Source organism: Leucopleurus acutus (genome assembly GCF_964270905.1).
Source record: "Leucopleurus acutus genome assembly, chromosome: 1".
Lineage (NCBI taxonomy): Eukaryota > Metazoa > Chordata > Mammalia > Artiodactyla > Delphinidae > Leucopleurus > Leucopleurus acutus.
The window spans coordinates 91,215,748-92,307,469 of NC_139142.1; the positions used below are offsets into that span (position 1 = coordinate 91,215,748).

The window sequence follows — 1,091,722 nt, forward strand, 5'->3', positions numbered from 1 at the left end:
TTAGAGCATTACGATTAAGACAGTAAATTATAAATTCATGTGGTATACTTAGAAATTAAATTACAAAATAATACAAATCTTCTTAAGGTGTGATGTGCCAACAAAGTTTAAATTTTTATCATTAATTAGAATTCAGATTTCAGATTAGGCAAACAGTCTGGCTGATTCTGTGATGTGTGTAAAGGCTGGAAGGAACAAGGGAGGAAGAAGATATATTATTCCACAAAAAAAATTTAAGTCAAAAAAAGATAAAGTGTTTAAATGGATACGTTAATGTTCTACTTTGTTGACACAACATACATAAAATACTTAAATGACAGGTCTTTTTCTTTTTAAGCAAACAGCAGCTTTACAAACAGTAATACTTCTTTATATATATATATATATTAAAGTAACAATGTGTTAGGATTGAACAGTTTTGTGCTAAAGAGTTGAAAAATGAATGTGGAGCTCACTACTCATTTGCACACTGTAATTCCCATCCCACCCACCTCCCCCAGCTTATTAAGAAATCAGACAATTACATTATTTGGATATTAATTTCTCAATATTTGAACTATGTGAATTCCTTTTGACTAATTCTTTTCCAAATACTGGAAGCATATAAAATACCATCTCTGCAAAAATGACATCCATTCAGAGCCTTTAAAAACTTTTCAATGTGTAACACATTTTTTCCAACGTTTAGTCAAAAGAAATATATTACAACATTTACAAACATATTTAAACCAAAAGTTAAGCTAATATGAACATTGTCTTTTGAGAAGTAATCTTCACAGCAAACAAACCTACTGAAGCAGAAATCTAGTTTTGGGAGTGCAATTCATATTTTAATTAATATATTTATGTATTGAAATAGAAATCTAATATTAATTATTGCCACTAAAACCACCTCTACACATGAAGAAAAAAAATCACTATGGTTTTTATTTCTTGTGATGATGAACCTTTATTCTTAGCATTAGATCTCTCTAAATCTCCAAAGAGCTACTCACCCCAGATCCAAAAAACACTTTCCTAATTTTCACACCTCTGCCTGCATATAATATACACAAATTCCAGAATTTATCAAAAGGAAACGAATTATAAAGACATTACCAATACTTATTTAAGCATACGTTCTACACAGTAGCATTTCCTTTAATAAATTTTGGGTTGTCCTCTAGAGGTGACCTGTCTCATATAAAAAAGGCCATGGTCCCTTGGGTTTGCTGGCAGAAGATACTGCACGTGCAAAAGCGTTTATCAAACACATAACTGAACACTTCTGAAGTCTATAGCAAAATTCAAAGTTACTGGTGTTCTGAAGATTTCTTCAACTTCCCTTTTGATACAAATGTCAAAAAATCTAAAATGACAATTCTCAATCAGTAGAGATATAAAATATAAGAAACCTTTGAAAAGCCACTCATTACCTTAAGATCAAGAGTTATTTGAATCACTGACACCAAGCAAAGGAAATTTACACCATTAAAAAGTATGCAAAATTTTTCAATATACTTTTAAGATTGTCAGTAGTTCAAAACCTCTATCATTTCTTTAAACCAACTAACACTTCCAAAGGTACAGAGACAGTAGGATCTGCCACATATAAATCCATGATTACTATTTCAGAGGCTTCATTCCTTACATGCTACATACCTTTAAGTACTGGATACTTTGTGCCTAAGAAGTCTATACTGAAGAACAGTTTAGGCAGGACAGTACAATAACGTCCCCTTTTAGCACGCTAATAAAGTTGATAGACTTGACATTTCCTACACAGCAATGCTCCTAAACTTTCACAATTCACAAATAACTAAGTCATCAACCAAGAATCTGGTCTCTCCAGTAATTAATGTTGGGATTATCAATAAATACATCAATACTAGAACAGTAGTCCCAATGCATTCAGTAAAGAATCTGCCCAATTCTTCCCTCTCACCTCTGTGAGGCAAAGCTCTGCCCCATAAAACCTGGGCAGGGAAAATACCCCTCCCTCTTCAGTTCTGTGCCTGCTTATCGGAGTTGGAAGTGTAAAGCTGGCATGCGTGTGTGTGTGTGTGTGTGTGTGTGTGTGTGTGTGTGTGTGTGTGTGTGTGTGTACATGCAGACACATGTGTTGGTTAACTGGAGGTGGTGGGTGGTTGGAGGGAAGACAGAAAAATAGGTAATTTGTAATTCTCCCACCATTATAAACTTGCAGAGGTCACTACCAGGTGGTGACTGACTAGCAAAACATTTAGCTCAGTAACTTTAACTTCACCCAAGGAGGTATAAACATTCCAGGAGAAGGGTAGAGATATCTAACAGTGATCAAGAATTAATACCTGTGCCTATCTCCACACTCTAAAATCATCTAATAGTTTCAGCACAATTAGAACTTTCTCTTTTCTTCAAAACTTCCTCTTCCAAATCTTGATTATCAGGATACATGTTACAATTGCATAAAGTTCCTTTCCCTGGCTCCCGTCAGTAATTGTGGTCAGTGTTACCTGGCAGGTGCTCAAGGTTAGGGACAAAATATTTTTCTTAAAAGGTGCAACGGTTTTTCACTCAGGACAAAGTATGAATACTCAATCAGATCCATATTTTAAGTCCAGAGAATCCCAAATCAGAAGCATGCAAGAGAACACACCAGTATAAGACTCTGCTTCTGGACAGTTTACAATTAAGTGCTGCAGTCATACAACCGGCTACAATTATTCACCTGTCAAAATTTGCCTAATTTTATGCAAATACGACTATGTACAAGAGCATTCCTGAGGTAAGTAAGAAGCAAATGTGAAACAGAACCCAGAATGTCCTATCATGGGTGACTTCTCACTATCAAAGACAAACATACCTAACTTTCCACAAATAAGGCCAGCTCTAATCTACCATGGTGGCTCCTTTGCTAGCCTAAGTATTGGAGGCTCTGTCTTAGCCCGTCCCAACTTTAATCAATGACCATGATCAGTGACTTCTGAAATAAGCATTTGTGGACTAAATAAAAGGTGCATCCATTTTTAATACAAAACACTTTGCGAACTTAGTTACCCTCAGCCATTTTTTTAGTTTTCTAACTCTACCTCCAGTTCTTTTCTAAAGAAACCCAAACAACTTTTTGGTCAGACAAATTAGAGTACAGGATGTATAGTCTTGAAGCAAACACTGGTAACTGCTCCTTTTCTTAGAAGCTTAGCCTTTAACCTTCAAAATGACTAAACAGGCATTTTAAATTTACTTTCTTTAAAATCTGGTCTTCTTTTTAAATCGTTATTTTCCATAACAAAATAAGCTGAAACAATTCTGAATTTTCCGTACAGTTCTTAGAAAGACACTTAGATGCTAATTAAAAGCTAAGCTATGGATCATAACAAGTGAAAGACAGCTACAAAAATCTCTGTCAGGAATTAAGTACATATATTAAATACTGGACAGTGCAAAATGTTGAGATGAAGCATGAAAGATAATGGCTGCAACCCTTACATAGTTGGAGATAGATAGCTGACATTTCCTGAGTTATAGATTTGGGGGCGTATAATTAGAATCAGAGTGCTCCTTGCTCAGCGAGCTGCAGTTGCTGGGCTTCTGCTGTTCCTGACTTGCTTGATGGTCAGTAGTCCAGGCCTCGCTATCCACCCCTGGCTCTAGCACCTCAGCAGCCTCTGCTTCCTCTTCCCCACTTTGCTCTGCATTGTCTTCCTCAGAACCATTAAGGGTTTTTCCAAGCTGAAGAGTTTCCATCGTTCTCTGAGTCTCAGAGACCCAAGACTCAATTCTACTATTGAGCTGCACTTCTACAGATATGGGTTCATGAGTATAATCTTCCTCCTCCTCCTCGTCTTCATCATCCTCTTCTTCCAGCATGCCAGGTACAAGAGTGCTGGTGGTGCTGGTGATGGAGGAATTCAAAAGATCCCGGCCACTGCCATCCAAAGAGCCGGTCTCTGTACTCTGCTGTGAGGCCCATTCCAGGTCATCTGGCTTCACGTCCTCTTTATCACTCACTGTTGGTTTTCCAGGGTTTGTAGCTGAGGTAGTACTGCCTGCAGCCACTGAAGATGGCTGCTTACCAACAGGGGCTGTGTCAAATGCAAGTTTACTGGGTTTTTCAGATGTGCTGTGCTTACAAGAAACTTCTCTCTCATTTTCTGATGTTTCCAATGCATCCGAAGTTTCCACCATGTTTCTCCAATTTGTTTCTGCAAATATCAAACAGATTTTTAAAAAACCAGAACACTGTTTCAGAATCATGCAACTCTTACAAGAGAGAAGAACAAACTACAGAAATCTGTTGGCTCACCAACTGACTGGAATGTTATAAATGGAAAACAGTTCTCAAAAAACCCCAGCACATTTAACATAAAGAAACAAAGAGGCCAAAATAAGTACATTAATGCTTCAGAATGTAAAAGATCTAATACTAACAGGAGCTCACTCACTCTAATATATAAAATCCACGTATTCATAAAAACCAATGAATTGCCTAACTTTTTTTGGCCCTGAAGTGTCCTGGGCTCAAGGATCCACAAGTCACAGATGGCAGAGCCAAGATGTCCATCAGAAAAAAAAAGAGAAAGAAATAGTTCCGATTTAACAGGCTTATATTGTGCTCCTTTAGCAACTCAGAGCTGTCTTTTGGCCTGTAATGGAACTTGTGTTTCCATTTATAAGCAAAGATGCCATGCATGTACTTCTAATATTTGTGAAAATGTGTTTTATAACATATGTATGTTGCCTGGCTTACCAAGTGACTTTGAAGCCAAAAAATAATGAAGTGTTAATTATATAATACAGTGGTGATAATCTAAATTATTTTTAACAACAGGTAGTCAGTTTATAGCAAAAAATGTACTAGGAATCAGGAGATGAAGAACAACTCTCCCACCTGTTTTTTTGTACGTTTTATTTTCCATTTAATTTTTTTATCACTGAGGTATAATTGACATAAAACATTATATTATTATAGTTTCAGGTGTACAACATAATGATTCAGTATTTGCATATACTGAGAAATGATCACTACAAGAAGTCTAGTTAACATCCATCCCCATTAATAATTACAATTTTTTTTAAGATCTACCCTCTTAGCAACTTTCAAATACACAATAATATTAATTGTAGTCACCATGCTGTACATTAGATCTCCAAGCCATATTTATTTTGTAACTGGAAGGTGGTAACTTTTTACCCCCTTCACCCATTTCGCCCACCCCCAGCACCCCCTGCCTCTGGCAACCACCAATCTGTTCTCTGTATCTATGAGCTTTGGGGATTTTCTTGGGGTTTTGTTTATTTTTTGTTTTGTTTTTAAGATTCCACACATAAATGAGATGATACGGTGTTTTTCTTTGTCTGACTTATTTCACTTAGCATAATGCCCTCAAGGCTCATCCTTATTATCACAAATGGCAAGATTTCATTCTTTTTAATAGCTGAATAATATTCCACGGGGTGTGTGTGATCTTCTTTACCGATTTATCCATCAATGGACATTAAGGTGTTTCCGTATCTTGGTTATTGTAAATAATGCTGCAATAAACATGGGGGGTGAATACCTCTTTTTTGAGCTAGTGTTTTTATTTTCTTCAGATAAATACACAGAAGTGGAATTGCTCGATCATACGGTAGTTCTCATCTTAATATTTTGAGGAACCTCCATATTGTTTTCCTTAGTGGCTGCACCAACTTACATTCCCATGAGCAGTGCACAAGGGTTCCCTTTGCTCCACATCCTTGCAAACATGTTATTTTTTGTCTTTTTGATAACAGCCAACTAACAGGTTGTGAGCTGATATTTCACTGTGGATTTGACTGGCATTTCTCTGATGACTGGTGATGTTGAGCATCTTTTCATGTACCTGTTGGTCATCTGTGTGTCTTTCTTTGGAAAAATGTCTATTCAGATCCTCTGCCCAATTTTAAATCGGATTTTTTTTTTTTTTTTGCTATTGAGTCGTATGCGTTATTTATATATTTTGGTTATTAATCCCTCATCAGATACATGATTTGCAAATATATTTTCTCCCATTCAGTAGGCTGCCTTTTCATTTTGTTGATGGTTTCCTTTGCTGTACAGAAGCTGTCTGATTTGGTGTAGTCCCACTTATTTTTGCCTTTTCTTAAAAAATAAAAATCCCTTCTATTTGCATTGTAGCTGCTATTTGCATTTTACAGGCATAATGATCAAGCTGTAGTGATAAAGCAAGCCTATTCATACAAATATACTTAACGTGATTGCCCCCCATCAATTATATATTGCTACAGACCATATTTTGGCCACCTGAAGTCAGGGCGCATGGTTTGGGGAAAAAACCTTCCTTTCCTGCAGCTACTTCTAATGTAGAACAGGTCTTTCCACTTGCATTCCTACCACATGACAAAAAAATCTAGTCCTCCTCCTTTATTCTTTCTCAGTTAATAACATCCTTTTCAGTCTCAAAGCAGAAGAAACCTTATAGTAATCCTTGATCCTATCTTTCTCCTTTACTATATATATCCCTTCATTCCACTGAACTCATAACTATACCATGTCACTTCTAGCCCCAAAACTATTAAATTTGGTCACTACTGCCTTAGCTCAAGCCTCCTTTATCTTGCTGTACATCTACTATACCTTTCTCATTGGTTTTGTGAATTGACCACATCACTGTCTAACTGGCTTTTTATTACCCTAGTAATCCAAACTCCTTAGTTTAGTAACCAAGCCCTTCATAATCTATCCTTCTGGTCCCATTCATTTTAACCCCCAGCCGTGCATTCCATGCTCAAGGTCACTTTGAATTCTCACTGCTCACAGAAGTCATCCCCTTTCTGTTTACAATTCTTTGCTTTGCATAAGCTGTTCTTTCTGTATGAGACGTGTTTTCCTCATTTACCCTTCACACTCCTACTCATTCTTGACAACTTTTAATGCCAGTTCCTTTGTGAAGCCTTTCCTGATTTTCCTAAGACCGTCACTAACCTGAACTCCCACAGCACTTTCTGCATATTTGGTTCAAAAGCATTTGTTTTTTGTTTTCTGTTCTACTCCCTCCTCCCTCCTCATTCCCACTCATCTCTGTGTTCCTGTGGCTGGCATACAGTATGTGCTGGGAAAATAAGCCTTTACAGTAAATGGAAATTTTCACCCATATATGTAATTATGCAGAAAATAACTTTCAAAAGCCATACAATTTACAAAATTTAGGTACACATATTTCCTTCTGACAGTTTTTTTCCTCTTTCAAAAGTACTATAAGAATTCATGTGGGGTCTTAGAAAAAGTCCCACCTCTCCCTTAACAGTGAGTCAAAGGAACAGGAAAAAGAAAGGTGGTCAGAAGACTGAGCAGGGCTGATCTCTCTCCAGGCTCTGTCTTGGGCATTCAGCTACTAGGTAGGTGAGCTGAAAGCCAGACAGGTCCTTTGGAAAGGAAAGGGAGATATGACCTTGGAAGCTGAGACAAGGGACTCTGTGATTAGCCATCAAGAGACCTGTCACAATGATCAAAGAGCCACTGAGGTCACATATCCACAGGGAGGGTCCAGGGTTCCACCTTAAAGTAATAGGTGAAGCTTGATCAACACTAATGAGCACACAAACACATAACTGTGATGGGGAGAAACAAAGCGAGTATGAAAATGCCGTCTTTGGTTGGAGGAGCGGGCAGGGGATGGGAGGGGGTTGGGCTGAATACAGGAGTCTAAAGCCAGAATAGCACATCGAGAAGCCCACTTCTGAAGAAGGGATTAGGAAGCAATGTAAAGGCAGGGTCAAAGATCTCAACAAACCTGGAAATGTTACTGATCCAAACCTACCCTGATTCTGAATTGTTTACTTTAGCAGAATTTAGTCAATAAAGCTTATTAACCCCTCTATGCTTTCCTGTTTTGTTAGTTGGTTCTTTGTGAAACTACCTTTTCAACTTTGACACTAGTTGGTTTGTCAGAGGATGAGGTGTGTGTATTTCTCCCATCAGTCAGTACACAGAGGGAAGCTGTCCATCTTTAGATAGCTGTATATAGTAGAAGAACACAGAGATGAGTTCAAGACCCTACAGAAGAAGGTGTGGTGGCAGAGAATGAGCCGGAAACTCAAGATAGATAGAGGTAGTCCTCCCCTCACAAGGGGTTACTGAAAACCTACTGTATGGTCCTACTGGAAATTCATTCAACACACAAGGAATTCACATCACACTGGCTAAGAATTCTAGAGTCAAACTTAGCAGCTCTGTGACACTGGCAAGTGATTTACCTCACTTCATTTTAGTTCTCCATCTGTAAAATGCAGTACAATATTTCTTATCTCCTAGGACTGCTCAGAGGATTAAATGTCTTAATAAAAGTGCCTAGTAAGAATTCAGTAAGTGAGCTATTATTATTATATGTCAAGTGCCCATCAGGTGTCAGGTTTCTATCTCAAAGAACGTACTGCTTAGCTGGGTTTATGTTTGAAACTATCTGTTTCACCTAAGTATGACAAAATTGAGACTCAGCTCCAGTGGAAGGAAAACATAAGCAAAGAAAACAATTACAGTGTACACAAAGAACAGTAAGACTGAACTATCATAGGAACCTTTCTATTCTACCAATGTTTAGCACCCCTTTCCCAGCTTTGTTTTCTCTTTAGACTGTGGAAATCACAAGAAAACATTTTAGAAATCTTGCACCAGAATGGCATGGGAGACACTATTTGTTGTCTACCCAAGAGTCATTCCCCATTTTCTTCCTGGCTAACAGAATCCCCAAACCTGAGATGGACTTGAACACAGTTCCATGGGAGGAATTAAAATAGTTCTTAGACTATCATGACTATCCCATTCCCCTTTGCCAGATATTCTCTTGCCCACATCTCCCTTGCAGCTAAAAGCAGTCACATGGTCGGCTCTGGCCAAATGAAACAAAAGGCAAAGTCTTCTGAAAATTGTTTCCTTCACTGATAAAAAGAGCATACTGCTTGAACCTCCTGCCTGAACTGCTGTGATGCCCAGGGCCACTGCAGCCATTTATGAACATGAGATGATAAATAAGCACAAGAATAAGAAGCCACAGACTGAAAATGGAAGAATAGAAAAAAGGAAAGAACTAGGGACATTGACAACATTGTGAAATAATTAAATATCCTAATTTCTCAGGCCACATTAGTGGGTTGTTTTCTGTTTGTTTGTTTCTGCGGTACGCGGGCCTCTCACTGTTGTGGCCTTTCCCGTAGCGGGGCACAGGCTCCGGACGCGCAGGCTCAGCGGCCATGGCTCATGGGCCCAGCCGCTCCGCGGCATGTGGGATCTTCCCGGACCGGGGCACGAATCCACGTCCCCTGCGTCGGCAGGCGGACTCTCAACCACTGCGCCACCAGGGAAGCCCCATTAGTGGGTTTTATGTCTGTTGCTGAATACATCTGATACTGAGAGAGTAACTTTGTGCTTTACTCTCAAAGCAAATTATTTATGATTATTTCCACTTATTTTGTTGGCGTCCTCATAAATCAGATCATAGGCCAGAAACTTTAAGGTTCTGTCTAAATCCCTTCTTAGAATTCAGCCATTAGCTCACAAAACTTTCGCTCTGAATGAAACGTTATGCATGATCTAGACAAACCCTTCTCACTTTACTGAAGACAAATCTGAGGCTCAGAAGTTAATCAATTATGCCTAAATACCCTAGGCAGACTGTGGAAAAGCCCAGGCTCCAATCTTTGAACACTTTAAATCTGGTGTTTTGAAAACATCTTCTAAGTCTTTGAGAGGTTCTTTTTATAACTTTTCTTTTTATGTGCCCAAATGAAGATCACAGTCATTTCCCCAAATCCACAGCTTTAGGAATTTATCTTGCAGTTTACCTTTGAGATCTGGCATATCACTAATCACTATATAGAGAAATTATTTCATTTACAAAGTTGGCCCTTTATCTTCTTTACTTTCAACTAGTATCACTTTAACCAAAGAAAAACATCTCTGCCTCTAAGCCAGAATCACCTTTGCCTGACCAACAGTTTCTGAAAGGTGCACAATAACTTGTTAGTTGCCTCTGGTCTGCAGCTTTGTCAAAAGCATTCCAAACATTTAACTACAATCACAGACAAGGAGAGCAGGAAAGAGAAGTGTGGGAAGAAAGGAAGAAAACGATGACTCAGTTTTTTACATGTTACATTTTAGGTGGCAACAAGCTATTTGATAAACTTTCAGATACGACTAAAAAGAGAAAAGAAAAACAAGAAGCCAAGGTGAAGGAGGTGGCTGCACTATTTTTAAAAAAGAACAGGGGAAATGAAACAGAAACTAGATCAAGAAAGTAATCTAGTATTCTAGTACTAGTGTTCAAAGTATCATAGAAACATTGCAAGGAAACTACTAAAATGCAGAGTACAGTAACTATTGTTACTTTAAACCTTATACATAAATACTGTTTTTAGTCTATAAGTCCTTTTCACTACCATCAGATTTAACTCAAAACAAATGTCACAAGTCTACGTTTGATAAGTTTAGATTGAATATTCAGGTCTTTTGTTTACACAGTAAATACAAAATTTTAATAATCAAGTATAAAGTATTAGAATAAAACTTCCTAGAATTTATTTATTTACTTAGTGATAGGTCAGAAGAATGGTATATTTGGCTTTTTAAATCCCTTTGGGATTTTCTTTTTAAGATTTTGGAAATGTGACTAATTTCAGGGTCTCACAGAAACTCTCAGCCCCAAATATTCTCCTAACTTTCCATGGACATGTGTAATACAATTTTTAAACCAAAAATGTGAGCAAAATTTGAATAATCAAGAAGATAAAAGCAAAAGGTAGCATGGAGAGTCATTTTTAAAATGACATTAATCATTAAATTATTTCAAAATTTCAGTCATTTAAAATGGTATGTAATAACTTACCATATTCCTTTTCATTGACTTCAGAGATGGGTTCAGAAATAACACTGCAGAAAGAAATGGCGCTTGCTGCAGAGGGATTCCGAGAATGCCCCATGTGGTGTGGCACCTTTTTCACGTTCTTCAAGGCTTCCTCGGCTTGCTCCTGTTCCATTGCTGCAACCATATCTTTATATGCTTTCCTGGCTTCTTCAGTGAGTTCTACTAACTTATTAAACAGACTCTAAAAAGAAAGAGATTTTGCCCGTCCATTTTTTGGTATACTCTTTATTACTACCATTAGCAATAAATACCTCTACTGTTTCAGGACTGGATGCACTTTCTATCAGCACAAAATCCAAATGGTATGCAAACCACAGAACCTTACAAAATACTCTGTAACTTACATATATTGTTTAGTTAATTCTCACAAGTCTGAGGCAACTTCTTGATTCAGTACTAGCCACTAAATATGCTATATTAAAGTTCTTACAGAGTTTATCAATTCAACAACTGCACCCTTTAGCATGTGGCACTATAGTGGGTAGCAAGACTACTGGAACCACCCCTCTGCTCTCAAGGAACCTTCCATATGGCCGAAAGGAGAAGACAGGAGACGATGATTCAGGGGACAATACCTTAAATGCCTTGACATGTACAAAGTGGTTTAGCTTTGGGAGGAAACATCTAACTGCTGGGCATCAGTGAAGAATTCATAAAGGAATATGACACCTGATGTAGGCCTTGAAAATCTGGTATAGTTTTGAGGAGTGGAGACAGTACATTCTTAGCCAAGCATGCAAAACCATAAACCAAGGTACAGACTTAATAAAGTTCAAGGCTTGTTTGGGGAGCAGTGAAGAATCTTATATGGGTTCGAATATAAGGGAATGAGTGTATGTATGCAGGGTGATATCAAAGGATGCAGAAGCAGATGGCAGTCTCCACAGGAATGAAAAGTTCCCTATCATGTTTGCTTGCTGAAAGAACTCTTTACAGTAAGACCAAAAAGAAGTGATGGTATGGCTAGCTGCGGCCTTGAAAATGATGAAAGGCTAATTATAAAAATAGAATAAAGAATCTGGAAATAGAATGTGGAGTTAACCAGAAGTTCTTCCATCAGCAAAAGAGAATGAACATGAATGGAATTAATAACCCCAATGAAACTGTAAATGACAGAGCACATTTGTGTTAATAAATGGCGAAATTCGTTAGGCATTAAAGCTGTACTTCAATAACTATGACACCTAGCGATGTCTAAAGAAAACTGAAGTTTTCACAGTCACCAGAAAGACAACCAAAGAATGACTTTTAGTGATTCTTACATCACATGACTTTTAGTGATTCTTACATCACAATTCAACACAATTCAACAACATTCTACTCCTATTTAATGTCTTGATTTAGTATCAGAATGCAACATACCCACACATTAAGTAAAACATTTTAGATGGTAAAAATGACCTGGCCACCTGGAAGAGTATGTTTAATTATATATATAAAATTACGTTTTCAGACAATGGAGAAAAAGTACAGCACATTTTTTTTTCTTAAAAAGGCACTGTCATTTAAATATAAACCATAACAACATGAATGCACGGCAAACGTGTCATATTACGATGGAATAATGTATCTCTAAAAACTAAACTTAAGCAGGAAAAGCATAAGTAATGTGCTTTACCCGGCTGCAGTTTAAACTGTTTAAAGTACAATACAGGTACAATAAACACTGCCGCTAACTGTATTGATTTTTGAAAAGGGGTGGGTGCTAGTAGTATCAAAAATATATTCAGGATTTACTTATTTTTACTTATTTTTAAAAAGGAGGATGGATTCTGATAAAAAAAGCCCCCATGAGTTACAAGTAAGAGACTTCATAAATATTTGTTTGCAATAAACCATGCACTTAAGTGCAGCCAACAAAAAGAAAACAGGCTTATGGGTATGCAATTTTGAGATTAACATTGGTTTTACAATATAAATAAAACACAGAAACTGTTGGGAATAAAACAATACACAAGAAGAAGAGAAAATAAAATTGAAGAGAAAAGCTATTAGGGAATAAAAGCTTTGAATATCAGGGTAAGGACAGAAAGCTTAATGCAAAGGTTAGCATTATTACATGGTAAATATAGGGTAGGCGCACTACATTACTATGAGTTGACACTCTGGACAATATAGCAGTACTTCCTTTACCTCCATTTTATGAATGTGTTTTGGTTTAAACAATAACTTACTACCTCAAAATGGAGAAGGCAAGAAAAGCAATGTACAACAAAACTGCCAAACATTTTATAATATATCATACATATAACCTAACATACATAGTTCAGTAAGAAGTTAATACAATTAAAAACAAACACATCCCCTTTTCCTGACCCTGATCCCATTCCTATTCCATAAACTCTAATAATGAACAAGAGTACATTTTTATTATGTGTCTTTATCACAGAGCTACTTAGCACCTAAATTCTCACATGAAGTTTAACGTAACAGGCAGACATACATCAACCATATAATTAATTAAAGAAACATTTATTACCTGCTCATCCTCGAGTAATGTAAAAGGTTTTCAGGGATATAAAGACAAGGGAAATCAAAGAGGAAATCAAAAGATACCTATAAACAAATGACAATGAAAACACGATGACCCAAAACCTATGGGATGCAGCAAAAGCAGTTCTAAGAGAGAAGTTTATAGAAATACAATTCTACCTCAAGAAACAAGAAACATTTCAAATAAACAACCTAACCTTACATCTAAAGCAACTAGAGAAAGAAGAACAATAAAACCCCCAAAGATAGCAAAAGGAAAGAAATCATAAAGATCAGATCAGAAATAAATGAAAAAACAAAAGAAGGAAACAATAGCAAAGATCAATAAAACTAAAAGCTGGTTCTTTGAGAAGATAAACAAAATTTATAAACCATTAGCCAGATTCATCAAAAAAAAAAAGGGAGAAGACTCAAATCAATGGAATTAGAACTGAAAAGAGAAGAGAAGTAACAACTGACACTGCAGAAATACAAAGGATCTTGAGAGATTACTACAAGCAACTCTATGCCAATAAAATGGACAATCTGGAAGAAATGAACAAATTCTTAGAAAAGCACAACCTTCTGAGACTGACCAGGAAGAAATAGAAAATATAAACAGACCAATCACAAGCACTGAAATTGAAACTGTAATTCAAAATCTTCCAACAAACAAAAGCCCAGGACCAGATGGCTTCACAGGCGAATTCTATCAAACATTTAGAGAAAAGCGAACACCTATCCTTCGCAAACTCTTCCAAGGTATAGCAGAGGAACACTCCCAAACTCATTCTACAAGGCCACCATCACCCTGATACCAAAACAGACAAAGATGTCACAAAGAAAGAAAACTACAGGCCAATATCACTGATGAACACAGATGCAAAAATCCTCAACAAAATTCTAGCAAACAGAATCCAACAGCACATTAAAAGGATCATACACCACGATCATGTGGGGTTTATCCCAGGAATGCAAGGATTCTTCAATATATGCAAATCAATCAATGTGATAAACAATATTAACAAATTGAAGGAGAAAAACCATATGATCATCTCAATAGATGCAGAAAAAGCTTTTGACAAAAATCAACACCCATTTGTGATAAAAAACCCTCCAGAAAGTAAGCATAAAGGGAACTTACCTCAACATAATAAAGGCCATATATGACAAACCCACAGCCAACATTACTCTCAATGGTGAAAAACTGAAACCATTTCCACTAAGATCAGGAACAAGACAAGGTTGTCCACTCTCTCCACTATTATTCAACATACTGTTGTAAGTTTTAGCCATAACAATCAGAGAAGAAAAAGAAATAAAAGGTATCCAAATTGGAAAAGAAGAAGTAAAGCTGTCACTGTTTGCAGATGACATGATACTGTACATAGAGAACCCTAAAGATGCTACCAGAAAACTACTAGAGCTAATCAATGAATTTGGTAAAGCAGCAGGATACAAAATTAATGCACAGAAATCTCTTGCATTCCTATACACTAATGATGAAAAATCTGAAAGAGAAATTAAGGAAACACTCCTATTTACCATTGCAACAAAAAGAATAAAACACCTAGGAATAAACCTACCTAAGCAGACAAAAGACCTGTATGCAGAAAACTATAAGACACTGATGAAAGAAATTAAAGATGACACAAACAGATGGAGAGATTATACCATGTTCTTGGATTGGAAGAATCAACATTCTGAAAATGACTATACTACCCAAAGCAATCTACAGATTCAATGCAATCCCTAGCAAACTTCCAATGACATTTTTCACAGAACTAGAACATAAAATTTCACAATTTGTATGGAAACACAAAAGACCCCGAAGAGCCAAAGCAATCTTGAGAAAGAAAAACGGAGCTGGAGGAATCAGGCTCCCTGACTTCAGACTATACTACAAAGCTACAGTAATCAAGACAGTATGGTACTGGCACAAAAACAGAAAGATAGATCAATGGAACAGGATAGAAAGCCCAGACATAAACCCACGCACATATGGTCACCTTATTTTTGATAAGGGAGGCAAGAATATACAATGGAGAAAAGACAGCCTCTTCAATAAGTGGTGCTGGGAAAACTGGACAGCTAGCTACATGTAAGAGAAAGAAATTAGAACACTCCCTAACACCATACACAAAAATAAACTCAAAATAGATTAAGGACCTAAATGTAAGGCCAGACACTATAAAACTCTTAGAGGAAAACACAGGCAGAACACTCTATGACATACATCACAGCAAGATCCTTTTTGACCCACCTCCTAGAGAAATGGAAATAAAAACAAAAACAAATGGGACCTAATGAAACTTCAAAGCTTTTCCACAGCAAAGGAAACCATATAAACAAGAAGAAAAGACAACCCTCAGAATGGGAGAAAATATTTGCAAATGAAGCAATCGAAAAGGATTCATCTCCAAAATTTACAAGCAGCTCATGCAGTTCAATATCAAAAAAACAAACAACCCAAAACAAAAATGGGCAGAAGACCTAAATAGACATTTCTCCAAAGAAGATATACAGATTGCCAACAAATAAATGAAAGGATGCTCAACATCACTAATGATTAGAGAAATGCAAATCAAAACTACAATGAGGTATCACCTCACACCAGTCAGAATGGCCATCATCAAAAAATCTACAAACAATAAATGCTGGAGAGGGTGTGGAGAAAAGGGAACCCTCTTGCACTGTTGGTGGGAATGTAAATTGACAGAGCCATTATGGAGACAGTATGGAGGGTCCTTAAAAAACTAAAAATAGAATTACCATATGACCCAGTAATCCATTACTGGGCATATACCCTGAGAAAACCATAATTCAAAGAGTCATGTACCACAGTGTTCACTGCAGCTCTATTTACAATAGCCAGGACATGGAAGCAACCTAAGTGTCCATCGATAGATGAACAGATAAAGATGATGTGGCTGATATATACAATGGAATATTACTCAGCCATAAAAAGAAACGAAATTGAGTTATTTGTAGTGAGGTGGATGGACCTAGAGTCTGTCATACAGAGTGAAATCAGAAAGAGAAATATAAATACAGTATGTGAACACATATATATGGAATCTAAAAAACAAAAAATGTTTATGAAGAACCTAGGGGCAGGACAGGAATAAAGATGCAGATGTAGAGAACAGACTTGAGGACACGGGGAGGGTGAAGGGTAAGCTGGAATGAAGTGAGAGAGTGGCATGTACTTATATATTCTACCAAATGTAAAATAGATAGCTAGTGGGAAGCAGCTGCATAGCACAGGGAGATCAGCTCAGTGCTTTGTGACCACCTAGAGGGGTGGGATAGGGAGGGTGGGAGGGAGACGCAAGAGGGAGGAGATAAAAACTGATTCCCTTTGTTATAAAACAGAAACTAACACACCACTGTAAATTAATTATACTGCAATAAAGATGTCAAAAAAAAAAAAGGCAAGAGTCCTACCCTTGAGGAATTCACACTTACATGAAGAAACACATTAACTATGACAAAGCAGTGTGATATCTATAACTGAGGAAAGCATGGGCTTCTAATGGCAGGACAAATATCAATTACATGATCGTAAAGAGTAGGTGGGTAGACAGATAATTTAATGGGTAGTGGGAGAGAAACTGAATGGATAGCGGAATGGGGGTATTCAATATGGTGACTGGATAGGAAAGATAGACACTTAAATATACACAAATAGTATGGCTGAGAAGAGGGAAAATGGTCCATCAGTTGTGTCACAAAATACTTCAGAATCAACATCATAAAAAAGTTATTGTATGCACAGATTGTATACAATTTAAAAAAGTACAACTGAAAATGTTTCAATGTAAAAGCCACAGGTCAAATGATGTTCTAAAAAGAACCCCACACATTCAAAAAACCCCACCAATCTTAAAATGTTATCAGTTAATAAGCATTACTCTAAATAAATAACATTTACTTTATCATTTATCAGCTCCCATGGGCAAAGTTTGTATTAGTCGACTATGAGAGGAAGACAAATATCATGGGTGTAGAATTATTCTCTCAATTGGTTTAGGAATTTCATTTTCAAAGGAAAATCCTCTCCAAATAAAGGATTCTTTTCTCTCTTGACTCCTAGCAGCACAAAATATACCCAACATACAGACTGAAGAAATTTGTTTTACTTTGTACAATACTGCATACCTTTACCCAGCAGTTACATATATTGTCAAGTAGTACATATCTGAACCCAGGAAAAAAAAAAAATCACTGTGGCAGAAATACAAGCTAAAATCTTTTCACAATGCTATAGGATTGATTTACGCAAATGTTTTCAACACGAAAAAAGGAAATGTAATACTCAAGAATTTTCCACTCATTCCTGGAGAGTCATCATATCACTTCCCCAAATGCTCAAACATAACAATGGCACGTGTCCAAAGATGTACTATGGCGGGTGGGCAGTGAGGGACTGCATCTTCTAAGTCTTACCTCAGCACCAAAGTAGTTGAAGATTCCCACCACACTAACAGGAACCAGCTTGTTCACACAGCGTCCTAGAGCTTTTCTTCCAAGGGCAAACACAAAAGGAATTTCTTGTTCCCGTGCCATGGCTATAACATTATAGAGAGCCTCATCCAGGCCACCTGAGAAATCAACATGTATAGAAGTTTTTAGTTATTTCCTAAATGGAGCTATTTTAGCACCCGACAGCATAAAACACAGCAGCAAAGGAGTCCATGAATGCTTGTGGCACTTAGGCTGTTCACCACATTTTCCTATCTGAATTTGTACTTCCTATCTGAATTTGTACTATATTCGGATATTACGTACATATTTTCTTTCTCCCAGTTAAATACTATATTCCTTTAATGCGAGTATTTTTGTTTCTCCACAGGGACTAGTATAGCAGGAGTCAAATTTCAATATAATAAACATTTTCCGTTTTTTTAAATTAATTAAAATTGTTAATAGTAGCTGATTCCTTTATCTAATCTCTCAGCTCAAGTAAGCAACCTATCACATGCAATAAGACCGATTATACATTACTGTTTTTACTGGTATTTTTCCCCTCTGCCTGCTACTGCTGCTTGATGCCTCTGTCTACTCCAATCACCTGAAATGGCTCCTCCATGAAAAACGACAAATAACGGTGCACGACACAGTACAAAAGTCTGTTACTGCTGGTTTCTCAGAGACAAATCTCCACCATAAACAGAGGCAGAGACATGTATCTTTTTTTTTTTAATATTGTATTTAACTGATTTTAAGATGCAAAATTTTTTCCACATACTAACAACTCTGAACTAGGGTAGCATTTACAATCAATGGAATCTTTGGATTGATAGAATTTTTCTTTCTTAGTGGAATATAAAATATTGCTGCATCATACAATCATCATGTTCTATCCTGAACACTAATTTTAGGATACAAAAATTACAAATTATATATTTTTTTCTAAAATAGAGGATAACTGTCTAGAGAGCCCATTTTCATTTCTGACATTAGTCACTGCTGTCATATTGTTTCTACAATCATGTTGGCTTATATTAAATAAGAGACAGGAGAGTTTGATTTCCCAATTGGAAAAACTCAATGAACTATGGTAAAAATGCATATATCATAACCATTATGTAAGAACTGATCTGGAATTTGGGATTTATAGGAGATGTTTAGGTATTGTTACTAATTACTACATAGTTTGAGAAAGTCTTTCAACTTCTCTCTTTCATACAATAGACGTAATTATTTTTGTCTCTCTGGCAAGATCAGAATGGCCCAATAGTAAAAGGAAAAATATGTGAAAGTGTTTCTTTGAGGAGCATTAATTATGTTGTTTAATATATTTAAAATATACCCCTCTAATGACCAATTCAGTACCCAAGTGTTCAGGACAGGAAACTGATTTTGAAATTGTTTTAAATATAGTGGCAAATAAATAGTTATAAGGGGACAATGGAAAGCAGACCTTCAAAATTAGATTGTATTTCTTCCTAAAATAGAAACATTTTTTAATAAAATTTTGATTGATATCATAAAGTCACATAGCCCAAATGTTTTCAGGTTCATTCAAAATAATTATGATTTGGAAAGGTCAACCATACATCAATTAGAAGACAGAAATGTTTATCAAAATAATTTATTTTTAGAATAATTGATTTGTAAACTTTCTAGGATGATTAGAAAGTAAGGCCATTTATTATTAAGAATGCCACAGACCATGATCACATAAATCCATATCCTCTTCATAGAGGATATTTATCTCTCATTTATCTAGAGAAGCAGGGAAGGCATTCAGCTTATTCAAAAGTAGCATGATCATTAAGGAACACGTTCAAAAAAAGTTGGTTGGCAGAGTCTATCCTTTTTATCGACAGTGGAAACTATTTACTGGACCTTTAAAAGACCACTCGTAATGACCCTGGCTTCAGAATCAAAGCACGGTACTATGTTTGTATGGGCCTACATAACCTAGGGTCTATAATGAGACATACGTTTTGACCTACACTTGACTCCTGTCCACAGTCAAAGACCAAGAAGGAGAACTGTACCTTTTTCCTAATTTTTTTAGAGAAAAGAGCCATCAAAGGAGGGTAATACAAAAATTTTAAAGTAGAATAGGCCAGAAATGAGCCATCCAGGTACACGGTAGCACCTCCAGGAACCAGCTGCCAGGTCGCCACTGCTGGGTTTTTCACTTGCTCCTTTGTGGGGCTAGTGCCCCTGCTCCAGGCCTGCCTGAAGAGCTGTGGGGGAGGGTGCACCAGAGGAGACCTTCAGGATGGTGGAGGAGTGAGATGTGGAGATCACCTTCCTCCCCATAGATACATCAGAAATACACCTACATGGGGAACAACTCCTACAGAACACCTACTGAACACGGGCAGAAGACCTCAGACCTCCCAAAAGGCAAGAAACTCCCCATGTACCGGGGTAGGGCAAAAGAAAAAAGAAAAAACAGACAAAAGAATAGGGACGGGACCTGCACCACTGGGAGGCAGCTGTGGAGGAGGAAAGGTTTCCACACACTAGGAAGCCCCTTCACTGGCAGAGACGGGGGGTGGAGGGGGAGAACTTTTGGAGCCACGGAGGAGAGCGCAGCAACGGGGGTGCAGAGGGCAAAGTGGAGAGACTCCCGCACAGAGGATCGCTGCCGACCAGCACTCACCAGCCCGAGAGGCTTGTCTGCTCACCCGCCGGGGCGGGCGGGGCTGGGAGCTGAGGCTCGGGCTTTGGAGGTCAGATCACAGGGAGAGGACTGGGGTTGGCTGTGTAAACACAACCTGAAGGGGGCTAGTGTGCCACAGCTAGCTGGGAGTGTGTCCAGGAAAAAGTGTGGAACTGCCTAAGAGTCAAGAGACAATTATTTCAGGGTGTGCAAGGAGAGGGGATTCAGAGCACCACCTAAAGGAGCTTCAGAAAGGGGTGTGAGCCACGGCTATCAGCACAGACACCAGAGATGGGCATGAGATGCTAAGGCTGCTGCTGCAGCCACCAATAAGCCTGTGTGCGAGCACTGATCACTATCCACACCTCCCCTCCCAGGAGTCTGGGCAGCCCACCACTGCCAGGGTCCCGTGATCCAGGGACAACTTCCCCAGGAGAACACACAGCGCGCCTCATGCTGTTGCAATGGCACGTCAGCCTCTGCCTTCGCAGGCTCAACCTGCATTCCGTACCCCTCCGCGCCCAGGGCCTCAGTGAGGCAGAGCCCCCTAATCAGCTGTCCTCAGGGGACCTACACTCAGAGGTGGGGCCAAATCCAAAGCTGAACCCATGGAGCTGTGCGAACAAAGAGAAAGGGAAATTTCCCCCAGCAGCCTCATGAGCAGTGGATTAAATCTCCACAATCAACTTGATGTACCCTGCATCTCTGGAATATCTGAATAGACAATGAATCATCCCGAAATTTTGGTGGTAGACTTTGGGAGCAACAATATATATATTTTTTTCATTTTTCTCTTTTTGTGAGTGTGTACGTATATGCTTCTTCGTGTGATTTGGTCTGTATAGCTTTGCTTTTACCACGTGTCCTAGAGTTTTGTCTGTTCTTTTTATTTTTTTTTTTAAGTATAGTTTGTAGTGCTTGTTATCACTGGTGGATGTGTTTTTTCATTTGGTTGGTCTCTTCGCTCGTTCTTTTTAATTACTTTTTAATTTTTCTTATTTTTTACTTTATTATAAATTTACTTTCTTTTTTTCTTTCTTTTTTTCTCCCTTTTCTTCTGAGTTGTGTGGCAGACAGGGTCTTGGTGCTCCAGCCAGGTGTCAGGCCTGTGCCTCTGAGGTGGGAGAGCCAAGTTCAGGACATTGCTCCACCACAGACCTCCTGGCTCCACGTAATATCACACGGCAAAAGCTCTCCCAGAGGGCTTCCCTGGTGGCGCAGTGGTTAAGAGTCCACCTGCCGATGCAAGCATGACCCGGTCCAGGAGGATCCCGCATGCCGCGGAGCACCTGGGCCCGTGAGCCATGGTCGCTGAGCCTGCGCGTCCGGAGCCTGTGCTCCACAACGGGAGAGGCCACAACAGTGAGAGGCCCATGTACCACAAAAAAAAAAAAAGAAAAAAGCAGCTCTCCCAGAGATCTCCATCTCAAGGCTAAGACCCAGCTCCACTCAATGACCAGCAAGCTACAGTGCTGGACACCCCATGCCCAACAACTAGCAAGAAAGGAACACAACCCCACCCATTAACAAAGAGGCTGCCTAAAATCATAATAAGGTCACAGACACCCCAAAACACACCATCAGACAAGGTCCTGCCCACCGAAAGACAAGATCTAGCCTCATCCACTAGAACACAGGCACTACTCCCCTCCACCAGGAAGCCTACACTACCCACTGAACCAACCTTAGCCACTGGGGGCAGACACCAAAAACAACAGGAACTACGAACCTGCAGCCTGTGAAAAGGAGACACCAAACACAGTAAGTTAAGCAAAATGAGAAGACAGAAAAACACACAGCAGATGAAGGAGCAAAGTAGAAACCCACCAGACCAAACAAATGAAGAGGAAATAGGCAGTCTACCTGAAAAAGAATTCAGAGTAATGATAGTAAAGATAATCCAAAATCTTGGAAACAGAATGGAGAAAATACAGGAAACGCTTAATGAGGACCTAGAAGAACTAAAGAGCAAACAAACAATGACGAACAACACAATAAATGAAATTAAAAATTCTCCAGAAGGAATCAATAGCAGAATAACTAAGGCAGAAGAATGGATAAGTGACCTGGAGAATAAAATAGTGGAAGTAACTACCGCAGAGCACAATAAAGAATGAAACGAATTGACAACAGTCTCAGAGACCACTGGGACAACATTAAACGCACCAACATTCGAATTATAGGGGTCCCAGAAGAAGAAGAGAAAAAGAAAGGGACTGAGAAAATATTTGAAGAGATCATAGATGAAAACTTCCCAAATATAGGAAAGGAAATAGTTAATCAAGTCCAGGAAGCACCAAGAGTCCTATACAGGATAAATCTAAAGAGAAACACACCAAGAAACATATCAAACTATCAAAAATTAAATACAAAGAAAAAATATTGAAAGCAGCAAAGGAAAAGCAACAAATAACATACAAGGGAATCCCCATAACGATAACAGCTAATCCTTCAGCAGAAACTCTGCAAGCCAGAAGGGAGTGGCAGGACATATTTAAGGTGATGAAAGGAAAAAACCTACAACCAAGATTACTCTACCCAGCAAGGATCTCATTCAGATTTGACAGAAAAATTAAAACCTTTACAGACAAGCAAAAGCTAAGAGAATTCACCAAATTCTTTGCTTTGGTAAAGCACCACCAAACCAGCTTTATAAGAAAGTGCTAAAGGAACTTCTCTAGGCAGGAAACACAAGAGAAGGAACACACTTACAATAACAAACCCAAAACAATTAAGAAAATGGTAACAGGAACATACATATCAATAACTACCTTAAATGTAAATGGATTAAATGCTCCAACCATTTACTTAAATGTAAATGGATTAAATGCTCCAATCAAATGCTCCAACCAAAAGACAAAGAATGGCTGAATGGAAAAAAAACCAAGACCCGTATACATGCTGTCTACAATAGACCCACTTCAGACCTAGGGACACATACAGACTGAAAGTGAGGGGATGGAAAAAAGATATTCCATGCAAATGGAAATCAGAAGAAAGCTGGAGTAGCGATTCTCATATCAGACAAAATAGACTTTAAAATAAAGACTATTACAAGAGACAAAGAAGGACACCACATAACAATCAAGGGACCAATCCAAGAAGAAGCTGTAACAATTGTAAATATTTATGCACCCACATAGGGGCACCTCAATACATAAGGCAAATGCTAACAGCCATAAAAGGGGAAATCTACAGTAACACAATCACAGTAGGGGACTTTAACACCCAACTTTCACCAATGGACAGATCATCCAAAATGAAAATAAATAAGGAAACACAAGCTTTAAAGGATACATTAAACAAGACAGACTTAATTGATATCTATAGGACATTCCCTCCAAAAACAAGAGAATAAACTTTCTTCTCAAGTGCTCATGGAACATGCTCCAGGATAGATCATATCTTGGGCCACAAATGAAGGCTTGATAAATTTAAGAAAATTGAAATCGTATCAAGTATCTTTTCCGACCACAGCGCTATGAGACTAGATATCAATTACAGGAAAAAATCTGTAAAAAAAAATACAAACACATGGAGGTTAAATATTGCACTACTTAATAACCAAGAGATCGCTGAAGAAATCAAATAGGAAATCAAAAAACACCTAGAAACAAATGAGAATGAAAACATGACGAGCCAAAACCTATGGGATGCAGCAAAAGCAGTTCTAAGAGGGAAGTTTATAGCAATACAATCGTACCTCAAGAAACAAGAAACATCTCAAATAAACAACCTAACCTTACACCTAAAGCAATTAGAGAAAGAAGAACAAAACACTCCCAAAGTTAGCAGAAGGAAAGAAATCATAAAGATCAGATCAGAAATAAATGAAAAAGAAATGAAGGAAACAACAGCAAAGATCAATAAAACTAAAAGCTGATGCTTTGAGAAGATAAACCAAATTGATAAACCATTAGCCAGATTCATCAAAAAAAAAGGGAGAAGACTCAGATCAATAGAATTAGAAATGAAAAAGGAGAAGTAACAACTTACACTGCAGAAATACAAAGGATCTTGAGAGATTACTACAAGCAACTCTATGCCAATAAAATGGACAACCTGGAAGAAATGGACAAATTCTTAGAAAAACACAACCTTCTGAGACTGCACCAGGAAGAAATAGAAAATATGAACAGACCAATCACAAGCACTGAAATGGAAACTGTGATTCAAAATCTTCCAACAAAGAAAAGCCCAGGACCAGAGAGCTTCACAGGTGAATTCTATCAAACATTTAGAGAAGAGCTAACACCTATGCTTCTCCAAGTTTGCCAAAATATAGCAGAGAGAGGAACACTCCCAAACTCATTCTACAAGGCCACCATCAACCTGATACCAAAACCAGACAAAGATGTCACAAAGAAAGAAAATTACAGGCCAATACCACCAATAAATATAGATGCAAAAATCCTCAACAAAATACTAGCAAACAGACTCCAACAGCACATTAAAAGGATCATACATCACAATCATGTGGGGTTTATCCCAGGAATGCAAGGATTCTTCAGTATATGCAAATCAATTAATGTGATACACCATATTAACAAATTGAAGGAGAAAAACCATATGATCATCTCAATAGATGCCGAAAAAGCTTTTGACAAAATTCAACACCCATTTATGATAAAAACCCTCCAGAAAGTAGGCATAGAGGAAACTTACCTCAACATATATGACAAACCCAAAGCCAACATCACTCTCAATGGTGAAAAACTGAAACCATTTCCTCTAAGTCCAGGAAAAAGACAAGGTTGCCCACTATCACCATTATTATTCAACAGAGTTTTGGAAGTTTTAGCCACAACAATCAGAGAAGAAAAAGAAATAAAAGGTATCCAAATTGGAAAAGAAGTAAAACTGTCACTGTCTGCAGACGACATGATACTATACATAGAGAACCCTAAAGGTGCTACCAGAAAACTACTAGAGCTAATCAATGAATTTGGTAAAGTAGCAGGATACAAAATTAATGCACAGAAATCTCTTGCATTCCCATACACTAATGATGAAAAATCTGAGAGAGAAATTAAGGAAACACTCCCATTTACCACTGCAACAAAAAAGAATAAAACACCTAGGAATAAACCTACCTAAGGAGACAAAAGACCTGTATGCAGAAAACTATAAGACACTGATGAAAGAAATTAAAGATGATACAAACAGATGGAGAGATATACCAGATTCTCGGATTGGAAGAATCAACACTGTCAAAATGACTATATGACCGAAGGCAATCTACGGATTCAGTGCAATCCCTATCAAACTACCACTGGCATTTTTCACAGAACTAGAAGAAAAAATTTCACAATTTGTATGGAAACACAAAAGACCTCAAATAGCCAAAGCAATCTTGAGAAAGAAAAACGGAGCTGGAGGAATCAGGCTCCCGCACGTCAGACTACACTACAAAGCTACAGTAATCAAGACAGTATTGTACCGGCACAAAAACAGAAAGATAGATCAATGGAACAGAACAGAAAGTCCAGCGATAAACCCATGCACATATGGTCACCTTATCTTTGATAAAGGAGGCAAGAATATACAATGGAGAAAAGACAGCCTCTTCAATAAGTGGTGCTGGGAAAACTGGATAGCTAGCTACACGTAAAAGAAAGAAATTAGAACATTCCCTAACACCATACACAAAAATAAACTCCAAATGGATTAAAGACCTAAATGTAAGGCCAGACACTATAAAACTCTTAGAGGAAAACATAGGCAGAACACTCTATGATATACATCACAGTAAGATCCTTTTTGACCCACCATCTAGAGTAATGGAAGTAAAAACAAAAATAAACAAATGGGACCTAATGAAACTTCAAAGCTTTTGCACAGCAAAGGAAACCATAAACAAGATGAAAAGACAACCCTCAGAATGGGAGAAAATATTTGCAAATGAAGCAACTGACAAAGGATTAATCTCCAAAATTACAAGCAGCTCATGCAGCTCAATATCAAAAAAACAAACAACCCAATACAAAAATTGGCAGAAGACCTAAATAGACATTTCTCCAAAGATATACAGGTTGCCAACAAACACATGAAAGGATGCTCAACATCACTAATCATTAGAGAAATGCAAATCAAAACTACAATGAGGTATCACGTCATACCAGTCAGAATGGCCATCATCAAAAAATCTACAAACAATAAACGCTGGAGAGGGTGTGGAGAAAAGGGAACCCTCTTGCACTGTTGGTGGGAATGTAAATTGATAGAGCCATTATGCAGAACAGTATGGAGGCCTTAAAAAACTAAAACTAGAACTACCATACAACCCTGCTATCCCACTACTGGGCATATACCCTGAGAAAACCATAATTCAAAGAGTCATGTACCACAATGTTCACTGCAGCTCTATTTACAATAGTCAGCATGGAAGCAACCTAAGTGTCCGTCGACAGATGAATGGACAATGAAGATGTGGCTCATATATACAATGGAATATTACTCAGCCATAAAAAGAAACGAAATTGAGTTATTTGTAGTGAGGTGGATGGCCCTAGAGTCTGTCATACAGAGTGAAGTAAGTCAGAAAGAGAAAAACAAATACTGTATGCTACCACATATATATATGGAATCCAAAAAAAAAAAAGCAAACAAAAAAAAAATTTTTATGAAGAACAGGGGCATGAAAGGAATAAAGACGCAGACATAGAGAATGGACTTGAGGACATGGGGATGGGGAAGGGTAAGCTGGGACGAAGTGAGAGAGTGGTATGGACTTATATATACTACCAAATGTAAAACAGATAGCTAGTGGGAAGCAGCTGCACAGCACAGGGAGATCAGCTCAGTGCTTTGTGACCACCTAGAGGGGTGGGATAGGGAGGGTGGGAGGGAGGGAGACGCAAGAGGGAAGAGATATGGGGATATATGTATATGTATAGCTGATTCACTTTGTTATAAAGCAGAAACTAACACATCATTGTAAAGCAATTATACTCCAATAAAGATGTTAAAAAAAATAAAGTAGAATATATTTGCAGAGGTAAAGAAATGCCTGCTTAGTAGTTCCTACTCTGATCACAACACAGCGGACACTTGGTTGGCCCCAACTAAATCCTTCACTAGTGTTCATAAATGGGGATTTTCTTTACAATCTGATCTCAATTTTATTACTCTACCTCCGGTGCTGAAACATTTCATTTTCTTTCTTCACGTTCAGTATTATGTTTTATACCTAAACTCTGCTAAAGAAGACATATGGCTTCCACTTTAAAATTCACTGCATATTCTACAATTATACTACATAAATATCAAAACACTTCAAAAGTAAAATGTTCATACCTTTGGACTGGATTTTTTCACAATTTGGAGAAATTATAACACATTTGATCTTGTTTAACTTCATATGTTTCGTAACCTCTCTTAGACCCATGACCAGCCGTCTCCTCGCTTTTGCTCTTACAGGATCCTTTTGGTAGATGCGTTCCTGGAAGCTGACAAGCTCTTGAAGAAGAAGAGTCACACATTCATCAATCTCTTTACAAAGAACCTGATTACAGTACCTGTAAAGGAACCCAAAAGTAGGTAATTATAAAATTATTTTAGGAAAAAAATACATCCAGTAAAGTTTTTCATTAAAAAATCAAGTCTTGAAAAATCTCCTAAATCCTTCAGTCAATTAGAGAAACAGAAGAGTTTTCCTGAATTACAACAGATCGGCTTTTATGCAAAGGATAGATTAACCTCGGGGAAGTACTAATCAAACACCCAATTATTAAATTCCTAAGGATATAAATCAAATGTTAACCTGCTATTAGATAAACAGGTATAATGTTTTTGGTAAGGAGATAACGTATAAAGTTATTTCATTCCAATGAATACTAAAGATGCTTCTAATAAGAAACAAATTAATTTCATAAAAGCTAACTGAATGCCCTAATACCAACAATTCATCCTCCACACTTGGATAAATCAGTCTCCAGCACTGGCTTCCTCAACCATAAAAATAAGGAGTTACGGATGACAGCCTCAATGGTCCCTCTACCTCTGAAAATCTATGGTTACAGCGGATGAATTCAGTAGTTAAACTGAAGCCAAAACCAAAGAGGTCTTGAGGTAAAAGTCATATGGCTTTATATCAGGCCAAGTAACTGAATGAGGCTCTTTGTGAGATCATATATGGCTACAACGCAAAAACCAGAAAGCAAGTAATGTGAGGCCACTATAGTACTTAATTTCAAGGATAAGGAAGTCATTCTAGTTTAAGTAAACTCCTTACCTATTCCACTTTGCTAGTTTTCATCCATAATCTATCTCTACCATAAGCAGGTACTTAACAAGGAAAATTGGTAAAATTTCTAATCTAGGAATGCCAGGCCAGCAAATTACCAGTTCTAAATTACTGATACATTATATGGTGGGAAAATCTAGGTCTGCCTTTCTTTAGTGAAAAAAAATGTTCTGCTTTGGAAATTTTGTTAATGTTTATGTGAAAAATGTTTAAATAAATGCAAGTATGACATTACTTCAGAACAGAAGATAAAACTGGACAGGCTGAGGAAAGCTTATCATAAAGTATACAAAATTAAAGAATGCAATTGAAGAATAAAACATCAAAAACGCAATTTTCTTCACTCTGCTTTTCTTCCAAGCTGTTTATTTCACACATATGTAAGATTTTACTCTCGAAGTATTTCCTTTGTCACACATCTGTGATATTTAATTAACTTCCCAAACCTAGGCAATAAGTATTTGCTCAAAAACAATAAAGGAACAGAACAAATCAATGTGGTTTGGATTCACACACATTTTACCTTCACCCTGGGATTCTTTCATAGGTAAACTTAATTTCAAAGATGGGCATTTTCAAACTTAGAAATATATGCTTAAAAACAAATAGATTTAGGGCTTCCCTGGTGGCGCAGTGGTTGAGAGTCCGCCTGCCGATGCAGGGGACATGGGTTCATGCCCCAGTCCGGGAAGATCCCACATGCCGCGGAGCAGCTGGGCCCGTGAGCCATGGCCACTGAGCCTGCGCGTCCGGAGCCTGTGCTCCGCAACGGGAGAGGCCACAACAGTGAGAGGCCCGCGTACCGCAAAAAAGAAAAAAAAAAAAAAAGAGAACAACAACAAAAACAAATAGGTTTATGTAACAGGTTCACTACATGTAGGAGGATCTTAGAAACTTGTTATTAATTGGCTAGAGAGATTTTTTTTTGAAGGGCCAATAATATAAACAAAAAAGCAAAAGCATTTGGAGAGGAAAAATGTCACAGTATGACATTTTATATAATACATAAGCTGTAAGAGGTAAAATTTCATGGGTATAAACACTAGCTGATATAAAAAGAATGTATTTACTGTCAAATTACTTTTACATGAACACTGACAGCTGACGGAAGGCAAATATTTTCCATGTAATAAAACCCGTTGTTAAACAAAATCTGAAAGAACTTAAAGATCTTTGGTATTCTATCTGTTCAACCCACCAAGAAAGAACGACAATATTATATTCAGAACTACAGTCAAGATACCTAAGCTATTCAACCTCAATAATGAGACTAAAACTTACTCTCTAAATCTTTTGCTGTGGATTTTGGTTATTGTCGAAGATGCCATTGGACTGCCTATCCCAGAACTAGCCGGAGAGCCTTGTGACACAGGTGTCATACAGTACGGAGAGTTCTGACTTGCTGGAGAGAGGGATGCATCACTGGGCATGCTCAGTCCAGCATCTGTGGAGACGTGGGGTGAGGGGAAAGAATTTAGAAATTCTGAATGCTGAAAAGCTCTATACTCTTCAACATAATTTAGAATGGCAGTTACCTTTTGTTATCACTTCCAAATTCTCCAGAAGCTACCAAGTTGGGCATTGTTCGTATCACAAACATTTCTCATATACTACAAAAATCAAATTTTCCTATTATGTCTTAAAATATACTCTGAAAAACATCAAGCATATCCTACAAGTCTCCACAGAAGAGATGCAAGAAGCCAAGTTATCTAAAACATGTATTCCCAGGGGATCTAAATTGAAGAACAAAAGACATATCCGCTTCTGCACTCTTTCCAGATCATATTACCCATCTCCTTCATCTTTATTTTTCCATCTATTTCTTAGAAATAATTTTTTTTAACTGTCTAAAAATTCCCATTGCTGCTGGCAATGATGAATTCTACCTCACTCATTCTCTCCACACCACTCCCAGTTCTCCAGGCACCACCCCAGTTTCTCTTTCATTTGGTCTTTGCTCCTGTGCTCAGGCAGCCACGTTTGCAGATGCCACCTCTTGACTCAACTGCCACCTTTAGTTACTGCTTCTTTTCTAAACAGCTCTAAAACTCAGGAAATGAGTTAGTATTTGTCCAGTCCATTAATCTGCAAAGTTACACATATATCTTATCTCTCTACTGGATTGTAAACTTTTTGTAACAGGGCCAGTCCACTATATATCTTTATGACATTTCCTGACCTTCCCATCCCTACCCCACTTACTGAAGTACATATGATGGATGTTCAACACACACTTGTTGAAGGAATGCATAAACAGATACACCTGAACACAAAGGCAATGATACTTAATTGAGAGTAAAGGGGAACCCTAACCGAACAATTCTTAGAAGTAGTAAACTTATTTTCTAAACACAAGGGAACACTGCTACTAAATCTATGTGTAAATCAGATTTAAATGTTTTGCCAAAAGTTGAAGAATAAATACCAGGAGAAATAGGGACCTAGTCAGATTTCTCTTAAAATCTTTCTTCCACAGTAGTATAAATTTTAGAAGGCATCTGCAGTTTTGCTGAGGTCCCACCTGAAATCATGTGCTGGCTACCCATTGTATGGGACTGAATCTTACTGACCAACTGGACTCTACACTACAACAAGCTTTGCAATTCTCCACTCATTGTGGCATATGTATTAATTTCACAAAAGCAAGGAAGAAAATCAACAAAAGCAATTCAATAAAATATACAGGTGACCCTTGTACAATATGGGGATTTAAACCTCATATAATTTATAGTCTGCCCTCTGTATCATAGTTCCTCTATCATCTGTGGATTCAACCAATCATGGCTGAGTAGTACTGCAGTATTTACTATTGAAAAACATCTGTGTACAAGTGTACCTGTGCAGTTCAAACCTGCATTGTTCAAGGGTCAACTGTAGTCCTGCAAAGAAAGTCAATTGTGTTCTAGATATAAAAGAAGGCAAGATGAAAGGAACTGTGACAGTTACAGAGGATGCATTAGTAAGATCATAGTTATGAGGGTTTACAACAAATTCAGGATTTAAGCTTCAAAAATGCCATAGACCTACTATCTAACACCTGCCTCCCTGCCCTTTAAGTATCTCCCTACAGAAGCATCTTCAAAAGAAACCACTCTCAAAGATTAAAAAATTTAGATAAAATATGGAGCATATTTAGGAGAATAACTAGTGATATGTTGTTACCTACTAATTAAAATACTTCAGACCATTTTATAAGAAGAAGGGGGAAAGAGGTGATCTTACCTTCTTGGGAAACAATCTCCTGCGGCAAATCATCAATAAAATCTAAGTGCATTTCTATTGGTTCCTCAGATCCCAAAAGATTGTGGTCCACAGTTAAACGGCCCTTCTTTTCCTCTCTTTCTTTCAAAATAACCTAAAAGTCATTACCAGTCTTTAATTACTAATTACTCTTTAAGTATGTACTGAATGATTAAAATGGTCACTATTACACAGGAATAGTAGTGTTCACTTAAAAAATGGATGTAAGGATTTTGGTTGGCTATGTAGAAACTGACTGGCAAAAAGGTAAATGTAATTTTAGGCACTGCAGTTGAAGGAAGTACTATATCCAAAATAAAGGAAGGCAATATAATACTACAGCTATCAAACTACATCTGCTTCATTCTTTAAATCCTAGTAGACAAACTAGGGTTTCCCCCAAAATGGGTAAAATAAAACCTTTGGAAACCAGGTCACATAGTTACGTTAGATTTATTTGGTCATAGATCATCTCATTCACTCCTCCTAATAACAGTACTGAGTTAAACAGAGCAAATATTATACCCAACTTATAGATAAAGAAGATGAGGATAAGAAAGGTTTGCTAAAACTACACAATAAGTACTGAAGTTAGTACTAGAATCCCAGGCTTCTGATACCTAGGGTCTCAAGTTTTTGGATACCTAAATGTTTAACTTTTTCTTTTAAACTTATAGACAGAACTCATTCCCCAGGGCCTTGGTCAACACAGAAAGATAGTCATGATGCTGAGATCCCCAACCTTAAATTAATTAGTCATCATAAAGATGCATGTTTAAGAACTTTTCACAATAATCAGTTGGCCAAAACGCCACAACTACTTTTGCAAAACGATTTAAACCCTTTTTTATACTGTAAAATAAATATCCCCAGGTTTTGTTTTACCTTTTTAAGTGCTGTGGGCCGTTTTAGTTTTGCAATTTCCTTTTCTTTTCCTTTTTTCGCTTTAGAGGAAGTAATGTCCAAAGAATTAAAGGATGTCAAACAGGGCTGACCTTTGGTTAAGGGTTTTCTGTTAGAAGAGTCTTTAGTGTGAAAAGAAGCTGCAGTGACCACTAAAAACAAACAAGAACATTAGTTTTACTATTATGGCCAACTCCACATATTTTCAAAATTTCTAATAATAAACCTACAAGAAAAACAACATCCTCTTCTTGTGGAAAACAGACATCATAACAGCAGGAGCAGTATATGGTCGTGCAGTATCCCTCAGATACAGCTCCAAAGAACCATTCTACCTCTGAAATTTCAAAACTCTGTACCTCTCCTTATTCCTAATGAATCTAACAATGACCCTTACATAAGATAAGTAGTCTATCACTCCTCTCCTCATTTCTGCCTGTCAGTAAAGAATGATGATTTTCCCCTCTTAGCTGCACTCTCAGTACTATTCAGCAATTCTTTTATGCCTGATTGATTGTTACCCTCATTCTCCCGTGGATACCACCCATCCTTCAGCAGACCTAGCCTCTAATCTCAATTCTCTCACTCTAGCAGAAAAGCTTTCCTGCTACTTCCCTAAGATGCTTTCCAATATAAACTTCTAAGCCATCTGAGAGGAGGCAGCAGGCATCCTTACTCCCACCGAAGGCTTACCAACCGCCTCTTCTCATAATCCCATCTCAAGGTTAATTCCTCAAGGATTTTGCTCTATTACTTTCCCCTTGCATCTTTCAAGTTCCTCCTTGACTTGACCCCTGACTCTTTTCCCTAACTCCCCAAAAGAAGTTAAAAATCTCCTCTATATAAAAGGAAGAAAAAACAGGCAAACTAACAAAACCTCTCCCCTAACTGGCTTCTAAGATACCATCACTCCCCTTTCTTCCTCATTACTTCCCAAATCATTACAATCTGGCCTCCGCCCTACCCACTCTCTTGAAACTGCTATTGCCAAGATCACATAAAACCTTGCAACTGCCAAATCTAACTCTGATTCTTTGCTCTATTCTAGAGCAAAGCAGCATTTGTTACCAAAGACCACATCCTCTTCCTCAAAATTCTATCCTCACCTTTTGTGAATTACGTTCTCTTTTCCTCACTCTTTCTCAAACCTGTTTTTCTGGTTCTTCTTCCTTCTGTCTTTTAACTCTGAGCATTCTACAAGGCTTTATCCCTGAACATCTTTTTCCTAAGTTTTCTTTCCCCTGACAATCTTACATATTTCCACAGCTACAACAATCATCTCTATTTGAAATTCACTGACTTCTAACCTGAACTGCACATACCTAACTATAAGTTAAATAGGAACCACCAGGACCTCCCTAACCAGCATTTCAAATACAACAGGGCCAGAGTCTGTTCTTCCCAAGAAAACTCTTCTTCCGTGATCCTTATCCTGTTTCGTATCATCATATACCTAACCCCCACCACAGTCCTCCAAGTCAGAGAGTTTGGAGTCATCTTTGACCTGTTTCCACATTCCATCAATTAAAAAACCCTATTAATTCATTAAAATCCTTTTACATCTCTGCCATAGTCCCGTCCTTCCTTTGGACTTCCCAAGAAAGCTGATTTCTTTGTAATCAACACTTCCCAATTTAAACACTGGTGATAGATTAGAGATTAATCTCACTTCCATCTGTCAAGAATCTTACTCCCCCTTTAAAGCCCAGTCCAAATGCTATCATATATGAAGGCATTTGTAACATACATCCCTGTTGACATAAATCACTCTTTCTTCTATAAGTTCATAAAACTTTGCTGGTATCTTTCCTAAGGCACTGCTTTTTATTAGTTATGTGGGTACATCTTTCTCTCAGACTAGATTATAAACTCCTTGACCACAGGTATATCTTAATCCTATCTGTAATTCCACGGTTCTTGACACCACACTGCATGTAGATACTTACATTTGTATATATTAATGTGCTAAACAAACCAAAGTTGTAATAATAAGCCACTTGAGGTTATCACAGGCTAACAATCTCTTTCCCAAAATAACTGGCTAAACTTTATTGAATGATTATAACCCAGACGCTCTTCTAAGCACTTTACATGTATCATCTCATTCAATCCTCAAAACAATCCAGAAGCAGGTACTGTATTATCTCCATTTTAATGTAAGGAAAGTGAAGCACAGGAAGATTAAATAACTTGCCAAGGAAAACCATGGAAGAACAGGATTCAAGACGCAGCTCAACTCCAAAGCCCCTGCATGCAGCCACTAGACCACACTGCCTCTGGAACACTAACTCAGTTCCATCCCCTAGAGTCCTTTACTCTTAATGAGATGTTACTGCCATGTCCCTCATCTCAACAGCATGCAACTCCAAAGCTCAGTATGCACTCAATATTATGTTTACTAACAGTTACTCAAAGCTAAGGTTCATACCGGATGGTAACTAGCTATAGGTTTAAACATTTTGCACACACGATTAAAGTTATAAACTGTTACTTATATTTTTGTTTAAAAACAGTAGACCCTTTACATAGGAACCGAGGAAAGAAAATTCCATTCTTCCCCTCAACATCAGTGCTTTTTGTTGGTGCCTTTCCCTTTCCTTTATCTTATTCCTCATCCTCTAAATACAAAGACTATAAAAAGAAATGAGGGAGCATGTCAAAGGTGCTGAGCTGTAACTGACGACGTTTGTTAAAATATAAATTACTGTTTCAGCAGAAAGCCAGCTCATTTTCTCTCTCCCTCCCTCCCCTCCTCGTCCTCCCTCCCCCCACTTCTCTCCCTCTCTCTCCCTCCCTGTCTCCCTTTCTCTCTCTCTCTCACACATACACACAAAATCTGATTAACACTCCTATGTTTTCCATTTGGTTCTAAATTGGATAATTTAACAGTTATAGAGCCAAATTACTTGTGATTCTTATTGACACCTTTGAAGAAGAAAAATTTGGTTGGTTCATAACATATACCAACCGACATCTGAACGGAGACCTGGAGGACCTGATGGAACAAACTATACTGATGCCTGAGGGAAGAGAGTTCCAGGTAAAGGAAAGAGCAAGCACAAGGACACTGAGCTTGGAGCATGTTGGATGTGTCTGTGGAACAGCAAGGGGGCTAACGTGGCTAGAGCAGTGAGTGCCGGGGAGAATGGTGATGAGGGCAGAAAGGTAACAGGAGCAGCTAAGATGTGACTTAGGACCCTGGCTTCGCTCCAAGTGAGATGACGAGCTACTAGAGGATTTTGAACTTATATTTGAAAAAGAGCGCTCCTTTTAAGACAGACTGGGGGTTAGGGGGAATGAAAGGTAGGTAATAGTTAGGAGGTTACTAGTGGCAGGAGAGAAGCTGCTGAGTAATCAGACTCTGGATTTTTGTAGGTATATATAATTTAGATTAACAGTTTCCAAAATACATTACCAAAGCCAAATAGCAAATTGCCAGGATTAATGATATCACCTGTATATGACAGAGGTCTGGTATTAGTAATTTGCCGTGCTTTCATGGCTTGTTGTTGTTTTTCCAGAGCTGCTAACATGTCCCCCAAATCTAGCTGTACAGGTGTTTTATTCTTTTTCCCAGCTGCCTTTGATAAAGCTTCCTGCAAGGTAAACATGAAAACATTTTTCATTTTAGTATGAAAATGTGACAATTTAAGATAATTATATTTGTCAGTCTTCCATCCATCCCCCAAAACCTACCAAATAAACTATCATATTTGTTCATAAAAATGAATACATACCTGTAGTTTTTTTTGCTCCATACTTATTTCTGAATATTCTTGAGCTGTGGCAAGGGCTGCTGCCAAAGCTTTCTTCTTTTGACTTTTTGCACGTTTAGGAACTGAGGTTGTAATGGGAATTGGTGTCTGAACTATATTGATTGGTGAGTTCTCAGGTAAATCATCCAACTACGATAACCAGAGAAAAACATTTGTTAGTGATTCCATAAAAGTCTAATCATAAGGAAAGACAATCTAGAATGTGAGATGTTCTACAGTGTAACTAGACTAGACTCTTCAGAAGATTCAATTACATAAAGAACAGAGTGAGATGGTGGGATCATTCTAGACAGGGAGACTGGAAAATAATAGAGACAAAACAGCAAAATGCAATAGGTGATAAATGACTGGATCCTGGACTGAAAACAAAATAACTCCAAGATAAAGTTTTGCAACAAGTGGGGAAATTTTAGCATGGACTATATGGTTTATGATGTCATTTAATTAATGGTATTTCCTTGTCTGTAATGGAACTATGGATTTCAAAGGACAGTGTCTCTGTTCTGGCTATGCTGAGAAGAAATACTAAAGATCAGTACTAAATACAGTGCTGCTTCTATACCATGTTGCCCTACAAGTCTTTATACTTAGCTGTAATATTTCTTTTCAACATTGCCATAGCTCAAAACATGTTCAAATATTTTGCTTATCTTTTTTAAAAGAGTCACTTACTACTTTTGAAGAAAGTTTCTGTTGAATATTCTCATCTTTAGCACTTCCATTCTCATTTAGTTCTCGAAATCCATCTTCATCCTGAAATAGTTCCACGTTTTAAGTAAAAACAGAGTTCAAAGCAATAAACTCTTAAGAACAACATTTATAATGCTTAAGAGTAATGAAATGACAGGGAAGTAATTTTTTAACTCAATATTAAACTATTTAAAGTCAGTCTTAAAAAGGAAATCTCATTTCTCACATGCTAAAACATAGCTAATTTAATTATTCAAGGATGGGGATACATCCACATGTGTCCATCCTTTAGATTTCTGCATCTACTATTCCATTTTTATTAATAATTCTACCCTAAGGTGGGTAAGTAAATAAGAAGAAATTCAAAAAGGATTTTATCAGATTTCACATGATTTTGAGAAGATTTTAAACAAATGGCTTAGTATGAATTTCATTAATATATTCCCTGTACCATTACTACATACACCAGTCAATAACATTAAAAGTTAAAAAATAAATTCCCTATTCAAAGTAATTTCTTAACCAATATCCTCCTTTACACTGAAATTTATATCTATTATTTTTAACTAAATATAAGTATGGAACCAATCATATGATTAAGTGCAAATAAAAAATCTGCCACATGTACTGTTCTTGATACACTACTTGAACTGAAGCCTCAATTCCTTTAGGTCAATTACTAAGCTTATCTAACATATTATTCATCTGAAGCCTCTGGCCTCAAGCATATTTAAACTCCATCTATTAACTCATTTTATAGAAACTATATAACAAAAATGAGTTACCTGGGATGTTTGTTCACCATCTTGACACAATCAAATTCTACTCATTCTTTAAAACCTATTCCAAATGTTACCCCTATCCTGCCTCAAACCCAAAGGGACTTATTTCTCCTTTCAACTTCAACCACACCCAAGAAGTATCAGGTGTGTACATGTCTACATTCCTCTATTACACAGCAACCTCCCTAAGGGTAGTGTGTTTATTCACCTTAATGTATCATGCAGAGCACCTTACTTTAAACATACAACAGGCCTCCAATGAGCACCAGTTAGATGAATAATAGAAACATTGCAATTAGAATATAAACTGCCTGCCTATTAGAAAAAGTAAAATAGCCTTTTATCTTCCTTCTTCAAGACTCCCCTGGCTAGCAGCACAAATTGACTAGATTGAACTGTTCAAATTTGAAAACTTAACAAATAGATTCAACAAACATAGTAAAAGTTAGGAAGAAAGTTTCAAACTAGGTGAAGTCCACATAAAACTAAATTCTACCTCCATATGTTACCTCAAAATGAATACTCACGACAAAAATTTATGAAAATAAACATTAATAAAGTTAATGTTAGACTAACTATATATAACCAAGACAAAAATGACAAGATAAATACATCTAAGTAACTTACAATCTACTTGCAGTCACATGTTAAGACATAAAAAGTACTTATCATAATGTAAGAAAAATTAATTAATTTCTTAATGGCAATAATTGTACTATAACAATATACAGTTTGAAAAAATACCTCAAAATATAAAGACTCGGAATTTGGGTCGCCTCTATGACATTGACTGGGGTTTAACTGCTTATTATCTTGTCTCTTTTGCAAATTCTGTCTTCTTTCTGAGGAAGTACTATGTCCTCGGCATCTGAATCCAACCTAAATAAACCCCAGAGGGGGGGGAATATGTTACTTTTAAGTAAAATGTTTTATTGAAGTATAACATACAGAAATGTACCCCAAAGTATACAGCACAACGAATTTTCATAAAGTGCATAACTTATTACAAAAGGTTAAAACTTTTGACAAATAAGGTCATTATAATGAAAATACAAAAATGTGATAATTAGTGCATGTTACTTTTTTCCCTTGTGCATGAACGTTTATATCAACTTTATATGTAACGCCAAAAACTGGAAACCCAGATATCCTTCATTGGTAGAGTAAACTCACTGTAGTATATGCATCCTATAAAACAGCAGTCAGTCACGAAAAGGAACAAACTACTGAAATACCCAATAATCTGTATGAAGCTCCAGAAAACGATGCAAGTGAAAAAAAGCCAATCCTGAAAAGACTGTATGAGTTCATTTATACAACATTCTTGAAATGACAAAACCATAAAAAGGGGGAACAGATTAGTGGATTCTAGGGGTTAAGGAGAGGCTGGTGGGGAAGGGAAGGGGGAGTTTGGCTATAAAAGGGCAACATGAGGGATCCTTGCAGTAATGGATCTGTTTTGAATCGACTATATTGATGTCAATATCAGGGTTGTGATACTGCACTATAGTTGCAAGATGTTATTACCATTGGGAGAAACTGAGTATTACCTTTTTATAAAATTATCGTAGGTCTTTTAATATCTGTAGTTTTATTGTTTTTTAATTCCTAGGAAATATTAAACATTTTAAATCTTGTTTATAAGAAAACAGATTTAAAAGAATAAAATTGTCATTCAATCACATAAATTATTATCATTCTATTGACCCATTTGCAAAATGTTCAACTGTCATAAAAGCAAGAAAAAAACACATTAAGCACTTTAAGAATCTTAAGACAATCAAGTTCCCTCTCTTAAGTACCTAATGCAACTTAGATGAAATGCCTCTGAACCACGACACCTAGATAAGATGTGAAAAGTATGATCCTCTTTACCAGTTACCCAAGAATTCTAACAATATACAGAACTTGAAGCAGACCTGGACTGAAGGTGCTGTTGTATAGACTTTGGATTATTAAGTCAAAAATATGCACACAAAGACCTAGAAGCACCTAGCAATTCCCATGCTAAGCAACTGGTCTAAAAAGACTTGCTGATAAGAAACATAATTTTTTTTTTTTTAAGAAACAGAATTTTTATACTCTCTTGGGAAGTAGGCTGTATGGCAGAACTATAGACCAGAAGATAGTCATATAGCAAATGTAATCTTCCTTAGAATATGCACAATGGGGCTACTTCCTATAACCTATAAGCATCTGTTAAGAAACTTGATAATTTGTCAGGTACCCAACAGTTCCGTGGTTTTAAATATTTACCTCATTTTAAAATAAACTCATGAACATGGATAGAGAGAGATACAGAGGAATACATATGTGATGAAGCAAATTTCTGTAAAATCTTCGATAGCATCAAGCTAGTAGCTATATGAATGTTCTCTACAAAATTGCTTCAACTTTAAGGTCTGTTTAAAAATTTTCATAATAAAATATTTTCTAAATTGGCTCATAAAAAGCAGCTCATACAAGGATGCTAAAACAAATGCAATTTACAATGTCTAGGTACTAAAGAAACAACTGAATTCACATAAATTATTAACACTGAAATGAAAACCAATAATCAAGCCCCAATATTGGGATGAATAGAAGCAAGAGAATAATTCTTGAGTAGAACTCTTCATTTCTTTGTACAGTAACTATCACGAACAAGTAAATGTAAACCTGCCCTCCAAACAGCATTATAATTATATCAAAATGTAAGCCCTGGGCTTCCCTGGTGGCACAGTGGTTGGGAGTCCACCTGCCGATGCAGGGGACACGGGTTCGTGGCCCGGTCCGGGAGGGTCCCGCATGCTGCGGAGCGGCTGGGACCGTGGGCCATGGCCACTGAGCCTGCGCGTCCAGAGCCTGTGCTCCGCGGCAGGAGAGGCCGCGGCGGTGAGAGGCCCGCGTACCGCAAAAAAAAAAAAAAATGTAAGCCCTGTTGTAAACCAGCCTTAGTATATATGCATTAATGTTGTTACAAACATAAAAACAATTTTTTAAAAAAATAAATGCAACTTGATTCTTGTACTTGGACACATAAAGTTCCAGGATTAAGTTAAAACCCCCAAGCTAATGGTCCCAACAAAGTTCATGAGGACCAAATATGCAAGTATTTCAATTACCTCCTGGAATGAACTAATAACTCCCCCTTTTAAAAAAATTCTTCTAAGAAAAAAGTTTTGTTGCTAGAAAGTGGGCATAGGGAACAAAGCAGAAACTACAGCTACAACTACATATTAAGATTCTTAAATGACTAGCACAAAATCAGTATCTAAAGATTCAGGTGTTTATATTCCACTTACATAACAAAAAAGAAAAATACTAGGAACTGACAAATGAGGAATATGTACAAATTTATTTTCAGAAAATTATACAATACTTCTGAAGAACACAAAAAGGTAACTCAAAAATAAGAAGACAGGGGACTTCCCTGGCGGTCCAGTGGTTAAGACTCCTCGCTTCCAATGCAAGGGCCCTGGGTTCAATCCCTGGTCTGGGAACTAAGATCCTGCATGACGCACTGCACGGCCAAAAAATTAAAGAAAAAAAAAAAAAAAAGCAGGAAGACTTTTTTTTCTAGAAAGATGCCATATCATAAAGGCAATCCATTCTCCCTAAGTTGATAGATTACTTTAAAAACCAATGGAACAAAACAGAAAATCTGGAAACAGATTTCAATATATATGGAAATTTAACAGGTGATAACGGTAGTTATCTCAAATAGGTGAAGTAATGGACTTGTCAATAGATGGTGCTCGGAGATTTAGGCAGCCACTTGAAAAATACAAAATAGGACCCATATCTCACAACACCCACCAAGACAAACTCTAAATGGAATAAAGATTTAAATGTAAAAAAAACACAAGAGCATAAACACATTGGAGGAAAACAGGCAAAATCCTTTATAAAAATAAACTTCTTAATGCTATTTAAAACAAACTTGTATATGGCAATAATAATAAGCAAAGTCAAAAATGAAAATCTAGCAAAATATTTTCAACTCATATTGCAGACTACCGGCTCCCAGAAATTAAAAAAATTGATAAGAGCTTGATCAAATTGATTTAAAAATGTACACAGGGAATTCTCTGGCGGCCCAGTGGTTAGGACTCGCACTTCCACTGCAGGGGGCTTGTCTTCAATTCCTGGTCAGGGAACGAGACTCCCACAAGGCACACGGCCCAAGAAAAATAAAAATTTCTAAATTAAAAAAAATTTTTTGATGTACAAAAACAGAGAAATAGATCAATATACAAAAAATGGTCAAAGAGTATGACAAGTTCACAGAAAAGTACAAACGGCCCTTAAACATATGGAAAGATACTCAACTACTTTAATACACTATTCCTCCCTCACTGGCACAAATCCAAAATCTTGAAAACACATGATTACTGAGGCTACTTAGAAATAAGCACCCTCCACATTATCGGTGAGAATGCAAAACGGTACAATCTGGTGTTATTTACCAAATAACAGAAATGACTTTATCTTTTCACTCAGCAATACCTTATCTAGGAATTTATTCTACTGCTATACACACAGATTTCTAATTAATACTGCAGCACATCTATTAACAGCAGTAGTTTACAAATAATTCAAGTGTCCAACGACAGCACTTCAGAAATTAACAAGGATATATCCATACAACATTAGGAGTTGTTAAAAAAAAAAACTCTGGAAAAATACAGATATAGGGAAGAGAAGAAGACAAGTGGAGACAGGGTAAAAATGAGACTGTTCATTGTATAACCTTTTTCATATATTTTATTTTTCAACCTATTCACAAAATAAAGCCGTTTTTACATTCTGTCCCTCATTTACAATTAAGGGTACATCACAGTATAGAAAAAATCTGCTGTTTCAAATGTTAATACACTGGTAAAAACATTAAAAATCACTGCATTGTACAGTCGTTAAAGCAGCATGGTACAGGTGCAAAAATCTGAAAAATGGAACAAAAAAGCCCAGAAACAGGACCCAAGACATAAGAAATTAGCAAATGACTAAAAGGGCAGCACAAATCAGAAAAAATAATGGATTACAATGTTAAGACAACTGGTTTACTGTGAAAATCAACCTCATTATGTTGTACCATGCATCAAAAAAAACCTCAGATAAAAGTTTTGAAAACATTACCCTGTAAAAAAGAAGCAGAAAATACAAGTGAATATTTACTAGATTTCTAAAAGACTTTTTAAGCCTAAAAACAATCAGAAATTGCAAAGGGGGAAAATATTTTGACTTAAAAGAAAAAAAAGGTTCTGCATATCAAAAATCAAGCTACACACTTAAGAAAAGTATAACAAAGCCTCAGAAGTAGAAAAGAAAACACACACATTGTTCAACATCTGGCTCCAGTTCTTTTGGAATGAAGGGAGACAAAATAAACAAACGTTTATGCGTTTCTATAATTGAAAGTTTTGTGTATTTTCACCATTCCGCATCAGTTTTGAGGCAGAGATAAAATGTTTTTCTGTATCAGTATTATTTCCTCTCTAGTGGGCTACTGATACCAAAAGTACCAATAATGAGACTGCAAACTTGGCAGGTCTAGCAGTTACGATTTCAATATAAAATTTCAGTCCTTAACCAAACATTCCGTAGATTTTGTTTATCTAATCTATACGAAAAAGTCTTGTTTTAGCTCTTTTGTTTTTAATCAAATAAAGCTAGACTGCCTCACAAGCCTGCCACAAACAACAATGACTCATTTTTGCAATAACCCTAGGGAAGAGGGCATTATTCTACTTGCTTTCCCGACAGCCTAATTAACATTAGGGTACATCTGAAGTACTTCATTTCAGGGAAGCAAAGGCACACCAGCAAGTATTCGGTTTCCTCAATCCATTAGTAACTTACTCTTACTTCAGTTCATCCAGATCTATTCATATGGTAACTTTAATTCCTTAACTAGATTTAAGGAATCCAGGAACTCTATCTAAAAATTAAAAAGGAAAAATACTGACCAATCAACATCTCCCTGATTTCACAGACAACCAACACAGGAAGGCAATTATTGGAAGTTCGTAGCAGTATATAACTCGCTCTGCTGTACTGCAGCTAGGTCTTGCTCCCCAAGACCAGGAAGTTGCCCCGTCTGGCCACATTATGGCAGAGGCAGCCATCACTATGGTACTGCAACAAGCACCGAGTATGGCTTGTGGTGTTTATAGTTAACTAAAGACACGTGGACAAGGCTACAGTCCTAAAGTTCAAAGAATCAGTATTTAAGGTATTAAAATGCTTTAAATTTTTTATATGGATAAGAAACAGTCACAGAAGATGAAGCAGGACTGGAGAATATTCTTTTTTAAAATTATAAAATATACAAATATATTTCTTAAATATAGAAAAGTAGAAAATGGTACAATATACATCCCACCTACATTCAACATCTTGCCATTTTGTTTCATTATTTAAATAATAATTTTATTGGCTAAGCCATTTAAAAGTTACAGATATCATGTTATTTTAAACACCACAATATGTATCACCAAAAATTAAGGACACTGCCCTTCAAAACCACTATACCATTTATAATAATTTATCTCACACTACTCAAATTTCTCCAACCTAATCCAAATTACCTGTGAATTATTTCTTTGTTCAGCCTGCCTTCCACCTCTAGAAAGTGTCTGATTTTTTTCCATCCAAGGTTTTTTCTGAGTTGCCTGGCAAGTTACACTGGACCAATTTACACCACCTGTAATAAATGAGATTTTAAAATATAAAGATGTCAAAACCTAAAGGGCCCCCTAACTTCACATACTGAAACTCAGTCCCTATAAATGTAATACTGAAAATTTTTCCATAAACTTTAAGTGGTATTCCAGTTCTTAGTAATACAAGTTGTCATCTTTCAGAATACCTCTAGCTGGAATTTTCTCAATTTCATCAACAAAACTATACGTTCAAATTAACTTGAATTTCCTTGGAAGATTTCTAATTTTTCTGCAGCATCAGCAAGCTTCATGCTTAAAAACAAAGCTGTGACATGGACAAAGAAGAAAGTATAGCAAAAACACTATGCAGAAAGTAAGTACCTGCACATATAGATGATTCCACATGCTAAAAATAGAAACAAAAAAGACAATTATTTTCCGCTTAAGAGTAAACACCATATACCTTGCAAAACATTTCATAATTCCATCTAGTGTGAAGCATGCTTATTATAATCTTAGAAAAAATACTTCTGCATAAATGAGTATTCTTATATTAATAATAAAACATACAAAATACATTTTTAACCATCCTATTATTATAGGAATTGTTCATGAAAATAGATACTTCAGCTTTAGCAGAGGACACAAAGATAATACTGACACAGATGACTGATGAGGAAATAAAAGTAATGCCACATACACTGATGGTGCTAGAATCAGGATTTCTCAAAGCCCCAGCTGCAGGTTGGTTGTTGCTGTGTTTGGGACTGCAGTAGCCACTATCACTGTCAATGTCAGCTTCACTAGCCCCCTGCTCACTAGAGGATTCAGCAGTAGGGTGGGATGCTCTTCTCCTCCTGCCTTTGGCCTTCCAGAGCATCGTGGCAGAGCTCTCTGAGAGAGATTTGTTAGCGATGTCTGATGGGAAATCTGTAAGGCAAGGAAAGTGTGACAACTCTTTTTGAGGACAAGTTGATCAATTCTTGTTATCATTAAAATTGTAAGAAAACAAAGATACCTAACTTTGTAAACAGAGAAAACAGGTGAAAACTTTTGAAAAGATCATCAAAAGGTAACCTGTTCCTGAGAAGTTGGTTTATAAAATGTGTTTAGTATGAAAAGAGAATATTTGTATAACTAAAATATTTGCATAATTAATATTACAGAATAATTAAAACAAACCACCATTACCTATTTTAAGAAATAGAACATCACCAATCCTTTGAAGTCCACTGCATGCCTCCTCCACCACTGCACTCTCTTTCTCCCTCAGAGGTCGCCACTATTCTGAATTGTGTTTACCATTCCTTCACTTTTTAAACTAGATTTACCAAGGATTTTTGTATTCCAAAAACATAAATCATATACTTCTGCAGTTTTAGCTTTATTAAAATGAAATCATACTGTCCATATTCTTCTGACTTGCTTCCCCCTGCTGCTACCTCCTCCTCCTCCAGTGACTGGTTTTGAGATTCTGATGCATGTGGCTGTAATTCATTAAGGTCACTGGAATCTAAAATGTCTGTGTATGAATATACCAAAATGCATTTATCCTTTGTACCACTGATGGGACACCTGGGTTGTTTTGGGGTTTTGCTACTAACAACAATACTGCTGTAAACATTCTTATATAGACATATAAATGTGTGTGTGTGCACGTGAAGTTTCTCTAAGATTATTACTGCTAGGCCTTAGGGGATACACATAATATTCAACTTTGCTTGGTAATGCCAAATCATTTTCGAAGGTGGTTAAAACAGTTTACACTCTAACAGCAGGATATATATATCCCCACTGATACACATATTCACCAAATACTTGACACTGTCCTCTAGGCTATAATTTTTGCCAATTGTTGGGTATAAAAAGATGGCTCATTGTGGGTTTTAATTTGCATTTTTCTGCTTAATAACGAGATTGAGAATCTTTTCTCATGGTTTTAGCCACTCACATTTTCCTTTCTGTAAAATACTTGTTAATTTTACTTTTGGTTTGTTTGACTTCTGCCTATTTTTCTAAGTTGCCTGTTTCTCATTTTTGTATTTCACAAATTGTAATTACAAGACATTAAAAAACCTCTTACAATCTCCTAACCTATCACAAATATTCCTTTTTCCACATACACAATTTTTTCCATATATAATTTTTATACAGAACCAATATAATTTTTGAGTTGCACTGTTTAATATTATGTTCTTCATTAATTATAATATATGAAGGCCCCAAATTATTCCACTGAGTGGATGTCCTGGAGACTTCTTTTGACTTGTTGCCCGTTACTGGACATTGAGTAGTTTTCAGTGGTTTTTTTTTTTTTTGGTGCTGCTGCAGTGTACACACCTTTAATCAAACAGTTCCTTTTCTTTCTAGGGGGAGATTCCACTTGGATACATTCACCTGAGTAGGACAACTGGGTCCAAATATTCCTATAGCTCTACCAAACTGTTTCAGCCCCTTGGCAGCACTGCATTCCAGGGGCCCTGAGCACAAGGTGGGATCATTTTCTTATTGATTCCTATGAATTCTTTATATGTCCTCACACTAATCCTTTGTCAGTTACATGCATGGTAAAAATCTTTTCCAAGATTTGTGCCTTGTTCTTTCACTCACGCTTGATAAACAGAAATTCTTAATTTTAGAAATAGTTCTCTCCATGCAATCATAAAGATATCTGCTATATTTTCTACTACATGTGGTTTTCCCATTTAAGCCCTTAATCCATCTGGAATAGATTTGCATGATGCATATGTTAGGGGTCTGTGATGCTATCTTTGTCATTTTCCTTATATGTGTTTCTGGGCTCTCTGTTCTGTTTGATTTTCACATACTGAATTTTATATACTATATTTTTGTATAAGCCTATAAAAAATAAAATGGCTTAATAGGTCTTGATATCTAGAGGAAAAGTTATTTTCCAGGGATGTCTTGCCCAGTGCTCCTTTATTTTAGAATTAGTTTGTCAAGTTCCAAAAAAAATCCCCACTGGAATTTTTTTTTTTTTTAGTAAATTTATTTATTTTATTTTTGGCTGCATTGGGTCTTCATTGTTGTGTGCAGTCTTTCTCTAGTTGTGGTGAGCAGGGGCTACTCTTCGTTGTAGTGCACGGGCTTCTCACAGTGGTGACTTCTCTCATTGCAGAGCATGGGCCCTAGGCGCGCGGGCTTCAGCAGTTGCGGCGCGAGGGCTCAGTAGTTGCGGCTCGCGGGCTCTACAGCGCAGGCTCAGTAGTTGTGGCACACGGGCTTAGTTGCTCCGTGGCATGTGGGATCTTCCTGGACCAGGGCTTGAACCTGTGTCCCCTGCATTGGCAGGCGGATTCTTAACCACTGCACCAGCAGGGAAGCCCACCACAGGAATTTTGATTAGAACTGCATTGAATCTATAGACTAACTTAGGGGAAAAATGCCATTTGCAACATCAGATTGTCCTGAATGAGCATGCTATTTATTTTTTTAAATGTCCTATAATAAAGTTACAGTTTTCTGCATCAATGTCTTATTATCTTTCGTCAGGTTTATGCCAGAAACTGTATTTTTGTTGCTACTGTAAATAATATCTTTTCTTAAATTTTGTTTGTTGGCAGCACACTGAAATGGAATTAATTTTTGTATATTATCTTATATCTAGCCATGTTACTAAACTCTTAAATAATATGAGCTTGTGTTCAAGAGTAAAAAATTGTTACAAATTCCTTTAAAATTTTCATTCTACCTATAGTTGATACCAATTAATCTTGATAACTTAAAAACAAACTAAAGAATAAGAATACTGATAGAAGGTATAATCTTCTACTCAAATTATATCTTCATCTTTTCACTTTCTAATTCTTGTGCTTCAGAAGGCTGTCTTTGTGGACACTTAATGAGCAAACCAAAGACGTTAGGGTAAATTCTTAAAGCAGTTCCAGGGTTCAAAGCATGTAGAAATGGGTCACTATGTCTAGGAACAACCAAAACATAGAAAATTTTGTCATATATTACCTTGTGACTCTTTTCCATAGCCACTCCAACCATTTGTCAGTCTGTTAATCTCATCACTTTATGCCCTACAAATCACACAATGACTGCACTATCAGCAAGATTGTTTTTTAACTGATTCCCAAATCCTTTCTTGCCCCTAACAGACCTAAGCAATTGTAAAAGGAAACTGAATAGACGTCCAACAGAAAAGGTACAGTCCAAATGAAAGAATGTATGTGCCACCTAATTCCTTTTAAGCCAGACAGCATTTTTGTGAAAACTATAGGGGATAAAAAGCAAATATGCCTTTGAACAGATCTAATTCCTAGCCTTGGATCATTAATAAGGACTTCTTTAATCACAATGGGTGTAGAGTAGAAGACGGCCATCTACTCTACAGCTATTAGGCTGAGACCAGAGATACAAAATGAAATTTCACAATATAAACTGGAAAATAGCAAGAATATTTTGAGACTATTTATTAATTCCTATCTATTACCAGGATAAAGCTTTGTAATTTAATGCTTATACAGTCCTCTAAAACACTTTTGACAAAATGATATCCAACTAGTCCAAAATATTTACTTATTTGAGGATATAGGTATCATTCATACATGTGGTTCAGATCTACACTAAAATACGGTGCAGAAAACTTGGTAACTTCTTCTATAAAGATATTATAGGATGTTAGGATGTTTTAAAAAGGATTTTAATCTAGTTATAAAACACGTACAATTCTGATTTCTACCAAAATGAGTCCCTCAAATTTCTATAATATCTGCAAAATTCCATCTCTGACTTCTGAACTGCTCCACTACTATAAGGGGATAAGGAAACATCAAATCCTGCGCAAAATTGTACATAAGCCAGCATGCAAGTTGAAAGAACATTAAGGACATGGACTGTGAGAATTTCACAAAGTGGCAGGATAAACGGATGAAAGCCTAGACTCCTAAGAAGTGGCAGAGTCCATGGAGTTCCCTTGTGGCCTACTGGTTAGGATTTGGAGCTTTCACTGTGGAGGCCCGGGTTCGATCCCTGGTGGGGGAACCATCCTGCTTGTTTTGCAGCATGGCCGAAATACAAAAAAAAAAAAGTGGTAGAGTCCACAATTATAAAGTCAATGCATGACAACAGATGAAAATCAGTGATGTATACAGACATAGAGAACAGACTTGTGGTTGCCAAGGGGAAAGGGGGATGCAGGAGGGATGGATGGGGAGAGTTTGGGATTAGCAGATGCAAGCTATTATATATAGAATGGATAAACAACAAGGTCCTACTGTACAGCACAGGAAACTATATTCAGTATCCTATGATAAACCATAATGGAAAAGAAAACAAAAAAGGATGTATATATAACTGAATCACTTTGCTGCACAGCAGAAATTAACACAACATTGTAAATCAATTATACTTCAATAAAATTTTTTTTTTTTTTTTTGGCCTTGCCATGTAGCACGCGGGATCCCCAACCAGGGATCAAACCCATGCCCCCTGAAGTGGAAGCGTGGAACCCTAACCACTGGACCACCAGGGAATTCCCTCAATAAAATAATTTTTTTTAAAACCTATAACGTATATATGTAAGAAATCTTGCCTTACCAGTTTGCTGTGAAGCGTCTACCAGTAGCACAATTTTTGATCGGTTATCAGGACCTGCTGCATTTGTCTCTTTCTGAGTAGCTACATTTTTCACCAGTGGCCTTTTGCTTTTTATGTGCTGTTGTAAAAGCTGTTGCTGATTGAAGTAAAAAAAAAAAAAAAAAACTTAAGCTCTTATTCAATGTACTAAACATTATAAAATACACATCCTTTATAAAAGATACTTAAATGTAGGCTACAAATTAGTGACTCCCAACCCATGAGGAAACAGGGTTACTGTGTTAGGATTTCATGAAATTATCTGCAGCCAATGATAACAGGGTAAATAATGTATTATACACACATTTATATACTACTTTCAAATAACCATTAATATTACTATAATAAAATATAAATTCATTTTAATTGTCATTTGCATTTTTAGTTTTCTCAATCAATATCTAATAAACAGTAAGAGTATAATCATGTCAAATTAGGGGTTGCAAATTTTTATTTAAAACGGTAATAAAAAGGATGGTAACTTATCCAAAAGAGAAATTTTAGCAATGAATTACAAAAGAAATTTCTGCTTGAGAGTTTAAAAAGAAAATATTAAAAAGCTGATTCTTTCCTTCATTTTTAAAAATATGGGTATTCATCACTTAATAGCAATTTATACAACTCCAAATTTAACTTCTTAGATTCAAGTGCTGGAAATGCACTCTGAGAAATCATGTTACTTCAAACTCTGAAAGTTATATACTATTGTCTTCTTTTCATTCTCAGAGGTCCCAAAAGCATTTCCCTTGATCCACAATGTTTCCATGAACAAAGACTAAAATGCTTTTCAAAGCAACTTCTGCTGCTTGTTTGTATTTTAATCTGTTAAAAGTATGCCAGAAGATAGCAAAGACTTTTCACCAAAGAGGCTAGGCTAATGGAATCAAGGAAAGCATCAACTCCTTGACAATAACAGTCATAAAATGCATCTAATCCCTCTGCCTTCTATTAGCTCAAAAGTGCTGAAAAGAAACATGGTTTTTCTTCTTATGTGCTTTGATATCATGGCCTCAATAGAAAAGTAACCTTTTAGTTAAGAAACAGTCACCTAGATTAATCCTCCTGTGATTTCAAGGCCTTTGTGTCTTTTTTTTTAATTTAGTCAAAGGCTGGTGCTGACAAAAGGTCATTTCCCACATTTATCTTTAATTTTCTTTAGCCCTGGGAGACCTCGTATTCACATAATAAAGCATCCCTTGAATAACAAAGTGCTATCCCTACTAAAAATTGACAGAACAGAAACAATGAAGTTGAAGAGACAAATGTTCTTTTCTATAATATCTCCTGCTTATTTCTGAAGACTGAAATGTCTTGATGTGCATTAGCCACTCAACACTGCTAGCAAAGGACCCAAACTAATCACTTATTAAAACTGGTGTCACGATGCAATTTTTATCACTAAATTAAAATACTTTGGAAATATCTGTGCATTATGCTTATGTAAACTCTCTGAAGGTAGTGGAAGATGACTGTAAATCATATCACCATTTAAGAATGAGGACCAAAACTAATGGAAAAAAATTATTTTATAAATGCTACACCATTGAATGTTTTTTAAAAGGTAAATTCAGGATTAAAGGCTAATCAATACAAGTAGCAAATTACTTATACTATTACTAACAAGAGAAATATCAAACACAAAAGCCAATCAAATTCAGTCACTTACTTTTGGTACCACTGGTCCTCTATTACTGTTTCTGTTTCGATGACCAGATAAGGGGAAGACCTGTCCAAGCTGATTTGGACGCTCAGTGCATTCTGCAGTTATAGTATTGACAGTATTTGCAGCCTGAAAAGTGTTGGAGTAAGGTGCAGGAAAAGGATGATAGAAACCCATAACTTGGGCACATGGTGCTGGCATCAGCTGATAATATGTATACTCTGTAGAAACAGGTGGCTGAGCAGATATAATGGGGTAAGCAAGGTATGGTCCAGCAGGGTTTGGATTAGGCTGTTGCCATCGTATATCATTGTTATATAATGGAAACTGTCTGTAAAACCAAATCAAAAAAGAAAAAAATCTATTGACATGTATGTCTAAAAGTAATGCTAAAACAAAATCTCAACGTATTTTAATAAAAGAAAAAACAGTACAAAATAGTAGCCTCATAGTAATTCTGAAAGAGATAAAATTACTGTTTTATAAATTTCCTTGCTATAACTAGAGATTTTTACGTACATGTAATAACAATTTAATTGACAGTAAAAAGGAATTCAACCTGATAGCTTACTGCATTTCAAAATTTAAAAATTTTGGTACGGACCTTTCTTATTTGTAACTCTCCCCTCAACCTCCTCAAGGTATTTCTGCTTAAAAGTTAAAACACCTAGTTGCTGAATCTGCCATTAAAGGCAGTCCAAAGTTCCCATCCAATGGTAACAACTGTGACAGTCTTCTGCAAAAAGCAGGGTAAGGTGATCATTGTGTAAGGTGATCTTTACAACGGGTGTTTGATTCTTCCACCTCCCATTCTTTAGCTCAGGCCCACAGCCTCCTACTCCTCTACCATACTCCCCTAACCACCTGGCCAAGTCCAGCTCTTTCCCTGGCTCCCCTCCTTGGCAATGGAAGCAGGCACCAGGTCCAAGGGAAAGAAGAGAAGAAAAAGGCAAGCTTGTTCACTACCATCTATCTCCAGCATTAGAGTTCTCCTCGTGCAATCCCTTCCTATAAAGCACCAGTCCTTCCTGTCTCAGCAAGTCTCCTTGCAGACAGTTGCTGCTGACAAATGAGGGGTCATAGGGGGCTGGAGTACAGAGCTTTTCCTCACTATTCCATGACAAAGCAAAAGGGAAAAATACTCCCTGCCACAATTCTAAAAATATTTTCAAATAATCTGATGGCTGGCTTACTCATGAATTCTCAAAGATTATTTGGTAAGGTAAGAAAAATTAAATTTATCATACTGTACACTTGGCCACTTTGTCAAATACAGAATAGTATTTTTAGTCTAGTTTACAAATCACTTCAAACATAATCCAATACAGGTCAAAGATTTTTAATATAATGTTAACTTGACTCAATTGAGAAGACTCCTTTAGCTTCTACTGTTTGCCTAATGCCCAAAACTATTAAGAGTTTTAGACTATTAACTTGAATATTTAATATCTGAGACAGTAATTTAGTGATCCATTATCTCATACAACCAGAATTTCTCAAAGAATGTGCCTGGGCACACTAGTGTGCCACAATGGTTATAGACGTGTAGAAATATTGATTGCCTTAGCCCTCAGGGGTGGCTGGGCAACGGCTAGAGCCTAGTCCCCTCATCCATTTATCCCAGAGTGCTGGAGAAGTACAATTTTTTGTGTGTGATATAACTTGAAAGAGGCTGAAAGTACTTTTATACAGCAATAAAATGAACGACACCAATGAAATGCTAATCATTCAGACAGTCTAAGCAGGGTTAGAAAGGCTATCATGACTATCACAAGGTACACCCTAAACACTAGGTCACACATTATCTAAACTGTAAGCATTTTGCTACATCACCCTGTGACTACAGCACAGAAGCTAAATTTAAACTACAATCAGAGTCTAAACACATATATGCTACCTAGACACAAAAGCTTCAAAGTTAAGGGCTACCCCTTGATATATTCTTCTTATGCCAGACTGTCTTGGCAATTATGATTAGATGCCTATCCTCAAAGAAGGATTTTGTTCACCCCTCTTTCTGAATAATTCATTTCTCCCTTTGAGTCAATTTATTTCAAACAAATTTCAATGACTTATTATAGGAGACACATACAAAGAACTCCATTTTCTCTTAGAAAGAATGAGAAAATAACAATAATCCATGTTAACAATTTTTAAATTTCTACATCATTTGGTTTTATTTACTCCTCTTAGAAAACAGAGAAATGGTTAATGTTTAAAAGTTACAAAAGAAAAAATTAAGAAGTATCCTTTGCCAACTTCTATATTTCCCTACCCCTTTCTTCCCCCACCAAAAGAAAATAATAGTAAACAAATTACCTATTGGACTGGTTTTCCTGAACAAATGGATAACAAGTAATCAGGTAGCTGGGAATTGGAGTTGGTTCTACACCAGAAACACTGCCGTTATCATTTGGGAGTGCCATAGGGATCATAAATGTATCAGGATTCTTCTTCTGGGGAATAAATGGTTCTACCTCAGCTGACAGCTTGACATTCTTCAAAGAGAAAGTGAAACACATTACTAACAAACGAACAAAAATTTAAATAATACAAATTCACAATTTAACAATAAAAGAGACAGTCTTTACAAACAGTAATTAGGTCTCTAATGTCACAAGATATTCAAAGGAATAGCAAGGTCAAATTAAAATAATTAAATATGATTACGTTATTTAAACAAAGCCATCAAATAGGAGAAAAGTTATCAAAGGTTACTAGATTTCAATGAAGTCATTCCTTACATAACCAAAGCTGTTAAAACAATCAAGAATACAAGGAAATTGTACCTCACAGTCCAAAAATAAAGCTGGTAGTAAAAAAAACAAACTAGCTCTTCAGACAAAACAATGTGTTTTTAACTAATTTTGTTAGGGGAAAAAAAATTACTCAACAGAGTTCTGAAGGATATTTTATATTTGTTTGAATAGTCTAAAAAATAGTCTATTTCTGTCCATTTCAGGAAATTAGATTAGTATGGTTAAATTAAAAGGAAGGAAAATGTCTACAATAAATGAAAAAAAAAATAAGGGAGGAAAAACTTTTGCTTCACAGTTAAACTGGGGAAAAAATGAGTACTTCAGCTTCCCAGTAGACAAGCCGAGTAAACTAAAGTAATCCAGTCTACGTACTCCATTTTAGTTTATTTTGTATCTCTCCTTATAAATCTATAGAGGTTTAACAGACATAATAAACTACCATACTAAGGATGCACAAGTTGGTGACAAAACTATAAAGAAAAGTAAATAAGAGCCATGAAAATTAGGATAGGAATTACTCTTAGGAAAGAGGGAGCTGTGATTGGGAAGAGGGACCTGTACGGTTTCTGGGATACCTGGCAAAGTTCTATATCCTAACTTGGGTGATACGAGGTATTCATCCAATAATTCATTTAGTTGTACACTGGTTTTACGCAGTTTTCTTTCTATATTTGTTACATTTAACAACAAATTTTTAAAATTTAATTATACAAAGAAATAATCTATAGGCACATTCTGTAAAAGCAGAATGTTAAAAACCACAAACATTACAATCTAAAAAGATATTAAACACTTCTTAGCAAAACCAGTAAGTGGAATGCAATCCAATTTTTCAACAACTCAAATCAACTACCTGAAAGCAATAGCCCTAACCAGAACTTTTTCCCCACCAGAGTGGCATTCAGTAGAAACTCCCATCAAGGCATATTTCTCAGAATAAATTTCATGCATGTTTCTCACAAAAGTAATCAGTAGCAAATCCAAGAAAATCTAAAGAAAAGACTTGATATGCTAAATATAGAGCCTTTTTCAGAAAAACTGTTCTCCAAAGAGTCCACTGTAAATATTCAGTAGTATGTGTCTGGGGGAAGAAATATGAACTATATAGCAGTATCAATTCAATATCCTTCCTCCCCACCTGATTTAACTTTGAAGCCTACTTCTGTACTACTAACCAAATCTGAAGTTGATAACGTCATTGAACTCACAAATATCTGTGAACTGGAGTTGGTTTCTTGAATTTCAACACAAGAGGCAAAAACAAATGTTAACAGTGTAAGTCAGTGATTGTCACCGTGATAGTCAACATGATTCAAAACTTATTTACATAAGGTATAAAATATCAACCTTTGAACATATAAGAACCTGAACAGTTTTATAAATCTGCACTAGAAGACACCAGGATTTTTTTTAATGCAAGCTATGCAGTTATATTAAATTCTCAGCCCAATATGAAAAAAAGGAATAATACTAATATAAAGAAATAATTTAAAAATAACTTTTCCTGATCCCCCCAAGTAATACCAACTCATAAATTACTTTGGTAACAACAAATTCAAATTCTTGCTCAAGTCAAAAGGTGCAGGGAATTCCCTGGCAGTCCAATGGTTAGGACTCCACTTCCACTGCAGGGGGCACAGGTTCCATCCCTGGTCAGGGAACAAAGATTCCGCAAGCCAGGTGGCGCGGAGGGGAGGAGAGACAGTGCCACAAATTTTTTATGCCTAGTCTCATTTGTACTCTATATGTTTTATGAATTTAGGCAACCCACTATTCAAAGTGTCATGCATAATTTATAACTAATATCTGCACATATACACAGTATATGTCCTTAAAAATTAAAGTCTGTATTGGTTTCTATTCTAAGTGCAATTCTAGATATTGGCATTCAACAATAAAACTCACAAACACTGAAACGATCCTTTGTTTTTAGCAAAAAAGAGAAGCTGCTGTAGTCAACAGCTGCACAAACAGAAGATGTCACTAGTAGGAACAGACTGGCAAACTTTCTCCTATAGTAACAACTCCGTATGGTTTTATAAGTTGTTTATTGTGACTTTGGGGCCTTCAGTGTCATACATCAAAATGCAGCCTCAGTTGTTCTCAGGCCTGAAAAGTAATGTAAAGATCCCAAACTATTTTTTAAATTCCATATAATAAAGCCCATAGAGACAATATGTTAAGCTAGCAACAAATTCTGGCAATATTTCAATTATATTAGCATAGAGATCAAAGGAAAAAATGTTTTAACATAGTGGACAACAAAATGTTATGGAAAAATTAGACTAGTTACTTCATACAATGATATGCCTCAGTTTGAATTTCTGTTTAGTCTCTCTACTTTTGCCATGATCTGGTTTTTAGAAATCAAAAATTTTATAGCAAATTTTTGTCTCCTTAAATAAAATATAAATATGAAAGAAGTCTAAACACAGAACAAAATCTATTCCTGTACTACTCTTTGTTAAAAAAAAACTACACAATAAATTTATCTTTCAGAAATTATTTCAGAATTTTCCAAATTAATGAAAAATCATAATCCCAGAAACCTGTATATGAAAAAACAAAACAAGCTGTTTCACATTCATTTAAAATTCTGCATATAGTAAAACAAACATCAATAAAATTTCTTTGATGTGAATAATCTAGAAAACCCAAGAATTTATCAGAACAAAAAACTATAAAAACCTTATTTAAAAGTTTATTGAACAAACGCATTCAGATCACTGAGAGCCTATATATAATTGAACAAACATGCATTGAGTTCATGTTCTGAAGAGAGCACCACACGAGGCTGGTTTAGGGAAAATGGGCAAACATTACTACGAAGCACACATCAACAGAAAATGCATACTAAACTCCTCTGAGACAGAACATTCAGAAGAGTGCGAATAATTTTCCCAAATTAAGCAACAGAAAAAAGACACTCACTTGAAATCAAAACTGAAGTAGAACATAATACGGCACGCTCCCACAGTGAAATGTCAGTATGTACTACACACCTAGAGAAAAAATATGACCATGGAAACCCTCCACATTCTTCCTATGTTAAGGTAAATATGATATATCAAACATTATTTTACATATCATGGCCAAAGATAAAATGTCTTCTGAAGGAAAAAAATGCTTCAGAGATACCTGCTGGCTTTATTGTTTTCTGGTTGGAATGTTTTATACTGAAAGTAAACCACTTGCCAAAACAAATCACAGTAGTTATACATATGAGTTCTGCCAAGACTTTAGAAAATACTGAAAAAACAAAAAAACCGTTTACCTTAGACTCTGACCATTTGCTTTCCTATCCATACATTTTCCCCCTTTTTTTAAAATAGACCACATTTAATCCTGTTAAAGTCTGGTGGTACTTTTCTAACATCCAACTTGCTAAATTTAATACTAGTTTTTGGAATATCTAATTAATTAATTCCTGCTTTTACATTTTTTTCCTCTCTTTCTTTGAAGGGTTTACCCCCAAACTTCTTGCCTTGGATGCTTAATTTTTAATTTCCTTTTAAAATGTTGAATAATGAAAACATTTATGACTATGCATTTGCCTCAGAGTAAGCTTCAGCCACATCCCATACATTGTCATGTGTAATATTTTATTACTTTTTCAAAAATCTAAAATTCTACTTTATATTTCCTCTTTGACTTAAAAGCTTAGGGAAAAATGCCTTTTAAAATTTCCAGATGGTATTTTCAGTAAATGAGCATTATTTACCTTCTTTTTAATTACAAAAGTATTATTTTTAAAATCTGTTAAGACAATCATTTACTTAGATCTATAAAAGCTAACTGTAAGTACTGCTGAATAATAAACATTTTAGAGTAACTTATCTAGAATATATTTAGTTTGCAGTGCTGATATTATTTGAAGTTTATAAATTATTTAAAGAAAAAAATTATAAACCGAATAATTTTATATCTTTATTGGTAATCAGCACTTTGCATGAAGCCATATGCATTTATTACACATTTGCTCTTCTAAGAATTAAAGACATCAGTGATCAATAATTTTGCAAATTATTTTAAAAGAACTTATCTAACGTTAATGTACTAAATATCAAGCCAATGTTTAAATTATTTGATAATACAAATGAGATAGTAAACCTTAAGTGTTCTGTTACTTCTAAGGTTATTGTTTATTAAAAAAAAAATCTCAAAACACTGTCCTAAATTTACTAAAAATAGAAACACTAAGACTTTATAAACAAAATGAACTCCATGATTTATGTTTCACATCCCTTTATACCAGCTTTTTTTCCCTTAAGAACAACAACAACAAAAAGGCACAATACCAAGTAGTTCTTACAACTAACTCTGGCAATTAAAATTAAGCTACTTGTTTTGATTTAATATAGTCTTGGTAAAAGAGAATACTCCTGAGACTCCCTTCTGGTTATAACATTCTTTCAAATAGTCATTACTACAATTAAGACTATCAGCTAGCATGTATTCCCAGTAACTTATTTTTTATAATCTCGATCAACACACACACAATTTATCCTTTTATACAAAGATTTTATATTTTTTTTAAAAAGAGGTAATTCAACAACAGCAACATGAATGCCTTCAGGCAAAACATGCTGAGTTTTTTCTTAAGTTATACTTGTGCAATACTATAAGGATTTCGCTTAGATTAAGACAAAATGCAGAAAGTGTGTATAGTACTATTTTTTAAAAATCAAACTTCTATGAATTGCTAACCACTACAATATAATAAGTTTTAATGCTGTAGACATTCCCAGAAATTCTAAATATAAACCAACAATGGTTTAAAATGAAAAAAATAAATGTTTTGTGAGAAAAAATGGGAATTCAGCACATATGGCATCTGTTTTTAATGACTTTTACCTATTAAATTCACTTTGTTATTAAAAATATAAAAGTACATTCCAAATAACTTGGAAAAGCCATGGCATTACTCAGTGGTATAGTGAAAACAATCAAGAACTCCATCCACAAAGTGGACAAATCTCAGTTCTAGCCCCTAATCTATCATGAAATGAATGATTCTGTGCCTTTTTTCAATGATGAATATGAGCATATGATGAAAATAATGGAGTCTTGCCCCAGAAAAGTGCTAATTAAAACGAAGAAGACTCCTTCCAGGTCATCCATGGATCCCTGAATTAACTGCGTACAGCACGAACCAGGCATCACTTCCTGGGGTCTCAGCTTCCTGTGAGCATGTGGGGGGAAAGGGGGATTGATTCAAATTATTCTCTCATTTAAGGTTAGGCTAAGGGAAGAGGCAAGAGGTATTGGAGGAAAAAAAAAAAAGAAAAATTCTTCAATGGAAAACCTACATTTATGATTTTTCTCTGAACCTTAAATTTCTACAAGATTTTAATAGATTGTGGACTTTGGAAAGATACAGGATGAAAGATGAAGAGGCTCTCTAAATAATTTGCTCATAGCACTTGCTGTTAAGATAATCACACACAAATAACTATGCTAAGGGTTACCATCTAAATAGTTCATTACATTTCCTCTGGGATGAAGGGAACCATAAGTATACATATGGCAGCATTACCAGTTACAGTTCTGTCATCACAGAGAACGACCAAAATGTTTAACCCTTTCATTAGTGACACACATACAAAAAAATCAAGAAAATTTCCTATTCACTTGTCAGGCTTTCAAATCTCAGACACTTTTGATAGATACCTTGAAAAATTGTTTTTCATTAAATTGGATATAGGGTGTATATAAAATACCCGAGGTCACAGGAAAGCCTGTATGTATTTGCCAAGGGGCCCCAATCAATTTTGCTTCGGTAAATACACATATTGTTTCATAAAACTCATTTGTGTTTTCAGAGGCATATTCACATAAAGCTTTTTTTAAATAAAGATTTTGTAAAAATAAAAATATATACACACACACACACACACAACCAGGAGGCTGCTCTTTGCCTGCTAAAAGAGCCCGATTTAAAATCAGAACTGGCTCTCACTAGCTACAGATCCAGGAATTTGGGAAATCTTGTCTCATTATTCAGGTGTTAATTATCCATTTGTAAAGTAATTAGGCAAATCCCTAGTCTCTCTTTTTCCTTCATCTATTTGCCTAGTTCATCACTGGGCAAGGCCTTCAACTGAAGAGGGGAATGGAGAGTGAGTAAACTTAGATTTCATCAAATTAAATCGTTTCACACAGGTCTCAGGATGGAAAATACCGAAACTTCTGTGGGGGAAGAAGACTATTATTTTAGATTATTTTTTAACACTATCACCATCCCAGCCTCCCAGCACCTACTGGCTTGGATAATCAATAATTTGATGCAACTGAAAACACTAATGGGACTGCTTTGTGAATATGAAAACGGGCTCGGAAATGAATTCGCGCTTCGGTCCTACACCTTTAAAATATAATATCGACTTTTTAAAAACACTTATTTTTGCGAAATAGTTGGCTAGAAGGGCAAAGGGAAACCGTAGTATTTCATATCTAAAAGGGAAGACCTCCCTAAAACCACTGCAAAAACAATGCTTCGCTCAAGGAAACGTATATCTTAAAAAAGCCCATAAACCTCCCCCCGCCTTCGTCTGTAGTTACCACACATTCTCTGACAGTTTTTCTAAGTGAGAAACCTTCAAAAGCCTTTCCACCTTGAAAACACATTCCAGAACTGAAGGGAAGGGAAGGGGGGGAGGTGATAAACCCTCTCTCGGGAGAGCACGGACAACTTGGGAGTCTTCTGGCCCCTTTCACCAAGCCAGGGAGGAAGAGCAAAAGCGAGTCCCCAGCCCGGGGGCAACGGGGCTGGAAAAGCCCCCAAGCTCGAGACAGCAGCTGGAACAATGCAGGAGAGTGGGGCGCCGCCACGCTCCCGGGGAAAGGAGGTCTGCGCCAGCAAAAACCCGAAGGCTTCGGCCGTCCGGGCCCACGCTCGGAGACCAGGGCCCGCCCGGGCGGAAGCAGCGACCCCCAGCTCCCGGCCCGGCCTGCCCGGCCCAAACCCGCGTACCTGGTCTGTGGGGGTTCGGTCCATGGCGCCTGCAGCCGCAACGGGCCCGCGTTAGTCGGTGTCGAGAGCGCCTCGGGCCGCTTTCTCCATGGCCCCCCGCTCGGGTCGAGACCGGGCTCCAGACCTCCGCCCCTATCTATGTGGCCCCGACACAGAGTCCGGCTACGCCACTGGCCGAGGAGGTGGCTCCAGCTTCGGGAGGAGGAGGCGGCGGCAGCCTCGCGGAGGGATCATCTGGGACGGAAGCCGAGGAGGGCCCAAATAGGAGAAAGCCGTAGGCGGAAATGGCGGTGCGCAAAAGGGAAAGAAGGGGGAGGAGACCGAGGGGGGCAGTGGGCGGAGTGACCGCAGGCGGCGTGAGCTGGCAGTAAACGAGCCAGAGCTGGCTGATCCGCATGCTGAGGCCAGGTGGAGATTCTCAGGAGCAAGTGCCCATAACCACTCTGCACTTTACGCGGGACTTAACTGCCCCTCTGGACTGCTAAACTAGAGGAGCGTGGGACCATTTGGGACTCAGGACACCCGGTTTTTAGTCTTCAGGGACCTCAGAGACCACTTACTTATCTCAAACTACCTCTTAGTGATACTGGAAGAGCTTTTAGCTGCCTGTACATGTGATCCTTTCTTATGTTATCCGGCTAAAGGGAGTCTTGACTGTAAAGGAAAACACCCCAGAACGGCCACCACTGAGAAATGGAGACAGGAGGCTCCACAAATACTGATTTGGTAATTCACTGTCAAGGTCCAGGTCCACTTCTAGGCTCACCTTCAGGCTGATTTGCCCTATGTCAGAACCCCTCGTTTTACCCAGAGTCTGTATCCCACCACCCAACAGGTAACATACCCAACTCTGGTATGTTGCTTTTTCCAGTGTGCCTATTAACTGTTCCTTGAGGAAAGAGACTGCCATGAAATTGGACACTTGGTAAGCATACCGGATTGCCTCTGGGCATCTCCTCGAACACACCCTCCAACACAAACCCTGAAAGTTATTGCTTGCTGGTCGGTTCCAGGGTGAGGAAGAAAAATAAAAAGCTACATAAGCTAACTCACACCTAAGTGAAGGGAGAGAGTAGAGGTGGCTCCTGTGTGGGAGAGTGGTGCGGAGATTCACAGCTGGGAAAGAATTTTAAGAAGTTTGCTTTGTTATGCTTCAAGAGACATCAGTAAAAACTTGCATTGCCTTTTCAGTTAGACTGACCTGGTAGTCTGGTTTTATTTGACTAGGACTCCAAGAAGAGGTGGTCTGTGGAGCCCCTAACTGTACTTAAGTTGATACTATATTTTGACCTGGTGAAAGGAACTATAGTAGGTTAATAAGACTTACATCAAGGCTGGCAGCAGAAACCATTTCTAAGGAGAAACATTTATATTTGTATGTAGAGCTCTCTCATTTATTTAGGTTTAACTCTGCTGCCTCCTCAAATTTTACATGTATGTGTGCATGTGTGTGTATATATATAAGATCCCGCATGCCACGCAACCAAAAATAAATAAACACATACAAATTATAAACTAACAGATTATCATACTCCTTCACAACTGAAAGATAAAAAGAACTCTGAATTTTCAGGATGTTCCCCTATGGTCTCTAGCCATAAGATACCCCCATCTGAGTAAAAAGATAATAATAATGCAGTAATAATACAGTCATAAAAATACCATAGTACTTTGATTTTCTTCCTTAAAGGATGACCTGAGGAAATTTTTTCTTCTTCTTTTTTTTTGGCTGTGCTGCTTGCATGCGGGTTCTTAGTTCCCGGACCAGGGATAAAACCCGTGCCCCCAGCAGTGGAAGTGCAGAGTCCTAACCACTGGACCACCAGGGAATTCCTGTGAGGAAATTGAAATATAGGATCTCTAAGGATCATTCCACACTGTAGGATTTTTATGACTATGAAATAGTTCTTGCTGAGAATCTTCTATGTACAAGACATTGATTTAAATTTTCAGAACACAATTATAAGAACAAAAATGTCACAATGCCCTTCTAACTTAACACAATCCTGGGAAAGATTGCAATAGCTATTAGAATAAAAATTTAAACCTATGAAGAAAAAGAAGACATTTTAAAACATTACATTTACAGATGATGTGATTGAATTTTAATTAATTCTTTCATTCAGCAACAAATATTTAATGTGCCAGGTGCTATGCTAAGTACTGGAAGTACAGCAGTTAATAAGACACTGAGGGCAGAGACCATGTTTGTCTTGAGGGCAAGACATACATAAAACAAGTAAATACAGGTGAGCTGAGTGTCATGAAACAGGAAGCTCAATAGGTTCTACCATAGTGTGGGATGGAAGGTCAGGGAAGTCATATCTAAGTAAATAGCATCTAAGCAAACACCTGAAGGGTGAGTAGGGGTTATGATAAGTGAGGGGGAAGAAGTAGGAAAGTTGTTCCAAGGAAAGGAAATGGCATGTGTGAGGACTCTGAGGTAATAGAGAGAATCCAGCATTAATAGTTAAACAAGCTCTCTCCTTGAAATGAGAGTTCTGGAGGAGAGGGTTAATTCAGTAGAGCAAGGCCTCTGAGAAGATTGGGAGGGATAGGATGCAAAAACTGGGGGAAGAAATTGACCTCAGATGGGAGTAGGGATATGTTGTTTACAATGACAAAAAGAAAGGAAGAAAGGATAGATACAGCTACATTTATAAGTTGAGGGAATTCCTGTCAAATGGCTTCTGTTTTCTCACTGAAATGGCAGGCAGGTTATCTGCTGACAGAGGAGGGAGGCAGAGCTGTGATGATCATGCACTTGTCAAAACTCAGCAAGCATTTTAGACTTGTGCATGTTATTATGTATAAATTTTGCATGAAAAGAAACTATAAATAAATACTGAGCTCTAGTTTTAACAAATGCATGTACCTATGTAACCCAAATCTCTATCAAGATATAGCAGGTTGCCATTACACTCAATGACTTTTAAAACTTCTCTACTTTCCTAGCCACATCAGCCACATCAGACAAGAAAAAGAAATAAAAGGCATCCAAATTGGAAGGAAAGAATAAAAACTGTGACTATTTACAGATGACATGACATTATATATAGAAAACCCTAAAGTCTCTACCAAAAGACTATTAGAAGTAATAAATGAATTTAGTAAAGGTGCAGGATACAAGATTAATATACAGAAATCTGTTGCTTTTCTATACACGAATACTGAACTATCAGGAAGAGAAGTTAAGGAAACAATCCCATTTACATTCACATCAGAAAGAATGAAGTACCTAGGAATAAACTTAACCAAGGACGTGAAAGACCTATACTCTCAAAACTATAAATCATTAATGAAGGAATTTGAAATTTATACAAAGAAGTGGAAAGATATCCCATGTTCTTGGATTGGAAGAATTAATATTTTTAAATTGTCCATACTACCCTAAGCAATCTAAAGATTTAATGCAATCCCTATCAAAATACCCATGACTTTTTTCACAGAACTAGAACAAATAATCCTAAAATTTATACAGAACCACAAAAGGCCCTGAATTGCCAAAGCAATCTTGAGGATAAAAGAACAAAGCTGGAGGACATGGAAGAACCTAAATGTCCATCGACAGATGAATGGATAAAGAAGATGTGGCGGGCTTCCCTGGTTGTGCAGTGGTTGAGAGTCCGCCTGCCGATGCAGGGGACATGGGTTCGTGCCCGGGTCCGGGAAGATCCCACATGCCTTGCAGCGGCTGGGCCCGTGAGCCATGGCCGCTGAGCCTGCACGTCCAGAGCCTGTGCTCCACAATGGGAGAGGCCACAACAGTGAGAGGCCCGCGTACCACAAAAAACAAAAAACAAAACAAAAAAGTTGTGACACATATATACAATGGAATATTACTCAGCCATAAAAGGGAACAAAAGTGAGTTATTTGTAATAAGGTAGATGGACCTAGAGTCTGTCATACAGAGTGAAGTAAGTCAGAAAGAGAAAAATAAATACCGTATGCTAACGCATATATGTGGAATCTAGGAAAAAGGTACCAATGAACCTGGTGGCAGGGCAGGAATAAAGATGCAGACCTAGAGAACGGACTTGAGGATACAGGGGGAAGGGAAAGCTGGGACGAAGTGAGAGAGCAGCATTGACATATATAAACTACCAAATGTAAAATGGATGGCTAGTGGGAAGCTGCTGCATAGCACAGGGAGATCAGCCCAATGATTTGTGACCACCTAGAGGGATGGGATAGGGAGGGTGGGAGGGAGGCTCAAGAAGGAGCAGATATGGGGATATATGTATACATATAGCTGATTCACTTTGTTGTACATCAGAAACTAACACAACACTGTAAAGCAATTATACTCCAATAAAGATGAAAAAAAAATTTTAATTAAAAAAAAGAACAAAGCTGGAGGGAATTCCCTGGTAGTCCTGTGGTTAGTACTCTGCACTCTCACTGCTGAGGGCCTGAGTTCAATCCCTGGTTGGTGAACTAAAATGCCACACGGCACGGGAAAATTGAAAAAAAAAAAAAAAAAGAACAAAGCTGGAGATGTCATGCTCCCTGACTTCAGACTATACTACAAAGCTACAGTAAGCAAAACAGCATGGTACTGGCACAAACACACACATATAGATCAATGGAACAGAATAGAGAGCCCAGAAATAAACCCACACAGTTATGGTCAATTAATCTATGACAAGGGAGGCAAGAATATACAATGGAGAAGAGAAAATATGTTCAATAAGTTTTGCTGGGGAAACTGGAAAACTAAATATTAAAGAATGAGATTAGAACATTTCCTCATACCATATACAGAAATAAACTCAAAATGGACCTAAATGTAAGAACTGAAAACATAAAACTCCTAGAAGAGGACATAAGCAGAACACTCTGACATAAATCATAGCAATATTTTTTTGATCTGTCTCCTAAAGCAAAAGAAATAAAAGCAAAAATAAACAATTGCAATCTAATTAAACTTACAAGCTTTTGTACAGTAAAGGAAACAGTCAACAAAATGAAAAGACAGCCTACGGAATGGGAGAAAATATTTGCAAATGATATAGTCAATAAGGGGTTAATATCCAACATATATAAACGGCTCATATAACTATATATAAAAAAAAAAAACCTGATTTTTAAAATGGGCAGAAGAACCTGAATAGACATTTTTTTCAAAGAAGACATACAGATGGGTAGCAGGCACATGAAAGGATTATCAACATCACTAATTATTAGAGAAATGTAAATCAAAACCACAATGAGATATCACTTCACACTTGTCAGAATGACTATCATCAAAAAGCCTACAAATAACACATGTTGGCGAGGATGTGGAAAAACGGAACCCTGTAAACTGTTAGTGGGAATATAAATTGGTGGAGCCACTATGAAAACAGTATGGAGTTTCCTCAAAAAACTAAAGATAGAACTACCATATGATCCAACAATGCGACTGCTGGGTATATATCCAAAAAAACCAAAAACACTAATTCAAAAAGATACATGCACCCCAATGTTCATAGCAGCGTTATTTACAATAGCCAAGACTTGGAAGCAACCCAAGTACCCATCAACAGATGAATGGATAAAGAAGATGTGGTACATATATACAATGGAATATTACTCAGCCATTAAAAAGAATGAAATTCTGCCGTGTGCAACAACACGGATGGACCTAGAGAGTATTATGCCTAGTGAAGTAAGTCAGACAGAGGAAGAAGACAAATACTCTTATGTTATCACTTATATGTGGAATCTAAAAAATAAAGCAAATGAATGTGTATAACAAAACAGAAACAGACTCATGGGTATGAGAACAAAGTAGTGTTTACCAGTGGGGAGAGGGAAGGGGGAGGGGCAAGATAGGGGTATAGGATTAGGAGACACAAACTATTACATACAAAGTAAATAGGGCCTTCCCTGGTGGCACAGTGGTTAAGAATCCACCTGCCAATGCAGGGGACATGGGTTGGAGCCCTGGTCTGGGAAGTTCCCACATGCTGCCGAACAACTAATCCTGTGTGCCACAACTACTGAGCCTGCGCTCTAGAGCTCACGAGCCACAACTACTGAGCCCACGTGCCACAACTACTGAAGCCCACGTGCCTAGAGCCCATGCTCCACAACAATAGAAGCCACCGCAATGAGAAGCCCGTGGACCCCAAAGAAGAGTAGCCCCTGCTCGCCGCAACTAGAGAAAGCCTGCTCGCAGCAATGAAGACCCAACTCAGCCAAAAATAAATAAATACATACATACATACACAAATAAAAATAAATAAACAAGCAACAAGGATATATTGTACAGCACAGGGAAATGTAGCCATAATTTCATAATAGGTTTAAATGGAATATAATCTATAAAGTATTGAATTACTATGTTGTATACCTGAAACTAATACAATATTATAAATCAATTGTACTTCAATTTTTTTAAAGAAATTAAATAAACAAATAAATCTTCTCTACTTATATCAAATGATTGTCTTATTCACTGTTGCATCCTCACTACCTAAATCAATGCCTGGCACGTAGCAGGTGCTCAATAAATATTTGTTGAATAAGTGAACATGTGATATGATATTAATTAAATCAGTATTCTTTCATCCAGGGTTGGGTTTTGTTAGGCTTGTGCGTTTTATTACATGATCAGGATTCAGTAATGTGTGAGCACAAAATTCTTTTATTTTTTACTTCACTGTCTTTGCAAATCCTCTGAGGGCTGCTTCTTTTTCTGCCCTGGATGAAATCTCATGAAGGTCAAACAAACTTCATTCCCGGTTAAAGCTTTTCCTTTCCCCAAGCTCAGTCCTGCTTCAGGCTGGAAACCTGCAATGGGGGTAGTGGCACAGACTACTTTTATTTTGTTTTCTATGTTTACATCTCCACCTCCTCCTCCTTAACTACTCGCTGGTCAAGCTTTTAGATTCCTCCAGGTTTGGGTTGTGAAGGGGAAGGTGACAGAGCTTCTCAGATGTCTCAGATGTATGCCATGCATGGTCAGTTCCGGGCAGTCACTAATGATCCTAGCTTTCAGCCTTTGGGTTTCTGAGGTTTCAACCCTCAGCTGGATCCTCTGGGCGCTCAGCCAAGCAGCCTTCTTGCTGGACTCTCTTTTAAAATGGCTTCTAGGGCTTCCCTGGTGGCACAGTGGTTGAGAGTCCGCCTGCCGATGCAGGAGACACGGGTTCGTGCCCCGGTCTGGGAGGATCCCACATACCGCGGAGCGGCTGGGCCCGTGAGCCATGACCGCTGAGCCTGCGCGTCCGGAGCCTGTGCTCCGCAACGGGAGAGGCTACAACAGTGAGAGGCCCGCGTAAAAAAAAAAAAAAAAAAAAAAAGTCTGGTAAAATGGCTTCTATCACCAACCCTGGGAACATTCTGCTACACTTGATTTATCACACATCCATCCATCCATCCATCCATCCATCCCTCTAGCATCCCATTAATCCATCTTGTTTTTGGTGCATAACAAAGTAAGTTGCTGACATAAGTACACTTTCTCCTGGGAAAGACTCACACGTATCCACAGTTGGTGAACGTGCAGCTGGTTTGCAGCATTCTCTGTCTCTAATCGCCTTTGGTTTTCTCAGGAAAGTATCAGATCCCAGTTCCCCGTATTCCCCCAGACTCCAGACAACATATATCAAGTTCTCCAAGTGCTTCCCTGAAAGCTCCTCTCACATAGCTTGAGGTAAGGGGAAGCATCTCTTTTTTTCCCTGTGGGAGGTGTGGGTAGGTTTCAAGTATCTTCAAAGCAGTACTCTGCATGAGTCATCAGTCCCTTCACTCACACCCCCTCTATGTGCTGGAGATGAGTGACAAATAATACTGAGCCACCATTTCTTGGCATATCTTACATGGTGGACCAACATCTGACTTTAGATATACAGGTATTTGGCATCTATCTACTGTCCTTTGGGGACCCAGTCAAAACAAACAGCATGAATGTCATTTTACATGTTCATTTATTTAACAAATATTTTTTGAGCACCTGTTCTGTGCCAAGCACTAGTCTAGGTAGTAAGGATACAACAGTGAACAAGACAAAGTTCCTGCTCTCATGGAATTTACTATTTAGTCTGGACGACAGACAATAAGCATATTTTTTTAAAAAAAGAAAAGAAGATAATTTCATGTAGAGATGAATGTTATTATAACAAGGTATTAGTTTAAGGTATACAGGGACTTCCCTGGTGGTGCAGTGGTTAAGAATCTGCCTGCCAATGCAGGGGACATGGGTTCGATCCCTGGTCCAGGAAGACCCCACATGGCACAGAGCAACTAAGCCCGTGCACCACAACTACTGAGCCTGTGCTCTAGAGTCCGAAAGCCACAACTACTGAGCCCCAGTGCTGCAACTACTGAAGCCTGCGTGCTCTAGGACCTGCGTGCCACAAGAGGAGAAGCCACTGCAATGAGAAGGCTGCGCACTGCAATGAAGACTCAATGCAGCCAAAAAAAAAAAAAGTGTACAACATAATGATTGATATATGTATTGATATATCATACAAAATGATTACCACGATAAGTTTAGTTAATATCCATCACCACAGAGTTATAATTTTTTTTTCTTGTGATGAGAACTTTTAAAATCTATTTTCTTAGCAACTTTCAAATATACAGCACAGCATTGTTAACTATAGTCACATGCTGTATATTACATCCCAAGGACTTAATCATATACCTGGAAGTTTGTACCTTTTCACCACCTTCACCCATTTTGCCTACCCTCCTCTTCCCTTCTCTGGCAACCACCAATCTGTTCTCTGTATCTATGAGGTTGGCGTTTTTTCAGATTCCACTTATAAGTGAGATCAGACTGTATTTGTCTTTATCTGACTGACTTATTTCACTTAGCATAATGCCCTCAAGGTCCACCCATGTTGTCACAAATGGCAGAATTACCTTTTTTTAATGAATAATATTCCTATATATGTATATCACATCTTTATTCATTCATCTGTCAATTAACACTTAGGTTGTTTCCACATCTTGTCTATTGTAAATAATGCTGCAACAAACGGGGGTATAGCTATCTTTTCTGTGATAGTGATTTTGTTTCCTTCAAATAAATACCCAGAAGTGGGATTGCTGGATCGTGTGGTAGTTCTATTTTTAATTTTTTGAGGAACACTTATACTGTTTTCCATAGTGGCTGCACCAATGGGAATTTGACATTTTGGCCAAATAACAAGGCTAGAACATAGCTGAAGTTGAGTGTATATCTCACTTTTTTGCAGGAGAGTAACATGACCTAATGGCAAGAGGGTAGTTAAGGTGACAGACCATGGAATCATAGCTGCATAAAGATAGTATTAACCAAAAATTACTAGAGGTAATACCTGCATGTTTTTAGCATATAAGATAAATCCACCAAAATTCCTAAATATTAGTGGCAAACTGATAGGAAAAAAAGGTCCCATTGACAATATCAGTGTGTGATGGAAAGATCGCTGCTAGACTAAGAGTCAACAACTTGGGTTTAAATCTTAGCTATACCCCTTCCAGGCCATGTGTCCTTGAAAGTCACGTAAGCCTATCTGAGCCTCAGTTTCCTCATGTACACATTGCACAGAGTTGTTGAGAGACTCAAGTTAAGAGAATGAATGAGAGAACATATTGCAAGCTCTAGAGGAGTGGTTCTCAACCTGGGACACTTTTAAAACGAAGATGCTCAGGCCCTTCCTTAAACCAATGAAGTTAGACTCTCGAGCAAATAATCTTCCAGTCACCCAGAGTGGCTATAAGATCTTAAGTCAGATTATGACACTCGACTCTTTAAACCCTGCAGTGGACCTTCCCATCTCAAAGTCCTTAAAGTGGTGACTGAGGCCCCATGATCAGGCCCCACCTCTGACCTCATGTCCTCTTCTTCACCCTCACTCACCCAGCCCCAGGCACACGGGCACCTTGCAGTTCCCCCAACATTCCAAAAGTATTCCCACCTGGGAGCCTTTGTTTTTGCTACTGCCACTCTTGTCCCAGTTGTCCCACAGGGATCAAGCTCTCACTTCGGGCCTTAGCTGGAAGGCTAAAAGGCTTTGACTGAGGCCTTCCCTGATCACCCTCTTTACAATATCAGGCATGCACACAATCTCTTTCCCCTTCTAGCTTTTTCCATAGTACTTATCACTACCTAAAATGCTACATACTTTATTTGTTTTGTTGGTTTATCGATTATAATTTTCTACTAGAATATAAGCTCCATGAGGTCAGGGATTTTGTTTGTTTGGTTTGTCCACTGCTGGGTAGTCCCAGTGCTTAAAAATGTAGAAGCCCTCAGTATATATTTACTGTTGCTATTCCAAATGCATCCTCTGAGTATGCACCTTACCCAGCCTAAAAACTTCAGTAATGTCTCATTGCCCACTCCGAATGTATTCTGTGCTTTCCTACCTCCCTGACTTTGCTCATGTGGTTCTTCCTACTCTGTATGCCCTTCCCATCTTGACACTCATTTCCTCCATTTCCTGGATGAAAAAGATCCTCCTCAAAATTCCTCTAGCTGGTTGTGCCACATCCTGCCTTAAATTGTCTGTGTACTGTGTATAATTTTTTATGTAATTATTTCCTTTCTGAGTGTACACTCCTTGAAAACAGTGTTACTCAGCAATGTTTGTTGAATGAATGAATAAACTTACTTTTGTAGCTGACTCAGACATTCACCAAAAGAAGGAAGAGACGTAATTAAATGGTAGCTTTAAATGGCAGCCCCCCACCCCACCCCGCCTAGCTCTTGCAAAAATACAGGTTGCATGTGAGTAAAATAGAAACAGAAGATGATAGCACCCAAAAATAATTTGTGGATGGTAAGGTCAACCACGCGAAAGAGCAACAACTATAAACTGCCTTATGAATAGTTTAGGTAAGAGCGAGTTGAAAAGGAATGAATTTATTGCAGAAAGGGACTCGGCGAGCCAAATAAAAATCAGACATGACATTCATTTTTATGGTGGTGAGGTCTTCAAGCCAAGCCAGCTAAAAACAGGAAATAACCTCCCAGGTTTATTATGATGTCCTTCAGATTATGTTTATGAACTATTCCAAATCTCAATTTTTTTAGAGGATGTTCTCTTATGATAGTGAAAACAATAAATCTCTGACATTTCCCCTTCATTTGGAAGTGCTGTGTAATCTGAAATTGAAAAATCTCCTTCAACCCAATGTGGAGTTTTTTCCCCTGACTTTAAAAACCTTTGTTAACAAGCTATCTAGGTTTTTCAAATCAGTGACTCATATCCTCAGCTCCCCAAACCTACGTTCTTTCTGGAATGTCCTTTCTGAACAAGCAGGAGCTCACCTTATCAGCAGGGCTTGATTTTTGGAGACAGGAATTTATGAAGCTCAATCTGTGAATACATAACTCTTGTGCACCTTGGTATGTTACCAAGTTTTCCTAAGGCTTCCACCAACTTGACTGAGTAAGACATGTATCACCAATCTTGGAAGGGAAAATAAGAAGTGCTAGTTAAATAACTAAAGCTGGCAGAGATAAAGCCTCTGAAAAAAATCCCACTCCACATACCATCAAAAGAAATACATGTTATGGAGGAGAGAATTTGTTTGTGTTTCCTTTTCTTGAGTTTTAGATGTTTTCACATAAATAATATCATAGCAATAAGAGCAAAATGAAAAAGAAAAAGATCACTCAGCACCTCACCTTTTTAACAGATGAAGGATTTTTTCTCTAGTCTCCGTGAACCTACATGCATAGACATCTATATGACATAGTTTTAATTCACGTAACCTAGAGGCTCTCAGGACTATTGTACAATGGAATGTTGGCCCACTCTCTAGAAATGAGGTAGGAAGAATAACTGCGCCGCCCCGTCTCCCCTGGGGCCTGTATAAATGAGATCTGGGAGCTTGGGAGGAACCAGAAGCAGACTGGGGGAATCTGAGAGATGAGGCCCATGACTGATCCCAGAGTATGCCTCACTCAGCCTGAGGCATGACCCAGGAGGTCCAGACATCTGTCACTGACCCTAGAACACAACAGGGTTTCTCCACAAGATCTCCAATATCATTTCTATCCCTTTAAACAAATCTCCACGTTGACAATTACATCAAATCAATACTCCCTTGCCAGACCATCTAGGCCCTGTATTAGCTTGGCCTGTGGGTAGAATGTGGTATTCCATAAAGGCTGAGAAGAAAAAAGGTAACAATGTAAAATTCTAAAATTGTGTTGGAGATACAGGAAATACTTCCCTGTAGTGATTTCATCCCCAAAGACTCAACACCAGAGTCAACAAGAAACTACACAGGCAAGGTGTTTTTTTTGTTGTCTCACCTGCTTATAAAACCCCAGCCTCCTTCTCCAGTCCTTCCACAACCTGAAACGGCAGAACTCTTAAGGAAGACAACTGTAGCAATCCTGGGCTTGTTGCTTCTGGCTGTCTGCCCTGTTTCTTCACGTTGACTTGTAACAGGCCCGCCTTTCACCAGCCTTTCACCTCTCTTTCATCTAGAGACCTTGGAGTCTCTAGATTCCCAGCTGTGCAGAACCCTAACAAGCTGCATTTCTCAGGCTTAGAGAAACAATAGGAACCGCAGTCCCTGGCAGTCAAGAATAAAGATCTGTAAAGGCTGTTCATAGTGACCCCTTGCTCAGTAGTAATAATAACAATAGCTTAAGTTGATTGTGCCAGAAACAGTGCTGAGCCCCTTCCAGAAAGCATCTCATTTAATTGTCACAACGATCCTTGAGGGAGGGATTATTGTCTTTTTTTTTTTTTTCAGGAGGGGAAACTGAGACATATATCTAAATTAGCTTACATGAGGGACTTCCCTGGCGGTCCAGTGGTTAGGACTCTGTGCTTCCACTGCAGGGGGCGTGGGTTCGATCCCTGCTCGGGGAACTGAGACCCCGCATGCTGCAGGGCCAAAAAATAAAATAATATAAAAGCCACTACACAGATATTTAAAAAATAAATAAGTAAATAAAGTAGCTTACATGAGATCCAGTATAGTTAGAAAGTGGCAGAACTTGAATTTGAATACAGCAAGCAAAGGAATCTAAGGAGACCACACTTTCCTTATAGTGAGATGCTTCCTGAGAACTCAAGCCTGAATGGGGTCCAGGGGAGTCTGATGGAATCCCACACACACCTACCCTTCCCCCGTCTCCACCCCAGCTCACCAAGTCTCTCTTTCTCTCCTGCTCTTCTTTCCCATTCTGCCACTCCCTTTCCCTGCTCTCCATCCTTTAGTTTTTTCTTCTCTGCCTATTTTCTCACCCTGTAAATGCTCTACTCGGAAGCATGCAGCCCTAAAACAGCTGCCAGCCCTGGCTCTGGAGTGTGACTCATTACTACGTTGCTAGACCCAGAAATGAACTGAGTGAGACCCGTTAAGTCCAAAGCATCCAGTATCCCTATGCTCACTGAAGCCAGGGCCTGTGGGTTAGCAGTTGATGGCATTGCAGCACTTTCAAAGGTGTAACTCAGTCCTGACTCTTTGCCTACTCCACCCATGACCCTGTGGCACAAGTAGAGATGCCAAGTAGGTAGTTGTGAAGCAAGTCTGGAGCACATTGAGGGGTGATATCTACTGTGATGTTGACTAAGCTAGAGGTGAAGTATGTCTCGTGTAACATCTTGCGATTCCACTGCTGCAGGGGAAAGATGTTTGCATGCAGTGGGAATCTGTGACGCGGTGCTATTAATTCTTATTCCTTCTGATATCTAGGTTGGTGTTTTTGTGCCTTTATGTTCTTGAAATTTTATGTTAGTATGGTTAGTTTGGACTCAGTTTCAAAAGCATTAAGGTATAGGTTTGAAAGGATTAAGGTATTCTTTCTACTGCCAGAGGAAAATGTGTTCTGAGAGAAATATATGCACTATATTCAGAGGAAAACATTCATAGCTGTTATATATTGTAGAAAGTTGGACAATGTTAGGTGGTAAAATTCACTCCCTAGCACTCTTGGTAAGAGTGCTACACCATTCATTCATGCATTCAATGTATATTTAAATATGTCAGAAGTGCTACATGCTATAAATAAAATTAAAGTTTGGTAAAGGAATAGAAAATGCAGAAGGGCTATTTTAGATAGCATGGTCAGGGAAGGCCTCACTGAAAAAGTGACATTTAAGCAAAGCCCTGAAAGGATTAAGTGGATGAGCCATGGAAACATCTGGGGAAGAACATTCTACACAGAAAGAACAGCAAATGCAATGGCCGTGAGATGGAAATGAGCTTCGTGAGCTTGAAGAAGGGCAAGAAAACCAGTTAGATTAGAATGGACCCCGGAGGAAAGAAGCACTGTCACAGAGGTTTGCAGAGCCTGCTGGGCTATAATAAATAGATTTGACTGGATTGTAAACGTGATGAGAAATCACTGGAAGAATTTGAGTAGGACAGTGAGAAGATCTGACTTGTTTAGAAAGATCACTCTGGCCTCTGGTTAAATAATGGACATTGGTGAGTAGGGGTGGAAGCAGGGGAGCAAGTTGAAAGGTTCTTACAGTAGCCAGTGTAAGAGGATGAGGGCTCTTGGGCGTGAGATATATTTTGTAGACAGAAATAAGAGGATCTGAAGGATTTGGATGTGGGTTGTGAGGGAAAGGGAAGATCCAAGCTCACCTCTAGCTTTGCAGCCTGAACCATGGGTGAATAATGGAGCCATTTACTAAGATTGGAAAAGCCTGGGAGGAAGATAGTAAACGAAGGGTTCAGTTTTGCACATATTAAGTTTGAGATTGCCTAAGACATCAAGTAGAGATGCCAAGTAGGTAGTTGTGAAGCAAGTCTGGAGCACATTGAGGGGTGATATCTACTGTGATGTTGACTAAGACACTTTTCTTACCACCACTGTTATTCAATAGAGACTTGAATTTCAAAAATGGAATTCACCTCCTACAAGGGCACTGCACTCCATCTTGCAAACATTTGTTCTCTGTCTCAATGCTACATGTAAGGGAGTATTAACTGAGATGTTAAGGCGTATGGTGTTCACCATCAAATCCTCCAATAGTGCCCCTTGAGCAATTAATATTTGACATTTCCAAAGGGCCTCAACTAGTGAGACACTGTGCTCCTTTAAATACTCTCCTTAAATAAAGCAGAAACTCTGGCCAATAGAAGTAGCTGAACACAGGAAATGCATGTTTCATAATGTGTGCAGATCATTTTCAGGCATATTAACTACTTTTAGAGGATGCGGTGAGTCACAGAGTTAAAGTTGTGGAGCGTGGATTATGGATGTGGAAAGGCCACCTTGAAAGCACATACTATTCAAATGCTGCTGGATGGAAGCCCAGAACTTATGCCATAGGGTCACATCACCTGTCATCAGTTGATCTAGATTATTTACAGAACACTGGAGTCCAAGGATTGCATCATAGTTAGAAGGTTGAGGATATATGCCTCAGGGCACTTCAGAGTATTTAACAGAATTAATAAATAGCCACGCATCCAAAAATGGAAGATTTTTCTCAGCCACAACATTTTAAGAATCAATAAAGACTTCGCCCACAATGTTTTCTCATGAGGTGTTCTTTTTGCCAGAATTACTGAATAAGTCAGGAGTTCTTCAACATGACAGTGTTCACACAGCTGATCTTGCCGAGAACATCTGTGTGGAGAGTGTATCACCTGTCCTTTCTAGAGATGAAGACTTCTGGGAAGGAACACAGGGACCTGGGTGCACAGCATCTGTGCCATTAGAAAGTCTGATTGAAAAAGGCATCAGCAGAATTCTCAAGGTATTTCCCAAGAGACTGGGAACTTACAAGGCCCATTCTGGCTCTGTCCCCTTTAATTGGGTCAAGTCTGTTCGGCATCTCTTCTTTCAAGGGAGTTGCTCACCAACTAGACCCCATTATTGTATTCATTCACTTGAAAACTAGACAGGTATATTTTTGCTATTAGAAAAACATATAGAGAGCTTGGTTATCACACAGGTCTCTTTAGATCAGTTGCATGTACCACTGTGTGCTGTATCAATTGTGTAACCAGAGACATTAACAACAGGTATAGGTTTTGAATGGGACAGGTCAGAGTTTTGAGTCCAGCTTTGCCACTTACTGCTCTGGTGGCCAAATTCAGGTAAGTGTAAAATTGGGATAATCACAGTACCCATCTCATAGGGTTACTGTGAGAATTAGATGAGTTAACGTCCTCAGAGAGGTTAGAAGAGTACCTAGAACATAGAAAACACACAATAAATGTTAGCTCCTATAGTTATTAGAATCATCATTTTTAAAGACCATTGGCAAAGAGATTTTTTGGAACTATAGACCCAGTATAAATAAGATACTTAAGTAGACCCTCATTAAGTTTCTGCAGTTAGGTAACACCATGTTCTTTGTAACTTCAGAGAATGAAGTTTGATGTATATCTTTTTGTTTTGTTTTGTTTTGTTTTTGCGGTACGCAGGCCTCTCACTGTTGTGGCCTCTCCTGTTGTGGAGCACAGGCTCCGGACGCGCAGGCTCAGCGGCCATGGCTCACGGGCCCAGCTGCTCCGCGGCACGTGGGATCTTCCCGGACCAGGGCACGAACCCGCGTCCCCTACATCGACAAGCGGACTCTCAACCACTGCGCCACCAGGAAAGCCCAGATATATATCTTGACCTAGCTCAAGGTTATCAGTGACTCGTATTCTTTTTATTGAAGTGAAATTCACAGAATATAAAATTAACTATTTTAAAGTGTGCAATTCAGTGGCATTTAATGCAGTCACAATTCTGTGCAAGAATCACTTCCATCTAGTTACAAACCATTTTATCACCCCCAAAGGAGGCCCATACCCATAAGCAGTTATTCGCCTTTCGCCACAGCCCCCGGCAACCGCTAAACTGTTTCTGTCTCTATAGATTTACCTATTCTGGATATTTTAAATAAATGGAATCACATAATATGTGACCTTTTGTGCTGGCTCCTTTCACTTACAGTGACTTATTATTGAAGAGGAAACTGCAGATGCCCAAAGAATCACCATCTCATCATCCCATCATCTCTGATATGCTTGGAATTTTCCAATGCTTAAGGGAGACTCTGATCTCTAGGATTTCAGATTCTGTCCTCTGTTAAAGAAATGCTTGAATCAAATGCTTGAATCAACAGTGGGTGGATTTGGGGGAAAACTCCAGGAAGTTCTAAATCACTTCAACACATCAAGTATCTGAGAAAAATGATGCCTTCAACATGAGGAGATTTTGTCAAGGGTGCATTTTAATTCTGTCATTTTATAGAGAAGGACTTTGTGACCTAGTGTTTTCTTTGGCTGGTATAAGACACATACAACCCTTGATGCACTTATTACAAAAACAGTTCCTTTAAGGAGCATGTATAACATACTAGGGCCTAATGCAAGACACAGTCCCTGAGCTGTGACTAAGCTGCTCATGGTCTACTGGAGAGAATAGACAAACAATCAGACATTAAAATATAATAAATGCTGTGACTGAATTAAGCACAGGGGGCCCTGGGAGCACATGTGCAAGTACCTAGCCCTGCAGGAGGCATTGGCGGGGTACTCCGTACACTCTTTCTTCCACACAAGGCTAAGTCATTGTATTGCTGGTGGAAAAGTAAATTTTATACATCACGAAGCAATACTTTTCAGAATGTTAAATGGTTGTTGACTTTGGAGCCCGTGTTAATTTATTATCACAAAGAAAGAACACTGTTACCATAGGTACTTCTTACCTTACTGCTGTTCTGTTTAGCCACCACTGATGCCATGTGGCATTAAGGTACAGATTGCAACCTAAGGTTAACGTTCCTTACTGTAATGGAATTAGACATTTACTGAGTAAGAAATCCTTGCTGGTATTGAGGGAGTTATTTTCTACTTAATCTATTTTACAACTTAAACTTATCACAGTTTTTTTTTGGGGGGGGGTGGAGGCTATTCTAAGAGTAAGTATATTCTCTTAATTATATTCTGTCTCAACCCTCTGCTACAGTCATGACCCTGCCCCCATTATTTGAAACATACAAGTGTCACACCTGGCCTTGTTGTCTATGCTCAATATCACTCCCCAGCTGATGGTATCACCAAGTCCTCCAGCATTATGGGCACACCGCTTCATAATATTTAATTAAAAGTGACTCTGAGCACCGTTTCATCCCTCCTTCTCCCCAGAGACTCTTGGACTTCCATTTCTCCTAGTTACTTCTGATTCTGAAGTCCTGCTTTTGTTGAGTTCTCAAGCCTCGCCCTGGTTCCTGCCTCCTGCAAGTGCTGTACCTTTTCCACACCACATCGCCCCATACTGGACACATATGATCCCTCCGCTCCCCAAAATACTGTTGACCAAAGCAAATGTCAAAATGTTTAGAGACAAATGCAGCACAGGAGAGCACAACTTAAAATTAAATTTTAACTTAAAAAATTAAAAACTTAACTTAAAATTGAATATTTTAGTCATTTCCAAAGTCCCTTTGGCCATTTCTCTCTAGCTGTTTTTTCCCTACCTCTTTTTTCCTCTCTCCTACTTTCCATCAGAGCTCAGATTTTCTCCCACTCTTATTACTATGCAGAGCCCTGCAGGTCATTCTGATGCATGCTAAAGTTTGAGAAGACTTAAACAAATTTTGAGTATATACTTATGCTATGCACACATTTACAGATCTACTTCATCATTCTTAATGGTTGTATGAATTTAATGACTCCATACTGATGGACATTCAGATTGCTTCTAATTTTTATATATGAACATATACTAGAAAAGCATATGGAAAAATCAAAATAATTATGAGAAGATCTAGCTATTTAAAAAAAATTTTTTTTTGGCCACCCCATGCGGCTTGCAGGACCTTAGCTCCCCAACCAGGGATTGAACACAGGCCCACGGCAGTGATGAAAGCATGGAGTCCTAACCACTGAACTGCCAGGGAATTCCTGTAGACCTAGCTATTTTAGACGAAATGTTTTTCTTTAAAAATTCCTTTTATGATGTAATATTGTTTAACAACAAATCAAATTGGAAGAGAGAACAATGTCGGGTAAGCTAAAGGAGGGAGGCAGGTATGGATTCTCCATAGAGGGTAAGGGAGCACACTGTAGTAGGCTAGAAGCTTCTTGAGGCCAGGGACCATGTCTGATTTGTTTACTTCTGTATGTCCAGTGCCTTGAACAGCACCTGACATAGAGTGGGTGCTTAGTAAGTACTTAATGAATGAATGAATCTCAAAATAATTACACTGAGTAAAAGAAGAGTACATGCTATAAGATTCTATTTATATAAAATTCTAAAAATTGCAAACTATAGTGATAGAAAAGCAGATAGGTATTTTCAGTTTATTTTTATTTATTTTTATTTATTTTTTTACATCTTTATTGGAGTATAATTGCTTTACAATGGTGTGCTGGTTTCTGCTTTATAACAAAGTGAATCAGTTATACATATACATAGGTTCCCATATCTCTTCCCTCTTGCGTCTCCCTCCCTCCCACCCTCTCTATCCCACCCCTCTAAGTGGTCACAAAGCACCGAGCTGATCTCCCTGTGCTACGCGGCTGCTTCCCACTAGCTATCTACCTTACGTTTGGTAGTGTATATATGTCCATGCCTCTCTCTCGCTTTGTCACTTTTCAGTTTATTGAAGTATGTCTATTATACCTCAATAAAGCTGTTTTAAAAATAAAAGGACATTGCCTCGTGTTTCTCGTCTGAGTAATTATTGGTAGCTCCTCAAAATGGAGAACGATGAGTTCTGTTTGGGACATACTGAGTTTGGGGCAACAATGGAATATCCAAATAGACATGTGAGTAAGTTTTTGGATATGAGTCTCTCTGAGGAGGAGTATTTGAGCTAAAGCTGTTCTTTCAACAGCTGAAATGTGCACATCGAATTTTGCGACATCAGCCATTAAGGTTGGATGATGACAGAAGCTAGACTAGAGTAGATGGAAAGAGAAATAAAGAAATGTAGAGAGAAAAGTAGACAACGATAAGTCTGGCTGTTCTGGAAAAAGAGAAAAATAGGGCAATTACTGGAGGAGGTGCCTTCTGAGGATGGTCCTCAATGATACCTTGGAGCCCCAAACCTTCCCCCAGCCGCCTTGCCATTGGTTTACATCACTTTTAGTTGAGTCCTCTGTTCCTTGGGCCCAAAACACCCTGACTAGTACTCTCCTTTTTCCTTCTTTCTCACCTTTCAGTCAATCACAAAGTCCTTTTACTCCTATTTCTTTAATGGTGCTTAAATCTGTTCACTCCTCTTAACCCATCACCAACGTCCTAGGGTGAGCCGCCATTATCTGATTACTGCAGAATCCAAAGGTTCTGCTCACAGAGCAGAAGCCAAGTACATCTCTCCTGGAGTCACTGTGTTCAAATCCCAGCTTGCTCCTTAGGAGCGTAGTGACTTCTCTGTGCCTCAGGTAAAAGTACCTTCCTGCCAAGATTTTGTGAGAGTTAAATGCAATAAAATCTGTGCAGCGTTTCCTGTTTTTTTTTTTTTTTAAATTATCTTTTATTTTTCTTTACTATCCATTTAATTGCTTGTGTCGTTTGTTTTGTTTGGAAAATCTTCCCTAGACATCACCAACTGGATAAATCCTATGTGTTTTTAAACTTCAGTTAGGGTGCCAGCTCCTTAAGGGAGGATTTCTTTTTTCTTTTTCTTTTTTTTAGCGGTACGCGGGCCTCTCACTGTTGTGGCCTCTCCCGTTGCGGAGCACAGGCTCCAGACGCGCAGGCTCAGCGGCCATGGCTCACGGGCGCAGCCGCTCCGCGGCATGTGGGATCTTCCCGGACCGGGGCACGAACCCGCGTCCCCTGCATCGGCAGGCGGACTCTCAACCACTGCGCCACCAGGAAGCCCTAAGGGAGGATTTCTTGATTGACCTACACTTTACCTTGCTGAAGCACTCTGTCAGAGTGCTTATCATACTTTTTGTCTCTTATTATTATTTTGCTTCTGAATCCCGCACTACTTAATGATGAACCCTTTGAAGGCAAGGATGGTGTTTTTAGCATTGAAAAACGTTTATTGGCATAAAATCCCGGGAGGAGATAAGTGTTAGTTAAAACTAGGAGCCTGATATACTGTATGATTCCAACTGTATAACATTCTGAGAAAGGCAAAACTATGGAGACAGGAAAATGATCAGGGGTTGCCAGGGGTTTGAGAGGAGGGAGGCATGGCTAGGCAGAGCACAGAGGATATTTAGGGCAGTGAAACTACCCTAGTGCATAATGTATGATCATTACATGTCCTTACATATTTGTCGAAACCCACAGAAAGTATAACACCAAGAATGATCTTAATGCAAACTATGGAATTTGAGTGATTATGATGTGTCACGGTAGGTTCCTCAATTGTGACAAATGCACCACTCCGGAATGTAGCTCGGGAAACTATGCATGTGTGGGGTAAGGAGATATATGGGAACTCTCTCTCTCTCTCTCTCTCTCTCTCTCTCTATATATATATATATATATATATACACACACACACATATATATGTGTATATACATATGTAAAGATAGATACATCTTTGAAGAAATATTCATCCCTGCCTTCGTGGAGGCAGACATCAAACAAATAATTATGCAAACTATCATTTATTTAACATTAAGAAGCACTATGGAGCATAGGGTCTTCCCTGAGAAAGCAAAACTTAAGGTGATGCATCACCTTGAGGTCTGCCCTCAAGGACAGGGAGCAGCTAAACCAATTAAAAAGGCTCTTTAAAGAGCCTAAGGGCCAGAGTGAACAGTGTGTTCCAGGACCAAAGGAGGCTAGCTACAGGCAGGTCAGACTAGCTGGAGCACAGTGAGCTAAGGAGGTAAAACCAGGGCGGTGAAAAGAGGGCAGACCTACAGGGCTTGTCGTCACAGAGATGGAAGCTGTGTCCTAGGGACAGTGGGGTACCATCAAACGCTTTTAAATAGAAGAGTGATATGGTCAGATTTGAATTAAAAAAAATCTCTCTGGCCGCTGCATGAAAGAATGGATCAGAAGGAACAACGTGAAAGTGGCTAGATCAGGAGGGAGAGTACTGCAAGAGTCCAGGGGAGGAAGAGCATATTGCAAATGTGAAATACTTAGCTCCTGCAGGCATGCTCCACGTGGCCATGAGCAATGCAGACAATGCGGTGGGGGAAGACAATGGGGAAAGAGGCAAAGCATGTGGAAAAGGCAGGAAATGTGAGCAGATGGTTCATGGAGCAATAAAGCTGAATAAATGGGCTTAGATCATGATATATAATGCTTTTTATTTTCTATAAATTTATTTAGTTATTTATTTTTGGTTGTGTTGGGTCTTCATTGTTGGGTCTTCGTTGCTGCCGCAGGCTTTCTCTAGTTGCGGTGAGTGGGGGTTTCTCTTCGTTGTGGTGCACGGCTTCTCATTGCAGTGGCTTCTCTTGTTTCAGAGCTCAGGCTCTAGGCACGTGGGTTTCAGTAGTTGTGGCACGTGGGCTCAGTAGTTGTGGCTTGCGGGCTCTAGAGCACAGGCTCAGTAGTTGTGGCGCATGGGTTTAGTTGCTCCACAGCATGTGGGATCTTCCCGGACCAGGGATCAAACGCGTGTCCCCTGCATTGGCAGGCGGATTCTTAACCACTGTGCCACCAGAGAAGGCCCCAATGGTTTTTAAATAACATCACTTTTATAACAATGATAATAAAATAATAACCATAGTACTTGAATTTATTGAGTAATTACTATGTGCTAGGCAATTTTTCTATGTTCTTTATACAGATTAATTTCATCCCTGTTCTAGTTATCTGTTGCTTCATAACAAATCACCTTAAAACTTAGTGCTTAAACCAACCTATATGTGTATATATGTAATCTGTAGCTTGGACAGAGCTTGAGGGTTGGCGGAAGCTTGTTACTGCTCCTCTTGGTGTCAGCTGGGGTGTCAGCTCAAAGTCCGAGATCTAGAATCTCTGAAGCTTGCTCACTCACCTGCCTGTAATTGATGCCAGCTGTGGGCTGCAACTGTCTACTCTTCTCTTGTTGCACTCAACACGATCTTCTTCAGTGTATTTGCTCACATGTCCAATTCTCTGCTGGACTTTGAGCTCCTCCAAAACATAAAACATGTCTTTTTCTTTGTATCCCCTCTGTTTGGGGTACTATCTACAAATGAATAAATCCTGAACCTGAAAATAAGAGAATATTTTCCTTTACCAAATTGAACACTCCTAGGGACTGGAATTTTATAACTTTGCAAGACTCCAATTTTGTTAGGAAGTTTTTCTTTATGCTTAGCCAAAAATCTACTTTTGTGTAACTTTTACTCAGTGGACTTTTACTTAGGACTTGTGGAACTCCACAGAATGAGTCTAAGCTAACTTCTGTAAGACATTCATTCCCTCAGTGATAGCTATCAAATTACATCTAAATCTCTAAGCTTAACACCCCAGTTCCTATTATTGTTCTTCCTGGTTGTGGTTTCCATGGTTACCTCACTCTTGATTCATTCTTAGATAATCACTGTGGTTCATAGAGATCCAGAACGAAATGCCTGGATAAATATTAATGGTGAGTCTGTGAACACAAGGGAATGAAGTGGGACAGAAAACCATGCTGAGACCATCATAAGCAAGTGGGCTCCAAAAAGAAGTGCAACATGGGACTGAGGGGTGAGGACATGGATTGGGAGTTGGGGACTACATCCTATCCTGGACCTTCCCTGGTAGGCTGATCCTGATGAGAAGCAGATGGAGAACCTGTGGGAAGGTAATCTGAGACCCCTGTCTGATTGGAAATGGAGAAGGAAAAACAGGAAAAGTGGAGTTGAAACCCAGTCGAAACTCAGTTGCCCACTTTTATCTTAAAATTGTGTTTCTTGGGCTTCCCTGGTGGCGCAGTGGTTGGGAGTCCGCCTGCCGATGCAGGGGACACAGGTTCGTGCCCCGGTCCGGGAAGATCCCACATGCCGCGGAGCGGCTGCGCCCGTGAGCCATGGCTGCTGAGCCTGCGCGTCCGGAGCCTGTGCTCCGCAACGGGAGAGGCTACAACAGTGAGAGGCCCGCGTACCGGAAAAAAAAAAAAAAAAAATTGTGTTTCTTGAAGCATAGTTTATTGCTCATAAGAATTTCATAACCTGCTGGTAGACATGCGTTCCCTGTGCTCAGCCCCACACCCACTGAATGTGTACTCTTTACAAACTCCAATGTAATTCTTAAGTACACAGAGAATCTTGTTTTAAGGGCCCGAATAAGATAGAAACTGCTCATATTCAGAGTTAGAAAAGTGTTTTTCAGACCATTTCACAAAGCTAAAGAATCTCATGTTCTTCAGAAATTTCTTTGAAATATAAAAAAATCCCAGCTCATGTGTTTAGTCTCTATGGTTCCATCCCCATAAGTCCTTATCCCAACCCATAAGGGTCTGAAAAACAGTAGAAAAGAGCTGCCTTTGTTAGAAGATCCTATCACAATAACTCTTAGAGAAAAGCCTCCCACCCCCGCAAACTCCCACCCCCAGGAAAAAAGCAGTTGAAGAATTCAAACCCATTATACATTCTTTCCATTCCCTGTCCCCAGCTTCACTGAAATATTAAATCCTTTCCTCTTTTCTATGGATGGATTTTAAGGTAGATTTTCCAATGAATTTTTAGTTAAATAATGAATGGAAAGTGTCAAGTATAGCTGTAGCAAATGCAGCTTTTTTTGCTTAGAATAAGAGAGAAACTAAAATGGAATTTCTCTAAATACATGTTTTTCCCTCTTTTAGGAAAATGTTTCAAGTACATTTACTGAGTGCCCAAAGGAAATATCAGTGTATATCTTTTATGAAGTTGTAACAGGTAAAAATCTAACATTACTAGACAAAAAATACAAGGGTCAATTTTTCACACATCGAGTCTTGCTTTAATAAAATGATTTTGCAGTAAGCATTTCTTTGAATAGAAGCCTTTGCCTTTTAGCCTATCTCCTCCAATTATTAAAGCGTGTATTTCCAGAGCAGAAGAAAGATCACTGAAAAACAGTTTCTTTTAATGAGATTAATGCCAAGTGAAAAGCATTCTGAAATGGGGAGAAAGGGCGAGTGATAATTTCACCCTAAGTCCTCAGAAAGAGAAAAAGATGGATTCAGAATGATTAACCTACAGCCTTTCAGAAGCACTGTTTAAAAAGAAACAGACTATGATGCTCACTCACTGACTCCTCAAATATTTACTGAGATCACCTACAATGTGTCAACTGGGGTTAAAGAGGGGCCCAAGACAGGCACAGTCCCTCACTTCAAGATAGAGTTCCAAAACGCCCAAGGCATTTAATTACAATTGAAATATAGTGATGAATACTATAAAGGAAATGCTTTGAGAATGAATTTATCATCATTTGAAAGTCAAGTTGAAGTTAACCTTAAATGAGGGGACACATTTTTAAACTATTTATTTCCAAGCTTCAATTTGGACAGACTTCTTTGCTTCAACATTTTGAGAGTTATTTGGGAGAGTGATTTTTAAAAAAACATGTATTGTGTGCCAATACACGTTTGTAGTTACCTACAAGCTCCTTCTTTGAGGGCAAGGAAATTCACACTTACTGAGTGCTGACTTTGCCGGAAGAATTGGACCTATTTTGCCCAACAACCCAAGACATGTGTGTCGCTGTGCTTCCTTTGCACAGGAGAACACTGAGGCTCAGGGAGATGAAATAATTTGTTTCAAGCCAGCAGAGTTGGTCCTTGTCACTGCACTTAGCTGGAAAGTGGAGGAGGGCTTCCCTGGTGGCGCAGTGGTTAGGAATCCGCCTGCCAATGCAGGGGACACGGGTTCGAGCCCTGGTCCGGGAAGATCCCACATGCTGCGGAGCAACTGAGCCCATGCGCCACAACTACTGAGCCTGTGTTCTAGAGCCCGCAAGCCACAACTACTGAGGCCTGCGTGCCACAACTACCGAGACCCACGTGCCACAACTAGTGAGCCCACATGCCACAACTACTGAAGCCCTCGCGCCTAGAGCCCGTGCTCTGCAACAAGAGAAGCCACCGCAATGAAAAGCCCGTGTATCGTAAAAAAGACCCAAAAGCATCTAAAATAAATAAATAAATAAACAAACAAAAAAAGAAAGTGGAGGAGGGGAGAGGGTGACAGATAAAAGGCTAATTTCACTGACAATTAGTCTATTGTTAGTGTCGCTAATGGGTTGAGCCAAAGTAATCAGAGCCCACAAAATACTGCCTTTTTATCAAAAGTAAATGCAGGATCTGTAGATGAAAGGACAGCTGTAGGTTCTTGAGGGAGAAATGGCAGTTAAGATTTTATGCGAAATATAGTTTGTAATAAAATTAGATTGTACTAAAATACATGAAGGAGACTGTGCATTGCACTTCAAATGCTTTAAGATGTTTCTTTTACCTTTAGCAAAGTTTGTAATAGATAATAAGGTGAGATTATAGAGAATTTATTTCTTGAAATACAAAGAAGTTGCACAATGTCAGTTTACACAATGACAAGGCTTTTAATTTTAAGCAAGAGGTGAAGGAAGAGCTAAAGTAATTGGATCAGAGAAATCATAGAAAGCCAGAGTTAAGATTTGTCAACAACAGTTATGTGGAAAATCAAGATTTGCTTGCCCTGGAGGTTGGGGGGAGGGGAAGGGAGAGGGGGGAGGGAGAGGGATGGACTGGGAGTTTGGGGTTGGTAGATGCAAACTATTACATTTAGAATGGGTAAACAACAAGGTCCTAATGTAGAGCACAGGGAACTATATCTAATATTCTGTGATTAAACCATAATGGAAAAGAGTATAAAAAACTAAATAAGTAAAATAAAATATTGGCTCTAAAAAAAAAAAAAGATCTGCTTCTTCCAGAAGAATAATTGGTTATAATAACAAGAAAGCAGCAACAACCAAGATTAGTGAGCTGTAGTCTTAGCTCTGCTTCATCTGTCCAATGAGGTCCAGATGCTAGTTACTCAGAAGAGTTTGAAGACTTTATTAAGTCCCAAAGCGGGTGGTAAGAGTCAACATATAATTCATTCTAAATTCAAACCCACCAGGGCCTCATCATCCAAGATGGCTAGCAAGAAGGTGGGAAGGTAGGAAGGAGAGATAGGGGTGCAGTGGAGACACATTGAGATTTGCCTTGAGTTTTTTTTTTCAATGAATTTATTTGTTTTATTTATTTATTTTTGTCTGTGTTGGGTCTTTGTTGATGCACACGGACTTTCTCTAGTTGCCACATGTGGGGCTACTCTTCATTGCGTTATGTGGGCTTCTCATTCCGGTGGCTTCTCTTGTTGCAGAGCATGGGCTCTAGGCGCACGCAGGCTCAGTAGTTGTGGTGCACGGGCTTAGTTGCTCCGTGACATGTGGGATCTTCTCAGACCAGGGCTCGAACCCGTGTCCCCTGCATTGGCAGGCGGATTCTTAACCACTGTGCCACCAGGGAAGCCCTTGCCTTGAGTTTTTATTCTTTACCAAACTATCACCCCTTTTCCTTAACTTGCAGCCCGTTTATCAATATAAGTAAGGGTACGTTGGTGTGCATAGAAATATATGTTATACACTCTAAATAATATTATAGATAATGTTCAGTAATACAGTTTTGTTGATCTGGTTATAAGACATTCTCTTCAGTGATAATTTTGGTAACAAATTATCTTCCAAAAGCATTTCTTTACTATAAGAAACATGTCTGATTTTTACAAACTCTTCACGGTTCTTTAATTCTACCACCAAGTAGCAATGACCAATTACTCTTTCCCCTTTCCCCACTAAACATCTCAGTCACCGCCTAACCAAAACCAAATCTAAGCTCTTAAACCACCCACCAGACAAAATAATATTCTAAAAAGTCCAGACAATTAAGGAAGAAATTGATTTGAGATTAAATTGTACATAGGACATAACCTACTTTCCTCAGTGCATTTAAGATAATTTCATATTTTTAATTTATTTACTAGATATCATATCAAGTCAGTTTAGCCTCTAGTTCTTATAAACTTGAGTACGAATTCTAGCTATTCACCCAGAATAATAGAGTCCTAGTTCAATAAAACAATGTGTATATTCTTTTAAATATACATGACATATTTATAAATAAACAAATGAATTTGACTTTGTATGTCCAGTGTTCTCTTTTTCCTTTTAACATTCTCTTTATTTTAAAATGAACTTAGCTGTGTATGTCTAATATTCTCCTTTCTTTCCAATTGTCTTTTCAATCTTCTTTCTACAAAAAGCAGGGAAGGGGTAGCAGAGGGAGAACATTGGTGATGAACTTTTAAATTCTGTCAGCTCCCAGAAAGCAGCACTCTACCTAACTTTTATTTATATTATTAAAGTTTATATATTTTATTAGAAATGTATCTCCTCAATGATTGTCGTCTTCACTTTAATCAAAGCAGATATAGAAGGCTGAACAGAAATTTGGCTACTAGGCCAGCTCGATCCTCCAAGACACTGAGAATCTCCCGACCTCCACATGGTTTCCATCCCAGACCCCCTAAAGAAGGGGAGGGACTTAGTCATGTACCATCAATAAAGTACACTGTATCCAGGAAAAAAAAAAAAAGAAAGAAAGAAAATTTGGCTACTATGATTCTTCTGTGCTAATAATACAAAATGTTATTTAAAAAAATAAAATCAGGGACTTCCCTGGTGGCGCAGTGGTTAAGAATCCGCCTGCCAATGCAAGGGACACAGGTTCGAGCCCTGGTCCGGGAAGATCCCACATGCCGCAGAGCAGCTAAGCCCGTATGCCACAACTACTGAGCCTGTGCTCTAGGGCCTGTGAGCCAGAACTACGGAAGTCCACGCACCGCAACGAAGACTAGCCCCCGCTCACCACAACTAGAGAAAGCCCGCGTGCAGCAATGAAGACCCAACACAGCCAAAAAAAAAAAATAAAAAAATAAAAAAAAATAAAATCAGTCTTTACCTAAATATAAAAAGCTTTATTTATTTACCAGCAAAGAGTGATACCACAAAACAAAGGAAATAAAGTCTCTTAAAATGTTTATTTTTGTCAGAATAGCTGACGATTTTCTATTAAGTCTTTTGGTTTATTATGTTAATAAGCCTTCCCCCCTTGAAAAATCCATTCAAAATATCTCAATCCTTGAGGTAAAGAACTTTAAAAAAAAAAAAGAAAATCCTGATTTTTTTAAAAGAAAAAATTCTTAAAATTCCTCTAAGCTTGATAAATAGAAATAATCTCTTCTTGTTCTACTCTGGTGAACAAAAATGTACTTTATACAGCAAAATATCCAGTCACTTATTGGCAAACTGAAGGTGAGACCTATTCATTTACATGTTTTATTCAAACAGTGCAATACTGCCACGTTCATATAGACTTTCTTTTTTTTTTTTTTACAGTTACCAACACTCTTCTGGCAAAGACAATGTTTTGAAATGGCAAAAGCAACAGAAGTTTTAGATCTCAAAGCTCCAGAAAGGAATTAATCTGATTCTTCATCAAGAGAGTCCTCGGCATTGCTTACTGTTCGGACTGCATCTATTCCCCTTTGCTTTTTCAGGAGAGATGCACAGTCAGCATTAGTAGCCATGTCCAAGGCCAGCTTCTTCTCATTGTTTCTTAAGTCTGTTCTAGCAACTTTTGCCAGAAGCAACTGGACAATGTCTGCATAACCCTTCCAGGCAGCAGCATGCAAAGCTGTGTCTCCCGACTTTTGTTGGTTCAGTTCAATGTTTGGTTGAGTAAATAGCATTTCCACTGTATCTCTGTGACCCCCCATGACAAGCCCAGTACAGGGCAGTGCTTCCAGCTTTGTCCAAGCCATTAACACCGACTCGGTTGTCCAAGCACTCTCTCAGCCAGCTCAAGTTGCCTCTTTTTGCAGCTTCATGGAATGGATTGTCCATGGATTCTACCTGCTCAGCCGCACAGTTGCTTGCGATCAGTCCCGTCCTGCCTTTGGAGGTGCCTTTCCACCAACTGGTATCACTCATGTCAGTAATGTAGATAATATCACCTTCTTCAAAGTACAATTCATCTGGAGTTTGGGTTCAAAACGTATAAAGAGCTCTGAACACTTTAACGTACCCTGGTTTGACCGGTTTGGGTGGCAGCTTCGACATCTCTCTTCCTGGAGCACCATAACTTTTAAATAAATGTCCCTGAAGAAGAATGTTTCTTTAAAATGAGTTCAGTTAGAACTCTTTCTATGCAGTATGGAATGATAAATTGATTTAAAATTAGTTATCGACTTACACCTCCAGAGAGAATTTTAGGCGGTTCGCAAAAATATATAAAAAGCTCATGACAGAGTTGTAACAGAGACATAGTGAAAAAAATAAGGCCCGTCATGGGATGGGTGAACATGCCTTGAAGTCTGACATACTTGCTAGAGGTGGGCCCTACACATGGATTTGGTCTTTCTGGCAGGGAAGAGACCTGGTCAGTAACATGATTCACAGAATCTGTGAGAAAGAAACTGGTCTTTTCTTCAGGTGAAACACAGCCACTCAGACCTGCCCAGGAGGGTGACACTTCAGACAGATGTGAGAAAGTGACAGCAGGGATCACACTCGGTCAACACTGGGACAATTCGATAATCTAAGCCCTAACATTCTATGTCAGGGCAGCACAGCTGAAGTAACACCGGTGAGAACATTTTTAAAGGTTTCACTAAAATCACAAAAGCAAACGTAAAAACAACTCTCACAAACATAAAAACAAATAAACACAGAGAATCTAAGTTTGAGCGATACCTTCTGGATTAAGTTGTTTGTCAAAGGTATACCTGGGTAGGTATCTGAGTGAAATCACTTGCTGAATGTAGTTATTAAGTTTAAGTCAGTTATCAGAGAAAGACAAATATCATATGATATCCCTTATATGTGGAATCTAAAAAAAGGGTACAAGTGAACTTATTTACAAAACAGAAATAGAGTCACAGATGTAGAAAACAAACTTACGGTTACCAGGGGGAAGGTGGGGGACGGATAAACTGGGAGATTGGGATTGACATATACACACTACTATATATAAAATAGATAACTAAGAAGGACCTACTGTATAGCACAGGGAACTCTTCTCAGTACTCCATAATGACCTATATGGGAATAGAATCTAAAAAGGAGTGGGTATATGTATATGTATAACTGATTCACTTTGCTGTACAGCAGAAACTAACACAACATTGTAAATGAACTCTACTCCAAATCAAAAAAATAATTTAAGTCAGTTATATTTCTAGAAGTCATTATCAGAACGAATGGCTTTGGCTTCAGAATAGTTGGCAGGTATTTGCTAACATGGCCCCTCTTACCATCTCACGACTGACACAGTTCATGTGGGATTGAGGAAGACTTTATATTCTGTCTTCTATGGTTGGGTACTGGTGCTGAAGGAACAACTCCCCAACACACTGAGACAGGTTCAGGGAGATGTGTCTGGGTACCGGGGATGTTAGTGTTAAAGCTGCGTTCAGAAGAGACCACGTATACAAAGCGGCAGGCCTGAAGGATGAAGAGACAAGAAGCTGAGGAGGAGAGCCACAGTCGCGGGCACTGTGTTGGGCTCAATGTGCTGTGTGGCTGCGTGGTGCTTTGGTATAACGGATTTTGTGGGGGTGCTATGAAAAAGCTTTTCATCTTCCAAAATAATTAAATAAAAAGGACCATGCTCTGGAATGCTGCATAACTCTGGGGAATTTTTCTCTCTGGAAAAAAAAGACTGAAAATAGGACACTGAATAGGATATGACTTAAGAAATGCTGAAGATTTTCTTAAATTCCAATTTAAGAAATTTGCTAAATCCTCAGCCTATAATTTAAAACACTGCATATTCATGTAGATTGGACACATGCCTGCAAATTTTAAAATTTAAAGTGATGGTACATGGGAATAAAGTCAGGAATACCCTAATACCACAGGATAAAGAACTAAGACACAGGAGAGAATTCTTTTTACAAAATGTCAAAGACCTAGCCATAGTATATCTCATTATATATAATCATTATATATATAACAATATAACAGATGAAAAAGAGAGCAGTTAAATATACTACAGAATTTCTATTTTATTTGCTTGTTTTGAATATACAAATATAAGGACTTCCCTGGTGGTCCAGTGGTAAAGAATCCGCCTTCCAATGCAGGGGGCGCAGGTTGAATCTCTGGTAGGGGAACTAAGATCTCACATGCCGCGGGACAAGTTAGCCCGCCTGCCACAGCTACTGAGCTCGTGCGCCTCAACCAGAGAGCCTGCGTGCAGTAAACTACAGAGCCCACACCCTCTGGAGCCTGCGCACCACAGCTAGAGAGAAAACCTGCACACCACAACTAGAGAAAAGCCCATGGGCCATGACAAAAGATCCTGAATGCTGCAACTAAGACCCGACGCAGCCAAAAAAATAAAGAAAATAAATAAATTAAAAAAATGAATATATATGAAAATTAATAAATTAAAAAAATAAATATACAAGTATCTGAATGCCCTAGATGGAAGGATTTTAGAATTTCACTTCTTTGTATTTTTAAATTATAATTATTCATATATGTATTTCTCTTTTTTTTTTTTGCGGCACGCGGGCCTCTCACTGTTGTGGCCTCTCCCGTTGCGGGGCACAGGCTCTGGACGCGCAGGCTCAGCGGCCATGGCTCACGGGCCCAGCTGCTCCGCGGCATGTGGGATCCTCCCGGACCGGGGCATGAACCTGCGTCCCCTGCATCAGCAGGCGGACTCTCAACCACTGCGCCACCAGGGAAGCCCCATATATGTATTTCTTTAAGTATCTATGTATGTATGTATTAGTGAAACTGTATTACTTTTCTCTCTTGTATGGTCAGGGGAAAAGCATTGCTTTTATTTATTTATGTGTGTGTGTGTGTGTGTGTGTGTGTTTTGTTTATTTAATTTATTTTTTTGGCCGTGCTGAGTGGCATGTGGGATCTTAGTTCCCCAACCAGAGATCGAACCCGTGTCCCCTGCAGTGGAAGCTCGGAGTCCTAACCACTGGACCGCCAGGGAATACAGGGCTGGGGCTCTTGGGCTTGCTGCAGACCTCTTGCTGCACTGGAATCCTCACTCTCTGGGTGCAGATCCCAGGACCTGACACCTGCTTTGTTCTCTCTCACAAACAAGTAGGCCCAGCTGAACAGCTTCATTCTGCTGTCACCTATGCCCTATTTTTTTTTTTTTTTTTTTTTTTACCTATGCCCTATTTTGAAATCATGAGTGAATCTCTGTGCTTAAGCAGGGCTCTCTTCTCCAAATTAAGATAAAGAAGTCCATATTTCAAAGGTCAAATTCAAGAGTTATAAGATAGATACTAAGAAAAGGGGATAAACTAGATTGAAAAATAAGCTTTAGTGATTTTCTGGGTACAAAGATACTTAGCACATGTTATTTATAAAATTGAAATATCCAGCAGTGGAGGGTAGTTGAATGAATTATGATAAACCTCCATGATGAAATATTCCTCAGCTACTTTAATGATATTAAATGCTTATGTTTGATCAGAAAATTAGGGCTTAAAATGACATATAAAGAATAATCTCAATTATGTAAATCATACACACAAGGAAATAAGCAAAATGTTATCTCTTGATACTGATTATTTTCTTTTCTATGTTTTTCTATACTTTTTATAATGAGTATGTATTCCCTTTACAATCAGAAAAAGGTACATTAACTTTTAAAAAATAACTTAATGAAGTATACTTTACATATCATAAAATTTACTCATTGCAAGTATACAATTCAATGATTTTTAGTAACTTTACCAAATGGCACAATCATCACCGTAACTCTGCTTTCAGAACGTTTTCATCACCCTGATAAGACCCTTCATGCCCATTACAGGCAATGCTCCTTTCCATTCTCTGCCCTAAGCAACCACTAATTTATTTTGTCTCTAAAAATTTGCCTTCCCTGGACTTGCCATGTAAAAGGAATCATACAATATGTGGTCTTATGTTTGAGCCCTTTCACTTAGCATGATGTTTTCAAGGTTCATCCATGTAGCATGTATCAGTTTATTCCCTTTTCTTGCTCAGTTTTCCATTGTATAACTGAACCACATTTTGTCTGTTTATTCATCAACTGATGGACATTTAGATTGTTTCCAGCTTGAGGCGATTATGAATACTGCTCCTATGTGCATTCACGTGCAAGTCTTTATGTGGACATATGTTTTCAGTTCTCTGGGTAGATACCTAGGAGTGAAATGTTGGGTCACATGGTAGCTTTATGTTTAACTTTTTGAGAAACTGCCAAACTGTTTTCCAAAGTGGCTACATTAACTTTTATAAACTCCACCCAAGGATTTAAAGTCCATCTTTCAGATTTAGATGTGCACCTGGATCTGGCTCATCCATCCTCTTCTCAGCTGATCTAGCAGGTGTGGATAGTAGTATAAAAGTTATAACCACACTTGTATTGCCCCAGGACATCGTCTTAGAAATTATTGAAGATTCCTATGCAGCCTCCTTCTTTCCTTAAGCTGCCAGTAAACAATGAACTCTTTACCTGGTTTTCTGAGCTATGGAAACTTCTATTACAAAGCATTTGAGAATTCACAAAGGAAGGATACCTTTCACCCAGTTGCCTGGCCCCTTTGGAAGACTTTTATGGTTATCCAATAGGCACCCTTACCTTGAAAGACTCTGGTTCACTGTAGATAGAATATAATCATCAAGAATCTAACAAATGTTGATTACATGCCCAACACTCTGCTAGGTGCTATATATTATAAAGAAGAAATCCTATGTTGTCTTTGCCCTCAAGAAATGTACAACTTGGCTGGGAAGATAAAACTAAACACATATGAAACAGAGAACAACTGAGGACTCAACAGATTGCGGTGACAGTAGTGGGGGTTGGGATAATGAACTAGAAAAGTTAGACAGGAAAAGGAGGCAGAGGCTCTGGAAATTATTTTTTGTTGAGCTCTTACTATGTGTCAGGCACTGTTCTAGTTACTGGCGGTATAGTGACGAACAAAGTAGACAAAATTCTTGCACTCAGAGAGTTTACATTTTTAGGAAGACCTGACAATAAGCAAAAATATGTAAAATAGTCTGTTAGATGGTGGCAGTGGAAAAATGAATCAGGGAAGTGGGATAGGGAGTTGGGTGTAGTCAGGGACCATGTCTCTTAGAAAGTTTTATGTGTGTGTGTGTGTGTGTGTGTGTGTGTGTGTGTGTGTGTGTGTGTGTGTGTGTGTGTGTGTGTGTGTGTGTATATATATATATATATATATAGGGTAGGTGGAAGGAAAGTCAAGAGTGTGACAGTTAACAGGGTAGGGTCAATATTCCTAAAGCCCAGGAGAGGATTCATGACCACATGTGATGATTTTCTCTTCAATCTATTCTAGAAACCAAGTTACACACATTTTCCACGACTCCATGGATATATGTCAAACTGAAAACCAGTGTGTCATAAATAGGCATAAGTGGCACACAGACTTGAAGGACTGTCTTTTTCAGGTTTCACAAAGAGGCCACCTGGCCAGTGTGAACTCCCTGCTTTCACTTTAATGGGCAATATCTGCTGGTCCCTCTTCTATTAAAGTGGTCTGGGCTGAGTGAGGACAGGGCTTTCTAAAAGGGAAAGTCAAAGGAACCAAATAAAAGGCAAAAGAATTAATACCCTGTTTAAGCTAGCACCACAGATATGCTGACTGGGGTGCGCCAGTAGTACAAGGGCAACAGGTAGGAAGAGAAAGGACAGGTCTTGCTTAAGAGTACACATTAGGTAGCACAAAACCAGCCAGACTGACCTGACTTTAAATCTCAGCATCCCCACTTAGCAGTGAGACCTTGAACATTTTATTTAGCCTTCATGTGCCTCTGTTTCATTAACTGAAAGGAACCTGGAAAAGAACAGTTGCTGTGAGGATTAAGTGAAAAAATGTACACAAATATCTGGCATAACTTGGCACATAGTAGGTATTAAAATAATTAACTGGTGGAAGTTGTTTTTTTTTAAAATCCAGAAGAAAACATTTGCAGTGTTAATAAGAATTAAGCTTTCTGTAGAGCTTATTTAAAAAAAAAAATCTAACTAGCTTATAGGTCTTGAGAATGGTAGAAGTATCTTAGTAAAAAAAATTTTCATCAAACATCCCACTAGTAAAATGAGTTTTCTCACAATCCCATTCTTTGTGAGACCGAATATGGAATGCAGTAGAACTGGACAGGAATCCCACTCCAAGTTTGCTGACCACCAGATGCATGATGACATTTCCCAAGATATTTGCTGGATTATTTTTTTCTCCAAATAATGAGTCATTATTGTGAGATATTGTTTATTGTAAAACTCTTGTGTTCCTGCCATACATATCAAAACAAAAGGTCACTTTACAGGCACTTTATGTTATAGTCAAGAACAAAAGAGAATAATATATTGTTGTGAAATGTACTATAGCAGAGTGGAAAGTGTCTTGCTGTGCCTTTTAACATCAGCTTAAAGTATACACATTGCTAAAAAAGGAAGTGGAAGAACATTTAATTGGATCCCATTTATGCAAAAATTATATGCCTTTATATGTACAGATAATTTCTGGAAGGGCAGACAATAATTTGTTGATAGTGATTTATCTAAAGTCAGGATTCTTTTACTTTTCATTATATACCCATGTGTACTTCTGAGCTTAATTTTTAAACAATGAGCATGTAGTATTTGCAGAATGATTTTCTAAGCCATATGAAAATGCATACAGAAAAAAACTTTACACGTACAGATTAAAAGTAGGTCTTTATGCCCCAGTTATATTTTCAGGAGAAGGGATAAAAAATTGTCATCTGAAATTGTTTGTCTCTCAAGATAAAAGACAAACATAAAGATAAATAAAACAAATGTGTGTGTACATGCACACACATAATTATGATAATTTCATGGCAGTTACTTACAGCCTAATTCATGTTGAAAACAAGTTCCCATTGAGAATTACCACCAAGCACTCCCAGGGTTACTCCCAGGTAAACGTTGGGGGCTGAGCTGCAGCATTTTCACTAAAATGAGGGAACACAATGGGGCTAAATCCAGAAGAAATTCTTCTGACTCATAGGTGCCAGCCACACTTCTTGTTGACAGGGATCACCACCTGGTTGTCCTCCCTAGTTGTCCATCAACTTTGCTGCCTCACCCAATTCTGCTCGACATTTTTCCTTCATTGAGTCAGAATAATGATTCTAAGGGTTGTAACTGTACCATAAGGGGAATGGGTCCCCTGTCCCTGCACTGGCTAGGTACTTTGCTTTTTATCCTGCACCCTCACCCTCTTAGATATTATGACAGAAAAACCAAATAACTATTTTTTAGAATACTTATATTAAAATATTTTTTATTGAAGCATAGTTGATTTACAACATTGTGCCAAGCTCTGCTGCACAGCAAAGTGACTCAGTTATACACATAGAAACATGCTTTTTAAAATATTCTTTTCTGGCTTCCCTGGTGGCGCAGTGGTTGAGAGTCCGCCTACCGATGCAGGGGACACGGGTTCGTGCCCCGGTCCGGGAAGATCCCACATGCCGCAGAGCGGCTGGGCCCGTGAGCCATGGCCGCTGAGCCTGCGCGTCCGGAGCCTGTGCTCCGCAACAGGAGAGGCCACAAGAGTGAGAGGGCCACGTACTGAGAAAAAAAGTTTAAAATATTCTTTTCCAGTATGGTTTATCCCAGGAGATTGGATATAGTTCCCTGTGCTATACAACAGGACCTTGTAGTTTATCCATTCTAAACATAATAGTTTGCATCTACCATCTACCAACCCCCAATTCCCAGCCCACTCCTCTTCCTCCCCTCGGATAACTTCTTAGAACCAACTTTCCCTGCATTTGTGTACAAAGATGGACATTTAACTAATGAAAATTTAAAATTTTCTGGTAAGAAGTTTCTTGATATGGGGGTATACCAATATGTAACCTAACCTAGAGAATATAGTCACAAATAGCCCTCCTAAAAGCCCCTGAATTGTACAGCAGACAAGCCCTAATTAAGATAAGAATAAGTGTTCAGAGCTTAAGGAAAAACCTTCCAAAATGGGGGAGTCTTAGTGAAGGCATGACAAAATGCCAATTTTTTGACACAGGCCTTCTAAGGCAGGCAGATAGATCATAATCTTCTCTGCAGGTGTCTTCAGTAAATATACAAAATAAAATGATGCAGAAATTTGTAGCTCTTCTACTCACATGGTAATAATTTTTAATTGCTCTATGGATAGTGAGTGAGCCTATATACGGATAGCGTGAGAGGAATTTATGGAGGACGAAGCTTCATTTTGTTGAGCTTAACTGAAAGACCACGTGGCCAAAATGAACTCCCTGCTTTTATGTTACAGGACAGAGTCTTTGGGCTGAATGAGGACTAGAGTTTCTGTAAAGGAAATTCAAAAGAAAATAGCAAAAATATCTATTCTGTCACTGTGGGCCTGTAGGTCTCAAATGAACCTCTCTGCATTTTCCAAAACCATTTTTTTTTTATTGATTAACTGATTGATTGATTGTGGGATCTTAGTTCCCCAACCAGGGATTGAACCCACGCCCTTGGCAGTGAAAGTGCGGAGTCCCAACTACTGGACCACCAGGGAATTCCCTCCAAACCATCTTATAATCTATTCCACTGTGCCTGATTTCCCAGATAGTAACACTATAAAAACCAAACCCTTAAATATAGTGATTCAAAGTCACAGGAAAGAGGAAACTAGCTGGATTCTGTCCCTTGCACAAGTACAAAACATACATTATCAACATGTATCTGGAGAAAAAACAAGAGAGAAGACTCATGCTAAGGTGACTGAACTGTTTGTATTAGTTTCATTTTTTACTATTCTGAAAATAGGTGTTCCAAGCCGGGTTATCTACTCAGCTTCCCCCCACTCCCACCGTACTATAAGCAGATAAGCAACAATGGCAGTGAGTGGGGATGGCAGAACCCAAGCCTGTGCCATTGGAGAGTCAGGACACAAGGGAAAGCTGGTGCTAAAGAAAAGGAGGGTGGGGTAAGGGAATGACCTATCAAGGAAGGGAGAGAAACAAGTAGAGGAAGAATGAGATGTCCTTTTACTTGGGTCTGAACAGCATAATGTGGAAGATGCATTACAATGGGAGCTTTAGACAGCTGGGACTAGCTGGCTGTGAGGGACCACAGTAAGTCTAGCTAACTTGCTGAGAATGTTAGGCCATCCTCTGCAATGACTAGTATTCAAACTCTATACCGAGTACCCTATACCAGGGGGCCCCAAACCCCTGGTCTGTGGAGCAGTACCAGTCTGCAGCCTGTTAGGAACCTGGCCGCACAGCAGGAGGTGAGTGGTGGGCAACTGAGGGAAGCTTCATCTGCCACTCTCCATTGCTCGCATTACCACCTGAACCACTGTTCGCATTATCGCCTGAACTATCCACCTCCCCCAGCCATCCGTGGAAAAACTGTCTTCCACGAAACCAGTCTCTGCTGCCAAAAAGCTTGGGGACTGCTGCCCTATATAGAGTACTATGGCTTTATATTTAAAGTTATACAAAATCTCTCATCACCTTAATTTCCTTAATTGAAGATTAAAGCATTCCTGGATTTAGGTCTACAGTTGATTCTCATTTATTGGCAGTTCATATTTGCGAATTTACCTATTTGCTAAAATTTATTTGTAACTTGAAAATCAATACTCCCAATGCTTTCATGGTCATTTGTGGACACGCATGTTGTGCAGAGTGATGAAAAATTGAGTCAACAGGGTGGACATTCCCAGCTGAGGTTAAAGGAGGTTACACTCTCTCTTCTTGTTTTAGTTCTCATACTGAAAATAAGTGTCCTCTTCAAGGTATATTTAGAGCCATGTTTTTCATATTTTTGTGCTTTTTGTTGATGATTTCACTGTTTAAAATGGCACCCAAGCACAATGCTGAAGGACTGTCCAGTGTTCCTAAGTGCAAGAAGGTTCTAATGAGACTTGTGGAGAAACTATGTTAGATAAACTTTGCTCAGGCATGAGTTAGTGTTTTTGGCTGAATTCAGTTTTAATATATCAATAATGTCTTAAATAAGGTGTCTTTAAACAGAAACATAAAATGAGGTTATGTATTGATCAGCTGATGAATTAGCTCACAGGATTGGAGAATAACAATTAATGAGTGTATTAATTTCTTAGGACTGCCATTACAAATTATCACAAACTTGGTGGTTTACAACAACAGAAATTTATTCTCTCACAGTTCTGGAGCCAGAAGTCCCAAATCAAGGTATTGTCAGAGCCACACTTTCTCCAAAGGCTTTAGGTGAAAATTCCTCCTTGCCTTTCTCCTAGCTTCTGGTAGCTACTGGCATTCCTTGGTGTGTGGGAGCATAATTCCAATGTCTTCCTGTCTTTACATTGCCTTCTTCCTTACATGTCTCTGTGTCCAAATGTTCCTCTCCTTTCTCTTATAAAGACCCAAGTTATTGAGTTTAGGGCCTATCCTAAATCTAAGATGTTTTCATGTTGAGATCTTTAACAATTTACATCTGCAAACACCCTGCTTAAAAAAAAAAATCACATTTTGCAGTCTATGTGTACATGAATTTTAGGAGGATACTATTCAACTCACTGCAATACGTTTAACAGCAAATTACATACAGTTGAAGAAAGAACAAAACCCTTGGAGAATGGGCAAAAGAACTCAAAGGGCAAAAAAAGAAGAGGGGAAGGAGAAAACATTAAAATTAGGATGGGAGATATAAATGAGATAGTCTAACATGTTTATTTGAAGTCTCAGAAGGAAAAGAAAAAGAAAACAGGGCAGAAGAAACACTTGAGGAGACAAGGGCTGATATTCTGCTAAAATTGGTGAAAGATGTGAATCTACATGTTCAAGAGACCCAACAAATGCCAAGCAGAATAAATTTTTATAAGTCCACATCTAGAAACATAGTAAAGCTGTACAAAACCAAAGACAAACAGAACTTGTAAAAGCAGCCAAAGAAAAAAATGACTAATAATCTTTGGAGGCAAAACAATTAGATTGACAGCTAACTCCTCAACAGAAAAAAAAATGGGTGAATGTACTCAAAAGCTACAAACTTCCAGTTACAAGCTGACTAAGTTCTGGGGATGTAAGTACAGCACGGTGTAGTTAATACTGTATTGTATATTTGAAAGTTACTAAGAAAGTAGATCTTAAAAGTGCTTAGCAGAAGAAAAAAATTATAACTGTGAGGTGACGGATGTTAACTAACCTCACTGTGGTAATCATTTTGATGTTGCAATAAACACGTCAAATAATTATGTTGTACACTCTAAATGAATGCAATGTTATGTGTCAATTTATCTCAATAAAACTGGGAGGGAAAGACACAATAAAAACCATAGAACAGCTCTTAGCTAGCCTCATACACCAGAGGGCAGACAGCAGAAGCAAGAACTACAATCCTGCAGCCTGTGGAACAAAAACCACATTCACAGAAAGATAGACAAGATGAAAAAGCAGAGGGCTATACACCAGATGAAGGAACAAGATAAAACCCCAGAAAAACAACTAAACGAAGTGGAGATAAGCAACCTTCCAGAAAAAGAATTCAGAATAATGATAGTGAAGATGATCCAGGACCTCGGAAAAAGAATGGAGGCAAAGGATCAAGAAGATGCAAGAAATGTTTAACAAAGACCTAGAAGAATTAAAGAACAAACAAACAGAGATGAACAATACAATAACTGAAATGAAAAAAAAAAGGTAGAAGGAACCAATAGCAGAATAACTGAGGAAGAAGAACGGATAAGTGACCTCGAAGACAGAATGGTGGAATTCACTACTGCGGAACAGAATAAAGCACAAAAAATGAAAAGAGGGCTTCCCTCGTGGTGCAGTGGTTGAGAGTCTGCCTGCTGATGCAGAGGACACGGGTTCGAGCCCCAGTCTGGGAAGATCCCACATGCCGCAGGGCGGCAGGGCCTGTGATGGCCGCTGAGCCTGCGCGTCTAGAGCCTGTGCTCCGCGATGGGAGAGGCCACAACAGTGAGAGGCCTGCGTACCGCAAAAAAAAAAAAAGAATGAAAAGAAATGAAGACAGCCTAAGAGACCTCTGGGACAACATTAAACGCAACAACATTTGCATTATACGGGTCCCAGAAGACGAGAGAAAGGACCCAAGAAAGGAAATAGCCACCCAAGTCCAGGAAGCGCAGAGAGTCACATACAGGATAAAACCAAGGAGAAACATGCCGAGACACATAGTAATCAAATTAGCAAAAATTAAGACAAAGAAAAATTATTGAAAGCAGCAAGGGAAAAATGACAAATAACATGCAAGGGAGCTCCCATAAGGTTAACAGCTGATTTCTCAGCAAAAACTCTACAAGTCAGAAGGGAGTGCATGACATAATTAAAGTGATGAAAGGGAAGAACCTACAACCAAGATTACTCAATCCAGCAGGGATCTCATTCAGATTCGATGGACAAATCAAAAGCTTTACAGACAAGCAAAAGCTAAGAGAATTCAGCACCACAAAACCAGGTCTACAACAAATGCTAAAGGAACTTCACTAAGTAGGAAACACAAGAGAAGAAAAGGACCTACCAAAACAATTAAGAAAATGGTAATAGGAACATACATATTGATAATTACCTTACATGTGAAAGGATTAAATGCTCCAACAAAAAGACACAGGCTCACTGAATGGATACAAAAACAAGACCCATATATATGCTGTCTACAAGAGACCCACTTCAGACCCAGGGACACATACAGACTGAAAGGGAGGGGTTGGAAAAAGATATTCCATGCAAATGGAAATCAAAAGAAAGCTGGAGTAGCAATACTCATATCAGATAAAATAGACTTTAAAATAAAGAATGTTACAAGAGACAAGGAAGGACACTACATAATGATCAAGGGATCAATCCAAGAAAAAGATATAACAATTATAAATATATATGTACCCAACATAGGAGCACCTCAATACATAAGGCAACTGCTAACAGCTATAAAAGGAAATCGACAGTAACACAATAATAGTGGGGGACTTTAACACCTCACTTACACCAATGGACAGATCATACAAACAGAAAATTAATAAGGAAACACAAGCTTTAAATGACACAATAGACCAGATAGATTTAATTGATATTTATAGGACATTCCAACCAAAACCAGCAGATTATACTTTCTTCTCAAGTGCACATGGAACATTCTCCAGGATAGATCACATCTTGGGTCACAAATCAAGCCTCAGTAAATTTAAGAAAATTGAAATCATATCAAGCATCTTTTCTGACCACAACGTTATGAGATTAGAAATCAATTACAGAGGAAAAAAACGTAAAAAACACAAACACATGGATGCTAAACAATACGTTACTAAATAACCAAGAGATCACTGAAGAAATCAAAGAGGAAATCAAAAAAACACCTACAGACAAATGACAATGAAAACACAATGATCCAAAACCTATGGGATGCAGCAAAAGCAGTTCTAAGAGGGAAGTTTTTAGCTATACAAGTCTACCTCAAGAAACAAGAAAAATATCAAATAAACAATCTAAACTTACACCTAAAGGAACAAGAAAAAGAAGAACAATCAAAACCCAAAGTTAGTAGAAGGAAAGAAATCAGTAAGATCAGAGCAGAAATAAATGAAATAGTAACAAATAAAGCAATAGCAAAGATCAATAAAACTAAAAGCTGGCTCTTTGAGAAGATAAACAAAATTGATAAACCATTAGCCAGACTCATCAAGGAAAAGAGGGAGAGGACTCAAATCAATTAAATTAGAAATGAAAAAGGAGAAGTTACAACAGACACCGCAGAAATACAAAGCATCCTGAGACTACTACAACCAACTCTATGCCAATAAAATGGACAACCTGGAAGAAATGGACAAATTCTTAGAAAGGTATAACCTTCCAAGACTGAACCAGGAAGAAACAGAAAATATGAACAGACAAATCACAAGTAATGAAATTGAAACTGTGATTAAAACTCTTCCAACAAACAGAAGTCCAGGACCAGATGGCTTCACAGGTGAATTCTAGCAGACATTTAGAGAACAGCTAACACCCATCCTTCTCAACTCTTCCAAAAAATTGCAGAGGAAGGAACACTACCAAACTCATTCTATGAGTCCACCATCACCCTGATACCAAAACCAGAGAAAGATACTACAAAAAAAGAAAATTACAGACCAATATCACTGATGAATATGATGCAAAAATCCTCAACAAAATACTAGCAAACAAAATCCAACAACACATTAAAAGGTTCATACACCATGATCAAGTGGGATTTATCCCAGGGACGCAAGGATTCTTCAATATATGCAAGTCAATCAATGTGATACACCATATTAACAAATTGAAGAAGAAAAACCATATGAACATCTCAATAGATGGAGAAAAAGCTTTGAGAAAATTCAAAACCCATTTATGATAAAAACTCTCCAGAAGTGGGCATAGAGGGAATCTACCTCAATATAATAAAGGCTATATACAACAAACCCACAGCAAACATAATTCTCAATGGTGAAAAACTGAAAGCATTTCCTCTAAGATCAGGAAAAAGACAAGGACGTCCACTCTTACCACTGTTATTCAACATAGTTTTGGAAGTCCTAGCCATGGCAATCAGAGAAGAAAAAGAAATAAAAGCAATACAAATTGGAAAAAAGTAAAACTGTCACTGTTTGCAGATATGATACTATACATAGAGAATCCGAAAGACTCTACCAGAAAACTACTAGAGTTAATCAATGAATTTGGTAAAGTAGCAGGACACAAAATTAATGCTCAGAAATCTCTTGCATTCCTATACACTAATGATGAAAAATCGGAAAGAGAAATTAAGGAAACACTCCCATTTACCACTGCAACAAAAAGAATAAAATACCTAGGAATAAACCTACCTAAGGAGACAAAAGACCTGTATGCAGAAAACTATCAGACACCGATGAAAGAAATTAAAGATGATACAGGTGAAGATGAATACCATATTCTAAGACTGGAAGAATCAATATTGTGAAAATGACTATACTACCCAAAGCAATCTACAGATTCAATGCAATCCCTATCAAATTACCAATGGCATTATTTACAGAACTGGCCCAAAAAATCTTAAAATTTGTATGGAGACACAAAAGATCCCGAATAGCTAAAGCGATCTTGAGGGAAAAAACGGAGCTGGAGGAATCAGACTCCCTGACTTCAGACTATAATACAAAACTACACTAATCAAGACAATATGGTACTGGCACAAAAACAGAAATATAGATTAATGGAACAGGATAGAAAGCCCAGAGAGAAACCCACGCACCTATGGTCAACTAATCTATGACAAACGAGGCAAAGATATACAATGGAGAAAAGACAGTCTCTTCAATAAGTGGTGCTGGGAAAACTGGACAGCTACATGTAAAAGAATGAAATTAGAACACTCCTTAACACCATACCCAAATATAAACTCAAAATGGATTAGAGACCTAAATGTAAGACTGGACATTATAAAACCCTTACATGAAAACATAGGAAGAACACTGTTTGACATAAATCAGAGCAAGATCTTTTTTGATCCACCTCCTAGAATAATGGAAATAAAAATAAAAATAAACAAATGGGACCTAACGAAACTTAAAAGCTTTTGCACAACAAAGGAAACTACAAACAAGATGAAAAGACGACCCTCAGAATGGGGGAAAATATTTGCAAATGAATCAATGGACAAAGGATTAATCTCCAAAATATACAAACAGCTCATGCAGCCCAGTATTAAAAAAACAAACAACCCAATCCAAAAATGGGCAGAAGACATAAATAGACATTTCTCCAAAGAAGACATACAGATGGCCAAGAAGCACATGAAAAGCTGCTTGACATCACTAATTATTAGAGAAATGCAAATCAAAACTACAATGAGGTTTCAACCCACACCAGTTAGAATGGGCTTCATCAGAAAATGTACAAACATCAAATGCTGGAGAGGGTGTGGAGATAAGGGAACCCTCCTGCACTGTGGGTGGGAATGTAAATTGATACAGCCACTATGCAGAACAATATGGGGGTTCCTTAAAAAACTAAAAATAGAATTACCATATGACCCAGCATTCCCACTCCTGGGCATATACCCACAGAAAAACATGGTCCAGAAGGATACATGCACCTCAATGTTCATTGCAGTGTTGTTTACAATAGCCAAGACATGGAAGCAATCTAAATGTTCATCGACAGACAAATGGATAAAGAAGATGTGGTATATATACACAGTGGAATATTACTCAGGCACAAAAAGGAACAAAATTGGGTCATTTGTAGAGACGTGGATGTATCTAGAGACTGTCATACAGAGTGTAATAAGTCAGAAGGAGAAAAACAAGTATCATATATTAACATATATGTTATGTTAACCTATATAACATATAGGTTATAACATATATGTTATAACATATAGGTTATAACATATATGTCATAACCTAGAAAAATGGTACAGATGAACCGGTTTGCAGGGCAGAAATTGAGACACAGATGTAGAGAACAAATGTATGGACACCAAGGGGGGAAAGTGGCAGGTGAGGCGGTGGTGGTGGTGTGATGAATTGGGAGATTGGGATTGACATATATACACTAATATGTATAAAATGGATAACTAATAAGAACCTGCTGTATAAAAAAAATAAATAAAATAGTCAAAATTTGAAAAAAAATTGGCAAAAAACCCAAAAAGCATAAAACAAAAAAACCCATAAAAAAAGTAACAGCAAACTTAGATTTCTATTCCCAGTGTAAATATCCTCCAAAATGAAGGTGAAATAAAGACTTTTTCAGATAAACAAAAACCAGGAGAATTCTTCACCAACTGATCTATACTAAAGAAAATGCCAAAGGGTGCTTCTAAGGTTAAAGGAAAAATTATCTCAGATGGAAGGTTAGAGATGCAAGAAGGAATAAAGAGCAAGACTATTTGTAAATACGTGGGTAAATCAAAATAAATACTGACTACATAAAATGACAACAATAATGTCCTAAGGGGCCATATATGTACACACATATATGTATATAGGAGAAGGAGGGATTGACTATTAAAATATTGGGTTGGCCAAAAAGTTTGTTTGGGTTTTTCATAACATCTTACAGAAAAACCCAAACAAATTTTTGGCCAACCCAATATATGACAATAACAAATAAGTAATGGGGACAGTGAATATAAAGTCCATTGCAATGTCTGAAAATATAATTTGATAAACTAAGAATCTATGTTGTAATCTCCAGAGTAATCACTAAAAGAAAGGTAAAAATGCATATAACTTTTAAGTTAATAAAAGGAAAACAACATACTAATGAGAAATAATAAGCTCAAAAGTAGGTAAGACAGAAAAAGGAATATAGATCAAGTGGGACAAAAAGAAAAGTATACAGTAAAATGGTAGACTTCAACTCAAATATATCAATAATTACATTAAATATAAATGGACTAAATGCTCCAATTAAATAAAACTGTCAGATTGATTTTAAAAAAACTCAAAAAACCAAACCTGTTATATGCTGTTTAGAAGACACATCTAAACCATAAAAAGGTGAAAGTTTGACATTAAAAAAATAGAAAAAACATATACTCGGCAAATACTAATATAAGAAGGTATGTGTATACACTTTAAGATAAAAAGTATTACTATGGACAAAGAAGGATACATAATTATAAAAGATTTAATTTACCAGGAAAATAAACATTCTAAGTTTGTGTATATCTAAAAGCATGGCCTTAAAATAAAAAAGCAAAAAAAGAAACAAAAAAATAAATAGTTTACAACAGAGTAAGCAGAATTAATGGATTAGACCAACAAGAATTTTAAATGAGCATTATAAATATCCTAATATTTCATGTCAAATATCCTAAATCTGGAAGAAGCAGTTAAAAACTAGAGATAATGGATATAAAAACATTCAGTGAGTGGGCTGCATAATAGTATGGATATACCCACAGAACAAATTAGTAAGCTGGAATATTAGGTCAAAAAGGCAGATAGGGACTCCCCTGGTGGCACAGTAGTTAAGAATTTGTCTGCCAATGCAGGGGACACAGGTTCGAGCCCTGGTCCGGGAAGATCCCACATGCTGCAGAGCAACTAAGCCCGTGTGCCTCAATTACTGAGTGTGCACTCGAGAGCCCATAAGCCACAACTACTGAGCCCACGTGCCACAACGACTGAAGCCTGCGAGCCTAGAGACTATACTCTGCAACAAGAGAAGCCACCGCAATGAGAAGCCTGCGTACTGCAACAAAAATGAAGAGTAGTCCCCACCCGCTGCAACTAGAGAAAGCCCACATGCAGCAATGAAGACCCAACGCAGCCAAAAATAAATTAATTAATTAATTAAAAGATCCTTTTTGAATACACGCAGCAAGAAATGAATAAGGACTGTTTCTTGTTTTCTCAATAAGCAATAATCATTGTGGTCAAATATATTCACAACATTCTGAAACGAACACTCCAAAGGATTCCAACATGATGGCTGGGGTGAAAGAAACAGGCCAGAAGGAAGTGGTGGAAAATTTGGAGGTATTTTATTTTGTTGATGAGAAGACATAAAACACATGGATATTGACATAAGTTCTAGGAGCTGATAAATGTTCTATCATATTAAGATGTTAATATTAGAGAAAGTTGGGTGAGGAATATCTATATATCTATATATATATGAACTCCCTGTACTATCCTTGCAACAATTCTATAAATGTGAAATTATTTCAAAACAGAACTGTTGAAGAAAAAAAATACCAAGATAATTAGATGACGGAAATAAGCCCTACAATAACTATAATGATTCTGAATTTGTGAAATAAATACCAAAAGAGACCCTGTCATTGAATTTTAAAATATTAAAATCCAGCAATATGTTGTCCACAAAATGCACGTGCCCAAAAAAAAAAAAAAAAAAAAAAAATGAAAAGGTTGAAGAGAAAAGAAAGAGAGAAAGTAGAAAGCATACCAGGCAAATATAAGCAACAACAGCAAAAGCTAAAGGAGCAATTTTAATATGAGACAAAACAGATCATAAGGAAAAAAAATCATAAGGGACAAAGAGAAACATGTTTACTGGCAAAAGCAACAAGATATAACAATCCTGAACATATATGCTGCTAACAATTATGCCATAAAATACATAAAGCAACAAATGACAGAATTACAGGAAGAATAAATAAATCAACAGTTGTAGTTGAAGATTTTAATAAATTCCTCTATGAAATTGATACATCAGCAAAAGAAAAAAAAACCTGAACAAAAAACGAGAAGATTTGAACAAGTAACATCTTGACCAAATAGTTTGGAGAATGTTACAGAATATATATTTTAAAGCATAAATGGAACAATTACAAAAATTGTCTATGCCAAGCTACAAAGCAAATTTCAGTATGTTCCTGAAAATTGATACCATACAGACTATATTCTCTAAACAGCATGTATTAAAATGAAAAATCAATAACAAATCAAAAATCATGTATTAAAATGAAAATATTTCATATGTTTGGAAACTAAAAACAAACCCCACACTGCTGAAAATTCTTGGCTTAAAAAGGAAATTAATGTCAACTAAAACTTTACATGTTAAATCGAGAGTTTTGAGCAAATTATAACAAAGTTGGAAAGTGATTCATCTCAAGCTAGAAAAAAGTAACAAAATATATATTCAAAGAAATGAAAATAAAGGAAATAATACAGATTGGGGCAGAAATCAATGACAGATCAACAAAATAATAAAGATGAACCAAAAGCTGGGACTCTGGAAAGACTAATAAGATAGACAAACAAAATACAGAACAAAAAGTGGGGAATAAGTATAAATATATGCTTATAATATATATAATATATATTTAATATGCTTATATATAAGGATAAATATCCTAAAAAATTTGAAGACCTAGACAAAGTATATTTCTTTCTTTTTTTTTATTTTTAAAATTTCTTATTTATTTTGGCTGCTCCAGGTCTTAGTTGCAGCATACAGACTTCTTAGTTGCAGCATGCATGTGGGATCTAGATCCCTGACCAGGGATTGAAACCGGGCCCCCTGCATTGGGAGCATGGAGTCCTACCCACTGGACCACCAGGGAAGTCCCATATTTCTGAAAACAAATATAATATCAAAATAGCAAAAGATGAAGCAGAACAGTTGTACAGATGTATAATCATATATGAAAGGATGAAGATTAAAGGAATTGAAATAATAATTTAAAATATTACTGTTTCTAAAAAGTCTGTCCAAACAGCATTACAACTGAGCTTTTCCAAAGAACAGAGTATGCTCACATCATACACATTGTTCTAAAAAAATAGAAATATAGTGAAAGGTGTCTATTCATTTTATGATATAAAATAACCTTGATTAAGGATAATCCAAAAATAGAAAATTATAGGCCAATTTCACCTAAAAACATGATGGAAAACTGCTACATAAAATGTTGGCTGGTAAGTCGAATACTGTATGGAAAAAGAATATATAATCAGTTTGAGTTTATGCTAGAATGTAGGAATGAGTTAACATTAGAAAATCTATGAGTATAATTCACTACATGAAGGGACAAAAGAGAAAAATCACATGTTCATCTTATTAGGTCCAGAGACACTTAATAAATCTCAAAACCTACTTGTGATTTAAAAACAAAAACAAAAACAAAAACACACACACACGCAACCTCTCAGGAGAAGAGAAATAGAAGGAAACTTCATTTATTGAATGCTAACTCCCCTACCCCTAAACTGATCATAAACCTCATACCTAATGGAGAAACTCAAGGCACTTTTCCTTTGAGACAGGAATGCTGGCTGTTATCACTACTGTTCCATGTGTTATTGGAGACCCCGAGCAATGAAGATAAGACAAAGAAATAAGAGGTATAGGGATGGAAGGAAATGGATAAAAGTATAATTATTTTCTTGATAATATGATTATCTACATAGAAAACACAGATAATCAACAGATCAACTATTAATAGAATAAGGTTCAGCAAGTCTGATAGATTAAAATAAATCAGTATGCAAATATCAATATCACTCTTTTGTCCCAAAAATAACCAAATAATAATGTTTTAGGAAATAAGCGAAAATAAACTAGAAAGATATAGAAATTAATATAACAAAGAATGCTCAAGAGGTTTATAGAGAAAAACTAAAAACTCTCTAAGATGACATAAAAAGAAACAAGCTATTCTCTAAATTCAATACAATTCCAATTAAAACTACAGGACTTTAAGGGAACTTGACAAACTGATTCCAAAATTCATATAGAAAAATGAAGGTGCATGAATACTAAAATGATTTTCAAAATTGGGTGGGGAGAGTCTCCTGTTATTAAGACAATACTCAGCTCAGTAATAAAAACACAAGGTGAATAAAATACTAAAGGAACAAGTAGAACAGTTAAGCAGATTAGAGAGCCCAGAAATATATCCCTTGCATATGTAGAATCTTGGTAGTTGAAAAAGGTGACATCACTAATCAGTAAAGAGTACTAATTTAGTAGATAGTACTTTGAAAATTAGCTCATTACACAGAAAAAATAAAGCTTGATTCCTACGTCAAATCATACACAAAAACTCCAAATAAAGGACTGAATATAAAGGGGTTAAATATAAAAGAATGTTTTCGTGGTATAAGAAAGGACTTCTTAAACAAGATCCAGAAAAGTATGGGCAATAGGGAGAAAAAAAAGGATAGATTTAACATCAAAATGAAAGATTTCTGTTCAATGAAGGAAGCCAGAGACAATACTTCAGAGAATACTTGCAAATCTAAAAGAAGACAGATAAGGAGTTACTATGTAGAATATACAATGACTCCCACAAATCAGTTAAAAAATTAGGAAGCCAGTAACAGAAGGTGAAGAGTAGTCCATAAAAAAACAAAAAACAAAGTGAAACAAAGAAACAGAAAAACAAGAGTAGTCCATAGAAAGGGAAACCTGAATGGCTAATAAGTGTATGAAGAGATGTTCAAGATTAGTAATTACAAAATTGTAAGTTAAAATTAACAATAAATATCACTTTAGAAAGTCAGATATTATAAGGGCTGTCAAGGATAGGAGAAAACCAAAACCTTCATGCACTACTGGTTGGAGCATAAATGGTGGAGTCATTTTGATGAGTAATCTGGTAGTATTTAGTAAAATTAAGTATTATGCCCCAGGACCCAACCAGTATTTCCAGTTACATACCCCAGAGTAATTTTTGCAGAAGTCCATAAGGAGATAGGTACAAAATATTTATCACAGAAGTATTTGCTGTAGTAAGGATATGGAAAGAACACAGATATCTATCACTAGAGAAATGAAAAGGTAAATTGTGCCATATGTACAAGATGGGAGAGATAAAACAGTAGTAGTGAACTAGATTTAAAAGTAACAAATAAGGGACTTCCCTAGTGGTACAGTGGTTAGGAATCTGCCTGCCAATGCAGGGGACAAGGGTTCGAGCCCTGGTATGGGAAGATCCCACATGCCACAGAGCAACTAAGCCCATGCACCACAACTACTGAGCCTGTGCTCTAGAGCCCGTGAGCCACAACTAATGAAGCCCATGAGCCACAACTGCTGAAGCCCACGAGCCACAACTACTGAAGCCCATGTGCCTAGAGCCCATGCTCTGCAACAAGAGAAGCCACCGCAATGAGAAGCCCGTGCACTGCAATTAAGAGTAGCCCCGACTTGCCACAACTAGAGAAAGCCTGCATGCAGCAACAAAGACCCCAACGCAGCCAAAAATAAATCTATTAAAAAAAGTTTAAAAAATAACAAATAAAAACAAATAACAAATTTATACCATTTATGGAAACTAAAAATAGACATATGCATATTATTTTAAGATATACACATACCTAAATAAACACATGGAAAGTAAACTGAAAAAACATATGCCAAGATTATGATTTTCTCAATTCTGAATACTTGAGGTTAAAAAGAATCACTCAACTAAGGAAATTGGATATCAGAGAAGTTAAGTGACAAGGTCTCAATTCATGGCCAGCTGAAGAATGCAGGTCTCCACCCCCCAGATCTTTCTACTTTACCACACTCCTGTCTCCTGGGAAGCTGCAAAATGCATCTTTAAGATGGAAACCTGCCTGAGAGTTCACATATTTTGTCCTCAGAAGCACAATCTCCCTTGTTAATTGTTTCCTGATTTTTGATGGCAGAAAATGACTACTATAATCCTGAGATATAATGACCTGTAAATTTAATTATTCTAATTGCTTCACGGGTATTCAAGTATGTAAGCAAATGTATACTTTCAGATAAAACACAATAATTTTAGGATAAGACATACTGTTCCACTGTCAATTTGAGGTTACTCAAAATACCAAAGCTTAATTGTTATAGCATTATTTATGTCTGAACTAGTTCCTTGAAGATAAATCCAACATTTCAAGAATTCATGATTTTGGTGACATTAACATTCAGCTATCTTGATATCCCCAGATATAATGAAAGTCGATAAGCTGAAAGGGCTTTGTTTACATATATAATGAATCCATTCTTACGGATACAAAAATGTTAGGTAAAGCCATGGATTTCATACAATTTCATAGTTAATAGGCATCAAAGAAAAATTTTAAATTAAATGCTTATAAATATACAGTGTCGGAAAGGGGGAAAAACAGGTTTTAAAATATTCTATAGGAAGAGACACTTTAGAAGGTTGTTTGTTATTAACGTCTGGAGTTATGGTTTGCTGTATTTCAAATTTTCCCAAGTTATGCTGCTTACCATTCAGAAGATATAAAAAAGATGGACTATTGTTTTTTTAATCTTCAATTTATAAGGAGAAACTAAGGACAGCGACTATTTAAAGAAGTTTCTCACAGTCCAATTGAAGAGCTGGAACACCCTTATCACTCCACTGAAGATGCTCATTAGCATCCCCAAAGACTTGTATTTTGCTAAATCCGAGGCCCCTTCTCTGCTCTCATCCTATTTAACCTCTCAGCAGCATTCACAGTTGACCACTCTGTTCTGAAATTTCTAGTTTCTGTTATACTACTCTATTTCCAAGCTCCTAGTTCACTTTTGTTTCTTTTGCTGGCTGGCTCTGCCTCTTGACAAAACTGTGCTTCCAATCTTCCCATTTCATTTAATGATACCATTATCTACCAGTTGCTCAGTAAGAAACCTGGGAGCCATTCTTGTTGTCTCTTTCCTTTACAACCCTCAATTCCAATTCATAAGCAAATCCCATTGCCTACCCCGATTCTGTGCTCTTTCCAAATCCTAGTCGCTTTTAAAAGCCTCTATTCTATGTCCCAGACTTCTGCAGTGGGCTCCTCCTGGTCTCCTGGTCGCATTATTGCCCCAAATAATCATTTCTCCACACAATAGCCAGAGTCATCTTTTAAAATGATATATCAGAATTTAAATTTCCAATGGCTTCCCATTGTATTTAGAATAAAATCTCAACTCATTATCAAATTATAAGACTACTCATAATCTGGTCCCTGACTGGCTCTCTCATCTTGTTTAATATCACACTCTACCTTGCTTGAATTTAATATACCCGTCCCATCTCAGTTGGACTTAACCTCTCTGCCTGGACTTCTCTTCCTGTAGATCTGCATGGCCAACTCCATTCCTCATTCCTGTGTGAAACCAACTTTCATATCCTCAGAGATGCCTGCCCCATCTTTACAGATTGAATTTTTCTCTATCTGAAATTATCTATTTATCTGCTTCTCCCTATAGAACTAAGCTCTTTGAGCACAGGGATGACTTGTTCCTTACAATATCCTTCAAACTTAGGATATAGCACACAGTCCCTAGCACATAGTAGGCACACAATATATATCTGTTAAATAAACAGATGAGGAGGTTACAAAAAGGGCATGTTCCTTTAGTATTCTAAGCACTTTTAGATTTCTTTCCTGTCTCTTGGTGGTGAAGACAACGATTATGAGAAAGGTGAAAGATCAAGTTTTAAATATCAACTCTACGCTACTCAATAAAGTACATCAGTTTGTAGTCTATATTCTTTCACAATACAACTCACTTTTAAAAGGTCCAAGATAGGTAACCCTTCTTCGGTTGAAGGCCATTAACCTACGGAAGATCAATCATAACGACAAAACTTAAAATAGGTTTCTAGAAAGAAAACTATAAATTTCCATTCATTACTCTAAAATTGAGTTGGGACTGTAAAACTATTAAGTACAACAAATAAAAACACAACTCAAAATATTAGATGTATATTACTTATGTAGTTCCTTGCTGGGATAATACTATCAACACATGACCTTCCACTGCTGTTTGAAATGCTGAAGTAGGCAGTAAACTGCCTCACTCTTTTTCTCCAACTCCCGCAACTTGGAAGGCCAAAGGATTTGCAATATGCAGTGGCATTGGTTTTATACATTTACATTGGAACCTTGACCATAGGGGCTATTAATCTGTAAGTCTTTTTGACTTTCAAAAGTTGACTGATTGCATTATTATATTTTGAGGTCAGAGTTGGCCCATTCTACTAGGCTGAAGGTTACACCTGAGAACAATATTATTTTTATATACAAAAAAATTCACAAGTGGTTTCTTAGATGTTGCATCCCTTGAAGTATTCTTTTTAGAGCACCATAATAGGGATTTGGGAGAGTACATTTCTTCCTCCTCTTGACTTAATTACCTGCTTAGAAATGTTTAATTTTATACTGAAGGCTTAATTCCTGAGACATTTGCTTGCAACATGAATTGTTCCATAACAGACCATTAAACAGGGTTCAGGAGAGGCCAACTCCTCCGTGAATGCTGCAAAGCAGAACAAGGTAATCTTAAAAGTGGAAAATATTTAAACCCTGATTTCCAAACCAAATGAGTAAGACTTTCAGTACTGTTTTCTGAGAAACATACTTAAAATATTCAAAAGCTATTTTATTAAAGTATACATTGAATTATTTGATCAAATATATAAAGTGTATTATTTAAAGCCATTGTGCTAGTCTTGTGCAATTGAGATTAATATTTACACAGTAAATGTTTAAGAGGTAGATTATGTAATTTTTATTACTGATAAAGAATGTGTACTTCCAGTCAAAAGCCGTTGAGTACCTAAGTCTTAAAGCATCTTGTGACTCATTCTGCACATATCACTTGATTCTCAAGTATTAATTTGTGGGACTTCCAATTTCAGGTAGACATCCCCTGCCACGCTTCCTACCACCTAGTTAGTGAGCTCAAGGAATTTATGTCATTTTTAACACTAGCTTAAGAAAAAGAAAATTGAGAAAACTCATAATGTAAACTATGTAACGAATTGCAAAATCAAACAACTTTGCATTTTTCATAACATCATTCCATTTCTTTGTTGATGTACAGTTGAAAATTTATTTTAATTATCCTCAGTGTTATTTAAAATAGATGCATAAAAACTTAGTATTTTACTAAATAGTAGGAGATAGGCAAACATTTTAACAAAAATTAGATATTCAACACAGCATTAATGTTACTAATACAGTAAGCATGCAAACTTTTGACAACTTTATGGGATGATTAAAACTTCTAGATTACTTTAACTCCATAAACTCATAGGATAAATAATGTCCAAAAACCCAACTTTTATCCACTGATTTAAAAATGCCCTATTTCAGACTTAAAAAACAAACAAAAACAACCAACCTAATACCTCTGGATTATATCTGGATACTGTCTTCCACACAAAACCTAAGTCAAACATAGAAGTTACTGGTACACTGGCAATTCTTTCAATGACATATACCTGAGTAAGAAACAAATGATATTAATGGAAACTGGAAAAAAAAATTACTGTGATGGACTGGGGAGTAAATTTTGTACTCCCACAAGTATGTATACACACACACACACGCACACACGTGCCTACAAAAAATAGTACTTGCCAGCCATTAGTGTGGTTATTCTAACCGAGTTTACAATGTAAAATCCTGGCCAAGGAGAAACAAAGTTGGCCCCAAACAGTAAGATAAGTATTTAAGAAACAATTTTTTTCTTGCCTATCACAGGGTTTTAAGGTAGAGTTGGCATCTACCTTTGATGTCATAAGATGTGATGTCATAAGACTGGTTTTTAATTATTCCAGCAGGTTTAAAAATAACACATGACACTAAAGAAGTAAAAATTTAGAGAACCACACATTGGCTTCTTCTGGGACATTACCTAAGTTAAACAAATATTTTCAAGATTCAAAAGCAAACTGAGTGATACTAAATTTTAACTTTTTGAGGAATATTTAGAATTACTGACACAGTTGTTTTGTGGTGCCTACTATCAATAAACATAAATTCTCCAAACAGCATTACTATTTTAACTTGCCTTGAAATTCCTAAAGTTAAACCTTTCCAAATCTCTTCTAGTGATTCAAAGTGAAGTACACACAATTTTTCAACCACTGCTTAACCCATGCCATTAAGGGCACACACTAGCTAGAAGATACGTAGTAAAATTTAATAATCTTGAGTTAAACAGAGCCTGATATACTTACATTTAGAAAGTTAAGACTCTCTGGTATGTCTACATTAAGAAAGTTCTTATAAATTATTCCTATTTATAATTGTATCAAAACAAATACAGGATACTGCTTGGAGAGGAGGAGGGGGAGGGGGGAAGAAAACCTAATACAAAGACAACAAAAACAAGTAAAACTCCAAAAAAAAAAAAGGAAGGGAAACTCCTTGGGCTTCAAGCTCTGGGACCTGACAGCCAGGCTCTTGTTCTAAGTCCCTGGATAGTATTAACACTTTGAAACAAAATAGTTAAAAGTCAATTCCTTAAAATGTTCTATGTCGATTGTATCTCAAAACAAAAACAAAACAAAAAAAACCCAAAAGCCAATTCCTTCTTTATTTTTTGTTACATATGTCAGTTCAAAATGATGTTTATCTCCTTCGAAATGTTATAAATCCTATATAAAAGATGAATAAATCCCATATAAAGAATGAAACTGCTAGCTTTACTAGAGATTTGCATGCTCAAGTTTTGCTTTAATGACCTAAATCAAATGAAAACTTCTCAGGTTTATTTAAAGCAGTACTAAAATACTATTATTTTTAAAAAGCAGGCTTGGTAAATAAATGTTTAGAGTATCTCTGAGTCCCTTAAATAATGTAAGAGGGAAACACTAGGCAAATACCTTTTTATCCTTGAGTAAACTGGTGTTCTATACCAGCATAATCTGCTTCATATGCTAACTGGACACCTTCACTCCCAAGCACAACCCGAAAGAAAAGTGTACTTACCTGAGTTTACTGAAGAATTATAAAGACTACTGATTAAAAAAGAAAATCCCTTTAAAAATTTTTACTATCATGGATATATTAAATATAAAGAGCAGCTGTTTCTCAGTCAGAGACAAACTGGTATCTAATTATAAGGTAATAAAAAAATACTACACTGCCCACAGTGTAGCCCATTTAAAACAGGCTTCACTAAAACTATACCCTCATGTGAAATCAGATCCTTAGTAGTCTTGAAGGCTACACTACCAACCTTTAGTTAGAAGGGACTCCTGTAACGAAAGCAATTCTTAGTACACACATACACATCTCATCTCAACTTAAAGAACAAAAAAAGTTATGTTACATAAGATGTGGGGAAAAATATTTACTCAACAGCTTAAAAATTAGTGTAAGAGCTAGAATGAGTAATGGAAATCCAGTTCTTGCAACAGATAGTATCTATTTGTGGCAGCCAAAGATTACTGTGAAGTGAGTTTATCCAGGTTTAGGGTAAAAAGAAATATGGTGTAAACTACTTGTTACTACAGTTTTCACAAAAGAGGGCAAGATTTAACGAGTAATATAAATGCCAAGAATTTGCCAATCATTTTTTAACTTTTCTTAAATTTAGTTATATTTTGATAAGCAATCTCTAAGAGTTCACCTCTAAAAGGTTTGATGCAAAAAACACAGAAAATGTTCAAAGGGGGGAAAAAAAAACCTAAATATTTTTAAGTTCACCAGGCTGTTAGGATTTATAAAAAATCTGTGTTCAAGAACAAATGTGGCAAATGACTTTAAAAATAGAACAAACCCATATCTAGGGACTATTAAACAAAGCCTATGCGATACATACAATTACAACAAATTGAAGATTATGGTATAAGTTTGGATGTTGTTAGACACTAAGCCTAGCTTCTCAAAAAATAACAAGTGCATGCTTTCCCTAGAAACTGGAAGGTGCACTACTGCACGCAGCAAAGATACCACAGGAGAACTGGGCATGTTGAGTTGGAGAGTAAGAGTTAAATCATGTCATTCAAATCCCTTGAATTCTAATTCCATCAATTCAAATATAAGCAAAACCTTTTTCCAGTTATATCACATGCATACATAGTTGAATATAGGCACAGAAACTTGTCATTTTTATTTGGGTAACAAGAGTCTCTAAATTATGTTGAAAAATAAATCCTAATTATTACTACTCCTGTAAAAAAAAAATTAGCACATTTTTCACAAATGATTTATGCAGAAGAGAAAAAAATACACATAATTTTATAATATCTTAAACTTTTTTATTCCCTACCAGAGACATTAATTTTGTCTTTCATTTTCTTTCAGTTTTCTACATTTTCAAGTTGCACCTGTATTTAATACTGCTTTAATCTGCTAAAGACATTAACTGATTGCTCTCCTATATCTAAGGATTATATAGTTTTAGTATAAATATATATCACATATTTTCGTAAAATTTTGACAAAACCAAATAAGCCTGCCTTGTTTTTAAGTCCATGCTCCTTCCACTGTTTATAAAATCTGATTTAATGATCAAAAATTCTTGGTTGTCATTCTTCAGTTACAACAGTCTTCCTTCTGAACTACCACTCACTTCTTTTTACAAAATAACAAGCAATAGAAAAACCAAACAAATTATCTTAATCTTAGTTCTTCCTTTCGACTCTATAAAATAATGTGAACTTTGTTTTCTTAAATGAAACGAATACATCCAAAACTCAATACATTCAAATGAGCTGTGTCTCCTTTAAGGTAGTCACCTTGGAAGGCCACAGTTCATTCTCCTAACTATGCTACCACTGCTCAAAATACCTTTAAAACTCTTTTGCGATTGCCTTCAAAGACAGTTGCATACTTCCTACTATTACCTCATAGATTGATTTAATTTTTGGAAACAGTCAAAAGACATTTGGTGCCCAAAAATGGTAACTATAAAACAATCAAGTTGGGTAATACTTTTTTTTTTTTAACAATATGCAATCATAAAGTTAATAGTGTGTGTGACTTAAATTAGCTCTGAATGCAATTGTAAAAGAGCAAAACCCAAAAGGTTTTGAGCAACGGTAGATTGCTGGAATTAGGAAACAATTTTCCAGCATGATCACGATGCAGGGTAACATTCATTTAGCTGTCTATATTCTGGCGTATTTGTTTAAAGTGAACATTCTGAGAGTTAGAATCGTTTAAAAAGGAGTATCATTCTTAAAAAAAAAAAGGATTTTATTCCTTTAAAGTATCACTTTCAAAGTTAAGTACTATGCAAATGTTTTGTTAGAAACTAATTCTCCTTAAAAACTTGAAAGCAAATAACTGACTTATTTGCTCCCAGGCTTTTTAACATTAACTGAAGAAAAATAATTTGACATTTCTAAGGTACTAAAAAACAAAACAAAACCCCACATGTAATAAAAACGCATCAAGAACCAAACTACAATTTCTGAGCTGCACTGTTTATTTTGCTGCTTGAAACCTAAGTGACAGTATGCCACTATAATTATGGGGTTTCATCTAAACCTTTACTACACTGCAGGTACAGAAATATATGGACACATTTTTGGAGAACTGACATTTTGCAAAATGCAGCAAACATTTTAATTTATACATGAGAAAAGGAAGTGTTCAAAAGGGTATGCATTTCAAGTTATTGCAGGTTATTTGTGAGAGAATTTCTGCAGGTAAAACATGTTTAAATTTAACCAACAGTAGCGTGTCAGTGTATTTAAAATCATGACAAAAATCTTCTCTCTGGTCATGTTGCCCATGACAAATTACTATGATGTTGTATGTTTTAGGGCAAGATGTCAATACAGCATAAATCCCACGGCATTTTGGTTTTCTTCTGGAGATTAAAGCTGTTTTTCTTGGGATAAATGCAGCAGCAAAACACAAACCAGTTGATCAAAAAAAGCACTTCTGCCATAACTCCAATAATTTTCGGGACACATCAACCGACAGTAGTTTTGCCATTCCCAGTTCTTTTAAGGGTTACATCTCTGCACTTAAGTATGTCTGTAAAAGCTTGTTCTCTGTTAAGCCAGTTTACTGACTACAGCCTGGTTGAGAGAATTTAGTTGGTTGGTCCATTTATCTAGTGCAGTATATCGGGCACCACCCCTCTTCTGATGATCCAATTCAAGGAGTTGGTTGACTTGATCAATTCGGCCATGAATAGTGCTGGAAATAAATAAATAAAAGAAGACATGTCTACAAACCATTTTCACTAAACATATCTTCTGGACTTCATACAATAGTCACAATATCAATAAATGCAAAAGAAAAAAGCTGCTGCCTACAGTGAATGGTTGAGTTCAGCATTAATTTAACATTCACTACCTTATTCAAACTTCAGACAGAAACCAGATTTCAGCTACCTTTCACCAATTTCATTGAAAGAACCAACAGGCATATACTTACCCAATTAATCAAGAGCAAATGTAATATGTGAAGCTTTAAATAACATACTGCATTTAAGAAAGATACAATTTCCAAACTATTATATATCATACCTTAAACTTTAAAAACAAAATAATACTATCCATTAAATAATTCTCTAGCTGTATATGGGTCATATACTGAAAGAGAAACCTTTTGAAAAGTCTTTTAGAACTTTTTCAAAGATCATGTGCTTAACATGATCATTCATTTATAAAAAGCCATCACACACATATATCTCTTTTAATAGAAAACCACAGCCAGAGAGTTTTATGAAAAATCAAGAATTCAACTGTTACCATTGCCATCATTATTCAAACTTATGTCCTAAACATTTTGTGGTACAAAATAGTCAAGTACTTACTTATCCAATATGCACTGCACCAGCAAGCTCTCCACATCAGCTACATCTATGTTTAACTCCTAAGACAAGAGACTCATTATAATTCTACCAATTAACTTTCTGAAAGACTTTATGATTTCATATAATTATTCTTAAATATTTTAAATTCATTTCTACCACTTAAAAAAGAAAATTTAAAGCAAATTTCATTATCTGTTCAAAATACTTCTGAGAACACAGGTCTGATGAAATCCAACTTGTTAACTTTAAAAGTATACCCCTGCTATAATTTTATTGTGGTTGGGCTTAGCCATACATTCATTATAATTTTAGCCACTTTCTCTCCTACAATTTTCTCTGAGGCTGAAGGAATCTTTAAAATGAAATATAATGATTCCTTATTTCTCTTTTCTTTTAACTCAATTTATGCCAGGAAAACAGAAAAATTCACACTAAAAGGAAAAACCTTAAGTTATGCTGTATTTTAAAAATGTAGTATTACAAAATGTTAACAAGAATCACTCTTTTAAATAGAAGATAGGTATACTGCATTTATAACTACAAATTATAAATATTAAAATCAATGAATAAAAGTACCTTAGAAATAAAAGGAATATGTATTCTTGTGTAAGGCTTAATTAATTTTATAAGCACTTGTGTTCTGATGTTTCGCAAAAGCTCTGAAAGAAAAAAGTTAAAATAACACATTTGTATTTACTAGTTTGTATAGCTTTATGAATCACTATGTACTTCTAAATTATATTAATTAACTATATCATTTATCTTCTCAAAATACATCTTTCTTCCTAACAAGAACATAAGGTATTTGTATCTAAAAACATCTGGGTTCAACAGATGCATAGTGTGATTAAAGGTTGTCTTTCACATAATGTTTTCTTGTTCCCACCTCCCTGATTTTGCTCACGTTGTGATACTACTTAAAATACCCTCTTGCCTTCTCAATAATACTTCACTGCTCATCATTTCCTCTACAGTTTCCTCTTTCAAGAAGCTCTAATTTGTACCCGCCAAGTTCCTTATTTTATGCTCTTTCAAAACCTAGAGTAGTACATTTTATACAATGATTTTACAATTGTCCCTAGTTCTTCATGTAAGTGTCCTTTAAAAAAAATAGATAGAAGTTCATGCACAAGACTTCTATATTTTTATATGCCCACAAAATATAGTATCGTTCTAAGTTCAAATAAGAACTTTAAAAATATCTGCTGAATGAAAGAGAAAGGAAGGTGAGGAACAAAAGAACATTACTTCTAATCTTTGGATTTTCTTAATGCATCTGGAATTCAAGTATTTGAATAAGTTGTCCCAAATAGTTATTAAAAACCCTCAAATAGCTCCATAACAGGTAGGAACACTGGAGGTATAAGCGGTTCCAGAACAAAGAGACGACTTTTATCTTTGTTAATCAGAACTTATTAAAAATCTCATACGTTTGTTGGCACAGTGTTAGCCTACCTTTTCAAAGTAAGTGCATCTCAGCATTATCAACAGCAGGCTGTTTTCAAAACTTTTGTTGTCAAAAATAAATCCTAAAAATTAACTTTGAACTTCAACATCAGTAATAAACATGCAACAATATCTAAATTAGAATAAGAAGGTAAAAGGGACAGCCACCTTAAATGAAATGGACATCATATAAGAAATTGATTACATTAATAAATGAAATTGGCTAGTGATTTCTTTAAAACAGCTTTATAATTTTAAGGAATATTCCATTGCATGACAGCATTTAGAAACATTTCTATATTTTGCAATAAACAGAAGAAAAACAGCTTAATTCCATGTAGCTCCATTAAGAAGTATTGTTTGACAGTAACAAAGAAAGTAACAATTTCAGCAGAAAGAATATACCTTCAATGTGTTCCCTTATGAAAGGATCATCCATGATGTTGCTGTGATTTGTTTTTAGAATCTTTTCAAATTCAGTGATGTCATTATTCTGATAGGCACTAAGAGAAAAAGAAAAGCATAAATTTTGTCAAACACGAAGAAGTCATATATTAAATCAGATAAACCAAAGAGCCTATTTCTCAATTTTTATATGCAAAAATCTAAATTATATTATAGTTTCTGTCATGGAAATTGGAATTAAACACACATGTATCCTTCTGAAAATAAAATGAATTTCCTTTTTAATGCTTTTGGTTTTATAAAGGAAAGATAAATTATATCTTCTGGGGTTATAATATTATATTTATACATAGCTAATTAAAATCTTCCCTAAATCTTGGTATTAAGAATTGACAACAGTTTAATAACTGTTTAATGCTTGATGCTTTTAACTTAAATTGTGCGTTTAATCCCTAAGAAACCAGGTTTCATGCATACTACTGTATGGAGTTTGGATATAAGACAGTATATCCTCCCTGAAGGTTATTCAGAAATGCAGCTTCCTAATTTTTATCTTCTAGAAAGGTACCAGCAACTGCCAAAACTTCTTAAAGGGAACATTTGATTCTCAATTCTCTCTAGCCTTAGAATTCCACTAAGCTATACAGCAGAAACATTGGTGGCAGATAATTAGTGCCAAATGGGATACACACACAAAGTAGAGAGTGATGGACACTGCTGCAGAAGGCCAAAGGCTGATTTACATTCATGATTCTCTGAGACGTCTACTATCTACTCTCGGAGGCACTATGGGGATTTTGCTAAAGGTGCTGAGAAGGAAGAAGCCAACCTTCTGGATATGGCACCACTGTCTGCTTTATATGTAAGACATATCATCAGCCATTCTGCACGCCCTCTGCTGTGCTTCCATCTGTTGGGTCGCAATGTAACTTCATGTTAGGGACAGGTGATTCAAGTGCTTCAACAGGAATTATTTTCCTCTAGTCTGCTGGCAACTGACTAGGAAGATAAAATTAGGAAGCATTACTTTTCTTACCTGCCCCAAATATATTATTGTAATATATAATACTATAGGAGGATATATTCAAATAGTGAAAACACTTGCACACACATATATTTTAACCAAAAGACATTCTTCCACTATTTAAGTGGCTTAAAAAAAAAATCTTACACAAAATGTGGGACACCACAGGCCACTTCTTTCAAAATTTATCATTAAAATAAGTTTTAGAGTTCCAATACAGAGGCTTCACTAGAGTAAATTGTAAGACATAATACACAAATATAGCCATTACTTTTTAAAGGTCTGATAAATCAGTACTTTAATCCATTTAATGCATTTAACCAATTTAATTTGAACAAAATATTAATGTCCAGGGCAAAACCTTCCCTCAGTATTTCTTTAAGAGTTTTAAAAGTTAAACTGTTGCTTAGCAATATAACTTAATAAACATTTTTTAAAAGTATTATGTAGCTAACCTCTAAACAAATAATCTCTTAATGTGGCCAAATGTAGGTAGAATAAACTATTTGAAATAAAGATGGAGAAGCCTCCTTTCATAACTAAAATCAACTTAATTCAACAAATATATATTAAGATAAACTAAAGAAGTAAACAATAAAAAAGAAACTGATTTTTTAATGTTGCAGTTTAGGTTTTTTTTTTTGCGGTACGCGGGCCTCTCACTATTGTGGCCTCTCCCGTTGCGGAGCACAGGCTCTGGACGCGCCGGCTCAGCGGCCATGGCTCACGGGCCCAGCCGCTCCGCGGCACGCGGGATCTTCCCGGACCGGGGCACGAACCCGTGTCCCCTGCATCGGCAGGCGGACTCTCAACCACTGCGCCACCAGGGAAGCCCAGTTTAGGTTTTTTATCCCCTAACCATTCGTAGTCCCCTTAAAATAAAATCTTTAGTTTTTACAGCTAAAATTAAGGTTTCAAACAAACAAAAAGCCTAGTAACTTGTAAAAGTCATAGCCAAATAAAAACAAAGTAAATGAGGACATTTTACACAGAAGCTTAAACAGTATTATGAAATAAGCTATTCTCTCCAAGTATATAAAATTTATATGTAGGTGACTCATAATTTATAGTCTAACAGTACTTTTTTAAATTAAAAAAAAGACTATTAAGACAATGCCTGGTCATCTAAATTACCTACAAGTATCTGAAAACAAACAAAAAAACACAACCTTGCCCCATGTCCCTAACTACATTCTTCCTGTCTTGGTACTCAGCCATACAATCTAAACAATGGACTTGAAACCTAGTAAGTTCCTCAGTTTTCTATAAAGAAAGCCCATTAAAGCCTAGGCTCCATCTATTCCTGGCCCAGAGGAAAACTTTTCTTGCTCATTGATTTCTTTTACAAAAACAGGTCTTTTCTAGGCTCTTTGCTTGGTTTCATTTTCTTTAATTTTGTTTAATATTAATTGATTATGGCAGGTTTTTTAGTCATTAGCTATAGTTAGTCATATCTTTCTCCACAAAAGGCAACAATAAATCCTTAGATTTCTTACCAGTATGACACCTCTGCTGCTCCTTACATCAGAAATTTAGCTGAGGCAAATTTATTTAAAGGGATTTTTAATCTTGTCAATTAAGAAAATATATAAGTAAAGAAACTGTCTTACTGAAAATTCTTGACTAATGTAGACCAATTCATAATTTCATTTTGGATTAAGGCAGGTAGAAACTGTAACATTGTGAAATTGTTCTCAAACCTCTACAGCTTTCTACTGAAAAACAGTGTGTGCACACACTCATACAGATAATGAATACTTATAAAATCTCGTGACTAACAGAAACAGTAAAATAAATGACTTCAAAAATTTCATCAACTTTGGTATACTTCAAGCCAAAATACAAGAGAGCAAACATTGAGTATTAACTGAATTCTGAAAAGTTCTCTCCTCTCTCCTATTTATTCACTGCTTTAAGGTAATTTACCTTAACTGAAATATTAAAGCTTACCTTACTAAATTTGTCATTGCTAGAATTTCTGGATCATTTTTGTAAGGTTTGGCCTAAACAGTTAAAAAAAAGAAGAAGAATTAATTGTGTATGTACAAAGAAAGAATACATTTATTTTCACAAGAGATAGCTGATAGAAATGAAGAATTAGAGCACAAACATACCTCCTGTGAGTCAAATGGATTTATTCCCGATTTCATTAGCATATTTGCTAAGACCAAATATTTTAAGCAAGTGGTTCGTCTTGGACTTCCCGATTCATCATAATTCTTGAAGGCTTCAAAAAAATCAGTGTGTGCCTTTTCAAATTCACCTTCTCTCAAGTGCATTTTACCACCACATTCTGTAAAGAATAAAACAGGAGAAAAAAGGACATTTTCAGTTCTGTAATAACAAGATTGAACACTTTATAAAAATCAAATGAAAACTATTTCAGTGCTTCCAGTCTTTTAATTCTATATCTTGAAGACTACTAGCTCCTGTAGTGTGTAAAGGGCACATACTTTAATTCTTAAAAGCAAGCTCTTCATTAAACATCAGCCAAACAAGCATTTGCAAATCTTTATTCTCAGTTGAAGTAGAAAGTAATTTTATCAAAACTGCAATGAGCTACCACCTCACACCAATCAGAATGGCCATCATTAAAAAGTCTACAAATAGCAAATGCTGGAGAGGGTGTGGAGGAAAGGGAAGAACCCTCCTACACTGTTGGTGGGAATGTTAAATTGGTGCAGTCACTATGGAAAACAGTATGGAGGTTCCTCAGAAAACTAAAAACAGAATTACCATATGATCCAGCATTCCCACTCCTGGGCATATATCCAGAGAAACTTATAATTCAAAAAGATACATGTATCCCTATGTTCACAGAGCTCACAGTAGCCAAGACATGGAAACAACTTAAATGTTCATCGACAGATGAATGGATACAGAAGATGTGGTACATATACACAATGGAATACTACCTGGCCATAAAAAAGAACGAAATAATGCCATTTGCAGCAACATGGATGCAACTAGAGATTATCATACTAAGTGAAGTAAGTCAGAAAGAGAAAGACAAATCCCATATGATATCACTCATATAAAATAAAGCCACAAATGAACATATCTACAGAACAGAAACAGACTCACAGACATAGAGAACAGACTTGTGGTTGCCAAGGGGGAGGGGGGAAGGAGGAATGGACTGGAAGTTTGGGGTTAATAGAAAACTATTACATATAGAATGGATAAATAACAAGGTCCTATTGTACAGCACAGCACACTATATTCAATATCCTGTGATAAATCATAAAGGAAAAGAATATAAAAAAGAATGTATATATATGTATAACTGAGTCACTTTGCTGTATAGCAGAAATTAACACATTGTAAATTAACTATACTTCAATAAAAAATAAATAAATCATTAAAAAAGAAAGTAATTATATATATATCATTACAATTCAACAACAGAACTTCTGATGGTGAATTTTTTATTAATAATATCTTTACTGATGTAAATTTTACAAAGACAAAGATTCATCCTAATTCCCTTCTAAGACTAGATCATTTCTTTGACTTCACTACTTTGCCTTTTATTTTCACTAAAACAAACAACCTTCAGAGTCATTCAATCATATGTAAGGACACCTTGATATCTTCCCATGACAACTGCCCACCCTTTCCAAACCAAACTTGCCTCTGATGACTCCCATGATCAGTGGATGAGGGATGGCAGACTTGATGTGAAGTGACTGTTCATAGAGTGCTTTAAGTTTTTTGTTATTTTTCTGTGCCGTGTACATTTGAATTTCCAAAGCATATATTTCTAATAACTGTGTGCCTTTTTTCAGGTCATCTTCTCCATCATCAGTCTAGGAAAGCAAATAATGAACATTTAGTCAAGACAGAATTCAGAGTCAACCTAGTGATTTTTACTTGAGTTACCCTGAGAACCTTACACTTATAATACTAATACTGTAGGAAAATGCATTACAAATTTTAATTGGGACCTAGATTACTAAGAACATGACCTTCAATGGCCAAAAAGGAACCCATTTTCTAGTCATTTTTGTATTTTCCAGTCATTCAATAGGAAAAAAGTGGCCAGAGGTATTTTTTTATGTATAAAAGTTGCAATGTTTTGTTTTATCTAGGAGATTATGAATGGTCTTCTCCAAATCTTCACAACTACTTTAGATCCACTGAGTCAATCAAAAGCACTTCTCAAGTGCCTTCCTAGTGCCAGGTACTGGGACTACCTTGGGGAAATACAAATTTAAATAAGCCAATGTCCCTGATCTCAAAAAGTTCATAATCTAGAAGACCAATCTGTCAACAGATAAATTATAATATAAATGATAATAACTCTAGTTAAGTATGAACCAAGTGCCAAGAATGGAAGAGAAAGGACTAATTCTCTTGGGGGATGTCAAGGGAATAACAAAGGTGGGGAGATTTGAGTTTGACTTTGAAAGATGACCAACAGCCCACAAAACACAGGCCACGAAAAACAGAATATGGTCAACAGTCAGATAATCATAACATCAAGCACTGACATACACAAAGCCAAAATTTATTATTTATTTGGTCTTCCAACTTAAAACTTCCCTTTATTTGTTTTTCACTGAGTCACAACCAGACTAAAAAATATGATATGTAAGACAATCTATACATTCAGATTATTATGCATCTCTCTATGCTTTAATGTTATTTACAATCCAGATGGCATTTTCCTTATGTTCTGAAATAAACCAAGCAAAAACTTCTCCAGAGGGCTTTTTCATATTCCTTATGTATATATTTGTAAGACTTTTTAAAATTAGAAATGCCTTCTCAACCATTTTCATTTCATGTGGAAGTGAACACACAGCTGGTTATGTATCAGATTCCCTTAAGAATGTATAGATAAGAAACAATCCATAAATGACTGATCTGCCTTATAAACCAAACCTATTATGAAATATAAAACATTTTCCTGTTTTTAAAAACTAAAAAAAGGTAAAATTATTAAATGAAAATATCTGCAGATGATTTAGAACACTTTTCTGATTAACTTTTTACCCATTCACAGAAATAACACATATAATTAAAATAAGAGTACATGGCATTGAAAGAGCATAAAAATATTTAAAACAGTATTTCTACATAATATTTAAACTAATATCAAGTAACTTATTGATCAAGACAAAAAAGGAAATACAAAATTACAGCTCACATTTAGAAAGTTATACAGGTGTACTGTCCAGACCACATGGTTATCCAAATTTAAATTAAATTAAAAACTCAGTACCTTCATCTCACTAGTCACGTTTCAAGTGCTTGATGACATGTATCTGATGCTACCATATTGGAGAGCACAGATACAGAATGTTTCTAACATCACATGAAGTTCTATGGGACAGTGGTGTTACAGAGGATTCATACATGAAAACTAGAATATAAAATATCTTTATGATGTATGTCTATAATATCCTTTCTAATTTTCATAGGGTACATGATTAAATATGAAAGCCTTATTCTTAGTATTAATGACTGGTCGTTCATTTATTGATACCTATGCCTCATTCTACAAAGATAAGGATTGAAATTAGGACTAGGAGGAAGAAATGTAATTCTCAGAAAAAATTAGCTTTCTGGTAACTTATTTTCCAAATTTTATTTTTGCAATGATGCTTGAACAAAAACTTCCCTAAACAATGTTTCAAATACAATTTTTTCTTATGCTTTTTTATTATGAAGAAATATTAAGAAAAAATAAAAGAATGCTACCTGGCAGGACTGATGTAACTGGCGTAAAATTTTTTGAAGCTTTCCATATTCCTCTCGTTCTAAATATAATTTCCCCAGCTGTAAAAAAATAAACTTATTAAAATTAAAAGATTTCAACAGAAGGTGCATCTTTATAGAGTTTATCAAGGATACCTGCCCACTCTTCAAAAGAAAAAAAATGTAATTATAATTGTTACCTTTGTATTTGTCTTAAACCACAGTCTGTCATTCTTAGCATCTTTCAAAGCTTCCAGTGTTGTTTCATAGAATTCCTGCAGTAAATCCATCTGACATAAAAAATCAGAATTCTATAATTGTAAACAGCAAATTTGTACCTGTTAATAAAGTTAATTTGAGCAAACTAAAAGTGCATCTTTGAACTTTAATATACATAAGATACACTATCTGTATCTTATTGAATGTCTGTGACAGTCCACAAAATTAACAAAACTTTAGCAAAGTACAGACCAAATTTACAAAAAGTGCCAAGATGTGTTTTTATGCGTTAAAAAAAATAAAACCCAGAAAATGTCTAATGCTCTAGTAGTACAGGTTTGTCCTTTTCAATCTAATAACTTGTTCAATATTAGCGAAGTAAATGACATGCACATAGAACTAGTTGTGCTGTTTATTATTAATAGTGTATATCTTATGCACTCAACTCTTATTTGGTGCCTACTATATGGCAAACACTAAGTTGTTAAAGAAACAAAGAATAAGCCTCTTCCCTCAAAAATTCTTCTATAAATGTCACTAATCAATTAACTGGACTACAAGCTTTTAAGTTACTGGTAAACTGTTGGAGTTGAGCGGAGGGAAAAGTCTAGCACAATTTTAGCTGAGTCTAACACCATCAGTTCATAAGTCTGACTTTTTTAATGGAAATTGCTGTTTGTTTTGCATTATGATAAGCCCCTCTGTCCCCCTCCCCCCGCTTCTGGCTCTACCTTTGTTTGAATACCTGATTCTCTAGGTCTCTACTTAACAGGATCAAGAGGTAAGAGGGCCATGAGAACAGGAAAGCTTGATACTTTCAGAAAAGGTTGCCTATTTATTCATGACTGCCAGTGGCACAGTAAGTCAAGTGTTGCCCAACCAATATCTATACTTACTTTCAAAAAGACAAAAAGCTTACATATAATAGCATGAAGCAACACACAATCTTAAAGTTTTAAATTACTTAATTCCCCCCCAATATCTGGCATACCATTTATGAATAATGTACAAAAAACTGTTTTGATAACACTTGTTTGTAAAACTCAGAAAATATTTTTCCACTTAAGAAAAGCCCCCTGATATTTAAGAACTCTAGAATTAGTGCCATTAAGTGTTAATGTTCTGAACATAAGTTTATCTTCCTTTATTTCCATTACATATATTTTAGATATAAACAGTAAAAATAAACTGCCTCAAGAAATAAAAACATCTAGCAGAAAAGACAGAATGAAAGACGCTGATTCTGAGATGAACATTTTTTGAGTACAAAGAGTTATCAAACGTTCTAAGAAATGCTAAGTGATATAGAAAATATTTCTTGTGCTCCAACATCATAGCGTAAGAAAGCTGAAACTTAGGACTATGTTGCTTAAAAGAATATAAACAAACAGGCCAATTAAAAATTACCTTAGCAATAAAATAATCATTGCTTTTCTTAATAATCAAAGACTAGAATAATGAAAGCACTATCATTCCCCCCATACCCACTGTAGTTTCATCATCCATCATCTACCTATTCTTTGTAATAGAACTTATTGAATTGAACACCTAATGAGTAATGCCAATTACTAATCGATGAGTACGGGTTCTCCTCACAGGATCTTTATCTAATCAAATCTACACAAACCACCTGACTCACTGTTAAGTATTAACAGCTCAGGGTGGCTAGCTGAAGTGCTGATGAAGTTTATTAGAAGGAACTGTGATAGTAACTGTATGGGAGCCTAATATAAGCCTGCAAAAGTTGTGTGCAGATTGTTAGTATCTGAAGATGATATTTAAAGAGATTAAGCTAGGGTTATAATCTTTTAATATTATACAGTTAGTACTGTAACCAAGAATAAAATACACATTATTTTTAAAGCACACTAAAAATAAGAACGAGCATAACTGCTTAAATAAAACCTCTAGGCCTTAAAAACAAAGCCCTTAGTATAAATGATAAACATATTAATAAGTACTAAGAGGGAAAAACAGAATCTAACCTGCTTAGAAGTGGAGATATAATCAAGAATAGAATTAATGGATTTTTCAGAATAATTTCTTGTGACCGCACTCCGAATATAGGTCAATAGTTGTTTATATCTGTTCATCATTTCTGGAAAGTTTGTCTGTGAGGGAAGAAAAGTGCATTACTAGGTACATATTTATTTACTAAGATATATACACACGATTAAGATTATAGTACATATTACTAGCTAATTGAAAAATAGTTTTTCAATAATAGAGAAACTGTATGACAGAAACACAAATAAAAAATTTAGCTTAAATTTGAAATTACTAGATTACTCAGTAAATGAATCAAATTTTTGAAGTTAGGCTTTGAAAAAGTACCACTTATAGATTTTCCAAATTTCAGATATTGGTCCTCATGGCACAACAAGCACATTTATTTAAATCACAAAAACTACTAAAATATTCATAGGCCAAAAGATAGAAATAAGTCCTACTTTTCAAATATTCTTTCCTAAAAATTTACCCCTTCATCAGGAAGCTCTCTAACAATAGTTATGTATTTCTTCTCTCCCTATTATTGGCAGGCTTTTATATTAAAATGTGAAGTGAAAGAATCTCTTCAAGCCCAGGTACTCATCCCACTATCAAGAAAAGTCCTCCCAACCCCTAAAAAGGGGAAAAGTCCTCCCACCTAAGGCCCTACTCAACAGCAGATGTAGCTACTGTTGCTATTCCTTGCAGGACTATTTGCATTACTGTGGTTATTCCAGGAAACATGAAAGATCTGAGGAAATAAAGGACTATTAGTGAAATTTCCAGCACTTAAATATTTTGGCAGAGGGTCTATCATCCCTCAGAGCATATCATATAAGTCAACTTATGAGTCTAACCTTATAACCTGCATCCACAGTCCCCACAATCTCCAAGTGCTGTTAATCCCTCTTTTTATTGGGATTAACAATATACTCTACTTTTAATCACAGAGTGGAGCAATGGCAGATACAATGCTTTTTTTCTTGAATGACAGAACATGTAAATTTATTAGGGTGAAGAATAAATTAATGACACTGTAATTTTTCTGCTTATGACTATGTTCTGCCCTGGTATATAGCATGAAGGACAAGAAAAGAAAAACATGAGAAGACTCCCTGAAACGTTCTAAGCAAGTGAATTACAAAAAAGAAAACTAGTAGGGGTAGGTGAGAAAAAACAGATAGAACAATGAGAAAAGCTTTAGCAATATACATCAAACTACTTTCGTTTCCAAGTATACCAGCACCACGTGGGGGTAAATAATAGGTAACGCCCTCTCAATGAGCCACTAAAACCCAAGTTATAGAACGTATCTCCTAGCAAAATGGAAATCAGAAATATGACTGTCCCAACTTTGAGATTATATCTTGATACTGAAATAGGATTTTAGCAAGAAGTTAGTTTTGACTTCATTTCCTTATGCCACAATAACTTTAAAGCTAATTTTTCAAAAATTATGTTACTGTAATTAAAGATCGAGTGACGATTAGGTTTACTGGTTTTTATTTGCAGTGGTGAATGCACAGAGCAGCTGACAACAAACCTTTCCAATTTTTTACTGCCCAAGAGGACTACACAGAAACATGAGTCCGACTCTGAATCTAACTCAAAAATGAGGCGGCAGGGATGGAAGCTGAAACTGCTCTTGTAAACCACAACTTATTCAGAGATGCTACTACAGCATATAAAAGGTAGAGAAGGAAGGTAGGCAAAATAACACAAAATACAAATAATCCTCTCCTTTCATTTGCTTCCCATCTTGGCTCAAGGTAAAATGGTAAAATCAAATCCTACGGGTGGCATACATTTAAACGGGCTCAAAAACTAAACGACTGCTATAGTATGTTAAAATAGTAGATTTCTATAGGGTCTCTTGGTATTATTTCAAATCACAGAATCTTAGGAGTTGAACATGGGCCCGTAATGTCACTGTAATTGTTCAATCAAAATCTCCATCCCGAGACACCTGATGCTTCCATAGCCCTCTAAATTATAAAATATACTGAACGTATTCTGAAGATATATAAAGCCACCTGGATTTACCAATGGATTATTTGTGGGGTGAGAGACAAAGAGAGGAGCCATGAAGGTTCTGGCCCTAATCAGTTGAAGAGGAACGTTTTGTAATAAAATGTACAACCTCAGAACTCCAAAATAAACACTAATAGTTTGTTTAAAAGTCACTCTATTAAGAGTCTCATGCTCTACTGATTGACCTAGCCTGGCAGCGAAAAGTCATTCTATTAATAATGCAGCTAAATACTGCCCATGTATCGAAAAGATAAGTTTTCTTAAACAGAAAACTTTGTATCCTATGCAGAATTTTTAAAATTTAGTACTACTGTAGTCACAGATGAAAAGCAGGCTAAATATGGAAACATATCAACAGAATTATTTTAGAGAAATAGATATAATGACATTTTGTTGCCATGAGGTTTTTAAGTACAGAATTTCATTAACAGTTTAATTCCTCTCAAAACAAATCTTACCAACTTGAAGTTAATCTTAATCATTTGTTTCAGTGCTTTAAATCCCCATTCTCCTTTTTCACCTTCAAGTTCCAAAACCTAAAAAAAGAAGAAACTTCCAGTATAATTTAATACCGTTATTTTCTAATGACACTCAATATCTAAGTTGTAAACTAATTTTACATTATATGCATGAAAAACACTGCCCCAAGAACTCTACTTCTCAATGTCATTTTTAATAGGCTTAAGAAAAGAAACCAGCCTTAAAATGCTTACTTAAGGTAAGTGAGCTTATTTTGAGGTTTCTTCATCAAAAGATTAAATAAGAACTACTTCTTGATTATACAATCCCAGAAGTACTTTTTATTCCTCTGAAAAATCCGCTGGTAAGAATAACCCAAAAGTTTATCAATAGTGAAGAAAACACACTATTTAATAATGAAACCACACCTGTGCGATTTGTCACCAAAAGACAAAGGAACAGGATTGCAGGGATAGTAACTATTGACCAGCATGTTGATTCTCTTTCTGCCAGAACCATACTAGCTTTTCAGGACAATGGCCCTGCTCTACAGATAACCTGATTGGGAAAAACAAAAGGATAGCCCTTTTCAAATATTTGCTTTTGTTGCATAATGCAAACTTATTTTACAGGATTATCACTAAGTATCCAAACGTATTACCGACATAAAATCACTTGGAATTTACTTGATTTAAGACATCATTTAGAAAAATATAAGACACAGAATCAGCCAGAAAACATATGAACCTTTTGGAAACTGCTTAATGCTGCTTTTGGGTCATCTTCTTTTAATGCTTTGGAATTATAGTACTGATTTTCCAAATCCACATTTGGCTCAGAGTTACTATCTTCAGAGTATTCCTGTGTGTTAGAAAGAGATATTAAAATGAAGGAAAAAAAGAAAAGAAACCCACACATTGCTAAAATGTGAATACTGTTAAGAGAAAATCCACACATTTATAAAAAACAAAACAATTACATAGGTGAAACCCCACTGATGTTTAAACATTAGTTAAATAACAAGGGGAAAACCCCAAATCAAATGGATAGCAGAGTACAGTAGTCCCTCCTTATCCGTGGTTTCACTTTCTATGGTTTCAGTTGCTCCATCAGTTGAGGTATAGAAACTGGAAAATTCCAGAAGTAAACAATTCATAAGTTTTAAATTGTGAGTCATTCTGAGTAGCACGAAGACATCTCTTGCCATCTCTCTCTGTTCCACCCTGAATGTGAATCATCCCTTTGTCCAGCATATCCCACCTGTCCTGTGAGTCACTTAACAGCGGGCTCAGTTATCAGATCCACTATTGTGGTATCACAGTGCTTGTGTTCATGTTACCCTTACTGCACTTAAAAATGGCCCCAAAGCTCAAAAGTAGTGATGGTAGAAATTCACATATGCCAAAGAGAGGCCCTGAAGTGCTTCTTTTAATTGAAAAGGTGAAAGTTCTCAACTTAAGGAAAAGAAAAAAAATGTATGCTAAGGTTGCTAAGATCCATGGTAAGAACGAATCTTCTATCCACGAAATTGCGACGGAAAAAAGAAATTTGTGCTAGCTTTGCTGTTGCAGAAGTTACGGCCACAGTGTGTGAAAAGTATTTAGTTAAGATGAAAAAGGCATTAAATTTGTGGGTGAAGGACATGAACAGAAAACATGTTCTGACCGATGGTAATGTATTATGCCAGAAAACATTGAGCCTATACAAAGATGTCAGCAAAGGATTCCCTGAAACGAGTGACACCAAGCCATTTGCTGCAAGTAAGGGATGGCTGCCTAGTTTCAGGAACAGGTTTGGACTGAAAAATATAAAAATTACTGGAGAGGCTACATCTGCTAATGAAGAAGTCATTGTCACATTTCTGGCAAAGTTGAAGGAGTTAATTAAGGACACAGACCACATTCGTACAACTTTTATTACAGTATATTGTTATAATTGTTCTATTTTATTATTCTTGTTAATCTATTACTGTGCCTAATTTATAAATTAAACTATATTACAGGTATGCATGTATAGGAAGAAACATAGCATATATATGGTTTAGTACTGTCCTTGGTTTCAGGCAAACACCGGGGGTCTTGAACTACTGTAGAATCATTTCTTTCCTTCAGGTCAAAACTATGATTTCCACAGAATCAACACAAAAGCAAATTGTAAAGAAATATTGGTTATGATCTTCAGTTCTGTAGTGGTTAACCTTTTGTTGATAACAGAACCTGAGAAAAATCAATGTGAATACTAATTATTATGTAAATGTTACCTATTCACCTTTAACTCCATAATCTAGCTTTTGCTACTCCCTAAGTCTAAATTTCATTATTCTAACATGGCCTGACTACCGAGGATGGTAATCTATATATAGCAGAGTACTCTGTTACTAAATATAACTATATGTTTATAAGAATATTTGCTTTATGTGCATTCCACATTACTCAACAGCTGTTTAGTTATATTAACACACTTTAGTCTTGTAACAAATCAAAATAAATAAAACAAAATTTAGTTATATAGTTTTATGTGACTTTTCATCACATAAATTCAGTTCCTAGTTATGGAACAATAAAGCACCAAGAAAAATTGGAGTAACACTATTTTGTGGAGCGGTATAAACAAGAGTTTATATGATATTGATATGATATGATATTGATATGATATTCAATTTGATGATGAGAATTATAAAATATATATAAATTAGTGTAGTAAAAACTATTATTTTAGGAATAGAGAAGATTATTTCCTTCAGCTACGAGTCATTACAAAGGGCAAGTTTATGCCAAATTCAGAATTGTGCCTGAAAGTAAACAGAAAAAGACAAGAACAGCTATTTCTAAATCCAAGTACCGGTAAACTTTTTTTGCAGATACTTATGAGAAATTTTGTATTGTCTCATAAAGGCACATGAAAGAAAAAATGCACATGAGTGTAGTGTTAGAAAGCTCAAAAATATGTAAACACAAGACGAATTTTTCCTATGACCAGTAGATGGAGGGAGGTGTTTGATCTTAGTATAGAATCAGTTTTAGCTGACCACAATGGCTTTGTAATGTGCGCCCTCTGGAGGATAATTATTTCCTTGTATAAAGATACTTCCTGTGAAGCACTGGCACTCTGTCTCACAAATGTAAGTATCAGGAATTCAGTTATGCTCAACATATGAAAATCCTCTGGAACACTTCTCTTAGAGTTGGGATCAAATTCTGAGTAGTGCGTAAAGTTCATAATCACTCATTCACTTCCTAACCCTGTAATATAGGTTTGACTACAGTAAAACTGATTAAACTAAAAGAGCAATTAATAAATAATGAACATGCCAGTGTATACACCAAATCATGTTATGAGAGTAATGGCTTCTGAGCCAGGTTGTGAAAGATAAATGGGAGTTTGCATGTTGGACAAAACAAGAAAGGGGAAAAGAGAACAGCAGACACGAAACTGTAACGGAGATAGCTAAACAACTAAAAGCAATCATACTGCTGGAACATAAAAAGTCCTTACTGATTCTACCTTGAACATGAATCCCAAGTCCATCCACTCCCCCCTGCCCCGCCACCACCCTAGTCTACCACACCACTTTCATCTCTCCACAACTATAACCTTCCCATTCTCCTTTTTTTTTTTTTTTTTGCTGTACGCGGGCCTCTCCCGTTGCGGAGCACAGGCTCTGGACGCGCAGGCTCAGCGGCCATGGCTCATGGGCCCAGCCGCTCCGCGGCATGTGGGATCTTCCCGGACCGGGGCACGAACCCGTGTCCCCTACATCGGCAGGCGGACTCTCAACCACTGCGCCACCAGGGAAGCCCCCCATTCTCCTTTTTAACTTTCAAATTCCAGTCTTCTTAGGGTAAGCAGCCAGAATAATCTTCATAAAATGTAAATTATCTCATTCCTGTTCTCAAAAATTGTTTCCCATTGCTCTTAAAATCAAGTTCAAAAATCACCAAAATGTGACTCAATTATGCACCCAACCATATCTCCTGTCGAGCCCTCCCTCATTCACTTTGCTGCAGCCACCCTGGCCTTACCTCACAAGTTGCCAAACTTGTTCTCACCTTTACATGACATTGCTTTTTCTTTCTACTTCTCTTCATCCCATTAACCACTGCATGTCATTACAGCTTAAGCATCACCTCCTCAGGGAAGACTTGGAGTAAAGAATCATAGCTATAAAACATACTCTCACCTTTGGAAATCAGTTCTTCTCAGTTATTCTCTAGTAACTGTTCAATAATATATGGGAATAGCTAGAACCAGAAAATGACCTTTATGCAACCCAAATCTTCAGAATGCACCCCTGAACTTGGAAGCAAAATATCTTTGATTTACATCTATCACCAAGTCTAAGAATCTGGACTCTTACTCAAAGCCCATTTATTTTTGGTTTCTTAACCCATAACGGATTAGGAAAAAAAACTGACCAGTAGAAGCTGAGAGGCACACATGAATAGGACATCGAGTTGCCAGAAGGTTAACTTCAATTACTGGAAATTACTGAACTGATTATAACATTGTTGAAGGCAGGAACCTTTATATTTCCTACCATGTCTGAATGCCTCTTGTAGTACAAGACTGACTACCTCCAACTTCTGGGAACTGACTGGCTCCAGCTAATGATATTTCTAACTTCTACATAACTCCCCCAAATCACTACAATTGAGATAAGACTTAATCCAGCCCTCAGCATTTTGTGAATATGTTATTTTGGTTTTTCATATTGCATGGGTTAAGAAGTGAAATGTATATTTTTTGCATAATTGCAATTCAGTTCTTAAGTGTTACTGGTGAAATGTATAAATACATGAGAATTGGCACAGCTGATACGTTACTGACTGGTTTCTTATAATTAGGCAGTCCCATGTTACGATCTGCAACACCATGTTGCAGCCTCCATGACATCACTAACCTGTCATTTGCAACTCAATGAATCACACCATCAATACAAACTATGCTACAGCAAACTATTCACTTACTACACTGGCATGGTTTTTACACTGAAGATATTTTGAGAAGTCTTTAGAATAATTCTTTTGTGTAGAATATCTATTATATATTATTTATACTCAATGATAATGATCTTTAGTATAAACCAGCAATTAAATGTTGCTCAATAAATGCAAATTAAGTCTTTCCCCTCAAGCTATTCATGGTCTGAGACAGATATGCAAATGAAACACCAATATAACACAATAAAAGCAGTAACAGAGACACATACCAGGTACAGTGAGCGGCAGCTCAGAAGAGGAGTAATCAACTACTCTTGAATGAGTTAGAAGAGGGAAAAGTTACCTGAACCAGGTCTAAAAGTAGGAATAGAAGTTCCCAGGGATGAGACAAGGCACCAGAAATAAAACAATTAACCATGCAAAAGCACGGAAGCTTGAAATGGCATTGCATATTTGGAAGAACCATCAATAGTCTGATTGGGCTGAAACACAGGATGTGTGTAGAGCTGATAAGAGATAAACTGGATCAGACAGTAGAACTGTACAAGTCTAGCAAGGAGTTAAGACCAAATGGAGACGCACTAAAATGTTTTATAGGGAATTAGACTTGTGTTTTAGGAAGACCATTCTGGTAGTAATGAAGTAGCCCACTGGATACTCTTACAACACTCTGGCCAAGACATGATGAAGGTCTGATCCAAGCAGTAGAACAGGGAGAAGAGGAAGGGGATAGAATAAATATATGCGATGTTAAGGATGTAAAATAAAAAGGACACATCATATGGGGACAAGAAAGGGGAAAAATAAAAGTCTTTATCTCTAAAGACTATTGCTGACTTGGTTACACACAATACCATTAGTCAAAATAGGGAATATAGGAAAAGTATTAAAAAAATATTGCTAACGAATTCCCTTATGTCAGATGAAGAGGTGATAACTATAATTTATAAAAGCATAAATGAAATGTTTTAAAAAGAGAAATTGAAGTTTTAACCTACATATTAAGAATGCTTTAAAAAAACCAAAGAATTTAAACAATATATGAAAAAGCAAGCACTCGAACAGTGTTAAAGGGATTTTTAAAAATCCACTGAAGTTCATAATAGTTCCAACCCACTTACATAATAACTCATGTCCTGACATCTTCCCAAAGCAATTACGTACCCATCTACACCAACCAAATCCCCCAAATATGCCATGTACTTCAAAATCTCTGCTTTGGCATACATACACTGGTCTCTCTGCTAGGAATTCTAATCCACCGCCCCTTCCAACAAACTTCCCACTTTTCTCCTATGATGTGCCCCACCCCTAACACTCCTGAGAAAGGTATTCATCAAGGCTTACCTTGTGATTCTTTCTCCAACTCTTCTTAGCAAAATAAATTTTCTCCTCAGTCATGCTTCTACATGACATGGCATGTCTCTAAGACGGAGTCTTGTGTGTTTGCTGTTCCCACCTCCCCTCTCCCCTCACCTGCCCCACCAAGAGCTTCTCAAAAGCAAGAACTTACTTTTACTCATCTTGGTATCCCCAGAGCCTGGTATATTACAAAATGCTCAGTAAGTGTTTGCTTAATTGAAATGAAAAGTGGGTGAATGTTCCAAAATAACACAACACACAATAGGTAGAGACAACTTTGACTCTATGTTGGAATGTAGCCACTGCTGAACAGGGTCAGTTTCATAGTTCATGTACTTGTGTCTCTTGCCAATAGAGGTCTTAAGAAATGTGCTCTAGGAAAACAAGACTCACATTAACAATGCTTCCCAAGCCTTGACCATGTTTAGACAGCTATACTAGATGTTGGGCATCTAGGGCAAAGTCTCATTATCCTTAAGGATGAGATTTAATCCAAGGCCTAGGTAGCCAACTGTGGTTTAGCCATTCATAAAATTAACCAAACTTTTAAAAATTTCACTCAAGGTAATGGATCCTAATTTGTCTATGGTATAAATCAGAACATTCTTTCATCTGTCCTAAACTTTCAAGTCTTCAAATTAAATTTTCCAACAAGACATCATTGAAGTCATTAGACTTGGGCTCTAGTTTTGACTCGGCCACTAATTTGTCATGTAAATTTAGGTAAGTCACTTACACTGGATGTTTCATTTCCTCTCCTGTCAATTATGGGGGTTGATCTCTAATTCTTGCTTAGATCCATGTGTTCATTTTGGGACATGGTACACAAGTACAAATTTATTCTGTTGGATATTCATACTTTACAGATTTACATTAGGGGTGAAGAAATTTATCTCACTGTTAGCACATAAGAGCTGTCTCTCATTACTTATGGGAGATCTTATAATGACATCCTTGTCATTAGCTATCCTTGTTTGAACCTCTCTAATTTCATTATATAGGATACACCTATGAGGTAATTCAACAGGCCTTTTTGAAAATACACCCAAACTTATATTTCAAACCAATGTTCTTTAAAGTAGTAACTTTAAGAGGTGGTAAATTACTGGTAAATTATTCCAATTATACTGACATGGATTATTAAGTAACACTTCTGAAATTCTTAAGTTAGATGTTTCCGACCTAAAACAGCATCATCCAGTTTGAGGGCCCAACTTATTTATCAAACCCGACTCACACAATTTTTGACACCTATAGAATGGAGAAAACTTGGTTATAGCTCAAGTTTAAAAAAAAAAAAAAGAAGCTGCACACTGTTTACAACGGCAAAAGGAAACAGGCCAAATTCTCATCAATAGAGAACTGGTTAAATAAAGTATGGTATATCCAAGCAATCAATGCAGCTATAAAAAGAAATAAGTAATCTCTCTGCATAGTTTTATGGAATAATCTCCAAGATAAAGTAAAAAACCAAGTGTAGAACAATATACATAATATGCTAAATATGCTACATCTTGGTTTAAAAAAGGGGAGTGGGATAAAAATGTGTATTTGGTTACCTATGGGGAGGAATGGGAACTGGGCAAATAGGGAACAAAAATGGAAATTTTAACATTTCACGTTTTTGAACCATGTGCATGTATTACCTATTTTAAAAAGCTAGATGCTTCAGGTTCTGAAGAACTCTAAAAAATTTTGAGCAATGACAAAAATCACTGTTTGGCACGTCCCCCTACCCCCCACCCAAGATCAAAGTAAGATTTCTGTTCATCATTTGTACCCTGTAAACCATCCCCTCTCCCCCCAGCAATAAAATGCAGGTTCACTGTGAAAGGTTTGCAAGAAATAAACACATTTTAATTTTCCTGACACTTTTCATATTTTCCAGACATTTTTTCTATATTTTTCCCACCCAGCAAAATGAATTTTAGCCCCACCCAATAAAATCATAATATGGATTACATATTTATAGTGGACATGTGTTCACTATGTGCACAGCAATGGTGATTGACTCTTCCTCTCCTAGGTGAGGGTTTTCAATTATAGTGCTCCTCCCACAGGGCAGGGGAAGCAACCTATCCTCCCTCTCTACAGGGACTGAGCGGTTTGAAGAAGGCGATGCAGGCCTAAGGTGAATCAATAAAAGTTCTTCCTGGGTTTCACTGTTAGAGCTAGCAAGGAAGACTCTTCTGCCTTTGGGCTTATAATACTAGGAAGATAACACATTATATCACAAGATCTTGTGATATAATGTGAAGGCAATTAAGCCAATACAGTGAGGAAAGCAGCCCAGGAAGAGACAGAAATAGAAAAAGACCCAGCATCATTATCTGAGCCATGAATCCAGCCATATTTACACTTCCTGGTGATGTGAGCCAATACACACTCTTTTTAGTTTAAGCTAGTGTGACATGTACTCCTGTCCTCCCTTACACCCAAGAGTACTGACTAATTTATCAATTTTTTCATATCATTGGATATTCTTTAGAAGCATGGTTTGAAATGCTGACATACTTTCCATCACATGGATATATCATAATTTATCTATTATTACCTTATTAATATTAATAGTATTCCCGTACTACTGATAATTTGGGGGGTGTTTCCAATTATTTACAATTAAACATGTCTTTTTTTTTTTTTGGCCACTCTGAGCAGCTTGTGGGATCTTAATTCCGCGACCAGGGATTAAACCTGAGCCCACGGCAAAGAAAGCTCCAAGTTCTAACCACTGGACTGCCAGGGGATTCCCTGTCATGTTTTTTTTAAGCCTCAACTGTATAATCAAACTTCATCTTTGTGAAGACTACATGCAGAATTCCAAATGTGTGTACAGCATAAAAAACAATGGCCCAGACCACAAAAAGTATATTGTTTGAAAATCTGTTCTTAAAGATCCCCAACATTTTGTTTGTCAAGCTTGTGACTGAGACAACAGTCTCAGAATAAAACAACCTATAACCTCCAAGTTCCTTATATGTACAATGAGTGACAAGTGAATGTCTTAGTATTAAACACACAAATCCCTGAAGCTAATTTTTGCCCCTGTCCTATATTAATCTACTTCTTTTTCAAAGTGTATATTCTATTCATGTCCATTCAAAAATCTTTTTAAAAAATGGAACTGTTATATTTTAATTTGCTAAACCATGTTCTAAGGTTCTTTATAACATACATGACATTTGTCTGATCTTGTTAAAGTTGTGACAAATAAGAGATTCCGTAAGATATCCTATAGCTAAGGCTCTTCTCTCTCCCCCCAAAAAGTAGAAAAAAAGAAATAAACTTCTAGGGCATTAAAACAGCTATTTATTAACACAAGAATAACAATAATAGTAAACATTCATTCACGAATCACAACTATAAACCTGACTAGGTGACTATAAAGAGGCTCACATTTCAGTAATACATCTAACCAAGTAGAATTAGTCTACCTTTTCAACATTTTCTTTCTAATAATAACATTTAAGTTCAAATATACAATACCTATAAGAGGAACTACTAAAGAATAATTTTTGGTATTATATCAGTCTGTCTTAAATCCTTTCTAAAAGATTATTAGAAGTACCAATCAACTTCATGCTAGAATGGCTGAACTGTGGAATTACAATACAGTTAACGTATCTATCAAGGGCCTTATTAACTTAATGAACGGCACTATAGTTATTACTTATTATTATTAATTGTTACTATTAACACTATCGTATATAAATCTGTAAAATTACCATTGGATTAAAAGACATTTACCAGTACCGTCTTCTACTTCTCCATTCACTCCTATGCTTAGAAAATGCCTGCTTCTGCCTCAAATAAAAGTCAAAAAGCTCTTAGAAATAAGAGGTCAAGCCTATTGAATTAATTTCATGTTTGTTTCTTCTTTTTTTTAACCAACTTAATTCTCATTTAGCTCTTGGGCACAAATCATTATTTACTTTTTTCGATAAAACAGTATAGTTTTGGAAACAAATTTTTACTTTTTCCAGTGGTATCCTAACTACCTATTTCTACTAGATTGGGCAAGAACAAGAAGTGATTTAGAGTATTAAAATTTATCAACAGACAACTTATAAAATATATACTGAATATATCTGTAGTTAGGATACTCATGGTTCTTGTTAACATTTTGACTAAAATGAGGTGATGGCAAACTTTCCAACAAACAATACATTTTTTAATAAAAAAGAAGTTTCCCTAAAACAGCAAGTCAATTCTGACTCTTTAAATTCTAAGAAACAAAAAAACAGAAAAGACCCAGGCAAATAACTATTAAAAAACAAAAACAACAACTTTTCTTTTGGCAACATGTAAGCATGAAATGGCAACCAGCCCTCTTAATCTTTTTTTTTAAACATAGTGGCTTAAGGAAATTAACTAAGGAAGTAAAAACTAAATTAATATGATATCTATGTAAGAGAGATATGGGGGGAGGACTATTTAACAGAATGCTGGAGTGGGGAATTATTATTTAATTGTGTGTGGTAGTGTAAAATCTTACATTTTTTGGTTAAGAAATTTAAAAAAAAGGTTAAAACTACGTGTTCAATTTTATATTGTACATGTACTGTAGGCCCTCAAACGCTGGAGAAACACAGCCAAGTTAAATCATGTTTGTTTAATTAAAATCCTTGCAAAAATGAACTGAGTACTTCATGGGACTGTAAGATTCTCATTGTCATTCTTACGTTAGAGACTCACTCATAGTGCTAATAAGTCATGTATTCAAAAAACTATTGCTTAGAAAAGAGATAGGTAAAAACATGTAAAAACACTAGTTAGAACAGTTAAAGAAACACTTCCGTAGTTAAAAAATATCTGTAATATAAGTAAACATATAATAAATAAAAATGTACAAAATATTACAAGTAGCATATTCTTAATGGACTTAGGGCACTGACTAAAACTGGCTTGATCTGAAGAAACTAAAATGTAAGGCAGAAATCTTAACTATTAGCAAAACTCTGCATTTAACTTTAAGAATTATCAACACCTCTACTATAAATTTCAGGTAGTAACAAGCATTTCCCTCTCCCTTTTGCAAATATGCCTTCTTTTAAAAGGGAAAGATTAATTGGAAACGACTATACAAAGATTTACACTAATTCAAAACGATATATTAATATCTTGAGAACTCTCTAGCACTTAAAATATGAGACAGACTTCCCTAAGCAACTATTTCATAACTTTACGATAATGCAGCATCACCATAATATACAAGAACCATGCACAAAAACACCCCCAAATAAAAAGCAAAGCCAAGTTGACGCTAATTCTTGGTCCAGATAATCTTTCTTAGTTCCCACACAGGTAATGTTTTTGAATATCAACTTGAAATGTTAGTGAATTTTTAAAAACCTGTAAATCTGTTCATAAATTAAACCTTGAATCTTTAAAAATCACCATTCAGCTACAGAAATTCGTTTAGTTCTACACTGTTGATATTTTTAACTTTGAATATTGGGAAATTTCTAAGTCAAGATAAAAGCCAATGTGTCAATCCCCTTATACCACCCCACCCGCCAAACCCCAAACAAACAAAAAGCAAAACCTCCTTACCAGTTTTTCTCTTTAAACAAGTAGTTAAACTACTTTTTTAAAGCTAGCCTTGCTCTCAGTTCTCTACTGCACCTTTACCTTAAACCAAAACGGACCCTGGACAAGACTAATTAAGCTCTGTTTCCAGGAGACTCACAAGTGGCTTTTCGCTGTCAGGCCTGCGAGCAGTAAGGCCTCCTAGTTTTCGGACCCCTCTCCCAGCATTTCGCACCCGCTCAATTCAAGTGTGAATAAGAGGGGCCGAGAATGCTGGGCCCGAAAGGGCATCGCCGGGGCCTAGATCACTGCACGGTCCCCAAGGCGGCTCGCGCGGTAGGGAAGAGGGAGGAAGCATAGAGAACCGGGCGCTGGAGGCCAGGGGAAACGGAGGAGGCGCTTGGACTTGGAGCGCAATGCTCGGGACCCCCTTCGCTGCCTCCTTTACCCTCCCTTCCCCCATGCTGGAGAGGCAGGGCCCGGGCCCGGTGCGGGAAGGGGGAGGAGGTAAACTCGTCCTGTCACTGCACCGGGAGAGGCTGGAAGGAGCACATGTTCAACAGGGAAAGGCCGCGGCCGCCCCGGCCCCTAAAGCCAGAGGCCACCTCCAGTCCCAGAGTTCTGTTCCCTGCGCCTCACCAGGTCGTAGTCCTCCTCATCATCGCACATGAAATCATCCTCCATGTCAGACATCTTGGCTGGGACGGGGGGGGGGCGGGGGAGGAGAAATTGGAGACAACCTCCTCCCACAATCCTCCGCGGCTCAGAGGCGTCACTCCCAGCTTCTCCTCGCCTTCACGTCGCTCTTAGAGGAGCTGACTGTTTCCTCCCGGAACAAATGAGCTCGGTTTCCAGAAGACTCGCTCCGACGCCGAAAGCGATTGCACCGTCCCCTCTTCCTGTGAGACGGTTGGTGCCTTAGCAACTAAACCTAGCAACAAGGGAATCCTCGAGTGTTGCGGATCTCGGCTGAGGGGCCTTGGAAACCTTGAGCTCACAACGAGCCGTTTCCAGCCTCCTGGGCAAGGGAACAGTATCCTCCCTTGCCTGGGATTCTGGAACCATTTCATTCTGTTGAAAGTAAGAGGCAGCTTGGGACCAGCAGCCTTTCGCGGAGAAAAGTCTGACATGCCCATCCTATGTGACAGGTAGTTATTTTTGCCATGATTATCGATGTGCATTTAGCCCACACATTTTGGTGGGTGGTCATGTGATGTTTGGAAACCTTTCGGCAGCACGATTTACACGTAATGTTTGTTATATTTGTAGTCGGCAAAACGACTCTGTGGATATCCCAAATTAGTAAAGTATCAATCAATGGAGGCATCTGAAGTCTTATTCAGTTGTTCAACGAATTATAAACTAACCTTTACTGCCTGTGGGACCGAATTAAGGTAACAGCTAACGACTGTTTTTTTAAAAAGTGCGTTATTGTTGCACAACATCGTTAGTAGAATTCGAAATAAAAAAATGAAATGAAGGGGAAAAAACTGCTTTTCAAACAACATTTTCCATATAAACTTCCAGTTTTGTCCACTTGAATTCACAAATTTTATATAGCTATAGCACAGATATAATTTCAGATTCTTTCTGCACCTAGTTATGTAACAGCATAGGACAATGTATGCAATATATTGTTGACAATGATTATTTTAATGGCGGCATAATAAGCCCTTGGTTGAATGTACCAATGCACCGTAATTTACTTAAGCATGCTATTATTGTTACACATTTTGAATATTGCAACAGTACCACCATTTTAAACAATTCTGGAGCGAGTATCATTGTCACTTTACTTTTCCTTAGGAAAAAGTCCAGGAAGAGGAATTGCAGACTGGATTTTTTTTTTTCCATTTTGGCAGTTACTCAGTAACTGCTTCTTTTTGTTTGCTTGTTCCTGCGGCATGCGGAATCTTAGTTCCCCGACCAGGGATCAACCCATGCTCCCTGAATTGGGAACGCCAGGAAAGTAAGTACCTGGATTTTTTAGTAATCATTTGTTTTTGTTTTTGTGTTTTTTAAAATAATTTAAAAAATTTTTATTGGAGTATAGTTGATTTACAATGTTATGTTTCAGGTGTACAGGAAAGTGAATCAGTTATACATATATCCACTCTTTTTTTTTTTAAGATTCTTTTCCCATATAGGCCATTACAGAGTATTGAGTAGAGTTCCCTGTGCTATACAACAGGTTATTATTAGTTATCTATTTTATATATAGTAGTGTGTATACATCAGTCCCAATCTCCCAATTTATCTCTCCCCCTTATCCCCCGGTAACCATAAGTTTGTTTTCTACATCTGTGACTCTACTTCTGTTTTGTAAATAAGTTCATTTGTACCGTTTTTTCTAGATTCCACATATAAGCGATATATGATATTTGTCTTTCTGTATCTGCTTTCTTCACTCAGTGTGACAGCCTCTAGGTCCATCCATGTTGCTGCAAATGGCATTATTTTGTTCTTTTTTTATGGTTGGGTGATATTCCATTGTAATATGTACCACATCTTCTTTATCCATTCCTCTGTTGATGAACATTTAGGTTGCTTTAGTATATGTGCTGCTGAAGCGGGCACCCTTTTGCCCATTTTTAAATTGGTTATCTTACTACCATTGAGTTGTAAGTGTTCTTTATACTTTTTGTTGTATTTAAGTAATATTTGCCATACCCAAGGGCACTAAGATTTTTCTCTTTTGTTTTCTTCTAGAAGTTTTATGTAGTTTTAGTTCTTACATTCAGATCTATGATATAGTTCAAGTTTAATTTTTGTATATACTGTGAGGTAAATGTAGAGGTTTATATTTTTCTGCATATGGATAACAAATTGTTCCAGCATTATTTGTCAAAAAAAATGATCCTTTCTCTATTGAATTGTCTTGGCAGTTTTGTGAAAGATAATAGACCATTTAATTCCCAACAGAATTTGACCCTTTAAAAGTATATTTTTGGGCTTCCCTGGTGGCGCAGTGGTTGAGGGTCCACCTGCTGATGCAGGGGACACAGGTTCGTGTCCCGGTCCAGGAAGATCCCACATGCCACTCGGCTGGGCCCATGGGCCATGGCCGCTGAGCCTGCGCGTCCGGAGCCTGTGCTCCTTAATGGGAGAGGCCACAACAGTGAGAGGCCTGCGTACCGCAAAAAAAAAAAAAGTATATTTTTGATAATTTTATGTTATCCTGTATTATGATTATTTTGTATTTATTCTTTATTAAGCTGAAAGCTCCTTGAGGACACAATTATTTTACTTACCTCTGAAAGTCAGCATGCTCAGTGAAAGCATGATATATTTAAGCATGTTCTAGCATTCATGACTCCCCAGTGCTGGATTGAGACATGTGGTTACCCCAAACAGGTTCATGATTTGGAAGCTTTCAGAGCAATTACCTTAAAACATTTTTTTTTTTTTACTACATTTACTTAGGCTGAACATTGTATGTTAGAAGGGCAGAAAAGGAGGACTCCTTTTGTGTTAGTCAAGATCTGGACAGGAAACTCATAGCATACTGGAGCGCGGGTGAGGACATTAACTGAAAAGAGTTTCTGAAGGAACTATTTACAGAGATGGGGTAGGGTTGAGGGAACCCACAAGGATGGTGAAACACACAGGGACTAGCAACAGGCTGGAAATCCCATTTCTTGAAGGCTTGAAGGGGCAAAGGGAAGAAATGGTTTTACCAGAGCCTAGCAAGAGTGGGAGCCCTACCATCATCAAAAAATCTAGAAACAATAAATGCTGGAGAGGGTGTGGAGAAAAGGGAACCCTCTTACACTGTTGGTGGGAATGTAAATTGATACAGCCACTGTGGAGAACAGTATGGAGGTTCCTTAAAAAGCTACAAATAGAACTACCATATGACCCAGCAATCCCACTACTGGGCATATACCCTGAGAAAACCATAATTCAAAAAGAGTCATGTACCAAAATGTTCATTGCAGCTCTATTTACAATAGCCCAGAGATGGAAACAACCTAAGTGTCCATCATCGGATGAATGGATAAAGAAGATGTGGCACATATATACAATGGAATATTACTCAGCCATAAAAAGAGACGAAATTGAGCTATTTGTAATGAGGTGGATAGACCTAGAGTCTGTCATACAGAGTGAAGTAAGTCAGAAAGAGAGAGACAAATACCGTATGCTAACACATATATATGGAATTTAAAAAAAAATGTCATGAAAAACCTAGGGGTGAAACAGGAATAAAGACACAGACTTACTAGAGAATGGACTTGAGGCTATGGGGAGGGGGAAGGGTAAACGGTGACAAAGCGATAAAGAGGCATGAACATATATACACTACCAAACGTAAGGTAGATAGCTAGTGGGAAGCAGCCGCATAGCACAGGGAGATCAGCTCGGTGCTTTGTGACCGCCTGGAGGGGTGGGATAGGGAGGGTGGGAGGGAGGGAGACGCAAGCGGGAAGAGATATGGGAATATATGTATATATATAACTGATTCATTTTGTTGTGAAGCTGAAACTAACATACCATTGTAAAGCAATTATACTCCAATAAAGATGTTAAAAAAAAAAAAAAAAAAAAGAGTGGGAGCCCTAGAGGATGCACCCTCCGACAGCAGCTGTGGTTATAGGGAAACATAGCTACTGTCACAACTATGGCAAAGTTGTGGTAGGGTGTGTGAACTCGTGTGTGTGGGGGGAGTGATAAATATCTCAACTTCTCTGTTTTATCATCCTCTAATATCTTGCCAGTGACCAACCCCAACCAGAAGCCAGAGGGTAAAGGAGCCCAGGTACAGTCCTTAGAGATCAGCTTCCGGGAGGGTAGAGAAGGGTGAAAAATGGATCCAGAAGTCAAATGGGGGGACTTCTCTGGTGGTCCAGTGGCTAAGACTCCATGCTCCCAGTGCAGGGGACCCAGGCTTGATCCCTGGTCAGGGAACTAGCTCCCACATGCTGCAACTAAGAGTTCACATGCCACAACTAAAGATCTTGCATGCCGCAACTAAGACCCGGCACAGCCAAATAAATATTAAAAAAAAAAGAAGTCAAATGAGAAGTAAACAGTATAACATTGTGTCATGCAATCAGCTGTAGCATAAATTACATACTTCACTCAGGGAAGGAACTTTCTCTCCTTCAAAGGCAAATTGCCGACTATCTGCTGTTGTTGGAGCATATCCCTTGATTTTACCAACCAACCTAAGTGGCTTATCAAAATGTTATTTCTGCCTACATTTAATACCCACTCTTTCCTGAGAGGAGCTCTGATAAATACAGTTTGCATGATCTCATTACATATCCACCTTATAGATTAATGCCCTTGCCTTGTTAGTTGTCCTTTTAATCTGCTTCGGTCCCTTCAGATTAAATAAAATGATGTATGTAACTACATGGTGTTTACAAAGTACTCAGTAAATGTATCATTTTTAACTAAATCAACTACTCTACTCATAGTATTCCTTCAGAATGCTCTACACTACAATTACATCTTCCATCTCTAAACTTGCGTAGTGGGAATTACAGCAATTAAAGGATAAAGCAAATAAAGGATAAGTAGGCAGGCTAGGAGTTTCCATTTTTTACATTGACTTTGGCCTTGGGAAAATGTCTCTTGTAAAATTCACTTACACAATTTTAGCAATGTTATTTGCCATTTTTGTATCTCTAATGCCTACTCATTTTTATTCCCACCCAAAATGGTGATCATACCTCCCTAGTTTTGTGAAATGAACACATTTGTTTTTTTGTGGGGGGGCTGCACCATATGAGGGATCTTAGTTCCCTGACCAGGGTTGGAACCTGTACCCTCTGCAGTGGAAGCATGGAGTGTTTTTTTAAAAAAATTAATTAATTTTTGTCTGCGTTGGGTTTTCGTTGCTGCACATGGCTTTCTCTAGTTGTGGCGAGCGGGGGGCTACCCTACGTTGCGGTGCGCGGACTTCTCATTGTGGTGGCTTCTCTTGTTGTGGAGCGCGGGCTCTAGGCGCGTGGGCTTCAGTAGTTGTGGCTCTCAGGCTCAGTAGTTGTGGCTCGCGGCTCTAGGGCACAGGCTCAGTAGTTGTGGCACGCCAGCTTAGTTGCTCTGCGGCATGTGAGATCTTCCCGGACCAGGGCTCGAACCCGTGTCCCCTGCGTTGGCAGGCGGATTCTTTTTTTTTTTTTTTAACATCTTTATTGGAGTATAATTGCTTTACAATGGTGTGTTAGTTTCTGCTTTATAACAAAGTGAATCAGCTATACATATACATATATCCCCCTATCTCCTCTCCCTTGCGTCTCCCTCCCACCCTCCCTATCCCACCCCTCTAGGTGGTCACAAAGCACCAAGCTGATCTCCCTGTGCTATGCGGCAGGTGGATTCTTAACCACTGTGCCACCAGGGAAGTCCAGGAAGTGAGGAGTCTTAACCACTGGACCGCCAGGTTAAGTCCCTGAGCGCCCTTTTCAGCAAGACGTGTGGTGCGGAGGCAAAGTAGGGAGCTGACACAATTATACTGTAACTATCTCAGATTCCAGAGATTAAATCTGTTTATCGTTTTTGACTTCTTTTAAATCAGAGCTTTCCCCTATTTCCTTCAGCTTTTTCCTACTTCTCAGAATCTGTACCTATCTTTTCTCTACCCCAGTCTTTCATCCCTACTCTCATTCCTACCCTCAACTAGGGACTTAGTTTGAGACCTCAGCGTTCTGGATTCCGTATGAGTTATTAATACTATTACTGCTGCATTATGGCTTAGATTTAGTTTTATGGATTGATCGGAGAATCAAAATTTAAAAAAAAAAGCTGTTTCTCATTATAATGCAACATGCTTGGGACTTCCCTGGCGGTCCAGTGGTTAAGACTCCGAGCTTCCACTGCAGGGGGTACAGGTTCAATCCCTGGTTGGGGAACTAAGATCCCACATACCACATGGCACGGCCAAAAAATAAAAAAAATTAAAAAAAAAAAGAATGCAACAGGCTTAGATGTTATAGGTTGTTTTGACTAGCTCGGTTTTTTCCTACAAAAATAAATCCTTGAATTATGCCAGTCACCTGAGATCCCTTCCAAACATATTCTTAAAAAAGAAAAAAATCACTTAAGATAATAATCATGATTTATTGAGTTGGGCAACACTGAATGGTTATGACAAGATAAGATGTAGAAAATATTGTCAGGTTTGAACAGCCTTGGTACTATATTTAGTTTCTGGGTCAAGACAGTGAAAAGCAAAAACAACATATAGTTTTTCTTGACCACACTCTGCGTTTTTGTTTGTTTTTTGTTTTTTAGTTCCCCAACCAGGGCTTGAAAGTGGGCCATGGCAGTGAAAGCACCAGGTCCTAACCACTGGACCACCAGGAAATTCCCATATATGTAGTTTTAAGTTGGGGCAATTTATGTGCAGTTTGGCCCATCTAATGTATACTTTAAGCTTGAAATGCAAACTTCTAATTTCAAAATCAAGTTAATCTAAATTTTTGCTCATCAGATTTCATTTTCTTGTTGGAATGTGTATTATGTGCAGAGTTTGTATCAATTTTTATAGTAAATTCTTTTATTAAATTTTGATTTGTCATAATAACAGGACCTTTTTGTTTATGTTTATTGTTGTATCCTGAGTACCTGGATTAGTGCTTAGAACATAGTAGCACCTGATAAACATTTGCTAAGTGAATGAATGCTGATAGAACAATGGATGAAACATGGAATGTAAAGTCTAATGGTGGAGACATAATAGATATAAACATCAATAAATAATTAATGTAATTTCAGATAGCCATAACGACAACAAACCAGATTTAGGGAATAGAGAATGACTGGAGGGGAGGTTGGGATGGTTTTTAAAATCTTCATAACAACTCCATGAAGTAGGTATTTTATCTCCCCTTTAAGGAGGAAAAATTTCAGACCTGCCCAGGGTCACAAAGTTAGTAAGTGGTTGAACCACGTTAATCCAAGTTCATTAATGTATTTCTTCATTAAACATTCCTTGAATGCCTGTTAGACACTGAACCAGAGTCTATAAAACCAGAATAAAACAGTTCCTACCTTCAAGGAGCTTATAGTCCTATAGATCTGTGCTGTCTAATACAGCATCCCCTTCTTTCTAGTTGGAATTGAGATGTGCTGTAAGTGTAAAATATACACTGGATTTCAGAGAATTCCTATGAAAAAGTAAAATAGCAATAACTTTTTATACTGATTATATTTTGAAATAATATTTGGACATATTGGGTAGAATATATTATTAAAATTCATTTAGCTTTACTCTTTTAAAAATGGTTATAGAAATTTAAAATGACATATTTGTATTGTAGATTCTGATTGAGTAGGCCTGGTCACCAGATTCTGCATTGCTAATAAGCTCCAGGTGATGCTGATGCTGAGGGTCACACTTTGGGAAGCAAGGCTCTAGACCAGATAGATAAGGAAACACACAAGTAATAACAGTCCTGGTATGATAATTGCTATGACTGGCCAATAAAGGTGCCTAGAGGCATTGTTGTTGTTTTTCACTCTGCAAAACAGCCTATATTCTGTTAAACCATTTTTGCACACTTTCTGTTCCTTTTATATTGCTTTATAAAAGATCAGCATGCTATGTTTAACTACATAAATATATATTTCTCTGAATCATGAGTGTATCTTTTGCCTTTATTTAAATGATTATATGCTAGAGAGATGTATCTATTGTATATACAGGTGAATAAGGAACATACAGCATCATTATAAATGACATTAAATAAGTATAATATATTATTTACCATAATGAGAAAATACCCAAAATAGGTTACTGAAGTAGATTCTCCCAATTGTGAACAATATTTTTTGATTATATATAAATCAAGATAGAAAGTATTTTCCAGAAGTTGTACAGACTGAACCACAGAAATAACATTTTTTTCAGATAAATGATCTGTGATCTTAGAGACTTAGATTTTTAAAAAATAAATTTATTTAATTATTTATTTTTGGCCACATTGGGTCTTCATTGCTGCGTGTGGGCTTTCTCTACTTGCAGTGAGCGGGGTCTACTCGTCATTGAGGTGTGCAGGCTTCTCATTGCGGTGGCTTCTCTTGTTGCGGAGCACGGGCTTTAGGCGCACAGGCTTCAGTAGTTGTGGCACACAGGCTCAGTGGTTGTGGCTCAAGGGCTCTAGAGTGCAAGCTCAGTAGTTGTGGCGCACGGGCTCCACGGCATGTGGGATCTTCCTGGACCAGGGCTCGAACCCGTGTCCCCTGCATTGGCAGGCAGGTTATTAACCACTGCGCCACCAGGGAAGCCCGAGACTGTTTTGAAGGTAGAGGAAGGGACAGGGAATAGGGAAAAATTCCTGGAGGAAGTGATTACCGCAGGCCTCTCACTGTTGTGGTCTCTCCCTTTGCGGAGCACAGGCTCCAGACGTGCAGGCTCAGCGGCCATGGCTCACGGGCCCAGCTGCTCTACGGCATGTGGGATCTTCCCAGACTGGGGCACAAACCCGTGTCCCCTGCATTGGCAGGCGGACTCTCAACCACTGCACCACCAGGGAAGCCTGAGGAAATGATTTTTAAGCTGAGACGTAAACATATGTAGGAGTTAGCTAGGTCTGTGGACCTCTAACACTCACACTTTTACTTTTTTTTTTTAGGCCGCGCCTTGCGGCGTGTGGGATCTTAATTCCCCAACCAGGGATCAGGGATTGAAACCAAGCCCCCTGCCTTTGGAGCATGGAGTCTTAACCACTGACTGCCAAGGAAGTCTCCTACTTTTACTTTGGATCAAGTTTTTGTTTTGTTTCATTTTGGTGTTTGTTTTATTTTTTTGCTACAATATTTTATCTGAACAGAGACTAATGTCAGTTGAGGAGAAACAATATCAAGTTTGTTAATTAGGTTTCTGTTTAAGAATCTATCAGCAAAATAAATATTAAAAAAGGGAATCTATCATGAAATACTATGTTAGTTTATAATTTAGATTCTAAACCTTATTGTAAGTGTGTCCATATGCAAAAAATAAATAACTGAGAGGTTCAAGATTTGTGAAAATAAACATTCTGTAAAATTTAGACATTAAACATTTTCACTATCAGATATATCTAATAAGAACCAAAGTAGTATTTTAAAATTGGCAAAAGAACAATACTTTTTCACTTCATAAGGGTTGTTGGGAAGATTTAAAGAGATAATAATATATGTGAAGTGCTTACTTACATATAAGGAAGCCTGGCATAAGGAAGATAGTATAAGAAAGTAATGTTAATTTTAGCTTTTGGTTTCTATTTGGGGTTCTCTAGTAGTTTGAGAATAGGTTATTTTAAAAACAGTGTTTTATTAAAATTACAATGTATACATTTTAATTTGTGGACAAAAATTACTAATTGTTTCAATAATTTTTTTTAAGCATACGTCACTGGGGTCTCATCAGAGGTCACACATTCAGAGTAGGCTGGGCTAGGAGTCTAGGACCTGGGTTTTGATTCCAGCCCTTACTCTTTCACTTTGAGTCCATCATTCAAAAAAGGGAGTTTTACTAGTTGCTCTATAAGGTGCTTTCTAGTCTGTATCAGTTTTGCTGAGACTGCAGCAGAAATGGATACAAGATCCAAATTAATGATTTGCTATCAGGTTTCATTTAGCAAAGTTAATATTTGGCCATCAAATACACATTTAATAGAAAATATTCTTTTATGAACCAGAGTGTTCATAGTCACTGTTTTCTTTCTTTCTTTTTAAATTAATTAATTAGTTTGTTTATTTATTTATTTATTTATTTTCTCTGTGCTGCACAGCTTGCTGGATCTTAGTTCCCTGGTCAGGGATTGAACCCAAACCTAGGCCCCCGGCAGTGAAAGCGCCGGAAAGGAATTCCCTGGCGGTCCCGTGGTTAGGACTCGGTGCTTTCAATGATGGACCTGGGTTCAATTCCTGGTCAGGGAACTAAGATTCTGCAAGCCTCGGGAACAAGCAAACTGTGTGAAATGAGTTTGTTTGGGACGATTTAAAAAAAAACAAAACTGTACTTTCAGAGCTTCAAAATTTACTTATTTTTCAATGACCATAAAAGGTATGTTAGAAATATATCTGAATAAAAAATGATCTTTCCTTTTCCATATTTACTGATGTTCCTAAAAGTTTTATATATTTTCTCACTTAAGTTCTCTCCACATTCAAACCTATTTACAGAAGTGACAATGATGTCTCCTCTTACTCAAGAGTAAATCACAATAAGCATCCTACTGGGATTTATTGGGGTTCAAAAAGAGGAGATATAATCGCTTCACTTGAAAGTGATAAGGAGGGACTGAAATAATAGTGAGAAGGTAGCCCTGAGACCAGAGTAACGTTGGTTCCATGTTGTTTCATTTACAGTAATAACTCAAGGATGTGCCAAGGGGCTGCAACCCTTTTAGCTTACCTTTGCTACTGTCAATTCACACTTTAGCCTTCATTTCCCCTTTCCCCTTCCCCAGCATACACATATGGAAGTTCTGCAGTGGCAACTTGTTGAATGTCTCTGGGGTATGCCTGTACCCTTAGTGTTTTGGGCATGTTGGCCTAAACTTCCTCAACTAGGAAACCTTGGGATAGGTGTATTGGTAGCTGGCTTCACTTGGGTTTAATCTGAGCATTCTGAGGTACAGAGTACACTAGAGAGTTAATACACCTGAAATTTAATTCAAGTTTTGCTACCAATTAACAGTGCGACCTTAGGCGAGTCATTTTACCTTTCAGTCATTCATTCAGTTCATCTTACCTATTGATTAAAAACCAGTGTGCCAAGTACTGTTCTAGGTACTGGGGATACACAGTTCCTACTCTCAAATTGCTTACCTTCTAGTGGTAGTGATGGTGGAAGTGGTGAGACAGACAATAAATACATAAAATAAATACGCAGAACTTGTGAGAACAATGAAGGAAAGACAACAGTAATATGGTAGAGTGATGAGGTGGGTGGAGGTGGTGTGCTTCTTGAGATAGGGTATCTGGGATTTTTCTAGGCAACTGAAAAATCAAGGTGTTGAACTGGATGCTAAGAGTATCTTGCAGTTTGATAGACATGTATTTTCTTCTTTTCACTATTACTTATGTTCTAGGAAGGCCCACCAATTCCTCTATTATGGAAATAAATGCAAATATGTTTAAATCAAGCACCGCATCAATTTTATATTGCCTGATTTTTTAACTAATCCATTTAAGAAGCAATGACTAAATATTTTACTGTTATTGGGGGAAGTTGCTGCTGGTCATTAAAGAAAAAAAAAAGACCCCTAACTTAATTTAAAAAAGAAAAAAAGGCAAACTGAGGTGCCAGGTTGTAATTCTGTGCTCAGACGTGCTCAGGGCCCAGGGCGCAGAAAGAAAACCTCGGCTTTGCTCGGTTCAGGGGCTCCTGCGCGCCCCGGGTCCCCGGGGGCTCAGAGCAGCACGGTGGCAGTACCTGACAGAGGCTGGGAAGGCTCCGAGCCTCAGAGCCCGGGGAGGAGGAGCCACGGGCGGGGCCGACTGGAAGCAGCCACCTCAGCGAAGAGGCAGGATTTCCGCGGGGTAAGTGCCGGTGTGGCCCGGAAGAAAGGGCTCCTGTTGCAGATGTCTCGTGATTACTTCGGAAGCGTTGCTTCGTCGGTTGAAACTGCAGAGATAAAGAAAGATGAGCGAAATATGGCTACGGAGGGCCCTGCCGTGCGTCGAGTCCAGGTGGCAGAACATCCCAGGTGGGGGAGAGGAGATGCCGCGCTTTGGGATCGCTTGGGTCGGATAGATGTAGATGGTGTCAGGCCTTTTGGCTCTTCACTGAGGCGCAGCTTTTGCCCCCGGGAGCAGACAGAATCTTTGGGATATTATAAGGCTACTTGGCTGGACTTGCAAGAAGACCGCGCCGCAAACACTGTTCAACCTTGTGTGCCTTGCTTCATCCATGCAGATCCTTCTTTTACCTTTTTCTTGCAGAAGGGTGGGACACTCTGCTGGGCTTTAGCAGAAAAACCCAAATTAGCTTTGAATCTCTTCTTTGTTTTGCCTGCTAGCTGATAGTGCTTTTTAAAGTTTCCTTTCTAAAATATTCATTGAAAACAATCAAATACGCCAAAACAAAAATAAACAAAAAACGACCCCCCCCCCCCAAACCAAAAAACCCCTTTGGTCTCTGCATCCTTTTAAACAAATCATGTAATCTATGCCTTGTCACTTAGGGAATTAATCTGCTGCCAGTACCTAGCTACGGAATAACTAACAGCTTAAGTGATACCAAGTGGAGGATATTTTCATTTGAGGGCATCTTGCAAATACTTCGTGGAAGTACTTCTTTCTGACATAAGACAGAAATCTCATAGAATGAAGCCTCCACCTGCGGTGTATTAGCCCTATAGCTTTTCTAAGGTTGGCTTTGCTCCCTCTTTGCTGTTTCTAAGTTTTTTCCCTGTTAACTTTTTTCTCTAAAATTGTCCTAAAGTTCTTCCTACTTCCTGGTTTATGACTGTCACGCGACAGTCGACAATATTACAGCTTACTGAAACTTGCGAATGCTTTTTCACCCTTGAGCCAGCAAACAGTGGGTCTGTAGTTACCAGAAAGAAATGTAATTTTTGATTATGGAGACCAACACGGCCTTAGACTACTCATGAATGTCATATATTCTGTTTCCATTTTATGCCATTTTATTCATAATGCTCAATATTTCTGTAGTTACCCTGTGAGAAGGGGGATGATGGCAACATGTACTAAAAGTGAAGAATTGTTTACTTAATTTCCTTGGAGTTGTTTCTTTCCTTTAAGGACCTTTACAGTATTTATTCCTGCAACAAATATTTATTGTTAATATTTAGTGTTTTGTGCTAGCTACAGAAGAGCTCATGTAATAGTCAGGTAAGTGTGCACTTTGCCATTTCCTTTTTTTTCACTTAATACAGTTATTAACTTCAAGCAATGTTTCAGCCACTTATTCATTTTATCAGGGGTGAGTTCAGTTAAATCTAGATAGTATATCTATAAACCCACCTTACTTGTCAGATGCTGCAATATGCTGAAAGGGAAAAAAAATGCATGAGGGCCCCAAGATCAGACTGTCTTTTTTGGAACTCCTGCTCTTTCTGCAGGATGCTGTCGACTGAAAAAAATACACAACGTGAGAGTTGTTAGTTAAGTTTTATTTGGAGGACTTCCCTGGTGGCTCAGTGGTTAAGAATCTGCCTGCCAATGCAGGGGACATAGGTTCAATCCCTGGTCCAGGAAGATCCCACATGCTGCAGAGCAGCTAAGCCCGTGTCCCACGACTACTGAGCCTGAGCTCTAGAGTCTGCGAGCCACAACTACTGAGCTGACACGCTGCAACTGCTGAAGCCCATGTGCTCTAGGGCCCACGTGCTGCAACTACTGAGCCCACATGCTGCAACTACTGAAGCCTGCACACCTAGAGCTTGTGCTCCACAACAGGAGAAGCCACCGCAATGAGAACCCCGTGCACCACAACAAAGAGTAACCCCCGCTCACCACAACTGGAGAAAGCCCACGTGCAGCAACGAAGACCCAATGCAGCCAAACAAACAAATAATAACTAAATAAATAATTTTAAAAGACATAATATTAAAAAAAGTTTTATTTGGGGCAAAATGAGGACTATAGCCTGGGAAGCAGCATTTCAGATCGCTCTGAGAAACTGCTCTGAAGAGGTAGGGGGGAATATCTGTATATATGTGATTTTGGTGACGGGGGATACATGCAGTCAAGCACACATTTTTTCAGAAGGTTGCTGATAGTCACAAGGAGCAGATGTCACCATGAAGGATTTTAGTGCTTTTCTAGATATGAGGAGATGCAAGAATTGGGCTCTTAAAATCTTCTGATAATATCTAACTATCTGAAGGCCTGTTCTGCTGGTTTTTCCCAGAGCACAGAGTGCCTCATTCCTGATCTACACCCTGAACTCCTTTAAAGATGTGTTGAAGGTCAGCAGTCACAGCAGCTTGTGATTTAATCCTTGTAGAGGTAGCTGGCAAGTGCCAATTTTTAGTTGGCAATGCCTCTTCAGCTTCACAGGACACATGACCCTCTGAGTAAAGGGACTAGTCAACCATGTTATGTATTTTATTTAGTAAACTTAATTTCTTTTTCATTCATTTTAAAAAATCAAATAGAAATAGAAACTCTAATTTTTTTTCTGCGTCCCAATCTTGCTTGCACCCTGTACTGTAAGACTACTTCAGATTCCACTGTTCTTTCTTTACATTCTTAGCAACCTTTGCATTCTTAGCATTTCTTTGCATTTAGAACCAGTGTTCTAAATTTCTTTGCATTCTGTTCCTTCTCTTTGGGATTAAGTTTTAAACTATTGGACTATTATTATTTTTTCGGTAACAGCTTTATTAATATATAATTCACATACCATAAAGTTTACTTGTTTAGATTTTACAATTAAATGTTTTTTGGTATATTCACAGGATTATGCAACCATCACCATAATCAAAGTTAGAACATTTTCACCACCGCTCCCACATCAAAGAACCCAGCATCCCTTAAGCTATCACCTCCCCAATCCCCCGAAAGCCCTAAGCAACTGCTAATGTACTTTTGGTCTCTGTAGATTTGCTTATTCTGGACATTTAAAATAAATGGAATCATATAATGTATTTTTTTTGTGACTGTCTTCTTTCACTTAATATAATGTTTTCAAGGTTCATCCATGTTGTAACATGTTATCAGTATTCATTCTTTTTATGGTTGAATAATATTCCACTGTATTGATATACTACATTTTGTTTATCCATTCATCAATTGATAGGCATTTGGGTCATTTCCACCTTTTGGCTCTATGACTAATGGTGCTGTATAAACACATTCTTAATATGAAAGATTTGGATTATTTAAAAATGTATTCAGTAAAGCCTGAGAATTGCACAGTTCTTTTTCTCATAATCTGATTCTTATCCTGTGCTGCCAATTCTCACTTACCCTCTTAGAAGTTTGGTTCGTTTTGTATCCTTGTAATATCATTGTATTCTTTTTTTTTTTTTTCTGTTTTGCGGTACGCGGGCCTCTCACTGTTGCGGCCTCTCCCGTTGCGGAGCACAGGCTCCGGACGCGCAGGCTCAGCGGCCATGGCTCACGGGCCCAGCCGCTCCACAGCATGTGGGATCTTCCCGGACCTGGGCACAAAACCGTGTCCCCTACATCGGCAGGTGGACTCTCAACCCCTGCGCCACCCGGGAAGCCCTGCATATTTCTTACGACAAAATATTTCTGGAAATCACTTGAGAAAAATTTCTAGAAACTATATTCTTTTTTAATAGTTTCATATTACTTCATTTTGTAAATAGTCTGTACCTTATTCAAACATTCTCCTTTGTAAGAGTGTTTAGGTTGTTTCTAGTGTTTTGCAATTGCAAACAATTCTGCAATGAATAATCTCATGAATATGTATTTTCATATTGCTGGAGAATACCTTCAGGGTAAATTCTTAGACATAGGATTGTTGGGTAAAAATTAGTGCCAATGGGGGCTTCCCAAGTGGTGCAGTGGTTCAGAATCCGCCTGCCAATGCAGGGGACATGGGTTCGAGCCCTGGTCTGGGAAGATCCCACATGCTGCGGAGCAACTAAGCCCGTGCACCACAACTACCGAGCCTGCGAGCCACAACTACTGAGCCTATGCACCACGATTACTGAAGCCTGTGAGCCTAGAGCCCGTGCTCCGCAATGAGAGAAGCCACTGCCATGAGAAGCCCACACACAGCAACGAAGAGTAGCCCCCGCTCACCACAACTAGAGAAAGCCCGTGCACAGCAGCAAAGACCCAACACAGCCAAAAATAAATGAATAAAATAAATTTATAAAAATAAAATCAGTGCCAATGTATTTTTGTTAGATATTGTCCAATTCCCCTCCAAATGTGTTGTACCAATTTGCATTCCCAACCCAATGTAGAAAAGTGCCTGTTTCCACAGAACCTCACCAACAGAATGTGTTGTTACTTTTTAATTTTCACAATTCTTATAGTATCTTGGTGTAGTTTTAATTTGCCTTTCTCTAATTTCATGTGTTTAAGGTCCATTTATGAACTACTCTTAGTATGGATTTTCTGTTCATATCTTTTGCACATTTTTCTATCCAGTTTTTGGTCATTTTTCACTCAGTTTTTGAGTTTTTTTAGTTGAAGTACTGTTGATTTACAATATTATATGAGTTTTAGGTATACAACATAGCGATTCAATATTTTTATAGATTATATTCCATTTAAAGTTACTACAAAATAATGGCTATATTTCCCTGTGCTGTACAATATATCCTTGTTGCTTATCTATTTTATACTTAGTAGTCTGTATCTCTTAATCCCATAGCTCTATCTTGCCCTCCCCTTTCCCCACTGGTAACCAATCATTTGTTCTCTATATCTGTGAGTCTGTTTCTGTTTTGTTATATATATTCGTTTGTTTTACTTTTTAGATTCCACATGTAAGTGAAAGTATTTGTCTTTCTCTGACTTATTTCACTAAGCATAATATTCTCTAGGTCTATCTACATTGTTGCAAATGCAGATTTCCGTTCTTTTTCTGGCTGAGTAGTCTGTTGTGTGTGTATGTATGTTTGTGTGTACATATATATATATATATATATATATCACATCATCTTTATCCATCATATTCATCAGTTGATGGACCCTTAGGTTGCTCCCATATCTTGGCTATTGTAAATAATGCTGCTATGAAAGTAAGTTATCTTTTCATTTTATTGATGGTTTCTTTTGCTGTGCCAAAGCATTGAAGTTTAATTAGGTTCTGTTTGTTTTTTTTTTTTTGCTTTTATTTCTTTTGCCTTAGGAAACAGATTCAAAACAATATTGCTACAATTTATGTCAAAGAATGTTCTGCCTGTGTTCTGTTCTAGGAATGTTACAGTTTCAGAGTTTTTTTTTTAATATAAAGAATATGTCTGTAACATGTAAATATTTTCTCTTAGTTTGCTAGTTTTCTTTTGACTTTGATTATAAAATTTTCTGCCATGTGTTTTAAAAAATCTTTATATAGTCAAATTTGTCAAGTTAAAAAAATTGCCTCAGAAGTTTGAGTCATAGTTAGAAAACCTCTCCCCTATGTTGAGTTATACTGAAATTCATTTGTTTTCTTCTAGTGCCTGATCCATTTGGAGTTTATTCTTGTGTAAGAGATGGTCCTAATTTTATCTTTCCCAAAAGTTTAAGCACTTTTACTACCACTGTTTATTAAAAAGTTCATCTTTGCGTTGTGATTTGGGATGCCACTTTCCTCATATACTAAGTTTCTGTATGTACTTGTATCTATTTCTGAACCTTTTATTCTACTGAAGTCTGCTTATCTATATATGTGCTGGTACCTCACTGTTGTCATTACAGAGGCTTTATAGTATGTTTTAATGTTTGGTAGGGTTACTCCGTCCTCACAGTTGTTCTTTTTTAATGTTTTCCCCACTATTCCTGCATATTTGTTTTCCACATGATTTTTTGTATCAACTTGTCTACCTCTATAAGAAAACCTTGTTGGTATTTTTTGGGAGGGGATTTAATTTAATTAATTTAATTTATAAATTAACTTGGGAATAACTATCCTTATGATGTTGGGTCATCTTATCCAAGAACAAAGGATGTCTTTCCATTTCTTTGAGTCTATTCTATGTCTTTCAAGAGTGTTTAAAGCTTTACTTAAATAAATTTTGCACATTTCTTGTTAAATTTATTCCTAAACGTTTAGTCTTTTCTTGTTGCTATGAACAAGGTTTGCTCTACCATTATAGCCCTAATTGGTCATTGATTTTGCACATGAAGGGTATTCATGTTTGAGTATTCATTTTATATCTTGCTATATTTGTGAATTCTTTATTATTTAAGTTGGTTTTATTTATTTATTTTAAAGAACGTGAAAATCAATTTCCAGCAGTATCATGGATGAGCTTTTATTTTTATTAAAAAAATTTTATTTATGTATTTATTTTATTTTTGGCTGCGTTGGGTCTTTGTTGCTGCGCACGGCTTTCTCTAGTTGTAGTGAGTGGGGGCTATCCTATGTTGCGGTGCGTGGGCTTCTCATTGTGGTGGCTTCTCTTGTTGCAGAGCATGGGCTCTAGGCACACGGGCTTCAGTAGTTGTGGCACGTGGGCTCAGTAGTTGTAGCTCACAGGCTCTAGAGCGCAGGCTCAGTAGTTGTGGCACACCAGCTTAGTTGCTCCGTGGCATGTGGGATCTTCCTGGACTAGGGATTGAACCCATGTCCCCTGCATTGCCAGGCGGATTCTTAACCACTGTGCCACCAGGGAAGTCCCTAAGTTGGTTTTATAATTGATTCTCTGGAACTCTCTAGGTATCCTACTATATTATCTCCAAGTAGAGATACTTTTACTTCTTTTTTGATTCTTGATTTCTCTTGTCTAATTGTATTGGCTGATACCTCCAGTATTGTGTGGATTAGATGTGGAGATAGTAGAACTTTTTGTCTTGTTTTTGATCTTAGCGGAAATGTCTCTAGAATTTCCTCATTAATTAGTTTGGATTTAAGACTGAGATATATGTAATCATGTTAAGATAAACACCTTTGGGAAAAAATTTTCCTGGGAGCTTTTTAACACCTATGGAAGTAGTCCTATAATTTTTTTCTCCTTAGATTTATTATGATATATTATTTTAACAGATTATCTTAATATTTTCAACTTTTCATTCCTGGAGTTAATGCCACTTAATATGAATTATTTTCTTAATATGGTGCTGCCTTATGTTTACTAATATTTTATTAAGTACTTTTGCATTAATATTCAAGAGTGACATTAGTCTAGTTGTATTTTCTTGGACTATCTTTATCTGGTTTAGGTATCAATGTTACGCTTGCTTCATAGCAAGAATTAGACCACTTTTCTTTATTTTTCAATGCTCTGGAACAACTCATGGAGTATATGGGCTATCTGATGTTCATGCTTGGGTAGAACTCTCTTGTAAAACATCTGGGCTTAATCCATATGTGTGAGGTGGTTCTTTGATGACTTTATTTCTTCTATGGAAATGGATCTGTTTTTATAAATTGTATTTCCTTAGGAAATTATCCATTTCTTTAGGATTTCTGTTGTGGCCATACCACAGAAACAGGATGGATTCCCACCCAAAAATTTGGTTTGGATGTTGAGACTGATAATACCACATGAACAAGAGGGTATGAAAAATTTATTACTCACATAATGAGGCTTTCTGAGGAGGGCAGAGCAGGCCACCCAAGCTGGCCAAAAATGGCTTGAGAGAGCAAGGAAAGGAGACTAGCTTGAGGTTTTTGTAGTGGTTAGGAGATGGAACTGATGTGCTATGGTTTGGTTGGTGACAAAAGAGAGAGCACCTGGGCTTTTTTTATCCACTTGCTTGATATGAGGCAGAAGGGGAAAGAGGGAGAGTTGAAGCTCAAAAGCTGTAAGTAGACATCAAAAAATGGAGTCAGTTTCTTTATTACAGTTTAAATTTATTTGGATAGAGGTCTACAAAGTAGTCTCTTATGACTTTTAAAATTTCTTTTGTTTAATGTTATCTCATCCTTGTTATTTCTTATTTTGTTTATTTATGCTTTATCAACCCCCATTTTCTTAATTCATTAGCTAGTGGCTTGTCTATTTTGTTAATTTTTCCCCTAAAAACCCAGGGTTTAATTTGTTAACCAGGTCTACTGTTTTTCTACTCCCCATATCATTACTTTCTACTTTTGTCTTTTTGAGTCTTTCCTTACACTTTCTTTTATTGATGTGACTGATATATTTGATTTCAACTTAGTCATTTATTTTTAAATTATGTGTTATAATATAGTTTCTGTGTTTATTTACTGGTTTATCTATCTGTTTTTGAAATTTCTTTGGTAGTTAGGAAGATTGATATTTTTGTTCTGTTGGTTACTTTTGTATTTATATATCTTTTTAATGCCCTGAAAAAGCAGGGGACTTTTCTTACTTAACCTTTTACTATCTGCTTTGGCAGTTTATTTTTTTCATTGAAAAACATGAACCTTTTAAATAATTCTGTCTAGAATCTGATGGACAAATAACCTAAGTTTTTTCAACCCTCTCAATAAAATGGAAGATACAAGGCAGAGAGCATGAAGATTTATCAATAGCATCATAAAAATCACCCTAGTGCTCTAATAGCGCTTCCAGTCCTGATGTAAACTAAACATTTAATTACCTACCATCTTTCATTGCTTCTAGTGGATTCTTATTCATATGCTGCAGAGTAGAAACAGTACTGAACCAAGGAATCAGGAGCTTATAATAACTGTCATTTACTGAACAAGTACTTCATGCCAGCCCTAGGCTAGACACTGTTCCTACAATACCTTATTTAATCTTCCAAATAACTCAATTCATATTTCCACCCCATATAAAGGTGAATGAGGTTAAGGAATTTCATCACATGGTCGAGAAGGGGTTTGAGCCCAGGTCTACCTGACTACACGGGTCACAGTCTTCCTGGGGTACTTTTTTTCTAGGAGTTTAATAATACTTTTTCATATGCCTGTGTGTAATAACTTAAAAAAATTGTTGCTTTGTCATGCTTAATGGTATCCTTTAAGTTTTTGATTGCCTATGTAGCAATCAATGAGTTTATTTTCATCTTTTCTTCTTCTACACCTCTCATTTTTAAATGGATGTACTTTTTCTTTCTAGTGGTGGTTTTAGATTAATCTTAGTTTGCTCTTTTCACTCAGTTTCTTTTTCCAGTGGCTCGCAGTGTTTTGCCTCTTTCTTTCTTTCATTTAAAGTTTATGCATTCTCTCCTACTTATAATAAAGGTACAATTGTCTAGTTATAATAAAGAAATAAAAATATCACTTGTTTGTTCTTGTTCTAAATTGTTTTGCAGGATATATGGGGAAAATCAGATTTAGGCAGCGATCATTATGCACATCTACTTGGGAGTCCAGTAAATCTATCTTGAATGATGTGCTAGAGATATCCATTATTATCTCCCTCTCCACATCTTCTGTTGTCATCCACAACCTCTGCTGAAGGAGTGGACCCAGGTGATCATATCTGTAACTAAAGCAAGTGACATTGTTTATATCAAATAGCTTCTCCTTTTTGGCCAAAAGTAATTGGACCAGGATGGATACAGGACCTATATGCTGCCAACCAGATTATCTGTTTGAGAATTTGAATTAGGGACACAGAGACTTAATCAGAAAGTATAGGACATTGAAGCTGTTGAATCTTCTAGACTTGAGGCCACAGTGTCATGAAAACTGAAGGGATGGAAGAGCAAAAACTCAGAGGCTCACAAAGGCAACTGGAATGTGAAGAGCATTGAGCAGAGGGAAATGGTGATGGTGTTTTTGGAGGGTTGAAAGAATGAGACAGGAAGGAGAGAGCCAAACACACAATTTAAATAGAGTTTTGGGGGGCAGAGCATGACCGCTGCACTGGTGTGTCAAGGGGGAGAGGCAGCCACTGAGGAAAAAAAAAAATGAATGGTTCATCTGACCTAGAGCATGGACATGCCTACAATCCAATTTTGAGCATGCAGAAATGGACAACAGTCTGAAATAGTGAAGCAATGAGAAGGAAGATATCTGGATCCTTGAATGACCATCTGGAGTGGAGCTACCCTGCCAACTAAGACTCTTCATGTTTGTATGACAAATACAAGATGTTAGCATCTGGCTGGATGTAGAATGCTGATGAAGAAAATTGCACTATAACATCAGCTCTGGCTTCCTGGAGAGCTCAAGGTAATGGAGTAGAAGGATGTTAGCTCACCCCTTCTTACAAGAACACCAAAATCACAACTAACTGCTGAACAACCATTGACAAAAAAATAGTGGAACCTGCCAAAAAAGATACCCTACATCCAAAGACAAAGAAGAAGCCATAACGAGATGATAGAAGGGGCACAATTGCAATAAAATCTAATCCCATACCTGCTGGATGGGTGACCCACAAACTGGGAAATAATTATACCACAGAAATTCTCCCACAGGAGTGAAAGTTCTGAGCCCCACATCAGGCTTCTCAGTGTGGGGTTCCGGCAATGGGAGAAGGAGCCCCCAGAGAATCTGGCTTTGAAGGCCAGAAGGGTTTGATCACAGGAATTCCACAGGACTGAGGGAAACAGAAACTTCACTCTTGGAGAGCACACACAAGGTCTCTTGTGCACCAGGACCCAGGGGAACAAAGCATAAGAGACTGGGCCAGACCTACCTGCTAGTGTTGGAGGGTCTCCTGCAGAGTCAGGGGTGTGGCTGCAGCTCACGGTGGGGACAAGGACACTGGCAACAGCAATTCTGGGGAGTACTCACTGGCGTGAGCCCTCCTGAAAGCCACCATTAGCCCCACCCAAAAGTCTGTAGACTGCAGTGCAGGGACACCTCAGGCATGACAAACAGGGTGGGAACACAGCCCCACCCATCAGTAATTAAAGTTTCTGATGGCTGTCATAGTCCTAGGAGGTCATCCTGAATAACTTCCAAGAATATTCAATGTATCTTTCTATAATAAATTTCCTTTTTTCTTAGATTTTTTTTGGTGTGATTTTATGTTTCTTGTAACTAATCTTTAAGATTAATCATTTAATTAATGAATGTCTTGAATATAGTAGGTCTAATAAATATTTACTGTCTTGGTGTTATTACTCAGATACAATATATTGTGGGACTACAAACAGTGGGGGGTATTCATAGAAGTGACTTGAGATGATTTAACAGTGTAAAATTATTAAATATATTATAAGCATTTTTGACTTGGAAGGGACCTATGAGGAATATCTTGTTCAAATGCTCTAATTTTACAGAAGAGGGTCCAAGGGAAAATGATTTTCCAAACTTTGGCATCGAATTAGAACCCCCATTGGAATTAGAACCGTAGTCTCCTGATATCCAGTCTAGTTTTCATTTGACTGTACTGGGTTGAATAGCATCCCTCCTAATTCATGTCCACCTGGAACCTCAGAATGTAATATTATTTGAACTAGCATCTTTACATATGTAATCAAGTTAAGATGAAGTCATACTGAATTAAGGTTGGCCTTAATCCAATAAGCCTGATGTCCTTACGAGAAGGAAAAGCAGAGTCACAGATAGAGACACACAGAGAATTCTACGTGATGACATAGGCAGAGATTGGAGTGAAACAGCAGCCAGCCAAGGAATGCCAAGGATTGATGGTCACCGTCAGAAACTAAAAAGAGGCAAGGAAGGATTTTCCCCTTCAGGTTTCAGAGGTGCATGGTCCTGCCAACACTCTGATTTTGCCTCTACAACTCAGAGACAATAAATTTCTGTTGTTTTAAGTTACCCAGTTTGTGATACTTTATTATGGCAGCTCTAGGAAACTGATACATTACTCCATGCTATTATTTTTTAGTGGAAAGAGATTCTTCTCTGAATATCATTGAGAAATTATCCAGAAAGTTAATTCTGTTGAAGCAAAGAATTTTTTTTCTGTTGTGTTCATCAGTATTAAATTTTTTACTCTTCTGTGTGCTTAGCTATACTCTTATGTCACTTAGTGGGTTACAGTATTGTTTCATCCTGGGATTTTCAAGGAAGTATGTCAGTAAAAGAGTTTGCTTTTATTATTTTTAAAGATAATTAATGGTGGTAGGTATATGAAATGTGTGTGTGTGTGTGTGTGTGTGTGTGTGTGTGTGTGTGTATCTTATGGGTTTTTCTATTATCTGGATATTCTGAAATATTCTACTCTTGTTTTCAGATTGCTGAAGCTAAAAGGGATGTTTAATTCTAAGTTTGGATCCATTCCCAAGTTTTATGTTCGAGCACCAGGAAGAATCAATATCATAGGTATTTCAAAAGTTCCTTCTCTTAATTTTTTCTTCCTTTGGTAAGATCCAAATTTTTGTCAATACATCGGGAGAACTGAAAAAACAGAATGTTTCACATACATCTACTATAGCAAGATAAGTTTTGCATAAGGAACACTATTTTCATCTTTCCCAATCCATGTTATTAATGTTAATTTTGTCCATTCATTTTTAAAATTTAGAAATTTGTTGAGACCCAGTTATTTACATTATTTTCATGAGAGATGGACAGATTTTTCTGTGCTGCAGGTTAAGTTTTTAGACTGCAGTGAGTAATTTTGATGGTTTTACATTTACTCATTGGATTAGAAGAATACAGGAAAACCGAATAATTCCTTGCTTTTAAAAGTGTGGTGACCTGAAGAATGAATACGTTTTATCAAGAGAAAATGGGATGGGGAACTGAGAAAAATCCAAATCAAAGGAGGATTAAAAAGAAAACTTTCTGTACTGGAAAGTGTAAACATATAAAAAAGTAGTTGGAATAATATAATGAACTCCCATGTACCCAAAATGTAGCATCAATTATTATCAACTCAGGCAGTCTTATTTTGAAGTAAATAATGGAGGATTTTAAAAATATGAGATGTTTGAGCATGGCTAAATGAGGTGGGGAGGGGGAATTGAGTAAAATCAGTGGAGAGAGACAGGTCAGAGATATCGGAAAAGGGAGGAACTTGATGGAGCAGGATTCCCAAGAAGGCAAGAAGGGCTGGTGTCTATGGCATAGGAAGAGGGCCACTTTGACTACTTTTTAACAGAAGGCAGGGAAAAAAAGGATGCAAGTTGATGCAGGTAAATGTATAATTTTGGTATAGAAGGTTGAGGGAGTTCTTTTGGGGGAGTGTTGGAGATGTTGGAAGTTTAAGGAGATGGCAGAAAGTTTGAAATAGCTTTGTCAAGGATGGGAGAAGGAGAGGACTGGGAAAAAAAAGTTTGCTGGTAACATTGAGATCTGGTTAGAGCAGGAGACCATAGAATTGTAGCAGTACCAATCTGCAAAGTTGTTCCTTTTTCCCGCTCAGCTAGTCTAAGTTGCCTGTGTTTGATCTAGGTTTGGGGTTTTGTTTTGGATGGAGGTTACAAGAGAATGACATCAAGAATTCACCGATATTGTCAGAAGGGTAGGTGAAGTAATGAACCCTGGAATCTATGCTAGGTAGAAAAAGAAAGAAAGGTAGGAGGGAACCTATAGGGTAGAAAGGGCAAAGAACTGACTCCGAGGAACAGGTGATAGGATAAACGGAGTAAGAGAAATGGCAGGATGGGAAGTTTTAGTAAAGAATTTGATATTTGAAACAAAAATTTCACAGGTAGAAAAGTTCCAGGTGATAAGAAGGTCTGTGGTCATTACTGGATTTGTCAAGTCCACGGAAGTAGATAGCTGAAGCAGAGAGGAGGTCAAGTTTTCCAGAGGTGAAGGGATTAGGAAGCTGGGGTCTTGGGCTGGGTTGTTTACTTGGATGTTATCCAGGCATTGCAGGACTGGGATGGAGAGGGTGGAATGAGATGCAAATGTCTTCAGTGAGGAGCAGATGTCTGAGAGTCAGAAATGAAAGTGATGAAGACGAGCAAATGTGGTATGAGCCTCCGAGGAAGAGGACAGGAAGAAATCCTGGGAACAACAGAGTGGGAGGAGGTCATCAAGAACTCCTTGCTATTGTGAGAGGACTGCAAAGAAGCAATATCCTCAGAGGAGAGAGAGCCAAGTTTCACTTAGTTTTGGGAGTAAGCGTTCCAACCTAAGGTATTTCCTGAATAAGTAATTCTTATTCTAGTAAATGTATTGACTATTTTCTGATTTTAAAAAAGGGGGGATTATGTTCCAAGGTAGTTAATTAGTTAGTGCTTGGGATGAAATGAATTTCAGTCTTTATTAAAAGCATTATTATATTTTCTGTTAAAATATCCAAAATGTAATCATGGTTGTTATCCTTACTTGCCAGTAGTTCATGCTCCCTCCCTGCCCCTCACCCAGGATGTTTCCATCAGTTTTCACAGAGGGAGGAATCTTCATTCTCAGAAGGCTGTCATTCACACTGTAGCCTTCCCAACAGAATCTGGTGGCTCCCTAGAGTTCTGCTTACTTACTTATTTATTTTAATTACAAAAAATTTTAACATCTTTATTGGAGTATAACTACTTTACAACTGTGTGTTAGTTTCTGCTGTATAACAAAGTGAATCAGTATACATATACATACATCCCCATATCTTCTCCCTCTTGCGTCTTCCTCCCACCCTCCCTATCCCATCCCTCTAGGTGGACACAAAGCACTGAGCTGATTTCCCCGTGCTATGCAGCTGCTTCCCAGTAGCTATCTATTTTGCATTTGGTAGTGTATATATGTTCATATCACTCTCTCACTTCGTCCCAGCTTACCCTTCCCCCTCCACATGTCCTCAAGTCTATTCTCCACGACGGCGTCTTTATTCCTGTCCTGTCCCTAGGTTCTTCAGAACCATTTTTTTCTTTTTTTTTTAGATTCCATATATATGTGTTAGCATACGGTATTTGTTTTTCTTTTTCTGACTTACTTCACTCTGTATGATGGACTCTAGGTCCATCCACCACACTACAAAAAATTCAATTTTGTTTCTTTTTATGGCTGAGTAATATATCATTGTATATGTGTGCCACAATTCTTTATCCATTCATCTGGCGATGCACACTTAGGTTGCTTCCATGTCCTGGCTATTGTAAATAGAGCCGCAATGAACATTGTGATACATGACTCTTTTTGAATTATGGTTTTCTCAGGGTATATGCCCAGTAGTGGGATTGCTGGGTCGTATGGTAGTTCTATTTGTAGTTTTTTGAGAAACCTCCATACTGTTCTCCATAGTGGCTGTATCAATTTACATTCGCACCAACAGTGCAAGAGTGTTCCCTTTTCTCCACACCCTCTCCAGCATTTATTGTTTGTAGATTTTTTGATGATGGCCATTCTGACTGGTATGAGGTGATACCTCATTGTAGTTTTGATTTGCATTTCTCTAATGATTAGTGATGTTGAGCATCCTTTCATATGTTTGTTGGTAATCTGCATATCTTCTTTGGAGAAATGTCTATTTAGGTCTTCTGCCCATTTTTGTATTGGGTTGTTTGTTTTTTTGATATTGAGCTGCATGAGCTGCTTGTATATTTTGGAGATTAATCCTTTGTCACTTGCTTCGTTTGCAAATATTTTCTCCCATTCTGAGGGTTGTCTTTTCGTCTTGTTTACAGTTTCCTTTGCTATGCAAAAGTTTTAAGTTTCATTAGGTCCCATTTGTTTAGTTTTGTTTTCATTTCCATTTCTTTAGTAGGTGGGTTGATAAGGACCTTGCTGTGATTTATGTCATAGAGTGTTCTGCCTATGTTTTCCTCTAAGTGTTTAATAGTGTCTGGCCTTACATTTAGGTCTTTAATCCATTTTTTTTTGCGGTACGCGAGCCTCTCACTGTTGTGGCCTCTCCCGTTGCGGAGCACAGGCTCCAGACGCGCAGGCTCAGTGGCCATGGCTCACGGGGCCAGCCAACCGCGGCATGTGGGATCTTCCCGGACCGGGACACGAACCCGTGTTCCCTGCATCAGCAGGCGGACTCTCAACCACTGCACCACCAGGGAAGCCCTTTAATCCATTTTGAGTTTATTCTTGTGTATGGTGTTAGGGAGTATTCTAATTTCATTCTTTTACATGAAGCTGTCCAGTTTTCCCAGCACGACTTATTGAAGAGGGTATCTTTTCTCCCTTGTATATTCCTGCCTCCTTTATCAAAGATAAGGTGACCATATGTGTGTGGGTTTATCTCTGGGCTTTCTATCCTGTTCCATTGACCTATATTTCTGTTTTTGTGCCAGTACCATACTGTCTTGATTACTGTAGCTTTGTAGTATAGTCTGAAGTCAGGGAGCCTGATTCCTCCAGCTCCGTTTTTCTTTCTCAAGATTGCTTTGGCTATTCGGGGTCCTTTGTCTTTCCATACAAATTGAAATTTATTGTTCTGGGTTTGTGAAAATTGCCACTGGTAGTTTGATAGGGATTGCACTGAATCTGTAGATTGCTTTGGGTAGTATAGTCATTTTCACAGTGTTGATCCTTCCAATCCAAGAACGTGGTATATCTCTCCATCCATTTGTATCATCTTTAATTTCTTTCATCAGTGTCATAGTTTTCTGCATACAGGTCTTTTATCTCCTTAGATAGGTTTATTCCTAGATGTTTTATTCTTTTTTTTGGAATGGCAAATGGGAGTGTTTCCTTAATTTCTCTTTCAGATTTTTCATCATTAGTGTATAGGAATGCAAGAGATTTCTGTGCATTAATTTTGTATCCTGCTACTTTACCAAATTCATTGATTAGCTCTAGTAGTTTTCTGTTAGCATCTTTAGGATTCTCTATGTATAGTACCATGTCATCTGCAAACAGTGACACTTTTACTTCTTCTTTTCCAATTTGGATTCCTTTTATTTCTTTTTCTTCTCTGATTGTTGTGGCTAAAACTTCCAACACTGTGTTGAATAATAGTGGTGAGAGTGGGCAACCTTGTCTTGTTCATGATCTTAGTGGAAATAGTTTCAGTTTTTCACCATTGGGAATGATGTTGACTGTGAGTTTGTCATATATGGCCTTTATTATGTTGAGGTAAGTTCCCTCTGTGCCTGCTTTCTGGAGGGTTTTTATTATAAATCAGTGTTGAATTTTGTCGAAAGCCTTTTCTGCATCTGTTGAGATGATCATATGTTTTTTGTCCTTCAGTTTGTTAATATGGTGTATCACATTGATTGATTTGCATATATTGAAGAATCCTTGCATTCCTGGAATAAACCCCATTTGATCATGGTGTATGATCCTTTTAATGTGCTGTTGGATTATGTTTGCTAGTATTTTGTTGAGGATTTTTGCATTTATGTTCATCAGTGATATTGGCCTATAGTTTTCTTTTTTTGTGACATCTTTGTCTGATTTTGGTATCAGGGTGATTGTGGCCTCGTAGAATTAGTTTGAGAGTGTTCCTCTCTTTGCTATATTTTGGGAGAGTTTGGGAAGGATAGGTGTTAGTGCTTCTCTGAATGTTTGACAGAATTCACCTGGGAAGCCATCTGGTCCTGGGCTTTTGTTTGTTGGAAGATTTTTAATCAGTTTCAATTTCAGTGCTTATGATTGGTCTGTTTATATTTTCTGTTTCTTCCTGGTTCAGTCTCAGAAGGTTGTGCTTTTCTAAGAATTTGTTCATCTCTTCCAGGTTGTCCATTTTATTGGCATATAGTTGCTTGTAGTGTAATCCCTCATGATTCTTTGTATTTCTGCAGTGTCCGTTGTTACTTCTCCTTTTTCATTTCTGATTCTATTGATTTGAATGTTCTCCCTTTTTTTTCTTGATGAGTCTGGCTAATGGTTTATCAATTTTGTTATCTTCTCAAAGAACCAGCTTTTAGTTTTATTTATTTATTTTTTTGCCGTACGTGGGCCTCTCACCACTGTGCCTCTCCCACTGTGGAGCACAGGCTCCAGACACACAGGCCCAGCGGCCATGGCTCATGGGCCCAGCTGCTCTACGGCACGTGGGATCCTCCTGGACCGGGGCACGAACCCGCATGCCCCGCATCAGCAGGCAGACTCTCAACCACTGCGCCACCAGAGAAGCCCTGCTTCATTTCTTTTTCATTTATTTCTGATCTGATGTTTATGATTTCTTTCCTTCTGCTAACTTTGGGGTTTTTTTGTTCTTCTTTTTCTAATTGCTTTAGGTGTAAGGTTAGGTTGTTTATTTGAGGTGTTTCTTGTTTCTTGAAGTAGGATTGTATTGCTATAAACTTCCCTCTTAGAACTGCTTTTGCTGCCTCCCATAGGTTTTGGGTCATTGTGTTTTCATTGTCCTTTGTTTCTAGGTATTTCTTGATTTCCTCTTTGATTTCAGTTCTGCTAATTTAAATATGTGTTTTCTACTTGTGAGCCACTGTTTTATTTTATTGTCTTTTTGAGGAAAGTTTGGGAGAGAGACAACTTTGAAAACCACTTCTCCATCTGTCATTGTCAATCCATTAAAAAAAAACAACCCTAATTTCTTATTTTAAAGGACACATCAATATAGAAACAAAAGACTTGCTACTTGTAATAATATGTAGAATAATATTTATTTAAAAATGTAATTAGGCAGTTGAATTGTCTTTTATTCATTTTATGTTTCTTAGTTGCTCAGTGTCTGCCATGGAACAATCACATATACAAACCTGTCCTGGCGAAATATGAGTGAGATTGCTTAGCCCGTCTTTCTTGAATTGTTGTTTTGTTTTTAAATCTGATGAATAACAACCTTCAGTTTAAATGGTAATTTGGAGAAAACATTGTGGTATAATAGGCAAAAAAAATTCCTGCTGGTGATATATAGAGGAATTAGAATGAAAAGGAGAAGAGAATAGTTTGTTTTCTAAATTTGCTTATTATATATAAAATGGTGCAGGTTAATTTTTTTTCTAGCTTTTTCTTTATCCTAGCTATGTCTAGCACATTTAACACAGCTAATCAGTGCCAAGCTAATTTGTTCGGCATTTGGTTAGGCCACTAAGATAAATAAAGACTTCACCTTTACTGAGTTCATTGGCTAGTAAGGAAAAGAGTGGGACTCACATAATGTTATTATAAGTGAGAGGGTGCTAATGGCTTCCATTGTTCATATTTTAAAAGTTAATACAAATGAGCAACAGAGAAAGGAGACAATGCACTTCTTGATGCTCCACATAACTAGTCACTAAACATAAATATTCAAAGATGATTATTATGAGTTAGAAAGTAGAAAAAATTGTGAATATTTAAAGAAGTTGAAAAATTAACAGAAACTAATAACTAATATATAATACTTATTCTAGCAAAAGTTCCTGGCTCAGATGTTAGTGAGAGAAAGCAAATTGTGTTACTTTCTGCCCTTAGTATTTTTATTTTCTGTTAAATCCTGCCTTGTGGCCATTTTTCTTGTATGTCAACTTACTTGAGATTCATATGCTAGCAATGATAAAAAATGCTTTCTCTTTATTCTAGGAGAGCATATAGATTACTGTGGATATTCTGTTCTTCCTATGGCTGTAGAACAAGATATGTTAATAGCTGTGGAACCTGTGAAAACACACGTTCTCCAGCTGGCCAATACCAATCCCTTGTACCCGTGAGTATTTAGAATTGCTACTGTGTGTAATGGTGTGTGTGTGTGTGTGTGTGTGAGTCTATGTGTGTTTGTATTTGTACCCTAATGAATTCTTTAGGAGGTAACAAATTTATAATAAATCACTTAATTTATTGATAATTTGTATCTGACTTCCAAAAGAATATAAATTTCCCTATTTAATATTTGTTCATTTTGTTCATTTACTCATTTATTTAAGAAACATTTACTGAAGACTTACTCTGTGTCTGACATTGTTTTAGGTACTGGGTCTTTGCCCAGAAGGTATTTATCGTCTTTTGAGGTTAACTGTCTCTAGCAAAGTCAGGGCTGGGGCCTTTCTTATATTACTAGGGCTCCCTCTAATTCTCTCATCATAGCATCTTAACATGCTGTATTGTCATTATCTGCTTACTTGCCTGTATCCCTCAGTAGATTGTAAGCTCTGTGACTTCAGGTACTGTTGCCTCTCCAATGCTCTACTCTCAGTGTCAAACATAGTGTCTGGAACATAATAGATGTATGTTTCTAGTACATATGCTTTATCAAGTTAAGGACATACTTTTTTGTTTTTAATTCTTGGTTTGTTAAGATTAAAAAAAATCATTAATGGGTATTAGATTTTATTAAATGTCTAGTCAGCATTGAAGATCAGTTTAAAAAATATTACAAATTACACCAATGGATTTTCTTTTTAAAAAAAATTTATTTTTTTATACAGCAGGTTCTTAATAGTTATCCATTTTATACATATTAATGTATACATGTCAATCCCAATCTCCCAATTCATCCCCCCCGCCCTCCACTTTCCCTCACCAATGGATTTTCTAATGTTGAACTTTGCATTCCTGGGATAATGCCTACTCGCTTATAATATATTATGATGGATTTGATTTGTTAATTATAAAAAAAGATCTTGGCATATAATTGCCTCATTATATTTTTGGCTTATTGTTCATTGGACAGTTTGCCAGCAATAATATTCATTCATTCAGCAAGTATTTTATGTGTGTCTATACCAAGTTGTGCAAGGTAATAGAAATTCCTGACTTTTGTATGAAACTTATTGTAAAAGATCTTTTTTTCTATTTATTTTGCATGATTGAGAATATATCTTATGTACATTTCAGACCCTTTAAAGAAAACCTTACATTATCTCAAATATAATTTTGTGTCATTTTAAACCTTTAAAACTGGGTCCCATAATTTGTCATATTGATTTACTCAGATTCATTTAACATTCCCACCATGGTGCATGTGGGAATTCCATTTTTTTCACAAAAGCAGAGGCTGCAACAGACTTGGAAGGAGGTGTTTGGGAAATGATCCCAGGAGCAGTATTAAAAAAGGATGGAGACTGAGTTAGGGAAGCAGAGGTGAATTATCAAGGCAGGTAGCTCCTGCTGTAGGTAAGGGGCTTCATTCCACCTGGACCCCTAGGAAGAATGCAGCATGCCTCCCAGAATTGTCCACATATTGTCTAGCATGCATTGCATAATTTCTTTATTCATCATTGATGGACATTTAGATCATTTCCAGCTTTTGGCTATTATGAATAATTCCGCTGTGAATATTTGTATACAAATCTATGTGTGGACACATGTTTCGTTTGGTAAATACCCAGGAGTGGACTGTCGGGTTATCTTTTTAAGAATTTGCCTGTTTTCCAAAGTGGTTGTATAATTTTACATTCCTACCACCAGTGTATGAGAGTTCCAGTTGCTTCACATCTTTGCTAACATGTCTTTTTAAATTATATCCACTCTCATAAATGTGTATTAGCACCACGTTGTGGTTTTTAAGCTATGTTTCTAATTCTGAAGGGGCTGGCACTTTTTAGCTTTTGCTTTGATGTTTCTCATCTAGCTTCCTACATTTGTGCAAATTCCCTCCTCTACTTTTCCTAGTATACCACCACCCCTGTCCCCTGACTCGTTCCTGGTTTTCTTTTCTTTGTGGTGACTTCCAAGGTCTGCTTACCTAGGAACAGAACTCATTTAGGTTTGCTAACATAATCTTTTCTACTTTCCAAATTCTGTGACTTCTTGTTGACTCTAGGCAGTAAATTTTAACTCCTGTGGGTGATACTAAAGTGCTTGTGAGCTGGAGTCAGACTGTGTGTGTCCCTGGAGAGTCACTAAACCTCTCTGAGCCTCCAGGAAAGGCTCCCCTTTCCACCCTAGTGTGCTGACTATAGAAATTGCTGTGTGGTCAGGCCATTCAAGATGGCTGTTCTCTTGCTCTCTGTACATCCACTGCTCCACCAGTCCCTGCTTCACCTGTACCCTAATTATAGAGCTTAATCAGTTACTACCCCTGTGCTTGCCCCCTACCCCAGCTGCTGGTTTCCTTGGTAACTGATGAGCCAGCCTGACCTCAATTCCACGTATAAATGGTAGCTTCCTTGTCCCCAAGTAACAAAGATTGCTGCCATGTCTTGCCTTCTGTCTGCCGTACACAATGGGGTGTTGCTCCAGGATGTTTTGCTGCAGACCTGTAAGATGCCCTATCCAATAAACCATTGATGTCTCTGTCACTGTCTCCAGCCTCTTTTTTCGGTCTCAAGTCTGGGCAACTACAATGTTTGCAGGCCTGCGGGGTGCAGGCCAAAGGATGCCCTCTTGGCCTTGCATCCCACCTCATATTACACACCATCACATGACAGTGGTATGTGATCATGATTTGTGTTCATGCTGTCTCGGCTAGATTACATATGCTTAAAAGATAAGCCCTTTGCCTTTTACCTTTATATTCCTGTGAATGCCTTGCACACTTAAGTGGTCATTCAGTATTTTTCTTAGGACATGATATGTCCATGTTATTAAGATAATGCATGGAAGGCACCTACCACAGTGACTGTCACATAGTAGATATTTAGTAAACTATATGAAGAGCACTCAGTCAATATGGGGAATGTTACTTATTTCCTCACATTTAAATTGATTCCCCCCCATTTCACATATTTTGTCCTTTGGCTGATTTAGAAGCCTACTGTCTTTCATTTTGAAATAACTTTTGACTTTCAAGGAAGTCACAAAAATAGTATAAAGAATTCCCACATGTCAACTGATGTGTCCTCAGGGCATCATATCAAGGAGGCACATGATTGATGTTCCTTTAACTGTTGTTAATTTTGATCATTTGGTTGAGTTGTCTGCCAGATTACCATAAAGTTACTATTTTTTTCCCTTTGCAGTTAGTATCTGGTGGGGAAGTACTTCAAATTTATATAAATATCTTGTTTCTCATCAAATTTTTACTCAGTAATTTTAGCATCCTTTGATGATTCTTTCCTGAAACAATTATGGAGTTTGTCAAATAATGATTTTTCAATTTCCGTCATTTCTTCTATTAGTTGACATTTTGCTCTAAGGAATAGCTTTCCCTTCTTCTTCATTTAGCTATTTATTCATTTGTTATTTTGTATCAGTGTAGATTCATGGAATCTTATTTTATTCAATGAGTTATGATCCATTAGAACCATTATTTGTTTTGTTTGTTCCTTCTTAAACTGTGCAGATGTAAAATCTGCTGGGTGGTAGAAAGTGTGGGGAAAGGAGGCTTTGAGTACTTCTGTTCTAGTAAGAGGTGTGCCAAACAGCAGGCCCAAAGGATAAGCATTTATGTGGTTTACAGCAGCTTAATAAGGACCATCATGAAATAAAAAGTGGGTAGATTATGCTAAAATATATTGGGTCCTCTCCCTTTCAGGAAATAAAAAGGGTCAGTTGAAAGTAGTTTAGTTATTAAGGTCACTACAACTTCTCTTAATTTTTAGCAGCTGGAGATGTTTGTTGTTTTTGTAGACTGTGAAGTACGAATATGGGAAGTAAATGGAAGATGAAATTTCAGTGTCATTGTCTTGGCACAAGATGGCAGCAGTTAGCCATCGATTCTGTAGCGCAAAGCCTCTAGAATTAACGGTGTCATTTGCTTTTGCAGGGACTTCAGTACTAGTGCTAATAACATCCAGATTGACAAAACCAAGCCTCTGTGGCACAACTATTTCTTATGTGGATTTAAAGGAATTCAGGTAAATCAGTTTATCAGGCACCTACTAGCAGTTGAGGTTATGATGTGTATTATATCAAGACATTTTATTTACTCTATCATTTTTGTCTCCTTTCAAGGCTAACTGATGTTTCTGTTCTATTTTGCTAAATAATGTATTTCAGGGAATTGGGTAGATGTGACTGTTTCTGGGTGGTGTTCATAGGGGGCTGTAGTGACTGTTCATAAGGCAGGTGCAGGTGCATCTGACAGATACCTTTCTAGTTTTCAAATCTTTGTTCAAATTTTCTTTCGAAAGATACATTCTAGTAATATTATTTACATTTTGTTCTAGGGACGTATAGGTGTATATTATAATACGATTTAGAGCTGGACAGCCCTGGGTTTGAATCTGGGCTCTACCCTGCTGTGTTGATTTAACTTCTTAAGCCTCAGATTTGTTATCTGTGAAAGGATGTTATTATTATCCCAACAAAGAATTGTTGCAAGGATTACACAGTGCTTGACACATAGTAGGCACTAAATAAATGGAAACTTAGTATTGTTTTCTGATGTATAGTCCTGTACTCTAATTTCTGATATATAGTCCTGTACTCTAATTATCATTGTTCTGGTCTTAGACTTCCTTCCTTCCTTCCTTTCTTCCTTCCTTCCTACCCCCCCCCCCTTCCTTTCTTTCTCCCAGACACATGGTAACAACTTACAGGAAAAGTTATTGGCAGGTTTTAAATCTTCAAATCATTTGGCTTGTCACGTGCATTAGTGAGAATTACAGTATTTGGAAGCATTTGCTTGGCAAATGCAATTTCATATTCCTTATAGCAACATGCCTTTTGTAGCATATGGATAAAGTGACCTAAAGAACAAATGTTGCTTTGTGTTGTATTTGAGAATTTCAGGTCTTACAGCTTTCCTTTTCGATTTGACAACTTATGTGCAAAAGCAGGTCTGTTTAATAAATGTTTGGCAGAGAAGTAATTTAAATGTTAGCCTGTTAAGAATCCTTCAAATTGAAATACTAGAAAGTTCCAGAGGATAATCTGTTTATATTAAATTGAACATGTTATCCTTTTGGGATAGCACTATTACTGAATTTGGCAAAACCCATTTGCATTTTGAATCTGTTGTACATTTTAATTTAAACATTGCGTGATAAGTTTGTAAGTATGATTCACATTCAAGACACCCTGTGGATCAGTTCATGGTTAAATATATAGCGTTCTCCAAGGATTTTTTTTTAAACCAGCTGTCGGATGTTCTGTACGAAAGGGCATTGGCAACAGCAGTATTTTAGTTTATAATTTGTTTGTATTTCTGGAAAGGAAATTTTTAGGTGGTTTGAAATCAAGAAGAGAAGTACATCCAACCGAATCTCTTCTTTTGTGGTGGATGAGTTTTGCCAGCTTAGGGGAAAAAAGACAAAAAAAATAAAAAGGAAAAAAACAGTCTTTTATTTGCAGAGTTTTGTTGTTACTTTGGCTATTCTAACTAGTTTATTGAAGTTTCTCTGAAGAATAATATGTATGATGAAATGCATAATTATGTAATATAATAGTATTTTTACTTTGGTCTTGAGCCGTTTGAGTAATTTGTAAACATGGTGGTACTTTTTCTTGAGGAAGAGATGACCTTGAATTTATTTATTATTATTATTTTTTTGCGGTACGTGGGCCTCTCACTGTTGTGGCCTCTCCCGTTGCGGAGCACAGGCTCCGGACGCGCAGGCTCAGCGGCCATGGCTCACGGGCCTAGCCGCTCCGCGGCATGTGGGATCCTCCAGACCAGGGCACGAACCTGTGTCCCCTGCATTGGCAGGCGGACTCCCAACCACTGCGCCACGAGGGAAGCCCTGAATTTATTTTAATTTTTTGAATTTATTTTTAATCCTAAACTACAAAGGATATGATATGATATCATCCTAAGTGTCCTCATCCTAGGTATTCATCTAAGTATCCTAGAGCTTTCCATCTTGAGATCAGAGTCTGATTATTTCTTTGGACTTTCCTATTTGTAGAAATAGAATTTCCCTGCTTTGTTTAGAGTCTGCATTCTCATTTGTGGCTGAATTCTAATTTGGCTGTCTTGAAAGCTACCATATGGCTAATTTGTATCTATAAACCCTAGTAAAAATCTGGATTTCCTCATATAGCTGACTTACATTAAATCACAGTGACAGTATGCTGGCCCGGGTTTCTGACCACAGTGAGAAGTTCTCAACCAGAAATCAGAGACCTGGATCCTACTTCCAGCTCCCTATATGTGATCTTGAGAAAGTCTCTTAATCTGCTGGTGCCTAGGTTTTTCCATAAGTAAAACAGAACTGAGAAAGTTTGGAAGGTCCTCTGAAGAAAAGTATTCCATAAAATACTCCATAGAAACAAACCACAGCTTAATGTTAGACTTTTACAATGACAGAGTGTTGGGATGTGCTACACAGAGATTTAACCTGCCTCACTAATAATTGTGTATTTCTTGTCTTGCTACTTGAATTATAATTGTTTAATATTTTTCCATCTTTGTTCAAATCAATTAATATTCATGAAAAAGATCATTCAAAGCAATTTTAGGAAATTGATCAGTAGCTTTTTGTTCAACAAAGTAAAAATTAATCTTCAGATTATAGTGCCCTGTGGCCAAGAGCCATTAAATAAAATGTCATATATGGACTCAGCTAGATTGAATTGCACAAGTACTTTCTATAAGTAGCATAGTAAGTCCATTGATAGACTTTTGCTCTCTGAGGAATGAAAGAACTTTCCGCTACTCCTTGAATCCAACCATAGTTACTAGTGCTATTTTTCCTTCTATTCTTAGGAACACTTTGGTCTTAGTGACTTGACTGGAATGAATTGCTTGGTCGATGGAAACATCCCACCGAGTTCTGGCCTCTCCAGCTCCAGTGCTTTGGTCTGTTGTGCTGGCTTGGTGACACTCACAGTGCTAGGCATGAACCTATCCAAGGTAACCAATTTGAATGAGTTAGCCTGACAGAACCCGTTCTTTCTAAAGTATTAGCATCCAAATCTCAAAATTAGAACACCTTTCTTTAATTGAAAAACTTTGTCTTACCTGAAAGGACTGCACACGTGGGCATGCATTGTAACTTAAGTTCTGCTTGTGATAAACCACAAGGTAGTTGGTACCTTCCAAAGAGTAAGCAAACCTGTGAAGAGCTGTATCAAAATGCTCTTAGATTAACTAGAGAGATTGAATGCATGGTTATCTTTTTAGATCACCTCATTAACAAATTAGCTTTAGAGGAAGAAATTCTAGACTTCATAATTGGGCCTACTTATTTTCACCCAGAACCTTCAGGTAGATACTTGACAAGCAGTGGGTAAAAAGGGTAAAGACCAGGAAATAAAGGAACTGAACAGCATATCTGTTTATGCCAGCAGCTTAGTCACTGAAACAAACTTTTTAAAAAATTGTTGCACTGCAAAGAGGAAATACTTATTTAAAGAAGACATAAATCCTACAATAGGTCAGAAAGCCTCAACCTTACAAGTTCACATAAATCTCTGACTGCAGTTCAGAGCAGGTGTGCTCAGCTTTAATTAATGTTTTGGAGTTCTGGTTCAAATAAAATATTATCATAGGTCCTTTTTTATCTCATGTACATACACTACCAAGTTTACAGATGGTTTAGTAATATAGATTGGGCATCGGGCAGATCAAGAGAAAGTCAGCCACATGCTTTAGTCTTCAGACTGCTTAAACTTTCACTTTGAAAATTTTGTATGTAAGAGAAAAGAGAAAAATGAAGGAGAAAGCAAAGGCTCAGATAGAATTCTCTTTAGCTGTCATGTGTAACTATACAGGAATTAGTCCTTTGTAAGCAATGGCTCATTTGGAGGTAGGGTACCTTATTTGTTGTTATTTGTTTTTTGAGAGGAGAGGAAGTAAGGGAAAATAAGTCCTTATGTAAAATGTGCTTCCACTGGCACTGTGTTTAATCCAATGGTTTATTTGTTTATTCATTTGTTCATCATTCAGCCCTTACTTATCTAGTGACAACTTTGTGCCAGCTAATGTTCAAGGCATTGGTGATATAATAGGTATAGTTTTAACCCTCATAGTACTTATGATCTAAAGAGGGGAATAGAGACATGTCAATAGGCAACAGTAAGAGAGTGTGATAAGTGGATAAGTCGTGTGCTATGGGAGCAGATCTAATCCACATTTAGAGAACATAGGACATCTAAGCTGAGACAGGGATTAATAGATATTAGTCAAGAAATACTGACAGCATGATAACACTGATAACATTGGATAGGCATGTTTCAGGCGGAGGAAATATCATGTGAAAATATCTAGAGTAAGAGTGATCATGGCTTGTTGGAGGAAATATAAGAGGCTCAATTTAGCTGAAGCTAAATTTGAATGACAGGGTAGGAGACCAGATGCTGGGCCTTGTAAACCAGTGTTGAGGAATTTGGGCTTTATCTGGATAGCAGTTTGTAAAACCATTGTAGCTTTCAGGAAGAGGATAACACAATCATATCTATATTTTAAAAAGACCACCCTGGCTGTATTATAAAATTTAGATTTGAGGGTAACTGTATTAGCAGTAGAGAGATGCCACTTCTAGGGAAGTGGCAGTGATAATGGGGAGAGAATTAGATGATAGATTTAAGGTACATCTCAGACAGAATCAATAGGACTTGATTGTTGATTGGATGTGGGACAGCAAAGAGTCAAGGATTATACCCAGGTCTCTGGCTTGGTGTGATTCAGTGGGATAAGGAATATAGATGAAAAAATAGGTTTGAGCGGAAGGCAAAATGTTGAGTATGAGGAATATGTGGGCACACTGATGGAGTTATACTACTTAGTTACAAACAATATCTCTGAAAACCAGGAGTAATATTTGGACTTGAGGTGGTCCGTTTGAGAGTCATTAGTATATAATTTTTTTTTTTTTTTTGCGGTACACGGGCCTTTCACTGTATGGCCTCTCCCACCGCAGAGCACAGGCTCCGGACACACAGGCCCAGCGGCCATGGCTCATGGGCCTAGCCGCTCTGCGGCATGTGGGATCCTCCTGGACCGTGGCACGAACCTGTGTTCCCTGCATCGGCAGGCAGACTCTCAACCACTGCGCCACCAGGGAAGCCCTATAATTGATTTTTGAAGCCATAGGAGTGGAGGAGAACATCCAGTGGAAGAATGTAGGCACAAAGTTAAGGAAGAATAAGACAAGTTCCACAAGCATGAACATTTGAGGGATGGACAGAGGAAGAGATGTCTACCTGAAGAGACTGAGGAGTAATCAGATAGGAGGAAAACTAGAAAGGATGGGCAACAGCAAAGACAAAAGTTCATGAAAGGAGTAGCAGTGGTGTCAAATGCTGCTGAGAGGTTAAGTAAGATGAGGATAAGAAATAGCCATTGATTTCAGCATCAAAGAAGTTGAAGAAAACTTTGGCAAAAGCAGTTTAAAATAGGAATGGATTGAAGGGTTTATGAGAGGTGAGAAAGTAGAAAATTTCAGTGATACAAAAAGTCTAGATATGCCTGGAAAAAGAGATAATCTGGTGTTTGTGGTTGGGGCTGAGGTCAAGGAATTCATTTCTTTTTAAAGGGAGGATTGGTGAGATTTATTTTTTGCATTTTTCTGGCTTTCTGATGGTAGAATATTTAAGGGAAAAGAAGAAAAGATAAAGAAAAAGAAACATTGAACCTTTGGAATTAATTCTGGCTGTCTCTGTGTTTCAAAGTCAAAAATAGCAAATGTATTGGATATAAAAACAGACACATAGATCAATGGAACAGAATAGAGAGCCCAGAAAAAAACCCATGCATATACAGTCAATTAATTTACAACAGAGGAGCCAAGAATACATAATGGGTAAAGGACAGTCTCTTCAGTAAATGTTGGAAAAACTGGATGTCACATGCAGAAGAACAAAACTGGACCACTGTCTTATACCATACACAAAAATTAACTCAAAATGCATTAAAGAGGTGAATGTAAGACCTGAAACCATAACCAGAAGAAAACGTAGGTGGTAATCTCCTTGACGTTGGTCTTGGTGGTGATTTTTTTGGATTTGACAGCAAAAGCAAAGGCAATAAAAGCAAACAAGACAAAACAAAAACAAACAAACAAAAAACAAATAGAATGACATCAAACTTAAAAACTTCTGCACAGCAAAGGAAACCATCAACAAAACGGAAGGGGAAGCTACTGAATGGAGAAAATATTTGTAAATAATATATCTGACGAGGGGTCAATATCCAAAATATATAAAGAACACATACAACTAAATAGCAAAAAACCCAAATAATCCAATTAACAAATGGGCAGAGGATCTGAATAGATAGTTTCCCCAAGAAGACATACAGATGACCAAAAGGCACATGAAAAGATACTCAACCTCACTAACCATCAGGGAAATGCAAATCAAAACCACAGTGCAGTATCAGCTCATATCTGTTAGAAAGGCTATGATAAAAAGGATAAGAAATAATAAGTGTTGGTGAGGATGTGGAGAAAAGGGAACCCTTACACACTGTTGGTGGGAATGTAAATTTGTATACAGCCACTGTGAAAACAGTATGGAGGTTCCTCAAAAAAATTAAAAATAGAACTGTCATATGGTCCAGCAATTCCAATTCTGGGCATTGTATTTATTTGAAGAAAACAAAAACACTGACTCAGAAAGATACATGCATCTCCATGTACACTGCAACCTTTTGTACAACAACCAAGATAGGGAAATGGCCTATGAGCATTGATGGATGAATGGGTAAAGATGATGTGGTGTATATATATATACAACGGAATATTATTTAGCCATAAAAAGAATGAAATCTTGCCATTTGTGACAACATGGATGGGACTTGAGGGCATTATGCTAAGTGAAACAAGCCAGACAGAGAAAGACAAATACTGTATGATTTCACTTTCATGTGGTATCTAAATAAAAATAAATAAACCAAGCTCATAGATACAGAGAACAGATTAGTGGTTGCCAGAGGTGTAGGATGAGGGGTGGGCGAAATGGGTGAAGGGAGTCAAAAGGTACAAACTTCCAGTTATGAAATAAATAAGTTATGGGGATGTAATGTATAGCATGGTGACTATAGTTAATAGTACTATATTACACATTTGAAAGTTTCTAAGAGAGTAAAACTTAAAAGTTCTCATCACAAGAAAAAAAATTGTATAACCATGTATGGTGATGGATATTAACCAAACTTGTGGTGATTTCATTTCATAATATACACAAATATTGAATCATTATGTCGTACACCTAGAACTAATATAATATATGCCAATTATACCTCAATTTTTTAGAAATTAAAAAAACAAAAACAAATGTACTTTACCCGAACTATCTGACTCCATTGCCTAAAGGGAACAATATGTATATCCTAGTTTTCCATGCTAGTCTAAGTTGTACTGACAATTCTTATATTTTCTAGGGGCTGAGCATAATTGTTTGGAGAGTTTCTTTGCTGTAGTAAGATGGAATCTTGACTGAAAGGAAGCCCCTAATTTGTCCAAAGTCTTTAGTTAAGTGCCAACTGTATACTTGACTCATAAAAATCGTAGAACACGAGACTCAAGGGACTTTAGAGATGAGCTAGTTCAAAATCTTTTTTTTTTTTTTGCTGATGTACAGTATCAGTCAGTGTCTCCATAGGAAACAAATGGCACACAGGGTATAACTGAAAGGAGTTTAATAGACTATTTACAGAGTTGTGGCCAGGATCAAGAGAACCAACTAGGAAGAGTTCTCTTTCTAAGCCAGAAGCCATTATACTTCAGGAGCTGCGGCTATAGAGTAATGTTGCCAGAAATGCATCGAGGTAGGGAGAGTGAGATGGGTGGGAATAGCAGTGAATGGTGATGGGCTAGGGGAGTAGTTCACAGAAGTCAGTCTCCTGGGGTACAGAGAAGTGTGAGAATGGAGGGACAGGAAGGCAAGCAGAGAATAGCCCGCCTATCTGATAAGAAAATCCTGCGAGACATTGGTAACTAATGCCCTTCCAAATGGTAAATAATCCCCTCCCAATTATATGTAAATTCAGTACCCGATTCAACTGCAGACAACAATTACTGCAAATGGGATATGATAAATAGATGTGGATCTTGTTAATTTACTAATAAACTAAATGTTGCATGACTGAAACCAGTAAAATAAGATGACTAGTTACCCAGAAAGTCTGGAAGACAAATTATGAATCAAGATGTAACTGACAGAAGAGTATGATGTAATAAAAGACCTGTGAAATAGAAAAGCTAGAGACTCCTGGTTTCAAAATGACAGAATAAAGACATATCTTCTCTTTCTTTACCTCTCATTCATTGTTCTTTTCTCAAAAAATCATCCCCAAACAATAGGGAAAACAAGAAAAGAAGCTCCATCTTTGATAAATCAAGGAGACATAAATAACCCTAAACCACACGATACAAAGATGGAAAGTGGGTGGAAGGATGGTGCATGACTTCGCACAGTAGAAAGATCAGAGCCAAGTGCCTGTGGAGGGAGGTGCAGATGGAAAGCAAGCTGACTCACAGCTCTCTGGAAAAGCTTAGGAATTAGAGGCACTGGGTATCATAGGAAGCAGGGTGACATGGGGGGTGGGAATTTATTTGAAAGTCTTTATGAGGAGCAGTTAGACCCTCAGAGTCCACTCTTACCTGGCTAAATAAAGAGATCTTTCCCCCCATCTTTGCAGGAGTCTCTGGAGAAAGAAAGATTATCTGGACTTGGGGACACTGAGCACTGAGAAAGGCAGGACCAGAATAGAATTGAAAACTGGGGGATTAAAGGGTATTCTGCATCTGAACAGTGCAACTCCCTTCCTCTGGTCAGCTCTAGCATACTGGCAGCCTCACCACTGCACACCCCACCAGGAATATTGGAAGATCCTTCTCAGAGGAAATTGAACCATCCTAGAGAAAAGACCTATAGATACTGATGTTTGGTGACCCCCTTCCACAAAAATTCTCCAGCTACCCTATGACCATATCAGAAGCCCATTTACAAAGCTTTTAATCAGCTTTTTAGTGACTCACTCTTAAAGATGATAGGGCATCAAAAGATAGTTGGACTTTGGAAGAAAGCCTCCAACATGAAGTAAACAAAGAGAAAAGGAACTCAGAGGAAACAGACAATGGTGAGAGCAGAAAAATCCTTCAAAGAAGTCATGGTGTCCTCAGAGAGATAAAAGGAAATGTTGCAAAAGAATGTTGCTTTAAAAAAAGGAACAAACAATAAGAAAGAACTTTTGGATATTAAAAAATGATAGCTTAAATAAAAAGTTCAGTAAAAAGATAGGAAGAATTCTGATAAAGTAGGAAAAAAAAGAGATGGACAGTAAGAGAGAGAAAGGTAGGAAAACTTACAGATAAATTCCAGAAATACAAGGAGAAACAGAGTAAACGGTCATTAGAATAATAATAACATTATTATTATATTAATTATATAATATTATTATTGTTATTATTTTTGCCTCGGCCTGTGGGATCTTAGTTCCCTGACCAGGGATTGAACCGAGACCATGGCAGTGAAAGCACCAAGTCCTAACTACTGGACTGCCAGGGAATTCCCAGAAAATTATTTTTTAGAATAACATTTTGCCAAAATGAAAACATGTATTCTCAGTTTGAAAGGTGCTCATTGGGTATTCAGCATAATAATGAAAGAAAAACAAACCAAATTATACCTCAGTTAAAAATTTTTTTTAATTTAAAAAAAGGAGGGCTTTGGTGGCACAGTGGTTGAGAGTCCGCCTGCTGATGCAGGGCACACGGGTTTGTGTCCTGGTCTGGGAAGATCCCACATGCCGCAGAGCGGCTGGGCCCACGAGCCATGGCCGCTGAGCATGCACATCCGGAGCCTGTGCTCCACAACGGGAGAGGCCACAGCAGTGAGAGGCCCACGTACCGCAAAAAAAAAAAAAAAATGAAAAATGAAAATAATTTATAAAAAGAAAAATAACAACCCAAAGTACATCGTCTGGGAATTTTGAAACTTGAATATTAGTAGAAAACACTAAAAGCTGATTGAGAGAGCACGAGAAAAGAAGGGAGAGATCACAATCAAAGGAACAGGAATGAAAATTACTTTATTAAAAATAGCTTTGGAAGACAGAAGGCAACAAAGTAATGTCTTCAAAATATGAATGAATTTTAGCTTAGAATAAATGAATTGATCAAGTTTAAGGATAGAATAAAATAATCTCAAACATGCAAAATCTAAAAGTCTACAGCATGTAATCCACCAAAACTAGGGAGTAAACCAAGAAAGAAGATGACATGGGAACTTGGAGATGGGAAATCTAATACAGCAGAGAGCAGTTGGGTATTTATAGAACACTGGTGATGAGAAATCACAACATAACATCTGTGACACCCAGAAGCTTAGAAAACACTGTGCAGATTAGAACCCGAAGAGGGAGGGAAAAAATGGAATTGATAAATCTTATCAGGAAATAAAGAATTGATAAATCTGACACGTTTGAATGTGTTGAATATGGATTTAACCAAACTTTTTCAGCATAAATTTGTGGAGAAAGGTTGGGTGAAGGTGAGTGTAAGACAGTTAAAATTCTCATTTACCATAATAAGAAGGCAGTAGGTGAAATTTAACATGGAATACCTAGGAGATAGTATTTCACTCAGATTATTTGATAATTTAAAGCAAGAGCTAGTTGAAAGTGTTTGACTCTTGGCACATTGCATTGGGGATGAGGGTGAGAGCTAGGGATTGCTTTTGTTGATGTCAGCCTTTTAGCTCCTTTGATCTTTTAGATTATGTGCATATATTCTTTTGGTAAATATTAAGAAAAGGATAGAGAGAAGGAGTGAATGAAATGAAAGGTAAGAGGGGCAGTGGATGACCCGAATGACTGCCTTTGGGGGAACTGGAAGATGAAGATATGAGAAGAGATTCAATGAGTCAAAGTTAGAGATTGAGAACAGATGAGCTGCTGGACTTTGACCAAATCAGAAAGGCCTGGGGAGAGGCTTGTTGATGGGTTTTGGGTGAATCTAAGAATCCAAGAAAATACAGGCATCTTTCACTTAACAGCAGGAATCCATTCCAAAAATTAGATGTTCTGCACAAAATCATTAAGTGGAGGCCTATTTCTTATTATTTTAAGTAGGAAAAATTATAATGCATTGCTCTTCAACTCAGAACCTCTAATATCCTACAGTCTTACAAAAACACAGTAAAAAGTTCCGCTAAATAAGTAACAGAAATACAATGAAAAATACTTAAAACAGTTTTCTTGAACATCAAACAATTAATATGGTTGTTAACAAGTTTGCATAGTAGTGCACTGTGTCTTCTCTGTGGACACCTGGTATCCCAGTATTGCACACTCTATTTTATTACCGATGTTGTATGGTCAGGCCACTCAAAATGGCTGTTCTCTTGTTCTCTGTACGTCCCCTGCCCGACCAGTCCCTGCTTCACCTAAACCCACATGACTGACCTTCCTGCACATGACTGACCTTCCTACATACATGCCCCACGCCCCAGCTGATGATTGTTGTTATCAAAGGAGTGGTTAGGGGCTTGCCCTTCTACTGGTTTCCCTGGTGACTAATGAGCCCACCTGACATCAATTTCCCTATAACTTGTATTCTCCCCTTCCGCTCCCCCCCGCCCCGCCCCCTGAACGCAGACTGCTGCCACCATCCCCTGCACACGGTAGGGTGTCGCTCCAGGACCCTGCTTCGGACTTGTAAGCTCCCCCATCCATTAAACCATTGATGTCTCTGTTGTTGACCCTGGGCTCTTTCTTCAGTCTTGAATCTGGGCAAGCACAGGCCTTGTAGGCCTGTGGGGTGCAGCCCAAAAGTTGTATTTAGGTTTGGGGATATAAGTATATTTTTTTCTTAAATAAACACCTTTCAAAAAGTATTGTACTGAGAGAGGTATAAAGTCTATGCAGTCTGAGTATCAAAATCCAAGAGATGTTCTATCAGCAAAATGTTAGCTGGGGAGGCATTCTGTAAGGTATGTCCCTACTTCACTAGTTCAGGATTCAGGTTGCTGTAGACTTATGTCTTGTTTCTCTGTGTTCTTGGAGTTGTCCTCGGAGGCCAAGAAGAAAGGACCAAATTCCTCTTACAGATCTTAGAGACAGCTGGCTGGCTTGGGAAACAGGTTGCAACTCTAAAGGCTAGCCTTGGATAGGAAAGTGTGTTTGGTTGGCTTCTACCCACAAAATCTTCCCTCTGCTGGGATCTTGGAAGCAGCCATTCAGTGACATTTATTGAACACCTACCACATGCCAGGTATTGTTCTAGGCACCAACTGTGAATAAAATCTGCGAAGCCCCTGCTTTCAAGCCCCTGCTTTCATGCCGTGGAGCGGCTGGGCCCGTGAGCCATGGCCGCTGAGCCTGCGCATCCGGAGCCTGTGCTCCGCGACGGGAGAGGCCACAACAGTGAGAGACCCGCGTACCGCAAAAAAAAAAAAAAAAAAAAAAAAAAGATACCTGCTAGAGCTAGGAAGAAAAACAGGCTGTGGACAGGGGAAACTGCTATTTTAGATAGGGATGTAGGAGAAATCTTCTCTAAGGAGGAGACATTTGGAGAGAGACCTGAGGGAGTGGGCAGAGAAGGGAGGCAGAAGGAACAGTAAATGCCAGAGACCTAAGGTGGAAAGGCTGCTTGTCACGTTCCAGGAATAGCAGAGGCCTGTGAGGATGGGATGTGGTGAGGTGGGGAGAGGGCAGAGTGGTGGAAGGTGAGCTGAGAGTGGTGGTTAGAGGCCACATTGTGCAGAGTCTTCTTTGGATTTCATTCCAAGCCTAACAAAGCCTTTGGAGGGGTCTGAGCTGAGGATAGCAAGATAGGATTTACATTGATTTCAGTTCTTTCAGCTGGGACTGCCACACTACGTTATCCTGGCAAGGGAGGAAACAAGTTTTTAAAAAAGAAAAAGAGAAGAAAAGGAATGGTCAGTGCCATTCTGGAACATAAATACACATAGTGGAATACTAACGGAAGACTTAATAACTAAGTATCTATCTCATCCCAGGTGTGAAATATTTTATACGTAAATGGGAAATAGGGTTGTAAGAGTGGCTCCTTGGTAAAGTTAAACGGGGAAGATTTTAAGTAAGTGGTGAGTTCTAAAAAAATTTTAAAGGAAAGGAAGGCTGTGTCTTGACACAAAGTACTGGGAGGGGCCCAAGGGCATTTCAGGCAGAGTGAACCCATAAGTGCATTATAACAGTTCTCTGAGCCAGACTTATAAATATGTGTCAGCTGAGGCCTAGAAATTCTTATGCAGCCTCATGAAATTCCTTTTAAAAAGTTATTTGACTACAGGGATGTTTCTAGTTGCTTAAGTCCCTGAACAGATTCAGTTAACTTAATTTCAGGGGCAAATTAATTGTGTAGACATGGGTTGATACTATTTTCAGAGGAGGGTTTTTGAAGTTTGAAATCCATACTGTGCAAGAGACCATTGAGGTTCAGAAGCAGAGTAACTGGAATGTCCAAAGTTCTGTGCCAAATATGTCCAAGTTTTTATTTTATAAGTTTATAAGGCCTGTTTCCTTGAGAAAGTTTAAAGATAATTTTTCTTTGCATATAGCTACATTTGAGTTAAATATTTCTTGGCCTTCAGAAAGAGACCTTGTGCTTAAAAAGTAAAGGCATTGTCTACATTACAAAATGAAAAGACTCTCACAATTATACAAAGGTTTAAACTACGATTTAAAGATTTTAATGGCACTTTGCTACACAGTATAAGAAAAATCAGAAAACAATTTGCACTGTCACTAATTATTATGTTTAGAAGTCCATGCAAAGACATTGTTTCAGTTTGCTTAGAATAACAAAAACCTCATCCATATAATGGTTAAGGAAAATAGTAGTTTAAAACATTCCAGCCAGATGTTGACTGCTAATGAACTGCAGCAGCCTGGCCTCTGAGAAGATGGTAAATCCAGAGTACAGTATTCGAAAAGAATCTCTTAATTAAGTGTTGAACATGGACTGAAGCCATGTCCTCACTGGTACAAAAACCAGGAGGGCTTAGAGTGAGTACTGGGTGGCCTGTGTTTAAAAATGTTTGAAATTTTAAGTTACTATTGTTAATCAGTGAATATAAGACCATTCACATGGTATTATCAATAAAAAAGAACCAAGTTTCTTTCAGTTATGTGGGATGCTGTTTGTATCTCTGGTTATATTCTTTTTTAGGAGTAGGATTGGACATGGAATCTTTCATTGAATGATTTGGAGTGGTTTGGCTTCACTTGGATGATGTGACTGAGCTATTTGATTGCAGGTTAGAAGCCTTGCTTCACAGAGGTTGTTTAGGTCACCTCTGTTTTTCTTCCATTTCCTTTCTTAGGCTAAATGCATGTTTACCTTTAGCATAAACGAAGGCAAACAAGACTAATTAGGGAGAAGCAGTTTGGAGGAATATGGGTCACTGTTTCCAGAGTGGTTTCAAATGAAACCATTATTGCTGAAAATTCATATGCATGCCTGGTTGTGTTATGAAATTTTGTTGTGATTCTTAGATTCTTATCATTATTAGGTCACCATGTTTTGATGCCTCCACGCTTTGACTTGCACACTGCACTCACAGCAGTGAGTTAAACATTATTCAGTATTTTAAGAATTAACTGGACCAATGCAGGTGTATTAATACACCACGTATGTGCATAGCCCTTACCTTCTACCTTTATTATATGCAGTTAAAAGATAAACAATAAAAATACAAGGGTAAATAATCCCCCCAATTCAGAGGGGTTTGTCATCTATTTCCATGCATTTATGTTTCATATAGATGATAGTAGCCAATGATCAACATTTAACCCTAGGCTGACCCCCAGACTAATATTTGATAGAGTAAGCAGGACAATGAAAAGCTCTCTAGACTTTGTCCCCCTTTGTGACCAATTTGCTCTGTAACTTGGATGAACACCCCCATGCCTCAATTTCTGTTTCTAAAGTGAGAGTAAGAGCAGCTGTTTCTTTAAATTCACAGGGGTGAATCAGTTACATTTGCCAAATACTTCCAGTTCTCTGACCTTCCTGATGGGATATTTTGGAAAAGTTTAGGGGAAGAGTTTAGCAAGAAAATAGGTAAGGTAGGAAAATAAATTAGTAGTCAGGGAAGAGTTTGTAACTGCATGGAGATTTTTTTAAGTGTATTGGTGGTCATGGGAACAGTAAGGAGACAAGCTGTATCTGTAGATACAAACTGTATCTATTATAGACAAACGCAAAGTAACTCAAGGGAAAAGGTTAACTAATGAAGACTATTTGAGACATGTTCTGAAGACACAAAGATTTGGAGGTTGCTACAGAAAAATATGGACTTAAAGTTGTGCTAGAATTTGTGTGAGAGTAATGCCCCCCCCTTTTCATTAAGTACCTAGATGTCTTATATACATCATCTCTAACCTTGCTTTGTAAAGCAAGTTTTATTATTTCAGTTTTGCAGAGGAAAATATTGAGGCTCAGCGAATTTATATAATGTGACCAAAGACAAATTGCTTGTGAACGGAGTTATCTGGATTCCAGCTCAGGTAGATTTGATTCAAAGTAGATGCATTTTCCACTCAGCCATGCTGTTACCTATGGTGTAATGTAATCAGTATTGCAGACATAGGGAGCACACTGGAGACGGGTCCAGCCCTAACATTCTGTGATCTTTCTGGTGTCCTAAAATAGATGGAAGTGAATTATAATTTTTCATGTTTATGCCTAATAGTGTGAATTGAATGTTTTTCTATAGGTTGACAGATTTTATACTCTTTGGCAAGATAATGATTATTTTCTCAAATCCTGCTATATCCAAAGTGAAGGGTTGGATGCTTAGGATACAGAAAACCCTAGGTATAGTCCTTAGATTTAATTCGTTTACAACTTAGTTGAGGATACTGGATTAACATAAAAATAGGAACATCACACAAAAGTAGCACATACAAATTCTCCCAAAAAATGTGAAAAGAGAGAACATTTCCCAACTTCTTTTATAAGGCCAATATAACCTTGAGATCAAAGCAAATGTGTTACCTTGATGCCAAATCTGACAAGGACATTACAAGAAAAGGAAAGTACAGGTCAATCTTTCCCATGAGCTTAGATGCAAACAATTCTAAACAATATTATTAGCAAACTTAATCCAGTAATATAATAGGATAATATATCATGGCCAAGTTGAGTTTATTCCAAGAATTTCAAGTTTGATTTATTAACTGAAATTGATGTAATTTACCATGTGACAGAATAGAATGTGGTAATCTTGATAAAGGAAAGCATTTGATAAAATTTAATATTTGTTCATGATTAAAAAAACCCTTCAGCAAATTAGAAATAGAATTCAGTATGGTGGCTACCTTTGGGAATTAGGGAAGAGAAATGGTTAGGTGGGGACATGAAGGGATTCTCTAGAGTGCTGGCAATACTTCTTTCTTGACCTTTCTGGCTGCTATATGGGCATTCTCTTTGTGACAGATTATTGAGCTTTATTTTATGCTTTTATGTACTTTTATGTACTGTTCTCTGTGTCTTATATACTTTAAAAAAAAGTAAGACTTCCTTCAATCTCAGAACCAGCCACTGTTAAAGATTTTTTTATGAATCCTCCAGAAATACTCTATCCACTGTAATCTATACATATGTTTTCCCTTTTGGTGATATACATAGGAACATTTTATGTGTGTAAATACAGGGAAAAAAATATATATATATTTCCTTTTACTTAAAAATATAAATTGAGAATTATTCCATATCAGCGCACATACATAATCTTTTTAATGTAGATTCTTTTTAATGGCTTTCTTGTTTAATATTATATGGTTATACCATAATTCATTTGGCCTTATAATTGGACACATTTTAATACTTAATAATATTTCTTTACAAGGATATACTATAATTTATTTAACTAGACTTTTATGATGGAAATTTAGGTTGTTTCCAATTTTCCACTATTATAAAAAAGCTCTGATGCATATTCATGCACACAATTTTTTTTCACACTTGATCAGTTCTTTCGTTAGCATAAATCCTAGGACATAGAATTATTGGGTTAAAGACATTCTCATTTTAATAATAAATAAACTTTATTTTTTAGAGCAGTTTTGGCTTCACAGCAAAATTGACTAGAAGGTACAGAGATTTTCCATATACCCCTTGCCTCCACGCATGCATAGCCTCTCTCATTATCAACATCCTCCACCAGAGGTACATTAGTTACAACTGATGAACCTACATTGACACATTATAATCCCCTTTTATATTATGGTTCACTCTTGATGTTGTACAGTCTATGGGTTTGGACAAATTTATATAATGACATGTATCTACCATCATACAGAGTAGTTTCATAGCCCTAAAAATCCTCTATGTTCTGCCTGTTCCTCCCTCTCTCCTCCCTAATTCCTGGTGACAGTTGATCTTTTTTACTGTCTCCATAGTTTTGTCCTTTCCAGAATGTCACACAGTTACAATCATAGAGTATGTAACCTTTTTTGATTGGCTTCTTTCATTTAGTGATATGCATTTAAGTTTCCTCCATGTCTTTTCATATCTTGATAACTCATTTCTTTTTAGTGCTGAGTAATAGTCCATTGTCTGTTAGTAGATAGACACAGTTTATCCCTTTACCTACTGAAGGACATCATGGTTGCTTCCAAGTTTTGTCAGTTATGAATAAAGCTCCTATAAAATCCATGTGCCAATTTTTGTGTAGATATAAGTTTTTAACTCCTTTGGGTAAATTCCAAAGAGTGCAATTGCTGGAATGTATGTTAAGAGTATGTTTAATTTTGAAAGAAACGGCCAAACTGTCTTGCAAAGTTGCTGTACCACTTTGCATTTTCACCATCAATGAATGAGTGTTCCTGTCGCTCTACAACCTTGCCAGCATTTGGAATTCTGGATTTTGGCCTTTTTAATAGCTGTATATAGGTATTTCATTGGTGTTTTAATTTGCATTTCCCCAATGATATGTGACGTGGAGCATCTTTTCATATGCTTATTTGTCATCTGTATATCTTCTTTGATGAGGAGTCTGTAAGGACTATTTTTTAATCAGACTATTTGTTTCATATTGTTGAGTTTTAAGAGTTTGTTGTATATTTTGTATAATAGTCCTTTATCAGATATTTCTTTTGCAAATATTTTCTCCCAGTATGTGGCTTCTCTTTTTATTCTCTTGATATTGTGTTTTGTGGAGCAGAAATATTTAATTTTAATAAACTCCAGGTAATTAATTCTTTCTTTCATGGATTGTGCTTTTAGTGTTGTATCTAAAAAGTCATTGCCAGATCCTAAGTCATCTAGGTTTTCTCCTATGTTATCTTCTAGGAGTTTTGTAGTTTTATGCTGTACATTTAGGTCTGTGATCCATTTTGAGTTCGTTTTTGTAAAGGCATAAGGTGTGTGTTTAGATTCATTTTTTTTTGCATATGGATGTCTGGTTGTTCCAGCATCATTCCTTGAAAAGACTATCTTTGCTCCATTATATTGCTTTGCTCCTTTATCAAAAGATCACTTGACTATATTTATGTGAGTCTATTTCTGGGCTCTCTAGTGTGTTCCACTGATTGAATTGACTGTTCTTTTGCCAATACCACGTTGTCTTAATTACTGTACCTTTATAGTAAGCCTTGAAGTTGGATAGTGTCAGGCCTCCAATTTTATTCCTTTCCTGCAATATTGTGTTGACTATTCTGGGTCTCTTGCCTCTCCATATAAACTTTAGAATCTGTAAATAACCACAAACTAACTTACTGGGATTTTGACTGGAATTGCATTGAATTTGTAGATCAAATTGGGGAGAACTAATGTCTTGGCAATGTTGAGTCTTCCTATCCATGAACATGGACTATCTCTCCAGTTATTTAGTTCTTTTATTTTGTTCTTCAGAGTTTTGTAGTTTTTCTTGTATTGATCTTGTACATATTTTATTCAATTTGTGGTTAAGTATTTCATTGTTTTTTTGGTGTGCTAATGTAAATGATATTGTGTTTTAAATTTCAAATTCTAGTTGTTCATTGCTGATATATAGGAAAGTGATTGACTTTTGTATATTAATCTTGTATCCTACAGCCTTGTTGTAATTGCTTGTTAGTTCCAGGAGTTTTTGGGTTTTTTTTTTTGATTTTCTACCTAGATAATCATGTCATCTGTGAACTAAGACAGTTTTATTTCTTCCTTCCTAATCTGTATAGCTTTCATTTCCTTTTCTTGTCTTACTGCATTCACTAGGACTTCAGTAGGATGTTGAAAAGCAGTGATGAGAGGGAACATCCTTGCCTTGTTCCCGATCACTTTAACTTTTGAAATTCATTGTCAAATTGTATTCTAGAAAGATTTTACCAACTATAGGTGACCCTTGAACGACACAGTGGTTAATCTGCATATAATTTCTAATTGACACTCCCTATCCCCATTTCCTTCACATCCATGGATTCAACCAACTATGGACAGACTATGTAGTACTGTAGTATTTACTATTGAAAAATACCCATGTATAAGTGGATCCATGCATTTCAAACCCATGTTGTTCAAGGGCCAATTGTAATATGCAGCAACATTGTGTGAGAATCCATTTCCCCACAGCCTTACTAACACTCTATCAATCTTTTAATTTTTTTTCCCAGTCTGATAAATGCTGTCATGGGTATATCTTTGATTATTAGATGGATTAAATAACATTTCCATGTCTTTTATTGGTCACTTGCATTTTTTTTTTTTTTTTTTGACTCTGTTGTATGTCTACTCAGCTCATTTTCTCCTGGAGTATTCATTAATCATCTTCTTATTATTCCATAAGAACTCTCTCTATATATATTAAGCATTAATATATTATATGTTGTACATATCCATCCCTTTTCAAACTAGTTTTCTGTTTGACTTCTTTTAAACTAATAATTCTGGGGCAAAAGTCACTGTAGTCATATTTAAACAGGCACATAGGATGAGATCATTGTATGTACATTCAATTTTATCTTCCTTGAGTTAAAAATACTCTACACCCTTTAATTTCATTTTAAAATAAAGCACTTGGACACAAAATAGGCTGACAGACTCAGGGATTTTTTACAGTTTCTCAGGAATAAGCCACATGCTTCATTAAATGAACCCCAGGGCTCTGGTCTATCATATGTTTGACCTTGTATCTTTAGAAGCTTACTCAAGGGAACTAAAATCGTTACTGATTTGTATTGTAAGTAGGAATATTTTCCTAATAGTAAGATATGTACTTTTGAATCATGAATAATGCAACTTAGCATCTGTTTAGCACTTAGAGAAATTCAAAGAACTTTACAATGATCCATATGCCAGGCCACTTAACTCTATAAAATAAGGTCTGACTGCCAGCCTCTTAGACCATAGTCCTACCTCTCTCTCAGAGACTTCTTGGAGCCTAGCTACAGGATTATTTACTTCACACTTTATGGTATATCAAAAAGATATGGCAGATTTTTACTTTTATAACATGTTAATGTTGCCTTTACTTCCCTGTAAGGTCTAAAAATACCAAACAACAACAACAGCAGCAACAATACAACAATATTGTTTGGAGGGCATAGTCATTGGGTGGATGAACCCAGGTTCATTCAGCCCTTCTAGGGCTTGGGTGAGGCACTGGTAATTGACAAATGGAGATGCCTTTTTAGTATTGAAGGACATATAAATCTGTTAAGAATAAAAGAAGTGTACCCAGTCTGGCAAAAAGTAAACCTTAAAAATTTTTCTCCCTGAAGTTGTGGCATAAAGAAGGCAATTAATTGGATTGGATTAAATTCATGAATTATTATCACTACCATCATCTGCTAAATAGCCATTTTCCCCAGTTATTAGTATTATATTTGAATGAGTTAAAGAAAAACATAACATGACTACTTTGTTCCAAAGAAAGCAGTACCTTCTCCTAGGAGAATGCATTTATGTTTACTCTGAGAGTATGGGACTAAAAAACAGACCTGGGTCTGATTCTGGCTGCTGCTACTCTCCAGTTTTATAACTAAAAGTCTCTGTCTCTGGGTCTCAGTTTCCTCACTGGCAAAATAAGTGAATTTAGACCCCTAAATCTTTGAGGACCCTTTAGCACTAAGATTCTGTGATCTAAGAGGTAAATCAATTCTTAAGACTGATCTTTTGAAGAGTTGCCTAATAATAATGAAACTCATGCTTATATGATCCAAATCTTCTAGTGGATTTTTTAAGATTCTAGAGTTTAGTAACAAATCATCATTGGAAAAAAAAAACACTGGAAAGCTCTATTCAAATCCTAGCAATATTGGAACACTGTGGGTTAAGGTGCTTGTTATAGTGGAATGATGTAACATGACACTCCTGGTATTGCTGATTGATGTTTCTATCCCCATGAAAATACCTGCTGCATTTCCTTTTTCTCTTTCTCACAATTACTTTGCTTAATAAACTTGCCAATTGGGAATTTGTTGGATAAAATAAACTTGATAATTTCAGTGCCCACTAGATGGAGATACTGGGGTAACCAAGCTCCTGATTGACCACACACATTTTTACTTCTGGGTAGATGCTCTTAGTTTTAATTAAAATAAATGAATAAGTGAAAAAGGAAAATAAAAAGGAAGGAACAACAAAAAAGTGAGGGTGAGAACTGAGAGTGAAATCCAGCTTCCCATGGCTCTCAGGAAAGATTCAGATACACCATAAATCATTGTGAAGCATTTCAAAGTTGCACTGTGTATTTCCTGCCATTAAAACTAAGTGCATTGACCTAATTTGCAAATACCCACACCCCTTGAAGTGATTGTGGTTAATTTTGTATCTTTGAAAAATTTAATGAAAACTCATAAGAAAGTTTCATTTATCAAGTTTTCCTATTTCTCAAATTTGATTTTTACAGTTAGTCTTTATAGACATAATTTTTATTTTCTTTTCTGAGTATTTTTTCCCTATTAAATTTTTAGTAGTTCACTCTCTTAAAAACACATTGAGCAATTTATAAGTTTTACTGTTTCAGAGTTGGGATGCATTTTAGCAAGACTGTTGTGACTTTTTTGCAACTTAATTATTCTGAGTCCTTTGATGATTATAAAAGCTAGAGGTTGGGGTGAAAACCTGGATGAAAATGCTAGGAGTAAGACTAGAAAAATAGTATATTTATGGAACATTTTACCAAAGCCAGTAGGCAGTGAATAATGCAGGTGTATAAAAATAATTTGATAATATTTTATCCAGGTATCCCCCAAATAAATAACCAAGGAAAAAAATATTTTACAAATTACATTTTCCTTGGTTACTGAGTATACTAGATGCTTTAGAAGTACTATTGGAGATTATTTAGAATTTGGATGAATGGATATAATTTCTTAATTTTAATAGTAGCAGGATTGGTAAGGGACCAGAAGACAGGAAAGTAACTTGGCCTGATCATGAAAACTAAGGGTGGAATTAAAAGAAGGTGATTTCAGCTCAACATCTCACAGCATGGTATGGTGGGAAGAGCACGGCCTATGGAGTCAATCAGACCTTGGATTCCTAGCTTATACCCTCAAGAGCTGTGTGACCTTGGCACATTACTTAACTTCTGAACCTGTTTATTTGTATGTAAAATTGGGGTAACAATATTTACCCAGTAAAGTTGTTGCGAAGATTAATGTGTATAAATACAGAGCCTAACTCATAAGTGGTAATGATCACTACTGTTATCATCACCACATTATAAAGATGATGATAATCATGTAATAATAACTTATAATTCTCATTCCAATTAACAAAAGGTGTATTTTCTCTGCAGGTGAGGCACTCTGGGTTACTAGAAAATGATTAGGGCTAGTTTTACTGGAAGCCTTTTTATTTTCCTTCTGACTCTAAGATGCAGGGTACCATGAACCCCAAATAGATTAGGATAGTAAAAAGAACATTACTTTTCATTTCTTTATTCAACAATGTTTATTGAACCAGTCACTTACTAGAATTTGGGCCAGAGCAATAAAGTAGGCAAGGAGCTAATATTCTGGAAGGAAGAGACAGATATAAGAAACAAATAAACAGCCAAGGTACTTTCATATGGCATTAATTTCTATAAGGAGAATGAAATTTAGCAATGATGGAGAATGACTTGGAGAAAGGCTACTTTTGGTTATGTGATTAGTACAAAGAATTAAAGCAAGAGAAGTGAGGAAGAGAAAAAATTACCAATTAAAACAATTACCAGTTGTCAGTAAAACTGAGTTTTATTGTGGGTAGCAATGACTTCATGATGTAGGGAGTGGCATTTTAGCTGAAACATATTATTAAACATTTTATTTATTATTTTAATTATTAGCTATTTTGAACCTTTTTCTCTGGATAAAGTCTACTCTGTTGGTTTGCAAACTTTCCTCTTGAGGAAATTGGTAGTACTCTTTGGATGCAGTCTTGCTGATTCTGCCAATAAGGAGCCATCTGTAGGTGCAGAGAGCCATGGTAGAGTAAGGTACTTCAGGGCCCTGGCAAGTAGGCTTCTCTCCCACTTCCGTGGGATGTCTAAGGTTAGGTGAAAGTAGAGTCGGTAGGTGTCCCTCAAGGGCAGCCTTGTACGTTTCTGAATTGGGATGTTCTAGTGGATTTCCAAACTTTGCTTTGATGAATCTCCTTTCCCATTTTTTTGTGGGAGTTCCAGTTGGAGGTGAACACAGGGGACAGGAGTACCATTCACCTCACTCTGTCTAGGGAATCATAGATGGTCATTATTAGATTATAGCCTTAACATTCAGGGAAAAAACAAAATTAAAGAGGTAAAACTGTACCTATAGAATTTCTAATCAAATTATTGCTTAGTATTTCAAACATCTTGCCTTGCTATAAAATATAAAACACTGGACTGTGAAGCTATTCTTCTGAAGCTGGCCTAAGAAAGTCCCAGACCTTTGACACTGGTTAGAGTTAGATGTTGTAAATACTGCTGGTTGCCTGGTTACTTAATTTTTATTATCAGTCCTATTCTGTTGTCCAGTGTGGCACACTTTATGCTTTTTACCCTTATATTACAACTTCGTCATATTTCTCTGGTTATTGTTTCACTGTTATATGGTAAGAGATCCCACAATAAGTGACTAAAATGAGTAATGTAAAAGCTGGAGTTCCTATTGTTTTTCTTTTTAAATATCTTCAAAAATAAATCTTTCAAAGAGTAGAATTTTTCAGAGAAGGAGGAGGATTTGTTTTTTTGGGTGCCTGAATGGCAAAATTGACATTTGCTAAAGTTTCATTTCACACATGTAGACTATTCAACTGCCAGTTTGGCAATTTGACATGTTAAAGTAATTTACCCTATAATTAAATTATTTCTCATGGAATATCATAACTTCTTTGGAGCAATAGTGGGAGCAGGAGTGGGGAATCCCATTTCATTTCATTTCTTATTACAAACAGGGAAAGTTCTTTAAATTCATCTTCTAGAAACCCAGGTTGTGCTGTTAATACTCGGGTGCCCTGCTCTGTATCAGCACCAGCATGGTCTTACTAAGTTCAACATAAGAGGAGTTTGGCTTTTTTGGGTATCACTTTCAAATGATACATTTTAATGAGTGCCACCCAGGTTACTCTTTGACCAATATGTTGATTTAATTATTTTAAGCATGCAAATAAAATATAATTGTTTCAAAGATCTTGGGTAACATCCCATGTAAGAAGACATTCTGGGCCAGTTGTTCATTTTGACTGTGTTTATTTAAATCAAGTAGGAGCAGGGCCCCGTGGAACTTTATGTGTGGTCATCAAAGCCCGTAATCTCCTATAATTTAAGTAAGTTACAGGGAGGGTAAAACTGGTCATGACTCCTGTGGTTACAAGGACATCCAGAGAATATCTGATTAATGTTTCTTCTTATAAAATTGTGTTATTGCTTTGTAAAATACATGCAAAAAATTCAATCAGTAAAGTCTAAAATTAAAAATATTTAAAATTCTATGTGCTATAAAGAATTCTACACTGTAAAAGGAAGAAAGTGCTTGTTTTTATTTTTATAATTTAAGTTGTATTTATGTTCATTTTTATGACAGAATATTTAATTGTCAGTTTTTATAAATATTTTAATTTTTCAAATAAGCTTGCTGTGGTTAGGAAAGGAAAATTTGGCAATAAAGCAAAAAATTTTTTCAGAAAAAAAATTTAAATGTAAGTTTCCTTTAGGAATAATTCACAGAAACCTATGTTTTAATGCAGGATGCCTTTATATTTAGAAGTTTTCATTGATTTGCTTAAAATTTTTTGCATAACATTTTAAGGTATGATACATTATTACTTGTTGACAACAAAGTTAAATATCACACATATAGTCGGATGGATTGTTTTGTTGTTGTTGTTGTGGCCGTGCTGTGCAGCTTACGTAATCTCAGTTTCCCAACCAGGGATTGAATCCAGGTCATGGCAGTGAAAGTGCCTAATCCTAACCACTAGACCACCAGGGAATTCCTAGATGGATTGTTAACGTAGCGCTTAAAATTTTTTCTCAACTTTTAATTAATTAATTAAAATTTATTTTTTAAAATGAAGTATAGTTGATTTACAATGTGTTAATTTCTGCTGTACAGCGAAGTGACTCAGTTATACACATAAATACATTCTTGTTTGTATTCTTTTCCATTATGGTTTATTCCAGGATATTGAATATAGTTCCTTGTGCTATGTAGTAGGACTTTGTTGTTTATCCATTCTATGTATAATAGTTTGCATCTACTAACCCCAAACTCCCAGTCCATCCTTCCCTAAAGCCCCCCTTCCCCTTGGCAACCACGAATCTGTTCTCTATGTCTGTGAGACTTCTCAACTTTTTATTATGAGAAAATTTCCAAATGTATAGAAAAAGTGCATGAATAGGCAATGAACATGCATGTCTTTCACCTCAGTCCTTATAAACGTTTTGCCACATTTGTTTTATCTTTTTCTCTACTTTTTTCCTGTACCATTTGAGAGTTAATTGCAGACATAGCCCCTAAATACTTCATCTCCTAAGAACAAGGCATCATTCAACATAACCAACTATAATTATCCCATAGATATAATACTGTTACCTAATATGCATATTATTTTGTATTCATATTTCCCAATTGCACCAATAATAATGTCCTTTATAGCTTTTCCTCTGTTTTTTCTTTTTCTTTCTTTTTTTCTGATCCAGTCATTGCATTTAACTGTCATGTTTCTTTAGTTTTCTTTATTCTAGAACAATTCTCCAGTTTTTTTCATTTTTCATGATATTGACATTTTTGGAGAGTCCAGACTTTTTTTTTTTTTTTGGTCAAGCTTCCTCAATTTGGGTGTGTCAAGATAGTTGCCTTATTATTAGGTCACTATTCACTTTTTTCCCCCAGAAATATGTAGGTGATGTCCTTCTCAGTGAATCACATCATATGATATCAGTTTATCCCATTATACTTGTTTTTTTTTAATGCATAGAGATAAGTAGAGGTCTGCTGCCTATCCAAAAGAATGCCTTAGTTTAGGTATGTGACATAAATTCTCTTTTTTATAAAGATGGATTTTTTTTGTTAATAATAGTTAAAAATAGTTTTTAAGGTCCTTTAAAGGTGAAAATAGATATTGTAACATATTTAGTCTTCTATTATGTGTTTGAATAACTATAACACTCAGTGCATATCTGTTGAATGAATGAAAATACTGATGACTTAAAAATCACAAATTCTCAGCTTTGTCAAAGAATTAAAATCCTTCATTGTTGCACTGCTATTTACGTATTTTTATGTTTTCTTTCATTGTTTTGTTTAGGAAACAAAATGTACTAAGCTTGGAATAAACTGTTTGAGATGTCTAGCATAGAAATAACCCAAGCAAATGTAATTTTAAACCATCACTGTTTATATAGGGTCACATTATTTCACTTGCAGTTACTCAGGGTTTGTATATATCACATTTCAGTGTAATGACATGGGCAGGCTCCAAAGAAAATACCAGGCAACACGAATTTAGTTTGACTAACAAATATTTACATGTCTCCGTATCTCTAATTATTGTAATCTTTTAAGGGGTTTATGCTACACAGGCTTAATTCTTTAAAGCTTTATGTTAGAGTAAAAGAGGTTAATTAGTAGTATATCTAACTGTAAAAATGATACTGCAGCCCATCTCGATAGATGTCATTTTAAGCCAGAGCTTCTGCAGAGAACAGGTGGACTCAAGAGCCCTGACATGGGCAGACGGCTGCCTGTCAGGTGCATGCTGTCTTGTGTGTATTAACCTTTTCTTCCTTCCCAGGTGGGTGGTGTTGATAGAAGTCAGAGTGGTCATTTGATCTTTTAGGATTCTCTAGTCATTAGTTGGTACATTATAGGACAGAAAAGATAAACAGTGCTGCCCTTTGCTTGTAAGGCTGGTGCCTCACTCACAGGAGGCAGACAGGTGGTTGTACTGCTGGCTAGCGAACTATTCATGTTTTTGCTCGCTCAGTACCGTGTCAGTTGGCATGCTCTGTGGGATGGCCATCTGGAACTGTGGGTTAAGTCTGTAGTCGTAAAACTGTTTAAGGGACGCCCGCCCCCCACTTCCCATCAGACCTAGATTTAAAGCTCCCTGGCCTTTCTGACCACAGTGTAACCTCTGACTGCACTATTGGGCTTCTTACTTTGTATTGCAAGATGTTTCCCTCTAGACTCTGGCGAGGTCTTCAAGCACAGAGACTATACCCTCCCTTTTTTTAAAACTGAAGTATAGTTGCTGAACAATATTGTATAAGTTACAGGTATGCAACATAGTGATTCACAGTTTTAAAAGGTTATACTCCATTTATAGTTATTATAAAACATTGACTATATTCCTCATGTTGTAGAGACTATCCTTTTTTTACTCTTTGGATCCCCAGTGTGCAGTCTGGTGCCTAACTGAATTAAGAAAAAAAAATGTGATCTCATTTGCAAAATGCTAATTTGCTGGTGATAATGTAAATAATTATTTGGGCTTTTTATTTAGTATAATCACTTGAGAGTCTATCAATCTTGCAACTAAACTTAATCCAGAGGATTTATTCATTTATCTGTTTTATTGAAGAGTTATTATCTTCCAGGTAGGACTGACCTACCAAATATCTCTCCTTTCCTATGGCTGATATCCATTCTGAGTAGATGGAATCTGTGCCACACTGGTTGTTAAAAATGTGACTGTAATTCCTGGTTCCAGGCATTTGTGCTAGGTGCTAGGTTTCTTAGTTGCTAATAGGCTTTGTCTGTCATATACATATATGAAAACATGTCCCATAAATCTAAGCATGTGAATTAGCAGAGTTGTCATAGTAATGGTACTAGTAAAGACTATCCCTCTTGGGACCCAACTTGAACTTTCTGAATTTTATCCCCTGCCTCTTACATTTTCAGGTGAAGGAGTTATTACATAGGGAGGTGTTCAAGGAGCAAAACAGGCAATGAAACTGGCCCTCTTCCTATACTACATAATTGGCTACCCAAAATAGAGGTGTTTCTGAGGTGTGAATTTCTTTTTATGGATGTGGAAACGTCTCTTTTATCCCCAGCTGTATTCTTCATACTTGTGTAAAGTCTCGTGCTCTCTTAGTTTTATTTTCTGCTTCCTAATTTCCTCTCCACTGGAGAAAGGAGATGGGTATTATATAGCCTTTATATATAGTTATAAAGTAGTAAAGTGGGAGTTTTTGCTTGTTCACCAGAAATTTAAGATCAATTAAATATTTTCTAATTGTAGTGTTATAGTTAAAATATATAAGTATTGACTAAAAGTAATGGAAATGAGAATATGAACAGTTTTTAAGTGTGAGTTTCAGTCTTGAGAGCTAGTTGATGAGTTGGGGGTTTCTAGAGCTATAAACAGAAGTGGGAAGCAGCCACTGTCTTAAATGGGTGAAAATGTATTTTTAATAACTCCAGTTTTTTTGTGATTTCATCAAGAATGATTATAGATTCCTTGAAATTTAGTTTTCTTATTATAAAAGCAATATATTCTCATTATAGAACATTGGGAAATTTAAAAGTGTGTTAGTGTTAAATTTAAAAATAACCTATAATCATAACAACCAAAGATTGGACTCATTGTCATCTTGAGTACTGTGATGAAAATAAAATCTTACGAAAATATTACAGTTCAAGGAACCTATATTTAGTGCATGTGTTGATCCAATTAGCAAAATTTTATAGAATGTCTACTTTGTACCAGGCACTCTTCTAGGCACTAAAACGAAGTGCTTTCCCTCATGGAGTTTACATTTGATAGGGGGAGACAGAAAATAAATGAAAAGGTAACATAAGATGGTAAAAGCCTTGAAGAAGGAAAGCAGGGTATGAGATGGAGAGTGGTAGGGGGTATTAATATATTTTAGGGGGATGGGGGAAAGTGTCTAATGAGGTGACATTTGAGCAGAGATTTCAGAGCAAGAGCATTCCAGGCTGAGGGAATGGTAGGTGGAAAGAACCTGGAGTGGTGTGGGATATTGATTTCTGGTTGGCTAATAATTATGGTCAACATTTATTTTGCACTAACTGTATTCTAGGTTTCTAAAATCTTTGCAGCAACCCAGTGAAATGAGTAATTATTATAACTCCCATTTTGCAGATGAGGAAACTTACATGCTTTAACCACTGTGTTATACTGATAAGTGCTATGATAGAGCAGAGAGTTAGAGTATGTAACTCGATTCTAGGAGGCCATGAAAATTTCCCAGAGGGGTTGCTGCTTGAATTTAGTCTCAGTGAAAGAGCAATTAGCCACAGTTATGAAAGTGAGAAGAGTATAGAATTCTGGTCTTATTTATCCCCCTGCTTTATCCCCAGAACCTGTAATAGTACCTTGCTGACAGTTGGCACTCAGTAAATGTTGAATGAATGGAGGTGGAACAGCATTTGCAAAGAGGCATAGAGCACATGGGATATTCAGAAAACTGAAATTAGTTTGACAGGAGCATGAACTATGTGTTAAAAGCAGCAGCAGCTTATGGTAGAAGAAATAAGCAGGGGTCAGATCATAAATCTGTTTTTGTGAAAAGGAAGTGGTCTTGGAGCCTGGGGGAGGAGAAAATGTAATTGTGTGAATAGTTCTCTCCCTCTCTCTCTCTCTCTCTCTCTCTCTCTCTATATATATATATATATATATATATATATAAAACTATGAAGCAGAATGTTTAAAATTGTTTGACTGTTTGAATATTCTTTGGGTTTCTGTGAAGGTAAAATATTTTTGAGTGCAAATGTGATTTATTAAGACTCTTGCATGCAAGGAAAAACAGCCCACTCAAGGGATAGGTCCTGGAATGCAAAGGTGAGTATATCAGTTAGCCTTTGCTGTGTAATAAACCCCCCCAAAACGTAGTGATTTAAAACAACAACCATTTGGACTGGATTCAACTTGATAGTGCTTTTGCTTGTCTTGGCTGGTCTCACTCACACGTCTGTTCTCAGCTGCTGGTTAGCTAGGCAGTACTGCTTCTGGGCTGGCTGGTTGTCAGCTGGGATGATAGAAGCATCTGGGCCACATGTCTCTCATCATCCACCAGGCTAGCTCAGGCTAGGGAATAGAAACAGGGAGGGGAAGGATTTGTGGCCATTTTGCAGTCTAAGATACTGGTTATAGCTGGATTTCAAGGATGGACAGAAACTTAAGTGTTAGTTTTGCCTCTGTCACTTGCCTTGTTCTCTTTTTCCTTGTCTGTTTCATTCCTCTCTATTTTCAGACCAGCTTCCTCTACTTTTCTGGTACACAGTAAAAAACACGACTGCTGACAACTTCTAAGATCCTATGAACAGATCCAAATTACCCCCCCCCCAAACCGATTCTTTCTTTCCCCATTGGGAAGATTCCCTTGGAGAAGGGAATCTAGAAGGGAATCTGGTTAGTTTGCCTTTGATACAGTACCCACCCCTGGATCTATAACCTGTAGTGGGGTGGGTGGGTTGGGTGCTTGTATGGGTGGGTGAGAAATGGCAGATTATAGTGTGTGAAGCTGGCATTCAGGATCTACATTGCTATAACCTTGGGATAGTAGGGTGGGGGGGGAATGAGAAAGAGGGGAATGGGCAGTGCCGCCAGAAAACAGTTGAGATGAAGAGGGGATGGCTAGACATACTTCTCATAAGGGCCCATTACAGTCAGTTTTATAAATAATGTAGTAACTTCAGGGGCCTGAGAGTAGTGGCTGGGACCTCGGAACGAGAGGATATGACCTATTTTAATAACATTTTTGTAACACTTCTGATACCAAATGTGTGGGATTTTTCTGACACCAACCAATTCTCTAACTCTCCAGATACCAACTGGGTGTTCTACAATCCATTCAATTCAATTCAATTCAGTTTTATCACTCCCTGGAGTTAGTGTCAGATCCTACAAGTTAAGGACTCAGTCCCACAAGACTGACCCCACTTCAGGTGCCAGTTGCAAGTCTCAGGTTGTCACCTGTTCTTCTGATCAACCAGCTATAAAGTTGGGAGTTCCCACAACTCCCTCCTCAGCTTCAATCATTTTCTAGAATGACTCACAGAACTCAGGAAAGCTCTACACTTGCTACTGAGCTTGGTTTATTATAAACAATACAACTCAGGAACAACCAAATGGAAGAGGTGCATAGGAGAAGGTATTGGGTAAGGGAGATGCACAGAACTTCTATGCCTTCTTCACATGTGCCACCTGCCAGTGCCTTGATGTGTTCACCAAATCAAAATTCTCTGAACCCTGTTGTTTAGGGATTTTTATGGAGGTTTCATTCTGTAAGCACTATTGATTAAATCATAGGCTGTTGGTTATTGATTCAATTCTAGGCCCCTCCCCTCCCTGGAGGTGACAGTGGGGGTGGGGTGGGGGTGGGGGCTGAAAGCCCCAATACTCTAGTCCATGCCTTGGTCTTTCTGGGGACCAGCCCCCATTCCGAAGCTATCTGGGAGCCCTTAGCCACCAGTCATCTCTCTAGCATATAAAAGACACTCATCACTCCAGAGATTCCAAGAGCTTTAGGTTTTGTGTGCCAGGAACTAGAACAAAAAATCAAATATTTATTTTTAATTATATCACAGAGGGTAAGTTGGGGGTAGGGAGAGGAGACCTGAGAGTGCAAAGAAAGAAGTAGGATTCAATCACAGTTGGAGGGGCTGCAAAGGGTGGCTAGGAAGAAAACGTAGATCCGCTCACCAGATGGGGGGAATTGAGAAGGGCTTTTCCTGGCAAAGATAGGGATTAAAGAGGAAGTGGGACGAATCCACAAGAAGCAAGGGCCTTCAGACATTCCTGTAACTGAAGACATGACTGCTTTGGCCTGACTCTGATGGGTTAGATTTTTAGCCTCATTAGAAAGGACTAGAGAATCCCAGCATAGTTTCAGGCTGAAAGTATTAGGAATCAGATTTTCCTATGCAGATTGTAGGCAACTTGTTAATATTTAATAAAAGGAGGCAAGCTGGATTTGTAAATAAACATTGGCCTATAAATTACCTATCTGTAGATTGCTATCTGAGATTTCCCCTACTATTAGTTTATTACTGTAAGTTAAAGTTTCTAAAAATTTTGGACCATGACTCATGTAAAACATGTTTTACATTGCAGTGTAATATGTAATACACATGGGCAAACATACTCTGAAAAGTTTCACAAAACAATACTTACCCTTTCTACCTGCAGTACTTTCCATTCCATTACCTTTCATTCCATTCCCTTCCCTTCTATTTAAAAAGCATATTTTGAACCACCAAATTGATTTCATAATTAGGTAATGGGTTGCCACCAATTGTTTGAAAACATTGCTCTAAGTGGTTTCCTAAAATTATGATGAGCTAAAAACCAGTATGGAGGAGAGGTATAGGAGCAAAGTTAAGGGGTAAAAGTCTTCTGTACCAGGGTGTCAGTTCAAGATAGGGAAACACCAATCCCTTCAATAATGGCAGCACACAGAAGTGTAAGGAAGAATGAACTCTAAAGCAAAAGAGAGAAAGTGATATTTCACTCTGCAAGATGTGCCAATGTCATGATATGACTGAGAGTGACTGAGCAGTTTCAGGGTTTTTATTTGGTACATATTCATTTCTTAGGTGCAGATTTTTGTCTTGAATATGGTAGATTAGTAGAACGAGATGTTGACATCATATATTCATTTGTTCATTTATTCATTCAACATTCATTTTCATCAGATAGGGTAGGTACTAGAAATACAGAGGTGAACAGGCACACGCTCCCTCCCCTCATGGAGCTTAGACAAATGGGAGAGACCAATGTTAAACAAACATACACAAGTATCTATATACAGATTGTGATAAATGCTGTGAAGGAAATAGACTATAAGAAAGAAAAACAGGAAGAACCCAGTTTATATGGGGAGGGATAGATAGCTTTTAGGGAAGACCTCGTGGAGTAAGTTGAGATGTGAAAGCTGAGTTGGAGGTGTCAGGCAAAAATGACTTATTTTTCAAAGTAACTATGTCATATGTTGTCATAGGCACAAAGTATTCCAGAATGTTTTGAAGAGCTAAAACTTCAACTGTAGGAATAAGTAGTATATCCTTACAAAGTAGTGGAAGGAAAGACTCATGAAGTGAGGAGGGAAAGTGAGCAGAGCTGCCATCCAATGCATCGGTGGTCAGGATAGTCGCTAATGTTGCAGGCTGCTGTTTGGTCCAGCAGCAGAGAGTCCATTATCCACCTTGCAGAGCAGCCAAGGACCATCCTTACTGGTATCTCTTGGAAACGATCATTGTCTTTCTCTCCCCGTCTTTCCTACCACCCCCTTTTAGACAATGTTAGTGTCTCTTGTTCCATCTTTTGACAGTGTGTAAAGTGGATGTGTTTTGTGACAAATTACCTTACCAGTTGGGTACATCTCCTGGTCTAGGTTAGTTTCTGTTCCATTAGAAATTATTTACCCTTCTTTGAAACCTTCTGCCAGTGGTTTGCTAAACTATTGGCTGGCATATCTGTATTTACATCTGGGAGAGTGTTTGTTTCTATTTTCATCTTAGTCTTTTGTTGAACACGGTATTTCTGACATTTATAACTTTGGGGAGTGTCAGGAATGGCTATGTGTTGGTACTCAACAAGGAATGAAAATCTAGAGAAAAAAATTGCAATCAGACATTTATTTTCCAAAGGACAAGTTTTCTTGGTCAGTTTTTCTGCCTTTTGCATTAGATTCTAGGTTGGCAATAAGATCGTCCATTCATGAAACCAGATATTGGGTCTTGGCGCTACGTTTGGTTCTCTACACTGTGAGAGGACAGTGTGTTCTCTCTATACCGCAGTGTGTGGTATAGAGCTCTGAATACATGTCCAAAGTGCTGTGTAAAAGATCACATGAATCTGTCTCTAGCTGCCCTTGCTTGCATGGGATATGTCATGCAGTGCAGGGGGGCCCTAGTAGATTGCATGGAAGGTGGATGTAAGCTGCTGTGGTAGCCCCAAGTTGGCGTGTGACTGAAGGGGCCTCATGAAGATGAAGGATGGGGACTAGAGACGTGCCTGAGAATCCACATTTTGGGAGATAGGCCAGAATGGATATTCCTTACTGTTTCATGAAGTTTTTTTACTTCCCTCTCTCACCCCAAAAAGGGCAGGGAACCCTCTCTTTTTTGGAAATATGTTTTGAAGCAAGCAGGAGTTCCCTAAGTCAGAGTTGTACTGATCCTTTTGTCTCTAGGGCTTCTATTTTTATCTTCTCCTTTTGTTGAATATAATATTTATAATATTTCCCATCTTGGGGAGAGCGAGGAAATCTATAGTTTACACAGCAGTTGAAGTTAAGAGGTTCCTGTGCCTGAAGCCCATATCTCAGGGGCCCTCTCCCTATGTGCTACTTATTGTAGTCACCTCCCAACCCAAGCAAAATTCTGCTCTTCAACATTCATAGAAGACAGTTTTCTAGCCTCCACTTGAATATCCCCAGTAATCTCATTGCTTCACAAATTAACTCTTTTCATTCTTGGACCATTTTAGTCATTGGAAAAATTTTTCTTATGTTTAATCACAACCTACCCTTTCTATCTCAATCCCCAGTTTTCTCCTTCTGTTGCTATTAGAGTGTTTCAAAGTTTAAGGAAGCTCTCCTGGCTCCTCACACATCTACTATTCTTTCACCAGTTCCTTCTGGAATATGGTCACAGGACCTCCTTGCCATTCTTAGTCTCCCTTGTTAGAATGTACTCTATCATTATCATTCCCCTACTTAATATGACTATCCACCTGACGCTTGTTATGTCTCAATTTTTTCTTTTACTTGTACCAAGTGCCTATTTACTTTCTTTTGAAAAAAATTCTAGGAATTATACGACCAAGAATATTTATTCAATAAGGTTAATAACTTAGAAATGAAAAACCAGGGCAAAGGAAAGAAGAATGAAAGCACACCATCTGTTAATTACTTAGTATAATTGTTTTGTTTAACTGTATTTACTGAGATTACTGGAAGCCAAGGTAAAAAGGGAAACATAGTAATTTATATAGGTCTTGTGATCAGAAGAGAGAAACCATTCCAGTTCTTCAGAGGAGGCAATGTTTTCTCTGGGGGTACTAAATTCTAAAATGTATTTCTCACATGGATTCTTTACAGCACACAAAGCATAATGAAAATGACCACTCCAGCAGTCTGAAAACAAATGCAAAAATGATGTTCATGTGACTGTTTCTTACAATGACCTGTATAGTAGATGCTCTTGACATAACGTTTGAGCACAACTCAAATATCCCTTGTAACAACTCTTTTAACGCTCTTCGCCATTTCCTGACCCTAAAGGTTCTTCCCACTTCATGTTAAAGTCTTTGTGAATTGAATACTCTACACATAAAATCCTTTCTCCCAGGCAAACGTGTCTGCCGAGTTATGGATTTGGTCAATCTAGATGATGATTCATGGGAGTTATTTTTTTCTCTTTGGGTTGGGTCCATTTCTGTACAATTGGAGTCATATGAGGAAAATTAACAGGTGTTAATTTGAACAGTTATGCTGGGGGAAAAAGAATAGTTAATTATCTAATGCTCCCCCCACTCCTTACCTTCCCCCGGAGAGTCCAGATTGGCTTACAATCAGATTTCCTGCAGTTCGGACCTTGAGGGTGGGACAGGACAGTGCCGTTCAAAACTCCGCATGAAGAACCCTCCCCCCCCAGGGAGTGGGAGCATCCCTCTGACCATGGGCAGGGTTGTGCAGTTCCAGGACACACTTGCCAAACCACAGAGATTACGGGCCTGCTGCCCATCCATCATTATCATCATTACTTAACATTCTTCAAAGGTCAGAGCCAAAATAAATGGTCAGCTAGCCAAGCGAGTGACACCAGCCTTTACCACAGGCGTGTGTAGGCCCCTTGGTATTTAGTAGCAGTGACTTGGGTCATGTTCTTGTCTGAGTCCATCAATGTGGCCAGGCCACGGCCTCCTGCTGTCTTCCCACAACAACGTTTTTTTTTTTTTTTCCAATTCTGTCTCACCTCCTCCCCTCTTCCCAATAATAGTTACCTTGGTATGTGTTTGCTGGCCTTTCTTTCTTTCTTTAGAATTTAAACAATGAAAGGGATTGAATTAATTGTGCTAGTGAGAGATAAAAGTATACACAGAAGGCTTTTGGGGGCTTCTGAATTTTGGGTTCCTGGCTCACCTTTGAAACTCCACTCCCCTTAGGGGTAAAGCATAGTATTGTGGTCAAAACCTTAGAGCCAAGATTCTGAGTTCAAATCCTGACTCTGCCACTTACTAGTTGAATGATCTTGGGCAACTTACTTAACCTCTCTGTGCTTCAGTTTCTTCATTACAAAATGCATTTATTAATGAGAACTTCCCTCATGGATTTGAAATTTTATAGTTCATGAAAAGTGTTTAGAACTATGTCTGACTCAGTGTATTAGCTGCTATTATTATTATTAGGCTGCATAAATCTTACCAAAATGTCAGCCTTATATTGAGATCCCTCTGGGTTGTGGCTGTTTGGGAGGGAGGTGTGTGGGATTGTATTTGGAGACGGATAATGGGGAAGTGCTTCAAGCCCCAAACAGTCCAGCAAGGTAGATTTTTTTCTTTCTAACCTGGGGATAAGATGGAGTGAAATTGTGATTACTCAGAAATATCTGCATCCTAGGGCCCCATGGTCAACTCCGTTGTTAATTTTTACAGGAGGGATATTCAGTTCTGGTGTGGATACATTTTGCTCCATGTGCTTATGGGGACCCAGTGTCTAGGCACAGCCTCCATTTTCTGAGGCAGGCGGACAAGGTGGCCTGGTGGACTTTGGAGCCAACCCTATCAGGCTTTGACTCTTAGCTTAGGTTAATTTATTGACCCTTTCGAGCCTCAGTTTCCTTCTCTATAAAGTAGCAATTATAATTTTGACATTTCAGAGTCATTTTGGAGACTTAATAAGATAGCACATATGAAATATCCTCATAGTATCTTGCCTTAGAAGACATGTGACATCTGTTAGCTTCCTTCCCTTTTTTCTTCCTATTCTTTCCTGTCTGCTTAATTTATTAAGAAAGCCCCAGTGAGGACTTCCCTGGTGGTCCAGTGGATAAGACAGCGCACTTCCACTGCAGGGGGTGCAAGTTCTATCCCTGGTCAAGGAAGTTCCACATTCTGCGTGGTGCAGCCAGGAAAAAAAAAAGCCCCAGTGTAGGAAATTTTTTTAGAGGAGTGCTTTCAAATTTAATGTGACTACAAATCACCTGGGGCTCTTGTTAAGCTACAGGTTCTGATTCAGCAGGTCTGGGGTGAGGCCCGACTCTGTCCCCCAGTGACACTGATGCTTTGTCTGAGGCCCTCACTTAGAGGACCACAGAGGGTACTGTTTTCTTTCCTCCCTTTGCATCTCATCATTACCTGTTGGATTCATGTTAGCATTTTAATAGTCTTACCGCACATATCTGCACATCCAGGATTGTCATTTATTCAAGGTTGTATGTTACAGGCACCTACGAAGGTTTTTCCTCATCCGATACAGGTAGCAATGGTTGAGATCTAGAAGAAACCTATCATAGACATTTTCTCATGTTACCCATGGACCTGGAATCCCAAACTGTTTCACATAAAACGCAGTGTTCCTGCCTTGTTGAAGGCCTCCTCTCAGAATCTGGGCCCCTCCATGACTCAAGGTTGCAGGTCAGTTAGGTTAGGCAAGTGGTCCTTGTTCTTTCTTTACAGTTTGAAGGGAGATGACTTGAAGACTGTGCTTCTGCCCTCACTAAGCACCCCAGATATTTTGAGAGCCACATTCCCCAATTACTAGCCTTCTCCAGATTCATTAGATTATGTTCTCTTCAGTGTACACGGATGGAGGAGTCCACTTTTCTTTTTGTGTGTGTGTGTGATATACACTCGTGAGTACATACTCTTTGATGGTTCTAGATTTTAGCAGGTTTTTCAGATTTACTTTTGAGAATCCTCTTCAGTGTTGTTTCTTTGTGGTTGCTGACTTTTTTAATATTTGAACTCCTCCTTTGTCCTTTCCTGCATTATTTACTGGAACTTTTCAGCCTGAACCATCAGAGTCAGTCGCATCTGCTATGTTCATTTGGGAACTGGCTGTCATTGTCCTCAGGCAACTGTTCTTGAAGTAAAAAATCTGAAAGTTACTAATCTCTTTGAGTTAGAGATGTGAAGAAGAAATAATAGCCTCCTTCTTCTTCTTTTTCTAATTAAAGCAAGCCTACTCCCCCCCGCCCCCCACTTAGAACACTCCAAAGTGTCCACAAGTTAGAGTTTGGTCATCAGCCATGTTACAAAACAAAGCAAGTCTATCTCAGTCTTTTTAAAATTTACCTTGGTGCTGTTTCATGAAGTTTCTCCTACTTGGCTGGGGTCTCCCTGACAGGTTTGCCAATTTGGGGAAGAATTTGAAAATAGCCCCAAGTAAGAACCCAGGCATTTTGAAAGTTAAGGTGGAGAAAGATTGCAGGGGGAAAAAGTTGAGAAAGTATCTGAGGCAAAGAAAAGTCAGAGGAGCCATTAACATTTTCACCTTATCTAGATATATCAGCCAGGGTCATGACAAGAAATAGCACACTCAATAATCAAGGGCAATTTATTTCATAGCGACTATTTCCAAAGGTGTAGTAGGTAATGAGGACTAGTTGTAGCTGAGCTGTTATGCCCTTGTGTCTGAAGGTGATCTTGGCAGCGTGACCTCACTCCCCCCTCCCTCATTCCCCATTTCCTGCCAGAGTCCTCTGCTGAAAAAACCCAGTGGAAAGCAGAGTGCACAGGAGCCTCTCGATATAGTTCATGCTGGGCAGCCTCCTGGGCAGATAGTAGGATGGAGGTGGGTGGACAGCACATCTAGGGGGCAAATCATTGTCTGGCACACTAGTTTTACACTTTCTTTTGAAAGACTTGTTCACCTGAAGACATTATCAATATTGTGAGCTCCTTGAGGGAAGACACTGAGTGACCTGTCCACTTATCTGTAGGATGCTAGTATTTAAATGACTGTTGAATGAATGAATGGGGCTGTTCATTTCCTTCTTTTCTCTTAACTTGCACTTGTCGGTGACCTACAATAGCTGGATGATGCTGTCTCGGTTAGGGTCCGTGTTCTTAATAGCAAGGCTTCCCATAGGGAAAGAGTAACATTTTCTGTCTACATAATTATTCTACTTTTAACAATCTCATTAGTAAAACTGCTAAACAAAAATAAAGTTTACTGTATTGATATCTTGAAGTCTTTTGTATGTTTATTGTCTTTATAAATGTCCAGTTTTAGCTAGGCAACACATTTATGAATCTTTAGCCCTTCTCAGTGACTATTAAACCTAACCCTGTTATTTCTGTTATTACTGGATCCCCACTGGTCAGCAGATGGGTACACTGTTTAATTTGGGAGGCCATGTGATTTTTGGTTCTTTCCCAGGCTGCTTCAAGAGAAGAACCACACAGAGGGCTAAAGTAGCCTCATTAACTATCTTCAGTAGCTTTAAAAGAAGATCCATGAATAATGCCAGGGTTCTCCTAACTGTCCAGAGGGCAGGAGTCAAAATAGAAATGAGTTTATTGGCTACAAACTTCGGAAAAATTTCTCATGTAGTCAGATTGTCTTCTGACAATCTGGAGATTGGAGGTGCCTGGGGTTCTTGACATGCTCAGGTGTAAGGACAGAAGAAGATATTGATACATTGGTGGGAGGGGGATGAGTCCCTTCTTCATTAGAGCTTTGCTGTTTTTGCCTGAGGGTTCTCAGGTTGCCCGTGTGTTGCGGGGAGGGGCTTGGGGGATGGGTGAAGGAGGTGAACCTCAGAATCCCTCAGGCATCAGGGATCCGGTCCTCGAATTTGATTTGGTTTGTTCTTTTTTTTTTTTGTTATACACCAATGCTCACAGCAGCTCTATCTACAATAGCCAAAAGCTAAAAACAACCCAAATGTCCGTCAACCGACAAATGAACAAACAAACGGTGGTATAGGCATACAATGGAATACTACCAGCAGTATGAAGGGATGAACTACAAATGACATGGATGGATCTCAGAAAGAATTATGCTGCCACAAAAGGCCATTAGGAAACTTTTAGAGGTGATGGATAGGTGTTCACTATCTTGTGGTGATGCTTTGAAGGGTGATACATGTGTCAAGCTTATTAAAATTTATACTAAATATGTGTATGTCACTTCTACCACAAAAAAGCTGTTAAAAAATAATAGAGTTCAGGTACACACGTCACCTCATTTTCCCTAATGTTAACAACTTATATATCCATAGTGCAATTTTCAAAACCAGGAAATTAACATTGATACAATACTATTAACTATACTATAGACCTCATTCAAACTTTGCCAGTTTTCCTCCTAATGTTCTTTTTCTGTTCCAGGATCTAATCCAGGATTCTACATTGCATTTAATGGTCTCTCCTTAAGCTTTTCCAATCTGTGGCAGTTCCTCATTCTTTGTCTTCCATGACCCTGATACTATGAAAAGTCCTGCTCAGTTATTTTGCAGTCAGTTATTTAGTACTTTCATATCTATCAGTTTGGGTTTGTCAGATTTTTTTGTCATGATTAGATTGAGGTAATGCATTTTTTGGCAAGAATATCACAGAAGTGATGTGTCCTTCTTTATGCATTCTATCATGATGTTGATATATCTTATTACTAGTGATTTTAAACTTTATCATTTAGTTGAGTTGCTGCCCGATAGATTTCTCCACTATTTTTCCTTTTGTAATTCATAAGTGTCTTGGAGTAATTTCTGTAACTGTTCTGTTTCTCTTCAAACTTTCATCCATTTATCCATTAGCGTATCTTGCCTGTAAGAACTGTTACTATGATGTTTGCCTAATAATTTTTTATTTTTTATTTATTGATTTTTTAAACATCTTTATTGGGGTATAATTGCTTTACAATGGTGTGTTAGTTTCTGCTGTATAACAAAGTGAATCAGCTATATGTATACATATGTTCCCATATCTCCTCCCTCTTGCGTCTCCCTCCCTCCCACCCTCCCTACCCCACCCCTCTAGGTGGTCACAAAGCGTGATTCGGTTTGTTCTGGAAGTTAACTTCCGATAGGCTTCTTTCCATACACTTTTGTTAATGTGTTTTCGACAGCTCCTCCTTATTCTCATGAAATCTCTTGATATTTTACATAATTCAAGTGTGTATGGAGTATTTAGTGTCTTTGCACGTCACTCTGCCTGATTATAACTCTTGGAGCACATTTTACGGTTCTATTTCCAGTGTCCGCAAGGATAGAAAGGGTAAGGCAGGCTCACATGTCTCCCTCACATCACCCAGAATGATAGGCATTCTCTGCTCCCGTTTACATCCCCTGCTGTTAAGGCCCCTCCATTAATTGTTCTCTGAGTTCAGGTCATGCCATCCCTGGCTAAGGCTATGGGCCTAGCACTGATTTTTGCTTATTGTCGGAGACATGCAAGTTTTTCCTTAAACAAGATTTCAAATTAGAAAAAAATCTTTTGTGTCTAGTTTCTTCACATCTCATAACCATTTAGGATTTGACCTTTTTGCTTTTAGTATGGGGGTGAAGGGCTAGGGCCACTGGGGAGCCGCCTGTGGGCCTGCAGTTGAAGTTTATACTACAGGCATGTTTTGTTTGGCAGGCAGGGACTCCCCCCTCCATGCCTCTCCCCCCTGCCCACCTCCCCCCCTCCTCCTGCTCCCCAATTTAGACTGGGATGCTTTATTTTTTTTTATTTTTTAAGATTTTTATTTATTTATTGGCTGCTTTGGGTCTTCATTGCTGCGCGGGCTTTCTCTAGTTGCGGTGAGCGGGGGCTACTCTTCGTTGTGGTGCGCGGGCTTCTCACTTTGGTGGCTTCTCTTGTTGCGGAGCACAGGCTCTAGGCGTGCAGGCTTCAGTAGTTGTGGCATGTGGGCTCAGTAGTTGTGGCTTGGGGGCTCTAGAGTGCAGGCTCAGTAGTTGTGGCGCACGGGCTTAGTTGCTCCGCGGCATGTGGGATCTTCCCGGACCAGGGCTTGAACCCGTGTCCCCTGCATTGGCAGGAGGGTTCTTAACCACTACACCACCAGGGAAGCCCTAGACTGGGATGCTTTAAATGGAACATACATTCTCCTGTTTGTCTCAAGCTCCATTACAGTTTATTGTTGAGTTGGTTCTCTTAGGGACACCCAGAATCTTTTAAGTTCTCTCTTTCCCTGAACAGTTTAAAAAAAATTTTTTTTTTTTTTTGACTGCGCCTCGAGGCTTGTGGGATCTTAGTTCCCCAAACAGGGATTGAACCCAGGGCCATGAGAGTGAAATCCTGGAATCCTAACCACTAGGGAACTCCCCCTGAACAGTTCAAAAAATGGTCCTGAGTTCCAGATTAATTAAACCTGTTTTTACATTTGGCTTGGGATTTAGCTACTTACTTGTATAAATCAGATGATTCCTTATTCATTCTGTAAAAAGAATGAAATTTAAAATTGTATACTTCATTAGAGTTTATGGGATGTTTTTATCTAATTCACTGGATAATCACAATAATCCCATAGCCAGGGAGGTAGGTATTTTTTTCCATATTATGGATGGGAGGTAATATAGCCTGGTGATTAAGAGTGTGGGCTCTGGGGTTAGACAAGTGGAGTTTGAATTTCAGCTTTAGTAATTAGTAGCCTAGTCTCAACTAATAAACCCACTCAGTTTCCTTGTCTGTAAAATGAGGAGGAGATACCTATCTTATAGGGTCATTGTGAGAAGTAAATGATTAATTCATATAAAGCAATTGGAACAATACCTGGCATATAGTAAGTAGTCAATAAATTCTAACTGTGAAAACTATTATTGTTATTAATAGTCTATGAAGAAATGGAAACTCAGAAAAGTTAAGCAATCTATCTAAGGTCACCTAGCTAGTTGGCAGGAGGGTTGGGGCTTTAATCAAGATTTGGAAGCTTCTGGTACTAGTTTCTTTCCTCTATATTTACCACTGAATTCCTCATGCATTCCGGGGGGACTGTAAAATGAGTCATCCTTTCCTTCATCTTTCTTATCTTCATTTTCTTTTTGTTTCCTCCATTTAAAACTCATGGTTATTGTCTGTCCAGTAATGAGATCCACATGTCAGAATTCAGCATGAGAGGTATCAGCAAAGTATAGGGATGTCTGCAGCCCTGCAGATGGACTCTCCTTGACACAGAGATGCTGGGGGCTCCTGGGGTCCCTCTGAATTTCGCGGAGATAGGTAGTCTGGAAAAATTAACCTATTTCTGTTAAAGTATACAGTTGTTGCCACGCATTCAGAGGCTTTTAAAAACAATTAACAAGCATAGACTTCTCGATGCCTTAGTTTCTTTCCTCTTAAGAGGGAGAATACTTAAATTTTGGTGATCTCATTTGTCATTTCACATCCCTGTGAGGTAGTGAAAAAAATAGGCTATGTTATTTGGTTATATTATTTGGCAGTGGGTAGGGGAGTAATAAAAGTCCAGTGTGAAAAGAACACAACCTTTGGAGTCAGGCAGATGAGGTTCAAATCCTGGCTTCTCCACTGTTTATGTCTCCAAGTCCCATTTTCCTCATCTGTATAATAAGGATAAGCAGAGAGTTGTTTGGAGGCCTAAAGGAGAGATAATGCCAGGTACTTAGCATGTAAGTATGACTGTTACTGCTGTTGTGGGGAGGTGACTTTTCACACTGGCCACTGTCACAGTTATGTAGGGACCCAGGTCTCCTCATTCCTCATGAATCGTGCATGGACTTCTTCTCCTGGGTATATTGTTTCTTTACATTTTAAAATCCAAGTGTTTTGACCTTTTGATTACTAATTTATTTTTAATGTGCCTATTATGGAAGATTGCTGGTTCTGGTGTGTTCATTAGGCCACGCACAACGCCCATTACGTCAAAATACCAAGCTTACCTTGTGTCATGAAGCAAAATTAATGTTAGTGAATCCAACAAGGAATATGACACTTACAGGATCTATCAAATGATGTTTGGGCAGCTGTTCTCAGAAAGTGAAAGCAGCGGGTGTTTTTTGAGTATTTACTTTGTGCTCGGCATTGTGTGAGGTAGGGGACACAAAAGAAACAGCTATTTTATCTGTTTCTCCCAGGACTGACAATTTTCTGGGGTAAATAGATGTGATTGAAACCTGACACTATTAAAGAGCAATAATGAACACTGTGTGATTCAGTCTTATTAGCTAAGTGGGCTCTGGTCTGGGCACTGCATGGGCTCTCATAGACTGATGGATAAACACACAAGGAAGGCCACACTTAAAGCATGGTTTGGTAAATGAGCATAGAGTTATATACAGGGAGCACAGAAGAGGGATTATGTGGAGTGTGTGTGCCTTTGGGCGGTGGTGAGGGCTCCAAGGGAGAGGTGACACTTGGGTTAATCCTGATGACGAGTGGGGGATGCTGGAGAGAGGAGTACTGAGTGAGGAGGACAGGAAATCACAGTTTTAAAGGCACTGAGAGAGCCTGGGGGTGACGAGGAACAGCATTTTTCCAGTGGTCTGAGCCTAGGGTTTACGGGGTTAGTGGTGGGAGAGCAGGATGGAGGTGTGAGCAAGGGATAAGTCATTAGAGATGTTGTGTACCACAATGAGAAGTATGATCGTCAAGGCACTGGCAACCAAGCAAGCAAGAGATGATTATATCAGTGCTTCACAATGATCACTGTAGGGGAATCTTCCAGTAAAACAGGTAAGAAATAAAGCCTTGAATCAAGTCTTAGAAGAAAAAAAAAAATGAATGAGTGAATGAATAGTAGGGTAAGTGGATGATACTGTTAGTGTTGTGAGGGTTTAGAGAAGCAGGATGCCATAGTGGGAACAGTATTTGAGGAAGACTGTGATGGAGGAAGATTTGAGTGGACTTGGCCATAGTAGGTAGCCAATAAGCCGGATATTGGATGGCAATAGGATTTATATGAGAGAAGACAGGAAATAATACCAGGTTACATAAATGTGTGAGATGGTCATGGAGACAAATATAATTGGAAAAGAGTGGTAGATAATATGATTTCATGTGTAAATTGGTTGCACATTTTGGAAAGCTTTGAAATGCCAGGTTGAGGAATTTGAACTTATTTCTAGGAAATAAGAAGCCATAGAAGGAATAGGAAGCCATAGAAGATTCTTAAGTAGATATTTTGACATTTTCAGTTTGGATTAGAAATGTGTTAATGTATTGGGCCTCTTCATCTTGATTGGAGGAAGGTGTGTCTGATGAGATGACACTAGTTCTGATTCTTACATTTAATGGAAAAGCCACAGAGGAAGCATTACTTTTGGACCGGAAAATAAGGTTGGATGACCTCACTTTGGCTGTGGGGAGACTGTGGAGTAGTCCACTGTTGGGAGACAAAGAAAGCTGAGGCAGAAATGAGTGAGTGCCCATATGAGATTTTTGATGCCAGTCTAGAGAGGGAATGGAGCAAATACAGGAGAAACTGCTTGCCCTGTGGAGTCTTTTAGGGATAGCAACTACAGTTGGCCCTCCTTATATCTTCAGGTTCTGCATCTGCAGATTCAACCAACCATGGATCAAAAATATTCCAAAAAATAGTCCAGAAAGTTCCAAAAAGCAAAACTTGAATTCGCTGCACACTGGCAACTATTTACGCGGCATTCACATTGTATTTACAACTATTTACGTAGTATTTACATTGTATTAAGTACTATAAGTAATCGAGAGATTATCTAAAGTATATGAGAGGATGTGCATAGGTTATGTGCAAGTACTTTGACATATTATATAAGGAACTTGAGCATCCTCAGATTTTGGTATCCCGTGGGGTCCTGGAACGAATCTCCTATGGGTACTGCGGGACGAGACTGTACACAACATGCACAGTCAATATCTCATTCCAACTCATAGCAGACATTAATTGATCTTTGTATGTTTTCCTATTGAGCTTAATGGTAGTCTTGGAGTTCTTGTTAACCCAATGCTGCAGGCAGCTACTATCAGTTGATCAGAGCTGCACTGGAATTCAAACCCATATGTCATGTCTGGAGTAGGAAATGAATGAGCAATAGATTATGATTTACTCACAGTGCAAATCAATTTTTACTTTTCCAGGTGGAACTTGGAGAAATCTGCGCCAAGAGTGAGCATTACATTGGCACTGAAGGAGGAGGGATGGACCAGTCCATATCGTTTCTTGCAGAAGAAGGAACTGTAGGTGGCATTGAGCTATTTGGAAATATCCACCAGGGAATGTTCACCCAGAGAGGAAGGCCTTGAGGTCCCCAGAGTGCTTTTTTTTCTGGGCAGCCTATTCTTTTAGGCTCTATTGTAGGATGGTATTTCTCAACTGCTTTGTAATTCAAGGCTATCACCAGTTCACTGACTCTGTTTCATGTTGATCACCTCTCCCTTAAGCTTCCAGAATCATACCTCAGGTGTCTAGGGGTTTTTTTCCCCCATCCTTCTAATTCATTGTTAGCATGCGATTTCTCAACTCCCTAGTTATTGGGACCTCTTTTCTCGCTCTTGTCCCAAATCATTTCATCTCATGGCATTTTCATAATCTCCTGTTGGTTTTAAACCCAAATGTTAGTTCTCTTACCACATATATTCACTCGTCCTCTTTTTTGTAATTTACTCTATGGTATCATTTTTCTCTGCCAACATTTTTGGGGCTTTAGTGGTAGGGAAAAGAATGTTGACAGGAAGCCAGGAATGAATTCCTTAGCCAATACCACTTCCCCTTGGTTATCAACTCCCATAGACAGAGCAGAGGTTTTCATAAACTGACCATTTCCAAAATAGAAACAGACATTTCTTTAAAATCTTTCCTTAGTTTTAGATCAGATTCCTACAGGTTTGGCTATTTTCCAAGAATACCTGGATTTCTTCTTATTAAGAGTATTTGTTGTTGATTCCCCTAAGCCAAAGACAGGAGGCATGAGGAAATTTGGTTTAATGCTAAGAAAATACTCTGGATCTTTTGGATGAGACCTGACAAGCAGACATGGTGGCAAGAGTCCTGTTGTTTAACATAAGTTAGCTGTAGAGTCTGAACAAAGTCCAAATTCTTTGGGCTTGCAAAGTACTTCATGATCTGACCCCTGCTTTACCTGCCCTCTGCTCAGTTCTATCCTCTCACCATGGCTCATCCCTCAAACACTAAGCTCCAGCTACATTGCAATACCCAAAACTCTATTAACACCTCATGTTATTTTTTGCCTGTGAACTTGCTTATACTCTTCCCTCTTCTTGACATCCTGTTTGGGTAAAGAAACCCTCTGTCTGTCCTACTTTTGCTCATCCTTTAAGTCTCAGTTTAGATTTCCCTTTTTTTCAGGGGCACCTACACTAGGCTATATCTGATCAGGTGCTACAACTGTGTTTCTATATAGTGCCCTGTGCTTTGCTACCCTTTTAACACAACCTGGCAGTGTATTTGACTACTTGACTGCCTTTCCCACTAGATTGTAATCTCTATGAGGGCAGGGACAGTGTCTGTCCCGTTCACTCTGGTATCTCCAGTGCCTAGTACAGTGCCTGGAAGTCAGTAAATAATATTTGAATGAATAAATGGATGCATTTTTGGGAAAAATTTTTACTAAGGTAAATAAATGCGTAAATGGTTAAACATTTTCTGAATTCTAATACATTATATCTCACCTGTCATTTTTTTCTCAATAGGCCAAGTTAATAGAATTTAGTCCTCTGAGGGCAACTGATGTGAAACTCCCAAGTGGAGCAGTGTTTGTGATTGCCAACAGTTGTGTGGAAATGAATAAAGCAGCAACTTCTCATTTCAATATCAGGGTGATGGAGTGTCGGCTGGCTGCAAAGGTATGAACTTGGCAAACTAGTGAAACTTGAAGTTTCACTAGGCTTTCTCTTGTTCTTTTTCTCTTTGTTCCCTATTATTTTGTCTGTTTCCCTAAAATTTAGGGCAGCATTCTGACTGCAGCAATGTCCTAACTGAAGTTTTTTAATACAGAGAAATTTGATTTCAAACTCAGGAAATAAATAAACGTATAGGTGTGCCTTGCAACCTCTAGCTATTTGGAAACTATGTGAACTTCACAGTTGAGTCTTCTAGGGTGGAAATGGGGATAAGAGGACAGCTCAACTTATATCTGTGTAGTACAGGCCATGGGTTAGGTCCACGGGTGGAGAAAGATAGTTGGGGTGAATGATGGGAGGTGACCATAACTAATCTTGTTTCTTCGACAAAAGTGACGATAGCCTCAACCCTCAGTCCTCTCACATGCACCATTGGCCATCACTGTTCCTTCTAAAAATACAGGCTTGGTGTCTACTAGGGAAGTGCACACCAGAAGGGAGTCTTGGCAGTTCTCTGTTCCACAGCTTAAAAGACACTTGCTAGTCTAGCCTTAAATCTACTTAGGAAGTATTCACTGAATACCTGTTGTACACTTAGCATGAAGATATACAAAAGGATACAGGACATAAGAATAGAGAGAGTAGAGAGTAAAGTTTAGGGGGATTTGAAATAGGAAATGGTTAGTATTTGATCAGGTGGTATGTAAACAGGTACTCTAAAAAGTGGCACAGAAATTAAATGTTATGTAAGATCTAGAATGGCACATGTTATGATTTAAAAGTTGGAGAGAACTGAGGCTGGGAGCTGGGGAGTAGAATCTTGGTCAGGAGCTCTACCATGCTTTCTCCCCGTCATCCTTCAAATAGCAGATAGAATGATGGTTTACAAATTTAAATCTGATCAGGTAGTTCCCCTGCTTAACACCTTTCAAATACTTTCCATTTCATTGGAATAAAGTCAAAAGTCCTTATCACTTCCTGGAGAGAACTGCAAGATCTGATATGTGCCTCATCCTCTTCCTCTCTTAGCATCCCTCAGTCCCATTACACTCTAGCCATGATGCTCATTCTCACCGCAGGGACTTTGTACATGCCCAGAATGCTCTCGCTCCAGCCCTCTATGAAGTCTCAGCCTAAGTGTCCCTCAGAAAAGCCTTCCTTGACTTCCTTACTCCCAGACTAAGGTGAGGCTCTCTTTGTATTTCATAGCACTTGCACCTCTCAGGTATGATACTTATCACAGTTGTTTGATGTCCGTCTCTTCTTTCTGACTTGATTTTACCTGAGGGCCAAGACTGTCCATCTTGTTAACTCTTATATCCCTAAGGCCTGGTATAGTGCTTAGGCTGAAGTAGGCACAGGCAACACACAACATGTGTTGAATAAATGAAGAACTATTCCCTGGGTTACCTGCCCTGTCATATTTATTTTGCTCAATTTCACAGTTTTTTACAAGTGCATAGGGTGTGCCCAGCACTGAACTAGATACCATGGAGCTGTGTAAGGTGTAGTTATCCCTTGGGCTGACATACCACTTTGCCCCTTACTCCCATCCCCTGAAGTTGGGAATGGATGAGCCAGAAAATGAAAGTTTTTTTTTTTTTCTGGAAAATTTTAGTGTTAAACATTTTTTTAAATCATGATTTAAGTGTTTTAAATATGCAATTTACTTATTCAGATAATTTCTAAAAATTCTCTGAAAGAAATGTTTCAATGTTAAACTCTTCTGATCAGTGCATATATGAGAAGAAGTAGTGCAGTAAACTTTTCAATGTCAAAGGCTTCGGTGAATGTTTTTCCCTCTTAGGGCAAACTTGTTCTTTCAGGAGATAGAAGAAATTAGTGTCTTGTTTAAGGGCTTATTCTCGTTGACTTTTTATTTTGAGGTATATGAGTAAGTGCTGCCTTCCTGAGGAGACCTCAAACGTACACAACATTGTTTTCAGAGTTTTATCACGAAATTAGGTATCATTTATGAGACCCATAGGTGAGCCAAAACAAGTATGAGATGGGTGAAATGGGTTCATATTGTAACGACGCTTTTCCAAAGATGCAAGAAGAAAATGAGAAATAAAATTGTGGTGCTGAAGCTCTGTAGTGAAAGTTGTCAGGCTGGGAGAGGGAGGTGTCTTTTGGGAGTGAACTAGAAAAAGGGCTTCTCTTTCTGGAGCAGTAGCTGAAAACCTTAATCCGCTGCAGAACTTTTTGTTCTTGAGGCTGTCTTCTGAGTTTAACTGTATAACTCCATGTGCATTTTAGAGGTACTTTGGTCAGTGAAATTGGCTTTTTACCACACACTCCTCCCACTTGATGTAGATAAAATACATTATTTTAAGTACTCTGAATTTTTCTCTCTTTTGAAATATGGAAGAAAGAAAATTGAAAGCCTTTATCAAGATGCAGAATGTTTTCTAAATCACGTTGCTGCAAATCATGAGAATCCAAGGTTATATACAAAAGGGAAATAAAGATAAAACTGCTAATATAGGCTCTGCAGATAGATCTTGATGCCAAGAATATGCTCTTGCCTAGGGAATATAGGCTGGAATTCTGCTAAGCTTATTTTAATTACAGTATGGTGCCATTCTTCCGTTTTCAGCAACGTGTGAATGAATATAATTTTTGTTTGGAAATGGTCTCATTAAATCAGGAAATAAACTCTCGTAAAAAAAGTAAAGAAGCTTGTCTTAATCTGAATAAACTTGCTGCTTTCAGACAATAAAAATGAAGTGTTAGTGGAGAAATGACAGATCAGGATAGTTTTTGTTTTGTTTTGTTTTGTTTTTGCGGTACGCGGGCCTCTCACTATCGCAGCCTCTCCCGTTGCAGAGCACAGGCTCCGGACGCGCAGGCTCAGCGGCCATGGCTCACGGGCCCATCCTCCCGGACTGGGGCACGGACCCGTGTCCCCTGCATCGGCAAGCGGACTCTCAACCACTGTGCCACCAGGGAAGCCCTGAGGATAGTTTTGAAAATGATTCTGATTAAGTAGAGCTCCACATGGAAAAATTGTAATAAATAACACTTATTTTTCCCCTCCTCCTATTTCCCCAAGGTACCTTTTTGAAAAATGAGTACCTTTTGTGTCTGCTTAGCACAGGGAAGTACACTAAACCAATGAAGATGATTTTTCTTTGTTTTGCTTTAATGTTGGTAATTTCTTCTGTTCTTAAGTCTCCTTTCTCTCCCTCTCTCTCTCTTCCTCCCTGCTCCTCTCTTTCTAACAGCTTCCCCAAACTAATTAATGCAGATTCATTAAAAGTCAGAGTCTTGCAGAGGCATTTGAACTAAAATTTAAAACATTTCAAGGCAAATAGAGATTTATAATTATTATTTGCGTAAATGATTCTTTTTTTTGGAATTTTATTTTATTTATTGTTTTCTACAGCAGGTTCTTATTAGTTATCCATTTTATACATATTAGTGTATATATGTCAATCCCAGTCTCCCATCATCCCACCACCAAATGAGTCTTTTAAGTGAAGCACATTTTTATGTTCTTAAATTAACAAAGTAGCCAGAAATCTTTAATGAGCACAAAGTTTTTCATATTTTATACATATTCAGTGGCTTAAACTTTTCCAGAATTGGGGGACTTCCCTGGTGGTACAGTGGTTAGGAATCTGCCTGCCAATGCAGGAGAGAGATTTGGAGCCCTTGTCTGGGAGGATCCCAGATGCCACGGAGCAACCAACCCCGTGCGCCACAACTACTGAGCCTGTGCTCTAGAGCCTGCGAGCCACAACTACTGAAGCCCACGCACCTAGAGCCCGTGCTCCGCAACAAGAGAAGCCACCACAATGAGAAGTCCATGCACCACGATGAAGAGTAGCCCCCGCTCGCCACAACTAGAAAAAGCCCAGGCATAGCAAAGAAGACCCAATGCAGCCAAAAATAAACAAATTAAAAAAAATTTTTTTTTCCAGAATTGCCTTATGTCTATAAAAAAGAGTATCCCTTAATTATATTGAGGGATAAAATGTGTGATGCTGATAATAAGTATTATGGGAAGTCAAAAAGGGAAGAGAAATTATGCTGTTGCATTTTGCATACCTTGAGCTTCTTGTGGCAACATGTGCAGCGATGAAGGAGAGGGTTTCATGTGGTCCTTTGACGCTTCAAGGAAAATTTACAGTGTGATTTTTTAGCTCCTGACACTTAGTAGTCAATATGGAGCTAATTCTTTGTCTGGTGAGGAGAAGTGGTGTAATATTCTCAGGGCTTCTGCAGTTTTCTTGAATTTGAGTGGAGAAAAACCAAACACCCAGGAATGTAGCCAGTTTCACTCAGCCTATTGATTTAGTTGAGCTCACTCTGCCAGGATGCTGGTGTGGAGTATCCCAGGACAGTGAGTCCTGGCTGCAGGGCAGAGCACTCACACACTGGGGAATAGTGGAACCAGGTGTAGCAGGACCTTGAGTGCTGTGCTGAGGATCACCCAGGCTTGGTCCTGGAAGTGCAAATGTTAGCAAGGTATTCTAGAAATATTAAGCTGGCAGCAGGAACTTTTGTTTGGTTGAAGAGAAGTGGGTCTTAAAGTGTCAGGGGGGACGGGATAACAAGAGAGGGATACGAAAGAATCTCTGACAGAACCTAGTAAAGGGTCAGGTATAAGGCTCTCTGTGATTGGGTTTCTGTCTTCCTTTTGGCTTAAATGCCATTACGTTGAGGAATGACCACCCTCTCCACTTCCATTATGTTAAATGCCCTTTTATATGCTCTTGCCACATCCTGTATTTTTCCATTATAGTAGTTTATCACAAATGGAGTAAGTTCTTCACTATATAATTATTAATTGATGCCTGTCTCCTTGGGTTGACTCTGAGCTCCATGCAGTCAGGAGCCATGAGTGCTTCATACCCTGCAGTGAACACGCATGGCATGCAGACATGTGCAGGTAAAGGCTAAGTATTGAGTCGAAAAGGGCTGTAGTTTTAAGCTGAAATGATGGGTGGAAAGCACTCATAGATATGGGGAAGGTAGGATGGAAGGTGATATGAAAGTGGGAGGTGATGATACTTCCCCATGGAATTTTCTTATAAGTGGTTAGAAATTTGAGGTTGGAATGTTTCACTTGGCTTGGACAATAGTCTTTCAACTATTTTGAGATAATAGTTGAAACCAAGGACTGAGTTCAGTTTACTGAGGGAGAGAATGTGGCAAGAGAAGAGCAGAAGGCCGGGGTTTAAATTTGGGAGATGGCTTCAGTAATAATGAAAGGAGAAAACTGAGTCATGGGTGGAAATGTAAGGACCAGAGAGGTGAGAGGGAAACTGGGAAAATTCAGGAGAATTTTGGAGAACGTGGAGAGTGGGGATGACCAACACTGGGGAAGGTCAGCACTGTGAATGTGTGCATGATGGTTATGAGCGGAACATGGGCATGAAATCACTGTGGAATGGCTCCATGAAGTTGGAGGAGGGTGAGGGGGAGATAAGCCAAAAAAAAAAAAAGTATCCACGATAAAAACAGTTATGTATGATCCCATTTATGTCAAACTGTATGTGTGTACGTGTGTAAGAAGTATGCATAAAAATGTATCATAGGATATCAGTTGGGAGATTGGTGGTTATCTTATTGGGATGATTACAGGTGATTTATTTTATACTTTGTAATTTTTTTAAACTTCAAATTGTTATGTGTTTCTTCAAATTTGAAAAATAAGCATGGGTGATTTATAGAACCCAAACCAACAACAACACAGCTGCTTTTGTTGTGTGGAAAACAGCTTGTCAGAGAAGGGATTTGAAATTTTATCCTTTGCTGACCTGGTGAGGAGAAAGACTTGACACTTTTCCGTTGACTTGTTAATACTGCAGAATGCAATGAGAACGTCAGAGAGAGGTGGGTTCTGACAGACAGCCTCCTGAGTTCGAGTCCATATGTTAGCACTCTCCTACCACACCCTCTTAATAGAAGCCCCAGAGACCCTCTCAGACTGAAGATGTCTTCTAGCTGCAGGAGAACGCTGAGTTTGCACATGAGACAGCCTGGAAGTCTGGGGAGCTAACACCCTTGGAATCAGCCCTCAATCAATGGTGGATGAGAGTTAGCGGGTAAATATCTGAGCTTTCTTGTCTATGCGTAGGACACATCCGAGCCTTATACATACAGGTCCCAGAGGGTCCAGCAGGCCCCGCTTCACCTCTCACATCACTGCACTTCATCTTGGCTTCTCTTCCTGTCTCATTTAACACTCCTCTACCAGCACTTCTCTGTATCTCCCTCTCCCCCTAAATTCTTGTCTCAGGGCCTGCTTCCGAGAGAAACCAACCTAAGACAGGGTCCTAGCACTATTTATCTACTTCTTTCCATGACTGTGGACAAAATATTCGTTGCCTGCTTTCTTGTCCACAGAGCATCAGCCAGGCTCAGGAACCTCCCAGGAATGGAATTGGAAATAAACACCTAATGTTTATAGTAGTGAAAAGAAAATGGTAGATGTTGACAAAGAATCGCTTTCTCGTATATCCCCACCCTGCTGCTGAGTGAGGAACTTGTCACAAAATGACCCATAGCCCTGCTTCACAAATGTGAAATAGGGCCAGGCGACAGGGCTGTGAGTGGCAAATGCCCTCATGAAGTTCTGTCTTGGGCAACAGATCTTACCCACCCACTTCCCTCATCTGCAAGTCATCTTTCTGTTTCCTGGGCCAAATTTTAAAGGGCTTAAGCAGCTTTCCGATTTTACTCCTAAAATGTAGTGCACTACTCAGCGACTCATGGCTGTGCAGCTGTCATTGAGGGCTTGTGGTAGGTTTCATTCTTAATTGAAATACACACCCAATTGGCCACGTGGACCCTCCAGCTGAGAGCTAAGCCGCGGAACAGCAACCTGGGATATTGCTAGAGTGAATGTTAGTGCCTCTGTTTGTGGAACAAAAGTGCATTGGGAGGCTGCCTTTGAAAATAGCTTTGTAGGCAGCAGGCAACCCTCGGAGACTTTCTCCCCACACAGTCCTGGGCCAGTTTCCTGGGATCAAGTGCCTGAGGCAAAGTGACTTGTTCACGTGAGGTCAGGGTTGGGAACCTGGAGGTGGTGTTTACTGCAAGGTTCTTAGGAAGAGCCGATTCTCATCGCTTGGGGGTCGTTCTTTGATTTTTTTTTTCCATTTCCTTCTTATTTTAGAAGGAACCCATCTATCAAAGTGTTTTAACTCACTGGAATGTTCACTTCTAACACAAAACTTAGTTTGTATTTAAAAACCGTTTCTAAACCTTGAGTGGTGATTTGAGCTAAAATGAGTAGTGTGACATGGATATCAAGCATAGCCCATTGAGAATGTGGCCTTGGGGAAGCAAGAAAGAGGTACAGGACACAGGTTAAATTTCCAACTCTGTTCTTACTAGGTAGGTGACTTTGGGCAAGTCACTCTCATCTCTTAAATAGGGTAATAATACCTATCTCACAGAGCTGTCAAGGCTGAAAAGAAATAAAAAGCACGTTTAAATCACACAGCGCTATATAAGTGTGAATTATTTCTGTTAACTTCATTGTTTACCTCAGTTGGATTTGGATCTGTGTTTCGAGGAAGTGTAATTCTAGGAGATCATCCACTTCAGCTCTTTTTCTGTATAAAATAAATATATTGTATGTTTTTCTTTTGTTTTATGTATGTCTATAAGTTTTCTGAAATTATTTTTGGAATACACTGGCATAGAGACCATGAATGAATGAGTTGAATGAATGAATGAGTTAGTCTATGGAGGTGTCAGTCTAGCACTGCTAATAAACATTAAATGTGCTAAGCAAACAAGGTCAGAAGAAAGGTCTTAGCTTGTAGCCTTGCTTTAAAAATGGCACCATGGGGCTTCCCTGGTGGCGCAGTGGTTGAGAGTCCGCCTGCCGATGCGGGGGACATGGGTGCGTGCCCCGGTCCGGGAGGGTCCCACATGGCGCGGAGCAGCTGGCCCCGTGAGCCATGGCCGCTGAGCCTGTGCGTCCGGAGCCTGTGCTCCGCAGCGGGAGAGGCCGCAACAGTGAGAGGCCTGCGTACCGCAAAAAAAAAAAAAAAAAAAAAAAAAAAAAAAGCACCATGTTCTGTGAAATAACTGAACAGAAAAATGTAATTCTATTGTCTTTTTCACCAGTTCTGCCTTAAAATCATTAACTCCTTTCAAATGTATGAGCCAGAGTTTTAAAAAGAGGATTAATGAATATAAGAACTACTGTTATTAGCATTCTTCAGAAGTGAGAGGCCCTAACCAAGTACAATGGTCTTTTGGTAAATCTGCTTCCTGTGAAAAAGAAAGAAAATCAAATCATCAGCATAATAGAAGAGTAAATCAGATGCACATTTCCCCTTCTTTTGTTTGCTTCTTTTTGCCATTTGTGCTGTCTGCACCTGCGGTCCTCACACCTGGGGAATGAATTTTGTAGACCTCAGGGTGAGAGATACCTTCACCGTTTTGATTGTTACCTGCTCCGAAGGGTGGTTTGGGAAAAATGAGGGACACACATTCTGGAGTGAGGTTCCCATGAGTGAACCAGGTTACAAAGGTTTGGTTTATATCTCACCCTCTGCAGTAGATTGAGGGGGTGCCTCAGGATGCAACTGGAAGCCAAACTCTTTTCTTGAGGGTGGAGAAACATACAGCTCTACTACCACCAATGACCTAATGCAGTGGTGTTTCGTAAGGTCACCAATGAGGTTTTCATTTAAAATCTGGGACTTGACTCCAAACGCCCAGATACTTAAATTCATTAGCCATTTCAAAGAGGCATGTTGTAAACAGGAAGTGCTCAAATGAAATCGGGCATGCAGTGCCCACCTCAGGACCCAGATCATGTGAGATTTGAATAGTTTTCTGTAGACTTTATAGAGTGGTGTATTGGGGATGAACTGAATAGGGACAAAAGGACAAAATTATTCAAAGAAATAGCCCTGAGGGAAAGTGGTGACAGACAAAAAAATCAGTGGAGGATTAGTTTTTTTAGGAAAAATACTCAACTAGCCTGTGAGTGTCACACAAGCATGTTTAATTTCAAACATCTGAACCGAGCGTGCATTTTCAAGCAATGGTGGGAATTGTGGATAGGTTGAATGGAAACAAAAAAGCTGAATCTGGCTCATTAAAATAGTGCATATCAATATCTGAAATGAAAACTGACCATTCTCTTGGTTTGAACTTGCAGCTGCTGGCTAAGCACAAATGCTTGCCATGGGAGGAAGTGTTGCGGCTGGAGGAGGTGCAGGCCAAGCTGGGGGTCAGTCTGGAAGAAATGTTGTTGATCACAGAAGATACCCTTCACTCTGAACCCTATAGCCCCGAGGAGATCTGCAGGTGTCTGGGAATTAGCCTGCAGGAATTCAAGACCCAAATCCTGAGTCCAAACACTCAAGACGGTGAGTCTGCTGGAGAAAATAAGGGCATGGGTTGTTTCCCCACTCACAGATGGAAAGTTTCCAATGTCCCTATGGATTATACTGATTTTGAAGCATGCTTGAAGGAATTTGGAGAACATGTGTGTTTCGGCAAACTTAATTATCTAGATTCTTGGCTTCATTAAATTCATTCATTCATTTATTAACAAACATTTCCTGGTCTGCTATATGCCAGATTTTCTGGCGAGGCAAAGGTGACTAATACATACTTCCTGCCCTCAAGAAGTTCGTAATTCACCATTGTAATTCTCCCTCTCTGGCCTATGGCAACCACAGAATTACAGTGGGTAGGGTAAATTCACTGGCAGCGTCATGCACTTTTCCAAATGTGAGCCCAACTCAGTTTAGGGGTCAAAAACCAAAGTGATGATCTAATAATATTTTAAATGTACATTTATAGTTTATTTTGCTGTTTAAAATTTTTTTTTCTGTTGGGAAGCATCTTGTAGCACCTAGGATAAGTTATGTTACCTTCTTCGGTGAATTTCAACAACAAAGTATTTCTCACTAGAATTAAATCAGGATATTATACTAACCTCTCTGGTCTGAGTGTCCATGAGCAGCATATATGATCCTTGTCATGCAGTTGGTATACTTTGTTTCTAGTTCTGTGATGGCCTGTTTTGAAGATAATGGATAATAGGTCATGTACTTCATAGTGTTATGGAACGAATCGAGTCCCGCTGCTCTCTGCTTACAAAATCAATTATGTGCTCACAAATGCTGGTAGAAAGGAAAGGTGCCTTTAATCAGAATGCCGGCAATCTGGGGAAATGGTGGACTCAGTATCCCTCAAAAACCATCTCTGGGCTTCCCTGGTGGCGCAGTGGTTGAGAGTCCACCTGCTGATGGAGGGGACACAGGTTCGTGACCCGGTCCGGGAAGATCCTACGTGCCGCGGAGAGGCTGGGCCCGTGAGCCATGGCTGCTGAGCCTGCGCTTCCAGAGCCTGTGATCCGCAACGGGAGAGGCCACAGCAGTGAGAGGCCTGCGTACCGCAAAACAAACAAACAAACAAGCAAACAAACAAAAAACATCTCCGAAGATTCTGGTAGGCCATGAAATCTTTTAAAGGGAAACAGAAAAGTAATCCCAGTTAATCATTGAGATGGGGGTCAGAGTTGTTGCCATCCCTCACTGCGTGCAGGCTTGTGTGCAGGCTTGTTGACCCCTCCTGATCTTCCTCTAGATGTTATCTTGTTCACACAGTTTGATCAGGAGATTACTGAAGGGGAAGCTAGGGAAGAGATCTGGTCATCTGCTAATTACTTATTCTTCATTTCTACTTTGATCGATGGAAAGAACCAACAAGTTAGGCAGGGTTTTGTGTGATTAAAAGATTTGAAAGGTGTGCTTGGGCCTGAGATGAGTAGAGCATGGGCCTGCCTGGTTTAAGAGTTAGTTACAATATAACTTTGCTAAAGTGACAAGAACAGGGGCTTCCTGCTGAGGGTGGTTTCCTGCAAAGAGCTGCTTACATATCCCCACTTATCAGAACATCATTCCATTTCTATGGGATTAGGGGTGAAGGTCTATCTTCTGTACCTTCTTCATTCTGACATAGGGTGCTGTATTCTCAGCGTGGAAGGTGTCATCATGGGTCTATAGCATCTCGTTGCTGACAATTTTAGTTGTCCGCTTACATATATAGGCAGAGCAAACCACAATTATTTTGATGCCCACAAAGATATAGATTATTATGAGCAATAATGTTAATCCCATTCTCTTGAGGCCAGTTCTTGGAATTGTGCTAGCGATAGACTCAGTACTGCTCAAGTTGGAGTAGCTTATGTCATGGCTACAGCTGGCCACCATGCAGTTAGCTGTTTTCTCTGGTGACAGTTATAGTATCTGTGAAACAACTCAGGAATGTACATCAGACACTGAGTCTCTGACTCTATTGTCCTAGTCATTAACTTCTTGGTTTTGTAATGGCGGGGAGGAGGGTACTGCAGGGTTCTGCTCAGTTCCAATAGGATGTCAAAATATTGTGAAATATAAAGCAAATGGTTCTTTTTTTTTCAAATTAATGTTTTTTATTGGAGTATACTTGATTTACAATGTTGTGTTAGTTTCTGCCGTACAGCAAAGCGAATCAGCCATATATATACATATGTCCACTCTCTTCTAGACTCCATTCCCATATAGGTCATTAGAGCACTGAATAGAGTTCCCTGGGCTATACAGTAGCTTCTCATTAGTTATCTTTTATATGTAATAGTGTGTATATGTCAATTCAAATGGTTCTTTTGTAGGGTGGGGTTTATGTCACTGAAGTGAAGTGAAAAAAAAAAAGAAGTTTACAATTCAATAAGCTCCTCTTTTTCTCATCCTTTTTTTTTTTATACCTACTTTTCTCATTATTATACTACTTACATAAAAAGATCTAGGTTAGAGCAGTGCTCATGACTGCTCTGGAACAACATTCTGGAACACCAAGAAGTCTTCACTGCTTAGGGTTGAAACTTGTGGTCCACTTAAGTGTGGAAGTTTTTTCTGTTTGCCTACTGTTTCCAGTAATATTGTATTTATACTGATAACATGAGAAACCTCAGATGGAGGCCAGGTAAGGGTTGGAGGTACAGGCTAGAACCTTGGAGTAGCTTCTCTTCTTAGAAGTAAAGGTTATCTATTTGTGAGACTTCATTGCTGGGGGCAGGGACACCTGGCTAAGATCCAACAGTCTCTTGAGGTGGAGTTCAGGGGTGGGAGCTTAGCACAAAGATCAGGGCCCCATGTCCATCCCATTGACTTCAGTTCTGAAACTGGTTTTTGAGTGCCTACAGTGGATTTGCCTGCCAAGTAAAGGCTTAAAGGCTGCAACTGCTGAGGGCTTTAGGATAAGATAAGGGAAAAAATTTTCCTTGAGGGCAGGGAGAAGGTTTTGGTTTCCAACATCATTAGATCCAATTTAATTTGATGAACATTTATTGAATTTCTAGATGAACAAACTGGCTTACAGTCCTAATCAGACTTACCACCTGTTTTTGTAGAATAGCCTCTTGCTGGAATACAGCCATATATGGGCTATGGCTACTTTTGCACTGCAAAAGCAGAGTTGAGTAGTTGTGACAGAGTCTAAATAGCTCACAAAATCTAAAACATTTGCTATCTGGTCCTTGGCAGAGAAAGTTTGCTGACACCATTCCAGAAAGGCAATAGACCAAAGGATAGCCATACCACCTGGATTAAGATCTCCGGCTTCTTTACTTACTACACTTGGGACTAGATTTGCAAATTCTTAACCTTTCTGTTATCTTAGTTTTACCACGAAATAGACATAATAGGAAGAAGTACTTAAAGAAGTAGTCAGTATAATGTGCTAGAAACAATGCATGGTAATGTAGGTGCTTTTAAATGTCAGCTACTTCTGTTATTTCTCTTCCCTCTCCTTCCCCTCCTCTAGGCCTTGAGGCTGAGCATTGGGAACATGGAGATAAACACAACAGGGTTTGATACTCAGGGAGTTTACAAAACAGTAGTGGAAACAGATAAAGAAAAGAACTGATCCAGCATAAAGTAATGAGTGCAGTGAGGGAGGTGTTCTTGGGTCTAGGGAGATCAGAAAAGAAAGAAGTCAGAGCCGGTTTTACTAAGGAGACAACAACCAGACAAAAGTTGAATAAACAGAAATTTCCTAGGTAGACAGGCAGTCGGAAAGACTCCCGAGCAGACAAAACAGCAGGTATAGAGGCAGGGAGGAGTAAGAGAGGATGTCCAGAGACCTACAGATAGTTGAGTGTTCTTGAAAACAATGTACATAGTGGTGAGTGATATATCAGGTTGAGTTTGTAGATAGGCCCAGATCACCAACACCTTGTTAAATACTGTGTGTAAGTGTTTTAATGAAATGTTTATTGAGTGACGAAGTTGGGTAGGTCTTTGGATAGGGAGAGCTTCCAGGGGAATAGTCTTTATTTTTTGACTTAAGACATCATCCAGTTTCTTTAATTCAGCAAATATATGTGTTAACTTCACTGGGCTGGGTATTATGCTGGATGCTGGGATACAGATAAGCAGGACATGATCTCTACCTTATAGTGTCCTAGTGTCTAACTGGGGAGAGTGCCACAGAATAGTCACAGTAAAAAATACCCACTGTTAATAAGAGTATTTATCAGGAGTCCTGAGAGTATGGAGGAGAGAGTGCCTAAATACCTAGAGAATGTGCCTTGAATTTAAGCTGGATCTGAAAAGAAAGTTATGGCCTTCCCAGGCTGAGAGAGGTGACCGGCCATTCCAGGCAAAGAGTAGAGCCTGGAAGACAGAAACAGGAGGTGTGGGGTATTTGAAAACATGTGTCAAGAGGCATTGTGTGCAGTATGAGTTGGATGCCAAAAATACTGGCTAAAGGGATGCCACTTCTACTCTCCATTGCAGAAATGCCTGAAATGGGGAATTGTTGGTGGATATCTCAATGAGTAGATTCTCAAGACTATAAAGGAGAGTTCAGTTGGAATTGATGATTGCCTGTGTCTAGAAAGGAAGGGAAGGAGGGAGGAGAGAAATGGAAGAAGGAAAGGAATAGAAGATAAGGAAGGCTGACGTATGGATGCTGGGAAAGTTAGGGAATGTAGTATGGGAAATGATTTTGGAGGCAAGATGATGAGTTTCTGGTGATATGGTAAGGCATCTAAATACAGATACAGAGCAAATAAAGACCCAAACTATATAATTAGATTTTGGAATTTTTGGTTAAGAGGCAAAGAAACCTTAATAGATATTGAGAATATTCACTGTGAAATGATCTTAAAGCAGTCTTTTCACGGTGTTACTTTTTAGTTCAGAAACTTTTAGAGACCCATCATTACCTCATTGCCTAAACTCTTTAATGTGGATATTAAATTTCTCCTCAATTTGGCCATAACTCTGTTCTGTCCTGTCTCCTGTTTGAGCCCATACGTGCCCATTTGGACAGTGTTGTCCTGGCTTAACCATTCCACTCACTAATTGCCTCTTGGTCTTCCTTCTGGACCTTTAATCCTAAACATCACTGCCCTTTCCTCTTTTCTGAAACAGTTCCTACCTATCGTATAAACTCAGTATAATTCTTATCTGTATCCTTCTCTGTCTGAAGCCTGTTCTTTCTCTGTATCCCTGTTCCTTTTTCTCTGCATCTGCCTGTCTCCCCCACCCTCCACCCCTCTTTTGAATAAGCATTTCTGGGAATAAGTTAATTTCTCCGAAAACCTTGGAAAACACAAAGGATAATTTGCTAATCATAGGATATGCATTGCTATTTATGTATATATTTAAGTTTTGTCCCGCTAAAGAATAATGATTTCATTGTTTTTGTAAGAATGATGAATACTTAATCTTACCTCTTTATCTAAAATAACTTTCCTACTGGCCCACTTACATGACTTTCTATAATTTACTTAGGTTTATTGAGTGCAAACAAAACCTATGTTGATAGAATGAATCCATTTTGTAATTCTACCATCCTCAAAGGATTCCCCCTTTTGGTTTCATAATAAGTAAGTTTAAAAAAAACTATGAACATAAATCAGTCTGTGGGATTCTGGAGTCTCCTAGATTAATGTCACTTGATTTACTCTCTGAATCCAGCCATCTAACCTCAGCCAAATTTCCTGCTGAATTCTCTTGGCACACAGCTTTAACTTTAGAAATCAAAATCCATTTATATCTTTGCCTTGTTCCTTCTGAGTTTGTGCTTTGGTTGGCCTAAGACCTTAACTGAATGCTTCTATTACCCCTTTAGAAAATATGATTCTTATTGAATGTGGCACTGTCCTTAGACTGTAGGAGTGGAGGCACAGATGACGTGTGCCCCCAGCAGGGGACTCTGGAGAGTGCCACCACCCCTTTATTCCAGATGCCTACACTTTAACATGCTTAGTTTTGACTTGGACTGATTTTCCCATCATGGAAATCCACGCCTTTCTCAAAGGCATATGAAATCCAATGTTCTCTTTCTGCCAAAATTCCTTTGTTTCTTTACCTGGATATGAGTGTGAGTTGGGAGATGCTGACCTTGAGTTGAGAGTACAAGGAGAGATGTTTACAGTCAAACTGTGGCTTGCAGCCTCTGCTAAACTAGCCAGCGTTCCAAAGGCCCATGTTATTTTCTTTTTCCAAATTTCCAATAATTAGATTTAGAAATCCTTAGAGACGGTTAAAGTTAAACACACATACACACACAAAGCAAAATTCTCAAATCCTTTAGACATTGTTTAGAATGGCTATAATCCATCACTAAGGACTGGTAGGGAAAAATTTAAGGATTACTGGTTAGGAAAAAATTTAAGGATTATTTGTCAGGCCTTGCTCACAGATAGGAATTATCTAAGAGTGTGGCATAATGTTTGGGTTTCTAGAAGCTCGGGGCCAGGCTGATTTGGGAAGGGTGTTTCCTAAGGTGTGACCCCAGAGGAAAAGGTGAAACTGTGGTCAGAGCCAGGAGAGATGGGCACACGTATCTACCATGGGAGCAAAGTCAAGGACACACACTGGAGGTTAAACAGAGGAGTCCATGAGGGAGTAAATGGAAACTGAGGTAGAGACTGGGTCAGGTGGTGTGGGTGCTGGTTTAAGAAACGGAGAATTTACTGGGAGCGTTCCTTTCGGGACTGCTCAGCCTGTGCTCCGGGTTGGGTGGCCCTGCTGCTCAGATGCACTCTGCTGGGATGGACACGAATCTCCTTGCTTGGATCACCAACTTTGCCTGTGACCATGTGCTGACAGAGTGCTGTCCAGTTGCTGCTAATTTGTTTGGATCCTGTGATTTCCAAAGTCACGAGCGATAATCATGGCTTTTGAGCAAGTATAAGGCACTGGCATAGACTGCTCTTTAGGAAGACATACAGAGTAAAAAAAAACCCAAAAAACGTATTTATTTAGTTTATGGTTTATACATTACTCTTTACCTGCATTATCTGATTTGAATCTCATAATAACCCTGGGGCACATGGTTATCCTCATTTCACAGATGAGGAAACTGAGGTCATAGAGTTACATGTAGTTACAAAACTAGAGAGGTAGTAAGTGCTGGAGCCAGATCCCAAATCCCAGGCTTTTGATGTAATCCAACACTCTTGCTGCCAGCACTTTTTATCTCAGTGTATTAATCAGCTGGCTTTAGCAATCCTGTACTAAGTAAGGAAGGGAATATAAAGTTTTGATTTTTCTTGGCTGTGGTTTTCTCTTGAAACTAAAGAGAGGTGATGAAGATAGGTTACCTGTGGTTAAAGAGTTTCCTTTTGGCTATTTCCCATTCTGGTGCCTTTGCCTTAGAAGATGTAAAGCCGTGTGGCATCCAGTAGCTTGCTTTATCTAAGGAGCAAACTCAACTTGGCCAGAATGTGCATGAGCTCTTCTGTTACAGAAGAGCCATGAGAAGTGCTGTGGAATTTTCTCGTTTGATAAAAGTGTAGCCCTCATGGATTATCTCAGTTAACTCTAAGAAGAGTAGTTTATTTTTTATGTAATGGAGAAGTATAAAGGTACTTGGAGTCAGTCAGTAATTTCAATTTCCAGTTGTGTTCTCAATATCAAGGAAATTGATTTAAAAATAGCTCGTAAGATATCAGGTACTAAATTCTATGATTTCAACACATTCAGTTGTTGTTCTTATAAGGAGTTTGAAGAAAAGTTTTCTGTAAAGAGCCTAGAAGAACTCCAAAGGACCTTTCTAGAGTTTACAGATATTGGTTGAGCAGAAATCCTTAAAATCTGTGTGATGGACTCCTAATAAGGCCAAATAAAAGTGAGTCCTTTAGTTTTGTCTTTTGTTTTCATTTTTACAAGGTAATAGATTCTTATGAAACAAAGTATAAAAGAATAAGTCAAATAACTATTTCTGTTATGCACAAAAGATATGCTTTAGTTGTTTTGGAAGACAAGTATGGGGAAAATTTGCTTTCACTTAGGTCTTTTTCCTTTCCCCCTCTGCCTAGTCTCTCCTTTTTGCGCCTCAGCTCCTGGTGACTTCTCAGCTGTCTGGCCACAGAGGGCAGGACCATGCCAGGAGTAAAGCTTCTTTAATTTCTAGGAAGAAATGGGCTGAACTGTTACCCCAGATTACTTGGGGATGAGACTTCCTTCCTGGGTTTTCCTCTTCCTCTTTCAGATGTGTGCATTACATACCCCTATTCACTGGTTCACCTTGCCTCTTCAGATATTTAAGGAACTGAAAATGCAATGCAAACATACTCTATTGAGTCTGATTTTAAAGACATGGCATCTTAAAAACCCAACTTCTGTAGGAACAGCAGAACAGTACCAGTGTGTAGGAATCACGTACGCAGCTGTGATATGTGCTGTGTACTGGTTGGTGCCTGAGCCACTGATGGGTAGGCCAGAGCTCAGAATCTCCCTCTTATCCCACAGAGCCTTGTTTCTGGCTCCTGAGGCCATTCTGGAGCCACAAAAGCCAGAGAATTCTGGAATTTTCATTCACTTGTGTGAGAGTTTTAAAAGAGCTAAAATGAAACAGATTCTGCAGGTACATTTTGAAGACAAGTTGACCCCTGCAGTAGTCTTAAATACACTTGGTCATCTTAGACTGAGGCGGGCCCAGAATGAACCTATGAGCTTGATCGCCTCTTCATACCTGTACCTTCAAACCCTTGAGTTCCCCAAGTTTCTTGAGTTAATGTGATTTGGGCAGGGCCAGCAGTAGAAGATGTGGTAGAGAGTTAGACCAACGAGACTAAACATTTTCCTCTGTCAAACACTCTGATCATCTTTCCCAAAGAAGAAAATTTTCCTCCCTCTAGGAAGGTCATCCTTGTGTATTGACCATCAGCTTCAGGGAGACCGTGCATGCTTCAGGAAAGGAGGAAGGGGATATCTACTCTCCTAATAACAACAACCCCGTAGACTCTGGTGACCTACAGCTATGAAAGCAAGCTGGAAACAGCTCTTGTAGCATCACATGAAATTTGCATACAGTAGTTGCCATAGTGGCATTTCCCAGAAATAAATCCTGAAAGAGTCACAGCAGCTAAATGTGAGTCATGAGGCACCATCCTCCAGCAGCATCTGTATCCTTGAAAAAGGGTCCTTGTTTTGTGCATTTCTGTATTCCTGTGGTACCTAGCAAATGTTTGCTAAATGAATAAATGTGTTAAATTAATTTTCTTCTATTCATATGGAGAAGTAATGGGTAGGAGGCCAATTCAAGATGGCACTCAAAGTCCAGCTAGAGAGTGGTTGTATCTAGCCTTTAAGAAAAATCTCTTCATGTGCATTAATGGTATTATTAACAATAACTAACATTGAACACTTAACTATGAGACAAGCACTATTCTAAGTACTTTTAAAACATTTGCTATACTTGTTTGTTAACATGGTCCTCATGTTCCTCACGTTCAGAGTACCTACATGAAATGGTTCTTTCCAAGGCTGTAAACTGTGTCATAAACACATTCGGGGCTTCCCTGGTGGCGCAGTGGTTGAGAGTCCGCCTACCGAAGCAGGGACACGGGTTCGTGCCCCGGTCCGGGAAGATCCCACATGCCGCGGAGCGGCTGGGTCCGTGAGCCATGGCCGCTGAGCCTGCGCGTCCGGAGCCTGTGCTCCGCAGCGGGAGAGGCCACAGCAGTGAGAGGCCCGCGTACCGCAAAAAAAACCCAACAAAACAAAACAAAACAAACAAACAAAAAAACACATCCAGACGCACACATTTCAGTACTGATGTATTCCCAGCTCCTTCTCCCCGCTCTCCCCAACTCTCCTCATCTGCTCACACTGTTGAGATGTGATAGTCGAACTTCCTCTAGTGAATAAGGAATTTTTTGGTAGGTGTTGTTTTTGTTTGTTTGAAATTCTGTTTAAAAGACAAAAGCAAATGCATTTGGCCATTACAATTCTAATTAGGTTTGTGTTCACTGACATAACTGTTAACACTGATGAATATTCCTTTTTTGTTCTGTAAACAGAGAGTGTTACCAGGGTTTTCCAGCCAAGGGAACATTCTGTCTTGCATGTCAGAGCTTTTCAAAGTGGTCTTTTAATTCACATATGGGCTTTTCCTTAAAACATTTCAAATCTATGTAAGTGAAATATAGCACAGGTTACATAGATTTAATTTAGAGGAACCTAAAGAATAAGGACTAGCGTTGGATGGTTTTGATGCTATAGGAACATCCCATAAGGTAGGTTCCAATATTTTGCTACTTTACAGATGAGGAAACCAAGGCACAGAACAATTAATTAACTTGCCCAAGCTCACGCAGCTAAAAGTAGCAGAGTTGGGATTCAAACCCATGTAGTCTAACCCCGGAGACCTCCCCCTACAGTCTTAACCATTATGTGACCTGAGGCTGTCAGTCAGGGTTCTATCAGAGAAAGGGATTTGTTATATAGATTTGACCACATGCAATTGTGAAAGCTGTTTGAACAGTCTCCATAAGGCTATATCTTTGCATCTGGTGCTGAAGCCTGAAGCCAGTAGGAAAGGTAGCCAGGAAGTGATGATGGGTGTGAAGTGGGGGAGAGCAAGGACAAGCCAGAGCCCATGAAGGTGTACTGGAACCAGGGTCAGACTCTCACCACCTCCAGGTCTCCCACTTTGATGATACCGGTGTCCTGCAGCAGAAGCCAAGCATGTACCTGGTCCAAGAGTAGGAGAAGCTGAAGGAAGGGCCAGTGGGGCCTGGAGGTGCCATGGACCTGGCCACTGCTCCATGCCAGCAGATGTGGGATACCAGTGAAAACCAGTTTACTTTCTCATATAAAAATATGAAGTTGACATTTCTTTCCAGACATCTGGGATGACAGATATTGTTCTTGACCAAATTCCAAACTATTTTCACTTAATAATTAGACCTACTGTGACATGTTTTGAAGTTGCACATCTCTCTCATACTGGCATTTTATCTGCACTTTTTCTGGTGAAAGCCTTCTTACTCCTGGTGGTTTATCATTTTCTTCCCTGTCTTGTGGCGTTCACTCAGTCTCTTTTCAGGAAGCTGTCATTCTAGAATCTTAGGGCATGGTCCAGGAAAATATCTCCTGCTGTTCGGTATTAGTTATTTACTTCCTATCCTTTGTTATTTTTCAAAGTACCTAGCTTCAGGTGGAAGAAAGTTTCCTAATAAGAACTTCTAAATTAGAAACTGTATACCTCTTCCTGCTCATGTAAATTTGTTCCCAATTTGTTTCCATTCAAGTCAGCAGAGGTGAGTTACTATCCACGTATCTAGTGATTTTTGCAGATTATTGCCAAATATCAATTGTAATGACAACAAAAATTATTATCCATTGTATCTGTATAGACATTCACAGTTTTTTAACTTGAAGTATAGTTGCTGTAAAATATTATATATTACAGGTATATAGCATAGTGATTCACAATTTTTAAAGGTTATACTCCATTTATAGTTATTATAAAATATTGGCTATATTTCTCATGTAGTACAATATACCCTTGTAGCTTATTTTATACCTAATAGTTTGTACCTCTTACTCCCCCACCTCTATATTGCCCTTCCTCTTTTCCCTCTCCCCACTGGTAACCATTAGTTTGTTCTCTATATCTGTGACTCTGCTTTTTTTTGTTGTTGTTAAATCTACTAGTTTGTTGTATTTTTTAGATTCTACATATAAGTGATATCATACAGTATTTGTCTTTCTCTGTCTGATTTATTTCGCTTAGTATAATGCCCTCCAAGTCCATCCATGTTGCTGCACATGGCAAAATTTCATTCTTTTTTATGGCTGAGTAGTATTCCATTTTGTGTGTGTGTGTGTGTGTGTGTGTGTGTGTGTGTGTGTGTGTGTGTGTGTGTGTGTGTTTGTGTATTCTAACATCAGCTTTATCCATTCATCTGTTGATAGACACTTGGCTTGCTTCCATATCTTGACAATTGTAAATAATGCTGCTATGAATATTGGGGTGCTTGTATCTTTTTGCATTAGTATTTTTGGGTTTTTTGGCTGTCTACCCAGGAGAGGAATTACTGGATCATATGGTAGTTCCACTTTTAGTTTTTTGAGGAGTCTCCCTACTGTTTTCCATAGTGACTGCACCAATTTACATTCCCACCAACAGTGCACAAAGGTTCCGTTTTCTCCACATCCTCACCAACATTTGTTATTTGTGTTCTTTTTAATGATAGCCATTCTGACAGGTGTGAGGTGATATCTCATTGTGGTTTTGATTTGCATTTCCCTGATGGTTAGTGATGTTGAACATCTTTTCATGTGCCTGTTGGCCATCTGCACTTCCTCTCTGGAAAAATTAGACATTCATAGTTTTAACCGCATGAAACATCAATTGATCATCAGTCATGCTGTAAGTTCCAGATGAACACATGACAGGGCACCACTCTATGTTAAGGGCAGAGACATTGCATAGTTTTTTAAAAAAAAGTTTGAGGAAGATGATTCCTCTTATTGTCTTTAGGAGGGAATGGGGTAGGAGAGACCACAAGAATGAGCATCCCCTCAGTCCATTAGACCTCTCTAATGTTAGAAAGCCTTTCTTCTGTCAAGGACCACTGATGCAACGTTAAAAAAAAAACAGAGACCACCTGCATAGGAAAGCAATATGTTTATTCTTTAATGGGAAACTATAACCTGTTCCAAGAACAACGGATGTAAAATTCTATTCAATGAACACAAGAAATAACAAGATATATGCTTCATTTCTGTATTTTAGACTTATGGGGGAAGGGGACAGAGAGATGAAGATCAAAAGGGAAAGAGTCATATGGATAAAAATAAAGCGAAATTGAATCTGATAAAGGGGAAAGACTGACGTGTACGCACAGCTTGTTTATGAAGAAGCACATAAACACAAACACAGAGAAACCACAAACAAACTCATGCCTGTGCGCATTCACTTCTCACCCTGGTCCCCAGAGAGCTGCATAAACACATTTGCAATCATAGGCTTCTGTGAAATAGCAGCATCCTTATTTACCTCTTCAGGATATCACCGGTTATGTTTGCAGGCACCTTGAGAATAGGGACATCTCATTAGATGTTTGTGAAATTGAAGCATTTTTATCTTCCCTAATACTACACTGCATTTTGGAAAGTCTAGGTGTAGTGTAGGTATATTATCTTCAATACTTGCCATGAGGAAATTAAGAAGAGGGCCACATTTCAAACGAGTCAGAGCTCCCTCACTCCCAGTCTCCCCTCATCCAGTGCCCATGTCACCTTCCTGGTCTGCTCCGGTGCAAGCTGCTCAACAGCAAACTCTGGGCAACATCCTGTGTCGTCTTGTTGGGTCTTTTTCATGGCACATAACACAGCTTCTCACTTGCTTAAACTGTTGTTGTACTTTGGTAAACAACTACTTTTTGACCATATTGTCAAATAAGTGAATACTATAAGAAACCAGAAGCAAATTTTTATTCCCCTGCTCAACAAATACGCGGTTGAGGGCAACTATTCAAGCACCGTGCTACAGACGATGCATTAGCAATCAGGAAGGGCAGATAGTCCTTGCTCTCATTTATTTATCATTTTGTGGGAAGACAACAATAAAGTTATCACTAAAGTGTTCTGATGGAAATATACTACTTATTTCTCAGATAAACACTGATTTCTCCTTTGCTTCTCCTTCATCTTTTTTGTCTCTTACATTTTCCCCCCTGTAATTCAGTTCATAGGAGAAAACAAAGACAAGAACTCTTTCCCTTTTATATTAAAATACAGGACAGGCCAGCTCTAGGCAAGTGTGACCATTGTTTTCCGTAGCCCTTCATTCAGCTCTGACCAAGATTCCTTCCCAACTCCCTGAGCTCCTTTTCAGATGACTTGAGATTTTCTGCTCCTCTCACGTTTTTCAAAACCAAAGTTTTAGGGCAGTTCTGGAAAGTTAATTGGAAAGTATAGTTTCCTCAAGAAAGAGAGGGGAACATAAAAATGCAGCTCATCGAGCAAGCAACCTCAGGTTCTTCCTTTGCTGATGGGATGGGAGGTGACATTTATTGAGAACCTGCTCTATTCAAGACACTATTAGGTTGGGCTATAAAGATGATCTTTGCCCTCATAAAGTAGTGTGTGATAATTATACTTAGAAGGGAACACACAGTAATCAGTTACTGGAATGTTCTGGGAGAGCCTCATGGAGGAGGGGCATTCGTGCTGACATTGAGATTCGGGGATTACAGAACTAGTCTGGGTACAGTACCAATGCGGAGCCTCCCCTGTTGGACAGGCAGTGATGGAGTGTGGTATTGCAAGCAGGAAGTGACACAAACACACCGTAAGAGGTAGGAAAGGATTGGGCACATTCAGAAGACTCGGTGTGTCCTGGATTGGAATGTGTGTGCCCTCATTTATTGGAGAATGAAAAAATAATCAGCATTTGATGCAATGAAATATTGGGGAACACCCCAACAAAACGGTGATTTGGGAAGTTTATTATGGCAGCTGTATACATGTTGATAGGAGGTGAGAGGGAGACCTGTGAGAAGGTAGAGTATTTGTTCAGACCTGGGATGATAAGAATCTGAACTAGGAAGGTAGAGTATAGAATGAAAAGGAAGGGAGCGATGGACTCTGTCTCGTCATTTGAGTGGCCCAGGGGTTAACAGGAGCTTACTATATTGCCAGAGAGTAGAATGCAGGTGACGGTGACCACAGCAGAGTGAAGCAAAGGTTTCAAGATAGAGGAGTAGAATTTATTATGACACAGACAGTGCTGGCTCTTGCTGCTCCTGGAACTCTGAGAAAGTGAAGCTATAAACGTGCGGGCGCTGTTACTGTGTACAGACAAGATGGCATTATGCTGTGGATTTGAAAATATTCACAAGTGCCTCCTGGAATGTAGTTTTCCGTGGATTAATGCGGTTTGTGTTGAAAGTGCGTATATATTTTTTTCATCAGTGGTTTTGCTTTTTAAAAGCAGGTAGTTAAAGCTTTTTTCCCCCTTAAATGTAAAATGCTAATTTAATTTAGTCTTTGCAGCATGGGAATGGGACATTAATGTGGCTGAAAACAGCAGTTTATTTTTTGTGGGTTTGACCATTTCAGAAACTTCACATTTATGAAAAATATTATTACTAGGAAAATAAATTTGAAACCACAGTCCAACTTCCATGAGGATTGTATAGTGGTTTTCCATTCTACTGCTGAAATACTCCAAAGATTCTATCCCTCAGAGCTGGGACTTACCACTGTGCTGCATAGGAAAACAGAGGGCTCTGGAGTGGATTCTGAAGTGGTCTCCCCCACCCACCTCTGGACGGCCGTCCTTGGAAACCAGCTCTTGGTGTAGCCCAGTGGAGCTTTGTGTTTGGAGAGAAATTGGCCAGTAGCGTGCAGCTCCATGACTGTGCAAAGATGGCTAAAACCACAACTGCTTTTAGCCCCCCACCCAAACAGTGGGAAAGTATTTTGTTTTGATTCATTATCCTGAGGTGAAGTCTCTATCCAAGTTAAGTCTGATTTCCTAAATATTTATCACTTTTTAGCTCGAAAACCAGTGCTCTGCGTTCTTCCATCGCCACATAATCTTTACGCAGTTTGGCTCTGCGAGGCCACGTGAAGAAACTCACTGTATTGAGAATGAGGGAGATGATGGTCCAGCTCTACTTTGCACTCCTCAGACCAACTGGGGTAACCACTTTTAAGAAGGGCATACACAGACTAACGTGTGTTCAGAGAAATAATCAGTGAAGGAGAGTTGAAATCCAATCATGTGAGAGAAACTGGGGGGCTGGTCTGGAGAAAAAACTTAAATGCTAACAGAGCTGTGATATTTCGCTCCTGCTGGGGCAGATGCCATAGTTTAACTACTTGGCATCCAGGCCCCTTTCCTGGGGAAATCTGCTGCTGTATGCACACTGGTGAGAGGTCTTGCCTCCTGTGGTGGAAACTGAGGGGTCAGATTTGCCTCTCACAGGTCATTTGTCACCTGAGTGTGAGCAAGGGTCCTCAGTTCATCCTGTGTCCTGGCACATGCTTAGGTCTTGGGCTTTGCGTCTAATAGCCACAGGGTTCATTGACAAAGTATCTAGAGTCCAATGTCATATCCAGACTTGCGGAGAGACTTCGGCAATGGTCCCCACTGCCTGTTTCCCCTGGCGTCTGACCCATCCCCACCTGGGTTCTCGAGTTCTAATAGAGATTAGGAATCTGTAATCTTAATAGATTTTGTGAGCTCCCTAATAACTTTAAAATTAATTCCTTTTGATTAAGTTAGTTCATGTAGGTTTCTGTTGTTTACAAACAATAATCCTGACTATATAGTTGGTAAAGACCCAGTAATGTTTTCTTGTTTCCAGCTGGAATTCTTAACCTGAATCAAAGGATTGTGTTATGGAATCTGTATGTTGTACTATGTGTAGAATTTCAGATATTTATGCACTCAGATGGGGGAGAAGGTCCATAGCTTTTATTTGATTCTCAAAAGGCTCTATAACCCTGAAAAGGCCAAGAACCACTTATGTACAGGATACAATGTAAACACCTTACTTAGCATAATATAAAGCCCTTGTGATCTGACCTCTGCCTACTGCTTCCATTTTTCTCTTTCACTGTGTTTCTTGTTGCTTCTGGTCTTCATCCTCTTTCTATGCTCCAATCAGATCCAAGTACTATGGATTCTCTAAAAGCACTTCTCCCGCTGCGGAGCACAGGCTCCGGACGCGCAGGCTCAGCGGCCATGGCTCATGGGCCCAGCCGCTCCCCCGCACGTGGGATCCTCCCGGACCGGGGCACGAACCCGTGTTCCCTGCATCGGCAGGCGGACTCCCAACCACCGCACCACCAGGGAAGCCCACTTCATGGTTTTTAATCTCCATGTCTTTGTTCATGAAGTTCCTTCTGTCTTAAATTCCCATTCTTTTTCTTTGCTTCTCACCCTAGCTTTTAGTTGGTTTGCTGGACACCTACTCATCTTTTAGACTTGGCTGGTTTCACCTTTTCATGGGAGGACTGTGAAGGTCATGATCACTATTCCGCATCCCCTCGGCCCACCTGCTTTCAGCGTTGCCAGCAGCCCCTGTCAAGCTAGCAGCTGGCACGAGTGTCTCTTTGCTGTCCTGGTCATTCTCCAAAGTCACTGAAGGTAGCCGTGCTGTCCAGGCACATCTTTGTGGAGAAGTTAACCTCTCTGGGGACAACATGGGAGTGTCCGTGGATAAATGCCCCAGCCTTCCCATCCACAGGTGGGCCAATTCTGGGACACATACTATATGGTTCTTTGGAGTGGCCCCCAAGCTATTAGGCCGTGGTTGTTCACAGTGGTGACCTGCATATTAAGCACCTTTTATTTGCTTTTCTTCTTTCCTGTCTCACTTGCCTTATTCTTGTCCTCCTGCTTCCTGGATTTCTACTACCTGCACCCAAGTTTTTTGTCTCAGCTTCTGCTTCCAGATCAGGACACCCTCTTGACTTTGTGCCTCTACTTTAGCTGTGAGGAGCTGCCTTACCACCTGTTACCCTTTATTGTTCATATCTAACAATTTCTCTCTAGTGGACTATTACTTCTTTTTTTTTTTTGTGGTACGCGGGCCTCTCACTGTTGTGGCCTCTCCCGTTGCGGAGCACAGGCTCCGGACGCGCAGGCTCAGCGGCCATGGCTCACAGGCCCAGCCGCTCTGCGGCATGTGGGATCTTCCCGGACTGGGGCACGAACCTGTGTCCCCTGCTTCGGCAGGTGGACTCTCAACCACTGCGCCACCAGGGAAGCCCTATTACTTCTTTTTTATTAAAATTTTATTTTATTTTATTTTTTATTGTGGTAAGAACACTTGATATGAAATCTATCCTCATAACAAATTTTAAGTGTACAATACATTATTGTTAACTATAGGTAAATGTACAGTAAGTCTCTAGAGCTCATTCATCTTACTTAGGTGAAACTTTTTATCTGTTGATAAATAACTCTCCACTTTTTGCTCCCTTAGTCTCTGGTAACCACCATTCTGGCCTTTGATTTCATGAATGTGATGATTCTATCTATCTCATATAGATGGAATCATGCAGTAGTTGTTTTCCTGTGTCTGGCTTATTTCACTTAGCATAATGTCCTCAAGAGGTCCATCCGTGTTGTTGCATATTGCAGAATTTCTTTCATGTTTAAGGCTTAATAATATTCTATAATAATAATGTATATATCATTCTTTCAATCCATTCATTCATTGATGGACATTTAGTTTGCTTCCACAGCTTAGCTATTGTGAATAGAGCTGCAGTGAACATGGAAGTGGTAATAACTCTTTGAGATCCTGATTTCAGTACTTTTGGATATACCCAGAAGTGAGATTGCTGGATCCTAAGGTAGTTCTATTTTAAATTTTTTGAGGAACCTTTGTACTGTTTTTCATAGAGGCTGCACCAGTTTGCATTCCCAGCAGTGACGTGCAAGGGTACCAGTTTCTCCACATCCTCACCAACACTTGTCTTTTGTTAGACCTGCTTCTTTTTTTTTTTAAGATTTATTTTTATTATTTATTTATTTATTTAATTTTTATTTTTGGCTGTGTCAGGTTTTAGTTGCGGCACGTGGGATCTTTGTTGAGGCATGCGGGATCTTTCGTTGCAGCGCGGGGGCTCTTTGTTGATGCGCACGGGCTTCTCTCTAGTTGTGGCATGCAGGTCCCAGAGCACGTGGGCTCTGTAGTTTGCAGCACGCCAGCTCTCTAGTTGAGGCGGCGAGCTCAGTAGTTGTGGTGCGTGGGCTTAGTTGCCCCGTGGCATGCGGGATCTTAGTCCCCTGACCAGGGATCAGACCTGTGCCCCCTGCATTGTAAGGTGGATTCTTTACCACTGGACCACCAGGGAAGTCCCCTGGACTTACTTCTTGAGAGTAAAGAGCTTATCTTGTTCGTTGTTTTTCCCTCAGTATTAAAACCGGCACCAAGTGGATCCTCATTCATGTGTGAAAACCATAAGGCATGAGAGCTTTCTTCAGATCTCTCAAGGGCTGTCAGGTGTTTACAAATGTCTGGGGAGCAGAACTAAGTCCAAAGAGTAGAATTTACAAGAAAATGGACGTTTGTTCCATATGGAACTGTCAATGCACCTAAGGGAGGGGAGATTCATTAGTAACAGTAACAGTGGCCCATTATGGCACGATGACTCACTTGGTTTGTCCACTCTTCTCTCTCTGGCCAAAAATTCCTGTAATAGACAGTCTTATGGAAAAAGAGTCCCACACACAGATGCCTAGAGGGACCAGGCAGACATGTAAACTAATGAGGCAGTCTAGCCATCAGATAATTGGGAATGGTGGGGACTGCATGGAAATGAAGTGCATGCCCTGTCTAAATGGCTAGCTGCTCTTCAGCTCCAGCCAACAGCTGTTGTGCAAGAATGTAGGTTCAGTACTGCCAGGCCTTTCAGTTTTTCAAGGGAAAGCAGAAATCCAGATTCTTATGAAAAATTTCCCAGTTAAAAAAACCGTATGTGGGTCAAGAAAGCATCACTGTGCCTATGTTTTCCTCTAAGAGTTTTATAGTGTCTGGCCTTACATTTAGGTCTTTAATCCATTTTGAGTTTATTCTTGTGTATGGTGTTAGGGAGTGTTCTAATTTCATTCTTTTACATGAAGCTGTCCAGTTTTCCCAGCACCACTTATTGAAGAGGCAGAATACTCTATGACATAAATCACAGCAAGATCTTTTTTGACTCACCTCCTAGAGAAATGGAAATAAAAACAAAAATAAACAAATAGGACCTAATGAAACTTAAAAGCTTTTGCACAGCAAAGGAAACTACAAACAATATGAAAAGACAACCCTCAAAATGGGAGAAAATATTTGCAAACAAATCAATGGACAAAGGATTAATCTCCAATATATATAAACAGCTCATGCAGCTCAATAGTAAAAGAACAAACAACCCAATCCAAAAATGGGCAGATGACGTAAATAGACATTTGTCCCAAGAAGACATACAGATGGCCAAGAAGCACATGAAAAGCTGCTCAACATCATTAATTATTAGAGAAATATAAATCAAAACTACAATGAGGTATCACCTCACACCTGTTAGAATGGGCATCATCAGAAAATCTACAAACAATAAATACTAGAGAGGGTGTGGAAAAAAGGGAACCCTCTTGCACTGTTGGTGGGAATGTAAACTGATACAGCCAGTATGGAGAACAGTATGGAGGTTCCTTAAAAAACTAAAAATAGAACTACCATACGACCCAGTAATCCATTACTGGGCATATACCCTGAGAAAACCATAATTCAAAAAGACACATGTACCCCCATGTTCATTGCAGCTCTATTTACAATAGCCAGGACATGGAAGCAACCTAAGTGTCCATCGACAGATGAATGGATAAAGAAGATGTGGCACATATATACAATGGAATATTACTCAGCCATAAAAAGAAACGAAATTGAGTTATTTGTAGTGAGGTGGATGGACCTACAGTCTGTCATACAGAGTGAAGTAAGTCAGAAAGAGAAAAACAAATACTGTATGCTAACACATATATATGGAATCTAAAAGAAATAAAATGGTTTTGAAGAATCTAGGGGCAGGACAGGAATAAAGATGCAGATGCAGAGAATAGACTTGAGGACACGGGTAGGGGGAAGGGTAAGCTGTGACAAAGCGAGAGAGGCATGGACATATATACACTACCAAACGTAAGATAGCTAGCTAGTGGGAAGCAGCTGCATAGCACAGGGAGATCAGCTTGGTGCTTTGTGACCACCTAGAGGGGTGGCATAGTGAGGGTGGGCGGGAGACGCAAGAGGGAGGAGATATGGGGATATATGTATATGTATAGCTGATTCACTTTGTTATAAAGCAGAAACTGACACACCATTGTAAAGCAGTTATACTCCAATAAAGATGTTAAAAAAAAAAAAAGAAAGCATCACTGTGGTTGGGTATGGACCATGGGTTGTGAGTTTGCAACCTTTGTGTGACATGTGTAGCAGAGGATGTTAAAGCCTCAGATGTGAGGACAGCCTCCTCAAGAGGCTGCCCCCCGTTCTGGTCAGTTTGCCCCCTTCAGCCCATCAACAGGCTCTGCCTGGTCTCAGCTTGGGCCTTTGGCCATCCTGTCCTCACAGCAAGGAAGCTCTGTAGCTCAGGCACTTCTCCTGTGACACTTCCCACTACAGCTCTTCCCTCACCAAACCCTGTCTTCTTGGTGCGCCTCTAGCATTTACAGCCCCTGGATATCTGCTGTGGTTGGTCACTCTCCAGTGGTCTCATAGGCTGTCTTATTTGTTTAACTAAGCTGTAAGTTCCTCATAGCAAGGGCTTCTATTTCACAGGTCTTTCCTGTGATTTGGAGCATAGAGTGGGGCACAAGGCCAGGCCTCACTAAGAGCTATTTGGTTGACTGTCGTTGGATGGTCATCTTACTCAGTGCTTCTGGCATCACTCTTAGTAGAAGACGAGGTAATAAAGGGGAGGCTACCAGCTCTTGAGTGCAGAATGTAAAATTAAATCAGTGAAAAAATTAAATCCGTGGGGCTCTTTCAGAGATTGAATGAGCATGTCCTCCATCTACTGCTGACCTGGTGCTCTCAGAGCTTTTATGAGGAAAATGGTGCCCAGTGTGTTTCTTCTGTCACAGGCTTTTTCTCATCCTTTCCCACCAAAGATATAACAAGATAACCAATTATTTGTGCCCTGGTTTAGATTCCTTGACTAGAGATGGCCTCTGATAATAAGCTACATAGCCATCTTTTTATGGTACAAGTAAGTAGGCACAATTTTGCTACAACAATTGTCTAAAAGAAAAAAAAACTTCTATTTTAACTGGTTATGATGATCTATTTTCTATTCCTTCCCTTTTATTTGAAACACATTTTGGTTGTTTTAGAACTCTCTTTTCTCCCACATCTGTGAAACAAAATACAGGATAAACGATTCTCAGTCATCTGTGACATTGGGCATTAGGTATACTTTGGACACTGGAGTTTACCAGTTATCTCCAAACCTTCTTTTAGGAAATTTCCCCCACTTTTTGGTGAAGGTGCTAGTAAGCAGTAACTGCCAAATTAGTAGGTCTTCCTCATATTCCCTATTGTTGATTTTTCCGTGTTTTGGTGCAGTTTTGTACAAAGACTAGGAACTGAACCATTCTTTCAATAAACATTTATTGAGACCCTCCTGTGGTGCCAGACCCTATTTTAGCTGCTAAAGATACAAAAGTGAAGAGATTAGACAAGGCCCTTGCTCTCCTGAAGCTGAACTTCTAGTGGTGAGAGATAACCACAGACCATTGAACAAATGAACACACAAGAAAATTGGATGGCGTTTGGGAGAATAAATAAAATAGTTTTGGGAGAATAAAACAGGATGGAAAGAACGTGTATGTGAGGGAGTTACTCTAGACTGGAGTTGAGGGCAAGTCTTCTTGAAGCTGTGACAGCTGAGACTTGAATGACAAGGAGGGGCCAGCTAGGTCAAGATCAGGGGGAAGAGCATTCCAGGCTAACAAAACAGCTGTGGCAGTGGGCCTCAGGCAGGAGCCTGTGTGGTGTACTGGAGGTTCAGCAAGGAAGTCAGAGGGAAAGGAAAGTTTAGAGCTAGCAAATAAATAATTATTCAAGTGAATTTATTGTACAGCTGTTGCAGTTTAAGTGTTTATGGCTGTGATCATTGAGATCTCAGAATCTCTGTCATGACTTTAGGATTAGATTCAGAAATTACCTAAGATTCATGGAGGAGAAAGTCATTGTTTCAAAATCCATGTGATATATCCTGCTTTGAAGCCTCAGATTTCCCATGGATGGGATAGGACACTAGCAGTATTTTAGGAAAATGGCACCTGGTGTTATATTCTTTTTTTTTTTAATTTATTTATTTTTGATTGCATTGGGTTTTCATTGCTGTGCTCGGGCTTCCTCTTGTTGCGGTGAACGGGTTTCTCATTGCAGTGGCTTCTCTTTGTTGTGGAGCATGGGCTCTAGGCGTGCGGGCTTCAGTAGTTGTGGCTCATGGGTTCAGTAGTTGTGGCTCGTGGGCTCTAGAGTGCAGGCTCAGTAGTTGTGGCGCACGGGCTTAGTTGCTCCACGGCATGGGGGATCTTCCCGTACCAGGGCTCGAACCCGTGTCCCCTGCATTGGCAGGCGCATTCTTAACCACTGCGCCACCAGGGAAGTCCTGGTGTTATATTCTTAAACTGAATTTGCTTTGGAAGTAGTCATGCAGCAATGAGCATTCATGCAGTAAGAAACAATTCCGTTATCCTTTAATATAATAATTGCTGTCAAGGATTATAAGAGCTTATAGAGAGATGGAGCATCCATTTTAAAGTTAACTGGATGGGGAAGAAAGCTTTGTCCACAGGCAAAGTTTCAGATTTTCTTGGACTTTTTGGTATCTGCACAACAGAGACCTGTTGAGTTGCCAGCATATAACAAGCCAGAACCCTGGATCCAGAGAGCATTTGTGATGACCAGACAACACAGAACTGGTTTCCCTCCTAAAGGGTGGTCTCCAAATTTGTTGTAGCCTTTGTCAAGATTTTTATATCACAATTGAAAACAGATGCCCTTTCTGCCCTTTCCTTTGTCGTCTGAGTTAACTACCGTTCAGTGGGTGTGAGCAATGGCAATCTCTCACACATCTTCAGAACGCCCAGGAAGAGTCCTCATTAGACGTTTCTCTCCTGAAGTCTTGCTGTGAAACACTCTGCAATAGAGAGTAGACACAAGGAGGTGCCGGGTTTGTGAGGTTCTGGTAATCTGCTCAGTGTGTTCTGAATGTTTCTTGTCACAAATCAAAACACCAGTCCTAAGGTTTAATATGAAAAAACACATCTCTCTGAACAGTTTCTATTTGAGAATATTTAATCCTAAAGGAAAATATTTAATCTTAAAGGACCATGTCATCCTGAGGAAAACCAAAGCATACTGTTGCTTATGGACTATATTGAATTTTATTACAGGATGTGGCCCTAAAATATACTTGTATTTTATATATATGACATTGACAATCCAGAGTATCAAAAATCACCGTAAATTCTTGATGAAAAGAGACTTATTAGACATAAGACTGAATATAATGTGTGGACTTTGCTTGGATTCTGCTGTAAATTGACTGAAATTTAAACTGGGAAAGTTTAAATATGGACTGAATATGAGATGATATTAAGGAATCATTGGTAATTTTGTTAGATGTGGTAATGATATGGAGGTTATGTAAGAAAATATCCTTATTTTATAGAGTTGCACACTGAAATACGTAGGGAGCAAATGTCACATCTATAATTTATTTTAAAACACCAGCAAAATATCAATTGAAGCAAATATGGCAAAAAGTGATTAACTGTTCAGTCTAGGTGATGGGCTTGTGGAATTTGCTATTGTACCTTCTCTACTGTCCTGTATATTTGAGAAATTTTATAATTCAGAGTTTAAAAAAAGTCTTTGCAAACTGGGACATAGCACAGTGGTTTGTCAGCTAAATAGCACTATTTTGTGATCTTAGTGGATGTCACTTTATCGTGCCCTGTTGTGCTGCAGCCATAAATACCAGTGGACCTGGAAACTAGATGATTTTTTCATAAATGGGACATTACAGTAGAAATGAACCAATACTCTCTTTTTATACCCACCCCCACCCCGCCCCCATGCTCTGATTTTGTAACTTGGCCCATGATTAGGGGAGGTGACGTAGTTCAAAAGTAAAACTGAAACATATGGAATCCTAAAGCTAGAATTTTAAACATTTTGTTTCAACCTCAATTTTTAGAAAGAACAATTTTAAACTACAGTTACCAAAGTCATTTTACTTCCTTTCAAAATGTGTATTCTATAACCTGGATTATATTAACATGTATAAAATTATAAAATTATTGGCACTGTCTCATGGTTTCATGGAGCATAAAGTTTAAATGGAACCTTCAGAAAGAGGTAAAATTTTGACAGGGAGAGAAAGGGCAAGAAACTATTTCTGTATGGATTAATGAGTATACCCAGGAGCAGGGAGTGTTTGGGTAACTACACATAGGCCATTTTGGCTGAAGGGAAGAGATCCTATTGGGACCGAGCTTGTTGCGTTCAGGAATTTGGATTGTAGTAAACACTGGGGAAGCAGGAAGTGTTCTGGGTAGTAACATGAGTCAAGCTGTGTGTTAGGAGCTCAATCCGATGGCACCAACCTCAAGGTAGGTTGCAGGAATGAGAGATTAAGACAGGAATATAAGTTTGGAGATCACTGCAGGATAGTTCAAGTAGGAAAGGGAATAAGAGTGTAAATTTGGGTAATGACAGTGGGACTAGAAGGGAGGGATGATTACAAGACACATTGTGAAAGAAGAAACGATTAGAATTGATGACTAAATTTAGGTCCTGTTTGAACTAGAATAGGATGATTCACATGAACTTGTATCATTTCACTGATGCAAGTTGTTAACCGTGAGTTTAATATATTTATATGACTCAGTTGAGAAACCTTGAAAGAAAAATTTAATTCTTTATTAACTTGTAGGAAAGTTAGCCCCACCCTTATGATTACTAAACTTTTACACAAATGCTAAGAATGGCTATTCCCCTCCTCTAACCTTGGCTGCCTTTTTATCCATCTCCAAGAGTTAGGAGGGCGGTGCTGTGGAGGGTAAAAAAATGTAACCTGAAACTTTAATATAATTTATTGGTTCATAAGTGGAACGTAAAAGCACTTCTGAAAAAGTAGTAATAGTCTAGGGGAGAGGAACCTGTAGGCAGACCCTGGAGGAGAGAGTCATGTAGAAAAGTCTACCTTGAAAGTTTTAGTGTCCTTCAGTGGGGGAAGAGAGCCAGCTCCAGGCAGCTCTGCAAGGAGGAAGCTGGGGAAAAAATCCTAGTACCACCTTAAGAGTGGTCCTATGACCACTCTTGTCGAATGGATCGGGAAAAATCCTTCTGGTTCATTCGACAAGAGTGGTGCCAATATATGGGATTGCTGAGAGCAGGTTTGTAATGACTGTCGCCCCTCAGAATGACATTTGTCCTCATGGTAGCACGTAGCCTATAAATGCAGTGGCTATAACTGTAAGTAGCAAAATAATCCCGATGTTTCATGTTTCTAGAAAGGCACAGGATCCATAATATAGGCCACACCCTACGTGAATGTAAAGGCAGATAAAGAATATGGAAGCTCTGTTTGCATGTATACATTGAGTGATTCATCCATAATTAACGTCTCGACAGATGTGTGCTGCCATGAGAAAGCAGTTGCTGTGTCTGCTGTGTAGTGTATTGCTAGGAATAAGCCTGTTAGGATTTGTAGGATCAAGCAAATGCCTGGTAGAGAGCCAAAACTTCATCATGATGAAATGTTTGATGGGGTTGAGAGGTTAATAAATGCATTGCTGATGATTTCTATTAGCGGGTGTGTTTTTCGGATGTTGGTCATTGGTGTTCTTATAGTTGAATGACAACGATGATTGTTCATGTCATTAGTCATGGTTGGAGTCCATGTGTGAATGATGATGACATATATTGTATTTATTTTAAGTGTTATTTTTGTGATCAGTTTTGTGGGGATTTCTTCAAAACCTTCACCTATTTATGGGGGTTTTGGGTTGATTGTGAGTGGTGGTGTTGGGTGTAGGATTGTGTTGAAGTTTGGTGGTTCATTTTTAGGTTTGATAGTGTCTTTGATTTATTTAGGGGGGATATTAATTGTGTTTGGCTATACAACAGCTATGGCCACTGAGCAGTATCCTGAGGTTTGGGTTTCTAATAAGATTGGTTTGGGGGCATTTCTTTCAGGGTTGATAATAGAGTTTTTGATGGTATTATATATTTTAAAGGATGAGGAGGTGGAAGTTGTGTTTAAGTTCAATGGGTTGGGAGACCGAGTGACTCTGGTGACTCTGGCGACTCTGGCTTTTTTAGTGAGGAGGCTATGGGGATTGCGGCGTTATGTAGCTATGGTACCTGGTTGGTGATTGTTACTGGCTGGTCGCTGTTTATTGGTGTTGTGGTTGTTATGAAGATCACTTGTGGTAATTAAATAAAAGCATGCTAAGGGTGAGAGTAATAAGGAATGATAGGAAGTATAGTTTGATAAGGCCTTTTTGGCTTGAGATTAGCGTGGAGAACTTTAGTTGAATGAGGGGTGTGGTTTTTGGTAAATGTTTTCTAGTCAGATTAAGTCCAAGAGGGAAGATGCTGATTTTTGGCTTATTGATAGGTTTAGGTAAGGAGGCAGACGATGCATGATGGTGGGGAAATATCCTAAGAGACTAGAGAATTTAAGGGTATTTGAGGGGTAAATAAATTTTAAGTTTTGTGTGTTAAGGTTAATTTCAAGTGCCAATACAAAGCCCAGGATGGTTACTGCAAGGGCAGTTAGTTTTAGGTGTAGGGGTACAGTTATTAGGGGGATGTTGTTGGAGATAATGAATCCGGCAAAGACACTTCCAATTAGCAGGTGTTTGATGGAGTTAATTAGGAAGGGGTTGTTTTCACTGATGGAGGTTAAGGGAGAGAAGCGAGTTTGTCCTAGTAGTGTGGAGAAGATAATGTGGGTACTATAGACAGGGAGGGAGGTGGCAATTAGAGTTATTAATAGGGCTCAGGCATTGGTATAAGATGTGTTAGTGGCTTCAATGATCAGGTCTTTACAATAGAAGCCGGTGAGGAAAGGCATTCCTGTCAGTGCCAGACATCCGATAATAAGGGCTGCTGTGGTGAAGGGTAAGGGCTTGAATAGGCCCCCTATTTTTCGAATTATCTTGTTCGTCATTCAGGCTGTGAATAATGGACCCAGAGCATGTGAATAGTATGGCCTTAAAAAAAGCATGTGTGCAGATGCGTGTAAGAATGCTAGACAGGGTTGGTTGATGCGATTGTTACCATCATTAGGTCCTAATTGGCTTGAAGTGGAGAAAGCGACAGTTCTTTTAATGTCATTTTGGGTGACAGCGCATATTGCTGTGAATACGGTGGCAAGGGCTCCTAATCATAGTGCTATTGCTTGAATATGTTTGTTGTTTTCTGTTAAAGGGTAAAGTTGAATAAGTAGGAAGACTCCTGCACAACTATTGTGCCTGAGTGGAGTAAGGCTGATACGGGGGTGGGGCCCTCTATTGCTGCGGGGAGTCAGGGGTGAAGTCCAAATTAGGCTGATTTTCTGGCTGTGGCTAGTACGAGTCCTATAAGGGGGAGGTTTGAGGGATTTAAGTCAAGTATAAAAATTTGTCGTAGGTCTTATGTGTTTGAGTTAAACAGGAATCATGCTATTGATATAATGAGCTGCGTTTGTGTCTGCTCGCGCATATCACCACCCAGTGAGCAGGAAGGACATAACTCCCTCCCATCTCTTGCTGATCTTCTCCCTTTCTCCAATCTAGAGGCAAGGGAACCCACTGGTGTAATCCATCCAGGTCAGCCTTCTGGGGCAGACAGCGGGTAGAGGAGAGCAGAGAGTACAACTGGGGATGCAAACAGAAGGCAATGGTCACAGTTATCCTTTTTCCAAAATACAACAATATGAGGGGAATTCTTGGAGGAAGTTCTTCATAGAATCATAAAATGTTAGCACAGGAAGGATCCTGAGAAATAATTTTCAGCCTCATTTTGGAGCTCTGTAGAAGTAGCAACTTGGGTACAGCGAGTTGTCACACAGATGAGAACAAGTGACAGACCTTTAGATTCTCAGCCCAGGCTCTTTCCAGCAAGCCAGGTTGCTTAGCTTCCATTTATTTTCCAAATTTTTCCCAGACCCACTGCACCAGCTCAGCCACTGTTCAGCACGGTTGAAAATGAATGGTAAGGAGGTCTCAGTTGTTATTCAAGGGACTATATAAGCACTATAGACACAGCCGTTGCAGTAGGACATGTTTCTGTAACTGAAGTTAGAGTCATTGTAGATAATCTGTAAAGTACAGAAATATGTCAAGGAGAAAATAAAATCACCCACAATGTACCACAGAGAGATGATGACTGTTAACATTTTGGTGCCTTCTTATAATTTTTAAAAATTAAAATGTATACACATACACATAGTTTTATATCTTGTTTTTTCACTTAATGAACAATTTTCCATGTATTAAATTATCTTAGAATCTGTGTTTTAGTAGCAATATTTGTAATAGAGGTAGCATAATTTAAAATATATTTTCTGTCATTAGACATTTGAATTGATTATTTTCTGCTATGATAATGCTACGCTATATACACATATATAAATAATTGTGCTTTTTTACACACACACATATATAAGTAACTGTGCTTAGCTATAGGAAACATTTTTATAAATAAAATTGCTAGCATAAGCATTTTTAGTGGTTCTTTCTGGTGGATCACAGTGGAAAGAACATGGCTCTGGGGTCAGACGTCCTGACGTGTTCTGCTTCTGCCACTTTCAGATGTGTGAACTTAAAGTAAAATGGACTTGAAAACAGACCAGTTTAGACTATAAAGAATTCTTTCAGTGAAAGAAAGACCTATTTAAAGTCTAAGGTACTGATAATAAAGACAGAAATGGACGTTCTCAATAACTGTATTTTTCTTTTCACTGAATTGTTCAGTAACTATTTCTTTTTAAAAAAAATTTCCTTCCTTCCTCCCTTCCTTCCTTCCTCCCTTCCTTCCTTCCTCCCTTCCTCCCTCCCTCCTTCCCTCCCTCCCTTACTTTCTTTCTTTCTTTCTTTTTGGCCAGTAACTATCGCTAACCTTGTTCACCATCCCCTTCCTTCCTAAGTGCTCACCTTCAAACTCTACCAGCGGGCAAAGCACGTGTATAGCGAGGCTGCGAGAGTGCTCCAGTTTAAGAAGATATGTGAAGAAGCACCTGACAACACGGTCCAGCTGCTGGGGGAGTTAATGAACCAGAGCCACGTGAGCTGCCGGGACATGTACGAGTGTAGCTGCCCTGAGCTGGACCAGCTGGTGGACATCTGTCGGTGAGGCTGAAAGAGCAGTGTGGCAGGGGCTGCAGGATGCTGCCCAAGGAAATTGTTTAAATTAATGGGAAAAAGCAGCATTTTTGTAATCTTCTAAGTGAAGGAAGATCCTTTCCCACTTCCTATAAGAGGGGTGGTCTGTGACATAGAGCTAGACTTGTTCCCTCCTAAAAATCTGTAGGATGAAAGATTGGAGACTTGACTCCATGGCTTTACGAAGCTCCAGGTTTGGAGTCAGTTCTTCACAACATCATAAAAAAGACCTTTCTCTCTTTGGATGATTAAGTGTTTCAGGGAGATTTGCTCAGACACAGACCCTGTCGTTACTTTCTTCTCATGATATTTTAAGCAGTGTTTCCCACTACACTGCAGCTCTACCAGCATCTCCTGTTTGGTGTCCTAAGTTTAATACTTTTATTCAAAAGAGGGGAGAAAAAGGAAAGAGGACCTCAAGCCTGATAGAAATGTATTTTCAGGGGAGAGGTTGCTGAAGGAATTGCTCAGAGAGTCAGCATTTCCTGTCTTCCAGGTTTAGGTTAGGCAATTTGGGAAAAGGACTGAAGAAAGTCCAGTTTATGAATGGTCGGTTGAGACAGAAATGTAAAGAGGGAGACTCTTTCACAAAGCCTGAGAACAACTTCCTTATAATTGCTAGAGAATGGATAAAAGAGTAAAATGGTTCCTTTACCCAGAAGGTGCTCACTGACCTTGGAGAACAGAAAGGGAAATTGGGAGAACTCTCAAATGGTTAGATGTTATTTCCACTGTGAGAAAATCATACAAAACTGCCTGCAATTAGCAATGAAAATATAATTAACCACTTGGCACCTGTGGCTTGCCTCACTCATTGCCACATTCCCAGCCCGAAAAGTTTAAACCGAATAGCTCCAGTGATCACAAATGGCATATGTAACCCAGCTTGTGGAGAGACCTGAACATAGCATTGATGAGAATCGCTCTGCTGACGTCAGTGTTTGCTCACTGATTGCCAGAAAGCCTTCCAGAGCTTGTTTCATTTTAAGTGCTCTTTTCTGAAAATAGCAAGGGCCTAGTGAATGGAAGGGACAGATATTGTTCAGTTCTGGAAATAAGAGGAAGTGGAATGATTTGTGCAGAAACTAGGAAGAAGCATCGTTGCTAAGAAGATAGTGGGGTAGTTTGAATCCCACCTGAAAAGCAGCGGAGGGGCATTTGCCAGCCTCCTGGAATTCTCGAATGAACTTGCTTGTTCTGGGATGGTTAACCAGCTTTTGTCTTTATGAAGCTTACATTCTCATGGGTAAAGAGGGAAATGACAATTAAAAATAAATTGAGTGGTAGTGATAAGTGTTATGAAAAAAATAATAGAAGGGATGGAGAGTACTAGGGGTGTGTACTAGTACTTTATATTGAGTGGCTGATAATACTGAGTGGCTGAAGAAGGCCTCTCTGAGGAGAGGATATTTGAGCAAAGACCTGAAGGAAGTGAAGTAACGAGAACAGCAAGTAGAGAGGTCTTGACGTAGGTACATGGCTGTCACATGTGAGGAACAGCAGGAGGACCAGTGTGCTTGGAGGGCAGTTCAGGAAGGAGAGAATAGTAGTTGATGAAGTAAGAGAGGTAGTGGGGAGTCATACCCCTGGGCCTTGCCAGCCATTGGAAGCACTCTGACTTTGAGTAGAAGATGGCAGTGGAAGTGTGAAATGATTCTAGGCTAGATATGCCTTGAAGGAAGAGTAAAGACAATTTACTCTGTATGGGTGAAAGGGAGGAACCAAGATGACTCCCGGGTTTTTGGCCTGAGAAAATTTCCTTGTTTCCGAAGGCCGGGCTTCACATTTCTGGGTCAGAATTATCTTCTAGTACCATAAGATATGAAAGCAGGAAGAGGCCTTAGAGATCAAGAGACCACTAAGAGGTTAAGAGATTTGAACAAGGTAACATAATGCGTCAGTGGGAAAGCCTAGCTCCCGATCCAGTGTTTTTTGCCTCACCTGTTTCTCTCTCCTTGGGTCATACTGAGCTGTCATTGTATTTTAATGTGGGTCATTTTTTTACCTAATTTCCTCTTCCAGCTTTAAAGCTTTAATGCTGGAGACTTTGGTTGTCACAGGGTGTAATATTTGAACATGGAGCAAAGCCACGTTGAGCAGGGAAGGTGGTGTGTGGAGAAGGATGAAAACTGGTCTGGAAGTTAGGAAGGTTGTGTTCTAGCTCTGCCTCTTTTCATTCTGAGCTCTGTGACTTTGGACTATTGCCTTGCTTTGTGATCTCCAGTGTGTTTTTCTGTTCTAGCAGTCTATAGGTCTATATATTTTTTTAAAATGTGGTTCTAGTGAAAGATTTAGTGGCTGTGTCTTAAAAGGGTTTGGAAGAGCACACCTTTTGATTTTTTTCATTTATTTGTTTATTTGCCTTTTCTTAATGGAAGCTAAAGTGTCTCTGTTTAGCCCATTTTCATTTGCCGTATTGCTTTTCTAAGGAAAATTCAGTTGTGTCTAGCATAAGGAGCTCATTCCCTTTTTAATGTTTTTTTTGGTCTGGAATTGCTAAGTATCAAAATTAATTTCTACTTATTCCATAACCATATAAGGAACAAATTTCCCATGTTGAAAGATTATCTTTTGGCATGTTGGAAATATTGGCCAGAATAGTTGTCTGGTCCTTAAGTTTCTTTATATAATTCTTTCTTTGCTGTCACTGTGACCAGTAGGTAATATTCTCCAAACACTCCAGTTGGTTGCTAGTTACTAAAAGGTCCTGAGTGGTAGAGCAACCTCAGAGGAGGACAGCCCAGGAGAATTAAGTAGATACAGTCATTGATGCCATTCCTTCCTCAGTCAGCAAATACTTTTCAGTAGGCTATTTGTGTCCCATGGGAAATTGGAGTCTAAACTCCACTTTCAAAAGGTCTGACACTTTCTTTTGTGTGGATGTATGGGGAGAAAAAGGAGGAATGCAGAAGAATGCAAGATAGTGGTAAAACAGAATGGTTAAAAACCGGGGAGAGAAAGACAGTAGGAGAGTAGTAAATGGTAAATGCGGGGAGAGGTTTAAATGAAAAATGGCGACACTTTTAAGCCCTAGTTCCTTCTGAAGCTTTATGACTATCTCAGTGGGCCAGGCACGTGGTGGAGGGGAAGGACCCTGGCAAGGCCTGGTGTGGGCCACTGTGCCATAAACTCAACCTCTGGTAGGGTGTTGTTTTGCGTAAGAATCACCACCACCTCCACACTTCCCTGTCCCCTTAAAGAAAAGTTAACACCAGTGGGCAAGTTGTGACTAAGACTGGGCAGCCTGAGAAGTTTGGTTGCCTTGGGTAGACCACAAGAGGGAGGAGGGAAGCTGAAGAGGCTTCAAGGAGGAGCACCACCAAAGACGCTCTTTATTTTTTTATAAATTTATTTATTTAGGCTGCATTGGGTCTTCGTTGCTGAATGTGGGCTTTCTCTAGTTGCAGCGAGCAGGGGCTACTCTTTGTTGCGGAGCACGGGCTCTAGGCATGTGGGGTTCAGTAGTTGTGTCACACGGGCTCAGTCGTTGTGGCTCATGGGCTCTAGAGCACAGGCTCAGTAGTTGTGTTGCACAGGCTTAGTTGCTCTGCGGCATGTGGGATCTTCCCAGACGAGGGCTTGAACCTGTGTCCACTGCATTGGCAGGTGGATTGTTAACCACTGCGCCATCAGGGAGGTCCCCAAAGACCCTCTTTAGATCACGCTCCCTGGCCCACTTGTGGCACTTCAAATTCCTTTAGTTTTTCTGAAGGCCTGCTTGGAAACTGTTTGCTTGAGAAAACAACTAATTGATTGAGTGAATGAAGGATTCGATGCCTACAGTACTCAGGGCTCTATCTACAAATCTTAATGTGATCTGAGCTAGACCATATTCAAAAGGCGTCTCTAGGTAGCTTGTCTATAGGACAACGCATAGGAAGCTACTTTATGAGCCAAGTAGAGAGAAGCGGGGAAGAAGCGTAGAAGAGGTCACCAAGGCTTGCATTCTTTCAGCTGAGCCTTTCGTTGCTCTTCAAGAGAAAATCAGTTTAGAAGCCAAAGAAAGGGCCAGGGAGGGAGAAGGGAACTATACTCATGCAGTTAGACTGCTTTTTTTATTTTTTAATTAATGTTAGAAAATCTCAATTATGTGAAATAAAGTTTAATAATGAAGGAAATAGATGAAGCTTGCCCAGTTATAAAATGCTTCTTTTAAATGAACTAAATGTAAATTATAAGAAATGGCTAAATTTTAAAGTAGGATTTACTGAGGAACACAAAACAATTTTGAAACCAAGTCAATTATATGTGAAACAGCTCATTCTTTATCGGTTTCCCTGTTTATACTTAAGAAAAAATAGTTAATGGCCTTTATCTTCGTTTTGACACTTGATGGAATTAGAGAGGACTCATTGCTGCGTTATTACCCAAGCTATTAAGAAAGATAAATGACAAATTTTAATAGACCAACAAAGGTGACCAAAGTTAATTTGCTGTCTTCCTCAGAAGTCTTCCCACAGTTTTATTCCATGGCTAGCCATGCTGCTCGGCCTCTTGCAGTCATTCTCCTGAGCAGGTCGGAATGGGGAAGAATGAAGTGCAAATCCACATGTGTGTGCTCTTCTCCTCATGCTCTTATGGGCTAATCTGACACTCTGTCAAGGAAAAGGGAGAGAGCCATTTCAGCTGCCTTAGGGGCCCGCTGGTCTTTGGGCTTCTGTCTTCTATTTATTGTCCCGCTGCCCCTCCCCCCCCCAGTATGTATGCCATTTGCTGGAACCAAACCAACTGGTCTTCAATGACATTTGTGGCTTAAATTTCTAAAATAGACATGCAGTTATATTTTCTTATACTTTCTCATTCGAACAGTATTTGAAGATTGGTTTCTTGAATCTAAAGTAATCTGAAAGTGTTTCTAATCTGGCTGTAAAAATCATAGAAATTTTTCTGGAAGCTGTGTTTTCCTGAGATTCTAATTGGAAAATTCTAGGCTTAGAGCAGAAGCTAGAAGTCTTTCCAGAAAAAGAGTACATTACTGACTGCATATATATATATGCTTTCAAAAGTGTTTTATATTACTCAATATATTTTTCTTTAAAATTTAGCCATTTCTTACAATTTACATTTTGTGCATTTAAGAGTTATTTTATAACTGGGCAAGCATCATCATTTTCCTTTATTATTTTACTTTGTTTCACATAATTGAAGTTTTTAGCATTAATTTAATTAAAAATAAACAGTAAGTATACATTTTCATATTTTAAAACAAATATAATGATCCAGCAGCCACTTATTAGAATGTACAAAATGCCTGGAATTATGCTGGCCTGAAATTAGAGAGATAGATAATAACCTGTCCCTAAATTCAAGATTTTCTGAAATAATTTGATATCTATTTGTATAATATATCAATATTTATCTTGAAATAAATAAAATTGAATTAAAATACAAGGCACAATTCCTTGCTTTCCCTCTTCGGGATTTGTGGCAGAGTTGGGTCTTACTGGATCTCTCCCCTCTCCCTGCTCAACACCACCTTTGATCTGTGCCTTACCTTAGTAAATGCTTTATGGTCAACTCAGTTCATTTAAAAGCAGGAAGTTTTACTCAGGCTATACTTAGGTGCCTGGAAAGTTGGTTATAGGAATACACTTTTCAGTGATAAAAAGGATCAAAGGGAACATTCCTTATAATCTCCATCTCTTGTCTGCTCTAGCCTTTGTTTTGTAGATCATGCTTTATAAGGCTGAGGCTGCTTTTGATGTTTTGACCAACCCTTCCAGGTTATTCCCAATCAAGTGACCACAATCATCAAAGTGATATTTGGGATTTTAGGGGTTTGGTTTTCATAACTTTTGTGTTGCCTCTCTGATGTGCAATAGCTCAGGAGCTGTATTTTTAATGCCCTTACTGTTCTCCTAGGAAAAAAATGCAAATGTGAAAAGTTCACTAAACACTCTTAGCTCACCTATTTTTCTTTCTTAATTTATAGCTTATTGGTTTCCTAACTTCTGGCTCTCTCTCGCAATTTCTGTGGCACGTACCAAAGGGCATATTAAGCACCAGTGGGGCACACTGCAGCCAGGATCTTTCTGCCTTTGTGAATGTGTATAGCTGGGCAGGCTGCTGACCAGCTGCTGGGGGAGCCCCCGATTTGTGATCACAAGCGCCACTTACTCAGGGGCAGAGGACTATTTATAATAGCACTTATTGTTCTCTATTGGGGAAATCTGAGATTTCAGATGACCATCAACCAACCATGTGGTTGATGCAATCCAGTTCATTTTCATTTGTAGCAGGCAGGGTGGTGACATAACAGCTCTGGAGACTTAAAAGTGAATAATATATTTACCTAGAAGGATTTCTAGTGTCTGCCCTCGGGAAACTGGCAGGACAGTCAGGAAACTAGGCCTCCTGGCACAATTCCTATGGGTTTTGCAGCCAGTTAGAAACACTTTGAGTCTGCTTTAGGTTCAGTTTTGAAACCACAGTTTTCAAAAACAGTACAAATGAGAAAGTGTAAGAAAATATGCCTAGAAGTTCATTGAAGACCATAAGAGACCTGGTTGACTTGAGTCCAGAAAAATGGCATAGTTTGGGTCTTAGAAAATCAAGTAAGAGGGCATACTGTTCTTCTCTAAACCATGCCATGTTAGCTTTGATGCCCAGATTTTAGTGTCTTTCAGAGATACTTCAGTGACACCTCCGTTTTTCTCAGCATTTTCCACAAGAAGAGATAGTTTGACATGGCTGCATGACAGTTTTTTGTTTTTTTTGTTTTTTTAAATTGTACCAAATTACAAACTAGCCTCTTGCCAGCCCAGGAACTCATGATAATCCTAGAATCCCAGGGTTAGAGAAACTTTTCAGCCTGGACCATAGGAGTTTGGGCTCAGTTCAGCTACTGGGCCATAAGCTGAATGTTTGAAGGGCAGGAAGAGATGAGTAATCTTTATCTGTTTGCAAGCATTTTTGTTTTCTTCCTTAAACATCTACTTTCATATGAAAAACATTTTATTGAATAAAACAGATGATGAAAAAAATCAATAGAGAAAATCATTGGGGGGAAAATGAATTACTGATGTGCAGTAATTCTGATGTCGCAGAGTAGCAGTAATATTCTATTGATATTTTCCAGGAAATAAAGTATCTCATTTAGATGGAAAAAAGGGACAAAATTGTGCTAAATTAATTATGGAGTTTTAAATCTGCTATTAATTTGGAGTAAATTTGATTAGGAAGAATTGGAAGTACATGTTAACTTTTTTTTTTGCATTTTATTTATTTTTTTATACTGCAGGTTCTTATTAGTCATCAATTTTATACACATCAGTGTATACATGTCAATCCCAATCTCCCAATTCAGCACACCACCCCTACCACCCCCCTGCCACTTTCCACCTTGGTGTCCATACATTTGTTCTCTGCATCTGTGCCTCAACTTCTGCCCTGCAAACCAGTTCATCTGTACCATTTTTCTAGGTTCCACATATATGCGTTAATATACGATATTTGTTTTTCTCTTTCTGACTTACTTCACTCTGTATGACAGTCTCTAGATCCATCCACGTCTCTACAAATGACCCAATTTCGTTTCTTTATGGCTGAGTAATATTCCATTGTATATATGTACCACATCTTCTTTATCCATTCGTCTATCCATGGGCATTTAGGTTGCTTCCATGTCCTGACTATTGTAAATAGTGCTGCAGTGAACATTGGGGTACATGTGTCTTTTTGAATTATGGTTTTCTCAGGGTATATGCCCAGTAGTGGGATTGCTGGGTCATATGGTAATTCTATTTTTAGTTTTTTAAGGAACCTCCATACTGTTCTCCATACTGGCTGTATCAGTTTACATTCCCACCAGCAGTGCAACAGGGTTCCCTTTTCTCCACACCCTCTCCAGCATTTGTTGTTTGTAGATTTCCTGATGATGCCCATTCTAACAGGTGTGAGGCAATACCTCATTGTAGTTTTTTGATTTGCATTTCTCGAATAATTAGTGATGTTGAGCAGCTTTTCATGTGCTTCTTGGCCATCTGTATGTCTTTTTTGGAGAAATGTCTATTTAGGTCTTCTGCCCATTTTTGGATTGGGTTGTTTGTTTTTTTAATATTGAGCTGCATGAGCTGTTTATATATTTTGGAGATTAACCCTTCTTCCGTTGATTCATTTGCAAATATTTTCTCCCATTCTGAGGGTTGTCTTTTTGTCTTGTTTATGGTTTCCTTTGCTGCGCAAAAGCTTTTAAGTTTCATTAGGTCCCATTTGTTTACTTTTGTTTTTATTTCCATTACTGTAGGAGGTGGATCAAAAAAGATCTTGCTCTGATTTATGTCAGAGTGTTCTTCCTATGTTTTCCTCTAGGAGTTTTATAGTGTCCAGTCTTACATTTAGTTCTCTAATCCATTTTGAGTTTATTTTTGTGTATGGTGTTAAGGGAGTATTCTAATTTCATCCTTTTACATGTAGCTGTCCAGTTCTCCCAGCACCACTTCCTGAAGAGACTGTCTTTTCTCCATTGTATATCCTTGCCTCCTTTGTCATAGATTAGTTGACCATAGGTGTGTGGGTTTATCTCTGGGCTTTCTATCTTGTTCCATTGATCTATATTTCTGTTTTTGGGCCAGTACCATACGGTCTTGATTACTGTAGCTTCATAGTATAGTCTGAAGACTGGGAGCCTGATTCCTTCAGCTCTGTATTTTTCCCTCAAGACCACTTTGGCTGTTCGGGGTCTTTTGTGTCTCCATAGAAATTTTAAGATTTTTTGTTCTAGTTCTGTAAAACATGCCATTTTTAATTTGATAGGGATTGCATTGAATCTGTAGATTGCTTTGGGTAGTATAGTCATTTTCACAATATTGATTCATCCAATCCAAGAACACTGTATATCTCTACATCTGTTTGTTTCATCTTTAACTTCTTTCATCAGTGTCTTAAGTTTTCTGCATACAGGCCTTTTGTTTCCCTAGGTAGGTTTATTCCTACCTAGGAATTATTCTTTTTTGTTGCAGTGGTAAATGGGAGTGTTTCCTTCATTTCTCTTTCAGATTTTTCATCATTAGTCTATAGGAATGCAAGAGATTTCATCATTAGTCTATAGGAATGCATTAATTTTGTATCCTGCAAATTTACCAAATTCATTGATTAGCTCTGGTAGTTTTCTGGTTACATCTTTAGGATTCTCTATGTATAATATCATGTCATCTGCAAACAGTGACAGTTTTACTTCTTCTTTTCCAATTTGTATTGCTTTTATTTCTTTTTCTTCTCTGATTGCCGTGGATAGGACTTCCAAAACTATGTTGAATAATAGTGGCGAGAGTGGACATCCTTGTCTTGTTCCTGATCTTAGAGGAAATGCTTTCAGTTTTCACCATTGAGAATGATGTTTGCTGTGGGTCTGTCGTATATGGCCTTTATTATGTTGAGGTAGGTTCCCTCTGTGCCCACTTTCTGGAGAGTTTTTATCATAAATGGGTGTTGGATTTTGTCAAAAGCTTTTTCTGCATCTATTGAGATCATCATATGGGTTTTATTCTTCAATTTGTTAATATGGTTTATCACATTGATTGATTTACGTATATTGAAGAATCCTTGCATCCCTGGGATAAATCCCACTTGATCATGGTGTATGATCCTTTTAATGTGTTGTTGGATTCTCTTTGCTAGTATTTTGTTGAGGATTTTTACATCTATATTCATCAGTGACATTGGTCTGTAATTTTCTTTTTTTGTAGTATCTTTGTCTGGTTTTGGTATCAGGGTGATGGTGGCCTCATAGAATGAGTTTGGGAGTGTTCCTTCCTCTGCAATTTTTTGGAAGAGTTTGAGAAGGATGGGTGTTAGCTCTTCTCTAAATGTTTGATAGAATTCACCTGTGTAGCCATCTGGTCCTGGACTTTTGTTTGTTGGAAGATTTTTAATCACAGTTTCAATTTCATTATTTGTGATTTGTCTGTTCATATTTTCTGTTTCTTCCTGGTTCAGTCTTGGAAGTTTATACCTTTCTAAGAATTTGTCCATTTCTTCCAGGTTGTCCATTTTATTGGCCTAGAGTTGCTTGCAGTAGTCTCTTAGGATGCTTTGTATTTCTGCCGTGTCTGTTGTAACTCTCCTTTTTCATTTCTACTTTTATTGATTTGAGTCCTCTTCCTCTTTTTCTTGATGAGTCTGGCTATGGTTTATCAATTTTGTTTATCTTCTCAAAGAACCAGCCTTTAGTTTTATTGAACTTTGCTATTGTCTTCTTTGTTTCTATTTCATTTATTTCTGCTCTGATCTTTATGAGTTCTTTCCTTCTAGTAACTTTGGGTTTTGTTTGTTCTTTTTTTCTCTAGTTCTCTTAGGTGTAAGGTTAGATTGTTTGAGATGTTTCTTCTTTTTTTTTTTTTTTTTTTTTTTTTGTGGTACGTGGGCCTGTCACTCTTGTGGCCTCTCCTGTTGCGGAGCACAGGCTCCGGACGCACAGGCTCAGTGGCCATGGCTCACGGGCCCAGCTGCTCCACAGTATGTGGGATCTTCCCAGACCTGGGCACGAACCCATGTCCCCTGCATTGGCAGGCGGACTCTCAAACACTGCGCCACCAGGGAAGCCCTGTTTGTTCTTGAAGTAGGACTGTATAGCTATAAACTTCCTTCTTAGAACTGCTTTTGCTGCATCCCATAGGTTTTGGATTGTCATGTTTTCATTGTCATTTGTCTCTAGGTATTTTTTGATTTCCTCTTTGATTTCTGCAGTGATCTCTTGGTTATTCAATAACGTATTATTTAGCTTCTATGTGTTTGTGTTTTTCACATTTTTTTCCCCAGTAATTGATTTCTAATCTCATAGTGTTGTGGTCAGAAAAATACTTGATGTAACTTCAATTTTCTTAAATTTACTGAGGCTTGATTTGTGACCTAAGATGTGATCTATCCTGGAGAATGTTCTGTGTGCACTTGAGAAGAAAGTGTAATCTGCTGTTTCTGGATGGAATGTCCTATAAATATCAATTAAATCTACCTGGTCTATTGTGTCATCTAAAGCTTGTGTTTCCTTATTAATTTTCTGTTTGGATGATCAGTCCATTGTGTAAGTGAGGTGTTAATATCCCCCACTATTACTGTGTTACTGTTGATTTCCTCTTTTATAGCTGTTAGCAGTTGCCTTATATGTTGAGGTGCTCCTATGTTGGGTGCATGCATATTTATTATTAATTTTTATATCTTCTTCTTGGATTGATCCCTTGATCATTATGTAGTGTCCTTTCTTGTCTCTTGTAACATTCTTTAAAGTCTATTTTATCTGATATGAGTATAGCTACTTCAGCTTTCTTTTGATTTCCATTTGCATGGATTATCTTTTTCCATCCCCTCACTTTCAGTCTGTATGTGTCCCTAGGTCTGAAGTGGGTCTCTTGTAGACAGCATATATATGGATCATGTTTTTGTATCCATTCAGCAAGCCTGTGTCTTTTGGTTGGAGCATTTAATCCATTCACGTTTAAGGTAATTATTGATATGTCTGTTCCTATTACCATTTTCTTAATTGTTTTGGGTTTGTTTTTGTAGGTCCTTTTCCTGTGTTTCCCACTTACAGAAGTTCCTTATCAATTGTTGTAGAGCTGGTATGGTGGTGCTGAATTTTCTTAGCTTTTGCTTGTTTGTAAAGCTTTTGATTTCTCCATCGAATATGAATGAGATCCTTGCTGGGTAGAGTAATCTTTTTTGTAGGTTCTTCCCTTTCATCACTTTAATTATATCATGTCACTCCCTTCTGGCTTGTAGTTTCTGCTGATAAATCAGCTGTTAACCTTATGGGTGTTCCCTTGTATGTTATTTGTTGTTTTTCCCTTGCTGCTTTCAGTAATTTTTCTTTGTCTTTAATTTTTGCTGATTTGTATTACTATGTATCTTGGCATGCTTCTCCTTGGCTTTATCCTGTATGGGACTCTCTGTGCTACCTGGACTTGGGTGGCTATTTCCTTTCCCATGTTAGGGAAGTTTTCGACTATAATCTCTTCAAATATTTTCTCGGGTCCTTTGTCTCTCTCTTCTCCTTCTGGGACCCCTATAATGCGAATGTTTTTGTGTTTAATGTTGTCCCAGAGGTCTCTTAGGCTGTCTTCATTTCTTTTCATTCTTTTTCCTTTATTCTGTTCCACAGCAGTGAATTTCACCATCCGTCTTCCAGGTCACTTATCTATTCTTCTGCCTCAGTTAGTTATTCTGCTATTGATTCCTTCTAGTGTACTTTTCATTTCAGTTATTGTATTGTTCACCTCTGTTTGGTTGTTCTTTAATTCTTCTAGGTCTTTGTTAAACATTTCTTGCATCTTCTAGATCTTTGCCTCCATTCTTTTTCCGAGGTCCTGGATCATCTTCACTATCATTATTCTGAATTCTTTTTCTGGAAGGTTGCCTATCTCCACTTCATTTAGTTGTTTTTCTGGGGTTTTATCTTGTTCCTTCATCTGGTACATAGCCCTCTGCCTTTTCATCTTGTCTATCTTTAGGTGAATGTGGTTTTTGTTCCACAGGCTGCAGGATTATAGTTCTTCTTGCTTCTGCTGTCTGCCCTCTGGTGGATGTGGCTATCTAAGAGGCTTGTGCAAGTTTCCTGATGGGAGGGACTGGTGGTGGGTAGAGCTGGCTGTTGCTCTGGGGAAGAGCTCAGTAAAACTTTAATCTGCTTGTCTGCTGATGGGTGGGGCTGGGTTTTCTCCCTGTTGGTTGTTTGGCCTGAGGCGACCCAACACTGGAGCCTACCTGGGCTCTTTGGTGGGGCTAATGGTGGACCCTGGGAGGGCTCACACCAAGGAGTACTTCCCAGAACTTATGCTGCCAGTGTCCTTGTCCTCACGGTGAGACACGGCCACACCCCACCTCTGCAGGAGACCCTCCAACACTAGCAGGTAGGTCTGATTCAGTCTCCTACGGGGTCACTGCTCCTTCCCCTGGGTCCCGACGGACACACTACTTTGTGTGTGCCCTCAAAGAATGGAGTCTCTGTTTCCCCCAGTCCTGTTGAAGTCCTGCAGTCAAATCCCACTAGCCTTCAAAGTCTGATTCTCTAGGAATTCCTCCTCCCGTTGCCAGACCCCCAGGTTGGGAAGCCTGACGTGAGGCTCAGAACCTTCACTCCAGTGGGTGGACTTCTGTGGTATAAGTGTTCTCCAGTCTGTGAGTCACCCACCCACCAGTTATGGGATTTGATTTTACTGTGATTGCGCCCCTCGTACCGTCTCATTGTGGCCTCTCCTTTGTCTTTGGATGTGGGGTATCTTTTTTGGTGAGTTCCAGTGTCTTCCTGTTGATACGTTAACTTTTATTGTCAGGATAAATTGCATGTTTTAAAGATGAGTGATCCTTGTACTTTGTGTAGGGCCTTTCACTTTTGTCCAAGGTTTGAAACTGTGCCTGGTTTATGGTGACTAAAGTTACCTCTTGCTGTGTGGTGGCTTATATAGTAGTTTCCATCTCAATCACACGTTTTGTCTGATGATAAATTCCGAGTCCATTTGTCAGACCAGCCAGCTCCTGAAAGTGCAGGGAAAATGGGGATGGACCTGCAGAAGCCACTATCCTCGTTGTGGAAAGGTCTGCATAATTTCCCTTTAGAGATTGAACAGACGAACTAATTTAGAGTTTAGTAACACATTCTTTGTTGATAAATTTATTCAGCACAAATCTAGGCTATCTGTTCTAGGGGACTGAATGCAGTTTAAATAGCCACCAGAGGAAGCTCTCACTTGTATATATAAGACTTGCACTTTAAATTTTGATTTGCCCTCATATGGAGCAACCTTCTGTTTCATCATGTTGATCGTGTCCATCGCCTGTTTTCTTCTTACTCCCTCTTCCTGATCATCTATAGGCTTGCTATACAACTCTTCAAGTGGTGGCTTTATGGAATCAATACTACAGTAGGTTATTGCCAGTCCTTACGAAACAGGAGTACTACTGACTTTTACTACTTAAGAGCCAAAACTGGGGGCTAGTTTTAGATACAATTAAATTTCAAATCACCTTCAAACAATAGTATAAATTTCTTAATGTCCTAAAATGTTTGACAGTACTGAAAAAAAAACCCACAAAACACACCACATAATCTCTTCTTAGTTCTCGGAGATGCTGTCTGTTCTATAGCACCAAGAAAATCACTCTCATTTTCATTTTCAGGTTCTAATTTTTTTTCTCATTGTTTTAGGAAATTTGGGGCTCAAGGATCACGACTTACGGGAGCAGGATGGGGAGGCTGCACAGTATCGATAGTACCTGCTGACAAGCTGTCCAGCTTCCTAGCAAATGTGCACAAAGCTTATTACCAGAGGAGCAATCGAAGCTTAGTGCCTGAGAAGCAGAGTTTGTTTGCTACCAAACCTGGGGGTGGAGCTTTGGTTTTCCTTGAGGCCTGAACTATTTAGAGCATTTAGGAACTGGCAGGACTTCTATGCCACAGCAAATTAATCCTCTTTCTGTTTTGTATTATGATGAATGGTTGCTATTATCAAGATGTATTTCGAAAGAAATGGTTGAAAGCTCCCTATGCTTCATAATGATTATTTTTCCATCTTAAAATATGTTTTCTACCAATAAGAGCCAAAATTATGCTTGGCCAGATCTCTTAAGATAATTTACTGGATGTATTGATTTGAAGATTTTTAAAAACAAATGGTAAAAGACCATCAATACTGACCTCATGGATTGTATTTGAATTAAACATACATTCTTAAATACAGTTTATTTCTGGTTTCTCTTGGCATTCTTCTTCCTCAAGGTTGAAGTCTTCTGTTGTTGATGATGATAGTGATGCCAGAAGTTTTCTCTCAGTTCGGGCTTCAGAACGCTATTAAAATAATACGTTGTTAAGGATTCACAGATTTTCCTGGATACTGTATACTTGAAAGTGAGATTCTCCCAGTTATCAAGATGAGGAGGATCACTTAAATTTTTTTTTCCCAAAAGATGGATTTAGGAAGAAAATCCCAGGCTCATTTAATTTTTTTTTAACCATGTGATATCATATAAACAATCACTTTCAATTCTTTTGGCCCTGAGCTTTCTCTGTCATAATAGAGAAGCTTAGATAAAAGACACTTCAAGTTTTTAATCTCTATTCACATTGACATAGAGAATTATCTGGATGTTAATTCAGATAATTCAATTTGTTCATGGAATTTACTTTCTTCCCACTCTAAACTACCTTTTCTCAAATGCCTCTCTAATCCAGGAGGCATGTTTACTATTCTAGGAAAACCCATCTGTGACTTGCATCTTCGTTGTGTGTCTAGGAAACTTGTTTGTATATGTGGACCAATGTAGGGCAGGTGTGAGGCATGAGGGTGAAACTATGAAAAGGCTGAGTGTGGGTTCTGGGATTGGGTAGGGGTATTGGTGGGTGCCTGTATATGTTTATCAAAATGGGCAGCAAGTTTGGCCATGTGGTGATGGTAAATGAGTGGCTGTCTCTCACAGATAGACTACAGGAAGGCTTTCCTGAATTATATGAAGATTTAGACTGAAAAGCAGTTTGTGACATAGTCAGATAATTGAGAGAGCAGCAGTCATGTGGCATGAATTATCCAGAAGTTTATCACAATTTTCTATTATTCTATGATTGAGTTGCACATTAATGAGCAAAAAGCCTGGATATCATCATCTTGAATCTCAGTTTCAGAGAAGCTGAGGCAAAGCTGGTTGTTACATTTCTCAAAGGACAGCAGTCATATAAAGTACTAGGAAATCCATTATTCTATTCTAAAATAAAGTTCTGGTGCATTTTCATTCTTAGCAGAAAGGTAAGTACTTGAGAAAGCTTAAGTCCAATTTGTTAATTTTGAATTTTAAAAATTGATTTCAAATGATAATCCTTTGCTTTTTAAAACCTTTCCATTTTCCACAGAAGATCTGTGGTCAATTGATATATAATTCTTTGAAGATGCCTGGATTACTGTGAAAAAAAACAAAAAAGGCACTTGCCTTTAAATTTTTCACCATGAGATACCTGCTTTACAAAATAGGTAAGTAAAAATTTCTAGTGCACACTCTGCTTTGGAGGACATAGTCATTCTAAGCCAGAATCTACTCCCATATTTGTCTTGCTGTCTGGCTTGAAGAAAAGAACTATTTTCCAATGAAGCCATCACCAAGTGTTATTCTAGAAATTTTGAGAGATATCGAACTTGCCTGGAAAGGATGGGGCTAGGGCCACTGGAAGAAAGCTTCATGTAGAAGACGGAATTTGAGCAGGGCCTTAAAGGATGAATAGAATTTGAAATCTGGGGAGTAGGCATGGCAGATAAGCAAAGTATATGATTATGGGCAAACATGATATGCTGGGAAGACTCAGTGGGAGTGAAGGGTTTGACTTGGGATATAGTGGAGAATAAGATTGGCTATACTGGCTGGAGCCAGCTTTTGAAGAGCTCCAAGTCCAGCATTTAGACCAGGGGTTGCAAACCAGCAGACCATAGGCCTCGTCTGGTCTGCAGATTTATTTAGTTTGGCCTCTAGGGGTATTTAAAAACTTGAGTCCTAAACAGGAATTTTACAGAAGAATCTGGATTACAAATGGTGGAAGATCTGATAACACTTTGGCCTCTATTCCTGCAGAGCCACAATGAACTAGAGGTGAGGAAGTAGTTGCCTTGTTTCACTGAGGCACAGACTCTCCAGTGTGCTATGGTGTCCATAGCTCCTGTAGTTTCTCTAAGACTCAGGCCATTTACTATTTACCAGCTGAGGTCACTTGCCCTTTACCAGTACACTTGCACAGTTTTCTTATATTAAATAAATATTTCTCTGTACCCATGTCTCTAGCAGTAGCAGTTAAGAGAGACCATGAAAAAATGGGAGAAATAATTTTTTTTGTGGAATAAAGAGTAGTACTATTTATTTAATATTAAACACCCAATATTTGTTTAATATTAAACACCCAACAATATTACCCCTTTCCATTACCTTTCTGGCCCATAGGAATTTGGTTAGATTATTTGACCCCTGTTTTTGACATTACATCAGTAGCCAATGAGGATTACTCTAGATTTTTGCATGGAAGCCTGACATGCTGAAAATGAAAAGCTCTCTCTTATTCCTTACCTCAGATTGTCCAATCTTCAGATTTACTGTACACTATTTTCTACATGTTCTTTCTTGTTGGAAGGGAGGAAGGACCTTTAGATTTAATAGGACTGCCTGTAAGTTAAGGTGGAGCAGAAGGGAAGGGGACAAAGAAAACTGGAAAGATGGGACCATGTCCTTCCTTTTCTTTCTTTCTTACTTGAGTACTGTTTAGAACCTTATCATTTCTTACATTTCTGTTAATTGAGGGCAAGAATCATTCATCTAACACAGTAGTTGGAATCCAATATATTTTTGTTGAATTATTAACAGGAAATAAAATATGACTTCAAATACCAATAATTTTCTATTAGTTTGAAATTCTGCATATGGAGGTTTTCAGTTGCATAAAATGCTTCTGGTCAGGAGCAAGGGATGGGGATGTGTGAGCATGAGGTTGTCACTAATACATGAGAGAGGGATTACCCTAAATGTGCATGTGGATGATTAAATAACAAGAATGTATTCCATCCTGCCACTGTAACTTGGATGTGAAACCATACATTGCTTATTAAATATTTTCCAGTCTATATAAGAGAAGCTAGAGAGAGAATTCTCAATTATTTTCAGAAGAAAACTTACCAGTTTTTGTAGGAAATTCTCAAAATCATTCTTAACTTCGTAAGGTTTCTTGGTAGCCTTTGCTTGGAGCCTAATCATGAAAGAAAGAAAATTGGTAACCAAACTAGTTGTTTTCATACTGACACCAACTAAGAGCCACGATTTATGAAGAGTTTAATATGCTGGGCATTTGCCACCACTTTACATATATTAAATCAGTTACACTGACAACAATCTTAGGAAGTAGGTACTACTATTATCCTATGTTACAGATGAGGAAAGAGGCACAGATAGGTTAACTAGCCTGTCCACAGTCATACAGGTAGCAAGTAATAAAGGATTTGAACCCAAGCAGTGTGACTTGCGCCCTCTATTCTAACCACTGTGCGACACTGCATCCCAGCAGTGAAGCATCCTCTTCAGTGAGATGGTTCACACAGTAAGTATTCCCTCAACTAATTCCACTCACTGGGCTCCAGTGCAGATTTTAAGATGAATCACTGGGGAGGGAAGAGGAAAAGGGACTGGCCTGGAAAATATCTGGGGGAGAGAGAGAAAGAGAGATGGAAAAGGATAAAGAGTGAGGGAGGCGCTTACTAGACTGTAAGCTCATCAAGGGTGGGGATCCAGGAATCTATCATGATTTCTGTCACCATGTACTCATTCAAGAAATATTTTTAAGGAGTTGAATAGCTGAATTGAGGAGGCAGCAGGAAACTTTCCAGAGATCTACAGATAAAGACAGAAGCAGAGGTAGGCCAGGCAAGGAATGATAGGAACTTGGGACAAGGGAGAGACAGCAAGAGAAACACAGAAGAGAGAAAGAAAAATGAAAAATGGTATAAGACTATTGATTTCACTGGTGATTTTCAAGTGAGACATTTGAAATTATTCTGTGAAATCTGTAGGAAGTGAAATTTTCTAAAAATTCCAAATACACTTTGCTGAAGCATGAACTTTGGATTAGCTAAACCCCTATAAGGCCTGCTCTAGGTTTCTCTAGCATTTAGCCTAGGGGTCCCCTGAGGGCACCCAGTAGGGCTACCTCTGAGGGGCCTCTTGCGTTAGTGTTCTCTAACAAATACTCCCTTACTCTTTCTCTACTTTATCTCTGCCAATTTTATCTCCTCAACCTAGGTTTTCTCCTCACTTCTTACTACCCTTTTGGACTATTCTTCCCTGCTTTTCTAAAATCTGGCTCTGAGTCTCTTCCTCATAGTCCTCTTTAAATATCCCTGGTGCCTTTTTTTCAGTAACACACTCTTAGAATCTTCTTGACTTCAAGTCATCCTGAGACTGGTTCATCTCACTTTGTTAAAATCAATCCATCTTCCAACCCACTTTTATTTTTTTAGAGTAATTGTATTTTTTTATTGTATCATGTTTTTAAACATCTTTATTGGAGAATAATTACTTTACAATGGTGTGTTAATTTCTGCTGTATAACAAAGTGAATCAGCTATACATATACATATATCCCCATATCTCCTCCCTCTTGCATCTCCCTCCCACCCTCCCTATCCCACCCCTCTAGGTGGTCACAAAGCACTGAGCTGGTCTTCCTGTGCTATGCAGCTGCTTCCCACTAGCTATCTATTTTACATTTTCCAACCCACTTTAATTTACAGTTCCCCTCTTCTTTTGTTTTTAATAACAGCTTTGTTGATATGTTACATAACCTAAAATCCACCCTTTCAAAGTATACAATTCAGTAGGTTTTAGTATATTCACAAAGCTTTGCAAGCATCACCACTACCCAGTCTCCCATCTTGCTATCTTTCCTTTCCATGACTATCTTTTTTTGAAGATTACAGATAGAAACTTGGACACTGTGCCTATAAATTTAACAGGGACGTGGGAGTTATATACCCAAGTGAGTCTTTTCCCCTTCACTTTCTCCAGCAATGTGCCATCGCATAAAACATATTTGAGTGCTTCTTGTGAGTTGCTCTGAAAACCAGTCTGCATCCTTTTGCATATCTTGAGTGGTGAGAAATCCTGTCCTCTATAGATTTGGTTTTTGGGAACTTGTAAAAGTCATCTGGAGTCAGATCTTATGTTGTGAAGGGGAAAGCTGGGTGATAAAATTTTTAGTGAAAAATGCAGTAAGATTTTAAAGTAATGAGTTGCATTTTCTTATGTGACTGGGAGACCAGCTTTATAAGTTCCAAAATAGCAATTAGAAGTATGGCAGCATGACTGGCACAAAATTGTGGTTTCCCACAGGGGTTTATTTGAAGGGCTGTACTCATCTGACATTTATTCTTGCCTATGTGGATGTACTGGAAGAAGTGGGTTAGTCCCAACACTTTATAGTTTTGTTTTTTACACTGTAATAAAATAAACAAATATGCCCAACTTTCCTTGTTTCAGTGGGGTACAATGTTTGTATGTATAGGGGAAGCAGCAGGGGCAGAAAGGGACAAAGAACTAGCCTGAGACCAGCTAAATAGGTTGTTTTTCTAGTTTACATCTTCCCATGGTTATGAGTCTATATTTAAAAGGCCCTCAGCTTAAGTCCTATGTCTGGTAGAGTAAAAGGAGATGATGATAATGTTTAGCAATTAATTAAATTAGAGTAAGTGATAATGTGGATAAAAAAGTTAGTGTTACTCTAGATGAACTACGGAGTAGAAAACTTCTGCAGATATTCCAGTTAATGAATTTTTACATATTAAACCTATTGTGGTTTATGTAACACATTTGTTCAATTAAAATGTTTTTAAGCACTACGAGTTGAATAAGAAACAAACCTATGAAGCTCCTTGTCAACTTTTTCCTGTCGCTGTCTTAGGAGTTTTATTTCTTCATTAATTAGGTGCTTTTCTCTATAAAGTCAAAGTTTGGAGTTAAATTTTAAAATAAAGCAGGCAATTCTCATTGAAATCAACAATTTGCTGCCTTCCACATATCAGTAAAGGTCCATTACAAAACAGTTCTTCAGCAACCCCTCCCAATGCACCACGTGGTATGAGGAATCCCCCAGCACACTGCCCCTTATAAACATGTGCCAAAGGCATCACCCATGTCAGCTGAGTACAGCCTGGACTCCACCTTGCTGTTCCCACATGGGCCCTCTTACAAGGTGCCCATCCCTGTTCTTCCCAGTGAAAATAGGAAATCTAAGGGCTCTGTGTGTCTGTGTGCGTGCATGCGCATGTGTGTATGTCAGTGGGAGGGGAATGGGGCCCCGGGGAAAGTAGAGGCTCAGACTTCTGTCCTGCCTGCTGGATAGGATAAGGCTGGCTGCTCTTCTGTTTACCTCTCTTTGATGTGTTTCCGGAACAGCATCAGGTACCCAAAGGGTAGGATGCCCATCCTTTCTCCCCTTTAAGGCAATAAGACAGCTAGGCAGTGACCTTGATATCACAGACAGAAGAATTGGACCCTGCCAATTTGTCCTCATAAAAATCGATGGACATCCTCATTAAGCCATTTCTCACTTCCTGGCACATAAGGATACCATAACTGGCCAAGAGTAATCATTTTAGTTAAGCACAAAAAAACTTAAAATGTTTCCCCAAGAAAACGTTTCCAAAAAGAACTCCTTGCCTTGCTTTCCTCCATATCACCCCTGCTGCCACCCCAGCTACAAGGAACTCCTTCTATTACAGACAACCTTTCTGTTCTTCTTCCAGGGCTTATCTTTGTAAATGAACAATACTCCAATCTCTCTTCCTGGGAACTCTCTCCTGGTCTCTCCATGTTGGGGTGCATCCCCCCACCAAGACCACAGGAAAAGCTCCGTTCCTTTTTTCAATCCCTGACATGTGCCATGTCTCCGTGGTTACAACATACATTCTTGACACCTACCTGAAAAGAATCTCCGAGTCTATAAGATGCTCAGAGGCGACTCTCCTCGTCAGTAAAACAAGAAGGTTAGTTGTAGATAATTTCTATGATTGCTTACAGCTCTAAAGAATTCTATGATTTTATATTTATCAATAGTATGGAGTCAACTTACATTCTAAAATCCTTTTGGTTGTTTGCAAATTGTCTTTTTGCCTCCTTTAGAATATCACAATAAGTTGGAGCAGGTGGCGTGATAGGCTTATGGTTAAGGAAAGATTTTCAACTAGGAAAATTTGAGAGAGGTTAACAGTATCCTTCACAGGGGGACTCAGGGAGCCATCTTGCCTGGGCTTCCCAGTCATGAAGGGTCTCAAGTATAAACACGAATATTACGTCTGGCGTTGCACTGAAAGGACCAAAAGGAGACAATACCCATCTGACTACTTTAAACTTATATCCCATTATCTGGACCACACCATCCATCACCATCCATAGTGCACAAGGACTTAGTAGTTTCATAAGTCCCATAATTACTATTTTCATGTTTTTTTGGTGTGCTTTACAGGCAGCGATTTGTTAAATGTAAAATTTTAAATGTACATTTTGTAACTCTGTTTAGACATTTCTTCATTTCTACATATACTGAGAACTTCAGAGTCTCTTGACTTCTGAGAGGCTCTGGAGGTGACTGGCAGCATATGTTGGCTGCCTCAGTTAGCCCGACCTCTGCTAACTGCATGGAAGAGGATGATAGGCAGAAGATAAAAATGTTCTGCTAATGTGGCTGGGGCTCTTCTACTGTCTGTTTCTGGTACAGCCTGTGGCTGTGTCCCTAACACTGGTCTTAACCCATGTCTGTGTCTGGAAAGCAGATGCTTCCCTCTGAAGTGGCAACTGGTAAATGACTCAAGGAGGCAGCCTTCATCTTGTGGTAAGACCTTAGCCTCATTGGTAAACTAGGAACTGTTAAACCTCTGCAGTCACCAAGATGCAGGAATGAGTCTGTCCTCCCATGGTCCCACTCTCCAACCTGAACCACACTGCAGTATTACCTCCATCTTTCTATGAATGCAATTTGCTCATTTAAAACACATTTATGCTCCCTTCAAGGATGTCCTTCATACTCATTTTAATCTTAATTATCTGGTATAAGAATGTTAGGAAAAACTCAGTAGATCTGGTCCCTGGGACAAGACCACATAGGCACTTAACCTTATGACCTTAATTTCCTGAGTATTATATCTCAGTTGAGATAACCAGAAGGAAAAATATGAATGGCTCCACAACAAAGATTCTCACAATAAACTTGAATAAAATTTATGTCTTTCCTATGACACTCTAAACTACTCAGAAAGTATCTTCAATCACTTATAATTTGAATATTAAGGTCTTAGAATCAAGGGAAAGAACATTTGTTTTCTGTACACTCCAGATGACTTTCTCAGAAATGCCACGGTGATAAATTCTCTCTGCCAGCCATAGAACCTGTTTAAGAAGTTTCCTTAACAGCATCACTAAGTTGCTGGGAAGCAGTGTTGATAGCAGACCATACTCCATCCTACTAAGCACAGAGTTTGCGAGGGTCTGGATGATTATGTTATCCTGAATAGGATAGGAATTCTCTGAAATAGATTTTACAGAGAAGTCCGCTGCTCTTTATGATGCATTCCAAGTTTACTTTAACCCCTTCATCATAGCTAGGTTTTAGAGTATGGTTTTCCTTAAAGAAAGAGATAAGCCTGGAGGGGGATCAAGATGGCGGAGGGGAGAATGTGGAGCTCACCTTCCCCCACAAACACATCAAAAATACATCTACATGTGGAACATTTCTCACAGGAAACCAGCTGGAGACTGGCAGAAGATCTCCTATATAACCAAAGCTGCAAGAAAGATCTCCACATAACTGAGTAGGATGGAAAAAAAGGAATCAGGACAGGACTGGTGTCCCTGGGAGGGATCTATAAAGGAGAAAAGGTCTACGTGGGCAGACCCTGGGGAGCCCCCTTGCCTGCTGGGAAATCCGCTGGGACAGATAGAGGGGTTGGAGAAGCCCAGACTCTACTTGTGAGGAGTGCGTGTGTGCTGGCTTGCTGACAATCAGGACAGAGAGAGACTGGCAGCTGGTTTGCCACACTACCCAATATCAGGTGTGCATTGGGCAGGGCTACAAATACGTGCAATGGCTAAGCGCTGAATCTCTGGCAGACAGACCCTGGGAGAGGACTCGATCTAGCTTAGTGGAGATAGCTCGGAGGGCCTGGGGTATAGTCTGGGCCAGACTGCAGAACACTTTGTCATTGCTTGCATGGCAGGGGTGAGTCCAGCTGTGGCAGATTTTGTCAGCGCCTGCAAAGAGTGATGCCACAGAGATGCTCAGGGAGTGCTGAGTCTCAGATGGAGAGCCCCTGGGTAGAAGTATGCAGTGGTTGGTTTCCCAAAGGGAGTTCACTGGCTCTGCCCACCCCACACCGCAACTTGGAGCAGCATCTGGCACGGACAGGTCCTGGGAGAGGTCTGGCACAGAGGCAGCCTAGTTCTCAGGCAGCAGCACAACCACCTTGATTCCTGCAGCCACAAAGCCCCAGCCCCCAGCACCAGCCCATTCCACACCACAGCCTAGCACTAGGTCTGGGATGAACACAACAGGAAAAGAGATGTGGCATTTGGCTGCTTCTAGACAGAACTGCAGATGTCTGCATGGGTAGTGCATAGATTCGCTGTAACGACACGGGCCTCAGTTGCTTCAGCAGTCACCTCCTTTGGAGCAGGTCACGCACTCAAGGTCAAAGGAGACTGAGTGAACCTGACCCTCAGGGCTTTTACTCTGACAACTGGGGAGCAGACACCACCGCTGACAGGGCTGTAACAGCCACAGAGCAAGGAGGAGGTCCCACCCAGAGCGCAGGCTCTGGACACCACACCAGTTACTCCCCTATCAAGGGGATAACAACTAGCACACTCTGAGGAAAGATGTGGCTGGTACCCATACTGAAACCAGCCCTCGCACCAGAATATTGGATTCACAGTCTACACAGGGATGCTTCCAAATAAAAATATCCCTTCAAGACCACAGTAGATAACTGTTTCTCCTAAATTCATAGAGACAGAGAAAGTTAAGTAAAATGAAAAAGCAGAGAAACTACTCCAAATTAAAATAAAAGAAATCCCCTGAAAGAACAAATAATGAAACAGACCTCACCAGTCTACTATACCCTGAGTTCAAAAAGGAGGTGATAAAAATGCTAAAGGAATGAAAAGATTGATAGAAGTGCAGATCACTCTAGTAAGAAACTAGAAAATATCAAATCAAAATTCGACAACTTAGTGAGATAAAAACCAATCTAGAAGCAATGAATAGACTAAATAACACAGAAGAATGAATATGTGATCTGGAGGACATACTAATGGAAATCACCCAATCAGAAGAGCAGACAGAAAAACAAATGAAAAAAATGAAAGCAGCATACAAAATCTATAGGATAATATAAAGCATGCCAAACTATGCATAAGCTGGGTTCCAGAAGGAAAAGAGAGAGAAAAGGGGATTGAAAGTGTATTTGGAGAAATTATTGCTGAAAACTTCCGAAACCTAAAGGAAACAGATATCCAAGTACAAGAAACACAGAGGATCCCAAACAAGATGAACTCAAACAGATCCACACCAACACATATCATAATTAAAACGGCAAAAGTTAAAGAGAGGATTCTAAAAGCAAGAGAAAACAAAGAGTCAGTTATGTGAGAACCCCCATAAGGCTATCAGCTGATTTCTCTGCAGAAACTTTGCAGGTCAGGAGGGAGTGGCATGATATATTCAAAGTCCTGAAAGGGAAAACCTGCAACTCTACCCAGCGAGATTATCATTTAGAATAGAATGAGAGATAAAGAATTTCTCAGACAAGCAAAACCCAAAAGAATTCAGCAATACTAAACCTATCCTAGAAGATATATTGAAGGGTCTTCTCTAAACAGAAGAGAAACAAGAATCTATAGGAAAGGGACAGTCACAATAGAAAAGGCAAATACATAAAAGGATTGAAGATCACTTAAGCCAGTACATAGATGAAAAAACAATCAAAAATTTTTTGTGAAAGTGATTATGATGACAATTAGCAGCAAAAGGATAAGATGTAAAATAGGACATCAAAATCAAAGAATGTGGAGGAGTGAACTATAAAAATGTGGATTGTTTAGAGTGTGTTTAAGCTTGTATGACTATCAGTTTAAAGCAAATAGATATAGTTAGGGGTCAACATACTTGAAAACCAGGGTAACCACAGATCAAGAACATACCATAGGTTCACAAGTACCAAAAAGAAAGGAACTCAAGCATAATACAAAAGAACCATCAAAGCACAAAAGGAAAAACAAAAAGAAGAAACAAAGAACTACAATACTGACAGGAAAACAAGGTTTAAAATGGCAATAAGTACATACCTATCAATAATTAAATGTCAATGGAACAAATGCTCTGATCAAAAGACACAGAGCAGCAGATTGGATAAGAAAACAAGAACCTACAATATGTCACTTACAAGAGACTCACTTCAAGGTGAAAGACACACACAGACTGAAAGTGAGAAGATGGAAAAAGATATTTCATGCAAATGGAAATGACAAGAAAGCAGGGGTAGCAATACTCATATATCAGACAAAATAGACTTTAAAACAAAGTCCATAAGGAGGGACAAAGAAGTACATTATATTATGAAAAAGGGACCAATACAAGAAGAGGATATTACACTCATTAATGTGCATGCACTCAATATAGGAACACTGAAAGATATAAAACAAATACTAACAGACAGAGAGGGAGAACTTGACAGGAATACAACAGTAAGAGTCTTTAAAACCCCACTGACATTAATGGACAGATATTCTAGACAGAAAACCAATAAGGCAACAGAGGTCCTAAATGATACAATAGACAAGGTGAACTTATTTGATACCTACAGGACCCTACATCCAAAACACCCAGAATACACATTCTTTCCAAGTGTGCATGGAACATTCTCTAGGATAGACCACATATTAAGTCACAAAACAAGCCTCAACAAATTTAAGAGGCTAGAAATTATTTCAAGTATATTTTCTAACCACAATGGTATGAAACTAGAAATCAACCACAAAAAGAAAAATGGGAGAAGAACACATGGAGACTAAACAAGATGCTATAACAAACCAATGGGTCAATAATGAAATCAGAAAATACTTCAAGACAATTGACAATGAAAACACAACTTTACAAAAACTATGGGATGCAGCAAAAGCAGTTCTAAAAGGGAAGTTCATAGTAATACAGGCCTTCCTCAAGGAACAAGAAAAATCTCAAACAACCTAACCTACAACTTAAAAAAATCAGAAAAAGAAGAATAAAACTCAAAGTCAGCATAAGGAAGGAAATAATAAAGATCAGAGGGAAAATAAATTAAGTAGAGAACAGAATAGCAACTGAAAGCATCAATGAAACCAAGAGCTGTTTTTTGGAAAAGAGAAACAAAATCAACAAACCTCTAGCCAGGCTCACCAAGAAGAAAAGAAAGAGGACCCAAATAAACAAAATAAGAAATGAAAGTGGAGAAATAACAATGGATACTGTAGAAGTACAAAAAATCATAAGAGAATACTATGAACAATTATATGCCAATAAATTGGAAACCTAGAAATGGACAAGTTTTTAAAAATGGCCTGCCAAAACTGAGTCAAGAAGAAACAGATGATTTGAGCAGACTGATCACTAGATGTAAAACAGAATCTGCAATAATAATAATAATAAACTCCCTGCAATCAAAAATCCAGAACCAGATGGCTTCACTGAGGAATTCTACCAAACATACAAAGAACCTATACCTATCCTTCTCAAACTATTCAAAAAAAAAAAAATACTGAAGAGGAAGGAACCCTCTCAAATTCATTCTGTGAAGCCATCACCCTGATACCAAACCAGACAAAGACACTACCGAAAAGAAAGTTACAGGCCAATATCTTTGATGAATATAGATGCAAAAATCCTCAAGAAAATATTAGGAAACGGAACCCAACAATACATAAAAAGACCTACATCATGATCAAGTTGGATTTATCCCAGGGTCGTAAGGATGGTTCAACATACACAAATAAATCAATGTGATATACCACATTAAGAAAAGGAAAGGCAAAAAACACATGATAATCTCAAGAGACACAGAAAAAGCATTTGACCAAAGTCAACATCCATTCATGATAAAAACTTTCACCAAAATGGGTATAGAGAGAACATATCTCAACATAATAAAGGCATTTATGACAAACCCACATCCAACCTAATACTCAATGGTGAAAAGCTGAAGGCCTTCCTGCTAAATTCAGGAGCAAGACAAGGATGCCCACCATCTCCACTGCTATTCAACATCATATTGGAAGCTGTAGCCACAGCAATCAAGTAAGAAAAAGAAATAAAAGGTATCCAAATTGCAAGGGAAGAGGTAAAACTGTCACCATTTGCAGATGACAAGATACTCTATATAGAGAAATCTAAAGTCTCCACACAAAAAGTATTAGACCTAATACATGAATTCAGCAAGGTAGCAGAACACAAGATAAATATACAGAAATCTGTTGCATTTCTTTACACTACAATGAAGTATCAGAAGGAGAAAGTAAAAAAAAAATTCCATTTAAAATTGTATCCAAAAAAAGTAACTAGGAATAAGCTTAACCAAGAAGGTGGAAGAACTATTTGCTAAAAACTATAAAACAGTAACAAAAGAAATTGAAGATGATTCAAAGAAATGGAAAGATATCCTATGCTCTTGGATTAGAAAAATTAATATTATCAAATTGGTCATACTGCCTGAAGCAATCTATAAATTTAATGCAACCCCTATCAAAATACTCATGACATTTTTCACAAAACTAGAACAAATAATCCTAAAATTTATATGGAACCACAAAAGACTTAGAATTGCCAAAGCAATCCTGAGGAAAAAGAACAAAGCTGGAGGCACAACCCTTCCAGACTTTAGACAATACTACAAAGCTACAGTAATCAGAACATCATGGTATTGGCAAAAAATGAGATATATGGGTCAATGGAACAGACCTATAGAGCCCAGAAATAAACCACACACATACAGTCAATTAATCTACTTAGAGTATACAATGGAGTAAATACAGTCTCGTCAACAGCTGGTGCTGGGAAAGCTAGACAGCTACATATAAATCAATGAAATACAACAGTCCCTCACACCATATACAAAAATAAACTCAAAATTATTAAATGATCTAAATATAAGACATGACACCATAAAACAGAAGAGAACACAGGCAAAACATTCTTGGAAATAAGTTGCGGCAATATTTCCTTAAATCAGTTTCTGAAGGCAAAAGAAATAAAAGCAAAAATGAACAAATGGGACCTAATCAAACTTAAAAACTTTTGCACAGCAAAGGAAACCATCAACAAAACAAAAAGACAACCTATTGAATGGGAGAAAATATTTTCAAATGATGCAACCAACAAGGGGTTAACATCTAAAATATACAAGCAGCTCATACAACTCAATGTCGAAAAAACAAACCACCCAATCGAAAAATGGGCAGAAAACCTAAATAGACATTTCTCCAAAGAAGACATACAGATGACCAACAGGCACACGAAAAGATGCTCAACATCACTAATTATCAGAGAAAAGCAAATCAAAACCACAATGAGGTATCACCTCACACCAGTCAGAATGGCTGTCATCAAAGTCTACAAATAGGGACATCACTGGTGGCACAGTGGTTAAGAATCTGCCTGCCAATGCAGGGGACATGGGTTCAAGCCCTGGTCCAGGAAGATCCCACATGCTGTGGAGCAACTAAGCCTGTGAGCCACAACTACTGAGCCTGTGCTTAGAGTCCCTGAGCCACAACTACTGAGCCCATGCATTGCAATTACTGAAGCCCACGTGCCTAGAGCCTGTGCTCCACAACAAGAGAAGCCACCACAATGAGAAGCCTGTGCACCACAATGAAGAGTAGCCCCTGCTCACTGCAACTAGAGAAAGCCCGCAGGCAGCAACGAAGACCCAACTCAGCCAAAAAAAAAAAAAAAAAAGCTTTATGAAAAAAAAGTCTAGGGCTTCCCTGGTGGTGCAGTGGTTGAGAGTCCGCCTGCCAATGCAGGGGACATGGGTTCATGCCCCAGTCCAGGAGGATCCCACATGCCGCAGAGTGGCTGAGCCCGTGAGCCATGGCCACTGAGCCTGTGCATCCAGAGCCTGTGCTCCACAACGGGAGAGGCCACAAAAGTGAGAGGCCCACATACCGCAAAAAAAAAAAAAAAAGTCTACAAATAATAAATGCTGGAGAGGGTGTGGAAAAAAGGGAACCCTCCTACACTGTTGGTGGGAATGTAAATTGGTGCAGCCACTATGGAAGACAGTATGGAGATTCCTTAGAAAACTAAAAATAGAACTACCACATGACCCAGCAATCCCACTCCTGGGCATACATCTTGAAACAATGAAAACTCTAATTCAAAAAGATACACACATCCCTCTGTTCATAGCAGCACTATGTACAATAGCCAAGACATGGAACCAACCCAAATGTCAATAGGCTTGAGAAGAAGTGGTATATATATGTGTGTGTGTATATATAAATATATATATTTGAAGGATCAAATATATATATATATATATATATATATAAAATAGAGTATTACTCGGCATTATAAAAAGGAATGAAATATTGCCATTTGTAGCAACATGGATGGACCTAGATAATATACTACGTGAAGTAAGTCAGACAAAGACAAATATATGATATCACTTATATGTCGAATCTAAAAAGTAATACAAATGAATGTATGTATTAAATAGAAACAGACTCAGAGACATAGAAAACAAACGGTTACCAAAGGGGAAAGGGAGTGGGGGAGTTATAAAATAGGAGTATGGGAGATTAACAGATACATACTACTATACATAAAATAGATAAGCAACAAGGATTTACTATATAGCACAGGGAACTATATTCATGATCTTATAATAAGCTACAATGAAAAATAATCTGAAATATATATATATAATATATATATATAAAATGGAATTACTTTGCTGTACACCTGAAACTAACACAATATTGTAAATCAACTACACTTCAATAAAAAAAGACATAAGCCTGACTTTCATGTCACAATGGTATATGTTTCTTAAACTTATAATTTAATGAAAAGTTTATGTGCATTATGTAGGTGAAAATCACATCAGTGCAGTGATAGCATCCGGCCTTCCCAGGAGGCAGACCAGTAGTGACAACTGCATGTACACATGAGCAATGAGAATGCTCTCATTATTGGCTTCAAGGACACATTCAGGAAATAGCCCTCTTCAGGGCCAGCATGAAGCAAAATTGGGAAGTCAACAGAATGTGTGTCTTTGGTGTCTTTCACTCATCTCTCTTGATGCTCTTCTTTTAGTACCCTCTTAGTTCTTCATTGCTCCTTGACTGGCATTAACAGGTCACATTTCCCACAGATTATAGAGTGCCATGCTGGAGATTCAGCTCTAGTTCTTGCACTATGGTCAGCACTTGCCATCTAGGGCCATGGTAGCCCAGGTAGTTGACAGGGTTGGCCCTCCTTTTCCTTATCTGTAAAGTATGAAGGTTGAGCTTCGTGTTTTTGTAGCTCTCATCCTGTTAAGATTTTCTATCAGAAAATTTTCTACCTCTATTAGAGGTAGAAAATGAGCCTATTTAAGTTCCAACCCATCACTGGGGTAATGGCAAAAGGCTTGGAGAGAGTGGGGTGGAATTTGAGATTTTGCAAAGGAATATACGAGAGAATCTGTTTAATATTTAGATATGGAGGCTGCATAAGAGATAGGGAGAAGGAAGGATCAATTATGGCAAGGATAATGATGGAATCACTTTATAGAAATTGGGAAGTTTGTCAATTTGAAGGTTGTATTATAGGGGATGAGAAGGTATTTTAAAAATGGGCATGAGACTAGATAGCAGAACTCAGCATCAGCTGTTTAATTTGGGGGCGCTTAGAAAAAGAAATGACAGGAACCAAGATGGCAGAGAAGGACGTGCTCTCACTCCCTCTTGTGAGAACACCAGAATCACAACTAGCTGGTGGACAATCATCGAAAGGAAGACATTGGAACTCACCAAAAAAGATACGCCACATCCAAAGACAAAGGAGAGGTCACAATGAGACGGTAGGAGGGGCGCAATCACAATAAAATCAAATCCTATAACTGCTGGGTGGGTGACTCACAAACCGGAGAACACTTATACCACAGAATTCCACCCACTGGAGTGAAGGTTCTGAGCCCCATGTCAGATTCCCAACCTGGGGTCTGGCAACAGGAAGAGGAATTCCTAGAGAATCAGACTTTGAAGGTGAGTGGGATTTGACTGCAGGACTTCAAAAAGACTGGGGGAAACAGAGACTCCACGCTTGGAGGGCACACACAAAGTACTGTGTGCATCGGGACCCAGGGGAAGGAGCAGTGACCCCAGGGGAGACTGAACCAGACCCACCAGCTAGTGTGGGAGGGTCTCCTGCAGAGTTGGGTGGTGGCTGTGGCTCACCGTGGGGACAAGGACACTGGCAGCAGAAGTTCTGGGAAGTACTCCTTGGTGTGAGCTCTCCCAGGGTCCACCATTAGCCCACCAAAGAGCCCAGGTAGGCTCCAGTGTTGGCTTGCCTCAGGCTAAACAAGCAACAGGGAGGGAACCCAGCCCCACCCATCAACAGTCAAGTGGATTAAAGTGCTACTGAGCTCTGCCCACCAGAGCAACAGTCAGCTCTACCCACCACCAGTCCCTCCCATTAGGAAACTTGCACAAGCCTCTGAGATAGCCTCATCCACTAGACGGCAGACAGCAGAAGCAAGAAGAACTACAATACTGCAGCCAGTGGAGCAAAAACCACATTCAGAGAAAGATAGACAAGATGAAAAGGCAGAGGGCTATGTAGCAGATGAAGGTACAAGATAAAACCCCAGAAAAACAACTAAATGAAGTCAACAACTAAGATAGTCAACCTTCCAGAAAAAGGATTCAGAATAATGATAGTGAGGATGATCCAGGACCTCGGAAAAAGAATAGAGGCAAAGATCTAGAAGATGCAAGAAATGTTTAATAAAGACCTAGAAGAATTAAAGAACAAACAAACAGAGGTGAACAATACAATAACTGAAATGAAAACTACACTAGAAGGAATCAATAGCAGAATAACTGAGGCAGAAGAACGGATAAGTGACCTGGAAGGCAGAATGGTGGAATTCACTGCTGTGGAATAGAATAAAGGAAAAAAAATGAAAAGAAATGAAGACAGCCTAAGAGACCTCTGGGACAACATTAAACACACCAACAATCACATTATAAGGGTCCCAGAAGGAGAAGAGAGAGACAAAGGACCCGAGAAAATATTTGAAGATATTAAAGTCGAAAACTTCCCTAACACGGGAAAGGAAATAGCCACCCAAGTCCAGGAAGCGCAGAGAGTCCCATACAGGATAAACGCAAGGAGAAACACATGGAGACACATAGTAATCAAACTGGCAAAAGTGAAAGAAAGAAAAATTATTGAAAGCAGCAAGGGAAAAACAACAAATAACATACAAGGGAACTCCCATAAGGTTAACAGCAGATCTCTCAGTGGAAACTCTACAAACCAGAAGGGAGTGGCATGATATAATTAAAGTGATGAAAAGGAAGAACCTACAACCTAGATTACTCTACCAGGCAAGGATCTCATTCAGATTCAGTGGAGAAATCAAAAGCTATATAGACAAGCAAAAGCTGAGAGAATTCATCACTACCAAACCAGCTCCACAGCAAATGCTAGAGGAACTTCTCTAAGTGGGAAACACAAGAGAAGAAAAGGACCTACAAAAACAAACCCAAAACAATTCAGAAAATGGTCATAGTAACATACATACCGATAATTACCTTAAACGTGAATGGATTAAATCCTCCAACCAAAAGACACAGGCTTGCTGAATGGATACAAAACAAGACCCATATATATACTGTCTACAAGAGACCCACTTCAGACCTAGGGACACATACAGACTGAAAGTGAGGGGATAGAAAAAGATATTCCATGCAAATGGAAATCAAAAGAAAGCTGGAGTAGCAATACTCATATCAGATAAAATAGACTTAAAATAAAGAATGTTACAAGAGATAAGGAAGGACACTCCATAATGATCAAGGGATCAATCCAAGAAAAAGATATAACAATTATAAATATATATGCACCCAACACAGAAGCACCTCAACACATAAGGCAACTGCTAACAGCTTTAAAAGAGGAAACTGACAGTAACACAATAATACTGGGGAACTTTAACACCTCATTTACACCAATGGACAGATCATCCACAATGAAAATAAATAAGAAAACACAAACTATAAATGACACAATAGACCAGATTTAATTGATATTTATAGGACATTCCATCTAGAAACAGCAGATTACACTTTCTTCTCAAGTGCGCACAGAATATTTTCCAGGATAGATCATATCTTCTGTCACAAATCAAGACACGGTAAATTTAAGAAAATGGAAATCATATCAAGCATCTTTTCTGACCACAATGCTATGAGATTAGAAATGAATTACAGGGAAAAAATGTAAAAAACACAAACACATGGTGACTAAACAATATGTTATTAAATAACCAATTGATCACTGAAGAAATCAAAGAGGAAATCAAAAAATACCTAGACCAAATGACAATGAAAAAACGATGATCCAAAACCTACGGGATGCAGCAAAAGCAATTCTAAGAGGGAAGTTTATAGCTATACAAACCTACTTCAAGAAACAAGAAAAATCTCAAATAAATAATCTAACCTTACACCTAAAGGAAATAGAGAAAGAAGAACAAACAAAACCCAAAGTTAGCAGAAGGAAGGAAATCATAAAGACCAGAGAAGAAATAAATGAAATAGAAACAAAGCAAACTATAGCAAAGATCAATAAAACTAAAAGCTGGTTCTTTGAGAAGATAAACAAAATTGATAAACCATTAGCCAGACTCATCAAGAAAAGAGGGAGAGTACTCAAATCATTAAAATTAGAAATGAAAACGGAGAAGTAACAACAGACACTGCAGAAATATAAAGCATCCTAAGAGACTACTACAATCAACTCTAGGCCAATAAAATGGACAACCTGGAAGAAATGGACAAATTCTTAGAAAGGTATAACCTTCCAAGACTGAACCAGGAAGAAATAGAAAATAAGAACAGACCAATCACAAATAATGAAATTGTAACTGTGATTAAAAATCTTCCAACAAACAAAAGTCCAGGACCAGATGTGTTCACAGGTGAATTCTATCAGACATTCAGAGAAGAGCTAACACCCATCCTTCTCAAACTCTTCCAAAAACTTGCGGAGGAAGGAACAGTCCCAAACTCATTCTATGAGGCCACCATCACCCTGATACCAAAACCAGACAAAGATACTACAAAAATAGAAAATTACAGACCAATATCACTGATGAATATAGATGCAAAAATCCTCAACAAAATACTAGCAAACAGAATCCAACAACACATTAAAAGGATCATACACCATGATCAAGTGGGATTTATCCCAAGGATGCAAGGGTTCTTCAATATATGTAAATCAATCAATGTGATAAACCATATTAACAAATTGAAGAATAAAACCCATATGATGATCTCAATAGATGCAGAAAAAGCTTTTGACAAAATTCAACACCCATTTATGATAAAAACTCTCCAGAAAGTGGGCATAGAGGGAACTTACCTCAACATAATAAAGGCCACATATGACAAACCCACAGCAAACATCATTCTCAATGGTGAAAACTGAAAGCATTTCCACTAAGATCAGGAACAAGACAAGAATGTCCACTCTCACACTATTATTCAACATAGTTTTGGAGTCCTAGCCACGGCAATCAGAGAAGAGAAAGAAATAAAAGCAATACAAATTGGAAAAGAAGAAGTAAAACTGTCACTGTTTGCAGATGACATGATACTATACATAGAGAATCCTAAAAATGCCACCAGAAAACTACTAAAGCTAATCAATGAATTTGGTAAATTTGCAGGATATAAAATTAATGCACAGAAATCTCTTGCATTCCTATACACTAATGATGAAAAATCTGAAAGAGAAATTAAGGAAACACTCCCATTTACCACTGCAACAAAAAGAATAAAATACCTAGGAATAAACCTACCTAGGGAGACAAAAGACCTGTATGCAGAAAATTATAAGACACTGATGAAAGAAATTAAAGATGATACCAACAGATGGAGAGATATACCATGTTGCTGGATTGGAAGAATCAATATTGTGAAAAAGACTATACTACCCAAAGCAATCTACAGATTCAATGCAATCCCTATCAAATTACCAATGGCATTTTTTTTTTTACAGAACTAGAACAAAAAATCTTAAAATTTGTATGGAGACACAAAAGACCCCAAATAGCCAAAGCAGTCTTGAGGGAAAAAAAAAAACGGAGTTGGAGGAATTAGACTCCCTGACTTCAGACTATACCACAAAGCTACAGTAATCAAGACAATATGGTACTAGCAAAAAACAGAAACATAGATCAATGGAACAAGATAGAAAGCCCAGAGATAAACCCACGCACCTATGGCCAACTAATCTATGACAAAGGAGGCAAGGATACACAATGGAGAAAAGACAGTCTCTTCAATAAGTGGTGCTGGGAAAACTCGACAGCTACATGTAAAAGAATGAAATGAGAACACTGCCTAACACCATACGCAAAAATGAACTCAAAACTGATTAGAGACCTAAATGTAAGACCGGATACTATAAAACTCTTCGAGGAAAACATAGGAAGAACACTCTTTGACATAAATCAGAGCAAGATCTTTTTTGATCCACCTCCTAGAGTAATGGAAATAAAAACAAAAATAAACAAATGGTACCTAATGAAACTTCAAAGCTTTTGTACAGCAAAGGAAAACATAAACAAGGTGAAAAGACAACCCTCAGAATGGGAGAAAATATTTGCAAATGAATCAACGGACAAAGGATTAATCTCCAAAATATATAAACAGCTCATGCAGCTCAATATTAAAAAAACAAACAACCCAATCCAAAAATGGGCAGAAGACATAAGTAGACATTTCTCCAAAGAAGACATACAGATGGCCAAGAAGCACATGAAAAGCTGCTCAACATCACTAATTATTAGTGAAATGCAAATCAAAACTTCACTGAGGTATCACCTCACACCAGTTAAAATGGGTATCATCAAAAAATCTACAAACAATAAATGCTGGAGAGGGTGTGGAGAAAAGGGAACCCTCTTGTAATGTTGGTGGGAATGTAAGTTGATACAGCCACTATGGAGAACAGTATGGAGGTTCCTTAAAAAACTAAAAATAGAATTACCATATGACCCAGCAATCCCACCACTGAGCATATACCCAGAGAAAACCATAATTCAAAAAGACACATGCACCCCAATGTTCATTGCAGCACTATTTACAATAGCCAGGTCATGGAAGCAACCTAAATGCCCATTGACAGACAAATAGATAAAGAAGATGTGGTACATATATACAGTGGGATATTACTCAGCCATGAAAAGGAACGAAATTGGGTCGTTTGTAGAGACGTGGATGGATCTAGAGACTGTCATACAGAATGAAGTAAGTCAGAAAGAGAAAAACAAATATCGTATATTAACACATATATGTGGAACCTAGAAAAATGGTACAGATGAACCGGTTTGCAGGGTAGAAATTGAGACACAGATGTAGAGAAAAACATATGGACACCAAGTGGGTAAAGTGGCGGGGAGTGGGGTGGTGGTGTGATGAATTGGGCAATTGGGATTGACATGTATACACTGATGTGTATAAAATTGATGACTAATAAGAACTTGCTGGGCTTCCCTCGTGGCGCAGTGGTTGAGAGTCCACCTGCCGATGCAGGGGACACGGGTTCGTGCCCCGGTCTGGGAGGATCCCACATGCCGCGGAGCAGCTGGGCCCGTGAGCCATGGCCGCTGAGCCTGTGCGTCCGGAGCCTGTGCTCCACAACGAGAGAGGCCACGACGGTGAGAGGCCCACATAACGCAAAAAAAAAAAAAAAAAAAAAAGAACTTGCTGTATAAAAAAATAAATACAACAAAATTGAAAAATTAAAAAAAAAAAAGGGTATGTTCTTACCATACGACCCAGCAATCCACTACTGGGCATATACCCTGAGAAAACCATAATTCAAAAAGAGTCATGTACCACAATGTTCACTGCAGCTCTATTTACAATAGCCAGGACATGGAAGCAACCTAAGTGTCCACTGACAGATGAATGGATAAAGAAGATGTGGCACATATATACAATGGAATATTAGCCATAAAAAGAAATGAAATTGAGTTATTTGTAGTGAGGTGGATGAACCTACAGTCTGTCATACAGAGTGAAGTAAGTCAGAAAGAGAAAAACAAATACCATATGGCAACACATATATATGGAATCTAAAAAAAAAAAAAAGGTTATGAAGAACCTAGGGGCAGGATAGGAATAAAGACACAGTCGTAGAGAATGGACTTGAGGACACGGGGAGGGGGAAGGGTAAGCTGGGACGAAGTGAGAGAGTGGCATGGGCATGTGTACACTACCAAACGTAAAATAGATAGCTAGTGGGAAGCAACCGCATAGCACAAGGACATCAGCTCGGTGCTTTGTGACCACCTAGAGGGGTGGGAGGAAGACACAAGAGGGAGGGGATATGGGGATATATGTATATGTATAGCTGATTCTCTTTGTTACAAAGCAGAAACTAACACACCATTGTAAAGCAATTATACTCCAATAAAGATGTTAAAACTAAAATGGGCGTGTTCAGTTAGCTACTTCCTGCTAATATTTACAGGCATACCTCAGCAATATTGCAGGTTCATCTTTGGCTGAAGGGAACATTGTGTCTGTTTTCGTCTATCCAGAGTACTAAAACTTTCTCCATATCAGCAATAAGGCTGTTTTGCTTTCTTATTCATGTGTTCACTGGAGTAGGACTTTTCATTTTCTTTAAGAACTTTTCCTTTGCCTTCACCACATGGCTGTTTGGCACAAAAGGCCTAGCTTTCAGCCTATCTCGGGTTTTGACATGCCTTCCTCAGTAAGCTTAATCATTTCTAGCTTTTGATTTTAATTGAGAGACGTGCAACTCTTCCTTTCACTTCCTTATCCCTCCATTACAGGGATATTAATTGGCCTAATTTCAATATTGTGTCTCAGGAAATAGGGAGGCCTGAGAAGAGGCAGAGGGGTTGGGGAACGGCTAGTTGGTGGAGCAGTCAGAACACACATTTATTAAGTTTGCCATCTTATATAGGTGTGGTACCTGGTGCACCAAAACCTTAAGATAGTAACATCAAAGATCACTGATCACAAATCACCATAACAAATATAATAATAATAATGAAAAAGTTAGGAATATTGTGAGAATTACCAAAATGTGGCACAGAGACATGAAGTGAGCAAATGCTCTTGGAAAAATGGGGCTGACAGGCACACTCGTAGCAGGGTTGCCATGAATCTTCAATTTGTAAAAAATGCAATATCCATGAAGTACAAAAAAATGGGTTTTGCCTGTGAGTGCTGTTAGAATTTCAAAGATTTTATCCTTCTACAAACTTATATTGTGCCATTGAGTATGAGTTCCATGTTGAAGTATTTGGTAGCAAGATGATGTTTCTCACTCTGATCTAATTGAATTTTCTTTGCTTTTCACATTCATTATAAACTATTAGTATTGAGACAAAGAACTGTTTTATTTCATATAAATGATTAATTTTGAACATATGTCATTACTGAAATGAACTGGGTATACATTCTTTATAAAGTCATTCTCATTGCCCACAAAATTTGCTCATAATTTTATATTCATGTTGTGTAAGGAGTTGGTGCTAAGACTGTAGCATTTTCCTGCACTACTCAATGGTGATGGTTTTCAGTAGACTTCTGTTAATATTTGTTAATGAATATCCTAATTTTTATTCTCTTCAGATACTTAAAGCCATTATTTTTTCCCAATTGTAGAAAAACAGAGTACTTAAAGCTTATAAATTATGAAGAATGGCTATATTCTAGTCCTTCAGGATGACTGTGGCAGCATGTTTTCCAATTCCACTGTCTGAATTGATCTCACACTTCATTTTCTTGTGCACTGCTACGTGGAGGTTACATGGCAAGACACTAAATGGAGAAGGAGCCATTTGGGTACAAATAAAAATGATCCTATTCTGGGACTTCGCAACAGCTGTGGTTGGGATGTGACAGACAAAGACATAGAGACATCCTAGAGGCCTCCATTCATTCTCTGGGGTCTTTGATCTCCCTTTAGAATCACAGAGTATTAGAGAAATAATGGGCCTTAGAAATCATAGGGTCCAATTTGATTATAGTATACATGCAGAAACTGAGGCTTCTTGAAGGGAAGTACCCTGTCTAAGAGCTTGGGTGTGTGTGACTTAGAAAAAGAATGGCTCAAGGGCAAATTTTGCTCCTATCTGCCAAAAATAATGTCCTAGGATGAGGTTGCAGGAGGCTTTGCCGTTTTCTTCATAACCCTTAGAGACAATTCTGGGAGTATTCTCAGAATGCTCCTGAGATTCCCAGGTTCAAGTGCTCATTCTACACATAATGCTATTGTATAAGAAGTAAAAGGAAGGTAAGCAGCAAGCAGTGACCAGAATCTCCTCTATACACTAGAATTCATTTGATCCTTAATCCTAAAAACTAAATTCTTGTATAACTTATCAGCGTGTGGCCTAAACTGATCTTAGAGCAGTTATCTTCTGCTTAATGTTTACCTTTTTTATACTTCAAATATTCTAATGCTGCATTTGCAAAAGTGTCAAACATTCACAATATGGTCAAGTAAAGGAAAAAAAAAGACTAAAAAAATGTTATTGCTAAGCACATGTGCCTTATTCTACAGGAGATAATACCACTGTGGGAATCTCACCCAGATTCTATGTGGTGTGGAATGATGTGTAAAATAGGGTTACTGTTTTAGTAAGTTTCATTACTTAATACATTATTAGCAGCAGGTTTTCGTAGCATAGTCTAGAACATTGAAGGAACAGGACTACCGGAAATATTAACACACATTTAACTAAAAGCATTCAACAAACTTGCCAGGACGTTTGCCCCACTTTAAGAAACAAAGATGAGTTTGTTTCTCATGAGGTTTAGCTTTAAGGAGTTAATAGGAATGAGAAGGGACAACAGGCAGTTTTTGAAGTAGGAGACAGAAGAACTATAAAAATTAGGCATAAAGACTATTAAAGCCTAGCAAACTGTTTTGCTTTAGTGCAGCACTGTCTCAAATTGGATGAGGGTGCTCCTTTGTGCTACTACAGCATCTTTGCAGCTTCTGTCACGGATGACACAGTTTCTGTCTTTGCTGTTGGATTACTTAGCACCTTCACTAGTACTAGTCCTGGTATGTAATAGGTATTCATCATCTACTGAACAAGGATTCTTATTGGTATCTCAGTGCAGATGAGTCACAGATTTCATCATTTTTTTTTAGGCATATGTTTAACTTTTATTTATTTATTTATTTATTACAGATTTCATCTGGAGAAGCCTAGTCATCATGATAAAGTTACTTTTTGCTGTATTGTTTAAGAAGTCAGGGAAGTATGAAATATCTTTAAGGAAAATTTTCATTAAAATAGTTAACAAAAAAAGTTTTGGTGCTTTAAATGCTTGGCTGTAGTTATCTGGAAAATTTAGTTATGGGTAACAGTTCACTCCCTGATAAGGCTGGATAAACGAGTTGTTGATTTATAGAGATTCTACCATTTTTATAAGTTACACCCTTGAACAGAGACAGTTCCAAGGGTTGTTTGGAGGAACTTTAGCCATCCCCATTATTTCCATCAACCCCTACTCCCCCCACAAAGCTATTCCAAATGAACACACAAATTTTGGGTTTGCTTTGTAAGTACAGGTTCTCTACCTACCCTGCTTGTAACTGGACTGAATATCTAAGTCCCTCCTATAAAAAGAGAAATTCTTTAGTCCCCACTTCCCACAGACCAAAATGGAATAAAACAGAGAACAAATACATATGAGGCAATCACCTAAAGGAGCCAATGTGATTTTTCCTTAAATACATAGGACTTCAGCTCTAAGCTAGGATAGGGTTTCTATTTTCTGAAATCCTAGAACATCTTGCAGAATCACTTGGAGCCATAAAGTGACAGTGATTTTTATGGGGTGAATGTGTAGTAACAGAGTAGATTTTCTCCTTTGCCTGCCTAACTCCTAGGAGGAGAAATAGTTGAGTAAACACAAAATTATAATTTAGTCAATTTTTAATATTTACTTGAGATATTACTTTTTAGTCTTAAATTCTAAGCATTCAAGAAGCTATGACTTTTCCATCTGATTTTTTTATTGACCAATAACATGTATAGCAAGAATATCTGTTTTTTTCAATGTCTAAAGATCATTTAAAGTATCTGAAAATGAAGTTTTCTTCTCTTATTTGTTACAAATTGGGCTTTACCATATTTACACTAAAAAAAAAACAACCTGAACTTTTACTAAATCTCCAATATGAAAACTCCTCCTGCTCCCCCTCTTATTTTTCCATTGAGCCATGTTTATAATCTAAAGTCCAAGTTTTGGCTAAAAAGAATTGACACAACCCACTCCCTGGAACCTGATTACCGAAGTCAACTAAAGTTTTCATTATTTAGTTTAATAACAAGTTTGCTGAATTGTGGTTTGGGTCTTGTGTATTTTATTAAACGAAACGAAAAGAAAAACCCCTAACTAGAATTTAAACTGAATCTGTAAGAAAAAAGGGGGATCTTACAAGCAATTCTGTAATTGCCTTTGGCTCAAAGGGGCTGCAAAATGCTTACAACACACGTGCACATACTTACTCATGTAAAACAAAACCCCATTGTTCCTCAAGTTCTTTTTAAAAAAAAGTATGATGTTCCTTCTCCCTCCAACCTTTCTTAACTTGGCCCCCATTCTTAATTGGCAGAGTTCATGAAAAGAAGAAACTTAGAAACCTACTCAGCAAAGTCTAGAATAGCTTTCCATTTGAAAAGTTACCTAAAACTAAAAATAAAACCTCCTTTTCTCTTTGAGGAGCAAAATTTAAATACCTGATGTATCCTTTATCCTACTATGACTCCATGATATTTCTCTGCTTATAAAATGCTCTATTAAATAAATCTTAAATATATTTTTTAAAATTAAAAATCTTATCCTTTAAGGAATCATTAAGAGCGTAGCAGGAGAGTTTGTAGGTTATTTTAGGTAACTGATATAAATTAGTACCAATGTGAATTAAGTAAAGGGAGTCCATGGATCAAAAATATGACTATACAAAAAGGCAATCAGAATTTTATACAGATCTAGGCTACTTATGAAGTTGTTTAGCTGAAGGCTTATACAGAGAGTAGCACACTTTCTACTATGGATTGAAGCCATGTTGTATGGAGCAAAAACAAACAAAAATCAAATAAAATGAAACTAGAATAAAAGGAAAAAAAATCCAACTAAAAAAAGCAAAATGTGTGACTGGAAATTTAAGAACTCAGATGGGAAATTAACTTGGTTGGTAATTTTGTTGGATTAAACAATGGATGAACAAGATAATATATAATCTTAGGCCACGAAAATTCTAAAATTAGAAAGCTGTAAGTGGAAAGGTAAAATAAAGTTCTATATGTGCTGGCTGTCTGATATCCAAAGATGATATCTCAAGTTCTGTGAATGGATTAAACTTTTCCTCTTATTCAAGAGAGTGCTGTCCATAGAACTTTTTTGTGATGATGGGCATGTTTGATATCTGTACTGGACAACACTCACACACGGCTAGTGAGCACTTAAAATGTGACTAGTGTAAGTGATGAACCAAATTTTTACTTATCTTTGATTTTATTAATTTAAGTATAAGTTTAAATAGTCACACATGGCTATTTAATATACACACAATTCCAAAAAATTGCAGAGGAAGGAACACTTCTGAACTCATTCTATGAGGCCAGAATCACCCTTATATGAAAATCAGACAAAAATACCACAAAAAAAGAATATTATAGGCCAATACGATGAACACAGACCCAAAAATCCTCAACAAAATATTAGCAAACTGAATCCAACAATACACTAAAAGGATCATACACCATGATCAAGTGGGATTTATCCTAGGGATGCAAGGATTTTTCAATATCCACAAATCAATCAGTGTGATACACCAACTTAACAAATTGAAGGATAAAAACCATATGATCATCTCAATAGATGCAGAAAAAGCTTTTGACAAAATCCAACATCCATTCATGATAAAAACTCCCCAGAAAGTGGGCACAGAGGGAGCCTATCACAACATAATAAAGGCCATATATGACAAACCTACAGCTAACATCATACTCAATGGTGAAAAACTGAAAGCATTTCCTCTAAGAGCAGGAACAAGACAAGGATGCCCAATCTCACCACTTTTATTCAACATAGCATAAGTATTGGATAGCCACAGCAATCAGACAAAAAATAGAAATAAAAGGAATCCAAACTGGCAAGGAAGAAGTAAAGCTGTCACTCTTTGCAGATGACATGATACTATAGAGAATATCCTAACAAAGCCGCCAGAAAACTACTATAGCTCATCAATGAATTCAGTAAAGTTGCAGAATACAAAATTAACATACAGAAACCTGCTGCACTTGTATTTACTAACAACAACTATAAGAAAGAGAAATTAAGGAAATAATTCCATTTACCAGTGCATCAAAAAGAATAAAATACCTAGGAATAAACCTACCCAAGGAAGTAAAAGACCTGTATTAAGAAAACCATAGACACTGATGAAAAAAATTGAAGATGAATAAAACAGATGGAAAGATATACCATGTTCTTGTATTGGAAGAATTAATATCATTAAAATGACCATACTACCCAATGCAATCTACAGATTCAAAGCAATCCTTACAAAATCCTGAGAGGATACTTCACAGAACATGAACAAATAATTTTAAAATTTGTATGGAAACACAAAGACCCCGAATAGCCAAAACAACCTTGAGAATCATGCTCCCTGACTTCAGACAATACTACAAAGCTACAGTAATCAAAACAGCATGGTACTGGCACAAAAACAGACACATAGACCAATGGCACAAAATAGAGAGCCCAGAAATCCACACACCTACAGTCAATTAATCTATGATAAAGGAGGCAAGAATATACAATGGAGAAAAGACAGTCTCTTCAATAAGTGGTGCTGGGAAAACTGAACAGCTACAAGTAAAAGAATAAAATTAGAACATTTTCTAACACCATATACAAAAATAAACTCAAAATGGATTAAAGACCTAAATGTAAGACCAGAAACCATAAAACTTCTAGAGGAAAACAGGAAGAACACCCTTTGACATAAATTGTAGCAATATTTTTTTTGGATCTGTCTCCAAAAGCAAAGGAAATAAAAGCAAAAATTAAAAAATGGGACCTAATTCAACTTAAAAGCTTTTGTACAGAAAAGGAAACTATTGACAAAACAAAAAGACAACCTACTGAATGGTTGAAAATATTTTCAAATGACTGATAAGGGGTTAATATCCAACATATATGAACAGCTCATAAAACTCAACATCGAAAAAACAAACAAACTAATTAAAAAATGGGCAGAACTGAATAGACATTTTTCCCAAAAGGAAATACAGATGGCCAAAAGGCACATGAAAAGATGCTCAACATCACTAATCAGCAGGAAAATGCAAACCAAAACCACAATGAGATATCCTGACACCTGTCAGATTGGCTATCAACAAAAAGAACAGAAATAACAAATGTTGGTGAGGATGTGGAGAAAAGGGAACCCTCGCACACAGTTGGTGGGAATGTAAATTGGTGCAGCCACTGTGGAAAATAGTATGGAGTTTTCTGAAAAAACTAAACATACAGCTACCATATGACCCAGCAATTCCGCTCTTGGGTATATGTCCTAAATAAACAAACACCCTAATTCAAAAAGATACAAGCACCCCAATGTTCATAGCATTATTTACAATGGCCAAGATATGGAAGCAACCTAAGTGTCCATCAACAGATGAATGGGTAAAGGAGATGTGGCATGCACGCATGTACACACACACACTCACACACACACACACACACACACACACAATGGAATACTACTCAGCCATAAAAAAGAATGGCTCTTTTTTATAGGCTCTCCTGCCTCTTACTTAGAAACTATCCATTGTGTAGATCATTTTTTGTTAGCCTTCTTTGCATCTGTTTGAACTCACAGAGTGGAGAAACAAGAACTACATAGGCACAGTGTATTTACTTAGAGCCACAATGAGTGGTTCTAAATGAATACAAAATTTAGAGTTTTAAATGTCTCCTAAACACAAAAATGACTACTAGATATGGGATTGTTAGTCTAATTCAGTACTTAGCCCTCCTGCTTCTAGATCATGAACACTAAAAGATATGGGAAGCCATCTGGCCAATTCTGCCCAAACTCTTGGAGCAGGTAGCCCCACTTCATGGTGGCAAGTGAGATCCACAGTACAATGTTGAATTTTTAAAAAATGTAATTCCCGTACATTTTCTTCTCTGCTTCCATTTAGTTGATTATCAGGGATCCACAAGAAAAGTAGTGAGAAATCAGTGGATTGTGAGAAGTGAAACCAACATTGTTGTCCCTTTGTTAAATAATACTCATAACAAATATACTACCTTGGGTTGGGTTTTTGGGGAAGCAGACTAAAAATGGAGATTCTCTCTTTGTTTTTGATTTTTGACAGTTTTATTATGATGTGCTTTGGCAAAGATTTCTTTAAGTTGAATTTGTTTGGTGACCTATGGGCTTCATTAACTTGGATATCTAAACATGTCCCCAGATTTGAGAAGTTCTCAGCCATTATTAATTAAGATCTGTGCTCCATTCTCCCTCTCTTCTTTTGGAACTCGAATAATTTGTAGATTATTTCTTTTAATGGGATCCCACAGATCAAGTAAGGTTTCTTCACTCTTTTCAATTTCTTCTTCTTTGTTCTCCTCTGACTGGGTAATTTTAAAGTTCCTGTCTTCTAACTCACAGATTCTTTCTTTGCTTGACCCATTCTGCTACTGATGCTCTCCATCACTTTTTTTTTTTTTTTTTTTAATCTCATTCACTGTATTCTTCAGCTCCAGAATTTCTGTTTGGTTCTTTTTTTATAATTTTTATATCTTTGTTAAACTTCTCATTTTGTTCATGATTTTCACTGTTTCCTGATTCCATTGAATTATCTTTCTGTGCTTTTTTGTAGTTCACTGAGTTTCATTAAAACAGTTCTTTTGAATTCTTTATCAGGTAAATTGAGATCTCCATATCTTTGGGATCAATTACTGGAGAATCATTGTGATCTATTGGTGGTGTCATGTTTCCTTACATTTTTTATGTTCTTTGAAGTTTTATGTTGCTGTCTTCACATTTGAAATAGCAGTCACCTCCTCTAGTTTTTGCTAACTTCCTTTGGGAGATAAATACCTTCTGCTAGGGATTCTGAGGCTTTTCAGACCTTCTATGGATACATCTGTTTTACACTTCTTGCTCCCTTTAGTGGCAGAATTTTAAAGCTTTTATGTCATCTCTCTACCCTGTTAACACACCAGGCCAAGTGCTGACAGCCTTCCTTTTGCTTTCCCAAAGGTGGCATATAAGTTCAAGTTTGTGGTCTCTCTCTGGCCACAGATTTGGGCTGGCACAGACTTTCTGTGTATACTCACTAGCTGTCTGCCAAAGCTCGCTTTTGCTGTTGCTATTGGGAGTGTGCACAGGGAGCTGATGATAGGGTGAGAATGTATGTGGGTGGGGTTCATGGAGCACTGGGGGTGTCTATGGGCTAGCTGGGGATATCTATGGGTGACGTGTCCTCAGAGGCTCATGGGCAGGCTTCTTGGTAGAGTCTATGACATGGTTAGTAGAATCTGCATCCCTTTAATGCCCTCTGAGAGTTCTATCTACAATTCTCCCAGCCTCTTTCCAACCCCTAAGTCATGAAGCTCATCATTCAGTACTCTGAATGGGGAAGAGAGAAACAAGCCTCTTTGGCAGCAACCACAGTGCTTGGGAAGCCAGGTGGTCCCTAATTCGCTCTCACTTTCCCCCACACAAGAAATCACGGGCTGAGAAGATCTCTCTTGGACCTAAGCTGTGCTGCCTTGGGCGAGAGGTGAAGTTAAACTGTTCCTGTTATCCTTTCCTATGCATCTACACTTGCATTTTTTTGTTTCAGTGGTGTGCTGAAATTTCTCTTCTGGAAGCCTGGACTTCCACAAGGCCTCTCTCATCTATAGGTGACTGCCTATGATAGTGTTTTCCAGGGGTTCTTGGACTGTGGTTGAGAGGCGCTAGAGTTGGTTCATAGGCCACTACAAGTTCCACAGCTAGGACAGAAATCTGCATGCCTATTACACGATGCACACGTGGGTGATCCTCCTCTCAGATCCCTTGGCAAATGGTACTGGATCCCACAACTCCTACAAGGGCATTTTTGTCCGTGGATGTATGCCAAATTGTTGTCATTGAGGGGCGACATGATGTCTTATTCAGCCATGATGCTGATGTCACTCCTGTCCCTGTGTTAAAAAATGGGGGGCCATGCATACTTTTTTCTGTCCCTGTGTTTAACAATACTGAGAATAAGCAAAAATAACCTACAACTTGCTCCAGAAAATGCTTTTTCCTAAAAGATAAGACTTTGAACCAGCTAAAACAGCTTGCACATCAAAGCTTACTTCAAGACCCTTGCTTCACTGGGCCCAGTAGTCCAAAATTTTAATATTAAACTCTGCCCAATCCCAAGCAGTTTCTCACCTTGCACAACCTGCCTCAAAATCATCCAACTTAGGTCCTAAAACCCTACAAATGTCATTCCTGAATTTATCCATTTTGAGACACTACTAAAGCTCTGTTAAATTGTTGTTCTCTTTTACTACAATAAGTCTATTAAACTTAGCTTTTCTTGGTCAACAGGTTATTCTGGTGGTCCTTTAGGGGAACTGACAGTTGTGAATGGGAAAAATGGTGCCTATGCATTCTTTTTCTTACTGTAGCCTCAGAAGATCATGGTTCTACAGTGACCTGACAAAATGAGAAGGCTGTCATTTCAGTGAAAATTTGAGCTATTTACCAATTCAACCACCAATGGTGTGGAAAGTCAAATTCCTCCAACAGAATCACAAATCTCAGGATTCAAAAAGACTTAAAACTTATATAGCCCAATCCATCTGCTTGATACACATGGAGAATACAGGCTCAAATCTGGGCTCAAATTAAATTTTTTCCCTATAATGCTGAAGGGGCCTCTTCCATGCAACTAAGGTTTTTAGGTTTCCTCTCTACTTCCTCATCTCCCCTCTTCATTCTCCTCTGCTCCCCAGCCTGTTTTACCTCTTTGCAGACAACTAGAGGAAATATCAGTCCTCCCTCCTGTTTTCGTAGAGGGAGTCTGTGTTGCCACAGGGTTTTTAGGGCTGGGTGTTTTCAACAAAAAGTATTTTTAAAAAGACCTCCCACTCCAGGAAGCTAACATCTGGTTTCTATTATCTGAAAGGTCTCATTAACAGATGATATTATAATGTCCATATCCCTACTTTTGAAGCTGAGGAAAGTGAGGGCTAGATTTTGGGGGTACTATCTCATAAATAATGGAACAAACTTTCTGGCAGTGTAGGCTTTCCTATTCATTTCATCCTGAGAGTTTTAGGATTGAGGGAAAAAAGTATTTTATCCTGTCTTTACCAGAAAAAACACTAGATAAAATGGTTCTGGATTAGAAGTTTTTTTCAGACATTTGTCTTTAAGCTAATGTATCCTTTTAAAAATCTGATTACCAAATCCTTAGTATATGTTAACTAACTTGAAATGTAACTGACTTGAAATGAAAAATACCATTCATAGTAACTTTTAGTAACAACTCACAAGTTGTTATTCACATATTAGTGAGAAAAAATCTATATATGCATGTGAGACAAAGATTATTGGAAATCTTTTTATAAATAAAAGTGAAAGGAAGTTGCACATGGCTCTAAAGAGTTTCCCACTAGATTCTGTGTGAAGACGGAGTGTTATACAGAGCTGGTGACCTTATATGAGTCTCAGGGTTTCTTTCTTTTCTGTTTTTCCTCGTTGACTATTTGCTTCTCCCACATCACACATAATTCACAACAGATGGTTTCTTCATATAGCTTTTATTTTTATGCTGGGATAAATGTTGATATATCCCATATTATTTTTAATTGTAGAGTTGAATTATCTGACTCTGGACAGTTTTTACATGTTAAAAAGTCTGTATATATGTGTGATGGTGGGAGCATGTGTTTACAGTAACACAATAGCCTCATTGTGACACAGCCTTAAGTTCAGATTTTTCCCAAACTGCAAAAAAAAAAAAAATGTGAACGAACATTCTAAACTCAAGTTAGAAATACAGATACAGCCTATAAACTTTACTTTTTAATGAGACCAAACATTTTGTTCCTGAGTCTTCCTTTTTTTCTTTCTTTTAAATAAATAATTTGTGAAACATGTAAAATAATTATTAGACTTTTGGTTATTTGGTAGTTTACTCTCAATACATAAAGGAGTTGAGGTAGTTTACAAAAATGCAGGCAATGTAAGATGGGAAAATTAGGAGCTCCAAATATATTTTGCACAAGATTCTTCCCAGTTTAAAAACATACTACACATTCAGCTCTGGGTCCTAGAAGTCAGTTTTTCTTTTTAGTTTTACTTATAGCTCTAGTACTAAGTAATCAAGTTTTTAAAAAAGAAATTCAAAGACTATTCATTTAAAAATTCAAATTTTCTACTAATAATGATTTAATGTACATTATCTAGTAAAAAAAAGTTCATTATTTTCCTTATAAATGTACGTTAAAAGTCCTGTCAGGGCTTCCCTGGTGGCTCAGTGGTTGAGAGTCTGCCTGCCGATACAGGGGACGCGGGTTCGTGCCTGGGTCCTGAACAATCCGACATGCCACACAGCGGCTGGGCCCGTGAGCCATGGCTGCTGAGCCTGCAGGTCCGGAGCCTGTGCTCCACAACGGGAGAGAAAGTCGAGCAGGACTGATGTCAGTCTTTTTGTAGCTGAATCTCAGAAGTGACATTCCATTATGTTTGCCATATCCTATTTGTTAGAAGCAAGTTATAGGTTCAGCCCATACCCAATGGGAGGGAATTACACAAGGGCATGAACCAGAAGGTGGGGATCATTGGGGACCATTTTAGAGTTTGCCAAGCCCAAATATGATGAATTATATTTGTCTTTTTTGTTATTTAACTCCTCCACTTTCTCTACTTTCTCCTACTCCTTCACTCTGCATAGATGCATTAGCTAAAAAGTGTTATTTTTCCACTTCAGGAAAGCCAGAGGACTCCAGTAAGCCCTGAGAAAACTAAATTAAAAAAAACTAATAAAAATGTTCTATATTCTGAATAGCTTCAATGTAAAATTTCAGTGAGAAAGAGATAAACTCAGTAATCATACAGTCATCATAGATAATTATGGGAACTCTGGATGCAAATTTCATTAGCAGCTATCAAGTTCTTGGAATTAACACAACATTATAAATCAACTATACTTCAATAAAAAATAATTTAAAAAAAAGAAAAAATATTTTAGAAAAAAGGTCTTGGAGAAAACATTACCGGGCTCTGCCACCAACCACTAGTATCACGCTCAAGGAGAATTCTAGCCTGGATCGTCATGTCAGAAAAGTATGCATGGCTCAGGGAATGGTAGACTCTGTTGCCAGCTCTGCTGCATGAATCACCTGGGTAAGCTACTTACCCTCTTTGAGCTTTGGTTCCCTCATCTGTAAAGTGGCTGTGATGGGTGCCTGCTCTGTCCACTGTCCCAGGAGTCTTGTCATTTCTTGCAATGATACATAGGAAGATTCAATAAATGTTTTGAAAAACTGTAAAGTGCTGATGAGTGTGAGGCATCATTATCACTTTGTTCATCATTAGATCTAGGAATATTTTTCCTTATCAGCGGGCATTACATTTTACAAGCTCAGAAAGCATCATGGAAAGCCCCATTACTTACTTTCTTTTTTTAAATTTATTTTATTGAAGTGTAGTTGATGTACAATGTTGTGTTAATTTGTGCTGCACAGCAAAGTGATTCAGTTATACATATATACACATTATTTTTCATATTCTTTTCCATTATGGTTTAATCACAGCATATTGAATATAGTTCCCTGTGCTATACAGCAGCACGTTGTTGTTTATCCATACTATATATAATATATAGTTTACATCTGTGAATCCCAAACTCCCAATCCATCCCTCCCTCCAGCACCACCACATCCCCACCCTCAGCAACCACAGGTCTGTTCTCTATGTCTGTGAGTCTGTTCCTGTTTCATAGATAAGTTCACTTGTGTTCTATTTTAGATTCCACATATAAGTGATATCATATGGTATTTGTCTTTCTCTTTCTGCTTACTTCACTTAGTATGATAATCTCTAGATCCATCTAACTTGCTGCAAATGGTATTATTTCATTCTTTTTATGGCTGAGTAGCATTCCATTGTATATATGTGCCACATCTTCTTTATCTATTCATCTGTCGATGGACATCTAGGTTGTTTCCACGTCTTGGCTATTGTGAATACTGTTGCTATGAACATAATAGTGCATTTACCTTTTTGAATTATAGTTTTGTCCAGACCCATTATTTTCTAAGTGGTGATTTCTTTCCGATCTTTATGGAATGAAACACTCTCCTAAAAGATTTCATGCTCTAGATATCCATTTCCTCCTTTCCCCACCCCCACATATACTCATACTCTTCCCACATTCTCAGTGAACTGGTGTTATGAATCCTTGTATTGTTGTTGGACAAATCCATGCCCATCAGAAATATAAACACAAAGACTGATATTTTTATAATCACAATAAAAATTAGTTAAAAATAAAAGTAATCTATTATGAATGGTTTTCATAGCTTTCAAATTTCACTTCTAGACATCTAAAAATTTTGTATTTAACCATTTGTTTGAATAATCCAAGGTTGATGAAAATCCTTAAGTTACAAGTCTCAAAACAGACTGATTTAGCTCTGTAGTTTGCTTTCTCCTTGTGTTCCAGAGCCATCCAAGTTAATTCCATGTGCCTGTGGTCAGTGAGACTCTGGAGGTTGTCTTGACTGAAATATGGGAGAAGTGTCCTGGGAAGAATTTTGAGAATCTGCTAGGGCAGTGTTCTCCACACTTCCTGGATCATGTATCCCATGAGTAAAAGCTATGTGAGCACACTCCCTCATAGATATAATTTTAAATTTATAAATTATATACATATCAATCTGTATTTATATATTATGCATATTATAAAAGATATGCAGTCTATGGATAGAAAACAGTGAGATGAAATAAAATATTAAAAAAAATAAAATTTAACACTACATTTATTTTTGGTACACCAAACCTTTTATCCTCAAATTATAGAGATTTATATTGATGTCTAGACAGTTGGTTTACAAATGCCTTGCAAATTAAACTGGCATCATACTATCATTTGCTAATATTGAAAAGTATAACATACACTTAGGGCTAGGTTCACTGTTTATAATACTGATGTATGTCCATATTTCAATTGATATTTTTGAAAATTTTAATTTTTTTTGGCCTACATCTTGGCAGAACTGATTGGATCACCACTAATTTTGTCTCTTAGTGTAGCTGAAAAAGAGCTCCTTCAAGGAATAGAGGAGATATCATTCTGTGTTTTTTTAAAAAAATTATTCTTGCATTATAAATATTATCATCAATCCAAAGTTTCTTTTCAGGAGACTATTTCTTTTTTCCTCTTTAAAAAAATTTTTATTGAAATATAGTTGATTTACAATATTGTGTTAGTTTTAGGTGTACAGCAAAGTGATTCAGATACAAACACACACACATACACACACGCACACAAACACACACATATGTATTCTTTTTTAGATTCTTTTCCATTATAGGTTATTACAAAATATTGAGTATAGTTCCCTGTGTTATACAGTATGTCCTTGTTGTTTACTATTTTATATATAGAAGTGTGTATATGTTAATCCCAAACTCCTAGTTCATGACCCCCCACTTTTCCCCTTTGGTAACCATAAGTTTGTTTTCTATGTCTGTGAGTCTTTCTGTTGTGTAAATAAGTTCATTTGCATCATTTTTCAGATTCCACAGGTAAGTGATATCATATGATATTTGTCTTTCTCTGTCTGGCTTACTACACTTAGTATGATAATCTCTAGGTTCATCCATGTTGTTGCAGATGGCATTATTTCATTCTTTGTTATGGCTGAGTAGTATTCCATTGTGTATACCACATCGTTCTTTTTTTTGAACAAATGCTTTTTATTTTTTAAATTAATTTTTATTGGAGTATAGTTGATTTACAATGTTGTGTTAGTTTCTGCTCCACAGCAAAGTGAATCAGTTATACATATACAGATACCCACTCTCTTTTACTTTTTTTTTTTTTTTTTTTCCCGGTACGCGGGCCTCTCACTGCTGTGGCCTCTCCTGTTGCGGAGCACAGGCTCCGGACGCGCAGGCCCAGCAGCCATGGCTCATGGGCCCAGCCGCTCCGCGGCATGTGGGATCTTCCCGGACCGGGGCATGAACCCATGTCCCCTGCATCGGCAGGCGGACTCTCAACCACTGCGCCACCAGGGAAGCCCCCACTCTCTTTTAGATTCTTTTCCCATATAGGTCATTACAAAGTTTAGAGTTCCCTGTGCTATACAGTAGGTTCTTATCAGTTATCTATTTTATATATAGTAGTGTGTATATGTCAATCCCAATCTCCCAATTTATCCTACCCACCTTTTTCCCTTGGTAACTATAAGTTTCTTTTCTACATCTGTGACTCTATTTCTGTTTTGTAAAAAAGTTCATTTGTACCATTTTTTAGATTCCACATATAAGCAATATCATATGATATTTGTCTTTCTCTGTCTGACTTACTTCACTCAATACAACAATCTCTAGATCCATCCATGTGGCTGCAAATGGCATTATTTTGTTCTTTTTTATGGCTGAGTAATATTTCTTTTCAGAAAACTTTTAAAGCATTGGTCCACTAGTAAGTGTCAATTTAGTTAAACCAAATGATATAATCTATAAATCCTCTTAACCACCCAAAGAAAACAGCAATATGTTGTGAAACTCAGACAACACAAGAGCAAACATGCTATTACTATCTCTCAACAGAGTGCAGACTGAAATATCAACTGAGTGAGGGTACCTGTCTACTAAATATTAGTAAAGTGCAATTTCTTTTTTATTTTTAAAGATAGAAATATATATATATATATATATATATATTTATTTATTTATTTATTTATTTTCCACCCAGAACTGTGTATACCCCAGTTTGGAGACCACTGTACTGGATCTCTTGGGGTTCATCCAAGTCCCTAGTGAGACCTGGGCCAGGATGGGTTATGCAGAGGGGGCACAAGAATGTAAACAGATACCCCTGCTACAACCAAAGAGCTCCAATTTCATTTATATTATATTTTATACAATAAGCTTTCTAATAAATTTTCATTAGAACAAATGATTACATAGCTAAGGCACATTTGAAACTTTCTTCTGGAGAAACCTAGAAGTCCATGACCCATAGTTCTGACAAATGTTTGAAACTGAACACTTAACAGTAAAGTTGTAAAAATAGTCTTTTACTAAAGAGCTAAATATATTGGTTTTTTTAAGTTCCTGGGTTTTACGTTTGTTTTATTTTTCTTACATGTAAAATCACAGCCTTAGAACTAAAAGAGAAAATACTTTTAGCCAAACATGCTATGAAAAGTTTTGAATGTAATTAAATGCTAAGTAAAGCATTAGTTACAAAATGCATTAAAATTTTTTTCTTAACTGAGACATTAAAAAAAGTTAAAAGTTTTGAATATTTTGGAAACATCATATTAAAGCAAAGCTTAAAAAAGGATATGGTTCTTTCAATATTTCAGTGAGTTTAATCTTGACTTGTCTAGAGGCTTTGGAAATACCAGCTAGCTCATGCATCCTAAGATAATATAAAATCAGTGGACTCTGACCTCCAAAATTGAAGAGAACACGCTTAAACTCTGGGCCACTACTGCTATAATGGGACTGTAAGGGGTAGGAAAAAAAAATGAACCAATTATTACGCTTGTGTATTTTTAAAGAACTGTAAATAAAATATAACTGCATTATAACCATAAATACAATTATTATCTGGTATATTAAAACAAATAAAGGGAAATTCTGCAAGGCATCTTAATTAAAGTAATTTACTAAAGTATGAGACTATGAGTATGTGCCGTAGGGCTCTGCTAGTCTTTTAGCATGAAGACAGGCCAATAGAGATCATTCTATCTGAAGAACAGAAAGAGAAAAGAATGAGCAGAGCCCCAGAAAAAGGGGCAGGAAAAAATATGAAGAAATAATGACTGAAACTTTCCAAGTTTTATGAAAAACACATCCAAGAAGCTTACCTCCAAGTAGGATAAATTCACATCTAGATGCGTCATAGTCAAAGTGTTGAAAGACGAAGACAAAAAGAAAAATCTCAAAAGCAGCAAGAGAAAAACAACATATAAGAGAACCCCAATAAGGTTAACAAGGTGACTTCTCATCAGAACAAAGAGGCTAGAAGCCCATCACAGTGCTGATGAAAGAAACTTTGACCACGAATTCTGTGTCAAGGAAACCATCACCATAATTATAATTGCTTCAATATTCTACTATTGACTTCTTGTGGGATGCAAGTATAGCAACTACTCATATGTTAAGTCTTTCCTCAATTTTTATAACACCTAGATGAGAGATTTATTGTTGATTCCACTTCTTGTGGGGAAGTAAGATTTTATTCTCATTTGTTTTTACTGATATGTAAAATTCTCTTGTGTTTTGTTTGCTTATGGTCAATTTTTCATTGTATTCATTCATAGCTGCTCCAAAATTATTTCAAATAGTGGTAATATTGTAATCAAAAGCAGTTCTTTGATGGTGAAAATGATGTCAATATCAGCTGTTTTTTCTGTGATGTAAATCATTTACTTCACCATAGTCTCCCATGACAATTCACATCAGGTTATACCTAGTCTGATCTTAAAACTTGCATGCAAAACCGCACCAAGCATTTTCCTGGCTTTTGCCTGGTGTATTATAAGATAGAAACTCTATCTTACTGAAGTTTTAGAAACAGACATTCCTGTTCTTTTTCTGCAGTTACCAGTTTTTAAACTAAGAAAACCACAGTACACAGATCCTTCTTCCTCTATGAGAAACTATGATTTTTTTTTAAGCGTAGTTCAATCAGGCGAGAGCAGATTGAAAGCAGGGCTCCAGAATGAACGTAATACACAATTATTGTCTAATCAGCACAGAGTAGATTCCACATGTTTAAACAGCCCATGAATACAGTAGATTTTGGGGTCAACAACGTTCTACTTTTGACATATACAGAGCTTACTGTTAAAAGCGATTCCCAAATCTCTTCAGAGGCCTCCAAGGCAAGGCTTTATTAACCTGTACTTATGCAGTTGTAATTCTGGACCTCTATACTTTTTCCACAGTAACAGTTTATCTTCTAAGATCAGGCCTGTTACTCCAGCCTGTTGTAAACTTTTGGTGTTCCACTATATTCATAATTCTTCCAGGTTTTATGACTTCTACATGGCTAATGAAAGATGGCAACCATATTTTTATCAAAGTTGTTGATAAAATATTGTGCATGAGACAGGGCCAATGATGCAGCAATACGGTGTACTACCCAAGACATATCTGCAATTTGCTTTCTATCTTTTAACAGTGATATCTGAGAAAAGTTATTGTCAGTTACAAATCCATCTGTCCATATTTCTTCAACTTGTAAACAAACTATTAAAGACCATTTTTAGTGCTTGCTGAAGATCATATATACAATTTCTATTACATTTCCTTGATTTCTAAATTTAGCAATCAAGGAAAAGTAATAGAATGCACTCCCCTGCCTCCCGCCCCCTGCAGCCAAAATGGTGCAATATTGCCATCTACCCCAAATGGACTCCTCGAGTCGCCAATTTCTATCCTAAGTATGGACATCCTTGGCAGCACTGTGAAGGTTGGAAGAGATTCTATATACCTGGATTATTAAAGACCAGGAAATATATGAATACTGACTTTTAGAAAGTGGTTTTTGTATAGGCATAATTTAAAATTTAAAATAACGGTCAGACCTGACTAGATAATTCAGACAAAATTTTAACAAAAAAGACTGCAACAGATTTAAAACCCAATTGGCTAACAAGTTAAGAGATCAAATTCAGAAGTTCAAGCCAACGGTCTCATCAAATCTTGGCTAAAGCAACACAAGGTGGCAAATCCATAGGTTCTCTGTTTGGGAGGCACCTTCAAAAATGTGGAGAAAGCAAGTATTCAAGACTTAAGATCAACAGTACCTATATATGGTCATTTATTCCGGGACCATGGTTTAAGGGGTGGGGACAGGTCAACCACTGTTGAAAATGCCATTGAAGTTTTCTCTGCACTTTGATGCTTATTGAGATCAGAGCCATGTCTGTATGTCAACCCAAGGAGAAGCAGTGCCCGAAGTATGAGGAAAAGATAAACGCTATTCGTTTTCCTTAGAGATGAGGATAGTTTCAGAAATAAATATGACTTTAATATTAAGATTAACCTCTCCAATAAATCTCTTTTGATTATTAATTTTTTTCTAAAATATATATCAAGAGCATAATAACCAACATTGTCCATGTGAAACCTGTTCAATTAATTATATTGGAAATTAAAGAAGGACATTTTTTATAATTATTATACTCCAAACCTTTGTTGGTAGTCCTGATAATCTTGATTCTTCCTTGGATGCAGGCATTGTATATCCTTCTGGATTCTTTAAAATTTTTGTCATATTGAAGTCTATATCTAAAACAGAAAATAAAATATTTTCTTAAATTCTTTCTTTCTTCACAAAAGGCATGATACCCCTTCTTTTTCCCAGCAATGCACCTTAAACATGCAGAGAGGTAAAAATGCATGAGAGACGGTTAGGATATTGTTATAGCTTGTCCGAGTCAGAGGAAATGAATATTCCATCTCATTTTACCTAACAGGGCTTTAGAATTTTCAAATTCATTCATGTACACTATTTCACATCATCCTCACAAACCATTTTATGAGCTAAGTAACATTTCCCACAATTTATAGATTAGAAAACTAAAGTTAAGGAAACTCTATGACTTTTTCTAAGAGTAAGTCTTGCTCTAAGGTGATAGTTGTTCACATCTATGAATCTAATAAAAACCACTGAATTGTATTCTTTAAACGGGTGAATTGTATGGTATATGAACTACATCAATAAAGCTGTAATTAAAAAAAAAAAACAGTACAGGAGGAGAATGCAGACCTAGGTCTTTTGCTTCTGATTTCAGAGCTCTTTCCATGACCCTCTAGTTAAATGCAATAGGAGGCTTAGGTCTCTGCATGCTAGAGTCTACCTTTTCCATACACTGAAACATACCCAGATAAGGAAAGACTTGGTAATTTTTCAGTGCAACCAGTGTAAATATGCATGAGGCTACCCAGGGAGTCTTGTCTTAAAGGAGAACTATATGATTTAATCAGCCATGTCAGTCAGCCTAAAAGCATATGCTAATTATTAAGGATATCTTAATGTAGAGCAGAGAAAACAGGTAAGCTGAGAAGTTTGTACTAGATTCTGGCACTGACAATTATTACCAGTTACCAGGTAGACAAATCAGATCTACAGATTGTGATGTTGATGACAAGGCTAGAAGAGTTGAAGAAAGTCACTTGAATTGATTTTTGACATTACCCATTAAAAGATATTAGATACTAGCTTGAAATACTGGAGGCAAGTAGGCATTTATCTCTGGCAGAGATTAAGGAACTAGTTAGCAAGGAATCTGTATTCTAAAATTTTGAGTGGAACCAAAGTTAGATTAAGTTGGGAGTTAGAATGGGCAAGAAAGGTAATGAACCATATAATTTCTCTACTTTAAAACTTGCTCAAAAGCATACAACCCATTATGGAGAAGAATCTGACCTTATCTACCAATAATACAGACATTTTTCTTTGACTCAGCAATCCCTCTCCTGAGAATATATTCTACACAATCTTCTACATAAGCACAAAAAATATAGGTACGGGTTTAATGATTATAGCATAATATGTAAAATTTAGAGATTATAAACAACCTGTGCATTTAGCAGTCAGGTACTGGTTGAAAAAACTATGGCACTCCTATTTGATGGAATACTATAAGCTGTAAAAAAAAAAAAATGAGCAAGCTCTCCATACAGATGTGAAGATATCAACAGGTCATCTATTAAAGTGAGGAAAGCAAGCTGCAGAACAGTGAAGAGAGCATATTACTCGATTGAATGTATACAATATATAAAATATACTACTCAGTGTAAACGGGAAAGAATGTATACAATGTATACAATATACTACATTCAGTGTAAAAGGGAAAGAATAAGAAGAATCAAATATCTATTGTATTTTCCTTCATTTGTATAAAGAAACACTGAAAAGATAAATAAGAAATGGATAAAAATATTCCTTTTGGGAGGAATGATTAAAAATAAAACATGCTCAATTTTGAATCATTCTTAAATACATATTTAGGTGCTATTACTTAAGTTCTAGCCGTTATGAACAGATATGTTACTAATGACAAAAGGACCTCTACCTGTCTATCATACCCACAATAAAAGCCTTAGAAGATTGCTTGAATTTTGTTGTAAAATTACTGTCAACAGATTAATATCAGGCAAAGATTCTAGGCTTGGAGTAACAGCAATAGACATAAAAAGTAAGAGATTAATGAAAAACACAAAGCAAAGAAAGTTTAGAAGTAAAAGAGTCAAAGAAAAAAATCATATGTAAAGGAAAAACCCCACCCTGATATGATGAGTAATAAGTAATCTTAAAATCACTGAATTTACTAGCTTTTATCCCCCTGCATTCCTCTAATCTGTTGATTTGTTTTAGGTAAAAATATTAATTTTGTCCCTGATTATAGTTTTTATATCTCCTCTGTTCTCAGCATCTCTGAATGCTAGGGAAGGTCACTGGGAACACCAATATTGACTCTACTTGATAAAACTATGAGAAAGTATGTCTCAACTGTTCTTATTAAGTCTTTAGAAATTTCACTAGTGACAAAATATTCCAGTCTTACTACACCAACGCTGGGAAAATTTCATTTTCATAATTACCCCCTTTTCATTTTAGGGATATTAAATCTCTTAAAAGGGAGACACTTATGCAAGTAAGTATGGTTACCTTTATCCACTTTTGTAGTTTTTATTCTAATAGTCTTTCTCAGATGCGAATAACTCATATATCTTAGCAAAATTAAACTTCATGCAGGCCATACATAATATTATATATCAATAAACTACAGAAACAGAAAAAATGTTAATTAGTTAAAAAATTAAATTAAAAAAAAGATGCTCACTGAGGTCAGGAGAACAATGCATGAACAGAATGATAGCTTCAACAGAAATAGAAAATACAAGAAAGTATCAAACAGAAATCACAGAGCTGAAGAATACCTGCACTGAAAAATACATTACAGGGGATCAACAGCAGGCTAGACAAAGCCAGAAAAAACAATTAGCAAACTCAAACACAGGGCAATGGAATTCATCCAATCAAAGAAGTAAAAAGAAAAAAAATTTAAAAAGTGAAGATAGCTTCAGCGACTTGTGGGACATTAAACAGACCAACATTTGCATTATAGGGGTCCTAGAAGAAGAAGAGAGAGAGAAAGGGGCAGAACATTTGAAGAAATAATAGCTGAAAACTTCCTTAACCTGGGGAAGGAAATAGACATTCAGATCTAGGAAGCCTAGAGAGTTCCAAATAATATGAGCCAAAAAGACCCACACCAAGACACATTATAATTAAACTGTCGTAACTTAAAGACAAGGAGAGAATCTTAAAAGCAGCAACAGAAAAACAACTTGTTATGTGGAAAGGAACCCTCCATAAGACTATCAGCAGGTTTTTCAGCAGAAACTTTGCAGGCCAGAAGGAAGTGGCACAATATATTCAAAGTGCTGAAAACAAAACAAAACAAACAAACAAAACCTACTAACCAAGAATTCTCTACTCAGCCAAGTTGTCCTACAGAATTGAAGGAGAGATAAATAGTTTTCAAATAGTTTTCCAGACAAGCAAAAGGTGAAGGAATTTATGACCACTAAACTGGCCTTCCAGGAAAGGCTGAAGGGACTTCTTTAAGCTGAAATGAAAGTGCTAATCAGAAATAGAAAAACATATGAAAGTACAAATCTCACTGGTAAAGGTAAACATATAGTAAAATTCAGAAAAATCTAATGTTATAAAGGTGATGAGTTAATCACTTATAATTCTAGTACAAAGGTTAAAAGACAAAAGTAGTAAAAATAACTACAACTACTATAACTTGTTAATGAATTGCAAGATAAAAAGAAACTGTGACATCAAAAACAAAACAAGCGGGAGGAGTAAAAATGTAGAGCTTTAGAATGTGTTTGAACTTAACTTGTCAACTTAAAATAGACTGTTATAGATATGTTATTTTACGTAAGCCTCATGGTAATCACAAAGCAAAACATTATAGTAGATACATAAAAGATAAAGAGAAAGGAATCTAAGCATGCCACTAAAAATTATCACCAAGTCACAAATGAGGAGAGCAAGAGAAGAAGAAAGGAATAAAGGAATTTGAAAGCAGCCAGAAAACAATTAACAAAATGGTAAAGAGTACATACATATCAATAATTACTTTAAATGTAAATGGACTAAGCTCCCCAATCAAAAGACACAGAGTGGCTAAATGGATTAAAAACAAAACTAAACAAAACAAAAAAACCAAGACCAATATATACACTGCCTACAAGAGATTCACTTCACATGTAAGGAAACACATAGATAAAGTGAAGGCATGGAAATAGAAACAAAAAGAAACTTGGATACCTACACTCTTATCAGGGAAAATAGACTTTAAGGCAAAGACTCTAATAAGAAATAAAGAAGGTCATTATATGATAAAGGAGTCATTTCAACAAGAGGATATAACATTTGTAAATATTTATGTTCTTTTTTGTTTGTTTGTTTTTTCTCAGAGTGGCTAAACCATTTTATTTTCCCACCAGTGATGTGATATAATTTTTCTACGTACTCGCCAGCATTTGAAGTTGTCACTATACTTTTTATTTATTTTTCTCACATCTTTATTGGAGTATAATTGCTTTACAATGGTGTGTTAGTTTCTGCTTTATAACAAAGTGAATCAGTTATACATATAGATATGTTCCCATATCTCTTCCCTCTTGCGTCTCCCTCCCTCCCACCCTCCCTATCCCACCCCTCTAGGTGTTCACAAAGCACTGAGCTGACCTCCCTGTGCTATGCGGCTGATTCCCACTAGCTATCTATTTTACGTTTGGTAGTGTATATATGTCCATGCCACTCTTTCACTTTGTCACAGTTTACCCTCCCCCCTCCCCATATCCACAAGTCCATTCTCTAGTAGGTCTGTGTCTTTCTTCCTGTCTTACCCCTAGGTTCTTCATGACATTTTTTTCCCTTAAATTCCATATATATGTGTTAGCATATGGTATTTGTCTTTCTCTTTCTGACATACTTCACTCTGTATGACAGACTCTAGGTCCATCCACCTCATTACAAATAGCTCAATTTCGTTTCTTTTTATGGCTGAGTAATATTCCATTGTATATATGTGCATATCTTCTTTATCCATTCATCTGATGATGGACACTTAGGTTATTTCCATCTCCTGGCTATTGTAAATAGACCTGCAATGAACATTTTGGTACATGACTCTTTTTGAATTATGGTTTTCTCAGGGTATATGCCCAGTAGTGGGATTGCTGGGTCATATGGTAGTTCTATTTGTAGTTTTTAAAGGAACCTCCATACTGTGCTCCATAGTGGCTGTACCAATTCACAATCCCACCAGCAGTGCAAGAGTGTTCCCTTTTCTCCACACCCTCTCCAGCATTTATTGTTTCTAGATTTTTTGATGATGGCCATTCTGACTGGTGTGAGATGATATCTCATTGTAGTTTTGATTTGTATTTCTCTAATGATTAATGATGTTGAGCATTCTTTCATGTGTTTGTTGGCAATCTGTATATCTTCTTTGGAGAAATGTCTATTTAGGTCTTCTGCCCATTTTAGGATTGGGTTGTTTGTTTTTTTGTTATTGAGCTGCATGAGCTGCTTGTAAATTTTAGAGATTAATCCTTTGTCAGTTGCTTCATTTGCAACTATTTTCTCCCATTCTGAGGGTTGTCTTTTGGTCTTGTTTATGGTTTCCTTTGCTGTGCAAAAGCTGTGCAAAAGCTTAGGTCCCATTTGTTTATTTTTGTTTTTATTTCCATTTCTCTAGGAGGTGGGTCAAAAAGGATCTAGCTGTGATTTATCTCATAGAGTGTTCTGCCTATGTTTTCCTCTAAGCGTTTGATAGTTTCTGGCCTTACATTTAGGTCTTTAATCCATTTTGAGCTTATTTTTGTGTATGGATTTAGGGAGTGATCTGATCTCATACTTTTACATGTACCTGTCCAGTTTTCCCAGCACCACTTATTGAAGAGGCTGTCCTTTCTCCACTGTACATTCCTGCCTCCTTTATCAAAGATAAGGTGACCATATGTGGTGAATTTACCTCTGGGCTTTCTATCCTGTTCCATTGATCTATCTTTCTGTTTTTGTGCCAGTACCATACTGTCTTGATTACTGTAGCTTTGTAGTATAGTCTGAAGTCAGGGAGCCTGATTCCTCCAGCTCCGTCTTTTGTTCTCAAGATTGCTTTGGCTATTCGGGGTCTCTTGTGTTTCCATACAAATTAAAAACTATTTTGTTCTAGTTCTGTGAAAAATGCCATTGGTAATTTGATAGGGATTGTACTGAATGTGTAGACTGCCTTGGGTAGCTTGGTCATTTTAACATTGATTCTTCCAATCCAAGAACATGGTGTACCTTTCATCTGTTTGTGTGGTCTTCAATTTCTTTCATCAGCATCGTACAGTTTTCAGAGTACATGTCTTTTGCCTCCGTAAGTAGGTTTATTCTTAGGTATTTCATTCTTTTTGATGTGATGGTAAGTGAGATTGTTTCTTTAATTTCTCTTTCGGATCTTTCTTTGTTAGTGTATAGAAATGCAACAGATTTCTGTCTATTAATTTTGTATCCTGCAACGTTACCAAATTCATTGATGAGCTCTAGCAGTTTTCTGATAGCATCTTTAGGATTTTCTATGTATAGTATCATGTCATCTGGAAACAGTGCCAGTTCTACTTTTTCTTTTCTAATTTGGATTCCTTTTATTCCTTTTCCTTCTCTGATTGTTATGGCTAGGACTTCCAATACTATGTTGAATAAAAGTGGTGAGAGTGAACATCCTCACTTTGTTCCTGATGTTAGAGGAAATGCTTTCAGCTGTTCACCACTGAGTATGATGTTAGTTGTGAGTTTGTCATATATGGCGTTTATTATGTTGAGGTATGTTCCCTCTATACCCACTTTCTGGAGAGTTTTTATCATAAACGGATGTTGAATTTTATCAAAAGCTTTTTTTGCATCTATGATCATATGTTTTTATTCTTCAGTTTGTTAATGTGGTGTTTCACATTGATTGATTTGTAGATATTGAAAAGTCCTTGCATCCCTGGGATAAATCCCACTTGATAATGGAGTATTATCCTTTTAATGTACTGTTGGATTCAGTTTGCTAGTATTCCACTGAAGATTTTTGCATCTATGTTCATCAGTAACATTGGCCTGTAATTTTCTTTTTTTGTGGTATCTTTGTCTGATTTTGGTATCAGGGTGATGGCGGCCTCACAGAATGAGTTCAGAAGTGTTCCTTCCTCTCCATTTTTTGAAATAGTTTCAGAAGAATGAGTATTAACCCTTCTTTAAATGTTTGATAGAATTCGCTTGTGAAGCCATCTGGTCTTGGACTTTTGCTTTTGGGAGTTTTAAAATTACTAATTCAATTTTAGAACTGGTAATTAGTCTAGTAATATTTTCTATTTCTTCCTGGTTCAGTTTTAGGAGGTTGTACCTTTCTAAGAATTTGTCCATTTCTTCCAGGTTGTCCATTTTATTGGCATATAGTTGCTTGTAGTAGTCTCTTATAATCCTTTGTATTTCTGTGGTGTCAGTTGTAACTTCTCCTTTTTCATTTCAAATTTCATTGATTTGGGCCCTCTCCCTTTTTTTCTTGATGAGTCTGACTAAAGTTTTATCAATTTTATTTACCTTTGAAAAGAACCAGCTTTTAGTTTCATTCATCTTGTCTATTATTTTTTGTCTCTATTTCATTTATTTCTGCTCTGATCTTTATGCTCTTTCCTTCTATGAAACTTTCAGCTTTGCTTGCTCTTTTTCTCTAGTTGCTTTAGGTGTAAGGTTAGGTTGTTTATTTGAGATTTTTATTGTTTCCTGATGTAAGATTGTATTGCTATAAACTTCTCTCTTAGAACTGCTTCTGCTGTGTTCCATAGGTTTTAGATCATCATGTTTTCATTTTAATTTGTCTCTAGGTATTTTTTGATTTAGATTTCTTCAGTGATCCATTGATTGTTTAGTAGCATACTTTTTAGTCTCCACATGTGCTTTTTGCAGTTTTTTTCTTGTAGTTGATTTCTAGCCTTAAAGCATTATGGTTGGAAAAGATGCTTGATATGATTTCAATTTTCTTAAATTTACCAAGGCTTTTTGTGGCCCAGCATGTAATCTATCCTGGAGAATGCTCCATGTGAACTTGAAAAGGATATGTATTCAGCTGTTTTGGGGTGCATTGCTCTATAAATATTCTTTAGTCCATTTGGTGTAATGTGTTATTTAAGGCCTGTGTTTCCTTATTGATTTTCTGTCTGGATGATCTGTCCATTGAGGTAAGTGGGTGTTAAAGTCCCCCATTATTATTGTGTTGCTGTAAATTTGTCCTTTTATGTCTGTTAATATTTGCCTTATATATTGAGGTGCTCCTATGTTGGGTGCATATAGATTTATAGTTGTTATATCTTCTTCTTGGATTGATCTCTTCATCCTTAGGTAACATCTTTCTTTGTCTCTTGTAACAGTCTTCAAAGTGTACTTTGTCTGATTTAAGTATTGCTACTCCAGCTTTCTTTTGATTTCCATTTGTGTGGAATGCCTTTTTGCATCCCCTCACTTTCAGTCTGTATGTCTCTAGATCTGAAGTGAGTCTCCTGTAGGTAGCAAATATACAAGTCTTGTTTTTGTATCCATTCAGCCAGTCTGTGTCTTCTGGTTGGATCATTTATCCATTTACATTTAAAGAAATTATCCATATGTATTTTCTTATTGCCATTTTGTTAATTGTTTTGGAATTTTTCAAGGTCTTTTTTCCCTTTCTTCTTCTCTTGTTTTCTGGTTTGATGACTATCTTTAGTGTTTTGTTTGGATTTCTCTTTCTTTTTTGTGTGTACATCTATTATAGATTTTGGTTTGCACTTACCTTGAGGCTCTTGTATAGCAGTCTATATATATACGTGATCATTCTAAGTTGCTGATCTCTTAATTTCCAATACATTTTAAATACCTTGCACTTGTACTCTCCTCTCCTCACAATTTGTTTTTATTATCGTATTTTACATGTCATTGTTTTGTGTATCCCTTAACTGCTTATTGTGGATACAGATGATTTTACTACTTTTGCCTTTTATCCTCCCTATTAGCTTTCTTTGTAGATAATTTCCTATCTTTACTGTATGTTTGCTTTTACTGGTAAGCTTTTATGTTTTGTAATTTTCTTGTTTCTATTTGATGCCTTTTCTTTTTTAACTAGAGAATTTCCTTTAACATTTGTTGTAAAACTGGTTTGGTGGTGCTGAATTCTTTTAACTTTTGCTTGTCAGTAAATCTTTTGATTTCTCCATCAAATCTGAATGAGAGGGCCTTCCCTGGTGGTGCAGTGGTTAAGAATCTGCCTGCCAATTCAGGGGACATGGGTTCGAGCCCTGGTCCAGGAAGATCGCACATGCCATGGAGCAACTAAGCCCATGCATCACAACTACTGAGCCTGAGCTCTAGAGCCCATGAGCCACAACTACTGAGCCTGTGAGCCACAGCTATGGAAGCCTGCGCCCCTAGAGTCCATGCTCCACAACAAGATAAGCCACCACAATCAGAAGCCCATGCAATGCAATGAAGAGTAGCCCCGGCTCGCCCCAAGGAGAGAAAACCCATGCGCAGCAACAAAGACCCAACACGGCCAATAAATAAATAAAATAAAATAAATTAATAAAAAAAGAATCTGAATGAGAGCTTTGCTGTATAGAGTATTCTTGGTCGTAGGTTTTCCCTTTCATCACTTTAAATATATTGTGCTACTCCCTTCTGGCCTGCAGAGTTTCTGCTGAAAAATTAGGCGATAACCTTATGGAGATTGCCTTGTATATTATTTGTTGGTTTTCCCTTGTTGCTTTTAGTATTCTCTCTTTATCTTTTTTTTTTTTTCATTTTGGTTACAATGTGTGGTGTGTTCCTCTTTGGGTTAATCCTGTATGGGGCTCTTTGGGCTTCCTGGATTTGGGTGACTATTTCCTTTCCAAGGTTAGGGAGATTTTCAGCTATTACCTCTTCAAATATTTTCTCTGGCCTGTTCTCTCTCTCTTCTCCTTCTCAGACCCCTATAATGTAAATATTAGTGCACTTGATGTTGTTCCATAGGTCTCTTAAGCTGTCCTCATTTGTTTTCATTCTTTTGTCTTTTTTCTCTTCAGCAGCAACGATTTCCACTACTCTGTCTTCCAGCTCACTGATCCTTTCTTCTAAATAATTTAGTCTACTATTTATTCCTTCTAGTGTGTTTTTCATTTCAGTTATTGTATTCTTCATCTCTGTTTGGTTGTTCTTTATATTTTCTAACTCTTGGTTAAAAACTTCTAATTCTTGCTCTCTGCATCCATTCTCCTCCCAAGTTCTTTGATCATCTTTATGATCATTATACTGAACTCTTTCTCAGGTAGATTGCCTATCTTCACTTCACTTAGTTCTTCTTCTGGGGTTTTATCTTTTTCCTTCATCTGAATCATATTCCTATGCTGCCTCCTTTTGTCTAAGTTGCTATTTGTATTTTTATGTATGTGGTAGGTTATGTTTCTTGACCTTGCAGAAGAGGCCTTCTGTAGGAGGCATCCTATGTATCCCAGCAGTGCACTACCCTCTTGTCACCCAAGCTGTATGCTCTAAGGATTCAACCTAAGAGGGTGACATGGGTCCTTCTGTTGTGATGGGATAACTATGTGGGTGGTCTGGCAGGCCCCTATTCTGGTTGGTTGCCAGGACCTGCCTTGCTGGGATGCTGCTGGCTGCTCTTTAGCAAGGCCTGTTCACAAGATGGCTGGTTGTGGAATTCTAGGGGTCCCTGGAGCTAGTGGTAGCTCACTGATAGGCAGAATCAGGGTCCTGAAGACTCTGGGGCTGTTGCCCACCTCCTGGCAGGTATAGCTAGATCCTGGGCTACTTCTGGTCTATTGGTAGGCAGAGCTGGTTCCTGGAGTCTGGCTTAAGGGCCCAGGGATCCCAGAGCTCATTTCAGATCATTGCTGGGATGGAGGTGTTGGCCCCTGACACAGTTGGGTATGGGATCTGGGGTGTCCTGAAGGTTGTGCAGGTTTGCTAGTGGGATGGGCCAGGGTCCAGCTGGTCCCAGGGTAGGGTCTGAACTGTGTTGTGGGATTGCAGTTTTCTTGTTGCTGGTGTCTGTCCCCTGGTGGATAAGCCTGGTCTAGAGGCTTGGTCCAGCTTCCTAGCGGGAGGGGCTAGTGCCTGTTCACTGGTATGTAGCGCTGGGTCTACCCACCAGCCAAGACCCTCTGGCGGACTGGGTGGTGTCTAGGGGCAGGTGCAGAAGAAGTTCTGGGCTCCTTGGTCTTTAGGCAGCCTATCTGCTGATGGGTGGGGCTGTGTCCCTGCCCAGTTAGTTGTTTGGCCTGAGGCATCCCAGCTCTGGAGCCTGCAGGCTGTTGGGTGGGGCCAGGTCTTCGAGCTAATGAGCCAAGCTATCAGTTACCAAGAATGCTCCTCAATATGTCTGCCACCAGTGTCTATGTACCCAGGGTGAGACAAAGCTTCCCTCCCCACCCCACTTCCCCAGGAGACTCTCCAAGACCAGCAGGTAGGTCTGGCTCAGGAGCCTATCAGATTACTCCTTTTCCCCTGAGTCCTGTTGTGCATGAGATATTGTGTGTTCCCTTTAAGAGTGAAGTCTTTATTTTCCCACAGTCCTGTGGGGCTCCTGCAATTAATCCCCACTGGCCTTCAAAGCCAAATACTCTGGGGGCTCATCTTCCCAGTGCCAGACCCCTTGACTGGGTAATCTGATGTGGGGCTCAGAACTCTTGCTCCTGTGGGAAAACCGCTGCAATATAATTATTCTCCAGTTGGTGGTTCACCCATCCAGGAGATAGGGTATTTGATTATATTGCATGTTCACCCTTCCTATCAGTCACATTGTGGTTCCTTCTTTATGTCTTTAGCTGTAGAAGATCTTTTCTGGTAAGTTCTAGTCTTTTTCACTGATGGTTGTTCTGCAGATCGTTGTGATTTGGTGTGCTTGTGAGAGGAGCTGAGTTCAGGGTCATTTTATTGTGCCATCTTGGCTGCTCTCCATAGAATGTTTTTTATTTATTGGAACACACCTTTATTAGGACAATATTTTACATGTATTATTCTATAAATATTTTTTCTACTTTTTGGACCACGGCTCTTGTGTTTATTTTAAAAATATCACAGCTATATTCATGGTGAATATTCTACCAATGGCAGAGAATTTCAAGACCCTGACCTTCCTCCAAAAATTGCTGTAAAAGTATTTCAGCCATCTCTGCAGGTACATCCCAAGACAATTCCAGTTGGAATTTGGGAGACTTCTCAAGGTATTCTCCCCTCCTATTCACTAGAAGAGTGGATCTAACTCCCACTTGACCAATAGTTTAAAGCACGTGCCTGTGAACTTAACCTGCATTCCTGAAGCATAGTAGTGTATTAGTTAAGCCTTGAAGTCAGATGGACACAGATTTAAACACCAGCTCTGCCATTTTCAGACTAAGTGACCTTGGGCAAATTAATTTAAGTTTCAGTTTCTTCAAATATAATTTGGAGATGATAATAATGATTAACTTATAGACTTGTTAACTGGATAAAAATGAGATCATATATGTAAATCACAGTACCTGGCATTCTGTAAAGGTTATGTAAATTTAGACTATATTGTTATTAACATCATTTCTTAAGGAGTATAAATTCAAACTCACTATTACTTCATTCTTGTAAAACCTGTGTTGAGAGAAAATATTGAAAATATTGAGGAGTGATTGAGTTTTATCTATTCCTTTAGAAAATCAGACATATTCTTGAATTGAGGTAGACAAACAAAGAGATATGTATTAGAACTGAATTTTCTTGGCCACTTGTAGATCCATTTTTACCAGATTGTACTTTGTCTTCATGCCCTTGGTCAACATAGTGCACTGTTATAGACTCAAATATAGTTGGTTACTATATCAACATCATTCATCGCATTACACAGAGCTTCTCTAGGGAGAGCGTGTTAATTGAGCTGTTCAGAAGTATTCACCTTTTCATCCTTTCAAGGCTCATGGTAGGACTAAATATCTACCTTCTTTGAAGATAATTATGGAATTTTCAGCTTGCTCTGGGCAATGAAATAATGAATTTGACTACAACTATATATGTAATCTCCAGTGACCCACGTTCCAGTTGAGTCTAAACTTCCTGATTTGTTTAAGTGAAGTCTTTAAGACATTTTTTAGTTTGTTCAAATTATGTTTCTATTTTAAATTATATGAATTAAGGAATGAAAGGATAGTCTATCTCCATAAAGTGGGAAAAAATGTGATTTCTTAAACCTAAATCTATTTTCCATTTATTCATTTATTCATGCATTGCTTCAAAAAATATTTTTTTGCAGACTGTGAAAAACACTACAAATTTCAAGAGAGGTTGAAAGGATACAGTGGCTGACTTTAGTAACCAATTATAATCAGATAGGTTGATAAAACATATGTAGGTAATACTTGTGAACAATCTAACATCTATTGAAAAGTTAATACAAGATAAAGAGGCAAATAGATTGTATCAGAAATAAAACCTTAAGGATGAAACCGAGACTGTTTGTGGGATGAGGTAATCAGAGAAGGCTCACTTGAAAACTGATCAGATTTGCGAGAGTTCAGACATGGAAAAAGAATTCAGGCCAATGGAGTGTACAGAGGGGTGAGGTTGGGTAACAAGGCATTTGAACAGGACCTTGAGAAGACCACCCTGGTTGCAGGAAAGGGTTACCTTAGGGAATGTTTTAAGAATACGAAGAAGAAAAAAGAACAAAGGAGATTAAGATGAAGTGGCTATGCTAGTATAAGCAGATTTTTACTACGTGTCTGTCAGGAAGTAATACATTGAACTCAAATCTTTGAGGTTGACTGAAATAATTGATGGGTAATTATGAGTTCATTTAAATATTATAGTTGCTTAACAAATGATGTGAGTGATGTGGTTTTACCCCTTAAGTCATAAACTTGTTAATGAACCTAATTATTTCAAATTATCATAAATTCCATAAACGAACCAAAAATGAACCAACCAACACTACCAGTATGAAAATCTTGGAGAAAAGAGAAGCCAAGGAATGCACTGTTACCTGTTACCATAAAGGAATAAAGTACAGTATTGTTAGTTAAAAATTCAACACATTGAAAGAATAAAATCAAAGTGGTAAAGAATTCACACTTTGGTGAGGTCAGTGTTATGTATGGCATATGAAATACATATGCTTCTTTCAAAATGTGGGTGGAGAGGTCAAATGTAGCAGGGAGAAAACTTTTGCAAGAGCTCATTGTATTTTCCTCTTCGTGTACATGTTAAATGAAGGGTGCTGTGGTTCACCCGTATCATTTCCTCTTTGTTTGGAGCCATTGTGCTCTAATGGGAAAAATGCTAGCAGAAGTACTAGTGACACAGTGTCAGTTCCCCACCCTTCCACCAAAATCTTTCCATCAGTATAGTTACTGTAAGTTAGACTTCTGTACTAAACAAAGAAACTAGCATTTTATTCCATTATTAAAAAAAAAAATTCTAGGCTCTCAAACCTCTTCCATGGGTGGATTCTCAATATTCACCACTAACAATACACCTTAAAGTAAGTTCGTATTGCAAGATCAAATTTGCAAAATTTAGTTCTGCTTTTAATTAAACCCAGATTTCTATGTGAATGAGAAATTAATAGTTAAAATGAATGATTAGAATAAGAACTAGCTCTTCTAAAGCTGGTAATCCCAAATTCTTTGTTCTGCTACCACTAAGCTCCTATCCTGACTGCTGAGACTAACTGAATCCAAACTTAATCAAATCAATCATACCAAAAGAAGGGACACTATCAGAAGTTTCATTTTAAGAACACAAAACACTAAGAGAACTTATGGAAGGTTTGAATTAGTTAGTACCTTGGGAAGACCTGTCATTCTTAATAAAATTTTCTTAGAGAGAAAGACTGAGTGCTACTACAATATGGTGTAAGAACGAATTGTATTTTGAAGTAATTGGTACCACTATATTACAGTGGAAAGTCCATGGGAAAGAACAGAATGGCCTACATAGCAGTGTTCTTCAAATATTGAAGGAAATAAGAAACACCTGGGAATCTTTTACAAATGCAGATTTTGATTTGTTATTAGGTCTGGGGCCTAATAACATCACAGGTGTTGGTGATGCTACACCATGATCCATGGAGTTGCCTTTTGAGTAATAAGGTGGTAGGTAACATAGTGCTGCAACAATTACTAATTATGTGACTTTGAACCTGTGTTCTCAGCTGTAAAATGGTACCATGAACACCAATCTCATAGGAATCACTAGAGTTGTAAGTGAAATTATGTTTTTGAAGTGCTTGGCAAAGTTCACCTTAGAAAGGAGCACAGAAGGGAAAGCAGAGGATATGGGAAATTATGTTGGTATTTGGGTAGATGTGGTGGTGGGAGTTTGTGGAAGTTCTCATTGCCTTAATTTTCTCATTGAGGTAGGAAGCAAAATCACTATCTGAGATTGAGCATAGGGGATGTAGTGTTGGAGATATGAAGAGAAAAAAGGTGAAAATAGTTGTCTTCGTGAGTGGTAGAAATAAAGGACTAGGGAAAACTGCCTGACAGAAGGTCAATTTGAGTTATGTACTTATGAATTAAAAATGAGACTAGTTAGCATGGTTGAATGCTTTCTCTATGTATGTTTAGCTGCACACTTTCAGATGCGGGAAAGGTGGAGAATTATTTTTAATTATTTTAATTACTTTTAATTAGTTACTTGGCAAATTGTAAAAGGAGTTGAAGATGAATGCAAAGAAGTAACTATAACTATTGACCACAGTATTTAGTTAGGTAATAAGGGAAGAAAGGACATCAGTGGGGTGAGGACAGTGGAAAGGTTAATAGGACCTAAATATTGTTTAGATTTCATTTTTGACTTAGCATGTGGAAAATTTTTGGAAATGTTCCATGTGTACCTACACTTGAATGTAAAGTTCTGATTTGTTGCATGCACCCTCTGTCTCTCTCTCTCTCTCTCACATACACACACACACGTCATAATCACTAATGTTTTCCTGATATTATCTGCTAATTCTTTTTTTCAGATTTAGCTATTATTATCTAAGAAGGGAGGATTAAAGTATTATGGATTTTAAATGAAAAACTGTGAGTTTGTCCTTGAGATCGTCTGAACATTTTTGCTTTATATATTTCTAGGCAAAGTTTTTGGTACATACATCTTAACACTTATTATACCTTCTGTTGGATGGTTTATCAGTACGTAGTCTATTCCTTTTAATGCTTTATTCCTTCAATTTGTCTGATATGAATATTACTATATCAGCTTTCTTTTGGTGAATATCTTCTTCCATTATTAACTTTTACCAGTGTTTCATTTTTAACTTTTCTAGGAGGTTTTGTTTTGGGTATTTCTTTTTTTGTGTGTGTAAGAATAATAAAGATGCTTTTAAAATAATCTACTTGAGGTTTTTGCTCTGAGTAGGATGTAGTAGGTCTTACAGGCCACTGTTTCCACTTTAATAACTAGAAAAAACTGGGTAAATTACAAAATGGTATTCTTAATTACAAAAATGATATTTTTAAGGATATTGGAAACAATGGGAACAAGTGAAAATTCCATAGAGGAAGAGCCCTTCCTTTGTGAGCTGACAATCTCCATTTATCTTCATCCCTTGAAAGCATTTACTGATTTGGGGTACTACTGAGAATCAGGCTTGGCATAGGCAGAAATACTCTACTAGAGAAGACATGAACCATCAGAGCTTTAACAGTCACATAGGCTGGTGTAAAATCAAGACAAGCCCCATGTACATGGCAGCCAATTTTTACTGTGGGATATTTATAGAGTTCTGCGGTGGTATGGAAGGCTGGGGCAGGGCTGGGCCAGAAACTTCTAAAAGGCTGCACAAAGTCTCTTATAGTTCTTAAACAGTGACTAGGAGACAACATCTCACAAATACCTGGCTGGTCTTCCCCTCAGGACAATTTTGAAGATGTGTGTTATTGGAGGTTAAAGAGTTAACCTCAAAACATTTAAAGCACAGAATTAACTCTCCCTTCCCGTTTCATGGCTGAGGATATAGAGACTTCCTAGGTTCTTAATTAAAAACCCACAAAGACCATGCCCGAACTAGAGGTGGGCTTATCTTACCAAAACTGTAATCCAGCTGAGATCCAGTTCAATCACTGATTAAGTCATGGTATTCAGTCCCTCATGATAAATGGAAAAAGGGAGAACCATCTCTGGTGGACAATAATACCATCTAAAGCTCTACAGTTACTTAATACCCAATGCTTAGTGTACGATAAAAGACTGCAAACCAAGCCAAATGTGTGATAGAAACAGACACATAGATGATCCAAAAATTGGAGCCAAGAGACAAAGGACTTTAAAATAATATTATAAATATGCTCAAGAAATTAAAAGAAAAGATGAACAAAATAGATAAAAATGTCACCAATAATCAGGATCTGTGAAATGAATAAAGGATGCATTCTGGAACTCATAAATACAATGTCTGGAACTAAAAATTCATTGAATGTTTTTAAGAGAAGACAAGATTAATGAAGTTGAAGAAAGTCCAAAGAAAATATCCAAGCTGAAACACACACACACACACACACACACACACACACGCATGCACGCACACAGAATGGAAAAAACAAAACCGTATAAGAGACATGGGGTATGGGAATTCTGAAGGAGAGGACAGCAAGATTGGTGCAGAGCAGCATTTGAAGAGATAATGGTGGAGAATTTCCCCAAACTGATAAAAGAGATCAACTCACAGATTTTTAAAGATTTAGAAAATTCCAAAGAGTACAAATAAAACCACACATAAGCACATTACACTCAGACTGCTAAAAACTAGAGACGAAGGGAAAAATCTTAAAACAACCAGAGAAAAAAGATACATTATCTTCAAAGGAGAAACGATAAGATTTTATTAACAGAAACAATGGAAACTAAATGAAATTTTTAAATAACAAAAAAAAAAAAAAATAAAACTCACTGCCAACATAGAAATATGTGATCTGCAAAAATGTGCTAAATGTGAAAGTGAAATAGACATTTTCAGACATAAAAAGGACAGAGCATTCAGTATGTTTGAATTTTTTATATTATTCTTGTTATATCTCAAGTCTCAACACCATTACTTACTAATTGTGAGAAACTGACAAGTTACTTAACCTCTTAAGGTCTTCATTTGTAAAACAGGGATAACCATTCTATCAATCTTAAAGCAAACTATGAAGCTTTAGCATGATAGTGAAAATGCTTAGTAAACTCCATCTCCACAGAGAGATAGTCATTATTATGATAGCTAGGTTTATAGTCCATTTACTATTTTTGTCCTTATTTGAACACGATGTTCCAGGTGTTGTTCAACAAGCACATTGAGTGGTTACTTCTTGTGTCCTTGACATGCTGCACCTATTAAAATACAGCCCTTAAGATTTCATTAGCTATTTGGTAATCATACACTGATTTATATTGTGCTCGCAATTAATTAATTGGGTCTTTAAAAAGTGTGTTACTATGTAGCCATATGTCTTCCAAAGTTTATCTTTATAGCTGGAATTTTGAATCCACCTGCAGGGCTTCACATTTACTCCTATTACATTTCATCTTGTCTGAGTCAGCTGATTGTTGAGATCTTCTTGGTTCCTGATTCTGTTTTCTGTTGTGTTGGCTACCTCTTCCAGCTTTATGTTGATGGTTAATCTCTTTTACATATAATCCATATCCTTATTAAAATAAGAAATGTACAGAACAGAAGAGTAGCAGGGACATAAACCTGTGGTTTGCCACTAGAAAACAATGATATGTTAAATAGCAAACTTTGGATATTGTTACTCAGTTGTTACAAATCCAAAATTACCCAGTCCTTAGTTCTCTTTTGTCTATAATATCATGATGTATTTTGTGAAATTCCTCACAGTTGTTACGGAACCAAACTTGGGTCTGAATGCCTGACACACAGCAAAACCAATCTGCCGACACCAGGTTGTGGTGAAGAAAAGTACGACATTTATTGCAGGGCCAAGCAAGGAGAATGGGCAGCTTATGCTCAAAAGACCTGAATTCCCCGGTGGCTTTCAGGGAAGGGTTTTTAAAGGAAACATTAGGGGTGAGTGTTGTAGGGTGCCTGATCAGCTTGTGGACATTCTTCTGATGGCTGGTTGTGAGGTAATAGGGTGGTATTTCTGGAGTTACCATCATCAACCTTCTGGTCCCAACCCATCTGGGGTCTATGTGCTTGTGGTCAGCATGCAATTAACTTCTTCCACCTGGTGGGAGTTTTAGTATCTGCAAAACTACCCAAGGATATGGTTCAGAATCTTATCTGTAGGCCTTGAGGAGGAACTAAAGGTCCTTAACTTTGTTTTATGGCTAAACTATCATTATTTTGTCTGGTTTGACTGCTTTCCTTTGTTTCTGCATTTTCTTACTTCTCTGATTAAATTTGCTCTTTGAAACTCAGGGAAGGCCTAGGAAGCTAAAGCTTTCCTAAAACAAGAGGCAGGGAACACAGGGGTCAGAGCATGGGGTGTCTGTCCCTGGGAAGGCTCCACAGGGTCCTGGTTGGTTTCATAGCCTTCCCTTGATGTACTTACTCTGGTAACTTTATTTTAAAAAATAAGACAATCCTTCTTAAGGTGCAACTGAAACAGAAATTCCTATCAAGTCTCATTGCACTTTAGACTCTACAAATGAAAGGGTCTAGAGAAGTCCATTCTGAAAACTATATTTAAAAATAAAATTATATTTAAAAATATGTGTTTCTTTTTATTATTTTGGTTTTGATTCTTTGGGGGCTTCAAATTTTTTTAGTTTTTATTTTATTTATTTATTATTTTTTTTTGGTACGCGGGCCTCTCACTGCTGTGGCCTCTCCCACTGTGAAGCACAGGCTCCGGATGCATAGGTTCAGCGGCCATGGCCCATGGGCCCAGCCACTCCGCAGCATGTGGGATCTTCCCGGACCAGGGCACGAACCCGTGTCCCCTGCATCAGCAGGCGGACTCTTAACCACTGCGCCACCAGGGAAGCCTGTGGGCTTCAATTTTATAGAGTTTCTTTGCCTATTTTAACTATCATTTTCTCTAACATTTAAAACTTTTTCTTGATTTCCATTTTGCTCATTTTCTCCTTTCCTTCTATCCTTACTCTCTTTTTTTCATCAGTGTCTTATTCTCTCTTGGATTTCTTCCAATTTCACCTTCATACCTCTTGATGGCTTTCTTTTTCACATTTTTTTTCAGTATGACTCTTCAATAAGCTTTTGCTTTTATTCTCTGTGGTTTTCATTCACAGAAGCACATCAGTAAGTTTTTTAATGTGTAGTAAAACATTTAGTTATATTTTACTCCTATTCCATGGTATCATTCCTCTGGAGAATGTCCTTCATCTGCCATTTGTTTTTCCTGTTCCTTTGCCCCTCCCTCCTTATTTTTCTTCTTCTTTTGGGAAGTCCTTCTACCTGTTTTGTGGTATTGAATTTTGCTTATCTCCCAATTTCTCTTTTGAAAGTGAAATTTCAATTGCTTGTTCTTCTTCTTGTTGATTTTGGATGACTTCCATGAAGAGGGAAATGCCACTTTTATGCTGCCATCTTCAAACCAGAAGTCATCCAGCATGTTCTCCAACCTTTTATCTTGGAAAATTAAAAACCTAAGAAATGTTGTAAAACTATCAAATGGAATAACTCTATGCCTTTTCAACATTTTGCCACATTTGCTTTCTCTTTATTTACTCAGTTAAATCATTTTGAAAATAAGTTGCAGACTCTGCTAGCATTAAAAATGTGAAGCAAATAAAAAGCATTTAAATACCAATGATTATTATCATTTATGCCTATGCATAGCTCACATTCCCCAGGAGCAGACTCTGTACCAAGGTTTCCAGTGTAAGCAGGTTATTGGGAGAAACAAGGAACATGGGTTAGAGAGGGAAATGATACAGGAAAAGTAAAATAGCCAATGAAAGATGCAGTATCAAGCCAGCTACCACAGTGGGTGACTGGGTCATAATCCTGTAGGGAAACAAACTCTGGAAAAAAGTGCAAAATACATGCCTCTGAATTATCCCAGCCAAGGATGGGGAGTAGAGGGAAGTTGTGGCATTTATTAACTCTCTCTCATCAGTCATCAGTTAAGGAATTACCCTCAGAGGGTATTAGTTCTGGCCCTCCACATGTGGGCAAAGTGAGTTCTGGCAGCCGTTCAACCAAGATACAGTTGCTGGCTGATGGAAGGCAGGCTGATGTGTAGTGAGCACCAATAGACTTTCAACAGCTAATTTTAACACGTGAACAAGAAGTCAGGAAGAAAACTGTTTAGAACAATGCACTCATGCAATTATTGAAATAAAAAGTCATTTAATAGGCAAAGAGAATCTTGATAGAAACAAGTATTAGACTGAGATTAGCTGTCACCTTTAGCTCTACAGGTGTCATCATATAAAATTTTCTCTTTTTTTTTCTCTTCTTATATTGACTAAAACCTGCAATAACAATATTGAATTGAGCAGTGACTCTATTTTTAGTGTATCACCATTAAGGAGGATGTTCTTCAGGCTTGTGGTATTGCCCTCTATCAAATTAATGAAGTTTTCCTCTAAGTCTCACCTAACTAAGTTTATTTCATCTTCTATTAAAAATGAATATTAAATCACATTAACTATTATATTTTTTTGTATCTCACAAGATGATCATATTGTGTCATTTAATTTTAGGTCTGTCTTTTGCAAGCAGCATATAGTTGGATCTTTACTTGTGAACATTTATGTTTAATTCTAATCAGTTCTTAGGGTCTGTCTTATAATATGAAAATTTAACATACTCTTATTTATTATGATGACTAATGTGTTTGAAATTATTTTTGCAATTTTATTTTAGTTTTCCTCTTTTAACCACACTTTTCAGTTATTTCTATTTTACTTTCTTATTAGATTGTTTTCTATTACTCTTTTTTTTATTGTCTTTGGAAGTTATAAACTTCATTTCTATTCTTCTAGGGGTTAATCTAAAAATATTTAGCATATTTTTTATCAACATTTAGAATATATTTATATCTCTATTCTCCATGTAAATAAAGGAACAGTCTCAGTTAATTACTTTTATTCTCGCTAAACTTTTACCTCCCACCACCTCCAATGTTGTAATCATTAAAGATTTTAGTTCAAGATTGCTTTTAAATTTTTTAACATTGAGATTTAAATAGACACTTAGTTTTCTTAGTCTTCATTGTTTTCACCCCCCTTATTAGCACTAATATATTTGTGTTTATATGCATGTACTTATTTATTTATGAGGCATAATTTACATAGTGCTTTATTTTTTGCCCTTTTTGATATATAGTCCTATGAATTCTTTTTTTTTAAATTTATTTATTTAATTTATTTATTTTTGGCTGTGTCGGGTCTTTGCTGCTGCACGTGGGCTTTCTCTAGTTGTGGCGAGTGGGGGCTACTTTTTGTTGTGGTGTGAGGGCTTCATGTTGTGGTGGCTTCTCTTGTTGCAGAGCATAGGCTCCAGGCACGTGGGCTTCAATAGTTGTGGTGTGTGGGCTTCAATAGTTGTGGTGCACAGGCTCAGTAGTTGTGGCTCATGGGCTTTAGAGCACAGGCTCAGTAGCTGTGGTACACGGGTTTAGCTGCTCCACGGCATGTGGGATCTTCCCAGACCAGGGCTTGAACCCGTGTCCCCTGCATTGGCAGGTGGATTCTTAACCACTGCGCCACCAGAAAAGCCCAGTCTTATGAATTTTGACAAAAGAATATGGTTGTATAATCAGCACCACAATCAAGATACAGAACAGTCATTATCCAGATAATCCTCTTGGGCCCCAATGTAGTCAACCCTTCCTCTCACTGCAGTCACCGGCAACCACTGATTTGTTTTCTGTACCTATAGTTCTTGCCTTTTCCAGAACGCCATATGAATGGAACCATACCATACGTAGACTTTGGGTCTGGCTTCTTTCACTTAGAATAATGATTTAAGATTCATGCATATGTTGTGCATATTAGTAACTTGTTTCTCCTATTGTTGAGTAGTATTTAATCAATTTTTTTATATCCCACACTTTCATCTGGAAACCTTTTTTATTTTGCTGCAGTAATTCTTTCAGAGAGAGTCTGTAGCCAGTAGACCTTTGAAGTTCTTGCTTGTGCCAAGATAATTTTATTTAAACTTGCATGTGAATGATATTTTGACTGGTATATATTTTGGTTTAATGTCATTACACTCAGACTTTTGTAGGTATTTCTGCACTTTCTTCTAGGACCACGTGCCACCAAATGATGTACTGATGCCAATCTGATTTCTAGTCCCTTTATAAACTGTTTGTGTAACTTTTATTTTTTGAAACTTTCAGAGTTTTCTCAGCCTTTCGAGTTCACAGGTTTCACTAAGCCGTGGGTCTTTATTCATTCATGACCCTTGGTGGGCCATTTCAGTCTGAAGGCTTGAATTTTCATTCAACTTTGTAAAGTGTTCTTTGCTCTCTCTCTTTTCCTTCATATTATCTCTGGAATTCCTTTTGTAGTGAAGAATGGACTATCTGAATTCATCTTCCATATCATAACATTTCTCTATTTTTTACCTTTCTGTATTTTTCTTCTACTTTTGAATGCTGTGATCTTCCTAATTGTTTATTTGTTTTTATCCATATTCAGTCTATTGCTTATCCATTCTGCTAAGATATTTACTCACCCATCATATTCTTGATTCCTAAGAACTATTTTTTATCAGCTCCATTTTCTTGTCAGATTGTGCTTTTGTTTTATGATGCAATGAATTTCAAGTGAGTTCCATGGGGCAGATATGATTTTTTTTTGTTTTTGGATGGGAGTGTGTTTCATTACCATGGCATTTTGTACCACAAACCACTGTCTGATAGATAATGGGTGTTCAGTAAATATTTGTTAAATAAGTGAGTATAAAAAATATATTTAGAATTTGAAATAAATATTTTATATTTCCTGGATTATCTTTTTCTCAAGGGTCACTTCTAGTGATTTTTATATTGTAACACCTGATTCATGGCTAAGTTTTACAATGAAGATATTAGATAACTGGTTGTGTCCGTCTATATGTCTATGTGTGCATTATAAATATATTTCTCTACCTTTGGATGGTACTATCAAAATTAATTTGTAAATGAGCTCTACTTAATTGGTGTAAAGGAAATTAGCACTTATAAAGTTTCTCAGAAATATAGAGAAACTAACCCAAATGAATTTCATGTTCCTGTGAACTGGGAAACACTCAGTATTAAACTAATTTAAAGCTATTAAGGTTATTAAAGTTATTTTAAGTTTGTCAATTTAATTAATATAGATACATCTTTAGAGTCATCAACATTAAGTATAATACTTTCTTTGTACCTAGGTTTAATAGAAGTCAAATAAGATATTATGTCTGTTGCAAATTTGTCGGCAAGAAAAATAACTTGGTATGATTAAATTTTTAATAAGTAAATTAAATGTAAGTGAGATAAGAGCTTTTGGGTGGAATCTTTAGGAATAATTATGTTTTAGAATTGTCTACTTAAAAATAATCTCTCCATCTGCTCCTTCTGGGACCCCTATCATGCAAATGTTGGTGCATTTGACATTGCCCCAGAGGTCTCTTAAACTGTCCTTATTTCCTTTCATTATGTTTTTCTTTATTTTCTGTTCCATGGCAGTGATTTCCACCACTCTGTCTTCCAGCTCATTGATTCATTCTTCTACCTCATTTATTCTGCTATTGATTTATTCTAATGTATTTTTCATTTCAGTTACTGTATTCATCAACTCTGCTTGGTTATTCTTTATATTTTCTAACTCTTTGCTAAAAACTTCTTGTAACTCAGAGAGGGCCTGACAAAATATTTGAAGAGATAATAGCTGAAAACTTCCGTAACATGGGAAAAGAAACAGTCACTGAAGTCCAAGAAACACAGAGCATTCCCTAGATAAACCTAAGGAGGGGGCTGCCCTGGTGGCACAGTGGTTGAGAGTCTGCCTGCCAATGCAGGGGACATGGGTTCATGCCCCGGTCCAGGAAGATCCCACATGCTGCGGAGTGGCTAGGCCCGTGAGCCATGGCCATTGAACCTGTGCATCCGGAGCACGTGCTCCGCAGTGGGAGAGGCCACAACAGTGAGAGGCCCACATACCGGAAGAAAAAAAAAAACCTAAGGAGGAACACGCTGAGACATATAATAATCAAATTGACAAAAATTGAAGACAAAGAAAATATTAAAAGCAACAAGGGAAAAGCAACAAATAACATAAAAGGAAATCCCCATAAGATTATAAGCTGAATTTTCAGGAAAAACTCAGCAGGCCAGAAGGGAGTGGCACGATATATTTAAAGTGAGGAAAGGGAAGAGCCTACAACCAAGAATACTCTACCCAGCAAGGTTCTCATTCAGATTTGAAGGAGAAATCAAACGCTTTACAGACAAGCACAAGCTAAAAGAATTCAGCAGCACCAAAACAGCTTTACAACAAATGCTAAAGGAACTTCTCTAGGCTGAAAAGAAAAGACCACAACTAGATACAAGAAAATTATGAAATGGGAAAGTTCACCAGTAAAGGCAAATATACAGTAAAGATAGGAAATCATCCACATACAAATATGATATCTAAACAAATAATCATGAGAGAAGGAGAGTACAAATGCAGGATATTTGAAATGCATTTGAAATTAAGAGATCAACAACTTAACACAAATATATATATATATATATATATATATATATATAGAGAGAGAGAGAGAGAGAGAGAGAGAGAGAGAGAAAGAGACTTATATATATGTATATATATATAGATAGGTATAGATAGATAGATAGATAGATATAGACTGCTATGTCAAAACCTCGTGGTAACCACAAACCAAAAATCTATAATAGATATAACACAAATAAGTAAAAGGAATCCAAACACAACATTAAAGGAAGTCACCAAATCAAATGAGAAGAGAAAAAAAGAGGAAAGGAAGAAAAAGAGACTGACAAAAATAAATCCAAAACAATTAACAAAATTTCAGTGAGAACATACGTATTGATAATTACCTTAAATGTAAATGGATTAAATGCTCCAACCAAAAGATATATATTGGCTGAATGGATAAAAAACACTATATATATGCTGGCTACAAAAGCCCCACTTCACATCTAGAGACACATACAGCCTAAAAGTGAGGGGATGGAAAAAGTTATTACATGCAAATGGAAATCAAAAGAAAGCTGGAGTAGCAATACTCATATCAGACAAAATAGACTTTAAAATAAAGACTATGACAAGAGACAAAAAGGATACTACATAATGATCAGGGGATCAATCCAAGAAGAAGATATAACAACTGTAAATTTATATGTACCCAACACAGGAGCATCTCAATATAAAAGGTAATTGTTAACAGACATAAAAGGAGAAGTTGACAGTAGCACAATAATAGTGGGGGACTTTAACACCACATTACATCAATGGAGAGATTATCCAGAAAGAAGATCAAAAAGGAAACAAAGGCCTAAAATGACACATTAGACCAGATGGACTTAATTGATATTTATAGAGCATTTTATCTGTAAGTAGCAGAATACACTTTTTCAAGTACACATGGAAGATTCTCTAGGACTGATCACATGCTGGGCCACAAAGCAGGCCTTGGTAAATTTAAGAAAGTTGAAATCATATCAAGCATCCTTTCCAACTGCAACATTATGAGACTAGAAATCAACTCCAAAGGAAAAACTGCCAAAAACACAAACAGGCAGAGGCTAAAAACTATGCTACTAAAGAGCCAATGGGTCACTGAAGAAATTAAAGAGGAAATCAAAAAATACCTAGAGCAAATGAAATGAAAACATGATGATCCAAAATCCATGGGAGGCAGCAAAAGTAGTTCTAACAGGAACGTTTATAGCAATACAAGCTTACCTCAGGAAACAAGAAAAATCTCAAATAAACAACCTAACTTTACCCCTAAAGCAACTAGAGAAAGAAGAAAAAACAAAACCCAAAGTTAGCAGAAGGAAAAAAATCATAAATATCAGAGCAGAAATAAATGAAATATAGACTAAGAAAACAATAGAAAAGATCAATGAAAGCAAAACCTGGTTGTTTGAAAAGAAAAAACAAAATTGATAAACGTTTAACCAGACTCATCAAGAAACAAAAGAGAAATGGCTCAAATTAATAAAATTAGAAATGAAAAAAGAGAAGTTACAACAGACACCACAGAAATACAAAGGATCTTAAGAGACTACTACAAGCAACTATATGCCAATAAAATGGACAACCTGGAAGAAATGGACAAATTCTTAGAAAGGTACAATCTCCCAAGACTGAACCAGGAAGAAATAGAAAATATAAACAGACCAATTACAAGAACTGAAATTGAACCTGTAATTTAAAAACTTCCAACAGACAAAAGTCTAGGACCAGATGGCTTCACAGTACAATTCCATCAAACATTTAAAGAAGAGTTAACACCTATCCTTCTGACACTATTCTAAAAAATTGCAGAGGAAGGAACACTTCTGAACTCATTCTATGAGGCCACCATTCCCTGATACCAAAAGCAGAGAAAGATACCACACACAAAAAATTATAGGACAATACCACTGATGAACATAGCCACAAAAATCCTCAATGAAATACTAGCAAACCTATTTCAACAATACATTAAAAGGATTATACACAATGACCAAGTGGGAATTATCCCAGGGATGCAAGGACTTTTCAATATTCACAAATCAATCAATGTGAAACACCACATTAACAAACTGAAGAATAAAAACCATATGATCATCTCAATAGATGCAGAAAAAGCTTTTGATAAAATTCAACATCCGTTTATGATAAAAACTCTCCAGAAAGTGGGCGTAGAGGGAACATATCTCAACATAATAAAGGCCATATATGACAATCTCACAGCTAACATCATAATGGTGAAAAGCTGAAAGCATTTCCTCTAATGTCAGGAACAAGACGAGGATGTTCACTCACTCTCACCACTTTTATTGAACATAGCATTGGAAGTCCTAACCACAGTAATCAGAGAAGAAAAAGAAATGAAAGGAAACCAAACTGGAAAAGAAGAAGTAAAACTGGCACTGTTTGCCGATGACATGATACTATACATAGAAAATCCTAAAGATGCTATCAGGAAACTGCTAGAGCTCATCAATGAATTTGGTAATGTTGCAGGATACGAAATTAATATGCAGAATTTTGCTTTATTAATTTTCAGTAATATGGAAAATTAATGCAGAAATCTGTTGCATTTCTATACACTAACAATGAAAGATCAGAAAGAGAAATTAAGGAAACAATCCCATTTACCATCACATCAAAAAGAATAAAATACCTAGGAATAAACCTACCTGAGGAGGCAAAAGACCTGTACTCTGAAAACTGTAAGATGCTGATGAAAGAAATCAAAGATGACATAAACAGATGAAAAGTTATACCATGTTTTTGGATTGGAAGAGCCAACATTGTCATAATGACTATATTACCCAAGGCAATCTACAGATTTAATGTAATCCCTATCAAATTACCAATGGCATTTTTTTTTTTTTTTTTTTTTTGGTGGTACGCGGGCCTTTCACTGTTGTGGCCTCTCCAGTTGCGGAGCACAGGCTCTGGACGCGCAGGCTCAGCGGCCATGACTCACGGGCCCAGCCGCTCTGCGGCATGTGGGATCTTCCCGGACTGGGGCACGAACCCGTGTCCCCTGCATTGGCAGGCGGACTCTCAACCACTGCGCCACCAGGGAAGCCCCAATGGCATTTTTTCACAGAACTAGAATAAAAAATCTTAAACGTTGTATGGAAACACGAAAGACCCTGAATAGCCAAAGTAACCTTGAGAATGAAAAATGGAGCTGGAGGAATCAGGCTCCCTGATTTCAGACTATATTACAAAGCTACAGTCATCAAAACAGTATGGTACTGGTAAAAAAACAGAAATATAGATCAATGTAAGAGGACAGAAAGCCCAGAAGTATACCCATACAATTATGGTCAATTAATCTACAACAAAGGAAGCAAGAATATACAATGGAGGAAAGACAGCCTCTTCAATAAGTGGTGCCAGGAAAACTAGACAACTGCATGTAAAACAATGAAATTAGAATATTCTGTAACACTATATAAAAACATAAACTCAAAATGGATTAAAGACCTAAATGTAAGACTGGATACTACAAAACTCCTAGAGGAAAACCTAGGCAGGACACTCTTTGACATAAATTGCAGCAATATCTTTTTGGATCCATCTCCTAGAGCAATGGAAATAAGCACAACAACAACAACAAAAACAAATTTGACCTAATTAAACTTAAAAGCTTTTATATAGCAAAGTAAGCCATAAACAAAACGAAAAGATAACCCACAGAATGGGAGAAAATATTTGCAAACAACAAGAGATTAATCTCCAAAACATATAAGCAGCTCATACAGCTCAATATCAAAAAACAAACAACCCAAGAAAAAAATGATAAGAAGACCTAAATAGATGTTTTTCCAAAGAAGACATAGAGATGGCCAAAAGGCACATGAAAATATGCTCAACATCACTAATTTTTAGAGAAATGCAAATCAAAACTATGATGAGGTATCACCTCACACCAGTCAGAATGGGCATCATCAAAAGTCTACAAATAATAAATGCTGGAGAGGGTGTGGAGAAAAGGGAATTGTCCTACACTGTTTGTGGGAAGGTAAATTAGTGCAGCCACTATGAAGAACAATACGTAGGTTCCTCAAAAAACAAAAAATAGAGCTACCATTTGATCCTGTAATCCTACTCCTGGGCATATATCCAGGGAAAACCATAATTTGAAAAGATACATGCACCCCAATGTTCATTGCATCAGTATTTACAATAGCCATGACATGGAAGCAACCTAAATGTCCATCAACACATGAACAGATAAAGAAGATGTGGTATATACACACAATGGAATATTCAGCCATAAAAAAAGAATGAAATAATGCCATTTGCAGCAACAAGGATGGACTAGAGATTATCATACTAAGTGAAGTAAGTCAGACAGAGAAAGACAAACATCATATGATATTGCTTATATGTGGGATCTAAAAAAATAATACAAATGAACTTATTTACAAAACAGAAACAGACTCACAGACATAGCAAACAAACTTAGGCTTACCAAGGGGGAAAGGGGGGTTGTGGGAGGGATAACTTATACATACTATTATATATAAAGTAGATAACCAACAAGGACCTACTGTATAGCACAGGAAACTATACTCAATATCTTATAATGATGTATAAGGGAAAAGAATCTGAAAAGGAATATATATATATATATATATATATTCCTTTTCTATATATATATATATAACTGAAACACGGCACTGTACACCTGAAACTAACATGATATTGTAAATCAACTATACTTCGATTAAAAAAAATCTCTCCATATATTTGGCAATTTGAACATTAGAGTTGTGCTAAATTAAGTTAAATGTTGGAAGTTTATTGAATAGCTAGGTCATTCCCAAATAAAGTAAGATACTGAAACATAAATTACTGAACATTGGCTTCCTTTTACAGAGAAAATAAAGGTATTTAGAATTATTAATAAATACATTTTGTGCCACACTGAGGTATTTTCTATAAGAAAGCACATGTTTTTAGAATTTATTATCGGTATTTTTGTTTTGCCAATCTACAGAATGCTAATGTAAAAGCTCATCATTGGCTTACTTCTTAGTTTTCACTAGAAATTAAGATTTTTAAGAGTTGAGAATTCTAATTTAAATATGTAATTAATGCTAGTAGAAATAATAAGGGAAACATTTTAGGATACAGTAGCAAAGTAGGATGTGTGTTTTTAGTAAAAGAAGGTACGAGGAGTTGAATTGCGCTTTGTTAAGGGAAAAGAAAGTAATTTTTTTCTAGAGTTGATTGTTCCTGGATGAGAAAAAAAAAAGGGACAAACTAATTTGAGTACAGAAAATTATGGAAGGTTTATCGAAAAGGAACCCTGAGAAAACAGTTTTGTGCCTGGTCAGGATTGGCTAAATTTAGAATAAATTTAATTGAGAAAATAAATTTTAAACATAAGCTGGTACAAAATCTGAATTTTGTTTTTCTCTCTGTTAAGAGGACAAAGTTTTCTTAAATGGTCAATCGGCATTTGATAACAGATTTTAAGTTTCTCTACCTTTTAAGTGATCTATTCCATATTTGCTATTGAAATCTTTTATTGTCCCTTTGGTTAAGTGAAGAAGTATTGTTTAACAGTGACCTATGATCCTATTTGACCAAGTATTTTAAAACCTTTTTGATATTTTTGGAGAAACTTCCCAAATCAAAATCTAATGAAGTTCCTTTGACCTCTAGCTAACTTTGAGATGCTTCAAAGGGCCCCTGAGACATCCCAAAGAGATGTATAATTAAACCTGATTAAACGAATTAGGTTCATTTGGAGTGTTAAATTACATGGGATTAGCATTGTCAAATGAGTAATAAATCTTATGTTGTATGGGTAAATGTTATTAATATTTAAGTATTCTAGAAATTATATGGAATTCCTAAAAATATGGTGTGTCTTGGTAAAATGTTATCAGTCATAATTCCAGTTACTATCTTAAAATGTTGTATGTCACAGGAGTAACCAATTTTCTTTGTCAATTGCATTGTAAACAGGTCTTCAACCGTGCCTTCTTAAGTCTTTTATCATTCATAGATAGCTATTGTTTTACTCTGATGTCTTTGCAAAAATTCTTCCTCTTCAAGATGATTCATAGCAAGAACTTTTTGACAACTACAGGTTTCTGATAACTTTCAGATCATATGCTGAACTGGGAGAAAAAGTAAAGAATTTTATAGGAAAACCTGATGGCTTCATAAAACAGTTAACAAAAGGACTTCTCTGGCAGTCCAGTGGTTAAGACTCCATGCTTCCACTGCAGGGGGTGCGGGTTCAATCTCTGGTTGGGGAACTAAGATCCTGCATGCCACGTGGGTGGCCAAAAGAAAAAAAAAGGATTTTTTACATAGGACTGAGTGAACTGGTGAATAGGGTTATAATTTTTATGGTTTCTGTCTGAAGTATTACTGGCTTTTAATCTGTGTTTTCCAGATATAAGGAAACTTACCTCCTAATTATGACTTATAGCGATTTGGTAAATTATACCTTTGCAAGCAGTACTGAAACATTTATCCTTTCTCACTACCTGATCCCTCCAGAGATTGGAAACTCTTGGGTTCCCAGAAGCTTTGTTAGGTAAATTAGGAAGACCACCTCCTAACAGGTGCAGGAATCTCAAGGTATTTTGGAAACCTCAAAAAAGGAGGAATTCACCCAAATCTACAGATATCACCCACAAAATCTGTGACAAGCCCTTGCCGTGGTTTTCCTGGCCTTGAGAGGCATTTTAAAAATTCAATCTGAGATTCCTTATGAAAAAGTTCCAGCAAAGCCAATTTAGAAAGAGCCTGAATAATCAATTACACTTATGCAAATCATCAGGCCATGTTTATTGAAACCAGACTTACTTTGCAAACAAATTAGTCTTAATCTGGCTTTATTTGGTAGAAATGAGGGTAATTATAGACAGAAAAAGATTACGTTTCAGTGAATATTAAATTCTAGTTTAGTTAATTATGGTCTGTATTTACTAAGTCTCACTTCCCAGATAGCTCCTCACTGTTTTATTACTGTGAAGTTTAATTGAATGATTAAAAGGACACTCCAAGCTTGTTTCTGAAGTTTATCTCAGTAATCTGGCTTTAGATGCAGATTGGATGCTCCATGACCTGCAACCAGGAGATAATACATACTGGAAAAGACATCATTTAAAGAACAATCTCTAACCTAAATGGAAGGACCCTCATCAGATACTCTTAACTAGCTCATGCACAGCAAAACTGAAGGGAATTGACTCTTGGATTAATACTTCCCAGTTAGAAAGGGCCCCTGCACTGGATTGGCTATAGAGATGCCTACCAACACAAACTCACCTTAAAAAGACACTCAAATGGGAGAAACTACACTTACACCAGGACGAGAAGACAATGACATCAGAAATAGACAGATATCCCAAGATGCCGGAACTGACCCATATGATCATTTGTAGTGTTTTTTTCTGTTTTTTTTTTTTTACTTCTTGGAACTTTGCACATGGATAAAACATTTTTCCATCATGGGCCTGATTCTATGCTAGTTTTAAAAATCAATCCAATTGGGGCTTCCCTGGTGGCGCAGTGGTTAAGAATCCACTGCCAATGCAGGCGATATGGGTTCAATCCCTGGTCCGGGAAGATCTCACATGCCGCGGAGCAACTAAGTCCGTGCGCCACAACTACAGAGACTGCACTCTAGAGCCCACGAGCCACAACTACTGAGCCTGCATGCCACAACTACTGAAGCCCACGCATCTGGAGTCCATGCTCTGCAACTAGAGGAGCCACAGAGTGAGAAGCCCATGCACCGCAAGGAAGAGTAGCCCCTGCTCACTGCAACTAGAGAAAGCCTGCACGCAGCAACGAAGACCCAAGCAGCTATCAATCAATCAATCAATCCAGTTGTCGGGTTTGTGGTCAATTACCAGACACAAAGTTGTGTCTGGAACTTCTGGTTTACCTTGGTGGATTTGTCCTCTCCAAGGTTCTAACTGGATGGCTCTTGGGAAATTTATTCTAGAAGAAAGAAGTTATAGTTTTGTTTGGGTCACTATTGATATTACTAGATGAGACTCCCTCACTTGACCTATCAATTATACTTGCTCTGACCATCGCCATAAATACAAATTTTCTCTTAAAGTTACTCAGTCTCAATCAGAGCAACAAGCAAAATTTTGGCCAAAAAATATAACCTCCCTCCATTGTGGGATGGCTTTATATGGCTAACATGAGGCTATGATCACTTAAGTTTAAGGCCCCCCTTATGTTGGGAACAGTCAAACCATACTAAGGATAACCAGCCTAATAACACTAGGAAATTGGACTGGGTGCCTTATGCACAATGCCTGTGTATCATTTCCCTTAAAGATAAGAATTGTTACAGAACAGACTACGTCAGAAGACCTGGTGATATACTGTGCCACACCTAATGGAAGTTCTTGACTTAAATTCTTACTTATGACCTTACTCATACTACTAGCTATATTACCTGTATATTGCCTATTTTACAAGATTGCTGTTTCTTGCATTACTAAATGTGTGACAGAGTCTTTGATAAAATGATGACTAGGTTACCTGAAGCAAGTAACCAGTTATATAGTTCTATATAAGAACAATGATTGTAATAGTGTAACTCTAGATATGGTAAGAAGAAACAAGAGGGAACCATTTTCTGGACCATAACAGACTAGTAAGACAGGTGGTCCAGAGACCTTTGGCTACTGTTAATAGGACCTAGTCCAGTCACATTGAGTGGCCTATCTACAAAATCCTTGCCTGACCTAGGAATGAGCATTCCTAGCACTGTGGGACAAAACGGTCACGAAATGCCTCCCAAACCAGGGTCGAATTTATGACCATGAGGGGGCGCTGTCACTACAAATTATTGCTGGCCATCTGGTTCTACAAGAATAAAGTCACTAGTCACTGCAGTCGCTGACCCTCAACACACTCTGAAAGGAGATCAGGGCAGAGATCAGGAATGAGGCACTCTGCTCTGGGAAAAACTGGCAGAACAGGCCTTTACATAGTTAGATATTTTCAGGAGAAAATTTTATGAGCCCAATTTCTTGCATCTTCTCATATCTAGACAAGCACTAAAATCATTAATGGGGACATCTGCTCCTCGTGACTAGCAGCAAACCTTCTGCCAAAATGTGTGCTTGACCGCATGTATCCCCCCTTCACTAATATCATATATATACTGACCCCCGCCCCAACCTCTAGGGAGCAGTTCCTTAGAGCTATCTGAGATGCTATCTCCCATGCTACAGTCCTTATTTGGCCCCAAATAAAACTTAACTCACAACTCTCACATTGTGCTTTTTTTTTTTTTTTTTTCAGTCGATGAGAAGAATAGTCATTCAAATCCAGGTATGTCTGACTGCAAAGATACCATCTGAATCCTGAAAACCCTTCACAGGCCAGTTGTTCCATATTACCTCTCAATGCCATATCGTCTCATACTGTACATAGTAATTTCTCACTTAATATTTATTTACTGTTTCTTAGTGGTTCCAATTTTTTCTTTTTTTTCAGTACATAGGCTTTGCTATCTTCTTGCTCCCATAACACTTTGTATGTGTCATTTAACTTGTGAACTCTCAAAAATGAATTGCTAACGAGAAGAGTGAATCATTTTCCATGTTTAGTTTCCAAGATTTCTCATTTTGAAAAAATAGGTTTCCAAATATTAACTTGCTTTAAATGATTACGCATACAAACCCCACATCCATAAACTTTATCTTAAATTAAAAATAAAAGCCTGCCAAGCTAGAGTACATAAATAGCTCTTTTAAAATCACTGGATAAGAGTTTAAATTACCAGAGGTTGCATCATTATGGGTTATTTGAGAATTGTTTGTCTTCTATAATATGAAGTTATTCTCATAGGAATACTGATTAAAATAGAAACCAGATGTGTTTTTCAATACTAGAGTGAAAAAAATGACAAACAAGTAGAAAATTATTATAAGAATGACCTAAGGAGGTTTCTAGAAACTTGAAGCATGGGTATAATAGAAAAAGTGTGTGTGTGTGTGTGTGTGTGTGTGTGTGTGTGTGTGTGAGAGAGAGAGAGAGAGAGAGAGAGAGAGAGAAGAATAAAAAAATGAAGGAGAATGAATAGGATAAGAAACAGTTTCAGAATTCAAAACAGAAGAAAAAAACTTCCTAAACCTTGATAAATATTTGGTATCACCAAGGAAATAGCATAAATGAATTTTTACCTATGGACCAAAAAAGTGAAAAAGGAAAAAAACAGGGACAAGATGGTCTTTCAGTCTAAAGGAATAAATTAAATACGAAAAAGATGAGGACTATTGTTGAAAGAAAAAAAAAAGCCCCCTTTAAATTTAAAATATGACATGCTCTGGGTGCGATAAAACGATCCAGAAATTTTATATTTTTCACCCCTCTCTTCCACATTTTTAGAGGGATGAAAAGAACAATAATGTTTTTGATGCTTTGAATTTGCTTCTTGGTTTTATTTTCGATTATATTAGAAATACAGTATACTTATTACTACAATATGTCAACATGCTGAGTGGAATAAATGAAATGGAAGGTGTAAAGGCAATCAAGGGAAGGGAGGAGTACACCGTACATAATTTCATTACCATTTTTGAATTAGTCTTTAATCGCCCCTTTCATTATACTAAGAACTAGTGTTATTCTCTTTAATTTTATTTATCCAAGGCAAAAATAATAAAGTGAATGCTATTCTATTATCCTTCAAATAATTTAAAATATAGTAGAACTTCATTCATTTGGGGTCCCTTAATTCAGAATTTGTTACCATTCAAATTGAGTTTGCACTGAAGTTTATCTTTCTGCTTTGCAGATATTTCCAAGATAGTACAAATTAGTAGGATAAATCAGTTGTCAGGGGAGATTTAAAAATATTTAAGAGAGAAAGCAACTTTTAAACATCTTTCAGTACTTTCACATTCACATTTGCAAATAAGTTAATAAGCTATTTCTATATTTTTCTTATTGATTCAGTTAAGCCAGGTGACAGTTTGATTTATTACACATATAGTTCTTGGCATTAATAAACAGTACTTCTTTTAAAATATACTATAATTTTTGATTTTTACTAATTCAGCAATTCTCTAAACTCATGAAACTATGCTTCGAACTTCCAAGCTTTTTTTTTAATATATATATATAAATTTATTTATTTATTTTTGGCTGCATCGGGTCTTCATTGCTGTGCACTGGCTTTTCTCCAGCTGCAGTGAGCCGGGGCTACTCTTTGTTGCGGAGCACAGGCTCTAGGCGTGCGGGCTTCAGTAGTTGCAGCACACAGGCTCAGTAGTTGTGGTGCGTGGGCTTAGATGCTCCACGGCATGTGGGATCTTCCTGGACCAGGGCTCGAACCCGTGTCCCCTGCATTGGCAGGCAGATCCTTAACCACTGCACAACCAGGGAAGTCCTCCAAGCTTCTTAGGCTAGGAAATCAAAGCTACAATCTTGTGCAGCCAAAAAATTCTATTAGAAAAAAATCAGGCAGTCTTTTGTTTTTCTTCTGGCTACTATCAAATGACTGATTAACTCTTTTTTTTTTAACTTCACTAATTTCTCTTGGCATTAGATATACGAAAGTTTAGTTTCTGATTTTTTTGTTGTTGTATAGTTCACTGTGGCATTATATGCTGATATGAACTACTCTACTACAACATTCCTCTAGAATATAAAAGCAATTTTCTTTTAGGTAAAATACTCAGAGAGAGTTTTAAGTATTGATTTCTTTTTAAATTGCCAACATTGTTAGTTAAAAACTTCTTTCTCAGTGTCACAAGAATTGACTGAACTGTACATTAACCTATATTTGGACAACTTTGAAACCCATTTATGGCTGTAACCAAAAAATAAAACTCCTTTAGGCTTTTATAGTAAGGTCTCATAACATAGCTTGCCTTCTGATAATTTCATGTGTTATAATACTGGGGTCTTTGATATTCTGGTTGTCAGAAATATTTTTAATTAGGGAAATGAGGAAGGATAGCCCTCATTTAATATTTTTGTCAAAATACATATTTAATACTGCTATGAGAAAAGTTTTCTTTTTGCACCAGAGTACCTTAAAAAGAGATTCTAATTCCACACTTTGTGTTAACTGATTTGCAAGATGCTTACTGGTTCTCATTTTAAGGGAGTAACAGGTCCAGATCCCTCTGATCCAGAATGAGTAGGTTTTTTGGGTTATAGCATTCCTCTCACCTAAACTGTCCAACCACCTGATTTTCCCCTCCAATGCTGGTCTTCTTCCAGTCTTTCTTATCTCTACAAATGACACCACTATTTATCCTGTTACAAATGTCAGACATCTGGAATTTAACCTTGACTCCTCCTTGTCTTTCACATTGAATCTATCACCAAGATTTGTCTCCAAAATTTCTCTACCTGCTTCTTTCCCTCTCCCTGCCATGATCCTAGTCTAAGGAATCATCATCTGCAAAGTGGATTATAGCCACAGCCTCCTAACTGGTCTCCTTACTTCAACTTTTGCCATCCTCCAAACCATTCTCACAAAGTTTTCAGGATGATCACATTACTCATTGATTATTACCCATTATACTTAGGATCAGATCCAAAGTCCCCATTGTTGATATCAAGATCCTACACACGTTGCTTTCAAATCACCTAACTTTCCCCTTGTTAACTCTGTTCCAGTTATACTGTCATTTAGTTTCTGGAACACACCTCATTTTCACCTCAGAGCCTTTGTTTTCCCTGTTACCTTTGCCTGGAATACATTACTTCCACTTCTGATTTCTTCTTATCCTTCAGATCTCAGCTTAAATGTCACCTCCTCAGAAAGGTCTTTTGTGACCAGATTTAAACCATCCCTTCTCCTCCCTTCTCCTTCAAGTTATTTGTTACCATAGTACCTATTTATTTCCTCCTGCAATATAATCAGAATTCTTTTATATGTTCATAATCTGTCCCCTCCTCCATGATTTAAGCTCCATGAAGTCAGGGACCTTGCTTATCTTACCGAACAGTATATCTCTATCATATTGCGTACTACCTAAATACACCGTAAATGTTGATTTGAAGCAAGTAGTTGAGTTCATCAAGGGACAAAGATTTTATTGCATCATTGAAAACTCAATATGTAAAATTTCAAAGGAAATATCTGATAATTGCTTACATGACTCTTGGGTTCCTCACCAGACTGAAGATATAAGAGAGAAGAAAGAAAGAGAGGAGAGTGGAGGCAGAGAAAGTAGGGAGAGGGAGAAGCAGAGAGACAATTTGTGAGGAGGATTTCTTCTCTGTTAGTTCTCTTCCCTACCAAGAGACGTGAGGAGCAGGTGAATCTCCCGTTACTCTAAATCTAGTGAGACAGGTGTTCTGGAAGTGTTGATCATCACAGAGGATGTTGGAACAGAAGTTCCCATGTTAGAAAAAGAAGACTAGAATTTTATTCAGGAAAAATGGAGGTGTTACTGAATACTTTTGAGCAGAAAAATAACATGATTACAACTGTGCTTTAGGAAGATTAACTTGATAGCAACACATAAAATGGATTGGAGGTTGGAGAGAAGAGATGAAAGGAGATGGGTTAGGATAGAACGGACATGAAAGATAATAATTACTTGACTTAGGATGTGAAGGTAACAACCGATAGGAAGAAACAGGTGTTGAAGAAATTGTGGTGGTAGGATTGATAATTTTTGGAATTGATTAGCGGGAGAACTCATTATAACTGAGTTAATATTAAATACAATTGAAGGGAAAATATGAGTAATATTTAAAGATAGCAAGAAGGTTTAGTTTGAAAAGAAAGCCAGGGAGAAGTATGAACCTCCTTTCTCTTATGCATGAGTTATTTTGTTAGCTGCCAGTTTTACATGGACCTATATTTTACCAGATGCCTGGCTTTCTGTGAATGTATCTTTATACTAAGGGTGTTGGACTCCATAACTTTCTTTTTCTTTACTACCATAATTATCTCTACTCTATCTCCTTCTTCCACTTTTGAAAAGTTCATCTAGTGCTGAAAAGTCATGGTTTTAAAGCTAATGAATGAAAAATTAAAACAATTTTGTAATTAACACACTGACATCCATGACATTAAAAAAATTGCTAGTTTTACTCCTCATTTTGCTATGTAGGCAATGAATATGGAACCAAAGAATGACAATTTAAAGCAAAGAATGTAATAACCCTGACTGCATAGAGTGTTTGTTGTTTTTTATAATGTTTTCCTAGGGGTGAAGCAAAACTCTCTCCATAGCCATTATAACAATTTTCAACTGTTAGAGTGGCACTAGGCTGTCAAAAACAGGCACTAATGTATTGCCCTGAATCAAGGAGACTGAGTCTTTGCTAAAGTTAAGCATTAATTTAAAGGGTGTCAAGGCAATCAAGAGTAAATTATATAATGTAACTTCATTATACAGAAAAAAGAAGAGCTAGTGACTCTCGAGATCGTGCTCCAGGTCCAAAGTTGTTTAGTAAGTTAAAAACATAATTTCAAGAGCTTGAATTCTAGATTAGCATTTTAGATAACTTTTTATAAACATAAAATGAAATAAAACAAATTTTTATAGACTCAGAGACACAAAGAGTCTAGATACATTTGTAAACTGAGATATTTATATAGTTGAGTCACAGGCACACCACAATTTTGAGCATATGACTCAAACTTTGTATCTTATATACAGTTAGTTTTTAAATGTTAGGGCACAAGAGTAAGCACAAAGTTTGCATAAATGAAGATTTATAGGAACCCCAGGCTTGCTCAATTACTTTCGGGATTTTACTCCAGAGTTTAAACTATTGTCTTCGACCAGGTCTATAAGGTCTATAAGTAGACACGCCTGTACTCCAGCTTCCTATTACACTTAGAATAAACCCAAACTCCTATTGCCATGACCTTCAAAGTTCTTTATGATCTGGCTCCTGTCTACTTTTCCACTTTCACTAATCTCTCACTCCTTTTCCCATTGCTCATGTACTTCATTAATATTGGCCTTCTTTCAGTTCTTGGAACACACCAAGGTCAGTCTTGTTCCAGGCATCTCAAAATTTACCTTCTCAGGTGGGCCTTTCTTACTTAAAGTAGGTCCCTCTACCCATTTACCTCTCTGCCTCCTATCTTCTTGAATACCTTCTTTGTATCCCATCCACACCCACCCTGCCTCTGCCACACACACATGCCAAAGATCAGTGCGTTTATGTTCTTCCACTGGGATGCATACTCTTTAAATGAAAAGACCACTTCTAGAATACTCACCATTGTATCTCCAAAAGTCCAAGACAACATCTGGCACCCAGTAGGTATTTGATAAATATTTGTTAAGTGAATGAATCAAGGAAATGAGAAATGTTGGTTGTATGGCATGATTCAAAGTTGAGACTGAATTCATGAAATGGGACTGACAGAAGAAAAGATGAAGATAAATCCATAGTGTGGTGATAGTGGTGGGAATGTAGTGGAAATAAATCTTGGACCACAATCTCAAATATGCAAAGGATAACATATAACTTTACGTTTATAAATCAACCTAGCTTCAACTTTGAGAATTTCAACCCCCCTTACCTCCCACCCCCAGTTAGTGGAAAACTTATGTCAATTATTCTTGGGTTCCCCTCTTCTGCTTCAAGATGAGATAGAATTCAAGGGTCTTGTTCAGGGCCAAGCCAAGGGCTTCTGGTTGTTGAGTCATTTGTCTACTCTGGTTACTTCTGGGTGTTCACTGACTCTGCTCACACAGTTCCTTCAGGTCTGAGTTCTCTGCTCTTCCAGATTTCTTTTAAAACATGGGAAATCTTTATGAGGGGTGCTTATGAGCCAGTTTGTTTAGACACATGGGCAGGCTTTACTCTTTGGAGCTTTGCTGCTTCTGCTGTGTGCTGTGGAGTTACCAGAAATGTAGAGCTTGGCTTCCCAAATAGACTTTTCTCTATGCTGCCTGTTCTATGGACTCTACCTTCTCTGGGATGCCTCTCAAAGGCACTTTTATGTTTCACTTCTTTTCAGGGAATTTGGCACAGTTTTTTGTTTTTGTTTTCTCTTAAACTCCAGACTTTATATGTAAACTATAGGCATAGGTATGACTGAATATTTTTTAAAAACTGTATTCATAATTTCCTCTAAAATGGCTTTCCAAAGCTGGCATCTAAAGAGCTCTATCATCTCTCAACTCAAAAGAGCCTTAGGATCATCTTTGACTCCCCCTTTTTCTTCTTCTTCCTTAGTAAATGAAATTACTGGCTTCAAAACAGCTTTTCTTTCTCTTCCCACTGCCAATCTGTTGATTCTGGAAGTTATCATTGCACCCTGTAATAGCTTCTTGATTTGTCTCCATGCTAGTATTCTGCTCCCCAAACCATTCTTTATACCATCACAAGATACATGAACCTATTACTATCCATTTCCAAAATACTTCATAGCTCCTAACTGTTTCCCAGTTGAGGTGAGATGATCTGGCTTGTTATTTATGGTCCTGAAAGATTTGAACCCTCCATTCTCTTGCCTGCATTCCTTCTAGACTCTCCCCAACCTCTTTCTTAAATTATTCTCTTTAGTAAAAATTTTACTCTGTTCATGTATCTCATTACTTGCACTTGTAATATTGCATGAACTAGAATATTCTCTTCCCAGCCTACTTACCAGCTGTACTTCTCTAAACTGTCCTAACAGTTATTCCCTAATTCTTTGAAGAGATCACTTTGTGCAGGCTTTTGATAATCTTTCTATTATTGTCTTGAATTATAAATTTATTGTGATTTACTTTTCATGTTATCTTTCCCTAATTAGACTGTGGACTTCTTTTTAATTTTAATTTTTTTTAACATCTTTATTGGAGTACAATTACTTTAAAATGGTGTTACTTCCTGCTGTATAACAAAGTGAATCACCTTTACATATACATATATCCCCATATCTCCTCCCTCTTGTGTCTCCCTCCCACTCTCCCTATGCAACCCCTCTAGGTGGACACAAAGCACTGAGCTGATCTCCCTGTGCTATGTGGCTGCTTCCCACTAGCTATCTATTTTACATTTGGTAGTGTACATATGTCCATGCCACTCTCTCACTTTGTCCTAGCTTACCCTTCCTCCTCCCCGTGTCCTCTAGTCCCTTCTCGATGTCTGCATCTTTATTCCTATCTTGCCCCTAGGTTCTTCAGAACCATTTTGTGTTGTTGTTTTTTAGATTCCATAAATATGCGTTAGCATATGGTATTTGTTTTCCTCTTTCTGACTTACTTCAGTCTGTTTGACAGCCTCTAGGTCCATCTGCCTCACTACAAATAACTCAATTTCATTTCTTTTTATGGCTGAGTAATATTCCATTGTATACGTGTGCCACATCTTCTTTATCTATTCATCTGTCGATGGACACTTAGGTTGCTTCCATGTCCTGGCTATTGTAAATAGAGCTGCAATGAACATTGTGGTACATGACTCTTTTTGAATTATGGTTTTCTCAGGGTATATGCCCAGTAGTGGGATTGCTGGGTCATATGGTAGTTCTATTTTTAGTTTTTTAAGGAAACTCCATACTGTTCTCCATAGTGGCTCTATCAATCTACATTCCCACCAACAGTGCAAGAGTGTTCCCTTTTCTCCACACCCTCTCCAGCATTTACTGTTTGGAGATTTTTTTGATGATGGCCATTCTGACTGGTGTGAGATGATATCTCATTGTAGTTTTGACTTGCATTTCTCTAATGATTAGTTATGTTGAGCATCCTTTCATGTGTTTGTTGGCAAACTGTATATCTTCTTTGGACAAATGTCTATTTAGGTCTTCTGCCCATTTTTGGATTGGGTTGTTTGTTTTTTTTTGATATTGAGCTACATGAGCTGCTTGTAAATTTTGGAGATTAATCCTTTGTCAGTTGCTTCATTTGCAAATATTTTCTCCCATTCTGAGGGTCGTCTTTTGGTCTTGTTTATGGTTTCCTTTGCTGTGCAAAAGCTTTTAAGTTTCACTAGGTCCCATTTGTTTATTCTTGTTTTTATTTCCATTTCTCTAGGAGGTGGGTCAAAAAGGATCTTCCTGTGATTTATGTCATAGAGTGTTCTGCCTATGTTTTCCTCTAAGGGATAGTGTCTGGCCTTACATTTAGGTCTTTGATCCATTTTGAGCTTATTTTTGTGTATGGTGTTAGGGACTGTTCTAATTTCATTCCTCTACATGTAGCTGTCCAGTTTTCCCAGCGCCACTTACTGAAGAGACTGTCTTTTCTCCACTGTGTATTCTTGCCCCCTTTATCAAAGATAAGGTGACCATATGTGTGTGGGTTTATCTCTGGGCTTTCTATTCTGTTCCATTGATCTATATTTCTGTTTTTGTGCCAGTACCATACAGTCTTTGATTACTGTAGCTTTGTAGTATAGGCTGAAGTCAGGGAGCCTGATTCCTCCAGCTCTGTTTTTCTTTCTCAAGATTGCTTTGGCTATTCAGGGTCTCTTGTGTTTCCATACAAACTGTGAAATTTTTCATTCTAGTTCTGTGAAAAGTGCCATTGGTAGTTTGATAGGGATTGCATTGAATCTGTAGATTGCTTTGGGTAGTATACTCATTTTCACAATGTTGATTCTTCCAATTCAAGAACATGGTATACCTCTCCATCTGTTTCTATCATCTTTAATTTCTTTCATCAGTGTCTTATAATTTTCTGCATACAAGTCTTTTGTCTCCTTAGGTGGGTCTATTCCTAGATATTTTACTCTTTTTGTTGCAATGGTAAATGGGAGTGTTTTCTTAATTTCACTTTCAGATTTTTCATCATTAGTGTATAGGAATGCAAGAGATTTCTGTGCATTAATTTTGTATCCTGCTACTTAACCAAATTCATTTATTAGCTCTAGTAGTTTTCTGGTAGCATCTTTAGGATTCTCTATGTATAGTATCATGTCATCTGCAAACAGTGATAGCTTTACTTCTTCTTTTCTGATTTGGATTCCTTTTTCTTCTCTGATTGCTGTGGCTAAAACTTCCAAAACTATGTTGAATAACAGTGGTGAGAGTGGGCAACCTTGTCTTGTTCCTGATCTTAGTGGAAATGCTTTCAGTTTTTCACTGTGGCTAAAATTGCTGTGGCTAAAACTTCCAAAACTATGTTGAATAACAGTGGTGAGAGTGGGCAACCTTGTCTTGTTCCTGATCTTAGTGGAAATGCTTTCAGTTTTCACCATTGAGGACGATGTTGGCTGTGAGTTTGTCATATATGGCCTTTATTATGTTGAGGTAAGTTCCCTCTATGCCTACTTTCTGGAGGGTTTTTATCATAAATGGGTGTTGAATTTTGTTGAAAGCTTTCTCTGCATCTATTGAGATGATCGTATGGTTTTTCTCTTTCAATTTGTTAATATGGTGTATCACATTGATTGATTTGCGTATATTGAAGAATCCTTGCATTCCTGGAATAAACTCCACTTGATCATGGAGTATGATCCTTTTAATGTGCTTTTGGATTCTGTTTGCTTGTATTTTGTTGAGGATTTTTGCATCTATGTTCATCAGTGATATTGGCCTGTAGTTTTCTTTCTTTGTGACATCTTTGTCTGGTCTTGGTATCAGGGTGGTGGTGGCCTCGTAGAATGAGTTTGGGAGTGTTCCTCCCTCTGCTATATTTTGGAAGAGTTTGAGAAGGATAGGTGTTAGCTCTTCTCTAAATGTTTGATAGAATTCGCCTGTGAAGCCCTCTAGTCCTGGGTTTTTGTTTGTTGGAAGATTTTTAATCACAGTTTCAATTTCAGTGCTTGTGATTGGTCTGTTCATATTTTCTATTTCTTCCTGATTCAGTCTTGGTAGGTTGTGCATTTCTAAGAATTTGTCCATTTCTTCCAGGTTGTCCATTTTATTGGCATAGAGTTGCTTGTAGTAATCTCTCATGATCCTTTATATTTTTGCAGTGTCAGTTGTTACTTCTCCTTTTTCATTTCTAATTCTATTGACTTGAGTCTTCTCCCTTTTTTTCTTGATGAGTCTGGCTAGTGGTTTATCTATTTTGTTTATCTTCTCAAAGAACCAGCTTTTAGTTTTACTGATCTTTGCTATCGTTTCCTTCATTTCTTTTTCATTTATTTCTGATCTGATCTTTATGATTTCTTTCCTTCTGCTAACTTTGGGGTGTTTTTGTTCTTCTTTCTCTAATTCTTTTAGGTGTAAGGTTAGGTTGTTTATTTGAGATGTTTCTTGTTTCCTAAGGCAGGATTGTGTTGGTATAAACTTCCCTCTTATAACTGCTTTTGCTGCATCCCATTGGTTTTGGGTCGTCGTGTTTTCATCATCATTTGTTTCTAGGTATTTTTTGATTTCCTGTTTGATTTCTTCAGTGATCGCTTGGTTATTAAGTAGTGTATTGTTTAGCCTCCATGTGTTTGTATTTTTTACAGATTTTTCCCTGTAATTGATATCTAGTCTTACAGCATTGTGGTTGGAAATGATACTTGATACGATTTCAATTTTCTTAAATTTACCAAGGCTTGATTTGTGACCCAAGATATGATGTATACTGGAGAATGTTCCATGAGCACTTGAGAAGAAAGTGTATTCTGTTGTTTTTGGATGGAATGTCCTATAAATATCAATTAAGTCCATCTTGTTTAATGTATCACTTAAAGCCTCTGTTTCCTTATTTATTTTCATTTTGGATGATCTGTGCATTGGTGAAAGTGGGGTGTTAAAGTCCCCTACTATGAATATGTTACTGTCGATTTCCACTTTTATGGCTGTTAGTATTTGCCTTATGTATTGAGATGCTCCTATGTTGGCTGCATAAATGTTTACAATTGTTATATCTTATTTTGGATTGATCCCTTGATCATTATGTTGTGTCCTTCTTTGTCTCTTATAATAGTATTTGTTTTAAAGTCTATTTTGTCTGATATGAGAATTGCTACTCCAGCTTTCGTTTGATTTCCATTTGCATGGAATATCTTTTTTCATCCCTCACTTTCAGTCTGTATGTGTGTCTAGGTCTGAAGTGGGTCTCTTGTAGACAGCATATATATAGGTCTTGTTTTCGTATCCATTCAGCCAGTCTATGACTTTTGGTTGGAGCATTTAATCCATTTACATTTAAGGTAGTTATCACTATGTATGTTCCTAATACCATTTTCTTAATTGTTTGGGGATTGTTAATGTAGGTCTTTTCTTTCTCTTGTGTTTCCTGCCTAGAGAAGTTCCTTCAGCATTTGTTGTAAAGCTGGTTTGGTGGTGCTGAATTCTCTTAGCTTTTGCTTTTCTGTACAGGTTTTAATTTCTCCCTTGAATCTGAAAGAGATCCTTGCTGGGTAGAGACATCTTGGTTGTAGGTTTTTCCCTTTCATCACTTTAAATATGTCCTGCCAGTCCCTTCTGGCTTGCAGAGTTTCTGCTGTAAGATCAGCTGTTAACCTTATGGGGATTCCCTTGTATATTATTTGTTGTTTTTCCCTTGATGCTTTTAATATTTTTTCTTTGTATTTAATTTTTGATAGTTTGATTAATATGTGTCTTGGTTTGTTTCTCCTTGGATTTATCCTGAATGGGACTCTCAGTGCTTCCTGGACTTGATTTACTATTTCCTCTCCCATGTTAGGAAAGTTTTCAACTATATTCTCTTCAAATATTTTCTCAGTCCTTTTAAGACAATCCATTTTTAAATTTAAGTCTTGAATATTTAATTAGCAATTTTTGACCTCTGATCTATTGATTTCTTAGTATAAAATCTGTAGGGTCAATTTGGAACAGATGAATTTACGAGCTCTTGAATATCTTTACATGTGAACTAACTGTTAATAATTTTCATTTCTTTAGAAGAAATATCCAAGTCCTAGGAGTTCTGACCCTGCTCAGTATTGTTGCCTACAAAACTAATGGAGGTATGATTCAGATCACAGTAGCATCATACTTTCTTTTTTTTTTTTCTTTCTTTTCCCCCTTTTTAGAGAAATACATGATGGAATATTTTGTAGCTATCTAGCTTTCAACAGAGGCAATTAAGGAAGGGCCATCCTCTTCTGCTCTAATAAACTTAGAAATGTCATATTTGGTGCCTAAAGAATAACTGAATATGTTTAAACTATGCTGTGCTATTGATTCTGTTCTCCAAAAGCATAGACACAAAGGGAAATCACATAAATTATAATACAACTGAACGTACTTAATTTTGTTTTCCTATTTGGTCTACATGCACCACCTGGTGGTAAAGTCGTGCATTTCAAGTGCAGTGTTTGTGTGTGTGTGTGTGTGTGTGTGTGTGTGTGTGTGTGTGTGTTGGGGGTATTAATATGGGAAAGAGAATTTTAATATGTATTCCTAATTATTGTTTTAGATTAACAATGCAATTATTTTGCAACAAATAGCTAATAAAACACTAGAACGCTACTGTATACACGTTAGAACAGGAAATAAAGGGGAGAATAACTCATGTTGGAAAGCAAAGTAGCATTCTCTTATTTACATGAGCTATACCTCTTAAAATTCCATCCCTAAATTAACATTTATTTATTGCATTAATGTTCTTATTAAGGGCAAGAGTCAAACATTGATAACCAATATAAAACCATATAATTTTTTTAAATTTTTAAGAATAATAATTTTAAAAGTATGTATCTTCTTCCTAATCTTAGTAGTTAGTGTAAGTAACAAGTCACAGAATTTTAAAACTACAAGGCACAATAGAATCATCTAGACTAATTTTACAAATGTAGCAGCTGAGATTCAGAAACGTCAGGTGACTTGCCCAGGCCATACTGGTAATTAGTGGCCCAACTCAAATAAGAATGTTGTTATTCTTACTTTCAGTCTAGTAACATAAGATATAAACTTTTACTCATATGCAATGCAGAAATATCTCTGTATGAAGAGATATACCCTTAACTCAGCTATATAGTTCTTGAAGACAGTAAGATGTGAATTAATACACATTAGTAGTTTCATTCTAACATTCTGAACACAAAGGAGTAATAGTAGAAATGCATGCATCATAAAGCTATGTAAAAGATTTTAAATTAAAAAATCCCTTTTACATACATGTTCCAAGGAATATTTTCAACTTATATACAACTTCTATGTTATAAGACAATCTAAAAAAATTCCCTTTCCCTTTCTAACTGCTTCAGAGTCAGAGATTTGTTTCTACAAAGTAGGTACCCAGTTGTAGGTCTGAGCATAAACCATGTTCATAGCTCCCTCTCATGACCATTGAATGAATACTATACAAGCCTCCTTTATTCTCGCTGTTGTATTCAACTAACAGCTCACTGGTTAAGTTTTAATTGCTTCCAATGAGGTCAGCAAAGGTATTTATCGAAAAGCCCTGAATAAAAGGCTCCACACACACACACACAAGCTCACACGCGCTCACATACACAGAGAAAATCCTCTTGCCTGTTGATTTATGGAAACAATTATGATTCTGCTGGAGAATTTCTCAGCTGAGAAATAGTTTGTAGCTACAGTAGAGAGGCTCAAGTTGCACAGGGCAGACAACAGACATGGAATTCTTGTGTATCCAGCTGTTATCAACAGAACAAGTAAGTGACTGTTATTTGTCTTTAAAAATAATGCTGAATATTTGTTAGTAGTTTATCTCTTTTTCTGGTTTTAGTACTGAGGGGAAAAGTAAAGTTACCAGATTTTTGAGCTGTGAGATTATCTATAGTAATTCTGCTGTAGAACTTACATAAAGATAAGGTTGAAATTCTCCAGAGCAATCCTGACATTTAACTTGAGAAATGTGGGCAGCTCAGGAGAAAATAACTGACAAACCACAAACGTAAAAGAATATAATAAAGAAACCTAGGGAAAAGCATTTATATTTTGTTAATAGTAATTTTAGAACTTAATTTAAATCAATAGCTCTAATTGCAGGATATTTCTTACCAAGTACGAACTGGAATGAATGGTACAATCATATTCTGATTTGTCTCTACTAATGCATAACTTTTGTAAATCTACATACAGAGTGGTAAAGACATTGACATCCTCTGTGAAAGCTGTTTTAAATGTACCTTCACAGTATGAATTACACAGTATGTTATAATAGTATTTACACACTGAAATTTATACATATAATTTTTCATCTTCCTCTCTCTCCTCCCTCCCCATTCTTAATCTCTCATTGCAAACAGAAGTCAAGTAGCAAACAGCAACGCAGCAACTGAGCTTATTACAACCTGTTTTTATAAGGATATACTGACAGAGAGTTATTTAAGGAGGAATTCTATATTGTTATCAGGAACTGAAAGGATAAGGCTAACCACTGGGAGAGTGCAACTACTCTTTCTTAAATCAATCTACAGTTCACAGATAGGACGAGGTCAATGACCTAGGAACAACAATCAACTCAAGATTTAATTTTCATTATGTTATTCATGAACACCCGGGGCACTATACTATAATGCACAAATGGATACTGACATGGATCCTGCCAAGTTTGCTCTACAGATCATGCTTCCACATTATCTGTCTAGTGGGCACTATATCTTTAGCTTGCAATGACATGACTCCAGAGCAAATGGCTACAAATGTGAACTGTTCCAGCCCTGAGCGACATACAAGAAGTTATGATTACATGGAAGGAGGGGATATAAGAGTGAGAAGACTCTTCTGTCGAACACAGTGGTATCTGAGGATTGATAAACGAGGCAAAGTCAAAGGGACCCAAGAGATGAAGAATAATTACAGTAAGTAATGTTTTTTATTTACAGCACAGCTTATGAACCTTAATCTGTGAAAGGATCAATTTTCAAGTGACATGTTTTCTCCGTTTCCTTTTTTTTGAAAAAAAATTAAATATAACTTTCTATTGGCTCTAAATCGGGATAGTTAAACTATGTTCCTAAAACTATCTCCTGGAGTAGGGCAAATCTACTAATACTATAGTTGGAGCTGATCACTCAAGCCGATTTGAAAATATATTCTCCATGTCCTAAGCTCAAAATGCTCATATGTTAAGCAAAATGTAAATGCTATTATTCATACTGAAATGTGATTTATTGTCTTCTAGCAAAAGTCATTAGGAACTCTAATAGAGTACTCAGTAAATGCTCACCAAAAATGACTTACCATTAGTTTGAGGAACAGATAATTTTTAAAAATAATTTGATTTCCCTTGAAACAATATTTCCATGGTGTGAAATACTGAAAATACGCATTCAGTGACTTGTGCAATTGTGTATAGTTTTAAAACAGAAGGGAATCTGTGGTATCCTCATCTGTTCATAACATAAAGAACTTGTATTTGATTGCTTAATCATTTACCTAGGCACAAAAATAGGTTCCTTCTAACATTTTCTTTATCTAAATATTCTGTGCCATAATAGTTCCATAGTACCTTAAGAGAAATGTGAATGTGAAGGAGGAAATAAAAGTGAGTTGGAAGAGATGTTAATTCCATGATTTAAATGTAAATAATTACATTTTCCTCAAGAATCAGTTATTCTTTTCATGTTGATATGTCAGGGTTGGATTTATCATTTAGCAGTTATGATTAATAACCAATTTCAAAAGTATTAAGTTTTATGGGGTAAAATATCAATATATACCTGAACATACACATTAAGAATTTAAAATCCCTGAGTGGAAGGAAATTTTGTTTGTATTACTAGTACTTGAACAATGTTATTATCATATCATTTTATAATATTATGTATCGTAAAGTCAATTGAAAAAGAATGCACGGGGTGATGGTGTAAACATTTGCCTAGCACAGTGCTAGGATTATAGTGAATATTTAAAACTTTTGCTGCTTGTTTAATAAATGGCTTTTAGGCTTCCAAACCAATGAACCAATATGGGAATATGGGGAATTACGTTTCCAATATGAAAATGAGAGAATCCACTTTTTAGACTATAATTGATATAGAATGTTAAGGCCATTTAAATGGATTGCTAACAGTATGGTTTTATTATTACCTCTATTAATAATGTTAATGTGCTAGTTCTAGAATATTGTTCTGATTATACTGAAGTTTAGGTAAGGAAATAACTACTTGGAGGAAAGTTTTGTGGATAGCTACTTCTCTGTGAGCAACAGAATTTGGCTGACATCAATAAATAAATTTATTTAAAAGTTACTGAGATTTATAATGGGTAACAGAACTTGGTGGAGAAAACAGAGCCCAGGTGGAAATTATGACAGATAGGTCCAATCCCCGCCTATGAATGACTTTGGAACAATTTCTTACTTTTTCCAATTCTCATTTTTTTATCTACAGATGATCTCCAATATACCTTCTAGTTCTTACAGTCTATTTTATCCTAAACCTCAGAATATATAACATAAATGTGAACAATCTAAGTACTTATATAATTACCATAAACATTTTATGAGATGAAAGTGAATGTTATCTCAAAGATAAGTTGAGCTGTCAGAACTAATTTCAAATTGTAATAATAAGGTTACTGAACCTAAACACTACAGAATTCTTCCATATGCTAATTCCTTTTGAATGCTTTTACCAAGTAATGAAAAAGTGAAAAATTAGATGTAAAATCCAGTGAAAGTGAATAATATTCATAATTATTTGGGATCAATTAGAATATCTACGATCGGAATGCATTCAGACATATACGTTTTATTTTATATTAAAATTTCTTGAAACCATGAAACTCAGGTATTTTAAAACATACACAAAATGCTGAAGTTTTTTATAGTTTGAAACACAATTTAGCACTGACCTTGAGTAACCATAAAGCCAATTTGGTAGACAATTTCTATTCTAACTCTAATTCTACAGTAAAAAAAGAAAGGAAGAAAAAGAGAGGAAGGAAAGAAGGAAGGAGAGAAGGAAGGAAGGAAGGAAGGAAGGAAGGTCATTTTATATCATTATAAATTAGAATGTCACAATACCGATATACTAAAAGACATGATATAAAATATATAAATAATCTTCACTTCTATAAGCTTTTCCATAGACTGTATACCTAGTCTATATACTTTCTTGATATGATAAATTCTCCTGGAAAGGGAAACTTACATCGGGATCATTTCAGTAACTCCAAAATTGTTGTCAAGTTGTGCTGCTATCCTATTGAAGAAGCCTGTCAGGCTTCTCCATAAAGAGGGGCTAATCACTGTTGTCTCTACGAAATCCTAAGGCACTCCATTGAAAAATATATGGAGTATAACACAGAACAGAATTCTGATAGTCATTTCCTATTATTCAATTTTAAAATTGAATGCCTCATACATAAAACACGCAAATTGTCACATGTGACGCTGAAGCTACTGTATCCAGGTACAAAGAAATCCAGGTACAAAGAAAGTGTTCAACAGAATTTTAAAAAGTCAAAGAAAACAAAAATATTGAAATTATAAAACTTGTAGATTGTTTACATTCCTCAATCCTTAATTGAATTAATGAACAAATGAACAAAAGATGTTTCCTTCCTATTTTCATTAAGATGAGAAAGTAAGAGGTAATTGGATTGTCTACTACACTGAAACTCAGCAGAGGTCAGAAAGTGGTAAAGGTTAAGATTAAACTTTGAATTTCATTTTCAATGTTCTGATGCCTTAAATTCGTTCACTGGTTGTTAAACATCCTTCTTTGGAGGCCTTTTAAGATGGTATAGATTTAAATGTCTTAGATGATAAAATCTGCATGAAAAGTTAGATGCCAGCTACCTGAAACAGTTTTTCTCTGGGTTACCATACGAAAGCCCCCAGTCCATTCTCATGGCTTTGCTTTGAATGAAAAGGAAAGTGACCTGAAGATGTTAATGGACCTTGAAGGACTGCTTACTTTACCAGCAGAAGCACTGCTCCCTCATAGGAATGTGGCTTATAAGATATTGCTAAGATAATGGACTGGAGTAGGTAGGTGAGGTGAAAAACCTGGGTGTATAATTCTCCTTCCAGAAGGTGTTGGGCTGGGGCAGGCGAATGGAGGGCCTAGAGGAAGAGAACAGGAGTGATAAGGAGGTGGATATGACGGCTCATGTCTCACATCTTTAGGGAATTAAAAAATTACTTGAGCTACCTTGGGTTGTAAGGGTCTCACTTCAGTCTTAAGTATAGTGTTGTCTTGTGAAATATTTTAAATCTAGATAAGAATGAGTCAATGTCAGAAAAAATGCACCAAGTAACCCAACAGAAACAAGACTTGTATTAGTAGCCATATAAGCAAGACCTGACTATGTAAAAGTAGGAATTCATAAGAGGCCAAGAGATGCTGAACTGCATTTCTGACTCTGGAGGGGAGAAAAGCTATCACTGGAGAACGGGTCCTGAGACCGCACGCTATTCTTACCCCGGAGGCAAGAAAGCCTCTCTTCTCAACTTGTTCTCTGGTGGCACCACATTTAGCCTTTTAGCAGGTTTCTAAGCGATGAAACTAGAACTTAACCTGAACTAGTAAAAAGAATAATAAAAGCATAAAATTCCCCTTCAAAATGAAATAAATATCCACATTCTCTGCAGAGGAGAGCATTAATAATATCACGAAAGGACTGGCAATGGATGGTCAATACTTCCACTGCTGTTGTCAGAGTTTCCCCTTGGGGACTAAGGCCAGAGGGTGAATTTAGATAATTGGACCAGGCAACCCATCAGCAGACAGAGGCAATCACTCCTCACCTGATACAAATAACACTGCTGTTTAAGCTGGAAGTTGAGGTGGTGAGTGAGGGACAGCAGCAGTGCACTGGGCAACCAACAACTGCCCTGAGAGACAGATGTGGACTCTGAAAACTCAGTCCCTCAGGATGATTTTCTTGCTTTCGGCATCCAATTACTAAAATGCTTTTTGGTTCCCATTCCTTTTGAGAGGAAATCCTTAATTGTCATAAGCCACTGATTCAAGAAAAAGTATGCCTCGCTTGTTATTATTAAGCACTGTAAGTTCCATAGCAAGAAAAGGGTTAGCCATTCTGAAAACTGGCCAATGATTTGCCAATATTGTCTTTTGGATTGTCAGGCTGTGACTGGATATGGCCTAACAATTGGCAAAAAGCAAATAAACACACTGCTGTTGGATCTGATTTGACCACAAAATCTTCAGTGACTCAATTGTCAACAATTCTTTGGATAAGCTCCTGCTCAACAAGAATCTCTCCTAGTAGCTAACAAATACGCATATCACCTCTAAATACAAAGACAGCAAATTTGCTTATTCTCCAAAGAGTTCTTAGCAAGTTATCAAAAAAAGAACAATAATTCACACCGTCAAAATAAAAAATAAGAAAATCATGACAACCACCTCTCTAAAAACAATAGACAAAGAGGAACATATCTATGGAACTGAACCCAAATCGTAGAATTACTGACAAAATGGAATCCTGTAGAACTGGTGACCTTACTCTCTTCTTTAAGTTGTCAAGGCTGTAAATTATGGAAGATTTGGAAATAGCTAGATTTGGAAATATTAGCTATTCTTTGAAAACTTTAATGTTAAGAATAATTTTTCATTTTATGGTCTTCCTCTTTTTTTAGGCTAACACCAGTGCCTGGCACTTATTAAGTGCTAGTAACAACTTATTGCCACAGGTGCATCTCTTATTTATTTTGTTAATTGTCATCTGAACTGGCCATCGCTTTCATTTCTATATTAATCCAGAGCATCTGATCATGTATTTAACCTTGTGACTTAGTTGTATTACAACTCTTCAGCCTATAGTTTTAGAGCTTTCAGAGACCCAAGTGAATTGAAGAGGATGCAAGAAGCCAGCTTTTAGATATATGGAAGGGGTTCCTTTTCTAGACTTTTCTATTTCTCAGCCTTGGCTAAATATTGTAATCAGCTGCGAAACTTTAAAAAATACTGATACCAGGTTCCACCCACAAAGATTCTCATTAAATGTATTTGGGGGGCAGCCTGGGCATCAGGAATTTTAAAAGCTCCCCAGATAATTCTGACATGGCTGGCTCCAAAGCTGAGCCTGAGGGGATCACATTAGATTACTGGGGAAACCACATATCAGTTTAATCAGAATCTTGCAAAGGCAGGAAGGACCCAGGCATCGGTGTTTGTTTAAAGCTCTCCAGTGAGTCTAACGGCAGCTAAGGCTGAAAACCGCTACTTAATGAGACAAGGCTTCTAATTCAGCAGGATTCCCTCGGGTGTCCTGGGAATGTTTTGGAACCTTTGGAGGGCTCCTGAGTTAACCTCTACCCCGGGGGATTTTGAAATGGGCTTATCAGGAATGAATCTCTGAATTATGCATCAAGGAAATTCTTCTGGGTCCATTCGACCTTTCTGACAAATCTTAGTGGCTCCAACATTTGGTGAACTGGCTTGGAAATGCACGTGATGACAGCTCTGCAGCTACTATTTAAGAAGGCATCTTCCGTGAATGAGTTCATTGCTGGGAAAAAATAGGTCTGGTGCCACAGTTTCAAAATGACAGGCAGGTCTGATTCTCTTCTGACACTTTCAAGTGGTGCTGCAGCAGGGAACCTGGACAACAGGCATCAATGCCAGCTTACAAGGCACTTAAATGAGTCACTTATGATTATGAACCCAGATGCCCCCAAATTAGAGTTTCACCTCCTATGACCACCTCACGAAAGCAGTGATTTAAAGAGACAAACTCCAGTCTAGAAAATCCAACAGGGAAGAAACCCTAAGCCTAGAGGGTCTATCCAGATTAGTGAAAGGCTACGAACCTAGCAGTTTGTTCCCTTTGTAAACTGGGGATTAAGGCAAAGCTTTCTTTCTTTTCTAACAATTCCAGCTTTCTTCGTCTGTATCAAAGAATTTATGGTAGCAGAGTAACTTCTTTTTCATCACTACTGGAATACAATATTTTTCTATGTTTTAATTTCACATATGGCACATAGAAGAAGAGGCAGGAATTGTGTATATCTAAGGAATACTGAGAAAAATTAATATTAAATGAAAAGAGCTTCCATATGAATTCCTCCTTTTCCTAAACCATATCCAATCTTTCTTTAAAAAATTTATTGAGGTATGATTGACATATAAAAAGCTGTACTTATTTAACGTATACAACTTGATGAATTCAGAGATAAGAATACATCACTATATTCTATGCCATAAACGTACCCATCACTTCCAAAAGTTTCCTCCTGTGCTTTTTTATTAATTATTATTATTATTATTTGTGATAAAAGTACTTAACATAAGGCCTATCGTCTTAGAAAATATTTAAGTATACAATATTGCAAACTATGGACACTACACTGTACAGTATATCTCTTGGATTTATTCACCTTGCAAAACTGAAACTTAGTACCCTTTGACTAATATCTCCTTGTTTCCCCCACCCTCCAGCCCCTAGCAACCATTATTCTACTCTGCTTCCATAAGAGAGAAGTAATTTTTATTTTATTTTAACATCTTTAAAACTAATATTTTAGATTCTTCCTGTAAGTTGTATCAGGTAGTATTTGCCTTTCTGTATCTAGCCTATTTCACTTAACATAATGTCCTCCTGGTTCATATTCAATCTTTCTGCAAGCAAAATAGGTTGGAAAATAAAACTGTCTGCCTTTCACATGGTTCTGAAAACCACATTAAAGAAACACTGAACATTTGACTGTTTCTTGACCAAGATTTGCATCTGTATTTGAGATATCTGCACCTGACTTAGAGAAGCCATACCAAATTTACTAACAAAGAAAATGTCATTAAAGTTATTCAGCTAGTTAGGTTTGTGTAGTAATATATAAAGACAAAGGGATTAGGGTGGGGAAGGAGAGAGGAGAATTATCCAATATCCATGTCCAAGTAGAACTTGTCTTTTAGGCAGACAACATCCTTCTCAGAGAAAAAAAGTTTAATGTATATTGGGGAGAATTGTCTCTAGAGATTCTTCAGTTGTTCCAGTCAACTTTCCTGCAGAAGAATGTAATCACTTCTACTGGTGTGGCCACAAGTACTTGATAGGGCCATTGGCTAGTGTCCTAAGAATAAAAAGGAAGAAAATATCTTTTGTCTGTGAACAGGAGAGAAAAAGGTGAGAGAGGAAAGGAAAAAAGGACCTTATATAAAAATTAATGAATTTTGTATTTTAAGTTTAGGGAGGACTTAAATACAAAAGATTCTCATAAAATACAGCTCTACTAAATTTTTTAAAAAACTGAAGTAGTTGATGTACAATATTCCACTAACTTTTTGATGCCCTTACGGAATAAAGGAAATTGAATGCAATGGATTGACAATATAGTAGAGGAAGGATTTCTGAGACGGAAACAAACAAAAACAAAATAGTGTACAGAGGGGTTGAAATGATAATAGATTATTGCATATGTTACTCATATAGGAGGTTTGAAAACTTGTGCTTTTAGCTATGATAATCTTTGCTTATTTATCCAGACTATTCTGAAACTGAGTTTATTTTTCTGATTAATATGAGAAAGGAGAAATGAGGCATATTTCAACATCCTTAAATAGCATATTTATCATGTTCCATTAAAAGCTACTGTAATATTTTCCATTTCATCTGCCTATTTGAACTTCACATGTAGTTGTAGATAATGCTGAGAAAATGATTTGAGATCAAATTCAGAATCACCTCAGCCTGCCTCAGATTTTTCTTACAGCAGCAATTACAAACTTTGTTTCTTAGAACACTAGTGTCCTTTGAGATATTAATGGTGTTTCCTGCAGCACAGTTTCTGTGGCTCATTGGAAAATATTAGGTTAAATAAAGCTGAACAAGTTTTCTTCAGAGCAGAAAATTCTCCAAGCCTATACTACACTAGTATGAATTGCAAAACTCTAGGAGAAGACTATATATGGTTTCCCAAACTTATCTGACAGCAGAGTATACCCTCCACTCCCACGACCCTCCCTACTCTCATCCCTGATTTGGGTAAAACATTTAAGTTTCTAAATGGAAACTAGGGAGCTATTGCCTAGGGAATCTATCTTTGGTGTAGTGAAGAACAAAAACCAAGCTTCCACTCCGTTTTTGGTCCAAATAAAAAGGCTATAAAAATGGACTTGAACCAGTGTTTTAAGAGTGACCTTGAACCAAAAATGTGTGCCAAAGTCAGGAGCCTGCATATAATTTTGGACTATTAGGGTAGTATTTTGGGTATAAATGCTGTACTGAAATCCAGAGATTTGCAGTGAGATTTAAGCCTAGTCTGAAGCTCCTTCTGACTTCTGAGAAGCTTTAAAGAACCCTTCTCCTAATCTGAAATGATGCCCAACAGCTATCATTTGAGCAATCTAGAAACTGACAAAAACATTTCCCATGCAGTAATCTAAAAATGTTTTAGCATTCCAACATGATTGAAGAATTCATATCTTATATACCTAAAATCAATAAACTTTGTTTTACTTTCCAAAAAAGCAGTTTGAGTAAAAACTGAAGTTATTTCAATTATACCAATAAAGAACACGTTTCAGTTACTGGCCAAAAACTATTTAGAAATTTGAAATTTAACCTAAACAGAAGGGAGGACTGCAAATTTAATAAATTAATTTCATACCCTTTGAAAAAGTCACTTATTTGAGATTTTAAATAGAACTAACTGCTTTTCTAGTCATATACAACACATTTGCTTGTCTTATGGTTTTTTCTGTTTGCATTTGGCAATGCCACTAGAATGTCATTTCTGGAAAGATAAGTATCATGTCTTACTCTCCCTTCTGTCTCCCAATGGCAGATAGCTCAATGCAAAGGGTGGAAGAAGGGAAGACAAACTGACAATCACTCATATTTCTCTGTTAACTTTTTATACATTTAGAATTAACTATAGGTAAGAAATAGATCAGTAAATTATCATGAAAATGTAATGTGGACAAGAATGAAAAATCTTGCTAAAATAAAACAGAAGTACACTTCACTTTTTAAAATTCTCTATTATTAAGAAAATGTTGGTCTCCAGAACCTCTTTGACTTAATGTTTTTCTAGGTAATTTTAAGGGAGGAGTGGCAAGGTTTTATTGTAGAGGTCAATAATCTAAGCAGGCACAGGTACCACTGGTGACACTGAAAGGGTGATTGGCAGGGCATGGTGAAGACCAATCCTGGAAAAGCAGTAGTCTTCCTCAGCACTCATTCTTATTTTCACCTGACTGTCAACTAATCCCTACATGTGAAAAACTATATGCAGAAAAAAATCTGTAGTTTATATTGGTTTAAGGAATATCTGCACTAAAAGGATACACAGAGGGGAAAAGTCTTTAAAAATTAAATGAGCTATACTGGTGAACACAAGCAGTGGGCTGATAATATTTATGTAGAGATCTGCCTACTTTCTAGCAGCACTTATAAAACTGATCTTGGGCAAGGTTGAAGAGAGGAGAGGACAGGTGTATAGGAAGAGAGAGCTGGGGAGAAGTACAAAGTTGGTGAATGTACTCTCAATTTGTTTTAGTGCCAGTAGCCTGATCCTCAGGTAGTCTTTTGGTGATTTATGATGTCTCTAACTGTATTTCTGACCACAGGCCTGGTTAGTGGGGTTCATATTGAGGCAGCTCTCATGGGAGCTCACCGTAGGCAGTGAAAAGTTTCCTTCCTTGCTTGCTTGAATGATGAAGACGTCACACAAAACAAGACTGGTGATTTCTTTATTCATTCTTTGTTAATTCGACAAACAGTCATTGATACCTTCCCTATGCCAGATCAAGGCTACCGTAATTAAAAGTCCATAGTCCATGTATTTAGAGAATTAACAGATTAGTTGGGGGTGGAGGGTGAACTACAAGTCAGAGGGGGAAAGTTTAGAGCACATTCGGGTGTTGCCTAACTCAACTTGAGGAGGTGGGCGTGGAGGTCTTTTCTGGGAGAAAATGACCTGAAGGATGAGCAGGATGAAAGAGAGAAGACGAATGTATTACTTTCAGGGGAAATATTTTTTCTACATGTTTGGTAGTAAGAAAGTATTGCAAGGTTGGGAAACGGAAAGTGATTTAATACCTTTCCAATTATCAATGTTAAGCTCACTAAGGTAAACCTTTTTTTTTTCTATTAAAAAATATAAGAACATTCGCCCTTTATCAATTTTCTGACTTTGTCTAATTGCTCTGCTTACTAAAAATGTCTATTTCCTTTAAAGGAAAAGTGTTTTTAAAGGCATAATTTAAGTTCTGCTAATTGGAATAATATTGTTTTTCTGGATAACTGAATATTTTTCTCCTTTCAATGTACTTTGAATCTTTGATCATCATTGTAATATGCTTAAGTGAGCTGTTCAGTAATGATCATGGTACCTTATGATTAAGGAGGATTTTCTTCCCCACAGCAGTTTCTAAATAGTAAGAGAAACAATGGTTTTGAAGCTTCTTCTTAGCCTTTAAAGACAAAATTATGAAAGTTATCTGCCACCTTCTTTAAGATAAGACAACTTTTCTTACTATTAGAGTTGCATCACCTGCTTCAGCTATTTAACCAGGATACTCGGTAGTCAAGCAGCTGTGCAGATTTACTCCCTCTAAATCCTGAAGTAGGCAATGAGGTAAGGTGAGGTTTTCCCACTTAGATAAATCTACTGATGTATCCCTGTTTCTGAGAAATTGTGTTCAACTCCCTTCCTGTACAAATAATACATTATAAAATAATGTTGTATGTTTAATAGACATAGAGAGGTGCTCTCAACTCTGAGAAGATTCTGCCCTAATTTGGTCTTCAAATTTTCTCTTAATTGGCTTGAAGTTGATCAGATATTGAATAAAAATTCATCCCAAAGAAGACGAGCATAGATAAATCTATATCATGGTTGTTAAGTTTGTACTTGGACCTAAAATTTGTCATGTTTTAAGGTACTATTTAATATTTTATCGGGTGTTCACATTAATATTACTATTAAAATTACTGCACTGTGTAGAAATAAATTTTGTTTGTTACTGTCGTCATAAATCTTCTAATTTAGTCTACACAAAATTGCACAATGTACAACTGGGAACATGTTTATTGAGTGACTAAATATAAGCAGATTACTAAAATGATGTTAATTCTTTAAAAATACACAAGCCAGTATTGAAATTGGTGCAGAACACTGTATTCCATTCTAATTAATCCTCAAAATACCTCTTTGTTGTAAGATTGCAATCACGCTATTAGAAAAGAAATAAACCCTCAGGAATTGGCCAGCTTGATAAGTTTGCTAGTATACAAATTCTAGTTTTAAAATTATACATAGGCTACCATAATGCGATATCACTTCACAACTCTCAGAATGGCTATCATCAAAAGGACCATAAATAACAAATGCTGGAGAGGATGTAGAGAAAGGGAGCCCGGTACACTATTGGTGGGAGTGTAAATTGGTGCAGCCACTGTGGAGAGTCCTCAAAAAATCTAAAAATAAAACTATCATATAAGCCAGCAATTCCACTCCTGGGTATATATCCAAAGAAAATAAAAACATTAATTCAAAAAGACACTGCACCCCAATGTTCATAGCAGCATTATTTACAATAGCCAAGATACAAAAGCAATCTAAGTGCCTGTCAACACATGAATGAATGAATGAATGAATGAAGAAGATGGAATACTACCCAGCCATGAAAAAGCACATTTTTTTGCCATTTCCAACAATATGGATGGACCTGGAGGGTATTATTCTTAGTTAAATAAGTCAGACAGAGAAAGATAAATACTGTAGGTTATCAATCATATGTGGAATCCAAAAAATAAAACAAATGTGAATATAACAAAAAAGGAAGAGACTCACAGATATAGAGAACAAACTAGTGGTTACCAGTAGGAAGAGAGAAGGAGGAGGGGCAAGCCATGGATAGGAGATTTAGAGGTACAAACTACTATGTGTAAAATAAATACGCTACAAAGATACATTGTACAGCACAGGGAATATAGCCAATATTGTATAATAACTCTAAATGGAGTATAATCTATAAAAATTTTGAATCACTGTGTTGTATACCTGAAGCTAATATAATATTGTAAATCAACTGTACCTCAATAAAAAATACAGAGGCTGGTTTTGCCTCCTATTTAGGTGTTGTTCCTTTTAATTAAGAAAGATTGGTGTTTAAAATAAGCTGATGATTGAAATGATCATATCAAAAACCTCTGTGTGCAGTAATTGATTGTTTTCTGGAAATATATGGGTATTCACTTAACTTACAAATAGTAGATATTGAATAATAGGCCTGATAAATTCACTGTGTGATTAACATCATTATATATTAAAGATCAAGAAGTTCATATTCAGAATACTACTTTAAAACTTCCAGTTTCCTTATAGTCAACACAAGATACTAAGAGACTCTGAAGGGGAAGAAGTGAGGTATTTTAAAGTTACACTTTTCCCCCATAATGATAACACAGGTCAATAATATTATTTTAGGATCATAAAAATTACTATAAGAGGTAAATTTACTGAGTAGTTACTGTGTGCCTGGCAGAGTTATATGCTCTTTTTGCAGTTGAGGCAACACAGAGGTAGGTAGCTTGCTCTAGGTTCCATGGCTAGTAACTGCCAGAGATGGGATATGAACTCAAGTAGGTTTAACTTCAAATTTTTATTATTATTATTAACACATGTATCACTATACTGTCACTGGTGTGACTAAAATATCACACATTAATTTGCATCATGCAGTTGGATAATTTGCATCCGAAGAACTATAAACAGCTGCAATGTTCTCCTCTGTAATATGCCCTAATGAGTATTTGGCATTTTCTTATTATTAAATAAAAACTCTGCTCCAACTTTTCTTGTACAAAACATCTCCATTTGTCTTCCTCTTGAGTTGGCGTGGAAACCTTCAGTTTATTTTGCTTACAAATTGCTAAAGACATTGCAAAATTTGATTTGGTTGTATTTTAAACACATTTCTGACATTTGTTAAAACTATTTATACTTCTGTTCATTAGTAAGTGCCTTCATAATTACAGAATACATACATATATACCGTTTAATTTCAGAGAGTAAATCAGTCAATTTTAGGAGTACAGCCACATAGTTCCCCTCTCTAAAGGCCATTAAATCCAAAAGGAACAAACACAAAAACAAATGAAAGAAGTCACAGAGAGTTTGTTCTAACAAGCACTTCTGAAAGATAGGTTGAAAAAGAAACAGTATATTGGCAAATTGTTTCTTTCTTTTGTCTACAATTACTATGTTCTCAATTTATTTCTAATCCTTTTAGGACTTTTCCCAATTAAAAGATGCAAGAGAAAGGGAATAAAAATAAGTTAGTGCAGACAGTATGTAGATTTTAATTTTCATAGTGCTCTTTTAGTATAAACATTAATACTTGTTATTTAACACCTAGGAGTACACTGAATTGATTATAAAGTCTGAAGCAGCATAGGGATGTGGAAATAATATCATATTAGGGTTTTAATCTTTTTTCTTCCAGTAATTAATTGACCTTGGGCAAGTACTTAACTATTGTGGATCTCAATGGCCAACTAAAGGGGTGGGATAGGGAGGGTGAGAGGGAGATGAAAGAGGGAGGAGATATGGGGATATATGTATATGTATAGCTGATTCACTTTGTTATAAAGCAGAAACTAACACACCACTGTAAAGCAATTATACTCCAATAAAGATGTTAAAAAAAAAAAAGCCAGGCTTCCCTGGTGGCGCAGTGGTTGAGAGTCTGCCTGCCGATGCAGGGGACACGGGTTTGTGCCCCAGTCTGGAAAGATCCCACATGCCGTGGAGTGGCTGGGCCTGTGAGCCATGGCCGCTGAGCCTGCGCGTCCGGAGCCTGTGCTCCATAACGGGAGAGGACACAACAGTGAGAGGCCTGCGTACTGCAAAAAAGGAAAAAAAAAAAAAGCCGCCTATGCTCAGTAAAAAAAAAAAAAAAAAAAAAAAAGGGGGGTTGTGTGTGGTTAGAGCAGACTGTTTGAATAGATTTCAATTGTAAAATGTTACCAATAGTACTAAGCAACTGAGGGAGGGAGGGAGAGAGAGAGAAGGTGTATTAGCTATAAATGCTGTATAATAAATTACCCCAAATTTAGCAGCTGAAAATAGTATTTATTATCTCCTAGTGCCAGAGGGTCAGGAATCTGGGAGCAGCTAGGCTGAGTGGTTCTAGCTAAGGGTCTCTCATGACGTTGCAGTCAGCTGTCACCCGGGCTGCAGGCTTCTCAGGACTTGACTGGAGCTGAAGGACCTGCTTCCAAGTGCTCTTACAAGGTAACTGGCAGGCTGTCAGTCAGAGAGTTCCTTTGCACCACATGAGTCTTTCGATAGGCTTCCTCAGTGTCTTCATGACACAGTAACTGGCCTCCCCCAGACTGAGTGGTGAGAGAGGGGGGGAGAGGGAGAGAAGGAAAAAATGAGCACACCTCCAAGATGGAAACTGAGGTGTGACACACCATTACTTCTGCCTTATTTCACTGGTCACAAAAAAGGCCCTCGTGAAATGTGGAAGCGAACCACACAAGGGTGTGAATATTAAGTGGTGGGCATAATTAGAGGCCAAACTAAGGCTGGCTACCACTTATGGTTTCTGCATCTGCAGATCTTTTAGTCAAGTTGGGAATCAAAGTTGTTAAAGCAACAACAGAAGGAGCAGAGCAACACGACTGTGAAATGAGACTAAGGAACAGATAACTCTCCTTATAGAAGCTGCTAATTTGGCTGAAGGTCTCCTTAGGAGGCATGTGTGACTCTCTTCTCTTACTGCAGACTGAGAGGAAACCTTATAGCATTTGTTAGTACCCCACCTTGTAGCGCTGAGAAAGAAACGGGATTATTTGCTTACTTGAAAGCACACACAGTGGTCATATGAGACAAAGACAGCTCCATTCTGGAGTTATAGGGCTGGAAGGAAAGGAACCCTTGAGATCATCTAGTCCAAAGATCTCGACATGGAATTTGACATGGAAATTGGTAAGGAAAAATTATACACAAAATTTTGAGGAGTGGATTCAAAGCTTTCATCAGATTCTCAAAGGTACCCGTTTCCAAAAAAAGTTTAAGAAGCACCAATATAGTACATCATGCTCATCTTTTATTGATGAGGGATCTGAGACACAAAGAAGTAAGAGAACTTTTCAAAATCATGTCATGAATTAGTGGCAGTGGTTGTTTGGACTAGAATTGGAGTCTTCTGGTTTTTAGCTCAGTATTATTTTAGTTACATCCCTGGGTATGCAATATTCATTGTTACTCTGGTTTGTAAAAGCAAAGTCTTAGCTGATTTCCAATTACACACCTCTATTACTAGGATCATTCTCCCTTTTGTCCCCCTACCAACTGTTAAAACATTGGTATGTTTCATATAAGTAAGAGTCATCAGAGGGGAAGAATATTGCTCCAAAGTATTTATAATGTGAAAACCCAGTGTTTATAGATAGGAAAAAGAGATAAGCAAATAGATTATAGTTGGTCATATATAATATAAACCCAAAGACTGACCCCAAATATTAATTCATTCATTTAATAGATATTTTTAAGCATGCAATATATGCCAGGAACTGTGCTAGTTGTTGGGGATGCAATATAATAGAACTCAAGATAGAAACAATTTCTGCCCTCATACCATTTCTAGCAGTCCTCCCTATCTGCCTCTGTCATATTCAATCTCTTTTCCTTGACAAACCTGTTGAGTGGTTTGGGCAGCACATAACTGGTGGATGGCAAGAACTGAGTAGAGATACAGGTGTCATTTAGAAGCCAAAACAGGGTATCATTTTAAAAAGAAGGAAAGAAAATGGTGGGAGATTTGAATTGACTAGTATAAACAGCAACGACTTGGAACTGAGTTGTTTTCTGTGGAATGCTTCAGTAACTATGTTAGTGGATTGCCTTTACACACAGCTTTATAAAGGTAGGCAATTATAATGGACATTGAATATGGTGATTTGTAAGTACTCTATGCAAAGTACTAATCTAACAGCTGAGGTGGGAGGTGAGGCATAAGGAAAGTGGAGGTGGTGAGAAGGGAGTTGGAGAAGAGTTGATATAATAGATGTAAAGAAGTGTAACATTTTAAACTCCTGATCTTAAAGCCTAGGAGAATACAATAATATAGTATAGATTTCCCCATACATATTATAATTCACATAAATTTACATATAATTTACATAAATTTACATATTATAATTTTACATAAATTTCCAAAATTTTCACTTGCTGGATAAAGATATTATTTTCAGTTTAAATTTTCTTTTACATTAAAACTATGGTATACTTCTAAATACTGATTTTTTTAAAACATCTTTATTGGAGTATAATTGCTTTACAATGGTGTGTTAGTTTCTGCTTTATAACAAAGTGAATCAGTTATACATATACATATGTTCCCATATCTCTTCCCTCTTGCATCTCCCTCCCTCCCACCCTCCCTATCCCACCCCTCTAGGTGGTCACAAAGCACCAAGCTGATCTCCCTGTGCTATGTGGCTGCTTCCCACTATAAATACTGATGTTTTATTAATTTATCTTATTTACTATTTTAAAAATAATGATGAAGTAATTAGTATATTATTGTTGGGAGTAGGCAACAATTTCACTGGAGGAGACTTCTGATTAAAATGGGAACACTTTTAAAGTCAAGAGCCACTATTCATGGACTATTTTAACTAAATGTCACATGAAGTTAAAGGGCAATTTGATCTAGATCATTAGGATTTAAATTGAGAACGCAATTCAATTCCATATTTATAGAGTACATTTAATATACAAGGTGACATTGTATAATAAAGGCTATGTATATGTATAATAAAGGCTATGAAGAGAGTAACTTTTGTCTTTACTGTGCTTTTATAGGAAATAATTTGGTAAGTTCTGAAAGTTACTAACACGTTTCACATGAAGAAGGGAGAGACTTCTCAGTGAGCCAAAAGAGGTGAAAGGGAAAGAGTAGAATTAGGAAAAGAAAATTTCCCAAAAAAAGTGCATTTGAACAAAAGGGGGACTGGTTGAAGGATTCTGGCAGAGTGAAGAGATTTCCAAGTCATGAACAAAGTATGCACAAAGGTATGGGTACAGTAGGGGAATTTTGAAGAATGGTGAGTCCTGTCCTGGCTAACTGGAGAGTATGGTGCATGGCAAGTGGCAACACAGAGCTAGTAAATGGGAAAAATGCTTCAAAACATATTTTAACTTCACAGTATGAAAAGAGAAGATAGGAGAACAGAAAAAGAGGGTGAAGGTCGGTGGCGGGGGGAGATAGAATTAAAGGATGGATGTGAGGAAGTAAATAGAGAAAGACAAGCAGGGGAAGAAGTAGGGAGAAAGAGGGAAAAGGAATACACAGATACATCAAGAAAGGAAAGACAAAAGGCAGAGGGATGCTCTGGAAGTCCTGAAGTCCACAGAGATTTTAACAGATGTAACCAGGGTACTCACCAGAGGTAGAGGGCATGCATGGGGGCTCGTCTTCTTGGATAAATGGACTGTGATTCGACTAATATTACCCTAATTACTCAATGAAATCATGCTAAAGGTCAGATATGCAAGCCTGTGGTTTCCTACTCTGACGTAAGGCTTTCACAATCATCCCTGTATTTAGTTTATGGAAACAAGCCACCTGGTTCATGGTAAATAATTGTAAATAATCTTGCATTGTATTGCTATTTCTTTTGACAAGTTTAAGAACCTGAGACTATAAACTAGGAAATTCTTTTTGTACGTTGCTGGCAAAATACTTGGAGCTTTGCTTAGGAGGTAAATATATTTTGAGCTTCTATAAGGTTAAGAAGTAAGCCAAAGTTGCAAAGCTAGTCAGTGGTAGAGGAGGATTGGAACCTAGATTGCTAGGTATCCTGAGATGCATTAAAAAGGTCAAAGAGAAAAATATAACAACTAGCAAAGAAATCATATGTTAACACAGAGCTTCTCAATCTTCTTGTAAACAAATTTTGTTTCAGCGGTGTCAAATACAAAATTTTTCTTGAAATATAATCTTATTCACTGTGGTAATTAGTACTTGTAAGTATGAGAGAAATTTCTTTGAGATATTCTAAGATTAAAATCTAAGGAATCAAGCACAACTTCTCAAGAAATCATATCCTCCTCTACTTGTGAATTTGAACTCTATTTTTGACATTTGTCTGAAGGAAGAACTATTTACTTTAAAAAATTTAATTGTAGTAAAACTATCACACTCCACTTACAGATATAAAAATATACAGTTATAAACTTCTTATAGTTTTTAAGATAAGAAACAAAAGGAAATGTGCTAAGTGCACCAATGAAAGAAATTAATGCCTATTGTTAATTTAAGAAACTCCAGGGCTTCCCTGGTGGCACAGTGGTTAAGAATCTGCCTGCCAATGCAGGTGACACAGGTTCAAGCCCTGGTCCGGGAAGATCCCACATGCCGTGGAGCAACTAAGCCTGTGCACCACAACAACTGAGGCTGTGCTCTAGAGCCTGCAAGCCACATCTACTGAGCCCCCATGCCACAACTACGGAAGCCCGCACGCCTAGAGCTTGTGCTCCACAACAAGAGAAGTCAGTGCAATGAGAAGCCTGCGCACCGCAACGAAGAGTAGAGTAGCCCCCGCTCACCGCAACCAGAGAAAGCCTGTGCGCAGCAACGAAGACCCAACACAGACAAAAATAAAATAAATAAAATAAAAATTAATTAAAAAAAAAACAACTCCACCCCTACCCCTCAAGTCGTAGTCTAATTCAAAATAAAATACTGCCCAGTAGGAAACTCTGCCCACGTTTAGAGTAAAAGATGAAACACCATCTATTTTCCTGGAGTGCGTTCAAACAAAATGTATGATATCATACATAGAACATCATTTCTCTTCAGACATCCAAGATTCTACATTTTGTTGACTATGTTAACATTATCATAAAAAACGTCTTTCTCATATTATAAATTTGAAGGCCCTTATTATAAGAATAAGAAAGTTGTTATAAAATTAAAAGAAAAGCAATAGTGAGTTGGCTCATCCTGTCTCAGACAATTTCACAGCTTTCTGAGGAGACTGAGTGGTCCTCATATGTCATCTTCAAGGTTAGATCAGCATCTCAGAGTCCCCTATTATCTTTAATGACCTAGTACAGGTTAGCAGCCTCTGCATTTACTGAAATCTTCTTGAATATTTTCATTTTGTACTTGTGGAAATAAGTTCATAGTTATTACTTGCTGCATAAACCAATACTGAGGTAGACATCTCTGAAATTTTGTCCAGTTCTTTCACATATACCAGCCATTTTATTTCAGTGATTTATTTATACTTAAGTATTATAGCTAGATTTGTATGTTTCTTTGAAATTAATTTTTTAAAAACAGGATTTAGATACATGATTCACATTAGCATTTTGTGTGTGACCAATATAAAAGTTGATGGGAAAAACATACATTTTTATTTGTAATTAAGTACATCTTGGTAGCAAATGCACTGATGTTCACTATGCTTACAATAAATGTTCATCATCAATGATATATTTACTTGGGGTGGATTTCCTGGTAATAGTGATAATTTCATGCAAATTGATAGATTTCCAAACAATTAGTAATTGTTGAGGAAGCTGATTTGGGTAAGACTGAAGTCTGTCCATGGAAAACTGTTAATGCATAAGAATATTTTTATGTGGAATGACTTTGTCTTCATTACTCTTGACTCCAAACTAGTTTAGCTAAATTATCACCAACAAGATGGAGAAAACAAAATCAAAGATTCACAGAGGAGGAATATATTGAATAAACAGCTGGTTTGCCTTTTGCTTTCCATGCAGATTAATGTCTTAGGCAGACGTAGAACTCTCAAGCTCTTGTCTTTCAGTGATTTAACTTTGGCTTCTGCAATCAGAAAAGCCTTCCCCACTTACAGGCTGCTCTAGTGATTTGAGTGTTTTTGGTTATTTTAAGGCAGAAGAGTAGACAAAGAACTATAACCATTATCTAACAAACCATTATCTAATCTGAAGTTCAAAGGGCAGAAATTCGAAGCAACACATTATGCTCCTGTTTACAGCTATGGTGTTGGAGGGCCAGATGAATGGAGATGATCTCAGGAACTTTCCAAATTACTAAGCCCTTTCTTTTCAACCTTCTCCTTGGCATCTCACTACTGATATTTCCCCAACTCTTCTCTTTCTCCCCATATCTCCTGTCTCCTCTTCCTTTCTACTCCCTTTTCCTCCCTGCTTTCTTCTCCTTCCTCTTTCTTTTCTCTCTCCTTTCTTCCTAACTCTTTTAGCTTCTTTTCTCCATTTCTTTGCTTTAACTAGACACAACATAGAACTGAAGTACATATTAAATATTCATTAAGATGAATGAGTAAATTCCCTATACTTGAATTTAAAAAGCAATTTAAAAAGAATAATTTATATTTATCACATTAAAAAACCTACTTATAATTACAACTTTATCAAAATGGACAGGAAAATGACTGAAAATAAATAGATTACAACAGTGATATGTTCAGGTGATTCTCTTTACTTTTTTTAGTGATTTCCAAATATTCTTTGACGAGCATATGTTAATTTTTTGATGAACATAAGCATATATGCATATATTTATACTTTTACATTTAATTATAATAAACTATGTTGCTTTTTACACATGTGGCTCTCATTTTCCTCTTTCAGTCACACTCTGATAGGATGAGAAAGGCTCCCCCAACCCCCGGTAGTCTAAGAAATCCAAGACCTATAACTATCAAACCTTTTCTTGAAGCTCTCTAAGAATGGAACCTCTCATAATCAATTCCAGTATTATATTACCCAAACGGTTTCTCATATTTACCTCTGCTTTAAGTTAAGCCCTTCATCATGTTCTTTTTCTCTGTGTATAAATAATAGATTGACATGACTAATAAAACACTTTCATACACTTAGAGAAATAATACATATCTTCTCTGTCTATAATCATTCCTTGATGATTTCATCCAGTCTCATGGTGAATGGCCACTAAATTTATGTCTCTAGCCTAGACCTCTCTCCTCAACTCCAGACCATAAATTCATCTCTACTGAGTAGCTATTAGGCTTCTCAAGCTTACATGTCCAAAACAGAACTCAGGATCCCCCCTTCCCCCATGTCTCTTGAAAATGGTAATGACAATGCCAGTCTTCCTGTTAATTGGGTCCCAAACTCTGCAATCATCCCTGACTTACCTCTTTTTTTTCACATTCTACATTCAATCTGTTAATAAATCCTACTGTCTCTATCTCCAAACCATATCCATACCTGATCACTTCTTGCCACCTCCACTGCTGTAGTCCAAGCTACTATCGTCTCTTGCAATAGCCTTCCACCTGGCCTCCCTGCTTCCACCTTTGCACTCCTAACTCTACTTATAATACAGAATCAGAGTGGTTCTTTCAAAATATAAATCAGGTCATGTCACTTTCTGCTCAGAGCTCTCCAATGTTTTCCCAATTTACTCAGAGTAAAATCTAAGATCTTTACAAAGACCTACAAAGCCCAAAAGAGCTGCACCTCTCACCACCAGCTTTCAGCGTTATCTGCCTTGCTTATGCTGCTTCATTCACACTGGTCTCCTGCTGCTCCTAGGACAAAGTCAAGTAAGTTCCTGAACCATATCCTTTGACTATATGTTTCTCTACCTGAAATATTTCCTTCCCTAGATGTTTGGGTGGTTCACTGCCTTACTTCTTCTTAGTCTTTACTGAAATGTCATCTTTTCACTGAGATCTTCCCTGTCTCCTGTCCCCAAACACATACTTCCTATCCTTTCTTCTTTTATTTTTCCCCTTAGCGTTTATCACTAACATACTATATATTATTTTTATTTGTCTTGTGTGTAAACTGTTTCTCTGATTAGAATGAGAAGGAGTTTTGTTCACTGCTATGTTATATACCCAGTATCTAGAGTTGTTCCTGAAACATAGTAGGTGCTCGATAAACATATCCTGAGGGGATGAATGGATGAATTCCATAAATATTTATTGACTACTTGTCAGGCACTGGACCAAGCACTGGGGATAGAAAAGAGAACAAAGAAAATGTTACTCTTCTTTGACTGTGGAGGAAAATAACTAAGTAAATAAAAATGCAGAAATTTGTCATGGGAAAACTGAATGCAAGATGGAGGGAATTATGAATAGATGAACTTAAAAATGACTCAATATTGAGTTTTATTTTAAACACTGTGTTTTGTGTGTGTGCCTGAATTCAGGGACGTTAGATGACTTAGAAGATCAACTGGTCTTTCAGATTTTTATCTTAGCACATTCAAATTACTCTGATCTGTAACTAATACCAGAATCATTCGGCTTGTAAGAGTTCTTAAATAACCAACTTTTAATTATTCTGGAAACATTAAAATGTTTGCAAAAATGTCTATTTTCCCTCTAGAAAAATCTCTAGAATTAAAAGATAGTAATAAAAATAGGATTTCAAATATTAAAATGGAGTATGGGGGATTTAAAATCTGAAACTTTATAAAACATCCTAAGTTGCATTCTCTCTAGACTGTCAGAGTTACAACAGTCAAAGAAACGGCAGTACTTTTTCTACAACTGCATATTCTTGGCACAGAATGACTTACAAGCATTTAATAAATATTCATTGAATCGTTGAGTAAGTGGATGACTAAATTAATAACAGTAATTATTATCTAATAACAGTAATAATAATATGAGGTAATATTTATAGATCCTTTATTATGTGCCAAGAATTCTGCTCAGTGCTTCACAGGTACAGTTATCAGTTTAACCCTCAAAACAACTACCAAAGACACAAAGTGGTTAACAAATGTATCCAAGGTCAGAGAGGCGGTAGTTGGCAAGGGCAGGATTCAAATACAAGTTGTCTGATCCCAGAGATGACACTAAACCAGTGCTGCTGCTAATAAGCAGGGGTTTGATGGGAGAAGTAATTGTGCCTTTCTTAGAAATTATACTATCTGACTAAAATTAGAGCTTTGAGGGGAAAGCATGGTTTTCCTTCCTAAGGAAACAATAAGAATTCAAACCATTGAAGAGTCTGAGTTAGCCACAGAGGGAAATATGATAGTTAAGTTCAGTCTTGCTTAAGGTCATTGGTGGCAGAGCCAGGATCAGAATCCATCCGTTGCTCTGGCATTCCAAGGCAGTGCCTATTCCACTGTAACCATGTACAGAATAACACATTCTGAAAAAGTGATATGGGAAAAAGGCTTTTGGAAATAAAAAAGACATGCTTTGGAAAGTAGCTTAGAAAATAAAAAACAGCCATAACTTTTCAAAATGTTATTGTTAATTTTTCACACGTTTGATGTTGCTCTTTGAATTAAATCATTTCATCCGTGACCAGTACATAATTTCCCTATAATTTTACCATAGCAAAATAATAGGCCCAGTTGTGGTTAAATAAATAAAACATATGGCCTATGCATTGTGCAGACATTTTGTTCCTGAGGTATACTGCCATACCAATATGAGGTCACAGACTTTGTATGAATTAATTTTAGGTTTAGGAATGTGTGTATGTATTTGGGGGGAGGGACAGTTGGTAAATATTCAAAAGCTACTTCAAGAAACAAGGGACAGGGTGGTGTAAGGATTAGCTTAGACCTGAATCCTTTCTTATCCTTCTTCTATGAGTAGATCTCTGTTTTGCAGAGTAATTTTGAGGCTAGAAGGTACTTCCATTCCTGGCTTACAGGAGCAAAAATCACTGTCCACTGTTTGGACAGGGTGATAGCTGGCCACAAACTAGTTATAGATCCTCACTTGGTTCTGGACCTTTTTACATAGGTCCATTCTTTTTCTCTTGTAGAAGCCAGGAGCACCATATCACATCTTCAGTACATGACTAGTGAAGAGTAATAATGCCTGACATTTTTGGAACTCTTCTGTGTGTAAGGCACAAAGCTAAGCAAGTCACATGTGACAGCTAATTTAATCTTCCAAATAACTGAAAGAGGAATCATTATTTTTCTTTGAAGAATGAGTAAATAAAGGATCAAAAGGATTGAGTAACTCTGAATAGAACTAGTGTCTGAATAAACAACCTGAGTGAGGCTTCAAATATGCATAGAGTTAATGAGTTTAGTTTGCAAGTTTTTAGGACTTCTATTTTTGTGCTTTAGAAGGCTTTATGCTTACTTTCTGGTTATACTTTCTATAACTGAAGTGGTTTGGTAAATGACTTCAAAATAAGTGAGGAATTTCTAGAACTAATATTTTATACAACAAAGAGGAGATGACGCCCCTAATAACATTTAAATAATTACTTAGCTAGTGTAATGAACAAACTTGACACCTGAACTAGGAATCGGTAGGCCAGAGTTTTGGTTCCTGATCTACCTGTGACTTGTATCAGGAACACTGCAAATTGTTTAATTTTTCTTAGCCTCTATTCTTTTTTTTTTTTTTTGCGGTACACAGGCCCCTCACTGCTGTGGCCTCTCCCGCCGCGGAACACAGGCTCCAGACGCGCAGGCCCATCGGCCACGGCTCACGGGCCCAGCCGCTCCGCGGCACGCGGGATCCTCCCGGACCGGGGCACGAACCCGCGTCCCCTGTACCGGCAGGCGGACTCCCAACCACTGCGCCACCAGGGAAGACCCTAGCCTCTATTCTTTATAAGATTAAACCAGGTGATCGCTAGATCTCATTCAGCTCTAAAACTCCCATAACAATTTTAAGTGGTATTTGTCTATTTAAAATGCTGGGCTGGCTAAGAGATAATCTGTGAATGGAGACTTGAATAATGCTTCCAGTCTGCAGAGAACTGTCTACTCTTTCCAGCACTGCGTCAGACTGTATTACCAAGTCCAACCTTTTCTTGCTACTCTAAGTAATTTCCATCTACACATGCTCATAGTGAGCTTCTCATACTTATTGCTACTTATTTCTATATGGAATGTAACTACCATGAAATAGATCTATCCATAATCTAAAATAAGACCATGAATTAGTAAATGTTTTTTACTCCTTTACTTCTAAATCATTCTCTATAAGACAGTGATATTAGTATATAAAGAGAGTTATATTTCTATTTAAGCTTATCTTTTCTAGGCTAAACAATGTAAATTCCCTCAACCATTACCTTTAAAGGCAATTTCCTAACCTCTTACCATCCATTAGTCCTCTAGGGACATCATCTAAAATGAGGTACCCAGAACACAATGCTCCAAACTGAGCAGGGTGAGGCCAAGAACAGCAGGACAACTGCTTCCTCAGCAACACTAAACTTCTATTAAGGCAGCCAAAGTTTGCAATTAACATATTTTGGAGCAGAGGTACTATACTGTTGGCTCATCTTAAGCTTGTGTACTAAAAGTTCCATGTCTCTTTCAAATGACTTGTTGCCAAGTCAGGTCTGCTCTGCTTCTGTACTGGTGCAATTGCTGTTTTGAACCTGTATTTATAGCACCTTGACACTATCTTTCTTAAACTGTATCTTGTTGGCTTCATCTCAACATTCCAGTCAATTATTAAAAAAAAAATAGTTACATGTGAAGAGGGCAGATACTCCTTGGGATTACTTAACTTTAGAGATATTGTCATTCTGGGCATTTTGAGTATTATAATTCTTGAGCTGGGAAACAGGCTTTTAGAAACACATGGAAGAAACACATCACAGACTTATGAAAAGAGGACAATGTCATGCTCAATCACAAACTAGACCGTGACATTGCACATTCATGCAAATATAGTTGCATGGACCCATAGGGAGAAGAACAGCAATGCACGTGCCAAAGTTGTATAAGTCCATATGAGAAACAAATGAAAAACATAAAGTTGAGGGATTTATGTGCCTTCTTAGAGGGCAATTCACTAGAAAGAAACCCGTAATGGAATTAGAATACCAGAAAGTGAATTTACTGTATACGTCAAGACTCAGACCTGACAGGAGACATTAACTGAGTAACTGATGACGTGTATGTTCATTGCTCTCCTTATCATCTTTCAGCAGTTTCCTCTTATTACAGGCTATCTCTTTCCTCCAAATCTTGGAACTTTCATTGTGCTCCTGACTATCCAGAGCTCCTTGCTCTGGGCCTTTGTCTCTATTTATGTTGTTACAGATTTCTTTCCCTTGCTCTGATCCTTCAAGACTTTCCTGAATGCCATTTTTTCAATGGCCCTCCCCTCAGCCAACCATGCCATTAGAAATCAATCTTATAAATTGATGTTATAATGGCTAATAGCTCAATGTGTAAACTTCCTCAGGAATATTTGCCCTTAGTTTAGCTGTGGCCCCTGGGGATATGATGTTTAATGTAGAGCAATTAGTTTCCAATGGTACAATTTCAGGGATGTAGCAAGCAAGAGTATGGATAAAATATGTGTTTTGGAGAAAAACTTTCCTTATGCCTCTTGATTCCCACACCATAGGTTTTCAATTACTTTCTTGATCTTTAAATCCAATTCAACCAAAAATTTGTTAAGTTGAATTTGTTATAATAAAGCATTTGAAAATGCATCTCATCTTATTTTTCTGTAAAATCTGTTACAGGCAATTGGATAGCTTAGGTTCTCTGGAGATGCTTAGTTATTCTTTCTCACATGTGGACTGAGCCTGTTTGGAAAATACAACCAGTCTAGAGATGTAGTTAGCACATCTATAGATGATCAACTTTTCTGAATGGACCAAGAAAATGTATTGTCCTGTTCAGTGCCATCTACATGTGGGGGGAAAAATTCAACTTCTACAAAATTGTTTTTTAAGAGACAGTTTAATCCCACCAAAATTTCGAATCAGATATAAATCCCATGACCTAGAAAAAGTATATCAGAAAACAATTTTCTGTAAAATTTACATGTGTTTGATTCTAAAATACTAACTAAGAACGTGGCTACTTATACGTGAAATGAATATTACCTCATTGAATTCTAAGCAATTTAGATTTTGCCACTTTCTATTAAAATTTTGACAACTACCATAATTATCTAACATTGAAAATAATAATGTCTTAATATACTTATGTATCAAAGAACCTAATATTTTTTGAGAGAATAAATTATAAAAATTTAAAAAGTGTTATTAGGCACAAAATTAGTATTACAGGGATGAAGTTTTTTTTTTTTCTGTGAAGTGTTGAAACAATAGTAAATTTTTTTAATGCAACAGTAAAATTAGACAGAAGTCTATTCACTGTTGGAAATAAAGTTTAATAAAATTTTCAAAGGCTGAACCACTGCATAACTATAACCATAACAACTATCTGCACTATGTATGTCAACTATAACTATATAAATTCGGAAATCTTAATTTTACTGAAATTTTAGTCTTTATGTTGTAATCCTCTTATGTCTCTTCTACAATTCACCTTTATCTGTACTGAATATCCAATAGATTCATTTACATTGATATTCTGAGTGAATGTGAAATGAAACACAATCATAAGCCCAACCTAATTTTAATTTTTAAGTATATCTCAAATCATGAAAAATATCTTCTAGCTTTGAAGGCCTTACTGAGGATTGATACTCCTAATTTTTAAAAATCACTTTATTGAGGCATGACTGACATAGAAAAACATGTACATGTACATATTCAGTGTATATAACTTGATAAGCTTGATAAGTTTGGAGATAACTTGATGTGACACCATCATCAGTCTATGCTATTAACGTACCTATTTAAAATTATTTGCTGACCAAGTTTTTCAAGTCACACTTAAATATCAGTCAATAGAAATTCAGTAAATCCTTTGCCTAGGAGAACAAACTAAGACATATTTGCAATCTCTTAGGCAATGACTTATTTTATAAGTAGTTCTTCCATTTGCAACTGGTGGTTCAAGAGTCCAGAATCCAGGATTCTTTCAGAATTTTAGAGACTGGGTTTAATAATTAGAGAAAAAATGTATTTGATAAAACTTTCTGGCAATAGATATCCTACTTTACTACCTGACATAGATTCAAAATTTGATCTGATAATACTAGTCAGAGTTTTGAACATTAGTTACCTAATTCAGATACGTGAAAATTAAAATGAACCCTAGTTGACATTTACTTCTACACTATCTGTGAAAAAGGATGTTTGGTAAACAAATAAATAAGTGAAAATAAGCCATTAGAGAAACCGAAATATTATTTTCTGTAACTTGAGGGAAATGCCTACATAGAATTATCATGCAGTTCCAGGCCATTATTTTTTCATTCAAGCGACTACATTAAAGAGAGCTTCTTGGATATGATCTTTTAGGAAGTATAATAAAGAGATCCTAGTTTGGATGCAAATCCAAACTAAGACACAAACATTATTATCCGTGGGCAAGTTACATAATCTCTCTGAATCTTGGTTTCTTCTTCATTAGAGTAACAGAGATAATAATATCTAATTTACAGGATTATGAGGGTATTAAAATAATGACTATATGTTAAGCACAGCAAAGGGTGTAATATATATAAGCACCCAATAAATGTTGACTGTTAAATGCCTAACTTACTATGATATGGACAAAAAATGACAAAACTAAATTAAAAATATATTTTAAATATACTAAAGTCAGGATTTTTATCATTTTAAACTGGTTTTCCTTCCAGATGGTCCAAATTCATTAAAATGTTGCTCTTGTTAAAAATTGTGCTGTTAGGGCTTCCCTGGTGGCGCAGTGGTTGAGAGTCCGCCTGCCGATGCAGGGGACACGGGTTCGTGCCCTGGTCTAGGAGGATCCCACATGCCGCGGAGAGGCTGGGCCCGTGGGCCATGGCCACTGAGCCTGTGCGTCCGGAGCCTGTGCTCCACAAAGGGAGAGGCCACAACAGTGAGAGGCCCGCGTACCGCAAAAAAAAAGAAAAAAAAAAATTGTGCTGTTAATATAATGCTGACTTTTCTCCTGTCTCTTAAAACTGGAAATGTGGTTTTTATAAACAATCTTGGATAATCGTCCTAAAATACTGCATCCAGGTACATGAAAAGTTATAGCATGCTTGGTCCCCATTTTATATTCTGTATTATGGTAATTGTCTTTTTCTATTCAAATAGTCCTGAGTGATTGTTTCCATACCCGTGACTTTGCTTATGACCCATATGTTGATTATCCTGAAATCTGAAATTCTATCCCTCTTTCCTTTCTTGAGCTCTTGGTCCATATATCTAAATGGTTACTAGATAATTCTCCTGAGAGCCTCCAGGCACTTCAAGTTCATTATCTTCCCGAATGAACACATAATCTTCCTCAAACCTGCTCTTGTCTTCTATTACTTACATATGAGTTATGCCATCATCCACTCAGCTGACCTAGCTGGAAGCCCTGCATTCTTCCTCTCCTTTAACTCTCATTTTCAGTCACTGAGTCCTACTGCTTAAGTATTTCTCAGATTGGATCCTCAGATCTCCTAGGAAATTGATATGGCTGGAGAGGCAGTGTGGTATAATAAAGAAGAGGTGTCACACAGGCCTTGGTTTGAAATTCTGCTTTACCCATAGTTCATGTATAATTTAGAGCTGTATATTTAATGTTCTCAAGCCTCAATTCTTCACTTGAAAAATGAGCTGTACAAAGTTTAAACTATATAATGTATATATAATAGGCGATTATCAGTAAACACTAATTCCTTCCCCTTTCCTCTCTTCTTCCACTACCAAGCCATTCCCATTGAAAGTGATTTAGTTAAGGCTCTCATAACCACCAACACCCCCCCGCCCCTTACAGCAGTTCATTGCACTAATCTCTTAAACAATTTACATTGTTCCATTTTCTCAGCTTAGAATCCATCCTTCAGACTGTCACTATGTGTCTTTCTAAAACCAAATCTGATTACTATATTCCTACTTATAATGTGCACAATTTGATGGTTTTACAATGCCTACAGGATCAAATTCAAACGTCCAGCTCCAACCTCACTTGCTATTCCCCTCTTTCTTTGGTTCTACCTATACACTGCTGCTTGCCGTGACTCAAATATACCAGGATTTTTCACACTTCTGTGTACTTCCATTGGCTGATCTTTCTCCCTTTCTTTGTCTATTGAGTAAGAAGACAAAATATATCTAGGATACACTTTTACAAAAAAAAAAAAAAAGAAATAGAGTGCATGCCAGCATGTCACACTGAAGTAGAATTAGCATGCTATCCTCACAAATAAGGACTAAATACATTGCCTTGGAACCCCTGAAACATATCACAGATCACCCAAAGGTCCACTACTTGTGAGGTCTCTCCCATGTAATATTTCCTCCTCTTTTTCCCATTTCCAGTTGAATCCCAGAAAAACAGTATATACAGATAGAGTGGGGGAGGAAACACAAATATTAACCTATGTAAAAATCCTGGTAATAGTAATGATAGCCAAAATTCATTGAGTCCCTGCTTTGTATATAGAATATATTTACTTATCAGCATATCCTCAAATAAATTCAATTCTTCTGTGAAATTCCCTATTAATGAGAGTATTGGTTCCACTCAATTTATCTATATATACTTTTAATAGAGATGAGATCTCGAAGACCTAGATATTCCCACAACAACTGTACTCCTAAAGCACTCTATACAGGCCTTCAGCCTCATCATCCTCCATCAGCCAATTCCAGGGATTTTTAGAGAGCTGGGATAGAAAGCAAGGACCGTGTCCCTACAGAGCAGTACAATTTAAACTGTAGTTTGGGGATCATCTGTATCAGGGTCACCAATTTTACTTGTTAAGAGTATGTTCCCTATGTCTCCATCCTCACCCACTGAGTCAAAGTCTCTGTTATTAGGTTTCTCAGATGATTTGTATGTATGTGAAAGATTAAGCACCTTAAGCCTAGGTGACATTCCTGTTCATTGATGTGTCATTACTGTGCTAGGTGCTGAATACACAAGGTTAACTAGGCCGACATGGTATCCCTAATGTATAGAGGTTATACTTATCATGAATTCATCTAGCTTGAAAAGCAAAGTCAACTTATATTTCTATGTTGATTTCATTTGTTAAATATCTATTTTTTGACGAACACCATGTGCAAAAAAAGTGCATCAAAAGCCAGTATTTTTCAAAACAATTTCTGTATTCTCTTAAGTAATGCAAATGTAGTAAGGGCATGGTAAAGCAGTTAGTGCTTGCTATACCATACAAGTGCTTAAATGCAGCACTCTGAGATATGTAAGACAATTTTTTTTTTTTTTTACTGAATTTATGGTTAGACCCACCATCAGTTATAAAAAGAATTTATAGAAAAGTCCTGTAAGAAATATTTTAACAACTTAATTTCTTACCAAACATCTCTTACTTCTACACATATACATTTTAAATGGCAGTGTTTAGAAAAATAAATGCTTTTGGTGTTTTAAGTAGATATGCATGCTATTTTCTTCCTCAAAGTAGGAGAAGTAAGAAAATACACTCTTAGGAAAACTGCTCTACTTTGGGTATAGTCCATAGGTGAAAATTTTCAGTTTGTTTCGAAGTATGCCATCATTTCACTGTTGGGTATTATTAAAGCACAGCTTTATTCTTTCCTTTTGGTACCCAGAAATATGCTTCTTCTATTTTCACTGTACAACTAAACATGTGTTGGAAACGGCTCTGGAATGGGAATTATGAAAGGGAATATCAGGAGAACTCTGGAAGAGCTTCCATTAACATAAATAAGACCTGGCTCAACATGCTGTTACATGCTTTAATGTGTTTCTGCCTTTTATAACTACTCTCGAGAGACATTCTAAAATTTTAAAGTGAGTCTAGACTCCATATTAGAGAATTCTATTTTTGTTAGTCACCTTTTATTGAGATTTTTTTCAATTCTTATTCCAGAAACATTATATTCTAGAGTTAATTTTTCAGAATTTTACTTTTTACCCTATTTCACTCTGAGACCCAAGTCATTACTAAAATTCCCATCATGTGTTTGATGGTCATAACAGCACCCTTTGTGAAAGAAGTAAGAAGTAGAGAATTATATTTAAAAGTTGAAAGAAATAATGGAAAGAGAAAGCAGCTGGACAGCATCTTACATGACAGGTTGTTTCTGCCAATTAAAATTACTCGACAGGGTTAAGAAAGGTTAATGTAAAATGTAATGCTGCGTAGGTAACATGTTTGGAGTAAAATTTCTCAAAAATTATATTCCCATTCATTCACAAATGTAGCATTTCTACCATGCGCAAGCATTTATATACATATGGCTGGCTTTTCCCACCGCAAGAAGTTAATGCTCTAAAAGGAAAGATAATGTAACTACACAAGTAACTCTAAAATAAGGCAGGATGGTATAAGTGTTCTTTCTCAAAGGAGTGAGAGATGTATTTTCAGAATTTCTGAAAAGGGCAGAATGGGGGAGGATCAAGCACCTGAGCTTAGCTTTGAGAGATGAACAAAATGTTGACACACGAACATAGGGTAGAAGGTCACTGTGTACTCTGAGTGAGCAAAAGATTTAGAGTTCTGAGGATCAGTGGCAGTACTTTGTTGATGGGTGATAAGACTGGAAAAGGATATATGGCTTCCCACAATGTGTTTGGCACTGCACTAAGTGTATTACATGTAATTTAATCTAATTTTAAAAACGGATAGGATTGTCCCTATATTTCAGGGAAGAAAACTCAGAATTGGAAAAGTTAGTTACCTTGCTAAGAGCACAGAGCTATTGATTAGAGGAATCCAGAATTAAGCCATGTCCCAAAGCCAATATTGTTTTTACTACTACACCGTGGTACTGAAATATGAAGACTATAATGCAAGGCAAGGACTTTGCATTTCATTTCATGGATCATGGGGAACTATTAAAAACTTATAAACAGTGTCATTTCTTTAGGAAAGCAGGAAGCCGTTTATTGGGTGAATTGGAGTGGGGAATGAGTAGGGTAAGACAGAGAGTTCAGTTAATACTATAACATTCCAAGTGCGGTAACAATGGTGTTGGTAATAGAAATGGAAAAAATGGGCAAACTATCCCATAGATGGAATTCGTAGAAAGTGGTAATTAAATGCGGCAGATGAGAAATAAGAATTTTTTAAAAAGCATTCAAATTTATAAACTAGATGATTTGGAAAATTGTGATGCCGTTAAATAAAACACAAAAATCAAGAGTATTAAACTAGAAATTTGGTAAAATATTACTAATTGTGTCAATTTTAAAAAATCTATAACAAGCTTTATAACATCCTTCTTGGATATAATTGCTTTACAATGGTGTGTTAGTTTCTGCTTTATAACAAAGTGAATCAGTTATACATTTACATATACCTCCATATCTCTTCCCTCTTGTGTCTCCCTCCCTCCCATCCTCCCTATCCCACACCTCTAGGTGGTCACAAAGCACAGAGCTGATTTCCCTGTGCTATGTGGCTGCTCCCCACTAGCTATCTATTTTACATTTGGTCGTGTATATATGTCCATGCCACTCTCTCACTTCGCCCCAGCTTACCCTTCCCCCTCCCCGTGTCCTCAAGTCCATTCTCCAGTAGGTCTGTGTCTTTATTCCCGTCTTGCCCCTAGGTTCTTCATGACCATTGTTTTTTTTTTTAGATTCCATATACATGTGTTAGCATATGGTATTTGTTTTTCTCTTTCTGACTTACTTCACTCTGTATGACAGACTCTAGGTCCATCCACCTCACTACAAATAACTCAATTTCGTTTCTTTTTATGGCTGAGTAATATTCCATTGTATATATGTGCCACATCTTCTTTATCCATTCATCTGTTGATGGACACTTAGGTTGCTTCCATGTCCTGGCGATTGTAAATAGAGCTGCAGTGAACATTGTGGTACATAACTCTTTTTGAATTATGGTTTTCTCAGGGTATATGTCCAGTAGTGGGATTGCTGGGTCATATGGTAGTTCTATTTGTAGTTTTTTAAGGAACCTCCATGCTGTTCTCCATAGTGGCTGTATCAATTTACATTCCCACCAACAGCTCAAGAAGGTTCCCTTTTCTCCACACCCTCTCCAGCATTTATGTTTGGTAGATTTTTTGATGATGGCCATTCTGACCGGTGTGAGATGATATCTCACTGTAGTTTTGATTTGCATTTCTCTAATGATTAATGATGTTGAACATTCTTTCATGTGTTTGTTGGCAATCTGTATATCTTCTTTGGAGAAATGTCTGTTTAGGTCTTCTGCCCAGTTTTGGATTTGGTTGTTTGTTTTTTTGATATTGAGCTGCATGAGCTGCTTATAAATTTTGGAGATTAATCCTTTGTCAGTTGCTTCATTTTGCAAAATGTGCTGGGAAAACTGGACAGCTACATGTACAAGAATGAAATTAGAACACTCCCTAACACCATACACAAAAATAAACTCAAGGGCTTCCCTGGTGGCACAGTGGTTTAGAGTCTGCCTGCCGATGCAGGGGACATGGGTTCGTGTCCCAGTCCGGGAAGATCCCACATGCCGCGGAGCGGCTGGGCCCGTGAGCCATGCACGCTGAGCCTGCGCGTCAGGAGCCTGTGCTCCACAACGGGAGCGGCCACAACAGTGAGAGGCCCGTGTACCGCAAAACAAAAAACAAAAACAAAAAAAACTCAACATGGATTAAAGACCTAACTGTAAGGCCAGAGACTATCAAACAGTAGTTTTATAAGAATGAATGGATTGTCAAAATTCCTCAAACAACAGAAACTTTACCATTTTCATTTTTCAAGAGGAGAGAAACCACAGAGTGCGGACTTAGAAAATGAGTTTATAGGATGAGTGTGATCTTCTTCAGAATCTCTGAAGTGGTCCCAAGGCACCAATGACAATAGATTGCCAATGCATTAGTAATTCAGTATTTAGAAAACAGAAGGCAAGTGTTGAGGCTTTATTTATTATATTATTTAAAATTAAGAGAGTTTGTGAATGCATTATATTAAAGAAATCTAGGAGTTTTCGTAGTCCTCAATTAAATGGTGTATTTTTGGAAAGGGTTTATTATAGTAAAAAAAAAATCAAACAATTAAAATAATCTAATTAATTTTGTGCTAATGTTAGCATTAAACGTATTACATCTATTACTGATATTATTTTTCTTTGTTAAATAATACTTCCTTGATTAATGTTTTTCCATTGCAATATTCACTTCATAGCAAAAGTGCTGTTGGGAAGAGCAAATGAGATAAAACATGTAAAGATTTTCTGAAAATTTAGTGAAAGGTGCTAAGGTAGGACTTCAGCTTGATAAGATGAATAACTCAAGGTGTTTATAATTACTAACATAAACTGTTAACTCCCTGGGCGAAAAGAACAAAAGAAAATAGGACCTTTAAATAGTCATAATCCACAAATAAGCTATTATTTGGCTCTGAGTCATATTTAAAGGTCATTTAAACTCATAAACATGCACTTCCAGCCTAGTTAACTTGTGTTTCTAATTATCATTTAGAGGTTTCAGTTTTATTTGGATTATTTTTCATCCAAGATTTCCCTGTTCCCTGTTTCCCAATTTAAGATTCAACACACTTCATGCATTTTAAAATAATACTCACTAGAAAAAACTCTTTAAGAACCCGATGACTAGAAATTGCTTTTTACCATTGCCAAGCTCTTGTCTTTATAGAAATCAGAGTGAACTTTATGTTCCCATACTTTCTGACTCTCATACAAAGTGAAAATGTAATGCCCCAGACAACAAAACTCAAAATCAACTTCATGATAATGTTTCATAAAAGCAATGGGATTAGTTACAGTTGTGGATACTTTTGAAGTTCCTAAAATTTTGTCTTTTAAAAATTTATTCTATAAATTTAGTTAATAGACAAAAAAATAAGCCTTACAGATAAATTCAAAGCTTTTTTCCTGCACAAGTATTTTGTTTATTTTTTTACTAGGCTGCCCAGCATCTGCTCTTTAATTATAAGTAATCAATTTATTTTTATTAAGCTATTTGATAAAAGTTACCACTGATTGTAAAAATATTGACCTGCTATCCTCCGGTTGAGTAAGACAATTCCTTTGATTATCCTTCCTTTTTTTTTTTTTTTTTTTAAAGACTACTCTCTTGTAATCAATACTTGACCATGTCCCGTCCCTCTTTGGTGATATGGATACAAACATTACAGAGTATAAGTTTCCTGGGAAGTTTCTTTTTTATTTTCGATTTATTTATTTTTATTGAAGTAGAGTTGATTTACAGAGTTGTGTTAGTTTCGGGTGTACAGCACAGTGATTCAGTTATATATATTTAACTGAAAACTCAAAACTCAAAAACTCTTTTAGAACTAGAATACCTATTATTAGTAAATCTGTTTAGTGCGTTTTCTGAACCTCCTCATCCATGTGTTGTACATTCTTGTAGTGTGGTTTTCTTTTTTTTTTTTGAGATAGAAGAGTGAAAAGTGATTTTAAAAAATTAACCTGCATTTCAGCATCATATTTAATGCTTCTCCTTTTCCATCTGATAAAGGGGCTACAGTTTCCTATATCTTTAATTAGTATACCTTAGAGTCCTCTTGTTTTCTTTTACATTGCTTTATTTTGTAAATTTTTTTCTTATGTAAATTCATAGGATATGGAGCATAGTTACAAGTAATATCTGTATAATGCTGTATATTATTAGTTTATGCTTTTAAAAGATGATCTTACACATTTTCAGGGACCAAGGCCAGGCTATGGTTCACAGCATGAACTGTGCCTGAAGCCTGAAGGCAGTAGCGCACTGGAGCCAGCCCACCTTGGCTCCTGAGAGCCAACAGTGTGCATCTTTTTCCGACCCCACATTTATCTCTTAAACCATGTTGGTAGCTTGATAAGGGTATGAAATTGGACATGTGGGAGTATTTACACCATGGAAATTGGCAAAGACTACAAATCAGACCCTGTTCTTTACTTCTGGAGAGCCAGTTATTAGATATTTACCAGCACACCCACGGCCTGCAGAAGTTTCCACGGCTATCACCTTCCTCCCTTGGCACCATACCCCACCACTGACGTGTTTGTCTCTACCAGAAACAGACTTCACATTTTGTTAGTGCTATGGCAACCTGTACATGGAAAGTCAGACCCAAACAGCAAGTATCATGCAAGAGGCAGGCCCTGGACTCTGAAGAGAGGAAGAAAAGCGATATCCTTTCCCTGGTACCTACTGAAGTTACTTCTGAAGGTCTCCCACCCCCTGCCAAAAAAAAGCCCCCAAAACTCATTGCGCCTAGACATGGATAAACTGCACGCTTAGTTACATCGTACATGATCACTGATACACACACGGATAACAATATGCTGAGACACAGATATAGTTATGCTTATGAAAGGTGAAGTTTGATTTTTAGTGGAATGAAATATAATTTACATGTTTTGGGTATGTACTGGGTGTCTACATATAATCTCTGACTGCATTGCAGGGTCTGGAACACATGTACTCAAATTAGCTCAAATTCTAAATCAGTAGTACCAGGATTCCTTTGTTTTTACTACTTATATTTTGACATTTCTTCACAGTCTAGGCAATTATTACCAAGTATTCGAGGTGGGAGTATTAGCGAATTCCAAAAATGTTCTAACAACAGCCAAGTCATAAAACAAATATTTTAACCCCCACACATTGTACTCATTATAGTCTTAAAAAAACCCACAGTCATGTATATTAATGATTAAACAATTCTGGAACGCCTCTAGCACTTGTAAAAATTGTGCAGCTTCTCTGTCTTGGCAATATAATTTCCTGTACTGAGCAGAGACAATATTAGAGGTCAAAGCTGTATGGCCTTTGTGTGTTAAGTAAATATCAAAGAAGAGAGTTGTGTGTTTCTCTTTTGTTTTGCTTGTTTTTCAATAAATTGTTTGATTTTGTTTTTAGTTTTTCTTTCTTGAAGGAATTCTCTCCAAGGCAAATTCTACTATGTCAGAGTCCAGTGTGGATGGTTGGCATCCACATACCACAAAGGAGAAACGCTATTTAATCTAGGGAGGCCAGCTTTCCTCCACACACACTGCCCTTGCCCTACTTCTGCCATTTGTCTTAGTCTATTTCCTTCTAGTCTGTTTCTCCCTGATTCAAATATTCCCCATCCTGATGGGACTTCTTCAAGGCTGTCCTGTCTTCAGAAGTCCTTCCTTACTGGACTAGTGACACTGATCTTTTCTCTTCTTTACTACTTTGCCACTGAAAGTCTTTCTTGTCACGTGGGTTAATTGTAGGTCTCTTTACTTCCCAAAGACAATTCATTTTTCAGAGAGAGAGAGCTATCAACTTATTTTTTTGTGTGTTTCCCACACTCTACACAATGGATCCATGTACAATTCTAGACAGGGCAGGTACACAGTCAAAACTTTGCTTCATTTTATTTTGATTTGAAAACTATTAAATAGACATACTCCTTGATCATTACTATAGTTATAAAAAGAGCAGTGGCTTATTTGACATCAGGTCTACTTTTCAATGCAAACTTTAGCCGATTTGAAAAACTGCATACTTCACGCTCTGGCACTTCTCCACACTTAGTACCAGATGTCTTGTCTCTCTGTGAAAGAACCATGCACTCTTGTTTAACTTGATCATATGGGGTTGATCCCTGCAATATATTGGCTAGATTAGTCTGTACACTGTGCATCTAGGTAGTGCAGATAGAGTACACATATTCTCAAGGCATCAAAAAAGTAAGGGCAATCCTGATTTTTTTAAGGAAAAATTTTGATACTCAATTAAAACATCATCACAGAAGAGATATCACAGAAAACTGAGCTGAATTTCCTTATGCTAATTATATTGATTTAACTTAAACAGCTGAGAGCTCACTATCTGTATATGGTTAATAGGCACCCTGACTTATATAATAGACATAACTTTGAAAAATTGATTATTGTGTTTTTTATACCTAATCACATCTGAATGCATAAAAAAGGATCCTATTATTTAAAATATCTTGCCAGAAATTCTTTCCAAAGAAAGTATTTTGCAGGATGAATAGTAAGCTCCTAATATATATGTCTACTAAATTTAGATGTTCTCAAATGAGGTTTCTTAATCTGGGGTTGTTCTGCAATCCTTTCTTTCCTTACACTGCCTAGAGATCCAGCTTTCATCCAGAAATATCTTTAATCTAGTCCCACAGTTCTCTTTTCTAGCATGGGCAAATATAGCTTACAACTCTCTCATCATTCTATTCTGTTCTCGGTATCTCCTAATTCCTCGTGTGTGATCCACTCTCAATGGCACACAACTGGAAAGCACGGGGAAGGAAGGTAAAGGCAGGTCACAGTGACTCTTACCAGGAGGAGGAAAGCTAACTTACCTTTATTCACAGATTATATGACTGCTCTCTCCTCCTTCTCCTATTTAATTTATTTTGCTTCCAATTAAGTTAAAACACAACTTTGAAAGATAAACAAGTGAGATATCATAATATGAATGTAGCTTAGACTAGTGAAGATTTTGGAACGTACAAAGGGGATGACTATTCTAGAAGGTTATTGATACGTTATAAACTTGATCTTACATTCAAAACAAGTAATAAAATTTTCTTCTTTAGGCCCTAACTTGGGCATTTAAACGTTCAGTTTTGGCATATTGGAGCTGTGCTGTGGTAGCTATAACATTATTGGATTCTCTAAGTATCAACCATACTTTGAGGTCTTTTAAGAGGTTATGTCTTAAATCACTCAAAATAGGATTGAGAATCTGTATTAACCATTTATGCAAGTGTAATGTATTGAGGAAACAAGTACACTCACCTCTAATCCCCAACCCCTATTACCCTTGCCTTGGAGCAGGACTTCATCAGGTTTTGTCTAGACCAGAGCTGTCATCTCTTCACTGGTCTTGCCTCTTGGCAATCCATCTCCTACACTCTGAATAGAAGCATCTTTCTAAAACTTTCAGTGGCTCCCCATCTCCTACAGAATAAAAACCCAAACTCAACTAGCCACATAAGGTTCTTCATGATCTGGTCCTTGCTATATTCATTGTTTTTTCTCTTGGCAGTCCACCTTGTATATGCTATAAGCACAGCAAACTAACCCCAAAATGCCACTGTAGTTTATACTTTGTGTTTTTCTCATACAGTTCCTTTGCCTAATTTGCCCTATCTCTCTACTATGTTGCTACAAAATATGATGATGTTTGTAGAATAGATGTTGAGGAAAGATAAGACAGTTTCTGTAAGAGGAAAATTGTGCCTATTTACTATAGCTCTCTGAGGAAATAAGCATGTCGACATCATTTTGTTGATCTTCTAAATTATCTGACATGGTTCAAAAAACAAGTTTTTTAAAAAGAAGTTACTATTACGATGCTAAGACAAAGCTGATCCTTTTTATTGGGGAGATACTTTTTAAAACCTGTCTTTGAATAGATTGTGAACTTTGTTCACCCTCAAATACCTGTTGTATAGAGAATACTTTTATCAGTATCATTGGCTAATTACAGTGATAAGTCCCATAAGGGATGGGTTGGGCAGAACATGGCTTTTCAAGGATGGGGAGGAAATATTAGAATCTCCATGAAATGTGTGCGGTTTTAAAAATTCCCAGTAATTCTGAAACCTTTTTCCCTGAAGGATGTTCTTTACTCAACAACACCTGCCCCCACCCCAACTCCCAGCGCATCATTCTGAGAATCACTGGTTAAAGAAAAAGGAACAAATTCAAAATAAAGAATTAGTCTGAATGAATACTTTGAAAATATATAACAGTGAGATTCCTCAGGGATCAGTAAAATGATCCAACTTAGTCAATATTTTCTAACAGTGAGAATATATGGTGAAAATTCCAAGTTTGCAGATTATGCTAACATCTTTAAATTAGTAAAATAAGCTAATGATGATAAAATTCTGCAAGAGAGAACATATGTATATAGGTAAGCAGAAAACTGGCAGATGAGCTTATAATTTTCAGTAAAATTTAATTTATATTTATGTAATAAAGGGCTCCAAACAGTAACTTCCTCACCAAAAAAAGCATCAAGAAATCACTCTGGATATTTTCCCTAAAGATATGTGTACTTGTACCCAAAAGACCAGTAAAGTAATGGGCATCATCGGGAAGAAAGTAAGACATAAAACAGAACATATTATAATAGTTCTGTGTAAACAACATGGCATATCTACGTCTGGAATACAGATGTCGTCCTCTTTGCTTAGCACTAATAAGGACCACACAGTACAATGGAAGCATCCTAGAACTAGAATGAATGAATGAATGATATAAGACATCCATGGCATAGGCTAAAAAATTTGGGCTATGATCTAGAAAAATAAATGTTTATTAAGATGAATATTAAGATGGACGATATTCAATGTCTATAAAATCATAACAACGTGGATAAGCAGAATAGAGACTTGCTAGTCAGGTCATGAAGTATTAGAACTAGAATGTACTTCTTAAAGCCTTGATGTGCTAAGAGTAAGACAAAGTAGATGTGCTATATTACACAGCAAACAGAAAACATATGGAAGTTGTTACACACACAAGTACTGCATGCTAAAAATATAAATAGGTTCAAGAGAGGTTTAGCCAAAACCAAGAAAGAAAACCTATAACTGGTTAGATAACTAGAGATGTTTGGAATCTCTCAACTTTTTTGAGTTGGCATCATAAAATATAATCTGAGATGAACTATAGTTTGAATTAACCATGGAATTTTGTGCTTCTTATCTAATTAGATAAACTAAAAAAATATAATGAAAATTAAAAGGAAATTTAACAAATACTTCTGGTTAATCAATCTTTACCCTTAGGTTCTTCTGATGTTTAGTATGATTAAGACACTCATTAATTCTTTAACCCTGGAATATTACTGATTTATATTTGCTGATTTATAATATGACACACTAGTTAATATGGGATTTATGTATTATTCTATCTACACTTCAGCATTTAATGAGAGCCTGCCAAGTACAAAGCCTTACACTAAGTACTAGGGATTTGCAGAATTATAAAATAATCTCAAACAGCTTGTAACATAGATGGAAAAAAATAGGCTAAAATTGAGGAACAATAGAAGAATAGAGGTGATTGCTAATTCATAGTATAGCAGTGTGTTCTTAAAGTAAAAGAGATGACGACAGATCAGAAAACTGTAAAACATTATGGAAAAACTTGAATTTCTATTTGGCTTTGAAAGAAATGTGTCGCTAAATGGAAGCTGTTAAAGTAACGATTCCCAAGCCTCAACTCAAATCTATTGGATAAGACTTTCTGAGGAGTAGGAACTGGGCGTTTGAAATTTTTAAAAGAGTTCATCATGTGATTCCGTGCAGCCAGTCCATGAGGCAATGTTTGGGAAATACTGAAATAGAGATGCAATGTAATTACGGGAACTGGTGGGCAGACGCAAGAAAAGTTTCTGGCAATTTGTATGGGAGAGGAAGACAATGAGTAAATCAGTTTGGAGCCAAAGGCTCATGTACGTTGTAGAGGAACAATGGGAGAAAATTCTAAAAGTAGGCTGGAGTCAGATTTTGGAGGGCTTTTTTTTTTTTTTTTTTAAATTAATTTTATTTATTTATTTTTGCTGTGTTGGGTCTTCGTTTCTGTGCGAGGGCTTTCTCCAGTTGTGGCAAGCAGGGGTCACTCTTCATTGCGGTGCGCGGGCCTCTCACTATCGTGGCCTCTCTTGTTGCAGAGCACAGGCTCCAGACGCGCAGGCTCAGTAGTTGTGGCTCACGGGCCTAGTTGCTCCGCGGCATGTGGGATCCTCCCAGACCAGGGCTCGAACCCATGTCCCCTGCATTAGCAGGCAGATTCTCAACCACTGCGCCACCAGGGAAGCCCTTGGAGGGCTTTGAATTCCAAGGAAAAGAGGTTTTATTTTATTTTGCTTTACAGTAGAGTATACCACTGAAAGTTTGGGAGCAGAAGAGTAACCTTTATAACATGTCCTTTATGAATACAAAAAGGGTAAATATAAAGTCAGAGTGGCTGGAGGTAGTGATCTAGTTTAAAAACTATAATAATAGTTTAGTTACAAATGACGAAGGTCTGGACTAAAGTGATGGCAATGGAAGCAGAAGAGAAGTACTACATACACATTTGGTAATACAGAAAGGGCAAATGTGATAGTTTCTGGTAAGAGTTTGGGGTGTCTGGATCTCCTTTTTAATACTTTCACTATCTTCCTCAGTAAACTCATATTTTTTATTTCTTTTTAATTTTCAGTTCTGTTGAAAACATAACTAATCTGTATTAAACTCTTCATTTAGACTGCTAGCAACAAATGTGTGCCTAAAACTTACTAAAAGCCAATGACCAAAATGGCTTTAAATCATGATTTAATTTTTCAATGCTGATTACCATCATGATCTAAAAACCAAAGTGTTTAGAATTATTTTATTGCCTGGGTGGCAGAATATTTAAATATAAATTAAAGAGGGAAAGAGGATAGATTACATTATATATCTGCCAGACAGCAAAACTTCACAGGACATATTGAAGTTAAAATAGAGGGATGAAGTGGATGTGTGGTTTATCTTCTAAGCTGGTGTCTCTATGAATTAGATGAAGCCTACAGATGTGTTGACTCCTAGAGCTAGCTGTATGCAAAGTGTGAATGAGAGTTTCCATAACTTCTTCCTTTTATGACCATTTCCCCTTTCAGTTTCATTCTTGGTGTCCTTATACTCATTCCCTTCTAGCACAATCAAATTCTGCTGTCAGAGAAGATATAGTCACTTACAACGTAGTATGAATTTATGTCTATGTGTTACGCATCCAAGATATATATTTTTTTGAGCCTTACCTCTAGTCCTATGTAATAAAAAACTAGGTTCCCTTTTGGAGGTACTTTAGACTTGAGGAAAAGTCAGAGTATGGGAGAGATTTTCTAGGTAGTAGGAAGAGATTATTTCTATTTCACACACAAATCTGATATTTATCTCACATCTACTGATATGGTATCTGTACCTATTCTGATAATTTTGGAGCCATTTTAAGGACAGTAAAGTGTTGTATTTAGCAGATGTAAATACTTTAATTAGGTAAAGAATTCTTTCTGAATAAAAGTATAGAACCCTCAGAGATAACAGGACAGAGTATTTCTTCCTGTCTGATTCAGGGAACAGGCTTTCCCTGGCCCAAAGGGGAAAATTGGCCCCCTTATGTTCCAGAGGCCATAAATGATAAGGAAAGGTCAGTAAATTGGTACAGAAATTTAATTCTGTGTAATAAAGTTCAATGATGTTCCCATGATATTATTCAGTAATATGCCACTGGAATCATCCTTTTTGTTGCACAACTGAATAGTTGCTTCTAATTCTGGCATAGTTCTAACCCTGCTGAAACAAGCTGTTGCAACATAAATTCTTGCAAAACAAAACATTGCCATCGCTGTACCACAAGCCAATGTACTTTCTAAAGTTTTTTTCTAATGTTTCATTTATTTTCTGAATAAATCCCTGAATGAATGACATGATTCTTTTTACCTAACCTGACAAGTCATTTAAGTGTTTTTGGACATCATTATAGAATAGATATAGGATTGATAAGGACCATAATTGATTTACCCCCCAGTGATGATGACAGTGTGGAATCAATTCTCTTGTTGCAGAACATTTCAGTTACATTTGATACCAGCAATTATGCAATCATGTGGAACTGTTTTGAGTTTCATGCTGGTTTGATGGGAATTACACTTTCTGGGTTTCGGTAATAATTTATCTATTTGTGTTTCGTTTATGCTGGCTTTGATTTGATTAGTTTTCTAATTTCTTTTAGTGTATTCCAAAGTTCTGTCTTAGATCTGTTATTTAACAGTTACAGGGCATGCCTTTTTAGGGTAGAGTGATCCAGAGACAAGATTAGCATTATCACCCACATGTATCAATTGTGTTATCTTATAACAGTGGATTCTGGTGTTCGTGGGCAAAGTAAGAGAAACTGGAACCTGCTGGAGGTCACTACCTCCACAAAGTCCTTTGTGTCACCTACTCCAAGTGGAAGCCAATAAAGAAATGCAGGGAAAGTGAATTCACTTCTTTCCCAACTCAGACCCTGAATTATTGCCTCTGGACAGCAAAGTCAGTGTGTGCGTAGCATACCCACCTGCTGGTCCTAAACCAACACTAGCCTGAAAATAAAATTTGTCTTTCACGTTAAGCAGTCACTTTTCTTACCTGAAAGAACAAATTTATTTCAACCTAAGATAATTTGGTGTTTGTCTGTTTTACTATAATTTTTGAGGAAGTTGATTTTGAATAACATGCATACATTACTAAAGGTCACCTGCTTGTGTTTCAGTTGACACCTTGAAACAAAATACTGGCAGCTACACGTTCTTAAGCAATTTTCACATTTTGATAAAATTTGGTTCATGATAGAAGTTCCAGGCATAAGTTGTTTAAAAGAAAATAAATGACTCATAAACTATCTGAAAAATAAACTGAAGACAAACAGATTTAAAGTAGTACATGAGTCTTTTATCTTCCTATAAGCAATTTATCTACAATGGTCAATATATGATTTATGTTACTCTGCTTTCGAACACATTTGCTTTAAAGAATCATTCCTTGATTAGAGGTAAATATACCATTCATTTCACTGAGTACCATCTATAAACAAAACTGCTACTTCCTCCAGAGATACTTTAAAAATTAAACATAATTCTACTTCTATTTGAAGGGTGTGGAGCATTAAAATTAGTTTAATCATCAAAATATTTTATATTTAGTTCTCATAATTATATACAATTTATAAACATTATTTTATTTCATTCTAAATCTCACACCAACAAATCATTTGGCTTTTAATGGCACAACATTTTTTATTCCCTTTCTCAGAGTTAGAACAGTAAAAACAGCTTTCTTTTTGTAGTCAAAGCCAAAACAGTGACTTATGGATTAAATTACTAGTTGTCACTAAGAATTCAACAAACTATTTACTTAAAGATCCTGATTTCACTAAACAGCAGACTAAAAGTAGTTGAGGAGCTCATTTATAACAACTACTGGAATCAGTGAATAAACCAATCTTAATTACAAAGATCTTGTCACAACTAAGCTAAGCCTTTAAAAGTGGTTGATAATAGCAATAACATGATTGAGAAGCTACTGGCTAAAATATACTGCCATTATCTTTCAATATTTTATGACTCCAGGAAGTTATAATAATAAAAAAACAAATTCAAAATGAAAAATAATGGTAAGGAAAGAACTGAGGAACTATCTAGCCACTTCAAACCAAAGAATTCTCATTTCCATAGTACAATTAAAGAGTTCAATGATTCCATTTTATCAATGGAGGAAGGTATTAAATAGAAAAAGTAGTTATGCTTCAATACATGTCTCAATATCATTCCCACTGGTAAAATTTAAGCCCTGCATGCAATGATAATCAAACTGGGACATTTTGATTTACTTCATCTTTTGAAGACCTCAGTATTGTGATCAGAGCATGGAAAATGATGAAATTCCAGGATGTGATTGTAGATTACAGATTAAAGGGGGAAGCAGGCTTAGAGGAGTTCATGTAAGGCTACAGATATTCCCCTTTAACACCGTGAATATCAGGAATGCTGGGTAAATGTTAAAAAATTTAAAAACACTAACATTATTGCCATATTTTTAAAAGTCCAATATCACCTGAAAACTTTTGGTGCTACACATAATTATTTTATTTTTTTAATTTTTTGCAGTACGTGGGGCTCTCACTGTTGTGGCCTCTCCCATTGTGGAGCACAGGCTCTGGACGCGCAGGCTCAGTGGTCATGGCTCATGGGCCTAGCCACTCCACAGCATGTGGGATCTTCCCGGACTGGGGCACGAACCCATGCCCCCTGCATCGGCAGGCAGACTCTCAACCACTGCGCCAGCAGGGAAGCCCCACATAATTATTTTTTATTGCTAACAAACAATTCTGTTAATCTTATACATCTAGCACAGCTAGAATTTAATTGTGCATTTAGATCACAGAGTAATTTGCTTATGTAAAATTTAGGAACAAGATACAGAAAAGTGCCAAATTTTCAAACTCAGCATCTTCATAAAACTCAACACATTATTAGTCCCACCCCAACTTCTTCTCATGTACACATTCTCAAAATTAGCCAGGTTTAAAATGATCCTTGACTTCTCTAATTCCCTATTCTTATGTCTTAGCCTCAACATCCATTGGGCCTAGAAGCTGAGGAGATGGGCACAGCAAGAGGAATGAGCAAATGGGATAGAAATAATTTGAACCACTGTTGTCAAGAATATGTTGAGTATTTGTGTTTTATCATATTTACTGAAAGAAGCTAGGTTTGACATCAAGGTGGTTCATTCCAGTATTATGCTCCACTTAGAAGATTAACAAAGTATACAGGCAGTGAGAAGGGAACCATCCAGAAAGAATGAAAAGAAATTCTTCCAGGAACTCAATGACTAGCCAGGAGAAATTCCAGGATGTAAGGACATCAGTGAACTATTGGGAGTGACTTGGGATGTAACTGTTGTGTTTGTCCTTGTCTGAGATGGCCACCATGTGTAACAGAAATATAAGCTGTTTTTCTTGGCTAGATGTGAAGGTGAAAAGGCTTGAGATATTCTTTTCTATGCTACAGCTTATTAGAGAAGAATTTTTATAGTGGGTTTAAAAAAATAACTAATTCAGGAAGGAAGCCAAGAAGAAAAAAACTAAAGAGGCTAGGGAATCTAACCTATCATTAAGAATATGGCAAATGAAATAATTATAGATGAGAAAGAGAACATATATGCAGAATACTGAACATAGTTAAGTACCCAATACATTGTTTTTTTCACAAATGAACAGTTATGCTGTTCTAACCAAGAATGGTGAATCAGGTCTTTCTGAAAGATTGGCAACAGCATCTCATGCTTTATGTCACAATAAGAAACAGTCAGGGCTTCCCTGGTGCTGCAGTGGTTGAGAGTCCACCTGCCGATGCAGGGGACACGGGTTTGTGCCCAGGTCCGGGAAGATCCCACATGCCGCGAAGCGGCTGGGCCTGTGAGCCATGGCCGCTGAGCCTGCGCGTCCAGAGCCTGTGCTCCACAATGGGGGAGGCCACAATGGTGAGAGGCCCGCGTACCGCAAAAAAAAAAAAAAAAGAAAAAGAAAGTCAGAAAAGCTTCCCTGGTGGCACAGTGGTTAAGGATCCGCCTGCCAATGCAGGGGACACAGGTTCGATCCATGGTCTGGGAAGATCCCACATGCCACAGGGCAACTAAGCCTGCGTGCCACAGCTACTGAGCCTGCGCTCTAGAGCCCGCAAGCCACAACTACTGAAGCCCGTGTGCCTAGAGCCCATGCTCTGCAACAAGAAAAGCCACTGCTCACTGCAACGAGAGAGCCCACGCACAGCAACAAAGACCCAACACAGTCAAAAATAAATATATTTATGAAAAAAAGAAGAAAAGCTAGCTGAAATTAGGTCATTCGCTACCTAAGAAGCAAATGAACACGTGCTTGACATAACTCACTGTGGCGTGGGGGCAGGGTATTCCTGATGGGTGTATCAATGTAAAGGAGGACTGGTGAAGATTCACCAAGTTAACTGAATGCTGACACATGTAGGAATGAATGACAGCACCAGAAGAAACTTGGAATCTCTAGTGATACTGAAGTTCTGAATAGGAAAATGAAGGACATGAGAGCACAGGTCCTGTTTTAATTTCTTCGTCTAGTTTAAATTCCTGACTTTAAAAGTGGAAAAAAAAAAAACTATGAAAGTAAGTACCTGACTATTAACAATACTTAATAGGACTGCCCTTTGAATACAGAATTTGCCTTTCTGGCTGGTGGCTTATAATAACTGAAAAAAATGGGCTCCTGTATTTTTATGTGAATTTTGTGAAGAATGTGCCTGATGGGAAAATGAAATTGATGTGTATTAGTTAAAGATTTGGTTTGGCTTAAACAAAATCATTTATTTCTCCAGCCAATGAACATCTAGAGAAGTGACAACTCTGCTCCATAAAATCATCTGAGAGTTAACAGGCTCCAGTCAGCTCACAGTTCCACAATCACTTTGTTCTCATAATCTAGGGTAGAATCCATATTCCAGCAGGAGAATGGAACAAAGGAAGAAAAAGTGGGTATAAGGGGTTCCTGCTGGCTATCTCTTATGGAAGATTTCTGGGAATTGCCATGGGATATTTCACTCCACTTACATCGCATCAGCTAGAACTTGGTCACATGGCCAAACTGAACTGCAAGGCAGACTGGGAAATGTCATGTTCATTATGTGCAGCCAGCTAAAAATTCTACAGCTGTGGAAAAAGAGGAGAATGGAAATAGGGGAATAATAAATAGTCTTTGCTCAGAAAGTGGGGGAGAAAAATGCCTGCATATGATTGAATGAATGACACCATGCTGTCATAGCATGAAGATTTAAGGACTGCAGATATGACAAGGAGAGACTAGGAAGCCCAGTATGCCTCAAGAGAAAAGAGCTAGGATCAAAACTTATAACTTCTAATGGGTGTAAAAAAGTGCAAAGGGCAATGATTAATAGAAGATGGAAAAGAGCTACATAACATTGCACATTAGAGATGAAGACATCTCTCAAATTTGCTGATGACAAATAAATGAAAGGAATAGCTAATATGTCGGGTACCATAATTTTCTAATATACTCATGTATCATTTACTTATAATTATTCCATATCAATTTACAAATAGGATTTAAGGTGGATGAATTAAAACTTTAAACATTCTGACAGACAGGGATATTGAATATTAGACAGAAATATAAAGACCTGAACTTTAGTAAAAAAAAAAATCACATGATGACAAAATGGCAATGTGATTTACTTACATGAATAAAGTCTTGTGTACTTTACAACCTCAATATAAGCCATCAACGTGTCACTGCTTCTAAAATAGTTAACATAATCTTAGGCTGAATTAAAAAATTCAACTAATCATTTCTCCAGTGATTTTATGTATATCACCCAGGGGTTTCCAAGGTGCTTGGCAAATTAAGTTAACTAAAGGCATAATCTTCTCACAACTTCTATATATTTTTGTAAAAAATCATTCTTTAGAAAAGAATGGTTTGAGTGCCTACACAGACATATCAAATACAGATGCCTGGCAATTAGAGAGATGAGACAAATTTGCTCATGACTTAGTTAACTAATCCTTTCACTACATAATCAAATCATGATGGTTTTCACCACTATATAAATATGTTCACTCATTGTCATATGGTGTTAAATTTATAACCTTAACAGGCTGTCAGTTAACAATAGGAAGCATAAAGGATACTGAGTTAAATATAAGCTAATAAGAAGCATAAAGATAACTCCACAATTCACTTTTAGATACTCTTCTCCAGATTGGTAAAATCCCAGTGCCTAGAATGGGGTCTGGCAATAGTAAACACTCAATGAATATTTGCTATAATTTTATATGTTGCAGAAAATACTGTGATAATCATACTGGAGTTGGCTTCACTTTTTGGGGGGTATAATGACTCTCTATATCTGCAGTACTCTATTTGTGGAGCACTACTTACAAATAGCAGAATTACACAATTTCTCCTACCTCACCATTTAAAAACTAGATGAAATTGTAAAAATAAATGACCTAATTTTTTAAAAGCATAGAAATAGTCTATTAATCATATCAGAGTAGCAAAGTGTATTTTGTCACCTTTAATACTATGACATTTATATTTTAATTTACATTTAATTTAATACATTTCAATTCTGCACATACCACATAAGATCATTTTGAAATTTTTTGTCCTCAAAGCATGCTTTAAAAATAAAGAAATAAATCATGTTAAAAGGGATATCTGATATTTGTCTTTATATATAAAATATGAATTATGATTATACTTAAACTTTATAAAATAACCTTCAAAATATACTAATCTGAAATAAAATTTTTTTGATATGCACACTTTTTATTATATCAGTACTCCAAAATAATGAAATGATTAAAAATACGCTTAAGGAAGATGGTGAGATTATATTACTCTAGTTTATGGTCTATATTAAGGGAAATAATGAACAGTATTCTGTCTTGGGCTATCTATATAGATCTAGTTCTTGCTGAGAAGCTGGTTTTAAGTAAGTAATATAACTGGTGAAGAGTCTGGAATCCATGCAGTATCGGGTATGGCTGAAGAAACTACAGATGGATGCTTTGCCTGATGGAGGGGCATGACCAATGTCTTCATCTCTTTGAAGGGGTGTTATGTGGAAAAGGTTTTGATTTATTCTGCATAGCTTTAGAGGATATATCTGAGAGTATTTAGTAACACCTAGGATCAGAGCTACCTATAAATGTAATGAGTCACTTCAGAATTGGTAACCTACAATAAATTAGTGTGGGTATATAGCAGACAGATAGATACATCAATGGGACAAAACAAGATAGCCAATGTAAGGTAAAAGAGAGGCACTGCATCAGTAAAAAATGTAATGACGTATTTAATAACTAATATTGAAAAAATTATTTGTTGGAAGATTTTTAATCACAGTTTCAATTTCAGTACTTGTGATTGGTCTGTTCATATTTTCTATTTCTTCCTGATTCAGTCTTGGCATAAAATATCAGTTTAGAGTTTCATCTCACATCAGATCCCAAAATTAATTCCAGATGAATTTAAGAGATATATTTAAAACTTACATTACAAAAGCTAGAATAAAATGTATTTCAGATAGTGGAATGTAAAAAATACTTTTAAGCATAAAAAAATACAATAAATTATCAAAAGAGATACATAGATACGGCTACACAAAAATTAACCATTTAAAAAAAATTAATAGATCAAGGTAGTGCAAGATTAGAGAAACAGTGAGAATTAGGAATAGAACTAGGGATGTTGAGAGTGCCAAAAGATGCAGAGAAGAAATTTATGACTATTGAAAAACTCTTGAACTTGGCGCTGAGGAGGTCATTGATGGCCTTGAAGAGATAAAGCCATTAAACAGATTAAAAGTTAGAATGCAAGTGTTAAATTGAGGAAAAGTGAGCAGATTTAGTCTATAATTCAAGAAATTTGGTGCTAGTGAAAAGGAAGCGGGATAGTCTTTTGAAAAGATTTCAGAGTTAAGGGCAGAGACATTTTATTCATTTGGCCCTTAGGCACAGAGCCTAGAGCCTGTGAAAACATCAAGCTTACAAATATATTTAAACCTTTGAAATTTAGATATTGACAGTAAAATTTGACAAGAAAATAAAAAGAGATTAGCAAATATTTAACTTATAAAATATATCAAGCCAACTTCATTATTTATTAAATTTTATCAATATTTTTCATAACATTTGAAAACAATTTGATAATTTTTTTTCACTTTGCAAGAACTCCCTAGAATGTACAATATTTGCAGAAAGTTGATAGCAAATGATAAATAAAATGAGTTACTTTAGGCCAAGTAATTTCAAAAGAAAATTTATATAAAACTTTAAAATAGTTATAAAATATTGTATCTAATGAGAAATATGGATGTATTTTAATGTCAGATTGGTATAGGGTGGTCTTGGGAAATAGTAGTACTTAGGGTCTATGAATATCTTAAAACAGCCTTATTGAGAGAAAAATTTGGAAAGTGGATTTTTGTAATCAAAAGGCAATGAAGGGAGGGACTGAAGATGTCCAAGAGAGACACAAGTATACAAAATCAAGAGTCTACCGTTCTTTGAAGTCAATTCTTTTGAATTTACAATACTGTGTGTGCATGCACACACACAGATTTAATAATAATTGGAGCAATCACATGCACAATATGTAAAAAATATAACACTAAGATACAGGATTTAAATACACAACACATATTTAGAAAAATTCTTTCCTGTCCTTGTAATTGTAACAGTGTACAAAAATCAGAGCAGTGTAAATACATTTCTTAGCCTTACTCTTTAATTAAAACCATACTAACATTAAACTAGTAACCAAGTTGATCAAACAAATGGTTTACGTGCTTTACTATTTACTTACATAATTTAATTATAATTTGCAACTTGATGTTTTAAAATATCATTAAGAAATTTTCCAGACATTTTGGAATATATTGAGCATTTCTGTATGCATGTGCCATGGAGATTTTATTTATAAACCTATGTATGTAGAAAGTTATATAAAGTGGCCAAAACTATTTAACCTACAATAATAAGGGTACAATATACAAGGTACAAACTGCAACTAAACAGACCAGGGGAAATAAAATTAATTTAGAAAAGGTGTTTTCAAACTTTTTAGACTTGAGGCAACTTACACTCATAAAAATTATTGAGGACACCGAAGAGCTTTTGTTCATATGGGTTATAACTACTGATACTTCCTGTATTCGACGTTAAACTGAGACATTTTGAAAATATTTATTTATTAACTTACTTAAAAGTCACAACAATAGCCCATTATGGGTCAACTCATACTATTAGCAGAGGAAGAAAATCAGGCTTATACAAGTCTAGTAATTTTCTCTAACTACTCTGCACATCCAATTAATTTTTCTAAAACACAATTTATATCCTGACATTTTTCAAATTTCAAACCTTCAATGACTCCTCATTGTCTACAAATAAAAGTTAAAATTCATTAAATTGGCAATCAAGGCCCTCAACAATCTTGTCCTAACTCCTTTTCCACCTTTTTCTATCTCTTGATACATTTCCTACTCCAGACAGATAGCTCTAATTTCAATCTTCTGAAAATGACTTATGAATCGTTGACTCTACTATCTTACATATACTTTTATTTCTCAATTAGCATGACGTTTCCATTCTACCCATGTAAACCTTATCTATCCTTCAAGATGTAATTCAAGTTCTATCTGTTCCTCAAATCCTCCCTTGACCACCTAGGATATGTAACACCTCTTTCTTGTGAATAACGGTTGAATTGATTTTCCATCCTGTTCTTTGTAGCATTTGGTATATACTGCTTGGTATCATTCATTTTTGTTTTCTGTAGGAGGAAATACTAACTGAATTTTGATATGTATTTTATTAATATCCAGATATTTTGATGATATCACAATTAAAGTCACCAGATCAGGTTTCTAAAATATTCCTGGACCTCAGTTATTTTTCTATCCCAATACACCTGAGAGATATCACACACGAGTGTAGTAGTGGTCTGTATATAGAATATTTGTATTTCCTACACTTCCCAAAGTGTGTTTGCATTGTAAACTTACTCCTCATAACTGTCCATATTTCACAAAGAGAAGTCATTAACTTGGTAAGCGATCTTAATCCATCACCGAAGACATTAATAGTAGTAATTAATAACAAACCCCAGAATTACTACATATTTGGGTTAAGAATAAATCATAAAAAGTTCCACTACAGTTGACTCTTGAACAAAATGGGTTTGAACTGTGTTAGTCTACTTATAAATGATTTTTTTTTTCAATAAATATGTACTAAGGTAGTACACGATCTGTGGTTGCTTGAACCTGAGGATGCGGAACCTACAGATACAGAGGGCAGACTCTGATACATGGATTTTCTACTCTGCCAGGGTCGGTGCCCCAATTCCTGCTATGTTCAAGCGTCAACTCTATAGTTTCTTATACACTCAATCATATAATGTTATTAATTAAAATGTAGACTGTACTTTTTAAATTAATAGACTTTTCTTTAGAACAGTTTTAGATTTACAGGAAAAAATGAGTACATAGTAAAGTTCCTACATACCACTACCACTTCCCCACACAGTCCCTCTACTATTAACATTTTTGCATTAATGTGGTATATCTGTTACAATTAATGAATCAGTAATTGCATATTGTTAACTAAACTCCATAGTCTACACTATAGTTCACTCTTTGCCTTGTATAGTTCTATGTGTTTTGACAAATGTATAATATCATGTATCCACTATTACCGTATCATATAAAACAGGTTCACTGCATTAACAATATCATGCTTCACATTTTCATCCTACTCCCCTCTTCCTAAGCCCCTGGCAACAACTAATCATTTTACTGTCTCTATAGTTTAGCCTTTTCCAGAGTGTCATACAACTGGAATCATACAGTATGGAGTCTCTCGGACTGACCTCTTTCACTTAGCAATATGCATTGAAGGTTCCTCCATATCTTTTTGTGTCTTGATAGCTTATTTCCTTTTATCGCTGAAAAATATTCCAAAGTACATATGTACCGTAGCTTATCCATTCATATGCTAAAGGGCATTTTGCTTGCTTCTAGTTTTGATGGTTTAGAATAAAACTCTGTTATAAATATTCATGTTCAGGTTTTGGTGTGGACTTAAATTTTAAGCTCAATTGGATAAACACTTATGGCAGGATTGATGGACTGTATGATGAGAGTATATTTAGCATTCAGTAAGAAACCAAACTGTTTTCCAAAGTGGCTGTACCACTTTACATCCCCACTAGCAATGAATGGCAGTTCCAGTTGCTCTGCATCCTTGTCTGCAAGTGGTATCTTAAAAAATTTCAATCATTCTAATAGTTGTGTAGTGGTATCTCGTTGTTTTATTCTGTAAGTCCCTAATGACATATAATGTTGAGCATATTTTCATATGCTTATTTGCCATCGGTGTATTTTCTTTGATGAGACATCTGTTCAGACCTTTTGCCCACTTTTTAACTGGGTTGCTTATTTGTTTATTGTTGAGTTTTAAGAGTTCTTTATTTTGGAAATATGAGATGTATTTTTTGCGTACATGTATGTATGTATTTGGATGTACTTCTATGATATAAAAATGAATGGAATCTATAGCCTTGAATGTAATATAAATATATAATGGTGAAGATTTTCCATCTAACAACCCCAGCTTGACAGAAAATCATAAAAGTCATTTAACATTAAAATGTTTTTCTTTTTTGGTACCAATTCTTAGTTTTAATGTGCCCAAGAAAGTATATTTGGTCGAGGACAAAATTAAATGTTCTGAGTGACCTAATAACCATTAAGCCACTGTTTCCACTTATTTTCAACTTTAAAATAACTCTTAGTTATCATGCTAGAACATCTATATTAATATATGGCCCCTCAAAACTTTTAAATATAAATCTTAAAACGTTCAGGGAAAAGAAATATTGAAGGAGATGGGATTGGTGGATTTTTACATGATCAAACACTAAGAATTTTTTTTCTGCTAACTCATGAAAAGACATGGAGGAACCTTAAATGCATATTACTAAGTGAAAGAAGCCAACCTGAAAAGGCTACATACTCTATGATTCCAACTATATAACATTCTGGAAAAAGCAAAACCACGGAGACAGTGAAAAGATCAGTGGTCTCCAAGAGTTGCGGGTAAGGGAGAGAAATGAACAGGTCGAGAACAGAGGACTCTTAGGGCAGTAAAAATACTCTGTATGATACAAAAATGATGATACATGTCCAAACACCAAGAGTAAACCATAAAGTAAACTATGGGCTGTGGTTGATAATGATGGTCAATGTAGGTTCATTAATTATAACAACTGTACCACTCTGGTGGGGGATGTGATAACTGGGGAGGCTATGCATGTGTGAGAGCAGGGGGTAGTGGGGAAATCTCTGTACCTTCCCCTCAATTTTGCTGTGAACCTAAAACTTCTCTAAAAAATAAATTCTTAATAAAAACTTTTTTTGAAAACAGGAAAGTTAAAACACTTTAAAATCTGTAGGAACACTACTTCCTACTCTGCACTTAAGTGAAAGGATGATAACTTTAGTTTCTTCATTCTTGGGTTTTCTTGAATAAAAAAGGGCACAGCACACGGGGCAAAACAGACCAGAAAGTCAGGATTGATAGCATATTAATTCTGCCAGTACTACTTAATGCTCTTCCAAGAAATATATTTTTAGGTCTGTTGATTTCCTAGTAAAATGATTTTTTAAATACATCAAACAATATTACTGTGTCAGGAACCTTGCCATTTTCAAGTCTGTCCTCATCCTGTTTAAAAGTAGAATCTTTAAAGATTGAACATCTGTTCATATGCTTATTTGCCAACTGTATATCTACTTTGGTATCTGTTCAGACGTTTTGCCCATTTTTTAATTGGGTTGTTTAAAATCTAAAGGTTTTTTGATGTCCTTAACCCCAATGTGTGGAGGGATAAGATTAACAATGTTTATCACCTATTGAGTGTCAGAGTGTAACAAAAATATGGTGGGCAATGGGCAGGCAGGGGATAGAGGAAAAGGGTTTAGAGATGGGACAATATGAATATATTGTCATGACTGAACCTGAAGGGAAAGTGTCCACATATCATAATCAACAATACCTCTATCATTCTATAGTTACATTTTGTAGACAGTTGGTCTATAAACGAAAAAGCCAGCAAACATGACAGATTTCATTCCCTAATTAAAACTGAGCATGAAAGATATTCTAAGCCTATGCATCAGTACTCTCCTTTCTAAGAGAAAATATTGAATAAAGAGGGAAATAGCAGGAGAAAGGGACTAGAAGGAAAAAACTGACTTCACATTTTACACTGGTAAGATCTTTAGAAATCAACTATTCCATATGTTTTTAAATAGATATATTTACTCAATTTTGAAGGTATTGCAAATTGGTTGAGTCAGTGAATTTCTTTAGTATTCTTCATTGAGTTTATTGATATAAACTTAACCTATTTGGATTCTGCTGCGTAATAAATTATTTCCCTTTGATCTTCCTTTGCTGAACAAGAAGAGTTAGCTGCCAGATAAAGTGCTCCAAAAGGGCAGGGTTTGTCACTGAATTGAGCCTAGCACAGAATTGGCTCTCACTGAAGATTTGTTGAATTTTGCATGAATGCATCAGCATCACATCCTTCACATGCTTGTAAGCAACTGTTAACATTTCCCTTAGCCTCTCCTTCAGGGCTGTGTCTCCAGAAGTTTTCTTTTCTTTTAATTAAGGTGTATCTACGTGTGTGTTTACATATGTGTTTTGTTGTTTATACTAGATTTTAACTTCTGGAGTTCAGAAACCAGTGCTGTTTTTCTTAATTCGTATCCTAAAATTACCATACAGTTCTATGCATTCTGACAATGCTTCATAAATACTTTAAAAGATAAATATCCATTCCTTTGCATTTTCTTCATAGACCTCAATTTCTAGATGAGCAGCTGTAGAACTCTCAATTGGATGAGCTCTGACTCGTGCTAACCATAGTATAGTGGGAAAATGACTTCTATATGCAGCATATATTGGAAACAGATAACACATATTAATTAGGCTACATTAATCCTGATGAAATGGGTAAAAATTTTATTCTCCAGATAGGAAAAATGAAGCCAGAAGAATAAATAAGAGGATGAAGTGAAGGCATGGAATAAAAAAATAGAATTTCCTCCACTTAAGTGACTATTTTAGAACACAGCTTCTGGAAACTTGATTTATGCAGATAATTTTCACTTGGAATTTTCTTTGCATTATGTTAAGCGCAAGAAAGAGAATGTCTCAAGTTGAAAGTATAATTACCAGTAGTTACATAAAACGGTTCACTAAACTTTTAATGTCTATGCCATTTTAAAAAATTGATTGAGAATTTTTTTTTTTACTGTAGTTAGAGTATTAAAATACAGCACTTTAGGAAAAGATATATAATGAAACAGTAGGTTTTCTTGTGGCAATTTCAATAATGGTTAAAAAATTAATTAAATGGTATAAGGTTATAAAATATTCTGTGATCAGGACTCATAATTTGGTTTTAGATGCTGTTTTCATTATCAAAAAGCTCACTATCAGTTTAAAATATTTACTATTTTGGGGGGGTACAAATGAACTTATGTACAAAAGAGCAACAGAATTACAGATGTAGAAAACAAACTTATAGTTACCAGGGGGTAAGGGAGGGGAGGGATAAATTGGTAGACTGGATTGACATATACACACTACTATATATAAAATAGATAACTAATAAGGACCTACCGTATAGAACAGAGAACTCTACTCAATACTCTGTACTGGTCTATATGGGAAAAGAATCTAAAAAAGAGTGGATATATGTATATGTATAACTGATTCACTTTGTTGTACACCTGAAACTAATACAACATTGTAAATCAACCATACTCTAATAAAAATTTTAAAAAATAAATCAAAATAAAATATTTAATTTTTTAAAGGTAGTTGGTTCTGTTTACGATCATTTACAATTGCTTTAGTCAGAATTTTATTCATTTTCAGTATATTCAAGAAATATTCTGTCAGCAATAATTATTAACATAAAGCTTAAGTAGAAAATTAAAGATGTTAGCTAATTATATACTTTCATAGCATTATATAATGATTAAGAGCCAGACCTTTTGGGTTCAAATTCCACTTCTGCCACTTACCAGCTGAGAATTTGGGCAAATTACTTCTTTGTACCTGAGCTTCTTGATCTGTAAACTGGGGAAAATATGAGTACTTGCCTTATAGTCTTGGTGATAAGTACATGTATTAATACATGAGTGCTAAAACAATACTTTGCATGTGGTATGAATTGAATAAACTTTAGGTATTATTGATGTTATTATTACTATTACAGTAAATTAGAAATGTAATTCTAGAGAAGAAAAAGCAAAATTCAAGTATGTAACTCTTCTTTTTGAATCCAAATATCTTTTTCTACAAAATAAAAAATCAATAGTTTTGCACTTCCCACATTTAATAAGGACTAATCTGGTGTTTGTGTGTACATGTTATGGGTGGATGGGGGTCTCAGGCTGAGTAAATAATCATGTTAATAATCTTAACTTCCAAGTGAAACAGAAATAAGGACAAATTGTCATTCGTGGATAATCTGCAAAGCTGGGTGAATAACTGACATATCTTTCTGTGATTCCTTGCAGACATCATGGAAATCAGGACAGTGGCCGTTGGAATTGTAGCAATCAAAGGAGTGGAAAGTGAATATTATCTTGCAATGAACAAGGAAGGAAAACTCTATGCAAAGGTATTGATAATTGATACCTTAGACTTAATTTCTCAAATTTATTTTTGTCAAAAATATCTTCTCTTTCTGAAAAGTAAAAATGAAATTAACTCCTCTCAAACTACATAATTCAATGATTTCATTAAAACATTTTATACTTAATAATTAAATTTTCCGTGTGATCTTGGACAATTTGCTTAAGTTCTCTGGACTCTGGTTTCTTCATCTGTAAAACAAGTCGGATTAACTGACCTCTAAGGATCCTTCCAGCTCTAAAATTCCATTTGTATTTTAGATTCTTAAAATCTAAAATGTCCATCTGTCAGTATTAAAGCTCTTTTTGTTAAAGTTCACCCAATTTGCACTTTGCTGACATGAAAATTCTTGGGGAAAAAAAATCCAGACGTTTGTTTATCAACATCAATCTCACAATCATGGGCTTTGAACTGTAAGCATTCCCATTGTTCCCACTTTATTATAACATGAAATATGCAACTGTTCATCCCACTATAACAAAGTATAATTGACTTTCCTTTGTATTCCTGGCACAGACTACGTAAAAATACAGGTTTAAGTGAATGAATGAATAGCTGGATGAACAAATTAACTTTTTATTTTCCATCACTATCACAGGCAATGTAATAGTAAATGAAGAAAAGTTGTGAAATATGTCCTTCAGCTGAGGGAGGCAGAGGCTCTGCTAATTGTATCAAAATGTCAGTGTTAGGGAAAGAGTGACTTCGGCATAGTAATATGAGAGCTGCTAATTAGGGGGAAATAGCTCTTAATACTTAAGAATAGTAGCAACTGACTGCCAAAAAGCTACATGTTTGAAACTATGTTGCATAACTAAATGTGTATCATTTTATCTTTTAAAAAATTTAATCTTTTTTCAAATATGCTAAGTATATATAACAAACTGCATTATGCCTGCTCAAAAAAAGTCATGTATGTTTTAATCCTACTAAATATTACTGCTTATTCTTTGTCTAATTGAGTCCCTCCAAAAATAATTTGGATAATGTTGTTTGTTTGTTGTTCTTTGCAGAAAGAATGCAATGAAGATTGTAACTTCAAAGAATTAATTCTGGAAAACCACTACAACACATATGCATCAGCTAAATGGACACACAGTGGAGGAGAAATGTTTGTTGCCTTAAATCAAAAGGGGGTTCCTGTAAGAGGGAAAAAAACGAAGAAAGAACAAAAAACAGCCCACTTTCTTCCTATGGCAATAACCTAATCATATATGGCATATAAGAAACCAGTTCCAGCAGGGAGATTTCTTTAAGTGGACTGTTTTCTTCCTTTTTTCTTTTCTTTTCTTTTTTTTTTTTAAGTAACCAAGAAAGGCTGGAAAACTACTGAAAAACTGATCAAGCTGGACTTGCGCATTTATGTTTATTTTAAGAGACTGCATTAAAGAAAGATTTGAAAAAATATACACAAAAATCAGATTTAGTAACTAAAAGTTGTAAAAAATTGTAAAACTGGTTGTACAATCATGATGTCAGTAATAGTAATGTTTTTTTCTTAAATTAATTTACCCTTAAGACTGTTAGATTTGATTATCTGATAATGATTATTTAAATATTCCTATCTGCTTATAAAATGGCTGCTATAATAATAATAATGCAGATGATGTTATATAAGATGTGTCAGACCTAAAAGCTGCTGGAATGATTTGTCAGATAATCAAGCCAACACTAACTATGGAAGATGAGCAGTATCTGAATGCTTTCTAGTGAAAAATTATGAACCACTTAAATTCTAATCAGAAAAGAAGGAATATTCTCAAAAATTCTATTATGGAAATGAATCAAAGAGGTAGTTTTACAAGAGTATAAGATTAGAACATGCTTGTACCTGTTAACAAGAACAAAATTCCTAATGCTGCTCCCAATTGAAAGGGTATTGCTTAAAGGATGTTTTCAAAAATTTTGTATATAAAATAGCAATAATGATGATAATACTGTACTTCATCTCACTCACCACAAAATAACATTTTATAATCCCTAAAAGTAAAATTCAAAAATCTTTTATGTTTTTTTCAAGTAACATAATCTATCTTTTGTATAATTCATATTCGGGAATATGGCTTTTAATAATGTTCTTCCCACAAATAATCATGCTTCTATCCTGTGGTTACCGCATTAAACTCTATTTTAAGTTGTATTTGAACTTTACTGTTTTGTTATTTAAGTTTATGTTATTTATAAAAAAAAACCTTAATAAGCTGTATCTGTTTCATATGCTTTTAATTCTAAAGCAATAACAAAACCGTCTGGCTCAGTTGCAAGTTCCCCCTCCCCCTCATGAGCAACACCAAGTCTAGTACACAGCACTCAGGCCAGCAAATCCTGGACAGCAGACAAAAATGACAGCTTGCAGCAATTCTTACAATAGATGTCTCACAAGGAACAATACAAAAATGTGAAATATGTTTTGCCACATACTCTTGTCAACTAAATTGGATCTTATAAGTAAAATCACCGTAGATAAAAGAACTTACAGGATTTTAAAGTTAAACTATATTTGAGTTCATGAGTAGAATAGTACAACATTTAAAAAATATGCATATTTAAAGTTAGTAGTTTTTCTAATCTCTAGAAATCTCTGCCATTCAAAATATGGCAGCATTGAAAGTTGTTTTCCTGTTCAATGGCAAGAGCACAATGCCCAAAGTAGAGTCTATACTTAGGGATTTGAGGCCCTGAATAGCAATGAAGGCTTGAGGTCAGGCTACAGATAATGGACTTATTGAAAAGATAAATTTCTACTTCATAATTCTGGCATTGGTAGATCTTGTTAGCGCTTTAATGTTCATCAGTAGAAGGCCAACATTTATCGAAATTAAATTGGTGGTATGCTAATAAGGGTGGTTTTTATTTCAAAACATTTGTCTTTTAAGTCCCTTTATTTTATACAAATATTAACTGATAATACATTTATAAGAGAGAGTTACATGAAAAGGCTAAGTTAACAGAAATAATAGGTTCATTTGATTTCCTTGTGACTCAACCTACATGACGAGGCTGCAGGAAGCTAGAAAAAATTGCCCTTCCTCAGATATACTCTGGGGAAATGCCATGAATGATATTCTTAACTGTTGTATGATTCAAGGGCCTTTGCTAGCCTAGGTTCCTAGATCAGGCTTCTGTTACTGGTGTCTTGTGAACATACTGAGAGAAGAAGAGGACCTATATTTTTTTTTTTTTTGAGGATCTATGTTTTTCATATTTGTTTCCTTAGTGTCTAGCAGAGTGTCTGTCCATAATCAATTTTTTATATGAATTCACTCAATGTTTGAGTATCAAAGAAAATTCATGAGACTAACCATACTTTATTTTAAAAAGGGTGAAACATGATTATATGGAAATTTAAACAGAAACAGTATGTATGTATATAAGTTATGAGCTATATTAGGACCAAATACTCTGACTATAGAGTTATAGTTATGAACAAATTACAAAGCAACGCTGAATTAACCAACATTTAGCAGTAAGTCCAATCCAGTAGTGTTTCTAGAAACACGTACTTATAATTCTTTATCCTCCCTCCCACTTTTTTTTACACTTAATGTGAAAATTTTAGAAAATAAAATCTGCACTAGTTACATACACTTAGAATTCAAGAATCTAAACACTGCAAGCGGCCTTAGTCCTTACTATTCATTTGTAGACCAGGAAATTGAGACTGTAACAGATCCCAAATCACATAGCTGGTTAGGTTCAGAGCTGCCCCAAGAGTCTAGGTCATTCAGCATTATTTCCTACTCTTGGATGATTAGGATTATTAGTTAGTGGTCTTTTAAATTATTCCTACTGAGATATATCCTTTACATTTGCATGCAAATGTGACATGTTTTGGCACTTCACTTCATATATAATAGTCTATACTGTCATATTTGACTCAAAAGGAGGAAAAAAATGATGAAATTTCTAATTCTGACTCCTATTCAACTTTTTTTTTTTTTTTTTTTTTTGCGGTACGCGGGCCTCTCACTGTTGTGGCCTCTCCCGTTGCGGAGCACAGGCTCCGGACGCACAGGCTCAGCGGCCATGGCTCACGGGTCCAGCCGCTCCGCGGCATGTGGGATCTTCCCGGACCGGGGCACGAACCCGCGTCCCCTGCATCGGCAGGCAGACTCTCAACCACTGCGCCACCAGGGAAGCCCCCTATTCAACTTTTAAATGCACCTCTTTACTTACAAATGGAAAGCACTGTGCAAAATAGCCAGATAAACAGAGTAACCTTTTCTAAATGTTCTTTGAAAGAGAAAATTGGTTAAATACATTGGTTTCCAAGAATTAGGAAGGAAAAAATTAAACAGAAGAATATAAAATGTTAACAAAAGAAGTAATAAAAAGGATACTTTCAATGCAATTAGTGAACTAAAACATTTTTACATAAAAAATGCTATAATATAAATTATCAGCCTTTGAGTTGGCTAAAATTCAACTTAATGACAGAAGAGAAGGGATGCTGGAGATAAATTCTTAGTTTCCATCTCTCAGAGTTTGCCCTTCTGATTCTCTAAAGTGACAACATAGAGATGGACTATGGGACCAGCTATAGTAAAAGCAATTCTGTATCCACAAATATCCTAAATCAGTGCCTCTCACAATTTTCTACTTAAATACCAATACTAGTAGAGGTAGAGAATGAAAGTCTAAGGAATAATGCAAAGGTAGCCCACCAAAGACACAAATTTTCTTGAAAATCATTCTCTTAAAACACATGTGATTTTTGCATTTTATTCCACAATATATTTATGTTTGCTTTAATATAAAATTCATACCAGTGGGAAAAAGTGATGCATCAGAGAAATGTGTAAGCTTTATCATGTGGCTTCATTTACACTACTATCCCACTGCCATATACTTGGATATGAATAAGACACAAGAGATCCTGTACCTCTCATAGTTCAACTTTACACGCAGGTGACACATGGCTAAAGAAAACCAAAAGTTTATGTAAAAGTTTACTATGAACCAGAGTGACATTAAAAATATTTAATGACGAGTATGAGTGGTTACTGGTCAATCAGAATATACCACTGCTCTATTAGAATAGATTCAGGCCACTGTGACTAACTTGTGGGTATCAGATGATTATCAGCCTTGACCATTTCTATGATCACCTTAAAACAGTTTTTAGAGAATATCTATTAATTAGTCTCTCTGATTTGAGTTCTTAATGCATATCTTAATATGCCATAGTTCATTAAACCTTCATGCCTATTTCAACACTGTTGCCAGGCTACTCTTTATTTTAAACTTTACTATTTTTAATTGATATATAGCTGATATACAATATTATGTAAGTTATAGGTGTCCAATATAGTGATTCACACTTTTTGAAGGTTATATTCCATTTATAGTTATTATATTGGCTATATCCCCTGTGTTGTACAATATATCCTTGTAGCTTATTTTATACATAATAGTTTGAATCTCAATTTCCTACCCCTGTATTGCCCACCCCCAGGCTACTCTTTATTCCACTTCTATATGCATCCAGCAGAGCGGCTGCTTTCAATGAAGGTGATGTACCTTCAGGCCCACATATGCTTCCACTCACCCTCTAACTTAGAATGGTTTGCCAAGAAAACGTACTTGTTTTTTTCTTAACATCTTTAATGGAGTATACTTGCCTTACAATGGTTAGTTTCTGCTGTATAACAAAGTGAATCAGCAATACGTATACATATATCCCCATATCCCCTCCCTCTTGCGTCTCCCTCCCGTCCTCCCTATTCCACCCCTCTAGGTGGTCACAAAGCACCAAGCTGATCTCCCTGTGCTATGCGGCTGCTTCCCACTAGCTTTTTGACATTTGGTAGTGTATATATGTCAATGCTACTCTCTCACTTTGTCCCAGTTTACCCTTTCCCCTTCCCGTGTCCTCAAGTCCATTTTCTATATCTGCATCTTTATTCCTGTCCTGCCCGAGGTTCTTCAGAACCATTTATTTTTCTTTTCAGATTCCATATATATGTGTTACCATATGGTATTTGTTTTTCTCTTTCTGACTTACTTCACTGTCAATGACAGACTCTAGGTCCATCCACCTCACTACAAATAACTCAATTTCATTTCTTTTTATGGCTGAGTAATATTCCATTGTATATATGTGCCACATCTTCTTTATCCATCCATCTGTTGATGGACACTTAGGTTGTGTCCATGTCCTGGCTATTGTAAATAGTGCTGCAATGAATATTGTGGTACATGACTCTTTTTGAATTATGGTTTTCTCAGGGTATATGCCCAGTAGTGGGATTGCTGGGTCGTATGGTAGTTCTATTTTTAGTTTTTTAAGGAACCTCCATACTATTCTCCATAGTGGCTGGATAAGTTTACATTCCAACCAATAGTGCAAGAGGGTTCCCTTATCTCCACACCCTCTCCAGCACTTATTGTTTGTAGATTTTTTTGATGATGGCCATTCTGACTGGTGTGAGGTGATATCTCGTTTTAGTTTTGATTTGCATTTCTCTAATGACTAGTGATGTTGAGCATTCTTTCACATGTTTGTTGGCTACCTGTATATCTTCTTTAGAGAAATGTCTATTTAGGTCTTCTGCCCATTTTTGGATTGGGTTGTTTGCTTTTTGGATATTGAACTGCATGAGCTGCTTGTAAATTTTGGAGATTAATCCTTTGTCAGTTGCTTCATTTGCAAATAGTTTCTTCCATTTTGAGAGTTGTCTCTTTGTCTTGTTTATGGTTTCGTTTGCTGTACAAAAGTTTTAAGTTCCATTAGGTCCCATTTATTTTTGTTTTTATTTCCATTTCTCTAGGAGGTGGGTCAAAAAGGATCTTGCTGTGATTTATGTCATAGAGTGTTCTGCCTATGTTTTCCTCTAAGAGTTTTATAGTGTCTGGCCTTACATTTAGGTCTGTAATCCATTTTCAGTTTATTTTCATGTATGGTAAGAGGGAGTGTTCTAATTTCATTCTTTTACATGTAGCTGTCCAGTTTTCCCAGCACCACTTATTGAAGAGGCTGTCTTTTCTCCATTGTATATTCTTGCCACCTTCATCAAAAATAAGGTGACCATATGTGCGTGGGTTTATCTCTGGGCTTTCTATCCTGTTCCATTGATCTATATTTCTGATTTGTGCCGGTACCATATTGTCTTGGTTACTGTAGATTTGTAGTATAGTCTGAAGTCGGGAGCCTGATTCCTCCAGCTCCATTTTTTTCTTTCTCAAGATTGCTTTGGCTATTCACGGTCTTTTGTGTTACCATACAAACTGTGAAATTTTTTGTTCTAGTTTTGTGAAAATGCCATTGGTAATTTAATAGGGATTGAACTGAATCTGTAGATTGCTTTGGTTAGTACAGTCATTTTCACAGTGTTGATTCTTCTAATCTAAGAACATGGTATATCATCTCTCCATCTGTTTGTATCATCTTTAATTTCTTTCATCAGTGTCTTATAGTTTTCAGCACAGGTTTTTGGCTCCTTAGGTAGGTTTATTCCGAGATATTTTATTGTTTTTGTTGCAATGGTAAATGGGATTGTTTCCTTAATTTCTCTTTCAGATTTTTCATCATTAGTGTGTAGGAATGCAAGAGATTTCTGTGCATTAATTTTGTATCCTGCTGCTTTACCAAATTCATTGATTAGCTCTAGTAGTTTTTTGGTAGCATCTTTAGGATTTCTACGTATAGTATCATGTCATCTGCAAACAGTGACAGCTTTACTTCTTCTTTTTCTATTTGGATTCCTCTTATTACTTTTTCTTCTCTGATTTTTGGGGCTAAAACTACCAAAGCTATGTTGAATAATACTGGTGAGAGTGGACAACCTTGTCTTGCTCCTGATCTTAGAGGAAATGGTTTCAGCTTTTCACCATTGAGAACAATGTTGGCTGTGGGTTTGTCATATATGGCCTTTATTACATTGAGGTAAGTTCCCTCTATGCCTACTTTCTGGAGGGTTTTCATCATAAATGGGTGTTGAATTTTGTTGAAAGCTTTTTCCACATTTATTGAAATGATCATATGGTTTTTATCCTGCAGTTCGTTAATATGGAGTATCACATTGATTGACTTGCATATATTGAAGAATCCTTGCATTCCTGGGATAAACCCCACTTGATCATGGTGTATGATCCTTTTAATGTGCTGTTGGATTCTGTTTGCTAGTATTTTGTTGAGGATTTTTGCATCTATATGTATCAATGATATTGGCCTGTAGTTTCCTTTTTTTGTGACATCTTTGTCTGGTTTTGGTATCGGGGTGATGGTGGCCTCGTAGAATGAGTTTGGGAATGCTCCTCCCTCTATTTTGGAAGAGTCTGAGAAGGATAGGTGTTAGCTCTTCTCTAAATGTTTGATAGAATTCGCCTGTGAAGCCATCTGGTCCTGGGCTTTTGTTTGTTGGAAGAATTTTAATCACAGTTTCAATTTCAGTGCTTGTGATTGGTCTGTTTATATTTTCTCTTTCTTCCTTGTCCAGGCTCAGAAGGTTGTCCTTTTCTAAGAATTTGTCCATTTCTTACAGGTTGTCCATTTTGTTGGCATATAGTTGTTTGTAGTAATCTCTCATGATCCTTTGTATTTCCACAGTGTCAGTTGTTACTTCTCCGTTTTCATTTCTAATTCTCTTGATTTGAGTCTTTTCCCTGTTTTTCTTGATGAGTCTGGCTAAAGGTTTATCAATTTTGTTTATCTTCTCAAAGAACCAGCTTTTAGTTTTATTGATCTTTGTTACTGTTTCCTTCATTTCTTTTTCATTTATTTCTGATCTGATCTTTATGATTTCTTTCCTTCTGCTAACTTTGGGGTTTTTTTTTTTGTACTTTCTCTAATTGCTTTAGGTTTAAAGTTATGTTGTTTATGTGAGACGTTTCTCCTTTCTTGAGGTAGGATTGTATTGCTATAAACTTCCCTCTTAGAACTGCTTTTGCTGTGTCCCATAGGTTTTGGGTCATCATGTTTTCATTGTCATTTGTTTCTAGGTATTTTTTGGTTTCCTCTCGATTTCTTCAGTGATATCTTGGTTATTTAGTAGTGTATTATTTAGCCTCCATGTTTTTGTATTTTAACAGTTTTTTTCCTGTAATTGATATCTAGTCTCATAGCGTTGTGGTCAGAAAAGGTGCTTGATATGATTTCAATTTTCTTAAACTCACCGAGGCTTGATTTGTGACCCAAGATATGATCTATCCTGGAGAATGTTTCATGAGCACTTCGGAAGAAAGTGTATTCTGTTGTTTTGGATGGAATGTCCAATAAATATCAATTAATAGGAATGGTAATTACCAATTAGACACAGTCTTTTTGGTTGCTGCAGCAGCAGCCTTAGGATTTCATGCCCGACTCTGGTGTCCACGCTGAAAGCCCTGGCTCGCACCATCTGTGAAGCTCGTTTAGGCGGTGTTCCGAATCTCCTCGCACACCCCGAACAATGGTCTCTTGAGTCTTAGGCAGTTTCGGATTTTTCCCGGACTCCCCCCAGCTTAGCTGTGGCTCACTAGCCCCCTTCAGGCTGTGTTCACGCAGCCAACCCCAGTCCTCTCCCTGGGATCTGAACTCCGAAGCCCGAGCCTCAGCTCCCAGCCCCCACCCGCTCCGGCGGGTGAGTGCTGGTCGGCACTGATCCTCTGTGTGGGAATCTCTTCGCTTTGCTCTCTGCACCCCTGTTCCTACACTCTCCTCTGTGGCTCTGAAGCTTCCCCCCCACGTACCCCCCATTTCCACCAGACACGGGGCTTCTTAGTGTGTGGTAATTTTTTCTCCTTCACAGCTCCCTCCCAGAGGTGCAGGTCTCATCCCTATTCTTTTGTCTCTGTTTTTTTCTTTTGCCCTATCCAGGTACGTGGGGAGTTTCTTGCCTTTTGGGAAGTCTGAGGTCTTATGCCAGCATTCAGGAGGTGTTCTGTAGGAGTTGTTCTACATGTAGTTGTATTTTTAATGTATTTGTGGGGAGGAAGGTGATCTCCATGTCTTACTCCTCTGCCATTTTGAAGGTCCTCCTTACTTTCTCCTGAGTTGCGAAGATTTGCCAGAAAGCAACAGAGAAAGTCCTAGTCTCTTCAATTTCAGGAGTTTCCAAATCGTCAAATTGAATTTATGAGATGATAAAAGTTTATTTTCTTTTCATATGAATAGAACTTATAGTCTAATAACTGAAATGTGAAATGAATAATAACATTTAGCTTGAAGATGGAAGGCCTTTCTCTTGATAAGTCCAGCCAGACACGTATTAGTTATCTATCGTTGTGTAACAAATTATCCTAAAACTTAATGGCTTAAACAGCAAGTTTTCATTATCTCATAGTTAATGTGGTTAGGGACCTGTGTATGGTTTAGCTAGGTGTCTCTAGCTAGAATCTTCTATAAGGTTGCAATCAAGGTGTTGGCCAGAACTGCAGTTATCTGTTATCTCAATGCTCAACTCAGAGAGGGATCGACCTTAGATCCTCACTGGTTGTGGGTTTGAAATACCACTTCCTCGCCACGTGAGCTTCTCCATAGCTCCACTTACAACATGGCAGTTTGTTTCCCACAAAGCAAGGAATCAGAAAGAATGAAAAAGAGTGCCCACAACGGAAGTTACAGTATTTCATAGCCTAATCTTCAGAAGCGTCTCATCGCTTCTGCCTGTACTCAAGGAGAGGGAATTAACAAAGGCATACAAACCAGAAAGCAGGAATCACTGGAGGCCATCTTAAAGGCTGACTAACACAAGTCAGAAACAATGTTTTTAAGGCCACTGCCACAAAGACAGGATTCTTTAGGGCCTAGTAACGAGTAATTCATGGCTTTCAGTGGTGAGCCATTCAGCAGAGAAAGACGAGGTAGGTATATCCTCTGTGGCAACATATTTGATCCTTCCCTGAGGGATACTTTATGGTACAATGCCACATAGGATAATTGAGAAAAGGTTTGAATCACAGTGTGTACTGCCTATTAGCTTGAGTTGTGCCTTCTTAGATCTCCTAATGTAAGTGGAAAACTAACATCACTTTGCCTCTACATGAAGGAAATGACCCTGCCTTCAGACCGAACATGAAGATAACTTCCCCCTCCACCACCCTACCTCAAGAGAATAAGATCATAAATGCCAGCTGAAATTCCTCAAGCCATACAGTTTTGTCCTAGATGGTGGAGGTAATCAGTCACAAGTTACCCAATATCATATGAGGATAAGACCTAAACAGACTTGAAAAACAATTTATTTTAATGCAAGATGCACATTGGAATCACCTGGGATTTTTTTATATATATATATATATATATAATGAGACCTAGGTCCCACTCCAGACCAAATGCATCAGTATATCTGGGATGGGGCCCAGGCACTGGTATTTTTAAAGCTCTCCAGGAGATTCTAATGGGCCTATGCATTTGAGAACCAATTAGCTAAATGATGGCAGCAGGGGTGGAGAGGACTTTCTAGGAATTATATCTGATTCTTTGTCTTTGTTTCTTCCTTAAACACCCTGAAAAGCCTTATGTTGCTTCCCACCTAATTCCATATTTTCTAAGATGGTTCTAAAGTCTGCCGTGCTTCTTGGATCCCTGGTTTTCCTATTGTCTCCATATTTTGTTATTCACATTGGGGCTAAAAGGAAATGCAAACACTGGAAAGAGAGTCACAGTTGTTTTTGCAATGAAACAATTATGGAGTATGAAGTGCACAAAGGACACCCTCCCCCTACTCCCAACACCTGCCACACACACACCATAGTCCATTCTCAGAGTAGCCAGAGTGATTCTGTTGTATCATATCTCAGATAATGCAATTTCTCTATTCAAAACTGCAGCTGTTTTCCATATTAGAATAAAAGCCAAAGTCCTTAGAGTGGCCTATGGAGGGGCAATGGAAAAATGTAAGTGATTAAAAACTTAAATTAGGTATGGGAAAAAAAAACAGGAAAAAAAGTAATAAAAGTCTAGAATTATGCACTCAGATTGTTTGGCAGATATCATTGAATTCTCATGCCATTTTAAAGAAACTCTAACTGTACACTGTAGACAATATTTTAATGGACATGATATGCCCATTGATATGGAAAAGACAATAGCCCCATATAAAAAATTGACAAATGTACACCGTTTGTTTGAAGTAAAGAAAATACTTAAGGCATATGTACATATCAATTTAATGAGTCTCCACTTTAAAATTTTTCTATTAATCAACCAGTTAATGGATCCAGCTAGGCTGAGTGAGACTTAACTGATCTTCTATTGTTGGTTATTTTGGTTGTTTCAAATTTTTCACTAACATAAATGATTTTTTTGTATATACTCCTTTATATTTATGATTATCTTATTAAGATAATTATAAGAAACAGAATTATTAGACCCATAAGTTTTAAAGCCTTTAAAAATGTAAATTGCAAATTTGATTTTCAGGAATCTTTTCCCCAATATATATTCCAACCCTCTGTACATGGGAATGGATAAACACTTTCCCTAAAATTTATGCTCAAAATTTAGTCAGCTTTATCCTTACCTCTACTTCTCTTTGACTATCCGTTATCACCAAAACCTAGCTAGCCTCTTCTTTTTCAACATCTCAGTTGTATGTCTTTCTTGGTCCTTTACAACCTCATTATCTCATGTCTAGAGTTTAGCAATTGTTCCCTAATCATTCTTCTGTCTCAAGTTCCTGCCCATCTCAGATACTACCTATTTCCTTAATCTTCCTGAAATACTACTTTGACGATGTCAGTTGTCAGTTAAAGAATCCATGTTAGCTGCTTACTGACTATTGAATTTAAATTCTTTAAAATAGCATCCAAAGCTGTCAAACAACTGGCTCTACTTTATCTGTCCAATCTTCTCACTGCCCACCATAAACCTTAGAGTTTCCTTAGTCCACTGTGTTTATCCCATTGTCTTTTTCTCCTCACTAGTCCTTAATTTAAAAAAAATGTATCTTATCTATTTTGTTCACTTACATATCCCAAGCACCTTTAACAGTGTCTGGCACAGAGTAAGCTGTCAGCAAATATTCATTCAATGAATGGATAAACCAATTCCAATTCAGTGACAGAATAATGAGCACACCTCATCACAAAGCATTATTCCAATATTTAAGCAATATATAAATGTAGTTGTTGCAAATGAATAGAAATGTACCATCTTGGGGTGGATTCAAGGTGACGGAATAGGAGGATGCTGGACTCACCTCCCCTCACGAAAACATCAAAGCTACAACTACATATAGAATGACTCTCACTGGGAACTAGCAGGAAGGCTCCTCTACAACCAAAGCTGTGAGGAAAGATTCACACACAATCTGGTAGGAAGGGAGAAGTGATCTGGTCAGGATCTGCATCCCTAGCAGAGGACACAGAAGAGGAGGGGGCTATTTCACAGGCTCAGGGATCCTTCCTGGGGAGTGAGGGATTTTGAGACAGAATGGAAGGGGTCAGGGCACAACCTTTAAAAGAATGACATAGCTGTTGAGGATACTACATAAACTGGTTAGAACCAATTAGGCCCAAGGTGGTGGAAAATTTGACTTCCAGTAGACCTTGAGACTCATTATACGCCCACTGTAATACATTAGCGTGCTAAATGACACACCCACAGGTGCCATGACAGTCCCGAGGCCAATCATAAAAGGGCAAAAAGTGAGCAGCGGCCCAATTCCTCAAAATCCCCACCCCTTCCTCAAAATAGTTGGAATAACCCTCCCACTCATAAGCCTATGAAATTACCCAGCCCATGAAAACTAACTACCCCGTATTTCAGGGCCTCTCTCACCTTCTGAGATGGCCCACACTCTGTCTTTGGAGTGTGTTTCTCCTAGGGCTGCTCTCACCTTCTGAGATGGCCAGCATTCTGTCTATGGAATGTGTATCTCTGCCTTCACTTTACTATGGCTCGCTCTTGAATTCCTTCTGCGTGGAGCCAAAGACCCTCACTTGGCGGGCCCATCCCAGGGACTCACCCAAGACCTGGGACATGACCATCCTCTCATGTCCCGTTTTCCTGCAAATTCTTTACAAAGGATATTAATAAATCTACTTCTTGCCTATCACTTTGTCTCTCACTGAATTCCTTCTGCACGGAGGCATAAAGAACCTGAACTTCATTAAGTCCTGAGATGGGTTGTATGGTTTCAGTTAGAAGATTGTGGGTTTGAGTCTCAGCTGAGGTGCAAATGGGTTTGAGTCCTCTCCTAAGTCAGAGGCTGTGGGTTCAAATCCCATCTGAAGTGTGGCTGGGTTCAAGTCACATCTGAAGGGGTGCAGTTTCACTTTGATCAGGGTATTGGCAACCACTGCCAGCATACCAGGATGCAGCTTGGTGCACAGACTTGGGAGGGAGTGAGACTAGCTCCAGGGCAAAGACTACCACTGCCAGAGTGCATCCTTGCTCACAATCAGGAGGGAGTGAGACTAGCTCCAGGACAGAGACAATTATCACACTCGAGCATGTGTCCCTTCCCACACTGAGTGAGCCAGCTCACTAGTGTAGCACAAACCCTTCTGGCCTGACCCAACGTCTAACCGAGGTAAGCACACTGGGGAAAAGTGAAACCAGCACAGAAGTGCAGCCCCAAGCCCTTAGGCCCCAGCCACCCCTAAACCAAGGTGGAGAAACCCTGGAAAAACCCAAGTCCCTCAGGGCTCCTGTTCCAACCTCTTGGACCCAGACCCCACCCCTGATAGAGCAGTGGCGGACACTGAGCAAAGAAGAAGTCCCAGCTTGCACCTGGCTCTGGCTCCAGCCCTACTTCCCACCAAGGTGGTGGCTGCCAGCACACCTCAGGGAAAGACCTGGCCCTTGCTCACTTCAGGTATAGCCACCTAACAAAGCCTCTGGGCACAAGAAAACTGCATAGGGACACTCCCACACAAGGACACACCCTCAATATCAGAATAGGTAACTGTTTCACCTAATTTCATAGAGACAGAGAAGTTTAAACAAAATGAGAAGACAGAAGAATATGTTTCAAACAAAAGAACAAGAAACCACCCCTGAAAAAACTCCAATGAAACAGATATAAACAATTTACCTGATAAAGAGCTTGAAGCAATAGTAATAAGATGGCTACCTGGACTTGGGGGAAAAAATAGATGAACATCATGAGAATTTTAAGAAAGAACTAGAAAATAGAAAAAAGAACTAGTCAGAGCCGAAGAATTCAATAACTGAATTAAAAAATAAATTATAGGAATTAACAGCAGATTAGGTGATAACAGAAGAATGCATGAGCTATCTGGAAGATAGAATAATAGAAATTACACAATCAGAATAGCAAAAAGAAAAACAAATTTAAAAAATGAGAATAGTTTAAGGGAACCTCTGGACAATATCAAGTGTACTAATGTTCACATTACAGGGGTCCCAGAAGGAGAAGAGAAAAAGGGGTAGAGATGTATTTGATGAAATAATGGCTGAAAACTTCCCAAACATGAAGGAGAGAGATATCTAGGTACAGGAATCACAGAGAGTCCCAAAGAAAGTGAAAACAAAGAGACCCACACCAAGACATATCATAGTTAAAATGGCAAAACGTAAAGAGAGAATTCTAAAGGCAGCAAGAAAAAAAAAAGTTACATACAAGGGAACCCCCATAAGGCTATAAGCTGATTTTTCAGCAGAAACTTTGCAGGCCATAAGGGAGCGGCATGATACATTTAATGTGCTGAAAGGAAAAAGTCTACAACTTAGGATACTCTACCCATCAAGGTTGTCATTTCAGCACTGAAGGAGAGATATAGAGATTCTCAGATAACCAAACATTAAGAGTTCATATTACTAAACTGACTGTACAAGAAGTGTTAAAGGGTCTTCTTTATGTGAAAAAGAAAAGGCTATAACAAGAAATAAGAACTTAAAGGAAGGGAAAAATCCCATTGATAAAGGCAAATATATAGTAAAGGCTGTGAATCAACCACTTAAATAAGCTAGTATGAAGATTAAAAGACAAAAATTATAAAATCAACTATAACTACAATAAACAGTTAAGGTATCTTTTCCAACCACAATAGTATGAAACTAGAAGTTAATTACCAGAAGAAAAATGGGAAAAACACAAACACATGGAGACTAAACAACATGCTACTAAAAAACCAATAGGTCAACAAAGAAATCAAAGGAAATCAGAAAATACCTTGAGACAAATGAAAATGAAAATAAAAACACAACTTTCCAAAATCTATGGGATGCAACTAAAGCGGTTCTAAGAGGGAAGTTTATAGCAATATAGGCATACCTCAGGAAATAAGAAAAATCTCTAATAAAAAACCTAACCAACCATCTAGAGGAATTAGAAGAAGAACAAAGTCCAAAGTCAGCAGAAGGAAGGAAATAATAAAGATCAGAGTGGAAATAAATAAAAGAGACCCCCCAAAAAATAATAGAAAAAAAATCAATAAAACCAAGAGCTGGTTTTTGAAAAGATAAATAAAATTGTTAAGCCTTTATCCAGGCTCATTAAGAAAAAAAGAGAGAGGACACAAATAAAATAAGAAATGAAAGAGGAGAAGCTATAACTGATATAACAAAAATACAATCATAAGAGAGTACTATGAGCAGATATATGCCAACAAACTGGACAGACTAGAAGAAATGGATAAATTCCTAGAAACATACAATCTTCCAAGACTGAAGCAGGAAGAAATAGATAATCTGAACAGACTGACTACTAGTATTAAAATTAAATCAGTAATCAGAAAACTCCCCTATCCTCCTATCCTTCTCAAACTATTCCAAAAAATCGAAGAGAAGGAAACACATCCAAATTCATTCTTTAAAGCCACCATGATACCCAAACCAGGCAAAGACATTACAAAAAAGAAAATCACAGGCAAATATTTCTGATGAATATAGATGCAAAAATCCTCAATAAAATATTAGCAAACCAAATTCAGCAACATATCAAATGGATCATACACCATGATCAAGTGGGATTTATTCCAGGGATGTAAGGATAGTTCAGTATCCACAAATCAATGTGATATACCAAATTAACAAAATGAAAAATAAAAATTACATGATCATCTCAATAGATGTAGAACAAGCATCTGACAAAATTCAACACCCATTCATGATAAAAACTCTCAAAAAAGTTAGTTTATGACTTCCCTGGTGGCACAGTGGTTAAGAATCTGCCCACCAATGCAGGGGACACGGGTTTGAGCCCTGGTCTGGGTAGATCCCACATGCCACAGAGCAGCTAGCTTAGAAGGAAAATATCTCAATATAAAGGCCATTTATGACAAATCCACAGCTAACATTGTACTCAATGGTGAAAAACTGAAAGGTTTTCCTCTAAAATCATGAACAAGGCAAGGATGCCCACTCTCACCGTTTCTATCTAACATAGTATTGCAAGTCCTAGCCACAGCAATCAGACAAGAAAAAGAAATAAAAGGCATCTAAATTGGAAAGGAAGAAGTAAAAGTATCACTATTTGCAGATGACATGACTATATTTAGAAAACCCTAAAGTCTCCACCGAAAAATGATTAGAACTAATAAATGAATTCAGTAAAGTTGTGAGATACAAGATCAATATACAGAAATGGGTTGCTTTTCTGTACACTAATAATGAACTATTGGAAAAAGAAAACAAGACAACAATTCCATTTTACACTTGTATCAAAAAGGATAAAATACCTGTGAATAAACTTAACTATACTCTGAAAACTGTAAGACATTAATGAAGGCAAGTGAAGATGATACAAAGAAATTGAAAGGTACCCCATGGTCATGGATTAGAAGAACATTATTAAAATTTCCATACTACCCAAAGCAATCTACAGATTTAATGCAAGCCCTATCAAAATACCCATGACTTTTTTATAGAACTAGAACGAATAATCCTAAAATTTTTATGAAACCACAAAAGACCCTGAATACTCAAAGCAATCTTGAGAAAAAAGAACAAAGCTGGAGACGTCATGTTCCCTGACTCCAGACTACACTACACAGCTATAGTAATCAAAACAGCATGGTACTGGCATAACAACAGACACATAGACCAATGGCACAGAATAGAGAGCCCAGAAATAAACCCACAAACATATGGTCAATTAATCTAGGATAAAGGAGGTAGAAGTACATAATGAGGAAAGACAGTCTCTTCAATAGGCGCTGTTGGGAAAACTGAAAAGCTACATGTAAAAGAATGAGATTAGAACATTTTCTCACACCATATATAAAAACAAACTCAAAATGGATAAAAAACCTAAATTTAAGACTAAAAACCATAACTCTAGAGGAAAACGTAGGCATATACTTTTGATGTAAATCTTAACAACATTTTTTTGCATCTTTCTCCTCGGGCAAGAGAAACAAAAGCAAAAATTACAAATGAACCTAATTAAACTAAAAGCTTTTGCACAGCAAAGGAAACCATCAACAAAACAAAAAGACAACATACTCAATGAGGAAAGATATTTGCAAATGGTATGTCTGCCAAGAGTAAATATCCAAAATATATAAAGAGCTCATACAACTCATTGTCAAAAAAACAAACAACTTGATTAAAAACTGGGCAGAAGACCTGAATAGAATTTTTTTCAAAGAGGACCAACAGGCACATGAAAAGATGCTCAACATCACTAACCATCAGAGAAATGCAAATCAAAACCACAATGAGATATCACCTCCAACCTGTCAGAATGACTATCATCAAATAGACAAAAAAAAATAAATTTTGGCAAGGATGTGGAGTAAAGGAACTCTTGTGCACTGTTGGTGAGAATGTACATTAGTATAGCCATTATGGAAATGAGTATGGAGGTTCCTCAAAAAAATAAAATTAGATCCACCATATGATCAAGAAATTCCACTCCTGGTTATATATCCAAAGAAAACAAAAACACTAATTTGAAAGGATTAATGCTCTCCAATGTTCATAGCAGCATTATTTACAATAGCCATAATATGAAATCGACCTAAGTGTCTATGAACAGATGAATGGATAAAGAAGATGTGTATAAAAAAAAAGATGTGTATATATCTTCATGCACACACACATACATACATACATATACACAATGGAATGTTACTCAGCCATAAAAAAGAATGAAAAATTGCCATTTGCAGTAACATGGATGGGCCTGGAGGGTATTATGCTTAGTGAAATAAGTCAGACAGAGAAAGACAAATACACACATTTTCACCTATATGTAGCATCTAAAAAATAAAACAAATGAGTGAATATAACAAAACAAAAACAGACTCACAGAGAACAAACTAGTGGTTACAAGTGGGACGATGGGTGGGGGGAGAGACAAGATAGGTGAATGGGATTAAGAGGTACAAACCACTAGGCAGAAAATAAATAAGATACAAGGATGTAATGTACAGGGAATATAGCCAATATTTTATAATAAATTTAAATGGAGTATAACCTATAAAAATGTTGAAACAATATTTTGTACACCTGAAACTAATATAACATTGTAAATCAAGTATACTTCAATAAAAAAGAAACATATCACCTTGTTTTGTTCAACCTAGTGACTTAATCTCTTAGAAGTATTCAAATTCTTGGGAATTCCCTGGTGGTCCAGTGGTTAAGACTCTGCACTCCCAATGCAGGGGGCCCAGGTTCAATCCCTTGTCAGGGAGCTAGATCTCACTTGCCACAACAAAGATCCCACACGTGGTGACGAAGATCCCGTGTGTTGTAACTAAGACCCGGCACAGCCAAATAAACAAATAAATATTAAAAAAAGAAGTATTCAAATTCTTGTTATTCACTTCTCCTTAGCATGATATTTCCACATCACTCACTGGAGTATGTTAATGCATTTAATAATACGATAAGAACATGCTGCTTTTTACACTATCCAGCACCTCTGACCACTGCTACCAATCTACAGACCAATGTACCTGGGGGGGGGGGGGGCATTTGCAAGTCACCCTGTGGCAGACAATGGAAAATTATCTTGGAAGCTAAATTAGTAATTAAGAAGTTGCATCCCAGCAAAGGGAGGATAAATGATTTTAAAAGATATATTATCCAAGTTATTCTGAAATCTAATTCACAACAATCAAATTGGGATAGTTCTGTAAAACACTACTAGTTTCTGGTTCTTTGGGCTATAACTATTCTATGCTACATATTGTTCACCCCACTTCTGTTCACATAGTCTTTCTTCACATAGTATAAAAGCCAAAAAACCAAACAACCCAATCAAAAAATGGGCAGAAAACCTAAACAGACATTTCTCCAAAGAAGACATACAGAAGATTAAAAAGCATGTGAAAAGATGCTCAAAATCACTAATTTTTAGAGAAATGCAAATCAAAACTAGAATGAGGTATCACCTCACACCCATCAGAATGGCCGTCATCAGAAAGTCTATAAACAATAAATGCTGGAGAGGGTGATGGGAATGCAAACTGGAACAGCCACTATGGAGAACACTATGGAAGTTCCTTAAAAAACTGAAAATAGAGCTACCGTATGATCCAGCAATCCCACTCCTGGCTGTACATATGGAGAAAACCATAAGTCAAAAAGCTACATGTACCCCAATGTTCATTGCAGCACAATTCACAATAGCCAGGACATGGAAGCAATCTAAATGTCCATCTCCAGAGGAATGGATACAGAAGATGTGGTACATACATACAATGGAATATTACTCAGCCATATAAAAGAACAAAATAATGCCATTTGCAGCAACATGGATGGACCCAGAGATTCTCATAGTGAGTGAAGTAAGTCAGACAGAGAAAGACAAATATCATATGATATTGCTTATATGTGGAATCTAAGAAAAAGGCTACAAATGAAATTATCTACAAAAACTTATATCTTTGAAATAGAGTTACAGACGTAGAAAATAAATTTATGGTTACCAGGGGGTAAGGGAGGGGAGGGATAAATTGGAAGATTGGGATTGACATATACATACTACTATATATAAAACAGATAACTAATGAAGACCTACTGTATAGCACAGCGAACTCTACTCAATACTCTGTTCTATAAGGGAAAAGGATCTAAAAAAGAGTGGATATATGTATTTGTATAGCAATTCACTTTGCTGTATACCTGAAACTAATACAACATTGTAACTCAATTATACCCCAATAAAAATTTTAAAAATTTAACCAATGATAGTACAATAATGCAACTTATTGAAATTATTGCCACTTTGGGAGTTTATATCTCTGGCCATCCTGTTACTGTTTTGGGGGTTTCCTCACTCTTTAGCCATGCAAATTTCTTGTTTTTCTTTAATGATGTATATTGAAAAGCACAATGTTGAGATTTTACTGGCTTAATTCTCAGAGGGCTATCTCATTTTCAAGTTTGAAGGTTTCTGTCTTTATTGTCCCTAAGCATTGCTTAGAGTGAAGATGTAGCAAAATGACAAAGGTGTAAATTAAAGTTCAAGTAGCTAATCCATCTGGCTATTACTTGAAGCATTTTTGGAACAAGTCATTTGCTAAATATCAACTAGTGCTTGTGTATGAGTAACTTGTTAAAAAATTTTTCACCTCCTCACATCACTAAGTACAGTAATGTGCACATAGGTACTTAAAAGTTACATGTTAACTGAATAGAAGAAATATTTTTTATCACTTGTGGTTTAAACAATAGTCTATAAAAAACCATAAAGTATGTTAATGCTTTAACCTTAAAGTTCAGATAAAGAGGAAATATTGGGCTTAAAAATTAGAGGGGGTGTAAAGATTGTTTTTCAAAAACAATCTTCATCTGAGTTTAAAAGGTTATATGGTGTGGTACCACAATAAGAGAAATGACCATTAAAACTTTAGTCTTGTAAATAATCTAACAATATACTGGTTAAGGGGAGCTGGCTTGTAAATCCTGAGTCCTTCCAGATACTGAAATTCTGTAACTTCTTACATTCCAGTCCTAAAAAGGGAGATATGCCATTTTGTTTGGAAGGCAAATTTTAACTACCTGCTGCCTGTTTAACTCATTAAAAACAAAAAGAGAAAGTGCTTTTAGTTTAAAATTCTGGAGAAAAGTTAACCCCATATGACAATAAGCATCTAAAATGTCAAGAAGAAGAAATTATGTCTTAAAAATGTTTTAGATTAGAAGCAATTCTGAGACAGCAGCATACATGGAGCCCAGATTATTGCATTACTTGACAGTCATATATACACACACATACATATGTATATACTCATGTTTTACCCCAGTTCAGCTCTTGACCTGCCTCAGCATTCCTCCAGCACACAAATTAAGGAAGTAATACACACAAAGACACACACACGCACACACACAGAGATAGAACTGTTGAGGGGAAAGAGTTCCAAAATAATAAATCTAAGTCATCAGTCTCTACTGCTAATTTCACCTCAACATTCAACAAGCACTTTAGGAGTTTATTCAGTACCTATGGATAGAAGGCATAGAGTAATGAAATGTTCGAAAAGGGAACTATAGAAATAATCTATTCTAATCACCTCATTTTTTTCAGGTGGAAAAATAAGGCTGAGAGGGATTATATGACATACTCAAGGACATTCAAGTCTTTTATGTGCAAGTTAAATACATCAGAGCTGAGGAAACATTAGAAACTGTAGAGAAGTCTCCAAATCAAAACATGCTTATGTCCTTAGTAAATAAATTATCTGAGTCTTATGTTTAGAGGATTCTCCACAGTTACGACTGAGTCCAGCTTGGGGATAAGCAACACAGAAACTATAAAACTGTAAGCAGAATGTAAAACTATAAGCAGAATATGGTAGCTCTCAGATGCCATGGGCCAAACCCCTTTGCAATGATTTCCTGTAGGAGAGTGGTCCTCAAAATTTTAGTCTCAGGACCACTTTATACTCTTAAGAATAATTGAAGACAACAAGAACTTTTGTTTATATGTGTTTTTGTATCTATTAGTATTTCCTATATTAGAAATTAAAACTGCGAAATCTTAAACATGTATTTATTATTTCATTAAAAATAACAGTAATAAACCCATTTCATATTAACATAAATAGCATCTTTTTCGAAAAAGATAACTATATTCAAGAAAAAAATTTGAGAAGAGTAACACTGTTTCACATTTAAAAGATCTCTAACAACTGGTTTAGTAGAAGACAGCTGGATTCTAATATTTACTTCTGCATTTCTGCTACTGTGATATATTTTTTGAAGTATATATTTATCTATTGAAGCATATGAAGAAAATCCAGTATCACATAGATTAGTCAAAAAAAGGAGGAGTATTTTAATAGTTGTGAATACTCTTTGAATACTATACCCAAATGTGACAAGTTCTAGTTTCTTAATGGTGGGTTGCAATGTGGAATCGGAAAACACATAACTGTGCTTTGCGTACTCTGTTGCATTAAAATCCATTGGTCTGTCACTATGTATAATTTAAAAAAATATAATGCATTAGTCATTTGTAAAATATTGGTTCAGTGAGTTATGCAGATATTCTAAATGTTGACACATTTCTTTATAGTAAAAAAAAAAAAAAATCACATTCATGAATATCACCACTGAATTACCAGAGGTCTTTAAGTATTGGAAAACTGTCAAGATTATGGTAGTGGATGCAAGTTCGTCAAAATTTTTGTTTGAAAGCTCAAAATTTTTATTATTTTCATTTTTTAATTTTTTTTGTTTATATCTTTATTGGAGTATAATTGCTTTACAATAGTGTGTTAGTTTCTGTTGGACAACAAAGTGAATCAGCTATATGTATACAATACATATATCCCCATATCTCCTCCCTCTTGTGTCTCCCTCCCACCCTCCCTATCCCACCCCTCTAGGTCATCACAAAGCATTGAGCTGATCTCCCTGTGCTATGCAGCAGCTTCCCACTAGCTAGCTATTTTACATTTGGTAGTGTATATATGTCAATGTTACTCTCTCACTTTGTCCCAACTTCCCCTTCCCCGACTGTGTCCTCAAGTATGTTCTCTATGTCTGCGTCTTTATTCCTGCCCTGCCACTAGGTTCATCAGTACTGGAAAGCTCAAATTTTATCATTGGCTGTAGCAAAAGCACTCCATACATAAGGATTACTGCACTATTCTTTAATTCCTGTAAATGAGACACTTCCTGTCCTGCAAACTATATGCTCCCCCTTCCATAGTACGTAGCTATTACTAGGTAGCACTTTCCCAACCAGAGTTTTTATTTGTCAGCCCTCCTTACACCTAGGTGTAGCCATGGTTTGTTCTCACTAATGGTATGTGATTGGAAGTGATATGGGAAACTTCTGAATCAAGACTTTTATGAGTGTGTGTCTATTCCTCTTTTATTCTCCTGATACAGATTAATTCTACTGACTGTGAAGATCTATAGGATGGTGACCCCAGAAGGTGGAAGCAGCCTGGATCTCTGAATCACTATGTGGAGGAGAGGCACTCACTGATCACTAACTAATATGAATTCTCATAAGACAGCTTTAAATGTAGGTTAAGGTTCTACAGAAATGTAAGAGGCTCAAAGTTCAAATAAAAACAAAGATTTGAACAAAATTCTACCTTGAACAGATTTCCTAGTAGTCACAGTCTAAGCAGAAGTCTACAGAAAAAATTACTTTATAGAAAAATAAGACTACTTCTTTATGCAATCCTTGCCTTTTTGAAGTGGAACATCTGCCCTTTTAGTTTCCCTACAAAAAAAACAACAACAGTGTCTAGTAGACTAGACCCGTGCTTCCCTAGTGGAGGCTCAGCTTCTTTCAGAGGATTAGAAATTCCAACTCTTTGCTGTCACTGTACCTCTGGACCACTTTGGCCCCACAGTGTGGGTTTTCCATTCTCCAAACGATTGCTTGCTATTTCTAGAGGCATCTGTATACAAAATTGGGAAACAAGTGAGATTTTCCCCCAGTCTTCTGCATCCTACTTTGGCTCTTCTAACAGCCTTCCTCCTTCCTTCTCACATATTAAAACTTGATCCCAGAAAAGGATCTAAACACTCATTCACATTAGTCATGAATGAGGGAATAAGGCTATGGTAATTCTCCTAAGTTAAAACTCTTATCCTATGATGACAATTTTAAGCCTTAACATACTTACAAGCCTGTAAAATTAAATGTCTGAGAGGCAGTATGTGAAGTCGTTAAAGAGTTCAGATTCTAAAGCCAGAATTTCCTGAATTTGAATTCATATTCCACCATTTATGAGTGATGTGACCTTGAGCAAGTTATTTAATTCCCTTATGTTTCAGTTGCCTCATTTTATAACTGATAATAAAAGCAACCTACTACTTAAGAATATTACTAATAAAGCCCTAATACGTTAACACACTTTATCAAATACATAGTTCAAATTGAAGATTTCCCCAAGTTGAACATAAATTATTAAAATTTAATTTTGAGCAGTATATGAAAAGAAACCCTACTTAAACCTCTAACCTACCATAATACTCCAGACTTAGATGATCTTATCCAGAAACAGAAAAATCTAGTGATGTTTTAGAATGTAATATAAAAAGTACTTTTCAAATATTTATGGGTAAATAAAATATATGATGCATTTTATAAAGACTTTCCATTAATATGAAAATCAAGTGTGTTCGAAACAAATATAATTTTTATGTTTTTCCAAATTAAAATGATCATTTCGTTAGAAATACAGTATAAAACCTCTTTAAAGCATGGTAGTTCACCACCCAGAGTAATTCTTTATTTTAGATTGCATAAAATGGATACTGCAAAAATAATAACTTCTGAAAAAACCAGGACTATCATGAAGCAACATATAAATAATATTTGGAACAAAAGTAATTGAGATAAAAGCTCATAAGCAGTACTTCCTCTAATAAGAGAAAAACATTTTTGATGGCCTCTATATAAACTATAGAACAACATAACTGTATTCTCTTGGTGGCTAAAAATATTGGTCAATATCTGTTGATTATTTTTAATTTTTGAATGTTGATTATGGTTAAATATTGAAATATTGAAACAGTTTCATATATATTATTTATGTAAAGAACATAAGAAACAATGCTATATATTATAGAAAGGAAGAATGCCTACAAATACCCATATAATCATTACCTCTGGGGAGGAAGGGACAGATTTAGGAATGATACAAAAGATATGTAAATAAAAGGCTTGAAAAGCAAATATGGCAAAATGCAAATATTTGTTATGTGTGGGAAATATTTTCTATACTTTCCTGCATGTTTAAATAAGAAATAATAATAAAAACAAATCCAAAAGGAAACCCCATGTAAAGAATTGGGATAAACATAACCACTTTGATCTATCTCTCAACTCTAAGTAAAACAACTACAAAACTTACAAATAGGAAAATGTGCATCAGCACCAGAAGGAAAATACAAAAACTGATATTATATCTGAAGTCCATGAAATGGGACCAAATTTTAAAGTGTTTTTCATAATAAATATAGTTTACCACATGATGGGAAAGTACACATGAGGAGGTCTTGACAGGTCCTCATCCACATTGGCAGAAACTTACTCAGAAAAGCAAAAGCTCCACTGAAATGAGATGTTTATTTGGGAATCCAAAGAGAAGTCCCTTACTCAAGGTCCTACAGTCCAGGGGCACCGGGTAGAATGGTAAGCCCATGACTGGCTAAAACATGATGTTGAAAATCGTGGTCTTTCGAGGGACTTGATTTTTTGCTTTCAGCCTCACCTCCAAAGACCTTTCAGTTGTCATTCCCTAATAAAAGATTGTTCTTAGTTTACATATTTGCCAAATGAGTAGCTTGTAGTGGGCTTTATCCTATTTTTAAAAAATTGGTCCCTATATATTTTCATTTCTTACGAGGTAACAAGACAACATTTAGTATGTCATAGCATACCACGTGAAAACAGGATATGAAGGCTTTCTCTGGAGATTTTATTTCCTCAATGTCAGGGGATACTCTCCAATGGTGAAATGAAACTTTTTCCTTAAATATCTGCAACAGTGTCACTTTCCCTTCCTCTTCAGTCTGGCCATATAAGTTTCTATGTCTCACCTGAAATATTTGGCTAAGATCTTTACTAGGTCTACCACAGAGCTTAGGGAAATCCAAGAATTTTAAATAAATTTTGGCATTGTGAAAACTTATGAAAATCATCAAGACATGTTCTAGTGACATTTTCCAAATTTAAAGACAAATTAAAAAATCTTGGAAACATCTAAATAAGTAAAAGTAAAAACTAAATTTTATCAATTAACTGTAAAGGAAGAAAACATAGGCTGGTTTAGACTTCTCTACTAGACTAAATAACAGAAGATAATGAAGCAGTATCTAATTTTATAAGAACATGGGATTTGACAATTTGATATTTAAATTGGAAAATAAACTCAATATTTAAATATTTAATTTACATCAGTCTGACTCTCCCATAGATAAAAGTTATGAATTCTTGAAAGTGTTTAAAAAAAGGACATTTGAAGATACCAGGGAATGACTAAAAGCAGATAGAAACTGGAGGGGAGTTGAGCCTTCTAAAATGGAACCTATAGGGTTCTCATCAAGAAAAAAAGGCAGAGGACTCAAATCAATAAAATTAGAAATGAAAAAGAAGTTAAAACTGACACCATACAAAGGATCATAAGAGACTAATACAAGCAACTATAAGGCAATAAAATGGACAACCTAGAAGAAATGGACAAATTCATAGAAAGGTACAATCTTCCAAGACTGTACCAGGAAGAAATAGAAAGTATGAACAGATCAATCACAAGTACTGAAATTGAAACTGTGATTTAAAAACTTCCAACAAACAGCTGTCTGGAACCAGATGGATTCACAGGCAAATTCTATCAAACATTTAGAGAAGAGTTAACACCTATCCTTTTCAAACTATTCCAAAAAATTGCTGAGGAAGGAACACTCCAAAGCTCATTCTATAAGGTCACGATCACCTTGATACCAAAACCAGACAAAGATATCACACACAAAAACATTACAGGCCAGTATTACTGATAAATACAGAAGGAAAAATCTTCAACAAAATACTAGCAAATCCAATCCAACAACACATTAAAAGAATCATATACCATGATCAAGTGGGATTTATCCCAGGGATGCAAAGATTCTTCAACATATGTAAATCAATCAATGTGATACACTACACTAACAAACTGAAAAATAAAAACCATATGATCATCTCAATAGATGCAGAAAAAGCATTTGACAAAATTCAACACCCATTTATGATAAAAACTCTCCAGAAAGTGGGCATAGAGAGAACATACTTCAACATAATGAAGGCCATATATGGCAAATCCACAGTAAACATCATTCTCAATGGTGAAAAACTAAAAGCATTTCCTCTAAGATCAGGAACAAGACAAGGACGTCCACCCTTGCTACTTTTATTCAACATAGTTTTGGAAGTCCTACCCACAGCAATCAGAGAAGAAAAAGAAATAAAAGGAATCCAAATTGGAAAAGAAGAAGTAAAACTAGCACTGTTTACAGATGATATGATACTACACATAGAAAATCCTAAAGAGTGCTACCAGAAAACTAGAGCTCATCAATGAATTTGGTAAAGTTGCAGGATACAAAATTAATACACAGAAATCTCTTGCATTCCTATACATTAACAGTGAAAGATAAGAAAGAGAAATTAAGAAAACTGTCCCATTTACCATTGCATCAAAAAGAATAAAATACCTAGGAATAAACCTACCTAAGGAGGCAAAAGGTTTGTACTTCAAAAACTATAAGATATTGATGAGGGCTTCCCTGGTGGCGCAGTGGTTGAGAGTCTGCCTGCCAACGCAGGGGACACGGGTTCGTGCCCCGGTCCGGGAGGATCCCACATGCCGCGGAGCGGCTAGGCCCATGAGCCATGGCCACTGAGGCTGCACATCTGGAGCCTGTGCTCCGCAATGGGAGAGGCCACAACAGTGAGAGGCCTGTGTACCACAAGAAAACAAAAAAAACTATAAGATATTGATGAAAGAAATAAAAGATGACACAAACAGATGAAAAGATATACTATGTTCTTGGATTGGAAGAATCAATATTGTGAAAATGACTATACTACCCAAAGTAATCTACAGATTCAAAGCAATCCCTATCAAATTACCAATAGCATTTTTCACAGAATTAGAACAAAAAATTTTACAATTTGTATGGAAACACAAAACACCCTGAATAGCCAAGGCAATCTTGAGAAAGAAAAACAGAGCTAGAGGAATCAGGCTTCCTGACTTCAGACTATACTACGAAGCTACAGTCATCAAAATGGTATGGTACTGGCACAAAAACAGAAATATAGATCATTGGAACAGGACAGAAAGTCCAGAGATAAACCCATGCACCTATGGTCACCTAATATATGATAAAGGAGGCAGGAATATACAATTGAGAAAGGACAGTCTCTTCAATAAGTCGTGCTGGGAATACTGGACAGCTGCATTAAAAGAATGAAATTAGAACATTCTCTAACACTATATACAAAAGTAAACTCAAAATGGATTAAAGACCTAAATGTAAGACCAGATACTATAAACTTCTTAGAGGAAAACATAAGCAGAACACTCTCTGACATGAATCTCAGCTTGATCTTTTTCAATCCACCTCCTAGAGTAAAGGAAATAAAAGTAAAAATAAATGGAACCTAATTAAACTTAAAAGCTTTTGCACAGAAAAGGGAACCATAAACAAAACAAAAAGACGACCTACAGAATGAGAACATATTTGCAAATGTAGCAACTGACAAGGGATTTATCTCCAAACTATACAAACAGCTCATGCAGCTCAATACCAAAAACAAACAAACAAAAAAACCCAATCAAAAAATGGGCAGAATATCTAAATAGACATTTCTCCAAAGTAGACATATAGACGGCCAAGAGGCACATGAAAAGATGCTCAACATCACTAAATTAGAGAAATTCAAATCAAAACGACAATAAGGTATCACCTCACTGGTCAGAAGGGCCATCATCAAAAAATCTACAAACCATAAATGCTGGAGAGGGCATGGAGAAAAGGGAACCCTCATACACTGTTGGTGGGAAGGTAAATTGGTACAGCCACTATGGAGAACGGTATGGAGGTTCCTTAAAAAACTAAAAATAAAGCTACCGTATGATCTAGCAATCCCATTCCTGGGCACATATACAGAGAAAATCATAATTCGAAATGATACCTGCACCCCAAGGTCATTGCAGCACTATTTACAATAGCCAGGACATGGATGCAACCTAAAAGTCCATCAACCAAAGAATGGATAAAGAAGATGTGGTACATGTATACAATGAAATATTACACAGCCATAAAAAAGAATGAAATAATGTCATTTGCAGTGATATGGATGGACCTAGAGATTGTCATACTGAGTGAGGTAAGTCAGACAGAGAAAAACAAATATCATATGATATTGCTTATATGTGGAATCTAAAAAATATGGTACAAATGAACCTGTTTACAAAACAGAAGTAGAGTCACAGATGCAGAAAAGAAACTTATGTTTACTAAGGGGGAAAGGTAGGAGAGGGATAAATTGGGAGATTGGAATTGACATGTACACATTACTATATATAGAATAGATAACTAATAATAACCTGTTGTATAGCACAGGGAACTCTACTCAATACTCTGTAATGTCCTATATGGGAAAAGAATATAAATAAGAGTGGATAAAAAAAAAAAAGAAACAATACCAAACCAGAACCCAATGGAACAATATCTTGCTGAAAGGCAAAAGAAAAGTGAACCTAGAATTCTAAATCCAGCAAAAATATCCTTCAAAAATAAAGGCAAAATGAACATTATTTTTAGATAAATAAACTTGAGAAACTTTATTACTGGCAGAACTGAACTATAAGAACTGCCAAAAGGTAGTTTTTTTCCCAAGCTGAAGGGAAATGACACCAGATGGAAACTCAAATTTATAGGAGGGAATGAAGATCCAGGAATGGCAAATATGTGAATAAATATAGAAGACTATTTTTAAGTCTTCTCTTAATCTTTTAAAATACATATAATCACTTCTACTTCTTGCTATGATGGAGTAACAGGAACTGGATTGCTCTTCTTTCTTAAACAAGTAAAAAATTGGAGAAAATATAGGAAACAATGGTTTTCATGTGTTGGACAACAGGCAGCACAGGACAGTAATCACCCCCGCTCCAGCCAAGAGAAAAAAACCCAATGAGGGAACCCTTCAGTTGTCTCATCTCATTGTCTCTAAAGAAGAAATTTTGAGGCCACAGTGTAGTGGTGGGAATCCAAGCAGAACTGAGTTGAAAAATAAAATTTAGCATTCAGGAAGGTCAAGGCAAGCTAAAATTCACAGGTCAGCATAATATAGAGGAGACAGATGCACACAGAGAGCATTCTGGAGCTCTTCAGAAGGTTATCCTTGAATTTTTGCCTGAGGTTGGTTAAAAAAAAAAAACAACACAGGAAGGAGCGGGCAGAACAATGCTTGGGGCTCACAGAAAGCTCATGTTCCAGACAGCCAGATGGGAAATCTGTTACACACAGAGCATGGGGTAGAATACTAAGAAGGGTACTGCCTCAGTAGGGGAAGCATGTTAAGGCCTAAACAAAAGAGTTCTCTGGCTCCAACTAATGAAGCTTAAAATAAAGCCCCAAGTAGACCAAAATATTTCTGAATAACTAGGTCACATCTCAGATAAAACTCAAAAATATTTAATGGAATAAAATAAAAATTTACACAAAACTACAGTTTACTCAAGAAGGAACTGATCATTTGAATAGCACTATATCTATCAGAGAAATGAATTTTTAGTCAAAAACCTTACCACAGAGGAATTTCTAGACCCAGATGGCTTCATTGGTGAATTCTACCAAATACGTAAAGAAGAACAAATACCAAGTTTACACCAACCCTTAGAAAAGAGAAGAGGGGTGAACATTACACTTATTACTAAAATGTGACAGGACAGTACAGGAAAAGAAAACAAAATTTTAGCAAACTGAATTCAGTAGTATACATGAAAAGGTTAATACACAATTGCCAAATGGGATTTTTCCCAGGAATGCAAGGTTAGGTAACACTTGAAAAATCAATCAATGTAATTCACTGTATTAAAAGACTAAAATAGAAAAACAATATGTTCATCTCAACAAATGTTAAAATCCTAAATCTATTTGTTAAAAAACAAACAACAACAAAAACCTCTCAGCAAACTAGGAAGGGAATGAAACTACCTCAACCTGATAAAAGATATCTATAAAAGCCTTCAGCCAAAATCCATTTAAAGGTAAGTAACCTAACATTTTCCCTCTAAGATCAGGAATGAGGCACGCATGTCTACTCTCACCACTTTTAGTCAACATCTTCTTAAAGATCCTAGCCATAGGCAAGTAAAATAAATAAAAGGCATATAGATTGAAAATAAAGTAAAATGCTCTTTATTCTCAGATGACATGAGTATCCATGAAGAAAAAATCCTAAGAAATCTAAAAAGGCTACTAGAACTAATAAGCAAGTTTAGTAAGATTGTAGGATATTAAGACCAACACAAAAGTATTTTTCTATAGTATTTTTATATATTACCAGTGAACAATCAGGAATTGAAATTAAAAACACCATATGCAATATTATTTGAGAGATATGTGCAGCATCTATAAAGAAAAAACTAGAAAATATTGCTGAGATAGAAAGAAGTCCTAAATAAATGTGGAAATAGTCTATGTTCATGGATTGGAATATCAATATTGTTAAGATGTCAATCCTTCTTTTTGTTTTGTTTTGTTTTGTTTTTGCGGTATGCGGGCCTCTCACTGTTGTGGCCTCTCCCGTTGCGGAGCACAGGTTCCAGACACGCAGGCTCAGCGGCCGTGGCTCACGGGCCCAGCCGCTCCGCGGCATGTGGGATCTTCCTGGACCGGGGCACGAACCTGAGTCCCCTGCATTGGCAGGTGGACTCTCAACCACTGTGCCACCAGGGAAGCCCTGTCAATCCTTCTTAAGTTGATAGATTCAACCTAATTCCAATGAAAATTCCAGAGTATATACTTTAAATACTGATAAGCAGTTAAAAAATTATATAGAAATGAAAAGAATCTAGATAGCCAAAATAATTTTTTAAAAGAAGAACAAAGTTGGAGGACTTATAGTACCTGACTCCAAGACATGTTATAAAATTACGATTATCAAGGTAGTTTGGTATTGGCATTAGTGAAACAGAATTCAGAGTACATGCATAGAGCAATACACATATGATCAAATGTTTTTTGACAAAGGTTCCAAGGTAATTCAATGGGCAAAGGATAATCTTTTCAACATATGGCGCTAGAATAATATGCAAAGAAATGATCCTCACTGCTTACTTCACATAATTTTCAAAAATTACTCAAAATGAATTAGAGACCTAAGTGTATAATAGGAGCCACAATTCTAAGCTATAAAATTATATACTATAAAATTTCTAGAAGAAAACATTATACTATAAAATTTCTAGAAGAAAACATGGGAGAAAATCTTGGTGAAATTGGGTTCACAAAAAAATTCTTGAATATGACACAAAAAAGCACATACCCTATTGGAAAAAATGATAAATTTGATTTTACCATATTATAAACTTTTGCCTTTCAAAGGACACTATTATAAAATGAAAAGGCAGCTACAGACTAGAAAAGAATATTTGTAAAATATATACCTGTTAAAGGATTTGTGTCTAGAATATATAAAGAACTGTTATAACAGAATTAAAATAAGACAAACAACCCCAATAAAAATAGCGAAAAGATTGAAACAGACACTTCAGCAAAGAAGATATACAGATGGCAAATAAGCACATGAAAAGAGCTCATCATAATTAGTCGTTAGAGAAATTAAAATAAAACCTAACTAAATACTGGTACATAACCACAAGAATGGCTAAAATTAAAAAGACTGTACAAAGTCTTAGCGAGGAAGTAGAGTAACTATAACTTGTATACTGATAGGAATGTAAAATTTTGGATAAATTTGGCAATTTCTTAAAATGTTATAATACACTTACCATACTACTCAGCCTTCCACTACTAGATGCTTACCAAAGATAAATGAAATCCTATGTTTACACAAAGACTTGTACATGAATATTCATAGCAGCTTTATTTATAATAGCTAAATACTGGAAACAATGCAAATGTCTACCAACATGTGAATGGATAAACAAATTGTTGTATATCCTTACCATGGACTATTACTCAGCAATACAGGGGAACAAACTATTCATACATACATCAAGATGAATGAATCTCAAGATACTTATGCAGAGTAGAAAATGCCAGACAAAAGATAGCACATACTCTATGATTCCATTTACATAAAATTCTAGAAAATGCAAACTAACCTGTAGTGACAAAAACCACATGAGTAATTGCCTGGGGACTGAGAAAGAGGGAGGAACTACAAAAAAGTCTGAGAAACTTTCTGGAATGGTGGATATGTTTCCTATCTTGAAGGTTGTGACAGTTTTATGAGTTTATACATGTCCAATTGTGAAATTTTATATTCTAAATGTGTGTGGTTTATTGTACATCAATTAGACCTCAATAAAGCTGAAATAAACCATGTAGTTATTTGAAGCAAAAATCCTAACACTGTATAATGTGAGGCCATTATTCATGTAGATCTTCTAATATATATGACAACAACAGCACAAAGGACAAAGGGGAGTATGTGTAGCTATCCGTCTCCAAGTTCCTACATTTTTAGTAAAGTAGGACAACATTAACTTTAAGTAGTATTTTAATAATTTAAGGATGCATTTTGAAATCACTAAGGCAATTGCAAAAAATTCAAGAAGGTACAGGCAAACAGCCAGTAGAAGAATTAAAATGGAATACTAAAAATATTTGCTTAACCAAATGAAGATAGGGAAGGGGAACTGAAGAACAAAAAAGAGGTGAGATAAAACTGAAAACAAACAGGAACATGGTAAAAACAACCCTAATCATGTCAATAGTTATGTTGAATGTAAATGAAGTGATCACTCCAATCAAAAGGAAGAAATTGTAAGACTAAATAAAAAAACAAGATTCAACTATAGGTTGTTTGCAAGACAACCTTTAAACATGAAAAAACAAAGAGGTTATAAGTAAAATGATGGCAAAAGATACACTATGCAAACCACAAGCATAAGAAAGCTCAAGTGGCTATATTAATATCTGACAAAATAGAACTCATAGATAATTAGATCGATAATTCCCCTAGGAGAATTATCATAGATATGAAGAAATATTTCATAATGATTAAAGGGAAAACATAATAATTGTGTATGTGCCCAGTAACTTAAAAATGCATAAAGCAAAAATCAGCAGAATTAAGGGGAGAAATAGATAATTCCACAATTTCAGTGGGAGATTTTAACACCCCCTTCTCAGTAATTAATAGAATAATTAAATATCATAAAGATACAGAATGAGAGTTAGCACACTTTTTCTATTAAGGGTCAGATAGTCCAATATTTTAGGCTTTGTGGGCCACATGTGATCTCTGTGGTATATATATATTTTTAAATTTATTTATTTTGGGCTGCGGTGGGTCTTTGTTACTGTGCGCCGGCTTTCTCTGGTTGTGGCAAGCGGGGGCTACTCTTTGTTGCAGTGAGCAGGCTTCTCACTGCAGTGGCTTCTCTTGTTGTGGAGCACGGGTTCTAGAGCGCAGGCTCAGTAGTTGTGGCGCCTGGGCTTAGTTGCTCCGCAGCATGTGGTATCTTCCCGGACCAGGGCTTGAACCCGTGTCTCCTGCATTGGCAGGCAGATTCTTAACAACTGTGCCACCAGGAAAGTCCCTCTGTGGTATATTCTTTATTGTTTTTTTTTTTTTACAACCCTTAAAAATGTAAAAATCATTCTTAGCTCATAGGATGTATAAAAAATAGGCTGCAGGCCAGATTTGGTCCACAGGCTGTAGTTTGTTGAATCTTGATATTGAAGATCTGAATATCGCTATCAACCACCTTGATCTAATTGAGATTTACAAAATAATTGCAGAATACACATTCTTCTCACGTGCACATTGAATGTTCACCAAGATAGACCATGTACTTACTGTACCATAAAACAAGTCTCAATACACTTCAAAAGATTGTAGAGTATATTCTCAGACCACAGTATATTTAAAATTGGAAATCAGTAATTTTTTTTTTTTTTTTTTTGCGGTACACGGGCCTCTCACTGCCGCGGCCTCTCCCATTGCGGAGCACAGGCTCCGGACGCGCAGGCCCAGCGGCCATGGCTCACGGGCCCAGCCGCTCCGTGGCATGTGGGATCCTCCCGGACCGGGGCACAAACCCGTGTCCCCTGCAACGGCAGGCGGACTCTCAACCACTATGCCACCAGGGAAGCCCTAAAAATCAGTAATTTTAAGGTATCTAGAAAAGCCCTAAGTATTTAAAAATTAAATAATACATCTCTAAATAACCCATAGGTCAAAACAGAAATTATACTGGATATTAGAAAATATTTTGGATTAAATGATAACGAAAATATAATATATCAAAATTTGCAGAATGTAGCTGAAACAGGAATTAGAGAAATTTATAGCTTTAAATGTTTATATAAAAGAGGGAGAGAGAAAACAATAAAACAAATAGGATAAATTCAAACATTTGGTGGATAAAGGATATATGGGAGTTCCTTATACTATTCTCAACACTTTTCTGTAAGTTAAAATGAAAAAAAAAAAAATAGAAAGCTCCCCCAACCTCCTTAATTTTATATTCAGCCAAGTTGTTATTCACATGTGAGACTGAGAAACAAAAAGAGATAAGATTGGGTCAAGACAGTGGATTATCTCTCTTCCCATCCAAAATTACAAATATGCATGACGCTCTGTAAAAACCAGGGTGACATTAGCAAATAAGAAATTTCACATAACTACTAAAAGATAGAAATCAGACAGGATGACATCTATGGGGATAAGAGTGGAGAGGAATCAAAGTACTAATCAGAAGAGCAGTAATTAACTAATTAAACAATTTTGGAATCAGAAATTAACTGATGAGCTGCTTTCAGAAGAGTAGGTTGAGTAGGTTAGTCCCTCCTTGCCCTGGCCTATATCAAGAAGTATGATGGAAAGGTATTTCCCTCTACACTAGTGGTTCTTAACTTTGCCTGCACATTGAAATCATCTGGGTAGCTTTAAAAAATACTGAGCCTCAGATTCTTATTTAATTGGTCAGAAATGAGGCCTGAGCACCAGACCTATGTTTAGTATTGAAATATAGTATAAATTAGAGAAAAATAAACTTGCCTTAAAGTGCTAATTAATATAGAGTTACTGAGAAGTTTCGTCGTGGTACAGGAATTTGGGAGGTAGAAGAGAATACAAAAATATATCCATGTGAATTGTTATTTCAAGTAGTCTGTAAGTGGACTATTTAATAAGTAAGCATTTGTAAAAAACAAAATACTGCACTACAACTACCTTCCTTTATAACAAAATAAACCCCAAGTGGATTAAAGAGTTGAATAAAACATGGAAATAAAAAAGTACTAGAAAAAAAGAACAGGTAGATTCTTTTTTTCATAATATTAGGTAAGTAAGTCCTGACAAACATGCCACAAAACTGAAACTACAAAAGACATTATTTAAATTCACTGAATAAAAACTTTAAACTTATCTATTGGTAAAACACATTATTAACCAGAGAGCAATACAGCTAAAAATTAAGAATATTTGTAGTGTTCTTACAAACCTGAGAAGTTCCCGCAGACCAATATAAAAACATAGTAACATGCAAATGAGAAAAGGACTTGAAGCACATGCTATTTTTTTAATGAAAAACTAAAATATAAAGCAATATTCAAATTACTATAATACCCATCTATAAATCATATGTTATTTTAAGACTCTCACCAGAAAATAAATCATTAGAAAATTTTGACAAAAAAATAATGATACACTTGATTTTGGCTATTTCAATCAGCAGTATATAATAAATTTACTTACAAGTTGATATGCGTTCTTGACTTCTTGCAATCCTGTCCTTTATAGATTCTGAAGGTGTTTTCTTGCTACCATGAATGGTTGTTGTGGAGAGTTCGTTCAGCTTCCAGTGGGTCCAAAAGCCTTTTTTAGGTTTTAAACCTGTTGATACAAATATGTATATTTAGCCAAAGAAATTAGGAGTTCAAAAATATCTTTTGTCAAAGCCTTTTTAGGAGCATTATACATTTCATTCTCACAACAGTCCTGTGAGGACTGTCAGTCTCAAGTTTCAAAAGAGGAAATCTCTACATAGAAATGTTAATATCTTATCACATAAGACTGAGAATTAGAAAAGAGATAAGCTTGATATATACCTTTCTGACTCATAGACATAAGCTAAGTTCATAAATGGACATAAGGGGAGATTAATATTGTGAAAACTTGGAAAGGACCTAAATATCCAGCAACAGTACATCCATACAGTGGATCATGATGTATCCATTAAAAGTTACCTTGTAAGTATTTGTTAACATATAAAGGCAATCATAACATGTTTTTATGTGAAGGACAATTTTACCATATACATATGTGTGACTATAGCTTAAACATTAACATGATTTCCTCTCAGCATAGGTGATTATTGTTTTCAAAATTTCCCTATCTGTATTTCCTATTATTTTTAAAATAATGTTTATGAATCAGTTATAGTACCCTAAAAGAAATAAAAATAAATTCCATTTAAAAAGTTCCATTTTTGTTCCAAAAACTGTACAGGGTTGAATAATTGATTTAACCACACTAAACATTTATATCCTCAGCAATAAAAATGAGAACAATATAAATTCCTTTGTATACTCCATATGTTTATTCTGATGGTTGAGACAGTATATGTTAATGTGTTCAGTAAATGGGAAATATGAGCTAATATTATCATCATTATTAATATACATTGATATACTCATAAACATAGCCAGTATTTTCTCAGCAGTGAGTATTCAATGAGGATTATTTGCTATATTTTGATATCAAATTGGAATTTTCTAAGTGTTTTTAGATTTGGTTATTGCCTATTTCACATTAGTTGCCACTAGATAAAATATTCAGAAGCCTGAAGTGTGATTCGTTTGAATGTTCCTCCATAGATTGTCTATGTTTTAAAATATATAGTGTATTTGTGGAAAATCTGGGGTATAGTAAGGCTAACAGATCAGGAGATTAAAAGACAGTTTTTTTTTATTGAGAGGGGGATCAATGTCAGAGTAGAAAGACATGGAGCTCACTTGCTCTCACAAACACATCAAAAATACATCTAGGGGCTTCCCTGGTGGCGCAGTGGTTGAGAGTCCGCCTGCCGATGCAGGGGACACGGGTTCATGCCCTGGTCCGGGAGGATCCCACATGCTGCGGAGAGGCTGGGCCCGTGGGCCATGGCCACTGAGCCTGTGCGTCCGGAGCCTGTGCTCCGCAGCAGGAGAGGCCATAGCAGTGAGAGGCCCACGTACCGCAAAAAACAAAAAACAAAAAACAAAAAAACAAAACACCCATCTACATGTGGAAGATTACTCAAAGAAAACTAATTGGAAACCGGCAGAATATCTCCTATAAAACCAAAACTGCAAGGAAGATCTCCATGTAACTGGGTAGACTTGGGGGGGGAAAGGCATCGGGTTGGAACCAGCACCCCTGGAGGGGTCTGTAAGGAAGAGAAAGGTCCACAAAGGTGGACCCTTGCCCTGGGGAGCCCCCATGCCTGTTGGGAAATCCACTGAGACAGAAGAGCTGGAGAAGCCTAGACTCTAATTGTAAGGAGTGTGTGTGTGCTGGCTTGCCAACAATCAGAGCAGAGAGAGACTTGCACTGATGGCTGCCACCTCATCACACTTCCCAGTTTGAAGGGGCAAGTGCCCAGTGCCCCTCACTCCACACTACAGCCTGGCAGGAGATCAGGGGAAAGATTCAGCCTATCTGCTAGAAGTGGGATTGCTGAATCACACGGGAGTTCTATTTTCAGTTTTTTGAGGGACTTCCATACTGTTTTCCATAGTAGCTGCACCAATTTACATTCCCACCAACAGTGCACAAGGGTTCTCTTTTCTCTACATCCTTGCCAACATTTGTTATTTGTAGTCTCTTTGATAATGGCCATTCTAACAGGTGTGAGGTGATATATCATTATGGTTTTTACTAGCATTTCCCTGGTGATTAGTGATGTTGAACATCCTTTCATGTACCTGTTGGACATCTGTATGTCTTCTTTGGAAAAATGTCTGTTCGGTTCCTCTGCCTATTTTTAAAATCAGATTGTTTCCTTTTTGCTGTTGAACTGAGTTCCTTTTATCTTTCGGATATTAACCTCTTATCAGATATAATTTGCAAATATATTCCATAAGTTGTCTTTTCATTTTGTTGTTTTCTACTATGCAGAAGCTCTTTAGTTTGATGTCGTCCCACTTACTAATTTTTGCTTTTGTTGCTTGTGCTTTTGATACCATATCCAAAAAATTGTTGTGAATACATATGTCAAGGAGATTTTCCACTATGTTTTCTTCTTAAGAGTTTTATGGTTTCAGTTCTTTACTCCATTTCAAGTTAATTTTTGTGAGTGGCATAAGATAGGAGTCCAATTTCATTATTCTACCTGTGATGATCCAGTTTTCCCAACACCATTTATTGAAGAGACTATCCTTTTCCCATTGAGTATTCTTGGCTCTCTTGTCAAATATTACTTGACTGTGTTTGTGAGGGTTTATTTCTGGGCTCTCAATTTTGTTCCATTGGCCTATGTTGTCTTCTTTCCTATAGTTTCCATGTCTTGCTCAAATTACATATCTGACCATACATGTTATCTATCCATCTTTTCCACTAGAGCATTTACTATATTAATCATAGTTAACTTAAAATTTCCTGTCTGATATTCTAATATCTGTGTCATATCTAAAACTGGTTCTGATGATTTGTCTCTTGATAGTGTGTTTATTTTTTCCATTGCTTTTTTGTAGACTTCATAATTTTTGTTGAAAGTCAGACATATTGTATAATGCAGTAAAGATGAGGTAAATAGTTTTCAGGCCTTGAAATGGGCTTTTTGTCTGGTCTTAAGCATGGGTAATTAAGTCAATCTGGAAGGGAATTGAGAGTTGGGCTGTGTTTGGGTTTTGTTGTTACTATGATTACCTTTAGTACTCTACATGCTTCAAATTCCTCTTACGATGTAAACTGCCTTGCCAGAGGTTTTCGTTTTCTCTTAGTTTACTTCCACATCAGCATCTGCTCCACTCTCAGTTTTAGATCTTTTGTGTCTTCTCAGAAATGGTCTTTTCCACACTTGTGCCCCTCTCCCAGCAGTAGACTGCTGTTACCTGGTCAGTTGATGTTTGTTAGCCTGGTAGTGGTAGGTATTCTCTGTTCTGAATCAGCATCAGCGTTGGGTTTTGTTCCTGGGTCTTGGGATAGGGTCTTCTCAGTAATCCAGCCTTGCCCCAGCTGTAGCAAACTTGTTCTTGGCCCAGCATGTATTCCTGGCCTCTGGGGTAGAGGTAGTTTTCTGTTTCCCAGGTGAGCTGTGTCTCCACTTCTTCCCTAAGGGCAACTGCATTTGCTGCTCTTCCTCCCCACAACCTTTCCCCCTCCTCCTGCTGTGGCTTAAAGCTTGTTGTTGTTGTTAACATAGAGGAGATAGAAGGGTCAAGGCAAGGCTTTATGCCTTTTTTGCAGTGCTTCTATTACATTCCCCCAGGCTTTCTCAAGACTGTTACTCCACCCTCAGTATTTCTTGTAAGATGTGTGGAGAGAAGCTTGCAAGAGAGGGCAACTTCTCCCTTGTTTTATGTAGCTACTAAGGGTTCTATATTCTCACACTAGACCATACTCAGCTTTAAGCAATTCATTAAAAATTTTGGCTAAGGGAATTCCCTGGTGGTCGAGCGGTTGGGACTCCGTGCTTCCACTTCAGGGGGCTGGGGTTCAATCCCTGGTCGGGGAACTGAGATCCTGCAAACCACGTGGCGCAGACAAAAAAAAAAATTTTTTTGTTGTTGAATTCTTCTTACTGGCTTTTATGGTATCTGGCTGCATCTGCCCCCGAAGAGCAATTGCTTGCATCTGGTCTCTCCTTGGAGGCCCCTTTCTTTAGATTTGGGGTTGACTGCTCTGCAATCTCTGATGGGTTCAAGGAAAGTTTTGAATTTCCAGACAGTCCAGTGTTTTTTGGTGGAAGGGTAGAAGTAATATCATTTTAGTTTTCTACATCCTAAGCAGAAGCCAGAAGTCATGGCACAAATTTTAATCTTGCTCATTGTAAGGCTGCCATGTGGAATTCAGTCATAAGGCTTGTGCCAAAATCTAGCCAATCGTACAAAATCTTAATGTGTCTCTAGAGAAGTAGCCTCCAAAGTCTTCCATATCTTAATCTTCCCAAATTGTGAATATGTTACATGGCAAAGGGGAATGAAGGGAGCAGACGGAATTAAGTTTGTAAATTGGCTAACCTTAAAATAGGGTATGTGGGCTTGTCCAGGTGAGCCCAATGTAATCAGAAGGGTCCTTAAATATGGAAACGGAAGGTAGAGGAGTCAGTATCAGAGTGATGCAATATGAGAAAGACTGACTATCCATTGCTGGCTTTGATAATGAAAGAGGGCCATGAGGCAAAGAATGGAAACAGCTTCAGAAAAGTTGCAAAGAAACAGATTCTCCCCTAGAACCTCTAGAAGAACACAGCCCTGCCAAACATCTTCATTTTAGCCTAGTGAAACTCATTTTGGACTTCTGATTTCCAGAACTATAACACATTTATGTTGTTTTAAACTAAGTAGTAATTTGCTATAGTAGCAATAGGAAACTAATACAGTCTCTGGTGCTCTAAGAATTGTGTATAAGGAGCTCTGGTAACAAAAATTTTGTTTGTGAAAAACGAACCAAAAATGAAAGCCAAATGACAATGTAAGAAATCAAACTGAATATAATGTAAATAACCTAATAAAGTGATTACTTCATCCTGATAAAAAGGAATTTTTTTTTATTAAGGAGGAGAAATTGAATCAAGTATTTTAGATCTATGCTATAAACATCTCCTCAACAAAGAAATAAGAAAAACATGTCTTACAAAATTCTTTCAACAAGTGCTCTAGCCAATACAAAATAATCACAACTGAGAGATAAAAATCTTACTAAAAGTTGAAAAGGTCGTTTATGAGCATAGACTCAGAAAACATGTGACTCTTGATAGGTATGCAATGTGAGAAATGCATTGCAAGAGAAATCTGTACATATTCATGATTAAATAAACCATAGAGGCTCTAGTGCAGCTACCACTACTGCCTTTGTTTTCAACTTAAATTTTTATCAATGAATAAAAATTAAAATGAACAATCATGTACAGTTCAATGAATCTTCACAAATTTAATATATGGTGTCCATGTTACCAGCCCCCAGAAACAAAATATTCAGCACTCCAGGTGCCCTCCTTTCTAGCCAGGACCAATTCCCAAGAATAAACATTATCTTTACTTCTAAAATTATAGCTTAGTTTTGCCAGATTTTGAACTTTGCATCAGTGGACTCAAACAGGATCTACTCTTTTGTGTCTGGGCATTTTTCCCCCCTCAACCTTGTTTCTGTGATTTGTTCATACTATTGTATATAATTCTAGTGTGTTCATTCTCATTGCTGGTAGTATTTCATTATATGAATATTCCACAGTTTATCTAAATTTCATATTAGTGATGGGCATTTGGACAGTTTGTTTTGATTATTATATAAATAGTGCTGCTAAGAACATTTTGTGCTTTTGGTGGTACAGAAATAGGTACATTTCTGTAGGTTATGTACCTGGGAGTCATAGATATGCTGGTCCAAACTCGCATATGTTCAGCTTTATTAGATATTGATTGTACACTCCCACCAGCATGGCTGCCTTTTATCTTAAGAAAATGCAGGTTTGAATTTTTTTAACTCTGTTTGAGATAAGTGTACATTTACATGCACTTGCAAGAAATAATACAGAGAGATCCCCATACCCTCTATTTAGTTTCCCACAATGGTAACTAATACCTTGTAAAACTATAATATGGTATCACAACCAGGATATAGACAATGATATAGTCAGGATATGGAACGGTTCCATCACAAGGATTCCTCGAGTTTCCCATTTTAGCCACACCTGCCCTCCACTTTAAACCATTTTTTCTGCCTGATGTGAAGTTAATAGGTGAGGAAACAATACATGATCCTTTCGCTACAGAAGTGTTTTCTACTAAGGTGAAGTAGCCCACAGAGAAGTATTGAAACAAGTGTTCAACAGGGATGACTAGCCTATGTTGGAAGGATATGCATTCATAAACAGCCGTATTCAGACTAGAAGTGAGCAATGAAGTTTACTAAAGATAGATCAATTTTGTGCCTGTGTAGATGGTTTTGTAATAAAACTGAGATCATTCCACCTTTTGTGAATCCTAGGGTGTTAATCAAGTACGTGTTTTAGCATATGAATAATAAAGCCCAAGTAGTTGCTGGGAAACACTGGGAGGATTAGGGAGGGCTTGCTTCCTCTAAGTCTTCAGAAAAATTTCCCTTTTCCTTCTCTGCAACAGTTTTTCATAAATTAAATACCGGTGTTTTTATTTTATTCACCTCAGGGGGCAATATTCCATTACTCATAGGAGTTCAGACACTGGAGTCTGACAGGCTTAAGTTGAAATCCTGGTTTGTTACTTAGTAGTAACTGTGGACAAATTCTCTTAACCTTGGTTTTCCCTTTTGTAAAGGAATAATAGCATATTGTTATAATAAGGATTTTTGAGGCTTAAGTGGGATTTTTTATGTAAAATGTGGATTTCTCTTGCTCAGCTTGCTGTTGACTTTGCTGTGGATTTAACCCTCTTTCTATAGGTACAAATGGAGACCACTTGTCATGTCTAGATTCTTGCCCATGTCTGAGTCCAGCATCCATTCATCTAACATAGTTCTGCTGTTCCTTCAATGTCTACTTATATTCTTGAGCCAGGCTATGAAGATTACCTTAATTATCACTGTACTTTTTCTTCCTTTGCTTTCAAATGCTTTTAGTGTTTACTATTTCTTTCTTGTAATTCTCCTATAGTGTAGACACCATTTAGGGCACAGTCATCTCCTTGTTACATTTTAAAATAATCACTAAAAATTTGAGATTTTGTTATAAAAAATGAAAATGTTGACAAATATTACATCTCAAACTTAAATCCTGATTCCATAAAACCCTACCACCACAACCTTCTCTTACAGTCTTCACCATTTCAGTAGTTGTCTATTTGCTCAGGCTAAAATTCTTGGCATCATCCCTGACTCTTTTATTTGTTCCACTTTCAACTTCTATATATAAATAAATCCAATGGACTCTGCCAGCAGACTTATCTAATATAACTTGCCAGCTCCTCATCCTTTAACCAACCTGTTCTAACCAATCACCATGTCTCACTTTTATTACTGCAATATCTCCAACTGCATTCCTGATTCCTCCCTTGTCCCCTCTATGGTCTCTTGTTCTCCCAAAAGCTAGAGTGATCCCTTATAAACATATTTTAGGTTACAAGTATTATTTGCTCAAAATCATCTAGTGCTTTTCCATTTCACTTATAATGAAAGAGTCCTTATAACTGCCTATAAATTATGAGATGCCCTAACCTACAGACATATCTCTGACCTCATCTTTCTACTTTTCAATTCCTTTCTCATTCTACCTCAGCTACATTGGCTTCCTTGCTGTATTGCAAATATGCTAATCTTCTACCTGCATCATGGCCTTTTCATATGCTGTTCCTTCTACCTAAAAAGTTTCCATTCCAGATATCGACACAGTTCATTCTCTCACTTCCTTTGAGTCTCTGATGAATATTACCTTCTCCTAAGGTATTCTCAGGTAACCCAATATGAAATAACACCAGTTTCAGCGGATGTGTTTATAAACACACATTAGAAGACTCTAGAAGGTGGAGACAAGAAGGCAGACTAACTAGGAACCTCAGGACCCAAGGTACAACACAACAGTGAAGTCCTTGGGTTTTCTTTTTGACTCATATTTCTGGGTACTAGAGAAACCATAATCCAGAAATGGTAACAGGCAAAGATAAAAGAAGTCTCAAGAAAACCCTCCTCTCTCCAGCCAAAGGACCAGGAAAAGGGCTGCCTAGTAGGACAGAGAACTTTTAGACAATAACTGCTTGCTCCAGCCAAACACAACAGGAAAATCTGCTGCTCCAAACCCACCACTGCCAGAAAAGGGTGGTTGGAGAGCCTCGGCTTCCACTCTCACTAGGGTAGTATCAGAGGAGGCAGAGCAGAGACAGAAGACTTTTATTCCCACAGGACTGGAATGAGGTGCACTTTCCTCTCCCTATGGAAAGTGGTGTCAGAGGAGGCCTAGTGGAGACTGTGACCACTGCCCAGCTATAACAAGGCTACCCTCCCCCTTATAGTGTCAGTGGAAGCCACTTGGGGAGCAGTAACAAGGCATCCCTGCCCCTAAAAGCCAGGGTGGTATCAGTAGAGGTCTGCTGGGAGCTGTAACAAACCCTCCTCGCACCACTATGTCAAAAGAGACCAAGTGGGTAACCTGGACTTTCATTCCCCACCTGACAGTGCCCTTCTCCCCCAACTAGAGCAGTGTCAGAGGAGGCCTGTTGAAACACAAAATTTAGATAAGATTCAGTCTTACAATACCCAAAATGTCCAGGTTTTAATTGTCATATAAAAAACTAGGAAATTCAACTTGAATGAGAAAAGACAACTGCCAGCATCTAGATGACACAGATTTTAGAATCACAAGGATTTTTCAAGCAGTTATAATAAAAATGCTTAAACAATAATGAACACACTTGAAACAAATGAAAGAACAAAGTCTCAGTGAAGAAACAGAAGATATAAAAAAGAACCAAATGTAACTTTTATAACTGAAATGTACAATAACCAAATTTTAAAAAAAATCAAGAATGAGCTTAACAGCAGAATGGAGGGGACAGAAGAAAGAATTAGTAAACTGGAAAATAGAATAATAGAAATTGCTGAATTTTCAACCTTCAGATTAATTCTACCAGTCATAGCCTATAAAACTTCCTGAACAAGAAAATTTTTGTTTACTTCAGCTAAAACTATTCATTCTGATATTTAAATAGGATAAGGTATTTATATTAGTGTTCTTGCCTTTACTTCAGGCAGTTTGCATATGGAATGCTTTGAAGACCCATAGGAAGAGCGTAAAGTAGACACCCCCCACTGGATTTACCAGAGGACTTTAAAACCTTTCCTTATACATCTCCTAGCTCATTGCTATCGCTCATCTAAATATGTTATATACATTCTTCTTTAATTACATAATCGAAACTAGTTAAAAGCATAAGAATTATAAAAGAAATATGAAAACTATATTTGCAGATGATATGCATAGAAAACCCGAGACAATCAATGACAAAACTAACTTGAATAAAAGGATTAAGTAAGACAGTGACTTATAAAATTTCATACAGAAGTCAATATGAATTTTCGGGGGACACAATTCATTCTACAACAGGTCTGTAGGAAAGTTGTTCTGTTCTTCACATTTTTTTTCTTATAGTATTTTTGTATGAATGCTGTGCTCATTCTCTTTTTGCTTCTTATATTTGAATTAGTTGGATTTTTCTCTATAATTAGGAGACTCCTGTCCTATGTGTATTGATGGAGGTGGGTGGTCCTCAGGGTTGTTTTCTAGCATGTACCTCCAAAGGACTCCCTCCTTAAAATATGAAACATTTTCTTAAAGAAACGGTTTGGTTACTAAGAATTGACACAAAACAGTTTTAAAAAATTAGTCAAAATTTGGACAGATTTATAAGAAGGACTTGAAAACAGTCAATAGCTTCTGGTAGTCCATAATGGTATAGTAGTCTTAGGAAACAATATTGGGGAGGTCTTTCCAGGAATATGAAACAATACCTACTTTTAAACCCAAGTGCCTAAATCTCTAGCTAAGTACTCTAGGATGGAACCTTACTTCCCTTCAGCCTTTGAGTCCTACCCCTCCTACCTACACACACACACACATACACACCATGATTCAAAAAATAAGTTTTCCTTAATGATTTTATGTTCTACAAGGAACTCAATTAGCTCTAGAATTTACCCAATATTATTTGCTATAAAAATGCCAGCAGTGTTCCAAAAGCAGCTTAAAATACTTCTCTTACAAATATAAAATATCGATGGTATGGTTTTCTCTCTGTGGCAATTTGGGTTTCTACAATAATTCCACTGCCTGTAAAATTATTTGGCTTTCTAAAGTAAACAACTGATTAATTTTAGTATAACAGAAATTTCAGAATAAAATAAATAATCATTATTATTTTGAAACACAGACATCAATATGCTACGTTTTGTAAGGCAAAGAACTACAAATTTTTTTGAGTGGAGTAAACAAAACACCGCAATTCAAAAGTTTTAGGTTCCACAATAATGATCAATACTTAATGATATTCGTACCTGACAACCAGAGAAAAATGTTATTTCCTAGATCTTCTTTAAATTCATCATTAAAGAAATCAGTGGATTCTGGAAATGCTTCCTGGAATGTTGCATAGATAGCTTGTGCCAAACAATCAGGATACACCTACCAAATACAGAGTCATATTAAAATAATTCCATATTTCATATAACATATCTCAACTATCAAAGAAATTACTAAATTTGTGAAATATACGTGTCCCTTTTTTCTTATAGCTTGTTTTTGGCCATTTAGTACATCTTTGTATTTCTAACTGAGGAATATGAACAAAGAAGAGTTGAAAATAAAGTCAGTCAATTTGGCTATTTGTTAGCCTTTTGGGAAAAAAATTTAATTTGGATAAAGGATGAAGTTACAATTAAGATAAGATACTCTAATGATTCTACATTTATTTCATTTAACCTTGCTATTGATACCCTCTTTCAGAAAAAGAACACTGTCTTTCAGGTCATTATAATAAAAAGCATATTATATATATTAATTGAAATATATTTGACATGTAATACTATGTGAGTTTAAGGTGTACAACATGTTGATACATTTGTTTACTGTAATATGATTACCACCATGGCATTAGCTAACACCTCTATCACGTCACACAATTATCACTTTGAGTGTGTGGTGAAAATAAAGAGCATGTTTTTAAATAATTGAAGCCTGTTTAGGTGAGTTAATATATTATAACCACAACTGTAAAATCATGATCCGATTTTATATTTGTATCATACAAATAGATGGTACTATCAGTATTATATTAGACTTAAAGTCGCTTGACTACTAAGCTTCTCTTGGGGACTGACTAAACACAGGAAGATACCAGATTTTTAGAGTAAAGATTTAAAATATTTTATCTGCTATTTTGGAAGGCTGGCAGACACAAGAAATTAGAAGAGGCAAGGAATGGCTTCTCCCCTAGGGCCTCTTAAAGAAACTAGCCCTGTTGATACCTTGATTTTAGTCCTATAAGACTCATTTTGGACTTCTGACCTATATAACTGTAAGACAATGAATTTCTGCTGTTTTAAGCCACTAACTTTGTGATAATTTTTACACCAGCAATAGGAAACTAATATAGCCACCTAATCCAGTCGTGCTAAAATCTGCTGGTATGGATGGTATTCTTTGAAGAACTCCATAAGTTTTTTTGGGTAGGGGAGTAGAAGAGAGGGAAGAATGCTTTAATATACTGATATATTTAATTTTACTGAGTAAACCATGAACATTTTTACTACCAGAAAAATCACATATTATAATTGTGGTATATAAAATCACACTAATAATCAAAATTTAAAAGTTGAACAAGGTAAGTAAGAGGAACTTTTAAAAGTTTTCTGTGAATATCTCACCTTCAGGAGATTAGGGGAAAAAGAGATCAAGTGTCAAATGGTGTTGGGAAAATTTCTGAAGGAATATCATTGTATGACATTGGAAGAAACTGAAGCAAAAGCTATACTAAATATGTTCAGATTCAGTTAATTTGTACTGAATAGTGAGATCTGAAGCTAATTTTTTGATTCTTAAATATTAATAGTTTTCTCTTTCTGTGGTAAGATAAATCAGATGAGCCAATAGTAACAAAACACCTTCTTATCTGAATGAGCTAAAAATAATAGAAATTGGTCAATGAGAGTTGAGGCTCCATTTCTACTTATAGAGCTGTGGAGGTAATAGACCTGTAGGGAGGTGGCGTGGTTCTCAAGTATTGAGACAGGGAGAGAGAACATTATAAAATGACTGAACAAAGGTCAAGGGGTCAAATCATTAAGGTGTACATGTTATTTGTTCTCAAGTGAGGCTTTTAATCTTGGTTAAACAACTTCTAATTTCTCCTTGGAAAAAGCCACTGAAAATAGGGACTTAGAAAAAATATCAAGTCATGATTTGAGAACGATTATAAATAGAATATCTATCAAAAGGCACATCCATCCCAAGGGAGAACATTTGGACCATAAATGTAAGACTAGAAATTACAGAATAAGGGATATGCAATGGTGCCACTATCTCCTTTGTTCACATTAAATAGGTCTTTTATTCTTTTCTTAAGAGCCCTGTGTTAAAGCATGCTTGATTTCATCGATCCATGTGTATAGGCTAGAAACACCACAAAGGGATAGACTAGGTGAAAGCGTATGGATAGGAGAATCAGCTGGTTTTGTCATCTCTAGACAATTTTAATGACCAAAAATCCTAATCATTAACTATTATTTTCCTGCAAATAAGAAAAATAAATTTAATATTAGCAGAGAAAATCTTAGTCTATCTTTCAGAACATTAGTGTTCTATAAACAATTTATGAATCATGGATCAACCTCTTCATCTGATGGACAACCAGCTGTGGAACTGAGAGACTGAATGTCTTGCGAAGATCACCTGGGTAATTACGAGCAGATTCCAGATGTGAAGCCAAGTCCCTTATGCCCAGTCCACTACTGATTTCCTTCTACGATACTGTATGTATATGTTTGTGAGATAGATCAAGATTGAGCATAAATATTTGGCAATTTAAGTTTATGTTTTCATAATGAAGGACATTTATTTTTATTTTAGGTTTTACCCATGGAAACATTGACTGACTCAAAAATACTTCTGTATTTCTGAATTACAGATGTCTGTACAACAAAGTATTTGAATGTGGCTTCTGCTTTGAAACGCTAGATGTTTACATTTTAAAACACTCCATGAAATTCCTACATGTCTTCATTTCACACTACTCAAGAACATAAATTATTTTAACCAAATTATTTTACTCTAACAGACATAGTAAAACATTTGATTCATAAATTTGTCCATTCTTTACTGTAACAGGTGCTTAGTACTTAGGCATAACACAAGAAGTTAAGTCCTCTTAGATCAAGATACTTTATAAAGTAAAATGATAATTTTGTAAGTAAAATACCAAGACTATACATAGAACAAGTCAATAGTTTTCAAATTATTAATATGCAAACAAATACATATACCACACTGAGGAGATTCTGTAAGGCTTTTAGTCAGTAGAATACAATATTCTGGGGTGGAGGGGCATGGCTTTTAAAATATTATTATTTACTCTACTTTAGGCAATTTTGCTTGCAAAGTAACAAAATATGTTCTCATATGTGTTTAAATAAAATAACTATTTTTATATTTCACTTGCTATAAAAATAATTATAATTAATTTCTATATTTACCTGAAAGAATGCATCCTTTCGACTTAGAGGTATGCTCATGAAAAGTGACACATAACTTTCTGAAATTCTATCAAACAAGGAATCTTGACTTTCTCTGTCAGGCTTAAAAAATAAAACACACATGGAATTAAAAGCATTAATGTTACAATTTAAAATTAGAATCTGTTTACATAATGTCAGTAACTCTATCTTCTTAAAGGGCAGATCAGTTGCTATAGTGGGATGAGCATGGGTTTTTGGCATCATGCAGACCTGAATTTGAATGCTGGCTCCATTATTCATCAGCAGCACTATCCCAGGCAAGTTAATTAAGTCCTAGTTTCCTTATCTGCCAAATATAGATAATATACACATACCTTAAAGTATTATCTTAAAATTAAATAGGGACAAGGATTATGTTTTGTTTGACTTTGTATTTCAAGCCCTCAGCATGGTGCCTGGCACATTGAAAGCACACCAACATTTGATGAATTAATGAAGGTTCTTGAATAGTAGTTGGCATGCACAAGGCAATCAATGACGTAGTTGCCTGCTATTATTCTATAACCATTCCAAATTTTTCATAATCAGTAACTCAGTATAAAATCAAAGCAATTACTGGAATGAGACAGCCATAGCCAGAACTAGTAAAATTGTGACATGAGAACTATACTAAAAACAAAGTAAGTAGAATGTCATAAGAAGGAAGCAATCTGTAGATAATAATAATGTCAATATTAAAGTTCTAAGGTAGTACCTTGAATTCTTGCTCTATTAAGCAATGAAGAGATAAATTAAAGTACAAATCCATGAATTAAATAAAGCAATAAAGATGAATTAAAGTCCAAATTCATTTATGATGTCAACAGTAGAAGCATAAGCTGGCATTAACAGATTTTGGTAATAAACATAAAAAATGATCAAATTTAGTGGTAGTTTTCTATGAAATTAGCATGCCATATGAGCTGGGATTCATAAATGCATAGAATCTTAGACCTAAAATGGAAGTTAGATATCACCTAGGTTAAGCCCCTCTATTTTAGTGACTGCATTGATGCTCAGAAAGATTAAGAGAATTATTTAAGGTTATACACAGTTAAGTAACTGAAAGCCAGACTAGAATCTAGGTCTCCTAACTCCCAAAACAGCTTTCATGCTTGTGTAGTAAGTTTATGGAAGGAGAAGGTAGCAGAAATAATAATGATAATGTTAACAATTCTTGATCATTTATATAATGGGCAGTGGTTCTAAGACTTAGGGTTGTGTGAGAATTAAATGAGATAATATATAATTTACTAGTAGAGAAAGTTGGCATGTTTCAGTTACATGATCTACACTTAACATGTGTGATGAAATACCCAAACAGAAAGTTGTAGAACATGTCTTTGACTAATACAATTCAACCTAATGTCCACACCATATATACCTCCACAGGAAACTGAGTAGCAAAATGGTACAGTAAATTTTTATACATGTTTTGGTATGTTTGAAAAGAAAACGTATCCTACAGCTTTTGGATATTCAGGTTACTGATATGTTCATTAGATCTAGCTATTTAACATATGTTAAATCATACTTACATTCCAGGAATAAATTTCATTGGTCAGATTGTATAACCCTTTTAATATACTGCTGAATTCAGTTTGCTAGTATTTTGTTGAAGATTTTTGCATCAATATCCATCAAAGAGAATATTGGTCTGTAGACACTTTTTTTGTTGTAATATCTTTGGCTTTGGTATCAGGGTAATGCTGGTCTCATAAAATGAGGTAGAAAGTATTGCCCTCTCTTCAATTTTTTGGGAGAGTTAGAGAAGGACTGGTGTTAATTCTTCTTTAAATGTTGGCAGAATTCATCAGTGAAGTCATCTAGTCCAGGACTTTTCTTTGTTGGGAGGTTTCTGATTACGGAAACCTGATTGAATCTCCTTACTAGTTATAGGTCTATTCAGATTGTCTATTTTTTCATTATTCAGTCTTGGAAAATTACGTTTCTAGGAATTTGTCCATTTTATACAGGCTATCCAATTTGTTGTTATATGTTTGTTCACAGTACTCTAATAATCCTTGTTATTTCTTTGCCAATAGTAATGTTTCCACTTTCTGACTTCGGTAATTTGAGTGCTTTTTTTTTTTTTTTTTTTTTTGGCTACACTGAAAGGCATATGAGCTCTTATATGAGATCTTAGTTCCCCAACGAGGGATTGAACCCATGCCCCCTTCAGTGGAAGCACGGAGTCTTAACCACTGGACTGCCAGGGAAGTCCTCACTTTTTTTCTTAGTCTAGCTACTGGTTTGTCAATTTTGTTGATCTCAAAGAACTAACTTTTGGCTTTACTGATTTTCTCCACTGTTTACCAATTCTCTATTTTATTTATCTACACTCTAATCTTTATTAATTCCTTCCTTCTTTGTTGTTCTTTTTCTAGTTCCTTAATATGTAAAGTTAGGTTGTTGATAATATTGCTTTTTGATTTGTTTAAAACTTTAAATTTGTCATTTAGCAATGCTTTTGCTTTATCCTATGAGTTTTGGTACACTGTGTTTTTTGCTTTCATTTGTTTCAAGTTATTTTCTAATTTCCCCTGTGATTTATTCTTTGAATCATTGGTTAAGAACTCTTATACATCAACAATGTGAGAATAATTCGTACATCCAGTTTGGAAACAACTTGGCACTACCTTGTGAAGTTGAACATCTTCATACCCAACAATGCAGCAATTCCATTCCTTCTCTATGTGTCTTGCAATTTTTGTTTGAGAGATGGACATCTTCAATAGGACAGTAAAACCTGAGGTATAAAGTAGTTATGCTTGGGAATAGGTATGTCTCTTCTCTTGTTAGCCTTTAGGGTCTGAGTCAATTAAGTAAAATGTTAAGCTCCATTTGGGTTTTGTTTTTGCTATGGCTACTCTCAGTGAAACAGAGGCTTCAAATTCTTCCTGCATTGCCTTGTTTTTAGAATTCTTGAAGACCCACCTTTTGAATTCATTTTCTCTAATTCCTTCTGTTTTTCAGTTTTTCCTTTTATTGGTTTCCTCTCTGATCTTTATTATTTCCTTTCTTCTGCATACTTTGGTTTTCATTTCTTTTTCTTTGTCTAGTTTCCTACAGAAGTTGAGGTCATGGTTTTTGAGAACTTTCCTTATTTCAAATCTAGACATCTTAATGCTTTAAATTTCCAAATACTGCTTGAGGTCCATTCCACAAATTTTAATCTGTATTTTCATTTTCATCAAGTTCAAAATACTTTTCAATTTCCCTACTGATTTCTGGTTCGACCCACAGTTCCTGAGAAATGTGTTATTTAGTTATCAAATATTTGAAGATTTTCCATGTAGCTTTCTGTTATTCATTTATAATATAATTCCATTTTGGTCTAAAAACATACTTTGTATGATTTGAATTCTTTTCATTTCATTAGGATGTTTTCCTACCCCAGAATATAGTTGGTAAAAGTTTAATGGGTACATGAGAAAAATGTGTATTCTGCTGTTGTTATGAGGAATGTTTAATAAGTATCAATTAGATCCATAAAGTTGGTTAACAGTATTGCTCAAGTCATCTACATCACTCTATATCATTAACTGGTTTTCTGCACATACGACCAATTATTGAATATAAGGTGTTGAAATACCTAACTATACTTATAGATTTGTCTATGCTTCTTTACGTATTAAAATTTTTTCATTAAATGTGTTTCAAAGCACTTTAATTAGGTACATAAATATTTATGATTGTTATGTCATATTGATGTATTGACTACTTTATAATTATACAATTACTTTCTTTTTCCCCGGTAATATTCTTTGCTTTGAAGGCTACCCTGTATAATGAGTTCAAAAAAGTTGTGATTTTTGTGGGTTATATATGGCTTGTCTTCGTTATTTTATGAGTGGCATTGATGTACTTTCCAGCCTCCTGAATCTTTTTGGGAGCCAATATTCCAAGGACAATTTTGAAAACATTAAGGGTATATCATTACTGGAATTCTTCTAGTTAAACACGATCAAGGAAATTTTTATCATTACCCTACACGTTGGCCAGCAATTTTTGGAACACTGCATTCTCACTAACAATATAATAATAAATAATAATGATAGATGTAACCATTGAACACTTACCATATACCTACTTCCATGTAAACAACTTTACATGCATTTTCTAATATAACTCCCAATAAACAGATAAAGTAGGTAATTTTAAAAATTTTATGAAAGATTTAGAGAGGTAACTATTCAAAGTGACATCATTTTCTAAGTGGATAAATTTGTTTTTGAAGGCCAGATCTTAATTCTATTATACTGAATCTCATATTACATTTATATAGTATTTCCACAGTTTACTAGGGATTTTATTCATGTCACTTTTAGAACACACAACAACTCTAGGAAAAAAGAAAGTCTATGTTATTTGTACCTGTTTTTTGTTTGTTTTGTTTTATTTTGTTTTAGAGAGATGACATAACTGAAGCTCAGAGTGATTTTCTGACTAGCCCAAAGTCTCACACTAACTACTGGGAAAGCCAGATTTAAAAATTTAATTTCCTGGATTCCAGTGCAGCACTTTTTCTACTAGATCAAGCTAACACTACATCATAGGCAATAAAGGAAATCTGCTTTTATATTAGTCACCTAACAACTACTGAAATAAGTTTTAGAGCCAGCATACTGAACCATGCTATATTCTAGAGTATGATTATATATATTTTTTCATATTATGCTGTTGGTAATTAAATTGTACAAGTGGCTCAGGGTTCTATTCCAATTATAAAGTCATTATTGTTTATTATTCATAAAGTAGATCCAAAAATAGATAGAATTTATGTGTTTTGTACTCACCTGAAAATGTAGTATAGCTTGAAATAGGAGCTAACCTACCAAAACAGATATTCCCACACAATGCTGGTAAAAATGTATGGGCATGCACCACACTTATTTGGTGGATTTAGGAAACTAAGAGGTCATGCTATTTATCTAGTTCACTGGCTTCAATACATTTATATTTAACAATGAATCCTCTTAGAAATAAAACCATAGGTGAAATGTAATGAACAGAACAGATGAAACAGGAGCTGTTCTGGTTAAATCACGGAAATGTTGCTTCAATATGGCTTGGATACCCCTTCAGTTCCCTAGAACACTAGCAGAACACTCATCCAGCTGAATCATATATTGTTCCTCAAAACACATCAGAAATCTTAACTGATACTGGAAATGTTATTAAATTATAATATTTTTAAATTATTACTTGGGTAGGAGTCAAGGTGGCGGACTAGGAGGATGCGGAATTCGCATCTCCACACAACTAGGGCACCTACCAGGCACCGGTGGGGGGCCACGGACACCTAAGGGGACAGGAGGAACCCCCAGCGACCAGGTAGGGTGTGGGGGGAGTGAAGGGGGAGGAGAAGTGGAGGCAGGATGGGACTGGCGCCCCTGCAGGGCAGCTGGGGGAGGGGAAGGGATCCCACGCCTGAAGGGGTAAATTGGGGGACCATTGGGAGGGCAGGGGATCAAAAGGGAGCATGGCCAGGATTCCCCTGCCCACTAGGGCCCCTGGGAGCCTGTTGAGATCCCAGGCCTGATCCTCTGCACACGGAGGCCCCCGCCAGCCGTGCATGAGTCCTGAGGGAGTGGGAGGGAGGGAAGGGGGAGCAAAAGTAAAGGCCAGACCTCCAGCACTAGCACCCCTGAGGGGTGGCTGGGGGAGGAGGAGTTCCTACAACCAGCAGAACTTACCCACGGTTAGGGGTCCAGCGGGGACAGGGGAGACCCTGGGGGAGACAGTGGTGGTGGCGTGCAGAGGAATGGAAGGTAACGTGGCCGGCACTTGCCCTGTCTACTTAGGCACCAGGGAGCCTGATGGGCTCCTGGGCCTAATCCTCTGCCCTCAGAGTCTCCCTCCTGCAGTGCAGAGCCCAGGCCCCGCCCCTACACCCCCACCCAAGGCCCTACCACTACACTTGGAGACTCCCTCCAATGCTGGTCCTAAACCCCACCCACACACCCTCACTCAGGGCCCTAACTCCAAACTCCAGAACTCCACACTCCAGAGGTCCTCCTTTCCATGTACTGCCTCTCCCCTTCTGTGTAGGTACTAAGCAGAGGCCCTGCCACACACTCAAAGGTCACCCCCCACCCACCTAAGTCCTGCCACACACAGAATCCCACCCCTGCTTAAGTTCCACTCCCACCTAAACACTGCCCCAATAGCCAAGGTTTTTTTTTTTTCCTCTTTTAGATTGGGGCTCTGTTTTACCTTGTTGATTCACTTATATTTTTATTTTTCCTAATAAATCTTTTATTTTTCTAATTTTATTTTATTCTTTATACACTGTTATTGTTCTCTCCTTTTGGCTTGTTCCCCCACTTTTTTTTTTTTCTGTTGTCATTTTATTTTACCATGTTTTAGTTGTTTCAAATATATTTTTATTTTTCCTAATATATTTTGTTTATTCTTTGATATGTACTGCTCCTTTTGTTTTTTTTTTGCCACGCCATGCAGCTTGAAGGATTTTGGTTCCCAGCCCGGAGGTCAGGCTCGACCTCCTGTGATGGGAGCTCTGAGTCCAAAAAGCTGGAATAACAGAGAACCTCAAACCCCAGGGAATATTAATTGGAGTGAGGCCTGGAGGTGCTCATCTCAGCACCAAGACCTGGCTCTATCCAACTGCTTGCAAACTCCAGTGCTGGACGCCACAGGCCAAACAACCAGTAAGACAAGAATACAGCCCCACCCAACAGAAGAAAAAAAAAGGAAATGACAAAAAATTATCTTACAGACAAAGGAGTAAGGTAAAAACTTACAAGACCAAATAAATGAAGAGAAATAGGCAACCTATCTGAAAAAGAATTCAGAGTAATGATAAAGATGATCCAAAATCTCAGAAACAGAATGGAGAAAATACAAGAAACATTTAACAGGAACTAGGAGAACTAAAGAACAAACAAACAGTGATGAACAACATAATAATTGAAAAGAAACACACTCTAGAAGGAATCAATAGCAGAATAACTGAGGCAGAAGAACAGATAAGTGAGCTGGAAGATAAAATGGTGGAAATAACTGCCAGGGACAGAATAGAGAAAAAAGAATGAAAAGAATTGAGGACAGTCTCAGAGACTCCTGGGACAGCATTAAATGCACCAACATTCAAATTATAGGGGTTCCAGAAGAAGCAGAGAAAAGAAAGGGTCTGAGAAAATATTTCAAGAGATTATATTTGAAAACTTCCCTAACATGGAAAAGGAAATAATCAAGTACAGGAGGCGCAGAGAGTCCCATACAGGATAAATCCAAGGAGAAACATGCCAGGACATGTTAATCAAACTATCAAAAATCAAATACAAAGAAAAATTATTAAAAGCAGCAAGGGAAAAACAACTAATAACGTAAAAGGGAATCTGCATAAGGTTAACAGCTGATCTTTCATCAGAAATTCTGCAAGCCAGAAGGGAGTGGCAGGACATACTTAAAGGGATGAAAGGGAAAAACCTACAACCAAGATTACTCTACCCAGTAAAGATCTCATTCAGATTTGACAGAGAAATTAAAACCTTTACAGACAAGTAAAAGTTAAGAGAATTCAGCACCACCAAACCAGCTTTACAAGAAATGCTAAAGGAACTTCTCTAGGCAGGAAACACAAGAGAAGGAAAAGACCTACAATAACAAACCCAAAACAATTGGTAATAGAAACATACATATCAATAACTACCTTAGACTTCCGGGAAGATGGCGGAAGAGTAAGACGCGGAGATCACCTTCCTCTCCACAGATACACCAGAAATACATCTACGCGTGGAACAACTCCTACGGAGCACCTACTGAACGCTGGCAGAAGACCTCAGACCTCCCAAAAGGCAAGGAACCCCCCACGTACCTGGTTAGGGCAAAAGAAAAAACTAAACAGAGACAAAAGGATAGGGACGGGTCCTGTACCAGCGGGAGAGAGCTGTGAAGGAGGAAAAGTGTCCACACACTAGGAAGCCCCTTCGCGGGTGGAGACTTCGGGAGGCGGAGTGGGGGAGCTTGGGAGCCGCGGAGGAGAGCACAGCAACAGGGGTGCGGAGGGCAAAGCGGGCAGATTCCAGCGCAGAGGATCGGGCCGACCGGCACTCACCAGCCGAGAGGCTTGTCTGCTCGCCCGCCGGGGCGGGCGGGACGGGGAGCTGAGGTTCCGGCTTTTGTCGGAGCGCCGGGAGAGGACTGAGGTTGGCGGCGTGAACACAGCCTGCAGGGCGTTGGTGCGCCGCGGCTGGCCGGGAGAGAGTCTGGGGAGGGGTCTGGACCTGCCGAAGAGGCAAGAGACTTTTTCGTCCCTCTTTGTTTCCTGGTGCACGAGGAGGGGGGATTGGGAACGCTGCTTGGGAGAGCTCCGGGGACGGGCGCGAGCCGCGGCTGAGAGTGCGGAGCCCAGAGACGGACATGGGACGCTAAGGCCGCTGCTGCCGCCGCCAGGAGGCCTGTGTGCGAGCGCAGGTCACTAGCCACACGCCCTTCCGGGGAGCCTGTGCAGCCCGCCGCTGCCGGGGTCCCGGGATCCGGGGACGGCTCCCCCGGGAGAGCGCACGGCGCGCCTCAGGCTGCAGCGTCACGCTGGCCTCTGCCGCTGCAGGCCCGCCCTGCACTCCGTGACCCTCCCTACCCCCCGGCCTGGGTGAGCCAGAGCCTCCGAATCAGCGGCTCCTTTAACCCCGTCCTGTCTGAGCAAAGAACAGACGCCCTCCAGCGACCTACACGCACAGGCGGGGCCAAATCCAAAGCTGAGCCCCTGGGAACTGTGAGGACAAAGAAGAGAAAGGGAAATCTCTCCCAGCAGCCTCAGAAGCAGCGGATTAAAGCTCCACAATCAACTTGATATACCCTGCATCTGTGGAATACCTGAATAGACAAGGAATCATCCCAAATTAAGGAGCCCTGTGGATGAAAGGCTCTTGGTGCTGCAGCCAGGAGTCAGTGCTGTGCCTCTGAGGTGGGAGAGCCAACTTCAGGACACTGGTCCACAAGAGGCCTCCCAGCTGCACATAATATCAAACGGCAAAAATCTCCGAGAGATCTCCATCTCAACGCCAGCACCCAGCTTCACTCAACGACCAGCAAGCTACAGTGCTGGACATCCTATGCCAAACAACTAGCAAGACAGGAACACAACCCCACCCATTAGCAGAGAGGCTGCCCAAAATCATAATAAGTCTACAGACACCCCAAAACACACCACCAGACGTGGACCTGCCCACCAGAAAGACAAGATCCAGCCTCATACACCAGAACACAGGCACTAGTACCCTCCACCAGGAAGCCTACACAACCCACTGAACCAACCTTAGCCACTGGGGACAGACACAAAAAAAAACAGGAACTACGAACCTTCAGCCTGCAAAAAAAAAAAAGGAGACCCCAAACACAGTAAGATAAGCAAAATGAAAAGACAGAAAAACACACAGCAGATGAAGGAGCAAGATAAAAACCCACCAGACCTAACAAATGAGGAAGAAATAGGCAGTCTACCTGAAAAAGAATTCAGAATAATGATAGTAAGGTTGATCCGAAATCTTGGAGATAGAATGGACAATAGAATGGACAAATTGCAAGAATCAGTTAACAAGGACCTAGAAGAACTAAAGATGAAACAAGCAACGATGAACAACACAATAAATGAAATTAAAAGTACTCTAGATGGGATCAATAGCAGAATAACTGAGGCAGAAGAACGGATAAGTGACCTGGAAGATAAAATAGTGGAAATAACTACTGCAGAGCAGAATAAAGAAAAAAGAATCAAAAGAACTGAGGACAGTCTCAGAGACCTCTGGGACAACATTAAACGCACCAACATTCGAATTATAGGGGTTCCAGAAGAAGAAGAGAAAAAGAAAGGGACTGAGAAAATATTTGAAGAGATTATAGTTGAAAACTTCCCTAATATGGGAAAGGAAATAGTTAATCAAGTCCAGGAAGCACAGAGAGTCCCATACAGGATAAATCCAAGGAGAAATACGCCAAGACACATATTAATCAAACTGTCAAAAATTAAATACAAAGAAAACATATTAAAAGCAGCAAGGGAAAAACAACAAATAACACACAAGGGAATCCCCATAAGGTTAACAGCTGATCTTTCAGCAGAAACTCTGCAAGCCAGAAGGGAGTGGCAGGACATATTGAAAGTGTTGAAGGAGAAAAACCTGCAACCAAGATTACTCTACCCAGCAAGGATCTCATTCAGATTTGATGGAGAAATTAAAACCTTTACAGACAAGCAAAAGCTGAGAGAGTTCAGCACCACCAAACCAGCTCTACAACAACTGCTAAAGGAACTTCTCTAGGCAAGAAACACAAAAGAAGGAAAGGACCTACAATAACGAACCCAAAACAATTAAGAAAATGGGAATGGGAACACACATATCGATAATTACCTTAAATGTAAATGGACTAAATGCTCCCACCAAAAGACACAGATTGGCTGAATGGATACAAAAACAAGACCCATATATTTGCTGTCTACAAGAGACCCACTTCAGACCTAGAGACACATACAGACTGAAAGTAAGGGGATGGAAAAAGGTATTTAATGCAAATGGAAACCAAAAGAAAGCTGGAGTAGCAATTCTCATATCAGACAAAATAGACTTTAAAACAAAGACTATTAGAAGAGACAAAGAAGGACACTACATAATGATCAAGGGATCGATCCAAGAGGAAGATATAACAATTGTAAATATTTATGCACCCAACATAGGTGCACCTCAATACATAAGGCAAATACTGACAACCATAAAAGGGGAAATCGACAGTAACACATTCATAGTAGGGGACTTTAACACCCCACTTTCACCAATGGACAGGTCATCCAAAATGAAAATAAATAAGGAAACACAAGCTTTAAATGATACATTAAACGAGATGGAGTTAATTGATATTTATAGGACATTCCATCCAAAAACAACAGAATACACATTTTTCTCAAGTGCTCATGGAACATTCTCCAGGATAGATCATATCTTGGGTCACAAATCAAGCCTTGGTAAATTTAAGAAAATTGAAATTGTATCAAGTATCTTTTCTGACCACAACGCCATGAGACTAGATATCAATTACAGGAAAAGATCTGTAAAAAATACAAACACATGGAGGCTAAACAATACACTAATTAATAATGAAGTGATCACTGAATAAATCAAAGAGGAAATCAAAAAATACCTAGAAACAAATGACAATGGAGACACAACGACCCAAAACCTGTGGGATGCAGCAAAAGCAGTTCTAAGGGGGAAGTTTATAGCAATACAAGCCCACCTTAAGAAGCAGGAAACATCTCGAATAAACAACCTAACCTTGCACCTCAAGCAATTGGAGAAAGAAGAACAAAAAAACCCCAAAGCTAGCAGAAGGAAAGAAATCATAAAAATCAGATCAGAAATAAATGAAAAAGAAATGAAGGAAACAATAGCAAAGATCAATAAAACTAAAAGCTGGTTATTTGAGAAGATAAACAAAATAGATAAACCACTAGCCAGATTCATCAAGAAAAAAAGGGAGAAGACTCAAATCAATAGAATTAGAAATGAAAAAGGAGAGGTAACAACTGACACTGCAGAAATAAAAGAGATCATGAGAGATTACTACAAGCAACTCTATACCAATAAAATGGACAATCTGGAAGAAATGGACAAATTCTTAGAAATGCACAACCTGCCAAGACTGAATCAGGAAGAAATAGAAAATATGAACAGACCAATCACAAGCACTGAAATTGAAACTGTGATTAAAAATCTTCCAACAAAGAAAAGCCCAGGACCAGATGGCTTCACAGGCGAATTCTATCAAACATTTAGAGAAGAGCTAACACCTATCCTTCTCAAACTCTTCCAAAATATAGCAGAGGGAGGAACACTCCCAAACTCCTTCTACGAGGCCACCATCACCTTGATACCAAAACCAGACAAGGATGTCACAAAGAAAGAAAACTACAGGCCAATATCACTGATGAACATAGATGCAAAAATCCTCAACAAAATACTAGCAAACAGAATCCAACAGCACATTAAAAGGATCATACACCATGATCAAGTGGGGTTTATTCCAGGAATGCAAGGATTCTTCAATATACGCAAATCTATCAATGTGATAAACCATATTAACAAACTGAAGGAGAAAAACCATATGATCATCTCAATAGATGCAGAGAAAGCTTTTGACAAAATTCAACACCCATTTATGATAAAAACCCTGCAGAAAGTAGGCATAGAGGGAACTTTCCTCAACATAATAAAGGCCATATATGACAAGCCCACAGCAAACATCATCCTCAATGGTGAAAAACTGAAAGCATTTCCACTAAGATCAGGAACAAGACAAGGTTGCCCACTCTCACCACTCTTATTCAACATAGTTTTGGAAGTTTTAGCCACAGCAATCAGAGAAGAAAAGGAAATAAAAGGAATCCAAATCGGAAAAGAAGAAGTAAAGCTGTCACTGTTTGCAGATGACATGATCCTATACATAGAGAACCCTAAAGATGCTACCAGAAAACTACTAGAGCTAATCAATGAATTTGGTAAAGTGGCAGGATACAAAATTAATGCACAGAAATCTCTGGCATTCCTATATACTACTGATGAAAAATCTGAAAGTGAAATCAAGAAAACACTCCCATTTACCATTGCAACAAAAAGAATAAAATATCTAGGAATAAACCTACCTAAGGAGACAAAAGATCTGTATGCAGAAAATTATAAGACACTGATGAAAGAAATTAAAGATGATACAAATAGATGGAGAGATATACCATGTTCTTGGATTGGAAGAATCAACATTGTGAAAATGACTCTACTACCGAAAGCAATCTATAGATTCAATGCAATCCCTATCAAACTACCACTGGCATTTTTCACAGAACTAGAACAAAAAATTTTGCAATTTGTATGGAAACACAAAAGACCCCGAATAGCCAAAGCAATCTTGAGAACGAAAGAAGGAACTGGAGGAATCAGGCTCCCAGACTTCAGACTATACTACAAAGCTACAGTTATCAAGACGGTATGGTACTGGCACAAAAACAGAAAGATAGATCAATGGAACAGGATAGAAAGCCCAGAGATAAACCCACGCACATATGGTCACCTTATCTTTGACAAAGGAGGCAGAAATGTACAGTGGAGAAAGGACAGCCTATTCAATAAGTGGTGCTGGGAAAACTGGACAGCTACATGTCAAAGTATGAAATTAGATCACTCCCTAACACCATACACAAAAATAAGCTCAAAATGGATTAAAGACCTAAATGTAAGGCCAGAAACTATCAAACTCTTAGAGGAAAACATAGGCAGAACACTCTATGACATAAATCACAGCAAGATCCTTTTTGACCCACCTCCTAGAGAAATGGAAATAAAAACAAGAGTAAACAAATGGGACCTAATGAAACTTAAAAGCTTTTGCGCAGCAAAGGAAACCATAAAGAAGACCAAAAGACAACCCTCAGAATGGGAGAAAATATTTGCAAATGAAGCAACTGACAAAGGATTGATCTCCAAAATTTATAAGCAGCTCATGCAGCTTAATAACAAAAAAACAAACAACCCAATCCAAAAATGGGCAGAAGACCTAAATAGACATTTCTCCAAAGAAGATATACAGAGTGCCAACAAACACATGAAAGAATGCTCAACATCACTAATCATGAGAGAAATGCAAATCAAAACTACAATGAGATATCATCTCACACCAGTCAGAATGGCCATCATCAAAAAATCTAGAAACAATAAATGCTGGAGAGGGTGTGGAGAAAAGGGAACCCTCTTACACTGTTGGTGGGAATGTAAATTGATACAGCCACTGTGGAGAACAGTATGGAGGTTCTTTAAAAAGCTACAAATAGAACTACCATATGACCCAGCAATCCCACTACTGGGCATATACCCTGAGAAAACCATAATTCAAAAAGAGTCATGTACCAAAATGTTCATTGCAGCTCTATTTACAATAGCCCAGAGATGGAAACAACCTAAGTGTCCATCATCGGATGAATGGATAAAGAAGATGTGGCACATATATACAATGGAATATTACTCAGCCATAAAAAGAGACGAAATTGAGCTATTTGTAATGAGGTGGATAGACCTAGAGTCTGTCATACAGAGTGAAGTAAGTCAGAAAGAGAGAGACAAATACCGTATGCTAACACATATATATGGAATTAAAAAAAAAAATGTCATGAAAAACCTAGGGGTGAAACAGGAATAAAGACACAGACTTACTAGAGAATGGACTTGAGGCTATGGGGAGGGGGAAGGGTAAACGGTGACAAAGCGATAAAGAGGCATGGACATATATACACTACCAAACGTAAGGTAGATACCTAGTGGGAAGCAGCCGCATAGCACAGGGAGATCAGCTCGGTGCTTTGTGACCGCCTGGAGGGGTGGGATAGGGAGGGTGGGAGGGAGGGAGACGCAAGCGGGAAGAGATATGGGAATATATGTATATATATAACTGATTCATTTTGTTGTGAAGCTGAAACTAACATACCATTGTAAAGCAATTATACTCCAATAAAGATGTTAAAAAAAAAAAAAAAACTACCTTAAATGTAGATGGATTAAATGCTCCATCCAAAAGACACAGACTGGCTGAATGGATACAAAAACAAGACCTCTATATTTGCTGTCTACAAGAGACCCACTTCAGACCTAGGGACACATACAGACTGAAAATGAGGGGATAGAAAAAGATATTCCATGCAAATGGAAATCAAAAGAAAGCTGGAGTAGAAATTCTCATATCAGACAAAATAGACTTTAAAATAAAGGCTATTACAAGAGACAAAGAAACACACTACATAATGATCAAGGGTTCGATCCACAAAGAAGACATAACAATTGTAAACATTTATGCACCCAACATAGGAGCACCTCAATACATAAGGCAAATGTTAACAGCCATAAAAGGGGAAATAGTAACACAATCATAGTAGGGGACTTTAACACCCCACTTTCACCAATGGACAGATCATCCAAAATGAAAATAAATAAGGAAACACAAGCTTTAAATGACACGTTAGATAAGACGGACTTAATTGATATTCATAGGACATTCCATCCAAAAACAACAGAATACACTTTATTCTCAAGTGCTCATAGAACATTTTCCAGGATAGATCATATCTTGGGTCACAAATCAAGCCTTGGTAAATTCAAGAAAACTGAAATCGTATCAAGTATCTTTTCCAACCACAACGCCATGATACTAGATATCAATTACAGTAAAAAATCTGTAAAAAATACAAACACATGGAGGCTAAACAATGCGCTACTAAATAACCAAGAGATCACTGAAGAAATCAAAGAGGAAACCAAAAAATACCTAGAAACAAATGACAATGAAAACACGACAATCCAAAACCTATTGGATGCAGCAAAAGCAGTTCTAAGAGGGAAGTTTATAGAAATACAATCCTACCTCAAGAAACAAGTAACATCTCTAATAAACAACCTAACCTTACACCTAAAACAACAGAGAAAGAACAAAAAACCCCGTAAAGTTAGCAGAAGGAAAGAAATCATAAAGATCAGATCAGAAATAAATGAAAAAGAAATGAAGGAAACAACAGCAAAGATCAATAAAACTAAAAGCTGGTTCTTTGAGAAGATAAACAAAATTGATAAACCATTAGCCAGACTCATCAAGAAAAAAGGGAGAAGACTCAAATCAACAGAATTAGAAATGAAAAAGGAGAAGTAACAACTGACACTGCGGAAATACAAAGGATCATGAGAGATTACTACAAACAAATATATGCCAACAAAATGGACAACCTGGAAGAAATGGACAAATTCTTAGAAAAGTACAACCTTCTGAGACTGAACCAGGAAAAACAGAATACATAAATGGACCAATCACAAGCACTGAAATTGAAACTGTGATTAAAAATCTTCCAACAAAAAGACAAGGACCAGATGGTTTCACAGGGGAATTCCAGCAAACGCTTAGAGAAGAGCTAACACCTATCCCTTCTCAAACTCTTCCAAAATATAGCAGAGGGAGGAATACTCCCAAACTCATTCTATGAGGCCACCATCACCCTGATACCAAAACCAGACAAAGAAAAGACACAAAAAAAGAAGACTACAGGCCAATATCACTGATGAACACTGATGCAAAAATCCTCAACAAAATACTAGGAAACCGAATCCAAAAGCACATTAAAAGGATCATACACCATGATCAAGCAGGGTTTATCCCAGGAATGCAAGGATTCTTCAATATAGGCAAAACAATGAATGTGATACACCATATTAACAAATTGAAGGATAAAAACCATATGATCATCTCAATAGATGAAGAAAGAGCTTTCAACAAAATTCAACACCCATTTCTAATACAAAAAAAAAACAACCAACAAAGTAGGCACAGAGGGAACCTACCTCAACATAATAAAGGCCATATATGACAAACCCACAGCCAACATCATTCTCAACAGTGAAAAACTGAAACCATGTCCTCTGATATCAGGAACAAGACAAGGTTTCCCATTCTCACTGCTATTATTCAACATAGTTTTGGAAGTTTTAGCCATTCAGAGAAGAAAAAGAAATAAAAGGAATCCAAATCGTAAAAGAAGAAGTAAAACTGTCACTGTTTGCAGATGACATGATACTATAAATAGAGTATCCTAAAGATGCTACCAGAAAACTACTAGAACTAATCAATGAATTTGCTAGAGTAGCTGGATACAAAATTAATGCACAGAAATCTCTGGCATTCCTACACACTAATGATAAAAAATCTGAAAGAGAAATTAAGGAAACACTCCCATTTACCACTGCAACAAAAAGAATAAAATACCTAGGAATAAACCTAGCAAAGGAGACAAAAGACCTGTATCCAGAAAACTATAAGACACTGATGAAAGAAATTAAAGATGATACAAACAGATGGAGATATATACCATGTTCTTGGATTGGAAGAATCAACATTGTGAAAATAACGATACTACCCAAAGCAATCTACAGATTCAATGCAATCCCTTTCAAACTACCTGTGGCATTTTTCACAGAACTAGAAAAAAAAATTTCACAATTTGTATGGAAGAACAAAATACCCCAAATAGCCAAAGCAATCTTGACAAAGAAAAATGGAAGTGGAGGAATCAGGCCCCCTGACTTCAGACTATACTACAAAGCTACTGGCACAAATCAAGACAGTATGGTACTGGCACAAAAACAGAAATATAGATCAATGGAACAGGATAGAAAATCCAGAAATAAACCAGAAATAAAAATCCAGAAATAAACCCTTGCACATACCTTATCTTTGATAAAGGAGGCAGGATTATACAATGGAGAAAAGACAGTCTCTTCAATAAGTGGTGCTGGGAAAACTGGACAGCTACATGTTAAAGAATGAAAGTAGAACACTCCCTAACACCATACACAAAAATAAACTCAAAATGGATTACAGACCAAAATTTAAGGCCAGACACTATCAAACTCTTAGAGGAAAATATAGGCAGAACACTCTATGACATAAATCACAGCAAAATCCTTTTTGACCCACCTCCTAGAGAAATGGAAACAAAAACAAAAATAAACAAATGGGACCTAATGAAACTTAAAAGATTTTGCACAGCAAAGGAAACCATAAACAAGACCAAAAGACAACCCTCAGAATGGGAGAAAATATTTGCAAATGAAGCAACTGACAAAGGATTAATCTCCAAAATATACAAGCAGCGTATGCAGCTCAGTACCAAAAAACAAACAACCCAATCCAAAAATGGGCAGAAGACCTAAATAGACATTTCTCCAAAGAAGATATACAGATTGCCAACAAACATATGAAAGGATGCTCACCATCACTAATCATTAGTGAAATGAAAATCAAAACTAAAATGAGGTATCACCTCACACTGGTCAGAATGGCCTTCTTCAAAAAATCTACAAACAATAAATGTTGCAGAGGGTGTGGAGAAAAGGGAATCTTCTTGCACTGTTGGTGGGAATGTAGATTGATACAGCCACTATGGAGAACAGTATGGAGCTTCCTTAAAAGACTAAAACTAGCACTACCATACGACCTAGCAATCCTACTACTGGGCATATACCCTGAGAAAACCATAATTAAAAAAGAGTCATGTACCACAATGTTCATTGCAGCACTATTTACTATAACCTGGACGTGGAAGCAACCTAAGTGTCCGTTGACAGATTAATGGATAAAGAAGATGTGGCACATATATACAATGGGATACTACTCAGCCATAAAGAAACGAAATTGAGTTATTTGTAGTGAGGTGGATGGACCTAGAGTCTGTCATACAGAGTGAAGTAAGTCAGAAAACCAAATACCATATGCTAACACATATATACGGAATCTAAAAAAAAAATGGTTCCTATGAACCTAGGGGTAGGAAAGGAATAAAGACACAGACGTAGAGAATGGACTTGAGGACATGGAGAGGGGGAAGAGTAAGCTGGGACAAAGTGAGAGAGTACCATCGACACATATACACTACCAAATGTAAAATAGATAGCTAGTGGGAAGAAGCTGCATAGCACAGGGAGATCAGCTCAGGGCTCTGTGACGACCTAGAGGTGTGGAATATGGAGGGTGGTAGGGAGACGCAAGAGGGAGGGGATATAGGGATATATGTATGCATATATCTGATTCACTTTGTTATACTGCAGTAACTGACACAACATTGTAAAGTAATTATACTCCAATAAAGATGTCAAAAACATTATTACTTAATAACTGCATTTTAATTTTAGGAAGCCAGTAGTTTCTAGAGAATAGCTTGCTTAAAGATAAAAAGATTTCTAATCCTTGTTTATTCTAAGGATAATCCTATATATGTAGTGGGTCATTAATATCTTTGGGTCAAATCTGTTTCTTCAAAATAATATTATATGGCTTGACAAAGTTACTAGAAACATTGCTAGATTATGTTTCCTTCAAAAACTTGCTATACATAATCCTAACAGATTTAAGTGGGAAAGTAATGTTTCTTCTCATGTTCTATCATGGAAAAACATAAATTTGGGATTCAGATCTAGAGAAAGAAATTTAAGGTAATAAAACTCTGATTGCAAAAATTTCCCTATGTAATTACCTTTGTAGAACTGATACACCACTTCCTATCCCTCATTCAACTCCTAACAATAATAGAAACATAGTACAGATAATCTTACCTAGAATTACATTAATTTTTCTAACATGAAGCTCTATGTAAATGGCTTGTATGTAAAATTAGTAACACCCATTCCTTCATGGTATGAAAGAATCCATTAGCAGTTTTCTTTGGGTAATTTGAGGTGGGGAGGTGAAGAACTGAGCCTGTTATCAGGCTCCCCTGATGGGGTAGCACACCTTCTTAATGCTTAGACTGCGACCCCCTGCGTTACCCTACTTTCCATCCTTCTAGATCCAGAGGCCACATGGCAGTCATTGGTATTCACCACTTTTTCCAGGTTCACATATTCTCTAATGTAAGACTCGGGTACTGCTTATTTCCATTCTCTTATTGCTTCCCAGATACCCACGTCTTTCCCTTTTTAATCCTAAGCAGAGTTTTTATCTTTCTGAATCAAGTGAGGACCCTCACCCCATCTGATATTGTAGAGTGTTTTCTAAGTGAAACCTCCTTCAATGTCACTGATTTGCAGTGGATATTCTATTTCGCGTTCATCAGCACGTTACAGTATTGAGTAAAGCTACAACTTTATTACTCACTACAGTGTTTGATTTTACTTATCTTTTTCTGATTAATAAAGACTCTGGATCTTTGAAATCCATATTGAGGTTTTAACTTCTCTGAAAGAACTCTAGATTTCAAACAGGATTTCTAACATGTGCAGAATACTAAAAAAACAAGCTCTGTGACAGGATCGGAAAACATTTTTTGTACCAGTGCTACCTCTACTGAAAAACTAATTACGCTGCAAATCAACTTTAAAAAAAAGAAGTTTAAAAAATATCATTATACCTTAAATTTATGGAGAAACCACCACCAAAAGGAATCATGCAAAAGAGCAACAGAGGCTTCTGAGAGGAAATGAGTCTTCCAGATTTTAAAAATTTTTCCCTATGGAAAAAAGACACATGGAGATCAAATTAATAATATTATAAGACATGTTACTGTAAATAGGCTTTATAAAGAGTGTGTATTTAATAGTTATAAACTACCACTGCTTAATAGAAATTTAATGTGAGCCATATATATATTTTCTAATAGACATTTTAAAAAAGTAAAAGTAAAAGGTGAAATTTTAGTGACATTTTGTTTAACCAAATGTATTTAAAATATATTTTAATACATAATTGTTATTAAATTATTAATGAAATATTTTACATTCTTTTGGGTACTGGGTCTTTGAAATACAGTGTATATTTTATACTTATAGCACATCTCAATTTGAACATAAATTTTCATCATAAATACTAGATCGTAATTAGATTTTGTAAACTATATGGTTGTAATTTTGTTTCAACCATAATTGAAAGTTGTTCAATAACTGAATCAAGTATTAATTTTAAACTTTATATATAATTAAAATAAATAAAATTTAAAAATTCAGCTGATCACAGACATAGAAAACAAACTATGGTTACCAAAGGGGAAAGTAGGGGAGAGGGATAAATTATGAGTTTGGGATTAACAGATACACTCTACTCTATGTAGAATAGATAAACAACAAGGTCCTACTGTATAGCATAGGGAACTATATTCAATACGCTGTGATAACCTATAATGGAAAAGAACCTTAAAAAGAACATATATACATATGTATGTATAACTGAATCCCTTTGCTATACATCAGAAACTAACACAACACTGTAAAACCACCATACTTCAATTAAAAAAAAAATTCAGCTGAGTCACACCAGGCATATTTCACATTCTCAATAATCACATTTGATTAGTAGTCACTGAAACGACAGTGTAGGCTAGAAGAGGAATAGCAAAACTCCAAGACACATGTTAACAATTTCCCTTTTATGCTGAAGGCAGGTATCAGCAATCATGGGGTTGTAACCCAATGGGCCCCATCATAAGTCTAGACCCTAAAGATAGTGTTCACTCTAAGCAATTCATCAAAATTGGCACATAAAGTTAATTCACCATGACTACTAGAGACTATAAATCTTGGTTTACATAGGTACCTTCAATAGTCATTTTATTTTATTCACTAAAAGTTTGTAATGCCAGACTCAGTAGAGTTCAAGAATTCTTTTAATGAAACCCATAGGTATGAATTTCTGTTCCTCAAGTACAAGTCTACAAAAAAGGATACCGTGCAAACATTTATACCAAGGAGATTATTTATCATGCATACTGTGGGAGCACTTCTCCTTCATAGGCCACTAAGTATAGTATATACATTGGTAACAGCTTCAACTTATTTAGCACGTTTTTTTTTAACATCTTTATTGGGGTATAATTGCTTTAGAATGGTGTGTTAATTTCTGCTTTATAACAAAGTGAATCAGTTATACATATACATATGTTCCCATATCTCTTCCCTCTTGCGTCTCCCTCCCTCCCACCCTCCCTATCCCACCCCTCTAGGTGGTCACAAACCACTGAGCTGATCTCCCTGTGCTATGCGGCTGCTTCCCACTACCTATCTATTTTACATTTGGTAGTGTATATATGTCCATGCCACTCTCTCACTTTGTCACAGCTTACCCTTCCCCCTTCTTAATTACAAAAACATATGAGAAGTACATAAAGAAAAAAGTAGAAAATTAAAATACAGGAGAAAATCTGAATATTTTTTGTTGAAATTATTTGCAAATTTCAAGCAAACATGCTTTTTAGTGTAAACTAACTGCATGATTGCTTCTATTCTAAGCTTTGGTTATGTTTAGTATCACTAACTTTCTTTTTCAGGAAAATTCCAGATTCCTTAAAATATATCAATATTTAGTCAAAACAACCAAAAACAGAAATCAGCCAAAAAACCCCAAACCCGACTTAAAAAGTTAAATGGTACTTTCCTCCATCACCCTCTACCCTTTTGTGATACTTTTTTGATTCAAACAAATGTAAACATACCTTAAAACCTATACATTATCTGACTTGGAATTTATTCTCCTAATATAGATTCTAGGTTGGATAAAACTATTTCTAATGATCTCTTGATTTCTGTTTGTGTATATCTGTATCTCTGTGGCTCAGCTTTCTCAAAATATAGGCCGCTTTTCACTCAATTCAATAAAACTTTTACTGAGCATCATCTGTAGCCAAGGGTCCATTCTGGGTGGTAAAGGGGATAATTTATACTTTATCAAGAAACTTAATCTATGACTGTATGTTCAGGAACGTATTTGGATGGGGTTACGTGAATCCAGTCAATTCCATGGATTCCCTCACCTTCAAGCATGTAACAGTAACCCTTTAACCTTCTTTTTCCAAGTTTCAGACGTTATAATAAGCATTTCTATGAAATAACCTTCCCTCTGATATTATTTTCCTAAGCTTATTTTCTCTTCACTTTAATGTCATCATCTATCTCAATGCCATTGCATTGTGCATGATCTAGCAAGCCAATTTAAATTCTTTACTGAAATCAGGGAGGGGTATTAACAAATAAAACACTGGTTATCTATACCTAGATATACCACTGGTTCACAAACTCAAAATATCCTACACCCAGCTGCTTGTCATATCCTGTGCACCCCTTCCCCCAAACCCATACCTACTTACACTCCTCACTTTCCTACTTCTTTCAAAAATGACAGCGTCCTCCAAGTTAACCATATGAAATGTTTATCATAGCTGTACTTCTGTGCCTTGTTTATGTGACTGTGATGTACATGCACCCATAGTTAAAATACAGTCCCATCTTAGAACACAGAATGTGAGAGTTAAAAAGATTATATTGTCTAGAACATTTATAAGATGATTTTAACAATAATTTGTATTAATTTCTTTTTACAATAAAACCTTTTCCCTGAGGAAACTTTGGAAAATATAGTCAGAGAAAGTCACAAATAAGCTCATGATCCAGGCATAACAATTACCATCTATTGTTTTTCTCAAAAAAAAAATTGTATCAGGTGATCAAGATGGCAAACTAAGCCTTCCCTCTCACCCAAATCCCATAAAACATAAAAGAGAATTGAAAAGCATCTGTATTAGCATGGAAAATAAGAGAGAGTGTCATTACTGAATCATTTTAGGTGGAGTTTTCAACTGAGGTGCTCTGTGGTTCCCTAACTGAGGGGCAAACAGGAGACCCAAGTCAGGTTAATCAGATTATTTCTTGGAATACTGTGTCTTGAAGATGGAACACTGAAGTGATACACTCTCTTTCACCTTGAAGAGAGGGAAAAATGGGCAGAAAATAATGGCTGGAGCTGATTCATCCAAATTTAATGGTTGATTAGACTCCTTCTGAAGGACTGTAGAATACTATAGCAGGAAAGAAAACAGGGATTTTGTGTTGAGAAAGAAAGAGCCACAAGGAGGCTGGGGGTGAGGGATGGGAAGAGGGCCTACTAGGGGCCAAGTCCATCTTAGAGAACTGTCTTGAGAGGAATCTGCCTGGAGGTACAAGGAGCACTGTTCAAGTCCCCAGGAAACAGAAACCTTTTTAGGTGACCGCTTAATATTTAAGTGGGTGGGAAATCAATACCAGTAACCACTCAGCCCTCGTCCTATCCCTGGCAATCAGTGTCCAATGATCTAGTTACCTTCCTATGCCTGCAGTTTTTCATCAATTGGCTACTCTGTAGGGATATTTCTTAAAAATTCCCCAGACACTTGGAGGTTCAAAAGGTAGGGTGTGGGGAAGGGCTCTCATAAATTATTTTGGGATCAAAATGAGCAGGCTAACATATCCTGAGCTATAGAGCAGGAAGAGGGGGAGTGAAACACCTGTTACAGTCACATGCCAAGCCAATGCACGCAACTTCAGACTCCTGAGGCAGTAACACAGAATCTAATACAGTCTCTTCTGGAGATTAGGGTGTTAAAAATGTCACTGGTTGGGGCTTCCCTGGTGGTGCAGTGGTTGAGAGTCCGCCTGCTGATGCAGGGGACACAGGTTCATGCCCCGGTCCGGGAGGATCCCACATGCCGCGGACCGGCATGGGCTCGTGAGCCATGGCCACCAAGCCTGCGCGTCCGGAGCCTGTGCTCTGCAATGGGAGAGGCCACAACAGTGAGAGGTCCGTGTACCGCAAAAAAAAAAAAAAAAATGTCACTGGTCTTTCCTGCCAGACTTAATGCCCAAAAGAATTAAATCTTGCTTAACACCTAATCTGTCATAGCTTTAAATTAAGGCCTAATTCATTAAATCATATTCTCAAAATATATCACACAATAATAATAAAATAATGTTTACATACGTCAAAGTTATGGGCTTTTAAAATAAAAAGATAAATCTGTTCAGCATTCAAATGTCTGGGTAGTTGAGTAAGCTCATTTGTTCTGAATCCTGGGAAGTTGCAACCCTAGAAAGAGGGAAATACCACAGAACAGGAATTACTTCATTCTTTTCAGTATAGTAGTCTCATATGTCTACAGAAGACAGATATTTAACTATCATTCATTAACATAATTATTTTACATACTTTTACTAAAAATAAGTAAAATATATTTATCCCACCTAAGAAAAATCTTCATATTATCTGTTTCTATGAAATTAAGAGCACTGACATATTCATATGCCAAATCTAAAAGTAAAAACAATTACTTCAGAACTAATTTTGACATAGCTCAAATTACCAAGAATTTTAGCTACACTACACATAAAGAAATGGACTAGGCAGAAAAAGAACGCTTCTGTATTTGTTTCCAACTTTCTCTCCTGGGGCCCCTATCTAAATGTATAGCTTTATCTATCTTATTGTAAACATTCTTTTAGATCCACATAATACTTTTGATATATAATCTCATAAAACAGAAATTGTAAATACCTCTATATCCTTCTTTGTCTCCATGTCATCTGAAAGCTGGAAAACATTTAAAATAAAATCTTTAAAATTCTAAATTTAAGAATTTTTATACTTTGTAACTTTGTTCAGTTAACGTGTGTGTGTGTGTATGCATCTCTTAGTGAGGCCTAGAATGCTGTTGCTGTATTAGATGCTGGGAATGCAAAGATATTCCTTGCCCTCAAGTTAGTCAGAGGGCAAGAGAAGAATCAGATACGTATACAAAACACAAAGAGATAAGGGCTATGATAGAAATATAAACAAACTACTTATTGCAGTTTGGGTCCACTGGGAAACAGACTGTGAGGTGGAATTTAGTGTTCAGAATGTTTATTGGGAGTGACTTTGGGATTAATATCTATGGAAGGCAAGAGGAAAGGGAAGATTGAGAAGTCAGCTATGATGCACGTCTAACAGCCCTGACCCTAAGCAGAGCTTGTGAACTGAAAGGACCCATAGTAGTTGTTCTGCACTGGGTTGAAAGTGCCAGGCCTTTCTGTTTCTGACTTGATTAGTCATTGTATGTGAGTGGCTCCTGGATGGTCGTTTACTTGGGAGAGGAAGTTCTCTCTGTGAGAGGCAATCCCTGAAGGGGCTACAGCTGAAGGGTGTCCCCTAACAGCACTCTTAGCAGTTGGGGCAACGGGTCCTTCCTTGAAGGGGAATCTGGGAGGAACATCTTTGTGTCCACCACACTACTTTACACAGAGAATAAGAAGCCTTCTGTATAAATTAGTTTTTGATCATCTAGACATGTTAATATATTGTTTATTATTTTCCATATACCCATTTCCTCCCCAAATACATAGGCTTACAGGCAAATTTTATACACACACACACATAACATATATTATTTAAGAGAAGACATAGGAAACCAATTTGAAAGGATGATTACAGATTGCTAAATGAAAGAGGATCACATTATTGGCATTTTTTAAAAATGTGCAAAGGGATAAAAAGGAGAAGGAAAGTGAGATCAATTATAAGAAAGAAGGCTATGTGCAACTGGTCGTTCAAGACGGCGTCAGATTTAGAAAGATGTTAATGTTAATCTCAAAGTCCTGGCTTTATTCTGCAGGAAGCAAAGAAACACCTTTCAGGGAACAGAGTAATAGTAACACAGAACTAGTTCTTGGTCATACAACCTGGAAAAGATACCACAAAAATATAAATAATTCATGTTAAAATCCTGGATTTCCCTGGTGGCACAGTGGTTAAGAATCTGCCTGCCAATGCAGGTGACAGGTTCAAGCCCTGGTCCGGGAAGATTCCACATGCCACGGAGCAACTAAGCCCGTGCGCCACAACTACTAAGCCTGCGCTCTAGAGCCCGCAAGCCACAACTACTGAAGCCCGCGTGCCTAGAGCCTACACTCCACAACAAGAGAAGCCACCGCAATGAGAAGCCTGTGCACTGCAATGAAGAGTAGCCCCTGCTTGCCGCAACTAGAGAAAAGCCCACATGCAGCAACGAAGACCCAATGCAGCCAAAAAACATATTCAATAAAAATTATTATTAAAATTTTGTTAGTGTAATTCATCTAAAGGTCATTTCAATAGATCCTGGAAAGTCATCTGATAAAATTCATTAGAATTTTTGAAATTCTTTTGAAAATTAATACAGAAATCACAATGAATAATGTAACTACCAGTGTTCCCATGTTCCCACAACCTAGAATGGATTACTGTTATTTTAGTATTTGCTTAAGACTATTTAAGATAAAATATGAAGTTTACATATAATAAAATATAAAATTAGATCCCTTTTTACCACGATCTCTAGTTCAAACTGTGTGTTCCCCTTCCATGAGATAGTCACTATCATTTGTTTGGTTTGCACCCCTTCAATTCCATTAAAATACTTTTACATATATGTGTATATACATAGAAAGAATATATAGACTTTTGGTATGTTTTTAAAATTTAAAGGAATGATATTAACTGTACATATTACTTGGTAACTTGCTTTTTTTTCACTGAATATGTTTTGACAATCTACACAAGTTGGTATTTATGGACCTGTTAACTTCCAGACAGCTTTTCTACCAACCTACCTATTCCCTCTGCAAAATATAAATAAAATCAATAAAAGTTCACAAGCAACTTTGCCAACATCAAGAACAAATGATATCCCTATATTCAACAAACTATCTATAGACTAAAGAGATGAAGCTAAGTAACTAACTTTCTGAAGTTTGTATAATTTTTATACCAAAACCAAAAAAGATAATCATAACTTATCAAACACAGATGTAAAATCCAAAAAGCAAACCAAATCCAGTAATGCATTAAAAATATATCCTAATATAAGAATGGTTCAACTTCTGAAAAGCTGTTAATGTAATCTGCCACATTCACACATGAAAGGCTTAAAATAGCTTTTGCTATCATCACAGTGGATTATTTTCCTCTCCATTTCAAACCATAAAGATGTTTTTAGTTTTTGTGTACAGCGATATCTATATTCAAATCTAATATTTAATCTACATCTATACCCACATCCATATATCTTTATTAAACTTGGAGTAAATTTCTTTAATCTGAAAAAAGTTATCTAAACATTTAAAGTTGTACCTAATAGCAAAGTACTATCTTTCTTTCTGAGTCAGTCAGACAAGATGAGAAACTGGTAACATTGTTGAGTAATATACCTATACCAATAATAATTTCCTATATACCAACAATAACCCATTTAATTACATAATGGAAAACTAATCTCATGGACATTAGTAATAAAAATTTAAGATACCTAGGAATACATTTAACAGGGAATGTGTAGAACTTATATGAAGAAAATCACACATTTTTATGTGACTATATGTGGAATATAAAAACAAAAGCAAAAACAAACCAAAAAAATGAACAAACCAAACCAAACAAAACACTAACACATATAAAGAGAATAGAGTAGTGGTTACCAGAGGGGAAGGGGTAGTGGGGAGGGCTAAATGAGTAAAGGAGATCAAACATGTGGTGACAGGCAGAATCTGTATTTTGGTGGTGAGCATGCTGTAGGGTATACAGAATTAGAAATATAATGTTGTACGTGAAACTTACATAACGCTTACAACCAATGTTACCTCAATAAAAAAATAAATTTTAAAAAAAGCACATAAATCTACTGATAGACCTAAAATAACACCCTTATGCTTTACTCCCTTGCACAAAAATAAACACTGGAATTAAACACAAAAAAATAAATCTGTAAGAACAATATAAGAGAACACAGGTGAATATATGTATGATCTTGTAACGAAGAAAGCGTTCTTAATATTATGGCACTAAAGGCATAAGATTTCAATAAAAAATTACAGATTCATGAAAATATAAAATTCTATACAGTGAACAAATACTTTTGGGTTAAAAGGCAACCAAGAAAGTAATATAAGTATGTATAACATATGTTACTGAGAAGTGTTAATAGTTTTAAAGCATAAACAGCTCTTAGAAGAACAGCTAAAAACTGCCCAAAGTTCATAAATAGGCAATTCATAATAATAGAAACACAACACCTAATAAAAAACTAAAAAATCAACTTCATTAGTGAAATGTATGCAACTGATAACATTTATGCCTGTCAATTTGCAAACATTAAAAAATACAATATTAAATATTGACAAGGGGATGGGTAAGGGATCAATCACAGACTCTATTGTTACAAATACAAATTGGTGCCACCTTTCTAGAAAACATTTTGGCAGTATGTATCAAAACACTTAGCTTTTCACATTTTTCCCATGTGGTTCCTCTTCTGAAATTTATATTAAGAAAATACTCATGCATAAGCACAATTTTTAGCTCTGTTCACAGAACCTTAGTAAATAATAATGAATAATGAAAACTAACCTAAACGTCCAACAAAAGGGCTATTACATTAGTTTATTTTTGAAATGATGTAGAATGATATTTAATGATGAAAATTCCATAAAACATTTAATGAATTAGAAATAGTTTAATTTGAATTTTCTAAAAAATTTTTAAAGAACAATGAAAATGACAATATTGAGATATATGTAATTTATTTATAAATGATAAAATTAAGATACTTGCCTTTTTAGTGCTTATCTCTTTTAATTTTCTAAAATGACTACCTTAGTCATAATCAGGAAAAAACATAAAAAGTAATTTTGAAATTTAAAAAACATTTAAGGAGGTGGATGGATGAGTGGTAGCACTTAAAGTCTTTATAGCTTTAATTTTAGAATGTATTTTTGAAAAGGACTAAGTTTCTCAAAGTAATTCAAAATATAATTCTAATCAAACTCTCAAAGAGATTAAAAAAAATTAACAAAGTAATTCTACAGGCAGTAAAAATAACTGTTATTTTTTTCCTAAAGGAAAATGACTGATATAGGACCTGTATCCCTAAGATGTTATAAATTTTTAAATAACCAGAGGATGAAATATAAGTCTTCAAATAACTTGTAGTGATGTGAAAATGCCAACACTCATAATGTATGTGTAAAGAAAAATATGAGTCCAAATATTTTAAAAACAGGGATAGATAGATGATAAAAGACTAAAAGGAAATTTTTTAATGTTACTAGTACTTATCTATGAAATTATAGTGATTATATTTTCTGTGAAAATATAATTTTTTAAGGAAGGTGAAAACAAATACAATACCATTATCTTCTTTTCCTTATGGTAATTCCTTAGAAATTCCTTATATTGTTCCAATTTTCCATGAGAACCTTTAAAAAAATGAGAATTCACAACATATAAATATATAAATAGCCTTTAAAATTGAGAAAAATGTAAATACTTTAAGTCGATTATATATAAAACCATTCAATGAGATCATCTAGCTATTTTGACAAGCATAATGCTAGACACACACAGTCTTAGTTGAATCAGTCTTAGTTGAATAATTATATCTCCTGTTTCCTTTTGCTATTTAGAAATGTCATGCTCCAACTAATACATCTTTAGTACTTATTCCTATATCCAAAGTTTTACCTTAATCCCTTACTACTGAACAAGCCCATGTTTTTCAAACAGCTCAGCCACTTACATTTGGTTGTTTCACTGTCACCTTATATTCAATACAGTACAGTACTTTGGAGTATGGCCCAGTGAAAGACTATGGGGGGCTTTGAAGTCAGATAACCTAGACTTAAATATCAGAGTCCAAGCTCTGATATTTACACATAGAGGACAATGAATATAAAGAAAATTATTTTTTAAAAGCATACATATGTGCTCTCTCTCTCTCCCTATATGTTTATATAGTCACACACAATTATATATATGTAGCTTGTATAATTTCAAAAATATTTTTTTAAATTAAAATAATTAAAAATTCAATAAGGGACTTCCCTCATGGCATAGTGCTTGAGAATCTGCCTGCCAATGCAGGGGACATAGTTTGGAGCCCTGGTCCGGGAGGATCCCACGTGCCGCAGAGCAGCTAAGCCCATGTGGCACAACTTCTGAGCTTGCGCTCTGGAGCCTAAAAGCCACAACTACTGAGCCTGCATGCCACAATTACTGAAGCCTGCACACCTAGAGCCCATGTTGCGCAACAAGAGAAGCCACTGCGATGCAACAAAGAGTGGCCCCTGCTCGCCGCAACTAGAGAAAGCTCACACACAGCAACGAAGACCCAACGCAGTCAAAAAAAAAAAAAAAATTCAATAAGAAAATTGTAACAGTAGTGAATTTAACAGTATTGTATTTAAACACATTCTCAGATTTTGAAAACTCAAGGTCCAAAAAAGGATATTAAATAGCTAAATAATATAACTATTATATTTATTTAATACACAGAAAATACTTTACAAGTACAACCAATATCATTCTTAAGACATATATGAGGAGCAAAGCTTCTTCATCTAGGCAGCACGAGTGCTTCCTGCAGTGGCCAGCTTAATTCAGTTTTCAGTGTTTCCAACTCAAAGAACCAACCCCACTGTGCACCTCAGAGATGCCACAGGAGCCAAGAGCACCCTCTCATCACAGGTGAGTCTCATTTTGACAAAACTCTATGACTATAACCTCGGGAGCATCACAGAGAGGTCACTTTGGAGCCGTGTGGCTGACAAGGTCTTGGTGCTGTGGCCTGATGGAAGGCCTGAGCCTATGAGATGGGAGGGCCGAGTTCAGCACATTGGACCAACAGAGACACCTGGACTCCATGTAATATAAAGTGGTGAGGGTTCTCCCAGAGATCTCCAGCTCAACACAAAGACCCAGCTCCACCCAATGGCCAGCAAGCTCCAGTGCTGGATGCCCCATGCCAAACAACTAGCAAGACAGGAACACAACCCCACCAATTAGCAGAGAGGCTGTCTAAAATCATAATAAGGTCATAGACACGCCAAAACACACCACCAGACATGGTCTTGCCCACCAGAAAGACAAGATCCAGCCCCACCCACCAGAACACAGGCACCAGTCCCCTCCACCAGGAAGCCTACACAACCCACTGAACCAACCTCACCCACTGACAGCAGACAGCAAAAGCAGCCTGTGAAGAGGAGACCCCAAGCACAGTAAGTTAAACAAAATGAGAAGACAGAGAAACACAGCAGATGAAGGAGCAAGGTAAAAACCCACCAGACCAAACAAATGATGAGAAAATAGGCAGTCTACCTGAAAGAATTCAGAGTAACGATAGTAAAGATGATCCAAAATCTTCAAAATAAAATGGAGAAAATACAAGAAGTGATTAACAAGGACCTAGAAGAACTAAAGAGCAAACAAACAATGATGAACAACGCAATAAATGAACTTAAAAATCCTCTAGAAGGAATCAATAGCAGAATAACTGAGGTAGAAGAACAAATAAGTGACCTGGAATATAAAATAGTGAAAATAACTATCGCAGAGCAGAATAAAGAAAAAAGAATGAAAAGAAATGAGGACACTCTCAGAGACATCTAGGACAACATTAAATGCACCAACATTTGAATTATAGGGGTCCCAGAAGAAGAAGAGAAAAAGGGACTGAGAAAATGTTTGAAGAGATTATAGTTGAAAACTTCCCTAACATGGATGGGAAAGGAAATAGTCAATCAAGTCCAGGAGCACAGAGAGCCCCATACAGGAAGCACAAAGAGTCCCATACTGGATAAATCCAAGGACAAACACACCAAGACACATGTTAATCAAACTATCAAAAATTAAATACAAAGAAAAAATATTAAAGGCAGCAAGGGAAAAACAACTAATAACATACAAGGGAATCCCCATGAGGTTAACAGCTGATTTTTCAGCAGAAACTCTTCAAGCCAGAGGAGAGTGGCAGGATGTATTTAAAGCGATGAAAGGGAAAAGCCTACAACCAAGATTACTCTACCCAGCAAGGAGCTCATTCAGATTTGATGGAGAAATTAAAACATTTACAGACAAGCAAAAGTTAAGAGAATTCAGCACCACCAAACCAGCTTTACAACAAATGCTAAAGGAACTTCTCTAGGCAGGAAACACAAGAGAAGGAAAAGACCTACAATAACAAACCGAAAACAATTAAGAAAATGGTAATAGGAACATACATACTGATAACTACCTTAAATGTAAATGGTTTAATGCTCCAACCAAAAGACATAGATTGGCTGAATGGATACAAAAACAAGACCCGTATAAATGCTCTGTACAAGAGACCCACTTCAGACCTAGGGACACATACAGACTGAAAGTGAGAGGAGGGAAAAAGATATTCCTTGCAAATGGAAACTAAAAGAAAGCTGGAGTAGAAATTCTCATATCAGAAAATATAGACTTTAAAATAAAGACTATTATAAGAGACAAACAAGGACACTACATAATGATCAAGGGATCAATCCACGAAGAAGACATAATAATTGTAAACATTTATGCACCCAACATAGGAGCATCTCAATACATAAGGCAAATGCTAACAACCATAAAAGGGGATATCTACAGTAACACAATCAGAGTAGGGGACTTTAACAGGCCACTTTCACCAATGGACAGATCATCCAAAATGAAAATAAATAAGGAAACACAAGCTTAAATTATACATTAAACAAGATGGACTTAATTGATATTTATAGGACATTCCATCCAAAAACAACAGAATACACATTTTTCTCAAGTGCTCATGGAACATTCTCCAGGATAGATCATACCTTGGGTCACAAATCAAGCTTTGGTAAATTTAAGAAAACTGAAATTGTATCAAGTATCTTTTCCAACTACAACGCCATGATACTAGATATCAATTACAAGAAAAAAACTGTAAAAAATACAAACCCATGGAGGCTTAGCAATACACTACTAAATAACCAAGAGATAACTGAAGAAATCAAAGAAGAAATTAAAAAATACCTAGAAACAAATGACAATGAAAATATGACAACCCAAAACCTATGGAATGCAGCAAAAGCAGTTCTAAGAGGGAAGTTTATAGCAATACAATCCTACCTCCAGAAACAAGGAAAATCTCAAATAAACAACCTATCCTTACACCTAAAGCTATTAGAGAAAGAAGAACAAAAAAAACCCTGAAGTTAGCAGAAGGAAAGAAATCATAAAGATCAGATCAGAAATAAATGAAAAAGAAATGAAGAAAACAATAGCAAACATCAATAAAAGTAAAAGCTGGTTCTCTGAGAAGATAAACAAAATTGATAAACCATTAGCCAGACTCATGAAGAAAAAAAGGGAGAAGACTCAAATCAACAGAATTAGAAAAAAAAAAGAGAAGTAACAACTGACACTGCAGAAATACAAAGGATCATGAGAGATTACTACAATAAAGTATATGCCAATAAAATGGACAACCTGGAAGAAATGGACAAATTCTTACAAAAGCACAACCTTCCGAGACTGAACCAGGAAGAAATAGAAAATATAAAGAGACCAATCACAAGCACTGAAATTGAGACTGTGATTAAAAATCTTCCAATAAACAACAGCCCAGGACCAGATGGCTTCACTGGTGAACTCTACCAAACATTTAGAGAAGAGCTAACACCTATCCTTCTCAAACTCTTCTAAAATATAGCAGAGGGAGGAACATTCCCAAACTCATTCTATCTGGTGGTCATCACCGTGAATCCAAAACCAGAGAAAGATATCACAAAAAAGAAAACTACAGGCCGATATCACTGATGAATATAGATGCAAAAATCCTCAACAAAATACTAGCCAACAGAATCCAACAGCACATTAAAAGGATCATACACCATGATCAAGTGGGCTTTACCCCAGGAATGCAAGGATTCTTCAATATACTCAAATCAATCAATGTGATACACCAGATTAACAAAACAAAGGATAAAAACCATATGATCATCAGAATAGATGCAGAAAATGCTTTTAAAAAAATTCAGCACCCATTTATGATAAAAAAAAACAAACGAACCCTGAACAAAGTAGTCATAGAGGGAACCTACCTCAACATAATAGAGGCCATATATGACAAACCCATAGCCAACATCACTCTCAATGGTGAAAAACTGAAACCATTTCCATTAAGATCAGGAACAAGACAAGGTTGGCCACTCCCACTGCTATTATTCAACATAGTTTTGGAAATTTTAGCCAATCAGAGAAGAAAAAGAAATAAAAGGAATCCAAATTGTAAAAGAAGAAGTAAAACTGTCACTGTTTGCAGATGACATGATACTATACATAGAGAATCCTAAAGATGCTACCAGAAAACTACTAGAGCTAATCAATGAATTTGGTAAAGTAGCAGGCTACAGAATTAATGCACAGAAATCTCTTGCATTCCTATACACTAATGATGAAAAATCTGAAAGAGAAATTAAGGAAACACTTCCATTTACCACTGCAACCAAAAGAATATAATACCTAGGAATAAACCTACCTATGGAGACAAAAGACCTGTATGTAGGAAACTATAAGACACTGATGAGAGAAATTAAAGATGATACAAACAGATGGAGAGATATACCATGTTCTTGGATTGGAAGAATCAACATTCTGAAAATGACTCTACTACCCAAAGCAATCTACAGATTCAATGCAATCCCTATCAAATTACCACTGGCATTTTTCACAGAACTAGAGCAAAAAATTTCACAATTTGTATGGAAACACAAAAGACCCAAAATAGCCAAAGCAACCTTGAGAACGAAAAATGGAGCTGGACGAATCAGGCTCCCTGGCTTCAGACTATACTACAAAGCTACAGTAATCAAGACAGTATGGTAGTGGCAGAAAAGCAGAAATATAGATCAATGGAACAGGATAGAAAGCCTAGAGATAAGGTGACCATATGTACGTGGGTTTATCTTTGATAAAGGAGGTAAGAATATACAGTGGACAAAAGACAGCCTCTTCATTAAGTGGTGCTTTGAAAATGGGACAGCTACATGTAAAAGAATGAAATTAGAACACTTCCTAACACCACATACGAAAATAAACTCAAAATGGATTAAAGACCTAAATGTAAGGTCAGACACTACAAAACTCTTAGAGGAAAACATAGGCACAACACTCTATGACATATATCACAGCAAGATCCTTTTTGATCCACCTCCTAGAGAAATGGAAATAAAAACAAAAGGGACCTAATGAAACTTAAAAGATTTTGCACAGCAAAGGAAACCATAAACAAGACCAAAAGACAACCCTCAGAATGGGAGAAGATATTTGCAAACGAAGCAACTGACAAAGGATTAATCTCCAAAATATACAAACAGCTCATGCAGCTCAATAACAAAAAAACAAGCAACCTAATCCAAAAATGGGCAGAAGACCTAAACAGACATTTCTCCAGAGAAGATATACAGATTGCCAACAAACACATGAAAGAATGCTCAACATCACTAATCATTAGAGAAATGATTAGTTCACACTGGTCAGAATGGCCATCATCAAAAAATCTACAAACAATAAATGCTGGAGAGGGTATGGAGAAATGGGAACCCTCTTGCACTGTTGGTGGGAATGTAAATTGATACAGCCACTATGGACAACAGTGTGGAGCTTCCTTAAAAAACTAAAAACAGAACTACCATACGAGCCAGCAATCCCACGACTGGGCATATACCCTGAGAAAACCATAATTCGAAGAGTCATGTACCACAATGTTCATTGCAGCTCTATTTACAATAGCCAGGACATGGAAGCAACCTAAGTATCCATCGACAGATGAATGGATAAAGAAGATGTGGCACATATATACAATGGAATATTACTCAGCCATAAAAAGAAACAAAATTGAGTTATTTGTAGTGAGGCAGATGGACCTAGAGTCTGTCATACAGAGTGAAGTAAGTCAGAAAGGGAAAAGCAAATACAGTATGCTGACACATATATACGGACTCTAAAAAAAAAAAGAAAAAAAATGGTTCTGATGAACCTATGGGCAGGACAGGAATAAAGAAGCAGATGTAGAGGCTGGAGTTGAGGATACAGGGAGGGGGAAGAGTAAGCTGGGACGAGGTGAGAGTGTGGCATGGACTTATATACACTGCCAAATGTAAAACAGATAGCTAGTGGGAAGCAGCTGCATGGTACAGGGAGATCAGCTCGGTGCTTTGCGACCACCTAGAGGGGTGGGAGGGAGGTGCACGAGGGAGGGTATATGAGGATATACATATGCACATAGCTGATTCACTTTGTTTTACAGCAGAAACCAACACAACGTTGTTAAGCAATAATACCCCAATAAAGATTTAAAAAAAAGACATATATTACAAGTTTGCCCGTTAAATAAAGAAAAAGATAAGAATCACCATTAGTATCTAAAACTATTGTGAAAGTGTTAATAAACACAACTAGGTAAAGGTTATATAAATACTGAAAAGTAGTAAAAATTATCATTACTTACAGATATGCTTTTCACTCAGTCTGCAGTTATCCAATAGTGAATGCTAGGTACTTCCCACAGATTAACTTAGCTCATATAGTTCAAGTCTCACTCCTTTTACTTTGGGTTGTAGGTCTGTTTTTAATCTCCTGACTCTTGCTGACTTGCTTGTCTCTGGTAACAATATTCGTTGATGCAACCCTGTTTTCCTGATATTTGGTTACTTCTGCTCCAGCTCAAAGGTCAGAACTGTTTTAGGCTTTATACTAGCAACACTTTCTTTGAATCCAAATGTTCATTTTCAACTAAAAATCCAAATTGGACCATTTTGAAATGAAGAGGTTTTAAAATAGAATAAATTTATGTTTTGATATTTTATATCTTAGGATTTCATTCTTTATGAGAATACACACACACAGTGATAGACACACACACAAGTGACAATCACTTTACGCATATAAAAAATAAGGTTTACTTGTCCTGGAAGTTATTCTGTTCCACTCAAATATTCCAGAGACATGGTTTTTCAGAAGAATTGAACACTCTGCTAATCTTGACTCCATGGCCATGGCCGCATCATGTACTCGCGGGACATTTCCCCATAGATGTGTATAAATTGAAGTAAATGAACTATCTTCTTTTATTTTCTTCAGAGTACATAACAATTTATCATTATCCCCAAAATGGATTTCCTTTGGCCAGTGATCCTGCAAAAAATGTGAGACAATACAACTTAAATCATTTTTTAAAATGAATTTAAATAGAAGAGTTCAAAAATCAATGAGCTGAAATTCAGGCTTTATTCTATAGCATCATTTTTTATTAAATGCATTTTTTTAATTTGTGGGAAAAAACATAAACTTTAGAAGTTTCAGATGCTTTATAAAACCCTTTTTTTATCATTTGAAAGTAAGTTGCTTACTTGACTGATGACCCCATCATCCTTGAATACTTTAGCATTTATTTTCTAAAAACAAACCATCAGAATAAGGAAATTGGCATTGTTACATTGTTCCTATCTAATTCTCTGAGTTTACTCAAGTTTCATCAACTAAATCAATAATGCTCTTTATAGCAAAAGGCCCTAGTTCAGTATCACACATTGTGTTTAAGCATCATATGTCTTTAGTCCCCTTCAGTCTACAACAGTTCCTCAGTCTATGTAATTAAAACCACAAGTTCATACTGATAACTCTAATTCCAGTTTCAAACATTCTAGTTTTCTCTTTCCATATTATAATTAACATCTCCAACAGTGAAAACCCTAGCTGCCATTATCTTAAATATATGTACTTATTTGATCCATCTCTTCAGGTAGCCAATCTCTCCTATCCATTGCCAGACTCTTCACTATGTGGATGCCCCTCTCATCCTGCTTAGGCTCTGACTTCTCATACCAGGCCATAGCCTACCTCCACATTTCCTGAACTACCTCCCCACCCAAGGCCACATGTGAATACCATCCTCACCCCCTTGGACCCCAGCACCTGTGGTATCACATGGATACCTTCCCTCACGGTGGCTGAGTTCAGAAAGGCTGCTCTGGGTGACCACAGAACATTCCCCTCCCCCGCCAATGTGGATGCTGCCTTGTTTTGGCCGCCAAATGGCCTTAGGAGTACATTGTTCAGGAAAGGAAGGAGAACAAGGAAAGGGAAGAAAAGAAAGGGAAATGAAGGGAAGGAAAGAGGAATCACAACAGTAATATTTGCAAATCTAAGTTTATCTTTTAATAAAATTGTTTAATACCAAAACAAAGAAATACAGCTGACACAATTAAAGGTCTGTGAATAAGAAAATGCTTTCTGGAATAGTAGGAACTTTCACAGGATGAAACTCTTAAAGAGGAATTTGGGTAAGATAGTCTGAGAATTTAGCTTAAATGGGAATAAATCTGAAGTCTGCGGATCAGAAATTTTAAACCTGCGTTGGTCTATTCTACTTCCATTTTTCTTCCTTTAAAAGCTTCCTAAACCCACTGTATTCTCTAATGATAACAGGTACCTGAATAATACCCAGCTTTTAATGCTGGAGAAGTTTCCCAGCAGGATCTAGGTGCCCCCTGCCATTTTGGAAAAAGAGAATATTACTTAGATACATAAGTGCCCTCTCCCAAATCCTATAAACATACATCTTAAACAAAACACATAACCACCTGGGGAAGTTTTCCAGCATTAAAATCTGGATGTGTCAAAAATACAAAGATCTCAGAAAAATAAGATATGATCACAAGATATACTCCCTGGAGACAAACATTGTCAAATTAGAATGACAGCCAGATTTGAAAACATAGTCCTTACGTATGAGTCATCACTTGCTATTGTTAGGGACATTGGGAAAGTGGGGAGAGGCTAAAATGGAAATGAATTTGAACAGATTTTACAATATGCACAAAGGTTTATGAAAAGGTAGCCTTTATGCCAGACGTGAGATATCACAATTCTTGTCCAAGATACTGAATTACAGTATGAGGTGAATAAAGTATCTTGAAATTCTACCAGCCTGATTAGATTATGATTTCCCTACTTTAAAAAGTGAGATATATGTGATTAATCTATAAATGATAGAATTAGGATGCTTATCCTTTTCAGTGCTTATCTCTTAATTTTCTAAAATGACTATCATAGTCATAATTAGAAAAAAAACATATTGGTAATTTTGAAACGTAAAAAATTACATTTAAAGAGGTAGATAGATGAGGGTGGCACATAAAGTCTTTATAGCTTTAACATTATATAATTTTAGAACGTATTTTTTAAAGGACTAAGTTTCTAAAAGTAATTTCAAAAGCCTACTGTAATTCTAATCAAACTCTCAACAATTTCTTTTTAAATTGACAAAGTAATTCTATAAGCAATCAAAAAGAATTGTTATTTTTTCCTAAAGGAAGAAGACTGATATGTGCACCAGTCATATATCAAAGTCCCATAAAACAGTATATTCTACTCACCAAGTTTTGAAGCTTTAAGAATTCTTCAATGTTCTTTGGAGGTTCTTGCATTTTCTAATGAAGTAAAATCAATATTGTTCATTAACATAAATTCAGGTTGTTTATATGATGCTTACACCTAATTTATTTCAGTACATTATGATACTGGACTTAAGTTATAATTTTCAGAGCTGTAAGATATTGTTAAATATTCACTTTTGTTAAGTCCTTGCACTTTGAAAAGGGACAGAGATCAACGTTTAAATTCGGAGCCCCCAAACCAAATTCTGTAAAATGCTTCCCTCTCATACACTGCTCCTGGAGAAAAGCTCCATATGAATCCTGATGAATATCCTCATTTCCAATTCCAACAAGAGTTCCAAGATATTTTGGGCTATCTTGGATGGTGTCTACAATAAATTCAGAGCCAGTAATATAATAACATTCTCCTCTTACTGATGGAATATTTTAAAAGGCACAGTAGTGACCTGGTGAAAATAATTTAAATCTTTGAATGTTTCAGTGTAGTAAGTAATAATCCCATTTTTGCTAGTAGTTTCTTTGTAAGTTGAAAATGTATTCTTTCATTAGACAAATTAATTTTAATCAAGACATCTTGCTACTCCTTGCCTTAGAGACTGTGTGCACATTCGTCCTTCTGCTTGGAATGCTCCCCTGCCCCAAACCCTCTCCCTCCAATTCATTCTTGGCCTATTTAACTCTTATTTCAAATATCAAATTAAAAGTTGCTTTCTCTAGGAAGCCCTCCTTGGCCCCCCCCAAAAGATTCTTTACGGTAACAACAGCAGATTTGTATCTCTATGAGGACAAACACTGTAGTGTAATCACTGCTGAAGTGTCAAAATTTCATGTAGTGACTGGCCAATGGTCAGTGCATAATTAAGTACTGTGATATGTATAAATTAATGAATAAATGAGTAGACGAATGTCAAAGAAATGTGTAAGTATTTTAAAAAATAATAAAACCATTTCTAGAGAATGAAAAACCAGTGAGAATAGGCAATAACAAGAATTCAGAATATCCTAATATAATACCCTAATGTTCTGATGATGACATGTCTGAAAAGATTGTATTATAGTTTAATTTACTAGAACATATTTCACATCAATAGATAAAATGATCAAGATTACAAATCACAAGACCATATTTTGCAAAAATAACTACACATTTGAGGTTGAATACAGTATTTCACTGTCTTAATACTGTTTAAAATATGTGATGAACATAAGTAAATATATAACAGATAATACAATAATAAAATAAAGGACATATGTGACAGTCATTATAAAAAAACAAGTGTACAGAAGCAAAGATGCACAGAGCTGTCAAGAAATTTTATGGAAAACACGGGCTCTAGGCCTAGCCAAATTGAGAAGAATAAGAAATAAGAGATGGTGTGCACAGAATGCTTAGAGACAAAAAAAATGTTCACAGTATAATCTTCAGGGATAGTGAGTACAGCAATTTCACTAGAAGAAAGCTATCAGTATATTTTGAAATGCACAGAATACAAAGGAGCCAATTCAAAACAATTTAAATGTTACCTTTTTTTCCCCTTTGTAATGGCTGTCAAACCACTTCTAGTACAAAGCCCTAAAAATACCCACATTTCAACTAAAGGGAATTAGAAAAAGGAATTGAAGGAGTGAAACTTGCATAGGAAAATTTCAGATAATTTCAATATACAATCCCAGAGTTCTATAGTGGGGAAGTTAAAAGGAGGTGAGGCATAAATTAAACAGACTTATGACCTTGGTAGGATGCAAAAGGATGCAAAAACACCGATGCTTCCATGGTAACAATATGAAAATCCCAGACCAAATAAAAATCTTACTTTTCTATGGGGTTAGTGAAAAGTGGTGGATGCCAGTAAGCAGGACTACATAGTTTGTGACAATTCAGAGTCCCTTGTTCAAAAAATAAGAATTTTAAGATGGTAACATCAGGCTATTAAACCTAGTATAGGGTCCTTCTAATCAGTAGGTCCTATGCAACTGCACAGCTTGCAAGCCCATGAAGCCGCCCTCCCTGTAAGCCTTGATGACCCGAAATCCAGAGAGGAGCATCTCCTTAAGTGAGCATAAAGCTGTGGCAGCTTCCTTACCCAACAGTGAGCTCTGTGCATACACTGAGGGAAGAGTTGGCCTGCCATGGCGCAGTAACTTCAAAGAGATAAAGAGAAATCAGCTGGGCCTCAAGAGTCACCATGAGCTGCGGAATTAACCAGAGTCTGAAAGATACCCAAATGAAAGAATAACTGACTCAACCAAACAATCCCTTCTCCGGCCCCCAAGTCTTACTTCTGAGTTTTGTTAGAAAAGTAGAAGAGGAGGGGCTGGAAAGATACAGAATTTATGTAAGCCAACACATTCTTATAGTACTTGGGTTCCAGAAGCCCAGACAGAATTGAGTACAAAGGTGAACCAATAATAGCTAAAACTTCATTCATACACCTGTACCAACTCAACATTGACAAGATATAACAGGTGGCTGTGAAGAGGGAGGTTGAAATTTGGGTTAGTCACAAGTTAACTCAATCTAATTAAAGCTGCAGCCAACCCTAAAGCCCAACTCAAATCTAGGAGTATTTAAAAAAAAAACCAAAATCAGCCTCTCACTTGAAGTACTAAGGAGAGAAAAAAGGCTTGCACTCTCAAAACTAAAACTAAAACTTCAGCCTCCATAATTTTTTCCACATAATATCTAATACACAATATAATTTCAAGACATACAAAGAAGGAAAATGGGATCCATAATCAAAAGAAAATGCAGTCAATACAAACCAAGTCACTGAGAATCCAGTGATTGTAATTAGCATCAAGGACTTAAAAACAGCTATTATAAATACATTAAAGATTTTAAAATATAGTTTGGATTATAGTGCATGAAGACATGGAGTATTTAAAGAGAAATAGAAATTCTAAAAAAGAAGCGAATGGGATTTCTAGAACCATGTAAATATGAAACATAAGAAAACTGTGTCTATATTAATATCAAAGTAGACTTTAAGACAAGGAGTATTACCAGATATAAATAAGGTTATTTCACACTGATAAAAGGTCACTTCATTAAGAAGTCATACCAATGCCAAATTCATTTGCATCTAATAAGAGCGCTTCAAAAGAAAGAGCAAACGTTGATAAACTAAAGGGAAATATGGGTGTTGGGCTGCACCTCACAGGCCTGAAAGCCTTGTAATTGCTCAGTTGCAAGACTGAAGAAAGAACCTGAAAACAGCGACAGAGACATCAATAGTTTAACAGATAGGAAATTACAACTCCAAAGGCCTGGAACCACACCTCACCTCCAACGTCAGAGAAGACACAGCAGCCATCTTTGCTACTACGGGAAAAGGAGGCTACTATTTATAGGGGCAATTAACATCAGGTTGGCTCATCAGTTACCGGGGAAACCGGCAGAGGCGGGTCCTTCACAGCCCCTCCGGTTAATGAGGGCAGATGTTTCTCTTTGATAAACTAGCAGGTGGAGCTGTTTTGGTCTAAGGATTAGAATAATAACTGGCTGGGGAAGGGGCTGGTTGAGCAGGGGATATATAAAGAGGAAGAGAGCAGCCATCTTGAGGGGCCTGATCATATAACAGGCAATAGATTTTAAAATCTCTTTGAGTAACTAATGAATCAAGTACACACACACACAAATCAGTAAGGAGATAAAAGATCTGAACAACATTATCAAGGAACTTAACCTAATTGACATTTATAGAATGATACCTGACAACTGTAGAATATACACAATCTTTTTTTTTTTTTTTTTTTGCGGTACGCAGGCCTCTCACTGTTGTGGCCTCTCCCGTTGCGGAGCCCAGGCTCCGGATGCGCAGGCTCAGCAGCCATGGCTCACGGGCCCAGCCGCTCCGCAGGATGTGGGATCTTCCTGGACCGGGTCATGAACCCGTGTCCCCTGCATCGGCAGATGGACTCTCAACCACTGCACCACCAGGGAAGCCCCACAATCTTTTTTTTTTAAATTTATTTATTTTATTTATTTTTGTCTGCGTTGGGACTTTGTTGCTGCGTGTGGGCTTTCTCTAGTTGCAGTGAGCAGGGGCTACTCTTCCTTCCGGTGCTCGGTCTTCTCACTGCGGTGGCTTCTCTTGTTGCGGAGCATGGGCTCTAGGGCACATGGGCTTCAGTAGCTGCAGCACGTGGGCTCAGTAGTTGCGGCACATGGGCTTAGTTGCTCCGAGGCATGTGGGATCTTCCCGGGCCAGGGCTCGAACCCGTGTCCCCTGCATTGGCAGGTGGATTCTTTTTTTTAAACATCTTTATTGGAGTATAATGGCTTTACAACGGTGTGTTAGTTTCTGCTTTATAACAAAGTGAATCTGTTATACGTATACATATATCCCCATATCTCTTCCCTCTTGCATCTCCCTCCCTCCAACCCTCCCTATCCCACCCCTCTAGGTGGTCACAAAGCACTGAGCTGATCTCCCTGTGCTATGCGGCTGCTTCCCACTAGCTATCTATTTTACATTTGGTAGTGTATATTTGTCCATGTCACTCTCTCATTTTGTCCCAGCTTACCCTTCCCCCTCCCCGTATCCTCAAGTCCATTCTTTAGTAGGTCTGCGTCTTTATTGCCGTCTTGCCCCTAGGTTCTTCATGACCTTTTTTTTTTTTTTAGATTCCATACATATGTGTTAGCATACGGTATTTGTTTTTCTCTTTCTAACTTACTTCACTCTGTATGACAGACTCTAGGTCCATCCACCTCACTACAAATAACTCAATTTCATTTCTTTTTATGGCTGAGTAATATTCCATTGTATATATGTGCCACATCTTCTTTATCCATTCATTTGTCGATGGACACTTAGGTTGCTTCCATGTCCTGGCTATTGTAAATAGAGCTGCAGTGAACATTGTGGTACATGACTCTTTTTGAGTTATGGTTTTCTCAGGGTTTATGCCCAGTAGCGGGATTGCTGGGTCATATGGTAGTTCTATTTTTAGTTTTATAAGGAACCTCCATACTGTTCTCCATAGTGGCTGTATCAATTTACATTCCCACCAACAGTGCAAGAGCATTCCCTTTTCTCCATACCCTCTCCAGCATTTATTGTTTGTAGATTTTTTAATGATGGCCATTCTGACCAGTGTGAGATGATATCTCATTATAGTTTTGATTTGCATTCGTCTAATATTAATGATGTTGAGCATCCTTCCATGTGTTTGTTGGCAATCTGTATATCTTCTTTGGAGAAATGTCTATTTAGGTCTGTCCATTTTTGGATTGGGCTGTTTGTTTTTTTGATATTGAGCTGCATGAGCTGCTTGTAAATTTTGGAGATTAATCCTTTGTCAGTTGCTTCATTTGCAAATATTTTCTCCCATTCTGAGGGTTGTCTTTTGGTCTTGTTTATGGTTTCCTTTGCTGTGCAAAAGCTTTGAAGTTTCATTAGGTCCCATTTGTTTATTTTTGTTTTTGTTTCCATTTCTCTAGGAGGTGGGTCAAAAAGGATCTTGCTGTGATATATGTCATAGAGTGTTGTGCCTATGTTTTCCTCTAAGAGTTTTGTAGTGTCTGGCCTTACATTTAGGTCTTTAATCCATTTTGAGTTTATTTTTGTGTATGGTGTTAGGGAGTGTTCCATTTTCATTCTTTTACATGTAGCTGTCCAGTTATCCCAGCACCACTTATTGAAGAGGCTGTCTTTTCTCCACTGTTATTCTTGTGGCAGGTGAATTCTTAACCACTGCACCACCAGGGAAGTCCCACAATCTTTTAAAGTAAGGGAACATGGAACCTTCACCAAGATGGACCTATGCTGTACCATAAGACAAGTCTCAAAGATTTCAAATAACTGAAATCATTCAGAGTGTGTTCTTTGACCACAATAGAAAATAGTAACAAAAAGACATTTAGGAAATCCTTGAATATTAAATAATCCATTTCTAGCTCAAAGAGGAAACAATAAGAAAAATTAGAAAGTTTTCTAACTGAATGATAATGAAAAATAACTAAAACACAATGTATTAAAATTTGTGGGATGCACCTAAATCTATGCTTAGAAGAAAACACAGTGCTTAGGAAGCTAAAAAAACTGAGAAGAATTTAAAAAATAAGTAGAAAAAGGAATAAAAAAGATATGAGCGGAAGTCAATGAAATAAAATATAAAACAAATAGAGAACTCAATAAACTGAAATCTGGTCTTTTAAGAGATAAAAAAATGATACTTTAATAGATTGAAGTTAAAAAAATGAAAAATTATAAATGATCAATACCAGGAATGATAAAGGGGATGTCATTAGGGAGTGTTCACACATTAAATGACTAAACGGCACATAATTTAAAACTTATGTCAATGAATTTGACAACCTAAATGAAATGGACAAATCCTTAAAAGAAAAAATTACCACAATTGAAAGATGATATAGTAACTTTCAAAAATAGAGGAGGGAATACTTCCTAAATCATTTTATAAAGCCAGAATAACTTTGATAATAGAATCTTACAAGATTACAAAAAAAAATTATAGACCAAATGTCCCTCAAGAAGATAGATATAAAAATCTTTAACAAATTACTACCAACTTGAAGCCAGTCAGATATGAAAAGGATATATCACACTCACGTGTAGTTTACCCCAGGAATTCCAAAATCAGTTATAAAATTTTACATTGTCTTTAATGTATCATCAGTGTTGAGTGGGATTCAAAGCTATGAGATTTTTGGTCATCTTTAATGTCTGAATTTTAAAATTCTATGTAATTGATGGTTTAAAACTTGTTTTTATTCATAATAATGACTTTTAAGACACATTATTCTAAAGATTCATAGAAGACTTGAGCATAAATATTTTACATTTAGGTATTTTAAATTCAAACCTAGTATTTTCAAAACACAATTCATGATCATTGCTTGAAACACAAGTCCTTACTCAGTAAATCTTGTTCTTATTTTTAATTATAAAGGTTTCACAATCATCCAGGTTTGAAGTCTGAATTATCTTAGACTCTTCCTTCTCCTTCCTTATCTCCTATATCCAGTTTATCACAATTCCTTTAAAAATACCTTTAATTATGCCTTCATTTACAGTTCCAATATTAATATAATAGTTATAATTATGGCTTGTTTTTTCCAAGTCATATGTGCAACTAATTTGTGTTTCTTAATCTTTTTGTTAAAGTAAAAAACACATACAGTAAACTGCACAGCTCTTAAGTGTATGGATTGATAATTTTTTTTACAAATCTGTACACCCCTATAACCAATGTACAAATCAAGATACAGAACATTGCTAGTAACCCAGAATAACGTCTCACTCTTTCCAGCCATTTGCCTCCCCAATATAAACAATATTCTACTTCTACCTCTCTAGATGTTTTGCCTATTTTTGAACTTCATTTGAACGGAATAATCAATATGCACACTTTCTACCTTCCTTCACTTGACACTGTGTCTATAAGATTCATCCATGTTGTTTCAACATATAGTAGTAATGTTTTTTCTTTGCTGTGTAATATTGTATTGTATAACATATACCAAAATTTAACCATTCTACTTTTGATGGACATTTGAGTCCTTTTCTGTTTGTGTAAATTATGTTGTATATTATTATATCAAGATAATAAGAAATCTTTTTTAATGTCTTTTGGTATACTTGATATAGAACTTGGAGTGGGATTGCTGGGTTGGCTTTAGTAGATATTGTCAAGTAGTTTTCCAAAGTGGTTGTCCCTATTTTCACTCTGAACAGAAGTGTATGAATGTTCCAGTAATTCCACATTCTTACTAAAGAATGTAGTATTCTTTAGTACTACTGTATATTTAGTATTGTCAATACTTTTAAATGTAGCAATTCTGGTGGGCATGTAGTTGTATCTTGTGATTTTAATTTGCATTTCCTTGATGAAAAATGATGCCAATCAACTGCTTGTTGGCAATCTGGATATATTCTTTTGTGAAGCAAATGTTCAAGTCTACTGCTCAATTTTTATTTGGGAGTTGGTATTCTTAACTGATTTTATTGATATTGATTTGATGGCATTTTTATTAATTTTTTTATTGTTATGATGTAGAGCTTTTGTCAGATAAGACAAAATAGTGTTCGCCATTTTAATGCTTTTTATTATGATGCTTTAATTTTAGTAAAGTCAATTATTTATGCATTTTTATCTTATCTAAGAAATTTTTAACCTACCCCAAAGTAAAAAGATGGTCTTTTATTTTACCTTCTAAATGTCATACTTCTTTACTTTCACATTTAAGTTTATGATCTACCTTGAATTGACTTTTGTGTTTTAGGTGAGGTAATAAATTGAGGGGTTTTTTTTTTCCACATGAATTTCCAGTTGATCCAGAACTAATTACTTTAAAAGACTGTGTTTCCTGCTACATTTCAGTACCACCTAGCCATATATTCAAGTGACTATATATGTCAGGATGTAGGCGTGTTTCTGGACACTCAGTTCTGTTCCCTTGGTGTAATTTTCTGTTCTTTTGACAATACCATACAGTTTCAATAACTGTACCTTTATTTTAAATCTTAATATGTTATAGTTTACATACTCCAGCTTTGTTTTCCTCTGAGTTGCTCATCACTATTTTTATCCTTTTACATTTCCCTTTAAGTTTTAGGAATCAGATTGTCAAATTCTGCAAAAACCTACTGGAACTTTGATTAGGATTAGAAGACATATATTGATCAATTTGAGTAACTAACATCTTTACAATGTTATATCTTTGAACACATGAAAATAGTGTATTTCTCCATTAATTTAGATTTTTAAAATTTTCCTTTGGTACTGTTTGTTACAGAACTTGGACACTCTTTCATTAGATTTATCCCAGGATACTTGATGATTTTTGTTCCTATCGTACAGTATGTTTTAAATGTTTAAACTGCAAATGTATTTTTAACATGTCCTTTTCTATTGTTTCTTCCTAGTAAATAGAAATATAAATGATTTTTCTATTTAAATCAGCTATATTGAGGTATAATTTACTACATAATTACTATGTAAAAAATTACCATTTTAAGTCACAGTTCAAAGAATTTTGAAAAATGCATACATCCATGTAACCTCCATTACAATTAAAATGTGTAATATTTAGATCACTCCCAAAATGTTTCCTTGTGCTACTTTATTGTTGATCCCTACAACTCCACACAAAAATATCCCACCACTGGCGTTAGGCAACACTGATCTGCTTTCTGTAACTACAGACTAGTTAGTTATAAATTAGCTTTGCCTGGTCTAGAATTTCATAAGAATGGAATCATAACAGTATGTACTCTTTTGTATCTGGCTTTTTTTGCTCAACATAAGTTCTCTGTGAAATATCCAAGATCACTACATATTATTGCTGAGTAGTATTCCATTTTTGTGTGTGTGTGTGTTTGTGTGTGTGTGTGTGTGTTTGTGTATATTGCCTTGTTTAAATATTTGATCTATTATGGGAAAAAGCTGCTATGAAAATTGCATACAAGTCTGTGGATACATTTTAATTCCTCTTAGGTGGCTACCAAAGGTAAATACCTTATGACAATTAAAGAAATTGAATTTGTAATGAAAAATCTCACAAAGAAAAACTCCAGACTCAAATAGCTTCACAAGTGTATTATATCAAAGATTTAAGGAAGCAATCACACAAATCTTACACAAAATCTTGCAGAAAATAAAGGAGAAGGGAACATGTTCTAATCATTTTATATTTGTTCTCCTATATGTAATATGTCTTTTTCCTCTGGCTGTTTTTAAAATATTATATTTATCACTGGTTTTCAGCAGTCAGTGGGGTTGCTTTCCTCCCTCCTTCCCTGTTCCTCCCTTCCCCTGGTCCTTCCTTTCTTAATTCTGTTTGGGTTTGCTGAATTTCTGAATGTGTTCATTTATAGTTTTCATCAATTTGGATAATTATCCATCATTATTTATTCAAATGTTTTTTTCTTCTGCCCATCTTTCCTTCTGGGACTCCAACTGCATCTATGTTAGATAGCTTGAGATTGTTCTACAGGTCACTGAGTCTGTTGGGTTTTTCTTCTTAGGCCATGCAGTGAGGCATGCAGGATTTTAATTCCCCGACCAGGCATCAAACCCATGCCCCCTGCATTGGAAGGGCACAGTCTTAACCACTGGAACACCAGGAAGTCCCCTGTTGGTTTTTTTTTCCCAACGTTTTTTTCTCTGTGCTTCAGTTTGGATAATTAATGTTGTTAAGTGCATCCAGTAAAGTCTTCGTTTCAGACTCTATTTTTTTCCTGGGTGCTATGTTGAAGCCCTAAGCCCCAATGTGACTGTGTTTGGAGATGGGGCCTTTGGGGAGGAAATTAAGTTTAAATGAGGTCATAAGGATGGGACCCTAGTCCAATAAGAGTGCTGTCCTTATAAGAAGAGGAAGAGACACCAGAAGGATCTTTCTCTCCATGCATGCACAAAGGCTATGTGAGGACACAGTGAGAAGGCAGCCATCTACAAGCCAGAAAGAGAAGTCTCAGCAGAAACCAACATGAATAGCACCTTAGTCTTGGACTTCAGGCCTCCACAACTGTGAGAAAACAAATTTTTGTTGTTTAAGTTACCAAGTCTGTGGTATTCTATTATGGCAGCTAGAGCAGACTAACATAGATGCAATTTCTCAAAATTGTTATAGAATCATTCAGATTGTCTATCTCCTCTTTCATCAGTTTGGTAAATTGTGTTTTTCAAGGAAAACAAAAAATGTCAAATACTTTGACATAAGTATTTGTTCTTAATATCCTCTTATTATTTTTACCATCTGTAGGATGTTTCCACTTTCACTCCTGCTATTTGAGTTTTCTCTTTTTACTCAGTCAGTCTAAGGATTTTCAATTTTATTAATCCTTTCAAAGAACTAATTTTGGCCTTGTTGCTTTCCTATAGTGCACATTTGTTTTCAGTTTCATTGATTTCTGATCTTATCTTCATTAGTGCCTTTATTCTACATATGTTTGGGAATTTCCCAATGGAAAAATCTGATCCTCTTATGAAGACAGTGAGCTTGAGCTTTATGTCACTGTTTTAAACTTTATTCTTCAATATGAACAGAAATCCTAGGCTTACTAGATATTTAAGGAATAGATGTAAAATTTCAAAAAAGATAAAAATTAAAAAATAGAAATCCATACAGATAACAAAATAAAATCTGAGAGGATACAGACAATGCGGGGAACAGAAGGAAACTTTTAAAACATCTTTAAGATTCTTAGAGAGATATGATAAGATAATGCATCTCTGAAACCAAAACAGCATTTTATGAGGTGAGAGAAAAGAAAATGAAGGTACAAATATAATGCTATAAATTAATTATTCAACAAAGTTTGTAGGGGGAAAATAGCTGAAGAAATCTTCTGGAAACTAGAATAAAAAATGTTAAAGAAAAGAATCAGAGGAAAAAAGATAAGAACTTAGATTATTATTTCCGGAAAGTGACTTTCAACCTAGAAATTTAAATATAGACAGCCCATCAATTAAGTACGTGGCATATTTCAGATCTGCAAGCCAGTTTAAAAAAAAAAAAATCACCATTTCTCCCTGTATTAGTTTCACATCACTGCTGTAACAAATTACCAAAAACTTAGTTGCTTAAATCAACACAGGCTTACTTATCTCACAGCCCTGCATTTTAGAAGCCTGAATGGATCTGCAGAGCTACAGTACTCCTTCTGGAAGCTCTAGGGGAGAATTTGCTTCCTTGCTTGTTCCAGCTTCTAGGAATCCCCTACATTGCTTTGCTCCTTAGCTCCTTCTTCAAAACTCAAAGCCAGTAGTGTAGCATCTTCTTCCCTTTCTGACCTCTTATCTCTCTCTTATAGGGATGCTTGTGATTATGTTGGACCCACCTAGATAATCCAGCAATTTCCTCATTGCAGGATCCTTAACTTAATCACATACACAAAGTCCCTTCTGCCATATAAGAAAACATATTCATAGGATCTGGAGATTAGGGTGTGGACATCTTTGGCAGGGATCGGGGGGGCGGTTATTATCTGTCTATAACATTTACCTTTTCTCAGGAAGCTACTAGAGGATATGTTTCATAAAAACAAAGGATTCTATAAAGAAAAAGGAATCAAGGAATCCAACACAGGAGAGCATTATCGGATTGGTAAAAGAGACCAATACTGAATGAACTAGAGGTTGAAATGCTCTAGAGGGAATAGCTGGAAGGAAAAAAAAATCTTCTAGATTAATTGATGTGTTTGAATGTAATGTTTTATCACTTTGGCAGAGTTTCTGAGGACAGATTATTAATAAGTACAATAAAAATATGACAATTAAGACAAAGGAAGATAAAAGCCTGTATTAAAAGTTAATGTGGAGGGAGACCTTCAAGATTGCGGAGGAGTAAGACGTGGAGATTACCTTCCTCCCAACAAATACATCAGAAATACATCTACATGTGGAACAACTCCTACAGAACACCTACTGAACACTGGCAGAAGACCTCAGACTTCCCAAAAGGCAAGAAACTCCCCACGTACCTGAGTAAGGCAAAAGAAAAAAGGAAAAACAGAGATGAAAGAATAGGGATGGGACATGCACCTCTGGGAGAGAGCTGTGAAGGAGGAAAAGTTTCCACATACTAGGAAGCCCCTTCACTTCCACACAGAGCATCGCTGCTGACCAGCAATCAACAGCCTGAGACGCTTGTCTGCTCACCCACTAGTCGGGAAGGGGGCTGGGAGCTGAGGCTCGGGCTTCGGAGTTCAGATCCCAGGGAGAGGACTGAGGTTGGCTGTGTGAACAGAGCCCGAAGGGGGCTAGTGTGCTACAGCTAGCTAGGAGGGAGTCCGGGAAAAAGTTTGGAACTGCCTAAGAGGCAAGAGACCATTGTTTCGGGGTGCGTGAGGAGAGGGGATTCAGAGCACCACCTAAACGAGCTCTAGAGATGCGCGTGAGCCGCGACTATCAGCGCAGACAACAGAGATGGGCATGAGATGCTAAGGCTGCTGCTGCAGCAACCAGGAAGGCTATGTGCAAGCACAGGTCACTATCCATGCCTCCCCTCCCAGGAGCTTGTGTATCCTGCCACTGCCAGGGTGCCGCGAACCAGGGAAAATTTCCCCAGGAAAACACATGGCTTGCCTCAGGCTGTTGCAACGTCACATGGCCTCTGCGGCTGCAGGCTCACCCTGCATTCTGTACCCCTCTCTCCCCCAGGCCTGAGTGAGCCAGAACCCCCTAATCAGCTGTTACTTTAACCCCATCCTGTCTGGGTGGGAACAGGCAACCTACACTCAGAGGTGGGGCCAAATTCACAGCTGAACCCCAGAAGCTGTGTGAACAAAGAAGAAAAAGGGAAATTTTCCCCAGCCTTAGGAGCAGCGGACTAAATCTCCACAATCAACTTGATGTACCTGCATCCCTGTAATACCTGAATAGACAACGAATCATCCCAAAATTGAGGTGGTAGATTTTGGGAGCAACTGTAGACTTGAGGTTTGCTTTCTGCAAATCTAATTTGTTTCTGGTTTTATGTTTATCTTAGTTTAGTATTTAGAGTTTATTATCAATGGTAGATTTGTTCATTGATTTGGTGGCTGTCTTCCTTTTTTTAATATATATAGATATATATTTTTTTCGTTTTTCTCTTTCTGTGCGTGTGTATATGTATGCTTCCTTGTGTGATTTTGTCTGTTTAGCTTTGCTTTTACCATTTGTCCTAGGGTTCTATCTGTCCTTTTTTTTTTTTTTTTTTTTTTTTTGCGGTACGCGGGCCTCTCACTGTTGTGGCCTCTCCCGTCGCGGAGCACAGGCTCCGGATGCGCAGGCTCAGCGGCCATGGCTCACGGGCCCAGCCGCTCCGCGGCACGTGGGATCTTCCCAGACCGGGGCACGAACCCGTGTCCCCTGCATCGGCAGGCAGACTCTCAACCACTGCGCCACCAGGGAAGCCCTGTCCTTTTTTTTTTGTATAGTTTTTAGCACTTGTTATCATTGGCGGATTTGTTTTTTGGTTAACTTGTTCTCTTCTTTATTTGTTTCTTTTATTACTTTTTATTTTTTTTTAATTTTAAATAATTTTTAAATTTTTTATTTTAACAACTTTATTTTATTTTTTTATTTTTTTCTCCCTTGCTTCTGAGCCATGTGGCTGACAGGGTCTTGGTGCTCTGGCCGAGCGTCAAGCCTGTGCCTCTGAGGTGAGAGAGCCAAGTTCAGGACATTGGTCCACAAGAGACCTCCAGCTCCATGTAATATCAAAGGGCGAAAGCTCTCCCAGAGATCTGCAACTCAACACTAAGACCCAGCTCCACTCAATGACCAGCAAACCACAGTGCTGGACACCCTCTGACAAACAACTAGCAAAACAGGAACACAACCAAACCCATTAGCAGAGAGGCTGCCTAAATTCATAATAAGGTCAGAGGCACCACAAAACACACCCCTGGACATGGTCCTTCCCACCAGAAAGACAAGATCCAGCCTCATCCACCAGAACACAGGCACCAGTCCCATCCACCAGGAAGCCTACACAACCCACTGAACCAACCTTAGACACTGGGGGCAGTCACCAAAAACAACGGGAACTACAAACCTGCAGCCTGCAGAAAGGAGATCCCAAACACAGTAAGCTAAGCAAAATGAGAAGATAGAGAAACACAGAGCAGATGAAGGAGCAAAGTAAAAACGCAAGAGACCAAACAAATGAAAAGGAAATAGGCAGTCTACCTGAAAAAGAATTCAGAGTAATGATAGTAAAGATGATCCAAAATCTTGGAAACAGAATGAAGAAAATACAAAAAACGTTTAACAAGGACCTAGAAGAACTAAAGAGCAAATAAAGAATGATGAACAACACAATAAATGAAATTAAAAATTCTCTAGAAGGATTCAATAGCAGAATAACTGAGGCAGAAGAACAGATAAGTGACCTGGAGATAAAATAGTGGAAATAACTACTGCAGAGCAGAATAAAGAAAAAAGAATGAAAAGAAATGGGGACAGTCTCAGAGACCTCTGGGACAACATTAAACACACCAACATTCCAATTATAGGGGTCTCAGAAGAAAAAGAGAAAAAGAAAGGGACTGAGAAAATATTTCAAGAGATTATATTTGAAAACTTCCCTAACATGGGAAAGGAAATACTCAATCAAGTACAGAAGGCGCAGAGAGTCCCATACAGGATAAATCCAAGGAGAAACATGCCAAGAAACATATTAGTCAAACAATCAAAAATTAAATACAAAGAAAAAATATTAAAAGCAGCAAGGGAGCGGAACAAATAACATACAAGGGAATCCCCATAAGGTTAACAGCTGATCTTTCAGCAGAAACTCTGCAAGCAAGAAGGGAGTGGCAGGACATATTTAAAGTGATGAAAGGGAAAAACCTACAACCAAGATTACTCTACCCAGCAAGGATCTCATTCAGATTCAACGGAGAAATTAAAACCTTTATAGACAAGTAAAAACTAAGAGAACTCAGCACCACCAAACCAGCTTTACAACAAATGCTAAAGGAACTTCTCTAGGCAGAAAACACAACAGAAAGAAAAGACCTACATAATAAACCCCAAACAATTAAGAAAATGGTAATAGAAACATACATATCGAAAACTACCTTAAACATAAATGGATTAAATGCTCCAACCAAAAGACATAGACTGGCTGAATGGATACAAAAACAAGACCCATATATATGCTGTTTATAAGAGATGAACTTCGGACCTAGGGACACATACAGACTGAAAATGAGGGGATAGAAAAAGATATTCCCATGCAAATGAAATCAAAAGAAAGCTGGATTAGAAATTCTCATATCAGAAAAAATAGACTTTAAAATAATGACTATTACACGAGACAAAGAAGGACACTACATAATGATCAAGGGATCAATCCAAGAAGAAGATATAACAATTGTAAATATTTATGCACCCAACATAGGAGCACCTCAATACATAAGGCAACTGCTAACAGCCATATAAGAGGAAATCAACAGTAACACAATCATAGTAAGGGACTTTAACACCCCACTTTCACCAGTGGACAAATCATTCAAAATGAAAGTAAATAAGGAAACAGAAGCTTTAAATGACACATTAGACAAGATGGACTTAATTGATATTTATAGGACATTCCATCCAAAAACAACAGAATACACTTTCTTCTCAAGTGCTCATGGAACATTCTCCAGGATAGATTATATCTTGAGTCACAATTCAAGCCTTGGTAAATTTAAGAAAATTGAAATCATATCAAGTATCTTTTCTGACCACAACGCTATGAGACTAGGTATCAACTACAGGAAAAAATCTGTAAAAAATACAAACACATGGAGGCTGAACAACATGCCCCTAAATAACCAAGGGATCACTGAAGAAATCAAAGAGGAAATGAAAATATACCTAGAAACAAATGACAGTGAAAACACGATGACCCAAAACCTATGGGATGCAGTAAAAGCAATTCTAAGAGGGAAGTTTACAGCAATAAAATCCTATCTAAAGAAACAAGAAACATCTCAAATAAACAACCTAACCTTACACCTAAAGCAATTAGAGATAGAAGAACAAAAAAAGCATAAAGTTAGCAGAAGGAAAGAAATCATGAAGATCAGCTCAGAAATAAATCAAAAAGAAATGAAGGAAACAATAGCAAAGATCAATAAAACTAAAAGCTGATTCTTTGAGAATATAAACAAAATTAATAAACCATTAGCCAGACTCATCAAGAAAAAGGAGAGAAGTTCAAAGCAATGAATTAGAAATGAAAAAGAAGAAGTAACAACTGACACTGCAGATATACAAAGGATCATGACAGATTACTACAAGCAACTATATGCCAATAAAATGGACAACCTGGAAGAAGTGGACAAATTCTTAGAAAAGCACAACCTTCTGAGACTGAACCAGGAAGAAATAGAAAATATAAACAGACCAATCACAATAACTGAAATTGAAACTCTGATTAAAAATCTTCCAATAAACAAAAGCCCAGGATCAGATGGCTTCACAGGTGAATTCTATCATTTAGAGAAGAGCTAACACATATCATTCTCAAACTCTTCCAAAATATAGCAGAGGGAGGAACATTCCCAAAGTCATTCTACGAGGCCACCATCACCCCAAATCCAAAACCAGACAAAGATGTCCCCAAAAAAGAAAACTACAGGCCAATATCACTGATGAGCATAGATGCAAATATTCTCAACAAAATACTAGCAAACAGAAACTATAGCACATTAAAAGGATCATACACCATGATCAAGTGGGGTTCTTCCCCGGAATGCAAGGATTCTTCAATATATGCAGATCAATCAATGTGATACTCCATATTAACAAACTGAAGAAGAAAAACCATATGATCATCTCAATAGATGCAGAAAAAGCTTTTGATAAAATTCAACACCCATTTATGATAAAAACTCTACAGAAAGCAGGCCCAGAGGGAACTTACCTCAACATAATAAAGACCATATATGACAAACCCACAGCCAGCATCATTCTCAATGGTGAAAAACTTAAGCCATTTCCTCTAAGATCAGGAACAAGACAAGGCTGTCCACTCTCACCAGTATTATTCAACATAGTTTTGGAAGTTTTTGCTACAGAAATCAGAGAAGAAAAAGAAATAAAAGGAATCCAAATTGGAAAAGAAGTAAAGCTGTCACTGTTTGCAGATGACATGATACTATACATAGAGAATCCTAAAGATGCTTCCAGAAGACTAGTAGAGCTAGTCAATGAATTTGGTGAAGTAGGAGGATACAAAATTAATGCACAGGAATTCCTATACACTAATGATGAAAAATCTGAAAGAGAAATTAAGAAAACACTTTCATTTACCATTGCAACAAAAAGAATAAAATACCTAGGTATAAACTGACCTAAGGAGACAAAAGACTTGTATGCAGAAAACTATAAGACACTGATGTAAGGATTTAAAGATGATACAAACAGATGGAGAGGTATACCATGTTCTTGGATTGGAAAAATCAATATTGTGAAAATGAGTATACTACCCAAAGCAATCTACAGATTCAATGCAATCTCTATCAAACTACCAATGACATTTTTCACAGAACTAGAACGAAAAAATTCACAATTTGTATGGAAACACAAAAGACCCCAAATAGCCAAAGCAATCCTGAGAAAGAAAAACGGAGCTGGAGGAATCAGGTTCCCTGACTTCAGACTATACTACAAAGCTACAGTAATCAAGATAGTATGGCACTGGCACAAAAACAGAAATATAGACCACTGGAATAGGATAGAAAGCCCAGAGTTAAACCCACACACATGTAGTCACCTTATTTTTGATAAAGGAGGCAAGAATATACAATGGAGAAAAGACAGCCTCTTCAATAAGTGGTGGTGGGAAAACTGGACAGCTGCATGTAAAAGAATGAAATTAGAACACTCTCTAACACCATACACAAAAATAAACTCAAAATGGATTAAAGACCTAAATGTAAGGCCAGACACTATAAAACTCTTAGAGGAAAACAGAGGCAGAAAACTCTATGACATATATCACAGCAAGATCCTTTTTGACCCACGTCCTAGAGAAATGGAAATAAAAACAAAAATAAACAAATGGTACCTGATGAAACTTCAAAGCTTTTGCACAGCAAAGGAAACCATAAACAAGACCAAAAGACAACCCTCAGAATGGGAGAAAATATTTGCAAATGAAGCAACTGACAAAGGATTAATCTCTAAAATTTACAAGCAGCTCATGCAGCTCAATATCAAAAAACCAAAAAACCTAATCCAAAAATGGGCAGAAGACCTAAATAGACATTTCTCCAAAGAAGATATACAGATTGCCAACAAACACATGAAAGGATGCTCAACATCACCAGTCATTAGAGAAATGAAAATCAAAACTAAAATGAGGTATCACCTCACACCAGTCAGAATGGCCATCATCAATATATCTACAAACAATAAATACTGGAGAGGGTGTGGAGAAAAGGGAACCTTCTTGCACTGTTGGAGGGAATGTAAATTGATACAGCCACTATGGAGAACAGTATGGAGGTTCCTTATAAAACTAAAAATAGAACTACCATATGACTCAGCAATCCCACTACTGGGCATATACCCTTAGAAAACCATAATTGAAAAAGAGTTACATACCACGTTGTTCATTGAAGTTCTATTTACAATAGCCAGGACATGGAAGCCACCTAAGTGTCCATTGACAGGTGAATAGATAAAGTAGATGTGGCACATATATACAATGGAATATTACTCAGCCATAAAAAGAAATGAAATTGAGTTATTCGTAGTGAGGTGGATGGACCTAGAGTCTGTCATACAGAGTGAAGTAAGTTAGAAAGAGAAAAACAAATACCGTACGCTAACACATATATATGGAATCTAAAAAAAAAAAAAATGGTTCGGAAGAACCTTGGGGCAGGACAGGAATAAAGACGCAGATGTAGAGAATGGACTTGAGGACATGGGGAGGGGGAAGGGTAAGTTGGGATGAAATGAGAGAGTGGCATGGACATATATACGCTACCAAATGTAAAATAGATAGCTAGTGGGAAGCAGGCACATAGCACAGGGAGATCAGTCGGTGCTTTGTGACCACCTAGAGGGGTGGAATTGGGAGGGTGGGAAGGAAACGTGAGGGGGAGGAGATATGGGGATATATGTATATGTATAGCTGATTCACTGTGTTATAATGCAGAAACTAACACACCGTTGTAAAGCAATTATACTCCAATAAATATGTTAAAGAAAAAAAAGAGACTGCCAAAAAAATGTTAATGTGATCATATGTGGCTCACGCTTGAATAATATTTACAAATGTTAATTTAAACAAAAACTTTGATACTACAGTATTGAGAAATGAGGAGATAAGAGTGTGTAGGGGTAGGCAGAGAAGGAATGTTCACACTCTTGGGCGTGGTGTTATAAAACAGCTTTATCACTGCCTTCTCTCAGAAAGTGAAAAATCAAGAAATTGCAGTATATTTTGACATATGGAGTAAATAACAGAAGTATCTAAAATACTTGAAAGAATTTTCCTTTGAAGAAAAGAATTGAGATAAGAGGAGGGGTTGGGGACTACAGGGTGTTGGTTAAAAACTTAGAATGTGGCAAACTGTTACTGCTCACCAATACCTGTATGTTTCTCTACACTTCTGCGGCTCCCTTGCAGTTAGAGGGGAACTTGGATTAAATTCTGGCCAATGAAATGTAGGCAAAGTGACATACACCATTTTTAGGGCTGACTTCTAAAATTTTTGTGTGATTCACTGTGCTTTCTTTCTTGACAGGTTAGCTGTGGCTCCAAGTTGTAGGAGACAGCACAACCACTAAAAATAAAAAGAAACCTACTTTCTTAAGTTTAACATTTCATCTGACTAGTAATAGCCACAATGGATTTCTTGTGAGAAATAACAATTTATTGTATGAAACCACTGAAATTTGGGGGTTTTCTGTGACAGCTGTAAATTCAGTGTGTTGGTTTTTAAAAAAAACAGCCACAAATTCCTTGACAATCTTTTGAGAAGTGGCATTTACATCCCCTCACCTAAAATCTAGACATGGCTTGAAACTCATTTATAATAAAACGAATGTGAGAGAAGTAATGCTGTGTTACTTTGGGGGACTAGGTTAGAAAAGAACATGTAGTTTCTGCCTTGTTCATTGCCACATTTGACTTTGGAGCACTGGTCCTAGGCTAAGAAGTTTGGTTACCCCACTGCCATACTGTGGGGAAGCCCAGGCCACATGGGGAGGCTACACACAGGAGCTCTGCTAGCATTCAGTCTTCACAGCTGAGTTATCAGAAAAAAAGCTGTCCCTCTATGTTCTCCTGAACACAAAATTCATGAACATAATAAAATGGTTGTTTTAAGCCACCATATTTTGGAGTAATTTATCACATAGCAATAGTAATCTAATACTCCGACTAATAAACATAATCATTTGCTTTTTAATCTGTGTTCTTGAACTAAATTAGTTTAAAAAGATAAAGGTGTGAATTATTTATTATTGGCTTGGAGACTTTGCTATTGCTACTCTTCTTTCCCCCTAAAGCAGTGGCTTTCAAACTTTTTAAGAGAAACACACAATGAGAAATCCATTTTATAAACGTGACCTAATGCACACATACATGCATACATACATAATTTAAAACTCCATAAAGCAAAACGTAACTTTACCAAGTGCCATGCACTGATATTTCTACACTAGACCATTTCATTTTTTAAAAAGTGTAGTTGTGACTAAATAGATTTCCTTGCTTACAAATGGGACCTCCACCAATGGATGGACCACACCATCCCTTTGAATAACACTGCCCTAAACCATAATCATTCTTCAAGGCTTTACTCAAGTTCAGCCAATAAACCTTCATTGACGACTCTGAGCTCTTTTGAAATTCCTATAATTTATTAGTCATATTGTATTTTCTGTACTACCCACTCTTAACTTGATACGTAAGGTCCTCTAGGGTAAGGTTCTGTCTTTTATCTCTCACTTGTTAAATTCAGAGTATTCAATAAATCCATTGCTCAATATCCGGTCACTGTGTTTCTAAATCTCACAATTGTCAACATGCATTCCTTCTATTTGGATTTTCTTTGAGGTGGGGCAAGGAAAAAAGGTTTAATAATCCACCCACATATTACACTTAATTTCTAACTGGAAAAGTGCACAAAGCAGTCCCACCTCTACACGAGTGTGTAGTTTTAAAGCAAACCAAATTATCAAGATACAATTTTTCTAACAGCTTTCATTACTATGCAGCACACGAAATACTTCTCTTGACATAGCCTTAAAAAACGTTATAGAACAAAGTTCTCACGACTAAAATATTTTGGGAATTGGTAAATGGGGAAGTGTTCTGTAGGAACCGCATTTTTCACAACTCACTGCAACTGCACCTTGACAGTTGTTTCGAGAACCGCGTCCCACTTTAGTGGTCCGGGTCAGTCTTACGGAGCGGGGTCCTGGTCTTCCATCCTGTCTCTCCGGAAAAGGGCAACACCACCGACCACTGGAGACGCTGAGGCGGGACTTTCCGTCTAACCCCTTACCGCGGTCCTCCCCGCCCGTTACCTTTGCCAGAGGGCCCCGCGCTGAGCGGGCCCTAGCAACGGCCTTAGCAACGGCTGGGCTCCTCCCTCCGGTGTAGCCCGGAAAGCGCTCCGTCGCGCCTGGCGGGACTAGAGCCGGGCGCGCGCAGCGGTCCTGGGCGGAGCGGAAGACGCGTGGAGCCGTGCGAGGACCCGTGGGTTGTGCAGGTGTGAGTCCCACCGAGATCCCTCGTTTGGGTCTCCGCGCCTCTGTGGGGACCAGACGTCTGGCCGGAGCCCGGCAGCTGCGAGAGTGGAGCTCCTTGGCCGGGCCCTGCCGGAGGTCGTGCCGGGTGTCTCTTTGTGAGCGGGGACCTGGTTTCTGCGCGGGCGCTTACATTAAGATCTTGTGGGCCCTCTGGGAAAAGGGTGTCCGAATTTTCCCTAAAAAAAATTTTTTTTCAGTGCATTCCACCCCAAGAAAAGTCTGTCCAGGCAAAGTTAGTCCCCTAGGAACCCTATTCTTTATTTTTTAGTGTTTGGAGTGGTTTGGGGGCATTGGTTATCAGGGAAGGAGAAACTTAGTACAGACATAGTGTGCCATGCAATGTATTTAAAATATTAAGGTTATGATTACATAATAAGCAAAGAGGCTGTCCCTTATGTCTGAATTATTTGGGGGGAATGTAGGATAAGTCAGGAAGTATATTAACACTTCAAGCTGCCAATTCCACGAAGTTGGATGTTAAATCGCTGCTTGACTCAAAACCACAATATTTTAAGAATTACTTCTGTCGGAGCCCCAATGTACCGTGAAAAACTAAGGCAAGACTGTCTACCACATGTTGGGTGGTGTGTATGGAGGGTGCTGTTAACCTGTATGAAAAAGTTGGTACCTTGGGTTTTTTAACATGGATGTTGGACCTGTACATATGTGACCAGGTTCTTAAAAATAGGGGGAAAAAAATTGAAGTAGGTTTTATCTAGTACTGAATTGGTCCAAAGTACAGAATAGGGGAGTTTTATATAATGTTCCATTGGGAACTGAGTCAACTTGTAGCTAGGAGCCTTTTCCATTTTTATTTTAGAAAAAAAAAAAAAATCTGCCAGGCTGCTAATTCTGCCATGCTGCAGATGGCCCATAAATGCTTGTCAGATACTTCAGTAGCAGGTGCATAGTGGTACTTCTTTTTCAGAATGGTTTTGATTTAGTTAACAAGTATTTGTTCAATTCCTCATGCTGCCGTAAGACATAGGAACAGGACAGATCCGTAAAGAATTCTGCTGTTGGAGAGCTGACTGCTAGGAGGGATAGTTTCACTAAAAGGTAACTCCAAATTAAAGTACAGTATGTGAAACTAGTAATAAGTGCATGAAAGTAAAGAGGTGTAAGAGATTCTAGATGGCCATGGGCCATCTAGAATCCTGACTTTGAGACTAAAAATAGAGGATTATGTGCAAGGTAGAATTGATACAACTTGATTAAGTTGGGGATAAAGAGGGTAGAAGGAGAAAAAATTAATTTGTTTTCAACCCAGGTTGCAGAATGATGGGTGAACCATCAAGGTAAAAATATTTATTAATTTCTTAGGAATAAAGTTTTTTTATGTTTTCTCAGTAACCCCCACCACTTCACTTGTATTTCCCACACATATTTGATGTTAACAAGTATGTTTTGAAAGTTTTGAATCATCATGTTTGCAACAAATGATTTGTACATATTAGAGACAGGCTGTTGATTAGGTCAGGACAGATATCCTGGTCATATGGTTTTAGAGACCTTTGGAGGGAGCCACCCCTAACTTGGAACTGCCCGCCTCTTCTGTGTAGCCACCTCAGCCCTAGGTGGGAGTGTGTAGGCGGGGCACGTCGGGGAGCCATCGGCATTTACCTTTCACTGTCTGAAGGTATTTGTGTTGTCTGATTTTTGTAGAGGAAGGACATTTTATATAAGGCTTTGCTGATATTCATTTAGTTATATGCATGGAAGTCCAAGTGAAATATAGGGGGATATTTCTTTTTTTTTTTTTTTGCGGTACGCGGGCCTCTCACTGTTGTGGCCTCTCCCGTTGCGGAGCACAGGCTCCGGACGCACAGGCTCAGCGGCCATGGCTCACAGGCCCAGCCGCTCCGTGGCATGTGGGATCTTCCCGGACCGGGGCACGAACCCGCGTCCCCTGCATCGGCAGGCAGACTCTCAACCACTGCGCCACCAGGGAAGCCCAGGGGGATATTTCTGAGGCATCTCGGGAGGAGTGCACTTTGGGGCTCTAGAAAAACTCACCAGCAGTATTTCATTGAATGTCAGGCAACCACATTGACTTTCACGACACCCTTGGGGACTGCATACTTCCCCAGTAGGCCTGGTATGGCAGCACATGCAAACCCCTACATAGCTACTGGAATACCCAGAGAAATGGAGTCAGGTTGAATTAGACCACTCCAATTTCTTTTTTAGGTTGAGCCCCATGACCTGGGTAACTCAAGACTTAGCCTAAAAATGTTTTTAAGAACCTCAGGCAACACCAGAACAAACCCAAACCAAGAGGATTTAGGTACCAATTAACTTCCTAAGTGTAGTGATGAGACCTCTGTTGGCTTGTGAGAGTTGACCTTTTTTTGGCCAACGAAGGATTTGTAGCTCCGATTTCTGGAGACTAATAGGATCTCTTCTCAGTCTTTTAAGGCTGCTCCTGTCCTTAGAATGAATTTTTGATCTTAGGCAAGATTTCTTTACCCAGATTTGTAGATGGACTCTAGAAATCTGCAAACCACCTGAAATTGTGTGCAAAATGTTGTGTCTGTAAGTACATTTTCCTAGAGATAAGGTCGATGACTTTCATGCAATGTTAAAAGGATATGAGCCTCAAGAAAAGGTGGCAGCTTAATGTCCTGCACTTTCTGTCATTGAGGGCATATTGACAAAGATAAAAGCCATTTTTAGGTAGATGATTTGGAGTGGAGGTCAGATAACGTTTTCCATTTGTGAGGCAAGAAGAAGGGGTTGGATCATCATTTTCAAATATCACTTTCTCTGAGCAACCCAAAATGTAAACCTGTACCTAATCAGTACATGTCAAAAATATTTATTGTATTTTGGCTTTCCCCTTGGGTAAGTTTGGCAAGTATATTTTACTTTTCCTTCAATGGCTAGCATCTTTTTTCTTTATACTTCTTTATTTGGGTCTCAAGCTCCCTGGGATTTACAATCTATAAAAAGCTCCTGATGACTAATTAAATTAGTATCACTAACTTCTTGTTAGTAAATTATGTTGTATATTATGTTCCACTGGACTCTGTTCACTTTCTGTTTGGGAGAGCACAGAAAGTTTTCTGTTGCAGTCACAGCGTTTCTCCTGTCAGTGTTTGTACTCAAAGTGCCTGGAGTCTCATAGTTAAACACCACAATGCCATAAGGCTTTAGAATATGAGAATCATTTTACAGCTTTGGAATGCATATCAAATCAAATGGGCCCCAGTCTCTTTTCTCCCTCGAAGTATATTGTGCTTACAAAATATTTGAATAACAGTTTTGGCAGCCATCATCCTTCTTTGAAGGAAATATTTAAGTGGGAAAATTACTATTTTACCTCTAGAACTGAAGAATCTGAATGGTATATATTTTTGAAAAGCAGTGTGAATTCTTAGAGTGGGTGAACATTGATGTTACTCTGTAAAATTTTAACATTTATAAGATTACACTTTAATCTTTATATATATGCATATATCTTTATATATAGTCATGTATTTCACCTTTTGGGATATTTTACAAGTTATAATTGGTAATGAATGCCTCTTATTTTAATGGCTGTTTAGTTATATTTTTATGTGTTTTAATTTATGTTGGAGAAGACTACATCTTTTAGAACATTAACTAAATTTTACTGATTTCACTGGAACCTTGGATTTTCATTAGCATTCAGACTGAGATCTGATATCACGTAATATTAATTGAAAGTCAGAGCTTACAGGGTTGAATACTCTCCTGGCTGATACTAACATTAAAACATTACATTCCTAATATTAAACAAAATTACTGTTTCTGGGACAAAAATAGTCACTGAAAAATAGATCGTTCATACCTAAACTTTATATTTGAAATAGTTTTTCTAGGCAAGAGCCTTCCTGTTTTTATGGAGGGAATAGCTTAAAAGGGTAATTTATTGTTTTGAATATATTGCTTTTTCATTTTGTATTTTAAAGCATACTAATTTAATGGTTTAAAAAACTTATTAACGTTTGTTAATAAATACTAAAAACAGCACACAGTTGTGAATTAAATTGAGTAATTTTTTTTGGTAGAAACAGTGAGTAAAATGTTTTCTGTTTTTTATTTTGCCTCCCACTTTTTTTTTCAGTGCATCTATGATATGTGTTTTAGAAATAAAAGTTAAACTTTGGTCTGAATGAAAAATGTCTCTCAATACACCTATATTTCTCAAAGAAAGGGAAGAAGATAATTCAAAATTTGTGGAAATACAACAGTCACAAACTACATCCATAGCTGCAGAATATCCTCTTCAAAACTTATGCTTAGCATCTCAAGAAGTTCTTCAAAAAGCTCAGCAAAATGGAAGATCAAAATGTCTCAAGTGTGGTGGTTCAAGAATGTTCTACTGCTATACATGTTACGTCCCAGTTGAGAATGTACCTATTGAACAGATACCACGTGTGAAGGTTGGTGAGAACTTTAATTGTTTGGAAGTAGGAAAATAGATTTTAAAAACACGTCTCATATATACCTACTCTAATATAACTGATAAGCTTGATAAATGATGTTATTATGAAAATGAATTGTATTAATAGAAAGTTTAACCGTGTAGATTGGTAAACCTATATTTTTTTTCCTCGTCTCTAGAAAAAGAGGCACACATTGCCAAAACACTTGCATCTGAGATGAATGCTCTTGTTTTTAATGAAATCAGTTACTTTTTTAAATTAATGATTATAGTTCATTTACTACATAGAAAAAAACATGGTATAAACTTGAATACTACAAGAGACAAGTTTACAGACTACATGAAGGAGCCTCAAAAACTACCTCAAGGGCCTTGGACTGCCCTTTGAGAAAACATATCCTGAAGGAACTAGGGTTGATTTTTGCTTAAGCAAAATCATGAGTTCAGCCCCATCCTGTACGTGGAGATGGAGCACATGTCAGTGACCAAAACTAAACAAAACTAAAATTGAAAGACTAAGACCTACTCATTGGGCTGTGTTATAATTGTTGTGATTTAAAGCCAGATTTAAAAAATTGATTTGAGTTGATTGCTTACCTTATACTTGTTGCTTACCAAGACTATTTTTGAGTAGATAAAAGGTCTGTAGACCATCATGTCTACGTAATCAAAAAATTTATTATGTGTATGTTAACTTGCCTAACAGTGACCCGAACTTTAGGAGCAAATCAAATAGTGTATGAAATTTGACTGCTGCCTGTTAGAACTTTAAAGAGACCAAACCTACACATGGACTCATTAGAACTTGCCAGTATGAAAGTTGTAACTATATTTAAAGATATTTAATGTGGTGATTTTAAGGTTCATTTAAGTTTTCAAGTAAGAAAAATACTTTAACACTCATATTTTGTTACTTGAATTGTAGTTTAGCCTACATGTCATCTTGGCAAGTCCATGGTCTGCTTAGGGGTCTCAGATCACTCTTATAGGCTATTGGAAAGTTTACTGCCCAAGAATAAGTAAGAATGGAATCCAATCAGCTTCACAGTTACCTCAGAAAAACTGAGAGCCTGAGGACAATAATTCTTTTTAAGTTGCCATTATCTTATAAGAATATTACATTTTGAAGTATAGTTTTGGAGATATACACAGAATCATTTCATCTATTTATGTCATAGCCACATATAGAAAATATCCCATTAAAAGTTTTATCTTAAGATATATTTTATTCAAAAGGATTGAAGATCAGAATAATAAAAGTTAATAATATATTGGCAGAGCTAATGTTTTCATAGGAATTTAATAATTGAGGATTATTTTTCAAATCAGTGGTCGTCCACTATTTAATCAAAATAACTCAAAACACTATGCCAAGAGGTTGATCAACTCTAAATGGCCTACTGGATGGTGCAGAATTTTCTGAAGTGTTTTATTTTAATTGCCAGAAATAAAATTTTATATGTTAATATAAATACTAAAATACTGTTACTATTAGTAGTAATAAAAACTCTGCAAAATTTTATTTCTAATTTCGACTTTATTTTTACAAATTGTTTAGCATTTGCTTTTAGATAGCCTGCTTGGGAAGGGAAGATGACTACATAATGAGTAAGCACCTCCCAAGCTATAAATTTTAGTCTAGGGATTAAATTCATAAATATGTATCTTTTTTTTAATTCAGATTTCTCCTATTGTCCTCCAAATAACTTTTTTAAAATTTTATTGGAGTATAGTTGATTTACAATGTTGTGTTAGTTTCAGGTGTACAGCAAAGTGGTTCAGTTACACATATACATATAATCATTCTTTTTTTTAACATCTTTATTGGAGTATAATTGCTTTACAATGTTGTGTTAGTTTCTGCTGTGTAACAAAGTGAATCAGCTATATGTATACATATGGACCCATATCCCCTCCCTCTTGCATCTCCCTCTCACCCTCCCTATCCCACCCCTCTAAGTGGTCACAAAGCACTGAGCTGATCTCCCTGTGCGATGCAGCTGCTTCCCACTAGCTATCTATTTTGTATCTCCAAATGACTTTTTTTTTTTCTTAACCTCTTTATTGGGGTATAATTGCTTTACAATGGTGTGTTAGTTTCTGCTTTATAACAAAGTGAATCAGTCATACATAAACATATGTTCCCATATGTCTTCCCTCTTGCGTCTCCCTCCCTCCCACCCTCCCTATCCCACCCCTCCAGGCTGTCACAAAGCACCGAGCCAATATCCCTGTGCCATGCGGCTGCTTCCCACTAGCTATCTACCTTACTACGTTTGTTAGTGTGTATATGTCCATGACTCTCTCGCCCTGTCACAGCTCACCCTTCCCCCTCCCCATAACCTCAAGTCCGTTCTCTAGGAGGTGTGCGTCTTTATTCCTGCCTTACCCCTAGGTTCTTCATGACATTTTCTTTTCTTAAGTTCCATATATATGTGTTAGCATACGGTATTTGTCTTTTTCTTTCTGACTTACTTCAATCTGTATGACAGACTCTAGGTCTATCCACCTCATTACAAATAGCTCAGTTTCGTTTCTTTTTATGGCTGAGTAATCAAAACTACAATGAGATATCATCTTACACCAGTCAGAATGGCCATCATCAAAAAATCTAGAAACAATAAATGCTGGAGAGGGTGTGGAGAAAAGGGAACACTCTTGCACTGCTGGTGGGAATGTGAATTGGTTACAGCCACTATGGAGAACAGTATGGAGGTTCCTTAAAAAACTACAAATAGAACTACCATATGACCCAGCAATCCCACTACTGGGCATATACCCTGAGAAAACCAAAATTCAAAAAGAGTCATGTACCAAAATGTTCATTGCAGCTCTATTTACAATAGCCTGGAGATGGAAACAACCTAAGTGCCCATCATCGGATGAATGGATAAAGAAGATGTGGCACATATATACAATATGTATCTTTTTAATGCAGAGTATAATTTTTTAAATGTTGTGACAAATGCATAAGCAAAGGTAAAAGGTGCTCTTGTTTTTTTTTAAAAAAAGGAGAAAAAAATCATAAGATAAAAGAAAGTTTCAGCTCTATTAGAGTTCTAGAATTGAAAAGACTCTCTTTGGGAAAGTTGATAATCACATGGAAAAAGGCTTAGGTTTTTCTGCTAATGGCATTTTGATAAATTTGGGCAGAAAGATTTGTGGTAAATCTCTTATAGAAAACATAGATGTTAGAGAACAGATTGATCTTCTTTAAATGTTTGAAAACAGAACATTTCTACTTGAACTCAGTCTGGTCAACTCTAGTGGTATTACTCTGCACCGTGTCATTATTTAAGATGTATCTTCCCTTAAAATGTACAAACTAGAGCACAAACATATATTTACCTATTTTCATGATTTGACCCATGTCTGGGCTTTTGTTTCATAGTATAATTCTCAGGCTTACTCAAGGGGAACTAAATATACCTGGACTGGCACCCAGGAATACTTTTTGAGCACAAATTTGGCATAATTGTTTTATACTTGTAGATGTTAGTCCATAATAGCTAGGTTCATGATTTGTAAAATACATTAATAACATTCAGTCCTGGTTTTTTTTTGCGGTACTTGGGCCTCTCACTGCTGTGGCCTGTCCCATTGCGGAGCACAGGCTCCGGACGCGCAGGCTCAGCGGCCATGGCTTACGGGCCCAGCTGCTCTGCGGCATGTGGGATCCTCCCGGACCGGGGCACGAACCCGTGTCCCCTGCATCGGCATGCGGACTCTCAAGCACTGTGCCACCAGGGAATCCCCCAGTCCTGCATTTTTGATTTAAATTATATCCTTCAGAGATAGCCAGCTGATCAGAAATGTTGGTGATTACCTTTGGAATTTTCAGCTCATCGGCCGTATTAGAAAGTCAGTTTCATTAGTATTAGAATACTTTGTCATGACCTGCTTTCTTTTTCTTCTTTCCTCTTTCCTACCTTACCTGGGCTAAGATAATGCTGAGCTGGTACTGAGAGACCCTGGGGAAAGGGAATGTAGTATCAGCTGGGACTGAGCGTCATGAGGAAAGTCTGATGCAGAGTTCAGCCAGAGGTAGACTGATGTAAAATCGTTTGTGAACTGCCTACTTAAATGGCAAATATTCTATAACTAGAAGTTGGTTTGATGATTTGAAGCAATTGACTCCAACTTATAAATGATCACTAGGCCTGAGTGGGAGGGTAGGAGACATGGGGTTTGAAACCCTAGATTGAAAACGATTTGGGATATTTATGACCCTTCTAGGGTATATACTGTCCTCTTTCCATATAATCATCCTGAAAGATAAACTATGTTCGGTTGGGATCATCTAGTAGCATACAGCAACTGCCCCTTTAAAAAACAGTTCTGGAGTTAATGATACACACAGCATGGGTGAATCTCACAATAATTATTCTAAGTGAAAGAAATCAGATGAAAAGAGTACATATTTTATGATTTCATTTATACAAAATTCTAGAAAATACAAACTAACCTATAGTGGTAGCAGATCTATGGTTGTCTAAGGACTGTGGGTGGTAGTTGATGGGGAAAAGGGGAAGGAGGGAGGCACAGGAAGACTTTTGGGGGTGATGGATTTGTTCATTATCTTCATTGTGGTGATGAGTGCAAAGGTGTAACATGTTAAAACTCATTAGATTGTACACTTTAAATATATTTATTGTATCAATTTTATCTCTATAATAAAGCTGTTTTAAAAAACAAGAAAAATAGTTTTGTAACTATTTTGTAACCATGGTAAAATAGCTATGTGCCCCAGGGTAAATGCCTAGATTCTTGCCTTTTAGTGTGGGATGGGAGCTGGAAGAGTGCTTATCATAACAAGTCATTTGAACTCTACAGCAAAGAATCCATCTCAGAGACTTTCATATATATAATGGGGGAGATATGACTTGTCTTTTATTTTCATAATCATGGCTGAATGCAGGACTTGTACAAGCATTATACAGAAAACTAAACCAAACAAGTCAGTGAAATAATAGAAAAATCTAACTCAAGAAATTTGCAGATAATATTATTTTTGCATAGAGACAGGACATAGTTCATAGTAATTAAATAATGAAACCTTAAGGAAAATAGGCAAAATGATTTTGAAGAGAGTTATTTCTTATATAAAGAGTGTACCTCCTAGAACCATTCTGTTACTGTTTTTTCCAGTTAATAATTAATTTCACTTGTGCTGTTAATTATGCTGAGAATCATGATGTTAAAATAAAAGATAATACCTTTGACCTCAGAAGATGTTTAAGGAAAAAAATTTTAGCTTGAGTTTTAGATCTAAAGCTTTTGCCCAAACTTATGTTTCCTTTTAATATATTGTAAAATTAATAGACCTAAAAGTTTATAGGAATTATAAAAAATGTCCTTGGCACAGATATTGAAATGCAAAGAATATGACTCAGTGCCAATGTGATTTAAATGAAAGTGACATTGGAACATTGCTATAAGAGAAGATTCTATGTTAAATGAGTTGAAAATAGTTGTTCTAGTACATGATTAACAATATTGAGGAATAAATTTGTGTTTCCTTTATGACTGTTACCATTCTTAGTATTTGTTCTAGAAAAGTATGACTTTTCAATCCATAATTGTATTTATAGGATCTTAGTGTGAACTTGCTATTTAAGCTTTAAAGACCATTTTTGTTAATGTAAAAATTAGAATTTTTATATTTGTTTTGTTCATTTGTCTTTTTTCTTTAAATTTTAGCTTCCATTGAAGATTGACATCATTAAACATCCAAATGAAACAGACGGCAAAAGCACTGCTATACATGCAAAACTCTTAGCACCTGAATTTGTGAATATTTATACATATCCTTGTATTCCAGAATATGAAGAAAAGGACCATGAAGTAGGCAGCTTATCTTTTTTTTTTACAACTTCTCACGTTGAATCAAAAAATGAATTTTAAACCCCGTTGCCTTTCTGAACTTACTTGAACATAATTTAATATTTTGTTTAGTGATCTAGGGTTAAATCTTATATAGCACTAAACAACGCACAGTTTACTTCACCATTGTCTTCAAAGATCAAGTGATCCTAGATGTTGAGCTTTTTTGAGTCTGTCTTTCTACTTTTTATTGTTTGCATTATTTCTTCAGGTTTTTACTCTTTGCCAGTACTACTAGGCCTGCTTTTACTTTTCTCCCGTCTCCATTCTCCTGCCTATACTACACATAGATAGTCTAATTTGATACAAACTGAGAAACCAGATTACAAATGTTGTTGGAATTTCTCCAGAAGAAGAAGAGACAGACTAAGGTAGAAGGATTTTTAGAAATTCTCTCTAAATTAAGAGCATTAGTACATGGCCTTTGTAATATTTCTTTTAGCTACTCAGAGGCCTTCCTTACTCATTTCTAGATTCTTAATTGGTTTTCACATAGTTGAAGTGGTCACGTTAGTGACAGCTGGTCTTGTTGAAAAGTGATGTTGTAATAGATCTCAAAAAACTAGGGCTTGAATACTTCTGAAAGAAGCACATAAACCCTTTTAGGTCTCTTGGGGGAACATTTGTTGGTATGGTTAATTTAGAAGCAAAATTAAAAATACATTCATTTGTTCAAGGAAGAACTTGGTAAGTTTTTCCTTTCCTATCAATATATTTATATTTTTTGGTTGAGTTTATAGAAAGTTGTGTTTGTAAATAATATATGAGTTTCGGATCTAGGAATATATTTGTACTTCCTTCTCTGGTCAGCTAGGTTATCAGATATGTCAATTAAATAGAACACAGTGCTAGGTAATATAAAAAGATGTGACATGATTATAGTCCAAGAAAACTAAAAAGCCCTGGACTTTACTTATTGGGTATGGGGGATATGTAGGCATGCATCGTGAATGTCTGAAAAACTTTTATAATGTCGAAGTTTATAAATTCAAGATTTTAAAGTTTATTTTAATATTTATTTTTTCATATTAAAAATGATACATTTTCATTCAAGAAAACTTGGGAAATAGAGAAACATATGGAGGATAACATCTGTGATTCTATCAACATTTGTTCATTTAACAGATATTTACTGGGTGCCTGCTTTGTGGCAGGAGTTTTTATACTTTGGATATACAGTACAGTATATAAGGTCTCAGTAAAAACATGCTGAAAGAAAGGAGGTGCCATAATTTACTGAATTATTCCTTGAAAGTTAGATTTCTTTAGTTTTAGTTTTTCACTGTAATAAGTATACTTTAACAAATATTCTGGGTATTGTGAGTATGGTGTGTGTTTAGAATTATTTTATTAAGATAAATTCCCATATGTGAAATTATTTGACCAAAGGGTATGAACATTTCAAGACTCTTGACTTAAATTGCCAAATTGCTTTCACAAAGAGTTATACTATTTAAACCTGATGTCAGTAATGGCTGTAAAGGCCTATTACACCATTTCCTCACCAACACTGGCTGTATCATTTGTTTTATCGTTGCTTATTATAGGTGAAAATGGTATTTAATTATTGAGCACTTTTCAATGGTTCTTTTTCAAAGTACCCCATACTTTGCCTTTTATCTTATGAAATATTATAGACTTTAGTTTTTTGATTTAAGGTACAATTAACTGAGCTTCTCTCAATAGGTGAATAACTTATTTTGAAGTACAAAAATAATTCTAGGTAGTGTATTATGATTATAAATTACTAGGGAAGAGCCAAAAACTTTACCATATATATTAAAGAGGCACATATAATAGAACCTAATGCTTGTTTCTCAGATACTCAACGTATTTTTTCCTCTTAAAGTTTTAAGTCAGAATTTATTAATTTTGAAGATCATAATAGCACACTACTAACTTAAGCTTCTTTGCTTTAGGTTGCACTTGTTTTTCCTGGACCTAACTCTGTTTCAGTAAAAGAAATTTCTTTTCATCTCCAAGAAAAGATTCAAAATAATGTTGGAGGCAAAAATGATGACCTTGACAAGCCATTCATTAAACGCAAGAAAACTGAAGAACAGGATTTGAATGACAGCAAGTGCAAAGACACAACACTGAAAAAAATAGTATTCATAGATAGCACCTGGAACCAAACAAACAAAATATTCACTGATGAGAGACTGCAAGGTAAGAAAAAAAATGTTGCCTGTTTTTGATTGTTCTGTCCCCCAACTTTCATTTCAAAGAACTTCAAACCTACAGATTTATTGCAAGAAGAGTTGCATTGAATACACATACATTTTGCCACATTTGCTTTATTTTTCCTCCTCTATTATATGTATGTTTGTGTACTTAGATATCATATATGTTTTTGGTTGAACCATTTGAAAGTAAGTTGCAGACTTTGCAATACATCACCCTTAAATAACTAAGTGTACAACTTTTAAGAATAATTGCATAATCACTATACCGTTATCACTCTAAGAAAATTAAGAAAAGTTCTGTGATATCTCATATGCAGTCCATATTCATATTTCCCTAATTAACCCCAAAATATCTGTTGTAGCTCTTTTCCTCTGATGCAGCATGTAAACTCAAATTGCATTTGGTTATTATGTCTTTTTAGTCTCTTTTAATGTAGAACAGTCCCCTGTTTTTGTTTTTCATGACTTAGACTTGTGTGAAGAGGATAGGTCAATTGTCTGAATGTTTCAATATTAGATTCAGTTTAAATATTTTTGCAAGGATACTTCAGATAAGGATAAATACAGGGTTGTCCATGACAATTCCAGTTTATATTTATTGTTTTGATATAATTATTAATAGCATCCCCTTTCACTCTCAGAAATGAAGCTGTTTGGCTGATTAATTATATGGTTAACCTATTCATAGCTCAGGTTGTATACATCAGATCAGGAGGATATAATGTAAGTTGTTCCATTACTACTGATAACTTTAATTCCTTGATTAAAGTGGTGATTGCCAAATTTCTCCATTATAAAGGTTATTTTCTTCATTGAAATTAGTAGTAATCTGTGGGGTGATGCTTTAAGATGGTGAACTATTCCCAACTGCTTTTTACTGAGTGGTTTTAGTATTTATTGATGACTGTTGCCTAAATCAGTAATTACATTAAGGATTACAAAATGATGAAATTTTAATATTATTATTTCTTCTACATTTGTTAGCTGGCATTCTTACGTAAAGAAGAGCTTTTCTTTTTTCCCTCTTCTTTTTTTCTCTTTTTGAGATCACTGTGGTCTTATGGATTTCCTTTTAGTTCAGTGTATTATAATGTATCATGATTGTATTCTTTTTGATGTCCAAATTGTCTAAAATTTTGCTATTGGGAGCCCTTCAAGTCCTTTGTGGCATGGCCTAATTAGTCTTTCTGTTACAACAGGATGTCCCAAGTTCACTTGTACTTTTTTTCCTGCCCCAGACCTAGAATTAATTACTTGAAGGAGCTGTGGTTCTTTTAGTGGGGAATGGTATTAGAAACCAAGATCTGGTAAATTTATTACTGCTTGGATGTCATTGCTTCAGTGGACAGAGCCAAAAGAAATAAATAGATATATATTATGAGTTCACATGGATAGTTCCAATTCAGATTTAACATTACTTTCTTTTGTTTTATGTTTGTATGTTTTTCTCTTAGAGTGAAAAGCTTAGTGTCTAATAATAATGGTTTAAAAAAGTTGCTTTACTTGCCCAATAACACAACTAGTAATATGAAGAATGTTACTTGTCTTGTTCCCTTGCACCTTACTCAGTTCTTCAGTCTTTCTCAGTAGTTTCTCTAAAAACTTTAGGTTTATTTCTAGCTCTTTGATGGCTTTATTTGTGTACCATGTATGATTAGAAAGCAAAAGAGCTACCCAGTTGGTATTAGGCAGTTTCCAAAACAGTTTCAAACTGGGAGAGCTTCTCCCAGGCAATTGTTAAAAATATCCATCCTCTAGAAAAGAAAGTTTATGACACTTTTTGGAATCCTGTGATAATTAGTCCCAAGCTAAAGTGAGCGACAATGCTAGATTTACCTAACTTTATTTATATCATTTATATCTCTTGAAAACAGCATACATGTTAGAAAGATTGCTTTGTCATTCTAATTCTGTGTGCTTGGGTGTATGTGCGTGTGACAGATAGGCAGAGAGATAGAGACAAAGAAGTGTGTGTGTGTGTGTGTGTGTGTGTGTGTGTGTGTATGAGAGAGAGACAGAGACAGAGAAAGATGACGGAGCATAAGATTTGCAGCATTGTTGCTAATGTTTAATAGATGAAACCCTAAAGTCCCGCTCTTTGGAGTACTGCCTGCCACGTTACCTTGGATGGTTACAGCAGCAAGTTACTCCTCAGTTTGAAGACTTTCCTGAGCCTTTTCTTTAAATTACTTTATATGGTAATTGAAAAGGTCAAGTGAAGAACATAAGTGATAACACTTGAAAAAATTGTAAAAGGAACTATTGAGGTACAATTCAAATGTTTTCAGCCGTTGTGCTTAAGGCTTCAAATCACATTTGTACAAAAAATTTCTGTTTCTCAGATCACATAGAAAGTATCATATATTTCAATTCTGTGCTACATCAGAATTTTAAAAGGGATTTCTTAAACCCTTCAAAATCATGAAGTAAATGGATTTCTAGAGTCAGTCTTCTCTGCGTGCCCTATTTCACCCCCTGCCTCTTCTGGCTCCTCATTGCACCACAAGAAATATTTAGGGCTTGGCATATTTATAATCTCTACATATGTGAAATACCAGTTTCCAGATAAGCCAAGTTACTTCCACAAGAAACAGCCCTTTTTTTGTTATAAATCATTGCCATTAGGTTTTAAAACGGTTTATCATTTGATAGGATTAAACTGAACAAACCAACTCTAAACCTCAGTTTAAACCCTCAAATGTAGTGTATTGGAATGTTTGTTTCTGTTATCTTATTATGAATGTTGAGATCAAGAATCCCCTTAACAATGTAACATACTGTTTTGCCAGACTTTACAGACAGAGAGCTGTAGATGTTTTACTGCTGTCAAAATAAAACATTTGAAGTTTGAGTGCCTAATTTAATCATAAAATGTAAGCCCTCAAGTGAAAAATGGCATAACATCCTTGAAGATCCACCACAGAAAGGCTTGGGGGAATGCAGTGGGGAAGGATGGTTTCTTTTTGTTGGAGAAGGAGTCAAAATTGTTAAAACTAGCATTCATCACTTCAATAAGTGGTGCTGGGAAAACTGGAGAGCTACATGTAAAAGAATGAAATTAGAACATCCTCTAACATCGTATACAAAAATAAACTCAAAATGGATTAAAGACTTAAATGTAAGACCAGATACTTTAATAAAGGAAAACATAGGCAGAACACTCTTTGACATAAATCAGAGCAATATTTTTTTGGATCCATCTCCTAAAGCAAAGGAAATAAAAGCAAAAATAAATAAATGGGACCTAATTAAACTTATAAGGTTTTGTGCAACAGAGGAAACCATCAACAAAATGAAAAGACAACCTATTGAATGGAAGAAAATATTTGCAAATGATATGACTGATAAGAGAGTGATATCCAACATATATAAACAGCTCATCACATCAAAAAGCAAATAATCTGATTAAAAAATGGACAGAAGAACTGAAAAGACATTTTTCCAAGGAGGGAATACAGATGGCCAACAGACACATGAAGTGATGCTAATCATTAGGGAAATACAAATCAAAACCACAATGAGATATCACCTCACACCTGTCAGAATGGCTATCATCAAAAAGAACACAAGTAACAAATGTTGGTGAGGATGTGGAGAAAAGGGAACCCTCGTGCACTGATAGTGGGAATGTAAATTGGTGCAGCCACTATGGAAAACAGTGGAGGTTTCTCAAAAAACTAAAAATTGAACTACCATATGATCCAGCAATTCCACTCCTGGATATATATTTTAAAAAAACTAAAAACACTAATTGAAAGACATATGCACCCCAGTGTTCATAGCAGCATTATTTACAATTGCCAAGTTATGGAAGCAACCCAAGTGTCCATCAACAGATGAATGGATAAAGAATACGTGGCATGTATGTATGTGTGTGTGTATATATATATATATATATACACACACACACACACAAACATACACACAGAATAGAATACTACTCAGCCATAAAAAAGAATGAAATTTTGCTATTTGCAGCGACATGGATGGACTTGGAGGGCATTATGCTAAGGGAAATAAGGCAGACAGGGAAAGACATACTGTATGATATCACTTATATGCAGAATCTAAAAAATACAACGAACTAGTGAATATAACAAAAGAGAAGCAGACTCACAGAGAGAACAAACCGATGGTTACCAGTGGGGAGAGGGAAGGGGGGGAGGGGCAATAGAGGGGTAGGGGAGTAAGAGATACAAACTATTAAGTATAAAATAAGCTACAAGGATATATTGTAAAACACAGGAAATATAGCCAATATTTTATAATAACTATAAATGGAGTATAACCTTTAAAAATTGTGAATCACAGTATTAGAAATTTGTAACATATAATATCATATGGCATACTTCAATTAAAAAAGATTTGCTCTTTTTAGATTAAATTATTATTTAGTTTTGCTTTTTTTGACCTGTATGTGGTTTTCAGGACTCACATTGTAAACTTACCATTTTGTTTCTAAATTTGTAGCTAGAGTTTATTCATTTTCACTGCTGTGTAATATCTGATTGTGTGAATATACTACAGTTTACTCTGTCTCCTGTTGGTGACACAATTGAATTATTTCTAGTTTTTGCTGTTACACACAGTGCTACTATGAACATTCTTGCACATGTGCAAGCTTCCTCTAGGAAACGAACCTAGAAGCGGAATAGCTCTGTTGTTACATATAAGAATGTTCAGTTTTCCGAGATAATGCCACCTGTTTTCCAAAGTGTGGGTATACAAATTTATCCTCCCATAATTAATGTGTAAGAGTTCCCATCGATCATAATCCCTCCTACCATTGTCTTGCCAAATGTTTGATTTTTGCCAATAGAGTGGGTATAAAGTGGTATCTCATTGTATTGATAATGTGCCTTTTTCTAATTACTAATTGGACTGAGTATCATTTTGTTTGCTTATTTGGCCATACACATGTCCTGTTCTATGAACTATCTATGTCCATCTTTCTAGTGTTTCGTTTTTCTTATTTATTTGTATAAATTCTTTATATATTCTAGAATATAGATAATAATGTTTGAAATATCTTCTTGCAGTTTGTGGCTCCTCTTTTAAATTTCTTTATCTTTTGAGGAACTGAAATTCTTAGTGTAGAATTTATCCATCTTTCATGTTTACCACTTTTGTGTCTTTTAAAAATCTTCTCTACCCCAAGATATTTCTAATAATTTGTTCATAGATGTAAAAAAATATTTTCTGTGTATGTCAGAGGTGTTTCTTCCTTTTCAGTTCTTGTGCATCTAATTAATTTATTATTTTTGTATTGCTGTGTTAACTAAGACCTCCAGTGCAGTATTGAATGGAAGGCTTGTGGAGGTCATCCCTGTTGTATTTCAGTCTGATAATCATTGTCTTTTAAATGGCAGGTTTAATCAGTTTGTATTTGCTGTGAGTATTGATTTATTTGGACCTATATCTATCATCTTAATTTTATTTATCTTGCTCTTTACTACTTTTTTCTTTTCCTGGCTTTTCTTTTTATTTTTCATATTCCATTTTTTTAATGTTCCTATTTTGGTTCTTTTAGGAATTGTACTATGCACATGTAACTTAAAAAAATTCAAAGTCAAACAATATTTTTACCTCTCCTTTTGAACACTGTAAGGCCTTAATACACTTAAGCTTGATTCATCCCCCTCCTAGTTATTGTTATTTTCTTCATTATTTTTTGTTCTGTCTTTTATTTTCAGTCCACAAATTAGATATTATTATTGTTTTTCTTTAATACTGGCATCAGTTCTTTGGATTTGCCTAGATGTTTACCATTTTCTTTGCTCACCATTCTTATAACTCAGACTGTTTTTTCTGAAATACATCTAGAAATTCATTCCATTGGATCTCCAGTTGGCATATGTTTATTGTCATATTTTTGGTTGTCTATTAATATTTTTCACTCTTGTTCTTGATATATAGTTCTGCTGGGTAGGTAATTTTAGGTTGCCAGTTATTTCCTCTTGGCACTTTGAAGATTTTATTCCAGAGTCTTCAATATTTTATTGTTCCTAATAAAAAGTCTCCTGTCATTTTGATTACCTTTCTTTTGTATATGATCTATCTGTTCTCAATGGCTACTTTAAAAATATTCTCTTTAGTCTTGCTCTTTTGCAGTTACAGTACTATAAGGAGGATCTCTGCACTGATTTCTTTGTATTTATCCTCCTTGAGATACATTATGTCATGTATCTGTGACTTTGCATTTTTAAAAATAGTTTCTGAAACAGTCATAGGCATTATCTCTTTAAATGCTATCTCTCATCCATTCTCTTTGCTGTCTCCCACAGAACTCCTATTAGATATATATTTGATCCTTCATATCTCTTAATATCTTGATATGTTTTTATATTATTTATTTCTTGTCATTCTCTGCCACATTTCTTAGGTAGTTGTTAAGTTAAAGTGAGGCGTGATAGTAGAAAATCATTGATGACTCAGAGGTTCCTAATCTGGGTCAGTGGGCCAATTTTGATATTACCTTCTTCACTTTTATTTCTCACTTTAAAATAAAATACGATTTTTAGAAAGAATTTGCAAACTAAATATGTGAGTCTGAGTATTGGTCTAAGGTACTAAAAGCATTCTGGGTTTGTATGTTGACATCTGAGTTGTAAGAGATGAGAGTACTATTGTATGATTTCATGAGTCATTTCCTCTTTAAATATACAGGAGCAAGGCATTAGCTGACTGCGTTATTGAGTCTCTGAAACACAGATGTGACAGCTAATGAAACAGCTCTAGGTACTCTGTTCATGAACATAATAGCCAAAAAGTGATAATCCAGAAGTAGTTTTAACAGTATTAAGGACCGCTAACCTGCCTACCTGGTCTCAGTGAATTTCAGAACAATATTTTAAATGTCAGTTTATCAAGGAAATGAAACTCTTCTGAAAATTGATGAATTTAGTCCTGTCACAGATTAAAGTCAAAAAAGACACTGGCAAGTAGAAGACAGAAAGAGATGAACATCTTAAATGTTAACTACTTTTAACCAATTTGCTACAGGTCCAAGACTTATACATAACTGTCATGGATAAGATTTCATCCTGTGTTTTATATTGCTTCCGTATATACCTTAATACATTTGAGAAAATATCCTATTTGGAATTGGGATTGAAGGAATTTAAAGAAAATCCTTAAAGTAATTAAGGGAAATTATTATTGTACCACACCCTGTGGTTAACAGGAAATATTTATACTTCTCTTATTTGTTTTTGGCAGGGTTGCTACAAGTTGAGTTGAAAACAAGAAAAACTTGCTTTTGGCGCCATCAAAAAGGAAAGCCAGATACCTTCCTTTCCACAATTGAAGCCATTTACTACTTTCTGGTAGATTATCATACTGATATTTTAAAAGAGAAATACAAAGGACAATATGATAATCTTTTATTTTTCTACTCTTTTATGCACCAGTTGGTAAAGAATGCCAGATGCCCTGGAGACAAGGAAACAAGGAAACTTACCCATTAGTTTTTAGGAAGTCATTTAATGTAATTTTATTTTGCTAAAATCAATAAAATTATAACTGTGCTTTGTTTATTCCTAGGAAATATTTCTGTATAATGTCTGTAAGACCACTTGAAAAAATAAGGTTTTATTTATTTTACTTCATATTTTTAAAAATGAAGTTATTTCTAAGGGAGTTTTCAGAGATAGTGTTGGCTGAAAAATTCAACTTGGCATATCTCAATTTTATTACCATATTTTAATATAATAATGTGTTGTATTTATATATATATGTAATTAGATATAATTAGATATTTGTTTAGAGATCTTCATATCTTTCCACCTATACTCACAGAGTCTCCTCAAGTAATTTGTTTAAGGTTAATGGCAAACATCGGCAGAACTAGAATTGTAGCTCCAGTCCCACAGGGCTATTTCTTCTTAAGTCCACCCTGTCTGTGGTGGACATTTGTTGCTTTTTTCATCTGCCTGGCATCTTTTTTAGGGAGAAATTGCTAGCAATCATGTCCTATCATAGGGATGGACGTATGACCCGGTTTAGCAAGCAAAGTGCCTAGTGATTGATCCAGGGATGAGCACATGTCCCAACATCCTTCTTGATAAGTGATATGGTTGCTCCAGGAGATAGGGTTTATTTTTCTGAAAGCACAGACTCTAGAACTAGACTATCTAAATCTAAGTCTCAGCTTTCTTTTTTCACCTACCAGTCATTTCTCAGTTTCTTCATTTCTGAAGAAATGAAGTAGCTATTTTAGGATTATGGTGAGGTTTAACTGAATTAATGTATCTAAGGGGCTTTCAACAGCAGCTGGCATATACTAAGTGCTATAAATGTGTTTACTCTTTTTATTATTTTGTGAAATTGTGAAATAAGCATGATGTATATAATCCTAGAGCTACTGGTGACATCTCTGCTGCAGGTGGCAAGAACTTGCCTTAGAATGAAGCCAGCAAAAGAAAGCAGAGTGGAGAAATAAAAAGACTGAGTCCTGAGGACATCATTTAATCATCTAATCTAGCTGCTTGTGAATGGAACCCTACTGTGCTGAATAGCTTCTGTTTGCCCTCTGGATCCACCCTCCACTCTTTCCCATTCTGCTCTCTGCTCTGTGAGGTAGGTCCCCTTGACCACTGGCTTTTGCTTGGGATCAGCAAATGGAAGCACTGCAGGAGATTGAAGGTTGAAAGGAAAATGAAATTATTTATTTCCCTTGCTCCTTTCCTGGCAGGTCACCATGGGTTGGGTGTGTCCTTCTACTGAAGGTCATCCTATCAGGCATCCCTTTCCCAGCAGTTATTCCAGTTAACTTCAGGCCCATGCTCCCTCCGTTTACCCCTTTTCACTTATATCGTGATGAGTCCAGGGTATTAATAGCCCCAGAGTAGGTCATTATACGTTGCTGGTTTTCCTAAACCCTGCCTATACCTTTGTAAATAGTAATTTTATTATATTTTTCTCAAATGTCCCCATTTGAAGTTGCCCTCTTTCTGGGACACTGACTGTTAAATTTCACCCATGTGGGTGCTAGAAATAACAGTACATTTCCCAAAGTATACTCAGTGGGACACGTGTTTTTATGAATAAATGAGTAATTGGTAAAATTTGTTTGCTGCACCTTATATTCCCCTGTTAGAGATTCAAAAGGCACAAAATGAAAGTGCTGAAAAGTCCTGAAATAAACATTTTGAACTTTATTTAAGTTAGTATTTCTTAAACTTATTTGAATAAGTAATACCTGCTAATATACTGTGGAAATAGAACATTTGAAACATTGTACTTTAGAGCAGTCCCTGATTAATATATATGTGGCAGTTGAGGCCTAAAGAGATTAAGTAACTTGCCTATAAGGTCACACAACTAATTAGTGGTAGAACCTTATCTAGAATCTAGGACTTCTGATTTGGTTCAGTGAGGTCACCATTATATTATGCTTTTCATTAAAAGGAATATGGATTATATAAGGTTTGAATATTATTAGTCCCATACTCTTAGCCAGATAAACTAGCTGACTTGCCTATTAGTTAATAGGCAATAACTGGCTAGCAGTTATTTTTCAAGAATGGAATTAAAATGGATTTCTTCATGTTTAGAACTTGACCTTGGGAACAGAAGAAGGCCTGAATTGATTTAAGCAGGGCCAAAGTTGGATTCCTCTGGGCTAAATTTGAACTTTCCTGAGCCAAAATCTATTGCTATTTAACTGGCTCTCCAAACCAACAAAATATAATTGTTAAGAGGGAGAGGGGGGAAAAAAGAACTCATTTGCCCCTATCTTACAGCTGTCTTAAGAAAGATAACCCATATACTCCATAAGAGCCTAATTTATAACTAAGGCCAGAAAAATCTTAAGTTTTTCCCCCCAAGTAATAATAATACCTGTTTGAACAATGAATTGTCTGTACTTGTCTTGTTTTTCTTTGGTATGAAAGACTGTAAAAATGACACTAGTTTTTTACTCCTCCCTGTATTCTTTTTTTCATGCTCCTTTGAAGTACATTCTCAAGTACTTTCTGGGCCATATGTATTTCCAAACATCTGGTGTATTGCTACTTACTCTTGTGCTACTGCTATCACCATAAACACATACATGTCTGGGTTAGCCTCCTTGAGGGTGAGACATGCATGAAGCAGAGCCAGGTTACCCTGGTCACCCTAGCTGAATCCTGTCTTCGATTGGCTGATAGCCAGTCAAGCCCCATGTATGTGAACCATCTCAGCCAAGATCAGCAGAACCACCTAACTGACACCTATCTGATTCCAGATTTGTGAGCAAGGGAAGTCCATTGTTATGCTTCTGAAGCCTTATAGCTATTATTATACAGCATTATTGTGCCCATATATGTTTCATCTTTGGATATAGTATCAGATACACCTTCCTCAAGTGCCTTCTCACATTCTTGGCCCCACTGTTTCCTAGGCCACCAGCCACTTTGCCATAGCTACCACCCTACATAGTGACACACTACTAGCAGGCTGGAGTGATTCTTCTGCCTGAGGTCAACTAGCCACGTGCTCAGAATCTCTGGCCCATCCCAACGCTTCTGGACTCAAGGAAGCATCATGCCACAGGGTTTCCCCAGTGATTGTCAAAAGGGCTAGATGATGCAATCTGGAAGAGCAGTGAAGTTAACTGTCTGGAAAACTTGGATCAATGGACTAGAAGAAGCCATTGGACAAATTCCTCTCCCTTCTCATGGGCTATTCTGAGGCATAGTTTTTCACCCTCCTGCCCAGAGAGGTACCATGTAGCTAAACAACTGTACTTGGCAAATTATCAGCAGTGTCTCTTCATGGCTTTTCATGAAACAGAAACCAAATGCTATACAGTAATTTATCAATTTGCATTTGCTCCCAATCTCTACTAGCCTTACTCCCTTACTCTCACCAGCCTAGATTGCCCCTTCTAATAAAGTAATAGATTTAATTTTTGCCTGAGCCTCTCTTTTCTAGAGAAGCCAGGTGGTTTAGTCTGTATTTAGTGAGGAAAGCAGATTCATTAAAGTATTACATGAATGAAGAGCTTTAATAAAGGAATTGGGGTTCACCCAAATATGGGAGTTGCTGGGGAAATAAAGGTCTGGAAGACCAGCAGAAGAGAATTAGAGAAACATTCACTAACTAGTTCGGCCCGAGATGTTCCAAGTACTCATGGCTTAGTTTGTAGAAATGTATATGTATTGAACATACCGCTTTTCTAATTTCCTTAATCTTTCTAGTAGCCCTTTGATTTAGCTGAAAGGCATCTCTTTAATTCCTTCAGAGGTTGTACAAAATAAGTGTATAGTTAGACCTTGCTTGGTCTTTTACTTGAGGCCATCATAATGGCAATACCCTGGATTTGTTCTTTGTCCTAAGGTTATATTTAATGATCAAACATTTGATTTGGTGAAAAACAATTTCATTTTCCAATCTAGGCTCTATATTCCCTCTCAATAATATTTACATTACCACTTCCTTATTTTTGAGCTTGTCTTAGAGTACCTTATAAATTGCAGTGAATAGCAGCCAGCTTATTCTTTCAAAATTCTGCCTCAAACTCTCACCAATGCCATGAGGGTATTAGGTACATTTCTGTCTTCCATGTTACTGCAGATGATAATTTTACCACACTTTTGCCTCCAAATACTAACAATTAAAAGACCCTAGTGTGGGGGCCCCTTAACCAGTCTCAGCCGCCCAGCCACAACCCCAGTAACCTGGATGATAGAAACCAGCTCCACAGAGAGAAACAAAACAGTAAAATAAACCAGGAACAATGCTTCACTGAAATGTTCCCTGAGTCATCAGTGCTGCAGACACAACACGGGATCTTCAGCATCAGGTTCAAAAGTCAGAGCTCTGGGTCACAAAAAATGTGGCCCCTTACCACCTCCTCAGTGGAAAGAACTGTGTGTGTTTTCTTTAGGGTGATAGAAACAGCACACTGAAGCTGCAAACATTTAAATGCACACAGGCTGTTAAGGGTTGTAAACTTCTTGAATCCAGGCAGAGAAAACAACAGCCCCCAAAGGAGAAAAAGTTTACTCACCCATAAAGTTCATGAGTAAGAGAAATTTTTAATTTGTACATTATTTATGACTGTGATTAACTACTTGGTCACCTGAATAAAAGGTTGTATAGGAAAAAAAAAAAGACCCTAGTGAAAAGTTTGGCTAAACACTCAATGAGCCTGCAGTGAAGACCACCACCCATCAATAACACTTGGTGAAAGACTCCAAATTAGAAAGAGGTGGGGGAAATCCAAAGGAAACAGACAAGCAGAGAACGAAAGGAAAAAAAAGAACTAAATATCTTCAAAAAAAAAGAAACTATATTGTATTCACAAAACAAGAATGGTATAGTATGAAAAAGAACAAGCACTAGACAAAAAAGAGATCCTGGGGAGACCTTCAAGATGGCAGAGGAGTAAGAGATGGAGATCACCTTCCTCCCCACAAATACATCAGAAATACCTCTACATGTGGAACAACTGCTACAGAACACCTACTGAATGCTGGCAGAAGACTTCAGACTTCCCAAAAGGGTCTTGGTGCTCCAACCAGGTGTCAGGCCTGTGCCTCTGAGGTGGGAGAGCCGAGTTCAGGACATTGGTCCACCAAGGACCTCCTGGCTCCACGTAATACCAAATGACGAAAGCTCCCCCTGACATCTCCATCTCAACACTAAGACCCAGCTCCACTCAACGACCAGCAAGCCACAGTGCTGGACACCCTATGCCAAACAACTAGCAAGACAGGAACACAACCCCACCCATTAGCAGAGAGGCTGCCTAAAATCATAATAAGCCCACAGACACCCCAAAACACACCACTGGACCAGTCCTGCCCACCAGAAAGACAAGATCCAGCTTCATCCACCAGAACACAGGCACTAGTCCCCTCCACCAGGAAGCCTACAAAACACACTGAACCAACCTTAGCCACTAGGGGCAGACACCAAAAACAATGGGAACTATGAACCTGCAGCCTGCGAAAGGGAGACCCCAAACTCAGTAAGTTAAGCAAAATGAGAAGACAAACACACAGCAGATGAAGGAGCAAAGTAAAAACCCACCAGACCAAACAAATGAAGAGGAAATAGGCAGTCTGCCTGAAAAAGATTTCAGAAAAATGATAGTAAAGATGATCCAAAATCTTGGAAATACAATGGAGAAAGTACAAGAAACGTTTAACAAGGACCTAGAACTAAAGAGCAAACAAACAATGATGAACAACACAATAACGAAATTAAAAATTCTCTAGAAGGAATCAGTAGCAGAATAACTAAGGCAGAAGAACAGATAAGTGACCTGGAAGATAAAATAGTGGAAATAACTACTGCAGAGCAGAATAAATTAAAAAAATTAAAGAATTGAGGACGGTCTTAGAGACCTCTGGGACAACATTAAATGCACCAACATTTGAATTATAGGGGTCGCAGATGAAGAAAACAAAAAGAAAGGGACTGGGAAAATATTTGAAGAGATAGTTGAAAACTTCCCTAATATGGGAAAGGAAATAGTCAATCAACTCCAGGAAGCACAGAGAGTCCCATACAGGATAAATCCAAGGAGAAACACGCCAAGTCACATATTAATCAAACTATCAAAAATTAAATACAAAGAAAAAATATTAAAAGCAGCAAGGGAAAAGCAACAAATAACATACAAAGGAATCCCCATAAGGTTAACAGCTGATCTTTCAGCAGAAACTCTGCAAGCCAGAAGAGTGTGGCAGGGCATTTTTAAAGCGATAAAAGGGAAAAGCCTACAACCAAGATCACTCTACCCAGCAAGGATCTCATTCGGATTCGACGGAGAAATTAAAACTTTTAGAGACAAGCAAAAGCTAAGAGAATTAGGCACCACCAAACCAGCTTTACAACAAATGCTAAAGGAACTTCTCTAGGCAGAAAACACAAGAGAAGGAAAAGACCTACAATAACAAACCTGAAACAAGAAAATGGTAATAGGAACATATATATCGATAATTACCTTAAATGTAAATGGATTAAATGCTACAACCAAAAGACATAGACTGGCTGAATGGATACAAAAACAAGACCTGTATATATGCTGTCTACAAGAGACCCACTTCAGACCTAGGGACACATACAGACTGAAAATGAGGGGATGGAAAAAGATATTCCATGCAAATGGAAATCAAAAGAAAGCTGGAGTAGAAATTCTCATATCAGACAAAATAGACTTTAAAGACTATTACAAGAGACAAGGCCACTACATAATGATCAAGGGATCAATCCAAGAAGATACAACAATTGTAAATATGTATGTACCTAGCATAGGAGCACCTCAAACATAAGGCAAATGCTAACAGCCATAAAAGGGGAAATCGACAGTAACACAATCATAGTAGGGGACTTTAACAGGCCACTTTCACCAATGGACAGATCATCCAAACTGAAAATAACTAAGGCAACACAAGCTTTATTTATTTTATTATTATTATTATTTAAATTTATTTATTTTATTTTATTTTTGGCTGCGTTGGGTCTTTGTTGCTACGCACGGGCTTTTCTCTGGTTGTGGTGAGTGGGGGCTACTCTTCATTGAGGTGTGTGGGCTTCTCTTGTTGTGGAGCACGGGCTTTTGACGTGTGGGCTTCAATAGTTGTGGCTCACGGGCTCTGGAGCGGCAACACAAGCTTTAAATGACACATTGAACAAGATGGACTTAATTGATATTTATAGGACATTCCATTCAAAAACAACCGAATAAAAAAAAACCACAACAGAATAGACTTTCTTCACAAGTGCTCATGGAACATTCTCCAGGATAGATCATACCTTGGGTCACAAATCAAGCCTTAGTAAATTTTTAAAAATTGAAATTGTATCAAGTATCTTTTCTGACCACAATGCTATGATACTAGATATCAATAACAGGAAAAAAATCTATAAAAAATACAACACATGGAGGCTAAACAATACAGTACATAATAACCAAGAGATCACTGAAGAAATCAAAGAGGAAATCAAAAAATACCTACAAACAAATGACCATGAAAACATGACGACCCAAAACCTATGCGATGCAGCAAAAGCAGTTCTAAAAGGGAAGTTTATATCAATACAATCCTACCTCAAGAAACAAGAAACATCTCAAATAAACAACCTAATCTTACACTTAAAGCAATTAGAGAAAGAACAAGAAAACCCCAAAGTTAGCAGAAGGAAAGAAATGATAAAGATCACATCAGAAATAAATGAAAAAGAAATGAAGGAAATGATAGCAAGATAAATAAAACTAAAAGCTAGTTGTTTGAGAAGATTAAAAAAATTGATAAACCATTAGCCAGACTCATCAAGAAAAAAATGGAGAAGACTCAAATCAATAGAATTAGAAATGAAAAAGGAGAAGTAACAACTGACACTGCAGAAATACAAAGGATCATGAGAGATTACTACAAGCAACTCTATGCCAATAAAATGGACCACCTGGAAGAAATGGACAAATTCTTACAAAAGCACAACCTTCTGAGACTGAACCAGGAAGAAATAGAAAATATAAACAGACCGATCACAAGCACTGAAAATGAAACTGTGATTAAAAATCTTCCAACAAACAAAAACCCAGGACCAGATGGCTTCACAAGTGAATTCTATCAAACATTTAGAGAAGAGCTAACATCTATCCTTCTCAAACTATTCCAAGATATAGCAGAGGCAGGAACACTCCCAAACTCATTCTACAAGGCCACCATCACTCTGATACCAAAACCAGAGAAAGATGTCACCAAAAAATAAAACTACAGGCCAATATCACTGATGAACATAGGTCCAAAAATCCTCAACAAAATACCAGCAAACAGAATCCAAAAGCACGTTAAAAGAGTTATACACCATGATCAAGTGGGGTTTATCCCAGGAATGCAAGGATTCTTTAATATACGAAAATCAATCAATGTGATAGACCATATTAACAAACTGAAAGAGAAAACCATATCATCTCAATAGATGCAGAAGAAGCTTTTGACACACTTCAACACCCATTTATGATAAAAACCCTGCAGAAAATAGGCATAGAGGGAACTTTCCTCAACATAATAAAGGCCACATATGACAAACCCACACCAACATCGTTCTCAATGGTGAGAAAACGAAACCATTTCCTCTAAGATCAGGAGCAAGACAAAGTTGTCCACTCTCACCACTATTATTCAACATAGTTTTGGAAGTTTTAGCCACAGCAATCACAGAAGAAAAAAAAGGAATCCAAATTGGAAAAAAAGAAGTTAAGCTGTCACTGTTTGCAGTTGACATGATACTATACATAGAGAATCCTAAAGATGCTACCAGAAAGCTACTAGAGCTAATCGATGAATTTGATAAAGTAGCAAGTTACAAAATTAATGCACAGAAATCTCTTGCATTCCTATACACTAATGATGAAAAATCTGAAAGAGAAATTAAGGAAACACTCCCATTTACCGTTACAACAAAAACAATAAAATACCTAGGAATAAACCCGCCATAGGAGACAAAATACCTGTATGCAAAAAACTATAAGACACTGATGAAAGAAATTAAAGGTGATACAAACAGATGGAGAGGTATACCATGTTCTTGGATTGGAAGAATCAACATTGTGAAAATGACTCTACTACCCAAAGCAAACTACAGATTCAATGCAATCCCTATCAAACTACCAATGGCATTTTCCACAGAACTAAAATGAAAAATTTCACAATTTCTATGGAAACACAAAAAACCCCGAATAGCCAAAGCAATCTTGAGAAAGAAAAACAGAGCTGGAGGAATCAGGCTCCCTGACTTCAGACTATACTAGAAATCTACAGTTATCAAGACAGTATGGTACTGGCACAAAAGCAGAAATATAGATCAATGTAGCAGGATAGAAAGCCCAGAGATAAACCCATGCACATATGGTCACCTTATCTTTGATAAAGGGGGCAAGAATATAAAATGGACAAAAGATAGCCTCTTCAGGAAGTGATGCTGGGAAAACTGGACAGCCACATATAAAAGAATGAAATTGGAACACTCCCTAACACTGTAGAGAAAAATAAACTCAAAATGGATTAAAAACTTAAATATAAGGCCAGACACTATAAAACTCTTAGAGGAAAACATAGGCAGAACACTCTATGACATAAATCACAGGAAGATCCTTTTTGACCCACCCCCTAGAGAATTGGAAATAAACAAAAAAAGTAAACAAATGGGACCGGATGAAACTTAAAACTTTTGCACAGCAAAGGAAACCATAAACAAGATGAAAAGACACCCCTCAGAATGGGAGAAAATATTTGCAAATAAAGCAACTGACAAAGGATTAATCTCCAAAATTTACAAGCAGCTCATGCAGCTCAATATCAAAAAACAAATAACCCAATCCAAAAATGGGCAGAAGACCTAAGTAGACATTTCTCTAGAGAAGGTATACAGATTACCAACAAACACATGAAAGGATGCTCAACATCACTAATCATTAGAGTAATGCAAATCAAAACTACAATGAGGTGTCACCTCACACCAGTCAGAATGGCCATCATCAAAAAATCTACAGAGAAGAAATGCTGGAGAGAGTGTGGAGATAAGGGAATCCTCTTGCACTATTGGTGGGAATGTAAACTTACCCAGCCACTATGGAGAACAGTACGAAGGTTCCTTAAAAAACTAAAAATAGAACTACCATATGACCCAGCAATCCCACTACAAGGCATATACCCTGAGAAAAGCATAATTCAAAAAAGTCATGTACTATGTTGTTCATTGCAGCTCTATTTACAATAGCCAGGACATGGAAGCAACCTAAGTGTCCATTGACGGATGAATGGATAAAGAAGAGGTGGCACATATATACAATGGAATATTACTCAGCCGTATAAAGAAACGAAATTGAGTTATTTGTAGTGAGGTGGATGGACCTAGAGACTGTTATACAGAGTGAAGTAAGTCAGAAAGAGAAAAATAAATACCGTATGCTAGCACATATGTATGGAATCTAAAAAAAGAAAAAGATAAAGGTTTTGAAGAACCTAGGGGCAGAACAGGAATAAAGTCACAGAAGTAGAGAATGGACTTGAGGATATGGGGAGGGGGAAGCATAAGCTGGGACAAAGTGAGAGAGTGGAATGGACTTATATATACTACCAAAGGTAAAATAGATAGCTAGTGGGAAGCAGCCGCATAGCACAGTGAGATTAGCTCGGTGCTTTGTGACCACCTAGAGGGGTGGGATAGGGAGAGTGGGAGGGAGACCCAAGAGGGAGGAGATATGGGGAAAGAAAAGAAGGGAGAAACCAAAAGGGAGGAGAGGGCATCAAGAAAGCAGCAAAGGGAAATCCCAGGATTCATCCATTCAACAGAAATTTTTGGTTGCCTACTACATGCCAGATTCTTTTCTAGGTAATGGATATAGCACATTAGGTAATAAGTGCTAAGAAGGAAAGTAAAGCAGAGTAAGAGACAAACAGTGACTGGTGCACGGAAGAGATGCTATTTTAAATAAGGTCATCTTGGAAAGCCTCAATAAGGTCGAATCGAGCAGAGACCTGAATGAAGGGAGAGAAAGTGAGTGTGCAGATAACACAAAGAATAGCATTCTGAGGAAAGGGAACAAGTATGTGCAGAGGCCCTGAGGCAACAATATACTTGGCATGTTTGGGAAATAGGAAGGAGGCCAGTTTAGCTGGACCAACTTGTTGGAGGGGAAAAAGTGGTTGAGGACTGGATCATAGTGGAGTAGGGATAAGGGGTCACATCTTTAATGCTTTGGAGACCATGGTAGTTGTTTGGATTTTACTCTGAGTGAGATATGAAGCCATTGGAGGGTTTAAGCAAAGGAGTGACAAGATTTGACTTATATTTTTAAAGGATTATTCTGACTCATTTGTGAAAAATAGACTGTAAAAGGGTAAGGAGTTAAGTAGGAAGATTAATTAGAATACTATTTCAATAGTCCATGTGAAAGATGATACGTGCTTGGACAAGAGCAGTCATGATAATAAAAGAGTGGTAAGGAATGGTCAGATCCTGGATATATTTGAAGTTAGAGCCAAAGATGATTTGCAAATGGATTAGGTGCTCTGATAGATATGGAGATGTGCTGCCTCGATCCCCCTTCCAGGAAAGACTTGATGAACCTCAGGAAGTGTGGAGGACAGAAGTTCTCCAGCTGTCAGCACTTCATCTGCAGCAGCTATAGAAAACACTTTACCTGAGGTCACATCCTCCCTAGATCTGAGGACCGAACACAATGGGGATGTAAAACCCTTGCCATTTCAGCCTAATGCATCACATTACGTCAGGCAAAACTCACTCCAGAGCTTCCTCCTTTGCAGCTTGACTTCTTCCTCTGCACAATCTGCTTCTTCCCCTTCCCTTGACAAGTGCTCTGTGATAAATATCTTGCAGCCCAAATTCCATCTCAGGATCTTCAAAGAACCGTACTGTGACAGTTGGTCCCAGTAGTGGTCTAAGATGCCTGTGAGGAACCCATCACATGTGGCACATGGAACATAAGGAGCCCCTGGCTCAAGGTGGCAGCTTTCACCAGTGGTAAAATGAGAGAGTTCACCTGTGGAAGAGAATGAACTAGTGAGTGCAGGATATCAGGTACTTGAGACTCATGAAGGAACTCATAGAGTTAAGAATACCAGAATTGGATGGCTAAGTACCACTGATGCTCTACAGAAAGTGGGCCTCTTTAGTTGCACACAAAGCTTGTCCAGAACTGAGTAGTCTGAGTGGCTGAACTGGCGATTGTCCTAGGAGAAGAAATATTTGAAGATCAACCACAGGAAGTCTGAAATAGAGGCCTATGGATGGACATATTGGCACTGAGCATGAGCATGAACAGTGAAGGTCTTTGTATCCCATGTAACACCCACCAGAGAGCATCCACTACTGAAGAGGCACTAAACAATAAAGAAGACTGAATAAATTGCCCAGTTGACATCATCTGCCTCAGTCATTGGCCAACTGGTACTGGCCCTTGGGCACATGAATGGAGTGTCCACTGGAGAAGGGATGAAGACAGAGTGTGGGTTCAACTGATCAAGGCTAATTTAGCTTCTGCTGCTGCTGAATGCCCAAACTGCCAGCAATAGAGAGCAACACTGAGCTCCCGATATGACACCACTCCTTGAGACCAAGTGTCAAGTTGGCTACGTTAGGCCCCTTCCATCCTGGAGTGACCACCTGTTTCTTGTTACGGGAGTAGACACATATTCCAGATATGGGGTTGCTTTTCCTACCCAAAGAGCCTCAGCCAGTACCACCATCTGAGTGTTATGTAATATTAGATTCACTAGCATGAGATCTCACATAATGTCACATCAAACCAGGGAACCTGTTTTGCAAAAAAAGGAAGTGCAGGAGTGGACCCTTATCCACAGGATCCACTGATAATGTCACATATCTCACCACCCAGAAACTGCCAGCTTGATAGGGCCTCAGAGCAACCTGCTGAAGGTACAGCTGAATGCCAGTTCAGAGGCAATACTCTGAAAGAGTGAGATGCCGTACTCCAAGATGTATTATATGCATTGGATCAAAGATATTTGTATGGCACTGTGCCTCTGTACAAAAAATATGGGTCTAGGAGCCAAGGGGTGAAAGCAGAAATGTCCCTAGCCCTTACAATCACTTCTAAGGACCCTTAAAGTGCTATTTATGTTTCCTGTCTTCACAACTCTGAACTCTGCATATTGAGAGGTCTTGGTCCCTAAAAGGGATACACTTCTAAGAAATAGAGCAAAAATTCCATTGAAATATAAGCTGCAGCTGCTACCTGGGTACTTTGGGCTCCTTGTGCCCAGAGACCAGCAGGCAAGAAAAGGGGACACCTTCTTGCCAGGGATAATTGACTCTGATCATCAGAAGGAGATAGGGATCCTGTTACACTCACCATTAAGGTAGGAAAGAGTAAATATGGAGCCCACATAACAAACTGTGAATATAAAGAGAAGGTATAGCAATTCCATCCTGATAAATGCATGATGGCAGAAACTCAGACCCCTCAGGGAATGAGGGTCTAGGTCACAACACCAGGTAAGCCAACAACAGCAGCAGAGGTGGTAGTGGAGGATGAGGGAGATCTAGAATTGATAGTGGAGGGGGGAGATGACAAGTATTCTACAGCCTTACTACAGCAGTAGGGACTGTAGTTTGTCCCACTAACCTCTATCTTCTAAGTTCCCCTCAGGAAAAGAGGCCCCTTCACTCTTGTAGGAGCTGCTTCCTAAACATACATGGAGAAATAGACCTATATGAAGCAAGGGGTGGATTGTGGTAAGCAAAGAGATATGCTGTCCAGATTCATCTTCAAGAAAGGGCTTGCTGCCCAATCGCAAGGAATGAGGTCAGCAACCTCCAGCTTCCAGTTTCTTCACAGTCTAGCTCAACTGCAGAGAGCCACTTTGCTTCAGGTCCTGCCCTTCCTACATTTGGTGACTGAGTGAGATCAGCTGCATGCAGCTGCAGAAGTGACCCCAGTACACATGGGGAGCAAAAAATATAAACAGTCAAACAGTGAATTAAGAGAATTTATAAATGATTGTTATTATTTTAAAACACTACATTTTTGGGGGTGATTTGTTATTCAGCAACAGATAGAGAAATTGGCATCTGGAGTAGCATGTAATCTTAACAAAATGCAGAAACATATGGTACTGGCTTTAAGACTAGGTAGCAGGTTGGGGATTGGAAGAGTGTCAAGAAGACTGCTAGTGGAGGCTGAAAGGTCATTGTGGTAGACAGAGTAATGCTCCCCTACCTCAAGATATCCACATCCTAATCCCCAGAAACTATGGATATGTTACCTTACATGGTAAAAGGGACTTGGCAGATGTGATTAAGGATCTTGAGATGTAGAGGTTACCTTGGGTTATCCAGATGGGCCAATATAAACACAAGGGTCCTTAAAGTGGAAGAGGGATACATAAGAGGAGGTCAGAGTGATACGAAATTAAGACTCTGTTGCTGGCTTTGCAGATGGGCGAGGGGAACCACAAGCCAAAGAATGTGGGCAGCCTCTAGAAGCTGGAAGAGGCAAGGGAACATATTCTTCTCTAAGAGCCTCCAGAAAGGAATATTGTTCAGCCAACATCTTGATTTTATTCCTGTGAGATCAGTGTTGTGCTTCTAACCTACAGAACTATATAATAATAAATTTGTGTTGGTTAAGCCTGCTAAGTTTGGTGTTATATTACACAAGCAGGAGAAACATAATACAGGTGGTTAGAAGGCTATTAGCCTTGAAGAATAGTAAACAGACTCTTAGTAGAGGGTGGAAAAAGTCAGTAAGGAAATTATTAAATGCGGGAAAGTGTAGGACCTGGTAACAGAATGCTTGGCAATACTTCTGCCTGCCATAACAAAGAACATAGAAAGTGAACTTGGTGAGTTTATAGATCTCTTAAGGAGATTTCCAGGCAGAGTGATGAAAGTACCAATTAACTTTGTACAGCTACGGATGATAATGTACAAGAAGAGAGAAATGAGCTAACGAAGGAACTGTTCAATTTAAAAGAAGAGTTTAGAGGAAATATTTCCAACCCAGTGCTTTCCTTTTCTTAGGAAAAAGGAAGAATGACTGGCGGGCAGAGCCAGAATCCCAGAGGGAGGAGCCAAGAAGCAAGGTGAGGGATGGATTAGGTAATCACCACTAAAGGGATGAACAGAACCACAATCAAAGACTATCCCTTGCCTTTAGTGTAGAGGCCCTCAACAACAATTGTAGTTTTGTGTCTCCCGTTTCCCTGACCCCCTTTCTGACTGGGAGTGTTTGTGTGGTTTTTCTATCCTAGAAAATCTGGACTGAGAGAAGCCACCCCCAAGTAGCTGCACCTGAGGAACAATACCTGAGGCATTTTCTCCACATCTGGACCTGATTAAATGATAAGATATTGAACTTAAACTAATGTCATCATGGGATGAGACTTTTAGGGTACGGGGTGAGTATAGTTTTGCATGTAGGTGAGACAAGAATTGTGGCCAGATGGTGGACTATGATAGTTGTCAAAGATGGCCCCCAAATAATTCTTCCCCTCCCCGTACAAACATACCACTCTTCTCTTCGAGGAGTGGGGTCCATTTTCTTTCCCCTTCAATCTAGGCCGGCCTTGTAACTTACTTTGACCAATAAAATGTGGTGAAAATAAGGCCTGACAGTTTCCATTTTCATGCTGCTGGAGTCCTGAGCCATCATGCTAGAATTCCATGCTATCCTGCTGGAGAGAAGGATCACGTGGGGAATCCCTAGAGACACCACATGGAGAGAAAGGCCATGTAGGGAAGAAATGAGATGCCCCAATCAATCACATTTTCAAGGCCTCAGACAAGTGAGAGAGGTCTTCTTGAACCTTCTAGCTCAGCTTAGCAACCATCTGAATACAGCCATGTGAGTGATTCCAGCTGACACCATTTGAAGCAGAAGAATGACCAGTCAATCCACAGAAACATGAGAAATTTTAAAATCATTTGTTTTAAGCCAGTAAGTTGTGGGATTTTTTTTTATGTGGCAATAGATAATTGATACAACAATAATTTTGTTTGTAGAGGAGAGCTTAAGAGAAAAAGACTTAAGAAGAAAAGACTTGTAGAGAATTGGGGGGACAGACTTTTCCTTTTGAACTGCTTCTCTTTTAGTTGACTGACGATATCTTCATCAATATAATTTTCTTAAAAATTGTGTGAGCCTTATTTAGCAAATTAGTCCACCCCATTAGACAAAAGCCACTTCCATAAATCTCTTCTAGGCAGGCCCCTCCTACCTTGGGCTGAGAATCCAAGTGCTGTAGAAAATGCCCACAGTATTTATTCTGTAGCCTTCAGGGCCTATGAGGCATTGCTTGACATCATTCTAAAATCTTAAAGGGTCTTACAGCCTCTAATTTATTATAACCCTGATACTGTGTTTTATTGTTGGCACTTTGGGCCTTTGTCTTTGCCCCAAGATCATTTATGACATTGAAAATATTTTTCTGGCTGATAAAGATGGGAATAAAAAATGGTAGAGAATACTTCTTAGGCTTCTGGATGTGCTAAGAGTTTATAAGAGATGACATCTACATATTTTACTTTCCTCTCTCGACTCATCATAAAAAGCTTTGAAAATTTAATACTACTTTTTTTTTTTTTTAATACTACTTTTTTAAGTTTGAATATAAGTTAAACTTAGAGGTAATATCTATTTTGTTATTAAGTGTATTATAAATATTTATGTTATTGTAATACAGTATAGTCATAACAAGCATCCATGGGCATTTAACAAACAACTGTTAATTTCTGAAGCAGAGAAGAACATGAGTGAAAGTTCTGGTTAAATTTTTAGAGTGAAAGCTAACTATTTATTAGCTTAAGAAATAATTTATGTTTGATTATCCTGTATGAAAGTGTTGATGCCAACTGGTTCTCTGCTGGGAGTTCAAAAAACAACTCAAATATGTATAAAAGAATATTTATCTTATTTCCTCTTGAACACCAGTAACAATGTTTACAATCTTATTACCAAGGGCAATGGTTTCTTTTAACACATGTATATCCTTGACAATGCTGCAAATAGACTCAAATTTTCTAATTATTGATGGCTCCTTTTTCTTTAATTGATTACATATTTGGAATTTTATAACTATCCTGAATCTGAGAAAAATTGCTTTGTTAACCTCAGGGATTTTTTAAGTCTAAGTATAATGGATTGTAAAGATAATGGAATTTTTTAAAGTCTAGATTTCTTCCATTCTCAGAGAAGATTATCTAATCTTTTTATAACTTACTATAGAGGATTTTTTTTTCACAGTGATATGTTATTAAATGTTTGCTATTGTAACCTTTTTTTCCTCCAGTTTCTCAAGCAAACATTTCACAAACGCTTTAGGAAACTCTAGAGAAACTTTTAATAATTTAACACACAATAAATTCTGATTTTAAAGCACTTAGGAAGGAAGGAAGGAAGGGAAGGAAGGAAGGAAGGAAGGAAGGAAGGAAGGAGGGAAGGAAAGGGAGACAATACATTGAACCAAGTAGCCTAATGTTTTATAATCTTAGGGGAAAAAATTCCTTTTTCTCCTTTCAAGACACATTTCCCTGAGAACATGTTTTTTGTGTTTAAAAAACAGAAGTCTTTGTTACTTTTGGAAAATACTTTTGTAAAGTTAAAAATATTTTCCAAATTTAAGTCTGGACACCTCAATTTATTTTCACAATGGGAAATAAAAATAAATGAGGAGCTATTCCAAAAGTAAATTAATTTTACTTCTCAGATGAAATCAATGTACAGAGATATTTAAAACTGGAACATGGTATCTTGAGAAGTCCAAGCTATCCTTCTAGAGATGTGGCAGATCCTTGGAGGCAGGCACTACATGGAAAGAAATGCTACACAGGGAATAACTGAAATGCCCCAGTCAATAACACCAAAGCCCCACACACATGAGAGAGACCTTCTTGAACTTTCTTGTTCAGCTTAGCCACCAGCTGAATGCAGCCACAACAGCAAACCCACCTAACATCACTTGAAGCAGCTATAGAAAATAGTTTAACTGGATACCACATATCCTCTATATTAATCAACCAGATAGCTGACTGAATTTTTTTCAATGCCTAGTCAGTGATTCTGTCGTATATGAAAGTAGCCATACTTGAAAGCCTTAACTCTAAACAAGAAAAACAAAGGTTTACTAATCATTGCTTTTACCCCCAAGGTTGCTAACATTAGGTCTTTACATTTAATGTGCACTTTAAAAATAATGAGTAGCATATTGCTTATTGAAGTGCGTTTGCAAATTGCTGACAATCACCTTTTTATAATCATTTATTAGAAATAACAAGAAATATTTGCTATTTCAAATTTCAGTTCACTAAAGAGCATGGCATAGTTTGTATATCATTCTATATAAAAGATTTTACATATGGGTTGGTGGACAACTGACCATAATTAAATGATAACCAACTAGTTTTTTAGGGGTAGTGAATTTGGATAAAGAGTTGCTCCTTTTTCTACCTATCTATATTAAGATCTTTTTTCCCAGGTGCAATGGATTGAATGTTTCTGTCCCCACCCCCAGCTCCCCTCAAATTCATATGTTGAAATCCTGATCCCCAGTGTGATGGTGTTAGGAATGGGGGCCTCTCGGAGGTGATTAGGTCATGAGAATGGAATCCTCATGAATGGGACTCCGTGCCCTTATAAGAAAAGAAACCAGAGAGATAATCTCTCCTTACTCTCCTCACATTGGTCAGAACTATACTATATGCACACCCCGAACTAATCATCGGCAAGGGCAGCCCAATCAGTATTTGCCTTTAAACTGGATTGACTTCATTGAAGGGATACATTATTTGAAGTCACTTCTGAATGAAGTTTTTAAGCAAAGCAGTAAGGAGGAAGGGGACAGGTATTGGGTAAAATAATATTTTTCAAATTTTAGATCGCAACCCATTAGTGGATCGTGAAAGCAATTTAATGGAGAGTAATTGACATTAAAAAATTAAATAAAATGGAATAAAATAAGTAGAAATAATAAGCTCATCATACTTAGTTGGCACTAACGTGGTTTACAAAATTTATGAGTTATCTGTGTGTATATTCGGTCATAATGTAAAATGAATTTCTTAGTACAGATCAGAGTTTGAAAGCCACTTGAGTAGACCGCCAGCTGTGTCTGCTATACACAATCCCCACTGGTCTTCTGAAAATTGGTTAAAAAGGAATAGCTGCGTCCAGTGATCCTCCCCTACAAGATATAATGAGGCTCACCAGACAAAAGAGATCCAAGAGTAAAAACTAAAATATGTGAACTCTTTAAAATACATGGGCTTATATAATTATGTAAGGACAGACTAGATAATAATAAAAAGTGCCATCTAATGAGAAATCATGCACCTGGAATTTTACATACTATCTCTCTTAATTTTCTCAACAATACATCTCTTCTAATACAACTCAATGTTATGTATTATTCTCATTTTAAGGTTAGAAAAAACAGCCAAACAAAGCTCAAAGAGGTTAAATAATTTACTGTGTAAGTCACATAGCAAATAAGTGAGAGACCTTGGATTTAAACTTAAGTCTTTCTGATTAAAAAAAAGCTAAAGCTTATTGACTACATTAATTTACCTCCCCAATGCTCACATGCTTCCAAACTATCACTATAACAGCAGTTTTATTCTATGGAACAATGACAGTGTTAACTTAAAATCACTCTAAAATTATGCAAACAAAAGCAACCATATAAAGGAAGGAAATAAAAAACCATAGATTTCAAAATAATTAAGGCTTTTCTGTTGGTGATTTCAAAGTGAGTCATTGACTGTCTTCCTTATTTCTAGTTGAAATTTTCCATTCAGTGCAAGAATAGTGATTTATGATGACTATCTTCTGATTATAGACCACAAGCCAAATAAGTGTTTGTGTTGAAATAAAAAGAAATCTTTGTCTAAACATCTTTATTGGAGTATAATTGCTTTACAGTGGTGTGTTAGTTTCTTCTGTATAACAAAGTGAATCAGCTGTATGCATACGTATATCCCCATATCCCCTCCCTCTTGCGTCTCCCTCCCACCCTCCTTATCCCACTCCTCTAGGTGGTCACAAAGCACCGAACTGATCTCCCTGTGCTATGCAGCTGCTTCCCACTAGCTATCTATTTTACATTTGGTAGTGTATATATGTCAATGCTACTCTCTCACTTCGTCCCAGCTTACCCTTCCCCCTCCCCATGTCCTCAAGTCCATTCTCTAGTAGGTCTGTGTCTTTATTCCTTTATTCCCCTAGGTTCATTAGAACCAGTTTTTTTTTTTAGATTCCATGTATATGTGTTAGCATATGGTATTTGTTTTTCTCTTTCTGACTTACTTCCCTCTGTATGACAGACTCTAGGTCCATCCACCTCACCACAAATAACTCAATTTCATTTCTGAAATAAAAAGAAATCTTAAGTACAATTTTTATATATAAAGTAACCATTTTCTCTATATCAAGAGATGAACTGGTTATATATTTAGCATTTTAAAGCTCTTATTTCATTTTTTTCATTTATAGATTTATAGACCATTTGTCTGCTTGAACAGTTGGATACAAATAGTTTTATTACTGAGTGCTTTAAGATGAATGATGTTTGCGTCTTGGTGCCTCAAAGAAAGACCTTAAACCTTCTCTGTTTCACCCACTAAAATAGAATATGTGCTATAGCTATTAGAAAGAACTGCAGTTTTATGAATATAATAATGCAAAAGTAAAATTAATCACAAATAACCAATAAATATGTGATAACTTCATGAAAGATGTATTCCTATCTAACAAGAAATACTGTGGTTTCTCATTCTAAATGGAGGGTTGGAATGGATGTATAATGCTAATATTTGAAGACCTAATCTCCTGCTATTATTAGCAATGTTATTCTTGAGAATTTTTCTTCCTATTTGTGTTGAAAGATGAATAAATTCAATGTACGTAAGATCATTAAGACAATGCAAATAGAATGTAATTTTTCAATTTTTCTGATATACGTTAATTGACCCAAATGTACAGAGCATATTACATATGAGTTATAGGAAACTAACATTCTACTAGAAGCTTAAGGTAGACTATTCATTATAATGTTTTAAGCCTAGCTTCTAGCTATCTTCTAGCTACCTAGCTTATTCTCAGCTGCTACTGTCCATGAGTAATTGTTATACTTTGGAGTATATCAGACCATGTTAATAACACCCAGAAGAACATATTTTGAAATGTAAATTTATTGAAAAACAAAAATAGAATACATTTGAAAGCTAAATTGAACACTTATTCAACAAATATTTATTGAACATCCTCTATATGTCACTATGCTTGTGACTGTTTTTAAAATTTTTGACTTCCAAATGTTCATTGCTAGTATTTAGAAATGTGCTTTGTTTTGTGTATTGGACTTCTATCCTGTGAATTTGCTAAACTCACCTTTTTTTTTTTTTTTTTAGGTTTCTTGGGCTTCTACATAGACAGCTCTATCATCTGTGAATAGAGGCTGTTTTGTTTCTTCCTTCCCAGTAAGTATGCTTTTTATTTCTTTTCTGTCTTTCTCTAGTTTAGATATCAAGGTAATATTGGCTTCCTAAAATGAGTTGGGAAGTGTTCCCTCCTCTTGTGTTTTATGAAAGAACTTGTATAGATTTTTATTCTTTCTTTCTTAAATGTTTGGTAGAATTGACCAATGAAACCATCCAGGCTGGAATTTTCCATTTTTGGAAAGTTTATATGTGAAATTCAATGAATAGATATAGGAAAATTAACTATTTTTTCTTGAATGAGTTTTGACAGTTTATCTCTTTCAAAAATTGGTCCAAATCATCTGAGTTGTATAATTTACGGGCAGTGAGTTGCTTGTAGGATTCTCTTATTACCCTTTTAATGTCTGTAAGGTTTATGGTCTTCTATTTTTTCTTGATCAATCTAGATAGTGGTTTATCAATTTTATCAATCTTTCAAAGAATAAACTTTTTTCACCTTGATTTCCTCTAATTTTTATTTAACCAGTTCTATTGACTTATGCTTTTATATTTATCATTTCTTTTTTTTTTTTTTGCTTACTTTGAGTTCAATTTGCTTTTTTTCCTGGTATTTTCACATTAAAACTTAGATTATTGATTTCACATCCTTCTTCTTTTCCAATATAAGCATTTAATGCTATAAATTTCCTTCTGAGCACTACTGTAGCTGCATCCCATAAGTTTTGATATGTTTTTTTTTCATTTTCAGTCAGTTCAAAATAATTTCTGATTTTCTCTGAGACTTCCTATTTGACCCATGAATTATTTAAAAGTGTGCCATTTAATTTTCAAACATTTGGAAATTTTCTAGAAAGTAATTGATTTCCAATGTAATTCCTTTTGATCAGAGAACAAATTATTATTGTTCAATTATTTTGAATTTGTTATGATTTGCATAGTGGCCCAGGATTTGATCTATCATCATGAATTTCCATGTGCACTTGAAAGAAATGTATATTCTACTGTTGTTGGAGTTTCCTTTAAGTGTTAAGCAGGTTAAGTTGATTAATAGTGTTGCTCAAGTGTTCTGTAATCTGTAGGAGAGATAGGATGTAGTTGGCTTACTCCATCTTGGCCAGCAGTGGAAATTTAGGTTGGATTTTGAACCCAGATTTTTCTGACTGATAAATTGGTATTCTTTTCATTATGCCATAATGAAATATTCAGGATCTCTAAAAGCTCTAAACACCCCTTATTTATTATGCAATGTAATTCTTGATCCTAATAAATTCATTTTTATGCAGCAAGTAAATTTTATTTTTGCTTTAAAGGGAAATATCAAAACCTACTTAGGAAATGAACAAGTTTTCCTTGTTCTTTGAATACACTTTAAACTTTTTATTAAATTGCTCCTTGCAAACAGGCTTTGCATATATTTATGCAAATTTTAAAGGCATGCTCTTCTGACTATCTCTTGCAAAGGATAATAGCTGGATTCATTTCCTTTTAGAGTCAAAGAGTTACTTCTTAGCTTTATAGGGAAAACTGAAGCATAGTGAAGGAAAGATATCTACTAAACCACTGAATCAGGTGTTGAATTTGAGCTTTTATTTTCTTCTGGCTGATCACTCTACTGTGTTTTCTTCCATTCATGGTGAATTAGACAGGCAGGTTAGAGCAGTGTTTCTCAGTATTAAAAAAAATAAAGAAAGAAAAAAGAAAAGAAACAACAACAAAACTGTTCCCCTTTCACAAATACAAATATCCCAAACTCTCCTTCTACTACATTTACATTTTCTAAATAAATGAACATTTTGACTTAAAGAAAATTTTAAATAATAACTTTAGATTAAAAAAAATTCCCCGTGTTTCCCTCTCCTGAGATTCATATACACTACTTATATTGAAAGTGCAAATCATTTCTCCGTGCTAGATTCATCTATACCTGTTCATCTGGGGATCCTTTGGCAGTCTTCTAGTTTTCTTCAAAGTCTTGTTCACCCTAACTGGTCAAACTGTGGCCCATCTGTATATCTAGAAGTAGAGCAGGCTCCACTACCATAGACGGTCTCCTCCCTTTACCCCTGTAAACCCATGCCTTCCAGATAGCAGCGGGACACAAAGATGCCAACCAGTCCATACAGAAGTATGCAGAGGAATCACCTGTGTCACAGCCCATGAGGACAACCAGTGACAGGTCAGAGATGGTTGGCCAAGGGCTAAAGGCCAAGCAAATGCTCTGGGGCAGGGTAGGCATACCAGCAGGTCACTAGTAACGATAAACTTTCTCCTTTGCTGTTTGTTATAGTAGTGAAACCATATCTGGCTCTGCTACCAAGTCTGCCATCATTTAAACAAAGCCTGCAGATAGACTACCAGACAAGTCTATTTTTTAATGGGTACCTTCCCTAACATACTTATAATAATGGGAAAAATTAATAGGACGTATTATATCAATGGGTCATACTAACCTCTCTCTTCTTTTTCTAAGTTCTTTTTAATTCTTGGGTATATTGGCTGTGGAATGATGTGGGATATTGTTAAGGATTTTTTCCTAAGATTTCTACAGTGTTATATAAAGCATGAGGAAGGGTTATAAGGGTATGGAGAAAGAAAGGCAGTAATAAAAATTAAAGAGAGGGAGTGAGCAAGAGAATGGGCCAGGGTGAGAATGAGAGTGTGCATGAAACTAAAGGCTTGGCATATTTTAAGCCTGAGATCAACACTGTTTCTTAATTGAGCTTCTTGCTTCCATTTTCATTCTCCTCAAATTGAGCTTCTTTTATGCCAGAGTCAATCCTTAAACTGCAAATCTAACCATATTGGCCCTTTGCTTAAAACTCTTTAGAAGATGAAGTCCCTCCATGATCTGACCCCCAACCCTCTGCTTTATTCTCACCAACTGCTACCCTTCAGCTTACACTGAGACAATCTTCATCACCTTTGAGTTTCTGAAGAACAGTGGGCTATGCCATTCCTCTGGGCCTTTGCATTTTTCGTTCCTTTTCTCTGGCGTGTCTGGTCCTTGTCTTTGCTGTAACACCCCCTCTGTGACTTTCTCCCAGACCATACATTCTGTGAGAGTTAATAAGTTCTTCTTCTGCAAAATATTATACATAGTACTTTCATTTTAACAAGCAATTGTTGTATGGTAATTATTGGTTTTGTGTTTGTTGTACTACTTGCTCTGTGAGCTCCTATGGGCAGGGACGAATTCTTATTTGTCATTTTGTCATCTGTGTCACTGTGCCTGATACACCATAAGCTCTTAGAGAATGTTGGTTGATCTAAATCAGATAGAGCTGTAACAAGAAGTCACCATACAGTCTCTCACTTTGTAGACTTATGCTCAAGTATGTAGCTGTGTTGAGCTATTATAATTTATCCACTCTGGAAAAAAACCCCAACAACATTATTTTAGGCAGATAGCTGGGTCTAGCAATCATGTTGTCTTTTTCCATTGGGGTAAGGATATCCCAAAGGAAAAATATAATGAACAGAAGCCTCTTACATCAGTCTTTTATATTTAGGGGGGAAAAGGATTTGCAAAATTTTCCAAAAGCCAGTTAGAAAAATTAAGCACCTATGCAATGTGATACTTCTAAAAATAATGCCCAGAAGAACAGCAGTTCTAGAGAATACTAAATCCGAGTGTGGCTAGATTCCATCTTCGTTTTGGAAACAACCACAGCTGTGGTCAGCCCAGTCAGACAGTGGAATGCAGTTGAGAATTTGATATGGGGGGAAAGGAAAGGGAACTAGGTTTCCTGCCCTGAGTCAGTTGGCACAAAGTCCCTGGTCCCTCCCCTTACCCCCATCTCTTGCCCCCAACTCTCTCCTCCTCACCCAGGAAATTTATTGGTGATCTGGGCAAGATCTGGTATTTGGATTCTGTTTGTACTTTGGGGGATATTGCAGTAAAAGGGCTTTAAGAAAACTAAGATGGCACTGTTATATTATATAGTACATCTCTAATTCTTCCAAGTTTAGACAAGTATCAAGTTAAGCCACAGAGAAATGCTTTCCTTCTCTTTAAAAATTTCTATAAATGGTATTTTGCAATTTATCTGAGACGAAAGAAACACAATAGTTCCAACTTCATTAAGCTTTCCTTTACCAAAAATATTACAAGATCACACGCCTCCTAGAAATGACACACTGGTCTTAACTGACAATATTTTATGGAGAAGATAATTTCCGGTCCTATCTTCTGTATCTGTCTTGTACTCTACCCACCTTTTCCCTGTCCTTTATTAAATCATAAAACACTTATATAGCAAAAATGAGGGAGCTATCAGCAACTACATGGAAGTGGCGTGTCTTCTGTTAAAGAGCTGCCAGGAAAACTAATTTATGGCTGTGTTAGTCAGGATAGTGGTTACCCTTAGGAGGAAGGGTTGGCAGTAACTGGAAGGAGACACGGGGAAGACCTCTGGGGTGCTGCTCATGCTCTATTTCTTATTTGTGTGCTGATTACATGGATATGCTTAACTAGTGAAAAATAATTGACCTATACCCTTATAATTTATATAATTTTATGTAGGTATGTCTTATTTCAAAAAAATAAATAGTAATAATGATAATAAAGGTATCAGGCTCGTGTTGGTTCAGAATGTACTTAGCACAAAGAAAATAAAGACCAGTAAATCCATGTCTGTACAATAATAGACAATGAGTATATATATATACTCAGTAGGAGCATGTGGAATATACTGTGGACGCCTGCCATATCAGTAAACAAAGGATGTTGCAGCCATCAAGCCCTCAGCCACTGCAGCCACCTCCAGCAGTGCACCCTGAGGGGATTCAGGATGGAAAAGAACATGATACTGGCCTTAGATAGCCAAGGTGCATATCGAAGGAATGATTTCAGTGAGCCAGACTCTTGCATTTCCCCATATGTAGAAAAGAGCTAAACTCATTAACTTGAGATGTCTGGTTTTCTTTGTTTGTTCGGTTGTTTTTTTTTTAAGGAATTCCTTAATTTTTATTATTTATTTATTTATTTATTTTTGGCAGTGTTGGGTCTTCGTTTCTGTGCGAGGGCTTTCTCTAGTTGTGGCAAGCAGGGGCCACTCTTAATCGCAGTGTGCGGGCCTCTCACTATCATGACCTCTCTTGTTGCGGAGCACAGGCTCCAGACACACAGGCTCAGTAGTTGTGGTGCACGGGCCTAGTTGCTCCGCGGCATGTGGGATCTTCCCAGACCAGGGCTCGAACCCGCGTCCCCTGCATTGGCAGGCAGATTCTCAACCACTGCACCACCAGGGAAGCCCCTGGTTTTCTTTAATTAACAGTACTCTTTTAATGTTCCGACAGCCTGGTTTTTGTTGCAAAAACTCCTACATATCCTGGCTCCTCCCTTCCCTCTTCAGAACAGTCCCTCAGAGCAATCTTCTGGGCTTAATTCCTTAGGAAGTCTACTGAATAAAACATAATTCTCAGCTTTTATGTTGTGTATCTTTTTCAGTTGATGATACCTTTTAGTAAGAGGTCATTTCTTTACTTTTGGAATAGGAGGCCCAGAAATCCAGACGAAGAGGCCTGTTTCTCAGCGAGTAATAGGCAGGAAAGGTTCTGTCCAACTCTTGTTGCCACATTGCCCAGATTTTGTTGGGTCATCTTCTTATTGTTACAGAACAATTTGGGGGGAAATACAGGGCAGATATTATTGACTGATCTTTTAAAAAGAGGAGCCTTAGGTACATACTTTTGAATAATTTTTCAGGATAATAGAGATAATTCCCTCTTTTTGATATCAAATGAAGAAAATACTATGATTATTGACGGAAAGCCTCATTTGGACTCTGCTGACCTTGATCAAAGCCTTCCTGGTTAAACTCTTTTCTGTGACTAATCTTACCTAATCTTCTAGGAAACAGTACCCATTCCTCTCTGGAATCTCCTGTAGGCAGGAAGACATGAGATTTCTCAGCTTTCCTCAAATAGCAGACAAAGATAGCATGTCTTTGAGAGGAATTTTTAATAAAAGAGGATGGTGGAACTTTATGGGATACCTGCATTGTGAGTTTTTGAGATCTGTGTGAGAACTCAGCAGTGGCTTCCCAAGAGGTGGGGGTGGGGGAGCTGTGGAAGCAGTCTGCCCTAGGTGCAGGCAATAAAGGATGCATCTTCTATAGAGAGTTTTCAAAAATAATAAAGCCAACTGAAGTTGTTCATCTGATTTTTATTATCACCTTGTGCCTGAGAATCCTCTGGAGCCCTTCCTAGAGGCTCTCACCAGACCAGAAAGCAGTGGTGAGGGGTGCAACTGACCCCTCTCCCCACCTCCACCCTGTGCCCCATTTGGGCATTAAAGTATTAGCTCTTATAGTTGTAAAACATGTCATAATTGCCAATGCACTGAGAGACATGCTCTGTCTGTCTCTGGGGCCAAAAGGAGGAGGGAATTTTTTGTAGGAGGTGTGGTAGGTAGACCTTCTGGCTTGTTCAGGGTCTGCACCTATCTCAGGGCCACATTACTGGTGTCTCTTCACAGAACCGGAGCCCACAGTATTTGAGCAGATGATTGATACGTGTGCAGGGTTGGGCTCAGAGGCTGTTGTGAAGGAGATACTCTTGCTCCTGTCACTTTTCAAGACCACAGTGCTTCCAAGGTGCTGCCCACTATCTTGAACAGCTGAATAACTTCTCCTCCACCCCTACCCACCCCCCACCACCAAGACATCTTTGTTCACTTTACCTACTCAGGCTAAACTCACTGTCTTTCCTCTTCTACTCCCCACCATTTCACTGTAGAAATGAGTTAAAAGCTCCAAAACAAAAGAGTACAAATGATAGCGTGTAACTGTCACTGGTCAGTGACTGAAGAAGAGGAAAGGAGTGAAGGGAAGTGCATCTCCTTCCAGTCAGACTCTGGATATCTGTAGTGAGATGTCTGCTACCCCCAATTATGCCCTGTGCCAAACTTATTATGCCTTAGTAACTGACTCCAAATTTAGTTCCAAAAATTTGAAAAGTAAGGGTAGACCAGGTTGAACTTAGCAAATGATAACTCAAATAAAGCATAAACAGTAATATTAATATCAGAGAAAGTAGAATTTTAAAAGATCATTAATTATAACAAAGAAGATACACTAAGCCTAAGTGTTTATGTACAAAAATTATAACCGTACAATATGTATTACAAAAATCTTTGGAAACACAAAGACATTTATAGAAACTTAATAGTAGCCTTGAACATATTCTTTTCAGAAACTGATGGATCAAGTAGACAGAAAAAAGTGAAGTTATTGAAGATGTAAATGAAAAAATAAGCAATGATAGATATATACAACAGAGATTAGATTGTTCAAATACTCTTGGAACATTTAGAAAATTTGATCAAGTAGGTCATAAATTAAATCATAATAAATTCTCCAATGAAGAAATCTCAGGGTCCACATTCTCTGACCAAAATATAATAAAACTAGAAATTACAACAAAAAGATAGCTCAGAATGTTTAGATTTCAATAACAAACAAATAATCTCCTTGAGCTACAGAGGAAACTAGATTGTTTATAAATCTATTTAAAAATATAACAATGAATACATAATACATCAAAACATATGGGATGCTACCAATACATATAGTTATTAAAAAACAAAAAAGATGGAAAATATTTAAATGAACTAAGATTCAATTAAAATTTTGAAAAAGAAAATAACAGAAGAAAACCAAAAGAAAAAAGAAGGAAGAAATTTGTAAAGGTAATATCAGCAATTAATGAAGTAGGGAAAAGTTTTAAAAGTGGGTAATAAATAAAACAGATAGTTCCCTGTAAAGACCAATAAACTGCCGACAGACATGACCAAGATAATGAAAATATAATGCACATGTTCATTTATTGAGTGTCACAATAATCCAGGCATTATTCTAAGTTCTGAGATATTTGTTAATTTTTCTGCTTGTTCACCTTTTTTTTTTTTTTAATTGATGCTTCTTCCATTGCTAAGGTTTCGTCCCATAGCCCTGACTTTTCCATATCAAGAGTAAATAGGTCCCAAACTGGCCAATTCTCCTGGATACAGTGATTTATCCAGGCTTGCATATGTGACACAGGTAGGCACCAAGAGAGTCCTCTTTGGGGGGATTCAAATGGACCCTGAGAGACATAGACTCTCTCTTTTTCTAAGGAACTAATTCAGACTTATTTAGTACCTTTTTCTAAGGTACTAAATAAGCCTGAAGATCCTGGGGCCCTCTTTGCTGCCTGAGGATAATGTCAACAAAGAGGCTTTTTAGGAAGAGATAAAAACAGAGGGAGAAAAAGAGAGCAGTACATGCACATATGAGTACCTTGCCAGGAGAGTGGCTTTGGTTCTGAAGTTCACAATGTTCCACCTTTGATCTCAAAACAAATATGCTTTCTTGCTCTTGAATGTGACTCTGAGCACTGGACACTTTCTTTTCTGGAGGTCATCACTTGCTTTTACCACCAGCAGAATATACACTGAGAAATAACATCAAAAGGGCTTCATCTGTGTGCTTAGCACGTATGTTAGCATTATGGTATCACTGAATCCTCACTTCAACAGTGACAGATGAGCAGAAACCAAGAGAACTTAGGTAAGGTAATGTCTTAGTCATTAGACATTCATTCTTTAAACAAAAATTACTATATGGCAGACACTATTCTAGTTACTCCAGATACATTAATAAATAAACTACACTAAAACTTTGTCCTCAGGGAGCATATATTCTAGTGGGGGGAGAGAAACTAAAACCAGTGAATGTCGTAAATAATATGGCATGTTAGAAGGGGATAAATGCTATGGGAAAAATAGAGCAGGCTTAGGGGTTTCAGAAATTGTATATGTGTGTTAGAGGGTAGTGCAGGTTGCATATTAAATAGGATGGTCAGGATAGGCCTTGAGAAGGTATCATTTGAATAGTGACATAAAGGAGGTACGAGAGTTCCCCAAATGTATAACTGGGTGTGAATTTCAACACTGAAGAAATAATTTTGCAAAACCCTAAAATAGAACCAGCTTTGTTGCTAGTCCAAATAGCCTTCCTTTCCCAAAACACTTCATTGCCACTTGACAGAAATGTGTGGTAGTAAATATGCACATCTATGATGACAGTGAATGTGAATGGTGCTCTCTACAATTGGGTACTGCACAACCTGTACAGTTATCACAGCCATCCGTTGCAATCATAGTGCTGGGCATATCTGGGGTAGAAAGAGCATGAAGTGGAGAAAGCCTCGGGGAGATGCAGTCAGCGAAGTCAGGCAAGATGTTGGTCATTGTAAGGAACTTGTCTCGCATTCAGATGTAATAAAATGCCATTGGAGGTTTTCAGCAGAGAAATGACATTACATGACAAGTTTTAAAAGGATTACTCTGGTTACCCTGTTCAGAATACATTGTTGTGGGCAAGGGTGGAAGCAGAGAAAGATGCTATTGCAAAAATCTAGGTGAGAGATGACAACATCATGGAGCAGCGTATCAACAAAGATGTACTTGGAGAGAAGTGGTTGGATTATGTATATATTTTACAGATTGAGCCAAAGAATTTGTGGACAAATTGGGTTTTGGATGTGAGAAAATGAGAGGCATCAAGGATGATGCCAGGTTCTCTGGCTCAAGATACTGGCCCCCAACTATTGTTGAAGTCTTTAGCTAAAATCCTTTTTTTTTTTTGACAAAGCTGGCCCTGATTATCTTGACTATGTTTAGCCAAAACCCCAAAATAAATGAAACAAAACAAAATCTTTTGATATGAGGTGGTTATAATATACCACACAAATAAATGTAAATATATAAATATAGGGAACCATTTTTTTTCCATTCCTCTTCCTGTAACCAATTATCTATCTACGTCATCTACCTATCACCTATTTATCCATCTATTAATCACCGTAAAACTGTATTACATTTTAAAGTAATATACTGTTTACAGAGCATTTTAGACCATTATCATAACTGATTCTCAATGATCAGGTAGGTATATTGTCTGTATCAATATGAGTAAATTCCAGAAAGTCTCTATGCTCTCCTCTGTAAAGCATGAGACATCCTGTTTTTACATATAAAATGTTGCTAAGTTGAGTATCTGTTAACTGAGTAGAGCCTATAGACCATACTAGACTTTCTGAGGAGGCACAAGGCCAAGTAATTAATTTTCAAGCAAAATTTTTTTTAAAAATCACCCTTCCAGGACAATTCATTGTATATTTGAATTACAACTTAGCAAATTTCACCAGGTTTTACAGACATATACTTCCCAAAGTGAATTTTCTCTTACCCAAATTGACAGTCTTTTAGAAATTGTATCATGAAGGGGATGCTGCTGGTGCCCTGCACAGATGCCCTTCACCAGCCAGGACAGCTATCCTCTAGATTCTAGTAACTCAACTCATTGCTACTTCTTTTTCCAGAGAATTGCTCTCAGCCCAGCAAAAGCCATCTCACCCAGGAAGCTATTCTTGCTTTACTTAGTTCCTTTGCACTATATGGCTTCTCTCACTTCCCATCTCCTGAGAGCATTCCTCCAATAAATCACTTGATCAGGAATCCCTTTCTCAGCTTCTGCTTCTAAGGAACTTGACTAATGATACAACATTTGATCATTAAATGCATACACGTCCCCAGACATACTCACTATAATCCAGTAGAGAGCATAAGGTGCTTATCATGCTGGAATGCATGTTATAGGGAAGCCAAAACACACATTAGAAGTGTCCTTGCTTTTTGTTGTGGGGTAGAGAAGATTTAGCGCTCTTACTCTCCACTGGTGTCACTGTCAGACAACCTGACATTTGAACATTTCCTGAACCATACAGAGCCAGTTCTGGTAAGATCCTCAAAGTACCAACTGCTGTGTGTCAAAGTAGCTTCATGTTGGATCCATCCCTTAGGAACAAGGTGGGTGGAATTCTGTTGGCAGAAGGTTGAAATGATAATTCAGTCTGGCACATAACCTATCTCTTTGTAATGGGGACCTTGTGAATGAAGACAGAGATGACAGAGGATAAGGGGGATATGTCACCAAGAGAGAAGAGGGAGTGAACTCTGGTTGGGAAAACAAAGTCATATGAATTTGTATAAGTTGTTTATATCCTAGGTTTCTCTGGATGGATATGGAGTATAAGGGAAAACTATTTTACTAACTAAGATAATTAACTTTTTTGTATGTCAAAGACCATGTAAAAAGTTAGCGGAAAGTTTAAAGCTCAGATAATATTACCCAGGTATGTTTTCTTCTATGTACACAGACGTATATAGACATATATTACAAAACATTGAGGAAACGAACATGAGATGGCTCAATCTTTTATTGCATTTATACATGTCTTTCTTTATATGTCATTTTTGTGGTATCTATCACATCATGTCTTCTATGATATCTATTTGTGTTTATTTTTCATTATGCTTTCCCCATCCCTGTCACATGATTTTGAGCTCCTTGAGGGCAGGACATGGGATCCCTCATAGAACCGGGCACAACATTCAGCACACAGCAGGTGATCTGTGTTTACCAAAATGAAATGAATATGGCCCTAACCAAGCATCAGTAAGGCACATAGAGTTGACTTTTTAAATTGGGATGGCTTTATTCTTATTATTATCTCCTCTCTCTCTGGAAGAGTTTAACTTTGTGACATGAAAAATGAATTTATAAGACAGAAGTTAGGCAGTTTGTTAGGTAGAAGTTTATGGCTATAAAACAGAATTGGGATAATTCTTCTGCTTTGGGACTGAAATGGGCAATGGAAAATTGCTCCATTGACCAAGGAGCTGGGAAAAAGTGCAAATTAGCCCCTGCCAGACTGACAGAAAACCAAAACCAAAAAGAAAACCGAAAGCCTGTCTTGTTATATTCAGCTGAGGATGAAGGAAAATGGAGAGTCAGTCTTTGAGAAACTGCATATTTAATTCTAGTGCTTTGACTTCTGATAACGTTAAAAAGCCTTTAGCTTGACTGATACTGATCATCTGTACTTGAACTAAACTTTAGTTTCTCAAGTGCTTTCTTTTAAAAGGAGGAGAATATTTGATTCTTCCTGTTATTTCTAATTTTTTTTCTACTAATAGCTTTCATACTCCCTTGATCTCAGCCCAGAACAAGATGCCTGATTTGAAAGACATTTCCTGCAAGAGGCCTGATCTAGACATATCTACATCAAGTCAGAATGCTTGGGCACCATCCAAAAGAGCAGAAAATATGTTCTGTGTTATCAGAAATGCTGGAATGGAAGTACAAAGTAGTATACAGTAAGTGAGAGCATGTTTTAGATCTGTGACAGGATTTTCTAACATTTTGAGGCGCAGACTAAAATCAGACAAAAGGGAGCAGCAGTAAGTCCAGCCCTTGGCTTTGTAAAAATGCCAGGTTGTAATCACATCTTATTTATTTTACAAGATGACACAACAGCCTAAGAAAATTTAGTTTACAGGAAGATTCCAGAAACAGTGCATCAACAATCCCCCAAAGTATATGTAATTATTATTTATTTCTTGGTGGAGGTAGTGGAAATAAAAATGGAGGTGAGTGGGAGAGTCATTATGGACCTTGATGATCACTGAAATATTGACAGTGGGGATGAAATAAACTTCCTTCATTGCTGGCTGCTCAGTTTTATGCCCCCTTGCATTTGAGGCCTGTGAATTCTCAAGGGCTGGTTCCTGAAGAAATAAAGAGACTCTACTTGAGCTTCTTAAGACTGAGAGTCTCCAGGAGAGGCTGAGTATTTAAAGGAAAACCTATAGGAAAACTTGAACTTGGATGATCCTGTAGTATCCCAGTTGATCAGAGTGAATACGTTCCAGAGGAGCACTTCATTTCCGGAGCCCTACGGCACTGCCCCCAGGATAATTCACAGGATTTACTTGTGGCAACCAAGTCATCAGTGACCCTGAAGATCGATTCCACTTACTGTTTGCTGTTCAACAAATCATACCAAATTTACTTTTTGGTGTTATCTTCTTGCCCACATGCTGTTGTTTCAACTTCTGCAAATGGACCTCTGTCCTTGTTAAGACAAGCTGTTGAAGGCCTCCAGCCAGCTCTTGTGCATCTGACTTATCTGATGGACCCAAGACAAAGGTCAGTCTTTCTGAGAACCTTCACAGCACTGCTCTTCTCTTCTCCAACATCACCCTACCTCGTTCCCAGAGGCCTAGAAGTGGTGTGCTATTCACTGGGTCTGTGATCGTAAATGCTTCTTCACAGAGGGCAGGGGAGTTGAAAGCTTACGCAGGAGTTAAAATATTTACCAATCAACAGTCAAGGTCAGCTGAAAAATCATAGAAACGTACAGGCCACCTGACATTCTCTCTCTATCTCATTTCTTACTTCCTTCCAATTTATGCAAAGAATTGAAGATCCCAAGAAATAGTTAAAATAGGCTAGCTATAAAAGGCACTATTCCTTAGTTTTTAAAAATATAGGCATAGATGTCTGACTTAATATATCTTAAAATAAAATAAGACGCAGATGAAAAACCATATTTATGTGGGGATCTCTCAAAAATTCATTATTTATCCTATGACTCAAATGATTACTGACAAAGCTACAAATAGTGTTCACTTTGGGGAATACAATGATTTTCAACTATTAATCACTCATTTCTTTACCAAATATTTGTGAAACAGGAACTGCTCACTAAGGAAGATTTACAGGGTAAAAAGTCAGGAGCTTATTGTGAGAATGAATTACTCAGAGAGAAAAAGGGAAAATGGATATTGTGTAGAAAACAGGAAGACAAACAAATGTGAGAGAAAACACCTGCTTTCCTGTAAACATTTGACTTAATACAGTTCCCAGAAATGTTCAATGAAATAGCTGCTAACAAGAAGTTCATATTCAATTAACATAACATTACAATTTCAAAGGTCAGGAGAAAAGGCTGCCTTTCTTCTCTCTTTACTTTTTAGCTTTCTCCCTGTCCAGAATTCTCTGGTGTTGCAGCCAACAGATGAAGTTATTTCTTTTTAAGCTTGGAGAAAGGTCACAAATATCTTTCAACAGATTACAAACGATTTGATACATGATTTCAGAAGCTGGAAAACTTCCTTGGATGCAGGAAAACTTCGCGAACTGATGAAAAGATTTTATAACAGTGCAGGCCAAAATTAATATTGCTAACACAGGTTCTATTTTAATTAATTAGGTGTAAACCATAGCACAGCCCTCTGGATCCGTTGTGACTGTTTTACTAGACAACTTTGAGAATTCTTTGATATTTAAATTTGATGTTATTGCTTAACAATGAAAGGCCTTTTGTTACCTTAAGGTAAAAAAAGCTTCTGCTTTCAAACCCAAACCCAGTCCATAGTGTAATTTGAAGGCTTACAAAGGCACTGTCCTGTCCAAAATTATTTTCTTTAGACTCAACTGAAACAATATTCTTATTCTATGCTCCCTACATGGGATAGAGACCCTTTTCATTGCTGTGGATGTCTGGAATTTACTTTTTAAAGATAAAGGAATCCTCAGAGATGACTGGTCTGCAGTTTTACTAAAAGATTCCAGATATTGGGAGAAATCCTAGGATACTACAGTTTTACTTGAATCAGGTTCATTATGGGTTAAAAAGTGTCTTTTATTGCTTAAAGGAGAACAGTTCTGAGGTCCCTTAAACTTTGGGATGTGAATCCTCCAAAGAATGTAGTATTTTTTTTTTTTAATCTTTTCTAATTGATTTCAGAGAGATTAATGGAGCCACCATCAATCTTAAACTCTTTCTCTCTTTGGTTATTAGTCGATGGAGGTCAGTGAATTATAACAGTAATTAGTAAATATATTTCATTTCAGGATCATTATTAATAAGTCAGCACCCTGTACCAATTAGGAGCTAGTAAGAGTTGCCTTAGTATAGATACATTTGTCCTCTTTCTCAGCTCTGTCCATATTTAACCTGGTAGTTGAGAGTATCACAAGCTTCCTCTCAAAGTTAAACAAAGAAGATTTTTTAAATTTCTTTTTAAGAATAGACTCGCATAGATTTCATAGCAGTGTAACTTAAATGAGAGTTTCTTCACCTATTTCAGTCTTGGTTTCCTCATTTGTAAAATGAAGTACAAAAATTTTTTCTTGCTCTAAAAGTGTTATGATCCATGGAGATTTTTTTAATGAATGATGTAACTCTGTGGTAGTCAAGAGTCTTTGTGTACCACCCATGTGCTCTTCCTCCCAAAGTCCTAAAAACATCCTAAAAAAATGTACTCTACCAACAGAAATTAAAGCAAGAAAGAGGAAGACCTAGGGTCTAGGATATAATGATGTCCATACAGTAGACGTGAGGAAGTCCAATTATGACAGTGAACAAAAATCCTGGGACAGTATTGGGTAGCAGGACTATACCGTTACTAATCGAGTTCAAAACAAGAGGACAGAGGGCTTCAGAAAGGCTACCTTAAGGAAAAAATAATATGGAACTTATAATTATTTTGGTTGTGTTTGCCATATTTGAAAAGGACTTTAGAATTCTCTTAAAAGAATTTGAGGATAAATTAGAGTTAGTGCATAGAAAAGTAATCATTGAAAAATTAATTTGTTATTAACTCCAGGGAAAACAAAAGTTGTACAAGAGAGTAAATGCAATACACACTACGTGATTCTACTGTAAACCATATTAATATCTTGATAATGATGTAAATGTTACTCTTTATGCAGCTAAAGTCTGCATTGTAATTATATTACGATAATTGGTGGGAGGTCATAGAAAGAAAATGTGTGCGTGTGTGTTAGTGTGCGTGTGTGTGTGTAGCGGGTGGGTGAGGGGAGTTGGGCTGTGCAAGAGAGCTGTATCCTAATATTTCATAGCCAGAAATCAATAGATATTATCTAAAGTAGTAACAGCAGTTTATGCACACAATTTAGAAATATGGAAATAAACACCAGGAAAAACCCCAAAATGTGTTGAAAGTGATTGCCTCTGGAAAGTGGGATTCCACAGTGGGGATGACATAGCAGGGGACCGCTCTTCTTCCTCAGAGCATTGTACTGCTATTTGATTTCTCAAACTATGTACAATAATTATTTCAATAAAAATTAAAATGTTTTTAAATGTATCTTATGTATGTTCAGGAGAAAGACACCACCATTTGGCAACTGTTTCTACCCAGACAGAATGATTCACTTTATTTCAGAGTGGTGCTTATATTTTTACACTTCATTTACATTTGTAGAAATGAGATTGTCTACACTAAAATTTTATTTGTTTATCTGACATTCAAATTTAATAGGGCATCCTATAATTTATTTCTTTTGACAACTTTATTGGAGTATAATTGCTTTACAATGGTGTGTTAGTTTCCGCTTTATAACAAAGTGAATCAGTTATACATATATATATGTTCCCATATCTCTTCCCTCTTGCGTCTCCCTCCCTCCAACCCTCCCTATCCCACCCCTCTGGGTGGTCACAAACCAACGAGCTGATCTACCTGTTCTATGCGACTGCTTCCCACTAGCTATCTATTTTACGTTTGGTAGTGTGTATATGTCCATGCCACTCTCTCACTTTGTCACAGCTTACCGTTCCCCCTCCCCATATCCTCAAGACCATTCTCTTATTTATTCTTTATTCCTGATCTTTATTCCCGTCTTACCCCTAGGTTCTACCTGACATTATTTTTTCTTAGATTCCATACATATGTGTTAGCATATGGTATTTGTCTTTATCTTTCTGACTTACTTCACTCTGTATGACAGACTCTAGGTCCATCCACCTCACTACAAATAACTCAATTTCGTTTCTTTTTATGGCTGAGTAATATTCCATTGTATATATGTGCCACATCGTCTTTATCCATTTATCTGATGATGGACACTTAGGTTGTTTCCATCTCGGGGCTATTGTAAGTAGAACATTTTGGTACATGACTCTTTTTGAATTATGGTTTTCTCAGGGTATATGCCCAGTAGTGGGATTGCTGGGTCATATGGTAGTTCTATTTGTAGTTTTTTAAGGAACCTCCATAGTGTTCTCCATAATGGCTGTACCAATTCACATTCCCACCAGCAGTGCAAGAGTGTTCCCTTTTCTCCACACCCTCTCCAGCATTTATTGTTTCTAGATTTTTTAATCATGGCCATTCTGACTGGTGTAAGATGATATCTCATTGTAGTTTTGATTTGCATTTCTCTAACAATTAATGATGTTGAGCATTCTTTCATGTGTTTGTTGGCAGTCTGTATATCTTCTTTGGAGAAATGTCTATTTAGGTCTTCTGCCCATTTTTGGATTGGGTTGTTTGTTTTTTGTTATTGAGCTGCATTAGCTGCTTATAAATGTTGGAGATTAATCCTTTGTCAGTTGCTTCATTTGCAAATATTTTCTCCCAATCTGAAGGTTGTCTTTTGGTCTTGTTTATGGTTTCCTTTGCTGTGCAAAAGCTCTGAAGTTTCATTACGTCCCATTTGTTTATTTTTTGTTTTTATTTGTATTACTCTAGGAGGTGGGTCAAAAAGGATCTTGCTGTGATTTATGTCATAGAGTGTTCTGCCTGTGTTTTCCTCTAAGAATTTGATAGTGTCTAGCCTTACATTTAGGTCTTTAATCCATTTTGAGTTTATTTTTGTGTATGGTGTTAGGGAGTGTTCTAATCTCATACTTTTACATGTACCTTTCCAGTTTTCACAGCACCACTTATTGAAGGGGCTGTTCTTTCTCCACTGTACATTCCTACCTCCTTTATCAAAGATAAGGTGACCATATGTGCATGGGTTTAATTCTGGGCCTTGTATCCTGTTCTATTGATCTATATTTCTGCTTTTGTGTCAGTACCATACTGCCTTGATTACTGTAGCTTTGTAGTATAGTCTGAAGCCAGGCAGCCTGACTCATCCAGCTCCATTTTTCGTTCTCAAGATTGCTTTGGCCATTCGGAGTCTTTTGTGTTTCCATACAAATTGTGAAATTTTTTGTTCTAGTTCTGTGAAAAATGCCAGTGGTAGTTTGATAGGGATTGCATTTTCCTCTTTCCTCTGCCTATTTCCTCTTCATTTGTTAGTTCTGGTGGGTTTTTCCCTTGTTCCTTCATCTGCTGTGTGTTTTTCTGTCTTCTCATTTTGCTTATCTTACTGTGTTTGGGGTCTCCGTTTTGCAGCTGCAGGTTCGTAGTTCCCATTGTTTTTGGTATCTGTCCCAGTGGCTAACGTTGGTTCAGTGGGTTGTGTAGGCTTCCTGGTGGAGGGGACTAGTGCCTGTGTTCTGGTGGATGAGGCTGGATCTTGTCTTTCTGGTGGGCAGGTCCACGTCTGGTGGTATTTTGGGGTGTCTGTGGCCTTATTATGATTTTAGGCAGCCTCTCTGCTAATGGGTGGGGTTGTGTTCCTGTCTTGCTAGTTGTTTGGCCTAGGGTGTCCAGCACTGTAGCTTGCTGGTCGTTGAGTGAAGCTGGGTGTTGGTGTTGAGATGGAGAACTCTGGGAGATTTTCAGTGTTTGATATTATGTGGAGCTGGGAAGTCTCATGTGGACCAGTGTCCTGAAGTTGGCTCTCCCACCTCAGAGGCACAGCAGTGACTCCTGGCCTGAGCACCAAGAGCCTTTCATCCACACGGCTCAGAATAAAAGGGAGAAAAAGAAGAAAGGAAGGAAGGAAGGAAGGAAGAAAGAAAGAAAGAAAGAAAGAAAGAAAGAAAGAAAGAAAGAAAGAAAGAAAGAAAGAAAGAAAGAAAGAGAAAGAGGAAGGAAGGAAGAAAGAGGATAAATAAAATAAAGATAAAATAAAATAGTTATTAAAATAAAAAAATAATTATTAAGAAATAAAGTTTTTTAAAAAGTAAAAAAAAGGACAGACAGAACCCTAGGACAAATGGTGAAAGCAAATCTATACAGACAAAATCTCACAAAGAAGCATACACATACACACTCACAAAAAGAGGAAATGGGGAAAAAATAATAAATCTTGGTCTCAAAGTCCACCTCTTCAATTTCGGATGATTCGTTGTCTATTTACGTAATCCACAGATGCAGGGTACATCAAGTTGATGGTAGAGATTGAAACCGCCGCTTCTGAGGCTGCTGGGAGAAATTTCCTTTTCTCTTCATTGTTCGCAGGGCTACTGGGGCTCAGCTTTGGATTTGGCCCCGCCTCTGCGTGTAGGTCGCCTGACGGCATCTGTTCTTCGCTCAGACAGGACGTGGTTAAAGGAACTGCTGATGCGGGGTCTCTGGCTCACTCAGGCCGAGGGGAGGGAGGGGCACAGAGTGCGGGTTGAGCCTGCGGCGTCTAGAGGCCAGCGTGACGTTCCACCAGCCTGAGGCGCGCCGTGCGTTCTCCTGGGGAAGTTATCCCTGGATCCCGGGTCCCTGGCAGTGGCGGGCTGCACAGGCTCCCCGGAAGGGAGGTGTGGAGAGTGACCTGCACTCGCACACAGGCTTCTTGGTGGCGGCAGCAGCAGCCTTAGCGTCTCATGCCCGTCTCTGGGGTCCGCGCTTTTAGCCGCGACTCGCGCCCTTCTCTGGAGCTCCTTTAAGAAGCGCTCTTAATCCCCTCTCCTAGCTCACCAGGAAACAAAGAGGGAAGGAAAAGTCTCTTGCCTCTTTGGCAGGTCCAGACTTTTCCCCGGACTCGCTGCTGGCTAGCCGTGGTGCACTAACCCCCTTCAGTCTGTGTTCTAGCCACCAACCCCAGCCCTCTCCCTGCGCTCCGACCCAAGCCCGAGCCTCAGCTCCCAGCCCCTGCCCGCTCCGGCGGGTGAGCAGACAAGCCTCTCGGGCTGGTGAGTGCTGGTCCGTCCAGATTCTCTGTGCGGGATTTCTCCGCTTTGCCCTCCGCACCCCGGTGGCTGCGCTCTCTTCCACGGCTCCGAAGCTTTCCCCCTCCGCCACCCGCAGTCTCCACCCGCGAAGGGGCTTCCTAGTGTCAGGAAACCTTTCCTCATTCACAGCTCCCTCCCACTGGTGCAGGTCCCGTCCCTATCCTTTTGTCTCTGTTTATTCTTTTTTCTTTTGCCCTACCCAGGTACGTGGGGAGTTTCTTGCCTTTTGGGAGGTCTGAGGTCTTCTGCCAGTGTTCAGTGGGTGTTCTGTAGGAGTTGTTCCACTTGTAGATGTATTTCTGATGTATCTGTTGGGAGCAAGGTGATCTCCGCGTCTTACTCCTCTGCCATCTTCCCCTGATCTCCGGCATCCTGTAATTTTATTTGCTAGATCTGACAACCCTACCATGCCTAAGTGTTAGTGCGGGGGTTCCTTTAGTTGCTGGGGTTAATGAGTGGTAAACACAGTTAATGACTTTCCCAGACTCTGAATTTTTCAGGTTCAAATCAGATTACTGTCTCTCAATTTCTTTCCCCCTGCTTGCCAAACTCACTGAAGACTTTATTTCGAATATGTAGTGTATAAACAAAATAATAACAGCATATACCAAACAAAAAATAAACAAGGACAAAACCCAGTGATGTAAACTCCTTTACCCTAGAAGACTCCATTCTCATATATCCTGCATTCTTATATATTATATATTGATGGTCCACAGCATCTTTTATCCACTGAATGAACAAATACAGAAAGCAAGAGCTTTATGTTAGTGATTTAGTTAGCTATTTCATTCTCCAGCTCAGTACATTATAATAAACAAATATTAGAAGGATTTAACAAATATTAGTTGGTTCAGAGCATGGTTTGCTAAGTCCGTTTCGTTATTTATCTGAATAGAGCACATTTCCATATACTGCCTCTATCAGGCATCTTTACTTAAAAAAAAAAATACCTGAAGCCTTAATGAATTTCAGATGCTTGATGAAGAAATAGTGGTCTAATCCACAAAATCATCCAAATCCATGAGTGTCATGAGGGATTAAAAACAAATGTCAATGACTCAAACTTTTTGTGATTAACTCTATGTCCAAACAGGTAACCAAAAATGACCTCTCATGCAGCTTTTTGAAAACGATTCAGTGATATTCTTGATTCCAATAAGAAGGAAAGGTTTAGCAATGTTTAGAGAATCCTTATCAGAAGCTATTTTGATACCTGAAAGGGACACCAACGGTTGATGGATTTGCTTCAGATGGCCCAATAGCAGTGTTTCTTAGTAAAATGGCCATGAGTGTTATCAAGTAAAAGCAAGAAAATTCCCCACCCTGAATGCTTTCCTAGACTGAAAATAAAATAATGGATCCAGAATTGCAAAAGCAAATAAACAAACACAAACTCCATTTCAGGCAGTATTCAAAACCACAGACAACGTAGATGATCTTTTCTCATGGTAACCCACATTCTGCCCCAGTCTATACTGCTACGTTTGGTTGAGCAGTTTGCGTAGCCAAGGACTTCTGGCAATTTACACAGAAAAACTGTACTAAAAATTTCTTCCCAACTGTAAAATATTTGTTTTATGCAAATTTCTAAAGAGTCCTGAGACCAATAAAAGAGGGGGAGAGGAGAATGAACCAAATGTAGCTGTCCTAAATTCTGACCATTAGATAGATTTCCTGATGACCTCTCACATCTTTTACAGCTGTATATTTAAAAATCTGGGAAAAAAAAGAAAGTGGTTGAACATCTGAATATTATTAAAGCAGAACGACCACACAAACATTAAATGATTTCTAAATGGCATTGTCTCCTTTCATTCATCACTCTTTGACATGTTTTGGACCCCTTTGTTTTATTATTAGGGGAAAAACAGGAGCAAAAAATATTTTTTTAAAAAGGAGGAAAAGTAGATTTTTCTGTATGAGACCTATAATCACCTTCAACAATTACCCTGGCATCTTTGCTTAGCATTTTAAGGCCTTTACATTTGTAATGCTAAAACCATTAATTTGCTAAATTCCGTGCTTTATTCTGTGGAACTAGCTAAAGACAAAAGTCTCTGGGTTTCTAGAAAGAACTTGCTTCTTCCTGTCTGCTTTCTGTAGACTTCCTGTGACCTTTCTATCTACTTGCAGCCCAACAACTGGCTTGACTGATTTTCTACATTGAGTTCAGAAAATAGTTAGCAGTTCCATAAACACAGTCTGAATCATCTCCTGGTTGAGGTTTAAATGATGGAATGAGAAGGTTCACCCAATTGTGAGTTTTATTTAAACATATGATATTCATGGGCCTAAAGAACAATAGAACTGACCACTCACCTTCTACCAGCAGGGGCAACAAAGGAGTTTCTCTCTTTTCAGTAGCTTTGTAGGATATTGTTAGGTACCATGGAGAAAGTGATGAGAGTTTGATTGTTTTTAGTGAGTATAGATCCAAGGGTAATGTGTTATTTAAAATTTTTGTAAACCTGAATCCTCAAGATCCTTGCATTAGAAAACTTTGATCTACAAATTAGCATTGACTAAAGATCTTGGAAACCAAAATGCTATTACTTAAGAATGGGACATAGTAAACTCAGAAATCCTAACTGATAATGAAAATTGCTTGAAAAAAATAAATATGTAACATACTATTGCTGACTTAGGAGCACAGAATTTTATGCATTATTTCTCTTGATTTCCCATTTTCCCCTTAAAGGAAAAAAATATAGGTATATTTTCTTAAAAATTGTTTTTGCAGCTATTTCTTTGGTTGAATATTCTTCTGGATAAGCCTAACCCTGTTGATGATAGAAATTTTGAAAAGTAAAAGTTATGCAAAAGTGCAGACTCTGTCTGCCTTCCAAGTGACTGGAGAAAAAAATTACTTTAGATGCTTCTGTAACTTTTGCTCATTAATCAAATATCGTACAACTGAAACAGGAGGGATCATTAGCAGAGGTAGGAAAATCCATTCTTGGGAGGGATATTACAGTTATTGGCTTTGGACATAGGAGATTGAGTTTCAAGTAATGATTAGGACATCTTTGTGGAAATTTGCAGCAGACAAAAGAAATTCCAAACTGAGTCTTGGGATAGAGGAAATGCTTAAGATATTGCTTTGGTATCATCTATCCATCCAAGGGAAGCAGAGAGAAGAGAGAGAGAGAAGGTAAAGCAGAATTCCTAGAATCAAAGCAGGTAAAGCACTCACATTTTTAGACTGAAGAAATAAAAATCAGAAAAGGCAAGGTTTGAAAAAGATCAGGATAGCTGCGTATTGTAGAAGCCAGGAGGAAAATATTTTAAGGAATAAGGTGGGCTTCAAGAGTGCCAAAAGGTGCAAAGAGGGCAAGACGTACAAACACTGAGGAAAAAGTCATTGTTGGTAACTACTGAGTGACTATTAAATGATCTAATGAGGGTAGAAAACAGATTTTTGGATACATTCCATTTAGAGAACAGAACCATCCTTGGGGAAATCCTCAAATGACTCTCTCCAGTTACATAGGAAGCCCTGATATTGGGATATGTCTGTACAAAGACACACTATCCATAAATAATGGATCTAAGGTCCTCACTTTACCACAGATCAGAGACCACTTCACCAATGGAGCCACCTCATAAGTTCATTGAACAACTTCATTTTAAGCAGTCCAGTGTGTGAATAAATACACCATTTACTCCTAATGATACACAAAGATAATCTGTGTTCACAAGCATAAATGTTCTTTGTCTAATTTTGCTAAGGTTCTCTAAAGGCATTTTGTGAAATTGAGGACCCAGTTATATCAGTTCTACATGTCCAGGGCTGTACGGTTTTTTTTTTTTCCTCCTGTTTTTTTTATTGAAGTATAGTTGATTTACAATGTTGTGTTAGTTTCTGCTGTACAGCAAATTAATTCAGTTATATATATATATAAAGTTATGTATAAGTTATATATATATAACTTTTGTATATATAAAAAGAATGTATATATATATACATTCTTTTTATATATTCATTTCCATTATAGTTTATCACAGGATATTGAATATAGTTCCCTGTGCTATACAACAGTACCTTGTTGTTTATCCATCCTACATATAATAGTTTGCATCCGCTAATCCCAAACTCCCAGTTCTTTCCTCCCTCACCCCCTCCCTTGGCAACCACAAGTCTGTTCTCTATGTCTCTGAGTCTGTTTCTGTTTCATAAATAGGTTCATTTGTGTCATATTTTAGATTCCACATATAAGTGATGTCATACGGTATTTGTCTTTCTCTTTCTGATTTACTTAGTGTGATTATCTCTAGGTCCATCTGTGTTGCTGCAGATGGCATTATTTCATTCTTTTTGATGGCTGAGTAGTATTCCATTGTATGTTTTTACCACATCTTCTTTAACCATTCATCTGTCGATGGACATTTAGGTTGTTTCCATGTCTTAGCTATTGTAAATTGTGCTGCTATGAACATGGGGGTGCATGTATCTTTTTGAATTATAGTTTTGTCTTGATATATGCCCAGGAGTGGGATTGCTGGATCACATGGCAACTCTATTTTTAGTTTTTTGAGGGCACCTCCATACTGGTTTCCATAGTGGCTGCAGCAACTTACATTCCTACCAACAGTGTAGGAGGGTTCCCTTTTCTCCACACCATCTCCAGCATTTGTTATTTGTAGACTTTTCAATGATGGCCATTCTGACCGGGGTGAGGTGGTACCTCATTGTAGCTTTGATTTTCATTTCTCTAATAATTAGCGATATTGAGCATCTTTTCATGTCCCTGTTGACCATCTGTATGACTTCTTTGGAGTAATGTCTGTTTACGTCTTCTGCCCATTTTTCGATTGGGTTGTTTGTTTTTTTGTTGTTGAGTTGCATGAGCTGTTTGTATATTTTGGAAATTAAGCCCTTGTTGGTCACATCATTTGCAAATATTTTCTCCCAGTCCCTAGATTGTCTTTTTGTTTTGTTTATGGTTTCCTTTGCTGTACAGAAAATTGTAAGTTTGATTAGGTCCCATTTGTTTATTTTTGCTTTTATTTCTATTGCCTTGGTAGATTGGCCTAAGAAAACATTGGTACGATTTATGTCAGAGAACGTTTTGCCTATGTTCTCTTCTAGGAGTTTTATGGTGTCATGTCTTGTATTTAAGTCTTTAAGCCATTTTGAGTTTATTTTTGTATATGGTGTGAAGGTGTGTTCTATTTTCATTGATTTACATGCAGCTGTCCAACTTTCCCAACACCACTTGCTGAAGAGACTTTTTTCCATTGTGTATTCTTGCCTCCTTTGTTGAAGATTAATTGACTGTAGGTGTGTGGGTTTATGTCTGGACTTTCTATTCTGTTCCATTGATCCATCTGTCTGTTTTTGTGCCAGTACCATGCTGTTTTGATTACTGTGGCTTTGTGATATTGTCTGAAGTCTGAGAGGGTTATGCCTCCTGCTTTGTTCTATTTCCTCAGGATTGCCTTGACAATTCTGGGTCTTTCATAGTTCCATATAAATTTTAGGATTATTTATTTTAGTTCTGTGAAAAGTGTTATGGTTAATTTGATAGGGGTCACATTAATTCTGCAGGACCATAAGTTTTTAAACATAGGTAATAGGAACTTAAAATTACAGAAGTGCTACACCTAATCCCTAAAACAGTCATGGCATGAATGTATCCCCAGCCTTTATATGGCTTTCTGTTCCTAGTTAGAAGCATCCTTGCCACCAGTTCTTGGTAAACACTTATTGAGTATCTACTATGTGATGGCAACCCTGAGAGTTAATTTATCCTGTTTTTATAGATCAGCCACACGACAACCTTAAACATATTGCCCAAGATCACTCAATAGAGAATGATAAATGAAATAGAAACTTGTACAAGGTATAGAGTTGCAAATAGGAAGGTACAACTATCTTAATTGATATGACAGGGGAGTCCTTTTAAAGTTGGGGACATTTGAGCTAGGTTTTGAAGGACAATGAAAGGCATTTATAATCAGTAGAGGAGGGAGAAGGCATTCTTGTACAAAGGCAGAGACTCACCTCACCCTCCAGATGGACCTTTGGCATTTAGTATGAAGGGCTTAGGGTAGCATATAGGGATGGAGTGTCACTTGCCTGAGGGCTTTCCTGCTTGGAACCAGGAGGGAAAAAAACAGAACAGAAAATATTAAGGAGAAGCTTAGTAAAAGTAAATAATAATGGAAAATATGGGTAAAACATGATGACAATCAAGGAGTCCGGATATAAGGGAAACTTAGACAATTCCCAGAGCTAAAGAAATAGCTGTGAGGGGTCTTTATAGAGGTTTTGTATGTTACCTAAATAGTAGCTGTTGAGGGAACTGACCTATTCTGGATAGGGATGGAGGCGTGAATAACTAGGAATGTTCAGAGACCTGTCTGAACTGGAGACATCATTACTGGAGGATAAACAAAAATGAGCACATGGTTTGAAGGAGCCAAGCCATGAAGCGCCTTAGGTGCTATACCAAGGAGCTTGGGCTATCTTATGTAAAAATTTAGGAGCCATTGAGGCAGGGGTGAGAGAGAGAGTTAAGAAGGGGGTGTGATACGATTGTGATTTAGAAATTTCACTTCTGTGGCTTTGTGGAAGGAGAATAGAAACTGGAAATAGTTGAGACTAGTTTAGAGGCAATTGGAATCATCCAGAGGAGAGATGTTGTTGGCCTAAAATAAGGCAGTGGTTGTGGCAGTGGTGATGGAAAAGAGAGAATGTACTTGAGAGCTATTTAGAAGATCATACACAAAGTGAGGGCTGTTGATTGGTGTGGAGAACTAGGGAAAATGAGGAATTGAAAAGTCCGCTTGGATTTCTGGTTTGGGTACATGATAATGCCACTAACTGAAGTAGAAACTCTAATAAGAAGAACATGTCTTTCAGAGAAGATGTTGGGCATGTTGAGACTGAGAATCTATGACATCCTGGTGAATCTGTCTGGTGTGCAGTCTAGTATATTGGTCATGAGTCCAGAGGAAAAGATGAAATTGGATTTAAAAGCTATTTTTTTCAATTCTACATAATTTATTCTACTCATTACTTTTATAAGTAGGATCTAAAAGAAAAATTTACTTCACTCTCTCCAAGGATTATAATATAGTATTTTAATACAGACCCATGTGTTGGTTTTGGAAGGACTATTTTGAGTACCTTGGCATGCCTCTCATTCTGTTATGGGTACAGCCTGTACTTGGAGAGAGATACCTCTAATATAATCTAGAAACTCAGCCAAAAACTTAGGAGTGTTTGTCTACAGTGGTTTGCTGACTTCCTGACATATGAACTTCTGGGAGAAATTAAGGGAGAACTCACTACACTCTAGGACAATGAGCAAACTATTGAATGAGTCCTTACATCACAAAAATTTAATTAGAGAAAACTGTATGCATCTTGAAGAGCTGGGAGTCACAGAACAAATTCAGAGACACTACCAGAGGACTCACGGTACGTGAAAGAACATTTGCTCAAATATAAAACAACTTGCCGTTCCCTGTCCCATCCTCTAGTTGCATGACAGGACAATATGTCAAGACTTACCTATTTGTTGAGAAATGTTTTATTTCCCTCTTCTCCTGAGGCAAGAATATTAAGGAATGGAATTCAACAACCACCAAAGATTTGAAATCTGCTTCAAAAATTTGTTTTATCTTGTACCCATTTTTAAACCTTGGCAAGTGGAAAAAATAAAACTAACAATAAGCAACAGACAAAAAGCCCTGGCACAATAATGTACCATAGACCTGACTTGCCTCTTTTAAGTATTTAAGGATAATTCCAACTGACAGCAATGGAAGTTGAATCTGAGGGTTTGGGCAGAGTTTCGGCTGAGTTTAGTTCTCTTAGGCAGATATTATTTTCACTGCCTTGTCTTAAATGAATTACAGTGAAATCTTCTAGATGTTTATTCATTTGAAATTTTTGTCACAGTGGTCCTAACTCAGTGACCTTTGGGTTGTGACTGTTGCTCAAAATGTGCTAAATAATATATGAAAGGTCTTTTATCTTTGCAATGGGATTTGAGGGGAGGGAAGAAGAACTGCATATTCCTGAACTTCCACTAAAAATATACAGTAGTGCAGCTCTCAGTGGTTTGCCCCATGTTGGGGGTCTAATTTAGGGGAAGCAGGAGTATGAGTACACGTCCCACCATTTTCCTTGGTGTACCACTACTTTCAACCGACATAAAAACCATCAAGTCCCCAAGAAGCTTTCACACCACTGTTGACATAGACACTTATCCCAGTTACTAGGGCTCTAGAAATGATTGGCTACAGTCAACAATTATCCATTGTGATTTAGGCCTGAACAAAGTGTTGGGCAGAAGGATCTCAAACTTGACATATCTAAAACTGAACATATTAGCTCTATACTTGTCCAAAAGAAATACGTTCCTCCTTCTGTTTTCCCAGTCTCCATAAATGGTGCCACCATTTACCCAAGCCACTAGTTACCCAAGCCATGGAATGAACTCCTGATCTGGATTATAAAAAGCGATGTGGTAATAATGGTTAAGAGGAAGGATGCTGGAACCAAACTTCCTGGATTTAAATACTGGATTTATCATTTATTAGCTGTGTGACTTTGAACAAAATTCTTAGCCTTTCAGTGCCTTGGTCTCCTCAGTCAAAAAAAAAAAAAAAAGGATGATAATAATAGTACTTTACTTCATAGGGATGTTATAGTTATAGGGGGTGAGTTAATATTTATAGCATGCTTGAACCAGGGCTTAATACATAAGTACTCTGCAAATATTTGTCAAATAAATTCAAATACCTGTTATCCTCAGGAACTTATCAATCACTTGGACTTTTTGTATAACAGGCTTCTAACTGATTCTTCTGTCTTCATTCTTGTTCCTCACAACTTGTCCTTCATACTATGACGTGAAACCTTTCAGTGAGTCTCCTTCAACGAGCTATAGGATAAAGTTTCAACTCAGCCTCATCTCTTCCTACTTCTCCTCACATACCTCGTGACCTGACCTAATTTCAAGTAAAGTTTTTCCCTTTTCCTGGAAGGTGCTTCAGCCATTTTCTACCTACCCAATTTCTATTGTTTTCAATACCAAGTTCAAGCATTCCTCGACCCACTAGACCAATCCCCTCATCTAACCCAGGCACAGTTAGATATTCCCTTCTCTGTGCTCTCATGGCACTTGGCACACATTCTATCAGTAATTGTGATGCAAATATCCAACTGTGTTTATCTTTCCACCAGGTTAGAGCTTCCATGACATCTCCAGTACCAAGTTCAGAGTTTGTCACATATTTGGAGCTAAGACATGGTGGATAAAGCACTCAAAATTACCTATGTCTCTCCAAGAAGTCTACTGTTGTACATTTTGGAGACAGAAAGGCAGAAAAGTATATAAAATACGTGATGAAAACAGGCACGAATTTATTTCATATGTTAAGGCTAAAGTCACAACTCTTTATGCAGTTTATTTTTTGTATTTATTTATTTTTATAAATTTTTATTTATTTATTTTGGCTGCCTTGGATCTTCATTGTTACGTGCAGGCTTTCTTTCTAGTTGTGGAGAGAGGGGGCTACTCTTCATTGCGGTGTGCAGGCTTCTCATTGCAGTGGCTTCTCTTGTTGTGAAGTGTGGGCTTTAGGTGCGCAGGCTTCAGTAGTTGTGGCACGTGGGCTCAGTAGTTGTGGCTTGCGGGCTCTAGAGCGCAGGCTCAGTAGTTGTGGCGCACGGGCTTAGTTGCTCTGTGGCATGTGCGATCTTCCCGGGCCAGGGCTCAAACCCATTTCCCCTGCATTGGCAGGCAGATTCTTAACCACTGTGCCACCAGGGAAGTCCCTATGAAGTTTTAGATGAGCTGTTTAAGTACAGATTTGACTGATGATCAACTAAGAACAAAACGATAATGACAGCAATATTATCACAAAATTGACAAATATTTACTTTTTCAATGATCAAGGTTGTCACTTCCTAACTAGCAAGTAAAGACCTTAATAGCTATTTTTATGAAATCTGTGAACTGTAGCTTGCTAAAGCTTATTCAGCTCTTACACTGTACCTAGAATGTACTAAGTACTTCACATGAATCTACATGTAGACTCAAGTAGATATTCCTATAAAATGTAATAATTTGAACAATATTAGTTATAAAGAGTGAATCCAAGCCCAAAGCTCCTCAAAGAAATGCTCACATATATTATGAGGGAGCAGTGAAAATATTAATAGAAACAGAAAAAAAGAGTGCCACATATTTTAAAAACTGCCTCTGTTCTTCCTTGGCGGAAGGCAGTCTTCAGGGAGTCAGAATGGCCTGTCCCTCTGTCCCTCAAAGGAGAGATTTAGGGTAGATAATACATAAATAACCTATCAAACCTGCTGTCTTGCCACATAACATTAGTAAGAGAAAAACTACACCTATGACACTAGTGCATATGTATTACATGATGATGTATATTTAGAAACATGTGAGATTCATTAAGTATTGTTTAAGCTAAAATTCTAATGTTTTCAACAACCCCCCTTCCCCTGTTGCAATGCTAGCCTACTGGTATTCAATAATCAATTGCAACTTCATATTTTTTCTAAATTACCTGTTCTTTGGACAAAATCTCCCTGCCTTCTTTGCAAAGGCCCTTAGATTAAACTAGACTTTTCAGGAAAAAAATGTTCTCTTTGGAGTGTGCTCATGAGGATTAGAAAATTTCTGTTTTCTTTTGCAGGTGAAAACATACAATTTCCAATATACCTACTTTGATTTTTTTCTCAGTGTTCTACTAATTAATCTATGCATTAGCCTCTAAATTCATATACTTTCTAGTCACTGGCTAGAAACCATTCTGAGTAGTTAAGGAAATCTTTATCCAAAGTATCTCTTTTCCTGCATATGAATATTATTGAAGCATATCTATTCCTCATCCAATCCAGCTGGGATGTTTTTATTTCTTTGGAACTTACTTCAGCTCCAACACTTGCCTATTCCCTGGAATAAATGAACTATTTCGAAGATGCCAACTCACCCTTTCTCCTACCCCAATTCCTCAGAATTAGGATTTCCTTTTGTATTTGTTAATAATTTCCCTAAATTATCCCAGGGTATTACCAGTTGTACCCAAATGGAACATTTCTTACTTGTGTACCAATTACAAACTGAAAATATAGCACAGAGTGCCCAATCTCTACCAAATGAATCTCCTAAGTTTTATCATCAATTTATTTATTCAGATTTTGCTTGAATATCAAAACCCAATGAATGAAAAAGTAATATCTGCATATTTAAGTTAAAAGTCGGATATTTGGTTCAGTCAAACCTAAATAGTTATGTGTTCATATTGTAACTGAGAAGACAAGCACAACTATGATTTTACTCTCAGTTTCCATGTCATTGTTTCTCTGATGATCCAATCAAATCCCTTAATCACACTCATCCTTTGGCTCAAGGTGAAAAATACTCTTTGCATGGAGAAATAGTTTTTAATCAATTCAAGATGCAGCTGGAATAAATGCTACTGGCTTGAGTAGCCATTGTTCTTGGCAAATCTCTCCAAGCAATAAACAATGAACACCACACCCTCATGAGAAAGGGAGTGAGGGATAGGGATAGTCATTGTTCTCATTTTATATTGCTAAATATTATTACGGTCTATTTATATGCTGTGGGGACTGACATATACACTTGATATAGAATAATACAGAACAATCAGTGATTGTGAATTGCTGGAGACAAGTATTCTAAGTTTAACAAGCTCTGAATTCAGTCATGAAACTAGTGCTCATTGCAGAATCTATTAAAAAAACAGAACACTTTATCAATAAGCCGATAGGAGGAAAATTTTAGGAGCCAGTCAAGGATTGAGCATATAGATCCATATAGTGTTTACTTGGAAAAAGAACAAAGTATTCACAAGCTTTGAAAACTTTCATGGCTTATCCAAAACCACTTACACATGGCAGTGAGTGCCTCATCAATTGTGTTTTCATTCACTCATTAAATAGGGTTTCAATAAATGATGCCTTTTATAGTTATGTATTTTTGATATTTTAAAAACAGAATTTCTTATTTCTTATCATGTTAAAATTGATACTTGTGGTTCAATGATGGCGGGAAATCCAATTCCACAGCTTCAAACTATAAGGATTTAAACTTTGGAGCCTATGCCTTAAATTCAGAGAATTTTCTTGTAGCATTGAGTATCCTCCTTATTAAACAATTCAGACTTAAATATCTGAGTTGAACCTCTTGCTAACTCTTCCTATGGGTAGTCTGTGTTTTAGTGTTTTAGGCATAGAGGCTGAGAAGATAGTGTGCTATGATTGACAGGATTAGTCAGCTCTAGATTACACTCATCCTCTAAAGAAGTGACCATTTGGAAATATAGAACATGCCCTTCATCCACTGGCCTCTACCAAGGCAAGAAAATCTTATGGGAGGCATCATATTTACGGAGACAATTCAGCATAATGGTTAAGAACACGGGCTTTGGATTTAGAGACCCCAGGGTAGGAGTCTTAGCTCCACTGCTTACAAACTGTGTGACTTCTGGAAATTTACTTAATCTCAGTTTGCACACTATTATAGAAGGAGTACCTATCTCATAGAGTTCCTATGAGGATTAAATAGGGCAATACACATAAAGTGCTGGTATGGAACCTGAAACATACTCAATATATATACAGTCAGCCCTTACTATTCATGGAGTTTGTACCTGTGAATCTGCCTACTTGCTAACATTTATTTATAACCACAAAATCAATACTCAGGGCACTTTCACAATCATTCACAGACATGCTCATAGTGGAGAAAAATTTGTCACCCAATGGGCATATTCCCAGCTGAAGTAGAGTAAATCAACACTCTGCCTTCTTACTTCAGCTCTCATACCATAAACGAGTGTCCTTTTTGCAGTCTATTTAGTATGATGTTTTTCATATTTCTGTGCTTTTTGTTGGCAATTTCTCTATTATAATGGCCTTTCTGAGGGATCAGAGAGAGGGTGGGGAGATGATTAGTGCCCTCCCCTCTACAGTCTCAAACTCAAACTGCTATTTATTAAGAGGGAATATTCCCTTTTATTTTCAGGGCCCTTATCCAGGGCCTTTTTTATTTTAGTCTGTTTGTTCTCTGTTGCAACCTTTGGGCACTCTATGGGAAGTCTCTGGGAATCATATGTGAGCCAGAGCTATGAATGGACTCAGTTCCTTAAGTCCATACATGCTATTGAGTCTACACTCCTCGTCTGATAAGACAAATCTGAATTAAGACTGATGGCATTTTACTACAAAACAGAATTGCTTACATTCCAAATTTTTCTAGTTTATCACATATAGTTAAAAGCCCAGAACTTATCACCCCAGCACTTTTATACATTTTCCCTCTTTCTGGAATGCTGTCCTCTATTTCTGGGGAGTTGCACAGCCTTTCAGTTCGAAACTCAGCTTAAGTATCATCATTTTAGAGAGGCCTTCCCTAGCCATCTTATGCAAAGTAAATGCCCTGATATTCTCTATCATGGCAACCTGCAATTTTCTTCACATTTATCACTGTCTGTAATTGTTTTTTATCTGACACTTGTTTATTATGTGGCTTCTAGCCCAGCATCTAAGTTCCATAAGGGCAGAAATTTGTTCTCTTTTGCTCACTGTTTTCTCCTTATTGTCAAGACCTTGAATTAGTACAGACACCAGTGAATGAATGAATCCTATTGCATTTTGTCAGTTTGAATCTTTATATATTTTATTTTCAAACCTAAACAAAATCGTTCATTATTTGAGATGGATTACCTTCCACTTTTAAACTACCATTCTCAGCATCATCCGGCAAAAGACAGGAGAGAGAGAACAATGCACTTTAAAAAAAATTATTTTACTCATTTATTTTTTTTAAAGGATTGATGGAATTTCCATAGTTATATAGAAAGGGAATGGAGAACGTCCACAGGACATATTGAAGAAATGGTCACTAATTCAGCAAGGTCATCAAGATATATAAATCAGAAAGTATCATTGTGGACTTTTATTACTGGAGTAAGAAATCCCGATTTTCTTCAATAAGCAGTAAGTAGCCTTATGAAGCTTTTGAAAACTATGATATAATAGTAGTTGTTTCTTTTTTTAAATTTAATTTTATTTATTTTTTTATCCATTTTATACATATTAGTGTATACATGTCAATCCCAATCTCCCAATTCATCCCACCACCACCACCGCCCCCTGCCACTTTCCCCCCTTGGTGTCCATATGTTAGAACAATGCACTTTTAACCAACCTGGTGCACTATGCTCATGTCCATCATATTAAATATAGCATCTCAGATCCTAACCCAATGTCCCAAATACATACCACACATAAAACTTCAAATAAACTGTCATTTGTTAGTAGGCCAAGTAGTACTTGAGTTTCTGCATTGGGGAGTCTAAATGCTAGACAAATATAACTTTGAGATTTTTATCTAGAATCTAAGATAATAATCTAATATGTGACACAGTATAAAAAAACACTGTTCCAAGAAGCAGAAAACATGGGTCATAATCTCCATTCTGCTACTAACTTGCTGCATTACTTTGGTCAATGTTTTAAATCCCCGTGGGCCTCACTATCCCCATCTGTAAAAAATAAGGGTTTGGACCAGTAGACACTACAGTTCCTTCCAGCTCTCTATGGCTATAAAAGCTGAATTGAATCCATCTCCTCTTCTTTCACAGAAGAGGTGGTGGAGGCCCAAAGAGCTAAGACCTGCCAGGTCAAGTGTCTGATTGGAAGCACTAAAGCAGACTCCTGCCAGGGTCTGCCATGTGCATGCAGCAGGATACTGTGTTGTGGAGATACCCTGAAGTAAGTATCCCATGAGGACATGAAGAGAAAGACCTAGTTTTTAAATCTGAATAGCTTGTGGTTTCTATTTTACAGGCAGGCCTGCATGGGAAGCCAAATTGTAATGAGGATTGCTTAGTGTGCATGGAATTACAGCAATGGAGCAGGGGAAGGAAAGGAGTCTCTTGATAAGTTGACTGATATTTGAATGAGAACGTGTGTTTGCTAAAAGAATTTGAGACACCCTTCCCAGCATGACTATAATGTTGTTAACCATAATTTTAAGAGTGGGATTGGCAAAACTTGCTCTCTATGGTGGTCACTGTTGAGGTTTGCTTCTGTGACCTTCCTTCTCCCTCACTCCCAGCTTTCTTGAAGTATGATTGACAGATAAAAATGGTTTGTACTTAGGTAGTAAAATATGATGTCTTGATATATATATACATTGTGATATGATTGCCACAGTCAAGCAAATTAACATATCTATCACCTCACATTGTTAACCCCCTTTATTTTTGTGGTGAGAACTACTCCCTTAGCAAAGTTCAAGTGTACAGTATAATACAATACATAATATTATTATTATCTATAGTTACCATGCTGTACATTAGGTCACCAGAACTTATTCATCTTATAACTGAAAGTTTGTACCCTTTGACCAACACCTCCTTATTTCTTCTACCCTCCCAAGCCCCTAGTAACCACCTACTACTTTCTGTTACTATGAGTTGACTTTTTTTTTTTTTTTTTTAGATTCCACATATAAGTGAGATCATGCAGTCTTTGTCTTTCTTTGTCTGGCTTATATATCACCAGGCCTAATGTCCTTCGTGTTAATCCGTGTTGTGGTAAATAGCAGGATTTCCTTTCCCCATTGAATCATCTTGGTTTCCTTGTCAAATATTATTTGACCATATATATGTGGGTTTATTTCTAGGCTCTCAAGTCTGTTCCATTGGTCTGTGTCTGTTTTTATGCCAGTACCATACTGTTTTGATTACTATAGACTTGTAATATAATTTGAAATCAGGAAGTGTTATGCCTCAAGTTTGGTTCTGCTTGATCAAGATTGCTTTATTTATTCAGAGTCTTTTGTGGTTCCATATGAATTTTAGTATTTTTTGACTCTCCTTTTCTCTCTTTCATGGCTGACCATCTGATATTCTTTCTTTAGTATTGTTAGTAAATCTGTTTTAGTTGGGCTCTTAAAAAACCCAGAAACTGCTTCAAGTATTTACAATGGGTTTTAATTCAGGAAATTAGTTACACAAGTGATGTCATAGCTTAAAAGCAAAACAAGGAGTAATGATAAAGCAACCCCAAAATTAGCAGTAGCAGGAAACCCCTTACCAGTAGACTAGAACTGTGTTGTCCAGTATGGTAGCCAGCCACACCTGGTTGATGAGCACTTGAAATGTGGCTAGTCTGATCTAAGATGTGTTCTTAATGTAAAATACATGCCAGATTGTGAAGAATTAATATGAAAAAAAGAATGAAAAATAGCTCATTAATAGTTTTTATATTGAATACACAGAGAAATATGTTGGGTTAAATAATATATAGTATTTAAATTCATTTCACCCTTTAATTTTGACTTTTTAAATGTGGCTATTAGAAAATTAAAACTTACATGTATGGTTCTTACATTATATATATATATATATGTTTGATGGTGTTGGGCTAGAGAGACAAATGTAGAAGGTGACATTACTAAAGCTCAGGATCCAGAACCTCAATGGGCTGAGAACTAGAGGCAGGAAGGAAACACAGCTGTTGCTTGAAATGCCAACCGGAGCCATATAGAAGGGGAAGAGTACCCTGGCTTTACCCTGCCACCCCAATCTCCTGTCAGTGCTGCTGAACCCAACAGGAAGTCACCTGGAAAATGGCAGCCCCCAGGGGTCAATCTTCCTGTGATATGGAGTGGAGTGGGGCAGGGGCAGGGAATGCATCTGAGGGCAAATGGATTCGTTTAGATTACAGTCAGGTCCCAGTGTGTCCTTTTTGTTCATTCACTTATTCAAAAAATACTGATTGAGTATTTCAGTACTCAATACTTACTACAGAGACCGTTTAGAATTATTGTCCTGAATTCCTGATCCTTGCTGTTCAGATTCTTTACTTGATTTGGTTCCACATTCCCTCCCTGCCTAGACTGTGGTCTGGATACTTATAACTTCCCTGTCTTTGATCTTTGAGTTGTCCTATTCTCTGTTATGTTCTTCATGTTTCTTTGACAAAGAGTATTTGAACTCATCATCGTATCTTGTTCTCCTAATTCCTAGTGTCTCGTCCTGGATTTTCACTCAGTTCTTTATTCAGTCTTATTTATAGTGCTTATACAATCCCTGGTACCAAATAACCAGCTACTTCCCACAGAGTATCAGCTACTATAGCCAGTCTTGTAAACAATAAGCCTTGTTTCTCCTTTCTTCTTTCTTGCTCCCTCTCTATAATACACCACCACACATGAAACCAGTGGTGAAAAAGCTGACCTCATGACCCATGGCATGAAAAGATACCTAAAAGGAAATATACACATCTTGAGTCTAAGGGTGAATCTTTCTGGCCAAAAGCTAATTCTCATAAAGTGTTTACCTTGGAAAGGTTTACTCTTTAGGCCTGGTAATCACCAGTTTCATAGAGAAATATGTGCTTTTATCATCAATAACCATTTTACCCAGAAATGGCTAAAATGGTTACTGTGTGTTAGGCAATTTTCTAAACAACAGAATACAAGATGAAAAGGTAAAAAACCCCTGGAGGGTAGATATAAGAAAAGATAAGTAATCTAAGGAGTCATGATAACAAGTGGCACAAATAATGAAAGTCCTGGGGGTTTAGGTGAAGAACTCCCTTATGTCACAGAGTGTTTCAGAAAAGAAGGGAACCTGAGCTGGGCTTTTCAAGAAGGCAAGAATTAGATAAACAAAGTGGAAGGATAAAGTTTTCCAGAAAGGGAAAATTGTATACACAATAGGAATATACAGAAGCAGGAATAAATTCACTCTCTATTGAAATGGAGTATATTATGGCCAGGAAGCTCAAGCCTTTCAAGAGTAGTCTTCATCTCAGTGAGACCCCGGAGCAGTATCAACTTGAGTGAAGGACCTTATAGCATTTTTATTAAGATTAACGATATGGCTGGAAAGTGCAGCTTGTTAGGAGGTAGAATGGGAATCTTTCATCGTTAGTACTCGTGACACTACAACATGACTTGGCTCCCACTTTGGACCATAAGCTTCACAAGGGACAATGCCTGACCTGTTCACTGTTTAGTCCCAAGGCATGGCCCAGAGATGCTCAGTGATTCTGTGTTGAATGAATGAATGCCAATAAATGGTGTGATAATGCATGAGTCCCTGGGCTGAGGAGACCCAAGGCAAACATTGATTCAATATTGCTTTATTCCAGAATAGAGTTTAGGGAATTAGAAATGAAGTTACGCATTGTACTCCAATTATTAGGAGAAATCCTTTCAGGGACTTTGGGCAGTGTGTCCTCTGGGTCACAGTTTTACGGGACTTAGGAATCCCAGTGGAGAATTTGGTCAACCTGGCATGTTATTAGGAGATGATAAAATTTATAATATAATTGTCATCACCTATGCCTTTGTAATAGTTTTCTTTATGATAATACCTATTTAAGGCTGATTCTATTAGGTACATCGGATTGAATTTAAAGTTATATTAGATTTCATATCAGAGCTAATATTCCAGAGACCAGATCCTGCAGGCCAAGGCTAGTTCATTAAATTCTGAGATATCAAAGCAGATAAATTATGATCACAGAACCTGGGGAACTAGAAGGATCATTGAAAGTTTCAGGGGAACAGCATTACATGAGGGAGGGTTTTGAGGAAGTCCCAGTTTATTGACTTAGACCCTGGGGAGTGTTGCTGTGTGTCAAATGCGGGCTGTTTGTTAATCCAACATTCTACCATATGGAGGCCAAATGGCTGTTTAGAGTGGGCATTGTCTCTAGAATCAACCAGAGTAGGATTCAAAGCCTAGAGTCTACACATATTATTCTATAAGTTTAAACAAGTGATGGGGGTAAACATAGCGCTTACACCATAGCTGCAAGAATTCAATAAAATAATGCAAGTAAAGCCCTTGCCTGTCACAGAGAAAGTGCGCAGTAAATGTTAGTTCTCTCTGTAAGAACAGTAGAAGTGCACCTAATACACGGGAGTCTTTAGTTTTCCAAAGAGGACACACACCCCCACACACAAAACAAACACACAAAGCTGAACGTTCATTCAGACCAACTGTGTACATGCCCTATTTCCTACGCCTTACCCCAAAACGTAATTCATTCAACCCTTTACTCCCTTTGATCTTGGATTTATTTGCCCATGAATCATTTTTGTGTATCCTAGTTCCCCAGATGAATGCTTCTTGCTCTGACTCCAGCACAGCTCCCCTGTCCTGGTTTTGCTTCACTGACAAGGTTTTGGCCTGTGTGTCTTGCTCTTCTTAGCATCTGACCTAAGTTTGCCCCCACGTTTCACTTCCATCCTTCCGATGACTCATGGTGGCCTTCATATTACTGCAGAGCTAAAACATATTTCACAGAGAGAAAACAAAGTAAATAGCCTTAAAGAGGCCTTTTGGTTGAGGATGAGAGAACAGAGTTGGAGAGAGAGTTTCCAGAGTGGAAAGGTACACAGAACACACTTCTCCCACTTTACAATCCTGTCTGGGGATTGTGACAGTAAATACCGGCTCTGGTGGCAGTAGGATTAGTCAAGGAGCCACTTAATCAGAAAAGCTCTTTACCCTTAAAAATACCGTCCATTTCTCTACTTACAGAAATGGAAAGAAAAAGCTAGTTGTGTGATTCCTCAAATCCCTGAAATTGTAGTTTGGGTGCAGATTTTCAAAGTGGTCTCTGCCAGAGTGTTACTTTGATAAGCTGAGAACCAGGCATTCAGCTTTAGGGAAGCCAGGGATTTGGAGGTAAGCCATGGTGGGCCCAGCGCCAGCTCCCAGACTTGTGATGTCTTATGGCATTTACAACTCACTGCCTTCCATTGAAACCATTGCCTCAGAAGAAGGGGATAAGAAAAGAGTGAGCCATCCTAATCAGGGAATTGCCCTAGGCCATTGGGATACCTGCTCTGTTATGGGAAACCCTGCAGTTTGAGCATTGGTATAGTTCAACATGGCAAAGACTGGAGGAAAGTGATGCTAACCATGATTGAAGATTCCACCTCTGGCATCTCATATGCAAAAAAATACAAGCCTGCAAATCTCTCCACCTTTCCACTAACCCCTTTCAGAGTCATTAAGGCAATTTGGGGGCCATGAGAGCTGGTTGTCTGGCAACACCAGGCTCTGTCCACAGAGAGAAAGTTCTTTTTCACAAACCACAATCTTCTTCCTCAGAGCCTCTGCCCAGTCCTCCTTATTCCTGCCAGGATACTGCCTCCTCCTTGTTATAATATTCCACATTTTCTCCACATCCAATAATACAGTTCAGGGAGTCCCCTCTAACATAAAATGTAGTATGTCAGATGGTTTTAAAGTGCCTTAGAGGAAAATTAACCATGATTAGTGAGGTAGAAAATGAGCTGTTACTATTTTATATTAGCGTTGTCTGGGAAGGTCTCTTTGATAAGATGAAAATTGAGCAGATAATTGAATAAAATATCCAGTGAGACTTGGAAGTATTAAAGAAAGATTATTCTAGGCAGAGGGAACAGCCAGTGCAAAAGCCCTGAGGTGGCAGAGTGCTAGGCATGTGTTCAAGGAAAAGCAAGAAAGTCAGTATAGCTGGAACACAACAAATAAGAAGAGTGACAGAAGAGCTCTTGGGGAGCCAGATCACTTAAGGTTTTAGAGGCTTTTACTCTGGGAAAGACAGGAAACCATGGGAGAGTTTTGAGCAGAAGAAGGACATGAGCTGACTTGAGTTTTTAAAGGATCACTGCCTGCTGTGTTGAGAATAGACTAGGGAAACAGGAAGGAAAAAAACAGCTAGAAAATTATTGCAGTAATCCAGGTTTGTGATGATAATAGCTTAACCAAGATCATAGCAGTGGATGTAGGTGAGAAAATTGGAACACAAAGACATGCTGAGAATTGGTAGTATTATGGATATATTTTTAAGGTGGAGCCAACAAGAGTTCCTAAAAGATTGATGGTAGGGTATGAGGACAACAGAGGAATCACACAAACGTGCAGGGGTTTTGGCCCAAGCAACTGGATTGATGAATTGCTATTGGTAGAGATAAGGCTAACTGCAGGAGGATAAGAGTTGAGGGGAAAATCAAGAGTTCTGTTTTCAACACATTGAATTTAAATTTGTATTAAACATCTGTGTGGAGGTTTTGAGTAGACAGAAAAGACTTCACGTAAGAGGTCCAGGCTGAACTATAATTTTGAGCATTAGTGGTATATAAATGGTATTTAAAGCCATGAAACAACTTGAAATTGTAGATATATAAAGACATCCAAAGATTGAGCCCTGGGGCAGGACAACGTTTAGAGTTCAAGTAGTTGTGGAAGAGTCGCCAAAGGTGACTGAGAAGGAGCAGCCAATGATGTAAGGAGAGAACTAAGAGAGAGTGATGTGCCAAAGCCAAGTAAAGAGACTATTCAAGAAGGAGGAAGGGATCAACTTTATTGAATGCTGCTGTTAGGTCAAGAAAGAGGAGAACTGAGAGATGACTAAAGTGGAAAGTTGAAAAATGGAAGTTGTCCTACAACTAAACATTTAATGTATTTTCTCTTAAAGAAGAAAATTGAAGACCCTAACAGAAATATGTGAGACACATTTATTAATTTACACTATAAATTTGGTGACCAAATTTCCTAAAGACTAAAATTGATACAGCTGGTATAATACTGGAGCAAAATATTTGAAAATAAGATTGTTCTCTAAAACTCAAGCCGTGTAGATAATGACCAAGAAAGAGCCCTCAGCAGAGAGATTGGCTCACTACATTCTGGATGTCTTTCCACCCCACTGAGAATCAGTGACTCATTCATCCATTTTTTCCTTTATTTTATAAAACACCAATACCCATACCTCTCTATTTCTCTATTTTTTCCCCTCTATCTGCCTATCTAACCATCCTCTGCCTACCAACCTACCTATCTACAAAAATAATGCTGCTTTAATAGAAGATAGCCTTAACACATAGTTTTTGCCAGCAAGATCAAAAGATTTTATAACATTTTATTCCTTAATATTTGTAAAGGCTATAGAGGAATATACCATTTTTTTTTTGCTGCAAGAACAAGAACCACTTTGAGAAACAACCTAAACCTATCATTAACAGTTTATGTCTCTTTGTATACAGAGATTTGTATTCTTTATGAGGAAGGTCAAGGGTGAGGCATTTCAGAATGCAGTAATAATTGCAACACTTCTCAGAATGACCACAAATTACAGTGAGGATAATGAGAATGTGTTCAGTGGAGTTTGAAGTGCCTAGAGGATGTTTAGGAGGAAAAAATGTCAGGTAGGAAGGGATATATGGATACATGGGTTTGTAGAACAAGATAGAAGTCTATTCTGGGTAAATAAAGTTAAGAGTTTGAGCCATCATAAGATGGGAAAATTTTGGTTTTGATAGAGTCATAGAGAGAGATTATAGAGGCACAAAGGAGAAAAGCTGAACAATTATTCTGCTAAATTGTTCAGGGGACCTCCCTCTCTTTCATAACTATGCTTAATCAACATGAAAACATTGTTTTCTCATAAAATGCCACTTTTCATTCCATAATTGTAAAACTAAACTGTGAGAGAAAATAGTGAAAGCAGTTCATCATCAGCCTTCACGTCTCATCAAAGGAATATGCTGAGAAGTCTCTCGTACTCCTTGATGCCTCCTGCCCCCGTCCAACTATTTTTGGATTACAGTTGTTCCACTATCCTGTAAAAGCCTGGGGTATTTTCCTGGGGACATTTCTGGATAGGGATATCCAGAACAGAGTAATCCTTCTCATAAAAACAACAGAGCATATAACCCTCAGAGATGGAGTGTGTCTAGATAATATTTAATTTGTTGTTTCATTTCTTCTGAATCATAATGTGCTTTATTTCCATTTGTAAGCATGGTAAGAGCAGACATGAAATGGCTCTGAAAAAACACTGCTATTTCTCTTTTAAGAGGTTTTTTACTTTCTTCTTGATTTGAACAACGATGACACTATTTGGACTTTCTGTGGTAAAGCTGTTTCTTTTAAAAGTCAGATTTGATTCTACAGACGTTTTAAGTTCAGCACATTACATCTTGCGCTAGCATCTAATTCAAGCTCCTAATTATATAACCATCCTTCCCTGCTTTCATTACCTCTTTTGTGATCAGGACTGGTGCCTTTGTGAGTGTATATATGACACCTATAGCCCAGCATCTTGCAAATCAGATGTATTTTCATAATGAAACTGACTGCCCTGGAAAAATATTAAAAATTCATGTCTTAGTTTTGAATTATTAGAAAATTGAAAATGTATATTTTAATACATTGAGTTGTTTAACATGAATTTAAATGTGTCATTGAACAGAATAGTAGATATACTTCGCCATTCAATTTTTTCTTGGTACTTCAGTTCAAAATGTTTTCCTTACTTTTTTCCAAGAAATGTATTAAAACTTTCCTTATAATTGAAGCAAGGATTGTTTTTTGACCAGGATGAAAATCATAAACAAAATTCACAATATGAGTAACATACATGGAAGTATATTAAGAAAATATGTGTGCTTTTATTTGTGCTGAGATAGAAGATGCTCAACAATTAGAAACCCAGATCACCCAACTGTGCACCCGAAGTTGCTTTGGCATGAAGCCATTCAGGCAAAACAAAAGTTGACAAAATGGTGGGAGTTGGGCAGAAGATGATAGAGGGGATAAATGACACTTTGCAGTTGCCTTTTTAAGGAGCCATTTTAATGTGTGGACTTTTTCACACAATCCCCAAACAAACCATATTAAAATTTCAACTCCTTTTAATATTGAGAAATATTAAATATCCTTACCCCATCCCTTGGCAAAGAAACTAGTAAGGCACAAAGTAAGGGTAAGGTAGGGTAGGGATGAGGAGACACCCAGGCATCATGTAGCAGACACAGTACACATAATCAAGAGACATGTATTTACCAGACTTGCTCATTTCCGAAAAGGCCATCCAGTCATTCTTCACTAAAGCAACTGTCCGTTCTCTAAGAATTTACATGACCGAGTGAATGGTTCAAGTGTCAAATTCTGATTTCTCTTTTAAAGCTATAATGGCAATACTAATTTATTTTATTTTATTTATTTAGTTTTTGGAGCACTTTCTTCTTTTTTTAATTGAGGTATAGTTGATTTTCAATGTTGTATTAATGTCAGGTGTACAGCAAAGTGATTCAGTAATACCTACATATATATCTTTTTTTCATATACTAATTTATTTTACATCAATACATGCAACTTCTGCTTAATAGTGACAACTGGCTTTTTTTTTTTTTTTTTTATGGTACGTGCGCTTCTCACTGTTGTGGTCTCTCCCGTTGCGGAGCACAGGCTCCGGATGCGCAGGCTCAGCGGCCATGGCTCACGGGCCCAGCCGCTCCGCGGCATGTGGGATCTTCCCGGACCGGGGCACGAACCCATGTCCTCTGCATCGGCAGGCAGACTCTCAACCACTGCGCCACCAGGGAAGCCCGACAACTGGCTTTTTAAATCTGAAAATGAAGATAGGCATGTATACCTTCTGTGGGCTTCCTGAAATAGGTCGTATTTGGGAAAGGGAGGATATTGGGGCAGTAATTTCATCTATTAATATTAGCATCACTCTCCATAGGGAATCCTTAATTTATACTTAATGATTCTCTCAGTACTCAATAAAACACATATATTAATATTCTTAAACTGAAAGTCTCCTAAGATTGCCTGGGGTTAATGTGTTGCAAATATTTCTTAGTAATTAAAAAAAGGGAGGAGAAGGTTGTACATTAAATGCCATTTTAATACACTTTGACTTAGTGTATTATTTATTGCCACACCGTGGCAAATGGCTGCCTCCAGTAAATGTGTCGAAATGCCTGTGTAGTCAAAAGAGCCTTGAGAAAGTGACTCCATAAAGTTTTCTTTCAAATGCAAACCTAGGGATCAGAATTAACTTGGACCTACAGAATGTAGCAAATTTTGTTCTTTTCCTCATGAGAATAGTGGATGGAAAGTTTTCTTTTTTTAATTGCTTTAAAGAATGCATGATTGTGTCTTTTGGAAACCTCCAGATCAATCTCTTATTTTCTACTGCAGCAAAATATCAGATACTAGAATACTTGAGAAATAGTGAAATATGATTAACTTGTTATTTTATTTTTCTGATGTTTAAGAAATTTTTTTTTTCTGTGCATGGTTGTTTTCATAGTCACTTTAGGAGAAGTAGGTGCAAGGAAACATTATAAAATATATTAGTCCTTTCTTCTGGCTTAATTGAATATTTATTAATTCAATAAGTATTTATTGATCATCTGTTTGCTAAGCAACATTGGATGAAGGACTGTATGTTTTTGCCCTCAAACAGTTCATTGTTTAGTAGGAAGAGAAGGGGATATGAATGTAATTATAGGGTATATTAGTCAAACTAGGCTAACTGTTAAAACAAGCAGTGTTAAATTTCAGTGGTTTAACACAGCCTAGGTTTATTTCTTGGTTATGTTGCCATACACTGGGGGGGCACAAAGAGGATGGCACAGGGTCTCTGCTCTATGCAGTCATTCAGGCTTCTTCCATCTAGTGGCTCTGTCAGTTTTTTGGTCCTCAGAGAGCTCCACCAAATTTTCTACATCTGTCTAGAAGGCCAGGGAAAAAAGAACATGCAGTATACAAGGGAGGTTTCATGGACCAGGCCTGGAGAAGCCATCTTGCCACATTCTGTTGGTCAGAACTCAGTCATATGGCTGCACCAAACTTGAGTGTTTTGATCCAGTTCATAGGACTTTAAAGATGTTTAAAGTATATATATATATATATATATATATATATATATATATATATATATATATATATATATATATTCGTATATGTCTGTTTTTCTGGGATTTCTGTTGTGATGCATTGGTTTATTTATTCATCCCTGTATCCATACACACTGTCTGTATTATTTTTTTTTTTTAATTAATTAATTTATTTATGGCTGTGTTGGGTCTTGGTTGCTGTGCACGGGCTTTCCCCAGTTGCGGCGAGCGGGGGCTACTCCTTGTTGCGGTGCATGGGTTTCTCATTGCAGTGGCCTCCCCCGTTGAGGGGCATGGGCTCTAGGCGTGCAGGCTTCAGTAGTTGTGACATGTGGACTCAGTAGTTGTGGCTCGCAGTCTCTAGAGCGCAGGCTCAGTAGTTGTGGCGCACGGGCTTAGTTGCTCTGCGGCATGTAGGATCCTCCCGTTCCAGGGCTCGAACCTGTGGCCCCTGCATTTGCAGGCAGATTCTTAACCACTGTGCCACCAGGGAAGTCCCACACTGTCTGTATTATAAGTCTGGTAGATGGAGACTCCTTACCTTGTTCTCTTTTTACAAAATGATCCTGGCAATTATTGGCCATTTGCTTTTCCAACAAAATTTTTGAGTCACTTTATAAAAGTTCCATGAAAGAGCTTGTTCCATGAAATGTTTTGATTTAAATTGCATTTGACTATCATTTTCTTAGAATTAAATTTGTACCTGATTCACCCCAGACTTTATTACATTGTAGTTGCTCCATAAACACTTTATTGACTAAATGAAAGATGACACTTCTAAGCTTCAGGACAATGAGCCCATTATAAGCATTAACTATGCTCAGAATTGCAAACCAATTTTAAAATTGAGCAAAATAAAATTTAAAATTTAACTGTTGCAGATCCTCTACCATATAATGTAGTCCAAAGATATTATTAGCTTTTCAGGGCACTGAATTTAGTCATTCGGATATTTAACTGTGACAACATATGTAAAATGCCTAGCACATCAATTAGTCTTGTTTTACATGGTAACAGCAGATGGTATGGTTGAATACGTGGTAATTCCCTTTTGCTAGACCACTGTTCTACCTTATTAGCTAGATCATTAAATGCTACTTTTTTAAAAGTAGCCCAGGGAAACAAAAAATAAACATTGATGTTTTATTTGTTACTTTAAAAATATTATTTAATACTTATAAAGTTTATTACTACTATTTAAAATCAATTAATTTGAGTGCTAATAGTCCCTAATCAAGCTACAGCTACATTCCTGTATGACTATTTGATTGTTTGCTAAAGTTTAACAGCAACATACGTAAAAGTTACTCTTACTAAAACATAAGATTATCTTTTAAATACCTAAAAAATTTAATATAGATCTGTGATGGTGAGCTTTTCCTAAAAGGTAAATGGACCACCAATGTGAGCTAATGAGTAAACTTTAGTATTATGTGAAAAATAGTTTTGACACAAAGTATTTTCCGAGGAAAGGAAACACATACCAACTGGTATCCTTACCTGCAAAAGCATATCCTAGTTGAATGACATAATCCCAGGGTTGGAAGTTGCCTTGATAAGATTCATTACTATTTCCTTCCTCTCTCCCCATCCCCCTTCCCCATAATGTCTCTGTTTCTAATCAGGAAGAATAAAGTTCATGGCTGAAAGGCAGTTAGGAAATCCAGATGGGCAGCAGGAAACCACAAGTCTGATTTTCTGTTTATAGGACTAGATAGAGAAGTTGACATAGTCTATTAAATTGATGAGGTCATTAATGGTTCATTCTTTCTCTGAACCTATAGATAGAGGTGAAGGATAAAAAGATTCAGAATAGACCTAATGTGCTACAGTCACATTACAAGTGGTGAGAGAGATGTGAGTAGATCCCAAGCTCATGCCAGGAAATACTAAACACCACATTTCAAGGTGTCTGTGAGAAAAAAAAAAATCCCAACTCCAGCTATAATTTTACTTTACCACTGTCCACTATCAGACTGTTCCAGAGGACTGAAAATGACCAGAGCTTGTGCTCAAAAGCACATGTAGGGCTTCTAGACTCTAAAGCAGGCAATTTGGAGTTGTAGCGAATTGGCAGAGCATAGCTCTGAAGTAACAGTCATTTGTAAAACTATCTTGAGCACTAGAAAGAAACACTAGAAATATTTACCAGGTGGCATTTTGAGTTCTCTCTTGTCTGCCTGAAGCTCAGAAGTAACAGGAATGTGCCACAGCTAGAGAGCAGGCCCATTCTTGGTGTCCTTATAACCCAGAAATCATTTGCACACCCTTCTGCCCCAGCAGGGCTTGGGATGGAGGGGAAGAGCTCGGACCCTGGAGTCAGACAGTTTGGGTTGGATCCCAGCTCTGTTATTTACCAGCCATGTCTTGGGCCCAGGCCCTTGGAATCTCAGTTCTTTGCTCAGTAGTATGGGAATAAAAATATTGATCAGATTGCTGTGAGGATAATATAAATGAAGTAGCTCCTTCTAGAAAAGGCCCCCAGGCCTCACATCTCTCACCATTGACTCTCAAGTGCCTAAAATTCCTTTATTGGTCATGACTGTGAGATAAGGCAGGGGTGATGCACTAAAAATAGAAATGTATGGGGTGTTGGTGGTAGGGGTGTATGACATTTTCAAACTAGCACCTTGGTCTTTATTTACTTTTGCAAACTAGTTAACCAGTCACTATGCAGAGAATTCATAGGCTAGGACAGAGTATAGAAAAGTTTGGAATATAAAAAGGCATTTAGAAGCAGAGTATGAGGACCTATCAAAGAGGGAGAGCCTGGGGTGGGAGAGTGAGGTGACACTGAAGCGCTTGGGTAAGGAAATGTGAGTCCTCAGGATTAGAAGAGGAGGGTAGTAAAACAAAGTGGGGGTGGAGGTGGGAGAGGAGAGTGACTGTACGCAGAAATGACACTTGAACTTGGAGTCATCCTTGATTCCTCTCTCTCACACACACCTATAGCCAAATCATCAGCAAATTCTATTTCCAAAGTTTATCCAGCACCCAATCAGTTCTCACCACCTCCGCAGTTACCCTGGTTTAAACCATCTTATTCTCATGTCCCATACCACAGTAGCTTCCTACTTGTGCTCTGCCTACCCTTCCCTCCTACTGTCTGTTCTCTGAGTGTTCCTTTTAAAACATAATGTCAGATCATATCACTCCTTGCTCAGAACTCTCTAATGACTTCCTATTTCACTCACAAAAAAATAGTAATAATCCCTAGTCCTCCCCATGGCCTGCTTTCCTGACCCCACATGATCTAGCCCCAGCAGCCCTCTGACCTGTCCTCCTTTGGCCCACTGTGCCCAGCTGCACTGACCTTACTGTGAGTTGAACATTCTTCAGCCTTAGCACATTGGCACATTTTTTCCTTTCTCTGGAACTTCCTACCTCCAGAAATCTACATGACTCACTTCCTCACTTTACTCGGATGTCACTTTCTCATCCCAGAGGCCTTTCTGACCTCCCCTAATATGGCACCTTGCACCCCCATCATCATCTATTCCCCGATGCTGGTCTTGTACCCAACCACACTACCCAGTGACAGCCTGCCATTGGGTTTGCACAGAGGCATACAGCCACCTCATTGGAGCATGAGCTGCCACACAGCTCATCTGTGAATCTGAAGCCTTTCCTTTGAGCTGTACTAATCTGTTCTCTGAGGGCCAGGAACTGGGTTCTGTGGACTTCAGATGTCCCTGCTCTGAACTCCATCCAGCAAAGTGGGGTCCAGGGGTATGGCCAGTTCTGAGAAATCCTGGATAGCATATAAGTGACCAGGAACACATATCTTTTGCAATTTGTTTACTTTACCCTCACAGAAGGTATTTGCCTGGAGGCCTACCTAACAGAACATCTTAAAAATATTGACCTTAATACACTTCTAAGCAATCTCAGAAAATATTTAAAATAAATGGAGACTAGCAAAACAGTCTCCTCCCAATAGCCAGGGTCTCAGCTATGGAGAAATTCCAGTGGTATTTGAGTCTCAGTGATGGCTGGTTGCTATCAGGTTGGCCAGAATAGCTATTAGTGTAGCGAACGTTGTGATGTGTCACCCAATTCCCACTGCAGGGCAGACACACATTCTCCCGGTGCTGGGAGTGTGGCCTGCTGATGACTCACAGCTGAGTCCCTCTCTGGGCCTTTCCTATAGCCGAAGGGAGCTGTCTGGCCCAGTTACATTCCCTACCTAGGGATAGCCCACACCTGATGACTGGTCAGCATGGAGGCAAAAGGCCTGGTGTCTGTACCACAGTCTGAGATGACTCTAAAAAGCCTTCCCAGCTTCAGAGCTCCCTTTGGGATTGGCTGTGACCTTTCCTGCAACTACTTTACCAAATCTCGCTTTCCTCACTCCCTCACAGGAGGCGTTCTCAAGCGTGCCACCCCATTTACTTCCTGCGTACAAATCTCCATCTCAGGGTCTGTCTCCCAGGGGACTCACCTTAAGACACTGAAGAAATTCAATCTAATCATTACAGTGGCCTGAAGAACCAGCCTGCGCCACCTGGGGTCAGGTGATTGCCACTGCGGCTGATTCAGGAACTTGGGGAAATGTATTGACTCTTTTTTTTTTTTAACTTTTTATTTTATATTGGAGTATAGTTGATTAACAATGTTGTGTTGATTTCAGGTGTACAACAAAGTGATTCAGTTATACATATACATGTATCTATCCTTTTTCAAATTCTTTTCCCAATTAGGTGGTTACAGAATATTGAGCAGAGTTCCCTGTATTGACTCTTACAGACTGTTAATGAGTAGCAAGTGGCAAAGCCAGAGCTCAACCCACACATTCCACTCCAGCTAAGGTTTCAAAAGAGAGCTGGATCCACTCGAAAGGCATGCCACCCTCTCAATGTTCCCACACTGCTTCCAGACTGACCTTTCAGTTCCTCACACAGGGTGAGCTCTCTTCTGACTCAGGGCCTTTGATTTTGCTGTCACCTGTATCTTAGAAGTGTTTTCCTGGAATCTTGGCTTGACTGGCCTCTTCTCAGCCTCAAAGTTTCAGCTTAATGCTGCATCCTCAGGGAAACCTTTCTGGAATGCCTATAACCAAAGTCATTTCCCCCACTCCATTTGATACCCATTTATCCCAGATCCTTGCTTATTTCTTTCAGTGGTTTTCATTTACCCTAAATGTTCTTGTTTGTTTATGTCTCCTACATAACTGTTTTTAAAAATTTCTTCTCTCCCCCTACAGACTGCAAGCTCCATGAATGTAGAAACGATCTAGCTCACTGCTGTATCCACAGCGACTGGAATGGCACCAGACATATGGTAGGTTTTCAGTAAATGCACTGGATGAAAACATGAACATCCTTTTCATTCTTTAGTCTTCTCTCTACACACTACAAGAAGCTATCTGAGCCAACGTACAGACACACAAGCTCTTATACAAGGAATTGGCTGGAGCCAAACGACAAGGTCTGGAGAGAGGTTTGTTTCTACTCTCTGTGTTTATAATGCTGGCTTTGAGGGTTGGTGGGGGTGGAGATGTGTATAATATAGGAACAGACAAATTGCAAAACCAAGTATTGAGGATGGGAGTACGAGTCAGCTGGGAGTTTCTACTTGATGCCATGTGAAGTTGAAATGCAGGTCCTCTTGCAAGTTCATGTGGATGTTGGAAGAATTGCTTTTCTTACATCTGTAGAACTCAGAGCCAGCAGGAGGAAGAGAAGCCCTGCTGTCTGGAGTCTCTGAGGGACAGACTGACTTTCCTGGAACAGTTCATGTAATGAAAAGGAAACTTACGTTGTTCACCCTTTCTAGCTGGGACTCAGAGTAGAGCAGTCTTTGGAGCCTCAGAGAAAGTTCTGGCTGACCAGCTGTGAGCCCAGTGAAGGCATGGCTAGAAGCAAGACAGCTGTGTCTGTTCTTGACATGAGCCTTGGAGGCCCTGCAGGAGTAGGGCTCATGCTCTTATACATGAGCTGGCTCCCCACCAGACCTACCACACTTGTACGGCCCCTGCAAAAGTGGCAAGGTGCTTAAACCTGTATGCATCCTCCCAGTCTGTATCCTGGCCAGCCTCTGCTGGAGAGCCATAGCATCATGAGGAGATACCTGAGTCAGAAGAGAGCCTGGGGCTTATCCGCTGCAGTAGTTTTTAAGCTGGGTCCTCTGCTTTAACCAGAACAGCTTCGCTTTTCATCTCTTTTCTCCATTTCACTTGAGAAAGGCAGTATATTTCTAAAGGAATTAGAAACTACCAAACATATAATTCTGTGTTAGAGTTGAGGAAATCAAAATCCCAAGAGGTGCAGTGAGGAACTGTAGTCCTAAAACAGCTAGTGACAGAATCAAACTATGACTTGTGGGTGTTGTGTCTTCAAACCCAGCTCCATTTCTCAACCTCCTGCATTATTGCTGTGCCAGTCACTTTATATGGCCTTCTTTGTTACTTAACCTTCCAGAGCTAGTTCTACCCTCTTCCCGGGCATGACTCTTCCCTCCTGGAGTTCCAGAAAAAGGCACAACTATGGAAAAAGTAAACACAACTGTCCTCTAGTCCAACCCCACACTCCTCTGTCCCCGTGGAATATACCCCATCAGCGTACACCATCTGGTTTCTCAGAGCAGCACTGCTGAAAGCCATTCTGTCTAACTAGGGTTACAGGTGAGTAAAGATGTGATTGCTCTCAAACCAGTTCCACTCGGTCCATAGAGTCTGCTCTTTGATCTTTGTCCCCTCCTACCCCTTTTTTTGAGGGGCGAGGGGGAGATGGTGGTGAAATTACAGGGAAAGGGGGATGTATGAGTTAGTTATTGCTGCACAACAAGTTAATGCAAATTTAGCAGCTTAAAACAATATGCAATTATTATCTCACAGTTTGCATGAGTCAGGAGTCTAGGCAAAGCTTAGCTGGCTCCTCTGCTTAGGGTCTCACAAGACTGCACTCAAGTGGCTGCAGTCTCACCTGAGATTCAGGGGTCCTTTTGCAAGTTCATGTGGATGTTGGAAGAATTGATTTTCTTACATCTGTACAACTCAGAGCCAGCAGGAGGAAGAGAAGCCCCACTGTCTGGAGTCTCTGAGCTCAGGGAAAGAAGAAGCCCTCTTTTAAAGGACTACCTGATTAGGGCAGGCCCATCTAGGATAATCGCCTTTTAATTAAGTCAACCTCAAACTGTTTAGGAATTTACTTTCATCTGCAAAATCCCTTCTATAACACAACATAATTATGGGAGGGATACCTCATGCCTATCACCATATCCTATTAGTTAGAAGCAAGTTGCATATCCTGTCCACACTCCACAGGAGAAAGGTACGTGAAGGCATGGATACCAGGAGGCAGGGATCACTGGAGTCATCTTAGAATACTGCTACCACAGGGGGATTATTAGAAGGATAATAAAAAATGAACAAAGGTTAATTCAGGATGAGGAAATGGAGCCTCAAAATGGTGAGAAACGTACTCATGGTTACCTCATCGCAGAATCAGTTTTCTAATCTGGAGTGTCTGAAGCCAGGGCTTATTCATTTACCCTCTACTTCCTAACTCACACATTTGAAAAACAAATGAAGGCTGTTGTGAGGTTCAATGGCAAGAAACCTGGATAGGCAACAAGAGACCTGTTTTCTCTTCCAAATTTATCATCTAACTAGCTCGATATAACCTTAGTCAGCTCCTTAACTCTATGTCTCATTCTTTCCTCCCAGTAACCCACCTGATTTTTGTGAGCATTAGCAAAAAGTGTCAGGCATTGCAGATAGTAGGTAGCTATAAATGCTCATTAAACTAAAATGAAAGGTAGCTGTTTTAAGTGGAAGGAGGTTTACCAGTTGAACCTCTTCTCCTTCTGCCAAGTGTGATCTCAAATGCTATGAGTGTTGGTATGATTGGAGGAAGGAAGAGGATGATGGAAAGGCAAAATAAATGTCCCCAAGATATTGCTGCCCTTCTATCTTTCACCCGAAAGCCAAGGGGACACACTGGAGCAATTCTGAGCAGACCAGTTTTCGGATCAGATTTCTGTTTTAGGAACCTTGCTCTGATAGTGGAGCAAAAGAGAAGACCAAATAGGGAGCTGCTGCAGAATTCTGGGCTAAAGATCATGTTCACCTGGGTCAAGGAGGAGAGAAAGGAGATGGAGAGGTAGGGGAGAGCGTCTGTAGATATTTAGGATACAGAATCTAGGACTTCGTGGTCATTTATATGTGAGGAGTAAGATAAATAAAGAGCCTAAAAGGAAGTCTAAGAGTTCCTTAAGAGTTAGGAATAAAAGCAGCAAGGTGGTTCCTCTGAGAAGATGACAATGCTCGTTATTGTCACTGTCTCCCTCTCACATGAGCTATAGCTTCTCACTGAGTCAGTACGAAAAGGGGGCTTATCAGAGATGTGGAAGCAGGTAAGGTGAGCACATCTAAGGCTGGGTCCTGGGGGCCATTGTTCCCATTAGCCCTGAATGCTGGAACTAGGAGCAGCATCACCTGGGAGCTTGTTAGAACTTGTTTCACCCAGACACCTCCTAAATTATAAACTAGGTATGGGGCCCAGCAATCTGTGTTTCAACAGGCCCTCCTGGTGATGTCTATGCATATTAAAATTTGAACATCATTCTAAACAAGTTATTTTGTCTGAAAATATGTCCATTCATAAAACGGCTGTGCGGTCAGGCAAAATGGATGTACAACCAGGGGCCTATGAAATGGGCCAGGATTCAAGCTGAAGAATGGTTGGCTAGCCATTGTCAGTGAGGAAAAGGCTTACCTTGCTTCCCCATCTAAAGATACCAAGTGAGACCTTCCAAAGTCTCGAGAGAAAGATGCCTCTGATACATATTCTGTTTGCCTTTAGTCTTGCTCAAAGGAAAACATTTTCAAACGAAAGAAGAAGTGAAGGAAAGGTGGAAAATGCAAGGGCCACGCGTACCACTTAGTTTTTCCCTTGGGAGTGCCAGGCCCTGCTTCCTCGCTGACGTTTTCAGTTACTCACCCCCCCTCGCAGCTTGCTCAAAGGCCTGCGCCCAGAACCCCTACTGTTTCAGAATCTAGAGAGCAGGGGTGCAGATGGAAGGGTGGCCATAAGGACCGCTAACTCTTCCTCTCTAGTTGACTCAGTCAACCAGGCAAGGATTCACTGAGACCTGATGAGATATTTACAGTTCTCTCATCACTGCAAGAGGGTAGGCAGACCAGGAGTGAGACCTGGGGGTGAGGCTAGTTCCGCATGACCTACAGAAGAGACCTCAGGATGTTTCAGTGCATACTTGTATCTCTGAGCCTCCACTGCATCATCTTCAAAATGAAAGAGTTGAGCTAAACGGTACACCCAGTATTTTAATTTTTACTTGTTCTTTTTGCCCCAGAAGTCTTGGTCCTACAGACGATATCAATTTATTTTTTGTAGCAAGAGAGAGTACTGTTCACCTGAACCTATGGTTCCCTATTTGAGGGAAGGGACTTTAGGATTTTCAGGATTGAATTGACCTTAGAGCAAGATAAATCCAGCCAAACTCATACACTCCTAGAGCGTTCTGTGAACATTTCAATCCTTGTATATCCGAAACTAGCATTTTTTGGGGGGTGTTAAATTTCCATTGATAGATAGATTTGAAGTATGCGGAAGAAGCCAGTTTCTCCAGCCTTAGAAATGGTTCTGGAGGAAAGTTTTGCAATCTTTAAAGTGTCTATGAGACACAGAAAGACCATGATTCTGAAGGAGCAACTCGGTCCCACCATTCTTTAACATCTTACCTTCGTCTTCAAATTAATGCATTGAATAAGTTAAGGTTTGGGTTCTTTTACAAAGTTTTTCTTTTTATATAATCATAGCCTAGAGATGACACAGCTGTACTTTCCTCCCACGCAAAATTAGTTCCTTGACTTTTACTCTGATTCCTTTGTCCTTCCTTTTTCCATTGGAAACAAAAGTTGAGCAAGACTCAAAGGAAAACAGAATATGAGTCAGAGGCATCCCTTTCCTCTAGAATATTTGGAAGGTTTCACTTGGCAACTTCAGATAGAGGAGAAAGGTGAGCCTTTCCCTCATTGTGTTCTTAAATGTTCAGTCAATCATACTTTAACTTGAGTCCTGTCCCATTTCAGAGGATTATACATCTGTTTTGTCCGACTGCCCAGAGGTTTTGTGAATGGGGGCATTTTCAAAACCAGACATAATAAAAAAAAGTAGAAAATTCACACAGAACTTCTGAAAGAAAGACTAAATTGTTTTCTTGATTTCCAATAACTATGGTACTTTTTTTTTAACATCTTTATTGGAGTATAATTGCTTTACAATGGTGTGTTAGTTTCTGCTTTATAACAAAGTGAATCAGTTATACATATACATATGTTCCCATATCTCTTCCCTCTTGCATCTCCCTCCCTCCCACCCTCCCTATCCCACCCCTCTAGGTGGTCACAAACCACCTAGCTGATCTCCCTGTGCTACGCGGCTGCTTCCCACTAGCCATCTATTTTACGTTTGGTAGTGTATATATGTCCATGCCAATCTCATTTTGTCACAGCTTACCCTTCTCCCTCCCCATATCCTCAAGTCCGTGCTCTAGTAGATCTGTGTCTTTATTCCCGTCTTAGCCTAGGTACTACATGACCTTTTTCTTTTTTTTTCTTAGATTCCATATATATGTGTTAGCATACAGTATTTCTTTTTCTCTTTCTGGCTTACTTCAATCTGTATGACATTTTCTAGGTCCATCCACCTCACTACAAATAACTCGATTTCGTTTCTTTTTATGGCTGAGTAATACGCCATTGTATATATGTGCCACATATTCTTTATCCATTCATCTGTTGATGGACACTTAGGTTGATTCCATGTCCTGGCTATTGTAAATAGAGCTGCAATGAACATTGTGGTACATGACTCTTTTTTAATTATGGTTTTCTCAGGGTATATGCCCAGTAGTGGGATTGCTGGGTCATATGGTAGTTCTATTTGTAGTTTTTTAAGAAACCTCCATACTGTTCTCCATAGTGGCTGTACCAATTCACATTCCCACCAGCAGTGCAAGAGTGTTCCGTTTTCTCTACACCCTCTCCAGCATTTATTGTTTCTAGCTTTTTTGATGATGGCCATTCTGACCGGCGTGAGATGATATCTCATTGTAGTTTTGATTTGCATTTCTCCAACGATTAATGATGTTGAGCATTCTTTCATGTGTTTGTTGGCAATCTGTATATCTTCTTTGGAGAAATGTCTATTTAGGTCTTCTGCCCATTTTTGGATTGGGTTCTTTATTTTTTTATAATTGAGCTGCATGAGCTGCTTGTATATCATGGAGATTAATCCTTTGTCAGTTGCTTCATTTGCAAATATTTTCTCCCATTCTGAGGGTTGTCTTTTGGTCTTGTTTATGATTTCCTTTGCTGTGCAAAAGCTTTTAAGTTTCATTAGGTCCCATTTGTTTATTTTTGTTTTTATTTCCATTTCTCTAGGAGGTGGGTGAAAAAGGATCTTGCTGTGATTTATGTCATAGAGAGTTCTCCCTTTGTTTTCCTCTAAGAGTTTTATACTGTCTGGCCTTATATTTAGGTCTTTAATCCATTTTGAGTTTATTTTGTGTATGGTGTTAGGGAGTGTTCTAATTTCATTCTTTTACATGTACCTGTCCAGTTTTCCCAGCACCACTTACTGAAGAGGCTGTCTTTTCTCCATTGTATATTCTTGCCTCCTTTATCAAAGATAAGGTGACCATATGTGCGTGGGTTTATCTCTGGGCTTTCTATCCTGTTCCATTGATCTATATTTCTGTTTTTGTGCCAGTACCATACTGTCTTGATTACTGTAGCTTTGTAGTATAGTCTGAAGTCAGGGAGCCTGATTCCTCCAGCTCCATTTTTCGTTCTCAAGATTGTTTTGGCTATTCGGAGTCTTTGTGTTTCCATACAAATTGTGAAATTTTTTGTTCTAGTTCTGTGAAAAATGCCAGTGGTAGTTTGATAGGGATTGCATTGAATATGTAGATTGCTTTGGGTAGTAGAGTCATTTTCACAATGTTGATTCTTCCAATCCAAGAACATGGTATATCTCTCCATCTATTTGTATCATCTTTAATTTCTTTCATCAGTGTCTTATACTTTTCTGCATACAGGTATTTTGTCCTCTTAGGTAGGATTATTCCTAGATATTTTATTCTTTTTGTTCCAATGGTAAATGGGAGTGTTTTCTTGATTTCACTTTCAGATTTTTCATCATTAGAGTATAATAATGCCAGAGATTTCTGTGCATTAATTTTGTATCCTGCTACTTTACCAAATTAATTGAGTAATGCTCGTAGTTTTCTGGTAGCATCTTTCGGATTCTCTATGTATGGTATCATGTCATCTGCAAACAGTGACTTTACTTCTTCTTTTCCGATTTGGATTCCTTTTGTTTCTTTTTCTTCTCTGATTGCTGTGGCTAAAACTTCCAAAACTATGTTGAATAATAGTGGGGAGAGTGGTCAACCTTGTCTTGTTCCTGATCTTAGTGGAAAAGATTTCAGTTTTTCACCATTCAGGACTACGTTGGCTGTGGGTTTGTCATATATGGTCTTTATTATGTTGAGGAAAGTTCCCTCTATGCCTACTTTCTGCAGGGTTTTTATCAAAACTCGTGTTGAATTTTGTCGAAAGCATTCTCTGCATCTATTGACATGATCATATGGTTGTTTTCCTTCAGTTTGTTAATATGGTATATCATGTTGATTGATTTGCGTATATTGAAGAATCCTTGCATTCCTGGAATAAACCCCACTTGATCATGGTGTATGATCTTTTAATGTGCTTTTGGATTCTGTTTGCTAGTATTTTGTTGAGGATTTTTGCATCTATGTTCGTCAGTGATATTGGCCTGTAGTTTTCTTTCTTTCTGACATCCTTGTCTGGTTTTGCTATCAGGGTGATGGTGGCCTAATAGAATGAGTTTGGGAGTGTTCCTCCCTCTGCTATATTTTGGAAGAGTTTGAGAAAGATAGGTGTTAGTAACTCTTCTCTAAATGTTTGATAGAATTCACCTGTGAAGCCATCTGGTCCTGGGCTTTTGTTTGTTGGAAGATTTTTAATCACATTTTCAATTTCAGTGCTTGTGATTGGTCTGTTTATATTTTCTATTTCTTCCTGGTTCAGTCTCGGCTGGTTGTACATTTCTAAGAATTTGTCCATTTCTTCCAGGTTGTCCATTTTATTGCCATAGAGTTGCTTGTAGTAATCTATTATGATCCTTTGTATTTCTGCAGTGTCAGTTGTTACTTCTCCTTTTTCATTTCTAATTCTATTGATTTGAATCTTCTCCCTTTTTTTCTTGACGAGTCTGGCTAAGGGTTTATCAATTTTGTTTATCATCTCAAAGAACCAGCTTTTACTTTTATTGATGTTTGCTATGGTTTCCTTCGTTCCTTTTTCATTTATTTCTGATCTGATCTTTATGATTTCTTTCCTTCTGCTAACTTTGGGGGTTTTTTTTTTTGTTCTTTTTCTCTTATTGCTTTAGGTGCAAGGTTAGATTGTTTATTCGAGATGTTTCCTGTTTCTTAAGGTAGGATTGTATTCCTATAAACTTCCCTCTTAGAACTGCTTCTTCTGCATCCCATAGGTTTTCGGTTCTCGTGTCTCCATTGTCATTTGTTTCTAGGTATTTTTTGATTTCGTCTTTGATTTCTTCACTGATCATTTCATTATTAAGTAGTGTATTGTTTAGCCTCCATGTGTTTGTATTTTTTTCAGATCTTTTCCTGCAATTGATATCTAGTCTCATAGCGTTGTGGTCAGAAAAGATACTTGATATGATTTCAATTTTCTTAAATTTACCAAGGCTTGATTTGTGACCCAAGTTATAATCTATCCTTGAGAATGTTCCATGAGCACTTGAGAAAAATGTGTATTCTGTTGTTTTTGGGTGGAATGTCCTATAAATATCAATTAAGTCCATCTTGTTTAATGTATCATTTAAAGCTTGTGTTTCCTTATTTATTTTCATTTTGGATGACCTGTCCATTGGTGAAAGTGGGGTGTTAAAGTCCCCTACTATGAATGTGTTACTGTCGATTTCCCCTTTTATGGCTGTTAGCATTTGCCTTATGTATTGAGGTGCTCCTATGTTGGGTGCATAAATATTTACAATTGTTATATCTTCTTCTTGGATGGATCCCTTGATCATTATGTACTGTCCTTCTTTGTCTCTTGTAATAGTCTTTATTTTAAAGTCTATTTTGTCTGATATGAGAATTGCTACTCAGCTTCCTTTTGGTTTCCATTTGCATGGAATATCTTTTTCCATCCCCTCACTTTCAGTCTGTATGTGTCGCTAGGTCTGAAGTGGGTCTCTTGTAGACAGCATATATATGGGTCTTGTTTTTGTATCCATTCAGCCAGTCTGTGCCTTTTGGTGGGAGCATTTAATCCATTTACATTTAAGGTAATTATCAATATGTATGTTCCTATTCCCATTTTCATAATTACTTTTGGTTTGTTATTGTAGGTCTTTTCCTTCTCTTGTGTTTCTTGCCTAGAGAAGATCCTTTAGCATTTGTGGTAAAGCTGGTTTGGTGGTGCTGATCTCTCTCAGGTTTTGCTTGTCTGTAAACATTTTTTTTTTTTAACATCTTTATTGGGGTATAATTACTTTACAATGGTGTGTTAGTTTCTGCTTTATAACAAAGTGAATCAGTCATACATAAACATATGTTCCCATATGTCTTCCCTCTTGCGTCTCCCTCCCTCCTACCCTCCCTATCTCACCCCTCCAGGCTGTCACAAAGCACCGAGCCAATATCCTTGTGCCATGCGGCTGCTTCCCACTAGCTATCTACCTTACTACGTTTGTTAGTGTGTATATGCCCATGACTCTCTCTCGCTCTGTCACAGCTCACCCTTCCCCCTCCCCATAACCTCAAGTCCGTTCTCTAGGAGGTCTGCATCTTTATTCCTGCTTTAACCCTAGGTTCTTCATGACATTTTTTTTCTTAAATTCCATATATATGTGTTAGCATACGGTATTTGTCTTTTTCTTTCTGACTTACTTCACTCTGAATGACAGACTCTAGGTCTATCCACCTCATTACAAATAGCTCAATTTCGTTTCTTTTTATGGCTGAGTAATATTCCATTGTATATATGTGCCACATCTTCTTTATCCATTCATCCGATGACGGGCACTTAGGTTGTTTCCATCTCCGGGCTATTGTAAATAGAGCTGCAATGAACATTTTGGTACATGACTCTTTTTGAATTTTGGTTTTCTCAGGGTATATGCCCAGTAGTGGGATTGCTGGGTCATATGGTAGTTCTATTTGTAGTTTTTTAAGGAACCTCCATACTGTTCTCCATAGTGGCTGAACCAATTCACATTCCCACCAGCAGTGCAAGAGGGTTCCCTTTTCTCCACACCCTCTCCAGCATTTATTGTTTCTAGATTTTTTGATGATGGCCATTCTGACTGGTGTGAGATGATATCTCATTGTAGTTTTGATTTGCATTTCTCTAATGATTAATGATGTTGAGCATTCTTCCATGTGTTTGTTGGCAGTCTGTATATCTTCTTTGGAGAAATGTCTATTTAGGTCTTCTGCCCATTTTTGGATTGGGTTGTTTGTTTTCTTGTTATTGAGCTGCATGAGCTGCTTGTAAATTTTGGAGATTAATCCTTTGTCGGTTGCTTCATTTGCCAATATTTTCTCCCATTCTGAGGGTTGTCTTTTGGTCCTGTTTATGGTTTCCTTTGCTGTGCAAAAGCCTTTAAGTTTCATTAGGTCCCATTTGTTTATTTTTGTTTTTATTTCCATTACTCTAGGAGGTGGGTCAGAAAGGATCTTGCTGTGATTTATGTCATAGAGTGTTCTGCCTATGTTTTCCTCTAAGAGTTTGATAGTTTCTGGCCTTACATTTAGGTCTTTAATCCATTTTGAGCTTATTTTTGTGTATGGTGTTAGGGAGTGATCTAATCTCATACTTTTACATGTACCTGTCCAGTTTTCCCAGCACCACTTATTGAAGAGGCTGTCCTTTCTCCATTGTACATTACTGCCACCTTTATCAAAGATAAGGTGTCCATATGTGCATGGGTTTATCTCTGGGCTTTCTATCCTGTTCCATTGATCTATCTTTCTGTTTTTGTGCCAGTACCATACCGTCTTGATAACTGTAGCTTTGTAGTATAGTCTGAAGTCAGGGAGCCTGATTCCTCCAGTTCCTTCTTTCGTTCTCAAGATTGCTTTGGCTATTCGGGGTCTTTTGTGTTTCCATACAAATTGTGAAATTTTTTGTTCTAGTTCTGTGAAAAATGCCAGTGGTAGTTTGATAGGGATTGCATTGAATCTATAGATTGCTTTGGGTAGTAGAGTCATTTTCACAATGTTGATTCTTCCAATCCAAGAACATGGTATATCTCTCCATCTATTTGTATCATCTTTAATTTCTTTCATCAGTGTCTTATAATTTTCTGCATACAGGTCTTTTGTCTCCTTAGGTAGGTTTATTCCTAGATATTTTATTCTTTTTGTTGCAATGGTAAATGGGAGTGTTTTCTTGATTTCACTTTCAGATTTTTCATCATTAGTATATAGGAATGCCAGAGATTTCTGTGCATTAATTTTGTATCCTGCCACTTTACCAAATTCATTGATTATCTCTAGTAGTTTTCTGGTAGCATCTTTAGGGTTCTCTATGTATAGGATCATGTCATCTGCAAACAGTGACAGCTTTACTTCTTCTTTTCCGATTTGGATTCCTTTTATTTCCTTTTCTTCTCTGATTGCTGTGGCTAAAACTTCCAAAACAATGTTGAATAATAGTGGTGAGAGTGGGCAACCTTGTCTTGTTCCTGATCTTAGTGGAAATGCTTTCAGTTTTTCACCCTTGAGGATGATGTTTGCTGTGGGCTTGTCATATATGGCCTTTATTATGTTGAGGAAAGTTCCCTCTATGCCTACTTTCTGCAGGGTTTTTATCATAAATGGGTGTTGAATTTTGTCAAAAGCTTTCTCTGCATCTATTGAGATGATCATATGGTTTTTCTCCTTCAATTTGTTAATATGGTTTATCACATTGATAGATTTGCGTATATTGAAGAATCCTTGCATTCCTGGAATAAACCCCACTTGATCATGGTGTATGATCCTTTTAATGTGCTGTTGGATTCTGTTTGCTAGTATTTTGTTGAGGATTTTTGCATCTATGTTCATCAGTGATATTGGCCTGTAGTTTTCTTTCTTTGTGACATCCTTGTCTGGTTTTGGTATCAAGGTGATGGTGGCCTCGTAGAAGGAGTTTGGGAGTGTTCCTCCCTCTGCTATATTTTGGAAGAGTTTGAGAAGGATAGGTGTTAACTCTTCTCTAAATGTTTGATAGAATTCGCCTGTAAAGCCATCTGGTCCTGGGCTTTTCTTTGTTGGAAGGTTTTTAATCACAGTTTCAATTTCAGTGCTTGTGATTGGTCTGTTCATATTTTCTATTTCTTCCTGATTCAGTCTTGGCAGGTTGTGCATTTCTAAGAATTTGTCCATTTCTTCCAGATTGTCCATTTTATTGGCATAGAGTTGCTTGTAGTAATCTCTCATGATCTCTTTTATCTCTGCAGTGTCAGTTGTTACCTCTCCTTTTTCATTTCTAATTCTATTGATTTGAGTCTTCTCCCTTTTTTTCTTGATGAGTCTGGCTAGTGGTTTATCTATTTTGTTTATCTTCTCAAAGAACCAGCTTTTAGTTTTATTGATCTTTGCTATTGTTTCCTTCATTTCTTTTTCATTTATTTCTGATCTGATTTTTATGATTTCTTTCCTTCTGCTAGCTTTGGGGTTTTTTTGTTCTTCTTTCTCTAATTGCTTGAGGTGCAAGGTTAGGTTGTTTATTCGAGATGTTTCCTGCTTCTTAAGGTGGGCTTGTATTGCTATAAACTTCCCCCTTAGAACTGCTTTTGCTGCATCCCACAGGTTTTGGGTCGTTGTGTCTCCATTGTCATTTGTTTCTAGGTATTTTTTGATTTCCTCTTTGATTTCTTCACTGATCATTTCATTATTAAGTAGTGTATTGTTTAGCCTCCATGTGTTTGTATTTTTTACAGATCTTTTCCTGTAATTGATATCTAGTCTCATGGCGTTGTGGTCAGAAAAGATACTTGATACAATTTCAATTTTCTTAAATTTACCAAGGCTTGATTTGTGACCTAAGATATGATCTATCCTGGAGAATGTTCCATGAGCACTTGAGAAAAATGTGTATTCTGTTGTTTTTGGATGGAGTGTCCTATAAATATCAATTAAGTCCATCTTGTTTAATGTATCATTTAAAGCTTGTGTTTCCTTATTTATTTTCATTTTGGATGATCTGTCCATGGGTGAAAGTGGGGTGTTTAAGTCCCCTACTATGAATGTGTTACTGTCAATTTCCCCTTTTATGGCTGTTAGTATTTGCCTTATGTATTGAGGTGCTCCTATGTTGGGTGCATAAATATTTACAATTGTTATATCTTCTTCTTGGATCGATCCCTTGATCATTATGTAGTGTCCTCCTTTGTCTCTTTTAATAGTCCTTATTTTAAAGTCTATTTTGTCTGATATGAGAATTGCTACTCCAGCTTTCTTTTGGTTTCCATTTGCATGGAATATCTTTTTCCATCCCCTTACTTTCAGTCTGTATGTGTCTCTAGGTCTGAAGTGGGTCTCTTGTAGACAGCATATATAAGGGTCTTGTTTTTGTATCCATTCAGCTAATCTGTGTCTTTTGGTGGGAGCATTTAGTCCATTTACATTTAAGGTAATTATCGATATGTATGTTCCTATTCCCATTTTCTAAATTGTTTTGGGTTCGTTATTATAGGTCTTTTCCTTCTCTTGTGTTTCTTGCCTAAAAAAGATCCTTTAGCATTTGTTGTAAAGCTGGTTTGGTGGTGCTGAACTCTCTCAGCTTTTGCTTGTCTGTAAAGGATTTAATTTCTCCATCACATCTGAATGAGATCCTTGCTGGGTAGAGTAGTCTTGGCTGCATGTTTTTCTCCTTCATCACTTTCAGTATGTCCTGCCACTCCCTTCTGGCTTGTAGGGTTTCTGCTGAGAGATCAGCTGTTAACCTTATGGGGATTCCCTTATGTGTTATTTGTTGTTTTTCCCTTGCTGCTTTTAATATGCTTTCTTTGTATTTAATTTTTGACAGTTTGATTAATATGTGTCTTGGCGTATTTCTCCTTGTATTTATCTTGTATGGGACTCTCTGTGCTTCCTGGACTTGATTAACTATTTCCTTTCCCATGTTAGGGAAGTTTTCAACTATAATCTCTTCAAATATTTTCTCAGTCCCTTTCTTTTTCTCTTCTTCTTCTGGAACCCCTATAATTCGAATGTTGGTGCGTTTAATGTTGTCCCAGAGGTCTCTGAGACTGTCCTCAGTTCTTTTCATTCTTTTTTCTTTATTCTGCTCTGCAGTAGTTATTTCCACTATTTTATCTTCCAGGTCACTTATCCGTTCTTCTGCCTCAGTTATTCTGCTATTGATCCCATCTAGAGTACTTTTAATTTCATTTATTGTGTTGTTCATCGTTGCTTGTTTCATCTTTAGTTCTTCTAGGTCCTTGTTAACTGATTCTTGCATTTTGTCCAATCTATTGTCCATTCTATCTCCAAGATTTCGGATCAACCTTACTATCATTATTCTGAATTCTCTTTCAGGTAGACTGCCTATTTCCTCTTCATTTGTTAGGTCTGGTGCATTTTTATCTTGCTCCTTTATCTGCTGTGAGTTTTTCTGTCTTCTCATTTTGCTTATCTTACTGTGTTTGGGGTCTCCTTTTTGCAGGCTGCAGGTTCGTAGTTCCTCCTGTTTTTGATGTCTGTCTCCAGTGGCTAAGGTTGGTTCAGTGGGTTGTGTAGGCTTCCTGGTGGAGGGGACTAGTGCCTGTGTTGTGGTGGATGAGGCTGGATCTTGTCTCTCTAGTGGGCAGGGTCACGTCTGGTGGTGTGTTTGGGGGTGTCTGTGGCCTTATTATGATTTTAGGCAGCCTCTCTGCTAATGGGTGAGGTTGTGTTCCTGTTTTGCTAGTTGTTTGGCATAGGTTTTCCAGCACTGTGGCTTGCTGGTCGTTGAGTGAAGCTGGGTGCTGGTGTTAAGATGGAGGTCTCTGGGAGATTTTCACCGTTTGATATTATGTGGAGCTGGGAGGTCTCTTGTTGATCAGTGTCCTGAAGTTGGCTCTCCTACCTCAGAGGCAGAGCCCTGCCTCCTGGCTGGAGCACCAAAAGCTTTTCATCCACACGGCTCAGGATAAAAGGGAGAAAAAGTAGAGGGAATTAGTAGAAGTATGAGGAAAGGAGGGTAGGAAGGAAGGAAGAAAGAAAGAAGCAAAGAAGGAAAGAAGGCAAGAAGGAAAGAAAGGAGGGAGGGAGGGAGGGAGGAAGGAAGGAAGGAGGGAAAGAAGGAAAAAAGACAGAAAGAAAGAAGATACAGTAAAAATAAAATAATGTATAATAAAGTTATTGAATTAAAAAATTCTTATTTAGAAAAAAAAAAAAAAGGGACGGAAAGAACCTTAGGACAAATGTTGGCAGCAAGGCTATACAGACAAAATCTTACACAGAAGCATGCACATACACCCTCACTAAAAGAGGTAAATGGGGAAAAATCCTAAATCTTGCTGTCAGAGACCACCTCCTCAGTTTGGGATGATTCGTTGTCTAAAGGAGGGAAGGAAGGACGGAAAGAAAGAAAGAAAGAACGAAGGTAAAGTATAATATTGTTATTAAAATTAATTATTAAAAAAAAAATTAAAAAAAACATGGACGGATAGAACCCTAGGACAAATGGTGGAAGCAAGACTATACAGACAAGATCTCACACAGAAGCATACACATACACATTCACAAAAAGAGGAAAGGGGAGAAAATCATAGATCTTGCTCCTAAAGTCCACTTCCTTAATTTGGGATGATTGGTTGTCTATTCATGTATTCCACAGATGCAGGGTATATCAAGTTGATTGTGGAGCTTTAATCCGTTGCTTCTGAGGCTGCTGGGAGAGATTTCCCTTTCTCTTCTTTGTTCTCACAGCTCCCAGGGCTAAGCTTTGGATTTGGCCCTGCCACTGCGTGTAGATCGCTGGAGGGCGTCTGTTTTTTGCTCAGACAGGATGGGGTTAAAAGAGCCGCTGATTGGGGGCTCTGGCGCACTCAGGCCGGCGGGGACGGAGGGGCACAGAGTGCGGGGCGGGCCTGCGGTGGCAAAGGCCGGCGTGACTTTGCACCAGCCTGAGGCGCGCTGTGCGCTGTCCCGGGGAAGTTGTCCCTGGATCCCGGGAACCTGGCAGTGGCGGGCTGCACAGGCTCCGCGGAAGACGGGTGTGGAGAGTGACCTGTGCTCGCACACAGGCCCCTCGGTGGCGGCAGCAGCAGCCTTAACGTCTCCCGCCCGCCTCTGGGGTCCGCGCTTTTAGCCGCGGCTTGCGCCCGTCTCTGGATTCCGCGCTTTCAGCCGCGGCTCGCGCCCGTGTCTGGATTCCGCGCTTTCAGCAGCGGCTCGCGCCCGTCTCTGGGGTCCGCGCTTTCAGCTGGGGCTCGCGCCCGTCTCTGGGGTTCGCGCTTTTAGCCGCGGCTCGCGCCCGTCTCTGGAGTTCCTTTAAGCAGCGTTCTTAAACCCCTCTCCTCACGCCCCAGGAAACAAAGAGGGAAGGAAAAGTCTCTTGCCTCTTCGGCAGGTCCAGACTTTTTCCCCGACTTCCTCCCGGCTAGGCCTGGTGCACTAACCCCTTCAGGCTGTGTTCACGCTGCCAACCCCTCTCCTCTCCCTGCGCTCCGACCGAAGCCCGAGCCTCAGCTCCCAGCCCCTGCCCGCACTGGTGGGCGAGCAGACAAGCCTCTTGGGCTGGTGAGTGCCGGTCGGCACCGATGCTCTGTGCGGGAATCTCTCCGTACTGCCCTCCGCACCCCTGTGGCTGCGCTCTCCTCTGTGGCTCCGAAGCTACCCACCTCCACCACCCACAGTCTCCGCCTACGAAGGGGCTTCCTAGTGTGTGGAAACCTTTCCTCCTTCACAGCTCCCTCCCGCTGGTGCAGGTCCCGTCCCTATGCTTTGTCTCTGTTTATTCTTTTTTCTTTTGCCCTACCCAGGTACGTGGGGACTTTCTTGCCTTTTGGGAGGTCTAAGGTCTTCTGCCAGCGCTCAGTAGGTGTTCTGTAGGAGTTGTTCCATGTGTAGGTGTATTTCTGGTGTATCTGTGGGGAGGAACGTGATCTCCGCATCTTACTCTTCCGCCATCTTCCCCTCGTCCCTGGAGATAGGGTCTTTACAGAGGAAATAAACTTAAAATGAGGTCATTATGGTGTGTCCTAATCCAATATGACTGATATCCTTATAAAAAAGGGAAATTTTGAAGGCAGACACACATACAGGGAGAACACTCTGTGAACATCAAGGCAGAGATCAGAGTGATGCTTCTACAAGTCAGGGAACACCAAAGATTGCCAGCAAACCACCAGAAGCTAGGGGAGAGGCCTGGAACAGAGACTTCCTCACAACTCTCAGAAGGAATCAACACTGCTAACACCTTGATCTCGGATTTCAAGCCTCTAGAACTGTGAGACAATAAAAATTTTTGTGTTTTTTTAAGAGGACAGGAGTATAAGACGAAACAAGAAATATATGAAGAACTAGATTACTAATGGGAATATTATGGGATATTTCCTGAATGAAGGAACTAAGCTATAAACTAGTATAAACAGTGATTGACTGTGTAGTCTTAATCTATCACCTCATCCTTCTTTGCCTTTACTTTTTGTTTGAAAAACAACTATTCCAACCTCTCTCTAAATATACTTCATAGAGATGTTGTGAGGAATTATTTGACTTTCTGGAAATTACTTTCAGTTACTATAAATTTGCAGAGAAAGGTTATGTGTAAAGCAAAATTATGTAAGCATTTGTGTAAGGGAACAAACACAGAAGTGGTTTTCAGTTCAAGAATTAATTCTTTGACTCAAGTTATGGTTAAAAGATACCATAGGAGGGTTGAGGAAGAAAGAAAAAGAAGAAAAAGGGAAATCTCTCCCAGCAGCCTCAGGAGCAGCAGATTAAACCTCCACAATCAACTTGATGTAACCTGCATCTGTGGAATACATGAATAGCCAACGAATCATTCCAAATTGAGGAGTTGGACTTTGAGAGCAAGATTTATGATTTTTTCCCCTTTTCCTCTTTTTGTGAGTGTATATGTGTATGCTTCTGTGTGAGATTTTGTCTGTATAGCTTTGCTTTCACCGTTTGTCCTAGGGTTCTATTTGTCCATTTGTTTGTAGTTGCTTTTCTCTTAAAAAAATTTTTTTTTCTTAATAATTATTTTTTATTTTAATAAATTTATTTTATTTTATCTTTAATTTATTTTCTTTCTTTCTTTCTTTCTTTCTTTCTTTCTTTCCTTCCTTCTTTCCTTCCTCCCTCCCTCCCTCCCTCCCTCCCTGCTTTCTTCCTTCCTTCCTTCCTTTCTTCCTTTCTTTCTTTCTTTTTTCTTTCTTTCTTTCTACTTTTTCTCCCTTTTATTCTGAGCCGTGTGGATGAAAGTCTCTTTGTGCTGCAGCCAGGAGTCAGTGCTGTGCCTCTGAGGTGGGAGAGCCAACTTCAGAACTCTGCTCCACAAGAGACCTCCCAGCTCCACATAATATCAAATGGCGAAAATCTCCCAGAGATCTCCATCTCAACAGCAGCACCCAGCTTTACTCAACGACCAGCAAGCTACAGTGCTGGACACCCTAGGCCAAACAACTAGCAAGACAGGAACTCAACACCACCCATTAGCAGAGTGGCTGCCTAAAATCATAATAAAGCCACAGACATCCCCAAACACACCACCAGACGTGGACCTACCCACCAGAAAGTCAAGATCCAGCCTCATCCACCAGAACACAGGCACTAGTCCCCTCCATAAGGAAGCCTACACAACCCACTGAATCAACTTTAGCCACTGGAGACAGACACCAAAAACAACGGGAACTACAAACCTGCAGCCTCAAAAAAAGAGAACCCAAACACAGTAAGATAAGCAAAATGAGAAGACAGAAAAACACACAGCAGATGAAGGAGCAAGGTAAAAACCCACCAGACGTAACAAATGAAGAGGAAATAGGCAGTCTACCTGAAAAAGAATTCAGAATAATGATAGTAAAGATGATCCAAAATCTTGGAAATAGAATAGACAAAATACAAGAAACATTTAACAAGGACCTAGAAGAACTAAAGATGAAACAAGCAATGATGAACAACACAATAAATGAAATTAAAAATACTCTAGATGGGATCAATAGCCAAATAACTAAGGCAGAAGAATGGATAAATGTCCTGTAAAATAAAGAGTGGAAATAACTACTGCAGAGCAGAATAATGAAAAAAGAATAAATAGAACTGAGGACAGTCTCAGAGACCTCTGGGACAACATTAAATGCATCAACATTCGAATTATAGGGGTTCCAGAAGAGGAAGAGAAAAAGAAAGGGACTGAGAAAATATTTGAAGAGATTATAGTTGAAAACTTCCCTAATATGGGAAAGGAAATAGTTAATCAAGTCCAGGAAACACAGAGAGTCCCATACAGGATAAATCCAAGGAGAAATACGCCAAGACACATATTAATCAAACTATCAAAAATTAAATACAGAGAAAACATATTAAAAGCAGCAAGGGAAAAACAACAAGTAACACACAAGGGAATCCCCATAAGGTTAACAGCTGATCTTTCAGCAGAAACTCTGCAAGCCAGAAGGGACTGGCAGGACATATTTAAAGTGATGAAGGAGAAAAACCTACAACCAAGATTACTCTACACAGCAAGGATCTCATTCAGATTTGATGAGAAATAAAAAACTTTACAGACAAGCAAAAGCTGAGAGAGATCAGCACCACCAAACCAGCTTAACAACAAATGCTAAAGCATCTTCTCTAGGCAAGAAACACAAGAAAAGGAAAAGACCTACAATAATGAACCCAAAACAACGAAGAAAATGGGAATAGGAACATACATATCGATAATTACATTAAATGTAAATGGACTAAATGCTCCCACCAAAAGACAGACTGGCTGAATGGATACAAAAACAAGACACATATATATGCTGTCTACAAGAGATCCACTTCAGACCTAGAGGAACATACAGACTGAAAATGAGGGGATGGAAAAAGATATTCCATGCAAATGGAAACCAAAAGAAAGCTGGAGTAGCAATTCTCATATCAGAAAAAAATAGACTTTAAAATAAAGACTATTACAAGAGAGAAAGAAGGACAGTACATAATGATCAAGGGATCCATCCAAGAAGAAGATATAACAATTGTAAATATTTATGCACCCAACATAGGAGCACCTCAATACATAAGGCAAATTCTAACAGCCATAAAAGGGGAAATCGACAGTAACACATTCATAGTAGGGGACTTTAACACCCCACTTTCACCAATGGACAGGTCATCCAAAATAAAAATAAATAAGGAAACACAAGCTTTAAAAGATACATTAAACAAGATGGACTTAATTGATATTTATAGGACATTCCACCCAAAAACAACAGAATACACATTTTTCTCAAGTGCTCATGGAACATTCTCAAGGATAGATCATATCTTGGGTCACAAATCAAGCCTTGGTAAATTTAAGAAAATTGGAATTGTATCAAGTATCTTTTCTGACCACAACACTATGAGACTAGATATCAATTACAGGAAAAGATCTGAAAAAAATACAGACACATGGAGGCTAAATAATACACTACTTAATAACGAAGTGATCACTGATGAAATCAAACAGGAAATCAAAAAATACCTAGAAACAAATGACAATGGAGACACGATGACCCAAATCCTATGGGATGCAGCAAAAGCAGTTCTAAGAGGGAAGTTTATAGCAATACAATCCTACCTTAAGAAACAGGAAACATCTCGAATAAACAACCTAAACTTGCACCTAAAGCAATTAGAGAAAAAAGAACAAAACCCAAAGTTAGCAGAAGGAAAGAAATCATAAAGATCAGATCATAAATAAATGAAAAAGAAATGAAGGAAACGATAGCAAAGATCAATAAAAGTAAAAGCTGGTTCTTTGAGAAGATAAACAAAATCGATAAACCATTAACCAGACTCATCAAGAAAAAAGGGAGAAGACTCAAATTAATAGAATTAGAAATGTAAAAGGAGAAGTAACAAGTGACACTGCAGAAATACAAAAGATCATGAGAGATTACTACAAGCAACTCTATGGCAATAAAATGGACAACCTGGAAGAAATGGACAAATTCTTAGAAATGCACAACCTACCAAGACTGAACCAGGAAGAAATAGAAAATATGAACAGACCAATCACAAGCACTGAAATTGAAACTGTGATTAAAAATCTTCCAACAAACAAAAGTCCAGGACCAGAAGGCTTCACAGGCGAATTCTATCAAACATTTAGAGAAGAGCTAACACCTATCCTTCTCAAACTCTTCCAAAATATAGCAGATGGAGGAATACTCCCAAACTCATTCTACGAGGCCACCATCACCCTGATAGCAAAACCAGACAAGGATGTCACAAAGAAAGAAAACAACAGGTCAATATCACTGATGAATATAGATGCAAAAATCATCAACAAAATACTAGCAAATAGAATCCAAGAGCACATTAAAAGGATCATACACCATGATCAAGTGGGGTTTATTCCAGAAATGAAAGGATTCTTCAATATACACAAATCAATCAGCGTAATACACCATATTAACTAATTGAAGGAGAAAAACCAGATGATCATCTCAATAGATGCAGAGAAAGCTTTTGACAAAATTCAACACCCATTTATGATAAAAACCCTGCAGAAAGTAGGCATAGAGGGAACTTTCCTCAGCATTATAAAGGCCATATATGACAAACCCACAGCCAACGTAGTCCTGAATGGTGAAAAACTGAAACCATTTCCACTAAGATCAGGAACAAGACAAGGTTGACCACTCTGACCACTCTTATTCAGCATAGTTTTGGAAGTTTTAGCCACAGCAATCAGAGAGGAAAAGGAAATAAAAGGAATCCAAATCGGAAAAGAAGAAGTAAATTGTTCACTGTTTGCAGATGACATGATACTATACATAGAGAATCCTAAAGATGCTACCAGAAAACTACTAGAGCTAATCAATGAATTTGGTAAAGTAGCAGGATACAAAATTAATGCACAGAAATCTCTGGCATTGTTATACTCGAAAAATCTGAAAATGAAATCAAGAAAACACTCCCATTTACCACTGCAACAAAAAAAATAAAATATCTAGGAATAAACCTACCTAAGGAGACAAAAGATCTGTATGCAGAAAATTATAAGACACTGATGAAAGAAATTAAAGATGATACAAATAGATGGAGAGATATACCATGTTCTTGGATTGGAAGAATCAACATTGTGAAAATGACTCTACTACCCAAAGCACTCTACAGATTCAATGCAATCCCTATCAAACTACCTCTGGCATTTTTCACAGAACTAGAACAAAAAATTTCACAATTTGTATGGAAACACAAGAGACCCCGAATAGCCAAAGCAATCTTGAGAACAAAAAACGGAGCTGGAGGAATTAGGCTCCCTGACTTCAGACTATACTACAAAGCTACAGTAATCAAGACAGTATGGTACTGGCACAAAAACAGAAAGATAGATCAATGGAATAGGATAGAAAACCCAGAGATAAACCCACGCACATATGGTCACCTTATCTTTGATAAAGGAGGCAGGAATGTACAGTGGAGAAAGGACAGCCTCTTCAATAAGTGGTGCTGGGAAAACTGGACAGGTACATGTGAAAGTATGAGATTAGATCACTCCCTAACACCATACACAAAAATAAGCTCAAAATGGATTAAAGACCTAAATGTAAGGCCAGAAACTATCAAACTCTTAGAGGAAAACATAGGCAGAACACTCTGAGATAAATCACAGCTAGATCCTTTTTGACCCACCTCCTAGAGAAATGGAAATAAAAACAAAAATAAACAAATGTGATCTAATTAAACTTCAAAGCTTTTGCACATCAAAGGAAACCATAAACAAGGCCAAAAGACAACCCTCAGAATGGGAGAAAATATTTGCAAATGAAGTAACTGACAAAGGATTAATCTCCAAAATTTATAAGCAGCTCATTCAGGTCAATAACGAAAAAACAAACAACCCAATCCAAAAATGGGCAGAAGACCTAAATAGACATTTCTCCAAAGAAGATATACAGACTGCGAACAAACACATGAAAGAATGCTCAACATCATTAATCATTAGAGAAATGCAAATCAAAACTACAATGAGATATCATCTCACACCGGTCAGAATGGCCATCATCAAAAAATCTACAAACAATAAATGCTGGAGAGGGTGTGGAGAAAAGGGAACCTTCTTGCACTGCTGATGGGAATGTGAATTGGTACAGCCACTATGGAGAACAGTATGTAGGTTCCTTAAAAAACTACAAATAGAACTACCATATGACCCAGCAATCCCACTACTGGGCATATACCCTGAGAAAACCATAATTCAAAAAGAGTCATGTACCAAAATGTTCATTGCAGCTTTATTTAAAATAGCCCAGAGATGGAAACAACCTAAGTGTCCATCAACAGATGAATGGATAAAGAAGATGTGACACATATATACAATGGAATATTACTCAGCCATAAAAATGAATGAAATTGAGTTATTTGTAGTGAGGTGGATGGACCTCGAGTCTGTCATACAGAGTGAAGTAAGTCAGAAAAAGAAAGACAAATACCATATGCTAACATGTATATATGGAATTTAAGAAAAAATAATGTCATGAAGAACCTAGGGGTAAGACAGGAATAAAGACACAGACCTACTAGAGAATGGACTTGTAGATATGGGGAGGGGGATGGGTAAGCTGGGACTGAGCAAGAGAGTGGCATGGACATATATACACTACCAAACGTAAAATAGATAGCTAGTGGGAAGCAGCCGCATAGCACAGGGAGATCAGCTAGGTGGTTTGTGACCTCCTAGGGGGTGCGATAGGGAGGGTGGGAGGGAGGGAGACGCAAGAGGGAAGAGATATGGGAACATATGTATATGTACAACTAATTCACTTTGTTATAAAGCAGAAACTAACACACCATTGTAAAGCAATTATACTCCAATAAAGATGTAAAAGAAAAAAAAAAAGACCTTATCTGCAAATAAGATCACATTCCGAGGTAGCAGCGTTGGGACTTCAATATATGAATTTGAGAGGGGGGATACAATTCAATACAGATACTATGTAATAAAATAATAACAAAAGCACATGTTCATTTATTGTTAATAGATTCATTTAAAAGTATTTATTGAGGACACACTGCATAGAAAGCACTATGTTCATATGCCTTTTAAAAGGATAATTTTACCCCAATATTTTCCTGATTCTTCCCAGCGTACATTCCAAACCTGTCCGATCATATAGTATCAGGAGGGAGCTTCAACTACTCTGACCCAAAAGCAAAGAAGAGAGAAGAGCTAAGGAAAGTTAAAAAAAGTTAACAAAAGTCCAAAAAAAGCACAGCAGAATGATTTTTTTACCATCAGCTATAATAAAGCAAAATGAGAGGTTTCCTAAACAGGACCCCATTTTCCCCTGCCTCCATTTAAGCAATGACTTTTATAAGACTTTCTGTGGCATTTCTCTTTTTGTAATTCCTGATTCAGAATAAAATTGGAATTAATGACTGGGTAACTTCAGAAGATCAATAACTTATTATACCTGAAATATCTATTGTTAAAACAGTACAATACTCTCCTATCTAAAGTAAGAGGATAGGGACTACCCTGGTGGCGTGGTGGTTAAGAATCTGCCTGCCAATGCAGGGGACACAGGTTCAAGCCCTGGCCTGGGAAGATCCCACATGCCCTGGCAACGAACAGTAGCTTCTGCTCGCCATAGCTAGAGAAAGCCTGCATGCAGCAGGGAAGGCCCAACACAGCCATAAATAAATAAATAAATTAAAATAAATAAATAAAGAAAGTAAGAGGATAAAAGATTTCTCAAAGTAGAAGGACTCTAGAGATATCTGCTTCAGGGGACAGGTAGGTTCCATCCTATGTTGTTTTAATATAGGTTTTATTATTGCTTGGGTATGGTAAGGCCAACAGATCACGAGATGACTGCCATTGAAAAGATACTTTGTAATGTTCACAGATTCCAGTAGAAGCGGGTATATGATGCCATGGGGGTCAGGTTAGGACTTCAGCACATGAATTGGAAGCACCAAAGTTGGGCAAGAGGGAGTGAGAGAGGGGAGAACTGTGAGCAAGATCTGTGGGAGGAACAGGCAAGCCAGGGTAAGCACGTTTAGGATTGACTACTTTGAATAATTTCAGCAGAAATTATTCTTGATCATCACCCATCTAATCCAACCTTTCCTCATAAATATGAAAATGATGCCCAGAGAGATAGACTGACTTGCCCAGCTCACATAGCTTGTTAGTTATGGGTCTGGAAATACAACCCAGATGTTTCGACTCCCAGATTAATGTTCCCTGCTAAGCATACTTGCTACAAACTACTCATAGAACAGAGGTTCTAGGTGTAGACAGTAGTATGATTCCAGCCCAGGCCCCCACAATGTCCCCAGCATCGCCTGTAGTTTTTGGAGAGGACACCTCTTGTTCTGGGATCTATCATTGCTGAGTTATTCCCATGCAGACTGCTGCAAGTCCTTCTACAGGCTGTGACATCCTTATAGGTCTGTTCTTTTCATGACCATCGTACATTCCCTCCTTTGTTGATAAAGCTCCAAGCCCGATTAGAGCCCTCTGCAACCCATCTAGACCAGTTTCTGTTCTCCCAGGGAACCTGGACAGCATGAAGAGAGTACTGGAGAGTCCACCTTCTGATCCTAATTAGTTACTGATTCTTTCATCAGATTTTCTTCTGATATTCAGCTCTTCACAGCAGTTTCTCCTCTTGAGCCTCCCTGTCCTGGCTGCAGCATTAGTATTAGTCTCCTCCACAGTCAAAGAGATCCTGAGATAGATATTTTGTGACTTCTTGAGGGAAAATATTTCTTAGTCCTTTAGAATAACACCCAATGTCCTGAGCTGTAGAGAGGGCAGAATTTTGACTGTTCAACACTATTTATTCACTTTTTGTCTATCAGGTAAGCATGCAGTAATGGGCATGTACTATATGTAAGGCAATTCTCTAAATATGCTGGAGTTGGAAAAAATGGGTAAGAAAATGTTCTTACTATTAAAACAATCTAAAGGGAGAGATCAAGTAAACAGTGGCAGAACTAGGATTATGTGGCAAAGACTGGCTAGCTGGTCATCCAACCTGTTTCCTTTTCATCCTTGATACAGTGTTAGCTTAAATTTCTCAGCCTCCCATGCAGTTATCTGAGGCTAAATTACTGAGTTCTAGTCAAAGAATGGTAAGTTGAAATGCTATGCACCCATTTCATGTCTGGCCCATACAAACAATAAACATTGGAGAGGGTGTGGAGAAAATGGAACCCTCATACACTGTTAGTGGGAATGTAAATTGATACAGCCACTATGGAGAACAGTATGGAGGTTCCATAAAAAATTAAAAATGGAACTACCATATGACCCAATAATCCCACTACTAGGCATATACCCAGAGAAAACCATAATTCAAAAAAACACATGCACCCCAATGTTCATAGCAGCACTATTTAGAATAGCCAGGACATGGAAGCAATCTAAATGTCCATCAACAGAGGAATAGATAAAGAAGATGTGGTATATACATACAATGGAATATTACTCAACCATAAAAAGGAATGAAATTGGGTCATTTGTAGAGACATGGATGGACCTAGAGAGTGTCATACAGAGTGAAGAGTGAAGTAAGTTAGAAAAAACAAATATCATATAATAACGCATATATGTGGAATCTAGAAAAATGGTATAGATGATCTTATTTGCAAAGCAGAAATAGAGACACAGACGTAGAGAACAAATGTATGGATACCAAGCGGGAGAGGGGTGGGGTGGGAGGAATTGGGAGACTGGGATTGACACATATACATTATTGATACTATGTATAAAATAGACAACTGATGGGAACATACTGTAAAGCATAGGGAGCTCTACCTAATGTGGTGACCTAAGGGGAGGGAAGTCCAAAAGGGAGGGGATAAACATATGTGTATGGCTGATTCATTATATTGTGCAGTGGAGGCTAACACAACATGGTAAGGCAACCATACTCCAATAAAAATTAATTAGAAGAAAAAACTCACTTTAAAAACTGAAAAGTCCTTCATTGCTCTTTCCTTTTCTTTCAGCTTGATGCAGATGAACATAGCAACCTTGGAAGGCACATCTTAAAGATGGAAGAGCCATCAGATGGCAGGATCCTGGGTCCCTGAATCACCACTTGGAAGACAGCAGCACATCAATCAAGAATACACATTTGGGGGCTTCCCTGGTGGCGCAGTGGTTGACAGTCCACCTGCCAATGCAGGGGACACGGGTTCGTGCCCCGGTCCGGGAAGATCCCACATGCGGTGGAGCGGCTGGGCCCGTGAGCCATGGCCGCTGAGCCTGTGCGTCCAGAGCCTGTGCTCCGCAACCGGAGAGGCCACAACAGTGAGAGGCCCGCGTACAGCAAAAAAAAAAAAAAAAAAGAATACACATTTGGACCTTTCTTGAGTGAGAACTAAGCAAGCTTCCATTGCATTTAAGCCTTTATAGATTTGGGGATTGTTAGTTACAGCAGATAGCATTATCTAAACTAATGCAGGGTAGAATCCGAATCTCCTGACTCCTAGTTCAGTTCTGTTCCCTCCAAACCACAAATCCACATGATAGTATTATAATACCCAAATTTTAACCCTAATAAATATATAAATCTCATTCTAAGTCATCTAAGAGTATTAATACATGAAGAATCAAAATAAATTGGTATTAAGAAGGGGCATCTGCAATGCACGTAGTTCTGTGTGAAACAGTGGAGAAGGATGACTCTGACGAACAAACCCAGAGTCCAGTTTATGACAAGGTTAGTGCTTGAGGCACTGATATGCCATTTCTGCATTCCAAGGTTAGGCAGAGTATTCTGAGGGTTATAACAGGCAGTTTCCCTTGGCTGATCTGGATGTCGCGTGCTATAAACCCACATCTCCCAAGGCTCGTTGAACTCCCAAATGAAATTGGGAGTTCAAACAAAATTGCCGAGTATGAGTGATTCCCACAGTAGTTCACAAACTATTTAGACGTATGGCTGAACCTAACTGCCTTCTCGGTGCAACTGATAGACACTGAAAAGGCCCACAAAAAATGGCAGGCCAGAAGCAAGGGCAAACCTATGAAGTAGACATAATTTTTCTTTACTATATTAAAACTTACCTTTCAGAAACTCTCTCCACCCTCCTCACACCTACTTTCTGGAGCCTCAGTATGTGCATTCTCCCAACTAGATGCCCAGGGTCCCCAAATTTAGCACTTTTTCCTGGCCCTCCCTTTTTGGGTATCACTACCCACCTCACCTTTTATTCACATATTTAAAAAACCTACCCAAATTATGAGCTAAAAATACTAAAGTGGGAGTGGGGGTGTCCATAGGATACAGGTGTTACACTGCTTAGAAGGGAACCTAATCCATTACATCTGTCTGCAATTAGCTGGACAACACCTTGGGTCCAAAAGGAGAAGATACAATTTAGAGACTTGTCAAAGGACTAGGGATAGGAGAGTGCAGAGATCTAGGTAACAATGTCATGGCTGCCTGGGGTAGGTTCCATGGAGAAAGGTTGCGATAGCTTCCTCAGGAGAAGAAAACCTTGCAAAAGAGAATTGAGAAAGTGTTAGAGCAAATATTGCCTGTTCTGCTTAAGAACAGTCCTGATTTTATGGCATCTTTTCCCCAAGAAAATATGCATAGACAAAAATAGTCAACGGCACACACCCAAGAGAATTGAACAGATAATATACTTTGCACAATGCAAGTTGCAAAATGCCAAAGTTCTTCTTGTGCTGTAATATTCAGCATCAATAGTTAAGAATGCTCTGGGTAAGTTATTTGCCTGACTGAAGAAACAGTGTCCTGTTTTCTTGTAAATATTTTGAGAGGGTGGAAATAATGGTTCTTGTAATTTTGTCTTATTTTTTATAGGATACTTGATTCTGTTTGAGGCTAGCTTATGAATTTGGGCTTGTTCTGATTTATAAGTGACCTTTGGATGAGTCTGCAATTGTTCCTGGAATTTATACCACAGGGATTCCCTTTCTGTCCTCCTTAATTACTCAACATATCACACATAAATGCGATGGAAAGGCAAACAAACACTTAAATTACTTTCCAAAGGAAGCTTATGTTGGAAAATATTTGAACTACATCCAGCTTGTGGGTTTCTTTTGTCTAATTCAAGCATTTTTTCATAATTTAGCCTTCCTGATAAATTCTTACTCAAAAGCATTTAAGCTTATTGTTCCTTTTTCAGAGTACTGGTGGCAACCCAATACCCATTCAGATGTTGCCTCTGACTTTAAGGTTCAGTAACCCCACCACACTATTTAACTAAATGCTTCGTGTGAAAGGTCACCCCTAAGACCCCTGGTCCTAAGAGGGGAAAAGTCCCTGCTCTGCTAACATGTTGGTTTCTAAGATCCAATATGGCAATTCTGCGTCCTTTCTTTTCATGGAATATTTCAGAGGTAAGAAATAAGGAGAAGCTGCTTCTTGAAGCTATGGAGGATTGTCCCCTTGGTGACCTGAATGACAAATGTGGGTAGCACAGGCAATGGGAAAGTGATCTGCCCTCCAGGATGTCAGCAGATGTCCTCCTGGATACGTCATCTGTATTGCATTAACAACACATGGAAGTTGTTTTCCACAGCTCAGAGCTTTGCCCCAAACTTGGCACCAGGTCAGTTCCATGCTGGATAATTATTGGGGAACTTTTTTCCTTCAATACCACTGTCATTATGCCACTTCATTGCTCAAAAATATCCCATGGTTTGGTAGTGCTATTGTCTGAATATTGTGCTTCCCCCCACAACCCTGCCATTCATATGTTGAATCCTAATCCCCAAGGTGATGGTATTAGGAGATGGGGCCTTTAAGAGGTGATTAGATCTTGAAGGACGAGCCCTCATGGGTGGGGTTAGTACCCTTATAAAAGAGGCCTGAGAACGCTCCCTTCCCCCTTTACACCGTGTAAGAGCTCAGCGAGAAGGTACTGGCTCTGAACCAGAAAGTGGGCCCTTACCAAAACTGAGCCATGCTGGGACCCTCATCTTGGACTTCCCAGCCTTCAGAACTGTAAGAAATGAATTTCTGTTGTTTATAATTCACCCAATCTATGGTATTTTGTTATAGCCTCTTGAACTGAGTAAGACTGGTGGGCAGAGTAATGGTGCCTAAAAGACGTCCGTGTTCTAATCCCCAGAACCTGTAAATGTTACTGTACATGGCAAAAGGGCCTTTGTATATGTGATAAAAGTAAAATACGTTGAGGTGGGGAGATTAATGTGAATTTTCCAGGTGGACCCAATATAATCATGAGTCCTTGAAAGCAGAGAATCTTTTCCAGCTGTGATGAGAGAGCAAGAGCGAAAGGAAAAGCAAATGAAAGAGAGGAGGGGGAATGTGCTTCCAAAAGAAGGGTCAGAGAGATGAGGGGGAAGAAGCAGAGATTTGAAGCGTGAGAGGGACTCTCAACGGCCTGCAAAGCCACCCTCACTGTTATCACCACACCTTTTCTCACACTGTTTCTTCTCTGCTTCTCACAACTGAATCTTCGCAATCTATGGTCTGCATCCCAATCTGGAACAAAGCCAATTCCAACCCATAGTGTTTCTTCTACTTCTGCACTCCTGCACCACTTACTGCTATACTACATCGTACACCTAGCACAGAGATTCTCAAACTTACTGGTCTAAGGATGTCTTTACATTCTTAAGAATTATTAAGGGTTCCAAAAATCTTCTGTTTATGTGAATTATACCTATATTTACTGTATTAGGAATTAAAAGAAATTTTTCAATTATTTATTACTTTATTTTTACATAACAATAACAAACTCACTTCATGCTAACATAAATAACATATTTTAGTAAAGATAGCTGTATTTTCCAAAACAAGAAAATTTAATAAGTGTGGCACTGTCTCCCAGTTTTGCAAATCTCTTTGATGTCTGGCTTAATAGAAGACAGCTGTGTTCTCAGTCTGTGTTCCATCTATTGCTATATATTGTTTTGGTTAAAGTATTTGAAGACAAATTCTGGCCTCAAACAGGTTGCAGTCGTAAAAGGGAAATTATTTTAAAAGCGTTTCCAGATAATTCTAGATATTCTTCTTTGATATTACACCAAAACTCGATAAGTGGTAGTTTCTTAAAGGTTAACTGCAATGTAGAATCTGAAACTATATCAATGAGTCATTTATTACTCTGTTACGTTAAAATCCATTGATTTCCCTTGCACTTTGAATGGAATTTTTTGTAGCATACATGATTGGCCATTTGGAAAATACTGGTTTATGGAGTTAGGCAAATCTTACAAGTGTTGAAACAATTTCATTATGCAATATGAAAAAATCACATTTGTTAAAATCACCACCAATATCATCCAAAAAGTATTTGTGTATTGAGAAGCTATCAAGTTTGTAGTGGTGAATAGATTTTAGAACTTCTAATTTTGAGAGCTTGAATTTTATTGTCAGCAAATACTGTCAGTTGTTTTCCTTGATGTGACATGCTTAGTTCGTTCATTTTTAAAAACTGCTGCCGAATATGCAAGTCTGAAAACCCAAACTGACCCAGTTTGTCAGTCTTTGTTTCATGAAAAAAAGTAGCAATTCCCGCTTACAACCGAAACTTCAATGAGGGAAGGCATTGACATCCAATATCTTTGCCCTCGGACTTCCAGTAGGACACAGATTTTTCTACAAGTGAGCATTAAAGGTTCAAAGTATCTGTCCAATATTCCTTCAGTTAGAGCAATCAAATCCACAGGCATGTGCCAACTCTAAGAGAAGGGAATGATCTTCCCAGAGAGAACTTACTTGGTACAACAAGATAGCTGAAGGCAAAATCACACTGACCTTCTAGTTTTTTCCTGTAGTCTCTCCTCCTAAGTGACACAGATTAATTACAGGAGAGCATAGGAAGAAGGGGAAGCTTTCCCATGGGCCAGGTGGCTAAGGCTGAGGTGAGATAGGCCTTAAGAGCAAAAGGAAGATGAGCTCTGGAGGTGAGTTCCAGTAGGAAAAACTGAACTGAAGCTATGGGCTTCCTAACTTCATTTCCCATCTCTTCCCATTATGTTCTTTAAGAACACCTGACCCCAATCAGAGATATGTAATCACCGGAAAGGAATCAACATAAAACACAGATTAGGATGGGGAGGTAGGGAAAGGTAGGGGAGACAAATACAAGGAAGATAAAGAGAGAATTAATTAAAGAAAAAGATACATAGTTCAAATCATTATAATTTCAAAGAAATTTGAAACTTAAAAAGGCTCAATTAGAGATAACAAGAAGGTGTAAAACAATGAAGGATAATAAGGAAATTAATAGAGCAAGTTGGAAGAGCAAAGAAAAATATTACATTAGAGGAAAATCATAATAAAATAATAAAAACATTGAATAGAGTGAGTACAATTTTAAATGATGCATAGAATATAAAACAGCCTATGGAAGAGTATACAGAGAAAATGAAAAAAAAGATATCTGTAACTTACAGAGAAGACAATAGACAGGTAAAATATACAAAATACCCCATATTCCTAAAGAACACACACACACAATCAACAAAGATTCAGAAAGCTACGAGAAAGAACCCTCCTGGAATAAAGATGTGAATCTGTAGGTAGGAAAAAAATCATGCCCAGTGCCAAGAAAAATTAATACAAAAGATTGCTGTGACACATTCTGATGAAGTTACTGAACTTTAAGGGTAAAGAAATAATATAGGCATCCAAGCAGAAGAAGTTTAACATTAAAGTGGGAAATTGAGTTTTCCTCAAACTTGTCCACAGCAACTGTTGATACCAGAAAATAATGGAACAGTCTCGAAAAAAATCTAAGGGAAGTATGAATTTTATGCCCAAATAAGTTGCTTTTCAAATATAAAGGAAAGACGCATTCTCAAGCATGCAAAAACCTACAGACTACAGCACCCATAATTTGTTCATCAAAAAAAAAAAAAACTTCATGAAAATGAAACCAGGCCAATAAGATATGAATTAAAATTTAAAACTTAGGAATAAAGAAACTGTGGTTTAAAAGCCAACTGTGGTACATAGTAAATAGATTTAAATTTAGAATTAAGACTAAACAATTATGAAAATATGGTTACAGAAAAAATATAACTTACAGATCTTTGAATTGTAAAACTAATATAACTGACAAAAATCAGAAATTAGAGAAAAGGCACGTTGGGATAAACTGAAGTGTGCTTATTTTCTCATCTCTCAGGACAAGGACTTAATAGATGAAGTTTGGTATACTTCCTTCACAGAAGGACAGTGCATCTGATTGCTTTCTGTGGACACCATCAACAAATTTATTGCTCAGTAATGTCTTTGGAGGCAGTAGAACAACCAGTCACCACATCTCCAAAGTTAAGAACAAAAAAGAAATCTTGAAAAATAGAGACATAATTGGGCTTCATCACAGGAGAAGGACCTTTTTGGAGGCAAGTCTATGGGTAATAGGACCTTTTTTTTTTTTTTTTTTTGTGGTATGCGGGCCTCTCACTGTTGTGGCCTCTCCGTTTGCGGAGCACAGGCTCCAGACGCGCAGGCTCAGCGGCCATGGCTCACGGGCCCAGCCGCTCCGCGGCATGTGGGATCTTCCCGGACCGGAACATGAACCCGTGACCCCTGCATCAGCAGGCGGATTCTCAACTGTTGCGCCACCAGGGAAGCCCGCTAATAGGATTTTAATATTTTTTTTCATCTAAGGAAGGATAGATGTAGGTTAAGGAAATGTCCGTATTCTCCTTGTGGTTACTGGCTTAGGCAAAAGCTGGCAGCAAAATGCTCAAAAAAATTTTCTTCCTGATTTTGTTTATGGTTTTACAGAAGCTAACCATATTGACTAGGCTAGCTTTACCATTGGTGGTCATTTTTTCCTATTTAGCAGTGTTATAATTATATACATGAGAATGATTCATATGACCACACTTATATGACAGCAAAAGCTGAAAAATAGTTCATAAGTACATGTGGTATAACTTAGCTAGAGAAATGTATAAATATAAAATTACAGTGGAAGATGAAATTTCCGTGAATACACAATTCTGCATTACATGTACAGGGCCAAGAATGCCATACCCTGCCATATAGATAACTCAGAGGAAGCACAGATAGAAGATGGACTTGTGCATTTGGTTAGATTTCATTTCAGAGATGTAACAGAGCTGGAAGAACATGGCACTGGTGTCAAACCAGATTCTAAAACCTGGTGCGGCCTCTTTTTTCTTGAGTATCTTTGGACAAATTAAGAACTTTAAATCTACTAAAGCAATTGTTTCCTTATTGTATAAAGTAACTATAACAACATCACCTACCACAGGGTCATTGTGAAAAGTAGTGAAATGATATGTGTGGTGAATTCAGTACAGTGTGTAGTAGGATAGGTTCTCAGTAAATGGCAGCTGGATGTGGCCAACTTGAAAATTTTTTTTAAAAAGGCAACATGAAATGCTTACGTCTAGAGAGCTGCTCTAGAAATGTTTTCAACCAGTTGGAGAAGAGAATCTTTTGCCTTTCACTTCATATTGCTAGAAATTGTCAGCCAGACAGGAGTCTTGAATTCTAGCCCTAGATCCTCCATTAGTGTTCTGTGTGGCCCTGGAGCCTTATTTTCTCTGGCTGTGTAATAAGTAGATCACTACCTGCCGATATATTGTTAAGCCAAAAGAAATAGAGAAAGTGTAAGAACGCTGAAAAATAGGATGTTCTATACCAAGGTGAGGAGACAGCTGGTGATGGCAACAATTATGCTTTAATAGGTACACTTTTGCTTCATTTCACTTTGCTATTCTTTCTCTTAAACTAAGGAGCTAAGAAACTGTGTTCTCTTTGAGGGGGTTATTTTTGTGTCTCTATGCGCCCCCGCAGGGATTCCTCTGAATGGAATATCCTTCTCCCTTATTGCACAAAATCCCTGTTTATCCTTGAAGGCTCAGCTTAAATGTCGCTGCTCTTCGGAGCCTTCCCTAACTGTACCCCTTATCTGTGTTCTCACAGTATACTGTCTCTTTTACAGTGCTTATTACGTTGTCTTGTGGTTATTTCTTTATAGCTCTGTCTCTCCCACCAATATGTAGCAACTAGGACATGAGTCTCTTATAGTAGAGACATTTTCTATCACCATCACCTAATAGGGTGAGTGGCTTAGAGGAGGAGCTCAATAAATATTTCAGGGGGAGAGACAAAAGCTGGAAGTGGAGAGGAAATGACTAGTTACTGGGTATCTAATAAGTATCAGGCATGTACCAAACCCTTCATATACATTATCTCATTTAATTATTATATCACTAACATCTTTTCATGTATTTATTCATTTAACAAATATTTATTGAGCCCTATACTATGTGCCAGGCACTGTTCTAGATGCTGGGAATACAGCTACACTTACATGCTTAATTCCAAGGGAGGAGAGACAGACACCAAACAAATTAGCAAAAAATATATATAAATATGTCAAGTAGTGATATATTCTATGAGGAAAAATAAAACTGGATAAGAAAATAAAGGATATGGGAGTTGGGATATGGGAGTTTTAGATTAAGGACCAAGGAAGCACTTTGTGATAAGATGACTTTTGAGCAAAGACCTGAATGAAATAAGCTGATGGGCTATAGATATCTCAAAAGAGAATGTTCCACAAAGAGGGCTAGGAGTGCAAAGACTCTGGACGGGAACACATGTCACGTGTTTGAAGGCCAGCATGGAGGCCAGTATGTCGAGAGGAGTGATCAAGAAGCTGAATGATATAAGAGGTCAGAAAGATAATAGAAGAATGTCATCTAAACCCTCGTGGGAAGGCCATGGGAAAACTTTGTGATTTTATTCTCAGTGAGAGGAGAAGGGATGGGAGGATTTTGACTAGAGAAGTGATTTATTTAGATGCTGTGGGGAATATAGACTTTGATGAAGTAATGTGGTTGGATGAACCACTTCTTTATTGCAATAGCCGAGGATAGAGGAGAGAGATGATGGAAGATGAGACTAGAATGACAGCAGTGGGGACCAGGTACTGAATGTAGTTTAAGGTAGAGCCAATAGATTTGCTGATGGATTGGAAGTGTGGCATGACATAAAGAGGCCTTAGGCCTGAGAAATTGGACAAATGAAAAGGCTACATACTGAGGTTGGGAAGGTTGTAGGAAGAATAAGTTTGGGGAAGAAAATGAATTTGTTTGTACATATTAAATTTGGGATTCCTATTATATATTCAAATGGACTTGTTGAGTAGGCAATTTGATTTAAGAGTTTAGAATTAATGGGACAAGTTGTGTCTGGAGATACAGACTTTTGAAGGTCATCAGCATAAAAATGATGTTTAAAGTCAAAGGAGTGGATGAGATTACCTAGGAAATCAGCGTAAACAGTTGAGGAAAGAGGTCTGAGGACCGAGTCCTACGTACTTCAATGATTATAAGCTGGCAAAGTAAAAAGAATTCAGCAAAAGAGGCTGGGAAAGAATGGTCACGGGGGCAAGAAAGGAACGAAGAGGGAGTGGTAGCCCAGAAGCTAAGCAGAGGAAGTGATTCAAGAAGACAGAAATGATCAAAAGGGTCAAATGCTGCTAATAGGTTCAATTCTGAGGCCTCAGAATTGATTTGGTAGATTTATTATTGCCATTGGATCCGGTCATTTTAGTAGTGTCTTTATCCCTCTTTGACATATAATCGAACTGAAGTTCAAAGAGATTAAGCAACTTGCCCAAGTTCAGACAGCTAGAAAGTGGGAGCTGTGACTGAAACACAAATCTGCCACCTCTAAAGCCAACACTCTTTTTCCTCCTTTGGTCACAGTTATGCAAGTTGTGCTCTACACAGGCACCTAGTCAAAGGGGAAGTTAGGTTGTGCTCTGCCTGCCAAACCTGATCCGGAGCATGGAGGGGTCTGACTTGGGGAGGGGGTATCTCTTCTCACAAAGGCAGGACAGACTTGGGGCAGTAGGAGGGAGAGTGATAAGAAATTAGACAAATCAAAAGATAAAAATTTTAAAGTAAATCTCAGCATTTAAGTACATTATTTAAAAATGCACTGGATGGCTATGCGCCACTCCAGACCTATTATATCAGAATCTCCAAGAATGATCACCTATGTACTCTAGCACTTATGGGTGGATTGTACATTCCAACATCGCAAGACCTTAAGATCTCAGATCTTACCACACCTACATAGTATCCAGAAGACTGTGGCTCTTTGAATTTGAGTGGTATATGAGCGGTATACACATGTGGTATATAAAATTTGAATTTGAGCAGTATATACAAGCGGTATATGAGCGGTATACACATGCAATAGCACAGAGCAGCGAAGAGTCTCAAATGGATTTTCTCACCCTATTCTGAATATCCCTATTCCTGTCCCCTCCAATATATTTGAGGTCTTAACACTGGTGGCCCCCATATGTCACCCATTCTGTGATCAGCAAAGAAGCCCCTTTCTTTTGGGCCTTCTTTTTCGTTTTTCCTCTCTCCCAAGGCCCTTCAGGTTATGTATTTTGCTAACCCTCCCTTGACAAGATTAATGTCCTACAAGAGTGGCTCCCATGTATTATGCTAAAAGAGTGCATCCTAGTTTCAGAATGTGCCAAGCCTCAGAATGGTTGTGTGATGGTGGGGGCTGGAGGAGGATACAAAGAGAAACAAACCTGAACCACCATATCCAAAATTTTCAAAAGCTCCAGAAGTGAACATGTTGATAATCACTGCTAAGACCTAGCTCCCCCAGCCACCCTCGCCTCCCTTAGATAAGGAACTTGAAGCCCATGAGGATTAAGTGACTTAGGCAAGGTTATGTAGCAAGTATAGTGGCAAATCAAGGGTTAGAAGTTAGGAGACCCAATCTCAGTCTGAAACAGGAGACGGGTGAATAGTCTAGTGGGAATGTAGTACCACGTTACCATGTAATTACCTAGGACACTGAAAATGACCCTGATACCTGACCCCACCACAGAGATTTTGATATAGTAGCATTGGGATTGGGCCTAAGAATCACAAAACATTTCTGACGCTCAGCAAGGTTAGGGGAACTAAGACATAAAGACATCAGCTGTAGTCAATCTCAGGAGCTTAGAAGCCTGCAGTTGGCTCTTTCTAGAAAAAACTCACCGTAAGCTGAAAGTAAAATAAATGCAAAGACAGACTGATAGGTATGAGCAGAGTATAGGTGAGGGAAGAGAATATCAGATTTGACCTAGCCTTTTCCAGCTCAGTCTTACCTTGAAATTTGGCTGAAGACTTTTTGGAGTCTATTGTATATCACTATTTGGGAAACATCAAGTGAAACTGCAAGGCAGAGAGGAGATGACTCCAGAGGATAGTGGAAGGACATGGAACCTTTGGCTTCTTGAGTCTGTCTAGTTCAGGTCATTGGCATGAGTTACATTTCCTGTGTTTATGGTGAGCTGAGCCCTGGACTCTCTCTAGTTCTTGGGAGACCAGCATCTCAACTAAAAGTAAGGGCCTTGGAAGCCTTACGTGAGAAGGGCAAATCAAAAGGCAATGGTACTGGACTCCCTGCTCCTGATATGGAAGCAATGAAGACTGAAAACCCCTCAACAAGGGTCTCTGCTTTGCCTATCACTTTCTATAGATTATGCAGCTGCTTTTTCAGTTATGTTCCAGAAGGCAAGAGGGGATTTAACATGGCCAGTAATATGAATACACATTGTTCTCCAGATCCCAAGGAACACTCCATTTTCTTTTCATTTAAATAAATTACTAGGTCTCTCAGCTTTTTACATAGTAGCCAACTAAAGGTTATTTGCATAACCTTTTCTGTGGGGGTAACTGAGACTTGAGATGCACAAACCAGTGGGGCACTGAGCATGGCTTTTGAGTGCAGTCAGGGGCAGCTAGCAAGCAAAGCAAGGAGAAGCCTATGCTTTAGGATGCCACCCCTGCAATGGCATCATCCCAGCTGAATATGCCACAGCCACTGGCCAAAGCAACATTAGGCAACCTTAGCCGGTTGCCTAAAGAATGCCAGTGGCATTCTTTCCCAATGCTGTCTGGAGCTAATTAGGAGCAATAGCACAGCTGTCTCTATTTTCCATGTTACTATAGTGAGCCGGTTTTGACTTTCCTGAATATGATTGATTGGGGCCCACCTTTTCCATTTGGAAGGTGAGAGTCATTCCTGCAGAAAGGAGAATATTTCACGTGCACTGAAAAGAATGTGTATTCTGCAGCTTTTGAATGAAATATTTTATATATATCAATTAAGTCAATTTGACCTAATGTGTCATTTAAGGCCAGTGTTTTCTTATTACTTTTCTGTCTCAATGATCTATTCACTGATGTAAGTGGGTTATTAAAGTCCTCTAATATTATTGTATTACTGTTCATTTCTCTCTCTGTCTGTTAATATTTGCTTTATATGTTTTGGTGCGTCTGTGTTGGGCGCATAAATATATCCTCCTCTTGGATTGACCCATTAATCATTATGTAATGTCATTCTTTGCCTTTTTTTTAGTTTTCATTTAAAGTCTATTTTGTGTGTAATATGAGTATTGCTATCACAGCTTTCTTTTTGTTTCCATTTGCTTGGAATACCTTTTTCCATCCTTTCACTTTCAGTCTGTGTGTGTATTTAGATCTGAAGTGAGTCTCTGGTAGGCAGCAAATAAATGGGTATTGTTTTTGATCTATTCAGGCACCCCATGTCTTTTGATTGGAGCATGTAGTCCATTTACATTTAGAGTGACATTTTAATAGGTATGTACTTATTTCCATTTTGTTAACTATTTTCTCATTATTTTTGTAGTTCTTCTCTGTTCCATTCTTTTCTCTTGATCTCTTCCCTATGGTATGATGATTTTCTTTAGTGTTATGTTTGGGTTCCTTTTTTAAAATTTTTTCCCGTATCTGTTGTAGGGTTTTGGGTTGTGGTTACCATGAATTTCATATGTATCAGTGTATTTTAAGCTGACAGTCACTTAAGTTTGATTGCATTCTGAAAGCTCTACATTTTACTCTCTGCCACATTTGTTTTTGATGTTCAATTTGATGTGTTTCTATTTTGTGTATCCCTTAACTACTTATGGTAGTTATAGTTGATTTTACTACTTTTGTCTTCTAATCCTCATACTGACTTTTTAAGTGACTGATTCACTGCCTTTACTTAATATTTGGTTTTATCAGTGAGATTTTTTTCTTTCATATATTTCCCTATTTTTAATTATGACCTTTTCCTTTCCACTTAAAGAAGACCCTTTAACACTTCTTGTAAGGCTAGTTTAGTGGTGATGAACTCTTTGTTTTTCATTGTCTGGGATACTCTCTCTCCTTCAATTCTGAATGATAACCTGGCTGGGTAGAATATCCTAGGTTGTAGGTTTTTTCCTTTCATCACTTTAAATATATCCTGCCACTCCCTTCTGGTCTGCAAAGTTTCTGGTGAAAAAATCAGCTGATAGTCTAATGGGGATTTTCTTTTATGCAACTAGCTGCTTTTCTCCTCACGTCTTTAAAATTCTCTGTCTTTAACTTTTTCCATTTTAATTATGATATGTCTTGGTGTGGATCTCTTTGGGTTCATCTTGTTTTGGACTCTTTGTGCTTCTTGGACCTGGATATCTGTTTCCTTCCTCGGGTTAAAGAAGTTTTCAGTCACAGTTCTTCACATAAGTTTTCTGCCCCTTTATGTCTCTCTTCTCCTCTGGGACCCCTTTAATGTGCATGTTAGTATGCTTGGTGGTGTCCCAGAGGTTGTTTGAATGATCCTCTTTTTTTTTTTTAATTCTTTTTTGTTTTTGCTGTTCTGGTTGGGTCATTTCCACTATTCTGTCTTCCAGATTCCTGACTCATTTTTCTGTGTCATCTAATCTGCTGTTGATTCCCTCTAGAGTATTTTTCATTTTGGTTACTGTATTCTTCAGCTCTGATTTGTTCTTTCTTATATTTTCTAATTCTTTGTTGACATTCTCACTGTGTTCCTCCATTCTTCTCCTGAGTTCAGTGAGAATTTTTATGACTATTACTTCAAACTTTTAGTCAGTTAAAGTATTTATCTCTGTTTCATTAGGGGTTTTCTTTTCCTGGGATTTTATCTTTTTCTTTCATTTGTCTCCTCTGTCTCCTCAGTTTGTTTGACTTTGTTTCTATGAATTAGGTAAAACAGCTACCTCTCCCATTCTTGAAGGTGTGGCCTTGTGTGGAAGCATCCTCTGTGTAGACTGTGTGTTAAGCAGCTTTGGAAGACTGGGTAGAGCTGCAATGGGCACAGGCCAGGGGGCCGTGGGGTACCCTGCACTGGGGCTACCTTGGGCAGAAAGCTGGACCTTTTGTGGCCCCGAGGCCTGAAGCACATTGGGGTGGCTTTGGCAGGGCTACAGTGCCTGGAATGTGTTTCGCTTGTGCCTTCAAGATGGAGAGGGAATGCAAAATATGGTGCTCTCTAGTTCCTCTGACCCTTGAAGAGAGTTCCAACCCTTCCCCACCCATTTGTCAGATGCTTTAGGGTTAGTAAGTGGATTTCCTTCATGTATAATCTAGGTGTCCTTTAACTGCTGTTTTTCCTCTGTGCCTCAGAGCAGTTGAGTATGGCATGGCCCCCTCAGTGAGGTCCTGCCCTACTGCATGTTGTTGCATCAGGGGTGGGGGTCCCTTCAGTACTGTGTCTCCATCTTTCCTACCTATCTCTGTGTGGTCCCTCTTTGATTTGTTGTGCAAATGATTTTCAGCCAGCCCTCAGTTCTTCTTCAGGGGGAATTGCTCTGTATGTAGAGGTAGATTCCATGTGTCCATAGAAGGAGATGAGTTCAGGGTCTTCCTTTGCTGTCATTTTTGCACTGGAATTCTGAATAGGTCTTAAAGAAGGCTGTCCTTGCTGATAGTATCCGCAATCCCCCCATTCTTCTCCCTAAACTTTCTATCCTCTTTCAAAATACAATTACTCCTGGAAGATCTAGCCCATTAAGCTTGTTTGGGATTCAGTTGCAATTTAGTATAATTTCATTGGTTTATACTCACCCTATTAGGGCTGAGAATATTGGGTGAGTATATGTGTATGGGGTGCTGGGGAAGGCAATAGGGAGGTCTTTCATGGTTATGATGACAGTCTGGGTAGTCTGGAAAACCAGAGACAGCACTAAAGACCTGGTATTGTGTGGTGAGAAGGTATTAGGAGAGAAAGCTAAGGAAAGGAGAGAGTGTGTGCCTTATATCAGCGTTTCCCAAATGTTCATACAGCTACCTTAGAATCACTTAGGGGAACCTTTAAAAAAAAAAATACAAATGCTAGAACTCCATCCAAAGATACTGTGGCTCAGTGAGCCTGGGATGGAGCCAACCAAGTTTAAGAACCACCACCCTTATGCACCCTTTATCTACCTCATGATTTTTCACAAGATCAGCCATCTGACTGGCTTTTCTTTACAGACACTTTTCACTTGGAAGGATAGCCTGGTCTGCCTCATTAGTCTCCTAAGTTGAGAACAGAATAGAGCAAGAAGAGTAGATTCAAATGAGAAAGACCTTCCAAATGTGAGTTAAATGAGACAAGCCCTCTCGCAGGCCTGAACCTCAAAGGAGAACAGGGTTTCTTGAACTGGTTCAGTTTCCAGTGGCTAACACCCTGTGTTTTCTTGACCCCTGTAGTCCTTTAAGCCTTGCAATTCTGTCAACCTCTGAAAATACACAAACAAGTATCCAAGGAAAGACAAATTTTAATTTGATGCCTTCCAGTAAGAGATGCTTGTGAAAGCCAATGAATGATGGGGGTTCCTTGTGCCTTGTTAGTTGCAGGGTGTGGCTGATATCCTGGAGAGTGGGTCAGATCAGCCAAGAAACCCAGCTCGAGTATGATCCTTGATCCTCAATCATGTTGAATGCTTATAAGAGATAGGAATGTGAGATAGAGCAATGGGGAAGATTGGTAAGAGGTGACTCTTGTTTTTCCCCAGATACTTTGATAATACTTAATATTCTTACTGGGTTGAATCTGCTCAGTGTCTGAAGGGATTCAAATCTGAAACCATTTCCGCATGTAGTTTGTATCAGACTATAATTGGTCCAATATTTGAACCAGTTTGGATTTTCATTTAATGAGATCCTTATTCCAGATCCAAATGTCTCTGGAATCATTTCCAAGCTTGAATTGATTCAAACTGTGACTACTTCTGAATGATGACAGGTTGGGTGATTGTTTCACGGAGACCTGTGAAGCTATGTGGGAGGGCTGGGACAGGAGCAGCAGTGGGAACTTTATATATCCATTACTTGGTGGCTGATGGGTTCTGTAGCCAGACAATCCAGTGTTTCCAAGCCAGAGAACACAGCTATCACTGGTCCACTGAGTGCAGCCTGCCCCTGCTTGTGACTCACAGTAAAATATTCTAACTTAGGCTGGTTTGTTTCCAAAGTTTCCCTTACTTTTTTCATATGTAGGGGGAAAGCAAGTCCAGGTCTGGGGTTGTGTCTGTATGAAAGAGAATCATGAAAAAGCTGGAATCTATATTCAGAAGGACTCAGTACAAATAGGGGAGTACAGGCTGGTGATAGTGAGTGCTACTCAAAGAACTCAACCAATGACTTTGACTGTATGTAAAATAGGCTGTTTTCTGTAGAAGTAATCAATTCTCAGTGACATTAGGAAAAACTTTAAGAGAGATACGGGATTATTTGGAATCCTGAGACTATGGGAAACTTGGATGTACACCAGATATTTAGATATAACTTTTGTCTAAAGATTACTTCCATATCAGAAGATGAAGCCCACATTCTCATGACTAGAATGTGAGAGATTTAATGGCTCAATAGAACATTAAAAATGTAGGAAGATTAGTTGCCATCTTTAGTTTCTATAGGCAATATCAAAGTGAGTTGTGTGAATTCCTTAAGCCAAAAGAACCAAATGGATATCATTTATTGCTTCATACTTCTATGCCCTTGCCAGGATAGCTGACAAAAGGGTTATGGTGCGTATTTGGTAGGATTCTACATAAAACTGTAGGATCATGATCAAATAATCTTGTTTCTCATCAAAACCGTGGCCCTAGGGGAAGGTCAAAAGTGAACCAAAAATGCTGTCTCAAAGTACTTAGCTAACACATTTAACTCTCCTTGTTCAACTCATTTCCAACTTAAAAAGAAGTGTACAGATTTAATGATCTGTGTAGCAAAAGTTTCCCCTGGTGAGTCTCATATTTTGTTTAAACTTCTATAGACTCTTCTTGGCACTTGGTACTATTTGAAAATTCTTGGAGTACTCATCAAATTAAATTACAAACTCATAATATTTTCTTTTAGTTAATAAACTATCTGAGCTAAGGAAGAAGCTATCATGATTTGTTTACGTTCTTTAGATGATAGGCCTCAAATCTGGTAGATTTTATTGCTGGTCTCTAAATATGTTGTAGACATCTGCACAAATATTGAAGGCCAATTACTGGCATCTATTCTTCATTCCCTTGAAAAATACTAGTTCAAATCTCAGATCTCAGGGAGGTCCTTTCCAAAATTTATGTCTGACTTTGTAAGGCATAAAGTCAAAAGACAAGAGACACTAATTCTGAAATCTCTTCATCATGTTCTAATTCATTCTGAGGATCTTAAAGAAGGACTTTGCTGGGAGAGTTTCTACATTCCATGTTGCAATTGGTAGCATCCAAACTAAACAGGTTTCAATACTTGTGGTAGCACCTGGGGCTTTAAATTCCTCTTTATCACTGGGGTCCTGAGAGAGACTTGACATTTACTTAATTTGTCTGGCAATACTTTCAAATAAGAACTACAGTGGATAAAATGCATTGATTTTTAAAAGTCACTTTTCTGCCCACCACCCATGGCAACAAGTTTGTTTATTTGGAAGAAGACTAGAATTTGAATTCCTACAATAGTATGAACTGTAACAAATCTTAAGTTGTACTTGTGTGATAACTCTGGAGAACACAGAGAGGATGCTTGTCTCATCTGTTCCTTTCTATCCTGCTTTTATCTTGTAAAGAATGAGATTGGTCCAAATTCTCCATGCCTCCCCAGTATCAACATTTGGAAAATATGGCTTATCCTTATCCCCTAAAGTAAGTAACTGGATCTGATTTATATACTGTTTAAAGGAAAAAAGAAGGAGAAAAGGAGAAGGGAATTGTTAATTTATGAGTAGCATGGGGAATCTTCACTAAAAACCAATCTTGCTTTATACTTCATTTATTTAGCATAGTTTGGACTATATACAAATTTAAGATATGAAGATAGTAATTTGTTCCATAGATTTTTTTTGTCCATGTCTCCTGGTCTAATCTCTTTTCCTGGAATAAAAATAAATCCTTAAGGGAACCAAGCTAGGGTCTCATTTTATTCTCTTAAAGTACTTGCAATGAGTTAGTATCTACAAGTAATTTCCAAAATTATCAAGAATAAACACTTAATTGAAGTGACTGTGGTGATGACTTTTAGAATGAAAGCAAGAATATTTTCCTCAGCAAGGAGGTAACTGTGTTTTTAAATACTAGACATTCAGTAACGAATGTTTGAGTCAAGTCTAATAATAGCATCTCCATGGAGCTATTCATCCTTTCTCCCCAGATTTGGAGTGGAGTTCAGAACTCAAGACAATATTGCTATCTAACTATTTCAATATTAAATCCCATAAAGAATGAATGAAGAGATCTAATTAAGTACCTAATAAAGAAATTAGTAGATAATCTCTGTGAACTCTTAACGTAACTATGAAGATAAGTAATAGTCCATTAGACTCTATTGCATAGGTGAATTAAAGGTGAATTAAATAGGTGAATTTAATTCACCTATTGCATAGGTGAATTAAAGGTGAATTAAATAGTCCATTAGACTCTATTGCATAGGTGAATTAACTATGAAGATAAGTAATAGTCCATTAGACTCTATTGCATAGGTGAATTAAATTAACGTAACTATGAAGATAAGTAATAGTCCATTAGACTCTATTGCATAGGTGAATTAAAGGCTATGTTTAGTTGATGCTTTCATAGCTACTGAAAAACAAAGTAATTAGTCAATTAAAAAAAAAACTCCAAAGCAATAATTTAATTAGATTGAATACATTTTTTGGTTGGACACAGAAGCTAAGAGAAGCTTAGAGAGGAGAAAGAGAAGAAAAAATATATAATCTTAGTTAACACAATAAAATAACAGAACAAAAAGCATTTTCAAGGACCCCAAAGTAGGGAATTTTAATGATTTTAAATGTATGCAAGTGTTAAAGTAATTAAGCAAAGAGCTTATTAGACCAAGGTGGTTTTAATGCCTTGGCAGCCTGAGTAAGCAAACTGAAACCTAAGCAAGAATCAATTACTGTAAATGCCTCAAGACTAAGAAATTGAAACTTAAGGACAACCAATCACACCTGACTAGACTTTGCCAAATAAGGCAATAGATTAAGCAATAGCCAATCAGATAACTTCCTTGCTTTGCTTCTGTGTCTGCTCTATAAAAGCCTTTATCTTACCTCCTGCTGCTAGAGAATTCCTAATCATTTTCGGTTTGGCATTGGTCAATTCAGATCAATGTTTGCTCAAGTAAACTCTTCAAAATTTTAATGTACTTTAGTTTATCTTTTAACACAAGAATTATTTTTCCATCTATGGGAACTGATCTTCAGAATTAGAATATATTTCAATGAGGGAATATTACAATCTGATATACAAATATTTGCTTTAAAAACAATATATTTAAAATGTACTCATTCAGTGTGTTGGATCCTAGTGGCCAGAAAGACTTAGTATATCTCCAAATGGCTAGTCACATAATTTTTCATGTGTTAGGCCAAAGGACTTAAGCACTTAAGAGATTTTACATTTTGCTAAGGGGATGTCATTGCAGGGTGCATCGGTGGCAAAGGATCACTAAGAAGTGGGTACAAGGTTTAGCGTCATCTCCAAGGCAAAAATACAAGGTTAGTAGTCAGGCAAGAGACCAGATAAATGTAAAGGCTGATGGCCAAGAAGGATCAGAAAGAGTAAAACAAGATGATGATTCAACTTCAAAATTCATTAAGTTATTTGCACTGGAAAAACATAATGAATACAAAAATTGATTAATAAGGCAATGGTTTCACAGAATCTGAATTCAAGACAAGATAGCTGCTCAAATAAGGCAAAAACAAAAGAACCAAAACTATGTAATACCAAAACAATATCAAAAACCATGGTTGAAAGCCTTAGAAAAGAAACAGGAAGTAATTACACTTCCTGCAGGAAATGCAGCAAGTGGTACCCTCTATACCAGAGCAAAAAATCTGGATAACCAATATGAATCGCCTCAATACAGAACAACTTCTATCCCCTCTCACTTCCTGGTACAGCAGTCAGCTCCAGGGCTCAATTAACCCAGAGTCTGCAGGTTGTAGCAGATTAATCAGTTCAAAAAATGAATATCTTGGCTGGATTGGTAAGTATAAGGGCACTTCAGTGGGCATGCATGTAATTAATTCATTTATTCATTCACTTATTCACAAACATGTCCTGAGGATGTCAGTAAAAATGATGGAGGAAGGGCCTCCAAAAAACCTTTCTTCCTTGAAAGTGACATAAACATTGCCCCGCCACCCAAAAAACAATCAGAATCAATTTTTTTAGAACTCTGGAAATTAATCAAAGGCTTACAGCAACCTGGGGAGTATTTATTCAAGAAAAATGGCCAAATCCTGATAAGAAAAGCAAATTTTACCGTGATTTAATGTGCCCTTGTCTACCCCCACCCCTCACAGCTCCAGCTCTGTGGTAGCATTAAAGCCCTACAGCTGACAATCATGGTAAAAACCAACAGTTTGGCAGTAACTGGAGGAGACAGAATGGGATTGGAACTCCTCCAGAGTTATCTTCCCAGAGAAGTTTTGACCTGTTCAGTGGTTCCATGGAAGATACCACTTCAAGGCTGTCTTTATTTAACCTGACACAGAGCTTGCCCAGTGAAAACAGCTTTTTCCAAGGGTGTTTGCCAAAAACAATTACAGGTAGCTATGGCTGCCTGAAGCAGTGGGTAACATTTGGAGCAAACAATAGACTATTTACAAATTACACATCTGATAAGGGTCTAGTATCCACAATACATAAAGAACTCTCATAATACTCAACAATAAAAAGACAACCAAATTTTAAAATGGGCAAATGATTTGGATAATAATTTATCCAAAGAAAACATGAATGGCCAATAAGCACATGAAAGGATGCTCAACATTATTATTCATTATGTAAATGCACATCAAAACCACAATGAGATCCCCTTCATATCCACTAGGATAGCTATAATCAATAAGACAGACAGTAACAAGTGCTGGAGAGGATCTTAAGAAATTGGAATCCACATACACTATAGGTAGGAATGTAGAATGGTACAGCAACTTTGGAAAACAGTTCAGCAGTTTCTCAAAGTTAAACATAGAGTTACCAGAAATTTTACTCCTATGCATCCAAGGGAATTGAAAACATATACGCATACAAAAACTTTTACATGAGTATTCATAGTGACATTATTCATAATAGCCAAAAAGTGGAAACAATCCTAATGACTATCAATTGATGCCTGGATAAACACAATATGCTATATCCGTACAAAGGAATATTATTCACACATGAAAGCAATGAAGTACTGATTCATGCTACCATATGGAAGAACCGTGAAAGTTTTATAAGTGAAAGAAGTCAGACACAAAAGCCACATGTTGTATGAATTCATTTATTTGAAATGTCTGGAATAGGTAAACCCATAGAGATAGAAAACAGATTAGTGGTTGCCAGGGACTGGAAGGAGGGTAAAATTGGGAGTGACTGCTATTGGGTTGAGATCTCTTTTGGCAGTGATGAAATCTTACGAGATTATATAGTGGTAATGGTTATACAACTTTGAATAATCTAAAAAACACTGAATTGTGTACTTTTTAAAAGGATGAATTTGACATTGGGTGGATTTATCTTTAAGAAAAAAATTTTTACTGAGGATCTAGCAAGTATCAGTTGCTATTTTGGGCACTGAAGTTAGTGAGAAGAGTAAGGCATCCATGCCCTTGTGAGAGTCTAGTGAAGAAGCAAGACATAAATACAGTTGAACCTTAAACAACATGGGTTTGAACTGCAAAGGTCCACTTACACATGGAGTTTTTTCAATAGTAAATACTATAGTACTACACAATCCATGGTTGGTTGAATCCGTACACACAGAGGAAGCACGGATATGAGGAACCACATGTAGAGAGGGCCCACTATAGGTTACATGTGGATTTTTGACTGTGCAGATGGTTGGCACCCCTAACCCCCTCATTGTTCAAGGGTCAACTATAATTTACTATAATGAAAACCAGGAAACTGGGAAACCAGAAGAGGAAGCATATAATGTTGCTGAGATATTGGAAAAGCTTCACAAAGGAGGTAACATTTTTGGACACTGAAGCAGCTTACCAGACAGGCAAAAGGGAGAAGGACATTCAAGGCATAGGAAAAAATGCTCAAAGATCTAGAAACATGACAGAGCAGGCCCTGACAGACATTCAGTGCATAACACAGTGAGTTCCTGTTTCTAAATTTACTGTAAGAGAGGTACTTTCAAAAATGAGACCAGGCAATGAACAGTCTAGCAATGTCTCACGGTTATCTCATATCCCCAAATAGAAATTCACATGACAAAAGCTGTTTATACTAGTCAAGATTAGCTAAGTGTATACAATGAGATTTTTGTTAAAAATCACTTCTGGATGACCACCTAAATGACAAGCAAATAAATGATTCAGAATAAATAAGTGAATTTGTTGGCATAACTTTATATGGACTAAAAATTTGTGAAATTCAGTCCCTCGGATCTCACTAAATATAGAGCCTGGGAGAGTGGCCTCAAGTTATCGAATACTTTAGATGACTTTTTATTAAAACAAGAGGTTGACAATGAAGAATCAAAGAACTATCTCAACTATTTTTCACATAATGAAGTAATTTTATTTATTCATTTATTCTTCCCTTCATCAACATTTGTTTTGTGTTTATTTTGTACCAGGTGGGCTAGTTGTTTTCCAGTTATCTAAAGCTAGATAAAAAAAGAGTAAGGATGACAAGGTGAAGGTCATACACTTCCTTATATGTAGAAGGAAAGAGACATAAGCATCTTTAAAGGAACAATAGGATTGTGGTAGAAAGGATTAAGTACATATTTCTCTGATCCATTTAGTACAAAAACCATTCTCAAGCTTCAAAGATGAAGGACTGAAAGAAGAGATCTACTTGTAAGGTTTAGATAAAGAATAATCCTAGGAATCATTTATGTTGCTATTAAGTTAGAGCTCAAACTAGACATCAGGACCATGTTTTTTACAGAAATAATTGGACTTTCTCTCTAAACAAAATACAAAATTTCAAAATCAGTACTTTCAGAGAGTATATGCATTTACATTTCTAACTATGAGAGTAATTGATAACAATTATAAAAGCTGGACAGAATACCGTTAGACAATAGATTGTAAAGATAAGAGAACAACTAAGACAGCTAAAACTTGAGGGGCCAAGATCTCAGAGAGTAGGTGCATGTATTAAGAGAGTCTTGTATATTACACTGCTTTTTCCCCCACGGCATTTCTCAATTCAAATCACAGGGCATGGAAATAAGGAAGTGGTGGCCTAGAGCTGTGGTAATCTCACTAAGCCAGAGCTACAAAACATCCGGGACTTGAGGCAAGTTTCTGGAGAAAAGGGAACGGAAGAAAAATGAGTCTGACTTTCTGTATGCAGTTTTTGTTTTGGTGCATTTTTAAGTCTTCTAAGCTATATGTGTGTAAGTTAAGAGACCAAAACTTCAAAGCAGAAATCTGTTACCAAGAGGCCAAAATGCTAAACAGATTTTAGTAGTTTTTGGTGCTGAGGATATAAAAGCTGGATTTCAGAACGCTTCCAGTAGAAAAGGCCAATGAAATACCCAAATTTTCAACTGAGATTTTTTTCTTTTATCGAGGTATGGTTGATTTACAGTATTATACAAGGCTCAGGTGTATGTAATAGTGAGTCACAATTTTAAAGGTTATACTCCATTTATAGTTATTATAAAATATTGGCTATATTCCCTGTGTTGTACAATATATCCTTGTAGCTTATTTTATACATAGTAGTGTGTACCTCTAAATCCCCTACCCCTATCTTGACCCTCCCCCTTTCCCTCTTCCCACTGGTAGCCACTGGTTTGTTCTCTATATCTGTTAGTCACTTTCTTTTTTTGTTATATTCACTAGTATGTTTTAGTTTTTAGATTCCTCGTGTAAGTGATATCATATAGCATTTGTGTTTCTCTCTCTGACTTATTTCACTTAACATAATACCGTCCAGGTCCATCCATGTTGTTGCAAATGCCAAAATTTCATTTTTTTCATGGCTGAGTAGTATTCTATTGTACATATATACCACATCTTTATCCATTCATCTGCTGATGGACACTTAGGTAGCTTCCATATGTTGTCAATTGTAAATAATGCTGCTGTGAACATTGGAATGCATGTATCTTTTCAAATTAGTGGGGGTTTTAATTTAATTAAATTAATTTATTTATTTTACAGTAGGTCCTTGTTGGTTATCTCTTTTAAATATAGCAGTGTGTACATGTCAATCAGAAGCTCCCAGTCTATCCCTCACCCCCACACTTTCCTCTTGATAACCATAAGTTCATTCTCTTAAGTGTGTGAGTCTGTTTCTGTTCTTGTAAATAAGTTCATCTGCATCATTTTTTTTGAGTCTGCATATAAGAGATATCAGATCAGATATCAGATATGTATTTGTCTTTCTCTGTCTGACTTACTTCACTTAGTATAATAATCTCCAGGTCCATCAGTGTTGCTGCAAATGGCATTATTTCATTGAATTGGTGGGCTTTTTGTTTTTGTTTTTTTGTTATAAACTCAGGAGTAGAATTGATGGGTCATAAGGTAGTTCTATTTTAGCTTTTGAGAAACCTCCATACTGTTTTCCACAGTGGCAGAACCAATTTACATTTCTACCAACACTGTAGCAGAGTTTCCTTTTCTCCACATGCTCACCAACATTTGTTATTTGTAGACTTTAAGATGATAGCCATTATGACAGGTGTGAGGTGAAATCTCATTGAGGTGTTAACTTGCATTTCTCTGATGATTAACAATGTTGAGCATCTTTTAACATGTCCTGTTGGCCATCTGTAGGTTTTCTTCGGAGAAATGTCTACTTAGGTCTTCTGTGCATTTTTAAATTGGGTTGTTTTTCTGCTGTTGAGTTGTATGAGCTGTTTATATGCGTGTAAATATATATATATATATATATATATATATATATATATAAAAACTTTTGTTTTTATTGGAGTATAGTTGATTTATAATGTGTTAGTTTCAGGTATATAGGAAACTGATTCATATATATATATATACGTATGTGTGTATATATATATATATATATATATACACATATATATATTCTTTTTCAGATTCTTTTCCCTTATTGATTATTACAAAATATTGAGTATAGTTTCCTGTGCCATACAATAGGTCCTTGTTGGTTATTTATTTTATATATAGTAGTGTGTATATGTTAATCCCAGACTCCTAATTTATCCCTCCCCTGCTTTCCCCTTTGGTAACCATAAGTTTGTTTTCTATGTCTATAGGTTTATTTCTGTTTTGTAAATATTATAAGTTCATTTGAATTTTTTTCTTTAGATCCACATATAAGTGATACCATATGATATTTATCTTTCTCCATCTGGCTTGCTTCACTTAGTATGATCTCTAGGTCCATCCATGTTGCTGAAATGGCATTCTTTCATTATTTTTTATGGCTGAGTAATATTCAGTTGTGTATATATACCACATTTTCTTTATCTATTCATCTGTCAATGGACCCTTAGGTTGCTTCCATGTCTTGGCTATCTATTGTAAATAGCACTGCAATGAACATTGTGGTGCATGTATCTTTTTGAACCATGTTTTTCTCCAGATATATGCCCAGGAGTGAGATTGCAGGATCATACCGTAGCTTTATTTTTAGTTTCTTGGCCATCTGTGTGTCTTCTTTGGAGAAATGTCTACTTAGATCTTCTGCCCATTTTTGATTGGGTTGTTTGCTTTTATTGACATTGAGCTGCATGATCTGTTTGTATATTTTGGAGATTAATCCCTTGTCAGTCACATAGCTTGCAAATATTTCCTCCCATTCTGTAGGTTGTTTTTTCATTTGTTTATGGTTTCCTTTGCTGTGCAAAAAGCTTTAGAGTTTAATTAGGTCCCATTTGTTTATTTTTGTTTTTATTTCCATTACTCTGGGAGACGGATCCAAAACAATATTGCTGCGATTTATGTCAAAGGATGTTCTGCCTATGTTTTCGTCTAAGAATTTTATAGTATCCAGTCTTACATTTAGGTCTTTCATCCATTTTGAGTTTATTTCTGTGTATGGTGTTAGAGAATGCTCTAAGTTCATTCTTTTACATGTAGCTGTCCAGTTTTTCCAGCACCACTTATTGAAGAGACTGTCTTTTCTCCATTGTATATTCATGCCTCCTTTGTCATAGATTAATTGGCTATAAGTGTGTGGGTACAATTCTGGGCTTTCTATCCTGTCCATTGATCTATATGTCTGTATTTGTGCCAGTACCATACTGTTTTGATGACTGCAGCTTTGTAGTATGGTCTGAAGTTAGGGAGCCTGATTCCACCAGCTTTGCTTTTCTTTCTCAAGATTGTTTTTGTTATTTGGGGTCTTTTGTGTTGCCATAGAGTTAAAAATATTTTTGTTCTAGTACTGTGAAAAATGCCATTGGTGATTTGATAGGGATTGCATTGAATCTGTAGGTTGTCTTGGGTATTATAGTCACTTTAGCAATAGTTGTTCTTCCAATCCAAGAAGACAGTATATCTTTCCATCTTTTTGTGTCATTTTCAATTTCTTTCATCAGTATCTTATAATTTTTGGAGTACAGGTGTTTTGTCTCCTTAGGTCAGTTTATTCCTAGATATTTTATTCTTTTTGATGCAATGGTAAGTGAGACTGTTTCCTTAATTTCTCTTTCTGATCTTTCATTGTTAGTGTATAGAAATGCAACAGATTTCATTTAATTTTGTACGGATTTTGTATCCTACAATTTTATCAAATTCATTGATAAGCTCTAGTACTTTTCTGGTAGCATCTTTAGGATTTTCTATGCATAGTATCATGTCATCTGCAAGAAGTGACAGTTTTACTACTTCCTTTCCAGTTTGGATTCCTTTTATTTCTTTTTCTTCTCTGATTGCTGTGGCTAGGAATTCCAGAACTATGTTGAATAAAAGTGGCAAGATTGGACATCCTTGTCTTGTTCCTGGTCCTAGAGAAAATGCTTACAGCTTTTCACCATTGAGTATGATGTTAGCTGTAGGTTTGTCATATATGGCCTTTATTATGTTGAGGTAGGTTCCCTCTATGCTCACATTCTGGAAGAGGTTTTATCATAAATGGATGTTGAATTTTATCGAAAGCTTTTCCTGCATCTATTGAGATGATCATATGGTTTTTATTCTTCAGTTTCTTAATGTGGTATATCACACTGATTGACGATGTGCCATACTGAAAAATCCTTGCATCCCTGGGGTAAATCCCACTTGATCGTGGTGTTTGACCCTTTTAACGTATTGTTGAGTTCAGTTTGCTAGGATTTGGTTGGGGATTTTTGCATCTATATTCTTCAGTGATATTGGCCTATAATTTTCTTTTTTTTAGTATCTTTGCTTGGTTTTTGTGTCAGGGGAATGATGGCCTTATAGAATGAGTTTGGAAGTGTTCCTTCCTCTGCAATTTTTTGGGAATAGTTTCAGAAAGATAGGTGTTAACTCTTCTCTAAATGTTTGATAGAATTCACTGGTGAAGCCTTCTGGTCCTGGACTTTTGTTTGTTGGGAGGTTTTTAGTCACAGATTCAATTTCAGTACTTGTAATTGGTCCATTCATATTTCCTATTTTTTCCTGGTTCTCTCTTGGGAGATTGTGTTTCTGAGAATTTGTCCATTTCTTCTAGGTTATCCATTTTATTGGCATATAGTTGCTTGTAGTAGTTTCTTACAGTCCTTTGTATTTCTGTGGTGTCAGTTGTAATTTTTTTTTTCATTTCTAATTTTATTGATTTGGGCCCTCTCCCTTTTTTCCTTGATGGGTCTTGCTAAAGGTTAATTGATTTTGTTTATCTTTTCAAAGAACCAGCTTTTTGAATTATGGTTTTCTCAGGGTATATGCCCAGTAGTGGGATTGCTGGGTCATATGGTAGTTCTATTTGTAGTTTTTTAAGGAAACTCCATACTGTTCTCCATAGTGGCTGTACCAATTCACATTCCCACCAGCGGTACAAGAGTGTTCCCTTTTCTCCACACCCTTTCCAGCATTTATTGTTTCTAGATTTTTTGATGATGGCCATTCTGACTGGTGTAAGATGATATCTCATTGTAGTTTTGATTTGCATTTCTCTAATGATTAATGATGTTGAGCATTCTTTCATGTGTTTGTTGGCAGTCTATATATCTTCTTTGGAGAAATGTCTATTTAGGTCTTCTGCCCATTTATGGATTGGGTTGTTTGTTTTTTGGTTATTGAGCTGCATGGGCTGCTTATAAATTTTGGAGATTAATCCTTTATTCAAAAAGAGTCATGTACCAAAATGTTTATTGCAGCTCTATTTACAATAGCCTGGAGATGGAAACAACCTATGTGTCCATCATTGGATGAATGGATAAAGAAGATGTGGCACATATATACAATGGAATATTACTCAGCCATAAAAAGAAACGAAATTGAGCTATTTGCAATGAGGTAGATAGACCTAGAGTCTGTCATACAGAGTGAAGTAAGTCAGAAAGAGGAAGACAAATACCGTATGCTAACACATATATATGGAATTTAAGAAAAAAAAAAGTCATGAAGAACCTAGGGGTAAGACAGGAATAAAGACACAGAGCTACTAGAGAATGGACTTGTGGATATGGGGAGGGGGAAGGGTAAGCTGTGACAAAGTGAGAGAGTGGCATGGACATATATACACTACCAAACGTAAAATGGATAGCTAGTGGGAAGCAGACGCATAGCACAGGGAGATCAGCTCGGTGGTTTGTGACCACCTAGAGGGGTGGGATAGGGAGGGTGGGAGGGAGGGAGACGCAAGAGGGAAGAGATATGGGAACATATGTATATGTATAACTGATTCACTGTGTTATAAAGCAGAAACTAACACACCATTGTAAAGCAATTATACTCCAATAAAGACTTAAAAAAAAAAAAGAACCAGCTTTTAGTTTCATTGATCTTTTCTATTGTTCTCTTCTCTATTTCATTTATTTCTGCTTTGATCTTTATTATTTCTTTCCTTCTAACTTTGGAATTTGTTTTTTTTCTTCTCTAGTTGCTTTAGGTGTAAGGTTATGCTGTTTATTTGAGATTTTTCTTGTTTCCTGAGGTAAGCTTGTATCACTGTTAACTTCCTTCTAAGAACTGCTTTTGCTGCTCCCCATAGGTTTCAGATCATCATGTATTCATTTTCATTTGTCTCTAGGTACTTTTTAAATTTCCTTTTTGAGTTTTTCAGTGATCCATTTGTTGTTTAGTACCATATTATTTAGCCTCCACCTGTTTGTGTGTTTTGCAGTTTTTTTCTTGTAGTTGATTTCTGATCTTACAGTGTTGTGGTTGGAAAAGATGCTTTATATAATTTACATTTTCTTAAATTTACTGAGGTTCACTTTGTGACCCAGCATGTGATCAATTCTGGAGAATGTTCCATGTGCACTTGAAAAGAATGTGAATTCTGCTGCTTTTGGATGGAATGCTCTATAAATATCAGTTAAGCCCATCTAGTTTAGGTGTCATTTCATGCCTGTGTTTCCTTATTGATTTTCTGTCTGGATGATGTGTCCACTGATGTAGGGAGGGTATTCAAATCCCCCACTATTATTGTGTTACTATCAATTTCTGCTTTCATGTCTGTTAACATTTGACTTACATACTGAGGTGCTCCTATGTTGGGTGCATATATATTTACAACTGTTATATCTTCTTCTTGGATTGATCCCTTGATCATTATGAAGTATCTTTCTTTGTCTCTTGTAATGGTCTTTATCTTAAAGTCTGTTTTGTGTGATAGGAGTATTGCTACTCCAGCTTTCTTTTGATTTCCATTTGCATGGAATAACTTTTTCTATCCTCTCACTTTCAGTCTGTATGTGTCTCTAGATCTGAAGTGGGTCTCTTGTAGGCAGCATATATATGGGTCTTGTTTCTGTATTCATTCAGCCAGTCTGTGTCTTTTGGTTGGAGCATTTAATTCATTTATATTTAAGGTAATTATCAATATGTATATTCTTACTGCCATTTTGTTAATTGTTTTAAATTTGTTTTTGTAGGTCTTTTTTCTTCCTTTCCTCTTTTGTTCTCTCATCTTGTGATTTTATGACTATCTTTACTGTTGTGTTTGGATTCCCTTTTTTTTGTGTGTGTATATCAATTATATATTTTTGGTTTGTAGTTACTGTGAGCTTTTGATATAGCAGTATACACACATACACACACACACACACACACACACACATTATACAAAATTGTTGCTGATCTCTTAATTTCAAATGCATGTCAAGTATCCTGCATTTGTACTCTCCTCCTCGAAACTATTATTACCAGTTTAGATATCATATTTGTGTGTGGATGATTTCCTACCTTTTCTATATGTTTGCCTTTATCAGTGAGCTTTCCCATTTTGCAATTTTCTTATTTCTAGTTGTGGCCTTTTCTTTTCCACCTTGAGTAGTTCTTTAGCATTTGTTGTAAAGCTGGTTTGATGATGCTGAATTATTTTAGCTTTTGTTTGTCTGTAAAGATTTTGATTTTTTTGTCAAATCTGCACAAGATCCTTGTTGGGTAGAATATTCTTGGTTGTAGATTTTTCCCTTTCATCACTTTAAATATATTGTGCCACTCCCTTCTGGCCTGCAGTGATTATGCTGAAAAATCAGCTGATAGCCTTATGGAGATTCCTTTTGTTATTTGTTCCTTTTCTCTTGTTGTTTTTAATATTTTCTCTTTATCTTTAATTTTTGTCAGTTTGAATACTATGTGTCTTGGCATGTTCCTCCTTGGGTTAATCCTGTATGGGACTCTCTGCTCTTTCTAGACTTGGGTGACTGTTTCCTTTCCCATGTTAAGGAAGTTTTCAGCTATTATCTCTTAAATATCATCTCAGGTTCTTTCTCTCTCTCTTCTCCTTCTGGGACCCCTAAAATGCAAATGTTCATGCATTTGATGTCTCAAAGTTCTCTTAAACTGTCCTCATTTCTTTTCATTCTTTTTTTTTTTATTCTGTTCTCTGACAGTGATTTCCACCACTCTGTCTTCCAGGTCACTTATCCATTCTTCTGACTCATTTATTCTGCTATTGATTCCTTCTAGTGTATTTTTTTATTGCACTTATTTTATTCTTCAACTCTGTTTGGTTGTTCTTTATATTTTCTAACTCTTTGTTATAAAGTTCTTGTAACTTCTTGCTCTGTGTGTCCATTTTTTCCCGAGTTCTTGGATCATCTTTACAGTCATTACTCTGAACTCTTTCTCGGGTAGATTGCCTATCTTCACTTCACTTAGTTGTTCTTCTGGGGTTTTATATTGTTCCTTCACCTGGAACATATTCCTCTGCCATCTCATTTTGTTTAGATTTCTATTTGTAGTTTTATGTATGTGGGAATTTAGTTACATTTCTCTACCTTGGAGAAGTGGCCCTCTGTAGGGGATGTCCTATGTATCCCAGCGGTATACTCCCCTCTTGTCACCTAAGGACCAAGGACCAGCTAGTCCCAGGGTAGATTCTGACCTGTGTTTGCAGACTCAGTTCTGCAGGCTGCAGGATCATAGTTTTCTTGCTTCTGGTATCTGCCCCCTTGTAGATGAGGCTGGTCTAGAGGCTTGTGCTGGCTTCTTGGTGGTAAGGGCCTGTGCCTGCCCACTGGTGGGTGGAGCTGGGTCTTGGCTTTCTAGTGGGCAGGGCCATGTCAAGGGTGTGTCTAGATGCAGCTATGGATTCAGGAAGTCTTTAGGCAGCCTGTCTGTTAATGGGTAGGGCTGTGTTTCCACCTGTTGGTTGTTTGGCCTGAGGCATCCCAGAACTGGAGCCTACAGGCTGTTGGCTGGCACCAGGCCTTGGTGCCAAAATGTCAGCCTCCAGGAGAGCTCATGGTGATGGATACTCCCTGATACCTCCACCACCAGTGTCCTTGTCCCCAGAGTGAGCCACTGCCACCGCTGCCTCCCGAGGAGACCCTCAAAGACCAGTAGGTAGGTCTGGCCCAGGCTCTGGTGAAGTCACTGCTTTTGCCCTGGCCTGGGTCCCAGTGTGCATGAGACCTTGTGTTCACCTTTCAGGGATGGAGTCTCTGTTTCCCCCAGTCCTGTTGAGCTCCTGCAATCAAGCTCTGCTGGCCTTCAAAGCCAAATGCTCTGGGGGCTCCTCCCCTCAATGTGAGACCCCCAGACTTGGTAGCCTGATGTGGGGCTCAGAACTCTCACTCCTGTGGGAGAACTTCTGCAATATATTTATTCTCTCATTTGTAGGTCACCAGCTGGGGGGTATGGAATTTGATTATATCATGAGTGTGCCCCTCCTACCATCACATTTGCTTTCTTTTTTGTGTCTTTGGATGTAGAATATCTTTTTTGGTAGGTTCCAGTCTTTTTTTACCAATGGTTGTTGAGCAGTTAGATGTGATTTTGGTGTGCTCATGAGAAGAGGTGGGCGCAAGGTCCTTCTACCATCTTGTCTGGAAGTTCTTTCTTTACATTTTAGATATTAACCCCTTATCGGTCATATTATTTGCAAATATTTTCTCCCATTCCATAGGTTTTCTTTTTGCTTTGTCAGTGGTTTCCTTTACTGTGCAAAAGCTTTAAGTTTGATTAGGTCCCCTTTGTTTATTTTTGCTCTTATTTCCTTTGCTTTAGGAGGCAAATCCAAAAATGTATTGTTACAATTTATGTCAGAGTGTTCCGCCTATTTTCTCTTCTAGGTGTTTTATGGTTTCAAGTCCTCCATTTAAGACTATTTAAGCCTTTAATCTGTTTTGAGTTTATTTTTGTATTAGGAAATGTTCTAAGCTCATTCTTATACATGTAACTGTCCAGTTTTCCCAGAATAACTTATTGAAAAGACTGTATTTTCTCCATTGTATATTCTTTCCTCCTTTGTTGTAGATTAACTGACTGTAAGTGTGTGGGTTTATTTCTGGTTTCTCTATTCTGTTGTATTGATCTATGTGTCTGGTTTTTGTTTTGGGCCAGTACCATACTGTTTTGATTACTAGAGCTTTGTAATAGAGTCTGAAGTCAGGAAGCATGATTCCTCCAGCCCTGTTCTTCTTTCTCAAGATTGTTTTGGCTATTGGGGATCTTTTGTGTTTTTATGTAAACTTTAAAATCATTTGTTCTATTTCTGTGGAAAATGCCACTCATATTTTGATAGGGATTGCACTGACTCTGTAGATTGCCTTGGGTGGTATGGTCATTTTAACAATATTAATTCTTCCAATCTATGAACACAGTGCATGTTTCCATCTCTATGTGTTCAGTTTCTGTCATCAGTGTCTTATAATTTTCCAAGTACAGGTGTTTTACTTTTACTCAACTGAGATTTTCAAAAGAGATATACTCTAAAAATAAGAGCAGACTAAAATAGACCAACCTTGAGCAGATCAAGATGATCTGCCCATATGTTATCAGACTGCCAGAAGAAAATTAAATCCCTCTTGGAAGATGATGAACTATTAAGAAGGCTTATAATACTTCAGACATTAGATCTAACATTCAGTTAAACTTTACTAGGCATTTCAGACAACAAAACAAAATGAAACTGTAACTGAAAAAATAAATAATAGAAACAAACCAACAAATGATGTACATATTAGAATTATCAAATGTAGACATTAAAATAGTTATGATTTTGATTTTTGGCAAAACAAATAAAAAGATGGTGAATTTCATTAAACTAGGGTATGTGAAAAAATTTAAAGGGAAACTTTCAAACAGAAAAAAATACAATAATTAAGAATTTAAAGAATGGATTTAATAACATATTAGACACAGCAGAAAAGAGGCTTAGTGAACTGAAACATAGGTCAGTAGAAAGTGTCCAGAATAAAGTCCAAAGAGGGAAAAAATATAAAGAATACTTTTAAGAGATCATAAGAAATATGTGGGACCCCATGTAAAGATCTAACATACATGTAATTAGAGGAGAGATTGTGGAAGATGCAATACTGGAAGAGCTACTGCATGAGAATTTTCTAAAACTACCAAGAGATATTAAGTAATAAATTCAAGAAGATCTGCAAACCTCAAACAGGATAAAATCAAAGAAAACCTCAAATAGGATAAAATCAAAGAAAACCATATCTAGTCACATCACAGTAAAACTGCTGCAAACCAAGGAAAAACAGAAAAATATTTTAAAAAGCAAGGAAAACACACATTACCTTCAAAGAGGCAGCAAGACTGACAGCTGACCTCTTAATAGAAGCAACAGAAACCATGAATCTATTGAATCACATCTTTGAAATAATGTAAGAAAATAAATGTGAATTGAGAATTCCATACCTAATGAATATATCCTTCAAAAATTAAGGCAAAATAAACACTTTTTCCAACAAACAAAAACTTAGAATTCATTCCCATTTGACCTTCACTAAAATACTAAAGAGAGTTCTTTGGCAGAAGGAAAATGATCCTAGATAGAAGCAAAAAAATGCAAAAAGGAACAATGACAACAGAAAGAATAACAACAATAGAAATATAAATACATATTAATTAAAATAATAACACTAATGTTTGTGGGTTTAAAAATATATGTTGAATTGAAACACAAAATAGCAAAAGCACAGAGAGTAGAGAGGTCAATGGTGTTAAGGTGTTATAAATCCTTGAGAGCCCTATGCTAAGTGAAATAAATTAGACAGAGAAAGGCAAATACTGTATGATTTCACTTACATGTGGAATCTAAAATAACTGAACTTATAAAACAGAACAGATTGATGGATGCCAGAGTCAGGGAGTTGGGGGTGGGAGAAATTGGTGAAGGTGGTCAAAAGGTACAAACTTCCAGTTATAAGATAAATAGTTCTAGTTATATAATGTACAGCATGATGACTCTAGTTAACAATACTGTATTGTATATTTGAAAGTTATTAAGGGAGTAGATCTTAAAAGTTCTCATAAAATGAGAAAAATTGTAATTATATGAGTAATGGGTGTTAACTGGACATATTGTGGTAATCATTTCACAATATGTACATGCATCAAATCTCATTCTGTTATACATATTAAACAAATACAATGTTATATGTCAATTATATCTCAATAAAATTAGAAAAATATTTTTAAAAAGTCTTATAAGGTCTTTGCATTATCTGGAAAGTGGATAAAATATTAACTTAAAGTAAATACTAATAAGTCAAAGATACATGTTGTAATAATTGAGATACAAAACAGTATTACAAACTAACAAGGAAAGAAAATTGAATAATTACAAATACTTATTATATAGTATTACTAGAGATAAAATAAAACCTCTGTATGCAACAATTCTAGAGATAAAGAAAAAGATCTCTTCATTTTGACAAATTTAGAAGGAACTTTAATACTTCTAACTATTTCAGTATTAAATATTAGAGATAAATAATTACTGTATTATTTTATTTAATAGCAATAAAGAGGGACATTTCATAATGATAAAATAATCAGTTTAAAGGGAAGATGTAATAACCTAAGTTTACAACCAACTAATAAAATAACCTTAATTTTAAGACGTAAACTAACATAATTAAATGGAGAAATAAACAGATCCACAGTCGTGCATTCAATAACTACAGAATGCACAATATTTCCAAATACACGTGGAAGATTTACCAAAATTGGCCATATGCTGGAAAATAAAACAGTTTCCAATAAGTGGTAAAGAATTGAAATCATAAAGTAATTTTCTTGACCATAGTGGAAACAAACTAGTAATATAAATAGATTATTCCTAAAATAACTGAAAATATTTTTTAAGAAAGACATTTAGCACTAAGTAGACTAGAACATGTTCAAGAGCATTGAGAGAATATACAAAACCTTGGCTCAGTCACCATTTTTCATTTGAAACATTTCTGGATTTATCTGTATGCTTTAACTAATGCATTTGTTAAGCTTGATTCTCCCATCCTCTCAAGGGCTGAGTGTTCTCCTGCACTGCAGAGAGAGAAAGCTCTTCTGACTTTCACTGCAAGTCTCCCCATTTCCTTGAATTTTTACCTAGAGGAAGTTTTGTATTTGTAAGTTTTTAGTGTACATTTGCACATAAGCATAAAGGGAAAAAAAAGTCAATTGGGCATTGGAAACAGGATTAATCCAGGCTGTATTCAATAATAGTGATGGGAAATTCAGCCCTGACCTTTAGGAGAATCAGGCTGAACAAACAACAAATTGAAAGGACTGGTGTGACAAATAAGATGTTCTATGAGCAAATGAACTGGTTAATGAACAAATTCAAGATAACTATGACTGGGAAGCTTCTTTTCTTGGCTTATGCCCTGTCTGACTTAGTGAATGACGATACATAATTAGGATGCAGTGCTCTTGAATGAGAAGTAATTGAGCCATAATACCAAGTTTGATTGGATTTTGACTTACTCAACCAAAGTCGGGTGGGTATCCATCGTCTCAGTTCTTCCATAGTGCGCTCCACCTTTCCCTTTCTGGTCAATTCATCTTCTGCAGTAGATTAGTCATCAGGCTAAAGAAAAATGTATACTCTGACTCTTAGGAATTAATAGGAGTTAATCATTCACAAAGTTCAGAAAGCCGACCATCGCTTCCTGTGGATTGGGTTCTCACTTCCACATGGTTGCATTCTCTTCTGCTTCATGGCTTTCTGCCTCTTCTCTTGTTTCTTCCTCTGCATAGAACACCCATCTTCACTTATCAGCCAAGTGAGATCAAATAGTACTTCCTCCCTGAGACTCATGACCCTTTCTGACAAAAATGAATAGCTATTTGTCTGTGCTTTACTGTTGTTTTTTTTTTGTTTTGTTTTTTGGGGTTTTTTTTTGGTTTGTTTTATCATGTCCCTTATAGCACTTTTGTTCAGATGTAATTGTTTATATCTTTAAATATTTGCTTTCCCTTATATACCATGAACTCCACAAAATTAGGGTCCATGTTTTATTTTTTAATAATAATTCTGAGCTCTTATTATGTGCCAGGCACATAATATTATCCTCACAACAAACCTTGTTATAGATATTTGTGTCACGTTCACTTTATAGATATGGAAAAAGTCAGAGAGGTGAGGTAACTTGTCCCAAATCCACAGCAATTTAAGTGACAGAGCAGAGAGTGAACCTCAGTCTGTCTGAATCCAGAGCCTAATTCTTATCCACATTCTCCATCTCAGCAGTTTCACCTCTGAGAAAGTCCTTTGGTGCTTAATAAAGGTTTGACATTGAAGGCAAGATCTTTCCTAACCATATAAGTGCCCAGTAGAACATGTTTATAATAGTATGCAGGTAGAACTGATGAACCCAGAAACTATGTATCTAATAGAAATCTTTCTGTATATTTTCAAACCAATAAGTAAACAAGAAGATCCACCGAATTCCAAGGATGCATTTTATTAAAGAAGGCAGAGGGGCAAGTTTACTGAAACCTTGAAGGAGTGTTTGCTTACAGAGACTGTCAGGAAGAGTGACAGTGCCAAGCACACAGCATAAGGAAGGGCTATAAAACTTCAGTACTGAACAGCAGACCACGTGCAGGCTACTTTCCTCTGCAAGAAAACACTTCAGTAGGGTTCAGCCTTACGCTGCCACAGGAATTCACCACTTTTCTCTTACCCAAAGCCATTTATTCTGATATCTAAAGTGGGTCCATGAATCCTTTAGAAATCTAAAGAGCCAGAGGTGCCTCAGCGGCCCAGAAACACATCTCTCTTTAGCCTAATCACTGCCTAACTGCTGGGAGGTTCATGTTGTCACTGAGGGGAGCTGCTGGTACTCTGAGTCAATTCTGGATTTGGCCAATAGTCCCATTTTATGAGGTTTTATACCCCCTTTGTGTCATTCATTGTTTTCTATTCTTGGAGGCCTTGCCAATGACAGTATTGCACTGAGATACAGGTACAGTGCCACTTTCCTGTAAAAGGAGGAACGAGAGCAAGTGTCAACAGCTCCTGCCAAGAAAGAGGTCAGAGTAACTAGCAGGGCTGTCTCAGATCAACTACTTAATCCCACCCCTAGGAAGGGTGGGAATAATGAGAACAGCTTTTTATGATGTTTGGATGACTATGGAGACTCACTTTAAGGCTGCACATGGAGTACGAGTATAAAAGTTGCTCTTAGAGCCTGGGAAATCGTATGCAGAGGGAATTTCAAAGACCTTACCATCCAGTTCTTTTATTTCCTCCTTGCCTTGTCATTTTTTCCTTCTTTCAGTCAAAAAGTGGTGCATTGGCTACATTTCTCTTAAAATACACAATTCTTCTTCCTGCAGTACGACCCCTTGGCGGGAGAGAGTTTTGATATGGACACATGTAGCTGAAGCTTAATTCCCATTCCTTGATCTAGGTTAAAGGTCTGAAGAGTGGGAAAAGTGGGAGCTCTTCCCTTCACTTTTTATTTTGCTCTCTTTTTTTCTGTGTACATTTTATCTCTGCTTCAATAATCAAGGTCTCAGATACAGACTTTCCCCCCATTAATTCATTAGTTTCCTGACCTCAGATACTGTGTTCTACATCTCATCAAGGACAATGGTGTTCTCCTGCTGTTTAATACTCATCATGTGTAGGCAATATTATGAAGACTCAGGCCTTTAGTAGAACCTGGGATAGTGATGAAATTCAATGACACTGCTTGTTGGGACACATACTAACAATACAGTGGGAGGGTACTGGGGTTAAGTGCTGCTTTACGGCCAAGGGAGTGGCTGGATCCCAGCAGCAGGTGCATTTGCTTTCATCTCTCCTTTGGTCCACCCCAATCAGCATGTCATCTCAACTCTAAAGGCCCCCAATGATGACTGCTCCTCAGCCTTCAATGGACAAGAATTGAAGAAAAATTAACTTGAGGATATCTTCTACTCTATTATGGAGTTACTAGAGTTTGTTAAGTGCCCAGAATCTGTTTGTTGGTCAGTTCTTTGGCTAAGGCTGCCTTTGTCTCTGATTCATCCTTCTGCCTACTCATCCCCTGCCCTACCCACTTCTCCCATCATATTTTGAAATGTTAATCCCTGTCTCTGATCACTGGCAGGCCTCATTCCTATTAAGCATGATTCTCATTTCCTTATTTTTATAAGCTGGTAGCCATCCAGTTTCCTCCTAGGCTGCAATGTGCAACACAAAAACAAGTCATTTAAAATCTGCTTCTTTGGGTTATGGACCATTCCTGAATACCAACTAGGTAGAACCAGGAGTTGGTAACAGATATCCAACCCAAACGTGGCAGGTCTGGTGGGAGAAACTGAAGGAAAAGATGTCTTTATAAAAGATAAGAATCATCTGATTGGCTATACCAGTGTCTGGTGGATTCCATATCAAATATGTTTCTTCTACTGGTCTCAAACATTGTTACATTACACTACTTAGCAAAGGGAAATAAGAAGTCTTTATATGCTGGGGCGTGGGTGGTGTTAAAGGATAGAGGAAGAGTATGGACTCTGGTGTTTGTAGTCCTCAGTTTGGAAGTGTGGACCACTCCACCATTATTATCTCTGTGACCTGAGCAGGTTCCTCAACCTCTCTAAGCCTCAGTTTCTTTATCAGTGAAATGGGAATCATAATAAAACCTTCTTTATAGGATTGTTATGAAGATTAAATGAAACATGCAAACATGTAAAGTACTTAGTCCAGGGCAAAGTATAATGAGGGCTCAACAAATGTTAAATGTGAGATAAAATTATCTTTTCATTAACAAAGTTCACCTGACTCATTTATACCTGTTTATGTGTCCAAATACAGCAAGCAGTACATAGACTCAGACACTGATCACTCTGGGGCTCTGAGGTTCTTTGTTCCAATTGCAGCCTGTTGAGGATTGTTAAGGAATGGGCCAGAGGTTACAGAGAGGATCTCTGAACCTAAAACAATACAAAGTGTATTTGAGAGGATGAACTGACTCTCTGCCTAACCCCAAGAGAACATTTTCACAGCTTATCTGATATTTGAATCTCCTTAGATTGGGCCAGGTTTAGTTTTTAGTCTGAGGTTAGTGTAATGGAGGTGTAGGGGCCTCTAGAGAGTGGCTTGGTGGGGCAGGTAATGGCAGCAGAACATGTTCTATGCCACTATTCCCATCACCACCACACACACACATTCACATTCACATTCACACACATTTAAATTCAACACAAACCCAAAGACTCACTCTTAGGGGGCCTGCCATGGAGATGGAGATGTATTTATCAAACCCTCTGGGTTTGAATCCCAAGCTTCATCTCATCCAGGCTCTTCCTTGGCAACTTAGTAAGCCTCTTTATGCCTCATTTCTCTGTATAAAATAGGAATTATAATAGTTCCTACAACAGAAAGTAGTTTAAATTATATAATGCATGTAACATGCTGAGCGTGCTGGGTACAGCCTTTAGTCAGTATTAGCCATTGGTTTTATTTTTGTTTTGATTTTAAAAAGGAAAGATATCACAAGCCTAATCTGAACCCCCAAGGCAAAGGTTATTTTGATCAAAGACAAAGCAATTGTATTTCATTCAGGGGTTTGTTTCAAAATATCTGCCGGATATTAGCAAAAGTAAAAAGCCAAATGTTCAAAGAGACTGAAAGAAAATAAACCAAAATATCCACTGACTTTCTATTAGTGATGGGATTGTGGTAGGTTGTTGTTTTCTTTATACTTTTCATAAATTACAAATTTTCTACAATGAGCACATATTACTTTTATAGTCAGGAAAAATCATTGTGCTTTATAAATATTCATATACACAATTATCAGATGGCAGTGTGTGGATTTTAACCTCTCTCCTCAACATCCTCACACTTGTCTTCATCTTTGCTAGACCCTCTGGTTAAATATGGTGCCTAATGACTGGAGAATTCTTAAAAATGTGAATGAATGTGTGCTGCATGTGTGAAGTTATTGATCTTCAATTTTTTGCTCTCTTTCATTTTTGGAATGTTAAAATACCAAAATGAAAAAATATCCCCCTTTAAGAACAATCAAATATTACTATTTAGTCCTTTTGGCTTCAGATATTTTATCTAAATAAAGTAGAATATTACAAATAAAATTCAAGTTCTCTTTGTTTTCCTCTCCAAGTTCCATCCCCTTATCTATTCTCTATGGGAAGCCATTATTATATATTTGAAGGGTACCATTTCACTCCATAGTTTTTTTTTTTTTTTTTTACGGTACGCGGGCCTCTCACTGCTGTGGCCTCTCCCGTTGCGGATCACAGGCTCCGGACGCGCAGGCCCAGCGGCCATGGCTCACGGGCCCAGCCGCTCCGCGGCACGTGGGATCCTCCCGGACCGGGGCACGAACCCGCGTCCCCTGCATCGGCAGGCGGACTCCCAACCACTGAGCCACCAGGGAAGCCCCCTCACTCCATAGTTTTATATTTTACTTGAGTGTAGATGCTCCATGAACAGCAGATAGTATTGCTTTATCTGCTTTGTAGTGTTTACAGATTTTTTCATAGCTTGCTTATTTTAACTCAGATTATATTTTCTAGGTCAGTGCTGTCCAATAAAAATATATAAGCCACATATTAATTTAAAATTTTCTAACAGCCACATCTAAAAAAAGCAGAGAGGGAGTTCCCTGGTGGTCCAGTGGTTAGGACTCAGCACTTTCACTGCCGTGGGCCTGGGTTCAATCCCTGGTCAGGGAACTAAGATCCTGCAAGCCGTGTGGTGTGAGCAAAATAAATAAGTTAATTAAAATTTTAAAAATTAAAAAAAATAAAACAGAAAAGCAGAAAGAAACCAGCAAAATTAAATTTAGTATATATTTTATTAAACTCAATATATCCAAAATATTTCTCTTCTAACATACATCTTTAACCATATTTCAAGTGCTTATTAGCTTTATGTGGCTAGTGGCTACCATATTGGAGAGGAAAATTCTAGATCTATTTATATTGATACACATTCACTTAATTGTTATAGAACATCTCAATTGATTTACCCATTCACTTATTGATGAACAGTTAGGCTTTTTTCCCTATTGCAAATAATATTTACTTGAAATTTTGTTTTCTATGTCTTCTCCTACACATGTACAAGAGTTTCTCTTAGTGAATATAATGATTGGAATAACCTGTTCATAAGAGTGAGCATCTAATTGTAAGACTGTTGCCAAATTGCGCTCCATAGTGGTTGTACCAGTTTACATTCTTAACAACAGAGGCTAAGAGTGCTGAGAGCACTTGATTTGCACATCTTCACTGACAGACTCCCAGGGTGGAATCCCACCTTTAATTCTTATTAAATTGGCAAGCTATTTAATCTCTGTTTCCTTATCTATGAAATGAGACTAATAGAAATACTACCTACCTCATTGTTGTTAGTAGTAGATGAGTTAATACATAAAAAGAAAGCACTTAGAACTATGCCTGGAAAATGGTAATCCCTCAATAAATGTAAGCTACTGTTGTCATTATCTCATTTGTTCTTCATAGTTGCTCTGTGGAGTAAGCAGGATAGGCACTCTTATTACCAAGATAGGAGATTGGATAAAACCCAATCCAGGTCTGGGATTCATTAAATGATATTTAACGACATTAAATAACTACAAAGAGATTGTTTCATTCAATCTCTCTCTTGTTTTAGAGGAGAAAGAACTTGGGTTTCCTGGGATTTTAATTAGCTTCTCCAAATTGGCTAGAGTATTAGAACTAAGTCTTCTTATTCTTAGATATTACTATTTGTGTAAATCCATCCCTTTACTAGGAAACATTGGAGGAAACATAATTTAGGCCATGATCAGATACCAAAGTTAATGGGAAATAACTTTGGAAGTATAAGCTTCTTTAATTAGAGCAAAGATTTAGACTACCTTCTCTTAACATCCTGATATTCAGCAAGAATTTCAGTTCTGTCTGCCACCACCATCACCAGCATTGTTAACACCACCACACAACCAATACCACTATATACCCTCTATCCCATTGAGATCAGACCTATGTCAACTGGAGTAGGTGATGCCATATTGGATAGTATTGACTGTGCCTCCATAATGTCTAGTGAGAGTAAATTAGAGCCTAGTGTTAGAAGAGATGCCCCAAGCCTAGGCAGGTAGGACAGATACTAGGACTGGGAAAGCTTTCTTTTTCTACCTTAAACTCTTCTAAAATTTCCCCCTTCTTTTCACTCATTGTGTGTATATTTTCCCTTAAGTTTTTGGCCATATTTCTTATGGCTGCTTTAAAGTCCTTGTGTGCAACTTCCATCACCTGGATCCCTTCTGGGTCAGTTATTATTGAATGCTTTTTTTTCTGAAATTAAAATTTTTTTTTCATGTCCAGTGATTTTTGATTGGCAACTGGACATTATGAGTTATACAATGTAGGGTATCTGGATTATGTTATGTTCTTCTGAACAGTAATTCTTATTTTAGAAGGCAGTTAGTTTGCCTGGACTCAAACTCACAACTATGTCTTCCTTGTGGTGGACAGGAAATGATCTCCCCACTCAATTTATTCAGCTCCCAGCTACTGTATATTTCAAGACCCCTTCAGCTCTTCCCTAGCCATGTATAATTTAGTGGTCATCCAAAGTTCTAGGCAGATTTTGTACGTATATGTTTGGGGATTTCCCCTTGTGCAGCTCCCTCCCTTTCAGGATTATTCCTCTAACTTTCTGCTCTGCCTGCCCCAAACTATGTCTGGTACCTCAAACCAGTAAGATGGTGGCTTTCTGCTGCTGCAGCTGTGTAGGCAGGAGCCTGCAAACCTTTAAATCACACTCATGGGAATTCTTCTTTTAAGGATAGGCTTTCCTCTAGTTTTGATTTTGGTCACTCTCCAGTTCTTAATATAATTAAAAAATATATATTGTCCAGATTTCACAATTGCCATCTGAGGGAGAGTTAGATCCACCAAGAGTCTCCAACTATTTCTGAAGCTTCAACAGCCTGTTAAGGGAGGTCTTTTTTTTTTTTTTTGTGGTACGAAGGCTGCTGTAAACAGTGCTGCCATGAACATTGGGGTGCACCTATCCTTTCAAACCATGTTTTTCTCCAGATATATGCCCAGGAGTGGGATTGCTGGATCATGTGGTAGCTCTATTTTCTGAGGAATCTCCATACTGTTTTCCACAGTGCCTACACCAACTTACATTCCCACTGACAGTGTAGGAGGGTTTCCCTTTCTCCATACTCTCTCCAGCATTTACTGTTTGTAGACTTTTTGATGATGGCCATTCTTACTGGTGTGAGGTGATATCACATTGTAGTTTTTTCTTTTTTTCTTTAACATCTTTATTGGAGTATAATTGCTTTACAATGGTGTGTTAGTTTCTTCGGTATAACAAAGTGAATCAGCTATACATAAACATATATCTCCAAATCTCCTCCCTCTTGCGTCTCCCTCCCACCCTCCCTATCCCACCCCTCTAGGTGGATGCAAAGCACCGAGCTGATCTCCCTGTGCTATGCGGCTGCTTCCAACTAGTTATCTGTTTTACGTTTGGTGGTGTATATATGTCCATGCCACTCTCTCACTTTGTCCCAGTTTACCCTTCCCCCACCCTGTGTCCTCAAGTCCATTCTCTAGGTCTGCATCTTTAATCCTGTCCTGCTCCTAGGTTCTTCAGAACGACTTTTTTCTTTTTCTTAGATTCCATATATATGTGTTAGCATACAGTATTTGTTTTTCTCTTTCTGACTTACTTCACTCTTTATGACAGTCTCTAGGTCCATCCACCTCACTACAAATAACTCAATTTCGTTTCTTTTTATGGCTGAGTAATATTCCATTGTATATATATCCCACATCTTCTTTAACCATTCCTCTGTTGTTGGACACTTAGGTTGCTTCCATGTCCTGGCTATTGTAAATAGACCTGCAATGAACATTGTGCTACATGACTCTTTTTGAATTATGGGTTTCTCAGGGTATATGCCCAGTAGTGGGATTGCTAGATTGTATGATAGTTCTATTTTTAGTTTTTTAAGCAACCTCCATACTGTTCTCCATAGTGGCTGTATCAGTTTACATTCCCACCAACAGTGGAAGAGGGTTCCCTTTTCTCCACACCCTCTCCAGCATTTATTGTTTCTAGATTCTTTGATGATACCCATTCTGACTGGTGTGAGGTGATACCTCATTGTAGTTTTGATTTGCATTTCTCTAATGATGAGTGATGTTGCGCATCCTTCCATGTGTTTGTTGGCAATCTGTATATCTTCTTTGGAGAAATGTCTATTTAGGTCTTCTGCCCATTTTCTGATAGGGTTGTTTGTTTTTTGATGTTGCGCTGTGTGAGCTGTTTTGTATATTTTGGAGATTAATCCCTTGTCAGTCACATCGTTTGCAAATATTTTCTCCCATTCTGTGGGTTGTCTTTATGTTTTGTTTATGGTTTCCTTCACTGTGCAAAAGCTTTTGAGTTTAATTAGGTCCCATTTGTTTATTTTTGTTTTTATTTTCATTACTCTGGGAGATGGACTGAAAAAGATATTGCTGTAATTTATGTCAGAGTGTTCTGCCTATGTTTTCTTCAAAGAGTTTTATAGTATCTGGTCGTACATTTTGGTGTTTAATCCATTTTGAGTTTATTTTTGTGTATGGTGCTAAGAATTTTTTTTTTTAATTTAATTTAATTAATTAATTTATTTATGGCTGCATTGGGCCTTTGTGGCTGCGTGTGGGCTTTCTGTAGTTGCGGTGAGCAGGGACTACTCTTCATTGCAGTGTGCGGGCTTCTCATTGTGGTGGCTTCTCTTGTTGCAGAGCATGGGCTCTAGGCACATGGTCTTCAGTAGTTGCAGCACACGGGCTCAGTAGTTGTGACATGTGGGCTCTAGGGCACATGGGCTTCAGTAGTTGTGGCATGCATGCTCAGTAGTTGTGGCTCACGGGCTCTAGAGCACAGGCTCAGTAGTTGTGGTGCACAGGCTTAGTTGCTCCACGGCATGTGGGATCTTCCTGGACCAGGTATTGAACCCATGTCCCCTGCATTGGCAGGCAGAAGATTAACCACTGCACCACCAGGGAAGTCCCGCTAAGAATGTTGTAATTTCATTTTATTTTTCCAGGTAGCTGTCCAGTTTTCCCAGCACCACTTATTAAAGAAACTGTCCTTTCTTCATTGTAGAGTCTTGCCTCCTTTTTCGTAGATTAATTGACCATAGGTGTGTGTGTTTACTTCTGGGCTTTCTCTCCTGTTCCATTGATCTATATTTCTGTTTTTGTGCCAGTACCATACTGTTTTGATTATTGTAGCTTTGTCGTATAGTCTGAAGTCAGGGAGCCTGATTCCTCCAGCTCCCTTTTTGTTTCTCAAGATTGCTTTCGCTGTTTGGGGTCTTTTGTGTCTCCGTACAAAATAAAAAAATTTTTTTGTTCTAGTTCTGTGAAAAATGCCATTTGTATTTGATAGGGATTGTATTGAATCTGTAGATTGCCTTGGGTAATATAGTCATTTTGACAATATTTATCCTTCCAATCCAAGATGACAGTATATCTTTCTATCTGTTTGTGTCATCTTTGATTTCTTTCATTAGCATCTTATAGCTTTCAGAGTACAGGTCTTTTGCCTCCTTAATAATCCTCCTACTTAGGTAGGTTTATTCCTATGTATTTTATTGTTTTTGATTGTAAATGGGATTTTTTTTTAATTCCTCTTTCTGATCTTTCATTGTTAGTGTACAGAAATACAACAGATTTCTGTGTATTCATTTTGTATCCTGCAACTTTACTGAATTCATTGATGATCTCTAGTAGTTTTCTGGTAGCATCTTTAGGATTTATAGGCATAGTATCATGTCATCTGCAAGCAGTGACAGTCTTACTACTTCTTTTCCAATTTGGATTCCTTTTATTTCTTTTTCTTCTCTGATTGCCTCGACTAGGACTTGCAAAACTATGTTGAATAAACATAGCAAGACTGGGCATCCTTGCATTGTTCCTGATCTTAGAGGAAATGCTTACAGCTTTTCACCATTGAGTATGATGTTAGATGTAGGTTTGTCATATATGGCCTTTATTATGTTGAGGTAGGTTCCCTCTATGCCCACATTCTGGATAGTTTTTATTATAAATTGGTGTTCAATTTTGTCAAAAGCTTTTTCTGTATCTATTGAGATGATTGTATTGTTTTTATTCTTCAATTTGTTAATGTGTATCACACTGATTGATATTGAAAAATCCTTGCATCCTGGGATAAATCTCACTTGATCATGGTGTATGATCCTTTTAATGTATTGTTGGATTTGGTTTGCTGGTATTTTGTTGAGGATTTTTGTGTCTATGTTCATCAGTGATATTGGCCTATAATTTTCTTTTTTTGTGGTATCTTTGTCTAATTTTGGTATCAGGGTAATGGTGGCCTCATATAATGAGTGTGGGAATATTCCTTCCTCTGCAATTTTATGGAAGAGTTTCAGAAGAATAGGTGTTAACTCTTCTCTAAGTGTTTGATAGAATTTGCCTGTGAAAACATCAGGTCCTAGACTGTTGTTGGGGGTTTTAAAATCAGAGTTTCAATTTCAGTACTTGTGACTGGGCAGTTCATATTATCTATTTCTTTTTGGTTCAGTCTTGGGAAATTATACCTTTTTAAGAATTTGTCCATTTCTTCCAGGTTGTCCATTTTCTTGGCATATAGTTGCTTGTAGTAGATTCTTATGATCCTTTGTGTTGTGTACATTGTAACTTCTTTTTCATTTCTAATCTTATTGATTTGAGCCTTCTCCCTTTTTTCTTGATACATCTGGCTAAAGGCTTATCAGCTTTGTTTATCTTTTCAAAGAACCACCTTTTAGTTTCATTGATCTTTTCTATTGTTTTCTTCGTTTCTATTTCATTTATTTCTGCTCTGATCTTTATGATTTCTTTCCTTCTACTAACTTTGGGTTTGTTTGTTCTTTCTCTAGTTGCTTTAGGTGTAAGGTTAGGTTGTTGATTTGAGATTTTTCTTGTTTCCTAAGGTAAGATTGTATTCCTATTAACTTCCCTCTTAGAACTGCTTTTGACGTGTCCCAAAGGTTTTGGATTGTCATGCTTTTTTTTATTTGTCTCTAGGTATTTTTTGATTTTCTCTTTGATTTCTTCAGTGATCCCTTGGTTATTTAGTAGCATATTGTTTAGCCGCCACTTGTTTGTCTTTTGTACAGTTTTCTTTTCTGGTATTTCATTTCTAATCTCATAGCGGTTTGGTCGGAAAAGATGCTTGTAACTATTTCAGTTTTCTTAAACTTTCCAAGATTCACTTTGTGGCCCAGGATGTGATCAGTTCTGGACAATGTTTCATGTGCATTTGAGAAGAATGTGTATTCTGCTGCTTTTTAATCGAATGCTATATAAATATCAATGTATATAAATATCAATATATTAAATATATCGATATATTAAATATTATATGTAATATATTATATTATTTATCATTATATATTATAAAATATAGTATATTATTTACCAACATGTTAACATATAAATATGAATAATGTATAATATATATATATAAATATATATATATATATATCATTTAATTACCCATCTGGTCTAATGTGTCATTTAAGGCCTGTTTCCTTATTGATTTTCTGTTTGGATGGTCTGTCCTTTGATGAAAGTGGGCTGTTAGTCCCCTACTATTATTGTGTTACTGTCAGTTTCTCTTTTTATGGCTGTTAGTATTTTACTTATATATTGAGGTGCTCTTATGTTGGCTGCATACATATTTACAATTGTTATATCCTCTTCTTAGATTAATCCCTTGATCATTATGCAGTGTTCTTCTTTGTCTCTTGTAACAGCCTTTATTTTGAAGTCCTTTTATCTGATATGGGTACTGCTACTACAGCTTTCTTTTGATTGCCTTTTGCATGGAATACATTTTTCCATTGCCTCACTTTCTGTATGTGTCCCTAGATCTGAAGTGGGTCTCTGGTAGACAGCAAATGTACAGGCTTTGTTTTGTATCCATTAAGCCAGTCTATGTCTTATGGTTGGAGCATTTAATCCATTTACATTTAAGGTAACTATTGATATGTACTTTCTTATTGCCATTTTGTTAATTGTTTTGGACTTGTTTTTGCAGGTGTTTTTTCTTCCTATTTTGTTCTCTTCTATTGTGTGTTGATGACTGACTTTAGTGTTGTGTTTGGATTGGATTCCTTTTTCTTTTTGGTGTGTGTATCTATTGTAGATTTTCAGATTTTGGTTACCATGAGGTTTTGACATAGCAGTCTCTATATAAACAAGATTGTTTTAAGTTGCTGGTCTTTTAATTTCAAATGCATTTCCGGTATCCTGCATTTGTGCTCTCCTCTTCTTACAATTGCTGGTTTTGATATCACATTTGTGTGTGGATGACTTCCTACCTTTACTGTATGTTTGCTTTTACTGGTGGGCTTTCCCATTCATAATTTTCTTATTTCTAGTTGTGGCTTTTTTTTTTTTTTTTTTTTTTTTGCCTCCTAGTGAATTTCCTTTAGCATTTGTCACAAAGCTGGTCTGGTCGTGCTGAATTCTCTTAGCTTTTGCTTGTCTGTAAAGCTTCTGACTTATCTGTTGAATCTGAATGAGAGCCTTGCTGGGTAGAGTATTCTTATAGGTTTCATGACTTTAAATTTATCTTGCTATTCCCTTCTGGCCTGCAGAGTTTCTGCTGAGAAATCAGCTGATAACCTTATGGGAGTTCCCTTGTATGTTATTTGTTGGTTTTCCCTTGTTACTTTAATATTTTTTTCTTTGTCTTTCATTTTTCGTCAATTTGATTACTATGCGTCTTAGCATGTTCCTCCCTGGGTTTATCCAGACTGGGACTCTCTGTGCTTCCTGGACTTGGGTGACTCTTTCCTTTCCCATTAGGGAAGTTTTCAGCTATTATCTCTTCAAATATTTTCTCAGGCCCTTTCTCTCTCTCTTCCCCTTCTGCAACCCCTATAATGTGGATGTTGGTGTGTTCAGTGTCGTCCCAGAGGTCTCTTAGGCTGTCCTCATTTATTTTCATTCTTTTTTCTTTATTCTGTTCATGGCAGTGATTTCCACCATTCTGTCTTCCAGCTCACTTATCTGTTTTTCTGCCTCAGTTATTCTGCTATTGATTCCTTCTCGTGTATTTTTCAATTCAGTTATTGTATTGTTCATCTCTGTTTGTTATTTAGTTCTTCTAGGTCTTTGTTAAACATTTCTTGTATCTTCTCAATCCTTGCCTTTATTCTTTTTCTGAGATCTTGGATCTTCTTTACTATCATTACTCTGAATTCTTTTTTGGGTAGATTTCCTATCTCCACTTGATGTAGTTGTTCTTCTGGGGTTTTATCTTGTTCCTTTGTCAGGGACATACTCCTGTGCTGTCTCATTTTGTCTGACTTTCTGTGATTGCAGTTTCTGTCCCACTGGCTGCAGTGTTTTAGTTCTTCTTGTTTCTGCTGTCTGCCCCCTGGTGGATGAGGCTGTCTAAGAGGCTTTTGCAGGCTTCCTGGTGGGCCCCACTGGTTCCTGCCCATTGTTGGGTGGAGCTGGGTCTCGTCCCTCTGGTGAGCAGGGCTGTGCTTATGAAGACTTTAAACAGCCTGTCTGCTGATGAATGGGGTTGTGTTCCCGCTCTGTTGGTTGTTTAGCCTGAGGCATTCCAGCACTGAAGACTATAGGCTATTGGGTGGGGCCAGGTCTTTGGGAGAAAATGGTAGCCTCCAGGTGGACTCATGCCAATGAGTACTCCCCAGAACTGTCGCTGCCAGTATCTTTGTCCCCAGAGTGAACCACAGCTGCCCCCCACCTCTGCAGGAGACCCTCCAGTACTAGCAGGTAGATCTGGCCCTGTCTCTTATGAGGCCACTACATTTTTCCCAGGGTCTTGGTGCACACAACACCTTGTGTGCACCCTCCAAGAGTTTCTATTTCCACCAGTCCTGTGGAATTCCTGTGATCAAACCCCACTGGCCTTCAAAGCCAGATTCTCTGTAGGCTCCTCCTCCCATTGCCAGACCCCCAGACTGGGGAGCCTTATGTGGGGCTCAGAACTTTCACTCTGTCTCATTGTGGCTTCTTATTTGTCTTTGGATGTAGGGTATCTTTTTTGGTAGGTTGAAGTATTTTTTTTATCAATGGTTTTTCAGCAGTTAGTTGTGATTTTGGTGTTTTTGTAAGAAGAGCTAAGCTCATGTACTTCTACTTTGATATTTTGTCTCCCCTAGCATCTGTTGACTTTCTTCTTGGTGGGTCCTTTGACAGCACTTGAAAATAGGTCCTTGAGAGCACAAATTTCACACACATATTTTTCCAGAAAATATACAGTCAGCCCTCTGTATCCACTGGTACTGCATCCTTCCAAAGCATATCTTGAATCCTTTTATTTTTCTTACCATCACTGTTACTACAATAGTCCAAAGCCTATGCCAACTCTCACCTAGGTTCTTGTAATCTAACTGCTCTATTTGTTTCCACTCTTGCCCCTCTCAGTTCATCTCCTCTCAGCAGCCAAAGTGATCTCTCAAAAATGTAAAACAAATAATGTCACCTTTCTACTCAGACTCTCCAGTGGTTTCTCACTGCACTCAGAATAATATGTCGACTCCATACTATGGCCTTTGAGGTCCTATGGAACCAGGTATTTATTTGTCTTTCTGATCTCCTCTCTTGCCATGATAACCTAGATGATGCTTCTAAAATCCCTGTCTTCACATTCCCCAAAGATGCTGCTCCTGCTGGGTGCCAGCCCTCCACACTGCTCAGCCTGCTCCTCTCCAGCATCTTCATATCTCATTATTCAGCTTTCAGCTGGAATGTAACCTCCTTAGCAACATTCTCCCTGACCATCTGACCTAAAGAACAAAGTGCCTCCTCCCAACACCCCATCTGAGGCAATCATCTATGCCACCATGCTATTTTGTTACCTACACAATTATTGTTATCTAAAATTACCATATTATTTACTTATTTTTTTGTCTCATCCACTAGAACATATACTCCATATGTTAGTCTAAGGTCTCTAAGAAGCAAACACCAAGATGGGAATAGATGTGCAAGGGTTTTTAGTAGAAATTCCCAAGAGAGAAAATGTGAAGGGAACAGAAATTTGAGAGAGTCATCAGAATGTGACTCAAGTGTGAACCTGAGTGAAGGAGAGAGGGCAAGAATGTTAGGCTGAAGTGAACTAGACTGCTGTACAGTCTTAGGAATACTCTGTAAGGCCATCACTGAGTTCTCAAGTGTAGTTGACCATCTTAGGAGTACCACGTCTCCCAGGAATGGACTTGCCTTAGTCACAGTCAGAGTCACAGCCAGTCAGAGGCATGGAGCCATGCGAAGTGTGGTCTGGTACAAATGATACACTCGATTTCAGAGTACAGAATCTGAGGTGCTTGGTCAATTATACTACCATAGTTGGAGACCTATAAGGCACATTTTCATATCTGCCACACTTTACAAGAGCAAGGATTGTGTGCTCTCTGTTCTCAATGCTTTCCATGATATCTGATATACAGAAGATGTTTAAGACATACTTGTGGGATGAATGAATGAATGAATAAACAAAAGAGTGAAGAATCCTGCCCAAGATCACATAGGTGGAAGAGCAGAATTTGGGAACCAGTTTCTCCAATTTCAGATAATTAAGTGCTACCAGTGCTTTTTGACTATGCCTAGTATCTTATACTGTCTCTAAGACTGTAAACCAGAAAAAATAAAATGAGTATGTATCCTTGATTGGGCCTACCTGGTATATTTACAACTCTTCTGAAACATATTGTCCAAATGTTCTATCTTTAACACAATTTTTTTCTTGAACCTGACAAAAAACAGAAAAGTTTGCAACAAGCATGCAGAAGAAATAGTGTTAACTGCCCTCCCTCTCACCAAATGTATTAGATATACAAAGTGGAATCTTTTTTTTCTTTAGGAGCAGTTACAAAGTGGAGAGAAAAAACAGAAGGCAATGCTCTTCCAGAAAGATTAAGAGTGCGCATCAACCCTGTACTCTCAGTAAATGTCGTGTAGAGAAGAGCAATGCATTCATGTTACCACTGTGTGATATGATAATCAATAAAGTCTGGGATATTTCTATAAGGGAGTTGTTGAGTTTTATCACACAGGACAAACATCTAACTTGACCATCTTACAAAAATGCTCAAAAACAGAAGAGACATCTTAAAACAAGTTTCAATGCAGGCAAAATAATAGAAACCACATAAAATTATTTTTAAATGTTATACTTTGAAGCTGATAGCTTGAGATCAAAGACAGCGGTAAATTGCTTATCTAAAATATCTCCTTCTCAGAAATCTGGATGGCAAAAATAAACAACTTTGCTCCAGGCCTGAATCATTTTCCCTAAAACCAAAACAGAATAGCACTAGTTGTCCATAGAAGAGTCCAAAGCAATGAGCAAGTGAAAAAACACCAGTGGTGCATAAGAGAACTTGGTACAAGTATGATGCAAAAGAGCTGATTTTCTAAAATTAAATCAGTGTTTTAAAACCCCAGAGCCTTCATTCTGTGTAGGGACGTGGAGCCCAGAGAAAAAAATACCTCTTTGATTAGCCAGGGATCTTTGAGTTGTTTTGACTCAAGGATAAGAATGGCTGCACTGCTTGGAGACAGGTGAGAAGAAATGAAGTGGAGAGAGACAGTTAGCCATAAAAGAAGAAGTGGAATTTGCAGTGGGTAGATCACCATGGTTTGCATAGGTGGAAATTAGGCAAATGGGAGATGATTTAACATGGTATGAGAAGGAGAAAGGATAGCAGTCCGATGATGGTGGAGGGTCCTAGTGGAGACAAGGGTGAGAATGCTAATTTTGCCTAATGCTGTTGTTTCTAATCTTGGCTTATACACAAATTCATTGACTTCCATCCGAGACTTACTAAATTGGAATCTCTAGGAATGGGGGCTGCAAACTTTTTTTATTTTAGAATCGATAAATGATTCACGTGGTCATCCAAATCTGGCTGACTGGGTAAATTTGAATTTCAGGTCTCCATTTACTAGGAAATTAATGTCAGCAAATTCCATTGCTAGTGTAGATACAGGAAATAATCACTTCTATTTGTCCAACTGAAACCAGTAAGAATATCCTTGAGCTTACTTCTTTCATTCCTTTAAAATGTCATTCTGAAATTTGATTTCACGATGTTGCCTTCATGTCTCCCTTAAGTGGTGGAAAGAAGAGGCTGGATACCGCACAAGTGTTTCAAAGGTGTGATAAAACAAAATATTGGGTTGACCAAAAAGTTTGTTTGGGGTTTTCTGTAAGATGTTACAGAAAACAAACTTTTTGGCCAACCCAATAGAAAAAAATAAAAATAAAATAATAAAAAAACAAAAAACAAAATAGAGATAATTGTCAAGCTGAATAAATCAAACTGACCCACATTTTTTAAAGTTTCATTGAAATATAACTGCCATACAAATGAGTGCATGTGTGAGTTTTGACATATGTATACACCTATAAAACCATAACCACAATCAAGATAATGAACATACCTATGACCCTCTAAATTTTCCTTAGGTCCCTTTGAAATCCCTTCCTTCCAACTTTCCCTGTTCCCCTTTCTTGTTCACAGGCAACGACAATGATATGCTTTCCATCAATTTAGTTTGCATTTTCTAGAATTTTATGAATTAGAATCACTGAATGGTCTCTCTTTTGTCTGGCATCTTTAATTAAGCATAATTTTAGACTCATCTAAATTCTTATTTTATCAATAGTTTTTTGTTTGCTAACTAGTATTTCATAGTATAGACATTCCAGTTTGTTTATCTATTTACCAGGTGAAGAGCACTGGGTTGTTTCTAGTTTGGGACTATAGCAAATAAAACTGCTATATACACTCATGATAGGTCTTTACATGGACATGTGCTTTCATTTTTCTAGGGTAAATATCTAGAACAAGAATAACTGGTTTATATAAGTATAGGCATTACTTTATAAGAAACTATCAAACTATATTCCAAAGTGATTATACCATTTTACATTCCTGCCAGCAATGTCTCAGAGTTCCAGTTCCTCCACAAGCCAAATAACACTTGATCATAATATATTATCATTTTTATAGATAGCTGGACTTCATCTGTTAAACTTTTATTTAGGATTATTGCATCTATGCTCAGGAGGGATATTGGTCTATAGTTTTCTCATTGTACTTGTTTTTGGTGTCAGGATAATGTTGGTCTCATAGAATGAATCAGGAAATATTTTTCTACAGAAAAAAATTTTCTGTAGGAGTTTGTATATATTTGGTGTTATTTCTCCATTAAATATTTAGTAGATTCATCACTGAAGTCATCTGTGCCTGGTATTTTCTTTGTCAGAGGTTTTTTTTTTTTTAACTACGAATTAAATTTCTTTCATAAATATAAAGCTATTCAGGTTATTTCTTCTTGAGTAACATTTGATAGTCTATATCTTTCAAGGAATTTGTCAACAATAGCTTTAAAAGCCAGAAAACAGTGAAGCAATGCATTAGAAATTCTGAGAGAAAATTATTTTCTATTCTTGATCAAACAATTAAGCTTGAGGTAGAGTAAAAAGATTTCAGTCATGCAAGCTCTCACCCTCCAGAAGCTACTGAAGGATATGCTCCACCATAATAAGAGGTTAAATCAAGAGAGAGGAAGACATGAGAACCAGGAAATGGGGTGTCCAGCACAGGAAATGGTAGAAAACTAGTCCAAGTTAGAGCAAAAGGACTCTAGGTTGGAAACCTCCAAAAATAATAAAATGAAATTAAATGAAATGAGTAAAATAAAATACTGATGCTTTTTACTATGTGAAAAAGAGAATTGAAAGAGCTTTTTAGTATCTATTACTATACTGGGGAAAATTAATAGTAAGTATGTAGATAACTAAGCAAGTAAAAGAATGAGGCAGTAATGGAGAAAAACAAAATTTATATAAAAAGAAATTATGATACTACTCTATCCGCCTAATAATCAACACTATATAGATAAAATAATATAAACATTAAATAATCATTTAACAAAAATTAGTGATATTAAAATTGATAATGTCAATTATTAAAGTGATATACTGGGATAAAGGGATATCAGGTAGGAAAGAGACAGAAAAATTCTCATCTGTCAAAACATGAGGTCAACAGAGAATTTCTATAAAGAGTATAAACATAGTATATATAAAAATGAAGATAAATTCCAGAAGAGAAAGCCAAGAAACATACATATGTATATAGCTTGGGACTACACTTTTCCTTTATAAGCCTTGTAGTGCTATTTAACTTTTTAAACTATGTGCATTATTTTGATAAAGATAAAAATTAATTTTAAATAGACTAAAATTGTCACTAAATTCCACTACTACTGTGGTGACAGGAAACTTCCTAATGAAATTTCTTTATTGTATCACAATACTTACGACTAATAATCCTCACATTATTTATAGGACAAAGATCACAAGCTTCTTAGCTTGATACTTGTATCAGTTAGCTATTGCTGGGTAACAAACCACCCCAAAACTTAGTGGCTTAAAACAATAAACATTTCTCACAAGTCAGCATGTCAGCTGGGTGCTTCTTATCTCATTAGGGTCCACTCATGTGTCTACAGTTAGTTAAGGATCAAGTAAGCAGCTCTGCTAACAGTGTTTTCTCATTTGTTTGGAGTTTGCTGGCTCTTGGCTAGTCTAGGATGGCTTTGGCTGGGACAACTGGACTTCTTCCATATGATCTCTTATCCTCCAGCATATTAGCTGGACTCATTCTCATAGCAGCTAGCCAGGGTTCCAAGAGAGTGAACAGGGTGCAAGGTCTCTTGACTCCTAGGCTCAAGATTGGCACAAAATTACTTCTGCCTAATTCCATTGGTTGGTGCAATTATAAGTGCAGTCCAGATTCAAGGGGTAAAAAATAGATTCCATCTTTTGGTGAGAAGAGCTACAAAGTCACACTGCAAAGGGTGTGGGTCACAGAGAATTGTGACCACTTTTGCACTTAGTCTCCCTCAACCCTCAATCACCCATTTGACTTCCTACATGGGTTTCCCAAGACCATATACATTGTCTTAGTTCAGGCTATATAACAAAAGTACCATAGATTTATTTCTCAACAAACATTATTTAGTTCTCACAGTTCTGGAGGCTGGTAAGCCCCACATTAAGCCTCCAGCAGTTCCAATGTGAGGTGAGGACATGCTTTCTGGATTGTAAACAAGCTTCCTTCTCATTGTATCTTCACATGGCAGAGAAAGATCATCTCTCATGTCTCTTCTTATAAGGGCACTAATCCCATTCATGAGGTCTCCACCCTCATGAATTTATTACCTTCCAAAGGCCCCAACTCCAAGTACCAACATATTGGGGATTAGGGCCTCAGCATAGGAATTTTAGGGACACAAACGTTTAGTCTATAGCTTACATAAAGGCTTCTATGCTGTTGCCTTACCTAAAGGGCATTTCCTTACCTTCTGCAAGATATTCAGTCTTCCCACCTATTCAGATTCTAGATCAAGTCCCTTTCCCCCCTTTAAGCCATCCCTGACCTTCCCAAGCCTTTTTTGATCTCTTATATTGTCAGTATCACCCATTTGTCGCTTACCTCTATGGTAAACTTAAATTATTATCTTAGCCCTGAACTGGACCATACTTTCCTTGATGACAAGATTTTGTATCTTGTGATGTTTTAAAAATACCATCTTGTACCCGGAAGACTATTAATTAATTAATAGATGAGTATAGATTAATAGAATAGATTAATAGAATTAATTAATAGATGAGTATATGGACAATCAGGCTGCCTCCTTTGACTTGGAACAGAATAATGACTATATATATCGAATGGGAAGAGACTTGGATAAGCCTTATACTGTGTAAAACCATGACTCTAGGGTGTGTAAGTTGAGCCATTTCCAGGAATACAAGAAAAATAAAATGATAAAGGAAGATAGAAAGGGAGGGAGGGAGGAGGGAAGGAAAGAAAGAAAGAAGGAATGAAGGAAAGCTACTCCCTCTTTCACCCTCACTACTGTAAAGTCACTCAGTCTCCTTCTGGACTAAAATTAAGAATGCTGCTTCAACCTCTCCTGCTGAGAGTGTCCTACCTATGTCTCTTATGTTGGAAAATGCACTTCTCCTGTCTGGGTGCCCCCTCCCTTTGGGCCACGTGGAAAGGGGGCTGAACAGAAACATAGTGAGAGACTCTGCTTCCCCCTTGCATTAGGGCAGGAATGTCAAGAAGCTTTCCTGCCTTTCTCATACTCCCTTTCTGCTGCATGAGTAATTTGGCTCAAGGCACTTTGGACAATCTTGCAAGAACTAGAGACTAGACATCCAACATTCCTTTTATCAATTATTATGAGGAGCTGAATGCCAATCTTCAGAGAAATTAGGCCTTCCTGCCCTCCGCTGGCTTCCCTTCAGGAGATAGAGAACCTATTACTGTGTCACGCAAGCTCTCCTGCCCATCTGCTTTTGTTGAAACCTCCTCTCTCTCCCATCCATATTTGACCTGCAATATATTTTGTTGCTCATTTTCTGGTAATATTTTAAAGCTTAGATTTTTGTGTGTGTGACTCTTCTGTGAGTTCCATTAATTCTTCCTCTAAAGGTACCATCTTTTCTATTACTTTTACTCATGTGGAATTTGTCGCTGGATTGTGCTGTCACCACTAAAGGTTCTGGCAATCTTTCTTTTCCAATTTAAATGCAGGCTGTCAGTTGCTGAGTGGGTTTAAGATCCTTATGACTAGTAACAAGACCATCCAAATCAATCCCACTCTATAAAATTAGGATTCTCCACACCTCTGGTCAGTCTGGAGAGTTGGAACAATTTGGGGCCTTTTTCTTTTCCTATTGCTTCTGAGTTTAAAAGGAGCATCGCCAGTTTAGTTTAACCCTGCATTTTGAGATAGCTGAAAATAGTTGTAAAAAAATTTGATGAAGTTTAAAATGTTTTCAAAGTTTAAAATGTTCTACATGTTTCATAAATGCCTCTTCATATCTGAGTTGAAATATATTATTTTGACAGTTAAGAATCAATTGATATAATTACAAAAAAATAAAAGGAAGGGGAGGGGAGGTGGGCAGCAGATAAATTGTGCTGGCTGTTTCTCTTGCCCATGCTGAATCCATGTATGAAACAAAACATAATTAGGAAACCAGAAGAGAGAGTGAAAAGTAACTTTAGCTGTGAAGCTATTGATCCTTATCTCCCCTTTCAGATTCTGGGTAAGAAAACCACATAGGTGGTCAACGTTGACATCTCCAGGCATTCTTTTCTTAAAGAAGATCCTGATGTTTAAAATCATGTACACATATAGCCTTCTCTCTGAATATTGCCCAACACCACCTAGTAAACTCCCTGTAATTCCTCTGCAGATTATTGGCCTCTTCGTATCATTCCCTTTGCATCTCTCTCACTAACCCTTCAGTCGCTCAGTGTACAATCTCTCAGAGTGGTGTGTCCATGTTCCTAGCTAGATGGAAAAATTTTTTTAGCTATCTCAACCATAGAAAGATTTTCTTTTTTTAATAAATTTATTTATTTTTGGCTGTGTTGGGTCTTCATTGCTGCGCATGGGCTTTCTCTAGTTGTGGCGAGCAGGGGCTACTTTTCATTGTGGTGCACAGGCTTCCCGTTGTGGTGGCTTCTCTTGTTGCGGAGCACAGGCTCTATGTGCACAGGCTTCAGTAGCTGTGGTGCGCAGGCTCAGTAGTTGTGGCTCACTGGCTCTAGAGTGCAGGCTCAGTAGTTGTGGCGCATGGGCTTAGTTGCTCCAAGGCATGTGGGATCTTCCTGGACCAGGGATCAAACCTGTGTCCCCTGCATTGGCAGGTGGATACTTAATCACTGCACCACCCTATGAAGCTAATAAAGCTTCATCTCAAGATTCTTCACTTGTATGAGCCTTGTCCAAGTTTCTATACCTAATTTGGTGTTCATATCATTTTTCTTAAAAGTGCTCCCCTAAAGCATATCATATTTATATATGATAAATCATATATAACTCATATAAGATTCAGGTCCTACAAAACCCAGATCTGCCACTTACTTACCCCTGGATCTTCTCTTACCCATTAATTCATTTAAAATCAAAATACAGTGAAAGAAGAACCAAACTTACTTTTTCTTTGAGTCTCTCCATCAAAGAGACAATTCATCAACATATTTTTTAAAGGCACCTTCTCTTTCTTCTTCAGTTTTTCCCATACTTATATATGCCATCAGGTTTTCTTATCAACTGATAAAAATCTAGCCCCAAACTAAAAACTTTTGGCTTCTCCCTGTAACTTTATTATCTTCAAAATGGAGGGTTAAGTCAAACTGGGGGACAGCTCTTAGCCTTTCACCATGACTCAGGACACTGCTAGTCTCCAAATGGAAGAATACAGGAAGGGAACATGTAACATGTATGTCTTTGTGGCCCCCAAAGGGCTGGACACTTTCTGCAATGTATCATTTCCTTAGGACTGGGGTTTCAAAGTCTTTAGGAATAAAAATGAGGTTATGATCCTAGTGTCAGTCTTTCTGGCCAGCAGAGAAGACCCAACATACATAGTTTTGTGATAACTTTTGCCAATGTTTACTCACAAGATGAGTCTTCACATACCTGAGTAAGTGATAGCAAGGCAAGGAAACAAGAATAATTGGGCAGGGAGTTGTGACCCTGCCTATATTGAGTTTGATAATCAGAGGGGCCAGAGCCTGAAGATCCTTGAATAAGGTAAGGAGGGAGTTGAAAGAAGCAGGTCCTCAGAGCTATGTGTGGCCCCCTTCATCTGAGCAGCCCAAGTCTTCTCTTTAGCTAGAAAAACTTGTGAAATGCAATTCCTATCTAATCTTCCCCATCTTAGACCTTTTATTTGGTCTTATGCTTTTCACCTCCCCTAACCCCAGTTTTGTTTTAGGAACTTTGGATATAACCATGTAAGAATCAGCATTAGGAGCACAGGCCAAGCAGTCCTGGGATTGTTTATTATATCTGGCTTCTGTCACTCATTCTGGCCTTGGGTTAACCTCATTAAGCTTCAGTATTCTTATGGACAGAACAGGGTTAGAATTAATGTGGTTGTTAGAAACTACATGAGATGTCTGTAAAGACCTTGGCAAATAATAGACATTCAATAAATATTAGCTGTTGTGGTTACTATGATTATTTTTTGGAAGTCTCCTAGACAAAGTGAATCATCAGGTATTTAACAGGTAAGAGCCAAGTTATATAATACTAAAGAGGATGGAAAGACATGCCTATTGCCTATTCACCCTATCCTTTTCCTAGACCACTAGGAGCCCGGAGATGGGGGCAGAGGATGAGGGGCCAGAAACAGGAAAAGAAGGAAACAAATAGAAGACAAGTGTGTTGAAAGAATATAAATCCTCAAGGGCCAGAATGGTCTAGGGATAGACTTTGAATTTCTGATGACCACTAGAGGAGCACCCTTAATCTATATATGAGCACCTTCCTCCAACTCCACAGGGGTTTCTTCCTCCAGATGAGTTTGATGAATCTCAAAGTCTGGGAGGGGCCGCAGAGAAAACGTGAATCTACAGAGTAAGTTCTTCCTATTGGCAGAAGAGTCCTGGTTAACTAGTCAAGTCAGATAAAATATGTCCACTTATTGAATCTAGGAGGTTTATGGCATTTTGAAAGTAGAGATTATTTGTCTATTTCATAAGAGAAAATTGTGAAGTGCTTATTAAATTCAGTGTAAGTACCACAAACTCTCATGGCTAGAAGGCAATTTAAAGACCATTCAGTTCAATCCTGTTGTTTGTCAGATGATGTAACTCAAAGTTCAGAAAGGCCAAATGACTTGCTCATGGACACATTGCAAGTTTGACTAGGTAGCCAAAATAAAATTAGCTGGGACAGACAAATAATTGGCTTGGCTTTTAACTTTTTATTAACTCAAACTTGATCAGTCAAATTGGTTTAGAAATGTAGACACAGATTAAGAAATGCCCATAAGTGAATGGAAAGAAAATAAAAAGACTTGGATCATATTTATACTGATTTTCTTCTCTAAAGGATAATGTTTATACAGACATTGATTCATAAACCATAAACTTTAAGAGGAGGTAGTTTTACATTTTCCTCTTCAAGTTTTTCTTTAAACATGGGAAAGTAACATGAAATACTGATTATTAGCGTCCTGCTATTCCCAGACCTCCCCTCCTGCTGTGTCCATTAAAGAGCAGCCCATCTCTCCCCATTCCACCTCCAATTAGATTCGAAAGAGGAAGACTTCTTTCCTCCAGAAGAGTAATCAATCTCATAAAAAACAAACAACAACAACAAAAAACAAAACAAAAACAAAAAATTGGAGTTAGGCAGAGGAGGAAGAAGAGAAAAAGTCCTAGTGGTTTGAGGTAGAGGAAGACAAATTTTATCAGGGTGTTTGAGAAATTTGTTTTAAGCTATATGTCTTGATCTTCTTCAATAGACTTCATTTCTAATTACTGTTTTTCTCTTAAATTGGACTCTGCTTCTTCCAAAGGGCACTTTTGTAAAACAACCTCTCCTAGAAACCTTTCCCCTAAGCCTCCCCTTTTATAAGGTTTACAAGTAATGGTTTACTGAAACCAATTTGTACTTGCTCACAGAGCAAATTCTGTGCATCTCTTCTCAGTTCCATTCAGTGGCCTCACATTGGTAGCTTGAAATTGCCATGGTGGAAGTATTTACACCACAGATATCGGCAAACACTACAGATTAGGGCTTGTTTTTCTCCGCACAGAGAGCCAGTTTACCAGCACCCACTGGACAAACAACAACAACAACAACAACAACAAAAAACCCACAATGATAAAAGAATCTTCCTCCCAATTCCCATGTTCAGATTTTGTTTTTTAGCCATGATAGCTGTGTTCTCTCTTTGGACCCTCTCCACTCAAAATAAATGCTCCTAAAAATATAGCATTGGGAATTGGAAGAAAAGCAATGGAAAACTAACTTCTCAGTTCTTTCAAGTAATAACTCCAGTGTCATTTGTTTGAGTTAACTTAATGTGTTAAAATGTGTCACTTGCGTAACAGAAAAGTAACTGTAGCAATCCAGACACTCCAGTTTTCTTCATTCAAAGGGAGAAAAAACAGCCTTTGTTTCAAGGTCACACTCCATACACTAGAACACTAGCAGCTGTTTCATGAACACGTGTACATGTCAAGGAGGAGAGGTTGAAGGAATGTTTATAGTTTCATTCAAACCCATCCCTCACCATTACAATAACGTGTGCTCTAACAATAGATGAATATTGTCATTTTAGTGTGTGAAAGATAGCTTATTTTTTCTTCCTTAAGTATTTAAATTTATTATTATAGCACTCTTCTAGGAGCCTTGGCACCTATAAAATATTTTTAAAGGATTCCTATTCCCTTTTGTCATAAATACCTTTAGAAATAATAAAATAACTGTTCCTCTAGCTGGAAAAATATACAAGACAAAAGTCTGCACCCAAATTCAGTTAACTGCAGGTTAAAAACCTGCTTGTACATAAGGTCCCTGTTCTCAAGGTATTTGCAGTCTCCTTGGGGGAACTTTTTTGAGAAATTTTGTTCTGAAATTCCTTAAGAATCATAACACTTTTCATGCATAATCTTATTAGTAGCATCTTTATCCTCCTGGCTTAGGTTTAACTTATAAGAAAAAAGAAAGCCAAAGGTCACTTATCACCAAACCATAAAGTGGGCAATGAAACTGGACAGTACTTTTTTTGGTAAAAAGAAGCAAAGAGAAGAGTAATAGGGCTGTTTTTCTTTCGACTCATAAACTGGCGCTCTGTAGGTAACTCCAAAAGAGGATTTCTGGAAGAGAACCAGGCAGTGTAACATCATCAGAATAAGTGGGTATCTTCCACTCATTCATATAACAAATATTTGTGGGGAAGTCAATAAGGGAGATGGCTCATTTGGATGTGTAAATTCTTAATTTCCACTACTTTAATTGAAAGAAATCAGTCTCATTACCATATATCCTATTTATAAAAGTTCTCAAACTTTTTTCATGTAGCATACACTGTGTTAAATGCTTTCCGTGCATTTATCCAAGCTCTGTGAGATATACATCATTGTTACCTTTAATATATAAATGAGAAAACTGAGGCTTAAAGTGGTTAAGTCAGCAGCAGCCTGGAATTTGTAACATGAATCTTTCTAACTCTCAGTCCTGTACTCTTAACCACTGTTAGGAGATCTTCCTCCCGTCCATACAAAAAAATCACACACTACCTTCCATCGCTAAATGAAAAGCCACTAGAATGAAGCAGGTGAGAATTGAAACAGGAGTTCAGAAGAAGCAGCCACCTGTGTGGGCTCTGATGCAATAGAATTGTGTGGAGGGGCAAAACTTTGTCTCAACAGGATTAGGAGAGAGGAAAGAGGATTGGCTGCAGGCAGCAGCAAGAGCAAGGGCAAAGGTTTGAAGTAAGAGCAGTAAGTTGCTTTTGCTAGGAGAGGATACAGAGGAACAGCAGAATAGGTAGAATGACAGCAAGGCAGACAGGTAAGTGACTGTGAGTGGTGGTGGTGGCCCAGGAAGACAGGGTATCTGGGCAATACAAACAAACAAACAGAAACCAGCCATGTTGCTACCTAAACCTAGAGGCAGAAACCAAGAATAGCATCTAGGGCATAGGTTCTTACCCCAAAATGCCCAGGGAAATTTGAAAAAAATCCCAGGCCCAGACCATAACCCATATCAGTGAATCTGGATTTCTGGGGATGAAGTCCAGGCCTCATTTCGTTTGGTTCATTTTGCTTTAAGTTCCCCCAAAATGAAAGCCACTGGTCTAGCACCTTCCGTTAAAGTAGATGAAACAGATAGGAATGGAGTTTGAGTACATAAAACACAAGTTGGCAATCTGAGAACCAGGCCACAAAGAGGGACACAGGCAGAAAGGCAGTGAGGACACAAACATGGGCTGGTACCAAGAGATCAGATGGGGTAGAAGAGCCATGACAGAAGTGGACCCTATGTGTAAACAAAAGGTGTTTGGGTTCAAACCAACTCTGTTCACACCAGTCTGATGGAGAATCACATCCAGGTGCAGAGGGAGTAGAGTGACATGAGTAAAAGTATGGATGCTACCACCTGTTAGCTCTGGGACCCCTGGCAAATTACTCGAACTCTGTGAGCCTCAGTGCTCTCATCTGTAATGGGAGTGCTAATCCTTTCTGTCTTTCAGGAATATACGTACCCTAGGCATAGGAGAAAGATTATGAGCTGACAGTCCTCTAGGAGATAGCAGCTCTAAAACAGGTTGAAAACTGAAGTGAAAAGTGCTCATCCCTGAGCACAAGGAGATGGCAGTAGAAAAGTAGATTGCTGCCAGGTGGAAGGAGAGCTCACTAATTTTTTTGTAGTAATGATAGGGAAAAAGAAGCACAACATTTTTGGAAGGCAATGTGGAAAAATATATCACGAGCCAGAAAGATGTTTATACCATTTTATCTAATAATCCCACTCTTGGAATTTATCCTAGAGAAATAAATCAACAGAAGAAAAAGAAGCTACACTGTATAAAGATCTATAATATAAAAGAATGGAAACAACCCAAATTGCCAAATATAGGTCAATGGCTAAGTAAACTGTTAAACATCTACTCAGTGGAATATTAACTTTGGGATTCAGGAACCTTGTCTTATTCATCTTTTAATTTTTTAAAGTTCATCCTTAATTATACAAAGAGTATTTTAAAACATTTAAAAATACAGAAAATGTTAGAGTCCCCTTGACCAATCTTAGTTTCCTGTCTAAATGTGGCCACTGTTAACAGTTTAGTATGGACTCTCCCAGACATTTTTTAGTATATTTACACACACACACACACACACACACACACTTACATATGTATATACACATATCTGTAGAGCTATATATTTTGTTTATAGTGTGTGTTAAGAAAATGCCATCTTGCAGTTCTTGTTTTTCTGCAACTTTTTTGTTTAACATCTTTATTGGAGTATAATTGCTTACAATGCTGTGTTAATTTCTGCTATATGGCAAAGTGAATCAGCTATATGTATACATATATCCCCATATCTCCTCCCTCTTGCGTCTCCCTCCCACCCTCCCTATCCCACCCCTCTAGGTGGTCACAAAGCACCGAGCTGATCTCCCTGTGCTATGCGGCTGCTTCCCACTAGCTATCTATCTTACATTTGGTAGTGTATATATGTCCATGCCACTCTCTCACTTCATCTCAGCTTACCCTTCCCCCTCCCCGTGTACTCAGGTCCATTTCTTTGTTGGCTCATTTTCTTAGCAACAAGCCTTGGAAAGTTTCCATGTCAGTACTGATAGAACACATTCTTTTTAGAATGAATATATCTCAGTTTATCTAACCATTCCCAGTATACACGAGCAGTTATGTGGTCTTCAATTTTCAAGATTACAAATGTTACAATGAACCCCCTTGCTTCTGTCTCCTGAAGCACATGTTTCTTGAGGGCAGATATGGAAGAGTGCAATCAATGGTTGGGTGTAGAGTGTCTGTGCATTTCCAATGTTAGTAGTTAAATGGCTATACTGGCTTCCTCTTGGCCAGCAGGAGAGGGCAGCACCCATTGTCCTACACTCTAAAGTGGGTGTTATCAAACTTTCTAATATTGCCAATCTGCAAGGTAAACATTATAATTATCACTTTCATTTGCATTTCCTGACTTCTTGTTAGGGTAAGCCTCTCTTCTGGCCATTTATATATATTTTTTTGGCATGTTACCTGTTTGTCACCTTTGCCAATTTTTCTAATTTATCATCAATTTGATATCCCTGTCACATAACAGAGACAGTTTTAAAGTAAGTGCTCAAATATTCAGTGAATTGAATTATACTACTAAAAATAATTAAATCCTCCATAGAAACACATAAAGTATTTATGACATAGTATTAAATTGAAGGGAAGAATATAAATTATGTGCAATATGTAACAATATTCATGCATTTCAACATAGGCTGGAAGGGAACACAAAATAATAACAATGAAGCTTTTGAAATAGGAGTTAACATTTACATAGCACTTAACAGATGTTAAGCACTGATCAAAATGTTTCCAGTGTTGTATTAATACCTTTATTCCTCAGAACAATCCCTATTAGATTTCTTTGAACTCGCTAAAAATCACAGTTTGTGTAAGTGGCAAAGCCAGGATTTGATAAAACTGAGCAGTCTGATTCCAGAGCCTGCATTCTTAACTACTACATTATACTAATATAACTTTTAAAAATTCTTTATCATTTACATGTTATTATTTTTACAATAAAAAAATAGCAGTAGAGAGAGTTTGGGGGACTTTTTCAGTCATGGATCTCCATGGGGTATCTGCACCTTAGTAGTCATCATGGCCCTCTACTTTGCAAGTTCATAAACTACAGTCTGACAGTACATCAGTGTGGCCAGGTCCCAGGGAACCAAGCCATGTTAACCAAACTCACGAGAGACTGACTATAAGTCAGAACTATGTCAGTTTTGTTCATTGATACTGAGAGCTTTCATTGCCAAGAGAAATGCAGTATTCACAGCAGCCCAAACATGCTCTTCCTGCTGGGAAAGTCTAAACTGGAAACCAGATTAAAGATTAAAATTTACTCAGTGAGAGCAGAGTAAAAGCAATGGGAAATGGATGAGCTTGGGAAATAGTGTCATCACAGAGTAGTTACAATGACTCCCAGTCCACAAACACAGGGGTACAAGAAAAAGTGACTTTTTAATAATGTAATTTCATTCTTAATCTTCCTCCCACCGAGCTACTGGGAGACCTAACTTTGTTTTCTTTTTTCCCTCTCCTCCCAGTGATTTCTGGAATCCTATGCAAAGCCACGCTTGTTGGGGTAGGGGTGGGGGTTACCTGGTATGTCATGTGGTCCTTGATCCTCTATCTAAGTCGCCGGTGAGATATTCTCTGTCCCTTCCAGCATGCTGTCTGCTACTTCTGTGCCATTCATGGCATACAGGAAGCTTTCAACTGCCCCCAGACCCCAGTCGGGGCCAAGGCTGCCTGTCATTCCATCAGCCTAGTTGCCTGTGCAGCCATTCCTGGGACGTGGGGTATATGTCCTCTCAATCAGGGACACACTGGCCTTCATACTTGCCTCCTCTCTCACTCATTCTCCCAGGCAACACCAGGGGAAATGCCTTTCTTAGGTGGGGTAAATCCTGCCTTCATGATTCTGGCCAATATCTATACTCATTCAGCATTCCTCTCTGGGACTTAGGCATGTGTACCTATCTAAGACAACTATTAGTATACTTTCTTCTTTTTGTACTGGTGGATATCTCCCTTAGCATAATGACCTCAGAGACAACTGTTGGCTTGGGGTTGGGGTAGAAAAGTAGAAATACTAAAAAAATTAAGTATAGATCTGTGCAGATTTAGATAGGAAAGAACAAAAGAGGGAGAGAGGAAGGAGGGAAGGAAGGGAAAGAAAAGAGAGGAAGGAAGGAAGAAAGAGAGAGAGAATCTCAAGATATGCTGCCACATAACCTCATTTAGAGATGAGAACGTCCAAGGCCTTCTCTGGACAATGTTGGTACTTGGCTGTGTCTTCAGTAGCCACCTGCCCTTTTTCTGATTTTTATAACAACTGTACAAAACCTTTGTCTTTCCACTGTTACTTCTGACAGACACACTGCATTTACTTTCCATCATGTTTTCCTTCTGTTGCTGTCCCTGTAGGTGTCCTATGGACAGCCGGGGCCGTCTGCTCACATAACAGTTGGCAATACACAGTGAAGTGTCCCAGTGTGCTCCCAATGGCTCAACGGAAGGGTAGCTGGAATAGCATTATTGAGGCCTTGTTGCCCTGAGGACAGGGCCTGCTTCGTGGGTATACAACCTGTGCCATCAAACATAGGACTCCACACTTGGTTTAATGCTCTGCTATCATCATCCTTAAATTCTTAATAATTTTTTAACAAAGGGCCCTGCACTTTCATTTTACACTGGGCCCCACAAATTATACAGCTCGTTCAGCCAAAAGGTCATCATCTCAAAAGGGAATTTGCAAGGTCTGCATTTAGACACCTGTCTCCAAGGGTTCTGAGATAGGACACTATAGAGAAAACCAGACTGCAACTGCATTAAGGATTCAGTTAATGGCTAGTTTGGGTAAGTTTGGTTAAGAAGTATCGATTCAGGTAAATTTTTTCAGTTTCAAAACTCTTGTGCTTTTTGAGTGCTTTTAGTCATTGTAACAATCCTGTTTGTGAGCTTAATGTGCATATTATCGTCTTCATTTATGGCTCTATCCATACCTTTATTTATGGCTGTAGTCCCACATATACAAACTAATTAGAATAATCGGATGATTGCAAACTATATGTTGGAATTAATTCAAACAACTGTTTTCAGAATGACTGGTGGTTTACTGGGATGGTGTCTTTCTGTAGCCCAAACGTCTACGGAAGCCTAACTGGATCAATGTCATGAGCCACCCTAAGCTCATTAAGTTTCTGTCCCATGCTGACTCATGGGTCAATAGGCACCCTTTACCATAAGCTTCCCATTAGCTGTGGCATCAATCTGATGACACCTAATCTTTAGGTTCCCTAATGTGGTTTAGAGGGATGGCTGAGAATCAGTTTTATCAGCCAATCCTGCTCTATTCCATCCTGTCAGGGTTAATAAAATACTCAAGGAGTTGTGGATAAGATGATAACTTTATGTCTCCAAAGAGTTATAGTTTTTTAAAATATTTGTATCATTTCCTGTCAAGTGACTAATAACTCAGGCATGGAGTTATTATTAATCAAATCAACGTATTATCCCGCATGCTTGGGAGAGAAGCCACACTTCAGACTAATCCCTGTATTTATGGGAATTGACAGATGATTCTGTCTTCAGACAAGGATCTATGCAACCTTCCAGAAAACTTGGAATGTCTTTCATCACAGAAGGAAGAATGTTGTGATCTATTTCCTGAAATAATTTATGGCTCTTGGAGATGAGCTCTGGGTACCCAGCCTTCGGCTGACATGCAGTGACTTCCCCTATAAGTAGCATCATGTGCTGCATGTCTCTTGACACTTAACACATTACGAATGTCACGTGCATGTATTGGCCACCAAATCAGGAAGGCCCTATCTTCTCATTAGCACTGCCCTTCTTTCCTTACTACTGTTACTTAAATCTGTCAATAAGGAAATCAGAGTTTTTGTTCTGAACATTTACACGGTCTAGAGCAGAAATGTGTTATGTATTATGGTCCAATGAATGGTGTTCACTGACAAACTCTGAATTTAGAGAGTTACAAAGTAATGGAAAGAGTAGAGGGAGGCTGGAACCATGGTTTCAAGGATTATCCCTGCCATTACCAACTGTCTGTCCCAGGGCAAGTTATAAATACTTAACCTCTCTGAGCTTCATTTTTTAAAATATTCAGATTGAGACTGATGTCCAAGTGTATAAATATACTAATATACAAATTCAGATGAACTGCTTCATGGGGTTGTTCTGAAGCTTAAAAATAGATTATTTCTGTGAAAATGTTTTGTAAGGGGTGGTCTTAAAAACAAATGGTGATCAAAATTAAGACAACATGGGAAGATTCTGTGTAGATTTTATTAATTCCTAAGACAGCAATACTCAATCTTAGCTGCTTTTAAGATTCCCAGTGCCCAAGCTGTATTGAGATCGATTAAATCAGAATCTCTAGAATTGGGATTCAGACATCAGTATTTTCTTAAAGCTCTCCAGGTGATTCCTATACAATCAAACTTGAGAATGACTCAAGGAAAAAGAAAACCACTTTCACTCTTTGCTTCCTGTAGCTTGACCAAGCAACTTAACAAATGATTTGGTTATAAGTTCCCTCAGGCACCTGGGATGCTTCTAGGCACGTTGCCATTGCTAAAGAAATATCTGTTGATAACCCCTCCAAATGACTATGAAAAGAATTGAAAACCCCTCACATTAAGTCCATATTATGGCAACTCATTTCTTGTTTAGTGAGTTATTTGGGGGCAAAGGATGGTAGTGTCCGTCAAAAACATTAAAAGAACTTGGCATGAGAAGTCAGGTGGCATGTTGATCACAACCACATAGAAATGAGTAGGGAAAGGAGGCAGGAGAGAAAAATGAAGCTGTGCTGGGGGCCCCGGCCAGCACGTGTGCATGCAGCTTTCCTTGCCAGCATGTGGTGTGCAGCGGGCTGCCTTTGGTGTCTGGCTGATGGTGGAGGATGCCAAAAAAGTGTGAAAGCCTTATAAATGTGTCCGCGGAACATCCCTGACAAGCAGCTGGACTCCAGCTCTCCCATCTGTCTCTGGCAGGGTTGACGTCAGCCTTCCAGGTCTGGGAGAGCAGCTGTGTGATAAATCACTCAGTGGCCTGGGAAAGTTAAGAGTTTTCTTGTGGTAGAGAGGTGGCGGCCCTCCAGGTAGTGGTGGCTGTGGGAGAGGGACAGGTCCCAGTGAGCAGATCGTCCCAGGCAGGGAACTAAGTAAAGGTTTAGGAAGGGTCTCCAGAAAACCTAGAGGGACCGGTATTGTTGCACTCGGCTGGGAATTTTACATATGTGATCACATATAATGCTCACAGCCATTCTAGGAAATGGGTATCTTCTTGTCTCTGTTTTTACAGATCCAGAACTTAAGGTTCTGAAAGCATAAATCAATCTCTGCAGATCACATATCTAGGAAGTGACAGAACGGGGGACTTAACAAAGTCAGTTATCTCCCAATTTGTGTCATCTCTGCCATAAGGACCTGTCCTCCAAAGGTGATCAATTAAAGTCTTCACTCAAGCCAAGCAAATCTTTGTGGTTTCTATCCATTCATATGCCCTTCTCCCATCCTTGAGCCACTACCTATGTTATTTTCATCCCCAAAAGTAAATCAACCTACTATGTGACTGTGTCCTGTCAAAGAAAGCCTTGCTACTTAGAGTGTGGTCCGGGAACCAGTAACATCGCCTGAGAGCTTCGTAGTAATGTAGATCAAGCCCCACTGAAATTTAACAAGATAGCCAAGGGATTCATTAAAATTTACAAAGCCCTGGTCTACCCAGAAATCTTTATCTGAAAAGGAATTTAGATCAGTGATTCTCAAATTTGTATGCATTAGAATTACCTGGTGGTTGGGGGTAAAATGAAGATTTCTAGCTCTTTTGCTAAAGGGTTCTAATTTGGGAGCTATGGTGTGGGACCTGGGGAATATGTGTGTTTTAGCAAAGCAGCCCAGCTGATTTGGCTAAAGGTGATCTGAAAAGATGGCTATAATCAACATTGGCTCAGGAAGGTCAGCACCTGCCTTCATTTACAGATGATGAGACTGAGGTCAAGGAGAGGGAGATGATGACAGGGTCACGAGGTCATTGGTAATAGAACTAAGATGAGACTTACGTTCTTGAAGCAGACTAACCACACCAGTTTCAGGACTGTAGGTCTTGGAGAAAATCACTGCCAAGACTCTGCCCCTTTGTTCTTTCTAGCACTTTAGAATTCTTGATGCAATTGCGGTTGATTGACTCCTTGATGAGAAAGGAACGTTCTGGACATGGTGTTGGAGGAAACAGTGGGAGTCACTGGATCTCACTGAAGTCTTTCATAGACCTGGTTTTTAAAGTTTGTTTTATTTTTAATGAGTTAAGGGATTGCTTTGGCAAGCTAGAGTTGAGAATCACAGGGACCCGAGTGAAACAGTAATATACCTCCATCTGTATGTGCTTATGTGTACATTATCTCATTTAACCGCTGCAATAACCCTGTGAGGTACCATTTTACAGCCAGCAAACTGCAGAGTCAGGGATGGAGCCCAGCCCTCTAGCTTCAGGGATCTCTCTGCTGTACAATTACCATCTTCTGGGGAAAGTTAAGAAATTCCAACTAAAGACTGTAAGCAGTTGGTGGCCCATAGTTTGTAAACCCAAGAGACACAATTAAAATCATGCTTAGGTCATACTTTTAATTTTATCACCCTGACCATGGAAATCTAATATCACCCCTGGCACTTTACTGCATCCCTTAGGAAGAAAGGCAAGGAAAAAAAAAAACATCTTTGGGGTGCTTTTATTCGGAAACTGTACTTTTCTTTTTGACATGACGTAGTGGAAAAAACATAATTTTTTGTTAAATCATGCCTCCTCCATTTATTAGTTGTATGATACTGGGAAAGTTTTTCTAATATCTATAAGCCTAGTTTTTCTTATCTGTAAAATGTGTCATTGTGAGAATCATGCAGATAATGTTAATATATAGTCTGACGCAATGCTTGAGACACATGTGAGGACACAATGAGACGACAGTCATCTATGAACCAGGAAGTAAGCTCTGGCCAGATACCGAATCTGCTGGCACCTTGACCTCCAGAACTGTGAGAAATAAATAATCGTTGTTTAAGATATCCAGTTTCTGGTATTTTTGTTATAGCAACCCAAAAGGACTGAGATACCTCCTTTAATCTGAAGCATTCCCACAGGCTTTCTTTGTCATGTTTTAGGGACACAGTCCCTCTCCTTTTTTTGTTAGTATTGGGTTGGCCCAAAAGTTTGTTTGGGTTTTTCGTAAGATGTTTCAGAAAAACCCGAACGAACTTTTTAGCCAACCCATAGAATATTCCTCATTTTGAGGTTTTCTTTTTTGATGTTTCCTTATGGTTAGATTCAAGTTGTATATTCTCAGTCAGAATACTGCATAGATGATGGTATATCCTCGGGGTATCACATGGAGCCACAAGATGTCCATCTGTCTCAATAGTCATGTTGATTTTGATTACTCTGTCAAGTTGTTGTTCAGTCTCTCCATTATGCAATTAGTGCTCTTTCTCCATCACAACTAATAGATAATCTGTGGAGAGATTTAAGACTGTGCGAATATTCTTCTCTTCATCAAAACTTTCCCCTATATTTAGCAGATATTGATGATTCTTGCCTGATGCAATCTTTACTGTGATGATTGAAAATGATAACTTTCCAGTTCCCATACCCCCGCCACATTTACAGGTTGGCTCTCAGCATTCTATGGTAAGCAGGGGCCCTCCATTCTTCCTCATTCATTTATTCATTTATTACCAGTATGGACTCACCGATTTTAATTTGTTTCAAAGGTTTATAATTCATCATCATACTTAAATATTTTGGTGCTCAAATTATCCCATATTTGGCCAGTTGGAACCCTTTTCAGCTAGCATCTTGGTCCTTGTGACATGACCCCATCTTTTTTAATGCTTTCTTACTTGCAAGAATAACAAGATGTTCCAGGCTCACATTTTACCTACATTGCCTCATCCCTGGAGTCAGCCATTTCTCCAAAGAGCCTTGGTTCCTTTGAGTAGATAATGGTATTTGAGACCAAGGTCTGGGTTTTAGGTATGATCATTGCTACTGAGGGGTCTTTGATTCTTGGCCATTTCAACAGATAGAGCTAGGAAATAGTTACATGAAAATATACCTGTATATATACATATACAAACATACATACATACAAACATATACTTGTATGTTTGCATGTGCATATTACAAGCATAGACATAATTAAGAAGTCATCAGTTCACACTGATAACTCTAATTCCAGTCTATATCCATGAAGTTCTATCGTGCCTTCTCTCATGCTATATTTGTATGTCCCTTCTGCCACAGTGAGAATTCTGGCTCTCATCAACATTAACCCATTTACTCATTTGCTCAATCCTATAGTACATCTAAAATAATTTCAGAATTGCTTCGTTCATATTTCTATAATTGAAAAAAAACTACTAAAAAGAGCTCAGAATTTATTTTCAATTCTCCCCTCACTCCTCATGCTCAACCTTGGCCAAGATTGTGGGTATATGGTGAAAAATTGTGTTCCTAGCCACTCTCCCCATGTGACGCCTTAGTCCTTTAGAGCCCCAAGGACTGCAGTAAGGAAATAGAGTGGCAAAAGATCTAAATGAGTCCAGGATGTCTAAAGAACCCAGGGGGTTGGTGTGTTCTATTCTGAGAGACCCACAGGTCTGCTCTATGATGAGGACCAGCGTTCATAGCCTGATTTGTTTCAATTCTTGTAAAAAAATACAAATGGAATTTTTTTGGGCTCAGAAATTAGGAGGCATCCTCCTCCGGATTGTTTCTCTCTTTGATCTAGTCGATTCTCCACTATTTGTGAAGTGAACCATAAATTTGGTCTTACTTCACTGCTCAAAACCTGTAGGCTACCCACCTGTCACAGAAGCCAGACTGCACCTCCCGTCTCCAAGCTCATCTTCCAGAGTTTAATCCATGTCCTTTGGACGAGGCCAGTGTATTAACTGGCAGACAACTGGAGGAAACACAATTTTCCTATAACCATTCTGAATTCCTCCTTTGATGTCAGGTTATAATTCTCTCTTGCATACTGCAGTGCACACAATTTCATCTGAATCAGGTACAGCTCTGATAACCCTGGGAAGCCACAACATGCCAGAGGAGAAAGATTTACACATGCAATTCTTTTCCACAGCAAGAAAATAATCAAGGTAGAAAAGATTGTCATCGAAACAGCTGTGCTTCTTTCCAAGAGCTTTCTGCTGTCTGTTTTAGGTGATACTATTCAGTCTTGACCCCTTTGGTTACAATCTTCTGTTCCTAATCAGCGCATGTTCAGTAGGAGGTAATAAAACAAATACAGGTCCCTAATGACAACAGGAATATTATCTTAACAGGGTAGCAGCAAAATGCACATTTGATCATTGAAGTGATTTGCACTCCTCTTAGCTTTCAAAAGTAACTGGGAAAGGAAAATAGAGATAGTGAGTGTTGGAGTGTGGCAGTATCTAGTGAGGGCTGGGAAGGGACTTTGTTCTAAGGCTTATCCCTGGTCTCAGAGCATGAGTTTGATGAGTGCACCTATCTCAAAATCCTGCCTTTCTTCTCTGTATCTTTTTCCATCTTTATCACAATTTGCTCCCTCTATCTGGGGCGGGGGGACTTTCTAAGACAGATTCAAACAGAAAGTATGTTTTATCACAGCACTTCTCCTTCCACTTGAATCTCTACAATGCGCAAGAGTGTGAGCCACATTTTCCTAGTTTACCTCATCTTTTATGCATGCTTATTAGCCATAACACAATTCATAACCCTTGAAATATAAACATAATGATCTTGCTCTTCTTTCCAGTTCTAGCTGGCCATAGCAATCATAGACTGTGGTAGGCAATATTGGGAACACTCCTTTCCAATGATCTTCACTTTCTGTGTAATTCCCTCACCTTGAGTATGGTCTGGATCTGAGGACTTGCTTCTAACTCATAGAATATGGCAAAAATGATGAGATGTCACTTCAAAGATTACATTACAAAATGCTGTGATTTCTGTCTTCCTCTCATTCCCTCACTTGTACTCTCATTTGCCCTCTCACCTATGTACTCTGATGAAGCCAGCTGCCCTGTTGTAAACTACTCTATGAAGAGACCCACAGGCAAAGAATCAAAGGAGGCCTCTGGTCATTAGCCAGTGGAGAACAAAGGGCCTCAGTCCAATAGTTCACAAGGAACTGAATCTCATCAACAACCATGTGAGTGAGCTTGGAAATGGATATTCTCCAATTAAGCCTTCAAGTGAGATTATAATCCCATCCTTGTGAGAGACCCAGAGTGGAGGACCCAACTAGGCCAGGCCCATGGAAACTATAAGATAATGAGTGTTGTTTAAGCTACTAAGTTTGGGGGTAATTTGTTACACAGCAATAGATAACTAATGCAGAAAATCTTACTCAACTGTGCCATGAAGCTGACCTTGTAACACATCAGTTCATCTCACCAGCTCCACCTGCATTCTCTCACCCTTATGAATGAAGCCCATTTCATTCTGTGTACCTTGCTTTATAATGTCATTCAATTTCCATATTTTCTTGTCCTGTTCCTTAGTCCACTCTGCCACCACTCAAAATCATTTCTGCTGTTGCAGCTTAATAGCTCATAGCATTTTCCTTTCTCTTTATCATCAATAAAGCTCAGCACATTCTTCCATAGTAGATGCTCAGTAAATAATTGTGGACTGATTTAGATGTAAACATTCATTTCAAATCATTCACTTAAAAGAGTTATTGAATACCTATTCTATACTAGGTAATAAGAATGAATTGATCAGTAAAAATATACACAAGCCTTGCCTTCATGGAGCTTACCATCTGGAGAGGGAGGCTGATATTTGCACTGGTCATTTACACAACAAACGTGTTAGATATTAAGTTCCCTGAAGGAGAGGTAAAGATGCTGCAAGAAGGTTAGAAATAAAGATTTTACCTAGTAAAGGAAATCAGGGGAGATGCTCAGAAAAAATGATAACTGAGTTAATTTTCCAAAACTGAGTGGGCATTAACTTAGCAAAAGTGAGCAGGGGGTGGGGGACAGAGGGAGGAGGGAAGCATTCTAGACAAAGGGAACAGAATGTGCAAAGTAGTCTTTGAAGTACTTGAGAGTCCATGAGTCTTGAGATTAAAAAACAAGGAAGAGTGTGATGTGAGATGAGTGAAGAGGTAGATGAGGGTTAGACCTGATCCTATCTTTTCTAGGCCATCTTTGAATAATGGATGTTTCAGGAATATCCAGAAAGTTCCTGTACTACAACTACATTCTCTTGGTGTCATTACAGCCCAGCGGGTCTCAGATATGTTTTAGTCCTGTTTTAGGTAGTTGCTTTTTGAAGCTTGCTTTGATGGTACCCTTGAAAGAAATCAGGACCATGAAAAAATGAAAAGACATGGCCCATGACCATGAAGAGTGAGTGTTCTATTTGGGGACTCATCATGGAAAAAACTTATCAGTCTCTGAATCACAATAATACAGTGCACATAAAATAATAAAACAAACCCCTAAATGCCAATAGAGAACTCAAAGTTAAATAACCCTAGAGGACAAAGGGGAGATGAATGATGAGTAAATCCTACTTAGTCTTGGCTCCCCCACAAGCCCACTTTCAAGCCTCTCTTTGGCTAGCCAGTGAGTATCAGTCCTCTCAAAGATGTTTGTGGTACAGTCTGGACCATGAGAGGGGAGGAAGAGATCTCCAAAAATAGAAATGGAGACAAGGCCCTGTGAAACAAGGCCCTGATGGAAGATAGCAAGAGAAGAATCAAAGATACTTCTAGGGAACTCTGCTGTTCTCTTAGGGATACTGGAACAGTTCTGCTCATTTTGTATGGAAATGATAGAGGATGGCAGATACAAGTGACTCATGTGCCTGGCACAAGTTGATGGTCAGTATACACTTACTGAACAGTTTGGAGAAGGGTCATTCATCATATAGGAGATCCTTCGCCCACCGTGGGGATAGAGGTTTCCATAGGAGGAATTATATAGCTTATGAACTCTAGGCGTCCTGGAGCCATGTTCAGAGATTCTATCTCTCTCTCCTCTCCTCCCTAACTTTAAGATACAGTCAACTTGTATGGATGGCCCCAGAAGACCTCCTGTAAGAGGATAGGTCATATGGGCAGAAGAGGCAATGCATGAGCTTATAAGTGAAAGCCCTGCTCATTAACTCTATTTGGCCATATGAGTGTTGGGAATCTGACTCTTGAACTCACTCCTAAATACTTGGAATTTCAATGGATCTTGGACTACCATGACAGTCTTCAGTGGTCCTGACGGCAGGATTATAGGCTCAAATGCAACCATCCATGAAACAACAACTTGAACAGCAAAGTCCAAATATGCCTTAATCTTGGGGGGAAAAAAATACCCACATGGAATTTTTAGGCATATGCAGATTTTCAGTGATTAAAAATGGCCACCATTTGAAAATTACTTCCTATGTTCCTGGAACACTACTCTATATGAGTTATGTCACTCAATCCACACACAAAGCCCTTTAAGATGGTGCCATCGTCTTAATTTTACAGATGGAGAGACTAAGGCTCAGAAAGTTTAAGAAACCTTCTCCAAGATCCCAGAGTAAAAGCAGCAAAGATAGAATTTTAACTCAGGTAGGTTTGTTTCTGGGATTCAACAGCTCAACCCCAACGTCTTTTCTTCTGGGAAGGCTTGTGTGAGTTCCCTGCCCACTCTGCCCCCATCAGACTTTGAACCCACTTTTATTACAAACTGAAACTATGATATAGTAGTAACTTAGGATTTCATGAAATCCTCTTTGAGGGTATTCCCTACCACTGTGCCTGGCACATGGTGGGTCTGCCAGTATTTATAGAATAAATAAATGCACATTAAGGTCATTTCTCTCTAGGAACAAAGCATGCACTAACTTTAGAGAATAGCAATTATGCTCACGAGCTGACTGGAGACTACTTTCTCCTCCCCTTCTGACCCCAGAAGAGGACATTCTTAGCTGAGGCGGGTACCCAGCCTCTTCTGCAGCTGCCACAGGGGCTTGGAGGACCCCTGGAAGCCAGAACCCTCTCCTGTAACCCCCAGCCCCCAGTCAGCCCCATCAGAGCATCCTGGTCTGAGCACCGATCCCGAGGCTGTAGGCACACATGCTCTGGCTTCTGCAAAAACATCTCTCTCCATGGGGCAAGACCCAAGAGTGACTTAGCATGACTCAGTGAGAGCCCAGGGAAAGTGAGGGCTGCTGTGGTTTCTGCTCTTCCTGTGGAAAGATCAGTTGATCCTGGGCCTGGGCTTCTCTTGGGGCCTGGGCTGCTAGCCTGATGTCTCTGCTCTGTTCACTGGGCTCCACAGCCCCTCCTTCTCTTTCCTCAGGGCCAGGCTGACACCTTAGGGGACTCACATCTGAATCATATCAGGAGGTCAACAGGGAGGAAATGAGAGGTGAGGACTGATGTCCTTTCCCCCAGCTGGGTGGATAACAGTCTTAGTAGTCACAATAACCAGCCGCCTTTGGGCATGTCTGGTATGCCAGCCACTGTGTCGAGGGCTGCAATGCACCATAAATGTTCACTCTTCCTGTTATTGAGTGCTTACTCTACCAGTCACTATTCCAGGAACTTTAGAAGTATTAACTCATTTAATCCTCACCACAATCCCATGAAGTATGTCCTATTATTACCATCACCATTTTGCAGGTAAGAAAACCAAGGCAGGGAGAGAATAATTAACTTGCTCAAGGCCACAGAGCTGGAATATGGTAGAGAAGGGTTTGAACTCAAGCAGCCTGGCTTCAGAGCCCATTCAACTATTTACGTATATAAGCTAATCCTTGCAAAAGCCCTTGCAGTGGTTCTTATTCTTCCCATATGCAGATGAGGAAGCCAAGGTTCTAAGGATGTTAAATGACCAGGGTGAGATGTAGAAGCAATTAACTGATATAAAAAGAATATGACTATGCTCTGGTTCCAGAGCCTGAGCTCATTCCCCAGCATCATGCAGACCTGAAGCTCAAATTGGGTCTCTAACAGAAAATATTTGCAAATCACTAGAAGGGCAGAATGGTTAGGGACGGTTCTCTAGAGGTGCTAGGGCTACTGATTTTGTCCTTGCACGATATGCTCTTGTCAGAATGGCTGTTGCCATCACCCACCAACAGGCCAAATGTCCCTCCTCAAAACTCTCACAAATATGAGGCGAGCCAGCTTGGCTCCCGGCTCCACCAAGCATGGCTTTCTGAAACTCACTTCAGGACCCAGGAAAGAGCTCAGAGACTGGGGCACAGGCCCCATCTGTGCTCCAGCCCTGATCCTAAGCTCAGACTGAGAAGCTGCAATGCCAGATGAAATCCCTGATGTGTGTACTATCTTCCCTCTAATTCCCAGCCCCCTTTGGTGTTTTTTAAGGGGTGAAAATGGATGGCTGCCTTTTCAGGAGCATCAGGTGCCTAGTACAAGTGCACAGTAATTTTCAGGACTGAAATTTCTGATTGCTTGATAGTTTTGAGCAATACGTGGTCCATGGGAGAGGGTCCACGATGCAGACCAGAAGGGGCCACTTGCTTCTTGCCTGTGGGGGAACCATACTCACCTTGATTCTCCTCCAGGCGTGTGGTTCAAGTTACCTCAGCCAGAAAGAGCAACTGGGGCCCAATCTGCACTGTGTCCCCTTCACAAAGGTTTGCATATGGAAAGCATTTGTGGCTGTGTCAGTCTCGGCTGTGGGGACAGGTGGAGTGCACCTGGAAGCGTGGCTCTCAGCGGCCAGGCTGCAGGTAGAGGCCCTGCCTCCTTCCACAAGGTGTTTCCAATGAAGAGGGCACATTTCCTTAATTAGAAAGAAAACAAACCCAAATGGACCATGTCATGGTGTTTCTCAGGAAAAGATGAAAACCGTCTTCAGATGTCCTCGGTGAGCTCCTCTGATGCACCTTTGTGTGGGGCTGGCATGGGGAAGAGAGGAGTGCATTTATGTGGAAACCTAGAGGAGACCTCCACAGTCCCACCACCAAACCTGCTTCCCCGAACTAAACGATGCTTGTTTGGCTGCATCATAGACTGTCAGGGCTTGAGGAGGCACAGAGTCCAGCCTCCCTGTTTGGCAGATGAGGACACAAAGCCCAGAGAGGCCAAAGAACTCGACCAGCAGTTAGGGCAGAGCTGCAGCTAGAACCTGCAACTCCTAAACCCAGTCCAGGGTGCTTTCTGGCATATTCCATTCCACACAACCATCTCAACAATTGAACACACATCTACTCATGTGTAGTTGATGCTTTAAAGCAATGGTTCTCAACCTGGATGCGTGTTGTCAATGCCTGGGAGGCTTTGAAGAAACACCAGTAATACCCAGGAGTCATACCCTGAGATTCCTATTTAGTGGGTGTCTGGCATGAGGCCCCAACATGGGTATTTTTAAAAGCTCTCCAGGTGACATGCATAGGATTGAGAGCTCAGGATTGCACTGGCAAATATATAAATAACTCCCAAGCTCACATGTGAGGTGCTATAGATGGTTCAAGAAGAATGCAAGTGTGATCCTGACTGCGCTAACCTTTTATTGCCCAGGAGACTAATCCAGGTAAACACTACTGTTTATTCCACCTAAGCAAAGCTTGCTCCCCTTTTCAGGCCAATCTCAAATCACCCCTCTTCCATAAAGCCTTTTTAACGAGACCCCAAATGAAGTTGGCATACCTCTTCTCTGAACTCCTACACTACCCACAGGCTTTAGGCAAACAGTTCAGCACCAAATTACACATGATTTCTATTGTTATGCTGTAGTAATTACAAAATGGAAGCTTCCATTTATTCAGTGTATACTATGTGCCAGCAACTCTGCTTTATGCTTTCCATACATTGCCACCAATATTCCCAGGAGCTCTGCAAAGAGGGCATCAATATATCTATTGTACAGATTAAGAAACTGAGACTCATAGATGTTAAGTATGTTGCTCCAAACCAGATAGCTAGTAAGGACGTATGAATCTGTATGCCTCCAAAGTTCTCTCAAATGCATGATTTTATATCAAATATAAACACTGTTTCTTTATTATAACATGTACTCCTGATATATTACTCTGCAAGCTGTAAAGTTCTTTGATGTTCATTCTCTTACTTAATGTGGGCTGTAGCTCTGCTATCAGCTCTATTTGACAAGCAAGGGAATTAAGTCTGAAAAATTAGGTAAAATGCTCAAAATCCCATGGCCTAGCCCAGAGCCCAGTTATTCTGATTCCAAGTGCAGGACTATTTCTACTGCTGTCATATGACATGGGCCAAGCTCCGTTCCATATTGACCTGAAGTCGCATGAGGGTCTAAACTCTGTTTTGTGCTTCTCCTGTATTCCCTTTGTATACCAGATATACAGCCTGTTGCTTTATTAATTGATTTGCCAAGAAGTAGCAAGAATGTCCTCGTGAGGCATCCTGTCCCTAAGGACCTGAAGAACAGAACGCTAAAAACACTTTTGGGACTGGAAAGAACTGCTGAGGAGGCATGACTGGTTCTTTTTAGGGCCATGACTAAGTCATGTTCTTTAAAAAAAAAAAAAAGCCTTCCAGTCACTCTTTATGAAGGTATGATTTTCAACTATCTACATCAGCTAACAGAAGCAAAGAGCAATGTGAATTTAGTGACCTGCTTATGATCATGAAATGAACCAGTGGAAGAGAGAAAATTTCCATCTGCCTCCTTCCAAGTCTCTGATTTGAATCCCAGTCACCTACCTATGACATAGCAGAATCTTTTTATTTATTTAATTATATCCAAACTCATTTCCCAAAGGACTCAAAGTGGTTTGCAATATGAATAGATACAATAAGTAAAGATAAAATAGAAACAAGTAAAGGCAACCAAGGCTGAGAAAAACATAAATATAAAAAGTCAAGTCCAAGGAAAGCTACTTTATTAGTCAGATAAGAAACAGTGCCTAAAGCCCAAAACACCGCAGTGAATTTAAAATAGATCTTCCATGCGTGGGGTTCAGTTGATGAGGTGTCTTTAAGGGCTCAGTAATTCCTGTGGGTATTTACTCCATGCCAGATATTGACCCAGAAGAATGATTAACGCAATGAAACGATAGAATTTATCCCCAGGATGTGGTCAACACACTGTATTCATGCATCTGTAGTTAAACGAGAAATGTGTCCTCCAAGTCTAATGTTGCCAGAAAGACCACGTCAATGCTTTGCTTTCTGCAGAACAGAATTTTTATTTCAGCAAGTCTGAATCATGTCCATTCATTTAGTTAGCAAATATTGTGACAATAAGTCATCTGCCAGGAACTGGGCAATGCACTGGAAATTCGAAGGCAAATAAGACATGGACACTTTCCCACAGGACTTCTCTGTCAAGAGGAACAAACAGGCTTATAAATATATAATCGGCACAACTATAAGGGGATTCTAGAGGTATCTATAAGGGGTGTAAAAGCAGAGATGGGGACAAACACTTCACTGAGATTAGCAGGTGTTTCTTATCTTCTAACCAACATAATCTGGTTACAAGAGCACTGGGGTTCTGGGTTGAGGGGGCCATCCTTAGTAAAGTGGACCTGGGGGAAATCATAGCATAAATAACTTACCTTTGTGACTTGCCGAACAGTTCCATGTTTCTGATTTGTTTGTGTGAAGAAATAGGCAGGCAAAAGGCAGCAGTGCCAGCCAAAAACTGGTGGCCAGCAGGAACAGGATGAAGGAATGTAAAGGAATGCTGTAACAAACATTTTTGTAATATCTGGGTTAGTGAGGCTGATTTCTTGGCATGGCATAGGTATTTTACTCTTGGCAGTCCTCCATATGATAAAGGCACGTTCAGAGTCAAAATCAACTTTCTAGCAGACTATGCATCCATTCGAACCACCTATGATCACATTTAAAACAAAAATCCAGCATCTTGAGAGAGACGGAAAACGGCAGGTGTGTGTGCAATGATCAGCACCAAAAACTGAAAGCTAGTAACAAAAGTGACCAAATATTTTAATTCTTTGGATCTCAGGTACAGACTCAAAAATTGGGAGCAATCTCTTCTGGCTGACCTGGCTGAAGAAAACTTTAATGGCTATTAAAAAAATGTAGTATGAATGCGGAAGAATTTACAAATCTATAGCTGCAAAAGTGACCTGCATATAAAGTTTACTGTGACTGATTCCAGTATATGTGTCTGGAGAACTCCCAAAGCAGAGCTTTATGGAAAACTGGCACATGCTTGGTGTTAGCTCAAGGTAGGTGCTGAATTTCTCCTGTAGAGACGAAAGCAGATAAGGTAACTTTTAAAGAAAATAACAAAAAATAACCTTCTCTTTTCTTACTTGTATTAACTCATAGGTTGGAAGTTGAAAAACAAACTTAAAAATCTGAGAATTACTGAATACTGGATATATCAGGGAATCAGATAAAGTGGAGAGCCTTAAAGAGAAGTGTGCACACTTGTGACCAAAAACTAAGCCACCAGGAACTAGAAAGATTGAATCCATGACTTAAGTGTTTATGAGAGATGACACTGGGTTAAGAGTACAGGCCACAGGGGAACTAGACCCCTTGGGTTAGACTCCCAGCTCCTCCATTGTATGTCTCTGGTCAAGTTACTGACAGTTCTCTCACTTGAAAATAAGGACACCTACCTCACTGGGTTGTTGTGAGGATTGAATGAGATAATGCATGTGAGGCTTAGCGCAATGCCCAGCACTTAGTAAATGTTAAAATTAAAAAAAAAAAAATCAGCTGCTGTATTATAAGCATTCTGTCACATAATTCTCACAACCCTGCATGGAATGTCCAATGATCCTCATTTTCCTGGTATGGGGAAGGTAAATGTCTTAGCTAAACATTCCCACAGGTGATGGACTTTCTAAGTGATAGCCACGCCCTGCCTTCTTCCTCCCCTCCTTTTCCCAGGAAGCCATGCTCTCCGTAGTGTAGATAGTCTTTCACTTGTTTCCCAAACCTCAATCTGTCCCATGGCTTTCTCCCCAGCTATTCCCCTTTCATAATTCTCCATGATCCTCAAGTCCCTCCTTTTACTATGGAAACATATTTTGTTTTGTCATTGAATTTTGTTCATCAACATTTATTTTCAAATTATATTCCATTATAAGTTACTATAAGATATTGGGTATAATTCCCTGTGCTATAAAGTAGGTCCTTGTTGCTTATCTATTTTATGTATAGTAGTTTGGGTCTGTTAATCCCATACTCCTAATATGTCCCTCTCCCACTCCCTCTCACCTTTGGTAACTGTAAGTTTATTTTCTATGTCTGAGAGTGTTTCTGTTTTGTATATACATTTATTTGTGTTATTTTTTAGATTCCACACGTAAGTTATATCATATGATATTTGTCTTTCTCTGTTTGACTTACTTCATTCTATAGGTCCATCCATGTTGCTGCAAATGACAATATTTCATCCTTTTTATGGCTGAGTAATATTCCATTGTATATGTATACCACATCTTCTTAAGTCAATCAGCTGTTGATGGGCCCTTGGGTTGTTTCCATGTCTTGGCTCTTGTAAATAGTGCTTCTCTGAACATTGGGGTGCAAGTATCTTTTCAAATTAGAGTTTTGTTTTTTTCAGATATATACCCAGGTATGGGGTTCCTGGATCCTATGGTAGCTCTATTTTTAGATTTTTTAAGGAACCCCCATACTGTTTTCCATAGTGGCTGCACTATTTTACATTCCCATCAACAGTGTACAAGGGTTCTCTTTTCTCCACACCCTCTCCAGTATTTATTTTGTAGATTTTTTGATGATGCCCATTCTGACCAATGTGAGATGATACCTCATTGTGGTTTTGAATTGCATTTCAATAATAATCAGTGCTGTTACACATCTTTTCATTTGCCTGTTGGCCATCTGTATGTCTTCTTTGGAAAAATGTCTATTTAGGTCTTCTGCCCATTTCTTGATTGGGTTCTTTGTTTTTCAATATTGAGTTGTATGAACTGTTTGTATATTTCAGATATTAACCCCTGTTGGTAGAATCATTTGAAAATATTTTTCCCAATCTGTAGGTTGTCTTTTTGTTTTGTTGATGGTTGCCTTTGCCATGCAAAAGCTTGTAAGTTTGATTAGGTCCCATTTATTTAATTTTGCTTTTATTTCTTTTGCCTTGGGAGACTGGTCTAAGAAATTATTGTTATAATTTTTGTCAAAGAATGTTTTGCTTATTTTCCTTTCTAGTTTTATGGTGTCATATCTTACATTTAGATCTTTAAACCATTTTGAGTTTATTTTTATGTATGGTGTGAGGGAATGTTTTAATTTCACTAATGTACATGTAGCTGTCCAGCTTTCCCAACACCACTTGTTGAAGGGACTGTCTTTTCTCCACTGTATATTCTTGCTTCCTTTGTCATAGATGAATTGACCAGAGGTGTGTAGGTTTATTTCTGTGCTCTCCATTCTGTGCCATTTATCCATGTACATCTTTTTGAGCCATGCTATTTTGATTACCATAGCTTTGTAGTATAATGTAAAGTCTGGAAGTGTTATACCTCCAGCTTTGTTCTTTTCTCTCAGGATTGCTTTGGAAATTCTGGATACTTTGTAGTTTTATAGAAATTTTAGGATTATATGTTCTAGTTCTGTGAAAAATCTCATGGGTATTTTGATAGGAGTTGCATTAAATTTGTAATTGCCTTGTGTAGTATGGCCATTTTAACAATATTAATTTTTCAATCAGAGAACTGGGATATCTTTGAATCCTCTTCAATTTCCTTTACCAATGTTTTATAGTTTTCAGCGTAAAGGTCTTTCACCTTCTTGGTTAAGTTCATTCCTAGGTATTTTTTTGACGTAATTTTAAGTGAGTTTTTTTTTTTTTACTTTTTCTTTCTGATATCTTGCTGTTAGTATATAGAAATGCAGGAGATTTCTGTATATTAATCTTGCATCCTGCTACATTGCTGAATTCATTTATTAGTTCTAATAGTTCTGGGGTGGAGACTTTAGGGTTCTCTATATAGAGTATCATGTCATCTGAAAATAAGGACAGTTTTACCTCTTCCTTTCCAATTTAGAGGTCTTTTATTTCTTTTTCTCATCTGATTGCTATAGTGAGGACTTCCAAAACTTTGTTGAATAGAAGTGGTAAGAGTGAGCCTCCTTGTTTTGTTTCTGAATTTAGTGGGAAGCCTTTTAGCTTTTCACGATTGAGTATTATGTTGGCTGCGAGTTGTCATAAATGGCCTTTATTATGCTGAGATATGTTCCCTCTATATCCACTTTGATGAGTTTTTATCATGAATGGTTCTTGAATTTTATCAAAGCTTTTTCTGAATCTATTGAGATAATCATGTTTTTGTCTTTACTTTTATTAATGTGGAGTATCACATTGGTTGATTTGCATATGTTGAACCATCCTTGCAACCTTGGAATGAATTCAACTTGATCATGGTGTATGTTCTTTTTTATGTATTTTTGGATTTGGTTTGCTAATATTTTGTTGAGGATTTTTGCACATATATCCATCAAAGATATTAGCTTGTAATTTTCTTTTTTGGTAGTGCCTTGGTCTGCTTTTGGTAATGGTGGCCTTGTAGAATGAATTTGGGAGTGTTTTCTCCACTTCGAATTTTTTAGAATAATTTTAAAAGGATAGGTATAAGTTCTTCTTTATATATATTTGGTAGAATTCCCCAGTGAAGCCCTCCAATCCTGGACTTCTGTTTGCAGGTTTTTTAAAATTACAGATTCTATTTCACTTCTAGTTATTGGTCTGTTCAAATTATCTGTTTCTTCTGAATCACTCTTGGCAGGATGTATGTTTCTAGAAATTTGTCCATTTCTTCTAGATTGTCCAATTTATTTAGCATATAACTGTTCATAGTATTCTCTTGTGTTTTTTTGTATTTCTGTGCTATCAGTTGTCATTTCTCCTCTTTAAATTTTGTTTATTTGTATATTCTCTCTTTTCTTCTTGGTGAGCCTTGCTAGAGGTTTAATTTTGTTTGTCTTAAAAAAAAAAAAAACCTCTTGGTTTTATTGATCTTCTCTATTGCTTTTTATCTCTATTTACTCTCTGATCTTTATTATTTGCTTTCTTCTGCTGACTTGGTCTTTGTTTGTTCTTCTTTTTCTAATGCTTTTAGGTGGTACGTTAGGTTGTTTATTTCAGACTTGTTTCTTGAGGAAGGCCTGTATCGCTATGAATTCCCACTTAGAACTGCTTTTGCTGCATCCTATAGATTTTGTAAAGTTATATTTTCATTTTCTTTTGTCATCTTAAGGTATTTTCTGATTTCTTTGATGACCCATTGGATTTTTAGTATCTTGTTGTTTAGTCTCCATGTGTTTTTTCTTTTCTCGTTTTTCTTTCGGTGGTTGATTTCTAGTTTCATATCTTTGTGATCAGAAGAGATGCTTGAAATAATTTCTGTCCTCTTAAATTTGTTGAGGCTTGTTTTGTGTCCTAGTATGTGGTCTATCCTAGAGGGCATTCAATGTGCACTTGAAAAGAATGTGTATTCTTCTTTTTTTGGATGTAGTGGTCTGTAGATATCAATTAAGTCCAACTTGTCTATTGTGTCATTTAGGGCCTTTGTTGCCCTAATTTTTCCAGATTTTCTGTCTGGATGATCTGTCTATTGATGTCAGTGGAGTGTTAAAGTCTCCTACTATTACTGAATTATTATCAATTTCTCCCTTCATGTCTCTTAGTATTTGCTCTCTATATGGAGATGCTCATGTATTGGGTGCATATATGTTAACAATTGTAATATCTTCCTCTTATATTGATCCCTTTATCATAATATAATGCCCATTTTTGTCTTTTGCTAGAGCCTTTGTTTTAAAGTCTATTTTGTCTGATGTGAGTATTGCTACCCCTGCTTTCTTATTGCTTCCATTTCCATGATATATGTTTTTCCATATCATCACTCTCAGTCTGTGTATGTCTTTTACCCTGAAGTGAGTCTCTTACCAGCAGCTTATTTCAGGTTTTTTTTAATCCAATCAGACACCCTATGTCTTTTGATCAAAACATTTATTCCATTGCCATTTAAAGTAATTATTGATAGGTATGTACTTATTGCCATTTTATTCCATGTTTTCTAGTGTTTTTTGTAGTTTTTCTTTGTTCATTTCTTCTTCTTTTTTCTGTTGTGATTTGATGATTTTCTGTTGTAGCATGCTTGAGTTCCTTTCTTTTGGGTTTTGTGAATCTATTGTATGTTTTTGATTTGGGTTACCATGGGGTTCATGTATGTTGATCCACAGCTTATCTACTTGCTTTAAATTGATAGTCATTCAAGTTCAAACACATTCTAAAAGATCTATTTTTTAAATCCTCTCCTCCACATTTTATGTTTTTGATGTCCCGTTTTATATCTGCATGCTTATACTTCTACTGCTTGCTGTAGTTATAATCACTCTTACAATTTTTTCTATTTGTTTTTCAATCTATGTACTGGCTTATTTATGTAATCTTCAATCCTTACTTTATATCTGTCTTTTCTATTGTGGTTTTCCCTTTCCTATAGATTCTTAGTTCTTTTCTATTTAGAGAAGACCCATCAATATTTCTTTTAGGGTAGGCTTAATATTGCTGAATTCTTTTACCTTTTGCTTGTCTGAGAATTCTTTATCTCTCCTTCTATTCTAAATTATTATCATGCTGGGTAGGGTATCCTATGTTGCAGGGTTTTCCCTTTCAGGGCTTTGGATATATCATGCCACTCCCTCCTGACCTGCAAAGTTTCTGCAGAGAAATCAGTTGATAGACTTATGGGTGTTCCTTTATAAATGACTCTTTGTCTCTTGCTGCCTTTATAATCCTTTATTATTTCTAACTTTTGCCATATTAATTATGATATGTCTTGGCACGGGTCTGTTTGTGTTTATCTTGTTTGAGACCTCCTGTGCTTCCTGTACCAGAATATGTTTCCTTTTTAAGGTTTGGGAAGTTTTCAGCCATAATTTCTTTTTTGTAATTTAATTTTTATTTTATATTGGGGTATAGTTGATTTACAATGTTGTGTTGGTTTCAGGTGTACAGCAAGGTGGTTCAGTTTTACATATACATATATCCATTCTTTTTCAGATTCTTTTCTGATATAGATTAATACAGAATTTTGAGTAGAGTTCCCTGTGCTATAGAGTAGGTCCTTGTTGATTATCTTTTTATATATAGTAGTGTATATATGTTAATCCCAAACTCCTAATTTATCCCTCCCCACCACATTTCCCCTTTGGTAACCATAAGTTTGTTTTTGAAGGCTGTGGGTCTGTTTCTGTTTTGTAAATAAGTTCATTTGTATCATCTTTTTAGATTCCACATATAAGTGATATCATATGACAGTTATCTTTCTCTGTCTGACTTACTTCACTTAGTATGATAATCTCTAGGTCCATCCATATTGCTGCAAATGGCATTATTTCATTCCTTTTTATGGCTGAGTAATATTGCATTGTATATATGTACCATATCTTCCTTATCCATTCCTCTGTCAATGGATATTTAGCTTGCTTCCATGTCTTGGCTATTATAAACAGTGCTTCAGCGAACATTGGCGTGCATGTATCTTTTTGATTTATGGTTTTCTCCAGATATATGCCCAGGAGTAGGATTGCTGGATTATATGTTACTTCTATTTTTAGTTTTTTAAGGAACCTCCATACTGTCTCCATAATAGTTGTACCAATTTACATTCCCACCAACCATCTAGGAGGGTTCCCTTTTCTCCACACCCTCTCCAGCATTTATTGTTTGTAGACTTTTTGATGATGGCCATTCTGACTGGTATGAGGTGATATCTCATTGTAGTTTTGATTTGCATTTCTCTAATAATTACCGATGGTGAGCATCTTTTCAATAACACTGTTGAATGTAGATGAAAAAATCCTCAACAAAATACTAGTAGACCAAATCTAACAATACGTTAAAGGATCATACACCATGGTCAAGTGGGATTTACCCCAGGGATGCAAGGACTTTTCAATATCTGCAAATCAATCAGTGTGATACACCATATTAACAAACTGAAGAATAAAAACCATATGATCATCTCAGTTGATGAAGAAAAACCTTTTGACAAGATTCAACACCCATTTATGATAAAAACTATCCAGAAAGTCAGCATAGAGGTAACCTACCTCAACATAATAAAGATCGTTTATGACAAACCCACAGCTAACATACTCAATGGTGAAAAGCTGAAAGCATTTCGTCCATGGTCAGGAACAAGACAAGGATGTCCACTACTACTTTTATTCAACATAGTTTTGCAAGTCCTAGCCAAGGCAATCAGAGAAGAAAAAGAAATAAAAGGAATTCAAATTGGAAAAGAAGTAGTAAAATTGTCACTGTTTGCAGATGACATGATACTATACATAGAAACTCCTAAAGATGCTATGAGAAAACTACTAGACATCATCAATGAATTCAGTAAGGTTCAATAAAAATTAATACACAGAAATCCCTTGCATTTGTATACACTAACAACAAGAGATCAGAAAGAGAAACTAAGGAAACAATCCCATTTACCACCACATCAGAAAGAATAAAATACCTAGGAATAAACCTACCTAAGGAGGAAAACAACCTGTACTCTGAAAACTATAAGATGCAGATGAAAGAAATCGAAGATGACACAAAAAGATGGAAAGGCATATCATGTTCTTGGATTGGAAGAATCCATATTGCCAAATGACTATAGTACCCAAGATTCAATGCAATCCCTATCAAATTACCAATGGCATTTTTCACAGAGCTAGAACCAAAAAACTTAAATTTATATAGAAACACAAAAGTCTCCGAGTAGCCAAAGCAATCCTGAGAAAGAAAAATGGAGCTCGAGGAATCGAGTTCCCTGACTTCAAACTATACTACAAAGCTACAGTAATCAAAACAGTATGGTACTGGTACAAAAACACAAATATAGATCAATGGAACAGGATAGAAAGCCCAGAAATAAATCCACACTAACTAACCTATGGTCAGTTAATCTACAACAAAGGAGGCAAGAATGTACAATGGAGAAAAAATAGTCTCTTTAATAAGTGGTGCTGGGAAAACTGGACAGCTACACATAAAAGAATGAAATTAGAACATTCTCTAACATAATACACAAAAATAAACTCAAAATAAATTAAAGACCCCAATGTAAGACCAGATACTACAAAACTCTTAGAGGAAAAGAGGCAGAACACTCTTTGACATAAATTGCAACAATCTTTTAAGATCCACCTCCTAGAGTAATGAAAATAAAAACAAAAATAAACAAATGCGACCTAATGAAACTTAAAATCTTTTGCAGAGCAAAGGACATCCTAAACAAAATGAACAGACAACCCACAGAATGGGAGAAAATATTTGCAAATGAAGCGACTGACAAGAGATTAGTCTCCAAAATATAAAAAACAGCTCACACATCTCAATATTGAAAAAGCAAACAACACAATCAAAACATGGGCAGAAGACCTAAATAGACATTTCTCCAAAGAAGACATACAGATGGCCAAAAAGCACATAATTTCTTCAAATACATTTTCAATACCCTTTTCTCTTTTCTCCTTCTGGATCCCCTGTTATACATAGGCTGGCATGTTTTATATTAACCCATGGATCTTGTATTTTGCTTTCACTTTTTCTTTCATTTGTCTTTTTTTTTTTTTTTTTTTGCGGTACGTGGGCCTCTCACTGTTGTAGCCTCTCCCGTTGTGGAGCACAGGCTCTGGATGCGCAGGCTCAGCGGCCATGGCTCACGGGCCCAGCCGCTCCGCAGCATGTGGGATCTTCCCGGACCAGGGCACGAACCCGCGCCCCCTGCATCAGCAGGCGGACTCTCAACCACTGCGCCACCAGGAAAGCCCTCATTTGTCTTTTTGTCTGCTGTTCTGATTGGGTGATTTCCATTATCCTATCTTCCAGATCACTGATTCATTCTTCTGTGTCATTTAGTCAGCTATACATTGCTTCTAGATTGCTTTTTATCTCAGAAATTGAATTATCTCTTTTTGATTTGCTCATCCTGATAGTTTCTAGTTCCTTGTTGCAGTGATCTGTGTTTCTATTGATAATCTTTCTTAATTTAGTTAGCATTTTTATTACCACCTTTTTGAACTCGGGATCTGTTAGACTGGTGAGCTCTGTTTTACTATTTATTCTTTCAGGGGATTTCTCTTGTTCTCTTAATTGGGATTAGTTCCCCTGCCTTTTAATTTTACTTAACTTTCTCTGTCTCTATGAATTTAGGAGAAATAGTTATCTATCGTGCTCTTGAAGGAGTGTTTTCATGTGGGAGCATCACTGTGTGTGATCAATGTTTTAGATGTGAGAGCTGGTTTTGATGTGGATACCAACCATGTCTTTCCTCAGAGTGTGTTGGCCACTGTCACCTTGATAGTGGGTGTGGCTGGTGTCGGGAGATCTAAAGCCTGTGCAGGGTGTAAGACAGGACTTTCTCTTGCTCCATAGCTGTTGCCGCCCTGTCAGGGGCTGGATCTGCTGCCCAGGTGTTGGAGTAGAAGCCCTGAGGATTGGGCTTGATCAGGTTCCATTCCCCTTGAATGCCTGCCCTGCTCCAGAGGAGATGATCTCTGAGGCCAGTGAGACCCATGCACTCACAGTCACAGAGGACTGATGCATTGCCTGTGTAGGCATCTGTTGTTCAACTGCAACACAGTCCAGTCACGTCCCTCCTCCTATGTGTTCATCTCAGATCTAGTGGAAGGCTGTGGTGTGGAGTGGGCAGGGTCAGAGCATTCACAGGTTGTGAGATGGATAATGGCATGCAGGTCAAGGAATCTCCTGCTCTACCACCGAAGCAAGCAAGCCACCACTGCCCCACCTAGCCCACACCCCAGGCTCCCTGGGCTGTCCCTGAGCTGCTAGACCAAGTCTTCTCTCTAGGCCTGGCTGGCTCAGACCTCAAGTCAAGTTGTGGCATCAAGTGATCAAGACCAGGGCGTTTCCTGGGCTGGAGTGGGGATGGGAGCAGGCAACACGGTGCACCGATTCCCAGTGCCACTCCAGCAATCATTGACAATGACTGCTGCTCTCCCACCCGGACGTCACTCCAGGCCCCCGTGCTGTCTCTGAGTAGCTATACCAAGTCTTTTCCCAGTGCCTGGCTAGCTCAGATCTCACACCAAATTATGGTATAGAGTGAGCAGGGCCAAGGTGTTCGCCCCGCTTGGATTCGGGAGCGTGGTGAAGCGGCAGCCAGCAGTGCAAAGCTCTCTCCTCCCTGATTGTTGGCAAGCCAGCACTCACACACTCTTCGCAGGTAGAGTCTAGGCTTCCCCAGCCCTTCTATCTGTCCCAGCAGTTCTCTCAACAGCCGAGGGAGTTGTCTCCTCGACATAGACCCCAGGACTGGGAGCCCCAGTCTTTGGCTTGACCTTCTCACTCCTCAGGGTGAGGGTCCACCTTTGTGGAATTATTCTTCTGTTCAGATCCCTCCCAGAGGTGGAGGTTCCAACTTTATGCCTTTTTCCCATCTTACCCACTTATGTGGAGATCTTTCTTACAGGTTTATTTGTATAGAAGTTCCTCTGCCAGTTTCCAGTTTGTTTTTCATGTGAATTGTTCCACATGTTTTGATATATTTTTGATGTGTTTGTGGGGGGAAGGTGAGCTCCACATCCTCTTACTCCACCGTCTTGATCCTGTTCATCAACTTGTTTATGCCAAGGACACACAGGACTACTCCACATTAAGTACTGGTATTAGGGAAACCACCTTGACTATGTGGATAACGGCCTGCCAGTCTTTGGATACTTCTCCCACCATTATCTTTTCCTTAGTTTCTATTTTTCCATATTTTGTCAGCCTCAAAATATTCCATTCCATATCTGGACAAAGGTCCCAGGGAAGATGAAAACATTTTAGAGATCACAGATGATTCTAATTTCCATTATCAGACTACAGTCCCCTTTAAAGACTACAGGCAGTCAATAGAACCTGCTATGTAACTCAGAGAAGAGAGGAAGCCAGAGGGGAGAACACCTGTTTTCAAATATTTGAGGTACTGTCATGAGGAAGAGAGACTGATTCAGCCTCTTCTCCAAGGGCGGAAGCAGGCACTGGGTGGTTACTGTGGGGAACCAGATCTCAGGTTGAGAGAAGGAGCTGTTTCCTCACAAGGGGGCTGCACTGTTAGGGGGTTGGCTGCCTTGAGCTCATGAACATTGCATCACTGGGAACATATGAGCAGAGATTGAATGCCACCTGTAGGCTTGTTCTGAAGGGGGTCCCTGCATGAAGTAGAAAGTATACTGTCCCCTGTTAGAATGCAGGAGTGTCACCTGGAATAGTTCTATAGGTGTTTAGGAGATAACTGAAAGAACAGTGAGACAGACTATGAAGAGCAACCTGGATGGGGTATTAGGTGGTGAAAAGAGTACAGGCTGAGTAAAGGAGGATGCTTAAGAAAAACTACCCACCTTACCACCCTGGTTCTTTGTTTTTTGTTTTTGGGGTACGTGGGCCTCTCACTGTTGTGGCCTCTCTTGTTGCGGAGCACAGGCTCCGGACGCGCAGGCTCAGCAGCCATGGCTCACGGGCCCAGCCGTTCCGCGGCATGTGGGATCTTCCCGGACCGGGGCACGAACCCGTGTCCCCTGCATCGGCAGGCGGACTCTCAACCACTGTGCCACCAGGGAAGCCCTTACCACTCTGTTTTAATCATCACTGATATCCAGAGAAACATAGTTCCTCTTTGGATCCACCCAAGACTCAGAGAAGGCAGTCTCCACGTCCTCTTCCCCCTTTTTTCCGGTGGGCCCTCCCGTCCAGCAGCAAGTCGACTAAATGCCTCTGGCTGCTCTATGATGCTATTTTGGAGAAAGTCCCCAGGCCTGGAGGATCAGGTAGAAAGCCCATGTAAAGGGTAAGTGGCAGTAAATAAAAATGAGTATGTAATTGAGAATAGCCTTTGGGGGTTTAGATCTAATATCCTTGATTTCAGCCTAATGGGTGGATGGATTAAGGAACACCACTGCAGTGTAGCTAAAAGGAGGCAGAGTTGGGGGTAAGCATGGGGTGATAAAAAGCACAAGAGCCTGGCAGGCAGCTTGGACTGGACGCATGTACCTCACATTAGAACTCCTCAGAATGGGCTGATGATGATGACTACTATACAAAATAGCAAGTCAAAGAATTATTCACTGGGTATGGGTTTGCTTCACAGAAATTAGATGTATGAGGTATCACATTCTTTTATCTTTCTATATCCAATTAGACTTGCTCTGAACCTCTAGTCTCCCCACCCCATCCCTTTGGCTTCTCTAAGAATCTCAGGTCTTACTTGGTCCCAGGAACCAGGAGAGGGCCTAGTCCTTAGTCCCTAATGGATGCTATTATTCCCAAGGCTCCCATGTCACCACTGTTGGTGTCTGGATCTCCCAGCTCTCAGCTGGCCACAGGGAACATGGACCATTGCTCCGAAGGCCTTGGTACTTGCTGAGCACACCCCAGGCATCACTACCTGCCACCTCTTGGGGTTTGGGGAGGCAAGTGGGATTAGGATCTCTGCCATCGAATAGAATGCACAACCCCTTCATCTCCCAAGTTTGAGAAATGCAGATCAATCTTTCCAGCATTCAGTTACTGGGGCTTCTCCTTAAACCCTCAAAGTCCCTCCGTCTCTCCAACAATCCAGCTGTATCTAGGCTCCCTGAGCCAAAAATTTCAAAACAAAGTGCTGGTAAATCTCTTCCTGGGAAAGCGAAATACAGCCCTCTGGAGTGCAAACATGTGGTTGCTCTTCTGATGACCTGGACAGTTTTTAGTTATTCATTCGTATTTATTTAGCTTTTCATATAAGCCAGACACTAGGACAAGTGGTTTTGCAATAAGCATTGTTTCCTCTAATCCTCACAAAAGCCATACAGGTAGGTAAGATTACTATTCCAATCAGATGTGTAAGACAAGTGAAGCTTGAAGTGATGGTTAAGGAACTTGCCTGAGGAGGTGGAGCTAAACCCAGGCTACGGATCCCAGAGCCCTGACTCACAATCACCACACCATCTACTTGCCTCTATGAAATTAATAAATTAATCCATCAGTATGTATCTTTCTCATTCTTTTTGTGAGGATGCTACAGCAGAAAATAAGACACAGGTAAATTAATCAGGTTAACATGCCAGAATGATACCAGTTAAATCCCAGAGACTCCACACAGCAGGGTTTTAAGAATCTGAGATGCTTTCTCAGCACTCGGCAGACCCCGTAGCTGCCCTGGAGGTTTTTTATCTTCTCTGTGGGCTGCAGGGCGGAGTGGGGGGCGGGAAGTGCATCTGCCTGGGTTAATTGTAGCAGTGCTCTCGTTGTTCTTGGCATTATGAATGCTCTGTGAAGAAACCCTCTGAAGTGTTCCTTTGAGAGAACGTTCCTTGTTCCTGCCTCTCTAGGCTCTCCCTGTCCCTTGGCTGCAAAAGAGATCATTGTGTTTCTTTTCTTTTTTCTTAAAAATATTTTCTATCCCCTAATAACTACTAAAACTATTATCCTCTTTAAACATCTTTTAAAAGGTAGTCACCATATGCAGTATTTTTTCACCAGCCATTCTTCAACTTCCTAGAGTTTAGTACTTACTTATGTCATATTTCAATATCTCTGAAATTAGAAATAAATCTTACATGCAGTGGCATCTTTACAACTCTAACTGGCATTCTTTTGTTTGTTTTCAAGTAGTGTATAAATGAATGGTGCATCTTTGAAATGATGGCATATTAAGAGTCAATGAACTATGATATGTATAATGTACAGTGGAAAGATTCCAGATTAGAACCTCCCCAAGGTCAGGTAAGAGAAACTTTCTTATTTATCTACTGCCCTCATCTCCCACACTCAGTGCTTAGCCCAGTAGTACTAAGTGTTTTAGCACATTTCATTTGAGATGATGAAATGTCTACTAGACATAAACTATGTGTCAACCTTTGGCAAAGTCCTGTCAATCACAGAGGTACTTCCAGTGATCTTTTCTACCACTGAAAATCTAAACCACCAAACTCCTGAACTATAATTATTTATAAAATTTTTATTTATAAAAATATTTGATCAATAATGTCAGTAATTCATACAGATAAGAAATCATTCACAGTACCTCAGGATATTTTGTTATTAATGTTGTAGAGTTAGAAACTATTCCTATTGTTCAAACACATGGTTTTATAGCTTTAGAAAACAAACTATTAGCTGATATAGCAAAGCAATACCAAGAAAATATTTTGACCTGCCCTATAGTATCTATGGATTACTTAGCTTAGAAATCTTGTTTTCATCTAGTTCAGACCAAGTAGGTACATTATAAAGGAAAATAGGTATTGTTTTCTCATGTGACTTAGAATGTGATCAGAACAGGGCTGAATGCCAGCCTCCATTAACAGTAAGGCAGCATCAGTCATTAATGGCCCTGTCCATTCTTATTGGTCAGTGTCCTTGCTGAACTGACGGATAATAATTTTAATATCTTTTCCAATCACCTAAGTATGATCCCAAATTAGTTCTTTTTCAATCATCGCTTAATAAAAATGTCATCATCTCAAGAAAGTAACAGGAATTTTATTCAAAACCTTTCCAAGGATATGCTAGAGTCAATGTAATTTCTGTCCAATCACTGTGCATCACTTTGTACTTATATATTTATATAGTTCTGCACACTGAGGAGAGAGTCAGAAAGGGGACCATAAGTAAAATTGTCAACCATCAAAGAAACACCCTACTCTCTGCTCACATTTAAGAAGACAGGGAGCATAGGAACATTTGTGACAAGGATGAAACGACTACATTTCTCCTCGGTCAGTACTTTATCTTCCAAAGTAAGTTAACCACCATCTTACTATGTAACCTGGTCCAATAACATTTTTTAAAAATAAACCCAGGGCTGCAGTTTATTAAAAACTTAAACTTGCCCTTATAAACCTTACGGGAATCCAAATTTAGATAGCCAGAGATTTCTGGCCAACTCATCATTATTACTTCTTGAACTCTGGACATTTATGTACACAGCTCCAAGCTGATTTGCATTCGGCACCAGTTACAGGAATGGATCTGCCAGGAACTTTTGAAACGCGAGGACAGATAGGCCTCTTTCTTGGTTAATTCATAGCTCCAGTCCTACAGATCAGCCCAGCCAGGTCCTCCAAATCTTTTGCAATGAGCATTTTGAAACACATGGGTCATTTAGTTCTGGCTTCCAGGCAGTTCGGCAAAACGCTTAGCCTAGAGAATTGCAAAAGTTTATGATTTCTCACCGAGGAATGAAATGTGATGCAGTAGAGCACACTGCAGACATTTAATACCAGATGTTAATGTAAAAATTGTAAAATTGTGGCCTCACATGATTATCTGATCCCTGACCCGCAAAAACCCATTACAGTCCAGAAGGCATAATCATTTCTGGCTTCTTCCACTGTTAAACTTTGTGTCTAATTTTTTTAATGTGAAATAGTAATTCTGAGTTACTTAACTGAGATAATTAGATCATATCAGTCTCGAGGCATTTTGTGCACACACTAACAGAGTAATACAATTTCTAACCATAAAAATCAGAAGTAAAGCAATTCTGATTTGTTGCATTTTCTAGTAATTAAAAAAAATAGTGTGAGGCATGTTTATTTCCCTTGTCTGTACTCCACCCCTATCTAACTTCATGAAATCCATAAGGGAAAGGAAGGAAAGGAGGAGATCTTGCTAACTTGCATCGAGAGGGAAAGAGACCACCTGAAACACAAATTTCCCAGCACTTTAACATTTGTTTTCACTCCTTCCCTGAATCTGTATCCTTAAGTAGAATGACTGTTTTAGAAGGAGGATGGACTATTTAGAAATCCCAGATCTATGAGGAGAGCTTGGTGTAGAATGAGTCGTTGCAGGTAAGAAGCTGCAGATTTGGTGTCACATCTCAGTGAGTTCTAGCTCTTTTACTTCCTATGTGATATTGGACAAAGTGCTTAACCTCTCTGTGCCTGAGTTTCCTGTTCCTAAAAGTGTGTTCAACATGAACATTCTGCCCACCTCACAGGGTTGTTGTAAGGCTCAAAGAATACATAAACTGAAAAGTTCTAAATAACTATGAAGGAAATAGCTCAAGCTCTGTTGTTTCAACTGGAATCCTGAAGAAGCTGGGACCCAAAGAATGTCCTCTAAGCCCAGGGACAGGAACTTTAAAGTGGCCTCTTTTTTTTTTTTTTTTTTTTTTTGCGGTACACGGGTCTCTCACTGTTGTGGCCTCTCCCGTTGCAGAGCACAGGCTCCGGACGCGCAGGTTCAGCGGCCATGGCTCACGGGCTCAGCCGCTCCGCGGCATGTGGGATCTTCCCGGACCGGGGCACGAACCCGTGTCTCCCAAGAGAGCATCCGATCTGATCTCTTTCCCTCCCTTCCTCCCTCTCTCTCTCTCTCTCTCTCTCTCTCTCTCTCGTTCTCTCTCTCTTCCCCCTCTCTCTTTCTTCCTCCCTCTCTCCCTCCCTCCCTCCTTCCAATCAAAAACAATTGCAAATGCATAGCAGGCAATACTGGCAAAAATAGCTCAGAGAATGGGTGAATAAGAAACGATCTTTGAGACCATGTGGACCAATTTCTCCATTGATGGATGGACACTAAGGTCTGGGGAAGTTGGGTGGCATGCCCCGCCCCACACAAATCAGCAGCATCACTGCCACAAGAAGCCAGAGCTTGTGGCCCCCATTTCCAATGAATTTTTTTAATCTAATTTTTATTTTGTATCATTGATTACCAATGTTGTGTTAATTTCTGGTATACAGCAAAGTGATTTAGTTATACAAATATCCATTCTTTTTCAGATTCTTTTTCCATATAGGTTATTACAGAATATTGAATAGAGTTCCCTGTGCTATACAGTATGTCCTTATTGATTATCTGTTTTATATATAATAGTGTGTGTATGTTAATCCGAAACTTCGGATTTATCCCTCCCAAGCCCACCTTTCCCCTTTGGTGACCATAAGTTTGTTTTCGAAGTTTGTGGGTCTGTTTCTGTTCTGTAAATAAGTTCATTTGTATCGTTTATTAGATTCCACATGTAAATGATATATGATATTTGTCTTTCTCTGTCTTATTTCATCTAGTATATAATCTCCAGGTCCATTCATCTTGCTGCAAATGGCATTATTCAATTCTTTTTTATGGCTGAGTCATATTCCATTGTGTGTATGTATGTGTGTATATATATATATATATATATATATATATATCTCACATCTTTTTTATCCATTCACCTGTCGACTGACACTTAGGTTGCTTCTATGTCTTGGCTATTATAAATAGTGCTCCAGTGAACACTGGGGTGCATGTACCTTTTCAAATTATGGTTGTTTGTTCTCCAGATATATTCCCAGGAGTGGGATTGCAGGATCATATGGTAGCTCTATTTTTAGTTTTTTAAAGAACCTCCATACTCTTCTCCATAGTGGCTGTACCAATTTACGTTCCCAGAAACAATGTAGGAGTGTTCCTTTTTCTCCACACCTTCTCCAGCATTTATTTTTTGTAGATTTTTCAGTGATGGCGATTCTGACTGGAGTGAGGTGATACCTCATTGTATCTCTGATTTGCATTTCTCTAATGATTAGTGATGTTCAGCATCTTTTCATGTGCCTTTTGGCCGTCTGTATGTCTTCTCTGGAGAAATGTCTATTTAGATCTTCTGCCCATTTTTTGATTGGGTTGTTTGTTTTTTTGATATGGAGCTGTATAAGCTGTTTATATATTTTGGAGATTACTCCCTTGTCAGTTGCATCATTTGCAACTATTTTCTCCCATTCTGTGGGTTGTCTTTTCATCTTGTTTATGGTTTCCTTTGCTGTGCAAAAGCTTTCAAGTTTAATTAGGTCTCATTTTTTAATTTTTGTTTTCATTACTCTAGGAGGTGGGTTAAAAAATATCTTGCTGTCATTTATGTCAGAGAGTGTTCTCCCTATGTTTGCTTCTGTGAGTTTTATAGTATCCAGTCTTGCATTTAGGTCTTTAATCCATTTTATTTTTGTGTATGGTGATAGAGAATGTTCTAATTTCATTCTTTTACATGTAGCTGTCCAGCTTTACCTGCACAACTTATTGAAGAGACTGTCTTTTCTCCATTGTATATTCTTGCCTCCTTTGTCATAGATTAATTGACCATAGGTGTATGGGTTTATTTCTGAGCTTTCTATCCATTGATCTATATTTATTTTTTGTGCCAGTACCATACTGTTTTGATTACTGTAGCTTTCTCATATTGTGTGATGTCTGAGAGCCTGATTCCTCCAGCTCCATTTTTCTTTCTCAGGATTGCTTTGGCTATTTGGAGTCTTTTGTGTTTCCATACAACTTTAAAAATTTTTTGTTCTACTTCTGTGAAAAATGTCATTGGTAATTTGATAGGGATTGCATTGAAATGGTAGATTGCCTTGGGTATTATAGTCGTTTTGACAATATTGATTCTTCCAAATCAAAGAACATGGTATATCTTTCCATTTGTGTCACCTTCGATTTCTTTCATTAGTGTCTTACCTGTACCAGAGTACAGGTCTTTTGTCTCCTTAGATAGGTTTATTCCTAGGTATTTTATTCTTTTGGATGTGATGGCAAATGGTATTGTTTCCTTAATTTCTCTTTTCTTATCTTTTGTTTTTAGTGTATAGGAATGCAAGAGATTTCTGTGTCTTAATGTTTTATCGTGCAACTTTACTGAATTCATTGATAGACTTTAAAATAAAGACTGTTACAAGAGACAAAGAAGGACACTACATAATGATCAAGGAATCAATCCAAGAAGAAGATATAACAATTGTAAATATATATGCACCCAACATAGGAGCACCTCAATATATAAGGCAAATGCTAAGAGCCATAAACGGAGAAGAAAATTGACAATAATAGTGGGGGACTTTAACACCACGCTTACATCAATGGACAGATCATCCAGACAGAAAATCAATAAGGAAAAACAGGCCTGAAATGAAACATTAGACCAGATGGACTTAATTGATATTTATAGGACATTCCATCCAAAAGCAGCAGAATACACATTCTTCTCAAGTACACATGGAACATTCTCAAGGATAGATCACGTGCTGAGTCATAAAGCACACCTAGGTAAATTTATGAAAATTGAAGTCATATCAAGCATATTTTCTGACCACAGCACTATGAGATTAGAAATCAACTATAAGAAAAAAACTGTAAAAAAAACACAAACACGTGGAGACTAAACAGTATGCTACTAAACAACTAATGGATCACTGAAGAAATAATACCTAGAAACAAATTACAATGAAAACATGACCATCCAAAACCTATGGACATGGCAAAAGCAGTTCTAAGAGGGAAGTTTATAGCGCTACAAGCTTACCTCAGGAAACAAGAAAAAGTTCAAATAAAAAACCTAACCTTACACCTAAAGCAACTAGAGAAAGAAGAACAAACAAAACCCAAAATTAGTAGGAAGAAAAAAATCATGAAGATCAGAGCAGAAATAAATGAAATATAGACTAAGAAAACAATAGAAAAGATCAATGAAAGCAAAAACCTGGTTGTTTGAAAAGAAAAAACAAAATTGATAAACGTTTAACCAGACTCATCAAGAAACAAAAGAGAAATGGCTCAGAGAAGAAAAGGAAATAAAAGAATCCAAATTGGAAAAGAAGAAGTAAAACAGTCACTTTGCAGATGACATGATACTATACATAGAAAATCCTAAAGATGCTACCAGAAAACTACTAGAGGTCACTAATGAAATTTTCTTGATCTCACATTGACTATGGAGGAGGTTTTGTTATCTGCTTTTCAAATACAGTCTAATCGTTTTTCCTTTGAGGAATTAAATTGATTTTGCAGGGAGCCATATCACCTTAAGAGATATATATCTGGAAACTCTTATCTCCCTTCCTTGATTCTTCCTCTATTCCTTTCTTTCTCTCTTTATCCCTCTTGCTTTCTTCACCACTCTTTTTCTTTCTTTTGATCATAGATATATATACCTGAGGGCAGATGAGAGAGACAGAAGATCTAAAATGGGAAACACAATTTGTTCTTTTTTCCATTTTTTTCATTTTTTTATTGAAGTAAAAATATTGATTTACCATATTGTGTTAGTTTCAGGTGCATAGAATATTCATTTCTCTTTTTTTCAGATTATATTCCATTACAGGTTATTACAAAATATTGGGTGTAATTCCTTGTGCTATACCATAAATCCTCATTGCTTATATATTATATATATATAGTAGTTTGTATCTGTTAATCTCATACTCCTAATTTGTCCCTCTGCCCCTCCCTCTCCCCTTTGGTAACCACAAGTTTGTTTTCTATGTCTGGGAGTCTGTTTCTGTTTTGTATAGACATTCATTTGTAATATTTCTTAGATTACACATATAAGTGATGTCATATAGTATTCATCTTTCTCTGTCTGACTTATTTCCCTAAGCATAATATTCACTAGGTCCATCCATGTTTCTGCAAATGGCAACATTTCATTTTTTATGTTTGAGTAATATTCCATTGTATATGTATACCACATCTTCTTAAGCCAATTGTCTGATGATGGGCACTTGGGTTGCTTCCATGTCTTGACTATTGTAAATAATGCTGCTATAAACATTCAGGTACATGTACCTTTTTGAATTAGAGTTTTCATATTTTGGGGATATATGCCCAGGATTAGGATTGCTGCAGCCAGAACTTGAAGGGCCAAGGTCTCAGAGAGTAGCTGCATGCATTAAGAGAGTCTCATAATTTACCCTGCTTTTTCTCCCAGGGCATTTACCAGTTCAAATCATGGGGCATGATAATATGGAAGAAGGTGGCCTAGAGCTGTGGTAATCTCACTGAGCCAGAGAAACAATACATCCAGGACTTGAGGAGTTAAGTTCCCAGAGAAACGGGAACCAAAGAAAAGTGAGTCTGACTTTCTGCATGCAGTTTTTGTTTTGGTGCATTTTTATGTCTTCTAAGCTATATGTGTGTAAGTTAAGAAACCAAAACTCAAAGCAAAAAGCTGTTAGCAAGAGGCTAAAATGCTAAACAGACATTTTAGTAGTCTTTGGTGCTGACAGTATAAAAGCTGGAGTTCAGAACCCTTCAAGTAGAAAAGGCCCCAAATTTTAAACTGAGATTTTTTTTTTCTTTTATTGAGGTATGGTTGATTTACAATGTTTTATAAAGTTCAGGTTTATGTAATAGTGATTCACAATTTTAAAGGTTATGCTCCATTGATAATTATTATAAAATACTGGCTATATTCCCTGTGTTGTACCATATATCCTTGTAACTTATTTTATACATAGTAGTGCCTCTAAATCCCCTGCCCTATCTTGTCCCACCCCCTTTCCCTCTCCCCACCGGTAGCCACTGGTTTGTTCTCTATATATGAGTCTCTTTTTTGTTATATTCACTAGTTTTAGTTTTTAGATTCCATGTATAAGTGATGTTGTATAACATTGTGTTTCTCTCTCTGGCTTATTTCACTTAGCATAATACAGTCTAAGTCCATCCATGTTGTTGCAAATGCCAAAATTTCATTCTTTTATGGCTGAATAATATTCTATTGTATATACATACCACATATCCTTTATCCATTCATCTGTTGCTGGACACTCAGGTTGCACCCATATCTTGGCAATTGTAAATAATGCTGCTATGAACATTGGAGTGCATTATCTTTTTGAATTAGTGGGGATTTGGGGGGTTTTTTGTTCTTTTTTTTGATATATACTCAGGAGTAGAACTGCTCAGTTCTAGGGTAGTTCTATTTTAGTTTTTTGAGGAACCTCCATACTGTTTTTCACAGCAGTGGAACCAATTTACATTCCAACAGTGTACAAGAGTTTCCTTTTTTCCTCATACTTGCCAACATTTATTTGCAGACTTTGTAGACTTTTTGATGATTGCCATTCTGACAGGTATGAGGTTATATCTCATTGAGGCATTAATTTGCATTTCTCTGATTAACAATGTTGAGCATCTTTTTGTGTGTCTGTTGGCCATCTGTATGTCTTATTTGAAGAAATGTCTATTAAGGTCTTCTGTGTATTTTTAAATTGGGTTGTTTGGTTTGTTGCTGTTGAGTTGTATAAGCTGTATATATGTTAATTCTTGCTTGTTTTTATTGAAGTAGAGTTGATTTACAATGTTGTGTCAGTTTCAGGTGTACAGCAAAGTGATTTACTTATACATATACATATATATCTATTCTTTTCCAGATTCTTTTCCCTTATAGGTTATTACAAAATATTGAGTATAGTTCCCTGTGCTATACAGTAGGTCCTTGTTGGTTATTTATTTTACATATAGTAGTGTGTATATGTTAATCCTAACCTCCTATTTTATCCTTCCCCCATCTTTCCCCTTTGGTAACCATAAGTTTGTTTTCTATGTCTGTGGATTTATTTCTGCTTTGTAAATAAGTTCATTTGTATCTTTTTTTTTTTTTTAGATTCCACATATAAGCGATATTTTAAGATATTTGTGTTTCTCTATCTGGCTTACTTAACTTACTAGGATCTCACTAGGTCCATCCATGTTTCTGCAAATGACATTATTTCATTATTTTTTATGGCTGAGTAATAGTCTATTGTGTGTGTGTGTGTGTGTGTGTGTGTATGCACACATACCTATATACCACATCTTCTGTATCCGTTCATCTGTCAATGGACACTTAGGTTGCTCCCATGTCCTGGTTATTGTAAATAGTGTTGCAATGAACATTGAGGTGCATGTATCTTTTCAAATTAGGGTTTTTTCCAGATATATGCCCAAGAGTGGGATTGCAGGATCTTATGGTAGCTCTATTTTTAGTTTTTTAAAGAACCTCCATATTCTTCTCCATAGTGGCTGTACCAATTTACATTCCCAGAAACAATGTAGGAGTGTTCCTTTTTCTCCACACCTTCTCCAGTATTTATTTTTTGTAGACTTTTCAGTGATGGCCATTCTGACTGTATTTCTGATTTGCATTTCTCTAATAATTAGTGACGTTCAGCATCTTTTCATGTTCCTCTTGGCCATCTGTATGTCTTCTCTGGAGAAATGTCTATTTAGATCTTCTGCCCATTTTTTGATTGGGTTGTTTGTTTTTTTGATATGGAGCTGCATGAGCTGTTTATATATTTTGGAGATTAATCCCTTGTCAGTTGCTTCATTTGCCAATATTTTCTCCTATTCTGTGGGTTGTCTTTTCATTTTGTTTTATGGTTTCCTTTGCTGTACAGAAGCTTTTAAGTTTAATTAATTTCCTTTTTTTTGCTTGTTTTTATTTTCATTACTTTAGGCAGTGGAGCCAAAAAGATCTTGCTGTCATTTATGTCAGAGAGTGTTCTGCCTATACTTTCCTCTAAAAGTTTTATAGTATCCAGCCTTACATTTAGATCTTTAATAAATTTTGAGTTTTTGTGTATGGTGTTAGAGAATGTTCTCATTTCATTTACATGTAGCTGTCCAGTTTTCCCAGCACCACTTTTTGAAGAAACTATCTCTTCTCCAACGTATATGCTTGCCTCCTTTGTCGTAGATTAAGTGACCATAAGTGTGTGGATTTCTTTCTGGGCTTTCTATCCGGTTCCATTGATTTATATATCTGTTTTTGTGCCAGTATCACCCTGTTTTGGTTACTGTAGCTTTGTAGTATAGTGTGAAGTCTGAAAGGGTTATAACTCCAGTTTTGTTTTTTCCTCAGCGTTGGTTGTGCAATTCTGGGTCTTTTGTGTTTCCATATATATATATATATATATATATATATGGAATTACAATTATTACAATTATTACAAAATATTGGCTATATTCCCTATGTTGTACAATTATTACAAAATTTTTGTAATACAATTATTACAAAATTATTACAAATTATTATTATAAAATTATTACAAATTATTACAAAATATTGGCTATATTCCCTATGTTGTACAATACATGTTTGTAGCCTTTCTTACACCCAATTGTTTGTACGTCCCATTCTGCCACCCCTATATTGCTCCTTCCCACCCTCTCCCTGTTGGTAACCACTAGTTTGTTCTCTGTATTTGTGAGTATGCTTCTTTGTTGTTACAATCACTAGTTTGTTGTATTTTTTAGATTCCACATGTAAGTGATATCATATAGCATTTGTTTTTCTGTGTCTGACTAATTTCACTTAGCATAATGCCTCCAAGTCCATCCATGTTGCTACAAATGGCAACTTTTCATTTTTTTTATGGTTGAATAATATTCTATTGTACATATACACCATATCTTCTTTATCCATTCATTTGTTGATGGACACATAGGTTGCTTCCATATATTGGCAATTGTAAATAATGCTGCTATGAACATTGGGGTGTGTGTATCTATTTGAATTAGTGTTTTGGTTTTTGTGGATATAGGCCCAGGAGTGGAATTGCTGGATCATATGGTAGTTCTGCTTTTAGTTTTTTGAGAAACCTCCATACTGCTTTCCACAGTGGTGGAATCAATTTACATTCCTACCAACAGTGTACAAGAGTTCCTTTTTCTCCACATCTTCACCAACATTTGTTATTTGTAGACTTTTTGATGATAGTCATTCTGACAGGTGTGAGCTGATAGCTCATTGTGGTTTTTTTTTTTTTTTTTTTTTTTTTTTTGCGGTATGTGGGCCTCTCACTGTTGTGGCCTCTCCTGTTGTGCAGCTCAGGCTCTGGACGTGCAGGCTTAGCGGCCATGGCTCACGGGCCCAGCCACTCTGCGGCATGTAGGATCTTCCCGGACCGGGGCATGAACCCGTGTCCCCTGCATCGGCAGGTGGACTCTCAACCACTGCGCCACCAGGGCAGCCCTCATTGTGGTTTTTATTTGCCTTTCCCTGACAATTAGTGATTTTGAGCATCTTTTCATGTGCCTTTTGGCCATCTGCATTTCCTCTTTGAAAAAGTGTCTATTCAGTTCTTCTGCCCATTGTTTAATCAGTTGTTTTTTGATATTGAGTTGTACGAGCTGTTTATAAAAGTTGGATATTAACCCCTATTAGTCATATCATTTGCAAATATTTTCTCCCAATCATTAGGTTGTCTTTTCTTTTGTCAATGGTTTCCTTTGCTCTGCAAAAGCTTTTAAGTTTAATTAGGTCCAATTTATTTATTTTTGCGTTTATCTCCCTTACTCTAAGAGATGGATTCAAAAAAATATTGCTACAATTTAAGTCAAAGAGTGTTCTGCCTATGTTTTCCACTAGGAGTTTTATAATATCCAGTCTTATATTTAGGTCTTTAATGCATTTTGAGTTTAATTTTGTACATGGTGTTAGAGAACGTTTTAATTTCATTCTTTTACAGGTAGCTGTCCAGTTTCCCCAGCTCCACTTATTGAAAAGGCTGTTTTCTCTCCATTGTATATTCTTGCCTCCTTTGTCATAGAGTAATTGACCCTAAGTGTATGGGTTTATTTCTGGACTCTGTCCTGTCCCATTGATTTATATGTCTGTTTTGTGCCAGTACCATATTGTTTTGATTACTATAGCGTTATATTATAGTTTGAAGTCAGGGACCGTGATTCCTCCAGCCCTGTTCTTCTTTCCCAAGATCGTTTTGGCTAGTTGGGTTCTTTTATGTGTCCATACAAATTTAAAAATTCTTTCTTGTAGTTCTGTGAAAAATGCCATTGGTAATTTGATAGGGATTGCATTGAATCTGTAGATTGCCTTGGGTAGTGTAGTCATTTTCACAATACTGATTCTTGCAATCCAAGAGATGGTATATTTTTCCATTTGTTTGTGTCATCTTTACTTTTTCATCAGTGTCTTATCGTTTTTGGAGTACAGGTCTTTTGATTCCTTAGGTGGGTTTATTCCTAGGTTTTGTTTTTTTGATGTGATGATAAATGGGATTGTTTCCTTAATTTCCCTTTCTGCTACTTTGTTGTTAGTGTATAGAAATGCCACAGATTTCTGTATATTAACGTTGTATGCTCCTACCTTGCTGAATTCATGTATTAGTCCTAATATTTTTTTGTGTGGAGACTTTGATGTTCTCTATATAGAGTATCATGTCATCTGAAAATAGTACAGTTTTACCTCTCCCTTCCAATTTGGGTAACTTTTATTTCTTTTTCTTGTCTAATTACTGTGGCTAGGACTTCCAATACTGTGTTGAATAGAAGTGATAAGAGTGGGCATCCTTGTCTTGTTCCTGAATTTAAGGGAAGGCTTTCAGCTTACCACCATTGAAGTATTATGTTGGTTGTGGTTTTGTTGTAAGTGGCCTTTATTATGTTGAGATATGTTCCCTCTATTCCCAGTTTGATGAGAGTTTTTATCTTGAATGGCTGTTGAATTTTGTCAAATGCTTTTTCTGAGTCTGTTGAGATGATCACATGGTTTTTATCTTTCCTCTTGTTAATGTGGTGTATCACATTGTTTTGCACATATTGAACCATCCTTGTGACCCTGGAATGAATCCAAATTGGTGTATGATTTTTTTTTCTATTGTGGATTTTGTTTGCTAATATGTTGTTGAAGATTTTTGCATCTATATTGAACAGAGATATTGACATGTAATTTTCTTTCTTTGTAGTGCCTTTTCTTGATATAGTATCAGGGTAATGGTGGTCTTGTGAAATGAATTTTGGAGTAATCCTTCAATTATTTGGAATAGTTTGAGAATGATCAGTATAAGTTCTTTTTATGTTTGGTAGAATTCCCTAGTGAAGCCCTCCAGACACGGACTTTTGTTTGCAGGGAGATATTTTTTTGCTTGTTAGTTTATTACAGATCTACTTCACTTCTAGTGATTGGTGTGTTCAAATTATCTGTTTCTTCTTGAATCACTCTTAGCAGGCTGTATGTTTCTAGAAATTTGTCCATTTCTTCTAGATTATCCAATTTATTTGGCATATAACTGTTCATAGTATTCTCTTGTGATTGTTTTGTATTTTGGTAGTATTGGTTATTGCTCCTCTGTCATTTCTTATTTTGTTTATTTGGATCCTCTCTTTTCTTCTTGGTGAGCCTGGCTAAAAGTTCATCAATTTTGTTTATATTTTCAAAATACTGGCTCTTGCTTTCATTGCTCTTTTGTCATTTTTATTTTATTTTACTCATTTCCTTTCCAATCTTTATTATTTCCTTCATCCTGCTGACTATGGGCTTTGTTTGTACTTTTCCTAATTCTTTTAGGTGGTAGGTTACCTTGTTTATTTGAGACTTTTCTTGTTTTTTGATGGAGGCCTGTATCACTATGAACTTTGCTCTTAGAACTGCTTCTGCTGCCTCCCATAGATTTTGTAAAGTTGTGTTTTCATTTTCTTTTGTCTTGAGGTATTTTCTGATTTCTGCTTTGATTTCATCTTTGACCCACTGGTATTTTATTAGCATGTTGTTTAGTCTCCATGTGTTTGTTCTTTTCCCATTTTTCTTTCTGTAGTTGATTTCTATGTTTATACTGTTGTGATCAGAACAGTTACTTGAAATAATTTCTAACCCCTTAAATTTGTTGAGCCTCGTTTTGTGACCTGGAATGTGGTTTATCCTGGAAAATGTTCCATGTGTGCTTGAAAAGAATATGTGTTCTGGGTTTTTTGGATGTAGTGTCCTACAAATATCAATTAAGTCCAACCAGTCTATTGTATCATTTAGGGCCTCGGTTGCCTTATTGATTTTCTGTCTGGGTCATCTGTCTATTGATATCAGTGGGCTGCTACAGTCTCCTACTCTTATTATATTATTGTCAATTTCTCCCTTCATGTCCCTTAGTATTTGCTTTATATATTTAGGTGCTCCACTATTGGGTGCATATATGTTAACAGTTTAATATTATCTTCTTGTATTGATCCTTTTATCGTATATAATGCTCTTCCTTGTCTTTCTTTATAGCCTTTTTTAAAGTCTATTTTGTCTGATATGAGTATTGTTACCCCCACTTTCTTGTTGTTTCCATTGGCATGAAGTATCTTTTCCATCCTCTAACTTTCAGGCTGTGTGTCTTTCACTCTGACGTGAATCTCTTGTAGGCTACATATTGAACAGTCTTGTTTTTTAATCCAGTCAGCCACTCTATGTCTTTTAATTGGAACAATTTTTGCATTGACATTTAAAGTAATTGTTGATAGATATGTACTTACTGCCATTTTATTCCTTGTTTTCCAGTCTTTTTTTTTTTTTTTTTTTTTTGGTTTTTGGTTCATTTCTTCTTTTTGATTTTCCTGTTTGGGTTTGATGATTTTCTTTTATGGTATACTTGAGTTCCTTTCTTTCTGGCTTTTGTGAATCTACTGTAGTTTTTTGATTTGTGGTTACCATGAGGCTCATTATGTTGACCCATAACTATATTTAGTTGCTTTAAACTGATAATCATTTAAATTCAAATACATTCTAAAAGATCTATTTTTTAGCTCCTCTCCCACATATTTTGTGTTTTTGATGTCCTAGTTTACATCTTCATGCTTTTACTTTTACTGTTTATTTTAGTTATAATCCCTTTTACAATTTTTGTTTGTCTTTTAATCTATGTACTGGCTAATTTAAGTGATCTTCAGTTCTTATTATATATTTAACTTTCATATTGGGATTTCCCTTTCCTATAAATTCTTGATTCTTTTCTATTTAGAGAAGACCCTTCAATATTTCTTTTAGGGTAGGTTTAGTCTTCTGAATTCTTTTAGTTTTTGCTTGTTTGATATATCCTTTATCTCTCTTTCTATTCTAAATAATAATGTTGCTGGATAGAATATCCTAGGTTGCAACTTTTTCCCTTTCAGGACTTTGACTACATTGTGTCACTCCCTTCTAGCCTGCAAAGTTTCTGCAGAGAAATGAACTAATAGCCTTATGGGGGGGGGCGGTCCCTTGTAAATGACTGTCACTTGCTGCCTTTAGAATCTTCTCTTTATCTCTAACTTTTGCCATATTAATTATGATATGTCTTGGGTCTGTTTGGATTCATCTTGTTTGGGACCCCCTGCGCTTCCTGTACCAGGATATCTGTTCCCTTCTTTAGATTTGGGAAGTTTCAGCCATAATTTCTTCAGATATATTTTTGATACCCATCTCTCTCTTCTCTTTCTGGAACACCTGTTATGCGTAGGTTGGCACATTTTACATTATCCCGTAGATAGCATATGTTGCTTTCATTTATTTGTCTTTCTGTCTGCTGTTCTGACTGGGTGATTTCCATTATTCTGTCTTTCAGATCACTTACTTGTTCTTCTGTGTCATTTAGTCAGCTATCCACTGCTTCTAGATTGCTTTTTATCTCAGAAATTGAATTATCCCGTTCTGATGGTTCATCTTTATAGTTTCTAGTTCCTTGTTGCAATGATCTGCATTTCTATCAATAATCTTTCTTAATTCAGTTAGCATTTTTATTACCACCTTTTGAACTGAGGTTCTGGTAGACTGGTGAGCTCTGTTTCATTATTTTTTCTTTCAGGGGATTTCTCTTGCTCTTTTTATTGGGAGTAGTTTCTGCATTTTCATTTTATCTTTCTGTGTCTCTATGAATTTAGGAGGAACTGTTGCTTTTTGTGGGCTTGAAGGGTGTTTTTATGTGGGAGCATCCCTGTGTAGACTCTGTATATGTAATATCTTTGGTGAGAGGGTTGGTTTTGATATGGACACGAGGCACATCTTTCCTTAGGGTGCTGGCTCTTTTCCCCTTGGGGGTGTGGTTGGTGTTGGGTCTAGAGTCTGCAGGGTGTAAGATGGGACTTCCTCTCTGTCCATGGCTGTCGCCGTCTTGTCAGGGGTAAGGTCTGGTCCCCTGTAGTTAAGAGTAGAAACCCTGATATTCAGGCTCAATCAGGCTCCGTTCTCCGAGTACATGCCCTGACCCAAAGGAGGTGATTGCTAAAGCAAGTGAAGCCCATGCATTCACAGAGGATCGATGTGCTGCCTGTGTAGGCCTCTGAAGCTCCACCTGGATGCAGCCTAAGGTCACATCCCTTCCCCTGTTGTGTTGGTCCTAGATCTAGTGCAAGGCTGTGGAGTGGCTGGGCCAGAGCATTCACTAGTCTAGGACTGGGGTTGGGGCTTTGTGACTACAGGAATTGAGGTGGCTGAGCTGCTGCCAGAGATCTGGGCTGCCTCTGTGGCAGACATCTCATAGGACCTGTCTACCCCAGATCCAGTGCTAAGCTGCAGCGTGGAGTGGGTAGAGCTGGGGCACTCACTGGGCTGGGAGACTAACTGTGGCATGCTCCTGCAGCTCCGCCCAAGCACGCACTGACAATGACCACCACCACCCTAACTGGGTCACACCCCAGACCCCAGTCTGTCTCTGTGTAGCTATCCCAAGTATTTTCCCAGGGCTGGTTGGCCCAGATCTCATGCCAATCTATGGTATGGAGTGAGCAGGAGTGGGTGTTTGCCCCATTCAGATTGGGGAATGCAGTGAGGTGACAGCTGCCAGTGCAAGTCTCTCTCTGTCATGATTGTTGGTGAGGCAGCACACGCACACTCCTTGGAGTAGAGCCTGGCTTCTCCAGCCCTTCCGTCTATCCCAGCAGTTCTCCCAGTAGCCAACAGGGCTTGTCTGCTCTGTGCTGTTCCCGAGGACTGGGACACCCAGATTGTGGTTCGACCTGCTCGCTCCCCCAGGTGAGGGTCCACCAATGCAGAACTTTTCCTTTCAGATTCCTCTCAGGGGTGGGGGTCCCTACCCTATGCATTTTTTCTGTCCTACCTTGTTACATGAAGATCTTTCCTGCAGCTATGGTATAGGAGTTCTTCTGCCAGTTTCCAATTAGTTTTCCTTAAGAATTGTCCCATATATAGATTTTTTTGGGGATGTGTTTGTATGGGTAGGTGAGCTCCACATCTCCTTCTCCGCCACCTTGATCCCTCCTCTGGGAAACACAATTTGTAATTGCCTGTAAGAGCTCAAAACTTGGACAGAGACTTTAAAAACACATAGTTATCAACTTTAGTCCTGAATACAGAATTTTTTTCTTTCCAAATAATCTGATAATATTTATGTAAATCTAAAATTTTACTATTCCCCAGTGCATCACCGTCACCCCTCAGGCTTTTTTATCTTCAGGCTCAAAATAATCCCTGGCACTTGAATGACCTCGCAATGGGTATGTGAGTTCATTTGGATCTCATGGGGCCAAAGTAAACTGATAAATGTGTTTCTCTCACAGCTATCCACATTATCTGTTTATAAACAGCCTTATTTAATTTGAACTGAATTTGCAAACGTGGACCATTCCTAATCTTTCCCATCCCTTAAACATAGGTCAAATTGGTTCATTTTATTCTTGACTCTGATCCTAAGAATGATGTACATTTTCCCTAGGCATGTAAAGGAGAAGGAAAAAAAAATCAGTTGATCAGTGGAACAAAAACTCTCCCCAGTGAGTTTCCAATAAAGAGACTAAACATCCAACACCACAAGTGCCAAAATATTTAGTAAAAGTTTGCAAATCTTTCAAAAATGTTACAATGCAGTGAAACTAATGACAAATTAGACACTGAAAACTAACATCTAGTTAAGTCTATGCAGGCACGTAGGCGAACAGGGAATATCTAAAAGCATTAACTGTGATTAAACCACTGTATTAGGCTCTTTTATATATATCTCATTTGATCCCATTCAGGAAAAGTTATCCCAGACTTGGAAATTAAGGCCAAAAAAAAGGATTGTGTGAGCCATAATATCATGCTAGCCCATTATCCATCAAGCCCACCCAAGGGACATCTGACTCTTTTGGGAAATGTAACTTTGACTAATAATGCAATAAAGACCAGATTAAGGATTCTGTAAAGTTGAAGTATGATTTATAGAAAATTGATAAGGCATGATCATTTATTTTTGTTTTCTGATAGAGAAATTTACCTCCAAGGTTATAGTTACTATATAAAAATACCTCCAAGGTTATTTCCCTTTAGAATACTAACCAGTTTTAGATCTTACTTTGCAATCTCATTTCATCGACGCCTTTTCCACTGATTACTTAAATTCCAGTTCTTCACATTTGCTCTTGTATTCTGATTGACTTAGATGGCACTTAACTCATCATCTATTCACATGAGAATTATGTTTTCAATGATTTAAGAATTTGTGCTTTGACAATCCTCGAACAACCACATGAGGTAGGTAGTATATCCTCATTTTACAGAGGAAGAAACTGAGTCTCAGAGGAAGCACATTACCTGCCCAAGCTTACAGAGGTAAGGAGTGACAGAACTGGAGTTTGAACACAAATATGCTTGAATTCTTTTACAGATACCATACTGATGACTCACATATGGACTCAAATTTGGACTGGAACATCTCCAAAAACTCAACCTCATGTGTTTGAATTATAAATATGACAGCTGAATATCAAAACCAACTAACTCTGAATGACCTAAACCTGCATATTTAAATAAGTAATTAAAAAGACTGTTTATTAATTTGTTTGGTTTCAAATCTGAACTTTTAAAAACTAGAAATGTTGAAAATATTTGCACATACATTACATGGAATACTATCATCAAAGTGTGAAATTCCAGTGGTTTGCTGAGTCCATTAACAGCTCTAGATGAGGCAGAGAAAATAACTACTGAAGTTGTTATAAAAGTCATTGAAAAGTATTTAGAATACTTTCCAGAGTCTCTCTTTGACATTTCATGAACATGTCCCTGAGAATTTTTTGAATAAATCTGACCAAATTGTCAGCCTATTCTACTGTAAAGATGTTCAGTCTACTTTGTCTCTAGACTAGTAGAAAAATGTGGAATACCAACATGTTTTTCTGCTCTTCAGGCATGAAGGTGATTTGTTGTCCTGGCTGAACACACAGGTAGGGATCAAGACCGGACAGTGACAAGCTGCTGTAAGTCTGGAAGCACCTTAGTGTACAATGTGTACCTTTTAAATCTTAAGAGTGTATCTTGGGAATGGCTGATCTTACATATAAGCGTTAATCTGTCACAAAGATGCTTTTTAGCTGGGATATATACCTTGTGAATGCACCCTTTTATTCACCTGAAGACCCATTCTCTGTATATGCAGATTTACAAGTGTTTCTCCATAAATAAGATTCTAAAGTACAGATCGACTGGTATCCAGGTTGATAAAAAAAACCCTCATGCTGGTATTGTGAGGGTTTTGTCCACCAACTCATGAATTGGACAGTGACCTCTGACCTGGTTTTCAGTAGAGCACATCTCTATTGGATGGCACTGGCCACTGTCTGACACAGATTTAGGTTAAGCGAGGCCATCTGCCCCACCCCTAACCCTTGATCTTAAACTCTGGAGCCAGCTAATTTCGGCTCCAGCCCAAGTGAAAAGATAACTGTGTGGTTCAAATTCATCTTGACTCACAGTTTCACTGTTTTATCCTGGCTAAAGCTGCTCACTGTGTCTGTGGTTTTCTTACATAAATTTTCAATCCAGCTAGTGCTATTATACAGTGTCTTTTCCAACCCTGATGTCGGGGGTAGATTTTTAGCTCGCATATTTTTTCCAGATGTGATAAGCTCTCCATAGCCCTCTTGGTGAGCAAAAGCATATCCAGATCTTCTCGAGCTTGATCTCCGAGTCTGAGGCTTTCGCCTACGCAGGGGTCTTGCCTTCTTTTGAGCCTTCTGCCACTGGCGGATCTGGAGACAAAGGAGACCCAGAGTGAGATGAAGCATCCAGATGATATAGACTCCACACAGTGGGCCACTTTGTGAAGTGAAAGCCTTTTCTGTAAAAACAACATCAATGATAACCAAGTACTCAACTTCACTGCAAAATCAAGTTTTTCACCTAAAAGCCAAGCAATTTTCTACCCAAAAGATTACACTGGATGCTGGTTAGTTTTTATCTCTACTGAGAGACTATTAAGAAGTGTTAAGACAAATTTCATTATTGTCCCCATCTAATACATCCACCTTAAGTGAACAGGAACATATTTTTGTACATTTTCTAACGTGCACCAGCCAAATACAGTCAGTATGAAAATTTACAGACCCATATGCCCCAAATAAGTCTTTCCTCTCTCTTTTAGAGGTTCTCAGGATCCAGTAGTCATTAGTAACTGGACTAAGAGAAAATTTAGAAAATGAGAGCCACAAAATTTCAAACTCTTGTGGTAGGTCAAAGTACCATGGGATTTTCAGTGTTTTGATTTCTTTGGGGGTTTTTTGTGGTCTTTTGAAGAGCTCAGCACTGTTTGGGTGGGTTTCTAGCATTTCTTTCATTTCCCTATAATGCTGAGGAGGAAGAGAGCCAAGGTTTGGTGCTCAGCACCTTGTTCTTTAGGTCAGCTGATCGATTGCTTGGCTTTTGACTTTCATGTCGGGAGAAAGCCATTAAGCAGAAAATCATGATGTGTATAAACATAGGAAGAAATGAGCATCATCTCCTTCAGCTCATCCATCATTTTCTGAGTTGACATCAGAATGAGCTCACAGAGCCAAAGGTAAAGGACAAACATAACAGGGGAATCCACGAATCATTTCAGAAGGAATCTCTTGGTACTTTGGCCCCAGAACATGAAGGATTTCACGATAAGGGAATTTCTACTTCAGTTCTTCTCAGCATCATCAGCCTGGTCACTCACCCCCTCAATATTTCCCCCTTCTCAAGACATAGCTACAAATGCATCTCCTCTTTCTCCTTTTCTCGTCTATCTGGGTCCTGACCTAATTTGACATTGTGTTGCTTATACTCCTCCTTCCATAAAATACTGAAATATGTTCTGTCAATCCCTTGACTTAGGTATTTCTAGAATCTGTTCTTTCTGTTTTTCTTCTAACTTTATATTTTCCAATCCAGCTATCATGTTGCTGTTCCCTTTCTTAATCTGTTCAGAAAGTAACCTCTCTCCCATGTTTAACAAACAATCTGCTACTATATTTCTACAGAAATTTAGAGCCCCTTCACCTCATACTTTGCTTGTCTCTCTTTTACTGTATGTACCCTTTACTTTCCCCAAGTCAGTAACTTTCCCTCTAGCTTGCCTTTGCCTTGGAGCAAATGTCCAAAATGCTGCCAGCAAGCTTGTTTTTTAAAAGTCAACTTTTAAAAATATCCAATCTAACTTGTAATTTACGACTCCCCACCCACATTTAGTGTAGACAGTTATCTTCATTGGCACTCCCAAGGCTAGTATGTTCAGTTGTGGGCAGTTCCAGCTACTGTGATGTGATGCCGTGCACCTGTAGGTGTTGCTGATGGGAAGTTCATTAGCTCTTCTCTGGACTTCTAATCAGGCAGAGGACATGATTCCAAGAGCAAAGAACCAACCTCTCAAGTACCCAGCAGCACTACAACATACCTGATCACTCAGGGTTGGGAATAAATCCACCTTCAAAAATCTGAATGCCACCACAGGCATAACTGAAGCCACTGTCGTTAAGAGAATAACAAGCCAGATGCACTTCTGGGTCAAGGAATGTCGTGCATTTCCTATTATTAAAGAAAAATAAACACTGTGATTATAAATAGAACTGAATTATTGAATTAATTGGTTCTTTGTCTATTCCCATAAGGTCTTTTTTGAAAGGGACTTTTGGACTACCTAGGAGAACCACTGGGTATCTTCCCCAGTATATCATATGCTCAGTGGTGATAAGAGTGCAAGAATGGTAAGATCACCCTTGGGAACTGCTTCACGGCCTGATCACTAGGGGACTGCCAGCCAGAACCAACCATTCTCTGATCCAGGCTCAGTCCAGCTTCACTCATGAAGCAGAATTCTCCCATCCAGCCTCAAAATCCCTCAACTACAAAGCAGTCATTATTTTTAAAGGCACATTTACCCTTATGGATTCAAACAAAACTACACAATGTATGTTCTGGATGCAGGTACAATCGCAAATACTGGTCTTCTCAACTGGCTATGTCATAAAAGGTGAGCTGTGTCTACTACAGGGTCAACCTTTTAAATTCAGGCAACAGCCCCTGAAAACCTGCCTCAGAGGGACTTACCAATCTCTCTATCTCATAACTTCACTCGGTTATGAAGTACTCAAGGTTCCAAGGAGATCAGAGATGCTCTTGGGTTTGTGAAAAGAGCATTCTCCACACTGGGAAACTACTGATTCAGCCATTCAATATTCTAGTTCAATAGAGTAGTGAAACTCATTTCCAAGCCTGGAGCCAGTTTTCTTATTTTATACTCACACCTCGTATACTGGGATGTTCGTTTAAACAAAGCAATAAGGGTCAGTAAGGCAGGCAGACAAAACTATACGGAAGACGTCAACCCTACTTATGAACTGTTGTTCCTGTTGGTTTTCTAGGCATATGATACCTCCAATTATCCAGGTTCCCGCTCCCAATGCTATAGTTAACACAATTTTAATGGGCTTTGGGTGTGATGCTTGGCTCCTTATTGGAATGTCTGCATTTTCTGTCTTAGGAGGATAGACGCTGCCTACCAAAGAGCACTTGATTCCACTTGCCTGGGCAGAAACGAACTTGACTCAGTAAATTAAATGTCTTTTTGAACTCCCTGAAGCTCAGTACCCCCGGGCATGGCTGGAAAAACAAGCATCACTTTAAAACCACACTCCTGCTTGCTTCTGGCTACTAAGGGAAAAAAAATTTTCTTAAACCTCAATGTTGATTTAAGTTTTGAAAAGTCTCATTGGAACCCAGTAATTAATTCCTGGAATGGCATGTGCTCAGACAGTGGTCCCCACACAAACTACTTTCTCCAGTTGAGGCATTCCAGTCTCATTACGCATGTTCGAATGCTGTCTTAGGACTGGAAGTCTTCTGGTTAATGCACTGAACTTTCAGATTTGGCAACCAAAAAGAAAAGAAAAAACCTAAAAGTAGTTTAAATGGCTCTCTTTTTCCTAATGTGTTTATTCTTATTCACAACCATCATGTTTATACATGGTTGGAATCTTTTGATAAATAAAGGATTAACATTACATGTTAAGTAAGAGAGGTACACTTTAAAGATTTCCACGTACACACAGAGGAAGGCAAAACTTGAATACAACACTCTTAAGCATATACATGCATTTAAATGGAATTGCAATTTCAGGTGCCTTTGGAAATGTATAACCCTATAATCGCTCTTATTTTGCTTTCTACATGAATCAGTCTTCTAAGAATTATTTTTCTAGACTGGATTTCCCAACTAGTGGATGCAAATCTGTCTTGCCTAATCGAGCTCAAGTAGCTTGTCACTATGTATATCTCTTTTCCACAGTTTGCTGGGATGAACTCAGAAACATCACTGTTACCAACTTATTTCACACACACTAGAGATTTCAAAACTTCTTTAAAAGTCTATTAATAGCCCCACTGTGTAAAGCTCAGTGGCCCTTGCTGGGAATCATGTTGAAATGTGGAGTGCAATGATAGTATACTCCAAAGATAGACCAGATATATACTCTTTGTAGAATCATAGAATCTCAGGGGTTTAAGGGATTTTAGGAAGTCTTTTGCTACCCATCTGCTGTTCGAAGTCCCCAACCAGTAATCAAGCCACATTTGCTTTAATCACCATCTTCATCGTCATCAAGGCTAACATTTAAAAAAGTATTATGTACCAGGCTACATGCTAAGCATTTCATATGCATTATATCATTTAACCCTCACCAATTTGCTATAAAAGTAGGAACTATTAACATCCCCAAGTTTAGAACTGAAGACATTAAGGCATGAAAAGGAAAAGAAACTTGCCTAAGGTCACACAGCTTATAAGTGGCAGAGATGACACTTGAACACTGGCTGTCTAACTACAGAGACTATTCTTGGTGCCACTCATGGACTATGTCCAGCAATTTTTAAAAGGCTCTAAATTATACATTATTTCTTTTCTAAATGCAAATAAGTTCCACAGGTAAACTTAGGCAGAAATGTCAGTGATAATGTGGCATAAAAGGGAAAGCCTGGCATTTCTTTCTCTTCCCTCTATCATACAGGTTTTCAGGTATCCCTGATCTATATGTGCTATGCCTGTTATTTGGAAAGGGACAGTCTACTGCATCTGGGCTGTTAGGAACCTGTAAGCAGCTATCTCAGTGATTCTGCATCTAGTAGGGACAGCAAAACCTAATCTTTTGGAGCTCACTTCAAGCCTGTAAGCCCTCAGATGTCTGGCTCAATCAATTCCTAGAGACAGAATTATTGGTCATCCCTAATCCCACCAAAGAAAATAAATTACAAAGACAAATAAATGACAACTTGACACTAGGCCCCAGCAAATAGCGGGACTCACTCACTTACCAACAAATGGAAACTGCCTTGGGAAGATGCCAAAGAGGCCATTACTGTGCATGGTAAATAAAATGGAGAAATAAGTGGCAATGCTGCCCCAGACGAAGACATGATTAATGATAGTCCAGTAACTGGTATCCAAGGCTATCTGTAAATAAAGTCAAACACAAAGGGGAGATTGTTGAGGATTAAAAGAGCATCATTTTACTGAGTAATGTTTCCTCAGAACTGTTCTGTGAGAAGACAGTGGCACATGTCTAGTTTCCAGCCAACCATAGGCCTTACCACTTTCTGCACAACACAGGGGACTAATGTGACATTCCTGGTAGACAACTGACTTTAGGACTTACATCTGCAAGCCATTGTATCTAGCAACGTTGAATCAAAAATCAGGAAGTAAAATGTTAAACTTCTTTTAAGTGAGAAATAAGAAAGCAGGATGGTTTCTAATTTCAAAGCTACTTTCCAAATTGCCCTAAAAAGTTTTCTATTGGAAAACTATTTTTCATAGTGAGCAAGTGCAACATTTTAAAATCTGTACCTAGGGCTTCCCTGGTGGCACAGTGGTTAAGAATCCACCTGCCAATGCAGGGGACACGGGTTCGAGCCCTGGGCTGGGAAGATCCCACATGCCGCGGAGCAACTAAGCCTGTGCACCACAACTACTGAGCCTGCGCTCTAGAGCCCGTGAGCCACAACTACTGAGCCCATGAGCCACAACTACTGAAGCCCGTGCACCTAGAGCCCGTGCTCCGCAACAAGAGAAGCCACCACAATGAGAAGCCCGTGCACTGCAAGGAAGAGTAGCCCCCTCTCACCGCAACTAGAGAAAGCCCGCGCGCAGCAATGAAGACCCAATGCAGCCCCCCAAATAAAAAAATAAATAAATTTTAAAAAAACTAAAAAAAAAATCTGTACATAGATTTTCATAGGACCATTTTGATTCGGGTATAATCTGTTTACATCAATCTTCTAATTCATTTTGGTTATTTCTCTTAAGTTATTCAAATAATAGCAAAGAAAATCCTTAATCCACTTAAGGCATAAAATTCAGAACCCGGGGTTCATGGTGATCTGGGAACATGCTCACAAGCCCTTCTCCCTTCCAATAACTTATTATGGCAGTAGAGCTGCAAAACAGTAACCTGTTATGGGGAAACCAAGACAGCCACTTGTGAATATGAACACTTGAGTTCTCAGAGAAAAAAAAGTAGGTTCTAGCATCCTTATTTGCATATCAGAGGCACCAAATGGTCCAAGTGAAGGTTTGCATTTCTAGCACAGTCTGATGCAAGGCCACAGATTTATTGCCTGCCTGAGGGGGCTCTACCTACATAGTAAACAGATTCCTCTCTGCACATGGAGACATACTTCCCCTTCCCACATGACGTTTACTGTCCTTTAAAATGATGCCCCATAAAAAGAATGCTAAGACCAATCACAAGCACTGAAATTGAAACTGTGATTAAAAATCATCCAACAAACAAAAGCCCAGGACCAGATGGCTTCACAGGGGAATTCTATCAAACATTTAGAGAAGAGCTAACACCGATCCTTCTCAAACTCTTCCAAAATATAGCAGAGGGAGGAACACTCCCAAACTCATTCTATGAGGCCACCATCACCTTGATACCAAAACCAGACAAGGATGTCACAAAGAAAGAAAACTACAGGCCAATATCACTAATGAACATAGACGCAAAAATCCTCAACAAAATACTAGCAAACAGAATCCAACAGCACATTAAAAGGATCATACACCACCAAGTGGGGTTTATTCCAGGAATGAAAGGATTCTTCAATATACACAAATCAATCAACGTGATACACCATATTAACAAATTGAAGGAGAAAAACCATATGATCATCTCAATAGATGCAGAGAAAGCTTTCGACAAAATGCAACACCCATTTAAGATAAAAACCCTGCAGAAAGTGGGCATAGAGGGAACTTTCCTCAACATAATAAAGGCCATATATGACAAACCCACAGCCAACATCATCCTCAAGGGTGAAAAACTGAAACCATTTCCACTAAGATCAGGAACAAGACAAGGTTGCCCACTCTCACCACTCTTATTCAACATAGTTTTGGAAGTTTTAGCCACAGCAATCAGAGAAAAAAGGAAATAAAAGGAATCCAAATCGGAAAAGAAGTAAAGCTGTCACTGTTTGCAGATGACATGATACCATACATAGAGAATCCTAAAGATGCTACCAGAAAACTACTAGAGCTAATCAATGAATTTGGTAAAGTAGCAGGATACAAAATTAATGCACAGAAATCTCTGGCATTCCTATAAACTAATGATGAAAAATCTGAAAGTGAAATCAAGAAAACACTCCCATTTACCACTGCAACAAAAAGAATAAAATATCTAGGAATAAACCTACCTAAGGAGACAAAAGACCTGTATGCAGAAAATTATAAGACACTGATGAAAGAAATTAAAGATGATACAAATAGATGGAGAGATATACCATGTTCTTGGATTGGAAGAATCAACATTGTGAAAATGAGTATACTACCCAAAGCAATCTACAGATTCAATGCAATCCCTATCAGACTACCGCTGGCATTTTTCACAGAACTAAAACAAAAAATTTCACAATTTGTATGGAAACACAAAAGACCCCGAATACCCAAAGCAATCTTGAGAACGAAAAACGGAGCTGGAGGAATCAGGCTCCCTGACTTCAGACTATACTACAAAGTTACAGTAATCAAGACAGTATGGTACTGGCACAAAAACAGAAAGATAGTTCAATGGAACAGGATAGAAAGCCCAGAGATAAACCCACACACATATGGTCACCTTATCTTTGATAAAGGAGGCAGTGGAGAAAGGACAGCCTCTTCAATAAGTGGTGCTGGGAAAACTGGACAGGTACATGTAAAAGTATGAGATTAGATCACTCCCTAACACCATACACAAAAATAAGCTCAAAATGGATTAAAGACCTAAATGTAAGGCCAGACATTATCAAACTCTTAGAGGAAAACATAGGCAGAACACTCTATGACATAAATCACAGCAAGATCCTTTTTGACCCACCTCCTAGAGAAATGGAAATAAAAACAAAAATAAACAAATGGGACCTAATAAAACTTCAAAGCTTTGGACAGAAAGGAAACCATAAACAAGACAAAAAGACAACCCTCAGAATGGGAGAAAATATTTGCAAATGAAGCAACTGACAAAGGATTAATCTCCAAAATTTATAAGCAGCTCATGCAGCTCAATTACAAAAAAACAAAAAACCCAATCCAAAAATGGGCAGAAGAGCTAAATAGACATTTCTCCAAAGAAGATATACAGACTGCCAACAAACACATGAAAGAATGCTCAACATCATTAATCATTAGAGAAATGCAAATCAAAACTACAATGAGATATCATCTCACACCAGTCACAATGGCCGTCATCAAAAAATCTAAGAAACAATAAATGCTGGAGAGGGTGTGGAGAAAAGGGAACACTCTTGCACTGCTGGTGGGAATGTGAATTGGTTACAGCCACTATGGAGAACGGTATGGAGGTTCCTTAAAAAACTACAAATAGAACTACCATATGACCCAGCAATCCCACTACTGGGCATACACCCTGAGAAAACCATAATTCAAAAAGAGTCATGTACCACAATGTTCATTGCAGCTCTATTTACAATAGCCCTGAGATGGAAACAACCTAAGTGTCCATCATCGGATGAATGGATAAAGAAGATGTGGCACATATATACAATGGAATATTACTCAGCCATGAAAAGAAACAAAATTGAGCTATTTGTAATGAGGTGGATAGACCTAGAGTGTGTCATACAGAGTGAAGTCAGAAAGAGAAAGACAAATACTGTATGCTAACACATATATATGGAGTTTAAGAAAAAAGAAATGTCATGAAGAACCCAGGGATAAGACAGGAATAAAGACACAGACCTACTAGAGAATGGACTTGAGGATATGGGGAGGGAGAAGGGTAAGCTGTGACAAAGCGAGAGAGAGGCATGGACATATATACATTAACAAACATAAGGTAGATAGCTAGTGGGAAGCAGCCGCATAGCACAGGGAGATCAGCTCGGTGCTTTGTGACCACCTGGAGGGTGGGATAGGGAGGGTGGGAGGGAATAGACGCAAGATGGAAGAGATATGGGAACATATGTATATGTATAACTGATTCACTTTGTTAAAAAGCAGAAACAAACAAACAAAGAAGAATGCTGGCAGCCATGATGAAACTGCAGGGGTGCTAAAGGGACAGTCTTTACTTTCCTCAAGAGGCCTGAGAACAGAGAGCCCTGCTTTCCATGCCTCAGCAAAGAGATGCTGGCTTTCCAGCTCATTTGTTGAGACAGCAGACCAAAATCTGCAGCTGTACCTTTCACCACCTGTCAGTTCATCACCATTAAAAGACACCAGTAGCCTGACCTGTGTGGGTATGAGTAGGCAAAGAAAAATCACAACCAATTTAAGAGGATGCAATTGAAAAAAAAACAAGAACAGGTGGCTCCTGTTGAGGCAGAACTAATGGGAAAGACAGACAAGCACTATAACAACAACAGAAAATGTAATAAGAACTCTTAAGGAGATGCAATTAGATCATAGAAAAAAATTCTGGAGGAAAAAAAAGCATTACTTCTGAATTTAAAAATTCAGTAGAGAAACCAAACAATAATAGTCACTGATGAGAACTGAATTAATATTCTGGGAAAAACAACTGGAAACAATATTTCATAACAGGGCAAAAACTTGAAGAAATGGGAACCAGGTGCAAAAAGATATGAGACATGGGTGGCAAATCCATAGATGTCAGATCCATGGGCCCAATATAAGAAATAATGGCATCGTAGAAAGAGGAAAAGGAAGAAAGAGAGAAGTAGCAATCAAAGAAATGACAGAGAAAACTGCTCTGGGATAACAAACAGCAAAGATTTTCAGATTGGGAGGGTACTGTAAATTCTAGGAAAAGCAATGAAAGAAGTTATGTTCTGGTGACATTTGTGAAGTCGAAGGATAAAGAACACAAGCTTCTAGACACAGAAGATATTATTTACGAAGGAAAGAGAATCAACTTAATATCAAACTGCTACACTGAAATGGATGTAGTGGAAAATCATTTACCAAGTTCCTAAAGAAAAATGCTCTGATTTAAGAATCTTATGCCCATCCAATATATCCTTTAGTAAAGATAAAGAAAGATTTGAACTCAAAAGTATAACATCTATGTACCCCTTCTCCAGAAATTACTCAAGCTTAGACAGAGAGGAAAGGATGTTAATGTCGCTCTCAAAATGAGCTTATTCACAAAATTCCTGAAACTTATTCTGTGTGTTAAGGACAGCAGTGTCTGACTGAAGCCATGATTTCATGATGGATGCCTTAGCTGTGTCAGAGGCTTCCAAGTCACTCCATTATCTCCTCCTCTGCTACAGAATTGAACACGGGAACTAGGCATGGAGAGTTCACAAAGCACCCATATGCTTTATTTAGTTGTGAAACAGACCAGCAGAACTCCTCTTTGAGTGGAGAAATATGGTTCTGATTTTGGATGCTACCTGTCTGACTGAATTTTGGACTTCCAAGATGTCAAGTGTTAGATGGCTTTGGTTTGAACTTAATGATACTCAGTTAGATGGACCAAGGCATGGCAGAGATGCCATTTAAGAGCAGTATATTTACATCTGATTCATTCAATCTATTAAATATTTACTGAGTCATGAAGAGAAAGTCTGGGGTTTAACAAGATCTTTCATTGGATATAAGAGGCTAAGATTTGTAAAAGACATTGTTTATAGGATAGAAAAAGGACTCACCACAGGCAATTCAAACTCTATAAAAATTAAGCCCTTGATTTATACTTTCCCCTTCAAAAAAACACCCCCCAAAAAAAACCACACACAAAAAAAGACAAAAAACAGAGGTCACATGGCTTAATGTATCCACCCAGAGGTACAGACTTTAATGGATTGGAAAGCTTTTGTAAATTCTAACTCAATACCTAATGGTATTGTCCACCATTTGCATAAAAGAGGAAATAGAAACAAACTCAAGATGCCTGATGAAGATCAATGGATCATCAGGAATCATTCTTACCAGATGGGAATGTAAATTGGTGCAGCCACTATGAAAAACATTATGGAGGTTCCTCAAAAAATTAAAACTAGAGTTGTCATTATAATCCAGCAATCCCACTCCTGGGCATGTATCTGGACAAAACTGTAATTTCAAAACATACATGTACCCCAGTGTTCATAGCAGCACTGTTTACAATAGCCAGGTCATGGAAGCAAGTGTCCATCAACACCAAGTATCCACTGACAGATGAATGAATAAAGAAGAATGTGTGTGTGTGTGTGTGTGTGTGTGTGTGTATACACCCCCACAGTGAAATACTACTCAGTCATTAAAAAGAATGAAATAATGCCATTTCTAGCAACATGGATGGACCTAGAGATGATCATACTAAGTGAAGTAAGTCAGAAAGAGAAAGACCAATACCATATGCTATCACTATATGTCAAATCTAAAATATGACACAAATAAACTTATTTACAAAACAGACTCACAGACACAGAGATCAGACCTGTGGTTGCCAAGGAGAAGGGGGGTTGGGAGAGGGATGGATTAGGAGTTTGGGATTAGCAGATGCAAATGACAGTAAGTCCCCTACATACGAACCTTCAAGTTGCGAACTTTCAAAGATGCAAACGTGCGTTCACAAGTCCAATCACATAAGTTAGTTCATGTGTCTGGCGTACATTGTCACGTGTGTGCATCCTCTACAAGTGGTTGTGCTTTTGTGTACTTTACTGTATAGTACTGTATAGAGTACAGTAGTACAGTATCTTTATTTCAAGCTAGATCTGCAACAGGACGACTTCATTGAACTCCTTGCTGTGCAACACGAGGAGCTGACTAATGAAGACCTGATGGAATTGGAGGCCCAGAGAAAGGATGAAGAGAGACAAGAGGGAGAAGAAGTAACTGAAGAACCGAAGAGATTCACGATGCAGGAAATGGCAAGGGGTTGTTTTTTATTTGAGGAGGCACTGTTGGTTTTTGAGGCACAGGACCTGAATGTAGAATGGTACGTGAAGGTTGCAGCGGTCATTCAGAATGCAATCCAGTGCTACCATGTCATCTATGACTAGAAAAAAAGAGCTACTACCCAGACATCACTGGATCGTTTTTTCAAGAGGGTAGATAGATTGAATCCAGCAAGCAACCAGAACCTATGCCATCAACGTCAGGCATGAGTGAAATAGCAGCTTGTCCTCCATCTCCTATTGCTGACGATCCTTCAGCTCTACCATCTCCCACCTTCTCTCCCTCCTCGAGTCAGTAACTCTCCTTGCCTGTTCACTCGATGCCAGCCCCTGTATGCCAGCTGTTGTACTGTACTACTGTACTTTTCAAGGTACCGTATTATAAGATTAAAAATGTTTTCCTTATTTTTGTGTTTGTTTTTTATGCATTATTTGTGTGAAAAGTATTATAAACCTAATACAGTACAGTACTATATAGCCGATTGTGTTAGTTGGGTATCTAGGCTAACTTTGTTGGACTTAGGAACAAACTGGACTTACGAACCGAACGCACTCTCGGAACAGAACTCGTTTGTATGTAGGGGACTTACTGTATTATATACAGAATGAATAAAGAACAAGGTCCTACTATATAGCACAGGAAACTACATTCAATATCCTGTGATAAACCATAATGGAAAAGAATATGATATGTATGTGTATAACTGATTCACTTTGTTATAAAGCAGAAACTAACACACCATTGTAAGGCAATTATACTCCAATAAAGATGTTTAAAAAAAAGAATATATTTATGTATAACAGAATCACTTTGCTGTATACCAGAAACACAACATTGTAAATCAACTATGCTTCAATAAAATGAATTTTAAAAAAATCATTCCTACCAGGAAAACTTCTATGAATTTGAGATGCAGATGTGCCATATACGTAGCATTGAACCTCTTGATAATTCCACAGAAATGTACTGCCAAGTAAACGTTATATCTCACTTTGAAACCTGCAAGTTACTAAGTCTTATAGAAGTCATGGGAAAGTTTGTTATCATTGGAAAAATTTTCTTCCAAGAAGACAGCACAAGGAGGAAGTAGTAGTATAATCATTTCTCTTCACATACAACACGCAGTCCCAAGAAGTGATTGATTCATTGTGAGGTTTCCACTAACGTGGAGGTTATAGACATCCAATGCTAATCTCCTACATCTGGAAATTTATGTTAAAGCTTCCTGTTTTAATCTCAAAATGTGTAGTTAAAAAGAAAACCCCAGTATTCCTTTAAAATTACTGTCAACAAATGAAACAGAATTTTAAAAGGTGTAAAGACATCAAGTTAAGATATTTTCACCAGTAGGTTACCTGCACACTGACCACAATGACCAAAGACGTGGCCATGGTCACTGCAAAAGACTGGTAGTCTGCAATGTGCTGTCCATCTTCTCCAGCCACGTTGTAAAAGGCCCCATATGGGATGAAGAAAAGGACTAATGAGGTGTAGATTCCATGTGCCACGCAGATGAAAAATTTATGCTTGTTAAAAAGTAGATTCAGCTGTCCAGGTTTGTAGAGCTGGGGACAATCCATGCTATTCTGGTCATTAACATCCTGTCAACAGAGAGTTACTTCAGTGGAAGAGGTTTGAGAATTTAGAGATACCCTGAATTTCCTATCTCCAGAAATAGCACATGCATATCTAAGCATGCCCTAATACACACTACTCACTATTTTGTTTTCATTCCCACAGTAACCCAAAGGATAATAAAATGATCCCTATTTTATATAGGGAACTTGAATCTCCAAGAGAGATTCATAAGAGGCCACACAGCTCTTATGGCAGAACCAGAACTTGATTGCACGCAGATATTTGGCTTCAAATTGAAGTTTCTTTCCTGTACTCTCCTGCAACTGCATGCATGCTCCCAGAATTCTAGTACATCCTGTGCAGCCAGTGGCCCCCAGGGGTTAATTGCCAACGCAGTGAGTGGTAGTGACCAGGGGATGTCAGCAGAGAGCTGCAGAGTCAGAATTGGCCAACCAGAGTTCCCAACTTTGGGGGAAGCGTGAGCAGGAGAAAGGGAACTGGGAAAGGGGGAACTGAATGTGGGACTCCAGGTGGAAGGGAGCTGAGCCTGAAGAGGTGAGTGTTCTACCCAGGGAGGATTCCACGGGCAGTTACCAGGTGTTCAGGACAAAGAATTTAGACAGAATGAGAAGGCGTCATGTCTGGGCCCAACAGAGTCCTGGGAGAAACTAAAGCTGTGCTTCTCAAACTTCATGTACACACTAATAACCTGGGGTACAGATTATAATTCAGTAGGTTTGGGGTGGGGCCTGAGACTGCATTTCCAACAAGCTCCAAAGCAATGCTGATGACCACACTGTGAGCACCACAGCCGAACACCCCAGCCAAAAAGTATGGCAAGGATTGACCACTGGCAACGTCACAGGGTCATGGGTAAGGTGAAGCAGGCAAAGAGGGAGCAACATAGGCATGAACTCTGGGAGCAGACCAAGTTCCCCTTCCTGCTTGTGGGATGACCCAGGCCTTGCCAAATGGAGTCCCATGAAGAACACTGATGTAGTCTCTTTGGGAAGTCCAGTTTTGAGATGCTAGTGGGTGCTTCTTTCCCCAGTCCAGTGACTGATAAGGTTATATACACAGGCTTTGAAGCCAGACAATCCGGAGTTCAAACCCCAGCTCTGCTGCTTAGCAGGGACCTGTCACTTAAGCTGTGTGAGCCTCAGTTTCCTCATCTCCAAGGAGTATAAACGACAGCATCTCCCTCACAGGATCACTGTCATGATGAAATGGGTACGTATTCAGCAGAGCTCTTACCACAGTTCTTGTAATTAAAAAACAGATGCTTCTATAAATAATAAAAAAAGAATGATGATAGTAAGAGTAACAACAGTAATAGTGTTGCAATCTCAGAGTCAAGTGGCCTATTGCTGGGTTGAGTTCTGTCACATTTTGGCCATGTGACTTTAGGAAAGTAACCTGAACTTCTGAGTTTTGGTTTCCTCCTTATAAAATGAGCAGACCCACAGACGGTCACTGAGGCCTTCCAGCATAGCATCCCATGATCTGGAGATCAGTTTAAACGCCAGAGTTTGACAAAGCAGGACAGGATAGGGGTATACACTCAACTTGATGGCAATAAGGGGCCTTATTATACACACAGTTGACCCTTGAACAACATGGGTTTGAAGTGAGCAGGTTCACTTCCACACAGAATTTTTCAATAAATATGTACTACGTGATCCACTGTTGGTTGAAAACTGCAGATGCAGAACCATGAATGTGGAGGGCCAAGTGTATAACTATAGGAGGATTTTTGACTGCATGGGGATGGGGGCCAAGGTGAGGGGGACCCCTAACCCTTCTCTTGTTTCAAGGATCAACTGTATATTTTTTCTCTATATCTCTTAGCCCTTAGGTTGTTTCCATATCTTATTTATTATAAATAATGCTTCAATGAACATAGGAGAGCATATATCTTTTCAAATTAGTGTTTTTGCTTTCTTCGGATAAGTACCCAGAAGTGGAATTGCTGGATCACTTGGTAGTTCTATTTTTAATTTTTTGAGGAACCTCCATACTGTTTTCCATTCTGTTCAGATTTTATACTTAATCATAGTTCGGTCTTGGTAGGATGTATGTTTCTAGGAATTTATCCATTTCTTTAAGTTGTCCAATTTGTTGGTGTGTAACTGTTCATATTAGTCTCTTAGGATCCTTGTATTTCTGTGGTCAGTTGTCATATCTCCTCTTTTATTTCTGATTTTATTTATTTGAGTCCTCTCTCTTCTTTTCTTGGTGAGTCTACTTATAGGTTTGTCAATTTTGTTTATCTTTTCAAGGAACCAGCTCTTAGTTTCATTGATCTTCTCTATTGTTTTCTTAGTCTCTATTTATTTCTGCTCTAATCTTTGTTATTTCCTTCCTTCTACTAACTTTGGGCTTTGTTTGTTCTTCTTTTTCTAGTTTCTTGAGGTATAAAGGTAGGTTGTTTATCTGAGATGTTTCTTGTTTCTTGAGGTAGGCATTTATTACTATGAACTTCCCTCTTAAAACTGCTTTTACTGTATCCCACAAATTTTGGTATGTTATATTTCCATTTTAATTTGTCTCAAGGTTTTTTTAAATTTCCTTTTTGATTTCTTCTTTGACCCATTGGTGTTCAGTAGCATGTCACTTAATCCCTACATATATGTGAATTTTCCAGTTTTCTTCATGTAATTAAGTTCTAGTTTTATACCACTGTGGTTAGAAAGATGCTTGATATGATTTCAATCTCTTAAATTTATTAAAACTTTTTTGTGGCTTAACATATGATCTGTCCTTTAAAATGTTCCATGTGCACTTAAGAAGAATTTGCATTTTGTTGCTTTTGGAGGGAATATTCTATATATATACATTGGGTGTATCTGGTATAACATGGCATTTAAGGCCAAAGTTTCTATATTGATTTTCTGCCTGAATGATCTATCCATTGATCTAAGTGAGGTATTAAAGTCCCTTCTATTATTGTACTGCTGTCTATTTCTCACTTTATGTCTGTTAACATTTATTTTATATATTTAGGTGCTCCTATGTTAAGTGTGTAAATATTTACACATGTTATATTCTATTATTGGATTGATTCCTTTATCATTATATAATGCCCATCTTTGTCTCTTATTAGCCTTTGTTTTAAAGTCTATTTAGTCTTATATAAGTATAGCCACTCCAGCTTTCTTTTGGTTTCCATTTGCATGGAATATCTTTTCCCAGCCCCTCACTTGCAGTTTCTGTGTGTCTGCATCTAAAGTGAGTCTCTTGGAGGCTGCATATAGATGGGTCTTGGGTTTTGTTTTGTTTTTTTTTTTAATCCATTCAACCACTCTATTTGTTTTGATTAAAGAATTTAGTTCATTTACATTTAAAGTAATTATTGATAGGCAGGTACTTATTGCCATTTTGTTAATTGTTTTCTGGCTAGTTTTGTAATTCCTTTCTGTTCCTTTCTTCTTCTCTTGCTCTCTTCCTTTGTGGTTTGATGACTTTCTTTAGTGATATGCTTATATTTCTTTATATTTTGTGTATTTACTATAGGTTTTTGCTTTGTGGTAATACAAGGCTTATAAATAATACCATATCTATAATAGTCTATTTAAGTTGATAACTGCTTAAGTTTGATTCCATTCTAAAGCTCAACATTTTTACTCTCCCCCCACATTTTATGTTTTTGATATCACATTTTACATCTTTTTGTCTTGTGTATTACTTAACTAATTATTGTAATCATAGTTATCTTTACTACTTTTGTCTTTTAAAATTCATACTAGCTTTATAAGTGATTAAACCACTACCTTTACTATATACAGTTGACCCTTGAACAACACAGGGTTAAGGGCAACAATGCTCACACAGTCAAAAATCTGAATATAATTTATTGTCGGCCCTCCATATTCACGGTTCCACATCCGTGGATTCACCCAACCGTGGATTGTGTACCCACACAGTTCAAAACTGTGTTGTTCAAACCTTTTGACTGAGATTTATTCCTTCACATGTTTTCTTGTTACTAATTAGCACCTTTCTTTTCAGATTAAAGAAGCCCCTTTAACATTTCTCATACGGCTGGCTTCGTAGTGATGAATTCCTCTATCTTTTGCTTGTCTGAAAAACTCTTTCTCTCTCCTTCAATTCTGAATGATAATCTTGCCAGGTAGAATATTCTTGGTGAAAGTTCTACCTTTCAACTTTGAATATATCATGTCACTCCCTTTTGGCCTGCAAAGTTTCTGCTGAAAAAATTCTGCTGATAGTCTTATGGGGGTTGCCTTGTATATAATAAGTTGTTTTTCTCTTGCTCCTTTTAATATTATTTCTTTGTCTTTAACTTTTGACGGCTTGATTACAAAGTGTTTTCCTGTGGGTCTCTTTGGGTTCATCTTATTTGGAACTCTCTGAGCTTCCTGGGTCTGGATGTCTGTTTCCTTCCCAGGTTGGGGAAGTTTTCAGTCATTATTTCTACAAATACAATTTCTGCTCCTTTCTCTCTCTCTTCCCCTTCTGAGACCCATATAATGTGAATGTTGGTCTGCTTGATGTTGTCCTGTAAGTTCCTTAAGCAATCTTCACTTATTTTCATCCTTTTTTCTTTTTGCTGCTCTGATTGGGTGAGTTCCTGTCTTCAAGTTGACTGATCCTTCCTAACGTTTCATCTAGTCTGTTGTTGAATCCCTGTAGTGTATTAATCAGTTCAGCTCTTGTATTCTTCAGCTCTATGACTTCTATTTGGTATTTTCTTATATTTTTCATCTTTTTGTTGAAGTTATTGTGTTCATGCATTCTTCTCTCTCTTTAAGATCTTCTCTCTAAGATCATTGCTTTTCTCTGTTTCTTCGTTTTGTTTGACTCTCTGTGTTTGTTTTCATACAGCTGACAAAACAAACACTTCTCCCTGTCTCCAAGAGTGGCCTCATGTAGGAGATAGACCTTATTGTTCAACCCTGCCCCAGCTCTTTGTTGTCTCTCAAACCGTCTTGCTTGTTCAAAGAGCCTATTATATTTTTAATAGCTCTCAGTAGTTGAGAATGTGCCAAGACATGGTCAGATTATAGCACCTAGATTCAGGTTGATGGGACTCTAGACCCTCAAGCAGCAGTTTTTAAAAACATGCAAATATATACCTGTGGGACTGCAAGAACGAGCCTCGCTGGCCACGAGAACCAGGCAATCTAGGAGGTTCCCTATGCCGCAGTCACAAAAGTCAGGGCTCCAGATTAATGCACAAGCTCTTTTCTGGGGGATGGCAGAAAGCTGGAGCAAGGCAGAGGGAGCAGACCAAGATGGCATCCACAGCTTACATTCCTTGAGAGCAGCTTCCTCAGCCACTAGGAGTGTGCCAAACCTGAAGCCTGCCCCTCAGGCTGAAGCTCCAGGACAAACAAAGAGTTCCTTTTTCCAGAAAGACTGGGAGTGGGTTTCAGTCTGCTGTCTGTGCAGTGCCCTGGGAGTAGCCTGCCAAGAACCAACTCTTCATTTGCTACTGTTTCATGGGACCCAGGAACGCAAGCCCCCAGCCACAAGAGCCAGGTGATCAAGTGCTGTCCCCTGGGCAGCAGCTACAAGAACCAGGGCACCAGTCACATGTGAAGCTCCTCTCCAGGAGACACTGGAGCTCTAGAATGCGGCATAGGGAGAGCATGAAGATACTGCCTGCCCTCTGAGGTCTCTGGAAAGGATGACAGTCAGCCCCTAGATGCATGTTTAATTAGACGGCTACCCCTCAGGCCTCAGCTATAATGATTAGCTAATAGGCCTCCTTCACAGAAAGACTGAGCTCCTGAGTCTGTTGCCTCTTGCTCGGCCATGGGAGGGGTGGTAGATATTTAAGAACTCTCTCTCCACTGGTTACAATCCTGTGAGATCCACGAGTGTAAGCCCCACTGGCCACCAGAGCCGGACGATGTAGAAGTGTTCCCTGGCAGCAGCCGTAAAAATCAGGACACCAGATAGGAATATGAGCTCCTTTCTGGGTAACGCCGATTACTATAGTCCCATGGGACCAGGAATGCAAGTTCTCCTGGCCTCCAGAGCCAGGCAGTCAAGAGGTGTCCCCTGGACGGCAGCCACAAAAATAGGGGCACCAGACACATGTAACAGCTCCCTTTCAGGAGATACTGGTGCTCTGGAGTATGGCAAAGGGAGAGTATAAGGATGGCGCCCTCCAGTCTCTGTCCCTGGAGTGTGTTCCAGCGGGCTCCTAGATGTGTGTGTTAAATAAGATGCCTTCCCCCAGGCTGATGATTTAATATAAGCTGGTGAGCCTCCATCACTGGGCATGACCTGCTGCCTCTGAGCTGGGCCCAAGGAGCAAGTGGGTCTGAGCACACGGGCCCATTCAGAGCCATTTCTTAGATTGCTTCAGTCTTGTGGGTCTTGGGACATGAGCCTCATTGGTTTTAGGAGGTTCATCTCTCAGGTGCAGGTGCAGGTCTGAAATGTTAAGGTGCCCAGTGTGGGGTGCACACCCTTCACTCCTAAGGGAGAAGCTTCAGGTTTTGAGTTTTCTCCCTGTTGAGGATTATCATGCTGAGGGCGGGGGTGGGGTTTATGGTGACATTGTGTGCCAGCCTCTCCAACCGGCTTCCATGTGGTTTTCTTCAGCCAGCCTTTGGGGTTTTTTAAGAGAAATTTTTCCTTCTGTAGCTGCAGACCCACTGTGCCCATAGGAAGAGGTGAGTTCAGGATCTTCCTATAACAACATCTTGAATTCTCCCCTTATTATATATTTTTTCAAATTGCACACTAACCATCTTTTCCCAGAAATTGCTTTATATTTAATATTTTACTCCATATTCTGGGCAGCTACAAAGTACCAAGGAAAGGGACACTTGCAAACATGGGCACCTGGAAATGAATGAGCTTAATTCCTTACATCTAAGGTCTTCAAGAGTTCATGACTTTTTGTAGAATTTCACAAATATGTTGTTCACAAACGGCCCTTTTTACATACAAGAAGTGAGGCTTACAACTGACTACAAAGCCTCAGAATGGGAGAGTAGAGTGAGCTCATAATGCGAAGATTTATATTTTGCAATAGATGGCTCTGGGCCAGAAAATGAGGCCTAGCAAATGGATCTAACAACAGCCCGGAGAAAATCTGGTCTCTTTAAAAATACTTCAAAAAAATTTTTTAAACAATACACTCTGCCATGCAAGCTCCTCTGGCTAGCCTTTCACTTCCCCATAGGCAGCCAGACTTTGTCCCCATCCAGGAAGTACCCTCCAAGGGTCTGAGTGTGCCAAGGATCTACCATTTTATAAATGATACCCTCCCTTCTCTCCCCTCAAGCACGTGGAGCTAAACCAAAGAAAACGGCTCACTTTCTCTCTCCATGGCTGTGGGGCTCCGTGTCTTCCTCTCCCATTGGCAGGGTGTTCTCTGGCCTGGAGTTCCTGTTCTGGGCTGTGCTGGACAGTGTCACCAACAGATGCTAGCTCTCTGCACTCCAACCCAGCTCCATGATTTTCTATGTATCACTGCATGGTTCTCTGCACTTTCAGAGGCTAATACAGTATTCCCTGGTGTGTGAACCACAGGTACTAGTTCTGAGGCATACTGATCAGTTCTACATGAAAAATAAATAAGTAAACGTGCAGTTCTACGAGTTTGGGAAATGCTGGGCTACAATGAAATTAAAGAGACTGTTTCTTGCAGGATGTCTCAGAGCCTTTAGAGAAATAATGTAGGGTGTGAATCTTTAAAAGGATAGTAATCAAGCTCTGATCAGAGGATCTTTTGGTGGAGGTGGGAGATCTGGAAGGGTTTTTGAGCCATGCAATACCTATTAAAACAACTGCATTCCTAGGACTCTTTCTATGATTCATGTCTTCTACTTAGAAGCTAAAAGCAACTAAAAGGCATCCACAGAGCAAAATACGTTATAAAGGCAGAGAAAAACACATACCTGGTCAAAAATCCCCATGGCTAAAACAGGCAGTGATGTGTAGACAATGTTAAAAAGGGTAATGAACCACTGGTCATAGACAGTCTGAAAAGAAATGAACACATCAGTGAGAAACATCTTCCATAGGTGTGAGAATATTCACTTTTAGGCTCTTGGACTGACTCTCTCAATTTCCTGAGTTGGACGGGAGTTTGGTGTTAGAGTCAGACAGACATGAGTTCTCCCCAGGCTCTGTCTCTTATCAGCTCCACTGCTTTAGTGGGGTACTAGATCTTTCTAAACTTCAATTTCTTCATCTCTAAAATGAAGCCATACTCTCACTTGCAGAGTTGCAGTGGAGGTGGATGAAAGGGTATCATACATGCAGAACACATAAAACAATGCTGGACACACACAAGGCCCTGGCCCCTGTGGTGGCTTATTTCATTCTTTAGGTTTTTAATGGCTTATAATAAGTCCAATTACCTGATCTAAGCGATAAGCAAGGATCTGCTAACATCTTCGGAGGGAGATACGGAAATGAACCTGTCAGCCCCACCCTCTGTTCAAATGGAGAGCTTTTTCTTGGGAGTGGTTTAAAGCAAGGTGGACCTGGAACTAGCTGCTCGCTACAGTGGGTATAAATAAGTAAGACAATAAAAATATCCCCTCACACCTATAGAGAGCACTTCCCTGCATGAGCCTCACTAAAAGTCAGTGAGGCATGTGAAGCTCCACAGGTGGTTTTATTCAATACTGAATAAACCAGACACTATGAAAAAATGGTGATTATTGTATTCTGAGCAAGGTTAGCCCCATGGTAAGAAGTAAAGAGCATGGACATTCCCACTGTCAGTCATCTCAAAGAGAGTTCATTCTTAGGGCAAAAAAAAAAAAAAAAAAAAAAAAAAGAGAGAACAGAAAAGAGGAGTGGGGTAGATGAGGGAAGGAAGGAAATTAAATTTTACTCTGTGTATCTCAGAGAGTTGAGGCCCGGAATCGACATAGGAAAGACCTGCTTAATGTCATTCCCTTTGAGGGTAGGCTGAACGACAAGGCAGGAAAGTTGAATTCAACCACCAATAAACAGCTGAGACAGGATTTAGGCAAAGCGGCAACATTAGTAACTACCATCAAGAGGCCTACGCCTGTGACTCAGAATAACCATTCTAGTAACCAGTTTTTAAGTTCTCTGAACGGTAATTAATTCCCTGTTGTTATTCTTTGAGGCCTGCTAAACTCTGTTCTTTGAGTCTGACTCTGCTGTGAGGATTTGAAAGGGGGGCCTATGTCCGGAGATGTGCTAAGTGTTTAACAACTAGCTCTTCAAAAGAAAGAAAAAGCCCTGATTTGTAGCCTTGACCAATTTCCATGGTGTAAATATTTCCCCATGACTGTTCAAGCAGTCATATCACTGAGTTGAGGAGCGAGGTGCCACAGCACGCCATTGTATATAGTATTTCCACCACACAGATCCAACAGATAGAAATAACCTCAAGAGCATCATCAGCAAAATACGGTAAAAGCTAATTTAAAAGGGATGAGTCTTGAGTATTCATGAACTTCGTGTTTCATATAATTTATTTAACTCGTAAGTTTATATAATTTAATTTTTAATAACAGCTGTGTTTAACCACTGGCTCACATAAATCCTAAGAATTTAACAATCAGTTCCTAGGAACCAATATGGGCCAGCTCTAGCATACCACAGCCTATGTTTATGCTTGGAGCAAAGTAGTACAGACAGCAGCAGTGACCCAGAGGATCTCAGACTCAATGTGGCAAGAGAGAACCTACAGAAGGGCAGGTCAATAGCCTGGAGTATCAGGCAACCATGAGAACAGACCAGAAAAGCTTGTCAGCACTCCCTGGAAACCCCAGGATATTTTAGCAGAGGTATCTGAAACAAGCCTGGGTTTATGGTATGCATATAAGATAGGGGCATGTGCCATCAGTCACAATTGATTCATACCAAACTCCCCACTGAAGATAACAAAAAAAGCTAAGGAAAAGAAGGATCTTCATCAAAGCTTCAATGAACTAACTAGTGGGGAATACCTGTCAAGATAAAGGCGAGGATAAGAATCCAAAACCACTTCAAGGCGCAGGATGATGTTTTCTTTCTCCAGAGAGTGTGTTTATCTCCTTCTATCAGCTGCTGAGGTTCGGACGAAGGCCTGATGTTTTCTGCACCACCCAGCTGTCCTGCCTGTGACCCTATTGCCAGGAGGCTGCCCTTGGGTCCCAGTCCAGAGAGGGAAGTATTTCAACAGGATCTCTACCCTTGACAGGCATTGAACCTTATCCCTCTAGTCTCAGGAAACGATTAAAAGAGAGGATCCTGAGCTTCACAGTTGCCTCCTGTAGATCATCAACATCCTCAGGGCACATGGCTCAGAGCAGTGCAAACCTCCAGGGTCCCAGCCCAGGGCAGAGTGTTAACAGAGTCCCAGACACCAACTCCTATCTTCTGGACTCCGGTTTGCTCAGCCTCTCTCTCTTCCTTCGGATGAGCAAAGGTGTCCAACAAATCTATTCTTAGAGATATATGTTCAGAATGTCTGCCTTCGTGTACGAGGAGACATATGAAAATGCTCATACCAGAACTGGTTATAACAGTCCCAAACCAGAAACATCCATCAGGAGTGGAATGTAGAAAGACACTGTAGTATATTGATATCATAGAATTCTACAGAATAATGAAAAGCAAGGAACTACAGCTATATCCAAAACCACAAATGAATCAAAAAATATATACAATGTTGAGCAAAAGAAGCCAGACAAAAACGTATGATTCCATTTCAATAAAGTTTAAAAATGTGCCAATCTATTCTATGTTGTTTAGAGATTTATACTCATAGGATAAAATTATAAAACAAAGTGATTATAAAATATCAGGGCAATGATTAACTCCAGAGAGTTGGAAAATGAGGTGTGACTGAGAAAAGGCAAGGGAGCTTCTGTGGTTTGGCAACGTTCTGGTTCTTGCCCTGGATCGTGGTGACGTGAGTGTTCATTTTACAATTTGTTAAGCTGACATTTATGTATTACGTACTTTTTTGGTAGATTTGTTATATTTTACAGTAAAAAAGGAAACACATGACCTTATTTTTTAGTCATAGCCTGGTGAGACTTTGGGCACTGGGAGGATTTTTAAAATCCTGATGACCATGCCACATCCAGGCCAATTAAATCAGTATCTTTGGAGGTGGGATGATCCAAGCATCGGTAATTGAAAAAATTTCCCAGGTGATTCCACTGTGAAGCCAAGACTGAGAATTTCACTTACCGCCATCCAAAAAAAAAAAAAAAAAAAAGCACTAGCTGACACAAATCCTCAAGCAGTAGCTGATGGTGTCTTCTGACTTTCATTTCATTTTCTGATTGCAGTATGGAAAATATAAGAGGGGGAAAGCAATTAAATTGGAGTCTTATAGCATCAGGCAGAACCTGGTACTGTCAGATCTCTTCTTCTTCCTCCACCTCATCTACCATCAAACTTCTACTCACTGAGAAGAGATGATTTTAGGTACAAGGAAGAAAGAAAGAATCTGGAAAATTACTACAAGCTAAACTACGAGTAACTGATTAAACCTGCAATTATTTGACGGTAGCATTTGTAAGCTGGCATTCAGATGTGAAGCCTCATTTCACAACTGGAGCAAGAGAGGACAGGAAGGAAAATCAGTGAGAATGAAGTTTAAATGAGTTTTTGCAACTTCTTGCGGGAGTTTTTGCTGCCACACAGAATCACAACAACAAAAAGAAAACTAGCTGATATGTACTGAACACCATATGTACCAGGCACTATTTTAACATATATTGACTCATTAAATACATATACTGACTCATTAAGTAATCACAACAATCCTGTGAGGTTGGTGCTATCAACAGCCTCCAGTTTACAGATGGAGAAACTAGTTTGAGACCCATTATGTTAGGAGACTGCCCAACGTCACACTGAACACAAAGATTTTTAAGGTGGGGTATGGAACTTTTAAGGGATCCACAATGGCAAAACTATTTTCAGAATGATGCTAAGAAGCTGATTATTTGCCCTATTCACTCTCATTCTTGCATAAGTATATATGACTTGTGATATCACAACGAACTGAATGCAGAAGCAGATATGAGAACCCAGCTGCTTCCTATTATGCTAAATAATAAGAACTTAAGTATAAAAATTGACTCTTCTCACAGCTTATTTTTTGGAGAGTACAGTATTTTTTTTCATTAAAATATGTCATTTAGGTAAACATATCATGGGTTCATTATTTTTTAATAAATTAATAAAAGTTTAAATTTTGTCTCCATTTTAATTTCTGATATGATAAATATTGATAGATAGAGTCCTGAGATCACAGAGTTTGAGAACTGCTGGTCTAGCAAGTGTCAGGACCAAGTTCCAGCCCTGGTACTCAGCATTCACAGCACTGACCATGGCATGAAACCACCTCTCAATCAGTGGTATCATTTGGCAAGTTTCTTTAAAAGCTTCTTTGCTCACATCATTTTATACAGTTGAGAGTGTGCAATAAGTACAGTTTTGTATGCTGTTTTTTGTCATTTGAAATGGTAACATTAGCATTTACCCAAGTTAAAAACCTTCCAATGGCTTCCATTTTACTTGGAATGAAATCCGGGCTCTGCGCCATGACGTAAAGCTCTTCCTGAGCTATGCTTGTCTGCCTCTTCAACTTTGCTTCACTGTACTCTCGCCCTCACTCACGGAGCTTCAGTTTCACTGATTGTCTTTCTCTAACTTACCAGGCTCATTCCTACATCAAGGGACAACTGCACTTGCCACGCCCTCTGCCTGGAATACTTTAACCCCGGGGTATTCAAATGAAAGTTTCCGTCTAAACACTCAGGTCACAGTTCCAGTGTTACCTTCTCAATGAGAACTTCTACATTACCCAGTTCTTTCTTAATAACAATTCTGAAATCAGCTCACTAATTTACTTCTTTATTATCTGTCTTCATCCCACTAGAATATAATCTCCATGAAACAGAGGCTTAACGCACAACACTAACTCCTGTGCCTAGAGCATCATCTAGCCAACGGTAGGTGCTCTATAAATATTTGATGAATTATTTTACAACTTTTTATAAATGTTAGACATTTAACTTGCTACTAGACCCTCCGCTGAGGATGTGACACAGGCTTCTCAAACTCAGTGTGCCCAGGCCTGGACTCATTCTCACAGTTCCTTAACCAGGCTCCCTTCTTGTGCTCCCTATATCAGTTTCTGACACCACCACCTCCATCCCAGGGCCCAAGTCAGAAATATGATCTCTCTCCCTCTCTCCAACACCCGACATCAAATTAATCCCAGATCCCACTGATTTAACCATGCCAGATCGCTTGTGCTGCAGCCCAAACCACTCTTCACTTCTGTGACTTTCCTCCTATTGTCCCCCCTCCACCCCATGGCCATCCTTTCCCTCCTCACCTGCTTCGCTCTGATTGATCCTTGAAGGGTCAGCCCAGAGACAGATCTTTTAGGAAGACTTTCTGAGCCCTGCCCACTTCCATCCTCCAGGGCTGGGTTCCAGGCCACTCCTTTGTAGTCCCATGACACTCCACACCTCACCGCTTCGTAGCTGTTGACTCACGATTATTTATAGGCTGGTTCCCAGGCCCTCCCCAAGGGGGAAACCAAGCAGGACCCTGTGGGGCTCCTGGGCATGGAAGCCTTTCCTTGTCCCCCATTTCTTGTTTGTAGGAAACAGACTCCAGCCTCCATGACCTTCCCTGAGTTCCAAAGGGAAGATTCGAAGAGTTGCTAATCAGGGAAGGGAGGGGATGCCGAGAAAAGGCAGGAGCAGCGAAGAAACAATAGTGCAGCCTTGGGGCAGGGTCCTGGTTCCACCTCCAGGGATACACAGAACAATCTCTTTGAGCTCTTTACAGAACTAAAAGCCCCAACAAATGGAAGATGTCAGCATTCTTCATTCCAGAGAGGATGACAGTTTGATAACCTTGAGAAGCTCATCAGACCACCTGAGACCAGATTACAGGAGTGCAGGCCCTGAACACACCCTAATCTTATCAGCAACCCTACCCTTGAACCATTGCTATAAAACTCCTCACCAAATCCTCCTGGGTTGGGACACACAGTTTTTGAGGGCAGGAGCCTGCTGTGTCCCCCTTTGCCTGGCAAAGCAATAAAGCTCTTCTTTTCCACTTCACCCAAAACTGTCTCCAAGATTCAATTCAGCACTGGTACACAGAGGCCAAGTTTTTGGCATCACTGAGAGCAGGTCATACAATTTATTCATCTGTGGGAGCTCAGGAACCTAACTCAATGCCTGGCAGATGGTAAGTATTCAACAGAAGGAAGCTGGTATCTTAAGGGTAAAGGTACTGGAGTCAGAATTCTGATAGAACTGCGTGTCCCTGAGCAAAATACTCAATCTCTCTCAGTCTTAGGTTCCTTGGCTATAAAATGGGGATTTGAGGGGGGCTGTGAGTATTCAATGAAATGTGTAGATGCCAGTACAGCAGCACCTGACAAACAGATAGTGAATACATTTATTATGCAAGGAAAGGAGGGAGGGAGGGGCCTGCAGGGATTCAAGCTTCAAGCGATATGTTTAATGGTATATAAAAAGGTATATTTTCCCACAAATTATACTTTTCTATGAAAATACAATTCTTTATTGCTACAACTAACCATAGATATTTCTATCCATAATAAACTACTATATTAATGAAATCAACAGAAAATTAGAGCACGATTTAAAGAAAACCAAATACCTTGACATAATTATCATTTTCCTCGTGAATACTTAATTGTATCAATCACTGTTCACTCTTACTCTAGTTTTGCCTCAAATGTGTTAAACTGAGTCATTCACTTTTAAAAGACACCTTTCCCAGTTATGTGTATTGATTTAGCACAGCTTAGGTAGGGTCTTCCATAAAAAATCAAATCACAAGCAGTATTTCTTCTACAACAGGCTTCTTCCTCTCCTTGCAAGAGATCTCCAACTACTCAAATAGTTATCCTAGTAAATGCTCCACTTCCCCTTTAAGTCCTTAGCTACACTCAGAAAAGTTCACAGACACCCTCTGGTGACTAAGACCAAAAGAGAGGGGCATACTCATGACCCACATGGACCCCCATCCCTGTTTCTCCCCTTCTACGCATGCTCAAGCCCTCTACTATTTCCACTATCCCCCCACAAACACTCTCTCCCTCCCTCCCTTCCCCTCACATGTGGGTTCATCAGATGCCCCAAAGATATGGGCGGGGTGAAGGAAGGAGGGGGAATGATTCCTCTGTAGCCTATCCCGTGGGAAGCATTCTGGCCGGAGACTAGACCAGACCAGTGCTGACATTCTGATTTCGGGTGACTCAAATTGTTTATATAAACAGGAGTCCTGAACAAAAATATTTGTCCTGAGGCCCCCGTCCTCCTAGGGGCAGCCATACCACCTCTACTTCCAAATTTTCTGTTACCCATTTCCAATATTCTTAATAAGAGGGAAAAGCCGTGCTCCTGTGCCATGCCACTAGTATGTTTGGAAGGCTAAAACTGTCTCTTCACAGATCAGAAAAAGGACAGTGGAATGTTCATTTTTCCAACTTCACTGTTTTCCTATTTAAGGAAAGCTCCTCCTGGCTCCCTTCTCTGTGGGAGCAATTTATCAACCTTATCAACCATTTTATACATAGAGTAAAAATACTCCAGCTATAAATTATAATCTAACAGCTTGGGGAACACAAAATCTATGATTTATAGAATACCACATTTAAATAAACCTTAATAAGGATCTTAAACAGTTACAAAGGTCTTTCTCTTCTGAGACTATTGGCTTAGCTCCTTGTTCAAATGACAGGATGAACTACCTCTCTGGAGACATGTATTCCCCCCTTTTGCTCTGTGTTGCAGAGGAAAACTATATAATGATATTTTTCTTTATGGCCTTAAAAAATTTGTCATTTAAAGAAAACACACTGTGGAATAAATATGAGGTGCTTAGCCTCAGCACATCTGTTACTGATTTGTGTAATTAGCAGAAACCCACCAGCAGGATCCAGGAGGAATGGCCCAGACCTGAGCACCCGCCCCTCCCCCGGTTTTCCACAGAGCACATCTGGAAGGGGAGGGGAGGGGAACCGCCAGCCTGGTTGACGTGGGCTCACAGGTAACCAAATCCATGAAGTCATCCAAGCCTTGAGGTTAGTCACACTCTTTCACGTCACTTTCCAAACTTTTCATTGTGAGTTTTCTTATACTGTTTGACAGAACTAATGTTTTTCTGGCCTTGACAAGATAATTGTTTCCATATCACAGCAGAATTAAAAAAAAAAAAAAAAAGAGTACACAGCTCTGTATCTCACTGACAATGATAAATTGTCATCAGATAATATCAGAAGTACACAGTGCCAGTAGTTGCAGTTTCAAATGTGAATTTCCTAAATAGGGCTTCAACCAATGGTTTCTTTTTTTGTTGTGGGTTTTTTTTTGGTGGGGGAGGCAGGTGGTTGAGGGGTTCTTATGGCTCTATCTCTGGTGGGGGATAGTTTATTAAAAGTCCTGAGGGCATAAGGTACTTTTAAAATAAGTTACACGTATAAACTGCACACAAATCCACAGTGGATTCCACGAAAATCATGCAGGCTTTGATAACAGACTGAGATAAAGCATGTCCTTAGAAAAGGTCCATGATTCAGTTTAAAGACTTCTCTGACCTTTATCCAAACCCCTCTGGTCCAGAAATCTGGTTGGAAATCTCATCAGGGCAGATTATATTTAAATGGTCTTTTAGTGGCAGTTTGGTTGGAGTGTTTGCTGGCAGAAGGTGGCCTCCAGCTTCCAGATGATTCCAGGAGGAAGTTGCCACCTTTCTAAGGATCTAAGCTGTGGGAGATACTCCCTACAGCATAAGCTCTCTCTCAGTAAGAGAGTTCATTTTCTCCCCCAAAGTCCTAGTGTACTGACTGTTTCTGGACGTTTCTCCTTTAGATTCCAAATAAAGCAAACATTTGCCTGATTTGGGGTTAGGAGAATACAGTATTTTTTTTTTTTTTAAGATATCGCCATTCTCTCAAGTCTATAACAATTCCAGTGGCCATTTATCAAGCGGAGCAGAAGGGGCACTGGAAAAAAGTCAGAAGGCATGATGAGCTCTAGCGTCGGCCTTGTCTACCACCGATCCTCAGCTCTTGGGGGACTCAGGTTCCTCCTCTATCAAATGAGCGGCTAGACTCAGTATCTCTGACATTCCCTGCCAGAGCAAAGATTTTAGATTTCCACAAGACATACACTTTCTGTTCTGTGTCCCAGCTGCTTCTCCCAGGAAAGCCTACCCAGCAAAGCGAACAAAAGCAGTCTGGTCCCTCCCAGGCAGATTCTTTCTCCATGTGTCCTAAAGCAATCACAACAAAGGTGAGGCGCTGAAGCCAAGCAGAGGAAAGTCCATAAACCGAGCACAGCCCAGCCTGCACCACACCATCATCCATCTGAGATGTCCTAAGTGCCACCGTCTCACGAGCAGTGAATCGCCCCACCCACCGGCCCCGTGGAGCCTAGCACGCCACAGCCGGATGGGCTTGCACACCTGCCTCAGCCCACCTACCAGGATGGGGCAGTGCCTGGAATCTACCGGAGCTATCATCAGAGAATAAGAGACTGGAAAAACTTCACCAGGCCCCAAGACACAGGCCAAAGGGAGTAAAGAAATAGCACGTGTCACTTCGTTCAGTAATTAAATTGGTGTTTTAAAAGTCAACAATGTGTCTGTGAAAGAACAATCTATTTACGTTTGGTCAGGTGTTTTGGGCTGCAGAGTAGATTACTTCAAAGCAATCTGTTGAGAGATGCAGGGAAGAAATACTTAGGTGCTTATGAATCATGCTGAGATTGGACAGGGCTGGTCCCGAGATACGGCCCGTCCATGACAAATTTAATTTTAGAAAAGTCTTGGTGGAAAAATAAGCGAAAGGTGACTACAGAGTTATTCAACATCAGTTTCACATTTATGAAAATAAAATCGTTCCCAGACTGTTAAGTTCCCTGAGGGCAGGAACTGCATCCCTCTGGTTCATTCTTGTGTCACTGGAGGCCTGCAGAGCCCTTGGCCCCAAACTGGTACTCAGTTTATTCTTTTGAAATGAATGAGCGTTCAGAGACTATAGGCTCTGTGCTGGAGGATGTGAGTGAGTCTCACTCCTATGGGGATTAGACAGAGAAGTGACTGCAGATCAGGTCTGCCAAGCAAGGGCCTCTGAACACATGCCTGCTGTTACTGAATCTGCCGGGTCCTGGAGCTTTTATTACTACTGGCTCCATTTCACCGTGGAGCTTTCAATTCCACTGAAGCAATGTAGGAGAAGGATGGCAGCGGTGGGAAGACCTCAGACGGCCAACTTTCATTAACAGACTGGAAGTAAGCAGCTTTCTAATGGGCTCTAGGAGCTAAGAAAGGCTTGTCGCCCAACATGTGGCTTTGGAGGCCCAAGCCAGCTAAATGATTTCAATGGGGGAAAAAGTGTCACTGCAAAAATGTCCCCTATTCAAAAATTCTCATTCTCTGTAGAGTAGCATTTCTCCCAAATATGTTGTTTTCTTTTCACTTGCCTCATATTTACAGCATATTGTCCTCAGAAAAACAGGGCTAAGAAGAAAAGCCAAGAGATTTTTCAGTTAAACCTGTCGTTAATCAGGAGCTTCTAGTGAAAAACAGGGAATGGAAAAGAGACAATGATCCTGACCAATCTCAATTCCATATCCGAGTTGCTGTCACAGCCAGTTCTCAGTATTACTAACACACCAGCCCGCTCACATGGGGGTGGGGTGGGGGGAGACCAGCGTTTCCATCTTTACAGTGGTATAACATCTGTTCTAGAAGATACTTCTTGCTGTATGCAATAAGTAATGCCATGCAGTTTTTTAAAGGTATTTCTGAATGAGTTGGTTTTAAATGGAATTTTAGAAATTAAAAAGAGATTAAATTCAGCTAACTGCAGGTCAGTTGGAAAGTGTTCAGGTATGACAGGAGGCTTTCCCTCCTTTTACTCTAGTCTCGCACCTTTACACAAACTAGCCCCTGCATCCCTGCAGGTAGCTACACCTGCAGGCCTCCAGACCTCCGCTTAATTTTGAAAATGTTCATATACTCACTTGAGATTAATTGAGCCCCTGAAGTCACACCAGATGCTCACACATGCCTTCTTTTTCCCATGCTCTCATATTAAGTTCAAATACAGTACTTCTATCAGACATATTTGTGCATATCTTTATTTCCCAATGAGAAAATGAGTTCCAGGTGGGTAGGAACTTGGCCTATTCATCATTTTGTTTTCTCTTCCCAAGACAGTAAACAAGCATTCCTACTAGCAATACAATGTTGTGTGACTCACGGCTATAAGCAAGGGATGAACTATGTAATGTTTATAAAATCAGAATAAACTGTAATAAATTCATATTTCAGAATGCCATTAAGAAAAATAACACTTTTGAAGAATGTAAAACAAGAGGGATTTCTCAAAATGTGACTTTTTAATAAGAAAAAAGCAAAGAGTATGTTCTCAGATATATAAAAGTCAATATATATTCACATAAAATTATCTTTATAATAAGGAAAAAACTTTGAGGATAGTGAAAAAGATTTTACAGAAGTTTAAATGAAAACCTCCCCCCCACCCCCCCACCCCCGATTCCTTTAGCATATAAAACAGGACTAATTTATCCCTGGACTAGATTTAATTAAGAAAATGGAAGTTTTTGAAAGAGAGGAACATAAATAGCCTATTCTTCTGGGAATAATATTCTTAGCATCATTTTGTCCTTTGTACATTTTACTGCCTCAAAACACTGAAACTAGGATAAATAGTTTTGAAACTGTCAGAGCCATCTATTCCAGAATTGCCCTAAGTGGGTTCTATGTGGTACTGTAGAGTTCTGTAGGACTTTATGCATGTTGCTTGGGGAAAACAAGGTTCCATGTCACATGAGTTTCAGTAATAATACCAAATATCATTGACCCTGAGACACTATTTCTTCTAAGAGACACCATTATTGATGCCAAGATTAGACCAAATGGAGAATCTATCATTCTCATAACGCTAGGGCAGCAACAGGCTGAATCTTTAGTGTGAGAGTAAAGGAGAAACAAATCTTTATGCAGAAAGGGACTGCAAGAAAACTTGCCTGTGTCAACCTTGGAACTAGCTAAAGGGAGAGACAAAAAAATTTCTCCTGAAAACTTGACTCTCAAATGGTATTCACCAGAGTTTACAGTTCAAATTCAAAAAAATCCTGGAACAGAGAGAAAGATCTCAGGTAGGCAGTATCCCCAGGGAACTGGCAGATGACACACAAATGCTCTCTGGAAAAAAAGAGACTTCAGGAGTGATGTCATCAAGATGGCAGCATAGGTCATTCCCAGCTTCAGTCTCCCTCACAAGAAGACTACCTAACAACTATCCACAGACAAGACACCACTGTGAAAATCCCAGAACTGGGGGCTGAAGCTGAAGTGCCCTGTTGGATCACAGAGACTGAGAAGCATCACATTAGAAGGGAAGGAGGAGCAGCTATACCCTGACTGTGTCACCCCTCCCCCAGGCCGGTACAGCACTGCACCAAAAGGGCCCCTCTGGGCCTATGGTTTCTCCACTGGGAGAAGGAGAACCCAAAGTGGATCAGATAGAGACAGATAAGTGGGGGACAGGGCTTACAGCAATCAGCACTCAGCAGCACTGAAGCAGAGATGCCAGCCAGGGGCTCTGCCCATCTGCAGAGCTGAGCCAGTAGCCCCTTCTGGCCAGGGACTTTGTTTGGTCCAGGCAGCTCTGCCTGATATGGGTAACCAGTCAACAAGCTATATTTGCTGTGGAGACTGTTCTGTGGCCCCACCTAGGCAGAGAAGAAAATTCACAATCTGCTGAGTATAGCCCCCCAGTCCTACCCAACCGGGAAGCCTGGCCACTGAACCCAGGTAGCCAGGGAGCCCTCCATGCTACAGCCCTGCTTATACAGAGCCCCAGGCCAGAAGGCCTACCCAACTCTGAAGTATAGCCTCTGGTCTCATATGACCAGGGAGTCAGAACAGCGACCCTGGGTAGCCTCAAAGCCCAGCGTATGGTACCACCCAGTCGAGAAACCCAGTCTACAGCCCCACCCTGAAGCAGAGTCCAGCATACAGAACTGCCCAATTGCTAAATGCTGCCTGTAGCCCAGCCCAATCAGGGAGCTCAGCCAGTGAGTCCACCCAATCATGGAGCATAGTCTGTGGGTCCCATCTGATGTGGAAGCCCAGACAGGGACCCAGTCCAACTTTGGGACACACCCTTTGGTCCCACCTCATCACAGAGCACAGCATGAGGTCCCATCCAACCTTAAAGCCCTGCCTATGGACCTGCATAAACAAAGAATGCAGCCGTGAGCACCATCTGGTCAGGAAGCACAGCCTGAAATGTCATCTACCGTGAGCGAACACAGAGCCCAGCCAGCAGCAGCCCCCTGACCTCAGAGCATAGGCAGTGACTTCACCCAGCTAGAGACCCTGACAGCCAACCCCACTGCCCACAGATGCTGCCAGCTGACCCATCAAGTACCCCAAGCTGCAGGAGATCTATGCACCGTCTGACAAGGAATTCAGAATAATCCTCTTGAAGAATTTCAGTGAACTATAAGAATACACGGGCAACTAAAATTAAGAAAACAATGCATAAACAAAATGAGAAGTTCAACAAAGAAATAGAAATCATCAAAACGAACAAATAGAAATCTTACAACTGAAGAATACAATGAGAGAAGAAAGCAATAAGAGCATCAACAACAGACTCAACCAAGTAGAAGAAAGAATCAGTAAATCTAGAGCATAAGTCATGTTAAATTATCCAAACTCAAACAAATTGAAAGTAGAATGGTGATTTCCACAGGCTGGAGAGAGAGGGAAATGGGGAGCTGTTTTTCAATGAATATAGAATTCAGTTTTACAGGATGAAAAAATTCTGGAGATCTGTTGTACAACAACGTGAATGTACTTAATACTACTGAACTGTACACTTAAAAATGGTTAAGACAGTAAATTTTATGTTTATGTTTTTTACCACAATTAAAAATATTTTAAAATTATTTTTTAAAAACTGACATAGACCACAATTAAAAAACCTACTTCATACGCTTATTATAAGTATTGAGCTAATACAGTCAAAATATTTACACAATGCCTGGCACATAGTAAGTGCTCTCTAAGTGTTAGCTATACTTGCAATTTGCTTTTGTCCCTACCTGTTGGTGTCAACAATATCATGATTCCACCTAGCAGATGACAGCAAAACGTTTATGCCATTACATGGGCACTGTCACTGACTTGCTGCCTTTTCTTCTCCAACAGACCATAACAAATTACTACTTGCCACTCTCCTGACAAGCCTATCTACTTTTCTGGAAATAAAACCTTCAATTCTCCACAATGTGGACAGCTAATAAAATTTGTGAGATCACATTTTGCCATGTCCACAAAGAATGCACCTCTTAGACATCCCTTTCCGTACCTGAGATATAAGTTCCAGCAGGCATCACAGTCTGACACATACAAGGGGCTTAGTAAATATTCACTGAGTGAATGAAAGCCTTAAATAGTAGGATTCAGGGATCCTGTCCAGTAAGTAAGTATAAATCTAAGTCTTAATTTGATCATATCATCATAAAAATTAGGGCAAAATGGGTAGCAGTCCAAGATTTCTACTCAGTAGCCCAATTGGTCTTATGTGGTGACTCCTCCCCTCCTTACAGAGGATTATTGGCTTATTTAAATCAGCAAAGACCTAGGCAAAGCAAAATAAACCAGGGAAAATCCACTCTATGTCTTTCCTAGCATGAAGCTATATATAAGAAATGTATTACTTGTGGTCCAATTAGCCATCCTATGTTAATATTAACACCACTGAAAAAAGACATCTTTCTACTTTCTGGAATCAATGCCATAATCACACTAAGATCTTAAGACACTGAGCCCACAGTGCTGGTCAGGCTGCACACATTTACACAGACCAGATGCAAAGCCTGTAGAGATGGCCCTTGGTGCAGGTAGAGTAAGTGGCACCTGCAGGAGTGACTGGACGCATATTGGAAGGACTCTCCTTGCTGGATCTACCTCAAGCAAGCATAGGAAAGGACTCTAGAAACAACCAACAACATTGAAATGACCATACGCCTTCTATATGCCAGGTGCCGTTCAAGAATATAGGCTGTATGGATGACTCAGATGTGCTTCCTTTCCTTGAGAAGCTCAGGGTTAAGCTAGATAAAATCATAAGAGACTGGGTGAATTGGGAAAAGAAATCCTCTCCCCTGAAACAGATACCCATTTTTCTCCTGACCTTGTCTTAGTACAGGTAAGCCTCAGGGGCCATGGCTTTGGCAGGGTTGATAAGAAGATTCTAAGCCCTCTGGAACAATTCTTTTAGGGGGAAAAGCTGTTTGCTTAACTGGCCCCTCTGCCTCAGAAAAGATGAGTAGAGTCCAGAGTGGACAAAATGAAAAGTCATCAGATTGGATTTCACTCCAGGCTCTGGGTTCAAAAAGGATACCTTCAGATTTTCTTCTACATTGGCCAGCCCTATGGTTTCAAAGTATGGTACCCCACCTGCAACATTAGCATCTACAGGGAACTTGTTAAAAATGCAAATTTGGGAGCTCTACCTCAGACCTACTGAATCAGAGAGTCAGGTGGGGCCCAGGGAGCTGTGCTTCAGAAGCCTTTCAGGTGATTCCCATGCACATTAAAGCTTGAGAACCACTGGTCCAGCTCAACTCACTAGCATCAGGAAGAACACAGAGGCCCATATAGGACTGACAATGGATTCAAGTGAAGATTGTGCGATTAACTAGTTTTCAGTGTAAATAATAAAATAATAATAATAAATAATAAAACAAAGAAGAACTCAGAAAAGACACATGCTCAATTAAATCAAACATTTAAGAAACCTAATTACAGCCAGGTGGTGTGTCTTATAGCTGAGTTTATATCAGATCCTCATGTATTTGGAGCAATCATTGTCCTCCCTTGCTGTTCTCTTTTAAACTGAAAATACTGTTGAGAAGATTAAAAATCTAGTTGCTTAACATTTGACTCTGACCAGTTTTATCAGATCCCGAAAGCAGAGCAGAAAATCACCTAAATGTAGAGATTAGAAGTCACTGAACATTCATTTCAACTTCACAGTTTTAACAAAGACAACTTTGGCAGTAAATTTGCCTATCCAAGCCTGGTGTGTCTGTCTGCCCATTCAAACCACTAACTACTCCTCTGCGTCCTAAGAGCTCTAAATAAGGGTTAAGGCATCTCTTCTGTGTTTTGTGATCTTTCAAAAGCCCCAAACTTTTATAATATGAAAACTGGATCTCTCAAAAACACCACTTAGCAAATAGCCTTGCTGCATTCTCATGTGGAGAAAAAGCCAACAGTCTAGGAGGGCACAGGCCACATTCCCATGCTTGTCTTTGTCAGACTAAGGTGGAACCCTGAGCAGGTAAATATCCCCACTCCAGTGCCTTCTCTGAAGCGGCGCTAAGAAAACTTTTATTTCTGAGAAACTAAAATCAAGACTTTGCTTTACTTCAACTGTCTAGATATTACCAAAAATATCAATAGAATTTGCTTTTAGTTTGGGGAATGTTATTCTTAAAAGAGAAAATTAGAAATGGGTATGGATGTGCCTTTAGGAAATCTCAACTTCTCAGAAAAAGGGGAAAATGTACAAAACCAATTTTCATTACAAAAAAGATTTGCTAATCTCCCTTGGAACATTTAAGATAACATAAAATGCTAAGATTTAATTCATACTCAATTTTTCTGGAATAAAATAATTGAAAAAATTAGCTCCACGTATATCATTGAAACCAGTTAACTAAAACAAGAGGAAGGAGGAGTTGAGGAAGATGGCGGAAGAGTAAAACGCGGAGATCACCTTCCTCCCCACAGATACATCAGAAATATATCTACACGTGGAACAACTCCTACAGAACACCCACTGAACGCTGGCAGAAGACCTCAGACCTCCCCACGTACCTGGTAGGGCAAAAGAAAAGAGAATAAACAGAGACAAAGAATAGGGACAGGCCCTGCACCAGTGGGAGGGAGCTGTGAAGGAGGAAAGGATTCCACATACTAGGAAGCCCCTTCGCGGGTGGAGACTGCGGGTGGCGGAGGGGGGAAGCTTCAGGGCCACGGAGGAGAGCGCAGAAACAGGGGTGCGGAGGGCAAAGCGGAGACATTACCGCACGGAGGATCAGGGCCGACCGGCACTCACCAGCGCGAGAGGCTTGTCTGCTCACCCGCTGGGGCGGGCGGGGCTGCGAGCTGAGGCTCTGGCTTTGGTCGGAGCGCAGGGAGAGGACTGGGGTTGGCGGCTTGAACATAGCCTGAAGAGGTTAGTGCACCACGCTGCTAGCCGGGAGGGAGTCAGGGGAAAAGTCTGGACCTGCCGAAGAGGCAAGAGACTTTTTCTTTCCTCTTTGTTTCCTGGTGCGCGAGGAGAGGGGATTAAGAGCGCTGCTTAAAGGAGCTCCAGAGACGAGCGTGAGCCGCGGCTAAAAGCGCAAACCCCAGAGACGGGCATGAGACACTAAGGCTGCTGCTGCCGCCACCAAGAAGCCTGCGTGCGAGCACAGGTCACTATCCACACCTCCCTGCCGGGGAGCCTGTGCAGCCCGCCACTGCCAGGTTCCCGGGAGCCAGAGACAACTTCCCCGGGAGAACGCACAGCGCGCCTCAGGCTGCTGCAACGTCACGCTGGCCTCTGCCGCCGCAGGCCCGCCCCGCACGCAGTGCCCCTCCCTCTCCCCCGCCTGAGTGAGCCAGAGCCCACGAATCAACGGCTCCTTTAACCCTGTCCTGTCTGAGCGAAAAACAGACGCCCTCCGGCGACCTACACGCAGAGGAGGGACCAAATCCAAAGCTGAAACCCGGGAGGTGTGCGAACAAAGAAGAGAAAGGGAAATCTCTCCCATCAGCCTCAGAAGCAATGGATTAAATCTCCACAATCAACTTGATGTACCCTGCATCTGTGGAATACCTAAATAGACAACGAATCATCCCAAATTGAGGAGGTGGACTTTGGGAGCAAGATAGATTATTTTTTCCCCTTTTCCTCTTTTTGTGAGTGAGTATGTGTATGCTTCAGTGTGAGATTTTGTCTGTATAGCTTTGCTTTCACCATTTGTCCTAGGGTTCTGTCTGTCCGTTTTTTCTGTTTTTACTTAAAAATTTTTTTTTCTTCATAATTATTTTTTATTTTCATAACTTTATTTTATTTTATCTTATTTTACTTTATCCTCTTCCTTCCTTCCTCCCTTCCTTCCTTCCTCCCTCTCTTTCTTTCTTTCTTTCTTTCTTTCTTTCTTTTCTTTCTTTCCTTCTTTCTTTCTACATTTTCTCCCTTTTATTCTGAGCTGTGTGGATGAAAGGCTCTTGGTGCTCCAGCCAAGAGTCAGTGCTGTGCCTCTGAGGTGGGAGAGCCAACTTCAGGACACTAGTCCACAAGAGACCTCCAAGCTCCACATAATATCAAACGGTGAAAATCTCCCAGAGATCTCCATCTCAACACCAACAGCCAGCTTCACTCAACGACCAGCAAGCTACAGTGCTGGACACCCTATGTCAAACAACTAGCAAGACAGGAACACAACCCCACCCATTAGCAGAGAGGCTGCCTAAAATCATAATAAGGCCACAGACACGCCAAAACACACCACCAGATGTGGACCTGCCCACCAGAAAGACAAGATCCAGCCTCATCCACCAGAACACAGGCACTAGTGCCCTCCACCAGGAAGCCTACACAACCCACTGAACCAACCTTAGCCACTGGGCACAGACACCAAAAAAACGGGAACTACGAACATGCAGCCTGCAAAAAGGAGACCCCAAACACAGTAAGATAAGCAAAATGAGAAGACAGAAAAACACACAGCAGATGAAGGAACAAGGGAAAAACCCACCAGAACTAACAAATGAAGAGGAAATAGGCAGTCTACCTGAAAAAGAATTCAGAATAATGATGATTCAGTAAAGATGATCAACAATCTTGGAAATAGAATAGAGAAAATGCAAGAAAATTTAACAAGGACCTAGAAGAACTAAAGATGAAACAAGCAATGATGAACAACACAACAAATGAAATTAAGAATACTCTAGAAGGGATCAATAGCAGAATAACTGAGGCAGAAGAACGGATAAGTGACCTGGAGGATAAAATAGCGGAAATAACTACTGCAGAGCAGAATAAAGAAAAAAGAATGAAAAGAACTGAGGACAGTCTCAGAGACCTCTGGGACAAGATTAAATGCACAAACATTCGAATTATAGGGGTCCCAGAAGAAGAAGAGAAAAAGAAAGGAACTGAGAAAATATTTGAACAGGTTATAGTTGAAAACTTCCATAGTGTGGGAAAGGAAATAGCTAATCAAGTCCAGGAAGCACAGAGAGTCCCATACAGGATAAATCCAAGGAGAAATATGCCAAGATACATATTAATCAAACTATCAAAAATTAAATACAAAGAAAATATATTAAAAGCAGCAAGGGAAAAACAACAAATAACACACAAGGGAATCCCCATAAGGTTAACAGCTGATCTTTCAGCATAAACTCTGCAAGGCAGAAGGGAGTGGCAGGACATATTTAAAGTAATGAAGGAGAAAAACCTACAACCAAGATTACGCTACCCAGCAAGGATCTCATTTAGGTTTGATGGAGAAATTAAAACCTTTACCGACAAGCAAAAGTTGAGAGAGTTCAGCACCACCAAACCAGCTTAACAACAAATGCTAAAGGATCTTCTCTAGGCAAGAAACAGAAAAGAAGGAAAAGAACTACAATAACGAATCCAAAACAATTAAGAAAATGGGAATAAGAACATATGTATCGATAATTACCTTAAATGTAAATGGATTAAATGCTCCCACCAAAAGACACAGACTGGCTGAATGGATATAAAAACAAGACCCATATATATGCTGTCTACAAGAGACCCACTTCAGACCTAGGGACACATACAGACTGAAATGAGGGGATGGAAAAAGATATTCCATGCAGATGGAAACCAAAAGAAAGCTAGAGTAGCAATTCTCATATCAGACAAAATAGACTTTAAAATAAAGACTATTACAAGAGAGAAAAAAGGACAGTACATAATGATCAAGGGATCCATCCAAGAGAAGATATAACAATTGTAAATATTTATGCACCCAATATAGGAGCACCTTAATACATAAGGCAAATACTAACAGCCATTAAATGGGAAATCGACAGTAACACATCATAGTAGGGGACTTTAACACCCCACTTTCACCAATGGACAGATCATCCAAAATGAAAATAAATAAGGAGACACAAGCTTTAAATGATACACTAAACAAGATGGACTTAATTGATATTTATAGGACATTCCATCCAAAAACAACAGAATACACATTCTTCTCAAGTGCTCATGGAACATTCTCAAGGATAGATCATATCTTGGGTCACAAATAAAGCCTTGGTAAACTTAAGAAAATTGAAATCGTATCAAGTATCTTTTCTGACCAGAATGTTATGAGACTAGATATCAATTACAGAAAAAGATCTGTAAAAAATACAAACACATGGAGGCTAAACAATACACTACTTAATAACGAAGTGACCACTGAAGAAATCAAAGAGGAAATCAAAAAATACCTAGAAACAAATGACAATGGAGACACGACGACCCAAAACCTATGGGATGCAGCAAAAGCAGTTTTAAGAGGGGAGTTTATAGCAGTACGATCCTACCTTATAAAACAGGAAACAACCTAACCTTGCACCTAAAGCAATTAGAGAAAGAAGAACAAAAGAACCCCAAAGTTAGCAGATGGAAAGAAATCATAAAGATCAGATCAGAAATAAATGAAAAAGAAATGAAGGAAACGATAGCAAAGATCAATAAAACTAAAAGCTGGTTCTTTGAGAAGATAAACAAAATTGATAAGCCATTAGCCAGACTCATCAAGAAAAAAAGGGAGAAGACTCAAATCAATAGAATTAGAAATGAAAAAGGAGAAGTAACAACTGACACTGCAGAAATACAAAAGATCATGAGAGATTACTACAAGCAACTCTATGCCAATAAAATGGACAACCTGGAAGAAATGGACAAATTCTTAGAAAAGAGCAATCTTCAGAGAATGAACCAGGAAAAAATAGAAAATATGAACATGCCAATCACAAGCACTGAAATTGAAACTGTGATTAAAAATTTTCCAAGAAACAAAAGCCTAGGACCAGATGGCTTCACAGGCGAATTCTATCAAACATTTAGAGAAGAGCTAACACCTATCCTTCTCAAACTCTTCCAAAATATAGCAGAAGGAGGAACACTCCCTAACTCATTCTACGAGGCCACCACCACCCTGATACCAAAACCAACAAAGATACTACAAAAAAAGAAAATTACAGACCAATATCACTGATGAATATAGATGCAAAAATCCTCAACGAAACACTAGCAAACAGAATCCAACAGCACATTAAAAGGATCATACACCATGGTCAAGTGGGGTTTATTCCAGGAATGCAAGGATTCTTCAATATACGCAAATCAATCAACGTGATACACCATATTAACAAATGAAAGAGAAAAACCATATGATCATCTCAATAGATGCAGAGAAAGCTTTCGACAAAATTCAACACCCATTTATGATAAAAACCCTGCAGAAAGTAGGCATAGAGGGAACTTTCCTCAACATAATAAAGGCCATATATTACAAACTCACAGCCAACTTCGTCCTCAATAGTGAAAAACTGAAACATTTCCACTAAGATCAGGAACAAGACAAGGTTGCCCACTCTCACCACTATTATTCAACATACTTTTGGAAGCTTTGGCCACAGCAATCAGAGAAGAAGAGGAAATAAAAGGAATCCAAATCGGAAAAGAAGAAGTAAAGCTGTCACTGTTTGCAGATGACATGATACTATACATAGAGAATCCTAAAGATGCTTCCAGAAAACTACTAGAGCTAATCAATGAATTTGGTAAATTTGCAGGATACAAAATTAATGCACAGAAATCTCTTGCATTCCTATACACTAATGATGAAAAATCTGAAAGTGAAATCAAGAAAACAGTCCCATTTACCACTGCAACAAAAAGATTAAAATATCTAGGAATAAACTCACCTAAGGAGACAAAAGACCTGTATGCAGAAAAGTATAAGACACTGATGAAAGAAATTAAAGATGATACAAATAGATGGAGAGATATACCATGTTCTTGGATTGGAAGAATCAACATTGTGAAAGTGACTCTACTACCCAAAGCAATCTACAGATTCAATGCAATCCCTATCAAACTACCACTGGCATTTTTCACAGAGCTAGAACAAAAAATTTCACAATTTGTATGGAAATACAAAAGACCCCGAATAGCCAAAGCAATTTGAGAACGAAAAATGGAGCGGAGGAATCAGGCTCCCTGACTTCAGACTATACTACATAGGTACAGTAATCAAGACAGTATGGTACTGGCACAAAAACAGAAATAAAGATAAATGGAACAGGATAGAAAGCCCAGAGATAAACCCACGCACATATGGTTACCTTATCTTTGATAAAGGAGGCAAGAATATACAGTGGAGAAAAGACAGCCTCTTCAATAAATGGTGCTGGGAAAACTGGACAGCTACATGTAAAAAAATGAAATTAGAACACTCCCTAACACCATACACAAAAATAAACTCAAAATGTATTAAAGACCTAAATGTAAGGCCAGACATTATCAAACTCTTAGAGGAAAACATAGGCAGAACACTGGATGACATAAATCACAGCAAGATCCTTTTTGACTCACCTCCTAGAGGAATGGAAATAAAAAGAAAAATAAACAAATGGGACCTAATGAAACTTAGAAGCTTTTGCACAGCAAAGGAAACCATAAACAAGACCAAAAGACAACCCTCAGAATGGGAGAAAATATTTGCAAATGAAGCAACTGACAAAGGATTAATCTCCAAAATTTACAAGCAGCTCATGCAGCTCAATATCAAAAAACCAAAAAACCTAATCCAAAATGGGCAGAAGACCTAAATAGACATTTCTCCAAGAAGATATACAGACTGCCAACAAACACATGAAAGAATGCTCAACATCATTAATCATTAGAGAAATGCAAATCAAAACTACAATGAGATATCATCTCACACCGGTCACAATGGCCATCATCAAAAAATCTAGAAACAATAAATGCTGGAGAGGGTGTGGAGGAAAGGGAACACTCTTGCAGTGCTGGTGGGAATGTGAATTGATACAGCCACTGTGGAGAACAGTATGGAAGTTCCTTAAAAAACTACAAATAGAACTACCATATGACCCAGGAATCCCACTAATGGGCATATACCCTGAGAAAACCATAATTCAAAAAGAGTCATGTACCATAATGTTCATTGCAGCTCTATTTACAATAGCCAGGACATGGAAGCAACCTAAGTGTCCATCATCGGATGAATGGATAAAGAAGATGTAGCACATATATACAATGGAATATTACTCAGCCATAAAAAGAAACGAAATTGAGATATTTGTAGTGAGGTGGATGGACCTAGAGTCTGTCATACAGAGTGAAGTAAGTCAGAAAGAGAAAAACAAATACCGTATGCTAACATACATATATATATGGAATCTAAGAAAATAAAAGAGTTCATGAAGAACCTAGGGGTAAGACGGGAATAAAGACACAGACCTACTAGAGAATGGTCTTGAGGATACGGGAAGGGGGAAGGGTAAGCTGTGACAAAGTGAGGGAGTGGCATGGACATATATACACTACCAAATGTAAAACAGATAGCTAGTGGGAAGCAGCCGCATAGCACAGGGAGATCAGCTAGGCGGTTTGTGACCACCTACAAGGGTGGGATAGGGAGGGTGGGAGGGAGGGAGACGGAAGAGGGAAGAGATGTGGGAACATATGTATATGTATAACTGATTCACTTTGTTATAAAGCAGAAACTAACACACCATTGTAAAGCAATTACACTCCAGTAAAGATGTTAAAAAAAAAAAGAGGAAGGAAGAACAATTGAAGAAATCTCTAATGATAGTTATAGTTACCATTTCATTCTCAAGGACAACCTTTTTCTTTTGTTGCTGTTGTTTAAAATATTGATGCCATTTTTTATTCATAAATATATTTAAATGCTATAAGTCTTACATTTCAAAGTTGATACCCAGCGTCAAAATTTTCCTGATATCCAAGATATGGGGTTAAGTAACCTTTAAAATGTCTAAAAGTCGATATAAAAATAGAATCCTAATTTACGAATTTGCTAATTTTTCTTCCTTGCTACCAACATAACCTATGGATCAATTTTTAGCTGATGAATTGCTGTCAAACAGCCTTGAGGTCAGGGTAGCAATTCCTTCCCCTGATTTAAACTATTTACATTCAGTGTGTTGGGTGAGTGATCATCTTTCCAACAGATATGCCTCAACTTTTCTTATTAGTGTTTCTCAGATTCTGAATTAAAACTCTACATCAAGCTTACCTGTAATCATACCCAAAATTTCAATAAAAACTTTAAAATGCACAGGAAGGAGTCATCATTAGTTACTATGTAAATAAGCAAAAAATAAAACTCTAGCTAAATATATATTCTTCTTGGGCTCAAAGCTCAAGTCAACTATCCATTACATAATTTGTCACACTGTCATTTATATTAGATATATAAAAATGATCTCTATTGATTAGTAAAGAGCCATGAACAACAGTCATCTACAATCCAGGGGATCGTATAAAAGAAAGAAACATTTTTACCAACCTGGGCTGAGAAACCACAGAAGAAACCAAACCAGAAATGCACAAGTGTGAATGCAAAATTCTTATAGAAGAAATAGCGTAAGAATTTGCACATTCGGAAATAGGACCACCTTCCATGAACAAGGAGAAGCCTTTGGAGGTATCTAAACTGTGCAAATGCGTAGTCGCTGGCTAGGACTGCCTGCAGTCCTTCCTGGCCGCTGATGCCGACACCAATGTGAGCACCTACAAAGGAGAAGAGGGACAGTTTCACTCCCCAAACAAAGACACAACTTCTTTGGGGAACCTATCACTCCTCTTTTTTTAATTTGTTTTTTTATTTTTGGCCACACCACTTGGCTTGCGGTATCTTAATTCCCCGATCAGGGATCAAACCCGGGCCCCCAGCAGTGGAAGCACCAAGTCCTAACCACTGGACCGCCAGGGAATTCCCCTATCACGCTTCTTGTATGTTATTATTTATTCACAGAAACCCATAGCATTTATAATTTTTCCCGTATATTATCTCATGAAACACTCATGATAGGTATTTATCCTAGTTTTTCAAAGGAGAAAATTGACTCAGAAAGTTCAGTAACTTGAACAAAGTTTTACAATTTGTAAGTGGCAAAGCTGGGACTAAACCTTAGTGTTGGGACTGTGTATCTAATGTTCATTCCTCTACACCATAGCTACTTATTTCTCCAAACAGTGACCAATAACATAAATGATTTAGTTAAAGGTGTTTTCTTTTTTGTTTTTAATGAATGCTACTAATGGTGGATGAATTGAGCCCTAAAAGTATTAATTTCAGAAACACTGGGAAAATTAAATTGCAATGCAATCGCCATTACATATTGCCAAGTGCTGAACCTGGGAGCTCCAGGTCTGCAGCACGCCCCGTTGAGCAAATGTCCCCTTACTTTTGATCATGCTGACGTCATTGGCTCCATCGCCTATGGCCAAAGTGACAGCATTTCTGTGCTTCTTCACCAGCTCTACTACTTGAGCTTTCTGGAGAGGGGTGACTCGGCAGCAAACCACAGTCTTACACATGCAGGCAAGTTCTAGAAGATCGTTCTTGACATCATTTTCTAGAGCATGGGCCTACGTTATTTTTTTTTTAATCCACAATAGAACGAGAAATAATAAATGAGAGATGTCATTTGGGAAGCAGATTTCTTATTTCTCAGCTGATTTCTAAACAGTTTAATATACTTCAACAAGTCATTGTTGACTCAGGGCCACACAAACAACAAAAGAAAAGAGTATTGAACTCCTACTTAGTGCCAAGGAAGTTTACCATAAAAGTAAAAGACGCAGTGTCCTGTGTTTCTTCCTTGATACATTATCGTGCTGCATTGGAGAGATACAGTTGAATGCCGGAAAGGGTCCGGAATCCACTAAAATAAGGAAAAGCAAAGGCCAGAACCAATCCATCACCTCACCAAGTTTAGAATGAACTACAAAATGATGATTTGTCTGTTCTACATGATGACATTTTTGTTTCCTTTGCACTGTTGTTTTGTATATTTAGTGTTTCTTGTTGTGGTTGTTAATGTGAGAGCAAATGAGAAGCAGATGATCTGGAGATTAGCCCTTGAAGAACATAGCGACTGAAATCAAGAGAGGCCTGTGCAAAGGGTGGCATGCAACCTGTGTCTCAGACAGGGTTCCCCAGCCATTTACACCCTTGCACTTCTTAGACATACCAAAGAAGGACTGAAAAAGAGAACATAATCCTTTGTAATTAAGTACAATTTTTTTCTAGAAAACATCTCTACATTATTTAATAAACACATTAAAAGAAAACAGGAATCCACCTAAACTTTGAGTCATCATTATCTTTGAATGAATCTTTAGTGAGATGTTCACAGCCCATTCACACTCTGGCCCCTATATTCCTTTTGAGTCTTGTCTTCTACCACCACCTTCAGGTTTACTCTTTACTCCTGTCAGGCCAAGTTGCTTGTTTCCATAATTTGGCAGGTTCTTTCTTGCCTTTGTGCCTTTGTACTTGCTGTTTCCTCTACCTGAAAACATCACTTCCTCCAGGAAGTCTTCCCTGATTTTCCCATGAGGAACTAAATGTGCTGCTTTGCCTCTATGCTCTCAAAGCACTGTGTCCGGGCTTCCCTGGTGGCGCAGTGGTTGAGAGTCCGCCTGCCGATGCAGGGGACACGGGTTCGTGCCCCAGTCCGGGAAGATCCCACATGCCGCGGAGCGGCTGGGCCCGTGAGCCATGGCCGCTGAGCCTGCGCGTCCGGAGCCTGTGCTCCGCAACGGGAGAGGCCACAACAGTGAGAGGCCCGCATACCGCAAAAAAAGCACTGTGTCCATTCCTCCTTATAGTATTTGTCATACCACTGTGAGATTAGCTCTCACCAGATGACAATCCCTAAAACAAGGACTGTGTTCTCTTCACATCCTTATCCTCAGCCTCTAGCACAGTGACCTGGACATGCTTAATGAATGTTAATGGGATGAATGGAAGGATGGGTAAATGAGTATAAAAACATGACTCTAATGCAGAAAATTCTCGTGTCAAAGCCTACAATTCTTAGGGGAAATTGTGAGTTAGCTTTCTCAAATATAATTACCCTCTCTGAAAGAGAAAGTGTGTAACTGGCTGTCTTGCTCAGAATGGTTCCCATCTCTTTCTTTTCTTTTTTCTTTATTATCAACAAGTGAAAAACCTAGACACAGACTGTGAGAAAGAAAGACCCAATTACATTCTGCAAAGCATCAAGATTTGAGCAAACTGGAATCATGATTTTTTTTAAAAAAAACTGACCATACTAGTAGAAACACAGTCAATTCTCCTTAAATTAAAAATGACATTTCATGGTTTCATAAGCTTCAGGCTTTGAAGCTGAGGGGGTTCTTGAAGAGTGTCTATCTTAGCTCTTTCTTTCAACAGATTTAGAGACAGAGAGAGAATCTTGTGTGTTATCACCTTAGTACTCTAACTGCCCACACACTGGCCTCTTTGAGCCTGAGGGAAAGTCAAAGCACAAGTCATTAGGGACCCTTTCCCTATTGTGGTTGGTCCCGGGGCAATTCAGCTTGAAGACCACCAGCTCTAAGTCCCAGCTGACAGGCTTAGAATTTTCAGTTGCTGCTCATTTGTGCAAAGGAGAAGTTCGTGTCATCTGGACAAACTTTCAACTAAGCTTGGCCTGCAACTGAGCTCTGTAACTTTCCACGGTGTAGAAGGCAACACATCATTACGCCTGGAATCCAGCTGGATAACGCTCTAAGCACTAAGAACTAACAGACAGCTGATCACAAGGGGGGGAATACAATATACTCATTTCCAACTTCTTTTGTCCTCTAAGAAACTGTCTACAAGAAGATACGTTTATTTTCCAAACTCCCAAAAGTGGAAAATGATCATCAAAGCCGGAGAAAGATGTGAGATTAGCTCTTTGTGCATATAAATGATAATTTCACTGGAGTACAGTCAGAGCTTTTGTTTTCTAAATTAGAAACTCAGAAGAGCTTTTGATATTTGTTCAAGATTTGGAACCTGAACTACATTAAAAGTACAATGCAAGTTTATTCTATTACGACAAGAACCAGATTTCCTAATCAAAGCAAATTGTTTGGCATCGCTCTAAAATGCTGCTATTTAGAAAGACCACTAGAGGTATCTTAATGGCAATAATTTGGTGTGGTAATTATATGAAGGTCAGGTTGCGCTCTGCAAATCACAAACATTAGCAAGAGCAATAATTGCAATACATCTATCCACTTGCATTATTTTAATTAAACAACAGGGAGCTGTGACACTCTCCCTCAGAAAAGCACTTAAACAGTACTGCTAAACGGTCTGTAGTCATTTAGACAAGATTGATATCCTCTGAATTCAGTATTTCTTCAGACCCTCCCCTTCACTGTGGTGGTTCAAGCAATAATGTATGAAATATATATTAGAAGTTTCCCTTTCCTTTGCAAACAGGAAATCAGTGCATATGCCCTATTTCTAGTAGTGTCATTTGTTTTGAATACACAAAAAAAGATTTCATTATGACAGCACAAAAGAAATGATTATTGGGGTGGAGAAAAAGGAACAAAAAGCCTTAAGCAAACTCACCAAACTGTGGCCATTTATGATTAAGGCATAATCCCCTGTTACGGTTTCTTCTACAACTGAGTCCAACTCCAGCGGCTGCTTTTTTTCAAAAACTACATGGCCATTGGAAAAACTTCTGTTTTGTCCAAACAAATTTTCCTTTGCTTTCCTTAAAGGAGAGGGGAGGAAGGCAAATCATAACAAAGTATACAGAGCATACCTATTAACTCTAAGGAGAGACTGGCCTAGAGGTAAATTCATTTCATCACTATTCAGACAGACTGCTGCATGAGATACAGTTTCAGTAAGCTAGCTGGATGATTCTTTGCGATGGGGATATCATAGCAAATTTGCAAATTCCAGGAAGTAGGAGGGTAAACATAAGGAAAACAGAATCATCTCGAACGTTTTAGATTACCTAAAAGCTAAATCATCATCTTGAGCTGGGCTTGAACAAGGGGCTCTTGATAAATTTGATACATAAGGTTACCTGAGCTTCATGGACTTGAGAACCACTGATCTGGCACCTGATGTTGTTAAACAATGGAAAGGGAAAGACTAAAGACAACTGATGAAATCTTCTAGGAATTCCAGGGAATTCTGTATATAAAATAAATTAATCAACTTGTAGAACAATGTAACATGATCCAACTTAAAACGGCAGTCTTCTGAGAAGCACATCTTTTAGAAGTTTGACAATAAAAACAAATAAAGGCGTTTACTGAATTGGCATAGTCATTATAACATAATGGAATATTTTAAGTGAAAATTGTACTCATCAGCCGAAACAATAGAATAAATCTTCTGGGAAAGACACTACAGACACCAAAGTGTAGAGGGTAGTTCCAAATGGAAACTCCCTCCAGTGTCCTAGATCTAATCAGCACTAGAATAACCCTGCCCACAACTCAACCATCTCTGCTGCTTAAGAGGAAGATTGTACTGTGACTTAACACCGTTAGAAGTGGCATTTTATTCTTCTCTTTAAGATGGAAAGACAATGCCTTTAAAGGAAGGAAAATTTCCTCTCCGAACCCCTTGGATGACAGGCTCTGAAGTAACATAGGGCAAGCTGACATGACTGCTAGAACTTTCAAACACAACCAGGGAACTACACAGTCGGCGCTCCGAAGTTGAGTGCCAAAGCCAGCCACCAACACTTTAGGCCACAACTAGCATATACGAAACAAGTGCCCAGGAGAGAATGGGGAGTGAGAGACAGGCCAGAAAATGGATGTTTTGTCTTAAAAGCAAAATGAAATGGTTCCCCAAAGACTCATCTTATGTAGAAAGCATTTACTTAAATGGTTTTTTGCTGTGGCTCCTCTGAAAGAAGAGAATGTTCACATTACAAAAACAGTCACTTTAGCCCTCAGCTTTCTAATTATTTGAAATTGTAACACTAATTTGTTTACAAGTTTTTTTTAAAAAAACATCTTCTGGCTCAACATCTCCTTCTGCTGTCCAGGACCAAAATCACATCCTGCATTTAAGGAACCCAGAGAACCCACAGGTTACGTGCCCTTGGCTCCAGGGATGAGATTATACGTTTTAGCAATCAGTTTGCAGAATCAAATAAAAAGATTTATAAAGTCAGAGTGCTATGTGTGAAGTTTAGGGAGTTAAGGAAGGGGGCGGGAGGGAGAACAGACATGAAAAATCATTGTTTCAAGTGGGAGATACAGGGCTTTTGCATCAGATAATCATGTCAGGGAATCCTCCTCACACTCATGAAAATTTACAGTCCATATAATGAAGAAAGCAAGAGAGACAAGTTCCTCCAAAATGAACATTTCTCTGACAGTGTTGCAGAGCTCATAAATTAGGTCCTCAGAAAGCACCAAAGGGCAAACATCTCCTGAAGTTTCCTTTTCAGTAAAGTTCTCACTTGCTGTATAAATGACTCAAACTCTGTTTTCCCCCAGAGAATGAAAGCATTCCAGAGAAGGGTGAAGTTCATGAAAGTATTGGCTGAAATTCTATTTACTTAGGATTTTTTCCCCCTAAACTGTCTTCCTAACATCTCACATGAACCCTTTTCCGGGCAGAAAAGGGACAGTGTTTCCGGCTCTGCTTAAATCCCCACCGCACTCCCTCCAAACAGGCCAGCCCTTTGCCCATGCTCTATAGCTGTCATTTCTTTTTCTTCCTGGAACTTAGCTCTTCAAACACCAGCTGGTCCTCGCCAAACAATTTATTAGCAGGGAAAAAGCGACACATAACTCCCTTCGTGGAATATGAATTATACATTTTTGCAGGCATGATACACAACGCTTTACTACAGAATACAAGTAACAAATGCTAAAACAGAAGAGTGCCTGATTTTTCCAAGCTCTGTAATGAAGGGCAGTCTGTTACAATGTTGGCATGCAGAAAGGTATTATCGGTTGAGGCGACTTTGGCATTCACAGCCCCGTGCCACCACAAACACAGCAAAGCACAGTTAGGCCCAAGTTAGCTTACATGCAATCTATAAAGAAAAGAGATGGTAGGAGAAAGAGTCATTTTGTCAGTCTTAAGGCGCTCTATATTCAAACCTTAAAACGACCTGTTAGAAAATAGATTGAAACCATGACGTCATGTTTAGACAAATACAATTTTGACTTTGATATGAGCATTGGGCTTGAAACCTGGAGATCTGGCTTCAGGCCCAAGGTCTGCCTCTGATATCTCATATGCCCACAATTGAGCTATCTGACCTCTAGCCACTTGATTAGTCAGTTACAGACCCAGGCGAGAACCCAGGTCTTCAAATTCCTAGTGCTCTGTCTACTGCACCAAAAGGTTTACACATAGTTAGCCACAGGCTGCCTCTAGGTTGGGAAAAAGGCATAGCGCTAGAGCACCAGTTAGGGTGAAAGAGTACCCTGCCAACAGTAGAGAAAGGGAGAAAGTACATGAAATTTTGATGTCAAGCCCAAGTTTCATCTCTTATTAACTGTGTGACCTATAAGATACTCAACCCCTGAAGCGGTATCTTTATTAGAATCTAGGGGAATGATACCAGTGAATCACACTGGTTGATACCATTATGAAAACTCAGGCAGCTGTACCAGGCTGTACTGGAAGGTCTCCAATATTAGTGAGTACTCTAAAATTTTACAATTTATGATAGAAACTAAACTTACTAAAACATTTTGCCGGGGTGACTAGAAATTGAGAATTAGGAACAAGGTGCATTTTGTTTGGCCTGCATAATGTCTAAAAAGAATCCATATGAATTTATGGACAACGTGTTGTTCACCTTCACCAAAGCCCCAAACATTCCATAATGCCTTGTACAGCCCAGATCACACAACTAATATTTCCTGCCTGGCCCTGGAGCCATTTGCATTTATGAACCCTGCTCATTCAAACAATAACTTTCCATCAAGTAGGTGTGCAAAAAATGCAATATGTATTTTGTTGATTAAAGAGGAAATGTCAGTTCCTAGGTATACCACTAGGATACTACTCAGAAGCAGTAGAGTCACTTCATGGTTTAATTAATTTTCCTAACAATAAAACATGTGCTCAATGCAACAAAAATGAAACATGTAATGGGTTTGCTTGTCAGCCCAAGCAAAATTACATCCTCAGTCTGCTTTTCTTTGGGCAGAAGACATATGTATTGAAGAAATGTAATCAATGCAGTAATCTTTGGAGAAAGCATAACAGGGTTTAATTGTAGATTTCTGGGCATGCCCTGAATACTAAAGCAGCTATGGCAGCAAAGTTAACCCAGGACTCAATGTGTCTAAAACATTTTCATGACATTAAATTTGAAACAAGCTGTATGCATGCATGATATGCATGAAACTTACATATCAATGTTTATGAAATAATTGAAACATATTTGACAGGTTTAAATATGAGCATTTAGGTCATTTCCTCCCAATAGTTACTATCACTTAGATCCTCTTCTTCTGATACTTCTTTTTAATGTTTTTGCATGAAAAAGCAAAACTCTAACCCACTGAACTCAAAGGTGTAACACAAGAAAATTGAGTGGTGTAAATTTATCATTTCAATATTTCATCCCCAAAGCCATGGGTTTAGATATAAGTGGCCAAGATTAGGATTATAGAGAGCAGCACCTCCAGTAATAACTTTTCTTGGATGCTCTTTTTTCCCCATAACATAAAGCAACTGTATACTATAAATGTATTGATTCTTCTCATACAGAATTTTCTATCATTCATTGCCTCTCTGTTGTAGAGTCTCAGAATGGGGTAATCTCCAAATCTGAATTGAAATAAACATTATTTGCTAGCAAGTTAAACAAGGTGGCCTCAAGAGTCCTGAAATAATTAGTCTAGATGGAAAATCTTTACTTTTTTCCCTCCTCACTAAAAAAAATGGAGATAATCTTTTGGCTTTTTTCCTAATTGTAAAAGTATTGTATGGACACTATTACAACTTCAGATAACACAAAGAGCCATAAAGAAGAAAGCAAACATGATCCATAATTGTATCTATCACCAAGAGAGAACAACTGTATGTATATGTTCTCAAGAACTTGATGTGGAGGTAGGTAGATAGATATGGATATAGATGTATAGTGTTTTATACGTATACATACATACATACATATATACTTTTTTAAAAAAATGGATCATGTTATGCATGAAATTTCATAAACTCCTTTTTCACTTAACTATATCGTGGACATCTTCCAATGTCAAAAAACACATAATCACTTTTAAGACTGGATAGTATCTCACTCCATCTATATATCATAGTACTTAACAAAATCCCTGTGGCTGGGTATTTGAGCAATTTCTAATTTTCTATTATCATAATCGATGCCACAATATGTATGTATGTATACAAACACACACACACACATACATTTGTCCATTTATTTTTCTTAAGGACAATTCCTAGAAGTAAGAATCATTGGGTCAAAACTGTGCACATATATAATTTTGAAATATATTGCTAGTTCACCGTCTAGGAAGTTTCTACCAACTTACACTCCCAACAACAGTGTATAGGAATTCATATTTCTCCACATTCCTTCCATGTAATGACAGTTATGTCACCTACTTAGTCAACCACATGTGGCTGGATAAAATCTTGAGAAATTAACTTCGGTTCCCCACCCCTTGCAATTACCACGGCCACCACAGGTGACCCTCTCTGTTTACTCAGAAACATACCTTGCCTCGGGGGATCTGACAGGGCCAAATACAGAGAAAACAAAAGAGTCAAGATTTTGTTTTCTGAGTACCAAAATGAACTCCTGAAACTCATAGCAGCATTGTCATCCTGAATTCCAGCATTCCACTAATTGGAATTCCACTAATTGGGCTTTTTGAGAGGGAAGAGAAAAGTTTCTTCAAGTGTCAAAAAACTAATCCTTAAAGGAATCAGGGCATAAACTGTTGCCCTAAGCAACAGACTAGAAAAAAATGACTCCTTTTCTCCATTTCCCATCCAGCCTAGAGGAGAGGGACTTTGAAAAGGAGGTTAGATGCTCGTGAATCACTAAAAGAAGCCTGGGTGCTGACCCACACCCTGGACTGGGAGTGGATAATGGAATTCTCAGATAAATTTTCGGGAATCTGAGTATGGACGCGTTGCCACTGAAGCATGGTGACATGGAGGGTAGTAGAAGAAAGAGTTGTAACCATGTGAGAGCACGTCTCAGACACAGAGAGGTAAGGAAGAGCCCCTAAACTTCCATGTTTCCTCAGGAGGATGCGGAAGTCAGCCAACAGGGACAGCCAGCAACCCAGAGACCAGAGACCAGACAGGGACACAGAAATGGGAAGTGCCAGAGGCCACAGGATAGACACTGAGGATCAGTGACAAGTAAGGCAATTGCACATCCCAGACGTGAACTAAACTTACCCAGAGTGCCTAACTTAATTGTTCTGTCATCAGGCAGAAAAGGGGTTCAAGTTCAGTTTTAGAAAATTTAATGAGTTTCTCTTCTTGCACAGCTCAGTGTATTCCAGGCTGTGAAGTCAGACAAGCTAGAAATGACAGAGCCTCCTTCTGCATCTCTTCACATCAAGTCGAATTCCAAGTCCTATCCATTCTACCTCCGAAACAGCTATCAATTTCATTCCACTTTTTCCTTGCCCGTTCTTACCACCTCGCTGCCTTAGTTCGACCCTCATCATCCCTAAACTTGAGTATTGTATTCCAACAGCTTCCTCATCCATCTACCCATCCCATTCATTTTCTGTCAAACATACTCCATCTATCCTGCCACCACAGTGTTATTTCTAAAGTGCAAAATTGGATTTGTCTCTTTTCTGCTTAGAAGTCCTCTCCATCCATCCAGTACCTTCAGGATAAAGTATATTCACTTTGGCTTATCACTCAATCTATCACCACTTCATCTCTGAAAAATTATCCCCGCCCATAACTCTGTACTACACTCCAGCTACAACTTGACAGGTTGCTCCTGGAATATAACATATCTTTCACATCTGTATGCCTTTGTGTGTGCTGTCCCATCAACCTGCAATATTGTTATTCAATGTAATCAACAGAGGAAGAGGATCCGTAAAATTTGTAATGGGAGTCAGCATGTTGTTTTCAGTATCTTAAGAAGGTTAATGAAAAGTGTAGAATTTTCTATGATAAGAACGTAGAGACTCCCTAAGTTTTTAAAGTTTTATTTTCCTTTCAGCTACCTTACATCAACCTGGTGTAAAAAACTGCTATATCACACTGGTTAGAAGCTGTGACTGAAGATTATGTGTGTCTTTGCCAAATAAAAATTAGGAAAACTAATTAACTGTGACTGATATAATTTTATTATTATTATTGATATGATTTTAATAATAGACTCCATAGGGTCTATTGGGGAAATATTTTTAAAAATTAGTCCTTTTTGGTGGAAAGATTGAGAACAATGGCTGAAGAAAGAGGGCGAGAGGAAGGGAGGGAGTGGAAAGAGAGGAGGGAAGGCAAGAAGGATGCTCATTGAATAGCCATAAAGCTTTATGTTCTTACATTATTCCCCCAAATAAAATAATTTATAAGGTAGGTATTTGTGTGTTTTCCCATTTTACAAATGAGGAAACCAAACAAAGAGAGGTTGAATAGCATCTCAAAAGTCACTTAGCCAGCCAGGAGCACGAAGACAAGATTCCAACTTGGCTCCAGTTAACACAGAGCCTGTACTCTTCCTCTTACGCCTGCTCTCTCTCCCTGAAATCCATTCTGCTCTAGTTGCTAACCTGGTGTCTGACCTCAAGTGAAGCAGCCATGTGCCTCAACGACTGCACTTTTTATATTAGCTATTTAAAGAGAGTAAGAATACACCCAAGGTGTGTTTAGAGAGACACGTGACAAGTGAGTGGGTGCACAGGCTCTGGGGCCACGCTGCCTAGATTCAATCCCAGCTGAACCACTGACTGGCTGTGAAACTTTGGGCACATTACTTACCCTATGTGTGTCTCAACTTCCTAATCTGTAAAACAAGGATAATGATAACACCTTCCACTGGGTTGCTTTGAGAATGAAACGAGAATACATGTCTACTGCTTACCATAGGGTCCCAGGCACTATCTCAAAGCATTTAGCAATAGAATCTTGATCTGTTTACATCTATCCTCCTTCAGCAAGAGTTAAATTCCCCCCAAAACAAAAAGTCATTTAAAGAAAAAGATTTTCTTGAGGTAAAAATTTTAATTACTATTAATTATTAAATAAATTGTTAATATTTTCCCAATAGACCCTATGGACTCTCTTGTTAAACTTATAGAAATAATAATAATAAAATTATGTCAGTAATCATGAGATTTCCCAGCTCATATGCAGTCTCCAGTCATAGCTTCTAACCAGCATGATAAAAGCTATTTTCTACAGTGAGTAAGGCAATGTAAAACAGTTGGGAGATTTCATCTATAAGTATCAAGCGGGGTGCTGACAGTTAAGGCTTCCTTTCTTTTCAAAGTTCAGGAACAAAAGTTAAACGATGGAGGCACGTGAAGGAAGCCCATCGTGCCCCACTGCTGTGCTGCGGTGGCTGTGTTAGCCCCTCGAGACTGTAGCAAAAGCGGCAAAGCAGTTGGCCTCTAAGCCATTTGGCCAGACCCAGAGTGGGCCGAGTTTAGAGAAGCTCCTACCAGCGCCAGCAAGCAAAAATTGTTAGAAGACAGCACTTTTTGAAGTTCTGGGGAAACAATTAGGCAGACTTTTAAAATGTTCTTCTTCAAAGGGGATTTTCCTCTTTCTCAACTATCAGATTTTCCTTTCCCCTCCTCCTCCCTCTGTTCCCTTCCTCCTTCCTCTAGCACTTACCTGAGTTCTTCTCTGACCTCCACAGCTGTGTTCCCTGCTATGATGAACACGTCATGCATGTCATCAGTCAGCATGTTGCAGGCATAGCCAATATTGATGGCAGTTTCTGATACATAACAAAGCCGACTTCAGTTAGAACATTACTTAATAACGTAAGTACCTTTTCATAAAAGTTTTGAGGCCCTTGCTCTATTTCCTTATAGCCTACAGGCCTCCTTAACTTCAAAGAGAGCACGATCGGTGAGGAGATACAAGAAGCCCAGGGAGAAATTCAAAGATTTGTTAAATCCATGGAGAAATAGCAACATCTGTGAATTCTCAGCATTCTCATCTAGTTTTTAAAATATTTTTGATTCCCAAAATGAGTACTCATGAAAATATCCCAAGATCTTGTGATTAGTAAAACGTATACATTTAAACAATTTTACCAGAAGTCTCAAATACTGCCTTTAGAGAGCTGAAATACTAAACTTAGCTATTATTCAATCTGATATAATAGACAAATTGAAAAAAAATCTCACAAAAAGTTCAGTTGAACAGCAAAAATGATCTTACAAAATTTTTTAGTTCTTCCACATGCAACATTGCCATATTTCCATTAAGTGAATAGAAATTTGGAATTTGGCTATCACCTCAAAAAAAACCAGGACTGCTGCTACTAGATAACTAGAGTATTACATGATATTGACTAGACCTTCCTCTAATTTTGTAGAAATGGAGCCTAGGATAGTTAAGTACTCCCTTTCATCTGCAATATAATCATCTGATTCGAATTTTACTGAGTCGTTAGACTTCAGCGAATTCTATAGAATCATTAGGTTTGTCCTAAGTCAAGGAAGACAATTGATAAAACCTCACAATGTCCTTTGTAGAAACCACAGAAATGAAAGCGAAACAGTAAACTTGTGGATATTCATAACTAATTGAACAGCTGTACCCAGCTGTACCCACTGATCAACATCAAACTCTAGGAAGTCTAATAACACAACACAGAGCTCGACTCTCTATGGTTTATCTTTTGTAATCAGTGATTTGAGTAAACATATAGAGAACTGACTTATCATATCTGCAAATACTCCAATGTTCTAAAAAAGTTAGATAGAATCTTAAAAACATGTGTGCCACTTAACTGAATATTTCTGGTCCACTGATGGCCCAGCAGAAAATCATTTTTGTTTTAACCACTGCTAGCAATAGATCCAAAATGTATTGATCCCCTTTTCTTTCTTAGGAAACACAGTATTCTGAACATAATGACTCTTTCTCTGATGACTTGGCATATTGTCATGCCTGAAAGTGGGTCAGCTCTCCTTGTACAACTGCATGGGCAGTCCTGGAATCAGCCAGGTTGCACTGGTACAGCTGTGGTAGTTGTTAAAATACCAAAATATTTCCATACCAGCTGATAAACAGCTGCCTCCTTGAGACTCTCCAAAGCCTACCCCTCCTCTAAGATTCCCAAACCTTCCTACCATGAAGAAACTAAAGAAGTAATGCTGAGGTCTCCAATGTCCTGCTTCAGAGCTGTGCCACTCCCTCTCCTAACCAGGAGCAGTGCACATACAAACCAATAGTTCAACATTTTTAATACCATTGTTGCCTACGGGTATAACTATTATTTTTAAGAGGCAATTGAGCTGAAACTCAACTGGCCGCAGGGTATACTATAGGAGATATTTTGTTAGTTTGATAGTAAATTCTTGCAATATATGAGCTTTCCTTTTTGTATTTCAACTCTTTCCTATGCGGAGGACCGGGCAAATGTCTCCTTAATTAAGCTTTCTGGTTAATTAAAATTTTACCACAGAAATTATTGCCCCCTTGTCAAAACATCATCATCTATTTTCAAATTACCTTGTTTGTCTCCTGTTAGGACCCAGATCTTAATATTGGCTAGTGATAAGCTTGTAACCGTTTCAATAACACCCTCTTGTAACTTATCTTCTACAGCAGTTGCACCTAGTAGCTTCATTAAAAAAGAATACCTCACGTTAATGCATGCAAAAAATACCCATAACATCCACAGCTTTCAATCACAGAGTTTAGAGGTCAAGGGACATGAATTGAAGATGGAGCGTATGATGCACTGATATAACAAGCATCCTATTATGTACAGAGGTGGGCTGGGAAGGACCCTAGAAGGAGGTTCCCTAATCAAGGCAACTGATGGGCATTCCAATTAGTGCAGAGATCCTGGGAGTTAGAATTTACATGAGGGATCTGATATGCTCAGATAACATATTAGGATAATATGATAATATGGACTTCTAAGGACTTAAGAATCCCCCAGTTATATTAACATGGAAGGGTACAAAGGAGAGCCCTCATCTCAGAGTCAGGATCACAAAAAAACTAGAGCCATTCTCTTAAATTAACAAACCATCAGATGCCATAAACTAAAAAGTGAAGGTTCTTGTGCAACATTTCATCCAAAGATGAGCAAGGTGTGCTCCCTAACGCCTCACAATAGCTAAGCATTCTGGCCACTAGGGCCTCAGGGAAGAGTGGTTTCTAGAATATATCACACTCTGGACAGTACAGATATCATCAGAATCTCATGGGTCTAGGATGGTTTACAGCTACAGCCTCACTCTTCATGGCAAGTTTCCCTGCTCTAAAAAGGTGGGTTATAAAGCATGGAGGAGAAAAAAAAAAACACATAACATCAAACAAAACATGACATACCAGAGGCTGACAAAGAATAGGGAGTCTACTACCTTCTACTCTTGGGGGACTTCCAATTGCACAAGCTACTGTTAATAGAAATAATCCTCTGGCCACATGTGGCAAGCTCAAAGTCAACATATAAAGCATGATTCATTGTTTGAAAGAGTAACATCTGCTGTGCGCAAGATGATTTAGCCAATGGATTATTCCCATGCTAGATCTCTAAACACATATTATCCCTTCTGTAAACACAAACCATCATGCTTCTAAACTCATACCATCAAATCCCTTTCGATTTCTTCATACAGCCCTGCTATCCGTTCATCCCTCTCATCTACGGCAGCGTTTGCATCTTCAAGCATCTTGTGCCACTCTTTGAAGTACTTGTCATCCAGATCTCTGTATGCGATGGCCAAGGTTCGAAGGCCTTCTCCTGCAAATTCCTGCCAGGGCAGACAGAGACTTAGGAACCATCCCAAAGCAATAATCACAGCAATAAAACAACAATGACAGTAATAGGTAAGAAGTTTTGCACTCAAATTCATTTTATCTCAAGAGCACTACTTACTCATCCTGACCTCCAACTTTCTAATCCCCTTGGAAAGGGGAGATGATATTTTTATTTTGTGTTTTTTTTTGGTTGAAACATTCAAGGGACCTAGCATTCCCCCTTAAGACTGCTGAAATGCCCTCTGAAGGGTCCTAGTTGAAAGGTGATCAATGGTGCCCATGACTTGAGATAACAATTTGAAGCAACATATTCGTTTCTAACCTATCCCCTGCCTGAAGGAAGCACTGCTGGCAATGTGAGGGACCCAGCCTGTTTCAAGGCCTATGGCCCTTGGCTTTTAGGGGAGAAGAAAGAACCCTCAGAGGAGCCATAGCTCTCAAATCAAAGGTAGGAGGCTCTCTCAAGGGGCTGCAGCATGACATCTCACCAAAATCTTGTCACCTTCCTCCTAATAATACAGCCACATCTAAAATTAACTCTGTCCTACTTGAGTTTATGTTTGAAATTTTCCATAATAAAATACATTTATTCAATAATAGATGAATAAATAGATGTCAGGTGATAGAAATTTAAGGATATAAATTAAAGTTATAATAATAACTCTAGGGGAAAAGTGAGAGAGAAAGGCAGAAAAGTTTAATATAAATGTTCGCTTCTGGGAAGTAGTACTAGAAATGGAGGTTGACTTTCACTTCATCCTAGAACCTCTGTAAATCTTTTTTTTGCTAATTTAAAGCCTAATTTTAATAATAAAACTGTTTGAAAGTTTAAAGAGACATTCAAGTCCAGTTAGTTTTTTAAAAAATCATTATTTTTCTAGAAACTATTTTCTATGGAGTTAGTATTTAATAATAGGTCGAATTTATCAGAGGATCATACTCTTCATTTAGTGTCTCAGGAAGCCAACAATCTTAAATTATACCTCTAGTGCTTTATGCTTCTAACATGAAAATAAATAAATAAAAATAGGAGGCTGGTAGTTGCTAAGTGTTTCACACAGCTGCAATAGCTAGAAACATATGTTGAATGCTTGGGGAAATGCTAAAAACCTCCCACTTTGCCTAGGCCCCTGGTGGTCATTTTATGGGCTTCCACACTGTAAGCGTTTTCATAACCATTTCTGCTCCTTTGGGCACTGCCACAGAGCATGTCTTCTCTGTTGTGTTCTGGCTTATGAGACAGACACAGGTTTGCAATCAAGCATATATTAAACCATGACACACCCTAATTAGGTAAATGGAAAGAAAAGTCAGTGCATACTGCGGTGATGCGGTTTAGCCCAGAGAGACCATGAGAAAAATTATCCAAATTTATCTCGTAAGCAGTTGGTAGCACTTTGAATATTGCAATCACATTGTACAAGCCCTCCTCCAAGACCACCACTGGGTCCCCTACTGATTGAAAATCTAGTTACTGCCTTTTATAGGGATCTTTTGTCCTCTTAATTTGCACAAACACTTCTTTGACTTTAACTTTTTTCTTTAACATCTTTATTGGAGTATAATTGCTTTACAATGGTGTGTTAGTTTCTGCTGTATAACAAAGTGAATCAGCTATATGTATACATATATCCCCATATCTCCCCCCTCTTGTGTCTCCCTTGCAACCCCACTGGGCATTACAGTGCCTTTCTCTTTGTTCTGCACAGCAGTGAATCAACTCTAAGATGACACTACAAAAGGGGACAGATGATTTAAGTTATTTAATTAGTGCACGAAACACAAGTTGAATTCTAAATGAACACTTGAACAAGGTCGTTTCCTATCATTAAACAATTCAAAGATCAATAATTAAATATAAATTTAAAACCGCAGAATTTAGAAGTCAAAATGAATAAAGTGAATGACGCGAAAGCCAAGTCAAATTGATACTACCTGGAAAATAAATCTTTTGCATAGACATATAAAAAGATCAAATTTGGCTTCCCATACTTTAGCATGAAAATCCAGGGCCTTGGTGTTTGAGCAATGGCAAAATCAAATACTTATGATTCCAATGTTGTTTCCATAAAAAAAAAAAAAAATTTTAAAAGACCATGCTAGCCTTCTGGAAAAGATTAAAAGAAAATCAAGAATGCTCTATTGGAAAGACAAAAACAATAGCTATGTTTGTAACCAATATTACCAGACCATCATTCTTTAAACTTAAAGTCAGCCAGAGTTTTTTTATTTGTTTGTTTGTTTGTTTAAAGATTCAGGGAATGTTTTACATTAAATATACGGCTTGGCAAAGAAAATGAATCCTCAATAGTTGTTTTCTTTCTTTTTTTGGAAGTTTAAAAAAATTTTTAATCTTTTTTTAACATCTTTATTGGAGTATAATTGCTTTACAAAGTTGTGTTAGTTTCTGCTGTATAACAAAGCGAATCAGCTATACGTATGCCTATATCCCCACATCCCCTCCCTCTTGCATCTCCCTCCCACCCTCCCCATCCCACTCCTCAATAGTTTTTTAAAGGAGAGAAACCAAGGAGGAAATAAGAGTTTTGAGCAATTGCCCTTACATTTCATATTGGGTTAAACAGAACCTCAGATAGAGAGAACCTTGAATCTCAGATTTAAATCAAATAATGTTCATATTAATTCATAGACCCTTACTCTTTTGCAAAAAAAAAAAAAAGGTGTGCCAAAGACCATCCCTGCTCCCTTTACAAAGCTTTTGGAAAGAAACTGTGCATAGTCTTAGGATATATGCATTTGGTAACTTCAACCTAGGACTCATCATGATTTATGACCTGAATAAAAGAACCCTTAGAGGAGAAAGTTGGCTACAGAGATTATTTCCCCCTCACCATATAAACACGACCCTGAACTATTCCCTGGAGGTAACCATAAGAGATTCCATTAGTACCAGACACATCAGAACCCAAGGGAAAGCAACCCTCCTGTTCCTCTTCCCTAAACCAGTCCAGTCACCCAGGTGAAACAGTCCCCAGCTGTAGGGAAGTTAGAGCAGGTTACCCTTGGGGTCTTGAGTCTTCTGGCCGGAGTTCAGGAGCCCACACTCAGTGACTACTTCTCAGCTGCTGTGTGTTAATCCACCTGCGGTGAGACCGACCAGACTCTCAGCAGGGTAGGGGGTAAGTCCACGTGCCAGCTTCTAAACATTCACTGGCACAGTTTCCTGTGGAACCGTTCTTCACATGCTTTCTATTTCAGAAGTCAGATCATTTAACTGATATTTTAAAAATAAGACCTAACCATAGGAAGCAGCCAAAGGGCCACCGTGCTAACCTTATGACAGAGGCACTTACACTGAGATGGTCTGACGTCAAGGTCAGGAGGTCTTCGTTGGATGGATGAAGTCTTTCAAACAGAATAGTGTCTGCTCCTTTGGAATAAAGCTTTATCTGTCCTTCTGGGTTTCGAACTGAAAGAAAAGTTGGGAAAGTAGATTATATTCGGTGAAATCCATCAAAACTTGACTGTCCCTGGGCTCTAGCCAGGCAAGTTGGAAATGGGCATGTTTTAGCCACTAGTAAAGTATTCAGTGCCTTTGGTTAAAAGGTCATTAGCCAAGTCACTTGGCTTTACTCCTGTTTTATTAACTTAGAAATATTCTATCTACAGGAAAAAGTGTTTTCATTCTGATGTGTACAGCCTTGTTATTTTCCTTGGCTACTATTTCTGAAGGGCTGATACGTTTAAATTAAGCCTTTTTTATTGAGCAGAACTGAGAGCTTTTTTTTGCTTGTCTCCTAATGTGAAATTCAAGACTGACTGTAGGAATCAGCTATCAGTGTCATGCCAAATGATCTCCATATGGAACTCTAGCCATTCAAAGCCATGGTTTATGCATTAGTTCGCAGTCCTTGCTGACATATTTCTTCACCCCCTTTACTCCTTGGAAAAGCCCTTTCATTCTTGGGTCACAATCCTGGCTACAAGCACACTTCACAGGGGGCTTTCAAAATTAAAGTTTCTGTCTTCCCACAGGAAGTCTGTATTAGTAGGGCTGTGTTTTTAACCTGCCCCCCAAGGTTTGGGAATGACAGCCTTGACTAGGCTCCAATCCCTCATCTCCAATCCTTGTGCCCACCCCTGGCTGTTGCACATATTGCTGTCAGACAAATCTTTCTTTAAGCTAATCTTTCCTTAAGCCTACCTTTGCAGGCTTGGTTTTACAGCTTGGCAGACACCAGACACCTAATTATTTATTGAATGAATGAATGACATAGTACTGTATTTCTCCCCTACTATTTCTGAAGGGCTGATACAATCTAGGACAACTGCCTGTGTCTCAACTTCATGGTCTGAACACTGACCCTCACAAGCTTCATTGAGTCAAAGATTATTACATGCTTTCCACTCAATTATACCTTTTCTCTAAAAATAGAATGCCTCAAAACAGATGAACATAAATATTGACTACTATTAGTTTAAGAGGATTCAAAGTTTAGAGCTTGATTTAAAAGAATATAAACACCATAGTACAATAAATTACTTTTCCCTCTAATCTTTTCTTTAATTGAAGTATAGTTGACATACAACATTATGTGTTACAGGTGTACAAAACAGTGATTCACAATTTTTAAAGGATATACTCCATTTATAGTTATTATACAATATTGGCTATATTCCCTGTGCTGTACAATATATGCTTGTAGCTTATTTTATTCATAGTAGTTTGTGTCTCTTAATCCCCACCCTTAAATTTCCCCTCCCCCCTTTCCTCTCCCCACTGGTAACCACTAGTTTATTCTCTATATCTGTGAGTCTGCTTCTTTTTTGTTATATTCACTAGTTTGTTGTATTTTTAAGATTCCACATATGAGTGATATCATATAGTATTTGTTTTTCTCTGTCTGACTTATTTCACTTAGCATAATACCTTCTAAGTGCATCTACGTGGTTGCAAATGGCAAAATTTAATTCTTTTTTATGGCTGAGCAGTATTCCATTGTATATACCACAAGATATATACCACATCTTTATCCATTCATTTGTTGAGGGACACTTAGGTTGCTTCCTCTAATCTTTTGTTTTTTTAACATCTTTATTGGAGTATAATTGCTTTACAATGGTGTGTTAGTTTCTGCTTTATAACAAAGTGAATCAGCTATACATATACATGTATCCCCATATCCCCTCCCTCTCGCGTCTCCCTCCCACGCTCCCTATCCCACCCCTCTAGGTGGTCACAAAGCACCGAGCTGATCTCCCTGTGCTATGTGTCTGCTTCCTACTAGTTATTTATTTTACATTTGGTAGCGTATATATGTCCATGCCACTCTCTCACTTCGTCCCAGCTTACCCTTCCCACTCCCAGTGTCCTCAAGTCCATAGTTCATTCTCTACCTCTGTGTCTTTATTCCTGTCCTGCCCCTAGGTTCTTCAGAACCATTTTTTTATTTTTAGATTCCATATATATGTGTTAGCATATGGTATTTGTTTTTCTCTTTCTGACTTACTTCACTCTATATAACAGACTCTAAGTCCATCCACCTCACTACAAATAACTCAATTTTGGGTTTTTTTATGGCTGAGTAATATTCCATTGTATATATGTGCCACATCTTCTTTATCCATTCATCTGTCGATGGACACTTAGGTTGCTTCCATGCCCTGGCTATTGCAAATAGAGTTGCAATGAATATTGTGGTACATGACTCTTTGAATTATGATTTTCTCACTTCCTCTAATCTTTAATGACCCTTAGTCAACACTTAATCTAATCCAATTTCCTCCTAGCTTGAATAGATGTAATACACCCTGGAAAATGATTTTATTGGGATTTGTCTAGGGCTTGTCTTCTCTTCTAAGACCCGTGGTCAACTTTTATAATTTCCAGAACATTTAATCCTAGAAAAGTCTGTCTCTTTCTTTTCTTATACAACAATCCAATTTAATAATTTCCCCCATATTTTCTTCCTCCCATTACCAGAGCTATAAATGCAAAGTGTATATATCCAACATTTGCCAGTATGACTTCTCTATGACTATTTATTTCTTATAGTCCAAGGTAGGATATTGGTTCTCAAACTTTTTGGTCTCAGACCCCTTTACACTCTTAAAACTTCATGAGGACTCCATATAGGTTCTATCTATCAATATTTACCTCATTAGAAATTCAAACTGATAAATTTTATTGTATCAATAGTCTTAAGACATTAATTATATTACCAAAAGAGTAATTATTATAATAACAATAAACCTATTATATATTTACATAAATAACAATTCTATGAAAAATAACTATATTTTCCAAAACAAAAACACTTAGTTTGGGGAGGGGCATTGTTTCATATGGTTACAGATATCTTTATTTTATTTTATTTTTTTTTGGCCATGCCACATGGCATGTGGGATCTTAGTTCCCAGACCAGGGATTGAACCCACACCCCCTGCCTTAGAAGTGTGGAGTCTTAACCACTCGACCACCAGGTAAGTCCCTTACAGATCTCTGTAATGTCTAGCTTAATAGAAGACAGTTGGATTCTCATATCTGCTTTTGCATTCAATCTGTTGTATTATCACATGTCATGTGGCTTTTGTAAACCTCCACAATATATTCATGAGAAAAAAAATTGAAAGACAAATAATATTAGTATTATTATGAAAATATTTTTGTCCTTGTGCAGCCTCTGAAAAACTATCAAGTTTTCCTAGGGTTCCCCAGACCACTCATTGAGAACCACTGGTCTAGGGAAATCACAGACCAATCTTGATTTGTGCAAATCCCTCACCATCTCTTTGTCTCAGTTTCTACTTGTGAAAAGGAGATGTTTAAACAACCTAACTTCTAAGGTCTTTCTAGATCTACAATTTTCTGACTTAATAAAGATTTTCCATATCTGCTGCCTTCTCTTAACCCAGCATTAGCCCCTTTAAATTTTGAGTTTATGTAAACCCAATTTCATGGAATCCTGTTTAATTTTACTCACTAAACATTTCCTTTGGCAGCTCAGCAAGTTTTATATCCCTTTTCATTCAAGGCTTATAGTCACTTCTGCTAGGAAATCTCTAGGCTCATAAAATCTCAGTAATTTCAGAAGTTAGCTTTTAAAAATAAATTAAAAATAACATAGCAGTTTTAAATGTTCAAGATAACATGTGGGCAGAGCCTGGACAAAGATCATACATTTTTAGTTATAGAATCTGCTTCCATTGCCTGTCTTTTAAATACTGGTGTTCTGCAGAGATTTACCCAGGACTGACTTTTCCTCCCATCCATCACACTCTCATTGGGCAGTCACATTCTTTTTATGGCTTCAGTTTTCATCGACAGGATGATTGCTCTCAAATGTGTATCTCCTGCCTAAATCCATTTCCAGTGCTCCCTGCCTGTACATCCAACTACCAACTGGATATCTCCTCTTAGATGTGCCCAAGCACATCAAACTCAAACTGGACACGTTATCTATCACCAATGACTAGTTACTCCTCCTATGCCTCCAGTCCTAACAACCAGCTTCAGGACTTCCCTGGTGGTCCAGTGGTTAAGACTCCACCTTCCAATACAGGGAGTGCGAGTTTGATCCCTGGTCAGGGAGCTAAGATCCCACATGCCTCATGGCCATAAAAAAACTAAAACATAAAACAGAAGTAACATTGAAACAATTTCAATAAAGACTTTAAAAATAGTCCACATTAAAAAAAAAAGTCTTAAAAAAAAAATAATCAGCTTCAGCATTCACTTAGTCTCCCAAATCAGGTATCTGGCCATCACTCAACGCTCCTCCCCCTTCACCCCCCATACATCCAATCGAAGCCAAGAACTTCTCTCTGACACCTTCTCTCTTGCCTAGATTATCACATTAACCTAAATGGTTTTACTCGCTCCCTCCAAACTCTTCTGCAATACAGCCAAAGTCATCTTCACACTACTGCTTAGAATCCCGCAATAGCTTTCTTCTGCCCTTAGATCAAGTTTGGACTCTTAAACATGTCATAAACAGGGATCATCAGGCCCCTTTTTAGCCTATTTCCTATCCTGCTTCACCATTTTCTCCTGGATGCAACCACAAAATACATTTTCCAATTTCACATTCTCCTTTAGCTTCAAGTTCCTGGAACACGGTAGGTACTTAATAAATATTTGCTTGATTGAGTTGAATTATAATTATGCAAAATTCGTTGAAAGCAGCAGATATGCCTTTGTGATACAAAGGAAAGAAAAAAGTCAGAAATGGTTCCAGGTTTATGCTGTAAGGGTATATATAATAGCAACACTCTGAAGGGTGATGAATAATTCCACTTTGTTATATCTTAGTTGGGTGGCTGTTCATACATCCACACAGAGAAATGCCTGTCACATGTCAGTGTGATTTGTACTTTGATAATCCTTAAAAGGTTTAGAGTTAAGAAACCTTTATCTAAAGATCTTGTAAGGGCTTTACAAGGAGCTATTGTAATCTATTCTTTAATAATTATCTGCCACTTGCCCCTATTAATAACTATCTTTGAATTTTAGCTCTGTATTTTTATTTACATAATTAGTAGTAATAATCCTTCCAAAACTACATACTGAGATTTACATGCTTATCAATAGAGTATATTATATACCTTCTGACAAAATTCTTTATAGAAATCTATTTTTATTTAGATACCTCTGGATTAAGTCAGGGTTATTGCCCCAGAATGAAAGTACCACTGGTACTTAAACTACACATTCATGATTCAATGAATGACTGTCAAAAAAAGGAAACCTCGAAGAAGGAGGAGAAGACCTAAGAGGGGGAGGAGGAGAAAGAGCTGCAGCAGCAACAAATGTCTGAGCCTCCAGGTTGGGATGTTGCCCAACCAAGCCCCGTGACAATCATGAGGCTAACATTGTTTTTCACCTTGTTATCAAACAGAGACTTGTCTATCCTCGTGAAGTCTGTCTTTCAAATTCCTCCTGATTAAAAAACAAACAGAAATGAAATAAAGCCCGAAGCCTCCATGCATTCTGTGGTGGAACATTACCTTTCTTCATATGGGATCCATTAAGGCAAACATCCGATATTTGTGGTTAGGCTGTGATTTCCCCATAGACTGTAATGGTGACCAACACTGGGGAAAAGCTGAAAGTTTCCCTGTGTAGCAATCTTAGGTTTCGTCAACACCCTCAGAGCAAAGAGAAACCAGTTCTGGGCCAACCCAACATCAGTAACACTTCCCCTGAAGCTGTAAATAGAAGATAGTTCCTGCTGATACAACATTAAGCCAACACCCAGAGCAGCATGTGTGCTCATCAGTAACGCTGATAGTGACTGCCTACAGCCTGTTGTCAAAAAAAACTAAAAATAAACATCCTCAGATGATGTTTGGTTCCTGCTGAGAGCAATCTCCCAGAGCTAGTTTCTAGTAGTTAGAGACCAAAAGCCCTGCTATTACATATACACACATGTTTTTCAGAGTAAAAATTGATTTAATATGATGATGAGGATATTCATAAGTTACATGAGTATGAGTTTTCCAAGAAGAGGAGAGGAGAAAAGGAGAGGTCTAGGCGTACATGCAAACGGTGTGAAAGTGCACAATGCATGCCAGGAATGGTGAGGTCTAGTGAGGCTGGAGCACGTAGTTTCAGGAAGTGGAAGAAAAGCAGCTTGAGGTCAGATTGCAAACAATCTTGAATGTCATGCTAAGGACATCCTTTAAGTTCTAGGAAACCAGCAAGATTTTTTAATCTGGTGATGGCAAAATCAGGCCAATGTTTTAAAAAGAATATCCTGGTGTCAGCATAGAGGATTCTTTTAAGGGGAAACAGGTTTAAAGATATTGCAATAATGTAAGCAAGCAGTGATGAGAGGCTTAACTAAAGCAGTGGCACTGGGAATTAAGTGAAAAGGACAGTAGGCTTTTATGATAAAAACGGGTTTTTGAGGCTATTTTTAGAAAGATTACTCTGTTGCCTTGAGGAGGAGAGACTTAGAAACAGGATGACTACTGAGGATCCTATAGACAAGGCAAGGGATGCTGAAGCCTGAATGAAGAGAGTAGCAGAGTATCTCAGGGGAAAATAATGAGTAGTATTTGAGGATCTCCTAGTCCAGGGCAATGGCCCCCAGACTGGTTCTCTGCCCAGCAGCATCTGCATCAGCAATACCTGGGAGCCTGTTAGACATGCAAACTTTTAGGCCTCACCCCAGGCCTACTGAATCAGAAACTCTAGGGCCTAGGCCCAGCAATTTTCATTTTAACAAGCCCTCCTGGTGGTTCTGATGGGAGGTGAAGTTTCAGAATCACTAGCCCAGGGGCACAAAGGAGAAGGAAGTATCAAAAGCAAGTGAGCTACAATAGGGATTAAGAGGCCAGATGTTGGAGAAAGATGTTCAAATATTTAAAACCTGGGTTCAGATATTTCCTCTGCATCTTACTGGACTTGTAACAAGTTGTGTGACAATCTCGGGCAGGATACTTCCAATCTTTGAGCCTTAATTGCCTCATCTCCTGATTGGGGGTAATACACTATCGCAAGAATTTAATAAAATAATTCATTGTAAAGTGTTCAGTGCACTCACACAGGCATATGGCAAAAGGTAGTTAACAATTTTAATAAGAACTACATAAAGAGCAATAGTTGTGAGAAAGAAAGTTCTATATTAGACATACAAAATTTGAGGTAACTGTAGTACAACCCAGTGGCAGAATCCAGGAGAAGGCTGAAAGAGTGTGTGGGGACCTCAGAGAGAGATTGAAACTGAAGAACAATATGGGAAGGACACAGAATATAGGCAATAGCTACCACCATGTGAGTGGTCAAGATTATCCAAGGAGAGCACAGGAAGTGAGAAGAGAAAAGGACACCAACACTGAAGAGTAGAACAAAGAATAGTCAGCTTGAAAAGGAGCTTGAGAACAAAAACACAGGAGAAGAGGAGAACCAGGAGCCAGCGAGCTCCCAGAGGCCAAAAGAGGAGTGTCAAGAGAAGTAGGTCAACAGTCCCGAATATCACCAAGTTTAAAAAGATAGGGCTTCCCTGGTGGCGCAGTGGTTGAGAGTCCGCCTGCCAATGCAGAGGACACAGGTTCATGCCCCAGTCCGGGATGATCCCACACGCTGCGGAGCGGCTGGGCCCATGAGCCATGGCCACTGAGCCTGCGTGTCTGGAGCCTGTGCTCCGCAACAGGAGAGGCCACAACAGTGAGAGGCCCGCATACCGCAAAAAAAAAAAAAAAAAAAGATAGAGCGATGACAGTAGAAGATAGATGTTAGATAGATAGATAGAAAAAAAGGAAGGAAGGGGGAGGGAGAGAGAAAAAAAGAAAGAAAGAAAGAAAAAGGAAGGAAGGAAGGAAGGAAGAGAGACGAGAGAGAGAAAGAAAGAAAGAAAGAAAAAGGAAGGAAGGAAGAAAGAAAGAGATGAGAGAGAGAGAAAGAAAGAAAGAAAGAAAGAAAGAAAGAAAGCAAAAGGAAGGGAGAGAGGGAGGGAGAGAAAGAAAGAGAGAGAGAGGGAGGCAGAGACATAAAGACAGAAATAAAGAAGAAAGAATGAAAGAAAGAAAGGAAGGAAGGAAGAAAAGAAAGAAAAGAAAAGAAAAGAAAGGGAGAGAGAAAGAAAAAGGAAAGAAAGAAAGAAAAAGAAAGAGAGAGAGAAAGAAAGAAAGAGAGAGGGAGGGCTATTGCTTTGGGCAGTTATGAGGTGATTGCAAACTTCTGAGAAGGCATTTCTTTTTGAACAGTGGAAGCAGAGGACTGACCCTAATAGGCTGAAAAGAGAAATCAAGGTAAGGATCAAAAACTGACCTTGAAAAATTAAGTTGTGATGGAAAGAAGAAAAACGGGGTGCCCAAATCAGTGGAGGTCAGAACATGAACAATATCTTTAAGGAAACAGGATGATGACAGAGTTGCAGGCTGAAGGAAGGAGCCAGTGACGAAGAATAAGGAGCAAGCAGGGAAGGAAAAGGGATGGGAACAGGTAGAATCTTTAGCATTGAAAAAGAGCAAGAGGAATTTTTCTCTGAATCAGGAAAAAGACTGAGTAAAGTTATAGCTTGGGGATGAAGGAGGAAGATGGGGAAAAGGGTAAGGTGATAGTGCGCATCTCTGAGGGCCTCTTTTTTTAGAGAAATAGCAGATGAATTTAGCTTCCAAGAGTAAAGAAGATTCATGGCAAGGTTGAGGACTTGAGGAAAGGGCAAAGATTTAGAACACCTGTTATAAGGATGGAAAAAGCAAAATAAGAATGAGAGGGACATTGATGCAGCACTGAGGGTTAGCACTGACTTAGGAAAGCATGGATTCATTGTGGTGCTAAATTCAATAATGGGTGATCATCTCCAGCAATGCAAGTGAACAGAGTAAACGGATAATAATGAGAAGACTGATGATGATTTTCACAAAACAACAATATCAACAATCACTGGCATGTGCCAAGTAATTCAGGAACTCATCCTGAGCCAGTGCTGTGTAGTGAATGACCTTCCTTCATAGTCAGACCTCCTAGGTTTAAATCCTAGCTATTCTATCTCAAGCTATGTGACCTTGGGAAAGTTACTCAACCTCTCTGTTTCAGTTCTGTTATCTTTAAAATGGGCATAAAAATAATAGTACCTACTTTGTAGGGCTGTTGTGATGATTAAATCAGTTCATTCATGTATAGCATTTAGACCAGTACTGGACACAATAAGCGTTTGTTACGTTAGTTATACTCACCACTACTGAGTTGAGGCTAAGTTGAGGATAACAGAAGTTCAAAGGTTAATAAATATCACAACTCTCAGCACATAACCAAGAGTAAAATCATCCCTGAGAAGTTTCCATATAACCATAGTACTATCAAGAGATAAAAAATACTCTCACCCACCAACCGTACCTATGACAGACATCCTTTTTCTGAAATTGTTGAAATCCAAAAAGGCAAGCAATTGATAAGTAACTAGTGTTCCCAATTCTTCTATTGTTATCGTCTCTGGGGTCCGAGACTTAAAAATGAACCCCAAATTTTTTGCAGCAGTCACTAGAGCCCCTTCATCAGGTGACTGAACTTGGTAAATCAGCTCTCCTAAAAGGAAAAGAAACAGGTGGATTAAATAACAACAAAAAAAGGCAAAGAAACAAAGGTATTAATACTGAGAATAATAACATTCGTAGAACACCAATGCCAATTCCAACTCATTCTATAACACCCAACCCAAGTGTCAGCTCTAGAAATCAGACCTTTTCCACTCACCAACCAGGTGACCAGGTGCCTGTACTGTGGATCCACAGGACACAACGTATACCACCACTGGAACCCTTGTCATCTTACAGGAAAAGGCTCATTCCTGAGCCTGCCTCCCTACTATGCTGAAAGTTTCTTAGGGCAGAGACCACACCTTTGTCTTTTCAGTGACTAGAAATGTGCCATGAAAGCTTCACAAACTAAAACACTTTATATATTAATGCACATAATCCTCATGGCAATGAGGTAGGGATTATTAAAATTATTACAGGCATACCTCGGAGATATTGCAGATTTGGTTCCAGACCACTGCAATAAAGCAAATATCACAATAAAGCGAGTCACACGAATTTTGTTGGTTCCTCAGTGCATATAAAAGCTACATTAACATTATACAGTAGTCTATTATGGGTGCAATAGCATTATATATAAGAATGTACATACTTAATTAAAAAATACTTTATTGTGAGAAATGTTAAGCATCATCTGAGCCTTCAGTGAGTCATAATCTTTTTGCAATAGTAACATCAAAGATCACTGATCACCATGATCACCATGACAAATATAATAATAATGAAAAAGTTTAAAATATTGTAAGAATTACCAAAATGTGACATAGTGACACAAAGTGAGCAAATGCTGTTGGAAAAATGGTGCCAACAGACTTGCTCGATGCAGGGGTGCCACAAACCTTCAATTTGTGGAGAACACAGTGTATGTGAAGGTAATAAAATAAGGTATGCCTGTATTTCCATTTTATACTGGTAAAAACTATGACTGAAAATATTATGTGATTTTTGCAAGATCACACAGCCAGAGTGACAGAGCAGACATTCCAAATTCCTCTTCAGTCTGCTACTAATGACCATTTTATGAGAATGCATACAAGAAATCCCTTGAAACGTAAGGAATCAAACCAGGATGTTAATGATTGGTATCTGGTATTGTGTATGTGTTGGAGTGAGGGTGAGAGGGGAGAAGAGAGGAAAAGAATGAAATGGGGGGAAAAAAACATAAAAATACACTTTAAAACCAGCATGAATAAAGGAAGCCTTTCTACATAAAATTGTACTACCTTTGTATGTAAAAATAAATTAGAAAAAGTAGGCAGAGCTAGATCCATATTTACTGATTTATAGTAATGTCCAAGATAAATTGTTCAGAAAACTAGTTGCATATTAATCTATATATTATGATTCCTTTTTTTAAAAAACAAACCACCTACACATCTACATATATTCATACATATATGAGCAAATTGAAAGTGTGAAAGTGTGCACACCAAATGTTAACATTGGTTACCCCTGTAGAGGTGGAATTAAAATCAGGAAGAAATTATTAGCTCTGCCTTTATAAATCTTTGTATTGTACGGTTTCACTTGCTACAATAGGCATAAATTAATTTTCGAAATTCCAAAAAGAGAAAAAGTTAAAGCAATTTCTTGATCTACCCATGAAATGATATGATAACTCCCATTTCTGGCAACACTGTGGAGTAGGTGCCAGGATCAACCTCCCCTGTTGCAAAGAGCTACATATTCCGTAAAGACAAAATATTTAAATATTTTTGAATGCACCCAGGACTGGCTAGAAAGCAGTCATTGTTCAGGTCTAAGACTGAAAAAAAAAAAAAATGGAATAAATGAAGAGCATTTTCTAAACCAAGAGGACTTGCTCATTGGTTTCCAGTCTCTCAAGCCTTTGGTTAGAAAAGACACAGGCCAGGGAAAGAAGTCTAATGGGAGACCATCTCTTAAAACTGAGCCCCCAGAAAGGATACTCTCTCAGTATAAAGGTAAGCTGAAAATCAGTGCCCCCTTTAAGAGTCATGCACCGCAATGTTCATTGCAGCTCTATTTACAACAGCCAGGACATGGAAGCAATCTAAGTGTCCACTGACAGAGGAATGGATAAAGAAGATGTGGCACATATATACAATGGAATATTACTCAGCCATAAAAAGAAACGAAATTGAGTTATTTGTAGTGAGGTGGATGGACCTAGAGTCTGTCATACAGAGTGAAGTAAGTGAGAAAGAGAAAAACAAATACCATATGCTAACACATATATATATGGAATCTAAAAAAAAAAAGGCTCTGAAGAACCTAGGGGCAGGACAGGAATAAAGACACAGACGTAGAGAATGGACTTGAGGACACGGGGAGGGGAAAGGGTAAGCTGGGACAAAGTGAGAGAGTGGCATGGACTTATATATACTACCAAATGTAAAATAGATGGCTAGTGGGAAGCAGCCACATAGCACAGGGAGATCAGCTCAGTGCTCTGTGACCACCTAGAGGGGTGGGATAGGGAGGGTGGGAGGGAGATGCAAGAGGGAGAGGATATGGGGATATATATACGTATATGTATAGCTGATTCACTTTGTTATAAAGCAGAAACTAACACACCGCTGTAAAGCAACTATACTCCAATAAAGATATTTAAAAAAAAAAAGAAGAATGAATATTGTCAGTAAACTAGAAATCTGAGAAATTTCTGAAAGATAAAAAGTAGATTTGATAAATGAAGAAATAAGAAAGGAGAAAAACACAGCTCAAAGCATTTGAAAAAGAAAATTAATACAGAGGTCAGAGCAACCCCCAAAGAGTCTCCAAATCAGAGTCAACAAATGAGAAAAGCAGAAGTGGTCCTGGAAGCACCATGAATAAAATTATTTGAAGAATTCCATTCAGCTCTCCCAGACCATTTGGGCTCCTCCCCCTGCCAGCTTACTCCGAACAGCGGGCTGCAGTGACATTTGCCCCAGGATGAAACCTTGAAAATGTTCTTCTACACAAAGTACACAATCCACCTAAGGAAACTTTTAAAATTTGAATGCTGGGGCTGGAGACCAAAGCTGAAAACAGCCACAAGTAGCTTTAGAATTCCACAAGGATAAGAGAAATAAATTAATGAGAGAAAGGAACTCCATGACTCTGATATTTTCTTCCAGCCCAGACCTTAAGTATAACTTTGTCTCACAGTAGGGTTCTGGCACAGACTCCTAGCACTAGATCTGAAAAAGTAAGACAGCTAAACCGAGGTATCATATGAATTCCAGGAGAGGGGAACCCCATAGCCAGAAGATGATCTATGTATTGTGCCTTTCCCCCACAATCTTGGGAGACAGGCCACTGTAATCAGAACCTACATTCACCAAGAGGCAAACAGGGATTCTCAAACACAAGTAGGAACAGGCAACCACAAACCATCAAACGTTTGAGGACAACATGAAAGTTAGACACACAACTCAAAACACGACATTCCGTAAAATGAAACATAATAGAGGAAACAAAAGATTTCAAATTAAGAATAATTAATATCCTCAAAGAGATCTAAGAAAATATCATGATATTGGAATAAAAACAAATCGCTATTAAAATAAAATAGAGCTTTAAAAATGAAATAAACTCAAAGTCAGAGATAAAAGAAATTTACTTGAAGGCATTGTGCTATCCTCAGATACATTAGTATTATAAATACCAGCTTAAGTTATAAATATAATTATGTGAATCCTCACAGCAATTAAAATCAGAGGAATGAGTTAGTCCAGCATAATCAAGGACAAAACTATGGCTTGAATGCAGTCCCAACAAAGAAAAAAAGAAGAAAAATATATATAGAGAGAAAGAAAACATATATTCAAATGTACATATGCACATACATATACACACATACATATATATATCACACATATACATATATACAGTCTGCAGACTATATATATTTCACTTTTGAAATTTATTATTCAACTTTTGAGTTGAAATTACTTGAATGGTAATTTTCACCCAACAGGTGATAGTAGAAAGAAATAAAACTTGTAAATGGAATAGACTGGGCCCAAATGGAGCGAGAAGCCAATTCACCGTCCATTGTCTACCTGCCTCATTGCTTCAATATTAAAGCGGCCCAGGTGATTTTGTACTCTTCTGTGAACCCTGAGCTCTGAACAACCATCCTGGTAGTGTGGAACTTGTTCATAATGGGGACTAAACACAAGTATGCTATCAGTGTAAATCTGTCGCATTACTGGGAAAATGCATTCTAAGCATACGCCTGATGGCTATCCGCATCTATTAGATGTGCATGTTAATAACAAGAGCTAAGTGGCTCAAGAGTGTTTCTCTGATTGTCCTGCCTACCAGGAAGCTCACAGTCAAATACGGTGCTCAATCATAAAAGATATTTCATCCCCTTTAACTGACATATCTAGGCCCTCATCTTTTTGTTGTTCCTATTTCTTTTCTTTTTCTTTTCCTTTAAGTCTCTCCATATCTTTTGGAAAACATTCGGAATATAAATAAATACAAAGAACCATTAGTGATAGGTAAACCCCTCATGCAATGCTATATTCTGAATTAGAAAATCCTTCCAATACAAAGAACAGTTAGTGATAGGTAAACCCCTCATGCAATGCTATATTCTGAATGAGAAAATCCTTCCAATTCCAAACATTTTTAATAAAAATATCAATACTGATTTAAAAAACAAGGCTCACTACTCAGACACACTTTGCACTTACCTGCACTATTTTCCTCTGACATTACGGTGTGGCAGAGTGCAAGTAACCTAAGGAATTCATGCACTTTGGGATCACCCATTTTAATGGATTCCATCAGATGGTGGTCAAAAAACTGAAATGTTCTGTCAGCTTGGGGGTTGACTGAGAAACCCACAGCCTCTTTTTTCTATAGGAGAACAACAACAACAACGAAACTGTAGACTTCATTCCAACAACAATCTTTTAAAATTCAAAAACACTTCTTCTAAGTATTTTTAGTGCTTGTATGATTTCTCAGCCTCAAAAGCCTGGCACTAAAATGACTTTCTGTTCCCTCATTACCGTTAAATATTATCTTCTCATTTCAGAGCTATGTAAACCTTCATCACCAGAGCAGTAAACCTTCCAAAAGCATATGGGAAAGAAAAATATCCAATGGATGTACAGATTCTCAAATGTTTACTTCAACTCCAAAATACAAAGAAGCCCTGAAAACTGAGAGTTTTCTTCAAAACTTACTTGACGGCAAAACCTGACCTGCCTTGAACTCATTTTGGCAGCAATATCTGACCTGGAATGGAATGTGCCTAATTATAGACTTTTAAAAGTCTACTTAGTGTGAATTAGTATTTTCTGTTATAAAAATATTTATGTGTTTGATTACAGGGTACTTTCTCTGATCTCACTAGTGTTACTGCGTAATATAATGACAGAATTAAAATCAGGATCTTGAGATATATGTACTCACGTGTTCACTGCAGCATTATTCACAATAGCCAAGAGGTAGAAACAACATAAATGTCCATCAACAGATAAATAAAGAATATGTGGTTATATATATACAATGGAATATTATTCAGCCATTTATAAAAAGAAATCCTATCTTTATGCTATGACATGAATGAACCTCGAGGGCATTATGCTAAGTGAAATAAACCACTCACAAAAGAACAAATATTGCATGATTCCATTTATATGAGGTATCTAAAGTAGAATTCACAGAAACTGAGTGTAGAATGGTAGTTTCCAGGGACTAGAAGAATGGGGAAGTGGGGCATTGCAGTTCAATCAGAATTACAGAGTTTCAGACATGCAAGGTGAAAAAATTCTGGGATCTGCAGTACAACATTGTGCTCATTGTTAATAATAGTTCACTGTCCACTTAAAATTTTGTTGACTAAAAAAAAAAACAAGATGAAAGAAATAGGGTTCAATACAGAACAGAACAAAATAGTAGACAATTCAATACTAAATTAGATCTCTCTTAATTCACTGACTTCTGAAAAGCACAAAACGTACTTCTAACTTTTAAAAGTTTATTATTCAAAGCACTAGACCTGTGATCATGTCTTTGCAAGGGCAGTTAATGGGAAAATACTTTTAATATACACTCTGTCTTGAAGACTGCAGAATATTTTAAATATAATACTTATATATCCAAGTATATGAGAAGACATACCAGTATACAAGATACTCCATTAGTTGTGTTTATCCCAGAATCATAGAGACTTATTTAATCACAGATTGTTTTGTTCATGTAATAAAGTTTGAAAAGAACCACACATAAGGGGGAAAAAATGATCAACTCACTAATAAGTAGTAAAATACACACTGGATTTAGACTTCCCTAAACCCCACCCAGGGAAGAAACTATGACTTAAAGAGATTACAGCCTGTCAAACTGTCATTCAAATATAAAGTCAACAGATAGTTCTGAACAGGTATTTTTCATGAACCCATCTTGAAACTAGAGGATACTTCAGCCAAATAAGAGATAACTGGGAAAACAGTGGGAAAGGGAGCAGTTAGTGGTAAGCACCAAATCTCTCTAACTGAAGAACTAAATATAAAAGAAATAGATTAGGATGGCAAAACAAAATGTATATATTATATACATCGACTATGTAGAAAAGACTGATAAAAATTAGGAGAAGATGCTGATTTCCTCATTTTAGTATCTGAAGGTCAGAAGATATCATTTAAAAACTCAAATCAACTAAGAGAAATCTATGTATATTTCAGATTAAGAAGCATCATTAATACAAGTAGTAGGAAAATATGAGGGAAAGAAGGATAAGTATAATAATTTTACCATTTTTCATATTAGGAAATTGATAGACACTGCTTATGAAAAAAGAATTGAGTATTGTATAAATTCTTGAAAGTATACAGTAGAGAAACAATAAAATACTTTCCTAAATATTACAAGAGAAGCACACACAGAGAGCAGAGTCCATACAGAGAATTATTAAAGATTATAAAGACACAAAGTATAACCTAAAATATTTAACAGAGCCGATGTAGATGGCCCAAACTCACTTATTAAAAAATTGGATGCAAAGCAAAATCCAACCCTCTGCTATACATAAGACACATCTAAAACAAAGTTATTTAGGAATATTGAAAATAAGAGGTGGGTAAACGCAAATCAAAAGAAACCAGGAGACATGACCTTGATATTAAATAAGGTTGAATCCAGGCCAAGGAGAATTAAATGAGTCAAAGAAGAGCACATTCATAATAAAAATATAACCACTGTGAACATCAATGCACCTCAAGATAGCATCAATACTCATAAAATGAAGACTTCAGGCTATATAGGAGCTAGAGAGAGAGAGAAATTATCAGAACATTTTAGTTAACCTCTTTAATCCAAACAGATAATATAGATAAAAGATAAATAATGAAACAGAAGACCTAAATAATATAATTAATAAGGTAGAACTAAAATGACACACAGCTAATTTTATACCTTGAAAACAGAATATACATAAGCTTTCTTTTTAAGGACCCTGGAACACAGACAATAATTGATCATATTACGCCACAAAGAAAACCCAAATAAAGTCCAAAAAAGTAGAGATAATACAAATCTATTCTTCTTGTTTCATTTTGTTTTGTTTTTATAGTTAATAATACTTTATTTTATATTTAAAAGTTGCTAAGGGAATAGAATTTCAAACCTTCCATCACAAGAAAAAATAACTTGTAGTTTCAGTAGTGATGGATTTTTTGTTTTTATTTATTTTTTTATACAGCAGGTTCTTATTGGTTATCCATTTTATACACATTAGTGTATATACAAATCTATTCTTTTATTAAAAGTACAATAAAGGTTGGGGGGGAGTCCCAACCACTTCGAAATTTTAAAGTTCTTCCTTAAAAACTCATGGTTCAATGTGGATATTCAAATTGACATAACAAAAATAAAGATACTTTAATACACTACAGGCCAAAATCCATGTAATTAAAACTAAAGCAGTGTTCAGAGGGAAATTAATAACCACAAATACTTGTATAAAAAAAGGAAAGAGGGACTTCCCTGGTGGTCCAGTGGTTGAGAATCCGCCTTCCAATGCAGGGGACGTGGCTTCAATCCCTGGTTGGAGAACTAAGATCCCACATGTTGTGGGGCAACTAAGCCCACACCCTGCAACTAGAGAGCCCACGCACTGCAACTACTGAGCCCGTGTGCTCTGGTGCCCACGTGCCACAACTAGAGAGAAGCCTGCGCGACACAACAAAAGATACTGCGTGCTGCAACTAAGACCCAATGCAGCCATAAATAAATATTTTTTAAAACACGAAAGAACAAAATTTTTTTTATTTTATTGAAGTATATAGTTGATTTACAATGTTGCAGTTAATTTCTGCTGCACAGTAAAGTAACTTTTTACATAGTCTTGTCAAAATCAAAAACTTTGATAATACATTGTGTTGGTGAAGGTAGGAGAAAGTAAGCACTCATATATTGCTTGTGACAGGGTAAATTGATGTAAATTCTAAAGAGGACAATTTGGCAATATTTATCAAATTATAAATTTAACAAATTATAAATATATTTTGATTGAGCAGTTCCATTTCTAGAAATGGAACTTGTTAGAGAATATAGGATCCATGTGATATAACGTATACACCGTTATTTATCATTATTATTTTTTTGTGGTACGCGGGCCTCTCACTGTTGTGGCCTCTCCCGTTGCGGAGCACAGGCTCCGGACGCGCAGGCTCAGCGGCCATGGCTCACGGGCCCAGCTGCTCCGCGGCATGGGGGATCCTCCTGGACCGGGGCACAAACCCATGTCCCCTGCATCGGCAGGCGGACTCTCAACCACTGTGCCACCAGGGAAGCCCTACACTGTTATTTTTGCTGCATTTTCTTTACAAGCAAAATATTGAAAATATTCTGAATGTCCATTCCTGTCTCCTTACATAAATTAAGGAACATTGGTATAACAGACTATTATTCACTGTAAAGAGAAAAAGGGAGCACTTTTTTTTCACTGATATAGAAAGATCTTGATCATTGTTGAGGAAGAAAGTTAAGAACAGTATGTATAGTTCACTACCAACTATGTAAAAAATGGAGAAATATATTTGCTTGTATGTAATAAATACCTCTAAAAGAGAAAAAAATCCAGGGAACTCTGTGGTTGGGAAACCTAGACGAGAAGGAATTTTGAACCATATGAATCTATTTTTTTAATGTTACATACTAGGTATCTCAGCTGGTCATAGTGGAAATCAGGCGTCTAGGAACTCATCATTTTTAAAAAGTACATACAATTTGAAATTAAAAGTAAGAATGAATTTTATCACCTCCACACCTTAGTCAGGTCTGTTTTCTGACCCAGGACACCATGTACTTCGCCTGAAAAAACAAAAATTGAGAATTAAAAATAAATGAAATGGAAACTAGATTTAGTCATTTAGTTTTAAGAAATACACTTGTTTATTAAAGCACTATTACTAGATGACATTGAGTTCAAACCTAGACATTTTAAGGAGTGCTTTCAAACTGTAACGGTAGATATGGCAATTAACACAGACAGATACTCATGTTTGCCCAAGATAGAACTAAAATGCAGTACACATTAAAACAAAATAAGATCGCAATCATGTTTATCTGTAAATTTTATCATTCTGTTGTTACATTATCTATGATGTTTGCAAGAGACAAATTTTGTTTTTCACTTTATACCCACTGTTGGGGAATCCAAAATGATATCCAAGACAGACCAATTCTCATCTTGATGAGTACATCTTTGTCTATCTTGGTTTGGGCCAGAGCCATCTTTAATAGCTATAATGGCAAGGTCAAATTAGCAAGTAAACATGAAACCATGTCAGAGCCTTCTGCAGTCAGAAAACATAGCCACCTATGTGCCAAACATTTAAAAATAACTATTCTTAGTATAAAGCCGATATGTGCTTATTACAAATATATTGGAAAATATAGGTGTTTTAAAAACAGGAACGAAAACCTGTAAAAAAAAATGAAACAAAACAAACAAACATAAAAACAGATTTTCATTCCTGTTTTATAGAGGACAGGACTGAAGAACAGAATTCAAAGTGACATGATTCAACTAAAACTAAAAAGTCAGCATAGTAGGTTTTTTAATTCAAATCTATTTTCATTATACAATACTGTGACCCAAAAACCACTTGATAAAGAGTTACTGGTTGTTTTTCTGGGGCTCAGGTCTAAATCTAGAATACTGTGAGGCTGCTGTGTGGGAAGAGTCCCTGAGCTAGAGAGTGAACCTAGCCCAGCATCTGGAATTTAAATCCCAAACTCACCACGGTTATGTGCCAGTCATTGCCCTTTATGCTATAACTCTGATAAATGTTAAAAGCAAAATAAAACTGTCTTTGTGTAAAATGGTCCTCCCAAAGAAAGCCTCTTCACAAGGCTGGTGATGAAAGTGAAGAAAAATGGAAGAAGTCTAAGAAAATAATAGTTCTGAGAAAAAAAATAGAAGCTTTAGATAAATCAGAGTAGAATATCAAATTTTCCCAAGGCCTGGATCTATGATATAAACAAGGCCAACTGTATGGGGGGTAAAAAGTGATTCTGGAACATTCTTTGAGTGCTTTAGTAATAGTAAATGTATTATAAATTAGAATGGCTATATAAATTTAAGGGTCTAAAGGGGTTACTTAAATCTTTCAGTTACTTTCCTGCTTTTTATGAGGGAAATCACAAGCTATCATGGGATTTGTAAATTTGCAAAGATCTTGGGATATATACTTTGTGAAAAGCAAGGGACTTCTCTAAAAATCACCCTGTGACAAACATATCTACAAATAAATCTTGGTCCACATGTCTGATAATTTCTTTAGGGTCATTTCCTGGAAGGGATATTATTATAATTATTATATTATCAATAAGTGCCATGGCAAAAGAATCCAAAAGGTCTACAAAATTCCAAATATCTCCAATACTCTAACAGAAATTTTCTCATTTAAACTGCTCTTTGGGTTGTATATTTTGAAAGCCTCTGAAAATAAGATCAAAAGAATAAATTTTAAGAAAAGGTTCTATTTTATTTATCATCTTAATAAGAGTGATATCAGAAATGCACAATGTAACTGAGGGCTTGTGGAAGTCCAGTTTGAAAAATCATCTGGTCCACTACCAGAGAAGGGTGGGGCAGGACAGGGGCAGGGCAGAAGAGAGGTGAGGAAACCATGGCGACCATGGGTTACGGGGGTGGGATAGCAGAGGGAGGTCAAAAGGTAGGAAAGTATGAAAATCAACTTCCTGTATTTCTTAGTTTTGTTCAGGGTCAAATCTTACTTTAAAATATTTGGCAATGTGTGAAGTTTCCCATCAGGAGACAAAGGAAAGTTTTCCCTCTCTTTCTCAGATTTCCTTTATTTCCTGAGATTTCTGTATTGAGAAACTGTACACTCAGAGTCCAGTGAAGTGAGATTGGGAGTCCAGAGGAACCCGACAGCACCCTTCCGGGAAGCTTCCGTGCTCTCAACAGAAGGAACTGTCTGCTAAACTAGCCAAAGTCGGGGTGACAAGGGTCACATATTACTAGAATGCCTGAAAATCCAAAACAGAGCAGGTATCCTAAAAGAAGCATACAAATAGCAACTGGATATTGATGAAACAGTTTGACCACTCAGAGTAGCCCTATACAGTGTGAATTCTCAGGAATGAATTGTAAATTCTTATGAATACAGACACTAACATCATTTCCAGAGCTGCTAGGAAGCAAGTATAAAATATTGCTTTTACTGAGATAAATCAGGCTATGGAGAACTTGTCCTCCCTGGGATACGGGTCTATCAAGCACCACCGAACAGATCACACAGTTGGTGCACTGAAAGGAACCTTAGAGAGTGTCACGTCTAACCCCCATCTCTACCCATGAATCGTAACAGATTTAAAGTATCATCTGAATTATTCAACATTCATCCAACAAATATTTAGCAAGTGTTTATTATGTGCCAAGCACTATGTTATTAGATGCTGGTGGTGCCCATATTCATCAGAAAAACAGAGATTTTTTAATTAAAAAATAAAACAGTGTTGCTTATTTTTTTTAAGGACTGTTAACAATATCAGGAAAAAGGAACTGTTTCCCTTACCGTAGATTCTCCCATTAATGGAACATTTTTTAAAAGTCATGATGTTTTCAGTGAGGGTACCCGTTTTGTCAGAGAAAACATATTCAATCTGGCCTAGTTCCTCATTGAGCGTGGTCGTCCGAGCTTGAGCAGGTGTTGCCTTCCCAGAGTAATACATCTTCCGATCCCAGTTTATAAAATAACTGTGTCCCAGACGAATTACTTCCACACTTTCATCATTAAAATGGAAAAAAAAGAGAAATACTCCATCAATTTCAGAAGATACAAAGCTTTGCCAAAGCAAGAAGTCTGCCAAAGTCTTCAGAGTTTAGAAGAAAATGTGGATGCTCTGTCTCCAGGTTTTAGGGACCTTCAGACGCATCTCAGCAGAGTCTGTTCATAAAATGTTCTAAGTCATTTGCTTGTAGCACCTTGAAACAATGAGCTGGCTTTGCATAAAGCCTTAGGGAATGTTCCATGCTTCTCTACTTACATTAAACAGGCCTAGTAGAGATTTCCTGTATAGCATTTTAGTTGTTTGATGTCGCTTCACTTTGCCAAAAGAGGTAGAAAGGAGTATCTCCATGAAGCACTAAGCAAACCATAATAGCTATTGAGTAAAAACAGGTTGTGTTGTCATATTACTTTGCCCATTGAAAAGAGCACTGTCTCATGATCTAGTGGTGATTTATGATTTTCCAGCTCTAGAAGTGGAATTTCTGAAGCCAAGGGTATAATCGTTTTCAGTCTTTGTACACAAGGCCAAATCAACTTCCAAAAAAGTTACAACAATGTAAGTTTCTACCATTAGATTACTGAAAATTATCTTTTAGTCTATGCCAAGTCAAATGGCATCTCATTACTGTTGACTGCATTTCTTTTCTTATCAGTGAGTTGAATTTATTTTTTCAAATTTTATTGGCCAGCTATATTTCTTCTCAGAATTATCTAATTGCATTACCTGCCTATTTCATATTTTCTATTCAGGTATTAGTGTATTTCTTATTGATTTGTAAAAATTGTAGAGATATATATATAGCATATGTATCTATATACATTATGCCAATAGTTACCCAGTTTATCATTCATCTTTTAATTTTGTTTCCACTATTTTTGACACAAAGAAGTTTTCTCTGTTTAATCAATCAAATTTATCAATAGTTTATAGTTTCTGTTTATAGTTTCTTTTCAGGGAGCTTTGCTTAAGCCTTCCCTATGGCAAGATTATATATATACAGATATCTATACTTTTCTTCTAGTTCTTTGTTGGTATTTTCCCCACGTTTAATTATTTATTGCAATTAGAATTTTCTGAAGGATGTGCATAGTAACACTAATTTCAATTTTTACAAAGTTTATTCATCACCATTTGAACATTGAATCCTTTCCCCTACTGTGTTGAGATGCTTCCATGTCACATGTAAATTATTTCTTCAGTAGAATCTGTTTTAGGCATTTCAATTTTGTTCCTTAATGTGTTAATTAATGTACCTCTTGTTTTCATTATTGTAGCTTTATAAAATTTGGCATACCTGGAAAGAGGTAAGAACATCTTTATTCTCTTCTTTTTCAAAAATTCTTAGCTGTAATCACTCATTTATTTCTCTTGATAGAATCAATGTATTCATCAAATAAACTTTAGAATCAATGTATCAACTTTCTCATAAAACTTATTTGGAATTTTTATTAAAGTTATATATTAACCTCTTAATTATTTGAAAAGAATGGATATTTTATAACATTTAAACACAACTTCAAGGAAAAGGATAAATCTCCCCAGGAATTCAATTTTGAAAAAGTACTTCTATTGGTAAAGAGTTTAGTTTTGTTTTATTTCGCTTTGTTTTTCACATAGGTCCACACCATAGCTTGACAGATTTGTTCCTGGACATTGTATCTTTTTATTGATGGGAAAATTTTTTAGTTGCTTTTGGCTTAAAGGAAAGTGTGTTTGTTTTTTTTTTTTAGATGTTGTGGGTAGGAGTCTATTAATTAATTAATTTATTTTTGCTGTATTGGGTCTTCGTTTCTGTGCGAGGGCTTTGTCTAGTGTGGCAAGCGGGGGCCACTCTTCATTGCGGTGTGCGGGCCTCTCACTATCGCGGCCTCTCTTGTTGCGGAGCACAGGCTCCAGACGCGCAGGCTCAGTAGTTGTGGCTCACGGGCCTAGTTGCTCCATGGCATGTGGGATCCTCCCAGACCAGGGCTCGAACCCGTGTCCCCTGCATTAGCAGGCAGATTCTCAACTACTGCGCCACCAGGGAAGCCCCAGTAAGTGTTTTTAATACTAAAAGCTTTTCTTAATATTAAAAAAAGTAAAGGTAGATAGCTAGTGGGATGCAGCCGCATGCACAGGGATATTGACTCGGTGCTTTGTGACAGCCTGGAGGGGTGGGATAGGGAGGGTGGGAGGGAGGGAGACGCAACAGGGAAGACATATGGGAACATATGTTTATGTATGACTGATTCACTTTGTTATAAAGCAGAAACTAACACACCATTGTAAAGCAATTATACCCCAATAAAGATGTTAAAAAAAAAAAAAGTGATTATGTTACAAAATACAACATTGCACTGAATTATCTTACTAAGAGTTTTACAGTTATTCTTTTGGATTTTCTAGGTTTATAATCACATTGTCTCTGCTCTTCCTTTCTAAGAGATTTTTTTCAGTTTCATGTCTCATTTTGTTCATAAATATTTTAGTTGCATGTGTTAGTACATTAACAAGAAGATCAAGAACAGTATAAAATAGTAATGATAAAGCAGGGACCCATAGCTTATTTCTGATGTTAACGGGAATTAAGCTTAGGTTTTCTCATCTGTAAATTGAGAAAGTTGACAGCAGCCTGATTATGCTAACTCTGAATATTTGTCTCCTTAAAGACAAAAGATGACACCCAAGTCCTTTCTGGGCACTAAATCCTATGCTTCTAGTTCTATAAGTACATGACACATCTATATTTCCCTCCCCAGCAATGGTAGGGTGTCAGTTCGTTTTCTAACTATTTAAATGGTAACACTTGTTTTCACGCAAACTAAAAAATCACACTATGACTCTGTAGAATCATAAGACATAAAAATGAATGTCATATTCTGCATGTATTTATTTATACCTTATCTTATCATGATTTAGTCTTCATATCATTCCCACCCCACTTCCTTGTAAGTTCCTTGATGGCTGTTCTAATTCAGCTTTGTTCTTCCTAGTTCATTCACTGAGAAAGCATTAGCACTTATACCATGGACCAGGCAGAGTGCCTTACCTGTCACAGGCAGTCAGTTAGTGTTGAATGAGAAATCTGACCCTCTATTCCCTAATTTCACTAAGAAGGACAATAAGACATAGGTTAAGTTAAATAATTAACCAAATTATTAACCAAATAATTAACCACAGAACCAAGACTAGAATTCAGGCATTTGGTAACGTCAATGAAGACCTGACCTTAAGAATGCCATGAAAATGGCATTATGCAGGTAACTGATCAATCACTTGAAGCCTTCATTTATCTAAAAGTAAAGTATCTCCCTAAAAATCTAAGCAAAATTAATGGAGAGCAGAATTTGATCCTTTTGTGTTGCAGTTCAAGTCAGTGGAAGTACTCTAAATTAATTTGAATTCTTAGACCTTAAAATAGTCTGTAGAGAGGAAGAGTACCCTTTTTGTTTGGGAAAAGAGCATTTAGGAGAGTCACAATGGAACATTTAGCTCTTTGTTTTATAACAGCAGAGAAAAGGAGACAAATGCGGCAGAGTCAGTATAATCAAGCTGCTTAGTGTTTTCTGCCTGGAGGCTCAAAGAACAGGGCTTATGATTCTGCCCATTCTGAGGCAAAATAAGCAACATAGAAACGAGTTTCTTTTGTTTTGGAAAAAACACTAAAAAGCTAATTTCTTAGGAGTACAACAGCTGCACTTCTTAAGATGATGTATTAAAAAACTGTAGCTGGGTATGTTTTAACACTACAGATAAACTGACAGCATAGAAATACCCTACCAAAATCAATGTCCTATGCTCACATAGAATTGTTAAGCATTCAAAGTAAAGTCTACACTTTTATCCTCAAGTGACATGGCACTAATTTATTCCTTGTACCTATTCAAAGGTGTAATGGAAGCTTTTGTAGAAGGCCTTCATCCCTCCAATCAGAAATACCTATGATTTCTCTTTTTCCAGATCTCTGTCTTAGCAACCTGAAATTCCCTGGAATGCTTTTTTCCCTCAAGCTGAACTCAGAATCACTATTCTTATTTGGTGAGCAAAAATGCTCACATTTATCTTCATCAATACCATGGCTTACCAACAGGTAGAAAATTCTAGCCTCTTTTTTTTTTTCTCTTGATGTCTTGGCCGATTAATAAATCATGCACAGCTTAAGACATAGACAATGTGCCAAGTGTTAGAAGACTTGGGTTTGGATCTTGGCTCTGTCCCTAACCAGCTCCACAATCCTGAAAAAAATCATCTCATTTATAAAAGAAGTTCAGCAATAACTACTTCAAAAGATTTTGGGGAGACATAAATGAGATAATGCATGTGAAAGCACTTTATGTAAAATATGAAATGCTATCTAGAGGTAAGGTGATATTATTTGGAGCAGAAAGGAACTCAGAAATCAATTATCTCAATCTGCTCATTTTAGAGCACATATTTCATAGGCAAACTAAGGCACAGAGAAGCCAAGTGCTTTCTCCAAGGTCACACAGCTATTAGTGGCAGTGACAAGACGAGAACTTGGGCTCAGACTATTCCAAATAGGTTTTCATTCTGCCACTGTGAGGGACACATTAGAAGGAAAAGGAACCTGGGAATCTAGCCTTGGTCTTTAAAAAAACAATCTTAAAAATCATTAAATGAAAAATGCCAGTGCACTTCAAAGAAAGAGTGTATACGAAATACACTTCCTTCGTGAGGACACATGAAACTGTACGTGTGCAGATGGTAAGCCACTATGAGCATTTATTATTCATTTCGACATAAAAGGAAAGCTATAAAAGCTGACCATAGCTCCTCTGGCAAAGAGCAGGATTTACTACAGACTTTATAATTGGATACAAGCATAAGAGGTCCTCAGAATCAAAGATGAGCCAGTAGGATACATTTTAAATAGAGCCCGCTCTGACCACAGCTCCAGAAGGCCCAAAGCATTTTGTGGTGTTGTGACCACATGCCACTACTTCCAGTCAATTTCCCACAACTTGACATTTCAGTTTCCTAACTGCTCTCTAAAACAAGGGTGGATTTTGTGCATTAACCTTCCCTTGTTTCATCAGAGTTAGGATTTTGGAAAGAGAGAAAAAGAAGCTCGTAAAAATTAGTGGGGATTTAGAGCTGGTGATTTTGTTTATTGTTAAAATACTGGTGATGAGGAATGTCGACGGAGGAAACAAGATGGCGGAGTAGAAGGACGTGCTCTCACTCCCTCTTGCGAAAACACCAGAATCACAACTACCTGCTGGACAATCATTGACAGGAAGACACTGGAACTCACCAAAAAAGATACCCCACATCCAAAGACAAAGGAGAAGCCACAATGAGATGGCAGGAGGGGCGCAATCACAGTAAAATCAAATCCCATAACTGGTGGGTGGGTGACTCACAGACTGGCGAACACTTATACAACAGAAGTCCACCCACTGGAGTGAAGGATCTGAGCCCCACGTCAGGCTTCCCAACCTGGGGGGCTGGCAACGGGAGGAGGAATTCCTAAAGAATCAAACTTTGAAGCCTAGTGGGAATTGATTGCAGGACTTCGACAGGACTGGGGTAAACAGAGACCCCACTCTTGGAGGGCACACACAAAGTAGTGTGTGCATCGGGACCCAGGGGAAGGAGCAGTGATCCCAGGGGAGACTGAACCAGACCTACCTGCTAGTGTTGGAGGGTCTCCTGCAGAGGCAAGGGGTGGCTCTATTTCACCATGGGGACAAGGACACTGGCAGCAGAAGTTCAGGAAGTACTCCTTGGTGTGAGCCCTCCCAGAGTCTGTTACTAGCCCCTCCAAAGAGCCCAGGTAGGCTCCAGTGTTGGGTAGCCTCAGGCAAAACAACCAAGAGGGAGGGAACCCAGCCCCACCCATCAACAGTCAAGTGGATTAAAGTTTTACTGAGCTCTGTCCACCAGAGCAACAGTAACCTCTACCCACCACCAGAGCCTATCATCAAGCCTCTTAGATAGCCTCATCCACCAGAGGGCAGACAGCAGAAGCAAGAAAAAATACAATCCTGCAGCCTGTGGAATAAAAACCACATTCACAGAAAGAGAGACAAGATGAAAAGGCAGAGGGCTATATACCAGATGAAGGAACAAGATAAAACCCCAGAAAAACAACTAAATGAAGTGGAGATAGGCAACCATCCAGAAAAAGAATTCAGAATAATGATAGTGAAGATGATCCAGGACCTCAGAAAAAGAATGGAGGCAAAGACGAAGAAGATGCAAGAAGTGTTTAACAAAGACCTAGAAGAATTAAAGAACAAACAAACAGAGATGAACAATACAATAACTGAAATGAAAACTACACTAGAAGGAATCAATAGCAGAATAACTGAGGCAGAAGAACGGATAAGTGACCTGGAAGACAGAATGGTAGATTTCACTGCTGCGGAACAGACTAAATAAAAAAGAATGAAAAGAAATGAAGACAGCTTAAGAGACCTCTGGGACAACATTAAACGCAACAACATTTGCATTATAGGGGTCCCAGAAGGAGAAGAGAGAGAGAAAGGACCAGAGAAAATATTTGAAGAGATTATAGTTGAAAACTTCCCTAACATGGGAAAGGAAATAGCCACACAAGTCCAGGAAGTGCAGAGAGTCCCATACAGGAGAAACCCCAGGAGAAACACGCCGAGACACATATTAATCAATTTGGCAAAAATTAAAGACAATGCAAAATTATTGAAAGCAGCAAGGGAAAAACGATAAATAACATACAAGGCATCCCATAAGGTTAACAGCTGATTTCTCAGCAGAAACTCTACAAGCCAGAAGGGAGTGGCACATGATATACTTAAAGTGATGAAAGGGAAGAACCTACACCCAAGATTACTCTACCCGGCAAGGATCTCATTTAGATTCAGTGGAGAAATCAAAAGCTTTACAGACAAGCAAAAGCTAAGAGAATTCAGCACCACCAAACCAGCTCTACAACAAATGCTAAAGGAACTTCTCTAAGTGTGAAACACAAGAGAAGAAAAGGACCTACAAAAACAAACCCAAAACAATTAAGAAAATGGGCATAGGAACATACATATCGATAATTACCTTAAACGTGAATGGATTAAATGCTCCAACCAAAAGACACAGGCTTGCTGAATGGATACAGAAACAAGATCCATATATATGCTGTCTACAAGAGACCCACGTCAGACCCAGGGACAAATACACACTTAAAGTGAGGGGATGGAAAAAGATATTCCATGCAAATGGAAATCAAAAGAAAGCTGGAGTAGCTATACTCATATCAGATAAAATAGACTTTAAAATAAAGAATGTTACAAGAGACAAGGAAGGACACTACATAATGATCAAGGGATCAATCCAAGAAGAAGGTATAACAATTATAAATATATAACCCAACATAGGACCACCTCAATAGATAAGGCAATGACTAACAGCTGTAAAAGAGGAAATCGACAGTAACACAATCATAGTGGGGGACTTTAAAACCTCACTTGCACCAATGGACAGACCATCCAAAATGAAAATAAATAAGGAAACAGAAACTTTAAATGACACAATAGACCAGATAGATTTAATTGATACTTATAGGACATTCCATCCAAAAAAAGCAGATTACACTTTCTTCTCAAGTGCACACAGAACATTCTCCAGGATAGATCACATCTTGGGTCACAAATCAAGCCTCAGTAAATTTAAGAAAATTGAAATCATATCAAGCATCTTTTCTGACCAAAACGCTATGAAATTAGAAATGAATTACAGGGAAAAAAACTTAAAGAACACAAATACATGAGGCTAAACAATACGTTACTAAATAACCAAGAGATCACTGAAGAAATCAAAGAGGAAATCAAAAAATACCTAGAGACAAATGACAATGAAAACACGACAATCCAAAACCTATGGGATGCAGCAAAAGCAGTTCTAAGAGGGAAGTTTATAGCTACACAAGCCTACCTCAAGAAACAAGAAAAATCTCAAGTAAACAATCTAACCTTACACCTAAAGGAACTAGAGAAAGAAGAACAAACAAAACCCAAAGTTAGCAGAAGGAAACAAATCATAAAGATCAGAGTGGAAATAAATGAAATAGAAACAAAGAAAACAATAGCAAAGATCAATAAAAATAAAAGCTGGTTCCTTGAAAAGATAAACAAAATTGATAAACCAGTAGCCAGACTCATCAAGAAAAAGAGGGAGAGGACTCAAATCAATAAAATTAGAAATGAAAAAGGAGAAGTTACAACAGACACCGCAGAAATACAAAACATCCTAAGAGACTACTACAAGCAACGCTATGCCAATAAAATAGACAACCTGGAAGAAATGGACAAATTCTTAGAAAGGTATAACATGCCAAGACTGAATCAGGAAGAAATAGAAAATATGAACAGACCAATCACAAGTAATGAAATTGAAACTGTGATTAAAAATCTTCCAACAAACAAAAGTCAAGGACCAGATGGCTTCACAGGTGAATTCTATCAAACATTTAGAGAAGAGCTAACCCCATCCTTCTCAAACTCTTCCAAAAAATTGCAGAGGAAGGAACACTCCCAAACTCATTCTATGAGGTCCCCATCACCCTGATACCAAAACCAGACAATAATACTACAAAAAAAGAAAGTTGCAGACCAATATCACTGATGAACATAGATGCAAAAATCCTCAACAAAATACTAGCAAACAGAATCCAACAACACATTAAAAGGATCATATACCACGACCAACTGGGATTTATCCCAGGGATGCAAGGATTCTTCAATGTATGCAAATCAATCAATGTGATACACCATATTAAGAAACAGAAGAATAAAATTCATATGATCATCTGAATAGATGCAGAAAAAGCTTTCCACAAAATTCAACACCCATTCATGATAAAAACTCTCCAGAAAGTGGGCATAGAGGGAACCTACCTCAACATAATAAAGACCATACACAACAAACCCACAGTAAACATCATTAACAATGGTGAAAAACTGAAAGCATTTCCTCTAAGATCAGGAATGAGACAAGGATGTCCACTCTCACCACTATCATTCAACATAGTTTTGGAAGTCCTAGCCACGGCAATCAGAGAAGAAAAAGAAATAAAAGGAATCCAAATCGGAAAAGAAGTAAAACTGTCACTGTTTGCAGATGAAATGATACCATACATAGAGAATCCTAAAAATGCCACCAGAAAACTACTAGAGCTAATCAATGAATTTGGTAAAGTAGCAGGATACAAAATTAATGCACAGAAATCTCTTGCATTCCTATACACTAATGATGAAAAATCTGAAATAGAAATTATGGCAACACTCCCATTCACCATTGGAACAAAAAGAATAAAATACCTAGGAATAAACCTACCTAGGGAGACAAAAGACCTGTATGTAGAAAACTATAAGACACTGATGAAAGACATTAAAGATGATACCAACAGATGGAGAGATATACCATGTTCTTGGATTGGAAGAATCAATATTGTGAAAATGAATCTACTACCCAAAGCAATCTACAGATTCAGTGCAATCCCTATCAAATTATCAATGGCATTTTTTATGGAACTAGAACAAATCATCTTAAAATTTGTATGGAGACACAAAAGACCCCAAATAGCCAAAGCAGTCTTGAGGGGAAAAAACAGAGCTGGAGGAATCAGACTCCCCGACTTCAGACTATACTACAAAGCTACAGTAATCAAGACAATTACCTAGATCAGTGGAACAAGATTGAAAGCCCAGAGAGAAACCCACGCACCTATGGTCAAGTAATCTATGACAAAGGAGGCAAGGATATACAATGGAGAAAAGACAGCCTCTTCAATAAGTGGTGCTGGGGAAACTGGACAGCTACATGTAAAAGAATGAAATTAGAATACTCCCTAACACCATGCACAAAAATAAACTCAAATGGAGTCAAGACCTAAATGTAAGACCAAACACTCTAAAACTCTTAGAGGAAAACATAGGAAGAACACTCTTTGACATAAATCACAGCAAGATCTTTTTTGATCCACCTCTTAGAGCAATGGAAATAAAAACAAAAATAAACAAATGGGACCTAATGAAACTTCATAGCTTTTACACAGCAAAGGAAACCATAAACAAGACAAAAAGACAACCCTCAGAATGGGAGAAAATATTTGCATACAAATCAATGGACAAGGATTAATCTCCAAAATATATAAACAGCTCATGCAGCTCAATATTAAAGAAACAAACAACCCAATCCAAAAATGGGTAGAAGACCTAAATAGACATTTCTCCAAAGAAGACATACAGATGGCCAAGAAGCACATGAGAAGCTTCTCAACTTCATTAATTATTAGAAAAATGCAAATCAAAACTACAATGAGGTGTCACCTCACACCAGTTAGAATGAGCATCATCAGAAAATCTACAAACAACAAATGCTGGAGAGGGTGTGGAGAAAAGGGAGCCCTCTTGCACTGTTGGTGGGAATGTAAACTGATACAGCCACTATGGAGAACTATATGGAGGTTCCTTAAAAAATTAAAAGTAGAATTACCATATGATCCAGCAATCCCACTACTGGGCATATACCCAGAGAAAACCATAATTCAAAAAGACATGTGCACCCTGATGTTTACTGTAGCACTATTTATGATAGCCAGGTCATGGAAGCAGCCTAAATGCCCATCAACAGACGAATGGATAAAGAAGATGTGGTACATATATACAATGGAATATTACTCAGCCATAAAAAGGAACAAAACTGAGTCATTTATTGAGACGTGGACGGATCCAGAGACTGTCATACAGAGTGAAGTAAGTCAGAAAGAGAAAAACAAATATCGTATATTAACGCATGTATTTGGAACCTAGAAAAATGTTACAGATGAGCTGGCTTGCAGGGCAGAAGTTGAGACACAGATGTAGAGAAGAGACGTATAGACACCAAGTGGGGAAAACCGCAGTGGGGTGGGGATGGTGGTGTACTGAATTGGGTGATTGGGATTGACATGTATACAGTGTAAAAACAAAAACACGGGGACACCGTGCTGCCAAGGGACTTCGATTCTAATCTGCCGAGGGAGGCTGGACTGTGAGCTGCTCCAGGGAAGGCGTGTCCATATTCGGGCATGTCCCCATGCCTAGCACAGTGCCTGGCACCCAGTGGGCACTCAGCAGAGGGCTGCTGGATGAACACAGTCTAAGTTAAAGCAATGCAGTTCTGTTTGCTATGATTTCTATTTTTGGAGAGGAGCTACCTTTAAGGTTATACTTCTTAATAGTTTTGTTCATCCTGGATTTACCACCTTCTTCTTTTTCTCCCTTAAAAAAGGGGAATAGGGAATTCCCTGGTGGTCCAGTGGGTAGGACTCCTCACTTTCATTGCTGAGGGCGTGGGTTTGATCCCTCATTGGGGAACTAAGATCCCACAAGCCATGCGGTGAGGCCAAAAATTTAAAAAACAAATAAATAAATTTAAAAAAAAAAGAATGTCAAACAACCAAGTCTCATCTTGGCTCCAGTGTCTTTGGGACCATCTGACTCAGTCTTGGTAAGATTAGCGTCAGGAATGTCTCAGGTACAGATTCTAGGGCCAACTTCGAAGCCTTATCAAATATATATGTATATAAACACACATACACACACATATATGTATATACATATATATATAGAAAGAGAAACAGAGAGAGACAGCAAGACAGAGAGACAGAGACAGAGAGAAGTGTGCTTATATATAGATAGATAGGTAGACCATTTTAGCTCTAGTTTGTAGAACCAAATCTAGAAATGACAGATCAAGTTGTAGAGGGAGTTATGAACCATACTTCTTATTCAACAATGAATAAGTGCCACCAACTATATTTCAACTCCTCCAAGTACTCACTGATAGTTACTAACAATAACAGTAAAAATTAATATTCATTAAGCTCTTACAATGTGTCAGCCATTTGTCTTAGAGCTTTACAGGTTTTTTTATTCCTCACACAGTCTTTTTAAGTAGAACTATTACTTTCTCCATTTGTAAAATGAGGACACTGAGGTCCTAGAAGGTGAAGTAACTGGCCCAAGGTTATGGAGCTAGTAAGTGGTAGAATAGGGTCTGAATCCAGGTATCTGGAGCCAGACCAGTGCCAGAGAGGCACCATCCCAATAGATCTCCCCAAACATTCTTCCATTTCTTTCCCAACATCAACCCAATTCTAACTCATCAGGTTGCATGAGATTATATCGTAGTCTATGTATTCCAAAGGAAAACATTCCTAAGAAACCAAATCAAGAATCAAGAAAATGAAATGCATTTTTTGTAATTTGAAAATGTAAAAGTTAAACAGTTGAGTTGCCTCATTTGTAACAGATGTAGCAGATCATGAGCAGTTAGAGGGAGACATCTATCTCATTGTTGTAGTTTTAAAACAAAAAAAATGATTACACAGAACAAAGGCTTTTGATGAAATGGCTTCACCAAAGTATAAACTCTCATCTTACCTCACATATAAAGAAATCGGCACAACTGTGTTGAGAATAATAATATATGACCAGAAGGTTAAGAATCCTGAGAACACAGAGTTCTTCTCTCCTTCATTCCAAAAGAGGAAAGTTCTGAACTGGTCCCCAACTTGATTCTCCCAGATTGAATTTCCTATTGCAAGAATAATTCCCAAGCATATCAGAAACCCAAAAATCTGAAATGAGAATAGAGGTCTGGTTAAGGTTAACCTGAATCCCAAACTGGTCATATCAAGGCAATCTAGCACTTCTAAGTCCAAGAAATTGTCATTTGAAAAGCAAGTTATGCAAAGCTCGTCTTACTTATCATTAATCATACAAGTAAAATGTAATATATTTATGTTGGGAACTTGGCTAAATATTTTACATACATTTTCTCACTGAATTCTCCCATTGACTCTCTGAGATAGGAACAAACATTATTCACACTTTACAGGCCAAAACCAAAATAAAACAGAAGCCCAGACAGACTATATAACTTCTTTATGGTCACAAAGCTAATAACTTCACATCCTCTATTTGTGAAGAGTGCATATATTTAAGTGGCTTAAGTAAAGAAGATCATATGTACTGATTTGCTCTGGTCAATCCCCGTTTACATCTATTTTCCAGGTGTAATATTAATAGTATTCCCTTCTTTCACCTTCAAAAGCATCCTGTTTCAATGATAAACTATATGGTAACCCAAGGAATAAAAGCAAAAGGGAGAAAATATCAGTAATAAAGGACTGTCTCAGACTAGTCAAGTCTCTTGGCTACAGACCTAGCTGCACAATCCTTACTTAAAGTCAACAAGAAAGATAAGGATTAATTAAAATACGGCATGACATATACGAACAGTTTTCAGGTTGCTTCTGAGATTTAAAAAAAAGTAGGAAGCCACCTGAAAACTGTTAGCCGACTCTTACATTGTGTTTAGTACCAGTAGTAGCAAAGCAGACATTTTAGAGGTAAAGTAACTAGGAAGACAGCAAGGCCAGTCCCTTGTAAGTCCAAAATCCCAAACTTGGAAAGGAAGGACACAAAGTCACCAAACATATAACACCTGAGCTGAACACGATGTTCTAGGGACCTTGCTAAGTGTCACTGTGTTAGGAACAGATACCAGTCACTGTTGAGGGAGGAGTGGGGCTAAAAACAGGAACGTATTTCTCTCCTATTTCCTCCAAGAAAGAATATTCAGGCATTCTGGGACTGCCTCCTTTATTCGTTGATGGACAAATTAGGCACATAAGAAGACAAAGTTGGGGAAAACCTGATTTAAAATATATTAGTATATTAATATACTTTAAGTCAGGAAAACCTAATTTAAATTATATTAGAAAAGCAGGTATTGGAGAAAAGTAATACTGTGAATCCCCCAAATCCTACCAATTTGGTACCTGTCTCACAGTATCCTCTTTCCTTTCAACAGCTAACACTACAAATTAATGGAGGTAAACTACTTTAAGAACATTAAATTTGGTGATGCTTGGTATCAAATGCCCTAATTTAGGATGGACATGGCTTCTAATTCCCCAATGGATCATTCAATTTTCTAGTAGAAAAAGCTAGGACAGTGCCTGCTTCACAACCAGTAAGCTTACTCTCTGGTGGACACATATACAATCCCCATGCAAGCCCTACAGGTGGGCTCAAGGCCGTTTAAATGGGGAATTCGAGAGGTGGGCACAGACTCCTTCTGGGAATGTCCCCTTGGCCTCATGGACTCTATGGGTATGAGAGGAGGAAAGCCCAGGTCTGAGGGTGACACTGAAAGTAAAACACAGAGCCTGGCCAATATTTTGTGCCCCCAAAGAGTTCATTCCCTTTTTTCCTTATTCAGGGTCCCACCATTATGTATCAGTTGAGCAAATATTTACTGAGTGCAGATTCTTTAACGTTACTTGTGAGTCTGTGATGGGGCTGGTAGGGAAACATGGTTCAAAGTCACTGTCCTTATATTTCAAAGTCAATGTTCTAAACTCAACCCTAATATAAGGCGACAAAGCAATATGACACAAAAGTCAGATAACAATCAGATCCACAGCGTGAGAGAGCACAAGATTAACCGATGAAAGGGTGGGGTGTGAAGAAGACCTGACTATTTGGAGTTCACAAGTGGTAGAGAAAATCATTTCAAACAATTCAGAGGAGAAAAAAATTCAGAGGAAAGAGATAGCCATGGGCCCAGGAGGTTTCGAAGTCTTCATGAAGGAGGTAAACAGTGACTTGGGCCTCAGAGGATTTAAAAGCAGAACCAGCTACATAATTTTCAGGGCCCAGTGCAAAATAAAAATGCAGGACCCCTTCTCTAAAAATTATGAAGGATCTCTGCACAGCAACAACAGATCAATAAGCCAAGTGTGAGGCCCTTCTGAGTGGGGGCCCTGTGTGACTTCACAGGCCACCTATCCATGAAGCCAGCCCTGTCCACAAGCTATGTAGAGAGGGCATGAGCAAATGTAACATGACCAAAAGACCAAATTACCTTAAAAATTATGTTTTGTGTTTTAAAAACAAATGATCTTGCAAGGCCATGAAGGCCTCCATAAGCACTAACCTACGTCTCATGAGAAACTCTACCAAAAACTCTCTCATGAGAAACTCTACCAAAAACTCTATGAAACTCTATGATTATTGAGAAATCATAATCTAGGAAGTAGAAAACAGCAGAACTGGGCCCCAAATGCAAAGTCCCCAAATACAAATTCCACAAGGAGAATGTAGATTTCTGAAAGAATTCCCAGAAGAATGTAAGAAATATATTAAGATAACAATGACTAATGATAGTGTCTAATTTTGTTAAGGTAACTTACCCATAATACTAGAGTATTCATCAATCTATCAATGCTTGTCCTCTTAAACTTTGTCTTACCACTGTTCTGCATTAGTTTAGTATCAGGACCTGCAAAAGAAAAAAAAAAAAAAAAGAAAGAAAGAAAATGATATAACTTTGAAATGATTAGATAATGTATTATTATTAATTCCTACTTATATCAAATGTTTCTGAAAGGAAAATAATATGTTTTTTCAAAATAATTTGACTTTTATTAAGAGCAGGACTATTATTAAGTTGTTTATGATTCTCATCTGGTGGCTTAACAACAATCCTGGAAATTGCAAGGAACTGGTTCTCTTAGAAGGGGATAAATCCAGACATAACTTGCAGCTAAAAGGTTTAAGAAATGCTGTTTTTCAAAAATCTGTGTATGGATGTGCTTATAGTTTGAAGCAATTAAAGATTAAGAAGTCAGTCAAACTGAGGAATAATTTATAAATGTCTAAAAGAATGCAGTAATAAACACAATTCAGAACACTAAGGTCTGAATGGAGAGTTAAGATAAGAAATCAAATTCTGGATGTGTTTCCCAAAAAGATGTGAGGTGCCTTTAATGGAGAAACTAAAATAACTCCAAACAATACACAGCAAGTAATTTAAACCTTTATTGTGTATTGCACACTATTTATATAATATGCATTTTTTGTAAGGGCAAGAATTGTCTTAAATTCTTATTAGATTTATTTAGATTTATTTCAAGTAATTCTCTTAAATCCCATGTTAGATACTTACTAAGTGCCTTGTTCAAGAAATTCTGAGAATTAATTAACTGCTTTAGAGGTAGATTATTAGATGATTAACAAAGCATATTAGATTATACTGCTAAGGAAATTGCTTGTGGACAAAGAAGATGCTCAATAGAAGTGATTACATTTTAATTATATCAGATTTCCCTAGTCTTCCCTCTCCACTTCATCTTTCCACAATTATCACCAATCCATGCAGCCACTTAAAAGCAGAGGAGAAGGGAAAGGGGAAGAAAAGAGAGAAGCGGGGCACACATGGAATTATACTAGAGGTCAGGGAAGCATGGGAACATCCTTAAAAGACTCCTTTACTTGAAAGACAAATTGGAGCAAAGATTGGGGTCTCAAACAATTCACTGTCCTGAGTTGGAAATTGTACCCCAGTGTCCTATTCCCAGCCTCTACTGTGTAAAGGAGACCACCCGCATTTTCTCAGAATCGTTTATTAAAATCATATGGACATTGAGGGTGGAAAGTATTTCTTTTAGTAAAGATCACAAAGAGCAAATAGAGTTTGTGATTGCTAAAAGCTGAAATATTGACAGACCAGTTTCGTGCTAAAAATTTACATTTCTTAGGCATACATACACACACAGACTAGCAAAGCATCCACTGAATGGGTTCTTAAGCGCTTATTTAAATAGATCCACAGATGTTGATATACACAGCTCTTCTTCCCCTCATAGTCACAGTCCTGAGAGAATTTTCTATACTCAACAGCCTCTTTTTCCTTATCTCCCACTCATTTCTCAAGCTAGTTTCTGGGCCAGTCACTCCACCAGAACAAATGTGGTGTTATCATCAATAGCGTCCATGCCTTCTTGGACCTCTCAGCAGCCTCTGACACTGTTGACTACTCCATCCTTTTGAAACACACTCTTTCCTTAGCTCCCATTTTACATGTTCTGCTTTCCCGCCTACCTCTTTGGTAGCTTCTTTTTCGTCTTCCATTATGCTCATTCCTTTCTTCCCAGCCATTAAATAGTGAGACTTCTTTAGAATCAGGCATAGGCCATCTTCTCTTCTTTCTCAATCCACCTTCCCTGAGCAATCTCATCTAAGACCACAGCTCCAATTAACATCTGTAGGCCAAATGTATATCTCCAGCTCAGATTGCTCCTCTGAGCCCTAAACTCATATATTTAAATCCGCATATTTGATTGCCTATATGATATCTTCACCTGGTCTTTCTAAGGCCCCTCAAGTGGGCCTTGTCAAGCCCACCTTGTGACCTTTCTCCAGGGTTCCTTATCTCAGTGAATGGCACCACTATCCATCCAGTTGTGAAAAGTGGGAGAAACCTAAGAGTCTAGTCTATCGCATCACTCCCACCCTGAATCCAAAGTACCGTCATCTCTCAACTGGACTGCAGTAAAAGCCTAGCAACTTTGTCTCCCCACATCTACTCTGCCACCACCCGAATCATACACTTTTTCCAGGACCCTATTTACCAACTTTAAAAATACGGTAGGCAGGAACTTTCAAATTTAACACTTACACACACGCCATCTGTTTGAAAAACTTGCAATGGTTTCTGAATGCTCTCAGGATAAAGACCAAAATTCTGGATACAGACCACAGGACCTGTATGATCTGGCCCCTATCCCTGTCTCTAGTCACATGTTCATCTCTATCCTCCAAGTTTTCCATGCTCTACACTGGCCTTCTTAAGCTTTTTGTTTGTTTGTTTTTACCTCCCCAGCCTCATTCCTACCATAGAGCCTTTGCCTATGGCGTGCCTTTTGTCTAGCTTGTTCTTTCCCTTCATATTCCTCCACTACATACTCCTGTGAGTCCATGTTCTTTTTCTTCAGAGCACTTATCTCAGTTTGAGATTATATACTCATTACTACAATTATTTAAGATTAATGTCTCTCTCTCCTACCAGACTCAAAACCACATGAGTGAAGAGATCGCACTTTTTTTGTTCACATTCTTAACTGCAAATAAGTAAGCAGCATAGTGCCTGCCACACAGTAGGTACTCAATAAATAACTGTTTAATGAATGAATTTATTTATTAAGTACCTGCTATGTTTTAGGCAATGTGCATATGTCCTTTTCACCTATTATCTCACTAAGGCTTAAAACAAGCCAAAAAATTAGGTACTATTATCCTTAGTTCACTAATAATGAAACTCAGGATTAAAGAATTTAAATAACTTGCCTGAGATTTATTTTTTTGTCTTGTCATGTAAGCGTCAGAGCCAAACTTAGAACCCAGATATATCTAATTCTAAGGCTCTTGGTCTTAACCACAATTTTTAAAGCTATATGAAATAGTCTATTAATTCATTAATTCACTGACTCATTCAAACAATGTGTGTTTAAGACTGTGACTCATTCAGAGTCCAAACAGGAAATAGATGACACATTGATCAAGGATAATTAGAGAAAGGTTTATTTATAAAGGGATGCTTTACAAAAGTGTGAGTGGGTGTATCAGAGGTACAGAAGTAAAAGGTTAATGCAGTAACCAAGGACTTGGTAGCAATCAAGATGTTTCTCTATCTACACCAGAAGGGTAGGATGAGGGAAAGGGTGGTTATTAGACCCTAAGGAGAGAGTTGTGTAAAGTCTGCAGCCTTTAGAGGAAGAGTGACTTTATGTTGAGGGACCCAGCCAGCTTGAAGGTAGGCAGTCTGGGGGAATAAATACCTTGACCTCAATCTTCTTCCTTTGATCTCTTCCCAGGGACCCCCAATGATAGGACCAAAGTTCAAGGAAACCTATTAGTGTAAACCATACAAGTCAGCCTCCCAAGGCAGACAAAGAGTGTGAAATGGTGAGAGTAGATCTGGAGGGGCAAATGGAAGACATCCAGCACAAAAACCTACTATGCACCAAGATGGTGCTGACTTCTATGGACGCCTTAAATGAATAAGACTTCTGACTTGTACCCTCAGAAACAGGACTTTCTCCTCTCTTGAGGTAAAGGAAAACCATACCAGGGAGGCATGGCCTAGCTGTTAATGTATATTAGACCCTCATAAATTATAGATTTGTAAACTAAACCATGTTTGTGTCAACTATACTCCTTGCACAATCCTTAATGGCAGGTATAACTAGAGTAATAATACAGAAAGAATAGTTAATAATTTGTTTTGGGTAACTTTCATGAGATCTAGGTGTTCACCTAGAACTAGTTCCCCAAATTAGACGTCTCATGACTTAGGGGTTCTGAGACACTCATTTGTTCAACTCTGACATTGACGAAACCAACGATTCCTCTGCCTGCCGTTATTCTAGTTGAACTTTCTATTAACGTTTGTGCCTAGACTAAAGTCAATGTAGGCATACTCTGCTTTACAAATATCTGCCTCATGAAGATCCCCTGCCAGTGAACATCAAGGTCACATCACAAAAGAGGGTGATGCCCCACTTCTCCCTGCCGAGATCCAAGAGCAGTACATTTTCCCAACTCTCAGCCTATGGAGCAGACAATGTGCTCTGAATTGATGCTGAAAGAAGGGAGACGCAGGGAAGGAAAGAAAATAGCATTTGTCAAGCATCCTCTTCCATGTGCATTGCCTCACTGAGCCTTTACAGTGACTCTCTAATGTACTCGTTCTTATCCCCATATTATAGCAGAGAAAACTAAAACTTAGGAAGTTTAAGTAACCAAGGTTTAACATTCTCCAGCTGGTAAACAAATTTAAACCCAGATCTGTCCAATCCAAGTTCTGTGAACTATCTGTTACACTTTTTTGGAGGGAGACCTGTCCAACTTACCACTCCACTTTCTTCTATGTAGGAGCATTTTCCCACAGAGCCAACATTATGAAGGAAAGCTTGACCCCTGAGGGGCTCTCAGCAGCTGTCCTAGCATAACAATGCTATAGCTGAACCATACTTCCGAATTAGTCATTCCAAACAAGATCACACAAAGGCAAACAAAAGTTTGGGCTACAGCCCACTCCTGGGACGATGCACCCCCCCATTTCTCTAATGATAGGGAGCAAACCAAGAAGGTCCTTCACATCAGAGGACCTCCAAGAAATCTCCCCTTCATTAAATGGAAAGACTAAAGGGGGAAGGTAAAGACAGGTTAACGTATAAGCCTAGCACTCTTTTTCTCAGTACAAGATGCAAATAAGGAAATAGATGATCATAGGTTTATTCCCCTGACTAAACAGTAAAAGCATCTGGTGAAAACATTATGAAACCAGATTCATCCCCAGATAAAACTGTATATACAGCCTCATTTCTAGGGATTTCTCAAGTCCTTACAATGGCAATGCCCCAAGCAGCAAGAGCCTTGCTAACACCCACAGCTGAGAGTATTTAAGAGGAATTGGGAGGATTTCTCTAGATTTGGAACACTTTTGAGTCTTTAATGAACATTTTGTTGCTGTTGAAGGAAGTCAGTTAAGAAGAACATTCCAGTTTTGATTGCACATATAGTCAATGGGCCCAAAACACATCTTAATTTGGTGTCACAATAAACAGGATTTTTAAAAAATCAAGGACTGGCAATTGAAGCCATGAGTGAAATTTGAGAGGCTTTACGAAATGGTGCTACTGTAAGCTTCCTTAGCAGGAGAGTGCCATCTTGGGCCCTTAGAGACAAAGTAGAGACAGGAAAAGTGGCAGCAGGCAGAGGAAGAGGCACTCCCCTTCCTCCCCCAAGTCCCATCCCCACCTCCAGCATGCACAGTCTTTCCAGGACCTGCTGACGAATAGTAGAAGAAGCTCTGAAATAGACACAGAAATAACTGCAGGATCTCTAAGAAGGCTTTTCCAAAAGGATTGCTTGAACTTGGCAAACTACAAAATTAACAGCAGAGCTGGGGCTTTCTTTCAGGCTCATTCTCCACTTTAAAGGCAGGCTGATTAATACATATAATGATGGGGATGATTGAGACGGGGTTAGAGAATGAGAAATTAAACAACAGGCATCATAAATAGTGCTACAATGAACATTGTGGTACATGTCTCTTTTTGAATTAATAGCCAGGACATGGCAGTAACCTAAATGTCTATCAACAGATGAATGGATAAAGAAGATGTGGCACATACATACAATGGAATATTACTCAGCCATAAAAAGAAACGAAATTGAGTTATTTGTAGTGAGGTGGATGGACCTAGAGTCTGTCATACAGGGTGAACCAAGTCAGAAAGAGAAAAACAAATGCTGTATGCTAACACATATATATGGAATCTGAAAAAAAATAAAAATGGTACTGATGAACCTACTGGCAGGGCAGGAATAAAGACGGAGACATAGAGAATGGACTTGAGGACACGGGGCAGGGAGGGGGAAGCTGGGGCGAAGTGAGAGTAGCGACATACATACACTACCAAGTGTAAAAATAGCTAGTGGGAAGCAGCTGCATAGCACAGAGAGATCAGCTCGGTGCTCTGCGATGACCTAGAGGGGTGGGATAGGGAGGGTGGGAAGGAGGCTCAAGTGGGAGGGGATATGGGGACATGTGTATGCATATGGCTGATTCGCTTTGCTATACAACAGAAACTAACACAGTATTGTGAAGCAATTATACTCCAATAAAAATCTACCCAAAAAAAACACAAAACAGTAGGTATCTAGCATCTGAGTAATTAAGGCCCATGCACTCTTAAGAATAAGTTCATGATGTCAGTGTTTCCTTGCAGAGTGGGGCCACACAAACTATTTCCAGAGCAGCGGTGTCTTATCCTGGTGCCCTGCACTCTGCAGTTAACCCAGAAGGGCACCTTGCACGCAATAAAAGCACCGTGCTCATCCAACCTGGAGAGCCGCAGACCGTGCTCACGCAGATATCAGGAAGAGCTCTCCCATAACAGACCCTGGAGAGTTTTCTGTACCTGCAAAAATAACCATTCCAAAACACCAGCTGGTATTTCTCAGGACACAGCCCCTCAGGATTATCTTCTCATTGTTGAGGGAGTGTTTGCTGCCCTTCCAAGAGAGGACTCCGGTGAATTTATCTAGTTTGTTGTTAGGCGCCTCACAGACAACAATCCCTGTAAAATACAAAAAACAAACATCTTTATGACTCACCTCAAACTCTCTTTAGAGGTCCACAGTATTGCTTTAGCACCCAACATACAGTACATTTTCCTTCTCTTTTGGACAGCACAGAGTTATATATACACATATGTACATATATCCTAGGCTGTGCTAGGAAAAATCATCTGGGAGGGGTACAAAGATGGAAATCCATCAGATATTTTGAAACATAATTTTCTGCACTGTCCAAATAAGAACAGAAACCTCAAGAGCCATGGGATGTTTATTCCTCTAAAAAGAAAAAAAATCACTAATCTCTACTTTTGGTTTGTAACAAATGATTTTTGAAAAGATAAAGCAGGGATGATCCTAAAAGTTTTTCTTATTTCATGTCTTTTTATTTAATGTAACTTTCACACAGGTTAAGGTGGCATACTTCCAGTTTCACAACCAAAGTTAACTGGGTCTTTCTAGGCTGATAATCAGAATTTCGGGGTTCCTACTATATTCCATCCCCAAGAAACCTGGGTCTTGTTTGCCACATGTGCCTGAGAATGCGTGTGATTCCTTTCAGCTGTTCTATGCTTCTTATCTTGATTAGATTCAGAGATCTGGGGGCTCTCAGAGGCACCATATAACTTGCCCCAAACTGTCCAGAAGATGTTTCTAGTTTTTTTTAATACCAAGCCCATTCCAAACTAAGGGCATGCCCATTCTAAATCAATGAATCAATTCGTTCCATTATTTCAATAAGGAAATACACTTTTAGGGTGAGGGTTCTCTTGATAGAAAAACAAACCAGAAATAATCTTTCATGGACCCTGTCACAAAATATATCTATTAGATTCAAGTACATTTGCATTGCAAACGGTTGGGGTTAACTTTTTATAAGTTAAGAGTACAAAGATTTGAAAGACAGAGAGAGAGAGGAAGAAAAAGAGAGAGGGAAGGAATGAAAAAGGAGATTGAGGGTAGATCCAAACAGGGTTCAAGCCAGCCAGGGGTAAGATTAGTGTCTACAAAATTCTCTCTTGAAAACAATAAAAATACATTTATTTAATCAGAAGCCAAAAGGGTAGATTGCAACATAAAAAGTGTCATTTGGAAAATGAAAAAAGGAAGCACATTTTCAGCATTGACTGAAGGGAAGAGAGGCCAGCCAGGCCTACAGAACCTTGTATTGCACTGTTACACCCCTAACAAACACCTCCTGAACCTAGAGCCTTCTTAGATGGGCTCCCTTCCTTAGTAGGATGATATCTTTTCCTTTTAAAACGCATGGACCGAGGTGACAGCAGCCAGTTTTCACATGGCCTGATCACTCCTAACCAACCAGATTACTAATATTCATAGACCTTGCTTGAAAAAACAAAAACAAGAGTCTAGAAGGAATGAGAGACTCGAGGGCTCCGGGCTGCTTTTCCAACTCCATCTACCTTTCTCCAGTATCATAAAAGTGTCGCTGCCTGAACACCCCCAATTGGGACACACACTGGCTTCTTCCCAGACATCCACTGCTAACTGTGAGCGTGCTGGCAGGAGGATTTGGATGAGGCTAAATAACCTGTACAAAGTCACTTTTTATACGAAGGGAAGTGGCCAAGTCCTTGTTTGCTCCCATTACAGCATATATCACAGATATTGAAAAGTAAATGAAAACTGATTTCAACTGGCCCAAGTTGTTTAGACAATTACATTGTAGAAGAGAAGACTTTTTCTAAACTCTAAGAATTCAGTATCTTTTTTTCTTGACCAATAATATACATTCCTGAATTCTGTAGAACCTTGAATTGGGTGTCACCAGCAAAACCTACATAAAATTATGGGTCAACAGCAACCCTCAAAGCTTATTCCAAATTCTTGACCCAAGACTCAATTTCTCAGGCTTCAAACTTGGCCACTAAAAAAAAAAAAAAAAAAAAAAAGTGCTTTGGGCAAAAACAACATGATACACAGTTCCTGCCAACAGGAATATAAAAAACAGGCTCATTTGATCATTTTTATTGTCGTAAGCAAAGACTGACATGGAGGCAAATACAGCCTTGAACATGTTGGCTCGCTCCTCCCTGGCCCCAAGACTCATCCACTTCTGGCCTGACACCAAGGGTGTGGTTCTAGACAGAAACAGGCAGTAAGGCCAAGGGGCTCTGCCTCAGTTTTTGGAAGCCAAACTCCAATTCAGCCCTTCTGGAAGAGTGTGGGCCCAGTGATTTAAATACATACTAAATACAGGGCCTAGTCAAAACAAAGTGGCAAGAACAAAGCCAAACTACTTTTTTTTTTTAACTTTAGAAGTGCTCAACTTCCCCCTTTTAGTCCTGTTAGCACAAAACACAAGCTTCCCAATGTCTCTTCTGCCTCTTTCCAAAAGGGGTGAGCAGGTTTCTTCGTAGAGAGCACTGGATTCACTTCTATATCCCCATAACCCATCATACTGGCTCCATAATAGGATCTTAATAAATACTTGCTGGGGAGATGGATGGAAAGATGGTTTTAAGAGAGAGACTGGGAGATGATATAAGTATTAGAGTAGGTCTAAGATGAATGAAAGAAGTGGTATATTTCTATGGTAATATGATAAAGGGGATTGGAAGACCTAATCGCCCAGCCACAACGAGGGACTTAGGTTGTCCTAACTCTAAAGGGATACAAATAGATCTGAAAACAAGGTGGGCAACTCAAAGCACATCAGAAGGAATCAAAACTATATGCCTCTCATAAAGCAAAATAAGGACTAGAGAAAAACTGTAGGACCTTTCTTCCCTTTGCTAATCGTGTCAAAGAGTTAAGAGGCAGTAAACAGTCAGATGACAATGGATGAGAAAACAGTTTAGGAAAAATAGCATTGTTTCTCACATAATTATTCACTGAACACATGTTTAGAGAACAAAGTCATCTTTAATGAGCAAGAAAATAACTGGGAAAAAAATCATGTCAATAATGAAGTATAAATATAATGAAACTAGCTAGTCACAGTTGTTTGCTTCTCTGAAGATAACAGACGTGTAAGCAGATAGCAATTCATCCAGTTTGCAATCACACAGAAATACTCTAGGCCGTACGGAACAAAATCCACAAGATTTCACTCCGAACCCTGCCGGCATTCTAAATTTAGTCAGCTGGATTGTTGGTTAATTACCATCCTAATAACCTTCTCAAACTAAAGTGTTTATCTTAAAGTGGAAATCTATAGTTTATCATGAAAATGGAATTCAGTACCCAATACTTCAAGATTTTTCCAGAGCAGTTGGCTTTATTTCTTTATGGATATTATTATTAGCAATGCTTCTTGATTATCTGCGCTACAACTCTTCCCTAAGACAATTACCTATTGAATAAGACATCCTGGGACTTCCCTGGTGGCGCAATAGTTAAGAATTCGCATGTCAATGCAGGGGACACGGGTTCGATCCCTGGTCCGAGGAGATCCCACATGCCGCGGAGCAACTAAGCCTGTGTACCACAACTACTGAGCCTGTGCTCTAGAGCTTGCGTGCCACAACTACTGATCCCACGAGCCACAACTACTGAAGCCCGCATGCCTAGAGCCCATGCTCTACAACAAGAGAAGCCACCGCAACGAGAAGTCCATGCACCACAACATACCGCAATGAAGAGTAGCCCCTGTTCGCCGCAACTAGAGAAAGCCGGCGCGCAGCAATGGAGACCCAACGCAGCCAAAAATAAATAAATAAATAAACAGGTAAATTTAAAAATAAATAAATAAGATAAATAAGACATCATCACTGCTGTTCAAGAGTTTCTCCAGCCAAGAGCTTCTTAGCGTTTAGAAGACTGCCCCCTACTGTTGCCCTGATGATTGTGATAAATATTTATTTTTTCTTAGAAAGAAGAATGTCACCTTCCCATTTTCTAAAACCTCATTATTCTTCAACTATTAAGCCTTAGCCACCCATCGTCACCACCATAATGGCCACATCAACACCAGCAGTAAAGAGAAGAGTTATTCCTCCTTGTCTTCACAAGGCATCTATGCCTTACACAGTCACATCGGCTTTGCTGTTAGGCTGTGCTTCTGTCCAGGTGAATAGGAAACATATCTGATAAGTTTAAAAAGTCACAAGATGCTAACCAAGCCTTTCTGTGTGTTTGTTTGTTTTTTTAACCAAAAAGAGATGCTTGTTTTTCTGTGTTTTAATTACACACATGCTCTTCTTTAGAAAGGCTCACAAAAACACACAAAGATTCCTGAAATAAAGAGTCAACCAAGGGGGCTTCCCTGGTGGCACAGTGGTTGAGAGTCCTCCTGCCGATGCAGGGGACACGGGTTCGTGCCCCGGTCCGGGAAGATCCCACATACCGCGGAGTGGCTAGACCTGTGAGCCATGGCCGCTGAGCCTGCGCGTCCGGAGCCTGTGCTCCGCAATGGGAGAGGCCACAACAGTAAGAGGCCCGCGTACCGCAAAAAAAAAAAAAAAAAAAAAAAAAAGAGTCAACCTTTCCCTGGTTCGAAACTCAGTATTAACAGTCATACAAAATATGTAAACTTGTCATATTTGCAAAAAAACAGACCTTAGTCCAGCCAGTAACAATATGCAAACGAGTCTTAAGCACATTTGGACAATTTACGTCCGTGGCTTTCCCCAAGGCATAAGAATGACCAGTTTACAAATGTATAACTGAAACTATTTCCAGTTATTATTTGTAAATCTCGTCAATTCCTGTAAGACTTCAGCATGAAAAATCAAGATCCACTCTATTTTTATACTTGTTATAATTTTAAGTCAAGTTATGTATATTTTTTATAAAATTCAACAGACTACATATCAATTTTTTTCTGATGTTTGAAATGTATAAAAATATTTATATGAGAACTTTTCAAATAAATGGATTTACCTACCAAAACCCACCTCTGTCTTGCATGTGCTGGTCTCTATGTTTGGCCAGCTCTCCTATGAGCTCTTCTCGGGGATCCTGACATTCAAGAACACTGAGAACATTTGCTACTTTTTAAAAACATGATGATGTCATCTGAGTCCTGGATGGACTTGATCTCTGGAAATTCATTTTGCATTTTCAGGTTTAAAATATTCTTGAAATGTGTATCTTACCCTGATCAGGATCTAAGCAGTCATGCTGATTCCCCTGACTCTCCCATGCTGCCTTTCTGTTTGTAGTTTAGAGCCTCTCATGCCCTTTCATAGGCTAGGCTTTGCCAGCAGTCCTAGGTTCATATTCTAACTCCTCCACTTAGTAACCCTGGGACCTTGGGAAAGTTATTCAATTTATCTGGGATTCAAATTCCTTGCCCATAAGTTGGAAGTAATAATAATCTCTTCCTCCCAGGCCTGTAAGGATTTAGTAAGATAATATGTGCAATTACTTAGCATGGTGCCTGGTACATAGTGAGTACTTCTTCATGCGTCAACATCATGTGTAGGGCCTGAGAACTTTAGGACTTTTATCTAATTAAAGGCTTCTTTGAGAATGAGCTCTTGTTCAAGTCTGTCTTCTCCCCTGGGCTATAAGTGCTATGAAAGCAAGGCCTGCATCTGACCTATTAACCACTGTATCCCCAGGCTTACTAAACACTGTATCCCCCTGCCATTGTTAAATATACATTTAGTGGATAAATGAACAGGTGACTGAGTGAATGGATAAAAGCAAGAAAAGAATGAAGGAAAGCTCATGCCATGCCTGGGCTGCTCTGGTGGCGCAGTGGTTAAGAATCCACCTGCCGATGCAGGGGACATGGGTTCAAGCCCTGGTCCGGGAAGATCCCACATGCCACGGAGCAACTAAGCCCGTGCGCCACAACTACTGAGCCTGTGCTCTAGAGCCCTCCAGCCACAACTGCTGAAGCCCGTACGCCTAGAGCCCATGCTCCGCAACAAGAGAAGCCACCGCAACAAGAAGCCCTTGCACCGCAACCAAGAGTAGGTAGCCCCCGCTCGCCGCAACCAGAGAAAAGCCTGCGTGCAGCAACAAAGACCCAACGCAGCCAAAAATAAATAGATAATTTTTTTTAAAAAAAAGTAGTCTGAAGTGACAATCTTTATAAAAAAAATAAAAGCTCATGCCATGCCTAAAGAGGCCACCAACAAGACACTGTCCTTGGGTTTAAGGGCAAAAGTAGGGAGGCGGGGAGACTAACAAGAGACATCGTGGAGCCCTACCCATCTCAGTTTTGACTCTTGGTCTTGTCCCCAGTTTGGAGTTCCCAGTGGGGACTTCTCTAGGGTTAGGACTGGGAAATTCAGGTCTTTAGCTACTTAGAAGATGTGATATGTCCTTATGACACAAGGACAAAAAACTGTAGTTTGGGGTTAAGAAAGTATTTTGACAAATCTCAGAAGAAAAAGCACATGGTAACTAGAAGCAAAAATAAGACCATACCCAGATCTTCCCAGAAGTCACAAGCTAAAAGATATTCTTAGCACAGACAGAAAGAGCATGCCTCACACATGTCTCATCTATTAGACCTTGCCATAGACAGGCAGGGCATTTCCAAGTGTACACAGTGCTGATATCATACTTTTAATTTAAGCTAAAAGATGCAATATCTGGTTTTAATTCCCATGATTCAAGGAAATCTTTTTTTAGTCACCAGAAGAAAATTTGAAATCTACTGATACCCCATTATGACAAAGGTTAACAGAGGAGACATAAAAGAGGGGATAGAAGAAGACTGGAGGAGTAAAAGGATCAAAAGAACCTTGATAATACATGTGAAGATGTGTTAGAATTCTACATACTTTGTATTGCATCTTGTCCTTAGGGGTGCTTAATGAATAAACGTAATTAATTAATAGAGAGAGAGTGATGAAAACAGAAAAGATAAAAAATAACAGAAAAAGAGACAATGTGGGTAGAGGAGATAAGTAAACTAAAATAAAGAGTGAAAGAGGAAGATGTAAAGAGAATAGTTAGAAATAATGCAAAAACAGAGGAAAGAAAAATGGTGAAATGGGGTCATTAGAGGAATGTGTGTATATAGTATATGGTGTGTGAATGTGTGTGTCACAGAGGCAGGGAGAGACTGAACTTAAAACTAGGGCTTGGAGAAAAGGAAATGAAGGAAAAGTTGAAGGTTATAAGAAAGCAAAAGCAATTGTGGGAAGGATTTGGGGTTTGTTAACTGTTCCAACTCTTTCAAAAACTTTTCCACATCTTGCATCACTCTCTTCGTCCTTAAATTTGGCTGCCAACAGGGGAAATCTAATTTGTATATTGGATCTAATTTACAGTATTTCCCCCTAATTCCTCCGTTCATTTTCAAATGCTTTCTTGGAAACATCATATATATATATATATATATATATATTTTTTTTTTTTTTTTTGCGGTACGCGGGCCTCTCACTGTTGTGGCCTCTCCCGTTGCGGAGCACAGGCTCCAGACACGCAGGCTCAGTGGCCATGGCTCACGGGCCCAGCCGCTCCGCGGCATGTGGGATCTTCCCAGACCGGGGCACGAACCCGTGTCCCCTGCATCCGCAGGCAGACTCTCAACCACTGCGCCACCAGGGAAGCCCAAGAAATCATATTTTAATATGGCTAAACCCACGGAACATCAAATTGCCTTGAACTTTAAGGTAGATTGAAATTCAACCCAAGATTTAAGAATGAAAGAGTAACTTTAGCAGAAATCTGGTATTTAGCCCAGAAGCGTACTAGCCTCAAAAATTTGGTATTACATGTTCTCTGAAAAGTGACCACAATTTACGTATAAATGAGAGACAAGAGAGGCCTGTGTTGCCTTTATTTGGGAAAACGATTATATGTTGGAGATTTGGTGAATTATCTGTGCTATGTGAACAGGCCACAACTATTAAGTAATAATTATTAATACACTTTTAAAATAAAGTTTATGAAGCATTAACAAAAGACTATTTATATATATATGCAAATCCTCTGACCTCTCAGGACCTGTTATCCCATCTGTGATAAAGGAATTATTTTAGGTATTTTCCTGCTTCAGCCCAAGCAGCACCACGTGTATTGGTTTAAATTTGGGATTTTTGTGTTAAATTGTGTTTGGAGGAAAGATTCTGAAGACAAGACATTGTAAAACCACCAGATGACCCCTCTCCTAGCCACTGCCCTCCAGCAGAAGGGGACCCAACACCCTTGCTTTGTCTTACAAGTTCCCATCAGGAAGCCTCCTCCTCACCCCATCGTTTCACACTCCACTCTCAATCCCTTACCTTAGGCCACTCCTTTGCTCTATCAAGTCTCTCTGGGGCCTGAGGCTGGTCCTTTCCCCCATTCTCTGGCACCTGTGACCATTTATTCATGCATTCAGCAAGTATTTTTTGAGCTTTGTTCTAGGGACTTGGCATGTATCAGTGAGCAAAACGAAGATCCCTGTGCAGCTTACATGGCAGCAGGTAGCGATCGACAATAATAATAAACAGAAAATAAGCAGTTTGTAGAGGATGCCAGATGGTGATAAGTGCTATGAGAAGAAAAAGTCAAGCAGGGAAGGGGGGACTAAGACTATAAGGAGTCATGCTGAGAAGGAGGATTCTTGGCCCCATTCCTGCAGTTCCAAGTAAGAAGTCTACCTAGGGCTTCCCTGGTGGCGCAGTGGTTGAGAGTCTGCCTGCCGATGCAGGGGACACAGGTTCGTGCCCCGGTCCGGGAGGATCCCACATGCCGTGGAGCGGCTGAGCCTGCGCGTCCGGAGCCTGTGCTCCGCAACGGGAGAGGCCACAACAGTGAGAGGCCCGCGTACCGCAAAAAAAAAAAAAAAAAAAAAAAAGTCTACCTAATCCAGCCTGGCCCTTTATACACTACCCTGGAACTGACCTATGGTCAGAGGATGCGTGTGGTAGAGACAGTACTCAACAAATATCCATACTCGTTATTTCCCAGCCTCCCTTGCAGTTAGGTCAGGCCCATGTGACCCACGCTGGCCAACGAAAAGTGAGAGGAAGAGCAGTTGAAAGTCAGTTTGTCTCTTTCATCTCATCCTTACTGTGACGTGCTCACCTTAAAGGCCATTAGTCTAGGCATCATGGCTACAAGATGAAGAAGGCCACCCAACCTGCATCAGATGTGACATGAGGAAGAAATAAACTTCAACCGTTTATGTCACTACGATTTCAGGGCTGTTTGTAACTGAGTCATAGTGTAGGCTATCTGTACCAGTATCTGTGAAAGAAAATGAACTGGTAATTATAACATCATTTTCTTCTTTTTGATGGTAAAGTAAGCAAAAAGCCATGAATTTTTACCTCCTTATAAACTGACAGAGGTGTAAAGGTACAATCCTGCCAGGAAAGAAATGAGTAAATTACATTTAGCTTTTGCCCTTTTAGGACTCCATAAATATTCTATGACATATTTTAAGAAAGTATTTTGATTCATGAGCACAATTTACTTTTCTTGGATTCATGTAACAGTAACATTTCATTGAAAAAATTACTTAGTAGAAAATGTGTAATTTGTTTTAATCTAATCAAAATATTTCTTGGGCCATTCAGTTTCCTGGTTATTCCCTTGACTTAAATCTCACACTGGAGGAACAATTTGTTTTCTATAAACGTTTTCTACAACACCACTCATTTAAGAAAGACTAAAATATTAACAGAATCAGAGTGAGTTTACAAGCAAATGCAAAGCACAGGCAGTATAAACTCTAAGCTGTCCACTGAGAAACTTTAAAATTAAATTTGCCTGTGCTCTAACTCATGGGATCATGCTAAGACCCTTGTCCACATTTTCCTTTAGTGGACTCCACAGAAAACATTTTGAAAGATAGCCCGAAACTCATAAATATTTGTTAATAAATAAAACCAATCTATATGGAAATACTGATATTCAAGGCCAGACCTATAAGTGTGTAAAATAAGAAACCACTGAGGGGCGCCAGAAAGACCCAAAGATTCTCCCACAGTCTGTCAGGGTGCCTAGAATCCTACCATTAATGGCTCTCTGCTTTGACTCGAAGGATTCTGTTTCTCTGCAACAGTTTTAACAGACAAGAAAAACACAGCTGGAGTAGAACAGGCAAGAGAGACCATGCTGAGGAGCAGGGGACTGGGTTGAATGATGTGAAGATGGTGATAGCAAAACCATGGTCTAAAATAAAGTGCAACAGCTGACCAACTGATTAATAAATCAGAATATTCTTCTAGAACACTTGCTATCTTTAAGACATTATACCAGGCACTCTGAAGGACACAGAAATATATGAGGCAGGATTACTGTCTTCATGAAGTCTGCAGTCTAGTGTTTGGCCTTTGTTATGGAGCCAGAGAATGGATGGCTGGTTAAAGCTAGAAATATGAGTGTGGCCTGTATTCATCCTCAGCATGTCTGCATAAGGCTCCAAGGAGATCTAGGTCAGGCAAGTGAAGAGTATTGTGGGACTAGAGAGAACAAGATCTAGAGAAGAGGAAACAAGGATGAAAGGAACGATGAACTGATAAAGCCATTCTCCCCTTGGAGAGTAAAAGAGTAAAACACTTTTACTCTTTAGTGTGAGAAGAGATTACAGGCTTTGATGCTTGGAGAATTTTATGTCTTTCCACCAAATAAAAAGAAACATAAATTGAATTTCATATAATTAGTTTGTTACATTGCTTTGTTACAAAAGCTTTTTGAGATTTTTGTTTGTCAGTTTTAAACACTTACCATCAAACTTTGCAAGTCTGCTAATATCTGCTCCAAGTTCTGAGGTAACTGATAGCGCATGGCGCACTTTAAGGTTCGTTTCCCTGTGAAATTAATTGACACGGCATGAACTTTTAAATGGAACAGCCCAACAGCATCTTACACAAAGCCATCAGGGACACTTCAGCAATCTCAGCACATGCAAAATCCAACACTCCCTCTCCCTCTGAATGTCATTCACACCTCCCACACTACCTCGGGAAAATGGACAGGGCTTTGCAGGCTCCTAAGAGCTGGCATTCCACCCACGGCACATCTGTGTAACAACAGAGTAATCTGTTTTGCTATTTGAAAAAACAGAGGATGTAATAAATATGCTTTCATTCAAACCTACTTAGACATCATGCATGAGTTACAAAACACATTAGGAATGGGAACACAGTTGCCAAATAAAGGAGGCCAGTATCACTCCAGAGTCTGCTATCTATGTAGGAGTTTTACTTGTAAGAGATGGTCATGGCTAATTTCACAGTAGCTGAAATTCAAATGGGAAAAGGAATACAGCTTTCTTTTTCTTGGAGAGTCAAGCCAAGAATCCCATAAGTCTAGAATCACACAACTAGACAAGAACTAAGTAGATCACAGTGAGCTGGTCATCTTCTTCCAGGCAAGACCACATATACACTGGACAGATGGCTCTCTGGTATTCGTGAAATGACCAGCAGTGAAGATTCTATGACCATCACTAAAGTCTTGTGTTTAAAGAGTTTGCAATACCAGTTTCCTCACTGAGTTCAACCTAATTCTCTTCTACTGTAACTTAAGATCATCTGTCAGAGTTCTACCTTTATGAGATGTTTAGTAGTGGGCTAATTCAGTCAACAAATATTGATTGAATATATACCATAGTCACTCATGAACCTCAATGCAGCCACTAAAGGTTACTGTCCTCTTGCAGGAAACAAGTGGTAGGTAAAAAAGCAAATATCGCCTTTTAGAAGCACATGCCAAACCATGAAATAATTGAATTTAGAGAACTGAGCAGGTACCTGAGACTGCATTTAATCTAAACTTCCCATGAGTGAGCTTCACAATCATGTTACGACAATATATACCCAACCCAAGGAATGCCCATTGGTGAAACACCTTTCTGCATGAAATATTAAGTTGAATGTATAATTGAAATGTCTTTGTTTAAAAGTAACCTTATTGATCTAATTCTATCAATTCGTAGGAGGCAGAGATGTGTAGGGATTGAAATAGTCAAGAATAACTTCATAATTGAGGCAGATATTGAGCTGGGCTTGATGGAAAAGAGTGAGACAGTGGTGTTGAGGTTAAAGGACCGAAATGAGTTGGGTCATTTAAATGACTTTTCAAATAATTGAAACAGTCAGTCACACCAGCTGGACCAGACAGCCCTCGTTCCATGACCATAAATCCCATCACTCATCAAAGTTCATCATCATCATGTTAAGTTACTTCTTCAGGATTCTCTGTACCAGCTCACTTCCACCTTCAGATGTGGAAGCTAAAGGGGAAGAATAATCACACATAGACCTTACTGATAAAAAAAAATTTCTTTTCCAAAACTCCTGATTACTACCTTCATACTCTTCCTTAATCTGCCTCAATATCTTGATAAACTTCAAAATGATTTCAGCATAAGAAACAATACAGAAAGATCCTTTGTACCCTTTACTCAATTTCCCCTCTGGTACCATCTTGCAAAACTATATCACAATATCATGAGCAGGATACTGACATTGACAGTCAAGATCCAGAACATTCCAATCACCACAAGGATTCCTTCAGTCTCCCTTTATGGACACACTCACTTCCCTGCCTCCTGAAACCCATCTTTAACTCCCAGCAATCCCTAATCTGCTGTCCACTACTCTAATTTTATAGTGATGTTATATAAATGAAATAATACAGTATGTGACCCTTTGGGATTGGCTTTTGTCCACTCAAAATGACTCTGTGAAGATTCATCCAGGTTGTCGCGTGTATCGATAGTTCATTCCTTTTTATTGCTCAGTAATATTGCACGATATGGATATACCACAGTTTGTTCAACCACTCACCTGTTGAAGAACATATAAGTTGTTTCTAGTGTTTGGATATTACAAATAAAGCTGCCCCAAACATTTGTATATAAGTTTTTGTGTAAACATATGTCATTCCTCTGGGATAAATGTCTGGGAATGAAACTGCTGGGTGATATGGTAGTTACATGTTTAGTATTTTAAGAAACTGCCAAACTGTTTTCCAGAGTGATTGTAGCATTTTACATTCCCATCAGCAATGTGTGAGTGACCCTGTTTCCCAACATCCTTGCCAGCATTTAGAGTTCTCACTATTTTTTCTTTTAGTTATTCTGATAGGTGGGAAGTGATATGTCATTGTGGTTCTAATTTTAATATCCCTAATGGCTAATGTTGTTGAACATCTTTTCGTGTGCTTATTTGCCATCTGTATATCATCTTTAGTGAAATCTCCCTTCATGTCATTTGCCAATTTTCTAACTGGATTGTTTAGTTTTTTTACTGTGGGGTTTTGAGGTTTTTTAATATTTTCAAGATACAAGTCCTTTGCCAGGTAGATAGGTTGCAAATATTTTCTCCTAGTCTGTAGCTTATTTTTTCACCCTCTTAACAGGGTCTTTTGCACAGAAAAAAATTTTAATTTGATGAATTCCAGTTTGTCAAATTTTCCTTTTATGTATTACGCTTTTGGGATCAAATCTAAGAACTCTTTGACTAGCCCTAAATCTTGAAGATTTTCTACTATGTTTTTCTCTAAAGGTTTTATAGTTTTGTTTTGTTTTGTTTTTTTGTGGTATGCGGGCCTCTCACTGTTGTGGCCTCTCCCGTTGTGGAGCACAGGCTCCAGACGCTCAGGCTCAGCGGCCATGGCTCACAGGCCCAGCCATTCCTCAGCATGTGGGATCTTCCCGGACCGGGGCACGAACCCGTGTCCCCTGCATCGGCAGGCGGACCCTCAACCACTGCGCCACCAGGGAAGCCCCTATAGTTTTATATTTTACATTTGAATTCAGTTTCCTTAATAGCTACAGGGCTATTCAAATTATCCATTTCATATTGGATGGGTTCTGATAGTTTGTTTTCTGATGAAGTGGTCCATTTTATCTACTTTGTTAAATTAATGTACATAGAGCGGTTTGTAGTATTTCCATATCCTTTTGATGACTTCAGGATCTGTCATAATATCCCCTGGTTCATTCATGATATTGTTAACTTGGGTCTTCTCTCTTTTTTTCTTTCCCTGTCTTCTTAAAAGTTTGTTTATTTTATTGATGTTTTCAAAGAACTAGCTCTCTGTTTCATTGACTTTTCTCTATTGTTTTTCTATTTTCAAATTCATTGGTTTCCACTCTTTATCTCCTCCCTTCTGCTTGATTTGAGTTTATTTTGCTATTTTCTAGGTTCATGAGATGGAAGATTAGATCATTCATTGGAGGCTTTTTCTCTTTTCAAGTGTATACATATATGGCTATAAATTTTCCTCTTAGCACTATTTTAGCTTCTGCCCAGACCAAGGGTAAGATCATACAGGCTGAACTCTATTTGGATAGCTCAATACAGCATTTATTTTGAAAGCAGTGGCTAAAACCATGGGCTCTTTTGTCAGCTGCCAGGTTTGAGTCCTGGCTTCACTCTCTAGAAGTGTGGGACAAATTCTTTCATCTCTCTAAGCCTTCATTTTCTCACCTGTACAACAGGGCTTATATAGTACCTACGTTAGGATTAAATGATGAAATTCATCTAAAGCACACATATAGTATCTTTAAAATGTAAGCATTCAATAAATATTTTGATGTCAGACAGACAAACCGAATCCACTGAAACAGAATTACTATACAGTCCATAACTAAATTCCAAATTAGCATCCATGTCAAAACTGCATCCTACTCCATTTCTCTCTTATCTCTCTACATCTTCATTTGACCCAGTTCCAAAAGTTGCCTTCTAAAGTAACATCAGTCCTCTTTCTTCAAGGGATCTTTTCCCAGCCGCTCTGCGGCATGTGGGATCCTCCCGGACCGGGGCACGAACTCATGTTCCCTGCATTGGCAGGCAGACTCTCAGTCACTGCGCCACCAGGGAAGCCCTCTTCAAGGGATCTTGATTGTCACTCCTCTCATTTTCCTTAGACAATCACTTGAAATTAAAAACAAACAAACAAACAGAAAACCCTTCCAGGGAATCTCAGTGAAAAGTCCCTGTGTAAAGCTATTTACGTATATATGTTTAGCTCACTGTTTCTGAAAGAAATAAATTTAAGAGAAAAAACAGAGGTTTCACAAGATCTGCAAAGTAATTAGCAAATGGACTTTGCAATTCAGAGTCTTATTTCTTCCAAGAAAATAAAATGAAGCATTAGGGCCTTTTTAGATTTTTTTTTGATTGAAATAGAGTTGATTTACAATATTTCAGGTGTACAGAAAAGTTCTTCAGTTTTTTTATATATATATATATATATACACATATATATATATTCTTTTTCAGATTATTTTCCATTATAGGTTATTACAAGATATTGAATATAGTTCCCTGTGTTATAAAGTAGGTCCTTGTTGTTGTTTATCTATTTTATATATAGTAGTGCGTATCTGTTAATCTCAAATCCCTAATTTATCCCTCCCCCCTTCCCTTTGGGAACCATAAATTTGTTTTCTATGTCTGTGAGTCTATGCTTTGAAACAAGTTCCTCTGTATCATTTTTTTTAGATTCCACGTATAAGCGATATCTTATGGTACTTGTCTTTCTCTGTCTGACTTACTTCACTTAGTATGATAATCTCTAGGTCCATCCATGTTGCTACAAATGGCATTATTTTGTTCTTTTTTATGGCTGAGTAATAGTCCATTGTATACATATACCACATCTAAGAATAAGGTTTAAGTTAGGTTCTGTTTCTAAAGCTATTACTCTTTTTTTTTTTAACATCTTTATTGGAGTATAACTGCTTTACAATGGTGTGTTAGTTTCTGCTTTATAACAAAGTGAATCAGTTATACATATACATATATCCCCATATCTCTTCCCTCTTGCATCTCCCTCCCTCCCACCCTCCCTATCCCACCCCTCTAGGTGGTCACAAAGCACCAAACTGATCTCCCTGTGCTATGCGGCTGTCTAAAGCTATTACTCTTAAATAAATTGAAAACCAATCTAAATAATTATTTTGACCTTAATAACTTACCCATCAAGCTCAGCAGTTTCAATATAACAGAGGCCATGTGGCTCACTACTTGATAGGAGAAGCAGATCAGCCTATTTTGAAAAACCAGGATAAAGAATACTTGAAAAGGGAAGATTGATTGAAAGCCTTCTACATTGTATCATCCCTCCACTACTAATGAGCCATTAGAACCTTAGAAAAAAAGTGAGAGGTGAAGTTCTGTTCCACCTCTCTACCATATGCCCTGAATCAAAGCCACCCTCCACTTCCTTGTTCCTGGTTTGCATGCCCTTGACCATCAGAACATAAGCAAGGGGAGAGAGAGCATATAAAGTAATAGCCACTTTATTTTTTTAATAGAAATGTTTAAATTTTTATATATTTCTATATAAAAGGTATATATCTCATAGAAATACATAAAATTCTATTTTCTTTCTTTGATAATTACTAATGGGAAATATAAAACTTTCCCCAATAAATAAGATAACTGGAAATACTTATATGCACATACTTTAATTCTGTGGTTATCAGTTAAGAGCTGAGGCAGGGAAAGAAGATGGGGAAAGACAAAAGTAAAGCAGGATGGAGGAAACTGAAAACAATAGAAAAAATAAGAGAGGCAAGGAAATTTTTAAAAGAGAAAAGGATTAAAGGAAAAACAAGATTAAAACACAAGCAAGAGAAAATAAAAAGATGGTGGCATGTAAGAAAAGGGAAAGAGAAGAAAAGCAGGGGCTAAGCAAGAGGGCAGGATAGAATAGAAAACATGGTAAACAGAAAACATTCAGAGGTGGGAAGCTGGTCTTTCAGAGAGATAAATTATTCTATTCGGCCATCCATTTGTGTTTTGGAAATGACCCATCACAATTCAGTTTTAGAATTCTGGTAGCTTTCTACATTGGGAAATTGTTTATTTGAAATTTCAAAACTGATTTTTAAATGAGGGTTTTTATGAAATTCTGAAGGTTTTACATGTCTAAAAAGAACTGACTAAAATTCTAGCAATTTATTTTGACATATTAGCCTAACAATTTTTTAGCTCTGTCTAAATGTACAACTGGCATTCCAAAACTGTAAACGTTTCTTATCTTTGTTTTTTAAATATTTGAATTGTTCCATTCTCAAACCTTGGAGGTTAAATTTAGAATCAATCCACTGATTTCATTGTCTCAAGCTTTTAAATTTTCAGCTCAAAACTAGGCGTGGTGTAGGTGCATGTGGGGGCGGAGGGGGTATAGTTTTGTCTAAGTTGTAATAAAACAGAACTAAAAAGCAACTCAGTGACAACCCCTAACCGAATAAATGGGTTTGCACTATCAAGGCTCCGCCTCAACTCTGGATGAAAAAGCCAGAGACGCCTGTCAAGGCAGAAGTTATTTATTTTCTGACTTCTCACAATGTGACCTGAGCAAACCTGCTCTGAAGAGAACATGTGAAGAGTGTATGCCACTCTTGAGCCAAAAATTACCCATCTTGAGTTTAAAGTGGAAAAATGTTATGAAAATTTACCTTGATTTTATTTCTCACATTAAAATTTCAATGAATAAAGGCACAAGGCACAATAGCAGCTTCATGCTCTTCGGCCTATGGGTCTCCTCCCCAAGTTTAACAGGATCATTTCAAAAATAATCCACAATTCCCTAATTCTATCATCTGTGATTGAAATAGTTGTGAAGTTTAGAGAAAGATATCCATTTGTACCTAGAGTTGCTTTTCTTCAAAACTCTGCCTAGTAAGAATCATTACTTTTTTCTTGTTACAGTTTAATTTCGAGCTCAGCTGCCTCAAGACATATTTTTGATAAACAAAGGGAGGAATTGTTGGCCACAGTTGGCTCAGAACATGTGACTGAGTCACCACTGCCACCTTCTGACCGGATTCTTTCCTAAGCAGTGACTCAACTTCCTAGAGGCATAAACTGAGAACTGTAAACCCCACGGGTTCTGGGCTAACTCTTCCTGTTCTCTCTAACCCCTGGGGACCTGGGACTTCTACCTTCCTGTCTTCTACCTTCCCCGCCTCCTCCTGTCACCTCCATTGTCACCTTTCTCTATGTCCTCTGAACCTTCCTCCTGTTTTCCCACTCCCTGATCTCTGCCCTGCCTCCCCTCATTCTTCCTCTGTTCTCCCTGCCCCACTGCTGAGCCTTGGTCTTTCCTTTTGCTAACTTCTCCCTTCAAGTTTTTTAAATTCATTAGTTGAGGAGGAAGCGTGAAGGGGCAGAACCATAGGGGCATCCAGTGGAATAAGTGACCAGCTCACTCATCATCATGCCGTCCTATTTCCACGTGCACTCAGCAGTCATTCTGGAAAGGAAGGGCAAGAGAGCTGTAGTAACAGCCCTGTTAGTCCTGGGTTGCCCTTTGGTCAGAGGTTCTGGGAAGGGAGTGGAGCAACACATGGGTGGTCTTCGGGCCCAACAAACCCCATGACTCTGTGAGCCTCAAGTCAGTCCTCCTTAAACTGATCCCTTTAGTATCTCTCAGGGACCCAATTCCTAGTTGATCCAGAAACTGGTGTTTGAGCTGTAGGTGTTTATAATACCTGTAGCCAAAATTTGGTGGGGACTTACTATGTGTCTGGCACTGTGCCAATAGCCTTACATGCAATATTTTATTTAACTCAAAGAAATCCTAAGTGTAGGTCTTGTTATCTCCACTTTACAGATAAACAAAGTGAGACTCAGAGAGGTTCAGTAACTTGTTTGCGGCCACATAGTAAGTAGGGCACCAGGATGTGAATCTAGGCAATCTAAGGCATTTACTGCCAGGAGTACTAAATTAAATAAAAACTTCTTACCTTCAAGGATTTTATAGTTTAGTAAAGGCAGAATATGACAAGGGTTCTAAGTGTCTTATTAACAAAGTGCTGTGGGAGGAATGCAAAGGAGAAAGGGAGTACATTGGGTTGGTAGTTGAGGAAGGGCCTGATGGAATATTCTGGATGGAATGGAGGGCAGGTCTCCGCAGGCAGAGGCGTTAGCAGGAATGCAGCACGGGGAAGGGAAGGTGTGATTATTGGAACTCACGGGGGGTCCAGGCAGCAGTTAATTCCAACCATACCCATCTTCCTTAGACCCCCATTTGTACTTTCTGCTGTCAATTATTGGTGCCTTTTCCCCACGCCCTTCCAGGAAAGGCTCAGCTATGTCTCCCAAGAATTAAGGAATGTTTTTCAACACAATGTTTCTTCTCCCACCTTCCACAGGTAACAAAAAGCCCAAGCAGGGGCTTCACGGAAACCTGAAAAAAATATACCAGCCAGAGGAACCTTGAAAACCTTGAACATCTTTGAGTTCTAGGCGCCAATGACACTGGACTCCTAGATTTACTAGGCATGATTAATGTTTGTTGAACTAAAGAACAAATGAAGCAAAACCTCAAGTGATTATAACACCTGAAAGCTGTAGAGTTCTCTAAGGGTTTACAAAACACTCTCACATAATTGCGTCACTCTATTCTCTCAACAACCCCATTAGGGGATAATACTGTTCCCGTTGTGTGTATAAGAAACCTGGGAAGGTAATTTCTGGTCTCACAAGCACTAGATGAGCTAAATTAACCCATGTAATGCCCATACCCTTTACAAAGTCATGGTGAAAGTTTCATCACATCTAATACAGGATCCCAAGACTCCAAGCAATATAAGGCCATACTCATGGCCACATGGAGGTTAAAGGGCAAAGCTAGAACTCGGAACTCTGATCCCCAAATGTATGCTCTTTCCACTGGTTGGCTACAAAATCACTGGAATACAACTATGAAAAACAGACAGCATTTCACTTCGTTGGTGTTCAGAAACCAAAACTACAATGGTAAAAGAATATTGGGATTCGATTCATGACGTGATGGAAAGATAAATTTGTAGAATTAATTGGAACACCATATTTGGATCTCCCTTCATTTTTTTTAAGCCATTCTCACATGTGGAATTCTTCTTTATTTTCTTTATCATCTACAAAATTATCTTTTCTTTTATTCTTTTACAGTGCAAAAATAAGAAGACAAAATGGCTCATGCAGTATGAGTATACTTATGGAAAAATATGTTGATGTGGACAAAAGTCAGAATGAAGTCATAAAACTGAAAATGGGTAAGATTATAGTTAATGTTTTCATTTAAAATTTAAATTTCAGATCCAGCAAATGCATGTTGAATGTCTCACATATTTTTAAAAAAGGAAGATTTATTTCAGCAATTAGAGTAAAACAAGTAACTCTGATTTGAAGCTATAAAACTTAAAATAACTAAAAAAGGCAATTCAACCACAAAATGGCCTCCCCGGAAGGATGTCCAAAAACAGTGCTGAAAAAGACTGGAGAAAATGCCCTGATGATGGGTCAAGAGAAAGCCAAAGCCTGCCCATGGTCAGCACTGGAGGTTAGGTTAAACTAGCCCTTTCATTTCTTAAGGTGAAATTTTCAGTTCTGTAACAGAAGAACGTCTTTGTTTTAAAGCAAAAATTTACTGTTGTAAACACTGAAAACATGAGGGCCTTTTTGTGGAGGGGATGGTGGGTGGACTGTTTTTCAAATAAGCTAAACAATTAAATTCATGTGATGTTCAAATACGCTCATGTCCAGTAAGAGGTTTATTTCTACCACCAGATGAGAAAAGCCAAACAAGACAAGAGCACTGCTGTCAAGTAAAGGAGGAAGGTAGGCCTGGCTCTCAGGGTCCAGGCTCTGGCAGTATCAAGAATTCTGCAGTGTGTTTTTCTCACACAGTTTACTTAATTCTTCTAATGGAAGTCAATCTCATTGTGATAACTGAATTATGCTCTACGTTTTTTTTTTTCTTGGTCCCGCAGTAAAAATAGGAGCTCTGGAAATTCAGCTCAAAAGTGTTTTAGAGTTTTTTTAAAAAAGGTAAGGGGCAGTTTTCCTTATTGGGAAAACAAAGGTGAGTAACTTCTGAACATGCCAGCTAACTGGTCATCTCAGGCAAGCTCCTTTCCTTCCTTAAAATGGACTGATATGGTGACATAAATCCAGTTCGAAGTTCTAAGTTTGGACAGCTAGAGGTTATGCGTCAGAATTGGGTGCAACATTCTCTGGCCACTTCACCTCCATCATCCAAGCCTAGAGGCCCTGACTCTGGAAGCCCAGTCGCAAGGTAATCAGGACCAACTTTTCCAGTGGAGGCAGGAGCAGCGTATGGTAAAGGGAGGGGTTAAAACTCCTGGCTCTCCTATTGACAAGCTATCTGATGGCACTGTGCCTCCATTTTCTTGTCTGTAAAATGGGAACAATAATAGTACATAACCTGCCATCATTGGGATAATGTGAGGATTAAATAAGTCATATAAAGAGCTTGTAATATTGTCTGTCATGTGGCACACAGGCAATAAAGGCGAGCTATTATTATCATGATTTTCATGATCTGGTTTCCCAAGATGTACCTCTGTGCAGTAACTCCGAAGTGAGTCTCTTTTAGAGACCTCTGATTGTTGCTCCCCAAATGTAAGCTCTCTGACAGCCCCTGCCAACTGATGCCAGGGAATAGGAAGTTATATTAGCACTTCTAAGTGATTACAGCAGTTCACCCACAGAAACATTTATGTGTCCTCGAAAACAGTTTCATAGGTGCCGCGTAGCCGCACATGGATAAACTTTGAACAAAGTGACCTAATCAAGAGGCACTGTGGTGTTTTGGCGTTTGAAGGAATCCCTTCCTCGCTTATCCAAAGATTAAGCCAACAAGCTATAATTGTATGAGTCAGACAGAGATCAATGGAGATAAAAATATCATCTTCGTCACTGATCAAGCTATTGGAGACGAGGCTTTAGGTCTGTGGGCCCAGTGGGCTTGCTAACACTTCACCCCTGTTAGACTCATCTAGTCATAGTTGAAGCTCTCTGGAAGCTCGAAACTACCTGGACCCTCTCGCTACCCCCACCATGGGGATCTACTCCTTTAAAATTGGTACTTCGAACGAGCGGGGCAGAATGTACTCTCTGTACACAGACAGAGCCCAAAGAGAAAGGGAAGGAAGGAGGTGCCAGGTCATGCACACCACTCCCCGCCCCAACACTTAACAACAGGAGAAGTCACTCCTGGGAGAGGGGAAAAAGCAAGGGGGTGCAAGACGCTTAGTGTTATTTTGAGGCTGCCCCTCCAAGTGAAAACAGGAAGGATGAACCTAGGAAAGAGTAGGGAGTAAGCATTTCTACCCCATCATGTAGCCACAATAAAAAGGCTACATCTGCACTGTCCAGTAAGGTAGCCACAAGTCACACGTGGCTATTTAAATCTAAATTAATTAAAATTAAATAGAATTTAACATTCAGTTGTTCTAGCCACATTTCCAGTGCTCAGTATCCACGAGGTGCTACTGGCTGTTCTATATTTGGACGCACAAATATAGAACATTTTCTTCACTGCAGAAATTTCTATTGGACGGTGCTGGGACACGTGAATCACTGACTTCATGGAAACTCATCTAAGTGTGGGATTCATTTTAAATCAATGATAATGATGCGTTCATGGAACTGGTTTTCTTCCATGTGACGCCTGCACTTACACTTGACTTCCATGCTTCATTCCACAGAAAGGTTTGCAATAACAAGCAAGCATGTGTTATTTTCTATAACACAGAAAATACAACTAAATTAAAAACAAAGAGCAAGGGAAGTGCAAATTAGAACATTAAGGCTAGAGGGCAAGTTGGAGCACAGATATGCTGTCCATGAGGTCCTTGGAGTTAAGAGATTTGAGAACACAAATTTGACTCCTGCCTTTATGGGATTCACCTCAAAGAATCTGATAAATGAACATAGTATAGTATCAGTGAATAAGTTGAGTCCAGTCCAATATTTATCCCTGTTAGAGTATATCCGTAGGGCTTTTAAAACATTATTTTTCCAGAATAACTTAAACAGAAATTACCTAGCATTTCCCCTGAAATATAATTCCAAATAAAATAATAGTTAAGTGTTTGGGATACTTTAATTTTTCCTAATTCCACTATATCTAGCACCATGCCTGGCATAAAGTCATTTCCTAAACAATTTTTTTGAATGCACACATCCTAGAATTCTCTATATGCCCATTAAAAAAAAAAGTTAAGATTATCCACTAAGAAGCACCAAAACTTTTTCATTGTAATTATCTTAATTGAAAGAACCAAAATGTTATATGGAGCCCTTTCTTCTTAAGCAAAGAACCCTGAATATATGTGATCTTTTCTTAATTAGGGCCTATTAGTACCTCATGGATCCAGAACACCCTGAATTTGGGAAATTTATAACCACTTTTTTTTTTCCCCGTCTTCTTTCTTAGAAAAGATGGACATTAATTCATTCAGCCAACATTTACTGACTGCCCCCTAGGATCCCACATGGCACTAAATGTTACGGATCAGGCAAATCAATGTGCTCCTTGCTTGTAAGAATCTTGTAGTCTAGTCTCAGCTCAGACAGAGAATCACAGCAACTACGCGCTGGAAGGGATCTCTGAGATCATAGAGTGCTCTTGCACCTGGATTTGACAGGTGAAGAAACAAACGAAAGGCAGAGAAGATAGAGTGCTGTCACTGAAGGAATGGAGCAAAGACTCAGTTCTCATCCAATTCCCCACCCAGTATCCTTACACTGTATTTTACACTAAGCCTCAATCTTTCCCACAGGGTATGTTCTTCTAACACATGCTACCCTCAGTGTACTGCTCCTAGTATTTAATGAGCTGGAAAATAAGCTGGACATGCTACTTTAAATTGTGTCCAAAAAAAGTAAATAAGTTTTGAAAACCTGGCAGACTGCCCTAGGTCTAAGGAACCCAGGTTACATCGGTGGGCTCTGAGACCTCCATTTTGGCTGCACCAACACCTTTTTGCTTATTTTTGGCTCTCAGCTATTTTCTAGAGACTTGAGGTTGTCAGAGAAATAAGCACTTCTCTATTTAAAGTGTGCACTCTTTTTGAATGGCCTATCTACTGACTAGTCACCTTAGCATGGGTTGTTCCAGAGAATCAGTATACACAGATGATACATTAATGAAAGAAGACTGTTTCTGAAAGTGAATGTTTAAGAGTCTTAACTGAGTTGTTCTTGTAAATAGATCTTGGGGCCATTTGTTTTATGCTGTGGGAAAATGTCTCAAATTTAATGAAGAACACAGCTTGATAAATAAAATGGCATTAACACAAAAATTTTCATGAGTAATCTAATATATATTTGACATAAAGACTACAATAGTTATAATTTTTAATCTCTGATCTGGATAGCTTTTATAGCCTTGCATTTAATACGAACTATAGTTAGTCACATATATTTTAGTTTTAACTGACCCCTTGAATTTTATTACGGAAACTGTAACACAGGCAGCTTGAGAATAAAAGTTATAGTGCATTTGGTATACAAAGTAAAACCTCATAAATAGCATTTAGTAAGAACATTCAATCAACATTTTCTGATCATGATTATTCAGGAAAGAACATCCATTCTCTCTTTCTATAGCTAATCTTTTCTTCTATGATACTGCACATTAACAGTATTAATTCCGTTATTGGGGGGATAATATTCAAACTATGTGAGAACAAACTATTTTTAAAGTACTCTGGAGCATTTTAAAAGCTCTTATTTACATCAAACAATTGACAGTCTGATTTTAAATATTTTTTATCTATTAATTTCCCAAAGGAAATAACAAGGTGATAATCACTCAGTCTTATCTGAGTTATCAGGTTATTGAAAGTAATTAATCAATATGTCTTTCAAATATTTTATAATTGAGACTTTTTAATAATACATCCTGGTATTCCCTCCTTAATTACGCTAAATTAGCGCAGATTTACTAAATTTGCAAATGTGAATATTTTAGTACATATGCTATTTTAACCTGAGATAAATTTCTTAAACAATACTAAATACTTACAGCAACAAATTGGTTATTTTCTAATTTAATGATGTCTCCCACTTTGACATTCATCCATTTTTCATTCTGCAGTCTAAGAACAAAAACAAAATTAATTTTTTTCGGGAACAGAGAAGAATCAAGAGAATGTATTCAGAATGGAGCATCATATGACAGAAGAAGCAGATTAGACTTTTTTTCTAGAATACTAAATTCAAAGAACCTTGCATAACAAAGGCTTTTACCTGAGTGATGTGGGAACTAAGGTCCAGAGAAGTCAAGTGATTTGCCCAAAGACACCCAGTGAGTTAGTTATCCCTGGAGCTAGACTCAAAATGCCTAACTCTTGGCTGTGTGCTCTTTCCACCACCCCATGGTACCAGCTTTATACAGCAGCTATTAACTCTTACTTGCATATCCTTGGGCAGAATATTAAAAAAAAAAAAAAAACTCAGGGGGAAGGAAAGAAAGAAATTCAGTCATTAACATTCTTTTCAACCTCTGTATTAATAAATATAGAAACATCACTGCTGTTGTCTCAGAAGTCTGTTTAACTGGAGGCAAGAAGTGAAGGAGACAGAAGCGAGGGGGCAATAGCTAAAATGCAAGTAAGAGGAAAAGAATAAAAATTCTGGAAAGGACAAGAACAGCAATGGGTGACAAAAGAAGCCTTAGAACACTGAACAAGAAAGACCACCTACAAATTATCCACAGCACTCTGGCCAAAGGGCAGGCTTGGTGGCATTCTAACGGCTAGGACCAACAGCTCAGAATTGAGAACACAGTCAAGATGTTGCACTGTTTTCTTCGAGGCTCATGGATATAATGGAGTCGCAGGTCTACCCTTCACCAAGTTCAAAGGGGTTTATGACAAAAAGCTATTGTGTCTAGCTGGTCAGGCCCCTCGCGACAGTTAGGCAGACAGGCCATCTGGAAACAGACCACCTGTGGCAGTATCCGTGATGCTAATCACCCCTTCTGAAGTTCTCTGAAATGTAAGCCAGTTGGACACCTTCATCACACTTCTTTCTCAGTGACTCCCTTCTAGGAGAGAAGGCTGGGACGAGTAGGCCAGGTTCCCCAACAAGTTAAGGTGGGCAGGTTAATTTCATTGTGCAGTTTTTAAGAAACAACCTAATTTACTTCTTTTATAAGCTGGAAAACAGTTTTAAATATTTATACAACTGTGAAATATGCCTCACACTATCAACCCTGCTGGGTCATTTGGCTTAAACACTCAAAGAATTTCTCTTTAATACGGATCCAAGTACATGTTGTTCTGGAAAGTTTTCAATTGCAGCATTTTCATCTCTAGCCAGAATTCAATCATTTTTCCAGTGCCATACTTTTCTGCACTTTATCTAGTTCAATGACAATGAAAGACCCTAGGAAGTCTTTAAATCTCATTTTATTTATTTTTACAGGTATGGATAGATTATGTGCTGGTCTATTTCTCCTGGGGTATCTCCTTTGGAGCATTAGTGACATTTCTCGGGAGACAGTATCTTAGATAAAATGAAAGTGCATCTGCTTCAAGAAGAAGCTGAGATGATACTAAGTCCCATTTGCAAACTTCGATTCCTCCTACCTGTATACTATTAAGCTCTACAAAGGACCACGTCCTACCTCTTCCACCAAAATGGAAAAATCAACCCAAGGTAAAAGGAAACTCTACAGGATCTCTTATACATTTTAAAATGCACACTTGAGAGTTAAGTTTGCACGGGTAAGTAACAATAGCCACTATTTGGGGTAATAAATTCTAACTTGTCTAGTGTCATAGTATTTCCCCCCATAAAACCAAAGCAATTGGAAATATGTTTTTAAAAGTCTGGTGATATCCATGGGAATTAGTTGAATTAACTGCTACACTTGGAAAAATACTGGAATAAAATCTCTTTAAGAAAAAAATTTGCAAAATCCCAGGGCATGCAAAGAATCCTTGATAAGAAAGAATCTGATATGGTCAATATGGATTCCTACTGCGACAATACAGAGAAGTGATAAAGTAGAGAAAAATCCCTTCCCTCATGCCAGATTCTCATGCCCATTCTCCTCCTACCCACACGCACCCCATCAGTATTTTACCCTCTACTTTCTAACCTATTAAATATTTCCAAAAATAGAAAAACACTCAGAATAAATCATCTGACCAACCCCCACTACGATCTGACCATTAGTCTGCTAATGTCATCCAACAGTCCAAGAAAGCAGAAAATATTTGTAATACCATGTATGAGCCCAGCCTCCCTTACTTTAACTCACTCTACTCCTTTTTCTCTCTTTCTGTCTTGCCACCTGTCTGCCCTCTGACCAGAACATATACCTCAGAGCTCCTCTTCCCAAAAGACCCCTTTGTAACTCCAGGTATCTTCTAACACCTACTCTTATCCTTGGTCACCTACGCCTTTCCACCTATTCCAATGGAAATTCCTTCCCTAAAAATGAGCACTCCAAACACTTTACTTCCAAAGTCTATGACTAACAGTATTTGAAATCTTAAGAACCTTCTGGTATGTACATGTACAAATTCCACAGGACACAATATCACCTCTGTGGGCTATGAGCTATAGAGACGTTCACAAGGCAACAATGTTGTTTGTGACAAAATTTTTCAGAACTTGAAGCAAAATATTGTTGCGAAGGTACACAAACATGGGAGAAATTTCCTCAAAGGAAATATTATCCAATACTAATGACCAATATGACAAAAAACAGCAAGTGGTATTCCCTGGATGTTGACCCTGACCCTAGCGCTATCCAACTATTTCATCAATAACCTACACAACCAACCCACAGACACATTTGTCAGACTTGTACACAGCATCCTACCAAGAAGAGAGCATAACTCTTACAAAGAAGATTGTGACAGAAAGTTATGACTTGAAGAGGCTACCAGAAACTGAACAAAGAGGAAGAAGTACAAAACAGATTATTCTGGAGAGGAGAAAGTAACACTCTACAGATGTAATTAGGGTTTTGAAGAAAAAGGGCCTGGAGATATCAGTAAACCATATGTTGTGTGTGATGTCTTGGTTAAGCCTCTTATTTGAATATATATCTGTAGAACAATCAATATGTATAACACAATCAGAGGAGTTTTTTTAATGTTATTTCCTATTCTTTCTTACCAGGTAATGATAACTGCATTTAACTAGGACCTCAGAGATACACTTCAGTTAGCACTAAGGATCATAGCTACAAAAGTACCCAAACTTACTAACAAGTATAAACTGATAAAGATCTGCAAAGGAATTTAAATCGAATATATTTTAAATCCCACCATTTTTCTTTTCCTACACACTACCGCCACCACTGACTTTATAACATCAAAGACATATCAGAAGACTGGAGGGACAGATAGGAAAATTTCCTTTAAGGCTCATCTTCAAAATATTTCTAGACTTCTAAGATTTTAGCTTGTATAGTAATTTCATTTTGCCATCATCCTGAAACAACGAAAACACACACTCCCTGGTCCTCCATGTGCGGTGCAGCTGTTCCCAAGACTCATGTTTGAAGCAAGCTTGCGTCATAGCTCTGTGCAGGGAACACAGGGTGGCCTTGTGGGACGTGAAAATGACACTTGGCTCCGTAGACTCGGCACCTTCAAACTTTGCTTTTACCGTTGTCAAGAAAAGCCCTCCCACTCTAGTAGAGGATTTGCAGTATATAAATACTCTGAAAGCAAGTTAATTCATGTAATTGCACTGAATCAAGAAACTCCAAGATTTTTAAATATGCTTCAAGTATCAGTATCACCACATAATTGCTTCAGGTTTTGAAATGGACATAATCTAGCTAATGCTTCTTTGAACCAGATTTTTCAAAAATAGTTGGGGTAATAAGTTAGCTTTTACCTTATAAGCGCACAAGCCAATCACTACATAATAAGCCAAAATTCAAGAAAAGGACTCATAAAATTTAAATTCCAAAGGTACCATAAAACATATGGGGTTAATTGTCACAGAATAGTGACTAGAATTATTTTGAGGAAAGAATTTTTAAAAACACACCCACTAACTATATATCTACTCTCAGAACATCAGAGAATCTGAGTTCTGAGAAAAGGTGGTGAGAGATAGCAACTGTATCTAATAATTGTTGATAAATTTGTCTGAACCTGCTTCTTCCTGATAAGGCATAGCATACTAGGAGCTGCTACAATTTGCTGAGGACCTCCTTGAGAAAATGAGAGTGGGATAGCACCTACCATTCTCCATGTCACTGAACCACTGGCTCCAGAGGCTAGAAATCAAGTATTTACCGCGAGCAAGATACCAAGCCCATTGCTGAAGCTTAAGGGGCAGAAGGAAGAGATCTTCATGGTCTCCTCAAGGCTTCTGTCATCCTTTCCACAATCTAATTTTCCTGATTGCCCATTAGCATCACAGATTCCTGAAAAGAAGATTTCCTCAAAAGCTACAGAAGTTATGTTGGCATACTAGAGAAAGAAGATAATAAAGAAGGTCAGTATAACTGACCTCACCTAATTAACCAAACAATCCACATACACTGAGCTTGCTTTCTTCCTTAATCTCAAGCCCATGTCAGATCTACAACATACAAAAGTATTCAACTGCTCATACAGACTTTGTTTTATTCACCACTGTATCTTCAGGACCTAGAATAATGCCTAGTTTAGAGTAGGCATTCAGCATTTGTTGAATGAATGGTAAGTAAATTAATGAATATAGAATCATTATTTCTAAAAACAGTTGTTGAATGACAGCATTTCCCTGAAAGTCTAATAAGAATTATAGCAATGAACAATTTATTTAGTGCTTACTGTATTCCAGGGAGTGTGCTGATCGCTTAATGTATAGGGTTGCCAAATAAAAATAAATGACACCCAATTAAATATGAATTTCAGGTAAACAACCAATAATTTTTTAGTTTAAGTGTGTTCCATGCAATATTTGGGATATATTTATACTAAAATATTGTCATTATCTGCATTTCAAATTTAACTGGATGTCCTATATTTTAACTTGCTACATCTGGCAACACTGAATAGTATCTTATCTCATTTAATCCTCACAGCAGCCCTATGAGATAGGTACTGTTTCTACCCCCATTTTAGCAACTTTAATCAGAATAGAAAACTGAAGTTCAAAGAAATTGAGACATTTGCCCTATTTTGCAACATCTGTCAAAAATTCAAATGTCCACATACTTTGACATTCCACTTTAAAAAACTGATCATACAGGTGCTCAAAGATGGATATACAAGGATGTTTATTACAGTATTATTTGTAATAGCAATCTATGAGAAACCATCACTGCCCATCAATAAGAATTAGATAGATATACCAGGGTACACCTATCCAATCATGGCTCATCTACTCAATGGAATACAATGCAGCCACTAACAAGAATAAGATAGGTCTATATGCGCTGATGTGAAATATCCTCCAAGTTACATTATTAGGTTGAAAACAAGCACATGCACAACACTGCACGTGTTGTAAGATTCTAACTGTGTTTTGAAGCAAGGATAAACCTACACATATGTCTGTTGTTACATGCATAGAAAATTTCTTGAAAGACACACAAGAAACTCTTCAGTGGTAGCCATTAGAGAAAGGATATGAAAAGGAGAACCGGGATGTAAGGGAGACTCCATTTCATTGTATACTTTTCTGGACTGTTTTGGCATTACAAATATTGGTATTTTAAAGGGCAATTGGGGAGTAAAAATAGAAGAAAAGAAAACTCCTCCAAGTTCACAGGTGAGTGGCAGAATCAGAACTACAACCTGAATCTGCCTGACTACAAAGCCATGCTTTTAATAAATCTATACTTATTGTTTTTTTTTAACTTTAACTTTTAACTTTATTTTCCATGATAATTATGTACTGCCTATTTAGAAAGAGAATGGCCCCTAAGGAGCTGAAGAGATTCAAGCACAGCAATAGTGCAGACTCCCAGCGTTTCAATCCAGCCGATCCAAAGACAGCTGGCCGTCATGGTCCCCTGACAAAAGTGTCCAGTGGACAGCAGCAGTTCCTGGTTCTTTTCAATTCCACTGCTGTCAGAGCCACACTACAGCAAGAGATACAGTTTGGCCCTAATCCTCTAACAACAGACTGGTGAACAGGATCTCATTACACTGAGAATGAGCATAATACTCGCATCTTTGGAATCTATTTATTTTGAAGAATGCAGATGTTTTCCTCCTTTTCCTCCCCTCTTATTAGCACCATGCTCATGCTGAGGTAGAAACACACAGGGTGGGTTAGGTCTCACACCCATTTCGTAGGGGGAAAGGGTGAGAAGAAGGAGAAATGATAAAAGTTATAGTCTACAGCACGGATAATTTCGTTTAACAATTTTCTGAGAAAAAGTAATCAATATCAGAGAGGCCCTGCCTAATTTATACAAATCCTTGTAGAGCCTTTTGTGCATTATTTGGGTGCAGAAATACACACACAATTTGGCCTTATTATTTTGAAAACAGAATGATCAATTCACTTACTAACTTTTACCTGAACAATAAATAAGCCCCCTGACAGTTGTGCAGAAAATCTATACTCTTTAATCATTTCCATAAACTGAAACACTTCTCCTGAATGAGTCTCTCTAGATCCTTTCTGTCTTCTCTGTAAATTCTTACTAGAATTCCATTAATATATGGCTAAGAGATGAAGAAACCCCAAGGAAATCAGAAGAAAATTATTTTAAAGGAAGACTATTACATCTGCTCTCACATACTAATGCTGAGGGAATACCTTAGACTGACCATGGAGAAAACAGAGTGATTTAGGCCTAGGTCACATTCCTGGGCAGCAGAGTCAGAGGGAGATCTGTGTGGAAGACGTTTATTGGCAAGTTCTCTTGGGAATAACACCTGTGGGGAGTGAAGGAAACAGCTGGGCAGAGGGAGGAGTTAGGCTGTTGATTCAGTCACAGTAAAGGCTCAGCCAACCCCAGGGAAGCTCTGGAGCTGGAACGGGCCGTCAGAGTTGGATCAAGGGGACCAGGCCTTTATACCTTGGCTTTGTTCAGTCATGGGATGCGGTCTGACCCCAGCAATGAGGTGTGACCTTAAGAAAAACAGCTCTCCTCAGCCAAGGGCAATTCCCAGAGAGAGCTGACAGCTCAGGGCTGTATGTAGGCAGTGCGCCCAGCAGCTGGAGAAATACATTCTGCCGTCTGGAGGAGGGATGTAGGTGGAACAGCAGAGCACCCCTGACAAATTGGGAGCTCACTTTCCAATTCTGCTATCAACATACTCTTGTAGTTAGAATATTCCTTTTTAATTCTAGGCTATTTCACCTTTCTTTAGTTCCAATTTCAATTCCACAAAGTCAATACAACCAGCTGCCATGAGCCCTTAAGCTCCCTACGTCCATTTTAAAATTGGGGAAAAAAAAAATCTGTGAAACTTTGGGTCATCCTTTTTTCCAATGATTATTAAAGAAGTTGGAAGATAAAATTGTATTACCTTTCCATTAAAAATAGTCTACCAATGACCACTGACTACCCAAATATCCTAAGAGCAATGTCAATGGGAAAAATCATTATTCCTGAAATATTCCTACTATGAAGAACATTTTTTTTAAACATCCTTATTGGAGTATAATTGCTTTACAATGGTGTGTTGGTTTCTACTTTATAACAAAGTGAATCAGCTATACGTATACATATATCCCCATATCCCGTCCCTCTTGTGTCTCCTCCCTCCCAACCTCCCTATCCCACCCCTCTAGGTGGTCACAAAGCACCAAGCTGATCTACCTGTGCTATGCGGCTGCTTCCAGCTATCTATTTTACATTTGGTAGTGTATATATGTCCATGCCACTCTCTCACTTCGTCCCAGCTTACCCTTCCCACTCCCGGTGTCCTCAAGTCCATTCTCTGCATCTGTGTCTTTATTCCTGTCCTGCCCAAAGGTTCTTCAGAACCTTTTATTTTTTTTCAGATTCCATAAATATGTGTTAGCATACAGCATTTGTTTTACTCTTTCTGACTTACTTCACTCTGTATGACAGACTCTAGGTCCATCCGCTTCACTACAGATAAGTCAATTTTGTTTCTTTTTATGGCTGAGTAATATTCCATTGTATATATGTGCTACATCTTCTTTATCCATTCATGTGTCAGTGGAAACTTAGGTTGCTTCCATGTCCTGGCTATTGTAAATAGAGCTGCAATGAACAATGTGGTACATGACTCTTTTTGAATTATGGTTTTCTCAGGGTATATGCCCAGTAGTGGGATTGCTGGGTCATATGTTATTTCTATTTTTAGTTTTTATTAAGGAACCTCCATACGGTTCTCATTAGTGGCTGTGACAATTTACATTCCCACCAACAGTGCAAAAGGGTTCCCTTTTCTCCACACCCTCTCCAGCATTTATTGTTTCTAGATTTTTAAATTATGGCCATTCTGACTGGTGTGAGGTGATACCTCATTGCAGTTTTCATTTGCAATTCTCTAATGATTAGTGATGTTGAGCATGCTTTCATGTGTTTGTTAGCAATCTGTATATCTTCTTTGGAGAAATGTCTATTTAGGTCTTCTGCCCATTTTTTGATTGGGTTCTTTGTTTTTTTGATATTGAGCTGCATGCACTGCTTGTAAATTTTGGAGGTTAATCCTTTTTCAGTTGCTTCATTTGCAAATATTTTCTCCCATTCTGAGGGTTGTCTTTTTGTCTTGTTTATGGTTTCCTTTGTTGTGCAAAAGCGTTTTAAGTTTCATTAGGTCCCATTTGTTTATTTTTGTTTTTAATTCCATTTCTCTAGGAGGTAGGTCAAGAAGGATCTTGCTGTGATTTATGTCATAGAGTGTACTGCCTATGTTTTCCTCTGGGAGTTTTATAGTGTCTGGCCTTACATTTAGGTCTTTAATCCATTTTGAGTTTATTTTTGTGTATGGTGTTAGGGACTGTTCTAATGTCATTCTTTAACATGTAGCTGACCAGTTTCCCCAGCACCAGTTATTGAAGAGGGTGTCTTTTCTCCATTGTATATTCCTGCCTCCTTTATCAAAGATAAGGTGACCATACGTGTGTGGGTTTATCTCTGGGCTTTCTATCCTGTTCCATTGATCTATATTTCTGTTTTTGTGCCAGTACCATACTGTCTTGATTACTATAGCTTTGTAGTATAGTCTGAAGTCCAGGAGTCTCATTGCTCCAGCTCCGTTTTTCTTTCTCAAGATTGCTTTGGCTATTCGGGGTCTTTTGTGTTTCCATATAAATGGTGAAAATTTTGGTTCTAGTTCTGTGAAAAATGCCATTGGTAGTTTGATAGGGATTGCATTGAATCTGTAGATTGCTTTGGGTAGTATAGTCATTTTCACAATATTGATTCTTCCAGTCCAAGAAATGGTATATCTCTCCACCTGTTTGTGTCATCTTTAATTTCTTTCATCAGTGTCTTATAGTTTTCTTCATACAGATCTTTTGTCTACTTAGGTAGGTTTATTCCTAGGTATGTTATTCTTTTTGTTGTAATGGTAAATAGGCACGTTTCCTTAATTTCTCCTTCAGAGTTTTCATCATTAGTGCATAGGAATGCAAGAGATTTCTGTAAATTAATTCTGTATCCTGCTACTTTACCAAATTCATTGATTAGCTCTAGTAGTTTTCTGGTAGCATCTTTAGGATTCTCTATGTATAGTATCATGTCACCTGCAAACAGTGACAGTTTTACTTCTTCTTTTCCGATTTGGATTCCTTTTATTTCTTTTTCTTCTCTGATTGCTGTGGCTAAAGCTTCCAAAACTACGTTGAATAGTAGTGGTGAGAATGGGGAACCTTGTCTTGTTCCTGATCTTAGTGGAAATGGTTTCAGTTTTTCACCATTGAGAACGGTGTTGGCTGTGGGTTTGTCCTATATGGCCTTTATTATGTTGAGGTAAGTTCCCTCTATGCCTACTTTCTGGAGGGTTTTTATCATAAACAGGTGTTGAATTTTGTCAAAAGCTTTTTCTGCATCTATTGAGATGACCATATGGTTTTTATCCTTCAGTTTGTTAATATGGTATATTACATTGATTGATTTGCATATATTGAAGAATCATTGCCTCCTGGGATAAACTCCCCTTGATCATGCTGTGTGATCCTTTTAATGTGTTGTTGGATTCTGTGTGCTAGTATTTTGTTGAGGATTTTTGTATCTATGTTCATCAGTGATATTGGCCTGTACTTTTCTTTTTTTGTAGTATCTTTGTCTGGTTTTGGTATCAGGGTGATGGTGGCCTCATAGAATGAGCTTGGGAGTGTTCCTCCCTCTGCTATATCTTGGAAGAGTTTGAGAAGGATAGGTGTTAGCTCTTCTGTAAATATTTGATAGAATTCGCCTGTGAAGCCATCTGGTCCAGGGCTTTTGTTTGTTGGAAGATTTTTAATCACAGTCTCAAGTTCAGTGCTTGTGATTGGTCTGTTTATATTTTCTATTTCTTCCTGGTTCAGTCTCTGAAGGGTGCTCTTTTCTAAGAATTTGTCCATTTCTTCCAGGTTGTCCATTTTATTGGCATAGAGTTGCTTGTAGTAATCTCTCATGATACTTTGTATTTCTGCAGTGTCAGTTGTTACTTCCCCTTTTTCATTTCTAATTCTATTGATTTGAGTCTTCTCCCTTTTTTTCTTGATGATTCTGGCTAATGGTTTTATCAATTTTGTTTATCTTCTCAAAGAACCAGCTTTGTTTTATTGATCTTTGCTATTGTTTTCTTCATTTCTTTTTCATTTATTTCTGATCTAATCTTTATGATTTCTTTCCTTTTGCGATCTTTAGGCTTTTTTTGTTCTTCTATCTCTAGTTGCTTTAGGTGTAAGGTTAGGTTGTTTATTTGAGATGTTTCTTGAGGTAGGATTGTATTGCTATAAACTCCCCTCTTAGAACTGCTTTTTTGCATCCCATAGGTTTTGGGTCATCGTGTTTTTATTGTCATTTGTTTCTAGGGTTTTTTTTTTTTTTTTTTTTTTTTTTGCGGTACGCGGGCCTCTCACTGTCGTGGCCTCTCCTGTTGCGGAGCACAGGCTCCAAACGGCAGGCTCAGCGCCCATGGCTCACGGGCCTAGCTGCTCCGCAGCATGTGGGATCTTCCCGGACTGGGACACAAACCCATGTCCCCTGCATTGGCAGGCGGACTCTCAACCACTGCGCCACAGGGAAGCCCTGTTCCTAGGTATTTTTTGATTTCCTCTTTGATTTCTTCAGTGATCTCTTGGTTACTAAGCAGTGTATTGTTTAGCCTCCATGTGTTTGTATTTTTTACCGATTTTGTTCCTCTAACTGATATCTGTCTCATAGTGTTTTGGTTGGAAAAGATACTTGATACGATTTTGAAGAATATATTTTGATGAAAAATTTGCAGGCAATTACCTTAGCCTGAGCAGATCAACCATTCTCTTCACCTAAATTGCCACACTTTATTTTGAGAAATCAGAGAATATGCTCTTATCTAGCTCGTATTAAATGACAACCTCTATTTCTGAATAATACTTTCAAACAGACAGTTCCATTGGAGGAAAATAAAACCCGAGAATTTTGGTTCCAGGATAGAAGGCCTGTATTATGTTTTCCCATTGCCTCTAATGATGTTCTTAATCATTTTTCCTACACAGAGCCAAATTAAGAGAGAAGCAAACATATGTTAAACCAGAAAAAAATAGTTGCTTAATATGCCAAGTAATAATACGTGCCATACAGACACAGACAGAGCTAAGGTGTCTCTAGGTGGTGTCTCTTGGAGGTGTGATTTGTTTCGCTCTGGTCAGAACACCTAGCATCTCTGGAAATAGCATTCCTGACTCTGCAGTACAAAACACAGCTGAGGATATCACTGGAAAATTGGGGGTTAATTTTCTTACTAGGTTTGCAGTCACATTAAATCCTAAACAATTTTTAAGAAAATGTTACTTTAAAGTAGGTTCTTTGAGTTCCTTATCACTTTGAGTTCCTCAGAAATAAGATAGCACATAGGCAGAATTCTTCATTAGATCATCATCCACTGGCATGTGAGGTACCATCACCCTTCATTTAGTGAGTTCAAGACTGCTCCATAGGGGACTTCCCTGGCAGCCCAGTGGTTAAGACTCTGTGCTTCCAATGTAGGAGGTGCAGTTTCGATCCCTGGTGAGGGAACTAAGATCCCACATGCTGCATAGTGCAACCAAAAAAAAAAAAAAAAAAGACTGCTTCATACATACAAAATGAACATTCTGCGCCAGGCATTGAGCTGAGTGTTGACGCTAAAAGTAGAATTAGATACAGACCGTGGTTTCAAAAAACCTAGAGACTAGTGGGATATAAATCTGGCTCTTAAATAACCCTAATTAAATCATTTTTGCTTTCTAATACCCAGAGCATGTGGACATTCTTCCACTCAGCAGTGAGGAGTACCTGTACTTCAAGAGAATGATCTCAGTGTTAGATTGTTTGCCATAAAGCTGTCATCAAAAGCCCAGTGAGAAAATTGACAGACCAGAGAAATTGTCTAGTAAAGGATATATTAACTTTCATTCCTCAAGATATTCCCAGCTTTGTCCCCTTATACTGTGAGCTCATCAGAAAACTATATGCCTGGACTGTATTACTCTGGTCCCTCTAGACTTAGCTTCTAAGAATCATGACTTAACATCATGCCAACAGATTTCAATCAGGATTTACTTGTGGTCATGAGTAAAATATCTCTGCTTTCTGAGGCTTCAGCCATTATGTCATTCACATTTCTCTCAGGACCAAGATAAATCTTATTGCTTGCAATTACTAGAATAATTCCGTTCACTGGGCCATCACTTTTGTACCCTAGACACTTTCATTATGAGGAGAAACAAAGTTCAAAGTAATGTTTGAAATTCATGAATGACAAATTCTAATGGATTGTTTAAACAAAAACTAGGAAATTTTAAAGTAAAGATTCTGTCCTGGGAGATCAGCTCGATGCTTTGTGACGACCTAGAGGTGTGGGATAGGGAGGGTGAGAGGGAGACTCAAGAGGGAGGGGATATGGGGATATACGTATGCATACAGCTGATTTGCTTTGTTGTACAGCAGAAACTAACACAACGTTGTAAAGCAATTATACTCCAATAAAGATATTTAAAAAAAAAAGATTCTGTCCTTTGAGGATGACATTGTAGGGAGAATCTTGATACTTGCAGAAACAGAATACTATTCAGAATGGACCAGAAGTAGGAATCAATTTTTTTTAATCCTTACATTCTTAAAGAGGAGAATCTTGACCTTAAGTTTATGAAAGACATGATGTAACATAGTAGAAAGAGTCTGTGTCATGAGAAGCAGAAGACCTAGACTTGAGCCTAAGTCTACTACCAACCAACCATGTCACTTGGGCAAGAAGTTGACCAAAACTGGAATTCCCCACTATGATCTACATTAATTGGCTCATACCAGCTCCTCAGAATGCTTATTTATTCATAATACTAAGCTTTTAAAATGGAATAAACCCACCTGACATTTAAACATGTATCTATGATGACACCTGTGAATTTTACAGAAGTTTATGAAGAATTTTGTAAACCATAAAATAACATATACCTTAAAGTATTGTGACTACTTATTATTAAGTATCTCATTATAAGGATGGTACGTTCCAATTTTTAAGTCTTCAAAAGAGCTATCTATATTTAGTATCTCCACTTCAAGATTACCCCTGCTTTCTCCAAGTAGGATTTTGTCTCCATCCCTCCAACTGCAATCCCTCTTCATGGTGTTAAATCCAAGAATCAGTTCTCAGTCTTCACTGTACCCAGCACAGTTAACCACCCCCTCCTACTTCAAACACCTTCTTTTCTTTAAATCCAGAGTACCGCATTCCCTTGGTTTTCTTCTTACTTCATTAGTCACTCCTTCTTAAACCCTTAGCCAGCCTCTTCTTTTCTTCACATCTTCAAACCTTGGAGTGCCACAGAGCTCCTCTCTTCACTCTCTAGAGTCTGGACTCTCACCCCAGGTGGCTAGATGACTTTCAAATATATCTTCAGATCAGACTTCTCCCCTAAGCTTCAGCTGCCCATTCTACATCTCTACAGAATGGTTAATATCTCAACAGAACTCTGGTTTCCCAGTCCAGTCAAAAAAAGTCAACACCACAATAACACGCTCCTTTCCCAGTTTTCCCCATCTTGGAACCTCGGCCAAGAACCACTCCTGCTAATTTCTCTCTTCATACACTTCCAACATGGCAGCACTCCTACGGGCTCTACCTTCAAAATTCATCTCAGTCTGTGGGTATTAGATAATGTTAAGGGAGTACTGCTACTTCATTGGGTGTAGTAATGGTATTATGGTTAAATATATTATGTCTTTATCTGTTCAAGAGAAATGCTATAGTGGTGCTTACTGATAGTGTAGTATGACATATAGGATTTACTTTTAAAATACCCGAGAAAATAAAAATTGAGAATAGATACAAAAATAGCAGAAAGTTGATGATGTCTTCAGCTGGGTAATCCATAAAAAAGAGTTCATTGTACTGTTCTATTTTCATGTGTTTGACAATCCATAATAAGAAATATTCCTACTTTGTATCTTCTGCACTACTACCACCATCATTTCACCTGGGCAACAGTAGAAAACTCATAATTTGTCATCCCCATTCTGCTCTTGCCCTTCTTTGCTGTCTACTGTCCACACACCAGCCAGAGAAATCTTTTGGTCACACCATGTAATTCTCCTGCTTACAACCAGCTTCACATTACATTTAGTATAAAATTGGAATCTCCCACCATGATCTATAAGAATTGGCTCTTGCCAACCCCTCAGAACTCCCCTTTATCACAATACCCTAGCCACAGTAGACATTTTACTGTTGAGTTCATTGCCACTTTGGGGCCTTTATACTTATTGTTCTTACCCAAGATCTTGGCATGGCTAGCTCCCTCTCAGCTCAAACCTTATCTTCTTAAGGGACCTTCTTTGGTCACCTTATTTATTTATTTGTTTGTTTTCAGATTTGAAGGATCACTTTTTTTTTTAATTGAATGAAAGATCCTTTAAATTCTATAGTGCTTTACAATTTTCAAAAGTTCCACCCACATGATTTCATATAATCCCATAATAACCCCTTTTTTTAATCCCCTGTCCCTTTATTGCCCCCCTTCCCCTCTCCCCACTGGTAACCACTAGTTTTTTCTTTATATCTGTTAGTCCACTTCTTTTTTGTTTTATTTACTAGTTTGTTGCATTTTTTAGATTCCACATATAAGTGATATCATACAGTATTTTTATTTCTCCTTCTGACCTAATTCACTTACTATAATGCCCTCCAAGCCCAACCATGTTGCTGCAATGGCAAAATTTCATTCTTTTTTTATGTCTGAGTATTCCATCATATATATATCTCCCACATCTTCTTTATCCATTCATCTGTTGATGGACATTTAGGTTGCTTCCATATCTTGGTAATTGTAAATAACACTGCTATGAACATTGGGGTGCCTGTATCTTTTCAAACAAGTGTTTTTGGTTTTTTTGGACATATACCCAGGAGTGGAATTGCTGGGTCACACGGTAGTTCTATTTTTAATTTTTTGAGCAATCCCCATACTGTTTTCCACAGTGGCTGCACCAATATATTCCCAACAGTGTAGGGTTCCCTTTTCTCCACATCTTTGCCAACATTTGTTCTTTGTGTTCGTTGTGATAATAGCCATTCTGACAGGTGTGAGGTGATATCTTTTTTTTTTTTTTTTGCGGCACGCAGGCCTCTCACTGTTGTGGCCTCTCCCGTTGCGGAGCACAAGCTCCGGACGCGCAGGCTCCGGACACGCAGGCTCAGCGGCCATGGCTCAGGGGCCTAGCCGCTCCGCGGCATGTGGAATCTTCCCAGACCGGGGCACGAACCCGTGTCCCCTGCATCGGCAGGCGGACTCTCAACCACTGCGCCACCAGGGAAGCCCGTGAAGTGATAGCTTATTGTGGTTCTGATTTGCATTTCTCTGATGATTAGCGATATTGAGCATCTTTTCACGTGCCTGTTTGGCCACCCTATTTAAAATCATCTCCCCAGGGCTTCCCTGGTGGCGCAGTGGTTGAGAGTCCGCCTGTCAATGCATGGGACACGGGTTCGTGCCCCGGTCTGGGAAGATCCCACATGCCGCAGAGCAGCTGGGCCCGTGAGCCATGGACTGGCTTAGTCCTGCTTAGAGGAACTATACTCAACATGCACACTATGCTAGCAAAGACCCTGAAGTACTATCTCTGTACACCATGTAGGGATGTCATTGTTTCCCACTGGAAAAATTTACTAGAAGACAAAATTTTAAATATATTCTGAAACAGAGCACGAAAAATACTATAGACCAACAAAAGGCAATGAATATAAATAGACAAGTCACTAAAACGAGAAAAAATACCATTGATAAATACTTGAAAAAATAATCACCTTCACTAGAAAACAATGAATCTTTAAAACAACAAGATATCTGTTATGCAAGACAACTTATGCAGTTGGCCTAGATTTTCTAAAAGATAATACTCAAAGTTGTAATCGTGCTGTGGTAAGACCACTTGTTTGTTCAAATGGGTGGATAAATGGGCACAAACTTCCTAGAAAGCAATTTAACAGTATGTATTAAGAATCTTTAAAAGAGGCAAAGTTTAGATTCCATAGAAATAGACCCTAAAGAAACAAAGATATATATGAAACTTACATTCAAAAATGTTTCTCTGAGAATTATTTATTAAAACAAAATATTAGAAACAAGCTAATTTCCCAATAATAAGGGAATGATCAATTATAGCACATCTGTTATTTAGCTATTAAAAATGTTTTCAAAAAATTTTTAATGACATAAATGAGTTATATCAAAAGAAAAAAGTAAAATACAAAGCTATATATATGCATATTTGCAAAAAACGAAAAAATATAACACAAGGGATAATACTTTTCTTCAAAAAGTAGAAATTTTGATTTTTCTGTGTTTTCACATTTTTTATTCATTAATTTTAGTTAAAGATTCACCTCTTCCAGGAAGCCTCTTCTGACCCCTAGACTGGGCTAAGTACCCCCTCTTTAGTACTTCCATATCAGCCCATGAAAACCCCCATCATTGTTCACATTATACTGAAACTACCTACTTGGTTATCTCTCTCCCCACAAAATGAGAATTCATGAAACTAGCAATGGCATTTTAATCATCTTCGGTACACTGAAGATATTCAATATTTAGGGAACTAAGACAGACCTAAACATTCCTCTTTGGCTCAGAACAGCCATATGTCTGGTTTTAATAGTGCTGGGACAATAATTCAAGTGGCCCCAACAAGACTGCCTCTATTGTTGAGCCCTATCCAAGCCAATAGGGTTGGGTGTAAGCAGGAACTGTAACATTCTCCCTACCCCAACCTAGGACATGAACTAGAACTCCCAAAGTAATCCAGTCTACCTGGACCCTGCAGGCCTAGGTAAACCCAGCTTCTGCTGAAGGTCCTAACACATGCACTGCCTCATCCGCTACCCCGTAGATCACAGCTCTGGAAGTCCCTGGAACAGCCGAAGGCTTGGGTCGAGGGTTGGAATATCAAATGGTAGTTCCATTTCTCAAATTTTAGAGGCAAGAGGGATGGTAAAGGCCTTCTAATACAATCCCTTCATTTCTCTCTGGCATTCCTCAAGTCCCAAAGTCTCTAGAATTTTCTGATCCCTGGATCCATCTAGATAATAGATAGATCTGTCTAGAGTAGACTCTGGTTTCCTTTGTTAGAAAGATGAAAACTTTCTGCCAGAAAGTTGCCTTTGAATTACTTTGTGGAAAATACTCTACACTGTGTGCTCCACCCAGCTCCAGGATGAAGTTTTTCTGCTTCAGAGCAATGACAAGATGGCTTCTATGCTTGTCACAGCCCTTTATGCTTTCTAGCTATCGGGGGTTTCAGGCCTTATGGTTTTATTTGTAATCTGCTAATATATATCTAAATATGTATATAACCATCTTTTCTCTGTTGAATTTCTTTCCTAATCACAAGAGCCACTGCTGGGAATTGTATTTTTGACTTGGTTAATTGGGAGATTTTAAGCCAGGGATGGTGGCCAATAATTAGGTATCATTTGAGTAGGACTTACATTAGGTCGACATTATCAGTACCAGGTTTGAAACTGAACATGAACAAATCTGCAGGCCAATTCTAAGTATTTATGCTGGGATATTTTGTATTTATTTGCATAAGCTCTGCTATAATTTCTACCATTTTAGACATCTAATGTTCTAAAATGCTCTCTACTTTAAAAGGCCTATATTGAGTATTGTTTTCTTATTCTCTGTATCTCAATTCCAGTCTTCTTTCTTCCTTACTCCTAGAAGAAGAGTGAGAAAAGTGATATAGAGAAAGGACAAAATTTGGAATGAAGAGAAAAAGAACAAAAACTCTGTAGATATTCACCAATACACAATGAAATGGCATCACTGATAGTCTATATATAAGAAAGAATGACAGCATCTCTGTGCCCTGGCACCCACAAGAATTAAGGCCAAAGGCAAAAAAAAAAACCAAAAAAAGTCTGTGGAACTACTTTCTATAATGAAGTGTCAGGTGAAAAAGAGAAAGCCCAACACAGAAAACAGGACCGATGCTGAGTGTATTTCTCAAAATGGGAAGTGATGTTGTAGCATATGAGTTACCCGAGGGGGAGCAAACAAAGGAAGCCAGGTCCCTTTTTCTATTTATTCTTTTTCTTCCTCTTACTGGAAAATTAGGTTCTATTATTTTTTTAAATATTAACCTATTTCTATCATCCAAGTTTCAGAAGGAAACGTTAAGTGAAAGAAGGCAAATTTCCATTAAAATCATATACCTAATAACTTACATAGCTGTCACCCCAAAACCTATTTCTAATAAAGCAAGTGTTGGCAGAGCTAAATCCTCAAGGGGATTAAATCTGGACGGTCCGGGCCCCGCTGATAGAGGCAGTAAACAGACTATATGGCAGAGGTCAGTAATTTCCAACAGATATCTAATAACCGAGTCTAGAAAGAAGAAAACCTCAGCTCTCCCTTTTTGGCAGAAAGCTTTACTTTTTTACATTTTAAAACTCTTTACAGTTCATATGGTTTCCAGACCTGCTCTCCAGAAGCGAGGGCAGTTTCTTGCCTGGGTCTCTCAGCTCCCCACATGTGATTTTTCAGGCAGCCAGCCAGATGGACATTTGATTTGAAAATTAAGCCTTAAATTTAGCACTGTGAAAGGGGAAAGTATGCCTGAACACAAATGCCTGGCACGGGGCAAGGTAACCAGATAAGGCAAGCTGGGTTAACAGGATTCATTAGCCCGGCGATTCAGAAAGTCCTGCTGGAGGGAAACATCTGCTGCAGACACAGGAAGCCCATCTCCGCACCCCCATCCCAGTGTCTAGGGCTGCCCGGTTTCCCACATTTTTGTTTTTCTGACATGCTACAACCTGGGAGCAGCTGAGAAAGAAACAGTAAGCATTGCTTCAAATACTTCCTTGAGCTCTGCCAATTCAGAAATGAAGCCTAGATGGAGCTAATCCTCTCTCTTTCTTTAAATGTCAGGCACAGTCTCATGCACCTTAAGGTGCAGAGGCATCAGGGAGATTCCAAGTAACAGAGAGCATTTGGATTAAAGATGGGTCTGGTATCCAATGACCCTATAGCAGACATCATCCTCCAGTGGTAAAGACAGCAGACAATGATGTTCACAGAACACGCGATATGTGGACACCTCCTCTTGTCTCATATTAGTTGCAGGGAAGAAGGAGGATAGAGGATACTAAAAAGATATTCTGATCTTGCCTCAAAATGATTTGCTTAATTTAAATGCATTTGGTTCATCCATCACATAATTACTGAGCATCAACTACATGCAGGATGCTGTTCAGTCAGGTGACGGAAATAGAGACTGTCTCAGTCTCCAGTAACTCACGATGGCATGACAGACAGACAAGCACAGCGGGACAACCCCCCTCTCCCACATCTATCCTGGCCCCCTTCCACTGGCTCTTCCTCCACGCAGCAGGCGTGAGCTTCTCCAAAGGCAAATCCTTCCATGTATTCTCTCTGTTCTTAGGAAAAACACTCAAACTCTCAGTGTGGTCTTCAAGGCCCTGCAGGCTCTGACTCTGACCACTTTTCCAGCCTCACCTCACACTGCTTTTCTCTCAGTCTTTGTGCTTCTGCCATTCAGTCCCTCATAATCGCATCCTCCTTCCCTCCACAGGGCCTTTGCACATGCTGCTTCCTCTGTCTGTAATTCTCCTTCTCATCCCATCACCCCACACACTGTCTGATTAACTCCTAGCTGTCATAAGTTCTCAGCTTAAATTTACTACTTCCTCAAAGAACCCATTTCTAAACTTTCTCACCTCTGTCTACTGCCCCCCCCCCCACATACACAAAAAAAACCTTTCTTTAGAATCATAGTCTTTTCCTTAGCAGCACTTGCCTTGGCATGTAATTACACACTACTTAGCGTGACTTCAGTGGTTCCCCTTTATCTGCGGTTTCACTCTCTGCAGTTTCAGTTACTTGCAGCCAACCGCAGTCTGACAACATCAAATGGAAAATTTCAGAAATAATTCGTAAGTTTTAAATTGTGCGCCGTTCTGAGTAGCATGATGAAATCTTGCGCTGTCCTGCTCCATCCCACCTGGGACGTCAACCATCTCTTTGCTCAGTGTATCCCACCCTTTAGTTACTTAAGACCTGACTAGGTTATCAGATCACTGTCAGGGCATCGCAGCGCTTGTGTTCAAGTAGTCTTACTTTACTTAATAATGGCCCCAAAGTGCAAGAGTAGTGATGCTGGCGATTCAGATATTTTCTTACTGTGCCTAATTTATAAACTTTATCATAAGTATGTATGTATAGGAAAAAAACATAGCACATATAGGGTTTGGTACTATCCATGATCACCTGCGGGGGGTGGTCTTGGATAAAGGGAGACTACTGTATTTTATTAAGTCTGCCTTCCCCGCTAGACACTAATCTTCATGGTTGCCGAGACCATGTCTATTGGGGTTCACTGCATTTCTAGTACCTAACACAGTACCTGGCATATAATAATACAGACAAATAAATGAAAGGTAAGAAGACCTTTATGACATTATGTGCTATGATAGAGACAAGCAGAATTTGTGGGAGTGTCTGGTCAGGGCATTAACTCCGGCAACCTTGTGCTCTGAATTGTCTCCTGACACTTTCTGTTACAATTTCTCCCATTTGGAATACAATATACTCATTGTTGGAAGATCCTACTTTTTTAAGTTCCTCTCTTCTTTCCCTAAATCATTCTGTAACTTTCTTGTATCTAACTCTCCTCTTCCACTATCATTTTTTATTACTATTATTTTTATTACCATTGTATCTATCCTTACATTTCCAACCTCCCATTCTGTGTTAATCCTTTTTATCCTATAGAGCCTCTGACTTCCCTTCTTAGGCTCCTTCCTCACCATCACTACAAAGGTGAAGAGGATCAGAGTCACAGTACCTAAGGGCTGGAAGGGACCTTGAAATATCTGGCCCAATGGTACTCAAACTTCAATGTGCATAAGAATCCCATAAGGTGCTAATAGAGTCCTATCCCAGACTCAGAGATTTTGATTCAGGAGGTCTAGTAAAGGCAGTCCTCAGACCTCACTGTTAGAAGCACTAAATGGTCCAGTAATGCTCATGTTGGCCCCTCAGGGGCCACCACCGAGTAAGAGGGCAGCTGAGGACACCTGCTCTGGGGCCTCTTGTATATGTATATGTACTTGTGTATACTGGTATACTTGTATATGTTCTATATATTGGACTTCTATAAAGATTTCTTTTAAAAGTAATCTGCTGATTGGAAAAAGCCTTTAGATTACGGTATCCAACTCCCTTGTTTTACAGATGAGAAAATTGAGGTCCTTGGTCCTTAGTCACACAGCCAATTTAGTGACAAAGCAGGGACCAGACATCAGCTTCCTGACACTAGACTGGTGGGCTTTCCCCAATACCCTCACTGCTGTGCTATCCGGCAGTCCTATAATGAGCAGCATATATATGACAATGGCAGTCGTAGCGGGACCACATTTTACCAAAGTACATAGTTGGAAATATGGGAAAGAGATGAGGGAGACAATGGATTTATGCTAGCTCATCTATTTGTATTTTTCATCCAGCATGTTCTTAGCCTCCATGTGCAATAAACCTATGTGCAATAAACCTAGCTAGTCATCCTTTACGACCAGTACCCTTCCCTAATTCTCTTCTGCTCTCCCTATGCTCTCATCCCTCCATTCAATTAGCTCTTCAATGGATGATCTTTGCTGGGAGCCAATTCTTCCATGAGTTACTCTGACATAATGATATCTCTGCTACTAGCCTCCCAAAACTTGTGTTAGTGTCCTCCCATGTGTGTTCCCCCAGAGCACCTCATGCTGCATTTTATCATGGCACCTACTGCTGTAAAATAATCGTCTGTTTATTGGTCCACCTCTTCCCCTGGACTCCAGGCTCCTTTAGGGAAGGAACATGGGTCTTAATAATCCCTGTATCCATAGTACCTAGCATAGTGGCCGGTACAGCGAAGAGTTACATAAATGTAGGTTTAATGATAGATGGGTGAGTAGTAAATATGAGTCCCTGCCACCACTCTCAAGTCCCCTGTAAAATGTCTACTTCATGTCTCTGATGAAGCCCTGGCATGTGTAGACTGACACACAGAGCAAATTAGATTATCTGAATGAAATACATCTCCTATTGCCAACACAGCCCGTTCGATTTCACTGATGTTCGTGGGTTATCCTCCATGAAGCCCTTTTAATCTCAATTTCATTTCTCACTGCTTCATTTTTCTGCTTTACCCCTGGAACTCCCCCATGCTAGGCTTAACACTGGATATTAGTCAAATTTGAAACCAATAGATGCTTATTTTGAATTAATGCTCACTTTTCTGAAGCTTAGAGAAAGTATACTTTATTGCACATATATTCTCCATTAAAAAATAGTATCAACTTTCTTCACGTCTTCAAAATCTATTCTTTCTCCATCATTAGAGTCCATTCCTTCTGCAATGTTCAGCATCACAATCCCAGTTACACTCTCCCTTTCTTCCTTGTGGAAGTTACCTCTAGTAACTAGTCCACAATGGCACTGCCAGAGTTTTCTTCCCATGTGTTGCTGACAATATCACTCTTACCGCCTCCAAGTTTCCCAGATGCTTCTGAGTCTTTAGATCTAATTTAGAGATCATTATTCTTACTTTCTATTCACACTGCACTCTTTTTTTTTTCTTCCATTATTACACCTCTATTCCTTGTCAAAATTCAAGAGAGAATTTTTTAAGTTCCTGACATGGAATAAGGAACTAGATCTTAGTTTTTGACAATACTGCTCAAGTTTAAAGGTGGTTTAATGTTCCCCTGAATCACAGCTTCAAGGCACCATTTCCACGCAGGCTCCAAAATCCTACTAAGGTTTTCTACCACCTGGCTTTGGTTTATCAACAGAGCCTGCACACCAACAAGAATTTTTGAAAGCTGCACATTCCTAATGAGATGAGTCATTTTGCTCACTCATCTTACCTGTGAGTAAAAACAATGAAATGTGAGAGTATCCTGCAATTCTAGAGATAAACCTATTACATACAATATAGGTATGATGGCATTCTATTGGGGGCAGAAATTACCTTTTATTTAACTCTGCACCCCCAGCACATAACATTCTTCCTGACACATGGTAGGCACTTAATAAATGTCTACTGAGTGAAAAAATGAACAAATGAACAAACATAGAACCTCTGATTAAAAGCTAAAAACCAGTGAGCATTAGTTTCCTAAGTCCACTATAACAGATTACCACAAACTAGGTTTTAAAACAGTAAATCTTTATTCTCTTACAGTTCTACAGGCTGGATTTTGGACTCAAAATTACAGTTCTACAGGCTGGATTTTGGACTCAAAATTACAGTTCTACAGGCTGGATTTTGGACTCAAAATCAAGTTGTGTGCTGAGTGGTGTTCTCCCTAGAGGCTCTAGAGAAGGAACTGTTCCACACCCCTCCCCCAGCTCCTGGTAGCCTCAGGCATCTTGACCTGGGGCTCTATAGCTCCAACCTCTGCATTCACATTATCTTTTTGTCTATGTACCTTCTTCCCTGCTCTTCTCTTATACACTTGTGATTGGATTACCAGGATGATCTCATCTCAAGATCCTTAACTTAATGATATAGGCAAAGACCCTTTTTCCAAATAAGATCACATACACAGGCTCCAGTGGACCTATCTTTTAGGGGGCTGGGGGCACCATTCAAGCCACGACAATAGGGTATAGTATAATATCAATTATTTTTTAAATAAATACTGTGTGGAGGAGTAGAGAGTAATAAGAAGAGGAGAAAACAAAGATACAAAGATGGGAGAGAAAAGGGAGTAATAAAATGCCTTCACAAGTTCACTGTAGTTCATTCTGATCTGTATAATGGAATCAAGAGAAATTTCTGTATTTTCTTTATACTCTTAAATTTTCTTAATTTTCTACCCACAAAAGACAGATAATATACCAATCTAAAATGCATGGGTTGGTCTTGGATTGGAAGAACTAACATTGTGAAAATGACTCTACTACCCAAAGCAATCTACAGATTCAATGCAATCCCTATCAAACTACCAATGGCATTTTTCACAGAACTAGAACCAAAAATTTCACAACTTGTATGGAAACACAAAAGACCCCGAATAGCCAAAGCAATCTTGAGAAAGAAAAACGGAGCTGGAGGAACCACGCTCCTGGACTTCAGACTATAGTACAAAGCTACAGTAATCAAGACAGTATGGTACTGGCACAAACAGAAATATAGATCAAGAGAACAGGATAGAAAGCCCAGAGATAAACCCACACACATATGGTCACCTTATCTTTGATAAAGGAAGCAAGAATATACAATGGAGAAAAGACAGCCTCTTCAATAACTGGTGCTGGGGAAACTGGACAGCTACATGTAAAAGAATGACATTAGAACAGTCCCTAACACCATACACAAAAATAAACTCAAAATGTATTAAAGACCTAAATGTAAGGCCAGACACTATAAAACTATTAGAGGAAAACATAGGCAGAACACTCTATGACATAAATCACAGCAAGATCCTTTTTGACCCACCTCCTAGAGAAAGAGAAATAAAAACAAAAATAAACAGACGGGACCTAATGAAACTTAAAAGCTTTTGCACAGCAAAGCAAATCATAAACAAGCCAAAAAGACAACCCTCAGAATGGGAGAAAATATTTGCAAATGAAGCAACTGACAAATGATTAATCTCAAAAATATACAAGCAGCTCATGCAGCTCAATATCAAAAAAAAAAATCCAATCCAAAAATGGGCAGAAGACCTAAATAGGCATTTCTCCAAAGAAGATATACAGATTGCCAACAAACACATGAAAGGATGCTCAACATCACTAATCACTAGAGAAATGCAAATCAAAACTACAATGAGTTATCACGTCATACCAGTCAGAATGGCCATCATCAAAAAATCTAGAAACAATAAATGCTGGAGAGGGTGTGGAGAAAAGGGAACCCTCTTGCACTGTTGGTGGGAATGTAAATTGATACAGCCACTATGGAGAACAGTATGGAGTTTCCTTAAAAAACTACAAATAGAACTACCATATGACCCAACAATCCCACTACTGGGCATATACCCTGAGAAAACCATAATTCAAAAAGAGTCATGTACCACAATGTTCATTGCACATCAATTTACAATAGCTAGGACATGGGAGCAACCTAAGTGTCCATCAACAGATGAATGGATAAAGAAGATGTGGCACATATATACAATGGAATATTACTCAGCCATAAAAAGAAACAAAATTGACTTATCTGTAGTGAGGTGGATGGACCTAGAGTCTGTCATACAGAGCGAGGTAAGTCAGAAAGAGAAAAACAAATACCGTATGCTAACACATATATATGGAATCTAAAAAAAAAAAATGGTTCTGAAGAACCTAGGGGCAGGACAGGAATAAAGATGCAGACGTAGAGAATGGACTTAGGAATTGAGGACACTGGGAGTGGGAAGGGTAAGCTGGGAAGAAGTGAGAGAGTGGCATGGACACATATACACTACCAAATGTAAAACAGATGGCTAGTGGGAAGCAGCTGCATATCACAGGGAGATCAGCTCGGTGCTTTGTGACCACCTAAGAGGGATGGGATAGGGAGGGTGGGAGGGAGACACAAGAGGGAGGAGATATGGGGATATATGTATATGTATAGCTGATTCACTTTGTTATACAGCAGAAACTAACACACCTTTGTAAAGCAATTATACTCCAATAAAGATGTTAAAAATAAATAAATAAATAAATTAGATGCATGGGAGAAATGAAGCCATTGAGATTATCTCAGGAGATCTGAAGCAAAATGCCCTTGCAGTAGAAATGTGTATCCAATTCATCAGCAGTAAGTAGTTAATTGACAAATGCTGTCGAAACATTTGTTTGGTTTGGTATAGACAACCACTGGGCTCTTACTGAAACCAAATTTACTCAGTATAAGATTATGATCTCTTCCAGCTTTCAGATTTTAAGATCTTAAGAAGGTTTTACATTATTAAAGTTAATGTTCTAAAATCTCCAAGGCCTCTGTGGTTTAGGTTTAGGTTTGTTTTTTCAAAAGAAATTCTAGACCTCTCCCTATGACAACAGAGAAGAGATACATAAACCTATTTTTGAAAAAGAGAATCAAGTTTTAAATGTTACATAGAATGTGGTGTATTTTTAACTTCCATTGTCATCTCAGATAAGTGGGTCCTAGCTCCAGAAAAGCCTGCTATTTTGGTGAGCAGCTGCATGGGTTTGAGTTCACAGCCAAGGCAGAACCAAACTACTCTGATTAATAAAAAGGAGACAAATATGAGGGGCCCCAGATACTGAGAGGAGACTGGAGACAGCTGTACTGAGCACTGAATGGGGAAAGGAGAGATGATACAGGCCAGCAGCAGAGAAAGAGAACTTTGGGGAAGAAAAATGTCAAAATGGGATTTCATATTGTTTGCTATGGAGTTTGTGAAATAAACTTCCTCATTTATATCCCCCACAAAGTCTTCATTCAACTCTACCTTGCTCCCTAATGCTTTCACCTGGGGGGCTCTTCAAGGGAGCTTTAAGAGGAGAAAAAGAGAGCCACTAACATCTGGGTTATATAAACTTTAAAAAGAAATTAGGAGATGCCACTGGAAAAAAAACCCATGTGCAGAGTTTTGAAAGTACTATAATTTCCTGTTATTTCAAGATGCACCTCATTTGGGGAAATAGTCACCATTTAGAAATTCAACACAAAAAATTGTATTCATGCAATGTAATAATTGATTACAATGGAAAATCACTTATAAGAACTACAGCAATGTCACGGCTCACATACAGAAACCAGCGCATTGGCAAATGGACGCTTCCATTTGCAAAGCTGACATGCAGAATCGCCCAAGAAATGATCAGTCCAAGACTTAAGAAACTGAAAATAATTTATCGGGGGTGAAAGTATTTTTGAAACACTTTTACTCTGAGTTAGCACTGTGAGCTAAAAATTAAATCAATTTTAAACCATTTGCACTGAGTCCAAAACGTACTGAGGCTACTCCCATTAGTTTACTTTTGAATTCATTGTCATTTAAGCCCATAATAGTGTGTTTTATTAACACTGTTTAAAAAAAGAAGAATCAATATTTTTCACCTCAAATTTTCCTTTCAAATATGCAGATTTCTTCATATAGACCCTGAAGAGCTGTCCCCTAGACCCAATGGTACCATCATAACATAAATTATTTACATGGGCTGGAGGTAAAAAAAAAAATTGAGTTGGTGCTCTGCCTTGTGTTTAACCACAGAAGTCTCCACTCCCCCTGCAAGTCCACAGGCCCTGATGAAGATGAAATAACTCGAAGCAGGGTTCATCTGTTCTCCCATGTAATCAATAGAATTCCAGAACCTTGCACGTTCCCACTCCCCCACTTACAAGAAGCACACAGACACACTAAATACGTGTCAGCTGCAGATTCATTAAGTTCAATGACCTTGGGCATTTTTTTGTTGAGGGAGCTCAAGGACAAAAAGAGCATCTTTAATAAGAATAATAAGCCACTGTTACCCAAGACCAACATTTGGGATCAAATCCAATACAGGGGGATAACATCCATGAATTACTCCTCTCCTGAGTAAGTTATTGCCAAGAATTCAACAGCAAATGATAGAGCTTTTGAGCACAGGTCTACATACCTCTAATCTGGGAGGACAAAGAGGATGGGAAGAGTTCCTTCCGAGCTGCCTGAAAGGATCTGCTAGCCACACTTCTGAATCTCTGCCCAAATTTACTCAGGGAATTCTGCAAACCAAAACTGATGCAGATACTTCACAGATGAGTGCAATATAGCTAGTAATTGCAGTATAAAACTTACAGTCAAACTGTTTCAAATTATTGATGTTTGGGGATTTACATGTGTCACTAATACATTTTTTAAAGCAGAACATTTTGGGGTTTTTTTCATATTGTGCTATGATTAAGAAAAGATAAACTTGAAACTTGCTGGTTGGTGGTCTGACATGAAACCCTTGTCTCTGGAAACTCCCACGTGTGACGGAAGTGAAACCTTTCATGCTTTAGTCAATATGCCCAACCTGTTCCTGCTCACTCTTAAACCTTCCGATAAAAGTTGCTATCAGTAGACTGAGTAATAATGCTTCAAGTTCCAATTACTTAATATAGGAAATAACAGGTTCAATGTAATCATTCTCAGTGGATTTTGTAAATATATCACAAAAACCCAGTCTTATGGAAAAGGGTAACTATCAATTTAGAAAGATGAAGAAACTATACTTTAAAATTAGAAACAGACTAAATATCAAGCAATAGGGAAATGGTTATGTGAATTATAAGACATGAACTCAAAGGAATGCAGCCCTTAAAAATTAGGTATATAAAGGCAATAGAAAAAGATTTGTAAAACGGTAATGATATGATGTGAAGTAAAAATGGAAGGCAGGAATTCCCTGGCGGTCCAGTGGTTAAGACTTGGTGCTTTCACTGCTGAGGGCCCGGGGTTTGATCCCTGGTCAGGGAACTAAGATCCCACGAGCCGTGTGGTGCAGCCAAAAAACAAAAAGTAAAAAGAGAAGGATACAAACATATACACACAATTATTAGAAACCTTGGCATAGAAAAAAAAGACAGAAAGGAAATGTAAGAAAATAGTAATAATTACTTTTGGATAATGGAAGCATGAATGTTATTTTCTTCCTTCTACTTTTTCCTATTTTCCAAATTTCTCTTAATGAACATATGCTATTTTTATAATGGAAAAAAACCCTACATACTAAAGAAAAAAAATGAAATGAAATTTTCTATAGTAATATCCAGTGGGAGTTATCACTTAAACCAGAAAAGTTGATTAAACAAAGAGAAAATTTGCACCTACTGAAATAATATATTTGTTTGCATAATTATGCAGCATCTAGGAATACCAGACTTGAAGAGTACAGACAATATTCTGCAGGAAAGAAAGCCCTTGTCTCTCCCTATAAATACTCACAGTTTCCAAATGAGAAATGATTGAAGAAGATTGATGGGAAGAGTTCTGTGAAAGAACCTGGGAGATTTAAGCCAAGTGTACCAAAGCTCAGGAAAGTATAAAGTGGAATTTGTTACACAAAAAGCTGATGGGCAAGAGCAGTTTGAAATCCAGAGAAGGCGGGAAAACATCCCGCCTGAAAGAGGGACAACTGCACCAGAGCATCTGAGCTCAGATTGTTCTAATGCACAAGTGTAAGTTCAGAAGATGTTAGGGAAGTAAAAACTACTAAGAAAAAGTAACACTGACTTTATTTGTTCATAGTGACAAAAGCCACTATGCCAACAGCCAGCAAGATCAAACAGAGAATCCTAAACTGAGAATCCAGAGGCCAGGCTTATAGCATAGAGCTCATTTTCTTCTCGGCTCAGTTCTCTCACCTGTAACTAACAGCAGTGCCATCCAATAGAAATAGAAGGTCAGCCACAAATGCCGACCACAAAGGTCATCTTAAATGTAAAATAGCTAGCTAGTGGGAAGCAGCTGCATAGCACAGGGAGATCAGCTCAGTGCTTTATCCCAGAGGGGTGGGATAGGGAAGGTGGGAGGGAGACACAAGTGGGAGGATATATAGGGATGTATGTATATGTATAGCTGATTCACTTTGTTATACAGTAGAAACTCACACACCACTGTAAAGCAATTATACTCCAATAAAGATGTTAAAAAATAAATAAATTTTCTGGTAGCCACATTTAAACAAGTTTTTCAAAAGGTAAATTTAATAATATGTTTGACTTAACCCAATGTATACAAAATACTATAATTTCAAAATGGAATCAATATAAAACAAATTATTAATGACATATCTTACATACTCTTTTTGGTACTATGCCATCAAAATCTGGTATATACTATATACTTAATAACACATCTGAACTTGGACCAGCCTCATTTCAAGTACTCAAGAGCCTCATGAGACTAACGGCTACCTAGCTGGGTAGCAGAAGACCTCCACACTCCTTCCCTTGTCCCAAATCCATACGACTAGAAATGCTGATGGGACAGAACAAAAATTGGAAGTTGCACAAATACATGAAAGTCAGAAAATGATTCAGAGTTGAGGACAACACATGTAATGGGGAAAGAAATAAAAGATGAAAATGAGAAAAATTAAAATCTGAATTTCTGAAGGAAAGAAAAATATGGCAAAATAATTATTGATTGGCCATGTGTTTGACTAAAAATGTGAGCCTTACTACAAAAAAAATGTAAATCGGCATTACAGAATTATTCCTTTGTGAGGATTTATGTGAAAAACTATGCTTATCATTTTAAAAAATTAATGGAATTCCTTCCCTTGGATGTCTTTTAAAATTTGAGAGATACATGCATAGAGATACAAGTGTAGGTAAAGAGATGGCCTTGACTAGAGGTTCTCGATTGTGTCTGCATAGTAGAATCATCTTGGAAACTTTATAAAACACCAGAGCCCTCCCCTCGCTTACTTGCTCTGGGCATGGCTGGGGCACAGATACAATGGGCAGCCCACGTTGAGGAGTGTCATATGGGATGACCTCTGCGGGAACTTTCAGACTCCCTCTCACTGCCCCTCACCTGCCCAGGTGCTCTCATGGTGGCCAGTGGCCCAGGATGTTAGCATAACCTGAGAAACCCTCAAGAGAAACACTAAGTATCTCCTGGTACGTTTTCCACAGGTTCAGTCAGCAGACGGCACTCATAGCCTGGGGGAGAGTGTGCACTTCCTATACAGCAGGCACAGTAATTTCTAGAAATTGGAATTGTTCGCTTCTACTTAGTTTTAAAACTTAAGTCACCAAAAGATTTTATCAAAGGCTAATTCAACACCTATTTCTTAAGCACTTTCGCATATTTAACAGATTGTAGATACAGAAGATTGGTCCTGACTGGAAAGGAATATAAGTAACAAAACCTTGAAAAGGAAGGCTATAAAGGGAGAGTTTTGTCTCTCTACTTATTGTGTGGCTTAAGTTTACATTGTTCATTCGCTTGCACAATGCTAAGAACATAGATGAATAATGCTCCAGGCACTAAAAGTGAGGATATATACATTTATTCACATAAATATTACATTTAGATAAAAATATATACATATATTATGTTTCTATTTCTATAATTGTGTACAAAGCCCTTCAAATGCAAAATAAATAAAGAAGAAGTGGTCAGACCACAAAGTCTACATTTACACATCACAACACAAGTAGGTAAAAGGCTAATTTAGGTTCTTACTTGCCATGGAACTCTGGACAAGTCATTCCTTTTCTAGGCCTTAATCTCTCCATCTCTAAAAAGAGGCACTAGCACCTACACCCTGGGGTTTTATGAGAGTTAAATGTGGAAGCACTGGAGCCCACGCATGGTAGTTGCTGAATAAACATGTGTTGAATCTGAATGTAAATGCCATGTTCCTTGCTTCTGAGCGCAGGAGAAGGGAGACCTGAAGGCCAGAATGACAACTAATTGCCCAGAGTAGCACATCGATCACTTACACAGACCAGGTTTCCTGACTGGTGCTTTCATCGTACCCCCTTTCCCTCAGGAATCTCCTCCCCGAAGCTGACCATGCCTCCCCTCCCTCCAGGACAAGCCAGTGAAGGCTCCTGCCCTAGCATGAACCTCAAGTCCAGAAGCCCTCTGCCAGAGAACACAGGGAAGCCACAGTACTTAGCAGTGCCCACCCCAGTGTGATACCCACATCCAGCAACATCTGGATGCCTCTGATCCCCTCCAGGCTTTTTACTTTATCTGTGCATCATGACCCATTGGTGTCTAGCATAGACCCAAAAGCACTTTCCTAACATTTTCCATTAACATTGCCATGGGATTAAGTATGCATTAACTACTGTCTTAGATCAACTTCCCTAAAAGCAGATCCTGAGATGAGGATTCATATGTAAAGGGTTCTTTAGGAAATCACTTCTGGGAGAAACTGGTAAGGAAGATGAGAAGCAACACATGGAAGGGGAAGAAGCCATGCGAGGGTATGACTGCAGGCAAAGTCCCATCCTCAGCCTGATCTCAACAGGCACTTGGGGTGCTAACTGCACCTCAGAGCTTGTCCAACTTGAGGCAGGGGTGCTGCTCTTTCTTACTCCTGCACCAATCGGTCATTGGTTCCAATAGCCCAAGGACAGTGCTCTGAAGAAAGTAGCAAATAATGCAGACAGGAGCTGAGGGTGAGCACAGGAAGACAGAGCGCTGAGAGCATCCTCTATGACCACCAGCTCCAAAAGAGGACTCAGGGCTCCCTGGGCTATCTCAAATCTAAGCCCATTTGATTTCTCCAACTTCTCAAATTCCAAGAAGTGAAAAGCCAGTCTCCATAGCCTGAGAACATTCTGCGAAGACCACAACCCCAACCACTGGAATTGGCTAATAATGGGACTCAGCAAAATTTTACAGATCAAGTTCCTCTGGTAGATTGCCCTCTCAGCAAGAATACTTGTTACTGCTCAGTTTGAAAATTCCATAGACACTGTGCTAGGCTCAAGGGACACAGACATGATCAAGAGAGATGCCCTAAAGGAGCTCACAGTAGAAGGTAATCTTACAAATGGAAAATCTTGTGTGATTTTTAACCGAATCCCATTTTTAACCGAATGGAGAATACTCCATTCTCAATGATGTGCTTCTACCTTCAACATCACAGGATCAGCAACAATACTTTTCAAAACATCACCCCATATCAAATTACAAAGAGATGTTACCTCATAAGGAATAGACAAGAAGCTAAATGAAGCCACAAGAAAGTAAGACCAATGTTACTTCTAATTATAATGACAATGATAGCTAGCATGTGTGGGACACATACAATCATCCAGTTTCTGAATATCTAAGTTACTGGATACTCCCATGGCCTCCAGGTAGAGGTGTCAATATCTATCACTGCCCAAATATTGTCACAAAATTTAACTGGTAATTTGAGAGACATTAAAAGATATGCTCAGGCTATTAGTTCAAATTCATTATGTAATTGTACATATTTTTAACATACTTCATGAGAGATGATACTTCAAAGTAATGAGACTGATTATCAAATGTTCCTTGGGGAATTAGTCAGATCATATTGTCAGATGTAATTCCCAGTCAGAACTGCAAAGCTTGAGAAAATCAGGATAGGCAACAGTCCAGCTCAAAGTCACACACTACATTAGCTTACAAAGAGTCACCACTTCTCAAGAACTTGCTCAAGACCATAGAATTATTCAGGGTCAGGACTAAACTCAAGTCTCCCTGAGCGCAAAACCCATACTTTTAAACACCATGCTATAGTGGCAACAATTCAAAACCTGCTGACATTGGAAATGAACCACATGGTTCCAGGCATCTTTATGGCTTATCCATGTCACGTCAAGATCACACTTTCAGAGGCTGTGTTTCTACAACTGTGGTTTTAGATTAAGATCATTTTTTTCCACTGTGCATTTAATGCCATTTTCTAAAATAATCCAATAAAGGAAAACTATATGTATTCATTATATTATTAATAATCAGTCAATGTTTTAGTTGCAGAAGGAGATTAATTACTTTAATCCTACCAGTTATTGTCTAGACTACCTAGCCCCTCTTGATATCCATTTCTTGGAATTTTCCATCTCATGTGACTAATATGTTTTATGATATTCCCTTTAAAAATTACATTCTTCACAGTATCCAAATGCTTCAAAATCATCAGCAGATGTGATTGACTGCCAGATTAAAGTACAATGTTACAAATTTACTTTGTCACATGTTAAAAAAAAGGGACAAAGAAAGAGGCTAAGAAACATGGAATGAAGGTTTGAAATTTCCCTTTTTGTTAAGTTTTCTGGAGGTGTTTTTGCTGTTGTTTGTGTATAAATACACATTTTAAACCATTTCAGATTCAAGAACCATTCCCGTGTACATTTCTTTATAGATGGATGAATTTAACAGCAATTCAAGATCTGTGTTATGGTGGATAATTCATTCTAAACTCAACTATCAAGTTAATAAAAAATGCTTATCACTATCACTTGATATGTGTTGAAGTCTCTCTAGCAATATTCCCAGAAATTACCAAAGCAAATAATTCAAATACATTAAACATCTGCTACAAACATCACATGTGTGCCAGTTCTAAATAGTATTAGATCTAGAAATGAAAAGTAACAATAATATGTCTGTGTTCCACAAAGGAAACTCCAAAGGAATTTGAAGTAAAAGTTGAGTGCGTAGCACAAACATTTGCTGAACTTAAAAAAGAGCCATGAAGATACAAAGGACTTACACTGTAATTTGTAATAAGTTAAAGGGGGAGGGGCTTCCCCGGTGGTGCAGTGGTTAAGAATCTGCCTGCCAATGCAGGGGACACAGGTTTGATCCCTGGCCCGGGAAGATCCCACATGCCGCGGCGCAACTAAGGCATGCGCCACAACTACTGAGCCTGCGCTCTACAGCCTGTGAGCCACAACTACTGAAGCCCATGCGCCTAGAGCCCCTGTTCCGCAACAAGAGAAGTCATGACAATGAGAAGCCTGTGCACGGTAACTAAGAGTAGCCCCTGCTCGCTGCAACTAGAGAAAGCCCGCACACAGCAACAAAGACCCAACACAGCCAAAAATAAAAGCAAATAAATAAATTTTAAAAAAAAGTTAAAGGGGGAAAGAAACATATATTCAATTAAATGAGAAAGCCACCAATTGTCAAGACCTGTTTTGTGACCAGACATCTTAAAAATAGCATAAAGAATATATTTCTTACTTGCTGTCAATGAGCACTTCAGATTGCCGATTATTCACTTGATTATCACTCTTGTGGCGAAACTGAAAATCAATGTGTTTGTGAAAAAACATATTAAATCATACTTTTTCAGCACAAATAGTGACACTGAAAATACTTTGAGTTCATCTGCTTGGACAATATCACCATCAGTCTAAAATGAGCATGACTTATGCTTACCTTGGACCCAGCTCCACATGCTCTAAATCTGAATCAAGACCCTTCCCACTAAACTTCATTCTAGGTGTCACCAATGCAACAAGTCTAGCCACATGCTCTTCCAATTCCCACACATTTATAGTTGCTTTGAAGAAGACAATGTGCCCTTTACTCTGCCACACAGTTCCAGAGAAAACCATACATTAATTTTGATGTCTTTAACAAGGAATGGGGCTTCCATTTCTCTCACATATGTGCTCAATACTTTACTGGAACATCATTCATTCTGTTTTATGGATTTCTTTGAAGTCAAGCAATTACTTGTAACAACATGTATTCTTGTTCTCCAGAAATTCTAATTGTTAACAGTGATCTTATGAAATACTGAGCATTTAAAACAAAAATCAGAATACAATACTGAACCACATTTGGTGTGGATTTATGTTTTTATGCCCAAGTGATCCTATTTCTTATATTGTATTCCAGTAATGAAAATATCTTATATTGCTTAGAAGAATCCACATATTATGAGCCTTCTACTAAACTCACAAATTAGCAGCCATTCAGATAAGGCTTTCTACATGAGCTGCCAAGACCAGATAGTAATAGGCTAAAGTAGAGATAAGATGTTATTTCAATCAATTAGCTAAATGCACAGATGAACAGGAGATAAGAAATTTTGATTTTATATATTATAATCATCAGGATTATGACTTTTTCCTTTAAAAAAAAGCTCATAATATTGTATCAATATCACAATATATAGATTGCTTTCATTAGCCCTTCCCTTTTTCAACGTCCTTCCCAAATTCATCCCAATCTTTCTATTAGACTGTGCTCAGTGCCTACAATTACGCTGAGTGCCAGGTATAAGTCAATGAATATTACTAGGGAAATAAATATACTTAGCATTGGTTAACATGAAAAGAGTTTATAGTACTGGTAGAGGAGTAAGTTAAGCTAGCCCATCATTGGCATGCAACCTTCTTTCCACCAACACTGCCATAGACGGGAACATCATTTTGACAGAATATATAATTTGACAGGGGTGGATAGTCTCTGCTCCTCCATACCTACACCCTGTCCTCCTATACTCTGCCCTGTGCCAGGGGAAGCTGACCTATTTAATCCTTGCCCTTTGGCTATTGATCGGGCGTGGCCAATAGGTGGTACTGACAGAAACTCATGGGGCCAGAGGAGAGGAAAATGGGGTATGTATTCCTGGCTTCTTTTGAGCTGAGTCAGCAGTGGCCACTTCCTCTACAGGTAGCCCTCAGCTACAGCTCCAGGTCCAGCAATTGCTTCCTCCTTTTGCTCCTTCAGGTCTAGAAGTAGCATTGCCACCTATGTTGTTGCTACCCTATGTGCTTTTTCTCACAACCCTTTAAGTAGTCCCTTCATTATTAATCTTTCTCCAATCTACCCCCGTTCCAAGGTGACATGTCTTTCCTGCCAAGACCCTGATTCACCGGCCCATACTATCACAAAAGTAAAAGCATATTCAAGCATTAACTGCAGAAGACACAAAAAGAGACTTAGTATTTAGTCACGTCTGCATCTAACCTGAAAATAGTCCCCTAAATTGACTAGCTGGCATCACAGAAAAGGACCAAGCAGTTTACCACCTAAAAGCTGAGGGGCCCACTCTCTGGGCCTCAGGATGCTCAGGCTTTGCCAAGGGGTCTTGGGATTGGCACAGATGGAGTCTGGAAGGACTAGAAACAGTAATCCCACGTATGAGTTCAGAGGAGATATAAATCTGTCAGTCACTGGCAAATAGAGAGCTATTGAGGCTAGGGTACACGCAATCACCTAGGAGCTTGTCTGGATTTAGAATGTTTGGTTTGCCCAAGGCTTTGTTTTAAATCTTTGAATTTGAATGACCTTTGGATTATGGAGACTTCAAAATTCTCTGCTGTCTTATACCTTAATTATTTACATTAGTTGCCCGACTTTTGAAGTTATTTGATATTGTAATTTCTGGTATAATGAGCAGAGGATGTGAGAATGCCTAATATCTACCAACTCCAAAAACTTAGACAAAGACTAGAGATATAGGATAAATAATACTTCACTAGGTGGAAGCAGGTTTGTGATCCAATTCTGGTCTTACCACTAATTGGTTGTATGTTCATTAGAAAATCTTTAGTTCCTTACAGGCTTTAGTTTCCTCAAGTATAAAATGAGGGTGTGAGTCTAGTTATTGAAGCCCCCTTGCTATTACCATAAACAGGCTCTGGCTCTATGACGTCTATTTTAAACATCAAATAAGTAACCACAGAGTTTCTTATGGTATTTACCAAAAGAGTTTCATTCAAAAATTTCAAATGGATCTCTATTTTCTCCTTCTGAGAGGTCACAATTGAAACTGAAACCTTAGGAATGCTCAAAAGCAAATACTTACATAATCATCTGTGGCATCTTTGACAGCTGTCATAGTTACCACCAGGACCAAAGGTACAATGGTGGTAAACCAGGTCAAGGAGGAAATTTCTGGAATCAGCTGAAACAAATATTTCAAGTAGTTTAGGGCTTTTAAATTTCATAAAGATAGCTTTCAATTTTTGTCAATTTTATGACTTGACAGAAATTAATGAAATGATATTCAGATATTTGTACAAATATGGAACAGCTTTTCAATAATTTAAGTGTTTGCACTCAGGTATAAGACACATAGAATAGACGTATCATTGAAACAATTTTCAGACTGCCTGACAAAAATTAAATTTTTACAGCAAGTTGAGAAGCTTCTTGAAATCTTTCACAAATGATGATCTTTCTCTAGGATGATAAATGTCACCTATCTTTTCTCAGCTTCTCATTTCAACTTTTCACAGTTTTACCAATTCCCAAAGAGAGAATCTTTTTTTTTTTTTTTGCGGTATGCAGGCCTCTCACTGTTGTGGCCTCTCCCGTTGCAGAGCACAGGCTCCGGACGCGCAGGCCCAGCGGCCATGGCTCACGGGCCCAGCCGCTCCGCAGCACGTGGGATCTTCCCGGACCGGGGCACGAAGCTGTGTCCCCTGCATCGGCAGGCGGACTCTCAACCACTGCGCCACCAGGGAAGCCCAAGAGAGAATCTTTGAGCACCTACCTTGCACCAGACACTGTGCCAAGTACTTTTAGATATTATGTCATTCGATCCTCAGAGAAGTTTTTTGAGTTAGATTCTGTACCAGAGGTGTTTTGCACAAACCCAGAGTGCTTACATTCCATGTAAATAGCACCCTGAGTGCACAGCATAGAATACACTGTGAATGGCAGCCTGAAGTCAGGAAATGCCACGGCCCTGGGTATCATATTCCCATTTTATTAAAAAAAAGTATCTGAGAAGTCAAACAACTAAGCCAAGAACATACACTGCTAAAACTTGAACCTAGGTCTATTTAACTCCAAAGCTTGGACCTGTACCTGTAAAGCCACCCATCTGAGAGAGACATAGTGACAGTTGACATGACTCCCTTACAAAGGTAGTTTTCAAGTGGGGCTCATTTTGGAGCTACGTCACGGCCATCAGGCGGGGAAGGATGGGTGGAGATGGTCAGTGTGTGGCAATCAGGCCCCATCGAAACAGCACTACAACAAATTTATTGTAGTGCTGTTTTATGTAATTTTATGTAATAACTTCCAAATAAAATTTAAAAAAAAAAACAAACCTCAAAAGCCTCTGAAGTACCAACAAAAATATTAGGCTGGGTGGCAGAAAAGCTGGATTCTAGTCTGAGTTCTATCATTAACTCATGGTAAAACCCTTACACCTCACTTAACTTCTCCAAGTTTCATTTATTCACCAATAAAAGAAAGGAGGTTGTACTGAACCATCCCAAAGATCCCTTCCAGATATAAAACTATCTGAACAAGAGCCTTTGGCCATAAATAAGAAACCCATTAGAGAAATGAGCTCAAAATTTTAGAACAGTGTAAAGGGTTCTATGAGGAAACCGAAATTCATGGGGGAAAAAGGAAGTCTCCTCAAAAATTGTAAGGTATATTTTCACTGTTTTTTTTTTTCTTGTTCAGCATCCAGTTCTTCTCAACTCTACCCTTAATTCTTAAAGAACTACCCCACCCCTCTACTTGTAATTTTGTACATGTAATTTTGGTGGACTGATTCCATCCAGCTGGCTCCTAGGCTTTGGCATGTGATCTAGGTCAAGGCAATTCCTGAGCCACAGTGATTGATTTAGGATAGGAAGGTAACAGCATGGTCCAATTACAACTAATCCCAAGACTTGCTGGAGCAACAGAAAAAGTGATTCATTCTCATTCTCTCTCTCCCTCTCCCTCTTTACTCTTCCCCCTCCCTCTTCCTCTCTCCCCTTCTCCCCCTGTGCCTCTGCCTCCCTTTTACGTGGGAGTTGAAGCTAGGAGAATAAAAGTCTAAAGTTTTCAAGAATCACCAAGTAGAGAGGGCCTGTAAAGTAAACATGGAGGAAATAGAAAAAGAGAAGTTACATCCTGTTAAAATAGTTTGCCCATGAATTGTCATACATAAAATACATTAAGTGAATTTAGATGTCTACCACTTACAACCAAAAGATTCTTAACAGTTATTCTACTGAATAAGTAGTTATTCAATTAAAGAAAAAATAGTACTCAAGGTATAATCCAGATTGTACATATCTAGTCCATCTTCTTATTTTCTATAATTAACACATAGCCCAGTACATGCTGAATCTACCAGTTTGATCTGATTAAATCACTCTAAAGTAAATACTAGGTAAATAACTGTCTAACATGAGCTGTTTATATGTATGTAAATTCTTTGATTTATGCCTTTTCTTCCTAAAATATCAATAAAAGCTGAAATTTCATTTCGGTTCAAATTTTAGTCAAATGGGAAGAAAAAGAAAGGTTTCTAACTACCAATTAACCACTCAAAACTATCAGAAATAGTCACAGTGAAATAACATATAGCACACATCATTTATTATATATATATATATAAAATACATCATTGTTCTTAGATGCAAATGAAATTTGCCAAATTAAGTTCCACAAAGTACTACTCAGCTAGACTCTTTGCTTCAACTCTCTCAATACCCATACTGTGAATGTGATAGGGAGATAAAGAAAGGAAGGAGGCTATGAACAGTAACTATTAGGCTCTGGTTTGGTTCAAATAAAGTACAAGGCAGCATTTTAAAATGACCTCAGTGTTTAAAATGATGAATGTACTAGTTTTTACCCATTCCTAGCCCTCCCACCGTTGTGAAGAGAAACAGCAATAATAACTAAATAATTAAAAATCTGATAAAGCTGATTTTCTCTAAGCATGAACATTTAGCTAAGTAAAATAACTTATTTTTTCAAGTTATATGAATATTTTAAACAAACAGATGATGAAATACAACCTAAACATTACCTGTAAAATCAGAAGGAAAAGGAAATACACATTTGCCACTCTTTGAAACTGTTCAAATAAATTAATGGGCAAGAAGGTGAGAATGTTGTACTTGCATGTGTGGATACGATTATCCTGAAAAAGAAACAGCATCACATTAGTTTGGGGCAAAGCATTGCTCATTATCAAATAGCTCTAAACTTACAAGACTGAGCATGAGTTATGCCAGAGCAAGAAAGATAAGCCAACTATCTAGGAAATTTCAAACTCTGTGTGGGCCAAGGGTTTCATTTTTCCCAAGATGACATGCTCCTGATACTAGGTGCAATTACTGTTCAACTCCATAAAATCACCCATGACTAAAAAATTTATCAAGTGCAAAAGTCTGCCCCTGACTTTTTTTATTCTTATGTTTCATTCATTTGGCAGCGATTTCTTGAGAACCTACTGTATGCAGACACTGAGCTCATGCTGGGTCTCGTGAGGTAAGAAGGAACTTTAAGGATCACCTGGTTCACCTTCCCAAAGCATGACCCTGTAGATAACTCTGACAAGGGTCCCCTAGGTCTGTCTTTGAAAGTTTTCTGATAGGAAACTGATCACCTTGCCAGGCAGCCTATTTCCATTTCAGAATGGGAATTGCTAGAAAGGTCTTTATTATGAGAGACTCAAATCTGCCTCCCTGTAAATTTTGCCATATGCCAAATTCCATCCCTGGGGCCACCTAAATCAAGTCTAAGCTCTTTCCATGTTGACAACCTTCAAATACTTGAAGACGACTCAGAAGACTCCCCTAAATCTTTTCCACTATGATCTAGACAGTCCCAAAACCCTCAGCCATTCTCCATGACTTTTCATGGACATCTTTTCCAGGTCAGCCTCTTCTGCATCCATCCCAACCTCTCTGCATCTCTCTTAAAACATGGTGTCCAGAACTAAACCTAAACACATACTGCAGATCTGCTTCAACTGATCCGTGTACAAAAGAAATTTTGATGTTCCACATTCTGGATTATTGTACTAATATGCCTTAAAAATTCATTAGCATTTTGTCATTTAATCTCACTGTTTATTCATATTGAGGGTTTTTTTAATTTTAGAATTTTATTTATTTATTTTTATACAGCAGGTTCTTATTAGTTATCCATTTTATACATATTAGTGTATATATGTCAATCCCAATCTCCCAATTCATCACACCACCACACCCCCCTGCCACTTTCCCCCATTGGTGTCCATACGTTTGTTCTCTATATCTGTGTCTCTATTTCCGCCCTTCAAACTGGTTCATCTGTACCATTTTTCTAGGCTCCACGTATATATTCATATTGAGTTTTGATGAACTAAAATCTCTAGGTCATTTCTTCATCAATCACTAACAAATCAGGGCTCCCCTACCTAAACATTCACAGTTGATTTTGTTTCAAATACTGATGATCTTTCATATATTCCTATTATACAAGCCAAATGAAAACAATTAATCTTGAGTGTTATATCCTAAAGTAGTAAACATTCCTCCCAGCTTTATGTCATCAAAAAATTTCAAACACATGCCTTTTATATAGTCTTCCAAAGCTATATAAAACTAATACATTAAAAAGTTCAGAGCTAAAAACCAAAAAACAATTTTTAAATTAAGGAAATAAAACTATGGCAAGCTACTAGAGACTTCTCCACAGATTAATGTTAATATCTTTTTCAGGTGTTTATATCTACCTAACTATATTCCCATGAGGCTTAACTCTACCTCATTCACAAAGATAGCAGGAGAAATTTGGGGTGACAGATCTTACTGACATTCAGAATCAACATACTCAGAGAATTTCCATCCACTAATATTTCAAAATGGAGGTTAGTCTGTGTGGCCTATTTTTTTTTAATTTATTTTTTACTGAAGTATATTCTATTTACAATTTTGTGTTAGTTTCTGGTATACAGCAAAGTGATTCAGATGTGTATATATATATATATATATATATATTCTTTATATATATATTCTTATATATATGTTCTTTTTCATATTCTCTTTCATTATAGTTTATTACAGGATATTAAATATAGCTCCCTGTGCTATAGAGTAGGACCTTTCTGTTTATCCATTCTATACACAATAGTTTGCACCTGCTAACCCCAAACTCCCAATCCATTCATCCGCCACCCCCTGTTCCCCTTGGCAACCACAAGTCTGTGCTCTATGTCTGTGAGTCTGCTCCTGTTTCGTAGATAGGGTCATTTGTGTCATACTTTAGATTCCACATATAAGTAATATCATATGGTATTTGTCTTTCTCTTTCTCACTTACTTCACTTAGTATGATAATCTCTAGGTCCACCCATGTTGCTGCAAATGGTGTTATTTCATTCCTCTTTATGGCTGAGTAGTATTCCATTATATATATATATATATATATATATATTACCATATCTTCTTTATCCATTCATCTGTCAATGGAGATTTAGGTTGCTTTCATATCTTGGCTATTGTAAATAGTGCTCAATGAACATTGGGGTGCATGTATCTTTTCGAATTAGAGTTTTGTCTGGACATATGCCCAGGAGTGGGACTGCTGGATCATACGGCAACTCTATTTTTAGTTTTTTGAGGAACATCCATACTGTTTTCCATAGTGGCTGCACCAACTTACGTTTCCACAAACAGTGCAGGAGGGTTCCCTTTTCTCCACAACCTCTCCAGCATTTGTTATTTGTAGACTTTTTAATGATGGCCATTCTGACCAGTGTGAGGTGGTACCTCATTGCAGATCTGATTTACATCTCTCTAATAATTAGCTATGTTGAGCATCTTTTCATGTGCCTATTGGCCATCTGTATGTTGTCTTTGGAGAAATGCCTATTTAGGTCTTCTGCCCATTTTTTGACTGGGTTGTTTTTTGTGGCTGAGCTGTTTGTATATTTTGGAAATTAAGCTCTCTTCAGTCGCATCATTTGCAAATATTTTCTCCCAGTCCGTAGATTGTCATTTCTTTTTGTTTCTGGTTTCCTTTGCTGTGCAAAAGCTTATAAGTTTGATTAGGTCCCATTTGTTTATTTTTGCTTTTATTTCTATTGCCCTAGGAGACTGACCTAAGAAAACACTTGTATGATTTATGTCAGAGAATGTTTTGCCTATGTTCTCCTCTAGGAGTTTTATGATGTCACATCTTCTATTTAAGTCTTTAAGCCATCTTGAGTTAATTTTTGTGTGTGGTGTGAGGGTGTGTTATAACTTCATTGATTTACATGTAGCTGTCCACCTTTCCCAACACCACATGCTGAACAGACTCTTTTCTCCATTGTATATTCACACCTCCTTCGTCAAAGATTGATTGACTATAGGTGTGTGGGTTTATTTATGGGCTCTCTATTTTATTTCATTGATCCATATGTCTGTTTTCGTGCAAATACCATGTGGTTTTGATGACTGTAGTTTTGTACTATTGTCTGAAGTCTGGGAGGGTTATTCCTCCTGCTTTGTTCTTTTGCCTCAGAATGGCTTTGGCAATTCTGGGTCTTTTATGATCCAGAGTTGGGTTCCACATAAATTTTAGGATTATTTGTTCTGTGAAAAATCTCATGGGTAATTTGATAGGGATCACATTAAATCTGTAGATTGCTTTGGGTAGTATGGCCATTTTAACAATATTAATTCTTCCAATCCAAGAGCCTGGGATATCTTTCCATTTCTTGAATAATCTTCAATTTCCTTTATCAATGTTTTATAGTTCTCAGCATATGTCTTTCAGCTCCCTGGTGAGGTTTATTCCTAAGTATTTTTTTTATGTGATTTTAAAAAGGATTTTTTTTTGCATTCCCTTTCTGATATTTCATTGTTAGTGTAAGGAAATGTAACCAATTTCTGTATGTTAATCTTGTATCCTGCTACCTTGCTGAATTTGTTTATCAGTTCTAGTAGTTTTTTGTGTGGAGTCTTTAGGGTTTTCTATATATAGTATCGTGTCATCTGCTTATCATGACAGTTTTACCTCTTCTCTACCAGTTTGAATACCCTTGCTTTCTTTTTCTTGTCTGATTGCTGTAGCTAGGACTCCCAATACTATGTTAAGTGAGAGTGGACATCCTTGTCTTGTTCCAGATTTTAGCAGGAAGGCTTTTAGCTTTTCACCATTGAATATTAATTTGGCTGTGAGTTTGTCATAAATAATTTTTATTATGTTGAGATATGTTCCCTCTATACACACTTTGGTAAGAGTTTTTATTGTGAATGGATGTCAAATTTTATCAAATGCTTTTTCTGCATCTATTGAGATGATCATATGGTTTTTGTCTTTCCTTTTGTGGATGTGGTGTATCACATTGATTGATTTGCATATGTTGAACCATCCTTGTTACCCTGGGATGAATCCAACTTGATGATGGTGTATGATCTTTTTTATGTGTAGTTGGATTCAGTTTGCTAATATTTTGTTGAGAATTTTTACACCTTTATTCATCAAAGATATTGGTCTGTAATTTTCTTTTTTGGTAGTGTCTTTGTCTAGTTTTGGTATCAGGGTGATGGTGGCTTCATAGAATGACTTTGGGAGTGCTCCCTCCTCTTTAATCTTTTGGAAGAGTTTGATAATGATCAATATAATTTCTTCATTGCATGCTTGGTAGAATTCCCCAGTGAAGCCATCTGGTGCTGGACTTTTGCTTGCCATGAGTTGTTTTTTTTTTAATTACAGATTCCATTTCACTTCTAGTGATGGGTCTGTTCAAATTATCTGTTTCTTCTTGATTCAATTCTGGTGGGCTGTATATTTCTAGAAAGTTGTCCATTTCTTCTAGGGTGTCCAGTTTGTTGGCATATAATTGTTCATAGTATTCTCTTAAAGTTTTTTATTTTTTCCTGCAGTATCAGTTTTTATTTCTCCTCTTTCCTTTCTTCTTTTGTTTATTTGGGTCTTCTCTCTTTTCTTCTTGGTGAACTTGGCCAGAAGTTTGTCAATTTTTTACCCCTTTAAAGAACCAGCTCTTTGTTTTATCAATTTTTTTCTACTGTTTTTTTTAATCTCTATTTTATTTATTTCCTCTCTGATCTTTATTATCTCCTTCTTTCTGCTGACTTTAGGTTTTGTTTGTTCTTTTCCTAATTCTTTTAGGTGGTAAGTTAGGTCGTTTATCTCAGACTTTCCTTATTTCTGGAGGAAGGCCTGTATCACTATGAACTTCCCTCTTAGAACTGCTTTTGCTGCACCCCACAGATTTTGTATGGTTGTGGTTTCATTGTCATTTGTCTCAAGGTATTTTTTAAATTCCTCTTTGATTTCATCATTGACTCGTTTTTTTTTTAGTAGCATGTTGTTGAATCTCCATGTAATCATTTTTTTCTCATTTCTCTTTCTGTGGTTGATTTCTAGTTTTATGCCGTTGTGGTCAGGAAACATACTTGAGATAATTTCTCTCCTCCTAAATTTGTTGAGGCTTGTTTTGTGTCCTAGTATGTGGTCAATCCTAGAGAATGTTCCATGTGCACTTGAAGAGAATGTATATTCCATTATTTTTGGAAGTAATATCATGAAAATATCGATTAAGTCTAACTGTTCTATTGTATTATTTAGGATTTCTGTTGCCTTATTGACTTTTTGTCTGGAAGATCTGTCCATTGATGTGAGTGGGGTGTTAAAGCCTCCTACTATTATTGCATTCTCATCAATTTCTCCCTTTACACGTTAGTATTTGTTTCATGTATTTGAGTGCTCCTATATTATGTGCATATATGTTAACACATGTAAATCCTCTTCTTATATTGATCCTTCTATCATTATATAGTGTCCTTCTTTATCTTTCTTTATGACCTTTGTTTTAAAGTCTATTTTGTCTGATATAAGTATTGCTACCCCTGCTTTCTTGTCATTTCCATTTGCATGAAATACCTTTTTCTGTCCCCTCACTTTCAATCTGTGTGCGTTATTTGCCCTAAAATAGGTCTCTTGTAGGCAGCATATTGTAGGCTTTTGTTTTTTTTTATCCAATCTGCCACTCTATATCTTTTGATTGGAGCATTTAGTCCATTGACATTTAAGGAAATTGTTGATAGATATGTATTTATTGCCATTTTAAACCTCGTTTTCCAGTTGGTTTTGTATTTATTCTTGTTCCTTTCTTTTTCTTTTTGTTCTTCCTTTTGTGGTTTGACGGTTTTCTTTTGTATTATGCTTGTGTTCTCTTCTTTTTGGTTTTTGTGAACCTATTGTATGCTTTTGATTTGTGGTTGCCTTATTTTTCAAGTATGTTAACCCATTCCAATATCTACTTGCTTTAGACTGGTAGTCATATGAGCTCAAACACATTCTAAAAAAAAAAAAATCTACATTTTCTTACTCTCCTCCCAACATTTTATTATTTTGATGCCGTTTTTTACATCTTCATGTATATCCTTTTGCTCTTCATTGTGGTTATCATCACTTTCACAAAATTTAAAAAAAAATTTTAAAAATCTGTGTACTGGCTTAAGTGATTTACTTTCTGATTGTGATTTTCTCTTTCCTATAGATTCTTGCTTCTTTTCTACCTAGAGAAAACCTTTTAATATCTCTTTTAGGATATGTTTAGCATTGCTATATTCTTTTTATTTTTTGCATGTCTGAGAAATTCTTTCTCTCTCCTTCTATTCTAAATGATAATCTTGCTGGGTAGAGTATCCTAGGTTGCAGATTTTTCCCTTTCAGGACTTTAAATATATCTTGCTACTCCCTTCTGGCCAGCAACATTTCTGTAGAGAAATCAGCTGCTGGCCTTTTGGGGGTTCCCTTGTAACTAACTCTTTTTCTCTTGCTACCTTTAGAATCTTCCCATTAATTTTTGCCATTTTAATTATAGTATATCTTGGTGTGGATCTGTTTGGTTCATCTTGTTTGGGACCCTCTGTGCTTCCGGTACCTAGATATCTGTTTCCTTCTTTAGGTTTGGGAAGTTTTAAGCCATAATTTCTTCAAATACATTTTTGATCCCCTCTTCTCTTCTTCTCTTCTTACCTATTATGTGTAGATTGGCATGCTTTATATTATCCCATAGGCCGTGTATATTGCTTTCCTTTTTTTTTTTCATTTTTCTTTCTGCCTGCTGTTCTGATTGGGTGATTTCCATTATTCCATCTTCCATATCACTTATTCATTCTTCTTCATTATTCAGTTTGCTACTTATTGCCTTTAGCTCAGCTTTCATCTTAGCAAATGAGTTTTCTAATTTTTCTTGGTTCCTCTTTACAGTTTCTAGTTCCTTTTTACAATAATCTGCATTTCTATCAACAGCCTTTCTTAATTCCTTCAGTATTTTTATTACTTCTTTTTTTAACTTGGAGTCTATTAGACTGGAGAGGTCTGTTTCATTGTTTGTTCTTTCAGGAGAATTCTCTTGATCTTTTAATGAGGAATGGCTCCTCTCCTTCGTCATTTTACTTATATTTCTCTTACTCTATGAGTTTAGGGGAAACAGTTATCTACTGTGGTCTTGGAGAGATGTTTTTATGTGGGAGCATCCCTGTGTAGCCTTGAATGAGTCTAATATTTTTGGTGTGTGGGCTGCTTTTAGTATGGATACCTTCTGAGTCTTTCCTCAGAAGGTGTGCTGGCCATTTTCTCTTTGGTAGAGGGTGTGACTGGTGTGGTGATAAGAGCCTGCAGTGGATATTGAGGGCCTCCTCTTTGTTCTGTGACTGTCACAGTCCTGTCAAGGGCAGGGCCTGCTCCCCAGTTATTGGAGTAGAAGCCCCCAGATCCATTTCTGAGCTGTGGTGTGAGGTAGGCAGGACTAGAGCACTCTGCTGGGGGACGAGCCACTGAGTAGTCCTCCCCTGGAACTGTCCACCAGTGAGTATGCTCTGTGGTGTCACCTGATACATGTGGTGTGGGCTCACAAAGTACACAGTCCTGCCTCAACTGTGGGAATGCAGGCAGTTGGCCTTGGTGTTCCTCCAGTGTTGTATTCACAAAGCCACCAGCACAGATCCGTAGGTGCAGATCCACTAAAGTCAAGTACCAGGACCTCAGCAGTCATGCACCTGGACCTGCCATGGGAGCTATGGAAGCAGCCCAGACACAGCCCCACCTCCATGTACATACGCCTGCCCGCAAAGCCCACTGCTGCTAATGCCGGACCTGCCCCAGACACGGGAGCACCCGTAGTCCACTAGGATATCCTGCACGCACTGAGTTTACAAAGGCCCCAGTGGTTGTGGTGTAAATCTGTGGATCACACAGCCATGGAGAGAGGGCTCAGATTTCAGCCCTGCTTCCTACATCACACAGCCCCTGGGGATCAGCTCTGATTTCAGCCCCGCCTCTACCTGTGGGCAATCCACTGGCTCTTGCACTCTCCCAGAGCTCATAGAGGTGGAGCCACACCCGCTGTGAGCACATCAAGAGTGAGACTGCTATGGTGGGGGCCCTGCTCCTCCCTTCATGCCCCCATTAACAATGGCACTTTACTTCTATGGTGGGCCTGGGCTCCTTCCATGTATACTCCCTGATTACGGCCTGTATCACACTCCAGTCACCTCAGGCTGTCTCTGTGCAGCCAACCCCAATCCTTTCCCTGGGTCTGTCCTTTGAAGCCTGAGTTTAAGCACTCAGACCCCGCATGCACCAGCAGACATGTGTCTAGGGCTAGGGACAGAAGGGAGGTGGCACAGACCGTCTATACTGGTCTTTCTCTGTTCTGCCTGCTGCAAACCCACTGCTGCACTCTCCTCTGGGCCTCTGAAGCTCCCCTTCTGTCCCAGCTGATCTCCCCACCAGAGAAGCAACTTTCCAGGGTAAGGGAACCTCTCCTCTTTCACAGCTCGTTCCCAGAGAAACCGGTCCTATCCTGATTCTTTTTTTTTTTTTTTCTTTCATCCTACCAAGTTATATGGCAATCTTTCTTGCAATTCTGGCTGTCTGAGATCTTCTGCCCACATTCAGTAGGTATTCTGTGAGAATGGTTCCACATGTAGATATATTTTTGATACATTTTTGGGAGGAGGTGAGCTCCACCTCCTTCTATTCTGCCATCTTGATTGGAGCCTCCTGCCATGTGACTTGTTTTAAATGAACCTACACTGACTCCTAGCAATCACTACTACCTATTTAAAGAAAATACTGTCATCTGTTAAATCGCCATTTTTAACATCTACCAGGAATCAATGCATCCAGCTCTGTGAAACAAGCTGTGGGAGAGTAGGAGAGGTGTCAAGAGAAAGATTTGCAGCTTAGTTGGTCTGATGCATAGGATTGTGCTGAAAACTGTCTGTGAGCTGATGATGACTATTTTGCAGTGAGCTCTCTACCCAAGAGATGGACTGGGTAGGAAGGCTGTGAGAGCTGTTGGTCACAACACATTTTTCTAAAAAAGGGACTTGGAAAAATAATGGGGAAGAGGAAAGCTAAGGAGAAAAAGCAGTTAACCAAAAGGATCACATATTCCTAATTCTATTTTATATTTTCCTTCTAAGTTGAAACTAAAATAGAGGTTAAGCCTGTACCTTGCTAAAAGACAGACAGAACATCTGCTGGGACCACGACATTCAAAACTGTAGCAGGAATTATAAAGAAACCCTCCTACAAAATTGAATTCCACATAGGTAAAGAGTAAATTGTATGGGATAAAGTGATAATGCCAAATGGGGACTGTGACATTTCTGTTTAAACTGATGTATAGCAATGATGTGTTTGTTCTACGGGCTCTGTTGTGACTTAGTCACAGATGATGTGAACCCTCATAGCTGACTGGGAACAAGGAACGACGGCTCCCCCTCCTGGAGAATCTCCGTACCCTTTTACCTTTCTTTGTTTTTCATTCGAAAGGAATAAAACGTTTCCATTTCCACTGTCCTATCCAAGAATGTGAGCATGAGTAAGACCTTAATATTCAGTCATTTCACTGAGCCAGTCTGTTGGCTTACAGTCAAATTGTATCACAACTCATTCTATAATACAGCACGGAAGATCTTCACCACTATCCTCTTAGCACTACTTTTCCATGAAGGACTACTAGAAATACCACAATTCAGAAGAAAGGAGGAGGAAGTGGAGGAGGAGGAAAGCAAGGAGAAAGGAGAACATCTAGGGAACCTGGAGAGCATCTTTAGTGCTGACATACATCAGGCTGGAAGTCATGGCTTTAGTCTGTTAGCCAGGTGGACCAGTTAACTGACCCCATGATGAGGTAGGTTTAACCACACGGTCACAAGGAATCTTGGACCAAGACAGGCCTCCCATGTGGTGGGAAAGAGCCTGACCCTAGAGGAGCAGCAGGGACCATCTTCTCCCTGTAAGAAGCCCACTTCCAAGAGGAAGAGGGCAGAGCTGAGCTGAAGAGACCCAGATATTCCCCCAAGATTGATGCATCAAGTGAATAATTCCACGTCTCATGGGGCAGAGTGAGAAAACGGGTGGACAGAGAAATGTCACCCCAGCAGAGACCCCTCCATCCGGAAGGCAACATCAGAATGAGGAAAAAGCATTGCTCCTCTAAAATACATTAATACAAAGACCCTGAGATGAGCAGAAGGTGGCACACCTGCAGATCTAAAAGAGGGACTATGAGGCTGGACTACAGAGGTCAGCACAAACTGAAGTTAGAGAGAGAAGTTTCTTGCAATCTATACTAAGGATTTTTGTCTTTATTTTAATGTCTTAAGTAATCCTGATAAAATTCTAATTTTAAACGATTACCCTAGCTATGGGGGCAGCGGGGGAGGGGGAGAACAAAGATGAAGGCGACAAAGAATAGACGTGAGAAGACCAATGAGGAGGTCTTTCAGTTAGTACAGATGACAGATGATGGGTGGCTTAGACCGGGGTGATGGCAGAAGGGGCAGCAATGAATAATAATAATAACAACAACAACAATAATAATAGCTGATATTTATCAAGCTCTTACTGTGTGTACTGTTCTAAGAGTTTTACATTTCATAGCTCATTTTATCCTCATAACATTCTTATGAAATAGGTATCATTATCCCCATTCTATAGAAGGGAAATCCAAGGTACAGTGATATTAAGCAGTTTATGTAAGATTGCACAGCTTATAAGTAGTGGAACCAAGATTTGAATCAAGGTACTCTGCTTCCAGAACCCATTCTCTTCACCACTGTGCTTCTCCAGTTCACTGCAAAGCAGATGTCTCTTCTGCTTTCAGAGCAATCAGCCCTTGCTTTCTCCTCTACTCTGTATTTCCGGCCTGCTGTCACTTTCTCACCAAAGAAATACTGTCATGTCTACCCCCTCCTCTTGAGTCAACCCCCTCAGTAGGAGCCCCAGTTACCTACTGCCTAATGTATGACCACAACGTCCTTGTACTCCCTTTCAATCCCCCTCAAAGCTCAATATATGCAAATAGTATATCTAACCACTCCCTTATTTCAGCTTTCCAACAGAAGCAGCAAAAGTCCTTTACATTTGCAACACTGACTAATTGGTGGAGGGGAAGAATAAAGTAAAAAATTCAAGGGGAACATCAAATAAAATATTCATAAAATAAGAAGCATTATTTTTTATAATCAAATTTTGTTGTATAATCATATTGCTTAAGAAAACAAAGCAAATAGACAGTAACAAACACTGCTAAACTAGGAAACAGGGCATTTGAGGAGTTTGCCTCAATCCTTCCACTGGCAAAATGGAGTTAATAATATTTCTCATTATACATTTATACAATTGTTGTGGAGATAAGGTGATATCATAGACATGAAAGCATCTTTGCTAAGTTGAAAAAATTACACAAATAGAGGATTTTTGTGAGCAATCCTCAAATAACCCAAATGGGTTTAGGAAATCCAACGTCTTAGGCAGGATAAACCGGGTATGCCATAGTAACAAACAATTCCAGAATCTTCATGGTTTAACATAATAAGGGTATATTTTTTTGCTCATACTACTTGTGCAGCATGAGCCAGCAGGGAGACTCCGCTCATCATAGTTACTCACAATGAACCAGCCACCACCTCAAACGCTTCCAGTTGCAGTACCAGAGGGAAAGAGAAAGTTCTGAAGAGTCTCACACGACAAGTTAATGCTTCAACCCAAATGCTCACAGCTCATTGACCAGAAAGCATAACCAGGGCTTCCCTGGTGGTGCAGTGGTTGAGAATCCACCTGCCGATGCAGGGGACACGGCTTTGTGCCCTGGTCTGGGAAGATCCCACATGCCGCAGAGCGGCTGGGCCCATGAGCCATGGCCGCTGAGCCTGCACGTCTGGAGCCTGTGCTCCGCAACGGGAGAGGCCACAACAGTGCGAGGCCCGCGTACCACAAAAAAAAAAAAAAGAAAGCGTAACCATGTGTCCAAAAGGCAGAAAGCCAGAAACACTAATGGACACCACTAATGGCTATCACAACCAGAAATGGAAAATAACCCTAATATCTGAAGAGTGCAAGACACATCAGTTACAAAAAGTAAATATCAAAAACAAACCTTAGTGCCCCCAATCCAGTCCTGTTTTAATGCCAGGTATAAGAGACATTTGACTATTTCCCCCTTCCCCTCAGCTAACAGTGCTCCAAGTTTCTTAGTCCTGTGATCTGGATGGACTTAACTCCCCTCCATAACTCCAGGGTCAGGCCCAGATTAGTTTAAACCAACTACATGGCCCATCCTCTTAATTACAATTTTGATTTCAGGGATTAGCACGTCACTATGTCATGTGATTAAGGTCTTACTAACACTCAGTCCTGGGAATTTGCTGGAGATGTAGGCTTTCTTTCTCTTACTAGATTCCAATCTGGAAGCAAGTAGCGTTAGCCGGCACTCACAGCATCTCGGGACCATGAGTGGAAGAGGCTGCAAAGAATAAATCCTGCACTGAAGATGCAGGGCCAGGAAACGCAGAGAACAAAACTAGACAAAGCCTCTCTTGGGGCTAGCCCTACCTCTGGACTTTTTAGTTATATGATCTGTCCATGTATTGTATTGTCTAAGTCAATTTGAGCTAATTTTTCTTTTACACCCAACCAATCGAATGCCAGGTAAGACCCTTAATAATATATACAAGATCTGGGCTTCCCTGGTGGCACAGTGGTTGAGAGTCCGCCTGCTGATGCAGGAGACACGGGTTCGTGCCCCAGTCCGGGAAGATCCCACATGCCGCGGAGCAGCTGGGCCCGTGAGCCATGGCCGCTGAGCCTGTGCTCCGCAACGGGAGAGGACCACAACAGTGAGAGGCCCGCATACCGAAATAAAAAAAGGAAAAAAAAAAAATACAAGATCAGTTTACATTTTTATATAGTAGTTTACTTTTATCTCTATATTTGCTTTAAACAGTGAGTCACGGAAGGCTGAGCCTAAATGCGTTTGGAGGTTGTCTGGGGACACTGCCTGCGTCTGTGAATCCCACAGGCCAAACCCCAGGAGTTTTCGCAATGAGTACCAAATTTTCAGCACTAGCAAAAGATCTTCCCACATGTGAGGAAACATTTTTATGTCATGACAGGTATAAAAAGTAACTGAGGGATCTTGAGTGGGGAAAAAGCCTGTTTTTCTTACCAGAAGAGGAGACAGATACAGTATTGTTACAGTACAATCTGGACTCCAGAGAGAGAAATAGCCCTGACTCTTAAGGGAGAGATTATCTCCAAACCATAAAATGAAAACCAAAAAGAGACTGTGCGCACAGACTACTTGCATTAAAAAGGAAGTGGCCTAAAGGCATTTGACCATGCGGGAAATACGCGAAACACCCATGTTTATGCAAAGATCCCCAAAGAATGCATGTATGGGGCAAGCGGGCCTGGAGATTGGCTGTCTGGCACCTCACTGGTACCAAGCAGACGCACAACTCCTCAGTATTAGTCAAATGTTGCCCACTGAAGAGTCTACAGCGTTCCAGCTTGGGAGGAATGGAGAGGTGATAATGCTCCTCTATGAACTATGAAGGGAGGGCCAACCCACAGAAGGGGCTTTACAGAGAGCTGTCGACAAACCTTGGCTACAATCAGTATCATCACCAACACCATCACCACCATCAGCAGCAATATAACATTCTCCTGAGCCTGGGCTCCCCATCATGAAGAAAAACTTGTGGGAGTGAAAGAGCAGAAGCCACAATTCTCCCAACGTTCATCTATTCATTCTACTAAGGGCCTTCTATGTGTCAGGCACTGTGTCATTGAGCCAGGACTACAGAGCTGAATAAAGTCCCTACCCTCCTACAGCAAGTTTGCATTTCAGTTGTAGAGAGCGAGGCAGACAATAAACTTGTAAACTGATGACACAATTTAAGATAGTGATCAATGCCATGAAGAAAACAGTGAGCAATAGAGCAGCAGCACCTTGCCTGACAAGATTCCCTTAAGAAGCCTGCTTGTTTGGCTTTCCAGGTTAATGCAAACTCAAGATTACGCCATCTGATGAGACCGCTGGGGTACCTGTCCCCCAGGGGATGCCCCAAACAGTTCTTCAGGCTATCAGGAAAAAAAATTAAGAAGAACTTCCATAATATATTTTAACAAAAAATTCAAAAGTTAAGGTTCCCTAATGTTTAATGTGCAGACTGTCTTTATTATATATGTATACACATACATAATCATACAAACATAAATACACTTATATAAATACATATATATGTAAATATTATAATTATATATATATAAAGTAAATACGACTATATTGGGAAAGTTTTCTTTTTACAAGTAGGAAGCATGCTCAAAAAGTGTGAAGACTGTATAGTTTTGCTTGTTATCATTGGTGTATTTGTTTATTAGTTCAGTTGCTCTCTTCTTTCTAATTACTTTTTTATTTTAATAATTGATTTTTTATTTTAATAACTTTATTTTATTTATTTATTTTTTCTTTCTTTCTTTTTTATTTCTTTTCGCCCTTTTGTTCTGAGCCGTGTGGCTGACAGGGTCTTGGTGCGCCAGCCAGGCATCAGGCTTGAGCCTCTGAGATGGGAGAGCTGAGTTCAGGACATTGGTCCACTAAAGACCTCCCAGGCCCTCATAATACCAATTGATGAGAGCTCTTCCAGAAATATCTGTCTCAACGCTAAGACCCAGCTCCACTGAAAGACTAGCAAGCTCCAGTGCTGGAAAACCCATGCCAAACAACTAGCAAGACAGGAACACAACCCCACCCGTTAGCAGAGAGGCTGCCTAAAATCATAATAAGGTCACAGACACCACGAAACACACCACCGGATGCGGTCCTGCCCACCAGAAAGACAATATCCAGCCTCATTCACCAGAACCCAGGCACCAGTCCCCTCCACCAGGAAGGCTACAGAACACACTGAATAAACCTTACCCACTGGGGCAGACACCAGAAACAATGAAAACTATGAACCTGCAGCCTGCAAAAAGGAGACCCTCAAACACAGTAAGTGAAGCAAAATGAGAAGACAGAGAAATACACAGCAGATGAAGGAGCAAGGTAAAAACCCACCAGACCAAACAAATGAAGAGGAAATAGGCAGTCTACCTGAAAAAGAATTCAGAGTGATGATAGTAAAGATGATCCAAAATCTTGGAAATAAAATGGAGAACATATAAGAAACGTTTAACAAGGACCTAGAACTAAAGAGCAAACAAACAATGATGAACAACACAGTAAATGAAATTTAAAATTCTCTAGAATGAATCAATAGCAGAATAACTGAGGCAGAAGAAGAGATAAGTGACCTGAAAGATAAAATAGTGGAAATAATTACTGCAGAGCAGAATAAAAGAAAAAGAATGAAAAGAATTGAAGACAGTCTCAGAGACCTCTGGGACCCCATTAAATAGCCCAACATTCAAATTATAGGGGTCCCAGAAGAAGACGAGAAAAAGAAAGGGACTGATAAAATATTTGAAGAGATTATAGTTGAAAACTTCCCTAATATGAGAAAGGAAAGAGTCAATCAAGTCCAGGAAGTGCAGAGAGTCCCACACAGGATAAATCCAAGGAGAAACACGCCAAGACACATATTAATCAAACTATCAAAAATTAAATACAAAGAAAAAATATTGAAAGCATCAAGGGAAAAGCAACAAATAACATACAATGGAATGCCCATAAGGTTAACAGCTGATCTTTCAGCAGAAACTCTCCAAGCCAGAAGAGTGTGGCAGGGCATATTTAAAGCAATGAAAGGGAAAAACCTACAACCAAGATCACTCTACCCAGCAAGGATCTCATTCAGATTTGACGGAGAAATTAAAACCTTTACAGACAAGCAAAAGCTAAGAGAATTCAGCACCACCAAACCAGCTTTACAACAAATGCTAAAGGAACTTCTCTAGGCAGGAAACACAAGAGAAGGAAAAAACCTATAATAACAAACCCAAAACAATTAAGAAAATGGTAATAGGAACACACCTATCGATAATTACCTTAAATGTAAATGGATTAAATGCTCCCAACAAAAGACATAGACTGGCTGAATGGATACAAAAACAAGACCCATATATATGCTGTCTACAAGAGACCCACTTCAGACCTAGGGACACATACAGACTGAAAGGGAGGGGATGGGAAAAGATATTCCATGCAAATGAAAATCGAAACAAAGCTGGAGTAGCAATTCTCATATCAGACAAAATAGACTTTAAAACAAAGACTATTACAAGAGACAAAGAAGGACACTACATAATGATCAAGGGAACGATCCAAGAAGATATAACAATTGTAAATATTTATGCGCCCAATATAAGTGCACCTCAATACATAAGGCAAATGCTAACAGCCATAAAAGGGGAAATTGACACTAACACAATAGTAGGGGACTTTAACACCCTGCTTGCACCAATGGACAGATCATCCAAAATGAAAATAAATGAGGAAACACAAGCTTTAAATGACACATTAAACAAGAGGAACTTCATTAATATTTATAGTACATTCCATCCAAAAACAACAGATACACTTTCTTCTCAAGTGCTCATGGAACATTTTCCGGGATAGATCATATCTTGGGTCACAATTCTAGCCTTGGTAAACTTAAGAAAATTGAAATTGTATCAAGTATCTTTTCTGACCACAGTGCTATAAGACTAGATATCAATTATAGGAAAAAATCTGTAAAAAATACAAACACATGGAGGCTAAACAATACACTACTAAATAAGCAAGAAATAACTGAAGAAATCAAAGAGGAAACCAAAAAATACCTAGAAACAAATGACAATGAAAGCACGATGACCCAAAACCTATGGGATGCAGCAAAAGCAGTTCTAAGAGGGAAGTTTATAGCAATAAAATCCTACCTCAAGAAACAAGAAACATCTCAAATAAACAACCTAAACTTACACCTAAAGCAATTAGAGAAAGAAGAGCAAAAAAACCCCAAAGTTAGCAGAAGGAAATAAACCATAAAGATCAGATCAGAAATAAATGAAGGCAATGATAGCAAAGATCAATAAAACTAAAAGCTGGTTCTTTGAGAAGATAAACAAAATTGATAAACCATTAGCCAGACTTATCAAGAAGGGAAAAGACTCAAATCAGTAGAATTAGAAATGAAAAAGGAGAAGTAACAACTAACACTACAGAAACACAAAGGATCATGAGAGAATACTACAAGCAACTATATGGCAATAAAAGGTACAACCTTGAAGAAATGGACAAATTCTTAGAAAAGAGCAGCCTTCAGAGTTTGACCCGGAAGAAATAGAAAATATAAACAGACCAATCACAAGCACTGAAATTGAAACTGTGATTAAAAATCTTCCAACAAACCGAAGCCCTGGACCAGATGGCTTCACAGGCGAATTCTATCAAACACTTAGAGAAGAGTTAACACCTATCCTTCTCAAACTCTTCCAAAATATAGCAGAGGGGAGGAATACTCACAAACTCATTCTACGAAGCCACCATCAACCTGATACCAAAACCATACAAAGATGTCACAAAGAAAGAAAACTACAGGCCAATATCACTGATGAACACAGATGCAAAAATCCTCAACAAAATGCTAGCAAACAGAATCCAACAGCACATTAAAAGGATCATACACCATGATCAAGTGGGGTTTATCCCAGGAATGCAATGATTCTTCAATATATGCTAATCAATCAATGTGATAAACCATATTAACAAACTGAAGGATAAAAACCACATGATCATCTCAATAGATGCAGAAAAAGCTTTTGACAGAATTCAATACCCTGCTATGATAAAAACTCTCCAGAAAGTAGGCATAGAGGGAACTCACCTCAACATAATAAAGACCATATATGACAAACCCACAGCCAACATCATTCTCAATGGTGAAAAACTGGAACCATTTCCACTAAGGTCAGGAACAAGACAAGGTTGCCCACTCTCACCACTGTTTTCAACACAGTTATGGAAGTTTTAGCCACAGCAATCAGAGAAGAAAAAGAAATAAAAGGAATCCAAATTATAAAAGAAGAAGTAAAACTGTCACTGTTTGCAGATGACATAATACTCTACATAGAGAACCCTAAAGATGCTACCAGAAAACAACTAGAGCTAATCAATGAATTTGGTAAAGTAGCAGGATACAAAATTAATGCACAGAAATCTCTGGCATTCCTACACACTAATGATGAAAAATCTGAAAGAGAAATTGAGGAAACACTCCCATTTACCATTGCAACGAAAAGTATATAATACCTAGGAATAAACCTACCTAAGGAGACAAAAGATCTGTATGCAGAAAACTATAAGACACCAATGAAAGAAATTAAAGATGATACAAACAGATGGAGAGAGATACCATGTTCTTGGATTGCAAGAATCAAAATTGTGAAAACGACTATACTACCCAAAGCAATCTGCTATCAAGATTCAATGCAATCCCTATCAAGCTACCAAAGGCATTTTTCACAGAACTAGAACAAAAAATTTCACAATTTGTATGGAAACAAAACAGACCCCGAATAGCAAATGTAATCTTGAGAAAGAAAAACGGAGCTGGAGGAATCAGGTGCCCGGATTCCAGACTATACTACAAAGCTACAGTAATCAAAAGAGTATGGTACTGGCATAAACAGAAATATAGATCAAAGGAACAGGACAGAAAGCCCAGAGATAAACCCACACACATATGGTCACCTTATCTTTGATAAAGGAGGCAAGAATATACAATGGAGAAAAGAGAGTCTCTTCAATAACTGGTACTGGGGAAACTGGACAGCTACATGTAAAAGAATGAAATTAGAACACTCCCTAACACCATACACAAAAATAAACTCAAAATGGATTAAACACCTAAATGTAAGGCCAGACACTATAAAACTCTTAGAGGAAAACATAGGCAGAACACTCTATGACCTAAATCACAACAGGATTCTTTTTGACCCACCTCCTAGAGAAAGGGAAATAAAAACAAATATAAACAAATGGGACCTAATGAAACTTCAAAGCTTTTGCCCAGCAAAGGAAACCATAAATAAGTCGAAAGGTCAACCCTCAGAATGGGAGAAAATATTTACAAATGAAGCAACTGACAAAGGATTAATCTCCAAAATATACAAGCAGCTCATGCAGCTCAATATCAAAAATACAAACAACCCAATCCAAAAATGGGCAGAAGACCTAAATAGACATTTCTCCAAAGAAGATATACAGATAGCCAACAAACACATGAAAGGACGCTCAACATCACTAATTATTAGAGAAATGCAAATCAAAACTACAATGAGGTATTACCTCACACTGGTCGGAATTGCCATCTGCAAAAAGTCTACAAACAATAAATGCTGGAGCGCGTGTGGAGAAAAGGGAACCCTCTTGCACTGTTGGTGGGAATGTAAATTGATACAGCCACTATGGAGAGCATTATGGAGGTTCCTTAAGAAACTACAAATAGAACTACCATATGACTCAGCAATCCCACTACTGGGCATATACCCTGAGAAAACCAAAATTCAAAAAGAGTCATGTACCAAAATGTTCATTGAAGCTCTATTTACAATAGCCCGGAGATGGAAACAACCTAAGTGCCCATCATCGGATGAATGGATAAAGAAGATGTGGCACATATATACAATGGAATATTACTCAGCCATAAAAAGAAACAAAATTGAGCTATTTGTAATGAGGTGGATAGACCTAGAGTCTGTCATACAGAGTGAAGTAAGTCAGAAAGAAAAAGATAAATACCGTATGCTAACACATATATATGGAACTTAAGGGGAAAAATATGTCATGAAGAACCTAGGGGTAAGACAGGATTAAAGACACAGACCTACTGGAGAACAGACTTGAGGATATGGGGAGGGGGAAGGGTGAGTTGTGACAGGGCGAGAGAGAGGCATGGACATATAAACACTAACCAACGTAAGGTAGATAGCTAGTGGGAAGCAGCTGCATGGCACAGGGATATTGGCTCAGTGCTTTGTGACCACCTGGAGGGGTGGTATAGGGAGGGTGGGAGCGAGGGAGACGCAAGAGGGAAGAGATATGGGAACATATGTATATGCATAAATGATTCACTTTGTTATAAAGCAGAAACTAACACACCATTGTAAAGCAATTATACCCCAATAAAGATGTTAAAAAAAAAGCCTAAAAATAGAACTACCATATGACCCAGCAATCGCACTACAGCACATACCCTGAGAAAACCATAATTCAAAAAGAGTCATGTACCACAATGTTCATTGCAGCTCTATTTACAATAGCCAGGACATGGAAGCAACCTAAGGGTCCATCAACAGATGAATTGATAGAGAAGATGTGGCACATATATACAATGGAATATTACTCAGCCATTAAAAGAAACTAAATTGAGTTATTTGCAGTGAGGTGGATGACCTAGAGACTGTCATACAGAGTGAAGTAAGTCAGAAAGAGAAAAACAAATACCCCATGCTAACACATATATATGGAATAAAAAAATAAAAAATTTTCTGAAGAACCTAGGGGCAGGACAGTAATAAAGACGCAGACATAGAGAATAGACTCGAGGACACAGGGAGGTGGAAGGGTAAGCTGGGACGAAGTGAGAGAGTGGTATGGACATATATACACTACCAAACATAAAATAGATGGCTAGTGGGAAGCAGCCGCATAGCACAGGGAGATCAGCTCGGTGCTTTGTGACCACCTGGAGGGGTGGGATAGGGAGGGTGGGAGGGAGACGCAAGAGGGAGGAGATATGGGGATATATGTATATGTATAGCTGATTCACTTTGTTATACAGCAGTAACTAACACACCATTGTAAAGCAATTCTACTCCAATAAAGATGTTATTTTAAAAAACCCAAAAAACTCACAAGGACAGATACACTAAGTTTCTGAACTGATCGTCAACTGAGCTGCTTCTCAGAGGAGCAATTCCAAGAACCAGGCTCCAGGGCAAGTTACAGTGGGCATTTATTTATTTAGTAGGTAATGAACCACCCATGCATCCCAGCTGGGGAGGCCAGCTAGGAACTGTACAGCAGGGTACAAAGCTGCTTTGAAACAAAGCAGACCAGATCCTTTCCCCTGCTCCCTGAATAAATGAACGGATGAATGAATGAGTGGCTCCCAGCTGCGGCACCGGTACCTTCTCCAACATCTCACCCCACATCCTTCCAATTCCTCTTCCACATTCCTCCTCCTGATTCACTCCACCTGGGGTAAGTGTTCAAAAGCAAAGGTCACCCAGACCCTTATACAAATGTGCTGGTTTGGGGGAGGAAGAAGCCGGAGAGGTTAATGGATTTGGCAGAACAGAATGAGGAGGCATTTCATGAGAATAGAAGACTGTGCTCTGTGTCCCTCCCATGGAGGGTCACCAGCGGCACCAGAAACAGGACAAGGAATTTGAAGGGAATAAAGGAGGAAAAACCTGAAGGTGTGACTATGGCATGTAGCCTGAAGCCTTTTTGGGAAACCGGTTTTCCCAAAATGGTGACTGTTTATTAACAACAAAGGATAGCAAACCCATTTCAGATATTATCTTCCCTCAATAGTCCCTTCCAGTGAGATGATTTGTTTATATACTCAGTAAGGAAAGTGACATCTAGAAAGTCAGAAGACACTTGCATAGGCCATGCCAGAGTCAAGGCCCATGGCACAACACAGGCTTCTAGGAAACTTTCTGGTTCCAGACAAAGCCCCCAGGGGCCTGTGGTTTAGCTCCTTGAAGGTTGATATGAATGAGTCTTGTCTACCTCTATGCACCTCACCCCTGTGCCCGGAGCAGAGCAATTCCTCAGTAATTTTTGTCCCTAGTAATTTAATTTGTAATAATACTTTAAAACTTTTAATAATAGTTGTGTTTTTTAAATAAATGAACAAATAAGAAGTTCACTGTTGCAATGATCCAGAGAAAGCTTCTACCAAAAAATAAGTTCACACCTATTAGTATATGCCTGGCAATGTACTAGGCATGGGGTAGGGGGTGAAGGAGGATACAGATGCATCACTTTGTGTTAAACACTGTTCTCTGGCCACTGTCCTCCATTGTACAACCCTGATACCCAGGGAAAACAACCATTAATTTCTAACATGTCAATGTGAGGAGGATATCCTTCCTATGAGAAAGATCTTGGAAACAAGAAAGCACCAGGCAACTAGGCAGACACGGGGAGTAAGATTTGGGCAAGCAAGCTTGAAAGCAGGAGATGTGACACAGTCCACCCATAACTAGCTTCAGCTGAAAGCACTTCACTTACCATTAGCATATAATTGAGGAAAGGGCTTATCACCACCTGCAGTGCTAATCACTGCGAACCCAAACTGGATTTTGCATTTGTGACAAAGCCCCACAGTTCCCTGAAAATGCCACTGAAATAAGACAAGTTTCTGTTGCAAAATTACAACGTAAAATACTTTCAACATATGCCTTCTTACTCATGACAGACACACACAACCATTTTGACAGGAGCTATTGTAAAGAAGAAGGAAGAGGCAGAGAACAGAAGGAAAGGGAGGGAGGAAGGCAGACATGCCATAAAGAAAGGAGTTACATATGGAAGAGGACAAATCAAACCCCAAACTTCAGATGCAGAGATTAACAAGGAAGAGCCTCTTTGCATACCTTGTTTCAGGAAATCTTCAAGAGCTTCTTGAAGACCTTTTCCCCCCAAATCTAAGTCAAATTCACCATATGGAAACAACAATCCAATTAATAAGGACTGGGTAAATGCTAACTGTCCCAGAAGATAACTGAAAAAGGAAAAAAGTAGGGCTTGGAGTCCTGAATCTGAAAGGTGGCTCTACATTTTACCAACTAAGTGGCCTTGGAAAAAAATTTTAGTCCCGCCAATCTTCAGTTTCCCCATCTGTAAAATGTGAATAATATTTACCATGCAGAGTTGGGAAGATCATATGAGGTAATGCATATAAAAGCACTGGCACTGGGCTTCCCTGGTGGCGCAGTGGTTGGGAGTCCGCCTGCGGATGCGGGGGACGCGGGTTCGTGCCCCGGTCCGGGGGGGGGGGGGTCCTGCGTGCCGCGGAGCGGCTGGGCCTGTGCGCCGTGGCCGCTGGGCCTGCGCGTCCGGAGCCTGTGCTCCGCGGCGGGAGGGGCCACGGCAGTGAGAGGCCCGCGTACCGCAAAAAAAAAAAAAAGTATAAAAGCACTGGCACTGTGCTTCCTAATTAAATACTTTTCTCCCTCCTCACCTCTTTGCTCTTGCCAGAATCTTCAGGGCACTCCTAGCTGAAATAAGAATAGAGGATCTGTCCAGTGCTTCTGAAACTCAAATGTGTATATGAATCATTTGGGTTCAAATGCAGATTCTGACTCAGCAGTTTTGTGATGTGGCCTGAGGTTCTGAATTTCTAAACAAGCTCCAGGGGAGAAGATGATGCTTGTTAGAGGCCCGCTTTTCAAGAAGCAAAGTATTAAATAGCCTCTAAGAGTTTTGATAAATACAAATTTCTATGATATAAGAAAGGTACATGTATTTTTCAAAAGGCTGTGCAAATAATTTAGTGAAATTCGTACATATCCAAAAAAGTCCCATTTGTCCACTATAGATGGGGAACCTTGTGAGATACTTGATTTCACCTGTAGACTAGAGCGGAATCAACATCAGAGCTAAAACGCTGAAATGCCTTACACCACTGCTTAGACTATAGAAAGAAAATGTCCTTTTGACTCAGCTGAAGACATTTTTCTAGATTTCTCATTCAATCCTTAGAAAAATACATTGGATGAAAATAAAAATCAGAGATTCTTCATGCATTTTCAGTTAAAGCTCTGGCAAATAAAAAGATCAGATCAAGCATTACGTTGGAAAACAAAAGACCGCGGAAGAAATTCCACAGGTATGTGGAGGCACGGGGGAGTATGGCAGGAAGAGAAGGGGAAGACGGCAGGAGGAACCCTTTTTTAAAAATGAAAAAATGCAAAATGCAAAACACCTGACCATTTGCACAGGAAATAACATATAGGTCCTGTATAGGTTCGGGAATTTATTTATAATTATTTGCTCATAAAGCATAAATTCAGAACTATTCCTAATGTCAAAATACTTTAGTTATTTTTAATAATCACACATAAAATTCACATTCGAACTAAACAAACAAATAAATTCAACTGCCTTGCATACTCAAAACATTCAATTCCAGAATAACCTAGAACTTTCGAAGGAGCACATCATTTTCTTCAGTCAGTTAAGGTTTAGATGGACTTAAAGGGGACTGGTACTGGGCTTTCTGAGTAGCCAATGGTTTCACAAATCCAGACAAGGGTTCAAAGTGCAGTGCAAATTAGTACGTTTCCAAATCAAGTTAGACCATTTTTATACTATATAAATGCAACATGGTATATTTTTCAAAAGACATTTATTAACAACATGAACAAGTTTTTTAAAAAGAATTTATCTCACAAAGCACCGAGCTGATCTCCCTGTGCCATGCGGCTGCTTCCCACTAGCTATCTATTTTACGTTTGGGAGTGTATATAAATAAGTCCATGCCACTCTCTCACTTCGTCTCAGCTTACCCTTCCCCCTCCCCGTGTCCTTAAGTCCATTCTCTACGTCTGCCTCTTTATTCCTGTCCCACCCCTAGGTTCTTCATAACCATTTTGGGGGTAGTTTTTGGGTTTTTTTTTCGATTCCGTATATATGTATTAGGCATAGGGAGGGTGGGAGGGAGACACAAGAGGGACGGGATATGGGGATATATGTATATGTATAGCTGATTCACTTTGTTATAAAGCAGAAACTAACACACCACTGTAAAGCAATTATACTCCAATAAAGGTGTTAAAAAAAGAAAAAGAATGTATCTCTTATTAGAAAATTATCTCCCTTACCCAGATATAGTGAAAACATTCATTGTAAGTCTAACACCATTCAATTTTATACTTAATATTACAATGTCTTGTACTGTTATTTCATTTCTGTATATAAAATAATCTCAAGGGGATAGCAAATCTCTGAGGAGCTAAGACCCTACCTTATACTTTTTTAAGTCTCTATAGGATTTAACAAAGTGATAAACAATTCCTAATTACTCAATATAAGCCAGATAAACCCAATTTTTTTTTTTTTCTTTGCAGTACATGGGCCTCTCACTGTTGTGGCCTCTCCCGCTGCGGAGCACAGGCTCTGGACGCGCAGGCTCAGCGGCCATGGCTCACGGGCCCAGCTGCTCAGCAGCATGTGGGATCTTCCCAGACCGGGGCACGAACCCGTGTCCCCTGCATCGGCAGGCAGACTCTCAACCACTGCGCCACCAGGGAAGCCCTAAACCCAATTTTTTTAATGCAAAATAATACATGAGGGAAATGCAATTCCATTTATCAGAACAAACAGGAGCTAATATAATGGTTAGTAATTCACAACACAAACAAGTCATTTCCAGTACATAACTTTGAGAAGTACATTTGCCAAAGAAAGATAGGCTCTAGCATAAATATAGATTTTTCACATTTTTTAGCATAACATCTTTGTGCAGTTCATTAACTTTTCCATATCAGAGAGTGAGGGAGAAGAAAAGAAATCAAACATTCCTTTAGCTTATTTTCTCACCTAGAAAAGTCTGAGCAGTGCTTTCTCTGCCAGACATTATGAAGTCCAGCCCATTTGTGCTCCTAAACTCACAAATGTCTTGCTTACAACAATGGCGTTTTTGTGGCATTTGGCCTACAAGAGTGTTTAAAACATTGCAGCACAGGACTTTGTGGTTTGCAAGAATCATAGAAACATGACTTGGAAAGGAATCTTCAAAGTTCAGTTATTCATTCCATCCTTCTGCTTCCATATAAAAGTTATCTAAACCAGCAGTATAATAGATTTAATATTTTTTAAAAGGCTCTCTGCTTTTTAAGATAGAGAGCAATAATATAGCATAATTAAACAAAAATTGGGTTGGCAGCCAGGACAAGGACAGTTAATTATAGAAATTGGAAACTAGTTAAGGCAACAGGACATAATTATTAATGGCCCAATAGCAACCTGTTGGGAGGCATGATACGGCACATGACTCTGTCCTCAACTGTGTTGTGCTCAATATTTTAATTAAGAGCTTATATTGGTGATTCTTAACCTGGTTGCTCATTAGAACCACATGGGCAGACTTTTTTTTTTAATACCAATGCCTGGACTCCACCCCCCAGAGCCTCTATTTTGATTGGCCCATTGGTTTAGAATTCAGTGAAGATGCAGAAGACATGTTGGTAAGTCCACACGTGGCACAGCAGAGTAAGGCCTGTTCTATGACAAGCAAGATGCAGAGATAAATGTGGCACAGTCCTGATCATTAATAATGAAAATGAGATTAATAGGAGATTAATAGGAGTCAACAATCACCAGAAAGCCAGAGCAATCTTGGGCTGCATTAATAATCCTTCTACTTCAAGCTGATCAATAATCCTTCTACTTCAAGCTACTTCAATACTTTTGGAATATTGCTTGACTTTGGAGCAACCCACTTTAAGAAATGATAGCAGAGCTGAAGCTCTTTGAAAAGAAAGGGAATTGGAGATGATTGTTCTGGAGACTAATCTACTCAGTGAGCCAAACATCAGAAGGGTCGTCACATGAAATAGGAGACACACTTGCTCTGCTTTGGCCTCAGAAGAAAAACTAACCCAATGGCTAATAAAGCAAAAGAAGATCAATTTGGATCAAATGATGGACAAACTGTCTAATGATCAAAACTATGCAAAGACAGAAAAGGCCCTTTTCAGAAGCGGTGTGTTTTCCTCCTCTAGAGGGATACAAACACAGACTGGATACGTCATCACTAAAAATTCTGTGGAGAGAAGTTGATGGAAAAGCTTTAAAGGATAATTCTACGCTGAGATTCTATGATGAACTTCAGCTAACTTCCTTACTGTACCAGTCAGGCTTTCCCATTTGTATCAAACAACTCCTCTTCCATGCACTTTTGGGCTATTGGGAAAGAATGATGTCACCACCTGCAGCATATCTAGATTGTACCTGGACAGCCACATCTATAATGAGGTGACCTTGATTCACAGCAAACTTTACAACCAAAGAGCACATGTAAAACCCAGAACAACTAGGGCTGCTAGAGATGTCAAATCAGGGTATCAGCAAGTAGAAATTTAGATCACCGATCTAGATATAAGAATCTGATTGCTGTTCTGTGCTTCAAAGAAAAGTCTCTCACCATTCAAGCCAGAACATTCTTACCCGTTCTTATAACTACAACCCTTCCTACATGCACATAAACATGCAACACACATTTATATATATGGCCCCTAATCAACTCCTAGCATCATTTTTAAATTACCTCCAGATTTAACTTTAATGCCTAAATAGTTTACTTTTGTAAGACACTGCATATAGAAAGTCAGATATAAAATTCACCAGTAACCTGAGCACAGGTTTTATAATAGTAGACATGAATTTGAGACTACATTGTTAACACAAATGATAAGCTCTCAACTGTTACTGAACTTGCCCAATGTTATCCACGTGATTGATTTATGGATTACTTTCATAAACCATATGCCAACAAAGGAAACGGCAGTTGTAGTTCTTGCTTCACACAGGTTACTTTCCTTCCTGCTCCATCTTTACATTTCTCAGTCTTAGTTTCAATCTGTCCCACCACAGTGAGGCTACAGCAGAGCTCCAAAATTCTAACACCAAAATTAGCTTATCTTAACTCTTTTAATTCCAATTACACATTGTTTGGAAACTTTTAAATTTTATATCATTGCAATGAATAAAGTAAAAGTAAAATAAATCAATAAATAAACCTAATCTACGTGGCTTTACTTGAAACTTACTTCACAGAGCAGATGGAATGGAACTAGTTTATGAAGATGCTTAAATTATCTCAAGCCTGGAACAGGTAAATGACAAACACTTCAGAGTTTTAGAGCTTAACTGTATTTTTTAATTACCTTAATTTGCCATTTTAGAACGTTTAGGAATAGGAATTCAGAGGCTAAAACAAAAGATTAAAACAGATCAACCAAATTAAGGAAACAAAAAAATCAGACAAATGCTTAGCCAAAGAATAACATTATTTAAATAAATCAGATGTTAAAAAGATAAAACATTTATACTTTTAAAGTCCTGAATCCAGAATGAAAATGAATTTGAGAGATGTCCAAAAATTATCTTTTCTCTTCAAGTAATTATTTATAAAGAAAGATAAAAACCTCTGTCATGTAGAACGTAGAATAATTTACACAGATATTAACAGCACACAAAACAGAAGACATTTCAATGTTTGCTAAAAAGCCATTGCTACTATAGTAACGCTGCAATACAAACAAAACATGCAACAACCAACAACCAGAAACCGATAACAAATGCACGTTACTGGCACTTTCCACAACTAATTCCAGCTTGGTCACAGAGTTTGTCATCATCTGTACTCTTTGGTTGGTGCAGAAATTGCTTTGATTATCAGGCTTCTTGGTGAGGAGCTACAGCATGTTGGCAGTGCAACTATGCTGCTCATGAAAAAAAGAAAGAGAAATCCAAATTTTCCAGCGGGCCAAGGATTAAAGCAGGACTACGATGTGTCCCAGCATGTGGATATCTCAAGCGTCTCCCAAAGAAAATGTTTAGAGTTTTACCTTCCCACAGGCTTTTTGTACTTGGATAGTCAAAATGTCAGAAAATTGATTCAAAAATGCTTCACTTCATTTCAATGAGCCTGAAAGCTTAAATACTATTTCTCTTTTTTACTGCAAATTATTAATTAAGGGAGCTATACCCCACTCCCTTCTTTTTTTGCATGTTTTTTCCCCTGCCCTCTGACTTCCAAACCCCGGACTTTTAAAAAAAATTTAAACTGCTTTCTTCAGGTCCTCCAACTGCTTCCTTCTGACTTAAAGATGTTTTGCCTTAGCTCATGAGCGCCTAGCATCAGATATGGTTTCCTGCCTCCTGTTCCCTGAGGGACTCCACCCTGCACCCCACCCCATCCCAGCTTTCGTCTCACCCTTTCTCTGCTTTCCTCAGCTCTCCACTGCTTCTTGGGCTCCCTCCCTCCCCCTTTAACTGTGGGGGAGTTTCTACCGCCACACCTTTCAGCCACCTGCCTTCAGTTCTATTTTTTCTCCTAGCGTTAAGCACCTCCTTCCAATGGATATCCCTAATCTACAACTCTAACCCCACCCAAGTTACATTCCATATTAACCTGGGCATTTCAATTTGGATATCGAATCTATTTAATCCCAAGTGCTAATAACATCCTTTTTCACTCTGTTGACTACTCAGCTGCTGAGACCCTATTACCCCATATTCAAATTCTTTTTTTAAACAGTCAGGTCTCACCTACCTGAACTATCGTTTCCCATGACACACCCTAATTCCCATGAATTAGGTGGGACTTCGGGACTTTGCTCCTCTCTCTGTTCCTAACATTGGTGGTACAAATAAACAAACGAGGCTCGAATCATTTCCCTTTTCCTTTGGTGACACTTCCTCAAATACTTCACTCACCCTTCACTCCCCTAACACTTACAGGCCACATCACACAAGTAAAATTTAGCATTACCTTTTCAGTACTACCTACTGTCAAATTCGTTCTTATGTCCTGGTCTTCTCTTCTGGAGTAGATTATACATTCTCCTTGAAGGTGGAAAGCAAAATTTATACCTGCTTTTTTAATAACCCCGGTATCACTCAACACATTGCCAGCCTAAGCAATAGGGACTTCTAGCATGCAGTTTGGGGCCCACCTAAATATACCCTGCCCATCCCAGTTTCCTCATGTGTTTCTACTCCTTTGAGCTTCACATTCTTTTTGTTCATGGCCTCAAAACCTCTTTGGAAAGTGATTAAGTCAACAAACACACATGTTACTAGGCATAGAGCAGGCACATTGTGAACATATTGAATTTTAAAAATCATTTCTATTAAAAAAAAAGGGACTAGGACTCATCGATTCACCCACGCACACAGGAATACAGGTTTTACTGTTGTGCCAGTCTGGTCTCAGAGAAACACAGACACATCATTACAATGTGGGTCTATAGAGGTCCAGAGACTGTCCAAGCTCACACACCCAGAATGATGGTGTGCCATAATTTTTTACTCTACTCAAACCACTGATTCTGAGTTAAAAGAGAAGAGACTGTGGAAACATAGAAAGCCCCATTTAAGTGGGTGGGAGGGACATGGAAGGGGCTCATGCTGAAGGGCATCTTGGTGGCATCATTGTAACACTGACTGCTAAGAATCAGCCATATTGCCACATTGAATGAACACTTTTTGGAAAACCCAAATGGTCATTGTTCTACCCATCACAAAAATCGTAAGAGCAAAAAGAGCTCCATCCAATAACCGTAATATCAACAAGCCATCTCAAGATTCAAGGAATAAATTAAGGTGTTCGAATCACAGTTTTTGGATGGAAAGCTTTCTTTAAAATCATCCAAAACTACTTGGTTAAATTTTCACCAACTTATATAAGCCTGTACACTTCCTGAAATAGGATCAATAATTCAGCTCAGGAAAATGCCCTTTAGAAACTTCCCATCTATATTCATGCATGAAATACATTCAGACAGAGTCAAGCGTTCACGTTTACTGAACTTTCTGAGTTTGAGGCAGGATAAGTTTCTCCGCACTCAGACAAGTTCATCCCCCTTCTCAAATTCTGTTAGAGTTCAAGAGAATTGAATGGGGGTAGGGTATGCCTGTGCTGATGTGAGACATAAAAATAACAGGAGCCAGTGGGAACCGATGTTTTCCAACATTTCTTTATTTTTTAATAAAGTTGGAAAATAGCTATAATTAATCCAACACTTTTTCTGACATTTTTTGACATTGACACATTTTAATACAACTGTTTTCAGTACTTCTACCATTCACTCTGAACTCCTTTTAATAGGGATCATGAGTGGCTGTCTGGCTCGCTCTCACGTTTTTCTAACATTATTAACATATTTTAATACAACAACTGTTCTCATTACTTCTATTATTCATTCCTATCATTAAGCAAGAAAACTTTGAACTCCTTTCTAATGAGAATAATAATTCTAGCATTCAGCTCACTCTTCCTTCACTCTCCAATCTCACTTTGTGTTACATATCTTGGCAGTCTGAAATCCCACTTGTTTTATGTTTTCCACCTTCCAGTTTTCAAAATATCATGTGTCATTTCCCAATTAATTTCACTTAGAATCATTAACCTTGTCTTTTGTGTTCTAAACCCTTTATCTTTTAAAAGCACTTCTGATCATTTTTTAAGCCTGTGCTATGTCCTATAAAGTGCTTTGAAGCTTAAGGGTCTGTTGATAAATTAATGTCCTCTAGGTATTGAAATATCTTCCTTCAACCTTCAAAGAGAAAAGTTCGCCAGTCTTTGTGTTTGTGGAAATCGTACCAGTTATCTGAGCTTTGTGTAAATTTTTCTCCCAAGTTCTCATCTACAAACGCTAAGGGTAAGATTTAAGGTCATTCTTAGCCTGACATTTGTAAAATTTTATATCTCCTTTATCTGCCTTTGTCCTCTGAGTATAAAAACTTTACCAGCAGGTATGTAAGAGAAGGAGAGGAGGTTCAGAGGATTTGTTTGGGGTTTTTTTGTTGTTGTTGCAGTTTGTCCTTCAAGATTGGTCAAAAGAACAGCAGGGTATCATGGAAACAAAACAGGCTTTGAATCTGGCCAATCTAAATTAGAATTCTACCTATTAGCAGTGGGACCTCAGACAAGTTACTAAATGGAACTCCACCTCAACTCTCTGGGTTTTGTGGAAGATTAGGTATATGTGTAAAGTACCTGGTACACAGCTAGACTCACAGCTGTAAGAATGGGAACCATTATCCAGCTGTGTGACCTTGAGTAAATCACTTAAGAGAGATCTCTGTGTATCAATGTATTCATATACAAAAGTGCGATAAGTAAAGTGCTCTCTTCATAGTTATGAGATTAAATTAGTTTAATATAATACAGTGCTTAGAACCCTGCCTTTCAGATGGTAAGCACTATATATGTGTAAGCTACTATTATTATTATAACTAACTTTGTTATTATCATCACTGTTAACCATATATCTGTCAATATCCACACTGAGAGTGTCAGAAATATTTCCTGAACTCATCAAATGCTTTGCACAGAGTAGGTAATCAATAAGTATCTCATCAAATCATTATCATTGCCATATTGCTTATTCGGCAGGTGCAGGGGGCTGTTCTCTACAACCACAGTTGTTTACACTGTTAATCTTCTTGCTTTAGGTGCATTTGTATCTCTGCTATTGCATTCCCTGCATAATTCATCAGCAACTTCCACACCTTCAGTATCACAGATTTGCTAACTTTTCAGCATGATATCTGCTGCAAAAAGTTTACAACTTTAGTCAACTTCTCAGTATCTTCCGAACATTATTTTCACTGATATCTTACTTTATCCAGTACTTTATAGGGAATCTAAAATTTATCGTGCATACTTGCCCACAGCCATGTTAGGTTAAAGAAAAAATCCATATAAAAAGTTTAGCATAGAGCCTGGTACATAGTAAGCATCTAATACGTATTAGCTAGTCTTACTATTATCAAATATTTATATAAATTATTTCATTTAACCCTTTGGCAGATAATCCTATAAAGAAAATTCCCCATTTCACAGGTAAAATTAATGATATGCAGAAAAATAAATAAATCAAGATCACAAGTTAGCGAACGAGAAAGAGAAAAGATTCAAACTGTGGTCTATCTTATCCCCAAACACTCTTTCCACTACATTTGAGGAAACGTCACCATTTCTCCTTTCATCTTTTTTATAATTTTCAGTTTATTCCCATCTCCTCTTCAGCCTTACGGGGGAAGACTACTTCATCAATTATTATAAGCATTCGCGCTGAGATCTGTTGGGGTTTCTTCAAATCCATTTCCATTTGCAGTAATACCCTTTAAACTAGGCAAGACTGAACAAAAGACCCGTGGGTTCTGCCTTTCTTAAAAGGATAGTCCACGTAGGACGTGCTCAAAAATCCTTAAAAATCAGATAGATATAAATTCAAATCCCACCTCTATAGAGACTAGCTCATAGAGTCATTGTGTGTTACTCTACTTCAGTCTGTTCAGTAACTCTATGAAATAGGTACTTTTAATATCCCCAGTTTGTATCTGAATAGGCTGGGGCTGAGAAGGGTTCCACAGCTCACTGTCTGGCCAGACATCCTGTTGGGAGTTCCCAAATCAACACACCACCAGCCAGGTCTAGTGGGGACCCTTGCTCATTCTAGGAGGGCCTGGCTCATACCCTCTGAGCCACGGTAGGGGTCATTAGACCTGAGATACGCATGCCCCTCTCTGCTCTGCACCTTCCCTTTCTCAACTTTTGCTGTCATTCTTGGTTTTGCCAGCCCATAATGGGTTTTGGTTTTTTCCTTAGTATGTTTTAACTCCGAGACAAAGCTGCCTTATTCCGTCTGCTGTAGCTGCAGAATATTGTTCCACTGCCTTGTCATTGTTAGGAAGCCCAACAGAAAACCCAGCCCCAGCTACACACCTGTGTGCTTTTGTTCAATATCATGCAAGCTCAAGAGAAAACCATCTGTGTATCCTTGGCACGTTATTATTAAAAGAAAAATCAAAAGCAAATGTGGCAAATGGTTAACATCTATTTAACCTGGGTGGTAGGCACACAGGTGTCATATTATTCCCTGTACTTTCCTCTAAGTTTGAAATATTCCATAAATTAAGTAAAAATAACTATAAATATAAAAGACTGTATCATCTTACAAAATGCAGACAAAATATGGCTTTCCTTATCTAGTTACTACTCACAGAATGAAAATACCTCTTACACATTGGAAAATAAGGATAAAGCCAAGTACGTAAATGCATAATTACCCAGTAGTAGATTACTTATTACTGGGTTTTTGCCCCCAAGGTCTTAAAATATAGACATCTACTCCTCTGATTTAGGGTTTGGCGGTCAAAGCTTTCAAGGGTCATCCTCTAGAGTTAAAGAACTAGTGGTAGAATGGATAGAAAGGCATGGGGCCAAGTCTGGTGACGACCAGAAGGGCTAAATGACCAGCGGTCAGGAGGCTGCACAGAGTGGCATTAATCACCATGGAGAAGGTAGTCCCCCGCCCCCCAACCCCTGGCAACAAAGCATATTCATCAACCTCCTGCGAGGGATTCTTCTCTCAAGGACAGATTTACTTGAACCAAGCTCACAAGACTGATGAATAAAATCAGGGTGCCAATATATTACTTTAATGAGAAATCTGTCATAGAGGCAGTGTGTTGACTCCCTGTAGAGACACTTACATTGAACATCAAATTATAATCACAAGTTTACGTGATTATCACAGTATGAGAAAAGAGGGGTTGTTAGCTACCTCTACTGGTATCAAGCTATAATAGCCCAATGTAGCCTTCCACATGTATGGAAAAACACTGCCAACAGAAACTAAATACTAAAAATAATCCATTGGCCAAAATTCTCTCTTCTCTAGCCAGTTCCTAGATGGAGACTGCCAAAGTTTACCCCATGACACTTACATTTCTATGCTTTTATAGTCATCAAACCCCTCTGTGAACTGAGACTTTCTTTCATTAATGTGCTGGTATACTCAATCACAGCAGGTCTTCTAGGCCACATGTCACCCACAGCATCAATTCTACCAGTTATCTTTCTTAGAACTTATTTTAAAAACTTCATGTAGCAGCTTAGGTTGAGTCAAGGAAAGATGAGGAGATTTTTATGAGGGCCCATGAAATAATTCACAAAGTGCTCACCAGAGTATCCCAAGTTTCTAGACTAGTGCCAGTCACTTAGGAGGCTCTCAATAAATACTTCTTATGTGAATGAAGAAAACTCTCATTAAAAAAAAAAAGTAGTTCAGTACAAGCTTAAAGATCACACATTTTAACTAATCATTCTCACTGCTCACTTGATAGATACAATCATTCAGGTCTAGGAACTTTCTCCTACATGCACTTTTCCACATTCAGCCTCAGTTGCTTTGAGAAAATCCCCAAATGTTATTCATCACCCATCAGCCACTATTACCACTTCTATCACCAAGTACTACCATGGAGGCCTGCTTTCACAGTATTCTTACATTATTTGAGTGCCCAATGGGCACCAAGATGAATGAAGCATAAATTCTTGAGAAAGAAGGTACTTCATCTTATTCCCATACCAATATGAATACCAACCACTCAGCGCAGGATAGAAATAAATGTATAAACATTACTAAAATCTGAATTTATGGAAACATATGGCACCTTGCTGTTAAAATGGACCAACAAAGTTTTTAGTGAAATCAAAGTTCTAGAAGGCAAGAATCCTACTATCCTTAAGATCAGACCTACCCCAGCATGTGTGTGCTATGAGTGTTTTACTCACTGTGTACTGGTACTTCTCATTATATTCACGGTCATTGGCTTTTACTATCCGTTCCACTTCTAAAGAGAGAGAAATCAGGTATGAAATTAAATTTTCAACCAAAAGAAACATACAACTCTTTAAACTAATATCCAATAGGTTACTTTGATTGTCATCAAGGTTATAAGAATTCTTTCTTTTGAAATTTGAAGGGCATTGGTTTTTTTCCAGCCTAAATGTTGGAACGTGTATTGGAAAATCCCAAAATGGAAAGCTGAAATGTTTTTCATTGTCTTTCTGATGCCAGCCATAAAGCAAAACAGTATGTGTCTCCAATTTCTATATCCCTTCAACTCCACTTTCTGTTAACTTCAAGTAGTTCCTAAAAAAGAAGGAGCTGCTAAAAGTCAAAAGCTCCAAAAGGAGCTGCTAAAAGTCAAATGCCAAACTGCTAAAAGTCAAATGCCACACTTCAAGTAGTTCCTAAAAAAGAAGGAGCTGCTAAAAGTCAAATGCCACAAAAGGAAAGGAATCTTTTTTTGTTTTTGTTTTTGTTTTTTTGCTTCAGAGTTACAAGATATAACATAGCCAAACAAAACCATACTGAAGTGGCCAGTGAGGTCACTGGCCTTATAGTCACGGAGCCAAAGATGATATTTCTAAACAACCCATGCATATTGAGAGGAACTTTACATTATCAGGGGACTGAGACCTACCCTTAGCTGGAAGTGGCCAAAAAAATAAAATCTCTTCTGAAAGCAAATGTAGAGTCCCGGTCCAAGGTAGCAACTTAGGAAGATCCTGAACTCACCTCCTCCTATGGACATACTGAATGTACAGATATATCTGGAACAATTTCCTCAGGACAAAACCTAGAAACTGGCTAAGAGACCCCTTCACATTGGGCAAACAAGAGGGAAACCAATCAAAGCAGGTAGGAAACGCTGAGACACAATCTCACTATAAACCCCACCCTCAGACCAAGTGGGAGGCAACTCAAAACCCAGAGCTTCAACCTGAGGAGCAAAGGGTTCAGACTCCACATCGGGCACCCCCACTTTTCAGACAGGTACCTGAGAGACAGCCTCCAAGGCATCTGCTTTGAAGACCAGGGGGGCAGGGCTGTGGCAAACTGAGGAAGAGCTCTTAAAGTGCCCTCAGGCAGACTCATCCCAGGGCCCAGCACAGAAGCAGCCCTTTGAAAAGCACCAGAAAAAGACTCACTAATTTTAAAGCATTGGTCTAAGGGGCACAGACCTCTGGGATACTCTCCAGGGACAGTTGCTGGTGGGTACCATCTCCCTGATCTCCCTCTGCCTTGCTAATGCGGACGGGCACCATCTTTTTTATTTCCTCCTTTATTCTTTTTCCCCCTTGTCTTTTTTTTCTTATTTTTTTCTTTTCCTTTTTTTTTTTTAATTTTTATTTTCCACTGGGTGCCGTCTTTGCACTCCCCCTCTGCCACACTGCAGAGCCCCAGGATCTCCTGGAGGGGAGCATCAACACACACCTGGTGCCCCAGTTTTTACATCTGATCCTGGTTTTCACAGCTGCCACCCAGGGAACACTTCTTGAGTGCCTGACTCTGAAGCTCATGGGCTTATGTTTCTGGATCCCATGGGACTGTAACAATCAAAGATTCTATTCTTGGCAGACTACCACCCCCAGGACACTGCACAGACAGCTGACTGAAACACATTCTCAGTCTTTCTGAGAAAGAGGCCCGTTTGCCTGTCCAAAAGCTTTGGCCTGTGGGGCAGGCTCCTGGTTTGGTACTCTTACAGGGGACTATGGAGAGGCTCTCGGGGAATTGAGGCCAATGGACACAATCTTTGTGCTCTCTCTCTGCCTCGCTCCAGCTCACCAGGATCTTCCAGAAAGGAGCTTATACCCTTCTCTGGTGCCCCAATTTTTCTGGCTACTGCCAGGGGACACTTCTATATCACCTGAAAGCAAGTACAAATAACAAAACCATAGGACAACAAACCCAAAGATTATCATAGTGCAGAAATTAAAATTTGTAGAGGGCAGGAAGAGACAATGCCCCAGAAACACCAGCAGAGCATGTCTTTGTAGTAAGGGTAGCACGTTCTTGCTCCATGTTTACTTAATCCAGAGTTGGCAAAAGGGTAACGGTGGAGTAATGAAAGCCACGGAAGGAAGATCAGCCAAGTAACCAACAGACAGCAATGTTGGACTCTCCTAGTAAATAACCTGACCATCTCAACCTGGGAGTCCCTTAATCTCACAGTTCCCCACCTGGGTAAGTGACAGATCGTAAAAAGTATAGGGATGTGGTAAGAGTCTGACTTTAGAGAAGGTACATACAACCACAGAGATAAAGGAGACTGGAGAGTGGACAGTAGGGATGAGGAAAGAAAGAGCAAGAGAAAAGCAAAGAGAAGGAGAGCTGGAAGTAGAAGGAAGATGAGAAAGAAGACGGAGATGAACAGGGAAAGAAGGGAGATAGGAGAATATCTTACCACCTGCTCCCTGTATACCAGGCACCACGAGTTATAAGAACTGATTCCCTTTTCCCAAAATTCCAAGAGGAATCTAAATGTCTCTACAGTCCCTGTGGCTCAGCTTTCCAGTACGAAGTTCACCTCTGAGGACTGCTCCTGACAAATGACACCCTGTCTTTGGTTATGGTTGGGCTCCTACTATTTGTAGAGTGTTTATCTGTTTGATATCCACCTACATGGCTTCCTTCTTTACCATCTAATAAAGTCAGTTCCCTGTTTATAACTCTGAAATTGAGAACCCACCAGGAAGCAACCTCTCAACCAACTATCCCCTGAAAGAAAGATTTCAAAGTCTGACTATAAAAGCATCATCCTCTCTCACCATTCCCCAACAAAGAGCAAAAATATCAAAGCCCAAAATGGAATTTTGGAGGCTGAGAGACTTAAAAGCTTAGAAAGATAGATGATTTGTTTATTCATCCCCACCTTAACCCAGGCATAGTAAAACTGCCGACAGGAAAACAGTGGATATTACTTGGGGCTGGTGGGGGGGGAGGGGTCTCTTCTGCATGGCGAAGGCTAACCTGGCCCACTGGCCTCCTGCATGTAATTTACAGATTAACTTTAGCTTAAATCAAAAATCAGACGTGCTAACTTGTATATTGATGCCTTTAGTTTAGAGCATATACATTCAGATGATGATCATTTTTAAATTTCACATTTATGTGAAGCACATCCAAGCACAGAATTCCATAGTTCTGTGTCTAATTTTACTTATTCCGAACACCAGAATCTTGACTCCTGTCCAGTGTCTCCATGTAACCATCCTCCCCAAGGACTGAGAATAGCCCTTTCCCAAAGTGGCCAAAGGAGTAATTTCTGGACTGGGAAAGTTTGGATCCTCTCCTGGGTATCCACATTGCTCTTATCCCACGAGACCTTGTCAGAGCCAGGAAGTCCTCTCCTCTTTTTCCTTCTAAAATCTTCTTATTAAGACTTCATCTTTGTCTCTATAATTCCATTAAGTATTATCTTTCTGAACTGAGCCTTCATGGATAAATTCTGGGAGAAGATTTTCCATCCCTTCACTAAGCTCTGCAAAATTCTGGCTTTGGGTTTTAAATCCCTACAGTTTTCTGCCTTTAACCTGAATATGCTAGGCCTGAATTGTCTTTGTAGGAATTTACATTCTTCCATGTGCTACAACAGTGCATGAGGGGATATAAACCCCTGTTGGCAATAAGTTACATCCTGCAAGAAGGGGAAGCAGAGCACAAATCCCCCATAAACAACGCCCACTATGGATTGCTCAGAGGTTCAGTGACTTAATGCCCAACATTTTGTAGGCATCCTTCCAGGTGTGAGAGGAAGGAAAGGAAAGTGCTCATCAAGGGATTTACGAGTTAACACAGTAAGCTCATTCCTGCACAACTGGTATCACTAAATGTGTCTGGTTCCAAAAACGAGTAAGTGATACACATGGATGTATAAAATATAGTAAACCAGAGTATGTTTACAGTGGAATAAAAGAACTTCCAGTTCAAGTTAGCATGTCCTTCTACCTCCCTTACCTCTCAGGTCCCACTGAAATGACAGAAAATATTTTTTTAAGAATAAAAACATAACAGTGCTGGAAAATAAGAATGGGGCTATCAGAGGCTCATAAATTTTAAAGAAAGTCTACAAAATAAAACAGAAATCAGATGGGATCAATTTGACCAAAAAAAAAAATTAAAAAAGATAGGAACAATGCTAGCCAAAAGACTTAGAAGAGTTGTTTTCCCAATGGAGCCCCTGAAAAGTTCCAAATTCAGCCAATAAATACAAAGATTGAGAGTGTGTTGTAGATAGGGTGACAGTCCCAGTGATGCCTAATGTCTTGGCAAAATAATTAAAAATGTCTCAGTTTGGAACATAAATTATCTGATCACCTTAGTTTTGGAGAATTACCAAAATAATTATAATTGAGCCAGTTGGGTCCTCTCACATACCCCTCCCTTACCCACTGAAGAGACTAGGCAACATGCCTAGGGAAGAAACCAAGAGGGGGTGTTCAGGCCTAAGAGAGAAGCAGCTCTGAATCTCCACATCAGCTACAGCAGCCTCGTAAAGCCTGCCTTATTGAGGCAATTGTGGGATTTGCCAGATACCCTGACTAAACCACAATGCTATAGACTGAATGTTTGTGCCCCTCCCAAATTCATATATTGAGACTTAATCCCCAATGTGATGATATTTGAAAGCTTTTGGAAGGTAAGTAGGTCATGAGGGTGGAGCCCCAGTGAATGGGATTAGTGTCGTTAAAAAAGAGGCCCGGGGCTTCCCTGGTGGCACAGGGGTTAAGAGTCCACCTGTCGATGCAGGGGACCGTGCCCCGGGCCGGGAAGGTCCCACATGCCGCGGAGCGGCTGGGCCCGTGAGCCATGGCCGCTGAGCCTGCGCGTCCGGAGCCTGTGCTCCACAACGAGAGAGGCCACAACAGTGAGAGGCCCGCGTACCGCAAAAAGAAAACCAAAAAGAGGCCCCAGAGAGCTCTCTTGCCCCTTTCATTATTTGAAGACACAGAAAGAAGATACCCATCTATGAACCAGGAAGCAGCCCTCACCAGTCCCCAAATCTGCTGATGCCTTGATCATGGACTTCCCAGCCTCCAGAACTGTGAGAAATAAATTTTTATTGTTTACAAGCCACCTAGTCTTTGTACTCTGTTATAGCAAACAGAATGGACTAAGACACACAGAAAAACCTCCCTGTGTGCTGGCTATATCACTGGTCCTCCTATTTAAAGGAGAGGCCTGACAGGGGAAAAGACCTTTGAAACTGAACTAATCCATCTAGCCCTTCATTTGTAAATACAAACCAGCAAACATAAGTCACCAGACATCTGAGAAAAACCAAGAGCACAAAACAGAAGGATCCAAGGGGAAGAGATAATGCTGAAAACAGGTGGGGAAAGGGGGTTGTTTTTCTTTTTAATTCTAATTAGTACCTCAAAGATATTCAAGAAAACATGGACGGCATCCATGAAACAAGAACAAGCTGCTAGGAACAAAGAAAACAGAGAACAAGAGAAAGCTCCTGGAAATTAAAAATATTTAATGCACGAACTGTATAGTAGGAAAGAGAGAATGAAGAATAAGACTTAAGAAATCTCTTAAAATATATAAGAAAATTACTAAAAAGAAATGTGAAAAAAAAACACTTAGGAGAAAGGAACATAAACAATGGATGGGAGGAAATAATCAAATAAATAGAAGAAAATTTCTCTGCACCAGAGTAAGACAACTCTTCAAAGCAAAAGGGCCACCAAGTGCCAGTCAGGATGAATGAAAATGGACCTACAGATCTTCATAAAATTTTGATAAAAAACAAAGAGAATAATATTAAAAACTTACAGAAGGAAAAAAATGGGTAGCCCCAGAGTCATAAGAATTAGAACAACATGAAATTTCTCATCAGCAACAAGGATGATAGAAAACACAGGAGTGATGCCTTCCAGTTTTAAGAAAAAAATGTTTTGAACTTAGAATTCTATACTCAGGCAAATAATCAATCAAGTATGAAAGGGCAATAAAAACATCTTCAGACATGCAAGAGGGTTTACACACAAGATCATCTCCAAAATAATGTAATGTTGTACTCAAGAACGTACAACAGGAAAAATAGTGGTTTACGTTTTTAAAGTAAAGTGGAAGAAAATATGGGAGGATGATGATCAGCTAGAGTCCCTAATGCAAATAAAAATGCCTGACATGATGACCCACACACCTGTTCCAGGTGGACCACCAATTCTACAGAAAAAGGGAAGGCCTGTCTATTGCCCTTTACTTCACAGTCTGTAAGGTAAAAATAATTTCTTTGGGAAAGTACAATAATGTGTTAGTTGTTGGCTCAAACAATAATTTCTCTAACAACTCCTCATAAAGTAGTCATTGTTTGAGAGAAAGAATATAATATGAGAATTTTAGAGCTGTGTTTTATAACAGGCCTATGGATATCATCTCAAACACAATTCCAAGGGCCCAATGACAGAGTCTCTGTACTCAGTCCCTGCTGAGCTGATGAAGTTCAGAAATGTATTTTAAGATATTTAAAAGAGCAAATGAACTACATGTCCTTCGAGCAATCATCCTAATTATTTCTCTCAACTGCACTTGCGCTAAACACTAAATGACTATAAGCTTGAGATTGAACTTCCTAGAAAATACCTGGAGAGCTGCTATGCTGTGTTGCTAGCTGAGTATAGATGTGTAAGGCAGAAGACCAACGTTTAATAGTGTTAGCATTCTTTTGTGACAGCTGAGGAGCCTACCAAGACACGTGTTTGGATAGGAAGCCATCCTTCTCCATTTCAGTGAGCCAAGGAAATAGCCATTAGCAGAGGCAAAATTATCTTAGACATTGTTTTTCATCTGCTCCAGAATATAGTAAAAGAGGTCATTAAACCTTCAAAGCTCTGTTTCACACAGGGTGTTGGAAATAGCCTTTACTCCCCAAATCTCATCAAGGCTAAACTAATTTGATGTCTGCCTCAATCAAATAAAATATCAATGAAGCACTCATAGAATGCTTATCTTTGAGCCACGTGCTTCCTGTTACATGATCCAAGATAACTAACTGAGGATACCTCACCTATTTTATGAAATGGTTATTTATAAATCAGTTAAATGTTAGGGAACATTTATCAAAAAGAGTAACCTGAGTTTCAGAATATGACCTGGAGGTAGCCCTCCCTCCCTGAAATAATTATCTTATAGGGCTGACAGTTTCTTTGACTTGGTTTCAGACAATGAAACCATATCCATTTATGTATGCATGTATGCTTGTCTTTCCTTTTCGAAGGAGGAGATGCATCTAGAAAAATCCAACAGTGTTATCAGATAACTAAGACATAAGTTTAAAAGGTGGGAGAGGGCTTCCCTGGTGGCGCAGTGGTTGAGAGTCCGCCTGCCGATGCAGGGGATACGGGTTCGTGCCCCGGTCCGGGAAGATCCCGGACCCATCCGCGGAGTGGCTGGGCCCGTGAGCCATGGCCGCTGAGCCTGCGCGTCCGGAGCCTGTGCTCCACAACGGGAGAGGCCCCAACAGTGAGAGGCCCGCGTACCGCAAAAAAAAAAAGGTGGGAGAAAAAAAGGGCGGGGGGGGTAATTCCCTGGTGGGCCAGTGATTAGGACTCCACGCTTCCACTGCAGGGAGCCTAGGTTCAATCCCTTGTCTGGGAACTAAGATCTCTAAAATCCCAGAATCACGTGGCGCAGCCAAAATACAAAACAAAACAAAAAATTTAAAAAGATGGGAGGGACCTAACACTACTCTGCTGGGAATTTTTAATTGCAATCAAGATGCTGTTCTCAAGTCACCAAGACTTTTTAGACCCATAAAAATAGGTTTGATGGGGCTTCCCTGGTGGCGCAGCGGTTGAGAGGCCGCCTGCCGATGCCGGGGACACGGGTTCGTGCCCCGGTCCGGGAAGGTCCCACATGCCGCGGAGCAGCTGGGCCCGTGAGCCATGGCCGCTGAGCCTGTGCATCCGGAGCCTGTGCTCCGCAACGGGAGAGGCCACAACAGTGAGAGGCCCACGTACCGCAAAAAAAATAAAATAGGTTTGATGAAAGAGCCCTCAGAAGAGGCCAGGATCACAAAGCAAGAGGCCCGAGATCTTCCACCAAACGATCTGCGTGAGCACATTTTAACTCAGGACCTCTCCTTACCTATGCTTCCTCTGTAAAATAATGCCACCTTCTGTTGCCATCATTAAGTGAGAAAATGTAGGGAAAGCACTTTATAAACAGAAAAATAGTTGAAGAGTCTTTTTTAATGAAAAAAAATAGCAAATAAGAGGTGAAGAAAAAGGAAATCATCCAAGCTTGGCTAGTCAGTCTTAACATCACTATTACTATTATTGCTGAAGAGGGTCTGAAGTAATTTTCTAAATAGTCTCAGTAGAAATTGACAAATGCCCATTGATTCTACTCTAGGTCCTCAAAGGCAACACCCACTTCCTAATCTGGGCTCTTCTCCCTCATAACAAAATACATTTTACATTATCCAGCTTCCACTTCCAGGAGACAAGAGAAGACAGGTCACTTACATCTTTTTTGATGAGTTTGTCTCTGAACAATGCATAACACCTTAGGGTTTAAGACTAGTTAGTGAACGCAGCAACTCTGTTAACAAGACCAAGAGTAAAGGGAAGATTTAGGAGGCTTCCACCAGGCCCATGAGTGATCACAGCAACTATGAGCCCACAATTAATGAACACACTGTCTTTCTTCAATTAACTCCAGAGCATTTTGTCCTTTACCAAATGTGGTTTAGGAGACAGCCTCCAGGCAGTTGGCTTTAGCTCCCCAAAATCATGAAAGGATGAAGCACCACAGAGAATTTAGGGGTCTCTGTATATAACCCTGATGGCACGGACTGACATTTCCTTATCAAGGTTGGTCCCAGTCCAGAAGCTGAGGAAGGTCTCAAAACACGGAGAATCATTTGGGGTTTGGGGGTTGTTGGTTTTTTGGGTTGGGTCAGAAATCTCACAAAAATTCCCTCAAGCCAAATCAATAACTTAAGCTTTTTCCCTTCCTAATTTGTCACAATCTGGTCTGTGGTTGGGAGCCAAAGCAATTCATTAAAGACATGAGGAAAGAACAATGAGTAGGGAGAACTTTAAAGAAAAGAGTTCCCCAGCCTTCAAGATTTCCTGATTTGATTCCAAGAGCACATTCTGATACAATTGAAAACTATGTGTCCTGAATCAGGGTTTCCTATTGAAACCCAGTGGTGACCTGCAGCTGTTGGGATTTATTGACATTTAATCAGCAAACTAAAGAGAGAATGGAGGCAAAAGAGAAAAATCTTTCCACAAGTTTTAAAAAAATTCTTGTCCTCAGAAAAGAGCTTGGAAACAGAATTAGGGGAGTCAAACAAATACTAAAGGGCCTTGGGTTTGTTTTCCTCTGGGCTGAGCCAATTTGCTCATCAGGTCCAGATATCTGGAAAATTTGATTTATTGGAAGCTTTGTTCCTCTCATGGCTTACGACAGCTTCACAAAGAAAAATAAAAATATTTTACCAATTCATTCTTCTTCAAGCATACGTGAATTATATGATACACATTACAAGTAAAATGGACAAAAATTTTCTTATGAGCCCTCACCATGTGGTTTTCTGTAAGTATAGATTCACAACTGGAGATTTAAGACTTACTGTAATATAGTGAAGATAATAACAGCTAACATTTATTGAGCACTGGTTAAAAGCTAGATACTGTATGAAGCGTTTCACATGCATTAACCCTCAAAACAATCCTATTAGGTACGCACTATTATTAGCCCCACTTTACAAGTGAGAAAAATAAAGGCCTAGCACGATTATGCAATAGAGTCAGATTTCAAACGCTGAACTTCCGACCTTGTAAAAGGAGCTTGGAAGAGATTCTAGGTATAAGGAGATGGTGGGTGGTACCATGCAGAGATGATTGGGAAACTGTAAATTAATGCATGCCTGTGTCCAGAGGTCAAGGAGAGGGAGAAGAGGCCTCTCTAGACAAAAGTGATACTCCAGGATGTACTGCAAGTCACAGACTCCTTCCCAATTAACCTTGGCGCCCTGGGACCTCTTACATTTCATCCCCTCCAGCCTTCTCTCTGCTTCACAGTAAAGGCCCCCTCGGAGAAACTGACTGCCCTCTCCTTGGAGACTTTCAGCAGTCGTTGCTGAGAAGACTCTCCCAAACCCCTGTCCAAAACTTACTGCTTTCTTAGCCACCTTTCTCTTATGGATCTGGTGCTAGACCGCTGGGTTTTTAAATCTACATTCTTTTACAATTTGATTATCTACAGCAAAAATTGCATTGTTATGGACTACGCCAGGATCAGAATGTTTTCTGTACAGATGAAAAACAGCTATATTTTTCTATAGCCTGCCTATGCAAAAAAAAAAAAAAAAAACCTCAGGATCTACCCCAAGGATCCCAAGAGCCTAGAAAAAGCTGAAGGACATTTAATTTCCCTTTGTGAGACACATTCCAGCCATCCAAGGGAAATCAAGCCACCTGTCACAAAGTGAGAGGAAAGAACCCCAGGTGGGGAAGACAGAGACACGTGAGAAGGAAATCTGAAGAGGGTTCTTATCTGCTTCATACCTTATCAGCTTACACAGGAAGCTGTGTTTCTCAAAGCTTGTGTTTGTCATTTTGAGATGCATAGGGCTATAAATATGAGTTTCATTAGTACATACTGGTTTCAGGTCTCAATCCCTGAAACCGTGTGGCAAATAAAATCTGCTGGAGCCAAGACAAAGTGATTTATTGCAGAAATATTTAATGAACTCCTTTGAGCAAGGCTCTATTCTAGACAGTGAAGGAAAAACAAACAAGACATCAATAGTCTTCAAAGGGTACACGTGCCTACAATACCTGCACAGCAAGGAAGCAGAAGAGAGGCCTAGGGAGACACAGAAAGCAGAGAAAAGGAAATGCAAGTCCAGGTGGGTGGTCAAAATGCATCCCCACCTGTCCTAGGCAGCTCTGAAGGGAAGTTAGGCAGCTGTCTACAAACTGTGGAGTGTGGTAGGTTGTTTTGCCAAGCACCTTATCTAAGCTGAGCCATAGTCATTTACTGAAAAGAGAAGACATTTGGTAGAGGTGGTCTGCCACCTGAGATGGGGTGAAATATGGGCTTTGCAAGAGGATATCTACAGTTCCTCCTCAGATGTGCCTTCTAGTCGAATATTGGACCAAGTGTGAAAAGACAGAAAGAAAACCATAGGGGCCTCAATTTATTTACCTAGTCGTGAAGCACTCAGATAATACACGTTTTAAATAGAGATAAAATAGAGCCAGAACTTTGGGCAGAAAAGAAATCTGCCTACTTCTCTGCCCCTCCTCTGCACACACTCTGGTCCAAGCCACCTCACCTCTCCTCCCAGCTGTCATAATAACCCCTCCTCAGGTCTCCTCACTTCTACCCCTGCCCCTATCATCTGTTTTCAACAGAGCAACCAGAGTGACCCTTTTAGAATTGCATGAGTTTCCGATTGCTGCTCTAGCAAATCACCACAAATGTAGTTGCTTAAAACAACACAAACATATCATCTTATCGTTCTGGAAGTAGGAAGTCCAAAAATGGATCTCACAAGGCTAAAATCAAGGTGTTTCTTCAAGACTGAGTCCCTTCTGGAGGCTCTAGAAGAGAATCTGCTCCTTGCCTTTTCTAGCTTCTAGAGGCTGCCACATTCCTTGGGTCATGGAGGCATCACTCTGACTTCTGCTTCCACCATTATATTGCCTTCTCTGATTTTGACTCTGCTGCCTCCCTCTTATAAGAACCCTTGTGATTACAATGGGCCCACCCTTATAGTCTTTCCATTGTAAGATCCTTAACTTCATCACATCTGCAAAGTGTCTTTTACCATATAAGGTCACATAGCCACAGGTTCTGAGGTTTAGGACATGGACATCTTTGCAGGAGGGGACATTAATCTGCCTACCACAAAAATCATCTCTTTTCTCTGCACAAAATGTCCAGTGTTGCTCTATCTCAAGAGAGAAGCCAGCTCTTACAAAGGCTTCAGGGCCCTGCTTGATCTTCACACACCCACCCTGTTACCTCTCTGACCTCAAATCACTGCCAAAAGCAGACCCTCCATGAAGCTTAAGCTTCAGCTCACCTCACTTGCACCTTCCATCCCAAGGCCCTGGGAATAGCACTAGAAATTTGTTTGCATTGCTTTTACTCTGTTTTGCTTTTTGATTTGCAATATTAAAATATTTTAGCCACAAGAGCTAAGACCATTGTCTCCTCCACTCTATTTCCTCCTGTCACATTTTGCCTCGTGTGAGATGATGCTGGAATCCACATGAGGGGCTCTCAAGTGGGAAATACATTGAGTTTGTGTTTAGTGGAGTGTATTTATGTGATTCATTGTCACTTCTGTATAGATTTAACTTACTGGTGGTCACCCCAGAGTAGGAATGGTTCTCCTATCTCCATGGGGAATCACCCAGCATTGCAAGATGAAGGTGCAGGGCCCAAGGTCATACGGCAGCATGACTGTGTCTGATAGCACCTGGCACCAGAAGAATGTGGATCATGGAGGAGACAGAGGTTTGCAATACAGAGCCAGAAGTTAGCCTACACAGGATTCTTCCAATCATCACACATGGAAAATTGTATGGGGAAGATTTAACTTTCATCAACTACTAGTCAAAACAGAATTTATCTCATGTTAGCAGTATTAGGAGAATGAAGTGCTGAGTATCCTCAATACTATATGTAATAAGCATATCATATATTTTTTTTACATGGGGACTGCAAAATATAAAATTTATTAGGATTCCTGTGCTTATAGAGCACAAACCAATTTGTACTAGTACTAAATATAGTAAGTACATCTGTCACAGCTCAGATATGAAGGAAACTTGATGGAAGTTTTCCCAAGGTTGACAATTCTAAATCTTTACATGACATTACGAAGTCATGAAGCTGGAAAACTATTCTAATCTATCATAAGCTAACATAATTTTTAAACTAATTTACATGAGTTCAAGATGGCAGCGTAGAGGGTCGTGCGCTCACTCCCTCTTGTGAGAGCACCGGAATGACAACTAAATGCTGAACTATCATTGACAGGAAGACACTGGAACTCGCCAAAAAAGATAGCCCACACCCAAAGACAAAGGATAAGCTGCAATGAGACAGTAGGAGGGGTGCAATCACAATAAAATCAAATCCCATAACTTCTGGGTGAGTGACTCACAAACTGGAGAACACTTATACCACAGAAGTCCACCCACTGGAGTGAAGGTTCTGAGCTCCATGTCAGGCTTCCCAACCTGGGGGTCTGGCAATGGGAGGAGGAATCCCCAGAGAATCAGATGTTGAAAGCCAGCGGGATTTGTTTGCAGAACTTTGACAGGACTGGGGGAAACAGAGACTCCATTCTTGGAGGGCACACACAAAGCAGTGTGCCCATCAGGACCCAGGGGAAGGAGCAGTGACCCCGTAGGAGACAGAATCAAATGTACCTGCTAGTGTTGGACGGTCTCCTGCAGAGGCGGAAGGCAGCTGTGGCTCACCACAAGGACAAAGACAGTGGCAGCAGAAGTTCTGGGAAGTACTCATTGGTATGAGCCCTCCCAGTGTCCACCATTAGCCCCACCAAAGAGCCTGTATGCTCCAGTGCTGGGTCACCTCAGGCCAAACAACCAACAGGGAGGGAACTCAGCCCCACCTATCAGCAGACAAGCAAATTAAAGTTTTACTGAGTTCTGCCCACCAGAGTAACACCCAGCTCTACCCACAACGAGTCCCTCCCATCAGGAAGTTTGTACAAGTCTTTTCAACATCCTCATCCATGCGAAGCCAGACAGCAGAAGCAAGAAGAACTACAATCCTAAAGCCCACAGAAGGAAAACCACAATAACAGAAAGATAGACAAAATGAAAAGGCAGAGGACTATGTTCCAGATGAAGCAACAAGATAAAACCCCAGAAAAACAACTAAATGAAGTGGAGACAGGCAACCTTCCAGAAAAAGAATTCAGAATAATGATAGTGAAGATGATCCAGGACATCAGAAAAAGAATGGAGGCAAAGATTGAGAAGATGCAAGAAATGTTTAACAAAGACCTAGAAGAATTAAAGAACAACAAAAAAAAGAGATGAACAATACAATGACTGAAATGAAAAATACACTAGAAGGAATCAATAGCAGAATAACTGAGGCAGAAGAATGGATAAGTGACCTGGAAGACAGAATGGTGGAAATCACTGCATGGAACAGAAGAAAAAAGGGTGAAAAGAAATGAAGACAGCCTAAGAGACATCTGGGACAACATTAAACACACCAACAATCACATTCTAGGGGTCCCAGAAGGAGAAGAGAGAGAGAAGGACCTGAGAAAATCTTTGAAGAGATTATAGTTGAAAACTTCCCTAACATGGGAAAGGAAATAGCCCCCCAAGTCCAGGAAGCACAGAGAGTCCCAGGCAGAATAAGCCCAAGGAGAAACACACCAGGACATATATTAATCAAACTGACAAAAAAGTAAAGACAAAGAAAAATAATTAAAAGCAACAAGGGAAAAACAACAAACAACATACAAGGGAACTCCCATAAGGTTAACAGCTGATTTCTCAGCAGAAAATCTGCAAGCCATAAGGGAGTGGCATGATATATTTAAAGTGATGAAAGGGAAGAACCTACAACCAAGAATACCCTACCCAGCAAGGATTTCATTCAGATTTGATGGAGAAATCAAAAGCTTTACAAACAAGCAAAAGCTAAGAAAATTTAACACCACCATACCAGCGCTACAACAATTGCTAAAGGAACTTCTGTAAGTGGGAAACACAAGAGAAGAAAAGGACCTACAAAAACAAACCCAAAACAATTAAGAAAATGGTAATAGGAACATACCTATCGATAATTACCTTAAATGTGAATGGATTAAATGCTCCAACCGAAAGACACAGACTGGCTGAATGGATACAAAAACAAGACCCATATATATGCTGTCTACAACAGACTCACTTCAGGCCTAGGGACACATACAGCCTGAAAGTGAGGGGATGGAAGAAGGTATTCCATGCAAATGGAGATCACGAGAATGAGAGAGTAGTAATATTCATATCAGACAAAATACACTTTAAAATAAAGAATGTTACAAGAGACAAGGAAGGACACTACATAAGGATGAAGGGAACAATCCAAGAAGAAGATATAACAATTGTAAATATATATTTACACCTAACATAGGAGCACCTCAATACATAAGGCAACTGCTAATAGCTATAAAAGAGGCAATCTACAGTAACACAATAATACTGGGGGATTTTAACACCTCACTTACACCAATGGACAGATCTTCCAGACAGAAAATTAATAAGGAAACACAAGCTTTAAATGACACAACGGACCAAGTAGGTTTAATTGATATTTACAGGACATTCCATCAGAAAACAGCAGATTACACTTTCTTTTCAAGTGCACACAGAACATTGTCCAGGATAGATCACATCTTAGGTCACAAATCAAACCTCAGTAAATTTAAGAAAATTCAAATTGTATCAAGCATCTTTTCTGACCACAACACTATGAAATTAGAAATCAATTACAGAAAAAAAACTAAAATAATAGAAACACATGGAGGCTAAACAATACACTACAAAGTAACCAAGAGGTCACTGAAGAAATCAAAGTGGAAACCAAAAAATATCTAGAGACAAATGACAATGAAAACATGATGAGTCACAACCTATGGGATGCAGCAAAAGCACTTCTAAGAGGGAAGTTTATCACAACACAATCCTACCTCAAGAAACAAGAAAAATCTCAAATAAACTATCTAACCTTACACATAAAGTAATTAGAGAAAGAAGAATAAACAAAACCCAAAGTTAGTAGAAGGAAAGAAATCATAAAGATCAGAGCAGGAATGAATGAAATAGAAACAAAGAAAACAATACCAAAAATCAATAAAACTAAAAGCTGGTTCTTTAAGAAGATAAACAAACTTGAAAAACCTTTAGCCAGACTCATCAAGAAAAAGAGGGAGAGGATGCAAACCAATACAATTAGAAATGAAAGAGGAGAAGTTACAATGGACACCGCAGAAATAAAAAGCATCATAAGAGACTACTACAAGCAACTATATACCAATAAAATGAACAACCTGAAGAAATGCACAAATTCTTAGAAAGGTATAACCTTCCAAGACTGAACGAGGAATAAATTGAAAATACGAACAGACTAATCACAAGTAATGAAATTGTAACTGTGATTAAAAACCTTCCAACAAACAAAAGTCCAGGACCAGATGGTTTCACAGGTGAATTCTATCAGACGTTTAGAGAAGAGCTAACACCCATCCTTCTCAAACTCTTCCAAAAAATTGCAGAGGGAGGAACACTCCCAAACTCATTCTACAAGGCCACCATCACCCTGATACCAAAACCAGACAAAAATACTAGAAAAAAAGAAAATTATAGACCAATATCACTGATAAATATAGATGCAAAAATCCTCAGCAAAATACTATCAAACAGAATCCAGCAACACATTAAGAGGATCATACACCATGATCAAGTGGGATTTATCCCAGGGATGCAAGGATTCTTCAACATATGCAAATCAATCAATGTGATACAACATAATAAAATACTGAAGAATAAAAACCATATGATCATCTCAATAGACGGAAAACAAGCTTTTGGCAAAATTCAACACCCATTTATAATAAAAACTCTCCAGAAACTGGGCATAGAGGGACCCTAGCTCAACATAATAAAGACCATATACAACAAACTCACAGAAAACATTCTCAATGGTGAAAAACTGAAAGAACTTCCTCTAAGATCAGGAACAAGACAAGGATGTCCACTCTCACCACTATTATTCAACATAGTTTTGAAAGTCCTAGCCACAGGAATCAGACAGGAAAAATAAATAAAAGGAATACAAATTGGAAAAGAAGAAATAAAACTGTCACTGTTTGCAGATGACATGATACTATACAGAGAATCCTAAAGATGCTACCAGAAAACTAATAGAGCTAATCAATGAATTTGGTAAAGTTTCAGGATACACAATTAATGCACAGAAATCTCCTGCATTCCTATACACTAACAACGAAAGATCAGAAAGAGCAGTTAAGTAAACAATCCCATTCACCACAGCAAAAAAAAGAATAAAATACCTAGGAATAAACCTACCTAAGTAGGTAAAATACCTGTACTCAGAAAACTATAAGACACTAATGAAAGAAATCAAAGATGACACAAACAGGTGGAGAGATGTACCGTGTTCTTGGATTGGAAGAATCAACATTGTGAAAATGACTATACTACCCAAAGCAATCTACAGATTCAATGCAATCCCCATCAAATTACCAATGGCATTTTTCATAGAACTAGAACAAAAAATCTTAAAATTTGTATGGAGTCACAAAAGATCCCAAATAGTCAAAGAAATCTTGAGAAGAAGAAAAACAAAAAATGGAGCTGGAGGAATCAGACTCCCTCGCTTCAGACTATACTACAAAGCTACAGTAATCAAGACAATATGGTACTGGCACAAAAACAGAAATATAGATTAATGGAAAAGGATAGAAAGCCCAGCGATAAACCCACCTATTGTCAACTAATCTATGACAAAGCAGGAAAGGATATACAGTGGAGAAAAGACAGTGTCTTCAATAATTGGTGCTGGGAAAACTGGACAGCTACATGTAAAATAATGAAGTTAGAACACTCCCTAACACCATACACAAAAATAAACTCAAAATGGATTAAAGACCTAAATGTAAGGGCAGACACTATAAAACTCTTAGAGGAAAGCATAGGAAGAACACTCTTTGACATAAATCACAGCAAGATCTTTTTTGACCCACCTCCTAGAGAAATGGAAATAAAAACAAAAATAAACAAATGGGACCTAATGAAACTTAAAAGCTTTGCACAGCAAAGGAAACCATAAACAAGATGAAAAGACAACCCTTAGAATGGGAGAAAATATTTGCAAACAAAGCAACTGACAAAGGATTAATCTCCAAAATATATAAATACCTCATGCAGCTCAATATCAAAAAAACAAAAAACCCAATCCAAAAATGGGCAGAAGACCTAAATGTACATTTCTCCAAAGAAGACATACAGATGGCCAAGAGGCATAGAAAAGCTGCTCAACATCACTAATTATTAGAGAAATGCAAATCAAAACTACAATGAGGTATCACCTCACACTGGTTAGAATGGGCATCATCAGAAAATCTACAAACAATAAATGCTGGAGAGGGTGTTGAGAAAAGGGAACCCTCTTGCACTGTTGGTAGGAATGTAAATTGATACAGCCACTATGGAGAGCATTATGGAGGTTCCTTAAAAAACTGTAAATAGAATTACCATACGACCCAGCAATCCCACTGCCAGGCATATACCCAGAGAAAACCATAATTCAAAAAGACACATGCACCCCAATGCTCATTGCAGCACTATTTACAATATTCAGGTCATGAAGCAACCTAAATGTCCATCAACAGACGAATGAATAAAGAAGATGTGGCACATATATACAATGGAATATTACTCAGCCATAAAAGGAAATGAAATTGAGTAATTTGTAGTGAAGTGAATGGACCTAGTGTCTGTTGTACAAAATGAAGTAAGTCAGAAAGAGAAAAACAAATACCGTATGCTAATATATATATATGGAATCTAAAAAAAAAAAAGTTTCTGAAGAACCTACGGGCAGGATAGGAATAAAGACGCAGATGTAGAGAATGGACTTGAGGAAACGCGGAGGGGGAAGGGTAAGCTGGAATGAAGTGAGAGAGCGGCATGGACATATATACACTACCAAATGTAAATAGATAGCTAGTGGGAAGCAGCCGCACAGCACAGGGAGATCAGCTCAGTGCTTTGTGACCACCTAGAGGGGTGGCATAGGGAGGGTGGGAGGGAGATGCAAGAGGGAGGGGATATGGGGATATATGTATATGTATAGCTGAATCACTTTGTTATAAAGCAGAAACTAACACACCATTGTAACTCAATTATACTCCAATAAAGATGTTAAAAAGAAAAATGAAGATGTGGTACATATATACAATGGAATATTACTCAATCATAAAAAGGAACGAAACTGGGTCATTTGTAGAGATATGGATGGACCTGCAGACTGTCATACAGAATAAAGTAGGTCAGAAAGAGAAAAACAAATATTGTATATTAACAGATGTACGTGGAATCTAGAAAAATGGTACAGACAAACCGGTTTGCAAGGCAGAAATAGAGACACAGATGTAGAGAATAAATGTATGGACACCAAGGGGGAAAAGCAGAGGTGGGTGTGGGGGGCATGAATTGGGAGATTGAGATTGACATATATACACTAATATGTATAAAATAGATAACTAATGAGAACCTGCTGTGTATTACATGCTACTCCACTTCGCCGTACAGTAGAAAATAACACAACATTGTAAAACAACTATACCTCAATTTAAAAAGAAAAACTAATTTAAATAATGTGCTAGAGGAAAAATTGAATTATCTTTCCCGTGTCTCTATAGAAAATTATATAACAAAATAATGGTCATGAAAGAGGCAATCAAAAAATATGGGGCCAAAAATACAGGAAGAAAGGTATTATAAAAGTGTATCAGGCAGTGAATTAATGAAGATATTATGGTTTTTGGGGGGTTTTGTGAAATGTATGGTATGTTTCAGATTTTCAAATTTGTGATATATAGGGATTTATTTTCTCATGCTAAATGAACATGTCCTTTCATACCTAATTTTGTATTAGTTTAAAGCCTCAAAAAACTGGATCCAGCCATGATAACCACCCTCCCCCTTGCTCATTCAACTCCAGTCACAGTGGCCTCTATGTTGTTCCTCGGACATGCCAGGCCCACTCCCACCTCGAAGCGTTTGCACTTGCTGCTCCCTCCACCTACAATGCTTATCCTCCAGATAACTACATAGCTCCCCTCTCACTTCTTTCAAATCTTTGCTCAACTATGTCTTTCTCAATTCAGCCTTCCCTGATTATCCTTTTTAAAACTGCAGCACTTCCAATGTACAAGATGACTTACTTATTCATTTATATTGCTGACTATCTTTCCCTCCCCCCACAAGAATGTAAGCTCCATACAGATTGAAGGTTCTTTTATTTTTTTAAATCTGTTTTGTCCACAGTTGTTTTTTTTCTGTTTGGAACAGTGTCTGGCACATAACAAGTGTTCAGTAAGTATTTGTGAAATGGCTGGCTGGCTGACTGGATGAACGGATAAATGAATAAATGAATGAATGAACTACCAATCAAAGTTTAGATTATCAAGAGACAACCAGCACTGCCACAGTGAGACAAGATCATTCCAGCCAAAATCACTGAAATGCGATGTCTTAATTGGTTTATTCAGCGCATGAAGGTAGATTTACAATTCATAGTAGGATTTTAATTTCTAAATTATTAAAAGTATTTTCTTTATAGAAAATACCATGGTTGGGATTATCTCATAAACTTTCAGATTTCATTCCACCATCAAAAGAAAATCCAGATTTCAAAATTAAGCCAAGAAATAAAAAAATTTTATTTTCCTTTAAATTAGGAAGTTCTGTTCGAATGAATAGTGAAAGCAACATTAGTTGAGAAATAGGTCCACCAGAGAACTATAACTCAAGTAGCATTTAATAAAACTACTTAAAATAATAATGACAGCCACCATTCATTAAGTGCTTGCTATATGCCAGATACTGGCTCAAATACTAAATTAAAGGTGAGTTCTAAGGTGTGGGTATGTGGAAGGAATATAAAAGCATTTTTTAATAATAAATGATTATAATTCTTGGGATGAAATTTTTCAATTAAGAAATTTTTTTATAAAACCAAAGTATGACAAGTAATATTATACATTTGGGAATCCTAAATAATAAAGAAATGGAGAATTGGAGCTATGTATTTGGAAATATGTTCTAAGCACAATAAATATGTATGACATAGACTGCTATTCTGAGTTTTATTATTTTATTATTCACTGTAATGAGGTAGTTCAAGATAGATTTATATTTGTGTATGTGTCATAGCTAAAGTTTAAACTCATTCTAGCAGATATTACTCAGCCATAAAAAAGAACAAAATATAATGCCATCTGCAGCAACATGGATCGATCCAGCAATTGTCACACTGAGTGAAGTCAGACACAGAAAGACAAATATCATATGATATCCCTTATATGTGGAATCTAAATAAAAAGTGTACAAATGAACTTATTTACAAAACCAAAGTAGAGTCGTGGATGTAGAAAACAAACTTATGGTTATGAGGGGATAAGGGGTGGGGGGGGAGGGATAAACTGGGAGATTGGGATTGACATATACTCACTACTATATATAAATTAGATAACTAATAAGAACCTGCTGTATAACACAGGGAACTCTACTCAATACTCTGTAATGACCTATATGGGAAAAGAATCTAAAAAAAAAAGAAAGAGTGGACATATGTATATATATAACTGATTCACTTTGTTGTACACCTGAAACTAACACAACATTGTAAATCAACTATACTCCAATAAAATGGTTTTTAAGTTAGAAGAAAAAAAAGAATATAATAATAATGGTTATATAATAATGAATCCAACCTGGCTTATATTTGTCTTTATACCCACACAATTGTAAAACATTATTTTTAATATTTTTTGGAGGAAGGGGCCCATGAAAGCCCCATGAAAGACATATGCGACCTTGGTCTGATTCTTCCCATCCCATACCCCATGAGCATGCTAAGGGCTTCACTGTGGAGTAATGCAAGTTGCTCCACAACCCTCACATTTTGGAATCAAGAACAGCTTTAGCTAGCTTAAAGAAAGCCTCAAATTATCTGCTTTTTTTGCTTCCCATATTACCAAAGTACCTAAAATCTGAATTAGGTATTTTACACAGGAACAATGCTCTTCCTGATTGTTTTGTATAAAAGCACATATACGCTTTAAAGTAATTGTCTCTGGACCTCCCATTTGAGCTTACACAGAAAGGGTGAATTACAAATAACAAATAGAAAATAGATTGTAAGCATGTTTTAAATATTTGAGTCAATTAGAATTTTTCACATCTTGCAGAATGTGGGATTTACGTGAATATGGAGATAATAAATAATAAAGCATATATCCAGGAGAAAATTTTTGTTTTCCCACAACACTCATAGTTGGCTTGTTAAATTCTGACATACATCATCAATGTCCCAAGCTTCCTGATAATGTTGTAGAAGTTTATATAAATGTTAAGTGTACCTTTCTTAAATGTCGCAGATATTAAATAACTCATTGAGGTAAAATATCACTTCTGCATGATTTTCCCCCTGACAACCCCAGGCTGATTAGAAGTTCTTTAGTCTGTGCTTCTCTGGAAAATATACTGGTAGCAACGTTTAGTAAACTGTTATTAAGTTATCATTGTTACTGTAAACTTATTTGTGTGAGGATACATGTGTTTTATTGAATCATAAAAAGCTACGTGAAGTCAAGAAAAGTTGGCACTACCTAGCATATCACAGGCACTCAAAAATATTTGCTGACTAACTGAATAAGTAAATGAATATTTTAGATTGAAAAAGGTCTCCAGTCTATAACCAGATCTATAGGAAGTGATATAACCTAAAGAGGCCTCATTCCCAATCACGATGATATAAATGATGGTGACACCAATGTCAGTCCCTCAAGTCATTTGGCCATTCTAACAAGTCCAAGAGGAAGGAACTGACCTCAGCTTTCTCTGCCAATCAGCACCACAGTGGATACAGACCCAGCTATGTAGCCAAAACATTTAGCCTCATTACACAGCTATTTACAAATGAGCTATTTACAGCTCATTACAAATACCTATGACTGACTGTAAAACGAAATTCTATATGAGGAAGATCAGCAAGTTGCATTCCCCATCAAAACCGTTTCAAGTAACTAATTTATTAATTGTCCATTTAAAAAAACAAGTATTGGGCTTCCCTGGTGGCGCTACGGTGAAGAATCTCCCTGCCAATGCAGGGGACATGGGTTCAAGCCCTGGTCCAGGAAAATCCCACATGCCATGGAGCAACTAAGCCCATGCGTCACAGCTACTGAGCATGCATGCCACAGCTACTGAAGCCCATGTGCCTAGGGCCCATGCTAGCAACAAGAGAAGCCACCACAATGGAAGCCTGCACACCGCAAAAAGAGTAGCCCCTGCTCACCGCAACTAGAGAAAGCCAGTGCACAGCAATGAAGACCCAATGCAGCCAAAAATAAATAAATAAAATTTATAAATATTTATATATAATCTATATAGTATTTGTGTCCAAAATATTCAATCCAAATAGATTTAGGTGCTGGACTGGACTTTCCCAAAATTCAATATAATGAAAAACTATTCTAAATCTAAAAGAAAATAAAGGGATTAAAAGCCAAACACAATGTGTGAACATTGGTTAAATATTGTACCAAAAGTAAAAACAAGCTCTGAGACATGAGACATGGAGACAATTGAGAAAACTGAAAAATGGAATGTATGTTACTTATTCATCAATGTTACATTTCTTAGGTGTAGTGATGATGTTGTAGTTAAGTAGGAGAATGTCCTTGTTCTTAGGAGATCTGTACTGAAATATTTGGGGTGGAATAGGGAGGGTGGGAGGGAGACGCAAGAGGAAGGGGATATGGGAATATATGTATACATATAGCTGATTCACTTTGTTATACAGCAGAAACTAACACAACATTGTAAAGCAATTATACTCCAATAAAGATGTTTAAAAAAATATTTGGGGGTAAGAGTCATGATGTCTACAACTTACTTTCAAATATCCTAATGACAACAAAAAGTGTATGTGTGTGCATGTGTGTGGGTGTGTGCTGGTGGCAGTGAGGGGAAGGAGAGGAGGCAAATGTGGCAAAATGGTAATATTTGTAGAATTTAGGTGAAAGGTATTTGGGTGTTTTAATTTTTTTGTAAAATCTAATATTTTCAAAATTAAAAGTTAGAGGAAAATGTAAAAAAGAATAATGTTATAGAGAAAGGTTTAAAGACAGAAAAGGTATCTATGATTACAATATTATGTTTTAAGAGCAGGTTCAAAGTAATGCACACCATAGTTCTGTTTGGGAATATATGGATGAATATACATTAATGTATTAATAGAGGTCACTGAAGTGGAGCCCTCTAAATTGTGCAGCTTGGCAGTCTGGAGTGTTTATCTCTGGATTGTCCAATTACAGTCACTTCTATTTTCTTATTTTTATTTATAAAAAATTGCTTATTTTATACATATACATTCATATATATGTACAAATTATTTTAAAAGAGTGAGAATGAACTTATCAAAACCTTGCAACAATATATCCTGTTGGAAACTTGTCCCTGTCAAAACTGGTTAATCTATTGTTTACACTATTAAGATTATACCAGTGACTGGATATAAATAAATCATTTTATTTGAAAAAGAAAAACATGATGACAATAATTCTAGACTCTTAAATTGGCACTGGGAATATGAAAGTATTGCCCCAGAGGGCATAACTAATGACCTATGGGTGCGAACTACATTGAGACAGATTTCAGCTCATTATGAGACTGAACGTTGCAATGAATGTGTCCAACAAGGGAACAGACTGAACCATGAAATAATTGCCTATCAAAATAGCTTAACCACCTGTCAGAGATGATTAGAAGGAGGGATAGGGTATTAGATATACTCTAATCCAGCCTTTGGTCTCTAACAAGTCCATAGTCAAAAATAAAGAAAATAGGGACTTCCCTGATGGTCCAGTGGTAAAGAATTTGCCTTCCAATGCAGGTGATGCAGGTTCGATCCCTGGTCGGGGAACTAAGATCCCACATGCTGTGAGGCAACTAAGCCCACTTGCCACAACTACTGAGCTTGCACGCCTCAACTAGAGAGCCCACATGTTGCCAGCTACAGAGCCCCTGCACCCTGGAGCCTGCATACCATAACTAGAGAAGAGAAAACCCGCACGCCACAACTAGAGAGAAGCCTGCACACCTCAACGAAGAGCCCACACACTACAACAAAAGATCCCGCATGCCTCAATGAAAATCCCATGTGCCACAACTAAGACCCAATGCAGCCATTAAAAAAATAATTAATTAAAGTTTTAAAAATAATAAAGAAAATAGCAGTAATAAACTGAATACATTTCCATTGAAGGAAAAACTACACAATACTCTGTTGCTGACTAACAAGACATAAGACAAGATTAATACTCTCTGGTCAGGATGCTGTATTTTTAAAAATTGGAATACTATTAACACTGTTCAGCTAGACCAATTACTCAACCAAAAACAAAGTGTGTTACTTGCCATCATGAATCCAAATTATTTCTAAACATATGAACTTAGTCTTAAGTGTTGGTGTATTCATACAATGGAATACTGTTTTAAAAGAAAAAATGAAGAGGAACAAACTACTGATATATACAACCATATGGATATATGTCAAAAAAACCTTATGCTGAGTGAAAGAAGCAACACATAAGAATACATGCTGTATGATTTCATTTATATCGATTTCAAAAACAGGCAAAACCAATCTGTTAGAAATCACAAGGTGGTTGTGTAGAACACAGGGAGGATGAATAAAAAGGGGCACAAGGGAACTTTCTCAGGTAATAGAAACGTTCTAACTCTTGCTTTTTGGTGGTCATTACACATTTACATACAGCCTTTAAAGTTCATCAAATGGAACACTTAAGATCTGTGTGGTTTTTGTTTATAAATTACACCTCTGTGAAATTAAAATAAATATTAAAAAATCATATTTGCTTTGTGTCACCTAAAGAACTCAATACTTACCAAGTGATTTCTTTTTACTGCAGAACATTATTGCACCTGATTTTTTTTCACCAGGCCTCAACAGCTGGCCTACATAAGAAAACAAGAAATGTACACAACATTAGTATTTGAGAAATGCTCATTAACCATAAATTGCCATCATTCAGCTTTCTTCCTAGTCAAATCTAGATGACTAGGAAGTCATTAACACAGTAAGGAATAATAGACTCCATTTATGAGACTTAAATCTAACAAGATAAGAATAATTCTGTAACTCACAGACATAGAAAACAAACTTATGGTTACCAAAGGAGAAAGGGGGAATGGATAAATTAGGAGTTTGGGATTAAAATATACACACTACTATATATAAAATATATAACCAACAAGGACCTGCTGTATAGTACAGGAATTATATTCAATATCTTGTAATAACCTCTAATGGAAAAGAATCTAAAAAAGAATATATATATATATATATATATATATATATATATATATATATATATATATATCTGAATCACTCTGCTGTACACCTGAAAGTAACACACCATTTTAAATCAATTATATTTCAATTTTAAAAATTTTTAAGGAAACAATTCTATACAAAAATTATCTATTTGTATTATGGCGGCTATATGGAACAATGTAAGGTAAGCACAAGTGTAATATTCAATTTGGCATTAAAATGCAGCCCAATTTTCTAACATATCCAAAACCCTGTGAATCAGAATATGTCAGAGGTGACACTCCATTACCTGCCTTTTATTCAAGTACCAAAAGTAATTCCTTCCCAAAACAGTCACCCAAGTCCAGGAAGTGCAGAGTCCCATATAGAATTAATTGAACAAGGAACACGCCAAGACACATAGTAATCAAACTGACAAAAACTAAAGACAAAGAGAAAATATCCAAAGCAACAAAGGAAAAGCAAGAAATAACATACAAGGGAATCCCCATGAGACTATCAGCTGATTTTTCAGCAGAAACTCTACAGGCCAGAAGTGAGTGGAACGATACATTTAAATGATGAAAGGGAAAAACTGACAACCAAGAATACTCTACCCAGCATGTCTCTCATTCAGAATTGATGGAGAAATCAAAAGCTTTACAGACAAACAAAAGCTAGAAGAATTCAGCACCACCAAATGCTAAAGGAACTCTTTCAATAGAAGAGGCAACAGCTAGAAACAGGAAAATTACAAAATGGTAAAGCTCACCAGTACAGGTGAACATACAGTAAGGGTAGGAAATCATCTACATACAAATATGATATCAAAACAGTAATTGTGAGAGAAGGAGAGCAAAAATGCAGGATATTTGAGATGCATTTGAAATTAAGAGACCAGCAACTTAAAACAATCATGTATACATATAGACTGCTATATCAAAACCACAATGGTAACCACAAATGAAAAATCTAAAATAGATATACACACAAAAAAGAAAAAGAATCTAAACACAACAATATAATCATCAAATCACAAGAGAGGGGAACAAAAGAGAAAAGGAATAAAAGACCTACAAAAACAAATCCAAAATATTTTTTTAAATGGCAATAAGAACATACATATCAATAATTAACTTAACTGTAAATGGATTAAATGCTCAAACCAAAAGAAATAGACTGGCTGAATGAATACAAAAGTAAGACCCATATATATGTTGTCTATAAAAGACCCACTTCAGATCTAGAGACACAAACAGACTGAAAGTGAGGGGATGGAAAAAGGTATTCCATGCAAATGGAAATCAAAAGAAAGCTGGAGCAGCAATACTCATATCAGACAAAATAGAGTTTAAAATAAAGACTGTTACAATAGACAAATGACACTACATAATGATCAAGGGCTCAATTGAAGAAGATATAACAATTATAAATATATATGCACTCAACAGAGGAACACCTCAATATATAAGGCAAATGTTAACAGACATAAAGGAGAAATCGACCACAATACAATAGTAGAGGGGGACTTTAGCACTCCACTTATATCAATGGACAGATCATCGAGACAGGAAATCAATAAGGAAACTCAGGCCTTAAATGACACATTAGAACACATGGACTTAATTGATATTTATAGAGTGCTCCATCCAAAAGCAGAAGAATACCCCTTCTTTTCAAGTGTACATGGAGCATTCTCCAGAACAGATCACATGCTGGGCCACAAAGGAAGCCTTGGTAAACTTAAGAAAACTGAAATCATATCAAGCATCTTTTCCGACCACTACACTATGAGATTAGAAATCAATTACAAGAAAAAAATGCAAAAACACAAACACATAGAGGCTAAACAATATGCTATGAAACAACTGATGGATCACTGAAGAAATCAAAGAGGAAATAAAAAGACTACCTAGAGACAAATGAAAATGAAAACACAACAATCCAAAACCTATGGGATGTGGCAAAAGCAGTTCTTAGATGGAAGTTTATAGTGATACAAGCTTACTTCAGGAAACAAGAAAAATCTCAAACAAACAACTTAACCTTACACCTAAAGCAACTAGAGAAAGAAGAACACATAAAACCCAAAGTTAGCAGAAGGAAAGAAATCACAAAGATCAGAGCAGAAATAAATGAAATAGAGACAAAAAAAAAATAGCAAAGACCAATAAACTAAGAGTTGAAAAGATAAACAAAATTGATATCACTTTAGCCAGAGTCATCGAGAAAAAAGGGAAAGGGCCCAAATCAATAAAATCAGAAATGAAAAGGAGAAATTACAACTGACACCACAGAAATTCAAAGGATCATAAGAGACTACTACAAGCAACTATACACCAATGAAAAGGAAAACCTAGAAGAAATGGGCAAATTCTTAGAATGGTACAATCTCCCAAGACTGAACCAGTAAGAAATAGAAAATATGACTAGACCAATTGTATGTATTGAAATTGAATCTGTGATTAAAAACTCCCAACAAACAAAAGTCATGGAACAGATGGCTTCACAGGTGAATTCTATCAAACATTTAGAGAAGAGCTAACACCTAACGTTCTGAAACTATTTCAAAAAATTGCAGAGGAAGGAACACTCCCAAATTCATTCTATGTGGCCACCATCACCCTGATACCAAATCCAGACAAAGCTACCATCAAAAAGAGAAAATTACAGGTCAATATCACTGATGAACATAGACATAAAAATCCTTAACAAATACCAGCAAACCAAACCCAGTAATACATTAAAAGGATCATACACCATGATCAAGAGGGATTTATCCCAAGGATGCAAGGACTTTTTAATATCTGCAAATCAATCAGTGTGATGTACCACATTAACAAATTGAAGAATAAAAACCATATGATCATCTCAATAGATGCAGAAAAAGCTTTTGACAAAATTCAACACCTATTTCTGATAAAAACCCTCCAGAATGTGGGCACAGAGGGAACCTACCTCAATATAATAAAGACCATATACCACAAACCTACAGCTAACATCATACTCAATGGTGAAAAAATGAAAGCATTTCCTCTAAGATCAAGAAAAAGACAAGGATGTCCACTCTCATCACTTTTATTCAACATAGTTTTGAAAGTCCTAGCCACAGCAATCAGAGAAAAATAAATAAATAAAGGGAATACAAATTGGAAAAGTAGTAAAACTGTCACTGTTTGCAGATGACATGAAACTATACATTGAAAATCCTAAAGATGCTACCAGAAAACTACTAGAGCTCATCAATGAATTCAGTAAAGTTGCAGGAAAAGAAATTCATACACAGAAATCTGGTGCAATCCTATACACTAATAATGAAAGATCAGAAAGAAAAATTAAGAAAATCCCATTTACCATCGCATCAAAAAGTATAAAATACTTAGGAATAAACCTACCTAACAAGGCAAAAGACCTGTACTCCAAAAACTATAAGATGCTGATGAAAGAAATCAAAGGAGACATAAACAGCTAGAAAGCTATACCATGTTCTTGAATTGGAAGAATCAATACTGTCAAAATGACCATACTACCCAAGGCAGTTTACAAACTCAATTCAATCCTTATCAAATTATCAAAGGCATTTTTCACAGAACTAGAAGCAAAAATTTTTAAATTTGTATGGAAACATGAAAGACCTCAAATAGTGAAACCAATCTTGAGAAAGAAAAACAGTTGGAGGAATCAGGCTCCCTGGCTTAAGACTATAGTACAAAGCTACAGTAATCAGGACAATACAGTACTGGCTCAAAAACAGAGATATAGATCACTGAAACAGGATAAAAAACCCAGAAATAAACCGACTCACCTACGGTCAATTAATCTATGACAAAGGAGGCAAGAATACAATGGAGAAAAGACAGTCTTCAATAAGTGGTGCTGGGAAAACTGAACAGCTACATGTAAAAGAATGAAATTAGAGCATTCTCTAACATCATACACAAAACTAAACTCAAAATTGATTAAAGATGTAAATGTAAGGGCCAGATCCTATAAAACTCTTAGAGGAAAACATAGGCAGAACACTCTGACGTAAATTGCATCAATATCAATATATATATGTATTCTTTTTCAGATTCTTTTCCCTTATAGATTATTACATACTATTGAGTATAGTTCCCTGTACTATACAGTAGGTCCTTGTTGGCTATCTATTTTATACATAGTAGTGTGTATATGTTAATGCCAGCCTCCTAATATAACCCTTCTCCCACCCTCTCTCCTATTTGGCAGCCATAAGTTTGTCTTCTGTGTCTGTGAGTCTCTTTCTGTTTGGAAATAAGATCATTTGTGTCTTTTTTTTCTTTTAGATGCCACATAGAATTGATGTCATATGATATTTGTATTTCACTGTCTGGCTTACTTTACTTAGTAAGATAATAGGGAAGGGAAACATAAGCAAAAAATGGAATTACATCAAACTAAAAAGCTTTTGCACAGTGAAAGAAACTATCAACAAAACAAAAAGGCTACCTACTGCACTGGAGAATATATTTGTAAATGATATATCTGATAAGGGGTTAATATCCAAAATATACAAAGAACTCATACAACTCAACATCAAAAAAAAAAAAACCCATTAAAAAGTGGTCAGAAGACCCGAAGAGACATTTTTCCAAAGAAGACATACAGATGGCAAACAGACACATGAAAAGATGCTCAACGTCACGAATCAGCAGGGTAATGCAAATCAAAACTACAGTGAGGGACTTCCCTTGTGGATCAGCGGTTAAGAATCCGCCTGCCAATGCAGGGCACATGGGTTCGAGCCCTGTTCTGGGAAGATACCATATGCCATGGAACAACTAAGCCCATGTGCTATTAACTACTGAGCCTGCGCTCTAGACCCTGCAAGCCACAACTGCTGAGCCCACGTGCTGTAGCTACTGAAGCCCATGCTCTGCAACAAGAGAAGCCACCACAATGAGGAGCCTGCACACTGCAATGAAGAGTAACCCCCCCTCAGCGCAACTAGAGAAAGCCTGTGCGCAGCAACGAAGACCCAATGTAGCCAAAAATAAATAAAAATAAATTTATTTTTTAAAAAAGACATTAAGCACCCTTATGTTCATCACAGCATTATTTACAATACCCAAGATATGGAAGCAACCTAAGTACCCATTGATAGATGAATGGATAACGAAGATGTAATGTATATACGCAATGGAATACTATTCAGCCATAAAAAAGAATGAAATCTTGCAAGTTTTGACAATATAGAAGGACCTAGGGGGTATTATGCTAAGTGAAATAAGACAAATACTGTATGATTTCACTTACTGGGCAACACAAATGAACAAATATAATGAAACAGAAACAGATTCATAGGTGCAGAGAACAAACAGGTAGTTGTGGGGGAGGGGGGGCAGGGGGAGGGAGGATGAGTGAAATAGGGAGATTAAGAGGTATAAACTTCCAGTGACAAAATGAGTCATGAGGATGAAATGTACTGTGTGGGGAATATAGTCAATAGTAATATAATATCTCTGCATGGTGATAGATGGTAACTAGACTTATCATGGTGATCATTTTGTAATGTACAGAAATATGCAATCACTGTGCTGTGCACCAGGAACCAACACAGTGTTGTAGGTCAATTATACTTCAAAAAACAAACAACGGGGGCTTCCCGGGTGGCGCAGTGGTTGGGAGTCCACCTGCCGATGCAGGGGACACGGGTTCATGCCCCGGTCCGGGAGGATCCCGCATGCCGCGGGGCGGCTGGGCCCGTGAGCCATGGCCGCTGAGCCTGCGCGTCCGGAGCCTGTGCTCCGCAGCAGGAGAGGCTGCAACAGTGAGAGGCCCACGAACCGCAAAAAAAACAAAAACAAAAACAACAACGAACTCTCAGAAAAAGAGATCAGATTTGTGGTTACCAGAGGCAGGGGGTGGGAGGAGGGGGAATTGGATAACAGTGATTAAAATGTACAAATTTCCAGTTAGAAGATAGTAAGTACTAGGGATGTAACGTACAACATGATTCATATAATTAACACTGATGTATGTTATATATAAAAGTCATTAAGAGAATAAATCCTGGGTTCTCATCACAAGAAAAACAACTTTTCAAAATTTTTTTATCTATATGAGATGATGGACGTTCACTAAATTTACTGTAGTAATCATTCCATGATGTGGGTCAAATCATTATGCTATACACCTTAAACTTATACAGTGCTGTATGTTAATTATTTCTCAATAAAACTGGAAGAAAAAAAGTTATTTAGAAATAAATAAATAGGGGGCAGAAATAATGTCATTATTATCTTTTATTTTTTTCCCTACATGTCTAATTTCCTTCACATGGTAAACTCTATTAAGGATTTAGAGTGAATAAATAAAGGGCAAACAAATAACTTCAACATTTAGAACCCAAAGGACCATGGAAATGAACTGAAGCACCTTCGCAAACACATGACAGGGTATGCAGAGGTTCTGAATTCATACTCTTTAGGTTAGAAAGAGAAATGACTTGTTTGTTCCTGCTCAAAGACATGGTGTGGCAGGATGCATTAAACACCCATGAAAGAAGAAGCTGGTCAGTCATATGGAGACCAGAAAAGAGGAAGAACAGCACTTATGGCTTAGCAGTTACAAGAAAGGAGGATGCAGAGGAATTTCATCAACACCTACTGTTGCATTACAAATTTCTAGTGTCTAAAAGGCCTGAAACCATCAGTATTTCTCCCTGTTGTGCTCTCAGATTCATGAGTTCCCTTCCACCACCTCCAGGAAAAGCAGCAGCCCACTGAGGGAATAGCCACCCCTGGGGTGCCCCTGACAAGTAGGGCCATCAACACTTTGTAAAACCCACTGCTTTTCCAGGAACCAGTCACTAAAACTGATGAATCCAACAAGATGGGAGTACTACTGCCAGGTGCTGCTAGAAGCCGGGATAGGTCCTCAAATATAACCCATCAATAACTCTTCTGTTCTTCTTCCCATGCCTTCTACCAACTGCCACCAAGGCTGCCTAAAACAATCCCCCCCGCCCCCTCCTCACTGCTCCCCCTACCCCAGTCTTAGGCAGCAGATGCCTCTAGGACATGCCTGCTGACCAGTGACTGCTTTCCCCTGCGTTCCTTCTAACAGGTTTCCCCGCTCCAGCCTTGGCCACCCATAGACCAGGGTCCACACTGAAGCCACAGTGATCTTTATAAAAATTAAATGGCATCATATCACACCCCTGCTTAAAACCCTTCAATAACATCCCACTGGCCTTAGAAAAAAGATCAAATTGCAGCATGACTCCTTGGCCCCTCTGCAACCTGGTCCCTGCTAGTCTTTCTACCCTGATTTCTCATCACTCTCCCTACAGCCCCCATTCTTCCTTGCACCCCCCCATGTCTATACTACAGAAATAACTCAGCTTCTTTCTATTTGAGGGCCTTGACACATGCTCTTCCCTCTGCCTGTCATAATCTAACCCCATCGCCAGCCCCTTCACCTAACTTGTACTCATCTTTTCAATATCAACTCATACATCACTTCCTCTAGGAGCTCTCCCCTGGTCCCCCAAATCAGAGGTAAGAGCACCTCCTATGTGCTCCCATAGAATCCAGAACTTCCAATTTCAGAGCCCTTATCATTCTAGAATGTATTTGCCTATTGTATTGGCTGTTTTCCCATTAGTCTACAAACTCCAGTGGGGCAGAGACCCGATCTGTGTTGTCCATAGTTGTACCTTCAGTGTCAAATGCATGCCTGGCATGTGGCAGTGCTCAATAAAAATTTGCTAAATGAAAGAATGATTAATGTTCTCAGTGTCTATGAGGAATGAAGCAAGGGCTTCCAGATGCTAAAAGGCATTTCCCTTTTAGCAACTATCCCTTCCTAGACCCCAACCCCAAGTTCAAGAACATCTTAGATCTTCCCAAACTGGGAACCGTCATGGCTTTCTTAGCTGCTCCCTACCTCTGGCTGGTCCCTATCATCTTGTGCATCCCCCACCTCCAGCCTAGGAAGAACCTCAAAAAATGAGAAGTATTTGGTTAGCAATAGGAAGAGTGTTGCAGGCAAACTGAACAGCACAAGAGAGGAGGAATTTGCAAATCTTGGGGTAGAAGGGCAAGAGGAGGCACTCTGGCTCTAAAAGAAGATGCACAGAAAGGATTTTTTGAGGAAAAGCCTTTCTGTAAGAAATAACATGGACAAAAGCGGGTCTTTTAAATCCATGAGGGACTATCTTTGTTCCAACAAATAGTCACAACCAATACAAAATGGCAACATGGAGAAGGATGAATGGATTCTGTGACAATGACACCTTGATCTGGTGGCCCCATCTGGCCAGAGGGTTAAGGCTCATCAGCAAGTTCTAAGCCAACTAGTTAGGGCTTGAAAACTCTCTCTGGAGACTAAGTAAACATCTTCTGTTTTCATGGGCTCAGAGTCCCTCGAGCTGGTGAAAAGAAGAATGATTCTTTAAGTAGGATGGCAAAAGGGACTCTCCACCCTGACAGGTAGCAATGAGAATGCAGGCAGAAGAAAGAAACTCAATCTCTCAGGAAGTTATTAGGAGTACCGGCCACTGGCCAACGTTTTCTTTCTTTCTCCTTATTGGTTTGCTAGATTGCTTTGAGGGATTAGCACTAACAGACAGCCAGAACAAAGGATGAACTTAACTATATATTTGTGTAATATAAAAGGTAACTAAAGAGAAAATATCCATGTAAACCCTTCTGTCTCTTATTTTAGATCTTCCTATAAGCACTTTTCACTTTAAAAGCCCCTAGACAATTAAACATAAAGCAAAACCATATCCTTCCTAAAATTACCTTTAAACCATCCAATTATTTGCTTTTAATTTCTCTAATACCATCTTCCAAAGTATCTTTGAAACCTTTTATCTTTAAAATAATGAATAAATCCATTTTTTAACTTTAGCCATTTTTATTTTTGTAGAAAATATTCTCTATTTCATATTTAATCCAGAGTGATAATATAATTACTGTTGTACGAATTAAACAATACTTCTCTAAGGTTTGTGAAAAGTGTTTCTTATTAATGATCTTATTCAAGTGTTTTTACTCTCTAAGACATGTGGTTACAACAAAAACTAAGGATTCAAGTCCATGTTTCCTACAATCCAATCTTTTCCTTTTAAAAGCAGCAACCCAGGTATATTTAATGGAGGATTCATATTAATGCAGCAGATTCTAGTGTAAATTTTAGGAAGTAAAACTCTGTCCTTTTATTGTTGTACACTTATCAATTCACCAAAATACCCCAGCTGACACTCGCTCCACCTCTAAAGGATGTCAGAGTAAAGAAAAAGCCATCTTTTATTGAACTTTCAGATCAGCGAGCGTCTACGGAAATACACTGAAAAAAAATCAGGTGACAAAGAAGGTTATGTTAAAACGAAATCTAGCTCTAGAAGTAGGAACTTAGGATTTTGAAATTCAACATTTACAAGTACTGAAGCAAACACTGTTTACATAAAAACATTCCACATTCCTCCTTTTATGAAATCACCCCAAAGCAGAATAAATAGAAAAAGGTAAGTTGCTGAATAGGTTTTATCTTACCCTTGCCTTCATCTTATGCAAGGGATTAAAATGGTGGTTTTCTTGTGTGAAAGTCTTAGTGGGTTTTTACAAGAAAGACAGGTCTGGGGAAAGTAAGAAGAGAGGTAAATGTAACCAAAATAATAGCTAAGTGTTTTACGTATATTAATTCATTTAACTGATCACTTTTTTTGGAAAAGATTGAGAGTGACGCTTGCATGAAGAATTTGGGTTTTTTTACATTTCAAGTTCAGGTTTTGAATCTTGGTCACAGAAAGTAATTCTTCTAATGGAAAAAATGGCAAAATAAAGAGAAAACTCCAATTTGTTTAGGGAAGATAAGAAGTTGGTTTCAGATACCTTGAGATTGAGGACATAACAACACATCCAAGTTGGAAATGCTACTTACGCAGCTACTTAAGCAGCTGTGAGCAGAAGAGTGCATACTGGTCATATTATGATTCCTCAGAGAGGTCCCTACTTATAGTGAAAATGGGTACACCTGGTTGCAGGTGACTCAGCACTTTAAGCCAAAGATTAAAATGGAGATTCTCTTTAATGATCAGAGGCCATTCAACAATCAAGTTATTATACTCAATTCCCCCTGCTCCAATTCCACGATCACCAAGCAACCTACTGATAATAACTTGCTTTCCCCCAGAAGTCTGCCTACAGGGGAAGAATACACCAGTCATCATGCTGAAGTGAACATTCTGGTCCTCCTGACAGTTATATATTGTACATTTTCAATTCATAAACTGTCACTCATCTCACTCTAGATCATCCGTCTCCTGAGCTAATATTAGTCTTCCCCAGAAAGGTAGCTCTGTTTTTGGTTTGCTGTTGACTTATGGTCCAAAGTCTACAGGACATATGACCCACTCTAGCCATAACAAACTCACCAACCGGCAACCAAGGGAACAGCCTGCTGACCTGCTCAAGGGGCAGCAGGATGTGATGGCTGCAAGCTTGTCCTTTGGAGTCAAACAACCTGATCTTGGATTCCTGCTTTTTCTACTAACATTACAGAATCCGGGGCAAGTAAGCTCTCTGGGCCTCAGAACATACCTGGACAGGTTGTTGGGGACAGTGACGCATAATGAAAATGCTCGTTAGATAGTTATCTTGAAGGCAGCCCTCTGAACTTCCCCTGTCAAAATGTCTATGTAAACATTAGGGTGAATTGAGGACAGTGAGTACAACCCCTGTAAGACATTCTGCAGCAAAATAAAGGAGCTAAGTGTGAATGGGTAATGAGGCTTTAAAGAGAAGATGTGCTTACAGTGGGGTGCCAGGGCCATGGCAATAAACTAAGGGGATAGAACCAGTGGGAAGAGAGATTGAAAATGTGAGGGAGAGTGACAGGAAGACAAAGGAATCAGAGGAGATTGGGAAAGAAAGGGAAGAGGTAGGGGCTAGGACAGTGGGGGAAGACACAGGAGGAGTAGTTGAAGCCAGAGAGTAGCGCAGGCAGATTCTTGGCAGCTCTCCTTCCTTGCCCAGAGTGCTGCTCAGGGAGCGCCCCTCGGCCTGGCTTCAACTCAGGGTCAAGGGAGGAGCTGGGGTGTCCCCGCAGGGGCATCCTCTACGTCCTTTGAGCAGTGGGTCCTCACCAGTTCTCAGGACTCAGGGACAAGATGGGCCAAGGGGAAAAGGTCCCACACAGCTTCAAGGAGCCCAACCCCAGTCCTCAGCCCCTGTGAGGACCTCCTGTCCCCCACCCGTCTATTCTCCAGTCTCCGTGCTGTTCTGCTTGCCTCCCTCTCTCCCCAACTCTGCCTTTTCTTCCTCTTCGGAGACACTGTAATGTACAGGAGAGACTTTTAGGATAACAGATCCCGATCCTAGCTCAGTTTCTTTCTATCTAGTGTTACTTTGACCAAGTTACTTACCCTTCCTAAGATTCAATCCCCGAATCTGTAAAATAGAGGTAATAATTCCTTCCTCTCAGGGCTGTTTCCAGGATAAATATAGATGTAAATACAGCTCACTCCATAAGAATGTGCTTCCTCCCCCTCCTTCCTTCCTCCCCATCTGTCCTCTCTCCTCCTACTCCCTCCCCTTTTCTCTGCTTTCACTCTCAGTTTCCTTTCCCTGTTTCCCTGACTTTCCTTCCTATTTCTCACTAAGGCACTTGCTTCTCAACCCAACCCACCAAGAGGACTGACCCACCAAGAGCGGAGGGGAGGGGAGCTGCCTGGAAGGCTTAGATGAACAATGGAGAACCCATCTGCTGAGTAATAGTGGGGTCTGAGGATGGGAAGTGGGATGGCAGGATTAGGGAATCAGCCCCTTCTCTCATCCTGCTGCCCTCTACCTTCTCTGGTCCTGCCCCTGCCCCTTTCCTCCTTCTGGCCCTAGGCTCCCAGAGGCTGAAAAGCAAAGCCTCAGTGAGTCTTCCCTCCTCTGGACATGGTGACCTTGCAGACATATCTGCTGGCAACCCTGCCTACGAGCCCAATAATATTCCCCAGGAGTCCCCTGTTCCAGGTCTCTAAGGGATGGGGGGGTGGGAGATGGAACACAGCTCTAAGACTCCGGGGAAGGGACATCTTGACGCAAAAGGGAAATCTCAGCCTTGGGAAGTTAGACCAGTGAGGGATAAGCTAAGGAATAAGCCCAGGCCTCAGTCCTACATGTGTGCAGCTCTGAGTGTGATATGAGGGTAGGAGGTATAGATGATGTTTTATTTATTTTTTAACTAATTTTTATTGGAGTATAGCTGCTTTACAATGTTGTGTTCGATTCTGCTGTACAGCAAAGTGAATCAGGTATAGATAATGTTTTAATCATATTGATGGCTGCCAACAGCTGTAGGGCTTACAGAGTATAGATATTGGGCAAAAATAGAAGTAAAAAAATTTAAGCCAGTCTGTGTACGTGTTTGTCAAAGTGATGGTTAGCACAGCCAAATTTATAAACTGCTTACCAATTATATCTAATTACCATGCCTCAACAATAATTTATTCTATTTCCCATATAATGTATATCAGATTGCTTTTGTTGTAAGTTGTCATGTCAACACTGAAGTCTGTTTATATTCTGTTAGGCACGCAGCTGTTACCACAAAATTCTAAAGTGGTGGGAACACTTCTTCCCTTTCTCCTCTTGTTTATGTCCTGCTTATTTTCCAACTTGATCTCCTAGTTTCCTTCTCTCTTTCCTTTCTCTTCCTTGCCTCGCCTGCCCTCACTGCCTCTCTTGTGCATTTTCAATGTCCTTCTCCTCATCCTGCCTTTTCTCTCCCAAACACACTTCCCCTGGCTTGGTCATCTTCCTTCCCCTTCTCACTCTCCCATTCCTCCCCCAGCCTGGAGTCAGGGGGCCAGGTTTGGTCCTGTTATCTCTCTACCTCCAGCAAGTTCCCCTCCCTTCTAAGCCCTGGTTTTCTCATCTGTAAACAGAAACAATCAGGGTAACTCATGGGATCATTTAGCAAACTAAATGAGGTCATGCCTGTAAAAAAAAAAAAAAAAAAAAATTAGCACAGTGCCTCCTGCTACAAAGTTAATACTGAAGAAAGGAAAGCTATTATTATTTTTATTTTTCTTAAATGTATTTTTAACTCTACATACGTAGAAAACCTATCAAATTTGAGAGCATCCTTACTGATATTCAATCATCAAACACTTATCAGATGCCTATTCTATATCAAACCTGGGCTGGGTAGAGGGAGGAAAGGATCATTAGGCCCTATCTCTGTCCTTCAAAAGCCAAGAGTCTGGGGTAGATGAGACCAGATACATAGAAAGTTCATTAGTGCAGGACTATGACAGAAGGAGGGACTGAGAACTATGGAGACAGAGGGAAGGGAGTCACCAAGCCTGCTTTGCAGAGTCAGCTATGAGCTCACAGATGGTAATTTGAAGTCAAGTCCTTTTGAAAAGAAGAGTTTGCTAGGTAAAACAACGTAAGTACAGGCAAAAAGAACAGCAGGTGGAAAGACCAAGTGTTGTGATAGGAAGCAGTGATAGTCATGGCAACCAGATTACAAGGGGCATGGAGGAGTGTAGTGTGATATGGGGCTGGCAAGGTAGATAAGAGATGGATTCTGAAAGAAATCATCATTATCATCATCACTCCCATTCACTTGGTACTTAGCCTCATGCTAAGCACTGACATGTATCATCTCATTTAATCCTCAACAAAATTTTACGGGCAGGGACTATCCCTATTTGATAGATGAGGTGACACAGAGCATTGCCACAATCAGGATCCTGTGGTTGATCCTCAGCTAATGGGGAGGCAGAAGGGCTCTCTCTGCAGAATGGTACACTTAGAATCCAGGCCCCCTTGTCCACTGTCGTTGCTTCCTCATGTCTCTCTACACAAGTGTATGCCGTCAGGGTTTTTAGGAAGGTTTTACTCTCACGACAAGGACTGGCACGGAAAGAAGTGGGGGAGCGGTGACAACAGGCAAGTGGAGCTGGATTCTGGAAATATTGCTGCAGTTGGAATTGACAGACTTTATAAGGGGTCTGTATGCTGGGGTGCAAAACAAGGAGGAATCTGGGATAACTTCCACATTTTCAGTTCAGGACAATGAGAGGAGAGAGGTGCCATTAACGAAAATGACAAATACAGCAGTGAAGGGAGAAGGTGGGAGAGCGGGAGCAGGAACTGATGTGGGAGAATATTAAGTTCAGTTTGAACACACTAGGCTTGAAATGCCTCTTGCTCATGGAAAATATCCTCAGCATGAAAGAGAAAAGACAGACTTGTAGACTTGGATCATCAACATATGAGGAAACACTGAAGTCACGGGGAATGAATGATCTCATTCAAGAAGAACGAGAATAAAGAGAAGTGAGGGGAGGACAGCGGGTGAGGATGAGTCAATAAGAGGACAAGGACAGAGTCCTAGGGAACACCCAATCTCAAAAGAAGGGCTAGAGAAACATGTATTGAAACAAAACGCTGTGGCTTTCCTCCTACGCCCTCTTCTTCAGAGCATCTAGCACAGAGCCTGGCACGGGGTAGGTAGGTGCTCAACAAACCAGCATTGAGTAAAGAAGAGGAGAGAGGAGAAAAAGGTAGCCTCATATTAAAGAAGGACTATGTTTCCAAAAACTCAATGGTCAATAATATTCATTACTGACCAATATAATATTTATATTTAACATTTAATTAGAATTTTATTTGTTAATATTTAGAAAATACGTAATATTGCTAAGAAGTCAAGTAAGACTTTAGGCATACACTACAAATGTGGAACATTTGGAGGATACTGTTTTCTTTGACATCATTTCTTGGGAAATCCTGAAAACAAATACTAGCACCTGATTCTTGTACACGCTGTGCAAGCATCTAGGATACATACATTAAGAAATTTTATTTCAAGTACAGCAACAATTTCTGATTTGCTTTGAAACGATAGGTTAAGTCTTTTCCTACTAAATGAAAATTTCCAATTTACCATGTAAGAAAAAAAATAAAATCCTCCTGAGCACAAAAAAACCCCCCGGGTCACAAAAAAAAATCACTTGGCCCCTCATTTTTAAAGATGCATGCATGCATGATGAAACAATATAAAAGCATAAGATAGATAAATATAGGTCCAAAAATCCCTCTGAATTCACATTTTGCTGTAAAGGCAAGCAGGGAACAACACAGGCACAAAGGTGGCCGTTCTTGGACACAGGTAATCCCATACACAATACCGTATTTCCTCACCTCCTTTCTAATAAGCTTTCAGCCCCTAATTAATATTTCTTGCCCATCTCCTTTTTTTCGAAACAGCTAATTGTTAACCAGGGACCTGAGACTCTCTCATGTCTATCAACAAAACAGCTAGAAGAATCCATTTCTCTGTTCAGACAAATCTCAGTCCTAAAAACATACCCCTCAAGCCTCAGAGGGAGAGCTTAGTGACCAACTGTTAATGTCCAAGGCATGAATTGATCATAAAATGAACAATATCTTGAATAGGTGCATCAGATACAAACCCTCCGGGAAAAAACTCAAACCAACTGCTATCAAAGGAAGTGACAAGTACCCACAAACCAAGAAGAAATGGACATTGATGTGACTCCCATTGGCCATGTAATAGGTGATGCTAACAGAAGAAAAATTTGACCTTCAAAGGAAAAAAAGAAAATGCTCTGTTTCCCAAATTCAACTAATTTCCCCCCAAATTACTTTTTAAATGAGAGGAGAATAATTAATACTCTTTGCTAAACTTCAACACACAGCAAATGAAAACAGCAAAGCAAAACAGCAACCTGGAAAAGGAAACCAAAAGCACCAAACAGCCCAGAACTACCTCTCTTCTTCGTCTCACCAACCCTTCAATGCTCCCCAGACTCACCTCAGCCTGGACCTAAGCCTCTCGCCCAAAAGGGAGATTTCCCAGCAGTGCAGCAAGATCAAACAGGTACCCATTCCATGACCATATCAATGAGAACGAGAAAAGCAAGGCTACTCTGAAAGCTCTAGTAATTACATAGAAAAGAAACTGGGTCTCTGGGGGACATTCTTGAAAACCTGAGATCGACTCCCGGAAAAACACTCTTGACCACTTACCACTACCGGAAGCTGCTAGATGGCAGACCAGAATCAGCATCTCATCAGTAAAAGAGGAAGGTGTTGCAGGAAAGCAGCCTCCCTGCCAGTGAAGAACTGAGGGAGTAAAAACGGTCCTTGGAAAAATACCAAAAGCCCAGAAGAGTTTTTCCTGGAATAGTTGCCTACTGCTGCTACCAGGGCAGAACTGGTTAATCTTGGAGAAACAAAAGGAAGCTCCCTAGAGGCTGTCTTCGCCAGGATGGCTTCTTCTGTGGGAATCAAGAGTTCAGAAGGACAGACGCAGACAACGAAAGGGGTCACCAGCTACAGCTTCTGCTTAGCAAACTTTTATCAGCCCTTGACTGAGGCAGATTAGTAAATATCTTTGGAGTTCCTACCTGTTTTTGCCAGAGATGAAGGAAGTAGCAATGTCAATTTTTTTTAAATTATTACAAGGGGAGTTCAACTCTCTTATGGATGAAAGCTAAGCACACTCAAGCAACATGTAATATGCAGAACGATGACTTCTTCTTTCCCAACATCCTTAATTTCAGCTCAGAGGAAGCAAACGATTAACCCTAAGGATGCTGACGAACAAACACACATGGGAAATAGATTTAAACTTTTTAGTGTCGAATCGCTTTGAGACAGTTCTGGTTTTTAAGATGGGATTAGATGAAAACAAAATATTTTGGTTCATAGCTATTTTTAAAAGAAAGAATTATGCTATTTTTCAATACATCTAAAGCCGTTTATGGATTTTCCAGAAGTTGCATCAGATTTGCTGTTAAGTACTGAAACCAAATATGTTTTAATCATGTCTCTCTAACCAGAGCAAGTTGATCCCCTGTGTCAATCCCACTCTCCTGAAACAATGTGGTACTGAGCCCTCAGGTTTCTACAGAGAGCCAGATCAGAGAGAAGGGAGGGACTTTCCCTGCCAGGGCTCCACAGTCACAAAAAAAAGGACAGATTTCTTGACACAAGAGTGATGGCTTTCTTCCTTGCATGATAAAAAGGACCAAGAACAGCCTATATGAGGAAGAAATCATTTCTTTAAAATATTTACAATGAAAAACTGTTTTGAATTTAAAAAGAATTAAGTATAGCCTCTATGCCATTTTTTAACTTTTCATATGGACAACTATTGTAAGTCTGGTAATTACCTTCGCTGAAGAATATTTAAAGAAATCTACACCTTTTCCTACATTGTTAGTGGGAATAGAAGTTGATAAAATATTTTTAAAGGAAAACTAAGTAATGCCTATCAAATATAGAAATGTGTATGTTTCTCTCTCTTAGGAATTTACCTTACAGATAATCCCAAACATACGCAAACATATCTGTTCATTATAGTACTGTGATAGCAAAAAACTAAAAATGGCTTAAATATAGGGGACTGGCTAAGTAAGTCAAGGTACATTCATACAAAGGAGTAATACACAGCCATCAGGAGGGGACAGAACTGGAGTGAAGAATCTGATGGTCTGGGTTCAATTCTGGCTCCATCAGTAACTGGCCAGGTGACTCTGAGCAAGTTCCCAAACCTCTCTGGGCCTCAGTTCCTCATCTGTAGAAAGGTGATAATTATAGTACTTACCATAGAGGATTATTGTGACTAAGACTGTGCTTGGAGCATAGTAGATGCTCAATAATTATTAGCTATTATCAATGAAAGAGGTAGGCCTCTTCAGACTGACCTGGAAAGATGTCTAAGAGGTATTGTCAAGTGAAAAGAACAAGTTGCAAAAGAGTGTGTATAAGGTAATCCCATTCGGTAAAAATATTTTAAATGTGCTTGCTGTCTGTTTCTTCCAATTAAAATATAAGCTTCTTGAGAGCAGGGACTTTTGTTCACTGTTGTAATGCCAGTGTCCGTAATAGGCATTTAATAAATATTTGTTGACTGAATGAATGATAACTGGAAAGCCAAGCAAGAAGAAATAATTAATAACAACTACCTCCGGAGAATGATATAGGGGTGGAGGGGCTGGTGGGCCTCTCCACCCCCATACCATTTTCATTGGTTCTTACCCTTTGGTACTGCTTAAATTTTTCACAGTCAGCTGTATGCCAACCAATGAAAATGCAGCTCTTAGAAGATAGTGATTTTGTTTGCAGGGAACATCTTGAGATCGACGGCTGACCCCAATAGCAGCACACTGATGGGGAAGGAAGTGATGATTTTCCCCATAATCTGATAAATTAATGAGTCAGAAAGCAACTTACAAAAGAAGGAGAGCAAAGAGCTCTTTTTCTCTTCTTGGCCTTACATTGATCTTTCCAAAGTTAGTCCTATAATCTCCAAGCCACATTCTCTGCCTTAGTCCATGGAGACCCCTTTCCATTATCTAAACATCAACTGCACATCCCTACCTTGGCATCTTTGCTCAGGCCATCCTCTCCTTTTGGGACACCTTTCCCAACCTGTCCTTAAAGGACCAGATCACATATTCCCTCATCACCCCCAGCCTTTTCTGACCATCTTCCTGGCATCTCTGATCCCCCTCTCGTGGGCGCTGCCAGAGACCAGGTATAGGTTTGGTACTGTCCACCAGTCCTTATCCTACAATGTCTGCTATCTTCCCTCCCAGCTTATAGGTTGCTTAAGGTAGGACTGTAAGAACTGTGTCTTCAGTTTTGCAAGCCCCCTCACACACACACACACACACACACACACACACACACACACACACACACACACACACGGCCCTACACTGTGAAGGAGAGAGTCAACATTAAGGAGCTACATGTGGTGATTTTTTCCATTTGCCCAAAAGTTTCTGACATTCTTGTCATCCTTCCTGAAATTTCAAGACTAGAGTTGGCTTTCTTTGGATTACTAAGCATATTTTTGTTAAATGCTTCTAAGAGATATTATTTGGTCTTAAATGCTCTAGTTATTCATGTACTACCTAGTCTGAACTGATAAAATATTTCTTTCTAACCAATGACACTGACAGAATGAGGAATCTTAATGGGAAGAGAAAGTATAGAAGGGCTTGCCATGCCTACAGCAAGACCACAAAAGACCCACCTCACGTTTATTCCATGCACAGAATCTCTCATAATGCACACGTGTGTGTATGTGTGTGTGTGTGTGTGAGAGAGAGAGAGAGAGAGAGAGAGAGAGAGATTTCTAGCACTGATTCCTTATCATTTTGAAATATTCATTTATTTTAAAATGAAAGTATCTTTCCACTGAATATTCTCTTGCAAATAAATCTTTGAGTGTTTAAATAAAAAATAATTTTGCAGTGTCATAGGATTATGTACTTAAAATCACAGAACATCAGATTTGTCCCATCAATTTAAGTCCCAAAGCTCTTTATCCATCTCCAAAATATAAGATTACAGCAGTCACCACTATTCCTCTGCCAAGCTCCCTCGTCACCCACATTTCCCCTTGACTCTCTTCCTCATTTCATTCTGATCTGTGCTTAAAGTCATCTACTCCGAGAGGCCTGCCCTGGTCAGCCCACCTAAAACAATACACACACCCCTATCACTCCCTATCCCTTATCTTCCTTTATTTTTCTCCATAGGAAAAATACCCAGCCATCATAGTGTGTATTTTCTTGTTTCTAGTCCAGTTTTCCCCTCCAGAAGGTCAGCTTCAGGAGAGCAAGGACTTTGTCTTGTTTACTGAGGTACATACCCAGGGCCTAGAACTGTGCTTAGTAGGTGCTTGATGAACGTTGAATAAACAAATGAGTAGTAATAACATATTTGGTAGCTCTTTGCTGCTTACTAAATATGTATGCATCTTCCTCTACAATGTGAGCTCTTGTCTCATTCTCTGTTGTATTTTAACAGTGACCAGCAGAGAGTAATTCATTCACAACTGAATTAAAGTTGAACTTTCAAGTATAATTCTCTTTATGACACTTTCCATTTCTATTAAATTTCCCTTTATATTGTGCCCTCAACTTAATTTCTCTCAGCTCACCTTGTCAGTCCCCAAAGTAGTACCAGTTGACAGGCCTAATTTAAATAGACTTCATCACAGGCATGTGCTTAGAGTGAGATATCAGAACCCTTTGTAGCTACATCTTGAAGCATCAAATTCAGGGGAGGAGGAGGAGGCTAGGGGAAAGGATAGAGGCCCACAGCACATCAAAGGTGAAGAAAGCAGCTGCTCATTCTTCAGGGCACGAACAGAGGATCTACACTTGCTCTGGATAACCCAAAAGAAAAGTATATCTCTGCTCAAAGTCACAGGCAAAACTAAGGGTTTAAAAGCTCTGCTTTTTTCCTCTCCTGGGTACATAACCAAAAGAATTGATGACAGGGTTTCAAACAGATACTTGCACACCAATGTTCACAGCAGCATTATTCACAATAGCCAAAAGATAGAAACAACCCAAATGTCCATCAACAGATAAGCAAAATATGGTCTATACATACAATGGAATATTATTCATCCTTAAAAAGGAATGAAATTCTGATACATGCTACAACAAGCATGAACCTTGAAAACATATGCTAAGTGAAATAAGCCAGATACAAAAGGACAAATATTGTATAATTCCACTTATAGGATGTACCTAGAGTAGGTAAAAAAAAAAAAAAAACAGAGATTACCAGGGACTGGGGGAAGGAGAAAACGGGAAATATTCTTTACTGGGTATAGAGTTTCAGACTGGGATGATGAAAAACTTCTGGAGATGGAGAGCACTGATAGTTACACAGCATTCTGAATGAACTGAATGCCACTGAACCATATACTTAAAATGGTTAAAATGGTAAATGTTATGTTATTCCCACTAGATAATATTACCTGAACAGGGCTTAATCTTTAATCTTCATTAGGCAGCACGTACATTGTTGGACAACCAAAATTTCTGTGTTTTTAAAAGGCCTTCTTTTGCTTTACAACCTTAATTTTCATAAATGTCCCACATGTCTATAATCTAGAGTTTCCAAGCAGCTTTCTCGACGATCACCTCAGTTTGTCCTCACAACAATCCAGTGAATTATGTTAAAGGAATGTTCAGAGCATTATATCTGAGCACTTGAGAGAAAATTTTTTCCTAACTTACTCACCCTCTTACCTGGTCCTACAACTTCACACACATTTCATCACAAGGAAGAGATGGAAATTTTTATACTTAAGAATCTAAATCCACACAGCTTTTCTGAACAGAATAAATAGCATTCTATTTCTTAGAACCTGTGAATATGTCTAGCTTCACTACCAACCCAGCTAAGAAAACTAAAGAATTACTGTTTTTTTTAAATTAATTAATTAATTTATTTTGGCTGCATTAGGTTTTTGTTGCTGCACACGGGTTTTCTTTAGTTGCCTCAAGCGGGGGCTACTCTTCATTGCGGTGCACAGGCTTCTCGTTGCAGTGGCTTCTCTTGTTGTGGAGTATGGGCTCTAGGAGTATGGGCTTCAGAAGTTGTGGCACATGGGCTCAGTAGTTCTGACACGTGGGCTCAGTAGTTGTGGCACATGAGCTTAGTTCCTCCGCGGCATGTGGGATCTTCCTGGACCAGGGCTCGAACCTGTGTCCCCTGCATTGGCAGGCAGATTCTTTTTTTTTTTTTTAACATCTTTATTGGAGTATAATTGCTTTACAATGGTATGTTAGTTTCTGCTTTATAACAAAGTGAATCAGTTATACATATATTTATGTGCCCATAACTCTTCCCTCTTGCATCTCCCTCCCACCCTCCCTATCCCACCCCTCTAGGTGGTCACAAAGCACCGAGCTGATCTCCCTGTGCTATGCGGCTGCTTCCCACCAGCTATCTATTTTACATTTGGTAGTGTACATATGTCCATGCCAATGTCTCACTTTGTCCCAGCTTACCCTTCGCCCTCCCCATATCCTCAAGCCCATTCTCTAGTAGGTCTGCATCTTTACTCCCATCTTGCCCCTAGATTCTTCTGATTTTTTCCTTTCTTTTTTTTTTTTTAGATTCCATATATATGTGTTAGCACATGGTATTTGTTTTTCTCTTTCTGACTTACTTCACTCTGTAAGACAGACTGTAGGTCCATCCACCTCACTACAAATAACTCAGTTTTGTTCCTTTTCATGGCTGAGTAATATTCCATTGTATATATGTGCCACATCTTCTTTATCCATTCATCTGTTGATGGACACTTAGGTTGCTTCCATGTCCTGGCTATTGTAAATAGAGCTGCAATGAACATTTTGGTACATGACTCTTTCTGAATTATGGTTTTCTCAGGGTATATGCCCAATAGTGGGATTCCTGGGTCATATGGTAGTTCTATTTGTAGTTTCTAAAGGAACCTCCATACTGCTCTCCATAGTGGCTGTATCAATTTACATTCCCACCAACAGTGCAAGAGGGCTCCCTTTTCTCCACACCCTCTCCAGCATTTATTGTTTCTAGATTTTTTGATGATGGCCATTCTGACCGGTGTGAGATGATATCTCATTGTAGTTCTGAGTTGGATTTCTCTAATGATTAATGATGTTGAGAATTCTTTCATGTGCTTGATGGCAATCTGTATATCTTCTTTGGAGAAATGTCTATTTAGGTCTTCTGCCCATTTTTGGATTGGGTTGTTTCTTTTTTTGATATTGAGCTGCATGAGTTGCTTGTATGTTCTGGAGATTAATCCTCTGTCACTTGCTTCATTTGCAAATATTTTCTCCAATTCTGAGAGTTGTCTTTTCGTCTTGTTTATGGTTTCCATTGCTGTGCAAAAGCTTTGAAGTTCCATTAGGTTCCATTTGTTTATTTTTGTTTTTATTTCCGTTTCTCTAGGAGGTGGGTCAAAAAGGATCTTGCTGTGATGTATGTCATAGAGTGTTCTGCCTACGTTTTCCTCTCAGAGTTTGATAGTGTCTGGCCTTACATTTAGGTCTTTAATCCATTTTGAGCTTAGTTTTGTGTACGGTGTTACAGAGTGTTCTAATTTCATTTTTTTACATGTAGCTGTCCAGTTTTCCCAGCACCACTTATTGAAGAGGCTAGCTTTTCTCCACTGTATATTCTTGCCTCCTTTATCAAAGATAAGGTGACCATATGTGCGTGGGTTTATCTCTGGGCTTTCTATCCTGTTCCATTGATCTATATTACTGTTTTTGTGCCAGTACCATACTGTCTTGATTACTGTAGCTTTGTAGTATAGCCTGAAGTCAGGGAGCCTGATTCCTCCAGTTCCTTCTTTCGTTCTCAAGATTGCTTTGGCTATTCGGGATCTTTTGTGTTTCCATACAAATTGTGAAATTTTTTGTTCTAGTGCGTGAAAAATGCCAGTGGTAGTTTGATAAGGATTGATTGCATTGATAAGGGTAGTAGAGTCATTTTCACAATGTTGATCCTTCCAATCCAAGAACATGGTATATCTCTCCATCTATTTGTATCATCTTTAATTTCTTTCATCAGTGTCTTATAATTTTCTGCATACAGGTCTTTTGTCTCCTTAGGTAGGTTTATGCCCAGATATTTTATTCTTTTGGTGGCAATGGTAAATGGGAGTGTTTTCTTAATTTCACTTTCAGATTTTTCATCACTGGTGTACAGGAATGCAAGAGATTTCTGTGCATTAATTTTGTATCCTGTAACTTTGCCAAATTCATTGATTAGCTCTAATAGTTTTCTGGTGGCATCTTTAGGATCATCTATGTATAGTATCATGTCATCTGCAAACAGTGACAGTTTTACTTCTTCTTTTCCAATTTGGATTTCTTCTATTTCTTTTTCTTCTCTGATTGCTGTGGCTAAAACTTCCAAAACTATGTTGAATAAGAGTGGTGAGAGTGGGCAACCTTGTCTTGTTCCTGATCTTAGTGGAAATGCTTTCAGTTTTTCACCATTGAGGATGATGTTGGCTGTGGGTTTGCCACATATGGCCTTTATTATGTTGAGGAAATTTCCCTCTATGCCTACTTTCTGGAGGGTATTTATCATAAATGGGTGTTGAATTCTGTCAAAAGTTTTCTCTGCAACTATTAAGATGATCATATGGTTTTTCTCCTTCAACTTGTTAATATGGTGTAACACGTTGATTGATTTGCGTATATTGAAGAATCCTTGCATTCCTGGGGTAAACCCCACTTGACCATAGTGTATGATCCTTTTAACGTGCTGTTGGATTCTGCTTGCTACTATTTTGTTAAGGATTTCTGCATCTATGTTCATCAGTGATATTGTCCTGTAGTTCTCTTTCTTTGTGACGTCTTTGGTTTTGGTATCAGAGTGATGGTGGCTTCGTAGAATGAGTTTGGGAGTGTTCCTCCCTCTGCTACATTTTGGAAGAGTTTGAGAAGGATAGGTGTTAGCTCCTCTCTAAATGTTAGATAGAATTTGCCTGTGAAGCCATCTGGTCCAGTGCTTTTGTTTGTTGGAAGATTTTTAATCACAGTTTCAATTTCAGTGCTTGTGATTGGTCTGTTCATAATTTCTATTTCTTCCTGGTTCAGTCTAGGAAGGTTGTGCATTTCTAAGAATTTGTCCATTTCTTCCAGGTTGTCCATTTTATTGGCATATTATTGCTTTTAGTAATCTCTCATGATCCTTTGTATTTCGGCAGTGTCAGCTGTTACTTAAACGTTTTCATTTCTAATTCTATTGAATTGAATCTTCTCCTTTTCTTGATAAGTCTGGCCAATGGTTTATCAATTTTGTTTATCTTCTCAAAGAACCAGCTTTTAGTTTTATTGATCTTTGCTATCGTTTGCTTCATTTCTTTTTCATTTATTTCTGACCTGATCTTTATGATTTCTTTCCTTCTGCTAACTTTGGGGTTCTTTTGTTCTTCTTTCTCTAATTGCTTTAGGTGTAAGGTTAGGTTCTTTATTTGAGATGTTTCTTGTTTCTTATGGTAGGCTTGTACAGCTATAATCTTCCCTCTTAGAACTGCTTTTGCTGCATCCCATAGGTTTTGTGTCATCATGTTTTCATTGTCATTTGTTTCTAGATATTTTTTGATTTCCTCTTTGATTTCTTCAGTGATCTCTTGGCTATTAAGTTGTGTGCTGTTTAGCCTCCATGTGTTTGTATTTCATACAGATTTTTTCCTGTAATTGATATCTAGTCTCATAGCACTGTGGTTGGAAAAGATACTTGATACAATTTCAATTTTGTTAAATTTACCAAGGCTTGATTTGTGACCCAAGATATGATCTATCCTGGAGAATGTTCCATGAGCACTTGAGAAGAATGTGTATTCTGCTGTTTTTGGATGGAATGTCATATAAGTATCAATTAAGTCCATCTTGTTTAATGTATCATTTAAAGCTTGTGTTTCCTTATTTATTTTCATTTTGGATGACCTGTCTATTGGTGCAAGTGGGGTGTTAAAGTCCCCTACTGTGATTGTGCCACTGTCAATTTCCCCTTTTATGGCTGTTAGTATTTGCCTTATGTATTGAGGTGCTCCTATGTTGGGTGCATAAATATTTACAATTGTTATATCTTCTTCTTGGATCGTTCCCTGGATCATTATGTAGTGTCTTTCTTTGTCTCTTGTAATAGTCTTTATTTTAAAATCTATTTTGTCTGATATGAGAATTGCTACTCCAGCTTTCTTTTGATATCCATTTGCATGGAATATCTTTTTCCCTCCCCTCACTTTCAATCTGTATGTGTCGCTAGGTCTGAAGTGGGTCTCTTGTAGACAGCATACATACAGGTCTTGTTTTTGTATCCATTCAGCCAGTCTATGTCTTTTGGTTGGAGCATTTACTCCATTTACATGTAAGGTAATTATCGATATGTATGTCCCTGTTACCATTTTCTTAATTGTTTTGGGTTTGTTATTATAGATCTTTTCCTTCTCTTGTGTTTCCTGCCTAGAGAAGTCCCTTTGGCATTTGCTGGAAAGCTGGTTTGGTGGTGCTGAATTCTCTTAGCTTTTGCTTGTCTGTAAAGCTTTTCATTTCTCTGTCAAATCTGAATGAGATCCTTTCTGGGTAGAGTAATCTTGGTTGTAGGTTTTTCTCTTTCATCACTTTAAATATGTCCTGCCAATCCCTTCTGGCTTGCAGAGTTTCTGCTGAAAGATCAGCTGTTAACCTTATGGGGATTTCCTTATGTGTTACTTGCTATTTTTCCCTTGCTGCTTTTAATATGTTTTCTTTGTATTTAATTTTTGATAGTTTGGTTAATATGTCTTGGCATGTTTCTCCTTGGATTTATCCTGTATGGGACTCTCTGTGCTTCCTGGACTTGATTAACTATTTCCTTTCCCATACTAGGGAAGTTTTCTACTTTAATCTCTTCAAATATTTTCTCAGTCCCTTTCTTTTTCTCGTCTTCTTCTGGGACCCCTATAATTCAAATGTTGGTGCATTTAATGTTTTCCCAGAGGTCTCTGAGACTGTCCTCAATTCTTTTTTCTTTATTCTGCTCTGCAGTAGTTATTTCCACTATTTTATCTTCCAGTTCACTTTCCGTTCTGCTGCCTCAGTTATTCTGCTATTTATCCCTTCTAGGGAATTTTTAATTTCATTTATTGTGTTGTTCATCTCTGTTTGTTTGCTCTTTAGTTCTCTAGGTCCTTGTTAAACGTTTCTTGTATTTTCTCCATTCTCTTTCCAAGATTTTGGATCATCTCTACTATCATTATTCTCAATTATTTTTCAGGTAGACTGCCTATTTCCTCTTCATTTGTTAGGTCTGGTGGATTTTTGCCTTGCTCCTTCATCTGCTGTGTGTTTCTCTGTCTTCTCCTTTTGCCTAACTTACTGTGTTTGGGGTCTCCTTTTCACAGGCTGAAGGTTCATAGTTTCTGTTGTTTTTAGTGTCTGTCCCCAGTGACTAAGGTTAGTTCAGTGGGTTGTGTAGGCTTCCTGGTGGAGGGGACTAGTGCCTGTGTTGTGGTGGATGAGGCTGGATCTTGTCTTTCTGGTGGACAGGTCCATGTCTGGTGGTGTGTCTTGGGGTGTTTGTGGGTTTATTATGATTTTAGGCAGCCTCTGTGCTAATGGGTGGGGTTGTGTTCCTGTCTTGCTAGTTGTCTGGCATAGTGTCCTGCACTGTAGCTTGCTGGTCATTCAGTGGAGCTGGATCTTGGCATTGAGATGGAGATCTCTGGGAGATTTTCACCGTTTGATATTACATGGAGCTGGGAGGTCTCTTGTGGACCAGTGTCCTGAACTTGGCTCTCCCACCTCAGTGGCACAGCCCTTATGCCTGGCTGGAGCACTAAGAACCTGTCTTCCACACGGCTCAGAATAAAAGGGAGGAAAAAAGGAAAGAAAGAAAGAAAGAAGAAGATAAAATAAAAGTAAAATAAAATAATTAATTAAAAAATTATTAAGAAAAAAATTTTTAAGTCATAAAAATATGGACAGACAAAACCCTAGGACAGATGGTAAAAGCAAAGCTATACAGACAAAAATCACACAGAGAAGCGTACACATACACACTCACAAAAGGAGAAAAGGGGAAAAAATATATATATATATATCGTTGCTCCCAAAGTCCACCTCCTCAATTTCAGATGATTCATTGTCTATTCATGTATTCCACAGATGCAGGGTACATCAAGTTGATTGTGGAGATTTAATCCGCTGCTCCTGAGGCTGCTGGGAGAAATTTCCCTTTCTTTGTTCGCACAGCTCCCTGGGTTCAGCTTTGTATTTGGCCCCGCCCCTGCGCGTAGGTTGCCTGAGGGCGTCTGTTCTTCGCGCAGACAGGACGGGGTTAAAGAAGCAGCTGATCAGGGGGCTCTGGCTCACTCACGCCGGGGGGAGGGAGGGGTACAGATGCGGGGCGAGCCTGTGGCGGCAGAGGCCGGCATGACGTTGCACAAGCCTGATGCGCGCCGTGTGCTCTCCCGGGGAAGTTGTCCCTGGTTCACGGGACCCTGGCAGTGGCGGGCTGCACAGGCTCCCGGGTAGGGAGGTGTGGATAGTGACCTGTGCTTGCACACAGGCTTCTTGGTGGCGGCAGCAGCAGCCTTAGCGTCTCATGCCCGTCTCTGGGGTCCGCGCTTTTAGCCGCGGCTTGCGCCCGTCTCTGGAACTCCTTTAAGCAACGCTCTTAATCCCCTCTCCTTGCGCACCAGAAAACAGACAAGAAAAAGTCTCTTGCCTCTTCGGCAGCTCCAGACTTTTTCCCGGACTCTCTCCCGGCTAGCCGTGACGCACTAACCCCCTGCAGGCTGTGTTCACGCAGCCAACCCCAGTCCTCTCCCTGCGCTCCGACCGAAGCCCGAGCCTCAGCTCCCAGCCCCCGCCCGCCCCGGCGGGTGAGCAGACAAGCCTCTAGGGCTGGAGAGTGCCGGTCGGCCCTGATCCTCCGTGCGGGAATCTCCCCGCTTTGCCCTCCGCACCCCTGTTGCTGCGCCCTCCTGCGCGGCTCCAAAGCTTTCCCCCGCCGCCACCCGCAGTCTCCACCCGTGAAGGGGCTTCCAGCGTGTGGAAACCTTTCCTCCTTCCCAGCTCCCTCCCACTGGTGCCGGTGCCATCCCTATTCTTTTGTCTCTGTTTTTTCTTTTTTCTTTTGCCCTACCCAGGTACGTGGGGAGTTTCTTGCCTTTTGGGAGGTCTGAGGTCTTCTGCCAGCATTCAGTAGGTGTTCTATAGGAGTTGTTCCACCTGTAGATGTATTTCTGATGCATTTGTGGGGAGGAAGGTAACCTCCACGTCTTAATCTTCCGCCATCTTGAAGCTCCTCCCCCAGGCAGATTCTTAACCACTGCGCCACCAGGGAAGCCCAGAATTATTGCTTTAAGCAAACAGGTTAATCACCTATATAGCAAGCAGAACGCCATACCCATAGTTTGAAATCTATAGTTGGCAGAAATGGATTTAACAAACATATTTTCATTCAACAAATGCAGGTACTCTGTTAGGCAATTTGTGAAACACAGAAAGATGAACAAAATGCGATTTTTGCTCGAGACTCTTGTCGTGTGTTGGGAGGAGTCAGACATGCAGATGAGAAGATTCTACCAGGAAAGGGAAAGCAACAGGCTCTGCTATTGAGAAAGAGACCGCCGAACAGGAGAGTCAGTCACTCTGTGTTGATTAAAATCTAATCACAATGAAATGTACTAAGATTTAATCAATTCCCTGGAATTTAGCCTTTATAAGAGTTTTAGGCTTTTTTTGTTTTTTGCTTTCTCACTTTTTAATGCCTACATAGGAAGATTCAGCTGACTGAAGTATAAAACCAAGACTTGGTGTCAGCCTGAATGACAGAGAAGTATCTCTGGCCTAAAATTACGATTGGACACATACAATAAAAAAGGAAAGGCAATCAGAACACATTATACCCCGATTCTAAAAGTCCACCTGCAGTGAGCAGACTAGAAGCCACCTTGAACCTACTGAAGAAGCATCTCTTTGAGAGGAACCCTGGAATCCATGCTGTAAACCCACACAGTAAAACGTGGGAAATGCTGAGGTATGAACCATATAATGTTGTACAAATACTTAACTGCCTTAAACTCTAGCTTCCTGTTTATAAAATTAAGAAACTTAAAACCTTCTTAAGCTGTTTGTGAAGATCAAATGAGATATTCACTAAGTGGATAATAAATGAATATAAAGGATAAGTGCATGTGCAAATTGCACGTACAGTGATAGAACAATAAATAACACATAACCCAGCATCTGTCACACAGTCATTGTCCAGCAGCAGTCAATGTCCTTCCTGCTATCTCTCCAGAATCTTCCCAAATGGCTAGCACATTTCCTATATCAGAAGAGAAGGGAGACCTTCAGGTTCTGAGCTTCTCCACATCTCCAGTTCTTCCCATCCTGTTACAACCCCCTGCTTTCTTCTCTTCTCTTTAGCATATCCTTTCAACACGCCATAAAACAGCACAAGAAATAGACAGTTTTAAAGAATGAACTCAATAAGGATAAATAGAAGTTTTACTATTTTCTTCCTGCACCCCAGGGAATTGTTTGAAAACCACTGCTCCATGACAAGGTTCGGCTGGTGAGAGAGGTGCACTAAAAATGTTCCTGCCCCACCCATGTCCTTTTCATTTCAGTGATTGAAACCTACTCACTTCCTGTTCAGAAATGAGTTCACCAAACCTTGAAATCATACATACCTTCATTGTCTTTAATATCAAAAAAAACAAAAAAATAGAGAGAGAGTTTTCTAACCTCTTGTAGTTTCATTTACTGCCTGGTACTTTCTGTGGTGTGTTCAGCTGAAGTTCACCAGAGAATGTAACTCAACTTCTCCTCCCCCAAGCTCCCCACCAATACTTCCTGTTGGTTGGTTAACCTTTTGTGTAAGGAAGTAAGTTTCCTTACATTGGTCAACACCAACGACTGACCCATTGCTGATGGTGCCATTTCCTATGTGGAAATTTCCATCCTCTATGAAAAGACTCACAGTTGAGTTTTTATTACTCAACTAACTCACAAAAAAGAACAGAAAGCAGAGAATGCACGAAGGAAGACATTTCTTTATAAGTTAAGCCCTGATAGGGACCCAGATTTATGAATAGAAGAGTTTCCTGCTCAACTATTAAAATTTCAGGAATTAAAAGTAAACTAAAAATAATATAAATCCACTACTATACTAAAATTAAGCTGGTATGATTTTTTAAATAAGATACCCAAATTCCTGGATGCTAAAAGTTACCTTTGGGGATAAACTCCTCCCAGCAATTTGGACGTTCCCTCAAGGGCTCTCCTGAATAACCCTTTCAGTGCAGGCACTCAGACACAAAGCAGAACAGTGGGGTTCAGAAAGTTTGTTGTTATCCAAGCCCACTCACCAAAACCAGGTGATTTTAACTTTCCCTTTCAAATGTATTCTGAACCATGTGTTCCAGAACTAGATGACCCAGCTCTAAACCAGACAGCCTAACCCAAGCAGACCATTGGCATCCCTAGTTGTAAAAGTCATTCTAACGGTTTGTTTCCAAATGACAAATGCTCCACAGCCAAAACTGAATCCTGGAATAGACTGCTGGCACCAGTGAGAGAAACGCTCCCAAAAATGATGTATCTCTTGCTATCAGGGAAGCACAGTGTCTTCTTTGCGCATAATAACCAGAAGATATTTGGGGGCTCTGCTTTTTTATAGATTGACATCATATGTCATTACAATAATAGGGGGCATTAATGAGAAAGGAGGAGTCAATCTGGATCAGTTTCAGGGTTCCAGTGGTGCTTGCCATCTCAGAACCTTCAAGACACAGGAGCAGCCAGACACTCTTTTGACACTCACTCCAGCCCTACTTTCTCTTTAGCAGGCTATCATCCAGCAAGAACCAAATCCAGGGCCACATGGCTTGAAGGAAGCTCTTCCCTTCATCTCTTTACCCTTTTAGCCTGCCCTGCACATCAGTAGGTGTGAACACTCCCTACCCCATGCATGTCATTTGGAAGGTGCAGGATCAAAGTTCAAGATCAAAGAAGTTTGGGCTCCTAATCAAAACTATCTCTAGGACATTTCACACATTTGTCACCATTTTCTAAGCCCCAATTCTGAACCAACCCCTCTGCAAGGCATTAGGGATGCCGAGATAACCAAGACCTGGTCTCTGCCCTAGCAAGAACCTTTCTAGTGGAAGAGAAGTGAGTTGTTGATAAGTCACTGTGATACAACAGAACAGAAGCTCTAAGAGACGTGTCCCCTTTCCAAATATGTTTTGGAACATAGGAGAAGGAGGACTTATTTCTGTGTGTGTGGAAGTGTCAGTGAAAAACCTCAGGATAGCATGTGAAGCTGAATCCTAAGAGATGAGTGGAGAGGATCTGTTTAGTTCTATGAGCTAACAGTCCAAGAGGAAAATGTCACTGATAGTTTTTATCTCTCCTCAGCTACTACCCCATCCCACCTCAGAGAAAAGCAGCCCTCTACTGTCACCTGGGTTTCCATTCCAAATGGCTGGAGTGAGTCACAGTCATACATCCTACAGCATTCATGAATGTGGAGGACAGAAGTGAGGTAGTAAGGTAAAGGTACTTAAGTAAAGGTAAATTTATCAGTAAATTCATCAGTGAAGGTAATTAAGAGGTCCTGGTGGATCAGAAACCAGACAAGGGTTAGGCAGGAATTGAGTCCTAACCTAAAGGCCTCAAGTGCTGTCTTGGGCACCCCATCTCTGAGGAAAGGAACCTGAATGCATTCTGTCCTGCATAAGGTGCTGACACATGCTGTATTGTAGAGTGTAAGGAAATACACCCTATTATGCAGCTGGAATACGGCACAGGGGCCACGGTGCAGGGGGTGAAAGTTCAAGATGGCAGGAGGGAGGCTGTCTGAAGTGGCTGCAGAATTATCCCACCTGCTAGAGATATCCCCTAAGGGAGGTGGGCAGACCCTATTAAAGGCTTTCTTTGGGGACATATGAATTCCAGGTGAACAATGACAAGGTGTGCATCCCTCCATTTCTGAACACGTCCCCACAAATGCTGAGCCACCTTGAGGTAGAATGTGCTCCAGTCTCACTGTAGGCCTGTGACCTCCAGTGGCTGAGTGGATGATGCAGCTACTTCTGGTGCATCCCCATGTTCCTACGTATCCTTAGGTAAGGAAGGTGGTGTTTTTCAGAAATTCCCTTATTGGTAAGCCAATGTTTCATCTTGTACCCAGTATGTCAAGGGAAGCAGGCATGAATATGTTCCCAGAAAAGCAGGAGAATGAGACATGGGGTTATGTCACACCAGAGAACAATGAAGGCAGACACCAGTCCTGATTTATTCCTAGCTTGGGCATAAGCTTCAAGAGAGACCTGAAAGATATAGAGGCACCTAGGAAATCTGGCTTAGTGGCTTGTTTCCTCCTGCTCAAAAGGGTGCTCTTGTCCACGATGGCATCAAATCCAGCAAGAATGGAGCAGCAGGAGAGCACTGAAGGAGGAAAGGGGCTTCAGACACCTAAGGCTATATTCCTGCCCCCTCATGGCTGGTGAAGGGCAAGGCCTGGGTCAAGATGAAGAGATTTCCTCATGCAAAGAGAAGCCAGAGGACCTAGTGAGCCAGGAGGTAGATGGACCCCAGGATTAGCAGCTGGAGTTTGTTCCCTGTGGACAGATACTACAAGATGAAGAGAAAGAGAAGCTGAGCCCTGCCTAGCTAAGAGACCACGTATTTCTCATTCTTGAGGGCAAGGAGACCTTCCCAACTACACATGTGCAGAAAGGCTCCTCAGAAGTCAAAAGGGAGGGGGCGTCACCTCATAGTAAGTGATGTCACTACCCATAGGCCTCTTTGCTAGAATCCACCTTGGCTAAGAGATGTGCAAGCACACATGGGAGGACCCTGAGATAAACCAAATACGAACTCAGAATTTGGCAAAGCAAGATGATTGGCCAAAGGAAACCCAGAAGAAATGCCCCACATAAGTGATTCAAACTACCCCGAGGGCACGACTCTTTCTCTGAGCCCACCCGTGTGTCAATCCACGTGTACTCTTTTCCACATAATAAACAGTTCAGTTGTTTCACTGCTTTCTGCCTCTGGAGAAATTCATTTTCTGTAAAGCTGACAGAACAGGGCCTTGTCACTGGTCACTGGTCCCTGGTGGTCTAGTGTCTAGGATTCAGCGCTCTCATTGCCGCAGCCTGACTTCAATCTCTGGCCGGGGAACTGAAATCCTAGCCACTGCAGGCCAAGGCCACTGAAATCACTAGCATGGATCCAAGGTTCTCACCTCCTCACTGTAACAGAATCAAATGAGTCCTCCATTTACCTAGATGCCATCTTAGAGAGGAGGAGGGAGAATAGAAGGACCTAAGAAATCTGGAGTTTCTCTGAGCTCCTGTAAGATGCTGCACTTGCCCATCATGGCATTTGCCTTTCTGTAATCTCCACCTGTCCACTTGTCCAGGCCTGCAACACCTGAGGGTGGCAACTCAATGTCTCACACATAGTACTGGGCTTAGCACAGAATATAAGAGCCCAGGACCCCTGTAATGAGATTTCCCAGGCATTGATGCAAGTCACTCAACCTCCTTGGGTCCCAATTTCCTCATCTATAAAACAAGACTCTCAGACTACAATGTCTAAGCAAACATCCTAAATCTAACATTCCATAATAATAGTGATAGGTAAGAATTCCTAATAGCTATGCAGTACTTACTATGTTTTAAATGCTTCACACATAGCAACTCAGTTCCTTCTTACAACAATCCTGTGAAGTAAGCCTTTTTGCAGATAAGGAATTGGAAAAACAGAGATATTAAGGAACTTTAATAAGATTGCAGAGCTAGAAGGAGCCAGAACTGGAATTTGAACCTGGAAGTCTGGTTCTGGAATCTATGTGCCTAACCTAGCTCTGTTTCTGTGTAATGATGCCTCCTTTCATTCCTTATAGGAGCTGGTGTGAATTTATTCATCCCCAAAAGCTGAGACGTGTCTGATTCCCCACTGATGTGCTAGGAATACAAACTCTAGTTTATTACAATCAGTAAAGAAAGACAGCAGCACCCTGAAACTTTATAATTTAATCTTTAAAAGCATTGGTATACTTCAATAGTCTCATCTTCAAACTATTAGTAATATTATTAGGAATAATGCTAGCAATACATATATGTATAATTAACAGCAATTATAATATAATTAGTAGTACTTCCAAAAAGATTATAAAATCATGTTGCTATTACTCTTGCATGTTCTCAGATACTTAATATCGGAAATAAAAATGTTTTGTTCTGGAAATTTTAACTTATTATATTTATATTAGACCAAATTTTTATATGGTTTGTCAGATTTATTTTGTCCCTTCAGTTATTTTATTTATTTATTTTTTTTTTGCAGTACGTGGGCCTCTCACTGCCGTGGTCTCTCCTGTTGCGGGGCACAGGCTCCGGACGCACAGGCTCCGTGGCCATGGTTTCACGGGCCCAGCCACTCCGTGGTATGTGGGATCCTCCCGGACCGGGGCACGAACCCACGTCCCCCGCATCGGCAGGCGGACTCTCAACCACTGTGCCACCAGGGAAGCCCCCCTTCAGTTATTTTTTAAAGTTAATGCAAAGAGAAAAAAAATATATATATATATATATACATTTATGTATATATCCAAATAACTTTGCTGTACACCTGAAACTAACACAGTATTGTTTATACTATACTTCAATTTTTAAAAATCACTGAATTAAAATTTATTATTAATCTAAAATTAAAAACTAATCCTCAAATCAGTTACTGTAAAACTTTTAAGTATATTTGGAACAAGCTGGGTGTGTGAATCTACTTTTCCAGTGGTAAATTTTATGAAATTTAAATACAGACCAAATACCTCCAGTAAAAATTAAGCACCTGGATTGAGGTGCACTATCCATGTAAAACACACACCTGATTTTCAAGACTCAGTATGAAAAAAAAAGAACGTAAAATATCTCATTGGTAATTGTTTATATTGATTACAAGTTGAAATGGTAATATTTCAGATATACTGTATTTAATTGAATAAAATGTATTATTAAAATTAACTTTAATGATTAAAAAAAGTTAATGTGAAAAACCACTGGTTCTATGCCTAATGATAACAGTCACGCTATAATAGTAATTTAGCAATTAGCCTATGGTTTGGCATCCAGGAAGCTGACATAAAAATAGACAATTTATTGACAATATTTAGACACTGGCTGTACTATTAAGTAATTAATATCCTATTTCCTGAATTGCATGATTTGCATGATGAAAAGTACAGAACCAGGCATTCTAAGTTTGTGCTGGAGATATAAAGATTAATTAGACATAGAGTCTTACATTAAAATGTTGGAGTTTAGTAGAAGAAATAAAGCATAAAATAAATTATTAGGACAAATTATACAGTGATAAGTGCCTGTGTAAAGAGAGAAAGAAAGTTACGATGGGAAAGAAAAAAGAGAGAAGAGACTCATAATCAGAACAGACTGTGGGGACAGAAAGCATTTGTGTTGGGCTTTGAAGGGTTGGTATGATTTATGTATACAACAATAAGGAGTGAAAATCATTTGGGTTGAGAGAACAGCAAGAGCAAAGTCAGAGGAGTCAAAAAACAGTACAGGCAAGCATTATCAAATACTGTGTTTCAGTCTGCCAAATTGAACATATAGAAGGCACTAATGGGAATTAAGGAAGATACGATAGTGTTACAATTATCTTGGCAAGTGGCAATAGCTGCCTAATTTAAGGCAATGTCCATGGAAATGGACAACAAAGTATAGATTCAAGAAGTATTCCAAAGAAAGAATCAACATTTGGCAACAGGAAGGAAAGAAGGAGGGGAAAATTCAAAGATGATGTTCAACATAATAAAGGCCATGTATGACAAACACACAGCAAACATCATTCTCAAAGGTGAAAAACAGAAAGCATGTCCTCTAAGATCCAGAACAAGACAAGGATGTCCACTCTCGCCACCATTATTCAACATAGTTTTGGAAGTCCTAGCCATGGCAATTGGAGAAGAAAAAGAAATAAAAGGAATACAAATTGGAAAAGAAGTAAAACTGTCACTGTTTGCATATGATTTGATACTATACATAGATGATCCTAAAGATGCCACCGGAAAACTATTAGAGCTAATCAATGAATTTGGCAAAGTTACAGGATACAAAATTAATGCACAGAAATCTCTTGCATTCCTATACACTAACAATGAAAGATCAGAAAGAGAAATTAAGAAAACAGTTCCATTCACCATTGCAACAAAAAGAATAAAATACCTAGGAATAAACCTACCAAAGTAAGTAAAAGACCTGTACTCAGAAAACTATAAGACACTAATGAAAGTAATCAAAGATGACACAAACAGATGGAGAGATATACCATGTTCTTGGATTGGAAGAATCAATATTGTGAAAATGACTATACTACCCAAAGCAGTCTACAGACTCAATGCAATCACTAACAAACTACCAAAGGCATTCTTCACAGAACTAGAAGAAAAAATCTTAAAGTTTGTATGGAGACACAAAAGACCAAAAGACCCAGAATAGCCAAAGCAATTTTGAGACGGAAAAAAAAAAAAACATAGCTGGAGGAATCAGACTCCCTGACTTCAGACTATACTACAAAGCTACAGTAATCAGGACAATATGGTACTGGCACAAAAACAGAAATATAGATCAGTGGAACAGGATAGAAAGCCCAGAGATAAACCCATGCACATATGGTCAACTAATCTATGACAAAGTAGGCAAGGATATACAATGGAGAAAAGCCAGCCTCTTCAATAAGTGGTGCTGGGAAAACTGGACGGCTACATAGAAAAGAATGAAATTAGAACACTCCCTAACACCATACACAAAAATAAACTCAAAATGGATTAAAGACCTAAATGTAAGACCAAACACTATATAACTCTTACAGAAAACCATAGGAAGAACACTCTTTGACATAAATCACAGCAAGATCCTTTTTGACCCACCTCCTAGCGTAATGGAAATAAAAAAAAAATAAACAAATGGGACCTAATGAAACTTAAAAGCTTTTGCACAGCAAAGGAGACCATAAACAAGATGAAAAGACCACCCTCAGAATGGGAGAAAATATTTGCAAACGAAGCAACTGACAAAGGATTAATCTCCAAAATATACAAGCAGCGTATGCAGCTCAGTATCAAAAAAACAAACAACCCAATCCAAAAATGGGCTGAACACCTAAATAGACATTTCTACAAAGAAGACATACAGATGGCCAAGAAGCACATGAAAAGCTGCTCAACATCACTAATTATTAGAGAAAGGCAAATCAAAACTACAATGAGGTATCACCTCACACTGGTTAGAATGGGCATCATCGGAAAATCTACAAACAATAAATGCTAGAGAGGGTGTGGAGAAAAGGGAACCCTCTTGCACTGGTGGTGGGAATGTAAACTGATACAGCTACTACGGAGAACAGTATGGAGGTTCCTTAAAAAACTAAAAATAGAACTACCATACGACCCAGTAATCTACTACTGGACATATACCCTGAGAAAACCATAATTCAAAAAGACACATGCACCCCAATGTTCATTGCAGCACTATCTAGAATAACCAGGTCATGGAAGAAACATAAATGCCCATCAACAGACGAATGGATAAAGAAGATGTGGTACATATATACAATGGAATATTACTCAGCCATAAAAAGGAACAAAACTGGGTCATTTGTAGAGATGTGGATGGATCTAGAGACTGTCATACCAAGTGAAGTAAGTCAGAAAGAGAAAAACAAATATCGTATATTAATGCATATATATGGAATCTAGAAAATGGTACAGATGAACCGGTTTGCAAGGCTGAAATAGAGACACAGATGTAGAGAGCAAATTTATGGACACCAAGGGGGAAAAGGAAGGAGGGACAAATTGGCAGATTGGGATTGACATATATACACTAATATGTATAAAATAGATAACTAATGAGGACCTGCTGTGTAGCACAGGGAACTCCACTTCACTGTACAGTAGAAACTAACACAACATTGTAAAACAACTATACCCCAATAAAAATGAAAACAAAGATGTTGCCAAGTTCTGAGTCCTAATGGCTAAGATAATGTTGGTGACATTGACAAAAATCAGGAGAAAGAAGGTGGAACGAGCTCTGTTCCATGTATTTGAGCTGTATGTACCAGTCGCAGCTAACTCATCACCAAGCAGGAGGAGATACTATTTCAAGCACAACAGTCACTCTGTGATTCACCATATGTGAAGGTGAAGTTACTTTCACTCTCACAGAAGTAAAACAAAAGCTGCACATTATTAACCAGATCCTTCAGGATGCCTGAATGTTAAGGTGGGCTGTCAAGAATGACTCAGTCTTAACTCAGAGCCTCAACATCTAACATTAGCCTCAACATCTCAACATCTAACATTAGAGGAAAGTTCTAAAGTCTTTTTGTTCCCACTCTTTAATCCTTAACTGGTTGGAATCTGAAAGCTATTTTTCTCTTTTGAGATGTAGTTGTGACATATTCATTTTCAAACTTTCTCAGTTTCATCTACAGTAAAAACTTTGTGTGACATATTCTCAACTTATAAGTTGATCAAGGAGGTACTCTAGATTTCATCATTTGGTTTTATCCTCCGTCAGTATTCTGAATAGTTTTTCCATATTGCTCTCAATCTTTAATCACACCACCATCACTTGATGGTAACACACTTCAGAAAATTTCCATTTTAACCCTGTTTCCATGAATGATTTTCACTGTGGTTTGTGGGAATTGCTTGAGATATACCCAGAGCATTTGACATGTCACGTCTGTCCATCAAGATTGTTCTGGATGAACTTTTCAGTGCACACTCGTGTATGTGCCTAGATTATTTCAAGTTTAAAACAATCTGGGCACAAATTACATATTTTTCCAAAAGTATGGGAAGCAAACTGATTGAAAACCCAAGTGCAAGATTTCCACATGGGACTTTATCTAGCAACACAGTAAGCAGATGCTTTATGCTGAACAAGGAATAAGCGTCTACTTCCTGGACATATTTTTATAGATCATCATAATTGAAACCTGACATACATAAAACTGTAGGTAAATACTGATGCCATTGGAGCAGAGCACCATAAAGAGAAATTTCCTACGCTTCTCTTGTATCCAACTAGGAAACTTTCAGTCCAGTTAAGGGAACGCAGATGTAACTTCAAAGGGCCTCAAAAAGAGTGCAAATTCTTGCTGATAAAACTTTATCTCCCCAAGATTAAACTGTGCAGTCCTCAGATATTTAATAATCCTCTCGCATACATTTCAGTGAAAGGTGAAGCTGTTTTATTTACTCCAGCCTTGAGTGTGGAGACTTTCGTCTTCTGAACTATTGATCTAAGCATGACATTTAAATACGCACAAGTAGCAGCAATTCCATTTGAATATCCTGATTGTGTCAATTACTGTGATGCTAACCATGCCCATTCCACCCTGGAGCTTAAGTAAACAGGACCACCACTCTCTGCTCTTAGCAGAGGATTTATAGAAGCCATGTGTCTGGCATTCAGGAAGGTGTTGTCTTGCTCTCACCAGTGATTACACATACAATATTGTCATATAATTTTCAGATTTTTCAAAGACTTCAAAGCTCACAACCTTCCGTGAACTTGCTATCTGGACATGTTTATCATGGCAGGGAATAAAGGGAGGAGTGCTATGCAGAGACTTCAAATTATGAGCACTTCACAGATGCATTCTGTATGTCTATAAAATGTCAAAATGTCCAGAAGAAAAGAAGAAAGGCTAGTCAGTCTACCACCCGTACAGGGAGAGAGCATGGCTGGAGCAAATGTGGCTTAAATATTAGTTTAAAAGGGCCATTTGATTTTTCCATGATCAAGATCAAGTCCTAAAATTTCCAAGATCAAGTCCTAAAATTGTCCAAAAAACAATTGTCAAAAAAACTGTTTCTTTTGCTAAATGAGGTCATTTAATTGGTAAGTAGAAATGAGTTCACTTCCTCTCCTCTCTCTTTTCTGGAAGTGACCAGATGTCCCATTTGGGGGAATTATCTTTGTGACATGGTACTGAGAACACAGAACAGGACTTGTGTGTTGCGTGACAGTGGAGGCTCTGGAGTCAGGCTTGCCTTGGGGTGAAGCCCAGCCCTCCCACTTTGCAGCCAAATACCACTGGGTAATTTACCCTCTGTGTCTCAGTTGCCTCATCGGTAAAATGGGGATGATGATAATGGATCCTACCTCATCAAGCTGTGAAGATTGAATAAAATAGTATGTATCTAGTATGTGGAAAGTATTCAGTGAGTATTATCATTATAATTGAAACATTGCACAGACGAAATAAAAGTACATACTTCTCACCTCAGGGATTAGGTCTTGAAGGACCAATAAAAATTCTTTTGCGGGGGATTCTGAATTCTATATTCCCATAGCTTTTGTTCATGCTTTACCGGAGCACTTACATGGATGTCCTCCTCTGCATCATGCACTGCAAGAGGCTTCTCATACATATTATAGACACGGAATCAAGCAATGTGTTAATGTCAATCTCCCCATGAATACTTTCCTGTTTATTCTTTCATTATATTTTGTTCACCCAGTAAGAACTTATTAGTGCCAGCCACTGGGCTATCCAAATGCGGCTGCCCCATATCCCTGGCTCTTACCAATCAATGAGTAAATTTTTCTAGAAAAGCAACATTTAGAGAGATGACTAGATTGCCTATGCCTGAATATTCTGGGGTGACTCATTCCAAGGGATGGCAAGTTATGCAACCATCTTTCTGTGCAGTGTAGGCTGAGGAGAGCCACTGTGTCCTTTGAAGGCTGAGCTTCATGGTGCATCATCATGACTCAGAAGTGATCAATAACCAAGTGGCATTTAAACATCTTGGCTAACTACCAGCAGCATTTTGCTCCAGTTATTGGAAACTCCTCAGAGTGAATGTGGGCCTGGGGTAAGATCTGAATCACTGTCTCTGAGGGTAAAAATGCATATTGCCAGGAAAGGCATAGAAAACGACACAAGAATAGTCTCATTTTTTGTCTGTCTGCACCATGAGCATCTGCTGTCCCTCCTCTGTTAAGAATGGTCACCGGGCTTCTCTCATGAAATATCACACATGCCCCTTATTGCCGTACACAGGGTTAGAGGTGAGAGGGGTGCTATCTTAGAGACAAGTGATAGTCAGAGAGGGGAGAGGGAACTGAAAGGAATCTAACATTTATTAAATCCCAAAGCCGGGCCTCCTGCGTGCCACTTTAATGATCTTTCCACTGTACCACACCTGGTGACAAGTTTTAAAGCTATTCTTTTACCAAAGTTCCCACTGATCAACTTAATTATCAACATTGTGGTAAAGGCTGTGAGCACAGCCTGCCAACTGTAATGCTCATCTCAGTATCACTCTAGCCGTGGAGAGAATCTATCACTTTTCCTGCTTCTGCAATCTGTAAACCATGCTGGGACAGTCTCTTTCATACACTGGAGGTAAGAGGGTGGACTGGTGCAGCCTCTCTGGAGGGCAGCCTGGCAGTTCCAAACAACTTATACATGGGTTCCACCTTGGGACTTAATCCTCCCATTTCTGGAAATGTACACTAAGAAATGATCAGAGATGGGGCAGATATGTATATGCGGTTAGCAAATCATGAGGCATCACTTGTCCATATATACATATATAGAGATATATAGATATAGATAACCAAGTGAAATATGTGTTCACTCACCAGTTAGCCACACTGTTACACCCTGAAGGGCACCACTGCCCACCTGTTGACAGGTACTGGAATTGAAGACACAAGGCCAGGATGAACTATCACATAAGAAGTGTATCTTATAAAGTCAACTGAATTTCACTAACTACAAATATTCCAATGTCAAACCATAAATTAGAAAGCAAAAAATTTAGTAAAAAAATCACTTTCCAGTCACTTTTTATATATGTTTTTCTCCCTTTGCTGCTCTCTTATTCTCCCCTCCCCCATACCAACCACCAACAGCACTACCACCTTCATCACCCAAGAAGTCTGTCTGCATTGTAAATCCTTTCATTTTTTTTTTTTTTTTCAAAATCAAAGTAGGCATGAACAGGACTCAATTGCTGGTATGGAGAAAACTGTGTGAATAAATAAGGTAATTAAATGTATCCATTCTATAGATTAGTCAACACTACTTTGAGTGACTATGATATATCAGAGTGCACATAACAGTGCAAACATTAGGTAGTCCTCACTGTCTACCATCCTTCTACAAAACCTCAAATTTGAACTTGAGAAAATTCAGATTACCCTAGACTACACATATTAGGGGAAGTAACTTCATTTAACCACTATGTTCTAAATAAAGTATTTTTGTTAGAAATCACATTTTATCTTGAGTCTTCGAGTTCACCTACGCAGTGTGATATTTTCTACCTGATGGGCAGATAGAAGTTAAACTTGGACAAGCACAAATATGTAGCTTCTTGCATAGAAATAACACAAGCAGTAGAGAGAGATTATCCCATGGGGGTTCTGAGAGGAAGTACCTAGGACCTTAAAGCCAAACTTCCACTGTCTAGGCCCAGCTTCCTCTATCCGCAGATCCTTCAACTCAGCCCCTACCCACAAGATCCCAGGACCAATCTAGTCCTTTTCTGATCCCGCACATCTTCATCTTACTGAAACTAAGGTTCAAGGCTCATATATTTCTGCAGCCTCTACTTCCCTATACTCTTGTAATTTACCTAATTACTCGTAATTTTCTGTTTAATGATATCTATCTTCTCCTTAAGACTCTAAACTCCCTAAGAACAGAGACTGTGTCTGTCTCATTCACAGCTTTATCCCCAGTACCTAGCGCAATGCCTACCATATTGTTGGTGTTTAATAAATTTTGTTCCTGGGATATTGTGACTTATAATAACAAATATAAACGTGGTCTTCATCTCTGTTACTGGCAGAGAGCTCCTAAAACCCTTGGAATTTCCTAAGTGATGAAAGCAATTGAGGTGGCTTGTGTTTTGTTATGTTAATGAGGTGACTTTTGGAGAGCATCTAAGGATGGGGGCTTGTTGCCAATAGAGCTTACCATCTAATTAGAGGGTTGGGACATTCAGTCCAACCCCTTAACCTCCAGGTACCCCAGAAGCTGGGTAACTTTCTCTCCCACACCTAGCCTTTTGTGTAAGTCTCTGCCTGGAACGCACCCCTTGAAGTCTGGGGCTCTAAGTCACTCTTACCAGGCAATCCGCCACCTCCAGGGACTGCAGTCCAGTTCCTGAGCATCCTTAGGCCTCTGAATCATGCTGGTTTCCACGCCGCTGCAAGCTCCACTCTCCCTACTTCCAACAGCTGCATCTTTCCCCAGGTGTGGGCCTCATCCCCTAATAGGCTGTATTTATCTACCAGGCCCTGGTTCCTCCTTATCTAGCCTCTTTTAATACTATTAGAGCTCCACTTCTCAGTGTGGAGACCCAAAGAGAAACTCCAAGCAAACAGAACCTCAAAGTAACTCCAAATTCAAGACCTGAGACAGTGTGCAGAAAACTATTGTGATATGAGTTGTCAATGTAAAGAAAGTTACATTGAATCATCCACCATAATATACTAAACTGTCTGAAACTCCAGTAAAAGTCTCAATAAGAGCATTTAAAACACAGCCTACTTGGGAACATGTTTTATTCACAGATATGTACATAAAATATTTTAAAAATTCACAAGTGAAGCAAAATAATATACAGTTAAAATAGTGCAAATGTAAGAGGGAGTAGCCAAGATGGGAGGGTTATAGCCAAGAGGGCAGAGTAGGAAGACCCTGAACTTACCTCCTCTCATAAGCACACCAAAATGACAACTATTTCCCAGTGACTATGGATTTGAATGACCTGAAGACTAGCAGAAAATATTTTAAATAAGTATATACTTATATTAAGTATTTACTTATTTAAAATATTTATTTATTTTAAATTATTTACTTATTTAAAATATTTATATAAAATATTTTAAATAAGTAAATATTTTAAATAAGTGAGATGGGTAGGAGGGGTGGAGACATGGTATAGTCAAGACTCATACCCGCAGGTGGGCAACCCACAAATGGGAGGACAGAGGAAAGAAGTTCTTCCCAAAGAGTGAAGGCTCTGAGACCCATATCAGGTTCCCAAGCTGGGAGAGGAGGGTCCTACACTGGGAAGATGAGCCCCAAGTACTGGCTTTGCAGGCTAGCAAGAACTGTGTATGAGAGTGAAGTAAGTCAGAAAGAGAAAGACAAATACCGTATGCTAACACATATATATGGAATTTAAGAAAAAAAAAATGTCATGAAGAACCTAGGGGTAAGACAGGAATAAAGACACAGACCTACTGGAGAACGGACTTGAGGATATGGGGAGGGGGAAGGGTGAGCTGTGACAGGGCGAGAGAGAGTCATGGACATATACACACTAACAAATGCAAGGTAGATAGCTAGTGGGAAGCAGCCGCATGGCACAGGGACATCGGCCCAGTGCTTTGTGACCGCCTGGAGGGGTGGGATAGGGAGGGTGGGAGGGAGGGCGACGCAAGAGGGAAGAGATATGGGAACATATGTATATGTATAACTGATTCACTTTGTTATAAAGCAGAAACTAACACACCATTGTAAAGCAATTATACCCCAGGAAAGATGTTAAAAAAAAAAAAAAAAAAAAAAAGAACTGTGTATGAGATAGCCAGAGGGTTGTAGGAAACAGACACTCTGCTTTTAAAAGGTGAATGTAAAATCTCACATACTCTAAGACCCAGTACAGAGGCAGTAGTTTGAAGAGAGATTGGGTCAGTCCCACTTGCTGATCTTGCAGAGCTTCTCAGAGAGGCAAGAGGCAACTAGGACTCCTTCTGTGAACACAGAGGCTGGCAGCAGCCACTTTTGGCAGCTCATTCTACCACAAGGACACTGGGGCTGACAAGCACCATTTTGGACTCCCCAGTCTAGTCTATTAGAATCAGGGGCTTACCCACCCAATAGCAGGTCAGCATCAGTCCCGGGACTCCTCAGACCAAGTAGCCAGCTGCACAGGGACCCAGCCCCACCCATTAGGCTGCCACCAGCCAAAAAAAACCCCAGCCCCTACAGTCAGGCACTCTATGATGTAGCTCTGCCTACCAGTAGCCAACAGTCTCAGGAAAAGGCAGACCTGTCAGGCAACCATGAAGGGGGCCAGCTACGTCTAGAAACACACCCACAGTGGTCAGTCCCACAACAACAGAAGTGTCCATGAAGCCCACATAAGAGACACTCCCCTAGAGCATACAGCTCTGGTAACAAGAGGAGAATGTGCTACTGAGTCCCATAAGATGTCTCCTACGTAAGGCTACTTCTCCAAGATCATGAAATATAAACAACCTACCTAATACATACAAAGAAACACAGAGAGTTAGGCAAAATTAGGGGATAAAAGAACAAGATAAAACCTCAGAAAAAACTAACTGAAGTGGAGATAAGCAATCTATATAATAATGATTATAGAGATGCTGAGTGAACTCAGGAGAAGAATGGATGAACACAGTGAGAAGTTTAACAAAGAGTTAGAAAATATAAAGAAGAATCAAAAGACTGAAGAATACAATAAGTAAAATAAAAAAATACACTGGAAGGAATCAACAGTAAATTAGATGATACAGAAGAACGACTCAGTGAACTGGAGGACAGAGTAGTGGAAATCATATGAGCTGAACAGAAAAAAAAAAAAGAAAAAAGAACTTTTTAAAATGAGGACAGTTCAAGAGACCTCTAAGATAACATCAAGCATACTAAAAATTGAAAGATAGGAGTCCCAAAAAGAGAAGAGAGAGAGGGGCAGAGAAGTTACTAAAAGAAATAATAGCTGAAAATTCCTTAATCTGGAAAAGGAAACAGACATCAAGATTCAGGAAGACAGAGTCCCAAACAAGATCAACCCAATGAGAACCAAAACAAGACAAACTGTAATTAAATGCCAAAAATTAAAGCTAGAAAAAGAATCTTAAAACAGCAAGGGAAAACCAACTAGTTGCGTACAAGGGACTCCCACAGTTTAATCAGTGGATATTTTACAGGCCAGGAGGGCATGCCAGGATATATTTAGAATTCCCTGCAGGGCACACCATCAGGGCAGCTGCAGTGGGTGACAGCTTGATGGGGGCAGCTTTCGTTGTTTACTGGAATGGCACGCAACATTTTTTTGTCCACAGTACTCTCTACAGATTAAATAAGATACAACATATAAAGCTGAAAGCACAGTGCCTGGAATATAAGACTTCAAAAATACTGTTATCGGGCCTGAACCAAGACGGCGGAGTAGAAGGACGTGCTCTCACTCCCTCTTGTGAGAACACCAGAACCACAACTAGCTGCTGGACAACCACCAGCAGGAAGAAATCAGGAATTCACCAAAAAAGATACCCCACATCCAAAGACAAAGGAGAAGCCACAACGAGACGGTAGGAGGGGTGCAATCACAGTAAAATCAAATCCCATAACTGCTGGGTGGGTGACTCACAGACTGGAGAACACTGGAGAACACAGAAGTCCACCCACTGGAGTGAAGGTTCTGAGCCCCACATCAGGCTACCCAACCTGGGGTTCCGGCAACAGGAGGAGGAATTCTTAGAGAATCAGACTTTGAAGGCTAGTGGGATTTGATTGCAGGACGTTGACAGGACAGGGGGAAACAGAGACTCCACTCTTGGAGGGCACACACAAAGTAATGTGCGCATCACGACCCAGGGGAAGGAGCAATGACCCCAGGGGAGACTGAACCAGACCTACCTGCTAGTGTTGGAGGGTCTCCGGCACAGGTGGGCAGTGGCTGTGGCTCACCATGGGGAAAAGGACACTGCCAGCAGAAGTTCTGGGAAGTACTCCTTGGCATGAGCCCTTCCATAGTCTGCCATTAGCCCCACCAAAGAGCCCAGGTAGACTCCAGTGTTGGGTTGCCTCAGGCCAAACAACCAACAGGGAGGGAATGCAGACCAACCCAACAGCAGTAAAGCGGATTAAAGTATTACTGAGCTCTGCCCACCAGAGCAACAGTCCGCTCTGTACACCACCAGGCCCTCCCATCAGGAAACATGCACAAGCCACTTAGTTAGCCTCATCCACCAGAGGGCAGACATCAGAAGCAAGAAGAACTACAATCCTGTAGCCTGTGAAACAAAAACAACATTCACAGAATGATAGACAAGATGAAAAGACAGAGGGCTATGTACCAGATGAAGGAACAAGATAAAACCCCAGAAAAACAACTAAATGAAGTGGAGATAGGCAACCTTCCAGAAAAAGAATAATTATAGTGAAGATGATCCAGGACGTGGGAAAAAGAATGGAGGCAAAGATCGAGAAGATGCAAGAAATGTTTAACAAAGACCTAGAAGAATTAAAGAACAACAAAAAAAAGAGGTGAACAATACAATGACTGAAATGAAAAATACACTAGAAGGAATCAATAGCAGAATAACTGAGGCAGAAGAACGGATAAGTGACCTGGAAGACAAAATGCTGGAATTCACTGCTGTGGAACAGAATAAAGAAAAAAGAATGTAAAGAAATGAAGACAGCCTAAGAGACCTCTGGGACAACATTAAATGCAACAACATTCGCATTATAGGGGTCCCAGAAGGAGAAGAGAGAGACGAACAGAGAAACTACTTGAAGAGATTATAGTCGAAAACTTCCCTAACATGGGAAAGGAAATAGCCACCCAAGTCCAGGAAGCTCAGGGAGTCCCATACAGGATAAAACCAAGGTGAAACACGCCGAGACACAGACTAATCAAATTGGCAAAAATTAAAGACAAAGAAAAATTATTGAAAGCAGCAAGGAAAAAATGACAAATAACATACAAGGAAACTCCCATAAGGTTGACAGCTGATTTCTCAACAGAAACTCTACAAGCCAGAAGGGAGTGGCATGATATATTTAAAGTGATGAAGGGGAAGAAGCTACACCCAAGATTACTCTACCCAGCAAGGATCTCATTCAGATTCGATGGAGAAATCAAAAGCTTCACAGACAAGCAAAAGCTAAGAGAATTCAGCACCACAAAACCAGTTCTACAACAAATACTGAAGGAACTTCTGTAAGTGGGAAACACAAGAGAAGAAAAGGACCTACAAAAACAAACCCAAAACAATTAAGAAAATGGTCATATGAACATACATATCAATAATTACCTTAAACGTGAATGGATTAAGACACAGCCTTGCTGAATGGATACAAAAACAAGACCCATAAAAATGCTGTCTACAAGAGACCCACTTCAGACCTAGGGACACATACAGACTGAAAGTGATGGGATGGAAAAAGATATTCCATGCAAATGGAAATCAAAACAAAGCTGAAGTAGCAATACTCACATCAGAAAAAAATAGACTTGAAAATAAAGAATGTTACAAGAGACAAGGAAGAACACTACATAATGACCAAGGGATCAATCCAAGAAGAAGTTATAACAATTATAAATATATATGCACCCAACATAGGAACACCTCAATACATAAGGGAACTGCTAACAGCTATAAAAGACGAAATCGACAGTAACACAATAATACCGGGGGACTTTAACACTTCACTTACACCAATGGACAGATCATCCAGACATAAAATTAATAAGGAAACAAAAGCTTTAAAAGACACAATAGACCAGACAGATTTAATTGATATTTATACGACATTCCATCCAAAAACAACAGAATACACTTTCTTCTCAAGTGCTCATGGAACATTCTCCAGGATAGTTCATATCTTGGGTTACAAATCAAGCCTTGGTAAATTTAAGAAAATTGAAATCGTATCAAGTACCTTTTCCAACCAACCCTATGAGACTAGGTATCAATTACAGGAAAAATCTGTAAAAAATACAAACACATGGAGGCTAAAGAATGCACTACTTAGGGCTTCCCTGGTGGCGCAGTGGTTGAGAGTCCACCTGCCGATGCAGGGGACACGGGTTCATGCCCCAGTCTGGGAAGATCTCACATGCCGCGGAGTGGCTAGGCCCGTGAGCCATGGCTGCTGAGCCTACGTGTCCGGACCCTGTGCTCGCAACGGGAGACACCACAACAGTGAGAGGCCCGTGTACTGCCAAAAAAAAAAAAAAAAAAAAGAATACACTACTTAATAACCAAGAGATCACTGAAGAAATCAAAGAGGAAATCAAAAAATACTTAGAAACAAATGACAATGAAAACAGGATGACCCAAAACCTATGGAATGCAGCAAAAACAGTTCCAATAGGGAAGTTTATAGCAATACAATCCTACCTTAAGAAACAAGAAACGTCTCAAATAAACAACCTAACTGTACACCTAAATCAATTAGAGACAGGAGAACAAAAGAGCCCCAAAGTGAGCAGAAGGAAAGAAATCATAAAGATCAGATCAGAAATAAATGAAAATGAAATGAAGGAAACTATACCAAAGATCAATAAAACTAAAAGCTGGTTCTTTGAGAAGTTAAAGAAAATTGATAAACTATTAGCCAGACTTATCAAGAAAAAAAGGGAGAAGACTCAATTCAATAGAATTAGAAATGAAAAATGGAGAAGTAACAACTGACACAGCAGAAATACAAAGGATCATGAGAGACTACTACAAGCAACAATATGCCAATAAAATGGACAACCTGGAAGAAATGGACAAATTCCTAGAAATGCACAACCTTCCAGGACTGAACCAGGAAGAAATAAAAAATATGAACAGACCAATCACAAGCACTGAAATTGAAACTGTGATTAAAAATCTTCCAATAAACAAAAGCCCTGGACCAGATGGCTTCACAGGCGAATTCTATCAAACATTTAGAGAAGAGCTAACACCTATCCTTCTCAAACTCTTCCAAAATATAGCAGATGGAGGATCACTCCCGAATTCATTCTACGAGGCCACTATCACCCTGACACCAAAACCAGATATAGATGTCACAATGAAAGAAAACTACAGGCCAATGTCATTGATGGACATAGAAGCAAAAATCCTCAACAAAATACTAGCAAACAGAATCCAACAGCACATGAAAAAGATCATACACCATGATCAAGTGGGGTTTATCCCAGGAATGCAATGATTCTTCAATATATGCTAATCAATCAACGTGATACACCATTTTAACAAACTGAATGAGAAAAATGATATGATCATCTCAATAGATGCAGAGAAAGCTTTCAACAGAATTCAACACCAATTTATGATAAAAACCCTCCAGAAAGTAGGCATAGAGGGAAATTTCCTCAACATAATAAAGGCCATATGTGATAAACCCACAGCCAACATCATCCTCAAGCGTGAAAAACTGAAGGCATTTCCACTAAGATCAGGAACAAGACAAGGTTGCCCACTCTCACCACTCTTATTCAACATAGTTTTGGAAGTTTTAGCCACAGAAATCAGAGAATAAAAATAAAAAGAATCCAAATCGGAAAAGAAGAAGTAAAGCGGTCACTGTCTGTAGATGACATGATACTATACATAGAGAGACCTAAAGGTGCTACTAGAAAACTACTAGAGCTAATCAATGAATTTGGTAAAGTAGCAGGATACAAAATTAATGCACAGAAATCTCTTGCATTCCTGTACAACAATGATGAAAAATCTGAAAGTGAAATTAAGAAAACACTCCCATTTACCATTGCCACCAAAAGAATAAAATATCTAGGAATAAACCTACCTAAGGAGACAAAAGACCTGTATGCAGAAAATTATAAGACACTAATGAGAGAAATTAAGGATGATACAAATAGATGGAGAGATATACCATGTTCTTGTATTGGAAGGATCAACATTGTGAAAATGACTCTACTACCCAAAGTAATCTACAGATTCAATGCAATCCTTATCAAACTACCACTGGCATTTTTCACAGAACTAGAACAAAAAATTTCACAATTTGTATAGAAACACAAAAGACCCCGAATAGCAAAAGCAATCTTGAGAACAAAAAACGGAGCTGGAGGAATCAGGCTCCCTCGCTTCAGACTATACTACAAAGCTACAGTAATCAAGACAGTATGGTACTGGCACAAAAACAGAAAGATAGATCGATGGAACAGGATAGAAAGCCCAGAGATAAACCCATATGGTCACCTTATCTTTGATAAAGGAAGCAAGAATATACAGTGGAGAAAAGACACCCTCTTCAATAAGTGGTGCTGGGAAAACTAGACAGCTACATGTAAAAGAATGAAATTAGAACACTCCCTAACACCATACACAAAAATACACTGAAAATGGATTGGAGACCTAAATGTAAGGCCAGACACTGTTAAACTCTTAGAGGAAAACATAGGCAGAACACTCTATGACATAAACCACAGCAGGATCCTTTTAGATCCACCTCATAGAGAAATGGAAATAAAAACAAAAATAAATGGGACCTAATGAAACTTCAAAGTTTTTGCACAGCAAAGGATACCATAAACAAGACGAAAAGACAACCCTCAGAATGGCAGAAAATATTTGCAAATGAAGCAACTGACAAAGGATTAATCTCCAAAATTTATAAGCAGCTCATGCAGCTCAGTAACAAAAAAACAAACAACCCATCCAAAAATGGGCAGAAGACCTAAATAGACATTTCTCCAAAGAAGATATACAGATTGCCATCAAACACATGAAAGAATGCTCAACATCATTACTCATTAGAGAAATGCAAATCAAAACTACAATGAGGGCTTCCCTGGTGATGCAGTGGTTGAGAGTCTGCCTGCTGATGCAGGGGACACGGGTTCATGCCCCGGTCCGGGAAGATCCCACATGCCACGGAGTGGCTGGGCCTGTGAGCCATGGCCGCTGAGACTGCGCGTCCAGAGCCTGTGCTCCGCAATGGGAGAGGCCACAACAGTGAGAGGCCTGCATACCGAAAAAAAAAAAAAAAAACAAACTACAATGAGATATCATCTCACACCGCTCAGAATGGCCATCATCAAAAATCTAGAAACAATAAATGCTGGAGAGGGTGTGGAGAAAAGGTAACCCTCTTTCACTGTTGGTGGGCATGTAAATTGATACAGCCACTATGGAGAACAGTATGGAGGTTCCTTAAAAAACTAAAAATAGAACTACCATATGACCCAGCAATCCCACTACTAGGCATATACCCTGAGAAAACCATAATTCAAAAAGAGTCATGTACCACAATGTTCATTGCAGCTCTATTTACAATAGCCAGGACATGGAAGCAACCTAAGTGTCCATCAACAGACGAATGGATAAAGAAGACGTGGCACATGTATACAATGGAATATTACTCAGCCATAAAAAGAAACGAAATTGAGTTATTTGTAGTGAGGTGGATGGACCTAGAGTCTGTCATACAGAGTGAAGTAAGTCAGAAAGAGAAAAACAAATACCGTACACTAACACATACATATGGAATCCAAGAAAAGAAAAAAAAAGGTCATGAAGAACCTAGAGGCAAGATGGGAATAGACGTGCAGGCCTACTAGAGAATGGACTTGAGGATATGGGGAGGGGGAAGGGTAAGCTGGGACAAAGTGAGAGAGTGGCATGGACATATGTACACTATCAAATATAAAATAGATAGCTAGTGGGAAGCAGCCGCATAGCACAGGGAGATTAGCTCGGTGCTCTGTGACCACCTAGAGGTTTGGGATAGGGAGGGTAGGAGGGAAGGAGATGCAAGAGGGAAGAGATATGGGCATATATGTATATGTATAACTGATTCACTTTGTTATAAAGCAGAAACTAACACACGATTGTAAAGCAATTATACTCCAATTAAGATGTTAAAAAAAAAACTACTAGCGTTCATTGACTAACTTGGTTTAGTTGCAGGATACAAAATTCATATATAGAAATCTGTTGCATTCCTATACACTAACAACAAACTACCAGAAAGAGAAATTAAGAAAACAATTTCAGTTACCATCACATCAAAAAGAATAAAATACCTAGGAATAAACATACCTAAGGAGGGAAAAGACCTATGCTCAGAAAACTATAAGACACTTATGAAAGAAATGGACGATAACAAAAATGAAAGCATATACTGTGTTCATGGATTGGAAGAACAAATATTGTTAAAATGACCATACTATGCAAGGCAATCTGCAGATTCAGTGCAATCCCTATCAAGTTACCAATGGCATTTTTCACAGAACATGAATAAATAATTCTAAAATTTGTATGGAACCATAAAAGACCCCAAGTAGACAAAACAATTTTGAGAAAGAAGAACAGAGCTGAAGGAATTATGCTCCCTGACTTCCGACTATACTACAAAGCTACAGTAATCAAAACAGTATGGTACAGGCACAAAACCAGACACATAGATCAATGCAACAGGATAGAAAGCCCAGAAATAAAGCCACACGCTTATGGTCAATTAATCTATGACAAAAGAGGCAAGAACATACAATGGAGAAAAGACAGTTTCTTCAAAACGTGGTGCTGGGGAACCTGGACAGCTACATGTAAAGGAATGAAATTAGAACATTCTCTTGTTAGAGAATACAGAAGTTTATATACAAAACTAAACTCAAAATGGATTAAAGACCTAAATGTAAGACCTGAAACCATAAAATTCTTAGAGGAAAACATAGGCAGAACACTCTGACATAAACCATAGCAATATTTTTTGGATCTGGTCTCCTAAAGCAAAGGAAACAAAAGAAAAATAAACATATGGGACCTCATTAAATTTAAAAGCTTTTGCACAGCAAAGGAAAACATGATAAAACTGAAGACAACCTACTGAATGGGAGAAGATATTTGCGAATGATATGAGTGATAAGGAGTTAATATCCAAAATACATAAACAGCTCATACAACTCAATATTAAAAAAAAAAAAATGGGCAGAAGACCCGAATAGACATTACTCTAAAGAAGACATACAGATGGCTAACAGGCACCTGAAAAGATGCTCAACATTATTAATCATCAGAGAAATGTAAATTAAAACCACAATAAGATATCACCTTACACCTCTCAGGATGACTATTATCAACAAGAACACAATTAACAAGTGTTGGTAAGGATGTGGAGAACAGCAACCCTCATACACTGTTGGTAGGAATGTAAATTGGTGCCGCCACTGTGGAAAATAGTATGGATAGTCCTCAAAACACTAAAAATAGAGCTATCTTATGACCCCGCAATTCCACTCCTGGGTATGTATCTGAAAAAAATGAAAACACTAATTCAAAAAGATAAATGCACCCCTATGTTCATAGTAGGACTATTCACAGTAGCCAAGGTATGGAAGCAACCTACATGTCCATCAACAGATGAATGGATAAAGAAGATGTGAGATTTTATATATCTATACACACACCCACACATACATACAGTGGAATACTACTCAACCTCAAAAAAGAATGAAATTTTGCCATTTGCAACAACATGGATGGACTTAGAGGGTATTATGCTTAGTGAAATAAGTCAGAGAAAAACAAATACTGTATGATATCACATATAAGTGGAATCTAAAAAATACAACAAACTAATGAATCTTACAAAAAGTAACAGACTCACAGATATAGAGAAAAAATTGGTGGTTACCAGTGGGGAGAGGGTTGGGGGGAGGGGCAAGATAGGGGTAGGGAATTAAGAGGAACAAACTACTATGTATAAAAGGAATAATATCCAAGTATATATTGTACAACACAGGGAACATAGCCAATATTTTATAATAACTTTAAATGGAGTATAACCTATAAAAATTTTGAATTTCTATGTTGTACACCTGAAACTAATATTGTAAATCAACTATATCTCAATTAAAAAAAAAAAAGAAGTCGGGCTTCCCTGGTGGCGCAGTGGTTGAGAGTCCACCCGCCGATGCAGGGGACACGGGTTCGTGCCCTGGTCCAGGAAGATCCCACATGCCGCAGAGCGGCTGGGCCCGTGAGCCATGGCCGCTGAGCCAGCATGTCCGGAGCCTGTGCTCCGCAACGAGAGAGGCCACGACAGCGAGAGGCCCACATAACGCAAAAAAAAAAAAAAAAAAAAAAGAAGTCTATGTCCAGCCAAATGGCCCACCATGTGAAAGACAGATCAAAAACCTTTCAGACATGCAAGTTCTAAGATAAATTAACTCCCATGCTCCCTTTCTGGGAAAAGTAAAATAAAATAAAAATAAAGTTCTTAAGGTAATTCTAATGTGCAGACAGCTTTGGGAAGTATTAACTGAGAATGTTTTACAGAAGGACTGATCTATTGCAGACAGACTGTCCTCAAAAGAGCAAAAAGCCACCAGCTTCTTCTACAACTCCACCATGGAAGGAACTATGGGTCAGAAATCTCCACCCCAGTATCTGTGAGCCCCTGGACACTTTTGGCTCATACCTGCTCCCTGGGTCCTCCTCCTCTCATTTTCTTTTCCCTTTTTCCAAAAGCTGCCTCCCTCTGCCTCAGCCCTTGGAGTTCTGCCCTTCTCTGAAAATCAACTGCAGCAAGAGCAGCCCTCTCCTCTTCCTCTTCCTGCTTTGCTGTCCCTGTAGATAATAAACGCACAGGCTACTTCCCTTTTAAGGGATGTTAACTGATGACTGCTACAAAAGAGGGGGGTGGGGAAAGGCAACAAACGTTGTGGGAGAGATAAAGGTTCCAGACTCTCCCAGGTCTTCCCTTCACAATCCTGGTCCATGGTTCTGGATTCCCATCAGAGAGATGAGCCAGGCGGGAATTTCAATAGTAAAGAGCTGATGGTGTCAAGATAGCGATGTACGAGGATGCTGGGCTCACCCCCTCCCAGGAGACACACTGATTCCGTAGCTATACCTGAAACAACTATCTCTCAAAAACAAACAAACAAAAAATAAAAACTAAAAACCGCCTAACAACTCCTACACATCAGGCAAAGTAGGGAAGGCCCACACGGAAGTGGGTCGGAGGGCCTAGGACGCAATCCTGCCATAAATCCCACCCGTGGTGCAGCAGCCCACAATCAGGAGGGAACTCAGACCCCGGGCTTCCCCTGAGGAGTGAGGGTTTGAGACCCCTATCAGGCACCCCAGCTTTTAAGATTTGCGCCTGAGAGCCGAGCCCCAAAATATCTAGCTTTGAAAACCAAGCGAGGTCACAGAATCCCACAAGGCTGCAGGGGAAATGACGAGAAGCAGCTCTTAAAGGCCCCGTGGGCTCGGACCCCCCTGGAGGCCCCAGTCACGAGGCTTCCAGACCTCATGCGAATGAGGCTCACTTCCTTATACTAAAGCATCGGCCTGAGGGGCAGGCATCTAATTTAGCACAGCTGAGAGCCTGCTGGCTTGTGGGCATGATCCTGAGGCTCTACCTCTGCCTCACTCTAGCCAGTGAGCTCCATCCTTTCGTTGTTGTTGTTCTCTTTCTTTTCCCAACAGGCACCATCTGTACGCTCTCTCTCTGCCTCATTGCAGCAGGCGGGCGCCGTCTTCACACTCCCCGGTCCGCGCTCCAGAGCACCAGTATCTCTTGCAGGGGAGCTTTTATGGCTGCCACCAGGGGATTCCGCTTGATCACCTGGCTCTGGAGGGTAGGGGGCTTTCGATCCTGGGTCTCACGGGACTGGAACCATGGGAGAGACTGTTCTTGGCAGCCTACCACCCCCAGGGCACTGCACAGACAGCAGACTGAAACACACCCCAGTCCTCCTGTGAAGGAGGCCTATTTGCTTGTCCAGGAGCTTTGCTTCTGGTCTGGCACACAACTAGAGGCCAGTGGACACCATCTTTGCCCTCTCCCTCTGCCTTCCCCCAATTCCCTGGTTTCTCCTAGAAAGGAGCTCATATTTTTGTCTGGCACCCCAGTTTTTGTGGCTGCTACCAGGGGACACCAGAGGGTGGCCAACTGGCTTACACCTATGGGTGCCACAGGTCTGTAACCAAGAAAAGAAGAGTTCTTAAACAGCTACCACCCCCAGGGCACAAGAGGAAACAGACCCAGAGTTCAGTCCCTCCGTGAAAGTGGCCTATTACCTTATCATTATAAATGCAGCCTGAGAGACCAGCTTCTAATTAAACATACACCTGAGGGCTGACGGCCGTCCTTTCCAGAGACTTTGGGGGCAGGCACTGTCTTCGTGCTCTCCCCCAGCCATGCTCCAGAGAATCAGTATCTCTGGGACAGGAGCTTTTATATACATCTGGTGCTCAGGTTTTTGCAACAAGGGGCCCAGGAGATGCCCCTTGATTACTGGTAGACATAAATATATAGTAAAGGTAATGGATTAATCGTATCTAAAGCTAGTAGGAAAGCCTACAATGTTGGTGGTAGAAACACAAAGGAGGGGAAAAGTGAAAGACCTTATCAAATAATTCTAGGGAACATGATACATTTTTGTATTTGCATTTAAGTCATGTTTTTCTTCATTTTGGCATGAAAGAACGCTTGATATAGATGGCATGATTTGCAATTATCGATACTTTTTACACCTTTCCTCCTATCCACAATTCATATCTACTATTTCTTTCAGCACCTTTTCCAAAGCTCACCTACTCCTGGAAGCCCCTCTGACTGGTCCCAGGGTATGTGATCACTCTTCTCCTCTATACGTATGGGAACAGTTGGTTCCACATCATATTACACCATATTCGTGTAATATTGTGGTTGGCCTTGCAGGGTCACTTCTGGGGATTGTATCACCACTTCCTCGAATTAGGGTCCCTCATGCATCAGCCCAGTCGGAGCTATCATGAATCCATGTATGAACCTCAGTAGCCAGCTAGCAAGTAGAACGCAGTGAAAGAACAGGATGAAGAGTAGGGGGTCCTGCAGCTTGGCACCTGGCACGGAGTCTCCAGGCCTGCTCGCAAGCTTGCAAATAAGTGGCTTTTGGCAGTAAGACTAACTCTACATTTGTCTGACTGCTGGGATGAGCCTGCAAACAGAAGATACTTAGTTCCTCTAGCCTAACAGAGTCACAAAAGACCATAACTGATACTAAATAGTACTTTTTGCAAGATTTGGCTGAATTACTCAGGGGTACGGTATTACCTCTATAATTCCTGAAAATATTTTTCAGGGCCTAATCTGAGTTAGAATGAATCTTGCAAATTAGTTTACATTTCAATTTTGTCTATTTTTTTTACTTGTTTTTAAAATCAGGATCAAACAAAAATTGAACTAAGAATAAAGCGGTTAAGACACTTTTAGTAAAGAAATTTTAATTAACTTTAGGTATCAAATACATTCTACTGAATCTTAACTTTTTTTAATATTTGCCCTCCATAGCATCTTGTCTGATTTGAGATAACCTATAGATTGATTCAGGGGCATAGTCTCTCTCTCTCTCTCTCTCTCTCTCTCTCTCTCTCTCTCTCTCTCTCTCTCTCTATTACTGAAAGATGAACAGGATTGAGATTTTTTTTTAAGTTAAATTGGTATGATCTAAAGAGTATATCCATTTAAAAGATTTCTGCACTAGGCAGGAGACAGTACCAGGCATGCTCCACAGTTCCTTCCTAGTAGGTTTATCCCTTTCTGGGGACTTAGGAACCTTATTCCTGGAGTGTTACTGCCATCTAGTGGAAATTTTATTAAATGCTTTCTCAAGGCGAATTTTCCTCCCTACTTTCCCTCTCCAGCCATTCTTTTCTTTTTGCCTTCTCTGCCTGATAGGTGCCCTCAGGTGCACTCAGCATACTAAATGTCTGGTCAGTCATTTGGAACATCCTTGAAATCTGGGGCCTTGTGCCAACAGGACAATATTTCTATTCAGCCAAAAGTGATTTGGCAGAACCACATAAAGGGAAATTTTAAATATTTTGTGTAAGTAAATAAAAAATAATTCTAAAATGTGAAAAATTATAAGTATATATGGTACATATATACACTACCAAACGTAAAATAGATAGCTAGTGGGAAGCAGCCGCATAGCACAGGGAGATCAGCTCTGTGCTCTGTGACCACCTAGAGGCGGTGGATAGGGAGGGTGGGAGGGAGGGAGACGCAAGAGGGAAGAGATATGGGAACATATGTATATGTATAACTGATTCACTTTGTTATAAAGCAGAAACTAACACACCATTGTAAAGCAATTATACTCCAATAAAGATGTTAAAAAAAAAAGTATATATGGTAACCATAAGTTTGTTCTCTAAGTCTGTGAGTCTATTTCCGTTTTGTAAGTAAGTTCATTTGTATCATTTCTTTTTAGTTTCCACATATATGATTTCCTGGTGGGAAGGGGTAGTTAGGGAGTTTGGGATTGACATGTACACACTGCTATATTTAAAATGGATAACCAACAAGGACCTACTGGATAGCACAGGAAACTCTGCTCAATATTATGTAACAACCTAAATGGGAAAAGAATTTGAAAAAGAATAGATACATGTATATATATAACTGAATCACTTTGCTGTACACCTGAAACTAACACAACATTGTTAATCAACTATACTCAAATATAAAATAAAAAGTTTTTTTAAAAAGCATGCTAATAGATATAATATAGGCTTGATGCAATGTCATCAGAATGTGTTCAGGAACACTAAGTTCCAGGACTTTAGATAGAAGTCCCAAGAGGTGATCAGATCCAGGCTATTGTCAAGCTATAGAAGAAAGTGAAAAGAGAGAACAAGAGTCAAGAAGTGTTATTAAAAATTGTGAGGAGATTGATAAGCACACTAGAGCATCAATAAGAATGTTATCATCCAAGAAAGACTGCATGAGAGGGAAGAGAAAGAAGAAGGAAGACTGCTGGTTTAAATTGTCTAAGGAAATGGAAAGGAAACGTAGTATGTAGTTGGAGGAGAGTACTGGTTAACATTTAGTTTTATCAACATGTCAGTAAAACAGAACTATATATTGAAAAGCATACTTTGTAGAAATCTAAAATAATTTTGAAAGGTTTGCAAGAGCTGAAAACATTCATTTGAATATGACATGAAGTATTACAGAGACTGCTATTCTGCAAGAGTGACGATCTCAGCCACATACAATTTTATAGTAGGTGTTGCAAATAAGACTAACTGAAAAATTCTGGAATATAATTTAACTTACACCATTTTTAAAGCAACATAATTAAAACTCAAGGAAAAATCTGTCCATTGATTTCTGTCTTAGGAAACTTATATTCACATAACGATTTGTTTCAGTATAAATTCTTTGAACAGAATTTCAGGCCGCACTCAATATCCAGTGCAGGCTCTGGTCACCACAACACCAGTCAAACCCCCTTTCACAGGTCTGGCTTTAGTAGCTGTGGGCTCTGTGGGCACATACACATGGGGGTAGGGCCAGACCAGAGTTCAAGCTGCCTACATAGCTCCCACAGTGAGTTCAGGTGCAAAATGACTGCAGTCATGGGACCTAACTTCAGTGGACCTGTGCCACTGGCCGGGTGAGAACAATGCCTGAGAGTCACCAGGGCTGTTTGCTAGTGTATCCACAGTTAAGGTAGGACTGAGATCAGTTCCAGCAACAGTATATTTTGTGAACCCACACAATAGGCGAAAGGGGACACAATGGAGCACAATCATGGGTGAACAGCTCCAGTGGAGAAATGCTCAATGGCTGCTCTCCAAGTGTCAGTGCTCCAATCCGGCCTAGCTCACACTGCAGATCAGAAACACAGCTAAGAAACAGATCTGGGGACCTCTACCCCAACAACTAGGGAGCAGACCCTGCACCTGACAGGGCAGTGACAACCACAGAGAAAAGGGGAGGCCCCACTCAATATCTAGGGGAGGCTCTTATCAACACAACACAAATCAAACCCCCTATCAAGGGGATAATGGCACAAGCCTCTGGACCAACCTCATCCAGCAGGGGGCAGACACCAGAAGCAAGAGGAACTACGATCCTGCAGCAGGCAAAAGGGAAATCACAAACACAGTAAGTTTGACAAAATCAGATGACAAAGTAATATGTTTCAGATGGAGGAGCAAGATAAAAACCTAGAAGAACAACTAAATGAAGAGGAGATAGGCAATCTATCTGAAAAAGAATTCAGAGTAATGATAGTAAAGATGATCTAAGATCTTAGAAACAGAATGGAGGCACAGATCGAGAAGATACAAGAAAAGTTTAGTAAAAACTTAGAAGAACTAAAGAACAAACAGAGATGAACAAGACAATAAATGAAACGAAAAATACACTAGAAGGAATCAATAGCAGAATAACTGAGTCAGAAGAACAGATAAGTGACCTGGAAGACAGAATGGTGGAATTCACTGCATGGAACAGAATAAAGAACAAAAAATCCAAAGAAATGAAGACAGCCTAAGAGACCTCTGGGACAATATTAAACACAACATTCACATTATAGGGGTCCCAGAAGGAGAAGAGAGAGAGAAGGGACCTGAGAAAATATTTGAACAGATTAGAATCGAAAACTTCCCTAACATGGGAAAGGAAATAGCCACCCAAGTCCAGGAAGCAGAGAGAGTCCCAGGCAGGATAAACCCAAGGAGAAACATACCAAGACACATGGCAATCAAATTGACAAAAACTAAACACAAAGAAAAATTACTGAAAACAACAGGGAAAAATGACAAATAACATACAAGGGAACTCCCATAAGGTTAACAGCTGATTTCTCAACAGAAACTCTACAAGCCAGAAGGGAGTGGCATGATATATTTAAAGTGATGAAAGGGAAGAAGCTACACCCAAGATTACTCTACCCAGCAATGATCTCATTCAGATTCGATGGAGAAATCAAAAGCTTTACAGACAAGCAAAAGCAAAGAGAATTCAGCACCACCAAACCAGCTCTACAAAAAATGCTAAAGGAACTTCTGTTAGTGGGAACCACGAGAGAAGAAAAGGATCTACAAAAACAAACCCATAACAATTAAGAAAATGGTCATAGGAACATAAATATCAATAATTACCTTAAGGGTGAATGGATTAAATGCTCCAACCAAAAGACACAGGCTCGCTGAATGGATACAAAAACAAGACCCATTTATATGCTGTTTACAAGAGACCCACTACAGACCTAGGGACACATACAGACTGAAAGTGATGGGATGGAAAAAGATATTCCATGCAAATGAAAATCAAAAGAAAGCTGGAGGGCTTCCCTGGTGGCGCAGTGGTTGAGGGTCCGCCTGCCGATGCAGGGGACACGGGTTCGTGCCCCAGTCCAGGAAGATCCCACATGCCGCGGAGCGGCTGGGCCCTTGAGCCATGGCTGCTGAGCCTGCGTGTCCGGGGCCTGTGCTCTGCAACGGGAGAGGCCACAACAGTGAGAGGCCCGCGTACAGCAAAAAAAAAAAAAAAAAAAAAAAAAAAAAGCTGGAGTAGCAATACTCATATCAGGTAAAATAGACTTTAAAATAAAGAATGTTACAAGAGACAAGGAAAGACACTACGTAATGATCAAAGGATCAATCCAAAAAGAAGATATAACAATTATAAAAATATATGCACCAAACATGGAGTACCTCAATACGTAAGGCACCTGCTAACAGCTATAAAACAGGAAATAGACAGTAACACAATAGTGGGGGACTTTAACACCTCACTTACACCAATGGACAGATCATCCAAACAGAAAATTAATAAGGAAACACAAGCTTTAAATGACACAATAAACCAGAGAGATTTAATCGATATTTATAGGACATTCCATCCCCAAACAGCATATTACACTTTCTTCTCAAGTGCACATGGAACATTCTCCAGGATAGATCACATCTTGGGTCACAAATCAAGCCTCAGTAAATTTAAGAAAATTGAAATCATATCAAGCATCTTTTCTGACCACAAAGCTATGAGATTAGAAATCAATTACAGGAAAAAATCATAAAAAAATACAAACAAATGGAGACTAAACAATACACTACTAAGTAACAAAGAGATCAGTGAAGAAATCGAAAAGGAAATAAAATAATACCTAGAGACAAATGACAACAAAAACACGACAATCCAAAACCTATGGGATGCATCAAAACCAGTTCTAAGAGGGAAGTTTATAGCAATACAAGCCTACCTCAAGAAACAAGAAAAAATCTCAAATAAACAATCTAACCTTACACCTAAAGGAATGAGAGAAAGAAGAACAAACAAAACCCAAAGTTAGCAGGAGGAAAGAAATCATAAAGATCAGAGCAGAAATAAATGAAATAGAAACAAAGAAAACAATAGCAAAGATCAATAAAACTGAAAGCTGGTACTTTGAGAAGATAAAGAAAACTGATAAACTATTAGCCAGACTCGTCAAGAAAAAGAGGGAGATGACTCAAATCATAAAATTAGAAATGAAAAAGAAGAAATTACAACAGACACCACAGAAATACAAAGCACCCTAAGAGACTACAACAAGCAACTCGATGCCAATAAAATGGACGACCTGGAAGAAATGGGAAAATTCTTAGAAAGTTATAACCTTCCAAGACTGAACCAGGAAGAAACAGAAAATATGAACAGACCAATCACAAGTAAGGAAATTGAAACTGTGATTAAAAATCTTCCAACAAGGGCTTCCCTGGTGGCGCAGTGGTTGAGAGTCTGCCTGCCGATGCAGGGGACACGGGTTCGTGCCCTGGGAAGATCCCACATGCCACGGAGCGGCTGGGCCCGTGAGCCATGGCCGCTGAGCCTGCACGTCCGGAGCCTGTGCTCCGCAACAGGAGAGGCCACAGCAGTGAGAGGCCTGCGTACCGCAAAAAAAAAAAAAGGGTAAAAAATCTTCCAACAAACAAAGTCCAGGACCAGATGGCTTCACAGGTGAATTCTATCAAACATTTAGAGAAGAGCTAACCCCATCCTTCTCAAATTCTTCTAAAACACTGCAGAGGAAGGAACACTCCAAAACTCATTCTATGAGGCCACCATCACCCTGATACCAAAACCAGACAAAGATACTACAAAAAAAGAAAATTATAGACCAGTATCACTCATGAATACAGATGCAAAAATCCTCAACAAAATACTACCAAACAGAATCCAACAACATATTAAAAGGATCATACACCATGATCAAGTGGGATTTATCCCAGGGATGCAAGGATTCTTCAATATACTCCGATCAATGTGATACACCAAATAAACAAGCTGAAGGATAAAAACCATATGATCATCTCAATAGATGCAGAAAAAGCTTCTGACAAAATTCAACACCCACTTATGATAAAAACTCTCCAGCAAGTGGGCATAGAGGGAAACTACTTCAACATAATAAAGGCCATATATGACAAACCCACAGCAAACATCATTCTCAGTGGTGAAAAACTGAAAGCATTTCCTCTATGAGCAGGAAAAAGAAAAGGATGTCCACTCTCGCCACTATTATTCAACATAGTTTCGGAAGTCCAAGCCATGACAATCGGAGAAGAAAAAGAAACAAAAGGAATACAAACTGGAAAAGAAGTAAAAGGGTCACTGTTTGCAAATGACATGATACTATACATAAAGAATCCTAAAGATGCCACCAGAAAACTACTAGAGCTAATCAATGAATTTGGTAAAGTTGCAGGATACAAAATTAATACGCAGTAATCTCTTGCATTCCTATACACTAATGATGAAAAATCTGAAAGGGAAATTATGGAAACTCTCCCATTTACCACTGCAACAAAAAGAATAAAATACCTAGGAATAAACCTACCTAGGGAGACAAAGGACCTGTATGCAGAAAACTATAAGACACTGATGAAAGAAATTAAAGATGATACAAACAGATGGAGAGATATACCATGTTCTTGAATTGGAAGAATCAATATGTGAAAATAACTATACTACCCAAAGCAATCTACAGATTCAATGCAATCCCTATCAAATTACCAATGACATTTTTTACAGAACTAGAGCAAAAAATCTTAAAATTTGTATGGAGACACAGAAGACCCCAAATAGCTAAAGCAGTCTTGAGGGGGAAAAAACGGAGCTGGTGGAGTCAGACTCCCTGACTTCAGACTATACTACAAAGCTACAAGAAAATATGGTACTGGCACAAAAACAGAAATATAGATCAATGGAACAGGATAGAAAGCTCAGAGATAAACCAACACACCTATGGTCAACTAATCTATGACAAAAGAGGCAAGAATATACAATGGAGAAAAGATGGCCTCTTCAATAAGTGGTGCTGGGAAAACTGGACAGCTATACATAAAAGAATGAAATTAAAACACTCCCTAACACCATGCACAAAAATAAACTCAAAATGGATTAGAGACCTAAATGTAAGACCGGAGACTATAAAACTCTTAGTAGAAAACCTAGGAAGAATATTCTTTGACATAAATCACAGCTAGATCTTTTTTGATCCACCTCCTAGAGTAATGGAAATAAAAACAAAAATAAACAAATGGGACCTAATGAAACTTAAAAGCTTTTGCAAAGCAAAGGGAACTACAAACGAGACAAAAAGACAACCCTCAGAATGGGAGAAAATATTTGCAAATGAAACAACAAAGGATTAATCTCCAAAATATATAAACAGCTCATGCAGCTCAACAGTAAAAAACCAACCACCCAATCCAAAAATGGGCTGAAGACCTAAATAGACATTTCTCTAAAGAAGACATACAGATGGCCAAGAAGCACCTGTAAAGCTGCTCAACATCACTAATTATTAGAGAAATGCAAATCAAAACTACAATGAGGTATCACCTCACACCAGTTAGAATGGGCTTCATCAGAAAATCTACAAACAACAAATGCTGTAGAGGGTGTGGTGAAAAGGGAACCCCCTTGCACTGCAGGTGGGAATGTAAATTGATACAGCCACTATGGGGAACAGTATGGAGGTTCCTTACAAAAATAAAAATAGAATTACTATATGATCCAGCAATCCCACTACTGGGCATATACACAGAGAAAACCATAACTCAGAAAGACACATGCACCCCAATGTTCATTGCAGCACTATTTACAATAGCCAGGTCATGGAAGCAACTTAAATGCCCATCGACAGACGAATGGATAAAGAAGATGTGGTACATATATACAATGGAATATTACTCAGCCATA

General features: G+C 38.0%; 7 protein-coding genes and 1 pseudogene across 19 annotated transcripts; 3 read left to right on the plus strand and 5 right to left on the minus strand.

Annotated features, from left to right (window-relative positions):
* Positions 1 to 500: 500 nt before the first annotated feature.
* On the minus strand, positions 501 to 61,913 carry SECISBP2L (SECIS binding protein 2 like). Of its 2 annotated transcripts, none has more exons than XM_082858769.1 (18): positions 61,740 to 61,913; positions 54,327 to 54,505; positions 52,014 to 52,338; positions 50,309 to 50,444; positions 45,444 to 45,673; positions 45,125 to 45,149; positions 44,669 to 44,784; positions 38,844 to 38,978; positions 37,300 to 37,380; positions 36,589 to 36,756; positions 36,306 to 36,447; positions 32,834 to 33,003; positions 31,931 to 32,063; positions 29,987 to 30,149; positions 27,757 to 27,977; positions 17,784 to 17,938; positions 10,824 to 11,043; positions 501 to 4,166 (listed from the first exon to the last, which is right to left on the minus strand). In XM_082858769.1, exons 1-18 carry the CDS (start codon positions 61,761 to 61,763, stop codon positions 3,484 to 3,486), a joined length of 3,306 nt encoding a protein of 1,101 aa, XP_082714895.1. In that variant the 5' UTR covers positions 61,764 to 61,913; the 3' UTR covers positions 501 to 3,483. The 2 variants fall into 2 exon arrangements, with proteins under 2 accessions (XP_082714895.1, XP_082714894.1); XM_082858768.1 differs by having other exon boundaries at positions 45,405 to 45,673.
* A 29,108-nt stretch (positions 61,914 to 91,021) lies between these two features.
* LOC309957339 (osteoclast-stimulating factor 1-like) lies at positions 91,022 to 116,542 on the minus strand (annotated as a pseudogene). Its single transcript, XR_014327211.1, has 2 exons — positions 116,518 to 116,542; positions 91,022 to 91,700 (listed from the first exon to the last, which is right to left on the minus strand). The product of XR_014327211.1 is annotated as an osteoclast-stimulating factor 1-like (transcript).
* Positions 116,543 to 118,549: 2,007 nt separating this feature from the next.
* On the minus strand, positions 118,550 to 149,327 carry COPS2 (COP9 signalosome subunit 2). Of its 4 annotated transcripts, none has more exons than XM_082859742.1 (13): positions 149,265 to 149,327; positions 137,542 to 137,655; positions 136,794 to 136,871; positions 134,301 to 134,426; positions 132,297 to 132,407; positions 132,100 to 132,177; positions 130,028 to 130,202; positions 128,508 to 128,686; positions 128,344 to 128,396; positions 125,370 to 125,467; positions 124,095 to 124,177; positions 123,519 to 123,577; positions 118,552 to 122,896 (listed from the first exon to the last, which is right to left on the minus strand). In XM_082859742.1, exons 1-13 carry the CDS (start codon positions 149,316 to 149,318, stop codon positions 122,752 to 122,754), a joined length of 1,353 nt encoding a protein of 450 aa, XP_082715868.1. In that variant the 5' UTR covers positions 149,319 to 149,327; the 3' UTR covers positions 118,552 to 122,751. The 4 variants fall into 4 exon arrangements, with proteins under 4 accessions (XP_082715867.1, XP_082715866.1, XP_082715868.1 ...); XM_082859743.1 differs by having other exon boundaries at positions 118,553 to 122,896; positions 132,297 to 132,386; XM_082859741.1 differs by lacking the exon at positions 149,265 to 149,327 and having other exon boundaries at positions 118,550 to 122,896; positions 132,297 to 132,386; positions 137,542 to 137,865.
* A 284-nt stretch (positions 149,328 to 149,611) lies between these two features.
* Positions 149,612 to 286,512, plus strand: GALK2 (galactokinase 2). 6 transcript variants are annotated; one of them, XM_082859245.1, is made up of 11 exons: positions 149,612 to 149,773; positions 149,895 to 150,019; positions 173,249 to 173,337; positions 180,379 to 180,502; positions 184,442 to 184,532; positions 187,325 to 187,471; positions 230,916 to 231,014; positions 232,488 to 232,640; positions 241,774 to 241,984; positions 271,571 to 271,772; positions 285,943 to 286,512. In XM_082859245.1, exons 2-11 carry the CDS (start codon positions 149,943 to 149,945, stop codon positions 286,148 to 286,150), a joined length of 1,401 nt encoding a protein of 466 aa, XP_082715371.1. In that variant the 5' UTR covers positions 149,612 to 149,773; positions 149,895 to 149,942; the 3' UTR covers positions 286,151 to 286,512. The 6 variants fall into 6 exon arrangements, with proteins under 6 accessions (XP_082715371.1, XP_082715372.1, XP_082715373.1 ...); XM_082859247.1 differs by lacking the exon at positions 149,612 to 149,773 and adding an exon at positions 150,432 to 150,594 and having other exon boundaries at positions 149,922 to 150,019; XM_082859246.1 differs by lacking the exon at positions 149,612 to 149,773 and having other exon boundaries at positions 149,890 to 150,019.
* On the minus strand, positions 286,465 to 552,771 carry FAM227B (family with sequence similarity 227 member B; the record flags this gene model as incomplete). The annotated part of the gene is made up of 15 exons (XM_082860879.1): positions 552,744 to 552,771; positions 530,913 to 530,966; positions 528,438 to 528,669; positions 520,840 to 520,907; positions 516,196 to 516,231; positions 515,626 to 515,730; positions 511,256 to 511,354; positions 491,287 to 491,388; positions 488,095 to 488,221; positions 477,628 to 477,765; positions 330,074 to 330,171; positions 327,217 to 327,375; positions 293,380 to 293,465; positions 289,437 to 289,506; positions 286,465 to 286,581 (listed from the first exon to the last, which is right to left on the minus strand). The coding sequence occupies exons 2-15, from the start codon at positions 530,961 to 530,963 to the stop codon at positions 286,465 to 286,467; spliced, it is 1,488 nt and encodes a 495-aa protein (XP_082717005.1). The 5' UTR covers positions 530,964 to 530,966; positions 552,744 to 552,771.
* Positions 378,159 to 443,790, plus strand: FGF7 (fibroblast growth factor 7). The gene is made up of 4 exons (XM_082860672.1): positions 378,159 to 379,036; positions 379,634 to 380,188; positions 439,747 to 439,850; positions 440,878 to 443,790. The coding sequence occupies exons 2-4, from the start codon at positions 379,903 to 379,905 to the stop codon at positions 441,070 to 441,072; spliced, it is 585 nt and encodes a 194-aa protein (XP_082716798.1). The 5' UTR covers positions 378,159 to 379,036; positions 379,634 to 379,902; the 3' UTR covers positions 441,073 to 443,790.
* A 253-nt stretch (positions 552,772 to 553,024) lies between the features above and the next one.
* DTWD1 (DTW domain containing 1) lies at positions 553,025 to 575,089 on the plus strand. Of its 3 annotated transcripts, XM_082842968.1 has the most exons (7): positions 553,025 to 553,114; positions 554,137 to 554,213; positions 557,245 to 557,563; positions 563,266 to 563,409; positions 565,368 to 565,617; positions 572,853 to 572,959; positions 574,018 to 575,089. In XM_082842968.1, exons 3-7 carry the CDS (start codon positions 557,300 to 557,302, stop codon positions 574,072 to 574,074), a joined length of 822 nt encoding a protein of 273 aa, XP_082699094.1. In that variant the 5' UTR covers positions 553,025 to 553,114; positions 554,137 to 554,213; positions 557,245 to 557,299; the 3' UTR covers positions 574,075 to 575,089. The 3 variants fall into 3 exon arrangements, with proteins under 3 accessions (XP_082699094.1, XP_082699092.1, XP_082699093.1); XM_082842966.1 differs by lacking the exon at positions 574,018 to 575,089 and having other exon boundaries at positions 572,853 to 573,191; XM_082842967.1 differs by lacking the exon at positions 574,018 to 575,089 and having other exon boundaries at positions 553,085 to 553,229; positions 572,853 to 573,191.
* A 213,387-nt stretch (positions 575,090 to 788,476) lies between these two features.
* On the minus strand, positions 788,477 to 1,037,007 carry ATP8B4 (ATPase phospholipid transporting 8B4 (putative)). The gene is made up of 28 exons (XM_082858644.1): positions 1,036,967 to 1,037,007; positions 1,025,145 to 1,025,213; positions 999,354 to 999,412; positions 963,759 to 963,872; positions 960,798 to 960,896; positions 958,217 to 958,278; positions 922,996 to 923,068; positions 914,144 to 914,214; positions 908,935 to 909,017; positions 898,191 to 898,349; positions 891,615 to 891,703; positions 888,796 to 888,992; positions 876,181 to 876,389; positions 873,402 to 873,445; positions 868,816 to 868,981; positions 863,946 to 864,134; positions 854,455 to 854,570; positions 850,969 to 851,133; positions 849,878 to 849,989; positions 848,024 to 848,129; positions 839,801 to 839,948; positions 836,628 to 836,811; positions 835,727 to 835,950; positions 810,947 to 811,030; positions 802,844 to 803,089; positions 794,450 to 794,588; positions 791,538 to 791,668; positions 788,477 to 789,873 (listed from the first exon to the last, which is right to left on the minus strand). Exons 2-28 carry the CDS (start codon positions 1,025,170 to 1,025,172, stop codon positions 789,592 to 789,594), a joined length of 3,579 nt encoding a protein of 1,192 aa, XP_082714770.1. The 5' UTR covers positions 1,025,173 to 1,025,213; positions 1,036,967 to 1,037,007; the 3' UTR covers positions 788,477 to 789,591.
* Between the last annotated feature and the right edge of the window lie 54,715 nt (positions 1,037,008 to 1,091,722).

What these genes read in the sequence shown, in the direction of transcription:
- SECISBP2L (XM_082858768.1), bottom strand. Translation starts at nt 61,763, where the DNA reads ATGGACCGAACCCCCACAGACCAG. An exon ending in CAGACCTCTGTCATATACAG is followed by an intron (nt 33,004 to 36,305) that starts GTGATATCATTA and finishes GTTTGTTTTTAG; the next exon opens with TGGTCACTGCAGCTTCTTTT. An exon ending in GGAGATTGTTTCCCAAGAAG is followed by an intron (nt 30,150 to 31,930) that starts GTAAGATCACCT and finishes ACGTCTCCACAG; the next exon opens with ATGCTGGACTGAGCATGCCC.
- COPS2 (XM_082859740.1), bottom strand. Translation starts at nt 137,751, where the DNA reads ATGTGTGGATTTTCTCTTAACAGTATTCACATTTTAGCAATGTGTGGG. An exon ending in GGTTTAAGACAAATACAAAG is followed by an intron (nt 132,178 to 132,296) that starts GTAACAATTATA and finishes ATTTTTTTACAG; the next exon opens with CTGGGGAAATTATATTTAGA. An exon ending in GCAATGACAAATTTAGTAAG is followed by an intron (nt 125,468 to 128,343) that starts GTAAGCTTTAAT and finishes TTTTTCTCTTAG; the next exon opens with TGCCTATCAGAATAATGACA.
- GALK2 (XM_082859245.1), top strand. Translation starts at nt 149,943, where the DNA reads ATGGAGGCATCTGAAGTCTTATTCAGTTGTTCAACGAATTATAAACTA. An exon ending in GCCTGTGGGACCGAATTAAG is followed by an intron (nt 150,020 to 173,248) that starts GTAACAGCTAAC and finishes TCTTGTTTTCAG; the next exon opens with ATTGCTGAAGCTAAAAGGGA. An exon ending in GAGTCCAAACACTCAAGACG is followed by an intron (nt 241,985 to 271,570) that starts GTGAGTCTGCTG and finishes TTCCTTCCTAAG; the next exon opens with TGCTCACCTTCAAACTCTAC.
- FGF7 (XM_082860672.1), top strand. Translation starts at nt 379,903, where the DNA reads ATGCACAAATGGATACTGACATGGATCCTGCCAAGTTTGCTCTACAGA. An exon ending in AGAGATGAAGAATAATTACA is followed by an intron (nt 380,189 to 439,746) that starts GTAAGTAATGTT and finishes GATTCCTTGCAG; the next exon opens with ACATCATGGAAATCAGGACA. An exon ending in AAGGAAAACTCTATGCAAAG is followed by an intron (nt 439,851 to 440,877) that starts GTATTGATAATT and finishes TGTTCTTTGCAG; the next exon opens with AAAGAATGCAATGAAGATTG.
- DTWD1 (XM_082842966.1), top strand. Translation starts at nt 557,300, where the DNA reads ATGTCTCTCAATACACCTATATTTCTCAAAGAAAGGGAAGAAGATAAT. An exon ending in AACAGATACCACGTGTGAAG is followed by an intron (nt 557,564 to 563,265) that starts GTTGGTGAGAAC and finishes TTTAAATTTTAG; the next exon opens with CTTCCATTGAAGATTGACAT. An exon ending in CACTGATGAGAGACTGCAAG is followed by an intron (nt 565,618 to 572,852) that starts GTAAGAAAAAAA and finishes TGTTTTTGGCAG; the next exon opens with GGTTGCTACAAGTTGAGTTG.
- ATP8B4 (XM_082858644.1), bottom strand. Translation starts at nt 1,025,172, where the DNA reads ATGTTCTGCAGTAAAAAGAAATCACTTG. An exon ending in TCTGTGGTTTCTCAGCCCAG is followed by an intron (nt 811,031 to 835,726) that starts GTTGGTAAAAAT and finishes ATTTCTTTTCAG; the next exon opens with ACTGTCTATGACCAGTGGTT. An exon ending in AAGGCAGTTTCCATTTGTTG is followed by an intron (nt 791,669 to 794,449) that starts GTAAGTGAGTGA and finishes CTTTAATAATAG; the next exon opens with GAAATGCACGACATTCCTTG.